Here is a 1,153,433-nt window from a genome sequence, read left to right on the forward strand (position 1 = left end):
GGGGAGGGAAACTAAGCCAAGTGATAGACCATGAGTCCCTCCAGGTAGATTTTACTGAGCTACCAAGAAGCAGCAGGTACAAGTACTTACTAGTGTGCATGTGAATAAACTGAGTGAGTGAGTGGAGGCATGGCCAAGTACTAATCAGACTGCAAGGACAGCCCCTAGGGGAAGTTAGTATTTTAGATAGATAGTATTTTATGGGAGGCCTTTTCCTTTGTGGACACTGGTTGAGGCACACTGGACTTGGTGGAAGACCAGTTGGGAGGGTATCTGGAGTGACTGATTAAGACTTTACAGAGGCTGAGGAAACAGGCCATTATGGAACAACCATTGCCCTATGATTCTTCAGTGCATTCTTTCCAGTCAGGTGACCTGGTGCTAGTTAAATCCTGGAAGAGCTGCTACAGCCAAACTGGAAGGACCTGTTCCAGGTTCTCTTGATCAGTGACAACAGCATGAAACTAGAGGCCAGAGACAGTTGGGCTCACCACACCAGATGTAAACTGTTTCACCCACCTGAGCAGGAAGCATTTGAATCAGGACAACCAGCAGCCGAATCATGGGAGTCTGAACTGCTAGATGGACTATGAAAGCTATTTTGGAGAAGGGAGACTAAACCTGCCTTATGTTGCAAACAGACTAGAGATAGCAGTAACAGAGAAACAGAAAAGACTGTTTCAGGAGGCTGTGGTATTCTCTTTAGATATCTTCTTAGGCCCTTGTGATTAGACAGAGGAAAGAAGATATCAAGCAAGGTGTGAACATTCATGGATAGAGGCCTACTATGCAGAAGGCCCCAAAGGAGTTTTAAAATACATAAGGTTTGATACTCCCAGTACTCAAAGGGAAGAACATTTTATTTACTATTGGGGACAGAACTATGAGGTTCTGACTGCAAAGAGAGAAGGTTGGAAGGAGACAGAAAGGGGGGGCAAGCACTCCAACAGAGTGGATATTTGAGGATTTGAAAAGATGAGAGTGTAGTATGTGTTAGAAAAGTAGACAGGGGCTGAAAGAATGGAAATTAGTAGGGCAGCTAGAAAAGAGCAAATTGTTTACTATGTCATCTGCAGAAGCTAAAAGTTGGGTAACAAGATATTTGCCGATGACCTTTTAACCCACCCACTAAGCTTTGCTCTTTTTGCTCTTAAGAAACAAGGGACCAAAAGCAGCCCATTCCATTGAGCTGTCCCTGTGGGAACAAGGAATTTATAGTGCAGGACACAAATGAGGGGTCCATAATCACTATTTATGATCCTGAAAGAAATTTTGGATCTTGGCCAATAGATTTGTAGTGTAGTGCCAACTTTATTGTCAGCATCTGAAAGAAGGGGTACTCTGGTGATTTTCAGTTAGGAAAGATAAGCATTTAAATCCCCAGCAAAGGATTCAGGACTATGGACCTTAGTGACAAGCTCAGGGCCATTCTTCACCCGAGTTACAATGTTAAATTGACCAAGACCTGGGTGAGGGAGGGGGAGTCGGTGGCCTTGAAAGAACTGGCCCCCCCAGGATTCTCAGTCCTACACCAATCTCGGACCCATAAGAGGGGAGGGGGGTGGCAATTCTGGCCCGGGAGACTCTCGCCTGCAGGGCTCTCCCGGTGCCGAAAATCAGTGGAGTGGAGTGTGTCAGTATTGGGTGGGGCTCGGTCGAGAGCGCGGCCATCTGGCTGGTATACTGTCCACCCAACGCGCCACCAGATGCCCTGCCCCGCCTGCTGGAGGCAGCAGCCGCCTGGGCGTTGCAGTTCCCTAGGGTCTTAATCCTGGGTGACTTCAATGTCCACGCAGACTCGCCCACTTCAGGACTTGGTGGGGACCTGGTGTCATCCATGGCGACACTAGGGCTCTCGCAATTTGTTGCCGGTCCCACTCATCACGCCGGACACACGCTTGACTTGATTTTCAGTACCGGGATAGAGGTGGTTCTGGAGCCAGCTTTGGCCGTGCCATGGTCAGACCACTATGCCCTGCGGGCCCAGCTTGGGATGCCACCCCCTCCCCAGTTGGGCAGCGGGCGCACTTTTGCCCGCCCGCGGAGACTCATGGATCCAATTGGTTTCCGGAATGCTCTGAGGGACCCGATGCCTCCTGGCAACTCACTGGCGGCGTTAGTAGAGGACTGGCAGTCCCGTCTGACAGCCGCTATAGATGAGATTGCCCCTAAGCGTCCTCTCTGCCCTCGACTCAAACGGGCCCCTTGGTACACGGGGGTGCTCCGGGAAAAGAAGAGGGAGGTGAGACGACTAGAGCGAGTGTGGCGGAAGACTCGCAACGAAGCTGCAAGAACATCTTATCGCACGCTTATGAGGGCGTATGAGATGGCAGTGAAAGTGGCGAAGCGAGAGTTCTTTGCCACGGAAATCGCGTCCGCAAGCTCTCGCCTGGCCCAATTATTTAGGGTAGTTAGATCCCTTACCGCCCTTCAGGGGCGCCAAAATATTAGTCAATTGGCACTTGGCTGCGAGGCATTAGCGAGCTTTTTTGCGGATAAAGTCTTGTCGCTTCGCCATGACCTTCCTGTCACAATTAATACAGTAAACGAACTGGAGACCTGTTGGCCGTCTTTGGTAGTGAGGTTTGATGGCTTCAGACGGCTCTCTTCTTCCGAAGTGGACAAGTTGCTGGGGTCGGTCAGGGCGACCACCTGCCCCCTTGATCCCTGTCCCTCTTGGCTTCTCAAGGGGAGCGGAGAGGGGATAGGAGGCCAACTCAGGGATATTATCAACCTTTCCCTGAGTTCCGGGGAATTCCCCGAGCGGCTGAAGGAGGCAGTGGTTCGCCCTCTCCTGAAAAAACCAATGCTGGACCCGCAGGACCCTGCCAACTACCGCCCGGTGTCGCACCTAGCGTTCCTGGGCAAGGTGGTGGAAAGGGCTGCGGCGGACCAGCTCCTAGCTTTCTTGGATGAAACTTCGGCACTCAATCCATATCAGTCTGGCTTCCGCCCTGGCCACGGGGTGGAGACGGTGTTGGTCACCCTGCGGGATGATCTCCGTCGCCTGCTGGATAGAGGCAGGTCAGCCGTGCTGGTCCTTCTGGATCTGTCGGCTGCTTTCGACACCGTGGACCATGAGATACTGGGCCACCGCCTCGCCGGTACGGGGATACGGGGTACAGCCTGGCGCTGGATACGCTCCTTCCTCCAGAACCAGACCCAGAGGGTTGCAGTGGGGGATGAGCTCTCGCGCCCTTATGGACTCCCTTGTGGGGTCCCACAGGGCGCAGTTCTCTCCCCCACACTATTTAACATCTTCATGCGGCCTCTGGCCCAGCTGGTACGGAGTTTTGGGTTGGGCTGCCATCAGTACGCTGACGACACCCAGCTCTATCTCCTCATGGAGGGCCACCCAGACTCCCCCCCGGAACCATTCGCCAGATGTTTGGAAGCGGTGACAGAATGGTTTGAGCAGAGTCGCCTGGAACTCAACCCCTCCAAGACGGAGGTCCTGTGGCTGGGAAGTAGGGGGCGGGAACAGGAAGCGCATTTACCCACCTTGGCAGGGGCGCATCTTACCATCGTGTCCCAGGCCAGAAACTTGGGTGTGACCATTGATGCCTCCCTGACTATGGAGGCGCAGGTCAGGAAAGTAGCCGGCCAGGCATTTTTCCATCTTCGCCAAGCCCGGCTACTAGCGCCCTACCTGTCCCCCGAACACCTGGCCACTGTGATCCATGTAACGGTCACCTCCAGATTAGATTTCTGTAACTCGCTCTATGCGGGCCTATCCCTGTCTCTGATCCGGAAACTCCAGCTAGTACAAAATGCAGCCACTAGGGTCCTCACCGACACACCTTGGAGGGCCCACATCTAGCCTGTGCTGAGGCAGCTGCACTGGTTACCAATTGCTGTCCGGATCCGGTTCAAGGTTCTGGTTCTAACCTATAAGGCTTTACGCGGGCTGGGACCCACATACCTGAGGGACCGCCTAGTGCCCTATGCCCCCCGCAGGACTCTGCGCTCTGCGAGTGAGAATCTTCTGGTCGTTCCCGGCCCTAGGGAAGCACGCCTAGCCTCGACCAGGGTCAGGGCCTTATCGGTCCTGGCCCCCACCTGGTGGAATGAGCTCCCGGGTGAGCTGCGGGCCCTGCGGGACCCTTCAACGTTCCGCAGGGCCTGCCACGGGCGCCACGGACTGAATAAAAGAGTAAGGGGTAGTGGGGAGGAGTTAGGGCGGGACCGGTCCAGGATAAAAAATCGGGGGGGCCAATCAGGAGCCGCAAAGCGGCTCCTGATTGGCCCCCCCGAGTGTCAATCCTGCCCCAAGCAGCCAATGGGGAGCCGCGCAAAGCGCGGCTCCCCATTGCCTGCTTCACCCGCCCAGGGAATATGGCGGAGCGGCCGGCAGAAGGCTCCAGAGAGCCTCACCTGCGGGGTGGGCCGGGAAGCCTTCTCTCGGCCGCTCCGCCGGCCGAGAGAAGGCTCCAGAGAGCCTCGGGTGGGGGGTGGGCCGGGAACCCTTCTCTCAGCCGGCGGAGCGGCCTCGCAGCGTCGTAGACGCTGCGAGGCCGCTCCGCCGGCCGAGATAATGCTCCAGAGAGCCTCGGGTGGGGGGTGGGCCGGGAACGCGTACGCGTACGCGGCCGCCTCCGACCTCGCCTCCTGATGGCTGCCCTCGCCCCGACGCCCTCCCGGCCCCCTGGACTGGCCAGGCCACTGGCGACGTGCGACGAGGACCACCGCCACTCCCAGAAAGCCTACAAAAGGTCAGTCTCCCACCCAGACAAGGAAAGCCGCAGCCCCACCAACCACACCCCGCTGCCAAGGCTCCCGCGCCCCTCAGTTTCCCCTGCTAGCGCCCATTTTATTCACATATAAAATGGGCTTTTTTTACTAGTAATAATAATAATAATAATGATAATGATAATGATAATGATAATAATGATAATAAATCCTAACCCTATGCAGACGCTTTTTAAAAAGCCATTTTCACGACGTTGTCTGCACCCAGCGTCCCAGCAGCAAACTGGCAGCTAAATCTTCCATTTTAAAGCGATAGTTGGGGAATCCCAAAAAGTGGATTACCCCAACCATCTAGCTCTAGTGGGAGGAGAGCAAGCAGCAAGCCACATGCCAAGGACATGTGCATAACCAACATGGGCAAAATAGTGCAATCTTTCTCCAGCACCACCTTCGAACCCGACTCCCTCTCCCTTCTACCCAATTGTGGGTTTCTTTTTTTGGGGGGGGGGAGCAACATGCCTGGACCAACGAATATGCATTAGTCCATAGTGGCAGAACAAAAGAAATTCCCACCCACCAGTTGGCACACAAAGCATGCCAATTATCACATACAGTCAAATGTCAACTGAAATTATTAGACAGGAAAGATGCTGAAAATACATAGATATAGGTCAAAGGAGAACACACAGATATGGATCCTTGTGCAGAAGTATAGTTAGACTTATTAGCATAGTAGAATCACCACCTCTGGGTGGATTTAGAGCTCAATTTAATGCACATGTTCATATGTAAGTTTGTATGTTTGGGGTGTAAAGGGGAAAATAGAAGCCTGGCCCAGGAATGCCGGGGGGGGGGGGGGGGAGGCAGCCAATGAAAATTTGCTGGATGAACTGTATAAAAGACTGCTTTGGACCAGCAAGTTTTGAGAAAGATTCAGGTCTTCACCAAAGAGGGTTAAGCTTTCTCCCTATCAACACTGATAAAGGTCTATCTTTCTTACTGAAGTCTGTTTGTGAATTTATTTGGCCTAACATGCTGAATGGTGCACTGATAGAAGTCCTTCCTTGCAGGATCTTTCCCAAAGCACAATGCAGCCTCAGGAGCTTCAAAACCTGCCTGCAGTCTAGCTGGGGTCAATTGCCTCTCATCCTATTGGGGAAAAAGGCTTGTTGGATCAACCAGCCCATTAGCTCCAAGCTTCTAGTTGACTCTAGCTTCTAATCCTAAGATTTACTAGCTGAATTGTTTGGCTTCAGCCAAAATTATATTAAAAATCACTGGAAGTTGCATACCCCAGGACTGGCCTGATAAAGTTTTGGGCCTGGCAGAAATTAACAAGCTGATGGATAAAGTTCATAGCAACCTTGCAGTGCCATGCATAAAAACAGACTTCTTTTATCAACTGCTGGAACACCCATCATAATTTTCTAAATATTAAAATTACTTATTTTTTTCTGTTGCAAAGTTCAACTGGAATAATTCCCCCCCCCCAACTGCACTGATATATGGTTACTATTCGGTCTTGTTGTAAATAAAAAATTAAAAATATGAAACAATCTCGTGCTTTTATAAATGCCTCATCCATTTTTAAAACAATCTTGGCATCTTGGTTTTCCCAGATAACACTGACAAATAAAGAAATGCCAACAAGAAACAAAAAGATAATGCTAACTGATTTATTACAACAAAAGGGAGCATGAGGAAAGATAATAATTTCTCACTTACCCACTAGATTAAGGCATATATAGCAGCAAGCGAATTCTACAAGAACTTGCAGGGGCATCTCATTTCCCCCTTATGGAGATTGCCAGGGGCAATGGTACATCATTTGCCTTGCCATTTCCTGCCTTGCAAGAAAATAAATCAGGCAGTGGCTGTTTTTATTGCAGGGAATAAGGGGTCCACAGTTACTAGACCTGGCCCTTTTCCTTGGCTTTGTCCCATCTCAGCTGCCACCAGACTTGGTGAATTGTGCTTTCTGAGAGGCTCCTCCACCCTGTGTAGGGGTATGGGGTGCTGCAACTTGCACTGCAAACACATCTGAGAGTCAAGCTTAGCATGTTCAAGGGCAGCAATCAGACAGTGAGCTAATCACTTGGGCTGGTTGACAGGGTTTGTTGGCTTGTTTGCTTGTTTTTGAGATTTTTAACCAGCCCCTCTCCAAAATTTGTCTCGGGGTGGGGTACATTAGTAAAATACAAAATACAATAAACATAGAAATCTAGATGAAATTCTAAAAATTCAGCTAAAACCGTTTACTCCTGTTATCCCGCTTTGTTCTGGAACATGCCAACAAGCCAGGCAAACAACCTGATTACCAGCCTCAGGTGGTTGCTGGAATGGGCTTTTGGTGACAGGCTAAAGCCACCTTTTCCAAACTTTCGACCATTGAGGCACACCTGAACATTTGTTTAGACTACAAAGGAACACTGGAAGTGATGTCGGCTGGCCATGCCCTCCCAGAACTGACATATGATTAGTGACATTACCCAGTCATAAGTGAGCTGTATTGCTACCTTCCAGGTGGAGCCTGGAGATCTCAAAGAACAACAAACAGCCAAAATGCTGCATAGTAGAGAAAGACGGTCATCTAGATGGGAGATTCACACACACTAGGACCAGCCAGGCCTCTCTGCCACCCACAAACCCAGGAGCTTGCCAGGAGCCTTCCACGGCCTAGCCACCGCAGGTTGACTCCGAGAGGAGCTTTGGCTGGGAAAGGTTTGAGTGACCAGGCCCCCTCCCATTCCTACCTCCTCCAGGCCCATCTTTTGCCACTTTGGGAGGCATAAGGTCCACTTGCCTGTCCAAAGGGGAAATCTTAATTTTTAAAAGAATAATAGTAATAATTCCCCTCACATTGCAGCACACCTTGGGGCCTCCCATGGCACACTGGTGTGCCACAGCACACTGGCTGGGAATCCCTGGGCTGTAGTGTTTACCAAAGAGCCAGTAGAAACAAGATCAGAGGGATTTTCAGAAGTTCAATGTTGAAACAGTTCAGGTTTACTAGCTGGGGCAGTTCCACACACGCTAAATAACACACTTTTGATCCACTTTCAATATACCTTGGCATGGTATTTTGCTGTGTGAAATGGCGGAATCCAGTTGCAAACATTCTCTGAAGTAGATGGAAATGACATTATTTAGCATGTGTGAAAGTACTCCAAGTATCAGTCAAGTAAGCATTGGCCAGTTCAGCAACTAGCAAACATACTGCATCTACACTCATGAGCTTCCTTTGTGAGTCTCCATAGGCTGAAACAGCAAACACGCAGCCAGCTTCTCAGTGAAGCCCCTGTGATGACTCATCCCCACTGAGCAAAGAGGCATGAACCCTGATGCCTAGCTTGAAAGTCTTCTCTGAGCCTTCTCCTGCAGCATTCCAAGGGAGCTGATGATACTGGTGAACTAGAGGCACTGAAGCAACCCTGTACCAACTCTTGGCTGCAAGTCAGGGAACTCCTGAACCTCATTACCCCACTGGTTGGCTGCTGTTGACTAGCAGCTAGTTATATAGGGCCCCTCCTCTTCTGAGGAGGCCTCACTGTCACTGATCCCTGGCTGATCCTTAAAGAAGAAAATGACCACTTTGGAAGGTGAATTGTTTAGCGTTATGCCCCACTGGAGCCCCTGATATCCCAAAGCCTGCCCACTCGCAAGTCTCCCATGTTTCCTAATCCAGAGCTGTCAACTGGGGTCAGAACTATGTACTAGACTATGTCGGCCCCGTCAATATTCTGTCCCCTTTTTTGACATTAGCAGCATTGGCTGTGTATCTCCATAGCCAACTCAGTGATTCATTATGGGGTCATATTTTACGCTGCTATTTTTTAGTTATTTGAATTTTATTATTGATTAGTTAGGGTTAGGGGCTCTATTGTTAGATTATTTTTATTTGTTTTACGATGTATGGGTTTTTAAATTTATTATATGTAAACTACCATGAGCTGACTTTTTCAGCACATTTTTTAATGCTGAAAGACACCCTAGGCTTATATTCAAGTGAAAGTCCCACCTATTATTACTGACACCATATGTTTGTGGTAAAATTAGGTGCCTCAGCTAAATTTCAGGTTGGCTTATGCTTGAGTATATATGGGTAAATAAATAAATCCCATACGAATGCTCTGTCAAACTGGTTTGCATCAGGTTTTGTACAAACTGGTTGTACGGAAGGGCTCTGTTGATTCACACTTATTGGCAGTCATTAGCATCACTAAGGTCTATGCAAATGAACATTGAACAGGAGGATTTTATTAAAACACAGCATCTAATTGTCTTAAAAAAAACTGCCTGCAGAAAACAGCAGTTATATAGCCACAATGGAGAGGCTTGACTCGGGCTTTGTGAGAATCCGTATGCATAAAAAGTCAATAGCATTGTGCTGCAGGGTTGCTAAACATAGAGTGGAACAACCTGTTGAGGACCCATATTGAACTCATCATCAAAAAATCACATCTGGTGCACCACTATTTGAGAATGGAAGTCACCCCCAGCTTCCCTACCCTTGACATTCATTTATGCAGGGTCTGATTCCATCCCTGCTTCCCAGTTTCTCCAAGGAGGCCTTTTCCATCCTGTGTCCCAAAATCCAAGGTGAAACCAATGTGTCTGGATCACTGGGCCTTGGTATCCATCCTGGGCCTTCCGGCCCAACCCAGGAGGATGGGACAGCTCCTCCAACCCTCCATGGATTGGTAAAGCCACCTGATTGAGGAGAAGACCCCTACCAGAATGCCACCTGCAGCTGGAGGAACACCAACCCCAACCCAGAACCCCATCCAGAGGGTGTTGGGCAATACTCCCCACAGAGGGACAGATGCCTCCTTGACAACCAGGGCCACCAGAGCAGCGTAGGACTGGCAGGGAAGAACCAATGCCTCTGCAGCTACAGCAGACCGGCCTGCCTTTGGGGCATGGCTCCAGAGCTGGGCAGCAAAGGCTGGAGAAAGGTGAGAGGAAAGTGGGCAGGGAGACCAGGTTTGAGGAAGGTATAAAGATGGAACAGAAGGAGAGTGTGGGGAAGTGGGTAAAAAAGCAAAGAGGAAAGTAGAGGAGGAGGAGGAAGCGGCGGTGGCGGCAACAGCAGCAGCAGCAGCAGCAGCAGTAGTAGTGGGAAAGACAGAGAGTGAATGAAGCTAGAAGGAGAAGAGAAGGGAGTAGCATCAGGAGGTGAGCAGGGGGAAAAGGTAATGGAAAGGATGGAGGGGCATGGGAGTCATAGTGGGGAGAGAGCTAGGAAGAAGGTGTGTGGGAGCAAGGCGGCAAGATTGGCAAGAGATAGGGATGAAGAGGAAGGTGAGGGAAGTTTCTGCAAATCATTAGAGGGGTTGGTGGATAGTGTGGAGGAGGCAAGCCCACTCTCTGTATCTACCCCTGAAGACCCCAGAATAAACCCCTTTTCCACGAAATCCCTGCCTGCTTATTGATATGCTTGTACATCACCCCAACTATCCCTGAAGCACACGGCAGCCTTCCCTTAACCTCCCAACCCTGGCACAGAGTGGGGAATGTGACACAATGGAAGTGTGGTTAAGCCACCTGGGTACCTTGCTGACTGAGTCTCATAGTCTTGGTGAGCAGAAGAGTGGGGAGGTTTAGATGGAGTTTTGCTGCTAGTTATAGGATTGTATATATTTGTAATTGTATTTTATGTGATTTTATAATTTTCTGTAAAACACTATGAGCGAGCAGAGTCCAGGAGTGGTGGTCAATAAATGCAACTATAAATAAATGTTCTCCCTGGGCCAGCTGATCAGCAGTCCCATGATATCTCAAGGTACAGTTGTATCTACCACTGTTCTGCCATGGAACTGCCAGCCATGTGGAATTCCCCTTTTGGATAGCCGGATGAGCCTGTGGTAAAACAGGACGTATCCTCTTTCACTGCTGTCATGAAGGAGACAACAATGGAGCTATCAGCCAGTACTTCCATCCCTACAGTCTGTTTGCCTGTGGTGTCTGCCCCTGCAGCCTGCCCAGGTTTGCCTTGTCCTAGGCTGTTCTACCAGGATCTTCCAGCCTCATCCAGTAAGTGGCTAAAGCAGTGGAGTGGGTAGTATAAGGATGCCAGTCACCAGGTGGCTTTAAAATTGATCTACAGGCGACAAACATCTGTTCCCCTTGAGAAAATGGCTACTGTGGATTGTGGACTCCATAGCATTGTATTCAACTGAGGTCCCTCCCCAAATCCTGCACACTCCTGGATCCACCCACAGTCTCCAAGCATTTCCCAATCCAGAACTGGCAACCCTAGGGTAACAGGATGGGCTGGGTGTAGGGCTGCCAGAAAAATTACTGAAATTACTGTTACTGTTACTGAAAAATAACAGGAGACTTTGTGAGTGAAGCCAGGAGGGGTAGGGTTTGGGGCAGGGAGGGTCCTCAGTGTTTTATAATGCTGTGGAGTTCATCCTGCAAAGAAGCCATTATCTCCAGGGGAACTCATCTTTGTCACCAGGAGTTGAGCTATAATTCCAGGGAGTCCTCAGGTCCTACGTGGAAACTGGCATCCCTAGCTGAGTGTCACACAGATTGTATTCCCTCCTGGTTTCTTCTTTTCTTTCCCTGGCATCTTCTCCCTAAGCAGAGTTAGGCCCAGTTGAATGGTGGCTGCCGGGCCAGGTGGCTGGGGTAGTTAGCCTCCATGGGTTTCTGGCAGGCCTGTCTTTGGTAAGTCCTCCTCCATCAGAGGCTGTTTTAATCTCCGAGTCCACCTAAATGCTCTTCCACTAATGCCTGGAATATTACTGCAATTGACTAGTGACCTCCATAAGGGTGACTGACAACTCAGTGGGCATTCTTATAGTTGCAAACATTATTTCTATTATTTTTGTGAGTTTCAGTCCCCCAATACATTTTATATAGATTTCAGATTTTTCTGCAAACCTGAGACAAGTTGCAGAGAAAATTGTACTCTCTCTCCCTAACACCATTTTGCTGATCTATCAATCCACCCTCAGTGGCCTGGTTTAGAATTAGATATATGATAAAACTCTATACCCTTTCAAGGATCGATGCCTTGTCATGGCAAAGGGGCTTGCTTAGCTCAGTGAAGCTATGAGCTATGCCATGAAGGGACACCCAAGATCATAGCAGAGAGCTCTGACAAAAGGTGATCCATTGGAGAAGGAAATGGCAAACCACTCCAGTATCTTTGCCATGAAAACTCTATGGACAGTTCCAAAAGGAAAAACAATATGATGCTGGAAGATGAGCCCCTCAGGTCGGAAAGTGACCAATATGCTACTGGGGATGAGCAGACGGCTAGTACAAGTAGCTCCAGAATGAATGAAGCGACTGGGCCAAAGCCAAAAGGACACTCAGTTGTGGAAGTAACTGGAGGTGAAAAGACAGTCTGATGCTGTAAAGATTTTTATTCCATAGGAACCTGAAACGTCAGATCCATAAATCAAGGCAAACTGGACGTGGTTAAACAAGAGATGACAAGACTGAACATTGGCATGTTAGGAATCAGCGAACTAAAATGGACAGGAATTAGTGAATTTAATTCAGATGACCATCAGGTATACTACTGTGGGCAAGAATCTCTCAGAAGAAATGGAGTAGCCTTCATAATCATTAAAAAGTAGAAAAAGCAGTCTTGGAATACAATTCCCAAAATGACAGAATGACCTCAGTTCGAATCCAAGGTAAACCATTCAACATCACATCACATCACAACATTGTACAAGAGGTAGCAACTAAAACCATCCCAAAGAAAAAGAAATGAAAGACAGCAAAATGGCTGTCTGAGGAAGGTTTACACATAGCTGAGGCAAGAAGGGAAGTGAAAGGCAAAGGAGAAACATCCTAAAAAGCAGAGACATCACCCTGCCAACTAAAGGGCGTCTGGTCAAGGCTATGGTCTTCCCAGTTGCAATGTATGGCTGTGAAAGTTGGACTATAAGGAAGGCCGAGTGTCAAAGTATTGAGGCTTTTGAACTCTGGTGCTCGAGAAGACTCTTGTGAGTCCCTTGGACTGCAAGGCGAACAAACCGGTCAGTCCTAGAGGAGATCAGCCCTGCCTGCTCCTTAGAAGGCCAGATCCTGAAGATGAAACTCAAATACTTTGGCCACCTCATGAGAAGGAAGGACTCCCTGGAGAAGAGCCTAATGCTGGGAGCGATTGAGGGCAAAAGAAGAAGGGGACAACTGAGAATGAGGTGGCTGGATGGAGTCACTGAAGCAGTTGGTGCAATCTTAAATGGACTTCGAGTAATGGTGGAGGACAGGAAGGCCTGTAGGATCATTGTCCTTGGGGTCGCGATGGGTCGGACATGACTTAGCACCTAACAACAACAAAAGCTCTATAGTCCTCATGCTTCCTGGTATGCATGCCTGCCTTTTTTGCTGGACAAGTGCGCAGGAAGAAGGGAGCCCATAATCTCCTTCAATTAATGGAATCTTTTGCACATTCAGAGCATCAATATATTTTGGCTTTAACCTACAGCAAAAGCATTGTAAAGTTATTTGTAAACATGTCAATACAATGACATTTAGGTCTGCCTTGTTTTGCCCAGTATTTGTCCTTTATTGATCAGCCCTGGTGCATGGAGGATAGGTTACCCTCCTCAGCTATATTTTTTGCATTATTGCTAGTGATAAGAGAGCATTAGTCAGTGCTATTGCTGATATACATCTTCGGTCCATTAAAATGCAAATGTTCAGGTGTAATGCAGATAGAAATCTTTGCCTCTTAAAGCAGTGGAATGCCTGGCTAATTATAACTCAGAACTATTTTTTAGATAACTGAGCAATAAGTCATTATAAAAATATGTCATGTAAGCCCTTTTCTTTCTCTGCCTCCATGACTGCTTGGCCAGGGATAATCAAATAAGACCTTTTTTCCTATACAGAATTTCCGAATTATTTCCAGGTTATTGCCTTTTGTTGTTTTAATTTGTTTTAATTTTTAAAAAATTAACTCTGAGAAAATTACCACCTTAGACAGGTTTTCAAGAATTCAAAACCCATCCATATTTTAATTATTAAATAAAGCATTAAATGGTCTATAATTTATGGAAAAGAAGGACAGATAATCTGAAGGTTACCATTACAATGGCATATTTGTTTATTTTACACACAATGGACTTATGAACATATGAAATTGCCTTGTGTCTAATTATGCCAGGCAGTTGTTTACAATATTCAGTCCAGAATCATCATTGTGGAAATTCATAACCTGTGACACCATTTATCTACCTGGAATATTGAGGAAAATGGACTTCAAAAGTTCTCCTAAGACCGATTATGAATGGGGCAGAAAGGTTGTGCCTGAGGTGGCAGGGCAGCAGGGCCAATCCCTGACTCTGCATGACACAGCCGCTATCTCAGCCACTTCCCAGCCCTGGCCTGAGTCAAGACCCTGGATGGCCTGTGGTAAGCGAATGTGGATACTTCCACATTCCCTGTGGTGCCACGGTCGCCATCCTTGGCCCTGCTGGGCTTGCCCTGCACATAACAGAAAGGCCAAGCCTTTCGGCCCAGCTGATGGGTCAAACCTGACATTCCCATCTAGGTTTTCTGATATTATTAACATTTAGTTCATTGTTTTAAGTTAATGTTCTGACTGTTTAAGAAAATGTATTGGAATGGGTCTACTAGAAATATTAGGGGTGTCAGGATACAAAAAGCAACAGCAAATGGTTTGGGAACTTGGTATGGGAACTATGAAATCACTGAAATATTTTCTTAGATCAATATATGTAACCTCATCTGTGTAGTTCTGCCCAGGCACAAATGTGAGTTGATTCTAGGAACAGTTTTGCTGCCCTTCAGCTATTGTTAACCTAGAGATGGCAGACTCAATATGTGTAATGTATGAACAGACCTGAATCTATCTTTCCAAGTTAAACTCATAAAGTAAATATGTTAGGACATCAAGAAGCGTGGGCATCCGATATCACTTCTCATTCTAAAAAATGAAGTTTGTGAGGCTTAACCAACAAAGATGAAATGTCGCCAGATAGGCTGCCAACAGCCTCAGGGTGGGGGGAAAGTTTGCCGTGCTAATACTAAAAATATGTGTGCAGGAATTTATGAGAATTTGGGTTTTTGAGATAATAAAACATATTTTAATCTTGCCATATGAATATTGTAAATATTTCAGACAAGTTCATATTCATGTGAAAAAAGTGTGAGTATGTGCATGTTATTGTTCTTTACATGTGGCTTTTTAATTATTGGCTTGCCGCACATCATACAAAAGTACAATAAATTTATTTGTATATAGCCATAGGCCTTTACAAAATATAACATACAAGTTTATAAACAACAAAACAGAATAAGGACTGTATAAAAACATAAAATTTAAGACCATAGAACTATGAAACAGCATGCAAAAATACAGAGATGCAAGAGAATTAAGAGTGACGGTGACAATGTTGGCCCATATTTTTCTTGCAACCAAAGCAAATTGGGAGGTTTTATATGTGACTAGCTTCAAAGCCCGTCCCTAAGAACAGGCCTTGAAAGGGTCCCCTCCCCTGGCCCCTTGCCAGGCAGCTTAAGTGGCTTTGGGCCACAGTTCACAGCCAGATCAAGTGGGGTGGGTGGAGGTTGGGCAGCTGTTAGCAAGGCCAAGACAAAGCTGCTTAGCAGGCAGTCAGCAGTCCGGGAGGCCCTCGTCAGCAGGCCCAGCCTAGCAGGCCAAGAGGCCCTCGTTAGCAATCCCTCCACCACGACCCTTTGCCCAGTGCCTCTCTCCTTACCTGCTGCTGGCTCCAGGCACTGAGGTGTCTGAGAGCAAAGAGGCTAGAGTCCAGGAACGGAGGGCAGGAGCTTCAGGGGCAGGGCCAATCAGGGCAAAGCTGGCTGCACCCTGATTGGCCCTATTCTAACTTGGACATCCGGACACATCCCATCTCCTAGGCTGTTTCAGAAATATAGAGGAACAACAATGGATAAGGATGTTGTCAACATGGTCAGATAAAAGATAGATTATCTTTTCAGCAACAGAGTAAAGGTTAGAGCCACATAAAGTCCTATGGAGGAATTTGGTCCTGGCTTGAGCATAAAATAAACAGTCAAATATGTAATGGGGTAAATCCTCCACAGCCTGTGCACCACTGATACAAAAATGCTGGGGTTTTGGCATACAGCTATAACAGCCAGCCAAGACCTCCATGGGCATCGTTTTGAATACAAGTGATGTGAAAGCTGCTATGAGATTATGGTTAGGAATCTTAATTAGATAAGAGGATCTACGATGGTCATATTTAAACTGCTTGAATCATGATACTGACTTAATTTTCAAAATTTGCATTCTATCTATCTGGGCATCACTTGAAGATCCAGTCTCTAAAGTGGGAGTTATTAACTGATGGATTTAGGAGGTCATCGGGGATGAAGTAGCACGCAAGAAGGCTATTAATAAGGCTAAGCCATGCTGGATCCTTAGATAACATTATATTAATAGACTGATGACTAAATTTGTTTGAGTTGGCCCCATGTAACACATAGGATTTTTTTAAGGCAGTGAGAACTGCCCCAGCAGAATTTCAAAATGGTGGCTTATATGATAATTATGGTAAGCTTCTGCCCCTATCTTCAGAGTACAAATAGTATCTTTGAGTTTCTGGTGCCTTCTTTTCATTCATAGAAATGTATGACACTATTTCATGGATATAATAAAGTTGTAAATTTCAAAAATTAACACTAATGACTTTTGGGCCAGATTTTGTGATCACTTTTTGTTCTTGGTTTAACATTTGTTAATTTCATATTTGAAATATGTGCCCTGGCCTTTTGCTTTTAAGGCTCATACATATTAATCCAACAGAGGCCAGGCTCCAAACACTGAATTAACTGAAATGTGAATGACAGTTGATGTGTGGTTTGAATTGTAGCTGGTCCCAAATTTCCCTTTCAAAGAAAAGAGAAGGTGTCAAAATGAATCCCATTTCAGGCAGTCTGGTGCACACACTCAGACTGCCTGCCAACAACAACTACGCCCATGGCCAGAACTGCCATTTTCAGAAGTTTGCTATGTGGAAAAGGAGCCAACCTCAGAGAATGCCTGCTGCCAGTAAGTTGCCCAGGCCTCCTGGCCACTTTCAACTTGGAGGACATGGCAGGGGTAGGGAGGAGGAGACTGGGCAGCCTCTGCGTGCCTAAGGGAGGTGAAGGACTGCCGATGACCCCTGCTGGCCCTCTGGGAGGCCCCCCCAAAATCCTCTGCTCTTGGAATGTCTACTCCTAAGTAACTCATGTGAGGTTTGCAATTTTCAACCTGAGAAGGGAGGAATGCTTTGGGAGTAGCCATCAAGGCAACTGCAGCAGGGAAAATAATGCTGAGGAGGGTGGGACTAGGAAGATGTAGACTTTCCCTTTCCATATGGATACCATCTTGGTCTTGCTGTAATCGTTCCAAGACATCATAACAAAGCAAATTTGAAATCAATTGCATGGAAGATTGAGAAACTGTAGAGGGGACACAGAAGCTGCATGAATCCCTGGGGACATGTGAAGAGGGGAAACACTGTTGCCTAGTAGCACCTTCCCAGTACAAGAAGAGTTGGGTTTTATACACTGCTTTTTACTATCCAAAGGAGTCTCAGAGTGCTTATAATAGCCTTCCATTCCTCTCTCCACAACAGACAACCTATGAGGAAGGTGAGGCTGAGAGAGCCCTGAGAGAAACTGCTCTGTGAGAACAGTTTCTACAAGGACTGTGACTAGCCCAAGGTCACCCAACATGTGGAGGAGCAGGGAATCAAATCAAGCTCACCACATTAGAAGCCACTGCTCTTAACCACTAAACCAAACTGTACAAATGGCCATTGCCTTAAAGAGATGTAGCTGGAACACAGACAGCACAAGCTGCTGCAGGAGGATGGTATAAGACTTTTTTGACTTGCTCATTGATTGTTATGGGATTCTTTTCTTTTAAATTTGGACCTTGTGGCTAATGGCTTCTCAGAGGCATCCAAGGTGGGAGACATTAGATATTTCCTACATGGAGAAGTGATTGTGTGGTTAATACGGTTTGCAATTTCAGAAGAAAGGAATACTTTCGTCCTCTCTCTGTGTGTGTAGAGGGGATTGCCACCCAGCCCCTGTCCCAAGCAGGAAACTGATCTCTGCAATCTGGAAAGGAGCTTTCATTCTGGGGGTTTTCCAGGTTGTACTGGAGGATAGCATCCCAGAACAGTGGCAGGGATGCAAGCCTCCAGCTGGGATCTGGATATCCCACTCCTGGGGTTTCTTGAAGCCTGAATAATATTGCAGGTGGTTCTCAATGGTAAAAAAGTTGTGAAAAGCGGACATAGAGGCAGTAATTGCAAAACCCACTGCCTACCAATGTTTTAATGTTTCTTTGAAACATACAACTGTTTTTTATTTACTTTGATATTGAACTTCACTGAAGAATGTATAGACTGAAAGGTTTTCAGTTCTTTAAGCAAATTTTTCTATCAATTAAATACTTTCATTGAAGAAAGAAACTGTGACAAGTTTATTTTTATTGTTATTGTTATTAGCAATTATTGCCACACAGCATTTCTCATTGTTTCCCACATGGAGTCTGTCATCCCTGCACCTCCATGAGATCCAAAGCCAGAGAATCCCAAGTAGTCCTTTTCTCCAGCTCTCTGCCTCCAATTTCCTTCCAATGTCAGAAGGTTTCTGGGTGGAAGAGGAGCTACCATGCTGCTAGTAAGCTTCCCTCGTCTCCTGGTCTTTATCAGCTTGGAGGACATGGGAGGACATTGGAGGCATCTGTATGGGGCATCTGTATGGAGCCAATAAAAGCCTCCCTGCTAGCCCTCTGGGACCCAGGACACTTCTTCCCTGGGAATGTTTACTCATGAGTAAATCATGTGAGGTTTCAATTACTGCCCCCCATTATTTCTCTTTGTTTCCCACCTGGAGCATGGCACCCCTGCACATCCATGGGATCCAAAGCCATGCCTTTTCTCCAGGGGGACTGATCTCTGTTGCCTCCAATTCCAGCAAAACTCCAAGTCCTGCAGCCTCTCTCCCAAACAAGCCCTTTCATCTCCAAGAGCCTGGAGATGAGTTGTCCTTGTAGAATCAGTTCCCTCAAGGAAATGGCAAGTCTGGAGGGTGGGGCTCAATCGATCCCTCCCCAAAATCTACCCTCCTAAACCTCTGTTTCCAAATCTCCAGGAATTTTGTAAGCAGAGTTGGCAACTCTGTCTCTGAAATGTTAGTTTTCTGCTTACAACAAAGGCTGTTTAAAGCTTTTTGTGTGGTAAATATAGTAAAATAATTAAAAATGTGAGTCTGAATTGCCATCATTCATCCTGTGCTTTACAGCTTTGCTTCCTTTTCATTGTTCTCGATATGTAGACTGGCTCTTATAGAAAACAGCAGAATGATGTAGTAGAGTCCTGAGGTAGATTGCACAAGACATCAGGGGCTGGTACTATTGCTAAATGTTCTACTTAAACAAACAAACCACCCTACTACATTTTGTTAAGGTTTTTTCAAGTGAAACTTTTCCTGATAGAAACTAAGTTTTAAGTTGTCAATTATATGAAAGACATTAGTACTGTTTTCTTGCCATCAAACTGGGCAATAATGAAAGAATCTTATTTCCATCTAATTGAAACTATGAACCGACATAACAAAGGCTTTTGTGTAGTTTCTTTGCTCAAAATACCATCCAATAAATCAAATCCAGGGTGCCAAAGAACCACGAGGGAACATCCTTGTTGCTTCTAGTGAGACCAGCGATTTACTTCTTTGTGAATAATTTAAAGACTAAAGAGACTTGATTGTGCTCTCTGATGAGGAGATGATTAAAATCCAGGAATCTCAGATTCACTGTACTAGTCATTCTATAATAATTAAATTAATTAATGATTTATAAGTTGCAGGGGAATAATTAGGGGAACTCTCTCTTTCTCCCTTTTAGTTCATCACACTTGGTAAATTTGTGGGAAATGCTGTAAATCCTTCATCTTCAGTATTTGAAGATGGATCTACATTCCCAAGATCCCTCTTGGGGCTTTATTCCACAGATCTCCTCTCATAGGAATCTCATTTGTAATCTAGATACGGTTTCCCCATTTAAGCGAGTTAATGAAAATGGCTTTAGAGCACTGTTTTAAAGTAGCGTGTTTTAGAATCACAAGGACCGGCTCAAAGTAATGAATGAATCATAGACTCTGTGTTTCCAGTTTTACAGAAATGGGCAGAAACTACACTGCAACTTTCAGTTTCAAAATTTTGGTCTGTTTCCTATTTGTACTGAACTCAGAGTTTGAATTAATTATGATTAATTAATGTAATTAATTTAGGCCTTGGTGTACAGTGCAAACAAGAATCTGCACAATATGCTGCTTTTTCAGTAGAACTGTGAAATTGGGCCCTCCTCATTGCCTTCACTAACTCACCAATCACCCTGCATACAACAACCCCATATATTAAGTGCATATGTATGGAGGGAAAGCCTGCATGAGACTATTGACCTCACTGTGCTCCTGCATCATCATCTGTTCATCTCCAGGGTGCCCACTTGGAGGAAGCAGAAGAAAAACCATTTTTTATACCTGAAGTAGTTTGAAAGCAGCTTACACTTTCCCCTTCCTCTCCCCACAACAGACACCCTGGGAGGTAGGTGGGGCTCTAAGAGAGAATTCTAACAGAATTGCTCAGTGAAAACATATCTAACATAACTGTGCCTAACCCAGCTGGCTGCATGTGGAGGAGTGGGGAATCAAACCTGGTGCTCCAGATTAGAGTCTGCCGCTCTTAACCACTACACCACACTTGGTCTCTACCATGCTGGCTCAACTCTAAGTAATCCTCCCTGTGATTGGAGTTGTTCTAAAACCAGCATGACCATGGGAAGGGGGTGTATGCACAACCCTTTCTTCTATGTAAATATAACCAGGTAATCATGCGGAGGCGGGACATGGGGCCAGTATACCTGTGTTCTGCCCTGCACATTCAGTGAGCACCTGGGGCTGTTTTGTGTACTTTCAAGATGTTGCATCATATGGGTAATCTTGACAACAGTAAAGGAGATTGATGCTTAGAAGTGATTATAAAAATTATCATGGGAGGGTTGGTGCAAAGTAAAATTTACTGTGGGTGAGGACAGAGTTTCCATTGTAGAAGCCAACCTATAGATAACATGAAAGAGGATTTTTACAAAGATACAACCATGACTAAACACAGCCACTGATTGATGAAGCAGGGGGCAGGCTGGCAAGGCCCAGCAATGCCTGCCTGCACAGTATGTGTGCCAGGTGAGCATGCATGTCAGAGGTGTCAGAGGCAGGCCTTGTGGTGCCTATTTAAAGTACCACATGGATAGGCCCGGCCTTTCTGCCACCAGTCACCACTGGGACAGCTTCCCACCCTCCTGCCCCAGTTATATGGTTTGGGATTCATGTTGTTTGCAATTCCATCATGGTGGTTTAAGGGGGCATGAGAAAAGAGCCCGGGGTTTCAGGGGTCCAGTTTGCATACTGGAAAACTGAGGGAGGGGGCTTCCATAAGAGACCAGCTCATGAAGGCGTGGTTTACCGGCTGGATAGGCCAGGGGCTCTGAGCCAGGCGGCTGGGTGACCGAATGAGGAGGGTACCTGTCAGTCACCTGCCAAGCCATTTCCCGGGTGATGGTTCCTGGGGGCAAGGTACCGGTCCTCCCAGCTGGGATGGAAATAGTTTCCAGAGTGCCGTCCAGGCCAAGAATGAACAGCTGGGGGGGACTCTAATTCTCATGCCTGTGGCCTTGTTAATGCTGACTGGAGTCACGTCTTGCCTGCCCAAATGCCCACCTGCCAATCAATTACAATCAATATTTATTTCGTGGTCATCTTTAACCGCTCCTGTGGAGCGGATTAAATAAAGCAGTAAGGGAACCTGGGGAGGAGTTAGGGCGGGCCCTGTCTGGGATAAAAACTTGCTGGGGCGAATCAGGAGCCGCAAAGCGGCTCCTGATTCGCCCCTCCGAGTGGCACTCAAGGTCCAAGCAGCCATTGCCTGTTTGCCCCAGCCTCGCCCAGGCTGCCAGGGGACTCACCGTGCAGTCGGCACAGACCTCTGGCCCGGTCAATCCTCCCGGCAACCTCTCCTCCCCAGGGGAAAAGGAACTGGGACACCGTGTTGAAGAAGCGGTGTCGCTGTTCCTTTCTCGCCCCCCACGATCACACTGCCAACAACCCCCACCTAACACCCCCATACTTCCGCACCACCACTTCCCGCACACTCAATACACCCAGCCACCCACCACCGACTACCCCCTCAATCCCCCGAACCCTTTCTGCGCTCCCATGATGACACAACGCCCACCAGCCGCCTCTCGACCCGCCGCACTCCCGGCCCTTCCCAACCCCACACCCACCCTGACCGTCCCTGTCCCCGGGCCATTGCCGCTAGTGTACTCACCATTACGCTGTTCGCTGCTTCGCTGAGCCTTTTCAACCCTTCCCGCTGGCTCGCTGGGAGGCCACGCGGCCTGCACGGCATCTGCGAACGACCTGAAATGAACCAGGCATGCATGGACTCTTGTGCCTGCCTGGTTCCCCTGCCCAACCCGCAGACGCACCTCAGACCCCAAGCCCACGCTGCCAGACCTCCCTGCCGACGCACCTCCCAAAAGCTTCCTCGCCTCGACTTCTACAGGCATGCGCGGACTATAGCGCATGCCTGCTTGCTCTCGCCGCCGCTGCCCCAACCCTTGTGTCGCCCACCAGCCCAGGCTGCCCTGCCTACTCGCTGCGGAGCCTCCTTTGCACTGCCTCGCCACCCACCACTACGCCCAGGTGAGCCCGCGAACATGCCCCAGCTCACGGCCGCCTGAACGCCGCCCCACCACCCTTCTCCCACCCCCATGACAGCCTTGCCGCCTCACAGAAGCGGTGAGACTGTCCTCGAGGATGGGAGAACGCCTGCCTGCGCAGCCCCAGCCCCCGGGAAGCCTTCGCCCTGAGACTTAATAGTAGTAAGACAATTAAAATATATAAACTAAACACCAGTTTAAGTAACACACCATAAAAGCTACTAACCTAAAAGCACATATAGTTCTACAGCCTATTGGTATACTTAGAATGGCTATACATTAGTGAACCCATGTTTCCTAATTCTGGAAGCCAGCCAAGCAAATCTTGCTATTTTGCTATTTTGTTAGTTAGAAGACTGTTTGAATCTGATAACAACAGTTGTAGGTGATGTTTTCTCAGGCTGCAAGGGCATTCTATAAGAATTGGTACTATTCTAATACATGCCAGGTATAGAAATTTCTGAAACAATGGTTTTAAATATCTGGGGCCCACGGACAGGACCAGGGCCCTTTCACATTCAAGTGTGGTGTAGTGAGAGAGGAAGTGTGGTCTAATGGTTGACAGACTCTACTCTGAAGAACCAAGTTTGATTCCCCACTCTACATGAAGCCAGAAGGGAGACCAGTTGGGACAGTCACAGTCTCTCAGCCTCACCTACCTCATAGGGTGTCTGACATGGGGAGAGAAAGAGAGGGTGATTGAAAACCACCTTGAAATTCATCCAAATAGTAAAAAGTGGGATATAAAAACTTTTTTAAAACTTGTTTTTTATCCATTTCTGCCACAGCTCTGTGGAAAGCAAGGTGGGGACAATGATTTCAAACAGCATTTACATCAGTTCACTAATTGTATCTGAAGCACTGTGTCAGTTTCAAACAATAGTATTTTTTCTAGCAGTGCAATGTTTGTTTACTTTTTAAAAAATGGCTCCAACTTTTGCAATATATGGATACATCAGTAATCTGCATCAGTTTAAAAGAAATAAGGAAGAGAGGATGATGGGCAGGAAACTAAAAAGATGGTGCTTTCACATGCTGGTGGCCTGCTGGTTGCTCTCCTGTAGCTAGCACTACATAAGTTGGTGAATCCACTTTTTGGGATTCACAAACTAGTGCTTTAAAATGGAGGATGTAGCCAGCTGTTTACTGCTCAGACGCTGCATGCCGGCGACATCATGTGGAGCGGGCGGAATAGGACAATGAAAGGTAAGTATCTTACTATTTTTAAAGGGTGTGGAAATCCCCAGAATGTTGAAATAGAATAAAACCAGATGTTTCTATAGGTTCAGTTCTGCATTGCAAATGGTGTACAAGGGGTGACTTTGTATGGAAAAATAAAATAAGAAAAAAACCCAACAGCATATGGTGGAGTCTGAAATGGTGCACGAATCCATTAGCAGCTGGCAAACAAAATGGATTACACTGGCAGTGTGACAGTATCCCCAGTATAATTTTGATGGAAAGTTTATGGAGGGAGGATCTTCTCTGCTTTCCACTTGTTCCAACAGCACCTGCTAACTATTTTGAGTGGTTGGGGTGTGGGATTTGAGGACCACATTGTCAAGGAATGTAACAATTTCATTCGCTAGATTTTCTTTTGGACTTGTTCCATTTTCTTTGGTATGTGTCCCTTTCTACTAAGTGGCCTGATTCTATCTGCCTTAAGAAAAGCGCAGTTAAATATTGTTAAGAAGAGGTGTAATTTATATTATTTCCCACTTTCCCTATCCCAGGACTATGCTATACCTGATGGTCCACCAGTCCCCAGGAGTAAAACTGAGGGGCTTCAGGAGGTTGCAGAAGCAAAACCAAATCAGCAAAAACTGCCACCACCTCATTAGAAAACAAGAGTAATTTAAGTTTTCTTACAAGTTTCTTACAAGTTGGGTGACCAGATGTCCTCTTTTTAAAGTTGGGTGACCAGATGTCCTCTTTCTAAAGGACATGTCGTCCACAATGGCTGAGTGATCAAGGCAGCCATATTTCATTTTCCAGCAAGAAATTCTTACTTGCCTGGGCATGGGGGGGGGGTCTTGTTGGTGAACAGTTTTCACTTTTTTCATTTGCTAAATCTAGCCACCCTAATTTCAGAGACTTCAACGATTATTACTATACTAGATTTAAAGCCCATTTTATAATCAAATAAAATGGGCACTAGCAGGCATGAAGGTAGGGTTGTGGGAGACGTACCTTTTCGTCGGGTGGGCAGTCTGGCTGGTGTGGGCGCGGTGGTGCAGCGGCGGCAGGCCAGGCGGGATGCGGTAAGGCCGCTCCTGCGGCGGGGAGAAGGCAGGCCCCCCAGCAATCTTCAGGCTTCTCCCGGCCGCTGGTTGAAGCGGCCGGGAGAAGGCGGCACCCCCCCCCACTCCGAGTGAGCTCAAGGCTTCATCCGGCCACTGGAGTGGCCTCGCCATGTCTGCGACGTGGCAAGGCCGCTCCAGCGGCCAGGAGAAGGCAGAGTTGGGCAGGTGTGCAGGTGGAAAGGAGCAGGGCCGCCACATCCCTGCTCCTTTCCCCACATCGAGGCGCAGGCAATGGTGGTCAAGGAGGTAATGGGGAGCCATGCTTCGTGCGCCTCCTCATTGCCTCCTCGGTCCAGGATTGACACTCGGAGGGGCAAATCAGGAGCCGCGAAGTGGCTCCTGATTCGCCCCTCTGAGTTTTTATCCCGGACAGAGCCTGCCCTAACTCCTCCCAACTTGCCCTTACTTCTTTATTTAATCCGCTCCGCAGGATTAAAGCGGATTAAAGATGAATGAGTTTGATAAACAATACAATTCATTGTACAAATGATAACTTTTATCTGCCTAAATTTGTTCCCCTAAAGGAAACAAATGACACAGTCATTCCTATATTAAGGGATTGACTAGCAGTTGGCTACTATACCAGTGAAGACGCGACTCAGTTTTGTCAATGAAATGGATGCAGACTTTATTGCAACCCTCAATGGAGGGTTGGCCCCAAGCCTGGTAACAGAGCCTGGCCCAATCAGCCATCTGGCTGTTTGATGTTGTGAACCGTGACATTCGGGGGGCCCAGCCTCACTCCCAGCCGGGAGGGCAGGTCAAATCACATCACGGCATCGGTTCCTTGGGACTTTTGGAGGGACATCTGTGGTACCTGGCAAATTGTACTTATGTTAAAATTTTTGAAAAATATATATTACAAGACTATTTTTGCATCCTATGAAACTTTTTGTTGCTCCATATAGATCAAATTTTTAATCAAGACCACCCCCCTCATCCTGGTCAATGGTGTCCTGCTTTACCAATGTTAAAATCCAGTCTCCTGACTCCTCAGAGACTGTCTCTTTCTGCAGTGTCTCTGTGGGTTTATATCAAGTCTGTAAGCTGCCACTTCCTTTGAGGAGTCCTCTTCATAACTTGGCTCTGCTTGAGCTGGTTGGTCCATAACATCTTCAAAAATTGCCCTTCATAACTCTGCTGAGCTTTGATCCCCTTAAATTTTCTTGTCTAAAACTGAAAATAAATGGCACAGAAAAAGCTGTTACTGAGAAACAAGGGAGATGATATATTGGGAAGCCCAGAACATGGTCAGGATAGTTAGGTTAGCATAACAGTTTTAGTTTTGGCCCACACCCATATTTATTTAAGTTCAAAGTAGTATCCCTTGTGGCTGACATAATTTGCAAAGAAAAATAAAGTGAAACCCAGTTTGGAAGTCACCATTATGACTGTACAAGAATGGTACCTTGCTGTGCCAGCAAACCAATCAGAGGTCCTTTGACTGAGCTGCTGTATCCTAATAACTAATTGACGTATGGCTTGTTTTTCTTCTCTGGAATCTAGATGGTTGGAAGTGGCAGCAGCTCTTCTTTTGAAAGAAAGGCAAGATGACTTTATTCCCTTCCTTTGAGGTAGAAGATCCTTGCCCCTATTCCCAGAAATGGAGGGGATTCAGTTTTCACAGTAGTTGGGTTTTTGGAGACTTGTGTTTAAAAAAGACTTCTGAACTAATTGGAATACCCTCATGGACTCCTACATTGCCCCTATTTTGATAAATTGAAATGTATACCCTGAAGAATTTGGCTTAGGGACAAAAATATACCAAATACTACCTTTAAAGTCCATATTATTTAATTTTAATAATATTATTTTTAACTTATATCTGAGTTTCAGTCCTGCATATAGCTCATTCATCCCCCCAAGGCTCTGTTAAACCATTAGAGATAACATCTCCTACTCATTGGGGCCATCTGACCACTTGGAAGAAGGAACAATTAGGCCAGGACCACGGGTGGGGAGGGAGGGAATCTCCCTGACCCTAATAACCAGAACTGAAGCATGAATAGAAAAACTCGAGTTGATTCCTAAAGTTATAAAATAACCTGAGGACTTTCTTCTTTACTTCATAGGCTTCTGGTAAAAATAGAATAGACAGCTTTGCAAATGAAGAGGGCAGCATTGTGCTCTGGTTTTCTGTAGCCCACCAGTGAATGTAGTGTCTCTTCTCGTTTCAATCAGGACATTTAAACGACCTAGTTTTGTCTCTTATTATTGTTCTCCCTCCGCCTACGGATATAGGTGATATTTAAAACTAGTTATCTTTGGGAAACGTCAAATGTAAAACAGTCAGGGCAGAGAGTGGAAGTTTACAGTAAAAGAAAAAGGTAGAAGAATCAGATCCAGATTTTCTTCTATTGATGGGGGGAAGGGGGAAGTGGGCGATGAAATGGGATTGCTGGTTGATCTCCCACTCATTTCTTGGGACGTAGTGTGTCACTTCTTAGTTGCAATCCTCTGAATGGACATGCTGGTGAACTGGGGATATCTCTGGGCTGACATGAGAAATAAATAGGTCTTGGTACAGATTATTGTCTTATCCCACCCTCCATTCTCATTTTGAAATGGAGAAAAATAATGGTCTAGGAGAAAAATCATCAGCGCCCATTAACAAGATGAACATTCAGTGGTTTGGAATAGGGCTCATTTTTAAATAAGTCAGTCTATTCTTACTCCACCTCTGCGTCTTAACTAGACCCAGCTGCTTGAATGAACAAAAGGCTTAATCATCCTGGTCTCAAGTTGTTTTCTTTATGTGTGTGTGAATCACATATATCTGGGGCGTCATTTGTACATGTTTCACTCATCTGTTTGCATTGTTCCCCTCAAATGAGAAAATAAAATGTTACACCAAAGCCCCCTTCTCTGCCTAAGTTGCACATATTTCCTGACAGCAATCTGAAATTATTAGTCATATTTTTCTGCTAATACAGTCTGAAATATAGATGTTGTTAAGAAGAGCCTGCTTGATCAGGCCAGAGATCAATCCAGTTCAGCATTCTGTTATACACAGTGGCCAACCAAATGCCAATGAAGTCATTTCAGGTTTGTACTGGAACTGATGTGTGGCATTGACATGACACCAATCAACTCCCCACAATCTCCCACCAGGTGCTAGAGATGGGTTGGATCCTTGTGATCTTTTGTGATGTGCTTTTCCTGCTAAATTCTTACATGATAACCCTTTACACAAGATATAATTTAATTTCAATACTATTAAAAAGAGATTTCAGTGATGCATTCCAGCCCTGGGTTCTTCCTTAGTTTAACTCCAATTTTTAAAGGAAGATTTACAGTGCAATCTTGCATGAAGCTACTTCAGCACAACTCTATTAACAATGTTAATTTTCTTTATTATTTCTTTATAATTTAATTTCCATCCTGCCACTCCCATTGATTGGCTCATGGTGGCTAACAGATTCACAAATAAAACCACAATTAAAACCCATTATAAAACATCTTAGATAAACATCACAATCCAAAACCAATCAAAAATGGTTAAGCCCTCCCATTCCCCCAGCTCATACAGATGAATAGAACCTCAGAGAGAGGTTAAAAAGGCAGCTGCATCGGTCTTATTCACTCAAGGGTGGGGGAGCCCAGATCTTAACAGCCCCGGCCTCAGCCAAAGCCCTGGCAGAAGAGCTCTGTCTTGCAGACCCTGTAGAACTCTGAGAACTCTGTCAGGGCCCGCAGCTATTCTGGGAGCTCATTCCACCAGGTTGGGGCCAGGACTGAAAAAGTCCTGGACCAGGTCGAGGCTAGGCAAATTTCCCTCAGGCCAGGGACTTCCAGTAAATTAGCTCCCATAGAGCAAAGTACCCCATGGGGGGCGTAAGCAGTCAAGCAGTCCCTCAGGTAAGCATAGCCCTGACCATGGATGGCCTTAAAGGTTAATATCAAAACATTGAACCTGACTCAGGCTGCAACCGGCAATCAATCAATCCAGCTGCCCCAACACAGGCTGGATATGAGCCCTCCAAGCTGTTCCTGTGAAGACCTTTGCAGCTGCATTTTGTACCAGCTGCAATTTCCGGGTCAAGGACAAGGGTAGGCCAGCATACAGCGAGTTACAGATGCCCAGTCTGGAGGTGACCATTGCATGAATCACTGTGTTCCAAGGACAGGTAGGGCACTAGTAGCCACACCTGGCGGAGGTGGAAATAAAACAATAAAATTCAATCAATCAATAAAATAATAGAACGTGATAAAATAATAAAAAGTGAATAATAAATAAAACCATGCATGATGAAAATAAAAGCTGGGATACAAAAGAAATCACTGCTTGCAAAAGTCAATGCTATGGAATCCTAAACACCCTAGTGTGGGAAGAAGTGTGCATGCGTAGGAAAGCTTACCCAGAATCATACTTCGTTGGCCTTGAAAGTGCCACTGGACTCAAACTTTGTTCTGTTATACATAAGTGTTATCGCAAAGAAATTTTAATTAAAGAACAAACAAACCCTAATCCAAATGGTAATCAATTTGCAATATGGTGTGGGAAAGCATTTTATATGTTTGTGCTGAAACCAACATTTGTGAGATAATGTGATGCAACCATCCATGTGGTGATGCCGATGAGCTTGAAATATTATGCTGCTCAGCAGTGACACCTCCTGGTAATATCTGCTAATAAGCAAAACCTTTATTCAGAAATTGATTATTTCTATGTGTTTTGAAATTGACTGGGATTACATAACAGGGAAATATTCAATTAAACAGTAAATTATACCCACAACTAACGCAATCAATTTAATGTGCTAATAATTTCGCCTGGTTTTCGGCTGTCTAACCTGCATGAACTCTCTGGAATTCAGCAAGAAGATAAGTTTGCTTAATTACTATGAAGAACTGGCCTTCTTTAGCTTCAAGAGTAATTTACAGACTAAGCTTGATTTCCATCAGTATGTCATTTCAACCTAAGTGTTTGCTGGGGAATGTGTGAACAAATTTCACTCCCATCAACTTCTCTGGTCTAATCAGCTCACAAATGACTTTAACTGCATTTACCATCTCTGTAAAGCAGTACCACTTATTCACTGGGGGCTCCACTGTAATTGCTGAAACTGCTATAGGGGGTGGAATACATCTATCGGCTGTGATGGATTGTACACTAGCAATGAATGAACACTATACTTTTAAATCCCTGGTTTGTTCTTTCTTGAAGAAGAGGCCATCTTCCCATCTGTAATCCCTGTTACTAAGATTTTTTCCCATCCTTTTCCACACTGCTCATAGATGAATCAAATGAAGTAATAAAATATATAAAATAGAGGAGGGAAAAAATCTATATGCCTACTTAATACTGGGTAAATTATTGGGTTTTATTTGTTAGGAATGCAAACAAAGATGTTTATAAAAACATCCATAAAGCCCTGGTGAAGCTCAAAAGGGCATTATAAAAATGACTGTATGCTTGCTGGTACTAAAAGACATTAAGAGCATTTAATCGCCATCTTATATTATCATAGTTTGGCCAATCTTTGGGTACTGGTGACTGGAGGTGGGGTATAAATGAAGTAAATAATAAATACAGCTGAAAGGAGGAGGCAGATCAAAGATAGGTTAGTGAACGGCTGAGAAGGAGAGAATAAGGCGGGGAAAGGGAAGAGGGTATGGTAGTTGCCCATGGGAAGGAAAAAGGAAACAGTGTGGGGAGCAGGGAGACAGGGGAAAGTCCTTCAAGGTTCCTATTATTGAATAAGTTGCTTGGAGTTGATCATTTTTACTAAATCACACATATCTGAACTGAACTCAACAGCCCACCACCCAGAGTGTAGGGTTCCCACCAAAGCCTCTGACTGGCTCAGTGTGAGTTCTCAAGTTCATACTGATTGGACCATTTATATGATCCAGTATCAGGACAGATCCTGTGTGGGTTCCCAATTGTGTCTCCTACCATGCCATTTGCGCAGAATTTGGCCAAATTAGGGTAGAGACAAGGGCCTGGATAGCTACTTTTAAATTTTGGGTCAGACTGTTTTTTAGAATAGAAACTGGCAGCCTTTTAACTTGTCTAAAAAGTGACCCTCTTAAATTTCAATGGTTCCAGGCTATTGAACAAAAATTAGCCTCCATTGGCATCGATCTGAACTCCCTACTACCTCTGGAAGAAAAATGTATCTTCCGGATTATTAAACAGAGAATATTAGACCATGAGCAGCAGGAACTCATACCTACCCAGCCTCGAGTCTGCTCAGCAACATTCTTTGGCATCATTATGCAGAGAAATATTATGCCTACATATTTGCATCTCCTTGATGTCCCACCCCTGAGAAGAGCTTTTCTCCTCGCACGAATGAATGCTTTCCCCTCAAAAGTCTTAGAGGGAAGATTCCACCATATCCCATACCATGCGAGACTCTGTCCGTGTGGTTCTGGTTGCCCTGACTCTGTCTCACACATTTTGTCAGACTGCCCCTTATATGAGCAGTGTCGGGATGACAGCTTTGTTGCCTTGCTGGGAAACAAGCCTTCTGCAAGTAAATCTATGACCTTGCAATTTCTGCTCTCTGACAAAGACCCAGAGATAACCATTTTAGTTGCCAGAGTTTTAACTAAGATGCTTTTATAATATGCTGCCTACCTTGTATTTTATCTTTTATAGTTTATTTAATCATTTTAAGATCTGTTTGGTTATGTAACCCCATTTTACTATTTTGTTGAAATTTTAAACCCTATTTTTATATGTCTTATACATTTTATGCCAATAAAAGGTTACTGACTGACTGACTGACTGACTGACTGTGTGCTGGCCAATATCATTAAGAGTCCCTGATGTTCCTGTTCTGTGGTTCTGTTGATCCGTGTGCACAACAGCTATTATGTAAGTGGTCCAGGTCCTGCAGCGGCATCATACAACTGGACAACAGTTTTCCTAGGCAGAAGCTGTTGGTGTGTGTGTGTGTAATTTAAAACAGAAAGGCAAATAAAGGTAGGTTGGCTGTTGGGTGGGAAGGAGATAGAGCTGCCCACTCTAGGTTAGGAAATTCCTAGTGATTTTTTTTTTGGGGTGGGAGCCTGGGGAGGATTGGGTTTGAGGAGGGAAAGGATCTCAGGGGGTATCATGCCATAGATGTCATCCTCCAAAATACCCATTTCCTCCTGTGGAACAGGGGTTGCCAACCTCCAGAAGGTGCAAAGAATCAGGAATGTACTAGCAACCTTACTTGTCACCTAGTTATACTTGGGAGCCCTATTGGAGCCTTTTGCTGCCAGTGTGAGCTTCAAACTGGTTTATACATCTTTAAATGATTCTTGGAAGAAGGCTTTCAGCTGAAAACAAGCTTAAAAATGATGGCAGATTTAATTGTTACTCAGTTTTACATTATAAGCCAGTTACACAGAAACCAGTTGGAAACGATATTGTTTTGAAAAATATTGTCCTTTCCTGATTTAAATTCTTTTGGCTCACACGGGTTCTGTGAATGGTTTTGGTACCTTGATTAAGCTTCAAGTGGGGCAAATTATCACCCAGAATTATAACTGATCTCCAGATGAAAGAGATCAATTCCCCTGTCTGTCTCTTCGGCATTCTGTTTTCATATACTGATTCTCCCTGCCTTCCTGTCATCTCATCTGTGCTTCCTTCCATCAGAGAGCTGAAACCTGATACCAGTACAGGCAGAAGTTATGAGGATTGCTTCTCAACTTGGCAGCCATCACTTTAGGGCTTCCTCAGCCACTGTTCCACAGCAGGAATACAAAGGTTGGCCAAAAGCAAAATGTCACATAATGTGAGTTGGTCATATGACAACCTCGACACATTACATAGGCCAGTCATGTCATTCAGACTCTAGTGCTGTTTTTTTCTCCATAATCTGTTCCTGTGGGCTACTATACATAACGCATGGGTGGCATTCACCTTGCTAGGCTGTATGGTCTGGTTAACGCTATTGACAATGCTTTGATTTTCAAAGATGATTCTAGTAAGATGGTAGTGCAGTAGAATAAGTAACAAATAGGAATCTAGGCTAGTGGTAGGAGGATCACATGATCACTTTATCCCTCAATTATGCTTTTGACATATACATTTTTTATTAATAATTAGCAAGAAAGCCCATTGCAAGCAGGAATGCAATGGCCGCTAGGACCCAGGGGCACTGGGAGGTGCAGATCTCTCTGTGTGTCTCTCTCCCTCTCGCTGTGTGTCTCTTGGTGTGCCTCGCAGCAGAAGGCATAACAGGAAATTAGGAGGAAAGGAGGGCTGGTATGCATTTTGGGGCCAGCTCTCTCTGTCTGTCTCTCCCTCCCTCTGTCGCAGCAGAGGCGGCTCTCTTTGTTTCTCAGTCAGCAGCTTGGGGCAGCTCTCTCTGTGTTTCTCTCTGTGCCTCCCTCGCAGCAGGAGTGATAGGAGGGAATGAGGGCATGTGTTTGGTCTGGCAGGGCTCTGTGTGTCTGTCTCTGGCATGTCTGAGAGGCTAGCATCCAGGGAGGGAGGGAGGGAGCTGCAGGGGCAGGGTCAATCAGGGTACCTGATTGGCCCTATTCCAACTTGGACAGCTGGACACATTCCACCCCCAAGGCTGTTTCACAAATATATAGATGAACCATGGATAAGGATGTCAAAGAAATTGAAAGAAAAGGCAGAAATATAAAGAACAGTACGATAGAAAAGAATAAAAGTACAAAGAACAGACATATCGAACTCATTACAAGATTCCAGTCTTCCATATAATAGTTACTATATACTGTGTGATTTATTTTACCAGATTGTTATAAGGGTTAAAACGGCTGGGATTTGCTGTATTTTTAAAATATGATTTACCATTGTTGTTGTTAGGTGCGAAGTCGTGTCCGACCCATCACAACCCCATGGACAATGATCCTCCAGGCCTTCCTGTCCTCTACCATTCCCCAGAGTCCATTTAAGTTTGCACCTACTGCTTCAGTGACTCCATCCAGCCACCTCATTCTCTGCCGTCCCCTTCTTCTTTTGCCCTCGATCGCTCCCAGCATTAGGCTCTTCTCCAGGGAGTCCTTCCTTCTCATGAGGTAGCCAAAGTATTTGAGTTTCATCTTCAGGATCTGGCCTTCTAAGGAGCAGTCAGGGCTGATCTCCTCTAGGACTGACCGGTTTGTTTGCTTTGCAGTCCAAGGGACTCGCAAGAGTCTTCTCCAGCACCAGAGTTCAAAAGCCTCAATGCTTTGACGTTCGGCCTTCCTTATGGTTCAACTTTCGCAGCCACACATTGCAACTGGGAATACCATAGCCTTAACTAAACGCACTTTTGTTGGCAGGGTAATGTCTCTGCTTTCTAGGATGCTGGCTAGATTTGCCAAAGCTTTCCTCCCCAGGAGCAAGCGTCTTTTAATTTCTTTGCTGCAGTCCCAATCTGCAGTGATCTTGGAGCCCAGGAAAATAAAATCTGTCACTATCTCCATTTCTTCCCCATATATTTGCCAGGAATTCAGAGGGCCGGATGCCATGATCTTTGTTTTCTTGATGTTGAGTTTCAAGCCAACTTTTGCAATCTCCTCCTTCACCCGCATCAACAGGCTCTTTAATTCCTCTTCACTTTCTGCCATTAGAGTAGTATCATCTGCATATCTGAGGTTGTTGATATTTCTCCCTGCAATCTTGATCCCAATTTGTGACTCCTCTAATCCCACCTTTCTCATGATGTGCTCCGCATACAAGTTAAATAGGCAAGGCGACAGTATACAGCCTTGCCGAACTCCTTTCTCAATTTTGAACCAATCAGTGATTCCATGTTCAGTTCTCACTGTTGCTTCTTGACCTGCATATAAGTTTCTCAAGAGACAAATAAGATGCTCTGGTATTCCCATCTCTTTAAGAACTTGCCACAATTTGTTGTGCTCCACACAATCAAAGGCTTTAGCATAGTCAATGAAGCAGAAGTAGATGTTCTTCTGGAACTCCCTAGCTTTCTCCATGATCCAGCATATGTTGGCAATTTGATCTCTAGTTCCTCTGCCTCTTCGAAATCCTGCCTGTACTTCTGGAAGTTCTCGGTCCACATATTGCTGGAGCCTAGCTTGTAGGATTTTGAGCATAACTTTGCTAGCATGAGAAATGAGTGCAATAGTGCGGTAGTTTGAACATTCTTTGGCATTGCCCTTCTTTGGGATTGGAATGTAAACTGACCTTTTCCAATCCTGTGGCCATTGTTGAGTTTTCCAAATTTGCCGGCATATTGAGTGTAGCACTTTTACTGCATCATCTTTTAAGGTTTTGAATAGTTGAACTGGAATGCTGTCACCACCACTAGCTTTATTGTTGCTCAGACTTCCTAAGGCCCATTTGACTTCACATTCCAGGATGTCTGGCTCCAGGTCAGTAACTACCCCATTGTGGTCATCAGGGAAGTTAAGCTTGCTCTTGTATAGTTCTTCTGTATAATTTTGCCACCTTTTTAAAATCTCTTCTGCTCCTGTGAGGTCCCTACCATTTTGGTCCCTTATCATACCCATCTTTGCATGAAACGTTCGCTTCATATCTCCAATTTTCTTGAAAAGATCTCTGGTCCTCCCCATTCTATTGTTTTCTTCTATTTGTTTGCATTGTTCATTTAAGAAGGCATTTTTATCTCTTCTAGCTTTTCTCTGGAATTCTTCATTCAATTGGGTGTATCTTTCTCTTTCTCCCTTGCCTTTCACTTCCCTTCTCTCCTTAGCTATTTGTAAAGCTTCTTCAGACAGCCATTTTGATTTCTTGCATTTCTTTTTCTTTGGGATGGTTTTAGTTGCTACCTCTTATACAATGTTGCGAACCTCCGTCCATAGTTCTTCAGGCACTCTGTCTATCAGATCTAATTCCTTAAATCTATTTGTCACCTCTACTGTATATTCATTGGGGATATGATTTAGTTCATACCTGAGTGGCCTAGTGCTTTTCTTCAATTTCTTCAATTTAAGCCTAAATTTTGCAACAAGAAGCTGATGATCTGAACCACAATCAGCTCCTGGTCTTGTTTTTATTGACTGTATAGAACTTCTCCATCTTTGGCTGCAGAGCACATAGTCAAGCTGATTTCTGTGTTGACCGTCTGGTGATGTCCATGTGTAGAGTCGTCTCTTGGTTGTTGGAAAAGAGTGTTTGCTATGACCATTGTATTCTCTTGACAAAATTCTACCAGCCTGTGGCCTGCTTCATTTTGTACTCCAAGGCCAAACTTGCCTGTTATCCCGGTTATTTTTTGGTTTCCTACTTTAGCATTCCAATCCCCCATGATGATAAGCACATCATTTTTTGGCGTTGCTTCCAGAAGGTGTTGTAGGGCTTCATAGAACTTCATCCTCTTCAGCAGCAGTGGTTGGGGCATAGACCTGGATTACTGTGATGTTGAATAGTTTGCCTTGGATTAGAACTGAGATCATTCTGTCATTTTGGGGATTGTATCCCAAATCTGCTTTTCCTATTCTCTTATTGATTAGGAAGGCTACTCCATTTCTTCTGTGAGATTCTAGTCCACAGTAGTATACCTGATGGTCATCTGAATTAAATTCACCCATTCCTGTCCATTTTAGTTTACTGATTCCTAAAATGTCGATGTTCAGTCTTGTAATTTCTTGTTTAACCACGTCCAGCTTGCCTTGATTCATGGATCTGCCGTTGCAGGTTCTTATGGAATAAAAATCTTTACAGCATCAGACTGTCTTTTCGCCACCAGTTACTTCCACAACTGAGTGTCCTTTCGGCTTTGGCCCAGCCGCTTCATTCATTCTGGCACTACTCGTACTAGCTGTCTGCTCATCCCCAGTAGCATGTTGGACACCTTCCGACCTGAGGGGCTCATCTTCCGGCATATCGTTTTGCCTTCTGAACTTGTTCATAGAGTTTTCATGGCAAAGATACTGGAGTGGTTTGCCATTTCCTTCTCCAGTGCATCACCTTTTGTCAGAGCTCTCAGCTATGACCTGTCCGTCTTGGGTGGCCCTGCACAGCATACCTCATAGCTTCACTGAACTACGCAAGCCCCCTTGCCATGGCAAGGCAGCGATCCTTGAAGGGGGATGATTTACCATATTGGTCATTTATTTTCCCAGGCTATTTTGGATCATGTATTTGGTCACTGAATTAGACCAGCAATAATTAGGATATGGTGGAGACTTTTTTAAAAGGTTTGTTTCAAGAAGGGTACAAGAAATGTTTAAAGTTTCCGGAATGCGAATAATTGCGTAGTGCTTCTCTCATTGTCAGAGGAAAAGGACATTTTTACTGTGTTGCTTTTTGTTAATGTAGGAGCTAGATAAACTTCTTTTCTTCTTTTGGGTAAGATATTAGATCATCTCATGGGAATAGTGAAGGTACTGAAAAATGCATAATGACTATCCAGTAATGATCGAATATACTATGCACATTACAGAAATATCATTGCAATGCTGAGGACATGCCTTAGATTGTTGGTGGTGATAGTATGTAGGTGGAAATTCATCTCACACAGCTGGCAGTTCGATTCACTTCCATCATGTGGACCTTGTAATATTCCGAAAGCTAAATCGAAAGGACAAGTGTTATCAAAATTAAGAATAATTTATAGATGATGAAGATCTAGCTACTAGTCATTTACAAGCTCAGTTCTTTCTGCACTCCTCCCCCAACTTTAATAGAAATGCCTAGGGTAGGAACATCTACAGACATGGTAGAATTTACTGAGATTTATCTTGCTAGAGGCCATTTGGAACTTATTCTTAGAGGTTTTAGACAAAACTGGATCTAAGTGACTACACTCCGTGTGAGGATAAACAGGCCGATTTCTTAAAACTGGAGCTGAGTATTGGCAGCAGCGTTCTTATCTAAGAAAGTAAAATGGACTTGGATATACTTATTAGGCTCATATCAGCTCCTTGGGTGCAATGTGTGGCACTGGAAAATTTTTAAAGAAACAACTAAAGGAGACTGCCAGTGCATATGTGCTCAAAAGTAAATCCCACCGACTTCAAGGGGATACTTCCTCATGCACTTAGGAGAACAGCCTGAATTAACAAGCTACATTTAAAAACTTTCTTCCTAGGAGCTTAGGGTAGGATACTTAGTCCCTCCCAGGAAAAAGGAGCAGTAACCTCTTGGGGACTGGAAAGCATACCTGTAAAAATAGGGCATGGAGTGGAAGCCTCAGAATGGAAGCCCTAAACATTTCTATTTCTAGATACAGATAAAGTATTTGACAATATGTTCTTTCTTATTGGATGTTTTACAGAACATGGGCATTTCGGGGCTAGATGAACAGAATACTGTGAGGGGCTTTTTGCACGCCTTCAAAATCGCACAATGGTTGCCAATTGGAAACGCTATTGATTTGCCAATTGGAAACGGAGATGTCATTTATCCGCTTTATTGTTTATACTAGCAATAGAGATTTTAGCCATAAAGACAAAATGAAGGAATTAAGGGAATAAAAGTGGATGATGCAGCCCCCGATTCTATTAAATATTTGGAAATAAACATGACTGAGCAAAACTGTAATCTTTAAAAAAAACAACCATCAGAAAATTTGGAAATTAATTGCCTTGCAGAGGCCAAATCGCACCTTAATAAGACGCAGGCACAATCACCTTGGCAATAAATTGGCCACAGCCTTTATTGAGCATGTGAGCGTGGCAGCCAACATGGGAAGGATCATACCTCCTTGCGATCAGCCGAACGCAAGGCACCCGGTCAGTAGGCCCACCGGTGACCTCTGACAAACCTGAGGTGGCTCCCAATACGACCCAATGGGCATTTGCCTCCGTGGGTCACCAACCGTTGGAGATGCAAACTCTCCGCGAGCCATGCATCTCCTCAGCCCCCATGGGAGCCCCAAAGCCTCGGGTTGGCTGGCATGCAGACTCAGCCACCCCTAAAATGATCCTCCCATGGGCCACAAACCGCAGACTGTGACAATAACAATTAAACATGCAAAAAAAAAAAAAAACACAAACATTGTTTTAGCACATATGTGCCTTACTTATCTAGCTTACTAAAAGCTGTCGATACCCAACTCCCACTTATCCCGAACCATTAACAAACATCTTCCATAACCCAAACCTAAACATCCAAAAATATATACAACTAGCCAACAAATAATTAAGGGTGGGTGGGTGGGTGTCTCGCTTGGCTGGCTCCGGGGAGGGAAAGAGACAAGCCTCGCAGAGCACGCTCCATAAAAGGAGATGCCCGCGCGAATGGCTCCGCTCCTCTCAGCTGTCTTGCTGCCGAATCTCCAGCAAGATGCTGGAAGCTGCTGGTGACAGAGACAGCGTAGCAGCCAGCGCCTTAAGCCGGTGCTCCTGCCCCGCAGCGGCAAAGAGCACCACCGCTGACTCTAAGGTGCCCTTGCCTTGCAGAGGCCAAATCGCACCTTAATAAGACGCAGGCACAATCACCTTGGCAATAAATTGGCCACAGCCTTTATTGAGCATGTGAGCGTGGCAGCCAACATGGGAAGGATCATACCTCCTTGCGATCAGCCGAACGCAAGGCACCCGGTCAGTAGGCCCACCGGTGACCTCTGACAAACCTGAGGTGGCTCCCAATACGACCCAATGGGCATTTGCCTCCGTGGGTCACCAACCGTTGGAGATGCAAACTCTCCGCGAGCCATGCATCTCCTCAGCCCCCATGGGAGCCCCAAAGCCTCGGGTTGGCTGGCATGCAGACTCAGCCACCCCTAAAATGATCCTCCCATGGGCCACAAACCGCCACCGAGCTCAAGGCCACAGCCCTGAGCTCCCGCCACTGCTCACATCTGTAGCCAAACAAGATTGCTGCCCTTATGGTGCCCTGTGCCAGTAGACAATATCAGGATGTGTTATACATTCCATTCTGTCCCAAGATGAATTTTGACTCCACCTTATTCATGAGCAATATTAGCAGTGATGACCACATAAAGAAGACAGCTGGAAGCCTCCAACACATCAAATCCAGATCTCTCATCATGTGCACGGACAAACTTCGACCCCGTAGTTTCTGGCAAACGTCCTCTCCAAGATGAAAATTGAAATTGATAGCATCCGAATAACAAAAACATGCAGCACAGCAGTTGAAATTATATCCTCAAGTGCTCTTCAACGCATTCTTCTCAATCCCTTCCAGGACAAAGATACCCTTCTGTCCAGGCCCCAAGTCATGAACCCCAACAGAGCAAGCTGTGTACGCCCCAGCCCAATTAATAATTTTTTGAGGGCCAATATCCAGATTTCCACCCTGGCTGGAGCCAATTCTGTAACAAAAGAAATAATCAAAGAAGCAAATCTGGACGAATATATTGCTTATATACTGAAGACTTCCACCGGCCCACCTTCCGAACTTCCTCTGACCCTCCAATCCCTGCTGCTAACGTAGCAGCCCCAATTCTAAAAGAGTGTGTTCCAAACTGACCCGCTGGTAAACCCAAATTAAACAATCCTCGTCTGAAAACAGCCATCAGTTGATACCTAGATAAACAAGACCCATTTGCATGAATAAAAAATGGCCCTCCAACATCTGGCCGAACTTGTAAGTAAGCTTCTGTGCACCGCACTGGACAGATAAACTCATTTTCACCCTGATGGAGTGTTACAGTAACTCCCCGACCCAATTGATCTGTTTTGGACCTCCTCAAACGAATGTGCAGCCCCCGGCCTTCAATCCAAACATCCCCCATTGCCAATGCCCTGTTGGATTGATCAGCTTTTCTATCTGCAACAACTTCCCCACATCTAAATGCCCCAAAATATGTGATTGTGTAAACTGCTCTAAAAAGCTTAACTTCATATTCTGAATCACATATCACACCCATTTGAACATTTAGGTCATGCAGTATGTCCTTAGTGATCGGACGCCTAACATCTTTCTTTAGAACCATCGCCCGTCTCCAACCAGCAATCGCTCTATGCGCTAAAAATGATGTTGCTGGATCCCACCAACCTTGTGTTTTACAATAAAATGATAACCCTGCCAGATGCACCCCGATGGTTCTTGGAGCCAAGCCCTCGGATTTTAAATGAACCAAATATTTTAAAACTGTCTCTTCATCAAGCGGATATGGAGACAAGCGTCCCAAATTACTGGACCACTGTCCAAATCTCAAAACAGCGCTGACATAGGCACGATGAGTTGTTGTAGCCAGGGAACCGGTTACCGCCTCTTGGATGGCTCTCCTCCAAGGCTCCACAGTTCCACTGGAAATGGTTCCGGCATCTGATTTGCCGATGGGGCCAAAAAACGAAATCTTTGTTCCTGCAGCCGAGAAAGAGCATCCGCTATATCGTTATTGGACCCTGGGATGTGTCTTGCAGTGAACGCAATATTATTCACTAAGCAGGTCAGTACCAAAACCCGCACAAGCCTCATTACCCTTTCCGACCTACTAGACTGTCTGTTGATAATCCGAACAACAGCCTGATTATCGCACCAGAACAAAACCCTTTTATTTTTAAAAAATTCCTTCCAAATTACAACAGCCACTAACACTGGAAAAAACTCCAGAAAAGTGAGATCCCTCAACACTCCTGTGCCCTCCCAATCCTCTGGCCACTTCTGAGCACACCAATTGTTTCCATAATAAACCCCAAATCCTATCCCTCCTGCAGCGTCCGAATGAACCTGCAGTGAATTCCCCGGCACCACCTCCAGCTGCCAAATAGCTGCACCATTAAAACCCTCTAGAAATTGTAACCACACTTGCATATCTTCCTTTAAAGGTTTGGAAAGTCTTATATGGTGATGAGAACATGTTATCCCTGACATAGCTCTCGCTATGCGTGCACAGAAAGCCCTTCCTGGAACCACTGCTTTGCAAGCAAAATTAAGGTGTCCTAGGAGGACTTGCATCTCTTTCAAAATGCACTTTTTCTTGCTTAACATCTCCCTTAAAATTAATCTCAATTTCTCGATCTTCTCCATAGGCAATTTAGAAAAACCAGCCACTGAATCGAGAGTAATCCCCAAATAAGTCAAACAAGAAGTTGGACCCTCTGTTTTTTCAACTGCCAGTGGCACCCCCAACTCTGTGGCCAAATCTTGAAACACCGCTAATCTCTCAGCACACTCGGCCGTACCCTGCCGCCCCACAAATAAAAAATCATCCAAATAATGGGTTAAATTTTGGCTCTGCGTTCTTTCTTTCACTAACCATTCTAAAAAGGAACTAAAAGTTTCAAAGGCCATGCAAGAAATAGAACAACCCATTGGCAAGGCCTTATCAATATACCATTGCCCTTGAAAATGGCAGCCCAATAAGCAGAAATCATCTGGATGAACAGGCAAAAGTCTAAACGCAGACTGGATGTCACATTTTGCCATTAGGGATCCCATCCCACATGCCCTCACGATGGCCACAGCATGATCAAACGATGCATACTTCACTGAGCATAAATTAGGATCTATGGCATCATTAACGGAAGACCCCTTGGGATATGATAAATGTTGAATAAGCCGGTATTGCCCTATAGTCTTCTTAGGCACCACCCCCAATGGTGAAACCCGTAAATTAGGTATTGGTGGTTCACTATAGGGGCCCGCCATCCTACCTGCCGCACATTCCTTAGCAATTTTCTCCTTTAAAACATTTGGCAACTCATCAGCTGACTTCAGATTTCTGCAAAATGATGCCTCACGGGGACCAACATAGGGTATACGAAAACCGTTTGTAAAGCCTGCAGCCAGGTAAGCGGCTGCCTTTCTGTTAGGGTATTCCAACAGGAACTGCAGCAAAGTCTGAACTCGGATCGGAGTATATGCTAGGGTTAATAAGTCTTTTGCTATATTAATTTGTTTTTTGGGTATTTCCATTACTACCCGACCCTCCACCCTTTTTTCCAGAGGGCCGGGCTCCTCGAAAGGGCATGTTGTTGGATGGGGGCTTGTCACAATCCTGCTTAGTATGCAAACCACCGCATACCTCGCAGCAATGATCATATCTACACTTTCTCCTGTTGCATGCACCCCGGTTGTAATCCCAACATGCCCCTCGAATGTCCCTACGGAAACCTAACCTACGTCTGTCTTGATCAGTCCGTCTGACATAAGGCCCTACCTTAACTATCCATGCATCATGATCTTTAAGATCCCAACGTGCTTGGCTATTATTGGAAGCTCTCTCCCTTGTCAACTTGTCATAGGCAATAGCTGCCACATCACCTGACAAGGCCCTCGCCTCCAACACATTGGTTAAATGCCTCACCAAATGCCAACCCCTTTCAGGGTAAGCCCCACAAATCAAGGCCAAATATTCCCCATAACCTCTTAACCAAGTAGTAAATGACCGGTCACCCTGCTCCTGATCCCTTCCTTTCCTATCCCTCTTGGACCCAGTCTTAGGTAACTCACCATCTTGTCTAACCATTTTAAAAACATCAACATATAAACCATCTAATGCCCTTTCACGCAGTTTAAGAGAAAGATGTGTGCCCGGAGGGTTTTCACTAGCTGCAAAACCTCTAGGTGGATTTGCAACGAAACCCGGCCCCTCCTTACTCTTATGAAATTCCCTAGTGGACTCCCTTCTACTTGCCATCCAGCTCGGAATTCCTGGCACCAATGCCCCCCTATCCCAATAATTTATATCTCTTTGACCATTTTCGACTTCATCGTCCGTAGATGACGACTCACCCGAGCAACTGGAATCCCTCCGCTCCCTGGATCGCTTAGAACCTGTTTTCTTTGAAGTCTTTTTCCTATGCTTATCAACTGGTTCCTCCCTGATTTCCTGAGAAACTCCTGAGTCAGCCACCTGGCGCACCTCAGTAGTTGGCTCCTGACTAAAACCTGTCTCTAGCCCTTGCGCTGAATGACTCTCAGTGCTCACCCCTCGCTGCTCTCCCCTTTGAAGATTAGTTGCAGCCACTGTGGAATGGTGCACATCATCAGTGATGGGCAGACTGGGAGTCAATTCACTTCTATGCACTGAGTTGGCTGAAACACTGTCCTCTGGTGCCAGTAGTACAGTGCTTGTAATGTTAATTTCAGGAGCCCGAGGCATAGGCCCTGTGATAATCTCCCCATGAGCCTGAGTGACAGACTCTGAGGTATTAGCCCCTGATGCAATAGACCCTGAAGGCTGAGGGGTTGCTGTTGTATTAGCGCCTGAAAGCTGAGGGGTTGCTGCTAAATGTGAGAGTGCTTGTTCTCCCCCCCCCACCCTGGGTGGTATTCCAAAAATAGGAGACTGCCATGTACTGCAACTTGGCATTGCCCATGGCCTTACAAATGAATTTGGGTATGCCAATGAAGAAGGAAAATATGGGCCATATTGCTGTAGATTAGCAACACCTTGAAAAACTCCAGAATAATCCTGTAAAATTGGCACTTGCTGAGAAAAGCAAGCTCCCTGCGCTGAATGCTGAGCTACCCCCATGGGTTGTGCCATACTAAAGCCTGCCTGGGGTATCTGCATTGAATGCCAAGCGATATTTGGCATCCCTAACCCCATAGAATTAGCAGGAATATTTCCAGATCCATTTGAAGCAGACAACCCTAACCCCATAGAATTAGCAGGAATATTTCCAGTTCCATTTGAATCAGACAACTCTAACCCCATAGAATTAGCAGGTATATTACCAGTTCCATTTGAAACAGACATCCCCAACCTCATGGAGTTAGCAGAAATATTCCCATTCCCACTTGGAACAGAGCCTGCTTGCCAAATGGCAGAAGGCTGAGCAACTTGCAAACCTAATCCAGAAGCTCCAACTCGCAAATCAGGTTGTCTGTCAGTAACATGCTGATCTCTCTCAGCTTCTCCAGCACCCTGAGTGGATTGTTGAGACACAGTGTCAATTACTGTTTCCCCCGTAGAAACAGTATCCACTAACCTAACTCGCTCCTGATCAACAACTGCTCTTACTGACATCTCTGCAGCCTCAGCCGCCCGCCTCACTGCGCCTCTCGTCCCATAAGGATAAAATGTTGCCTGATCGCTGGGAACAGTATCCCTCTCTTCCTGAATATGTAAAAAACTTCCAGCCTGTTCTCCCCTACGCACACCAGTCAAAAGACTGTGACGCCCACTGACTCCTTCACTCCCTTCCCCTCTTCTAGCCCCTGCCTTCTTAGGACCCATGGCAAGAAATAAATCTCTGAAAACTGTGAAAGTTCTCTCTTTCTCTCTCTTTTAAGCTCTCTTTCCCTTGGGAAACCCCAGCAAGAAATTAGTAAAATTAAGGAGTGAAAAGGGGAGCCGGCAAAAAGCCGTTGCAGCCCCAAACGGCTTGTAACACAGCGCGTTCTCAAGCCGTTCCTCGGAGCCAGCAAGCAAGCGTCTCGCTTGGCTGGCTCCGGGGAGGGAAAGAGACAAGCCTCGCAGAGCACGCTCCATAAAAGGAGATGCCCGCGCGAATGGCTCCGCTCCTCTCAGCTGTCTTGCTGCCGAATCTCCAGCAAGATGCTGGAAGCTGCTGGTGACAGAGACAGCGTAGCAGCCAGCGCCTTAAGCCGGTGCTCCTGCCCCGCAGCGGCAAAGAGCACCACCGCTGACTCTAAGGTGCCCTTCAGGCAGGTTTATTAAGATGGAAAAAACTAAAAAATCTCATGACTGTGAAGAATTTCTATTATTACAGAGAGAGATTGTAATCGAATTTCTGTTTACAGTTGGGTCCTAATCTGATCTAGCTTAATTGCTGAGGTGGAGGATCTTTGGTGTTCAAGATGTTCTTTGAGCAGAGACCAGAGTTTTCTTCATGGCCTCTTGGCCTCTTTTACTTTTTTGCCTTTTCTGTTCCTTTCTTCTTCCTCACCAATAAACTCATCATCATTGCCTGAGGCTTGAAGAACTTGACAAATCGTTACCCTGGAACTAGTATCAGCGATTAAATAGAACACAGGATATGCTCTATAAAAGAGCACCGCTATTGGTATTCCGCCCTGGGGCATTAGCTCTTTGCCTGTGTATATTATGCTGGCATGGAGCCCCGGAGCCTCAAACACTCACAGAATTTGCCTCTTATGTAAGGCAGCGTGAGGCGCTGCTGCCATCCCATTACGCTTACATAGCTCATCAAGGAAACTCAGAGATGATTTAACCTGATGGGATGAGCTTCTAGCCCTAAGAAAGTCAAGGAATGTTTGGAGCTATAATTAAGAAATGCACTGGCCCTGCTGTTAACCTAATTGATGCAAAGCCTTGATTGGGCAAAGGTCTGGATTTCCCTAGGTGATTTTAATATAAGAACAGCACATCTTGGAAGGAAGTCTGTAAGGAACACAGCCAGGTTTTATTTTTGTGTTCAAAAATGTGTGCAAGAACTTGGCTGGAATAACACAATGAGGCTGACTTTCATAATCAGAACAACAAAGGAAACTGAGAGCAGTGGCAACTCTTAATTAAGGGTGCTAAGCATGCGATTCCCCCCCCCCCTACTTTACGTGAGAAAACTGCTAATAACACTGTGTCCTTAAAACTCCTGGCTTAGGTGGAAAAGGATGATTGCTCTCTATTCCTCTGTGTTTTGACACAAAGAAACTTGAAATTCCTGTTACATATTCGAACATAAGTTTATCTTCCCCGCTTACAAGAAATGCACCATGGAAAGAAGTATTACAATGCCTTTCTTCTGGGTCTCTTCAGTGCCACACTGACCACAGTCTTTTGGAAGGTAGCTACATGAGGCTCTGGATACTGATGATCTAGTTAACACTTGAGGCTTCAGCTAAATCTGGAAGGGACTGAGCTGCCCCTCCAAAAAGCAGGTTCACATTTGGGGGGATATCATTAAATGTGGGACTACAAACAAGGTTCCGGTTGCCTATAAAGGACATTTGGTCAGTTTTGGTTGGCCCACCAGCTGTGAATCTTCTTTGAAAGTCATGAGCCAGCTGCAGTTATTCATGCTCTGGTTCCATACAGAACAAAGTTTCAGTGCAGTGGCACCTTTCAGACCAACAAAGTTTTATTCAAGGTAGAATCATAGAATCGGAGAATCATAGAGTTGGAAGGGAACTCCGGGGTCATCTAGTCCACCCCCCTCCACAATGCAGGACACTCACAATCCTAGTGGTCATCCACTGTAACTTGTAACTCCCTTGAACCTTCACAGCATCAGCCTTTCCATCAGATGGCTATGCAGCCTCTGAGAGAGCCCTGATATCACTGCTGGGTCAGAATAGCTTTACCAGTACTGTGGTGAGCCCAGCTGGCTGCATGTGGGGGAGCGTGGAATCAAACCCAGCTCACCAGATTAGAAGTCTGCTCTCCTAACCACTACACCTATCAAGATCATCCTGCATTCTGATTCTGTCTTCTGTACAATGTACATGCTTTTGTGTGCATGCACACTTCTGCAGATACAGTAGTTCCATCAAGTAACATTTTTGTAATGTGTTCTAAATGAGGCTGCATTTGAAGGCTTTTCAGAAATGTCAGTTGGTTCCAACTAGAGTTGTGTGCTTCTGTGTGGTTCAGCTGCTTCGGCGGTCACCGAACCCTGCGGCGGCCAGAACCCTGGCATGGAGAGCAGGGGTTAGGGGTGGCAGCCCTGTGGCGCTGGCCACCTTGGGCTTCGGTGATCGCTAAAGCAGCGGAACTGCACTGCACACTGTGCAGCAGCAAAGTTCCTATCAGCTTTCAGTTATAAAGAATGCATTTTGACTGTTTTAAAAGTGTTGGAATTGTGAGGATCTTCAGTTACCCAGGAAAGCAAGTCTTTGACTTGAAGCAAAAGATTTCTTTTATTGAGTGGGCAAGTACACTCAGCCAGGCATTGTCAAACCTAAGGAAAATAGCATGGCATAAAACATATCTCTGGACCCTGCATACACACACTCACTCACACACACACCGTGGGAACCCAGGGAAACTGGGAAGACATCACAGAGTCAACAACCAGACAGGAGATCCCAAGTTTGCATTCTGGAGGGGAATGGGGATGGATGGTGAAGAGGTGAGAGATGCAAAGGGGGTGGGGGAAGGAATGCAGGAAGGAGCATCAGGGCAATAAATGAACATCAAAGCAATAAAACATGGCCAACAGGTCAGATCAGCTACAGACCCTACATAGCTGCAACCTAAATAAACAATCCAAAATTATTTTTTATGCAACCACGATGGCAAGACTGGTCCTGGACAATAACGGGAAATGTCTGGAGATACCAACTATTGAACTATGGCTTGATAGCCAATTTAGCAAAAATGCCGAAACTGATATCTACAGTTAATAAAAAGCTAATCAAAGAATTTCAGGAGCAATGGAGCTTTTATCTGGACTACCTCACCAAGTGATGTCATAAGCAGGATACAGGAACTGTGGGAGGAGGAGGGTCCGGGACATTTTGTAATCAATATTTAATTCTCTTTCTGTATATCTCTATAAAATAACAATAAAAAGTATATAGAATCATAGAATCATAGAATCATAGAACCATAGAGTTGGAAGGGGCCATGCAGGCCATCTAGTCCAACCCCCTGCTCAACGCAGGATCAGCCCTAAGCATCCTAAAGCATCCAAGAAAAGTGTGTATCCAACCTTTGCTTGAAGACTGCCAGTGAGGGGGAGCTCACCACCTCCTTAGGCAGCCTATTCCACTGCTGAACTACTCTGACTGTGAAATTTTTTTTCCTGATATCTAGCCTATATCGTTGTACCCATTAGTTTAAACCCATTACTGCGTGTCCTCTCCTCTGCAGCCAACAGAAACAGCATCCTGCCCTCCTCCAAGTGACAACCTTTCAAATACTTAAAGAGGGCTATCATGTCCCCTCTCAACCTCCTTTTCTCCAGACTGAACATTCCCAAGTCCCTCAACCTATCTTCATAGGGCTTGGTCCCTTGGCCCCAGATCATCCTCGTTGCTTTCCTCTGTACCCTTTCAATTTTATCTACGTCCTTCTTGAAGTGAGGCCTCCAGAACTGCACACAGTACTCCAGGTGTGGTCTGACCAGTGCCGTATACAATGGGACTATGACATCTTGTGATTTTGATGTGATGCCCCTGTTGATACAGCCCAAAATGGCATTTGCCTTTTTTACTGCTGCATCACACTGCCTGCTCATGTTTAGTTTACAATCCACAAGTACCCCAAGGTCTCGTTCACACACAGTGTTACCTAGAAGCGTATCCCCCATCCAGTAGACATGCTTTTCATTTTTCTGACCCAGATGCAGAACTTTACACTTATCTTTATTAAACTGCATCTTGTTCTCATTTGCCCATTTTTCCACTGTGTTCAGATCCTGTTGAACTCTGCCTCTATCTTCCGGAGTATTTGCCAATCCTCCCAATTTGGTGTCATCTGCAAACTTGATGAGAAGTCCCTCTACCCCCTCATCTAGATCATTAATAAATATGTTAAAAAGTACCAGGCCAAACACCGAGCCCTGAGGCACCCCGCTACTCACCTCCCTCCAGTCTGATGAAACACCATTGACAACAACTCTTTGAGTGCGGTTCTCTAACCAATTCCCTATCCACCTAACTATCTGAAAATCCAGATTGCAGTCCTTCAATTTATCCATCAGAACATCATGGGGAACCTTATCAAAAGCTTTAACTAAAATCCAAGTAAACGACATCAACCAAATTTCCACGATTCAGCAAACCTGTTACTTGGTTAAAAAAGGAAACCAGGTTGGTCTGACAGGACCTGTTGAAGACAAATCCATCCTGACTTCCTTGGATCACCAATTTGTCCTCCAGATGTTTGCAGATCACTCCCTTTAATATCCGCTCCATTATCTTCCCCACAACAGAGGTCAGACTCACTGGTCTGTAGTTTCCCGGGTCATCCTTCCTCCCTTTTTTGAAGATCGGAATAACATTTGCTCTCTTCCAGTCCTCCGGGACATCTCCAGTCCTTAAAGAGGTCCCGAAGATAATGGACAAGGGTTGTGCAAGTTCTCTGGAAAGTTCTTTGAGCATTCTCGGTTGCATTTCATCTGGCCCAGGGGATATAAAAATCTAAAATCATGGCAGAAGCTACAGTGTTCTGACAGGAATATGAACACAACAGAACAGTTAGACAGACAGTTAGGTCTATCTTTCCTCTCTATATAAATTTTTTTTTGCTTAATGAAAATTAGCATCTTGGTGCTTTACTCCCTTTGTACTTTGAAACTCTGCCAGCAAGGTTATAGGCCCCATCATAGTCACTGTGAAATAAGAGACAGACAATCTTTGATAGGTAATGAAGAAGAAATAATAAATGATAGTTTTTGCAACACTCAGCTTACTGATCTGGGAAAACAGAATGATGAGTCACCTGCCAGAGATGGGACTGTGGCACACCATTAGACACCCCAAAACAGGAGATGACCAGCAGGCAAGACCAAGAACCTGGAATTCTGATAATGAGAAGTCAAGAGAAGCCCTGCTTAAATGTTTGAATGATGTTTTGAGAGTCACAGAATCATAAAATCATAGAATAATAGAGTTGGAAGGGACCTCATGGGACACTCACAACCCTATCACTCATCCACTGTAACTTGCCACCCCTTTGCCTTCACAGAATCAGCCTCTCCGTCAGATGGTTATCTAGCCTCTGCTTAAAATGTTTTCCAAAGATGGAGAACCCACCACCTCCTGAGGAAGCCTGTTCCACTGAAAAACTGCTCTGTCAGTAACTTCTTCCGGATGTTTAGATGGAATTTCTTTTGAATTAATTTCATCCCATTCATTCTGGTCTGTCCCTCCGGGGCAAGAGAGAACAATTCTGCTCCATCCTCCATATGGCACCCTTTTAAATACTTGAAAATGGTTATCAGATCCCCTCTCAGTCATCTCCTCTCTAGGCTAAAAAGACCAAGCTCCCCCAACCTTTCTTCATACGTGTTGGTCTCCAAACCCCTCATCATCGTTGTTGACCTACTCTGGACACATTCTAGTTTGTCAACATCCCTCTTCAATTGGGGTGACCAAAACTGAACACAGTACTCCAAATGAGGCCGAACCAGAGCAGAGTAAAGCGGTACCATCACCTCTCGTGATCTGGACACGATACTCCATTCGATACAGCCCAAAATCCCATTTGCCTTTTTAGCCACTGAATCACACTACTGACTCATGTTCAGTGTCTGGTCTGCTAAGACTCCTAGATCCTTTTTGCATATGCTACTGCCAGGACAAGTCCCTCCCATCTTATATTGGTGTATTTGGTTTTTCCTACGTAAATGCAGAACTTTACATTTGTCCCTATTGAAGTTCATTTTATTCAGTTTAGCCCACCTCTTGAGCCTATCAAGATCACTCTGTATTCTGTTGCTGTCCTCAGTTGTGTTTGCTACCCCTCCCAGTTTAGTATCATCTCCAAATTTAATAAGTATCCCATCTAATAAGTATCTCATCCAAATCATTTATAAATATGTTGAACAACACAGGCCTCAGGACAGATCCTTGGGGCACTCCACTTGTCACTCTTTTCCAAGAAGATGCTGAACCATTAACAAGTACCCTCTGAGTACGATTTGTCAACCAGTTATTGATCCATCTGACAGAATTAGGATCCATACCGCATTTTACCAACTTGTCAACAAGAATATCATGTGGAACCTTATCAAAAGCTTTACTGAAATCCAGATAAAATATGCCCATGGCATTCCCCTGATCCAGCAAGGTAGTCACTTTCTCAAAAAAAGAAATAAGATTGGTCTGACATGACTTGTTCTTGCGAAACCCATGCTGAGTCTTAGAAATCACAGCTCTCATTTCCAGCTGCTCAAGGACCGAGTATTTGATTATTTGTCCCAAAATTTTGCCAGCTGAGTCGTACAGATGCAAACAGCAAAATCAGAATGGTTGAAGTTATGTTGAACAGAATTGGTTACACACTGAAGGGCACACATTCAGCCTGTGCTTCAATAGCTACACTGACTACCAGTTGAATTCCAGTTCAAGGTTAAGGTATTGGTGCTTACCTATAAGGCAATTGATCATGCAGGATTTGCTGATTCTTCAGAAGCTTTGTCCAGGAACCTTCATGTTGTGGTTGGATATACTGGAACATTGAGTTTGGTGGGAGGCGTTGGCCACCAGGAAGGTGGACCTGGCAAGATGCAAGATGTGTAGGACTGTGGTGAGAGCCTGTGTGTCAAGCATCTGTGGAGTGCTGCCTCATCCAGACATTTTGTATGGCATGGAGGCCTTGTTTAGGGTGGACAACGTTCATCTATTGAACTGGGGATGCGATATTTGGTTAGGCAATATTAGGGCAGCTTTGTTGAGGCTCAGGCAGGCATGAGGGTTGGCAGGAGCGGGTCAGGTGTGCACCTCCCCTGCTCAGTGGCAGTTTGTATGGGGGTAGATCCTATCAGGCACAACCTGTGCTAATGTGCCAGCTTGTTGTCAGTTTGGGGAGCTTCCTTAAGAAACTGTACATGTGATAGGGAGGTGATTTCCCATCCAGGGAGTCACCAATCTCACATGGCATGGTAGTCGGAGGAATTCCAATAGAGGTTGACACCTGTGGGGCTTTTCTTGCCTTACCTTCCCAGGGTCCAGTAGACCTGATGGTTAGAGGGAGTTTGACCAGATGGTTGCTCATCCCCGTGGGTGGGCCTGCTAATGATTCACCTCAGTGTGGGGCTGCAGCAGAGAAGGGATGGCTTGGGGGTCTAACCCCTTTCTATGTCTATAAATATACCTATATTCATCAAAATATTAATAAAGCTGTGGCCCTGTTTGTTGTATAGTGGGTTCGACAGGGAACAAGTGAGGTGCATTACAGCTCTTTATTATTTCTTATAGTGATTCCAGGTTGAAAGGAACCATGCTGACTGGGGACGCCTGGACAAGCCCCCAATATATACACATGGCAGAGGTGGACACGCCCTTAGCTGAGCCTTGATTGGATCAGCGGAACCTGATGGATTTAAACTCATCGGACCCTGCGGTTGGAAACCTGGCAGCTCAGTGGCTGTACATGGCTCAAGTTCATTGGGATCCGGCAGTTCATTGTCTGTCTTTTGGGGCTGCTTGGATCCTGCTCCAGACCCAAGCTCAGCCCTCTGTTCCCTCGCATACACAACACTGTTCATGCCAGAAAACTATTATTTGTGTTTAAGTGTTCTTGGTGTGCTGGAAATTGCCCTCCTGCCTAGCAATCAGAAGGCAAAAGCAATATGTTTCACTCCCCCCCCCTTTTCAAAGGAGGGGCAAAATGGAAGGTTTAAATGTCTATCAGGCATTTCAACCTAACAGCAGATGAGTAGACTCAAGCAGGAGGGAGAAAAATCGATTACTGAAATGTGTGCACCCTTCGGCTATTAGGATGAAATGGCTGGTAGCTATTGCTAAGGTGACCAGATTGTCCCACTTTTGGAGGGACATCTGGGGGTACCTGGCAAATATATATATATATATATATATATTACAATACTATTTTTGCGTTCTATGAAACTTTTTGTTGCTCCATATAGACCAAATTTTTAATCAAGAACCCACCCGGTCAATGGTGTCCCACTTTACCAATGTTAAAATCTGGTCACCTTAGCTATTGCAGTGGTCTGTTTCTCTTCCCCTCTCTTGGGAAATGTTTGGGGAAGGTTTGTTTGTTTGTTTGTTTAATATACTGCCCTCCACTGAGGTTCAAGGCAGTTTACATGGCACTGGAATAAAAACAGTACAGATAACATGAAAAAATGAACAGTAGTGAAAGAGTCATAACAGGAGAACAGTAACATAATGGAACAAACCTAGTGAGAATATCCAGGGCCATTCCGCACCAAGATCTATGTAGCAAATTGGTTGCGGAATGAAAAAACGCCATTTTAAATAGTGGAATTCGTCGTTATGCATACCTGCCTTTGTAGTGGAATCCAGTTGCGTTTCTATCGTTTCCCACAGGTTTCCGGCCTCGGCAAAAATCGCTAGCCAGGAAGCAATATTGCCCACCATTGTCCTGCCCCTGGCTGTCAATCAAACAAGCAGCCAATGGGCGGCCGTTATCATGCTCCCGAAAAGCCCCTTTTCCTTTAAGAAAGGTTATTTTTAAAAAACACACACGTTGCAACGAATCTGCGTTGATTCGTTGCAACGGAGAGACCCATCTAGCTAGCAGGTGGTGTTTGAGCTGCCGTTTCATCATTGCCACGCTCCCCCCGAGTGAAAAAAAAATACCCCCCCCTGCACGGGTGCGATTTTCGGCCGAAAATAGAGTGAAAAATAAAGGGAAAATAAACCAGGAAACGGGGCTGTGTGTTGCTTGGTGCTTGGTGACTTTAAACAGCTCTGGGGAGGGACTGCAGCTGGGGAAGCCTCGCTGGGTAAACGAAGGCTCACCAGTGCATTGATCTCCGCTCGCTCAGAGAAAAAAAAATGGCGATCGCTTCACCAGAAGATCAGAGGAGAGAGCCAGGGGGAGGGACTTTGCAGAAACCACAACAATGGTAACGCACAGAACTTTTTCGCTAGTGTTGCAGATTGGTTGCAAGAGTGTAGCGCTTTCCAGAGGGTGAATCCACTTTTTGGGATTTCCCTGAAAGCGCTACAATGAAGCGCTTTTTGCGGATTGGTTTCAGGAGTGTTGCAGATTGTCAATGACGTTGTGCATAACAGCAAATCAGTAGCGATTACAATTTGCAACCACTGTGCAATTTTGAACAAGTGCGGAATGGCCCCCAATTTTAACTGTAACATACTGATGGCCGTGTAGGATGGACATGTCAGTGGTGGTTCCATTCCTAAGTTGGGGGGGGACAAAGTACCCAAATTAATGAGGAATTTAGGGTTGTGAACTAATTCATGCCCATCCCTATTTGTGAATGCACAGTTTATTTATGGTCCAATTTCAGTTGTTTGAAAAGTAGACATTTTTGAAGATCCAGGAATGCAAAGGTCCCCCACAATTTGGAGACAAACTGATTCAGTCTGAGAGGTAATTGAACATCCTTGATTTTTATCAGCATGTGTTCTAATGATTTTGTTGGAAGTCACCTTGTACATTTTTAATAGAGGATGTTAAGTAGTGTTTAATTAAAACTGGGCCATGGACATGGTGATTTTTACGCATTTGATCAATTTTTATCCATATGAACATAAAGCTTTTGAACTCTCCATCTTCCATTAGAATTAGAATACCTGATTAAAATGCAAAGCATAATGAACACATGAATTCTTCTGTGAAATATGATTCATACACATAATCACACTTGCCTTTTTGTCTAGCACAGGGTGTTCTATGATTTTACCGTCAATGAGAGTAAAATTGATGCACTGCCTAAAGTGAAAAAAGGTACTGATCTTTTTGTGTTATGTAAACAATTTCTCACTGATTCCACTGAACTATGGAACAGTTCCTAGAATCTCTTAAATATTCCATGCTGCATATCGAGCATTACAATCTATATACATAAAATTGTGTCACCCTGACAAAATTTTGACAAAATGCTGCAGGTTCTGAAGACTCCTATTGGTGGAATGTCCTCCACTCAGGGCCAATTGCTACTTTTGCTCAGAATCTCCCCCCCCCCTTCCCTTCAGGCCTGATGTGGAGGGAGCGTCTAACAGCCCCTGACTGAGGCGAGGAATGCATTTCTGAGAGCAATGCAAGGGAGTTTGTGGGCATGTGCGTGCCTTCCTTTTGAGGGGGAAAAGCTTTCCCCTGCTGCCTAATGGTTGGCTGACAGGGAGGTCACAGAAAAGCCATTTCTGCCTGGAGAACTGATTTTTATAGTCTGGAGATGAGCTGTAAGTCCAGGGGGTCTCCAGGCCCCACCTCGAGGTTGACTACCGCTGGGTTGGAAATATTCCTGGAGGTTTGGAGGTGAGGCCTCAAAATGGTACAATGCCTCAGAGTCCCACCCTCCAATGCAGCAATGTTTATCTGCGGAAATGATATTTATAGTCCAGAGATGAACAGTGATAGAAGAGCGAGTGGTAGAGGTATCCCTTACCATCAACGGTTTGTAATTTTTGCCCAAACTGACAGACCAACTGGATAGTAGAGATAATGGTAGAGGCATTCCATACCAACAACAGTTTGTATTATTATTTTTTTTTGGGGGGGGGGTGCAAACAGACCAAGTGGATAGTAGAGATGATGATAGAGGCTTGCAGGATGAGGTTGGGGTGGAGTGGCGAAGGCGTGTCCCACTTGGGCTGTGAGCTCTGGCCAGCTCTTACCAGCCACAGTTTTTATTTTTTGGCACAAACAGACGGACAGAGCAGCAAGTCTGGAAAGTGCAGGAATATCTATATAAGGAATATTTAGACCCTGTAACTGTAAACTGTGAACAAGCAACTGTCTGGAGAGACAAAGGGTCTGAAGTGACTTTGTTCAAACCTGGCCTGATAAATAAAATCAAATATTTGCCATGAAGATCCTATAAAATAAAAGGTAAAAGTGGCCCATAATTTCAATTGGAGTTAAATTGGGAGTTCACAAGCAAAGGGTTTACAGGAAAGTAGACAGTGAGACTTTGTGGGGAATTAGGTTTTCTAGTTTTATTAGGCAACTAGGGGCCAAGCCCATTGCATTCAGGAATGCAATGGGTGCTAAATTAGGGGGGTGGAGTGGAAGAACTCTGTGGATGGCCTCCCCCTCCCCCCAGGACCTGGAAAGCCTGCATGCTGCTGTTAGGGAACTCACCGGCAGGGGCAGCTCTCATGTGGCAGGAATCTGCAGCCTCCAAGCCTCAGACAGAAGTGGAAGGAGGAGGGGAGGTTGGGGGGGACGGATGAAAGAAGGCAATTGGCTGGCCACTGGACAGACAGGCAAGCTGGTTGGAGGAGGAGGCACTCAGAGGCAGGACAGCCACCCTGAGTGGGTGTTAAGCACTGAGTGGCACTTAAGCCACACTCCTCCTGCAAGGCCTTACCAGAAATATATAGTGAAATAGATTATTTGGCTTTGCAGATAACAGGAACTTGCAGTTGCCAGCAGTAGGCCTCAGGCTTCAGAAGGGCAGATATCATCAGCCAAGCAACAGACTATGCTAGCTAAGGCCAGTGAAAGTGAAGTTTCTCCCTGGGGAGTTGATGTTTATAGTCTGTAGATGAGCAGTAATTCCAGGAGATCTCCAGGCCCCACCTGATGTTTGGCTACCCCTGGATTGGAAATATTCTTTGAAAGTGAGCCCTCAAAAGGGTATAATGCCTCTGCAGCCACCCAATCAGCCATCTAGTGCCCCTGGCCTATTTCAGGTCAAGAAAACTTTGTAGAGAGGAGGTAAGGTTGCCAGATAGGTAGGTTCATGTCCTGGAATTCCACACTTCCTATGTGTGCTTGATCCTGACTGGACTCAGGACTGTTGTGCACAGAGAGATCTCCTCTTATGGTTGCCAGCTTCCAAGTGAGGCACATAACCCACACCAAACCATGAGATAGTGCCTGTTGCATTACAGAACACAATGAGCTGTACTACTAGTTTACAATAACATTACGAATGCCAAGGCAGCTCCTTATTAATATTGTGATATGAATTTGTTTCCAAACAATGGCAAAAATTAATTATAAAATTATGTTAACTGTGTAATGACAATGACAAGGGATAACAATGAATGGATGAATGTTATTTGTTTCCTTATAGTGTACCTTTAATTGATACTTGTCTTGCACTGGGACCTCTCTGCTATCTGAAATCTGTCACAGAAGATCCCTTGGATAAGAAGTCTGATATCTGAAAATGGTATTCAATTTTAATGGAAAACAAAAAAATACAAAAATTAAATATTTTCCATTGAAATCCATAGAAAAACATTATAACATATATAACTTATAATTATAATTTATGAAAATAATGTGTTGAGAACAAAAAAGTATAAGAAAAACAATTTTTTGAGATGAAAATGAAGAAGATAAAGAGTTGGTTTTTATACCCTGCTTTTCTTTGTCTGAAGGAGTCTCGAAGTGGCTACAATCGCCTTCCCTTTCCTCTCCCCACCACAAACACCCTGTGGGGTAGGTGGTGCTGAGAGTGCTCTGACAGGACTACTGCGTCAGAACAGCACTTGGGCTGTGACAAGCCCAAGGTCGCCCAGCCAGCTGCATGCGGAAAAACGGAATCAAACCCAGATTAGAAGCCACCTCTCTTAACCACTGCACCAAGCTGAATGTGAAAATACAAGATATTTACATCCATGGTAAAGTTCTCATAATAAGTATTAAAATATTAAACTTTACATATTGACAAAAATGCTGCTGCTTCAATGCTCAGGATCAAAAATACCACTCCTAATAATCATGATGGGTCTTCAGTATCATTTTGAAGACATCTGAGGAATCATCACAACTAATAACACATTACAGACACACAAAGAGGAGGACACTTTACACAGACCCAAAAGGGACAAACATTTTAAAGTGAAAATGTTACGATGAAGAGAAAGGCATTTCCTGTACATTTGTATATAAGAAAACTTCAATGAAATATTCCTTTGTGAATTCTTAGTTTACACTGAAGCACTCCTCCATGCTTGAAAGCAAAGACAAATGAAAATGGTCCAGATATATGTAAACAGGCTGGCAAAATAAAATATCACCTTAAATTTCTACTATTGCAGGTAACTGCAAGCATCTGTCACAGGGTGATGATAACATTCCTTTAATTTGGAACAATGATGAGGCAATGGGGGAGATTTCAGTCCGTGTAGAAAGAGGCTCCTGTTTTTAAGAAATGCTGCCATGATATTTCAGAATACTAAGTTCTTCTAAGAAAATAATTATGTCAATGGCAAAGTGTAGCACCATCACCATCATAATTCCAATTTGCTACACTTGTGTTCTAAGTTTCAATACTACAGCATTTCTTCATGAATGATCATGATTATTCAAAATTTTACTTTTCAAAATCTCACTTAATGATGCACAAACTTTGGCATTTTCTTATCTTAACCTGATTCAACATGTTGGTAAACTCACCCTGGTTTTCACTGCATTTTCTTTATTCAGTTGCTGTATTGTTTTGCAATTAAAGCCATTGAGGCAGCTTACAATGCAACACAATTACAAGTGCACTAACAGATGAACATCAATAAAATCTTCACACATTAAAATACCTGAAACAAAACACAAATGAAAATGAATAAAATTGACAATTTGACAGCATATAGCAGAGAGAGAAAACCTCATCTCACCTGATGCTATAAAAGGCCAGATACTGCAACTAATTGGCTTTTTGCATGGTTACAATATACCCATTAGGAGCTTACAAATGACCTTCACAGGGAAAATGACCCTCTGTATGAAGCCAGTGTCAAAACATAAATTGGCTTACCATATGAAAGAAGAAACCTACAGAGAATCTTGAGAATCAAAAGAAGGGCAAAAAAGAAGGTTAAAAAGTGAATAGATACAAATGAGTGATGTTGCAAAACTCCGTTCTTTTCATGTCTCTCAAAGCTGGAATAAATCTGTGCTCATTTTTCTCAATAAATTTGCTACAAGCAGGCTGTGTAATCTAAAAATGGAGGAGCCATTTGGATTTTACAAAACCATTCAATGAATCAGTCATTCACTATCAGTGTCATTCTTAGCCCATTGACTTCAGTGGATTTAGAAGAGAGTAATTCTTTTTAGGATCACGCTGTATGATAATTCTAAAATATCTGGTTCTATAACAATTCTGTGCAACATGACAACCATTCACTTGTAGTTTAAATACTAAAATCAGGATAGAGGGCAAGAGTTCCAATGAGCCTGTAATATGAATGTTTAGCATAGCAGAACACGTTGTTGAAGGGTTTCCTACATGGATGCCCATCATTACCTTTCCTGGCTCCCACCAAATGCTTTTAGAAAGTGGTTGAGGCTGGATGGAGCTTTTGCCATTGGAAATCTGATTGCTTGTGGGTTTTTTGAGAATATCTTTTGGTATTAGCCGCTGGCCCAGCACAAGGATCTTAAACAATATGTTCATCTAAAAAGGAAACGTCTTCCTGAAATGTTGAAGAGTTACTGTTAGACTAACACATATCCACCATGTTAGTCTAACATTTTGTGGTTGGCTCTGCCATTTTGTGGTTGCATCTACCATCCTGTGTCAGAATATCAAAGTTGCTGACAGGTTCAAAGAGTTGGAGATCCATACCATAGATCATCTTGTTGACTTAAGATTTCCATTAGGACATACCTCAGCATCTATGTATAGACAAATACTGTTTCCGCTTCCTCTAAATGTGTTTTCCCCTTCCCCTCCCCTATTTCAAATAACTTTATGATCATTGAAGCAGGGTGCAAAATGTCATCATTTTGAATGAAGTATAATATTTTAATTTTGATTAAGCTTTTGCTGTATAAGCAATGGAGAAATTACGGGAAAAGTGCAGTGGGAATAGAAAGTATCTCCTCTCTTTTACAATAACAACAACAACAAATTTCTAACCTGCCCTTCCCCAAAGGTTTAGGGCAGGTAACAACATATAAAAACATACAACTTACAGGCATTACACATTAAAAATCTTAACTTTAAAATTTCTTAAATACTAATTTCTAAAAAAAATTCAAAAGACAATACCAAACAGCAATACAAAAAGGCACTGCTGTTTGCCTGGTGCCGTATCTTTATCAAGAGGAAGAGGAAGGAGATAACCTTTATAATTTATCAGATGCCAAATTGTTGGATGGGTTTTGGCAGGGAGGTCAACTAGAATTCTGATGTTCTTCCAAGGCGTCAGCCATAGGCCTGGTACAATAATTCCATTTTACAGGCCCTGTGGAACAGCCAGAGATCCCACAGGGCTCTGATTTCACCAGGCAGATTGTTCCACCAGGCTGGTTTAGGCCAGTTTGATTTCTTTGAGGCCAGGGATTCTGAGTAGATCTTGTTGGCTTGATATGGGTGTTATTTGGGGGACATAATGGAAGAGGGTAGCCCTACAGGTACGATAGTTCCAAAATGTATAGGGCTTTAAAGGTTAAGACCAAAACCTTGACCCAGTCTTCAATCTGGAGTATGTGCAGCTGGGAGAGCACATGTAGAATATGTGCTCTCCACTGGGTCTCTGTAAGGACCCACACAGCCACATTCTGAGCCAGCTGAAGTTTCTGGAGCAGCTTCAAAGGTAGCCCTGCATAGAGCAAGTTATAGTAGTCCAGCATACATATTCAAGTATGCATACAGAGCCCATTTTAGTTATGATTTTGGTGTTTCAGCCACACATAAGTGAAGATCACTATCACCATTTTGTGTGAATTGGGAAATGGTTATAATTTCCAGCTTCAGTGCATATGAATACATATTTTGAAAAATGTGGCATTCTATTTCTATGTGCCCAAGTTGTTACTGCATGTGCTCTCTTCCATGTGTATTCTTATGGATGTATAGACTCTCTAAATTGAGTTCAGGACACTAACCCACAGCCATAATCTTTCTAGAGGACTCAGTAGGAAACCTCTTCTTGCTTCTATAGCCTGATTAGCTTGGAAAAGTGGTATACTTCCCAACTGAGCAGGGAGGGGGAACAGAACACTTGATTTTAGGGATTTATACCTGTATAGTCTGCAAACAAGCTCACAGTGCCTCTAATAGACTACCAGTAACCATGAAACAACCTGATCATTTCCAAAGCAGGGTTTAGAATTTGAGGGAAATATAGGGTGCAGGAACTGAAAAAGCCCTCAATGATAAGAACAATGCAATTTTTGTGTTAAAAAAGTGCATTTGAAGAATTACATGAGAGGAGAGAAAGTCAACCCCCTGGTTTCCAGGAAGTTCTGTGCCAAAGAATAGCTATGGAAGGATTTAAAGCAGGGGAAAAGAGAGCCTTTTAGAGAAAAGAAGTGAACAAAGTAGCTGTCTTCTATCTGCATGCATCTTAGTCTGGTATCTCAACTGTGACATTTTGCCTTGATTGACTCTGCTGTTTAGCTTCTTAAGAGATGCTAACCTCTTATTGCCCTTACACATACAAACCCCTTTGCCAGTTATAGTATATACTAGATTCAAAGCCTGTTTGTGAGAACGGGCTTTGAAAGCCCCCCCCCATGTGCTTCTAGGCCCGAGGGGAAGATCTGCTTCCCCCATCCCCCCGGCATTGGTGCGGCTTACTTCTCAGGCCTAGAAGCACACCCTGGGACTCTTTGAGGACCCGGGTGTGCTTCTAGGCCTAAGGGGAAGGTCTCTGTCTGTACTCACAGTACTGCCACTTCCCCATGGCTTTCTGGCCTGTCCTAGTGAAGGCCTCGAAGCATGTCCTGGTGAGGGTCTAGAAGCCTGTCCTGCTGAGGGGCCAATCGGAAGACACTTCGCACCTTCCTATTGGCCCCTCACTTGGACTGGCCCCACCCACTCTCTGCCCACTTAGCCCTTAGCCAAATATGAATACCGCGACAGCTGTATAAAGATATGGGGGAGGGACAGGAAAACAAAAATGATAATTTTTGAAAAGAGCTCAAGAGGTATAGTGGAAGTTAGAGGAGGTGCTGTCTTATCTACTACTTTATGTGTTAAAATATGAAAATATTATCCTGATTATACATGGAGGGGCAGGGAGTTCTATTCTTTGTGGCACTCTGTAATGTTCAGGTCAGAACTGTCCTCCCAGGGTGAGGTGAGTAATTAGGAAAGAAGTGGACGAATTCCAGCTAGCAAATTCCAAAGAACAGTGGTGAATTGAAGGCATGATATTCATCTCATTACCCCTCTCTCTCCTAATCCCTTCATTTCATAATGACTGAAGCCATTTTATTGGATTTACATTTGAAAATAGGTAAAGGTAAAGGTATCGCCAGTGCAAGCACTGGGTCATGTCTGACCCTTGGGGTGACGCCCTCTAGCGTTTTCATGGCAGCCTCAATATGGGGTGGTTTGCCAGTGCCTTCCCCAGTCATTACCGTTTACCCCCCAGCAAGCTGGGTACTCATTTTACTGACCTCGGAAGGATGGAAGGCTGAGTCAACCTTGAGCCGGCTGCTGGGATCAAACTCCCAGCCTCATACTTCAGACAGCATGTCTGCTGCCTTACCACTCTGCGCCACAAGAGGCTACATACATTTGAAAATAATTGATATGATATCCTTGTAAAGAGGTTGAAGCTATGGAATAGACACATGAAGGGAAGCTGTTATGGTTTCTTTATACTTCTGGTTGCTTTTATTATTATTTCTGGTTGCTTTTGAATGAGCTCTTATGTAGTCACAGCACTAATCATGTTACGAGATACTGGTAAATGAAGCAACCAAGGACATCTTGAGAAGGGAACATGGCTTTGGATGATAGGGATATATCAAGATATATGAGAACTAGAAAATTTTCCAGTTATTTGTATGAAGAACAATTATGAAATAATCTCATCTGTCCACAGAGCTCATTCAGTTTGTCTACCCAGAAAATTTATAGACCTGAATATCCAACCAGCTGTAATATCAATCTTTACATTACTAAACAATTTAATTCTTTACAGAGATATACCTCAGTGTGGGTAATATAAATCCATGTTTCTTGCAGAAGTATTTTCCATAGGCGATGACATGTTTGTTATTCCTCAGTCTTTGCTCTTTCATGAAGGTTATTCTGACCCTCTTTTAATGTTATAAACCATAGGCACCAATTCATGGAATATTATGCAACGTTCCTTCTTAAATATGGAAGATATAACTGAGTAACATATCATAGTAATTCTCCCTGCTGTTTATTAGAGAACAGTTATCTCCCTCCATCCCTTCCCACACTCAAAATATATAACCTGATGATGATTTAGTTCTGCGATTACCTGAAACTTCTAGAGAAGTACACAAATGTTTGGTAGTAGTAGTTCTTACACAAGTTAACAAGCAAAGCATTTAGCTTTTCTGGGTCAATTTTATCTTGCCTGGTGCTGTTTATGCAGCAGTTCTTATACTCTTAATTGGAACAGGTAAACTGAAGGATTGCAAAATGCCTAGCTATTGATGGTACAGTGATACAATTCATTGACCTCAATAGGACTGAATTAGAGAAACAGTTTAACTATTAGTCATGTTACAATACCAATGAAACTGCCTCCGTTTTTTAGATATCGCAATAAGATTTAAAGAAATAGTTTGTCTAGCCCAGTTAGTTTTCTGTAATTAGTCAGCATCTGAATTAATGTGGGAGAAAATATCTGCAGGTCACATGGAAATTTCAGTTGGTTTCTTTTGGTAGTCAGAAGCATAGAAACACCCTAATGCCATTAAACATAGCCTTGTTAAGTTTGCTTTAAATTACAGAAACATGGGTTGAGGGACTGCACTTTAAAGTGCTGTGCAAACAGATAAAGGACTGTAAAAGGTTAATCTTCACAGAAACAGAGAGCCTTGAGTGACAGGCTATTCCAAGCATCAGTTAAGCAGAGAAAGACTTCTGAACTGGAGGCTGAGGAGAATTCAGTCTGAATTCATCCTTGGCAGCAGTTTAACACAAATGGAGTACTAGGGAAGGTAGGCAAGGATGAGTGGATCGTTATGTGAGTTACACTCTCATTCAGACAAAAAAAGGGGCTAGATCTTCAGTGAAAGCAGACATTTCCCTACCCAGTCAAAAGAGGGAGATAGTCCTGAAGAATGGAATGATCCCTGGTCTGGCATGGTTAGAAACACACACACACAAGCAAGCAAGCAAGCAAGCAAGCAAGCACTGAGTTAAAGAATACGCTCTACTGCTTCAGCCTGTTTTATGTGACATGTTTTTAACATTTTAGTAAATGATCTAGAAAAGACACATCTCACCTTTTGTTGTTTAAACTGAAACTCTGTTCAAAATGCCTTTGGAGACAAGTTAAACTGTGGGCATCTTCTTGCATTACACTCAAATATCACTGGTGTGCTCTCCATGTGCTTCGGACAACAAGTCTGATGATGGGTGGAAGTGAAACGGAACAGTAAGCTTGATATCTATATAGCAGAAGAGACCTAAAACAGCCTCTCAGATGCAAATGAAAATGTGATCTATGGTGCTTCAGGCGTGGCTGTTTGTGTGCTTGAGTGTTTTCTATATACCTGACAATCCTCATGGAAGATGGGCAAATGTGATATATGACAGTGAATGGCAAATAATGAGCAATGGACTGAGCTACATGTGACTTCATTCATTGCAATCACACTGATGTTTCCTCTCACAGGCTAATTGCCACAGTATGAAGCCTTTTTGTGGAATACAATCAAAGGATACACCTTCCCCCCTCAGCTCTCCCATAGCAGATATTCATGACATATCTGTCCAAAAGCTATTCCTTGTCTATTAAAGAGATACCATAGACAGCCTAAATATCTGTAACTACTGGAATGCAATCCTTGTTGAGCAGGGGGAGGAGAAATCATTCATCTGTGGCTGATTGACCCTCAGAGTACTGAAACCCCATACAACGTGGTAGCTCAGAGATAACTTGTATGTGATACAGCCAGGAACCATGACATCCTCTCACTCCAGTTTACAAATGGGTATTCTCAGACTTAAACAGTCCTGTCGCTCAGCCTTCCTGTGCATTAGAGCCAGGCAAACTAACCCCTACCTGTTTGGTATAGTGGTTAGGAGTGTGGACTTCTAATCTGGTGAGCCGGGCTCGATTCTGCAGTCCCCCACATGCAACCAGCTGGGTGACCTTGGGCTTGCCACAGCACTGATAAAGCTGTTCTGACCGAGCAGTGATATCAGGACTCTCTCAGCCTCACCCACCTCACAGGGTGTCTGTTGTGGGGAGAGGAAAGGGAAGGCGACTGTAAGCCACTTTGAGCCTCCTTCGGATAGAGAAAAATGGTATATAAGTACCAACTCTTCTTCTTCTACCCCTTTTAAAAGCAATGTGGAATTACCTTGTTTCTTTCAAGCCCAGCAGGCTTGGGAGTTCTTCTCAAAGTGGCCTGGGGAAGTTCCTTTTTTTCACTTGCTTCATGTTGGGCTTGTAAAATGGGTTGGATAGCTTTATATATCAGGTCTCAGCTAGATTGGTTAGTTAAAGGATTGGCAGGATTAGTGTGAGTCTTCTTCTTCAAATCAATTAGGTAAGTGAACACCCTGAGACAGTTGTGAATGGAGGGACTGGTTAAACTAGGGACTGCAGGTTGATCTACCTAATAGCCCGGGAAAAGAACTTTCTTGTTGCTGAGCATCATCATTCGAACCCACATGTTGAGTGGCACAGGAGAAAGATGTTGATACGCAGCATTGCTTGGTTGAGATCAGATTATGTTGCGGTTCCAAGATGTGCATCAAGGTGTTTTTTTCCAAATGCTGGCAAATGTATCAAATAGCCTTTTAGGAAACACACTGATAAGAAGGGAAGTTATAATAAATTACAAGCCAGCTGTTTATAAATTAATAAACATCCTAATCCAATTAGCTGCTGCTTTTAAAATTTGAAACACGTCGGATTGCTTGCTATTGCTGATCTCATCAGCCCCTGGGAACTGCTTTGTGAAATGGTGACACATATGGGAAGCTGTTATGTAAAAGGGGCTAATAAGAGCTATTGCAGAACCAGTCAAATCTCCAGGCTCATGTCTCAGTGTTCTTGTGCCTGTGCTCAGACCCCACCATGGGGTTGAAGAGAGACTGAATAAAAAACCAAAGAACAAAAACCACAATCTTTCCACCAAAACTTCTGATTAGCAATTCTATAGCAAGGTGGTATGGGTGGCTGCAATGATGTCGGGGGAGGGGGGGAACCACAGGTTTTTAAAGTAATAAAATACAACCCAGGGTGAAGGGGGAAAAAAGGATAGTGGAATATAAGGCCTTTGCACAGCCTCAACACTTACCCATATCTAAAGGTGCTGAATATTGTATGTCCTCAAGATTGATAACTAGAAGACTGTAAGAAAACCATTCCTCAGGGCCATTCTGCACTACAGGCAATGTTGCTAAATCTGAGCGCTATTGAAAAGCGCTGCAATCAAAAGTGGCAGGTCTCGGTAATGCACACAGCCGGTTCAATCGAAAAAAAGGCTCTCCCACTAGCACTGCTCCCGTAACGCACAAGTTTCCCGTCTCACCGAAATCAAAACAAAGGAGGCGATATTTTTCCACGCTTCCTCCCACCCCTGGCCGTCAAACAGAACAGCCTGTTTGTGCTTGTGTTTGTGCTTCCCTTTAAAAACTGTTTTTTAAAACCCAAAAACACCAGTAGCAATGCATATTCGTTCATTTGATGTATCAGAAAGAACTTTTTCGCTGGCATAGGAGCTGGTGCTTAATCGTTTACACGCTCTTAAGGTAAAAAAAAAAAAAATCCCCCTCCGAGTGCAATTTCTGGCTGAAATTATGGGCAGTGTTGAACGGGGGGCTGTATTGTGCTTGGAAACTTTACAGGCAATTGCTTGTGGAGGGATTTCAGCCAAAGAAGCATCACTTATTCATTGCTTTTGCCGGTTTAAGGGGAAAAAATGGCAATCACGACGCCAGAAGCTTGGGTGTGAGAGCTTATGGAGGGACATGCTTGCTACCGTTATATTGAGAACGCACATGTCTTTTTTGGATGTGTTGCAAGTTGTTCTCAAGAGTCTAGTGGGTTTTTTAACGGGGAATCCACTTTTGTGGATTCCCCGTTAAAAGCGCTACAATGAAGCGATTTTTGCAGGAGTGTTGCAGGATTGTAGCAGATTGTGTACGACTTCATGAATAATGAAAAATAAATAGCGTTACACAATGGTAACACTTCAGCAACATTAACGCTGTGCAGAATAGCCCTCAGATCTCCCCAAGCACTCCTCACTCAGCCTTCTCTCTTTCCCAACTTATTGCGTATTCTGGCTTTTTGCAGTGTGCTTTGACCTAATGCTTGCATCCCTCTTAGGGCTTCTTGTAGAACCGGCAGGTAGCCAGAAAATTTCCTGAGCCATTATTGAGGGCAGCAACCCATTTGTGCTCCTGACAAAATGCCTTGTTTTTGGTGCACTCCAACACAGAGCGCTTGTGTCCACATCTGCTCTGCCATGTGCTTCAAAATGTCAGTATTTTGACAGGAAGAGTACAAATCTTTTGCACTTTCCTCACTGTAGAAGAGACAATCCAGTCTCTCCTCTTCATGCCAGGAGACTCCACGGCCACCATTTGCCTTGCTGTTTGCTGCCAGCATTGGAAAAAACAGCAAGCACTGAGATAAACCTGAGAATTACCATTTAAAATCACCCTGACATGGACAGGGCAACTGATTCAGTACATAGATCAAAACATTTACAAAGTTAAATTTTAAGATACTAGATTTTATGTGTGTTTTTATCTGAGGCACATTTTACAGAATTGTTGTAAGCCACCCCAAGACCATTTTGTTTTTTTTTTTTATAGAAAGTTTTTATTTTATTTTTCCAAAGTTGAAGACAGTGAGATACATGCAATCTACATTGTTAATACAGAAAAGGAGAGCTATGCTCTTCATTTGATACACTTGGTTCCCCATTTTAATCCCTTTTGTAAATGGTTCAGGTAAGGGCCCCATTGTTCTTGAAAGGCCTCTTCTATTCTTCCGTTAACTATTAGTGTCAGTTTGGCTATCTTGGCAAGATCAGCTAGTTTATTCAGCCATTCTTCTGTCGAGGGTAGTTCTTGTGTTTTCCATTTCTTGGCCAATTCTAGTTTTGCTGCCGTCGTCGCATAGAAGAAGAAGCTCTGTATGTGGGTTAGGAAGCACTGTGGAAAAACATTTTGGTTCTCCGTTTCAATCTTAAAAACCCTCTTCTCTCCATTTAAGATTATAAGACTGGCTACAATATTATGGACTTTTACCCAAAGCTTATAGACTTTTTATAGACTTTTTCACGTTTGCACCACATTTAAAAAGAGAAGTCTACCTTGTTACCATCATTTCAACATTTGTTTGCATAGTTTGATAGTTTTAACAATCATAAACAGTTTGTACTTAACGTATTCCTAGAGCCCTCCACAGTTCCACTAGAGAAAGGGAAAAAGGAAAAAAAAATAAGCCTGCTTAGTTGTACGGAAAGAAGAGAAACAAATATATATAAGTGTACATTGTTAATACCAGAAATAATAAAATGGAGTCTTCATTAATTAGTAGAATAGATTTTTCGTTAGTTATATTTACCCCTCCTCAGTTAGAAACCTCCTTTTAGTTATGCTTTAAATTTAGGCTGAAAGTCACTACAGAGATATGTTAGATAATTCAAATTCAGCTATCATAGGAAATCTAAAACCCCACACTGTAATATAAGCCCATTCCATTAGGTGTCTTCTTTTAGTTATGCTTTGATTTTGGGCTGATAGACACTGCGAAATTAGGTTTAATAATACAAATTCAGCTTACTTAAAAGATCTTAGACCCCAGATTAACTTCTTAACTAGTTATATTGCCTATATGGCTACATAAAGGAGGGAAAAGAGGAAAAGAATTTCAAGCACTGTGTTACATTTCCATTCCCCAAGTTTCTTAAGGGGGTCTCATATCGAGGTTTATTACGTCTTGTGACTCCCGTTGACTAATGTTCTGTCCTATTGGTCTTTCGCTGGGAAAGTACAGTTGTAGTCTTTCCCTCGGAGTACACATCGATAAATCTTGAAGCAGTTGTACCTCCTGGACTCCAATATCAGTACCGATGTTTTTCCATGAAGCTCCTTTCAATCGATTGCTTTCACCGCAGATCCATATGTCTTTTAATTGATTCTTGTGTATTGTTGCTTTGGAGTGGCTATATATCTTCTCAGGTAGGGTGTCCTTATCTGAGCTGCAAGACTCTGACATCCCCTTTTCCATCTCCATAATTTCAGATTCCTCTTCTGCTGATAATTTTCCACCTTGTTTAGAGCTATCATCAGCCACTACTATTGGTTCATCATTCCTGTTGGAGACTTCTTCCTTAATACCTTTAAACTCCATGAGCATATTTTTAAGTGAGCCATTTATAGATTCTTTCAGGTCTTGTGTTTGTTTCTCTAGAAGATATGCAAATTTTTTAAACGAAAACATGTTCCAGGTTTGGAGTTTTGTTAGACTTAATCAATTATGCATATGTTGTTTCCAAAATATATTTGCAATTTTGCAAATAATCAGTAGAGGTCCCTCCTTATAAAACTCAGAGTCCTGGGAAATCAGCCAAAAGACAGTTAAAAAACAAGGAGCGATTGTAGAGCAAAGCAGAAAGACAAGACCAAAAATAGCACTCCAGATAAAATTTTGTCTCTTTGCACACACTAGTCCCTGTACTTGCCAATGGGAAACCGAAACTATTTTCTTCACCAGCTGTCGTCCGTCGCTTTGATGACCTGTTGAAGCTTTTCCAAGCCTGAAATCTCGTTCTGGCACAGAACTCTCACAGAACTCTCGCGAAGTCCTTATATCTGCTTTTTCAATCTCCGGTTTATAAACAATGGTGAGGGGGTGTTCTGGCTGTCTTAGCCCCTTTCTCTACCTTCTCCCACTTATCTCCTTGTCACTCTAGCTGCTTAAATTAAGGAGAGCAGCTCTTCACGCCGAGAGTTTGTTCCAAAGGGAGAAGGTGCCGGGAGAAACCCCCACTCACTGTTTGTAGGCTCGATCCGATATCTGCCAGTTGTTTTCACTCCGGAGTTGTGATGAGTCAGAAGTCTTGCAAGGAAGAATCCAATTAGCTTTGAAGATTAAAGTAAAAGCTGTGTAGATTGCAGAGTTGTAAGAAAAGACGAAAGTTTTAAAATGGCGAACGGCACTTACTGGACCCTGTGCACACTGAGCTTATGTTCCAGGGAGTATAAAATTCCCTGCGGAACAGAAAGGCCCCAGAGATTCACAAGGAATTCCTGAGAAGATGGTAGGTGGGTTTGCGTACCCAAAACCCGATTCTGTCAATCACAGCAGTGATTGACCCTCAGTGGAACAGGAGCTCGAAGTATTCGAGCTATCCAAGTGCCATGGCTCCGCCCTCTTCTCCCCAAGACCATTTTGGAGAGGAGTGGCCTAAAAGCTAGATAGATAAATAAAATAGATAATAAAATAAAAATGACACCTCTGGGCAGCTTGTTGGTGTTCAACCCACTCCCCACTGCTTAAAGTTACCACCCATAGACAGTGTTGTTTCTATTGGATAGGTACACCTTCATGAAGTCCTATGAGGAAAGGCTGAAAGACTTGGGAATGTTCAGCCTGGAAAGGGGAAGTTGAGAGGGGACAAGTATTTAAAAGGCTGTCATTTAGAGGAGGGCAGGGAAAGGTTCCCGTTGGCAGAAAAAAACAGGACCCACAGTAATGGGTTTAAGCTTATGTGTATAATGGTGCTGGCTAGATATCAGAATTTTTTCCCCATAGAATAGTTCAGCAGTGGAATTGGCTGCCTAAGGAGGTGGTGAGCTCCCCCTCACTGGCAGTCTTTAAGCAGTGGCTGGACAGATACTTATCCTGGATGCTTTAGGCTGATCCTGCATTGAGCAGTGGGTTGGACTAAATGGTCTGTATGGTCCCTTCCAACTCTATGAATGTATGATTCTAAGAGGAATTGGCATTTGGGTGACCAAACATTTATTCTCTGGTGGACAATTGGCTAATAAACACACATGTTGGCAGACAGCATTTTGATCTGTGGCTCCCCAGAACGCTAAACAAAATAGCTCCCAAACTGGTCTCCTGGATGGGGCGGTATAGAAATCATCACCATGAAATAAATAAACAAACCAGGGCCATTTTAAGACATATGTGGAAGGAGAAGCATTTCACTCGGTTGTAACCGACCATAAGCAAACTGTGTGTGTGTGTGGGGGGGGGAGGGATGAATTCAATAAATACTGAACACTAACAAATACAGATAAAACCATACTGAGTAGCATTATGCTTTGAAACTTTTGAGCTATTGGTGTGTACTTGGTAACCCACTGGCGCTTTATTGCAGTCATATAAGTAATTTTTTTTAAAGCCTTGGAGTGGCAGGAAGATAGTAGAGGACAGGAAAATGAGCAGCTTTGTTAGATCATAGATGGAAACTGAACAAAATATTTTGGGGGGGAGGGAGAAAAATCTCTCCTGACTTAAACTAGTTTGTGTTATTCTCTGTCCCTCACTAACAACATCTGTCTGATTAGCTAGAGGGCCGGTTTCTCACTAACGCTCTATTGCTAATCTTCTTTCTTAGAAATTTTAAAATAAATGGTGAAAGATTTATGTGATCTGGAGAAACCAGAGTATAGAACAAACTTTTGTAAAGTTGCCTTTAAAGAGTTGGCCTTGGGTGGAAGAAGTAAATAGGGAAAAAATACAGAAATGATAGTGTAACCCATGCCATTTTTGTTTTAATAATTTCCATCAGTTTAGGATTTAGGCCTAGGAAGCCAAAGGTTACTGAACATGAGCAGTAAGTAAGTTGCTCATATATTAGTGCAAAAGCCCCACCCCTCAGTCAGTCTGGCCCTGCAGCAGCAGAGAGAAGGCTCAGAGCTTGACTGAGGGAACTGCTAATTCTTTTGCAGGTACTTGGTGGGCATAATGGCCAGGGGGGGAAGGTTGCACCTTATGATTTCTTCTTTTCAATTGTGTACTGTTTGAAAGTAAGGTTTTTCCCCTCTGAGTCAGTCTGGCCCTGCAGCAGGAGAGAGGAGAAGGCCCTGGGCCATTTCGCACGGCTTCAAAGTAGCAGGATGGTTGCCAATTGGAAACGCTACAAATTTGCCATAACCCACAACGTCGTACACAATCTGCAACAGTCCTGCAACCGACCCGCAAAAAGCGCTTCGTTGTAGCGCTTCTAGGGGAATCCAGAAAAGTGGATTCACCCTCCGGATAGCGATACACTCCTGCAACCAATCTGCGACAATAGCGCCACAGACTTGTGCGTTACCATTGTTGCGGTTTCTTCAAAGTCCCTCCTCCCGAGCCTTTCCTCCTAACTTCCGGCGAACTGTCCGCCATTTTTTTTCTCCGAGCGAGCGGGGATCTACGAGGCAACGAGACAGCGACTGGCTTTCAAGCACGATCACTTTCTGAAATTCTGCCCGGACACCACAATAGTTTTTCAAAAGCACAGTGGCACACACCGTCACGTTCCAAACATTTGCCCAAAGCTTAAAACCCCGTCTACCTTCGGCCAGTACTAGCGGAGTCAACGTACGGGGATCATTTTAAAAAACTTTCCTCTGAGCGTGCCAACGAACGTTCGCCGCTCGCAGTCTCCTGTTTAGATTACTGGGGTTCAATAGATATGATTCGAGGTGATACCATGAGGGGCGGTTTATGTGTAGTGGGTCTTTGTGTGGTTCCGGGTGCGTGGTTGTGCTTGGGTGCGGACAACCCCTTCCATCGGCGGCTAGACCTCCGGCAAGCGAAGTCGCCGTCCGCCGTTCATTTTAAAAAACTTTCCGCTGAGAGTGCCAACGAACGTTCGCCAGTTACATGTCATTGATTTATGCTTTGGTTGGTGAATATTATTGGGGAACTGTCGCGTACCGCTGCAATTGCTCTCGGTTTTACACCGGCATGCGTTTTTGTAATGGCGGACATTTCACTAAAATGGCTCCCGCTGCATGTTCAAACTGCTCTTCCCGCGTGTGGACGAATCAGCGCATGCGAGAAGTCAAACAAAAGGCGCTAATCTGGCCATTAGGAGCAGATCCTGTTCCCGCGCGAGGAGTTTTGAACGTGACATGTGACCTAATGTGGCCAATGTGCGTGTCCCCTACTGCTCTCTACCAATCAGGAGCCGGCTAGTCCCTTTGTCTTTGTGTGCGGGAAGGTATATGATCCGTTGCACCCTGCACCTCGCACCACCATTTTGCTCAGCTACTAGCGAAAGCACCATGGAATCCTCTTCGCAAGCCTCGTCCGTCCCTGCAACCGGCCGTGGCCCAACTTGGAGGGACGCAGAGATCAGGGACCTGATCGCGATTTTCTCGGAAGAGAAAATCCAGGACGCCTTCCAGTCCTCTCACAGGAATAGGGAGGTCTTCGAGCAAGTGGCCATAAAGATGTGTGCCCTGGGCCACAACAGGACCGGCCTTGAATGCCAGTCCAAAACTAAAACAATGAGGGCGGAGTACATGCGTGCCGTGAACCATAATAAGGGTTCCGGCAACGAAAAGGTGACCTGCCCCTACTTTGAGGAGCAGCGCCAGCTGTACGGCGATGGGGAAGGAGCCGGCAGGCCGAAGCGCGTCGGGAGGAGCCTTAAGGTGGTTCGGAAGCCGGCTGCCCCGGTCGAGGAACCACCCGCTGAGGAGGATCCCGGCGAGGGCACCTCGTCCAGCTTTCGGCCTCCACCCCCCGTCCAGCAACGAGCCGCGGAATTGGTCACGGTGGACCTGATGGCCATCGCTCCTGGGGAGCCAGAGGAGGTTCCTCAGCAAACGCCCCTTGCCTCCGGTAAGTAATTTTCTTTTTATTTTATATTTCATTTTGAGCAAATGTGTGTTCTGACGTTTAGGCATCGTTTTCTCGTGTGTTCGTTGCAACGCATAATATGCTAGGATGTTTGTGGATTGCTTTGGGTGGCTTTTTAAAACGGTTGTGTTTAACCAACAACCCAAACAGTTTTGCAGCATGCCTCAGCCATAGGCCTTCTGCAGCGCTCTAGCCACTACTTTGGGACCTTGATGTGTGGTTCAGGTTGTATGCTTGCTCCTTTTTCACTATTGTATGCCTTGTGTTCGTTGCAACGCATGCTATGCTTGGATGTTTGTGGATTGCTTTGGGTGGCTTTTTAAAACGGTTGTGTTTAACCAACAACCCAAACAGTTTTGCTGCATGCCTCAGCCATAGGCCTTCTGCAGTGCTTTAGCCACTACTTTGGGAGCTTGCTGTGTGGTTCAGGTTGTATGCTTGCTCCTTTTTCACTATTTTCTGCTCTTGTCCACAGAGACACAGATGCCTGGGACGGTGGTCCTCGAGTCCCCTGCAGCGGTGGCAGAGGACAGTGATTCTGGGGCGTCCACAAATGTTGGTAAGTATCAGTTGCAATAAGGGGGGGGGGTTTAACTGCTTTGTGCTTTTCTGTTTGTGCAGGGCAGCAGCACTGCCAAGAGACAGAAGAGAGTCCCTCAACGTTGCTGCTTTAGGGTTTGAAGCTTGCTTTGCCACACTTTGGTCCTAAATCATGTTCTTTTTTCCCTTTTTTCAGATTTCATACCCGGGACGCAGGAGGAGGAGGAGCGTGGGGTGGCTGGACCTCCTGCCGTGCGCAGGCGTATACAGATACAAGATGGTGAGCGTGCATGAACTGTTCCTTTCGAGCCATGGCTGCAGGGCAATGTCTGTGTGCAATAACTGTGTGCTTCCTTTTCATTTTTGTGCTCCCCTGGCATTGTTCTGAGTCTTGGTTTAACATGTAACCAAGAAAGGCCACCATGGGCAAACAAACAATAACCATGTGCTCCCCTGGCATTGTTCTGAGTCTTGGTTTAACAATATGTAACCAAGAAAGGCCACCATGTGCACCAGGGTGGGTTTTGACTGTCTCGATGTTACTAACAGTTCTGTTTCTCTTTTTTTGCCAACAGAGGTCCTTTCAGAAGACGACGAGCCAGCTGGCTCACCACCCAGGGGTGCTCTCCAAGCTGAGGAGAGGCTGGCCAGGGAACGCGGCAGGCTGCGGCGCGTCTCCGTCCTGACTAGTGTGGGAGAAAGGATCCTGGAGCACTGCCAGGAGGAGTCCAGGCGTGCCGCTGCCGCAGACCAGGCGATGCTCTCCCTCGTGGCCCAGGAGGGCAAAAAATTCCGTGCCATCCTTAGAGACTCGAACAACTCACTACGCGAAAGCGTGGAGGAGGTTCGAATGATAAGGAGGCTGATGGAGAGGGCGGTCGCGGTTATGGAGGCGGCCACCCCTCCTCAGATTACAGTGCACGTCCCCCCCCCCACCCACACCCCCCCCCACCACCTCCAGCACCCACCCCACCCACCCCCTCTCAGAATGCCTCGACCCAAACGAGAAGGAGGACTGTTCTCGGGAAGAGAGTCGTTAAACCCGCGGACAAGTTCTCCCCCTCCTAGTTTGGGCCAGTTTGTCTAGTTATCTGTGTTTGCTGTTGTCTGTTAAATAAAGTTTATGTTTTTGACTCTGTCTCTGTGTACCCTCTCTAGTGATTGTGCCTATTCTGGCACCGTTGTGTGGGTTGGAGGTTGGAGGGTGTTTTAAAGGTTAAAGGTGTTTTAGGAGTTTGGGGTGAAAGGTGTGCGAGTGTAAGGAGTCACACTGGAGTCTTTTTCAGGAAATTTACAACAACATTTTATTTTCAGAAACAGTTCAACAGGGGAAAAAAACAAGGGAATGTAACTTGGACCCCCCCACACCACCACCACCCTCCAAGAAAGCCAACTTTTTTTTTAACAAATTCAAATATTTAACAGGGATAGAAAAATGGGCAAAGTAACTGGGAACCCCCCCAACACCCCCCCCCAAAACACAAAAAGAAAACAAAACTTAGGTCCCACTGCTCCCCTCCCCAGCCCCTTCCATCTCCCTCACTCTCCTGCACAACCGTCCCATGGTCCCCCTAACTTTGCGGCGGAAGAGGTCTTCGTCCTCCTTCTTCTTAACTGTGTGGGGAGGGAGAAAAAGTACACATTAGTGCCACACATATTTTCCAATTTTTTTAGTTTACATGCATACACTTTTGAGTGGCCTTAGCCACTGTGTGAGAAGAGTTGGGCAGTGGGGAACATAACCTACGTTCTTTCGCCTCCCTCCGCTGCCTTTGCTGCTCAATCTCCCCTTTCAGCTCTGCCACTTCTGCCTCCAAGGAAGTAACCCTGGCCTCCATGGCACGCAGCCTTGCCTCCATAGTTTCTGCTATAGAAATCAAACAAAGAATTTGATCACACTTCAAATGGAAGCATCACATCAGGCTCCCATATGGCTCCATGGGGGTACACACACATGGGTCTCCCTCACAGACATAAAACTCTCACCTGCAGCCTGTCCTGAGGTGGAAGGTCCCTCTTCCTCCCCCTCCTCACGCTCAGGTGCTTTTGCCATCTTGGATGGTGATTGTGTGGCTGGGCAAAGAAAAAGAGAAATCATAAGTAAAAGCACACAAACCAGAGATGAAACACAGCTGGTGGACACACCACAGTTAGAGTCAAAGCGCATAACCAAAGTGGTTCTACACAGTACTGGTGGGCTAAGTCAGAGGGGGTTGACAGCATCTAAATACTTTCTCGAATTTCATTGGGGACAGTAGGGGAAAGAGGCAGCTAGTCATGCCATGCATGTTTAAGGGCAAAACACAACGAGGGCAGCACTCACCCATATGCCTCCTCATTTCCAGGGGGGGCTTCCCAGCCTTCTCCCATATTTTCACCATCTGGTCGTGGAAGACCGTCCTCCCACTTGGCTGCGGGACCCCCCCCCCCCACTGTTCCAGACTGTTGAGGAAGTCCAGCTTCACCCTCTTAAATTTTGTCCGGACCTGCTCCCAGGTCCGGACATAGCCCCTCTCCCTCAGCTTTGATGCCAACACCAGGTAAGCACCCTTGGTGTGGCAGTGGGTGCTGGCCATAAGGCGGCCAACACTTTTCGATTGGAGCACCAGCTCCAGAAGTGCCTCAGCCTCGGCGCGCTGCCAGAAGGAGCCCTTCCGTGGCTTCGGCATCTTCGGAATGACGGTTAGGGAACGAACGTGCGTTGCTCCGATCGACCACCCCTCTATTTTAAATGTATCAAAGCTGCCCACCAATAAAATTATTCCTTGGAACATAAGTGGATTGATCCTCCGGTTTGACAGGGGTCGCCAATACTTCCTGGCTACCCGCCTCCCCGAACTTTCCCCGTTCAGCGCTTCCGTATTGTGTGTGTCAATTTCAGTGGGGAGTTAGCATTTAGGGCTGTCAAAGTGCTTTTGGACCAGAGAATCCCCGTTTTTTTGCTGGCTAAGTACACAAACCGCACAAGACAAGGTTAAACAAAGAACACAAAACTTTATTCAACAACAGAGTAGGAAAAACAATTAAACACGCCTCCTGTTTCTGTAGATGTGGGTGGCTATGGCGTCCCGAACCTTGCACCCCTCAGCATAGATCCTTTTTCTCCTTGCTTCAGGGATGTCTTGTGTGTCCTCAAGGACTACAGGATCAGGTTCATCCACAGGGAAGGGGATGTTATGTCCCTTGTCCTCGCATATGTTGTGCAAAATGACACACGCGATGATCAGCGGAGTCACATTGTCTATATGCACATGGAGTCGGGACATCAGGCAACGGAACCGGGACTTCAGACGTCCAAAGGCACGCTCCACTACATTCCTTGCCCGGGAGTGACTGAGGTTGTAGTGGCTCTGCACGTCTGTCCTTGGCCGCTTGTAGGGAGTCATGAGCCAGCGTCGTAATGGGTAGGCTCCGTCCCCGAGCACCAACGCCGGCACACGCACGCCCTCAATGGTGGCGGTGGGGTTTCCTGGAACAAAGACCCCTTCGTCCATGGCTTTCCTGAGGTTAGATTCCCTGAAAACAAGGGCATCATGCCTCCTGCCACTCCACCCCACCTCGGCATCGATAAACCGGCCGGAGAAGTCCACAGTTCCTTGCAGGAGAACAGAACAAAAGTCCTTCCTGTTCCCGTACTCCTTTATGCTTCCCCCGGGGGCACGGATAGGGATGTGGCTTCCATCGACGGCCGCAAAACAATGCGGGAATCCAAGCCTGGCAAACCCGTCCATACTCTGGAATAAGGGAAAGAAAAGAATATAAGCCATGGCATGTCAGCGTGGGGTGTATCGCGTCTTCGTTGCTGACCTGTCAAACAAGAAAAAAAATTTATAGGGCAAAGGGGATAGAATGACACTCACCGCTCCAAGCCGGTCTCCGAGGCACACGACTTTGCTGAACAATTCCGCCTCCATGGCGAGGCAGAACTCCTTAAGGATATCGCCAACCGTAGTGACTCCGAGTCCGAATTGCTGGGCTACTGTCCGGAAGTACTGAGGGGTGGCCAAGTACCACAATGCGACCGCCACCCTTTTTTCCACTGGCACGGGGCGCCGCATGCCAGTGACTTGCCTCTCCATGCGGCCACGTAGAGCCTCCACGAGTTCAAAAAATGTCCCCCTAGACATTCTAAAGTTGGCAATCCAGTGGTCATCATCCCAGCGAGCCCACACAAAATTTTCCCACCAGTCAGAGGATCTTTCGTCCGCCCAGAACCGGGGGGGGAACCGGACCTCTGCCAGAGCTTGCCAGTGCCTCTTTGCCGCCATGGTTGCCCGTTGAGAACGTCTTGTACTGCTGGTCATCGCTCTGGCAATACGTTCTCGGTATTCCTCTGAAGCAGCCCTCCTATGCTGCACAGTGGTGCGGATACGCTGGACCACCGCAAGCATCTGAGCCAACAATTGAACAATAATCCTCTCCATTGCAACTTTAACCTGTGCTGCGGGCAGTAGGCTACGCAAACAAAGAGAGGCCGACCGCGTGTCTGCCCAGGTGCATATAAGCAGGTAACCTGTGGGCGTGTACTGTGGGCGGGGATTAACCTATCAAACATATCAATGCATCAACCTCTGGTTCATAGAAAACAATAGAAAACACATTCCAAGGGCGCCAATGATTTGACGATAACGCGTTGCTACGGGTTTTCCTGGGTTTTTTTTAAAAAAAGGGAACCCTGACAAGTCCGGCTTTAGGGTCGAGGTCAAAGGTGTGCCCGCAGTTTGATTGACGGGCACAGGAGGCCAGAAGCGCTAAAAAGGGACCTCCTTTGTAGCGAAAAGACGGAGAACCGGAAGCCTGTGGGTTACGAAAGTGACGAGAAGTGAAAGTGCTAAATTCCGCAAAAACCGCAGCTGTGCGTTACGGGCACAGCTAGTTACATTTCGCTAGTTGAAGTAGCGATTTCGCTAACAGCAACCAAATAGCAACTTTGAGCTCTGTGCGAAATGGCCCCCAGAGCTTGACTGAGGGAACTGCTAATTCTTTTGCAGGCCAAGCCAGGGAGTGAGTCCCTGAGCAGCAGCAGCAGCAGCAGCAGCAGCAGCAAGCCAGCTCCTGAAGATAAGAAGCAGCAGCCATGTGCTTCTATAATTTCAAGTTTGGACTTTCTTTTTCCAATGTGTGTTAGGATTGGTTTAGGATTGGTTCTGTTCTGAGTGCCCTTTTTGAAGGACACTGAAGATTTTGTTCCCATTAATATTGCTATGCTCATAGCCATTGTAATTTTGTTATATCTAGTTTTGAAGTTCTGTGGTTGATGATAAATATTGTTATAGTTAAAATTATTCAAGTTCTGAAATGGTTTCTTTTCTTTTGAAACAATTTCTCATTTTGTCAAGCCATAAAAGTGCTGTCATTTATTAATTTGAACCCTCCCCATTAGAAAGGGTTACAATAGCACTATTATAAATGCCATACTTAATGTGGGAGATCAAGTTAAAAATAAATTTTCTCCAAATCGTTCTCCTCTAGCATCTGTCAGTAACAATATGATTGGTAAGATGTTTAGAATTTACTCCACTGAGAGATTCGTAAACCTTAGGTTTTAGTGATTATAGAAACTGGATAGTGAATTAACAAGTTATTCCATATAAAAATATTGAGGACAGTTTAAAATCTAGCATTTCTGAATTTGAATATTTGAAGATTAGAAGTTACTTGGGTGATTTGGTACATTCAGTTAAAGGAAAACCTATCTTAAGAACATTAACAGCACTGGAGGAGTTATTAATATCAGACAATGAAGATGAAGACGAAGAGTTCTTAAATGCCGCTTTTCTTTACCTGAAGGAGCCTCAAAGCGGCTTACAGTCCCCTTTCCTCTCCCCAGAACAGACACCCTGTGAGGTGGGAGAGGCTGAGAGAGCCCTGATATTACTTGCTTGGTCAGAACAGCTTTATCAGTGCTGTGGCGAGCCCAAGGTCACCCAGCTGGGTGCATGTGGGGGAGTGCAGAATTGAACCCAGCATGCCAGATTAGAAGTCCGCACTCCTAAACACTACACCAAACTGGCTCTCTAAAAATGTATAGAATCTATTCTATTTTATTGGAAATGATGGTTAAACCAGATAGAGTTTTCCTTGTTAGATGGTTAAAAACTTATCTTTACTCCAGGTATTACCCTTACAGTATGCCTTGCACTGAGAGAAAACACAATAAAAATGATTAATAAGTAGCACTTAACTCCTTTAAAAATAGCAAAGATCTAGAAGAGTGATGTAACTTGTTGGTTCTGTAAAGAAAATAAAGCAGATTCTTTCATATTGCATACATGCCTCCACCTTTTGGAAAGAGGTGGCAAAAATTATGTTGGTAGGGATACAAATACAAATCCCTTGTAGCCTAGAGGTATTATTATTGAATTACCTTTCTAGTGTCCCAGAGGATCAGCAAATGATGGTGTTGCATATGATAACAGCTGCTTGACTGGTATATGCTAGTTACTGGAAAGAAAATAACCCCCCTAAGATTCAGGAGTGGTTATAGAAAATAAAAGAGTTATATTCTAGTGGAATTAACCACTTATCAAAATATTTTTTCTCCTTTTCTTGAGTGCATTCTTGAATTAAATTCAATAAATATTCCAAAAATAAATGAATCTTAAAAATAAATGTTGCATGTAGGCTGGATGAGAGAAAGGTGATGGGTGTCCAGATACAGTGAGAATGGGTGCTCTGAATGTCAAAGGGTGGTGAAAAAAACTGTAACATTGCACATATAAAAGGAAACTGAATCCCACAGTATTTAGGGAGGAGAAACCAGCATAAAAGTGCTCCCCAAAACTCAAAGAAAAAACATTGAAAAATCAAAGTTATCCCCATGCAGAAAAGGAAGAACAAAACACAGCTGGAGATCACAACCAATGTGTCAAAAAACCCTACAGCATGTAGTTCAATGCCATCATGCCTTAGCATTAAGCTGAACATTTACTTAACTTTGCCCATGGGACTCAAATAATTCCAGTAAGTAATATGAACTCTGCAGAACAGAGACAGGGGGAAGAAATTTATTGTTTATTTTTGCAATAAATGGGGCTGTCCTCAGTGCTTTATGTTTTAGAGCTTGTGCAGATCAGGCTGGTTGCTTGCTTTGAGGCAATCTCTTGTCGCTAAAAGAAAAGTTACTTACTGAATTTAAATAAGATTGTTTTCTCACATTATTAGCACGCTGCTAGATGTATGCAGTGATAAGTGTCAATCTGCCACATCGTGATACTTTTCACATGTCCCTAAGGTTCATTAAGAGACCTGCTGACTGCATATCAACATTGTTTAAATCAACTCAATTTCCCAGAAACAGCTTCAGCCTGACATCTTCTCCTCCATCAGCTCCTAGAACAAATACTATATTTTAAAATACATTCTAATGCAAACTTAGGTGATTGCTCTGCACAGAGAGGTGTGCATGTAAATCTCATTTCAGTGGGATTTAATACATGGACAGTTAGGTACAGGATTGTAACTTCAGATTGCATAAAGTAAGCTTAAATAAAAGCTAAAGAAACCTTAAAAACTATAAGCAGGTGTTATAAAACTCAAAGTAAGCATTCTCTTATGCTACACTGATTTCAGTTAGACGTAGTTAAGCATGTTCTTCCATTAGAATCAAAGGTCTCCACATGACTAAGCCCAAACTATTTCTGCTTGGTTTAGGATATAAAACACACATACTTTGTAAATATCTACATAAGTCATGCTGAATGTTTATAACTTGATAGGAAACATTAAGCTTCAATTCTAGTTTACTAAACTAGCATGCTTTACATGCACAGAATATTCTGTCTCTCATATATATGCAGCCGTAACTTGGGCTGAATCTGCACAGAGCTTTTATTTCAATCCCAGGTCAATTCAACCCCTGCCATCTACACTGAATGCGGTTTCCATTTTGATTTTGGCCAATTTAAATTTTCCCTCTGCAAGAAGCATGATTGATCCAGAGTGACCCTATCTTTCCCCCGCAATATCCTGGAGTGGATATAACCCTAAATATTTGAAAAATTAGCATGAGAAAGTGTGCAGCTGTCTGCTTGTCCCAAACTAACTTGCTGCTGAGCCTCAGATGCTGTAGAAAAGCCCTGATTGGCCAGGGCATCAGTTCAAAGGCTTCTCTGTTCCCAGGCTATAAGGTTTCCCTTGAAGGGAAAGCCCTAACTTCTCTTTGCAGAAGCTCCAGAAGCCCTAATTTCTCTCGGCAAAGATTTGCCTCTGTGATTTATTCTCCCTCCTCTGCTGTCTCCAACGGGGGGCCCCCCCCATCCAAGAAAAGAAAGAAAGAGGCTCCTGCTGCACTTGGCTCCCCCTTCTGAGCTTCCCTAATCATATGTAGAACACTTTTCTGTTTCAATGGGGAGGAGGGGATAGAGGAAGACCAGAGTTCAAATTAATCTGAATTCAGCAGGATCCAGAATGGAATAAACAAAGTAAGTGCAGAATCAGCCGTGGATAGCCCAGCTATCTTGATCTCTACAGTTTTTGGAAGCTAAAGAGGGTCCTGGTAAGTATTTGGATGGGAAATCACAAAGGAATTCCAGGGTTTCTATGCAAAGGCAGGCAATGGCAAACCACCTCTGAATGTCTCTTACCTAAAACCCCCTATAGGATCACTATGAATTGGCTGCAACTCAGTGGCACATTACACACACACACGCTACCATGCAGAATAATTTAAAATACAGCAGCAGTATTAGGATTATAATGAATTTATAATATAGATTGATGGTCCATGAGGAATCACAGAGGTTAATGCAATTTGGAGTCCCATTTTACTATTCAAAAGTCTCAACATTTGAGGTTCTGTTTGATGTAAAGGAGAAGCAGCACTGTTTTTTTTTTTTGTACCTCACTTTTTACTGCCTGAAGGAGTCTTAAAGTGGCTGAAAATTGCCTAGCCTTCCTCTCCCCACAACAAACACCCTCTAAAAGTGGTGAGGCTGAGAGGGAACTGTGACTGGCCCAAGGTCACCCAGCTGAATGGCTGCATGTGGAAGAGTGAGGAATCAAACCCGGCTCTCCAGATTAGAGGCCGCAAGTCTTAACCACCAAGCTGGCCGATCTCTCCCTCCCACCTCTTTCCCCTGTAATGGACACAAACTGCTGTCAACATTTTGGCATGTAGTGGATTTCAACATTCTGTAGAGACTTTGCAGTCCTCCACCGGCTGTTTTTGTGAGTGGTGATTAACTGGAATTAAGTGGATGACACCCAGCTCTATCTCCGCAAGGACGGCCATCCAGACTCCCCTCGATACATTTGCCAGTTGTTTGGCCCCAGAGAAGTGCGTCAGACCTCAATTTGGCTAGGTTGTTTTCAATTACCAGATTAATTAAACTTGAACATTTTGTTTGAATTGAATGATTTTAAAGGAGAGTGGATATCTGGTATTTGTGTGTTTGGGGGGGGGTCCTTTGCTGGAAGTAATTATTCTATGAGGACAAAAGAAACTTCCATATTAGAAGCAATATATTTCAGCCTCAAACCATACTCAACCTATGTATCAAGTGGGGGAAATGTCTCACATGTTGTATGTATATGGCTGAGTAAACTGACACCTTTAAGCCTTGAAAAAGTGTAATTATGGATATAAGCTTTCTGTCAGAATCACATCATTACTGCCATGAGATTTGTGAACCAATATGTATCCATCTTGGACTCTGTATGATCAGCTTGTCTGCTTTGGCCTTCTGTTAACTGTACTTTCTGAAATGCTTTGTTCTACTTTGCAACATTGACAGTCTTATCTGTGTAGTAGCTGTAGCTAGCAGAAGCAAGGTCGGAGAGGTTTGGGTTATCGTCTTGGCTGCTTTCCTGGACGGCACCTGGACTTGGGAGGGGGTACCTTCACTGGGAGTGGGAACATCTTTGAGTGGGAAAACTTTGGGGTAAAAGTACTGTCTTTTGAATGTACTTGATAGTTTCAGCTTTGAAAGTCTAAGGTTTGGAAAATAATCTGCTTGGAAAATAAACCATTTCTTCCAGAGAAGTGCTTGTTTCCAGTCTGTCAACCTGACACTTTTGTATGCATGCATACTTCTTCAGATACATTGAAACAGTATTGCTCAAGACTTAAATATCAATAGAGGGTGAGAGGTTTGCTAAGAAGTACTAGTTAGAGCAGGGATTCCCAACCAGGGGTCCGTGGACCGCTGGGGACCCCCATGAACTCTGGAGGGGGTCCTTGGCCTTTCCTTCCTACCTTAATGGACTTGGCCACAAGCTATCCACCAGAGGGCTTTGACAGTAGGAGCGTGTGAAAATCAAAGGGGGGGGGTGAATTGGTTGTGTTGTGTTATAGGTGATCTGACCTATCTTCTCAGCCCCTGCCATTCTTTCATGCCATCATGAATTAGAGCTGTTGTAGTAGTAGTAAAGGTGTTGGGGGAGAAAAAGGAGGGTAAATTATATGGGTGGTGATGCAACTTCCAGTGACATGTCACTTCCAGGGGACATGACAGGGAGGTGTGGCCAGTTGACATCACTTCCAGAGGTCCTTGAAGATTTATTTCAGGGGCTCCTCCACAGTCAAAAGGTTGAAAAAGGCTGAGTTGGAGTCAAGATATGTAAGTAACTGAGTGATAAGTATAGCTAAAATTGGATTAAATCTTGGAACAGCATACAAATAAAAGAGTTAACAAACAGATGTGAGAACTAGGTTGGAGTCCAGTGGCACCTTTGACCAACAAAATCTAATTCTGTGTATAAGCAAGAACTGAGTATCTTAGCATGTGTAATGAGATAAGAACCTAGTATCTGTTAAGCCCTGGGGGTTTCATTGTCCTTACAACAGTTAAAGTTTTTCAAAATTCTCTCAGCCCCACTTCCCTCATAAAGTGATTGTTGTGGGGAGAGGAAGGAAAGGCAATTGTAAATGCTTTGAAACTCAGGTAAGAGAAAAGTGGGGTATAAAAACCAGCTCTTCTACTACTAATGTATAGGTCACAGTATCCTAACAATAAAAAAGAGAGACATTTTTATCTACATTCTCCCAGTGAACCTGGCATGGGGGGATTCATCCCTAGGTCAGTTAGACCACAGATTATATTCTAGGGAAATAAGAAGTCTAAATCAGTGTCATCCAGTGAAAACTAAATTTCCAGCCTGCGCAATTTCTTGCTCCTATCAGAAATAATATCTATCTACAATGTACACCACTCTGTGGTGATCTAATTAGAACGCTAACTGATGTAGCATTCTGACAAAGCCAACAGTGAGAATGAAGATTTAGTTGAATGGACAAATTAGCTTTGAATTTTCCTGCAGTCATGAAAGCTTTTATTGTAATTTTCCATTTCTGCTTCTGGCACATTTGCATTTTGCTTAACAATTTATCTCCAGTCATTTGTCAGATATTATCAATCTCTTGTTAATAAGTTAAGACAGCTTACATTAAGTCTTTTTAATATGCGGGTGCGCTCATTGTCTTGAATAGACTTCCTTAGGCTCTAGCTGTGCAGCAAACCCGTTCCCTACTGTTTCTAGTAGCAAGAGGTCAGAAATTAAGGATAGGCATAAATCTCACATCTGTCACATATTAAGATGAGGGTTGTGGTTTGCCATCATGAAACCCCAGTCTCTGTGTGAGCTACAGAGCCTACATAAGAGCTATTATATTTTGAATAAAGAGTACAAGGACAACATGAAGGAATTATGAAGAACATATTCCTCAGAGGGCATTTGCAGGTTTGGAAGGCACCCTTCATTGGTTTAATTCTTCTCTACAGTGATTAACTAGTTTATTGTGCCAAGCTAATAATGGCCATTCTGCCACTTATCCATTAAATTAATCTGCTAGCTGCAGGGGTGGGGGAGAAGGCTGTGGTGTTCTGCACATAGGGTTCCCAACACTATATCTGAAAATGTCAAGAGATTGGAGGGGGGGGGGAGAGGGTTGGGAGCAGAGTTTAGGAAGGATCTGTGGTATTCCCTTTTGCTTAAAAACCAGGCACAGGACTATGTTTCATCTCTTTGGGCCAAACTAAATGTTACAATTTGGATTTGGGTATGTGGAGTACTTGGAATAGCACAATTAGGGAAAATAACTCCCTACACAACATGGTTTCTGTACCAGAAAATGGTTTGAGTTGGAGGCTGTTCTGAGCCCACTTGGACTCTCCTCTTTTTTTTTTAAGAAGCCATTTCCTGCAGCGACTGTGTAGCTGGTTGCAAATTCAACAGTGAATCTTTGTGAAATGTAGATAATATTATTTGTTCACCGTTCATTATTTATTATTTATTATTTATTATTTATTATTTATTATTTATTATTTATTATTTATTATTTATTATTTATTATTTATTATTTATTATTTATTATTTATTATTTATTATTTATTATTTATTCAAATGACCCTCTTGTGGCGCAGAGTAGTAAGGCAGCAGACATGCAGTCTGAAGCTCTGCCCATGAGGCTGGGAGTTTAATCCCAGCAGCCGGCACAAGGTTGACTCAGGCTTCCATCCTTCCGAAGTCGGTAAAATGAGTACCTAGCTTGCTGGGGGGTAAACGGTAATGACTGGGGAAGGCACTGGAAACCACCCCATATTGAGTCTGCCATGAAAACGCTAGAGGGCGTCACCCCAAGGGTCAGACATGACCCAGTGCTTGCACAGGGGATACCTTTACCTTTATTTATTCAACTTCTATTCTGCCCTCTCTTAGCTGATTCACTGCAAATTACAACATATTTAAATCACATAAAATCTAAAATCCAGTCTAAACTCTAATATAATTACAATTTCATAATGAATAATATTGCCCATAAGAGTTTTATTGTAGGATTGGGGAGGGCATGATGTCATTTCCCCAGGAGAACCCGTTGGCAGGTACAGATACAGGTGGAGTGATCTAAGACAGTGGTCCCCAACCCACGGGCCTCGGCCTGGTGCTGGGCCACAAAGGCCTTGGCGCCGGGCTGCGGTTCCCTCTCCCCGCCCCCCCGCAGTAAAAAACTTCCCAGGCCGCAAGCTCACGGCCCGCGAAGCTTCTTACTGCGGGAGTGCGGGGAGAGGGAATCAGGGCCGCGCCCGCGATTTCGACAGCGCGTGACGCATGTGCGCATGCGCGGCCCGGCCGCACTTGCGCAATGCGCGGGCACGGCTGTGCATGCGCGGCATGCGCGGGCGGGCAATTGCCCTGCCGGTCCCCAGCCTCAAAAAGGTTGGGGACCACTGATCTAAGAGATCAGATGTCAGCTTTTCTTAGGCCTCATCCAAAGACCTGGGGAACAGCTCTGTTTTACAGGCCCTGAAGAACTGTTTAGGGTCCCACAAGACCCTGATCTCATTCAGCAGAGCATTCCACCAGGCTGAGGCCAGTTTTACTTCTTTGGGGATGGGGATCTTGAGCAGGTTTGCTGGATCTTACATTTCTTGGGGAGATGTAATGGAAGAGGCAGTCTCGCAGATACCAGGTTCCCAGGCCATTTAGGGAACCAACACCTTGAACCTGATTTGGTCCTCAATCTGGAGCCAATGTAACTGGGAAAGCACAGGTTGAATGTGTGCTCTCCATTGGGTCCCAGTGAGGTCTTTTATAAATGTATAATAAAAAATTTTTAATCATGACTTATTTCTTTGGATTTAAGGTGGCTAACTTCAAAGTAATAAATTATAAGGATTAAAAAACATGAATCCATTAACAAATTAAAACAATACACAATTGGATTTTCATTGGTGATGTTTCCAATATACTCAGAATTGGATATTGTCTGCCAGTTTTCCTTTTTTTTTTTTTGACTGAACTTTCCCAACAAGCCCTAGAGGAATAACTAGAAAAATGCTTCTGGGTGGCTGGACATGTAACATCTTTAACCCTCCCCCCGCTCCGGAGGAGCGGGAGGAATAAAGGAGTAAGGGCAAGTGGGGAGGAGTTAGGGCGGGCCCTGTCCGGGATAAAAACTCGGAGGGCCCAATCAGGAGCCGCGAAGCGGCTCCTGATTGGGCCCTTCGAGTGTCACTCGAGGGCCAAGCAGCCAAGGGGGAGCCGCGCAAAGCGCGGCTCCCCGTTGGCTGGTTGGCCCAGCCTCGCCTGGGCCGGCCGGGGAGTTACCACTCAGAGGAAGAAGCCTTCCCCAGCGGTAAGTCCTCTGGCCGGCTTCCCCTCGCCCAGGGAGCCTTCTGCCGGGCCCTGGGGCAGGCTCGCCTGCCCTTGGGCCCGCCAGAAGGCCACAAAGCCCACTCCCGAAGTCCCTGTTCCAGGGCCTGGCAGAAGACTCGGCTGCTCCTAGGCCTGGCAGTAGGCCGCGGAGCCCACTGCCCCCGTCCCGAGCCTTCTGCCGGGCCCTGGGGCAGCCGAGACTGCTCCTCGGCCCGGCAGTAGGCCTCAAAGCCTGCTGCCGCCTTCCCGAGCCTTCTGCCGGGCCCTGGAGCAGCCGAGACTGCCCCTGGGCCCAGCAGAAGGTCCCAAGGCCACCTACCTTCCTCTGTTCCTCCCTTCCTCCCAGCATTCCCTTTGCCCTTTCCTTCCTCCCAGCATTACCTTTGCCCTTTCCTTCCCTTCCTCCCAGCATTCACTTTGTTTTTCCCTTTCTCCCTTCCTCCCTCTCTTCCATCTGCCTCTTTCTGGGTACCTGTTTCTCTCCCTCTTCTTCTGACTCTATCTTCCTCCCTTTCTTTCTGTCTTTCTGTCTCTCTTTCTCCTTTTCCTCCTTCCTTCGCCCCATCCCTCCACCCACCCATCATGCTAGGGCCCACTGTATTTTGCCCACAGCGGGCTTAATATCTAGTGTTTAGATATTTCAGGATTGTGCTGCACTTAAAGGGCACAGCCTGGGTTTCCTTTTCATCCTTCTGAGTTTCTTTCACCTTACTCTGCTCAGAACCTCCACAAATTTAACCCTGCACTAAACACTAATTTGTCAGTTTCCTTGGTTTCTATCTGCTATAATTCTTGATCCTACTGGAGTCCACATCATACCCAACTATCCTTCCTAAGTGTCATGTAACCCCTCACTACATGACATGTATTCAGGTAAAAAGCAAATAAAAGTCCCAGGAAACATCAAGCTCAACTCTTGTTTTCCTGTTTCTCTTTCCCCCTCCTTCTCCTATGTCTTAGTACTCATGAACACACTGTAGTCTGTAGTCCCAGGTGTCCTTCATGTTACTATCTCTTACTCTGCATGGCATGACTCTACCAAGTAGTTCAGGACACCTTTTGGCCACTAGGTTTAAAGTGTACATTTTGTTTTGTCCTAGCTGTCTTTTCAAGATAAAAGCTCTTCTGTTGTGGGAAAATGGTATATTGGTGGGAAAGGGGGGATGTCTATATGTATCCCAAGACTGGCCAAGCCAGTTAGCAATAGACTTCTATCATGATACTTTTAGATGTGCCCTCTTGGATTTAGTACAGCAACTCTGAACTCTTTTCTATAAAGGATGTCTCAGTTGTCTTGCCTCTTATAAGAGAGTGGCTTTGGTTCATGATACTAACATTGCCATAATTTCAGGAGAAGTTTCTTGGATTATTAAATATGAGAAGCTTTGGTAAGCGCATCTTATCAAAATTCTTGTGTTCATAAACATTTCTTTAGATCCAAGTGGGTAAGATCATCAAAGTTTTAATCTGCATATAAGCTTTGATATGCATAGACATTTATATCTGAAGCAGTATGTATGCAGATGGATTCTTATAACCAGAATAAAAGTTTGTTGGTCTTAATGGTGCCACTGGACTTAGCTTTAGTTCCATTTCTTTAAATGTTTATCCTGAATTTCTATTGTGTTCTTGTGTATCCACAATTTCATTTCACTGAGGCACATGCAAAAGAACTTCCTGGTTAGTTATATCTGGAAAATAGTGGAAAACCAGTGGGCCAGTGATGTGCTATAAGTCCGGCTACAGTCTTCAGACTTTGGCATTTTAGTACAGTGGTTTGGATCCAACAGAGCATTTATGTGAATGGGTGGGATTTCTGCCTGATACATGGGACCTTTTCACCTTCTGCTACCTATTGAATCCTCCAGTGCTCCCTCTAGAAAAGGCGGCTTTGTTTACAGGAGTCTATAATGACTCAGGAACAAGACAGTGACACCAAACTCACAGGGAGAGTTCACCTGGGCATACCCACCCCTTGCCAGAAACTGGAAGCAAGGCAAGCATCCACATGCTGTCAGTGCCCTCAAAACCTCCATAGGCAGCTTCTGAAGGACACAAAGCAGAAAGTAAGTAAGTCAATGGCAGCTTGGTAGGTATCTTGGCCACAGAAGACAAGCAAGGGAATTATACCCACAACTCCACCCCTCCAGGTTGAAATACACAGGTGCAGGTTGAAATACCCATCAACCAAGGTGTATTCTTTTTACTCTGCAGAGGAATAGAAATACATATTGAGTTGGCTGGACCACAATCAAGTCTTCAAAGGCAGACATTCTCAGAGTTCTGACAAGGGCTTTCCAAAGTGACCCCACAACTGCTTGCCAGACACCACTAGCAAACACTGGAACCCAAAGAGGCATGCTCACAATGCTCCCAGGCCCTCTGAGACTCAAACACATAGATCTTTTGGTTACAGCCCACTTTTGCCTAGATATCTGTAAGTACTGGAATGCAATCCTTGTTGAGCAGGGGGTGAGGATATAATTCATGCATCTTCCCCAATGATACATGGGGGGAGAGGAGGGGGGAGACAAACCCATAAGGCTAGGTGAATTGACTGGGTAGCACAATGCCCTCCCTCCCTCCCTCCCTCCCTCCCTCCCTCCCTTCCTTCCTTCCTTCCTTCCTTCCTTTGTCCATCCCCTGTCCCCCTTCCTTTTCCCCAATCCCAGGTCACACATGGGACCAACTTTGAGATGGAAGGGCCTGCACTTTCAAGCACTTGCAAACTCCCAGTCCTTGTGTGGCCAACTCTCCGACCCACACCTGTCTGCCATTGCCTCCGCTGCCTCTTCCATCAGTGCAGGATCACAAACAGGGTGGCGGATGAGTAAGGGCCCCTGAATCTAATCACATTTTTCCCTCTTGCATATTCTTTACTTGTATTTATTATTATGAGTATACTCTCTGTTTAGTATATGTAACATTGATAGCAGATCACTATCTATGTCGCCTCCTCATGTGACCACAGCATATAGTTTTTGTGTTTTCTCGTTGATGACTACTCATTAATCCACTTTGTCCTCTTTTCAGCTTCTCATCCAAGACAACTTGCTGTCAGCTTATATTTGATATGGTTACAATGGAGGATCTGTGACATTGCTCAATCCTGCTTGACTCATAATGACGCCATCACCATTTCCTTCTGTACTCTCCTGTGCAAGGAAGTTATGGTCTCCTTTCCCTTTTAAAGAGGTCTTGTAAGATTTTCAACATTCCACATTATAATTTTTATTACAGTCCAACATTTTCATCCCTATGCAAACCTTAAGTTCTGGTCGGGGCTCTTTCATCTTACAACCACCTCAGGAAATCTTATTATTCTACTCTGTTCTTCCAGTCATTCATCTAAGATGTCATTTCCTTGTTAAAAGCAAAAGCATATTAGTTTGTCTTTAGTAGTCCCCCCCCCCCCAATCCAATCCCATCCTTTTCTTGATTGTGGCAAACAGACATTTCTTTCCTTCACCTTTATTGATTAGAATTGTTTGTTCCACTTCCTTTCTTTTACAGGCCTTCATCTCTCATTGCATCTTGTCTTTTGATTTTCATTTCCAGCAGTGTTTGTAAATTTTCTTCATTAAATTTCCCTCCACATGCATGGGCATTTCTCTCAGGAACAAAATCCATTTCTCTATTCATATTAGGAGTACTGGAATAAATGTTACATATTAAAAATGCAAAATACACTCCAGAATTACCAGAGCAACCCTCAACAAATTTAACAGCTGAGCACTATTATTTACCCCTCCTGTAGAAGTGTCTCTTCAACTGAAGATGAGTAGTGTTCAGACGTAGCATGTATGAATTTGAACAGAGTTAATGGAATCCTAATGTACAGTGACTGAATAGTAACCTTCTGAGATGACATTGTAAAACATCTATACGGCAGCCTTTTTCAACCTTTTGACCATGGAGGAGCACCTGAAATAATTTTTCAGGCTTTGATGAGCCGTGAAAGTGATATCAGTTGGCTATTTCTCCCTGCCTGGTTCCCCAGAAGTCACATGTCACTAGAAGTTATATCACCACTTGTGTTAACAGGCAGGCTTGAGAAGGACTAGGCGGACAGGAGGTGGTTCAAGGTGTCCCAGGTGCAGAAACCATTAGAGAATACATTAATGTTCTGGAGAGGGGCAAGCAATGGAAGTTGCCAATTAACTAGCTTGTGGCAAAGTCCACTAAGGCATGATAAGAAAGGCTGTGAGCACCCCCCCCCCGGAGGGTATGTGGTGCCCTGTTTGAGAATCCCTGTATTAGGGCATTTAAATGTTACTTTTGCCATGTAGGAACAGTTTTTCTGTGCATGAGTAATACCTTCCTAGCTAGGGTAATGTAGATAGATAGATATTTATTATACGGTCAAAGGCCAGCAAGTTATAAGATCCAACAAAGATTTAAACTCTGTTTAATATAAAAACCATAAAATCATCAGGTCAATTTGAAATTATGTAATCTTTAACCTTGTCCTGGATTCAAAATCAGTCAGTGCGTTTTACAAGCTATAGCAAGAAACGTTGTTATTGGCACTGTAAATTGCGGGTTTCCATCTTCCAGTGCTAGGGTAATGTATAGATGGTTCAAGCACATAGGGCAGGGGCCAGAAATACAGGTCCAAACCACAGGGGCTTTACGCACCGGGATCTTTGTAGCAAATTGGTCACTGAATGAAAAATCGCCATTTAAAATAGTGGAATTCGTCGTTATGCATACCTGCCTTTGTAGTGGAATCCAGTTGCGTTTTGTAGCGTTTCCCACAGGCTTCCGGTCTCAGCAGAAATCGCTAGAAAGGAAGCGCTATTGCTGAGCTCGTCCCGCCCCTGGCCGTCAAGCAGCCAATGGGCAGCCGTTAGCATGCTCCCAAACAGCCCCTTTCCCTTTAAGGAAGGTTTAAAAAAAAAAAACAGACCCATTGCAACGAATCTGTGTTAATTCGTTGCAACGGAGAGACCCATCCAGCTGCCTGGTGTGTTTGAGCTGTCGTTTGATCGTTGCCACGCTCCCTCCGAGTGAAAAAAAAAAATCCCCCCCCCTCTCACGGGCCCAATTTTCAGCTGAATGAATGTGTAAAAAATAAAGGGAAAATACATCAGCAAACGGGCTTCTCTGTTCTTTGTGCTTAGTGACTGAAGGGGAAGGACTGAAGCCGGGGAAGCCTCTAAACTGAAAGAGGCTCGCTGGTGCGTTTATCCCCGCTCGCTCGGAGAAAAAAAAATGGCGATCGCTTCGCCGGAAGATCAGAGAAGAGAGCCAGGGGGAGGGACTTTGTAGAAACCGCAACAATGTTAACGCACAGGTCTTTTTCGCTAGTGTTGCAGATTGGTTGCAGGAGTGTATCGCTTTCCGGAGGGTGAATCCACTTTTGGGGATTTCCCTGAAAGCGCTACAAGGAAGCGCTTTTTGCAGATTGGTTTCAGGTGTGTGGCAGATTGTCGACGACGTTGTGCATAACAGCAAATCAGTAGCGTTTTCAATTGGCAACCATTGTGCTATTTTGAAGGCGTGCAAAAAGCCCCACAGAATAGACATCCTGCCAGGAAGGGAGGGGATTCTAATTCTGTGAAAGACTTATAGGGAATAATGTTTAAAGGATCCCATAGAGACCCCAATCATGTAGGGTGTTCACAGGAAAGTTGCTTTCTTATGGTGATAGGATTAATAATTTAGGGAATAATAAAATATAGAAAAGTTGTCTTGTTCTTAAGTGTTAGGGAACTGGTAGTCTGAGGACCTGCCCCAAGATCACATGACCTTGTTCCAGAACATGACTTAAGCACTGCAAAGGTGAGCCTTCAAATTGGTTGGCTGAATGCACAAGATGTGGGAACAAGCACATTAGCCTTGCCCCTCTACCTGCACATGATCACGGGCCCATGGGTGTGATGCCTATCTACAGAGAAGGTATACATACATGCATTCAAAAAGCAACATTACTGATCATGGGGAGGGAGCATCCAAGTAGAATTATCCTCTGCACATTCACACCATGCAGACAAATTGGCAATTTCACAGAGGAAGAGGGAAGGTCCAGGGTATTTGTGCCTACTCTCCTCCCCACATTTTTAGTCAATTTGTGTGTACTGGTGTGTGTGTGTGTGTGTGTGGAGGGGGCGATTGCCTGTACAGAACTTCTGAGATTGTTGTACAAGATCTTTTCTGCATGAACATTATAGCTAAACCATGTTTAACTTTGGTTTTGGTTTCCAATGTATGATAGCTTCAGTCTGGTCAAGTACTTTCTAAAAATATTTATTGATACAGAAAAAAAATTATCTCAGTCCACAACCCACAGTATTTTCTTTAAAAATGTAGTTCAGTGAAGGCAGTTTTATTCCTTTGTGTTTATTTACATAGTATGTTTCTCCCTCTTCGGAAAATGTATACCATTCTTGCTCAGAGATAAGGTTTCTGGTTCCTTTTCTACTCTCAGTTTCTTCAGGTTTTCTCTCAACTTACAAGGTTCTATTTTACTGGGGCCAAGGGACCAAGCCCTGTGAAGATAGGTTGAGGGACTTGGGAATGTTCAGCCTGGAGAAAAGGAGGTTGAGAGGGGACATGATAGCCCTCTTTTAAGTATTTGAAAGGTTGTCATTTGGAGGAAGGCAGGATGCTGTTCCCATTGGCTGCAGAGGAAAGGACACGCAGTAATGGGTTTAAACTACAAGTACAATGATATTTATTTATTTATTTATTTTCCTGGGCTCCAAGATCACTGCAGATGGGGACTGCAGCATAGAAATTAAAAGACGCTTGCTCCTGGGGAGGAAAGCTATAGGAAATCTAGACAGCATCCTAAAAAGCAGAGACATCACCCTGGCAACAAAAGTGTGTTTAGTCAAGGCTATGGTATTCCCAGTTGCAATGTATGGCTGCGAAAGTTGGACCATAAGGAAGGCCGAGCATCAAAGAATTGAGGCTTTTGAAATCTCGTGCTGGAGAAGACTCTTGCGAGTCCCTTGGACTGCAAGGTGAAGAAACCTGTCAGTACTAGAGGAGATCAGCCCTGACTGCTCCTTAGAAGGCCAGATCCTGAAGATGAAACTCAAATACTTTGGCCACCTCATGAGAAGGAAGGACTCCCTGGAGAAGAGCCTAATGCTGATAGCGATCGAGGGCAAAAGAAGAAGGGGATGACAAAGAATGAGGTGGCTGGCTGGAGTCACTGAACCAGTAGGTGCAAATTTAAACGGACTCCAGGGAATGGTAGAGGACAGGAAGGCCTGGAGGATCCTAGTCCATGGGGTCGTGATTTGTCGGACACGACTTTGCACCTAACAACAACAACAACACAACAATATAGGCTAAATATCAGGAAAAGGTTTTTCACAGTCAGAGTAGTTCAGCAGTGGAATAAGGAGGCGGTGAGCTCTCCCTCACTGGCAGTCTTCAAGCAAAGGTTGGATACACACTTTTCTTGGATGCTTTAGGATGCTTTGGGCTCATCCTGCGTTGAGCAGGGGGTTGGACTAGATCAGTGGTCTCCAACCTGCGGTCTGCGGTCTGCGGCCCGGTGCCGGGCCGCGAAGGCCTTGGCACCGGGCCGCGGCTTCTTCCCTCCCCCACCCGAAGCCAGAAGCTCACCAGGCCGTGAGCAAATCGGCCGTCGAAGCGGCTGATTAGCTTGTGGCCCAGCAAGCTTCTTGTTTCGGGTGGGGAAGGGAAGAGAAGCTTGCCGAGCCGCAAGCTAATCGGCCGCTTTGGCGGCCGATTTGCTGGCGGCCCGGAGGGGCCGGAAGGCAAAGCCGCCGGCATGGCGGCGGCGCAAACGCGCATGCGCGGACTGCGCGCACGCATGTTTGCGCCCATGCCGCGCACGCACGTTTGCGCTGGGGCTGCCACTCATGCGCAGCCCCCCAGGCCGCCCTCTCCCCACTCACCGGAGCAGCGGTCCGTGGCAGCCGAAAGGTTGCGGACCTCTGGACTAGATGGCCTGCATGGCCCCTTCCGACTCTATGATTCTATGATTCTAAGTTGTGATGGAAGTCTAGGCAGGCAGGGAGCGAGTGGTGCCAACGAGAGTGGGTGAGACTTTCAAATGACGCACCTGCTGACTGCCTGGGGCTTTTTACCCAGTCTGCATTGTGAAGTCTGCATGGGGCTTTTTACCCAGTCCCAGTTTGAATGAATCCCTCCCATCTACACTGAATTCAATTTGCATTTTGATTTTGTGTGTTTTAAATTTTCCCTCTGCATCAAACATGATTAATTTGTGGTGACCCTACTTTTCCCCTGTGATATCCTGGAGTGGATATAAGCCTCAGTATTTCAAAAACCACCATGACTAATTGTGCAGATCTGTGGTCTTTGCAAAATAACTCTGCCTCGTGCTTCCTGCCTTGAACGCTGTAGGAAGTGTTTACTGATTGGTCAGGGCATCAGTTCAAAGACTTCCCAGGTGCAAGCCTTCCCTTAAAGTGACTACGCTCCAAAACCCGTAACTTTTCTCAGCAGAGATTTGCCTCTTGGTTCCCCCCCTCCTCTGCCTTCTCCAATCCTCTCCCCCATGCCAGCCCCCCCCCCCCCATTCAAGAAAAGAAAGAGACTCCTGCTGCACTTGGCTCCCCCCGCCCCAGGCTCTGACCTTCCACAATCGAGTACAGAACACTTTCTGCTTCAATGGGGAGGGGGGGAATAGAGGAAGACTTGAGTTCAAATCAATCTGAATTCAGCAGGATCCACAATTTTGATTTATTTAGATTTCTATACCATCCATTTCTTTGCATCTCTGGGTGGTTTACACAGAACATTATAACTTACATGAAACATTATGCAGACTATAACAACAAAACAATTTTCAATAAAACATCAAAAGGTTACAAAACCACAATTATAATATAATAACAATTAACAGTAACTTTGGGAGAGTCATGGGCAGGTATCTGGGGGGACCAGCAGGTATTCTGAGTCGGTGGGCCTCAAGCAAATGCCTGGTGGAAGAGCTCCCTCTTGCAGGCCCTGCGGAACTGTGGAAGTTTGGGCAGGGCTCTGATCTCCTCAGGGAGCTCATTCCACCAGGTGGGGGCCAGGACCGAGAAGGCTCTGGCCCTTGTTGAGGTCCGATGCACTTCTCTGGGGCCACGGATCCGCAGCCACTTGGAGGTGGTGGAGCGTAAGACTCTTTTGGGGGTATAGGCAGGAAGACGGTCTCTCAGATACACTGGGCCTAAACTGCGTATGGCCTTAAAGGTGATTACCAGAACATTAAGCTTAATCTGGAATTCAACTGGGAGCCAGCCAAGTTGTTGGAGTGCCAGCCGGATGTGGGATCTCCATGATGTTTTAGTGAGAATCCTGGCCGCAGCATTCTGAACCAGTTGTAGTTTCCAGATCAAGGATGAGGGTAGGCCTGCGTAGAGCGAGTTGCAGAAGTCCAGCCTAGAGGTGACCATCGCATGGATCACTGTGGCTAGGTGTTCTGGGTCCAGGTAGAGCACTAGTAGCTTGGCTTGGCGGAGGTGTTAGAATGCCAGCCACACTACCTTTGTGACCTGGGCTTCCATTGTAAGGGAAGCATCCAGGATCATGCCCAGGTTCTTGGCGGAGTACGGTGGTGAGAGCTGGACACTGTCCAGGGTGGGCAGATGCGCTTCCTCCCATGGTCCCTTCCTACCTAACCATAAGACTTCCATCTTTATAGGGTTGAGATTCAGGCGACTCTGCTTGATCCATTTTGTCACTGCTTCCAGACATCTGGTAAGGATTCTGGGGGGGGGGGAGTCAGGGCGGTCATCCATCAGGAGAAAGAGCTGGGTGTCATCTGCATATTGGTGGCAACCCAGCCCAAACCTCTGCACCAGCTGTGCCAGAGGGCACAAAGATGGTAAATAAGATAGGAGAGAGGACTGCTCCTTGTGGGACTCCACATGTGAGCTGGTGTTGGTTAGATATTCTCTCTCCTATCACTACCCTCTGTCCATGGCCCCAGAGAAAGGAATTCAGCCATTTGAGGGCCATTCCCTGTATTTCAGTGTCGGCAAGGCGGCAAGCTAGGAGCTCATGGTCTACTGTGTCAAACGCTGCCAATACGTCTAATAGTATGAGCAGCGTTGACCCGCCCTGGTCTAGCTGGCATTGGAGGTCGTCCATCAGGGCAACTAGCCCTGTCGCAACCCCATGTCCAGGCTGGAAACCCGAATGAAGGTAGTCAAGGCTTGGATTATATTCCGATCGTTGTTCTGCATTGAATATAATCCGTTGAAAAACTACGTTGCAGTGCTCTCTGCATGAAACAATTCATAGCCCTGCCCCCTGTAGTTTTGCCAACTCTGCTTTGTTCTCAAATGCAGTCACTAATCTGCATAACTGAAGATCTTCTCTGCATGGCTAATAGGCTGTCTCAGGCAGGCAGGAAAGAAATGAATTGGTGGAAAGCATATTTCAGAAACAATGCTTAAAAGATGCTTAAAGCACTGAAGAGGCAGTTCACCATGCAGAGCACAATCAGTTTTGCGGAGTAAATTAACTGTTCTGTGTACAGATCAGAAAAACAACAGTGTATTTAGTGAGTGTTCATCAGCTTATCCATCATGCAGACGAGGCCCAGGACTGGCAACCAATGCAGCTGCCTCAGCTCAGGCTGGATATGAGCCCTCCAAGATGTGCCAGTGAGGACCCTAGCAGCTGCATTCTGCACCAGCTGGAGTTTCCAGGTCAAGGACAAGGGTAGGCCTGTGTAGAGCAAGTTACAGAAATCCAGCCTAGAGGTGGCCGTTGCATGGATCACTGTGGCTAAGTCCAGGCTACCCTTGTGACTTGGGCCTCCATAGAAATGGAGGTATCCACAACCTCTGTCTTGGATGGACTGAGTTTCAGGTGAGCCTGCAACGGTTTCCAAACAACTGGCAAATGTATCGAGGGGAGTCTGGATGGCCGTCCTTGCGGAGATAGAGCTGGGTGTCATCCACTTAATTCCAGTTAATCACCACTCACAAAAACAGCCGGTGGAGGACTGCAAAGTCTCTACAGAATGTTGAAATCCACTACATGCCAAAATGTTGACCACAGTTGTGTGTCCATTACAGGGGAAAGAGGTGGGAGGGAGAGATCGGCCAGCTTGGTGGTTAAGACTTGCGGCCTCTAATCTGGAGAGCCGGGTTTGATTCCTCACTCTTCCACATGCAGCCATTCAGCTGCGTGACATCTGGCTAAGGATTCTGGGGGGGAGTCAGGGCGGTCATCCATCAGGAGGAAGAGCTGGGTGTCATCTGCATATTGGTGGCAACCCAGCCCAAACCTCCGTACCAGCTGAGCCAGAGGGCGCATAAAGATGTTAAATGGAATAATGGACAATGGAATAAATAAAGTAAGTGCAGAATCAGCACAGGGCCCAAGTTTTCCTGTTTCCTCAGAGCAAGCTTCAGTGTGCTTACTCATATGTAAGCCTACCTTCAGTGAAATTTACTCCCAAGTAGGTGTGTTTAAGGTTTTAAGCTGCCTTATTGTTAAGAGGTTTTTTTTTTTCTATTATTGTTCTGAACATAATACTCCTTTTGCATACGTATGTATACAGGGTATAGTCTGATTTTTGCCAGAGCAGCCTGACTTTTGCAAACAATGTCATGGAAATCTCCTTCATGGGAACTGTCAAAAGTCACAGGCAGGGATTTGCACAAGACCAGAGAGTGTAGGGGTGTGTGTGTGTGTGTGTGTGTGTGTCTGTATGTGTGTGTGTGGGGGGGTGTTCTTTTGGCTTTGTCCCAACTATCATCTTTCTCTCTTTGCTCACGTCCCCTAGTTAATTATGAAGAAATTAAATCCATATCCAATTTCTTAGACTTCCAAGGACTTGAGTTATTTAAAATGGATGGGGAAAATAGGAAAGTGGGGGGAGAGAAGGGATGGAGACAAGAAGTGTTAAGGAAGGGGAAGGTGGTGGGTAGGGTTGCAAAAGGCAGGTTGAGAAACTCTAGATTTGGGGATGGATCCTGGGGAGCTCTGCAGGGTATAATGTCATAGAGTGGTGGTCCCCAACCACCGGGCAGTGGCCCGGTGTCGGGCCATGAAGGCCCTGGCACTGGGCTGCGGCTCCTTGCCTCCGCAGGGCTGTGACAGGCCACGCATGCGCGTTTGCGCCATGCGCAGCCGCAAATGCACATCCGCGGCACTCCTGCGCAAACACGCATGTGTGACCCGGTTGCTCATGTGTGACCCGGCCACGCATGCGTGGTATGTGTGGCCAGGCAATTGCCCTCTCTGCAGCCGCCAATCTGCAGCCTGGAAAAAGTTGCGGACCACTGTCATAGAGTCTAATCTCGAAACATGTATTCTGTTCAGGAGCTGAAATTCTTGTGGATCCCCGGGTCCTACCTGGAGGCTGGCATCCCTGGCCACCTCCAGGAGTTTCCCATCTCTGGCAAACCAACCCCCCCCCCCTCCGTCCTCTGCTGATAGCTGGAGGGATCTATGCACTAGATAGGAATGGTCAGAAGCAGGGCACAGCCACAAGCATTTCTATAATTTCTGGGCTAATTCTACATTTACGTTGTTTTTTCCATTGTTGATCCTGCTGAATTCAGATCGATCTGAACTCAGGTCTTCCTCCTTCCTCACCCCCCAATTGAAACAGAAAGTGTTCTGCACTTCATTGGGGAAGCTCGAAGGGGGGATGAGAGTGGTGGTCGCGAAGCTACTTATTTTCTTTTCCTGAACAAGAGGGGGCAGGGGTGTTGGGTGAAATCCAGCTGGCATTAGTGCTTTATTTTTTCTCTTTTGACTCCCAAGCCAGCAGCAGCCTCTCATAGAATGCAGCCAATCTCTGCTGAGAGAAGTGTGGGCTTCTCGAGTGCAGTTACTTTAAAACAGGGAGGGAAGCCTTGCAACTGGGAACCAGGAACTCTTTTAACTGATGCCCTGGCCAATCAGGGAAGACTGCTTTGCTACGTCAGCATTGGAGGCACAGAGCAGGAAGTTAATTTGCATAAAGCAGAGCTCTACACTTATACTAGTGGCGGTTTTTCAAATATCGTGGCTTATATCCACTCCTGGATATCGTGGGGGAAAGGTAGGGTCACTGCAGATCAATCATGCATATTGCCGAGGGAAAATTTAAAGCACCCAAAATCAAAATTCAGTGCAGAGGGGAGGGATTTATTCAGGCTGGGAGAGGATAAAAAGCCCTGTGCAGACTCGAACCTGGGCCCTAACCCCAACCTGGTGGAATGAGCTCCCAGAAGAGCTGAAGGCCCTGACAGAGCTCTCTGGGTTCTGCAAGATGGGCCTGCAAGATGGAGCTCTTCCACCAGGTGTTTGGTTGAGGCCAAAGCAGAGACTGGGATGATTAGATCTTGGGTCCCCCCTGCCCTCTGGCAATCTGCCCCCCAGGTCAACATCACCTAGGGTTATTTACAGGGGCCACAATGACGACTATGAGCAACAGAGCTGTGGGCCTGCAAGTGAGTTAGGTTGCTGACTATGCCACCATTGATTGTGTGTGTGTATGTGTGTGTGTATTAATGTGTGTGTATATATATTAATGTAAACCACCAAGAGCTGGCTGGGCCAAGAGTCTATAGGTCTAATAATAAAATAATATTTAAATTTAAATTTAAAATATTTGAGTGAAAAACACTACAAACATCTCTAGAACTCCAACTGCTTCCCTGGACAGCATTCAATATGTACATATTGAAAGTGTTTATTACAAACAAAATTATTTTATTGAAGAACACAGGATAATCACAAGGGCTTATTATGAGGAGGTTTTAAGAAAATTGAAAACGGCATTGGGGAGGGAAAAAAGGCCAGGAAAATGTCACTGAGGAATTTCCCCCCCATCCCAACAATGTACCTTTGAGGGTATTCTTTGAGGGTGGCAAGGACTGTATTATGAGAATTTTGTTGGAAATCTTATCCCATCCACCCTACAGCCCCAATCTTGCCCCCTCAGATTTGTTCAAATCATATCAAATAATCTTTATTACAGTACTAAACCAGTAATCATATTACAAAATACATTAAAAACCATTGATAATTAAAATAGTATCAAATAGTATAAAATTTGAAATAAGAAGCCATGACTTCTTCGGATGGTAAAAAGTTTCAGCTCTTCAGACTTTGTTTTTGTTCCCAAAACTCAAAGAACACTTAAAAGGAACATCATTTGAATCCCTTGAAGATTGCAAAGCTGCCATTTTGCTATGGTTTAAATCAAAGAGCACAGAACTCTTCAGGAGAGGGTAAGAGAGATGAAAACACCATCTTTAGAAGTGTATAGACCTAGATGAAGAATATGCAAAGAAACAATAGCTTCACATTTTTGATATTCTTGTTTAATAAATGTTTCTATGATTTTGCTGCACTTCCTTTTCACTTGCCCTCATTGATAATTTAAACAAATAAATATGTATATAGGCTACTTTGAGATTAATAATTTTTGTTTCTGAAATCATTAGAGGTTTAGATCTTGTTTTTCACTGGTTTAAGTAAAGTTATCCCTGTCCGATCATGTTAAGAGCTTAGTGAAACACTTTGATCTCATTTTGTTGCTGAACAGCAGGCCTGGGATGGTGGCAAAAGTTGCCTATTTTCATCTTAACTTGGTGGATTTAACTTCTTCTTTTAGATTCCACTGACCTTACCTCACTGATTCATGCCTCTGAAACTTGAAGATTATTGCAATGCACTCTGTTACCTTAACCCTTTCATGGTCTGAGACTCACATACCAGGGCTTATCTACACATTACAAAGTCATTGCAGAAGAACCTGAGGTCTATATATGTGGAGGAGATTTAAGTAAGTTGCAGGGGAAGAAGTGGTCCAAGAGGGCTCATTCTCAATGCTTGTTGGACAGATCATCAAGTGAGTCTGAGGAAGTGGTGGGACCCTGGGATGCAAGTTACTGGTCCAAGGGGACTTTTGTGCTTGGGAGTCCCCTCCTGGTTGCTCAAATGCAGGGTTGAGCCCAGGCAACACCAGCTGAAGAGGGATGCCATGGGGAGCATGATGGATCCACCTGAGGGGTTTGCAGACAGCGAGGAGCCTCCTGCCTCTCACTTGTCTCACAAGCTATGCAGTAAACATTTGAGTGGTTGTTATATAGTCATCTTTAAGTTTATTAAGCTCATTAAGATGGCTCTTCAGACCACATTTGGGGTAAAAAGGAGGCTCACTCCAAGGAGGGTGCGAGGTCATTTATGGCATATTGCGGGGAGTATATAGAATACCTGTGCCTGGTGTACACAGTATTCCCTAAAAGGGGTGGCACTCAGCATTTGTCCAATGTTTTGGACATTTTCACTGGGGAGGCAGCAGCCCTTGATTATGATGACTTCTTTCAAAAACAGGCATCAAACAATACTCTTGCCAGATGGGACCAGTGGAATTCAGATGTTTGGCTGCTGACCAAGGGGTCCTGCCCTAAGGCTAGTGATAGTCTTTATAAAACTTGCTATTCCACTCAGAGGGAGCATTGGGAGATGTACTGGGGTTTCAATCCAAGAAGCCCTGCAAGTACGCTCATGGGTGTGAGGTTTGCGGGGGTTCCCACTCACGGTCTGACTGTAATCAGCAGTCCTTTCAGAAGGAGCAGTCCTCTTCAAAGAGGGGTGGGTGGAACCAGTTCTTCATGGGGGCCTGGAGAAGGAAAACCTGCCACCTCTCAGTAACTCTGTTGCATTCACTATCTCCCGTACCTATTTGCCTCTCTGCCCTGCTTACTTTACTGTCTGCATATCCTGATAAGTTAGCTGCTGTATACATTAGGATGGTTTCTCACAGGATTTCCTGATTCCATTTACCAGGCCTCATATTGCCACGACTTGCAGTAGCTTGAAGTTCACTGAGGCTATGCTAGGGGTAGTCAGGGCAGAATTGCAGAAGGAAATCGTCACCAGGCAGATTCTGTGATGCTGCTTCCAAATTTATCTACTTTTGGGGTTGTCCCAGTGAGTTCCTCTTTATACATCACCTGTTCTTCTGTGCATGATTTTATCACTCCCGAGCTATGTTCTATTAACAATGCTTCATTCAATCAGGCCATAGCTCTGGTCTGGGCATGCGGCCCAGGAGCACTCATGGCAAAATGTGACGTAAGGTTTGCTTTGTGCTTGTTCCCAGTTCACCGTGATGATTTCTGCATGCTGGGATTAAAGTTTGTGGACATGTGATATGTAGACAGGGAGAGGCCAATGGGATGTTCCATGGCCTATACGACCTTCAAAACATTCAGCACCTTTTTGTAATGGCCATTTAAGACACGGGATGGCTGTCCCTACCTTACACATTATTTGAGTGATTTTTTATTTGTGGGACTGGCCGGGTTTCTAGACTGTGTTGAGTGGCTGGTTAATTGGGTGTCCTGTTAGCTTAAGAAAAGACCGAGTGCTCATCTTCAACCATAACTTACCTGGGGATTTCAATCAACTCCATGGCTGGCTTTTCTTGCTTCCCCTTGGACAAGATCCACTCCTTGTTTGGTTGCCCTCATGCCTAGCAAGTGTGGCTGCTTCCCTGAGCATATGGCAGCCATTGTGACTGGTAAAGGAGCACTGGCAAGCCTAGAAACCCAGTGGCTGCTCCTTAAAGGTAAAGGTATCCCCTGTGCAAGCACTGGGTCATGCCTGACCCTTGGGGTGACGCCCTCTAGCTTTTTCATGGCAGACTCAATACGGGGTGGTTTGCCTTCCCCAGTCATTACCGTTTGCCCCCCAGCAAGAGCCAAAGCCTAAGGTGCATGGTGCCTCACGAGGTTCCACATGAATTGGAGAAGGCCAGTGGGGAGGGGCGGTGCATAAAAAGGAGGGCCAGAGCAACTGCCAGCCCTCTTCTGCTGCCTGCTGCCTCTGCTGGTTGCTGCTTCCCTCCCTCCCACCCTGTTACAGCATTGTATTGATGGCTAATGTTATCTTTTCTTATATCTTCATCACAGCTGGCAGTTTGGGGTGGGGGCAGATCCTTGTGGGCAGAGCCCATGTCCACTAGCCAGGACTTCTGCCCTTTTGTGGGAGCCTCCCTAAAAAGAGGCTGCACATGTGTGTAGTGGTTGACTTCCTAGTTTGAGAGCCAGTTTCCTTTCAAGGCGAGGTGGCTGGGGAGCTCCAATAGAGGTGGCTGCCCATGGGACTTCCTATGCTTTACCTTCCCAGGGATCCAGCAGGCCTGATGGCGAGGGGGAGTTTGACAGGCATGTTGCCCAGTCCCCATGGACGAGCCTACTGATGGTTTTCCCTTCCCATGGGGCTGTGGTCTGCTGGCTGCAGCATGGGAAGGGGCAATTTGAATCCGGCCCCCGCACCATCTGGGTGCCCATGCTCATTTGAGATGTCGATAAAGCTGTGGCCCTGTTATTCTTTGCACACCGGAAACTGCCCTCCAGCCTAGCAATGTATTATCTTGTGTTGGTGCTGCCTAAGTAACAGGAGGCATACAAATATAATAAAGATAAAAGCTACATCTGTTTATATTTCTGACACGACACCTGTTTAAAGCAAAGATATCCATAGTAAAAGATTTTTAAAGTATGCAGGGTGGGGGGATCTATTCCTATTTTCACTTCTTGTTTACACAGTTCTGTAAATGGTGGCAAAACATGCCCTCTAGAGGATTTAGCTTTGAAGCAGTAAGGTCAGCTCACAAAGCAAAACAAATATAAACTGCATTACAAAGACTGGAATATTGAAAGACCAATTTCTATTAAAGGAAAAAAAGCCCAGACTCATGACTACTCAAGGTTGTTTATTGACAAACACTGTACTTAAGTATAGAAATCTTTATTTGATTGATCTTCAAGTCAGATACAGTATCCACTATGCTTCTTGGAAAGTCTTTGAACAAGAAACTGTTTTAGAAATGTAGATTCGGGATTTCACTGTTTTAAAGCAAACCTATTTCCATTTTTCTTACTTCTTGATACCTTAAATCTGGTCCTATAATTTGATGTGCTGCAATCAGCTGAGTAGCAGCTGCCCTGTAAAATGACATGAAAATATGCTGACAATGTTGCAAAGTTGTATAAGCAAAAAATGTAGCCTAATAGAGTTGCCAGAACTGGGTTGGAAAATACCTGGAGATTGTGGAGGTGGAGACTGATGAGGGTTATAATGCCATAAAATTAATCTTCCAACATGGCTATTTTTACCCAGTGAACTGATCTCTGTCACTGGGGGATCAGTTGTAATCCCCGGAGATCTTCAGCTGCCACCACTCTACACAAAGCACTGTTCTTCTTAAGAGCTAGGTAACTATTAATACACACAGTTTTTGTTAACTCAGAATGAGTTTAGTTATATTACAATCCAGTATATTACAATCCAAAGGTAACTACACAAATCTAATGAGGAATTAATGCCATGGAAATAGTAGTGTTCAATTAAATTTTTTAAAGCTTTCTGTTGTTCCAAAATCCGATTAATAACCAATATATTAAAGTGATGATTATCAATTTTTTTGAACACATAAAACTTCACATACTCCCATTTATGTGCTTTTTCTAACAGATGTTCAACCATTGGAGCACTTCTATGCTCCAATGCACACGTCTTAATTGGACATATTGATTTTCCAATGTAAAAATTAGGACAAGTACAGAATCCTCTGTAAAGTACATTTTTACTATTCCAATTTGTAGAACAATTTGATTTTTATGTAAAGTTAGCATATTCTAACCTTAGACTGTCACTTTCAATACAACTAGTCCAGGCTGTGCAAGAACCACATTTAAAGTGATATACAGGTAATGTTTCATTCAGGTGGGTTGTCGTGTTGGTCTGAAGTGGAAGAACAAAATTTGAGTGAACAGCATTACAACATACACAAATATGCAGAATGATAATTCTTTGATAAAATAACAAATCAGTCCTTTGAGTTCAATTGTTGTTCACAAAAAACATAAGGGAAATGAAGTGGTTTCCTAATGTTAACATAAATATCTGAACACACTAAAAAGTCCTTTAAATTTTTACTTTTCCTAAGCCACAATCCTAGGAGGTTCAGAGCATCCTGGAATGTCACTTAATAAGCCCCAGTACTATTGAACAAGATTTTTAATTTTAAAAGAAGAGAGAATAATCCAAAGCACACGTTATTTTATTACTGTCTTCTTTTTAGGTTTTTTTTTGTTTGTTTTTTAGTAAAGAGAGAATTCCTACTCTGGCTTTCAGCTCTGCTTCTAGCAGTCTCTCTCTCTCTCTCTCTCTCTCTCTCTCTCTCTCTCTATATATATATATATATATATATATATATATATATATGATCACTTATTTCCCTTCAGGCTGCAAATAATTCATTAGCAGCTTATTGTAAACCTTTCTCCTCTGCGTTGTTACATTTACATCTAAGGAATTGTCCAAAGGGGTAAGCTCTTTTTTAAATGTCCTGAATGAGAAGATCTATAATGTAATAGTTACATACGGATATATTTTACCATAATTTCTGTATGTAAATATTACTTTATGCATTAACAACTTAAATGTTTATCTTTGCTTTTGTAGAGAATGACAACATTTTTATTTGTATTGTGTTCAGGGTCCACCAGCTTTCAGGATGTCTTAAGGTCCTGAAGCCTCCAAAGGCCTATCCTTGTCCATTTTCCCTTTTCCTAAATCTCAGGAGTCTGAGGGTGTCCCACAAGCTTGTGATGGTCATGCCTCATCAAACTTCCTGGATTCATGGATAGGTAGCTGTGAATGCATCAGTTTGCTTGTTAAGAAACTGAGTAATAACTAGAAGGGATGAAGGGAAGTAGGGAGACAATAGTTCAATATTTAGGTTGGCAAACATGAATTCAGTTTGTTCTCATGTTTGCAACCTTTTGTTTTAAATGTATTTAAAATGTATAGTGGTTTATGCATCATCTCTCCATTGCCTAATATGTCTTTTACTGGGGAGTGGATCAGAATGGTACTGCAGTCTCATGTTTTACTCATCCTTAAAGTAAAGGTAAAGGTATCCCCTGTGCAAGCACCGAGTCATGTCTGACTCTTGGAGTGATGCCCTCTAGCGTTTTCATGGCAGACTCAATACGGGGTGGTTTGCCAGTGCCTTCCCCAGTCATTACCGTTTACCCCCCAGCAAGCTGGGTACTCATTTTACCGACCTCGGAAGGATGGAAGGCTGAGTCAACCTTGAGCCGGCTGCTGGGATTGAACTCCCAGCCTCATGGGCAAAGCTTTCAGACGGCTGCCTTACCACTCTGTGCCACGTACAGACTATCTGTTTATATACTCCACAGTCCATTTTATTTTCTGTGGCCATATGAATCTTTCTGATGGTTTTGTATCCTTGCCTGTTCATGTGTGTTCATGTCTCATGCATCTGATTCAGTTCTCAGTGTCCCTTTGCAGTGTATTATGAAAGGGTGCCTTCCAATGAATTTGTATCCATAACACTTTGAAGTCTGCATCTTCCTAGTGATAGCCATGTACCTACTAAGGTGATAAGAACCCACAGAGGCTTGCTGCTTAATGGGGCCACATCAGCACAGTCCAATAATAGGTTCCCTTTTCAGGCCTGGACATGGCCTGGTGGAACTCTCTCTCTGGTGTGATCAAGACCCTCCAAGACCTTCAACAGTTCCAGAGGGGCTGTTCCACCGTGCCTATGGTTGAGACCGGTGATTAGCACTGAGGACTTATTGGCCTTCTAAGAACCCCCATCCATAAAATACTGACTTGCCCAGTATAACCTAACACTCCTCAGTAAAGTATAAAGGGCTGTTTTAAAAATATTTAATTTATATAAAATGTTTTAACTACGAACATTGTATTATTTGTATGTTTTTTTCTGTTGTTACCCACCCTGAGCAGGCAGGGAAAGGTGGGCTATAAAAATAAAGATTATTATTATTTTATTGCTTATATAGTTTGTGTCTACTTTTACCTCAGTGTTCTTTCCTGTCACATCAAAGCAATACTAATCTACATTCCAAGTGGGCAGCCAAGCTTGAGAGGATAGGTGGGGAGAAGAAAGGCAAGGTCTCAACTAACTGCTGTCAGCAATTGATTGTCTATTTGCCCATTATTCTCTTAATATGGACATATTTCTTGAACCCAGATGTTTCCCATGCAATTGAATCTCAAGGGAACATAAACAAATCCAAAGTGCTGTTTCTTCCCATTTATCTCTGGTATCTGTTAACCATTTCCATTATGCTGTACGTTAATTTACTTTCACACTTTGCTTATAAGTATGAACTGATTACTTCTATTCTAGGAGGTGTGTGTGCACACGAAGTGTGTGTGCACACGAAAGCTCATACCTTGAATAAAACTTTGTTGGTCTTAAAGGCGCCACTGGACTCTAAATTTGTTAATCTACATTCCATTAGATGAGCTGTTTTGAATTGGCAAACTCCAAACTTTGATAGTGACCCTAAGTTTCTGAAAGCAATGATCTTCTGGCTCATGATTAAACATCAAAAGCTGTTCAGATTGTTATCAAAAATAGTTATGGGTACTCCAAAGACACACTAATCTCAAAACAAAAGTTGCTTTTGCAGTGCAGAACCTAAGGGAGAAATATGTGTGTGTATAGCCCAGTAAAGGTAAAGGTAAAGGTATCCCCTGTGCAAGCACCGGGTCATGTCTGACCCTTGGGGTGACGCCCTCCAGCGTTTTCATGGCAGACTCAATACGGGGTGGTTTGCCAGTGCCTTCCCCAGTCATATAGCCCAGTGCTTCAATATAAATAATAAATTCTGGAATTAATGCTGTAACTCATAATCTATATTTACATGCTTGGTGATAGAGCTGTGCATGTAGAGTCATGAAAAACACCCATCTACTAAATGAGATCCATGAATGATTATGAAATGGGGTGGGAAAGTCTTTGGATTCAGCTCTTTTGTCTAAGGAAATATTTTACCAGAAGAAGGCACCCTCCGTTGGGGGAAAAACCCTGTTCAGCGTAACTGGGGGAAAAACCCCAGTTCAGAAGAAGGTTTTTATACCCCACTTTTTGCTTCCCAAAGGGGTTCCAGAACAGCTTACTATTGCCTTCACTTCCTCTCCCCACAACAGACACCCTGTGAGGGAGGTGAGGGTGAGAGAGCTCTGACAGGATTATTCGGACAGATCAGAAGCCACTGCTCTTAACCACTACATCACACAGATGTTAGATCCAAAGGCAGTACCCAACATCTCCCCCCACCTGACCCATGGTTAAAAAAGAAAGGTAATAGACATCTTACTATATATAGGCCACTCATGCTCAATGCTACATCATGGGAGCTTCACTCTTCCCCCACTGTTTTGCTGAAGAAATGTGTGAACCATTTCTAAGTAGTTGTTTAAAATTCTAAGGTTCATTCCGCATAACTGCCTATGTAGCCAAATGTAAGCGCTATTGTAAAGTGCTAGAATTAATAGCGGCAGGTCTTGATAACGCATACAGCCGTCCCTACCATAAAAAGGGTTCTCCCACCAGAGCTGTTTTCATTACCCACAAGTTTCCAATCTCGCTGGAATCGCTACAAAGGAGGCAATATTTTTCTGCACTTCTTCCCACCCCCAGCCGTCAATCAAACAGAACAGCCAATGAACTATTGTGTTCGTGCTCCCGGAAAGCCCCTTTCCCTTTAAAACCCAAAAACACCAGTAGCAACGAATATTTTTTCATTTGATGTTTCAGAAAAACCCTTTTCACTGGCGTAGGAGCTGGCGCGTAATCGTTTACATGCTCTTCAAGTAACCCCCCCCTCCATGGGTGCAATTTTTGGCTGAAATTACAGGCAGCCCCCCACATTACAGGGGGCTGTATTGTGCTTGGGAACTTTAAAGACAATTGCAGAAGGGACCTTTGTTTTACTATTAAGCACTTATGAATTGCTTATGAAGGAACTTCAACTGGAGAAGTATCACTTATTCGTTGCTTTCACTGGTTTAAGGGGGAAAACATGGTGATCGCATCTCCAGAAGTTTGGGGGTGAGAGCGAGGGAGGAACATTCTTTCTACCGCTATTTTGAGATTGCACATGTCTTTTTTGGATGTGTTCCAAGTTTTTCTCAGGTGTTTAGCATTTTTTTTAGGGGGAATCCAGTTTTGACAATTCCCTGAAAAGCGCTACATCGAAGCACTTTTTGTGGGAGTGTTGCAAGAGAGTTGCAGATTGTGCACGACATCGTGCATAACATTAAAAAAATAGTGTTACACAATGGTAAGGCTTTAGCTACATTAACGCTCTGCGGAATGGACCTAAGTCTAAAACATACTAAACTAAACTTGTAGAATCTACTGACATCTCTTTTACTGTCATTTGGGTTTCAAACCACCATTAAGCTCATCATCAATAAACAAAACCAGAGCATAAGTGCTTGTTTTTTGTTTACATTTTATCCACATAGTATAACATTCACATTTATTTTTGCAAAGTTTTTGGGTATCAGGATAAACAACCAAGTTCATTAACTGCCTATCCAGTCTCTTTAATACTGATTCAGCTGTAAGATTTAAAATATTAATCTACCATATGATTACTTTGGTAGGTTGCACTAAGTACTGTGGAAATATTATTGACAGTCACTGTTTTTGTTTTACATCTATTTCAGATAGTAGCTTGGGCCACTGAATAAGAAAGTGTTTTTTCCTGGTTATGCAGTGTACTGAGATGGGAAGTATGTGCCTTGGATTCTCTTCAGCTAAACAAGGGGGAAAACATCCTATTAATCTTTTTTTGTAAGTCACTTATAAGTTATGACTCATTCAAATGCACACATTTTAATTGGCACTGTTTGAAAGAGCTGACAAAAATACTGTGCCCAGTTGGTTTTAGCACCTTAGAAATTAAAAATGCAAACTTCTCCCTCTCCCCCCGCTCCCTGGCCACCATCTTAAAAAAAAAATCCAAATGACAAAGCTTTGCAGCCAGTGGAATAAGGTATCTGATAAAAGGCAACAGGCAAATGACTTTAGCAATAGGGTGGTAAAATCAGAATGTAAACTGTGTTCCTGTCATTATTGGATAACTACATAGTTATAAATTAGTACCTTTACATTAAAAGATATTTAAAGACAAATACAACCATGATATGCAGATGATACCACTCTAATGGCAGAAAGTGAAGAGGAACTAAAGAGCCTGTTGATGCGGGTGAAGGAGGAGAGTGCCAAAGTTGGCTTGAAACTCAACATCAAGAAAACAAAGATCATGGCATCCGGCCCTCTCAATTCCTGGCAAATAGAAGGGGAAGAAATGGAGATAGTGACAGATTTTATTTTCCTGGGCTCCAAGATCACTGCAGATGGGGACTGCAGCAAAGAAATTAAAAGACGCTTGCTCCTGGGGAGGAAAGCTATGGCAAATCTAGACAGCATCCTAAAAAGCAGAGACATCACCCTGCCAACAAAAGTGCGTTTAGTCAAGGCTATGGTCTTCCCAGTTGCAATGTATGGCTGCGAAAGTTGGACCATAAGGAAGGCCGAGCGTCAAAGAATTGAGGCTTTTGAACTCTGGTGCTGGAGAAGACTCTTGCGAGTCCCTTGGACTGCAAGGCGAACAAACCAGTCAGTCCTAGAGGAGATCAGCCCTGACTGCTCTTTAGAAGGCCAGATCCTGAAGATGAAACTCAAATATTTTGGCCACCTCATGAGAAGGAAGGACTCCCTGGAGAAGAGCCTAATGCTGGGAGCGATCGAGGGCAAAAGAAGAAGGGGACGACAGAGAATGAGGTGGATGGATGGAGTCACTGAAGCAGTAGGTGCAAACTTAAATGGACTCCGGGGAATGGTAGAGGACAGGAACGCCTGGAGGATCATTGTCCATGGGGTCGCGATGGGTCGGACACGACTTCGCACATAACAACAACAACCATGAAGTCGGAAAGCTAGCAGAGGAATGCTGATCTGATGTATTACACATCCCTTTACATTTATAGCTATTTGCTCACCAGGCAATCTGCATGTGCACACATGCACATGTGTCTGCAAGCATGCGTTTGGTACAATGGGTATCTGGTTGTACCATACATGGATACAACCCCCCTAAATGCCTAGGCATACCCTTACATACTGGTCGCTAACAGGGATGTGCACCAGAAAAAAATCAGTACATCAAAAAAAGCTCATATCATCTGAATCAGTGATTTGTTAAATCAATTTGGCTGATTTGGGAAACTGCAACCAATCTGGCTGGATCAGCTACTAGGCAGGCAGCGCCATGGTGCGGGGGGTTGGGAGTCAGTGCCTGCACATATGCGCAGAGCTCTGTGCCGGCTCAATTGATGTGCCGGCTCCGGCTTCAGCACTAATACTACCCCTCCCCCCGCACCACGGTGCTGCCTGCTTTGGGCTGGAATAGTTGCTTCAGCGTCCAAAGCGCCCAACCCTACTTTGCAGATCTCTCCTGTAGATACATGCCCTCATACTCCCTCACATAATAGTGTCCATTTGTGATAGGGAAAGTGCTCTTTAGATTAGGCTTCTCTTATTCCTTTTAACTACAACCTGAATATGAACTGAATCAACCTTTGGTGAAATGTACTTCCTAATGTTTTTTTAATAATGAATTGACTGTACAGTGCCTTGCCTATTTGGCATGTATAGGCATAATGTGTTTTCTAGGTAAATTGGTGGAAAATTTAGATTGTTATTCAAGAAGTCCAAAATCTCCAAGATAATCTCAGAAATATCTGTTACATTCATGGCCATCTTGTCATGCAGAGAAGTGTGAATGAGATGGTAGCACTGGGTGGCTGGATGTAGATTTGTTACACATTTGGGGAACTAGTTTGGAATAATCTAACCCTGAACAAAAGATATTGGCTTTTCCTTTAACCCACCTTGGTGTAGTGGTTAGGAGTGCAGACTTCTAATCTGGTGAACCGAGTTTGATTCCCCTCTCCTCCTCCACATGCAGCCACCTGGGTGACCTTGGGCTCTCCATGGCACTGATAAAGCTCTTCTGACCGAGCCGTAATATCAGGGCTCCCTCAGCCTCACCTACCTGACAGGGTGTCTGTTGTGGGGAGAGGAAGGGAAGGCGACTGTTAGCTGCTTTGAGACTCCTGGTAGAGGAAAGCAGCATATAAGTACCAACTCTTCTTCAATTGGAAACAGAATGATGCCTCTTAAGGCAAAAGATCACATTGTCCTTTAAAAACTAAATCACAAGGAAATGCAGAAAGCAAATAGGGCAGAGTCTGCACTTATTTTGTTTATTAAAACGGAAATTGCATTCTGTGTAGACAGCAGGGACTGAATCGACCTGGGATTGGAATAAAAGCTCCGTGCAGTTTACACCTAGGTGACATCCAGTACAAAATGTTTCATTCCTAACTGGCTAACCTAAATGAGCACAAGCAAAACATTGATAGTGAGGGAATATCCACACCCGTTAAATGTAGTGTCATGCCAGTCAAAAGTAGGTGTTATATTCTGGCCCCTTCACATGACATCGCCCATATTTTAAAGTGCTTCTTTGGGAATCACATAAAGTGAATTCACTACCCTAAAAAGCACTAGCAACTGGAGAGCAGCAGGCAACCAGCAGAAGGAAGGTATGGAGGCTCAAATGCGCTAGAGCCATCTGTATCATTTCACCCGCCCTTGCACCCACCTCCCTCTTCTGGGGATGGGCATTTCTTTTTTTAAATGGTGATGTGCCTGGAGCAATGAATAGATGGGCATGCATGTAGGCGATGCCAGAAATAAAAGAGCTTGAACAGAGAAAAATGTGGAGGAGGGAGAGAAGGTGGCGGGGGGGGGGGATGCCCTGAGCAGTGAATTAAGACAAAGATTTGTTTCTGGCGCAAAGCATGGCTCTCAAAAGTGGCGTTCAAAATCTATGATTTCATACATATGCATTGCAATGGACAAGTTTGAATTAAAAAAATTAGCAGGTATCGCAGGACCTTTAAACTGCTTCAAAAATGGAGGAAGGGGATTGATTGCCTGGAAGCACAACACGTATAAGGTGCATTGCTCTCGTCCGCCTTTTCCAGAAGCAGATGAAGAGGGTAAGACGCATGAAAAGATGGCAGACAAAGACAAGACAAGAAAAAAGGTGAGGAGGGCCTGGGAGGCATGATATAATTTTGCGCTTTGCTATTCCACGTGCATGACACTATTTTAGCTAACATGCAAAAATGCCCTGAGAATGCATCAGAAAATGACAACCTGAAGCACAAGGGAAAATATGCATATTGAAAGTACTTGGAGAATTTCAATATAGTGGATCATATTTCAGAAACCTCATGCAATGGGAAAAATCAGTGGGTGTGGCTCTCCCTGAAAATAAGCTATACTAGAGGCAAAACCCGTTGTACCCAGAAATGCATACAGAGAGAACATAGGATGCACACCTGGACTGTGGCCTTCCTGGGGGCTGGCTACATTGCAAAACTTCCTGCCCACCCGTGGACTCTTGAGGTCCTGCTCCAAACACCAAGGAATATTCCTGACCCAGGGGTCACCAACTTCCAGCTGCAGCCTGGAAATCTCCTGGAATTGGACTATAGAGGTCAGCTTCCCCAGGGAACAATGGCTGTTTTGGAGGGGGGACTCCAGAAAGACAATTTATCTCCAGGCTCCTGGAGAAGAAAGGGCTTGCTTGGGAGGGGGAAACTCTGTGATAGAGAGGTTGCAGGATGGGAGAGGTTGGGACCTAGGGATTTGCTGGAATTGCAGGTCATTTCCAGTCAACAGAGATCAGTCACCCAGGAGAAAAGCCCTGGCGTTGGATCCCATCGAGTTGCAGGGATGCTAGGTTCCAGGTGGGAAACAAAGAGACATGCTGTGTGGCAGTAATTGCTAATAACAATAAACATCAAGTAATTCATAAACTTGTCAGTTTCTTCCTTTAATGAAAATATATAATTGATAGCAAATTTGCTTTAAAAACTGAACAGCTTTCAGTCAGTGCATTCTTCAATTCAATTCAATATCATCAGGGTAAATAAAACCAGTTGTATGTTACAATCAAGCATAAAAACATTGGTTGGCAAAGATCTTACAGAGGGTTTCTCAATTATTGCCTCTGTCAGCGTTTCTCAACTTTTTTACCATTGAGAAACCCTTGAAATACTCCTCAGGCTTTGAGAAATCCCAGAAGTGGGATCTCCAGGTCCCAGCTGAAGGTTAGCATCCCCGCTACTAGTCAGGGGTGCCAGCCTCCAGGTGGGACCTGGACAACCCCCAGAACAAAAGCTCCTCTCCAGACTGCAGAGATCAGTTCCCCTGGATGAAAGGGAAGCTTGAGATGGGGGCTGTGTGGCACTCCCCTCTACAAACACACACATACAAAGAGAAAGAGGGAGAATACAGAAGACAAAAGCATTTCTCCCTTCTCAAACTGCAAACATTATGAAGCAAACAATCACCTCTCCATATAGGAAATACCTCCTTGGATTGCTCTGAGAAGCTATTGGCCAGAAGGTCCAAATTTAAAGGAAAAGAATCCCATAACCGTCAATGAGCACGTCACACCATCCTGCTACAACAGCTTCTTCTGCCTTTAATCTAGCTACATCGCTTTAAGACAATGACAATTTGTACAACTTGGTGTAGTGGTTAGGAACAGCAGCTTCTAATGTGTGAGCTGGATTTGATTCCCTGCTCCTCCACTGTGCTGTGTGACCTTGGGCTAGTCACAGTCCTGTTAGAAACTATTCTCACAGAGCTCTCTGAGCCTCACCTACCGCACAGGATTTCTGTTGTGGGGAGAGGAAGGGAAAGCAATTATAAGCCACTCTGAGACTCCTTTGGGCAGGAGAAAGCAAGGTATAAAAAGCAACTCTTCTACTGGGAAAGTGCTACTGAGAAGGTCTCCCCCCTTCCACATGTCCCCATGGCCTCATGGTGCTTCTGTGCCCTGTCTACACTTTCTGTATCTTCCATGCCCTCGGTCTCAAATTTTTACTTTGTTGTGATGGTCTTTGAAAGATTGCAGCAAGACAAAGGCAGTATCCATATGGAAAGGGAAAGTCTATATCTTCCAAGTCCCACCCACATAAGCATTATTTTCCCTGCTGCAATTGCCTGTGATGGCTACTCCCAAAGCATTCCTCTCATTTCAGATTGCAAATTGCAGCCCTCATATGACTTACTCATGAGTTAGCATTCCCAGGCAGAGGCTTTTCCTGGGCCCCAGAGGCGTGGCAGGAGGGTTATTTCTCGGCTTCATACAGCCCCCGTTCCAGATGGCACACAGGAGGCACCCCTCCCCCCATGTCATCCAAGTTGAACAAGGCCAAGGCAACATACAGGCAGCAGGGCATGCTCTGAGGTCAACTCCTCTTCCACGTCTGAAACTGGCAGGAAGTTGGAGTCAGAGAGCTGATCCCCTTTTAGCCTTTCCTGGCTAAGAGCTCCCTCCTGATTGGGGCTAAACTACCAGGGCTAAGGGCCATGACTTACTCATTACACATTCCCAGGGCAGGGGCCATGACTCACTCAGTCCCAGGATCAAGACTTTTCCTGGCTGTCTAAATGCAATTTGACATGATTGGCCATCATTGGCAGATTGCAATTTGGACTGATAGGCCCTCAATGGCAGAGTGCTGTCTCCCTATTGGCAATGTACCCCAAGGGAGGCCCAATCAGGTAGGGAGTGAGTTGGCTGCATGCAAGTTCAACATTATAATGTTTAGTGATAGTGATGATGACAATCAAAGTTGATTGTGAGGAGATCTAAAGGGATCTCTGCAAACTGAGTCGATGGTAATGTGGCAAATGAGGATCAATGTAAGTGAAAAAGGCATGACATTCTTCTTTGTAATATATGCTAATCATTTTTAAATTGGTTGTGACTGACCAGGAAAGAGATCTTCAGTGTATAACTTGATGAAAATGTTGACTCATTGGGTAGCAGGAGTTGAAAAGGCAAAATTAATGACAGGGATTATTACCAAATGGACTGAAAGCATAATGCCTTTTAACAGAGCCAGTGTTGTTTAATGCTGGTTAGGAACAGGGAGATCCAGAGCAGATTCCTGCTCACAGGGTTGCTGCAGGTATAATAAAATGGAAGAGGAGAGAGTCATATATGCTATTCTGAACTCCTTGGAGGAAAAGTGGGATAAAAAGTGTGGTAAAATAAATTGGTGTTACCACATATGGAATACTCTGTACTGATCCCTGTATATAGTGCTGAAATGATGCAGAAAAGGGACGTTATAATGATCATGGTGTCGGGACACCTTTTTTATGAGAAAAGGATGAGGACCTGGGAGTGTTTAATTTAAAGAAAATATGACCCAGGTAGGGAAAATGACAGAAGTTTCTAAAATGATACTTGAGGCAGAGGAAATGGACTTTTCTCTCTCTTCAATAATAATAATTTTCAGGTCCAGAGACAACAATTCTCTGAATACTGGCATTGGAGGGGAACCAGAGTGAGAGGCTTCGGCCTCTCTATTCTACTTGCAGCCCTTGTGGTGGCTTCCGTGTGAAATATTATGCTCGGCTAGTTGGGCCAGACCAGTTACTCTTATATTCTTAATTGGCAGTTTATCGATTCTAACTCCTAGAGGAGGACCACTTCTTCCAAAATAGCAGAAAGTCTGTCTGAATGTGCTTTCTGGACAACATTCGATTTTCAAACTGTCTCCCCTATTACCCCTCTGTTCTACAATATATGGAGTTGGGGGGGGCACTTAGTTAAAAACAGGCCTGTGAATTCACCCCATGGAGGCAAGGAATTGGCGACAACATATATTTATGTACTTGTTTGGGAGGTGAAAGCCATTGCGTGTATGCCTCGTGTTCATTTTTGTAGGAGATTTATAGACTGTCTCTGAGGAAACCTGCTGCTCTACTGCATGTCAAGGAACCTGATGGAATTACCACATGCAGTGGGAATGCCCAATTCTAAATAGGGAGTCACTCTTCCCTTCACACAATTCTTTATTTTAGTTGTTTGTAAAGGCACATAGCTTTCCTTATCACCAGCTGGATAAATGTCTCAACTGGGTCATAGATGTAGATGTGAACATTCTCTAGTAAACATATAAATGTGGAAACAGTGAAACCAATCATTAAAAAGTGAAAGAAAACTGAAACATCCCTTGGTCACAGATTCCTGGTAGGAAATATAGTACATGTAGATCTAACATGGCATTGTAAGCTTGCTCTAGAAAGAAATGGGTTCTTACTATGGCTGTTATTCTTCACCTCTAGTCAGCTTGAATATTATCTGTATGAACAGGTGATAAATTGGCAGGCTTAGATGCCTGTTAAATACTCTTGCTAAAAAGTGTTTTCAATGGTCCGTAGCACTATCCTGCTAAGAATTATTCTGTTCATCTTCCTAGCTGCAATGCCGCTGAAGCGACGGACTGACAGCAAAAAATATTCCAGAATGGAGGATATTAAGCAGGCACGCACTGATGATGGATGCCTCCTGTTATCCTGGTGGAGTTATCATTCATTTGATTTAAGTTGGCTTCAGTGACACTTTTCTGCCCTTGAGGATTTCTTGACTTTTCTGCCAGAGTTCTGTGTGCTTTGCTGAATTTCTGTGTACAGCCATGTCATGACAGTGGGTCACAATGAAGTCATGATCTGGCACAGTGAGCTATATATTGTTAGCTGGTTTGAAAAAAATGTCCATCATTTCTTTTGCTTTATAACACACATTTTCTGTTTCTTTTTTAAAAAACAAATTTACAATTTTTTACCTAATTTGGATAATTGTCCTGAAAGTGTCAGTCTTTATGTGGTTAAGGAACAAACCTGGCTTCTTTATCACTACTAGGCAGTTATTGTCATGAACAACATGTGTACTCCATACAAATACTTGATTCAAACACATGCACAATATGTAAGTTTTTCTCTTTGAAAAGAGAACTGAGTGTCAGACATCCCTTGGATCACACATGTGATGTTGTCTGCTTGAGGAGAAATAGCATGCCTGCTCTTCTAGCACATGAAGGCTGACACTGGTCTATGTCATTCCTTCATTTCCTCTCTAATTTGGTCATGTGTTCCTGGATTAACAGGCAGATGTTATATATTTGTGTGTGAACATTGGCACCAAAGTTTTCCACTTATGCTCATCTGAACTGCCATATGTACGGTCTTGTGGTAATCAGTTTAAGATACTTATTCAGTGAGCACAATTATGTTATTGGAATATTGCCCGGTGTTGTATTTGACCCCACCTACTGTCTCATGCTTTGGCCACCATCTTAGATCCTTAGTGGTAAATTAAATCTCTAGCAGTGTAATGCAGATATAATTTTCCTTTTTTTAACTGATCACCCACAAAATTGTGATCATACCCTTGGTTCTGTATGATGACCTCTGTTTAACCAGGACTGCGTTCATTTAGATATCATTGAAGCTAGCTCAGCTTGCTCTCATGTACATATGTTCTTATCCACTCCTTCCACCTCCCTTGTCCTATTGCATGTGAGTCTGGAGGTTTGTTTGAGAGACCATAAATCAATCTCCAATTTGTCATGATGTCCCTTTGGTAAATTGTAGGCCCTTTGGTAACTTGCTAAATTTATTTTCCTCCTCCTCTTCTCCATAGACAGGAGTTCTAAACTCAGTTTAAACTGAGGTGATTCTAGGTGGTGGAGGAACAAACTCCAGTTCAATCAGGCATCTATATATGGATGTCATGAAATACTAATTCATGTTATCAAGGAAACTTTCAAACATGCTTGGCCTGCAATAGGTGGGAGTAAACTATGTGGAGTGCATATATTGACACAACTCTAAGCTGTCATTTGTGATACCTGAATGCAGCCAGGGAGAAGTTAAAGTCTAGCATCCTTTCATCATGCCGGGTGCAGATAAATTTCTATGGATGATATCTGAATGCCCCTCCTATTCAGAAATGCTGCTTTCCTAAGCTGAAGATTTCCACTTGACATGAATAAATCAGATACTAAAGCTTGAAGTACACTTTAAATTTAATATGTGCTCATCACAGGTACTTGCAGTCACAGCAAATTCCCCATGGGAACAATTCTAAAGTGCTGCCAGGGCCTAATTCAGATCATGACTGTGGCACAGGGAGAGAACGCGCTCCAGTCCTCCTTTCATGTCATTTTTTCTACCCCTACCCACAGAGGTGTTTGACCGTGTAGTGATACACAAACAAATGTACCCACCACATGTATGCGCAGTATGTAGTTCAGACCTTAAAGATAGTACATGGCCTTCTTTCACAAACTACTTCTTTGTGACCAAATATTTTTTCTATGGTAAAGTAAGTGATGAGGAGCTGGATGTCAAGGAAGTGCATTAGATATTAAGTGTACTCTGAGAGCTCAGAAATTATCCCCAAATCACAATGCAGATATAGTAAACTTGAGATGAAGTTGACTTTTGATTATCTTATTCTTGTGAACAAATATTAGGTTTAAAGCACACGGTGAAAGGTTAGCCTTTTCAAGTGAGGAAATTAATGGCTAGCCAAGAATAAAATTGTTCCTCTACCATACACGTGCTTGGGAGGCTGTACTTTTTCAGGGATCATTTCCCTTGATGTCATTCTACTTCAGTGTGTTTTAAATCAAAAGAACAGTTGTCCTCAGTGATATTTTATCATGTCTTTTTTTAGGGGTTATAAACTCTATTAGTATGCAAGCATATTTATTTTTAAATTTATTCTCTCTCACACACACACTACACACCCACACAACTATATACAGTGTGCCCATTATATAATTATAATACTGTTGTATTTATTATAAGATAGCCTTAGTATCTTTATTAAAAGGTCCTCCTTTACAATTCTGTTTTATATCATTTTTAGAATGAGAGTAATGGAGCCTGACTGATCTCAGATAGGCCATTCCACAAGATGGGAGCCACAACAGAGAATGCCCACATACAGGGCAAAGGTGGGTATTGATATTGCCCACTCGCAGACTGGTACCCGTAGAACTGATTAAAATGTGATAGTGGACTAGCTAAGGTTGGGATTCAACTGCAGGATTATACAGGGAATTGAGAATCCTATGTTTTCTTGTATCCAAGGCTAAGTTCCTGATCCTGAAGAGATCTCTAGAGTTTCTGCTTCCTCCTGAGAGGTGTAAGAGGCTAAGGTGTGAGAGGCTCCTAGCTGCCAAATTTATTTTCCTTCATCTGGTCCAGCTCTAGCCTTCTACCTTCTCTATTCCCTGGGGTCCTGGGAAGCCTCTGAAGGTGCAGGAGTTTTTTCTTCTATCTGCTGGTTCTAAGATAACTTGAACAGGAACCTGCTGTTGTACAGGAGGCATGGGATCTTCTCCAGGAGCATCTGGGGTACATACAACCTTGGGCACAGCAGAAACAAGCTTCTCTTCTTCGCTACCTTTACTGCATGCATAGTAATGCTGGATCCATTATAACTCCTAGGTTCTTAACCAAGTCAAAAAGGGTCAGCTGAATCCCCTTTGAAGTTGAAAGCAAAATGTCCTTCAAGACCTCTGGCTTCCCAGTCAGTACTATCTCTGCTGCTCAGTGGAAGGGAGGGAAGAGCTCCCTTTTGCATCTTCACTGTGTAGCTATTTTACTGGGGCATGAATAAGAACCGGACAGCCACACAATCCCCAATCAGCTAAGAGTCAGATTCTGATCACCAGGCAGCTGCAAACTTAGTGTTTGGCAGCTCTGAACTATTTAATGCAATCTGAGCATTTCATGGATCAGCACACAGTCTGATCAAAAATCTGAGGCTGCAGCCTGACATAATATCTGCCACCCTTACGGTCCCTGGGGCCCATATTAAAGGTATTCCTTTTCCCTAGGAGCCAATCTGTTATGATTTTGTGCAGAATAGAAGCAGTTTCTATGATACCCAGATGGTCTTTACACTACTGTGTCGTCATGTTTTCAGGATGACATGTTTTGATGTGTGTTAGAGACATGATATTGGTGCTGTTACATGATATGTGTTATTCCTGTTTCTACCTTTAAGCATCATGATGAAATAATGCTAATCCACTCCAACTAGAATGGGGGGGGGGTTTATGGAGGTGCATCTCTGCTGGAAAGTGAATTCATGACTATAACAGAAAATCCCCCTGTAGATAAAAAATGTGGGAGGCAAACTGCTACAAAATGCAATATCTGATGTCCCCAGATTGCCCATGACTGGGCTGGGTGGGTGGTCCCTGTCATAACTTTGGTTTTCCCCCTCCCAACTGGCTGGAACTCTGGTCTGTCCTGGTGAGGGCCCAATCGGAAAGCGCTTCGCCCTCACCCAGACTGGCACCACCCTCTCTCCACCCACTTAGGCCTTAGCCTTTTATGTTTATACAGCAGCAGCGGTATAAAGATTGCCACATATCCATAGGACAGGTACAAGACTGGTTAGACTAGTAGTTAAAAGGCTCTTATGCCTAAACTGTTGATAGTTGGTCTTCAGGCCAAAGTCTGAATGTTCTTCCAAAAGAGCAAGCCAAGTTAAAAGTGCCCTCACATAAAACCAACACACTTTATATTCCACATAAATCCCATCAACAGCTAGAGGTGTTTTAAAGCACATCAGTTTAAAGAAGTTTTAGAATGTGCTCAAAAAGAGCTATAGTGCTGCAATCTATAACAGGGACCATTCACTTAACAATAAGAATTGTGACTCATTTAGATGCAAAATATCATGTAGTTCTTGCATGCTACTTTTTCTTTTAAAAAAGCATAGAATTGTATACTTTATTGTCAATGTACTGCTATTTCTTGCCTTTTGTTTTCAGAATTACAGTTAACAAGCCAAAAAGAATAAAATTGTTTATTACTTAGTAATTGTCAATGCAAAGAAGTAAGATCTAGCAATATAACATGCTTAAAGACTTTCCCTACGGTCTTTAGAAGAGTATTATGGAAACAGATTTTCAAGAACTGCGCAGGACAGCAGTTTCAAAAGGTTTTTTCATGGTTAGGAAAAGGATTAGATGCAAATCCAATGTACTTACAATCTCTGCAATCCAAAAATACTGGCAACTTCAGCATATTCTGATCCCCTGTCATATCCTACCATGATTATAAGAGCATGAAGGTGCTATGGTTTCACAGTAGTATTTGAAGAATAGTGTTGGGGTAACAAAAACATACAAAATGGCTGCACTTATGCTTTATAATTCACCTTTTTTCTGAATAGAAATTAAATTCACATGAGAGAGTCACAGTCTGAGTTTCTGCCCAGACTCAAGAAATGCTTATCAGTACAGTTGAGAACAGTATAGAATAAGGACACTTTCCCATTTGCTTCATGCATTCTGAGTAGCAATTCTTATAGATGGCCATTGTGTTCAGAGCGTTATATGACTGACATAGATTCGGATGTATCTAACTAACCAAAGAACAACGAATCATAGTTCTAACAGAGTTTCATGCCAAATGAACTGACCACAGGTAACCAAATAGAAGGCATTTAATCATCTTTTCACCCCCACTGCACCCCCATACTAGCTCAGGAACTGAGCATGAAATGACCAGAGGATCCTGGCAGGAGACTTTGGGGGTTGAACTGAAGGTTACCACATAATTGATCATATGGTTATATTTTAATCAGAAGGATAAATGCTTTGTTTTAAAGAGCCTATGTACTATCTTCCTTTTGGATCATTGCTTCTCCTGCAGCTGATGAATAAAATATCTTTTGGTTTCATACCCTTGGTATTTTCTTTAATTGGAGTGTTAGGGACACCAAGTTAATGAACTTGTTTGACTAAAATGTCAATCAACAATAGGAAATGGGAAAGAGTTAGCTACCAGTACTTCCAGTTTCAGGCCAATGCACTGTGCTTGAGAAAAAAGAAATGTCCACCCATTCTCATTACCAGGAACATTATTCTTGCTGAAATGCATGTGTTAGTATGAAGACATTCAGTTTAAGCCATGTTTTCTTTGGCACCAGTCATTGGATCATCCATTCAGTTGTTTGTTCTCACCAGAGGAGTTTATGAGGCAGTCTGCTGGTGTTCATTCTGCAGTCATGGCCAAACCATTGCAGTCTGCACTTTTGAAATTGTTCCTTAATTTGTGTCTGGTTGTCACAGTTTGTTTGAATTGTCTTGTTTTGATTATGATCACATAGAGTGACACCCAGAATCTGCTGCAGGTATCACCTTTGGAAGATCTTGTTTATGTTAGGTTTCATTAAAGTCCATGTTTCTGATTCATAAAGAGGATTGGCAGGATTAGTGTCCAGAAGAGATGAACTTTGGTCTTGAGAGCGATGTTTCTCTTCTTCCAGAGGCACCATTTGAGTGTGGCAAATGCTGATGAAGCTTGGCCAATAAATAAAATACAAAATCTAAACTTTAAACATTAATTTTTTAAAATTCTAGTGTGATTTTATTGTATTTTTAGGAAATCCCAACTTTTTAGGCTCCATTATACCCTAAGGGCAGCAATATAGTCAATAGTCCCTATAGGACACCTGGTGCTTCTCCTCAAAATACTATCCATTTCAAAAACATTGGACCAGATATTTTCAGGATATTTGGGGTAGCCTAAAAAATACTGAGGTCTATATCTGGCTGAAAGTTGGAAGAATATCAACTCAGATATAGCTGGAATGTAATAGTGGATGGATATGAATTGTTCAGAAAAAACAGAATAGATCAAAGAGGTGGAGGAGTGGCACTGTATGTGAGGAAAGGGCTTGTTGTTGTTAGGTGCGAAGTCGTGTCCAACCCATCGCGACCCCATGGACAATGATCCTCCAGGCCTTCCTGTCTTTTACCATTCCCTGGAGTCCATTTAAGTTAGCACCTACTGCTTCATCTTCAGGATCTGGCCTTCTAAAGAGCAGTCAGGGCTGATCTCCTCTAGGACTGACTGGTTTGTTCGCCTTGCAGTCCAAGGGACTCGCAAGAGTCTTCTCCAGCACCAGAGTTCAAAAGCCTCAATTCTTTGACGCTCGGCCTTCCTTATGGTCCAACTTTCGCAGCCATACATTGCAACTGGGAATACCGTAGCCTTGACTAAACGCACTTTTGTTGGCAGGGGCCCATTATGCACGGCCGCTGAAACGGCGATTTCGGGTCACATGGAAAACGCGGAGGGGGAAGACACACCGGTTATGCACGGGGCGGGGTGCGACGGTGGAAAAACCCAGAGTAACCGATTATGCTCGCGGTGATCCCGGGGCCACTTCTGGTTACGCCCCGGTCACCCGGAAGCTGCACTTTCTTCCGCGTTTCGCAAACGCAGCTTTTTCGGCGGCATGCACCGAAGCTGCGGCCGATTGCAGCCGGCACCGTGTGTTATCTGTGATTTTAGTCGCCGCCATTCCACCCCGAATGTGCGCTAAAACCCCCGTGCATAATGGGTCAGGGTGATGTCTCTGCTTTTTAGGATGCTGTCTAGATTTGCCATAGCTTTCCTCCCCAGGAGCAAGCGTCTTTTAATTTCTTTGCTGCAGTCCCCATCTGCAGTAATCTTGGAGCCCAGGAAAATAAAATCTGTCACTATCTCCATTTCTTCCCCATCTATTTGCCAGGAATTGAGAGGGCCGGATGCCATGATCTTTGTTTTCTTGATGTTGAGTTTCAAGCCAACTTTTGCACTCTCCTCCTTCAACCGCATCAACAGGCACTTTAGTTCCTCTTCACTTTCTGCCATTAGAGTGGTATCATCTGCATATCTGAGGTTGTTGATATTTCTCCCTGAAATCTTGATCCCAATTTGTGACTCCTCTAATCCCGCCTTTCTCGTGATGTGCTCCGCATACAAGTTAAATAGGCAAGGCGACAGTATACAGCCTTGCCGGACTCCTTTCTCAATTTTGAACAAATCAGTGATTCCATGTTCAGTTCTCACTGTTGCTTCTTGACCTGCATATAAATTTCTCAAGAGACAAATAAAATGCTCTGGTATTCCCATCTCTTTAAGAACTTGCCACAATTTGTTGTGCTCCACACAATCAAAAGCTTTAGCATAGTCAATGAAGCAGAAGTAGATGTTCTTCTGGTACTCCCTAGCTTTCTCCTTGATCCAGCGTATGTTGACAATTTGATCTCTAGTTCCTCTGCCTCTTAGAAATCCTGCCTGTGCTTCTGGAAGTTCTTGGTCCACATATTGCTGGAGCCTAGCTTGTAGGATTTTGAGCATAACTTTGCTAGCATGAGAAATGAGTGCAATGGTGCGGTAGTTTGAACATTCTTTGGCATTGCCCTTCTTTGGGATTGGAATGTAAACTGACCTTTTTCAATCCTGTGGCCATTGTTGAGTTTTCCAAATTTGCTGGCATATTGAGTATAGCACTTTTACTGCATCGTCCTTTAAGATTTTGAATAGTTCAACTGGAATGCTGTCACCACCACTATTTTTATTGTTGCTCAAACTTCCTAAGGCCAATTTGACTTCACATTCCAGGATGTCTGGCTCCAGGTCAGTAACTATCCCATTGTGGTCATCAGGGATGTTGAGCTCACTCTTGTATAGTTCTTCTGTATAATTCTGCCACCTTTGTTTAATCTCTTCTGCTTCTGTGAGGTCCCTACAATTTTGGTCCCTTATCATACCCATCTTTGCATGAAACGTTCTCTTCATATCTCCAATTTTCTTGAAAAGATCTCTGGAAAGGGCTTACCTGTCAGGAAATTCTAGTGAAGGAGAGTATATCTACAGTGGAAAGCATCTGGGTGAAAATAAGCGAGGGGAAAACAAACAGTGTGGTGTTTGAGCAGCTCGTTGTGAGCAGCTTGGGAAAATATCCAAGCGGCTGGACCTTGTAATCATGGGTGACTTAAATTTCCCAGATATGTGCTGGGAAACAAACTCTGCAAAGCGTCCTCAGTCATGCAAGTTTCTGACCTGCCTGGCTGACAATTTCATTTATCAAATGGTAGATGAACCCACAAGAGGTTCAGCCATATTGGACTTAATACTGACCAACAGGCAAGAGTTGGTGGATGGGTTGAAGGAGGTGGGAACCCAGGGGGAAGTGACCATGTCGTCATAGAATTCCTTTTGAGATGGGGTAAAGGATGGGGTAAAGGATAAAGTAAAGGGGGCAATAGGCCCACTGTTGGGTGCAGATGGACAAAGTCTAACGGAGGATGCAGAGAAAGCAGAAAGGCTTAGTGCCTATTTTACATCTGTTTTTTCCCACAGGTCAAAGGGTTTAGGCACATCTAGAAATGGCAGTAGCCAAAGGATAGTGTCTGGGTGGCAGGTTAACATGGATAGAGAGGTTGTCGAGAGGCATTTAGCTGCACTGGATGAGTTCAAATCCCCTGGGCCGGATGAAATGCACCCGATAGTGCTCAAAGAACCTTCCGGAGAACTTGCACAACCCTTGTCCATCATCTTCGGCACCTCTTTAAGGATTGGTTGATGTCGTTTACTTGGATTTTAGTAAGGCTTTTGATAAGGTTCCCCGTGATGTTCTGATGGATAAGTTGAAGGACTGCAATCTGGATTTTCAGATAGTTAGGTGGATAGGGAATTGGTTAGAGAACCGCACTCAAAGGGTTGTTGTCAATGGTGTTTCATCAGACTGGAGGAAGGTGAGTAGCGGGGTACCTCAGGGCTCGGGGCTCAGTCCGGTACTTTTTAACATATTTATTAATGATCTAGATGAGGTGGTGGAGGAACCACTCGTCAAGTTTGCAGATGACACCAAATTGGGAGGACTGGCACATGCTCCAGAAGATAGAGACAGAGTTCAACGAGATCTGAACACAATGGAAAAATGGGCAAATGAGAACATGCAATTTAATAAAGATAAGTGTAAAGTTCTGCATCTGGGTCAGAAAAATGAAAACATGCCTACTGGATGGGGGATACGCTTCTAGGTAACACTGTGTGTGAACAAGACCTTGGGGTACTTGTGAATTGTAAACTAAACATGAGCAGGCAGTATGATGCAGCAGTAAAAAAAGGCAAATGCCATTTTGGGCTGTATCAACATTTTGGGCTGTATCACATTAACATCACAAGATGTCATAGTCCCATTGTATACGGCACTGGTCAGACCACACCTGGAGTACTGTGTGCAGTTCTGGAGACCTCACTTCAAGAAGGACGTAGATAAAATTGAAAGGGTAGAGTGGAGAGCAACGAGGATGATCTGGGGCCAAGGGACCAAGCCCTATGAAGATAGGTTGAGGGACTTGGGAATGTTCAGCCTGGAGAAAAGGAGGTTGAGAGGGGACATGAGAGCCCTCTTTAAGTATTTGAAAGGTTGTCACTTGAAGAGGGCAGGATGCTGTTCCCATTGGCTGCAGAAGAAAGGACGCGCAGTAATGGGTTTAAACTACACGTACAACGATATAGGCTAGATATCAGGAAAAAAAATTTCACAGTCAGAGTAGTTCAGCAGTGGAATAGGCTGCCTAAGGAGGTGGTGAGCTCCCCCTCACTGGCAGTCTTCAAGCAAAGGTTGGATACACACTTCTCTTGGATGCTTTAGGATGCTTTGGGCTGATCCTGCGTTGAGCAGGGGGTTGGACTAGATGGCCTGTATGGCCCCTTCCAACTCTATGATTCTGTGATTCTGTGATTCTGTGAATGTACACCCCTAATATCATATCATATCTTCTATATACATAAAATTGTGACCGTAAATCCTGACAAAATGCTGAAGGTTCCAAAGCCTCCTAAAGGTGGAATATCCTCCACTCAAGGCCAATTGCTGCTCTCTCTCAGGATTCTACACCCACCCCTTCCCTTCTGGTCTGCTATGAAGGGAGCCTCTAACAGCCCCTGACTGAGGAGAGGGATGTGTTTCTGAGAGCAATGCAAGGGAGTTTGTGGGCATACTTGGACATTCCTTTTGAGGGGGGAAATCTTTCCCTTTCTGCCTAACTGTTGGCTGTCAGGGAGGCCACAGAAAAGCCCCTTCTCACTTAAAATACTGCTGTTGCCAGACTCACTGCTGAAGGGAAGATTCAGCCAACTCATATGTGTCTCTTATCCACCACTCTCTGAACATTTGAGGCCTACTGTGCAAGACTACTGTGGAGATAAAACATGTGATGTCTACTGCACAGGGTTGTTGGTCAGCTAATACTGTTGTGGGGGTCCTTTTGCCTCCTGTTTTATCTGCACAATAACCCTGTACAGTAGGCCTCAAGTGTTTCATCTCCACAACACCCTGTGTGGATGGCCTCAAATGTTTCTTTTGCGCAATAGTCCTGTCTACTCCCCAAAGCAGCCCTTTCTGCCTGGGGAGCTGATCTGTATAGTCTGGAAATGAGCTGTAATTCCAGGACATCTCCAGGCCCCACCTGGAGGTTGGCTACCCCTGGACTGGAAATATTCCTTGAGGTTTGAAAGTGGGGTATTAAAAGGGTATAATGCCTCTGCAGCCCCCAAACCAAGCACACATGCCCCTGGCCTATTTCAGGGCAAGAAAACATTGCAGAGAGGAGGTAAGATTGCTTGATAGGTGTAGGTTCATGTTCTAGAATTCCACACTTCCTATGTGTACTTGAACCTGACTTGGATTATGACTGCTGTGCACAGAGAGGCTGCCTCTCAGGGTTGCCTGCTTCCAAGTGAGGACAAGTACAGAGGCACTGGGATACCAATATGGCAAATCAAATGTAAAGAAGTTACTTTTATGGAATACCCTTAGCTACGAATAGCAATTGTTGAAACTATCTTGAGATTACTTCTCTATACCGAAGTTGTTTTTCAAAATATTAAAATTGGTCCCTTGATAAAGCCAAAGAACGAAACGCGTTGGGATTTATATAATAAGAATAAAGAAGAATGGAAGTTTGAAGACTCCATAAAAGTCATTTTTATACATTTGATTTGCCATATCCCAGTGCCTCTGTACTTGCCCTGTATCTGGTCCTTCATTGGGTCCTACCCCTCTTACTTTATTTTAGCTTTCAAGTGAGGCACAAACCCACACCAAGCCATGAGCTAGCACTCGTTGTGTATACAATGGACTTTACTTTTAGCTAGATATATAAAATGTTACATTAATAAATAAAATTAAATGTAAGCACACTTATTGTTCCTATGGCTGCATTATGCTATACAAAGTTGCATTAATACTGAGGAAAAAGTCCCCTAATTCATAGGCCTGTTGAAACAGAGGTCTCCAAACACATGTTCCTACTCAGGCACCTAGACCCAATGAAAACTCATATGAAAATTAATCATGTGACTTCTCCAGATATACAAGTCTCCAGAATGATACCACCCCATATCCCGCTTAAGACTTATCTTCACTGTAGTCAGCAGAGAGAGCAAACCGTGAAGAATAGAGAGGCAATATGCCTGCAAAAGCAGAGCATACCTTTACTATGACCGTTTATGCACTGGGAACTTCACTGCCCCAGCTCCCATGCAGGAGTACAAATCTGAGCCTGATGAGGTGCACCGGGCCAAATGCTCCCCCATGTGGGTGCAGGAAGAGGTGGGGCAACTTGCCATGACTAAAACTTCAGCCTGCAGCCTGGCATGAAACATCCAGTGCATAAATGGTCTATGAAAGGAATCCACATCCTCGCTATTTAGAAGGTATAACGTATAGAGTATCTGATCCATCTGTTTGGCTATAGCCAAGACTAGTGAACTAAAGGAATTCCATCCCAATGAGTAATTGGGAAAAGGTCATAACTACCATGGAGCAACTATCTGTTTTTTATGGGCCCACTGTACTATGATTAGTAGGGTTGGGTGCCTATAGTAAGTCAAAACATGACTTCCCCTTGCCAGTTAAACAGCAAAATTGATAAAAGTGCTTTATATGTCTTTAATATCCCATGTTCTACCTGCACCTCTAAATATCTGAACTACTTTCAGGTAAACCTACTACAATTTTCCTGTATAGTACAGAAGCCTATTCCAAGCTATTACTGCTTCTTTTTAATGATCCCATTCAAGCTGTTTTGGATGGCTAGGTCTTATCTCAGTGTCTCACCTCAGAGATTTAAATAGGCTTGTATATCAAAGCTAAGTCTTTATCTTCTATTTCTATCACTATTCTAAATCACAAGGGAGCCTGGGATTTCTCTTAAGCAGCTATATCCCTCACTATCATTAGGCAGTACCCGCTGCTCTCAAAAATCACCATTGAATATGCATGTTAAACTAGCAAATTTGTTCAAATGTAATGTTCCTGTTGCTAAGCAGTATTTTAACACATCTCAGGAGGTATCTTTTCATCAGGAGTGAGAGCACTTTTTCCCTTCTACATTTGTAAGGGATGGTGTGTGAACTTTCATAATGTTCAACAACTATCCAAATACGCTCTTATCTAGTATTCTCTATATCCTGCCTTTGATTTCTCTAGGCCAGCTGGTTGTATTACAAAAAACTGGCCTATTTAAGGTGTTTACAGGTGTGGCTTACATATGTAAGTTGGTGCATTTGGGTTTTATTTGGATGGATGGATGGATGGATGGATGGATGGATGGATGGATGGATGGATGGATGGATGGATGGATGGATGTTGGGGGAAAGTAGATTGAGTATTTGCATATCCTTTCCATCAAAGTGATTTTGTTCCTGAAGGATAAGACCAGCTTTTATGCATTCTCAAGTTTGACTGATGTTCCACAAGGAACGCAAACAGAATCACCACAGTTATTCCAGGAACCTCTGCAGATATATAAACTACATCCTGCATGGCAGACCTGTTATGCACTACAGCTGGTAATTTGATGTGAGAAACCAGGGAGCTACCCTCTTGTTGTAAATGAACAGTATTAGACCTGTATTAGACCTGTAACAAGCAATTGTCATGGATCAACTCATTAACAAAAGCTCATCATGAGTTTTGACTGTTAGTAGTCATGGAGCAGAGTTCATGGCAGGACAACCAACATGAATTAAAAAAAACAGGACCAGTCCGTAGCTCCACAGTGTAGTGTCGGATGAGTTTGGCTGGATGACAATACTGGCAGGAGAAGTTTGCAGATTTTGACCTTGGTGTTAACATATAGACAAGTTCAGTGCACCTTTGAATGGGGATGAGAGCTCTTGCTGTAAAGCACCTCCAAATCAATTTGTAAGAGCAGCAAAAGGTATGCTCAGCAAAAAATATTTGTAGTGGACAGTCACTTCTCAATTGCTTTGCTGAGCTCCTTAATACCATATTTGACGATTCTACTGAAATGGCAAAGAAAGATTATTATCAGACACTTCAGTTCCTTCTGTGTAACAAGGTCCTCTTGAAATAACAAGAATAGCACCTTAGTTGCTGTTCTGCTGAATTTCAAGCTTTGTTCCAAAACTTCTGCTATTATTTTGGGATCTTCTTTTAAAGGATTTACATCAGAGATGCAGAAAAAGAGGAATTATACTCTGACTCAGAGCCATGGATTTTTATTGCAAATCCACTTGTCCTCTTGAATTGTTCCTGCCATTCCATCAGTACCACCCATTGTTTTCTTTCTGTAATGGATCCAGATGTTTTTGCTCATCTGCATCGCACTCTGTTGCAATACGGCTATACCGCTATTCATTTATACCCTTGGTGCATCATAGTTTTTGTAGTCTTATGGCTGTATGAAGAAAAATAATTTCTGGAAGAAAACAGGATGTGTAAAGAATAAAATATATACCATTCTTCCAATGAAGGAGGCAATTAATCTCTATTCATCACATATAAACTAATCTTAGAGTACAGCAAAGAGGGATTCTGAAAAGGCAGTATTACTTGGACAGTCACATCTCAATTGTTCCACGGAACTCTTTAATACTATTTTGACCAATTCTACTATAGTGACACTGGTTATGATCCTATTTTACACTTCCTTCTCTTTAATGGCATCTTCCTGTAGTGTTTCAGTCCCATAAAGTGGTTGTTGAAAATCTTATTTACTCTTGTACAGTATTTTACATGCTGGTCATGTGTTGTGAAGTAGATGCTGGGTTGCTTCATCTCAACAGCCTACCAATCCTTGTGTTATTTGTTCTTCTAATAGTATCATATGCAATTTTCCTCCCAGTCTGTTTTTATATTGAATATATTGTTTCAAATTGCAGCCTTTGTTATTTCAGACAAAGTGTAGTATGTCCTTTTTTGCTTTTAGAGAACTGTATAAATTCATGAAGAACAAGTACATCAATGCTCATTCATGCTGACAACAAAATACAATCTCCAGATTTAGACACTGTGTCTCTGGTTACAAAAGGCTGTGTAAAATGTAAAATTTTATATATTTTCCCAGGAGTAGCTGAAGGGCCATAGTTGGTGTGTGTGTGTGGGGGGGCTAGACTTCATGGTCTCTATTCTAGCTCTAGTTAATTATGCTAGGCTTGCTACAATGTAAGTCAAAGTAAGCGAGGGGGAAGAGGCTTGGGGGAGGTTTTAGCCTATATGCAGGCAGGTTTTGGGGGGAAACAGCTCTTGGCCAATCACAGAAGTTTTTTTTTCCTTTTGGAAAATCTTCTGTACATGGCCAGAGAGGTTAAAGGCTTAGGGGGGGTCTTATCTGAATGGCACAATCTGCTTATTTGGAGGGTTGTGCAGCAGATGTCCAAAGAGGCAAGGATGGAAACTGAGATGGGAGGGGGGGGAGAAAGCAGCACAACTGCTGCTCCTTCCTCACACTGCTGCAGCCAGCCTCTGCCCTGAGGACCCATGCCCAAGAGGCACTGGGGTGCCTTTTTCCTCTGGGGACCTGAGGGATGCGACAGAGGACACTGCATCTGCAATGGTGAGGGCTTCCCTTGTGGAGCCCCAGGAGCCCCAGAGCAGCTGTCCAAGCTGGAGTCGGTCTGGCCAGCCTTCATCTGGCATCCAAAAAAGTTCAGCAGTTGACCTTTCTCAACCTGCCAGCTTCTGGCTGCCCAGACTTTAGGGAGGAATGAGGTAAACACAGAACTGCTGTGACTGCATCCCCTCTGAGTCTGTTATTGGTTGTGGGGTCAAAAAATGCTTTTCTCATGCTTAAAATACTGTAGACAGATGTGGCAGGGCCATCATCGACCATTTTGCTTGGCTAACCCCCCTAAATTCCCACTGCCAATCTGGAAACATTACAGCATACCAGAGTACCTCTACAGATCCTAAAGAACACAGTTGATATAGAAGGTGGTATGAGTCAATGTGTTCTGAGATCAAATCTAGCCCAAATCTAGTCACCCAGAGCCTCCCCCCCCAAAAAACCCTCTCCTACGTAGGTGAGCCTTAAAGCCTTAAAGATGTTATTAGAGATTTGGTGCAGTGGTTAAAGATGGCAGCCTGTGATCTGGAGAGCCAGGTTTGATTCTCCAGTGTTCGATATGCGGCCAGCTGGGTGACCTTGTCAAACTCCTGTCAGAGATTTAGTCTGCAAAATAACTTGCAAAAGCCCCACAGCTGATTTATGACTATTATTTGCTAGCCCTTTCTCAAGGGTGATAAGAGACTGAATTACCCTAAACAGTTGTGCTGGGCATGAGCTTGCTGATGTGACAGAATTTGCACAAAACTCCCACTTAGCTACCTTTACCACCATCTCATAGCTTTCAGGATGTTCTCAGATTCTCGTTGTAAGTCTTCCTCACTCTAGCCATTTCAGTTTCCGTTTCCTCTTGCATTGCTTTTCAGTGTACCCCCACTTGGGATGGGGGTGGAGAGGGCATCAAGGAGCGATCTCATGATAAAACAATTAGTTAAAGATCTGGTTAAAATTAAAATCTTAGTATGCAGAGAACGTTTAACTAAGGAATTTGTAAAATGAAAATCTATTCAAGAACCTGTCAGATCTTCTTTCCTTAAATAGAGCATCAACAATCATTAGTTAATTAACAGCCACTTTGACTCATCAATCAGAATGCGGGCTCATAACTTATATATAGCAGCCAAATGGGGTTTGGTAAATCTTCTGTTTTTATTTATTCATTAAAAATATTTAAATGTTTGCATTTTTCTGACCATCTCATGATCCAAGAGAGTTAACAACAGTTTAACAACTGATTTAACATTGTGACAAATATAAAATATTTTAAAAACATATTCTACCCCCACCAGCAGGGTAAACAAATAAATACAAACATTCTACCCCCATCCCCTTTGCTCTGAGTTTGCCTCTAAACTCCCCCTCCACCAATATCTCCAATTTGCAGTCTGACTGGAGAACCAATGTAAGAAAGATAGTATAGGAAAATTCTTAAGAGTAGGAGCCCTCTCAATATCTTTTAGAAAGTTGCTCTAAAGGTATGGCATAACCATTGAAAAGTCTCAAGCCCAGCCCAGAAGGATTGACAGTGAACCTTGCTGGGAGGAATGAAGCTGCCACACAGAAACATGGAGAAAGAGGTGATATTTCACATGTGTGCCCCAAGTCATAGAACCCTTTAAAGATGAGCTCTAAATCCTTGAATGTCAGTCAGAAACTAGTTGGTAGTCTGAGAAAGGACTTCACAATGTAAAGGATGCGGTTCTACTGACTCACCTGGTTTAAAAAATCAAGGAAATCTGAGGCTCTGAATAAATGGTTCCAAATCCATATATTGCCCAATTATTTATTTTTCAAAAACTTTAGTTTTCAAATAACTTTGGCAATCAACATGGGATCCCAGGTATTTCATTCACCCGCTTAACCTTCTTCAGTGATTGCTCCTATTAGTTCTCAATCTCAAGATAGCTTTTTCCAAAATCAAATGTACAGGATATCATGTTGGCATATGCTCATCCATTATGGGGTCATTCTTAGACGTGCTGATTTAATGTGGGGAATCTATGGTTCGTTATTGGTTTAAAAAATCGGCTGCTGTATTCTGCACTAGCTGCAGTTGGTAAACATTTTTGTTTCTATTATTATTATTATTATTATTATTATTATTATTATTATTATTATTATTATTATTATTATTTGATTTATTTCCCGCCACTCCCTGGATAGGCTGGTGGCGGGTAACAGTTGTCTTAAAACCCCCAATTAAAACCCCATTAAAAGACATTAAAAATCATAACATGGCGGCAGCCAATCGCAATCCACTCCCACCTGCCAAGGCAATAGAGAATGGGGGAGATGATATATACTTCAGACCCCCCCGGGGGGGCAATGCTCTACCTCGCAGACCCCAGTCTCAACCATAAACCTGGTGGAACAGCTCCGTTTTACAGGCCCTGTGGAATCAGGGACTTGCAAGGATTTGTGGGGACCATCAGTTTTTCTTCTCCCACACTATTTCCCCTTTCCCTTTCTTCTGTTAATTTTCCCCCTGTTCCTGCTTCCTTCTTTCCTCTCCACTCACCTTTATCTGGCCTTCTATCTTTAGCTTGTCCTCCTTCCCTTCTCTTGTCAGCCTCTCCCCAGGAAATGTCTAGCTCAGCTGTATGGTGCTCGTCCAGCTGCCAGGCTAGGCTGAGTAAGGAACATGAAAAACTTGTGGAAACATCTTCTTTTCCCCTGTATCTCACTCCCCCTGCTATATCTGTCATCTGGGCAGTCCCCACAGTCTCAGCTTCCCTTGTTTCTTTCCCTGCTGCCCATCCAGTAACCAAGCTACCCTTTAACTGCCCTCCCCATCTTCAGCAACATTTTCATCTACATCATTTATACTGCAGCATTGTCACCAATAGGGACTCAAACCAACTTGTATCATTCTCCTGTACTTCATTTCATGTTCAGAACAACCATATGAGTTAGGGTAGGCTGTCTGAAGTCACTCAATAAACTTCCACAGCAGAGTGGGCAATCAGACATGGGTCTTCCAGATCTTAATCTGAGACTGTTACTATTGGCTCTCATGAGGTGTCTACTGTTGTATAGTAGCAAGTAGCCAGACCAAATGGTATCAAGTCAGGCAGTAGTTATTGGTGAGCTGGGCTGCTAAATCCTTCATCAAAGGTCAAACAGCCCTAGAAAAGGTTTGCTCCCTGCCCCTGATTATTGACAGAAACCAGGGGTTGAAGGCTAGCAGGACTGCTGAGATTAGGGTACACACCAAGAAAAAATCACTACAATTATGGAGCCAGGCTTCAGGGGAGGGGATTTTTACCATAATTACCTATTTTGGGGTAGGATATTGCCACTTTGGGATTTAAATCCATGTGGTTTCAGAGTTCAGAACCATTATTTTCCATAGAGAGTATATACATGAGTCTGGGGAACCTGTTTATAAAGATGATGGCAGAAAATTAGCATAGACTACAGTCTTCCCTGTAATCTAAAGATTTCCAAATTTTCAAACAGCTTGAACAAACAGACTTCTAAAGTAGATGACTCTCTGTACAGCCACATTTTACTGTATTGATTCTTAAAATAGCAGTCAAGTGGTAGCATAGCAGGAAAGCTCCAGGTGGTCATGGCATTAAAAAAAATCCCTGTGTGCATTTTTCCATTCTTACCATGATGGACTGACAATAATATTTATTCTGTTTCCACTGAAAACTCTCTGAATTACAGCAAGAAAACAAATTCTACAAGCCCCTGAACAAAGTTCCCCAAGCTCTTTATTCTCCCAGCCCTGGGTTTTGCAAAAACAAAAGGGCTCTGCACTACAAAGGAGGGAAATAAAGGAAACTATAGTTCTCTCTAGCTTGCCTGCAAACGTCCTCTGGGCTTCTCTTCTGAAAGGCTCCAGTGGGAAGGGAGAAATGCCATTGCTTGGGAAACCAGTAGAACACTTTCGTATGGAAAGATTAAATGTGAGTGGCTTCTGGCTTATAAACATGGGATAGTAAATCTCACGTTGGTAGCCCTCCTCACAGGGAGACCCCTTCCATGTTTTCCCTCTGCCCCATTATGGCTTTTTGCCACCTGAGGAGACTGCAAGGGAGAACAAGCCAAACATCTCACTCTGCTCCTTGGCTTGTCATTCAAAGCAAGTCATCAATCACCGCATAACAGTTATCTCGTGAACTGAAATTTTCTCCCCACAGCCCCCAAATTATTTTTTTAAGGCACTTCCACATTGTTATGTGGAAATGCCACAACACAGATGCATTTTAAATATAAATCAACACTGCTGCATTGCTATAGAGAAATGCCAGAATGATACAGCACCCCCACCCTTCTTTTTGAGGTTTCTGTTCTTTGGGACTTTATTTCTTTACTAGATCTAAAGCCCATTTTATATTGGAATAAAATGGGCGCTAGATTCCCCCCCCCCCCCCCCGCACAGCAGAAGGCCTCTGTATGGATGGGGACGGCATTGGTCGGGTGTGTGAGGCGGGCCGCGGCGTGGATAGCCCTGCAGAAGGCCTCGTCCTCCTGGTCGCCTCTGAACGCGGTAGGGTTTTTCGGGGCGGGGGTTGGAAGGGAGAAATGGTGTGGAGGGTGGGTTCGTGCTCGCGGCTCCGGGCGCCCAAGAAGACATTTTGTGTTAATGGTTGACTTAAAAACAAGGTGTTCATAGCCCTGTAGGGTCAGGAGAAGGATGTTTGATCACCCACCCCCCTTTCCCAGCTCATTCCACACCTCCAGAAACAGAAAAGGGGCTGTGTTTTGCCTTGTTGTTGTTAGATGCGAAGTCATGTCCGACCCATCGCAACCCCATGGACAATGATCCTCCAGGCCTTCCTGTACTCTACCATTCCTCAAAGTCCATTTAAGTTTGCATTGACTGCTTCAGTGACTCTATCCAGCCACATCATTATCTGTCATCCCCTTTTTCTTTTGCCCTCAATCACCATGGACACTTTAAAGCAGATTTTATTTTATGTTTGACAATGTAGGTTTGCGGTTGCACTGCAAAATGGACCACACCGTTTAAAAAATTACTCAAGAGCAGGAAATAGGGAAGGGATGCTGCGTGCAAGGGTAGGACAAAGCTGCCAAGACTATCATGCCTTTCTCCCTTCATACTGGCTTATCCCTGGTTGCTCACTGGTTGCTCACTGATAGGATGCAATATTTAGGGATATAAATCCAGGGCCATTCCGTACAAGGACCAATTTTGCCCAATGTTTGCAGTATGCAGAAACACTATATTTAATAATTTTGTCATTCCACACACCTTCAATTCTAGTGGAATATTGAAGTCCCAGTAGCGGTCTATTCATTCCCCAAAGGTTTCCGGTCTTGCCGGAATCGCAACAAAGGAGGCAATATTTTTCTGCACTTCTTCCCGCCCCTGCCCGTCAATCAAACTGTTGTGTTCGTACTCCCAAAAAGCCCCTATCCATTTAAAAACTGTTTTTAAAACCCGAAAACACCAGTAGCAATGAATATTTGTTATTTCAATGTCTCAGAAAGACCTTTTTCACTGGTGTAGGAGCTGGCACTTAATCGTTTACATGCTCTTCAAGTAAAAAAAAAAATGCCCCCCCCCCCGATGGGTGCAATTTCTGGCCAAAATTACAGCAGTGTACAGGGGCTGTATTGTGCTTGGAAACTTTAAAGACAATTGCAGAAGGGAGCTTTGTTTTACTGTTAAGCACTTCAGTGGAGGGATTTTAGCCGGAGAAGCCTCACTTATTCGTTGCTTTCGCCGGTTTATGGGGAAAAAATGGTGATTGCATCTCCGGAAACTCGGGGGCGGGAGCTAGGGAGGGACATTCTTTCTACCGCTATTTTGAGAATGTACAGTTTTGGTGATTCCCAAAATCACATGATAAAAATGGACAAAACTCGACCCAGCTACTGGACAGCCTTGGGATGCAGGTGACATCATGTGGAGGGGCTCTAAAAGCCAACAACATCCAAAGGCTGTCCAGGAACAGATTCCTCATGAAGAAACGGTTGATAGAATCAAAGAAAAACATGAACACATGCTTTACCTGAAGATGAATTTTGAGAAGGGGGATTTTGTTACCTAAGAATTATAGATTTGTGTTACTGTTCTAGAAAATTATGATAATGGCCATATCAGTGATTTGTGGGTATATCTTCAATTCAAGAATTTTATAATGTGCACCCCCTAGTTGTAGTTGTCTAGTAACTGCTACTTAGGACATTCATTTTTAGGATACGGCTTTATTATTTGGTGGGTTTTACCCTCCACTTTATTTTTGTGAATCAGATTTGTCTGCAAACCTGGGATTTTTCTCAAGTTTGTAGAAGGATCTGGCCCAGTATCTTTATCTAGGTATCCATAGATGGGACCATGTTAAAAATTAGATATATTGCTTGTTTGCTTGGGAGAAAAGAATTGTGAATAAAACCAAAATGGGGTTATCAGCACCTAACAGGCTACCATACCTGGACTGATGATCTATGCTTACCTGTGTTTGGTGTGCCACAAGACACACAAGCCTTATTCAAAAAATTAGACACCAAACCTTTTCCCTGAAGAAACCCTATCAACACTGTGGATTTCAAAACTTGCACAAACTTTGTAATGCTTTACCCCAAATCCATTAGAAATTAGTTTATTGATGGTATTAAACCCATTAAAGGGACATAGTAAAGTCATTGGCCAAAGCCAATATAATTTCTGTAATGCTTATATTAAAACCTTTAGTATTTCAGTAGGCTAGCTCATTAAACATTCTGAGCTATATTTATAGCAGGGCACTGATTATTATTACTGACCAATCTGCTCCTTAATGATTCAGCAAGCATGTTGGTTTTTACAGTAATGAAAATGGAGCTCTTAATCAGGTCATCTGACAAGTGGGCAATTTGCCAAGGAAAATTATGCCAGACTGGAAATGTTTGTGTGGAAAATTTAAAAAATTGAAAGTACCAAAGCAAATGTTGACACTTGATGCAACAGACAGAAATAAAGACATAAGAATGTGTATGTATTCTACTGTTGCTTATTATTATTACTCAAAATAAAAGCATTCACAGTGGAATGTAGTTTCAACATAAGAAATTGTTGGCCCCTATACCCACATGTGAAGCTAGACATATAAGATCTGGGGCATAATTTCTGCCTGTTATGTATATGATTACTACATTTGGAAACTGCAATTTTCAGAGTATAACAATTTTAGTATATATCATGCTAAAGGTAAGGATGGAAACTAGTGCACTTAATATGCAAGTAACTTTATTGTCCTAACAAGATTTAGACAAGTAACAGAATCAGTAGGAAAATGGAAATAGTTGTTCACATCCCAGCCAAGAGTGGTAGTCCATAATCTACTGCCTGGAGTGGGAAAGCTAAACAAAATCATTCAGCTGCCTGTTGCTGTTGCTTAGAACCTTATCAGTGGGGCTCCTGCTTGACATCTATATCTCTTTATTGCCTCATGCCCCAGAATCAACAGTCTCCTGTGCAAATGACAGGCTTGCATTATCTTTCTTGGTGTTTCTGAGATAAAGCCTTGGATGGGACCACTACTGAAGGGAGCTACCAAAGGGGCCTGTTTGCTTATTTATAGAGCCAGAATTACTGGGGAGGGGCTAAAGGGCCATAGGGTGATTGGGAATCATATTCTTCAACTGCCTTCTCATTGAAGAGATAGCCAGGGGATATGTGCCTTGAGGAGGGGGCTGCCATTCCCTTGATCCTAGGTAGAGAGAAATGATGGGATACAAACACGTCATTCCAGGAGAATGAGGCCTGGCTGCTGGTTGGCCACTGCTCCAGATTTTCCTCCCATATAAGGCCCATTATGCACGGCCGCCGAAACGGCGATTTTGGGTCACATGGAAAATACGGAGGGGGAAGATGTGAAGCACACCGGTTATGCACGGGACGGGGCGCGATGGCGGCAAAACCCAGAGTAACCGATTATGCAAGCAGCGATCCCGGCGCCGCTTCTGGTTGCGCCCCGGTCACCCAGAAGCTGCGCTTTCTTCCGCATTTCGCTAATGGGGCTTTTTCGGAGGCATGCACCAAAGCTGTGGCCAGTTGCAGCCGGCACCGTGCGTTATCGGTGATTTTAGTCACCGCCATTCCACCCTGAATGTGCGTTATTCCCCCCATGCATAATGGGTCATATAATGGAGACCTGGTTGCATTTAGGTACGGCTCCTTGGCCTTAAGATCTTGTTGCAGAATGCTAGGTAAGTAAATTCAGGACTGGATGAGACTGGGGTTATAAACCTGACCCAACTATGCCTTCCAGGTTTCTCAGTACAATAGTGGGTTAGGCCAGGAGAATGGGGATGTGGGTTGTAATGGCATATCATGATTTCATCTATTGTGATACCTCATCCAGTGTGTGCTCCTGACTACCAGGATAGGGTAGAGATTCAGCTGGTGTGCCATCCACCCCACTGCTCAGCTGTCTGTCTTCCTGAGCTAGACAATCCGGTCTCAGGTGTGCTAGTGAAGACCCCAAGACTGATGGTCCTGGGTGCCTTTAATAACCCAAAGCCAAGCTGTCAGGAGTGGCTCAGGTTTTCATGGCTTATATGACAGTTATGTGCCTGTCCTAAGTAATCTGTTGTACTGCTGGGGATGGTGATGGGACAATTAAAGCTTATTCCCTTGTCTTGGGCATATTGCCTGATAGAGTTGAGATTTACTGCTTCCTCTTTCCTCTGCAGGAATGCAGGGCCCATTAATATGGTCTGCCCCAGGCACCTGATGGATCCTGATGTGTTTCTATCAGCAGTTGGGGATTTTCTCACCATGGTTGCTGACAATTCTGTTTTGTCACTGAGCACTCTAGAATAGGGAGATGACCCTTTCTTGGGTACCTGGCTTTACTGGGGTACCAGTGTAGAAAAGCTGCTTCTAGTATTGGTCCACATTTGGGAGATTATCTATTATTTGCAGATTTGGAGCCTCAGAACCTATTAGTGTATACTGGCAGACTGGGGCTATAATAGGCTAATGTATTCATTGTATCAAAAAAGGAGCACTAGAATATGTATGAAAAATGCAACTGGGTTAGGTGTTAAGATTGACATGGACATGTTGGTGACAACAGAGAGATGGCTAAATGGTCCTGCTTAGATTATAGCATTCCAGGAACTGCATTTGTGAAGGAAATGTAAACAGCTTTCATTATTTGTCTTGCAGAACCACTGTCATGCTTTAGGGCCAAACAAATATGAGAGACTACAGAAGTGTCAAAGGGGACTTTGATCAATGCATCTCTGATATACCTGAGCTGTTCCCATATAGATAATTCCTTTAGTCATTTCTGTGCATTGAGCAAGAGTGCGGGACTTCAGAAAATATGCATTACTTACTCTTCCTGTGTCCAAAAATTCTCAAGCCATTGTGCTCCCATACTCCTGATATTTTAAAGTCCAAAGACCTTGCTTAGGATGCTGCCCCATCCCTTTGGTTTTGTATAGACCTTTTTGACCCCTGATTTTAACTCATCTCCGAGAGCTGGCACTTGAGCCAGAAGGTCAGTTGAGCCAGAAGGTCAGTTGTACTATCTAGCCATTGATATGACATGACGAGCTAGAGAAGGAACCACACATAAACTTCCAGGAGGATATCATTTGCTGGTGGTAAAAAACTAGGACAGCATGGTACAGGTTCATGCTCAAAGAATAGTAACAACACTTGCATGATTCAATAATAGTTAGTGCTCAAGCCCCTTCTGTGTTCTGTTAGCTTTATGTTGTTAGCGCTTTATGCAGTATGAGCAAGAATCTCTCTTATGCTTGATTGACACTCATCACAGTGCCAGCTGCTCCCTTTGTGCTTACCACTATTCCAGGCATGTATTCTAAACTTAAAGAATCATACAGAAGTTTGGCATATGTAGTTTGGCCTTGAGTGAAATACTCAAGAAAAGAAAAATGGGTCCTCTTCCTAAAGCAAAATGGTTGTTCCCCCATTTCATGCGGTTAGTTAGCTATGAAATGTTGGAAATTAAAAAACTTTATTTCTGAATTCTCTGTTGCAGCTGGCTGGCCCTTTTCCTTTCACCTTATTTTTTTTTACCCTTGGCTTGAATAGGCTATAAAGAGGCTGGAGGGGTGGAAGGCCCCCATCAAATTATATAGTTAGGAAAAGGTCATTGTAGGACAGGGTAATAGAATCCTCATGGGCAGAAAATATGAAGAGGTTATTTTGGGGCTGGTTTCAAATGTGAGCATGAAGTAGCTTACTAACGCTTGTGACATAGTAACAATTCTGTGAACCTCATTTCCTAAGTTGCCATCCTTTGGAGAACATGGATTCTAGAACACTGCAATACGAAGACAAACCTTCTGTTTCCAAAGTGCAAATTGCATGTATTTAAAATTATAATTTTGAACCTTTTACCCTGTTAAACTTTATTTAATGATATTCTTCCATTCCTTTGTTAATGTCAAAGAGCTGGAAGGTATATAAGTTATGGTAATATGAGGAAAATTGTAGTTTAAGAAGCTGTTAATGGATGAGACTGAAATTCATGCAAATGTTAGATATCTGTGAACATCATATAATTCCAGGAATCTCATACAGAGATTACATGAACCCTTGCATATAGTTTCATAACATACGTAATTCCCTTCTCCAAACATTTCCCAATGGGGCCAAGCTGTTGACCCTACATTACTGAACTTGACCAGTTTCAAAACTCTAATGCAGCAATATACAATTTAATGTGAGAAAACCTAACCTTTCATAACTAGTGCAGCAAAACAAAAGGATTGTTTAGGATTCCAGATGGACAAACTGTACTACTCATAGTTCATTGCTGTTGTTGTTGTCAGCCATTCAGTCATGTCCAATTCCTGGTGATTCCATGGCAAAGTTGTCACCATGATTCCTGATCCTGCACCACCTCCCTCAGCTGTGCAATGTTCTGACCAGCGTACATCTCACAGAATCACATAATCATAGAGTTGGAAGGGGCCATACAGGCCATCTAGACCAACCCACTGCTCAACGCAGGATCAGCCCAAAGCATCCTAAAGCATCCAAGAAAAGTGTGTATCCAACCTTTGCTTGAAGACTGCCAGTGAGGGGGAGCTCACCACCTCCTTAGGCAGCCTATTCCACTGCTGAACTACTCTGAATGTGAAATTTTTTTCCTGATATCTAGCCTATATCGTTGTACTTGTAGTTTAAACCCATTACTGCGCATCCTTTCCTCTGCAGCAAACGGAAACAACATCCTGTCCTCCTCCAAGTGACAACCTTTCAAATACTTAAAGAGGGCTATCATGTCTCCTCTCACTCTCCATTTCTCCAGCCTGAACATTCCCAAGTCCCTCAACCTATCTTCATAGGGCTTGGTCCCTTGGTCTCTATCGCATACAACCACTTCACCCTTTGTTGTCCGGTTTCTTTTTTCCACTGACCAATCCTAGCATAATTGCTTTTTTCATTGAGTTGGATGGCATGATGTGGCCAAAGTAAGTGAGCTGGAATTGTGTGGTTTTGCCTACCAGTGATAGATCAGGCTTTATGCACTGTGGTATTTCCAGTGGTATGGAACCCACAGAAGCCTTCTCCAATACCAGAGTTCAAACAAATCGATTCTTCTCTTGTCTGATTTTTTCATTGTCTAACTTTCACAACCATAAGTGGCTACTGGAAATATGACAGAGCTAACTAATCTACATTTGGCAGTCAGGCTTATGTCCTTGTTTTTTCCATGGGCAGTTCAAGCTCGTCATTGCTGAATGACCCAGAGCAATCCCACATTTTTTTCCCCATACTTCAGTCACTATTTCCATCAATTTGTGATCCAAGAGAAATGAATTCTTGAATGTATTTGATTGTTGCCCCATCAATTGTCTATTTTTTTTTTTGCAGAGGACATTATTTTTTACTTTTAAGTATTTAAGAAAAGGCTAAATTTATTTCTTCACTGTCCTTTGAATTAACTGTTCTCGGCCTTCCTTAGTCTCTGACAGGAGGGTAGTATCATCAACATACTAAAATTATTTATATTCCTTCCTCCAGTCTTAATTCCAGTGTTTGATTCTTTGAGTTCAATTTCTCTCATAATGATCTCAGTATACAAGTTAAACAGGAAGGGGGAAAGAATACAACCTTGGTGCACTTCTTTCTCTATTTTGAACCAGTCAGTGTCACCAAATTCTGTATGTACAGTGGATTCATGGTTTGTGTAGCGTGACTGCACATTCTGATAAAATGCAGTAGCACCCACAAATTTTGCATGGCTTCCACAATTTGTTGTGATCCATATAGTCTAAAGCAGGGGTAGTCAACCTGTGGTCCTCCAGATGCTCATGGACTACAATTCCCAGGAGCCCCTGCCAGCAAATGCTGGCAGGGGCTCCTGGGAATTGTAGTCCATGGACATCTGGAGGACCACAGGTTGACTACCCCTGGTCTAAAGCTTTCTTGTAGTCAATAAAGCAGATGTAGACATCCTTCTGATATTCCCCTGACTTTTCCAAAATCCAGTACAAAGTTGCTATATTGTCACGAGTGCCACACCCCCATTGAAAGCCAGCTTGAACATCTGGTAATTTCCTTTCAATGGTTATTGCTATGCGTTGTATAATTTTAAGCAGGATCTTACTAGCATGAGAAATGAAGGCTATCGTATGATAATTGGAACAGTTTTTTGAGTCACCCTTTTTTGGTAGTGGAATGAACACAGATGTTTCCACTCCTCTGACCAGTTAGTAGTTTCCCAGATTTTCTTGCACAAAGCTGTAATGGTTTTGATTGGTTCACATCTCAGTCATTCCACTAGTATGATGTCAATGCCTGGGGCCCGACTGAAAGAAACTGTCATCAGTCCAATGTAATTCACTGATGCCAAGGAGGTTAATGTTCAACCTGATCATTTTCCTTGAGTCATTCTTCTAACATTCCAAGTTGCTACTTGGTGCATCTTCATAAAGCACAGACCCTTGCTTTCACCATTGGCAGCATCAGCACCTGGGGTTCCTGCTGGATTTGTCCCAGGCATGTTATCAAATCCAGTGCTACTTGCTCTTCTCCATCACTTGTTGGGTGCCGTCTGGCCTGAGTGGCTCACTGTATCAAAATAGTTTGAAAACTGTACCATAGGATTTTCTTGTCAAAAATTTTTTACAAGGTAGGCTGCCAGGTCTTTCCTTAAGCCTCCCCATTTACCTGGGCTTGGGAGTGGCATGCTTGGGAAAGTGTTCTTAGGAATCTTGCCCTATTACTCTCTCTCTCTCTCTCATGCCCCCATCCCATTTTTTTATGTAATACACATTTGTATCTTCTCTTTCCTGTGCTCTCTCCAAATATCTCTTTTGTGACCTATTTCATTCACCTTTTGTCACTGAAAATGATGGTAAACAGGGGGGAAAGATACCAGAGACACCAGAGTTGGATTCTTCCCCCCATTTTTTTAGAATAAGAAAATTCATTTAAATAGGCAACTGAATTTAGTGCCCAAATGCTTTTCCTTCTCACAATCTAACACTAGTCCTATTTTAAGATAGATGGAGCAGCCTTAAACTATGCCAGACCAATGGCCACTTTAGCCCAGGGGTGTCTACTCAGATTGGCAGCAGAGGTATCAGGCAGAGGTCTTTCCCAGTCCTGCCAGCTGAGATCCTTTTAGGCAGAGGCACCAGATATTGAACTAAGGACCTCTTACTTGCAAAGTATGTGTTCTGCCACTGTGCTGTGCCCATAGACAAAAGGGCTCTGGAAAGCTGGCAGAGAATAAGCATCAACAGCATATCAATAGAAGTGAGCTTCTCTCTGTTGAGAGGTAAAAAGCACACTGCACATAATATCTATCTTCTTTATTGTTGAAAGGACTTGGACCTTGCTGAACATTTTGCAATATAAAAATATCCTTTTATGTCTATTGTAAGCCTGCTGAGTTTTTGGTTTTTTATTATCTAAGACTGTGTCAATGTTTACTTGTTAGCTGTCTACCAACTTTAAAAATATATTCAAATTGGTCAATATATTAAAGCAGTGGTTAAGTCAAAGTACAGCTTTATTATCACCAAAACATCAGATCTGCCACTTACAATTTTTCAATGTTTTTATTTTCTTTTATTTCCTCTCCATACCCCTGTACAGACAACCTCCTTGTTTGTTCTCTCTGTGTGTGTACGCATGTGTGTGTGTGTGTTTGTGTGTCTTACAAGGTTCCTTTCTTCCTTTAAAAAAATCTTGTTTGTTTAAAATGATAAGCTCTTAAGAATTTTGTTGTACTGGGTATTATCTTTTTCAGTCAAATAGTTTTACATGAGCTTTAAATCCTATTGCTACTATTAGAACATAAGACCCAGATGGATGAACTCCAAATTCTATCTAGTCCAGCATCTTGTTTCCAAAACGTACTGGAAGCCTCCAGAAAGCCCATAGGCAGCCTTCACAATATAGCAGATTTCTGATGTGCCCTGAGGTGACTATGTACTGTTTGTAATGCATAACTTAGCTGCATCCCCAAGCTTTGAATACTGGGCAACATTTTAGTTTTACTTGAGGAAACAAGTACCATTGGCTAGGTGGTGGATACCAGTGCAGAAAGCCACCACCCCAACAAGGATGTGAAGTAATTATCTCAATTCTAGGCTCAATATCCATTCACCAAATACATGTGAAACCTTGAGACTATGCATTGTAGAAAAGTACCCCTGTATTAGGTAGGCTACGTGGTATATACCAGCCCATCCCTAATATTTAGAGTGACCATTGCATGCTGGGGTAAATGGTGCTGCAATTGCTGTATCCTGCCATCACAATCCATGTGGCTTTTATTACCCTTTTATATTAGGGATGCCAGTTGCCCACTTATAGTGGGAAACATCCTGCCAGTTGGGCCTTCCATCCCACTGTTGTTCCTTGGAGTGGCAGGAGAAAGACTTGTGATTAAGCTGATGTCAGTTTTACTTAAAACCCCAGATATAATTTCAATGCATTGGCTGACTCTCTGCCCCCACCCCCCAAAACTCCACAGTTTTTGCAATGGAGATTTGAAGAACAGACACAATGTTGCCCAGTGTACTGATGTCACATATGAGGTTTTGGTTGGATGGGACCATGTATTGTCAGGCATCATTTCCACCTATCGCCCCTTCCCCAAAGCTCCCTGAGATCTTGCCAGAAGCCTGGCATCCCTATTCTATATCTAGTCAACACATATCAGCTACTATTTAAAAAAAAAATTAACATTTACCGTGTGGACTCTCATATTTTATACTCCATGCTAATGCATGTATTGGGATCAAGGTATCCATGTGTAATGTCTGGCTGCTGAAGTTAGTGAGTAGGTCTTACCTATCTTAGAATACATATGTAGTCTTGATCAGGGCTCTAGTTATGGCTGCCTTTCTCAACTTTTTACCACTGAGAAAGTCCTGAAACATTCTTCAGGCTTCAAGAACCCCCAGAAATGGTTCAATCATGCAGAATGTGGTTGGGAAGCACAGCTGTGTACATGCCCACCTGGGACCCCACCCCTTCCCACCCCTTCCAGGCCCATCATTGGCCATTTTGGGAGAGAGGCAGATCCACTCTCACCTGGCACAATTATTTAGGGTAATTCGCTCTCTTACCACCCTTTAGCAGGGGTACCAGAATAATAGTAAATTGGACTTGAGCTGTGAGGCATAAGCAAGCTGGAATGTGAACTTGGAGCTCCATGGCTATTGTGGGGGATGTTGTTGGATAGCTTCAGGTGGCTCTCTTTAACTGAAGTAAAGTTACTGTGCTTAGTGAGGGCAATCACTTGCCACTAGGGATGTGCATTTTGGACTGCTCCGGTTGAAAAATCTTGGAACCAGGGTTGCTTGAGGGCCAAATTGACCTAATTTGAGCATAAAATCCCACACAGTTGAAGCATGCTTTGGTGCACTTCGGCATGCCTCAGTACCCGCCCACCATGCAGTGATGTTCCTCTCACGAGGCCTGCCCTGGCCTGAAGCGATGAGAGTGTCAGCCCCACCTTGGCCCATCCCTGCATGAGCCGCCGCCACCATTCACTCCCTCATACACCTGAGGCTGGAGGGAAGTGCTCCCAGTCCCAGGTCTTCACCTGCCAGATGGAGTGATGACAATGCACAGCAGCCTCCATGGTTGCCACCTCCCCCAAGCACTGCTGAGTAAGTGCATGACAGAGGGGAGCATCCTGCTGTCACTCTGCTACCCTGGCAAGACTGAGCTAGGGCAGGAGTTGCACAAGCCTGGGAAGGCAGCTGCGCCAGCTTGCTTGCCCCAGAGCTGGTGGGCTTCGAGGAGGGGGACATGGGCCCTTGCTTTTCCCTTCCCCCAAAGCAACCTCCACACCCATGGCTTTGGCCTGCCCAGTGGAGTGGGAAGGGGCAGGACTTTAATGGGCAAAACGCTGTGGAGACATCCAACCGAAACTTTGCCAAAAACAACCACTTTGGCCGAGCTTATACCAGTCTGAGGTTGGTTCTTTCGATCCTAAAGCAGTCTGTAAGTGCTGTAAGTGCACATCCCTACTTGCCACCTGGATCCCTGTCAGTCATGGTTGCTCAAATCAGGTGACCGTCAGATAGGAGGACCCTTGAGGGACAGTGTCAATTTCTCCCTGACATCAGATGGATTTCCTGGAAGGTTTAAGGAGGCAGTGGTTCATCCCGTTCTAAAAAAAACATTGCTAGCTTTGATTTTTACCTTTAAGGCTATTCACAGCTTGGGCCTCACTTATCTGAGGGACCACTTGTCTCTTTATGCCCCTTGCCAGGGTACTTTGCTCCGCGGGTAGGAATCTGTTCGTTTTCTTAGCCCTCGGGAGGTACACCTGGCCTTGATCATGGCCAGGGCGTTTTCAGTCCTGGCCCCAACCTGGTGGAATGAGCTCCTGGAAGAGCTGAGAGCCCTGACAGAGCTGTCAGTGTTCTGCAGGGCCTGCAAAATGGGGCTCTTCCACCAGGTTTTGGGTTGAGGCTGAGCTACAAAGAGTGGCTCCCTCCCTATATAGGCCTGGTAAGACCTGTTCGGCCAGATATCACCCCCCTGGAAGGCAGTTGGCTATGTGAATGGGGTTTGGGGAATGGGTGGGAGTGGGGATGTCATGCAGATAGGGATTTTTGCCACCATCTTGGATTGTTGTGCATTGTTTTTATGTGGAGATTTTAGATTTTTATGTAAACTACCACGAGCCAGCTAGATCTAGGAGTGGCAGTCAACTACAAATATAAAAACCACTTCCACAAGTGGGGCAAAATCGCGTGATATCTCCCTCCCACAGATGCATGACAATAAATTCAGCCATTTATTTCCTCCACACTCTGCTGCGACATCTCACATTTTCACCTCCTTGCTGATTGTGAAAAAGGCAGTGGCAACAGCAGGGTGGGGGGTGGGTTGGGGGTGGGTTGGGGGTGAGAAGAGGAACAGAAAGGAGGGAGCTTTGACAGCAGGACAGCCACGGTGGTGATGGTTACTTAGATAAAAATGGCAGTTTTATAGTAGATGGTGGGCAAGCAGTAAGGGCAAGACAGCACTCAAGATAGCACGTTTCCCCCTCCATATGTTCCTATCTCTAGCTGCTGGCTGCTTGCTCACCCCTGGGATCCATGATAGAGGGTGGCAAATCCACTTTCCTAGATTTACCACATTGTGCTTTAAAAATGGCCACATCCCAAAACAGCCTCCTAATGTTGTCGACATCATTTGGAGGTGGCTCAATAAGCCGACATCATTAGAGGATTATGACAGTAAAAATTCTTTGTGCGGAAATGGCTAAATAAATAAATAACATGACCATATATGGCCATATCACTTGATAAATGTTTAACACATTTAAAATATCTTGAAATTAATTAACTCCCACCCATTCATGAAACCCTTCCAGGGCCATCATGAAACCCTGGTTGAGATAGCCTGAGCTGGGTTTCATTTCCTTTTGTCTCATGACTGACTGTGGATGTTCCCCAATCCCAGCACAATTGTAGCCTCACAATGCATGTCTCTTTACATTATTTAGAGTATATTCTGGGTCAGAGTTCACCCAAGTCAGTATAATATATTAATTCCTAAATTAATTCATAAAAAGTACTGTAGATTCTAATATGCTACAAGTGAGATATTTAACCTCCAGAGCATTTTGTTACCTAACTAGATATATTCAAATAGATCTGTCCCAGTAGTGCCATAGTTATTAGATCCCAAGTGACAAAAGACCATGAACAAGGCTTGCCTGAAGGCATCTTTGGCTGCTGGGCAAGTGGGCCTATTCTTTAGCCACTACGATGGGACAGTCTTGTTGTGGCTTGCAGGCCCTGTTCACCCAGCCTTCCAAGGTTTTCTCTCTCTCTGGTAATCCTCTGTCATCACATGACCTTTAAAGGAGGTGCTTGTTGGGAGGATCAGGATTCCCAGTTTCTCATCCAAATTCTGGCCTTGTCTCTGTGTCACTCATTGCCTAGAGCCTGGTCACTGAAGTTTACTTCCTTGCATGCCTTTGAAGGAATAGTCACTTGCCAACAGACTGCTTTCCTCCTGGTCTAGAAGAGTGGAAGTCTATGTGAACCACTGCCAGTACCACTACCAGAATCTAAGGATGTTATTAATATGAATGCATAATTCATATGGACAGTTAGAAATTACAGTTCTGTGGCCCCAAAGGAGGGGGGAGTAAAATAACTATAATTACCCAGGCAGATTTGTACAGCTCTTTTTGCGTACTTAGCAGCACTGGAGAATTTATGAAATCATCATAAAGAAAAGAACATCCAAATGCCTCCTTAGTCTTTTGGCAGGACCCATCCATATGTCAAAGGGCAGAGATATGCTTACTAAATACTGTGGCAAAGGTTCCTATGTTTCAGAAATTGACAGGAGAGAGTATAACTCCAATAGTGTTGTAGAAGAGAATAGTTCTCTTGTCCCATTGAGCTTCATTTTCTCTGATTGGATGTGCTTTTGGGGGGCTCAAATGGGCTCTGAATATCAGTCTCCCGCTGATATCCTTCCACTGAAGATAATTTGTAGTATCTGGCATGATGAAGCAATAATTATATAATGAATTTAGAACCATGTATTTTAAGTTAGAAGATTGCATTTCAAAGCCATTAAAATATACTCTAGAGAATACAAATCTTATCTTAAACAATATTTTAATATGGAGAAGAGAACAATAAAAAAGAGCAAACATTCTACAGTATGTTGAGAAATTCAAAAGGCTGGAAGCAGTTTTACTTTCTTACCAGATAGTGCTTGCATAATATGTTACAAAAGGAAAACAAAAGGTAGCTTACAATCTCCTCTCATTGAACTGTAAATATTTACTGGGACCAATTTTCTGCAACAGACAAATTCAATGACTAGTTACCAAAAAGTGGTACTTATTAAGGTTAAGTGCTTTGATGCCCACCTCTTACTGTGGGAAAAACAATCTTGAGCACATTTGATGAAGGTCACATCAGGTAAGCTGAGGGGAAAGCATAATGCATAACAAAACACGGTAGTGTGGGCACTTTTAAAATGACTCAGCCTTTCAATTCAGCTACGTGCCTATGAGGCCCCTATGCATACCAAATGTTTTCATTCAATGAACAAGGCAAATCCATGCTTGTGGTCCGTACTATGTCAGTCAATTCTCATAAGAGGATTTGGGCATCATCCTTCTTCTCTTCTGGGATAGTTTAAAATTATGTTGAGCTATAGTATAGTGAGGAATATAATGCCTAAGAGGGCTAATCTACGTATAAGATATTTTATTAGTAAAAGGGCTGCCTCACATCTGCCTCTGTGTGATTTTGTGAAGGAAGAATGTGAATGCCATATGGGTCAGATCAGTACAGGGACATTTCCTCAGAGGAATTTTACTACTTTTTCAGTACTTAATAAGCATTGTTTTCCTGAAATACCTTGAAGCAAAAACCTTTGCTCTCAGTAGAATTTAGTGGCAAGTATAGAAACAATGCTCCCAGGGAAATGATTTGTGTGATTCCTTTGCCACAGTTTTATGACAATGTGTAATCCGTTTGTGACATTTCACTAAGTAAAGAATCCTTGGAAGTGACATTGTATAGGTCTACTGTTTGGTCAGCTACAAATGATAATTCTGTTGTTCTCAGTTGCGCCAAGACTGGGGAGTATTAGGCCAACAGCTTGACAGCTGTAAGGAAAAATGTCATTGATAAATTGGATAGAAAAGAAACCTATAAAATTCTTCATGGAATGATAGTGTGGCACTTAAAATCAGGCAAACTAGGTTTTTGTGTTTGGTTTTCTATTAACTGATACTCTGAATACAGTAAGTGAGTCACTTGCATAACCATGGGAAAAGGTGTCTATTGCCACTTGCTGAACAGGCATACAATGTTAATAGCTTATTACAATAGCTTTATTACAAAAAGCATGGAACACTGATGGTGTGTATGAAACTGTATGCAACATATTTTCTTTACATTTATCAAAATATATGTTTGCCAACTCGGATTCATATTAATGTTTTAATGAAGATTTTCACTGAAATGGGATTGTGTTTTCTGCATTGGTCCATATGGATCCATTTCCATGAATGCATGCATGCATGTATGTATGACATACATAAGACATTGTATGTATGTATGTATGTATGTATGTATGTATGTATGTATGTATGTATGTATGTATGTGGGGTGTGGGGTAAAAAGTTGGAAATCAATATATGTTATTTGAAAGATTGGAGTAAAATGTAACTCCTTTAACACTTGAATTAATACTCCTTGTAGTAGGAAAGTCATCCAATAAGTTTTTGTTGAGTTCAAGGGGAAAGTCATCCCAGGATGTAGCTTTCTATAGCCTATTCCATGGGGCAGGAGATTATCTGATCCTTCATCATCACCAATCTCTTTCATATCTTCTAAGTGTATGTTTAAAGCTTCTGCCTCTCTCTCCCCCCAGTCATCAGGGAAGGTCAGCTACACATTGCAAATCCTGGCCCTTGGCCCCTGTTTCATCCTAGGACTTTGGAGTCCTGCCTATCAACTAACCTGTAAAAGCAAAGCTTTTCACTTCCCCCTGCTTCAGAATCACTATCGTCACTAGTGTGGGTTGTGTGTAGTGAGGAGTTAAACCAGCTCACAGCTGAACCTCTGCAGAATATCTTCATATATACTATCAGAATGCCTTCCCAAAGCCAGTGGAATAATGTAGCATCTAGCAGAAAGTGAAAATACTGCTCATCAGGACATCTTTCAGGGTGATACTGTTTAGTGGGGGAAATGGATAACTGATCTGGTTTTAGGCTGTCCCTGTCAGGCATACATCGACTGAATGACTTTCTTTCTTTACTGCACTTTCTGCATCTCACTGCGGCTGCATGTATCTAGGCTGTATTGCATTGCTTTGTTGTTTAACAATTAGTGACAGAGCAAAATGTGTGAATGAGCATAACTGAAAAGCCTTGTGCTAAAGGTGGTGTTATACACATTCTCTGTGATGTTTGTTACGTGGTAGCTCATTTAAACTTGAAGTCTACTAAGGTCTTCAGATGATGGATATGCTTGTTTGAATCAGGTCAGCAAAGAAAGATATTTGTTTTCTTAGATGGCTTCCATTAAAAATTTGCTGCTGAAGCAATGTTCAATGAGTAGTGCTCAAAACGATCAGTAGAACAACAATATTATAAAACTTCAATTAGTAAGGTGCATATTAAAAATAACGATTACTATCAGCCAGCAGAAAGATTATTAAAAAGTACATTAAGTATATATTAGTATATTAAATTAAATAGTACATTAAAAGCCTGAGATAATAAAGAGGATTTTACCTGCTGCATAAAATCACGGTCACTATATTTTATAACTGTTGCATGACCACAGAGAAAAAACCCCAATTCAGACAATATAAGTACACTGTAAGGTTTTCAGCCATATGATTATTCCGCCATTTTTATCAATACTTCTATGGTGTAATTGCTCTTATGCATGACAAAGGAAACGATCTTTACCAACTGGTAAAGGCTCCTACACATTACCCATGTAATTGGATATTTGCATTGGTCAAGGGAGACCCATAGAAAAGAACTTGTTCCTGAGGTATACTGACCAGGCCATCAGCACCTTTTTGCTACTTTGTCATCATTAAAGAATAATACCATGGCAGGTTTCCACTCCCCCCCACCACCAGGCACACACTTCCAGCTCATGCATATGTGAACAGGGAATATGACCCTGTATTTTATGTCTATATAAGCCTTACAGAAATGCTGTAAGGACCACTGGAAACAGCTGATTCAATTGTAATATTAGTCCTTGAATGTAGATAACAGAGAAGGAACAACTTGTGTTCGGTACTTATTAATATATCTAATGCTTGCTTGCCATTATTATTCTCACATTCTAATAACATTTTGAGTTATTTGTAGCTTATTTTTCTCTGTGTGTAGAGCTTTCAGTTGAAAGGTTCTAAATAATGGGAATTAAATACCTATTTTAATAAAGGAGTTTTATCCCAGTGCATTTGAAAGCTATAAATAACAGAAGTTATTGGGCAGAATTGTAGCTCCCATCTCCATTAAGAATGGCAGAATGGTAATTACATTACACTACCATTCAGCATAGGCTCTGCATCTTAATTTACTCTGTGCCTTGTGAGTTATAGTAGGTGGACTGTGGTCATTCTGCTCCTGGATATGCCATTTCATAATTTAGAGAGAATGATCACTTTATTTCAGGGAACCATTTAATGTATTGATGGAGCAAGGCTAAGAATCATTTCCCTAACCTTCTTAAATCAGGTCCACACTAAAACAGAACCATTTTTGAGGCATCAAAGTTTTCTCTCTTAGGAGAAGAACTGAGTTTTTAATACCCTACTTTTCACTACCCAAAGGAGTCCCAAAGTGGTTTACAAACACCTTTCCTTTCCTCTCCCCACAACAGACACCCCATGTAGTAGGTAGGTGGGGCTGAGATAACAGAATTGCTCTGTAAGAACAACCCTGAGAGAACAGTGAGTAGCCCAGGGCCACTCAGTTGACTGCATGTGGAGGAATACCATGCTATGATTTAACTTAGGAGTGAAGTGTAGTCACTGCTGGTTTTGTTTTGTTTTTTAATCCACAGGGATTTGTGGACAGAATCCATGTCCCCAGAAACTGGAACAGTTCCACATGGAACTGAAGAGGATGCTGACCTTTTGGCAGCTTCATGGATTGGCTGCCTTAGGATGTTCAGCCTTGGGGAGAGTTTTCAAAAAGCATGAGGGACTGCAGCAGTAAGGGAAAAGTTAAATGCACTTGTGCATCTGTGAAAGGCTGCACACTGGGCTTTGGACCTTGACATATGTAATTAAACATTGCTTCAGGACTTGACTAACCTCCTCTGCACTCAACTATATGAAGCTGGTCCTGAATGAAACTCTTCCTGAATTTCATCCCAGTCATCCCAAATCATACTGGGTAAGATTTCTAAGATTTATTTCTGAGTGGCATTTGGCTTTTAACTGACAAGGACATTTATATAAGTATGCAGAAACCTTAATTTAGGTGCCTTTGTGCAATGCTTTACAATGTAATAATTGGAAAAGAGGAGTATTTATTGGTAAAGGAAGAGACAGTAATTTTTGACTTTTTCCCAGTGTCAATAATACATCAAAACCAAAAATAGCCTCAGAATAAATCAATAGTCCCTTTACTCTCCCTTCACTAAATAATTAGCTACAGCTTTTGTATCCGGAGGTTGAATCTGATTCTTTGTTTATTTTTTCAGGCACTATAATTACACAAAGACGATATAGTAAAGGATAGCCCTGTAACAGAACACTTTCCTGGGACAAAGCCCTGTTGAATAGATGAATAAAATTCTGAGTGGACATGGATAAGAGATATCAGATATCAGGAACCTTTGACTGGTGGGAAGGCATGTGGCCAAAACAAGACGTGACTGAGGTTGGCAGTAAAAAGGCCACAGATTTAATATTGTTACACAATCTCCAGCCAGAGGGTTGGCCTGGCACAAGAAGTAGAGCCCACCATCAGCTGTCCGGTTGCTCATGCATGGCTCTGGGAGCACCCTGGTACCCGCCTGCATCCCTGCCGGGAGGGTAGGCTCCTTGCCCCCAAAGTCCTTATGCCTGGCAGGTGGCTTGATGGATGGCCGACGGGCATCCACCTCATTCAGCCACCCAGCCGCCTGGCCCAGAGCCCCTGGCCTTACCCATCTGGGCAGGCCGCACTCATCCTCAAGCCAGTCTCTTATGGAGACTCCCCCCTCAGAGCTCCAGTATGCAAACTGAAGCCCTGAAGCCATGGACTCTTTTATCGTGCCACTTTAAACCACTGTGATGCAAACAAAACAATAACAATCCTTTTAATCATAATAACTTGGAGAGGAGGGAAAGAAGCTGTCCAGGTGGCTTCTGGCGGTGGAAAGGCCAAGCCCTTGCATGTGGCGCCTTAAATAGGTGCCCTAGGGCCCCACCCCTGCTGCATCCACCATGCGTGCTTCATTGACAAAATAAACCACACAACATATTAGTATTACACATTGCACATTATTAATAATGACACTCCACACATCAAGGACCACTTGCACTTATACTCAAGACTAATCCAAAACTATTTTACTAACAGTGGTCCCTTATTACTCTCTTTTCCAATATTACTCTAAATCAGTTTAAGCACAAATACTGATTTTATGGAGATTAAAAGTTCTATATATACAGAACAAGTTCTGTGCAGCATCTTCCACTGACGATTTCTCCTGTACACCTTTTGCTTACATTTCACTTTTAGTCAGGATAGTCGAGTGCAACCTGAAATAAGACCTTTCTCTCATACTATGCTTAATGATCCTTTTAATATCAGTGCAGTTGGATTTCTTCTTGCTATATGCTGTGCTCCTTCAGCCTTGGAGCATTAAACATGTGATTAAAAAAGACTTTTGGGCATGGTTCACAAATTAACAAAAAGACTTAATGAAGCTGTATACTCATGCAGCATGAAATAAAAAAGCTAATCAAAGCAGATTATAGTAAATTAAACAGGTAAACAGTGAACTAAATTAATGTTACTTGCAACATAGACCTTCACCATTAACAGATAAAGAACTGGTTCTTTGATCTCCAATTTATGATTGTATTATTTCACACTGTTTGTTGATTTTTGCAAGAATTTCGCTTGTTCTGCCCCTTCCAGATATTTAGCATTGCTTTGGATTCCAATCAGATACATAAATTAAAACATCCAGATATTAAAATGTTTGCATTTTGACTTCTAGTATTGAATGTGCTTGATTTTTTGCTTTCAGTATTCAATTTAGTCAATTAATTTTTTAAACAGATTTTTATTTTTCAAAAGGTAAGAGAAAGAAATAGAATTATTATAGTTAGTACATCATGTGACCTCCTTCTCCTCTGCCCCCCCCTTTTAGGAAGGGGGGTAGGAAGGGGATCTTATTATTGCACCACCATGTTGTGATGGTTTTTAAGTCTTTTAATGGGAGTTTTAATGGGGTTTTAAGACATTGTAACCCACCATGAGCCATTTGGGAGTGGCAATAAATAAATAAATAAATAATAATAATAATAATAATAATAATAATAATAATAATAATAATAATAATAATAATACACACTATAATATCAATGTATTAGTAATAGCCTCCTTCTAGTTCAACTTTTCAATTTATTTTCATCAGATATTTTATTTCGTGTATATGATAAAAACACTAAGTGCTACAAAAACATATGCATAATATTTTTGTTTGTTTTTCTTTGGTTCATCCCAATCAAGTAATTTATTTCAGAAAATATTATATCCAAAATGAATGAGAACATCATTTGCTTGAGCTGTAACTCATATTTAAAATACAGTTTCAAAGTGATAGAATCATAGAGTTGGAAGGGGCCATACAGGCCATCTAGTCCAACCCCCTGCTCTACGCAGGATCAGCCCAAAGCATCCTAAAGCATCCAAGAAAAGTGTGTATCCAACCTTTGCTTGAAGACTGCCAGTGAGGGGGAGTTCACCACCTCCTTAGGCAGCCTATTCCACTGCTGAACTACTCTGACTGTGAAAATTTTTTTCCTGATATCTAGTCTATATCGTTGTACTTGAAGTTTAAACCCATTACTGCGTGTCCTCTCCTCTGCAGCCAACGGAAACAGCATCCTGCCCTCCTCCAAGTGACAACCTTTCAAATACTTAAAGAGGGCTATCATGTCCCCTCTCAACCTCCTTTTCTCCAGGCTGAACATTCCCAAGTCCCTCAACCTATCTTCATAGGGCTTGGTCCCTTGGCCCCAGATCATCATCGTTGCTCTCCTCTGTACCCTTTCAATTTTATCTACATCCTTCTTGAAGTGAGGCCTCCAGAACTGTACACAGTACTCCAGGTGTGGTCTGACCAGAGCCATATACAATGGGACTATGACATCTTGTGATTTTGATGTGATGCCCCTGTTGATATAGCCCAAAATGGCATTCGCCTTTTTTACCGCTTCATCACACTGCCTGCCATCTGAAAACATTGCCCATGAGGCTGGGAGTTCAATCCCAGCAGCCGGCTCAAGGTTGACTCAGCCTTCCATCCTTCCGAGGTCGGTAAAATGAGTACCCAGCTTGCTGGGGGGTAAACGGTAATGCCTAGGGAAGACACTGGCAAACCACCCCATATTGAGTCTGCCATGAAAACGCTGGAGGGCGTCACCCCAAGGGTCAGACATGACTCGGTGCTTGCACAGGGGATATCTTTACCTTTACCACACTGCCTGCTCATGTTTAGTTTACAATCCACAAGTACCTCAAGGTCTCATTCAAACACAGTGTTACCTAGAAGCGTATCCCCCATCCAGTAGGCATGCTTTGCATTTTTCTGACCCAGGTGCAGAACTTTACACTTATCTTTATTAAATTGCATCTTGTTCTCATTTGCCCATTTTTCCATTGTGTTCAGATCTCATTGAACTCTGTCTCTATCTTCCGGAGTATTTGCCAGTCCTCCCAATTTGGTGTCATCTGCAAACTTGATGAGTAGTCCCTCCACTCCCTCATCTAGATCATTAATAAATATGTTAAAAAGTACCGGACCGAGCACCGAGCCCTGAGGTACCCCGCTACTCACCTTCCTCCAGTCTGATGAAACACCATTGACAACAACTCTTTGAGTGCGGTTCTCTAACCAATTCCCTATCCACTTAACTATCTGAAAATCCAGATAGCTGACTTGTACCTACACACATGCCTTAACTTACACATGTACTTAACTTACACACATGCCTTAACTTAACTTACACACATTGGAAAGAGCTCCTGTTTCAGTATTTAATGGAAGTGTTGACTCTTGGAATTCTTTTCTCTCTGAGCAGCACTTCATACTGTGCACAAAAAATTTTTTGGATCATTTTGGATTCAGCCTGAACTATTTGAGCCAAATCCAAATAAAATGAATGACCCTTCACTTTTTGGGATTCAGCCAAATTGATTCAGCTGTCTGTGAACTTACTCCCGCCTTTCTAGTCAGTGGTAGATATCTCTGCTGGCTGCGAAGGGGAGCAGATCAGATCAGATTTTTTAATATGGTCAAAAAATATCAAAGTATATTTGATTATATGATTATTAGCATACATAAGATAAAAATGGATACATGGATGATTGATCTTCATATTTTTATCTTCATATTTATCTTCATATTTTTAGTAATCTGCCCCATCAAATTCTCTTTTTGCTTGCCTAATTATTATCTAATATTTCTCTTACCAGAGGCTATGGTCCTTTCTGTTCAATTGATTAGAGCAGACCTCCACTTTTAAAAAGAAGCTTTTAAAGGGCTTCCTTGGTTTTCATTGTTAACCATGCAGCCTTTCTTTTAGAAATGTCAGTATCTTTCCTAACTTGATTAATCCATTCTATCTGGGCTTCAAATAGTGTGATTGTAAAGAGCTTCCAAGCATCCAGTAGAGATCTGACTCTTTTCTGCCAAGGTCTTGTGGCATTTGACTATAACATAGGTCTAGAATTGCTTGGTATAGTACTCAAGATGAATTTTGATAGAATAATTAAAACAATCTCACTACATGTATAAAGTTTCAGTAAGAGACAATGTGTTTGATAAATACGTTTATATTGCAGTTCTTGACATTTTTACTGCTAAATTTCTGAAACAGACTAAAATTGAAACTGTTCAGTGAAATCTGAAATATTCTTGTCCAGTTAATTCCAAGTTCTGATGCATCATTAAAGGCAAAAACATCTAGAAAGACATTTTGGGATTTAGTAATTGATTAATAGTAATTTGTCTAGCTTAGATAGCTATAGATATAAATTCCTGTTTGGGTAAAGATTCACTGGAGCATATAATGCAGAATGTACAGATCTATCTATCACATTGCCTTTTGGGTTTGATTTATCCCTTATGGTTGCCAATTTGATTTCTAATTAAAATAAAACAACACAAAATGTTAATTTAGCAGTATTCAAGTGGCATTAGAGAATCCTATTTGTCTATTTTAATGCTGTTACTCCACACTATAAACAAACACATTTCATTTTCAAATCATGTAAATGCAGAAATTAAATTATTATATTTATTTTTGAAATTACTGCATGGAAAACAAAGATACTTCTCCTGCTGCTTTTTGCTATGGAAGAAACAATAAGAATTATCAGTTGCCTATACTATGGGTAGGTGAAATACATTTATTTATAATCTCTTGATAGTTCTGATTCATTGCATGAGAAATATGACCTGTAAAATGAAATATACATTTAATTTATTGGATAAATGCTGGATGGTCATCAATATATCTAATTTACAATATGGCCTCAATTGGGGATACTTAAATCCAGAAATTTGGGACATAATCAGACCAGATGATCTTTCTATAAACTTAAGAAAAGACACAGCTTTGCAGAAAAAGCTGAAAATAAAAAAATAATAACAACAAAACAGTGTTTATCCCCTCCTCCCGTACAGCTTAAACAAATGCCTCCTGTAGCCATTGTTAAGCAACCATGACTGTATTGCTAGCAAACCTTGGTTTCTGTCAGTAAAAGCCAGAGGAAAGAAGGCCCTTTTCAGAGCTGTTTTGGCCTTTGAGGGTGGATTCATATTCATCAGGGCCAGGCCCACCAGAAACCACCAGGTGACCTTATACTACACAAATTGCTGCTACACTACTTGCATGACTTACCCAGGACTAGCTGCTTGCTACTGTTATGAAACAAGAAAAGAGGGAACAACCCGTATACATAAGCTAAGAACATGAAAGGTTGAGCAGCAGCAAATGCAAATATTAATTTCAATACAAAATTACAAAAAACAAAAAAACAACAACAACCACCTAGAAAACCAAACACATTTCACCCCCTTATGGGGTCTTCTTCAGTAGTCTAATATTTAAATACACTCATGTGATATAATAATGGGGACTATAAAGTGGTAAATAATATTAATGAAGAAGGTCTCACACTTAATGAAATGTATCCAAATATATCTCTTGGGGCCCCGTCAATTAAAAAAAATTCAAAGTGCCACCCTTATTGAAGCCTTATCTCAGCCTGAGTATATTCTCATGTGTCTCATAAAATTCTATGTGTTTTGTTTTCTGGTTTCTTCAAAATGTTTTATATTTGTGCATTAGTATGTGATGATGTTTTAAAGATTTATATGTGCACATGTATTGAAATAAATATTTGCATTTTAATATCTAATATATTATGTTGCTAACCTTTCAGGTTCATTGATTGCTACTGTTCAACATAAAACCCATGAAAGCCACTGGTGAAGTGGTTAGAGTGTAAAACTAGGATCTGGGAGACCCATGCTCAAAACTCCACTAGGTGTTGGAAGTCGACTGAAGGTGATGATGATGTTAGCCATTCAGTTGAGTCCGTCTCTTGGCGGTCCTTGGGCACAACTGCAGGTACGATTTCTGATCTTGTGCCACTTCTTTCAGTTGTGTAATGTTCTGGACCGTGTCTGTTTTGATCGTATCTAACCACTGTGCCATGTGTCGGCCTGGTTTCCTTTTTCCAAACACCCGACCTAGCATAATTGCTTTCTCTTTTGAGTTGGATCACATGATATGGCCAAAGTAAGTGAGCCAGAGTTTTGTATGGAGGACCTTGGGCCAATCACACACTTTTGATATGGGCTCCCTCACAGAACTGTTGTGAAGATAAAATGGAGGTGAATGCTGTAAGCTGCTTTGGGAGAAAGGTGGGGTATAAATGAAGTAAATAAATAATGTGTAGCAGAAAATAGGGGGCAGATAAAAGGAAAGTAGGCGGGTGGGAAGAAGATTAAGGAGCAACTATAGGAAATCTGATATTGGGACTGCCCAGAGGAAGGAGAGAGGAAATAGTATGTGGAGAGGGATACAGAAGAAAGTGAGATTGCCTTAAACAAGTCATTATGGGTTCTTCACAGGCCTGGTAGCCAGCACCACTTGATATGGCCAGCATTTTCCTGATCCCTAAGGGGAACAAAGGAGGCAAATCTGAATGTCAAAGGTTTAAATAAAGTTAGATTGGCTGGTAAATGGGGAAAAGAAAGGAAGAAGGAAAACTGGAGTGGTTATAGGGACTTTCAGAGAAGGGAAAGTGAGAAATAGTGAGTGACAAGGAAATGAGCTGCCTCGCAACTCTGACTGTAAAAAACAAACAAACTGTATATATGGTTATGTGTGAATGATGCACTTTGTAAATGACCTGCATTTTCTTTGGTGGGTAACTGGCTGTTCAGACTTGTGATAAATAAAAATACTCTACCAGTTGCACAATATAATTCTTCATTTCACAGAATGTCCTCATCTGGATAACCCATTCTCACCAGATCTTGGAAGCTAAGCAGGGTCAACCGTGGCCAGCATTTGGAGGGAAGACCACCAAGGAATACCACAGCTGGCACAGAGAAAATGAATGTCAAACCACTTCCTAAAGTCTCTTGCCTTGATAAACACAGGGGGCTGATATAATCAGCTATGGCTTGATGGGAAAAATTGCTTGCATTTAAATATATTGTTTACAGACATGCTGTTTAAGATTTTTGTGGAAAGGGAACAACTAGCAAAATCCTGCAAGGTGACTCAAAGAATTATCATTTCAGCTTGTAAACAGGTCCCCAGCTGGTGGACCTGAATTGAAATTAGGTATGAGATCATTGTTCACTGAAAAAAAGCAAATGTTGCAGAAATAAAGGGTGGTGATCTTTAAATCATGTTCTTTCTCTGACAGTCCTTAATTATACAGATGCCATCAGGAACTATGAAAAGGTCTTGACTTCTTTCTAACAAAGTGTTTGATTCATTTTCCCAGAAATGCTCGTCTGCTTTTCAACCCAAGTGGAAACAACCTGCAGTTCAGCAAGCTTTTGATGATCAAAAAAGAAAACAGGCTCTTTTGCTGGGAGTAACTCCATCCATAGGTATTTCACATTTGCAAATTCGATGAAAGTTTTAGGTTACAGTAGGAAAGTGCAACCTTATCCTCCATTTATATGAGCTGCACAAAGCTTTCGTGTCATTATTTTTTCTCTTACAAATGCATTTTGAATAACATTTACCAACCAGCAGAAAATCTAGGCAATCCCATTTTGAATTGCTTTCTCTTCCAGTCTACTATGCCCCTGCAACTGTTGCCTAGCTAGGAACCACTCTCTATGATCTGGCTGTTCTTGCACCTGATCTTTATTGCCCATCTGCACTCAGGACAGGTATGTATTGCCCCCATTCAGCTTTTCTCCACATATTCATTGTTATAGCCATATTTATTTATTTATTTATTTATTCATTCATTCATTCATTCATTCATTCATTCATTCATTCATGCCTACCTGCCTACTTGCCTACCTGCCTACCTACCTACATACATGCACCACTCCCAAACTCAGCCGGCTCACGGAGATTTACAATAGAATCTCTAAAACCACATAAAAACACAACAAAAACAATTATCAACAATAATAGTGGAAAAAGCTAATCTGTTTCCCTCCCCCCACCACCATCCACAGCCAATGACACCAGGCCACAATAGTCCACAGTAATCCACCACTGCCCTCAGTAGAGGTACCCATGAGCAGATGACCAAGGCATATGCCTCTACAGTGCCTATACAGGCAGGAACCAGTTCTTTCATCTAGTATTTTGTTTACTATAAAATGTTTATTTCTGGCTCTTATGTGGTTAATGCCCAATAATATTCTAATATGTTGTGGTAGGATAGGATATAATTAAAATGCTACATAATAAGTTTTAAGACAAGAACAATGTTATAAAAGAAGTAAGAAAAGATCTTTGATAAGACCTCTTTGTTCTAAAGCTGAATCATTATTAATGAAGGCTGAACATTAGCAAGAGCTGAACATCAGACTGTCTAAAATTACACAAAAATTTCTGAATTGACTCAAGCATTTAATAGGCATGTCTTTTACGGTCTGAACTTGAAAGGCTGTCCAGCTAATATCTCTTTTGAACAATTAGAATTGTACATTGCATCCCGTTCAACTATCCTTTGTGTTCTCCAATGCATATGCAAAAATGAAGTACCTTATGGATTTGGGAATGTGCTTTAATTTGAAAGCTGTTGATTACTAAACCGCTTTGATAATGCAGAAAAAATCTCCACTAGATAAAAGAAACATAGAAGCAAACAAAATAAAAGACTTGTTTGAACTATGGATCCACTATTATCAGAAAGGAAAAAGACTGGTTTTCTTTTCTCCTGTTTTGGAACAAGCACAATTATTTTAGCTATTGTATTGAAAGAGTGTATGTATTTCTCAGCCAGCACTATGTTCATATTGATCTCTTGCCAGGCTGTATTTGAAAAAAAGAGAAAACGAGTAAGATTAATTCCAATTATGTAGGAGAGTCATAGCTAAAACATTTTACTCATATGCATTTATTTCATTCATAAACAACTGAGAGGTAGTTGCAATTGTCATTCTAGTGGGATGAATTTAACATAAGGAACATGAATAGTGATGCATGTGTCTGGGCTACAGAGAGAGATGGTTTAGCTAAATATTTAGTTTAGTAAAAGATTTCTTACAGGTTAGTGCTTCCTGACAATTAACCCCACCACCCACCCTCTTGTTACCTATATGTTAGGCTTTCTCATCCAGGATTTCATGAACCAGGGAGTTCATGGCTGGGAGTTAATTAATTTTTGTATGTTTTTAAAATTTGTTAAACATTTATTGGGTGCTATGACCATACATTGACATATTAACCTCCCCCCCCCCCATGGCCAATGATGGGCCTGGATGAGGTGGGCCCTGTGTGGACATGTACATGGCTATGCTTCCCAACCATATTCTGCATGATTGTACCACTTCTGGGTCTCTCAAATCCTGAAGAATAGTTCAGGTGGTTCTCAATGGTAAAAATAAAGTTTTAAAAGGCTGCTAGATGTAATGATTGAGGAAATTCTGTTTCACAGTATGTAATGAAGTGTGCATGCACATGAAAGCATATCCTTAACACTATTTCGCTCCCTTATATAAATGGGAAACAGCCTGCTGGGAGGAGACTGTCCAGGTCCCTGTCCATCCAGGTCCACCCTGATTGGCCCTCCCACTCTAGCTCCCACCCGCCCTCCTTGCCTGCTAGAAGCCTTGTGGCTGCAGCCTCCATTGTCACCAACAAGGAGACAGGTCAACAGCTTCAGATCAACACAGCTGGAATCTGTTTGATTTACAAATACTGGAAATTATTCTGTTTAGATTTGTAACAGGGCTGGATCTCAGCAGATACAGTTTGGACTGCCCATTTCTTTATCTAAGCGCTTTTCCACACGAGGGGAATGTAGCCATACAGCTTCCGAAGTCAGGCGGCATATTCTGGCCCCTCCATATGATGTCGCCCACCTCCAAGGGCTGGCTCACGATTTACTCCATTTTAATTGGCACCTTTGGGAATCACAGAAAGCGAACAATCAGCCTGCTACCAGCAGAAAGGATGTTTGGAGGGTGAAACATGCTACAATCTGCCTAGCTTTGTCCCGCCTTCGCACCCACCTCCCTCTCTCATGCTCTAGGGCATGGGAAGTTGTGTCTTTTTAAAAATGGTGATACACGTGGAGCAACACTTAGGCGGCTACACATGTAGGCATTTAAAAACTCTTTAACAAACACTGTGCAGCTATGCTTTTGTGCATACACATTGCAACAAATAAGTAGTACTTTAAAAAAACAAAAACATTTATGGCCATCATGGGACCTTTACATACCAACCAGATATGCCAGGAAGGGATTGGTTGCCTACAGTGAGTGACAGGCCATTGCAAGGCACGTCTACAACATGTTGCTCCCTCTTCTGCCTTTTTCAACTGCTACTGAGGAGGGTAAAATGCACGAAAAGGTGAAACAGCTTGAAGGTGAGGCATGATATACTATTGTGCGTTTGCATGCAGGATACATCCCAGTATTTTGACTAATGTGCAGAAAAGCCGTAAGTTTTCTTCTCCACTCAACCATGTATTTACATCAAACTTTTTTTTCTGCAGCTGTTCTTTCCATAATAAAGTTGAAGGAAGAGAGGTTAGCTATCTGTCCCATTGATCTGGATTATAGAGGATTATCTGCAATGCTTCTAGTGAGCTCTAAGAACCTGCTGACTTTCTTTTCTACCAGCCTGTTTTTAAATTACCTAGCAAGACTACTTTTAGAAGAGGCCTAGAATTGGTGCGGTATTTACTTTTCTTTCCCCATTTTTTTGGACAACTGTCTGTGACAAATATATTATCAGAGTGCTCTGAAACATGAATAATACTTGCAATAGAAATCCTAAAATTTACTAAGGCTCCAGGGTGCCATCTAGAGTGTCTGGGACTGTGGACCCCTGGAGGTTTCCATCAGAGTGAACCATTCACTTCAATTCCACATTGGTCTATCATAGCAGACTTCATCGCTTTTGAACAAAAGATATTCTGGTTTGGACTTGACTATCTAGATCCATAGGAGTTTGGGTGGGAGTTAATGACCCTTTCAAGCTCTTGTTAGTACAAGGAACTCTACACATGCCCTGAGGAACCTGCTGTAGTTTAGGTAGCATAGCGAGTTAATTTAATCTCTCTGTGCTGTTGTCACTGTGTGCTTTTCTTTGAGTTGTGTTTCTGCATTTTCCCCACCCGTCCTTTCCTTTTCCCCCATCTCTTTTATAATAAAGTTTGAAAAATCCCACAAACATTTGGGGGAAGGAGGTTGCCTAGTACAAGTTACTTTTCTGGGATATTTCTTTTAATCTTTTCTCCATATATTCTACAGCATAGGTGCTACCAGATTAGTTATAAGATATTTACTTGAGTTTCTGCTCTGCCCCTTTGTTCTTGCACTGGGAAAATGCCTTCTCAGAGAGCCAGTCTAGACAAGCCTTTTTCAACCTTTTGTCCATGAAAGAGCCCCGGAAATGATTTTTCAGGCTTTGAGGAGCCCTGGAAATGTTGTTGACTAGTCATGCCTCCCTGCCACATACCCCAGAAGTGACATGGCCTACCAGAACCACTGTGGTGGGAACTTTTATGCATGAAACTTAGAAAACCACAAAAGACAGTTTTATTCTAGAAAGCATTTGGTGCCAGGAGTGCCCAAACTGTGGCTCTCCAGATGTCCATGGACTATAGTTACCATAAGCCCCTGCCAGCCATGGACATCTGGAAAGCCACAGTTTGGCCACCCCTGTGACGGTGAACTGTTTTAACACATTGGGCTGTTTGTTTTGTCTTTTATTGTGTCCATTAAAAAAAATCTTTTGTTATGTCCTTGTGACCTACGTCGTATTGCATGGTTAGCTACCATTTTCCCCTTCCCATCTTGAAAATCCTGTCATGTTCCGAATCATGTTCTGAGCTCTCAGTCAGTGTTCTGAGGTGTAAGAACCATAATGCAAGTGGCAGAACAAAACAAACATTTAATAGTTGGCATTGTCCCTAATGTGATATGAAACCATTGCTCTGAGAGTGGAATGGAGCTCCTTACTTATGAGACCACAATTACCTCAGTCCAGAGATGCAATAGTATAGAAAAAAGAGAATGAATCGGGCACAGGGGAAAAATGGTGTGTGTGTGTGTGTGTGTGTGTGTGTAGGTGTTTTGTAGGAAAGAAGGAATACAAAATCAATGCCATCTACAGCCAGGTGTTGAAAAGGCAGGTAGCATTTGTAAAATAAAAAGGGGTATACAACAAATTAGTAGTAATATTTATCTGTATATGGCCTTTACAAAAAAAAAAAAAAGGAGTATACTCAAAAGGTGTTTCTAGAGGATGGTGGTGGCAGAAGTTGACAACAGAAGTTCCTGGAATCTCACCAGGAAAGATGTGCCTAAAAGAGCTGTATGGTGAAGGGTAATCATTTTAAAGTGTAGTAAAAGTGATTTGCACACACACTTGCTGAATTTTAGTCCCGTCTTTCCTCTGTGATGCTTGAGGTAACATACATCATTCTCACCACATCCTTTTTTCTTTTTAATAATCCTGTCAGGCGGGTTAGGATGTGTGAAAGAGTTACTGTCCCATAGACACATATTGAGCTTTATGGTTATGTGAGTATTTGAACCTGACTCTCACCACCACCACCACCACCAGTCCTAGTGTGATAATCACAAAACCTTATTGGCACAGAAAGCCACTGTGTCTTCAGATCACCCTGTTTAGAGAGACAGCTGTGAAGGAATTGCCATGCGAAAGCACATTGAAAGTGCATTATCTATTGTATGCAGACTAGGCCAAGAATGATATAAACCGCTTTAGATCTTCACTCATGAGAAGAGCAAGACATAACAGAAATAAAATTCATTAAAAGGTAGTTATCAAAGATGGGACTTTTGAACATTTGGAATGCCCTCCTTCTTGAGGCTTACTTATGTTATTGTCTTTTTAAGTGTCAAAACATTTCCTTTTTAACCCAGGCATTTAACTGAAGGAAATGCAGTTGTTTTTATGGTCTGCTCCTACCTGGGGACTGTTTTATAGTTGTTGAATGTTGCCTTATGCTGTTTTCATGCTCCTGGTTTGTTTTTATGTTTTTATATATTGTTTTACTTATTCATGATTTTTATAGGGATGCTAGTCCCCAGGTGAGACCTGGGGATTCCCTGGAATTACAGCTCATCTCCAGACTAAAGAGATGAGTTCCCCTAGAGAAAATGGTTACTTTTTTTTGGGGGGGGGTAGACACCATAGTATTATACTCTACTGAGGTCCCTTCCCACCTCAAATTCTACCCACTTCTGGATCCACCCCCAAAGTCTCCATGTATTTTCCAACTCAAAGCTGTCAACTCTAGATGGAGGAAGAGAAGCAGCATATAAATGTTTTAAATAAATAAATTAGGTTAAGGAACTGTGGTTCATTGGTAGATCATCTGCTTGACAGGCAGAAAGGTCCCAAATTCAATCTTTGGCATCTCCAGTTGAAAGTACCAGGTGATGGATTACATGAAAGACCTCAGCCTATGACTGTGGACAGCTGCTGCCAGTCTGAGAAGACAATACTGACTTTGATGGACCAGGAGACTGATGCAATATAAGGTGGCTTCATGTGATCAAATTACCCCCTTAATTTTCATCATTGTTATTCCTAAATATGTGTCTGAAAAATGTTTAGATAAAAATATTTGATGTTTTTATTTATTCTTTGTTTGATAAAAATTTCTCCCAGTTCTTTATCAGCATGATACAGCTTGCCTTCATTACGATCTCCAAAATATCTATTAAATAAAGTGAACTGAAGCAGTAACAATAGACAACAGATTGCACCAATATCAGATTGCTCGATTAACTCTTATTTATTATTAGACTTATATCCCACTACATTCCAAAGACTCCTGGTGGCTCACAATATAAAACCCCTATAAAACACCCACATGAAACTCATTATCCCCAGGGTTCTAAACCCTCTATAACCACAAAAAGATTGGTGACCTAAAATCCCTCCCCCAAGCAGGCCTCCCTAGAGGTGGGGGTACAGACATAACTAGTAAGTAAGTCTGAGGAGGAGCCATGCTGTTCCTAACAACAGCACTGACCTCAACCAGAACCTGACAGAAAAGCTCCATTTTACATGCCCTGTGGAACTGTGACAGCTCCATCAGGGCCGTCCGCTCTTCCAGGAGCAAATTCCACCAGGTTGGGGCCAGGACCAAAAAGGCCCTGGCCCTGGTTGAGGCCAGGTGTGCTTCCCTAAGGCCAGGGACCTTCTAGAGATTTGTATCTGCAGAGCAAAGTGCTCTGTGGGAGGCCTAAGCAGGCATATGGTCCTTCAGATAGGCAGGGCCCAAGCTGCAAATGGCATTTAAGGTCAGAACCAAAACCTTGAACTTGATCCAGGCCAGAACTGGTAACCAATGCAGCTGCCTCGGCACCGGCTGGGTATGAGTCCACCAAGGTGTTTTTGTGAGGACCCTAGCTTCTACGTTCTGAACCAGCTGGAGTCAATGACAAAGTCTGGGTCAATAACAAAGGCAGGCCAGCATAGAGCGAGTTACAGAAGTCCAATCTAGGGGTGACTGTCACATGAATCACAGTATCCAAGCAGTCTGGGGGCAGGTAGGGCATTATAGTATCCTTGCTTGATTAAGATGGAAGAATGTTGTGCAGGCTACTCCCATGACCATCCAGAATCATGCCCGAATTCCTTGCTGAGGATGAGATGTCAAGCTGTGCCCCAGCCAAGGCGGACAAGCGTGCTTCCTGCCCAGCCATCTTGGAGGGGATGAGTTTCAGGCAACTCTGTACTAATCGTCCAGCAACAGCTTCCAAACATCTAGCAAATGTAATTTGGGGGGAGTCCGGGTGGCCATCCATGAGGAGATAGAGCTGGGTGCCATCCGCATACTGGTGACAGCCCAGCCCATAGCTCCAGACCAACTGTGCTAGAGGGCGCATGAAGATGTTAAATAGTCTTCCTATGTCTAGGACCAGCTTCATCTGCAGGGTGCACACAACCAGAGCCTCTTCTTAACTTTCTCCTGCCTTTCTAAGCCTATACATGAAGGGTTTTTTAAAAATAAGTTATAGCTTTTTTTAAAGTTATAGCTAGCCCGACAACTGGGTACAAAATTATTTTCCAATTTATGTCTTTATTCATAGTCTTTTCCAGGCTGTGCTGGGGTTGTGCAACTGTGCTGACTCACAAGCCACCAAGGTGGATTTATTTGCACTGCTGCTGGGCCCTTCAAGGTTCATTAAGTATAGTCCTTCTTGCTTTCCCTCTGATGCTTTGGCCTGTTGTCTTTCATCTTGAACTCAGTAACTTGCATGCCAAGATGCCAGGAGTAGCAGTTCAGCAGGCTGTTAGTGACCCTGAGTATGTGGTATTACTTTTGCTGCTTGAGATTCTCTTAGTCTCCCATCCCACATATTAGCATTATTCCCCATAATAATAAATACAACTTTTGGTTTTCACTCTATCTGAATCTCTGAGCTCCTTTTAAGCTTTAAATGCTGCTTCATCCCTTAGTTGCAAAACACTTATATGTGAGATTGCCTGGATATGAGGGTTTTAAAGTTATAATATATGATTTACGTCAACACTTTCATGCGCACAGAGTAAAAGGCTGTAATAAGAAGGTTTCTTCCTTGTATTCCCGCTGTTTCAGTCTGGCTTTGGGCTCCATTTAGAAAAGCAGGTTATTTTTGTAAGGGTACAAATCAGGCCCCTAGCACCAGAGCCAGTGGGGCCCTAGCAGGGTACAACTGGCACTGTTATTTGTATGGCACAAGAAACAGCAGGGCACCCTTCCTAAGGATAGTTTGGAAGTATCTGATACCTCCACTTTGCTGAAAATATTTACTCAGGAATTATCAGCCTCTGAGGGCTGTAATTCCATTAATGTCTCTCCCAGGGATCCTTTTACATGTGCCCGCTATTCACTGCAGTCCAGAGGGTGCCCTCCTGCCTCAGCTAACACCAGCAACTCAAAGCTGCCCACAGCCCCCCCCCCCCATGCTTCCTTCAGCTTTGCCCTTCCTTGGCTATTCCAGATTGGGGGGTGGGGAGGCTTTGGCCTTCCCTTCAAGGGTTTTCTTGTGGAGAAGTATGTTTCTTTGGGGGTGGGTTGCATTGTCACTTGGCAGGCTGTCGTGGAGGCCATTAAATACAGTCCATGCTACTGCCAGAGCATTCCCTCCCCTTTTCTCCTGTTCTGTTTTGTGCCTGAGTGTGAGAATGAATGGATAGCTACAACCTGATTAGAATCATAGAATCATAGAGTTTGAAGAGACCTCCAGGGTCATTTAGTCCAATCCTCAACACAATGCAGGAACTCAGAACTACCTGCTCATGCACAGTGACCCCAATTTCATGAACAAGTGATCCCTCCATCAAAAATCTCCAGAATCCAGCCTGGCCTGGAGGAAATTCTCCTACTATCCAACAGCAGCAATTAGCAATTCTCTAGATATGCAAAGAAGAGCCACAAGAGACAAACACTGGCACATCCCTTCCTGCCCACCCACTCAAAATCTGCCTAAGTTCATATAGTATTTCTGTCAGATGACTATATCTAGCCTCTGCTTAAAAACTTCCAAAGAAGGAGAACTCACCACCTCCCCCGAGGAAGCCAGTTCCACTGGGGAACCATTCTGTCAGAAACTTCTTCTGGATGTTTAGCTGAAAATTCTTTTGAATTAACTTCAACCCATTGGTTCTGGTCCAACCTTCTGGGGCAACAAAAACAGCTCTGCTCCATCTTCTATATGACAGCCCTTCAAGTATTTGAAGATTAGGAGTGGAGGGAACCCCCTCCCTCCGAATTTGTACTTTTTCCATATGTTTCAATTGCTATGTAAGTTGGAGTTGCAATAAAAATGTTGAGTTCTGCAGCTCCTATGAATATATAGATTTATCTCCCCCTCCCATTACAAAAGTGAACCTCTGGGATTCTTCTGAGATCTTAGCTGAAACCAGGGCACTTACTTTGTTTATTCCATTGTCAATCCTGTTGAATTCAGATCGATTTGAACTCAGGTCTTCCTCTCCCCCCCATTGAAACAGAAAAGTGTTCTGCACATGGTTAGGGTAGTTCATAAGGGGGGGAGCCAAGCCTCTTTCTTTCTTTTTTTGAGTGGGGGAAGAGGAGCCAAGCAGGGAGCCTCTTTTTTTTCTTGGAGGGGGCGGAAGAGGATCGAAGAAGGCAGAGGAGGGAGAAAAAATCCAAGACTGACAGAAGTTGAGAGAAATTAGGAGCTTTTCCTTTAAGGCAAACTTGTCACATGAGCTGCTTTGGCCAATCAGGGGTTTTCTACCACGTAGCAAATCCCAGATTCAAAACACCCTGCTTTCTCAATCTGAATCTTTAAATATTGAGGTTTAGAAGCAATATAAGATATCACACAATAAAGGTAGGGTCACTCTGGATCAATCCTTCTTGTTGCAGAAGGAAAATTTAAATTGCCTGAAATAAAAACGGAAATCGCATTCTGTATAGATGGCAGGGACTGAATTGACCTGGGATTAGAATAAAAGCTCCATGCAGGTTACACCCAGGCTTTTCTGTGGGGCTGACACAAAAGGGGAGCATCTAAAAATGGGGTGGGGGATTTCTTGCAAAAGGAAGAGTGCAAATCCCATCTTCTGCAACATTGCATTGAACAAATCCCTTCAACATGTTTAATGGGATGGAATCAAAAAATTGCCCCAGATCGAGCCAGCTAACTCACCTCCCTCCACCTGCTGTCTCCTCCTCCTCCACCTCCTCTCCAGCTCCTCCTCTGCAACTTGACTCCAGGCAATGAGGCTCCTTGCCCCAGTCAAAATCAGTGAGGCAGAAGAGCATGGGAAGCATATGTGTAAGCTCTCTGAACATATATTTTGCTACAAGTTCTCTGACACTCAATTCAGGAGCTTTGCTAACAAGGGAGGGACAGGGCCCATTGAACTACAGGGCCCATAGCAAATGCTACAAGTGCTATATGGATAAACTGGTATTGGTACAAGTGTATTTTAACCACATACACAGTGACACAATTGTTACCATTAAAAGGATGTTTCAAATTACATATTGGTTTTTTTTTTTAAATACTAGAGAATTGTAAGAAATATAAAGGCAGCTTTTCCTGCATCCAAAAAGTAAAATGTCCCAGTGTGATAAAGCAAAAGCAGCTTTGGTTCCCTGGGGGGGGGGGGGGGGCTCATGGTATACACACACACACCAAATATGCTTTTCATTTGGCTGAACAAATTTGCAAATGAGTAGGATGCCTACAGACCCTAGAAAAGACATTAGCATTCATTTAAGAATGCAGACTGCTGTGTGCTATTTAACGTCTCTAAAAAGATATTGGAAAGAGGATAATGGGACATTGAAACATGAGAGTCTAATTCAGCTTAGAATTCATTGGATAGTGTTTTGATGCCAAACGGGAGGGGGGAGAATAGGTGGTTTTAAATGGACTGCTACTATCATACTATCATATGCTGATTTTCAATCCACTTTTGCAAAAGTTTTCAGAAGTCACTAATTAAAGGGAGAGGGGAAGGAGGGAAATCAGATCTCCTGATTGTCCACTTTAACAAATAAACCTGCTTCAAAGCTATACTGAAGTCACCAGTGTAATAGCTATAGTGTGTATATAGTATAATATAATTGTGAAGATACCATAAATGTTACACTAATACATGAAGTTTGAAATTATTATTATTATTATGAGGAAATAAAAAAGTGATATTGGCCCACCTCCTTGGTTCTGGTGAGGTGTATTTACATGATTCCAACTAAATTATTCTATGTATGCTGTTTTAAAGGCTGTTTTAATGTTGAAACGTTTTAATGTTTTCAGCCTTAAGGACTTTTATTTTTTTTGGGGGGGGGGGAGTTGCAAATGCAGCAGGGGAATGTTTAAAATAATTAAATTAATTCCGCCCAACTCACATTCTTAGATACAGTCACTAACTCCTTTCATTCTCTTTTAAAATAGAAGATTCTATCTCATTTCTCCTTAATTTCTCTGTATAATTATTATATATATATTATATATATTACATAATTATATTACTGGCAATTGACTCTCTTAAAGTTAATTAATTATGCATCGTGTTATAATGCATCATGTAATAAAAATCGGTGTTGGATGGGCTCAGCCTATTGGAATATGTCTAGGCCATAGGAAGCCCAATGTGCATTTCTCAAACCTTGGCATTCTAGGGATAATATAATATATGATTTACGTCAAGCATGCCACCCAATTTTTCATATGTAATTTTGGCAGCATGGGTAAGGAAGAACAAGAGTTTAGGCAATCAGTTCCAATGCAAAACAGGCAATGAGAAATGATCATGTCATTCCATGAGTATGTGCGCCTTTTCTTCTACAATAAAGAAACTGAGAAAACTTACCTTAGAACTGGTTCCTATTAACATGACATTCACACATGTAAGGATATCACAAGTACAAATATTTAGCACATTCACCTTTCTGAGTCCATTGGACTCAATGAGGTTAGTTGGGTGTAGCTCAGGATAAAATGCTCTTGCCAGTCTGTGAACAAATTTGTATAATTGTCATTGGTGACTGGAGTAGTTCACCTTATAGTTCTTATTATAATCTAAGAAACAGTTATTAATACATAGGACATCATTACATGTTGATGCATATCATCCCAAACTGTCTGAAGAGTTACTTAACATTACATAGAATTATTTCCATGCCCACCATTGCTGAGAGAATTCTTTGAGGCATCCATATTGCTCTCTCTTGAAATGTTGTGAGACCTTTAAATTCTGGATAGCATCTTGCAAAGAACCTGAAGTATGGATGAATTGTTTATTATTTGTTATATATTTATCCTAAGAAAGGATCAAGGCAGTTTATATCTCCTTGCCCAAAATTTGTTTTCAAAACCATTTTATGAATTGTTTAGATCAGTGTTCCCCAACCCCCGTAGTAGAGCTCTCAGTACCAGGCTGCGGCAGAGGGGAGGGAGGCAAAAGCATTGGCACGCCAGTTGGTGCACCTTCCTTCCCCTCTGTGGTGCGGTGCTCCCACGCAGTGATGCTGCGCTGCGGGGGGGGGAGGTGCATGCACCGGTGGGTGCAAATGCACAGGCATGGACCTGCTGCACTTGCGCGTTTGCTCCAACAGGCACACCAATGCCTGTGCCTCCCTCCCCTGCCGCACGGTGCTTGCTGCACCACGGGGGGAGGCAAGGCGCTGGCACGCCAGCGGGCACAAACACGCAGGCACGGCAGCTCTGTGCTTGTGCGTATATACCCACTGGTGCACAAGCACCCGTTCCTCCCTCTTCCCCTGGTCCCCAGGCCTCTCTCTCTCCTCCCCCGGTCCCCAGCCTGAAAAAGGTTGGGGACCACTGGTTAAGATTATAAGACAATGACCAGCATTTCATGGTGCAGGATGGAGCTACATTCATATCCACTCATGATAGACTGGGGGGGGGGGGATGAAATCCTGTAGGGTAGTCCCACCCCATTACATTATTTGCCCTTTGTCAACTTGAGACAATTATAGTATACACTAGCAAGAAAGCCCATTGCAACTAGGAATGCAATGGATGCTAGGACCCAGGGGACACCAGCAGGTGCAGATCTCTCTTTGTGTCCCCCCCCCCCCCCGTTACAGCAGGAACCATAGGAGGTAATCATGGCTCATTTGTAGCAGGGAATGAGGGCTCGTTTGCGGCGGCTCTCTCTGTCTCTCTCTGTCTCTCCCCACAGCAGGAGCCATAGCAGGTAATCATGGCTTATTTGCAGTTTGGGAGGGCTCTCTTTGTCTCTGTGTCTATTTCTCATGCACTGGCTCCTGTAGCATCTGAGAATAAAGTGGCTAGCATCCAGGGAGGGAGGGCGGAAGCTGTAGGTGCAGGTCCAATCTGGGTGTGGACAGCTTTGCTGGTTTCACCCTGATTGGCCCTATTCCAACTCGGACACTGTGAACACATTCCACTCCCCAGGCTGTTTCACAAATATTAAGAGGAACAATGGATAAGGATATACTAACAAGCAGCAGCACTTGATGAAAAGAAAATGACAACATGGGGTGAAAGATACAGCATAGTGTAGTTCAGATGGAAAGAATTTGACATGGGAAAACCATTTTTATCGATATCCCCAGTTCATTTATTACATGATTTAAAAATTTTAACCTTTTAAATAACTTAAATATGTCTATACCAAATTTGATTATTTTATTTGTTATGTTATTTATTATATTCTTATGTTGTAAACCACCCTGAACCCCAGGAAAGGGTGGTATAAAAAATTGATGAATAGTTCTGCTGTGGGCAGACATTTGAATCTGGGTCTTCTCACATCCCAGTCTGGCATTTTTATTATCCTGCCCTTTCCCTCTCCCAAGAGACTCTGGATTCACCTGAAGCAAGTTTTACCACCATCAAGACTTCATGAAACCTAGGCAGGATCAGAATATCAAGGTAAGCCATAATATTACATTCTTCTCTCTCTTACCCCTTTACCATGGCATGAATTCCAGAATGTGCTTCAAATTCTCCTTGGAAAAAATTATGATCTATAGATTTGAGAATTTGGAAGCAGGGACATTTGGCACACCTACATTCATATGACAATTTTACATCTTTGAAGGGACGGAGTGTATATGTCCACCACTACACTGTTTTCCAGTAGTTTTGACAGCAGAAACTTATCACTAGGCTGAGGTTGTGGAGAAGGTAGAATGTTGGAACTATTGATCTTTACTCATTCAAATCATTTTTGATCCAGTGCTAACCAAGGTTATTAAAGTCCTTGCTGATCTGAAAGATCTATCCATGTTAATAAAAAAATTGACAGACTTACTATGCTCTATTTTTTGGGAACTGAAAGTGTTTTATTTTCTCAAACTGAGCTCAGAGACCAAAACTGTAGCTGGAATGCATTTGCAAAAGAGGTTAAAGTGGTCCAGGAATTTGATGTGTTGCTTGCTCAGAAAAGAAAATGACAATAAGTATTCTTTAAAGAATGGATTCATTTGCAACTAAGCTAGCAAGGTTGTTTATCACATGGAAGAAATCTATTTCATATGCAAGTAAGCGCTCAATGATATTAGCAAGAAAAGATTCAGTCCCTGAGAGGGTACATTTTCTGTAATATGGCTATAAAATATTATGGAGAACATCTATATGTGAGATTGGAAGAGTGATTGAACTTTTTATTCTCTTGCGCTATTGCATATTTTAAAGCATGGACCAATGAGTTGGCTTGAATTTAGTCATTCTTATTCATTGTGAATAATGTTAACTGCAAATGTCATTTTCAGTTTATGAATAATTTTGAATACAATGCCAGTTCCAACAATTGTATATTAATCATAATCACAACTTAGTCTGGATGATTTCTTGCATTGTTTTGGGGCTTTCAATTAGACTGGGTACAATAGTTTATTTCAAGTGCCTGAAACGTTGCCTGTCATGCAGCATCTTGCCTGCACTCTGACAGGCTGACTGAAATTATTTAACCTGGAGAATAATCAATTAGGCACATCAGCTATCAATGCAAATTACGTGGACAGTATATTAAATCTGGGAGGAGAAAGATTGACTGGCTTGAGTCCAGGAAGATTCGAGTCCAGGGTTGTGCATTGAATTAGAAACTAATTCAAACACACACTTTAAAAATATATATAATTGTTAATTAATTCAGAAAGAATGAGGAATGGTTGATAATTCTTCTTCTTACTGTTTCTCAGCCATTGGTTCTGGAACAGTTCAAAACCAGGTCAACAATACATTTTTAAAAATCAATTTAGAAATAAAATACTTAACAATATGTTAGAAACATTCAGTAGCTAAAACCAGTAGAAAAGAGTAAGATGTACCGCTTAGCAGTGGGTAGCAAACAAGGAAAATTTCAGGGCTCTAAAGATAATAACTAACCTTTTAGACTGTGCCAGGAAGCAAATAACTAACCAGTGCAGCTCTGGAGAGGTATGGTCCTCATAATTTATTCCTGTCAGCAATCTCTACTTGACCTATCTGGAGTTGCACTGTCCACTAAACAAAAGGCTGGAATGAGCTCTGCTGGCAATCGGGGAGGGTTGAGGACAGTTGAGAGGGGTGGAAGAGGCAGAAGTTCAGTCCTTTGCCCTCCTGCCAGTAAACTCAATGAGGCATAAGTGATAAATAAAATTCACTTTCTTGAGACACAATATCATGAGTCAGATCTCTCAGTGTGAACAATACATCTTTCTTTTGCATCTTCCTCCTAAATAAGTCCCCACTCCCACCTGCTGATAGACCCAGTAGAGGGAAATAACCAGAAAGAAGCTTCAAATGGGTAGCCGTGTTGGTCTGAAGTAGCCCAATAAAATCAGAGTCCAGTGGCACCTTTAAGACCAACAAAGATTTATTCAAAGTGTGAGCTTTCAAGGGCAAGCACTCTTCCTCAGACAGAAGCTGGAGTTCTTGTGTCACAACTGTGGAATGCTGGTCCACGTGCATCTGACTGTTCAGGTTCTGATTCCAAAGACTGTCAAGATGGGAGAAAAATAAATGAAAATAATGAAAAAAATTGACCGTGGTGAGGTAACATGAATATAGGCAGGATTTACACCAGTTACCCACACACTAAAAGAGCCTCTTGTGGCGCAGAGTGATAAGGCAGCCGTCTGACAGCTTTGCCCATGAGGCTGGGAGTTCAATCCCAGCAGCCGGCTCAAGGTTGACTCAGCCTTCCATCCTTCCGAGGTCGGTAAAATGAGTACCCAACTTGCTGGGGGGTAAACGGTAATGACTGGGGAAGGCACTGGCAAACCACCCCATATTGAGTCTGCCAAGAAAACGCTAGAGGGCGTCACCCCAAGGGTCAGACATGACTCGGTGCTTGCACAGGGGATACCTTTACCTTTACCTTACCCACACACTCCTTTCTGCATCTCCTGTTTTCCTCATCCTAAGAAGAAAAATGGGTAGCAAAAGTATCCTGGCTGCCCTGCCAATACCACAGGTGAACAGGGCGAACAAGTGAGGCCACTGCTCTGTCAAAGTCAACATTAGCTACCCTGACCATTTTCACACAAGTGCAGACCTTTGCATCAGTGTACTTAAATGATCAACATTTGTAAAACTTTCCATATAGTGTTTTGCCTCAATGAGGAATTCCCGAATTTGAATTTTGCTTCCTGCTGCCCTTTTGTGTGTTCACCTTGTCTCCCTCTCCCTCGGCCCCCAGGAGGTCCCTTGACAGATCCACTAATTTTTTAAGTGCAATGTAATAACAATGTAATAATAATGTATAATAATAATAATCTGTACACCGCCCGTGGTGCCACCAAATAAAGCACTAAGCCGTTCTGGGGCGGGATGTGTCCGGGATGAGGAAGGGTCCGGATTGGACCCTTCCTCAGGTCAGACAATCGGAGGGACCAATCTGCAGGCGCTTCGCAGCTGCCGATTGGTCCCTCTGATTCCCAGCCCCAGCAACTGCGAGCCGCGCGCAGCTCTCGGCCTGGAAATCTCCAGGTACAGCCTGGAAATCTCCTGAACTTAGAGGTCATCTGCAGATCAGCTTCCAAGGGAGAAATGGCTGTGTGTGTGTGTGTGTGGGGGGGGTACTCTGTGGCACTGTGCCTCAGAGAGGTTGTGGGATGCAAATTTCCACTTGGGACCTGGAGACTTGCTGGAATTGCAGGTAATTTCCAAGCTGCAGAGATTAGTCCCCCTGGAAAAAAGGACTGCTTGGGAGTGGGGACTCTGGCCATGGAGGTGCAGGGATGCCAGGCTCCAGGTGGGAAACAAAGAGAAATTCTGTGTGTCAGTAAATGCAGAGTGGCTTGGCTTGCTCCGGCTGACATTAACACAATGGGGAGTGGGCAAGCAGGAGACATATGGGAAAGGCGCATCAGTGCGGGACATGCACTTTGCTGCATTCCAGGGATGTGGGGCCACTGTGGGGGGGGATAGCATGAGTGGCAATGCTTAAAAAGCTCAACCCCAGCCTCCTTTAGTGGGCGATGCCAGTCAAGCGGCTACCCACCCTCCCTATTGTATGTCATTCGGTTTTGGCTCCTTCAGTTGCTCGGTTTGCTTCGAGGCCACAGTTAGATTGTTATTAAGTTTTATTGCTGGTTACACAGTTTGTCACAGCTTGTAGGGAGGCAGGGGAAGGAGCATGTTTTGAAGGGAATTTTGCCCTGTTCAGGAAATACAGAAGGGTAGGGAGCTTCCTTAAGAGGCTTTGGACCTGTCAGCAAATGCCAACCTGGCTGGGAAGACAGGAGCTTGCCAGGGCTGGGTAGTTTGGGGTGGGCCTCAAGGAGGTCTGCACCCTCCTGAGCAGGGTTAGTCAAACTGCGGCCCTCCAGATGTCCATGAACTACAGTTTCCATGAGCCCCTGCCAGCATTTACTGGCAGGGGCTCATGGAAATTATAGTCCATGGACATCTGGAGAGCCGCAGTTTGACTACCCCTGCTCTTGAGCATCTCAGATGGGAGAACTGTCCCTGGTTAGGAAACCCAGCAGCAGGGAGGACTCTGCTCCTTTTTGGGACCAGTACAGGCTCCTGATAGCTACTGGATGGTGAGTGAAGATGTAGTCAGCTGACTGCCATCCACTGCTGTCCCCTGCCATGCCAACACTGTTTTAAAAGTTGTAATAAAGCTATGGCTTTAATTTGTCAAGTACATGTGGAGTGCATGTCATATGTGAGCCATACTGCCCACCTGCGAATCAATAACAATAAACATTACATAATTCATAAAGTTGTCACAGTTTCTTCCTTCAATGAAAATATATAATTGATAGCAACAATTGCTTGAAGAAATGAAAAACTTTCAGTCTGTACATTTTTCAGTTCAGTTCAATATCAAAGTAAATCAACAACAGTTTTATGTTTCCAACAAACATCAAAACATTGGTTGGCAAAGAACTTACAGTGAGTTTCTCAATTACTGCCTTTTCTCACCTTTCTTACTATTGAGGACCCTCTGAATCATTGTTCAGGCTTAAGGAAACCTCAGAAATTGGATCTCTCCTCTCCACATGTCTCCATGGCCCCGCACCACCCCAGCCCTCCAGGATCCCTCTGTGCATCCTACCGATCCCTCTGTGCATCCTGCTGTTGCTGCCGCTGCCTACTCATGCCCGGAGCCCCGCTGCGCAGAGACCTTCTCCCACAAGCAGCTGCTGCAGCTGCACCGCCTGTTGTCCACCCGCCTCCACCTGCCGCCACCACCCAACCTCTGCCTGCCACAGTCACCTGTAGCCAGTGCCGCCACAGTGGCCACCAACCAGGCAACCCCAATTTGAGTCCCAACCTCAAGGCTGAGAACCACTGCTCTACATCTTCCCAGTCCCACCCACCTCAGCATTATTTTCCCGGCTGCAGTTGCCTGTGATGGATACCCCCAAAGCTTTCCTCACAATTGCAAACCTCACATGAGTTTCTCATGAGTAAACATTCCCGGAGCAGAGGCTTTACTTGGGCATCCTGGGTCCCAGAGAGCAACCATGGGGGCTGTTTCTCAGCCTCCTGCAGTCTCCCACCTCCAGATGGCATGCAGAGGCTCCCCCAGCTCCCTCCCATGTCCTCTGAGTTGAAAGAGGCCAGAAGGCCAGGGCAACTGTTCCTCTTCCACCCAGGAAACTTCTGAAATCAGCGGGAAGTTTCATGTGGAGAACTGACACCATATTAAGCCCTTCATGGCTGAGGGCTGCATCCTGCTTGGGTCTAAACTACCTGGGCGAGCCATTCCTGGAAAATGGCCAATCTGGTAGCAAGGGAGCAGTCAGTTTGGATTTTATAAGTTTTATTGATAATTTTTATTACTACTGTATGGTTTTATTACTGTATGCTTTTATTACTATGGTATGGTTTTAAAATGTTGTAAACTACCCTGAGCCAACAGGGATGGTACCAAAAATTAATTAGGTCAATAAAGCAATTGATTATTTATATAGCAAGGAATATGAATGTGGAGTTTGAATGAAATAATGCTTCAGTTGTGCACAGCATCTGCCCTGATGAGCCATGGCCTGTGTTGCTCTGAAGTGAGATCATAAGAGCCCCTAGTGGTGGGGTCACACAATAACCCAGGGCAGTTCTGCACATTGAAAAAAATAGCATTATGCCAGCGAAATGGCATAACGCTAAAAAATAACGTGCTTCTGGTCATTCCTCACTTTCTGGCTCTCTTGTTTTCGTCTGCTGCCTTCTCGCACTTCTTGTACTCCACATGCCTGCTCGAAGTGGCAGAAGAGAGCAACGTGCTTTACATGCAAATCTCCTCTGCCTGTCAATCAAGCCAGGCAGCCCATCACCTTTCTCCATGTTTTAAAGGGCCTGCGATGACAGCTAATTTTTTAACGTAAAACTTCTCCATTGAAATGCCTATGCATCTAATCATAAATGCATAGTGTTTTATATTGTCACCCCTTATGGAATAACAAGCCTTGAATCTTTTAAAAATTAATCTCGTTCCCAATTTTTTTTTTGGGGGGGGGACTTTAGAGAGGCATACTTTGTGTTTTAACTGGGGGGGGGGATTTTTTCTTTTCTTTTTTGGCTTTTCCTGCATGATTTAATTCCTATTTGTTGCTCTGGGCAGTTTGCTTAAAAAAACAAAAAACCTGTCCCTGGGTCCCCCTGGCCGATGGATGAGGAGATGCTGCTGCGCTTTTTGGTCCACCTGCGGAAGCGGGGCATTTCACATAGGACAATGCTGGTTACCTTGTCGAACATGTCGTTTTATAGCAGGACCTGGGGAGTGTGGGATCCTGTTTCATCTTTCCTGGTTCAAACAGCTGTCAAAGGCTGGGGGAAGCAGACACCCAGGAAGGCAGATGCCAGGTTTTAAGTTGTATAGTTCAACATCTGAGGGCAGTATGCTACATATAGTATGAAGTCCAGCTTATGAGGGCCACATTCCTGCTGGCCTTTTATGGGGCCGTTAGGTGCAGTGAGCTGGTTGCTCCATTGCATTTAACCTCAGGTACATTGACCTTGACCATTGAAGACATGGAAGTTCACTATGATGGGGTACTCATAGCAATCAGGCGATCCAAGATGGATCAAATGGCGTGATGGGCATGTGTGTTTGTGCCCATGGTTAAGGTGCCATCACCTTGCCCAGTCTGCAGTTTGAGGAAGTACCTAGCCATTAGGCCATGCCTGCCAGGAGCACTGCTGATCCACGAAGAGGGGACATGCCTGTCTTATTTTCAGTTCATGCTAGTAATGTGACTTTGCTTATAGCGAATGGGTCTCCAGGCTGAATGTTATTGTAACCCTTTGTAATGGAAAAGGTTCAATTCAATAAAAGACAGCACCTTTATGTGCTGACAAAATGAGAAATTACTTCAAAAGAAAAGAAACCATTTCAGGCATTGGATAAATTTAACTATAACAATATTTATCATCAACCCCAGAACTGTAAAACTAGATATATAACAAAATCACAATGGCTATGAGCATAGCAACATTAATGGGAACAAAATCTTCAGTGTCCTTCAAAAGGGGCACTCAGCACAGAACCAATCCTAACACACTGGAAGGAGAAAGTCCAACTTGAAATTGTAGAAGTGCCTGGCTGCTGCTTCTGATCTTCCACTTCAGGAGTTGACTTGCTGCTGCTGCTGCTGCTGCTGCTGCTCAGGGACTCACTCCCTGGCTTGGCCTGCAAAAGAATTAGCAGTTCCCCCAGTCAAGCTCTGGGCCTTCTCCTCTCTCCTGCTGCAGGGCCAGACTGACTCAGAGGGGAAAGCCTTACTTCCAAACAGAACACAATTGAAAAGAAGAAATCATAAGGTGCAACATTCCCCCCTGGCCATTATGCCCACCAAGTACCTGCAAAAGAATTAGCAGTTCCCTCAGTCAAACTCTGGGCCTTCTCTCTCCTGCTGCAGGGCCAGACTGACTGAGGGGTGGGGCTTTTGCACTAATATATGAGCAACTTACTCACTGCTCATGCTCAGTAACCTTTGGCTTCCTAGGCCTAAATCCTAAACTGATGGAAATTATTAAAACAAAAATGACATGGGTTACATTATGGCACCCATTCATTCAGCAATGCAGGCACATCACAAAATGAGATTATGGGGCTGGGCAGATGGCATTCTTGGCTTACAGGACATATACCCATCCTGTAATGTATATCTAATCTATGGCTTGTTCCAGGGCGGATGTCCACGGCTCCTTCAGTCCTCATTGTGGGGCATAGTATCATCTTTTAGGCAGGAAGGTATGCCAGGAAGTCTGACTAGAGACCCCACTTGGGACTGGAATACCGACTAAACATTATCTGGTCGGGACATCACAGACTTACTTGGCTATCATTCCTGGTCACTGTGGCAGAAGAGGTTTTCCATCATGGAGCCCCAGCAGCTATAATAGTGCATCAGGGGAGAACAACCTGCCAGGGATATCAGGGCTGCAGCTCATAAATCGCATCACAGCTGACCTGATGGTGCTGCAGCAGAGTTTGCCAGGGACAATGGTGATCTGGTCCGAGTTGTTTGACAGATGGTGGTAGTGAAATGCAGAATGTTCAAACAAAGTGAACTGGGTGAAGCGAAAGGTCAATAGAGCTGTGAGAAAGCTGGTGGAGAGGATGAGCAGCAGAGATGTCTGTCTCCCAGACACCATGTTTCTGTTTAGTCCTTCTATTTAGTCCCTCCACTGTCAGTATTACTATTCCCATATTTCATATGCTGGACTGAGGCTGAGAGAGAATGACCTGCCCAAGACCACCCTGTAAGTTAGTGGCTGAAGTGAAAAGAGGCAATTCCTTATATCTCACCTTATCTTTTAGCTACTTTACAGCATCAGCCCTGAAATGCATGGATCTATTTGACTTCATCTCTTTCAAAGTCTGAAGTGAGTTTGGCAATTTTCCATTAGTTTCTTTTTTCATTTTATCACCTCCCCTCCCTTGCAGACTTCTGTTATTTCCTGGTACAAACCTGGAAGATCAAAGCCATACAACACCTTGAAAAAATGTAATTGCTATTGACTTTGTTGAGAATTTGATTAGGATGAATTGGCAGGCAAGTGATTTAATGTTAAATATTGAAGGCAATTTCTTTCATGTCCAAGAGTTATTCTGAAGGGTTAAGAAACAGGTATGCACTCTTTCTGTAGAAAAATAGATTGATTTTTAATAGATGGTAAAAAACATAAGAAGTTATGTTGATGAGAGCAAGAGAGATAATTTTGAAGAAAGAACTAAAGAACTATCCCCACCTTTTTATTTGTACAAGAGATCAGCTCAACATGGCCAAGTGCAGAAACACACAGCAATATAAGCATTAGAAATAAATGTATTGGGGGGGGTGTCAAAGCAGATTGTTAAAACATAGATGATTGATTAGGGAATCATACGATGTCCAACAGCAATTAGAGTAAATAAGATCTACATTGGTGAGTGTACCATGTATTCAGCCAAGTAAGGATATCTTTCTGCCCTGACTTAGATAGTTCTGATTTTGTCACATCTTGAAAGCTAAGGAGGATTGCCTCTGGCTAGTGTTTGGATGGGATTCTTCCAAGGAATATCAGGATAATGACATGAAACCAGACAATGGCAAATGACCTCTAAAAGTCTCTTGCCCTGAAAACCCTATGGCAGACTTTCTCAACCAGTTTTGAGAAACCCTGGAAGAGTTTCTCAAATGGGTGTGAGTTAATTAATTTTTAATATATTTTTAATTTGTTAAACATTTATTGGATAGTATGACCATAAATGGTTATGTTGATTCCCTATGATGGGCCTGGAGGGAATGGGAAGGGGAATTGCCCCCAGTGGGTGTGGACATACCTATACTTCCAAACCGTATTCTGCACAATTGTGCCACTTCTGGGGTTTCTCAATGGTAAAAAAGTTGAGGAAGGCTGCCCTATGTGGTCACCATGACAGCACTTTCCATCAATGATATCTATCTAGTGCAGCCTTTATACACACACACACACACACACACACACAGAGACTTAATTCCCATCCATCTAGAAAACCCCTTCCACACCTGGGTTTCACAAATCCCTGGTTGAGAAAGCTTGTTCTAGTGCTTCACAACATCAAAATATGTCAGAAAGTATGTACAAAATATGGTACAAGATTTGCAGAAATGGCATGTTAGATTTCAGTGTGGGCAGCAGAATATTTCAGTTTCAGTTTATGAGGGAGAAATTGCCACCCTACAAGCTTTACAAGGAGGGTAGTATAAAAAAAACCTTAATTAAATAGAAAATTCTTAATGTATGTCAGGACTAAAAAGTGGATTTTACAAGTATTTCTTTTATTCCATTTCTGACAGTTGGAAGAAATGTCCTTGTTCTGCCCACCTGTCTATCAAATGGAGCATAAAACTTCATTATCAGGAGTTGGTACAAATCTCCACTTCTACTGCATCTGATAAAATATTGCACCCTGAAACTCTTTTTGATCTTTAAGCTGCTACTGGACTCAAATCTAACAGAGCTTTAGGACCACAAATTACATACGATGCTGGAGTAGTTGATATGTCTGCTCTATTTCCATATTGCAGGAATTTGTGGTTTGCCGATAACTCTCTCTTTTGAACTATCTGAAATCAGGGGCCAAGTAGACTTTTTTGGAGTATTTTATTAATTTTATTTGTTAATCTCATTGTGCTGAGGGTAATCAACCAAACCTTTAGTTGTTTGAGCAGCAAAGGGTGGGAAAGGAGATCGTGTTTAATATCATTGCCAGTGGGTTAAGCCCTTTTTGTTTCACTTGATATTTCCTTACTTCCTGTGTATATTTTAAAATCTTTGTTATATAGTTTTTAAAAAATCTTTTAAATCTGATCACTGCCTTGAGGGCCCTGATTGGTTATAAAGATGTGGTACAAATATTTTATAAATACATAAATACTGTCAGTACCATTTGATTGGTGGGCTAGGACAACCACCGGTCACATGCATGAAACCTGGACCTGGGATGCAGTTCCCCACAAAGCTGATACTCATTCATGCATTTCAGTGCTTCCTGTTGGCAGCATCCTGCACTGAAACCAGGCGATGCTTTAACGACGTTGGTGATCCAAAAATAAAATGAAGTTTAATCCACATATTTGATGCCTTGCTTCGTTCTTTGAAGGGTACAGGTACAAACAGAGTGCAAGAATCTAGAGGACGAAGCTTGCACTTTTAAAGTATATGCTGAACAGAGAGGAGGGAATACCTCTACTGGGGAGCAGGGCAGAAGTAGCAAAACAGATTGTTGTAGCCATTGTCAGAGTATCCAGGATCTGTATACAATCACTCCTGTGATCAGCCACTGCCACCCCTTAATCTTATATGTCTGAATGTGTCCCATAAGAACTCTTTCTTATCCCAGTCTCCATCATTCATCACCAGAGAGAACAGCATGTACATAAAGAGAGACATGGAAGAGATGATATCAATAAGCATATATAAAAAATATACTAGGCAATGTTTTGTCTTACTTTATTGATGACTGAATTTATTCCTAAAATAGATTTTAATCTTTAACATGTGAGAGTTTTTTTAATGACTTTAAAATGTTAGGCAGAAAGGAAATCTTTCTGTAGCAAGGAACAAAAACAAGAATAACTTTTCAACATTACTGTATATCAATAGCCAATTATTTTCATATGGATGTGTTCCAGCTGGGTGCTAATGGACTGACAATGAGTTAGCTTTTAGAGGAACCATAATTTCAGAGATAGAATAGCTGACCCTTTAATTCTGAGGTATTACAGAAATTACACCTCTCACCTTTAAAAATTGCAAATGTGCTAAATCATTTGATCTCTCTGTGGACTAAGGCATTTTCTCCTTGCTGTTATTTTTAAAAGTGTAGGCCTTTGAGTTGCACTAATACTCCATTTAGGACATGTTTTCAGTTTTTCAAAGTGCTGGCTAGTCTTTCGTTATAAACATATTTTGAGCAGCATATAATGGTTTCACTGAGGCTGGGAGAATTCTCTGGATGTGGTGTCATTGCTCCATGTAGAAATGTGCCTTATGTCAAAATAAAACTTAAGTATGGCAGATAAAGGAGGGGAGCATTTTTAAAGGATCAAGTATCCCCACTTTCATATCACATATTTTTCCATGATTAATGAGGGAAAATGTACACCCTTTTCTATTCCCCTTACAAATCTTGGGTTGTTTTAGTGCAGTGGTTCTCAACCTTGGGGTCCTGACCCCAAGTGGGGGCCCCAGGACAGGCTGGTGGTGGCTGCAGCCAGCGGCAGCAGAGCCATGGCACTGGCTGCCTCCACGTTGCCTCCAGATTGTTGAGCGTCTGTGTGCAGTGCTGCCACCGCTGCCACAGTTGGGGTCGCAGCATTACAGCAGTTGATAACCGCTGTTTTAGTAAGATCTATTCAGCCATTTTCTTAGCAGCTTCAGCTGAAGGAAGGGTCTGTATTTTGTTCTTTAGACTGGGGTGCAAACTCAGAAGTTTCCTTAAGTTTCTTATTCTAATAGTTGGAGGAATAATGAACTAGCATTTCCATAAGACTATTTTACTTGACAAGTTTAGGTCATTACACAGACCTGGATCTCATCAGATATCAGAAGCTAAGCAGGGCCACCCTGGCTAGGATTTGGATGGGAGTCCTCCAAGGAACATTAGGAGTCATGACACAGAGACGGGAAATGGCAAACCACTCTAAACATCCCTTGCCTGGCTCCCAGAAAATCCGCAGATCTCCTGGCTATTGTTGTTGTTATGTGCGAAGTCGTGTCCGACCCATCGCGACCCCATGGACAATGATCCTCCAGGCCTTCCTGTCCTCCACCATTCCCCAGAGTCCATTTAAGTTTGCACCTACTGCTTCAGTGACTCCATCCAGCCACCTCATTCTCTGTCGTCCCCTTCTTCTTTTGCCCTCGATCGCTCCCAGCATTAGGCTCTTCTCCAGGGAGTCCTTCCTTCTCATGAGGTGGCCAAAGTATTTGAGTTTCATCTTCAGGATCTGGCCTTCTAAAGAGCAGTCAGGGTTGATCTCCTCTAGGACTGACCGGTTTGTTCGCCTTGCAGTCCAAGGGACTCGCAAGAGTCTTCTCCAGCACCAGAGTTCAAAAGCCTCAATTCTTTGTCGCTCGGCCTTCCTTATGGTCCAACTTTCGCAGCCATACATTGCAACTGGGAATACCATAGCCTTGACTAAACGCACTTTTGTTGGCAGGGTGATGTCTCTGCTTTTTAGGATGCTGTCTAGATTTGCCATAGCTTTCCTCCCCAGGAGCAAGCGTCTTTTAATTTCTTTGCTGCAGTCCCCATCTGCAGTGATCTTGGAGCCCAGGAAAATAAAATCTGTCACTATCTCCATTTCTTCCCCATCTATTTGCCATGAATTGAGAGGGCCGGATGCCATGATCTTTGTTTTCTTGATGTTGAGTTTCAAGCCAACTTTTGCACTCTCCTCCTTCACCCGCATCAACAGGCTCTTTAGTTCCTCTTCACTTTCTGCCATTAGAGTGGTATCATCTGCATATCTGAGGTTGTTGATATTTCTCCCTGCAATCTTGATCCCAATTTGTGACTCCTCTAATCCCGCATTTCTCATGATGTGCTCTGCATACAAGTTAAATAGGCAAGGCGACAGTATACAGCCTTGCCGAACTCCTTTCTCAATTTTGAACCAGTCAGTGATTCCATGTTCAGTTCTCACTGTTGCTTCTTGACCTGCATATAAATTTCTCAAGAGACAAATAAGATGCTCTGGTATTCCCATCTCTTTAAGAACTTGCCACAATGTGTTGTGCTCCACACAATCAAAGGCTTTAGCATAGTCAATGAAGCAGAAGTAGACGTTCTTCTGGTACTCCCTAGCTTTCTCCATGATCCAGCGTATGTTGGCAATTTGATCTCTAGTTCCTCTGCCTCTTCGAAATCCTGCCTGTACTTCTGGAAGTTCTCGGTCCACATATTGCTGGAGCCTAGCTTGTAGGATTTTGAGCATAACTTTGCTAGCATGAGAAATTAGTGCAATGGTGCGGTAGTTTGAACATTCTTTGGCATTGCCCTTCTTTGGGATTGGAATGTAAACTGACCTTTTCCAATCCTGTGGCCATTGTTGAGTTTTCCAAATTTGCTGGCATATTGAGTGTAGCACCTTTTCTGCATCGTCCTTTAAGATTTTGAATAGTTCAACTGGAATGCTGTCACCACCACTAGCTTTATTGTTGCTCAGACTTCCTAAGGCCCATTTGACTTCACATTCCAGGATGTCTGGCTCCAGGTCAGTAGCTACCCCACTGTGGTCATCAGGGATGTTAAGCTCGCTCTTGTATAGTTGTTCTGTATAATTTTGCCACCTTTGTTTAATCTCTTCTGCTTCTGTGAGGTCCCTACCATTTTGGTCCCTTATCATACCCAACTTTGCATGAAACGTTCTCTTCATATCTCCAATTTTCTTGAAAAGATCTCTGGTCTTCCCCATTCTATTGTTTTCTTCTATTTGTTTGCACTGTTCATTTAAGAAGGCATTCTTATCTCTTCTAGCTTTTCTCTGAAATTCTGCATTCAATTGGGTGTATCTTTCTCTTTCTCCCTTGCCTTTCACGTCCCTTCTCTCCTTAGCTATTTGTAAAGCTTCCTCAGACAGCCATTTTGATTTCTTGCATTTCTTTTTCTTTGGGATGGTTTTAGTTGCTACCTCTTGTACAATGTTGCGAACCTCAGTCCATAGTTCTTCAGGCACTCTGTCTATCAGATCTAATTCCTTAAATCTATTTGTCACCTCTACTGTGTATTCGTCGGGGATATGATTTAGTTCATACCTGAGTGGCCTAGTGCTTTTCCCTACTTTCTTCAATTTAAGCCTAAATTTTGCAACAAGAAGCTCATGATCTGAACCACAATCAGCTCCTGGTCTTGTTTTTATTGACTGGATAGAACTTTTCCATCTTTGGCTGCAGAACACATAGTCAATCTGATTTCTGTGTTGACCGTCTGGTGATGTCCATGTGTAGAGTCGTCTCTTGGGTTGTTGGAAAAGAGTGTTTGCTATGACCATTGTATTCTCTTGACAAAATTCTACCAGCCTGTGCCCTGCTTCATTTTGTACTCCAAGGCCAAACTTGCCTGTTATCCCGGTTATCTTTTGGCTTCCTACTTTAGCATTCCAATCCCCCATGATGATAAGCACATCATTTTTTGGTGTTGCTTCTAGAAGGTGTTGTAGGGCTTCATAGAACTGATCAACTTCATCCTCTTCAGCAGCAGTGGTTGGGGCATAGACCTGGATCACTGTGATGTTGAATGGTTTGCCTTGGATTCGAACTGAGATCATTCTGTCATTTTGGGGATTGTATCCCAAGACTGCTTTTCCTACTCTCTTATTGATTATGAAGGCTACTCCATTTCTTCTGCGAGATTCTTGTCCACAGTAGTATACCTGATGGTCATCTGAATTAAATTCACCCATTCCTGTCCATTTTAGTTCACTGATTCCTAAAATGTCGATGTTCAGTCTTGACATTTCTTGTTTGACCACGTCCAGCTTACCTTGATTCATGGATCTGACGTTCCAGGTTCCTATGGAATAAAAATCTTTACAGCATCGGACTGTCTTTTCGCCACCAGTTACTTCCACAACTGAGCGTCCTTTCGGCTTTGGCACAGTCGCTTCATTCATTCTGGCGCTACTCGTACTAGCCATCTGCTCATCCCCAGTAGCATATTGGACACCTTCCGACCTGAGGGGCTCATCTTCCGGCGTCATATCGTTATGCCTATTGGAACTGTCCATAGAGTTTTCATGGCAAAGATACTGGAGTGGTTTGCCATTTCCTTCTCCAGTGGATCACCTTTTGTCAGAGCTCTCAGCTATGACCTGTCCGTCTTGGGTGGCCCTGCACGGTATAGCTCATAGCTTCACTGAACTACGCAAGCCCCCTTGCCACAACAAGGCAGCGATCCTTGAAGGGGGCTCCTGGCTATACTACACACCATACAATAAATAAATAATAAGTTTGGGTCATTTATTTATTATTGTATCTATATACCGCCCTTTCTGAAGGTTCAGGGTGGTTTACATGAAACAGGAATCATACAGGTAACTCTGTTTGAAGTAATAATGTTGTGATAGCAATACATAATAATATAGTAATAATAAACAACATTATAAAATGGTGGAATTCTGGGAAGAACATTAAATCGTACTGAAGGCCCAGCGGGTTGGGCAGGTCTGTAGTGATTGTCATAGGAGGGAGGCTCAGCGTCCAATGGGAAGCAGTGGTTCCAATCGACCTCAACCAAATGCCTGGCGGAGGAGCTCCCTTTTGTAGGCCCTGACCTTTCCCCCTACAAACTAACATCATGTATGGGAGATGCTTCTCACACACTCTTTCTTGGATATTTTTATAGTATTTACTTGCACTACTGTAGAGGTAAGATGATTTTCAGTCCCCCCCCCCCACTTTACTGATGTGTGCCCCCCCCCCACTTTACTGGTGTGAGCAGCAGTACTGAAACTGTCAAAGAAACCTGTTCCTTTATGTTATAGGATCATGGCCATTATATTTCTGCATAGTGTTACCCAAATTGAGTGGACACGTGTCCTAAATACATGTATCTTTGAGCTTGTGGGGAAGATTAGCCCAAATGCAGCGAGAGAGGGGTAACTTAGCGTTTATGGATCGAAATGCCTATATATACCAGGGTTGATTACACCTGTAGGAACTCAAGGCAAACACAGATTTAAATGGTAAAATAGTAATATAAGCTTTTATTGAAAGGAAAATAACAAAAGGACACACAAATAGCTAACACACATACAAGCAGTCATATAGAGAAGGGGGAGGAAGAGTGGAAGGCTTGATAGTTATCTGTCCGAGGAGTGGTGGGTCAGAGGAAGAAGCACGAACCAGCGTGGGAGGTCCCGGGTTGGAAGACACTCAGAGTGTCTGTGTAAAGCCACAGTTTTTATAGGATTTTGGGAAGGGGGCTACGTGACAAGGCTCAGGTAAGCATGTACTGGAAGTTTCTAGGGTCCCCGGAGATTAGGACAATACCTGGCCAAGTGGGGGTGATGGCCGTAAATGGATTTGGATAAAGGTATTAATGGCTCTGAGGAAGAGAGCCATCAGGTCTAGCTGGCCGGATGTGGGGAGGAGATATCCCCTGGCAGAGGGGCCAAGTGTGAAAAATGTTGCAAGACAAAGGATTTTCCTAGGAGCCCTTAGGCAAACAGGAGGAAGCCAGTCCACTCACTTAGAAATACAATGGGGGGGGGGTCGAGAGTAGGGCATGGAGGCACCTGGATTTCCAAACCTGTAGTTGAGAACAAGCCTGGGCTTGTCCTGGTTCCCAAGATGGAGTCTGCTCTGACATTGCCCTGCCAGAGTGACTTGGTCTGTCCTGTGTCTAGCTTGCTCCCAAGTCTAGACTGTCACGCTGCGCTATTGGTTAAGGAGTACAGTGTGCCAAGGCATAAGGCAGGGATCCTGCCATGCGTAACAATAGAATTCAGATTTCATCTTGTAGAACAACTGTCTTATGTTTCTTTATCATGATGTAGGGTGAAATAAGACTCTCTGACTTTGCACATTGGTGTTGAGGGGCTCCACTTCTCAAATTCTACAGAAGCAGTGGAAGAAGATCTATAACACCAATGCTAAGCAAAGTCACAGTCTGATAACTAAAGTACCTGTTTTTTCAATTGTCGATCCTGCTGAATTCAGATCAATTTGAACTCAGGTCTTCCTCTATCCCCTACTGAAACAGAAAGTGTTCTGTATTTGATTGGGGAAGTTAAGAGTGGGGAAGGGATCCAACCACAGCAGGAGGCTCTTTCTTTCTTTTCCTGAACTGGGAGGGAGGGAGATTGAAGACAGAGGAGGAGGGGAAATAAATCATAGAGGCAAATCTCTGCTGAGAGAAGTGAGGGCTTTTGGAGCACAGTCACTTTAAAACAGGGAGGGAAACCTTGCCACTGGGAACCAGGAAGTCTTTGAACTGATGCCCTGGCCAAGCAGGAAAGACTGTTTACTACGTCAACAATATTTTCAAATATCATGGCTTATATCCACTCCTGGATACTGCAGGGGAAAGGTAGGGTCATCACGGATCAATCATGCATGTTTAAAGCTCCCAATATAAAAACAGAAATTGAATTCAGTGCACAGGGGAGGGATTTATTCGAGCTGGGAGTGGATACAAAGCAAAGTGCAGACTCAACCCCCTATTAATAATGAATGCAACCCCCTCCATATAAATGGGAATAAGACTCCATTCACTAAGAATGTTCAAATTTCTCAGTGCTGTTGTTTATGATGCCAAAAATCCTTTTTTATTTTTTTTAATACTGAATAAACAAAATATATTTTTTAATACTGAATAGCGCAGGCAAGCTTGATCTCATCTGATCTTGGCTTGTATTTGGCTGGGAGATCGCCAAGGAAAACTAGGGTCCCAATGGAAAGCCAGGCAATGGCAAACCATCTCTGAATATAATTTGCTGGGCTGCCAGACAATCCTAACATCTCCCAACTACACTATACACATGCTATCCGATATAAATAAATAAATAAATAAATAAATAAATAAATAAATAAATAAATAAATAAATAAATAAATAAATAATCCTGTTTAATTTGACTTCTCACTTTGCATGTTCAAGCCTGTACCCTCTTCTGGTTTATTGTTTTATTCTACACACCCTCAACCAATTTTTAAATTATTTTTCATTGTTGCTTGTGAGCTAATAAATCAGCATGATGCAGTATATTGTAGGTATGAATTATGCTCACTGAACACATAAATTGTGTATAAAAATTGTACCACATGCATATACAAATACAAACATACAAGACCAAAATTAAAAGAAGGTAATGGAAATTACTGGCAAGATAGAAACAGCTATTTTAAAATAGCTTCACCCCTACTTAGCTTCACCCCTATTTTCACACAAGATCAATTCTCAGGGGCAGAATTACCATTCATGCTTCCCCTTTTGCTGCTTCTGTGGAATGTGTGAAGTGGTCCTCCATTTCTGCTCTCTGAACCTTGTGATTTACCTCTTGAACTGGTAACCCAATTAGAAGCTGAAGTGAGTTCAGGGTTGTTAGTCTGAGCAACAGATCTTGTAAACGCATTCGTGAAAGTACTGAAGAACTAAATAATTCCTCCTGTTTGCATTCATCATAGTTACTGCTCTAGGAAAAAAGTAGGTCTCCAGTGTCAGAACTTAGAAAAAGAAGGCAATACTTCCCATCCTACATAGGAAAAGTGACATCAGCGTGCCTGAGGGAATTATATGAAGGCACATATTTTGCGGTGGATCATTGTGAGGGATATATCCATATTAATTCAGGTATTTAAAGCTATCTATTATGAACCGTCCTGTCAGTGTCCCTTTGGTGTCAGAAAGCTAGATGCATTGTCGCCCCTAAATATAATAAAAAATGTATCTTTGGTGCTCTGACATTTTATATTCTCAGTGGCTGATGGTTTCTTCCTCAAAGTGACATATTGATTGTACGTACATGTAGGGTGAGTATGATTGTGTTCGGTATTTTGAGCTCATCATCTGTTATCCTATTCTTATTGTCATCTTAGTCCCAGACAATATCAAATTGGAAGCACCAGTGTAGAAAATTACCAACAAATCAGAAAAGGCTACAGCTGTGAAAGGAATGAAGTCACTGTTTCCACATTTAGTATTTCCTATGGAATAAAAGATTAAACGTGTTTGGAAGGGTTTACCATCTCATATAGTAAGAATACTATTCTGTAATTACAGACTTGTGTTGGTTATACTATGAAAAGCAGCCTGAACATACAGTATAACCAGAAGTAGTACCCAATGCATGAGAGTTCTAATGTGCTAAAAGAGAGATATAAAGTCAGATTTACATAATTAAACATATGACATTTATTTGTTTAGAAAATATTAATGATACTGTTCCCAAGATCCATTTGAAGTAGCTTACAAATTAAAACATAAAATCATAAAAACAGAATAAATAATTACAATTAAAATGTAAACTAGCAGTTAAAAACTCAGTCATAAAAAACAAGCACAGCATAAAACATCTAAAGAGTTGTACTTTAAATAGGGCTCAAAACTGTTGTGCCAGTGCAACTCTTTCAGCACTGGAGTGATACAAACCCTATATTCTTCCCCCCAAAGTAGCCTGGCTGTGACATTTTGGATTATCTAAAGTTTCCAGACAGTTTTCAGAAGTAGTGCTATGTGGAATGCCTTATTTTGATCTAGTATGGATGTAAACTAAAGAAGGTCTAGAACAACTAATTACAAAAATCGGTGAAGAAAACAAGTTCGGCCTCTTCTTAAATATTAAACAGACAAAAATAATGACCACTGCAAAAAACAGTCACATCACAATAACAATTGATGGTGAAGAGACTGAATTCATCCAAGAATTTTCTTGGATCACAAACTGATAAGAGATTGTGCTATGGAATTAAAACATTAAATTACTCTGGGTCATTCAGCAATGATAAGTTTGGACTGAGCATGAATAATCAAGGACATCAGCCAGACTACCAAACGTAGATTGTTTGATCCATCATATTAGTTTGATCCATCATATTTCAAATAGCCACTTACGGCTGTTGGACAGTGAAAAAATCAGACAAGAGGAGAATTGACTCATTTGAACTCTGGGGCTGGAGAAGGCTTCTGTGGATTCCATGGACAGTAAAAGTCACAAACAAGGAGATACTACAGCACATAAAGTCTGATATCATTGGTAGACAAAATCATGAAACTCTGGCTCACCTACTTTGACCATATCATGCAATCCTACTCTGTGGAGAAAGCAATTATGCTCCAATTGATCTGTGGTAAAAGGAAACCAGGCTGACAAAGAACACAATGGCCAGACACAATCAAAATGGACACTGGCCAGAGCATTTTACAACTAAAAGAAGTGGTGCAAGACTGGAAGACATGGCAACAGCTGAGCCATAGGATTGCCAAGAGTCAGACACAACTGAATGGCTAGCATCATCATCATGGATGTAATCAAAGCATGAATCTCTGTGGACAGATAACAATTTTTGAGTAACAGTTGTAATTAGTATACCAGCTGAAGCTGATAGAAAATATTGCCAGGATGACAGGCTTGAAATAAAAACCAAGCTTGGAAAAGTTGAATGGTTTATTCAGAGCTGATCTCCCAGGACTCACATAGCCATATCTGGACAGTACAGCAAAGCAACAGTTCTTATCCCCCAAATTTTCCCACCTTTCCCAGGCCTCTTACCAGCCCCCTCAGACACCATACCCCCCCTCCAACGCAGGTGCCAAGCTGGGAGACTATCCAGACTAAATAACAGGCGGCAATGCTGACCTTGGAGTACAGTATCTACTTCTACAAGATAGACAGTGAAATCGAAAGGACAGTGAGAAAAGAAGCATTCCAAGGTGGTTACACAAAGGTCAAACAAGCAACTTCAAATTATGGCAGAACCTTGGTTCTGACAAATACTACATGCCAAGGAGGGGATCCAACAGCACAGCTAAGCTATAAACCTGCTCTTTAAGGCCTGGCTGACTCCACAGTCCTGAGCAGTTCTGCCATTGACCAACAGTACTTCTGACTTTTCTGCATTAACCCCCAGTGTATGGTCCCTCCATTCCAGGTACCCTCTGTTGGCAGACAGCATATGCAGAAAGAATGGAGCACCATTCTGTTTAAGGTTGCTTAAAGAATAAAACAGTTTTCATACAGAAAAGAAATAGCTATGTATAGAAAGGAAGAGATAGAGGTCTGCAGTTTAACTAACTCTTGTCTGCAGTCATTCTTTTGTTATTCGAGAGGCAATCTGGGAGGAGGTGTGCTCAAGAAGCAGAAAGTCTCCTGTTGAGCCAGTCAGGATATTGGAGAATATAATCTGAAAATCATCATGAAATTCCTGTGCTATCAATGCTAAATATACATCTCTGATTTATTTTTATTTGATTTATATACCACCACTCTCAGCCTGGCCAGGCCCTCTGTAGGATAACTTTTATATTCTGCTTGATTATACAATATGCAGATCTTGCATATTCCAACAACTTCTGAAGGTACCTTTTCAGAACTTCCCCAGACCAACCAAAAAAATCTATTAAAGAGAAACAGAGTTGTGTGTCATCGATTCAGCTCTTCAGAAGAAATAGAGCAGAGTTTCATCTTCATATAGGTCACAACTCATTCCAGATCCCTCGATGATCTCTCTGGCTGGTTTTATTAACACGCTAAACATCATGGGGGATAAGAGGAATCTCTTCTATCATAAGCGTCACAGGGCTGAGCAGTAGCTGCCAGCAACACCCTATGGAATTTGCCAATCAAGTTAGAGCAGAAGCAAAAAAATTATATGCACTTCACTTTCAACACAGCCATTTTCTACAGAAGGATACCATAGTTAAGAGTATCAAACAACACTAAGGTTCAAGAAAATCAACAGGAATGTACTCCCATGTCACTTTCTTTATGAAGATCATCAGTCAGAGTTGCCAAAGCCACCTCTGTCACAAACCCAAGCCCAAATACAGATTAGGTCTACGTAATTCTTACCTTGAAACTTAAAAAAAAATCAAACTGAATTCATTCTATGAATGAATTCCTGAATATAGTCAGTACCTGCCTACTTCTCAAAAAAACTTATTGTAAAATGTCTTACACTAGAAGAATACAAAGTCTATCCTCAACTTCTCAGGTGGATTTTTTTTTATAGCATCCTACCTTTGTGCCAGCACCAAACAATACTTGGAGACTGTGGCTTCACCACATTCCATTTCTAAAATACAGCTTCTCACATACATATCAGATACAATTTAACAACTTTAGTGAGTCAACAAAACAAAATCAGAGTCCAGTGACATCTTTAAGACCAACAAAGATTTATTCAAGGCATGAGCTTTTGAGCGCAAGCACTCTTCCTCAGACTATGAAATGACCATCATGACAGTGAGGAAGAGTGCTTGCATTCAAAAGCTCACAACTGGTATTAAAGGTGCTACTGGGTTCTGATTTTGTTTTATTGTGCTGCTTCAGACCAATATGGCTATCCACTTGAATCTAACTTTAGAGAGTGGCTTTTATAATAATGACGAGTTGTAACACTGAGAGCCAGCTTGGTGTGGTGGTTAAGAACACTAATCTGGCAAGTGGGCTTTGATTCTCCATTCCCTCACATGCAGCCAGCTGGGTAACCTTGGGCTCACCACAGCACTGATAAAGCTGTTCTGACTGAGCAGTAATATCAGGTCTCTTTCAGCCTCACCTTCCTCACAGGTTGTCTGTTGTGGGGAGAGGAAAGGGAAGGCGAATGTAAGCCACTTGGAGACTCCTCCGGATAGAGAAAAGTGGCATATATGAACCAATTCTTATTCTTCTTTCTCTTCCTCTAATATGCTTACACTTAACTGAAGTGTCCACCCCAAAACACATCAGAAAATCTATCAATTAACATTTAAGAGCAAAAATCAGTGGCCACTGCAGAATTTAAGCAGATGGATTAGTTTTACACAATCCATTCATAGGAAATGATTTCAAGTACAAGTGGAAGATTCTGGAAACAGAAAAGCAAAAGAAAAACTGAAAACTTCAACAGCCATGTACCTGGTTAGCAAAATATTAACATCTGAATCATATTTTATATTTCAATATGTTTCAATATGTTGATTTCAGGGAACTTTTGGAAAACAAAAAATGAAGTGTTAAGCCTCATTGATTCCATTTCAAAGGAATGTGGTTAAACACTGCTTTGTAAAAGTCAACGTTTTGTACAAGCAGCTCAAAAACAAAACAAAAAATCCCCCCCGACAAATCACAAATTTCAGCTAAGGGCATTTCCCCCATCAAAATGAACCACGCTTATGCCAAGGAGGACTAAGCCCACACCGAACCAAACAGATTTCTATTGACTGGTTTACCTGGCTTTACTATGCTGCAATGCAAGCAAACTTGAAACAACAGAGGTATTGGAAGTGTATCAGAGATGATAGCAAATATAACCCTGCAGGTTGGGGACAACTAGAAATATGCCATGGCTGTGGGGAATAGAGAATAAAAAGGAAAGAAGGTATATAGATGGGAGAAATCCTGTCTGAACACATCTTTTGGTTTCTTCAGAGCAAAAACATTTCAGTGCCTGCAAGACCAGGTCCATGCTATTTACGAATCATCACAAACAGGGTAATTTCTGAACAAGTGATGTTGCTGCTCCATTAATCTGGAAACAGCTGTTGTAATAATCTGCCTGTGTTCTTGGAGAACTAACTTTGCCATTCTAAAAACACTTTCCTGGAAAGAAACACCATTGAATAGACCTGAGTAGGATTCCGAGGAACTATTAGTACCCCAAGATTAAAGTTTAATTCTCTGCATTCTCTGATTGTTGTGATCTTAGTCTTTTTATATTGTTTATCAGCTATCTCATCTGATTTATTACACTTATTTTACACTGTGTCCATCTATCTATCAACAATCTATGACTGCCATAGAAAATGGAGCAAGTCTGGGATCAGTACTCCGTGATACTTGAGCATGGGATGAAGATTCTCCCTCTTGGTGGTTAATGTTGTGATTGCCTGATGAAAAGCTGGACATAAGGCATCCACTTCAGCCATATTCATCTAAAGAGCCTTTGAGGTGCTCTGATTGTTGTCTGTGATTGTGTTTGTTTGGTCAGTTTGGACATCTAGGGTATTTTAATGGTCATATTTGCTTAACTGTTGCAGCCTCTATTGGGTTTCTTGAAGCCTGGAGAGTGTTTGAAGTGTTTCTTAATGGTAAAACAGTTGAGAAAAGCTGACAGAGGCAGTAATTAATAAACCTGCTGTAAGCTCTTTGCCAACCAATGTTTTCAAGTTTGTTTGAAACATACAACTGTTTTTGATTTACCATATATCCTCACATATAAGCCAACCCGCATATAAGCCGAGACACCTAATTACACTACAAAATACTGGAAAAACCTATTGACTCACATATAACCTGAGGGTGATGTTTGGATAGTGGCTTTTTCTCCTTTCCTCCCTCCCCCCTGTTTTGGGCAGAATTTTCCCCCTTTTCTTCCCTCCCTCCGCCTCCCTCATCTTTCCCTCTGACTCCTCTTGCCTTTATTCCTTCCTCTAGGGGCGTTTCCTCCTTCTGCTCTCTGCTCTCCCTCTGAGACAGACGCTTCAGAGCTTCCTGCAGAGCTTCCTGCAACACATGCTGTCCTCATGCTGGCCTCGTTAAGGCAGTGAGAGAGGGAGGCGGAGACTGCTCTTTCCCTCCCAGGCTTGCTGCATCTCTGCAGTTGCTGCCTTCGCTTCTTCAGGCAAGTAGTCTTGTCTCCCACCCATGATTTATGTTTTTGCCATGTAGCCAGCCCCCAGGATGGTGTGCATCCTAGCACCCATTGTTTTCCTTGGTGCAACGCGCTTTGCATCTAGTCTTTACACCGCCCGTGGCGCCACGGGCGCCACGGACTAAATAAAGCCGTAAGGGCTGTGTAGGAGGAGTTAGGGCGGGCTCGGTCCGGGATGAGGAAGGGTGCCGATTGGCCCCTTCCTCTTGACGGACCATCGGTCGATTGACGGCTCGGTCGATTCCCACCCCACTCACAAGGAAGCAACTGTGAGCCGCGCAAAGCGCGGCTCGCAGTTGCTTCCTTGCTGGCGGGCTGACGCGTCGGAGGCGCGAAGCGCCTCCGACGCGTCAGCCCGCCGGCCAGGGAGCCCCCGGCAGTCGCGCAAAGCACGGCTGCCGGGGGCTCCCTTCCCGGCGGCTTGGCGCGGCGAGAGGTGCGAAGCGCCTCTCACCGCGTCAAGCCGCCGCTCAAGGAAGCAACTGCGAGCCGCGCAAAGCGCGGCTTGCAGTTGCTTCCTTGCTGGCAGGCTGAGGCGTCGGAGGCGCGAAGCGCCTCCGACGCGTCAGCCCGCCGGCCAGGGAGCCCCCGGCAGTCGCGCGAAGCGCGGCTGCCGGGGGCTCCCTGCCCGGCGGCTTGGCGCGGCGAGAGGCGCGAAGCGCCTCTCGCCGCGTCAAGCCGCCGCTCAAGCCTTCGCGGTAAAGCCGCCTCCGCCCTCAAGCCTCTGCTGCCGCCGATCTAGCCCTCGCCTCCGCTCTTAAGCCGCTTCCGCCTCCGCCGATCAAGCCGCCGCTCAAAATGGCCGCCAGCCTTCAGTGTAAAGCCGCCTCCGCCCTCAAGCCTCTGCTGCCGCCGATCAAGCCCTCGCCTCCGCCCTTAAGCCGCCTCCGCCGCCGCCGATCAAGCCGCCGCTAAAAATCGCCGCGAGACACCAAACCCAGCGCCGGGTAAGTAATCTTTTACTCTCCCACTGCCTCCTAGCGCCCATTGTATTTAGGATACAATGGGCTCTTTTACTAGTTAGGGTATAAAGCTGTTGTAGAGACCCTGTGTATGGCCAGCCTAAGGAATTCCAACATTCTTAGTCTTGTTGTGTTTGTTCCTGTCCGAAAATGTATCATGAAATTAGGTTTAAAAAAAAAAGAAACAGAAGATGGGAAAGTCTGTCTTCTGTGCAGAGCACTTTTCTATATCCTTGATTTTCATTGCAAACCATTCTAGAAGTTCAGCCAAGCAGAGTCCCTTTTTTTAGGGACCAATTTTGTGAACACAAGATGCTATAATTTATTGCAAGATCATCCACAGCTAAAAATCAGGTGGATCAAGAATGACAAAGAGGGCATTATGTATACTGAGAAATATAACATTTAGAATGCACAAATCCCACTTTCCTTTTGACTTTATTTTTTGTGGTCAGGTTTCATGGATTTTATTGTAGGTTATACTTAGAGGATTGGCCTGCTGAATTCAATTGTTTGCCAGGATCTGTTCTCCTGCCTGCATTCATGAGCTAGAGACATACTGGTACCTAATTTTATATCCTCTACCTGTGCTCAGTTCTGACATATTCCCATGAGTACTAAGATTGCCACTAAGCCTTTTTCATCTTCTTAGTTGGTGACCAGGAAGATAATGAAATGATCACACCTTTTAATAGGTTTTTAAAAAACTTACAGGGAGACAGTTGGCTTGCATAATGTTATCACTGTCAAAAAATGAAGAGGTTCAATGCAAAGCATGTGGACTTTTGTCTAAATTAGCAGGCAATTAAAATATGAAGATCTCAAAGAAATTATCCATCTCTTGTCACCTGTACTCATTTCTTTTGTTTCAGAATACAATTTAAAGCTCTCTATCAATTTACTATGTTTCACAGTGTAATCACAATTCATCTTAAACATTGTTACTTGATTTTTTTATGAGCATCTCATTCCTATAATAAGTAGTAGATTGAATATTGTTATTTCTGCACCATCCTCATACATAAGACTTTCAGATGTTTTTGTAAGAGTCTGGAAAACTAGAGAGAGAGAGAGGGAAAGAGAGAGAGAGAGAGAGAGAGAGATAGAGAGAGAGAGATACAAAAGGCAAGTTAAGCCTTTTTAAAAGCCTTTTTATTGCAATCAGAGGGAATCACACTTCTTCAGCTGTCATATTCAAATTAATGAGACTTAAAAGTGCTTAACTTTGGCTGTCACGCTGAAGGTGAACTAGATTAGATGATAAACAAATGCAACTGTACATAACCTTAGCTTACTGTAATTATAGTTGTAATGACAAATACTTTGCACATGCACGAAGATTTTTAAAAAAAATCTGGCACTGGAATACCTGGATATATAAATTTTGCATGCATAATCACAGAGGACAAAGGAAGGTGTCTTATTACTAAGACTGGTCTGGGTGTTTAGTCAGTGTAAGCTATTGGTTGCTAAGTCAGCCATTCCCTCAAGGACCATTCCTCTTCTAGTGCTCACTGGGCCCCCAGCCTTGTGACAGAGGTTTGAAAGCACAATGCTGTAAGATGAAGAGAGATCCTGTGGGGTAAACAGCTGTAGTATCCTCTGAAGAAGGTTGATGTTACATTACTGGGAAAGTTAGTCCTTTCTCACACAGACACTATTTTCTTGATGTTGTAGTGGTTAGAATGTCAAACCAGGATCTCAGAGACCGAGGATCTAGTCCCCTCTATCATGGAGGCTTGCTAGGTGAGTTTTCAGCCTAACTTACCACACAGGGTTGTTGTGAGGATAAATTGGAGAAGAAAATTATAAACAGCTCCAGGTGGGTAGCAGTGTTGGAGTGAAGCAGCAGAACAAAACTTGGGTCCAGTGGCACCTTGAAGATCAACAAAACTTTTATTCAAGGTATAAGTCTTCATGTGCAAGCACACGTATTCAGATATAAAGAATAGGGGAAATTATGTTAGCTTCTTTTGTCCCCCCGCCCTGCCCCAGGGGAGAAAAGTGAGGTATAATAAAAGTAAATATACTTACAAGCAACATATGAAGTAGTCCTGGATGTTGTCTGTACTTTGCTGGGTGATAGGAACTTGGAGTGGTGGGGATCACAATTTTTAATAGAAAATAGCATCAGGTAAAGATTGAAACCTTTCCTCCTACAGTGTGAAGTCCCAATTCCTATCCCCCTGGATGTTTCTTTTATAAAATCTCTAAGGAAATCTGGGCAGTAATACCCATATGTTTTTTGTTGTTGTTGTTTTTGTTTTTTACAGCTGAGTTCAATGCAATCCCACATTTTAGGTGGGATTTGCCAGAATTAGAAATGACAACAAACACTGGTGATTAAGGTTCTTGGAGATGCTTGTTGCTTACAAGCACAACATTAAGAAAATAAAATAAAATTTGGTGGTGGTTCTGGCTGGATTCCAAAGAAGAGAGAAAACTTTGAGAGTTTTTTGCTGCTTTTATTAACTTTGTAATGTCTTTACACAGGTGTTCCTTGTTTTTCTTTTCCCACTTGGAAGTTGGCAGCACCAGGGCTGGAGGGGAGAGAAGTGGGTTATATATTTACTAGGCTTCAAAGCCCTTCCATAAGGAGGGGCTTTGAAGGGGGCGGAGCACCCCCGGCCGCCTCCCTCCCCATTGACTCCCCAGCCTGGGACTTTGGCTCTACCTCTTTGGAGAGGGTTTCTTCTCCCCTTGGGAGCTTTGGGAGAAGAACAAACAGCTCTGAAAAGAAGAAATCAACACTCCCAGTACCATTTAGTGCTAGCCCCATCTCTGGAAATGGGGGGGAGCAAGAGGAGGGGATCAGGAAGATCACGAAAAATTAAGAGGAGGCGACATGATTAAGTGAATTCCTAGTGAATTCCTTAATCGTCGTCCCCCTGCATTTAAACACCACACCAATCATCCCCTTCCCAAACAGATTCCCAAGAAAAGATGGCCTAAAGCAGAGCAGAGATCAGAGCCTCTAGAAGAGTAGATATTGGTGAAACAGAATCAGTGCCCCTCCCCAATCCCTACCCCTTCCACACTCGCTTTTCCTCCTCCCTAAGGCAGGATTTGAGAAAGAAACAATCTGCACATCCAGGCACCTTCCTGCCAACACTATCCTCCCCCATCTTTGCTTGGAAGAAAGGAGTAGGGGAGGCTGTGAGAGTTGACAGCCCAGACTGGAACTCCCCGTTTCCTTGTTTCTCTGCCTCTTCCCTCTTCCCCACCCCCTGTCTCCTTTGCTAACCTGGGCTCCCCCCCCTCTCTCTCACTTTCTTAGGCCAGGCCAAAGGACCCCCTTCCACCGCCCTTCCCCGTCTCCCCTCAGCACCCTCCTGGGCCGAGGGGGAAAGGAGGTGTAGCAGCCGAGCCATGCGGCAGCGGCGATTGGATGACCCTTCCCCATACCTCTCCCTTTGTGTCTGGCTGCTCCTCCTCAGTGCGGTGGGGCCAGTGGCGGGGCGAGAGCTGCTGGCCAGCTCGGCCAGCTGGGCCCGACTTCGGCAGCCCTTGAATGTAGCAAGCTGTAGCCAACGGTCCCGGGTGGGCAAAGTGCCTCCCGACCATCTTGAAGTGGAGGCAGTTGGTTGATGGGCCTATTGGAAGGCACTTTGCACCTTCCGATTGGCCCCCCTGTCATCATTCCGAGGCCAAGGGGCCAATCAGAAGACACGCTGTACGCGCCTTCCAATTAGCCCCTTGGCCCCTCCGATTGTCAGTCCAGGGCCAAGGGGACAATGGCCCCTGTTTCATATCCTGGACTTGGCCCACCCGCCTTAGCCTTAGCCAATTATTTATACTGCTCCGCTAGCAGTTTTCAGATTATCCACCATTTTGATATTGTGTATTGTGTTTTAATTATGTTTTAATGGGTTTTTATGGGATTTACTGTACTTAAGGATTGTGTAAACCACTGCAAAACATTAGAGAGCGGTGGTATATACAGATAGATAGATAGATAGATAGATAGATAGATAGATAGATAGATAGATAGATAGATAGATAGATAGATAGATAGATAGATAGATAGATAGATAGATAGATAGATAGATAGATAGATAGATAGATAGATAGATAGATAGATAGATAGATATTTGAAGGAATATTTCACTGCCTAAGAGTCCACCATCTGAAGCAACTATTTTTGCCTGGAGCTGATTTTTATAGTCTTGAGATAAGCAGCAAGGGCAGAGAGAAAGGGCAGGCTGAGATGGGCAATGGGCTCTGGGCAGCCTTTACCTACAAGAGTTTTCTAGACTACATTGTTTATTTGTTGTTGTTGTTTTGCCCAACAGGGTTTTTTTGCTAGTAGAAAGGATCATATACATGAGTATAAAATGATGTTTAAATACCACTTAATTAAAGACTTGGATGAACAGAAACATGTTGGCCTGGCACATAAAAGAAAGAAGAGTAGATTTTAGGTGAGCCTCAAGGGAAAGGGCATTCCACGGGTGAGAAACCACAGCCCAAAAAATGACTCCTCTCACCACCTGCCTCAGTTCTAAAGACAGGAGCATACAGTAAGGGCTTGTGAAGAGAATCTTAGGGTGGATAGTATAGGAGGAGATAGCCCTTCTAGCACCTTCTATCCCAAGCCATTATGAGCTTAATGGAAAAGAACTAGCACTTTGAACTGGGCCCCAAAACAGATGGGAAGTATTTATACCCAGATTTTTAATTAAGGGTAAGGGTTACTCTTTTAAAGTAATTTAACAATCTGTGCTGCTCAAGATTTGTTCCAAGATGCTAAGTATTTTTGGCAGTTTTTATGCTAGATTTTTAATGCTGGATTTTAGTATGGCTGTGTTGGTATATTTTTATGATGTTTTATTTACTGATTCACCGCAAGGAGGCTGTAGGAGGACTAGCATCTGGTGCTAGTTTGGCTGATGCTTTTAGGTTGTGCTCTGCAACAAAGAGTTCTATTTTCTGTTTTTTGGCTTCTATTTGCTTCTGTTATCTTATATTTTTTGTTTGTATAAGTTTGTTTTAAATGTTTGTTTTATTTTGTCTTTTGACTTGGCAACACTGCTCCTTTGTGTGGAAGCAATCACACAAAGTATTTTGGCTAGATTCGTCTGACCATTTTTCTTTTTCTGCTTATTTACTTTGTCTGGCAGTTTTCCATTCCTAATTCAGCACAGATGTTTCAGAGGTTTGATGGGGGGGTCCTTAGTGTCAGTGCTTTGATGTTTTGAATCCATGGGGTTTTGTCATGCTGAGTTGATAATACTGATGCCCAGTCTCCACGTAATTGCTGCTTAGTCTCTAACTGTAAGATTTCCTTGGCATCTTGCCTGGGTAAGGGTAGTTAGACATGGTTAGATGATAGAAATTTTATTTTCTATTTGGATTATGTTATTATTTTAATTTGTCTATTGTTTTAGTTCTTTGAGATAGGCAAGGTCCAATAACTGTACTTTTGACAACCAGCTTCCATGCCCTATATGATGGCTCCATCCACTTCACAGCCTGCTTTTTTCCTTTCTTGACTGAGCTACCCTAGTAATATGTTTTCTTCTTTGCTGAAGAACTCTGGCCTTCCTGCCCTCCCTGTCACAGCACTATATTTTGGTTGTTTCCTGAGCCCAGGAACCAGAGGGAAGGATCAGGAGCCTGCTTTAATTTAATCAACCTAAATGGTAATCAAGGCAAAATATTTTGTTCATCATAAATGGAAAAATCAGGTGAAATTGGGGGCTGAAAATTTCTGATGTAAACTGCTCAGTAGTAGGGATGAAGGGGTTTCCACTAGACAATCCAAAGTAAACCAACCAATTGGGAGAGGGGACCCAATGGAAATACCATCATGAAGACAGAAGGAATCATGAAGACAGAAGGAATTTTCTTCTGGACTCATAAAGAGTTGTATAAATTTTTTACCATACAACTTCCAAAGGATACATTGGTTTCCACAGTCACTAGCAAAAACAAAACAAAAATATTTGGGCTTTTTATTTAATCTAAGATTGATGTCAATAGATTGGATCCCCAGACCATTTCTGCATGGAGGCATAAAATGCGCACTGCCTCCAGCATGCAAACATGCGATAGGAAGCCACATGTTAACACGCTTCCACATTGTCCTGCCATCTCATCATGGCTTTTCCCTTCCTGACGAGGCAGCAGAGGAGCCTAAAGTGTGGACAAGCCATTCTTCTCCCCCTGCTCCTCGGGTTGTCAATCAACGCAAGCCACAAATCCCTTCACAACAATTGTTTGGGGGACTCTAACTTCCATCCCGCCCCTTAGTCGTGAAATTAATTTTTAAAAAATACACTTTCATGCTGCTATTTGGAAACACCACAATAGTAAAACATATTTTAAAAACCATTCATTTCCATGTTGCTATGGGATTATGCAATTACTATAAAACATTTCCTTAGACCCCTTTTTGGAATACTTTGTATAATGGTCTCTCTTTATGGTTGGATAGATTTGTGATATGCTGGCCATGGTAACTGGGCTCCGATGATTTTGTGTTCACAATAAAGATTTAAAGCATAGAGCACAGAAGCCAAGCTAATAGGGAGACAGCTGCTTCATAACATGCCCCCCTTCTTTCCCCGTTCATTCCCACCTGCCAGAAAACACTAACAGGAATATGTTTTAGCTACACAATCCCAATATTACCATGCACAATGAAGATAATATTTTATTTGTACTAAGGGCATGTCGTTTTGCGGTCCTGTAGCAACGCAGACCCTGGCTTTCTTTTTTCTAATTGAAATGGAAATGGAGAGGGGAGGGCTGGTGAGATGGTATGCAAAACTCTATAGAGACTGTCACATGTTTCCCCATTCTGATAGACTTGCCCTGTTTTTGCCCTGATTCACAGCATGACAAGAAAGGGAAATAGTTTTTTGTGTGTGATTCCCTCATTGCCGAGCAGACCAGACAAAAACTTGTGCTAACTCCTGCACATCTGCAGGTTGTTGCCAACATCATGTGGAAGCAGTACTAAAACTTGCAAGCAATGAGAGGCTGTGCATGGGCAAATTCCTCATGCGGAAATGGAATTCTTATGGAATTTATCATTATCTGCTTCAGTTTTATTCAACAAGAATTCTTCAATGGCTTATGTTTCATATAACCTATTGGAATCAGTGCAGTATTTTTTCTTTTTCAATCTTAGAGGCAAACAGAAGTTTCACATTTACTTCAATTGAAAAGGCCTGATCAGTTTATAAGGAGTTCAAAATACAAAACAACATTAAAGAATCCTCTTGGAGGGAATACAAGAATGAAATCCCTTATTCTAACAAAATCAAATGCAGATCATATGGTCACAGTAAATGGACAGTTGCTCCCTTTATGAGAAGATAAGTTCAAGACATTTCCTGAAGGTCATTAAGATGCAGAAATAACAGACAATTAACTTCTGACCTCAGTTAGCCATCTTAGTGACCCTGAGCAAGAGCATTTGATTAGTTGATTGTGGGAACTGTGGGAAATTCTTGTAATTGCCACCAATCCTTTAAATCAGTAAAAAGAAAACCCAGCCAACAGGACAGACACAAGCAGTTCTCTCTTGCAAGGTTTTTTAGGAGGAGCCAATCTCTGTCAATATAATTAAATCACAGGGACCTTTAATTAAAGGATCAGTGAGTAGGATCAATATTGGTAGACCTACAGTGAGTAGGATCAAGATTGGTTTCTGAAGTGCCACCCCAAACATTATATTTTAAATTAATGGATGTAAGAGTGGAAGGGGCCATGATAAGGAGAGGGAAAGTATCCATTCAGTAACAAATAAGGTAAAATCTGAGAAGGGCGATAATCAGAAAAGGCCTCTTGAAAACATCTACTCTCATAGAATGACATAATATTATATTTAAAAAAATAAGAATCAGGTCAAAATTCTATCATGCAACATGGCAGGATGGAATAATAACAATGAGAGGGAATTATAATCATCTATTTTAGGACTTTGAATTTAATATTATTCCAAGAGACCTGGTAGACTTCCAAATACTTCCTTCCAGGTTATAGGGTCTACTTTCATAAGGTGCTTATAGTAAATAAGAACAGTTGTCCTTCACTGGGCTATTTTGATCACTTTGTCATTACAGGGCCATTGATATTTCAAGTTTCAGTCTTTCAACCTGTCCAGCTCTTATATCATTGGAAAAGAGATGGAAGAACAATCAAACAGGTTTATCAATATCGTTATCTGGATATCTTATTTCATTCCTGTATTTCATGGGACCCCCCCCAATATCTCACATTCCACTAAACTAGCAGTTCAATCAGCTACAGCCATATCACATTTATTTTTCACAAATGGAGGACAGTATATTTCAGCAGCCCTTGTGGCCTATGTGCCAAAGTTTGAAGCACAAGTGCTATATGATGCATCCAGTTGGACTGAAGGGATCAAGGCTATATCTGATACATTTGATAAGCCACTAGTATGCTTCTTATATACAACTAGTTGAAAGGGTCCCTTCCCCTGGCCCCTGGCCAGGCAGCTTAAGGTGGCTTTGAACCGCAGCTCGCAACCAAATCAAGTGGGCCAGGCGGGAATTGGGCAGCTTGTTAGCAGGGCCGAGACAGAGCTCCTTAGCAGGCAGTCAGCAGGCCAGGAGGCCCTCGTTAGCTAGCCCTCCACCATGACCCTTTGCCCAGGGCCCTCTCACCTGCTGCTGGCTCCAGGCACTGAGGCGTCTGAGAGCAAAGAGGCTGGAGGGTGGGAGCCGCAAGGGCAGGGCTGATCAGGACAAAGCTGACTATACCCTGATTGGCCCTATTCCAACTTGGACAGCCGGACACATCCCACCCCCTAGGCTGTTTCAAAAATATATAGAGGAACAACAATGGATAAGGATTTCAGGTGCCCCTAAATGTGTCTCTGGATTTATCCTATGGGCAGAGTTAGGACAAATTTTTTGGAAGCAGTGGCATGGATCAGAGTATAAACATATTGTGTTAAGATCCTCAAAGCTGAACTGGGACACAGTTTATTACCTCTTATTCATAATGGCTCATTTACATCATCATGGGATAAATGATGGACTATTAAGAATTGCTGGCCTCAGTGCTCAAACATAGGCCTCAGTGCTCTCCAAAGATTTGACCCCCCCTCCAGTTTAAATTAGTTTAAATTACTTATTGGTGCCAAATTTTGTGATTTTTATGATGTGATTTTATTCTGATGGAATGTCCTGCCCTGAACTCTTTTGGAAGGGTGGGCCACAAAAAGATGTCTGATGGAATGTCTGATGGAATGTCCTGCCCTGAGCTCTTTTGGAAGGGTGGGCCACAAAAAGATTTATTTAAATTATAATGTACTTAAAGTTGTCTACCATAAACTTTCCAAAAGAAACAATAATGTGTCTACCTACCAATGAGGTGCATAAATTAATAAAGGGCCATAATACAGAACTTGACTACAGTAGTACATATTTACATGCTCGATGAATCTGTTCTCCCATTGCACTTGGACTGTCTTTTCCATTGGTTAATACCACCATATTTGTATATATGTTGAAGGTTCTAAAGTTGTGAATCTTTACACCAGCACACATAGACTCCTTGCAAAGATGCACAAACTTACATGATTTGGTTCTTTTGGGAGTTTATCAACATGCAAGGAGTCCTGCTTTCTCTAGGGTCTTTCCCTATGACCCCACATTCAGATTGATTCTACTAACATGATATTAGTAGAGCTTTTGGTGTTTTGATGTCTATTTCTCTCAATCAAGTTTAAGATATCTTTTAAAATAGATTAAAGTGAATATGTGATTTTTTAAAATTAAAATCTTTATAGTTCTCAGAGGTTTGAATTAATGAGGATTAGGCTCTTTTATTTTGACTCTTCTTCCTATGGCATACAAGAAGAAGGAACAACAATCAAGTTTTTAGGGTGCCACTGACCTACTCAATATGGCACTGTGAATTTGCATTTCCAGCCTATTCCATTCATCTCTTGTGTGTGTGTGTGTGTGATTTAATTGTATCCATTTATTTTTAGGTGCCAACATGTTAAAATGAATCAGTGTAATTAAGCCAATTGACATGCCTTAACTTTGTTTTGATAGATAGTTACGAGCATTGTTCTTCCATATTCCACACACTTTCAAGTGGGAATATCTTTGAACAACAAATGCCCATAGATAAAACATTAATAACAAAGACATGGCTGGCCAAAATTTGAAACAATTCTAGTTGAAACAATTCCCAGATGTGTGCTGGGAAACAAACTCTGCAAAGTGTCCTCAGTCATGCAACTTTCTGACCTGCCTGGCTGACAATTTCATTTATCAAATGGTAGATGAACCCACAAGAGGTTCAGCCATACTGGACTTAATACTGACCAACAGGCAAGAGTTGGTGGATGAGGTGAAGGAGGTGGGGACCCTAGGGGGAAGTGACCATGTCCTCATAGAATTCCTTTTGAGATGGGGAGCAAAGGAAGTTTGTAGCCAGACTCGGATGTTGGATTTTCATAGGGCAAACTTTAATAAACTCAGAGACATGATGAGTGTCATACTATGGACGAGAATGCTGGAAGGGAAGGGAGCATGTGAAGGGTGGGCGCTACTCAAACAAGACCTACTGCATGCTCAATCAATGACTATCCCAGAAATACGAAAACACTGCAGGAGCTCTAAGAAGCCTATTTGGATGAACAGAGAACTTCAAGAGGAACTAAGAAAGAAAAGGAAAATGTTCAGGAAATGGAGGGAAGGACAGAGCTCTAAAGAAGAGTAACTACAGGTTACCAGGCACTGTAGATCAATCATCAGAAAGACCAAAGCTGAGAGTGAGCTAAGATTGGCCAGGGAAGCCCATTGTAACAAGAAAAGATTTTTCAGTTATGTGAGGAGCAAACGTAAAGTAAAGAAGGCAATAGGCCCACTGTTGGGTGCTGATGGACAAACTCTAACGGAAGATGCAGAGAAAGCAGAAAGGCTTAGTTATTCCAATCTTCAAAAAAGGGAGGAAGGATGACCCAGGAAACTACAGACCAGTGAGTCTGACCTCTGTTGTGGGGAAGATAATGGAGCAGATATTAAAGAGAGCGATGTGCAAACATCTGGAGGACAATTTGGTGATCCAAGGAAGTCAGCATGGATTTTTCTCCAACCGGTCCTGCCAGACAAAACTGGTTTCCTTTTTTGACCAAGTAACAGGTTTGCTGGATCATGGAAATTCGGTTGATGTAATTTACTTGGATTTTAGTAAAGCTTTTGACAAGGTTCCCCATGATGTTCTGATGGATAAGTTGATGGACTGCAATCTGGATTTTCAGATAGTTAAGTGGATAGGGAATTGGCTAGAGAACCGCACTCAAAGGGTTGTTGTCAATGGTGTTTCATCAGACTGGAGAGAGGTGAGTAGCGGGATACCTCAGGGCTCGGGGCTCGGCCCGGCAGTTTTTAACATATTTATTAATGATCTAGATGAGGGGGTGGAGGGACTACTCATCAAGTTTGCAGATGACACCAAATTTGGAGAATTGGCAAATACTCCGGAAGATAGAGAAAGAGTTCAATGAGATCTGAACACAATGGAAAAATGGGCAAATGAGAACAAGATGCAATTTAATAAAGATAAGTGTAAAGTTCTGTATTTGGGTCAGAAAAATGAAAAACATGCCTACTGGATGGGGGATACGCTTCTTGGTAACACTGTGTGTGAACGAGACCTTGGGGTACTTGTGGATTGCAAACTAAACATGAGCAGGCATTGTGATGCAGCGGTAAAAAAGGCAAATGCCATTTGTGGCTGTATCAACAGGGGCATCACATCAAAATCACAAGACGTCATAGTCCCATTGTATACGACCCTGGTCAGACCACACCTGGAGTACTGTGTACAGTTCTGGAGGCCTCACTTCAAGAAGGACGTAGATAAAATTGAAAGGGTACAGAGGAGAGCGACAAAGATGATCTGGGGCCAAGGGACCAAGCCCTATGAAGATAGGTTGAGGGACTTGGGAATGTTCAGCCTGGAGAAAAGGAGGTTGAGAGTGGACATGATAGTCCTCTTTGTATTTGAAAGGTTGTCACTTGGAGGAGGGGAGGATGCTATTTCTGTTGGCTGCATAGGAGAGGACACCCAGTAATGGGTTTAAACTTCAAGTACAACCATATAGGCTAGATACCAGGAAAAGATTTTTCACAGTCAGAGTAGTTCAGCAGTGGAATAGGCTGCCTAAGGAGGTGGTGAACTCCCCCTCACTGGAAGTCTTCAAGCAAAGGTTGGATGCACACTTTTCTTGGATGCTTTAGGATGCTTAGGGCTGATCCTTCGTAGAGCAGGGTGTTGGACTAGATGTCCTCTATGGCCCCTTCCAACTCTATGATTCTATGATTCTAGTTTTTATATACATACATACATACATACATACATGCATGCATACATACATACATACATACATACATACATACATACATACATACATACATACATACATAAGCCTGACTTTTTCCATAATATAGATAGCAACATATTAAAACAATACACCAAAATGTAACCATGACACATCATTCAAATGGATTACTGAGAAAACACTCTTTAAACCCTCTTAAAGAGCTCACTTTTATAGATGCGGTTTTCCTTACACTTTTAGGAAGGCCATTCCAAAGGCTGCAATGGCTACTATGAATGGGCAGAAATGCCACTGTCCAATCTTGTCTGTTAGAGGGGATGGACAGCAAAAGCTCATCAGAATAATAGCAGTGATACAAGTGTTCATGAATATTACAGACTACACTTGGGATCAGCCCCTGAGAGAATGCACACAGACTATATATGTTGAGAGTCAGTTTGGTATAGTGGTTAAGAGTGATGGCCTCTAATCTGAAGAACCAGGTTTGATTCCCCACTCCTCCACATGCAGCCCACTAGGTGATTTGGGCCAACCACAGTTCTCTCAGACCTTTCTTAATCTCACCTACCTCACAGGGCATGTATTATGGGATGAGGAAGAGAAGGTGATTGTAAGCCACTCTGAGACACCTTCAGGTATTAAAAAGCAGAGTACAAAAAACAGTTCTTCTTCTATAGTAACATCTCCCATCAGACTGAGGAATTTTTTTTTAATATCCAAAGGAGAAAAACAGGTGCTAGAACAGAAGAAGGGGGTTGTATCCTGCTTTTTATTACTTGAAGGCGTCTCAAAGCGGCTTACACACTATATTTTTGCTCAGATTTCAACATACAATCAAAGAAGTTTGTTCTTTTTCTGTAGTACAAAAGGAACAATTTGGAACAGTGAACTAGATGAATCTTAGACATTCCTCTTACTTCCCTAGAGGTATTTCATGCTTCTATTTTCTCTTTTTATTCTGTGTATATACCTGAAGAGCTGCTAGTAACATTTTGAATTTCCATTTCTTTTTCATATGTCAATTTTTCAAATCACTTCCAGACAGAAAAAAAAATGTTTATTTTCACCTTTGGTTGGATTATTTTTATCTGACATAACATTGCTTCCTACTGCTTTCCTGGCAAAGAACTGCAGAATTAATTTATTTGTTTTTCTCTCATCCAGGAAATATCTAGCATCCTGTTCTGCAACATACTTTCTTTAGCTTCCACAATGAGCCACTAAATCCCTACCATTTGTAGCCCTGGATTATGTCACCTTAAATTCCTTGTAGTATCTGTGCACCTTAAAACTCCTTGGGCTCTGAATGCAAAATTTTCCATCTTTCATTGCCACTGAATTTTCTATCTAGTTTTTCTAGTTATCCCCCCCCCCCTGTGCATCTTCTTTTATAACTTTCTCCCAACTAGTAAATATAAATTTGGAGTCTATCACACCTTGAATGATAACTGTGGAATGATGGTAATAAAAATCTTTTGTTATGGATGTTTCGCCTAATGAGCTTCATCCCTTAATGTGTCATAAAAGTAAGGGGTCAAATGCAAAATTTTTAATGGGCTGGCAGAAGAAATTGTGAGGGGAAAGAAGCAAAAGGAGATTGACAAAGGGGGGCATAAATGACAAGTCCTAGCATGTATTTTTAAAAAGTCTCTGGTCCCTTTTGTTATGGAAATATATATGACTAGAACTAAAGCGCATTTTAATCTGAAATAAAATGGGCACTAGATGGGCGCGGCCTCCTGCCCCCGACTCCCAAAGGCTTCCGCAGCTGTGGGGCCGCAGAAGTCTTTATCCTCCTCCCCCCTCCGGAGGGCATAAGGGTTCAGTGGGGCCTAGGCTGCGGGGAAGCGGCCTACCTGTATTGACGGACGGCAGCGGGGCAGTCACGGTGGTAGCGGCGGTAGCGGCTCGGCTGGCGGCGGCGGCTGGCTGGCGGCGGCAGCGGCCATTTGGGGCGGTTGGCAATTTCTGGCGGTGGCTGGCTCGCCGGCAGCGGTGGCGGCTGGCTGGCAGGCTGCAGCGGCAGACATTTTTGGCGGGGGCTGGCTGGCTGGCAGGCGGCGGCGGCTGGCTGGTGGCGGTGGCGGCTGGCTGGCGGCGGCTGCGGCGGCCATTTTCGGCCATTTTCGACGGCATTTGGCTGGCGGCAGCAGCTGGCTGTCGGCGGCGGCGACTGCTGGCTGTCGGCGGCAGCGGCCATTTTCAGAGGTCCGTCGGAAGAATGGACGGGAGTCCCCGGCAGCCGCGTCAGGCCGCCGGGCAGGGAGCACCCGCCAGCCGCGCTATGCGCGGCTGGCGGGTGTTCCCTTGCCAGTGAAGCAGGGAATGGGGAGCCGCGCTTGGGCCGGGATGGACACTTGGGCCGGGATGGACACTTGGAGGGGCCAATCAGGAGCCGCTTCGCGGCTCCTGATTGGCCCCTCCGAGTTTTTATCCCGGACAGGGCCCGCCCTAACTCCTCCCACAGTGCCCTTACTCTTTTATACAGTCCGTGGTGCTCCGCGCCACGGGGCTGTTTAAAGATATAAGGGAAATCTGACATATGGAAATGCTGCTGCTGCCTGTATCATTGGCCACAGGAAAATTACACAAGTCTGTCCCCATGGAAAACACCACCAACATTACTTGGACACTGGCTCAATGTTATGGTGTTGTGAGGAATGTCAAACTAGGATCCAGGAATTCCGCAGCCCATTCCGCACAGATTCATTGTAGCAGGAGTGTGGCAAATTGTAATCGCTACTATAATGCAGTTATGCACAACGTTGTACACAATCTGCCACACTCCTGAAACAGTCCCGCTAGAAGCGCTTCATTGTAGCGCTTCCAGGGTAATCCCAAAAAGTGGATTCACCCTCTGGAAAGTGCTACAGTCTTGCTACTAATCTGCAACACTAGCGAAAAAGTTCTGTGCATTACCATTGTTGCGGTTTCAGCAAAGTCCCTTCCCCCTGGCTCTCTCCTCTGATCTTCCAACGAAGCGATCACCATTTTTTTTCTTGGAGTGAGCAGAGAGCAACGAACCAGCGAGCCTTCATTCACCCAGCGAGGCTTCTCCAGCTGCAGTCCCTACACAGAGCTGCTTTAAAGCTCGCCTCAAGTCACCAAGCACAGCACAAGTCCTGTTTACTAGTTCCCTTTATTTTCGGCCGAAAATCGTGCCCGTGCATGGGGGGGGGATTTTTTTTCACTCGGGGGAGCGTGGCAACAATGAAACGTCAGCTCACACGCCACCTGCCAGCTAGATGGGTCTCTCCGTTGCAACAAATCAACGCAGATTCGTTGCAACATGTGTTTTTTTTAACCTGCCTTAAAGGGAAAGGGGCTTTTCAGGAGCATGATAACGGCCGCCCGTTGGCTGCTCGTTTGAGTGATGGCCAGAGGCGGGACAAAGCACAGAAAAAATTGCTTCCTTTCTAGCGATTTTTGCCGAGACCGGAAATCTGTGGGAAACTATTGAAATGCAACTGGATTCCACTACAAAGTTAGGTATGCATAACAATGAATTCCACTATTTAAAATTGTATTTTTTCTTTCCGAAACCAATTTGCCACATTGATCCTGGTGCGGAATGGGCCAGGTTTGAATCTCTACTCTGTCATGGAATCCAGTAATCGATGCCCCAACTACTGCTCCTGAAAAGGAGGAAGTTGACCAGTTCTATGAAGCCCTACAATACCTTTTAGAAGCAATGCCAAAAAATGATGTGCTTATCATCATGGAGGATTGGAATGCTAAAGTAGGATGCCAAAAGATTACCGGGATAACAGGCAAGTTTGGCATTGGAGTACAAAATGAAGCAGGGCACAGGCTGGTAGAATTTTGTCAAGAGAATACAATGGTCATAGCAAACACTCTTTTCCAACAACCCAAGAGACGACTTTACACATAGACAACACCAGATGGTCAACCCAGAAATCAGATTGACTATGTGCTCTGCAGTCAAAGATGTAGAAGTTCTATACAGTCAGTAATAACAAGACCAGGAGCTGATTGTGGTTCAGATCATCAGCTTCTTGTTGCAAAATTTAGGCTTAAAGTGAAGAAAGTAGGGAAAAGCACTAGGCCCTTCAGGTATAAACTAAATCATATCCCTGATGAATATACAGTAGAGGTGACAAATAGATTTAAGGAATTAGATCTGGTAGAAAGAGTGCCTGAAGAACTCTGGCTGGAGGTTCACAACATTGTACAAGAGGTTGCAACTAAAACCATCCCCCAAAAAAAGAAATGCAGGAAAGCAAAATGGCTGCCTGAGGAAGCTTTACAAATAGCTGAGGAGAGAAGGGAAGTGAAAGGCAAGGGAGAAAGAAAAAGATACACCCAACTGAATGCAGAATTCCAGAGAATAGCTAGAAGAGATCAGAATGCCTTCTTAAATGAACAGTGCAAACAAATAGAAGAAAACAATAGAATTGGGAGGACCAGACATCTCTTGAAGAAAATTGGAGGTATGAAGAGAATGTTTCATGCAAAGATTGGTATGATAAAGGACCAAAATAGTAGGGAGCTAACAGAAGCAGAAGAGATTTTTAAAAGGTAGCAAAATTATACTAAAGAACTATACAAGAGCGAGCTTAACATCCCTGATAACCACGATGGGGTAGTCACTTACCTGGAGCCAGACATCCTGGAATGTGCAGTCAAATGGGCCTTAGGAAGTCTGAGCAACTATAAAGCTAGTGGAGGTGGCAGCATTCCAGTTGAACTATTCAGTATGCCAGCAAATTTGGAAAACTCAGCAGTGGCCACAGGATTGGAAAAGGTCAGTTTCCATTCCAATCCCAAAGAAGGGCAACACCAAAGAATGTTCAAACTACCACACCATTGCAATCATATCTCATGCTAGCAAAGTTAAAATCCTACAAGCTAGGCTCCAACAATATGTGGACTGAGAACTTCCAGAAGCAGGATTGTGAAGAGGCAGAAGAACTAGAGATCAAATTGCCAACATACACTGGACCATGGAGAAAGCTAGGGTGTTTCAGAAAAACATCTATTTATGCTTCACTGACTATGCTAAAGCCCTTGATTGTGTGGAGCACAACAAATTGTGGCAAGTTCTTAAAGAGAGGGGAATACCAGAGCATCTTATCTGTCTCTTGAGAAACCTATATGCAGGTCAAGAAGCAACAGTGAGATTTGGGCATAGAATCACTGATTGGTTCAAAATTGAGAAAGGAGTTTGACAAGGCTGTATACTGTCTCCTTGCCTATTTAACGTGTATGTGGAGCACATCATGAGAAAGGCAGGGTTAGATGAGTTACAAATTGAGATTGAGATTGCAGGGAGAAATATCTACAACCTCAGATTTGCAGATGATACCACTCTAATGACAGAAATTGAAGAGGAACTAGAGAGCCTCTTGATGCGGGTGAAGGAGAGTGCAAAAGTTCGCTTGAAATTCAACATCAAGAAATCTAAGATCATGGCATTCAGCCCTCTCAATTTCCAGCAAATAGATGGGGAAGAAATGGAGGTAGTGAGAGATTTTATTTTCCTGGGCCCCAAGATCACTGCAGATGGGGACTGCAGCAAAGAAATTAAAAACACTTGCTCCTGGGGAGGAAAGCTATGGCAAATCTAGATAGCATCCTAAAAAGCAGAGACATCACCATACCAACAAAAGTGTGTCAAGGCACTTTCCCAGTTGCAATGTATGGCTGTGAAAGTTGGCCCATAATTGAGGCTTTTGAACTCTGGTGCTGGAGAAGACTCTTGCGAGTCCCTTGGACTGCAAGGCGAACAACCCGGTCAATCCTAGAGAAGATACAGCTCCTTATAATGCAGATCCTGAAGATGAAACTCAAATACTTTGGCCACCTCATGAGAAGGAAGGACTCCCTGGAGAATAGCCTAATGCTGGGAGCGATTCAGGGCAAAAGAAGAAGGGGATGACAGAGAATGAGGTGGCTGGATGGAGTCACTGAAGCAGTTGGTGTGAACTTAAATGGACTCCGGGGAATGTTAGAGGACAGGAAGGCCTGGAGGATCATTGTCCATGGGATCGTGATGGGTCAGCCACGACTTCACACCTAACAACAACAACAACAATTTTATACCTCAAATTAATTTTTTTGGGTTAGAAACTGCTGTTAGTAATACAGTGATTTACCTTTAGTAATACAGCAATAAACTGCTGTTTCATAATATTTATTTTAATATGAGGGTAAAAATCTCTTAAGCACCATTACATGTTTCTGGACAGGCCAGCTGATAACTCAACATTAATCCTGAACGTTTTTTGGTAAGATTCATCTCACTGAACCAACTGATTTCTAGGTTAAAAAGTGAGAGCAATGATTCAGAATGCCTGACTAGCAGAATGGAATGCATTCAACATAGGTTTGGCAAGTCTGGAAGAGGAACTCCTGGAGATCTGAGGGTGGAGTTTGAGGAGAGAAAGAAACTTAGGACGGATGTGATGCCATAAAGCCTACCTTCTGAGGCTGCCATTTTCTCCTGGGTCATTGATCTCTGTAGTCTGGAGATTAGTCACAATTCTAAGAGAACTCCAGGCCCCACCTGGGGGTTGGCAACCCCACATTTAGAGGCTGCTTATTTTTCTCACTAATTCAATTACTAACTAATTCAATATTCTACAGTAAGCTTAGACACATTAAAGTACAAGTGTGGGCTATTAAAAACTGCAGACCTTACATCAAGCTTTACAGTTATCACACTTAAACCTTTGACATACTATTTTTTTTGTTTTAAGGCAATATTTTCTCCTCTGTTTATATGTATGATTGCATCATCATATTTTAGCAAATACTCTATTCAGCTGAGATGGAAACGTTTGATAACTTGAAGAATAAGTAAAAAGGATAACTAGTAAATGTCTTTTAAAAAATAATACAATATGAACCTAAAGCAAATAATTCTCTGTAGATCTTGCTTCTTCTTTTGCCTAAGGAAGATACAAAAGGATATCCCAAATCCCTCCATTTGTAAACAATATGAATTCAGACATAGGCTATCATTATTAATTTATGTTCATGGAAAGCATTCTCTAGTCTCCCATTAATCATTATACAGATATCTGAAGTGATGCAAATTAAAGAATCATTTCAAAAAGTGTGAGGCTGCAAAACAGTGTGAATGGAAGGAATAACCTTAATTGACATACTTCCCTTGATCATCATGTTCACCATAGCCTTTGCACCAATTGGCTTAGGTACACTTGGAAGTAAAGAGCCTCTTGTGGCGCAGAGTGGTAAGGCAGCCGTCTGAAAGCTTTGCCCATGAGGCTGGGAGTTCAATCCCAGCAGCCGGCTCAAGGTTGACTCAGCCTTCCATCCTTCCGAGGTCGGTAAAATGAGTACCCAGCTTGCTGGGGGGTAAACGGTAATGACTGGGGAAGGCACTGGCAAACCACCCCGTATTGAGTCTGCCAAGAAAACGCTAGAGGGCGTCACCCCAAGGGTCAGACATGACCTGGTGCTTGCACAGGGGATACCTTTACCTTTACCTTTACACTTGGAAGTATCAGCTAGAACAGAATTCTCAACATGGGGGTCGGGACCCCTTTGGGGGTCCAACGACCTTTTCAAAGAGGTCATGGTAGGGCGAGTTGCTTGTCCGGGGGGCACCACCACTGTCGCCATTCCTTCTGCAGGCACTCGCTCTTGGCCACCAGCCATTCCCGCAGTGCCTCCAGCGTGGCGCAGTCTCCCGCCAGGAGCTCCAGATGGTGGTGCAGCCCACAACATTTTGCAGTTGGGGGTCACCTCAACATGAGGAACTGTATTAAAGGGTCATGGCATTAGGAAGGTTGAGAACTACTGAGCTAGAACATTGTTGCTCTCTTTTACTGCTTCTATACATCTTTAATTTTTGAGGGTTTTTTTTTTGGGGGGGGGGGTTGGAAACTGGTTGCTCTTTCCAAAGTCTCATTCATTTTAAATATACCTCATTAGTCCGCAAGTGCATTTTATTATTGCATTTGTTTTAATTTAAATCTGCTTTGTTGGGAGAGCAACTACAACTAAACCTGCAAGAGAGCCTGCAAGAACTGATAGAAACAGTGTGGAAAGAAGGAGACATCATCAACGTCCTTATTTATCAAGATCTGACTCAGATTGGAAAGCTTTGATGTCAATGTCTTGTCTCCATGTCTCTCCATCTTTTCTGACCTACTTGAGCCAAGACAGATGTCCAGGAAACAAAAAAGTGCCTTTTAATTTCATTTAATTTTGTTTAAAATAAATCATACAACACAATTCTAACACTTGCATATCAATAATTACACCAGAAATGAGCAGCTGAAAAATAGCTGCACTCCTAGTTCAACACCAGAAAGTGAGAAAATGTTGTTAACTGTTTTAAAAGCAAGATATTTTCTACCTTACCATCTCTTGAACCAACCAATTCTGTTAAACAAGAGAGTTAATCCATTCCTTGATATTCTACTAGTTTCTATTATTCTAAACAATAGCACTTTGGGGTTCAATATCTTCATTGGTTTGGAAATGAATCTGTCTGTCTATTATATACATTTCTTTATTCAGGCCTTCTTTCAAGGAACTCTTCATGACATACAGGGCTCTTTTCCCTTTCTCCACAAAAACTTTGTGAGGTTAGTCAGGCATGGAGATTCATGGCTGCTTGACCAGTCCAAAATTCTAATTACTACACCTCACTAGAACTTTTTAAAGAAATTCTCTTAATTCTTCTTTACTTAACTTAATCCAACAACCTGTTATTTTCCTTCTTTTTAGGAATTGGGAGTCTGCTTTTCATCAATTCAGTTTTGAACAAAGAGAAAGTTAAAGAGAGGTGGGGCAGGAAGTGAGGTTCTTCAGAATTTTACTCTGTAGGTGCTTAGTGACAGACAAACCTTCCTATCCTTTTTCTAGAGGACCACCCTATAGTGTTTAGCATAAAAGATCCTCAAGGGCTGAAGTTACAAAAGGCTGCATTGGTTTCTCTACAAAGAGAAATAAAAGTGAAATCCCTCCTTTAAGAGAAAGTAAGGAGCATGAGAGGAATTGATCCAAAAAGGTAAAATTCAGAAAAATAAATTCTCCTCCCCATGACATCATTATACCACACTGATGCTGTAATCATAAGTCACATTCAAGTATGACCAAGAGAAAGAGAAGGGCAAGATTTCCAAACTTGTTTTCTTCTGTGACTTGGGATGTTGTGTAACAAGTATTGCATAGCATAGCAATGATCCTGCCACCATTGCACAAAAGAGCATGTTGTCTTTTAGTCAAAGTAATGTAGATGCCAGTGCAGTTAGGTATTTTTCTTTATTTGATCTAGTATGACTGGATATTTTGCATCTTAGTGAGGCTGATTTGAACTCTTTCCACACTTCAAGCAACACTGGCTGAGCCATGTTCACTGCAGCTAATTAAAGATACAATGATCGGTTGCTGCTCTGTCCAGCGGAGCCACAGTAGAGGAAGTTTGCATAGATCAGGTCAATACCCTGAACTGAACAAATGTGAAAAAGAGGTCGATAAGGAATCTGCCTTCAGAGAACTAACCTGCAGATAAATTATTCTCTCCTTGTCAAAATTATGGGCCTTTTGTTTACATAAGATAGAGAGAGATTTAAGATTAATATTCCATCCTTCTGCAAAACCATTCAGGGCAGCTGACAAAAAAACCTAAAATTTAAAACTATAAACACTAAATTGCATAACAGCTATCATAAAAATTAACAGCATTTATTGCAGCAACTAACTAAATCAACAAAAAGTAAACATTGAAGCTAATATCCCACTAGAAGCAAAAAACTTAAAACTATAGTGACAAAAATTCCCTGGTATTTTTTTACACAATCTACTTGTACTGAAAAGTAAAGCTAATAAAACTATAGAAGTGTATTGTGAAACTGTCACAGTATACCAATGAAGAGTCTAAAACCTCTTGGGAGCCAGATTGCAAGGCTACTACCTTCTTGAAACAGATTCATTGGATATTTCTGGGCAGACGTAGTGCTTAGGTGGCAGAAAAGTTGGTGAAAAGATGACATGATTGTCATGTAACTAGTGCCTGGTCACAAGACTTCTTCCACTGGTAGAAAACTTCTTCCACTATCATTTTAGTCACCATCCCTGCAGTTCCATCAAGTCCAAAGGTTCAGAAAACCAAGGAACTCTGGATTCTTCCTAGGAGAAAAGGATACTTTAGGATAATTGTATTTTCAGTCCAGATAGCCACTTTACTCCAAAGCTCAACAGGGATTCAACAGGACTGTTAGACCTGCCAAAATCTTCCAAAACATTCACAAAGCAACATGGATCTCTTCTTACCTTCAAAGTTTAAAATTGATCAAGTGATGAACTTCTGATATTATTATTATTATTATTATTATTATTATTATTATTATTATTATTATTATTATTATTATTATTATTATTATTATTATTATTATTATTATTATTATTTAATTTTTAGACCGCTCTTCTTCCAATAGGTCTCAGGGTGGTTTACAACATAAATAGTTAAAACACAATAAAATCCCCATAAAAACCCCAATTAAAAGTTACATATAACATATAGCGACGGTGGTCACAATTCTGATCTTAGTTCAGCCTGGTGGAGAGAATAATGTTCAGAAGAGGGTGGCACCAATACAATAGATCTAACCATGATCTCGATGTTAGAGATCTCAATATTGGAGGGGATCCTCTGATGGATTAGTGGGAGAGCTGCCCTGGCCTCAACCATATGCCTGGCGGAAGAGCTCCGTCTTACAGGCCCTGCGGAAAGCTGGTAGATCCCGCAGGGCCCTTAGCTCTTCTGGGAGCTCATTCCACCAGGTTGGGGCCAGGACTGAAAAGGCCCTGGCCCGGGTCGAGGCCAGGCAAACATCCCGTGGGCCCGGGACAACCAGTAAATTCATACCCGCAGAGCGGAGTGCCCTGCAGGGGGCATAAGCAACCAAGCGGTCCCGCAGGTAGACGGGACCCAGGCCGCGTATAGCCTTAAAGGTCATTACCAATACCTTGAATCTGATTCGGAAACAGACTGATAACCAGTGCAGATGACGAAGCACCGGCTGAATGTGGGCCCTCAAAGGTGTTCTAGTGAGGACCGTGGCAGCCGCATTTTGGACCAGCTGTAACTTCCGAGTCAAAGACAAGGGAAGGCCCACGTAGAGCGAGTTACAGAAGTCTAATCTGGAAGTGACCGTTGCATGGATCACTGTGGCCAGGTGTTCCGAGGACAGGTAGGGCGCTAGTAGCCGGGCTTGGCGAAGATGGAAAAATGCCGTCCGAGCTACATTGGTGACCTGAGCCTCCATAGAGAGGGAGGCATCAAATGTCACTCCCAAATTCCTGGCAACTGATGCAGGTGTTAATTGCACCCCGTTCAGGCATGGGAGGCGCGCTTCCTGGTCCTGCCCTCTTCTGCACAGCCACAGGACCTCCGTCTTGGAGGGGTTGAGTTTCAGGCGACTCTGCCTGAGCCATCCAGCTACCGCTTCCAAACAGCTGGCAAATGTATCCGGGGTGGAGTCCGGCCGGCCGTCCATTAGGAAGTAGAGCTGGGTGTCATCCGTATATTGGTGGCAACCCAGCCCATAACCCTGGACCAGCTGGGCTAGAGGGCGCATATAGATGTTAAAAAGTGTGGGAGAGAGTATCGCCCCCTGCGGAACCCCACAAGGGAGCTCACAAGGGCTCGACATACTCTCCCCCATCGCAACGCTCTGCATCTGGTTCTGGAGGAAGGAGACCAGCCATTGAAGCGCAGTCTCCCTTATTCCAGCTCCGGCGAGGCGGTGTACCAATAACTCGTGGTCGACCACATCAAATGCGGCCGACAGGTCTAGAAGCACAAGAATGGCGGAGCCGCCCCGATCCAGCTGGCGCCGGATATCATCCATGAGGGCGACCAGCACGGTCTCCACCCCATGGCCAGGGCGGAAGCCAGACTGGTATGGGTCAAGGGCCGAAGTTTCATCCAAGAAACCTAGGAGTTGGTCCGCCATGGCCCGCTCTATCACCTTACCCAGAAACGCCAAGTGCGAAACTGGGAGGTAACTGGCGGGGTTCCGCGGGTCCAATGATGGCTTTTTCAGTAAGGGGCATACCACTGCTTCCTTGAGCCCCTTGGGAAACTCTCCAGATGTTAAGGAGAGGTTGACAATCTCCCTCAAGGGGCCTCCTATCCGCTGGTCGCCCGATTTGAGCAACCAGGACGGACAGGGATCCAAGGGGCAAGTGGTCGCCCTCACTGAACCCAGTAACTTGTCCACTTTGGTTACAGAGAGCCGCCTGAAGCCATCAAACACTAACCCCCTTGACGGCCACGGAGCTTCCAGTTCACTAACTGTATCAATCGTGGCAGGTAGGTCACGGCGGAGCGACAGGACTTTGTCCGCAAAATAGCTCGATAATGCCACACAGCTCAATTCCAATTCCCTTATCATTTGTCGCCCTTCTTCGAGGGCGGTAAGTGATCTAATTACCTTAAATAATTGTGCTGGGCGAGAGCTCGTGGACGCGATTTCTGCGGCATAGAAGTTGATAACAATGAAAGCAATATGAACTCTTCTGTCTTTAGATCTTCCTACCAAAACCAGAACTCCAACATGTGTTAAAAAACAGAGAAGTCCTACGATTGTCATAGCAGCAAGAAATTTCCAAGAATTACATTGCATTCTAAAGTCCTTCTAAGCAATCAGCTTGGGGAATGACAGCACCAGATAGCTCCATGTACCCAGAGAATCCCCAATCTGGGTGTAAACTGCACGGAGCTTTTATTCCAACCCCAGGTCGATTCAGTCCCTGCCCTCTACACAGAATGCGATTTCCATTTGGATGCAATTTCCATTTGGATTTGGGGCGATTTAAAATTTCCTTCTGCAGCAAGAAGGATTGATCCGGAGTGACCCTACCTTTATTGTGCGATATCTTAGAGTGCTTTTAAGCCTCAATATTTCAAGATTCGGATTAGAGAAACCAGGCTGTTTTGAATCTGGGCTCTCCTCTGTGGTAGAGGACCCGTGATTGGCCACAGGTAGTCATGTGACAGACTTGCCTTAAAGGAGAAGCCTCTAATTTCTCTCAACTTCTGTCGGTCCTGGATTTTTTCTGCCTTCTCTGCCTTTTTCGATTGTCCCCCCCCCCCAAGAAAAGAAAGAGGCTCTCTGTGTGATTCGGCCACCGAAGCAGCCGTGCCCTCCGGGCGCAGCCAGTGCCGCGCTGCGGGAGGGGGAGGGCAGTGCCGGTAGCGGCGTGACAGCGGGCGCAATCACGCGGGCATGGAATTCCGCGAAGATGAGCAGCCTGGTACCAGCCAGGCTGAGACCCAGCCTTACTATGTGAAACCCTGGGACAAGATACCTACCAGTCCTTGCCAGAGGAACAGCACTGGCAGTCCCAGGCTAAGCATCAATGAAAATCTACCTTGACAGCTGTCAAAAGATTGGCACGCCTGTCAGCTCACTGTCAAGATAGATGATGTCCAGCTGCACCTACTTCTTCTTCTTTTTTTAAAATATATATTTATTTTTATTTTTATATAGAAAGAACAAGGAAAAATATCTTTGATTACAATATTACAATATCATCCCTCCCTTTACTCCCCAAAGTCCCCATCTGCTTGAAGTTTTGCATTGCTGAATACTGTAGATACCTGTTGCTTGTAAATATAAAAACAAAGCCACAACAAAAAAATCCCACTTTAACATAACATTTCCAGCACTTACAGTCAACGGGTGTTATAAAAATTACCCTTAGACTTGAACCAAGGCATATCCTTAAGCTAGAAAATCAGCTGCTTCCTGCACTTGTTTACAGCAACATACTTTAAGTACTTAATATTAAGCATTTCTTATAAAACAATATGAACTTTAATCTAGTATTTATAAAAAGAAAATAAAAAAGGAAAAAAAACCCTTTATCATGACATTTACAGCTACTTTAGCCCAGTATTTTTTTTTTAAGGGGAAAAAAAGAGAAGCCCGCTTTATCATAACATTTGCAGCTCTTAAATTCTTCAATTCAAATTGTTTATTTCAGGTGGACCTTGTCTCAAGACCCTTTATGGGTGCAATGGGTGCATTTCCAACCTGTCTTCCCAGTCAACACCTTGTTCTGATTCGCTACGACGAAGCTCTGCCTGCCTGACTCCTGGTTCCTGACTTTGGACTGAGTCTTGACTACACTCCCAGCTGCAACTTGGCTTCTGACTGTGTCCCTGGCTTTTGACAATGGGTTGGCTTTGAATGTTTATCTGGCTCTTAACCCCGGTTTGGCTTGACTCCACTCCCTAGTTGGCTCTCGGCCTCCTGCTTCGGCACAACAACCTAGCCAAGTAGGTACAGTTTGGCAGGGAAGCACAGATGGAATCCCTCCTTGATCACCAGCTCTATTGCTTTACCCAGAAACTTGCAGGAAAACCTAGGAAAGACCATATCCATTCCACATATCTAGTCTCAGTGAAACACACCTGGTCTGTTTATTAATCCAGGATTATGTATTATAGTAGTTTCTTAGTTACTGACTTGCCATTTAACAGCTAAATTCCCAAACTGTGGTAACATGAGAATCCTGTGATGGGGTGGAGACTATAAAGGAGGCACCTGTCTTGATTCTTTCCCACCATCACATCACCCCTTGTCAGTAATGCTCACTGTCATAGCCTCTGATGTTCTGCATCCCAAGCACCATATCCCAAAGTACTAAACCAAAATATAACCAGGTTACACACAAGATCATAAAAGGATTCAGAGAAGCCAAATTCCCCAGTGAATTCCTACACATAGGCTGTCACCTCTGAGCTTTTTCTTGTCTCAAGTGAGCTGCTGTTAAAGTCACTGAATGTTAATGAACAGCAAGAAGGCAGGCAAAGAATGTGTCACACAAGGCTATCAATTGTGATACAGTTGTTGTGAGGGAAGCAAAAAGTAAGTTTGGCTAAGGAGAGAACCTCACAGCAAATGTAGCAACAACAGGTAATTTGCCCAATTAGTAGAAAAGGGAATCAGTTAGGCAGAAGGAGAGATTCGTAGGTGAGTGTGAAGGGAGGCAGGGCTCTAAAGACAGAGAACAAAATAAAGGGTGTGGCTGATGGAATATGGAAGGAATAGGCTGAAACAACAGACCAGAGCTATTATGCAAATGTGTACATCTTCTTCCACATAACAAAGCCTTTTTTAATGTTGAGAAACCCCTGAAACATTCCCCAGGCTACGAGAACGTAGTACAATCATGCAGAATGTGGTTGGGAAGCATAGCTGTGTACATACTCCCTGGGGCCCCTCACCATCCCATCCTGTCATGCCCCTATCTCTGGAGACTGCATCTGCACCTGCATCAGAAGATTTGCTGCCACTCCTCTCGGAGCTCGAAGATGAGGAGGAGCTGGAGCAAAGCGGCAAGATGCTGCTGGTCTAGGAAAGCCCTGACAGGGACACACAGCCAGATCCCAGCCAGGTAGACATCATGTCCTGTGTGCTAGCATCAGCTCAGCCAGAGGGAATACACCTTCCCAGTCCAGACAGCTCGATAGAGTGCAGGGGACAACTCAGAAGGGTCGACTTGACAACTCACTGCCAGAGTGCCTGGCTCAGAGCACGCTGTCAAACCACATGGAGCCCAGATGGGGCTGCCTCAATGGATGACAATTGAGCTCCCAGGTACAGCCACTTAACTCCTTAGTCCTGGCTGCACCTAAGCAAGGCAGATAGCCCTCACTGTGGGTACAACCTGTGCACAAGCCCCCCCCCCCTCACCTTGACTCCGGTTCCTGACCTACCTTTGCTCCAGTGACTGCTTTCCAGTTTTATGACCTCTGATGATACAGCTTCTTGGATTGAGACTTAGGTACTTGGATTTTGTCTGCCACAGCTAGTGCTAAGACCCGAAATGGACTCTGCTACTTGGTATGTGATTTGGGCTTGGCTTACTGGCCAGGAGTGTAGTTATCTGGACTTCTCCTGCGTGTGCCCGGCTAGAACAGCACACATCCCCCCCCCCAAGCCCATCATTGGGCCATATATGACCGTATACGGTCATATCACCCAATACATTTTTTAACAAATTTGAAAAAATATATTTTAAAATGTATTGACAGGCCAACTTTCACAGGTAAGTGGAACACATACCTGCTCTGGGGCTCCTTAGTTCTTCCCCCTCCTTCCCTGTCAGACACACACACACACACACACACACACACACAAATGCAGACTTCTTCACCCCCACTTCCTCCTCCCCCTGCCCTCTCCCTCACTCTCAGACACACAGAGAGAGATTCCTTTTCCCCTCCCCCTTCCCTCCTTACCTCTTGAGGCTGCACAGGATCCCAGCCCCCAGTGTCTTCACAAGTGCTTCACAGAGGTTGTGCCCCAGCCTGGGGAAGCCATGTGGCCACTGCCCCGGACCAAGTTGGTTTGAGGGTTTCACCCCAGCACATGGTGGCTGCATGGGCAGCACCTTGCATGCAGAAGCTGCGCAGGCACTGCCCCAGCCCCTGGCCTGTGTAGACCTCATGGCCACCGCCCTGGCCGCCAGCGGCTTCATGCTACCACCCTGGCACACAGAGGCCATTTAGGCAGTGCCCTGGCCTGCAGAAGCTGTGCTGCCACCATCTCAGCCTATGGCATCTTCACAGTCACCAGTTTGTCCACAGCCTTGGCCTTCTCTGCCAACCACCCCCACCTCTTCTGATGTGTACCCTGGGGCAGGACAACCGACATCACACTTGTAATCACATCTGTTTCAGGGGGCACTCCAATAGATCTGTTCCACATCAAAAATTAATGAGCTCTCACCTATTGGGGAAACCCTTCCAGGACCATCAAGGAACCCTAGGGTTTCATGAAACCCTGGTTAAGAAAGCCTGTCTTACATAGTAGATGGGGCTGAGGAGCTGGTGTTCCATAAAAGGAGATTGATTCACAAAGCAAGGCAAAGTGTAAAACACTTCTGCTCAAATTAAGTCTAAGAAGAACATCATCACAATAATGTACACTGGAACAGCATATTAGAATAGCTTTTCTCATTGTCCTCTGCTTCCAGTGAAAAGTTCCAGTGAAAAATGACAGATGCCAAGAATCAAATTCTGAATCTGGAAAAGGAATTTCACATAAGAATCTCCAGATTTCTACCATTACAGGGCTGTAAAGACAAATGAGTTTTGCAAATACAACCACTAGGGAACACTCCATTTTTGCAGCTGATCTGTCAGTGGATATTTTGTGTATTCCAAATTTGCTATTGCTGTTTGAGGCAATCCAAGTAATAATGCACTTCAGATTTCAGCATCTTCTCAAAGGAATAATTATGAAATACAATTTCTCTTTTGTTAAAATGTGTTTCTACCTTTTCATAAAAATTAGAACAGATTTCTGTCAGAAAGTCCCAGTCTCCCTCATTAAGCGATACAGCCACAGGCCTCCATAATCCCACCAACATGAAATCAGATTCTGAATCTGAAGAGTCTGAAAGCTCTTTATTTTGCATTTACATGAAAGAGTACCAATTGGGGAGGAGGGAAATACACTAGACAAAGGAGTTGAAGAATGGATGGTTTGGTAGCACACCAGCCAAAGTCTCCTTTCATGTAATGTTATAGTATGTGAACCACAACAGTACCATGAGTGTTGCATGATGTCTAGTAAGAGATCTGAAAACAATCCCAGCAGATGAAATAAGACATACATACAAACAGCACCAGTCTTGGGATAGAACCATAGAGTTGGAAGGGGCCTTACAAGCAATCTAGTCCAACCCCCTGCTCAATGCAGGATGTGTTCCTTCTGTGTTTGTTTGTTTGTTGCCTTCATGTGTCTCCTTCCATCTATCTTTACAACAATCTTGCCTGATGTAGTTAATCCAGCCATTTTGCCCATTATCTCTTTCCTTGCCTCTGACTAATGGAATATGAGAACAACTCCTAAAAGCCTATCGCAAATACCCTCACCTCAGCTCACCTTTCCGGAGGTATTGTCTTGAATGCTCTCTCAGCAGCCACCAAAATAAAGCCTCTCACTGACTCATCTGACCTGATTTCCTCTGATCATGCCTGATGCTATTTTCCTGATATGCTGGGTCCCTTCCTTTTTAAAAGTTTTGCACTGCAGTAAGTGGCTGTGCGAAATGCAGAGGGATAGCAAACTGGGCCCTTTCCAATCAACTGGCTCAGAGAGCAGAGCCATGATTTACTCTGGTGATTTATGGCTGAAAATATGGTGTTCTTTACGTTGCAGCTGCTGCAGTTGATCTTGGTAGAACTATACACAATAATAATAGAGGTCACAAAAGGAGAGAATAGGATGACAAACACAAGGCCACCCCCTCCCCACTCAAAGCATGCTGATCTTGATGCAATGCAATTGACTGGGATAGGATGACTTCAGTGTATGTGCTCTGTGATTGGCAACCACAGCATAAGGACCTGAATGATTTTTGGAACTCTGCATACTGTCAATTACAGCTGACTGTTCTTTATAAAATAATCCATTGTGATGGACTTTTCTTTGGCTTTGTGATTTTAAGTTATATCTCTGGTTGGCATAAAAGGTTGTTGACTGATTGTTGCTCATCAACTGTAGGAAATAAAAGAAAAGAAAACATTGTAGTACTACCCAATTTTCATTGGGAGTTTCTCAGCAGATTCAACAAATCCCCAAGCTTAGTTTTGGGATTCTAACAAGAGTTCCAAACAAATGTAGAAAGTATCCCTTCCTTTTGCCTACAGGAATCAGTCATTGGCTGAATCTTACTTTGTTTATTCCAACGTGGATCCTGCTGAATCCAGATCAATTTGAACTCAGGTCTTCCCCTATCAGCCCCTCCCCCTTGAAACAGACAGTGTTCTGCACGTGGTTAGGGAAGCTCAGAAGGGGGGGGCTCTTTTTTTTCTTGAATGGGGCGGGGCGAGGATTGGAGACAGCAGACGATGGAGAAAAAAAAACCAAGAGGCTAAGTCTCTACCGAGAGAAGTAAGGGCTTCTGAAGCCTCTGCTGAGAGAAGTTAGGGCTTCCCTTTTAAGGCAAGCTTGTAGCCTGGGAACGAGGAAGACTTTGAACTTAAACCTTGGCCAATCATGGCTTTACTACAATGGAGGCTCCGCAGGAAGTTCGGAACCAGCAGAGAACTGCATGCTTTCTCATGCTGATTTTTCAAATATTGAAGGTTATATCCACTCTAGGATATTATGGGGAAAAGGTATGGTCACTCTGGATCAATCATGCTTGTTGCAGAGGGAAAATTTAAATTGAACAAAGTCAAAATGGAAATCGCATTCAGTGGAGATGGAAGGAACTGAATCGACTTGGGATTGGAATAAAAGCTCCATACAGATTCAGCTTTAGTTTTCAAAATTCCCTGAGTGTTGCCAAAAGACTGAAGAAAGACTGCATGTTGTTGTTTGCATTGTTTTTTATGTAAATTATAAGGTAAAGGTAAAGGTATCCCCTGTGCAAGAACCGAATCATGTCTGACTCTTGGGGTGATGCCCTCTAGCGTTTTCATGGCAGACTCAATACGGGGTGATTTGTCAGTGCCTTCCCCAGTCATTACCATTTACCTCGCAGCACGCAAGCTGGGTACTCATTTTACCGACCTCGGAAGGATGGAAGGCTGAGTCAACCTTGAGCCGGCTGCTGGGATTGAACTCCCAGCCTCATGGACAAAGCTTTCAGACTGCATGTCTGCTGCCTTACCACTCTGCGCCACAAGAGGCTCATGTGTAAATTATACATAGATTTATTTATTTATTAGATATTTATCCCACCTCTCTCCATAGACTCAAGGCAGGTTACATCAGATATAAAAAGCCCATTAAAACCCTCACCCCATAAAACAAAAACATAAACCAAATCAACCATTCTATATGTCTTCCTCTTTCTTCTCACCAACACTCCACTCTTTTGAAAATAATTTGTCTTCCCTGAGTTAATATTAATTGATATATCCTACCCATTGTCCTCTATTTATCAGCCAATAACATTCAATTGGATTCTGCAAACAGCTGTGTTTTCTAATCAATGTACCTAAGCAGTGCTTGATCTGAAAACGTGGAAGCCACACTGTGAGAAACAGTTTTATTGATACTTGGTCAGGTTGCCAACTACAGGTGCAGAAATACCTGGAGATTTGAAGGTGGACCCTGGAAAAGTGGAGCTGGGGGAAGGGAGAGAAATTTAGTTTATCATGCCATGCAGTCCACCTTCTAAAACAGTCATTTTCTCCTTGAGAAGTAGAATAAATGTTTAAAATAAATCAGTAAAAAACAAATAAGTAATATATGTAATCTAGAGATCCAGATCTCCAGCTGCCCCCTAGAAGTTTAAAAATATGAAAAACTGTGAGAGGCAAAATATTGAGAAGTAAAAGGTAAAGGTATCCCCTGTGCAAGCACCGAGTCATGTCTGACCCTTGGGGTGACGCCCTCCAGCGTTTTCATGGCAGACTCAATACGGGGTGGTTTGCCAGTGCCTTCCCCAGTCATTACCGTTTACCCTCCAGCAAGCTGGGTACTCATTTTACCGACCTCGGAAGGATGGAAGGCTGAGTCAACCTTGAGCCAGCTGCTGGGATTGAACTCCCAGCCTCATGGGCAAAGCTTTCAGACAGCTGCCTTACCACTCTGCGCCACAAGAGGCTCTTTAAAATATTGAGAAACTAGGTTGACTCAGCCTTCCAGGGGAAATCAGACTGGAGGCTCTTCTTAGGGGAAGATTACATGGCAACCAATTCCCCCCAGTTCTGCGTTATTTCCCTTCTTGTGTGAATTAGGCCACAGACCCCGAAATGGCCCTCTGCCCTAATACACATTGGGTAGTCACAGTACACAGGTGTCCACCCTGTTCCTTCTTCTCCAATTTTTCACTGTTGATAAAATGTTATGTGGCCACATGCTTCTTTCATGATTGCTCCTTAGAAGAAGAACAGATTTTTGTACCCTGTTGTTTACTACTCAAAAGAATCTCAAAGCGTTGTTTACTACTCAAAAGAGTTACAAACACCTTTTCCCTTTGTCTCCCCACAGTAGTCAACCTGTGAGGGATGTGGGGCTGTGAGAGGTCTGAGAGAACTTGTTCACTATTTACAGTTTCAGGCTGTAAATATTTATTTAGATCTTCCTGCACTTTCCAGACTCACAGGACTGATGCTGGTCTCCCTGTCTGCGGCCCAGAATACAAACAGTTACTGGTAAGGGCTGGCCATAGCCCATAGCTCAGGAGGGACACACCTGCACCACTCCCTCCCAACTACAGGCAAAAATGTCTCCTTTGAAGGCTGGACTCTGAGGCATTGTACGATTTTGAAGTCCCACTTCCAAACCTCCAGGAATATTTCCAACCCAGGAGTAACCAACCTCCAGGTGGGGCCTGGAGAGCTCCTGGAATTACAGCTCACCTGCAGAGTATAAAGATCAGCTCCCCAGGCAGAAAGGGCTACTTTGTACAGGGTTGTGGTAGAGAAGAAATATTTAAGGGCTCCCACACAGGTTGTTGTTGAATGGAAAGACTTGAGGCCTACTGCACAGGGTTGTTGTGCAGATAAAACAGGAGACAAAAGAAATTCTGCAACAGCATCCAGTTTCGTCTACAGAATAACACTGTGCAGTAGGCCTCAAAACTGCAGAGAGTTGCACAGAAGAAAGACACATGGCTTGGCTGTGTCTAACCCCTGGCCAGAGCAGTATTTTAAGTGAGAAGGGGCTTTTCTGTGGCCTCCCTGTCAGCCAACTGTTTGGCAGAAGGGGAAATCCCCCTTCAAAAGGAATACCCACCCCCATGCCCTCAGACTCCCCTGTGTTGCTCTCTGAAGGAAAATGCCTCCCTCCCCTAAGTCAGGGGTTGTCAGAGGCTCCTTTGCAGCAGGCCTGAAGGGAGGGAGGGGGAGGGAGCACACTCACCAGCCTCCTGCCAGCTCTGTCAGGGCTCTGAGGCAAAGTTACAGTTGGACATGACTGTTAGGACAGCTTTGGGGTGAAAAGGGCTGGCAGAGCCTGTCCAAGCCGCTGTTCTCATCCCCCTTGGCAGCCCTACTGACCTCCTCTCCCTGCAGTGGTCAGGAGCAGACTGGCAGTCATGTCTCCTGATTGCCCCTGGCTGGGCTGGAACTCTGGTCTGTCCTAGTGAGGGACCAACCAAGCGCCTTCCGAATGGCCCCACCATTTGTCAGTCCAGGTCCAAGGGGCCAATCCAGGAGTTTTGATTGTGGACTCAGCTCACCCCAACCCTTCTTACTGTTTTATTAAGTGGGACAGATAATTAAAGAGAGCTCTGAGAGAATTGCTCTGTGGCTAGCCCAAGTTCACCTAGGCTGATTCTGCACTTAGTTTGTTGGAGAGGGAAAATTTAAAGCACCTTAAATTAAAATGGAAATTGAATACACTGCAGACATGAGGGATTTATTTGATCTGGGAGAAGATAAAAAGCCCCGTACAGACTCAACCCTAGTTGGCTGCATGTGGAGAAATGGGGAATCAAACCTAGTTCTCCAGATTAGTGGCTCTTTAACCACTATACCATGATGGCTCTCAAAAAGGCCCATTATGCATGGGGGGGGGATAGCGCACATTCGGGGTGGAATGGCGGCGGCGACTAAAATCACCGATAATGCACGGAGCCAGCTGCAACTGGCTGCAGATTTGGTGCATGCCGCCAAAAAAGCCGCGTTAGCGAAATGCGGAAGAAAGCGCAGCTTCCGGGTGACCGGGGCACAACCAGAAGCGGTTCCGGGGTCACCGTGTGCATAATCGGTTACTCTGGGTTTTGCCGCCGTTGCATCCTGTCCCGTGCATAAGCGGTTTGCTTCGCTTCTTCCCCCTCCGCGTTTTCCATGTGACCCGAAATTGCTGTTTTGGTGGCTGTGCATAATGGGCCAAAGAGATGCCAACAACTTAACCTGGAACTAGCTGCCACTGATATGCTTTGTCACTGAGCTATAACCCCTATTCTTTTTTCCCAGCCTAACCTACCTTACAATATTGTCATGAGAATGAAATAAGAACGGGAGAATAAAAACATATTAACTCAGTAAACAGCATATCAAGAGTGTCTGCTGATGTGACAATATCCCTGTTAGGGGTGTGCATATTGTTAATGTACATGTGCCTCTAAGGAGGAAGAATGAGCTGATCCCTTGAGAATGTGTCCAATTTGATAGCTACAGCAGAGGAGACATTGGTATCTGCCCTAAACACCAGTTGGTAGAGAAATGACAGGCCAACAGTTCCCTGTAACAGCCAGTGCAGAGGCTTCCTAGAGCGGTAACTTTCAGTAGATTATCAGACTTTGAAAAAAATGACAGAATCTTCAAAATTTGTTTGGACCTACAAAAAGAGAAGAATTTTAAACTGGAGACAATTTTGTTAAATTTCACTAGACATAAGGAAGGATTCAGACAAGTTTCTCATGTCCATGTTTCTCATGTCCACTGTCCCATCTGGGGACAATCTGCTTGCTCTTCTTCTTCTTTTTATCCTTTAGCTGGCAATTGGTGGAGCAGGTTGTCCTCTGCTGTAGGTGCCGGTAGATTTTTTGCCTTGTTTATAATATGTTTCCACATTTGGCGATTTGTGGGAGTAGTTTTGGCCATGTGGATCGCTGGTTTCTAAGGTCTTCCTCGATCTGTTTAAACCATGTTTTCTTTGACACCAGTCACTGGATCTTCCATCCAGTTGTTGGATCCTCTGTGGGCAGCAAAGACATGGAGGGAAACTGCTGGCTTTTCTCTGGAGACAATCAACTTGAAACTCAACAAGAAGTTATGGGACTTCCTTCTGAGTAAACATGTGTCAGTTGTAGACTAGTGCTTGGGAGATTTGTTGTTTTGTATTAATCCCAAAAAGGACTGTTAGTGGATTGCTGCAGATGCTTATAGAATCATAGAATCATAGAATAATAGAGTTGGAAGGGATCTCATGGGTCATCGAGTCCAACCCTCTGCACTATGCAGGACACTCACATCCCAGTCACTCATGTACTGTAACCTGCCAACCCCTTAAGCTTTCACAGAATCAGCCTCTCCGTCAGATGGCTATCCAGCCTCTGTTTAAAAATTTCCAAAGGTGGAGAACCCACTACCTCCCAAAGAAGCCTTTTCCACTGAGAAACCGCTCTAACTGTCCGGAACTTCTTCCGATGTTTAGATGGAATTTCTTTTGAATTAATTTCATCCCATTCATTCTGGTCTGTCCCTCTGAGGCAAGAGAGAACAATTCTGCTCCATCCTCCATATGGCATCCTTTCAAATATTTGAAAATGTTCATCGGATCCCCTCTCAGTCGTCTCCTCTCGAGGCTAAACAGACCAAGCTCCCCCAACCTTTCTTCATATGCCTTGGTCTCCAAACCCCTCACCATCTTTGTTGCCCTCCTCTGGACACATTATGTTTCCTTATTATTTCTTTCCTTATTGTTGTTTTGTTTTTCATAATTCTTTTGTGTTATTATTTCCCACTGGTTTCCGTGGAAGACACAAACACTCTCTTAGCAGGTTTGTCATTTCCTGGTTTTGCATCAAAAGCGGACAACACTCGGGATTGCAGTGTGTCCCCCACATTGTCAGACTACAGTGCCTACCCATCTGCCATTTTGGTGGTAATGGCAAGGCACCCATGTTTTGCATGAAAGTCCATGGGCAAATTAATAGGAAAGATTTTGAGCAGTAACCGAGGCAGCATTGCAGCCTCTTGGCCTGAAGAACAGCAGCCCAAGGAAAAGGCTGTCTGACAAAGCAAGGAGATTTGGTGAAGCACAGGGCAAGACATCTGAGCAAATAGGCAGGTGACAGTAGGACCCGGAGATAGATTTGCTTGGGGGAGGTATAACCTTTAGAGAGCAGAAGTCCTGCAGGGCAGTGCAGACTGTCAGGGGGCAATTTGGCTAAGCAGGGCCCAGGGGAATGCTTCACACCTATCTGCAATCCAAAACCAAGTGACAGAGACTGGATTACAAAGGGAAAGGAAATCAAAGCGGTGGGGGGTTAAGGCTTGTTTAGGTGGAGGCATTTGTTTCATTTTCATATTAATTACGATAATTACAGAGTTCCTCATATTCCTAATTATTCAATTATTGTAATTGATAGCCATAGAAATGCGCAAGTCTATTCTGTTTCGTTTCCGAGTGTTGGAAAGCACTTTGGGAGTCCCGCGGGGTTTAAGCGTGAAGGCCAGGGGGATCCGAGAGGCGATTCAGCCTTGTTCCTTCTTGGGGAAATAATAAACGGGGGCAGAAACCAAAGCCCCGAGATGCTGCGAGGAGACGCGCCAAACGGCAGAACCGGGGGGGGGGGGCGGTCTGGTCCGAGCGCGGGATCTCCCCTCTTAAGCCTGGCGCTTCAGCGCTACCCGCCCCAGAGGCCAGCCACAGGCCACTTGCTTCTCGGCCGAGCCCCTGGTGCTCCCTCCGGCCGCGGGACTTCCGCAGCCCGGCAGCCCGCTTGGCCCTCGCCGTCGGCCAGCCCGGGACTGGCGCTCCTTCCCCCTCGCCCCCCGCGGCTCTCCGGGCCCGCCGCACAGGTGGCGACGATTGGGTGGACTATGCAAATCCACCGGTGACGTCACGCCACGCCGGTCCTGCCAGCAGAAATAGGGCAGGAATTGAGCAAAGCGGCAGTTGCGCCTCTTCGCGCCGGGGTTGCGACGGGAGCCTCTTCGCCCCACATTCGCTTGGCTCGGCGGCTCCCCCGCCCGCCCGCCTCCCCAAGCCCTCCTTCCTTCCCGCCCTCCCGCCCTCCCCATCCGTATTCCCTGCCGCGATCTCTCCCCGCCTCCTTGCCAAAGGCGCCCGCGGACTTCATCCCCCCCCGCCTCTCCCACAAGGAGATTCGCCTTGCAAAGACCCCCCCCCCCCCACTCTGCCATCCCCGCTGCCGGGCGCTGCTACCTGCTCGGCGCGGCGCTCCATCCGCCCTTGGAATACGGCAGGTAAGCCTTTGATCTGGCCGGCCAGGTGCAGAGCGGTGGGCCTTTGACCCTCCCCCCTCCCCGGGTAAGGTCAGGCTGGCGGGCTGCTGGCTTCCTTTCTCCCGGTGCCCCGGCGGGGACAGGAGACTTTGCCCGGCGAACTTAGCGGGCAGCGCTGCGCGGAAGGCTCCCGGCTCCCCACGGCGGGGGCCTGGCAGGGCAGGGCAGGTGCGGCGGCGCCCCGGAGGGGAAGGGGAAGCAGCTGCCCGAGAGCCGCGGGAGGGGGTCCGTGTGGCGCGGGCGAGGGAACGAAGCCAGGCAGCCGGCGGCAGCGACGAATGGCCGCCGGGAGCTTTTGGGCCGCTTCCGAACAGGACCCGCGGCTGCCGGGCAGTCTGCTGCTTGGGCTGCGACGGCTGGCCGCAAGTTTGAATGGCGCGGCTCCCGTTGCTTGCAGCGCCTGCGGAGTTCGAAGGGCCGGAAGGAAGGCGCTGGGCTCCCCGACCCGGGGATACGGCGCTGCTCCCTGCCCTGTCCCGCTGTCGCTCTCGCTCTCCCGGAGCCGCTCTCCGGCCGGCCTCCCTTGGCTAGCGCCACTTCTCCTTGGCGCGGCTCTGTGCAGCAGGCGAGAAAGCCCTGCCTTTTGCGTGGCCCGTGCAGCTTTCCCTCCGCACGCCTGACCCTCGAGGGCAAGTCCCCTGGGCTTGCTTTGGGCACGCGCTGGCAGTCGCAGTCCGCCCAGGGACATTGGCTCCAGGATCAGAACGAATTGCGGGGGACTCGTTGGCTGGCTACGCCTAGAGAGCAGTCAGGGTCGTCCGCTCTCCGCTGCCACTTCACACCACTATTAAAAATGGTACCGCAGCACGTGGGGTCGAAGGCTGGGAAAGTCAGGCATCCTCGTTGGAAGTTTGTCCAACTTAGTTCAGTGGGGCAGGCTCTGCATGTGCACGGAACCGCCGCCTCCCAATGGAGGCAAAGCAGTCCGTCGTATGAAAAGTTTGCCACTTGTTAGAAGCAACGCTGTCCCCACCCCCAAATCCACTTGAAGTTAATGCTTGCAACGAATTTCCAGGGTGAGGCTGGTTCAAAGCAAGCAAACGGATTTATCCGATGATGGGATGGGACATTGGCATCTTTTGAGGGTCAGAATAAGAAATGGGTTGAGATGAAATCCAGCCGGTTCCCCAAAAATGGGCGGGGTGTGTGGTGCCGAATAAGGAAGAAACCATATTGAAAAGACCAGGCTGAAAACTTTACCAATAACTACAAGAACTAAGTTACATTAGAAGTATTCTGTTTGTCTGAGCTTAGTCTGGGTTTCAAAACAGTCCAGTCAGACCCTAGTAACACTGAAAAATAAGAGAGATGCCATGGAAAGGTTAGCAGAATCTGCCAATGCCATTAAATTGCTATTATTTGCCTTTAGAACTATTTTCTCCACTTAGTCAGTGCAAAGGACCCATATTTTCTAAAATTATATGCAAAAGCATGTGTTGTAAACCCAATAATACTGGAATGTTTTTCTCTAGTCCCTTATTACAATTTTAAGAATAGCATTTTAAGTATATGGAGTCCTCATTTCCCCCCCCCCCCCCCCTCGATGCTAAGGGCTTCCAGAAAAGGACATTGGGACCTGTGGCTTGGGATAGCTAGTAAGGATGAGCTGTCCACGAGTCCTAGTGCTGAAAGTCTGCCTTTGAATTGGAGCCTTGCCTTTTCCCTTTGTTTTGCCCCTAGGTGTCGCCTCTGCTGCTACTGTGGCTTTCAGTTTTGTAAAAAAGAGAGAGAGAAAGAAAGAAAAGAACAATTGTGTTTTATTTGTAAATAGCATTCTTATTCAAGTTCAGTAGGGCAGGCAGTTGTCATTTTTCGGGTGCTTGTGTTTGCTTCTCTTCCCTAGCATCTCTTTTCCATGGCACTTGGGGTCTTAGTCATGTTTAGTACCAAATAATTTCTATATATCCTGGTTAAACAACATACTTACATGCAGCTCAATTGAGTGAAATAATAATATTGTGCTTCAGAGGAGCAGAATACCTTTAAAATGCAGATCTTGAATGGATATGCTTAACAATGGTTACAGGTAATAGCTTGCAGGACACATTTAACCAGTGGTTCCTATGGGTATGTATTCCTGCCTATGAGTGCCATTGGTCATATGAAATGGCAGTTGGCTAAAAGTGAGTTTCTGCTGCATTAATTCAAATCAGTGTTGTTTTCTGAAATAATCTTAGAACTGTCTTCTGGTTGCTTTGTGTAGCTTTGTGTTGTAGCAGACCCTAACCCACAAATAAGTACCCTATCTTTTCATGCCCTGCTTTTTAATTAACACCCTGACAATTTGATAGTCCTGCTTGTTCTTTTAAAGGCATCATTGTTATCACAGAGAACAAAAAAGTAATCAATACTTTCTTGTCTGTTTTTCATTATAATCACATCTGTAGTTCTGGTTTACTTCATTCTCAGTTTTTTAAATAAGTATTTTAGCTTTCATAATTGCAACTACTTTGACTTCTAGTTTCTTCTGCCGCATGAATTGGTATGTACCTTAACAATATTCAGTACTTTTCTAGCATTTCCAGAAGATAAAATGAGTCAACTATTCTCCAGTCATAATAGGCTTTATGTCTCTACCTCCCCAACAATTTAACAAAAATAAGTCAGATGCAACCATGTGCTTTATTGGGAATGTTTCCTTGCTTAAGCAGTTTTAAAGTTGTTTGAGTTTTTATTAAACTAATCCACCAGTTTTTAATTCTATTTTAATAATCCATTAATATACATAGTTGCTAACTAATTAGTTGCAATAGAAACTTAAATCTAAACATTTCTGGATAGTGGAAGGGAAAAGGGCCCTGTAGACCATTTACACACTGGGAACTTCAGTGCCCCAGCTCCCATGCAGGAGCACAAATTGGGGGCGGATGAGGTCCAGCAGGCCAAATGCTCCCCTGTGTGGGTGCAAGAAGAGGTGGGGCAACCTGCCACAACTGTTTTATCAGTTCTATATAGAAACGCCATGGCTGGGTGGTGGGTGTAGATGCTAATTTAACTAGTAGCCTTGCAACATGAGTTTTTAGTCTATCACCTATTATACTTCTGTATGAGAAAAAAAATCCTTTGCCAGCCTTCAGGTGGGACCTGGGGATCCCCTGGAATTAGAAGTCATATTCAGACTACAAAGTTCAGATCCCCTGGAGAAAATGGATGCTGGGGGTGGGAAGGGGAGTCTGTGGCACTTAGGGTTGACAGTGTCCAGGTAGGACCAGAGGAAGCATGCTTTGCTTTTGGATAAAGCATCATTACACATGTGCGATCCTCAGAGCATAAACATTTCTGTTTATATATAAGGAGAGCCTCGTGTGGCAGAAACATGGAAGAAGTGAGGATGCACTGCCGTATAATCATGCTCAAGTGCAAAACTGTTTTTATTTCAAACTCTTTCCTTCCTTGTAAACCAACTGCCTGACTGACATGTGTGTCCTTTACAAAATCAGCTGGCTGTCAGGGCCCTTCATACCTTCCTCAAGAGTCACACTGGGGCAGTCCTCAAGAAGAAAGCCTTGTTCTGAAGGGTAGAAAATCTCTGCCTCACCCTGCAGCGAGCCAGCTTGGTGTAGTGGTTAGGAGTGCAGACTTCTAATCTAGCGAGCCGGGTTTGATTCTGCACTCCCCCACATGCAACCAGCTGGGTGACCTTGGGCTTGCTACGGCACTGATAAAACTGTTCTGACCGGACTCTCTCAGTCTCACCCACCTCACAGGGTGTCTGTTGTGGGGAGAGGAAAGGGAAGGTTACTGTAAGCCACTTTGAGACCCCTTTGGGTAGAGAAAAATGGCATATAAGAGCCAACTCTTCTTCTTCCTCTTCCTCTTCCTCCTCTTCTTCTTCTGTATGCTCTTTCTCTGGGGCTCATGCAACAGCAGGGAGAAGCTGTGGGCACCTGAAAACCCCATGAGGAAAACCCCTTCTCCCAGGAAATGCCCTGCCATTGCCATAGTTACAAAGGCCACAACACCACCCACCCTCACTGGGATGCCCTGGTTTTGCCCTTTGAAAAGTGGGAGTAGAACTTGGCACCTTTCCCACTGCTACCTGCACAGACCTTGGCAGGGTCTGGGGGGGGGGAAGCCATCACAGAGCCTAGTCGCCAGCTCCTCTTCTGCTACCTGCCTGCTGCAGTGGTGGGCACCTGGCCAATCCTTCAGACCACAGGGCAACTCACAAGAAATCATCCTCCTCATCCTCCTCGCTCTGCTGCTCAGGTGTGTGTGTGTGGGGGGTGCAACATCAGTTCTATAGAGTCTGAGACTTCCATTGCAGTTCCACCCCAGGCACTGGCTAAAGATGTTTCCGCATCAAAAATTCCAGCCTTTCACAATTTCTGTTCAATAGTAACATACAAAAATCACACCTGGTTTCTTTCAAATTATTTAGATTTCCAACTTGTCATTTGCTATGGTAATCTTAGCTAGAAAGTGATCATACAATTGAATTTTAGTGTAAACTTTGCTAGTTTTCTTTTTGGTTCAGTAATGTCTGGAAGATTGCTCATACTTAGCCAATAAAGTATTTCACTTTATTTGCTTTGCTTCCTCTTCCCATCACCCCTTACTCTGGTCATTTTTCAACCATTAGTGGGATTTAGTGGGATCTAAATTACCCTGAGTAATATAACTAACATTTAAGACAAAATTTGCTTTGACATCTTTTAACAGACAACCAATATATTACGTTTTGTTTGTTAAAAAAGTACTCTCTGTCTTGAATGGAAAACATGGCAAAAGAGAACAAATTACACTTGATATAATGATCAGGTAGATAATTGATTGGATATATAATTTAACTCTGTGATCACTTGCAAAAAGGACTTAGTTTACAATATTACTTCTTTTCCTTGCATTGACAGTATTTTTTCAAAGTAGACTGCAATATATTTTTAAATCACACATCTAAATGGTTGCTGTAGCAAATTAATAATTTCTTCAGACTATGTGAAAGCCAGATTTGTTTTTTGAAAGTTTGTTATAGTATGTATTCAAATACTTAAAATCCATTTATATCCCACCAATTAAACTCATGAAAAGGCATGCTTTTGCCTGTGAGCTATCTGTAGGTGGCTTTATGTTTTGGTTCTTTTCTACTAGGCTTGTGCTTGTAACAAGAACTGTTTCTGATGTTGAAAAATCACATTTCCCTTGTAAACATATATTGCAGCTCTGTTTATCTACTGCTAGGACATTGGCTCATGTTCCGTTTTATGCTTAGATCACTCTGATTTTTCTTTACAGACCATTACATTTTCTTGTCTGTTAACCTGGGAGACTGCTTGAAAGGTTTCTGAATTAGAAGTTTGCTCTACCTGAAAAATGGACTGTCTGTTAGTTTTCTAGCTCAGAGAACGAAAATATGAATGGGGGTGAATTGTGAGAAGCTGGATAGGCAATGTTGTGCTACTAAGTGTTCTGTGCCATTGGGAAGTTTTGATCATACAACAATATTCTGCTTTGTTGACTTTAGTTAGTGTCATGCTCTTTGAACTTTAGGGATCCAGTGGGCTGTAGATTTGAATCAATGCTTGTCAGCAAAGACTAACCAACCCATTAATCTTCAGTTCTGACATCCAAAGTACAAGGTCAGTACTGTCTACTCAGACTGGCAGCAGCTCTGCAGAATCTCAGGTAGAGGTTTTTTCACATGGGCTTTTTAAACTAGAGATAGATAGGATTGAACTTGGGAACTTGCAAAATTGGTGCCCTTTCATTCACGACCCATCCTATGATCCCTGTACCCAGCTCATGCTACCAAGTATCTGGCTCCAATACTGGTGGAAAGTTGGCCTAATGAGTCCCATCCTGCCCATACTGAGACCTAACTTTAGCACCAGCATTCCCTTCCTTTAATGCAGATATTGTATCCCTTCCCTAAGCTAGCTCACCTGTTCAGGCCAACCCCCTCTCATCTGGATAAGCTCATTCTACATGCATTTGACAGACTGATCAGAAGTTCAAGTGTATATTGCTTTCTTAACCACTGTGACAGAAATGTTGTGTGTGGCTATAACAGGTAACTCTTATACATCAGATCAGATTTTTTCTTATTTTTATTAAATTTATTATGGTCATTGATCAGCATCAAAGTATCTACAGACCACATACATTATTACAGTGTTTTAACAGAACATTCGGCATCAGGGAGTTAACAAAGACACAAAACATGAATACAGCATTTTGGCAGTCAGGTCATTCAGCATCAACAGTAGCCAAAGATTTCCGCACTCTGCTGGCAGTATAGCAAAACTTTGCCTCCTCATCCTCCACCCTGACACCAGTATGTTCTCAAGGACTTGTTGAGGAGCCCCCTAGAATACAGCAGAAGGTGCCTGAGACCAAACTGACTAACATTATCTTAGAGGTCAATACAAAAGTTTGCACTGAGAAGGACAAGGCTGCTGCATGCAAAAATGGCTACATCTTCTTGGATTCTGATGGCAGATGAGATTTAGATTTCTTAAGAAATTTGCCTTAAGACAGAATTCACTTTGGATACTGTATGAATCATGGTTCACAATGTCTCCATGATATCACTTTGGCTTTCCATTCTATTTGTGGCAACAGCGATTGGTGGGAATGGAAAACAAAGACCTATGTACTATGCGGTTGTCCTGAGAATGGTTCAGGAAAATTCCCGCAGCATTGTAAATTAATACTACTGTGGAGGGACTATCTGACTAACCACAAAGGAAGTAGGTATAAGAATGTAAGGGTTACACGCAGGTTGAGATTGTGTATTGTTTTTTAAAAAATGTTTAAAAAAAATCTTAATCCAATAATGTAACATTGAACTATCATATTAGGATATCAATCTTGTAGTCATTTCTGTAGAAACAAATGTAACTTCTCGCAACAAATTGGGATGAAATTCTTACAAATTGTACCCCTTATCTATGGGAAGTTCCCTCCCAAATGTCAGGTAGACAGAAAAGAGTATTTCTATTTTGTAAGCAATTTGAAATTCTCACCTAACAAAAGCTAGAACAGAGGGCATTAAAGGGTATGTAATTGAACCTTTCCTTCCTTTTCTGGGACCCTGACATGGGAAGGGTCTTTTCCTTAATGCGAGGTAGCACAGTCTGCCCCTATCTTTACTTGACTCCATTCTATTTGCCCTGAGCTCCCAAATATAGGGTGGACTATGCATTCCACAGACAGACAGACAGACAGACAGACAGACAGACAGACAGACAGACAGACAGACAGACATTTTGTTGTGCCCAGACCAGTTTATTTTCAGTGTCTGACCTGACACAGAGAAAATGCAGTTCAGCTACCAAGGTGGACAATGGAGAATGGTTTAGTTTCCTTAACATCTAATATCAATTTGTGATATTGTTACCCACCACGAGCTGCAAGGGAGTGGTGGGATATAAATATAATATAATAATACTAATAATACTAATAATACTAATAATACTAATAATACTAATAATAATAATAATAATAATAATAATAATAATGTTCTGTGTTGAAAATAGTCACCCACTCACTCTGATTTCTTAATATATGGCCAGAAGAGGTTGTCTGTCTTTCCCCCTTAGCAGTGCTAATAGCAGGTTTTTATTTGTTTTGCAGAAAAGTAATGTCTCCTTAATGCTTTTACATGAGATTAATTATGGACATTGAAAAGTCTCAGATCCCGAATCAGCACTTCTTTGTGACAGCTGATCTGATCTGTCCTCATCACTGACTTCAAATTTGGTGTGTGGGTGTGGGAGGGGGAATGAAGCCTTTCTCTGACTCTATCCTATAGCATGCATCAGATCAGATAAAATGAATACTATCCTTCCTGAGCTGCCTATCATCAGAGGGAAATGCCAGTGTCTGCCTCTATTGCCTGCATCTCTCCAGCCTTTTCTCTCTGCTATTTTGTTAATAGCCTCTGTGCATATGTTTGCCCCATCTGCCCTAACATACAGTGGATGCAAGTGAAACATTTTCACATCCACCTGGATAAATGTTTATGTTTTCAAAGCAAGGATGGTCCATGGATGCAATAAAAAAATGACTAATAAAGAAAACCCTGAAAGGCAAGGTTGAGTGATCCTCATGGAGGTATACATAAGAGCCATGTCAGCCATGCTCTCTAGGTGATATCTCCGAATACCCACAGCCCAACGCCTGTGCATATGTGGAAATCCATCTGTGGAGGACCTTCCCCACTATGTTTTGGCTTGTTCCCTGTACTCCGAACCCAGGGGCAAATTCCTTGCCAAGTTATTACCAAACTCACACCCTATTTCTGATTTTAACAAAGTCACCTATCTGTTATCAGATGTTGACCCCTATATCTCATACAGGGTGGCACTTTTCACTCTGGCTGCCAGGAAGATCCGAGCTAATGCATTTTTACAGGAGCCTTCACCTTGATACACCATTTTATCCCTCTTATTGTAACTCAGTAGTCTGTGTTTACAATTTTATGTACGCAGTGTTGGAGAAATATTGTTTTATTCGTATTTGCGCCATATTGTGTTTTGTAATGGCCTTTGGCTATATACAATAAATGTTATCGTAGCATATCATAAGAGCCATGTTATTTTTAAAAACACTGTAGGTCACAGTGCTTTGCTATCTCCACTGGTGCTTCAGGATTTAGAAGCCTAGATGTACAGTAATTTTGGTGCATCCCAGCATAGCAGAAACAGAGAAAAATCTTTCCACTAGAGGAAGAGCATTCCTTTTAGCAATAAGAATGTTGACATAAACATCTGCATAATGAAAGAACATTCTAACAGATGTTGCACAATGGCCTATACAAATAGCTATGCCAGTACAATGTCTTAAAACATATATAGCCCAATTTATATGAATGCATTATGATCCTTTACATGGAATCAAGCCAATTTGCAAAGACTGGCAGTGACTTTCCAGGCTCTCAGGCAGAGATCATTCTCTGCTACTAGATGCTTTTAAGTGGAGATGTCAGGGAATGAACATTGGACCTTCGATATAAAAAGCAGATGCTCTGCAAATTGCATGTGTTTTCAAAACCAGACTTCTTGTTCAATTGTCTATTGGGAATCCAAGTTACATGGAACATTCTGGAATGAGCAGAAACCATATGACTTGGGCCTATTTTAACCTGAGCCTCCGGGGAGGGCGGTATATAAGTATGATAAATAAATAAAATAAATAAATAAATAAATAAATAACTACCATGGGAAACGCTTCCCCAAATGAGACATTTTGTGGGTACAAACAAAATGGGGCATAAGAAGAGCCCTGTTGGATCAGAGTCCATCTGGTATAGCATTCTGTCTCACCCAAGGGCCAAGCAGTTCCTCTGGAAGGCCAATAACAGGGCATATATGATGTTGCTTCCTGGCTCTAGAATTCAGAGAATTAGTGCCTCTGAATGTGGAGAATATCACTGGTAGCCATTGATAGATTTATCCTCCATGAATCTGATTCCTTTTTAAAGTTGTTTACTCCTGTGGCCATTACTGCATACTCCGGCAGCAAATTCTACGTTTAAATCACTCAGTGTAAGGTAGTATTTCCTTTTGTCTGTTCTGAACCTACTGCCCATCAGCAGACCTACATGGATGCTGTGTTATAAGAGACTAGCAAATTATGTTAAAATGAGGTTTTCAGTGGGGTGGTTGTTAATGTGTACAATTGCCTATGCAGAGATCTCACTGTCCTGGAGTCAACAGGCATGCCAGAACACAATGTTTAGGATTAAAATGTCATTGTTTCTTTTAATTATTCTAAATTGCCCATGATATAGGGTCAGATTGCAGTCCCCTTTCTCTTTAACATATAAGCAGAATCCAACCCAAGATGAGGTGCTCATAAATATGCAGATGAGATTGATTGCATTTAACCCCAGTAATTTAAATCAAAGCATGTTAAATCTCACTCTGCTCCAATTTTATCTCCAACTTGGTAATTGCCTGACAGCAAATCTGATTTTAGGCAGGGGAAGTGTAACATGATGAGGAAATAGCTCTCATGGTGTGAACTGTAGGAAATTTTAAATGAGTTGGGGCCAGGAAGTAGAATACACTAGTCTCCGTATACAACAGTATTCTCCTATTTCTTTTGTATTCCTTCAACATAGTTTGTTTAGAAGGATACATTTATCCTGGGCTGAGTCTTATTATTTGAAATAATTCCTATATGCATGCGACATTTCTGTATTTCCTCTCAAATAACACAATATTTTTACATATACATTTTAGCCTTAAGCATGCTTACCAGAGGTGACACCAAAGTTCATTGACACTTTTGAGTAGTTGTGTTTGCAGAATTTAAGTTCTATTGTGAAGTGCCAGTGTGCCATAGTAGAAAGAGTGTCAGACTAGAATCCAGGAAAACTAGATTTGAATTCTTACTGTGCAATGGAAGCTTGGGTCAGTGACATACTGCATAACCCATGTCATGGGGTTGAAGAAGAAGGGTTGGTTTTTTATGCCTGACTTTTTTCTACTATAAGGAATCTCCAAGCAGCTTACAATAACATTTGAGAGCCAACTTGGTGTAGAAGAAGAAGCAGAAGCAGATTGTTAGTGGGCGGGCAGAAAGGATTGTGTTAGTGCTAGGCTCCTGTGCCTCTTTCTTGCATGCCCAGGAAAATGCCAATCGGCACTTTGGGCTCATGAAGCAAATTTCTTCTAGGCCAGACTGGCCAGGGACTCGGGGGGGGGGGGGGTTGGGAAGGGGGGCATCATCCAGGCATGAAACTGGGGTTACTGTGGGTGGGCAGGTAGTTTTGAATTTCCTGCATTTCAGTGGTCCCCAACATTTTTCAGGCTGGGGGGGGGGGGGAGAGGGAGGCCTGGGGACCAGGGAGGGGAGTAGGTGTGGGCAGTGCGAACAAACCAGCTGGCATGCCTCCCTCCGCTCCGGGCGTGGGAGGTCTGTGCCTGCACATTTGCGGGCGTCAACAATGCCCACCAGCCCACTAGCACCCATGCCTCCCCCCCTGCGGTGCGGTGCTTGCTGTGCTGGGAGGCGGCCGATAGCTCCAGGCACTATGGGGGGTTCAGTAGGGAGGCACATCTGCTGCCCGCACTCCCCCCCCCACTGTGGCCCGGTACCAAGGCCTCCATGGCCTGGTACCGGGCCGCATTCCAGTGGTTGGGGAGCACCGGATTAGATGATCCTGTAGGTCTCTTCTGACTCAATGATCCTAAGAAGAGTTGGTTTCTAAATCCTGCTTTTCACTGCCTGAAGGGGTCTCCAAGTGGCTTACAATCATCTACCCTTTCTCTCAGCAGACTCCGCATGAGATAGATGAGACTGAGTGAGCTCTGACAGGACTGCTCAGTCAGAACAGCACTCTTAGGGCTGTGACAAGCCCACATGCAGCTGGCTGATGTGGAGGAGTGGGGAATCAACCTGGCTTGCCAGATTAGAAGCCACCACTCTGTCAGGTCCATGCCACTTGCAACCTCATCATATTCTGAGGAAGAAACAGAGGGGAGAATTCTGCACCATAGCAATAGGAACCACCAGCAGGCTCAGAACTGGCCAAGGAGCCTAGCTTAGAACCTGAAACAAGAACAAGCACTCAGCCTCTGGGCACCTGGCTTGTGACAGAAGCACCAGGTGATTCTCAGGTGATTCTCATGTACCCTGAGCCCAGAGAACAACAGTGTGGCAAGCAATGTTTCATGTCACTTTAGAGATGGCACTCAGCTAGGTTAGCAGCTCAGTGCAGGACTGTCCTCTGTAAATGCTTGCGGAGTCCTGACTAATTCGGCAGTTATTCATGTTTAGCTGAGCATCAGGTTTAAAACTAGAGTGGAGGCAACAGCTTGCTGGGCTGGTAACATAAATTATTCCTGAGCCTGCAGTCCCTGTTCTTGTTTCCTTGCTGTAATTGGATTCTCTGTTTTTAACCTTCAGCCAGTGATCTGGACTACAGACTCTCTTCTGCCCTTGACTGTTTTGACTACTTGTGTGAATGGCTGTTTCAGCTCTGACTTTCAGCTTGTGTTTATGGACACCTTGAGACTATTTGCCTGGCAGAACGCCACTCCCAGAACGCCACTCATGTCTGGAAACTTGACACATTCCAACCACTACACCATAACATTTAGTGGGACTTGGTTCTGAATGAAGATGTGTTGGACCAGGTTTATGAGTAGTTTTGATCATGTAATAAAATGTTCTTTAGTTTAACTTCCCATTCACTCATGAGTTCTCTGTCCTTCTTTCAAATTCCCTTATCAATAATATAGGTATAATTATAGTGTCCTCTTTTTACGGAATTGCTGGAAGGATTGCTATAATGTACATGAAGAGCTCTGAGCACTTAGACAAATTCTGTTAAAATGACAAGAAAATTATTCAGTCATTAGCCACATATTTAAACCCCATTCATTTCAATTTTTTAAAGGGGTTAGGAATGTGTATCTCTGTCCCACTGAAATCAATGGGTCTTAAATATGCTTTCCTTTGGAGAGATCAAGCTGTAGCTGGTATTATGAGCTACTTTAGGTATCAGATTATAGTGGAAAGTTATGTGCTGGCAGTAAGTTTTGGAAATGATCATAAACTCGTTAGATAAATCTGGTACTGATATTTGCTCTTACATATTGTAATCTGATTTCTGTATCTATAGATATTCCAGTCTCATTAAAATGCATTTAAATTTCCCAGGTGAGTTTTAATAGAGCATGTGTATTGAACTGAGATAGATTGCATAAATTAAACTTTAATAATACAATTTTATGAGGATATTATACTAGAATGGTGGATTCTACTTAGTGCTCTTATGTTTATAGATATGATTATTATCAGACCTAATACAAGTAATATAATTCTGAGTTTCCTTACAGTTCCTTACTAATTCTCACTAGCGATTACAGGTTCCTGAGTGTTTCATTTATGCATCCCCTATTCCATATAAATGATGATTCTGAACCTCTCTCAATTACAAACTGAAATTGTTCTATTTGCTGTGATAGTATCAAATAATGCAAAATACTCTCAAATAGTAACAAATAGCACTTCTTCATAAGAACAGTTACCAGTATTATAGGATTGTGTTCATCACTTATTGATGCAGTGGCTGTGCTTTATTTAAATATTATTTGTAATTCTAGCCATCTTCTATCTACAACTATGTAATGAGATTGTTGAAAGCCCAATATTCTTTTGGTTTGTCCTCAGTGTTAAAAAAGCCCTGAAAAATGGATAGCCACTAAGGGTTGATGAGAAAAAAATAATGTAAGGTCAGAGGGGGGGAAATAGTGGGAACTAATTAAATCTATTGTAAATGGGTTCAGCTCTCTGGAAATAATTTTGAGTTAAACAGGGTAGATTATAGTCATTAAAAGATTTGCCTACAACCTCTGTTTAACCTTCTTTCTCCATTGCCCTCCCAATGTGGAACTAAAAGGCAATAGATCACTAGAATTAGTAAATTTGGGCTGATGCAGTAGTCTTTCAGCTGGTAAGCACAGATCCCTGTGGATCTGGCTTATGTGATGGTATAAGAAACAATATCTTGTCTGAAGCATGTATTTCTCATGATCAAACGATCAGTGTACTCTATTAATCTATTGCTTAGTCAGTCCTTAGAGCTCTATATTTTTTCCTGATCCTTAATATTCCATTTTGTTAACTATAAGATGGGAGTGCAGACATGTATATTTTTAGAAAGCTTATCCTACTACAATGAAGAACAGTATGACATCCATATTCCCCTCTTCTTCTGGGAGCTCATGTTACAAATTTGTTGATGGAGAAACTGTGTGTCTTGCTAGGCAGGGATTAGCCCCCAAGCTCTCCTACATGACAGGCCAAAAATATATTGGTCCAATCATTCTAATAGTATTATAAATCCTAGCAAACATGTACTAAGCTTGGTGAAAAGACATGACTGAGAATTTCATCTTTTTGTGAGGCTATAATGAAACAAAGCAAGAAATTGCAACTATCACTCAAATGATTTAAACTGTGAAAATGACACTTGAAAAAAGGAAGTCTAGCTCATTAAAGGGAATGAATGTATGTCCATCAGACTAGCCATACAGTCACATGTGTGCACAGACAACATTTTTTCTTCTTCTACTCCATGCAATGTTGCGCCTACAGTGTATGCAGACCGGAACTTCTTAGAATTACAGAACCTATGCATTGTGCACAGTTTTATCAAAGAAATAGAGCTATGGCTGTTGTGATAGTCATGTGTAGATGTTGTTCTTTGCTCGGATACCCCAGAAGCCACTATTGATAATGGCCCAGTTTTCGAAAGTTTATATGAGCTGTGGTTCACTGGCAGAACATCTGTTTGGCATGAAGAAAGTCCGAGGCTTAACCCCTGGAGAACTGCTGCTGGTGTGAGCAGATAATATTGTTACTGACTCTAATGGACCAAGGGTCTGATTCAGTTTAAGGTAGCTTCATGTGTTATCTGAGATGTGGCCTAGTACTGCTAAATATTAGATGTCTGAGTGCTCATAGCTAAGTCACTTAGCCTCAATAGGCAAAAAATTCAAAGATAACTATTAGCCTCATGGCCACTTTGCACTTAATATGATAATGACGTTTTTCTCAGTGTGTTACACTGTCCCTTGTCCATCACAAAACCCACCAGATGTCCTTGAACTAATAATTATCTTTTAAGGCTAGCTTATTCACAGGATCATTATGAAGTTAAAAAGAGAGAAGAAGAGGATTTGCCTAGGGTTGACTCTAAGGCTTTCTGCATCTCAGGCATATTGTCTATCTCTGAAGAGGACAGGATGGAGTGATTTTAGATAGATTTCTAATGTTTTCATATCTGTTTTAAAATTTGTTTTATGGATTCAACAAAAAAATTGCATACCAGTCATTGGTCTTGCAGTGCTCAGGAGAAAGGTGGACGTGTAAATATTTTAAAAGATAAATAAACCATGTAAACTGTGAGCTTGTAAAAAGTAGAGCATGATAAAATGACTAATAAATAACCCTTAAAACACACAAGTATGTGTGTCTGGATGCCCTGGCAGAGCCACAACTTGTGAGCACAGGTATATAATGAGATATTTTTTATTCCTACGTAGTACTTAAAATGGGAAACATTTGAATACTGATGAAAAACACAATTACTGTATACAAGTGTGAAGTAGCTTTAAGGCAAAAATCTGCAGTTGACCTTTAATCCTTGATTTACTGTAGATCTGCACCTCCAGCTTCAAAATACATGAAGCTACTTTACACTAAATCAGACTATTGGTCCATTAAAGTCAGTACTGTAACCTCTGATTGGCAGTGACTCTCAGGTAAAGATCTTTCATATTTCCTACTACCTTACATTTTTCAGTGGATTTGCCTAGGGTTGACGCTAAGACTTTCTGCATGTCAAGCATATTGTCTACTACTGAACCTTAGCCCTTCCACTTGAGTCTTTGTCAACAGAAGAATTCAGTCATCAAGCAAAACTATTCTGGTTTCCAATGTGATGTAGCTAAAGAGGTGAGAGATTGTTTGCACCAACTCTAGTCTACTCAGGGCTCGAACTCTATATTGTTGTTGACCAAGTGATGAAGGTGTAAAGCTGGTTCTCTGTGTGGCTGTCACTGCTTTCACAATGAATACCACTGAATTCCACTTTACTTAACATTTCTTTTTTGTCTGTCCTAATCTTATTTCCTAGCAATTTTGTTGGGTGCTTCTGAGTTCTAGTATTATGGGAAGGGGGGAAAAGACTCTTTCTATCCCATGTAGAATTCTATGAACTCTTCTTAACCATCTTTTTTTTTCTTCTGACAAATCCCAGGCATTCCAGCCTTTCCTCATAGGACTTTTTTCCAGCTCCTTAATCATCTCGGTTACACTTGTTAGCACTTTTTGTAGCACTGCAACATCCTTTGTGTGATATAGGAACTGGAACTACACAGTGTTCCAAATGAGGTCATACCATAGCTTTAAACAAAGACAGTACAATACCAGTAATTTTATGTCCAATCTTTCGTAATGATTCCTAGAATGGAGTTTGCCTTTTTTCACTGCTGTGCACACTGGGTTGATGATTTCACAGAGCTTTTCACAACATCCCCAAGATCTCTTTTGGTTTCAGCCAGTTCCAACCCCATCTGCATATGTTTAAAATCAGTATTTTTGTTCCATTATCCATCATCTTACCCATGTTAAATTTTATTTGCAATGCTGTGCCCACTTACCCAATGTGGAGAGATCCTCCTGTGGCTCCTTGAAATCCAGCTTGGCTTTCAGCATCCTGACTTATTTGGCTGCCCAGTCCCAGTTTGGCTCAGTCCCAATTCAGCAAATTTGGCTGCTCAGTCCCAATTCCATTTTATTAATGAACAATTTAAATATCACAAGTCCCAAAACTGATCTTTGTGGGACCCCACTGTTTGCTTCCATCAGTTGCAAGAATGGTCCATTTTTCTCCCTACTCTGCTTCCTGCCATTTATCCAATATTTAATCCGTAAAGGCACCAGCCCTCAGATCCTATGCCTGCTAAGCTTACTCAGGAACCTTTGGTGTACTCTCTAGCAATTTGCAGGACAAAACTAGGAAGAGTATTCCTTACTAGTGTTGCAGACTATTTATTTTCTAAAGTTGTAAATTGCCATGTATGCAAATTCTGTTTCCCTCTGCAGACCTCTAGCTTGCCATCAGAAATTACCTTCAAATTGCATGGATCAACATTTAGAATAAATAATTGTATGGGGGAAAATGGGGGCAATGATAAACCATTTAAAATAGGATTAATTAGGACAAATAACCTTTAATTCTGTACAGGATTCTATAGAAATACCAGAGTGATTGCTGAAAAATTATTGTTGTGTATTGCTGGCTCATATTTACTTGTAACTTCAGCATGATTTATATTGGCTATGCTTGATACTATTGTCTTTGTTTTCCTCAGATTTTAAACCATGAAATCAAGAAGGTTCTGGTCACTCTTCATAATATTTGAGGTTTTACTGTCATCTGCTTGGGGATGGATGGAATCGAACAGGAGCAGGCGATTTTATTCAGATGCTGGGAAGCTAACAAAAGAGGTACAACAAAACGTTCAGTTGCTTCTAATACTATTTCCACTTCTGCACCTGCCATTTCTAATAGTATCTTGTTTCACCTCCAATCTACATTCTTAAACCATGGGAAATGGGGAGGGCATGCTTATTGTCACTCCCAATTTGGGGGAGTGTTTTTTATTGGTTTGAGAGTTTTTTAAATTGGATTATTATATTCAGGAACATTTTCCCCACCCCCATGCTGAGGAAAGGTGGGGGGGGGAGGAGAGAGAGGTAGTACCCTTGTTAGGCCATTCTTGGGCAGCACATGTGCCCTGAAGGGCCATTATATTCCATGGAAAGACCAGGCCTCTGGGAAGGGCACTCTAAATAATGGATAGTACACTTGAGTCTGGGTGGAAGTGATGTCTAATTCTCTTGAAAAATAATGACCCTTTATTATTGAAAGGCACTTTTGGGATAGTTTTTTATTTTGAGAAAAGAAAAAGATAAGAGGGATACATAAGAGAAAATGGAACATACCGTATATACTCGCATATAAGCTGACCTGTATATAAGCCGAGGAAGCTAATTGTACTACAAAATCTGGGCAAACGTATTGATTCACATATAAGCTGAGGGTGGGAAATGCTCCATCATCACAGGCTCTCCCATCCAGCCTCCTCCCTCAATAAATACAGGAAAGTCAAGAGGATGAATTGCTATTGTTTTTTTTACCCTGCTTTTCACTAACCAAAGGAGTCTCAAAGTGGCTTACAATTGCCTTCCCTTCATCTTTTCATGAAAGACACCCTGAGAGAGCTCTGACAGAACTGCTCTGTGAGAACAGCTCTGGCAGGAGAACCAAACAGTGCCCCCCTGGCCAGCAAACAAGAGCAGAACAACAGTACCCAAAGTTGACTACCTACTACAAGTACAACAGTTACCAAATTGGGAGAATGGACAACTCTAACTACAACTGCAGTGCCCCCCAGAACAAAACACTGACATAAAGAACTGTAAAACTAATAATGGAAAGAAAGTACTGTAAAAATCAATTTTTAAAGGAAACACAACCACAAGAAGAAAAGGCAAACAGATAAAAAAAGAAACACTAGGAGAAAGAAATAGTAAATCCCAAAGCACCCCCAAAACCCACAGAAACCAAAATAATAGTTTGGAAGAAGTGAAAGCAAATGGGGAAAAAAAGATCAGAGTCCCTTAGTCATATCGTTGATGTCCTGCAAGCTGCCAGAGCAAGCTCAGCTTGCAGTACACATTTGCAAAAGGCAATGCAACGTTTGCCTGGCTGGAGTAGGCTTTTATTTCAATTAATGTATATACCCGTGTATAAGCCGAGGAGGGGTTTTTCAGTGTGAAAAAGGTGCTGAAAAACTAGGCTTATATGTGAGTATATAGGATGTATATCTCTCATCCCTTAAGTGGAACATACATACATACATACATACATACATGAAAGGAGCAGGAGCAGCCTTGAAAGACTTAAGGGATGACAATCCCTGTTGATTGATTGATTCAATTAATATACTGCCCTCCTTAGTGGCTCCCGGTGTACAATGACAGTCCATTATGCAGCCATTAATCATGAGCATTAATGTTAAATACAACCCTAATATTAAAAACTTCATACATCTCAGTGCAGCCTCTTTTAAACTGGCTTTAGTAATTCTCCATTGGGGAGGGGGTCATTCAGTGGAGGCCCCTATTGATGTTACTGAATCACTGGCCCCAACCCAAAGCTTGGTGGAAGACCTCTGTCTTTCTGGCCCTGTGGAAATGAATCAAAACTGACAGGGCCCTGATCTCCTCCAGGAGCTCATTACACCAGATCAGATGCATTTATTTCGGTCAGAGACCAGTACAAAATACAAAACAGTAAAATATAACATAAGAATGGTTAAAAGTTCCAAAATACTTCATGTGTTCAATAGATCCATCCTAACTCTTGTACATATTTAGCCAGGCACTTCTACATTTAATTGCTAATCTTGCATATTTGGCAATGATGTAGGATAAATTCTTATTTTTATCCAAAAGAAGTTCCTTTAATTTGGCTTGTCTTGAAGTAGCCCTTAAGTCAGTGAAGATGGAATACAGAAGTTTCTGGCATGACTAGTTGTAAATACAGCAAACAAAAACCACATGTCCAGTGTTCTTGATGTTACCATCCTGGCATATGCAAATACGTTCCTGGGGTGGAAGCTTATTATATTTTCCTGTTACCCATGCTGAAGGGAGAGCATTGTAGCGCGATAATCTATTTAGAAGAGAGGTGTCATACAATGGATTCTCAGTCCAAGAATCATGTCCTTCTGTATGCATATAACTTCCTTTTTGTTTCTTTTTTTATACTTAAAATTTCTTCTGTCTGGCATTGTAATTTTTTTTAATTTTGAACAGTCCATCTGATAATTCTTTAGATGCTTTTTAATTATTCTTTTGTTATCTCCACATTTTGAATGCCCGATGTATACTAGATTTTCTTCTGTATTCTATCCCCAAATTGTTGCATTTGATTCACCAGTACTTTCAATAACTTAAACCAACAATTCTTCAGTTCTCTTATCGCACCCTCCCCATATTCTGGTTGCTATTATTCTTGCTCTTCTATTTCTAAAAATATTATACAAATTTCCAATATACAACTTCCATATATAAGATTGTAAAACTAGCACGTTTATCACTTTTATCACTTTAAAAATCTCCAAATAATGATAAATATTTATTAACATCTAAGATATAATATCTTTAACATCTAAGACATAATATCCTAAAGATTATATCATTTTTCTAAACTTAAAGGTTATAGCATTTTATTTATTTGTATTTTAACTTATATATCACCACTCTTGAAGACTCACGGAGGTTTCCAATAAAAGAATAAAACAACCTAACTCATAAAAGCCCCAATACATTAAAATATGGCAATTCATTTGAGTTAACTCCCCATCTCCCCTCTCCTGTCCAGCTGCAATCTGGAGCTCTTTCATTAGGAGTGAGGGTCCTGATTTAACTAATTCTAATTCTAGGGGATCCGCCAATAGTAACTCCGGGACCTCAGCCCGGCTTCAACTATATGCCTGGCAAAAGAGCTCCATTTTGCAGGCCCTGCGGAAAGCTGATAATACTAGCAGGATGTCTACATACACTCTAAATGAAAATATGAGAGACGTACAATGACAAATATGTCTTCTCTGATCAGTATTTCATAATCATAACTATATCATAAGCAGAGTGTTGGGACTTTTGGACTTGGCTGGCTCCTGAGTCCCTCCAGAGACATAAATCTGCAGACAGGCATAGCTCAGATGCTTACACAGCTTAACAACAGCCCTTCCAGGCTGATTTCACCCAATTACTTGCTGATTGCACTCCAACACAAAGTTTTTTATATCTTCTACCAAGTGGAGATGTACTAAGGAGGAAAGGGGTAAAAAAAATAATGGAGGGAAATGGGGACAGGGAAAATGGGGTTTGAAAGCCGTCTGTTTGTCAAATCAGACAAGCTTCCGGGCCTCCAACTCACAGTGGAGCCAAAGCATCAATCCTTTCAGGCCAATGGTCAAGACACCCTCACTGAACAGAAAAGGGCGGGGAAGGGCACTCAAATTGCCAATCTGTTTAGAAAATACACGCACTAATCCACTGTTTGCTTAACAAGGCAAAACCTTCTGAGAGGCATAAATATAGATCACTTTATCAGATTCAGATGTCACCTCCCTGCCTCCAAAATGAGGCCTTCCTGGGTCCAATTAATATATTGTTAATGGCTAATCTTTCTTGAAAGCCGTAATATAATTAAACACAGTTCAAAAGTTTATTGCACTGTCATAAATCACCGTAGATTATCGTTCTTCTACTTGATGCCATCCACAGTCCATAAATTCCCAAAGTTCTCTTACTGGAGAAGTCAAATGTTCTTGGAAGCCTGCCAGCCTTCCAAAATAAATTGTAATTCCAACAAGATCCTTAGAAGTGAGCTGAAAGCTTGCAGGTTTACAAAGATTAAAAGGAAAATAGAAGGAATGCTCATAAAAAAGGGAAGGTCAAACTTTAACAGCAAACACTGTTATTCTCAACTGATTTTAATGTTATGAAAACTCAAGGGAAGTCAGAACTATTCAGACACCCCCCCCCCCCAAAAAAAAAAGATTCACTGATCAGTTGGAGTTCCCCATCAGGAGAGGTAGAGAAGTAGATTTTCTCTATCCTGTTGTTAATGCATGATCAGCAAAATATGTTAAAATGCTCCCATTCAGGTCACCATTTCCAGAGAAGTCCACACCATTTTTCTAGGCAGTTGGGACATTATTTTGAATGATGTCCTTTCTTCTGCCTCTCTTACCATTCCTGCTCCAGCAAGAGGGCAGAGGAAGGGAGCCTGCTGCTAGTCTGGCTTCTACTTCAATCCAAAATGTCTCACTAAACTTAAAAAAAAATGTGAATTTTTGTAGGTGGAGGGTGAACATTTCTCCACAGAAAATTTTTTAACACATAACAACAACAACAGTAGGGTTTTCTATCTGCTTTTCACTGCCCAAAGGAGTCTCAAAGCAGGTTACAATCACCTTCACTTCCTCTCCCCACAACAGGCACCCTAGAATCATAGAATCATAGAGTTGGAAGGGGCCATACAGGCCATCTAGTCCAACCCCCTGCTCAACGCAGGATTAGCCCTAAGCATCCTAAAGCATCCAAGAGAAGTGTGTATCCAACCTTTGCTTGAAGACTGCCAGTGAGGGGGAGCTCACCACCTCCTTAGGCAGCCTATTCCACTGCTGAACTACTCTGACTGTGAAAATTTTTTTCCTGATATCTAGTCTATATCATTGTACTTGTAGTTTAAACCCATTACTGTGTGTCCTCTCCTCTGCAGCCAACGGGAACAGCATCCTGCCCTCCTCCAAGTGACAACCTTTCAAATACTTATAGAGGGCTATCATGTCCCCTCTCAAACTCCTTTTCACGTGGCTGAACATTCCCAAGTCCCATCTTGTGATTTTGATGTGATGCCCCTGTTGATACAACCCAAAATGGCATTCGCCTTTTTTTACCGCTGCATCACACTGCCTGCATGTTTAGTTTACAATCCACAAGTACCCTAAGGTCTCGTTCACACACAGTGTTACCTAGAAGCATATCCCCATCCAGTAGGCATGCTTTTCATTTTTCTGACCCAGATGCAGAACTTTACACTTATCTTTATTAAATTGCATCTTGTTTTCATTTGCCCATTTTTCCATTGTGTTCAGATCTCGTTGAACTCCGTCTCTATCTTCTGGAGTATTTGCCAGTCCTTCCAATTTCGTGTCATCTGCAAATTTGATGAGTAGTCCCTCCACCCCCTCATCTAGATCATTAATAAATATGTTAAAAAGTACCGGGCCAAGCACCAAGCCCTGAGGTACCCCGATACTCACCTCCCTCCAGTCTGATGAAACATCATGGACAACAACTCTTTGAGTGCGATTCTCTAACCAATTCCCTATCCAACTAACTATCTGAAAATCCAGATTGTAGTCCTTCAATTTATCCATCAGAACATCATGGGGAACCTTATCAAAAGCTTTACTAAAATCCAAGTAAACTACATCAACCGAATTTCCAAGATCTAGCAAACCTGTTACTTTGTCAAAAAAGGAAACCAGGTTGGTCTAACAGGACCTGTTGGAGACAAATCCATGCTGACTTCCTTGGATCACCTAATTGTCCTCCAGATGTTTGCCGATTGCTCCCTTTAATATCTGCTCCATTATCTTCCCCACAACAGAGGTCAGACTCACTGGTCTGTAGTTTCCCGGGTCATCCTTCCTCCCTTTTTTGAAGATCAGAATAACGTCTGCTCTATTCCAGTCCTCTGGGACATCTCCAGTCCTTAAAGAGGTCCCGAAGATGATGGACAAGGGTTCTGCAAGTTCTCCGGAAAGTTCTTTGAGCACTCTCAGGTGCATTTCATCCGGCCCAGGGGATTTGAATTTATCCAGTGCAGCTGCCTTGTTGTGGCAAGGGGGCTTGCGTAGTTCAGTGAAGCTATGAGCTATACCGTGCAGGGCCACCCAAGACGGACAGGTCATAGCTGAGAGCTCTGACAAAAGGTGATCCACTGGAGAAGGAAATGGCAAACCACTCCAGTATCTTTGCCATGAAAACTCTATGGACAGTTCCAATAGGCATAACGATATGACGCCGGAAGATGAGCCCCTCAGGTCGGAAGGTGTCCAATTGCTACTGGGGATGAGCAGACGGCTAGTACGAGTAGCGCCAGAATGAATGAAGCGACTGGGCCAAAGCCGAAAGGACGCTCAGTTGTGGAAGTAACTGGTGGCGAAAAGACAGTCCGATGCTGTAAAGATTTTTATTCCATAGGAACCTGGAATGTCAGATCCATGAATCAAGGCAAGCTGGACGTGGTCAAACAAGAAATGACAAGACTGAACATCGACATTTTAGGAATCAGTGAACTAAAATGGACAGGAATGGGTGAATTTACTTCAGATGACCATCAGGTATACTACTGTGGACAAGAATCTCGCGGAAGAAATGGAGTAGCCTTCATAATCAATAAGAGAGTAGGAAAAGCAGTCTTGGGATACAATCCCCAAAATGACAGAATGATCTCAGTTCGAATCCAAGGCAAACCATTCAACATCACAGTGATCCAGGTCTATGCCCCAACCACTGCTGCTGAAGAGGATGAAGTTGATCAGTTCTATGAAGCCCTACAACACCTTCTAGAAGCAACGCCAAAAAATGATGTGCTTATCATCATGGGGGATTGGAATGCTAAAGTAGGAAGCCAAAAGATAACCGGGATAACAGGCCAGTTTGACCTTGGAGTACAAAATGAAGCAGGGCACAGGCTGGTAGAATTTTGTCAAGACAATACAATGGTCATAGCAAACACTCTTTTCCAACAACCCAAGCGACGACTCTACACATGGACATCACCAGACGGTCAACACAGAAATCAGATTGACTATGTGCTCTGCAGCCAAAGATGGAAAAGTTCTATCCAGTCAATAAAAACAAGACCAGGAGCTGATTGTGGTTCAGATCATCAGCTTCTTGTTGCAAAATTTAGGCTTAAATTGAAGAAAGTAGGGAAAAGCACTAGGCCACTCAAGTATGAACTAAATCATATCCCCGACGAATACACAGTAGAGGTGACAAATAGATTTAAGAAATTAGATCTGATAGACAGAGTGCCTGAAGAACTATGGACGGAGGTTCGCAGCATTGTACAAGAGGTAGCAACTAAAACCATCCCAAAGAAAAAGAAATGCAAGAAATCAAAATGGCTGTCTGAGGAAGCTTTACAAATAGCTAAGGAGAGAAGGGAAGTGAAAGGCAAGGGAGAAAGAGAAAGATACACCCAATTGAATGCAGAATTCCAGAGAAAAGCTAGAAGAGATAAGAATGCCTTCTTAAATGAACAGTGCAAACAAATAGAAGAAAACAATAGAATGGGGAGGACCAGAGATCTTTTCAAGAAAATTGGAGATATGAAGAGAACGTTTCATGCAAAGTTGGGTATGATAAGGGACCAAAATGGTAGGGACCTCACAGAAGCAGAAGAGATTAAACAAAGGTGGCAAAATTATACAGAACAACTATACAAGAGCGAGCTTAACATCCCTGATGACCACAATGGGGTAGTTACTGACCTGGAGCCAGACATCCTGGAATGTGAAGTCAAATGGACCTTAGGAAGTCTGAGCAATAATAAAGCTATTGGTGGTGACAGCATTCCAGTTGAACTATTCAAAATCTTAAAGGACGATGCAGTAAAAGTGCTACACTCAATATGCCAGCAAATTTGGAAAACTCAGCAATGGCCACAGGATTGGAAAAGGTCAGTTTACATTCCAATCCCAAAGAAGGGCAATGCCAAAGAATGTTCAAACTACTGCACCATTGCACTAATTTCTCATGCTAGCAAAGTTATGCTCAAAATCCTACAAGCTAGGCTCCAGCAATATGTGGACCGAGAACTTCCAGAAGTACAGGCAGGATTTCGAAGAGGCAGAGGAACTAGAGATCAAATTGCCAACATACGCTGGATCATGGAGAAAGCTAGGGAGTACCAGAAGAACGTCTACTTCTGCTTCATTGACTATGCTAAAGCCTTTGATTGTGTGGAGCACAACAAATTGTGGCAAGTTCTTAAAGAGATGGGAATACCAGAGCATCTTATTTGTCTCTTGAGAAATTTATATGCAGGTCAAGAAGCAACAGTGAGAACTGAACATGGGATCACTGACTGGTTCAAAATTGAGAAAGGAGTTCGGCAAGGCTGTATACTGTCGCCTTGCCTATTTAACTTGTATGCAGAGCACATCATGAGAAATGCGGGATTAGAGGAGTCACAAATTGGGATCAAGATTGCAGGGAGAAATATCAACAACCTCAGATACGCAGATGATACCACTCTAATGGCAGAAAGTGAAGAGGAACTAAAGAGCCTGTTGATGCGGGTGAAGGAGGAGAGTGCAAAAGTTGGCTTGAAACTCAACATCAAGAAAACAAAGATCATGGCATCCGGCCCTCTCAATTCCTGGCAAATAGATGGGGAAGAAATGGAGATAGTGACAGATTTTATTTTCCTGGGCTCCAAGATCACTGCAGATGGGGACTGCAGCAAAGAAATTAAAAGACGCTTGCTCCTGGGGAGGAAAGCTATGGCAAATCTAGACAGCATCCTAAAAAGCAGAGACATCACCCTGCCAACAAAAGTGCGTTTAGTCAAGGCTATGGTATTCCCAGTTGCAATGTATGGCTGCGAAAGTTGGACCATAAGGAAGGCCGAGCGTCAAAGAATTGAGGCTTTTGAACTCTGGTGCTGGAGAAGACTCTTGAGAGTCCCTTGGACTGCAAGGCGAACAAACCAGTCAGTCCTAGAGGAGATCAACCCTGACTGCTCTTTAGAAGGCCAGATCCTGAAGATGAAACTCAAATACTTTGGCCACCTCATGAGAAGGAAGGACTCCCTGGAGAAGAGCCTAATGCTGGGAGCGATCGAGGGCAAAAGAAGAAGGGGACGACAGAGAATGAGGTGGCTGGATGGAGTCACTGAAGCAGTAGGTGCAAACTTAAATGGACTCCGGGGAATGGTAGAGGACAGGAAGGCCTGGAGGATCATTGTCCATGGGGTCGCGATGGGTCGGACACGACTTCGCACATAACAACAACAACATTGAACAAGTGTCCCATTTCAAATACCTTGATTTCAACTTCTCCTTTATCAGCAAATGGGCACATCATAGGAAGCACATAGCCAAAACTATGAAAACATCCCTAGCTCTCCTTACTAAATTTTACCATCAAAAAGAGAATACAAATATTCCAGCTATGTTAAAAATTTATTCTATGAAATTCATCCTGCAAATTTTGCATGGCATTCCAATCTGGATCCTTGACCTTAATAATGAATTGGAGTCTCTTAATTCCATATTTTTAAGATCCTTACTTGAGGTACCCCAAAGTGTCGCAAATCGAACCATCCTTATTGAATTAGGTCAGCAACACTGGCATTGAAAGCTTGCTTATTGACCTTCAAATATTGGCTGAGAATTCATTTCTCAGTCTACTCTGGTAGCCTGCTATGCAACCTATTGTGCGACCCATACATTTCCTGTTGGTGCAACAGAATGTTACTTAAACTGAAAAATACTGGGTTCGATATTGTATGATTTATGGGTCTGAGTAAAAAAGACATTTTCAAGGCAATTTCACATAGAATGTAGTCTTCCCTCCCCAACGAGCTTCTATCCAGTCATATTTGATGGATTTATATTCCAAAATCAATTTCAAATCCCTCATCATCAAATTAATGCTTTCAGAAAAGAATGGTAGAGGACAGGAAGGCCTGGAGGATCATTGTCCATGGGGTCGCGATGGGTCGGACACGACTTCGCACATAACAACAACAAGTGCAGCTAAATGCCTCTCGACATCCTCTCTAACCATGTCAACCTGCCACCCAGACACTATCCTTTGGCTACTGCCATCTCTAGATGTGCCTAAACCCTTTAACCTGTGGGAACAAACAGATGTAAAATAGGCGCTAAGCCTTTCTGCTTTCTCTGCATCTTCCATTAGTTTGTCCATCTGCACCCAACAGTGGACCTATTGCCTCCTTTACTTTACGTTTGCTCCTCACATAACTGAAAAATCTTTTCTTGTTACAATGGGCTTCCCTGGCCAATCTTAACTCACTCTCAGCTTTGGCCTTTCTGATGATTGATCTACAGTGCCTAGTAACCTGTAGTTACTCTTCTTTAGAGCTCTGTCCTTTCCTCCATTTCCTGAACATTTCTCTTTTCTTTCTTAGTTCCTCTTGAAGTTCTCTGTTCATCCAAATAGGCTGCTTAGAGCTCCTGCAGTGTTTTCTTCTTTCTGGGATAGTCATTGATTGAGCTCTTGTTTGAATAGCGCCCACCCTTCACTTGCTCCCTTCCCTTCCAGCATTCTCGTCCATGATATGACACACATCATGTCTCTGAGTTTATTAAAGTTTGCCCTACGGAAATCCAACATCCGCGTTTAGCTACAAGCTTCCTTGCCTCTCCATCTCAAAAGGTATTCTATGAGGACATGGTCACCCTGTGAGGTAGGTGAGGCTGAGAGAGTTCCGACAGGGCTGGTCTATGAGAACAGCATTTTCAGGGCTGTGAACAAGCCCAATAATAATATCAATAATATCAATACACTGTTGTAATAGTGTTATTCTATAGCAATTTAGCTGTTCCTGATTATTGTTGTTGTTTTTTGTTTTGTTTTTGGAAGCCAGAAAAGGTGGCTGGAGTCTTAGGGAAGGAAATTGTGTGGATGCTTTGTTGCCACTGCAGATGCTTGTGAATTTGCAGCAGGGAGTCATGTCTATGTGGAAGTAACCTATCCAAGAGATAATTTGCCTAATGACACCAAACAAGGTATCCTCTGATGTTCCTTGTCTAAAGCTCAATATTCTATCAATTGTGCCATGCTGTCTTAAGAAGGAGAACCTGGCTCCCTCCTCTGATATTCTCCAATCATATTGAGCTACATTTTCCTTGGTAGGTGGTTTGGTAGCATGGGGGGTGGGGGGGGGGTGGAGCAGCCACATATAAATATATATTTTGAATGGTGAGAAATTTGCCCATTATAAGCATCCCCCCCCTCCCAGGAAAGTGTATTGCTGGGAAGGTACTTTTTGAAAATACTACCATAGGTCATGATACTTTAATGGCCCATCATCATATTATGGAAGCCAGTTAGGATTGCCATGACTCGTATTGCTTTTCTACTGGAAGTGGTGCAACATCAGCCATGGTATCTGTTACTATATATATTGTCTTAAATTGTACATTTTAAATTCTTGAATTTCTGATGCTTCCTTGAGCTATATTGTTATTGGAGATCTGACTTTAAAAGACTAGAATACAACACAGAATGAAATTTTTTATACAGATGATTTAGTAAAATGTTTATAGTTTTTAATATGAAAATACCTGAAAGGCATTTATTCGTTTGATCTTGTTCGGAATCCAGAAAGTTATTATAACAATTATTTGGTTTTGCTTGGAGAGAAAAGATCTGCAGTGTAGATGTATTTATCCAAATATAAAGGCCCAATAATGTGTAAATAGTAATACTGAAATATATTTATATATAAAGCTCCAGTTGAAATAGCTCAAAGGGGTATAATGTTTAAAAAGACTAAAGAAATAGCAGGAGAACTAAAATGTCATACCAATTGAAACAGGTCAAAAATACACAAAATTATGTTATTGGACATTACATCTAATTCAACCATTTCTATTTCTTTAAATTATACTTAATGCATGACAATAGTCTAGAAGAATATAGTATTTATACCACTATAGGTCTGTACTTGTGGCAAGTCGGGGTTCTAAATCTGACCTTGGGAATTTCTGGAGATTTTAGGAGTTAGACCTGGGCAGGGTAGAGTTTGAGGTAGGGAGTGCATCTGGGATGTGATGCCAGCGAGTCTACCCTTCAAAGCTTCAGTTTCCTACTAGGGAAGTGACTTCTGTAGTCTGGACATCATTTATAAGTCTGGAAGAACTCCTGCTGCGTTTTGAAGGTGATAACCACAGACACAAGCCTTTTCACTTGCAATTAGGAGCCCTTAGAGCAAAATGACATGTTCCATAATGCACACATCACAAAATCCTGGACTGTTGCTTGTGGGGAGCAGCAGCCTTGAGCTTATTTGGCAGAGAAGCAATATGAGCAGGGTGTTTAACCAGGGCCCTCTTTGCCTTTCTGTAAGCGGAAGTCCCAAGAGAATTTGATTCATTTTTACCCTTGCAAACTATTATTATTATTATTATTATTATTATTATTATTATTATTATTATTATTATTATTATTATTATTATTATTATTATTCAATTTATTCCCCGCCACTCCCTACAGGCTCGTGGCAGGTAACAATAGTCTTTAAATCCCCCGTTAAAACCCCCGTTAAAAGTATAAAAATACCCAATACGGCGGAAAATACCACTCTCCCCTACCCGAACAAGGGCATTGGGGGATGGAGGGTAATGATGACTATTTCAACCCCCAGGGGTTTGTCAAAGGGGGGGGGGAAGCAGTGTGAAGGGGAAGGACAATATGGAATGGAGAAGTGGTAGTTGGGAAAATGGTTACCCACACACTAGAAGAAGAAAATCTTGCTTTTTACTACCTGAAGGAGTCTCAAAGTGGCTAACAATCACCTACTCCTCCTCTTCCCACAACAGACATCCTATGAGGTAGGTGAGGCTGAGAGAGCTCAGAGAAGTGTGACTAGTGCAAAGTCACCTAGCTAGCTGCATATGGAGGAGGAGTGTGCAATCAAACCTAGTTCTCCAGATTAGACACCTTTGCTTTTAACCACCACACCAAGCTAGCTCACTACTCTCACAGTCTTGTTTTCCTGTTGGTGCTGTTCTTCAGGAAAACAACCTCTAGGGTTTTTGTTGTTGTTCTTTACCCTCCTCCCCCCCAGCATACATTGCCTAAGGTCATCTATTGGGACACAACAACTGCGAGCAGAAGAGTCGAGGATCTGTGGGGGACAGCAGGATATTGATTGTTGCCACCATCAATTGAGTAAATTGTATTGGGTTTTAATGGGTTTTTATATCTTTTATATTTTTATTTTTAACTGCCACAAGGTGGCCTGGCTGAGAGTGGTGGTCTATAAATCCAATAATAATTAAACAAGATACATGTAAGCATGAATGTAGTTGTTTCCAAGATAAATTAAAGGATTTACATGTCAATGTGTTTATTTTTTAAAAAGTGAAATGGATTGAAAAAATATTTGTAGCAGGACAAGTCTCTGTCTTCAAGATAATTTCTTTCAGACCCAGCAGCAAACAGTTAATGCAAATATACCAATTAGGCAATGATAGTTACAGAGGGAGAGGCTATGGAAAGATCAGTGTGAGCCAGTGTGAGTGCTAACCTGAGCAGGTCTACTTGGAATCCTCCTCGGGTCTATTGAATAGGCTATAAATTGACAAATTGAACTTGGAAATCCTTAGTTCTAATTTTGGGAGAATGTAGTGAAAGGCAGTATCTTGCATATGTTTCAAAGACAGCTGCAAGATCTACTGTTTCTGTAACATCTGCTACTCAGTTGCATATCTGCTATGAATGGAGCTTACATTCCTGAAAAATGACAAGTGTGACTGAATTTCTCTATGGCTCTTGGATCCTGAAGATCGGATTATTGGTCTGTGTTGGGCATGCTCTGTCATTGCTGAAAAACAGTTATTAATTGTTGAGCAGTAACTGAAACATTTGATGATCCTTGTGATTAAGTACTTTCTAGTTCTATACAAATGGCTTTCATTCCACTAGAAGGCATTCTAACCACTCAGTGAGCAATGGCAAAATTCCTGGGCTGTAACTAAATAAAATGACTTTTTAAAAAGTTAATCATCTTGGCAGAAGTAAAGTGTCTGTTTGAGGGCTCAGATAATTTCAAGTGTATCCTGATTCAAATTCTCTTTCTGATTCATCAAGGAGGACATTTAGGAAGGGTCACAAGCCTTTGTCAGTGGTGGTTCTGATCTACAGAGCAATTGGTTTATTGAATCAAAATGAAATGGCTTAACTTGCCGTCAAAGTGCTTAAGTGTTCACTTGTAGTGGAATCATGTTTTAACATTGTATAAAGCAGTGGTCCCAAACCTTTTTCAGGCTGGGGACTGGGGGGGAGAAGAGGGAGTGCGGCGCTCATTGTGCGGTGCTCACCAGTGAGCACAAACGCACAGGCGCGGAGCTACCATGCTGCAGGGGGGGGGGACGCGGGCACAAACGTGCAGGCACAGTAGCTCCACACCTGCGCATTTGTTCCCGTCGGTGAGCGCCCTCCCCCCCCCTGGTCCCCTGGCCTCCCTCTCCCCTAGGTTTGAGTGATTCGTCCGCCGCAGTCCGGGGGTTGGGGAACACTGGTATAAAGTACACATAGGAAACATGGATGGAAGTCCAAAGCTGTGTTAGTCTTTAGATCCTAATGAGATGACTCTCTGTATGCTTACCCAGTTCTTCACTTCTCCATTTTATCTTCACAACAACCCTATGAAGAACGTTAGGCGGAGAAAAGGATTCTGATTCCAAAATGTCATCATTCATGCTTAAGTTGGTTTGGCCATCATGCACAATAGCAGTCAAGTTGATGGCACATACTTTTGTTTAAGCTGAAGGAAATTTTTCTCCCCTAAAGAGCATAAAGTGGAACATAAAAACAGCCTGCTGGATCAAGCTAGTGGTCCATCTAGTCCAGTATCTAGTTTCATACAGCAACCAACCAGATATAGCAACTAGAATGACACACAGTTTTCTAGATGAGGCCACACCATAACCTTGGACCAGGACATTCCTGCGAGACCGGAAACCTGTGGGGAACTAATGAAACACTACTGGATTCCACTACAAATGAAGGTATGCGGAACGCCGAGATTCCACTATTTAAAATACCATTGTTGCTTTGTGAAGGCAATTGGCAACATTGGTCCTTGTGCGGAATGGGCCTCAGTTTTTATATCGAATAGAAATAACTATGATAATAGTAATAACAAGATAATAACAATTTAATAAAATAATAATCAAACAGGACCATGGTTACTCAATTAATGTGCATGGGAGGGAGGTTCAGGGGCCCAGTGGGTGTTGCTGATTTTGGTTGACCTCAAGCAAATGCCTGGTGGAAGCGCTCCCTTTTGCAGTCCCTGCGGAACTGTTCTAGTTCTGTTAGGGCCCTAATCTATTCTGGGAACTTGTTCCATCAGGTAGGGGACAGACCAGAGAAGGCTCTGGCCCTGGTTGAGGTCAAGCAGGATTTCTTGGGGCTGGGGATCAATAGCCAGCAGGAGGGGTAGAGTGCCGAACTTTTTGAAGGGTGTAGACAGAGAGGAAGTCATTCAGATACACTGGGCCCTGACCGTGTATGGCCTTGAAGGTGATTACCAGAACTGATTTGGAATTTGACTGGTAGCTATGGCATTTGTTGGAGGATGGTTTGGATGTGGGACCTGCATGGTGCTGCTGTAACCTGGCTGCTGCATTTTGGATCAGCTGTAGTTTCCAGATCAAGGTTAAGAGCAGGCCTGCGTAGAGCAAGTTGCAGAAGTCCAGTCTAGAGATGGATCCCTGAGGCTAGGAATCCAATCAGTCTTTGCAGGTGAAAATCTGCTTGGCACCTAACCAGGGGGGGGGGGAGGGATAGCCTTAGCCAAGCCTTCAGGGCATAGTTGTCTGACCATGGCATGGCATTTGCCATGACCAGATCCATGTTCTAGCTCACACTGAAAATCAGATCCATCATGTGGCCTGCTTCATGGGTGTGGCCAACAACAAATTGAGATAGCCCTAATGTCACCATCACTGACACCAGGTCCAGCCCATTTCTAGAGGATGGCAGCTTGACATGGACATTAAAGTCCTACAGAACTAATAGCATGATCATATAGTGTCATGTCAACCAACCCCTCCCTCCCAAAATGGCCATTGATGAGCCTGGAGGGGGTGGGAAGGGGAGGGTTCCTGAGTGGGCATGTACACAGCTATGCTTCCCAACCATATTCTGCACTTTTGTGCAACTTCTGGAGTTTCTCGAAGCCTGAAGAATACTTCATGGCGTTCTCAATTGTTAAAATGGTGACAAAGGCTGCCATGATCGCTAGTCTTTCTTTATTATACAAGGCATCACAAATGATGTTAATTGTAAAAGTCCAGTGGTCTGGTGGGGCTGCGTGTCCACCCAACTGATCATGGAGTAACTTTGGGGAACCCCTATCAGAAGACATATGTCACATTTGTCTTTCTGTTCTTCCAAACCTGCCTTTGGAGAATTGTGGGTGGCCCAGCCAACCTAACAGGTGGTTCCAGTGCAGAGAAAAACAATACATGGTGGTGTTTCAGCCCAGGGTGGGAACTGTGCGAGTTGTGGGCACATTTCCCTTGCTTGCCTGGTGGGGCTGGGGTGCCTGTCAAGCTGTCATGGAGTGACTGGGGAGTCACTGTTCAAAGTCTCTTGTCAATGTCCATCTTTGGTCATGGCATTACTAATCACTTGAATTGGAAACTTCTGATTTCCACTCATTTAGTGGGACTGGAGTGCCTGCCAAGGTGTCATAGAGTAACTTTGGGGAGTCCCTGTCTTAAAATGTTTGCCTTTCTGCCTTAGGAGAATTGTGGGTGGTTCAACCAGTCCAACAGGTATTTCTTTTCATACACAGGGTAGCAGAATTTGTTCTGGGTTGTGGCAGCACTTGAGGAGGCTGAGAGAGTTGTGGGCATTGGGCATGCTTCTCTCACTTTTCTGGTAGGCCTGGCCCTCCAGCCTGCTATCACTGGTAACTTTGGGGAACTCCTGTCAGATGTCTGCCATTCTTTTGTCACTTTAAATGGAAAACCCTGATTTCTGCTGGTCTGGTGGAGCTGGGGTGCCTGCCAAGCTGTCATCATGGGGTAACTTTGGAGAGTCTCTGTTGTAAATCTCTTATGTTTGCTTTTCTGTTCTTTTGAAGCTGCCTTTGGAGATGTGAACAGGGGCTGCAAGCAGAACAGGGATGATTTTCTTGCTTTCAGGTTCTGGTTGTGGGGAGAGGGGTCAGCCTGGGTGAAGTCTTCCTGGAGTTTGGTGTCCCTGGCTTCTTTCTGAGCCATTTCATAAACTCCTGTACCTGCAGCTGTCTTTTTCAGAGAGGGTACGGGGGGGGGGGAGTTGGGAGTCTATAACTGGGAACACTGAAATGTGATCCACCCCCAACTTGGAGAGCTTGTATAGAAGCAGGCAGCATGGCAAGGTTACTTGTGCATTTGGTGTGTGCAGCTTTCAGAGGGACCAGTCTATGCACTTTTGAACCTGTACCTGACATTTTCCCCAAAGCACTTTCCTGATTTAACCTTAGTGTTGTTATGTTTACATTAGTACAGTAGCACTGGTTTGCTGGCATATTGCACTGGTTTTGCTGGGCTTGCAAAAATGCCCCCCCCACCTTCAGTTAACACTGCATAGATTCAATGGACTTTGATTGTGTTCTGTTGGGCTGCTATTGCCTTTGCTTTTGCTTTCCTTCCATCCATTGGAAACAATGGAGGTTGGGGGCACCTTCTTTGGGGGCTGTAACTCACACCCTTTAAATCCAATCCTAACAAACTTGGTAGGAAGGTAGAAGAGTCAGCCAGAGATCTCCTGCAAGTCTGCTGTCTCTGGTTTGCATAGGATCTATTCTTTACACTCATGACTATCCTGAACCTCTGCCTGTCATTTCCCCAGAAAGCACTTTCCTGGGGGCACCTTCTTAGGGGGGCCATAGCTCAAATACTGTGTATCCAATTGTCACTGACCTTGGTGGTAAGCTAGAGGAATGTCAGCTGGAGATCCCCAATGAGTTTGGTGTCTTTAGCATGATGTGAGGCATTCTATTGGTCCCCGTACATGGTTTGTGAACAGCATATGCCATAAATCACAAACTGTTCCACATTTTCTGGTTTGTGCCCATTCCTATTCCTCATCTCACTAAAGCTGAATACCTGTAACCTAAGTGAAGCTCATAGTGTTGTGAATGTTCTACATATTCTCTTTTTAAAATACCATGCTTCTAGTATAATTGCAACCATGGCGTGCCATTCTTAATCCACCCTTCTGTTCAAGAGCTTGCCTGTCAGTAACATTTGCTACTACCTCTTTCTTTTCTGGCAGGGAAACACAACACTTCAGAATCAGGCTCCTGATATGTGAGAGGCTGAAAGAAGGCTGTATTCTATGGTTAGAAAGCATAATTTACATTTCAGCATACCCATACTCTTGAAATGGGCATATTTTATTAAGTATTTTAATGGACATCTTGATTTTTAAAAAAAGAGATGGGTCATTATTTTTCCTTCTTATTTTGCAGGGTAGTGGGCATAACTTACTCCAAACTGAAATCTAAACAAAATACTAGCTGGTGCACTGAATCCAGGTGTGGACTTGTTGTTGTTGTTAGGTGCTCCACACAATCAAAGGCTTTAGCATAGTCAATGAAAGAAGTAGATGTTCTTCTGGTACTCCCTAGCTTTCTCCATGATCCAGCGTATGTTGGCAATTTGATCTCTAGTTCCTCTGCCTCTTCGAAATCCTGCCTGTACTTCTGGAAGTTCTCGGTCCACATATTGCTGGAGCCTAGCTTGTAGGATTTTGAACATAACTTTGCTAGCATGAGAAATGAGTGCAATGATGCAGTATTTTGAACATTCTTTGGCATTGCCCTTCTTTGGGATTGGAATGTAAACTGACCTTTTCCAATCCTGTGGGAGTTTTCCAATTCTGCTGGTATATTGAGTGTAGCACTTTTACTGCATCGTCTTTTAGGATTTTGAATAGTTCAACTGGAATGCTGTCGCCTCCACTACTGTAACTTGAGGTCCACATTTCCTTGTCATGCTATCTTTATAGTACTCTGCAATGCCCTTTGGTTGAATAGTAAGTATTTAGATTGATTGGTGGGAACCACTTTCATTATGCAATGTGTATCATGTATACAATGCAAATACATTTGTTCCTTCCATATGTAATATTTAGAGGCTGTAAATTAAAAGGCTTTGCTGAACATCCCCCACCCACCCCGTTCAGTAAGCTAGGTTATAATGTGATGGTAAAAAAAGATTTAGGAGCTCTACCTGGGTTTATAATTTGAAGTCCAGAAATAGCAGTGAGCAAAATTACAGGCACAGCAATTATCTCAATTAGATACCGTCTGGATGAGCAGATGATACTGTCTGCGTTGGGCTACCAGAGTGTCTCACTGTTTATAACAGGACAAATCTAAGCTGCCAACATCTGATGATGAAACAGAGCCTCCTTAGTTATAGTTACGTTTACTCCTCCGGAGAATATTTTTGCTTCATTATCTTCTTTTAAAAATGCAATATGTTCCCAAATGTAAACAACATTAGTCCTCCTGTTTATGCAAAAGGAGCAAATTAAAGCAGTATTAATATTCGAGTCCGCATGTTCACAAGCAAAAGGCTTAACATTGTAGTCTGTGCTACTTATTAGCATTATGTCTTACCTCTTTACTATATAGTGACATGAAATTTCAATGCCATCTGCCACATTCCCTCCCCCATCTTGTTTCAAATGGGCAAAAATAGGAAAACTGCACACTGACATGGCTCTTGCATTTGGTTCTCAGAGAGACTGGAAAATTGTAGTGGGAGCTGGCAAGGGCAGCCACCACCCTGCTTCAGTTTGAGTCACAGCTCTTGGTCTCTTGCTGACTCCTCCCACAATGAGCATGAGTGCTTAATGAAAAAGAGGCATTGGGATAATATGTTTGATGGGAATCACTTTTTAATTTGGAGCGCATGGTATGAATTAGGCATGTGCACCCCCCCCAAACAATTCATGCCATTTTGGGTTAGGAAGAACTTGATTTGAACCATTAAAGAGCTGTCCAAATCAGTATATTCGGATCCAGTTTCAGCCAAATTACTTTGTCTGTCTCCAAAGTGATTCAGCCATTAAAGTCAATGGTGCCATTGACTTTAATGGGAATTTTCAGGTTTCTGCCTTTCCCATGGCAGGCAGGGTGGGTGGGGATTTGAGTTAGAGTCTCCAAACTTTCAGGGTAGCTTCAGGAGGATCTTCTGTGACTCCTCCCACCAAGTTACAAAATGCTGGAGGGGTGGGGGGTGGGGTTCAGTTAGAGGTTCCAAACTTTCAGACCCCCTATATTTCAGGAAGATTGGACCAGGGGGTCCAATTCTAGGGGCACATCAAATGGTTGCCCCATCCAGCCTTCATTGTAGCCAACAGAGCAAGACTAGACTATAGAGTCTGAATTCCCACCATAGCCCTCCCCCAGGCCTCAGAGAACACAGAAATGGGAAAATTCCCATTGTCTTTAATGGTACCTTTGGACAAATTGCTTTGGAGACGTCCAAATAATGATTCAGAAGGTTGTTATTTGGCCATACAAATCTATGGCATTTGCTGCTTTGAACCGTATTTGGCTGATCTGTGTCCAAAGCAGTCCTGATTGGGGCATATTTTTGGCTGAAGCAGTCTGAAGTGCACATGCCTAGTATGAACTGACACAGGCAGTTAAATTGACTGATATTCACTCAGTACATGGGAGCTCATTATTTGTCTATCTTGTAATAAAAGAAAAGAAATCACAGTAACACAACCCACTGCTGCTAACAAGGGGGTGTGGGCTATGAATTTCCTAGAAATTTCAGGGATATAGCCTGGGAAAGGTAGGATATGGGAGGGACCTCCGTGGGGTATAATGCCATAGAGCTGACCTTCCACAATAGTTGTTTGATTTCTGATCTCTATGGGATGGAGATCAGTGGTAATTCTGGAAGCTTTGGAGGTTGGCAAACTTAATACAGGTTTATAGAAAGATGTCAGAATTAGCAACCGCACTGGAACAGGCACTAAGGGGAGGGGGGAAGCACTTGCAGGCTACCTGATAGCAACACATTCACACATTGACAAAATAGCAAATCAATCACTTTTTCACACATATAAGTGCAGGCCAGTTAATAAATGCAGTCTCCTGTGTGAATGGTGTTAGCACAGGGGATATAACTGTGAGGGGAAGTAGCTGCTTATGTGGCCTGGGGGCAGCAATGACTGGTGAAAAGAGTGTGGAATGAAACCCTTATGAGGAGCTGTCTCTCTTGTTGCAACATCTACTGTCTGGAAAGAATCCCTGTTAGTTTCAATGTGCCCATAACAGGGACCAACCAACCCACCCATACCCTCCTCGTGACCTTTCCTTTCCTGCCCAGGCACAACAGTCAATCCTGGTAATGGCAGGCAACTGTCTTTATCCATTGACTCCCTCTCCTCCCCCACCCCATGTGTGCCTAGGGTTGCCAACTCTGGGTTAGGAAATAACTGGAGACTTTGGTGGTAGGGCCAGACGTGAGAGGGATTTAGAGCAGGGATGGACCTCAGTGAACTATAATGCTATGGAGTCCAAAGAATCCACTTTCTCCAGGGGAACAGATCTCTTTAATCTGGATATGACCTGTAATTCTGGGGAACCCCAGGTCCCAGCTGGGGACTGGCATCCCTGTGTGTACCTGAACTTAGTTTAAACACTCTGAATCAAATTACAATGCAACAGAATAACAAATACTACCAATGTTGTATAGGGGTTAGAGTGTTGGACTAGGATCTGGAAGAACCAAGTTCAGCTGTCCACTCTGCTATGGGAGCTTTCTGGGTGCCCATGGGCCAGTCACATACTCTCAGCCTAATCTACCTCACAGGGATATTTATGGTGCAGATAAAATGAGATGAGAGCAAAGCAATGTAAATTGATATAAGCCAGGAGAAAACTGGGACATAAATGATGTCAGTGAATAATGAAAAATATTACTACTACACTTTTCTCCATTATGCTAATGACCAACAAATGAGACGTTGGGTTTTATTTTTACCATTGTTTATTTAATGCACATACCTAAGCTTTCTGATGTCTTGAGCATTCTTGCATCGTAGGCATTCAAAGTGGTAGGTTGATTCAGCTGTCAATTTAAGGACATGGTTAAAATAATCTAATTTCAGAAATGGTAAGCTTGGAATACAAGGTTTATGAGTACAATACTCTGCTAGAAATATTTTGTGCTTGAACCTCTCTGGTAGTCTGGGGAAAACAACTGAAGCTCTTCATTGCTCAGAAAAGACAATGTTCCTGCTTTTGAACATGAATAGCTTATAGCCATGAAAGCATAGCCAGAGCCAACCGCTGAATCAAGCTATCTTCCCTTAGCAACCAGCACATTCAAAGATGATCAGTACCTGTCTGATTTGTCCTGTGGTCTTTCAGATGTTTCTGGCAGAAGTGGAGTCACAAGGCCTTAGCTACAGACAACACTCCACTTGTACCAGACACTTCCCCACAGAGATGGTCAGATATCAGTGTTTCTCCAAGTGGCTGCAGGTTCCTCTGCTCTGGCTTGTAAGAATCCAGCAGTCAGTATCAGTTCTGCAGATGTAATGGAAAAGGGGAGGAGGGTTAAAATATATTTAAGTCCCATTGAGATAAGTCTGCATCAAAAAGGTTGTTGACTTATTTTCAAAGCCTTCTCACTAGAGATGCTCAAAACATTTGTTAGTGCAGCTCACGTCCTGCTCATAGGTAAAAAAAAGAAAAGAAAAGGAGCTGTGTTTTCAGTGATGTGTTCAACTGTTCATTGACCTTTCATGGGCATTCAGCATCTTGTATCACTGTAGTCCTTTCAAGCCATGCAGTAAAGAACAAAGAAGCTTTTTGTACCCGCCCAATCTCACACAGTCTGATTCCAGCAATGCTAAGTAATCCACACCATATTAATTGTAAAAACATTTACTCAAGTTGAGATGGCTCACAAAATCTTTCCTAGGTGGAAAGTTTCTAGAGAACATTGAGCTACCTTATTTTAACTTTGTCACACCTTATTTTAACTTTGAGCTTTATCTATTTCACACTTTTGAAAAAATCTATTTCTAATGCAGTGCTTTTCTATGACAAAAGGGTGGACTAAGTATGACATAGTCCAAAATCCTCTTAATTCGGCTCATCCATCATCCTACTGACTTGCTTGACCTCTTCTTGTTCCCGCCTTTGGTTCTTTCTTATTTGGATATTTTAATTTAGTATCCATTTATTTTTGTTTACAAAATTTATAACCCTCCTTTCTGCCACCAGAAGGGCCACAATTATTCTATATGTTGAACAGCTTAACATCTGGCCTGGGAGATTTTTAACTGATGGAATGACTGAGATAATGTTTTATCAGCTTCATTTTCAAGTTTTAAGTGTTTTATTGCGTGAGGCTATCCTCCTCGTTGTAAGCCGCCCTGAGACCCTTTCGGAGAAGGGTGGCTTAGAAATTCAAATAGATAAACAGCCTGAAACAGTTTATGTGTAGGTATTTTATTAATCCGTACAATTTATGCAATACTAATCCATTCTGCACACATATTTTTAATGTCGGGTGGGGCAAGTCCTTTCTCTGTGCAACTGAATGATGCTCTCTAACCATACTTACCAGATCAGTAGAAGCCACAAATCAAGAGCCTGTAACACAAAATGGCCAGTGTTGCTTGGTGGGTTGTATTTATTAGCTTGACAGCTGGAGGCAGTCTTTCATAAGCAGAAAAGCTATTTGTACAGTGATGTTGTCAAACTTTATCAGGGTTCATCCTGGCATCTGAAGTGCTTCTGTGTGATGCAGCAGCCTAGGTGAAATAAAGCCAGGCAGTAGCTCCATGAGATAATGTTGCCATGTAAAGAAGCATTTTAAAATGTTTTAATGATGGCAATTTACACCTGATCTAAGTACAGCTACATCTTTTTGGAAATGCACCTGGCAGCCAATCTCTTTTGAACAGTGCTCCTGAAAGAAGAACGAGACAGTAATTTTAGTATAAATAACAATGCTGCATTTTAAATTCTATGAGGCTGCATTAATAAGGGGACTAATAGATGCTAAAAGAGAGGGCTGGTGGGAAAAGGTGGTATGTGTTATTAGTTGAATAACATTCAAAGTGATTTGCAGAACCACATTCATGAAAAGATTTGACAACGGGAATTAAAATCCTGCAACAAAGTCCTCACATCAAAACACATGACTTACATCTTTGTGAAATTAGATTTTCAGCTGCAGTAATATGCAGCCATAAAATGATACTCAGAAAATAAACCCCATTTATAAGCATCTGCTTGAAAGCTTCTGTACAAAGCTATTCTTCCCCTGGCAATGCATTCAAGTGCTTCAGTATATTTTTGTCAAGCAGTTTTGTTCCTAGATTCATATATATTCTACTAGCCATGCAATTTTTTTTCAGTAGAAATGTGAAGGATTTAAGATAATAAGAAGGAAAACACTATTCCCTATGTCATCTTTTATCCTAGATTCAGGTGGGTAGCTGTGTTGGTCTGAAGCAGCAGCACAAAGTTTGAGTTCAGTGGCACATTATAAATAATTATAATAATACATTGTTATTTATATCCTGCCCCTCCAGTGCTCAGGGCTGGTTACATCCTTAAAAACATATGCAAGGGGAGGACAATCATTGCTAAATTTAAGGCTGTATTTTGATGCATGTAGTGTGGTTTGGATAAAGGAATGGATAACTTAAAGAGATCAGAGATTATTAACATTAGAAGGTTCAGGTCTGAGGTTCAGACTGACATGCTTACTTATGGTACAAAAAGGAAAAAGCAAATAAACAATTATTATATTATGTTTTAAGATTTGTTTTGCTTAAGGTGTGGAATAAGTACAAAATGAAAGTATATTCTAAAATTTCTCTATGGTTATCACCACAGGAAGCACTGCTTAGAGGGCAGGCAGCAATGGAAAGTAATTGGTTAAATTATAAGGATATAATAGAGACATTCACATAAGAAGGGATAATATAGTTTAGAATTAAATCTTATGAGAAATTAGTGCAAGAAAATAAATGATTGGATTAGTGGTTATATAGACAGATTAAGAATAGATTGGAAAGGGATAGAAAGGTATGGGAATCTGAACTGGTAAAAAATAACAGTTAGAGGTTTGTTTATTTGTATACCACCCTCCCATGGCTCAGGGTGGTTCACATGGAACATAAACAATACATGGAACATGTTTCTTCATATTATAATATATTAGTAGACTGTAACAATAATAACAAAGCAATAGTAACCATAACTGAAAATAATAGTCTAAGAGTTTGAACAGGACCATGGTTCAGGTGTATGGGTTCTTGGGAGGGAGGTTCAGGGGCCCTGCAGATGTTACTGATTCCAGTCAACCTCAACCTCAGCTGATTATAGCTGAGATAGGATTGACGCAGACAAGACCTGTGAGGGCAGTAAAGTAGGATACAGATATAAGTAAACAGCAGTAAATTAGCATGTTGAGAATCTGAGAATGATGTTTGAGTCACAAAATTGTGTAACCTGTAAAGAACAGTTTAACCCCCCAGGGGACCTCAAAATATCTGTTTTATTGCAAAGGAATATCAAAAACAGGAAAGAGAGGTTGCTGAATTACCAGTTATTTAAGCAGTCAGGACAATGGAACCCCCTGGGCTTAACAGAGATATTGGCTTCTTATCTCACTCCTATGCTAAGAACCATAGTTCTCACTCAAAGCCAGAAACTAAACAGACACTTGTTTAAAATTTTATTCATGCATACTCAACAGATATGCTAATTTTCTGCCATTTACTTGTATCTGTATGCTAATTTACTGCCTTCATAGGTTTTATCAGCCTTAATCTCATTTTAATCTCAGACAACTGAGAGCACGTGGAGAGAGCTACTGGGGAGTGTTGCTGCTGACCAGGTGAAGCTATTGTGCTGACTGGGTGAGGTGATTGCTGGGAGGATTAAAAAGGGCTGCTCCTCGCCAGAGGCAGAGCTCAGACAACTGAGAGCATGTAGAGAGAGCTACTGGGGAGTGTTGCTGCTGACCAGGTGAGGCTATTGTGCTGACTGGGTGGGGTGATTGCTGGGTGATTGCTGGGAGGATTAAAAAGGGCTGCTCCTTGCCAGAGGCGCAAGAGAACCCTAAGAGAACCCTCTTAGCCTGGGGTTCGTGGCCTAGCAATTAGATGCAGTAGATTATATTTCCCTAGTAGTTGCACTGCCTACAAGTTTCAATGGACATCCAGGATACCCATCCCATCATCTGCAGTGAGTGTGACATGATTGCCTTCCTCTCTGAAGACAAGATGGACTACATCTGCCCCAAGTGTAAGCTGGTAAGACTTTTGGAGGAAAGGATTAGGGGCTTAGAAGAGAGGATTATTACCCTGACCCAAATTAAGAAAGGGGAGGAGTTCATAGACCGGAGCTGTGCAACTCGGAATAAAGAGCATGCAACCAGTCTTTAAGAGGATAAGGGGATTGACCTCATTACTGAACCTCTGCAGACAGTTAGGAAAAAGACTCAATGGAGTAGAGCGAGATGGTTCTCAGGACCTTTGGAGCTCCAGAATAGATTTCAGGCCCTTGCAGAGGAGGTACAAGGGTCAACAAGGGAAGAGGTCCCAAAACAAAGTCTAAGACAAAGGGAAGAGGCCACGGGGATAGAAGGAAATGGAGTTGAAAAGAAGAAAAAAAAGGTGAGTACTGGTAATTGGAGACTCCCTGCTAAGAGAAATGGATCGCCATGTGGCTGGGCCTGACCCCCTAACCCAAGAGGTGTGTTGCTTGCCAGGGGCGAAAATTAAAGACGTTTCAGAACGTCTGCCCAAACTCCTCAAATCTACGGATCGCTACCCATTTGTGATGGGCCATGTGGGAACGAATGACATGTCCGTGAATACCATCGCTCCTATTAAAAAAGACTATCAAGATCTGGGGAGGAAGCTCAAGCAAATGGGGGCACAAGTGGTATTCTCTTCAATCTTGCCTGTCAAGGGAAGAGGAATGTGTCAGGAGAGGAAGATAATGGAGGTGAATCAGTCGCTGCGTAGGTGGTGGCGGCAGGAGAGATTTGGTTTCTGGGACCATGGGATAGGCTTCCTTGAGGAAGGCCTACTAGCACCTGATGGACTGCACTTATCGAAGCTGGGGAAGAATGTGTTTGGCAGGAACCTGGGGAGATTCATCAGGAGAACTTTAAACTGAAGCCACAAGTGGAAGGAGACGATCAACATAGGGAGTGTAAGGAAGGAGAACGATCGGGGGCAGCCCAACCGGCAAGGCCAGCTCATAGGGAACCAAAAGTAAAAGGATTCAGATGCCTTTATACTAACACCCGAAGCATGGGCAATAAGAAGGAAGAGCTGGAACTTCTCATGCTGATGGAAAGGTATGGTCTAGTAGGCATCACAGAAACTTGGTGGAATGATTCGCATGACTGGAATGTAATGGTGGATGGATATGAACTGTTCAGAAAAAACAGAATAGATCGAAGAGGTGGAGGAGTGGCACTGTATGTGAGGAAAGGGCTTACCTGTCAGGTGAAGGAGAGCATATCTACAGTGGAAAGCAGCGAGGGGAAAACAAACAGTGTGGTGGTTGGTGTCTGCTACCGACCGCCTGACCAACGAGAGGATGTGGATGCTGCACTTTGTGAGCAGCTTGAGAAAATATCCAAGTGGCAGGACCTTGTCATCATGGGTGACTTCAATTTCCCAGATGTGTGCTGGGAAACAAACTCTGCGAAGCGTCCTCAGTCATGCAATTTACTGACCTGCCTGGCTGACAATTTCATTTATCAAATGGTAGATGAACCCACAAGAGGTTCAGCCATACTGGACTTAATACTGACCAACAGGCAAGAGTTGGTGGATGAGGTGAAGGAGGTGGGGACCCTAGGGGGAAGTGACCATGTCCTCATAGAATTCCTTTTGAGATGGGGAGCCAAGGAAGCTTGTAGCCAGATGCGGATGTTGGATTTCCGTAAGGCAAACTTTAATAAACTCAGAGACATGATGAGTGTTATACCATGGACGAGAATGCTGGAAGGGAAGGGAACATGTGAAGGGTGGGCGCTACTCAAACAAGAGCTATAGCATGCTCAATCAATGACTATCCCAGAAAGAAGAAAACACTGCAGGAGCTCTAAGCAGCCTATTTGGATGAACAGAGAACTTCAAGAGGAACTAAGAAAAGAAATCCCCTGGGCTGGATGAAATGCACCTGAGAGTGCTCAAAGAACTTTCCAGAGAAATTGGACAGCTCTTGTCCATCATCTTCGGGACCTCTTTAAGGACTCGCGATGTCCCGGAGGACTGGAAGAGAGCAAACGTTATTCCGATCTTCAAAAAAGGGAGGAAGGATGACCCGGGAAACTACAGACCAGTGAGTCTGACCTCTGTTGTGGGGAAGATAATGGAGCAGATATTAAAGGGAGCAATCTGCAAACATCTGGAGGACAATTTGGTGATCCAAGGAAGTCAGCATGGATTTGTCTCCAACAGGTCCTGGCAGACCAACCTGGTTTCCTTTTTTGACCAAGGAACCGGTTTGCTGGATCATGGATATTCGGTTGATATCGTTTACTTGGATTTTAGTAAAGCTTTTGACAAAGTTCCCCATGATGTTCTGATGGATAAGTTGAAGGACTGCAATCTAGATTTTCAGATAGTTAGGTGGATAGGGAATTGGTTAAAGAACTGCACTCAAAGAGTTGTTGTCAATGGTGTTTCATCAGACTGGAGAGAGGTGAGTAGCGGGGTACCTCAGGGCTCGGTGCTTGGCCCGGTACTTTTAAACATATTTATTAATGATCTAGATGAGGGGGTGGAGGGACCACTCATCAAGTTCGCAGATGACACCAAATTGGGAGGACTGGCAGATACTCCAGAAGATAGAGACAGAGTTCAACGATATCTGAACACAATGGAAAAATGGGCAAATGTGAACAAGATGCAATTTAATAAAGATAAGTGTAAAGTTCTGCATCTGGGTCAGAAAAATGAAAACATGCCTACTGGATGGGGGACACGCTTCTAGGTAACACTGTGTGTAAACGAGACCTTGGGGTACTTGTGGATTGTAAACTAAACATGAGCAGGCAGTGTGATGCAGTGGTAAAAAAGGTGAATGCCATTTGGGGCTGTATCAATAGGGGCATCACATCAACATCACAAGATGTCATAGTCCCATTGTATACGGCACTGGTCAGACCACACCTGGAGTACTGTGTGCAGGTCTGGAGGCCTCACTTCAATAAGGACGTAGATGAAATTGAAAGGGTACAGAGGAGAGTGACAAAGATGATCTGGGGCCAAGGGACCAAGTGCTATGAAGATAGGTTGAGGGACTTGGGAATGTTCAGCCTGGAGAAAAGGAGGTTGAGAGGGGACATGATAGCCCTCTTTAAGTATTTGAAAGGTTGTCACTTGGAGGAGGGCAGGATGCTGTTTCTGTTGGCTGCAGAGGAGAGGACACGCAGTAATGGGTTTAAACTACAAGTACAACGATATAGGCTAGATATCAGGAAAAAAATGTTCACAGTCAGAGTAGTTCAGCAGTGGAATAGGCTGCCTAAGGAGGTGGTGAGCTCCCCCTCACTGGCAGTCTTCAAGCAAAGGTTGGATACACACTTTTCTTGGATGCTTTAGGATGCTTAGGGCTGATTCTGCATTGAGCAGGGGGTTGGACTACATGGACAGTATGGCCCCTTTCAACTCTATGATTCTATGATTGTATGATTCATTTCAGTTATAATCACTCAGTTTTGTATTCATGCATTAGCTATTCTTGGCAATTAAAACCCTGACCCTCTCTCTGCATATATGCAATAGTTGATGAAATTTTCCTTCATTGATTCTAAAGAAGTCCTCATACACACAAATAAATTGAAGTGGTTCTTAAAGGTAACACTGGACTCCAATTTTGTTCCATATTTTTATCCTACTCTTTCTTCTGAAAATCCATGGATCATTCTTTTTATCCTCACAACAGTCCTGTGAGATAGATCAGTCTGAGGTAAAGAGTGTAGCTAAGCAAGGATTGAACCTAGTCCTAATTTAACCAATATATTATATCAGCTCTCTGTAAAAAGACCTGTGGGTGTCTTAGCATTGCAACTCTAAATAGAATTAGACTGTTCTAAATCTATTGATCTAGATGGCAGTTTCTGTATATTTCTGTTTAGGATTGCACGGTTGGTTACCTTTTTTTCTCCTAGTGCAAGTTTGGTATCTGCAGAAAAAACCCAGAGCAGACAGTTCTGTAACTCTGAGAGTTAAACTACAAAATCAGCAAACTCTTCAGATGTAGGTCTCACCAGACTATAGTACTATCTTTACAGATAAAGAATAATTCGTTTGAACTTTTCCAGTATATAGACCCAACTTCTCTTTCTCTCTCTCCAAAGAAAGTGACATCCTGGGGAGAAGGACTTAAGCTTAGCCTTCTGAATCTCTCCAGGATACTGTTATAGTAGAAAGTGAAAAGTTCTAGAGACAGAGCTACAGCTAAAGGAAGCTCTGGGTTGCTTCTGACATGTACTTACTAAATGGGAAGTCCTTTTCTCTGGACTGTGGATATTATGGGACAAATATGGGGAAGCAGGAACTATAAAGTAAATATTGAGTATTATGTACAGGTAAGTTGATAAATAGCTTTTTAAAGAAACACAACGTGATAAACTGAGCTTGAGGCAAAAAGAATATATACAAAACACTGAGCACTCAAAACATGAGTGCTTGCGGAACAAGAGGCTAGATCCAACCAGATATTGGGAAGACCCCAGAAGAAAGAGTTCAATGAGATCTGAGCATGCTGGAAAAGTGGGAACAAGATGCAGTTCAGTGTGGAGAAGTGCAGAGTTCTGAGTCACAAAAATGGGAAGCACACTGGGTGGCAGTGTGTGTGAACAAGATCTTGGGATACTTGTGGACTGCAAGCTAAACATGAGCAGACACTGTGGTGCCATTAAAGAAGGTGAATGCAGTCTTAGCTATATCAACAGAGGCATCACATCAAAATTGCAAGATGTCATCGTCCCACTGCATACCACATTGGTCAGACACCACCTGGCCTATTGTGTGCAATTCTGGAGAGCCAGCTTCATGTAGTGGTTAAAAGCGGCGGCTTCTAATCTGGCAAGCCAAATCCGGTTCTACACTTCTTCACATGCAACCATCTGGGTGACCTTGGGCTCATCACTCCCCCTGATAGTGCTGTTCTGACCAAGCAGCCCTGCCAGTGTTCTCTCAGCCTCACCTACCACGCAGGGTGTCTCTTGTGGGGAAAAGAAGGGAAGGTGATTGTAAGCCACTTTGAGACTCCTTCAGGTAGTGAAAAATAGGATATAAAAACCAACTCTTCTTCAAGCAGGGAGGCTGGCATTTCAATGTTACTTCTAGGCCTCAGCCTTAAGCCTGGTGGAACAGCTCCTTTATACATCATAGTCCATCATAATACCCTGCTGGGAATACAAATCTCTTTTATTTGGATTATCTAAGATGGGAGACAACCCAGATGGGGGGCCAAAGGGTGCAAGCCTACTTGGCTACCCCCAGAGCCACCTGGTCACTAATGAGCACAGTGGCCTAACTCACCGGGTTGGCTTCCTGCTCATTACAACCTCTCCTTTATGGAGGCCCAACCCCAATGGGGCATCTGATTGCACACCGGCTCCGCACAAAACAGGCTCATTCCCATGTGCAGACCCAGCTGTGACAACCCCCACCAAACATTACAGAAGAAAAAGGGTGGGGGAATAGGCCACTTGCCCACTAGCCTGGCAAGGAGGCGGGAAAGCTTCAGAAGGCATCCTAATCCTGGCCCCGCCTCCCATGTTATGTGTGTTGCTGGATGCAGTGTGCCCAAACATTCCGCAGCCGGGCCATCTGTGCCATGCCTTTCCCCGCCCGCCCTCCACCCGCCAAATGGTGGCTCGGGTGAGTCCTTGCCATCTACTGGCATTAATAATTGTGTCAGATAATGTTTTGTGATTGTATGGTTTAATAACATCTGTCATTGTGTGTCTGTTGTGGGGTGAGAAAGGGTAAGTAACTGTAAGCCACTTTGAGACTCCTTTGGGTAGTGTAAATGGTCGTATAAACTCTTATTTTTGAACAAGAAGAGTTGATTCTTATATGCCACTTTTCTCTACCAGACGGAGTCTCAAAGTGGCTTACGATCACCTTCTCTTTCCCTTTCCCAAAACAGACACCCTGTGAGGCAGGTAAGGCTTAGAGAGCCCTGATACTACTGCTTGGTCAGAACAGCTTTATCAATGCTGTGGGGAGCCCAAGGTCACCCAGCTGGCTGCATGTGGAGGAGGAGAAGTGGGGAATCAAATCTGGCTCACCAGATTAGAAGTCAGCACTCCTAACCACTACACCAAACTAGCGTTCTTTTTTTGAGCATCCTGGAGCATGATTGCTGATTTTGGCACTGACTGTCATTGTTTGTCTTTAGAACTCTTGCAGTGATTTGTAAAACAAAATATGAGGCCAATGCACCTTTAAAACCAACAAAGATTTATTCGGCATGACCTTTCATGTTCATGCACACTTCCTCAGACATTTGTAAAGTTCTTCTTTATCATTTACAGAAATGATTTGTAAAGTTTTTCTTAGAGGACTATGCAGATCAAGCTCTGGATTTGTAAACATTTTCTGTTTGTATCAATAAGTAAGACAGAACAAAAGGGAAACTAATATGGCAATTACTATGTTGGGACTTCTGAAATCAGGATTGAACCCAAATCTAGAAAAATAATGCTGAACAGCACCCACATGAGAATAATAAGGGGAAATCACATTGTGGTGATATTTATACATAAACACTTTTTTTGTAACTTCATTATTGCAGTCTGGTTTGAACCAAAGAAGCAATTTTCATTAATTTCAAGCATGCCTACTTTTGGTTGCCATTTTAAGTTTTTGTCCTATGCATCCTTTGTTGAAAACAATTGCTATGGAGTGAAATGGTGAATGGTATCTTTCTTTCATCATCCCTTAGTTCTTCTGTCTGCATTACTTGTATTGGAAGAAATTTTTTTAGTATTCATAATGGAATTATTATGTACTAATTTAAATTGTTAGTTTACATTGTTGCTGATTGGAGAAATCCAATATCTTCAAATGAAAAGTTGATGATTCTATGCAGAGTGGGTATCAATTATGTTTCTAAATATTAAATATGTATCATTTTTCTTATAGGCAGCCAGAGGCTTTGAAATCACAAGAAGAAAAGGTATGTGAAATTCAGGATTTTCCCCCTCTATAAATCTGACACCTTTGCATTATCTTGGCATGAGTTGCTGAAGAAAACATGAAATTTTAAGCTTTAAATAGACTTATATGTTCAAATATTGATTGCTACTAATCTAAGTAAATGTATCAATTTTTTATTTTCTTCAGAGGCTTGCTTGAAGCAATAGCACAGGCTTTCTCAACCAGAGTTTTGTGAAACCCTGGGGTTTCTTGATGGCTCTGGAGCAATTTCCCAAATGGGTGGGTGTTAATTAATTTTTAAATATATATTTTTTTAAAAAATTGTTATTGGGAAATATGACTATATATGGTGATGTCAACCTACCCCCACCCAATGAATGGCCTGGAGGGGTTGGAAAGGGGAGGGGCCCCAGTTGGGCATGTGCACAGCTATGCTTCCCAACCCTTCACTATCACACTACTTTTGGGATTTTTCAAAGCCTGAAGAATATTTTAGGGGTTTCACTATGGTGAAAAGGTTGAGAAAGGCTGCAATAGTATTTCATTAGGTCACTCTGCTATATTGGGTTGTTTCAGTGGATGAAACTTTACACTGCATCATTTCTAACAGATGCTGACTAGATATAGCTTCATTAGTATAGATTTCTGTAGAACTTGTCCAGGAAGTGTAACATTGATGATGGAGAGTGATTTGTTAACCCATTCCTCATTGCCACACACATACAAACGTTCCACACCACATCTTTATTCCAAATAACAAACATCATCCTGATTTCATTGTTTAACAAAGACAAGTGTTGGACTAGTGGAACTTTATGCAAAATAAAAAAAAAGGCTTACAAATATGGTTTGTGAGGATACCAGGATGGTTATAGATGATAGTTGGTGTGATTGGCTTTTGTTACTAAGACCTTTTGGAATCTTCTCTCTTGTCTCAAGGCTTCATAAAAACAGAGAGGATAAAATGTTGGTGCCAGCTGTTTGTTGTAATCATAGCTGGTGTCCATCTGAATCCAATGTCCTTGAAGAGCCATTCACTTCACTTCTCTTTCCTTTTCACTGGAGAGAGGGGAGCCAGCTCAACAAGTAGAGACACCAGCTTTTTAATTCAACTCTTGTCAACTGCCTCTTAAGTAAAAACCAAAAAGTTATGGGCAAAATGTTCCAGACAGTTCTGTGATTGCTTTGTGATTGATGGCCAAAGACTTGGAAAGAGTCACAAAGTGCTGACTAATAGTGACCATCTCTAAACCCAAAATGTATCCCTGTAAGCATGTGGTTGAATTCACTTTACTGAAACTAAGTGAGGGGAAAGTGACAGACAATACAAATAACAATAGGTGATGGCATATAGTTGTACACAAAGTATCATGGATAAGATTGGAACAATGTGCTTAGGAATGTATAACGGTGAATACCCTTAGATTTTCCTGTTCCATTATTAATTGGCATCTGATTTGAGTTGTTTTTTTTAATTAATTGGCAGCTGGCTGAAGAATAGCCATCAAAGCGCTTCTTTTATTTACTGTTTAACTTTGGTTTTGTTTAGCAGATGTTTTCTGGGATGCTTAATCAATCTCCGTACAAATGTGAAGTGAAAAACTGTTCTTCATTACACAGATTACTACAAATTCCCAGTTCTGTTTGCAAAGCATTTTGAATTAGGCTGTAAAACATCAGGGTGACATACTTCCTCGTAATGAAAGGGTGCTGTGTGGGCATGTGTGCTGCTGTTGGTCCATTGCCGTGGGTTCCACTAAGGAAGATTGTCAGGATCAGTGCCTGTTCCTGCCATAAGTTGACATGGGCTTCTCCATCTTTGTTTGCTTTGCCTTTTGCCTTTCTTTTCCTGGGGCCGCTTTGTAACCCAAGGCCCATATATTATGCTTGCGTGCCTGAAATCGAAACTGTTTTGTTGCATCCTGCTATCTCAGGGAGCTGTGAATTATTTGTCTTTTGAACCTGCCGGCTGGGTCTGCCTTTTGTAACCATAACATCTTATCTTGTCCGGAGACGACCAAGGACGTGCGAGAAGTAACACTATGGTTTATGGCACCTGGTGCCCCCTCTCCCCCTTCCGTGGGAACTTTCAAGTTTTGGGCGGGAGAACACTATTGAAAAGGGGAGGCAAATGTGGTCTCAGGCAGATTTGACTTTCTTAGCTTAGGTGTATGAAGTAACTTCTCAATAAACACTTTCTTTAATAAAGAAGCTTGTTGTGGGTTCTTGCAAAGCTTGACAAAGATGGAAGGCAGGCAGCTATAACTAGTTAAAACAGTATTCATTGAGCTCCCCCTAATCACTCTTCCTTATATTGTGTTCATATACCTAGTCCAGCACACAGATAGCTTGCAGTCAAAGCTACTCAGTTTTGGAATGCAGCACACATTCCCTGTTGAAAAACCTTCCCCACCTCCTCAAATATATACCTTTCTGGAATGGGTGTTGTAAGCTTTGCCATCTTCACAGCTATGCTTGCAGTATAGTGACTTAATATAGTGCCATCATTGCCCATGAAACACCCATTTAGTGTTTGTATTCTGTTGTAGCCTCTTGTCAAATTGCCTTTGCAGATTTTCATACCAGTCCATACCAATTTACCTTGATAACTATGTGCTGTGGTGATGAATGCGCCCCTGTCAACATTTCACAGATAGATATGAGGTCTGTGAATAAGTGTTGGGGGGGGGGTCAAAGAAAGACACAACAAATGTGATTTCCAAAGCTGTTGAATCCTTCATAGTACAATTGTAAGAGACAGAAAAAGCAGAATCTATTTGTGTGTTTGTTTGTTTGTTTGTTTGTTTGTTTGTTTGTTTGTTTATTTATTTATTTATTTATTTATTTATTTATTTATTTATTATATATCTTGTTGCAAGAGCTACCTCTCCCTAGCTCCTTTATAGTCTCCCCGCCCCCATATAAGCACATGTGACTCGAATTTAAACTTGGGATTTTCCAGTGAAACTGCCTTATCTTTTCTCTGCAGCTGGTCTTGGGTTGATCCAGACCACCTGCTTCCACTTTCAAGGTCACATAGTTTTACACTAGTCACAGCACATCTCCACCTAGCCTACATGAGTTTGCCATATTTGCACACCTTATATAGTTTCCAATAACAATAATATCTCCACTATGGTTAATGTTTACTTTCACAGGGACATGACTAAGCTGCCCAGGGTTGGGTAGGCACACAACTCCTGTTGTAAGATTGCTAAATGTAATGGTCATGTAACTGGTCAAAATTATTGTTTTTGGAAAAAACAATGATATATGATTTTTTAAAAAGAAATTCCATGAGGAAAGGGGCTATTAATTGTGTTTGTATCCCTCTTTTTTATATAATGGAAGTCTGAACAGTAAAGTTTGCAGACAGTCTCCCTTTTAGATACCGACCTGATCCAGACCTCCCTAGCAGCCACAAGTTTGACTATGGAAATAAAATGTTAAGCACTATTTAAGAGGAGTCTACATAGACTCGTCTACAAAGAAATACAGTTTACAAGGAAAATGTAAAATTAGGGACTACCTTTGTTCATGATCTCAAGATGTAACTATCCTTCCTCACAAACAGACAGGACAGGACAAGCTAATTATAGGTTAAAGATCCTCCATATGCCTGATCCCTCCAACCAGAGTAATGAGGTGAATATTCCTGGGAAGGGTTATGCTTGCAGTGGTTTGCATGTACAAACACCACCATTACTTCACCTTCTCCCTCTCTTTCCTTTCTCTCTCTCTTTGGATAATAGATTGGATAATAGATTTTCCATAAAAGAAAACACAATTCCTAAGGGACTGGCAAGATTTGGTGCTGGTGGTGGTTCCAGGAGCAGGATGGTGGTGGTTCCACTACTTTTCAATATAAGAAAATGCATGTACTCATCTACTTCTGTAGCTTGGGGGGGGGGGGGAGGTCAATCAAGATGTCATTTCAACCACATCTTTTTTTATACATGCAAAAGAAAATCCTATTTCTTTTATCAGTGTATGTTTTCTATCCCTAATGCTAGAACAAGTGTTTTCTGGTTTGAGGGAGTGTTTTGAAAAGCATGGTGGTTAGTTGACCATTGAACATGAATATTTGCTCAAGGTGCTAACACTATATATTTTATTTTGAATAAAAAATGCTTAACTATTTGTCAATTTATTTAGTTATTCACACTTCCAGAATGATGGAAGTATAACCGGGACTGTTTTTAATTTAAAAAAAAATAATTTAATTTAAAAACAAAAGCAAAAAAACAACCTGTGACTAGCCATTGGATTGATTTTGTGTAGGCAGCTATACTGTCCTTTTGCCCCTCCAGCATTTGCAGTTGCACTCGTCATGTTTTGTTAAATCATGCTTGCTTTCATAAAACACCTTTTCCCAATACCACCCATCAAAGCGCACTCTCTGAATTGTAGACAGCAACACAAACAGGAGATGTGAGGAGATCCTTCAGTGCCAGCCTGAACTCTGTCTATCTGTAATCAAAGTGTGTTTGGAGATTTACAAGCAGCGGCACTGATGTCAAGAACAGAATGTTATCAAGCCTGGTAAATATATAGCTGGTCACAGAGAGTATCTGAGAGGATTTGTTAGACTAGACAATGATTTTTCTTCCTGTGCTTGCTGAAGCATCTGCCTGGGTCAGCCCACAGATATTTCCACCATTCTGCGCCTTGTCAACATTAGAATACCACCTGTATGGTCCCAGGTGCAATAGGAGGAGATATTTCAATGAAGCGTGTCTATGATTTGTTTTGGTTTTGCTAAACTATTTTAAATGGGTGAATTTAAAAAAAATAGCTAGGTTAATTATTGTATGGTTGTTGTTTTTTTTTTTACTGTCAGATTGTTGTAAGCCACCTTTCAGTGGCTTCCATTTGGAGAGGGGTGGTCAAGAAGCCTAAAAATAAATAAATAAATTGAGCTGTACCATGCAGCTTTTCCTCCACAATAGTCCCATTATAATAGGATTGTAATACAGAATCCCCCCCAAAAAAATAGAAAGTGAGTGGGGGTCATCTGTACTCAAATGAACTGAAAGAACTGACAAAAAAGAACCATAAACTCTTTAAACTCTGTGGTGCCATTCAATCTAGGTAGAGTGAATGTGTGTTTGGGATAGGATCACAATGACAAGTCCCACTGCTACCTCGTCACAGATTTCTCATCCATACAGTCTGTGTCCACTTCAACAATAATAGACATTGCTTGGGAGCAGTTCTGTGGCCAAAAACTCACCCCATCTCTATCCCATATGCATCCAGTCTTCTCATTTACAAAGGGTTGACCATTTTAAATGCTCCCAACTAGAAAGAGAACTGAGACAAACCTTTTCTGGATTATGCCTCTTCAAACAGCAGGTGTTTGTGGGATCATACAATTTAACTTATTATTATTGTTGCTGTTGCTGTTGCTGTTGTTGCTGTTGTTGCTGTTGTTGCTGTTGTATTTATATCCCGCCTCCCCCCGAAGGTTCGAGGCGGCTTATATAACCCCATCCCCTAAAAACCATAAGGTGGTTATGATGGTACCAACTCTGGGTTGGGAAATTCCTGGAGATTTGGAGTGGGTCCTTGGGATGGTAGGGAAAGGGACCTCATGTAGAATCTTCCATTCCAAGCCTCCATTACCTGTTGAAGAAGTGATCTCTATATTTGTAATGCTGAGAAAGCTCAGTGCTCCATCTGGAGACTAATAACCCGGCTCACATAAAACTTACCACCTGCAGAGAAAAATATAGATGTTGAGGAGAAAGGTTGACATAGGATTTTCTATAAGCTTGGCTACTGCCTCTGTAGGATTTTTTTTCCTGGTGGAAATAATAAAATATGTATCTGTCCCTTCCTGCAGTATTGTGTGACCACTAACTTAAACTCTACAGTAAGCCAAGCATGTCTGCATTGTAAAATACTACATGGGGGTCTGTGGGAAAGGAAGATTGTTTTTATGAGTTGCATTTCTGCTTGCTAAATATGGTGCCCATTTTAACCAGGATACTAGTAAAGAACAAACGTGGTGTTTGTACTTTTTTTTTTTTGCTTTTGTATATCAGCTCCTATCTGGAAATGTACAGGAAGACATTCAATGTCTTTTTTCTAAGAGAATTACCTGTTAATTGTGCCAGCTCATAACCCTGCGGTTTTTTCTAATATCCAGAGGGTGTGTTAGGAAGAGAAAACATGTTAAGTTGTATGATCATTAACCTTTGGATGAATCCATCCATTTAACCAAATATAATGTTTCTGCTTTGGTGGGTTGTTGTGCTTAGTAAGTCATTAAAATTGTTCAGAGTACAAGGTATAATTCATGTATGAAAGCCAAACAAATTGGTCTCCATCTAATGCCACTCATCCAGTTAATTCATTATTATGTCCTTTAATGGCTTGTTCCATGCAGTTAAGAGCCAGTCTTGCAAAGTTCTAGGAAATCTGCAGGAGGCTCTAAATTGCTGAGCATATAGACTACATTTGGCATCCTGAAAGACACATGAGTACCAAGTTCAACAGATCTAAATTCTCAGACTGTGGAAGCTGCAACATTGTCATTACCAATGAAGCCACAGGCTCTGGCTTGGAGACTTCAGCCATAATTATTCATTTGTTTTCATGCTGCTCACAGTCATCCATTCAAAAAATTGGTGTCAAATGACGCTATTTAAGCCAGCCAACCGAGAAATTATCAAGGCAGTTTTCCCTCTCTGCTTGTCTGCCTAACTTGAACAAATGAGATGTATCTTGAGTTTGATCAGCAGATGACTAAAACCAAAATGTGTTCCTGGGGAAAACAAGAGAAAGTGGTTCCTACCCAGGAATTAAGAGACTTGACCCTGGCATAGTGTATTTGTCACAGTTCAGTGCTTACTGGACAGGAACTATGGTAGATGGGCTGAGTGGGAGTGAGCTCTTTTAGGGTTGCCAGGTCCCTCCTGGCCAATGGGTGGGGGATGAGGGGTGGGGTTGCCAGATCCAAATGGGCAGGAGGGACAGTATAAAAGTCAAATAAATAAATAATAAAATAAGCTGCCAATGTAGGGTGCAGAAAAAAGGAAAAGATACTCTTTTGCCTTCTCCTTCTCACAGTGGGGCAAACAGAAGCCAATCTGTTGCTTTGCTGTATGATTCCCAGCTGATCTCCTATCAGTTGTGAATCAACTTTTCACGCTGCCCACCCCCAACCCCAACCCCACCCCGATCTTTTGCACCTGCCTTTCCATAAGAATGGGGTCACAACAGAGAATGCACGCGTGCGGGCAGTTTTTTATTTTGCCCATTAATAAGGTGGCAATGGTTGTAATACGCATGTTTCATCTAGCTCCTCATAATAACCTTCTGCACCGATGTCAAATGACAAACATTACTGCAGTCAAGATGAGTTATAGCAGCTGTATAAAAGAATGGGTAATTCTGCTCCGAGTTTCATTTTTTCTGGGTTTGTGTGCTTTTATGTTGTCACAAAATTTGAAGTTCATTTAATCTAGAATTTGAAGATAGTATTCATTGTGATTCGTTACCAGTTACTCCTTCTGTAGCATACTTTGAAATGGGGATGAAAAAAACAGTTCTTAGACTGATAAAGTGTCACATTTTTTTCTTATATATTAAATAATGAGTTACATCTTTGTTCTACTTAGGCATCTCACCTACCAGGTGCAGTTATTGAATGGTATGATCCTAAGCACATACATGAACAAATATGGCTATCATAATGGAGGTTCTCTGTGGATCATATAATGAATTGCTGTCTTAGGTGACAGATAATTATGCTCAAATTGACAGATTAGGTGCACTACCATCCACTCTAAAGAGAGAGCCTAAACATTGAAGCATTTAACAAGACCACCATTTTATTTATAGCCCAACCTTCCCTGAAAGCTCAGGGTAGGTAACACCCTATGACCCTGTAGGCCTGGTGGAACAGCTCTGTTTTGCAGGCTCATCTCTCCAGGTAGAGCATTCCACTAGGCCAGAGACAGGACTGAAAAGGCCCTGAACCTGGCTGAGGTTAGTTTAACCGCTCTGGGGCTAGGAATCTTGAGCAGGTTCTGCTTGCTAGTCTACTTTGGGGGAACATAAGGGAGAATGTGATCTTGTAGCTCTGAAGGTCCCGGATGATTCTGAGGTTGGGGACCGACAGGGCATTGGGGCGCGGCCCGCGGCCCGCGCCTGCATGGGCCACACCCACGCATCGGGCCGCGCCCGCGAGCCGCACCCGCACATCGGGCTGCGCCCCCGCATCGGGCCGCGCCTCCGCATCGGGCCGCGCCCCGCGAGCCGCGGCCGCACATCGGGCCGTGCCCGCACGGGCGCGGCCCGGCCCCGATTCCCTCTCCCCGCCCTCCCGCAGTAAGAAGCTTCCCGGGCCGCAAGCTTGCGGCCTGGGAAGTTTTTTACTGCGGTGGGGGGCGGGGAGAGGGAGCCGCGGCCCGGCGCCATGGCCTTCGCGGCCCGACACCAGGCCGAGGCCCGCAGGTTGGGGACCACTGATTTAGAGCTTTGAAGGTGACAACTATATAAATACATTAACCATTTTGCTCTCGGGTTTGGCAGCATGCAGTGCCTAATTTAGATGGTTTTTGCAGAAGGAAAAAAAATCAACTACTTTCCACAATATTGATTTTGCCAATTTTAATATCTACTTTATGTGGATGTGAAACTGACAACACATGTGGATGTGAAACTGCAAACTCTCATTGCACTTTCTTTCATTGCTGTCATGTATAAAATAATTATACAATACCGTGCCATGGTCAGACCACTATGCTCTGCGGGCTCGGCTCAAGATACCACCCCTTCCCCAATTGGGCAATGGGCGTATTTTTGCCCGCCCATGGAGACTTATGTATCCAATTGGTTTCTGGAATGCTATGCAGGACCCGATGTCTCCTGGTGACTCATTGATGGCTCTGGTGGAGGACTGGCAGTCCAGCCTTACAGCTGCCATAGATGAGATCACCCCTAGACGTCCTCTCCACCGTAACCTCAAGCAGGCTCCTTGGAATACCAGGGAGTTCCGGGAGAGGAAGAGGGAAGTGAGACAACTAGAGCGAGTGTGGCGGAAAACTTGCAACAAGGCAGCAAGAACATCTTAACGCACGCTTATGTAGGAGTACATGATGGCAGTGAAAGTGGCAAAGCAGGCCTTATTTGCCACGGAAATTGTGTTTGCAAGCTCTCGCCCACCTCAATTGTTTAGGGTAGTTCGGTCTCTTACTGCCCTCGAAGAAGGGCGCCAAAATATTAGTAAATTGGACTTAAGCTATGAGGCAGAGTTTCAGGCTGGGCTGTCATCAGTATGCTGATGACACCCAGCTCTATCACCTTATGGACAGCTGGCCAGACTCCCCCGGGATCTATTTGCCAGATGTTTGGAAGCCAATGCTGGGTGGCTTGAGTAGAGTTGCCTGAAACTCAACAGCTCTAAGATGGAGGTAGGAAATTGGCAGACCAGGGAAGGAAGTTGGCAGACCAGGAAGCGTGCTTGCCCACCCTGGATGCAACTAGTCATGGTGCCCCCGGCCAGGAATATTGGTGTGACCTTGTATGCCTCACTATCCATGGAGGCACAGGTCAAGAAGGTAGCCCACCAGGCATTTTTCCATCTTCACCAGGCGAGGCTACTAGTGCCCTATCAGTCCCCCGAGCATCTGGCCATGTTGATCCATGCGAACAGTCACCTCCAGGATTAACTTCTGTAACTTGCTCTACACTGGCCTGCCCTTGTCTTTGACCCGGAAATTGCAGCTGGTGCAAAATACAGCTGCTAGGGTCCTCACAGGAACATCTTGGAGGGCCCATATCCAGCCTGTACTGAGGGAGCTGCATTGGCTGCCAGTTGCAGCCCGGATCAGGTTCAAGGTTTTGGTATTGACCTTTAAGGCCTTATGCGGTCTGGGACCCACATATCTGTGCAACTGCCTGTTGCCCTATGCCCCCTGCAGGACCTTGCGCTCTGTGGGTTCCAACTTACTGGTCATTCCTGGCCTTAAGGAGGCTTGCCTGGCCTCAACCAGGGCCAGGGTTTTTTCAGTCCTGGCTTCTACCTGGTGGAATGAGGTCTCAGAGGAGCAAAATGGAGCTCTTCCACTAGGTTTAGGGTTGAAGCCAGGGCAAAGAGAGATCTGTGCCCCCCTCCAAAGGAGGAGTAAGGAGGAGAGGTTACTCCACCATGTTCTATCTATGGTGGCCAGCTGTTTTCCCCAGTGGGGGTTGGTGAGTTGGTTTGCCTTCATGCTTTTATCATTTGTATTGTATTAACTACTGTGTTTTAGGGGGATTTTTAGTGGATTGTATTTTTATTTTGTAACCTGCCACGAGCCGGCTCTGCCAAGAGTGGCGGGCAACGAATACAAATACAAATACACGTTTCCATGTAGATTTAGAATACAAGTATCTGACAAGGATAAAATGTGATATAGGTGTGAAACATGTATATTCTTAATCATTGCCAGTACTGTAAAACTAGTTCTGTATCCTGTGTATGCCACAAAGGCTTGCACTGGTTCACATGAAAGGCTCACAGAAAGTTAACAGCATTAAGTTCTACAACAACTCACCATAAGAAAATCAAGAAAGGTTCACACAGCCATGAATTGTCTCAGCAAAAACAGCACTAATCAGCTATCATATTTGCATTAAGGCATAGCATACATTTTGTGGTTAAAGTGGCTGGAGAAGGAAATACACATACAAGTGGCTATGCTTCTTAATTATATGTTTCTATTTATCATTCTTGCCACCTTCACCAAGTAAAACAATAAAAAATGTTAAGACAAAACAGAAGTTTGGCAGCTTGACAATTTCTTCTTTAGGAGACAGACTTTGTTAGCCTCACTCTGGATTTCCTTTGGGTGCTGTGTGTTGACTCTAGCATTTCTACATTTGGGGTTTCCTCCCCTTATTTCCCTGGCTGAAATTCACAACATGCTTTCCACACTAAGTCCAATGGAGGTAGCCTCTCATCATGCTTTTCTGTCTTATTTCCAAAAATGTGTTTTTTTGCAAAATAGTGCCTGCTTGCACCTTTGTTTTTATTGTGCCCATTAATACCACCATTTTCCTATGCTGCTCACCTTCTCTCTTCTCCCCAAAGAGTCCTGAATGTAATTTTTAAAATAAAAAATATAGTTATAACGCTATGTTATAACATAACACGGCTGTGTAAGACTGCAAAACAACTTTTAAAAAAACTTAGAAACAGCATTGTAATGCAATTGCCCTTTTTAAAAAATGGCAGCTTTTTCAGAGTGGAGGGAGGGAGGGTGGCAACAAGGTGTTCCCAAATAATTCAACATGGCAGGTGCAAGGAAAAATCCAATTGCATACATTTCTGCATTGAGCAGCTCCAAATTAGACCCTCTTTTAAAAATATAAACCTGTTTTCTGGGTATTCCTTTACCGCAGAGCAAGTGAGGGGGCAATTTGGCAAAGAGATAAATTTCTGTGAAGAAATGGACAAAAAATTGACACTTTAAAAATGCAAATTCCCTAGTGTGGAAACAATCCTTGAATGGAAATCTAGACACTTCAAGAGACAGTAGGCATAAACTCAAGGATCTCAAATGTGTCAGGATGGTGAAGCTAATTGTTTTATTACAAACCGTTCAGTGGTGGGGTTTAATTATTACTGACATTTCTTGGCCTAACATGAAATCAGCTTATATAGTATGTTTACATTTATGAGAGGGGGGGAGGGAATAAAGCTTTTGTGACAAAACCAGTAATAATTTAACCAGAAATTTTTGATTCTGTAAATTCTTGTGAAAGACAACTTTATACAGCTTTTGGCACCAATATATTGGCATTGAACCAAATATTTGATCAGAGTTTAAATTTGCAGTACAGAAATTTGAAGTTTTCTAGTTCCCATTCTGAAAGTTATATTTTTCTTATCCCAAGTTCTCAGAATTTGCTTATTTTGTATTCTTCTGTTTGTACCTGAATTTATCTACAACTGTGCAAATAAGATCCAGCTACCTTACCTAGTGAAATCATTTTGTTTCAGACCTGATTTACTAATACTTTCTTACTAGTATTACACCCATTGCCAGTGTTATGTATGTGATAATGATCCTTTAGAGCAGTGGTCCTCAACCTTTTTATCACGGGGGACCACTCAACGCCTTTTACTGAGGCCCGGTGAGGGGGGTAGTTTACTCCTCTACTCTCAACCACTGGCCTAATGCTCTCTGATCGCTATGGTAATGTTTAAACATCCCTTCAAAATAAGATACAGACATGCCACAACAATGAAATGTGTTGTAAAGGGCTGGGGGGGATGAAGTAAAGGGCCGGGGGAGGGGGGAGAAGGCGTCCTTCAGGGCCCACCTCCAATTAGTCGAAGGACCACATGTGGTCCGCTGCCCACAGGTTGGGGATCGCTACTTTAGAGGACCAAGCTTCAGGTTCGAAGTAGGATTAAAGCAAGCATAGTATTGACCAATGCTCAGTGAAGATTCCCACCCCGGGATCCAATAGGTTTCAATCAATCTACTACGATTGAACCAATGGCTCACACTGGTGGGGAGATCCATTGTTTGTGATTTTATAGTTGGGGTTTTTGAGGGGTTGTTGGTTCAGTTCTGACTCTTGTACCACCATGCTGAGATCACAATAAAGAGCTGATTGAATTCCCAGTGTGCCTGTCTTCCTTTGGACCCATGAATTTAACAACAAGCATTTTGTAAGATCTTAAACAAAGCCACCATAAGGCAAAACAAACAGAGACCTCTTATGAAAGACATCCATTTTTCTTATAATGGGACAGCTGTTTCCAGATTTTGCCTTTTGTAGTCCCAGTACTTTGATAGTCAGTTCCCACCAGCAGCACTCAAAACAAAATCTCCAAGCAGACTGTTTTGTTTTTGGTCTGCTGTGCTAACCATGGTTAGTATAGTAAACTATGATTGAAACTAAATGTGATTAATGGAATCCATGCCCGGTGTTTCCCCTTTCAATTGTCCAGTGTAAAAAAGCTTCTGGAAGGCTCACCATGTACAATCGCTTGACTCCTTGCACAACAAGAAATAAGCTTAATTAGCCCAATAGTACCTTAACTGTTTTCATGTGGATTAAGTACTACTTTCCCTCTTCCCTACCTCATTAGTAACACCAGGGAGTAATGAGAATTAGCTCCAGATGAGGTGCATCTATATTCTAGATGTTTTAATGATCAGGGTGGAATTTTACATAATCCTGTTTTTTTCCCCACCAGCTGATTTTCACCTTTTCAGCTTTTGTTATGTATATCTCTTGCCAGTGTCTCCATGACAGTTACAGAAAAGGGTGACAGTCCATAGGCATAGTCTTCTTAACCAACTAGCTATTCATATTGGTGTTGAAAGGCAATGTTTATTTACTCTCTTGTCAGAGAAGACACTACTAGAATGAGTTCTACTTGATGTATTTCAGGGTGTTGTTCAAGCACCAACTGGCTTTCAGCTCTGAGACTATGGACTAGTGAATGATGCAAAGCCAAATTCATAGATCTGTCATGAACTTACACAGACATTTAAAGCAGTTTGTGGAAGTTCATGGTAGCTTTTGTATGGAGCAGAAAGCAGGGGTTTAAAGGGACTCCATCTGTTTAAAGCCCTGCTTTCTGTTCTCCACAAAAATACTGAGCTTGGCTGCTTCAGGCTGTCTTGTGCAGCCCCTTTAAACTTTAAAGAGACCGCAGAAGACATCCAGAAAAACAGTTGAGACAGCTCACTACCAGTCAATGTTTCGGGCTCTCTTGTGTGGTCCTTTTGTGGCATGTTGAAGAGCACAAGGGAGCCCAATATAGCTGAGCCAAGGTTTCTTCCTGCAGGCTCAGTTCTATTGGACTCCCTTGCCTGGCCTCTTTAAATGAGGCTGCATAAAGGAGCCCAAGCTGGCTGGTGAGGAGACTTCTCCCCATGGCCTCAGTTGAGAGATCTTTTTTAAAAAGTAGTGGAAACAACACTGGGATAATAATACTGGTCTAGCACACAGGACCCTTGTAATAATCACAAGATGTAGTCCTTTGAACAATGAAAATGTTTTATAAATACCAAAATGTTAATGTTACTAAAATAATAAATGGTGTAGAGAATAGCCAAAATGAAGCAGTTTTCATTATATTAAAACTACTCAGAATGAACCAAAAGTGGTACCCTCAAGTTGATATATGTTGAGTCTGATCACTATGTATTTCTATTGCTAGCAAATATCCCATTTAGTCACATTTGCTTGTTTTCATCAATGGGCTAGGTCCACTGTACTCTAGAGGGAAAGCAATGCTTCCATACAGAAGGGTGAGTCAATGCACAAGAATAACAAATGTACCATAATGACAATGTATTTATCCTGCTTTAGTCAGAACTTTATAGGATCTTTGTTAGCCTTATTAGTTCACCCCAGGCTATGTTATTGCAAACAGTCCCAGCTCAGTAATTAGTGTATATGTGTGCATGCATATTTTTAAATAAGTTGAGTCTGTAGAATGGTCCAATTGCTTCTGGAGTTAAGGAAAGAAAAATGTCCTACATGTATGGTAATGCAATTACTTTTTCAGAGATTTCATAAAGTTTCTTTATTATGTGTCTCTACACATATTTACTGCACTTAGTATTCTAAAGCAAACCAGATTAAGCTTTTTTTGGTCTCATGTGTAAATAAGGCATTGAGAAATGCCAGGGAATGTTGTTTATCATTTATAACATGTAATATCCCTAGGGATGGGTATCAACTGGCTCACAAACTGAAGTTTATAATGACATTTGGTCAGTTCATGGTTCACATACTGAAGTTTGTGGCAGGTAAACTGACACTAACTTTCCACAAACTTTAACACAGTTTGTGGCAGTTTGTGAATTGTTACATTTCCACAGTCTCATCTACATCAAAATGTTGGGTATTAGGTAGATCCTTCTGCTGGGTATTTGCTCAGCATGAGCAGAGAGATGGGGTGGCTCTGAGCCATGTAACTGTGACCCCAGAAATGTAATCCTCCCCCAACTGTAGAGGAGTGGGTATCACGTTCTCTGTGTGTTTGGTGTGTGTAACTTGCAGAGGGTCCATTCTATACACTTTTGAATGCGTGCCTGACATTTCTTCCTAAAGCACTTTCCTGAGAGTATCTTTGGAAGGATACAACTCATACCAATTAAGTAAAATCTGTAAATAACTTGAAGATAATGTATAAGAGCATGATCAGGAGGTCCCCTGAGTTACTGATGTCTCTAGCTTGCACAGGGTCTGTTCTCTACACTCCTGAACAAAGGGAGTGGAAGATGGCAACTGCAGATTGCTTCCCCCAGGACTCTGAGATGAGTGAAAATTATCTCTTGTCGATGCCTTTAATTGCTGGGTGAAGGTGTTTGGATTCTGTTTTGCTGACTTCTAGAACTATTGGGAGTGAAAAATGATAAGGTTTAGAGCTTGCATATGGGACACAGAAAATGCAGATGCTCTTTTTCAATGGAGCAAGAAGCAAATGCTGGGAAACTGTTGAAAATGGACTTTTCCCAGGAAACAGGATTCCTGAGGTTTCCCAACAGCAAATAGATTCTCGCCACTACTCTCAGAGCAAGGAGATGAACAAGTCTGTGTTGGGCAGGCAAAGGAGGGGGAAAGGAAGAGAGAAATGAGGTATGTGGCCTCACCAATTTGAGAGCCCAAAGTTATCTTGCCAGGAAAAACAACAACAAAGGGCTTGAAATGGCTGGCTAAACAAACCATCTTAGTTATGGAGACTATCAAATCTATTTACAAAAATAGATCAAATAAACATGTATCTGGATAAGGTACGAACAACATTGAGCCACATTACCAATAAACTGCTCTCCGACTTTCTAGGAAAACTAAAAACTAAAGCATGAACCACAGATCCTAACAGCTCAGCTATGCTCATTTAAGCTCCAAGTTTCATAAAAGTTATAGCCATCTCAGGCATGCACTACTCAGACTCAAAATAATTCTGCTTTTATGCCTACTAGTACACCTGTTAAAATGCTAGGCAAAAACTTAATCTGTCCACAGCCAAGTAAGGTGGCCCTGCTTGTTTGCAGTCTTAGAGTAAACTATGGCAGATGGGACAGTAGAAGGGCTGTGGGATGTTCTCTCAGTCAGATACTGGAAAAAAGCTGGGCTGATTTGGGGATTGTAAACATCCAGTGGCTTCCATGCAAGAATTATCTTAAGAGACTAATTAAATCTTTTAACTCCACGAGTTTACCATGTCTTCTCTTGAGTAGATGGGGGTACTTAAAGAATTTCTGTATCTATCTCACAAGAGTTTTTGAAGATACTGAATGCTTCCTTCTATTCCACCTAAAGATTTAGGGAAAAGGTTAGGAGAGAGAAAGCCAACTTACCATAGAGGGCTATTAAATAATAACATTTCCAGCTCAAAAAAGGCTCCACAGAAACAAAAACTGAAGAGGCAGAGGATGCTCACAATATAACAGAGCCAAAAAATAAATTCAAATGTATGCTCTGGAAGATTACATCAATCTCCATCAGGAAGAAAAAAACAATAGTGGAGGTGGTGAAAACTTAATAGATCTTGACCTTTCCTTGAGATCTATAGATGACAGACAAACTACTTTTGGCTCAATGCCTGCCTTAGAGTCTACATAGACTCTAGAGTCATCAATGGAAGGCAGCCTGAGGAGAACAGAGCCAAATGACTGCCCTGAGGAAGAAAGGAATGTGGAAAATAAGCCTGAAGGACTAATAACCACTGCTAAAACTTTACCACAAGACAAGGCTTCAAAGGTGCCCCTGATCTAATCATAGCTAATAGACTTCAGGGAAGACTATGGGCCATTCCGCATGACTTAAATGTAGCAGAAGTCTTACCTTTGGTAGACGCTATTAATTCAACGTTCTGCATGACGTCGTACACAATCTGCAACACTCCCACAAAAATCGCTTCGTTGTAGTGCTTTTCCCCTAAAAAGTGGATTCCCCCTTAAAAAACTGCTAGACTCTTGAGAACAACCTGCAACACATCCGAAAAAGACATGTGCGTTCTCAATGTAGTGGTAGAAAGAACGTCCCTCCCTCGCCCCTGAGCTTCTGGAGACATGATCGCCATTTTTTTTTCCTTAGACCGGCGAAAGCAACTAACGAGCGAGGCTTCTCCGGCTAAAGTCCCTCCACAGAAGTGCTTAACAGTAAAACAAAGCTCCCTACTGCAAGTGTCTTTAAAGTTCCCAAGCACAATACAGCCCCCTGTTCAACACTGGCCGTAATTTCAGCTATAAATCGCACCCATCGGGGGGGGGATTGTTTTTTTTTACTTGAAGAGTGTGTAAACAATTAAGTGCCAGATCCTACACCAGCAAAAAAGTGTTTAGGTTTTTAAAAAACAGTTTTTAAAGGGAAAGTGGCTTTTCGGGAGCACGAACACAACAGTTCATTGGCTGTTCTGTTGGATTGATGGCCAGTCGTAGAAACTCCCATATATCATATATTTCCTCAAATGCCCAGAGAAGCTCAGGTGCCATTCAGAAATTCTTCTGGCACAAAGGTGGGCGTAATGTTCCCGCAGCCCTTAAGCTGTTCAAGGCAAAACCTCTAGCACAGATGATGTATGGGGCCCCATTGTGTATAAATGCCAATATTTCCAGCCTAGAAAAGACCCAGGCTAAATTTTTAAGATCCCTGTCCCATGTACCAACCAGCATTTCCAATGCTTCAATCCAGGTGGAAACAGGATTCTGTCCAGACCAGAATATGGATATGTACATCCATATGTACTGGTTAAAATTGCTTTTTTCCACAAAGGGTTTGCTTTACCTAATGTTGTCTGAATCATTGGTTGTACCATGGATATCCACTCTTGAGAAAAAAACTTTGCTCATATGCTCTGTCCAAACAGAATACTGTATCTGGGTTTCAACTGAGCAAAGAAAACGATAAAACAAAGAATCCTAGATATCCATCGCCAACAGGATTTCAATCAAGTAAAAAATCCACTTTTTCCAATGCCTCCACTTAATAATTTGAGGCCATTACCTTATTTATCTAATCTTGTTTTCCCAGAACATAGGAGATCATTTACTCTCTTACGATATAACATGCTCCCATCAGCTTTTAGGGAAGGCTTATTCAAAAAAATACCCATCTGTGATCGTTTATGCATCTGCTAGGATGGGAGCATTGAGACATCTGAACATGTATTACTCCAATGTAGGCTATATGATCAATTCAGGGGAGAACTTATATCTTCCCTACCGAATAAGCCCAACTCAGAGGCAATCACAGACATGTTGTCAGATAAAAGCACAGAAATAACTTCTGTTGTGGCCAGATTTGCTTGGAGAGCAATCAAAACAAGGAAGAGCTGGTTGGATTCGGAGCAACTTAGGTAGAGATAGTCTCAATTGCTTGAGATAATGCTTGTGAGTTTTAAAGCCAGAATGATTCTTATAGCTGGAATGTTTTTATCTTTTTAAATAATATTTAAGTTATCAATGATTCTTTTATCTTGTTAATGCCAGATGTTTTTATGTACCTTGTAATTTGGTCTAGTACCTTAATAATAAAGACTTGACTTGATTGATGGCCATGGGCGGGAAGAAGCATGGAAAAATATCGTTTCCTTTGTTGCGATTCCAGCGAGACCGGAAAAATGTGGGGAATGACTTCAATATTCTGGGACTTCAATATTCCACTAGAATTAAAGGTATGTGGAATGATGAAATGTCACTATTAAATATAGCATTTCTGCATACTGCAAACATTCAGCAAAATTGGTCCTTGTGCGGAATGGCGCTACGATTTGGATACATGAGTACTCCACAGTATATTTCCCAGCTAAATGCCCAATAAGAACACAAATGGAAAATCTGTAGCTTTTAGAGTTGAAAATCATGACAATGGATGTTACTATGCAGTTGAACTAAAAGGACCCCACGTGGAAGTTAATCTCAGACAGGGCCCATAGAGAGACTTCTTCACTGGATGCCCATATTACTCCAGACAAATGGGTTAGTTTCTTTCAAAAAATGTACGAAGCCCCCTTGAATGTGTCTACAATGACTCCTTCAGAGGACTTACCCAATTGGCCTCTGGTAACTGTTGGGGAAGTAAAATCACACATCTTTCTGCTTAAAAATGGCAAAGCCCCACACATGGATGGCATCTCTTCTGAGTTGGTGAAAACATATATAGACTGGTGGGCCCACTTTTTGTCCTCTCTCTTCACATCCATTGATAGAACTGGCCTTATTCCCAGTGTTTGGAAGACAGCAATTGTTGTTCCCTTCCATTAAAAAGCAGAAGAGAAGGTCCGGTGAACTACAGATCTATAAGTCTGCTAAGTATTATCTGCAAATTCTATGCCAAACATCTTCTAGAAAAATTTCAAGAGTCTTTGGAGAAAGAAGACTAGTTAGTTGATGAACAGGCAGGATTTAGGAAAGAAAGATTGACCATAGATCATTGTATTGTATTACAACACCTAGTGGAAAGGTATAGCAACAGGGATACATCCTCATTATATACTGCCTTTGTAGACGTGAAGGAAGCTTTTGATTTCATATCTCATGTAAAGCTCTGGGAAAAATTAGAATCTTCATCTATTGCTCTCTGCCTACTGTTTCTTATCCAAGCTCTCCACAAACAAACTGCCTTGTCAGATGCAGCAGGCAAGGCAATCTTTATGACAAAATTAGGACTCAAAAGGATGTGAAACAAGGGTGCCTCTTGGCCCCTCTGTTGTTTATCTACTTTATCTTGTTAAAAATCTACACAAAGCTGATCATCTGCCAAAGTTAGCCAATCATTATATTTCATTACTAGCTTCAAAGCTCGTTCCTATGAACGGGCCGTGAAAGGGTCCCCTCCCCTGGCCTCCAGGCAGGCAGTTTAAGGTGGCAGCTTGCAGCCAGATCAAGTGGGGCAGGTGGGGGCTGGGCAGCTAGTTAGCAGGGCTGGGACAGAGCTCCTTAGCAGGCAGTCAGCAGGCCTGGAGGCCCTCATCAGGAGGCCCAGACTAGCAGGACATGAAACCCTCATTAGCAGGCCCTGCTTAGCAGGCCATGAGGCCCTCGTTAGCAAGCCCTCCACCATGACCCCTTTCCCAGGGCCCTTCCCTGACCTGCTGCTGGCTCCAGGCACTGAGGTGTCTGAGAGCAAAGAGGCTAGAGTCCAGGGACGGAGGGTGGGAGATGCAGGGGCAGGGCCAATCAGGGCAAAGCTGGCTGCACCCTGATTGGCCTTATTCCAACTTGGACAGCCGGACACGTCCCACCCCCTAGGCTGTTTCACAAATATATAGAGGAACAACAATGGATAAGGATATGTATGCAGATTATGCTGTTTTGCTGTCTCAGATCCCAGTAGGAATTAGGAGAGCCTTGGACCATCTAGCACAGTACTGTAGGGAAGAGCAACTCCAAATTAACCACCAAAAAACAAAAATTATGGCCTTTGGAAGACACCTTAAAATCAGGAAATGGACACTGAATGGCAATAAGCTATAAAAGGTTCATAAATTTTAATATCTATGGGTAATTTCCCATGCTTCTGACTCTAGGAGTGCACCCTACACCTATGCAGCTGACCATGGAGACAAGTCAGCTCTCAGTATAACATAGCTTTTCTCCTGTAGGGGAGCCTACTCTGTCCTAGTGGTGCTAAAGTTGTTTCAAGCCAAGTCTTTGGTTCAATTGATTTTTGGGTCCTTACTTGGTTCCCTTGTATCCTGTTTAAAGCCCCTTGAGAAAGTTCAACCTAAGTTCCTGAGAGCTGTGTTACAAACACCCAGATGTGTATTGAATGCTATGACCAGCATAATGATGGTTGAGGCAAAGTTCCATTTTAGGTCACTCTACATCTGGCTTAAGGCAATTTTGAACCCCCAAGGTCTTCTCCCTCCTGACACTCCATGGCTCCTCCCAGTTGAGCTAGCTTAAAAATAATGGGACCCAACTGGCAACCTTGGGGCTCTCCCTCAATGACATCCTTAGGCTTGGTGAGGCCCAGGCAAGGTGATTCATCAAATAAAGAACTGAAGATACCAAATGACAAAAAGACATTGCAAGTGCTTCTACCTTCTTAGCACTAGCACCTTAAAGATATACTCTAACACCAGCTGCCTATTTATCAACTATCAGCTCCTCTGCTGCCCGCTTTACAATCAGGTACACTCCAAACTTATTCTGCCACTAACTGTTGTGATACCACATCAAATCAATGCAGAGCAGATTAGAAAACGTATTCTTCATGAATAGCCTCAGATCTCTCTGCAGACAGTGAAATTCTGTGTGTCTTTGATTCAAACTTGCCAGAAGGACAAGAAATATATTGAATGATTCTGAAGTTAAACTTTAAATTTTTTTCTCCCTGTTAATTTTTTATAATGATATCTTTAAGCTTAATTTTAATAGATCCATAAACTGTTTGTGGATTTTAAACTGTTTAAAATGCTTTATTATCTCAAGCATTGTTTTTTCCTTTTATTCTTTATATATTTTTATCCTTTGTATTCTGGTCTAAGACCATGTGACTAAATAAACTAAGTAATCTGTGACCCACTCCTGAACCTTTTGAACCTGGGCCTGTCATTTCCCCAGAAGGGGCACCTTCAATGAGGGACTGGAACATGAACTCTCACCACACTTGGAGGGTAGTAGAGGAGATTCAGTCAGAGATCTCCTGTGTGTTTGATGTCTTTAGTATACCAGGGGGATATTCTATTGCATCATGCACCCCATGAACCAAACCAGTTCATTTGGTGCCTATAAGCTCATGATAATTTATGGTTCATGCACCAGGCATACCATGAACGAAAATAAACCAACATTTCTTGGTTTATATCCATCCATAAATATCTACCAATTTTCTTTAATGTGATCAATACAGTATGGATTAGGGGACCGGGCATTAACAGAAACCCACTAAAACAATTTATCCTGTTTTGACAGATAATTGAAAACTGGGATTGCCTCAAAAGAGGGTTTACCCATACAACCTTGCCTCCATCTGTCCTTGTTTCTGCCAGCTCTCCCCCCCCCCCCATGTAGCAACTCCCATGTAGGGGGAGTTAGCATCTATAAAATCTGTTGATACAATTGTGCAGTTCCTGTCTTCCTCAGCTGACATTTCCTGCTGGCAACGATGGGATTTGTCACTTCTTCAAAATAAGTGAGAGAATACATATGTTAATATCTAATGATACTGAAAACTGTAGTTGCCTTTCAAAAATTTCCACAAGGTAACAAAAAGAAATGGAATACATTATAAAAGTAATTGATAGTGTGTTTTTAAAATACAATACACACAAAATTAAAGATGGCTAAATTGAAATATCAGTAGTTTACATCTCAAAAGGTTAGCAAGATATGATTGGGGACTGCCTTCAAAGCCAACTCTGAAGGCCAACCTAAGGCGGGATTGTGTTGACTTGTGAATCTGGCATCTAATCTTAAAGTAACGTATTTAAGGGCAACTTCTCCCTATGCCCAAGCAATTTTATTTAAACATACCATGGGTCATCTGCTTCTGATAAATGTATATATTCCTCATTTGCTTACAATCAACTCTATCCCCTGCTTGGTTGACATTGAGAAACTACGTAGAATCCTTAATGGCCAACTACCCTGGTAGGTGATCTGAATGCAAGGCTAGGTGCTAACAATAATAATCACATGCACTGGGATTGTGATGAGCTAATTCCACCTTCATTTTTATTCCCTAGGGCTTCTAAAGACCAAGTAATGAACCAAGCAGCACCTTATCTGGCAGATTTTGTGCCAGACATAATCTTGGGATATTAAATGGATCTCTCCCAGGAGATAAATTTGGGGACTTCACATTTATCTCCCCTCGAGGAGCAAGCATGGTGGACTTTATTTTAGTATCACCTGATTTAGTTCCACAGGTCATTGATTTTAAGACTGATACTCGATTGGAAAGTGAGCATTATCACATCCAGATGAGGCTATCTTTAGGAATACCTGAAGATCTCAGACCAAAGGCACCCAAAGGCACCATATCTCACATTTGACTCATGTGAGATTGAAATGGTTTAATGACCTTAGAGCCCAGTTTAATCAGTGGACGTGTACTGCTGAGGCACAGTCTTTCAAACAAATCGCAGGACGAATTATATAGAAGTTGTGCAGTCATCCCAGTGCATGAATATTCTGATTCTCTTTTTATTTTGTTCAAACTATTAGTTTTTCTTTCTACTGGATTATTACTTTATTTTCATGAAACTATTAAAATGGTTTCCATGATTTCTTACTGAATATTCAAATGAAATCATGGGATATTATATTGCCTAAGAAATAATGATATAAATTGGATTTGATATTGTATATCATCAGTGTTACAGACATGGCCAAATGTAGTTGGCATTGGTGAAAATGAAAGACACTCCTCTGCAAATCAAAAAACAAAAAAAGTTATGGTGGGGAGACAGTCGTTCATAGGAGCTGAAGTGATTTTGCAATTGAAAGAGATGCACTGCTGAACAGATGTACAGTCATCACCAGGAAAGAAAAGAAATGTATAGGACGAATGCATCATGCTCAATGGGAGACTGCCTTGAGATCCATCAACTGTGAACATACACACAGTGGTAAAATGGCCGCCTCTAGTCTTATGCTTCAGCAAGAACTAATTGCCATCTTCAGCAGGACCTTAAGAATGATACCAAAGAACTCTCTCAGAGCTGGAAAGCAATTTTGACATGGGATAATTTGGCTGCCATGGGGAAGGGGAAACAATTTTTCAACCAGATTCTGCAGAAGTAGCCAAATGGATTTGGCTGAAGAGCAGACTTATGTTCAGAATTGGCAGCAGATTTTACAGTCTCATGATTATATGCCCCTTGAGCCAATTGGCAGTGGAAATAACTGAATGTTCTGATCAAATGCAAAGATGAAGACATTGCTGGCAAACCTTGGCAGCTAAAAAAGGAGTTGACTTCAAAGATTAAAAAAAAAAAAGCAGAATGTCAAGAGAAAAGCTACAAAATTATGTTTGGTATTAAGGCAGCCATAAATAATCTGAACAAAAATCCCATAATACCAACCAAAACAATACAATGCACTGGAAAGGTTTTTGAGATCTCCAGAATTCTTCCTTAGTATAAGGTGGCCAGACATCCCACCTTTGGTGAGACAGTCCCACATTTGGGGCATTTACCCTGCGTCCTGTGGTGTTTTCCAAATGTCCCATGGCGTTCTCCAATAAAAAAAAACAGAACTTTTTTTTTTGCCACGAAGCGTGCGCTGTGCGACAGCCCAGCAGGCAGGCTGGGCTCAAGAGGCCCCCGCTCAGGTGCCTGGGCTCCAGGGCGGGGCTTGCACAGCGCCACCATTCCTGTTGGGGCCCGCCGCTGTAGGGAAATTTTTACTACCTGAAGAAGTCACGGCTTACTTCCCGGCCGGCTCTGCTGCCGCCTGCTTGGGCAGCCTATTCCTGCGTGCCTTCCTGCCTTCTCCTCCCTTTAAAGATGGACCCGGAACAACAAAGACCATCCACCAGGCTCTTCCCAGGCCACCACTGCCAACCTTCTTGAGGCCAGTCAGGGAGGGGGGGAGGGAGGGGGACCTGTCACCACCACTGCACTGCGCTGCCGCCCTTCTTGAGCCTAGTCGGGGTGGAGGGGCTAGGGGGGAGGAGGGAGGCAGAGGGGGAGGGGGGCCCACCCTAGGTTCCCTTAATTCTGGTCACTTTACCTTAGGATGTTAAAACAAGGGTGGTATATTTGTGTGAGAGAAAGAGAGAAAAGAGAAAGAACTATAGAAGAAGAAGAAGAAGAAGAAGAAGAAGAAGAAGAAGAAGAAGAAGAAGAAGAAGAAGAAGAAGAAGAAGAAGAAGAAGAAGAAGAAGAAGAAGAAGAAGAAGAATTGGTTCTTATATGCCACTTTTCCCTACCCAAAGGAGGCTCAAAGTGCCTTACATTCACCTTCCCTTTCCTCTCCCCACAACAGAAAGCCTGTGAGGAAGGTGAGACTGAGAGAGCCCTGATATTACTGCTTGGTCAGAACAAGGTCACCCAGCTGGCTGCATGTGGGGGAATGCAGAATCGAACCCGGCATGCCAGATTAGAAGTCCACACTCCTAACCACTGCACCAAACTGGCTCTCAGTTTTATTATATATATAATCAAAGGCACTTGTCCCCAACCAGTGTGCGTTGTTTTGACAGTGTCAGTGGGCACAGGGTGTGGATATCTTGTATCAGGTTGCACCCTTCACATAACTAAAAAGAAGAAGCAACAACAACAAAAAGGAATTTCACTGAAAAGTTCTCTCTGATGCCCAATGGAGCACCCAAGGCCCTTAAAAAGCTGAGAGCAGAGGGAAAACTTAGTAGCACTTATATTAATAATACTAGGGACATGTTTTTGTTGGTGCACCAAGTAAACAGTCAGATAAACCAAACTGTGGATTAGTACCCAAATAAATTTCCCAGATCCTTTTTTTCAACTATTCTACCTACTTTAATTGCTAGATGTCTTAACAAAACTCATTTGTCTCTTTCAAATTCCTGTTGAGTGCCTTGCCAAGATATCTGCAATGTGATGTCATGACTGGGCATCAGGGCAGGATTGATAACTGAAGCACTCCATAGATTCACTGACAGTGCATTCCCAGCTGCTGATGAGAAATTTGATACAGCAGGCGTTTATTCATAGATAAAGCCATGCTTTGCATGCAGAAGTTCCCAGCTTCAATCTCTAGCATCTCCAGTTAAAGGGATAAAAGAGCATATAATGTGGAAGTCCTCTGTAAGACTGCCAATCAGAATAGGCAATACTGACCTTGGTAGACCAATGGTTTCTCTTGGACTAAAGCAGACTAATATGTTTCTACTTAGTAATAGACTGAAGTTTCCCCATAAAATACATATTATTGGCCCAGTAATTGATGGAGGCACACAAAAGATGACCAAAAATACATTAGCTTAGGCTTGCCTATAGCTGCCCATCAGCATGCTTAGCCAGTTGTTAGGCACCACAGATGTCTAATATATCCTCCACATTTCTTCTGACACTCCAGCATGGGACTAAAAACAACAGCTATAATGTCTAACCACAGGTGAAATGCACAAAACCCTAAAATGCCCATTTGTTCTCCTGTCACTTGAGAGATTAGTACAGAGAATGGGTTAAATACTAAGTGACATGATCTTGTTGCAGTCTTTTGTCCACCATGAAAGTCTTTTTTCTAGAGGTCCAGTGGCATAATTAATCTATTTGGTGCCCAGGGTGGCTAATTATGAACACCCCCATCTTTGCCATCAAGCCACAGTTGACCTATGGCAACTCCATAGGGTTGGTGAAAAAGGGATGATGGAATCCCTTTTGACCATCAAAAAGGCTATGCTGGGGATCATGGGGCCTGCATGTATAAAGCTATATGGAGGAGGGCTATAGTATGGTGGAATATTATGTTATTTTTTTAGATGGGAGGGCAAGGTTGCCTAAGGAGGTGGTGAGCTCCCCCTCACTGGCAGTCTTCAAGCAAAGGTTGGATACACACTTTTCCTGGATGCTTTAGGATGCTTAGGGCTAATCCTGCGTTGAGCAGGGGGTTGGACTAGATGGCCTGTATGGCCCCTTCCAACTCTGATTCTATGATTCTAATTACCTTTTACAAGTTAATCTGATAACCATAAAATATCACTTTTTCTTTCCAATCAAGCTCTGACAAGGTGGCGGAATTGTAGCAATTAGCTATTATGCTTCAGGAACTTAAGACATGAATGATTCCATCTCGTTTAATTACATATTTTAAAATGTTTTGAATATGGCAATAAAGGTGTTTGTATGTTTGACAAGTCAAAGAGAGCTGTAGTTCTCCAAACCTCCTACAATAAACTGCAGAGAACTTTTTTCTTTACAAGTACAAAGGTTGTGGGCACTTTGTTAAGTCCCTGTAGAACAAGAACTCTTGATCCAATTTGCTTGAAACTTGGTAGACAGGCAACTAGTGAGCTGTGATGCAATACTGGTGTTATTTGGTTAAAAATCTGCCACTCCATCCCTCCTGAGCGTTGAGCAGGGGGTTGGACTAGATGGCCTGTATGGCCCCTTCCAACTCTATGATTCTATGATTCTATGATTCTATAATGCAAGGAATTGTGTAGGCTCAAATGGCATGATGTTGCAGTCACTTTTCCTAACATTCATAGATAAAACAACAGAAAAACAGTTTGGCAATTTCTTTTTGTAATACTAATATGAGTATTGCAGATGCTTTTTAAGGATTGCATACCAAAACAAAGTATAAAACATTTCCCACATAACCAAGTATAACACAGTAACCATTCCCAAATCACTTTTTCCCATTCATGATGCTTGGAAAGGCAGTTGACTTGGCAGCTTCCTTTTTCAGGCTGGAAGACTTGATGTCTCTTTAAAACTTTCCCACCCCCCCTTCGCCACCCAAATAATGTAGGATGCAGGATGTATTCAGTAGCAGATGCAAGGCGACGGATGTCTTAGGGCAGCGTAGGCAGGGCAAAGGCTTTGAGTTTTCGAATCTTTGGGAATAGTGGGGAGCAATTGGGAACCCCAGGGGGTGAGGTCTGTAAGTTGATACCTGCAGTTTTTCCAAACAGAGACTAACAAGGTTACTATCAGTGGAGACAGAGATTTTCAAAAGGCTCTCTCTGTAGATTCATGAATGCAGGGAGAGAGACAGATTACAGTACCAAAGATTACAGTACCAAAAGGACATGCAGAGGTAATTATGCGAAAGCTTAATTTGGAAGAATCTATGATCAGAGTCAAAATTGGAGGTCGTAACATCCATATATGATACAACACTCCTTGCTGAATTGGAGCGTGATCTGAAGACCCTGATAAAGAGACTAAAAGAAGAAAGTGAAAAGATGGGACTATATCTAAATATCAAAAAGACCAAGATCATGACAACTACTGGCAGTAGGACCAAAGTCATAATTGCCAATGAGAACATTGAATGTATTTATGATTTCATCTTTCTTGACTCTGTGATCAATCAAAGTGATGGATGCAGCCGTGAAATCAAACAATTATTATAGTTCCATCATATTGCACAATGGAGTTTACCATGACCATCTCATAGTCTTCTTATATGATATGTATAACCCAGCAATTTGCTTAGGAACGAGTGATATGTGAAGTATTCTCAAAGGTGTATAGAAATGTACACCACTAATTGTGAAAATCAACTGACGTATTTGTTCTGTACCATGTATACTACTTCCCCCTATGTGTATGCACACTAATGCAAGAAAACTGAAAATTTTACTTATTCAGTGAAATCTTATTCGACAGAACGATTTTAAGCTTAAGTAACTGTGGATAGGGTCATAGCCTGAGCTAATTCTGTAATAAGCATGGTGGGGTTACCAGTTCCAGAATGGAAAATACCTGGAGATTAAGGAGTGGATCCAGGAGAAAACAGGGTTTATGCAATGAGGGACCTTAATAGGATAGAATGTGATAGAGGCTGCCCTGAAAAGCAGCCATTTCCTCCAGGGGAATTGATTTCTGTAGTCTGGAGACCAGTTGTTATTTCAGTAGATCTCCAGACACCACCTGGAGGTTGGCAGCCTTAAGCAGTAGTGATTGTTAATACATTCTAGTAGTTGTTCAGGAATTATACCTCTGGTAAACATCATACAGAAACAAACAGGAAAAAATCCAAAATAATATGAGTCAATATTTATCCAGTGGTTCCAATACATTTTAAGCCATAGCTCTTCTTCAAGAGAATTAATAATTTACAAAAGTAAAATACAACCACCCCTCAAAACAACTATTATGTTTTGTCACAAACACCAAATAGCACATGGCAGGGTTTCCTGCACCAATCATTGTCTCCCCAGAAGTACTGTGAATGAGCATTAAAATCTTAGGGAAGGTCAATTCTATTTTCCATTAAAAATAAACAAACTTTGTGCATTGTTTTCTCAGCCAGTTTGTTTTACTTACTTAAATGTGGGCATAGTTCCATCATCACTTAAAATAATATTAACTTTGTGGACAGAATAGAGAGAACGTTAAAATACCAGTAGAAGAACAAATTCAGAAGGCAGAAAAAAATTCAGCCTTGTAAAATCTGTTTTAGCATTCCATATGAGCCTGTGATTTAGCAAACAGCTTTCAGCACAAAAAGGTTATCTCTTACAAACTGCCTTATAATGAGCCGGACAGGGCTGACAACTCTGGCTTAGGAATTTCTTGGAAGGAAAGCCTGGGGAGGGCAAAATTGGGGAAGGGAGGGAACTCAGCAGCGGATACTGTAGAGCAGGGATAGTCAAACTGCGGCCCTACAGATGTCCATGGACTACAATTCCCATGAGCCCCTGCCAGCATTCAATGTGCATGCCTTGAATAAATCTTTGTTGGTCTTAAAGATGCCATTGGACTCAAATTTTGTTGTACTATCCAACATGGCTATCTGCTTGAAGCTGTCTTTATGAGAAGACAATTTAACTCACATTGCTCCCAGACCCAAAATGTATACTGTGTAATGCATGAATTACCAGCAAACCACTGGCAACTACAAGGTTTGGAGAACTCTTTTATCTTAATGATCACATTAGGTGTCATAAGAACTGCCAAACCTCTTCCCACTCTCCCAATGCGCTGCTCTGCCCAACAAGGGTTTCATTAATGCTGTTGAGCATCAAAGCCCTCCCCTCTACTGTCCACCCTACTGTCCACCCTCAGAAATGGAAGGGCTCTTTTAGGAATGGCCCTTTATCCTTAGATACCTTGTGGTGCTTGCCAGTTATCCCACTTGCCTTGTTCCTGTCATCTCTAGTTACGGGCTATCCAGTCTCAATTCCAGCCTATTGGAAACAGCATGAAGCAGGTCAAAAAGATACTATCTAACAATCAGTCTGAGGAGATTGAAAAAATCACCCTAACTGAATGGTAACCAACCATTTCTATGCTGACCTGTAGTGGCAGGATGGTGGTTTGTCCAAAGCATGCTGCATACAACTGCTTAGGGCTGGCAGAGCTTTTTTATACACTGGAGCCATGAACAAATTTCTTTAAAAGCTACTTTGAATGTTGGAGAATTTTAAAGGTTAAACACAAACCATTTTCATACGTTTTTGAGAGATTGCAGCAGACCTGTAGGTCTACGTACTCTACGAAGCACTCATCATTACCTGCATTCGCTCCACTGCTATTCTGTGCTCCCATTATACTTCATGTACTTTTCCAGCTGTCTTTCGGCAAGAAAAGAGTTTTAGTATCTTATTATCAGATTTATATCCTCTGAATTATTAATTTTCATTTTGACATTCTGTAAGTATACTTCAGTGTTTTACTTTTTGTGTTTAAATGTTTTGGTTTTTTAAATGTATTTATTTCTTTTTCTTATGTGCCACAGAAATTCAGTATAGAGTAATAAACAATTGTTATTAAAATAATTAGCAAACACTCTGCCTCTCCAAAAAAAGGAAGATCCTCCTTTTTTTAAAAACTTGCAGAGCTGTTTTTCTAACATTCAGAACTAGAAAATGAGGGGAGAATTCAGCTGAGGAGAATTTCATTGCATCCCTCTTTAAAAGAAACCAGCAGTCTAGCCACAACACTCTGCACTAGCTGCAGCCTTCAAACACTCTTCATCTGTAGCCCCAAGTAGAGCACATTGCAGTAGTCCAGTCGAGATATAATTATGACATGGATCACTGTGGCTAGATCTGACTGACCCAGGAATGGGTGCAGCTGATACATCAACCAAAGCTGATCAAAAGCAATCCAAACCACTGCAGCCACTTTGGTGCCTTCCAGTCCAAGTGCCAAGAGGTAGCTCAATATGATACTATCGTAATGGTAACAAGCCCACTGAGAGTTCCAGCAGACCTAGAAGTGTCACATTTCCCCTGTCTAGTTTTTAGTACAGGTCATCAGCCAGGGCACCAATGCAGGCTCTGTTCCACATCCAAGGCTGAAGCCAGACTGAAATGAGTGCAGAAAACTGGTCTCTTTCATGCACCCCTGGATTGGCAAAGCAACCACCTGCTCCACCTTGTCCACAAATGGAAGATTTAAGACTGACTGGAAACTCTCCACCATAGTAGGGCTTATGGTTTTTTTTCAAAGCAGGTCTAATCACTGCCCCCAGCCACAGCAGCTTATGTCAGCCAGGAAAATCTGACAGAAGGAAGATCAAGAACACAGGTTGTAAGTCTGACCTCTCCAAGCATAGTAATAGTTTGTGCCCATCTGTTTCCAAGAGCAGACCGGCTGCCTCTGCCTCTAAAATTGAACATTAGAATAAGCAACATAAGGCAACAAAGTGGGGGAATCTTAACTTTTTTACTAGTTTTACTTCTTTCCTTTTTAACTTGTTTGTTCTGCATTAGTTCTAAAATGTAAATGCTACTAAACTAGTAGACACTTTACTTAGATTTTTGTTACCATCAAAACAAACTGCATTTTCCCAGGGAAATACATTAACACTAATCTCTTCCATAGTGTCAAGCTGCCTTTTGGCACCTACATTTTAAGAAAGAGGATGGTTAATTTCTCCAGTGCTAGGCCAATTGGTTTCCAGATGCTGAAGCAATTTAATATGCTAATGTAATATCGACTATAGTTTATCAGTCTCTAACATTCTAAGGCACTGTGGATGATTCCTTTGAAGCTACATTTTACTTAATATGCTGCAGTTCATAAGATTAAAAACTCTAGTCTTGCAGTTTATCACTTCAAAGATATGGATGGGCCATTAAGATAAGGAAAAGGGTAAATGTTTTGGCCAGAGATGTTCCTTGACATTGGACAAGTATCTCAAATAAACGATTCACAGACCAAAGAAAAATCTGATAATTACCTGGGGGATCTACAAGTTTCAAGATAGATACTTGAGTAGCCATGGTTACAAAACTGAATCACTTGTGCAATTGGTATTTATATAGTTTTGGTTCTATAGAGATAAGGCATATCAAAATTGGATTAAGGAGGAATTTTAATGGCATCATGAATTGTCAAGTACAAATATAGTATACAATATTTTCAAGTGTCAGACTACAGATGAGGTAGTGATTTCACAGTCTAATAATTTGTCATATAGACAGGTTATTATCACTGGATGAAAATTAATAATCTGGATCTTTGTGGTGCCTTAATGTCCCCTGATCCTTACTGTTACTGTGTAGGCACAATGGCATACCCTTGTTAATATGGTCAGGCTTTTTAGTTACTGGAGGTTAAAATCATACCAAATAGTTCCTCTTGCCACTTTACTGACTCCTGTACTTGGAGGATGTCCAAACCAAATAAATACCAGTTTTACCAAAATAACCCACACATCAATAATAAAGGATTTATAACAAAGTGGTGGTGTGTGTGTGGGGGGGACATGAGTACAAGTTATGAAAAAATATAGAAATAAGTTTCATTGAGAGCAGTAATAAAAAACATCTGAGCAATAATAGAGATACAAGTTACCACTGAGATGGAAAGGTGAGAGACCAGAAAGGAAGATTTCTAGCTGCTGATCCCAGTGATTGAAATTGATTAGGAGGCACATTGTATCTGGGGAGCAAATAAATAGAAAGGGAGAAGTGGGTACACTTGTCATGTGTCAGCTGGACTTCTGTGTGTCAAGGGCTGACAGACTAACAACTAGGCTTCTGGATTAATAGTAAGCTTTATTGCTAGCAGATCAAGACACCTCCACGTATATAGTCGATTCTGGTCAATACACGTTAAGCAAGCACTTTTACTCTTTCCCTTTTCCGCCCAAAGTTGCACAATTTCCCAGGGAGTAGAAACCCCTCTCCCACAGGTGCCAGCCCGGGTGCCATTCCAAGCAATAGTTGGGCCGTCGGCCTTGGGTGTTAGACAGTTCCTCTCCTTCAGATAACACAACCTGGTAGAAATATGTGCAGAGACTAAATCACAGCAAAAGCAGACAACTCAGCGTTATACAAAGGTTCCAAAAACAGCACACATTATTCCAAGATGGAGTCACACAGGTCAAATACAAATCATGGCAGAAGCCAGAGCATCTGATCCTGACACTGTGTTGCTGCATGAACACTGATGGTTAAAGAGCCACCCAGAAGTGTATTTTGGTGAAAGATTCTGAATTATTCCACAGACGAGTATATATGAATGGGAAGTGAATCCAGATACCTAGGAATAATTCCAAATAAAGTGAAAGTAAGAAATGTTCTGGGTGCTGGATATTTTAAACTACCGTATTTGCCACCGTATAAGACGACTGGGCATATAAGACGACCCCCCAACACATCCACTCAAAATACAGTACTATGGGCCACTATGGGCAGCTATGTCTATCTCAACTGAAGTGCACCCGGCGTATAAGACGACCCCCCCACTTGGAGGCATGTTTTCCAGGGGAAAAAAGTAGTCTTATACGCCAGCAAATACTGTACATAAATTGGACATTTAAAATATCCAGCACCCAGAACATTTCTTACTTTCACATAAATTGGAAGTTATGGACAGCTAATTTAAATGAAGTGAAACAGGGTGACTCAGATATGGGCATGGATCATGCCATTTGGTAATGGAAATGCAAATAGTGATAGGTTCTGCTCGTGACTTAAAGGTACAGCAATTAATCACTGGGGTCCTTCAGTTAAGATATGAATGTGGGGCACTGGGCTTTAACCCCCCCCCAAAAAAAAACCCTTTAGGCAGGCAAAAGTAATTAAAAGCAATCAACAGTGATGTCAATCAGAGACCTCTATATGGGCCCTTCAAATGGCTACAGAGCATTTTCATAGAATCATAGAGTTGGAAGGGGCCATACAGGCCATCTAGTCCAATTTTATGGACTAGATTTACATTTACCCTTTTCCTCTAAATTTTATTTAGAGTTGCTGTGAATCTCTACAGACATAGACATGGTTTCATTAAACATCATTACATTTAAACTAAAAAATATAATGTATGGTTAGTTAAATCTCTCAAATTCTTCAGTGCAAGTTTCATGAAAGTTTTCTCCAATGAATTGCTAGCATTCGAACAAATCTACTCTGGGCCTGAAACTCAGCCTGTCAAAATTCCTTTATCTTTTCTCTTCATTGCTTACATACAAACCTGCTCCAAGAGATGCTAATCATGAACATTATCTTCCAGTGCCAGGCAGCATGAAAGTTCACTAATGATACTCATAACCTAGAGAATTCTTTCTATGTCTTAGAAGCCAAGAGAGTCTAGCTTGGGACCCCTCCTCTCATCATTAAATGCTGCAGGGTGCTCTCCAATCTAACCAAAAGTTTCCAGCCAGGTTCCCTAGTCAGGACCTACAAATCTCATTGAAATTGCATCTATATAAATATCTGACCCTACTCTCCCCCACCAGAGGGCAAAACAAATGAAAAGCAGTCTTTCTCAGCTCAATTGAAATACAAAATAATTCCTGCTAGGACCTGAAGTGACTGGCTTAATGAAACATTGCTCCCTTGAAGGGTCAGAAGGTCAAAGCGATGAAATGGCTTCATACCGTTTTCCTTTTTTTAAGACTAGATATGCTGCTCAAGCTTGCCTGCCTAGCTGTACCCCTCCACAACCCTGCACACAATCATTAAGGAGAGTAAAAATGGCTCTTACTGTATAGGAAGATGAGAAATACACTTGCTATTATTCTTTAGAACCAACCATGCAGCAGGTTTTCAAACCAAATGGAAAATCAGGATAAAGCTACAGACTAGAAGTAAACAATTTTCTCCCCATTTGAGATATCCAAGTTAAACACCAGTATCTAACATGAGCATATGTCCTGGAAGAGGAATCTACAAGGATGTTGTGCAAGCTTAGTAAAGATAATAACTGGCATTATTTATAGCAAACACATTGTATTGCATACCATTAGACTTTAGCTGGATGGAAGACTATTCCAACCTAATGCTTCGGATAACAATCTCTTTAACAGTACATAAGTTTCCTATTGTAAATGTAAATTATACTGTCGGAGAACTCCAAATCTTGCATGGTTTATAGAAGTGATTCTCAATTTATTATAGATATCTCTTGTAATAAATTCATATGGAACGATCTAATGAATTGTCCCTTTTGTACTCACTACCTTGAGTGTTCTAAATTTTACCTGCTCTCTTGAATTATGAATTCTGATCCATGCTTTAATTCTTTTACCTGTGATGGTATTAATTTGTCCCAGCACCCCAAATACAGATAACATAACATGGGTTTACTTAGTCTATTAAATTAGCTGATTTACATAATCACTAATTAAATATGCTAATACTTAGTGGGATGGGCTGTGCTATGCAGCCTAGCCATGGCTGCCTTTGGTCTGGCAAATTGATCATGGCTCCAAATTCAGCTAGCAGCATCTACCAGCCTGCATAGGATTGCACTATTTGTAGCTCTCTTGCATGTATCATAGAATCATTGAGTTGGAAGGAACATCCAGGTCATCTAGTCCAACCCCCTGCACAATGAAGGAACTCACAACTGATGTTCAGTGTATGATCTACTAAGACTCCCAAATCCTTTACACACGTACTACTGTCAAGACTCACCTATCCTATAGTGATGTATTTGATTTTTCCTACCTAACTGTAGAGCTTTACATCTTTTACTATTAAAATTCATTTTATTCATTTTAGCTCATTTTCTAGTCTGTCGAAATCATCCTGTATTCTGATTATGTCTTCTGATATGTTTGCTACCCCTCCCAGTTTAGTGTCATCTGCAAATCTAATAAGCACCCCCTCTAGTCCTTCATCCAAATAATTTATGAATATGTCGAACAACAGAGGGCCCACTACAGATCCTTGAGGTACTTCAGTCATCACTCCTTTCCAAGAAGATGACAAACCATTTACAAACACCTTTTGGTGTGATCTATCAACTAGTTATCAATCCACGAGTAATAGGATCCATAACTATATTGGTTGTACCTTTCCATCTCTGATATTCCTTATTCTTAAACACATATAGAAACAATTTATGCACTGTTTATGCTGCTGGAAAATGCTTGTAATGAAGAACTCGGAATGCCAAAGTCTTTATATTCTTCTGCATGAACCAGAAGGGCAAGTCTGAATGTTGATAATGTGAAAACAATTGACATTCAAGGGAACAGATGCTGATCTACCTTCTTATATTGGCTGTATAAAGTGTCAGTTTGCAAGCTGAGGCCACAATGTTGTTGAAAGCAATCCTTCAGAGAATTCACAGCCTTGGCTTTCCTGTCTCAAAGACTAAACGTTTACTGAAAAATAAGGCTGCGTCTTGCTTTTCAGACAGTGAATTAAACAAACTCTTATGTTGGATTTTTTTGGAGGGGGGAAGTACAATTCAGCCATGGACAAAAGAAAAGCTAGAGGTGTTTTATTGATGGTGCTTTTAAACTAAGACTTTGTTCCACATGGGCAGCAGAAAGTTCTTACATTAACTTTCACCAATCTAGATACAACTCATAGGCCTCCTATATTTCCCCCTTTCCCCCTTTCCCCCTTTGAGTTGGATTAAAAACAAACTTATTTTAATCCAGTTCAAAGGGGATGCTCCACTCAGACCGTATATGTACTGGGAACTTCACTGCCCCAGCTCCCGTGCAGGAGCACAAATCAGGGCCAAATGTTCCCTCTTGTGGATGCAGGAAGAGGTGGGGCAACCTGCTACAACTAAAACTCCAGCCTGCAGCCCGGCATGAAACCTCCAGTGCATAAACGGTCCCACAGTCACTATGAGGACAGGGCAGATGTGAAATCATAGTTAAAGTAAACATGGAGGTTCCTGTGATATGGGGGGGTCACAGATGTGCATGAATAGGTTTGATGTGCATAAATAGAAATTCATAGTGCTTGTGGTAATGATAGGAGATGATTCTTCGGCGCTTTGCCACACCCTCCTCTTTTATCCTTCAATTTGCTATGCTAGAAACAGCTAAAAATTGCAAGTAGGGGTAAACAAGAATATTTCTTAGGAGCAAGAGTTCAAAAGGCTACATATGTTGGGCATGTGTATCCTCCCCCACATTATTTTTTTTTAAGAAATGTATCCCCCCCCCAAAAAAAAAGTAATTGAAGAAATAGGGTTAAGTAACAATAGGCAAGTTGGAAAGATTGTAACTTGGTGTGCAACTATTCGTTTTCATCATTGGTAAGTGGGATGAGGGCCTTGTGGCCAGGACTCGCTTGTGGTCTTGTATAACAGGTTCTTTCTCATAGGTGTGACATGGGGAAAAAGGGAGGAGTTGGCAAGTGGCAGAGGTAGTGAGCTGTGTGGAGAAAGTGGTGTGTAGACACTAGGCCCACTAGGCCCACACTAACTGTTGTGGCTGTGGTAACACTGTATTTTCACACCCCTTGTGGAAGTAGCACTAGTCTATCTTGGTGGGGATAATATACTAAAAGAATTTTTGAATTTTGAATTTTGTTAGTGAAGAGTATTGTAAACTAATTTCCTCTCCGAAACATACATGACAAGTAATGGCAAGGTATAGGAAGGGAGATGTGAGTTGAAATGGAGCAGTGGTGGAGGTATGTGTGAGGACAGTGAGCCATCCTTTCATCCATGGAAGCACCACAGGGATTATGGGCATACGGCAACCCACTACAATATATCTTCAAGGGAGGGTTTCTTTACTGAGGCTATGCCAGACTTGACAAAACACTGGAATTGCCTAAACCTTTCACACCTGCATGATTGAGGAGAGCTGGTGCTTCTTAAGAACTAAGTACTCATCTTAATTATCATTTTGCTAGCACATATTGGGTATATGTGCCCCAGAACTTTGCTATTCAAAAGCCCCAATTCCAACTACAAGGAAGCTATGTCAGAGGAATCCTGGACCCATGCACATGGAGGGTGAGGATTCTTATAATACTTTTTCTTCAGCCAGGTCTCTGGCATGAGGGGAGACCTGGGTGTAATCTGCACATGGCTTTATGTCCACTCCCAGTTTGAATGAATCCCTGTAGTCTATACTGAATTCAATTTCCACTTTGATTTTGGATGCTTTAAATTTTCTCTCTCAACATGCATGATTGATTTGTGGTGACCTTTGCCCCACAATATCCTGGAGTGGATATAAGCCTCAATATCTGAAAGACTGCCATGAGTAAATGTGTAGACGGCTCCTTTTTGTGAATTAACCAAAGGAATCTTCTGATTGGCCAGGGTGTCAGTTCAAGGACTTCCTGGTTCCTGGTTGCAAGGCTTCCCTTAAAGTGACTGCGCTCCAGAAGCCCTAACTTCTCTCAGCAGAGCTTTGACTCTTGAATTTATAACCCCTCCTCTGCTGTCTCCAGTCTTCTCCCCCCCCAACTTATTCAAAAAAAGAAAGAGCCTCCTGCTGCACTTGCCGTCCCTCCCCATTCTGAGCTTCCCCAATCATGTGTAGAACACTTTCTGTTTCAATGGAGGAGGGGAAAAATAGGAAAAGACCCAAGTTCAAATAGATCTGAATTCAGCAGGATCCAAACTGGACAAAAAAACAAAGTATGTGCAGAATCATCCCTGGATTAGCTAGGATCTCTTTTATTCCTTTAAAAACTCTGTCACACTGAATTAGGTTATTCTGCTGCTTATGTATGTGTTGCAGGATTTAAATATCCTTTTCTAAAATCTATTTGTCCAAGTGCCTGGTTTCTGTTCGCTCTCACCATTCTGAAGAACTCATGAAGTGGCTGCTTGGGCTGAGTTCCCTTCCCCTGGTTTGGAGTAAAACCTTAAACAGTAGCAGCCATTGGATCAGGACCAGAGAACTAGATACAGATTCACAGTGTATAACTCAGAGTAAAAGAAACTGTTTGTTGTTCTATCTAGCCAGAAATGAGTATGTAGACAGAGGCAGGGCAGGGCACCCTGATAAGTATAGTAGCTGAGTAAGAGATTATAGTTCAAGATGAGTGGATAAAGGCAACACCATTAGGGGTTGGCCAAAGCCCAAGTGGAAAAGCCCACGTTGCCAGCACCCTGGCTGATGCTATGTGGCAGGAATTCAGGAATGGATGCTGCAAGTAACCAGACTCAAGTTGCACATCTCTCTTTGGGTGGAGAAGGACGACTGGAAGAGCACAGGAGGCAGCAGAGAGGCACTCTGAGGGACAAGTGTGGGGTCCTGTGTAGCCCCTCCCATTTTTGTCCTTTATCATACCTATCTTTGCATGAAACGTTCTCTTCATATCTCCAATTTTCTTGAAAAGATCTCTGGTCCTCCCCATTCTATTGTTTTCTTCTATTTGTTTGCACGGTTCATTTAAGAAGGCATTCTTATCTCTTCTAGCTTTTCTCTGGAATTCTGCATTCAATTGGGTGTATCTTTCTCTTTCTCCCTTGCCTTTCACTTCCCTTCTCTCCTCAGCTATTTGTAAAGCTTCCTCAGACAGCCATTTTGATTTCTTGCATTTCTTTTCCTTTGGGATGGTTTTAGTTGCTACCTCTTGTACAATGTTGCGAACCTCCGTCCATAGTTCTTCAGGCACTCTGTCCATCAGATCTAATTCCTTAAATCTATTTGTCACCTCTACTGTATATTCGTTGGGGATATGATTTAGTTCATACCTGAGTAGCCTAGTGCTTTTCCCTACTTTCTTCAATTTAAGCCTAAATGGACTCTGGGGAATGGTAGAACACAGGAAGGCCTGGAGGATCATTGTCCATGGGGTCGTGATGGGTCGGACTCGACTTCGCACCTAACAACAACAACAACAACTTTTCCTACCTCCCCTTCTATCACACACACACTCTTCACCCCGGGTCTTTCCCTCTCCTCTTTCTTAAGTCTGGGTGGGTATTTCTTTTGGCTATCCTGGGGCCCTTTCTCTTGGGTTGCTGTGCCCTCCTTCTTGCTCACCTTTTTACCGCCCTTGTTCCCACCGCTTCTTTTCCCTCCAGCCCAGCCCAACCTGGCTATTCTTTGTTTGCTGCTTCTGTATCTGCCAGGAGAACATCTCAGGCTCCCTCGGGATCATCTCCTTGCTTCCCACCTAGACAACAAGATTGGCTGCAGAGAGGTGGAGTTGCCAGCAGCCTCAACAGTTGGTGGTTGTGCAGGGAAGCAGACAGAGATGACAGAGAAAAGCTGGAGCAAAGGTCTGTCAGAGTGTGACAAGAGGAAATACCTTATTTTTCAGGATGGAATAGGTCTGTTGCTGTACTTTGCCAACTTTGAGGCAGCATGCCAAGATTTTGGAGTTATGATGAAAGATTTCCTGGTAGCGTTGAGACTCAATGTAAGAGGTCAGTTGGCGGATCTCTTAAAAGTCCTGCCATAGCAGAGGACTTTAAGAACTTGGTCAGAGGCAGTTTGGTCTTACACAGGTGATTTGGAAGATGCAGAAAAAACTCTTACATGGCCTTGGTCAGAAGGCTTGATAAATTGGCTGAACCCTGGTTAGAGACTGCCAAAGTCACAGACCTTGTTAGCATAATAACTATTAATAAAGGAACAACTTTATGCATTGCTTCTTGAAGATTTTTGGCACTGGTTTGAGCCCGTGGAGCTCCTAGTGTGAAGGAAATGGCTGGTTTTGCAGAACAGATCAGCATCTCAGTAAAGGGTGAGTCATATTTTTTTAAAAATAGGGGGAAGCTACTGGACAGATTTGGCACTCAGAGGAGGAGCCCAACTCATGTACAGAAGATGGCAGTTTGCAAACAATACCTTGGCTGAAAGAAAGCGACTTTTGAGTAATCCTTCCAATAAGCCTTTTGTGAGAGCCACAGAAAGACCTGTTTGTTTCAATTATTCTCTAGTGGGTCACCCCAAGATGTGACTGTCCTGGACTGATTCTGCATGAAGAATTTGCCCCTAGACAGCCTTTCACTGCTCACAGGTTATAGTGCTGCTTCCACATGACATTGGCAGCAACCCGGAACTCTCCAGTGGGTGGCACGAATTTTTGTCAGATTTGCTTTGTGATGATGGAAATGGCAAAATCACGATTTGCCACTTCTTGTCACGGTTCCAATCGGGGCGCAAATAGTGGCAAGCCTGTCAGGAGGGAGAAACATGCAACAGCCTCGGTAGCATTTTGCTCATCTTCTCACCCACCCTCCCCTCTCCATTTCCCGCTTGATTTAAAAAAAAAAAAACATTATGTGTGTTTAGCTACGAGCCCGCAAATCAACATGAACTCATTTGAAATAAAAAATTTTCTTCTGTGTGCACAGTAATATTGGGATTGGGCAGCTAAAAACACATTCCTGTTTGTGCTTTCTGGCGGAGGGGTATGAACAGGGAAAGAAGGGGGGCATGTGATCCAGCAGCCCATTCGTATCCTGTGTTTTAAAATGTTATTGTGAACACACAACTATCGGGGTCCAATTGCCATGGCCAGCCTATCACAACTCTACCCGAATGAGACCATTATACAAAGTATCCAGAAAACAGATGTAAGGAAATATTTTATTGTTGCATGATCTCAAAGCAACATGGAAGTGCACATTTTAAAAATAAATATTTTACTGTTGTGGCATTTCCCCATAGCACCAGGAGAGGTATTTAAAAAAAATAATTTCAGGACTCCGGGGGAAGGAAGGAAGGAAGTTTGAATCCCCAAAAAACTGCTGTGAAGGGATTGACGGCTTGTGTTGATTGATAACTCAATGAACGGGAGGAGAAGTTCAGATGCTTCCTGCATCTCTACTGTCTTGTCAGGAGGCAAAAAGCCACAATGAGGCAGTGGCATAATGCGGGAGGTGTTTCCCATCAGGAAGTATGGAAAGGTGTGGTTTCCTGTCGTGTGTTTGCAAGCAGGAGGCAGCACGCGTTTTATGCCTCTGTGCAGAATTGGGCCTGGTATTAACAAAATTAAGGTAGCAGAGCCTGCAACCTGGGTTGCTCCAAGAACTGGGACATGAGTGTGAGCAGTTCTTCTGAGGCTGAGATTTTGCCAGTGTAGGTCATGAAGGAGAAGGGAAAGGGAAAAGCTGAATGGCCCTGTGCTGCGAGAGCAATCTGAGGAGGAAGGGACTGTCTTCACTGGCAGAACTACTCAGCTGGCCCCTGCATGTCTAATCATCACCTCTGAGATTAGAAAATGTATTAGAGACACTGGACAAGATTGGGTTGTTGCATATGTGGATGAGCTGCAGTGGTGCAATATATATATATATATATATATTGTATATTGACATGTAGGTTTATGTACATTGATGTGGTCTGAGCTGGGTATGGACTGAACCATAAAGCAAAATTTGTCATGAATAGTCAGCAGAACTGGTGGAGAGCTGTTTTCCCAATAGATTGGTGATTTGGGTGCTCTTGTACAGTTCCTTTTGGCAGGACACTTAAAGGGGCTGGCATGAGGAGTCAAATATAACCAAACCTGAGGAGAAAAGTCTCACTGCTGGCCTAGCTTCAGACTGTCTTGTGCAGCTATATTTAAAGAAGTCAAAGAAGAGCATAATTCCAAAAAATCCTCCCCCAAAAATGAGATTGTTTAGAGAAATTACTAGAATGTATCCATCTATGTGAACTAAATTGTCTGCTACACAGCCAAAAGTCTGATATATTTGGAAAATGGAATGCTCTCTTGTCTAAAATGAGAAGTTAAATTTGAGGTTGTGTAATTGATGTTTTATAATAGTTTTGTAATCTGTATTTCAGTTTATTATATAGTTTTATTTCTATACTTTTGGGGGAAATTTTGGGGAAATTGTTATTCAAATGTAGGCATGTTCTTCACTTAAAAGCATACAGTGTAATTTTTTTCTGTAGATATCCCTGGTTATAATGACTAAATAAATAGAAGTGGAACAATAAGACAGAATTAATCTTCTTTTTTTACATAAAATCAAAGGTGGCTCTTGCTTTACTTAAAGGAATTATTGCATCAGTATTTTATGGTGGAGAAATTCAATAATCCACTGGTTATGCTTGTTTTCTGCTCACAGATGGCCATCATCTGAGCCAAAGTGAGATATATTGTTTAGCTGCATCCAAACAGCTTAGCCTTGTTTGATTACAAAAAGACAAAGCAGGCAGGATATATACTGCTGGTTGCGGCTGACAACCCCACTCCCTCCCATGTCAGCTGCCATGGACATAATTTTTGTGAACAGAAACACAGAATCTGGAAATGAGACTTACTACTTAGGTGTGTATTTGTGTGAGTAATATTTGTTTGTGACTGTTGAAGTGTCTGTATCAGTTAACAAATATGTTCTCACACTGCCTCATGGGAATTAATTCTCTCCCCCCCCCCACCATGCACAAAAGCTTCTTTGAAGCAATTTCTTTGCCACTAAATAGTTTCATCTCATGCCTTGTTGCAATGCAGTATTTATGACATGTCTTACTGACATTGAAAAATTAAGTGAAAGCAGACCATTCATGTTGTAATTGCAGTCAGCAACTAATTCGGTAAAGTCAGATTAAAACCAGTTTCCCTAATCCTATTAAAGGGAATTCATGGTAGCCTAGTGTAAAGAGTCATGTTTGCTTCCTGCACTATTTCCTGACTCAAATTTTCTTATCACCTCCTGCCCTCCCTTTTCCTCTCCCCTCCATGCTGTATTTTTATTTTGATAATGACCACATTACAATGCAATTCTGAAGTAGCACAAGAACCACACACACCGCCTCCATCATCTCCCCATCTGTCATTATTGAATGTTCAACAGGGCACTTTGGAGGGAAGGCAGTGAGCTTGTCCATCCCTCTGCATTATGGGTTGCTGCTGAGTGACCCCAGCAGCAGCCTCCACCTGCTTTTTTAAAAAAACACTCTTGCATGTTATAATGTGGGAGTGTTGTAACATAATAACAGTTAAAAATAACATTCAGTATATCGGGGAAGGAGTGGAGGCAATTGAGGGCACAGAATGATTGAATGAAATGGCACACTTGAAAAAAAAGTGCAAGAAGGTGCTATTTTTTCAAGCTGCCTTGAAGGTTAGAAGTTTTGGGGGTGGAGAGCATGACACACAGCAGATGGGAGCGAATGGACACCTCATCCACATGAGGAGAAGGAAGGTAAGGGACGGAGAAGGGTGAGGAGAACAACATGCAAGAACAAGTGGGGGATAAAATGGGGGGCTGAGAAAACACAAATGTAGAATGTCAGGCACAAATTCAGTGTCTGCATTCAGAATTCAATGAAGGGAATGCACCAGCAAATAACAACTGTAAAAATGGTCTCAGAGTGTGCTCTGAAGCAAAGAAGAGCAGCCGTTAAGGCTCTGAAGCAAAGAAGAGCAGCTCATCTATTGATGTGTGATATGCAGTCTGCCTGTAGGGCCTAGCTACAAGAGGCTTGCAATGACCAATTATGTATGGCAGTACCCGCACTGGGTTGCTGCCAATTCCTAATAGTGGGGCATCATGCCCCGCCATGTCCCAAATATGTACTGGGGAAGAAATCTTCTGGTGCACATGGTCCATTTTGGAGTTGTGCATCAGCACACACAACTCTGGGGTGGGAAAGGTCTGCCATATCTCACAGCAGTGGTAGCCGCATGGGGGGTGGGGTTCACAGCAGTCCCACTACAGCATGTGGGATAGTGGCATTTAGATATGCAGCACCATGGAGCTGAATGGGGTTTCCCTGCGGGGACACTGTAGGTATGGGGGAGGAGCTGGGCACCAAAGGCTTGATTCTTCCATTACACACAGGCCTGCCCTGGCTGGGTCTCTGCTGGCCACTATAGGAAGACAGGGAATGCAAAAGAATCTGTGTTCCCTTGCTTTGGCAATCCAAGGCTCTGATTCGTGCCAGGGCCCAGAGGGGGCCAAGGATGGCAGCAACATCATGCATATGCAGAGATGAGCCCCACTGCCCTGTCACTGCCAGCCCCTTTCTGCCCCATGCATAATCGATCAATGTGCTGCTTTTATAACTACTCCTTAAGCTTTCATACTCTGGTTCATAAAGGAGACTGAAGCAGATTGATATGACCATTTTCACATGGAGAGGTAGAACACATGTGGCCTCCTGCTTGCAAACATGGGATGATAAACCTTACATTTGCAGCCCTCCTCATGGGTGACCCCTCCCACATTTTCCCTATGCCCCATCACAGCTTTCTGCATCCTGACAGGGCTGCAAAATGAACTTCTCCCCCCCTACTCCTTGGGTTGTCAATCACAGCAAGCCACCAATCATAGCACAGCTGTTCTCTCGTGGACTTTCTCCCCCTTCCAAGCTCTGAAATTAATTTGAGAAAAGAGGCACTTCTACATTTAATCATAGAATCATAGAATCATAGAATCACAGAGTTGGAAGGGACCTCCTGGGTCACCTAGTCCAACCCCCCACAAAATACAGGACGCTCACAAACCTATTACTCATTCATTGTAACCTGCCACCCCCTTGAATCTTCATAGAATCGGCCTCTCCGTCAGATGGCTATCCAGCCTCTGTTTAAAAATTTCCAAAGATGGAGATCCCACCACTTCCCGAGGAAGCCTGTTCCACTGAGAAACCGTTCTATCAGGAACTTCTTCTGGATGTTTAGACGGAATTTCTTTGAAATTCAGTTTTTGCGATTTCCCTCATTCTGAGGCAAATCTGGGGGAAATGCAAGCCAGCCCTAGACAGCCTTGGGATGCAGGCGGCATCATGTGGAGTGGGCTCTAAAACCTGCCAGCAACCAGAGGATGTCTGGGGGCAGATTCCTCATGAAGAAACGCTCGAGATATTTCTGTAAATAATCTTGTCAGTAAAGTTTTATTCTGTTTTTCAAACCTTAATCCTCTGAGTCTGGATCTGTGCCTCATCCACAAAGGTAACTAATAACTGGATACTTTCAAAATGCGCTGTTACGCCACAGTTCTAATTTTCTGGAAGGACCTAGGGCTGAGCCAAATTCAAGTATGAACATTATCATACTACTTCATGGGAGTTGTACTTATTCTTTCTGTTTCAACCATATATTTCCCTAGGCATATTCTTGCATCATACTGAGAAGGTCTTTTCACTAGCTATCTTGATGAGCGGCATATTTTCACTTTAAATACAATAGAACCCAGCAGTAATGAAGAGTTATAGTAATACTCCAGGGCAAAATTTACCACAAGCTTCAACACAGAAGTTACCAGTTTAACTTAATTACCCAGGAAGAGCCAAGTACTAAGCAGCTAGACAAAGTGAAGGAGGCTTCACTTCCATGTACAAGAGAAATTTGATCAGGATAAGAAGTTCAGCTGGTGACTGTATTTACATCAACATTCTCAGTGCCTCCTCAGTGCTTATTGAATCCCCTCTCCCTTACCCTCAAATTGCTGTAGAAATATTTAGAGAAAGTTCCTTCAGTAAGTCAATTCCACAGTGAAATTTGGAATACTTTAAAAAGCCCTGAAAGCATGATTGCCTTTGTCTGAAGTGTGAAGGATTGATGTGTGTAAATCTTGAGATTTGTCCCTCTAGGCCTCTGCATCCCTTAATAAAGTTGTAGCTGAGAAGAGGACTGTTTATTCCCTTATTAAAATGTAGTAAAACATGAATAAATATTGCACAATATTGTCATTCTAGTATCAGAAAACCTTCTGTCTGAATACAACAATCCTGAATACAACATTCCCAAAGGACTTGTTGAAGGATCTGTAGACCATGAACCTACCAATCTGTATATAATGCTAATGAAAGAATTCTATGGATTTCCTACTTATTTGTCTGCAGTTTAATGCACTTTGGATTGGAAACTCATCTAAAATGCAAGGGAAAGGAAGCACTAAAGTGTATATGTCAAGAATGTTAACAGCCAAATCCACTATTATAACGTAAATCCTCTCATACTATTAATTGCCAGTTTTAACCAGGAAGGTTAAAATAAAATAATGTATTTTTTTAATTTATTCACTCCTATGACAATGCTTCCAAGAATACAAACATCTATAGGGAAGAATTGTTAACCTCTTTTAAGGCATCCATGGCAAATGCCTCACTAAGACCCATTATGCACAGCAGTGGCTGCACCAGGCTGTCACGGGTTTCTTGTGGCAGAGCATGCTGCTCCATCATTTCCCATGTACATATGGGGGATAATTTCCCTTGGCACTCACAGTCAGCCCCAATTGTGTGTGTCATGCACAACTCTAGGGTGGAAAGGTTCCGTCATGCTTTGCCATGGGGTGGGGTGTGGATCGGAGTTACTTGTCTGACAATGCAATCCCACCTTTGTGCTTTAAAAATTCCCCCTTAGGTTCTGTAACACCATGAAGCTTAATGGGGCATTTTTGTCCCTGCTGGGACATCGTAGGTGTGTGTGTGTGTGGGGGGGGGGGGAACTGGGCCTCTATGTACAGCCTGGTCCAGCATGGTTGCCAATGGTGGCTGTGGCAAAAAAGGGAATGCGAAAAAATCAATGTTCCCTTGCCATGGTCCATTAGAGGCCATAAAGCGGGCCTGCCCTGCTGGGATGGCCCTGCTCACAGACCTGCCACCTCATAAGGGGGCCCCATACCTGGAGAGTCTGATACGCAGACCGAACTCCCCCCAAACAGGCTCCATCCCATGTCTAACTGCCAGGTGTGACAAAATACAATTCAAAGATAATTGCCAGTGGCCAACAGATGAGTTGTTGGGAAGCTGTCAAGACAGCAGTTCTGGAGGATGAGGTAAGGCTCCCTGCATGTGGCGCCTTAGCACCCTAGTGGGACACACCAAAACCATGACCATCCTGCATGACACTGGTCTCCTCTTCCCCCACATGTCTTCCTCACTGCCTAGCTCCTCCATTTCTTAAAGGTGGCTAAAGGTTAGTCTTTTCCGTTATTTATGATATGGTGTGTGTAGTGTACCCAGGAGATGTGAGGATTGTCTGGTAACCAGGCAAGGGACATTTGGAGGTGGTTTGCCATTATCTGCCTCTGTGTCATGACTCATATTGTTCCTTGGAGGAACTCCATCCAATCCTTGGAGGTCTCCCATATGAATACTAGTCAGGGTTGGCCCTGCTTAGCTTTCAAGATCCAACAAGGCAAAGCTTGCTTAGGCTATCTAGATTAGGGCACTGTTCCTTCAAATACAAATGCCACTCAGAGGTTACTTTTCACTGTTAAAAATGAAACCCACAGAAATTCAAACCAGACTTATTAATCTCTTAGTGAATAAAAAGTCTGTATGAAAGAGATTACATATAAACACAGATGGTCAGAGGGGCAAGTTAAAGTCTGAGTTCATGAACAAAACCCTGGAAATTCTCTGCAATGGTAGCTTTATAATTTATTTTTAAAATGTAACCTTATCTGTCTTAAAGACTTAAGGTTATAAAAAAATTAAAGGATGAATAGATATAATTTTAATTGGAATAGAATTGAAATCATTATTGTTGGAATGTATGTGGAATTGATGTTAGCTGCCATGAGCTAGCCAGCTGAGAGCAGTGGCCTAGAAATCTAAATCCAGGTAGGTAGGTAGGTAGGTAGGTAGGTAGGTAGGTAGGTAGGTAGGTGCGTGGATAGATAGATAGATAGATAGATAGATAGATAGATAGATAGATAGATAGATAGATAGATAGATAGATAGATAGATAGATAGATAGATAGATAGATAGATAGATGCAGCAAGCAAAAGTTGGGTGAGACAAAAGGCATGAGCTGTGCATTTGCATTAACCTGATCCTTTGCAACAGTACAGGATCAGGAAAAAAAATCAAATGCTAAGTGAATGTTTCACTCCACAGCAATACCCGTTAAAGTTTGTTTGTGGGGAAAAATCCATTTAAAGGAACATATTTTGCTACCAGGTGAAATTTATTGCAGCTTTTACACAGGGCCAAATGTTCTTCCAGGCCCTGAGCTATATTTGCCAAACATACCTCCAGGGCTGAATATTTTTATAGAAGGAAACAGCAGTGCAAGGAAACAAAGGTTAATATTAAAAAACAATATGTTCCGTAATATCTCCCAACCATTTACTGCTCTGAGATTCATGGTGATATACCATTCTGTTTAATAGTTTCTTTAGTCTGCCTCTTGGGAAAGCAACCCTTGAGGTTAAGCTAGAGATAAGATTGAAAGATTTACTGTGATCTTCCATTAAAAGAATTTCAGTTGCCTGAGGTCTGTAAATAGTGTGATAACGTTATTTCTACTTACTCTCACTGCTGAATATAAGCAAGTTTAATAGGGTAAGTATATAAACTGAGCCTATAACTGAAGACTTATTTTAGGGTTTGTTTGTTTTAGAATAATATATCAGTGGTCCCCAACTTTTTTATCACCGGGGACCACTCAACGCTTGACAATTTTACTGAGGTCCGGTGGGGGGGGGGGGTAGTTTACTCCTCTACTCTCAACCACTGCCCTAACGCTCTCTGATCGCTATGGTAATGTTTAAACATCCCTTCAAAATAAGATACAGACACGCCACAGCAATGAACATAAGGAACATTTTATTTTCATGGAAATTTTAACTCATGACAATGACAAATCAATGGGAACCCTGAGCTTGTTTCTCTGCAACGAGATAGTCCCATCTGGGAGTGATGGGAGACAATGACACCCTAAGTGTGTTGTAAAGGGCCAGGGGGGATGAAGTAAAGGGCCCTTATATAACTGTTTGGAAGACTAAATACTGATTTGTGTTTGCTAAAGACTAGTATTGACACTCAAACTAATGCCACTGATTTATGTGGACATCAATATATTGCCACATATGATTAAGAGCACATAAAACAATGACATTAGGGGGAAAGATTGGGAAATCATTTATTTAGAAAAACTTATGTCTGCTGTCAAGGGAATCTACCTAAGACCTTACAAAATAAAATATAACAAAAACATAAAACATTTAAATGTTGTTTGTTAATGCCAAGAATTAAAAACCTAGCCAAAGCATAAAAATATAAATTATTCAACAATTAAAAATGGATTTCATTTTTAAAGTCTCAGATTCATGTAAAAGTATACTATAAAAATTGGGTCAGCATTTTGGCCTAGCACATAACAAAAGCCAGGTGAGCTTCAGCAGGTAAAATATTTTATAGGTGAGGTAAAGGTAAAGGTATCCCCTGTGCAAGCACCGAGTCATGTCTGACCCTTGGGGTGACACCCTCTAGCGTTTTCATGGCAGACTCAATACGGGGTGGTTTGCCAGTGCCTTCCCCAGTCATTACCGTTTACCCCCCAGCAAGCTGGGTACTCATTTTACCGACCTCGGAAGGATGGAAGGCTGAGTCAACCTTGAGCCGGCTGCTGGGATTGAACTCCCAGCCTCATGGGCAAAGCTTTCAGACAGCTGCCTTACCACTCTGCGCCACAAGAGGCTCATAGGTGAGGTACCAATACTTAAAAAGTTCTGTTTCTGGTTGCTATCTGCCTCCCCAATGGCAGCGACATGGAAAGCAAGAGGTTAGGTGGTGCTGACTTGCAGGAGGGCATTTTGGGGCTGGAATAAGACATGACCCACCAATGTTGGGTATAAACCACAGCTTTATTACCTCCCCACAGGAGGTTTAGCACAGCATGGGAGGGGGAGTGTGACCTAACAGTCCTTGGATAGCACCACAGCCCACGAAGTCCAGAGGCACCCTAGAGATTTGCACTGTTCCCCACTGGGAGAGCAGGATCCCCTTGCCTACTGGAATCCACCGCTAATGGAAGTGACCAGTTTGGGGGAGCCAAACCTCAGTTGGTTGTCCCCCAAGCTGCCTGACATTGAGCCCCTGGCCACCCTGCTGGGTCAGCTGCACTCATTTATATGCCTCCTCATATGGAGGCCCCAAACCCCAGGAAATCCGATCGCACACTGGACTCCCTGTCAACAGGCTCCATCCTATTCTAACACACAGTTGTGATGAATCATTAATCATGGGGGTGGGTGGGAAGCTGCTCTCGGTGGTGTCCTGGGTAAGAGGCCAGGATCCACATGTGTGGCACCTTTAAAGGCACAGTGGGTCCTGCCCTGCTAGCTGATGCAAGGCAGCGTATGCCACAGATGAGCCAGTGAGCATTCCACTTCCAACTGCCCTGCGCTGCATCAATAGTCAGCCAAGGAGCATCTCAGCCGTGTTTTATGCTTATTAATTCCAAATAAAGGTCAAAGTTAAAAATACAATATGGAGACAAATGCAGGAACACTTTGTTTTTCTCGATCTTTATTTGATATACCATGGTCCTCTGAACCCAAATATGATCATTTTGGAAAAAGCATCCTTTTTGAATAAGACTTGTTGATAAGGAAATAGATGGTTCCTGTATTTTTGCCATAGGTGTGACTGTCACATTTTTGTTCTAACTAAAACATGTTAGGAATAGGGATGGGAGTGTCCTGCATAGTGCAGGGGGTTGGACTAGTTGACCCATGAGGTCCCTTCCAACTCTATTATTCTATGACTAGAAATTAAGCCTGCTGTAAGAAAAATACAGCGGGCGCTAGCGGGCAGTGGGTGGGTGCGAGAGGCCCCCGCCTGGGAGGGAGGGAAGGAAGGAGAGAAGGCAGGCAGTCAGGCAGGCATAGAGAAAGGCAGAGAGAGAGAGAGGGAGAGAAAGTGAAAGAGGGGGGAGGGGGGAAGGGACTGCGGTGCGGGTGTGGGGTGGAGGGAGCTCCAGGCCTTCCCGGGCACACGGGCAGTGCGGTCACTGGCTTTAAGAGCAGGTGGCAACGCTGGCCGGGCACCTGCAAAGGGCTCCCCCCCCAAGCCCCAGACCTTCGCAGGCTCCCAGGCAACATGGTCTCCATCTCTATGAGCCAGCGGCCACCCTGGCTGGGCACCTGTGAAGGGCTCCCCCCCTCCCCGAGTCCAGGCCTTCGCAGGCACCCAGGAAGCACGGTTGCCGGCTCTAAGAGCCGGCAGCCTCGCCAGCCGGGCACCTACAAAAGGCTCCCCACCCGCCCGAGCCCCAGGCTCCACCCCCACCCCCTCTCAGCTCTGTTTACTACTTCATGAAGTTTGCTGAATTCTTTCCGCAATCTTTTTTCTCCATTCATTTGATTTATTCACTTACATTAGTTACAGTGGGTCTTTTTTTTTACAGGAACTCAAAGCAGATTACACACAGTGAGTCAGCACAAAATAGCACAATCAATGATAAGATTGCAGGAAGGATGCCAGTTCTTACCACTGAAAGGGTGGGGATAGTTCCTCCTGGATGATATGATGTGTAAGGAGCCCTGTGCATACCAAGTTAATGAATTGCAGAACCCCAAACCATTGATTAATTAACACTTTCAGATCCCCCCCCCAGATTTCAGAAAACCTTATTGATATAAAATTCAAAGTGCATAGACAACAAAAGGTAAAACATCCAGAGGCATATGAATAACAATGAAAGTGCCTTATAATACAACCAGTCCACATTAGAGAAAAGTTTGTCCTTGAATTAATCAGCAACATTTTTGTAATGTCCAAAGTCACTGAAGGCTCCTTCTCATTCAGCATTTTCTTCACCAGATGTTTCTCTTTGGCACACAAATATTTCAATTTCTCCATATAGTCCCTGAGATAATGATGGTATATCAGAAATTTAGGGTAACTGAGTAATAGATGCAGAAGTGTATCTGGGGCACTGCATCCATGCAGACACATTGCTTTGCAGGGGGATATTAACTGCCTAATGAGGACACTGACAACCATAATTTGGCATAAAATATTTGGCCACGGCCTTTATTCAACATTGAGCGTGGCAAGCATGGGAAGAGAATCATGCCATCTTGTGGTTACCCTACCACAAGGAAGCCCACCACAGCCTGCCCCTCAACGGGTTGCCTTGGCTATCCAGCTCCAAAACCCGGATATAATGGCAGGCTGAAACAGGGGGGAGGCACCATGGAGTGACCCCTCTGGGCGCCAGCCTCTGTTGGGTTCTGTTATTAAATTACTGATAACTTCAGTTGTACAAGCCAGTGCAGAAGCATTTCCCACCCCCTTATGCTTGAATATTTGTGGAATCTTTGAGAAATAGAAGGTAGTATTGAAAATGAAAGATCATCAGTAATCTTAAAAGTGAGCTATGTATTTCATGTATGTAAGTATAAACATTTAAATAAGGTTATTGCAACTCTCAAGCCATGTAGGAGTTGTCTTCCAGTTATTGTCTCCTACAGAGTGAAAACCTTCTATGCTCTTGGGTTGGTGGATTAGGAATTGCTGTAACCAATTTTTCTGTTGCTTGTTCTCATCAGTATGTATCGGTTACCTACCCTGTTAATTAATTTGGTTACATTGGGTTTCCTTACATTTTTCTGCAATGTCCTTGGATTTTCTGGATGGCTGTTTATGAATCATGCGTATAACACAAGACAGAGACTTGTATATAGAAGACATTTTTCAATAAATGAAGAAATGAATAGGTTGCTTATTTATCAACAACTGACACTAGGTATAAAATAATAGCAACAGGTCAAATAGTTAATTAGAGAATGATACAGACTTTGGAGAATACTATTGATAGATTGCAGTGGCTTTGGAGAAAATATGGCAGAGTTCTGTACTGGAATAATAAATGAGATACAAAAACACAAATTGAAAATCACAGTGTGTATATAGCTTTATAAGTTAAATTACACTCACTCCTCAAATAAGATAACAACAATAAATGTAAATTAAATTAAATGCTATATATTAAAATATCAAAGATTTTAAATATTGAACATTAAAAGCAATAAATATAAAATGTCTTACCACCTCACTCTGGTTATTATTAATAATTATGAATTGAAATTATTATTAATTTAAAACATCTATTAGCCTACTTTCTCCATTGCATAAGTCAAGCTGGCTCCAATATGAATAAAACAACAATAAAAGTACAATAAAAATCTGTCAGATGCATAAATAAAGGAGTAAATAAAATGAATACATATTTAAATAAGTAAAAGAAATGCATTCAATTAGCAATAATTTTGCCTTGGATTAACCTCATTGACTATGATACTGCCACTGAGCAAAGCTGTATGCAGCTTTTGTTGACTTGAAATCGGCTTTTGACTTTGTGTCAAGGAAATTATTATGGGAGAAACTAGATAAGACTAACAAGGATAGACGTCTTCTATTTTTGATTCGTGCTATGTATGATAATACCACCATCAGAATTAAGTGCAATATCCAAGGTCATCTTACAAACTCTGTTAAAGCACTTAGGGAAGTCAAGCAGGGCTGCGTCCAATCACTCCTATTGTTTAACATCTTTATAAATGATATATGGTTGAACATTTTCGGAATAGTGAATTACATCCTCCCAGATTAGCTAACAAACATATCTCGTTACTGCTGTACGCAGATGATGCTGTCCTGTTATCAAGAACACCAAATTAAATGAGGAGGGCCTTGGTTTTGCTGGCTACTTATTGCTGAATGAACCAGCTAGAGGTCAACCATTGAAAAACAAAAATGATGGTTTTCTCTAACAATCCTAAAACAAACAAACAAATAAACAAACAAGTAAGAGCTTGGTGAATTCGGAGCAACTTAGGTAAAGATAGTCTGTATTGCTAGAGATAATGAGTGTGAATTTAAAAATGTAACCTCAATGATTCTTACAGTTGGAATGTTTTAAATTTTACACTATTTTAAATTACCAATTAATACTTTTATGTACATTGTAATTTGATTACTGGTCTAGTACCATAATAATGACTATATTACATTAATAAAACAATTTGAGACAATCCAGCATGATTGCTGGTATATATAGAAGACTTCAATAAAGTAAAAAAAAAAATCTACTTTTCCCAGTGCCTCCACTTAATAATTTGAGGCCATTACCTTATTTATCTAATCTAATTATCCCAAATAATAGGAGATCATTTACGCTTCAATGATATATGGAAATGCAGTTGGGTGTTACTACCCCAATAAAATGTCTGAAGGCTTGTTCTCAGTTATCTGCAGTTTATTGGAGAAGAGGAAGGACACCAGGGATTTGAGTTGTCACAGTGATTTCTCAGAATGAGAATTCAAATTTAAGATTTTTGGAGTTACAAACCCCCTCCCATGAATAACCCATTCTTTTTCAAGTTTAAATACTTACCAGCAATTAAGTGTATACTCATGTTTTGCTTTGATCCTACTGATTTCCCAGGCAATGGCATTTCTCCCTTCTAACTGTATCATTGCAAGACATGAGATCAGTGTTTTTTTTCCCAGCCAATTATTCAACATTGAGCGTGGTGAGCTCTCCCTCACTGGCAGTCTTCAAGCAAAGGTTGGATACACACTTTTCTTGGATGCTTTAGGATGCTTAGGGCTAATCCTGCGTTGAGCAGGGGGTTGGACTAGATGGCCTGTATGGCCCCTTCCAACTCTATGATTCTATGATTCTATGATTCTATGATTCTATGATTCTATGATTCTATGATTCTATGATTCTAATTACCTTTTACAAGTTAATCTGATAACCATAAAATATCACTTTTTCTTTCCAATCAAGCTCTGACAAGGTGGCGGAATTGTAGCAATTAGCTATTATGCTTCAGGAACTTAAGACATGAATGATTCCATCTCGTTTAATTACATATTTTAAAATGTTTTGAATATGGCAATAAAGGTGTTTGTATGTTTGACAAGTCAAAGAGAGCTGTAGTTCTCCAAACCTCCTACAATAAACTGCAGAGAACTTTTTTCTTTACAAGTACAAAGGTTGTGGGCACTTTGTTAAGTCCCTGTAGAACAAGAACTCTTGATCCAATTTGCTTGAAACTTGGTAGACAGGCAACTAGTGAGCTGTGATGCAATACTGGTGTTATTTGGTTAAAAATCTGCCACTCCATCCCTCCTTCCTCACCTTGTGAAAGTAAACAGACCAGAACTAAGAAGGATGGCATGTTCAAGGTCTTCAGTGGAATGGTAAAAAAATATGATTGTCAGTCACTCACTGTAAGAGATTAGAGGGATGATTATTTTCTGTGCAAATGTGGTGCCATTAGCTTTATAAACAGCTGCCCTTTGGGGCCTATCTAGAACTTGTTTGGAATACAGGAACCTGGACCTTTGATATCTATGTTTGACCCTCATCTGGACTACAGACCACTTTGATTCATTTTGATTATTAACATTAGCTTGGTTCCCCATCCTTGGGGGGGGGGTAGTTATAAAGGGAACACACTTCTGTTCTTTAAGGTTGAGGGAAGAGCAAGTTCCTTTGATGCTATTAATTTACTATTCTTCAACTGTTGCTCATTTCTTGCTTCTTTTTTTTCTTTTTCTTTTTTTGCCATTTCGTTAAAAAAAAAAAAACCTTGCCATTTCCCCCAACAGGAAAAAATGAAGAAAAGGATGAGTGGTAGGCACATCCAGAGATCTGTTAAATTAGATCCCTTAATTCAATTTCATGGTGCTTAGGGGTGGGGTGGGGGGCTTCTGGAATCCCGGCTCTGCTGATCAATTCCTGATGGACACTGTGTGACACAGATTGGATTATGTGCAATCTCCCAAATGATGCAGAACTTTCCAAAACATCTGTCTCCTAGGGCACAGTTATGTCATCATAAAAGCAACAACCAGAAGTCTTTAAGTCTATTATTTTATTTATTTATTTATAATTTAATTTCTATCCCGCCCCTCCCAACAAAGTCGAATCAAGGTGGCTTACAACAAGATAAAACAGAATAAAATATAACAATCCAATCCAGTAAAATGACTTTCAAATTAAAAACCCCAGTAATCACAAGAAGTTAATGATCCCACAGATGGCGGATAAAACACCCTTCCCCATCCCAGTCAAACATTTCACATTTACAGCTGATCCACTATGCCTCTCCTGGAACAGAATGGGCTGTCCAAACTGCAGAAAAGTCAGTTTAGTTGGAATATGCAAGATATATATGCAATTGTCAATATCCAAAATATTTCAAAAATTCATTGTATTCATTATACGATACCTGAAGATTGTTCAAAGGTAATGTAGACCAGTGGTCCCCATCCCACGGGCCGTGGCCCGGTGCCGGGCCGCTAGGGCCTTGGCGCTGGGCCGCGGCTCCTTCTTCCCTCCCCCCCCGAAGCGAGAAGCTCGCCAGGCTGCGAGCAAATCGGCCACCAAAGCGGCCGATTAGCTCGCGGCCCGGCCAGCTTCTTGTTTCGGGAAGGGGGGGGGAAGAGAAGCTTGCCGAGCCGCAAGCTAATCGGCCGCTTTGGCGGCCGATTTGCTGGCGGCCCGAAGGGGCCGGGAGGGGGAGCCGTGGCCACTGGCATGGCGGCGGCGCAAATGCGCATGCGCAGACTGCCACGCACGCGCGTTTGCGCCCCTGCCGGGTGCAAATGCGCATGCGCAAAAGTCTGCGCACACGCGTTCGCGCTGGAGCAGCCGCGCATGCGCGGCCCCCCGGGCCGCCCTCTCCCCCCACTCCGGAGCAGCAGTCCGCGGCAGCCAAAAGGTTGCGGGCCACTGATGTAGACGTCCAAACAATTCTTTTTGCCCTGGCTTTTAATCAGTGGTAGATTTTTAACCATTATTTTTATATTAGCCTGAGAACTGCTTTGAGACCCATTTTACACTAATTAATATTTTATTCTTTTATACTGCAGCTGTATCTTTAGTGTTGAGTTTATGGCCTTTTATGTTTTCACTTTGTTTTATTCTGTAAGTCATTGGAGAAGCAGCATAGAAATTTCCTAAATAAATAAATGAATGAATGAATGAATAAATAAATAAATGATATTAACAGGAAGGTACCAGAGAGAGAGAGAGAGAGAGAGAGAGAGAGAGAGAGAGAGAGAGAGAGAGAGAGAGAGAGAGAGAGAGAGAGAGAGAGAGAGAGAGAGCAGATTCCATCAGTTACTTTTTGCATTAGTGCTCTCAATTCCTGCATCTTTGATATGTTTCAAATAGTCAAGGTATTTATTCCTTTTTATCTATCTTTAGTAGATTCTTTTCCATTCTGATATTTCTTCCGCTTTTATCCTGGCTACCCTGATATCCCATTTCCTGAGATGAAGTCTGACTGCCAATTAGCTCTAAATCTGTTGGAATGTACAGTTGGAGATGTACAAGGAGATGTACAAGGAGAAGCTATTATGATCAAATTCAGGAGTTTCCCAGGTCATGGGCTAGGGGTATCAAACAAGAAGCCTACTATCAGAGTTTGGAGTTTTGCAGCATTTTTATAACTAGTGTAAGTACTGGGGGGATTTGGAAAAAAGGCAGTAAACTTGCACCTCTACTTTTAAGAGATATCTGTCTCAGATAATACTAGGTTGGTCTTTATTTTAATAGCTGGGCAAATCAGACATTCATTGTAACTGAAAATGCTATTTGGAAATTAACTAACATTGGAATGGAGATGTAATACTCTTAGGGGATCTGTCAACAGTTCATTTCAGGGTAAGTTCATCCCAAGTTTCTTTTTAAAACATTTATGCTGATCTCCCCATGCATATGTATAACCATGTTTTTAATTCAACAACCACAGCTGCTGGTACAGCCATAACAAGCACCAGCCAACACAGGTACAATTTAGAAGCTGTTTCTGGCCGAGTATATGTAAATTACTTCCCTGCATAATGTCTAGAAATCACATTTCTCGTATGTGCTGTACTCCAGTTTTTGACAGCTGTCACCTGTGCATATCTTCCTTCTTCAAATGTAATGATATGCCTATTACTTTAACTTTTCTACCCACACAACCCCATCTCTCGACTCTTACAAATACCCTTTGGACCTTTTCTTTTTGTATATAGTAATGGGAAATATTTAATAGCTGTTAGTGCAACTAGGCGTTAGTGGTTCTGTCAAAGCAGGGTGGGTATCCAGTGGGCATCAGAGAATTCTTCTAGCTGAAAAAAAAAAGAATGATGGCTTGTGTAGCATAAATGCCCCCTCCCCCCGCAAAAAAAAAAACCCTTTGGGAACAGAAGATTTTCAGTATGTAGGGATGGCAATTATATAACATTTTGCAAGAAAAATATCTAAACATAAAGACAAGATATGAAACACAAGGATGCTTTTTTTTTGGGGGGGGGGTGGCCTAGTCTAATCAACAACAATTTCATTAAAATAAGCAGTCACCATTAAACAACTGTTGTACATTTTTATTCCTATCAACTTGATCGATCCGAATGCTGACTGCATGGACAGAATCTTGGCCAGAATAGAAGTTCTGTGGGAAATCATGCTTAGATTATAGCATAGCTAGACTTTACAATCTGGTCATATTCATATTCCAAAGAAGTAACTATGACATTTCTACAGCAGCCCTATCTAGCACCAGCAGCCACCAAAATATATGATAGTAGAATGTAAACATACCTTATGATCAGAGCTATCCACATTCTCCTATATGAACAAATAATCCATCCTTTTAGAAATATCACATTCTGAACTGTAGATCTGTAGGACAATGTATCGTGAATCAGATTTTGGTAGGTTACATAGGCATGATCCCATTTAAAAATTAAATAATAAGACAATGTCTTATTATGTATGATTGTCCACTCTTCCAGTAGAATACAGTATGCAAGTGTGAAAGTGTCATGTGTGGTTTTAAAAATTAATACAATTGTAGTTGCACACAATATAGAGAACACAACATATTGCTGTTGTTTTTCAGACTCTTCCTTCATAATCATTTTGAAACTGTCCCAAGATGTTTTAGAGATGTTTTCCTAATATCTATGATTGGACCTTTAATGAATATAATGGGGATAATGGACAGATACAATAAAGAATGTGATGGTGTAAAGGAAGCTGACTTCAATAACGAGAAAAGGAAGAGAGCGGAGGAGAAAGAGTGGATAGGAGGGAGGAGGAGGACAGAAAATGCTTAGGAGCAAATGGCAGATGGTTGCTTTGAACTTGTTTTTCATCACATCCATAATCCCTAACCCATATTGACACATATACCTAGTATTTAATTTTAAAGTTACTTTAAATCTTTGGTTGTAGCCCCCCACCCCCAACATACACACACACGTGGGAAGGGAGGTATTAAAATGTAATAAATAAATGTATATCTCTATGTAACGGGATCCAGTCAGTTTTTTCATTCTATATAACAGAATCACAGAATCATAGAGTTGGAAGGGGCCATACAGGCCATCTAGACCAACCCCCTGCTCAACCCAGGATCAGCCCTAAGCATCCTAAAGCATCCAAGAAAAGTGTGTATCCAACCTTTGCTTGAAGACTGCCAGTGAAGGGGAGCTCACCACCTCCTTAGGCAGCCTATTCCACTGCTGAACTACTCTGACTGTGAAATTTTTTTTCCTGATATCTAGCCTATATCGTTGTACTTGTAGTTTAAACCCATTACTGCGTGTCCTCTCCTCTGCAGCCAACAGAAACAGCATCCTGCCCTCCTCCAAGTGACAACCTTTCAAATACTTAAAGAGGGCTATCATGTCCCCTCTCAACCTCCTTATCTCCAGGCTGAACATTCCCAAGTCCCTCAACCTATCTTCATAGGGCTTGGTCCCTTGGCCCCAGATCATCTTCGTCACTCTCCTCTGTACCCTTTCAATTTTATCTACGCCCTTCTTGAAGTGAGGCCTCCAGAACTGCACACAGTACTCCAGGTGTGGTCTGACCAGTGCCGTATACAATGGGACTATGACATCTTGTGATTTTGATGTGATGCCCCTGTTGATACAGCCCAAAATGACATTTGCCTTTTTACCGCTGCATCACACTGCCTGCTCATGTTTAGTTTACAATCCACAAGTACCCCAAGGTCTCGTTCACACACAGTGTTACCTAGAAGTATATCCCCCATCCAGTAGGCATGCTTTTCATTTTTCCAACCCAGATGCAGAACTGTACACTTATCTCTATTAAATTGCATCTTGTTCTCATTTGCCCGTTTTCCCATTGTGTTCAGATCTTGTTGAACTCTGTCTCTATCTTCTGGAGTATTTGCCAGTCCTCCCAATTTGGTATCATATGCAAACTTGATGAGTAGTCCTGCCACCCCCTCATCTAGATTTAATAAATATGTTAAAAAGTACCGGGCCAAGCACCAAGCCCTGAGGTACCCCGCTACTCACCTCCCTCCAGTCTGATGAAACACCATTGACAACAACTCTTTGAGTGCGGTTCTCTAACCAATTCCCTATCCACCTATCCGAAAATCCAGATTGCAGTCCTTCAATTTATCCATCAGAACATCATGGGGAACCTTATCAAAAGCTTTACTAAAATCCCAGTAAACAACATCAACCAAATTTCCACAATCCAGCAAACCTGTTACTTGGTCAAAAAAGGAAACCAGGCTGGTCTGACAGGACCTATTGGAGACAAATACATGCTGACTTCTTTGGATCACCAAATTGTCCTCCAGATGTTTGCACATTGCTCCCTTTAATATCTGCTCCATTATCTTCCCTACAACAGAGGTCAGACTCACTGGTCTGTAGTTTCCCGGGTCATCTTTCCTCCCTTTTTTGAAGATCGGAATAACATTTTCTCTCTTCCAGTCCTCCGGGACTTCTCCAGTCCTCAAAGAGGTCCCGAAGATGATGGACAAGGGTTCTGCAAGTTCTCCGGAAAGTTCTTTGACCACTCTCAGGTGCATTTCATCTGGCCCAGGGGATTTGAACTCATCCAGTGCAGCTAAATGCCTCTCGTTAACCTCTCTGTCCATGTCAACCTGCCACCCAGACACTATCCCTTGGCTACTGCCATCTCTAGATGTGCCTAAACCCTTTGACCTGTAGGCAAAAAATAGATGTAAAATAAACGCTGAGCCTTTCTACATCCTCTGTTAGAGTTTGTCCATCTGCACCCAACAGTGGGCCTATTGCCTCCTTTACTTTATGCTTGCTCTTCACATAACTGAAAAATCTTTTCTTGTTACAATGGGCTTCCCTGGCCTATCTTAGCTCACTCTCAGCTTTGGCCTTTCTGATGATTGATCTACAGTGCCTAGTAACCTGTAGGTACTCTTCTTTAGAGCCCTGTCCTTCCATTTCCTGAATATTTCCCTTTTCTTTCTTAGTTCCTCTTGAAGTTTTCTGTTCATCCTCCTGAAGTGTTTTCGTCTCTCTGGGATAGTCATTGATTGAGCATGCAATAGCTCTTGTTTGAGTGGTGCCCACCCTTCACATGCTCCCTTCCCTTCCAGCATTCTCGTCCATGGTATGACACTCATCATGTCTCTGAGTTTATTAAAGTTTGCCCTACGAAAATCCAACATCCACATCTGGCTACAAGCTTCCTTGCCTCCCCATCTCAAAAGGAAAGTTTCCTTGCCCTCCCATCTCAAATAATAACATAATATTCTACCTTACTATAGCCCTCCCCTATATAGCTTTATACATTCAGGCCCCATGATCCCCAGCATAGCCTTTTTGATGGTCAAAAGGGATTCCATCATCCCTTTTTCCCCAACTGAAAATCTGTTTGGACCCAATCCATGTATTGTCTCTTTTTGGCTAAAGGTAGAATAAATTACTGATAAGATGGCAAAACTAACAAAAATAGAATTGTATAGGTATATTGTTCATACAACAACACTGCATATTACAAAAAGTCTCATAGTACAGTCCCAAGAACACTTTCTTGTAGCAAGTCTATTGAGTAGACAAGAGTAGACCTGCTTAGGATGGCATGGTAAAACTTCTATTGAATCTATTCTGCTTCTCTGGTGTCTGGAAGCCCTTAGATTTAAAGCAGCTAGTGGCAGAACCTACCCTAGGGAAGGCACTGGAATGGTGTATATATTTTATGATCTATTTGCAGCAGCCATGGCAAACAAAATATAATTGTGTGTATCAGTAGAGATGCTGCGATCTTCATCATCAATGAGTTTGTCAGAAAAACTTATTGCAATCAATGGTAATTATTCTAGTGAGTCGATCTCAGGATTAATTAGCTGATATAGCAAACATCGCAAATTCCTTCTGAACTGGTTGGCAAATGCTCAGTAACCTTTTGTATCATTATTTCTTGATCTCTGGACCTTATTAATAGACTAGGGGCCCGGCCTGTCATATTTAGGAATACAGCGGGCGCTAGATTGGGGGGTGGTGGAAGAATTCTGCGGACAACCTTTATGTCCCCCCCTGGACCTGGAAAGGCTGCAGGCAGCTGTTATGGAACTCACTGGCAGGGTTAGCTCTCACACAGCAAGGATCTGCAGCATCAGAGGGAAGTGAACGGAGGAGGCGGTGGTCAGAGGTGGGGGACTGAAGACGAATGGCTGGCTGCTGGACAGACAGGCAAGTCAGTTTGAGGAGAAGGCACTCAGGGGTGCAACAGCCACCCTGAGTGGGTGTTATGTGGCACTTAAGCCATGAGACACACTCCTCCTCCAAGGCCTTTCCAGAAATACATTATGTGGAACAAATGGATCTGTTATCCTGGTGAGACAAGTAATTCCAAATATAGGAGGGAGAACCCTATATATCTTTTATACATGCAGGCCCCACGATTCCCAGCATAGCCTCTTTTATGGTCAAAAGGGATCCCTGGGAATGCTTGGTTATGCTAATGAGGGTGCACACTGTGGTCAGAAGTATGTATGAGGGCTTCAGCTGCATCTCCTGGCATGGGCAAGCCAGAGGTTTTAGTGTCAATTCTTCCAAGTCATTGTTTGTTAAATAGATGAAAGGATAATTTCGACTGGGGCCATAGGTGGGGTATGGGAGCATCAGATTACCCAGTCCAGATTAGGAAATTCCTTGAGATTTGAAGCTGGAGCAGAGGGAGGACAGGAACCTCAATAGGGTGCCACCTGGGCCACACATGGAGGCTAGCAATCATAGTGCTAGACTCAATTGCATATCTCAGTTGTGGCAAGCAGGGCACATGCCCTGTGTGCCACATTGAGGGGGTGCCACTGGACCCTTGTTGCCTTGCTGCCTCCATCCATTTCAGTGAGCAGAAGTGAGGGCCAGCCCAGGGGGTGAGGCCAGCAAGCCCAGGGATACCACTTTCCTCTTGGGAGCTTCCCTCCATTTAGGGTGGGCAGTGTTTGTAGTCCTCCAATCCTGGTTCTCCTTCACTGTCAACACTGCACACTTGGCATACTGACAGTGGACCACCCCAGCACCAGTATTCCTTAACCCCTCTGCCTAGCCACCACATCTGCATTTGTTCTTTCTTCCTCCTCCTCCAGGCAACATGCTTGACCCAGAGGCACCCCACTGGGGGCTGACACTGCAAGTGAAGCTGCAACTGAGTCCATGGATAAAATGATCTGATAGGCAATGGTGTATCCCCAGCCACACTGGGGTTGGGTGCATAGGAAAACTGAACAGCCTCAAGAAGGAGCCACAGTGATTCATAGTATGAGGTTGGAAGGAGCCTTGGGGGTGGCTTGAGGCTGCTCAGAACAATGTCTTTCCTACCACCTGTGGATTCTAACACCTGCAGCAACGGGACTGGTAGCAGTAAAAGCATTTCCCCAAGTACTGAAGGACTTCAGAAAATGGCATCCACATCGACAAGCCTTGCTCACCTGCCCCACATCACCAACCCCCCCCCACCCGCACCAAGCACAAAAGATGCAAGGTATACCACTGACCAGATTACAATACTCTGGTCACTTGAGCATTGATATTGCATGCTACCATCACTAAACCATTCTACAGTTGCTAATTCGGTGCTATCCTGAGGCATCACCAACCCTTAAGCTATTTGTGCAGGTTCTGGAATGCCATCTTTAGAAAAGTAAATCTCCCTGTCCTCCTGACCACATGTATGTAAAAAAATCATACAACTTTGACCCCAATGACAGTACTCGTAGAGGGAGAGAAGGGTGGTGTAGCCAAAATGGAGACAAAAAATAAGGCCAAGGCCAGTGATGCAAATCAGTTATATTTTATTTATCTGATTAGCACCATCAGCCCTGACCTTATTTTGTATCTCCTGTGACCGGTGCAGTCCTTTTATTTCTTCTTGTAGCCAAAAGGGAGGGAAGAAATTTATCACTGCAAGACATGATGTCTTGCACTACTGTGGCTGTATGAATGAACCTGCAGTCTTCACAATATAGTCACCAAACAAACATGTATTTAGTTTTATCTAACATACCCAGTTCTACTGTGGTCAATTCCGCACCAGCAGCACCATTCCAGGCCACCGGTGGTAAGTACCTGCTTAGCTGCATGCTCTGCAGTTTTCTGTGTTCCCGGAGGGGACCTGGACTGCCTCTGAAATGTGTCCCCCTGCTTACAGATTCCTCTGCAGTGGGTGTTTTTTTCCAGGAAGGTGGGTGGGATTGTGTCGGAATGCAATCCCACCTTTCTGCAAAGTAAAAAGGCCCCAGTCTGCCCTGTGGCACTGTGAAGCACCTTGAAGCTGACCGGGGCATTTTTGCCCCCTCCTGGCCTCTGTAGGGCAGGGAGGAGTTGGGCCTCGATGCCTGGCTCTTTCCATCCACACAGGCCTGCCATTGGATAGGCCCCGTTGGCCCCTGTGGTGTGAAAAGGGAATGTGGATTCTCCTGCATTCCCTTCGTGCACACCAAGTGAGGCTCCAATCTGTGACAGGCCTTGGAAGGGGCTGGAATGGCAGCACCATCATGTGAACGCAGGGATTAGCCCTGCGTCCATACGTCCAGCCTGTCAGCCTGTGTCCAGCCTGTCCAGCCTGTCAAGGATACACTGCAAGTCAGTGAAGGGAGAAACCTTCCATGCTGTGTAATTCAGGGCTTCACAATTTAATTTATTGGCTTTATCTATGATTATGATCTTGCTGTTCTTATGTTTGTATTGTATATAATTTACCAAGTGTTGGTCAATTTTAATTTGAATATACTTCTAATGTGCTATATGCTAGAATTTTTTTAAAAAATACCCTGCATAATAAGTTACCTGAGGTGGCACATTTGTAAAGTGCCTCATGAATTATGTCACAGACCCCACACAGTACTCCCAAAATAGGTCACAGGGACATTGTTCTGCTGGCAGAGAGAGATCAGTCAATAAAATACACATAATCTGATACAATTTATAATCTGATTTATTTCAAAATATTAAACAGAATTGAAGAAAATTACTGAATATGTGAGTTGTTCCTGCTGTCTTCAAATATAATTTCTTTTCTAGTATGGAATGTTCTGATTGTAATATCAAATCAAAAATGATAGCTAATAAAATAATCAGGACTGAATTGAATTGTGAAGTTTGTTTGGTTGAATATGGTAATAGCTATGGTCCATCATTTGTAAGACACAAGTCTGTAAAACATCTTCTAAAATGAGGCTGTACTGAAACTGAACATTATCATAAATAACAGTTTACGGTGTGTACTGATCTCTAAATAAAGGGTGACTGAAATAATGATGATGGGATGTAATTAATTAAATGGTGCATGGCATGTCATAAACACCAGTACATTACCAATGGGAATGAAAAGCAATGTTGTGAGGCTGTCATTTGAGTATTTGTCTTTTGACAAAAACTATTCAGTATCTACACAAGTGCTTTTGAAGTGATCCAAGGGCATCTCGAGGGCCACAGTCCCTTCTCCTAAACTCTCAGTCAAGACTGTAATGCATTTCATTTGCAAGGGAAGTATAGGGGGAGAGGAATATATTTCATAAATATAAAATAAACCAGTACAAGCAGTACCGCTAGCTGAAAATACAATTTGCATTTGGGAGATTGATGACTATATTGTCACAAATGTCAAACATTCTTCAGATAAACACCTTCCAGGTTCAGGACAAATGCATATTTCATTACATGGCATCGAGGAACGTGATTTGATAGATTTTAGCACACAGTAAGGTAGTAATTAAATCTGGTCATATCATTCTAGCAAAAAACCCAAAACAAAATACACACTTTGTTACAAAATATCACTTTTAATCAGCACTAGAAATTAATGTGCTTGTGACATTATTGTGGAAAAAAGAAATGGTAACAATGTTCCAACTTTTAATATATTTTGCACACAAAATTAATTGGTAAAGTATGTATAGATTTTTTTTTTAAACTTTTCCACAGATCCCTAGTTTTGTTAAAAATTGATCTAAAAGTAGCTTTAATTAACATACATTGTCTTCTTAATTTGATGTGCACCCTCCATAGGCAGACAGCCTTTAGAGTTACTTAGTGAACCAACTGAAACAAGTAAACGTGTTGGACAGGGCTGTTTGCTGGCCCCAATGCTTTTTATTTTTAACCGATCCTGCGGAGCAGAATAAATAAAAGAGTAAGCCCTAAGGGGGAGGAGAAAGAGCAGGCTCTGTCCATGATAAAAACTCAGAGGTCCCAATCAGGAGCCACAAAGCGTCTTCCCATTAGCTGCTTGGCCCAGCCTCGCCTTGCCAGGCCGGGGACTCACCGCACACAAGGAGAAGCAGCCTTCCCTGACGGTGAGTACTCCTGATGGCTTCCCCTCGCCCTCGCGAAAGGAGCAGAGACGCCACGTCACAGACATGGCGTCCCTGCTCCTTTCCTGCCCGGGGTCCCTTCCCAGTGGTCATCGTGCCGCCGCCGCTTCCCTGCGCCCAGACACACACAAACACAAACACACACACAAAACCCCCATGGCCATGCCCCCCACCGTGCTGCTTCCCTGCACCCACAGACGCACACAAACACACACACACAACCTCCCTGCCCACCAATTGCCCCCCGCCGCTTCCCCGCACCCACAGACATGCACACACACACACAGCCTCACCAGCCAAACCCCCGTGACTGCCCCCCAGCCGCCACTTCCCCGCGCCCACAGACATGCACACACACAGCCACCCACTCATCACGCTCTCCCACCCCTTCCCCCACCCCACACACCCACATACACACTCCTCTCTATCCCCCTCTTCCCTCGCCACCTCCCCCTCATGATTTGCCCCCTCACGATTCCCCCCACCCTTCACACCTCCCTGTCCCCTCCCTTTTCACCTACCTCTCTGGCTACCTTCCTTTCTTCCTTCTTACTTCCTGACTTCCTAACTTTCTCTATTTCTCCATCTCCTTCCTGTCGCTCTGTCTCTCCCTGTCACTTGCTTCCTGTCTTTCTCCTTTACTTCCTTTATTTCTCCCTTCTACCCATCCCGTCAACCACCCCTTGCCATTTTTCTTCCTTCCATACCTCCTTTCCTCTTCTTCCTTCCTTTCCTACAGTCTGCCTCCCCCTTCTGCTAGCGCCCACTGTATTTCTTCTACAGCGGGCTTAATTTATAGTCTATTATATTAGTGCTCTACTAAGTTGCCTTGATCCGGTTGATTGTCACACACACATACCCTGCACTAGCACTTAAGAGTAATCCAGCCTTACTTTATGCAGGTGACACAGTGCTATTGTCAAGAACACTGGTAGGCCTAAAAAGAGGTCTGGCAAGGTTGGTGGATTATTGTAGGGATGAAGCTCTAACAATTAACACTGAAAAAACCTTTGTTCCATGTCTGAGAAGTAGCAGCTATGGTCTCTCAGCCATAGCTGGGAGAACACTGGTACAGGTGGGGTCTTTCAGGTATCTTCAGATAATCTTTCAATTTTCTGGCTCCAGTGTGGAGCACTGCAGAAATGTGTCACATTTGGAAGAAAGATCTGCCCAATGTAGAGTGAAGTTCTATTGCCTACTTCATTCATTCGCTTAAACTTTTTCATGTTAAGATGATCTCATAGATGCTCTATGGGACCTTGTTGGCCCCACCCTCTTTGTGTTTTTGGATATTAGAATGGGTCCAGTCAATATTTCTTAGAATGGTCCTCCAGACATCAAAATGTATCTCCAATTCATGGATTGGATTAGAAAGTGGATCAATGAAGGTAGAGGCTAGAGTTGCCCTTGCATCAATCTACCTTTGGCTAAAAGCACATTGGGTTATTGGTGGGTTATTGCCCCTACTCCCCTGTGACTGGTTTACATCTCAATGGTTGCTTGCCACAGAGAAAAAATAGCAAGCCTTGAGACAACTGAAGATGGCGCTATGCTAGCCCATTCTGTAACGAGCTCTCGAGCCAAGCAGAGGGCCAGGAACAGAAGCAACTGGGAGATCTGAGCGGGATGCGCAAATCTCGCTCGTTTGTCGCCCCAGGAACCGGGAACAGCATCCTGAGGGTCCTACAGATCCGCGGAGACCAAGTTCTCTGGATCACCACTGCCTGTGCTCGGGGCCATAATGGCGTCCTTGTCGTAAACAATTTTCCAAGCTTTAAACGACCAGCCGCATAAAATCCTGCATTTTTCCCAGATTATTTCTTTCCAGCTTAAGAGCCGAAGTCTGATGAATCAACAACGTAAAGACTGTGAGTTCTCTGTTTGCTTTCCTCTTTTTTAAAGCCAGGCACTAGCCCCCCTTCTTCCCCCCTAACCAATTTACAAGGGAATTCTTTCTTTGGACAGGAGGCAAGCCAGATAAATACACTCGTTAAAACAAACAAAAGAAAGAGCTTAAGAATTTGTTAAGGAGAGCTCAGCGGGAGATGTTGACAGCATATGGAGATCAACTAACTGATAATTCCTGATCACCCGAACTCTCACGAGACGCCCTGTCTGTGATCTGTGACTGTTTACGGCAATGGAAAACTTAACTAATGCACAGATGTTTCATTTGTTATACAAAGGCAACTCAGAAATACTGAAAGTAGTCCAAAAGGTTGAAAAGGAAATTCAAGATACCAAGAAAGAGCTCTCAGACAGAATCGACGGTTTGAAAAAACAGCTAATGAAAACACAACTCAGCTGGCAACACACCAAACGAGAATCCAATGTCTGGAAGTTAATCAACAGGAGCGGGAGAGAGTGGCAGAAGATAAACCCAAAGCCCTGGAAGTAGAATCTAAAGCTAGGAACATAAAAATCAAAGGCGTCTCGGAAGAATTTGAGAAAACAGACCTAGGGAAGGAAATCACCGAAAGCCTGGAAGACTACTTAGAGGAGGAAGAGATTCGGATTGACAAAGTATACAGAGTCTACTCAAAGGCGACTGCACGCAAGAAGCAACCAAGAGACATCTTTGTGGGCTCTGACAGTAAGGCTGCAAGAAATACTCTACTCAAAAAGCTTCAGGCGACGCTGCTGAGTTTGGTGAGTTTGATCAAGAAGCACAAATATTTCAAGACCTGCCAGCAGTTACATCATGGAAAAGAGCACAATTCCACCTTTTGCGACCACCTGAAGAATGTGACGAACAATGGAGCAATTATCTGGTCTTTCTTAGGAAAGAAAGCAGCAACTTTTAGGATAGGGCCAACATACGATGGGAACTGACTATATATTACTTAAGATAATAACAGATTATATTCTCATATGTATCAACAATTACTTTGCTAAGAAAGACAGCAGTAACTTTCAGGTTAGGACTAATATGCGATGGGAACTGAATATGTACTTTTAAAGATAATAACAGACTATACTCTCACATGTATCAACTATTATTTTGCTAGCTGGTGTTTCTTTTCTTTTCATCTTTTTGTAAGCGCTTTATATACAATAAAAATAAATAAAATATATTTTAAAAAATAGCAAGCCTTGGCTTTCCCCCTTTATCCCTACTTCATTACAGCATAGCCCAAGCAAGATCTACTGTCAAGCAAAGACTAGAGAACACAGAGCGACAGGTAGGCCTCTTGAGTTCTCCAAACATTCCCCCCCTCGTTCTAGATTTATTCAAGCCCCTGCAGAATATTTATTTCATTTGGAAACTAAAAACCAAAGGAGGACTTTCACACTAGCAAGGGACAATGTTCTACCATCTGCAGTTTTGGAGGGGGGCTTTAGGAAAATCCTAAGAGCCAAGAGGCTATGCCCATGTAGGCAGGGAGCACTGAAGAGACTGGAGCATGTCCTCTTAGATGTTCCTTTTATGCATCACTTCATTCTAAAATTATGTTACTTTTGTTCAAGGAGGCATCTGGCATTACTGACTAAGGAAAAATCCAATTTCTCTTATGGGAAGAGACTATCACTGTATGCAAGCCAGTCAGTTTTACTAACTTTTACTATCACTGTATGCAAGCCAGTCAGTTTTACTAACTTTTACTGCTTGTTATACAATTTTATTGCTATTAGTATTGTCTATATGGGTCAAATGACCAAATAAACTTGACTGACTGACTGTATGTAAGCAGATGTAAAATTTTGCTCAGTGGCCATTGAACTATGACAATTATATATAGGAGCAAAAAAATGCTACCTTCTGTAGTGATTCTTCCCCTCTGCTTTACATTATTTTAAAATGTTTTATGTTATATGGTTTATATTAGTTTTTCTAAGAGTAGCTGGCATTATGCTATATCTAATAAATTAATTCAACATACATTGTCACAATTTTAGCATGACTGGTGAAATTCCAGTAGAATCTTAACCAATGTTATATCCTTCTAAGCCTGAGGGTGAAACTGTCCTTGCCCTGATAATCATATATTTCTGAGCTTTGTGGACTGAACATTTAATGTTTTAATTAACATCAGTATATTTAGAATATTTTAATAGGTGTGGTTTGAAATTATGTGGAATGACTATCTCGCTGAACTTTATTAGCTCTTGAATAGATAGGGGCATGCACTAAGAAAAAACTCATAATTTGTATCTAGGATATTAGAAGTGTTTTTGTAATTGCTAATGTTCATGCAGGACAATGCCAGCTCAGGATTCAAATCCATATTTTTTTTGTAGGGGGGAATTCTGGAGTTTGGGATCATCATTTTCAATGGGGAATTTATTGAGGGGCCTGGATCAGAACAGATGCAGCTGTACAGCATCATAGCAGACAATGGATTGCTTGGTGTGTTTAGGATGGTGTCCGGAGGCATGTAGATGTGTTTGGTATATGGTGGTTTTTATGCTCCAAATTAACCTCCCAATGTTACTGTTAATTGTTATTTATATTATAAATGTGGTTTTGTAATCTTTTTGATGCTTTATGAAAGTTGTTTTGATGTTACAGTCTGTATAATGTTCCATGTAAGTTATATAATGTTCGGTATAATATCTAAAAAAGAAATCTTTAGAAATCTAAATAAATAGAAATCTAAATAAATGAATTTGTATAGTGGTGTCTAAAAAGTGTACTTCTTGCATAAATTGGTTCATGGTCAGCTCAGTTCCTCAGCTCCCAACCAGTAATACCCCTCTTGCACCTGAGGTTTATTGGTATTTTCATCATCTTGATGCATGGGAAAGAAGCACTGGAGCAATTTCATCAGACCTTCAGCAATTTCCACCTCATCATCTAACTCTTGTATCTCACGAAGGGAGTTTTGTCTCTCTAAAGCTTACACCCAGAGACACTTGTTAATCTCTAAGATTTATTGGCTGAAAAAAGGAGCGTTTATATATAAGTAATATCACTTTTTTAAAAAAACTGTGGTTTTACCAAAAAAAGAAAGACAACCATTGAGCTAGCTAATTAGAATCAGTCAACTTTGAACAACCATGAACCTTAGGAGAGAACAGCATATTTTCCTGAACTGACCTGGGTAAGGATAGGCATGACCCAGCTCATGAATGAAAGGTCACCAAGAATTTTGGCCAGTTCATAGTTTGAAAAACAATGATCACAAACTGAAGAGCCGCCATGAACTTCCACAAATGTTGATGCCATTCATGGCAGTTTGTGAAGAGTAGAAACCCTTGCTGTCTGTTCTTTACAAAAATGCCCAGTTGTTTGTTCGAATGGCTCAGTTGTTTAGTTTAAATGGCTCAGAACCATTTAAACTCCAGCTTTCTGCTCACCACCAAAAGCCATGGCAAGTAGAAAGCAGGGGATGAAATTGCTCTGAGTCATTTAAATATCTGTTTTCTGCTCCCTGTTTAATCTTTAAAAGACTCATGAACCAATACAAAATTGTTTGGTTCATGAACCAGCCCTTCAGTTCATGGTCCAGTCATGAACCATAAACCAAACTGCAACAAATGCAGTTTGTTCCCATCACCAGATGTGGGCATAAAGTGCAATGAACATCTTGAAAGTAATTATTTGGATCCTAGACGAATGTTTTGCAAATCATTTTTTTTAATTGTAGGACACTTGAAAAACTTGTAGTAGAGCAAAGGGAAGAGAAACAATTATTTTCATACATGTCTGCTTTGAGAAATCACTTATAGCTTTGCATTTCTTTTTTTATAGAAACCCCTCTTAGAGTCAGATTCATCTAATTATTTTAGTAATTCCTATTCTTCAGTGAATGAGTTCACATGACTGATTTACCAAACGTGATAACTTACAAGTTAATTTTCTGTTAACATTCTGCAGATCTGGCAGGACATTAACATATGGCCACACAGTAGATTACTATTTAGTAAACAAATTCATTTGGACTCATCACATATCTTTAAAAACAAGAAGGGGGTTGGGGGATGAGATAGCTTCATCAAATGTTTATATTTCTTTCTGGGATAAGACAATCATAGTTGTAAAAATCTCCCATGTTTTATTCTATGGACAGAAGTTTGCTTCTGACCTTCATGCACAATTGTGACTATAGTTTCCAGGAACAGCCTGGCAGCCAGTAGAAGACCAGGGGGGTGGGCAGCAACATGGAAGGTGGACATCAGGTGATGGTGTGACACACATCTGTAGGAACTGTCCAAAACTATGGTAAATCTATAGGGTTTTTTTGGCATTTCTTAGAGAAGGTTGATATCACTGCCAGAAAAAAGAAACCCTACAGAGTTTCAACTCATGGCTTAAGGGAGCTGACATTACTTTGGGTTTTTTCTTGAAGTGACATCACTCTGTTGGTTGATGATCATTTTTTATTTTAGTTTTCTTTCTGTTTCTCTGTTGTGGAGGTAGATGTCACTTGGTGAGAGAGCTGGCCATCTTAAACTGACTGTTGAAAAACAGCATTTAAAACATGAATCCCCCAAAAATATTTTTACAAAATTTTAGGATTATTCTTCCCCATCCCAAATTTCTATCACTGTATCTTAGGTAGAGAAAGAATGTACCACCAGTATCTCAAGAACAATCCTATACAAGTTGGATGACTTTGTGCCCCCCACCATCCGTCTCAATGCTCTAATTACATATTCGTTTTTAGATACAAAAATATATTTATACTTTGGGGCTTTCCCATTTGTGGTAATGAGATCAGGAGAACTGATATCTAATTCACTTCCACAGATGCACCTTTTGCTTTCCTTTTTATGTCTCATTCATGCACATTTGCCTGAACGTTGTTTTGCCTTGAGGGATTCTACCACAGTATTAACACTCAAAGGTAAGCTGCTTACTCAACCATCTGTTCTTATTCTCCACACTACCAGAAGCAGAAATATGAAACACATAGCCTATATTGCTGTATGTTTGTAGTGTTTGAATAATTTTAAACAGAATAACACCATATGTCTATCTTTAGGCAACTGCTTCCTTTACAATATTTTGGAGGGTTTTTTTTTTTTTGCAAAACACTCAAATCCTTGTAAAAAGTAGGACTGAACCTAATTCTGTAAGTTTTTTTTCTCATTAAAAACTTGCCTTCTCAATATGGTAATATCTTTTATGAAATCAGTATGCAAGTCATTTTTAAGCCCTGGTTTTTAAAAGCCTTTTTTCAAGAATATTATACAGTTCCTTAGCTTCAAGGCAATGAAACCTGCAGAGTTTATAAAAGAAGGGAGAGATCAGTCGACAAGACATGATACTGTGGATCTGTTTGATGTTTTGGGCGATTTCACAGCTCCAGAGGTTTTGAGAACCACCACAATCCCACAAAGACTCCTTTTGGACCTTTTTACAACCTTCAGTCCCAACTAAAACATCATAAGAAAACACATTATATTCGATAGTCCCCGAGGATGACTGGAGTCTCTAGAATATTGGAGCTAGCACATCTTCTTTGATAGCCCTTCACTGTTTGTGTCTCGGCCTCACATGTATCTCAAAATTAACAAGCATTTTTACAAGGGTATGCAAAAATAGGGTTATCGGTGTCTCCCATTTATAGTGGGGAGACCTCTTGCCAATTCACTTCATTATCTGCTGCCACCTGAAGTGCTGGAAGGAAAACATGGGGGGTGGGGAGTGCATGCTGGTAATAACTATACAATTTTGCCAATTCTACAACGTCCCATGACACTGCTTCTAGTTTTTACCAAAAGTTATAGCAAAGCACTGATCTCAGGCCAGTATACCAGTCCTCAACCCCTAAATGTTTGAGGGGCATGCTGGTTGCAGCCTGGCAACCTTTCATAAAAATGAATATAACTGTTGATGTGTAGCTATCCAAAATTGTGTTGATTGTTTCAGTTCATCCCCAATTGAAAAGAAAAAAAATGTGCCCATTTTTATGCGACCACAAAAGATAATCTACACAGGGTTTCTAAGAGGTCTTTCATCCAGATACTAACTAAACCCAGCCTTGTTCAATTTTCACAATTTCAAAATGTGACTTTCAACCATGCTTTGAAACTGCTAGAATCTGGCTACGAAATGTTAACAGTGTGTATGCTGAGCCCAATTCCTTTCAACAAATTTTCTAAGTTGTTGGGGAGCAGATCTATCTGCCAACTAGCCCCTGGGTTCACCTTTCTGGGAATGTCCACAACTTAAGAATTCCCTTCATATGTCTCTCTGAAGAAGTGAGCTGTGATTCCTGACAGGGAGTATTGAAATAAATGTTGGTTTTTAAGGTATTACAAAGTAAAACAAAATGGTCATCAGATTTGGATGCTAAACATCCCTGAACTGTACCAGAGAAAGACAACTTCCTTCCCCTTCTCTCTGCGTCCTTCTTTGTCCCTGTTTCTTTTAATTGATGGACTCAAAAGAACAGTGAGGGGAGGGGGAAATAGGAGTCTACATGATGAAAAGGAAATAGCAGGCCCTCCCCTCCTGCACAAATGGAAAAGCTGTTTCATGAGAGGAACTCTTTCTGAGGTGATAGCATGACACCAAAGTCTTAGTCTTTTCATAACCTTTCATTTTTGCATTATAAGAATTACTAGAAAGTAATCCCACTGTAGATAAAATAGATAAAATAAAATAGAGAATTAGAGGAAGGAAGGAAGGAAGGAAGGAAGGAAGGAAGGAAGGAAGGGAGGGAGGGAGGGAGGGAGGGAGGGAGGGAGGGAGGAAGGAAGGAAGGAAGGAAGGAAGGAAGGAAGGAAGGAAGGAAGGAAGGAAGGAAGGAAGGAAGGAAGGGAGGAAGGGAGGTGGGATGGGATTGGATTGGATTGGATGGGATGGGATGGGATGGGACAGGGGTATGTGTGAAGGGTCCATGGGGGAGTCACGAGGGGGGGCGAATCGGTAGGGGGAGTTGTGGGGGAAGAGATGGAGAAATAGAGGAAGGAAGGAAGAAGGAAGGAAGGAAGGCAGGCAGGGAGGTAGGTAGAAAGGGATGGGACAGGGGTGTGTGTGAAGGGTCCAGGGGGGGAGTCATGAGGGAGGGCGAATCAAGAGGGGGAGTTGTGTGGAAAGAGATAGAGAAATAGAGGAAGGAAGGAAGGAAGGAAGGAAGGAAGGAAGGAAGGAAGGAAGGAAGGAAGGAAGGAAGGAAGGAAGGAAGGAAGGAAGGCACACAGGGAGGTAGATGGAATGGCATGGGAAAGGGGGTGAAGGAAGGTGAAGGGTCCGTGGGGTGGTTGGGAGGGAGTCGCAAGGGGGGGCAGTTAGGAGGGGGGTTTGCTGGGTAAGATCGTGGAGTAGAGAGGGGAGGGTATGTAGGTGTTTGGGGTGGGGGAACTGGCCGCAGTTTGGAGGGGTACTAATGGGGGGGGCGAGAGGTGGAAGAGGGTGGTTGGTGGGTGGCTGGGTGTGTGGGGTGGGTGAATGTGCAGCGGAGGGGGGTGGGAGCACGGGGGCAACTCATGGGAGGGCGGCAGAAACATGTGGGTGGTGTGTAGGGTGGGGGAATGTGTAGGGGGAGGGCAGGGGTGACTCGGGGGGGTTAGCAGCAGAAGCATGTGGTGGGTGAATGTGTGGCAGAGCGGGGGGCATGGTGGTGACTTGGGGAGTGGGCAGCAGAAGCATGCAGTGGCTGAGTGGGTGGCTCAGCAGTTGGGGGGCAGAGAAGCAGCGGTGGAGCAGTGGCAGAGCGTGGTGGCAGGTGGGGGGCGGTGGCAGAAGAGTGCAGTGTGTGTGCGTGCATGTGCAGGGCAGGGGGGGCGGGAAAGCATCGGCGGAGGGCGGGAGTGAAGCGGCGGGGGTAGAGTGCAGTGGGGAGGGGTGGGTAAGGAGGTGGGGGAGGCGAAGGGTCTGGTGGGCAGTGGGCCCGCCGCTCCCAAGGCCGCATGTCAGGGTAGGGTTGGCAGCCAGGCATGAAATGGTGCCTGGCATCTGAAGGTGGGCTAGGTTGGGGGATGGGCGGTTCGGGAGGCCCTCCGCTTGTCAGTTCGGGGGCAATGGGCCAATTGTTGCCCCCCCATCCCGGACCGACCCCTCCCACATAGCCCTTAGCGTTTTATTTATACCACTCCCGCAGAGCGGTATAAAGATTATTCCTTTTTATTGGGTGGATAGTGTCATGTTTAAAAGCCGTCTCTCATACTAGCATAAAGTACACCTAGTTGAATGACCACAGCTTGCTGTGAATTTAACTGAAGAGGACTGAAATGGGTAGGATTGGGTTACTACAATATATTTTTCTTTGAGCCAATTAGCTGATTGCAATTCTGCAATTGAAAATGTACTAATCACAAAGGAGCTGTTTTTAATATGTACAGAAGAATAAAGTGTAAAGCATACTGTAATCCTATGCTGAGTTAATCTAGTCTAAAGTCATTGATTTCTATGAACTTCCATGGAGCAACTGTGCCTACGATTGGGCAGTAAAATAACACACTTTTAACCTAACAGAAATAGTACACCAAATTGATCATTGCTTGTATTTTTTGTCAGGAAAGTAAAGGATTCTCTACCCCATGAAAGAGATTCTTGCTGTATATTTGAGACACAGAATTTAGTCATAGCTGTAATAAATCCTGCTGTGTCCATGGGGTCATTTATTAAATAGCACATGTTCCATTGAGCTTTAATGATCAAGATTAGATCTCAGAAATTGGAGATGTGCACTATGAATAGTAAAACGATCTCTTAATAAACTGCTCAGTAATAAGGTATCTTGTTTAAATTTTAAGGAGAAGCAGAGCCACTAAGGATATGACAGAAACAGGAGGTAAAAGATAATTGTTTCTGTGGCCATCAGGATATGATTAAATATTAAAATTATATGTAACTGACGCAGGTCCCTAGGTTTTTCAGGGGACAAGATTCCATAGTTTGGGGACAGAACTGAAAAGGTCTTGCTCCTAGTAGATTCCAGTCAGGTGTCAGCAAGGCCTTCTCAGTAGAGGTGGGTAGTTTGTCATCCTAGGTTAGTTATGGTTTTGTAACTAGCATTGTGAATAGTGTTGAGGAATAAACTGGTAGCCAGTGAATGCAGAGGCACAGTTGATATGTATTCCCTCTTGCCCATAAGTTGGGCAGTGACATTTTATACCAGTTGAAATTCTAGAAAGCCTTCAAAAATAGATTCAGCACAGTGTGATAGTGTAACCTATTAATGACCAAGACTTCAAGAGCAGTACCTGCATCTATCTCTCCCAGCAGCAGATTGAGTTGGTGAGAAGCTGAAACTGGTGAAAAGCATACCTGGATACTTTCTGAGCTTTTAGAAACAGATGAGATCCAGAAGCATTCCACAGCTTTAACCTGCTCTTTCTCTGGGAAATGTGCCCTGCTGTGATTGCTCATGTGGAGGCCTGTGAATGTTGTCATTCCTGGTTCCCGTCTGTAAATCACATTAAAATCTCAACTCATTTGTGCTTTTCCTCATCTAGATTTTATCCTTTTTTGCCATTTGTACACATCTCTAGAATATTTGGAAAATCAAGTCCAATTTATAAGGCTTATCTCAATTAACCACAGAAGGGACTCCCAACCTTTTAAAACCTGTGGGCGTCTTTGGAATGTTGATGCAGCTTGTTGGGTGCAATTACAAAATGGCTGCCGTAAAAGGTGAATCCAACCACAAAATGTTTAGGAGTGAGGTTATGTATAACTCTAATAGCAAGGCTTATTTCAGACATAAGCTTTGTTTAACAGAATGCCTTTTAAAATGAACACATTATTTAAAAATAGCATACCTTCAACCACACAGTGATGAAACAGTGTTTTTAAAGATTTGCATAGCTAATCGGATTTCCAATGACCAATCAGAAATCCTTCTGGGCAAAAGCCCTATCTGGCACCACCTGCTTTCAAAATATTCTTGGAGGGCACCAGAAAAGGTGTCAGTGGGTACTATACTGCCAGGAAATCCCAAACTGAAATTTCCATCACAAGACTAGCAACCAGCTAGAGAATTATGGGGGCAGGAACCTTTCTGTAGCAGTCCCTAGCATTATATTGTCACCAATAGTGGCATCAATATGTTGGGCTACTCTAGCATGCACCCATATGCTTGATATAACTTCTGATTTGTGCAAGATGTTATGCCATGATGACAGAATGCTGACGTCCACATATTGCCCACTCTTTGCCCTAGCAAGCAGTGGCAGGGGCATCATGCAGTAGGAGACCTGCCATTCCTGCAATTAACCATCCCTGTAACAAGACAGTCTTCATGAAAATCTAAATGCTAAAACTGATTCAATTCTCTGACTTAATAAAGCTGTGAAGGTAAGTGGTACCAATATGAGTGGCCGATAGTAAAATGTATTGGAGTCTCTGAATTGCAAAAAGGACGTTTCATATATGTAAACAGGGTTATTTAGAAAACAAGAGACATTGCTGTTAATTTTTCAAGAGGAATGCCGTTTCCAAAACGGCACCTCTCCTGCTGAAAGAGAATGATGCCATCTCTTAATTTATTACAGATTCAATGTAGATTGTTATTTCTGCCTCAGTCTGAGACCGCTCTACCTACTATATCTGTAAACTGATGCATGCAGCTCATACGACAGCCCAAGTCTCAGCAACCCAAACCCAGGCTTGGAGCCTATATTTGTGCCATTTAGTTGTTGCTGTTGGAAGCATCTATTGAGAGGGCAGCTGGAAGGAAGGAGTCATGGCTCAGTGGCAGAGCCATCTGCTTGCCTTACAGAAAGTTCCTGGCTGGATCCCCAGCAGTTAAAGCTACTGGCAGATGTGAAAAACTCTACCTGAGATCCTGGACAGCCACTGCCACTCTGAGTAGATGGCACTAACAGTGGTGAATCAAGGGTCTGATAAGGCAGCTTCATGTGTATTCTGATCCTGAATCCAGATCCCAAACTGCCTCATAGTTCTGTAAGAAATGTTGTGGCACCAAGAAAACTCACCTAAAGTTGTGTTCAATCAGCAAATTTGTCCAGTGTACAAAGAAGTGCTGTGATAACAGCTAATATAGCTCTTTTGTTCTGCACAAGCTTTGGCTTTTGATAGGAATGTGCAAGATCTGCAGATTGAGCAGACTATAAAGGATGTCTTGCAGGGGGCATCAGAGGAGGTTTGTATTTAGCATAGTTAGAAGAGAAACTTCTTCATGATTTTCAAATACTCTCCACCTGTGCCCTGATTGCTCAACAGGGGACCTCCTGATTGTTTGGGTACAGTTCCTTCCTGTTTCTCTCCAGAACAGCGGCTGTCGAACAGGAGAATGACTCTCTCTCTCTCTCTCTCTCTCTCTCTCTCTCTCTCTCTCTCTCTCTCTCTCTCCTTAGTTGTTTCTCTCCATGAATAAAACTATGTTATTCTTTAAGCATCCTGGTACTCCGTCCTCTGCAGATTCAAAATCTGCCAACAATAGGAAACAGTAGGACCATTTCAACATGAGGAATTTGCCCCTGCACAGCCTCTCATTGCTTGTGGGTTTTAGTGCTGCTTCCACCCCAAAAAAGGGTCAAAATAAGGAAAATGTGCTCAAGCCTCTGTAGGGTAAAATACATTGTAAAATTGAATTTTAATTATTAAAATTTAAAACCCAATGCTTAAAATATAACCTCATTAAAATCCAAGCGTACATTTATACTAGTGCCACCACTGACCTGATGCATTTTGGCATCACTGCCTTTATCAATGGTCAGGCATAAATAAATAAAGCAGTATAAATAAAATGCAGGGACAGAAATGTTAAATATACAGTTGGCTCCTTTACACACAGTGATATAATATGTTAACTATGTAGGACACTAAGGACCTTAATTGATTCTATGGACCCGAAGGCCAGATAAAATTCTTTGAGGCCTCTCAAGTTTTTAAAGCAGGCCCTGGTCCAGATGAGTATTTCCGGTGTCCAGTGAGTATCCTATAGGGGCCAGCCTTTTTTCCAAAGTATGCTGAGGTTAATGCTGTTTAGTGCTACTTCCGCATGATGTTGCAGCAACCCGTGGCTGTGCAGGAGTTGGTACAAGTTTTAATCTGGTCTTCTCTGTAATGAGGGAAATAACTACAAACCGATTTCCCTTTCTTGTAACACTGAAGCACTGTTGGGGCACAAACAGGGAGAAATGCATGACAGTCTCAGTAGCATTTTGCCCACCCTCCCCCCTCCATTTAAAGGGCCATTCCGCACTCGTCCAAAATAGCACAATGGTTACAAATTGAAATCGCTACAGTTTTGCCATTATGCACAACATCGTTGGCAATCTGCAACACTCCTGAAACAGATCCACAAAACTGGATCTGTTTCAGGAGTGAATCCCAAAAAGTGGATTCACCCTCCGGAAAGCGCTACACTCTTGCAACCAATCAGCAACACTAGCGAAAAAGTTCTGTGCGTTACCATTGTTGCGGTTTTTGCAAAGTCGCGGGACCCCTAGCTCTCTCCTCTGATCTTCCGGCGAAGCGATCACCATTGTTTTTTTCTCTGAGCGAGCGGAGATAAACGCACCGGCAAGCCTTCGTTTACCCAGCGAGGCATCCCTGGCTGCAGAGCTGTTTTAAGTCACTAAGCACGAAACAACACACAGCCCCGTTTGCTGGTTTATTTTCTCTTTATTTTTTACTGTATTTTTGGCCAAAAATCGCGCCCGTGCTAGAGGGGGGGGGGTTATTTTTTTTTCACTCGTGGGGAGTGTGGCAATGTTGAAACGGCAGCTCAAACACCACCTGCTACCTAGATGGGTCTCTCCGTTGCAACGAATCAACGCAGATTCGTTGCAACGTGTTTTTTTTTAAACTTCCTTAAAGGGAAAGGGGCTTTTTGGGATCATGATAACGGCCGCCCATTGGCTGCTTGATGGCCAGGGGCGGGACGAGCTCGGCAATATCGCTAGCGATTTTTGCAGAGATCGGAAACCTGTGGGAAATGATAGAAACGCAACTGGATTCCACTACAAAGCCAGGTATGCATAACGACGAATTCCACTATTTAAAATGGCATTTTTTCATCTCACAACCAATTTGCCACATAGATCCTGGTGCGGAATGGCCCAAATAATTGGCATGGCCCACATTGCTACAGGACCGCAAAGCGATGTGCCCTCAGTACAAATAAAATGTTTTCTTCATTTAGCATGGTAATATTGGGATCAGGCAGCTAAAAACACATTCCTGTTTGCATTTTCTGGCAGTGGGGTATGAATGGGAAAAGAAGGGGAGGTGTGTGATGAAGCAGCCATCTCCCTATTAGCATGGCATCCGTGCTGTGTGTTTTTATTGTGAACACACAATCATTGGGGTCCAATAACCATGGCCACCATATCACAAATCTACGCAAACATAAACATTCTGAAATGAGATCTAAGGAAATATTTTATTGTTATTGTGTGATCCCTTAGCAATGCAGGAGTGAATTTTTTTCTAATGTTTTACTGTTGTGCTGTTTTCCCATAACAACGCAGAAGTGTTTTGGTTTTTTAAAAATTAATTTTGGGGCTTGGGAGGGATGAAAGTCTGAGTCCCCAAAACAACTGCTATGAAGAGACTAGTGCAAGAGTTCTCAACCTTTTCTTGACCGCGACTCCAATTTCGGCGCCGAAGCTCAGCAGGGACCCAGCCGAAGGAACTGCCAGCTAACGCCGTTTCACCGTTTCTCTCCTTTCTCCCTTCTTTTAACTCTGCGGGGGGGGGGCATGGCAGGCTTACTGCAGAGCACAAGGGACGGAGTCAGGCGGGATGGGGCGACTTTGGACCCATGGGGGGAGGGGTTGCTTTCCTGCCAGCTCTAAAAGAGCCGAGCAAAGCATTTCAGAGCATTCCTTGGCAGGCACCGGTGCAACCCGCTGAGAATGTTGGACAGCTGCAGAAAGACCCAGTGGAGCACTGGAAATGCATGTGTGCAGGTGGCGTACGTGCGCATGTGCACAAAAATCAAGGCAGTGTGGAGGCAGCCATTTCCATGGCTCCACCACCTCCGCTGGCCACTACCTGCTGCCTCTGCCTGCCTCCACATGCCGCCTCCCGCCTGCTGCCCGCCGCTGCTCATCCCTGTGGCGGCAGGCAACCTGGAAACCCTGGGGAAGGAGCCAGGCAACCCCAAATGGGGTCCCAAACCCAAAGTTGAGAACCACTGGACTAGTGGCTAGTGTTGATTGACAACTTGTGGAGCAGGGAGATAAGTTCAGGTTGTCTACATTTCTGGCTTCTCCGCCACCTTGTCAGGAAGGGAAAAGCCACAACAAGGCATTGGGAAAACACAAGAAGGGTCTCCCATCAGGAAGCCTGCTAATGTGAGATTTCCTATTGCACCCTTCAAGCAGAAGCAGGACACATTTTACACTTCCGTGCAAGGTATCGTTTCTTTAACCCTGAATGACAACTTCCAGTCTTCTTGGACTAAGGCTGTTCACAGACGAATCCAAAGTCTGGGCTTCTCCATACACTTATTATCCAAATTAGCTCATGATCAAGCTGCATCATTAGTTAAGCAGCAGATACAAGACAATCGACATCAACTGGACTTGAGTAAAGCTCCAATTTTTTTGGCCCCAGTTAAAACAAGATATTTTCTAGCCCCTGCCACTTATCTGTCTCAGCTGCTAATAAGTAAGCAAAGAAGGGCATTTACCCTTGCAAGATGCTCCGTCTTGCCTTCAGCTCTTGTAGAGGGTCGCTATAAGAATATTCCTCTTACACCGAGACAATGTTTTTGTGGGAGTGGTGAAATTGATACAAGAGAGCCTATATTGTTCCACTGCCCTGCTTAGGTAGACATTTGTAGCAACTTAATTGTGCCACTCCTTAAAAAGTTGTCAGAACATCATGATGTAGATGGAGCAAATAGGCTGCTAAGTGATGAGTCCCCCCAGGTGACAACTCAGCTGGCTAAATTTTGTGCCACCACCATAAAAATCCGATGCTCTAAAGTAGCTCTATTTTTAAGCTCTATTTTATGATTGGTTTTAAACTGCATTATATCAAATGACCATATTCTTTTATGTATTAACTTCATACAACTTGGTCTGAATGACTGTAATAAAGTTTGAACTGAACACTTCCGTGCAGAGATGTTCTATTTGAGAGTAGTTTAGGATTCCCAACTGACACGGGGGAAAATAGGCGAACCAGACATTTTGCTTTTAGCCCTATTTCTAGAAAAACAAAGAGAGCCCTTCTTTTTGCCTACAGAATGGGAGGAGACTATAACATTGCATACACTTTTTAACCAATGTATCAGTTTTTAGATGCAAAGGAATCTGAGATATGGCAGCAAGAAAATTACACTATGTTGTCTCCCCCGAAGGAACAAAACTCCATTAATATATGAGCTTACTTTTTCGCTGTCTATGGGGGAATGGCTGCATGATTGGATTTACACATTCACCCTGCAAATAAATAGGTCAAATAGTTACTGTATATTTAATGTGCAATTTCTTGTGCTTTTATTGGTATTACTAGAACTTAAGCCCACTGTACCTAAAATACAGCGGGTGCTAGGAGCCCTGATTGGGCCCCCCCACCTCGCCGCCCCTGCCCCATCCCTGCCACGAAGCCCTCTCCCCCAGCCCCCTCCCACCCCAAGATCCCTGCTTCACGAAAGGGAAAGGAGCTGGGCCGGCACATCTGTGGCCCAGCTCCTTTCCCGGCTGTGAAGCCCTGTACCCCATGAAGCCCTGTCCCCCTCCCGCCCCAGGATCCCAGCTTTGGCATGGGGAAAGGAGCTGGGCCACTCGTTTCCCCGCTCTGAAGCCTCATCCGGTCGGCCTACTCACCTGGTCGGCCCACTGACGTCTGGGACGAGCCAAGGGACCAGCACGTGGCTCTGATTGGCCCCTTGGCCCTGGACTGACTGAGTTTTTTTCCTGGACTCACCCCGCCCCTTTCTCCACCCACTTATCTGTTACTCTTTTATTTTTACCGCTACCGCGAGAGCGGTTTACAGATAATTTAAAATAATTTTAAATTTATTTCCCTCTTAAATTTTAGATCTTGCAGTACTCAGCATTGGTTCCAGGTTCTGGGACCAGAATCTGAAACTGACTTATGTCAAACAGTCCAAAGGTCTGAGTCCAGAAAGTCCGAGGGTTAACCAAGCCAAAGCACTTTACCAAAAGCCGTCATCAGGTCCGAAGCCAGGGGGTTAAGGATTAAGCAGCAGGTCACGATAGCAGAGCCGGTCCAGGGAGTAGTTGCATAAATTGCTTCCACGCTGGCTAGCTGTTTCTGTCTCCCTAAATGCAGCACATCCAATGAGCTGCACCTGCAGGATGACTCAGCCCTCCTCTCCCGGCATGAGTCCAGCTGAACTCCATCGCTTCTGACAGCTCGCCTGCAATCTCTGGCTCCTTCTGCGTTCTGTCAGCCCCACCCTTTGGCTTCGTCTGAGACGTACAGCCACTTCCTCTGAATCTGAGTCTGAGTTAGACCCCTGTTGAGGTCTGTTATCTGCCAGCTGCCGGGAACACCCCTCCCCCGGGTCCATCTCCTCACTCAGATCTGGCTGGGCTGTTGACCCTGGTTGCTCCGGCAACCCCAGGGAGCCGGGAGGCAGCAGCAGGGGTGTGACACTAGGTAAACTACTACTAAGGACCCTTGTGTGTTTCCTTCCTTTTGGTTTGTTTCATGTTAGTTTATTCTGGAAAAAAGCTATACTTTGTTTACTCAAGAGGACTCCATGTACACCGCTGTTAATGAAATAATACGTGGAAGAAAGCAAACTACAAAGAAATATAGGGACCTTTACTAACAAACCAAACAAAAGGACAACAGATTTGCAGTTAGGATAGTTCAGCTCTGAAGATTCCCTTCATTGTTATATTTGCTCCAAACTGTGACACTGTGAATTTAATTGTATGGGAAAGCAGGTGTGCTAATTGCAGCCTGTAATAAAATCTTGGCTTCATTTTGACACTTCTCAGAAATGCTAGGGAACATCAAATATCCCCCTCACCCCACCCACGACTGGCTATGAAGAGTTCTTTCATAATATGAAAGAAAATTGCCTTTTGGAGTAAGATTGGAAAAAGGCATCTAAGCCTGTGTTGACTTGCATTGTCACTTTCATGGTAATAGGTTATTAGTCTGAATCATACTGAAGGCAAAGTAGACAGAATGAAAACCTTTTGGGATCTTTAAGGAAAAAACAAATATATATCTCACTTTTTTGGTCTCAGTTTTAAAGGCAATGCATTTTCCTTTGAAAATGAAATGAACTGCAAAGTAAACCTACTGTTTTCTGTTATTATAAGGGGCTTACACAAGGGAGGAGATATATAAAATGGAGAGAAGAAGAGCTGCCTGACATCCAGTTTTCAGGTCTGGTAACTCAAGGCTTCTATAGCTGGGCCGGCACATCTGTGGCCCAGCTCCTTTCCCGGCTGTGAAGCCCTGTACCCCATGAAGCCCTGTCCCCCTCCCGCCCCAGGTTCCCAGCTTTGGCTTCTAGAGGATGATAGATAATAACAACAACAATAATTTGTAATCGTATATCCCAATCTTCCCTCAGGGCAGGTAACATCAAAATATAACTAATACATTCAAATAAATTGTAACAATAAAATACCTTAAAGGGAAAGGTACTTTCGAACCTTCCGAATTCAGACGGGTTAGCTTGGACCAAATTTGAAATGGTCTGAATTTTTCTCCATGCACAAGCCAAGTTTAATAGCTGGTTTTTTTTTTAAATAGTTAAAAGTATTGGGAGTGGGCTTGGTCAGTGCTTAGGCAGATCTCTTCAAGATGATACTCTATGTGGATTTCTATTTGGTTTTCAGATAAGGAGGCCAGCATTTTGTTGGTGTTAATTTCCTGGCCTAAGCCATAGGCCTGGTGGAACAGTTCTTTTTTATAGTCTCTCTGGAAATGTTTAAAATCCCAGAGGTCCCTTAACTTACTGGACAGAGCTTTCCATCAAACAAGGGCCAAGGCTGAAAGAGGCCAGTTTTACTTCCTTGGGACTGGGGACCCAGAGCAAATTTTGGTCATACATTCTTAGAGTAGTATATGTTCAGTGTAAATATGTTACAAGGTCATCTCAGTAGTGGTTTTGTAGGAAGACATACCCTGTGCATAACTAACAGTGCAATTTTAAGCAGAAGTTATGTCCTTCTAAGCCTATTGATTTCAATGAATAATTGAATACAACACTGTAACTCTAAGAACACTTTCCTGGGAATAAGCACAATTGAATAGATCTGAATAGTAGTATGAGTGGACCTATATACTGGCCCTCATCCAAAGAGCTACATATTGATTTTCTAAAATTTAGCAGGGTTTCCTTAATGTCTCTGGACTATGTGTGCCAAACATTCATGGCAGCTTTAGAATCATGTTCCAGTGAACAACTATCAGAGAAAAAGTTATTTATTTATTTTTCAATTAATACCCTGCCCTTCCTGGTGGGCTGGATTGGGTGGCTTCCAAAATTGTTTTATAAATATATATACAATAAATAAAAATCATACAATATTAAACTTTAAAAACATCATCCTAAAAACAATCATGTTAGCTTCATAGCCAGTTTATTCATTTGAGAGAATCTCAGTTTTCGGGGATGTGGGGAGTATCCATATAGAGAAAGCCCAGACAGTGCTTAACTGAAGTTGTCTTGCTGTCCATTGGCCCCAAACAAATGCCTGGCAGAAGAGCTCTATCTTGTAGGCTTTGTGAAACTAACCCAGTTCCACCAGGGACCTTAGCTTTGCTGGGAGCTCAGTCCACCAAGTCAGGGCCAGGACCAAAAAGGCCCTGGCATGGGCTGAAGCCAGATGTACTTCTTTTGGGCCAGGGAACATTAATTTGCTCATACAGGATGGTCTTAGTATCCTTTGGGGGACATAGTCAGCCAAGTGGTCCCTCAAGTCACTGCACGTGTATTTGGATATGCACATATGTAAAAGAAACGTATTGAAGCTTGGCCACTGCCAGTTTTGACCAAAATACCCACATCCAGAACCTCGGACTTGGCATTATCAGCTCTTTCACAGTCTTCTCCCCACTATCTCCCCAAAAACCACCATCTCTGGCCACAGGACAACCCCAGGACCCTGGGAAAGGGGTAAGGCTGGAGTCCAAGGAGGAAGAGACTCAGACATCTCAAACCCAGACCCCACAGCCAGCTCCAGAAATAGGCAACAAAACAAAGGGAAGGAGGGAAGTGGGGTAGAGGGAATACTTACCTGGATGGGCCAATACTGGGATGGGCTTGAGAGTCCAGGAGGAACCCATTGCAATACCTGCAAAAGAAGGTAAAGGGATCCTGAAAGGAGCTTGGTTGGGGATGAAACTAGGGGCTTACCTGCACTGAGTTTTAAAGCTCATTGGTCTCAGTTTAAAAAAGCCATTTGCACCAGATTTCTACTTTGATTGGGTTGGGTGTTTCCTCCCATTTGCTCAGCTGTAGTGTGTCTCTGCAGTCACACTAGTTATTCACCAGCAGATTCTTTTTTTATCTGTACTGTGGGGGCACAGCTTTCAGACATAACTATGGAAATAACAGCAATAGAACCCGACACCATTATAATGATAAAACAGCCAATCATTTGTCCAGTACTATCCTGAATTGTTCCTGTGTGTGTGTAATATTTTGCAGAGTTTAATGTAGCAATGTTTTAATGTTATGTGATTGACACATAGTATATTCACAAACCAGTTTGAGCCCAAGTATATGGATATAAAATGGCTTACTTCAGTGTGTTTAAGTTCCTAGAAGAGTGTCTATGAAGATACCTTAATGCCATTCCTATGACCAACTGGAAATTCCTTTATATGATCTCATAAGGACAAAGAGCAGTATTAATACCTCCTTATCACTCCCCTAAGGAGTCCCAGTGTTTATTATTTGTTAACAAGATTTTATCATTGCCTTTCTGTCCTCATAGGCCACCAAGGAAGCTAACAAATTAAAACATACAATTTAAAACCTCATCTTAAAAGCCATTAAAACAAGCACATAAATCTATCATTAAAACAATTGCAAACCATTTATATTGCCATTAAAATGTTAGGGAGAGAAGAGAGTTCACTGAGGGAATGTCAGGGTGGGGGGAATTGTTTACCTGCAACCAGAAGACAGCTACAGAAGGGGACAGGCAAATATTTCTGGGGAGAGAGTTCTAGAGTTATGGTCGTCTGAGAAGGCTGTCTGCTGGGTTGCCCCCTTCCTGATCTCAGAAGACAGGGGGCCCTGACATAAGGCCTCTGAAGATGGCCACAGAGGTCAGGTAGGTACATAAGGGAGTAAACAGTCGTTCACAGTTCTGAAATTTTCATAAAAATAGGATTTATTTAATTGCTTGCAGCTAAAATTGTAAAGCTGAATGAAAATTTCACTTGGCTAACAGTTTATATGCCACGAGTTAATTAGAGTGCTGCTAAACCACATAACAATTGAGGGTGGGTGATTTTCCTGAATCACTAAGTCCCTCTAACTAGATCATGCTATGTTGCTGAAACAAGCTCGTGGTTGCGCACAAGCTGTATAGTGGGCCAGCTTCAGTGATCTATAAATAGCCCCTGAAGAGGAGAGGGAAGACATAGTCTTTAAAAAGCAGTTGATTTATAGCAAATGTGTGAAGAACTATGTAAAATCATCTGTTTCCTTTAACAACAGCTAATAGGCTGTGTCAGATCAATTAATATGCAACCACCAATGCAAGAGCTGAGAAAATCTCAGTCCATGCTGTGCAGTTAAGAATAACTCATTAGTATAGGGGAAAGGATTATATACAACACTTTAACTGCTGTGCCTGGCAAGTCCAATGCATCACTGTGATGTGAACACACTAAGCAATAAGTGTCAGAGCTAATTGTGGCATTTGGAATAGACTGAGGACATTGAGTCCTCCCCCCCCCCCCCCCCGACTTCCCTGGGTTGTCAATATAAAGAAATTCCAAAACAATATTATTGATACTAATAGAAGAAAAATCTCTAAAAGAGCTTTAAGCTCCACTGTCTCCAGCTAGCTGGTGATCCCTGGCTCCAAGGAAGCTCGCTTGACTTCAACATTGTTCAGAGCTTTCTCTGTCCTAGACCCCACTTGGTGAAATGAGCTCCCAGAGGAAATCAGGGCCCTAAAGGAACTAGAAAAATTCTGCAGGGGCACCAGGCATTCGGTTGAGGTAGATCGGAACCAACACCGTCCTCTGGGTTCCTGAACCTGCCTCCCATGAAATTCAATGCCTGCATCATGGGTTCGTCAGTATGCTACAGTAATAAATTCAGTGTTCTCACTGTTTATTATTGTTTATGTTTATGTTTATGTTTATGTTTATGTTTATGTTTATGTTTATGTTTATGTTTATGTTTATGTTTATGTTTATGTTTATGTTTATGTTTATGTTTATGTTTATGTTTATGTTTATGTTTATATTTATATTTATATTTATATTTATATTTATATTTATATTTATATTTATATTTATATACCGCCCTCTCCAAGGGCTCAGGGCGGTTTACAGAAAACAGGGAAGGATACAATTAACACATGGTAACAGGTAACAGTAACAGCAGTAATATTATAACAATAATAACTTAACAAGATCATAACAATAAGACCATAAAATAGAAATTGTGAGAGCCTCAGTTCAACTCTTACTGGACCCTGTGGGCAACTGATTAGTGTTGGTTGTAGAGGGGGGGAGCTTGAGGGCCAACTGGAAGTGGTGGTTTGGTTGACTTCAACCAAATGCCTGGTGGAGTAGCTCCCTTTTGCAGGCCCTGTGGAACTGCTTTATTTATGTCAGGGCCCTGATCTCCTCTGGGAGCTCGTTCCACCAGGTAGGGGCCAGAATGGAGAAAGCTCTGGCCCTGGTTGAGGTCAAGCGAGCTTCCTTGGAGCCAGGGACCACCAGGAGGTTGGATGTAGTAGAGCGCAAGGCTCTTTGAGAAGTGTAGGTGGAGAGGCGGTCCCTCAGGTATACTGGGACCAGACCACGTATGGCCTTAAAGGTGATAACCAACACCTTAAGCCTGATCCAGAATTCAAACGGGAGCCAGCGCTGTAGGATGGGCCAGATGTGGAACCTTCGAGGTGTTGTTGTGAGGACCCTGGCAGCTGCGTTCTGGACTAGCTGCGGTTTCTGGATCAAGGATAAGGGTAGGCCAGCGTAGAGTGAGTTACAGAAGTCCAGCCTAGAGGTGACCATCGCGTGGATCCCTGTGGCCAGGTGTGTACTATTGTTCTATTGTTATTTTATTGTTATTTATAGTGACTGATTTTTCTGTACTGTTCCTGTTTCTCTGTGTTTAATGTGAACCACCCTGAGTTTTAGGGGAGGGCAGTATAGAAATGTAATAAATAAATAAAATAGTATAAGCATTTCATTTTTATGTGATCATATGAATGAACTTTCAATTAATTTTACCTCTATGTATACTTGCTTTTGGGAGTTTGAAATTACTCATTCCATGGCATACTTGGTCCATAGTTTTGCTGAGTCAAGTGTGCCATTCTACATCTTCCCATTGTTCCACTCTGAATATCAGAGAGTTTCGTCTGCATGTATAAGCACAGGATGCACATTCTGATTCCTATTTTATATGTGAGTTCTTTAGTTATACTTATGTAATGCCAACCCTAGATATTCCTTACTTCAGTAACAAGAAAAGAAACAAAAAACCATGAACTTATCTAATACACTGCATGCCTTGGTATTAGATGTCAAATCTCTTGCAGCATAATATCCAAGCATTAGCATAAAATCATTCTATACATAGCATTCCATCATAATATCTAAGAATACTAGTAACATATTAGCCTCACTCTTTCTGTCCTATACCCTTATTATAGCTCTCAGACCTGTCGCATCAAGTGTTCACTCAGATTCAATTAAAGATCTTCTCAGGAACTTTCCAGAGAATATTGGCAACTGCTAAAAGAACTTGTAGATGTAATTGCTGAACCTCTGTCAATTAGTTTTGACACCTCTTGGAGAACGGGTGAGGTGCCAGATGATTGGAGGTGGGCAAATGTTGTCCCCATCTTCAAGAAAGGGGGAAAAAGAGGATCCAGGTAACTATCGACTTGTCAGCTTGAAATCTGTAGCTGACAAGATTTTGGAACAAATCATCAAACAATCAGTCCTTTATCAGCTGGAATAGAGAGCTGTGATTTCTAAGACTCAGCACGGGTTTTGCAAGAACAAATCATGTCAGATCAACCTTATATCTTGTTTCAAGAAAGTGACTACTTTGCTGGATCAGGGGAATGCTGTGGACATCATTTATCTGGATTTCAGTAAAGCGTATGATAAGGTTCCACATGATATTTTTGTTAACAAGTTGGTAAAATGTGGTATGGATCCTAATTTTGTCAGGTGGATCGATAACTGGTTGACAGATTGTACCTGAAGGGTACTTGTTAATGGTTCAGCATCCTCTTGGAGAAGAGTGTGAAGTGAAGTTCCCCAGGGATCTGTCCTGGGGCCTGGGCTGTTCAATATATTTATAAATTATTTGGATGAGGGATTAGAGGGGATACTTATTAAATTTGCAGATGATACTAAACTGGGAGGGGTAGCAAACACAAACGAAGACAGAATCAGAATACAGGATGATCTTGATAGGCTCGAGAAGGGGGCTAAACTGAATAAAATGAAGTTCAATAAGTACAAATGTCAAGTTCTGCATTTAGGTAGGAAAAACCAAATACACCACTATAGGATGGGGGAGGCTTGTCTTGGCAGTAAAAAGGTAAAGGTAAATGTATCCCCTGTGCAAGCACCGAGACATGTCTGACCCTTGGGGTGACACCCTCTAGCATTTTCATGGCAAACTCAATACGGGGTGGTTTGCCAGTGCCCTCCCCAGTCATTACCATTTCCCCCCCAGCAAGCTGGGTACTCATTTTACCGACCTCGGAAGGATGGAAGGCTGAGTCAACCTTGAGCCGGCTGCTGGGATTAAACTCACACCCTCATGGACAAAGCTTTCAGATGGCTGCCTTACCACTCTGCACCACAAGAGGCTCTTGGCAGTAGCATGTGCAAAATCTGTAGCTGGCAAGATGTAATCTTGGCAAGATGCATGTGCAAAAAGGATCTAGGAGTCTTAGTAGACCATACACTGAACATGAGTCAGCATGAGTCAGCAGTGTGACTAGGTGGCTAAAAAGGCGAATGGGATTTTGGGCTGTATCAAACGGAATATCGTGTCCAGTTCACGGGATGTGATGGTACTGCTGTACTCTGCTCTGGTTTGGCCACACTTGGACTACTGTGTTTAGTTTTGGACATCCCAGTTTAAGAGGGATGTAGACAAATTGGAGTGTGTCCAGAGGAGGGCAATAAAGATGGTGATTGGTTTGGAGACCAAGATGTATCAAGAAAGGTTGGGGGAGCTTGGTCTATTTAGCCTGGAGATGAGACGACTGAGAGGGGATTTGATAACCATCTTCAAGTATTTAAAAGACTGCCATATAGAAGATGGAGCAGAGTTGTTCTCTCTTGCCCTGGAGGGATGGACCAGAACCAATGGGTTGAAATTAATTCAAAAGAAATTCCACCTAAAGATCAGGAAGAAGTTCCTGACAGTTAGAGCTGTTTCTCAGTGGAACAGGCTTCCTCGGGATGTGGTGCGTTCTCCATCTTTGGAAATCTTTAAACAGAGTCTGGATAGCCATCTGGAGAGGCTGATTCTGCGAATGCTTAAGGGTTTGGCAGGTTACAGTGGATAAGCGATAAGGTTGTGCATGTCTGGCATAGTGCAGGGGGTTGGACTAGATTAACCATGAGTTCTCTTCCCACTCTATGATTCTATGATACTAATCTCTCCCACTCAGTCTGGTTATACAACCGAGCACAAGTTGCTCAATTATTACATTCTTTCATCAGGCCTTGAAAGAGAGAACAATGGAGGAACATTGAAATCATAAATGCCTATGAACAGAATTAGTCCTAGTATTCACATTGTCTCCTGAGGGGAAATGAGGGTGCTGAGCCTCATACTGAGCTAGCCCAATCTCATCAGATATGGAAGCTCAGCAAGGTTGGCCTTGGTTAGTACTTGGATGGAGAAGTCCTGGGTCACTCTACAGAAGCAGGAAATGGCAAACCACCTCTATCTACTGCCTTGGAAACCCCATGGGGATGCTATAAATCAGCTGTTACTTGACAACACTTTACATACATACTTATGTACATAATACATAGAATCACAGAATCATAGAATAATAGAGTCCTCCATATGGCACCCTTTTAAATACTTGAAGATGGTTATCAGATCCCCTCTCAGTCGTCTCCTCTCCAGGCTGAACAGACCAAGCTCCCCCAACCTTTCTTCATAAGTCTTGGTCTCCAAACCCCTCACCATCTTTGTTGCCCTCCTCTGGACACGTTCCAGTTTGTCAACATCCCTCTTCAATTGGGGTGCCCAAAATTGAACACGGTACTCCAAGTGAGGCCAAACCAAAGCAGAGTAAAGCGGTACCATCACCTCCTGTGATCTGGACACGATACTCCGTTTGATACAACCCAAAATCCCATTTGCCTTTTTAGCCACTGAGTCACACTGCTGACTCATGTTCAATGTATGGTCTACTAAGACTCCTAGATCGTTTTCGCACATGCTACTGCCAAGACATGTTGTAGTAATACTACTCTAGAGTGTACTCAAAGATAATGTAAATCCAAAATGCATATTTAATGCATTCTCCTCATCCCCAAATCTGAAATACAGCAACAGACTGAGTGAAAGTAATATACATATAGTTCCATTATGTGAAATCTTGAATCAAAATGCTGTATTCTGAAGAGAATTCTCATCTGGGGGAATTTAGAATCCCTGTTGGTTTAAAGGGGGGGGGGGTTGTTGTTTTTTCCATATGGCTGGCTGGATCATGGATGGGAAGACTTGTTAACTTTTATATGCACAATTATACTTCTCATGTATGGAAAATAATGAAATAGTGCAAAGCTCTGCTGAAGATAAGAGTTGTAGATTACACCCCAAAGAAATTACAATACAAAAAAGGAAGAAAGTTTCAAAACATATACAGAGAAAAACAGAACCTTTCCAAGGCAATTGGTGCAATAAATTTTATATATCAATAATTTTTTAAGGACCAAATAAAACGTTTTCTAGATATACTCCGTTTTCACAATTTTTCTTCAGTGGTTGATTCCTTATACTCTTAATCAATCAATTTTTATATACAGATAGGCCACCGGCTCTGTAAAGTATTGTGGGGAATGTCAGTCAAAAAACCGTTTTTTTCATTAGCTTCATTCAGGAATCTCTGAAATTGTTCAGCTACCACGTTGCCCAAAAAGAGTAAATTTGAGATTGAACAGTAATTATTCAGCTCTCCTAGGTCCAGAGAAGGTTCACCATTACCCACTTCAATTATATAAGTAGTGTAACTCAAATATTTGGATTATACATGGCTGGAGTGATGCAGTTACTCATTTATATCTGTAATAAAGTGAATAATTTCATCTCTGGAGAATAAAAGACTGAGATTAATTTGGTCTTTAATATAGAGAATCATCCAGATCAGTCCTGGTGTCCTGGTGAAAAAATGGACTTTAGGTCATGATGTCGGTGTGACATGCTAGGATTTGATAAAAACTCTATAGTTTAACCTTGACATTCTGGGTTTTTCACTAGAAGTGATGTTGCATGCTGGCTGTGTCCCTCTCCCCCCAAATATTCCCAGGGCTGCCAAGTCCCAGTTTGTAGTAGTTAAGAGGAATGGAGTAGAATCTGGAAGATTCAGGTTTGAAGTTGTGTCTGTGTTGGGTTTCTGCCTGAAAGGGCCCATTTCAATCTGGAAATGGACAACAAATGCTTATCAGTTAAATCCCTAGTGTGGAAACTATCTAGGTGGCCAGAAGTCACCTGCTACTTGCTGCCACTTTACACCCACACCCACAAACACAAACTAACCCACAGATTTTCCAGTTTTCTATATGTCACCTTGTTACTGACCTTGTTACTGAGGAAACTCCTATCCTCACTTACCTTCAAGCCATGGATTTGGGCCAAAGGACTGAAGAGCTATAATGGCCAACTGACACAAACATTCCATGGGTCATGAATGGAAACATTTTCAGACTATCTCCACTCAATTAAAATGTTTACAAAATTTCAAAGTAACAGGGGGTAGAATTCTTGGAAACAACAATAGGACTCCTCCAAAATTGAATAGGTACTGCTGGCTGCCAATAAGAGAGTTCACAATTCTACTCTAAAGTCTCGAAGCCAGAAGTTCAAACTCTTTAGAATTATCCAGGGTTCTGTTTAGAGAGATTGGTAATTTACAGCATGTACTGAAAAGTGGAGGTATGAGAGAATAGTTGTCCATCAACTCTGCACTGCACACTCTCATGTCTACAAAGAGAGATCAAGTATCTCACTGCTGTTCCCTGCATGTTGTAATTTCAAACTATCTTTATGAATATATTATCTAGATATAATTCCTCTTATATAGTGCTACAGAATCATAGTGTTGAAGGGGTCACACAGGCCATCTAGTCCAACCCCCTATTCAATGCAGGATCAGCCTAAAGCATCCAGGGTAAGTATCTGTCCAGCTACTGCTTGAAGACTGTCAGTGAGGAGGAGCTCACCACTTCCTTAGGCAGCCCATTCCACTGCTGAACTACTCAGACTATGAATCCCCTCTCCCGATATCTAGCCAGTACCATTCTACACCAGTTTAAAGCCATTACTATAGGTCCTATCCTTTGTGGCTAACATGAACTGCTCCATGCCCTCCTCCAAGTGACAATCTTTCAAATACTTAAAGGCAGCAATCATGTCCCCTCTCTACCTCCTCTTCTTCAGGCTTAACATTCCTAAGTCTCTCAGCCTTTCCTCATAGGATTTGGTGCCCAGGCCCCAGGTCATCCTAATCTCTCTCCTCTGCATCCTCTCAATTTTGTCCGCATCCTTTTTGAAGTGAGGCTTCCAGAACTGCACACAGTACTCCAGGTGGGATCTGACCAATACGGTATACAGTGGGACCATGACATCTTGTGATTTTGATGTGATGCCTCTGCTGATACAGTCTTAGTCTGCACAGTATCCAGAGATGACTATGGTAGAAACTCTGCTAAAGTTATATAGGAAATAAAAATAAGTTAAAAAATTAAGAATAGTTATCATTAAATGTTTATGGGATAATTTTGAAGATGATCTTTAAAAAAATACCCTCAATTAACTGCATATCAAAATTATTCCACTTCTTCAGAAAAAAATAAATCAAAGCATCATGAGAAAATGTAATTATATATCAACTAAGGTGAAAACCAAAAGAAAAGTTCAATATTTATTTTTAACTGGTGGCATTTCCTTTTGCCAAAAAGGCAGAAGGCAAAAATGCAAAAAAAAAAAAAAAACCAATGCAATGGGTATTTCCAGCATTTGATTCTGCAGTATTTGCTGTCAACAGAAACAGCAATGTCAGTGAGGATCAAATACCGAAAATGCATGAAGATAACTAATCTGGGTACATACAAACAAATGGCCATTCACAGCACCATTACATCAGCCATTGTATTCAAAACATAATAGATATCATTCTTGTTCAGGGGAATAGCTGTCTTAAAAATAATCATAAAAATCCATCACTTGGATCCTCACTGAGTGTTGAGAAAATTGTACAGGAAAGTTTTATAAAATGTTTTAATTATTAGTCTGCTATCCAATATAATTTCTGGACTTATCTCATTTTTTGTATCCTGGAAATATCTGCCTGCTTAATGAAATTCTGCTTTGTGCATTATTCATAGCTGGGGTTAATAAAAACCATCTACTAGCCTATGAACATCCCAGTTTAATATAAATATTCTATATTTTGGATTCTGTGCATAACTGCAAAAAATACTTATGAAGAAAGCAAAGGGCAGGGGAATGATTGGTAGGACCTGCACTTTCAGCCACTTGGGTAACCTTTTCCATAATTGAATGAAGAACCTCCAGCAGAAATGGGGGCTATGTGCCTGCAAGTTCCTCCCTACTTCAGTTGATGGAGCTGCAATCATGCACAATCTAAAAAAAAAACTGATGAAAGTAACCACTAGATATTTAGGAGGGAACAGAGATAAGTTGAAGATGAAACTCAAATACTTTGGCCACCTCATGAGAAGGAAGGACTCCCTGGAGAAGAGCCTAATGCTGGGAGCGCTTGAGGGCAAAAGAAGAAGGGGACGACAGAGAATGAGGTGGCTGGATGGAGTCACTGAAGCAGTAGGTGCAAACTTAAATGGACTTCGGGAAATGGTAGAGGACAGGAAGGCCTGGAGGATCATTGTCCATGGGGTCGCAATGGGTCGGACACGACTTCGCACATAACAACAACAACAACAAGAGATGAGATTTGGGGGTGTGATGCGAGGGGAGACTGGAATTTAGTGAGGGGATGAAACTCAGAGGGGATGTATGTAATCCCATAGAGCTCACCCTCTAAAGTTGCCATTTCCTTCATGGGAACTGATATCTGTAATCTGCAGATCTCTAGGCCCCATCTGAGGGTTTGCCATAGGGACTGACACGAATCAGCTGATGAACTGGTTCATCATTAATTTTAGGAAGCAGAGTTCATAAACTGGGGAGCCACCATAAACTTCCACAAATTTTGATACAGTTTGTGGCAGATCATGGTGGTCCATGGAGAACAGAAAACTGTGGTTTAAAGAGCTCTGAGACATTTAAACTCGTGTTTTCTTCTGGCCATGGCATTTCATGCCAAACAGATGGAGGGCGGGGGGTGAAATGCCTCCTGGCCATTTCACCCACCACTTTCTACTGGCAGCAGCTTTTCATTGTGAACAGAAAGCAGGGGATGAAATGACTGGAAGGGATTTCACCCCCTGCTTTTTTGCTCACCATGGAAAGACATAGCTAGCAGAAAGCTGGGGGTGAAATGTCTCTGAGCCATTTAATCCCATGCTTTCGGCTCCCTGCCACTTTTCACAGGGAGCAGATAGCAGGGGCTTAACTCTTAAATGGTTCACCAACTGATATGAAACAGTTTGGTTTGCAAGCTGGCAGAGCGATGAACCAAACTGAACTGTAAAAATGTATTTCATGCCCATCCCTTCTTTGAGTGCAGGTACATAACTTCAGCTCTGGGAGGAATGCCCAATGATATCATCAGCTCCGGTTAATTACTTTACCCACAGGGGCACTTTATTCCATTGCAGAAAGGTGTGTGTAGCCATTAGTATTTCCACGTTGGCCCAACAGGGAGCAAAGTTTCTATCTAGGCCTATTTCAGGGAAGCAAAGCAGCACTTGGAGGAAAGCTGAAACTCCCTCTTCCTACATACTTCTTCACAGAAATTGTCTTCACAGAAGTCTTCACAGTCTTCACAAAGTCTACATAGTCTTCACAGAAATTGATATGCATGCACTGAAAAATTGCATATCCACTATGGAAATCCAGGAAGAGATTGAATTGAAAGTTCATGAAAACTGTATATGAATTGGTAAAAAGACAAACATATCTGTGGATAACACTGAATACCACAATTTCCTTAAGCACATTACACAAAGCCTTTGGACTGAATCTTGATCTACAATGCTTTTATTTATTTACTAGGGGGAAAAGCCCATTTATAAAAATGGGCTGAGTAGGGTCCCGTGGAAGGATGGCCGCCCCCCCTGAGGCACACGTATGGGAGGGCGCAGCAGAAGGCCAGGGCTGGCGTCGGGCCTGCAGGCGGCCCTCGGCCGGTCTCTGGCACAGGTGGGCGGGTCGCCTTTGCCAGGCGAAGGCTTCCCAGGGCATCGTGGTCCCGCGGGTAGAGGCCAGGTGTGGCCTCGGCGGCCACGGGCCACAGTGCATGGGCGGGAAAGGAGTAGGGCAGCCGTGTCTGCGACGAGTCATCCCTGCTTGTTTCCCATGGCCCCCCTCCCGGCATAAGCTGGCAGCGGGTCCGGCGGGAAAGGAGCAGGGCCGCCGCATCAAAGACGCAGCGTCCCTGTTCCTTTTGGGAGGGCGAAGGGAGCCCGGGTGAGAAAGGAGCAGGGACGCCACGTCTTTGACGCAGCCTCCATGCTCCTTTCCCAAGGGTGAGGGTAAGCCAGCCAGAGGACTTACCCACAGGGAAGGCAACTTCCTTGGTGCGGCGACTCCCAGGCTGGCCCAGCCGAGGACGGGCCTACCAGCCAATATGTGCGGCTCCCAATTGGCCGCTTGGCCCTTGAGTGATACTCGGAGGAGTGACACTGATTGGGCCCTCTGAGCTTTTATCATGGACTCGGCCCGCCCTCTCTCCTTCCCTTTACCTCTTAGCGCTTTATTAATACCGCTCCGCAGGAGCGATTTACAGATATTTATATTTGCTAACCACCACTCCTAGACCCAACCGGCTCATGGCAGTTTACACAAACCCCCCACATAAAACAATACACACAACAATGCAATACCGCGGCAAAAATGATCAGTCTGCAAGATACTTCTCTCCAATTCCCCTGGCCACTCCCCCATTCACAAGAGCCATCAGCTCTCCAGGTGGCAACTTCAGTCGATGTCTGGCCCAGCAAGCCTTAACAGGCCTTAAAGGGATGGGGCCGCTCTTTCTAGCCCAGCCTCAACCAAATGTCTTGCAAAAGAGCTTCATTTTACAGGCCCTATGGAACATTGACAGCTCTATCAGGGCCGTTAGCTCTTCTGGGAGCTCATTCCACCTGGTTGTGGCCCTGGTCAAGGCCAGGTATACCTCCCAGGGGCCAGGGACAGCCAGCAGATTCCTACCTGCAGAGCAAAGAGCCCTGGTAAGGGGCATAAGGAGACAAGCAGTCCCTCAGATAAGTTCATGGCCAAGAGTGTCCATAGATAAGGAGGCATCAAAGATCACCCCCAAGTTGTTGGCCACAGGTACAGCCATGAGCTGCATCCTATCCAGGCAGGGGAGGCGTGCTTCCTGATCCTGTCCTCTTCTACCTAGCCACAGGACCTCCCCCAGGAGGGATTGAGTTGCAGATGACTCTTCCTGAGCCATCCAGCCATTGCTTCCAAACATCTGGCAAATGTTTCCAGGGGGGAGTCCATCTGTCCATCCACCAAGAGATAGAGCTGAGTGTGTTCTGCATACTGATGACAACCCAGTCTAAAACCCTGGATCAGCTGGGCCAGAGGGCACATATAGATGTTAAAAAAGCATGAGGCACCCCACCCTCCTGAGGCACCCCACAGGGGAATGCAAAGGGGCCACACAACTCTTCCCCAACTGCAACCCTCTGTGACCAATTCTGGAGACAGGCAAATGAGGCCATTGCAAATCTGCCCCTAATCTCCATAAGGGTGAGGCGGTGGGCTACGTTTCACCATCTTCACCACCATCTCATATGCCGTCATAAGCACTCAAGAAGATGTTCTTGCTGTTTTGTCATGAGTTTTCCACCGCACTCGCTCTAGCCGTCTCACTTCCGTCTTCTGCTCACAAAGCTCCTGGGAATACCATGGAGCCAGCTTGTGAAGGGGGTGCTGAGAAGCAATCTCATTGATAGCGGCTGTCATGTGTGAGTCCTCCACTCCTTAGTTGCTGGAGGGTATCAGGTCCCCCAGAGCATTCAGGAATCTCTTAGATTCCATAAGTCTTCATGAGCAGGCTGCCCACTTCTTCATTCCACTCTGTGGCCAATTTACCCCATCCATGACTTTGGGAATATTTAAAATATTATTGTGATTTAAAAAGAACACAAGATTTTAAATTATTTGCAAACAAAATTAAGTGGGTTTTATAATTGATACAAGAGCCAGCAAAAAATGGCCCAGTGCTATGTCTTGCTCTGACAAGAGAGGAAAGTTGCTTCATTATTATATCACGTCCAGGCTAACCAGTGCTGTGCAAATGTGACCTCAGTCGACTGGAAGGAAGGATTTCCTACCCTGAATCAAAGCCTGGAGAGGAGTACGGTTGCCAGCCTCCTGGTGGATCTTGGAGATCCCCTATTATTACCATTGATCCCAAGGCAACAGAGATCAGTTTCCCTGGAGAATATGCCTGCCTTGTAGGGTTGACTCTATGGCACTAAACCCAGCTGAAGGCCCTCCCGAAGTTCTACCCCCACCCCCAAATCTCCAGGTTTTTCCCTTCCCAGAGCTGGAACTCTAAAAAGGAACCATATGCATGTTGGAACTCACCACTAAGATCCTGTTTTCTATTAAATATTATCTCCCGATATGTGAGAATTGTTTCTGAAATAAAGAACCATTTTATGCATAGCAGCTTGTGTGATATTGCTAAAGTATGTAAGTGTGTGTGTGTGTGTGTGTGAGAGAGAGAGAGAGAGAGAGAGAATTGTTTGAAGGGGGAAAACATACAAGCTTCCTATTGAGCAAAGTTGTGTGAGCCCATGCAGCCCTTTGGAAGTCAACCTCTATCTATATACCACATATGTTGTTTATGCTGTGCTTTGTATGTGTGTTTTACTGAATACAAGATGCTGCACTCCGGTATATGATTGCAGTTATTGACCCTGGAAGAAGGTAAAATACTTCAAATGTAGAGGAACTTACTCTATATGTTTGAAAAGAACAAACTTGTTTAGTAAAATTGTTCTCAGAAGCACTTTGTCAATGCCACTTACCTGATTATACTTAAAGCATCATAGGTCACAGAACATAAATATGACATTTCTGGAGGGTCCTATTCTACCCTTTCTGTGCTTCACTAGTAACAAGATGCTGTTAGTAAGTCTGAAGCCATGTTGAAGATTGCAACAATTTCAGTGGAAGTAATTATTACATGATTCAGAACAATCTTGAGAGGAAGACTTAATTTTTTGTGCATGTGTTAAAGAAAAATACTCTAGGTTTTTACTATTAAAGAACACCAATCACCTCCCAAACGTTTCATAGTATTGTAAGAACATTTTTGGCAGATTTTTAGAAATTCTCCCTCTAAAGCAGGGATTCCTAACCAGGGCTCCATGGAACCCTGGGATTACGCAAGAGTTCCCCAGGTGATATGCAACCTTTCCCCGATGTTCAGAAGACCATTGATGTCACTAGATGCCCCTGAAGGCCTAGTCTCTTTCTCCCCAATGAAAGTGGTAAATGATAGATTGATTGATTGGCTGGCTCCTGCATGTTATTTCTATATCCCCTTCTCTGAAGAGGCATGTCACCACTCCAGAGGTTCCTTGAAGCCTTCACAGTATTTCAAGGGTCCCTTCGTGGTCTAAAGCAGTGGTCCCGAACCTTTTTATCACCGGGGACCAGTCAACGCTTGACAATTTTTCTTATCCCCGAGGCGGGGGGTAGTCTTTTGCCGAGAGATGTCACCGCTGCTGTTGCCTGAAATCCTGCCCAACTTGCTTTCCTGCCGTGCCCCTGACTTCCCGCCACCCGCTGGGGGGCGCTGCCAGCAGCATCTGCACAGTGCCATGCCAAGGGGGAGCCCCAGACATGGCGGCCGCTGGAGAGCACCAAAGGTGAGCTGGTGGTAGAGTGGCAGGGCAGCCCCCGAGGCAGCAACTGAGGAGGAGGAGGATCCGCGGCCCGGTACCGACTGATCCACGGACCGGGACCGGTCCGCGGACCGGGGGTTGGGGACCACTGGTCTAAAGGTTGAAAAAGGCTGCTCTAAAGTTTTCAGATGCAAAAGTCTTGAAAAAAGCAACTTGGGCTGATTCTGCACTTACTTTTTACCGTTGTGGATTCTGCTGAATTCCGATCAATTATCGGGTCTTCCTCTATCCCCCCCCCCCCCGAAACTGAAAGTGTTCTGCAAATGATTTGGGAAGCTCAGAATGGGGAGGGGAGGCAAGCGCAGCAGGAGGCTCATTCTTTTCTTGAACAAGGGGGGGGATTGGAGACAGCAGAGGAGTGGAAATAAATCTAAGAGGCAAATCTCTGCTGAGAGAAGTGAGGGCTTCTGGAGCGCAGTCACTTTAAGGGAAGCCTAGCAACTGGGAACCAGGAACTCTTTGAACTGATGCCCTGGCCCATCAGGGAAGATTCCTTTGCTGCCAGTCATGGAGAAAGGAGTTAATTCACAAAAAGCAGGAAGCTGCACACTTCCTGATGACAGTTTATCAAATATCGGTTATATCAGGATCAATCATTAAGGTGACCAGATTGTCCCACTTTTGGAGGAACATCTGGGGGCACCTGGCAAATTGTACTTATGTTGAAATTAATATATATATATATATATATATATATATATATATATATATATATATATATATATATATATATATATATATATATATATATATATATATATATATATATATATATATATATATATATATATATATATATATATATATATATATATTACAATACTATTTTTGCATTCTATGGGTTCTATGAAAATTTTTATTGCTCCATATAGACCAAATTTTTAATCAAGAACCCCCCTAGTCGCTTTACCAATGTTAAAATCTGGTCACCTTATCAATCATGCATGTTATAGAGCAGTGGACCCCAACCTTTTTCGGGCTGGGGACCGGCGGGGAGCGGAGATGGAGGCCTGGGGACCGGGGGGGAGGCGCAGGCGCAGGCACCGGCCCCCACCGCGCACCCTGGCAGCCCTTTCACGTTGCTTGCCACTCTCCAGCCTCTCTTCTTGGAGCAGCCCCTGTGCTCGGCCTGGAGTAATCTGGTGCCGGCAAACTAGCACACGATTTTTCTCAGACTAATGGGGAAGGGCTCCTCCTGGGCTTGAGGAGGCAACGGATGCTCCCGTCTGGTCCAACGAGGTGGAGGGGGCAGGGGCAGCGGCTGGCTCTGCACAACGCGCTGCATACTGGGAGGACTGGGGCATCATGATGGCGGCGGCGGCGGTGGCGGGAGCGCTGGGCAGGGAAGTGTGGGCTGGTACGAAATGCTTTCCTTTTAGCTGACACAGAGCATGGCGCGCTGCTGGATGAGCTTTTCCAACTCGGTGTGGGTGCGCTCTGGCTCTGGAGGGTGGCGGTGGCGGCAGCTCAGACATCATGCTGCTGCCTCCCCTGGGGCTTCACTACCCCTGTGCGCCACGCCGCCTTGGTCTTGACGCTCGCTCGCACTGCGCCAACTGAACCCTCTGCCCGCAAAAGCTGCTGGTGCTGGAAGCGGCGGCGCACGGGCTGGTCCGGGCAGGACGAGCTCCTCCCTCCCTTCCCCAAGTCGCTCACGCCGCCGCCTCCACCACCACCACCCGAGTGGGACCTGCAGCTGCTTAAGGAGGCGCTGTTGCCTCCCGTAGCCTCCCTAGACTTGGCAGCTTATAAGGTGGAGCAGGAGAATTCCCTCTGTCCCCTTCACGCCGCACTACAGCGTGCTTTCTGGTCGCCTTTGTCAGAAGCAGCCCTCGGAACAACACAAGGCAGCTCCATTTATAGCAGCAGGAGTGGATTTTGACAGGAAGTGGGAGAGAAGTTAGGAGGTTGCCTCCTCGCCCGCTATTCTTCTGCCACACTTAGGTTTGCTCCCTCGGCCTTTTCTTAATTTCTCCAAACGGCAAAGCCTCGCCCCTTTCCCCCACGCCCCCACCCACAGCCGATGCAAGGCGGCAGCCAGCCTCAGTTAGTCTCGAAACCACAGCCATGCCTGTCTGCTCCTCCTTGCTCCCCCTCTGCCGAAGCGGCCAATCGCCCGCTAATGCGCCGGTGCCTCCTTCCTCGGCGGCCCGGTACTGAGGGCTTCATGACCCGGTACCGGTCCGAGAACCGGTGGTTGGGGAACACTGTTGTAGAGGGAAAATTTAAAGTGCCCAAAATCGAAGTGGAAATTGACTACAGTTTAGATTGTAGGGATTTATTCAAACTGGGAGTGGGTTTAAAGCCCCATGCAGACTACACCCTGCAGTTTCCCCTCTGATTTGGTAGTGGAGAGAAGATCCATACTGTTCATTTATTACATGCCCACCTTTGTCATTTCTGCCATGTCTTTTAAGTGGAAGGATTGCCATGCACATTGGGGAGGATTGCCAACAAAGCAGAGGCCAGCGTTGTTGTGCTAAAGTTTTTTAAAAGATGAATTAGAAACTTCAGCTAATGGAGAATGTAGCAGCCCATTAGGACCACATTACATCGATTCTGAAGTTTCTTCACTGGCTGCCTAAGGCCCAGTTATGAACCCACTTTGTGAGATTTATTGTTTTTGAGTGTTGTTTATTGTTGTTTTTGTTTAGGGGGTTATACTGTATTTTTATTATATTGTACTATACTCTTTTATTCTTTTACTGTAAACTGCCACGGACTGGACTGGTTTTGGGAGTGGTGGGAATAAATCTAAATAAAATAAATAAATTTTGTGAATGAAAAAAAGAGGCCCGTTTTCAGCAAAAATAAAAAATTTTCTCCATTTCCTAGACAAGTAAGAATTTCTTGCTGGCAAATGACAGGGCTGCAGAAATCACTCAATTACTGTAGAAAACTATTTATTATAAATGCATATGCATATCTGTTTATTTTTATGGAAATTTCAAGTTTGCATTGAAGCAGGAAAGAAATAACACAGTAAGCAAATAACAAAAGAATTGACCTATCACTGAGCACTTCTATGCTGAAGTAGAGTTGGTTATTCAAGCTGGTATTTGTAGAATTGAGGACATGAATAGTCTTTAGGGTATATATACACTAAGGTGAACAGATTGTCCCACTTTTGGAGGGACATCTGGGGGTACCTGGCAAATTGTACTTATGCTGAAATTAAAAATATATGTTACAATATTATTTTTGTGTTCTATGTGTTGTATGAAACTTTTTGTTGCTCCATATAGACCAAATTTTTAATCAAGAACCCCCCCGGTCAATGGTGTCCCGCTTTACCAATAATAAAATCTGGTCACCTTAACATATGCCCTTCATAGTTTTAAGGGTAAATTTGTTCTTTTCATCTGATCACTGGGTGCTCATTAACGAAAATATTTACATTATGTCCTGGAAAGCAGAAGAAAAACTCTGTAATTTTAAATAACTCGGAATGGCAATCTGCCTGGCATCACTTTCCTTTGGGAATTGTGGCATAGTGGTTAAAGATGAGCTTTCAGGAGCCAGATATGTGAAGAGAAAATCAGACTGGAGACTCTTAGGGAGAGATTACGTGGCAGCCATTTCTTCCCCATTCTGCTTTCAACCTCATTTCCCTTCTTGTGTGAATTAGGCCACAGACACCGAAATGTCCCCCTGCCCTAATCCACGGGGCAGTCACAGGTGTCCACCCTGCTCCTTCTGTCTCCCAATTTTTTTTATTGTTAATAAAATGTTATGTGCCCACATGCTTCTTTCACTGTTGCCCCTTAGAAGAAGAGCTGCGTATTTGTTTCCTGCTATTTACTACCCAAAGGAGTCTCAAAGCGGTTTACAACCCCTTTTCCCCTTTCTCTCCCCACAGTATACAACCTGTGAGAGATGTGGGGCTGAGAGAGCTCTGAGAGAGCTGGGAATGGTCCGCAGTCACCCAACAGGCCTCAGGTGTGGCAAAACAGTTTACAGTCTCTTTCCCTTCCTCTCCCCATAACAAATACCCTATGAGGGATGTGGGGCCGAGAGAGCTCTGAGAGAACGGGGAATGGCCCACAGTCCACCAGCAGGCCTAATGTGTCTCAAAGCAGTTTAAAAACACCTTCTCATCCTCTCCCCACAACAGACTTCATGTAAGGGAGGTGCGGCTGAGAGAGCTCTGAAAGAACTGGGAATGATATGGTTACCCATCAGGCCTCAGGTTTCTCAGTTTAAAATTGCCTTCCCTATGAGGGAGGTGGGGCTGACAGAACTCTGAGAGAACTAAGAGTGGGCTGTAGTCATCCAGCAGGCCTCGGGTGTCTCAAAGAAGTTTACAATCTCCTTTCCTTCCTCTCCCAATAACAGACTCCCTGTGAGGGATGTGCAGCTGAGAGAGCTCTGAGAGAATTGAGAGTGGGGCACAGTCACGCATCATGTCTCAGGTGTCTCAAAGCAGTTTACAATCACCTTCTATTCCTCTCCCCATAACAGACACCCTGTGAGGGAGGTGTGGCTGAGAGAGCTCTGAGAGAACTGAGAATGTCCCAAGGTCACCTAGCCGGCTACCTGTGGGGAATCAACCTGGCTCTCCTGTTTAGAGGCTGCCATTCTTCAACTGTTACCCCATAATGGCTCTCAGAGACCAACGCTAGAGTTGCTCTTCTCTCCCCCCCAGCTATTTTGTTCTGCCAAAAAAGGTCCAACATTAAAATCTTTGATGAGGAATCTTCCAGTCACCCCCAAATGGAGGGATTTCCCCTCAGAATTCCCACAGCACATGGAGGCCGGGCCTTAGAGGGCTCTCCCTCCGATTGGATGTGATGGTTAGGAGCGAGATAAGCAGCCTGATTGGGTGGTCAGTCATTGGCCGGCCGGCCGGCCACTCAGGTGGCAGTATGACACAGGCAGGAGCATTCATTGGCCCTTAAATTGTGAGGCCCAAAAGGTCATTAGGTCTTTTATTATCTTAACACCGCCCGTGGCGCCGCGGGCGCCACGGACTAAATAAAACGGTAAGGCGTTCTGAGGCGGGATGTGTCCGTGATGAGGAAGGGTCCAGATTGGACCCTTCCTCTGGACAGACAATCAGAGGGAGCAATCGGCAGGCGCGCAGCGCCTGCCGATTGCTCCCTCCGATTCCCAGCCCTTGCCGCCCGCAAGGGAGCCCTCGGCTGCCGCGCGCAGCTCCCTACAACACAAACCTACGAAGAGCAACTGAAAGAAAAAAGAAAACCAGCCAAAAAGCCCCTACGAGCTGCGACAGAAGCCGCCGAGGAGCGCCCCTCCTCCGACCCGTGTGCACAGCGCGCCTTCCGGGGCCTCCCTCCTGGCTGAAGAAGAAAAGTAAACTTCGAGGAGCAACCGAAAGGAAAAAAAAAAAAACAGCCGAAAAGCCCCGATGAGCCGCATGAGAAGCCGCCGAGGAGCGCCCCTCCTCCAACGCGTGCGCACAGCGCGCCTGCCGGGCCCTCCCTGCCCTCCTGCTTGCAGAACAAAAAAAACCTTTGAGGAGCCACCCAAAGAAAGAAAAAAAAACAGCCTACAAGCGCTGCCGAGCCGCGTCAGCAGCCGCCGAGGAGCACCTGTGAAGAGCTGCGGAGGCGCCGCCAGCCTCCTCTTACAGGTAGCTTCAGTCCCTCGCCTGCGCCTCGCTCTGTCCCCGTCTGCTAGAGCAGTGGTCCCGAACCTTTATTAGGCTGGGGACCGGCGGGGCATCGGGCCGCGCCTGCGGGGACCGCGCCCGCGCGGGCCACGCCCACGCATCGGGCCGCGCCCACGGGCTGCCCGGCCCTGCTTCCCTCTCCCCGCCCTCCCCGCAGTAAGAAGCTTCCCGGGCCGCAAACTTGCGGCCTGGGAAGTTTTTTACTGCGGGGGGGCAGCGGGGAGAGGGAGCCGCGGCCCGCAGGTTGGGGACCACTGTGCTAGAGCCCATTGTCTTCTTTATACAATGGGCTTTTTTTACTAGTAGTTACAGATTACAGATAAGGCTAGCTCAGAAAGGAGATAACTACTTGAAGATTTCAAAGAGCATACATATAAATAGAGGTGATGGCGGTGAAGATATTTTGGTTCAAAGTAGTTTAGGGCTTGAAGATCAACAGCAGAACTTTGAACTGGGTGCCTATTTCATTAATACAAGCATTGGCTCTATATATTCTGGGCAGGGGGTTGCAGCTAGGACCTCGGTTGTACCAACTGGTAAAGATATAAATCTAAGATCTGATGGTTCCAGTGAATACCCTCCTGTACATATATTTAATTTCCCAAGTTGCTCTACAAAACATCACATAGTGACTGAAGGACCTTTCCCCTTAATCGTGATTTCCTTGAGTCTAATAGCATAGTGCCAATACATGGAGTAGAATAGAGCATTATGGGGGAAATCAAGAACATGTAAATGTGTCCTAAAATAAAGATAATAACTAATATCCAGTCATGCAGATCATGCAAAGACACTTAAAACATTTTGGAGGGCAAAAGTTTTTAACCACTCCCTCCTGTCTCTGTACACATTGTTTGCTGACCCCCCAGAACAAGAAAGAAGAGACTCAGTGGGCTTCAGCAGGAGGAGGAAGCAGGGAAAGCTTTCATAATCCACAGACTGAAAGAAGTAGAAGAGGATAGCATCAGCAGCTGCCCGATTTCTAAAAATAATTGTTTTCACATCAGCCATTTCACTACATCCCTGTATTTCACATATCTTTGACAGCCAAAGATTTGTAACTCATCATATTTGAAGCAGCTCCAATTCAATGCAGTAGGTCTGGATGGACAATTTATTTTTGATAGAATGTCAGCATAAGATGCCCACAAAGAACATATTTCATATACAGCAAAAGGATTAGTTAAATTCTCGAAGTCTACTGACCTCTGTTTATATGTTTGGCTTCGGGTATGCAGGCTAGTGGCACACAGGCATGATTTAGATTCCTCTGCAACTACTGGAAGAGAACAGATAAATCATGAGTGAAGTTAATATATTTCTCTTTCCCTCTTTGGTATATTTCCCACTCCCTGAAGTATTACAGAAAGATGTATGTTATAAAATTCACTTGAAGAATTTCAGCCACTAACATTTCATGTGGTTATGCTTGAAAGAATTCACATAAGCATATTTAAAATAACTTCCTCGTCTTCTACTTAGGAGCTTTCCCACATGTTTCAAAAAGGGTTTTAACCATCTCTAAACATACTTGCTTTTCTGCAATCTTCATTCATCCTCACTTCCTGCCCTGATTACATGGAGCGGAGAGTGATCTAGAATCATAGAATCATAGAATCATAGAGTTGGAAGGGGCCATACAGGCCATCTAATCCAACCCCCTGCTCAACGCAGGATCAGCCCAAAGCATCCTAAAGCATCCAAGAAAAGTATGTATCCAACCTTTGCTTGAAGACTGTCAGTAAGGGGGAGCTCACCACCTCCTTAGGCAGCCTATTCCACTGCTGAACTATTCTGACTGTGAAATTTTTTTCCTGATATCTAGCCTATATCGTTGTACTTGTAGTTTAAACCCATTACTGCGTGTCCTCTCCTCTGCAGCCAACAGAAACAGCATCCTGCCCTCCTCCAAGTGACAACCTTTCAAATACTTAAAGAGGGCTATCATGTCCCCTCTCAACCTCCTTTTCTCCAGGCTGAACATTCCCAAGTCCCTCAACCTATCTTCATAGGGATTGGTCCCTTGGCCCCAGATCATCCTCATTGCTCTCCTCTGTACCTTTTCAATTTTATCTATGTCCTTCTTGAAGTGAGGCCTCCAGAACTGCACACAATACTCCAGGTGTGGTCTGACCAGTGCCGTATACAATGGGACTATGACATCTTGTGATTTTGATGTGATGCCCCTGTTGATACAGCCCAAAATGGCATTTGCCTTTTTTACTGCTGCATCACATTGCCTGCTCATGTTTAGCTTACAATCCACAAGTACCCCAAGGTCTCGTTCACATACAATGTTACCTAGAAGCGTATCCCCCATCCAGTAGGCATGCTTTTCATTTTTCTGACCCAGATGCAGAACTTTACACTTATCTTTATTAATCTGCATCTTGTTCTCATTTGCCCATTTTTCCATTGTGTTCAGATCTCGTTGAACTCTGTCTCTATCTTCTGGAGCATTTGCCAGTCCTCCCAATTTGGTGTCATCTGCAAACTTGATGAGTAGTCCCTCCACCCCCTCATCTAGATCATTAATAAATATGTTAAAAAGTACCGGACTGAGCACCGAGCCCTGAGGTACCCTGCTATTCACCTCCCTCCAGTCTGATGAAACACCATTGACAACAGCTCTTTGAGTGCGGTTCTCTAACCAATTCCCTATCCACCTAACTATCTGAAAATCCAGATTGCAGTCCTTCAGTTTATCCATCAGAACATCATGGGGAACCTTATCAACAGCTTTACTAAAATCCAAGTAAACGACATCAACCGAATTTCCATGATCCAGCAAACCTGTTACTTGGTCAAAAAAGGAAACCAGGTTGGTCTGACAGGACCTGTTGGAGACAAATCCATGCTGACTTCCTTGGATCACCAAATTGTCCTCTAGATGTTTGCAGATCGTTCCCTTTAATATCTGCTCCATTATCTTCCACACAACAGAGGTCAGACTCACTGGTCTGTAGTTTCCTGGGTCATCCTTCCTCCCTTTTTGTTAGTCTCAGAAATCTCTCTGTGAGGTAGAGTAGTCCATTGATCTTCAGAGCTTTCACAAAACACAACTTTAATCTCAATCTACAGTGTGATTACTATGTCAGGGATGACCAAACTGTGGCTGTCCAGATGTCCATGGACTACATGCTGACATGGGCTCATAGTAATTGTAGTCCATGGACATCTGGAGGGCCATAGTTTGACCACCACAATCTATGTATTTTTAATTACTTTTAACTAGATATGTTCTTCTCTGTTTTGTCTTTTATCTCATCTCTTTTACTTCTACTTGTACCAGCACCATAAGGTATCTTAAGACAGAGAGCATTAACCAAACCAGATACTCCAAAGTGACCAATCCAAGTTCGTGGGGAGAGAACTTTTGTACTATTGGTCATGCAATGCCTGAACCAAAATGCTGAATGGCATAGAGGAAGGACTTTGATTGATACCACCTGTATAGTTTTAATGTCCAGGAAACAACAAGCAAAAAGCAGCTATATAGTGTTCATTGCTTAAGAATCAGATTGCTTGCTTAAACACTGGCACACCCACCTGATAGCCTCTTATGGCGCTGGCACTAATGGGGCAAATACTTTACTTATTGCACTTCAGCTGTTTAAATGATTAACAAAAGCTTACCGTATATACTCGCATATGAGCCAATCCGCATATAAGCTGAGGCACCTAATTTTACCACAAAATCTGGGCAAACTTATTGAGTTGCATATAAGCTGAGGGTGGGAAATGCAGCAGCTACTGGTAAACTTACAGGGTGGCCTAAGCGCTTAATCCATGCTCCATCATTACAGGCTCTCCCATCCAGCCTCCCTCCCCCAACAAATACAGAAAAGTCAAGAGGATGAATAGCTGCTGGTTTTTGTACCCAGCTTTTCACTAACCAAAGGAGTCTCAAAGTGGCTTACAATTGTCTTCCCTTCCTCTCTTGATGTCAGACACCCTGAGAGAGCACTGACAGAACTGCTCTGTCAGAACAGCTCTGGCAGGAGAACCAAACAGTGCCCCCCCAGGCCAGCAAACCAAAGCATAACAACATGAAGCTACAGAGTTGTGTTGGGGTGAATTTTTGTTTTTGGTGAGGCGTTTCCGTTAATTGTCTGTTATCTTTAACCACTCCTATTAAATAAAAGGGTAAGGCCACCTGGGGCGGGCCCTGTCCAAGATAAAAACTCAGAGGGCTGTCACGTCCAACTGTCAAGTCCAACTGCAAATTGCCTCAGAACCCTGACAGAGCTGGCAGGAGGCTGCAGAGTGCTGCCCCTCCCTCCCTTCATGCTTGCTGCGAAGGAACCTCTGACAGGCCCTGACTGAGGGGAGGGAGGCCTTTCCAAGAGCAACGCAGGGGAGCCTGAGGGGCTTCCTTTTGAGGGGGGGGGACTGTCAGTTGCCTGACAGGGAGGCCACAGAAAAGCCCCTTCTCACTTAAAATACTGCTCTGGCCAGAGGTTAGACACAGCCAAGCCATGTTTCTTTCTTCATTGCAACTCTCTGCAGATTTGAGTCCACTACACAGTGTTATTCTGCAGAGGAAACTGGCTCTTTTGTCTCCTGTTTCATCTGCACAACAACCTTGTCCAGTAGGCCTCAAGTCTTTCAATTCAACAACAACCTGTGTAGGAAGCCTTAAATGTTTCTTCTCTACCACAACCCTGTCCAAAGTAGCCCTTTCTGCCGGGGGAGCTGATCTTTATACTCTGCAGGTGAGCTGTAATTACAGGAGCTCTCCAGGCCACATCTGTAGGTTGGCTACCCCTGGGTTGGAAATATTCCTGAAGGTTTGGAGATGGGATTTCAAAATCATACAATGCCTCTGAGTCCAGCCTTCAAATGAGCCATTTTTGCCTGCAGTTGGTAGGGAGTGGTGCAGGAGTGTCCCTCCTGGCCTATGGGTTATGGCCAGCCCTTACCAGCAACTGTTTGTATTCTGGGGCGCAGACGGGCAGACCAGCATCAGTTCTGTGAGTCTGGAAAGTGCAGGAAGATCTAAATAAATATTTACAGCCTGAAACTGTAAATAGAGAACAAGTAAATGTCTGGAGACACATGGTAACTTAAATGACTTATTGGCCTGGCAAATAAAAAAACAGTCTAAATAACCTTACTAAGGTCAAGACTGCTGTGCACAGAGAGTCTTCCTCTTAGGGTTGCCAGCTTTCCTGTGCGGCTCGCTACCCCACCTCCCTCATGTGGAGTCTGCTATGGGGAGAGAAGGGGAAGACGATTGGAAAATGCTTTGAGACACCTGAGGCCTGCTGGGTCACTGCGGCCCATTCCCAATTCTCTCAGATCTCTCACAACCCCACATACCTCACAGGTTGACTATTGTGGAGAGACGAATGGAAAAGGTGTTTGTAAACCGCTTTGAGACTCCTTTGGGTAGTAAGCAATAGGGTACAAAAATCCCTAACATTTCACCTCTTCCCACTGCCAAGCTCTAGCGCCCATTGTATTCTTGGAGACAACGGGCTTTGCCCCTAGTTTATTAAATAAAATTAAAATTATATTTTAAAATTTTTAAATAAAATTATATATATATATATATATATATATATATATATATAGATAGATAGATAGATAGATAGATAGATAGATAGATAGATATAGATATAGATATAGATATAGATATAGATATAGATATAGATATAGATATAGATATAGATAGAAGAAAAGGCAAACAATGCTGCCTCTCAGTTAAAAGAAGAAATAAACACTAGGAGAAGGAAACAGTCAATCCAAAAGCACCCCCAAAACCCATCCCACCCCACCCCACCCACAGAAACCAAAAGAATAGTTTGGAAGAAGTTATTAGGAAGAGGAGAAAATCAGAGTCCCTCTATAATTGGCTGGCTGGGAGAAGGCTGTTATTTCAATTACCCATGTATAAGCCGAGTAGGGCTTTTCCAGTGTGAAATACTGTGCTGAAAAACTCAGCTTATATGGGAGTATATAGGGTAGTTTAATCCCCTCTTGGTGGGGGATCCTTTCTTTTTGGGTGGTGACCAAAATATAAATGTGCAAGTATCTAGCAGCATGTTTCCACTGGAATTTGTTTACACAGTCTCCTCCTAAACACTGAATATACCTCACTTCCTAACTTCTTTGTTTTCAAATCTATCAATATGATGTCTATATACTCTTGTATTGTTATTGTGAGGAGAATGCCTCAAATTTCAGTTTTGCAATATAGTTTTCCTGTTACAAAGGAATGTTAAGATCTGTGTATAATGTCAGTTCCCATCTCCAACTTTGCCCCCATCCACCAGGCAAATCACAAAAAAACTGGTACTCTGAGGATCCCTACCCAGAGACTGACAGCAGGGAACCCAGGAGCTGTGGGCTGCCTGGAAGGGCAGGCAGTTCCAGGCCCCAAGCAGGTAGGGCCCCCCCCCCCACTCCTGCTACAGAGTCAACTGAAGACCTGGACAGCACAGTTGTAGCCTCTGGGATGAAGGCTGGCAGCCGGGAAGTCCACAGTAAGGCTGGCAGTCTGGGGCAAGAAGATAGAGGAGCAAGGCAGGGGCTTAATTTAATCCCAAGAGGAAGAGAAAAAGACAAAAAGTAGAGTAGATATCTACCCTCCTATTATCAGGAAGAGGTGAAGTTGATCCCTGACTGGAGCCAAGTTTCAGGAAGTGAAACCAAGATTGATATGTAAGGGAGGTTTCCAAACCAGTCTGAGAGGAAAAACTGGAGTGAGTGAGTGGAAGGGAAGGGAAGGAAAAGAACCAGGGTGCCTGTACTTCTACTCCTTCTAATTCTGGGGCCATCAGGGAGGCTGAATCAAACCCTTCCAAAATGAAAGAAAGTTTATGAGCCAGTATAGCAAAGAGAGAGCCTTGCAGTCTGAAAACTGTGGATCAAAAATACACAAATTACTGACGCACTGGTAGACTTAAAAGTCAGACAGAACAAACATTCATATGTATCTATTTTATGTCAAAAAAATCAACAATCACCTTTGCCTTTCTTTATGCTTGACCTCCTTTGGCCCTTTGTTATGTGGTGTGATTTCAGAAAGTATTTGTATGTCTTTAGTTAAAAAGGAAATGAAATCAACTTGACTAAGAGTGGAAAGTAGATGTGGGGATGATGCTATGGTGGTAAAATTTGGTAGAGATGATCTGAGTGGCATCTCCCCATTCAGGGAGCATGGCACAGTGCTTGGCTTGCAAATGGTCCCAGGGTCAATCATTGGCATCTCCAGTTTGCTATATAGAGAAATTCCATTGAGATCATATGAACTTGACATGTAACGCTGCCGTATACTGAATCAGACTCTGGGTCCACCTAAGTCAGCGTGTGCTTTGGTGAGCACATTTAATACGCTAACTACATATATCTGATGCTTCCTGCAGGACATTTGGAGTTTTGATGTTTGTAATTTATGTAATTTTGATGGTTTTATGTGGTTTTATGATGGGAGTGGCAGTATATAAATGTAATAAATAAATAAACAAACAAATAAAATTGCCTACTCGAACTGTCAACAGCTCACCAGGATCTCAGAAGTAGGGGATGTGAAAGATCTTTGCCTGAGAACCTGGAGCACTGTTGTCAGTGGAGTAGGCAGTGCTGACTTAGGTGGACCAAGGATCTGATTCAGTATACAACAGTGTCACATGTCTATACAGAATATATCTGAGAGACCACCTCCCTGCCTATACCTCCAGAAGAGCTTTACTCTCCGCCACCTCCAACAGGTTCTGGATCCCTGGCCCTAAAGAGGCACTTCGGACCTCAACAAGGGCCAAGGCCTTTTCAGTCCTGGTCCTCACCGGTTGGAATGAGCTCCCCGAAGAGATCAGGGCCCTGCCGGAACTTCCACAATTACACAGGGCCTGCAAAAGGGATCTCTTCCACCAGACATTTGTTTGAGGCTGACTGACCCAAAACATCTACAGGTCCCATCCCCCCACCCCTCGAGACTGAGAGATCGAACCTACTGAGGGAGTGTCAGAGTCATTGTTGTTGAAATGTGTTCTATTTGGTATGTTATTGTTATAACAATATTGATATTGTTCTATGTAAATGTTCTAAAATGTTTTATGTAAACCACCCAGAGCCATAGGGAAGGGCAGTATAAACCTCTAAATAAACAAACAAACAAACAAACAAACAAACAAATAAATAAATATGTTCTTATGATCTGGATGGAATTTCTCTATACAGCAATTTATACAACATTTCATGGGCGCCTCTTCCTTATTTCTATGAAAGGAAATAAAATCAACTCAGTTCTCCTATAGTTCCAATTTCCCCTTAAATTTTGCACAGATCATCTTAGCTAGCCAATTATTGTAAACAAGTATTTTGAGGTTTGATTTCCGTTGTAACTATTGAATAGTGACTCTATTTGACTGATTGGTTTTGAAAAGTTACCGAGAAAATTCCTACATTAAGTCAGCTGTTTGTGAAGTCAAGCTGACAGGTGTGATGTTTTGCTATGGATGCTGAGCTCGGAAAAGGATTGCTTCATGCAGTAATGGAGCTAATGGTGTTACACTCAGGACAGCTGTGGGTACATCTGGTGTTAAACTACTGTTATTTAAACTTTATGATGTGAGAGACTGCCAGCTCTCTCACTTGCGACATATAAATTATGTCGATTGCTCATGCACTTTTCCTAACCCTGATTTCTCTTGAATTATGGATGATCGACAGGGCCTGCACTTGCTTTTAGCATTCCCATGTGACCGCATGTGCTTTGAGTGCAATGAACAGTCATAATCTCAATGTGTTTAGTCAGGGGATGCATAAAATTGTGTGGTCTATGACCATATAACATGTCTCCTAACCATTAAGAAAGTTTTTATATCTCAAGAGTGATAGGCTATTTTGAGGTAGCTTATGTTTATTTTCTCAGAAGGAAATATGTTGCCGCTACTGCTGTGCAAAAATGTCCTTGGGCTAGAATTCAGAAGGCCAACAAAAATCCTATTTATGAACTCCTCAATGTGTCCTTCAGAAGGCAGGAGCAACTACCACTTTCTTCCTCTTCTTCCTCATCATCAATTTTTATTTCTATCCTCCCCCTTCCCTAGTTGGCTCAGGATGGGTAACAACATTCAGAGCCAAAACCATTAAAAACAATAAAACTGCCTTTTCCTAAGGTTGGTCAGAGTTTGGAAGGGCCATAGATGCATAGTGGTTTTTGAACACCACCCCTTATGGAATCACGAGTCTTGATACTTCTAAAAATTAATCTCATTCCTGGTTTGTGGGGGGGGGGACCTTTAGAGAGGCGTGTTTTTTGTCACAACTTTGGGGAAAAAATATTTCTGTCATCGCCTGTACCTTTTCATCCACCTATTCTTGCTCCAGGCAGTTCACCTTTAAAAAAAAAAAGCACTTCCAATCCCCCGTAAGAAGGGAGAGGGAGGCAGGTGTGAGGATGGGATATTGGAGGCAGAGGTGGTGCTTCTTTGCCTCCATACATTTCTTTTGCTCATGGTCTCTTGGTTGTCCACTGGAGAATAGCACTTTGTAGGTTGGTGAATCCACGTTTTGGGGTTCCCCAACTCGTGCTTTAAAATGGCAGATAGAACAAGCAGTTTGCTGGCTGGATGCGGGAGGTTAGAGATGTCATGCGAGGCACGTGGAATATAGCATCTTCAAAGGGTAAGTATGATGCTAAAATTAAGACATACAGAAAAGCCCTATGACTGGCCCAAGGTCATCCAGCTGGCTGCATGTGGAAGAGCAGGGAGTCAAATCTGGCTCCTCAGATTAGAGGCTGCTGCTCTTAACCATTATGCCAAGAGGGCTAGCCTTTCTAGAACCAATTAGTTCATAAGGGAGTACAAGCGTATCATCACTTGGTGTAACAGTTTTCTTTACTCATCTGAATGGAAACTAGTCATGCCCCTCAAGCACAATCAGAGCGTCTTACAACTGAACAAACGTATGGCTATTTGTATCATATCTCTCCCCCTTCAAGGATCGCTGCCTTGTTGTGGCAAGGGGGCTTGCGTAGTTCAGTGAACCTATGAGCTATACTGTGCAGGGCCACCCAAGACGGACAGGTCATAGCTGAGAGCTCTGACAAAAGGTGATCCACTGGAGAAGGAAATGGCAAACCACTCCAGTATCTTTGCCATGAAAACTCTATGGACAGTTCCAATAGGCATAACGATATGACGCCGGAAGATGAGCCCCTCAGGTCGGAAGGTGTCCAATATGCTACTGGGGATGAGCAGACGGCTAGTACGAGTAGTGCCAGAATGAATGAAGCGACTGGGCCAAAGCCGAAAGGACGCTCAGTTGTGGAAGTAACTGGTGGCGAAAAGACAGTCCGATGCTGTAAAGATTTTTATTCCTAGGAACCTGGAACGTCAGATCCATGAATCAAGGCAAGCTGGACGTGGTCAAACAAGAAATGACAAGACTGAACATCGACATTTTAGGAATCAGTGAACTCAAATGGACAGGAATGGGTGAATTTAATTCAGATGACCATCAGGTATACTACTGTGGACAAGAATCTCGCAGAAGAAATGGAGTAGCCTTCATAATCAATAAGAGAGTAGGAAAAGCAGTCTTGGGATACAATCCCCAAAATGACAGAATGATCTCAGTTCGAATCCAAGGCAAACCATTCAACATCACAGTGATCCAGGTCTATGCCCCAACCACTGCTGCTGAAGAGGATGAAGTTGATCAGTTCTATGAAGCCCTACAACACCAAGAAGCAACACCAAAAAATGATGTGCTTATCATCATGGGGGATTGGAATGCTAAAGTAGGAAGCCAAAAGATAACCGGGATAACAGGCAAGTTTGGCCTTGGAGTACAAAATGAAGCAGGGCACAGGCTGGTAGAATTTTGTCAAGAGAATACAATGGTCATAGCAAACACTCTTTTCCAACAACCCAAGAGACGACTCTACACATGGACATCACCAGATGGTCAACACAGAAATCAGATTGACTATGTGCTCTGCAGCCAAAGATGGAAAAGTTCTATCCAGTCAATAAAAACAAGACCAGGAGCTGATTGTGGTTCAGATCATCAGCTTCTTGTTGCAAAATTTAGGCTTAAATTGAAGAAAGTAGGGAAAAGCACTAGGCCACTCAGGTATGAACTAAATTATATCCCCGACGAATACACAGTAGAGGTAACAAATAGATTTAAGGAATTAGATCTGATAGACAGAGTGCCTGAAGAACTATGGACGGAGGTTCGCAACATTGTACAAGAGGTAGCAACAAAAACCATCCCAAAGAAAAAGAAATGCAAGAAATCAAAATGGCTGTCTGAGGAAGCTTTACAAATAGCTAAGGAGAGAAGGGAAGTGAAAGGCAAGGGAGAAAGAGAAAGATACACCCAATTGAATGCAGAATTCCAGAGAAAAGCTAGAAGAGATAAGAATGCCTTCTTAAACGAACAGTGCAAACAAATAGAAGAAAACAATAGAATGGGGAGGACCAGAGATCTTTTCAAGAAAATTGGAGATATGAAGAGAACGTTTCATGCAAAGTTGGGTATGATAAGGGACCAAAATGGTAGGGACCTCACAGAAGCAGAAGAGATTAAACAAAGGTGGCAAAATTATACAGAACAACTATACAAGAGCGAGCTTAACATCCCTGATGACCACAGTGGGGTAGTTACTGACCTGGAGCCAGACATCCTGGAATGTGAAGTCAAATGGGCCTTAGGAAGTCTGAGCAACAATAAAGCTAGTGGTGGTGACAGCATTCCAGTTGAACTATTCAAAATCTTAAAGGATGATGCAGTAAAAGTGCTACACTCAATATGCCAGCAAATTTGGAAAACTAAACAATGGCCACAGGATTGGAAAAGGTCAGTTTACATTCCAATCCCAAAGAAGGGCAATGCCAAAGAATGTTCAAACTACCGCACCATTGCACTAATTTCTCATGCTAGCAAAGTTATGCTCAAAATCCTACAAGCTAGGCTCCAGCAATATGTGGACCGAGAACTTCCAGAAGTACAGGCAGGATTTCAAAGACACAGAGGAACTAGAAATCAAATTGCCAACATACGCTGGATCATGGAGAAAGCTAGGGAGTACCAGAAGAACGTCTACTTCTGCTTCATTGACTATGCTAAAGCCTTTGATTGTGTGGAGCACAACAAATTGTGGCAAGTTCTTAAAGAGATGGGAATACCAGAGCATCTTATTTGTCTCTTGAGAAATTTATATGCAGGTCAAGAAGCAACAGTGAGAACTGAACATGGAATCACTGACTGGTTCAAAATTGAGAAAGGAGTTCGGCAAGGCTGTATACTGTCGCCTTGCCTATTTAACTTGTATGCACAGCACATCATGAGAAATGCGGGATTAGAGGAGTCACAAATTGGGATCAAGATTGCAGGGAGAAATATCAACAACCTCAGATATGCAGATGATACCACTCTAATGGCAGAAAGTGAAGAGGAACTAAAGAGCCTGTTGATGCGGGTGAAGGAGGAGAGTGCAAAGGTTGGCTTGAAACTCAACATCAAGAAAACAAAGATCATGGCATCTGGCCCTCTCAATTCCTGGCAAATAGATGGGGAAGAAATGGAGATAGTGACAGATTTTATTTTCCTGGGCTCCAAGATCACTGCAGATGGGGACTGCAGCAAAGAAATTAAAAGATGCTTGCTCCTGGGGAGGAAAGCTATGGCAAATCTAGACAGCATCCTAAAAAGCAGAGACATCACCCTGCCAACAAAAGTGCGTTTAGTCAAGGCTATGGTCTTCCCAGTTGCAATGTATGGCTGCGAAAGTTGGACCATAAGGAAGGCCGAGCGTCAAAGAATTGAGGCTTTTGAACTCTGGTGCTGGAGAAGACTCTTGCAAATCCCTTGGACTGCAAGGCGAACAAACCGGTCAGTGCTAGAGGAGATCAACCCTGACTGCTCTTTAGAAGGCCAGATCCTGAAGATGAAACTCAAATACTTTGGCCACCTCATGAGAAGGAAGGACTCCCTGGAGAAGAGCCTAATGCTGGGAGCGATCGAGGGCAAAAGAAGAAGGGGACGACAGAGAATGAGGTGGCTGGATGGAGTCACTGAAGCAGTTGGTGCAAACTTAAATGGACTCCGGGGAATGGTAGAGGACAGGAAGCCCTGAAGGTCCATGGGGTCGCGATGGGTCGGACACAATTTCGCACATAACAACAACAATCATATCTCTGCTGCAGTCTGAAGCAAGACAATCTCTCTTAAAGATTGGATCAGTTATTCTCTGTCATCCTAACCTACTTCAGAAGGGTGCTATGTATTCTACCCTGCGCTCCTTAAAAGGGAAGGATAAAACTGTAGTAAATATATAAGGAACAATACCTACAGGGATAGCTACAGGGATGCTAAGTGCCACTGTGGGCCCTCGGGCAAAGATTCCATCAGCTCTCCAAATGACCCTGATCCAAACCAAATACTGTAACAAAACAAATTACATGACTGGCTGTTAGCATATCTTATTCTTAGGATCCACATTTCCGTCTGTCTATTTGTGCAGGCAAAACTCACATATATAGTAAAAAAAAAAAAAAGCCAATAGAAGATTTTCAGGAGCAATGAAGCTTTTACATGGATTACCTTGCCAAATGAAGAACCAAGGGAAAATTAAGAACTATTGGAGAACAAGGGATGGTGATATTTTGTAATCAATGGCTATTTTTTTCTTTTCTGTATACTTTTACAGTTTAAATATTAAAAAGATAGTAAATTAAAAAGAAAGAAAAGAAAACTAGGAATCTCAAAATTGGCCACCAAGAATTGGAATACCTTGTCCCAGGTAATCTCTTGATTCTCATGCTATTTGCAATGGAAACTATTAGGTCTGTGGGTTCAGTGATCACAGACTCCAAGGTCCATTCTGCACGACTTCAATGTTGCAAAAGGCTTCCAAATTATAAACGCTACTAATTTGCAGTTATGCACGACGTCGCACACAATCTGCCACACTCCTGAAACCGATCCGCAAAAAGCGATTTGTTGTAGCGCTTAAAGGGAAATCCAGAAAAGTGGATTCACCCTCCGAAAAGTGCTACACTCTTGCAAACAATCTGCAACACTAGCGAAAAAGACCTGTGCGTTCCCATTGTTGCGGTTCCAGCCAAGTCCCTCCCCCTGGCTCTCTCCTCCAAGCTTCTGGCGAAGCGATCGCCAAAAAAAAAAAAGTATTTTTCTTGGAGCGAGCAGAAAGCAACGAAACAGCGAGCCTTCATTCACCCAGCGAGGCTTCTCTGCCTACAGTCCCTCCACAGAGCTGCTTTAAAGCTCCCCTAAATCACCAAGCACAACACAGCCCCATTTGCAAGTTCCCTTTATTTTTGGCCGAAAATCACGCTCATGCACGGGGGGGGGGGAGGATTTTTTTTCCCTTGAGGGAGTGTGGTAACGATGACTCACCAGCTCACATGCCAGCTAGATGGGTCTCAACGTTAGGAGGAATCCAGGCATATTCGTTGCAATGTGTGTTTTTCTTTTTTTTTAAACCCTGTTCTTAAAGGGAAAGGGGCTTTTTGGGAGCATGATAACAGCCGCCCATTGGCTGTTTGTTTGATTGACGGCCAGGGGCGGAACAAAGCACAGAAAAAATTGCTTCCTGGATAGTGGTTTTTGTGAGACCGGAAACCTGTGGGAAACGATTGTAATGCTACTGGATTCCACTACAAAGGCAGGTATGCATAACGCCGAATTGCACTATTAAAAATAGCGCTTCCGCTTTCAGGAACCAATTGGCAACGTTAGTCCTTGTGCGGAAAGGCCCCAAGTCTTCAGAACAGCTCTTTTTATTTAGCAACTCCAGCAAAGGGATTACAACTACTGAACAGAGAAAAACAGGCAAACTCATACACTTTTATACCTTCCAGGCAGCCAGCTGCTGTCTTTGATTGGCTCTAAGCAAAGGAATCTGATTGGTCTTAGTGGAGCAATCCGATTGGCCCTAAACAGAGCAATCCGATTGGCCATAAGCAGAGCAATCCGATTGGCTGTAAGCAGAGCAATCGGATTGTCTGTAAGCAGATCAATCAGGTTCCTTTGATTGGTTAGTTCCTTGGCTGGCAGAAGCCCTTATTTGCATCAGTGGCCAAATGCTCACAGACATAACAGAAACTAAGGTTGTATAGTGGTTAAAGTGTTAGATTAGGACCTGAAAAAAGAAGTTCAAATCCCCACTCTGCCATGGAAGCCTGCTGGGTTACCCTGGGCCCATCACATACCCTCAGCCAAAACTACTTCACAGGGTTGTTAGAGAATAAAACCGAGGCGGGAACAATATAAGGAGCTCTGGGTCCCAATTGATGGCATTGAAGATAAAAGTGGGCCATGTCTCTCTTCTAACTTCTGTTCCATTTATTACCACTGAGGCAGATTAACATTTATTATCATGCATGTTAAGGGCTGGAAGGCATCCTTGTATGACTTTGATAGTTTATGGGAAGATATTAATTCCCCCTTCTTTCCATAATATTAACAAAGGCATGCTCCTATACTACTATTAAATACGTTATGAGTTGCCAACCAGGAATGGATGAGGACTTAAAACCAAGGCTGGAAAATAAGGGGGGGATTAGAAGGGGGGAATGAATGGGAGATCATAAAAGGAAGGGATCCAAATGAAGGAGAAGATGTGGGAAAGAGAGAAATGTAGGAGACAACATTGAAAAAAAAAATTTTTGTTGTTTCTTAATTGCTATCACACATTAACAAGGCTGCCCCTTGTCAAGATCTGGCTGTGCAGGAGCTGGGCATAGCTAAAGTAAAAAGGAAACCATATAACTTGTTAGGGAGCTGCATCCTGACATTCACTAGAACTTGCCCTGGATGGTCTTCCCTTGTCCCAGTGCAGGATTTATAATGGGTTTAACGGGAGCTGATCTGCAAATGGTTTCTGTGATCCCATGCTCTTCTTTCCTCCCACCCTTTCTTCCTGCCTCCCACTGTGTTATTGCTTGGAATGGGAAATGGCTCCCGCTGCAGACGGTAGACTGGTATCTTCAAGGCCAGATACTATCTTGATAGTTCCTTATAGGCAGAACCTGTGAATTCAGTATGGTAGGGGGTTGTGGGGATGATATGAGTGCTGGCATGATCCCAGGTGAGTGGTCTCAGGATTGATGCTGGGCAAGCACCTGACTGTCCTGGGCTGCAGAGATAAATGTGGGCCTGCGGAAGAGAACTTAGAAGCTAGCTGAAGTTTCAAACAATTGATGTATTAGGACTATGTAGCTGCATAAAAAATGGTTTAAGTAGGAGCTTGCTTTCTCAGATGTAAATAAGGAGCCAAATGGAGTGCTCGGGTAGTGAGCCAGTTTTATTATTTTCTCCTTGTGCAGCTTTGATTCTGCAGTGCATCAAATCAAGCTGATGGTATACCCTTTTCTAAACCTATGCCATAAATTTCCCTTCAATTTCCCAAGTGCCTTGCTATTTGCACACACTATCCCATAGTAATGAAGGAATTTGGGTGTCCAGCTCCCTGACAGTTTTCCTTAGCCTTGCTGTGAACTCTGCAGAAAAACCAAGCCCCAAAGTCAGATACTGCTCTTTGCTGTGCTTGGCCTTCCCTGTACCTCTAGTAGATACAATCAGAACTGCACTTGAATTTTAAAAATGCATTACGTGAATACAGTATGATGCCAGTTTAAGGGGCCCTCCAACTGAATTGGGCCCCTTGGATTTTGTACAACAGATGGCATGGAGTTTAGTCTTAGGACATTCTTACGGATGACTCTAAATTCAAATTTTTTCATGCCATCTCTCAGTTGACAGTGAAGTCTCCTGGAAGGAAAAACTGGCTAAATTCTCAGTTAACCACATCTATTAGCCATCCAATTATACTTAAATTTATGAATGTTCTACCAAAGTCACCCTATTTATTTAAAAAAAACATACAGTTCAATGAAACAAATCTAAAACATACAATTCAATAAAACAAATCTATCCCATTATTAGGAGAAAGTCCATCAGCACTTATTCCCCTCCAAAGCCGTACACCAGAGCCACAGACTTTTTAAAAAAGAAGAATATTGACTGACAACATGCTGAGGTTTAAAATCCTCCCTCACTGAACAATTGATGAAAGCTTTATGTGATTTTCATCATTTGAGACCTGCCTCCCTAAAGAGATGTAAGCAGCTTGTAGCGAAGCTATTGTCTGGCAGGGCGGCATTGGGCTAATGAGACATGACTTGTAATGGCAGTAAATAAGGCTGCAGCTTTATTGGATCCCATCCCCAAGAGGATTGGACCAGTACAAGATGGGAGCCCACACACCCACAGCTGTACGGCTGCTCATTATTGAAATCCAGGGGCACCCTAGGGCCTGCTGCTTTCCCAGGTGGGAGAGCAGACCTCTTGCCCCTGGACTCTCTTCCTGAGGAAGTGACCCTATTGGAGGGGCCACCAGGTGCCCAGCTTGTTTGGCCATCCCCAGGGTCACTTGGTATCAAGCCCCTGGCCTCCCAGCAGGGTTAGCTGTGCTTGAATGCCTGTCTCTTAATGAGATCCCCCACTTCAGAGAGGCCAGTGTGCAAACCGGCCTCCCTGTCAACGGCTCCTTCTTGTACCCCAAATCGCAGCTGCAACATGAACCATATTAACCATAAGTCAATACTGAACTTTTATTATAACAGCTCCATACAAGAATATCTGGGGTGGAAGAGGTGGTAGCTGCTCCATTAGCGGCACAGGCGGAGAGGCAGGGTTAGCACACGAGGGGCCTATTTATAGGCATGCGCCAGCCCACCTCATGCTCCTGCTGCCACATGCACACTGCTGCTTAGCAGCATGCACACTCCACATGCTGCTGCTCTGCCACGTCTTTCCTCCAGCCTCCTGGCTCACCAAAGGTTGCCGGTAAGTCATGGCTGCCTAGCGTCTCTCTCAGCCAGCTATTTGTATGTGCCTAGAAATGCCGCAGTCCCATGCACCTCATTAATGGAGTTGCAGGTCAGTGAATTAATGTATAATGTCTGTTTGTACTGTTTATCTTCACTCTTCTTTCAAACACCTTGATGGCACAACTCTCTTTTATTGATCAAAAGCTTATTGCCATATGGTGGAGGTGGTGGATAATGTTGTCGAGTTGCAGCTGTCTCTGTGGGATTTTCAAGGCAAGAGACAAACAGATGTAGTTTGCCATTGCCTTTCTCTGGCTGATTCCACACAGATTGAAAAAGCCGGGCCAGCACCCACATGGCTGCGGGACATCACCACAGCAAAGGCAACACTTAAGTACTCGTATTCCCTTTTTTGCTGTGGGGGCCATCAAGGCCTAGCCCAGTAGAGGGCCATGTGGACAGAAAATGCTTCACTCAGTAGCACTTTATTTTATTTGTTTGTTTGTTTATTTATTTATTTGTACCGCCCTCCCCGGAGGCTCGGGACGGTTTACATAGAACGTATGAACAATACATGAAAAAATCCATAACATTGTCTTCAATACTTTCCTGAGGAGGAGGAGGAAGAAGAGTTAGTTTTTAAATTCTGCTTTTCTCTACCTGCAAGAAATCACCTTCACTATGGCTGAATCTGCATTGGGCTTTTTATCCCCAGTGACCCTGAATTTTAAAAAGAAGTTTTACCTTTTTCACTTTGCAGCTCCATGAGTCTATATGGGGCATTTCCCCCCCACCTTCCTGCAACTCCTCCTTCCTGTCACAGCAGAATCTTTCCACTGTGGCTGTGTCCATGGGGATGCAGAAATCCAGGGTGGACAATGTCCACTGCTGAAATGTATCCCACGTGGGACACAAGAAGCATTGGAGCATGCAGCTCTGCTGTAATACACCGGTGGCAGCCCGGAGTGGTACCACTGGTACAGAATCAGCCTCTGCATAAGATCCCTGGACTTCCTTGATAGTATCCCATCCAAGAGAGCCAGTTTAATGTAGTGGTTAGGAGTGTGGACTTCTAATCTGGTGAGCCAGGTTTGATTCTGCTCTCCTCCACATGCAGCCAGCTGGGTGACCTTGTGCTCTCCACAGCACTGATAAAACTGTTCTGACTGGGCAGTGATATCAGGGCTTTCTTAACCTCACCCACCTCACAGGGTGTCTGTTGTGGGGAGTGGAAAGGGAAGGTGAATGTAAGCCACATTGAGCAGCATATAAGAACCAACTCTTTGCTTTCCAGATTCCAGACAATAATGCCAGTTTTGGGGGCCCTCTAGCTGACTTGCTGATTTACATGGGTACTTCTTATGAGGAATTCTTTTTTTCAGTGCAAGGCCCTGCTTGAATTCCTTTCAAATGTGAGTTCCCTCTTCCAATGACAGTCTGCCTGTTAATCAGGAAATTTAAAAGGCACCTAATGCTAACAAATTCTTTGTGACATAAACTCAAGAAAGGATATTGGTGCCCAGTGCCAAATGAAAATTAGAGCAATCATTATATATGCAGGATTTTATGTTCATTGAGTAGACTGAGAGGCAGACAAAATGTGATGTTCATTGAGTAGACTGAGAGGCAGACAAAACGTGAGAGTAGTTTTAAGAAATATTATTAAAATAATGCATATAACAATGCAAACAGGGACATTCCACACCCAAGGAATAAAGTGAAATGCTTACCTTACACACATGCCATATTTTGGCGTTTTACATGATATCACCAACAGCCAGTGTCCAAGCAGCAAACCAGTAGCTACACCCTCCATTTTAAAGCATTAACTGCAGAATTGCAAAAAAGTAGATTTCCCAAACTCTGTAGCACTAGCCAGAGGAGAGCAACCAGCAAGCCACATGCAAGGAAATTTGTGGAGCCAAAGTAGCACTATCTCCGCCTCCAGTGCCTGCCCTCACACCAGCCTTCCTCTCCCTTCTCCCGTGGATGTGTTTTGTTATTTTTAAACGAACTGCCTGGAGCAATGAATAGGTGATAAATCATTCAGGCAAAGAAAAAAAAATCCCCCCAGTTAAAACACAAAGCATGCCTCTCTAAAGCCCCCCTCCCAAAAAAAATCGGGAACTAGTTTAATTTTTAAAAGATTCAAGGCTCATGATTCCAAAAGGGGTGGCATTAAAAAAGCAATATGCATCTATGATTAGAAACATAGGTGTCTCAACTGAGAAGTTTTACTTTAAAAAAAGTAGCAGGCATTGGTGGGCCATGATGATAAGCCATGGAGCCATGATGATAAGCATATCTTTAATACACGAAGAAAGGCGATCGGCTGCCTGGATTGACTGAGAGGTGGAGAGGTGTGTGTAAAGCACATTGCTCTTTTCTGCCATTTCAAGCAGGCTTGCAGAATGCTAAGAATCAAAGAAGGCGGCAGAGGAAAGTGAGAGAGCCAGAAGGTGAGGAATGGCCAGAGGTGTGTTATTTTTTTAGTGTTATGCCATTGCGCTGGCGTAATGCTATTTTTTTCATGTGCGGAACTGCCCTTTTGCATAAACTTTCTGATAGGATAAAAACATCAGTACAATGTGTAGGATTGTGAGTGGAGTAGGGTTCATGGGACAAGCTTACCCATCTGTCTCCTCTCTCTCCATGTAAAACTTTGTCCCTGGGGATCTGGGGAGTCCCAGGAACAGCACTGGATGAAAGATGGCATGCTGCCAAGGGATGGGGGAATAAGGGGTAAAAATGTCTTTTACATCTGCTGGAAATGCCATTTCACTAATTGAAAATGAGTTTTTAATTCTGTCCAATATGTAATAATTATATAATCATTATGTTTTATCCAGCCATCCAAGCATGGAGGCACACCAAAATGACCTACATTGCACTCTGTTCCTGCAACCACTTCCAGCCCCTAGAAAGATCATTACTAATTGTGGGACCCTCACAAATGAACAGATGCCCAGGTCAATGGGCCAGTGAGGACAGATAGCATCCGAATTTTCTCCTTTCCCTTAACAGGGCTGAACTTGTACAAGAGCAAGGAGGAGCAATTTCACCCTCAAAACAAAGCCAGCCTTGACATTTTTAAAATGTATTTATTTCAAGCATTTATTAGCTGCCTCGCTCCTTTCTGGACCTCATGGTAGCTTACAACACAGGCAAATAAATGCAATGAAATTGATGGAAAGCATAATAAACAAAATCTAAGATTGGTATTCAGACTGCTAATAAACATAACCAAATGTGATTCTAAATAAATCTTCAACTTCTCCCTAAAGATTGAAAGTGAAGGGGACAGGAGCACCTCTCTGTGGAGGTTGTTTCATGATCATGGCGTTGCCACTGAAAAGGACCTTTCTCATATACCAACCAAATGAGCATTTGTGATTGATGCAACAAATTCATTTCTTATGTATAATTTTATTTCTTCACCACCACTCCCAAACCAAGTCGGCTGATCTAGGTTCACAATAATTCCCAGTAAAATACAGATAAAAAACCAACAAACCTCAGGCAGCCTAAAATCCTCCAATTTCTCCTCCCAACTCACCATTACAGCATGGGTTGATTTGGCCTCCCCTCTGCCCTGTATGCCAGCAAATTTGGAAAACTCAGCAATGGCCACAGGATTGGAAAAGGCCAGTTTACATTCTAATCCCAAAGAAGGGCAATGTCAAAGAATGTTCAAACTACCGTACCATTGTACTCATTTCTCATGCTAGCAAAGTTATGCTCAGAATCCTACAAGCTAGGCTCCAGCAATATGTGGACTGAGAACTTCCAGAAGTACAGGCAGGATTTCAAAGACACAGAGGAACTAGAAATCAAATTGCCAACATACGCTGGATCATGGAGAAAGTTAGGGAGTTCCAGAAGAACATCTACTTCTGCTTCATTGACTATGCTAAAGCCTTTGATTGTGTGGAGCACAACAAATTGTGGCAAGTTCTTAAAGAGATGGGAATGCCACAGCATCTTATTTGTCTCTTGAGAAATTTATACGCAGGTCAAGAAGCAACTGTGAGAAGCGGGCATGGAATCACTGATTGGTTCAAAATTGAGAAAGGAGTTCGGCAAGGCTGTATACTGTCTCCTTGCCTATTTAACTTGTATGCGGAGCACATCATGAGAAAGGCGGGTTAGATGAGTCACTAATTGGGATCAAGATTGCAGGGAGAAATATCAACAACCTCAGATATGCAGATGATACCACTCTAATGGCAGAAAGTGAAGAGGAACTAAAGAGCCTGTTGATGCGGGTGAAGGAGGAGAGTGCAAAAGCTGGTTTGAAACTCAACATCAATAAAACAAAGATCATGGCATCCGGCCCTCTCAATTCCTGGCAAATAGATGGGGAAGAAATTGAGATAGTTACAGATTTTATTTTCCTGGGCTCCAAGATCACTGCAGATGGGGACTGCAGCAAAGAAATTAAAAGACGCTTGCTCCTAGGGAGGAAAGCTATGGCAAATCTAGACAGCATCCTAAAAAGCAGAGACATCACCCTGCCAACAAAAGTGCGTTTAGTCAAGGCTATGGTATTCCCAGTTGCAATGTATGGCTGCGAAAGTTGGACCATAAGGAAGGCCGAGCGTCAAAGAATTGAGGCTTTTGAACTCTGGTGCTGGAGAAGACTCTTGCGAGTCCCTTGGACTGCAAGGCGAACAAACTGGTCAGTCCTAGAGGAGATCAGCCCTGACTGCTCCTTAGAAGGCCAGATCCTGAAGATGAAACTGAAATACTTTGGCCACCTCATGAGAAGGAAGGACTCCCTGGAGAAGAGCCTAATGCTGGGAGCGATTGTGGGCAAAAGAAGAAGGGGATGACATTGAATGAGGTGGCTGGATGGAGTCAGTGAAGCAGTCGGTGCAAACTTAAATGGACTCCGGGGAATGGTAGAGGACAGGAAGGCCTGGAGGATGATTGTCCATGGGGTTGTGATGGGTTGGACACGACTTCGCACCTAACAACAACAACAACTGCCCTGTACCTCCCACCTTTTAAAAGCCTAGCACAGTCCTAAGCAGTATTACACCCTTCTAAATTCATTGAAGTCAATGGGTTTAGAATGGTGTCACTTTGCACAGGAGAAATGTAAGCTCAGTTGTATGTGCTGCTGATAGATGGAAAGCCTATATGAAAACTTTTGTTGTTGTTATTGTTAGGTGCGAAGTCGTGTCCGACCCATCGCGACCCCATGGACAATGATCCTCCAGGCCTTCCTGTCCTCTACCATTCCCCGGAGTCCATTTAAGTTTGCACCAACTGTCCTCCCCATTCTATTGTTTTCTTCTATTTGTTTGCACTGTTCATTTAAGAAGGCATTCTTATCTCTTCTAGCTATTCTCTGGAATTCAGTTGGGTGTATCTTTCTCTTTCTCCCTTGCCTTTCACTTCCCTTCTCTCCTTAGCTATTTGTAAAGCTTCCCCAGACAGCCATTTTGATTTCTTGCATTTCTTTTTCTTTGGGGTGGTTTTAGTTGCTACCTCTTGTACAATGTTGCGAACCTCCGTCCATAGTTCTTCAGGCACTCTGTCTATCAGATCTAATTTCTTAAATCTATTTGTCACCCCTACTGCATATTCGTTGGGGATATGATTTAGTTCATACCTGAGTGGCCTAGTGCTTTTCCCTACTTTCATCAATTTGAGCCTAAATGTTGCAACAAGATGCTGATGATCTGAACCACAATCGGGTGGTGGTGGTGGTGGTGGTGGTGCTGTTGCTGCTGCTCCTGCTGTTGTTGCTGTTGCTGTTGTTGTTTTATATTCAGCCTCCCCCCGAAGGCTCGAGGTGGCTTACATAACCCCATCCCCTAAAAACCATAAGGTAACAATAAGTTCCAATAAATTTACAATAGTTGGTGATCAATTGGACCACAGTGGCAACAATGATGGCTTGGTCTAACTCATTTAGTCTCCGCATCCTCAACTACGGGAGGGGGGTTGACACTCTCTACTGCCAGTTTTACTGACTGTATAGAACTTCTCCATCTTTGGCTGCAGAGCACATAGTCCATCTGATTTCTGTGCTGATCGTCTGGTGTTGTCCATGTGTAGAGTCGTCTCTTGGGAAAAGAGTGTTTGCTATGACCATTGTATTCTCTTGACAAAATTCTACCAGCCTGTGCCCTGCTTCATTTTGTACTCCAAGGCCAAACTTGCCTGTTATCCTAGTAATCTTTTGGCTTCCTACTTTAGCATTCCAATCCCCCATGATGATAAGCACATCATTTTTTGGCGTTGCTTCTAGAAGGTGTTGTAGGGCTTCATAGAACTGGTCAACTTCATCCTCCTCAGCAGCAGTGGTTGGGGCATAGACCTGGATTACTGTGATGTTGCATGGTTTGCCTTGGATTCGAACTGAGATCATTCTGTCATTTTGGGGATTGTATCCCAAGACTGCTTTTCAGACTCTTTTATTGATTATGAAGGTTACTCCATTTCTTCTGAGAGATTCTTGCCCACAGTAGTAGACCAGATGGTCATCTGAATTAAATTCACCCATTCCTGTCCATTTCAGTTCACTGATTCCTAAAATGTCAATGTTCAGTCTTGTCATCTCTTGTTTGACCATGTCCAGCTTGTCTTGATTCATGGATCTGATGTTCCAGGTTCCTAGTGAATAAAAGTCTTTACAGCATCAGACTGTCTTTTTGCCACCAGTTCCCTCTTCAACTGAGCGTCCTTTCGGCTTTGGCCCAGTCGCTTCATTCATTCTGGTTCGACTCGTACTAGCCGTCTGCTCATCACCAGTAGCATATTGGACACCTTCCGACCTGAGGGGCTCATCTTCCAACATCATATCATTTTGCCTTTTGAACCAGTCCATAGAGTTTTCATGACAAAGATACTGGAGTGGTTTTCCATTTCCTTCTCCAGTGGATCACCTTTTGTCAGAGCTCTCAGCTATGACCTGTCTGTCTTGGGTGGCCCTGCACGGCATAGCTCATAGCTTCACTGAGATACGCAAGCCCCTTCACTACGTCAAGGCAGCTATCCTTGAAGGGGAAATGAAAACTTTACTACTATCCTATATCTTTGTACAAAACTTCCTTGAGAAGAACACAGGCCATTCTATTTTCATTCTTGGGATTTTATTTCATGTTCCCTCTTTTGCCTTGAGCCATCTGATGTTGCTTCGTTTTGTACAAGAGTTAGGTCTTCACACCTGTGATTTTCTCTAATGGCATATTTGGCTGTGTTCCTGTCTCTGCATCAGTTTGCTTGTTATGCAGACACAAAGTGTATTCAGGGCAATATAATGCATTCAGGTTTTGATACGCTAGATTGTAAAGGCACGTTGGGAATCTGTTATTGTGATAAAAATCCCAAGCATCTTGTATCATACAAAATGGTTGGTGCTGCTGAGATTAATTAGCGGAATTATAAAACAGAGCTGTTTCACCCAGATCAACAGGTACATTGGCACCATGCTTGCCTCTCTCAGAAATGGGAATATTACAATTATGTGCCCCAATACAAATAGGAAGATATGTTTCTTTTGCAACACATTCAAAGCAGGATGCTGTTGTTTTACAATTTCTTTTCTCCAAGAGATGGAAGTTAGATGGTCATAATTCTGAAATGTGTATAACTTTAGGTAACTTGGTTCTTTAGTGCAGTGGTCCCCCACCCCCAGTCTGGGGACCGATATCGGTCCATAGATCAGTCGGTACCGGGCCGCAGCTCCTCCTCATCCTCCTCTCTGAGTGCTGCCTCGGGGGCTGCCCTGCCACTCTGCCACCAGCTCACCTTTGCTTCTCTCCGGCGGCCGCCATACTTGGGCTGCCCCTGGCAGCACCAACCAGCGGGCGGCGGAAAGTCAGGGGTGCTGGCGGGAAAGCAAGTGGAGCAGGGGCTCAGGCGGCATCGGCGACATCCCTTGGCAAAAGACTACCCCCCCCTCCCGGCCTCAGTAAAATTGTCCAGCATTGACCGGTCCCCAGTGATAAAAATGTTGGGGACCACTTCTTTAGTGCATTTGTCCAGCTTCCAGAAGGCTTTTGGTCACTAGTTATACAGTCACTAGTTATACTCATACAGCAGTATAGTTTCTACAAGGACTCAATAGATGTACTTGTTACCAAAATTGTCAAGTAAGCAGTGACTAAAGCCATTGTGAGGTGCCCTTCTTGTCTTTGAACTTGCTATGTGCCCTCTCACAGTGACTTCCCATTTGAAATGTCACATTGGTAGCCAAAAGGCAACAGTTTAATGTGGGTGATGAATATGAAGCAGCAGCATCCCACAGGTAGAAAGTTATAGGAATATGGCTTTTGAAAACTCACTAATTAAAATAAGAAATTTCCTCTGCATTCTTTATCATTTGTTTGTTTGTTTGATTGACTCACTTATACCTTATTTTTCTCCCCAATGGGGACCCAAGGCAGCTTACATCATTCTCCTCTCCTCCATTTTTCATAACACCGCTGCAAGGTAGATTAGACAGAATGAATGGCCCAAGGTCACCTAGGAAGCTTTATGGAACGAGTGGGAATTTAAACTTAGATCTCTGAGATACTAGTCCAGCTCTCTTAACCAGTGCACAACATTGGCTCCCAGTATATAAAATAATTACTAATCTTGTAGCTTAAAAAATGCCATTTTATACTATGTTTGAAAATGTTTGAAAAATACTGAAGTTCTCGTGCCTTGCTGTCCACTTTGCAGAACTGAATGAGACGAGGGAAGGGAAGCCAGGAGGAAGTGACTCAGTAGATAATCATCCCAAAGAGTCTCCCTCTCAATGTTTTAGGTAGATAGTAGAAAATATTGCTGCTCTACATGCAACTGAAATAATTACTTAGACAGGGAGACATGAATTGGCATATGAGTGAGCATTTATTTCCTTTCCCCAAACTCTTATTGTTTTATAAAACACTGAATAAATGGCCTTTTCCATGACTTATATTGCCACACGCTGGTTTTTCCAGCATTTTTTCTCCCAGTCCAGCTGACTTCCAATAGAAGAGCCTGATCAGGAGAAAACATGGGGCTTTTTGCACGGCTTCAAAATCGCACAATGGTTGCTAATTGGAAACGCTATTGATTTGCCTTAACGCACGACGTCGTAGACAATCTGCAACACTCCTGAAACCGATCAGCAAAAAGCGCTTCGTTGTAGCGCTTTCAGGGGAATCCCAAAAAGTGGATTCACCCTCCGGAAAGCGCTACACTCTTGCAAACAATCTGTAACACTAGCGATAAAGACCTGTGCGTTAACATTGTTGCGGTTTCTTCAAAGTCCCTCCTCTTGAGCCTGTCCTCCAAACTTCCGGCGAAGCGATCGCCATTTTTTTTTCTCCGAGCGAGCGGGGATAAACGCACCAGCGAGCCTCTTTCAGTTTAGAGGCTTCCCTGGATTCAGTCCTTCCCCTTCAGTCACTAAGCACACACATTTAACACAGTCATTCAGCCGAAAATCGGCCCGTGAGAGGGGGGGAGGGGGGGATTTTTTTTTCCACTCCGAGGCAGCGTGGCCACGATCAAATGACAGCTCAAACAGAGGCTTCCCCGGCTTCAGTCCCTCCCCTTCAGTCACTAAGCACACACATTTAACACAGTCATTCAGCCGAAAATCGGGCCCGTGAGAGGGGGGGGAGGGGGGGATTTCTTTTTTCCACTGCGAGGCAGCGTGGCCACGATCAAATGACAGCGCAAACAGAGGCTTCCCCGGCTTCAGTCCCTCCCCTTCAGTCACTAAGCACACACATTTAACATAGTCATTCAGCCGAAAATCGGGCCCGTGAGAGGGGGGGGAGGGGGGATTTCTTTTTTCCACTGCGAGGCAGCGTGGCCACGATCAAATGACAGCGCAAACAGAGGCTTCCCCGGCTTCAGTCCCTCCCCTTCAGTCACTAAGCACACACATTTAACACATTCATTCAGCCGAAAATCGGGCCCGTGAGAGGGGGGGGAGGGGGGGATTTCTTTTTTCCACTGCGAGGCAGCGTGGCCACGATCAAATGACAGCGCAAACAGAGGCTTCCCCGGCTTCAGTCCCTCCCCTTCAGTCACTAAGCACACACATTTAACACATTCATTCAGCCGAAAATCGGGCCCGTGAGAGGGGGGGGAGGGGGGATTTTTTTCTTTTCACTCGAGGCAGCGTGGCAACGATCATACGATCAAACGACAGCTCAAACACATTAGGCAGCTGGATGGGTCTCTCCGTTGCAACGAATCTACACAGATTCGTTACAATGCGTGTGTTTTTTTTTTTTTTAAACCTTTCTTAAAGGGAAAGGGGCTGTTTGGGAGCATGCTAACGGCTGCCCATTGGCTGCTTGACGGCCAGGGGCGGGATGAGCTCGGCAATAGCGCTTCCTTTCTAGCGATTTTTGCCGAGACCGGAAGCCTGTGGGAAACGCTACAAAACGCAACTGGATACCACTACAAAGGCAGGTATGCATAACGACGAATTCCACTATTTTAAATGGCGATTTTTCATTCAGTGACCAATTTGCAACAAAGATCCCGGTGCGTAAAGCCCCCATGTTTCAGACAGCAGGGAGATTAAATAGGGAGATAAACTGGAGGGCAGAGTCAGTTACCTTCACCTGCATGCCATACTTCTGTTAAAAAACTGACCCACACACCCTGCATGGCATGTAAATTGTAAGGGTCATATGCATTAGTCCTCCCCCACCACCAAAATTCAACAAAGTAATCAGACAGAACTCAACACCTGAATCAATGCTTCTTCCTTGCATTGAAAAATGGTTTGTCCCTTCTCCTTCAGTTGTTGTTGTTGTTAGTTGCAAAGTTGTGTCCGACCCATTGCGACCCCATGGACAATTATCCTCCAGGCCTTCCTGTCCTCTACCATTTCCCGGAGTCCATTTATGTTTGCACAGACTGCTTCAGTGACTCCATCCAGCCACCTCATTCTCTGTCGTCCCCTTCTTCTTTTGCCCACAATCGCTCCCAGCATTAGGCTCTTCTCCAGGGAGTCCTTCCTTCTCATGAGGTGACCAAAGGATCTGGCCTTCTAAGGAGCAGTCCGGGCTGATCTCCTCTAGGACTGACTGGTTTGTTCGCCTTGCAATCCAAGGGACTCACAAGAGTCTTCTCCAGCACTAGAGTTCAGAAGCCTCAATTATTTGATGCTCAGCCTTCCTTATGGCCCAATTTTCACAGCCATACATTGCAACTGGGAAGACCTTGACTAAATGCACTTTTGTTGGCAGGGTGATGTCTCTGCTTTTTAGTATGCTGTCTAGATTTGCCATAGCTTTCCTCCCCAGGAGCAAGCGTCTCTTAATTTCTTTGTTGCAGTCCTCATCTGCAGTGATCTTGGAACCCAGGAAAATAAAATCTGTCACTACCTCCATTTCTTCTCCATCTATTTGCTAGGAATTGAGAGGGCTGGATGCCATGATCTTCATTTTCTTGATGTTGAGTTTCAAGCCAACTTTTGCACTCTCCTCCTTCACCCGCATCAAAAGGCTCTTTAGTTCCTCTTCGCTTTCTGCCATTAGAGTGGTATCATCTGCATATCTGAGGTTGTTGATATTTCTCCCTGCAATCTTGATCCCAATTAGTGACTCATCTAACCCCGCCTTTCTCATGATGTGCTCCGCATACAAGTTAAATAGGCAAGGCGACAGTATACAGCCTTCAGTTATTATCTCTTTTACCTCTTCTGTGCCATCCCCCTAGGCCCAGCCCAGAGGCCCCACCAACTGCCATATAGCATCCACAAGCAAAGCCTTTGCCACAGGTTGGGAGGTATTGTGCATGCAATCGCTCATGCAAACTGAAATTGTGATTTATATAGAACCAGAAAGCTTTCCCCAGGTTTTTGAGATGGTGCACTAATTGACAGAAACTGGAAATGCTATGCAAAAGAATGCCAGTAGAACTGATCCCCTTTGGCAGGACAATCAGCAGCTGTTCTGCTCCGTTACATCTCTGTAAGGCATAGTCTGGTTGATATTGGCTGAAACTTTCTCCCTCACTGCTCTTCCCCTTCCTGTTGCCCAATGAGATCAGGCAGCGAGGTGCTGCACTAATTGTATGATCAAAAGGCATCTGAACATTAATGAATGTTAGAAATAATTCTGCTTAGATCTGAAACATTTATTACATTTGCAGAAAAACAGACCATTATTCAGGTCAAATCTTGATCAGTACATGTTCAGCTGTGCATCCCCTAGCATGCGGCATGACATTGTACCTGGAGAGGTCTTCTGTGAATTTCTGCTTCCTCCATAACATGCCTTTAATCAAATATATCCTGCTTCATGAAAAGACAGCAAATCGTGATAGCGATCTAATAGACCATCCTTTCTGCACTGATGCAATTGCATATTGTACCGAACAAATGAGTAAGAGGTAAATAAAGTGCAGTTGTATCCAAAGAAACATCATGAACACTTCAAAACAAGAAGTACAATGTGGCGTGCTAAATCAGTCCAGACAGGAAAGTCTGGAAGAATGAGGCTTTCAGTTCCCATGACATTTCATGCATTTAGGTTTCTCTGAAGTGAACCACTTAATCCTTGAGTGAACAAATCTGATGCTAATGTCCTGTGCTTTGTTGTGTACTGTGATCTAATTGAGAATTAATGCATTCTCTTTTGTCCCTTGAATGAACTTGCCTGCACACTCCCTCTGGACCATGCAGGACAAGTTTATCAGCAAAAGCCTTCCTTTCTATAATCTCCCTTCTCACCTTATCTTGTCATTTCAACTTACCCACCCAAAAGGAGAAATCATGTCACTGTGTCAGGGGACAAAAGAACTGGGATATGAAACTCGTATTTCTTCAAATGCACATTGTTTCTAAGGAATACCATTTGGTCAGAGCAATTTAGTTCTCTTTTGTATAATACCAATTTGCATAGTGTTTGTTTACTTCTGTTTCTTAGTGTGTCAGTATGTCAACAATGACAAAACAGGTTTGTCAATCCTGAGTTGCCAATTTAAGCTGGGAAATTCTTGGAGACTTGAGGAGGACCTTTGGGAAGGGCAGTGTTTGGGAAGCAGAGTATAATGTCATAAATCCTACCCTCCAAAGTAGCTGTTTCATCCAAGGGATCCAACCTCTGTAGTCAGAAGATTAGTTGTAGTGCTGGGAGATCTCCAGGTCCCACCAAGAAGTTGGCATCCCTGGACTCATTTCAGATCTGTACTATTTTAACAAAGAAGAAATTTAAATTTATCACAGCTTCAGGAGAGCAGCCACATTCACTGAGTCCCTAGTCTCAAACGAGGGCAGAAATATTTTCATGGCCGGCTAGGATCTATGGAATGAAAAATCTCACTACAAAGCAAATAACTAAATAAATAATAAATTACAAAATCCCAGTTAGCCATCAGTCTGTATGTGTTCTGCTTCATAAGGGAAGGTATAGGTCTGTAGGTAAAGAAGAACATGTGGAATGTTCTCAGGGGTTCAACTGCTGTCATATAGCCCTGGATTGAATGCCTTGATAGGCACGTTTACAGTTTCTTGTTTCTCCTCTGGGACAAGGAATGGACTGTTCTGTTTATTTGCTGAACAGTGGTGGCAGTCAGGGCTGCATTACAACTTTCCTAGCCCCTAGGCATGTTTGCCTTCATGGGTTCTACCCCCTTATTACTCCATAAAAATATTTTAAATAAATATTTATATTTATTTAATTTAATATTTATTTAATCTAAAATCTTAATTATTTTGTCACGCAATTGCAAGAAGTCCATAGGATATTTCCAGATAAATCTAAAAGAGGAGGTCATATTTGTCTTTATGCCAATGCAGATGAAGTATGTATTAGGGTTATCGGGCCTGCTGGTGGAGGGCGGTGGTCCACCTACCAGGCACTGCCTCTGCTGCCAGTCAGTTTCATAATAATATCAATATTTAAATTATTTTGATATAACTTTAAATAGTTCAACATTGAGGCAAAATGTAATCGATTTTTGTGGGCCTTAAACATGGAGTTACCCAACTGCTACCTCATTGCTGTCAGTATTCTTGTGTATAGATTGAACAATGATATACAGTTATCACATCATTGTAATGTATAGTAGTGGTACTGGATCATTGTGTTAAAAAAATCAAATGTAACCCTCTTACCCCACCCATTCTCTTCTCAAGACAATTATCCATAATCACAAGCTGCAGATACATTTGCAGTTTAAAAGTAATGCTCTGTGTATCTGGGTTTTCCTTCTGGCCCATTAAGTGACATCCCTAATACACTATGCCGCTGGCTGGTTGCCACTGCTGGCACTTACTGGAGAGCTGGCAAAGTCACCCATGCCCCAAGGTCAGGTCAGTTCATGCATCATTTAAAAATATTTTCATCTGTTTTGCACCACCTAATCTAATCAAGTCTGCTGCATATCCTGCTCTCAAGGCAGACAAGAGGTCTTAAAATCATAGCCTGAACCACCTTGCTTTCCTCCTCTGCCCCTCCTGTTTTGTTTTCTAGCAGCCATCCTGATGGAGAGTTCACATACTATTTTGTGATATTTTGTTTGACCTGAATAAAACAGATTATATATAGCATTTGCTTTTGGATGAACGTCTTTCAAGTATGATACTGAACTTACTACTAAGTACATCCTGTTGAGCTCAAGGACTTATTTCTATCTTGGACACAGGATTGCCATTTAAAACTCTACCACTTGAATAGGTTCTATTTTTCCTAACTACTCAATGGGATATTACACTGCATACCCTCTCAGGCCCAGGCCAAACATTACTGAAGGTTGTAGGAAGCATTTTCCCTACACTGACTTACCTTATATCGCTCACAAAATTCTTGTCACCAGATATTAAATTAAATTAAAATCAAAGAATAAGATTTATAGACCTGCACTACCACTAGTGGAAATTACTTTAATGGATTTACTTTTACTGGGACTTGAAACTCAAGTTCCAGTAAATCCATTAAAGTAATTTCCACTAGTGGTAGTACTATAGCCTATAAAACTTATTGTTTGGTTTTACAAGACAGTCCCTATCCCACAAAAAAATGTTACTGACAGGTTGTATTAATCTGAACCATTTCGAAGTCAGGCTCCGGTAAAGAACACAAAAGCTGTGCTTAAAGTAAATAAACTGAGAAACAAAACCTTGCCAAACAGTCAGCTTATAAACTGTCATTGCTTCCCTAACTCATATGGGTGCAAATTTGAATACAACAAAGGAACCATTGCAGGAGTACAGGAGACTGTCACTTGACGGCTGCCATGCTATTTTGAAGAGCTTAAAAAGTCCCCTTGCACGTTTTGTCCACTCATACATGTTATTCTATAAGGTCCATTTGCAGTTAGAATTGCCACCGACATTTTTGCAGTCACCCTTCTGCATATTTCAGGTAGTTATTCAACGGCTTAAAGCAAGAAAGGGTGGGCATTATCAGCTCATTTCTTCCACTGCATACAATGGAACAAAATATGGAAGGTTGTCCCCACTACATCTACACTGAAGCAACATCTCAGATGTAGAAAGTGATGGTGATACTTCCCATACAAAACTGCTGTTGGGAGACCATCCATTCTTGCCCCTGGAGAAAGCCCAACTATATTTGAAATTGTTGATGTTCATTAGGTAAGGAGAAATGGCAATATTTGGCCATGATTTGGAGTAGAAAGCTGGCAATATAGAGGTCTCATTTTGCGCCTCTATATCCAAAAGTCATTGGATATATAGTTTGCTCTAGTTATACCATCTTCTAGTAAATGTACCGGGTCCATCCCGATAGACCTTATTTTTCCACTCAACTTTAGCTAGCCATTGGTGATGAGGGACAGCTGCTAACAAAAAAGGAATTCGATCAGAGTATTTTAATCCAGTAGACTAAATGGATTTTAATCCAGTAATAGAATACATACAGCCTAATTTTAGTTCTTACTGTCCAGAGACCATATTTGGTGTGCAACTAGCTGCATTGAAAAGTGAACTTAAGTATTTGGCTTGAATCACTTCCAAAGGCTTATAATTATATGAAAAAGTCACTCCCAGATATTTAAATTTTTAACTTGCTTAATGGGGTGTCCATTGATTTTCCAGGTGGATTTTTTTCCAATTTACTATGGAAGTGTACAATTTTAGTTTTGTCAAAACTGACTGTCAGTGATTTCTCCAGACATTGAGTACTGAATAATTTGAGAGCCTACTCTGGTCTATGATAATAATACAGCATTATCCATGTACATAAGAATTGCAAACTTAAATGGACTCCGGGGAATGGTAGAGGACAGGAAGGCCTGGAGGATCATTGTCCATGGGGTCGTGATGGGTCGGACACGACTTCGCACCTAACAATAACAATAACACACTTCTTTGGAGTTCAAGGAGTAGGGTTGGGGAGTAGATTAACAACAATTTAATACTAGGCCTCAAACAGGAAGAGTCCTTCATTGTGTTTATGGTGTTGTGCTTGAATCTATAGATACATAAGTGGGCGTGCTGTGAACAACTGGAACCTCTAACAGTGACCACCACTTTTCCTCCACTTACTGCTATGAGTTAGATCTTACTATATCTAATCTTAATAGATCTATGAGTTAATATATCTAATGCTGAAAATATGCAGCTCAGCCAGTTTACCAGCCCTTTTATGTTCCTTTATGTGCGATCAGGAAATGATATCAGCCATGAAAACTGTGTTCATCAAGTAGATTTTAGAAGGAATTATATTTTTTTCAATATGCAGGGAAGTACCTCAAACTCTAATCAGGGATGGTGCTCAGAAAGGAGACCATCAAGGAAAACCCTACAGAGGAAGGAAATGGTGTACCACTTCTGCTTCCTACTTGCCTTAAGAGCCCCTGTCCGAGTTGTCATAAATTGATGGCTACATCACATACACATACACATCTCCTCTAAATTTAGTTTTCAACAAAATTTCTAGGGTGAACCAGTTTGCTTTGCTTTATGGCTAAAGCCTGTGATAGCTTCACTTTGAGGAGTGTTGAGAAAATGACCTCTCCTTGCTCTGAGCCATCAACATTTTATCTGTGTGGCAGAAAAAGGAGAGCATAGCTTCAGTCATACAGTTCACAGTACAGAGTAGAAGGTCTGTAATTATATTAAGAATTGTGAGGATCATTAAATATTACCTTTGAAATATCCTCCATGAAAGGTTAATTTCTTCTCAGGGGTGCAATACTTTACCAAGAGGCCCTGATTATCCATCACCTCTTATCTATGATTTATCCTATTCTCCTCAACACCTGCAAAAACTCCTTACTTTTTTTAAACTATGCAGTCTCACTCCTACTAATATTTCTGCTTGCTTATGCCCATATATCACTGACTGTGCTCTAATGTCCAACTGTATTATCTCAACCTGCCTAGAGCTCTCTTGCTTTCTTTAAATCCATTCTCCATTGCTATGCTTTTTCTCTCTCCTTGGCTGCACTTCTTGCTTGGTAGTATTTCTGCCTTCCTTCAGCCCCCCTCCTCCCCATCGAACCTCCCATCTTCTGAGAACCTTTTGATTTAACTTTAGGTTGACATTCTCCAGTACTTTCCCTTCTTTCCCTCTTCTTTCTGTCTAGTTGCAACCTCCTCAAGTCATGGTCTTGCCTTTTGAGGTGGCAGCAAAAAAACAAAAAACAATATATGACATGATCATGTGATTAAACCAGATTTTATAGCAGTTGATCTACATCAGGAATTATCCCTGCCATGATTTTCAAGAGCCAGGTTGCTAACTAAGAATTAGTCTACCACAGCTGCTAATATTTTGTGCAAACCCACCATGGCTCTGAACTTCGTCAGTGTTCTCTCTGGCTTCCAAGTATGACTTAAGTAGAATTAATCAGAGGTGAGACTCCAGAAAGTAGAAAGCAAGTAGTGAAGCATATAAACACAGTGTGTAAACAGAGCCCACTAACAAATAAAGTTAATTGTGGAAATGGTGCCAAGAGGGAAAGAAAGAGTATGTGAGCATCCTTTTGTTTGGTCTGGTTGTATTTCTGCAGCTTGTTATAAGCACATGGTCCTAGGGCAGGGGTAGTCAAACTGCGGCCCTCCAGATGTCCATGGACTACAATTCCCAGGAGCCCTTGCTAACATTCACTGGCAAGGGCTCCTGGGAATTGTAGTCCATGGACATCTGGAGGACCGCAGTTTGACTACCCCTGTCCTAGGGGGTGTGGCTTCTGCTCTTGCTGGGTGCAGTGAGTCATCTGATATAGCTTCATATTTTCTGGAACTCAGTAGAGGAGCTGTAAGTCCCAGCTCTGTGATGACTTAATTATGGGTGAGACTCCAGAATGCAGACAGCAGCTTGTGGAACATGTGAACACACTTAACAATGGGAATGGTTCAGCAGGGAGCATGTGAGGGGAGGAGTAAGAAACAACCAGAGAGGCAAACCTTTAGACAAGAGATAAATGTAACTACTTTGTGAGACCAGTGCTGGGCAAACACTGCATTAACTTTCTAGCTACAGGATTTTACATAATTTCAGGTAATGGCCCTTTAATAACATTAAAATTCCAGGGCGGGCCCATGGTGTTGATGTGGCTGACCCTGCCTCAACTACCTTAAGATCCACAACAAGGGGCAGCCAAACACTGGGAGACAGTGGTGAGTATGCTGGGGTGGGGCTAGGGAGGAGAACACAACCCTAGGGGGATCCACGCGTAGCAATGGCGAGGCATCTTAAGCACTCTTTGCCTGCCCTTGAGAGCAGCCACCCAGCACCTGCCCAACCAGCTGAGGCTGAGGGAGGACCAGCCCTATGGCCAGGTGGGGCAGATTCCGGAGCAGCCTTTCTCCTGCCCCTTCAGGCTGGGCCCGGTGCAGCGGAGAGGCTCTGCAGAACAGGTGGGTAGAGCCCAGTCTAGGGGAAGGGATTGGTGGGGGACTGCGAGGGAGGCAGGGAGGCCAGGCCGCCATCTGGGTGGAGCTGCGGAAGCCCTTGGGTCCTATTCCGCCCCCCAGGTCCCTCGCCCTGCCTTAAAGGCTTATCATTCATTATTTCTAAGGGATGCTGGAAAGGACAGTTTAACAAAAACCAAAAGAGTGATGCCAAAGCCAGCTTCAATAGCTGCTCAAACCCCAGTTGCTGTCCTATACAAAGTGCCCCATTTCATAAGGGGAGGGGACTGGCACAAAATTGCACCACAGTCCTATAGCATTTGACTGTTTTTGTTACTTAGTAGAGCACTGTGTACTCTAGTGACACTACATAAAAAGTAGTAATAGTAACTGCAAACAGCTGGCAGGTAATTTGCTGTGTAAAAGAATGTTTAAAATTGCCAAATTAAATATATCAACAAACCAACTTCAATGTCATGTGTAGAAAGTACAAGGGAGATGGACATTCACTCCTCAGTAACTGGAAAGTCATATGATAACTTATGTGAAACAGTAATTACCAAGGATTAACTGCAGGCATTGTTAAATAAACGTGCTCAGTGGTATCCAGAAAGAGCACAGAAAACCATGTGAGACCAGGCTCAGTCTGTGGCTGGCACCCTATATTAACATCAGGAATCTGAGAGACAAGTGGCTCACCACCCACAGAGGCCAGAGTTTATCTCAAAATTCAGGTGCAAGTGTCAAGCTAATCATCCTTTGTGCTAGGCCTGAGCATCTGTAACTGCCAATTCAAAACAAAAGCTGTGGGAATTTGTTAATGTAAGTACAAAGCCTTTTAGAACAACCAAGAATGATGATATTGTTTGTATGAAATATTTATCTCCAAGCCAAGGAAATAGCTTAGCTGAAGATAACTGAGAAATCACAAACAAGCATTGAAACGGGCTAGTTCTGTTGTATTCAGCTGACAATATTTTGGCTGCAAAATGAAGTACCCCTCTTGCTGGCCAAAACTGAAACAAGAGTTCACAGCTGCTCTAATCCCCTTCCTTTCAGAGCATAGTGAAAACACAAAGTTATTTCTACAGCTTTCTCTGTATATTGTTAATCCTTTTACCACAATATGTAAAGTTTTGTGCCATATTTTCTGTCTAATAGAAAAAAATTGGTTTGTATGCCAAATCTATTAGATGTTTCAGTTGTCTGAAAGTGTGAAAAATCAGCCAACTCTGTTCTGAAATGATGGCAACCAGAATTTTGACAAGGCCAGAGAACCCTTCACATTTGCCTCAGGGATTCTTCTGAAAACAACCTTCCAGTTCCCAACCTGGCTGCGATGTCTAGGACTGCTCCCATTCAGATTAAAACTGTTATGTTGTGAGTCTCCACATCCTATTCTACATTCCTGACAAATGTTGGCAGAGATGTTACTATTTCTTCTCCCCTTTCCTTCAGTGTACAATAAATTCAAACACAAAAATGCAATAGTATTGATAGCAATAGTGGACCAGTCAGGGATTAGATTTACCACCGTGTTCTCATATCATAGACATTCATATCTGTCACCATATTTCAAAGCATCCAGTCTAGATACATATATAACAAATGCCTCTAATCCCCCACCCCTAGAATGGATTTGCTGTATTCAGATATAAAGATGATCTATGTTTCATCTAACTGTAGTCTCCAAATCACAGGCTATTCCACTATCTGGTTATTTTCCATAGTGTTGAAAGCTGTGTGGCTTCACTGAATGATACTGTTCATAGCTTTAAGGCTAGGTGTCTCAGCCTTCTGGAAAAGCTGGCTGAGCTGGTAATGGGGGTTACTGTGCTTCAGTAGTTCTAATATTACTTAATGGCCAATTCTGGAAGGTAGGGGGGGTTGCTTAGCACCATGCAGTTTATGCTATGGGTTCCCACAGGGTTCCATCTTGTCTTCCATGCTGTTCAACATCTACAAGGAGAAGGAGGAAGAGAAGGAGATTTTATAACTTGCTTTTCACTGCCCGAAGGAGTCTCAACATGATTTATGATCACCTTTCCTTTTTTTCCCCACAACCGAAATCCTATAAGGTAGGTGACACCGAGAAAGCTTTGACAGGACTACTCAATCAGAACTAGGGTTGTGCATCCGAATTGGCGTTCCAGGCTGACGCAGCCAGCGCTGCGCACTGGAATGGCCGATTCGGATGCCACTGCACACAACCCTAGTTAGAACAGCCTTATCAGGGCTGTGACAAGCCCAAGGTCACTCAGCTGGATGGATGTGGAAGAGCAGGGAATCAAACCCAGCTCTCTAGATTAGAAGCCAGTGCTCTTAGCCACTATACAACACTATGCACTATTCCATGCTACTGCAACTCTGAGGCCGGACTACTACAATACTCTATGCATGGCTGTCCTTGAAATTAATTTGGAAGTTTCATCTGGCGCAATTATTCTGATTCTGTTCTTCCTGATTATGGAAAGAGTGGACAGAGAAAGGGAATCAGCATATATTTGCTTGAAAGGGATGTCATTCAACCAGACCAGCTAGCTGATCTTCCCAATAAACTGAGTCACCCTGGTAAGGATTGCTGTGCACAGTGTTTCCATTTTATACCAAACATTGCACTGCCTGACTAGTTTTGGAAGGACTGTCCAATTCTATATAAAAATGGTTCTTGTCTGAGTGGGGCATTATATGATCTGGGGCCCCTTTAGTTTCCTTTGGTGTCACAGCCCCAGCTGTGATAGAAAGCATTTTTCTTATTTGCCTTAGTATAGGTTATTATTAATACATAATTTCTGCTCAAAGATAACCATGTCATGGAAGTGTTAATAGAAAATACATTAATTAGTTATACTCCTTTTGCTTACACTCTGAATACAAAGCAGAAAACTGCACTCCTCCAGAAGTCACTAGTTTTTAGACTTTGGAATTGTTCACTGAATGTGTATTGGTTGTGGGGAGACATGCAGAGGCAAATTTTGCCCTCCCCCCATCTACATATTATTTGGAATTTTTCATAGAATCTACATTCTGTTGTCTCCATGCAATAAAGAACTCAGTGACAAGGGTTCCTGATTGTGTGTAGAGAGCAACAACATGAAACAGCAGTTGTGTGTGTATGTAGTATCAATACAGATCTTCAGTTTTCCACATTCTGAGCACCTTTCCAAGTTCCTTAGGGACATGACAAGGTTATAGAAATGAAATATTTAGAATGGTTTGCTATTGTTGTATGGGATAGTTCTACTTTAAATTCACAAAGGAACCAATACCTTTGAATCTTTTATGTTTCTCTTCATTTCCTGGTTTCATATTTGTGTGTGTAGAGAGGATTTTTTTTTAAAACAGCAGCAAGCTGCCTGGCATTCCATAAATATGGTATTATATTTGCCATGAGGGGCAAAGTATGCTCAAAATGAATATCATACCTAGTATTATTTATATTTTATGTGCAATTCTTTCCTATATACCTTGCAGATATATTCATAAAATTAATACATGGTTTCCGAATGGATGTGGGGTTCCTCAGTTACATGGATTTCTTTAAAGAGGATGCAACTTCCATTAAGTGAAAGAGAATTTGGTTTCCCTAATCTTAGTTTATATAAACAGGAATACTTGTTAAATTGTACTAATGACTGGCATCATTCCTTGAAGTTGGACTATCCATCCTGAGCTCATTTGCAGGTTTTTTATCTGGAGCCCTGCTCTAAATGGAATGCATTAGAGTCTTCTTAAGATACAATGGATCCCATTCCTCCTAAAGTTTCTGCAGCTAGAGAACACTGGTGCATAATAGTAATTATTATTTTTATATTGTATCCTATTTGGATTTGCCTGCTGTTATTCCTGGCCTCAGCCATCAGCCTGGTGGAACAGCTCTGTCTTATAGGTTCCCATAACTGTTAAGTTAATATCCTTTCTATCCATTTTCACATACTAAATTGACATTATAGGAAAATCCAGATCTAAAAGCTGGGAAGAAATCTTTTTAATAGAAGAAGGAGAAGGAGAAGGAGAAGGAGGTGAAGAAGAAGGAGAAGGAGGAGGAGGAGGAGGAAGAGAGGAAGAAGAAGAAGAAGAAGAAGAGAGTTGTTTCTTACATGCCGCTTTTCTCTATCCGAAGGAGGCTCAAAGCGGCTTACAGTCGCCTTCCCTTTCCTTTCCCCACAACAGACAACCTGTGAGGTGGGTGAGGCTGAGAGAGCCCTGATATCACTGCTCGGTCAGAACAGCTTTATCAGTGCTGTGGCGAGCCCAAGGTCACTGCATGTGAGGGAGTGCGGAATTGAACCCAGCATGCCAGATTAGAAGTCCGCACTCCTAACCACTGCACCAAACTGGCTCTTGAACTGATAGGGGGATTTTTACACTGGACTACTTGATAGAATATGTTGGTGGGTTTGTCATTTTCTCAGCTGAGATCTAGGTATGACATCAACTTCTGTTGAATGGCAACATTTACAATTGCAACATCTGCTGGTATCTAACTATGGCTATGTGGCATTAAGTAACTCATAGACCCCTATGCTTGCTTGCTTGAATCATTCATTCATTCATTCATTCATTCATTCATTCATTCATTCATTCATTCATTCATTCATTCACCACCCTTCCCGGAGGCTCAGGGCGGTTTACATGTAAAATATGAACAATACATGAAACAATCCATATGAACAATACATGAAACAATCCATAACATATGAATAACCATACAATAATATTAATAACTGGCAGTTGTAACGGTAAAACGGTGTAAACAATGCAACAGTGCAAACAGGTCCAGAGCACTCTGGTGGAGTTCTGAGAGGGAGGGGAGCAGGGGCCCTTTATTCACTGTTGGTTGTGCCTGGTCTCAACCAAATGCCTGGCGGAAGAGCTCCCTTTTGCAGGCCCTGCGGAACTGTTTAAGCTCCGTCTGTGCCCTGATCTCCTCCGGAAGCTCATTCCACCAGGTGGGGGCCAGAACAGAGAATGCTCTGGCCCTGGGCCAGGGACCACTAGCCGGTTGGTGGTGGCGGAGCATAGAGCTCTTTGAGGGGCATAGGCAGGGAGGTAGTCCCCCAGGTACACTGGGCTCTGACCACATAAGGCCTTAAAGGTAATTACCAGAATCTTTACTCTGATCCAGAATTCAACTGGCAACCACTGCAGTTGGTGGAGAATGGGCTGGATGTGGAAGTGTTGTTGGGAGGATCCTGGTGGGTGCATTTTGGACCAGCTGTAGTTTCCTGGTCAAGGCTAAAGGCAGGCCTGCGTAGCGCAAGTTACAGAAGTCCAGTCTAGAGGTAATCGTCACATGGATCACTGTGGCTAGGTGTTCCAGGGCCAGGTAGGGCGCTAGTAGCTTGGCTTGGCAGAGGTGGTAAAATGCCAGCCGTGCTACCTTTTGCGACCTGGGCTTCCATTTTGAGGGAAGCATCCAGAATCACACCCAGATTATAGTGGAGTGAGCTGTAGAGAGCTGCACACCATCCAGGGTAGGCAGACACGCTTCCTCACACAGGCCCTTTCTACCCAGCCACAGGACCGCTATCTTTGAAGGACTGAGCTTCAGACGACTCTGCTTGATCCATTTTGTCACTGCTTCCAGGCAGCTGGCTAATGCTTCTGGGGGAGAGTAAGGGCAGCCATCCTTCAGGAGGAAGAACTGGGTGTCATCTGCAAATTTGATGACAACCCAGCCCAAACCTCCATACCAATTGTGCGAGAGGGCACAGGAAGATGTTGAATAGGATAGGCGAGAGGACCACTCCTTGTGGGACTCTGCAAGTAAGTTGTTGGCAGTCTGATGTTCTCTCTCCTATTGCAACCCTCTGTCCACGATCCCAGAGGAAGGAGATCAGCCTTTGAAGGGCTGTCCCTCATATTCTGGCATCGATGAGGTGGCGAGCTAGAAGCTCATGATCGACTGTATCAAACGCTGCTGCACCTCCAGGAATTCCTCACCTGCTGGCTCTTCTGCTGCTGTCTCGTACATCTTCTCACTGCTTGAAATGGCGGAAGAGGGGAACATGCTATACACACTCCTCTCTTCTGCCTGTCAATCAAGGCAGGTAGCCAATCACCTTTCTCCCTCTTTTAAAGTGACTGCGATGCCAGTTAATTTTTTTTTATGAGACATATGCGTTTAATGTATGCGTTTAAATAAGATGTATGCCTTTAGATGCATATGGCTCCTTTTACAGCAAGCCCTCTTGCAATCCAGAGCCTTGAAGCTTTAAAAAGAAAAACATTTTTGGGGCAATCTTGGGTTCTCTTGGTGGGGAAGAAGCATGCTTTATGGGCAAATTGGTGGGGAAAAGTTTATTTTGTGCTCTGCCTGGGTGATTGTGTTCACATTTATTTAAAACATTTATTTCCTGATTTTTCTCTTCAAACTCAAGGAAGTTTAATTAGAGCATTGACTTACAATTTCCATGAAAATATACAAGGGGAAACGGATGGGTGTGGTAATAAAATGTTTATGTTCGTGATCCATAGTAGCATTATGGAACACAGTTGTAGTGTAGAACTATAGGGAACTATTCTGGGAGGGGAAGTGCCATTTGGAGCCATTTGGAGGGGAAGAACAGTTAATCTTAGTGAAAAAGGCCCTGTCTCTCTTCTTTTTCTGATTTAGCCAGTATAGTTGCTGTTATTGTTAAAATAAGAAAGCTGTGAAAATCTATTCATCTATTTGTTCATTTGTTCTTTTGTTTATTTATACCCCGCCACCTCCACACAGTGGCTTGTGGCAGGTAACAACCCCCACAGTAAAACCCCATAACATTTAATAAAACCCGATTAAAACCCACCCTTGATGGTGACAGAAGTCCCTCTACCCAGCTCAACAGAAATATAGAAAATAGATGAAAAATATATTTTAAATGATGCAATAGGCTTATTAAATGTTCCCATTTGATTTTTAGCAGCCGCGGCATTGAAGAAATGACTGTGATAACTGATGTGTTCCCCCTGAAGTTCTTCTATTATCATATCACAAATGTTGTGCTCTCCACCAAAGGAATTTCACTGAAGCAAATGGATCTGTGACACTGAACTATTGATCCCACTCATCTTCTAGAGTAGCCCTTGGAGTGTAAGCACTCAATGAAGAGGTCAAAAGGCAAAAGACAACTGGAAAATAAGAGAAGAGGAAGGATGGCTCTGGGATTAAAAGAGAAAGGCAAGGGCAGGGGAAAGGGGTAATGAAAGAAATGGGATTCGACAACCTCAGCCTTGAGCAATGACCTACTGGGATTTCATATCATGCTTTTAGAAACATTTAGTGATCTTTAGTGTTAATAGTCCAATTCCCTTACTTTATTTTCATCCGTATCTTACAACAGAGTTAACTGGATATTTCTTTATTTCTGTTTAATGTCTACAATGCTGGGATAAAGCCTAATTAAGAAATATTCACTTATTTAATGGGTTCACTGGATGACCAACTAAGCTTTAAATTTGGGTGCCTGGCAGTAAATTAAATTTGAAAAGGGAATGTCTTTCCATCATCTCTTAGAACTGCCAACTTTTCAGTGGACCCTTGCTGTTCTGCATTTAACAACAGTCTGATGCATATACATTAGTGCACTGTGAAAAACTTCACTTGCTAATTTTTGCACTATGGTTAAAGGCTCAGGAGAATGAGTATTTCCTTCCTAGTCCTATAAAAGGTATCCATTTTTTAAGTTTAAAAAACTCTTATTGTAAGTCATACAGAATCATAGGGGTCATACAGGCCATCTAGTCAAACTGCCTGTTCAATGCAGGATCAGCCTAAAGCATCCAGGATAAGTTACTGTCCAGCCGCTGCTTGAAAACTGTCAGTGAGGGGTAGCTCTCCATCTCCATAGGCAGTCGATTCCACTGCATAGATATTCTGAAAAGTTTGTTCTTGATATCTAGCCATATAGTTTAAACCCATTGCTGTGAGTCCTATCCTCTGCTGCCAACAGGAACCTTTCCCTTTTGTCCTTTAAGTGACAACTTTAAAAACAGCAATCCTGTCCCCTCTCAACCTCCTCTTCTCCAGACTGAACAGCCCCAAATCCTGCAGCCGTTCCTTGTAGGGCTTGGTCCCCAGGCTCCAGATGATTCTCGTTGCTCTCCTCTAAACCCCCTCAATTTTGTCCATATCCTTTTTGAAGTGAGGCCTCCAGAACTGTACACAATACTCCAGGTGGGGTCTGACCAATGCGGTATATAGTGGGACTATGACATTTGTGATTTTGATGTGATGCCTCTGTTGATACAGCCCAAGACTGCATTTTCCTTCTTTACCACCACATCACACTGTCTGCTCATATTTAGCTTACAGTTCACAAGTACCCCAAGGTCACATTCACATACCCTATTACCCAGAAGTTTCTCACCCAGTAAGCATGCTTCTCATTTTTGTGACCCAAATGCAGAACTCTACACTTCTCCTTATTGAATTGCATCTTGTTCTCATTTGCCCACTTTCAGGGTGTGTTCAGGGTGTAAACTGCACGGAGCTTTTATTCCAATCCCAGGTCGATTCAGTCCCTGCCGTCTACACAGAATGTGATTTCCGTTTGGATTTTGGGCAATTTAAATTTTCCTTCTGCAGCAAGAAGGATTGATCCAGAGTGACCCTACCTTTATTGTGCGATATCTTAGAGTGCTTTTAACCCTTAATTAATTAGTTGGAGCATATTATCTCTCCAACCAAATCCCATGCCAAAGTGTTTCATGAGGGGGTAGACTTCAGTAACTGTTATTTCGGGGCATATTGTGAACATGGAGTTTACATATAATTTATTTTTATTTTATTAATGGATTTATGTGGCACATGCTCCCAGACCAGCCAGCCCACTGCAGCTCATGTTGGCTAAGTAATTCCTACATGAATTTGACTAGCTCCGTTTTAGTTCCTTTGAGTCATTTAAATGTAAATCTGTCTATTTTAAAATATTTTAATCACTGTTTTTATGATGTATTGCAGGATGCCCTAAGTTCTAAGGGAAGGGTAGCATGTACATTTGAAAAATAAATAAATAAATACTGAAATACTGGCTGTATCTACATCCTAAAAGCATGTTGTTTGAAGTTGACCTTTAGTCTGTATACATGGGTACTGTAGGAACCTGTAATATGCCCATTATTTCGTTTTAAAGCATCATGACACTGGTTTTTATCCTTTCACTTTGACTTCCTCTGGTGAATGTCAGCTCTTTAGGCTGGAGAAAGGCTTCAAACCTTGTAGACCTGGGTGGTAGGTTGTAAACCATAATCCCATCCTACTGTCTCCCATTTAATCCTTTTCTGTCTTTCCATCCATCATGTGTCCACATATCTACCTAGAGAAGTATGTATATGTTCATCAAATCAATATGCATAAATCTCTTTACTGTGACTACAACATTTCTAGTTTAATTTTGTACAGCTATGGTTCCTTGTTATAAATCAGGCATTCCATCCTGCTCCATTTCCCAGAATGTTCATAATACTCTGTCATTCCCCTCTGAGACTCTTGTTATCTTTTTCCAACACAGTTGTGAAATGCTAGTGTCCTCCTCTTTCTTCTTAAATAATATGTATGAAAAATGCACATGATCTCCTAAATTCTTCATTACCTGCAAGAGTGGACTGCCCTTCTGGTTAAAATAAAAACTTATTAATATTTTTGGGAGACCAGTACCATCAACAGTTTGCATACTGTAAGTCTGTGCACTATAAATTAGAGCAGTGGTCACCAACCTTTTTATCACCAGGGACCGGTCAACGCTTGACAATTTTGCTGAGGTCAGGGGGAGGGTGTAGTCTTTTGCCGAGGGACATCACCACCACCACCGCCACCACCACCACCACCACCTGAGCCCCTGCTCCACTTGCTTTCCCGCTGGTGCCCCTTATTTTCCACTGCCCACTGGGGGAGGCGCTGTCAGCAGCACCTGCACAGTGCCACACCGAGGGGGAGCCCCAGTCATGGTGGCTGCCGGAGAACACCGGCGGCAGAGTGGCAGGGCAGCCCCAGAAGCAGCAGCTGGAGAGGAGGACGAGGACGAGCCGCAGCCCGGTACCAACTGATCCATGGACCGACACCGATCTCTGGACCGGGGGTTGGGGACCACAGAATTAGAGAATAAATTTAAACAATTATATTGCTGTTGCCAAAAAGCTCTCCACTCCTGGACTTTGATCTGTACCAAGGTGCATTTCCCTATAAATTTAGATTTGCCACACCTCTGAAAGTGTGTGTCTCCTTTCATATGAGAAAATTGCATATGCTAGTTTTTAAACTACATCAATATGCATATGAATACATTTAAATTATTCCGTGGCATAAATTTACTTGAGAAGTAAATCACAAATATGCACTACTAAGGGAAGGTGAATAACCCTTATCTGATCTATGGCTGTATTCATTACAAGCTGTGTAAATTATGCAAGTGCAATAGAATGAGGAAATACAAGCTATATAAATTTATATATTATTCTTTACCCACAATTAATGTGCAATGCACACTGGATAGTATTTTGAAGGCCTAGATATGATATTCATGATTAATAAATTATTGAAATCAATAGTTAACAACCATTGATGCTTATGCAAATGGATTGTAATTTTTATGTTTACTGCATGTAGAAAATGCGTATGTGCATTTGGTTCACATTACCAGTATATTTTTTAGTATTTTAAAGCTGAATACAGAGTAGAGAATCTGTCTTTGGCTACTAGTTTAGCTGAACCAAATAAAAGCTTTTTTCCCCCTGGCTTTTATTTGTGGATATTCCACTCCACCAGTCCTGTTTCACTCTCTGCTTCCAAGTGAGGGGTAGTGAAACGGACTGCTGAAATGGCTGCCAGCCATTTAAACCTCACAACCTGAGAGATCCAACCATCAGCTGTGAGTTTTAAATGGCTGGCAGTCATTGAAAGCCTCCATTTCATTTTCCCCTCCGCCTTCCAGATAGAGAGAAGTGAAACAAAGAGTAACTGTGCTGTAAGGATGGAGTGGCTGCATGCCATGTCAGGGGTTCCGCTGACTTCCATTTATTTGGAACGGAGGAAGTAAAATAGACCATTGAAGTGGCTGCCAGACATTTAAACCTTGCAGTTTGGTGGGTTTACCCATCAGCTGCAAGAATTAAGTGTCTGGCAGCTGTTGAGTTTGTGGTTCTGTTAGTGATTCTGCCAAGGACTGAGCTTGAGGTTCGAGGCAGGATTGAAGAGGGTACTACAATTGACCAATGTGCTATGAGATCCCAGTTTCAGGATCCAGTCAGTTTAAATCAAAATGGACCAATAATGCATATTGGTGAGTAGCTCCATTGTTCACAGTTGTATATAAGTTGGGCTTTTTCAGGGGTTTCTCAGTTCAGATTTGCCTCTTGTACCACTATCCTGAGATCCTAATAGAGAGCAGGAGAACTGTCAGCCAACAAAACGGAAGGAATAAAAAACAGGCTGGCAAAAATGAAAAAAGAATTCTTTAATGATGTAAATGCATCAATACAGAGCCTGCAGAGCCCAAACGAGCCCTGGTGTAATGCCTGTTTTGAAGAGGAGTCCTTCATCTGTGGCTCTGAAAATGAAGTCTACCCTGTTCTGCAATGTTTTGTAATACAAAAAATCACTTGTAACATTTGCCTGCAAGTATCAAGGGTCAAATTGTACAAGATAGTTTATGGGGATCTGTGGTGACTGCCTACAATGCAAAACAGGCTAGACTTTACTTTAAGAACCACTGATAAGGACTCGGCCTCAAAAATGACCATTGTACTGGGGCTCATTTTGGCTCTGCGGGCTCTGTATTGATGCACTTACATCTTTCTTCTTCGCCAGCTTGTTGTTTGTTTGTTTTTTTCCAGATCTGAATAAAGAGTTGATTGAACTCCCAGTGGTCCTGGCTTCCTTGAAGCCATGGATTTAACAGCAGCCATTCAAAACCTCCATTTCACTTGCCCCTTCCAAATGAAGAGAAACAAAACAGAGGGTTTAAAATGGGGGTTGGGGAGGGATTGGCTCAGATGGTGGGGGCTGACAGCCCATTGCCACCTGGACTGGAGCTGGCTCCTAGATCAACCCAGCTGGTGGGAGCTGTCAGCTCAACCCTGCCCAGACTGAGGCAACCCTGCCTCTCTTGGCAGCTCAGTTTAAGCTGAGGCAGCTTGAGATCACCTGCAGCAGTGGGGTGCTCTCAGCTCCTGCATCCCGGCTGATCCTGGCTTTTTAATTGTGTTTTTTCTTCTTTAGTCTATTGGACCTGAAAAAATTCAGGCTTTCTGGAAAATCCCAGATCTGTATATCAAACTGATATTCAGACCCAGGGTTTGTTGAGAATATCAATTGGGGGGGATAGCCAATTTTTTAAAAAATTGAATGTTTTGTGTAAACCCCTGGTAGAAAGTGCCCCTCAGCCTTGACTTGAATCATAAATGGCAGGGATTATCCTAACAATTAGGGCCGGATATTCTATAACTCAGTACATAAAAAATTGCATGCTCAATTGGGCATATTGAGTATAATTTATAATCAAGATCACAGCTGTCTTTTCAAAAGCAAAAATGTAGTTCTGATTATTGTAGAAACACATATTTTATAACTTGGAGGGCAATGGAGGCAGTTCAATACAGAACTAGGTGTGTTTCCATACATTGAATCCAGTTGCTTTAAGCAAGTTAAACACAGGGTAACCCGATCTTGACAGATATTGGAAGTTAAGCAGCATTGGTCCTGAAAGTCCAAGGTTGTTATACAGAGGCAGGCAATGGAAAACTACCTCTGAATATCTCATGTCTTGAAAACCCTTCAGGGTCAACATAAGTTGGCAACTTGATGGCATTCAAACACATAAGCACATTAATTGGGTTGTGGCTTGTGTCTAAAGATGCTCAGATGTCTTTTATTTTAGCTTAGATCCTGTTCAGCAATCACAAACAGGGAGCTTTTTTTTTAATTGTTTGGCTCAAATGTTTTGGGCCATGTATATGGGTGTTTAGCAGAATATATTCATTCCTAACTTTGCAGTGCAGCACAATTGGCTTTTAGTGGATAATTATTCTCACACAGCCCAGTTGAGTCCTACTACCCCACCACTTGTTCTTGCTTGCTCATATAAACCTATTGTTATTCTAAGTCATTCCTTATGGTTCTAATGGCTTTTGGTCAGTTTTAATTAGCAGTATTATTGTGCAAGCACAGTTTTACATACACACTCAAAGGCACACAAGTATTCAGAAGGCATTTGTGTTTGTTTGCTGAACAACACCTTTGAATATGTTAAGTTTGACTGTTGACATGGATGGATGAGGGGTTGCCTTTCCACCGTTTCTAGAACCTGGATATCTTCTCTCATGTGCTTGAAACCTGAAACAAAGGATTGCTTTGATGAACACAGTCCATGAGAATTTCAGCCAAAGAAGGTGTGCATGTGACAAAGGAAAACTGAAAGGAATGGCATAGCTCTAATAGAGTATTTCCACAGCAGGAGGTATATGCTTTTATGTAACACAATTTTCTCACCTCTCCCTCATGTGGGGGGGGGGGGAGGTTGTATGGTGTAGCCCAGTCTCATCAGACTTCAAAAGCTAAGTCATGTAGGAACTTCAAGGCCATACGTGGTCAGAGCCCAGTGTACCTGAGGGACCGCCTCCCTGTCTATGCCCCACAAAGAGCTCTATGCTCCACCGCCACCAACCGGCTAATGATCCCTGGCCCTAAAGAAGCCCACGTGGCCTCAACCAGGGCCAGAGCCTTCTCTGTCCTGGCCCCCACCTGGTGGAAGGAGGTAAAACAGTTCCGCAGGTCCTGCAGAAGGGAACTCTTCTGCCAGGCATTTGGTTGAGACCAGGCACAACCAACAACATCTGCAGGGCCGCTGCCCCCTCCCTCTCCCCCCTCACCAGAAATTCATCAAGACATTCTGCTCCTGGACCTATTTGTATTATTAGAATCATAGAATCATAGAGTTGGAAGGACCCATGCAGGCCATCTAGTCCAACCCCCTGCTCAACTCAGGATAAGCCCAAAGCATCCTAAAGCATCCAAGAAAAGTGTGTATCCAACCTTTACTTGAAGACTGCCAGTGAGGGGGAGCTCACTACCTCCATAGGCAGCCTATTCCACTGCTGAACTACTCTGACTGTGAAAAACGTTTTCCTGATATCTAGCCTATATCGTTGTACTTGTAGTTTAAACCCATTACTGCGTGTCCTTTCCTCTGCGGCCAATGGGAACAGCATCCTGCCCTCCTCCAAATGACAACCTTTCAAATACTTAAAGAGGGCTATCATTTCCCCTCTCAACCTACTTTTCTCAAGGTTAAACATTCCCGAGTCCCACAACCTATCTTCATAGGGCTTGGTCCCTGGGCCCCAGATCATCCTCGTCGCTCTCCACTGTACCCTTTCAATTTTATGCACGTCCTTCTTGAAGTGAGGCCTCCAGAACTGCACACAGTACTCCAGGTGTGGTTTGACCAGTGCCGTATACAATGGGACTATGACATCTTGTGATATTGATGTGATGCCTCTGTTGATACAGCCCAAAATGGCATTTGCCTTTTTTACCGCTGCATCACACTGCCTGCTCATGTTTAGTTTGCAATCCACAAGTACCCCAAGGTCTCGTTCACACAGTGTTACCTAGAAGCGTATCCCCCATCCAGTAGGTATGCTTTTCATTTTTCTGACCCAGATGCAGAACTTTACATTTATCTTTATTAAATTGCATCTTGTTCTCATTTGCCCATTTTTCCATTGTGTTCAGATCTCGTTGAACTCTGTCTCTATCTTCGGAGTATTTGCCAGTCCTCCCAATTTGGTGTCATCTGCAAACTTGATGAGTAGTCCCTCCACCCCCTCATCCAGATCATTAATAAATATGTTAAAAAGTACCGGACCGAGCACCGAGCCCTGAGGTACCCTGCTACTCACCTTCCTCCAGTCTGATGAAACACCATTGACAACAACTCTTTGAGTGCAGTTCTCTAACCAATTCCCTATCCACCTAACTATCTTAAAATTCAGACTGCAGTCCTTCAATTTATCCATCAGAACATCATGGGAAATCTTATCAAAAGCTTTACTAAAATCCAAGTAAACGACATCAACCGAATTTCCACGATCCAGCAAACCTGTCACTTGGTCAAAAAAGGAAACCAGGTTGGTCTGACAGGACCTGTTGGAGACAAATCCATGCTGACTTCCTTGGATCGCCAAATTGTCCTCCAGATGTTTGCAGATCGCTCCCTTTAATAACTGCTCCATTATCTTACCCACAACAGAGGTCAGACTCACCGGTCTGTAGTTTCCCAGGTTATCCTTCCTCCCTTTTTTGAAGATTGGAATAACGTTTGTTCTCTTCCAGTCCTCTGGGATATCTCCAGTCCTTAAAGAGGTTCGGAAGATGATGGACAGGGGCTGTGCAAGTTCTCCGGAAAGTTCTTTGAGCACTCTCGGGTGCATTTCATCCGGCCCAGGGGATTTGAATTCATCCAGTGATGAGTTATTACTGTTATTACTGTTTAATGTTGTACTGTTACTGTTATTATCAGTTAGTAATATTAATGTTATAGTTATTTATATGTACGGTTTCTTGTATAGTTCTCAGTTCCATGAAAACTGCCCTGAGCCTTCCGGGAGGGTGGTATATAAATGTGAATAAATAAATAACAGGACTTTCATAAAACCAAAAATAATACTGTATTGCTATACTCTGAAGAAAGAAGTTGAGCTAATGGAATCACTAAGACTGATTATGCATGGGGCAGGTAATCAGGGCAGCAGGGCAGCCCTGATTGCACATGATGCTGCCGCCATCACAGCCCTGGCCCCCGCACAATGCCCCAGAAGGACCGTGTTCCCACATCTTCCATGTTCCTTGGGATGCCGCAGGTGCCAGCGGGGGATAGGTTGGGCCGGTGCCTTACTTATCCTCTCCCGACCTACAGTGTCCCTACAAGGACACCGTATGTCCCTGTCAGTTCCACGGAGTTGCGTAGCGGGCTGGGGCAACCCCCTACCCCCACCATGGTGGGAGAGTGGCATGCTGCTTCCCTGCCATTATGCGGTGGGGGCCCTGTTCCCCATTCCCCCCCACTGCCGCTGCCGGGCAGCATACCACACTTTCCATCCCCAGCATTGTGCATATGTGCACACAACTCTGGGGCAGTCCACGTACGCTGGGGGATTCCCTCCCCCGCATGTATGCAGGAAACGCAGGGCATGCTGCCCCGACACAATGTCCAGCAGCAGACCGTCATGGCTGCTGCTGTGCATAATGGGTCCAAGAATTAAAGTCTTTCATCTGTGCCTGGCTCTTACTAGCTTGTATTTAATATTAAATTATGTCTTCAGACGTTTCCCCACTAAGATCCACATATTTCCTTCCCGTGGTTTAAAATATCTCTTATCTCTTGTCTGGATTCATCTCAGAACTAGAATCTAGTCAATGAGGAAGGCAAATAGACTAATTCCTGTCAGTCAGACTAACTTTAATATAATTTAGTACCTTAGGTCTTGGGCCATATTTGGTAAATTTAATTAGTGTTGAAAAGTGACTTGTTTTGTAAGATGATCAATTTTTAACCCAAGTAAATGACTTTCTTTATGACTAATAAATTAAACGAATTATATCTTTTTCATGCAGTGTAGTGGGGCTCCTAAATTCCCCAAGCAGTTAGCTAGTAGTTTCACTTGATTACCTTTTCCATTACTGTTTTTTATAATCCTTGTAGGAGCAGAGAATTCATTCAGCTTTAATAAGATGAGAGAAATATTGACGAGGGTCCTGTTTAATTAGTGAGCTACATCCTGAATATCATTCTTGTCTCAGAATCTGGGAAGTCACTTGATAGATCTTTCATGTGCCTTGGTTGACAAACCATAAGTGTGCTTCAGACAAGGAGATGTGTTCTATTGGAAATAGCTCATGAATAAAAAACCCAAGACTTCAGTGCTACTTTACCTACTACATCCAATGACTGAGGTCAAAAGTTTAGTAGGGAACTATTACTCACTATTAATTAATTAAAACTATTTTGGAAAATCCTGTTATGAACTTATTTTTGTAGTGTGTCTTGGGGAGATACAGAAGCAGAGTTTGTCTCCAGCATACCTTTTCCATGTGGATCTTTTATTTAGAAAAAACTGCTTGGCTGAAATAATAGTCTACAATAATAGCTCCATAACCTTTAGGCATTTAAGCTGCCCACAACCTGCTGTGTCCATCTTTCCTCTACATCAGTGTTACTGTGTTGGACCTTTGATAGAAACACTGAATTCAGGGGTGAATCTGCAGTGGGCTTTTTATCCTCGGTGATCCCAAATTAAAGAAAGTCATCTACATGTTATTTGATTTCCATTCTGATATTTAGTGCTTTAAATTTTCCCTCTGCAATGTATATGATTGATCTGCGGTGACCCTACCTTTCGCCTGCAATATCCAGGAGTGGATATGTCGCTACATTTGAGGAAACTGCTCTCAGAGCCCCAGTATTAAGTGTAGATCTCTGCATTCTGCCGGATTAACTCCCTCCTTGGTGCCTCCAACACTGACATAGAGAAGCAGTCTGTCGCTCATTGGTCAGGGCATGAGTTCAAAGACTGCCTGGTTCCCAGATGCCATTCCCTTGCAAGACTTAATTTTGCATTTATTTTAGGATCCGTTTTAAAGTGACTGCATTTCAAAAGCCCACACTTCTATGAGCAGAGATTTGCCTCTTGGATTTACTTTTCCCCTCCTCATCTTCTTTGAGGCTGTTGCCTTCCCTCCTCTCCCCCCACCCGACTCCTGCAGGGAAAAAAAAGATAAACAAGCAGCCTCGTGATCCACTTGCCCTCCCCCAGCTTGCTATGGCTGTATTGTTGGGAGTCAAAAGGCAGGGAATAAAGCACTCTTCAGCCTTGTGCTTTTTTAATGCTGGCTGGAGCTTCACCCGCACTGCCCCCCAATCAAACAAGAAGGAGACCAAAAATTGGAACACTCTGGAAAATTGGAACATAGAAAAATTCTGACAGGGATCTGTCTGGGAAGAGTAAGCTAGAGAGACAGTAGTAGTAGTAGAAGAAAAGCTGTTTTTTGTACCCCTCGTTTTACTACCCAAAGTAATCTCAAAGTTACTTACAATTGCCTATCCATCCTCTCCCCTCAACAGACACCCTGTGGGATAGTTGAGGCTGAGAGAGCTCTAAAAGAACTGACTGTTACAAGGTCACCCAGTTGGCTGCATGTGGAGAATTGGGGAATCAAACCCGGTTAATCATGAAACCAAGCTTGCTCTTGTTGGAGCAGTTAGTGGATGAAGGGCCTCAAATGTGAAAAGTAGTCGAAGCATGTACAGATTGGGAAAGCAAATTTGGACTGGGGCTAATTAAATGGTGGCAGCCATATAAGAGCATCTTGACAGCACTCCTCTACCCTTTGGAATTTGCCTATGCTTGGGTAAAATACCATAATCATATCCACTGACCTTCCTCTTTTAAGATTTCTTTGTTGTTAATTACTTAATTGCATTTAACATCTACCATTACCATTCACTGCAGACTAGTTGTTTGCTTGCTAGTGTGTTTGCTGGCTTGCTTACCCCAACTGGCCACGAAGAGAAGAGACAAGAGGAGAAAAAGGTCTACCCATAAGATTCTTCATTCTATTGTGGATGCTGCCTAGGAGCTGGGCCCCTTTCTGGCTTAGTTTGAACTGAGCCTCTGAACTTTGGCAACTTAACTCCCCAGCTATCCAAATTGGACTGGACTCACAAGCACTGGTGCCAGACTCCTGAGTAATGATCAGCTCGAGCAACTTTGCTGCTCAGGTTCTTGGGGGCCAGAAAACTGAGGGAGACTTTTGTGATCAGAGCTCCCACTGTAGCACTTTCACCTTCTCTTTCAACATACCTCAGATGAGCCATTGTAACTACTGGCTCTTGATAGAGTCCAATTAACAACTTTGGTGACCATCATGAACTTGGGTGTGACACTCCATACTGCTAATTATGGAGGCCCTGGTCATGAATGTTATCCGCCAGGCTTTCTTTCATCTTTACCCTATCTGTTGACACCTGATGTAGCCACAGTAATCCACACAATGGTCACCTCCAGGCTAGTTTGCTGTAAATTGTTGTATAAAGGGTTACACTTTAAAATGATTGAGAAGCTTCAGCTAATCCAGAATGTGGCTGCATAGGTCTTTACTGGGACCTGGTGCTGAGCCCATAAACAACCTGTGCTCTTTCAGATTGAGGATTGACTTGCTCCACATTAAGGAATGACTCAGATTCAAGGTTTTGGTTCTTACCATTATTATTATTATTATTATTATTATTGTTGTTGTTGTTGTTGTTGTTGTTGTTGTTGTTGTTGTTGTTGTTGTTGTTGTTGTTGTTGTTGTTGTTGTTGTTATTTAATTTTTAGACCGCCCTTCTCCAAATAGGTCTCAGGGCGGTTTACAACATAAATAGTTAAAACACAATAAAATCCCCATAAAAATCCCAATTAACATCAACAAAAGTTCTTTAAAGGCCTAAACAGTCTGGGACCCTCATATCTTTGGGACTGCCAATATATTCCCTAGAGGGAGTTGAAATCTAGTGATCAAAATCTACTTATGATCCCTGGCCATGGGGAGGTTAAATTGGGTTCAGCTAGATCTGGGGCTGTCTCAGCCCTGGCCCCAGACGGGAGGAATGCTCTGCTGCATGATCTCAGGGCCCTGTGTGTTGTCAATGATAAGTATAAACAAATAACCAATGATTGTAGGGAGAGTATTAGAAAAGCTAAAGCTCAGTATGAGCTTAGGCTAGCAAGAAGTGCTCAACATAGCAAAAATGGGTTCTTTAGTTATATTTCAATTAAGAAAAAAAGTAGGGATACTGTAGGACTGTAGAATGTGAAATTATAACAGACTAGCAAGAAAGCCCATTGCAACCAGGAATGCAATGGGCGCTAGGACCCAGGGGACACCAGGAGGTGCTTTTTTTTTTCTGCTGCGTGGAGCTGTGAAAGGCTCCTACAGGGTTTTTTTTTCCTGCTGCTTGGAGCTGGGAAAGGCTCCTACAGGGTTTTGTTTTCTGCTGCTTGGATCTGCGAAAGGCTCCTACAGGGTTTTTTTTTCTGCTGCTTGGAGCTGTGAAAGGCTCCTGCAGGGTTTTTTTTTCCTGCTAGCTCTCGTGGGCGTGCCGGCTTGGAGCTCCTACAGGGGTTTTTTTTCCTGCTGCTTGGAGCTGGGAAAGGCTCCTTCAGGGTTTTGTTTTCTGCTGCTTGGATCTGCGAAAGGCTCCTACAGGGTTTTTTTTTTCTGCTGCTTGGATCTGCAAAAGGCTCCTACAGGGTTTTTTTTTTCTGCTGCCTCTCGTCGGCGCGGCGGCTTGGAGCTCCTACAGGGGTTTTTTTTCCTGCTGCTTGGAGCTGCGAAAGGCTCCTACAGGGTTAATTTTTTTCTGCTGCCTCTCGTCGGCGCGGCGGCTTGGAGCTCCTACAGGGGTTTTTTTTTCTGCTGCCTCTCGTCGCGCTAGCGGCGAAAGGCTCCTCCGGGGGTGTTTCTTTTTTTTCTGCAGCTTCTCGGCGGCTGGAGTCTTGTGTTGTGTTTGCGGCGGGGGCTTCCTTGGGGCCGGCCTGACGCGGTGAGAGACGCTTCGCGCCTCTCACCACGTCAGGCCGGGAGCAACTGCGAGCCGCGCTGAGCGCGGCTCGCAGTTGCTGGGGCTGGGAATCGGAGGGACCAATCGGCAGGCGCTTAGCGCCTGCCAATTGGTCCCTCCGATTGTCTGTCGTGAGGAAGGGTCCAATTCGGACCCTTCCTCATCACGGACAGAGCCCTCCTCAAGGCCCCTTAACCATTTATTTAGTCCGTGGCGCCCACGGCGCCACGGGCGGTGTACAGATGATCAAGAGAGGGCTGCTCAATTCCTCAGCAGCGGTGATGGGAATGGTGGCCTAGGATCACTGTGAGAGCAGTCCATAAACACCTTGTTGTTGTTGTTGTTGTTAGGTGCAAAGTCGTGTCCAGCCCATCGTGACCCCATGGACTATGATCCTCCAGGCCTTCCTGTCCTCTACCATTCCCCGGAGTCCATTTAAGTTTGCACCTACTGCTTCAGTGACTCCATCCAGCCACCTCATTCTCTGTCGTCCCCTTCTTCTTTTGCCCTCAATCGCTCCCAGCATTAGGCTCTTCTCCAGGGATTCCTTCCTCCTCATTTGAGTTTCATCTTCAGGATCTGGCCTTCTAAAGAGCAGTCAGGGCTGATCTCCTCTAGGACTGACCGGTTTGTTTGCCTTGCAGTCCAAGGGACTCGCAAGAGTCTTCTCCAGCACCAGAGTTCAAAAGCCTCAATTCTTTGACGCTCGGCCTTCCTTATGGTCCAACTTTCGCAGCCATACATTGCAACTGGGAAGACCATAGGCTTGACTAAACGCACTTTTGTTGGTCACTACCTCCATTTCTTCCCCATCTATTTGCCACGAATTGAGAGGGTCGGATGCCATGATCTTTGTTTGCTTGATGTTGAGTTTCAAGCCAACTTTTGCACTCTCCTCCTTCACCCGCATCAACAGGCTCTTTAGTTCTTCTTCACTTTCTGCCATTAGAGTGGTATCATCTGCATATCTGAGGTTGTTGATATTTCTCCCTGCAATCTTGATCCCAATTTGTGACTCCTCTAATCTCGCCTTTCTCATGATGTGCTCCGCATACAAGTTAAATAGGCAAGGCAACAGTATACAGCCTTGCCGAACTCCTTTCTCAATTTTGACCCAATCAGTGATTCCATGTTCAGTTCTCACTGTTGCTTCTTGACCTGCATATAAATTTCTCAAGAGTCAAATAAGATGCTCTGGTATTCCCATCTCTTTAAGAACTTGCCATAATTTGTTGTGCTCCATACAATCAAAGGCTTTAGCATAGTCAATGAAGCAGAAGTAGATGTTCTTCTGGAACTCCCTAGCTTTCTCCATGATCCAGTGTATGTTGGCAATTTGATCTCTAGTTCCTCTGCCTCTTCGAAATCCTGCCTGTACTTCTGGAAGTTCTCGGTCCATATATTGCTGGAACCTAGCTTGTAGGATTTTGAGCATAACTTTGCTAGCATGAGAAATCAGTGCAATGGTGTGGTAGTTTGAACATTCTTTGGCATTGCCCTTCTTTGGGATTGGAATGTAAACTGACATTTTCCAATCCTGTGGCCATTGTTTAGTTTTCCAAATTTGCTGGCATATTGAGTATAACACTTTTACTGCTTCGTCCTTTAAGATTTTGAATAATTCAACTGGAATGCTATCACCACCACTAGATTTATTGTTGCTCAGACTTCCTAAGGCCCATTTGACTTCACGTTCCAGGATGTCTGGCTCCAGGTCAGTAACTACCCCATTGTGGTCATCAGGGATGTTAAGTTCGCTCTTGTATAGATCTTCTGTATAATTTTGCCACCTTTGTTTAATCTCTTCTGCTTCTGTGAGGTCCCTACCATTTTGGTCCCATATCATACCCACCTTTGCATGAAATGTTCTCTTCATATCTCCAATTTTCTTGAAAAGATCTCTGGTCCTCCCCATTCTATTGTTTTCTTCTATTTGTTTGCACTGTTCATTTAAGAAGGCATTTTTATCTCTTCTAGCTTTTCTCTGGAATTCTGCATTCAATTGGGTGTATCTTTCTCTTTCTCCCTTGCCTTTCACTTCCCTTCTCTCCTTAGCTATTTGTAAAGCTTCCTCAGACAGCCATTTTAATTTCTTGCATTTCGTTTTCTTTGGGATGGTTTTAGTTGCTACCTCTTGTACAATGTTGCGAACCTCCATCCATAGTTCTTCAGGCACTCTGTCTATCAGATCTAATTCCTTAAATCTATTTGTCACCTCTACTGTATATTCGTTGGGGATATGATTTAGTTCATACCTGAGTGGGCTAGTGCTTTTCCCTACTTTCTTCAATTTAAGCCTAAATTTTGCAATAAGAAGCTGATGATCTGAACCACAATCAGCTCCTGGTCTTGTTTTTATTGACTGTATAGAACTTCTCCATCTTTGGCTGCAGAGCACATAGTCAATCTGATTTCTGTGCTAACCGTCTGGTGATGTCCATGTGTAGAGTCCATAAACACCTAGGTTCTTTAAATGAAATGAAGTCTTCTGGGCCAGATGAATTTCTTCCAAGGGTACTAAAAGAACATGCAGATGTAATCTCTAAACCTCTGTGCATAATTTTTGGCACTTCTTGGAGAACAGGTGAGGCACCAGATGATTAGAAGTGGGCAAATGTTGTCCCCTTCTTTAAGAAAGGGAAAATGGAGTATCCAGATAACTACCAACCCGTCAGCTTGACATCTGTAGCTGGCAAAAATGTGGAACTAATCATCAAACAGTCGGTCCTTGAGCAGTTGGAAGAGAGAGCTGTGATTTCTCAGACTCAGCATGGGTTTCGTAAGAACAAGTAATGTCAGACCAAATTTATCTCTTTTTTCGAGAAAGTGACTAACTTGCTGGATCAGGGGAATGCTGTTGACATAGTTTATCTGGATGTCAGTAAAGCTTTTGATAAGGTTCCACATGATATTCTTGCTGATAAGTTGGTAAAATATAGTATGAATCCTAATTCTGCCAGGTGGATCAATACCTGGTTGACAGATCATACCCAAAGGGTGCTTCTTAATAGTTCAGCATCCTCTTGGACAAGAGTGACAAGTGGAGTGCCCCAGGGATCTGTCCTGGGACCTGCGCTGTTCAACATATTTATAAATCATTTGGATGAGGGATTATAGGGTATACTTATTAAATCTGCAGACAATATTAAACTGGGAGGGGTAGCAAACACAACAGAAGACAGGATACAGGATGATCTTGATAGGTTTGAGAAGTGGGCTAAATGTAAAATGGGCAAATGTCAAGTTCTGCATTTAGGTAGGAAAAACCATATACACTAATATAGGATGTGGGAGACTTGTCTTGGCAGTAATATGTGCAAAAAGGATATAGGCATCTTAGTACATGAATGATTGTACATTAGTATATGATTGAAAATGAATCAGCAGTGTGACTCGGCTACAAAAGCAAATGGGATTTGGGGCTGTATCAAACAGAGTATCATGTCCAGATTACGTGAGGTGATGGTACCGCTTTATTCTGCTCTGGTTCAGCCTCACCTGGAGTACTGTGTTCAGTTTTGGGCACCCCAGTTGAAGAGGATTTTAGACAAACTAGAGCATGTCCAGAGGAGGGCAACAAAGATGGTGAGGTGTTTGGAGACTAAGACGTATGAAGGAAGGTTGGGGAGCTTGGTCTGTTTAGCCTGGAGAGGAGATGACTGAGAGGGGATCTGATAACCGTTTTAAAGTATTTAAAAGTGTGCCATATAGAGGATGGAGCAGAGTTATTCTTTCCTGCCCCAGAGGGAGGGACCAGAACCAGTGGGATGAAATTAATGCAAAATAAATTCTGTCTAAACATCCAGAAGAAGTTTCTGACAGAGCGGTTTCTCAGTAGAACAGGCTTCCTCAGGTAGTTATGGGTTCTTTGGAAATTTTTAAACAGAGGCTGGATAACCATCTGACGGAGAGGCTGAATCTGTGAAGATTCAAGGGGGTGGCAGTTAACAGTGAATGAGCAATAGGTTTGTGAGTGTCCTGCATTTTGTGGGGTCCCTTCCAACTCTGTGATTCTATGAGTCTGTGATTCTATTGACATTATAACCAACCCTGTGTCTTTTTGAGAAAGATTGAAATAAAAGTTGAAACATAAATATTTTGACAATATTCCATATGATGTACAATTTTAGTCTAAAAGTAGCTAACCCCTCCTTATATATTCTAGCTTTTGGTTATGCCAATTAATATTTGAGTATGGTCATATAAAGTAACTGGTAAGATCCTTCAAACAGTTTCATTTTGAAAAGAAATCTTATTTTTCATAGTTATAGAAAGAATCTGTGCATAGAAATCAGAAATAGTTTGTTTTGTTGTGAAAGATTTATTTATTCACAAAGCATTATGCCTTATTTCTTCCTCACAAAATGAAACCCCATAGCCCTTACACTTCTGGGCCTGTAGCTCCATCCATCCAGAGGCCTCATTTGCATGAAATCTGTATTCAAAATCTAGACTCTGCTGTTGCTTAAATACACATATTTGTTTCCCAGGTTGCATAATAATAATAATATATTTTATTTGTATCCCACCCTGTCCTGGTTGCCCTGTGTCTGGTGGTCCAGCCCGTGCAGCATTCTGTTTCACACAACAGCCAACATGTTTACCCTAGAAAGACTACAAACAGGAAACAGAAGCCAAAGCTTTGTCCTGAATTTGCCTGTGAACGTGGAGGTTCAAGGGCTGCCAGGTCCCCCTGAGCCACTGGTAGCAATGTGTTGGCAGGGATGCCAGATCCAGGATGGGAAACTCCTGGAGATTTGGGGATGGAGCTTGTGGAGGACAGGCACCTCAGTGGGGAACAATGCCATGGAATCAACCTCCAAGTTAACATTTTTCTCCAGAGGAACTGATCTCTGTATTCTGGAGATGAGGTGTCATTTGGGGGGATCTTCAGGTCCTGCCTGGAGGCTGGCATCCCTAGGAGTTTCACTTTACTCATTAAAGCTAATAGCCATTGATAGACCTGTACTCCTTCTCTTGGATGATCATGCTGTGAGGAGCAGGAGACTGCAGTTATTCAGTGGTAACGAAAGGCACTTTGTGCATGCTCAGAAGTATTTATCTTCCAGGATTCTGTCTGTTTTTTTTTTTAAAGCAAATGAATTGGCTATACTTTAGACCAGTGGCCCCCAGCCTTTTTCGGGCCAGGGACCGGGGGTGAGGGAGAGAGAGGCCCGAGAACCAGGGGGGGGGAGAGGGAGGCGTGGGCGCAAACACACAGGTACGGACCTGCCGCACCTGGGCATTTGTGCCTGCACCACCCCCACTCAGTGTGGCGCTCACTGGCAGGCAAGCAGCGCAGTGGGAGGGGAGGCGCGCCCACTGGTGTGCCCACACCTCCCCCCCCCCATGGCCCAGTACCGAGGTCCTCATGGGGAACATGGCTCTAGACCATTTCTGCACAGAGGCATAAAATGCGTGCCACCTCCTGCTTGTAAATGTACAATAGTAAACCACACATTTGCATGCTTCCTGATCGGAGACCCCTCCCACATTATCTCGCCATATCGTTGCAGCTGTTTGCCTTCCAATGAGGTGGTGGAGAAGCCAAAAGTGTGGACAATCCAAAGTTTCTCCCCTGTCACTTGGGTTGTCAATCACTTCAAGCCACCAATCCCTTCACAGTGGTCATTTTGGGGACTCAAATTTTGTTCCCCACCCCAGTCCTGAATTTTTTATATACACTTTTATATAACTTACACTTCTGCATTGCTACAGCATCACACCACAATAATAAAATATTTTGCTTGATCTTTTTTTGGGATTCTTTGTATAATGGTCTCTCTTTATGTTTGGGTAGATTTGTAATAGGCTGGCCATAGAGCACAGATGCTAAGCTAATATAGAAACAGCTGCTTCATCATACATCCCCCCATTCTTTCCCCATTCATACCCCATCAGCAGAAAACATAAACAGGAATGTGTTTTAGTTTGAGTTACTGCCCAATCCCAGTATTACAGTGCACACTGATGAGAACATTTTATTTGAATTGAGGACATGTCACTTTGCAGTCCCATAGCAACATGGACCATGCCTTTTTTTAAAAAATTGTGATCCGGAAAGGAAAAAGGGAAGGGCAGGTGCAAGGGTGGGCAAAATGCTACCAAGACATTCACATGTTTCGCCTTTCAGACAGGCTTGCCCCGGTTTCTGCCCTGATATGCAGTATGACAAGAAAGGGGGAAGCGGATGCTACCACTTTTCTTCATTGCACAGCAAAAATTATGAAAACTCGTGCCATATGTTGCTGCCAAAATCATGTGGAAACCGCATTAAAACCAACAAACAATGAGAGGCCAGGAAGGTGCAAATCCTTCATGTAGAAATGGTCCTAGTGAGGCTTTGTCACAAAACAACAATTGATTTCAGATAAATTAGAATGTTGTAGCATAAGATTTTGTGGATAGAAGATAATTATGTTAATGACAAGATTGTGCATTTTCTGTTCTATGTTGACAGTAAGTTTGCCAACGTCCAGGTACACCCTGAATATTTCCCAGAATTGAAACTGATTTCCAGACATCAGAAATTCCTTCACTTGAAAAAAATGGCTGATTTGGAGGGTGGATCCTTTGCCATTATACCCCACTGAGCTCCTTCCCCTCCCCAAGAATCACCATACCCAACCACTCCCCCCCCCCAAATCTCCAGGAATTTTCAACTTTGCACTGGTAACCCTAATTGATAATGACAAGGGTAAGACCCCTTTGCATTTTGAAAGTCTTTGGAGTCCATGTTTTATCTATCCTCATCTTTTTAGACTTCTGTGTTTGTTTGTTTGTTTTTATTAGAAGATTTTTTAGACTGCCTTCCCAGCAAACCTACAACCATTCTGGGTTGGAAAATAACTGGGAGATAGAGCCTGGAGGGGGCAGGGTTTAGGGAGGAAATGGATCTCAGCAGGATAGAATGCCATACAAGGTAACCATTTTCTCCAGGGGAAAATATCTTGGTCATTTAGGGATTGATTGTAATAGTGGAAGATCTTCAGGTGGCCACCTGGAGTTTGGCTACTCTATCTTTAGGATTAGTTGCTTTTGTTATTTATATGTGAAGTTTCCAGTTAGAGACAATGACTGCTAACCGATGGACACTTACTTGAGTGTAAGTTCCCCTTAAATCAATTATGCTTTCTCTTAATTGGGTGAACAGCATCAGTAGGGACCCTAAATGTCCTCTGAATTAGAAGTTTTCTTTATCTGAGCATTAACAGTCAGTTTCAAATAGATAATTTCACTATAATGAGGCGTTTGAAGATTAGCAACACCAAAAGATACTCATTAACATTTGCACTGGAAGAAGGTTAGTATATTCATAGGCTTATAGTCAATTTGCTTCATGGTGTTCATAAATCTGTCTCTTAACAACTAGTGATAAGCATGATTTGTAATATTCCTTCCCAATATCAGTAATTCTCAATCCACATAAGTGGACCTTAAATGGACAGCAGGCAGAGTTTTGTGACAGAATAAATACTCTTGTTGCTTGTGCTGAATCTGCTCGGATAGGGAAGTGTTTTCTACTAGCATCTGATGGGCTTGTCTGTATAAAATAGACCATCTTCTATTTGTGGAATGATCAAATAACATTAAAAGAAAACGAGTAATGTCATTTTAATATGAAAATGCCTTGGGGCTTTTCTGTTATTGGCTCTTTCATATTTGAAATCCATCTATTATTCTTGATGCCTGAACTGAACACTAACTGATAATACTTGTGGGGTGCTTAGCTCTTCAAAGGATTGTACAAATATTAATTTGCTAGAATCTAATAATCTTCTATACCTTGTGCTTCTCAAGTAGCTCAGAGAATCACATTGCTTGAATTGGACCACTGAGCACTGGAGCTCACTGTTCCTTACACAGTAATGAAGATTCTGTAGAAAGGGCTCACATTTTGAATTTCAAGGTCAGACTTTGCTAAATGTTTCATTTGAATGGAGGTAAAGTCTTCCTTTTCTTCAGACAAAGCATTTCCCTTCAAATCAGAATTTTTAACATTGAGAAAACTAACAGAAAGCACCAGCCTTCAAAGAAGCCACAAGAATTAAAAAAACTGAAGTGTATAGGCAAAACAGAAACCAAAGCCATTCAGTATGAAGAACTCAATAACTACGAAAAAGCTGCTCTAGGGCTCATTCTGCATGGTGGCAGCCACGCCAGGCCGCTGGCAGTGTGTTGCTGCGGAGCTGTGTGCTGTGTAGCATTCTTTGTCCCCACAGGAGATACATTTCAATGCTGGGTCTGTTCTGGTGCCAAAATGTGCCCCATGGGGGACAGATTTCAGTGGGACACCTGGACCATTTACACACTGGAAACTTCACTGCCCCAGCTCCCATGCAGGAGCATAAATCAGGGGCAGATGAGGTGCACCAGGCTAAATGCTCCCCCATGTGGGTTCAAGAAGAGCTGGGGCTACCTGCCATGACTAAAACTCTAGCCTGCAGCTCAGCATGAAACCTCCATTGCATAAACGGTCCTGGTGTCCCACTGAAATGTATTTGCCTGGGAAACACAGTGGTGGCAGAAAGGTTCTATTACATGGGGGCCCCCATAGGGTGTTATTTTGTAGGAAGGTTCCAAGCAATCCCACCTTCCTTCAAAACAAAAAATGTCCCAGTTTGTCTTACAACATGAGAAAGCACCACAAAGCAGCATAGGGCTGTCTACAATAACCTGCTGTGTGACAGGACCTGTTGGCCCCTGCAGCAGCTAAGGTAATGCGGATTCTCCCTTGTCCCCTTAGCCTGGGACAACTGAGGGACCAATCTGCGGCAGGCCCAGGTGGGGGTCTGTCTAGGGCCTGCATCATGTGGAAGCGGGGATTAGCCCCACTTCCATATGACCACCCTCACAGCCTTTTCCACCAATGTGGAATTGGCCAACCACTAAAAAGCCTGTATATAAGAACCATTTCTGCACGAAGTATATGTTCCTGGACATCCTTGGCATGTTGGTGGTATATAGATCCCCCTCCACATGTCACCTGCATCTCAAGGCTGTCCAGTAGTTCGGTCGCGATTTGTCCATTTTTTACTCACAATTTTGGGAATCGCCAAAACTAGATTTACCACCATAAATCACACATCCCATTGGTGAGCTACCAGTGAGTAATCAAGGATTAAACTGTATATAGAGGGAAAGGCGTGATAGTCCTGGCAGCTTTGTCTCACCCTCATACCTGCCCTCCTCTCTCCATTTCCTGCTCTAGGTAATTTTTTTAAAATGATGCTGTTCATGTTGTAGCGCGACTGCAAACATACATTGTCAAAGGTGAAATAAAATCTTATTTAAGGTGTCCATGGTATTTTTGCGATCAGGCAGGCGAAACACAACCCCTATTCTTTTTTCTGGAGGTGAGAAATAAGCTGGGAAAGAGGTGAGGGGAAGGGCTGATTGGGCTGCCTTCTCCCAATCATACAGGGGTCTGAGCACCTCACTTTTTACCCCTCTCTGGCGAAATGGTCAATATGATTTTAGCAGTGCTGATTTTATTCCAAAGGGTTTCTGTGCCGTAGCCCTGAGACACATGTCTGACAAATGTACAGCATACACAGTAATTGTAAGTGACCTTGGCAGTAAGGCCATGCATAGGTTAGAGTATTACCATTCCCCTGGATATTGTCACTAGGGCACGCTGAACAATTAGTAGAGTGAATAAAGGGTATTCAGATATGCCACTTAAGAATTGTAATTTTCATGTTGCATGGAGACACTTTGACCTTCTAGTTTATTATGATTCAAGAAAAATGTCAATATTTCCCAGCCAGCTGAAGGTGGTGGAATTTTAATGAGTTATTGAGTGAAGCAGTTAATCCTCTAGTAACAGTTCCAACTTCTTTGCATCTACAGTGGTGAAAATAATGGTTTGACAACAATTGTACAAAAATGATTTGTTTTTACTTGTAAGAAGCTAATGACTGATGTTGCAATTTCATATTTTCACTCATTTGGGGCTGCACAGGGTTTAAAGTTCCTACCTTCCATGCTGAAGCATTTTGATTATAATTATAATAACAGAAACATGATAAAGCAACAACCACAGGATTAACATTTGCAGCAAATTGCAGATCAACCTGTTTTGATTCCTCTTTTTACAATATCCTTTTGTAATTCTCTACATTATGTTTATGACAATTAGCACCACACAGTAATCTACTAATTTGAGGAAACTTAGATAATTGAGCATAATGCTAGTTATTACCTTCTGTACATTACTTTCCTTTTCTATTCACTTACACTAATAGCTGTAAGATTTGAATTCTCTGAAACATGAAATGCCACATCATTACAGAATAAAATTTACATTTTTAGGATTTTAGTGTCGTCTAGCATTAGATCATGCAGGTAGCTATTCTACTGAAATGCACAGTAATGAATGTTGGAGATCTACAAAATGCATTCTGAATGTTGGTTAATCTAGTTCAGCAGTGTTGCCTGTTTAAACTGGTTGTAACTCTCTAGGGTTTGGGGCAGAAAAGGGATGAATTTCAGCCATCCAAAATGGCAAGATCTGAATAATCCCGGAAAGTATACCCAAAAAATGGTGTTTAAATGAATTGCAACCACTTTAAATGCCCTGTATGTATTTTTGGTGTTAACTCCAAAGTTACCACTTGGAGAAGGTATTTAAATGGACCATGGTCCCTTTAAATATCTTCCCCCCTCTTTAGGGACCCATAGAATGGGACACCCTAGTCTAATATTTTTGAAACTTGGAGTGTTATTTAATTGTATGTTATCTTTTTAATATATAGTGCTGTAAGCTGTATCAAGATCAATGGTGGATGATGAGTGCAGAGTCTTATACACATCTATCAATTCAAGACTAAAATATTCTTACAAGATTCTCCATTCATTTAGCCACTGTGTTATGAGTTAGAATGGGCTGGTAGTGTAGTCATCTGAAATTACTGACTAATGTGTCCCATGACAGGCTTATTTACCTGAGATGCTTATATACAGCTTTATCTAGTATTCAGATGTGTAGCTGTGTTTACCTGAAACAACAGAACAAAGTTTGAGTCAAATAGCACCTTTAAAATGAACAAAGTTTAATTCTGGGTCTAAGATTTCATGAAGAAATCTGCATGCACAAAAAAGATTACACCCAGAATTAAATTTTGTTGATCTTAAAGGTGCCACTGGACTCAAATTTTGTTCTTATTTAGTGTTGTTACTCTAGTTTTATCTACTTCAGAAGTCAGAACATGTTTATCCTTCTTTGTTACAAGAATGATTGCTACTGAAATCTAGACCATTTTTGCATGAGGAATCTGCCCCTGGACAGCCTTTGAATGTTGGCAGCTTTTAGAGCCCCCTCCATATAACATTGCCAGCATCCCAAAGGTGTCCAGGTGCTGGGTCGAGTTCTGGCCATTTTAAAATTGCAATTTGGTGAATTGCCAAAACTGGATTTACAACCCTAAATCAGTGAGCAACCAGTAAGCAACCAGGGGCAAGCCTGTATGGAGGGGGAAAGTTACTAGAGTCTCTGCAGCATTGTCTTGCCCTTGCACCTGCCTTCCCCTCTCCATTTCCTGCTCCAAGTTATTTATTTTAATGGTGCAGTCCATGTTGCACCATGACTGCAAAGCTATATTGTGAAAGGTAAAATAAAATCTTCTACAAAGGGTCCATAATCTCTTTGGGATCAGTCAAGCAAAAAACAGCACTCTTTCTGTTTTCTGGAGGTGGGAAATGAGCTGGGAAAGAGGGGGGCGGGTGATCAGGCAGCCTTCTACCGATCATACAGGGGTCTCAGCACCTTGTCTTTAAGTCAACCCATTAACACAAAATGTCTTTTTGAGCTCCAGGGACCATGTTCAGCATCTTAGAAATCCACCCAGACAGAAATAAAGTGTAAAAGAACACAAATCACAAAAAGGGGGTGGATGCTATATAGTTCTGGCATTTCTCCATAGCAACACAGCAGTGTTGATTTTTATTAAAAATGCACCTCTGCTGTGGTATTACCACATAGCAATGTGGAAGTGCCTTTAAAAAAAATAATAATGCCATTTTGGGCTGTATCAACATGGGCATCACATCAAAATCACAAGATGTCATAGTCCCATTGTATACGGCACTGGTCAGACCACACCTGGAGTACTGTGTGCAGTTGTGGAGGCCTCACTTCAAGAAGGACGTGCATAAAATTGAAAGGGTACAGAGGAGAGCGACAAGGATGATCTGGGGCCAAGGGACTAGGCCCTATGAAGATAGGTTGAGGGACTTGAGAATGTTCAACCTGGAGAAAAGGAGGTTGAGAGGGGACATGATAGCCCTCTTTAAGTATTTGAAAGGTTGTCATTTGGGTGTCATCCACATATTGATGGCAGCCTAGCCCAAAACTTTGGACCAGCTATGCCAAGGGGCGCTTAAAGATGTTGAAAAGCATGGGGGAGATCACCGCCCCCTGAATTACCTCAGCAAACATTATGAATGTGAATGACACAGATCCACCCACAGCAGTCATTTTCCTTTTGACAGCCACTAATAACTAGCATTTTCATTGTTGCTCCACTGTAGGAATTTTTTTGGGGGACAGTAATTTCTGTGCTTGTAATGATGCTTATAGCAATTATTAATGTTTTTTTAAGGGCCATCACTAAGCCCTCCAGTGGTGTGCCAGAGAGCAGGGAAAAACGTCAATGAATGTAAATGAGGAATCCTCACCACCAGAGGAGAGGATAATCTTTGCATGGTCATTCAAAGTTACAGGTGTTGAAATGAAATAGTGAAAGTTGCTAAAGTAGAAACCTCCAAGTTCTCTTGCTAAGGGAAAGAGGTAGTGTTTGTTCCTCAGCTTGAAGTTGTTACTAAAACAGGTTTCCTTTTGTTTGTCTAGTGCATTATGGGGAAGATGGACTCTATGCATCATGTGAGAAGAAGTATTGTGTTCGGGGAAGTAAGTGTGTTGTGAACAAAGAGACAGATAAGCCTGAATGCCGGTGCATAGATAATTGCAAGCCCAGTTACATGCCAGTGTGCGGCTCAGATGGCAAATTCTATGAAAATCACTGTGAACTCCATCGAGCTTCATGCTTGCAACAGAAGAAAATCTACATTATTCACAGCAAAGACTGCTTCTTCAAAGGTAAGGATTCTTCTCTGATAAGCGAAATCCAGTTTACAAAAATGTATGCCACCTTCTTTGCCACAAATTAGATAATGTAATGTATTTCGTGGATAGAAAATAGTCGTTCAAAGAATTATCTGCTCTAAAATTATACAAAATGCAATATAACCAGCTATTAATTCCAGAACTCTAATTAAAAACTAAATAATATATGAACAATTAGCCAGCCTAGCTGCATACATTGTACACTAAGCTTTTTTTAATACTTGGGAAATTTCCAGTGAACAACATTCAGTTATTTAATTAACTCCATGCAGTTATGAACAAAATAAATGAATATGTAATTTGTGCTTGTAGTAGTTAGAAAAAGCAGTCAGCAGCAACTACTTCTAGGAGGTTACATACATCAGGGAATAGCCATATTTTTCATACAATTACAGAATCCATAGATATACTTTTTGTGGTTTGATATTACTTTTCTCATCATGTTTTAAATTGCTGAACTATGCAATGTTTCTTCAAGGAAGAGTATTCAGAGCCGAACTAAAGGAAAAATGGATTAAGTTCTCACATAGTAAACCACTTATTTAGGGGAGGGAAATGGAGGGGAAGCAATCTCCCATGCAAGAGTTTGCTGTGTCCAGTGTCTTATTTAAAATGTGTTTTTACATGTGTACACCTTGAGCACTCCAGTGATTCTGAGAAGCCATGCTGATGTCCTCAGTGTACATGATGGGAGAGTTCTGACATGGCATCTGGGGCCTCAGTGCATAAGGACTTCGTCTAGATTCACATGGAGAATAGAAGCACACTGGTCCTATAAACTGACCTAGCAAGGCTCAGAAACCCAACTTGTTCTTGGAGCTCCACCAACTGGGTCTTGATTGAGCTCAATCCTGTGAGCAGTACAGGTCTTAGGGCAATGCTTTTGCTCAGTATTGGGACCATGGGTCACTTACCTGGCACCATTCAGTTGCCTTCTCATGGGCCCATCTTTGCAGCTGACACTAGAGGAGGGAGAGAACTTGGGGGACTGCTAGTCCAGTATCTGGCCCTTTGAGGTAGGAGTTGTCTGCCCTGGGTCCTGACACATGGCCAACATCATCTGGAGCTGAGGCTTCAGAGTCAGGTTCTTCACCTGATGTCTCAGTATCCAACGGGAACCTAGTTGTGCCAGATGTTCCCTAAGTCCCATGATCTTCCCCCAAAATGGTCCCCTGCTTATCAGATGAAGGGTTTATTTCTAGTCAGTTTCTGACCTTGGAATGGTTTTGACAGTGACTGCCACTACCCATTAAGCATGGCTGGGGACTTACCCCACCCTCTGCCGCCATTGATGAACCAGTGGGCTACCCACCTTCCCAGTTATAGTTAGTAGTTATTATGGTTAACATTGTTGGTTTGGAATTTGTTAATGGTTTTGGAATTTAAACACTTGTTAAAATGTGACAGCTTTTATGGCGGTGGCTCTGGCGTGGGCAGGGAGACTGTTTTGGGGGAGTTTGATCAGGGGTATCAAACTTCCCATCATTGGGGCTCCTTAAAGAGGCAGCCTGGGGTGAGCTAGGCAGACCCGGTTGGGAAGGCTGGAAGCTCACAGGGCCAGATGGCCTGGTGGGTTCAGAGGAGGTTTGCGCCTCTCTTTGGCACATCAGGTTGGAACACCTCCTGAGGATGTGATCCATCAGCACAGGAGACTTGTGTTCCCAGGGGTGGAAACAGGTGGCTCCCTGGTGCTGCTGTGGTCATGAAGGAGCGGTCTGCTGCTGCATGCACAGGCTCTCCTGTACCATGCCTAGTTCAGGGCCAGCAATTACGTTTATAATAAAGCTGTAGGTGTGTTGAAGACATCTATACATCTGCGTCCTTCATCCAGGCCAAGTGGCTTTCTGCAAGTCAACCTCTTTGTAATGCTCGTCTTGGAACACAGAGAACCCTCAGAAATAGCATGAGAGGCAAATCAAAGCTCTGCAGCAGGAAGGGATGCTTGGCAGAAATTATACCTCCCCTTCTGTCAGCAGAAAATGTAGTTTGGATCCAACCCCCTTTATGTTGAGCCGAATTTTCTTCCTCTGGATGCTAACACATTTTAACGTGATTGGATTATATTTCTTTGTAGTCAGTTGCATACAAAGATTTTAAAATTAAATCAGCCTGAAACACATAATGAGTCTTATCTGTTTAAAAGTTTTAACAGGGAGGTAAGATTCCTTGATATTCCATTCAGTCAGGCAGACACAGGTAGCAAGTACAAATTTTGCTGTAGGCACATACACAACTCACTTTACAGTGTTCTAAATGTATGTGCTTGCTTGTGAAATATCATAATTTATCTATTTCCCCAAGGTTGTATTTAGAAAATATCTGGAGATTTGGGGGGCAGTGCTGGGGAAGATAAAGTTTGTGAAGGACAGAGCTCAGCAAGGATGTGATGTCACTTTGTGATATCATGTCCCATGATATGAAAGGCAAATGATGATGCAACTGTGACATTACTTCCAGGTCACATCTCCTTTACTGTGAGGTCACTCCACCTTACATTATTTGTAGGCTTCAAGCCCAGGCATCTCTCTGTTTCTTATAGATCTGATGATTAGAGCTGATGTAAATTGGGCAGGCAGAAAAGAAACTCAAGGTGGGGCAAAGAGAACAAATGAGAGAATGAAGGGAATGAAACTTAAATACTTCTGCCTTTCCACTGCTAAAAATTGCATTCCTTCCCAGCTGTTTTTCCTCTGTAGGTGAAACTGTAGTGGATGAGGATTATGAAAGGGGAAAGGGCCAGTAAATGATAACCAGCTCTCTCTCTCACTTTCCCTTCTGCTTCTGCATTCTCTAACAGCTGCCTGGGGGGGGGTACCTCTCTATTGACCTTAGGGCTTTTTCAAAGAGTTCTTTGACAACTAGGTCTCTAAAGCAGGGGTAGTCAAACTGCGGCCCTCCAGATGTCCATGGATTACAATTCCCATGAGCCCTTGCCAGCCAATTCTGGCAGGGGCTCATGGGAATTGTAGTCCATGGACATCTGGAGGGCCGCAGTTTGACTACCCCTGTTCTAAAGGCACAATCACACAAAAGGCTCCCGCATCCATGAAATTCATTCTTTTGCACTACCTGCTTGCCAACCACTGTGGTTTTATAGCCCCTTTCAATGTTTCTCCTGTGAATGGGAGAAGCTGGGCTGAGCAAAGGCGGTGCTGGTTGGCTCAGCCCAGGTTCTACTGCACAGGAAGGAGCAGGCTGAGTGTTGTTGAATGCCCTGGGACTAAGACAGGCTCTACTGCTTATTTTTTTTTTCTGGTGGTGCAGCTTGCCTGAGAGCAGAGCTTGTGTGATAGGCAAGTAGGCTGGCTGCATTCCATCCCCACAGAGCAAGAAAGAACATAGTTCTAGAGCGTCACTTGTGCTGCCTTTTCCTCCGCTCTGAGCTTTGGTCAACAAGACATACAATGCAATAGGCAGCCACAGGAAAAAGTGGGATGGAAACCACCATGGTTCTTGAGAAGGAGGGTCCCCATTGCCCGTGCAGACTGCTGTGTACACAATGAGGGCAGGTGAGTCCTGGCTGGGATACACTACATCTGAACCAAACTGCTGAAGCCAGGTCAGAGACAAGGAAGGGAGGGAAAGGCATGCTTTTACACCAACCTGAAGGAGCGGAGCCTGAGCAAGTGACCCAGCAAGGCAAGTGGGTAGGTTCTGTGGGAGTTGGGGTCCAGGCCAGCAAAGGCCCTGGTGGTGGCCAGATCGGAGGAGGGACCTCTCTTTTCTCTCTGTTACTTGCTGTAGCACTCCAGAGAGCAACACTTTATACTGCCTTCAATCCCTATGGTGAATGGGAACCATTTTCTTCTGCTACTCAGTTGATTAATGTCAGAAAGTCCAGATTTTTAATAGGAGATTGCCCACTACACCCCCCCCCCCAGCCCCAGGCCAATGGCAACCCTATACAGCATTGACCCCCCCCCTCGCGAGAACAGGTTGTATGGTTCTGTGCTCATCAAAATCAAATCTGAATTTCCTAACCAAGAAATTTGAAAAACAGTTTAAGAAATAGAACTTCAAGTGAGTGAACACACCAGTTAACAATCACTGAAATGCTTGACGAACAATTTAGCATGTTCCCCAAAGTACTTGACTTTGACATCACAGATTAAACAGCGGTATTATGCTTAATGATAACAATCATACTTGACTAGCTTCCTATACAAAGTGTAGTTGTGTATGAAAAGGAATGCATAAGCATTTCCAATTATACAAACATACAGCTTCAGAAGCTGAACAGTATGCTTGGTTTTTCTATATCTAGTATTTTAGTTGTTTTGTAAATTGCCTTGACCGCAACTTTAATTTTGGAGAGCGTTGTCAGAACTGTTAAAAATGAAAAAAGCTGGAATGAAAAAATGCAATAGGATTGTGTTTAAGGACAAAAAAATAACAGGAGTGATCAAAAGTGATGTTTCTTTTTGTAAAATCTATAAGACCTCAAAGACATGTTCTCACCTGGTGAAATGTTATTGGTGACCTTGGACTAAGGTGACCAGATTGTTCCACTTTTGAAGGGACATCTTGAGGTACCTGGTAAATTGTACTTATGCTGAAATGTAAAAATATATATTATAATACTATTTTTGCATTCTATGCATTCTATGAAACTTTTTGTTGCTCCATATAGACCACATTTTAAATCAAGAACCCCCCCCCCCCCCCCCCGCTTTACCAATGTTAAAATCTGGTCACCTTACCTTGGACAAACTAAATTTCCTGGTGTTGCATCTTCAACATACAATGCTCCCAATGGTCTTTAGAGAGTGGATGTTTATTACCATTGAACTAATAATGTTTTAATTTCCTCTGTTCTCAAAATGGGCAGGGAGGGGGACCCTGAAAATAATATTTTAACAAATGGAGATACAGCATATTATCTAGTCAAAACCAATCATTCTTAATACTTGTTAATTCCATGGGACCTTTGTCTAACCCTTCTCCATTGAAACAAATAGTGCAAAATAAGGTGCAAAATAAAATAACAATATATTTTATGCTCAGTTATTCCTGAAATTCCATAGGGATTTCTCAAACAGGCTTTGTCAGGGAAATCTGTTAGTCTTGCCGTACTAATTCTGTACTATTTTTGAAGAATTATTGCAAGACCAACAAATTCCCCATACAAAGTTTGTTGGTGAAACATTTAGGGAATTTGGAGGATTTTGACTGAGTATTAAAATATATCTACTTTATTTTGCACCATTAGCCTTGGCCTTATTTTCTATTTTCTAGTGACTGGTGTGATCCTTTTTATTTTCTTGCCTGCTTCCTCTGCTTTATCCCCAAATGCCACCCCAAATACAACTTCTGTGGGTTCACCAGGAGCAGCATTTAAAGAGGTATTTTGATCTGCAGTGAGAGGATGGGAACAAGAAGTTCCAAACAATCTGATGGACCAAAGTCATCTTCCATTTCATATCCATCAGGAGACAGAAAGGTCTTGCAGCTTGATAAACTAGATCTGTTTTCAACTATAAATGTATGAGATAGATAATGATAATGGGATGAATTAATCTTTAAATGTATACCTAAAATATTTTAGATATACATATTCATAATCTATAAATATAACATAAGTGTTTGCAAACTTATGTGTATCTTCCTGAGATTTATACTTAGTAGAAAACTCACAGGGCCACTCCGCACGACTTTTGTTGTTGTTGTTATGTGCGAAGTCGTGTCCAACCCATCGCGACCCCATGGACAATGATCCTCCAGGCCTTCCTGTCCTCTACCATTCCCCGGAGTCCATTTAAGTTTGCACCTACTGCTTCAGTGACTCCATCCAACCACCTCATTCTCTGTCGTCCCCTTCTTCTTTTGCCCTCAATCGCTCCCAGCATTAGGCTCTTCTCCAGGGAGTCCTTCCTTCTCATGAGGTGGCCAAAGTATTTGAGTTTCATCTTCAGGATCTGGCCTTCTAAAGAGCAGTCAGGGTTAATCTCCTCTAGGACTGACCAGTTTGTTCGCCTTGCAGTCCAAGGGACTCACAAGAGTCTTCTCCAGCACCAGAGTTCAAAAGCCTCAATTCTTTGACGCTCGGCCTTCCTTATGGTCCAACTTTCGCAGCCATACATTGCAACTGGGAAGACCATAGCCTTGACTAAACGCACTTTTGTTGGCAGGGTGATGTCTCTGCTTTTTAGGATGCTGTCTAGATCTGCCATAGCTTTCATCCCCAGGAGCAAGCGTCTTTTAATTTCTTTGCTGCAGTCCCCATCTGCAGTGATCTTGGAGCCCAGGAAAATAAAATCTGTCACTACCTCCATTTCTTCCCCATCTATTTGCCAGGAATTGAGAGGGCCGGATGCCATGATCTTTGTTTGCTTGATGTTGAGTTTCAAGCCAACTTTTGTACTCTCCTCCTTCACCCGCATCAACAGGCTCTTTAGTTCCACTTTCTGCCATTAGAGTAGTATCATCTGCATATCTGAGGTTGTTGATATTTCTCCCTGCAATCTTGATCCCAATTTGTGACTCCTCTAATCCCGCATTTCTCATGATGTGCTCTGCATACAAGTTAAATAGGCAAGGCGACAGTATACAGCCTTGCCGAACTCCTTTCTCAATTTTGAACCAGTCAGTGATTCCATGTTCAGTTCTCACTGTTGCTTCTTGACCTGCATATACATTTCTCAAGAGACAAATAAGATGCTCTGGTATTCCCATCTCTTTAAGAACTTGCCACAATTTGTTGTGCTCCACACAATTAAAGGCTTTAGCATAGTCGATGAAGCAGAAGTAGATGTTCTTCTGGTACTCCCTAGCTTTCTCCACGATCCAGCGTATGTTGGCAATTTGATCTCTAGTTCCTCTGCCTCTTTGAAATCCTGCCTGTACTTCTGGAAGTTCTCGGTCCACATATTGCTGGAACCTAGCTTGTAGGATTTTGAGCATAACTTTGCTAGCATGAGAAATTAGTGCAATGGTGCGGTAGTTTGAACATTCTTTGGCATTGCCCTTCTTTGGGATTGGAATGTAAACTGACCTTTTCCAATCCTGTGGCCATTGTTGAGTTTTCCATATTTGCTGGCATATTGAGTGTAGCACTTTTACTGCATCGTCCTTTACGATTTTGAATAGTTCAACTGGAATGCTGTCACCACCACTAGCTTTATTGTTGCTCAGACTTCCTAAGGCCCATTTGACTTCACATTCCAGGATGTCTGGCTCCAGGTCAGTAACTACCCCATTGTGGTCATCAGGGATGTTAAGCTCGCTCTTGTATAGTTGTTCTGTATAATTTTGCCACCTTTGTTTAATCTCTTCTGCTTCTGTGAGGTCCCTACCATTTTGGTCCCTTATCATACCCAACTTTGCATGAAACGTTCTCTTCATATCTCCAATTTTCTTGAAAAGATCTCTGGTCCTCCCCATTCTATTGTTTTCTTCTATTTGTTTGCACTGTTCATTTAAGAAGGCATTCTTATCTCTTCTAGCTTTTCTCTGGAATTCTGCATTCAATTGGGTGTATCTTTCTCTTTCTCCCTTGCCTTTCACTTCCCTTCTCTCCTTAGCTATTTGTAAAGCTTCCTCAGACAGCCATTTTGATTTCTTGCATTTCTTTTTCTTTGGGATGGTTTTAGTTGCTACCTCTTGTACAGTGTTGCGAACCTCCATCCATAGTTCTTCAGGCACTCTGTCTATCAGATCTAATTCCTTAAATCTATTTGTCACCTCTACTGTGTATTCGTCGGGGATATGATTTAGTTCATACCTGAGTGGCCTAGTGCTTTTCCCTACTTTCTTCAATTTAAGCCTAAATTTTGCAACAAGAAGCTCATGATCTGAACCACAATCAGCTCCTGGTCTTGTTTTTATTGACTGTATAGAACTTCTCCATCTTTGGCTGCAGAGCACATAGTCAATCTGATTTCTGTGCTAACCGTCTGGTGATGTCCATGTGTAGAGTCCATAAATACCTAGTTTCTTTAAATGAAATGAAGTCTTCTGGGCCAGATGAATTTCTTCCAAGGGTACTAAAAGAACATGCAGATGTAATCTCTGAACCTCTGTGCATTATTTTTGGCACTTCTTGGAGAACAGGTGAGGTGCCAGATGATTAGAAGTGGGCAAATGTTGTCCCCTTCTTTAAGAAAGGGAAAATGGAGTATCCAGATAACTACCAACCCATCAGCTTGACATCTGTAGCTGGCCAAAATGTGGAACAAATCATCAAACAGTCGGTCCTTGAGCAGTTGGAAGAGAGAGCTGTGATTTCTCAGACTCAGCATGGGTTTCGTAATAACAAGTAATGTCAGACCAAATTTATCTCTTTTTTCGAGAAAGTGACTAACTTGCTGGATCAGGGGAATGCTGTTGACATAGTTTATTGACTGGATAGAACTTTTCCATCTTTGGCTGCAGAGCCATGACTTTAATGTAGCAGAAATCTTACCTTTGGTAAACGCTACTAATTCAAGGTTCTGCATGACGTCGCACCCAATCTGCAACACTCCTGCAACACTCCCACAAAATGCGCTTTGTTGTAGCGCTTTTTAGGAAATCCAGAAAAGTGGATTCCCTCTGAGAAAACCGCTACACATCTGCGCACAAGCTGCAACAAACCAGCTAAGGACATGTCCCTTCCCCGCTCTCGCCGCCGAATCTCCGGCGAAGCGATCGCCATTTTTTCCCCTTAAATGGTGAAAGCAACGAACGAGTGAGGCTTCTCAAAGGCTTCTCCGGCTAAAGTTCCTCCACAGAAGTGATTAAAAGTTAAAGAAAGCTCTCTACTACAAGTATCTTTAAAGTTCCCAAGCACAGTACAGACCCTTGTTTGACACTGCCCATAATTTCGGCCACAAATCTCGCCCATGGGGGGGGGTTAACTTGAGGAGCCTGTAAATGATTAAGCACCAGCTCCTACGCCTGCAGAAAAGGTCTTTCTGATACACTGAAGGAACGAATATGCCTTGCTACGGGTGGTTTTGGGTTTTTTAAAAACAGTTCTTAAAGGGAAACACGAACACAACAGTTAATTGGCTGTTAAGGGGCAGGTGGAAGTATTGAAAAATATTTCATCCCCTATTGCGATTTCGGCAAGACCGGAAACTTGTGCGTTACGAGAGCAGCGCTAGTGAAAGAGCCTTTTCTCGCTAGAAACGGCTCTGTGCATTACCGCGATCTGCCGCTTTTGCCTGCAGCGCTTTTCAACAGCGCTCAGATTTAGCCACATTGCCCTTGGTGCGGAATGGCCCACAGTGTTACCTGACTATCGTCTTGTAGATTTTACCATGAGAAATAGTATTTTAACTGACCAGAAAAGGCTATACAAAAGCAATGAGATTGTCCATATGAGTTATAAATCCCATTATGCTGTCAGCTCTTCCACCCTGTTTTGATGCCCCTCTTCTGTGCAAAATTTACCTTTGCATTGGTTGAGGGACAAATAGCAGGAAGGAATGAGGAAAGGAAAAATCTTGCTAAGTTCAATTGTCAAATTTCATTGTTGCAGTTTGTCAAAATGACTGAAACACAGTTACATGGCTGAGTACAAGGAGGGAAGAAAAGCCCAAACTGTCAAATGAAATTATTTATAGATGACGTTTGCAGATGTGTGTCTGAAATCTTGCAATTCTTTATAAAAACCAGCATGCAGATTGGATGTACAAAATGTAAATATTGGTGTTCCTATGTCTGTCATCTACTCATCAGCATAACATCTGATTGCCAAACAACGTTATTATACTTTTTCATTGTTACTGCAATAAAGGGGAAAGTGGTATCACCATCTATCATTCTGATGTGATTACAATGAGGAGCCCTTTCCTGACTGTCATCACATGCTCAATTACACAACTTTAAGTTCCATTGAAATCAATAGAATTTTAAGTGAGCATTAACTAAGGGTAGGACTATAGCCTGAGGCTTTCCCACATTTTGTATATGGATCTAGACTTTAACCATTGTATTTCCTTTCATCCATAAGTGCTCGCTGACACTATTGAGGCAATCAAATATAAGAAACTAAAATTTCATTCTAGGGAGGGGGGGTCAATCTGAAGAGGGAAAAATATGCACGATAAAAAATTGCTTCACTTATTGCTTATTTAAAGTGTGCTGGTTTGTGCCTTTTTCTATTTAAATAGATGAATAGGCTCTGCAAGCAGCAAAGCAATGTAATTTTTTGCACAGTGATTTCCTATCATTTAAGTTGTCCCATGGCTGCATTTTTGTTATTTTTGTATATTCATTATTTCTTTATTTCTGACTTTCATTTCCCTATTCTTTTGTTATTCCATGTTACTCTCTACTTTATTGCATCCTTTTATGGATGGTATGGATGGTAGGGGGGCAATGCCATTTGTATGAACATATCCATTTAAGAAGGAAGGTAACTTTAAGGTTGTAAGTAAAGGTTATAGGCAAGGACACAGCAGAACAGAGGGGCACAAAAGGTGTGTGTGTGTGTCACAAATTCGGAAGCTGTTCATAAAAGGGCAAGATTTATATTAAATTTTGATGGGAATGAAGATGGGAATGGGTTTTGAGGAGGAGACTCACATGTACTATGTGATATGACATGCACTACAGTTGACAGACTAAAACTTGCTCATGGTCCCTGGCTCCAAAGAGATGAAACTGGCTTGTACCTGGCCCCGGCATGGTGGAATGCTCTGTCAACTAAGATCTGTTGGTATATCTTGGGTATTAAAAGTAGAGGGGTTAAATATGTATTAAATTATGAGACGAGGCATGGCAGTGTTTAAAGTGTAATAAAGTATTTTACTAGAACTACCAGGATAGGTCAGAAGTCAGAACTACTCTAACCAGATAGGGCTTCCTGGCAGAAATCAGGGATCCCCTACTCCTCTCTATACTTCTCCCCTACACCTCTCATTTCCCACTGCCACTCCAAGCAACAGCAGGAGGGTGGAAAATTATATGGCTATGGGGACAGCAGTTTGACTTCATTTCAAGGGGGAAGACAGAAGCAATGTCAGTCCTCTCTATGAATGATAATGGTTCCCAGCGATTCTTAGAGAGGTGTGATATCACTTTTTCAATTTTACCATTTTAGTGGGTATGGTATTTTATGCCTAGTGTATTAGTCTACTGAACTGTGATACTGCCATTGGAATAGATTTGATGTACCACCTAGAAGGGTTTCTTTGGAGCCACATAATGAGAGAAGAACTCTGAACACCAATTAGGACAGAGTCTGCACTTACTTTTTTTATTCCATTGTCAATCCTGTTGAATTCAGATCGCTTTGAACTCGAGTCTTCCTCTTCCCCTCCTCCCCATTGAAACAGGAAAGTCTTCTGCATGTGGTTAGGGAGGCTCAGAAGAGGGGGGAGGCAAATGGAGACTCTTTCTTTGTTTTCTTGAAGGGGGGGAGAGGATCCAAGAAGTCAGAGGAGGGAGGAATTTTTTTTTCTTTTCTTGAAGGGGGGGGGGGACGAAGAAGGCACACATAAAAATCCAAGGCCAACAGAAGTTGAGAGAACTTAGCGGCTTCTCCTTTAAGGCAGGCTTGTCACATGACCACCTGTAGCCAATCACGGGTCCTCTACCACGGAGGGGAGCCCAGATTCAAAACAATGCAATTTTCTGAATATATTCAGGATTAAAAGCAGTCTGAGATATGGCACAATAAAGTATTGATTGGTGATATAAATCAGCAGATATCATAGTTCTGGCAAAACCATGCAAAGATCATGAATAAATTTGCTGTATTATTAATGTAGATTTGATATTTTTCATGAGAATCTATGATCTCTGTGAACTTAATCATCATTATTTCTATATCAAATGACTATGAATGTGTTTCCCATGGAACTGATTCTCTGTGTCTATACATAATGATTGAGGATAATCTGTATCTGAAGATATATGCATGCACACAAAAGCTCATACTTTGAATATAACTATTGACCTTAAAGTTGCCACTGGGCTCAAATTTTGATAGGTGCTACACTGACACTGATAATACACAAGGTTCATCCAACCCACATGGGAAAAAAATTAAACATTCCAATAGTCCCATGCAAACCATGAGGAAGCAATTCTTGCCATCAATAATTGCCACTAGAAGTATTCCATAATTTGTGACACTAATTTATCTGATGTATGCTTCCTAGTCTGCCTTTATATTAAACATGAAAATTATATATAAAGGTAAAGGTATACCCTGTGCAAGCACCGGGTCATGTCTGACCCTTGGGGTGACACCCTCCAGCGTTTTCATGGCAGACTCAATACGGGGTGGTTTGCCAGTGCCTTCCCCAGTCATTACTGTTTACCCCCCAGCAAGCTGGGTACTCATTTTACCGACCTCGGAAGGATGGAAGGCTGAGTCAACGTTCAGCCGGCTGCTGGGATCAAACTCCCAGCCTCATGGGCAGAGCTTTCAGACTGCATGTCTGCTGCCTTACCGCTCTGCGCCACAAGAGGCTCTATGAAAATCATATATAGAGAAACATATATAGAGAAACATAAATGACTAGACAGGAATAATTGATTTTTGAGTTAAAATTTATACTAAAAAGTTCAATAAAATAATTTATTAGGTTTTTTAATTTCTTCCATTATTCCTAAAGGCCCAAGATAGCATCCATGATTCCTCTTACTTGCATTTTATCCTCACAACAATCCTGTGAGATTGACTAGGCTAAAGGCTAGCCTAATGAAATCTAGAACAGAATAACCCAGGCCTCCCGGGTACTAGACCATCACCATGCTGTTTTGCTGTGAGGTTTCTTCCGCTTGCCTCAATAAGAGACCTTGTCTTGGTACAAAGACAGAGACCTTGTCTTGGTAAAAAGATTACTTTATTGGAAGAATGTGAGTCGTCCTAATAAATACAGTACCAAGACTAAAGAACAATATAATCAGGGGGCAGACTATGCAGAATCAAAGAGACAACAACTCCTTGCAAAAAGCCAGATATGACGTTGTAGAGCCAGCTTGGTGTAGTGGTTAAGAGCATGGACTTTTAATCTGGCAAGCTTGGTTTGATTCCCCACAACCCCACATGTAGCCAGCTGTGTAACCTTAGGCTCGTCACAGCACTGATAAAGCTGTTCTGACATAGCAGTAATATCTGGGCTCCCACAGCCTCACCTACCTCACAGGGTTTCTTTTGTGGGGAGGGGAAATGGAAAGCAAATGTAAGCCACTTTGAGACTGCTTCAGGTAGAGAAAAGTGGCATATAAGAACCAACTCTTCTTCTTCTTCAAAGGGAGAGGACATTAAGGACATTTCACAGAGCCTGAGCTTGCTAGGACTCCTCCTCCCAAGTTTTCACTAACATCGCTTAACAAATGGGGACAGATACAGGGCTTGATCAAAGGCTAAACAAATGGCAAGCCAAAGGCCACAGCCAAATAGTGAGATGGACTTTAAAGCAAAGGGTCCCAAGAATTAGAAAGCATGAATACATGGTATAATCATCAAGTTCTTACAGCTGCCTAATAATATTATTCTTAGGCCTAATTATGCTTTATAATGTGCTAGCAAACATTCAAGGAATTCTTTCTTACTATGTGTACTCGAAAATATTAAGGGGTAGAGATATGTTTTGGGGAGAAGAGACGTGTCCAAGGAAGACCTTACTTGCATGACGGAGACCTAGGTCAGGAGAGTGAGACTGCACCCTTAAAGAACTAGCCCCTTCCTGGTTCTCTGTCCTCCATCAGTTTCAGACTGTGGGGTGGGGAGGAGGGGTGGCAATCCTAATCCAAGAGGATTTCTTCTTCTGGATTCTGCCTGTGCCATCAATTCCAGGAATTGAATATGTAGGCCTCATGCGGAACTCAATCGAAAGCATGTTTGTCTGACTGGTGTTGTGCACCTCCAGATGCCCTGCCAGCCCTGCTAGAGGAGCTAGCAGCCTCAACATTACTGTTCCCTAGACTTCTGATTCTGGCTGACTTTAACATCCATGCCAAGCTGCTACCCTCTAGAAATGGGCTGGACCTAATGTCAGCCATGGCAATGCTAGGGCTCTCACAATTTGTTGTTGAACCTACCCATCAAGCAGAAAACACCCTGGGTCTCATTTTTGGTGTGGGGTTGAATGTAGATCTTGTTTCAGCTAAGACTGTACCATGGTCAGACCACTATGCCCTGAAGGCTCGATTGGGGTTGCCACTTCCTTCTCAGTTGGGCACCAAGCAGATTTCAGCTTACCCACAGAGACTTACAGATCCAGTTAGATTCCTGAATGTTCTGCAGGACCCAATGATTCCCGTCACTCTCTAAATGGTTTTGTCAGCAACTGGCATGATAGAATGCTGGCCAACACTGATGAGATAGCTCTCCGATGTCCTCTCCGCCCCCATCTCAAGTGGACCCCTTGGTATATTGAGGAGCTCCATGAGAACAAATGGGTACTGAGATGACTAGAGTGAGCTTGGAGCAAGACTCACAATGGAATCTCAAGAACATCTAATAGAATGCAGAAGACCCTATGAGATGGCAGTGAAGTCAGTAAAATGCTAATTTTACCCAACTGAAATTGCATCTGCTAACTCATGCCCAGAGTAATTGTTTAGGACTAGAAATTAAGCCCGCTACTCCCCAAATGCAGCAGGCACTAGTGGGGTGTTTGGCTGGAGGGGCAGAAAAAAGGGAAGAAGAGAGCGAGAAAGGGATAGAAAGAAAGGAAGAAAGGGAGGAAGAGAGAAAGAGATGAAGGGAGAGGGAAGAGAAGTAAAGTTGAGAGGGAGAAAGGAGGAAGGAAGGAATGGATGAGCCAGGGCCCGTTGGGAGGGAGGAAGCGGCATGGGGGTGGACAACTTGGGGTGTGCAAGTGGCGGTGGAGTTCAGCGTAGGGGGGTGTTGTGGGACGTGGGGAGTAGAAGGCAGAGGTGAGTGGGGATGGGGAGGGCTCGGGAGTGTTGGCGGGGAGGGGTTTTGGAAAGCGGGGTCGGAGGTGTGGGCAGGTGGGGAGGGCTTCGCAGGGGGTGAGAACGCTGCAGTGAGCATGTATGGGGAGGCATTTAGAGGGGGGAGAAGGGGCGGTGTAGGAGCGCGCAGATGGGGAGGGGTGTGAATGTTGGGGGGAGAATGGGGAGGTGAGCGGGGATGGGGAGGGTTAGTAAGGAGGGGTTGAGGGCATTGGGGAAAGCGGCGGCGGCGGAGGCGATCCACCGGCAGGGAACTTGCCTTGTGAGATGGGACGGGAATGGGGCAGCGGTGGAGGCTGTGGGGCCGCGGCGCATTGGACAGAACGGTGGCGGGGCAACGACGTGGCTGGGCGGCCAGCAGCCGCAGAATGGAGGGCTGGAAGCGCAGGCAGGCTGCGTTGTTGTTGGGGGATTGGGAGGCGGGCGGGTGGCAACAGCAGGACATGGTGTGATGGGGAGCGGCTCAGGAGGCGGGCGGCTGGAGAAAGCTTTGTGACCCCAGGACGTGGGCATTTTCGTGGGGTCGTGTGCGGGGAAGTCTGAGTGTGGGGAAGTCTCAGCGGCAGATGGGAGAAGGGGGTGGCCAGCGAGGGGCGTGTGCGGCGTAGAGGCATGGAAGCGTGGCAGGCCGGTGAAGGCAGCTGGTGGTGGGTGGTTGGGGAGGCGTCCGGGAAGGCCATCGGCTTATGGGGCTGGAGACAAAGTTTTGGCGCAGCGGGGCCAGCGGGCCGCACGCCATATGGGAGGGCAGGACGCTCGGGTGGCGACATACCTTGGTGGCGGCGAGGCTCGAAATGGCCGCCGCCAGCTGAAGGCAGGCTCCCGTGGAGGGTGGGCAGTCGGGGAGGCGGGCTGTCAAGTGGAGGGCCCAATCGGCTGGCGCTTCGCGCCCTCCGCTTGTCAGTTCAGGGGCAAGAGCCCAATCGGTGGGCCTCCTCATCACAGACGAACTCCTCCCACACAAGGCTTACCGCTTTATTTTTACCGCGGAGCGGTTACAGATAGTTCAATTTGGTCCTGTGAGCTGCTTTATGTTCCCCAGCCAGAGTCGGCCCATTTTGCAGTTTTGCCACCTCAGTGGAGGCTCCTATGCCATGGACTCAGGTGACGCTGATCTGACTCCCTCAAACCAAGCAGGCTCTTCTCCTTGTCCCCCTCCACTAGCTGTGACAAACAATAATGTAACAATCTAAAAAAACATTCCATAATTCAATAACAAACAGTAAACCATTAACCTGTAAGGGTGAGCAGATGGGCTGCACTTAGCTCAGCTGTTGAGAGAAGGGTGAGCTCCAAGCCCCATGCCCGTTGCCCCACCCCATGCAGCCAGCCACGTGACCTGGCTTGCTTGCCTGCCACATCTTCCTTCTCTCACCTTCGCTGCATCAATAGCGGCTTGGGTAAGTCCCAGCTGCATTTTAACCCCGCACTCTTGTCCACGGCCTTTGTTTCACTAATTAAACTCACAGGTTTCCTGTCAGGCAGAAAATAAAAAAGAGAAAAAAAATGGGACGTTTTTTTTTGTGGGGGGGGGTATTTAATCTGTTCACATCAATTGTAATCTAGAGGTTTCTCATTCTAAGTTAGAGAAAAGTTTGCACTTGCTGATCGTTGTCTTTTGTGGCTGCATTACAACCTGGTTGCACTCATTGTTTGTTGGATCAGGATCACTGAAACCTAAATATGGATTAACTCAAATAGAATTTTAAAAAGTGAATGAGAGATAATGAGAACAGTACAAAATCCCCATAGAGGCTCACCACATGCAAATTAAATGAACAGAGATGAATCGTAAAAGAACAAAAACAGCTGATTAGAGTCCAACATGCATTTTTTACAGTTTTGTTTGGAACATCACTCTATAATATAATAGAAATTCCCTGGTACAAAAAGAAATGGAGTCAAAGGATACTATCAAATACTATAATGCTGCTGCCTGTACCAATAAGCCACGTGCACAATTGTATTGGAAAGAAGCTAATGAGACTTCAAGTCAAAACCCCCCATATAAAACAGCTGTTGAAGTAAATGCTTTGAGACTGATAGAAGTATTTTAGTATTTTTGCTGAAGCAGTAGGCACGTAAAGTACATGAAAGTTAAGCTTCCTGTGGCGTTTAGAATAAGGAATAGTTCAACAGTCATTCTAAACCTGTCTTCTGTACCTAAGCTATGATAAATAGGTTAATACCTGCTAACCTAGCAATTGTTGACATTTGACCTATTTTGTACAAGAGAATAAACTAGAGTCTTATTGGAACCATGATATAATCATAAGTAACTTTTTTATATTGACTTGGTTCAGATACAGGGTCTGGGAGCCTAAGGATGTGGGACAGGTGCTGCTGAGTGATGGCAATATATAATTTCCAGGGAAATTCTAGGTAATGCCACATCTTTAGTAATCACTGGAAATTCTATGGTTTTCCCTAGTAGTGATATGATGGCAATTTGCCCCCTCCTGCCAGCCACCAAAGTACCAGCAAGCTAGGAATGCCAGTCTCCAGGTGGGATCTGAGGATCTACTAGTTTACAGCTCGTTTCCAGATGACAGAGATCAGCTCCCCTGGAGAAAATGGTTGGTTTGGAAGATGAACTCCATAGCACATGAACTCCATATGGTTAGTTTGTGAAATCAGAATTCTGCTTTCAGATTATCCTAGTTTGACATCAAATACTGATTTTACAGACATAGCTCTTTCCCCCACCTTCTATGCAGAGACTGATCCAGTATCCCAGCCTGCACTGCAACAAAGAGAATACCAGGGATAAGACAGGATGTCCCTGTTCAAACACTCTGGATACAAGATTAACACTGCAATCCTGTGCACAGTTACATACCTAAATCCATTAAAAATCGGTGTAATTCTGGTCAATTCCTAGTTTACCATAATTAGTGGAGTGACATGTGTTCAGATGATCATACTAACCCTTGTTAGTTTAATTAAATCATGGTTTCACATGAGCTTTCCTTATGTTAACTATTAAATGCAGACAGAAACATTAAAGCATAATGAGTTTGATAATAATACAATCTGTAATTGAGGTTATTTTTTTTAAATGTGGCTGAGACTTACCTTGGCCGCTTGTTGACACCTGTGGAGGGCTGGCTGAAAGGGACTCGGCCATATGCACTGTGTGCATGCAGCAAGCTTGGCATCGGGACAAGGCAGGACCTATGGTGCCTATAAAGGCGCTATGTGTGCAGGTCCCAGACCTCCTTGCCCAGGATGCTGCGGAATGCAGCTTCCCTCCCACGCACCCTGTGTTTGTGAAAATAACCTTGTTCAACCTTGTTGGCAGGGAGTCCGGTGGGTGATCAGACTTCCTGGGGTTCAGGGCCTTGCCAAGAGGTGGCACGTACACAAGCGCAGCTGACCCTGCTTGGTGGTCAGGGGCTCGTTTGCCAGGCAGCCTGGGGGCAGCCAACCCCCCACATAGGTGGCTTCCCATTGGGCAGACTTCAGTAGGCAAGCGGATCTGCTCTCCCATCTGGGAATGCTGCAGATCCCCAGGGCGCCCCTGGACTCTGTGGGTTTTGGTGCAGTCCGCTGACAGCTAGATCAGGCTCCTTCTCCCATGCTGCACCAACCCTCCCGTTGGGAAGTAATAAAGCTGTGGCCTTTTTTATGCCCAACATTGGTGTGTCATGTCTTATTCCAGCCAAAAATGCCCTCCTGCAAGTCAAACAGTAGTTAATATACGAGAAATTTAAGATTGAGCACACAAACCTGCTAAAAATCCCCAGCCACAGAGACATTAAGTTGGCTTCTACCAGAGCTTTCTCAGCCCTGGCTCCAGTCTAGCGGAATGATCTCCCAAGTGAGATTAGGGACCTGTAAGACGAAGCTACAAAACTGGGCTGATGGTTGTGGCCGACAGAAGACCATCAACAACTAGCCTCATCTAGATGCCACCTATTGATAACTACTTAGCACTTTATTCCCCTGCTCCATTGGTTTATGGAATGAACTGAATGAGCTCCTGAGGATTTTAATGTTAAGGGAAACTGCCAGTGTGGGTGGGGAACCTGGACTTTTCATGTTCACATATTAGCGACCACCCTGTGTTCCTGCCATTTAGCCTTGTGGAGCAATGTCAGACTATGATGTGGGAGACTCCAGTTCTAACCCCTACTCTGCCATGGAGGCTTCCTGGGAGACCTTGGCCCAGTCACTAAGCATCAGAGGAAAACAGGTTTGAAAAAGATCACAGGAAATACTGGGGAAACCCAGGATATGCTCAAATATGCCATGATGTTATAGGGAAATAGAAGGGAACTACATCTCAATAGCATCCAAGTCAGGGTAAATAACCTATGTGAGACCATAGACAGACTTCCTAAAAATGATTCATCCATAGAAATTATTAACAGATGTCAACATTAACGATATTAAATTTTGTGTGTATTAAAATTCCTATATTATGTGGATCCATAATGGTTGGTAGTTTGGACATTAATCCATTTTCCCGTTACAACCAAGTAACGTTTTGTCAGTGACATCATGACAGAATAGAACCTCAGTGACAAACATTTGCAAGAATATGATGCAGAAATAAGTAACTGAATATAATTTGTGGGATTCAATCACATGTCATTTCCTAGTGTGCACAGCTAAGCAGTTTGCTATAAATTTGCATTTGTAAGAATAATGATTGCATAGGACCATCTATAAAATTACAGTTGACAAACATCCAAGGAACTAATTCTGAAAATCTATTAGATTTCATTTCTTACATCTCATCTAATTTGTATACTTTTATGAATACTGCCTCATCAAGATGTCCAATTTCCATAACAGTCACACGATTTCTAGCAATGAAACTGGTAATAGAAAAGATTTGAAAGAATGTTTAGCACTGGATGATTGGATAATTAAGCTTTCTGCTTGGTGTAGAGGTTGAGAGTGGTGGCCTCTAATCTGGAGAGCCAGATTTGATTCCCCACTCCTCCACATGCAGCCTTCTGGATGACTTTGGGCCAGTCAAGGCTCTCTCACTGCTCTCTCAGCCTTATCTAGCTCACAGAGTGTCTGTTGTGGGGAGAGGAAGAGTAGACAATTGTAACCCACCTTGAGACTCCTTTGCATTGTAAAAAGCAGGGGTATGAAAAAACAGCTATCCTTCTAATGTAAGGTGTCTGTTGGAAATGGGTTACACACTGGCCTATTATGCACGGCTGCTGAAACGGCGATTTTGGGTCACATGGAAAACGTGGAGGGGGAAGACGCGAAGCAAACCATTTACACATGGGATGGAATGCAACGCAGCAAAACCCAGAGCAACCGATTATGCACGCGGCGAGCCTGGCACCGCTTCTGGTTGCACCCTGGTTGCCCGGAAGCTCCGCTTTCTTCCGCGTTTCACTAACGTGGCTTTTTCGGTGGCCGAATCTGAGGCTAGTTGCAGCCGTGTGTTGTCGGTGATTTTAGGCGACGCCATTGCACCCCGAATGTGGACCTTCCCCTCCGTGCATAATGGGCCACTGTGTGTTTGGGTTACCAAGAGTTTGCTATCTAGACCACAGCAGCTCTTGTTCTCAAGGACTCCAATAATACATCTCTCACATAAGGATAAAATGGGTTAATATCCTCCTCCTATTCCTATTTGTAAATAGGAATTTGTAAATAGGAATAGATGATTATGATGACCTCATCTGCCTTCCTTCATCAGAGGCAGATTTTCCTTAAAAAAAAATCTGTTCCCTCATGTTTTGAGTCACCCAAATAGCATGGTTTCTTTATTGAGAATAATAAAGACTGTCCCACTCTGTCTCTGAAAGATAATTTGGCTTTTAATTCCAAAGATCTTATTTAACACATGGGGATAGGTCAGGTTGGAATGAAGAATTGAAAACATTGAGATAAAAATCAGTAGGTGACCAGTCTTCAGTTCTTAAATTCAGGGTCTTGAGATTTATTAAAGTTTATATCATTTGTTTCAAAGTTCTTAATAGTGCAAGGGTTTTGTATTTGTGTTTACCCAAACACTACAGTATTCTTCTTTGAGGTTTTTTTTACACCTCTGGTTTTGAAGGCTGGTGCCCTCTGTCAGTAACCAATTTCCACTTCTCTGAAATACCTCCCCAACCGCCCTCCTGAGGTCTAAAGAAGTGTCTTTTCACATCAGCCCAGGAAAATCCTCAGAGCTAATTTTCCTGTTTACAGTGCAGGGATTTTTTCTTGTCTCCCTAGAAGGTATATTGCCTTTCCTTTGGCCTGATTAGGAGTCGCAGTCCACTGCCCCAAATCACCATGCCAAGCATTATTCCCAATTCACCTGTATATATAGAACTGTTTGGGTTGAACCAGACTTTTTAGTCAGAACACTGTTTTCAGACTAAAATCTCCTAAGAATAAATGATAATGATGACCATTCAGTTGAGTCCAGCTCTTGGTGATCCTATGGCACAACAGCCACCACAATTTCCAACCCTGCACCACTTCTTTCAGTTATGTACTGTTCTGCCTGGTGTCTGTTTTGATTGTATATAACCACTGCATTCTTTGATGGTCTGGTTCCTTTTTTCCACTTACTAATCATAGCATAATTGCTTTCTTCAATGAGGGAGCTGGAGTTTTGTGATTTTGCCTACCAGTGATAGATCAGGCTTGATGTGCTGTAGTATTTCCTTGTTCATGACTTTTGCCAGCATGGAACTTTCAGAAGCCTTCTCCAATGCCAGAGTTGAAACAAATCTATTCTCTTGTCTGATTTTTTCATCATCCAACTTTCACAAGCATAAGTGGCTATTGGAAACATGACTAATCTAACATATACATTTGGAAGACCTGGCTTTTCCATAGAATCCCTATGTCCTTACTTTTCCATAGAATCATAGATTTGAAAGGGAGTGCAAGGGTCAACTCATCCAACCCCCTGCACAATGAAGGAACTCACAACTACCTGCCCTTCCACAGTGACTCCAGTTTCATGCCCCAGTGATCCCATCACCAAAAATCACCAGAATCCAGCCTGGTCTGGAGGAAATAGACCTACCATACCACAGTAATGATCAGCAATTCCCTGAGTATGCAAGGAAGGGCCACAAAAGATGACTATCTAGCCTCTGCTTTAAAACTTCCAAAGAAGGAGAACCCACCACCTCCCAAGGAAGCTTGTTCCACTGAGGAACCGCTCTAACTATCAGGAACTTCTTTTGGATGTTTAGCCAAAAATTCTTTTAATGGATTTTAACCCGTTGGTTCTGGTCCAACCCTCTGGGGCAACATAAAACAACTGTTCTTCATCTTCTGTATAACAGCTCTTCAGGTATTTGAAGATCATTATCATAACATCTCTTAGTTGTCTTCTCTCATTTATAAATATGTCTTCATTCCATGCTAAACAGACCAAACTTCCTCAAACTTTCTTCATATGACTTGGTATCCAAACCCCTCATCATCTTTGTCGCCTACCACTCAACATGCTCCAGTCTGTCTACATCTTTCTTGAGTTATGGTCCCCAAAACTGAACACAGTATTCCAAGTGAGATCTTACCAAATGAGGTAATATCACCTCGTGCTTTTTAATGCTCCAAGTCACACTACTGATTCATGTTCAATGTCTGATCTACTAAGACTCCCAGATTCTTTTCACATGTACTTCTGCCAAGAAAAGTCTTGCCCATCCTATAGTGATGCATATGATTTTTCCTACCTAAATGAAGAACTTTATATTTATCACTATTGAAATGTATTTTATTCATTTTAATCCAGTTATCTGGCCTGTCAGGATCATCCTGTATCCTGATTCTGTCTTCTGCTGCTTGGTGTAGTGGTTAGGAGTGTGAACTTCTAATCTGGTGAGCTGGGTTTGATTCCGCACTCCCCTGCAAGCATCCAGCTGGATAACCTTCAGCTTGCCACAGCACTGATAAAGCTGTTCTGACCGAGCAGTAATATCACAGCTCTCTCAGCCTTAACTACCTCACAGGGTATCTGTTGTGGGGAGAGGAAAGTGAAAAGAGATTGTAAATCGCTTTGAGACTCCTTTGGGTAGAGAAAAGTGGCATATAAGAAACTACCCCTTCCAGTTTAGTGTCATCTGTTAATTTAATATGTACCCCCCTCTATTTCTTATTTCAAATCATTTATAAATATTTTGAACAACACAAGACTCAGGACAGATCCCTGAGGCACTCCATTCATCACTCCTTTCCAAGAAGATGACAAACCATTTACAAGCACCTTTGGGTTTTGATTTGTCAACCAGTTCTCAATCCTCCAGCACTAATAGGATCCATACTGTAATACATTAATAGCTTCCATACAATAGCATCAATACAGTAATAGCATCTATATCCATGGTTGGTTCAAGCTTGTCATTGCTGAGTGACACAGAGCAATCCGATGTTTTATTTCCACACTACAATGCCAAGTTTTATCAATTTGTGATCCAAGAAAAATGAATTTTTGAACACATTCTATCTCTTAACCATCAGTTGTTATTATGACATCTGTTTTTTGCAGTGGTCATTAGTTTTGTTTTTTTAGTGGTTAAGAAAGGCTAAATTTCTTGTTTACTTCATTGACCTTTGTAATCAGCTGTTCCAGGCATTCTTTAGTCTCTGACAGGAGGGTAGTATCATCAGCATAACGAAAATCATTTATATTCCTTCCTCCAATCTTAATTCCAGTGTTTGATTCTTTGAGTTCAATCTCTTTCATAATGATCTCAGCATACAAGTTAAACAGGAAGGGGGAAAGGCTTTGTGCACTCCTTTCTCAATTTTGAACCAGTCAGTGTCACCAAATGGTATACATACAGATGTAAATATCCTTCTGATATTCCTATGACTTTTCCAAAATCCAGCATACATTTGCTATGTGATCATGAGTGTCATGCCCCCATCATGAACATCTGGTAATTCCCTTTAAATATTTGTTACTATACTTTATTGTATGATTTTAAGCAGGATCTTACTTGCATAAGAAATTAGCTATGATAATTGGAACAGTTTTTTGAGTAGCCCATTCTTTTTAATAGGATGAACACAGATAGTTTCCAGTCTTCTTGCCAGTTATTAGTTCCCCAGATTTTCTGGCACAAAGCTGTAATGGTTTTGATAAGTTCACATCTCAGCACATGTATGATGTCAGTGCCTGGGGCCTTGTTGTTTGACAGTTGACTCAAGGCCCATTCAACTTCATCATCAAGTTCCATTTCTTTTTCATTTTGAAAAAAGCAAACTTCCATCCTGCATGTGTACAGTTCTTCTATGTATTCCCACCACCTGTTCTTGGTACTCTGTTGGTCACTCAGTTCCTTCTACTGTTTATCTTTGATAATGTGAGCAGCAAATGTCATTCAGAGCCTCAGTACTAGAACAAAAGCATTTCTAGTGTGTCCCTTTTTGTAGTCTTCTTCTAACTGCTTGCATTTCTGTTTCCAGTAAGCTTCACTATCTATTCTTGCTGTGCTTTTACAATCCGCATTTAATTTTCTTACTTCATCCCTTTTGTCTGTAGCTTTTGCTGCTTTTCTACATTCAGCTATTCATCTGAGAACCATTTTGATCTTTTTTCCTGGCTTCTTGTGTGATGTGTGTTTAACTGCTGTTTCAATATTAATTGCATTTCTTGCCACAGTTCATCAGGTATCTTCTCTGTTGCATCCAATAGTTGAAATTGATTTTTCACCTTCACTGTATATGTTAGCGAAATTTTATTTACATGGAACTTCTTTAACCCTGATATTTCTTGATGTTACCGAGTTTTGTTTTGATTTTAGCCAATAACAGATCATGATCTAAATTGCTATCAGCACCTGGATATATTTTGACAACAAGGACTGAACTGGCCATATTTGACTGCATTAGATATAGTCCATTTGGTTCTGGTGTGGTCCGTTTGGTGATATCCAAGTGTAACCCTTTGTAATGGGGAAGGTTCAATTCAATAAAAGACAGCACCTTTATGGCCTGACAAAATGAGGAATTACTTCAAAAGAAAAGAAACCATTTCAGGCATTGGATAAATTTAACTATAACAATATTTATCATCAACCCCAGAACTGTAAAACTAGATATATAACAAAATCACAATGGCTATGAGCATAGCAACATTAATGGGAACAAAATCTTCAGTGTCCTTCAAAAAGGGCACTCAGCACAGAACCAATCCTAACACACTGGAAGGAGAAAGTCCAACTTGAAATTGTAGAAGTGCCTGGCTGCTGCTTCTGATCTTCCACTTCAGGAGTTGACTTGCTGCTGCTGCTGCTCAGGGACTCACTCCCTGGCTTGGGCCTGCAAAAGAATTAGCAGTTCCCTCAGTCAAGCTCTGGGCCTTCTCCTCTCTCCTGCTGCAGGGCCAGACTGACTCAGAGGGGAAAGCCTTACTTTCAAACAGTACACAATTGAAAAGAAGAAATCATAAGGTGCAACATTCCCCCCTGGCCATTATGCCCACCAAGTACCTGCAAAAGAATTAGCAGTTCCCTCAGTCAAGCTCTGGGCCTTCTCTCTCCTGCTGCAGGGCCAGACTGACTGAGGGGTGGGGCTTTTGCACTAATATATGAGCAACTTACTTACTGCTCATGCTTAGTAACCTTTGGCTTCCTAGGCCTAAATCCTAAACTGATGGAAATTATTAAAACAAAAATGACATGGGTTACACAAGCATATAGGCAACATTTATGCTGTTTGAACCAAGTGTACTTGGTACAGAACTGATTTTCACAACAGAATTGTGCCAGAGGATCACCTGTATCATTCCTTTCTCCAAGTCTGAAGTTGTGTGCCAATGTTTGCATTAAAGTCACCCGTTATGTAAATTTCATCCTTCTTGGATACTTGTTTTAAAGTATCTTGAATGACAGTATAGAAGTCTGTATAGAAGAAATTGAAGTCTTCAATTTCCACTTCTGTTGCATCAGTTGTTGAAATATTCAACAACTAAGCTACAGAACTGTTGTCTATCAATACAGGTCTCAGGGGAAAAAAATCCCAATTCCCTTACTACAGATCAGAGTGCTTCGGGTGGTCTGTCACTCAAGCTTCTAACTCTGTGAAGGTTTAATTCTTTACCTCCTGGTTTGAATCCTGTCTTTGCAGTTCTGTCACAATGATCTTTCATGGTAAGGTAAAGGTAAAGGTATCCCCTGTGCAAGCACCGAGTCATGTCTGACCCTTGGGGTGACGCCCTCCAGCGTTTTCATGGCAGACTCAATACGGGGTGGTTTGCCAGTGCCTTCCCCAGTCATTACCGTTTACCCCCCAGCAAGCTGGGTACTCATTTGACCGACCTCGGAAGGATGGAAGGCTGAGTCAACCTTGAACCGGCTGCTGGGATTGAACTCCCAGCCTCATGGGCAAAGCTTTCAGACGGCTGCCTTACCACTCTGCGCCACAAGAGGCTCATACAGGTCTCAGGGGAAAAAAATCCCAATTCCCTTACTACAGATCAGAGTGCTTCGGGTGGTCTGTCACTCAAGCTTCTAACTCTGTGAAGGTTTAATTCTTTACCTCCTGGTTTGAATCCTGTCTTTGCAGTTCTGTCACAATGATCTTTCATGGTAAATGTAAGTAAAACACTCTCTCACACACACATCAACAAATGTCTTATTAAAGGTGAAAATCCAGCTCTTAAACTGATACAGTATGCTACCCCAAGATTACTAAATTCAATATACCTAGATCCAGTTGAATCCAATTGAATGCAGTGGCTAAATTGTTGCTCAGGATCAATTCATTAAAAGAAAAGAAAAGGTGATAATTATTTATGTGTTGCATTAGCACTTTAAATTAGCACTTTAAATGTGAAATGAAATGTGCCACATAGGAAGTGGGAAAATAAGAATGCAAGATATGTAGCAAGACAGGAATTCACTTAACCATTGGTGTGCTTTTGAAGATATTTGCTCTACTATGTACCATTCTCATGAGATACAAGGTATATGATTTTAAGAGATAAATAACATTCTGACAATGCAGTTGATACTCAAACCAAAAATGGTATGCTTCTGTCACTACGGAGAAAACAGTGCTTCATTTGAGATCCAGTTCAGTTAGGTGTAAGTGCTTTTCTGGAATGTGTTATGGGAGCTAAGGATATTGAGCAGTTTTTAATGAGCATTTTAGCATGTCCAAGTATGATAAATAAAACTGATAGTGTTGTCTTTGGAATTTTAATATTCACAGAAGAATGATTTTCTCTTTCTTACAGCAACATTAGCTCTCCTGCAGGAGTATCAGTACTTCTGATAATTAATCCCTAAAGCTTGTGCATTTTTCAGTTATTTCCTTAGCAAACAAAAAACTTGCTGGTCAACACATTATTGTCAATAAATCTAATCCTTACATCGCCAAACCTCTTGATACTTAAATTCAGAAACTGAAGCCATGAACAGACAAGACAGATATTTCCATAAGCTTGAGAAAAGCCTCAGGTTTGTAGAAAAATCTTAAATCTAGAAAAAAATAGATTAGAAGGGTAAAACCTCCCAAAATAATAGAATCACCACTTTTAACTTTAAGAAATAAATGCCCTCAGTGGCCATTGCTAGGCGACCTTAACATTATTGGTTTCTGTCATTAAAAGGCAGTTTGAGGTGACAGTTCCCATTCCAGGGGATATTATGCACTCACAGTTTTCACCGGTCAGTATGCTGACCCTTTTAAATTGTAATTTTTTTAATGGTCGTCTTTATGCATGTGCTCTGATACTGTGGGTTTTTTTGCAGTGATTACGCATTTGAAACAGTTACCATGCTAACTCTTCAAATGGGAGGGGGAAATTCCTCTGTTGTGCTAGACACAGTAATAACACCTTACGGCCACTCTGGCACATGCTGCTGGTGGGGCATCATGGGAATTGTAGTTCATGAACATGGAGACTTCAATAAGAACTTTTGGGGGGGGCACACAGGACTTTGAATGCAAGAACTGCCACCTTTCCTGCTCTGAGGTATACTGTACCTTGAAAATAATGGGTAGGATAGACCACAGCACACCACTGGTGAGCCAGTCCAAAATGGGATCTTCCTCACATAGCCTAAATTAGCTCTGTATCTTCATTATCTTGCAAGAGGGAACCAGCATTTCAGACAGTCGCTAAGCCCATGCAAGGTGGAACAGGGAAGACCCTTCAGTTCATAGGATCCTCCAGAGCTCAGCATTTTTCTTGGATCAAGCAGATGTTTGATATAAATCTATACCCAGAAAGGGCCTTGCTGCTCAGCTCTTGAAGGCAGAAAAAAAGACAAAATGGGGGAGGGATGCATGTCTAGAAGGACACACGGAACCCACTTTTCAAGGGGATCTAGCTGTAGGTTCCCTGCCCGATTGATCAGACCTCAAAGGGACAAAGTCCAACTTGACTGGTAAAATCTCTCCTAATACCCTTGCCATCTCTTTCTGCTGGAGAAAGGGGAGGGGAAACCTCTTACACCTCGGCTTCGGTTGAGCGCAATGGCATCTATGCAGTACATATCCCAGTGTTGGAGAAGCAAATGAAATTCCCTCTGCAAGTCATAACAGGTCTCCTGCTTGTGAATTCATTTTTATGAATTTTTATGAGGAGTTTTTAATACAAAATGATAAAAGTACAGAAGAAAGAATGAAAAAACAGAGCACGGCAAAATCAACACAATGATTTTTTGAGTTCCCAGTAAATGTAATGCCCTTCAGCCACATTTTTTCCCATTGTTGGGCAACTGAATATAAACAGATTTGGGGCGGGGTGTAGAGTGTAAATTTAAAGAGGAAAGGCCATTTTTTTCTTCACTGTCCAGTTATGAAGTTTTTGGTTGTATAACTCAATATGAGTCACTTTGTTGTTGTTAGGTGCGAAGTCGTGTCTGACCCATTGCGACCCCATGGACAATGATCCTCCAGGCCTTCCTGTCCTCTACCATTCCTCAAAGTCCATTTAAGTTCATACCTACTGCTTCAGTGACTCCATCCAGCCACCTCATTCTCTGTTGTCCCCTTCTTCTTTTGCCCTCGATCGCTCCCAGCATTAGACTCTTCTCCAGGGAGTCCTTCCTCCTCATGAGGTAGCCAAAGTATTTGAGTTTCATCTTCAGGATCTGGCCTTCTAAGGAGCAGTCAGGGCTGATCTCCTCTAGGACTGACCAGTTTGTTCACCTTGCAATCCAAGGGATTCGCAAGAGTCTTCTCTAGCACCAGAGTTCAAAAGCCTCAATTCTTTGCCTTCCTTATGGTCCAACTTCACAGCCATACATTGCAACTGGGAAGACCATAGCCTTGACTAAATGCACTTTTGTTGGTAGGGTGATGTCTCTGCTTTTTAGGATGCTGTCTAGATTTGCCATAGCTTTCCTCCCCAGGAGCAAGCGTCTTTTAATTTCTTTGCTGCAGTCTCCATCTGCAGTGATCTTGGAGCCCAGGAAAATAAAATCTGTCACTACCTCCATTTCTTCTCCATCTATTTGCTAGGAATTGAGAGGGCCGGATGCCATGATCTTCGTTTTCTTGATGTTGAGTTTCAAGCCAACTTTTGCACTCTCCTCCTTCACCCGCATCAACAGGCTCTTTAGTTCCTCTTCGCTTTCTGCCATTAGAGTGGTATCATCTGCATATCTAAGGTTATATTTCTCCCTGCAATCTTGATCCCAATTTGTGACTCATCTAACCTCACCTTTCTCATGATGTGCTCCGCATCCAAGTTAAATAGGCAAGGCGACAGTATACAGCCTTGCCAAACTCCTTTCTCAATTTTGATCCAATCAGTGATTCCACGCCCAGTTCTCACTGTTGTTTCTTGACCTGCATATAGGTTTCTCAAGAGACAAATAAGATGCTCTGGTATTCCCATATCTTTAAGAACTTGTCACAATTTGTTGTGCTCCACACAATCAAAGGCTTTAGCATAGTCAATGAAGCAGAGCTAGACGTTCTTCTGGAACTCCCTAGCTTTCTCCATGATCCAGCGTATGTTGGCAATTTGATCTCTAGTTCCTCTGCCTCTTCGAAATCCTGCCTATACTTTTGGAAGTTCTTGGTCCACATATTGCTGGAGTCTAGCTTGTAGGATTTTGAGCATAATTTTGCTAGCATGAGAAATGAATGCAATGGTGCGGTAGTTTGAACATTCTTTGGCATTGCCCTTCTTTGGGATTGGAATGTAAACTGACCTTTTCCAATCCTGTGGCCATTGTTGAATTTTCCAAATTTGCTGGCATATTGAGTGTAGCACTTTTACTGCATCGTCTTAGTCTTCTTCAAAGAGATTGGAAGACTGTATTTTATTTCACAAATTCAGTCTTCCTCCATGTATATTTGATGAGACAAGTTAATTAGGGACAGTAATTGCTTCATAATCAGTGGATAATCAAGTCATATTTGGAGAACTGTCATTTTTTTTCTTGGGGGGCCAACACCATCTTTTGGGCTTCAAGAAAGTACAAATAATTCATTGTAGCCTAAACCATTTTAGGCCATTTTCTAAATATGTAAAATAGCAGAAAACACCAGTCTTACCTTCATCTACCATTCCCGTAGTAATAAATGGCTGCCAAGTTCATTCTCTGTTGAATGAAACACATGGATATGATCCAAAATGGCATCACCCTTATGAAAATGAACTGTACGCTATTTCCCTGTCCAAAGGAAATGTTGATGGGAATAAAAGCAAGATCATATCATGGAAGTTCTTAAGGCTACAGCACAGTGAAGTGTTGAATTACAAGATAAAGATCACATTGACAGGTAAGTGGGCAATCCTGGCTTGACATTACCTTTGATTTAATGGCATAACCTGGCCACAGCTTTATTAACCAAACCTTGGAGTGTTGGTCGAAGCATAGGGAGGAGACCTGTGGCCATGGTCAGCTGACCATGCCACCCCCTTTTAATAATCCTGGCAGCCCCCAAGGAATCCCAACTCGCCTCCCAGCTGGAAGCCCAAGTTCCTTTGCCATCAGGATCAACCCCAGGGAGGTATCCAATTCAAGGTACTTCTGGGGGTGTACACCACTATCGGTCCACCTTGAGCCACCTGGCAGTGTGAACCTTTGCCTACCCACTGGGACAGGCCCACTCACTCCTAGCCACCTCTTAAGAGGCCCCTAAACTTGGGAGTCCGGGATGCAGGCCAGTCCTCCCCCAAAAAACACAGTCTCCCCCTATGCCATCCCACAATAAGCAATGACTAATAAGCAATGCAAACACAACGATAGCCACATAAACATTAGTAACCAACAGCATATTACTGTTAAAGATTTTTTCAGAACAAAGGGCAGGCGTGTGGGATAACTGTCTGTCTTGAGCAGTGCGAGTGAAAGAGGATGGGACAGCACACATGGTGCTATTTAAGGCCCGGTCTCCACCCCCCTCACCCTGATGCACTTGTGTCAGGGTGCCTCCTCCTGGACAGGCCGCCAGCACGTCTCCTCCTTCGTGCCTTCCTACAGCACCTGCTCCACCCGCCCATCAATGGGGTGGCTTCTGGTGAGTCAAGCTGCCTATTCTCATTTTTGCTGCCTGTTAACATTGCTGTCTGCATTCTTAGGGAATTATCAGGGAATTCTTAGGGAATGATGCATTCTTAGGGAATGAAAAATGCCCCACTGTGAGAAAAAAGGTCATTTCCTTGAAATATGCAAAAGAAAGGTATGTGCTGTCTTCAGAATTTAGAACCACAGAGTAAACTTATATTGCTTCATAGGTTGTTCTGAAAAGGATCCGCTTAGTTACAATATTAGATGTTTAGATACATATATGCATAAATACGAAGTTAGTCATATATGATTTGGAATCCAGTTAGCTGTTTTTTATCCTTACTTTTCACTGTCAGAATATGTTGCAAAGCAGCTTTCCCTTCCTCTCCCCACAACAGATACCCTTTGAGGTAGATGGGGGTGACAGAGCTCTAACAGAACTGCTCTGCAAGATCAGCCCTACATGAACTGTGACTAGCCCAAGGTCACCAGCTGGCTGCATGTGGAGGAATGGGGATTGAAACTCACTTCTCCAGATTCCTTCACGATGACTAAGACCTGGGCTAGTGCTTGTCTGATTGTGGGGCTAACCTCCGCTTCCAGATGACATTGATGCTGGCCCGGGGCTTGGCAAACTCAGGCCCTCAGTGGATTCTTCCTATGTTCCGTTCCTTGCCATGGACACCATTGGAGCCTATGCTGGGCCAGGCCTGTCTGGCAAGGAAGAGTCGGGCCATTCAGGCCCAGCTCCTCCCTCCACCTACAGCAGCCCAGAAGGTACAAAAAATGCCCCAGGCGGCACAGTGCTGTGGAGCCACCTGGGGCATTTTTTATTTTCCATTCAATTTAATTTTAATTATTGAAAATTAAACAAAAGTGCGATGGAACCGCTCCACCCCAGCTACCTCATCTGGAGGCACTAATTGGGCGGATGGGGTCCGGTGGGGAAAATACTCCCCTGTCTGGACCCGGGAAAAGGCTGGCAGACTGCTCTATTGCAAACACCTGTGGCAGCCCAGTTTGATGCTGCAGGTGTGGGAAAGGACACCACCACCACCACTATGGCTCTTAAGTAGAATATAGCCAGAAAGACTACCTCTAAATCACTCTGCCACCCTCCTAACCCAACTCAAACTTATGGTTTTCTGTTGTCAGCATGTATAGTCTCATACTCTTTTTTAGCTGTCTTGCTCAAGGAGTGATAGCTGCTGATAGACATGGGGCTGCTTAAATTTATTGCTTGCTTGTTCTCTTCCTCCCCAGTACAACTGTCAAATCATAGATCAAAAACTCTTTGATTTGGGACTTGTCTTCTTTGTTTGCATTACATTGTAAAGAGACATGTACCTTGATGGTGCTATAAAAATGAAAGTTCTCCAATGGCTGCAATGTACCCCTCTGTATGAAGCAAGAGAAGAACTGTTGGGAAAGGAGAATATGTTGGTGATTGGGGGGGAGGGGGGAGGAGAGGCAAAAACAGAGCAGCCAGGCAGCTAACAGGCCAATTATATAGATGGAATTTACTAAGGTTTGCCTTTAGTGATTTGTTTTCAAATTTTGAAGTGAGCTTTCAACCACTGGCCTCACACTGATCAACTGATAAATACAAATCTTTCTGAAAACAACCAGGCACACTGGGTGATCCTTCTTCAAACAAAAATGAATCAAAAGCTTGCTTCCTTAATTTAAATACAAGCTCTTGATGTGCATTAATATTATTGCAATGGAATTTCACATTATTTGTTACTACTCTCTAGAAATCACTTAGTGTCCCTCGTAGCTTCATGTGGAATATATTTGCTGTGACAAAGATTTAACATCCAATGGAGTAAGCTTCCAAAACTGAAAGGGGCTTGCCTCTCTTCATTAGATTAGTGACGGTGTAAGTACTGTTGGCTTTTGAAGTCAAAAATGCTTTTCAAAAATGCCTTCCTGTTAAGTAATTATACTCATTGTATACAACATCTGCTATTTACCTAGTGGTACAGTAATAGTACTTGGGGAAGGCACTGGCAAGCCACCCCATATTGAGTCTGCCATGAAAATGCTAGAGGGCATCACCCCAAGGGTCAGATATTACCCAGTGCTTGCACAGGGGATACCTTTACCTTTACAGTATTAGTAATAAATTGTCGTTTCCATGATTGTATCCTTTTCAATCCACTATACTATACCTCACAGAATTGACAAGGGGTGCTTCTACACATGCGAAATAATGGTTTCAATCAACTTCAGCAGCCATTAAGTTATGACAGTCATATGTGGCAGCAAACAAATGAAGCTTTTCTACTCTAGCGATCTACCTCTCTCTGTCTTATTTGATAGAACAGGAATTTTAGTACTTTTTTGAAATGGTTTTGTATTATATTTTATCAAAAGTAAACTTTCTGTGTTGATATGTCATTCTTCAGTTTGTATTGTATTAATTGTACTGTACTATAGTATTGTACTGTAGTATTATCCATGAGTGGCTGGCATAATGCTATAGGTAAAGGTAAAGGTATCCCCTGTGCAAGCACCAGGTCATGTCTGACCCTTGGGGTGATGCCTTCTAGCGTTTTCATGGCAGACTCAATACGGGGTGGTTTGCCAGTGCCTTCCTGTCATGAACCCCGATTCATGACCTTTTCATTTCCTGGGCCCTAGCAAGCCCAGCCGTCGTAACTCTATAAATCTCTCTGGCCTCCAAGACTGCCCCTACATTCCCAGTGCCAGCTAAGTTTCGCCTTCCTACATACCTTTTGGTCTCTCACCAGCCGGCCCTGGCCAAGGCCATAAAGCGATAAACCTGTCGGCAATGCTTCTGCCTCCCTTCCTTTCCCAGCGGGAGGGACTCCATGCGAACATATCAATCTTACTGTAAGTGTCCTTGCAGAGACAGCTTTGAGTCTCAACAAAGTGTCAACTGCTTGATAAGATTCCGGGCCATCTGGTGGCCTGTGAAACCAACCCCCCTCTGCTTCTTCCCCGCTTTCCCGCCAAATGCATCCCGTCCCCCCTCCCTTATTTGGTGAGCACTATAACTGCCTGGTTTGTTCTTTTGTACTTTGTTATTATCAAGATCTTTGCTTAGGAAGATCTTGGCCTGCTTTAGCTTTCTGTGGACTTTGCCTAATAAAGCTCTCCTTGGAAATTTGCAACCGACTGTTGGATTTCGGATGTGCTTTCACTTGGGACTCCACAGGCTGGGCTTTCCTGACAAATTGATAATAACCACTTTCTCCCTGTTAATCCATCCACTGGAGAGCCTCGCCTCCCATGGCAGCGGCACCACCGGAGGACTCAGGGTCAGACTTCACCGAGCGGCCCCCAGCCGGGGGACAACAGCGAACGGTGATCCACCTCCCTCCCCAACCTTGGCACCGATGGCCTCGCCTGAACAGGGCAGCGGCTCCGGGAGAGGACTCGGGGGAAAACTCTTTTCTTCGCCCGCCGGATGGGGGTGCGCAGACGGGCCTGCCGTGGCTAAGGCTCCATGCCGCAGCGGGCGCCGAAGGGGCTGCTGAGGACCGAATGCTCTCACCCCTAGAACGATCGCGAACAGCAATGCCAGGACCGGCTCGGCTGTTCACCCACAGGCCCGAGGACGCTGGGGGCCTGCCTGCCCACCTGCCGGTGGAGAGCTCGCCCTGGGACTGGCCCAACCCACCGGGTCCGGCCGAGGCACAGCGCGCACAGATGGCCACGGTAGGGGCCCCTGCCCCTTTACCCCCGAGGAAGCTGTCAGACCTCCAGGTACCCTGGGACCTGGAGGATGAAGTACTAGACCTCACGGGGATGGACTTTCGCGAAGAGGGGCCCCAGCGCCCGGTCAGAGCGGAGGAGTTGGAGGAGCTGATCCACTGCGTGATAGAGCAGCGAAAGGTGATTGCCCAGCTTAAAGGGGAAGCCCAGAATTACCAGAACTTCGGGGCCATTCAGGCACCACCGGGGCGCTGGGAGTGGCAACAAACTACAGACTCCGGCCCCGCCACGCCAGCAGCGGCCGCTGCCCCGGCCCCACCGACAAGGCAGGAGTGTTCTGTCGGGAGACCAGGTGGGGTGACAGACCCGAGTGCCGTCGACCGCGGGGGAGGAAGACCCAGAAGACCGCCCGCCACCGGGGCATCTCCCCAAGCAGGGAGCTGCATCCCTAGCCCTGAGGAGAGTGATGATGATGATTATGAAGAGATCCTCGGCTATCCGGGAGGGGTGCATTGGCCCCTCTTTGGACCGGGCAAATGGGGGGGAACCTGCTGGGCAACATACCCGGAGAGCGATGAGAGCTGCTCCGAGGGAGAGGAGGAGGATGTTTCCCCCTACTACGGCGCTGAGGACAGCGGAGACGAGAGCCTGGACGGCAGGAGAGAGGTCTGCAGAGCTATCCTCGGCCCAGAGAAATGGGTCAGATGGGAAGAGAGCCTGCGAGCCCAGAGCGACGAGAGCTACTCGGAGGAAGAGGAGGAGGATGTTTCCCCCTACTACGGCGCTGAGGACAGCGGAGACGAGAGCCTGGGCGGTGGGAGAGAGGTGTGCAGAGCTATCTTCGGCCCAGAGAAATGGGTCAAATGGGAAGAGAGCCTGCGAGCCCAGAGCGACGAGAGCCACCCCGAGGAAGAGGGGGAGGATGTTTCCCCCTACTACGGTGCTGAGGACAGCGGAGATGAGAGCCTGGACGGCAGGAGAGAGGTGTGCAGAGCTATCTTCGGCCCAGAGAAATGGGTCAAATGGGAAGAGAGCCTGCGAGCCCAGAGCGACGAGAGCCACCCCGAGGAAGAGGGGGAGGATGTTTCCCCCTACTACGGTGCTGAGGACAGCGGAGATGAGAGCCTGGACGGCAGGAGAGAGGTGCACAACGCTATCTTCGGCCCAGAGAAAGGGGACAGACAGGAGGGCCGCCGGCAAGCACAGTGGAGCGAAATGGTAGGAGGGCAAGCCGGGGAAATTAACCCAAATTCCCCTGTGACCCCCGTCAACACAGAACTGGTGAGTGCCTGCTCCCCTCACCCCGAGCCAGTTACTTCCAGTTGCCCAGAGGGGTCCTTAAAGACGCTGCCCAGGGGAGTGAGCCCCAACCGGGGGCTCCCTGGGGAAGTAAGAACTGTAGCGGATCCCTCCCCAGCCCCAGGGAAAGGCTTGGGGAAGGTGTGGAGGAGTGGAGCGGAAGGGACAGCCTCCGAAAATCCCGAAAAGGGGAGTGGGGGCGTCCCAACGCCCCCCTTGCCAGATCGCAGTAACTCCAATCACCCGGAGAAGTTAACCCCGAGGCTGTTGGGGGCACTCAGTGAGAAGGGGACTCGGGCCGCAGAATCCGAAGAATCGGGCCCCCCGGAGCCAAAGCCAGGAGGGGAGAAGACAGTCCACGCTGCCCCGGGTGTCCCCGCAGCACTGCCCGTGGCACCACCCGCTCCGACCCCAAAGCTCCCGGGCTCTGTCGCCGAGACGGGGCGGCCAACAAAAATCGCCCCCACCTTTGAAACTGGCATCGCATTGCACGACCCAGGCACGAAGGGGGCGAACCACTGGGCTTTGACTCGGAATGACAGGAAGGACTCAGGAAACGGAGGAGCCTCGAAGGAGAGACCTGCGAGCCGCCCGGTGAACCCCCCCAGCTCCACGGAATCGGTGAGTGGTCCCTCAGCCCCTCACGTCCCGACCAAGGTGGGCCCCAGTGGAATAGCCCCGTCCTCCGGACAGGTCGCTGTGGCGATGGGAGGAGTTAGGAAACTGCCCACCATCCACAGGATCCTGTGGGCCGCCTCTTCCCCAGCCCTGAGACTGGGCCTAATGACTGGGATTGGGGGTTGGGGGCGGCCAGCAAACCTAGAGAGGCCCTGGACACAAGGTAGGACCGGAGGGTCGTACCACCCGGATTGGGACTTGTCTATCCGGAGGGGAGGACCTGAAAACAGAACCTACGGGGGCCTCTGCCCCAGGTCACCTGAATGCAACTTAGAGACACAAGACGAGGACTGGGCAAATGCCGCTGCAATTCCGCCTGACAGACCCACAACTCACCAGCTGACTTTACCTGCTGAGAGTGTGACGGGGAAAGCCCGTACCCCTGGAACAAAGAGGGAAGGGGACCGAGCCCTCGTCGCGCCCGCCAGCATCGGTGGCGGAGAACTAGGCATTCAACCAGGGGGGGTGTGCCTCCAGCCACGGCTTCAGGGTGACTCAGCCCACCCAGGAGGGATTCCCCCGCCACCCCGGGCCCTGAGCGCGGCTGAAAGGAGAAGTGCCCCAATTACGAACCTGCCCCCCCAGTTGGAGACACTTGGAGAAAGTACTGGTTGGATTACAAAGGGACTATTTGCGAGTGACCTGAGAAAGCCCGCGAGCCAGGGTCTTATGGGCCCCAAAAACCCCACCACTCACTGCAAGGTCCAGCCTGTGCTCCCTCCGGAAGCTGGGAGACAAGCCAAGGGGGGGCCGCCCAAACAAGTGAGCATTCCAGCTGATGACCAACCGAGCCCGGTGGGGGGGTTGCCTGCAAAACCCCTACCCTTGAGTTTGACTTGGCCACTGGAGAAGGAGAGGAGCAGACAAGCCGCCCTGCGCGGTCCCTCGCCCAGGCAGCACCTTGCTCCCGAGGAGAACCTTGGCTTCGCCCCGCATGCTTGCTCCTCCCCAGTTTTCATTGTGCTTTTCTGTTCCAGTGAAGTGGGGGGAGGGGTTAGGTTGCGGTCTGGCGTTGGCCTTTTGCTCGCGGGTGAAACCCAACGTGCACCTCCTTTTTCCCCCTGGGATTCTTCTTTGGCAAGTAATATCTACGAGGATGCTCTAGACCTGGTGGGGGTACCGAACTCTGACTCTGACTCTGACTCTGCATGGCTGCGAGGCCTTTGGGGGAAATCCCTGCTCTGGCGGGGGTGGGGCTGGCAGTGCTTCGGAACTTGACCTGGGAACTTTTAACTGAGACCCGATTGGGCCCTCCGCGGCCCCCGTTTGGATGATGACCTGACTGTTGGGGTGTGCACCTAATATCCTGTACTCCACCCCCCCAGAAGACATGTGTAACCCTTTTATAATGCTCTAACTGTTATGTTTGATGTTCCTTATTGCAGTGTAAACTGGGTTTTAGCTCCTAAGGATGTTGTCACTCTGACTGCTTATCTACATGGGTTCTCCAGTATTGTACATTTCTAATTGTCATCCTAGATATTGTATGTTCTTAGCTTTGGTCCCGGAGACGGCCTGGGAAATGAATATAAGGGTAAGTTAGTCTTAAATGTGGGAGGGTGTCAGAACTGGGTCGGCTCTCCCGCAGGATGGTGATTTTTGAATGGATTTTCAACTTGGCCGCTATATATATGTGTGGGGCGTCCACCTTTTTTCGTATTCATACTTTCTTAACCGTTCAATGTTTAGCAGTGATCTTGGTCCGCTTGTTCCGATCCGAACCAAGGGAGAAGGGGAGGCCTTAAGGGGAGCCGAGTGTCATGAACCCCGATTCATGACCTTTTCATTTCCTGGGCCCTAGCAAGCCCAGCCGTCGTAACTCTATAAATCTCTCTGGCCTCCAAGACTGCCCCTACATTCCCAGTGCCAGCTAAGTTTCGCCTTCCTACATACCTTTTGGTCTCTCACCAGCCGGCCCTGGCCAAGGCCATAAAGCGATAAACCTGTCGGCAATGCTTCTGCCTCCCTTCCTTTCCCAGCGGGAGGGACTCCATGCGAACGTATCAATCTTACTGTAAGTGTCCTTGCGGAGACAGCTTTGAGTCTCAACAAAGTGTCAACTGCTTGATAAGATTCCGGGCCATCTGGTGGCCTGTGAAACCAACCCCCCTCTGCTTCTTCCCCGCTTTCCCGCCAAATGCATCCCGTCCCCCCTCCCTTATTTGGTGAGCACTATAACTGCCTGGTTTGTTCTTTTGTACTTTGTTATTATCAAGATCTTTGCTTAGGAAGATCTTGGCCTGCTTTAGCTTTCTGTGGACTTTGCCTAATAAAGCTCTTCTTGGAAATTTGCAACCGACTGTTGGATTTCGGATGTGCTTTCACTTGGGACTCCACAGGCTGGGCTCAGCCTGATTCCTGACACTTCCCCAGTCATTACCGTTTACCCCCCAGCAAGCTGGGTACTCATTTTACCGACCTTGGAAGGATGGAAGGCTGAGTCAACCTTGAGCCGGCTGCTGGGATCGAACTCCCAGCCTCATGGGCAAAGCTTTCAGATGGCTGCCTAACCATTCTGCGCCACAAGAGGCTCTGGCATAATGCTATATTTAATAATAAATTCAATCCCCATTTGCAGGCAGATTTTGCCATTTCACACAGTAAAATCTACTTGCAAAGTACATTGAAAGTGGACTGAAAGTGTATTTTTAGTATGTGTGAAAGCACCCAAGATTAAAGTGCTGTTGGTCAGAGTTAAAGTCAACCTGGGATTGGTTGTACAATTGGTTCTAGTTAGGATTGAATTTTCCCAACCCCAAAGGAACAGGTTTGCAGTCTGAGGCTGTGGAGGAACACCCAGTATTTCATCTTAGTATTTCGGTCCCTGTACTTCACTTTTTACATGCCACGAGATGCCTTTCCACAGGTTAACAATAGCTGGTAAAGCTATGGGGGAATGATGAGACATCCCATGTAACGATTTTGTGCCATGGATAGGGGATATTGAATGACTTCATATGGCTTAAGCTGACCAAAGTGGACAGGATGCTAACTTCAGTAAGGCCAACCACTTGCCCAGTGGACCCCTACCCCTCATGGTTACTCAGAACGGTTACTCAGAACGGCTGACGAGAGGATAGGAGCCCCCTCCAAAAGATAATCAACCTCTCCCTCTCAAGGGTAAAATTCCCAAAATGGCTCAAAGAGGCAGTGGTGCATCCAGTGCTGAAAAAACTATCACTGGCCCTGCAGGAACCTGCCAAGTGCCAACATATTTTGCACCTACTGTTTCTGGGGAAAATGGTGGAAAGGGCTGCCATGGACCAAATAACAGCATTCCCGGAAGAAGCTTCAGTCCTAGATCCATCCCAGTCAGGTTTCTGGCCTGGGTATGTGGTGGAAACAGTGCTGGTTGCTTCACCACCCGCTGGCCCAGTGCAGGCAAGCACTGCTCATACTACTTGACCTTACAGCAGTGTTTGACCTAGCCAGCCACCAGCTCATCTCTCGCTGCCTCACCAATGCTGGGATACAAGGCTTTCAGTGGCTGATCTCTTTTTTCTGGGGTTGCAAACAGAGGGTAGCAATTGGAGAGAGGCAATTGAGCCATGACGAACTCACTTGTGGGGTTCCACAAGGAGTGGTCCTTTCTCCGATCTTATTCAATATCTTTATGCACCTTCTGGCCCAGCTAGTGTGGAGGTTTGGGCTCAGATGTCATCAGTATGCCAATGACACTTAGCTCTTCCTCCTGATGGATGGCCACCCAGATTTATCCCCAGAATCTTCATTTCAAAGATGGAGGTCCTGTGGCTTGGCAGGAAGGGTCCAAGTAAGGAAGCACAATTGCCCAACCTGGATGGGGTGCAACTGTTAGTGGCTCACTCCACCAGAAATCTGGGTGTTACTCTAGACACCTGCCACTCTATGGAGGTGCAGGTTGCAAAAGTAGTGTGGCTGGCATTCTTCCACCTGTACGAATTCAAATTACTAGTGCCCTACTTGGTCCCCAAATACCTAGCTACAGTGACGCATGTGACGGTCACCTCTAGACTGGATTTCTCCAACTTGCTCTATGCAAACCTGTCCTTATCCCTGATCCAGAAACTACAACTGGTCCAAAATGCAGCAGCCAGGGTCCTCACAAGAACACTTTGGAGGGCCCACATCTGGCCCATGCTCCAACAACAACTGCAATGGCTACCAGTTGAATACTGGATGAGGCTGAAGGTCTTGATAATTACCTTTAAGGCTATATGTGGTTTGGGTCCAGTGTACCTGGCAGACCATCTCTCTGCCCCATGAAAGAGTGTTATGTTCAGCCAATACCAACTGGCTAACAATCCCTTGCCCCAAGGAAGCATGGTTGGCCTCAATCAGGGCCAGGTCATTAACTGTCCTGGCCACCACCTGGTAGAACGAGCTCCCCGAGGAGATTCAGGTCCTGTCTGAGCTATCACAGTTCCTCAGAGCCTGTAAAATATAGCCCTTCCACCAAGCGTTTGTTTGAGGCTAATGATAACATTTACTGTGCCCCCACCCCCTTCCTGTCCAGATGAACTCACTCTCTCTGGGACTGCAGAAGGAATACCACCTGAAACATGTGTCAACACTAAGTCTGTTGATACAGTTATCGAGCATGTTGTTATGCTATGATTATTGCTAAAATTGTTGTTCAAACTGATGTTGAAACTGTTGACAATTGCCAAAATTACCTGTACTTTGATATCCCTTTTAACATTCTCTGTAAACTTCCCTGAGCTGTAAGGAAGGATAGTCTATAAATGCAAACAAAACAAACAAACAAAAGGAGCTCTGGCCTGGGGAGAACAAAGAGATAGCAGTTCATGGCTCAGCTAGAGCATCAGACCTAAGAATACAGAGTTTAAATGATCAAAGTGTAGAGAATATTCCTTCCCTATGAACTGAAAGAAATGACTGATCCATAAGGGAATGGGCAAAAAATATTATACCTATATACCTAGACCATAAGGAGGAAGTAGTTAGTTGCTCTTGTTCATATTGTCTTAAGATATGGAGGACTAAAATCTTGGTTTACCCCTGGACTCCATCGTGAGCATGTGATGGGAAAAATATTTTCTTCTCACTGAGCCTAGCCATAGCATTCTTGGAATGTCCCTGAGTTGTGTTGGCAGACATGTGCATATGCATACCCCCATCAGCACACGTGGGGCCCCTAGTATAAGGTGGCCAGAAGTCCCACCTTTGGCGGGACAGTCCCGCATTTGGGGCATTTTCCCCGTGTCCCACGGCGTTTTCTAAATGTCCCGGGGCATTCTCTAATTATTTTTTAAATTTAATTTTAATTAAAAAAAATATTTTTGGCCGCGTGCTGCGTGGCAGCCCAGCAGGCAGCCCGGGCTCAGGAGGCCCCCGTGCAGGTGCCTGGGCTCTGGAGCGGGGCTTCCCAGCCAGCTCTGCTGCCACCTGCTTGGGCGGCCTTTTCCTCCATGCCTTCCTGCCTCCTCCTGGACCCGTTTGCTGTGCTCTTCCCGGGCTGCTGCCACCACCCTGAGGCCAATTCAGGTGGGAGGAGGGAGGGCCTGCCTGCTGCTGCCACCACCACCTCTGCCACCGCTGCCTCACTGCCATCCTTCTGAGGCCAGTCAGGGTGGGAGGGGGAGGGCCCACCTGATGCCACCACCACTGGCTCCGCCACTCTTGCCCCACCACCACTTGCCTGTTGCTGCCACTGCCGCGGCAGTGCATCCCACCTTGTGACCCAAGATTTCTGGTCACTTTACCCTAGTAGGGCAAATACCATGACCAAGGCTCTTTAAAATCAGGAAAAGGGCACAGGAGGAAGTCTTAAGCACCCTCTGCCTGCATGCTGTGGTCCAAATCAAGTATGTACATACCTGTGAATCAGGAAGTCCTAGAAAATATCTGCAGACCCAAGGATGAACCCAGGGGAAACATATCACATGGTTAGATTCAAAGAGATTGTTAACGGACTCTCCGTTGCATAGGTTTAGGTTTGTGGCTGTGTTGGTCTGAAGCAGTAGACAAAGCTTGAGTCTAATGGCACCTTTAAGACCAACAAAATTTATTCAAAGTGTAAGCTTTCGAGAGCACACAAAATCTTATACCTTGAATAAAATTTTGTTGGTTTTAAAGGTGCCACTGGACTCAGACTTGGTTCTCTATCTATTGCATAGTTTGCATTTCTTTGCAGTTGGCAATCTGTGTGTAGGAAAGAACATGATTTAGTGGCTTTCATCTTGGGGTTTCAGATGCAAGTTCCTAGGTCCATTGTGTAACTCTGTCTGCTTTTCATATGATGCTGAATGCCTTCCTGTGCCTGCACATAAAAACAAAAACAAAAAAATGGGTTTAAAAAAATTCCAAACCTATTTAACTATACTAAAGAAAATAAACACAATTATTAAGAAGCAAAATGAATTGAATATGAATTCAAATTAAATTTTGGTGAATGCCCTTAGTGAAAAGTAAAAAACCATTTTGGGGCAGTTAGAGGAGATTCTTGCAATAAAGATAATGTATTTATACTACCATAATGATCTTAAATAAGTTATACAGCATAATGGATCGAGATTAAAGCATGGAATTTATTTTTTAAACCATATTGTTATGTTAGCTATATTACTGTTAGTAGCAGCGTTGATTCCACAAGGGTTACGAATGTTATCCATCATTTCCTTAGTGCTAGTAATTTCATTGGTGTTTAAGTTACTTCCATATATTTATATGGCTGGCATTGTATTAAGCAAATTCTCCCTATGCTTGCCTATAAAAAGCAAGGATAGTGCTTTCATTTTCTCATTTTGTATTCAATGTATGTGCAGCTAAAGGCAAATATCCCTTTAGATGACAAATGGAATGCTTTGTAAAAATTGCAAACATTATAATGTTCCTGTTAGGCAAGTAGATGAGGGAATTCGATGGGAATAATGTAGCAATGATTAGGAAAAACAGAAATGCTATTTTTTCAAGTTCCAAAAATCTCAAGATTTCCTCAGGCAATCTTGCCAACCTTAACACTTTCCTAATATGGCACTGCCCTGAGTCAGGCTATGTCCTATTTATGGTGCTGTCCTGAGTCTTCAGTGTTATATTTCAGCATCTACAGGAGACCACCTGGACAAGGCTAGGGAGGGGGAATATAAAGAACTTGGTGTCAGATAACAGTCCAGGAGTCAGTGTTACCAGGTAATAGCATCCAAATCAACAAAGCCAGAGACAGAGAGTTCAGAAAGTGGGTTCTGAAGAAACGGTCCAGGAGTCAGAATTAACAAGAAATAGTCTGGTCAGTAGCAGCAAATTCGGTATTTAGGAAGACGGTGTGTTCAAATCCATTAGTTCTCTTCCTGAGTTTTTGTAGCCTTGCATATAGCCAGCTCCTGCAATGACTCATCTTCAGGGCCAGCCAACAGTTTGCATTGTTCAAGATGTGAGCACTACTACACCTTGACTAAATCATTTCCTGCATTGTTCCTTGGATGCTGGTGACCCTGGAACATGTAGCTGGCCTTAAACTGCCAGATTAGATCTGGAGGGCTGAGGTGGCTCTTCATCCACTCTCAGTTGCAGGTCAAGGAACATTGGGATCTCATCTCCTTGTTGTGCTACTTCTGATTGTTGCAGGCTGGCTATTCTGGACCACTCTTTTTCTGAGGAGTCTTCACAGTCATTAATCCCTGACTGGTCCATGACAGGAACATTCTGATTTAAAGGAAATGAGAGATCCAGCATAGGGATGAGCACGCACCACATTTTTGCAGTTTAGTTTGTGATTCAGTTGTGAACTGATATGTCAGTTTGTAAACTGAATCGTTTTGTATCAATTCATGACCATGCTTTCTGCTCCCTGTTACTTTTCATAGGGAGCAGAAAACAGGGGCTTAAACGTCTTGGAGCTTAAATGTGCTTTCTGCTTCTTGACACTCAATGTTTTTCTGTGAAAAGCAGAAAGCATGGGGTTAAATGTCGCCATCCCCGTCCAAGCATCACCTTGAAACACTCAGATGTATGGACTCCCTGTAGCTATTGCTTTTCAGTGCTCTGTTGGTGGACTGGAAATGTGTGCAGCATATTATGTTTCTTACTGTGAACCAATATTCTAATCCAAGGTAAGTGCCAAAGTAAGTAAAATCTAGGCAGCAAAAGCACATGTACAAGAAGACATTATTTCATTATCTTGCTGTATTTAACTCTGAAAATTTCAGAGTGTGCTGCTTTCCTGTTAGAGAAACCCACGCGCATACACATGGATTGCCCCAGCAGGCCAAATGGTAAATCCCCAGGACCATCACTTATCAGGAAAAATGGCACAGGGAGAAGACTTAAGTCCATTCTCCATGTATGTCATGGCTGCACGCAGGGGAATTGAGGAGAACCTGCAATTCACTGGTGAGTGGGGGCCCTGATACAACTTGCGTTCTCCACAAAATGTGAATTAGCCATTAATTATTGTTTTCCTGAACTTTAGCAGTTATAAGACAAGAAGGAAGAGACTCTTGTGATTTTATAATTAGTTAAATCATGGAAGGAAGATGGTAGGAGTTCTTGAATAGCTTTTGTAGTAGAGGAAGGAAAGATGTGGGTTCTTCCAGGGAGCTCTTTGCTCATAGTGAAGTGGACTCCAAATTACACAGAATGATGAAAATTTTAATGAGCTCTCACAGTGGGTGGTGAATAGTATGCATATGATGTCCAATATCAGTAAGTGTAAAGTGATGTTTAAAGCCAAAAATCCTATATTTGCAAATACACCAATGTATATTTGTAAACAATATCAGTGGTAGTTGCCTAGGAAAGGAATATTGAACTAGTGGTGAAGAGCTCTATAAATATGTCAACTTTGTAACTGGTGTCATTCAAAATGACAAATTCTGTGCTACAGATATTATGACAAATGGCTAGTACTGTAATGTCCTTCTATCCCTTTATTGTGCTGTGACATTTTTAATGTAGTGCAAAGGCCAATTTGAGAACAAAGGTAATGTAGAACTAGGATAGGTACCAAAAATGTAAATAAAATGATTAAGGAATTAGAACAACTTTCCTCAAGGGAAAAGTTGAAGAGTCCAAGGCTTTGCAGTTTATAGGAAATATTATGGGAACAGGTATTAGATATGAGCATTTCAGTTCAGATAAACCAAAAGTAACCCAAATCAATGCTGATTCAGGCAATTCTTTTACTCATCTGAGATGAACCACTCATTCCCTGCATACAAACAGTCCAAATCAGGGAGGCCTAATCACAATCCAGTGATTTGTCCATGATTCAGCCATTTAAATGCATCTTCCCCCACCAAACTGGGGAGGGATTTAAAGCGAGCAGGCAAAGTGGCTCTTATTACCATCTGTTAGGCAGCTCCCTTTAAATGCTTCCCCCCACATTTTCAGGCAGGTGCTCCACCCTGCACAGTGTCTCCCTCCTGGAGCTGTCTGCAGCCGTCTCAAGGGGAGAGCGAGTATGGGCTGGATTCCTCCACCCTATACTTGGTCTCTCTCCTGGAGCTGCCTGCAGCTGTCTCAAGGGGAGTGTAAGGGTGGGGTGGAGGAGTCCAGACAGCTGCCAGCTGGCATTGGGGAAAGGATGTAGTCTCTCCCCCCCCCCCCACTTTCCCAGGTTGTACCTGAGAAGGCGGAGAAAAAGCACTTAGTGAACCTAGCTGATCTGTCATGACCAGCTGATTGACAGGCCCTTTAAATGACTCCTCCTGTTCTCATGCAGTGGGGATGCTTTTCATTGCCTTGGAAGAAAGGGGTGACAGAAAAAAATCCGACCCTTTCAGATTTGGTTGAATTTATTTGACCAAATACGACCCATTGAAGGGTCATCCGGACCCTTTTGACTTCAGCTGAATTGATTCAATCAACTACAACCCATTGAAAGGTCATTAGGACCATGAAATGGTCTGTGTTTTTTTTTTTTTCTGCACACATGCCCTGTGGATATATGGGAAAAAAATTAAAATTATTCATGGCATGGAGAAAATGGACAGAGAACATAATTTTAGAATTGTCTGCACAGATAGAATAAACAGCCTACACACATTGTATAATTAATTTATGGTACTTATTGGTACTTCTGTTTTCTGTCCAGTGTGGAAGGGGGCTAAAAGCTGCTAGTTACCATTATGAGACTTCAAAGTTCCATGAGATGATTCTGTTTAAGGATGGGCAGATAAATGTGGTTCATGTCAATTTGTGGCCCTGCAAACTCCATTGAAACAGACCACAGTCCCTTTCAGCATACTTTGGAAAAAGCCCCCCCCCCAAAAAAAAAACAACAGAATGGTGGGATGCAGCCTACTCCCTACCATGCAACTGTTTTGGGCTTTCTTGTGCAGTCCATTTAAATTTAAACTTTAAACTCCACCACCACTCAGCTGTTTTGGCCACTTTCTTGGGGAACAGAAGACATGAATTTGAAGAGACTCACAGTCCCTTTAAATCCCTCTTTTCTGCTCTATCTAGAAACCTTCATGAATTGCTTTAGACGTTTTTGGAAGTTCATATTGATAGATATATTATGAACTTTGGTTTCAGTTTGTGCCCATCCCTAACCTTCTTGATTAGAATGTATAATCAGAATGAAGAACAACATGGAAATCTTGTGTTTATGAATAGATACTGATGTAGGTCTGTTTAACTGATGTAGCTCATCTAATATGATATTAACCTTGTCTACTTTGTGAAATATATTAACGTGCAAAACAACAGCCAGAAAATACACACATACACAGGAAATACAAGTGTTTCAATGTCAGTGGAAAGAAACGGGCTCTCTGTAAAAGGTGAGGGCACAATGTACTGATCAGGTTAGAAGTTAGATGTCCTGTTAGCCAGAGAAATAGTTGCTGGATAATTTCCCAAGACACTTCTAATCGCATGATGACCCTGGCATTGACAAGATTGCTTCTGTATGTTTTGGACATCTGTTTGGAAAATGCCAAGTGGGTAGATTCTATCACTAACTGAAAGTTAATTTTAATAGAAAGCCAGCAGAGCCTGCCTGAGGGATGGATTATCTACACTAAGTTTGGTATTTGTTCAGTGCCTGAAAGCTAAATTGCTTGGATTATGATCAGGAAAAACTCAACTATAGAGTTAAGTGTATTTGGTGTATCATTTCAGTCTGAAATCTGCTTGGGATGTGTTTTAAATAGTGTCATTCCCATCTCCCACTACATTTCATCTAAAAGTCAAATGGTCAATGTTATATATTTAGCTTGATTCAGATGAGCAGATGAAGATATTTCACAGGCAACTCAAACTCTGTTCACAAGTTACAGTGAATTCATTGATTAATTCTCATGTCATAATTAACCTATTTACAGCTGAACATGTGATACAGTTCCCATATTTACCCAGTACCTGTCCCTTGTTTCATTTATAAAGTGAACATGCCTTTGATGATCTTTCTTACAAAAAGATTTATTCATGTACAGGCAGGTTGTACAAGTATGTGAACATGCCTTTTGCATTCCACTGAATCATGTATTCTGTGCGTATTAACATTAAAGCTATCTGTGTATTAACAGTCTTTAGATCAAAGCCAAAATCTGTTGAGTTTTAGCAAAACATACTTTAAAGTGAGGAGAGCTAAGAATGGAAAACTGAGATGAAAAATATCATGATTACAATGTAGACTGAAGTTGGAATTACACAGAAGGATTCCAAACAAAAAAAACACGACAAACAGCAATTTGTAGGAAAAGGGAACTGCTACAGTTTCCCTTATAGTATCCTGATTTTAGGATTTTTTTACTTCAAACATCATAACGAATTAAAAATCCATACTTTCTAGTAGATGCTGTCTTGAGCATGATTGACAGGTACAGCAGAATAAGATATTATAATGCAGAGATAATAGAATAGGCCAGCCTTTCAACCTTTTGACAGAAGAGGAGCCTCTGAAATAATTTTTCAGGCATCGAGGAGCCCCGGAAGTTATGCCATCTGGCCATGCTTCCCTGACATGCCCCCTTAAGTTACATGTTACCAGGAGTGACATCATCAACTCCATTAACAAGTAGTTTTGAGGAGGGCTGAACAGAGGAGAGAAAGGACGCGGTCTTAGGCGGGAATAGGAATGCAAGTTCTGCCCCCTCCCAGTCACACGAGAATTCACATTTGGGGCGGGGGGGGGGAGCAATGGAAGCAGCCAGTTCTGTAGCTTGTCGCTGAGTCCATTAAGGCAGGAGGTGAAAAGCCTCAGAACCCCTCTGGAACTTCTGCGGGGCCCCCGGGGTTCCTGGACCCCTGTTTGGGAATGTCTGGAACAGACTGTAGTATTTTGGAGTGCAGGTGATCCTTGCCACTTTTAAATCCTCCCAAGTTTTTTTTTTTAAGCCTTGCAAGCTATAAAGCAGCACAGTAGGCAAAGTGCTTGGCTACAACTTTTTCTTTTGTAGGTGGTTGTTTATGCAGAGGAACATTTAACACTTGTACAGTCCAGTAGCAGCCTGAAGCTAGGTAATTTGTTTTACACCATATTCTGCTCACCCTGCCTGACATAAGGTTTTAATTAGCTAAAACACGGGAGAGTCATGATTAACTAGATTTAAGGGTTTAACATTTCCACCCAAGGTTCTGTGAACTAGACACATATACGTACATATACAGAAGCCCCATAGTGTTGTCAGCCGAGGAAAGGAAAAGGAAGGATGCTATTTTTAAAACAAGAGACTTATGGATCCACCTGAATTCCTGAATGCTCCGCAGGACCCGATGCCTCCTGGCAATTCATCGGCAGTGCTTGTGGAAGACCGGCAGTCCTGCCTGGCTGCTGCCATTGACGAGACCGCCCCTAGATGTCCTCTCCGTCCTCGCCTCAAACAGGCTTCTTGGTATACCAGGGAGCTTTGGGAGAGGAAGAGGGAAGTGAGACAATTAGAGCGAACGTGAAGTATTGTGGCAAGGAATCCTGTCGCATGCTTATGAAGGCATATGAGATGATGGTGAAAGCGGCTAATCATAAGTTTTATTCTGCCTCTACCGCTCTCGCCTGGCACAATTGTTTAGGGTAGTTCAATCTCTTACTGCCCTCGAGGAAGGGCACCAAAATTTTAGTTAATTGGACTTTGGCTGTGAGGCCTTAGCAAGCTTTTTTGTGGATAAAGTCTTGTCACTCCACTGGGACCTTCCTGCCACGATTGATACACAAAGGGAACTGGAAGCCCGTTGGTTGCTACATGGAGTGGTGTTTGATGGCTTCAGACAGATCTCATTAACTAAAGTGGACAAATTGATGGGCTCGGTAAAGGCAACCACTTGCCTCCTGGTTCCCTGCCTATCTTGGTTACTCTGTGGAGATGACCAGCAGATCGGAGTCTCTCTCAGGGATATTATCAATCTCTCCCTGTTAACCGGGGAGTTCCCTGAGGTGCTGAAGGGGCAGTTTCTTGCTAAAGAAACCATCACTGGATCTGTGGGACCCATTCAACTGCTGCCCAGTCTCGCATCTTGCATTTCTGGGCAAGGTTGTTGAAAAGGGTGCCATGGACCAGCTTCTAGCATTCTTGGAGGAAACTTCAGTACTCAATCCACACCAGTCAGTCTTCCATCCTGGCCATGGGGTGGAGACGGTGCTGGTCACCTAGTTGGATGATCTCTGGTGCCAGCTGGATAGGGGCGTTTTGGCCATTCTCGTAATGTTAGATCTGTCAGATACATTTGATATGGTTGACCACAAGCTCTTGTCCTACTACCTTACCAGGACCAGGATTTGTGGGACTGACCTTCAGTGGCTGCTCTCCTTCCCAGGAAACTGGACACAGAGGGTTGAGATGGGGGAAGAGATGTCATGCCTGTATCGATTCTCGTGTGGAGTTTCTCAGGGTGTGGTACTCTCCCCCAAACTTTTAAGCATCTTTATGCATCCTCTGAACCAGAGGTAGTCAAACTGCAGCCCTCCAGATGTCCATGAACTACAATTCCCATGAGCACCTGCCAGTATGGGAATTGTAGTCCATGGACATCTGGAGGGCCGCAGTTTGACTACCCCTGCTCTGGACCATGCTGATGACACCCAGCTCTATCTCCTCAAGGTTGGCCACCTGAACTCCCCCTTGGATACATTTGCCAGATGTTTGGAAGACATAGCTGGGTGGTTAGAGCACAGTCGCCTGACACTCAACCCCTCCAAGACAGGGGTCCTCTGGCTGGAAAGGAAGTAGGCAGATCGGGAAGAATGATTGTGCAACTTAGCATCTTAACATCTCGCCCTGTACTAGGAATCTAGGAACCAATCCACACAGCATTAATGTTGCTGAAGTCTCATCATTGTGTAACGCTATTTTTTTTAACATTATGCACGACATCGTACACAATCTGCAACACTCCTGCAACACTCCCGCAAAAATCGTTTCTTTGTAGCGCTTTTCTAGGAATCCACAAAAGTGGATTCCCCCTTTAAAAAAATGCTAGACTCTTGAGAACAACCTGCAACACATCCAAAAAAGACATGTGCGTTCTAAATATAGCAGTAGCAAGAATGTCCCTCTCTAAGCTCTCGCCCCCGAGTTGCCAGCATCGCAATCTCCATTCCCCCCCCCCTAAACCGGAAAAAGCAACAAATAAGCGATGCTTCTTTGGCTTAAATCCCTCCACAAGCAATTGTCTGTAAAGTTTCCAAGCACAATGCAGCCCCCTGTTTGACACTGCCCTAATTTCGGCCAGAAATTGTGCCGGGGGGGATTTTTTTTAACTGTAAGAGTGTGTAAACGATTAAGCGCCATCTCCCACGCCAGCAAAAAAGATCTTTCTGTTACATTGAATGAACAAATATGCATTGCTACTGGTGTTTTGGGGTTTTTAAAAAACAGTTTTTAAAGGGAAGCACGAACACAACAGTTCATTGGCTGTTCTTTTTGTTTGACGGCTAGGGGAGGGACTATGGAGGTGCAGGTCTCAAGATTACAAATCTGGACAGATTTCCATTTGTCACCCTCTCTTCTGAATCAACAAGGCTGCCTCAGTGTGTCAATGTTTCTGGCAGCATGCTTCACTTAACTCTAAAAGTCCTTCTTACTACAGGTTGATAATAAGATCTTCCCTGCTTCCCTGTGTGTCCCCCCCCCGACCTGAAAGGTAACTAGTACCTTTGATGCTGTTGTTCTTTCGTACGCTTTCATTACTAGCAAGTGTCTTGAAGAATGCCTCCAGAATCAAGCACATTGCATTTTCATCCACAGTATCCATGTTCTTTCTACTTGAGTCTCTTAATGTATTTTTGGGTCAACATTACAGAATATTTTAGAGATTTGCAGAAATTTCCTCAACATCTCTCTCTCTCTCTCTCTCTCTCTCTCTCTCTCTCTGTTGATATAAGTAGATATAGATATAAAATACCTCATTAAACGGTACATTTTCTTATATGTATTCTGACTACTGGGCATTCTACTGCTTCTATTAAGCACTGCAGAACATATTGAAAAAAGGATGAATGATCCCACCCGTGTAATTGCAAAATACTAAAAAGGCCAAGGGAGCACATCAGACTTCTATTACCTCCAAATGGTCTGGCACTGGATTCTGATACCCTCATCTTGTCAGAAAGACTGGCCCAAAATTGGGATGTTCTCATCTTGTCCAGTATAAGTGACCAGACTTTCCATAAGGAGAGGCAATGCATTTCGCTCTGCTCAGGATGGTTGGTTTCAAGACTTTGAATTAATATCCCTTTCTAGAGGATACCAAAATACATTTGGGGCCTCTGATGAGCAGTTTTCTTTAAAACAGCATCACTTCATTGTGATATTGATTGTACTGTTTAAGAAGGGGCTTTAAAAAAATTGATCTGGTTTTCTATTGGACTATTGCAGTACTGAATCACATCTGGTATGGCTCTTCATTCTTGCCCAGATTAAAGTGCTGACACTGGGAAAAGTGCAAGATTCAACAACAGAAGAAGTATAAAAATTGCTGATGGGTCCAGCAAATGTAGATAGTTTGGCCATTCTCTTTCATTTATGTGTTCCTCTACTGTTTCACAAAGCTGGACAGACAAGAAGAGGAAACAATCATAATGTAGGCAAAAAAAAAATACTGATTATGCCACCTAACTAAATATTGAGATTAGAAAGGGTTTCTTTTAACTCTTAGCAGACAAGATATTAGAAAACTGGCTGACAGTAGGGGATGACATGTCCCAATGTAGGGTCCTAAACTGCGGTGTCCAGCAGGGAACAATCATTTCCCCGATGCTATTCAATATCTATATGTGTCCACTAGCTAAGCTGATCTGGAGTTTCAGGCTGGGTTATCACCAGCATGCAGATGACACCCAACTTTTTCTGTCAATGGATAACCATCCATCAACACCCCCAGGCAATCTGGCCAGGTGTCTGGAGGCTGTGGCAGACTGGCTTGAGCAGGGCTGGCTGAAGTTGAATCCAGCCAAGATAGAGGGCCAGCATGTAGAGGGGCAGATGATACAGCTCCCAGCATTTGATGGGGTACAATTAACACCAATACCTACCATCAGTGCACATAGGTGCCACCCCCCCTCTAATTTAGAGTTAGCAGGAAGAAAAAAGAAACCACAAGGGCCTCATGTGCGACCGCTTCTCCCCTCAGCACTCTGATAACAGTCTAAAAATAGGGAGCCTAGTGCCACAGTTTATGTCTGCTGCACTCTCTGTCGAGAGCAAAGAACAGTAGAGTGCTGATAGGCACCAGCACATAGCCACCCCCACCACCAAGCTTTCCAGGGGGGGGGGGGAGGCAGGGGAAGATGTAACAAAGATGTACTTCTGAAAGGAGTGGTTACTTAATCATGCAGACTATCCCTGATCTTGCTAAAACCAAGTATGAACTTGAATCCTAAAGAAAAAAGAGAAAAAAGTAAAGGTGATGATCAAACATTGTGGCTGGTGGGGGCATTGCTATTTTGTTATATTGCCATTGCATTGTAATGCAATCAGCCATGTTTTGTTTTTTAAGAGGATGGGGGAAGGTTGCAAGGGTAGAACACAGAAGTGATACTCAAAGGGGAGGGGAGCAAGTATGGGGAAAAGACAACTTGGGTTGGCCTGAATTTTCCTACATCCGGATGGCCCAGCTCTGACATACATCCTGTTGGATCCTGCAGCAAAAAATGGAACATGGATTTCTGTGCATTTCCTTGATGCGGGCCAACTGAGGTGGCAAGTCAGAACAGGCCTGGAAACCCATGGAGATAGTCTAAGTGTGCATAAGGTTAGAACCTTACTGTGCTTTAGGCCTCAACAATGTGTTGGCAGAGTTTAGATCTGCAAAGAGTTGTGTAGCACTAGGAAGATTAAAAGCAAAACCAGTTTTATTCTGAAGAGAAAAAAAAAACTTTGGAGAGAGTCCTAAGTCTAACTGTTCTGTTCATTCAGTCTGTTCAAGAGGCCAGTAGGGAGGAAGTGCGCTCAAGGGAGCCAATCAGTATATTGGAGGAGATTATTTGAAAAATACCAGGAATGTCCAGATCTAACTCTGCTAAATTCACATCTATTCCAATGCCCCCTGTAGGATAGTATTCATATGTTTTTTTTAATCAGGCACACGACAAATTTTGCATATTCCAACATAATTTAAGCCTCCAGAGTTTAAGTCTATTTCTAGCCAGTATTATAGCACACCGGCCAGGATCTGTGAGTCCATATATGAAAATTTACTGGAACCACAAGTGACTACAGTAATTGGTTTTGAACAGGTACATGGCTATTTTTTTTCCTGCATCAAATAAGCGTATTGAAAAAAACAAAGGGAAAAATTAATTCCTGTGAGTATGGGAGAAAACCTAGGCAGGGCGACTTCCAGAATGTTTTTAGGATTACAGCTCACATAAAGAATTTTGTTTAATTTAAAAGGGACTAATGAAAATGAGCAATGTTTTTTTTTTTGTTAATTGAATCTTTTCACAACATTTCTAGTTCCCAGAAATGCATGACCATACCAAATTACTGTTTTCAGTTCCTTGTACAATCAAAGACAATGTAATGATTTGTTTATTGTACAAACTGCAAGTAGCTTAAAGGTAAAATAATTAATGTAATTATTGACCAAGTAATTATCCTTCCATGTGTTAAAATAAAGCGCACTGAAAAGGACTTCCATATAGTGGCTCCTGGGGTTTGGAAATGGATGCAGCTGGAAACCTTAATAGATTAATGAACCCTGATCAACACAAGGTGATTGTTGTAATGGCAAACAGATCTGAAACTAAAGAGATAAGGACAATGGGCATGGAATGGGGGGAAACTGACTGTGTAGACAGAATTTCAGAGCTAAGTGGGCATGTAGTGGGCAGCAATTTTTAAAAGAAACTTTGAAGATAAAGGAGGTTGAGATGTGAGAAGAGTAGATTAAAAGCTATTCAGTGCAAATGCTAATTTTTACTGGGAGCGCTGAGTAAGAATCCGTGGAGCAAATTGAAATTCTAAATGCTAGGGAATACTAAAAGCCTCAGTGCTGCAGATTCAATTAAGTAGCTTAGAAACAGACTGTACATCTCCTGTTTGAGTTCATTTAATCCCCAGCTTCATAGATGTGTGATTTAACAAACATATTCGCTAATGCACATTCAGAGGAAAAGTTCCTATAGGACAATGTCGGGGAGCTAGATGAATGCAATTTAAAATCAGGTGTTGGCAGGAGACCTGCAAAATGTTAAGTTGATAAAATTCCAGCATAATTCTTAGGTGGCTATTTTGCATGTTGTATTTCAGCCAAATTTTACCTAAAAGTATATTAAGCAACCACGTAAAATACAGCTTCCCATGCTTTCCTCCTTATGCCATGAAACCTTATCTGGCATATTGCAACTTGACATCTATAGAACTAATGAAGATTTTGCAAGGTTGAGCTATTAGATGGTGAGTCCATCTTTTAACAAATAGGTTTGTAACAGCAAGCATCTCAATCTAAAAGTATATGGTTTGGTGAATTATAGCTATTATGACTTTTTGCATACCAATGAATCAGTAGCTATCCAAGTATGCGGTCTCAGTGTGGCTCAGCAGGGTCACTGGGTGCATGGGCAAAGGCAAAAGGCTGGATGGACTGTATGGAAGACCTGGTAGTAGCAACCAATTCACATAGGAGGGATGCAATTCATAGTGGTTTAGCTACTGCCTTGAAACAGAAAGGTTGTTTGCACCTCTCTGCACTTCGTTCTTCTGTGAAAGCATGCACACAAATTCCATTAACGCTAATTGAATGAGAATCAATCATCAATTAAAGACAGTGATGATGGCTTCCAGGGGAGAATTCTCAGCAATGGATTAGACTAATAGTTAATTATTCTTTATATTTTAGGTAATTTTTTCCATTAAGATTTTTTTTAATCATCACACAATTTATTTAGGACAGCAAGTTTGGCATCTACTTCACCTCGCCAGAAGTACAATGTATGACGTTCTTGTCACTTTGTTCTCATAACAATCCGTTGAGGTAGGTTAGGCTGAGAGAGCTTAACTGGCCTGAGGTCATCTACTGAACTTTATGATTTAAATTTAAAATCAGATCTCTTCAGTTCTAGTCTGATGTTCTTGCTGCTACAATATACTAGCCCCATGTGCTACTTCATTCATTACAAAACTGAGGGTTATAAAGATGGTGTGTGGTTATAAAGGTTTAAAATGTATAAAGATGGTGTGTTGATGCTGAGTATCCATGCTGAATCAGAGCTTCTCTGCAAAACATTACATGACGTACATGGATAGTCATCTCATATTAGGTTCTGCACACTGCTTTCCTCAAAAGCACATTATGAAAATGATTTTCTGTTTTGGAATCTTGGCTCACATGATGTGGCTCTGCCATGCTATATACATAGGATTAAAAATGGAGATATAAAACAATGTGTGTGACTTACCAAGAGTTATGTGTTTTATTTATATAAAGTTGTTTTGGAGCACCTATTTAAGGTTTATGCCTCTCTTTTTTGGTTTTTCTACAACCAATGGGAAAATGCTTCTGGGGTGTCTGGGTGATGAAACTTCTGGTGGCACATGACTTCCAGGGGTGTGGCCAGCTGAAATCACTTCCGGGGATCCTCAGAGCCTAAAGAATACTTCAGGGGGCTCTTCCATGGTCAAAAGGTTGTAAAACACTGCTATAGAGAAAATCAATACAAGAAAGGTGTTTGTAACTGAATATGTTCTTACGTGGAATATCATTTTGGATTACCAAGAAGTGTTCGCATCCATCAGTTCAACTCAGTCTTTGTGATTTCAAGTAGACTGTTTATGCTGTTTGATGGAGCAATAAGTGTTTCAGCCATGTCAGCGTTCAAAGAGAAGAAAATTTCTTCCTTCCTTCCTTCCTTCCTTCCTTCCTTCCTTCCTTCCTTCCTTCCTTCCTTCCTTCCTTCCTTCCTTCCTTCCTTCCTTCCTTCCTTCCTTCCTTCCTTGACATGTCATAATAGTTCCTTACCAGACATTTTCCTCAGGGGTTCACACTGAGTGTTCCATTGTGATCTGTAATACTTCAAATACTGAATGGCAATGTCTTTGTTAGGGTAATGGTTGCAAATGGCTGAAAGGTGTTAACTGGTAAGAGATTTGCTTAAATAAATGGGGGAGTTTGGAAACACCCAGGGGAGGTGAAAGGTGCATGCCCATGTGTGTGTAATGTGGAAGAACAACTGAAAGTGTTGATCCAACACATAGTTAATTAAGTCACATTGAACAACTGAAAGCCTTCAGTGTATTCTTTGATTCTGGGTGTAATCAGTAATCTCATACGGATTCTGCATGGGTGGAGAAAATGGGACTGGCACCCATATGGCAGCAGGGCCACACATTCCCTGTGGCCACATGACAACCTGGCCATGCCCCATTCCTGCCACAGGGGCCAATGGGACCTGTCCCGCAACAGGCCCATGTGGACAGTGGAAGAGCTGAGCCTTCCAATACTAGCTCCATCACGTCCTCCAGTAACCAAAGGGGATAGAAAATACCCCACTCAGCTCCACAGTGCTGTGGGGCCAAATGGAGTATTAAAAAAATGGCATGAAGGTTGCAAAAAATTGCAATCCCAGCTTCATGCATATAACTCACTCCCCACCCTCTCCATGTGGTGGAATCATTCTGTCTCAGTTGCCTCCATGAGGAGGCATTAATCTGGTCCACTGGCGAAAAAAGTCCCCCATGGGGATGCAGGAAGCAGCAGACCATATTCCTCTGCCTCAACACACCAGTTGCAGCCTGGCAGGGCTACCACCATGCAGAATCAGTATTAGTTTGCTTAATATTCAGGAGGACCTAGAATGGAACACAGAAAGGATCATTGTAAGCATTGATTTCTAAAGGAGTGATTACAGGTTCACTCATCTGTGAAAAGGAGAAAAGATGCTTTAGCGCTCAATGTAAAAGGAACACATTTTAATAATAATAGACACCTTAAACTAGAAGATGAAGATACTAAAAATATGGGAATAAATCCCATACTAGTACAGCAGCATAAGAATAATACCATTTTGGGGGGGGGGAATCTGCAGGGATGAAGCAAAGCTCCTCAGACATTAAAGTAGCCCCCAAAGATCCCCCTACTTTAAGTTTTCATTGGGTAGTTAATGGCACTTTGGCAGTGTCAATTAACACTTGAAAGGCCAGCTGTGTAGATCTGAGTTATTTAAAAAAAATTCAGCTCTGTCACTCCATGCTTTTTTATGGGTCCTCAATCATTGCAATACCTTTAGAAATGTGTTTGTTTATAGATTTCTTGCCACTCTCAGCTAGCTGGCCCATGGCAGATTACAAATTAAAAATCCCAATACAATAAAATCACACCCCAGTTAAAATTGAGAAAGGTAGCAACAAACCCAGCAACGGTGGCATAACCTTCCCCCCAGAGTCCCACTCTCCATGAGTCCTGGTCATCCAGCTCAGTCAGGATGACCAGGACTCCAGCAGGATGCCCCCCTAAAACAGGGGGGGTGGGGGGGACAGAATATTCCGGCCCTAGCCTTGAACAAAGGCTTGTCAGAAGAGCTCCATTTTGCAGGCCCTGAATTCTTTATTTGCTTGTGATAAACTAGAAAAAAACAAATAAAGTAGAACATTAAGCATAGAGAATGGTAGCTTCTTTACCAAATGAAATATCTTGCATGGTATATGTGTCATTGCATATCTAAGCTTTCAATTTCTTAAAACTGAAATCTTAGGAAAAAAGGAAGCAAGCGTGCAAATTTGTCCAGATTCACAATTTAGGTTTTTTAGAGCTTCTCTATAAACTTGCTCGAGGCAAAATACAGTAATAACCAAAGAAAATGAAAAACTGGAACTCATCACCGTTACGGCCCTTTAGATGAAATTGTGATGCAGAAGTAGCCATTTGCAATATGAAATGACAAGCTGCTAGATTACAGCTATTTTTAAAGGTAGCATCCCTAGTCAAGAGAGGCTATGATCAGGCCACATCTAAAGTAAATGCTGAATATAAACAACCTTTCTTGAGTTGATTTTTTTTTCTATATTGAAAATAGCCTTGTGAGTAAAACTAAGATTGACCTTTGCTTGTAGCTTCCTATTACCCTCCCCCTCAATAACAGTGATTATGTCTTCTTTCCTTTTATGGTTGGGAATGTATTTCTTTTTTTATTAACTTTAGCTTTCACCAATTTCTGCTACTATCCAAATAATTCCACTAATCAGGAATGACATGTACAATAACTGTACTCCACCCAGACATAAAAATAAATAGCAAAAGCAAAGATGAAATAATGGTTTTATTCCTCCTATCCATGCCTCTCAGAGAGCTTCATTAGTATAACCTTGCTCAATTTCTTTTTAAAAGATCTGGGCTATAGAATAACTGGATTCCCAGTTAGACTGGATAATGATTAGTAATGAAATTTTGATAAAGGGATTCTATACTTTATTTATTTATTTATTTGGATTTTTATACCACCCATTCTTTACAGCTCTGGGCGGTTTAGATGGAACATTATGAAATTTTTACATGGATTATAATAATTTAATCTATAACATACAGTTTCAATACATCATAATAATCAAGTAACAATTTATAACACAGCATAATAACAACAACACTGGAGTGACCAAATTTGTTCAGTCATGGAAGGGCATCTGAGGGGGGCCCAGCAGATGTTCTTAGTCAGCCACAAGCAAATGCCTGGTGGAAGAGCTCCCTTTTGCAGGCCCTGCGGAACTGTGGAATTTTGGGCAAGGCTCTGATCTCTTCAGGCAGCTCATTCCACCAGGTGGGGGCCAGGACCAAAAAGGCTCTGGCCCTTGTTGAGGTCCGCCGTGCTTCTTTGGGGCCAGGGGTCTGTAGCCAGTTGGAGGTGGTGGAGCGCAAGCCTCTTTTGGAGGTATAGGCAGGGAGGCGGTCTCTCAAGTACACTGGGCCCAAACCGCATATGGCCTCAAAGGTGGTTACCAAAACCTTAAACTTAATCCGGAATTCAACTGGGAGCCAGCCGAGTTGTTGGCGTATTGGCCGGATGTGGGATCTCCATGATGTTTTGGTGAGGATCCTGGCCACAGCATTCTGCACCAGTTGTAGTTTCCGGATCAAGGATAAGGGTAGGCCTGCGTAGAGCGATTTGCAAAAGTCTAGTCTAGAGGTGACTGACACATGGATCATTGTGGCTAGGTGCTCGGGGTCCTAACCCATAAGCTACTTCATTCATCCATAAGTATATACTGTAGCTCTGGTCAAGTCACTGGTTAGTATCCTACCATTTTGCCATCTTCCAGTTTACATAACGTATTTGGCAGAGGGAAAGCCACTTGTTGAAGGAAATACGAATAATAATAATTTGTTTCTCTACCATAGGCAATCTCAAAACAGCTTGCAGTTGCCTTCCCTACCTCCTCCAATAACAGGTATCTTGTGAGGAAGTTGGGGTTGAGAGAGTTCTGAAAGGACTATGACTGGCCCATGGTCATTCATCAAACTTTATTTGAAGGAGTGGGGAAACAAACCCTGTTCTCCAGACTAGAGTCCACAGCTCTTAACTCCTATAGCATGCTGATTCCATCTTCACTGGAGGGAGTGGGAGGATACAGGTTGCTCTCTGTCTGCACAGTTCCTTATGTTTCCAGATATTATCTCTGATAAATACTTGTGTTATCTTATGCTTGGACTATCTCTACAGGTTGATTTAATGCACTGACCTAAATGAGGACATTATATAATAGCTGGGTTACAGATTTAAATTTAAGTTTACAAATGACTGCAGGGACACCATAAATGTAAAAGTACCACAGCAGACATACTGCAATTGGCCAAGTTAAGTGCATATGTTTTATTGGGTTGACCAGCTGTTATTTTACCAAAAATTTATTCCTAGGTTCCTGAATTGTTTTACTTGTTCCATAGCATTGCCCTTGATCTCCCCCAAAAAACATACAGACATTGGAGCATAATTTTGCATTTGTTCAAAATTAATAACATTATTATTACAATTAGCTGGAAATAAAACAGACAATAAAGGGCCAGATGTGATAAGGAAAATATCCCAACATCATTTACAAAGGAGTAGTGGAGTATGACAGGGACCAAGTGACCATCAATTAACCTCAGAACAGGTGCCAGTTTATGCATAAATAAATTTTGCCTCCCTGATTTGTGGAGATCTCACTGCTTAATTCATCCTGAAAACCATAATGTAGTTGGGTGTATAATTTACAAATAAGGAAAATAATTTCTTATTCATCAAGGTCTTCTGGTAAAAAAAAAAGGAGAAAACAATTTTTTCCCACACAAACATCTGTATTTCTTTGCAAAAGGGCAAGAATAAGACCATCATATAGCATAGATGTCAGAGCAGGTCAGTATATTCAACCCCAGAATTCAGAGGGCATTCATCTAATAAATGCCTTGCATAAAGTTTACCCACAATTGATAGGAAGCATATTGGTCAATAATTCCTTGGTATTTTAGGGTCTTCTTTTGTAAAAAAAGAAAAAAAAGAAAAAAGAGTAGGAACAATTACAGCCTTAGTCTACATTTTAGGTACCTTTCCATTTCATCAGTAACAGAAAAGAGTGTAGCTAACAGAGTCGTCCACCATTCTAAATGGTTTCTAAACAGTTCTGATGGGAGACTGTCAGGGCCTGGGGCCTTCCCAATCTTTAACTGGCTATTTAAGTACTTGATTTCATTTTGACTCACAGAGGTCAATTCCACTTGGGCGGAAAACGCCAGAGTGGCATCAATATGGACCTGGGGTGAATCCCTGTGTTCACGTGATGTTGCCGCCAGGCCTGGTGCAGTTTGGACCCCAGAATCCCCACACTAAGTGACTGTGGATTCTTTCATATTCCGTTTTAATGCCATGGGGCGGACCAGGGCTCTCTCTCTCTCTCTTTTTTTTTTTGCAGAAAGGTGAGATTCTGTGGAATACAATCCCATGTTCCAGCAAAACAAACAAACAAACAAAAACCCTGCCCTTCTGCATAGTGGAAGCTTCCTGCTGCCACTGTGTTTCCCAGGGAGACACATTTCAGTGCCAGAGAAGATCCACAGCAGCACACCAGTGGCAGCCCAGAGTGGTGCTGCTGTTGCGGAATTGGCCAGAGTGTCATTCTGGAAGTCTAAGGGGATGAAATCTGATAGATCAAATATAGCAGCTGATGAATCATAAGTCAGGATGAAAATAAAGTTGAATAAAAGCATTGGGGACGTATGTTCGTTGATTTTAAATTATACATTAATAGGAACATGTTTGTTTTGGTACTAGGGATTGGTGAACCAGTGTCTCATGTGCCTTTAGCAGTAGAAACAGTATGTACAGTGAAAGAACAGGATTCCCACTGGTTACTAATTTGAAGTGTAACTCCAAGCAAATGAAGTGCACAGCTAGTGTAATCTTTCCTATATCATCCCAACAGAGAGGATTCATTAATGAACAGGTGTGCACTTGAGATGTGACCAAGTACATGTTAAGTTGTGCTTAATTGCCATCGTTATTTCTTCCAATAAAGATATAACGCCTTTTCATAACCTGTAAAATATGCTAGAAATTCTCTACAAATATGAACTTCAATATTGAATCTGAGAGTTTGACTTGTAGTTTCAAGAAAAATCCCTTGTCTTTATTACAGATACAGAATCTTCTAATGTGTTTGACTGTCTATGGTATACAGCTGATATTCTGTGGAACTCTCTTGTAGGTTACTGTGTAAGCAGCAAGGATATAAAATCCTGGTGTGTGCAATAGGGGTTCAGTTCTGTCTCCAAGGAGAGAAATTTCAGAGGGAACCTTTTTGATACATTCTGTCCTACTGGGCTCTGAATATGACAGTTATTTTGGCAAAGGGAATGCAGAAACATAAAAAAGAAGGGCTTCTGTAAAGGGAGTCAAGGATACCACTGCAAATGTGGTGCTATGAATATAGGTGTCTCTGCTAAAAGAAGTACAGATTGCCCCCCCAAAAAAAATTAAAAGTATGATCACCAGAGATATTGCTCTGTGCCTTTCAACATGGGTTGACCTGAACATTTCTCTTCAAAATAAATTGCTTTGGCCTGTCCCTAGTTCTGAAAAAAGTCATCTAAGCCTTACTTTTAGGAAGTTTGAAGGATCTTTTTCATCCTAAAAAATCCTATTGGTTTAAGAGTCTTACATTTTGTGCCTCTGCTATTAGTTTCCCATCATCCATATTAATCATTTATATATGTCAGATTGGCAATTAAGTCTTCAAGGTGGTGCACAACATTTTTTAAAAGCCCAGGGTAAAGAGCCCTGGGTTAAGGGTGGTGGTAGAGAGGGCAAGCCCTCCAGGCTGCTAACAAGCTCTGTCCTGGACTGCTAATAATCTCCGACCCAGGCTGCTAATGAGTTCTGTCCTGTCCCGGCCTGCTAACAACCTCCGTCCCACCCTGCTAATGAGCTCCCTCCCATTCTGCCCTGCTAACAAGCTCTGTCCCTGGCCTGCTAACGAGCTGCCCCATCCCCGCCCATGCCACTTGATCCGTCTGTAAGCTGCTCCAGAGTACAAGTGGCCCAAAGCCATCTTAAGCGGCATGAGGGAGGCAGGGGGCCCTTTCAAAGCCCATTCTTAGGAATGGCCTTTGCAGCTAGTCTAGTATAAAATCCTTTCAGAAAATAATTGTCTTTAGTTTAATCAAGAAGGTCTGCAGGAAAGCTATGAATCTTAGTCCCAAAAGGAGGGAGTTGCACAATTAAGGGTAAAATGACTTAAAAGGCACTCCTTTGGTTCCTGCCAACCTGACTCCTGCGAAAAAACACCATACCTAGATCACAGAATTCTGGGAGTTTAGTAAGAGTGGAAGCACACCTTCAGATTCTCCAGTTCCAAGCCAAATAGTTTCATAGGTAAAAAGCTGCACCTTAAACTGAATCTAGAAACAATTTGGAAGCCCGTGCAGTTAAGATAGATTTGGATTCATATTGTCATTTTAGTGCTTTCCCATAAGAACCCTTCCAGGCAAATGTTGTATCATCTGAAGCTACGGAGCTACGGGCCCTGCGGGAGCTTTCAGCTTTTCACAGGGCCTATAAGATGGAGCTCTTCCACCAGGTCTATGGTTGAGGCCAGTGCAGAGAGAAGATCTGTGTCTCCTCCCCCCCCCCAAAAAAAAGGTATTCTACCACATTTTAACAGTTCTCCCCTAGTCCCCAACAGTTCTCCCCTAGTCCCCAGCGGAGGTAGGTGGGGGTTGGTTTGCTGCCATGCTTGTTGTTAGATTCTGTATTTTGTTAATTATTATAATTTTAGCAGGAATTTTAAGGGACTTTTATTTTTTATCATGTAAAACGCCATGAGCCGGCTTTGCTGAGAGTGGCAAGAATTAAATTTAAATGAAGAAGAAGAAGATGATGATGATGATGATGATGAAGTTTTCAAATATCTTCAAGGGCAATCCTGTGTAGATAGTGTAAGGCAGCTTCAAACACATGTTTGTCTGTGACAATGTGGAGTCCAGATTCATCCCTAAATGGTGAACCTGATCATTTTGTGAAAGGTTCAACATAGGAGAAGAACACATTCTCGTATTAACTTTACTTCCTACTCAGAACCCTCCTACCTTGACTAGGTAATGCTTTAAACATAGTGCTAACTAGGTAACTTGTTGGTGGTTCCCAGCCCCTGGGAGGTGTGTCTGGCCTCAACCAGGACCAGGGCCATTTCGGCCCTGGCCCCTATCTGGTGGAATGAGCTCCTGGAAGAGCTGCGGGCTCTGCGGGATTTACCAGCTTTCCGCAGGCTTATGGCTGAGCTCTTCCACCAGGCCTATGGCTGAGGCCGCGCCACTTGGTATGATTGGGTCCCCCTTTTTTGCAGTCCTTCGGGCTATCCCTGGTCTTCTTGGGTAATGTCGCTGTGTTGGGTTGGTTGATGTGTTATGGATTAGGATGGTTTTTATGTATTAGGGGTTTTTATTGGGGGAGTTATATGCTGTTACTCGCCACAAGCCTCAGGGGAGTGGCAGGCTATAAATCTTAATAATAATAATAATAATAATAATAATAATAATAATAATAATAATAATAATAATAATAATAATAATAATAATAATAATGCTCTTCTGGAGTGAGCATAAGCACTTCTGCTGCCTCCCTTAATTTACATGGATAGGAGAAAAATGAATTATGTGTGTCATTAGTGTCTTGATAACCCCCAGATGTCAAACCTATCTTGCAAGTTGATTTCATGCAAGTTGATTCTTTTTATGTAGATATTAAAAAGCATGAGGGAGGGGGTCAAGATTGCTGTACCCCAGAGTAAAATAGCTACAGGGCTGAGCAAAAAAACTTTCTGATAATATTTTTCAAGAACTGAAGCCAACCTTCCAAGACTCATTCCCAAGACCAAAATGGTTCAGAAAGATACTATGCTATCAAAGGCCAGAAGGGATACACATCCCCTGTTAATCATCATAGATAATCTAACAGACAGTTTGCATAATATATCCCAAATCTGAACCCAGATTAGGGGGGGGGGGAATCCAGATTATTAGCCTCATCCAAAATATCTGGAGTTTGTATCTGCAAAAGTCAGGAATTAAGAAACAGAGAGATCAATTAACTTGTCCAGGGAGATGATTGGGTTCAAGTACAGTAGCACCAGAGCCCAACAAAAGTTTCAGGGTATAAAATTTCTAGAGTCAAAATTCCCTTCAGTTATTCCCTCTCTGCCTTACTGAAGACCAACATGGCTACCCCCTGAAACTATTCCAGAACTGATAGAAAGGAAGAATTTCCCCTTGAAATGGGTGGTCAAGTGGTGGGAAACATGGTACACTTTCCACTGTGTTGGGATGATCTTTTATGGGGGATCTTCTTTCTCGGGAACATGATATGGAGTTTGAATTTGACTGGACAATTTAAATGTAACTGCTGTCAAAATCTGGCAGGAAGCTTAGTAGGAAAATATCTGACATTCTAAAGTGGGATGGATCATTGAATGGGTTTAACATATTGACAGAACTAGGAGTGAATTATGGAATTAAGTGTCCTCCTGATGGCCCATGCGAGGTGATTCACATGCCAGGCTACCTTTATCAATAGCCAGATTGGATTAGTGAAATTTAAGGGTTGCCCAGCTGTCTATAACAGAAATTGGTTTACATTGCCTTACTGAAGTATCCTTTGGGCAAGGAATATGATTGTATTAAGCATGCCTTCGACTTTAGCACTGAAAGGTGTTTTGTTCTTGAGAACAAATATGCCTTGTGGGATGGGGGAGACTGCACAATTCCAAAACACCCTTGGTTATTCCTGGGCTTTCTGTGTCATAGCCATACCCATGTACCCTTATGAGACTTCCCAAGTTCCAGATCCCCTGGTGCTTAGGTTCTAAAAGGGGTGGGTATTAAAACAAGTAAGTCCAAATTAAGAGGGAGATCTCACTGAGCTAGGAAAATTTGGCTGGAGGAGGGAGTGAGGTCCTTCCAGGTTCACATACTTCCCCACACACTGATTTAATTGACCCGCTCATGCACTTTGTTGCTAACCAGGACCGTTTCTGCACTGGGAACTTTGCTGCCCCAGCTCCCATGTAGGAGCAAAAATCTGGCGAGAAGCCTCCAGTGTGGAAACGGTCTAGATCATGTTGTGATCACAATTAATGCAGGTGTAATTTTTTTCATCGCTTATTAAATTAGAAACTATACTTCACAATTGGATTTTGCTCTTCTAAAATAACTTAATTCCTTTTGTTTGATCTTCCACATTTCCAGTTACTGGAAATTAGAACCTACTCCTTATAGGAAGTGGTAATATTGCTGTAGCCTGGAGTGAAGTATGCAGTGGAGACATATTAGATTCTGTAGTGACCAATGCAAATAAAATACAAAACAGGATCATGTAATGAAAATATACTTCCAGTTTCTTGATTGACTGTAAATGCAAATAATCTGCCTGCCTTTCGTATGTATCATCAAGCCTCCAAAAAGATATAAAATCAGATCTAAGACTTCTGTATTCCATCTGTCCTGTTGCTAATGCAGTTATTGATTGTAAGCCTGTTCATTGAAACCTGCCTGTGAGGATCTCTGTTATTTCAGACTGCATCCCCCCACTCCTTTCACAAGAGCTGAACTCTGCAAAACACGTTAAGGAGATGGCAGGCAGGTTGTCTACCAAAACACATGGTCATCGATAGTTTTAATACCCATCAGGCAGCTAGACAAGTTTTGTTTTGTTTGAGGAGTTACCACAGAATCTGAACTGCATGCTCTAACTTAGATGAGGGTTATATCTTCTACTCAGAAATAAACTAGACCAATTCAGCATACGACAACTGTCTACAGATTTCAAATTGCTGAGATATATCTAAGCAATGAGGGGGTGTCAGAAATATGACAGTAATTATTTTAGAGAGCAGCAACAATGTGAAAACAGGCTACTGTCTGATTTCTGCAAAATTCAGTTGCTTCTTTCTGTTGTTTGCCCCTTTCTTCTTCCTGGCCATTTCTCTTCACATAATCAACAGACATCTTGAGTTGAAGTGGCCTGTTGCCTTTGAAGACACAGAACACTGAATGTTGAAGTGAATGGAACTATGGCAATTTAATGCAGCCAGGGACCTGACATTATATTTCCACCTAATGTCCTGTCTCCTGTTCCACTCAATTGCTCCTAATCTGTCCTTTTGAAATTATATTATTTTCTGCCCTTTCTCTATCTTTCATTTTATCTAGCCTCTTGGAAAGTCACAAATCAACTATACCAATGTGGAATTCAAATTTATGGCATAGATGGCTATCATCAAGATTGGGTGAGCAACTTTTCCAGGGGAAAAAAAGGGCATCATTTTCCATAGAATAGCACTGTAAGTAACTAATAGCTTTACCACAGTGGTCTCAGTTTCATCCAAAGAACAGAAGGCAAAAGAGAATGAGAGAAATGTTATTACTCTGGTCTCTGAGCCCGTTTGTCCTATCTGGATACAAGGAAGAGCTGGCATCTGGATTGTTGTCTGTGTTTTCTCACCAGCTGGCTGGGGATGTGTCTGAGGGAGCAGACTGAAGAGGGGACTGGTGCCTCAATTAATAGGGCATAAGGCAGGGCAATATGGTGGTACAAGAAGAACAGGCCAGGGAAAGAGAATGACTTTATATGTTGTTGCCCTTCTGGTTCATCTTCCAGCCAGGGTCATGCTGGTAAGCATAGCAACACCCCACTGGACTTTGATATCTTATGTTAAATACCATATCTATTCCATGTGAAGTGGCATAGACCACAATGTAATTCTAGAAGAGAAGGCTGGCCTGACATGTATCACTGAGACCCGGTTGGGGAAGTGTTAACTTTTCCTAACTGCTCCCCAGGGTACTTGGTGAGTAGGTGGTTTTGCTGCAACCTCTAAGAATTCTGTGCCCACAGCATGGCACTACCATTGTAGCTGAATATATAGGCCTTCATAACTCTTCTGGGTGGTCAAGAGCCAATTGGGTTCTGGCTATAGGGAGGAAGTGGATTGGTTTGCAGCCTGTGTGGATCATTTTGCTGCACTTTGCAGATAAAACCTCTCACATCCATTCTGATTTGAGTCTATGTTAGCAGCAACAGAATAGGATGGCCCAAGGATGTGGATTTGTCCATTCTGAGGATGTGAATGGGATTCTTAAAATGTAGAGACTCTTTCCCCTCCAGGATACCTAAATCCTCCAGGGGCTGGTAGACTGTATCTGGGAGACAGTAAATGACAGATGGTATGATCTCTTATATCCCGAAGCAGGCAGTAGTGCATCCCTCCTAAAGAAACCTACTCTGGACCCAGGGTTATAGGACTGAAATGGTCTTGGTCACCACAGTTAATGACATGTGCCAGGAGATGGATGGAGGAGTGGAATGCTATTGGTGCTCCTGGACCTCTCAGAGGTTTTTGGTACAATTGATTATGGTATCCTTCTGGACTAACTGGAACTTGAAGGTACCATTTTGCTGTGCTTTCAGTCCTACCTTAAAGATAATTTTCATAGTTCAAGCTGGGGGACTGTTGGCCTGTAGGCTATGGAGTACTGCAAGGTTCTCAAGTTTTTGAAAAATTACATGAAGCTGCTTGGAGAGTCATCTGGAGATTTGGAGTGAGCTATCACTAATATGACAACCAGATGACACTCAGCTCTTGTGCAATAAGCAGATTCCAGGGAGGCTGTGGATTACTATAATAAATGCTACCTGGGGCTATTGAAGGCTGTCTGGAAGCTACAGTTTGTATAGAATGCTGCAGTCAGAGTATTAACTAGAGATGGTTGTAGGGACCCTATAACTCTCCTCTTGTTCCACCTTGCTTCTGGGCTCAATTCAAGGTGCTGGTATTGACCTTTTAAAACTCTGTACTATCTTGAACCAATACACCTTAAGTCCTGCCTTCTCCCAAGAACCTACTGACTTATTCCAGTCAACCTTGGAGGTCATGTTTGGATGTTCCCCAACACCTGACGCTAGATTGGCATACTTCCAATAATAGGTATGGGCTTTCCTTCTAGTGTTGTTCATGTGTTTTTAATATGATTTTATAATGTTAATTGTATTGTTTAAATGTTTAATGTTCACTACCTTGGGGACCCTGAGGGGGTGGAAAGGGGGCATTGAAATGTTTTAAATAGGAAAATGAATTCAGTTTCAGAATAGGAATTTACAGAATACAATACAGATATTTGTCCTGGAGGGAAAATTTACATAGTGTTAATGGCACAGAGATGAACATAGAAGAACTCTTTAGCTCCCCAAGGACAATGTATCTTGTAAATATGAACAAAAGTGGGACCGGCCTGTTATCCTTGGGAATGTTGGAGGAAGTGTTCATTTGTTCTTGAAACATTTTGGCTATCTATGAAGCATAGAATGTATAACCAAAACAAACAATAGCTGAAAGCCATTGAAATGTTCAGTTCTTCACAGTATTCTTTTCCCCAAAGGTGAAAATCCAAGATAACTTTAAAAAATAACAACCTAGTAAGTTTTAATTAAGGCTCTTGCCTAATTATATAGGCTTTACTGTATTTGATGAGTTTTAACAAATATAGAAATTATTTGTACCTATATCACTGCAGGAGCCATCATAGAAGAGGCATTGTCTTTTATGTAGGTGAGACAGATAAATATTTTTTCCTAAGACAGCACATGCCACTCATGTCTGTATCGATATTTATATTAAAGATAAAGTATATGTAAAAAAATTAAAAACTACCACCTAATTAATTGGAGCATCTCTTTAACAGGACAAAATACTGCAAAAGCCACTGATTAATTAAATGTGGCACCCAAACGTAGACATTAATGCCCCAAAGTTTGAAATTAGTGTTTTGTATCTAACCAACGATGTATGGAAAGCATGCAGAGTTTTCCTGAGTTCTTCTGCATTCCTGCAGTCTCATTCCACACTTGGAAACACTGATTTTTTTCAGGGGTACTGAGACTGAGGTACTGTTGTTATGGGAAGGACATTTTTTGTCTGGACTTCACTTATCTAAATATAGCCATAGTTGCTTCTCATTTTCTCTACTTCTTTTTTTAAATGGATTTCTCTTATATTTTTCTTTGAAGAGATATCAATACAACATTTTGTAAGTATAGCTATTGGTGCTGTTTTACATTACAACCCAGATAGTTGTGCTCTAGCAGAATGATAAGATGGTTTGGGAAGACATTGTCTGCCTCTGAGCACCTACAGAGAAACAATTCTGAAATTTTGCAGAACCTCCCATAGACTGATTATGCACGGCAGCGGCTGCCATAGGCCGCTTTTGGTTCCTTGCAGTGGGATAGCATGCCCAGCCACTTCCCGAGTACATATGGAGATGGCCTCCCTCAGTGCATGCAGACTTTCCCAGTGTTGTGCATGTGAACGCACAACACCAGGGCTGGAAGAGCCTATTGTACCATGCAGCAGCAGCGGCAGCAGGGGGGGGAGCGGGGGGGGCATGGGGGCTCAACCACACAATGGTGGGGGAGTGGCATGCTGCTATCCCTTCATTGTGGGGTTGGGAGATTGCCGCATTCGGCTCTGCAGCACCGCAAACCAATCTGGGGCGTGCAGTGTCCTGCAGGGATACCGTAGGTTGGGGAAGGAGCTGGGCCCAAAGGCCTTCCATTATGCACAGGGCCAGGCCAGCAGGGCCACAGATGGCAACGGCAGCAATACTTGGAACGCGGAAGTATCTGCATTCACTTAACATGGGCTGTCCGAGGACCTGAGTCAGGCCACGGATGGATGATGGCTGGGATGGCGGTAACGTCATGCATAATTGGGGATTGGCCCTGCTGCCCATCACCACCAGCCCGGACTTCCTGCCCCATGCTTAATCGATTATACTGCCCCACCTCTCTTTGAATTTAATTTTGATCAAAATAGAATTAGATTAGATTCCATATTTCTAAACGGAGATTGTTAGATTTCAGGGACAAATTGGGTGAAGAACTAAGATAATTTTGATTGAAGCACCCAAGATGCCATGGAGAGGGTACCATTAACAGATGAAAATCTTCATTCGCTTCACAGGGAGGTTACAGCTGTAATAAAAAATGAACGCCTCAGCTGATAATTCCCCTTTCTCCAGGGAATTGATGGCTCTTTAGCTGATTTGCCCAAGACCCAAATAAGCACCAGTAGCAGGGCTTTCAAGGTATTGAGAAGCTGAGGAGAGAATCCCATTCTCTTCCCATGATGTGAGATGGATCTATACCCTCTGTAAGCATCATGCCATCTTGAAGGAAGGTGTTTCTCAAGTATACCTAAGACATTATCTGATTAAAGAAGGGGGGGAGTTGACAAGAAGGTCTGAGAGGATGGAAGAGCTGCAGGCTTTTCTTTTCTTTTTAAAGGAAAGGCTTCATCCCTAGCCTGCTCTGGACCTTTTCTGGTAGTCTTGTGATATTACAAGGTAGGGCCTAATGTGATCCTCTTCACTGCCATCATAGCCCATTTGAGATTATCTATCCCTGGTCTGAAGGAACAGAGAACAACTATGTGTGGGTGGTTGGATTCAGGCCAGCATTAGAGCATTACAAGCAATGGTCCTGGGAAGAATCATGGAGCAGAGAGGGGGAGAATAATTCAGACATCTCTCCACTGCAATAGTAAAACATTGAATTCAAAGTCTTAGCAATCATCATGCTTTTCTGTCCTTTTTTTGTGGAAAGAAGACAGCTGCTTCTCTTTATGCAGAAGTCCATGTCTTCTTTGTTATTTTTTGGTACCCTACTGGTTGGCAACTAATCACAGTTTAAGGGAATATGTGCATATTTCCTTAAAAATTAATTGGTAGGCAAAAAGTACTGTATATTCACTATTATTATATTCCCTTATATGCATATATCTGAATATTAGTACTGGTAATAAATGTGTGTGAGATAGCAAAGTAGACAGCCAGAAACAAGTGATAGGTTGGCGGCATTTCCCCCCTTTCTTTTCTTTTCTCCTAAATCGACATTGATGTGTTAGATCTCCTTGAAATTTCTTTTACTGTGTATTCCTGATCAATAAGATGAAAGATGCTAACTGGAAAATACAGGGCTAGTTAGTGCAAAGCAATGAAAATAATTGGCATGCAGTTTGCTGCCTGATACATTATTGTCACACAATAATATTTAATCTTCAATAAGATCAGCACAAAGCTTTCCTCAGTACCCACCTGTACATTCAAAAGCTTCTACTCAGCACAGAGCTGACATCATTGGGCAAAATTTTTTTCACTTACTACAATCAAGTTATTTTTAATATCTTGCTTTCAAGTATGGGCACTTGTATTTCTGAATGGGAAAAAATATGCTCATGCAGTCTAATTTGTAAGCAATGTTTTTAATTTCATTTTTATTGCACAGAGGAAGGTACATTTTCTCACAAGGTACATTTTCTTGCCAGAAATTTAGTTTTGCATAGACACTCTTGTGGATGTTGGCACAAAACTTTGGCTCGGCAGGTTTGAACCTTGCAGTGATTAAGCCTTGCTCAGCATGACAGCCTGTGAACTCAGCACGGAGGCACTTTGAATCTCAGCATCAAGAATGCAGATCTCGGATATTTGGTAGAGTGCAGTGACTCAGCACAAAACAAACCCAATTGTGCTTGGCTCCTGCATTTCTCTTCCATAGTAGTTGCTGCATGAATTATGCACACTGACCTCTGTGTCATCACTAATATGCCATGATTTTTTCAAGGGGCGTAGGTGAAAACCTAACACACTGTGGGCCACACAGACAGGCGTGCTCTTCATAAATCACACTCTGGCTAGCTACTCTTGTTTGTTCTTAGGTCACCTAATTCTGTGGCACCATTTCTCAAGCATCCTTCTTGTCTGTAGCTGGACTGAATGTCTCGTTTAGGTCCCTGATACTAAAACAGCAACAGCTGTTGCAGCATCATCTATGTGAGCCAAAACAATCTCCTGGAATGCCGCAGTGAATAGAGATCCAGGAAGTAACAGAAAATGACACATTGAACAAAGGAAGCTAGCAGGTGAAGGCATCTCAGTTTCTTAGCTGTTTCCTTACCTGGACAAATGTTATAACAGTATCACCATGGTGAAACAAAATGTTGTCCTTGTGACCAAAATAATCTATTATAGTCTCCTAATTGATGAAGTTCTGTTAACATATAATTGTGCCAGGAAAGAGGAGACTAAGAACATTAGTTGGGGATATACATTTGGATATTGATTTTTTAAAAAACACACCAAAATACCTCTTTATTTAGCATAGTCCTCCCAGGAATGGTTTAAGGATTCGTGGGGCCCTAGCAGAGTTCAAATGCAACAGGAGCAGCCAGATTGGGGGCAGAGGCTCCATCCCCACAGTGTCCTTAAAGAGGGAAAAGGAGAGAGGAGACAGGCTATGGCCCTGATCCATAGGGGGAAGGCACCGTGCGGGGACCCTGGAAGCAAAGGGGCCTGTAGCGTGTGTTACATGTGCTATATGAATAAACTGGCCCTGACTCCTCCCTCCCTGCAAACTGATAGGTAGCTCTGCTGCTAGCCAGACAGAAGCAAATGTTTTTGTTTGCATATATATTGTCATTCAAGCAGACAGTGTTGCTGACAGGGAAGTGAGGATATGGGCAATAGCCATACACACACTCTTGGATGCCGGGCAGTATCTACTGTGTCTTCTTAATGTGTGAGTGCTATAATTAGTAACACAAGAGAGACATGGCCAAGCCCAGTGATGAAACTGGACCTAATACTTCTCAGTAGCTTGAAAACATTAATAGGGCGAAGGATGATTTGGGGATTTATTTTCCCAGAGGGGAAAAATGTCCCACTACAGCTCTTGTAGAGCCAGCTTGGTGTAGTGGTTAGGAGTGCAGACCTCTAATCTGTTGAGCCAGGTTTGATTCCCCATTCCCTCACATGCAGCTAGCTGGTTGACCTTGGGCTCACCACAGCACAGATAAAGCTGTTCTGACTGAGCGGTAATATCGGGGCTCTCTCAGCCTCAGCCACCTGACAGGTGTCTGTTGTGGGGAGAGGAAAGGGAAGGCGACTGTAAGCCACTTTGAGCCTCCTTCGGGTAGAGAAAGCGGCATATAAGAACCAACTCTTCTTCTTCGTCTTCTTTTTCGTCTTCTTCTTGTTAGCCCTCATTGAGAAGCTAAATAAGCACGGTCAAAGGGACAGGGAAAGAAAGATAGGCTATTTTTTATTTCAATGGAGTATAGGTAAGAAGACCTAAGCATTGCTTGCCTGTCATTCTATCCTTCCTGTAAAAGTTCCTGTAAAAAGTTCCAGGTAGTATGTAAGTTTCTCTTCATTTTGCCCTCATTGGTAAAGCGGTTTAGTCTGTGAGGGAGAGAATGGAAATTCCAGCCTCTATCAGGTAGTTCCTAGAGGGAAACAATTAGCACTATACCACCCTTGCTCTCCTTATGTCATATTAGTCTGTTATAGTCTCCTAATTGCTTCCTAATCACAATGAGAATGTCATCCAACAAGACTTTGAATGAGGGTTGGATTAGTGAGGGTAACAGAATGCAAAACTCCCTCTTTGAAGTCAGACAAAAGAGACCTTTATCAGTAGCAGTGGTGGAGAAGGGGATAAGCTTTCTCATGCTGATAATGTTTTTGTCCTTTCCAAACTTTGCGCACCATCAGTAGGCATTCCTCACACCATGTTTCCAGTGTTCTCCATGCATGTCCTCCATGGTTTCATGTGAAGAGAGCTTGAAATTGTGCATCCAATTAAAAAAAAAAACATCCATCGTCATTTTAAATAAGAAATGAATAGGTGCCATGTAGTGCAGTTTTATGTTATGATATTGTATATCATAACATTTTAATTTGCATCCAATTAAATGTAGTTCGTGGGACGAGCAGCTTCAATAACTCTGGTTTGCACAATCATGGAAGTCACTGCGAGACATGTCAAAATTTAATTTGCACTGAAAAACACTGCTGCCTTTATTATGTTAAAATGAATACAATTTTGTTCATTTGTACAAATATTGTGTCATGTAGCAATTGCAAACATGTACCGCTTTGATATACAGCACAATTTTACAAAGGTTTGACAGCACATGATTTGGCAGTGCTACCCAGTCAGAATGTCTCATGTATTTCATTAATTAGATTGTATTGCTTTGTCATCTAATGAAGCACTCAGTTGTTTCCCTTTCCAGCCATTTTATGTGATAAGTGTCCAAGAAATTTGCTTGTCAGGCTTGCTAACACCGGAGCAAACTTTGTATCTAAGACCTTGGACGCAACAGAATTTCAGTAGGCCGTTTAATTTGCTTATAAATAATAGTTTTGGCTTCAGATCAAGTTTTTGTTTCTATATGATTTTAAACTAAAAGCAATCTATTCCCCCCCCCCCAACAAAATGCTGGAAGGGAAGGGTCAGGCCTTTTGTGACTTGCAATTAAAAGCTTTGCTCTCTAGGCAATCACTCATTGGCTGTGGTGTAATTTTATGCGAGTACCCATAAACACAGGTGCCAGGGCATGCCTCAGCATGAACAGGTTAACACCACAGCAATACCAATGTAATGGGTGGGTTGCAGTTTCAGTGAGGCAGCTATTAGTTGTGTCACCTATGACCTTGAGGTTCAATGTCATCCACCCTCTAATCATAATGAATCTGGCTGTGTGCATAACCTTTGTTCTGGCAATGAGTAATCCTTTCTTTATGCTACGAGGGTCATAAGTCATTGAATATATTCCCTGTACGAGGGCTCTGACTCACAGCTGAAAGTCGCTTGGAAAGTGCTTCAGGGATCCAAAGGGTCATCGCTGGCAATATTGCATGCTGTCAGCTCCCCATCAGCATCATTAGGGAGTAGGGATTTAATAACAGTTACATTTGTTAATACATCTGCTTGGCTTTGTCCTGCCAAAAAGCTTTTCATTAGTTGCTGACAAGCTGTGACAATAGGCAGCACAATAAAGTCTCCATGAAGGCTGGCCACTTCTTCAAAGAGAGCATCATATATTTCTTCTTCCATAGGAAAAGCTGTTTGGGGAAATGAAAATGCAACTGTGAACACTAATGATGAGGGACAGAATTGCATTCATCCTTTAGTGAACTCGGAAAACGTGCCAGGGGGTTGTTTTGTGCTACAGCTGACCTTTGAAGTTGAAAAGGCATTTGCCTTTGGGAAGTCAGAATGAAAAAAAGGAAGATGCTAAGTAAGTAAGTAAATGGCATCAAAAATAGTCTTCAGCAATCAACTTTTTATTTTATATCTTGTATATCCAAATTCTCTTTTATATTTAGTATCTCTCAGAAATGGGTCTACTAATATCAATGGTCCAACAAGGTATCCGTCCTCTAGAGCAGTGGTCCCCAACCTGCGGGCCGCGGCCCGGGAAGTTTCTTACTGCAGGAGGGCGGGGAGAGGGAATCAGGGCCGGGCTGCGTGGGCGGGCGTAGCCCGATGCGTGGGCGCGGCCCGCGGGCGCGGCCCGATGAGCGGGCGCGGCCCGATGCCCTGCCGGTCCCCAGCCTCAGAAAGGTTGGGGACCACTGCTCTAGAGTATCTTATAAGTGGCCACTTACAAGACTATTTTTTGATAGTAATCTTTGCAGAAACCAACTTTAAAGAAATATAACGTAACTAGTAATCAAGCCCGCTGCAGCTAAATGCAGCGGGCACTAGGCACTTACTGTGGCGTCGGTGGTTCAGCGGTGGCTGGCTTGGTTGTCGGCGGCGCCGGCCTGGTCGGCGGTTTGTTCAGTGGCGGCGGCCTTCTTTCGGTGGCGACGGGCTGATGCGGTGAGAGGCGCTTTGCGCCTCTCGCCGCGTCAGGCCGCCAGGCAGGGAACCCCCGGCAGCCGCGCTTCGCACGACTGCCGGGGGCTCCCTCGGGCGGCGGCCTGATGTGGCGATTTTATTTCAGTCCACTGGTTCTGGTCTAACCTTCCGGGGTAGAGTTGAAGGGGGCCATACAGGCCATCTAGTCCAACCTCCTGCTCAACGCAGGATCAGCCCAAAGCATCCTAAAGCATCCAAGAAAAGTGTGTATCCAACCTTTGCTTGAAGACTGCCAGTGAGGGGGAGCTCACCACCTCCTTAGGCAGCCTATTCCACTGCTGAACTACTCTGACTGTGAAAAACTTTTTCCTGATATCTAGCCTATATCGTTGTACTTGAAGTTTAAACCCATTACTGCGTGTCCTCTCCTCTGCAGCCAGCAGAAACAGCATCCTGCCCTCCTCCTCCTCCTTTCAAATACTTAAAGAGGGCTATCATGTCCCCTCTCAACCTCCTTTTCTTTGCTGACATTTGCTGATATGCCATTTCATCCTTGCTGCAAGTGAGAATGACCAAAATTGGAATCTGACTGTTTTCCCCACACAACTCTAATCATCAGAGAAAATGCTGTTAAATAAACAGATGATAGAACACTAAGATTTTTGTTCCAAAGCACTAAACATACTACTACTGTGTACTTAAAAAAATGTCCAAACATATAACAAGAATAAAATTGGGGGAATTTTTTTATAGCTTCCACATAGGGGGCATAATATTTAAATTGGCCCTAAATTCAGGCAAAGTATGCCACAGGAGGTTGTAGCTGCAAATTATGACTTCATAGAGCTGCTCAGCTGTGGAGCCTTTAAAATGTAGAGCTAATTTGAAGACCTGGAATATGATGCTGGCTGAAACCCATTCATAAAATTCATGTCTGGGTCTCATTTCCCTTGCCAATCTCATTCCTGCAGTCTTCTGAAAAGTAGCCAATTTCTTGTCCTTACAAGTTCATGAACCTCTATAATGAGAAAAAAATGAAAATGCAGTGGAACTTGCACTGCCTTCCAGACAAATCATTTTTAAAATCATGCTAGTCTGATAACTTGGTTGAAAGAAAGAGAGAGGCTGATATTTTAGTTGTTGTGCTCTGAGACACAACATCTAGTTAAGATGTAACTATGACTGCATCATATTGCTGTTCTGTAAGGTGATCCTAGGAACTGGGACTACATCCAAAGAACAATTCCATGGGTCTCCTCTGTCAATGTGGGTGTCCTCTGTCAAACTGTCATCTTAGAAAATCAGCTGCCGCTGGAGCTGGTCCAGACAATTATGTGTGTAGGCTATGTCTATCTCGTGCTAAGTCTCGTGTGTGTGGCTCGATCAGAGAACTAATCTGAAGAACACACATCTTGTATGCAGCACCTGGCATGCTGAACCTCCGTTTCCTTCTGTAGTGGGATGAGCAGGGCCAAAAGGAAAAGAAAGGGAAGATGAGACAATGCATCACAGTGTTCTGACTTCTTGACCCCATGATCCACTTGTGGAACAATCACAACCCACAGTTCTTATCTGCATACTGCCTACTGTAACTTAGGTATAATATGTAGATGTCTACTCCATGTTTCCTAGCTTTTCTAAAATTCCAGACTCTGAAACATTTGCAGTGTAGGATTTAATTTTAGCTCAGTCTGTCTTTCTGCAACTTGAACCTTGTGGAACAGCCCCAAGAGACTCATCCAATGTAGTAGTTTGTTTCCTTAAACAGACTTTGATGTATGAACTTCCCCAAATCGTCTTGGGTCTGTGGAAATCTTGCAACTTGGATAGAGCGTATGAAGGTTAAAAGCCCCAATAATTCAACCCTACAGTTTGTATATCTCACTTTTATTTTCATTCCTTTCTCTAAGGAATTCCTTTCTCTCTATCTGTCCTTTGAGCTCCTACTCTATTATGTGGCAATATTTTCTAGATCTAATTTTAATGTCATAGGATCTGCTCAGTCCTTTCACAAAACTAAAATGACAAGATTCTCTATTGGACAATTAACTATCGAATAATCCTACCCTTGTACTCATTGCTTCCCGTCTTTGAAAACTGGTCGTAGTTAAAACTGTTACTGCTGCTGGCAGAGGCAGGTAAACAATTTATAACGTCATGTTCATGAACTTGAAAATTGAGAAGCTATTTTCACATTTTGGAAGCTTCCTTAGCTCAAATGCGAGAACAAACTAATGACTGTGAAATTGCTTCTCTGCTGCCTCAGCTCTTCCTTGTTGATACAAACCAGCAACTTTAAGCTGAAGTTCTGTCCTCAAATAAAGTGAAGTTGTCATTTATTAATTTGCTTGACTCCTGAGTCATTTCACAACAGGAAAGTGCTTTTCCCCTCCACATAATATGGCGACACCAACCATCACAGAAGAGCTAGTGGGACTTAAAAATGTGGAGAGGGATGAGCACAATTATGCTCCAGAGATCAGAAGCAGCACTTACAATTACACATTCTAAGCACAGGATATGAGCCCAGAGAGAAAAGGAAAGGGCAGCTGGCTGTACAACAAAAATGCCTTAAAAAAAATCCCAGACAATTGAAAACTGATTGCATTCCATTTTACCACCTCACTGGCTCACTAGGTGTTTCAAACATAAATATAATTCAGCATATTTTCTCTAAGGCTACATCCACACAGCGGCAATTTCCTTATGGGTGCTCACCGCTGCTGTGAATACAGATGTAATAACAGTGCCAATGGAAAGTCCACATGGGGTTCTTGCCCATGCTTTCCCTAGCATCCCCTTGGACATTCCATTCCTCCATGCCACTGGACAGCCTTATAAGTTCTCTGTAGTGGCTGTAGCGTGAGAGTGATACATTACAATAGCAATTACTATCTGTTTTAGAAGCTATCAAAAAGCCCAACATTGGTGCAGAAGGCTAACCAAGTAAACAGTTAGACTTTGTCTTTCAGCAAGGATCATCCACTGACTGTCAGTTGAAGGATCAAACTGCTTATTTACTCTTTTTGCTAGTGGGAATGGGCAGAGTGGGTCATGTGGTCTGTTTATAGTTATGCAAAATTGTTTAGGGGCCATTGCCTACATGTATTTTGTAAATATGAACAAAAGTCAGCCCGGCCTGTTATCCTTGCGACTTCCCTTGTCTCTGACCTGGAAATTGCAATTGGTACAAAATGCAGCTGCCAAGGGCCCCATGAGGTCATCTTGGAGGGCCTATGTCCAGCCTATGCTGAGGCAGCTGCATTGGTTACCAGTTGGTGTCTGGATAAGGTTCAAGGTTTTGGTTTGAACCTTTAAGGCTAGATACAGTCTGGGTCCCATTTCTCTGAGGGACCACTTATCTCATTATGCCCCCCTCAGGGCTCTTCATTCTGTGGGTATGAATCTGCTGGTTGTCTGGGTATGTTTGATTAAAGATCTGATTTAGGCAGAGGGAGATCCATTTTGAATCTTTACCATGTAACAGCTTAGATGCAGAACTCCTGTTTGGGCTCATAGAAAGCAGTGTTGTTGTTTTTTTTTTATCTTCCACTGTTCCCTGCCTTATTAGCTAGTCAAATAGTCTTTTTATATACTTCAATACTGCCTTGTCTGGCCTCATCATTCATATATTAACTCTGCTACTTTTACATAAAATATATCCAGTAGGGTTGTGTGCTAGCACAAGCAGGGTTGTGAGGCTCTGGGTGTGCTTTCCAGGCCTTTGGGAAGTGCTCCCTCTCCCCCGCCCCGTGGCTGGGCCTCTTATCTAGGGCTCTGCAAGTGCAGTGGTGGAGTCACAGACGTGCCTGGCTCTAATAGCCAGGCACATTTGTGAGGCAAGGAGTGAGAGCTTGGTGAGGGAGGACGGGAGCTGTTCGGGCAGGGCCAATCAGGGTGGTGCTGGCTGCACCCTGATTGGCCCTATTCCAACTCGGACAGGGATGGCGGGAGCTGTAGGGGCAGGGCCAAACTGCACTCTGCCAGCTGCACCCTGATTGGCCCTGGAGAGGCCGGACCGTTCGTTCCCCAAGGCTGTTTCACAATGATTAAGAGGCACCAAATGGATAAGATATATATTTACATACATAAGTATACATATCTAAATATTTTAGGTGGCTTAATACACTGCAGGCCACTGTGATTAGGCTCAAACATGTGAAAATGGCTTTCACATTGTGAGTTAGTTGTGATATAGATAGAAAGATATCCCACATCTACAGATGGTCCCACATCTATCAATCAAGAAGTGTGTGGTTTTTTTAACATATCAAGATTGATGGTAGCCGCTATCTAAAGAAGTAAAGATGTTTGAGTTTGGTTATTCAGGAAACAAATCCTATGGGGGAAAGTGGTCACCAGTTGTAAAGTATAGCAACAGAGGGCTTAAGGCAATAGTAGGCATGGAAAAATAGACAGCATAGCAAAGTGTGGGAAAGCTGGAAGGATCTGGACATATAAAGAAGGCAGAGATAAATCCATAAAAATAGCTTGCTGTTGGCAAGTTGGCAACCCTTTCCAAAGCAGACATGTTTATTTGTTTTTGTTATCCTGTTTGTTATCCTATCCCAGAATAACATGTTTGTTATCCTATCCCAGGTCTCCTTAAACAGTTAAATATAAATGAGTTCAAATTACATGTAACCACTCTTATGAGCCTATACCAACTCTACTCTACTCTGTTGACTCTAGCACTCCCAGAGAAACTTTCTGGACCATGCCTCTGGATGGATTAGAATCTTTTGGATCTGCAGCTGCATTCCTTCATGTGTTGTAAGGCTAAGGGCAATAAGAACTTCTTCTACCTGCTACCTTAACCTCAGACAGGAACTAAATATATATATATTTAGGATCCCCCTCTCTCTGTCTCTCTCTGTCTCTCTCTGTCTCTCTCTGTCTGTCTCTGTCTCTGTCTCTCTCTGTCTCTGTCTCTGTCTCTGTCTCTCTCTCTCTCTCTCTCTCTCTCTATCTCTCTCTCTCTCTCTCTCTCTCTCTCTCTCTATCTATCTATCTATCTATCTATCTATCTATCTATCTATCTATCTATCTATCTATCTATTTTTTAGTAGGAGCAAAGCCCATTGTGCCCAGAAATGAAATTTGCACAGAAACCTTCCTGGGCTCTGGCCCTCTGCCCTGCTACCCCCCTCCCCCAATCTTGAGATCCAATGGGGCGAAATGGTTAAAGAGTAGCAGACTCTAATCTCAAAAGTTGATTCCTGACTCAACCTCCATATGCAGCCAGCCTGGTTGCCAACCTCCAGGTGGGACCCAGAAAATCTTTGGGAAGATGAGAGAGAGAAAGAAAGAGAGAGAGCGAAAGGGGGAAGGAAAGGAGGAGGGAAGTGAGGCATTAGCTCTCCTGGAGTAAGCAGCTGCATAGGAGGGGCTCTGGCCCTCATATCCCCACCCCCATACAGCTGTGTATACACAAGTCATCATTGTCCAAAGCTTCCCATCCAACCCCACATCTTCCAAAGGCCAGACCAGGCAGATCATGGAGTGGTGGGCTGCTGCCTTCCCTCCCCCATATGTTCTAGAAGCTGGGCAGGGAAGGCTATGGGAAGGGGGCTGCCTCCTTCCCAAACCCCCCCACATCACCTAAAGGCTAGGCAAAGCAGGGAGGTTGCCACCTTTCCACACCTCCCAAAGGCCAAGATGGGTGGCAAAGGCCACAGAGGAGTGGAGTGAGCTGCCTCTTTTACCCCCACATCTCCCAAACTCCAAGCTTCTTAGGGAAGGCCATGAGGGATGGGCTGCCTCCTTCCTACCCACCCCCATATCCCAAAGGGCAGGGCAGGCATGGAAGGTCATGGGGGCTGACTGCAGAAGACTGTGAGTCATCACAGAATGAGGACCGAGAGGCTGCTGATAACCAAAATTAACTTGAGGCTGGGAGGCCTGGGTTTTGAACCTGCTCCTTCTGCTGGTGCCCTTGTACTGAATGAATGAACCCTTGACTTACTGGACTGAGTAAAGACATTCTGTCTCTCCCTTGGCTTTCTGTTTTTGAAGTACTGATTCTTGCTTGCTTCCTGGAAGCTCACCTATGCTTCCCTCCAGCAAACAGCCGAAACTTGAGACCAACACAGGAGGAAAAGTAGGCAGCCGGCCACCATCCCTTGCCTGGGAGAGAGTGGGAATAGGCTGAGGTTAGGCTGTTTCAGGGCAATGGGAAGGTGTTGTGAGTCCATGTCCTGTAAGGGAGAACTCCTCGGAGAAAAACCCTTGCCAGGAGCTGAAACCTAAGGCCAACACAGGAGGCAAAGGCAGTAGCTGGCTTCTCTCCCATGCCTGAGGGAGATGGAAGGTGGGAAGAGGCTGGGCCCTGCAATTGGCCCTCATTGATAGAGTGCTTTCTCCATATTGGAAGAACATCCCCAGGGAGAGCCAATCAAGTAGGGAGTGAGTTGTCTGCATGGAATTTGAACTGATTAGCCATCATTGGATGAGTTCTATCTCCCTGTTGGCAGCATGCCTCCAGGGAGGGCAAATCAGGTAGGGAGTGTGTTATCTGCACACAACTTGAACTTTATTTAGTGATGAAGTGATTTTTTATGAGAGAAGGTACAACAATATCTTATAATAGCTCCTGTAGATCTCCTAAAGTCCACATGACTCGCTTGCCGCTCAGTATCTTGAATTCTTTGTTTTATCATTTTTTTAGCTGAGTCCATACCTGCCAAAAGTAAAGCACGTGAGGAAAAGCCAAGACATTCAATCTTACGTCTAACCGCCACTAACCAGCTAGATTGAAAACTATCCTCTAAAATTAAGTGTCGTAGACCACTGGGGTTGAAAATCAGCTTTAGCCAGAGATGGAGAGAGGAAATTACAACCCTCGCCTCAACTTTCTGCATTCCAGTTTCCAGCCGGACCAGGGAGTTTGACACACACCTGGGAACCTGCAAAACTGCTCTCAGGAATTTGATTTGTACCCATTCGAGTGGGGTGAAGCAGGTGACTGGAGGGCCTAGGAATGTGCTGTAAAGCAGTTGGGCTTGGCCTGGTAGATTTTAAGGGCAGCCGAGACACAGTGACCACCCTTATTCCATAGGAACTTAAGAATGTTGTGTGCAGATCTGGTTCCTATGTCAACAAGATGGTTACTATGGGAAAATTTTGAGTCATTTGCCTGCAGAACAATAACTAGGTATTTAAAACATTTTACCTGTTCTATACTATGGTAGTTTATATGCCACTTTCTAGTTTTTTTGAAAGTGCTGAAAGCCAATATTTTGTTTTTCTGATAATTGATTATCAGTTTCTCTTCTTCATAGTATACAGCAAGCTTAACTAAGGCTCTCCTTAGTCCAAGTGGAGTTCTGGATAGTAGTACGGCATCGTCTGTGTAGAGTAACAAGGGTTGTGCCATTGTGCTAGTTTTGGCAGATGAAGGTCTGACCCTCTAAAAAGTTAACCATATTAGTTATGTAATGTATGAATAGCAGTGGGGCCAGTATACAACCCTGTCTCACTCCCCAAGTTGAATTAATGAGTTCTGTTAAATGTCCTTTCCTGCTGCACCTGACCCTGAGGGTGGTACGACCATGCAAGGCTCTGATAAGTAAATAAAGCCTTCTATCCACTGTGTATGCTTCAAGCTTCGCCCAGAGTTGTGGGCACGAACTGGAGTCAAAGGCCCCCTTGAAATGATCTAGTGTGGATCTGCCTTCCCTAAACTCTGCCTGTTCCTCTGCAATAATATTCTCTTGGTCAAGCCACATCCTGAACTTATCCTCAAGGTGCCTAGCATAGAGTTTGCTAACAACACTTCATAAACTGATGAGTCTATAGCATGCAGGGTCGTCTCTTTTACTTTTGAAAAAGGGGACCACTACTGCTGTGCTCCACTCTCCTGGACTTTGTTGCACTGAATGAGTGTGTCTTCAACGATCCAACAGGCCAACTGGAGTTGATTACAACTGAATGACTACCCAGGACAGAGAACCCACAAAGACAAACAAACTTGCTAGAAATTCTTTCCTGGAATATTATGGGATGGTTTCCATGCTTAACAAACCATTCTGAAATCCCTTTCTACAGGTGGGACTTTGACATCATAGCTGTCCAAGAGACCTGGACCTTTGCTGACTTGGAACTGAATGGTTATCATTCTTTCAAAGTGGAAGCCACTCTAGGCAAGGGACCTGGCAGACTAAAAGGAGGGTTGGGCATTCTCATAGCAACTCACCTGAACTGTAAATGTGTCCCTTAGTTTAAATATGGCTACCAAAATGACCCTCATCTTTTCCCCCTCCTCTATTTCAAGAAAGATTCCAGATTTCTGAGAGCTGGCTCCAATCATTCTGTCAGCACTGCAGACTCTTCTCTGTCGTAAAATCTTAAATAAGATTACTGGCTTAAATTGCAAATAAGGATAAACACATCTCTCAGCCTCAATATTTCTCAACTGAGAGCTATAATGGTTAAGAACAGCGGACCCTAATCTGAAGAACTGGGTTCAATTTTCCACTTTTCCATGTGAAGCCTGCTAGGTTACTTCGGGACAGTCACAGGGTCATTCTGCACCGGGATCCATGTAGCAAATTGTTTGCTGAATGAAAAATCGCCATTTTAAATAGTGGAATTTGGCGTAACGCATACCTGCCTTTGTAGTGGGATCCAGTTGCGTTTCTATCGTTTCCCACAGGGTTCCGGTCTCGGCAAAAATCGCTAGAAAGGAAGTGCTATTGCTGAACTGTGTCCCGCCCCTGGCCGTCAACCAGCCAATGGGCGGCCGTTATCATGCTCCCAAACAGCCCCTTTCCCTTTAAGGAAGGTTTTTAAAAAGAAAAAAACACCCGTTGCAACGAATATGCGTTGATTCGTTGCAACGGAGAGACCCATCCAGCTAGCAGGTGATGTTTGAGCTGCCGTTTCATCGTTGCCACGCTCCCCCCCGAGTGAAACCCCCCCCCTCACGGGCGCTATTTTCGGCCGAAAACAGTGTGAAAAATAAAGTGAATATAAACCAGCAAACGGGCCTCTGCGATGCTTGTGCTTGGTGACTTTAAACAGAGGGACTGCAGCCGGGGAAGCCTCACTGGGTAAACGAAGGCTTGCCGGTGCATTGATCTCCACTCGCTCGGAGAAAACAAAATGGCGATCACTTCGCCGGAAGATCAGAGGAGAGAGCCAGGGGGAGGGACTTTGCAGAAACCGCAACAATGGTAACGCACAGAACTTTCCCGCTAGTGTTGCAGATTGGTTGCAGGAGTGTAGCGCTTTCCGGAGGGTGAATCCACTTTTTGGGATTTCCCTGAAAGCGCTACAACAAAGCGCTTTTTGCGGATCAGTTTCAGAGTGTTGCAGATTGTCAATGACGTTGTGCATAACGGCAAAACTGTAGTGATTTCAATTAGTAACCATTGTGCTATTTTGGACGAATGCGGAACGGCCCACAGTTCTCTCAGAACTCTCTCAGCCCCATCTACCTCACAAATTGACTGTTGAGGGGAGAACAATAAAATCAGAGTCCAGTAGCACCTTTAAGACTAACAAAGATTTATTCTGTTCATTTAGTTGTGAATCTCAATCATTCAGCTCTTGAATGGGATTGCTTCATCACATTTATTTGAACAGAAGGATGCTCAACTAGTCCTAAATCTGAAATATACTCTGGAGGAAACTAAAATGACTTCCAATTATGACCTTCCAATTATGGGTTAATTGTTGTTTTTCATTTTAACTGATTGTATGGTGTGTTTCATATTGTTCTGGGGTTTTTTTTTTTTTTTTAGTTGTTAGCCATCTTGCTGCTTGTTTGGGCCAAAAGTTGGAATTCTGTACATTTCTTTCATATTTACAAAAGGTGAGATTTTCTAAATATATAAAATAAATATAAGAAGGACACCTGACAGTATTTTGAATCCTAATTTCAGGCTTTGCCTCTTCAAAGACTAAAAAACCTGATTGTGATGTAACTAATTCAGATAAGGAAACTCTTTTCTTAATTAATCTCTCCTGGACTCTAACCTTTGTAGTAGTTGCAGCCCTTAACAGCCTCTAATATCTTTGTCTTGCAATAGGACAGATGAAGTCCCCCAAGTTTAATCATCCCCTCTGTAATGGGTACTTCCCTCTATTGCTTTTTCCAGTTTCTTTCAACATTCCATGCTTCTGGTAACCAAAGAGCATGTATAGTTCTACAGTTTCTGGAGGACTTTAGAGGACAGTTTTCAGAAGATCTTTCAAAATATGCTATCTCAAAAGGCTGCTGCAAGTACAAACTCCTCAAAGAAAGTGCAGAGCTCAAGTATAAAATTATTTCATACTATAAATATAGATTCTATTGTATTCCTGTGGTAACATTATCGCTATCATGATTTGGGGTCATTGGCTGTTTCACAATCTATTTGGTTTATCTGTTTTCATTTTCTAAAATGGGAATAGTAGTGATAGTTTGACTGAAGGTTACACTTGCAGTTGTCTATTTAGACCAGATAAAGGTAACAGGTCAATTTAGATCTCTAACAGAGGTCAACAGAGGCCAAACATGGCTGCCCTACTTGCTTTAGAATGTCAAAATAGAGTCAATTTCCATAGTTGGTGGAGAGATTTATTTTATCTTTTTTTTAAATCTCAAAAGGATGCAATTTTTATTTAAAATGTTTATAACTGATCAAACAGGGCCCAGACAGCAGTATTTCTTATCTGCATGAGACCTATATGATAGGACACGTATAAGAAAGCTGACTCACAGGTTCATCCTGGGAGAGACATTCCTTCAGTTTTGTGGGTCCCAAGTTGTTCAGGTCTGTCAAAATAATCACCATCACCTTTAATTGAAGCTGCCCTGACATGGATGGCCTAGCTAGCCCAATCTTATCAGAACTTGGAAACTAAGCAGGGTTGGCCCTGGCTAATATTTGGATGAGAGTCCCCCAAGGAATACCTTGGTCATGACACAGAGAAAGACAATGGTAAACCACCTCTGAATGTCTCTTGCCTTGAAAACCCAATGGAGTCACTATAAGTCAGCTGTGATTTGACAGGAAGAGATGGGTTCTCTGAATGTTTATATAAAAAGATACTGTCACCCAGCTCCAAAACTATAGAGGTTCTCCTGCAATGGTCTCTCATCCAAATACTACCCAAGGTCAATCCTGCTTAACTTCCAAGCACAAGCAGCTGGGCAGGGAGAAGTAAAAAGTGTCAACTGAGGAGCTACTGGTGAGTGCCGCTTTCTTTCTTACAGTACGTGAAGACAGTGTGTGAGGCTATATATGTTGCAGCAGAGTGGAGGCTGTTTGAGTTTTTGTTTGTTTTTGTCTGTTCCTTGCCTGGGTGGTGGGGGACTGCAGCTAATTGCATTAGCTGATTTGCATTAGTTGGCAGTTTTGCCTGGGGCTGACTGCTAGCTCCACCTTCTGCTGGGTGGGCATTTGTGACTTACCTTATCTCTCTTTTTTAAAAAAGTTACTACCTTGCTAGATCAGCTTGTTAGGTGGACCGAGATCCTGTTGACAGATCATACCCAAAGAGTGCTTGTAAATGGTTTATCATCTTCTTGGAGAGGAGTGGAGTGCCTCAGAGATCTGTCCTGGGCCCTGTGTTGTTCAACATCTTCTTGAATTATTTGGATGAAGGACTAGAGGGGGTGCTTATTAAATTTGCATATGACATTAAATTGGGAGGGGTAGCAAACACACCAGAAGACAGAATCAGGATACAGGATGATCTTATCAGGCTGGAAAACTGGGGTAAAATAAATTTTAATAGTGAAAAATGTAAAGCTCTGTGTTTAGGTAGGAAAAATAAAATTCATCTCTATAGGATGAGCGAGACTTGTCTTGGCAGCAATATGTGTGAAAAGGATCTGGGGGGTCTTAGTAGACCATATACTGAACATGAGGCAGCTGTGTGACATGGTGCTTCAAAAGGCAAATGGGATTTTGGGCTATATGAAAAGAAGCATAGTGTCCAAATCACATGAGGTGATGTTGCCATTTTACTCCACTCTGGTTAGACTTCACTTGGAGTACTGTGTTCAATTTTGGGCACCACAACCGAAGAAAGATGTAGAGAAACTAGAGCATGTCCCGCAGAGGACTACAAAGATGGTGAGCGGTTTGGTGACCAAGTCACATGAGGAAAGGTTGAAGGAGCTTTGTCTATTTAAGCTGGAGAAAATTTGACTAAGAGGTGATATGATTTCTATACCACCCTCCCAGCAGAACATCTCAGGGCAGTTTACAGCACATAAACACATTAAAAACATACAATCAAATACAATTTAAACTAAAATTAGATGTCAGCAGTGACCAAGCAGATATTATATCGATCATCTGTCTTAGAAGTAGATTGCAGTCCAGAAATGGCTTGGGGGGGGGCAGTTACTAAAGTAACTCCCCATTAAGTAAGTTAGTTTCAGCAAGAAGGCAGGGCCAGTAGTTTGGCAGGAACCCCTCAAACCCCACCCTTTAACTGATAAGAGATGGGGTTCCGCTGTTCCCTGGAAAAAGCATGCAAACTAGGCTTGCTTTCAGGTGTGCATTACATCAAACTTGCAATGCCCACTGATAACATCCAAGCTCCCCCTTCCCACAGTTCCATCCTCCCATGAGAAACTTGGCAATTAGAGTACACAACTGAGCAAACAATGCAAAGCAATAAGAAAAAAACAGTTACAACCATTTCCAGGCTTAGCACTGACATGATAATACACACACACACAAACCCCAAGGAATATGGACAGCTGGCACAGACATGATCATAGCAGGAGGCTGGAAACCAGACAGATCCTAACATTTACTATCACTATTTAGTACTGCTTGGGTAGGTAATGAGTCACCAAACCAGATTTAAGATACGGTATAACCACTCACATGTGTGCCTTATAGCGCCACACTAGATGATTTGTCTCAGTATGCAAAACAAGCTCTTGGGCACAAGCTGTTGGGCAGTGCTGCTGAATTTGGCAGAACAAAAGTAGGTAAGAGAAATGTCTTATACCTGTTATCACCTGTTATTACCTGCAGCCACTAGCTCTGTCTGAGGCAAGCCCTTTAATATTAGTGAGATTTGGCTTATTCACAGTGGGTATGGCCATCTGCAATGCCCAACTCACCACCCCAGCTATCTAAACATCTTCACAGGTAGATGAATATTTTTAGCACTTGCCCTTAAAAGCTGCCTACTTGCGATGTGTCCCTTGCTCCCCAAAGCTACATGTTCATGATGTGGCCTGTAGTTGACATTGTAACTGTTTTTCTTTTTAAATTTAAAGTTTATATTAATGTTACCTGTTGTACAGTTCCTATTACACCTAGTGAGCTGGCTATGAATGTATTTTTTATTCTTTTTCCACAAGGCTTCATCAGTTTGGGTGCTGAAGGGGGGGGTTAATTGGGAAGCATAAATTTGAAACAGGAATAGCTTCACAGGCAAAATTCTGGCAAAATTTGTGTGCATATAATCTATAGGTATCTGTAGTTTAGACACCTGACTGCTTCAGCTTGTAAAATCTTAGATTTTGTTTTTCTTTTCCTGTGGTACGAGACCAAGAAAAAGGGACATAAATTTTCAAAGGAAATGTTGTTGTCTTCCTGAAGTATCTATGGATTTGGTAATCACAGACAATGAAGCTCTTCCAAATCAACAGCTCTTTTAGTCAATCTAACACCAACTCCAAATACTGAAAAGAAACAGGCACAACACAAACTTATATACACTTTGGATTGCCCACCAAAAAACTTGATTGGCTTCTAATGGGAACAGTTCATGGGTCCATTAGTAGAGTTAACAGTAATGGATTGGTCATGGTTGTGGAGTTTACTAGTCTTAATTTGTGTAACACTGAGGTATAGGCTGCCCACATAGATAACACTTCCCATATCCTTTCTGCGGGTTCGTTTTTTTTTTTTTACAGTGCTTTAACTTCGGTTTCAGCCATAGATGACTTGCAACATCTAGGAGATCTTACTTAATGGGGAGTTACTTTGGTCACATATGTGTTGATGTTAAACTGTAAGCATCATATCCAAAAATATAGAGCCAGAAGACTCTGGCCCTTCTGTCTATTGTTCTGAGTACTGTTATAGATCTTCAGATGGAAAAATTGGTTACACTCCAGCTGTATCACCAGTGATGGATCCAAAGAAATTACTGATTCCAAACTGGAATAGTTTGTTAAAACTTCAGTCTGTGAATCCAAACTAATGGTGTCCAGGCCAGTGACAAACGGTGATGATTTTTGTACTGGGTAATATGTCATTTTGTAATGTAGTAGGGTCCAAAATTCTGATTGTACCTTGAGCTGGAACCATGCTACTCAGGTAAAGATGGTATGGGAAGTAGATATGTAAAAAATAGTACATTCTGTTTTTTAAAGTTGTAAAAAGAATTAGAGAATTATATGTGACTAGCTTGAAAAGGTCCCCTCCCCTGGCCAGGCAGCTTAAGGTGGCCTTGGGCGGCAGCTTGCAGCCAGATTGTGGGGCGGGTGGGGGGTGGGCAGCTGGTTAGCAGGGCTGGGACAAAGCTCCTTAGCAGTTAGCTAGTCAGCTCCTTAGTAGTCCTTAACGAGCAGTCAGCAGGCCGGGAGGCCCTCATCAGCAGGCCCAGCCTAGCAGGCTAAGAGGCCCTCGTTAGGAGGCCCTCTACCATGACCCTCTGCCCAGGGCCCCTCCCCTTACCTGCTGCTGGCTCCAGGCACTGGAGGCTAGAGTCCAGGGATGGAGGGCGGGAACTGCAGGAGCAGGGCCAATCAGAGCAAAGCTGGTTGCATCCTGATTGGCCCTATTCCAACTTGGATAGCCAGACACGTCCCACCCCCTAGGCTGTTTCATAAATATATAGAGGAACAACAATGGATAAGGGTTAAGGATATAGACTCCTATGTGACTAATGAAAAAGAAACCTGGGAATATTCAGAAGGGCCCTTGGAGAATTTTAACAGCAACGATACATCAGACAATCTACTGTGGTTGGATGCAGTGGTATGGTGATAATTGGTAATAGATGCTTCCCACCACAGAAAGGATAAGAACATATGGTTCTTTGTTGGATATCAGCATGAATGTGAAAAGGGGAGGGAAAATTAATTCATGACATACTTGGTGTAAACATTTGGTTTGAGTAAATTAAAGAAACTGCAATTATATAATCCATACATGTTGCCTGTCATACAGTTCCTGTTTGTTTGTTTATATTTGTAATAGGGTTGGCCACTTCGGCCGCCAAAGCGGCTGTTCCAGCCTGAAGCAGCCAGCACTGTGGCGCAGGGGGGGAGGGGTGCTTCAGTAGCCGAAGTGCCCAACTCTAAAAAACACCGGGATGGGAACTGTTCTCCAGGTTGTGAATTACCTGTGTGTATCCTTTTCTTGGTCTTGTATCACAGGAAAAGAAAAACAAAATCTAAGATTTTACAAGCTGAAGCAGTCTGGTGTCTAAACTACAGATACCTATAGATTATATGCACACAAATTTTGCCAGAGTCCATTACCTCCCTACAGTCATCAAGCTAGTGGTTTGCCCGATAGTATAGTGTAACCTGAGGGGGCCCCATTGATCTTAAGAAATCTTTCCTCAACTGAAGACCTGGTGGAAGAGCTCCATTTTACAGACTCTGTAGAACTTTGATAGCCCCATCAGTGCCCTCATCTTTCCGAGGAACTCATTCCACCAGGGTAGGGCCGGGACCGAAAAGGCCCTGGCCTGGGTCGAGGCCAGGCGTATCTCTCTGGGGACAGAGACCACCAGCATACAAAGCATTTCAAAGGCACAACAGGAAACAAATGCTTTCTCCATCTAATTTGTGACTGAGCAGTTTATCTTTCACTATTAATTAAAATTTAATACAGAGTCCTAAATTGTTAGTTGAAGTAACTTAAATTAGGCAGAAATCAATACAAAATTTGTGTTTTTGTCATAGGTTTGTTATATCTACATCATGCTTATGGAAATTTAAGCTTGCCTACCAAAATGACTATGATTATGGTTCTTTTATAGTTTGATAATGCTAATGGATCACAAAGTCTGCAATAAAATATAAATTAAATGTACGTTTATGGCTAGATGAATAGTCTGCCAGATGGTAACATTGAGTATTGTAGATTTCCTGTTGGTAGAAGTGTGATCTTGGAGGAATGGTGGTTCAAATAGCTTGTCATAGTGGGGTCTTTGTCCTATACCATTGGACTCAGTAGCTTTTCCAAGCATTTTCTTTTAAGAAACTGAAATCTGTGTATTCAGCCTACAACATTAAAACTCCTGTTCTGGGAAATTTACTAGTGTTCTTTTTATCTGATATTGAATATATTTATTCAACCTTTAATTTTTCAGTTGCTAAAATGATACCAAATAGGGGTGGGCATGAACCTAAAAATTCCAGCATTTCTTTTTAAAAAATCCTGGATCTGACTACCACACCAATATTTGTATCTGGGATTTTTTTTTTTAATACAGGTTTCTTTTTTCAGGTCCAAAAGACTCAAATCAGGAAAGAAACAAAACATTTTTTGCACAACTCTAGTTCAAATCTGTTATGAATTGAGTATCATGTCCTTGAGTTCTTCCTCACTTTAGGACATAAAAAGAATTGTGCGACTGTAGTTTATACTGAGGCTGACCAGGGCAGAGCCTGCACTTACTTTCTTTATTCCATTGTCAATCCTGTTGAATTCAGATCGCTTTGAACTCGATTCTTCCTCTCTCCCCCCCTCCCCATTGAAACAGGAAAGTCTTCTGCACGTGGTTAGGGAGGCTCAGAAGGAGGGGGGCAAGTCTCTTTCCTTCTTTTCTTGAAGCCTCTTTCTTTCTTTTCTTGAAGGGGGGGGGGGGAGAAGCCAAGCAGGGAGTCTCTTTCTTTTCTTGGAGGGGAGGGGGAGAGGATCTAAAAAGGCATGGTAGGGAGGAAAAATCCAGGACCGACAGAAGTTGAGAGAAATTAGGGGCTTCTTCTTTAAGGCAAGCGTGCCACATGACCAGGTGTGGCCTATCAGAGGTTCTCTACCGCGGAGCTTTCGTTCCCAAATGAATATTGAGGATTTTCAGCACTCTAAGATATGGCGCAATAAAGGTAGAGTCACTCCGAATCAATCCTTCTTGCTGCAGAAAGAAAATTAAAATCGCCCAAAATCCAGACAGAAATCGCATTTTGTATAGAGGGCAGGGATTGAATCGATCTGGGGCTGGAATAAAAGCTCCGTGCAGTTTACACCCAGGCTACTTTGACAATGCATCTGAAAAAATGAGGAAAGAGCTTTAAGGATGTATTCCTCTGTTTTTACAGTAGACCAATTCAAACAGTGGAAACTAATCACTGGACAGCCAGAACCACAAAGGCAGGACTTTAAGGTTTCAGACAACTGTGCTATGCCTAAACTCCTAATTTACAGGGAACAGTTAAACAAACACCCAAACCTTTGGAACATGTAAACTATGCAGTCCCTGAGACTGCCTGACTGCACTTCAGAAAGAGTCCCCAAACTAAGGCATATGGTCCTTAAAAATTGCCACTCAAAACATATAACTGTAGCAAGAGCTGGCACAAGTCTAAAAATGGACAGATTCAATCACAAACGAAGAGAAAGGTCCATCCTCCCTGGATAATATAGAACTTGTTTGTAGAACACATTGTGGCTATTTTGGGGAAAGGCAGGAACAGGAAAGTACCAGCTGTAACCAGTTTTAATTACTGGATGCTACATAGCAGAATATGTATGTTGTGGTGGTTGATATCAAACTAGCAGGCAGACCTATGTTTAAATTCTTGCTTAGTCATGAAGTTCCCTGTTTGTCATGTCTCCAGCCTGCAAATATGACAGATGTCCAGTTCAGTCCTTGGTAGCTTTGCCAAGCTGAAGAGTTGGGAGTTACGGAAACCTGCCCTCTCAATATCCTTTGGTGTTACCATCCAACTCTCACTCCCAGAAACAACAGAACACCTGTCTGGTTGTTGCAAAGTGCCACAGAAACATGCTGCCTATCCCAAAATTTCCAAGAATTTCTCAGCCTGAAGTTTGCAATAGCAATTATAGATACACTGACCATTGAATATTCATAAATATGTGGGCATATTATGATGACATGCACTTCCTTGGAGAACATCCTACTTCCAAAGTCTTTCCCTTCTTCTTACCTTTTTAGCAGTATCTTGGTCTAGCATATAATATTTGTTTGTTTGTTGCATTTATATCCCACCCTCCCCTGAGGCTCAGGGCAGTTAACATGAAACATAGCAGAACAGAACAATTTATTTATTATTAAATTTATACCCCGCCCCTCCCAACAAGTCAGCTTGGGGCAGCTTACAAAATAAAAAGGGCTCAGTAGCCCCGATACAGTAAAACAATAAAATCAACAAGTTCCTCCATTAATATTAACAATAAAATAATGTAGCAAAAGCAAGATGGTGGATAAAAATCAGAAAAATGCCTCCCCATAACCCCCTGCTGCCCATATGCCACCAGCAGTGTGGCATGTGATATAAACCAGGACATAAGCCTGACTACCAAATGTCGATTAATTAGATCTATCAGATTTCCAATAGCCAATTATGGTTGTGAAAGCTGGGTGATGAAAAAGATCAGAAAATCAATTTGTTTGAACTCTGGTGTTGGAGAAGGCTTCTGTGGCAAAAGTCAAGTCATGAACAAGGAACTACCACAGTGCATAAAGCCTGATCTATCACTTGTAGGCAAAATCACGAAACTCCAGCTCACTTACTTTGGCCATATCATGTGATCCAACTCATTGGAGAAAGCAATTATGCTGGGACTGGTCAGTGGGAAAAGGAAACCAGACTGACAAATGATGCAGTGGTTAGATATGATTAAAATAGACACCAGCCAGAACATTGCATGGCTGAGGGAGGAGGTGCAGGACTGGAAATCATGGTAGCAGTTGGGCCATAGGATCGCCAAGAGTCAGACTCGACTGAATGGCTCACATTATTATTTAAATATTGAAATGTCAGATAGCAATGGGCATGAACTGCAAACTCAGCTATTCCTGCCTGAGTCACAGCATTGTTTTATTCTAATAGTGATGCAGTCATAAAATTCTTACCAGAATGTGGAATTGAAACATTATCAATCAGCCTCTATAGCCTAGCATTATTCCCTATATATGTCCTTGAAACAGACACCTACTGTGCAACAAGTTATGCTGGTACAATGTTGCACTGTCTCCTTAATAATAAAATAAATGTACACATGTATGTGTATATTATCATTAGAAAAGAATAGCTGCTAAAATATAAGCCACCATTCCTTTTTCAAGAAAACTCGAAAGCCCTCCTTCCACAACAAACTTTAATTATTTGGAAAGGATTAAGTCATGAAAGAATCTATACAGCCAAGCTCCAAAGATCTCTGATTAAGGTTTCCCCAGCATGTTCCACAGTAGATTGGAGGTGGTTATAATCTGGAGATACATTAATAACACAGCTTTGCTATCAAAAGACAATGCAGATAATAATTCAATTTAACAGCTAAATGGGAGGCACAGCATCTACCCTGAGGGTGACTTGCTTGACAGAAATGAATGTAACTTAATGCTGTTAAATCTAGAGTTTCAGACTCTGAAGAACAAAGCTTTAGCCTCTAAGCTTTCCACAATCCGTTACCAAACCTGTTAACAAGCTTGGCTGATAAGAGGGCTTAGTAAGGAGATCTTTTTCATAGTTTCTGATATATTCCTGGACTTTAGATGAATATTCTTGTTAAACAGCAGGGTAAAGCAGCAGAGGAGGGGCAAAGGAAAACCACCTCCACTCAATTCTTGCCTTGAAAACTCCACAAGTATCGATTCTGCACCAGTGGCACCACTCTGGGCTGCTGCCTGTGCATTGCAGATGAGTAGAATGCCCTGCTGCTTCCTGTGTCCCTATGGGGGACCATGTTCAGTGGTGAACCCTGTCTGCCCCAGATTTCTGCATCCCCACAACGCAAACTGGGTAGAGGTTTCTGCCACATGGGGGGGGCAGAAAAGGGGGTTATTTGCATGAAGGCGGGATTGCATAACAATGGAATTCCACTTTAGTGCAAAGTTTTTTAATGCCCCATTGAGCCCTGTGCTGCCACGAAGCACCACAGAGCCAGTTGGGGTATTTTTTTGTCCCATTATGTCTGTTCAAAGCTGACAATTTTGGATTCATCAGGTACTTTCAACTGGATCATGTGTATTTGTGCATTGTTATGCAGTCCCATGGGATCTGCAGCTCAATCTGGGAGTATACACCAATATGATGAATGCTAGTCCAAAGAATGAGTAGTCCAAAGCTGCACATACATACTATATTTAGTTCGTTTTAACTGGTCCATGGCATGCCCAAAATTACTATGAGGTACAGTAGCATATTTACCTGTGGACTATTGAATACATCAATTTGAGGAAAGAAAGAATCCAGTAACACCTTATAAAGACTAACAAGTATGAACTTTCGTGAGTCACTGCTCACTGCTTCCAATACAGATTACATATTTTGTTAGTCTTTAAGGTGCTATTGGACTCTTACCCCATTCTGCTGCTCCAGATAGACTAACACAGCTACTCATCTTGATCTATCTTTTTGAGGGTTTGCTTGCTGAATCCTATCCCTTGGGTAGTTCATGTTTTCATCCATGTTCACCCAGCAGCCGTAATACTTGCGGGTAGGAAGAATGTGAAAAAACAGCATGGCATTTCTCTTTCTGAAATGTTGAACATTTTGTCAAATTGTCTTGAGCACTCATACAGCAGGAAAGTAGAACATAAAAGATTCCATTTTAGGGGGGGAAATGCCTTCTGCTTTCCAGCCTTCAGTCAGAGAGCAAAATATGACTTTATCAGCTAAATGTATTCAAATATAAAATCTACATAGGTCAAAGACGGCCCCATCCAAAAACCCTTTACACATCCTGTTATAGATTTCTTTACACTATAACTATTTTTCCCATGTTGTCTGATGGAAGATGAGGCAAAAAGGCAAGTGGGAATCTTTTGAGAACAATGGCATAGTAGGGACTTTAATAAAGATATACATTTCCAATGGCTACGTATCTTGCAGAAGTCCTCCACAAACATCAGAAATTTATCCCTGCTGATTTAGGGGAGTCATTTGCTGTACTTGGAGATCTCCCAGTTTGGTTGTGTGTGTTGTTGGTTTTTTGCTCAACAAAGTGTTTCAGAATATTTGGGTTAATTTTTCCAAAAGGCAGATTTGTTTCTGAATAGAACCAGTCCAGACAATAAATCCTGCTAAAGTATTCTAACATCTCACAGGCGAATGCATCTACCGCTCTGGAATTTAATACAGCAATTTTTACAAGTTGATTGCCACAGTCCAGCTAAAGAGACCCACCCATGCATGCTGCCCACCTTCTGACAGGTATCCGATATGCATAAACTTTTGGATTCAAGCACTGATCCTGATTTCACCGCATTGCTCTCCATGGGATATGAATTCAGATATATCCCTAATACAGCCAGTCACTTGTGAATGGCCCTTTAAAATGCATTGGATTGAGATGAGTATGTGTATTTTACTATTAAAATTAATTTTAATAAATGGCACGTTGAAATTCAGTTTCTGTGTGCATCTTGCTCCTCTGTAGTTCAAAAGGTCATATTAATGGAAAATACAGGATGTGGCTTCCACCTTCATTTTAAGACATGTTCCTGTCAAACGGGAAACTATTTCTTGCTTCAGAGTTAATAAAAAATACAATGTATTCTCATAAATTGTTTTACACCTGAGTTGCCAAGGCAAGGTCTTCTACTTGAGTGAACCACAATGAAATCAGAACAAAATCAGAGCATCATTCTTTTGTGCAAGACTGAACTCCACTCTCATAAGTGTTATAAAATTCAAAGGCTTCCCCCATCAGTGGTTTCATTTATAGCTTTTACTTTTGATACACAGCTACCCATGGTTTAATTGAGATGAACAGCTCCATTCTAAAACTGATTATGCCATCGCAGAGCAGTTTAAGAAAAAAAGTACCAGTACCCATGCCAACACAATATTGTAACATGTGTATTGCATCGAAAAGATGAGGGGAAATGGAGGGATGATGCCGTAATGGATAATTGTTCAGAAGCAGGATATAAATCACCACTGTTATATCTAGCAGATATACAGAAATGGCACCTTGCTTCACATTCTCCAAATTCTCATTCCATTTGAACTAAAAGCAATGGTATATATCAGATATTGGATTTATTCATCTTGGTTATATTGCAAGTATTTTTACGTAATGAGAATTTCCTTTATTCATACAAGGGGAAACTGAGGCATGATCACAGGTTTTAAAATGTTTTTTTCAAGATCTGTTAGGGAAAATGGGTAATGGAAAAAAGTATTCTTATGTTCAGATGAAATATTATCCAAGTATTTCTATTAAATTCTTAAGGATTTGTAACTCAAGCACTGTTCACATGATGCCATTTGATAGGATGATTGTGTACATGGGTTGTAGCCATGTAGAACTACATGAAAACCTATTTTGTGTATACCACGCAGGATGAACTTTTAGATATGCTGTGAGCAAACACTTCAACAGCAAAGACAGAAGGCTAAAAACTGAAACCCAAACTCCACAATACATTGTTCCTGGGTCTGTCTCTGGCTCCTCCTTGGGGGACTGTTAAGCAGATATGTGGCAATAATAACTGTTGTTGTTATTATTTTATTTTTATAACCTGCCCTTCTCTCTGCAGCTCAGGATGGGTAACAACTAGTCTTTAAAACAATCCAATATAAGGTATACAAGTTAAAATGTATGTATATGTTGAATAAATTAGGTTTTAGAAACTTTTAAGAGAAGTTTATCTACAGATTAAGAAGAGGCTACCCATCAACAGAAATAGCTTGGAGTCCTCAGCATATTGATGTCAACCTAACCCAAAACTCTGAACCAACTGGGCAAGTGAGCTCATGTAGGTATTAAATAACAATGGGAACAGAAGAGCTCCCTGCAGAACCCCATACACCACGGCCTGCTTATGGGAGGTTCCCTTTCTGAGTGTCACATTCTGACCTATTATACATGGGCTGGAATGCCTGTGATGGAAGTGACGGGGCTTCGGGGAAAATCCCCAATTATGCATGACTAGGGGCAAAGCCCGTTGTATCCAAGAATACAATGGGCGCTAGAGCTTGGCAGTGGGAAGAGGAAGGGGAGGAGTGGTCCAGCCTGTAAGGGCATGAGATTGAATGTGTGTGTTGTGTGGGAGGTTGTGGTGGTGTGGTGGCAAATGAGGGCATGGGTGTAGAGATATGGGTGTCAAGAATCTGTGGTTTGGAATGTTCATTGAGTGTGGGAGAGGACTGACCTTTGGGAATTGTGGCATAGTGGTTACAGATGACCTTTCCAGAGCCATGTCCTCAGATATGTGAAGGGGAAATCAGACTGGAGACTCTTCTTAGGGAAAGATTACATAGCAACCAATTCCTCCCAGTTGTGCGTCATTTCCCTTCTTGTGTGAATTAGGCCACAGACACCGAAATGCCCCTCTGCCCTAATACACACGGGGTAGTCACAGTACACAGGTGTCCACCCTGTTGCTTCTTCTCCATTTTTTCACTGTTGATAAAATGTTATGTGCCCACATGCTTCTTTCATGGTGACTCCTTAGAAGAAGAATGGATTTGTGTACCATGTTGTTTACTACCCAAAGGAGTCTCAAAGCGGTTTACAAATGCCTTTTCCATTTGTCTCCCCAAAATAGTCAATGTATGAGGTATGTGGGGCTGTGAGAGGTCTGAGAGAACTGGGAATGGGCCGCAGTAACCCAGCAGGCCTCAGGTATCTCAAAGCATTTTCCAGTTGTCTTCCCTTCCTCTCCCCATAGCAGACTCCCGATGAGGTAGCTGGGGTAGAGAGCCTCACAGGGAAGCTGGCAACCCTAAGATGAAGACTCTCTGTGCACAGCAGTCTTGACCTTAGTAAGGTTTTTTATACTGGTTTTGTATTTGCCAGGCCAAGGTTGGGAAAAGTCATTTCAGTTCCCATGTGTCTCCAGCCATTTACTTGTTCACATATTTACAATTTCAGGCAGTAAACATTTATTTAAATCTTCCTGCACTTTCCAGACTCACAGGACTGATGCTGGTCTGCCTGTCTGCACCCCAGAATACAAACAGTTGCTCATAAGGGCTGGTTATAGCCCATAGCCCAGGAGGGACACACCTGCACCATTCCCTCCCAACTGCAGGCAAAAAATGGCTCCTTTGAAGGCTGGACTCTGAGGCATTGTACAATTTTGAAGTCCCACCTCCAAACCTCCAGGAATATTTCCAACCCAGGGGTAGACAAACTCCAGGTGGGGCCTGGAGAGCTCCTGGAATTACAGCTCACCTGCAGAGTATAAAGATCAGTTCCCCAGGCAGAAAGGGCTACTTTGGGTAGGGTTGTGGTAGAGAAGAAACCTTTAAAGCCTCCCACAGAGGTTGTTATGAATGGAAAGACTTGAGGCCTACTGCACAGGGTTGTTGTGCAGATGAAACAGGAGACACACGAACCAGTTTCATCTGCAGAATAATGCTGTGCAGTGGCCTCAAATCTGCAGAGAGTTGCAAAGAAGAAACACACATGGTTTGGCTGTGCCTAACCCCTGGCCAGAGAAGTATTTTAAGTGAGAAGGCGTTTTTCTGTGGCCTCCCTGTCAGCCAACTGTTTGGCAGAAGGGGAAAGTTCCCCACCCTCAAAAGGAATGCCCTCAGGCTCCCCTGCATTGCTCTTGGAAATGCCTCCCTCCCCTCAGTCAGGGGCTGTTAAAGGTTCCTTTGCAGCAGACCTGAAGGGAGGGAGGGGGAGGGAGAGCACTCTCCAGCCTCCTGCCAGCTCTGTCAGGGTTCTGAGGCAAAATTAGTTGGACATGACAGTTAGGGCAGCCATGGGGCGAAAAGGGCTGACACAGCCTGTCCAAGCCTCCATTCTCATCCCCCTTGGCAGCCCTACTCACCTCCTCTCCATGCGGTGGTCAGGAGCAGACTATTATGCATATTAGGAGATTGCCCCTGGCTGGGCTGACTGGATGGAACTCTGGTCTGCCCTGGTGAGCGCCCGATCAGAAGGCGCTTTGTGCCTTCAGGTTGGCCCCTCCACTTGTCAGTTCAGGGCCACGGGGCCAATCCGGAAGTTTTGATCCTGGACTCAGCCCACCCCAACACCCCTTATTGTTTTATTAAGAGGGACAGATGTTGCCGCCACCCAAGGCCTGGCCCAACCCAGGCCCTCAGAAGATCCGCGTTAACAAAACACGGATTCTTCCGGAGGCCTAGGTCTCCCAAGGGCACAGGCAAGGGCAAGGTTGGGCTAACACTGTGTATAATAAGAGGAGCCGGCTTTTGGCCTTGCTTCTTCCCTGACCTATGGCAACCCTGCAGAGATGCCTCTCACCCCTGCCGGCACCATGGCTTCGCGGATCTGACAGGGGCATCCCCCTGTCCCCACCATGATGTGAGAGCATCATGCTGCTCCCCACCATCGTACCGAGGGGACCCCATGTCCCCGATCCCCGCCACGACCACTGCCGCTGCTTCAAAACGCTCCTGGTGTTTCTGCCCCCGCATTGCATGCGTGGGGTCATTGCACCGGGGCAGCTGGTGTGTGCTGGGTTAGCTCCGCTCCTTTGTATACATGGGGATGGTGGGGCTTTGTGCCCTGCCGCAACAGCATGGCGGCAGCCCGACATAGCTGCCGCTGTGCATAATGAGTGCCTGACTCCAACCTTGGTGGAATTGTTGCAACCATTTCAAGGTTATGCTCTATATCCCCACATCAGCTAGGTGGTAGCCAACAGCCCATGATTGACAATGTCCAATGTTATCAGATCTAACAAGAACAACAGCACCAACTCTCCTAGATGCAGTTACTTACAGAGGTCATCTGTCAGGTCAACCAGAGGCATCTCCACTCCATGATCAGGTTGGAAACTGGACTGGAATGGGTCACAATGTTTCATCTAGGAAAGTCTATAGCTGTCCTGTGAACACATCATCAACCACTTTCCCCAGAAATGGCAGATGCAAGGTTAGGTGGTAGTTGGCCAGGTTGGATGGGACCAGCCCTAATCTTTAAAGGTGGCTTAACCACAGCCTCTTTCAACCACTCCAGGGAAGTCTCTGAGACCAGGGACAATTTGATGATCTTCCAGGGAGGGCCCCAGATCTGCTTATCCTTGGATTTAATCAGCCATGAGGGACACAGGTCTAGAGGGGCATGTGGCAGGCCAGCATGTCCATGTTGACTAAGGAGAGCAGACTGAAGTGGATCAAAGTAGGACATTGAGATGGCCAAAGGGCTTCCAGTTTCTCAACTTTATCAAAATTGGCAGAATATTCCCCCTCTTCTGAAATGGAAAAACTGTCCAGATTCAATTAAATCTCTACTTTGGTTTGGTAAAACTTTTCCTTGTGAGATACTGCTGATAAAGAATCACTCAAATAAAAGAAAGGACACAAGATTACACATGTACACACACAAATGTAATCAACATATGAACTCATTTTCCTTATTTTTAATGCTCATTTTGTGTTGATCACCATGGGGCTTTGTTCAAAATTCAAACAAATTAATATTTTGCATAAGTTTGCCATTTGCTCAGTAGTGACACTAAGTAGGACATCTTACCAGTAAACCACAGCTGATCCACACACACAATTTACTGGCTTCCTATTATTATTTATTTCCCCAATGTTATCTAAACTGCACGTGCCTGTGCATTTGGCAGCATTATTCAGTCTGTAACATGTTTGCATGCACTTAGAACTAACTGGATCAACATATAGTTTCCAGGTGGCAGAGCAAAAATATGCAATTCCTATTAAAGTAGACAAACACAAACATGGTCAGATTTTGTAGGCAAAGTGCATTTAACTGGAACACTAGAGCTATGTCAGTTCCCACAATACCACATGTAGCAATTGTTGGGGTTTAACAGTGTTTCTAGTTCCCTTTGGTGTTGGCTGCCATCCTTTGTTAAAGACAGTTGGGAAAATTAGTTAATAAATATTTATTTTAAAAAAATATTAAAGACCTTGAATAGAAATAGCATTTAGTAACTTACATAGAGGTCTCCTGAATATACAAATGCTAAGTTCTATAGAAATGAAGTGCTAACTCATGAAAGAGTTAGCACTTCATTTCTATAGAACTTAGCTAGCTATCTACTAGCTCTTCATTCCGTATGATTTTGCAAGCATAGTAAGTGATCTTGCTTCCCCAGCCCTCAAGCTATCAGTGTGGCAGGGATGTGAATCATATTTGCAGCCATCAAATTTTCATTCACACTTTGCTCCCATTTAACTGCCACACGTAGCCCTGAAAGGCTTAAGAAATAAGCATCTGTTCCCATCCTCTTATTTCTTCAGTAAGAAGCTTTACTTTGTACTTTAATGACATATAATGAAAAATCTCACAGCCACCTTCTCAGGTTGGGGATATTGTTATCTTGACAGCTCTCAAGTTGATCTACCTCAGAATTGGTACCCTGAGCCACAAAGAGGTTATTTGCCTTGTCAGCAGCAGCAAAAAGGAGAGGGGGGGGGGAAACACCTAGAAAACCAGCTAGTGTTCAGTTGACTGCACCATTCATCATCTATCATTACAAAACATGAGAAACAAAACCCAAATGGGAACGGAACATTTCCTTCAAGAATTCAGTCTGGAACATATGTATGTATGTATGTATGTATGTATGTATGTATGTATGTATGTATGTATGTATGTATGTATGTATGTATGTATGTATATATAATTTTATAATTTATAATTATTTTTCTAATCTTTGTACTGTCTGATTAATTAAAAAAAACTTTATAATTTTGCAACAAAAAGGGAGGTACCTCTTATTTTAGCACTGAATCCAAACTAAAAATTTAAAAAATATTGTCAGTGATGAGATTATGTGTGATTTTTCTTAGAAATGCACCATTAAATACCCCCCCCCAAAAAAATGCTTTTGTGGACTAGAAAATGTTCTACTCTCAATCCAATATAGCTGTTTAAAATTAACCCATTACCTTATCCTTTCCTGACATATTCATAGCAGTTATAGCTAATGTGCTAAACCTCTTCATTTTCTCTGGGAGGGAATAAAAGCTAGAGGACTAACCAGCATGGACCTGAAGCACAGTGTCAAATTTGGTATGGTGTTAGGATTTCCAATATCCAGATGGTGGTTGGAGATTACGACTCATTTCTTGGCAAACAGAGGTCAACTCACCTGGAGGAAGTAGCTGCTCTGGAAGGTGAGCTCTGTGGCATTATACCCCACTGAAGTCCCTCCCTTGGCCAACACCTGTCCTCTTCAAACTGTATCCCCCCAAATTCCAGGGGCCATTCCGCACAAGGACCAATGTTGCCAATTGCTTTCACAAAGTGGAAATGCTATTTCAAATAGTGGAATCTCGGCGTTCTGCATACCTTCATTTGTAGTGGAATCCAGTAGCGTTTCATTCGTTCCCCACAAGTTTCCGGTCTCACAGGAATCGCTAGAAAGGAAGCGATTTTTTTCTGTGCTTGTTCCCGCCTCTGGCCGTTAATCAAATGGAACAGCCAATGGGCGGTTGTTATCATGCTCCCGAAAAGCCCCTTTCCCTTTAAGCAGTAAAAAAAAAAAAAAAAGCACACACACGTTTCAACGTATATGCCTTGATTCTTCGCAACGTAGAGACCCATCTAGCTGGTGTGTGAGCTGGCAAGTCATCATTACCACACTCCCCCGAGTGGAAAAAAAAAATCCCCCCCCCCGTATGGGTGTGATTTTGGGCTGAAATTAAAGGCAACTGGCAAACAGTGAGCTGTGTTGTGCTTGGGGACTTAGGGGAGCTTTAAAGCACTTCTGTGGAGGGACTGTAGCCAGAGAAGCCTCGCTGGGTGAATTAAGCCTCGCTGGTTCATTGCTTTCCCCACTCTGAGAAAAAAAAATAGCGATCACTTTGCCAGAAATTCGGAGGAGAGAGCCAGGGGGAGGGACTTTGTTGCAACTACTACATTGAGAATGCACAGGTCTTTTTCGCAAGTGTTGCAGGTTGTTGGCAAGAGCGTAGCGATTTTCTGAGGGTGAATCTACTTTTCCCGATTCCCCGGAAATCACTACAATGAAGCTATTTTGGCGCTAGTGTTGTAGGAGTGTTGCAGATTGCTAACAACGTCATGCGGAACGTAGTTTTAGTGGCAAAAACAAAATGTAAGACTAGTGCTATATTAAAGTCATGCAGAATGGCTCAGAGCTGGCAACCCTATATGGAATACCATTCTGAATCAGAAACATAGGTCGGTAAAGGAGCAAATCTGCCCCCATTGTTCCAATTGTTTCTTAACATTTTCTAGGCAACCTGCAGTTTCTCAAGTTAGGGAACAGAGCTACTGGACTCCTTGACTTCTCTTTCCTTGAAATACAAAGCAGTTTGTAAAGCAGTAATTGCCAAACACTCCTTAACTGCCACTCCTTGTAGGTGGTGAATAAGATTAGCCAGGGAAGCCCACTGTAACAAGAAAAGATTTTTCAGTTATGTGAGGAGCAAACGTAAAGTAAAGGAGGCAATAGGCCTATTGATGGGTGCGGATGGACAAACTCTAACGGAGGATGCAGAGAAAGCAGAAAGGCTAAGCGCCTATTTTACATCTGTTTTTTCACACAGGTCAAAGGGTTTAGGCACATCTAGAGATGGCGGTAGCCAAGAGATAGTGTCTGGGTGGCAGGTTGACATGGACAGAGAGGTTGTTGAGAGGCATTTAGCTGCATTGGATGAGTTCAAATCCCCTGGGCCAGATGAAATGCACCCGAGAGTGCTCAAAGGACTTTCCAGAGAACTTGCACAACCCTTGTCCATCATCTTCGGGACCTCTTTAAGGACTGGAGATGTTCCGGAGGACTGTAAGAGAGCAAACGTTATTCCGATCTTCAAAAAAGGGAGGAAGGATGACCCGGGAAACTACAGACCAGTGAGTCTGACCTCTTGTGGGTAATATAATGGAGCAGATATTAAAGGGAGCGATCTGGATGATTTTTGAGATGATAAATTAACCTATTGAGAAGAAGAACACACCTTTCTCTCAAATAAGACTAAATTTCTAAGGTCTCAAGCTGACCAGATCCACATTAACAAATTCTATCCAAATATGGAATGCCTGTGAATGAGCCTTCCAGCCTCTCAAATATCAATAGGCCCCACACACAGTGTAGGCCACACTGTTGATCTGGTATTCTGGACAAGAAGAAGATGACCAGAAGGTGGTGGTGTTTTGGGGCAGGATAGTTAAAGACTGTTCCCTTGTCATGGATATACCAATACATGCTGAGTTTAGACCAAATTTCTGCAGAGTTGGGAGACTGATTAAGATGCTGCATATGTAGTTAGTAACAAAAATATAGCCTGGAAATCCTGCCCCCCTCCAAGATGCATTCAGTGCAAAAATGTGGTTAAACCTCTTCTCTATCTGAAATAACTGAGAAATGTGTACTGTGTTGATATGTGTAATTATGTGCAACACTAAATAGCTTGTTTTTAGCACTTAAAACTCTTACCAGGGTGCCTGAAACTGGTTTTCCTAACACATCATCTCAGAATTGCTCTATTTGCTTAACACTTGTCTGTTCTTTGACCGACAAGCTGATATAATGAAAGGTTTTTCAATTGAATGATTGAGTGTTTCACGGAATCCTGTATAAAGGTTATCTTCTCTCATGTTGCTATATTGCCTGGATTGATGATTCCATGTGACAGTTCAGAAAAACACTGCAAAGCAGGTAACAGTGACTAAAACCATTATCTTCAAGGCAGAGAACTGCACAAGTAGTAAAATGTTGTTTTCACAAAGCAGCATTCATGCTCCAGCAGCACAAGCAAAAGCTACCACTTAGTGGTCACAGACAATATGGTTTTGTGTTGCTCAGCCATTACTTTTGTACAGAATTACACTGGAGAACCTACAGTGGAGGTTGTGGCACTGAAATCATTCATCTAGCTTTCCCCATATATACTGAAGATGGTTCTGTTCTGATTATGACTCTACCCCTTCCCACAGTTCAACATCAGAAGAGATATCCTTTCATGACTTATTTTAACATGAACCAGTTTGCACCATTCCTTCATGGCACCATATCTCAATCATATGAAGCAGCAAATCCATGAAACCCCTACCCAATTCCCAGGAAGCCCAGTTTGCAGGTGTTACTGTATTTCTGCAAGCTAGGTCACAGAGAACGGGACTCTGAAAGACGATCTAGCCTCATGCAGAATCACAGGCAGAGTTGTCCATAGTATGTGTTGGTTAAGCAATCATTTACTGAGTAGCTTCCAATGGTATAGTATTTAGGCTGGAGCCTGATGAAGTCAATTGGAATATTTATGGAATGGATCCAACAGTTCCTGAAAGCAAGCATCAAGGATTTTCTCTGCATTCCTGTCCCCTAGCAGCCCTTTCCAGGCCTGAGAAAACTGAATCCTGTGGTAATAAAATCCACATGGACTAATGCTGGGGAAGGGGAAAGAACCAAATCACCCTCTCATCCATAAATGAAGAGTCAGGAACAGCTACTCTGTCCCTTTCCTCTCCCCACTGCAGTCTCCTGGACTAGGGGGCTGACACACCTTCAATTTTTTTCACAAATTGAATTTAAATAAAAAACTTCAGCAATTATATCCCTAATAGCTATATCCCATGATCCCAAGAGGGAGGGTAACATGGGAAATATAATTGACAGATCACTGGATTCAACCTATTATTATGCCAGATTTTTTGTGTGATACTGTTGTCCTGAGGATGAGACGTGAACTGAAGGAACTTAGGATACTAAATGAATCCTGCTTCTCTACTGGTGCCAGATTCACACAATTGTGGTATTTGGGTGCTACAACAGCATATTCTTTAGGATGCTTTAGGATGCTTAGGGCTGATCCTGCGTTGAGCAGTTGGTTGGACTAGATGGCCTGTATGGCCCCTTCCAACTCTATGATTCTATGATTCCTGAATTTGCTGGTATATCTCCAAAATATGCCAGCCAAGAGCTTAGTTATTATCCTAGAAAACTCACAGACTGGCTTTAGGATTGTTTCCTTAATTTTTTTTTTATTGTGAGTATAAGAATATCAGTAAAAAATTCCTTTAATACCAGAAGGGTTTAACATTTATTAAAGCTCTTTAATATTGTATTTGCTATCTAGACCTATATGATAGGTGTGATAGTCCTCCATTAAAAGCAAGCACTAGATAGTTCTCTGAGGGATCCATCCAATTTTACTTTTTATAATACGGATAAGATAGAGAATTGTAAATGTCAAAAGCTGATTGTGTAGCAGCATCTGTCTAGGCTAACAGACAAAGTAAACATATCACTTGTCTCTAAAGTTGCCCTGCTTTTTTGCTAATCTGAATTATATGATTTTGGATTTAAAGCAATTATCAAATTATCAAATTAACTAGCAAGAAAGCCCTGTTATTGGCCCTCCACCATGGTTGTGTTATCATGTGTTTTTGTGTGTTTTATATATACTTCATGTTCAGATATGTTATATTTTGGATTGTTTTTAAATGTTGAAATGGTTTATTTTTAAAATGTTTTTCACACGGGATACACAATTTTTGTGGAACGTTGGCATGGAATGGCTTAAAATGAATAGCTGATATCAAGTCAATTTCAAGGGGATAGCTCTGTTAGACTGTCGAAGTAGACTAACAAAACTTTCCAGGAATTAAGCTTCACTTCATCAGATCAGCTTCCTCACTCTCTTCCATCCATCTGTCTTTAGTGAAATCTAAGCCAGACAGCTGGATGCCAGAAAAATGGACACACTGGAAGATTTTCAAATAACACAAACTGCCATTAATTTTTCAATTCAGATTAATAATAACAATTTTAATGAATGGAATATATCCATTTGTGATTTTGATTACATGAAAGCTGAAGTTTCTAGTATGGCACTGTAATGTGTTAACAAACAAAAGCCAAGTCGGTATAAACTCAAAGACTGTAAAATCCACATCTCCTCTTAAAATAATAGAAATGGAGGAACAGGTGCTCGGATGACAGATGTTGAAGTACAGCAGATGCCTGGAGGATGGTTTTGAGAAGCATTCAAATTAGAAACTGTTCTGCTGATTTACATTTTCCTTTAATTTTCTTTTTGTTCTTTCGTTGTCCTTTGGTATTAAAGGTATTTGCACCAAACCCAGCAGATTTTGTTTTTCACTCTGAGTCCATCTGTTGGTTTTCCACCTACCTAGAAAGCTAATTTTCTGCTCCTTGTATAGCAATCAACAGTTCAAATACAGCGGAATCAAGAATGCTCTCCCAGGTCTCCTATTAATATTATTAAGTAGTAGTATTACTACTAGTTTTAGTATCACAATTAACAAAAAGTTTCTTTATCCAAATGGCTATCTCACTGGGATTCTGCAATTCCCTGTTTGGGGGAAGGGGACCTTTATCATTAGGATTATCCTCGGGGAATATAAGAATATTTCTTCTCAGAGCTTCCTAATGCCCCTTTGTTTTTCTAAATAAGCATTCATTAGCCATGAGGTGAAAATTAAAAGAAAAATCTACATTTCGCTGGAAACTTGCCCAATGGAAGATGCCTTCTGGCAAAAAAAAAACAAAAAAAAAAAACATGTCAACTTTTATTTGTAATGGTTCAACTATACAAACCAGTACAGGGGGTCAGTTATGATGAAAATAATTTGGAACATCAGTTATGTATAATCTGGGTTTACTCCAGAATCTCCTAAATCTACATTACATTACAAAAAAAAAAAATAAGACTCAGCCGCCAAAATGGGAGACTTATTTAGAATCATAAAATCATTGGAAGGGGTCATACAGGCCATCTAGTCCAACTCTTAATGCATCATCAGCTTGGTATTTAGTGCTAATGCATGACCCAACTGATGAATCACAAGTTGTGTATGCCCATTTTATGCTCAGTACTTGTCTCCACTGAATAGGGTGCTGCTGAGCAAGTTCTCCTACTGATAGACCAAACTCCAACAAGGAATCACTTATTAGTACTTTGGCCAAAGAACCTAGGGAAGAATATTATTTACATGCAGGCTATACAAATTTTAGAAATTAAGCATGGGGAAATAATCAAACCTGTATTGAGGTAATCTGCCATCTTTATCAAATGTGGGGAATATACAGTGAGTCCAGATAACCAAGTTTGGATTGTAAATTCTAAACCCCATTGGGCAGAGATCTTGTTATACAAACTGTATAAAATATTATAAATACAAAGCACAATTCAGAAGAGTGCAAAATGTTGGCATAGAAGATTGAGCAATAGATAAAACTTTGTGCCTGATAGATATATGGGTTTTGCACAGTAGGGCTTCCTTTAATTAACTGCCTGTGATGTTTTGAATCAAGGCAATAGGATGGCTTATGTCAGAAATGTTAAGAGATGCAAATGGTAGGTATACTTTCTAAAAAGTCTGCTTAAAAACTTCATAGTATTCCTGCAAACTGCAGTACATTCAGATGTTGCTGTAGGCATGCTGTACAAAATGTATACAGGAAGACTGTGAACCTTATATCTGGCACTTGATGTTATTGATAATACCAGGAATAGAACTATTCTCTTGAATTATTCAAGATAAGTTTATGATATATTTAACACACTCTCAGTCTTGAAGATGACTTCCAAACGGCTTAGGAAAACCTGCCAGATTACTTTAATAAACACCAAATTTAAAATAAGCAGGAACCCACAAGGACTTGCAGGCTGAATTTCCCAACCTCTTTCCCTTTGAAAGCCTCCATAACCTCTCTCCCTTTCCTGCCTCAAATCCTTCCCATCCACCACACATCTTACCTTTATCTTCTCTCCATCTTCAGTTTTATCATCTTCCATGGGAAAATACCATGCACTATTCACAAATTACAAACTCATGAACTTTTAGCCACCAAATAAACCAGTTTGGTTTGTGCGATGTGTAATGTGATAGAACACCCCCTGGCATGGTACAGTTACCAAATCCAAGGGGATCTCTGACTGACTCCCCTCTACCTGCCCTCCAGAGGATTGGATTTATGAGGTCCAAGTTACAGCTTCCCAAAGGTTCCCTGAAGAAAACGCTTTCTGGGGAGCTAGTTCATGAGTGTATAGAATGGACCCTGTGCAAACTCACAGGGGATCTCTGGCTGACTCTCCTCCACTTGCCCATCAAACAAAAAGCAATTTTGGTGAGGATTAGATTTACAGGGTCCAAGTTGCATGCCCCCACCAAGGAAGGTGCTTCCAGGAAAGTTTGGTTGAGTATGAATATACCAGGGAGTGGTGGTATATAAATTGAAATATAAATAAACAAACAATAAGGAACCAGCAAGGATTTGCAAAGGGCACACATTTTCCCATGACTCGGCTTTCCCATACTATTTCTCTTTCCCTCAATCTGTCACGCCTTATATCTTTAACCTTCTTTGCTTCCTTCTCACTCACCTGCCACCACTGCCTCCTTCATCCCAGCTGGCTGCCTCCCTCACTTTGTGTGGGATTCAATGGGGCTGAGCTTGGCAGCACCTTCTGCCTTACGTGGAGCTCAGCCAGTCACCTCCCTCCCCCTTACCTTTTGATCTCCACTTTAGCTTTCAGTAATTTGGAAGAAATTTAAATTCTTGTTACTATTAGATTTTTTTTTCATCTGGAGCTTAGCAGATGCCATCCCTCCCCATTCAATGGAAGAAAAATGAGCAGAAAATAATCCTCTTTTCTGCAATGGTTCCCTGGAAAGACAATGGGAGCCCAAAGTGTAGCCCATCAGAACTGACCTCCTAGCCTCTATCAAATGCCTTCCTTTCACTCTCCCCTAGTTAGACAAGTTTGGGATCCTTCTGAGGTTGGTAATGACTGTTACTGTTTGTTATAATAAATTTACATTTGTATAGTTTGATTTACAAAGCAGAGTTACACCTTTCTATTTCCATTGGCTTTAATGGATTTAGAAAGAAATAGCTCTGTTTAGAAGTGCACTGTTAATGTACTGACAAAAGTCCTAGGACATTTATTTTCCCACCCTTTCTTACAACATAAAAGTAAACAACTTATGAGGTGACTTGACCGAGGCGGCTTGACCGAGGCGGCTCTGCTGTGCTAGTTCTTTTAGATCTGTCGGCCGCGTTTGACGTGGTCGATCATGAGCTACTAGCGAGCCGTCTCGCCGGTACGGGGATAAGGGTTATAGCCTTGCGCGGGATACATTCCTTCCTCCAAAGCCGGACATAGAGGGTAGCTGTGGGAGAGGAATTATCGGGCCCTTACTGGCTCCCTTGTGGGGTCTCACAGGGCTCAGTGCTCTCCCCCACATTATTTAACATCTTTATGCGCCTTCTGGCTCAACTGGTGCGGTGTTATGGGCTGGGTTGCCATCAGTATGCTGATGACACCCAACTCTTTCTCCTCATGGATGGCCTCCTAGACTCTCCCCCGGAACCATTCGCCAGATGTTTGGAAGCGGTGGCTGGATGGCTTGAGCAGAGTCGCCTGAAACTCAACCCCTCCAAGATGGAGGTCCTGTGGTTGGGCCATAGGGGAGCAGACCAGGAAGCGCACTTACCCTCTCTGGCTGGGACGCAACTTAATTTGGGGGTGACCAGAAATTTGGTGGTGACCATTGATGCCTCACTAACACTCAAGGCACAGGTCAAGCAGGTAGCTGGCCAGGCATTTTTACATCTTCACCAGGCTAGGCTACTAGCTCCCTATCTGTTCCCCGAACACTTGGCCACAGTGATCCATGCGATGGTCACCTCCAGATTAGATTTCTGTAACTCGCTCTACACTGGCCTGCCTTTGGGCTTGACCCGGAAAGTGCAACTGGTCCAAAATGCGGCTGCTAGGGTCCTCACAGCTACACCTTGGAGTGCCCATATCCTGCCAGTGCTGAGGCAGCTGCACTGGTTACCAGTTATATTCCGGATCAGGTTCAAGGTTTTGGTATTGACCTTCAAGGCCATCCGTAGTCTGGGCCCAACATATATGAGGGACCGTCTATCACCCTATACCCCCCGCAGGGCCTTACGCTCTGCGGGGGCTAACCTATTAGACATTCCTGTCCCCAAGGAAGTTTGCCTGGCCTCAACCAGGGCCAGGGCCTTTTCAGTCCTGGCCCCGACCTGGTGGAATGAGCTCCCAGAAGAGCTGCGGGCCCTGCGGGAACTTTCAACATTCCGCATGGCCTGCAAGATGGAGCTGTTCCACCAGGCTTTTGGTTGAGGCCAGGCAGCAAGCGAGATCTGCCCGCCTCCTCACAAATGTGGTGGTTGCGTGTGCCATCAGCCCCCCCTTTTTATTCTTCCTTTTAGTGGGGTTATGGAAATTGGGTTAGTTGCATGAACCTGGCCGCTATTCTTGTCTTGCCTTGTTGTGATTAATGTATTATGTTTTATTGTTCTTATTACTGTTTTTAGGGGATTGATTTTATGTGACCCGCCTTGAGCCTCCGGAGGGAGCTGGGATATAAATTAAAGGATAATAATAATAATAATAATAATAATAATAATAATAATAATAATAATAATAATAATATAATTCTTACAGGTTATACAGTTCTTTTTAAAAATGGTACCTGTTCCTATAGTCTGTTTCATTGATTTATTGGGTTCAACATGCAACTCTTTGTTGCCTGCTTTTCAGAATATGACAATCAAAAAATATGTGGCATCATGGCAAACTCAAACATATACTAAAGAGAAGGAAGTTAGTTTTGGCATTCACTGTTAATTGAAATTTTCTACCAGTAACAGTTAAAGGACTGCTTATGTTCATGAATTTGCATTGTGTTCAGCATCTGCTACTTCTTAGCAGAGAAGCTATAACTCTGGCAAAGTTATAGCTAGCTCATATATTTAAACCAGGAGTCAAAAACTGGTTCTTAGATTCTGAGGGAGCTTAATGATCTGCAAAATGGGATGGAAGCTGGCATATACAGTGATCATTTCAAACCAAACTTAATTTTGCCTAAATTTCAGGAGCAGAGCATTGTGTTCTAAAGACCAGAGCTGATTATGTTTTTATAAAAAATGTAACAGCAATGTATTAAATTATTTCCAGTAGGAATATACAGAAAATATGAGTTCATATTTGTGGGTTTTGGATAGCATACAAGTGCTGGAAAATCATGAAACATATAACAACAATGGAATAAATGATTGTCAGAGTTTGGTGTTGGGTGAAGGAGTACTTCATTTTATCTGTTCTAAACCTACTGCTCATTAATTTCATTGAGTGCCCATAAGTTCTGGTATTGTGAGAAGAGGAAAAAATAATTATTTTTCTATCTTTTCTATACCATGCATAATTTTGTAAAGTCACAGATGCAGTAATAACAGGTGTAGGGTAGTCCTAGAGGACAAGAAGCTGGAAGATATATTTTTCCAGGACCAAGAAATAGCTGGACTTAATAATTTGTTCAGTATCTTGATTCAGGAAACTTACAGCCAAACTGGAAGTTACAAGTTACATGAGTGAGTACCCAACTCAACTCCCTTTCACATGTAGTGGCTCAAACTGAATTTAATAAACTTTAATAAGTGTTATGAAGCTCTGTTGGTGTCTGGACTTTTTGTGGTATGTGTGTGAGAGAAGGAGGGGTTGGACAAGATGGCCTTGGAGGTCCCTTCCAACTTTGATTTGGGTCGTGGGGTCCCGGCTCCTGTATTGTGCCATTTTTGCCAGTCAAAATGGGCATGGAGGTGCTGTCTGCCCTTTTCTCTGGTTCTGAGGCAAAAAGGGGGAAATCAGTTCCACTTTTTGTGGATATTTCTACAAGTAAAAATGGTGCACTAGGGCAAGTGGAACCACAACAAGAGGCAAACACCCCCCCCCCTTCAAAAGAATGCTGCACATACACTGTCAGTTTTGACGATTTGATCTGTCACCCTCAGTATCCTGATGGTAGTAAGCCACACTTTTATATTGGCACGACTGGTCTAATTTATTTTCATGTCTATGTGTATAGATATGTGACCCTTGATTATTTCTGCTGAACAATACAATTGACAGAAACACTTTACAAAAAACCTGTATGGTGTATTTTTTTAACACCACTGGCCCCCGTGTTTTAAAAATAACAAAAAACTCAGCTATTTCCCTCCCTTTTATAGTCAGTTTTTCTCCTGACCTAGATAATTGCTGTAAAATTTGCAGATCAGCACACTTAGCATGGAGCCCACAGTAGTTACTGCATTCTAATCTGAAGTAACTGATAAAGAAATTGCACCTCCAGAGTCACGTGTGCATTAAAAATGGTACAATTCATGCTGCAGCAAATAATAAGGAACTCTTTATTACCACATATGACAATGTGGTAAAGAGTACTATTGGAAATCTGAGCTCTCCTTCATTGAGAGCCTGGTGGGTGAAGCATAATGTGAACGTCTAGGAGTTCACATAATGTGAAGGCTAGGAGTTCTCTTGCTATGACACTCCTGAAGCTAAGGACCAGTTTCAAACTGTGGCTGTGCATGTACAGCACTCTCAATTGTTTTACAGCTGAGCATGCAGATAGATATTCACATGTACCGTATTTGCCGGCGTATAAGACGACTGGGCGTATAAGACGACCCCCCAACATTTCCACTCAAAATATAGAGTTTGTTACATTACATTACAATACTATGGGCCACTATGGGCAGCTATGTCTATCCCAACTGAAGTGCACCCGGCATATAGGACGACCCCCCCACTTGGAGGCATGTTTTTCAAGGGAAAAAAGTAGTCTTATACGCCAGCAAATACTGTAATTCAGCATGCTGGTTGCAGGCTGACAGCTCCTAATGCTATTCCCAGTCATGATGTCCTAACTTTCTAGTTTCAGGCAACAATGGGAGAAAAAAATGCTGAGTTACCAGACTAGGAAGATTTCTACATTTCTCATGGAAAAGATATAATCAAAGCCATTTTAAGGTGTGTAGTTTTCATATTCCATTAAGGCAGGTGGCACATAATCACGTCTTTCAAAATATATTTTCAAAATGGAAATATTTCACTGTTAATTATTTCAGCTGAGCTTTGAAATGGTTTGTACCATCCAAAAGAGACTTCTTTCTAATTATGTTGTACACAGAATCACACAGAGAAACATATTGTGAGCACCGGAGACTTCTGTAATTAATGAGATGCATTTGGGAGCTGCTGTAATTATGGGATTTGGTGTGTAGTGACTGCAGATGCTGATGATGTGTGCTATGCGTTTTTGGCCAGCAAATCTTGTTGACTGGAAGAGAAATGCATGGGGGGATGTCACCTTTTCTTCTCAGGTCTACCTCATGTGCTATTTGAGCACAAACTTTAATAGATACTCTTAAATATTTCTGGCAGGTGAAGATTCTTGTGCTGTGGTGGTTCCTGTGGGCAAAGCAATTTTTTAAAATGCACAGGCCAATCCCCAAGGGCCAACCAAATGCACTGTTGGGCAAAAGTTCCACTGGCCCCACCCATTTTCTAAAAATACTTGCTGGGTATCAGGAAATGTGTTGGGGGGGCCACTGTGCCATCAAAGGGACCCTTGTACCAAGCCTTTCTGTTAGCATCATTGAGCCTGGTGCCACAACAAACAGTAAACAGATTTTAGGGAGGAGAGAATGGTTACAGAGGAAAATTGGAGGGGAACTGAGTCAAATTTCTCCTTTTCCCATCAGCAGAATGGCAGTACAGCACCATCAAGTATGCTGAGAATTTGTGCAATCATGCTTGTTATACTTAGTTAGACTCATCACCATTATACCTGAGGTGAGCTCCTCATTGGATGGCCTTGGTGACACTTGTAATTTTGTCTTGAGCAAAACATGCTACCGTATGTACTCGCATATAAGCCGACCCGCATATAAGCCGAGGGTGGAAAATGCAGCAGCTACTGGTAAATTTACATTAATTGAGGCACCAGCAGGTTAAATGTTTTTGAATACTTATTTCAAAGAAAAAACAGTAAACTAGTTCTGTAAGTGCAAAAGAGGGCCAGCAAACCAGAGCAGAACAACAGTACCCAAAGTTGGCAACCTCCTACACCAAGTACTACGGCTACCAAACTGGGAGAATGGACTACTCTAACTACAGCTACAGTGCCCTGCACACAGAACAAAACACTGATATAAAGAACTGTAAAACTAAACACTGAAAGAAAGAACTGTAAAAATCAACTTTTAAAAGAAACCCAACCACAAGAAGAAAGGGCAAACAATGTCTTAAACATTAGGAGAAACAATAAATCCCAAAGCACCCCCAAATCCCACCCCACCCTACCCACAGAAACCAAAAGAATAGTTTGGAAGAAGTGAAGGCAAAAGGGAAAAAAAGATCAGAGTCCCTTAGTCAAACCGTTGCTGTCCTACAAGCAGCCATAGCAAGCAAGCTTCAGCTCGCAGGAGGCTTGCAGAAGTAATGTAATGATTGGCTGGAGCAGGCTTTTATTTCAATTACTGTATATGCTCGCGTATAAGCTGAGGAGCACTTTTTCAGTGTGAATACTGTGCTGAAAAACTCAGCTTATACACGAGTATATATGGTATTTTTTGTTGCAACTTGTCTTCTATTAAAATAATACTTTTGTTCATTTAAATAACCTCATTTATTTGATGGAACATAGTACCACCTTTGGGACACAGTGGTTTAGGTCATTAAATTGACCAACTTGTGTAATGCTTGGAATTGCTTGTCAATTGTGCTGTCTTTGTGCAAGGAAATCTATCTCCTTCTCCATCCAAGACCCCATTGGTTAGTGGGGTCCCAATCTTATTTTGGACTTTATTATTTTAAGTAGTTTTGCCTTTTACAGCCTAAGTACCAAGGAGACCTGAAACTTAGTGAGTCCCATAAAAGCACCTGGGTTCAGCCCTGGCATTGAAGATTCTCAGGGACAAGAGAGGAAGGGTATGCTGGCACTACACACTGAGTAAGTGCAATCTCTCTCAGCTCAGGGTTATCAATAAGAGTCAGACTTCACTTCATTCTCAATAACAAAAAACTTTCAACACTAGAATATCCTGGCATACCCCAGAGGCGCCTATCCTGTCCAAGGAAATTGCTATTACAGAACCACAAATTAGGATAAACGGATGCCAAGGTCAAAGTTGAATAACATGACAGAATGAAAACAAAGAAGCCAGAGTACAATGCTATATGTTGTCCCCAACACTTTTCCTGGTGCAACTTCATGGCAGCTTGCAAAATTTTAGCCATGCTTTCTATTATTTCAGAATTGTTATTAGTCAAAATAAAAGAAACCTTTAAAAGGTCAAGAAGTCTCATCTTATTTAACAAAATGGGGCTTAAGTATTTTGTATGCATATCTGTGTAGAAAGGACAATAAAGAAGCACATGCAAGATGGTTTCAGTATAGTTTGTTTGACATGGTCAGAATCTGTCTGTATATGCTACTTTTTGAAATCTTCAATGTCTAGCAGTCTGTGTCATACCATTTGAAATGCCTCAGATGCTGAGAGAAGAGATAATGAGTCCACAGATATGCCTGAAGTTCTAATTTTTGTTTTGCTATGGACTAACCAGTTGGAAGAGTTAGATTTCAGAAGTATTTGAGAAGTGAGATGATCTGAATCCAAATTGTAGTGCAGTCAGAGTTAATATTTAAGTTATTTTATTTATTATTTATTTATTTATTGCAGTGGTCCCCAACCACTCAACGCCTTACAATTTTACTGAGGCCCGGTGGGGGGGGGTAGTTTACTCCTCTCAACCTCTACCCTAACGCTCTCTGATCGCTATGGTAATGTTTAAACATCCCTTCAAAATAAGATACAGACACGCCACAACAATGAACATAAGGAACATTTTATTTTCATGGAAATTTTAACTCATAACAATGATAAATCAATGGGAACCCTGAGCTTGTTTCTCTGCAACGAGATAGTTCCATCATGTGTTGTAAAGGGCTGGGGGTGGGGGGGGGGAGAAGGCGCCCTTCGTGGCCCACCTCCAATTAGTCGACGGACCACATGTGGTCTGAAGCCCATAGGTTGGGGATCGCTAATTTATTGGATTTCGCTCCCAGCAAGCTGGCTCACAGCAGTTCACAGTCACATATAAGCCACACCTTTGTTTCAAGAGGAACCTGACCAGATACCAAGCATGAGGCTTCAAATGGTATGCAGCTTGGCAGCCCTAACTTTTTTCACAAGGATTTGGATTGATCAGTTTTGCCAATCTGTTTGCTATTATCATCTCCAATGCCCAGTTTTCCAGTCAAGAAGGGCATTCAATACAGTTCTGGCTTACTTAAGGTGACCAGATTTTAACATTGGTAAAGCGGGACACCATTGACCCGGGGGGGGTTCTTGATTAACATTTTGGTCTTTATGAGCAACAAAAATTTTCATAGACCACATAGAACACAAAAATAGTATTGTAATATATATTTTTTAAATTCCAGCATAAGTACAATTTGCCAAGTGCCCCCAGATGTCCCTCCAAAAGTGGGACAATCTGGTCACCTTAGGCTTACTTAAGCATGTTGCCTCACTCAGGCTCTTCGTGCCCATATAGATTTGACTCACAATACTTTCCTCCCACCAAGTATTGACAGCAGTTAACTTGGAAAGATTCAAACTTCTTGAAGCTGCAACCCCCCTCCCAATTGCTGTTGCCTCTCTGTTTTAAAAATGAACATAGTTAAATGGGGAAAACAAGCAAGATTTTTAGAGTTGCAGCTTTGGGAAGTGCTAATTTGGAGAGAGAATGATTGCAATCCTGCAAATGCATGCATTCAAATTCTTCTAGACACAGTGGAATGGCATACTGAATTAAGACATCTCTCCTTGCAATTGTCCTTCAGACTTTTATCAGAAAATTAATTTCTTGTACATCATCTAATTGTATAATGTCTAACACAGTCTTAAACTGGTCTGCCTACATTCTGTACTGGTTCTAAATGGATGCATTTGTTAAAGAGGGAATATGGCCAAAGAACATGGTGGGAAATAGTACTGAGAATGCCAAGTTGTAGATTAAAAATCTGTATTAGAGAGACAAATTACCTGCAGAAACGCCAAACATAAGCTCAATACTCAAATGTATTGCTGTCTAATAATAAAGGGGAAAGCACCCACACTCCTAATAGCTACAAAATTATTCCTATTTGCAGCTCAAATATGTTCAGAATCACAAGCTTTACACCCATTTGATTCTTTGCCAGCATTCCTAATAGGCATGATCTATCAAAAAAAATATCCCTACAGTTTATCCCTAAGATATTAAATGAACATGCAATCCTAATTCTCACCAGGTCTGAGTTGTACCAAGATGAAGGTAGCGGCTGAATATGATTGACTACTCCCCCACAAAAACCTGTTCATGACTACATGAGCACAAAGATTCATAAAACCCATTCCTTTTAATTTCTTATATAGTCCTTCCACTCTGAAGTGGCACAGCTAAGATTACCAGCTCTAGATAGGAAAATTCCTGGAGATTTGTTGGTGGATCCATGGGAATGGTGAAGTTTAGAGGGATTAGTATCTCAGCTGGGTGTAGTGCTACAGAGTCTACTCTCCAAGCAGCCACTTTCTCCAGGGGAACTGATCTTTGTAGTTTGGAAATCAGTTATAATTCCAGGAGAGTCCCAGGTCCCAGCTGGAGGCTAGCAACCCTAGGCAAAGCCCAGACATAAGTTTCTCATAGTAGTAAGAACTACAATAGCCTCAGCCTCCATTTTGCTAAGTTAAGAAAAACAGGTCCTTTTAAATTTCAATAAATGTATCTTATCTGATCAGAAACTAGGTCTTAGCTTAAAATCTCCCCACTCTGACCATTTACTACCCTGTTGCCAATGTGCAAACAAAAGTTAAGTTCCCCATATTTGGTGACTGTGAGGGAACAAGCTATGAAGCAGCCCTCTCACTAGTAGATTGTCTCTACATTCCATTAGGAGGCAGTGTTTTCTTTTATTTTTAATCAAAATACATTACAGTGAGGCCAGGAAACATTGTCCTCATTCTATGGTGGCTTCACATATTGTTGAAGAGCTTCTTTTCTTTTCTTTTTATCCTTTAGCTGGTGATTGGTAGAGCAGGCTGTCCTCTCAGCCAATACTGTAGATGCTGCTGGATTTTTTGCCTTGTTTATAATGTTTCCACTCTTGGCAATTGATGGCCATAGTTTTGGCCATGTGGATAGTCAATTGCTGGTTTCTAAGGTCTTCCTCCATTTGTTTGAGCCATGTTTTCTTTGGCACCAGTCGTTGGATCTTCCATTCAGTTGATCGTTCTCACCAGAGGAGTTTATGAGGCAGTCTGCTGGTGTTCATTCCGCAGTCATGGCCAAACCATTGCAGCCTGCACTTTTGGATTTGTTCTTTAATTTGTGGCTGGTTGTCACATTTTGTCCAAATTGTCTCATTTCAATTATGATCACATAGAGTGACAACTAGAATCTGCTGCAGGCATCGCATTTGGAAGGTCTCAAGTTTATGTCAGGTAAAGTCCATGTCTCTGATCCGTATAGGAGGATTGGCAGGATTAATGTCTGGAAAGATGAACTTTGGTCTTCAGAGAGATATTTGTCTTCTTCCAGAAGCAGCATTTGAGTGTGGCAAATGCTGATGTTGCTTGGTCAATCTTATAGTGGGCTTCAGTGGTAGATGACACTTTCTTTCCTTGTATCAATGAGCCTAAGTATTTAAATTCTTTGACTTGCTCAATTTGGGCTCCTTTGAACTATACATTTGTCGGTGATCCATCTGTGTTTTTGTCCACATTTATTTTTAAGCTGTAAAACTGGGCAGTGCAGGCAATGTCACAGAGGATGATAGTCGCCTCTGCATCTGTATCAGTAAATACGGCACTATCATCTGCAAACAGTTGTTTTGGCCATATGGAACTCCATGTCTATTCTTGAATAGCAAATTTCATTAGCTGTGCGCTGCAATGTGAAGCTAAAACGGAGTAAGGACAATGTACCTTGTGGTTAAAAATAGAAAAGAAAAAATGGGCATTCAATGTCAGCAGACAGCCCAATTGCTGCAACCAGGAAGGACCATGAAAGAACAGTGGAAAGGTCAAATCTGTGAGTAAGAAGGAGGCCTGTTGTGAAACCTTTCACCTCTCAGCCCATTAAAATGAAAGGTCTGGCTGTAAACTTTTTTCTTAGTTCTAGTAGTTGTGGACATGAAAATCTATTATGAGTACACATAGTCCTAGCTGCTAAATACAATATTATGCAGGAGAAGACAGAAAACCATATAAAACCCAAAGCCTGCAGTACACATATTTGCAATGTGATATGAATTTGTGTCAAGTTGTGGTCAATGTAAGTCCACTAAATTTTCATATACAAATAATAACAGTGTAAAGAAGGAACACTTTGTTATTCCTGCCCTCTGAACCTTTTTTTTGGGGGGGGGGTATAAGGGTATCTTCCCCTTTAGAGATTCAAAAGAGGCTGCTGTGGAAAGGGGAAAATATGGAAAGGCCTGCTTTTGAAAGGAGAACAGCAGCATGATACAATCAAATATTATAAAAATATAAATTTATATTTAATTGTTTAAATATGGCAATACTTTGGTAGCCCAGGCTAGCCCTGTCTCTTCAGATCTCAGAAGCTAAGCAGGTTCAGCCCTGGTTATTATTTGGATGGTAAACCACCCGGAAATGCAGAGTCAGGCAATGGCAAACCACCTCTGAATATCTCTTGCCTGGAAAACCCTGCAAGCTTACCATAACTAAGCTGTGACTTGAAAGCTATGACAACAACAGATCTTCACTAACATGTAGCATTAACAGATCCAGTTTTTAAGGCCGTTTCCACAAAGAAGGTCAAATTGCATGATGCCTCCTACAATGCTTCTAGTCCTACCCACAATAGCAGGATATTAAGTCTTGCTATTTCTCCTATCCACACTTTAAAGCCTTCCTGTTGTGGCATCTCACCTTTTCCCCTCTTGACCCATTATGCACGGCCGCCAAAACGGCGATTTCGGGTCACATGGAAAATGCGGAGGGGGAAGAAGTGAAGCAAACCGCTTATGCACGGGACGGGACGCAACGGTGGCAAAACCCAGAGTAACCGATTATGCATGTGGTGAACCCGGCGCCGTTTCTGGTTGCACCCCGGTCACCTGGAAGCTGTGCTTTCTTCTGCGTTTTGCTAACGCGGCTTTTTCGGCGGCATACACCGAATCTGCGGCCGGTTGCAGCCAGTGGCATGCGTTATCAATAATTTTAGTCGCCACCATTCCACCCCAAATGCGCGCTATCCCCCCCCCCCCCCCGTGCATAATGGGGCCTTCACATTTTGCTGTGCAAAAAAACAAGAGAGAACAACATGATCTTTCACTCACCACTCCTTGGCCTGTCAATCAACAGAGGCAACCAATCAGAGGTTTGTTTGTCTAGCCTGATGGTAACCCCATAGGGCTTTCAAGACAGGAAGTGGTTTGCCATTGCCTACCTCCACATCACAGCCCTGGTATTCCTTGGAGATCTATCCAAATACTAGCCAGGGCCAACCCTGTTTAGCTTCTGAGATCTGATGAGATCAGGCTAGCCTGGCCTATATTCATGTGTACTTATTTGAAAATGCACATCTTAGATGCATCTGAGGAAGTATGTGCCACTCTATGTAGGTTTATGCTGGAATAAAAATTGTGTTGGTCCTTTGAGTTGGTACAAATGGCCTGTCACAGCTTCATAGATGGAAGATGTGATATCGATGGCTTTTCAAGATGTTTTGATCTGTCATTTTTGTTTTAGTACTTGGATGGCCTTTTCATGATGTTACCAAAGTTCCATGACAACCAGCTTAATACTGAAATTGATTGGGGTCTCAGAGCTATTACTGAGCCCTTATGCGACTTGTCAGCTCCAAGCAGTGACATTGAGCATGGGATTATCCACAAGATTCTTTTTTCCCCTGAATTGATCTTGAATGTCCTTTCGCAACAGCATATTCAGGAATGCCTAAACTATCCCCACTTATCCACTTCTTTTTAACTCTATCCTTCTGAAAAATATTTTGGAGTCTTCTCTTTAACCTCAGTTTCCTACTGTTGTTTCTAAAATTTGCCTCTGGTGAACTATGAACTGTGGATTGATTTTAGGTAATTGTATCTTACAATTTTAGGTAACAGAGTGCTACAATTCACAGAAATCCAGAAAAGAATTTTCAAAACAGGGAGATAGATTAATGAAATACCATCACTTACCTCTCTGGGAAGACGGGCTTGATAAATGTACTTCATTGCCAAGTAAAAATAGGAATGCAGTCTATGAATCTTGGCAGGCTGTTCAATATTTTATCTACCAAAGCAGGCAAAAGTGCTAAACTGAAAGTAACATAACAAAATACTAAATTGTTCTGTACAAGTTGGGTATATAGACTTGTTAAGTATTATTTACACAATCTTTGTCAATAAAAGCTTAAGTTTTGTGATTTTTTCATAGAAGCAAACATGGCAAGGTATCCGTTAGACATTTCAAAGCAACAAAATTAGAGTCCAATAGTTTTAGACCAACAAAGATGTATTCAAGATTTTGAGTGCATACACTGTTCCTCAGACTAATGAACAACCATCATAACAGTGGAAATATAAGGCAAAAGCTAATTATGGTAAATTAGTAAAGTGTGTCACAACATCCAAATTCAGCTATATGATGCCATATGATAATTCTTTGCTAAAACAGCCAGCAGTCTCCTTGAGTTCAGTTGTAATACACAAAAGCATTGGAGAAATAAAACTGTACAGTAGTAATTCATAGCTGTCACTTTACCAGTTTTTGGCTGTCACTTTACCAGTTGTTGCTGGCCTCATCCATCTCCACCCAAGTGTGGAAACATCCATGCAAGTGACAAACTCTGCTGGCAACTATTTTGTCCTGAGACCAGTTATATTCAAAATTACATTACATATTACTAACATCACATTACAGTCACATGGTCCCAAATAAAATAAATTAGAAAGAAGAGAGTATTGTAAGAAATGTGGATATAAGAGTTGAACGAGGTTAGCATGCATAGTGAGATAAAAAACCTATGTCCTTGTTGAGTCCAGGGTATGCAATTGTTTTGAATGTTGTAATAACTTGAATTTATGCAATCTCCCTTTCTAGTCTGTTCTTGAAGTTCCTTTGCAATATAACAGCTACTTTGAGGTCCTTTATTGAATGTCCTGAAGGGTTGAAGTGTTCCCCTACAGGTTTTTCAGTCCTGTGGTTTTTGATGTCAGACTTGTGTCTTTTAATTATTTGGCAGAGGGTTTGACCTGTTTGCCCTATGTAGAGAACAGAGGGGCATTGTTGACATCTATGCCCCCCCTTGGGGACTTGGGATTTGGACCCAAAGTAAACATCATCAGGACCTCCTCTCCACCCGCCAGTAGTGGGAGGGGGGGAAGTTGAGTTGCCGTTCGCTGCCATGCCGGTAATATTGGTAATGCTATTATTGTTTTAATGGGGTTTTAATGGGGATTCTGGGACGTTGCGAGCCGCAAGGGAGTGGTGGGAAAGAAATCTATTAATAATAATAATAATAATAATAATAATAATAATAATAATAATAATAATAATAATAATAATTTGATGGCATATACAATGTTAGAATATGAGCAAGTGAATAAGCCTTTGATGTTGTAGGTGATATTGTTAGGTCCAGTAATTGTGTCATTGGAGTGTGGCAGCAAAGTTGGCATCTGGGTTTGTTGCAAGTTCTAGTACCAGTGTCTATGTTCACATTAGATGCTGCATTGTTATGGGTGAGTTGTTTCAGATTGGGGAGCTGTCTATATGCAAGAAACAGTTTGTCCCCCAGTACTTGGAAAAGAAAACTGTCATTATCTAGTATAGGTTGTAAGTCACTGATGATGTGCTGTACTGTCTTAAGTTGACAGGTTTTAAAAAGGTTCTTGTCTTAGAATGTCTCCTGACCCCAAAAAGAGAGACATGCTTTTATGTATGAGGAGTGGTACTGTGTACTCACCAAATGTTTGACTATATAGTAGGGAATAACACATCAGTGGCTAAGGGGCTGAACTAAACTCCAATCCACCTGGGAGAAAATCTCTGTAACAAAGGCTCAGTAGGGGACAACAATGTGGCCTGTGTTACAAAGATACTGTAAGAATTATGGTCATAATAGGCATGGTGGGTTTGAAAGTGCTGTATAAACATTGACTATTGATAGCATATGCTACAGACAATGAACTATGCGGTAAAAGAGATTTTAGAATGTGGCTGCAAGATAAATACACAAGGGATTATTTATCTAAAATCTCAGTGGAAACCCCAACTTTCGCATAACCCATTTGAAGAAGAAGAAGAGTTCATTCTTATATGCTGCTTTTCTCTACCAGAAGGAGTCTCAAAGCGGCTTACAATTGCCTTCCCTTCCCTCTTCCCACAACAGATACTCTGTGAGGTAGGTGAGGCTGAGAGAGCCCTGTATTTACTGATCGGTCAGAACAGTTTTTATCAATGCTGTGGCAAGCCCAAGGCTGCATGTGGAGGAGCAGGGAATCAAACCCAGTTTGCCAGATTAGAAGTTGGCACTCCTGACTACTACACCAAGCTGGCTCTCACCAAGCTGACGTTTTATCCAAAATATAAAGATGGGAGAATGCACTTTGGTACTTTTTATAGAATCAAAAACATTTCTCTGTGTGTCACCTGTACATTTATGAGCAGCAGTTCACAAGGGAGATGCATTGATGCCTTGGCATGTGCACACACAAAACCATCTCTAATCCTTTAGCCTGTTGCCATATCCTGAACAACAAAAATATGGAGTTTTTGTGAAAAAAGGTTTGATAACTGTTGACTGATCACACAGTGCATATATTGAACCCTTATCATTAGAGGTGAAATGGATGACTTTGAAAGTCCAAAGACTTGTAATAAGGTTGTGTTAAAGGCTTTCTTTAAAAAAAATCCAATTATAAAGAAATCTGAGAAATGAGGGATGGATTTTTCCACTTGATTTCCATATATATCAAATGAAACTCTAAGCAGATCCTAAATTATAGGTCATGAAATGAGATTTGGAAAGACCATGAAATTAAGGGACCACCTCCCTCAATTGTTATGGATAGGAAGGTCTTGAATGGGCAGGGATGTATATTTGGGGAAAAACTGCTAAAGCTACTATTCCCAATGGGCTCTGTAAATGAGCAGTGTCACAGTGCACTATTTCTGCAGTTTGCAAACTCGTTGTATAATTAGATATACATAGCTTTTCTAATGGCAAATGAATATCTATCTGCCAGGAAATACTGAAATCAAAGATATTCCCTATGTTGAAATAAAAGATTGATGGTTTGTATTTCTGCTGTGAACTGGTAATGTAATTTGCTAACTTAATATATCAGAGGACAGATGTTTTTTAGTAACAAAAAGTAACTATAATTTGGACAGAAACAGTCTCATTCAGTCACAGTAGGATGAGTAGCAGGTTTGAGTACCAAGAAGGCTGCTTTCTGCGAGAAATATGTGCCTAAGTTCTTGATGAATCATATTATTTATGACTCTTTCTGGGTGAGCTCTATGCCAGCTCTGTACCTATTGCTGTCTTCTTCTATGTCCTCCCATTTAGCCTGCAGTGATCTGCCCTTGGGCTTTCCCTGCATTTACATCAAGGCTCTGGAATAGGCTTCCAGCAGTGGTGAGATCTGCCCTCTTCATCTCTGTATATTGGACAGACTATTAAAGTATATTGTTTCAAAGGGATTTCTGATGATTTTATTGCTGTTATGTGCTTGGACTGAAGTTCCTCTTTGGACTGGGACTGAAGCTACTATTTCACAGCTCATAGGGAAATGTTTTATGGTTTTATTGATTGATTTTAGTGTTGGCATGCCATAGCATACCTTTATAAACTTCCTTGGGATCACTAGTCAGAAAAAGGCAATCTATCCTGACTGGAGTATCCCTTCTCTATGATGCCTATGTCTTTGCTCTTATGGGGAGAACCACAGTTCAGTTAGCTGTTTCACAAAGAGAAAATATGCTGTGGAAAATGATTTAACCACCTCAAACTGTGTCATTGTCCCATGAGTCTGCTATTTAGAAAGAAAAGGGACTTGGTAACATGAGATGTAATTCCTAGCATCACATCCAGTTTCTCCTTCAGAGAGAGAAAGGAGATGTGATCTAGACTAGCGATCCCCAACCTGTGGGCTGCGGACCACATGTGGTCCGTCGACTAATTGGAGGTGGGCCACGAAGGACGCCTTCTCCCCCCCCCTGGCCCTTTACTTCACCCCCCCGGCCCTTTACAACACACGTCAGGTGTCATTGTCTCCCATCACTCCCAGATGGGACTATCTCATTGCAGAGAAACAAGCTCAGGGTTCCCATTGAGTTGTCGTTGTCATGAGTTAAAATTTCCATGAAAATAAAATGTTCCTTATGTTCATTGTTGTGGCGTGTCTGTATCTTATTTTGAAGGGATGTTTAAACATTACCATAGCGATCAGAGAGCGTTAGGGCAGTGGTTGAGAGTAGAGGAGTAAACTACCCCCCCCCCCACCGGGCCTCAGTAAAATTATCAAGCGTTGAGTGGTCCCCGGTGATAAAAAGGTTGGGGACCACTGATCTAGACCCAGTTTCCTGCCATTCATCTGGCTCAGAGGCTGTGGTGGTGTTTCTTATTTTTTTTTATTTTACTATTGGGAAGATAGAAAGTCTACAAATAATGGGGATTGCCTAGTCTAAATGGGAGAGGTAATGGAACACAATAAAATGGTCTCTGGCTCTGGTTACTTCCCTACCGCTCATCCCCTCCAGCAGCACAGCAGCTCTCTTGACAAAAAGGTTGCCAACTGGCCAGTATGGTATGGTGTTTAAGAGCTAGGGATGCTGATCTGGAGAATCAGTTTTGATTCCCTGCTCCACCACATGGAGCCAGCTATGTGACTTTGGGTCAGTCATATTTCTCTTAGAGCTCTCTCAGACCCATCTACCTCACAGGGTGTCTGTTGTGGGGACAGGAAGGGCAGGGGATTGTAAGCCATTTTGAGACTCCTTTGGGTAATGAAATGTGGGGTCTAAAAACCAACTCTTCTTTTCCTGAACACTCTGGGCTGTCTCTCTCTCTCTCTCTCTCTCTCTCTCTCTCTCTCTCTCTCTCTCTCTCTCTCTCTCTCTCTCTCTCTCTCTCTCTCTCTCTCTCTCTCTCTCTCTCTCTCTCTCGCTCTGTGTGTGTGTGTGTGTGTGTGTATGTAGATAGACAGAAAAGGGGTTTCAACCATCATCAATCTCTCCACTTGTTGTTTGCTATCTGGTCAAGTTTGTCTATTCATATATAATGACAACTCTTCCCAAGCATGTGTGAGTGAGCAATGTGATTGGTGGAAAGACTGTATATGGCTTGATCAGAGACTATGCTGGGAGGAATAAGCATGGACTGGGACAGTGTCCTTGTGGAAAAGTGTGCCTACAGGCTGATATCTACTAAGTCACTCCCTCCTTTTGTTGATCTCATTCTCTGCCCCCAGGAAATGAAAATTCAAAGATGGCATGTGGAAATAGAAACTGGATGCATAATACAGCTACATGAATTGTGACCTCAAGAGAAAAACTATAGGAAATAGCCAGAAGATATCTAAGTTTACTGAAATTCTACTAGGATTATTTACTCTTTGAATTTAAATGAATACTGAATGTTTGGGATTGGATTTTGATTCACTGGGTTTCCAATTCATGCCTCTAATAATCAATATGCTTACAGATCAATCATTTTTTCTTATGAGGCTAATATATTTACCGTACAATTTCAGAATGTTTTCTACCTTATTTTCCCTCTGATTATTTTATTTTTTGGTATTAGCAAGTATTTATTCATTCACTTGTGAAATGTAGAGAAAGCAGATGAAAGAGGCAGAACTCCCAACCTCCAATCTAACTACCACAGCTTGCTCCATCCATCTAACTACCCAAGCAAAGATTCTCAGAAGGAGTAGTATTGTAATTATATTTTCAACATAAGCATTAGAACCTTTTAAAAAGATTAGGACACAGCACCTGGCTTCATATGATTGCCTCAGAATATAATTGTTCTAAAGTTTCCTGAAAGGAGGGAGTTTTTCAAAACCTTGAGAAGGGGAAGAAAGGAAATGGAAACTACATATATAAACATACGTAAGCAAACATATTTGGGCAACTGGTGGCAAAGACACACATCTGAAGAGTCCCCAGAAGTTGCTAAAAACGCAGCTGACACTAAGGCCACAAGTTAATGTGGAGGAGGACAGCTGGAGGTAGACACAACTGCCTAGAATCCGGCTGTGGTGTGTGCATTGGTACAGCACCATACTTACATCAGCAGGGCAGGGTCCCATGATGCCTATAAAAGGTGCCATGTGTGCGGGACCTGGCCTCTTGCCCCTGGCTTGCCAGCAGACAGCTTGCTGTTCACAGAGGCGGTGAGGCTCTTCAAAGAGGCACCAGGGGTGGCTTAGTGAGCAAGGAGGCCCTCCTCCTTTCACCAATAAGTGCTCCTGCTGCTCTTTTTCTGAGGGCAGTGAGGGTGCCTCCAGCTACCTGGGACATATACTGATTCTGATTGCCCCTCCCCCCCAAACATTCACTTGCCAAGCAAGTTGCATGAGAGGGTGCATGATAGGTTTTATGTTGACCTGTTTGGTTTTGTTAAAGAGCAGGGTGAAAATTACCTCACCAAAGGAAGAAGAGCATGTCATACAAGACATTCAGGGTTCTTATTGCTGGATTGCCTCTTTTCAGCAAATCATCGGGTTACTGGGGCCTGGGCTTGACATTCCTAGCCCATATGGCAACTAGAGGTGTAGTTGATGCCAGGTGCCCCATTACAAGAAACATGTCACAGGGCCTACTAGGGCACTATGAGGGGTCTCCTGTGACTCTTATGAGGTGGCCATGGTCTGGGCCATCTTTACCCTAGCTTTCAGTGGGGCATTTCAGTACAAGGAATTGGTGGCACCATCTCGGGCCAGCCTGAGGACCTCAGACTTGAACGGGGTTGATGTGGTACTGACCGGGGATGTACCAGGATGTACAGGTCCGACTTCGACAGCCCAAAATGGACCAACGAGGGCGGGCTACATCCATTATCCTGCCAAGAACCAAACTGTCAATTTAATGCCTGGCGTGTGCATTGGGCGTATATTTTGCCATGTGGCCAAACATCCTGGAACCACTATTCATACACAAAAATGGGACTTGTTTTTCCTGTTTTCAATTTGTTGTGGTGTTACAGAAGTGCCTTGCATGATTGGGCTTATGTGCGGACTGTTATGGCACCCACTCTTTCCACATCATGGCTCCCATGCAGGCTTTCTATGATCGGTCATCACCACAGCAGATCATGGGCCTGGGACAGTAGTGATCACAAGCATATCAGTTTTATGTGTGTTACAGTGCCCTTAACTAGCAAGTGACTTGTTTCAGGATTTTACCGAGGCCAGTGGCATTAGTGGTGGGGCATAGTATCATCCATTAGTATCATCCATTGGGCATACCAGTATGTCTGGAAGTCCAGATGGGGCGCCAATCTGGGACTTGGAAACCACATGCATACCATCTGGGACAGTCATCGAAGCATAAAGTGGCCTGAACTGTTGGATGTGGTGGCAGCAGTTGTTTATCAAGCACAGGCCCTGGATGTTCTTGTTATCCACCTAGGGGAGAATGATTTACCAGGGATCTGCAGGCTGCATTTGATCAACATTATAATGGCTGACCTGGCCATTCTGAGACAGAAGCTACCTGGGGTTTATATACTGTGGTCCAAGCTGTTGGACTGGTGTGCATGGAACCTGGCAGTACAACTGGACAGAATTAATTGGGCAAAGCAAAAAATTACCAGAATGGTGGCAAGATTTATTTCCGGTCTGCAAATCAGACTGCATGGGGTTTTGGGGCCTCCTAAGAGGCAGAGTAGTAAGGCAGCAGAAATGTTGTCTGAAAGCTCTGCCCATGAGGTTGGGAGTTCAATCCCAGCAGCCGGCTCAAGGTCGACTCAGCCTTCCATCCTTCCGAGGTTGGTAAAATGAGTACCCAGCTTGCTGGGGGGTAAACGGTAATGACTGGGGAAGGCACTGGCAAACTACCCCGTATTGAGTCTGCCATGAAAACGCTGGAGGGCGTCACCCCAAGGGTCAGGCATGACTCGGTGTTTGCACAGGTGATACCTTTACCTTTTAAGAGGCATCACTGAAGATGAAACTTAAATACTTTGGCCACCTCATGAGAAGGAAGGACTCCCTGGAGAAGAGCCTAATGCTGGGAGTGATTGAGGGCAAAAGAAGAAGGGGACGACAGAGAATGAGGTGGCTGGATGGAGTCACTGAAGCAGTAGGTACAAACTTAAATGGACTCCGGGGAATGGTAGAGGACAAAAAGGCCTGGGGGATCATTGTCCATGGGGTCACGATGGGTTGGACACAACTTTGCACCTAACAACAACAACAAAAGAGGCATCACAGTAACAGGTGTAGCCAATCTGTCTGAGAAGGCAAGGGGGCCTGTTTGCCAAGTGATCTGGGGGCAGCAAACTGAGGTTGGCACCCTTTGGCTCCCCCACCAAGGTCACTTCCTGTTTAGAGACAGGACTCCCAGAGGCAAGGGGATCTGTGTTCCCTGCGGGGAACTGGGATGGGTTCTCAGGGCGCCTCTTGGAGTCAGGGGACTAGAGGGGTGTCTGCTGATTGCCAGGTCAGATTACCTTCTCATGTGTCAACCCTTGTTGTATGGAAATAATAGCTGTAGCCATGTTTGAAAGCCTAAATGATGGTGCTGCATCTCCTTCCAGCCAAATAATCCCCTACTGTAAGTCAACAAAATAACCCAGATAGATCAAGATAATCCACCTATGAGCTATGCATCAACAATACCTACCTATGAGCTATGCATGAACAATACCTACCAATGAGGTTATTTTGAAATGAGATAAATGGGTAATGATGAGTTCATGTTATAAAGGAAAGAAAATTGCTGGAGTACACCAAACAAAGTAGTGACTGGAATGCAAATAAGTGAGATTAAAGATTCCTGTTATTCTGTCAGCTTTAACGGAGAGGACACCACATAACTGTGAACCAGTGGTGCTTCCATTAAAATAACGGTGGTATTCAGTATATAAAACTAGTCAGTTCCAAGCACAGTGTAAGAAGATTACATGTGTCATTGATAGCAGAAAGTAGTTCAAGGAACAGGATAACAAATGCAGCTAAACCGTATACAAACGGTTTCTTTTGGAGAAGGAAAGGAAGCTTCAGGATTATTCAACTGTACCTGGCTATGTAAGAAGAAAGAGAGGCACTCTTCAGTTGAAAAGTTAGTAGATAATATTGAAGAAAATAGTTGCTTCTTTGGAATTAGGCTGACCATCCAAGGAAACTTTCCCCCCCTCCCATTAAGATTGTCCTTTTTTAAAAACACTCACACAGACAGATAAATACATAAAAGGTATAAAATATCACTTTTCTCCAAAGTTTCTGATATATTTTAGCTAAAAATAAATATATAATACCTTTTAAAACACAGTGAAAAATAGCTTCTTCAAGCAGATAACATATACTCGCATATAAGCTGAGCTTTCCAGCACAGTTTTCAGCACTTAAAAGACCTCCTCAGTTTATACGTGGGTAATTGTTTAACAATCTGTTCCCAGCCAGCCAAACTCAGCATTACATTTGCAACCTAAGCTCTTTGCAAGTGAACTAGTTGTTTCCAGTTAACCTTTGCCTTCTGCAAAGATCTTAAAAACTAAGCTCTGCAAGTGAGCTAATTGCTCCCAGCTAACCATTGCCTTCTGCAAATATCTTGATAGCTAAGTTTACTCTGGCAGCTTGTAGGATATCAATGGTTTGACTGAGGGATTCTGATATTTTTCCCTTCTTTTCCTAATCACTTCTTTCATACTATTCTTTTGGTTTCTGTGGGTGGGGTGGGTTGGGTTTTGGGGGTACTTTGGGATTTATTGTTTCTTCTAATGTTTCTTTCTTTTTTTATCTGAGGGGCAGCATTGTTTGCCTTTTCTTCTTGGGGTTGTGTTTCTTTTAAAAGTTGGTTTTTATAGTTCTTTCTTTCAGTTTGCAGTTTTACAGTTCTTTAATTCAGTGTTTTGTTCTGGGAGGCACTGTAGCCCACAGTTTGGTAGCTGTTGTACTTGTTGTAGTACTTGCTTTTGCCAACTTTGGGTACTATTGTTCTGCTCTGGTTTGCTGGCCTGGAGGGCACTGTTTGGTTCCCCTGCCAGAGCTGTTCTCACAGAGCAGTTCTGTCAGTGCTCTCTCAGGGTGTCTGGCATCAAGAAAGGAAGGGAAGGCAATTGTAAGCTGCTTTGAGACTCCTTTGGTTAGTGAAAAGTGGGGTACAAAAACCAGCAGCTATTCATCCTCTTGACTTTTCTGTATTTGTTGGCGGGAGGGGGCATGATTTAGCATGGATTAAGCGCTTAGTCCACCCTGTAAGTTTACCAGTAGCCTGCTGCATTTCCTACCCTCGGCTTATATGCAAGCCGATAAGTTTGCCCAGATTTTGTGGTAAAATTAAGTGCCTCAGCTTATATGCAGGTCGACTTTTATGCGAGTATATAAGGTAATCATAGTTCTGCTTGTCTTTCAATATGAATAGATAATCATGTATAACAAAAGCAATTTCATTCAGCCAAGTTACTCTAGTGAGGCACATGGTTATTCATCTTCATAATCATCTGATACCTCTAGAGTGCATGACTATCAACAGCATGCATTGAATTACTGGCAGGCCTGGTCAACAGAGTTGATACTCACCAGTTATTTTACAAGTCCATTTTGGTATTTTGTCTCAGGTATCTGCTTTTCTTCATATATTTGTTTTCAGAACCAAAATGAGATAAAAGCACTCACATCTTCTCCTAATTTGGTTAGAGTTTTCAAATATGTATAAGCTAGTAGCACAAGTTTTTGATTACTTTGGATAAAGCAAATCATTTTTTTTTGCATAAATGTTTGAAGGAACAGAATGATGTTACTGTGAATCTTCCCTTCAACTGGCATCCCAATGACATGATGTCAAAATAATGAAGAAAAATCAAGAAAGGATAAAATTACAATGTGGCTGTCAAATGTTAGAAACTGGTAAGAAGACTGGAGCTGCTGAAGGATTTCACAAGTGTATGTTGTAGCTATAAAATACATAATATAAGAAAGATCTTGTATGTCCAAGTTGCTCCTGGATTTGTTCCATGTTGAAATAATTATTAGGTGTTTAAAATAAATCTTTTTCTTCTGTCGCTGGCCATTCAGTGGACTCTCCTGGTGCTGAGAGCCAGGTGATCGTGGAAGGTGGGAGGATGAGGGTAGAGAAGGTGATTGTTTGCTGGGACAGCCCAAAGAGAGGAGAGAGGGGCAGGGGGAGGTGAAAAATTGACTGGGGCAGGCCCGTGGACTCCGAGAGCCACAATGACAACTGAGGGGCCCTGGAGAAGGGGGAGGGAGACTTCCATTCGTGGGACTGAAGGCTAGAGCAGGCTCACTGGGCTGGGCCCACTAGCAGGCCCATTTTCAGGGACACAAACAAGGTGGGGAAAATTCCCACATGTGGGAAACCTCTCAAACGCCAAAACTCTCCTAGCAATCTGGATCTTATCTAACTCCCTCCAAAGCATAAATTCAAAGGTCCTAAACCAGTGGTTCTCAACCTTGGGTCACAACCCCATTTGGGGCCACTTGGCGCCTTCTGTGGGGTCCCCAGATTGCTGGCCGTGGCAGCAGTGGCAACAGTGGCCCAAGGCGGCAGTGGCCAATGGTGGAAGGCAGTGGCGGTCAGAGGTGGAGGGAGGCAGGTGGTGGCCTCAGCTGTCCGCCGGTGGCCGGTGGCGGCAAGCGTAGGCAGTGAAGCTATGGCAATGCATGTGCACACATGCCACACCATGCATATGCGCACCACCCCCACCACTGCCGAAGTTGGGGTCACAGTGGTAAAAACAATGAGAACCACTGTCCTTAACTAACAACCAGCAAGTAAACACTGCAGAACACCCAAGCCATCTACAAATAGCAATTACGAATCAATTAACTAATCCCCCAAATATATTCTGATTAATTGACTACATTTAATCAACTGATTTAATCAAATAATTAACCCACAATCAATTGCTCCAACTAATAATCAACCCCTCAAACAACCCAGCTACCACAATTCCCCATATGTACTATCCAATCCCTGAAATGAAATCCAACCTAAACCCAACCTAAATAATCCCTGAAATGAAACCCAATCTAAATAAGCACCCCCAGCCCCTCCCCCCCATCTGAATGGGAGCCAATACACAATGTTCACGGCACTCTAATTTAGAAACCAACACCAGACTGGGTAGCCCTGAGATGTCATAGCAGATGATCGGGGCCTTCCCTCTAGAATCATCTACCCAACTCAGCTGAAATTGCCAAACCCAAGTCAACTAAACCCAAAGCAATCTGAGCAAGAAGCCAGGTTACACAAAACCTAGAAAACAAACAAGTGGTAATCCAAAAGAAAGTCGTCCAAAGCATGCAGGAACACAACACCAAATATGAATGCCCCTCAACCATTGGGCATACTTAAGAGTAAAGTATGGGGGTCAGGGATTCCAGTAATAAGGGGAAGAGGCAGATACAGTGGTGGGAGGAGTTTGGACAAAAAAGGGACTTGAGATATGATTATGCTGAAACCCCTTCTAACTTCCACCCCATCTCTTGGGCCACTATAGTGGGAGGCAAAGGTGAACAACCCACCTCCGACACTGATGCTCTGCCTATAACATGGTGGTGAGGCAAGTGAAATGCAACTTTTATTTAACTTGCATTGTGTCTGCACAGTCATACCCAGCACAATTATTAAGGTCAGTTCGATCCCCCACCACCCTCAATGAAGAGCGCCAAAACAATAGCCAATTGGAAATTAGCTGTGAGACATTTGCGAGCCACTTCTCAGACAAAAATCTTAACTCACCACCATGATTTTGGACACAGAAAGTGAACTAGAGGCCCCTTGGCCATCTTTGGAGAGAACACCGAGTTACTTCAGATGACTCTCACTAACAAAAGTGGACAAGGTGCTAGCAGCAACAAGGCCAACCCCTTGCCCACTAGAACCATGTCCATTGTGGCTCCTAAAATCAACAGACACAAGATTAGGGGGACCTCTCTGGGAAATAATCTCTCCCTTTCAACAGAGGAATTCCTGGAAGGACTAAAGGAGGCAGTGGTGGGCCCATTGCTCAAAAAACCATCCCTTGACCTGCAGAAGCCTGACAACTATCACCCCGTCTCAAATCTGGCGTTTCTGAGGAAGTCGGTTGAAAGGGCTGCTGCCGACCAAATATCAGCATTCCTTGATCCCTTTCAGTCAGGTTTCTGGCCTGGCCATGGGATAGAGACAGTTCTAGTTGCCTGATGGATGACCTCCACCACCATCTGGATTGAGGCAGGACAACGCTGCTGGCACTGTTAGAATTGTCAGCAGTGTTTGACTCAGTCGATCATGAGCTCTTAGCTCACCGCCTCACCGATGCTGGGATACGGGGGACAGCCCTCAAATGGCTGATCTCCTTCCTTTGGAGTCACAGACAGAGGGTAGCAATAGGAGACCGAGTATCTAATCATCACCAGCTCATATGTGGAGTCCCACAAGGAACATTCCGCTCTCCTATTTAATATCTTTATGCATCCTCTTGCTCAGCTAGTATAGAGGTTTGGGCTGGGTTGTCACCAATATGCAGATGACACCCAGTTCTTCCTGCTGATGGATGACTGCCCTGAATCCCTCCCAGAAACATTAGACAGCTGCCAGGAAGCAGTGATGAAATGGTTCAAGCAGTCATTCATAGCACAACCCTGCAAAGCCGGAGGTCCTATAGCTGGGTAGGAAGGGACCATGTGAGGAAACAGGTCTGCCCACCTTGGACGGAATGCAGCTGTCAATGATCCTGGATGCATCCCTTACAAAAGAAACCCAGGTCATAAAGGGAGTGCGGCTGGCATTTTACCACCTATGCCAAGCCAAATTACTAGTGCCATACTTGGCCCTAGAACACCTAGCCATAGTGATCTATGCGATGGTCACCTCTAGACTGGACTTCTGCAACTTGCTGTACACAGCCCTACCCTTTTCCTCGCTCCAGAAACTACAACTGGTGCAGAATGCCGAGTCCAGAGTTCTCGCTAATATGCCATGAAGATCACAAATCCAGCTTGTACTCCAACAACTCACCTGGCTCCCAATTGAATTTTGGATTACGCTAAAGGTTTTGGTACTTACCTTCAAGGCCATACATGGTCTGGGCCCAGTGAACCTGAGAGTCTACCTCCCTGCCTATACCCCCCAAAGAGCCTTACGTTCCACCACCTCCAACTGGCTGGTGAACCCTGGCATCACAGAAGCATGTTGGACATCAACAAGTACCAGAGCCTTCTCTGTCCTGGCCCCCACCTGGTGAGTTCCCTGAAGAGATCAGGGCCCTGCCCAAGCTCTCACAATTTCACAGGGCCTGCAAAAGGGATTTGCTTGAGGCCAATTGACCAATCAACATCTGCTCATCCCCCCATCTGAAACCCCCTCCCATGACTGAATAATCTGATATCTATGGGTTCCTATTGAAATATTGTATGTTATGTTATGGTTGTTATATACTACCCTATGATGATGTTGTATGTAAACTGTCCAGAGCCATATGGAAGGGGCGGTATAAAAATCTAAATTAATAAATACAGGGGGATAGTTTAAAAAGTGGCATATTGGCCAAAAAGAACTTGTTTTTACAGCTCACCTCAGAGGGTAGGGACTAGGCATGGACTATTTGGTTTGGGTAAGCCAAAAAGTACCCAAAGCAATATATATTCAGGTACTTTTGGGCCATATCCAAGCCAAATCACCTTTTCCTGCACTTTAAACAGTTGAAATCAGCATGAGTGGGTTATGGCAGGGGTCCCCAACCTTTTTATCACCGGGGACCGGTCAACGCTTGACAATTTTACTGAGGCCCGGGGGGTAGTCTTTTGTCGAGGGACGTCACCACCACCGCCTGAGTCCCTGCTCTGCTTACTTTCCTAACGGCGCCCCTGACTTCCCACCACCTGCTGGGGGGCACTGCTAGCAGCAGCTTCACAGTGCCAGGTCGAGGGGGAGCCCCGGCCATGGCGGCCGCCGGAGAGCACCAAAGGTGAGCCAGCGGCAGAGTGGCAGGGCAGCCCTCGAGGCAGCAGCTGGGGAGGAGGATGAGGAGGAGCCATGGCCCGGTACCGATTGATCCATGGACCGGTCCCAGTCCCCGGACCGGGGGTTGGGGACCACTGGGTTATGGGAAGAAACCTTACAAAAAGGATGCCAAAAAAGATGTTGGTGTTTGTATTTCATAGAATCATAGAATCATAGAGTTGGAAGGCGCCATACAGGCCATCTAGTCCAACCCCTTGCTCAACGCAGGATCAGCCCAAAGCATCCTAAAGCATCCAATTTCTCCATGTAGAGTTGGTTTCATCATGGAAATGCCATCATTGTATTTTTGATTATGCACAACATCCCCCCCAGCAGCCACTGAATCTTTTCAGTGCAATATTTAAAATTAACTTTAAAACGATACTTCTTTTACAGTCATGAAAACACCTGCTTTTGCATGCATAAGCACTACCGTGTTTCTGATCTCCTCCCTCATGCCAGCATACACCAATGAGGGAAATAGACAGCCTCCCTCCCTCATCCACCAATGGGAATTTGAGATGCCCCTTGTTCGGTGCAGACCCTCCCACCTCTGCTATGACATTACACTAGCAGAAAATTAATTTATTCACTTCCTCAGAGACATTTTTTTTTATTTAGATTTATATACCGCCCTCCCCGAAGGCTCAGGGCGGTTTACATTAAAACTTGCAAGCATTTCAATCCTCTCTCTATGAGGAACAGCATACCTCTGAGGGGGAAAGGTTGTAGTGTTTCCAAAAGACTGTGTATCCCCACGGAAATTTCTTGTTGAGATTTCCATGGCCATAAACTACAATTACCATAAGGCCCTGCCAATAGCATGTGCAGAAGTTGCAGTCATGTGACATTGCAGCTGACCATGGCCTGTCAATGTGCCTCCACACACTATTTGCTGTGGTAAGTCTGTCTTCCAGTGCATAATCCTTGCAAAAGAACACGGCCGTTTTTTAAAAATGATGATTTAAAAGGGTCAGCGTGCTGGCTTTAATGAAAACCGATACATGCATAACCCACCCTTATCTGAATTCACTAGAACAGAGAATCTCTTTTCTCCCACCATAGGAAATAATGAAGGTTGGATGAGAACACCCGCTGTGGGTGCCCAAAGAATTGGACCCCCTGGTCCAATCTTGTTGAACTTGAGGGTTCTTTTGAGGAGAGTTTTCCATAGCTATACTGCAAATTTGGTACCTCTACCCCGGACCCCCCCCCCCATCCCTCCAGACTATGGAATAGACAAAAAAGCAAAAATTCCCATTGACTTTAATGGTGTCATAGGTTATAATGGCACCAAATTGATTAGGATTTGGCCAACTCTGAACTAGTGAATGTTGATTCAGGTGATTCAGATTCAGTCTAGTAGGTACACACAGAGAAGATCCTACAATCCTTTTCCATTGTTGTTCCTCTATAAATTTATGAAACAACCTAGGGGGTGGGACATGTCCGGCTGTCCAAGCTGGAATCGGGCCAATCAGGGTGCAGCCAGCTTTTCCCTGATTGGCCCTGCCCCTGCGGCTCTCGCCCTCCGTCCCTGGACTCTAGCCTCTTTTCTCTCAGATGCCTCAGTGCCTGGAGCCAGCAGCAGGTAAGGGGAGAGGCCCTGGGCAAAGGGTCATGGTGGAGTGCCTCCTAACGAGGGCCTCTTGGCCTGCTAGGATGGGCCTGCTGATGAGGGCCTCCCGGCCTGCTGATTGCTCGTTATGGACTGCTAAGGAGCTGACTAGCTGACTGCTAAGGAGCTCTGTCCCAGGCCTGCTAATGAGCTGCCCAGCCCCCACCCGCCCCACTTGATCTGGCTGTGAGCTGCCGCCTAAAGCCACCTTAAGCTGCCTGGCCAGGGGAGGGGACCCTTTCAAGGCCCATTCTTAGGAATGGGCTTTGAAGCTAGTGAAGATCATAAGATGAATCAATCACTGCAGCTGTCTAAATTATCCAGTAATTAATACAACAGACTGTGGACAGACTGCGACATGGGCTTCTTCAAGCCAGGTGCTCTGTGACATGCGATGTGTACATTTCAAGTTATTTCACACACCCTTCTTCCTCCTTCCATTTTCTCACAGGCTGTGTTCAATGTAGTGTGGAGGACTGCTGTGTCAAATGGAATCTTGTGTTCAATGTTCTTATTGATATGAATCTCTCAAGTAGGGAAAAAGTTACATAAGCAAGTCAGGCATCTTTCTTTTCCATCTGAAGTAGTCATACATATTTTACTTCAATACTTGACTACCTGTATACTTGGAGATGGGAGACAGGAAAGAGTGAATGGTATTCTTGATGGAATTCTCCCCATGGCTCTTCTCAGCGGAATCGTGATAGTTCAAGTCAAGCTTTTAAATATGGAAAGAAAAAATAGATATGGTGCAACTATGTCACCATATCTGGTTGCTATTTATGGTACATCATGTTCTGCATATGCTCAAGTGCTAGAATTGCTGGGTCAAATCTTGATGCCATGGCTGTCTTTGATGTTTTCTTTTTTTTCACTCCCTGTTGTTGCAACATTGCTGCAAAATTAAATGCCTGCCTTAGTTCTCAAGCCTGATTAAAATTTGCTCTTACTGATTAAAATCCTCTGATCAATCAACTAAATCTTTAGCTGATCTAGCAGTTTCCTCTTATAGTACTCCTTGCTGTTGGCTCATAAAGGAATCGGCTTTCAACTCCTTTGGTTCCTTTCTTTGCCTGTGAACTGTGTTCCTCACACAGTGAAGAGAACTCTGTAACCTGGACATACTGTTTGGCTATCACATCCTCAAGCATAAGCAAACAGAGCTTCAGAGTGTTTTTGTTATCTACTTCATGTGCATGTTGTTTCTTTTTGTACGTAAAAAAACATGCCTGTCATAACATTAGTGCCATTAAATCAGTCTTACATTTACAAGTAGCCTCAGGAGAGGGCGGTATAGAAATTAAATAAATAAGTTATAAATGGTTATATGTTTATTTTTAAGTATTAGTTTCCTACTGTTCCAGAAATCTCAAAGTGGTTAACATTAAATAAAAACTTTTCACAAATAAAATCACATATATGTTCCACCCATAAGAAACAACAGACTATAGCAGGGGTCCCCAACCTGAGGCCGGTGGCCCGCATGCAGCCCCTGACCTCTTTCTGTGCAGCCCTCCAACCTGCTTGTCTACTGCTATCACTCTCAGTAGGTTAATAGTTTTGTTACATTTTGGTTTAAAATGTGGCCCTCTTTGGGCACTGGGCACGCTAACGTGGCCCCCATGTGCCAAAAGGTTGGGGACCCCTGGGCTATAGCAAAACCACATCTCCATGTCATAAACACAAATGTTACATCACCTATGCATAAAGCAATGCTCGTTTAACAGAATTAAGATGTCAAAACAACTTATTTTTAAATGAATTCTTTTCCAGACCTATACAAAAGTTACTCACTGAAGAATTTTTTCAATATTGTCTTGCTATCGGGTATTTTTAGCTCGAAAATATTGCAATAAATACCCCCCATATTTGAAATCACCTCTTTGAGGGACATAGTGAGTAATTTTATTTTTATATCTGTCCTTCCTTAGTTGGCTCAGCACAGGTAACATCAGGGTTTACATTACATTTCAAGTAAATTACCAATATACAATAAAAAATAATTAAAATTATATTAAAACCCACCTCATTATCATAATTACAGGGGGCTTAGTGTTCACAGAGATTTTCTTTTGGAGGATGGCTTTCAGGTAGGGTTACTAAATTGGTTACTAAATTTTTGGTCCCTTAATTCTTACTATTACTACTTCTATCATATTTCAGCCTTATCCCAACTTCCACTTACAAAAGGAAAAGCCATGAATCTATGGGGCAGAAATGTTATGGGGCAGAAATAATAGCAGTGTGCAATCATTATCATTTGGATCCTAAATGATACTAGATTACTAGACAGACCACTAATTATAATTAGTGATGCTTGCAAATTTTGTTTTGCTATTTGGGATAGCTTCCTGTCCCTGATAAATTTATGTACATAAATAACCTGACCCAGATTAAGCTAGCTCACTGTTCCCTTATATGTGTACTCTTATGATCCTTGTTCAATTTTGTCTAAGGAAGAATGCATGCACTCGAAAGCTCACACCTTGAATAAATCTTCACTGGTTTTAAAGGTGCTATTGGACTTTATTTTTGTTTTGCTACTTTAGACCAACTTGGCTACCTACTTGAATCATTGTCCCTTAGTGTTACATCTGCTTTTGCTTTTGAGGTTTGCAGGGAATGTCTATTTAGATATAGTGAGCATTTGGTTTAAGGACCCCACAAACTTTTGTAATTGCCTCATTTTGTAAGCTTTTTCAAACATCTAAAAGTGTTCATAGTTGGGAATGCCTGGGCTAGCTGTTACCAAGTGCGTTCTCAGGTTACTGAGTACTTTCTGATCTTGGACCAGCACAATGATCAAAATACTTGGTCTTTTTCATCCTCTTTTGTTCTACATTTGCAAACACATCAGGACTTAAGAATTGGTTACAGGAGCATCAGATGAATAGGGTCATGTGAAGATTTGTGCGAGACTAGCATCTAGTAAACTTTACAACAAAGCATACAAAGCACCAGTCTATTACTCTGTTACTCTATAGCTATTGTAAGGGTATTACTGGGTGGTATGTTATGGCTGCAGATTAAATTTAGAAATTTAAAATACAGTTTTTAAACTATATTGCATAATCAAATACAGTACTCCCTTATATTAAAGGTAAAGGTAAAGGCCTGTGCAAGCACCAAGTCATGTCTGACCCTTGGGGTGACTCCTCTAGCGTTTTCATGGCAGACTCAATATGGGGTGGTTTGCCACTGCCTTCCCCAGTCATTACCGTTTACCCCCCAGCAAGCTGGGTACTCATTTTACCGACCTCGGAAGGATGGAAGGCTGAGTCAACCTTGAGCCGGCTGCTGGGATCGAACTCCCAGCCTCATGGGCAAAACTTTCAGACTGTATGGCTGCTTCCTTACCACTCTGCGCCACAAGAGGCTCTTACTCCCTTATATTACCAATGGCCTAGATTTTTATAATCAACACCCTTTGTTTACTGATGTTGAACAATCCTATTCAGTAAGTTAATAAAGACCAATATTTCATTGGCTATCTATTCTCCTGGAGGATCAACAGGTGCTTACCATAATGTCTAAAAGAAAACTCTGAATGTCAGTGCTGGGAAGCAATTTCAGCAGGTCTTGTGTACTCTGTTGGCCCTCCAAGACAACGAGTTGACTGATGTGTAAAACAGGATTGTAGACTATTGGTCTGGTCCAGCAGTGTTCTTGGGTTGTTCTAAAGAAGAAGAACTGGGCAATTGAGTGGAAATGTAGAGGCTGATTTAAAATTATGTAACAGAGAAGAAATAATGTAGATTCAGAATTGTTTGGTTTCATTTTTTACTTCACAGTCACACAACATATACATTTACATTTAAGAAATATCTAGAGCAGATTTCATGCAGTCAGTGGATTATTACAATTTACACAGCTGTCTGATAAGTGTAACTCTGTAATAGATAAAATAACATATATATGAATTTGCTTGGAGGTAGGATTTGGGGAGGAAATTTCATAAAAGGGATGTCCTGATTATCATTTTTAAGCATTGCATTTGAGAGATGCTCTAAGATGCAGGCCCTGACCTAGATAGCCCAGGTTTGCCTAATCTTGTCAGATCTTAGAAGCAAAGCAGGATTGACCCTAGTCAGCATTTGGATGGGGAACCACCCAAAAATACCAGGATCACTATGCAGAGGCAGCAATTGACAAACCACCTCTGAATGTCTCCTGTCTTGAAACCCTATGGGTTGCCATAAGTCAGCTGCCACTTGACGGATGGATGGAACCACTGCAATGTGATCTATGTGCAGCTTCCTTAGAAGAGTGAAGCTAAAGCTGCTGCAACCTGCTGCATCCAGAATGCTGACTGAATTGGGTTGTAGGAACCATATTGCTCCAGTCCTGTTCCATCTAAATTGCTTTCTTATCAGCTCTTGGGTCCAATTCAAAGTGCAAGCATTAACTTCTAAAACCCTATCTGGCTTTGGACAAAAATATTATCAATATACTTTTTAGCCCTGTATGAACATACCTGACCACTGCAGTCATCTTCAGGGATACTTCCTGTGGCTCTCTCATTGTCTGAGGCTCACTGGGTAGTAGCCTGAGGAAACATTTTGTCATTTGAAGCCCCAGAATTATGGAATTACATTTCTGAGTAGATTTGTCCGCCCTCCTTGATTAAGGTCTTCCAACAGTGGGTGAAGACTTCTGTGTTATTTCTAGTGAACCCCCACTGACCCTCCTTCCTGTTTATGTGTTAGTTCAATTGTTGTTTTTAATTATTTTTGTATTTTTAAAAGCTTGTTTAATAGTAATGATTGGTCTCCATCTTGGGGGTCCCTACATTTGGTGGAAAGGTGGCCTAAAATGTTTTAAATAGATAAACAAACAAACAAACAAATAATTTCTTTTAGGTAACACGTGCACAATGGCAGAATACAGTCAGCTAAAAGGTATTCTTCTGGACCTTCAGTCTCACCATCAGAGGCAGCAAGCTCAGCCAATGGAAGACAGAACTTGGAAGCGTTTCTTAGTTGAAGATATGTTTAACCAGTTGGATATAAATGGTGATGGACACCTCAGCAGCTCTGAATTGGTTCAGGTGGGTTTGTTGTTCGATGAAAATTGAATTATGAAGTGGACTGCATTTCCCATTCAAAGTGTAAATTGAATGTAACAGTGGAATTCTCACAAGAATGGTCATTTGTAGCACACAGCTGAAAATTATGACTATGAAATCTCTGTCATAGCTGAATCTTTTATCCCATCTGCCTTAGCAGCAGGAATATTACTTTGAAAAAAGGAGAATATATGCCACATCACATTTTTGTTCTGTATCACCCTAGTGAATAAAGATTTGTGTAGGAAACTATTTTAAAGCCCAGCCTGCCAACAAAGTGAATTTATTTGCATCAAAAAGATTTAAATTTCAAAATCAGCATAGGTTCTCCCATTTACTTATGAGATGCTTCAGCAGTACAAACTATGTTAACAACTTTATTCATCTATGCACACAATTTCCTTTTGTAGTTGCTGAAGTGTTGATTAAAGGAAATTAAAAATGTAAAACAAAATTAGTGTCTGAGAAAATAGTGATCTTTAATTACTAGCGTGTTGGCCTATTTGAATATATCTAATTAGTAAAGTTAACTAAACATGTAGCAATTAGAACAACATAGTAAGTGCCTTGGAAAGCTAGACAGGTTGGTAGCCATGTTGGTTTGAAACAACAAAACAAATTTGAGTCCACTATGACCCTTAAGACCAACAAAGTATTATTGAAGGTACTAGAAGCAAAGCCCGTTGTACCAAGGAATACAACGAGCACTAGGATGCACACGTGCAGTGTAGCCATCCTGGAGGGTTATACCAGAACAATCTTAATCAGGAAAGTCATTTTTTTCCAGCTCTGTCAGTCCAAGGCTTTAAAGCGACTGAGATCTCTTTAATTGCTTGGGACTCATATTTCAGTCCAAGCCACGCACTCCTGTCTTACTGATCTTGGCCTGATTTCTCTGACTTGCAGCTTGGTTGACTGAGCTTCAAGTTAGAGGAGCCAGTCACAGCTGTGTCTGCAGGGCATGGAGCTGTTAGTTTCTACCTCTCTGATCATAGCATCAACTTAACATCAACTCGGCCACTCCAACTGATTCAGAACACACTGCAACCCATTTTCTACTAATAGCAATAGTTGAAACATGCATATTACAACCATTCTGCAATCATTCCATTGGTTACCAGTCATTTACTGGATTCCATTTAAAGTGTTAGTTACTACTAGAAACCTTCCAATGGACTTGAACACAATCACCTTTAGCACTCCCTCTCTTGCTATGCTTCACCATGATAGCTTCATTCATGTGAGCAAAGACTTCTGAGGGCTCCACCCAGTGTATCATTAAGGTCAGTAATTTCCACTTGTCTTGCATTCTTTCTTTTGTCTCTCACCTTAAAGAACGGCCTTCTTGAAAAGGTCAGTAAGGCTCTCACAGACCGATCATTCTGCCAAATGTGGAAAACACTAATCTTCAGGAGGCCATTTTTATGAAGGGAACAGAAGTGGAACTTTTTCATTCAGCAGGGCACTTGTATAATAGCACCAATTTATAATGCCTTCAAAGGTTCTCTGCGTTTGTAATTACACTTTCTACATTGCTTATAGCATAATTTGCCTTTAAAAAGTTTGTTGTAATATCAGGTTGGAGCCAGATTAAATTTTCAATGGCTGAATTGAATTTTCCTGCCTTCCCCCTTTCACTGGAGTCCACTGATCTCCACAAAAAGCTGTTTCTGTGTAATAGGGAATTTGGGGTAATGTCGTGAGAGTGGCCTGTGGTGGGAAGGGGAAATCAACAAATTGTCAATGTGTGATCTCAAAGGCATTATTTTTTGCAGTATAATGTTCCATAATGTTTTATTTTAAAACTCAGACTTGGGTCATTTAATTGATTCCAATAATAATACTAAAAAAATGACCCTTCACTTACCATGTAAAAATGTTCAATAAAAGCGAGATCAACCGTAACTTCTAGGATCAATCCTTTAAAGATGGACATTTTCCTTTGTCTACTCTTGTATTGAAAATTGATTAACTTTTCATAATACTGACAAGCTTCTTTGATTTAATGCCAGGAAGGAAAGCACTTTACCAGCTATGTGTTCATTAGATTTATGAAAGTGACTCCATGAAAGCATTAGAGTTTTAAATGGAAATAACATTCCAATTACCAGAGCTGTTAATAGGCTTGTATACTCACATCTCAGACGTGTATCTGATATTTCATAAAGCTAAGCCCAGAGGGAATATTTCAGTCAGTTTTCCCAGTGGCTAAAACTGGATTTGGATCCAAAATGAAAAAGACAAAAATTGACCTGCTACCTTATTGTTATGGGCATTTTCTTACTGAAAAAAATGTTTGACATTCATTGAAATAAATAAGTTGGCAACTTTCCCAGACTAAATTCCATTTTCTACCTTTATATTTCCTTTTTTTTTTAAATCACATGATGATTTGGGAAAGTAGAGAAAGGACTTAACAGACATTGGGTGGCTAGTCAAAATTATCCGTGTGCTGTTTTCTGTATTTTAAAAAAAAATATTTCCACTATAACTGAGTGATTAGAGTGAATGCAAGAAATAGGGAAGAGTTTTCTTTAACTGAGAAACAATATGACATATATGACTTTCTAGTAGTGTTCTTCTAGTACTGTTCAGTACTCTTTTCTCTTGGCCTTGATATTTTAATATTTATAAATAAGAAAATTTAAAGGACTGATAACATACATGAAAATCAGCCAAGAGCTTGTATTTTATACAAGGAGAAGAAGGAATTGGTTTTTATATGACACTTTTCTCTACCCGAAGGAAGCTCAAAGCGTCTTACACTCGCCTTCCCTTTCCTCTCCCCACAACAGACACCCTGTGGGGTGGGTGAGGCTGAGAGAGCCCTGATATTACTTGCTCGGTCAGAACAATTTTATCAGTGCCATGGTGAGCTCAAGGTCACCCAGCTGGCTGCATGTGGGGGAGTGCAGAATCGAACCTGGCATGCCAGATTAGAAATCTGCACTCCTAACCACTACACCAAAGTGGAAGTCCCAATTCAAATCAAGTTTCAACTTCCAGTGCAAATTTGGTATCACTGCGGAAGTGATTCCAGTTATGGTGGGAGCCAACTTTGCCCACTGCGGCTCGTAGCAAGAGAAAAAAACCAAACATTGATATTGGCTGTGTCTCTATGACACTTCAATGGAAAACATGGGTTTAACATGGAGTTTCCAGCAATTTCTGTGTTACTGCTCCCTTTCCCCTGCTCCCAACCCTCTTGCTGATTGTCTGGTTATGTCATTATCTTTAAAAACAAGCACCATAGGCATCCTAATTGGTCCCCCATTTAGGGAATAATGGTCCTGTTATTCAGGAAGCTGAAAAACATACCCCAAATGTGACTACAAAGTGTTAATAGACAAACCAGAAATCCAGGAATATGGAAAATATTGCCTGCTGAATCCTGGGAAGGAAATTAAAATGGAATTGTGTTCAGCTACTATCTGAACATATAATTGTTGCAGAACATTGAAATATTGAGTTGTTTTAGCAAAATTTTCTTCTCAGATGAGTCATTATTAGGCATGTGCATGAGGAAAAAATAAAGGCCATTCAAACCTGAATGGGTCTGAAGCACCCTTCCCTGGCTCAGTTTTAGCTGAATTAGAAAAGGTTCAGATAACTTCCCATGTACATTGGGAGGGCAGGTGCACAGCTTCCATGCCTTTCCTTCCTAATGCTAGCCAGCAGCTGGCTGTTTAAATGTTGGAGAGGGCAGGTGCTGAGTTCCATATGCCTCACTTCCCTGATGACAGCCAGTTCTTGCTTCAAAAACTGGGGAGTTAGAGAGCACACCACATAGCTCAGTGGTTCTTAACCTTGGGGGCAGGACCCCATTTGGGGTCATCTGGCCCCTTCCCCAGGGTCGTCAGGTTGCCTGACACCGCGGTGGCAGGTGGCAGCATGTGGAGGCATGTGGTGGTGGTGTTGGGCAGGGGCCAGTGGCCGGTTGTGGTGGCCAGTGGCCAGTGGAGGTGGGCAGAGGTAGCAGCCCCATGGCAATGGCTGCCTCCACGCCACGTCGATCATTGTGTGCATGCATGCGCACATGCATTTCCAGTGCCCCACTGGCTCCTTCTGCAGCTGCCCAGCCTGCCCAGAGGGTCACACTGGCACCTGCTGAGGAATACACCAAAATGCTTTGCTGAGCTATTTCTGAGCTGGCAAGAAAGTGACCCCCTGCCCCTGTGGGTTGCCCCATCCCGCCTGACTCTGTCTGGCAAGCCCCACATGCTCTGCAGCAGGACTGTCATGGAACTCCCCCCACACACAGTTAAAAGAAGGGAGAAAGGAGAGAAGTGGCGAACCAAGGGAGCAAGACACACGCCCAAGCCTAGCCCAGAGCAGGACAGCGAGCAATGTGGATGTGGCGGCAGTGGCAGCAGTTACCCCCCCCTCCAGTCACCTCCTGCGGGGGGGGGGTCACCCATGGCCACAGCTGTGGGGGCCGGCAGAAGTGCCTCCACAGCACTACTTGGCAACTCCTCCGGCTGAGTTCCTGCTGGGCTTTGGCACCTAAGTTGGGGTCATGGCAAAGAAAAGGTTGAGAACCACTGAAATAGTTGATCTTAACAGATCAGTTATGGACCCTTTAAATGCCATCCCCCACTTTCTCAGGCACCAGAGACCACTGCACAAGACCGGGGGGGGGTGTTTAAAGGGTGCATGAAGTAGCCAATCTGTTATGGTCTCTGCTGCCTGAGCACGGGGAAGCATTTAGAGGGCATTCCAAGTGAGGATTGGGGAGAGAGGGTGCAGGGTTCGCTTGTTCACCCCTCCCTCCCTCCCTCTCTCTCCCTGATCCCTGCTGACAGCCAGCTCCCAAACAGTCAGGGAGAGGCAAGCCTACCCTATGCCAGTACTCCCCGATGCCTCTGAGGAGATAGGTGAAAATGTGTTTTTTGACCGGTCCACATTTTGGCGTTATATATTAACTAGAATTAAAGATGTTACTTCTTCACACTTCTTTGTAGCCAGTCTGTCAGTTTTTCTGCTTATTGCAACCACTGACAGGCCACTTACTCGGTATCAGCACCAAAGCAGCCAGTCGTTCTGTTCCATTGTATTTTGTTCCTGTCATATTCCTCTTCCTCTCATGGGAAGGATCAAAGAGACCATTTCTGCATGGAGAGGTAAAATGCACGTGGCCTCCTGCTTGCAAATGCAGGATGGTAAACCTCACATTTACAACCCTCCATATGGGAGACCCCTCCAGCATTTTCCCTCTGCCCTGTTGCGGCTTTTTGCCTCCTGATGAGGATACAAGGGAAAGCAAAAATATTTTCTCCCCCCTCCCCCATTCCTTGGCTTGTCAATTACAGAAAGCCACCAATCACAGCACAGCAGTTCTCTCATGGATTGAAACGTTCTCCCGCCCCCCCGAGCCCCAAAATTAATTTTGTTTTTTTTAAAGGCATTTTTGCGTTGCTATGAGGTAATTCCACAGCACAGATGCATTTTTAATTTAAAAATAACACTTCTGCGTTGCTATGGAGAAACACCAGAACAATACAGCATCCCCCCCCCCCCCGTTCTTTGGGATTTTATGGTATTTTGGACTCTATGTCTGGATAGATTTGTGAGAGGTTGAACAAGGTAACTGGAACTCAAACAGTGCTTGTGTGTGAACAGTAGGTTTTAAAACAAGCAGCATGCATGCCTGGATGCTTGGGAGATGGCTGCTTCAACCCATCCCTCCTGCTTTCCCTATTAATTCCCCACCTCCAGAAAACAGATACAGAACTGTGTTTTGCCTGCCTGAGTTGTGAGAAGGCTCGACATGGTAACTGGAGCCAAATAAGTGATTTTTTGTAAACGGTTGGCTTAAAAACAAAACAGACTCTTGGATGATTGGGAGAAGGCTGTTTGATCACCTCCCCCCCCCCCCATGTCTTTCTCAATTCATTCCCACCTCCAGAAAACAGAAATGGTACTGTGTTTTGCCTGCCTGATCCCAAAAAGACCATGGACACTTTGCAGATTTTATTTTACCTTTGACAATGTAGCTTTGAGGTGGCACTGCAACACAGATCATGCCATTTTTTAAAAATTACTTTGAGCAGGGAATGGAGAGGGGAGGGCGGGTGTGAAGGCAGGACAATGCTACAGATTATTGTGCCTTTCCCCTCCATATGGGCTTGTCTTTGGTTCACTGTTGGGATGTGAGATAAAAAGTAGAAAATCCACTTTTTGCGATTTCCTTCATCTGGACAAAATGTGAGCCAGCCCGTGGACAGCCTCGGGATGCAGGCAAAGTTATGTGGAGGGGGCTCTAAAACCCGCCAGCAACCCGAGCCTTAGACTAAGAGCCACAGGCCAAGAACCCTTTGGTTTGCACTTCTGATCAGGAAGAGCCTTGGAGTTGGAAGGCTTTCAGTTCTTACCTCCGAACAGCAATAGCAGAGGGCAGGACCAACAGTTAACCCCATGCAAACTGTTGGAATTACAATCAGCAAGTAATTTGGTGGTTAGATTTGAAGGACTCTTGGTAAGCTGTTTAAGCAGCTAAGCTGCACCTATGTTATCATTTGTGCACCTAATGGTCACAGGAAAAACCCCAGCACATGGTGTGAGAAATTCCTTTGTTTAAGGTGGGCTCCAGCCCACTTTCTGCTTCTTCAGGAAGAAGCACAATGTGTGTGTTTTTTAGAAGAAAGCAAGCAGCCATTAGGCTATCAGCATTCTCCACATGCAGATATGTGGCATGTAGTCTGCCTGTAGCCTAGCCACAAAAAACTTGCAATGTGTTGTTTTTGTAACTACTCTCTAAGGTTTTATACTCTGCTTCAGTAAGAAAACTGAAACAGATGAATATGACATATTCTGTAAATAAACTTTCCTAGTAAAAATTCTGTCTTGGATCTGTGCCTGATCCACAAAGGTAACTCATAATTGCATCCCTTCAAATGCTCTGTTACTCTAATTTCTCTGGAGGGATTCAGGACTATGCCAAGTCCAAAAGTCCCAACACAAATAGACCCTCCTGAGCCAGTAGCTATCAGCAAGAAACAACAACAACAACAACAAAACCCAAACAGAAGCCACTTGTCACGGACCAGCCAGCTCCAAGTGATGCAGACTTATTTATTTATTATATTTATATACTGCCCTCCCCGGAGGCTCAGGGCGGTTTCTTCTGAGGAAGAAGCAGCCAGCAGGCCTGACTCAAACCCACAGCAAGTAACACAGACACAACAGGTGAAGACCCGTCAGCCATGATACAATAGGAGAAAAAAGTCTCAAGTTGGCGATAGTGAAGTGATTTAATGTTCAAAATATCAGAATGTTCAAAACAATTTCAAAACAATTTCCCAGGTATATTCCGTTTACACTTCCTTCGTCTGTGAATTCTCAATATTGTAATCTCAATATTTTCTAATAATTTTTGTTGGAAATTATGTTCGTTGGAATTAACTTAGTCTCTTAGAATTGCTTGGGTGCATAATTCAATCCCAAACTGGTTGCATAAATTCAAATTTGTAACATTATTTCCAACAAAAATTATTAGAACGGCCGATTTAGACACCACCGCACACAACCCTACTTGAGACTTTTTTCTTCTATAGTAACACAGAAACCGCAGGAGGAGGCAGTCTCTGTGGAGCCAGACATGGATCCATAACCAGGTGCCAGTACCAATACAATTGCTTCCCCAGCCCTGAGTTGGCAACAGAGAGCCATCTGCTGGCCAGTTCACCTCCCCTGTGTCCAGAACATTGTGCACAATGTAGAAGGAAGACTAGAGGGAGCTGCAAGTCAGAAAGCGCTTGGCCAGACTGGAAGCACAATCCAGGCAATAAGAATGAGTGTTTGTAGGAACAGGGCTGAGGTGGTTGGCAGGTGTTTAGCCTGATATATCAAAGCAGCAAATACATGAGTGGCTGCATAGGGGTAACATGTCTGACAGTGCCTGACTTTGCAGGCTGTATTCCTGATTGATTCCCTCTTCTCTTTTCCTAGCCTGTACTCTAGAACTCTGCTTTTGGGTTTACCTTTGGACTTGAAGCTGTGAGTGTGTTTTAACCGGTGTCTAGACTTTGGAATGATATTTGACTACTTCTGTTTGCCTGTTGTGTGTCTGCAATCAGGACAGTACTCTCTAGCAGGCTGCAAGCACCCACAAACACTGCCTCTCCCACAGCAACTTCAGTTAATGCTCCCCAGGAGTTTAAAAAAGGCAAAAAACACTCATATTGCCAGCAGCTCCTGTGCTCCTTCCCCTAGGCCAGTTGACTCAAATCCTGGGAGCAATCCCAAAAGCCATTTTTCAGATTTTTGTTTGTTGGGGGATACCTCTGGTAGATAGCTGATCTTTGCAAGGCTAACTGGGATGGACAAAGAGTATGATCTAGAAAACAGTCACAGAAATAGATAAAATGTACTGTTTACATATTTAGATATTTATGTCCTTCTTTTCTCCCCAATGGTGACTCAAAATGGTGACTCATTTCATCAATTTCTTCTTATTTATCCTCACAACAACCCCATAAGGTAGGTTAGGCTGAGAGAGAGTAACAGTTCCATGGCTGACTACAGTGCAATTCTAAGGACAGTTATTGCAGTCTACATCCATTTGTTTCAGTGGGCCTAGACTGGAATAACTCTGTATAGGACTGCAATATTAGTCAGCTTCCGTGGCAGAGTAAGGATTCCAACCTGGGTCCCCCCAGATCTTAGTCTGACACTCTATCCACTCTAACATTGCATTGGTTCTCTATATCACACCAACATTTCAGGAACCTGAGGAAGTATATTTTCTGTGGTGCATCACCTTTTCACAGCATGTCCTGCTAACTTCTACCAGAAAGGAGATAAATTTTTATCAGATTTTTATGAAAAAGGAAAAAATGTGGTGTTGGGATCAGAGGGTATGGTCTTACAAGAAACTTAAGCCTTGAGCTTTTGTGATGCAAGGCAGTTTAGAGCACATGACTTTATAAACATTACAATGAAATCTGTTATAAATGTACTTTGACACCTTACATTGTCTAGCAAAGATCTTAAATCCTCAATTGTATATGGATAAAAGCTGTAGCAAGCTGTGCTACCCACTGATAAGTTCATAAGTCATTTCTATGGTGATTGTGGAGAAGTTGGAAGTATCTCCCCCCCCCCAATTTTTTTTTAGGCTGAAGTTTGAACAATGCTAAAAATAGGTATCTGCCACAAAAGGAGCAACACACTTTTTCAGTTGGTGGGTTTTCCTTTTATCCTGTTAATCTAGAGTATTACCAGACTATATAGGCAGAGTTAAGCATTCAAACTTTACCTTCATTCTGGGTTTGTTTTCCTAATTTTAAAATGGTGTGCCTTTGGAAGTGTTGGAACAAAATAACACAAACATACAGACTCACGCATAACCTTAAAGGTGTTTCTTTCTACAGTGTTCATAGCAATCATTGCTGTCTTGAGAGGAGAAAGAATCTACAAGAATTGTGTAGATTCTTTCTACACAAGAATCCCATCCCCTTGCCAGCTATTTTGTTTGAGCTGATACTGTTCTGAGAAAGGTTATGCAAAGAGAAGGAATCACGGCTATCTCTCAAGTTTGATATTAAATCTTTCTTGGTATGAATCATTGGCAGAGTCCAACTTTGTAGGGTTTGTAGGACAACTGCTGTATCCATTGGCAGCTTCCAGGCACGTTACGGAAGAAAGAGATATTTACTGTCCTATCCCACTCAGGTATCTGAGAGGCATTGTCACTGAGGAAATCACTAAAGCTGCATCTCACTTGACTTAGTCCCTGTGCCATACCCCAGAATGCAAAACAAATCTCTTCTCCAACTTCAGCTGTGTGACTACCTAGTCAAAAAGTCAAGTCTTAGCTGAGAGTCCCCTAAGCTTCCTTATGTGACACTCACCTATTTTTAACCATATTAGGTTTCATTTCTAAAAATGATTTTTCTGTTATAGAACCATGATTTTGTACTATTCCAGCCTATTGGGTTCTAGTATTCTCGGATTACCTATGGTTAAAACTAATAAAACAATTAGATATGATTATATAATCTGTTATGGCATTTCTTTATGTTGGGCTATCACTTTGATAATGATAACTCTGGTGATTTCATCAGAGTTATGTGCACTCGTAGCAAAATTCTTGCTTGGACTATGCCTATCAAGTTTATGCTTTTGTTATTGTCCTTTTGTTTTGATCCTATTGTTCAATTTTCATGTATTTTCCAGTAAAAAATAAATTATCATTGGTAACAAATATTAATAATTCTCTCTTTGTTTTTCTTAATAGCTGATGAGAAGGGAAGAGCTGGGAGATGATGTCTTGGATTGTACACCAGAGGATCTTCTCCAGTTTGATGATTACAACAATGATGGTTACCTAACTCTGCAAGAACTCTACACTGCATTCCGTAAGTGTGTATTTACCACTGTGTATTTTTCTAAAACAGCTTATCTTTAGAATTTCAAAAGGGAAGTTCTGTGATACCAGCATGTACAACTCAGTTATTCAATAAGTAGAGGAGAAAAGAGTTGTTTTAATTTTCTCTGTACTTTGCGGTAAATTTTTGTTTATGCGGGCAATCTACTTTCTTATTACACCTACACTGAAAATGCAGGAAAGAAATGGAATCTGAGTGGTGAAAACTATAGGGATTTTCCCCTGATCTGTTGAAGCTGTTGTCAGGAATTTCTGTAGCAGATGACACTGGAAGGTAGCTTTGGTAATGACTTGGATTGATAGATTACTGTGTTGTGTTATTCTTAGAGGCAGGGTTTTTTTTTTTTGGGGGGGGGTGTAGATCCTTGCATGTAATTCTTTGCTACCCACAAGAAACACTGACAATGTTTAATTCCTTCCCTCTGCCCCAAGATATTTGATTGAAGTCATCTTGACAATTCTTTCTTGTTTCAGCACTGAGCATGAAACCATGCCAATGTGATTTTAGTGTTTTGCTTTTCTTCTGTGCTAGAGAATTGCTATGTGCACCATTGTAAATCTACATTGGCACTTCAACTGTGTGCAGCAATCATAGTACTTTCAAAAGCAACCTTTGTTGAATACAAGTTGTAGAGTCAAACTGTTATCTGAACCCTCCCCTCCCCCTCCCCCTCCCCCCTTCTCTTGCTGTTGCCTGAGCGGAAGAAAACCATTAAGAACTATTAGATTAAAAGAGACAAATAATGGATTGTAGCTTAATGTTTTATGCTCCAGCCATGATGATGTGTGATCACAATGAATGATATTGCTGGTTTGCTCATTCCAAGGCCATTATGATTCAGGCTCAGATATCCTTTGAGGTTCAGAGGTGTTGAATAATGGGTTCATCATGCCATGAGTTCTCCCTACTGCAATAATTACTGCACACTTTCTATCATTCTTTACAGCACCAGGTGACCTGGTAAAGAGCCTTTTCCACTGCTAAGAAGGGCCAAATGGATGAAGTGGGAAAGCCTCTAAGTCTTATGGTTCTTCATAGCTAAGAATGATTCAAGCTGAGAATGTATCTCTGTAAATCCATCCATATCCAGATTGTTCACATGCTTTAGGCATTAAAGAATACTGACTCAATCAGCCTTAAAGGACACAGAAAGACCTCATATCTTTAAAGGACACAGAAAGACCTCATATCCTTAAAGGACACAGAAAGACCTCATATCCTTGTCAGTAAAACTATTAAAATTAAGAAAGGGAAAATTTGCTGTTCAAATACATGTACAATTGCCTTTGAGGTCACTCTAACATGTTCAAACTGTTGGGAATCCAGGGGAAAGTTTGTTGAATATTTGTGCTGAAGGCAGCTGTTGAGTAGATTGTTAGGGGAGCAAGCATCCCTACTCTAGTGCAGATTCTCAACAGCTTGATTCAGTAAGCTGAATTATTTTCTAAATGCTAAGTAAATATAGTATTATACCTGGCAGGGAAGTCTCATTCTGTATAAGTGCTTCCATTGTCCCCCCATATTTTCCTTTTCTGATATTAGAATGCAGGGACATCAGTATTTCAGATTCCAGATAAATTAATTTATTTAAGATTTTCAGTCCATATATTGTGGACTGCCACCGTACAGAGGGAAATCTAATGCCCAGGTCCAAAAGTCGCAATCAAATCTATGAGGCAATGAAAGCGAGTCCAGACAATAACAAATGGGTGTTTTGAACAAAGTTAAATTCAAACGCTAGTCACAATATTGTGACGTTCTCCAGATCCATGGTGCCTTAAACTAAGACTAGCAATAATGAGCCCTTGCCGTCTTAGCAAGTTGCCTGTCTACCTTCTGCTCCTATTGCTCTGCCCTCCAGCCTTATATAGGAGAGTGGTAGGAGCAAAATGGAGGGAGGGTAGAATCATGCAATGCTGTGACCTCTTCCCAGTGACTTAGAGTAAGAACTCTCCTAATATCTGTAGAAAAATGCTAATGTTTTCACAAAATGCTCAGACATCTGTCATGTCACTTCCATTTTTTTAAATCAGAAGTGATGCCAGTGCACTGGCACACTGCTGGCAAACCAGGTTTTCCCCCATTTCATCCAGGGGAGTGACCAGCTGAAGCCTACTTGCAGAAGTTGCTTTGAAGGCCTAGAAAGCCTCTTCTGTCATCAGTAGCCTGTTCTCCCAGCAGGGCAAACATGGGTGAACTCTCCCTGACTGGTCTTTCTAGAAAATGCCAGCCTCCAGATGGGACCTGGGTATCCCCCAGAATCACAGCTCATCTCCAGACTGCAGATATCAGTTCTCTTGGAGAAAATGGCTGCTTTGGAAGGTGACCTCTATGGCACTGTACTCCACTGTCCCTGTCTCCCCCAAATTTCTAGGAATTTCCCAACCTAGATCAGGCCCAGGATGACCTTGCAATGGTAGGTCTTTCTTTATCTCAGACAAATCTGAAATCCTAAATTTTTCTGATATTTTCCATCTAATTACAGGCTGAATCTAGAGGAGCTTACTCATCACTGTTAAAGGTATTAAGGTTCAACAGATTTTTCTTAAGTGTATTTATTGTTCTAGAAGTTCGTTCTTGTGTTCCATTCTACTGATCTTTATTTTCAATGTAATTGGAAAGATTTCTGAAATGATCTGAAGTAGAACAATCTGTATCAGTTCAGATTCTTACCTTCATTTATTAAAAAAAAACTTTGTTCCTAATACACACATGTTCAGTAATTTAAAACCAAATGCAAAAAGCAAACATGTGTTCTGATTTGAGTGCTGCTCAATTTTTTTGTTTTGGTCTTTTATTGATCAACATAAATTCACATATGAATCAATAAAACATGGTAGTAAAATCCTAGGGCCTGGACTCATGCATAATTCCTTTTGCAGTTTTGTCAGGGGCAGGAGAGCTAAGGAAGATGGTGATAGCCATGGCTTGGTGAGTCCAGTAAGGAGGGCCCAACCATGTGGTCAGTCAAGGGGCAGGTCAGCTATAGTAATATGAATCTTAGTCCCTCTGCCTTCCAGGGATAGGGCCTACAGAATGGCCTGAGTAGGGCTGAAGGAGGGTGCAAAATCTAATGGGGGAGGGGTAATTAATCAGTGTTGTACCATTCAGAGCTCACCTGGCCATGTTGATTTTCCCCCCATCCATTCCTCCCTTTGTATTGCTGTCTTTGAGTATTTACATGCAGATTATGGCCTCTCTTGGTACGGGGAGAAGACTAACACAGTGTGGGTGTGCAAGTAATACTTTAGATTAAGGGGTTGCTTCTGTTTAATTTTCAGCATGGGGCTGGATACATTTTAGGAAAATTGGCTTGCGTGCCCATTTTGCCTGCATATGGGGATTCCCTTAAGGGATTTGGGGGTGAGGGCTTTCAAAGTCCAACTCAGGTGCTGCCAAGGGAAACCCTCACTCTTAAATGGTAGGGGAAACCATTAAGTAGCAGTTATCCTCATGTTATCTAGCATCCTACCACCCCGTGGTTACCCCCCTCCCCAGTAGACAGGCTGGGGTGGGCAGGAGCTCATAAACTGGCAGATCTGTTGGTCGATGCAAGGATCCATTTTGCTCCATGCAGTACCGAGGCTTCTTACAGCTGTAACCAATAAAGTTATGGCCAGTTTTAATTCCAAACTCTGTTATGTGAATTACTGATGGCTCCCCCACCCCCATTTGGTGCTGGGACTACAAAACTTTGATGCAATTATATACTAATGAAGATTGCTTTTTTTTTGTAATATGTTACACATATGCACATTGATAATGTAGCAATTGATAAAAGAATTGGAAGTTGGAGCAAACTGTGCATGCAGAATGTACTATCTAGTGTTATGTGGGGGGAGGGAGAACAAAATGCTGTGTAGTTTCCACGACATCAGATACATAATGGAAACAAGTCTAGATAATTCAGAACTGCAGAACCAGGGAAGAAATTCGGAAACAACTGTAATATTGATTCACATGTTTTAAATTGCTGAACTGACCGTGAAGCATTCCCGACAGTTTTGAATTTTTTATCTCAGTGTTAAACTAGGAAAACAAATTTTATATACCAATAATAAAATGTGTGGAATTTTTAATTTGTGGCTATTAGTTCCCTCTTAATATCTAGAATTATTATAATATCCAGGGCTTACATAAGCACTCACATTGTTTGCTATACCACTTAGACAGGGAGGAAGTGGTTTGCTGTTCCACATGGGCATGTAGGACATATTCTGCTATATCATTTGGCCTCCCCCCCCCAATAACTTTTTGCTCTTCTCAAATGCAAACAAAAATAAGGATGTAAGCCTCTGTTTTCATGCTGCAATTTGAGATTTGGCAGGAAGGGAATTCTGAGTTCAGTTTTTGTGCTGATCTGTTCACACTGCACAAGCATTTAATTCATTGCATCTTTTCTGATACAATATAATAGATATGTAATAAAACATAAAGCCTCGTGCATTAAGGAAGCTATAAAGTGAATTAACCTTGCCCATAAAGACTTGACATGCAGTTACTGAGGAGCGTATTTGGATCAATGGGTTTTCAAAGTCACTGAGAATATAAGTTAAATTGCGACAGCCCTTTAACTGTATTTGTGGTTCAGCGGTTTTTAAATAAGCAATGAATGTGAGATAGGTGCACGTAATTACATATAGATCAGAATTAGTAAGAAGTGTTAATAAGTATTGGACAGTGAAGCACATACTCAACTAGAGTCCATTGCTGAATGAATATGGACTACATTCTAGAAAGTTCACTGGAGATAGGTTTCAGGACACCTTCTTAACAGCGCAAAGGCCATTTCCTTCTTAAAGCAAGCAGCTCACTGGAATCTTTTCTCTTTCAGTCGAGGTACAGGCAGAACATTGGCCTAATTCCTACCATTCTGGGCATATAACATGGAGCTGTCTGCATTCCTCTCTGCTCCTGCAGTCCCTTCCGACCCTTTGCGCTGAGTTGCAATTTATGACTTCTACAAATGCAGCAATGGAGAAATATAAATTGTAGTCCTTCTAAGCCTGTTCTATTGGAAGCTTTATTTCACGATGATTCATATGTTAGAACAGCTAAATTAGACTCCAGCAGCACCTTAGAAACCAACGAGATTTTGGGGATACAAATTTTCAAGAGTCAAAGCCCCCTTCAACAGACATCTGGTATCTGATGATGGGAGCTTTGAGTATTGAAAGCCCGTACCCTGAATAACTTGTTGGCCTCTCAGGTGCAGCTGGACTCTAATTTAGCTGTTCTACTTTTTTTGTTTTATTTATGGTAATAGAGCATCCAGTAAAAATACAGAAGTAGAAATTAAAATCAGTCTGTTATGAGATGGATAAAAATGTATGTGGATAAGTCAAATATATATAAATATACTATGAAGATTCAATATAAGCCACAGTTAATATATAGGACTGGATCTACTCTTCCTTATTTTTGTAGCAACCCAAGCACACTTAGCAATTGTTTTTGTTAGCTTCTTATTTGTATCCAACCATATTAATTTGAGCCCTTGTTTTCTCAGACCTCTGAGACATTCTGTATGCTTTGATGTCAATGGGACGGAACATATGATATTGTAAAGCTTACACTCAAAAAGGACATGCTCGGCTCCTTCATTACAGATACACTTATGGCATCAAGACAGTCTTATTTAGGAGACCTTTTCCAAAGAATGGGTCCAAGATCCTATTGATATCATGCTGCCTTTCTACTTCTATTACTCTGGTCTTTATTAATTCTCTTGCCTTGTCATAATGCGTGGCAAAGACTTACTACAGCCACCGGTTAACATGGCGGAGGGCTGGCCACTGCATGGGAGTGGCAGGCTATAAATGAAAGGAATGAATGATTAAATAAATAAATGGGCATACTTGCATTGTTTTCCTCACCACCGTCTTCCTCCTCCATCCATGCACTCAATGCATGTAGCATGCATGTACATGCACTCAATGCATGTATCAACAAAATAATCTTTTGTGAATTTTAAAATGAGATTCCTACATCATGCAGAACCAGTGTAATATGTGGTGGATTCTAATGTGGAGAGATGGGTTTGATTTCTTACTCCTCTACATGCAGCCAGCTGGGTGACCTTGGGCTAGTTACAGTTTTCTTAGGGCTGTTCTCACAGAGTGGTTTTCTTAGAGCTTTCCTCAGCCCCACCAACCTCACAGAGGAGAGGGAGGGAAAAGTTTTTGTAAGGCATTTTGAGACATCTTCGGGTACTGAAAAGTAGGGTCTAAAAGTCAACTTTTTCTGGAGCTGAGGCATAAATCTCATCAAAGCAGTGAACTCAGAGACACCTTGTAAATAAGCATATCATGTATCTTGATGGAGAGGATGGGTTACAGATTCAAATAAATAAACTTAGCCCTTGGGCTCCCATTTCCCAGTCCTTTGTTGTTACCTCCTCCTATTGGAATTCCTGAAATGGTACTTATTAAACTCCTTCGACATTAAATAATTAAAGTACTCCTATATTAGATGCACACTGTGAAAATGCAAGTCTCATAGCAATTGGGAGATTGAGTCATTATGCAATCGTATACACGGATGCTCTTTTTAGTTGTTATTTTACAGATGTGAACTATTTTGAAAGATTGCAGGGATAGGGGAGGGCATTCTGCAAAAAAAACCTTACTTTTTTCATAAAAGGAAAGAATGCAGAGTTTCTGCCCAAAGACATAGTTTTTAATTATGCATCAGTTACTGAAAGATTACATTTTTAAAAGGGTGAAGAGATGCTTTTTGTTTTAAAGCTGGTGACTGATGCTCTCCTGACATTCCACAGCCACCCCATCCATAGCAGGAATCAATAGAGATAATAATAGATTCAGAGTTGGAAAGATCATCTAGTCCAACCTCTTGCAGAATGCTCCAAGAAGCCCCTAATTTGGTGGTCTGTAAAATCAACTCCCTTTGTCCATGCTGTTAAAATCAGGGTGCGGTGTTTTTTTTTTGGGGGGGGGGTCTATAGACTAAAGGGAGGAGTATGCTCTGTGCAAACCTGCTATTATCCTTACAAACAGCTGCCCATGACCCTCAAACTGGTTCCCTATTGAAAATATTGATCTTGAAGTTCTGGTATGAAACAAATAATCTCTCTTCTCCCCTCTTTTTCCATTCAACCCTGTCTTTCTTACTCCCTTTGCCAGGCCTCAGCGTGGAATATCAATTAGCTCCAGCTGTTTCTATTTGATATCTAACTACATTTAGCCCTCCAATCTCACCAAGTTCATTATTATACATTTACTAATTGCTTATGTTGTATAATTGTAAGTTCCTTTCTAGGAGTTTTGAATAAATGTGTTTAATTTTGCAAGACATCTGGTCATTTGTGCATCCATTTCCATAGACCTTGAGATCCATGACATCTGGACCCTCCCCAAAAAACAACATGGATTTGAATCCTGAACAGTAATTTCCTACCCCAAAATTTGCAATCATGGTCAGCATTTCCCTTCTGAATCCCAGCTCTGAAATTATTATATTTTTTTCTCTGAACATATCCCTATTGAAAGTTCATCATTGAGACAATCATCAGACGCTGACTTACCAGTAAACAAGAAGAAGTTAAATTTCTCAGTATATGTTTTGTGATTAACTGAATCATCCCTATTGGCTTTCAGCCTACTTTTTGTATTGTGCAGTAATTTACTTTTGAAACTTAGTTCTATGCAATATTCATCACTGACTTAAGTTGTAATTGAGAAATTGTCCCTTGGGGCTTGTAATGACAGCTGGGTTCTGATCCTATGGTAGGACCCACTTGACTACATGACCAATGCTGTGATAAGAAGAAATGATCCTTAAAACCAAGAGTCATAATGGAAAAACAAAACTAACAATATTTGTCTCCATGGTGTTAGGGAGGAGGGATAAATGCCCACACCAGATTCTACCCTCTAGCTACCCTCTTCTACCAAAATCTGTTGTGGATCTGACTGTGGATAGCTGCCGCACTTGCCCAGACATTAAAAACCCATCTGGAAGTTCTGGCAAAAGTCACCAAAACAGAAAGGAAGATTGCTCTTTTCCCATTACATAAGGTTCCACATAAGGTTCCACTTCTTGGCACACCTTGAGACAGCATAGTAAAATGCTTTACCTTAAATCCATGAGATATAGAGACTTAAGAAATGAAGTTTACTTGCTACATAAATACATCATGCTTACTGATTGGCCAGCCTGTCCAATCAGGGCTACAAAAGCTTAAACAAATTACAGCAGAAACAGTCTTACAAGCTTCTACAAAAATGGAGAACAGCTAGGGACTGTCTCTAACACAGACAGGTAAAGAGCAGACTAACTGGGAACAAAGCCCTCTCCTTCTTTCTCTGTTTCAAGAGGAAAATGAGGGCCATTCCACACCCGATTTAAAAAGTGAGAGTCTTACCCTTTGCAAACACCATGGGGCTTTCCGCACCGGGATCTTTGTAGCAAATTGGTTGCTGAATGAAAAATCGCCATTTAAAATAGTGGAATTCGTCGTTATGCATACCTGCCTTTGTAGTGGAATCCGGTTCCGTTTTGTAGCGTTTCCCACAGGCTTCCGGTCTCGGCAAAAATCGCTAGAAAGGAAGCGCTCTTGCCAAGCTTGTCCCGCCCCTGGCCGTCAAGCAGCCAATGGGCAGCCGTTAGCATGCTCCCAAACAGCCCCTTTCCCTTTAAGAAAGTTTTTTTTTTTAAAAAAACACACCCATTGCAACGAATTTGTGTTGATTCGTTGCAACGGAGAGACCCATCCAGCTGCCCGGTGTGTTTGAGCTGTCATTTGATCGTTGCCACGCTCCCTCCGAGTGAAAAAAAAAAATCCCCCCCCTCTCACGGGCCCGATTTTCGTGTAAAAAATAAAGGGAAAATACATCAGCAAACGGGCTTCTCTGTTGTTTGTGTCCAAAGTGTTGTTTGTGCTTAGTGACTCTGGGGAGGGACTGAAGCCGGGGAAGCCTCTAAACAGAAAGAGGCTCGCTGGTGCGTTTATCCCCGCTCGCTCGGAGAAAAAAAAAATGGCGATCGCTTCGCTGGAAGATCAGAGGAGAGAGCCAGGGGGAGGGACTTTGTAGAAACCGCAACAATGTTAACGCACAGGTCTTTTTCGCTAGTGTTGCAGATTGGTTGCAGGAGTGTATCGCTTTCCGGAGGGTGAATCCACTTTTGGGGATTTCCCTGAAAGCGCTACAAGGAAGCGCTTTTTGCGGATCGGTTTCAGGTGTGTGGCAGATTGTCAACGACGTTGTGCATAACGGCAAATCAATAGCGTTTTCAATTGGCAACCATTGTGCGATTTTGAAGGCGTGCGAAAAGCCCCCATATGTTGTAAACATCCAGCATTACATCTGTAAACTGGGAGCTACATTCCCCATGTAGCGCTAGCAGGATGAAAGCAGTTAGCAAGACACTTGCACAAGACACATGCATTACCAAAGTGGCTGTAGTAGTGAGATTTCTAGCTCCAGTGTTCACCCTTGAACCCACCTCCCTCTCTCTTAACCCGGAACAGGGTTTTGATAGTGACCCCTACTAAATTGTTTATAGTGGAATAAACTGTCCACCTTTTTGCTGTCTCACTCTTGTCTGCTGCCTTTTCATGCTTTTCACCCTCCACATCTGCTGGTGGAAATGGTGGAAGAGAGCAACGTACTTTATATGCAACTGTCTTCTACTTGTCAACAACAACAACAACAAGCCTTTAATAGCATATAAAATACAATGTAAGAAGGGAAAGTGCTAAAGGATCCACTGCTAGAGAAAACAAAGGCAAAGATCATGCTTTAGGTAAGACATAATACATTCACGATTTCTCATGGCAAGATATAAAAACTGGTTCAGTTATATCAGGGTTCTGGGATGTCAAAAGAAACTGAATCTTGCGTTCATACGATGCAGTTCTCTTTTACACAGCAGTGAGTTTAGAAATTTAGCTCGGATCAAGGAATAAAATGGACAATGGAAGAAAACGTGTGTAATTGATTCTATACAGCATTGTCCACAGGGGCACAACCTAGCTGAATGCGGGATCTGTTGAAATCTCCCATATAGAACAGCAGAAGGTAGAGCATTAGTTCTAGCTAACATGAATGCTCTATGCTGTTGTGGGATGATTAGATGGTAGAAGTACGCAGCTAGGAGCTGAGAGCTTGGTGAGATCCCCAAGCTCAATGGTGAGCAAATGTTTTTAGCTTTACTGCTAAGTTCCTGCAGTTCTATGTCTGTGTTTAATTGAATTAAATGCAGTCTTTTCAGATACCAGATACAAGAAGTCTAAAGAGATTCCTATAGATTTAATTTTTCTCTCAATGTGTCTTAACCAAGTAGATGACTCATGTTCAGATAACATAAGGGAAATTAGACTATTGGGGTCAGATCTAAAATGAATGCAAAGCCAGAGGTTGATTGTTAACAACCATGCTCTGGTTTCCAATAGTCTTTGGCTGGTTTCTAGACATAGGACTGCGTAAGAGACACAGTTCGGGATCCCAAGGATTTTACGAAGGAAGACAGATTGGAGACTTTCGACTGCATGGTTAAAAGCGTTGATCCAAATAGGGATGCCATAGAACAGTTGGGCACTTAGTTTCCCACTGAATACTTTGAGGGCTGCTGGCATGTACTGGTTACCACTGGTGTAGAAGAAACGTTTAATTGCCAGGGCACTAGTTTTTGCAGATGTGATTGCATATTTCCTCTGTGTAGCCCAATTTGCATTATGGTGAAAAAATATTCCCAAGTATTTGAAGCTTTTAACTTGTTCAATGTTGTTACCTCTTACATTCCATTTAAGAGGCTTCCATGGCTTTCCAAAAACCACAATTTTTGACTTCTCAAAGTTCAGAGCAAGTTTGTTTACTTCATAGAATTCCAGGAATTGAACCAGTAAGCGTTTTAAGCCAATTTGTGAATGGGACAGCGCTACCGCATCATCTGCGTATAAAAGCAGTGGGATGTGAAGAGAACCAATTTTGGGGCTATGGCCAGAATTGGAGGATAGGGACGGAGCAAGGTAATTTATAAAAAGGTTAAATAGGAGGGGAGCAAAAATGCATCCTTGTTTTACCCCTTTGTTGATTGGTATTTTAGGAGTAAGACTCCCAAGGGGGGTGAGTTTGACTTGGCAATAGGACTTCTACCTGTCAATCAATCCAGGCAACCAATCCCCTTTCTCCATGTTTTAAGGGTCCCGCGATGCTCGCTAATTTTTTTTTTAATTCATACTTCTCCATTTAAATGCTTATGCATCTAATCATAGATTAGATCAGTGGTCCTCAACCTGCGGGCCGCGGCCCGGCGCCGGGCCGCAAAGGCCATGGCGCCGGGCCGCGGCTCCCTCTCCCCGCCCCCCCCCCGCAGTAAAAAACTTCCCAGGCCGCAAGTTTGCGGCCCGGGAAGCTACTTACTGCGGGAGGGCGGGGAGAGGGAATCAGGGCCGGGCCGCGCCCGTGCAGGCCGCGCCCGCTCGGCCCGATCAGCGGGCGCGGCCGGGCGCGGCCCATGGGTGCGGCCGGGCGCGGCTCGCAGGCACGGCCCGATCCGCGGGTGCGACCCGCGGGTGCGGCCGGGTGCGGCTCGCGGGCGCGGCCCGAAGCATGGGCGTGGCCCGCGCGGGCGCCGTCCCTGCGGGTGCGACCCAATACCCTGCCGGTCCCCAGCCTAATAAAGGTTGGGGACCACTGGATTAGATTTTTTAAAGTATCAAGACTCGTGATTTGATAAGGGGTGGCATTCAAAAAGCACTATGCATCTAATCATAGGTGCATAGTGTTTTTGAATGCTACCCCTTATCGAATTACGAGTCTTGATACTTTAACAAATTAGTCATTCCTGATTGGGGGAGGGAATTTAGAGAGGTATGCTTTGTATTACAACTTTGGGAAAAATTATTTCTAGCATCACCTGCATGCTTGTCCTCCTAATTGTTGCTCCAGTAAGTTAGCCATTTTACAAAAGACATTCCCTTCCCCCGGGAACAAGGGAGAGGGAGGCGGGTGCAAGGGTGGGACAAGGCAGGTGCCTTTAGCACCTTTTAGTCTCCATACCTTCCCTCTGCTGGTTGCTCTCCCTTAGCTGGCACTAAATAGGTTGAGGAATCCACTTTATGCGATTCCCCAAATAGTGCTTTAAAATGGAGGATGCAACCAACTGATTACTGCCCAGATGCTGGATGTTGGCAACGTCATATGGAGGAGCAGGAATATAACAACCACATAAGGTAAGCATTTCACTACATTTAACAGGTGTGGAAATCCCCTCATTTAAGCACAACCTTTTATGTTCAGTATCGACTTAACTTATGTAAAATATAATTTTTAATACAGTTTGCTCTTCAGGTGCTTTTCTTATGCATATACTTTCGCTAATTTTATATTGCATATACTTTGTGTTACTGATGATGAAATAAGACAAGAATGCCATTTTGCACGTGCAACATTTCAGTGCTGAGTGTTGATTAACACAGACCCATCACTCCTAATATTTTTATTTCCTTTAAAATGTTGGTATTTTAAACTATGATTATTCAGTAGGCTTTGCAATGTAATTATTACAATCGTTTAGTGGCATCACATCTGAATCTAATTTATCTTCAAGTGGCTGTGTTAGACCTGTTTCAGCATCTATATTGCACAGCCTTTTGAAGGAAGGATGAAGATGACCTTGGGGATTTGACAGGCTGTATTATTCAATTTGTCAAGCTGCCTGTAGATTTTTTTAAGTTTTATAACTTTTCTGTAACTGATTGGAGCTACAAGGCTGGTAGTATGTGTCTCAGGCTTTTTATTACACCCCCCCCACACACACACACACACATACACAGTTAAACCATTTTATCATTTTCATTTTGATATGAATTGCTGCAAGGCTGAGATTTTATACGTTAGCTGAATTTTGTATATGGTAAATAAATGGCATCTGAATATGAAGGAGATTGAATAATAGTTGAACCATTAACATGATATCAAGATACCAATACCCAGCAGGGAGGTACAGAGTCACTTGTCTATGCATATGCTCTTGTGGATAAGACACGTGAGGACCATGTCACTCCCCCAAACTATTTTCCCACATCAAATCACCCTTTAGAGCTGCTGTTGGCCCTACCTGGGCAAATATTCAAGGAGCCATTCCAGAAGTTTTATTCTTCTCTAGTGTAGCTCTGTGAGGAAATGTCAGGTCTGGAAATTTGAAGGTAGAACGTTTAACTACCTCCATTCCGTGCCCCAGCGTTTGAATCTGTGCTTGGTCTGCTGCTTGAAAGGGGGGGGGGGGGAGTTGGGAAAACCACTGATGGAATCTGTTTGCAAACTTAAGCATGCTTACTTGGAAGAAGGAACAATCAAATAGCTTTTCATACATCCAAGCCAACACGTTTTTCTGTCACCAAAATGGTGAACATTTGTGTGTGAATCAGCCCTTAGAGCAGGGGTGGCCAAACATTGGCTCTCCAGATGTCCATGGACTACTGTTACCATGAGCCCCTGCTGACATCTGGATAGCCACAGTTTGCCCACCCTTGCCTTGGAGGCATATTGCGGCACTAGCATAGCAGCTTTTCAACCTTCTGACTAAAGAAAACTATAAATAAATAGAAATAAGAGTTGTTGTTGTTAGGTGTGAAGTCATGTCCGACCCATCGCGACCCCATGGACAATGATCCTCCAGGCCTTCCTGTCCTCTACCATTCCCCGGAGTCCATTTAAGTTTGCACCTACTGCTTCAGTGACTCCATCCAGCCACCTCATTCTCTGTCATCCCCTTCTTCTTTTGCCCTCGATCGCTCCCACCATTAGGCCCTTCTCCAGGGAGTCCTTCCTTCTCATGAGGTGGCCAAAGTATTTGAGTTTCATCTTCAGGATCTGGCCTTCTAAGGAGCAGTCAGGACTGATCTCCTCTAGGACTGACCGGTTTGTTCGCCTTGCAGTCCAAGGGACTCGCAAGAATCTTCTCCAGCACCAGAGTTCAAAAGCCTCAATTCTTTGATGCTCAGCCTTCCTTATGGTCCAACTTTCACAGCCATACATCGCAAATGGGAATACCATAGCCTTGACTAAACGCACTTTTGTCGGCAGGGTGATGTCTCTGCTTTTTAGGATGCTGTCTAGATTTGCCATAGCTTTCCTCCCCAGGAGCAAGCGTCTTTTAATTTCTTTGCTGCAGTCCCCATCTGCAGTGATCTTGGAGCCCAGGAAAATAAAATCTGTCACTATCTCCATTTCTTCCCCATATATTTGCCAGGAATTGAGAGGGCCAGATGCCATGATCTTTGTTTTCTTGATGTTGAGTTTCAAGCCAAATTTTGCACTCTCCTCCTTCACCCGCATCAACAGGCTCTTTAGTTCCTCTCACTTTCTGCCATTAGAGTGGTATCATCTGCATATCTGAGGTTGTTGATATTTCTCCCTGCAATTTGTGACTCCTCTAATGCCACCTTTCTCATGATGTGCTCCGCATACAAGTTAAATAAGAGTAGTTATAGATAAATTAGATTTCAGGATGTCCCTGCTTAATTGGATTGATATATATCTAATAGCAATGTAGAAAGTTGTAGCCCAGCTGAAAAGGATTAAATCCTTTTCAGCTGGGCTAAAATCAGGTGCCTGATTTTTTGGACCTTTAAAATCAAATCTGATTAGTGGTCCTTAAAATTAGATGAGTTACGCCTGGCTTTACCTTCATGTTATTCCCTAATGAAAGGAGGAAGAGGAGGAGGAAAAGGAAAAAGTCAGCAGATGGAATGTTCTGGCTGGGGAAAAACAAAACAGTGAGATTTTCCAGCACTATATAATATAATCAATGTGGGCAGGTCAATTAGCAATACAAATGTGTCAAAGAGATGGAAAACATGTATTCAATCACAATGATTATATCTTGTCAACACAGCATGAGTTAATGACATGTCATTAACACTGAACTTAAAAGTCTCCTGTAAATTATAGTTCAATACTCATTAGGGTTTCTACAAAATGACATCCGTGTATGACAGCCTGGCTCATTGTACCAGACATCAGGGCAATACATTACACCTCTTCAAAAGATGCATTGCCTATTTAAGGAGCACTAGTGTCTAGTAGTGTACAGTGTGTATATTCTTTAAACTTTTGCTATTAATATTATGACTTTGTTAGCAGGCCAATAAAAAAAAATGGTGCAAGGTATTTATTAAAACTCATTGCAAGTCAGTATTTGCAAAAGCGTCTCCATGTAATCTTAAAATGCAGTAGTAGCAACTCCCAAATAGCTGTTTCAGATTTTCATTATAATCTCTTTTGTTGTTTAAGTGACAATTTGAAATATCTAAACTTAGATATAGGAAAATATAATGTGAATTATTTGGACAAGTGTGCAATTGGTTTCTACACTCATACATATATATTGAAGCAAATGTCCTGTGTTTTTGCTTTTTATTCTGTTATGGATGGATAGGCAAGGCAATGTTAGGAAACAGTCATTGTTTCTGTGTTAATAAGTAAATAAAAGACTGACATAAAAAGCAGTACTGAGCAGTTTTTACTTGTCCCCAGCTATTATTTGTATTCCAACTCCATGAAAATGCTTCTTTGTTTGAGCCAGTCTCCCTAGTTACGTAGCTCAGCTTTATCAATTAGTTGGTAATGCAACCTTTGATCTACTTCAAAATGGAGTAGAGTCTTGAAAATTGCCAGAATAATACAGACCCATGTTGTATATACATTTATCAAAAAGACACTTGGAAGACATGCTTCTAACATTGTCAAGTCACAGCCATTGTGCTGCAAGAATTGACCCTGCCATTCCTACACACACACACACACACACACACACACACACTTGTCAACTGAGTGGTTAGATAAGGACTCTTTTCCTCTAGAGAATACCCAGTGTTATAAATTACAAGTGAAAACTCCCGACTTACAGCAGGAATCTCTCAACCTCCTGCTATTTCCTCTTTCCCTTTCCTGGAAGCCCCCACAGTCTCTCCTTTTTCATCCTTCCTTCTCTCTGTCTAGAGCTGCCAAACTCTGGGCAGGGTACAACCAAGAATACAGCATCCCAGTAAGTTGCTAAACATCCTACAAAAAAAAAAACTTTAGCACAAAGGCAATCAACATAAATTTGAATTACCAAATAAACAATTATTCTTTTCCAGTCTATCCAGGTCCAGCCAGAACAATCACTGTGTTCTTTAATCAGTTTCAAGAAAATCTTCCTCAGTGGCACAGACTCAATAAAGCTATAATTAAATGTACAATATTATTAATTACTACATATGTATCCCAGCTGTTCCCTTAAAAACAGTTTATCATAAACAATATTATTCCTGTTAGGAGTGTATGCTTTCTAATTCACATATTAATTTGTTGATGGATTCATTCATTTAATAATGACACATTGTTGGTAGAATGTCTACAACACAATTATGAATGATTATACTTGTATTGTATCATGCTAATATGGTGAGAAACCCCTGAAATATTCTTCAGGTTTTAAGAAACCCCAGAAGTGATGTCAGCAGGCCACAACTTCCTGCCACACCCTGGACGTCACATGTCACCAGAAGTGACATCATTCAGAAACTCCCACAAGATGTGACATCACCAGGCCACCCCCCCCCCCCACACACACACAGACACACACACAACACAGGAAGTGACAGCACATAAATATTTTCAGATATTTGTGAACACAACCATCTGTACACTCTCAGTAGGCTAACAGTTTGCTCTTCTTCACCAAAGGGAGCCTGCATAAACAGGGCTGGGGCAGGCCTATGCCGCTTCATCACCTTCACCTCCACCCTCAATGCCAGAAACAGGGCTAGAGCAGGTCTATGCCACTTCCAACCTGTGGATGAGAGTTGGAAATACCTCAGAATTATAGCTGAACTCCAGACATTTTCCCCAAAGGCCTGTGTGTATGTATTTGTGCGCATGTGCACATGAACATGTATCAATATCCACTAGACAAATAGACAGGGGCACATTTATCATCCCATATACTAAACTTTGTGCATAAATATACACATCATTTTCTGATATAACAGATACACTCCATCTATCCTCAGTTTATTCTGTTATCTATATGCTTTTATCCACTGTCTTTACACATATATCTGTTCTGGTTTTAAGCTACTTTTTAAACTTGGTTATTGCTAAAAAAAAATGCTTGGACAGATTAAAAGTCCTCCTTCATAATGACCAGCAGAAAGTATGTTTCTTTAATCTATTCTAACCTTAGGTAGGGTAAAATAGGAAGAGTCCTAAAATATCAACTTCAATTTTCCTAGTGTGCTTTAGCCATCAGACTTTGGCAACAATAACTGCAGCAACATAGAAAGAAGACCACATGGCAAAGTAATAAAGTGGGAAATAATGCATTAGTTTACCAACATTGATTTGTTTCTCCTGTGAGCTTTGCTATGGATAAACTTCAAACATAGCAAGCAAAGGGATCCCCCTGCTCCCAGTGGCAATGTTGGAAGATGATACTTAGACTCCTCAGGGAAGAAATGAAGTTGCTTCAAAGTGGTTGAAGCAATTGGCTTTGAACCACACTCACACAAAAACAGGCTGTGCAATGATATTATTAAACAGACTGTTTACTCAGTGCCTCCCCAAAGAATGAATTATAAGCACTTCTGTGTGAAAGCCCTATAGTCTGGGGGGGGGGGTACCTCCAATAAACATGCCCATGAGAGAGGCTGGCAAATTGCTTCAGATATGCTTGACTTCAGTGCTGCATTTGAAACCACACTTTGATATTTTGTTAATTTTCTCTTTTCTCCATACATAATCCTTGATGTAGAATGAAGGCATGGGATCATCAGACACGTGACAGCCAGACACATATGCATGCCTAAGATAAAATGTGAAAGAGGAGGAAAGGAGCAAAATAATCTCTAAAACTGCATTTTGTAGTTCATTGGTCCTGTTTTCCATCCTCTCTCTGTACTTGAATCCCAATATAACAGCTAAGGATCCTTTTGATTTGACTTATGGAAGAATGTTTCCATTTCCCATTGGGCTATGAAACAACAAAGTAGTCATATGCATTTTGATAGAGTTTTTAATTCCCCTGCCCTCCAAAAAGCCTCTCAGCTTCATGGAGAAATTGGGGAATCTCTACCTTTGAAGGTTTTGCATCAGACCCTGTCTGGAATCTGCATGGTACAAACGATTTGATCAGCTAACCCAAATCCATTCAGGCTTTATAATTTTGCAGACTTGATCCATGATTTTAAAACTTGGTTTGCTTTAGTAACAATTTTGAAGTTGTATCGCTTATCACCTATGTCCAGTATGTGTAATCAATGCCTAGAATACACGTTCATATACAAAATGTGGGATATATGTGTGTGTGTGTGTATGTGTGTGTGTGTGTGTGAGAGAGAGAGAGAGAGAGAGAGAGAGAGAGATTTCTCATTATTTTATTGGATTTTATTAAGAATGTTTTTTCCAGTTTGTGACAATGTTAAGCATATTTGCACTGCATGGGGAAAAGTATTTGAAAAATCTCATTTTGCCAATCTGGAACACCTATTTTTTCTAGTAAGATCAACAGGGAAATGGAATTAAGGGCCTTATTACTGGTTCAGTACATAATGGCTATAAATCATATTTGTTATCTATGCCTTATTTCAACTGAAATCAAATCACAGCTAAATGTGGGATTTAAACACTCTTATTGGGTTGTAACCATCAAAGGACAGCTTTGGGGACGACACCAAAAGTGGTTTGAAGTCAAAACTGCACAAAACTACTTGCCAGGAGGTATGGAGTATAAAAAACAAAAACAAGTTCAAAGATCTCCAAAGGACAAACAGTGCATCATCTGGTATATGCAGTGTCCTGGCAAAAAGGTAATCTAATTCAAATCCAGGATGGCTGAGATCCTGTATTTAGAATTAGTGAATTCACTTTATTTCCAGTGGAAGGCTTCTGCATACTCATTGTGTGCTATTGTCAACGTAATTCACTGCCAGAATGACTTCTCTAAAAGTGTTACCTCATTTGTCAGTACATCTGTACCTGATATCCTAGATTATTAAATAAGAGAAATGAAAGTAGTGTGATCATAACAATTCTGAGCCAGTATACAAAGCAAACAGTGAAAGATTATCACAGTTTACTGGGATTAGTTCTAACTTCAGGCTCTCCATAGAATGAAAGAGTTTCATCAAACAATTGTTATAACAGATTTATCTTGGGTATTTATATTAACAAGATTGATTTTAGTATTCATAAAGATTTATGGCTTTTGAGCAAAGACTCATCAAAATAATTTTATTCAGTCCTTCAGTTGAAAGGGAAAGGACTCTGCATAGTATCAGCTTCACTGTTTTGCAATCCAATTATAAACCAACACACATGTGTCAGTTTACAAATAAGTAGTCATTTTTCAAATACTTCTAATTTCCACTGTTATCTGTCAGACTGTGTCAATGAACATAAGATAGACTGACTGCATAAGATAAATTTAACTAATTATAACTTGTAATGGAAATCTATGGAATACAAATTGCAAAGAAAGGTATTAAGGCATAGTTCAGACTTCGTTGAGGGTCCTATAATTGAAAAACTTCTTGATATGTATTTAGTCTTTTGCATGCCATGGTAATTTCCTATTTATGGGATATTTTATTATTATCATTGTGAAATGTTGAATCATTTAGAAAGTGTTCAAGATGCTATTGTATGTACTGTAGGAATATGTGTACCCCAGAAATAGACTGTAATCATGTGAATGAGGGCTTCTTTCCTTGTTCATCCCAGATTCATACATGAGTAGCCTCAGCATAAGGAAACCACCTTATTTCTGTTTCATCTCACTGACATGCTAAAGGAGCTGCTGGCTGCACACCTATCTCCAGGAATGCATTAATTTTGTGCTATGAGACAGAGAAGCAGTAATATGTCATAACTTATGGGGTTCCTAGAGTATATTTGGATGAACTAGAAGAGGAAGAAGAGTTGGTTCTCATATGCTGCTTTTCCCTACCCGAAGGAGGCTCAAAGTGGCTTACAGTCGCCTTCCCTTTCCTCTCCCCACAACAGACACCCTGTGAGGTGGGTGAGGCTGAGAGAGCCCTGATATCACTGCTTGGTCAGAACAGCTTTATCAAGGCTGTGGCGATCCCAAGGTCAGCCAGTTGGTTACATGTGGGGGAGTGTGGAATCAAACCCGGCTCTCCTAACCACTAAACCAAGCTGGCATTTAATATAATGATATAAGAGAGAGCTTCTTTAAGGCAATAATTAAAACATCCAGGTAGCCGTGAGAACTCCTAACATACATCAGTAACTATCAGCACTAAAATGTCTATTGTGTGACACAGAGCTTCCAAATATCTATAAACATTGGCAACGTATGTGTCACAAAGAGGAGAGGCAAGAGGCCCAAGAGGTCTATGTAGCTGAATATTCATGTGTGCTGCCAGCCACACACTGATTACCAGTTAATTATACCCTCAGCTGGGAAGCCAAGCCCGAATAATGAAGCAAGCTCAGAGTCCAGAGTCCAGTCTGTAGGGACAAAAGCAGAGGGAGTCAGTTCACCAAGGAGGGCAGGGAGTGGAGTTGAGAAATGGGTTGGGGTCAGTTACCAAAATGAGTTCCAAAGCCGTACCATGTTTGAGTAGCCAGGGAGCAAGCCTCTCCTTAAGTACAGCTTGGCTGGATGGAATAGCTTTTCATTGGAGGACTTGCAGTTGGGCCTAGTTCTCGCCCAGGGAAAGTGCTTCAGCAGTACCTCATCAGGACTGACAGCATGCTGACAGCCAAGCTGATCTTCTGCCAGCTGTCAGATTTGCATACCTTTGCTGTCACTGCTTCGCTGCCGAGTCCTCTGGGCTAAATGGAGCCTTCCCTCCAGATCTTGTCTGGTAAGGCAGGGTAGGAGCCGGGCTGGGCCCAGGCTGCTCCCAGCCCTTAATGTGATCCCCAGTGGCAGGGTCTACAGGTGTTGCGGTGGGTATGCTTGGCCCGGGAGATGAACTTGGGTTGGCTGTGGCCTTTGAAGTGCTCTCTGGCAGCTCACCAGGAGGTGCAGCAGGTGTGGACACCATCCTGGTTCCATGCAAATGGTTCATATTCAAAATCAGTATCCCAAACATGTAAACAGCCAGTAATATAAATAATTCAAAAAGTAGAGGATAGAATCCATATGGTACAAATATACAAGTCTGGGTAGAATAGAACAGAATGGAAGATCTCTTTGGGAACAGGTTCTGTCTCCAGTTATATTGTCAGAAGTTTTTTGTATAGATGAGAGTGGAGAGGGTCAAGAATTTTTGAGAATCCAAGGATAACCACTAAATACAAAACCACACCACCTCATCTCTCCATGTATCCTACTTAAAATACCCAGATATGTACACAAGATATGTCTTCAGGCAATAGTTCAGAGCAGAGATAATTTTTCTCTGACCATAGCTGAAGATGTTGAGGGAGGAACAGCCAACAGCAACCAGGCACATTTTGTTTCAGAAAACTTCTAAGGGTTGGAGATTTCCAGAGCCCCCAAATTGTGCTCCAGATAGAAGCTAGAGGAATAATTTCATTTTTAAAATCCCTAGAGTCAAACCCCGCAGCTTGAATTGTTATTGGAAACTGTAGGAACTAATGGGAGTCTTTCCTTTTTGGTTGGTTCTGGAAGGCTCTTTGATTGCCCTTTGTATTCTTTCAGGAAGTTGTTAAGAATGCTGGAGTGTCTGTTAATGTCTATAAGCACTGGTATCCTGCTGTACAGATTTAGAGTCATCTCCTGGAATCACAAAACCAATAGTCATATAGAGAGGTTGCATTTAATCTGACTTTATTTCCTCTGAGGGACCATTTATGCACTGGAGGTTTCGTGCCAGGCTGCAGGCTGGAGTTGTAGTCATGGTAGGTTGCCCCACCTCTTCCTGCACCCACACAGGGGAGCATTTGGCCCGGTGTACCTCATCCACCCCCGATTTGTGCTCCTGCTTGGGAGCTGAGGCAGTGAAGTTAGTGCATAAACTGTCAGGGATAGGTTTACAGGGGTCTGAATCAAGAGACAAAGCACCTTTCACCAGGTATCTGGTAGAGCTTTGAGTTTCAATAACTTATACTTGCAAAAAAAATCTCAGTCTCGAGTCGAATGTGCTACTAGTATAGCTCTTTTCCTACAGATAAACATAGCTCTGAACATACTTCCTCCAACAAGTTAATCTTTGGCCTTACAAAGATGGAGTACTGCTACATCCATGTATTTTCTGGTCACCAGATCACAAATTCAGCTTATTGTCCTATTATATTGCATTAATATACATATACTAGGGGTAAAGCCCGGTCTACACAGGAATACAAAGGCTGCTGTTCTGGGTGAGGTCACTGGAGTGATGTTCTTTGGGCAAGTGCATGTCTGTAGGAGTAGCTTGTGTTGCCTGTGGTGGCATCATCGTGATGTTGGCTATGTTCATTGGTGCCTGGACAGCAGCAATGAACCACTGGCTTTGGTCAGCTGGGAAATACACTAAACCCCAATGAAGTGGTTTGCATGGGTGGAGCTTAACTGTCAGTGGATGATTTCATGGTACACCACATTCTTTGCGAAAAACTGGCCTGAATCTTGGATCAGCATACCCTGCTCTGGGCCAGCAACCACGCAGAGCTTGATATCCTGAAAGTGTCTAATTCTCGAGATGGCAACATAGAGTTGGCCACAGCTGAATTCAGGCTCCTCTAGCTGGAGGCCAACTTTTTCCAGGATCTGCCCTTGAGATTTGTTCATTGTCATGGTGAAAACCAACTTGATGGGGAACTGATAGTGGCAGGGGGAGTGGCATCAGTGTGGCTAGGTCTGAGCCAGAGGTGTGTGAGACCCCCGGCATGGGCAGCAGACATGGGTATATGGAGGCAGGGACTGATGTGTAATCTAGAAGGAGAGAACTGAATTAGACCTAAGGTCTGCAGTCAGAAGAGAATGCATCTGGGAGACAATGAGTGACTGGGAGGGTGGAATGGTGTGGGGGGGGCAAGATCTTCCTGAGCTGCCAATAGCCGAAGAGGTGGCACCTATCAACAGGGGCATCACATCAAAATCATAAGATGTCATAATCCCATTGTATACGGCACTGGTCAACCACACCTGGAGTACTGGGTGCAGTTTTGGAGGCCTCATGTGGATAAAATTGAAAGGGTGCAGAGGAGAGCAACGAAGATGATCTGGGGCCAAGGGACCAAGCCCTATGAAGATAGGTTGAGGGACTTGGGAATGGAGAAAAGGAGGTTGAGAGGGGACATGATAGCCCTCTTTAAGTATTTGAAAGGTTGTCACTTGGAGGAGGGCAGGATGCTGTTCCTGTTGGCTGCAGAGGAAAGGACGCGCAGTAATTAGTTTAAACTACAAGTACAACGATATAGGCTAGATATCAGGAAAAAAAAATCACAGTCAGAGTAGTTCAGCAGTGGAATTGGCTGCCTAAGGAGGTGGTGAGCTCCCCTTCACTGGCAGTCTTAAAGCAAAAAACACACTTTTCTTGGATGCTTTAGGATGCTTAGGGCTGATCCTGCGTTGAGCAGGGGGTTGGACTAGATGGCCTGTGTGGCCCCTTCCAACTCTATGATTCTATGATTCTATATATTCCAGTGACTATGATGTATGTTTTCAGAAGCTTAGTAGGATACTTCCATTATTATTGGCCTCTGAAGAATGATGTTTTCTTTCTCTTATCAAGAGGAGAAACTGGTGTAGACATAGACATAGACATAAACATAGACATAGACATAGACATAGACATAGATATGAGCCTCTTGTGGCGCAGAGTGGTAAGGCAGCAGACATGCAGTCTAAAAGCTCTGCCCATGAGGCTGGGAGTTCGATCCCAGCAGCCAGCTCCAGGTCGACTCAGCCTTCCATCCTTCCGAGGTCAGCAAAATGAGTACCCAGCTTGCTGGGGGGTAAACGGAAAATGACTGGGGAAGGCACTGGCAAACCACCCCGTATTGAGTCTGCCATGAAAACGCTAGAGGGTGTCACCCCAAGGGTCAGACATGACCCGGTGCTTGCACAGGGGAAACCTTTACCTTTATAATTCCTAGGAACCTGTGGCGGTTCACAGAATAAAACATTAAAATACAATAAAACCCCATAAAACCCCAATTTACAATAAAGCATGCAAGTGGTCAAAAACACAAAAAATCTATCCCATCCCACCTCGTTCAGATGGTTCAGATGGATCAGACGGAGGCTGAGTCTTCTTCCACTAGGAGTGAGTGGGAGCTGGTCTAATAGACTAGACTATGATAGACTTTGGGAAGGGGTCCTTGATGGAACACCAGGATTTTACCCTGGCCTCAACCAAATATCTGGCGGAAGAGCTCCGTCTTACAGGCCCTGCGGAAAGCTGACAATTCCGACAGGGCCCTCAGCTCTTCCGGGAGCTCATTCCACCAGGTTGAGGCCGGGACCAAAAAGGCCCTGGCCCGAGTATTTGTTCACTACTGCTCCTGGTCAGCTGGCTCAAGACGGTTTACATCAGCAAAAAATATGTAACAAAATAATCTGAAATACAGAATACAACGCCCTCCTATCCCTACCCTCCTTTTCTAACCTTTTTGGTTCTCGACAATCGTGAAACTACCTAGTAACATATTGTACAAATTAATAAAGGGCTGTATTATTGAAGTGGACTACAATAGCACATATCTGTATGCTCAACAAGCCTGTTTTCCCACTGCATTTGGGCTGTCCTTCTATCATACAATTTAGTTCTGATAATCATATTTTTAGAAGTTGATACCACCATATTTTTAGAAGTTAGCCTAAAAAGCTCTGACAAGCTTTTATGTTGGCATGCAGAGACTCTTTACCTTTTATGGTGTTAAATGAGAGATATTCATGGACTCCTCTGCTAGTGTTCCACAAGATGGACTGAGACTATAGCTCATATTGCATTTGATTGTCCTGTGAGAGTAGAAGCCAGGGATAAATTCCACTTGGCCATTTTTTATCTCTGATGACTATGTGACTGTTGAATCTAAGATTCTCTGGCTTCTTTCAGACTTGTATTATAAGCAGCCAGCTTGTATTATCAGAACTAAATTGCAAAAAAGCTCCCCACTCAAAAAGTAACATTAGAATCAAATGTTACTTTTTGAATGGTGAGCTTTTTTGCAATTTAGTTCTGATAATACGAGTTGGCTGCTTTGTTTCATCCCATGTGGCTTTTTAACAGAAGGAAGGAAAGGAAAAGGAAGGAAAAGGATTTCCCCTTGTATATTAGAGCCATGGGAGAACATTAGGAATGTGCCGGGCATCTTTTCCATTTAGCTGAAAAGATAGCTGATTTATTTGGACCCACTAGAAGACCACCCTCTAGTGCAATCTGAGGGTGCGTTTTAGAATACACAAATGCCCCTGTATATGTTATAAATGAATAGTGAATCCCTTGGCATAGGTTCCCTGTGGACAGAAATCTTGAAACTCACAATTCTACATTGATAGATATTTCATGTGTTAATTTATAATGCAAAAAGCAGGATGGGCAATCATATCTGTGATTCACCAGCAGTTTTTTTTTAAACCATTAAAAAAAAACAAGAAATGTTATTGGCTTCTCATGTTCCACAATGAGAACGAAGGGAAACAAGTCCAATCCACCAATCTGTTGTAGTTTATTGTGCCGCATTTCCAAAGCCAGTCAAGCAGTTCTTGCCAATTCAGTTTTGCATCTGAATGCATAAATTGTATAGGATTTTGTTTGTTTAATGTCCAAATATGCTGACAAATGCAGTCAAAGAGATTAGTATTTGTCAATTTCATTGATAAATTTATCAATTTCATTGTTTCCCCCACAAGGGAAGGACTAGTGCATCTTTTCCACTCTAAGCTTGAGATTTACAGAATGGTGTTTTTTTCCTTTGGAAAAAAAATAGCATCACAACTTGTAGGTTCCAAATTAATTGTTCACAGAAGGAGGAAAGTACCTTCTACTTGTCAGCCAGTTTGTCTCGCCAGCTCAAACAATCTGTTAGAAAGGCGCTTACACACTTTCATAAATAATGACAAGCCAGAGATCAATCTCCTAATTAGTCACGAGCATTGCTTGTGTATTCAGTACTTTCATCAGCTGGCATAAAAGTATCAAAAAGGGGAAAGGAGCTGGAGTCATGAGCTAAAAGTGGCTGAAAAAGGTAATTTCCAGGTAAAATCTAACAGGAGTTAACGAAGGAAGTGGAAATCTATACCAACTCTGTGAGAACAATAAATAACATAATACAAACATAATTTTCTTTATTTCATCTCCCCATGTGTTTTACCATAGTATAACATAATTTGTCGCGTATGTGAAACATAGAACAGTTAAAAGAATTTTGAAATGGACTTCATATTTTAAAATATAATGTGAATTACACTGCTTATTTAATTGGAATCTAAACTTTAACAGCTGAAGTGTAACACAGAAGAGTTTTGCAGTCCTCACTGTGATTATTTTTAGCCCTGGAAAAGGAGCCTTCTTTTTAAAAACCAAAACCCACTCCCATCGTATTGGCAGTATTACATGCTATTGAGGGCTCACTAAAACTGGTGGCTCATTCTTTTCATTTTCTCAATCTCTAGCATTTGGACACAGAAAGCTTTAGGGTTGGCACCTGTGTGGGGCTGCCTAAGGCTCACCATCCACCATAGGGCCCACAGTGGCCCACCACCTTTCTAAAAAGGTGCCTCTACTGCTGCTTGCCCCAGTGGCTAGAAAAGAACTACTAGGCAGTAGGAAGAACTTGGTGCTCCCGCCTGGGCTGCATTAAATCAGTCCCCCTATCACGGATGAAGAAAGGAGTGCTTAGATGGATGTTGGTTAGCCACCACTGGTGGTCACTGATCCCTGAGTGGGAACATTTATCTTTTTCCCTGAGCCCTAGGTACAGAATTGTTGGTGACAAATTTGGAATCTTTTCAGAAAGTAATTGAGCAAAGAGCCAAGGGATTTGATAGTTATTCCATTTTTAAACTGATATTAATAAAACAGGTATGACACAGTTTACATGAACATTATTTCAGAAAAGACAGAAAAGATACAAAGCATTAGAACAGGAAGATTCCAGCTATTCAGCCATTCAACATTAATATAAGAGGGTGGCCAGTTCACAAGTACTAATAGCTAACAAGGGAGTTTGTCTCCTGCACATATTCAGACTCTAGCTTAGACTCTCCTCCTCAGGCCTTCAGACCGTTCTGTAAACTTTGTCTTCACTGGAATAAACATCTCATGTTTCCCACTTTTCAGTTGGAAACTGGATTAATTATTTTCTCCCTTTCTTCATTTTTGAGTTCCTTATCTTCAGGAGTGGTTTCATTTCCTTATTTCTGGTTAATGCTTCTTTTGGCATGCAAGTGCCAGCTTGGTGTGGTGGTTAAGAGCGCTAACTTCCTGGCGAGCTGGATTTGAATCTCCGCTCCTTCTCCACATGCAGCCAGCTGGGTGACCTTGGGCTCGCCACAGCACTGATAAAGCTGTTCTGACCGGGCAGTAATATCAGGGCTCTCTCAGCCTCACCCACTCCACAGGGTGTCTGTTGTGGGGAGTGGAAAGGGAAGGTGAATGTAAGCCACATTGAGCAGCATATAAGAACCAACTCTTCTTTTTCTTCACTTCATTAGAACACCTTGTTTGACCATCAGGCATTCTTCAAGCACGTAGGATGGCAACCTTCCCTGCTATTATGGTTTGGCTACTCTATTTTATCTTAATTGGTACTATATATGAGACTGACTGCAGGGGAAATGTTTATGTGCTATAAAAAGTGAACATTTGTGCTCCTGTTCTTGGAACTCAGTGGCATCTCATAAGGCTAATGCTCTGGTGACAAACAAGGTCAGCTCATTTGAAATTTATCAGCTCATTTGTGAGTATTGTTCTGTATGCAAGCACAGTGTAATTGCACATAGAGGTCTGGTGATTGAGCATCCATCTGAGCAGCTCGATGTTTAACTGGGCAGTGTCACAGTAATAATGGGTTTTGCCAGTAGGAACACCTGCAGTTCTTGTTCTCTTGCTGCCTGATGGCATGTCCTTACATCCACTATTCCATTCTGCAAATAACCATCAGCTTGCTGACAAGCCCCCTTCTCTTCTTCACTTTCTCACACACACACATGCTCTCACATGCTTAGACATACATTCCAATTACATACATTTCCTGCCTCGTGTCCTGTTTTTTACGAGTATGTGAAAAGCGAAAATAGGGGGGGGGGTTTACATGGAAGTTTATAAAGGAATGGAATGGAGGTCCTCTGAGATATCTAGAGAAGGTCTTAGCTATATACTTTTTTTTAAGCCTGATAAGAATGCATATTTTAAAAAGTTTAAGGACTTTTATCAAATGTCCTTAAATTAACAGGAGCCTAAATCTGAGCCTCTTGTGGCGCAGAGTGGTAAGGCAGCCGTCTGAAAGCTTTGCCCATAAGGCTGGGAGTTCAATCCCAGCAGCCGGCTCAAGGTCGACTCAGCCTTCCATCCTTCCGAGGTCGGTAAAATGAGTACCCAGCTTGCTGGGGGGTAAACGGTCATGACTGGGGAAGGCACTGGCAAACCACCCCGTATTGAGTCTGCCATGAAAACGCTAGAGGGCGTCACCCCAAGGGTCAGACATGACTCGGTGCTTGCACAGGGGATACCTTTACCTTTACCTAAATCTGAGTCTCTCTTTGGACCTGAAGTCCAGACTCGATGCTGCCCTCCATTGGCACTGTACTATTTTTGTTTGTTTGTTTGTTTGTTTGTTTGTTTGTTTGTTTGTTTGTTTACTGCCCTTGCCTGAGGCTCAGGGTGGTTTACATGGAACTAGAATAAGAACAGTACAGATAACATGATAAACTGAACAGTCGTAAAAGAGTCAAAACAGGAGAACAGTAACATAATGAAACAAACATAGGGAGAACATCCTATTTTAACTGTAACATACTGACGGCCCCGTAGGATGGACATGTCAGTGGTGGTTCTCATGGGAGGGGGCTCAGGGGCCAGTAGGAGGTGATTGAATTCAGGTCGATCTCAACCAAAAGCCTGGCAGAAGAGCTTCCTTTTGCAGGCCCTACGGAACTGTTTAAGCTCTGCTAGGGCTTTGATCTCCTCCAGGGGCTTGTTCTACCAGGTGGGGGCGCTGGAGCTTCCTTGGAGCCAGGAATCACTAGGCACTTGGTAGTAGCAGAGTGTAAGGCTCTCTGAGGGGTGTAGGCAGAGAGGTGATCCCTTAGGTATACTGGGCCCAGACCACGGATGACCTTAAAAGTAATTACCAGAACCTTAAGCCTGATCTGGAATTCAACTGCAAGACTAGTTGTTGCAAGATAGGCCGCATCTGGGACCTCCACAGTGTTGCTGTGAGGACCCTGGCCGCAGCGTTCTGGACCAGTTGTAGTTTCCAGGTCAAGGTTAAGGGCCGACCTGCATACAGCAAGTTACAGAAGTCTAGTCTAGAGGTGACCGTTGCATGGATCACTGTGGCTAGGTTTTCTGGGGCCTAGTAGGGAGCTAGTAGTTTGGCTTGGTGAATGTGGTAGAATGCCAGCCATGCTACTTGGGTGACCCAAGCCTCCATAGATAGGGAGGCATCCAAAACCACACCCAGGTTCCTGGCGGAGTGAGCTACTGATAGTTGCACTCCATTTAGGTTGGGTAGACATGCTTCCTCACTTGAGCTCTTCCTGCCCAGATTCAGGACCTCCTGTCAAGGCAAAGATGAAATAAACTAATGGGGGGGGGAGCATATAAAGCTATGGTACAAGCCTTTGAGCTTGTGAAAAGCAAGCTATGAAAACAACTCTTCTTCTTTTACATGGAAAATATAAGCATCTTGATACTAAGCACAAGGTGAAGGTGCCAGAACAATTGTTTTATTCTTACAGACTGCCAGAGTTTTCTTGGCACAAATGACAAAAAAGATAAAAATCACTTCTTCCATTATCATCCTGCACAGTTCATGTTCAGTGTGGTATATGGGGATTATAGTTCTTGTTAACAATGAAACAAGCCTGCACAGCCTGCTCAGTTCTTGCTACTGGCTCAGAATGTACCTGTTAATCTCTGTGCTCCCAAAATAAACTGTAAAAGATAAAATCATGCCTAAGAGAATAGAGTGAGATGGTAAAAGTTGCTTTCGATATTATTTTTACTGTGATGAGAAATGAATTAGCAAGAACATCACCCCCATTGGGACCTCTGAAAACAAAAACCTGCAATTGGTGTTGGAGAAAGTTGCTGTCAGGGTGCACCCTAAAGGCGGAATTCAGTAGATGGTAGAAAGCTGAAATAAGCTTCTGTGTTGCAGCTCTCCATGCAAAAGCTGTCATATTTGTAAGCAACATGTTTCTGCAACTGATCACACAACAGGTCTCCACACTAAACATGCTGTGACTAAGCTAGAATTGGCACGGGCATGGCACTTTTTCACCTCCAATGGTACGGTATGTCATTTAGAACTGGTACTAGAATGGCTGAAAGAGTCATGACATTTACTGGTGATATGCAGTCAATTCCACCCTTGTTAATGGATTGTTGGCCAATAAACCTCATGGCCTGCCCAGAGACCTAAGTTGACATATCAAGATCCAACTCAGCTCCATGGAGGAAAGCCTGCAATTGTTGCTGCAAATCAAAAAGTGTTTTCCCTGTAGTATATGGAAGCAGAATAATGTTTTGTGTTGCCTATTTGATTTAGTAAAATATTTGAATTATACCCAGGAAAACAATAAGAAAAAGTTACTTTCAGAATAAGGCATTCTTGTTTATTACATTGTCAGAAAAAATATATACGGTGCCAAATAATTACCTAAATCGTTCTAGACATCATCTCTGCACCCATCTTGTCTGCCCCTGATTCTGTGAGGGCCATTAGTGTTGTGGATCTTTTTAGATCCTGGCCCATTCTTTCAAAGGAGGGCAGATGGGAAGTTTCCAACCAATGGGGATGAGGCAGCTTTATGGAGCTTTATAAAAGAGCTATGCACCCATCCATGCATATATTTTTTTGCTTTTGCAGTCAATTTACCAATCCTCCCATGGGACATCATGGGATTAGTCAGTCACGTTGTAGGGCCAAGTAGGAGTTTGGGGGGGTTCATCAGACGAGATTTTAGGGAAATCTCATTTTGTCTTCTTCACAAAGTCCCTGGAGTACATTTTTAAACAGTCCTGGTCTTAAATTGGTTAAACTATAAGAGCGTAGTAGAGACTCACCAAGGTCATGTGTTGATGTGGTGCGGGGACGGCTGCACACCCGCTAGCATGAGCATGGGCCTAGCAGTAGCACACCAGTGCGGCTCGGCAACGGGGAAGGGCCTGAGCGCACCTATATAAGGTGCCACGTGCTCAGCCACTGCCTATTTGCCCCTGGCTCTCCGGCGGACAGCTTCGCTCCCTCCCACACTATTTTCAGGTGATTGTCTCAATTTATGCATTGAATTTATTGTCACAGCCGCAGGGGTTTGCCATGAGAAAGAGACATGTTTGAGACAGGTAGGCATAATCAGTAAATACCCTGAGCATCAGGTGTGATGGAGGGAGTGCCCAGAAATGGCCATCATATGCCTCCAGCAGGTTGTACTATGTGCTTAGTGCTGAGCAGTACAGATGCCAGCCCCCAGGTGGGACCTGGGATCTCCTGGAATTAAAGCTCATTTCCTGACTACATAATTCAGTTTCCCTGAAGAAAATGGATGCTCTGGAAGATGGACTGTATGGCATTTTGCCCTGCTGAAGTCCCTGTCCTCCTTGGTCTCTATCCCCAAATTTCCAGGTGTTGCCCAGCCTGGATCTGGTAATTGTATCCTTCTTCCCCCCCACTGGGGACCAGGAGGGACCTGGTAACCCTAGAAATCATTTCAGATATGACAGGAAGCTCATGACATATCAGAAGAGGAGAGTGAGGTTTGGCTCCTCTTGGCACAAAGTGTACATGCAGGCAAGGATAAACAAGGCCAGGGGAAGCACTGGCCAAGTTTGGAGCCAGGGAGGACTTGCGCATAAAAGACAGCCACTGTTGGCTGCCTAACACAGTCCACCCTTGGATAGATAGCTGATTTTGGAAAGCAGTGATTTAGACCAGCAATTCAAACAAATCAACCCATATCATTGTCTTGTGTCTTCATCTGGGAGATGCTGGGGCAGTTGCAATACCCTCTGCCTCATTGCCTGTCTCATCCATCTCAATGACTATATGTTTCCTTTGGGCAAACAAAGACAACACTCTTTCTAGGTTCTATGCTTCATGGCACATTGCAAACAGAAATGGATAATAGCAGGCATTCTGAATACTGTAAACTGTTGAATTTGCTAGTCAAATATCACCACTCCCTCTGAACATGTATTAAAACACTCATCATCACCCTTTTCTCCCATCTACTCTTTGACTGCCATTCCTAGTTAGGGTGCCTTTTTTAATTCCCCTGGCAACAGATGCAATAGCAGAGATGTAAGAAGTGTAATGTAGCCCTGTACTGCATGCCATGATTCTTTAAAAAGCAGGAAAGTGCCAGGACTTTACTTCTGTTTTCCCTCCCCACTTTTTCCTCTCCTGGCTCTCAGCAACACACAGGGAGAAGTCTGTTCCCAGGAAGTAGAACAGCCTTTCTTAACTTTTTTACCCTTGGGAAACCCTAAAATCCTGCAGTAGAAAGGTTGGGAAAGGCTACTCTAGGAAGTAGTTCTGGCTGCCTTTTGATCACTAGGTGTAGAAATGCAGATTTGTTTTGTTCTGGTTGTCCTTTGAAAATAAAAGCCCTTCTGCCACTGGAATAGTTTATGGCCGGGATCCCCAACACCCAGGCTGCGAACCGGTACTGAGCCGTGAAACCCTTGGTACCGGGCCGGGGCGGGAGGGGAGGCTGATTCGCTCAAACCTAGGCCTGGTAGGCGCAAATGTGCAGGCTCGCGAGCACCGCGTTGTGGGGGGAGGGAGGCGCCGGCGGGCGCAAACGCACAGGCACGGCAGCTCTGCGCCTGCGCGTTTGCACCTGCCAGTGCAATGGTGCCGGCACCTCCCTCTCCAACAACCCCCCCCACACACAGTGGTGCTCACTGTGCCTCCCTCTCCCCCCCCTGCAGCGCAGCGCTCGCTGCGGGGGGGGGGGAGAGGGAGATGCGGGCACCGGAACACCGGCGGGCGCAAACATGCAGGCATGGCGTGCCTGGGCCTCCGTCTCCCCCCCTTGCGGACTGGTCCCCAGCCTGAAAAAGGGGGGCCGCTGGTTTATGATATGAAGAAGGTGTGTTTGTGGGGAAAAAGGGGGGGGTTACCTATATGTACCCTCAGGAAGATGAAGCCAGTCATTCTTAGCAAGGAATCCTCTCGTGATATTTCCAGATGTACCATTTTGGACGTAATAATAAACTTTGAGCTCTTTTCTACAAAGAAATGTCTCAGTTGTCTTGTCTCCAATGAGAGAATAGCCTTGGATCATGACAAAAAGATGCACACTTCTTACACAGCTCTGATTTTATATGGCAGTCTATTTTGTCATGTAGGCAATTATCTAATGCTGACCTCATTGCTTCAAGATGCAGCTTCTTTACAGCAGCCTGTATGGTGCAGTTGTATACATCTAGTCAACATAAAACCTCTTATGTGCATATAAGAACTGCCTCAATGTAAAGATGTGACTCTTGGCAGGGGGTAAAAAATGCTTTGCTCTTAATGTACTCTTCCAAGTTTTAAATATAAAAGGTGCTGTGCCCAAATTTATCATGAAAGAGCAGCTCCATCTTTGAGGTCTCAGATACTTTTTGTGATTCTTTTCAGCCATTCCCCTATTGACCCAAACAGAGGCATCGAGACTGTGAGCCTTTGTTTGTTTTTTTATTGAATGCTGCTTCTTTTATGACAGACACATACACTGGACTCTAGGACACACTGAGATATCAAGCCGATTCTACATTGAATTGAGGAACGAAAGCCAATTACATTGAGCTCAGTATACCTTCATGTTTTTACTGAAGTATTTCTAAAGTAAAATTGCTTTGTAAATAAAATGAAGCCAAAGGTTCTTTTCCATTGGCAAGAATTTCTTTCCCTAACTATATAGGGCTTAGCCTCAATTGAAAAGCTTTGACGGTGCAAAAGAAAAATTAGCAAAATCACTAAAGACAACTAATTATTTTCAAAGGCAATTCACCTTTCTCAATCAAAATAGCCAGTGCACTTTAGAAATAAAGTGGGATCAGCACAAAGAAAGCATACTGTCAGGTAATGTTGATGTTTAAGGTTGTGAATCTGCATATTTAACCCAGTCCTCAGACCATGTGGAAGCAACAGGAATTGAATAGTATAGGAGACTTCATTTTATGATTACTTTTTAAAAAACATTTCTGCCATGCCTCCCTAAGTGAATATAACTGAAGTAATAAGATAACAATATTCTAAAACCAATTAAATAGGACTTAAAATGACTGCAAAATACGAAATATAAAGCAGAATAATATCTTAAACCTGTTTCCCACAGACTTGCTCCTACATAAGACTTTATTCTTTCACAATTGGACATGCTACAAAGTGACCTCTTCCCTTATCCCAGCTCAGAAAAAAAAGAATGATTGAGGTATGAGAGCTAAAAGGAAGTCCTTGAGTTCAGAGACCAGATTGGGCTCCCAGGTAATTGACAATGCTCCCAGGTAATTTGTAATGGTCAGTTGCCTAACCAAAATCTGTAACATAAATAAAGCCCAACTAGAGTGGTGTGAGGAGTTGGGACTCATCGCCTACTTGATTGGCCGTCTGTCCAACAAACAGCCAACGAGGTAGGCTGTCCTGCTCCTGATGGCATCCCTCTCCAAGTTATTCCACATGGAATCAATGATAGCCTGTTCTACTGGACTGACTGTGGAAGATAAGCCAGCCAGCAAGGGGGGGAGGGCCTGGGACTATGGGAGGGCCCGGGTCATGAGGGAGAGAGCCCCCAATAGTATTTCCCTCTGCCCCAGCCTCACCAGGCCACAGTGGCCCTGCCCAGGTCAGATGAGGGAGGGAAGAAGCCCCACCAGTGCTCCATCCACCCTGGCCTCGCCGGGCCTCCGCTGAGCTGCCTGGGTTGGGTGGGAGAGGCAGGGAGCCCCTGCAAGCGCTCCACCCACCCTAAGCAGCTCTGCTGTAGACTTGCCAGGCCTTGGGGAGAAAAAGGCTAGCATGGCATTTTTTTAAATAATGGGCTTTTTTGCTAGTCTAGAATAAATCAACAATCATGACCACTTCCAGATTTTGAAGGGCCTTGGGCAGATTTCCTCCTGTTGGGATACGTAAGATCTTCAGTGTGCATGATTGAACAGAATTTAAAGAGTGTCCTGCAGGGCATGAGTGGAGATGTCATTTAGAATAGTTAGATTAGGAACTTCTGATTTTTTTCAAATATGTCCTGATTGGATCTTACAGAATTGACAGAATGTATGGTGCTGGGCACTTATGGTTGCCAGCCTCCAGGTGGTGGTTGGAGATCTCTTGAAATTACAACTGATCTGCATATTACATCAATCATTTATTTATTATTGATTTAGAACATTTATTCCATTTCTCTTGGAGAAAAGTACAGCTTGGGGAGGTGGACTGCATGGCATTATACCCTACCAAGGTATACCCTCCGTTCCATAAACTACATTCTCTCAGGTTCCATCCAGATGGTGTATCTATGGGCAGTATATGCAGCTGGGAGAGCTGCTACCAGAGCGACTGCTGTTTACCACCAATACACAATTTCCCCGTAGGGTTGACAGCTGCCTCTGCAGTGCCAGCAGGGGAGGAGGCTTTGGGAGCTCTCTGGGACATACTGACCTCACTGACTTTCATGCAGGGACTACACACTTACTTGAACCCTGGAATGCTGACATCATGCAGACCTGACATCACCATGTCAGAGATGTTTGGAGATGATGTTCTGGCTTATGGGGAAACTACATGGTAGTGAAGGTAATTTACCCCAAACCAGAATGCCCCCCCCCGCCATGTCTTCTGAAGTGTCATTGTCACTTCTGGATGATGTCAACATTCTGGACACTTTTCCTGGTCCTGAGGAGGGGGGGGGGGAGGTGAGGAGTGTGGGTGGCAGGCAAGGATCACTATGAAAACACCTGTTTTCTCCCCAGTTTCTAAAAGTCCAAAGCACCAAACAGAGTTTCCCCTGGCTCAAAGCAGCACTGGGCAGCAAGTGTGACTTAGAGAGTGAATGGTGGGAGGCTCATAGACAAGCAGGTGGGCAGTTGGGAGAAATGAATGAATGGGGGTCCCTGGAAGTTGGCCTAGGCTTCAGCAGATGTCCTACATCAGGATATGTTGATGGTAGCCCTGATTATTTTATTACTAGAGACAAAGCCCGTTGTATCCAGGAATACAACGGGTTCTAGAGCTTGGCAGTGGGAAGAGGAAGGGGAGGAGTTGTCCAATCTGTAAGGGTATGGGGTTGAACGTGTGTGTTTTGTGGGAGGTTGTGGTGGCAAATGAGGGCATGGGTGTGGAGATATGGGTGTCAAGAACCTGTGGTTTGGAATGTTCGTTGAGTGTGGGAGAGAACTGACCTTTAGTAATTGTGGCACAGTGGTTGCAGATGAGCTTTCCAGAGCCATGTCTTCAGATATGTGAAGGGAAAATCAGACTTGAGACTCTTCTTAGGGGGAGATTACATGGCAGCCAATTCCTCCCAGTTCTGCATTCAACATCATTTCCCTTCTTGTCTCCCTGTCCTAATACACATGGGGTAGTCACAGTACACAGGTGTCCACCCTGCATCTTCTGTCTCCATTTTTTACTGTTGATAAAATATTATGTGCCCAAATGCTTCTTTCACGGTTGCCCCTTAAAAGAAGAAGAGCTGGATTTTGGTACCCTGCTGTTCACTACCCAAAGGAGTAAAGTGGTTTACAAACACCTTTTCCCTTCATCTCCCCACAATAGACAACCTGTGAGGGATATGGGGCTGTGAGAGGTCTGAGAGAACTGGGAATGGGCCGCAGTGACCCAGCAGGCTTCATAGATGTCTCAAAGCAGTTTCCAATCGCCTTCCCTTCCTCTCCCCATAGCAGACTCTCCACAAGGGTGGTTGGGTAGAGAGCCTCAGTTGGAATATGGCAACCCTAAGAGGTCCCTTTGTGCACAGCAGTCATGACCTTAGTCAGGATTATGCACACCTAGGTAGTGTGGAATTCCAGAAGATGAATCCACACTAATCTGGCAACCTTACCTTCTCTCTGCAATGTTTTCTTGACCCAAAATAGGTCAGGGGGTAGAATCATAGAATCATAGAATCATAGAGTTGGAAGGGGCCATACAGGCCATCTAGTCCAACCCCCTGCTCAATGCAGGATCAGCCCTAAGCATACTAAAGCATCCAAGAAAAGTGTGTATCCAACCTTTGCTTGAAGACTGCCAGTGAGGGGGAGCTCACCACTAGGGTTGTGCATCGGGGCCCCGATTCGGACCGTTTCGGATCCGAATCGGCCCGATTCGGACCGGTTCGGGTTCGGACCGGCCCGATTCGGACCGGTTCGGATCCGAATCGGCCGATTCGGCCCGATTCGGACCGGTCCGAATCGATTCGGGAGCCAATACAAGTCAATGGAGGCCATTGACTTGCATTGAAAGGCTCCCGAATCGATTCGGAGCTGTCCGAGCCGATTCGGGGCCAATGCAAGTCAATGGAAGCCATTGACTTGCATCGGAGCCTCCCGAATCGTTTCGGCCGTTTCGGGGCCAATGCAAGTCAATGTCTCCATTGACTTGCATTGGCAAGCCTTCCCCCGCCTTCCCCGGGGGCTGGGAGGGAGGGGGTGCAAGTTGCACCCCTGAAACTTCTTGGGGATCTCAGGGAGGGTCTTCCCTGAGTCCCCTGAAAGTTTCAAGAAGATTGGACCAAGGGGTCCAATGCTACGGGCTCCCAAAGAGGGTGCCCCTATCCGCTCCATTGGTTACAATGGAGCGTCAGGTTCTCTAGGCTGAACATGTTTCTCCATAGACTTCTATGGGGGATGTTCCTTGGGAGCCCCCAGGATGGGACCCCCTGGTGCAATCTTCCTGAAACTTGCAGGGGATGGAGGGAAGACCCCCCCAGAGATCCCCTGCAAGTTTCATGAATATTGGACCAAGGGGTCCCCATCCTATGGGCTCCCAAAAGCGTGAGAAAAAAATGATTACAGAACAAGGAAATTGGTAATTTACCTGCTGAAATCATTTTTTTCTCACGCTTTTGGGAGCCCATAGGATGGGGACCCCTTGGTCCAATATTCATGAAACTTGCAGGGGATCTCTGGGGGGGTCTTCCCTCCATCCCCTGCAAGTTTCAGGAAGATTGCACCAGGGGGTCCCATCCTGGGGGCTCCCAAGGAACATCCCCCATAGAAGTCTATGGAGAAACATGTTCAGCCTAGAGAACCTGACGCTCCATTGTAACCAATGGAGCGGATAGGGGCACCCTCTTTGGGAGCCCGTAGCATTGGACCCCTTGGTCCAATCTTCTTGAAACTTTCAGGGGACTCAGGGAAGACCCTCCCTGAGATCCCCAAGAAGTTTCAGGGGTGCAACTTGCACCCCCTCCCTCCCAGCCCCCGGGGAAGGCGGGGGAAGGCTTGCCAATGCAAGTCAATGGAGACATTGACTTGCATTGGCTCCAAACAGAGGCCAGGAAGGGACTCTCTCTCCCAGGTGCAGGGGAACCTGTGGCTGGCAGCCTAAGCAGCCTCCAGGTGAGAACTGCAGAACCAATAAGGTGCACTGAGTTCTCACCTGGGTTCCCCTGCAGAGGAGAGGGGGGCCCTGCACTGGCCTGTGGGGGGGATATCCCTGCACCACTAGGAACACTAGTGGCTCAGGGATGTCAACCTCCAGGGGAGACCTGGAGATCCCCCCAGAAACCCCCCGTGAAGCTGTAAAGCTTCACGGCGCCTACGCACTAACCCAGGAGAGCCTCAGAAAGCAAATGGAGGAGCTCAGAGGCGAATCTGGATGCTCCATCCATGCTGTGGACTCATCACTGGCTCTCCCATCCAGCCTCCCCCCTCTAACAAATACAAAGCAAGAGGAAGACTTGCTTTTCACAACCCAAAGGTGTATCAAAGCAGCTTCCACTCACCTTTCCCTTCCTACGCTTGGGCCACCGCCCTCAAACACCACAAATCCAACTGCTCTACTCAGGCCACATCCTGAGAGAGCCCTGGCAGAGCTGTTCTGGGAGAACAGCCCTGGCAGCAGCAAAAAGACACATTCCCCCCCCAGAAGTCCACACACGGCGCAGTGGACACTGGTGGGGAATCCAACAACCTAACAGGCCACCGCCTCAAACCACCTCTAACCCAACTGCTCTACTCAGGCCACATCCTGAGAGAGCTCTGGCAGAGCTGTTCTGGGAGAACAGCCCTGGCAGCAGCAAAAAGACACATTCCCCCCCCAGAAGTCCACACACGGCGCAGTGGACACTGGTGGGGAATCCAACAACCTAACAGGCCACCGCCTCAAACCACCTCTAACCCAACTGCTCTACTCAGGCCACATCCTGAGAGAGCTCTGGCAGAGCTGTTCTGGGAGAACAGCCCTGGCAGCAGCAAAAAGACACATTCCCCCCCCAGAAGTCCACACACGGCGCAGTGGACACTGGTGGGGAATCCAACAACCTAACAGGCCACCGCCTCAAACCACCTCTAACCCAACTGCTCTACTCAGGCCACATCCTGAGAGAGCTCTGGCAGAGCTGTTCTGGGAGAACAGCCCTGGCAGCAGCAAAAAGACACATTCCCCCCCCAGAAGTCCACACACGGCGCAGTGGACACTGGTGGGGAATCCAACAACCTAACAGGCCACCGCCTCAAACCACCTCTAACCCAACTGCTCTACTCAGGCCACATCCTGAGAGAGCCCTGGCAGAGCTGTTCTGGGAGAACAGCCCTGGCAGCAGCAAAAAGACAAATCGGCGCACGCACAACAACAAACTCCTCCTGGGCACCCACTGAGAAATGCTCAGTTACTTCTTGGGTTTACCTTGAGCTCTAAGGCTCACTTTGGGACTGGGAAAAGTTTTCCAAATGGGTGGCATGACTGAGGGACCCAGATTTAATCTCTGGCCCTCTGGTGATTGCAGAATTTCTGTTTGTGTGGTTGGGGGGGCAATTTAGATTGGCCAGGGCACTGGTCCTGTCTGAATTTTTACCTTGGGCGAGCGTTTTTCATCCCCGCCACCCAGAACAGACTCAGAGAGGATGCAGTCACAGCAATTCTGTGCTCACCTCAGTCCTCCTCCAAGAATAGTTCTGGATGGCCAAGAGCCGGCAAGTTGACCTTGAGGAAGACCAATTGCTGGACTCTTTCGGGCGCCAGGCGGGAGCGATACTCGCAGACGGTGCTGCTAGCATGAGAAAATGCCCGCTCGCTCTGGACGCTCGTTGGCGGGCACGAAAGGTAGACACGGGCCAGGCGGGAGAGGGCCGGCCAGACCGCCTCCATCCTGGCCCAGTATCTCAAGGGACAGGCGTTCTCGGACTCCTGGGGCTCACCGAGGTAAGCCCTCACCATCCCAGACGCACTGTCCTCCCTCGGGCACCCGCTGCCCTCAAGAGAAGGAGTGGGCTGGAGGAACCCCAGCAAGAAGTTGCCCTGCTCAGCCTTCTCGCTAGGGTGGCCCGCAGTGGCTGATGTGCCAGCAGAGGCTGGGGGGGAAGGAGCAGCGGACGTGCTGGCTCCTTCCTCCCCTGCCTGGCCTGACACCTCAGCCTCCTTGGACTTCCACCAGGCGAGCCTCTGAATGAGCAGCTCGCGCCATTCAGGAAGGCTCCTCTCCCTCTCTGCTAAGCTGCCCTTGATGCGCGGATCACACATGGCGGCGAGCCTGTATGTCACAGACTTGCAGAGGGGTTCGAAGCGGCTCTCAAGCCCTCTCAGAAGCCTCCTCGCAAGCGCGCGCACGGCTGGAACAACGTCTGCACGTCCTCGAGCCGGGTCCAGGAAGGGGGCCAGCACCACACGGGCCTTGTGGACCATGGGCACGACCAGACCCAAACTCGCCGTGTCAGACGAGAGCATCTCCGTGGAAGTCTTGAAGGGCGCAAGCACTTCCACGGTCTGAGAAATGATCTCCCACTCTCGGTGGGTGAGCCACTCCCCAGGCATAAACATCCTCGTCTCCTGGACAAGGGCGTCTAAGGCTCTCCTCTGCTCCACCAAGCGCTCAAGCATGGCGCGGGTGGAGTTCCAGCGCGTGCTGACGTCTCTGATAAGGCAGTGCTGCGGCACGCCCATCAGGACCTGCTTTCTCTCCAGCCTCGAGACGTCGTACGAGCTGTGAGAGAAATGCGCCACGATCTTCCGGCACTTCTCGATGAGATGCCTGAAGTCAATGGCTTCGGCGGATGAACCGGTTCCCTTGGAGCCGATCCCAAGGGCATCCTTAACCACGAGGTGGAGAAGGTGGGCCGCACAGGAGATGTGCTTCAGGCCCATGCCCTTGACCGCCTTGGTCATGTTGAGGGCACCATCTGTCACCAAGAAGCCCTTGGTGACCCCCGTCCCACTGCCTACCCAGCCATCTACCATTCTACGAATGGTGCCCTCGATGTTGTCTGCCGTGTGCCGCACATCGAAGGGTTCAATGTGCAGCAAGGCATGGCGATAGCCTGCCCGGCAGCCCTCACCCTGCCTAACAGGCTCAACCCCACCCAGCACCTCCCGTACGTCCCACCAATGCGCAGTCAGCGAGATGTACGCATCTTGCGCATGACATGACGTCCATATATCCGAGGTGAAGTGTACGGTCCCTGAAGCTCGGGACATCTCTACCTCCACCCGGCACCTGGCTGCCCTATAAAGAGAGGGCAACACTGTCCTGCTAATCGTGGTACGACTAGGAGGCGTGTACCAGGTGGATATGCGACGGCATAGTCGGTGGAAGTACATGTCGTCGGCCAGACGAAAGGGGTACCCACCCACGGCCATGAGCGCAGCTAGGTCATGGTTCGCGGCCCTACACCCTGCCTCAAACCCCCCTTTTGGCATGCCACTGCCAGCCCGGGCAAGCATCTCCACCATGGTCGCTTGCCTCCCTCTAACTCCACCCGCCCCCTGAGCAGAACTCTTAGGGAGAGCTCTCGAGGTGGAGGTCCCAGGGAGACTCTCCAGCCCCGTGCTGGTAGGTTGTGCCTGCGCAGGCACCCCACTGCCAGCCTGTCTCTCCCCCTGAAGCAGGACAGCCTGGTGGTGCCTCTTCAGGTGGTTCATGAGGCCGCTAGTCGTGTAGTGGCGCTCCTGCCTTCCACGACTAACCCTCTGCCTACAGAGCTGGCACTCTGCTAGGTGGGTTCCCTCCACTATCTGGAAGTAATTCCAGACTTTGGAGGCTTTGGACGACGCAGGCTGGCATGCAGCCTGCGAAGTCCTCTGAGCTGCCTCCTGTGAGGAGCTCGGGCCGGACACACCGTGTCCTGAGGTGGGGACAGAAAGAGGTGAGAGAGGGGGAAGGGGTCGAGATGGCGGGGCAGGGGGTGCCACCTCCATCTCTCCCTCTTGCACCACCTCAACCATCTGCTCCTGTTCCCCCCCCAATTGAAGCCTGCTGGATCCTGGAGGAGAAAGGGGAGTAGACTGGCGGGCCAGTCCCTCACCCATCTCCTCCAGGGCTCTCTGCACCCCCGAGGTGATGCCTGGGGACATGAAGGACAAGCCACTCATGTCCCCAAGGCTCACCCCGAGGGAGAGATCAGGCAACTCCTCCTGACGCCCCCATGCCTCGCTAGCAAAAGGAGCGGCACGAGGGGCTGCCTGATCAGCAGGCCCCGCAGAAGTGCCAGCAAAGACCCCTGCCTGCCGCACCTTAGAAGGGGGCGCCCCGTCAGCCGCCTCAATAAAGAGACCCTTGCGGACACTCTTTATTGCACCACTCCGGCCAGAGGTCGGAGTGGTGGAAGGTCGACCCAAGACAGGCCTCTTCTCAGGTGGGGGGAAGGACACTTCCTTCCCCCTCTCACTCCCCTCCACCCCTCTGGTTTTCTGTAGGGCCTTTCCCCCAGGGCCCCTAGCCTGACCTTCCTTCTTCCCACTCATGTTCCCTTGGACAAACTTTTCCTACTAACTGTCTGTAATCTAAGAGACAGGGAAATTTGAGGCCCTACCACTAACTGCCCTAACACTTGTTTCTAAGGAAACCTTGAAACTTATAAAACCCTCCCACCAGCTACCTGTTTAGTTTTTTTAGACCCTAAGCTGACCTAACTTCTATGGAGTTTTCCTGTTCTCTCTCTCTCTCTCCCTTTTTTTTTTTTTTTTGTTAAACTAAAGGAACCTGTCTGGTCCTAGCTAAGTTTAACTGTCCCTACCTAACCTACAGCAGGGAAAAATTAGGAAAAAAAACCTTTTTAGACTTTTAAAGTGTTTTAAACTACCTGAGTGTTACTAGCTAGAAGGAAGGCTGGAGCAGATTTGTGCACCAAGCCCCCACCTGATCTGCTAAGAAGAACCCCTAAACCTGTTGGCCTCTAAATCAATTCCTGTCTCTACCAGGAAAGCTGGCCTTCAATAAGGCACAGCCCCTGCTGGTTTAAATGTTTTTTTAACTATCAAGAAAATACAATTTTAACCTAAAACCCAAATCACTGTTCTCTTATAAAAATCCTATCTGGCTACTTAGGAAAGAAACTATCTATTCTAAAAAATTATTTGCACTTTATAATTTCTCCTAACACTATGGATTTTACTGCCTATTTAAAGGGTCACTAATTGGACACCCCAAGAAGAACGCAGCAATTCCCCCCAGGAAGGAAACAAACAATCCCCAAAACACCAACCAGCTGCCAGCCACCCAGGGCACTCTCCCAAAGGTGGCAACCAAGCAAAAGTGGCCCTGCAAGGCCCAAACTGCCAAATCAAACCAAGCCTAGCCTAGGCCAACCAAACAGCTTCTGCAAACAACCGCAGCCACCCAGGGCACTCCCCCAAGGGTGGCCACCAAGAAAAACTTACCCCGCAGGGCCCTAACCAAACAAGCTAACTCTACCAAAGAAACAGCTCCCAACAAACAAGCAGCAGCCACCCAGGGCACTCCCCCAAAGGTGGCTGGCAAAAACTGGCCCTGCAAGGCCCTAAGCTAAACCAACCTAACAAACACAACCTAACAAACTAAACTAAACTAAACTAAAGAAAAAACTAAACTAAAACTAGCCCCCCACCAAAAAAACACCTACACACCTATCAAACAACCAGCTGCCACCCAGGGCACGAAGCCCAAAGGTGGCAACTGAGGAAACCTGTAGAAAAAAACCCAAAACAACCAACCCCCCCCCAAAAAAAAAACAAACAATCAGAAACAAGGCAACTTTAAAATACAAGCCCCAACCCCCACCCCCAAAATACTTTAACAAAAAACAACACAGCAAACAGTTAACACAATGAACAGCAAACACAATTCCCCAACCCCCCCCCCAGGCCCCCACCCACAGAAACCCAAAGGCAAAAAACTTTTGAAAAGAGGAGAGAGGGAGAGGGAGAGAGAGAGGGGGGGGAAATAGAGAAAAATAGAAAAGCAGAAGAAAAAAACCCCTAAAACAAACTATTGCTGTCTTGTCCAGCGCAGTCCACACAGGCCAGGTCCAGAGAAGTCCACCAGTCCAGGAGTCCAGAAGGCAGCAGGCAGGCCAGCCGCTCTACCAAGCAGGAGCTTAGGAGCAGCCAGCCAGCCAGCCAGAGCTCAAAGTGAGCTCCAGCAAGCAGCCCCTTGCTTTAAGTAGCCTCCTCCTGTGCAGGCTACAAAGCAAGGGGATTTAAAAAATAAAACCCCCTCTGTGAGTGGCCAGAATGCCTGAGCTGAAAAGCTACAGGCATTCTGGTTGGCCACTCACTCCCCCCCTCCCCCCCGCCGCCATTTTAGGCGCCAAAAAAAATTCAGAAAAAAAAAAAAACATTCCAGACAGCCAGGAGGCTTCAGGCAACGGCTGCCTGAAGCCTCCGACTCAAGCCGAATCGATTCGGGCCGAATCGATTCGGCGGTCCGAAACGCCGAATCTCGGCGATTCGGACCGCTAGGGGGAGCCAGAGGTCCGATTCGGACCGTTCCTGGCTCGGAAACGCCCGAATCGGCCACGATTCGGCCGATTCGGGCGTTTCCGAATCCGAATCGCCCATCCCTACTCACCACCTCCTTAGGCAGCCTATTCCACTGCTGAACTACTCTTGACTGTGAACATTTTTTTCCTGATATCTAGCCTATATCATTGTACTTGTAGTTTAAACCCATTACTGCGTGTCCTTTCCTCTGCAGCCAATGGGAACAGCATCCTGCCCTCCTCCAAATGACAGTCTTTCAAATACTTAAAGAGGGCTATCATGTCCCCTCTCAACCTCCTTTTCTCCAGGCTGAACATTCCCAAGTCCCTCAACCTATCTTCATAGGGCTTGGTCCCTTGGCCCCAGATCATCTTCGTCGTTCTCCTCTGTATCCTTTCAATTTTATCTACGTCCTTCTTGAAGCGAGGCCTCCAGAACTGTTTGGTAGCTGTGGGGGAATTACACACTTTTGAGGCCCCATTTTCAGACTTCAAGGAATATGTTCAGACCAGGCACAGCCAGCCTCCAGGTGGGGCCTGGAATTGCTGCTCATCTCCAGACTATACAGACCAGCTCTGCAGGCAAAAATGGCTACTTTGGAGGGGTGACTGTGTAGCATTGTATCCCCCTGAGGTTTAGGGATGCCAGCCTCCAGATGGGATCCAAGAATCCCCTGGAAGTACAACTCATCTCTAAGCAGTTAGGCTGAAGGGAAAGCTCTCTCCCCTCACATGCATCCCTTCAAAAAGAATGCACGTAGACCCAGAATCCACTTGGTTGCTTGGCTGATGATGTCTGCCCTTCTGAAGCCATTTCTCTCCAGCCATTTACTTGTTCACTATTTACAGTTTCAGGCTGTAAATATTCTTTATTTAGATCTTTGGTAGATCTTTATTTAGATCTTCTTCCTGAACTTTTCAGACTCACAGGATTGATACTGGTCTGTCTGTCTCTCTGCACCCCAAAATACAAACCATTGCTGGTAAGGGCTGGCCAAAGCCCATAGCCCAGGAGGGAAACACCCATAACCACTCCACCCCAACCACAGTCTGGGAGCCTCTACCATCCTCTCTAGATCACTGCTCATCTCTAGATTTTAATGATCAGCTCTGCAGGCAAAAATGGCTACTTTGGAGGCCGGACTCTGAGACATTGTATGATTTTAAGACCCTCCTCCAAACCTCCAGGAATATCTCCAACCCAGGAGTAGCCAACCTCCAGGTGGTGCCTGGAGAGCTCCTGGAATTACAGCTCATCAGAGTATAAAGATCAGCTGCCCAGGCAGAAAGGGCTCCTATAGAGTTTGGACACAGTTGAGGAGAAGAAATTCAGGTCTCCCATGCAGGTTGTTGTGGAGTTGAAACACTTGAGGCCTACTGCACAGGGTTGTTGTGCAGATGAAACAGGAGACAAAAGAACATCTGCAACAGCTTCCAGTTTCATCTGTACAACAACCCTGTGTGGTGGGTCTCAAATCTGCAGAGAGTTTCTTGGCTGTTCCTTCCCAGCATGGCCAGCCACAGCAGTATTTTAAGTGAGAAGGGGCTTTTCTGTGGCCTCCCTGTCAGCCAACTGTTTGGGAGTAGGGGAAAGTCCCCCCCCTCAAAAGGAAGGCCCTCAGACTCCTCTGTGTTGCTCTAAGAAACGCCTCCCTCCCCTCAGTCAGGGCCTGTCAGAGGTTCCTTCGCAGCAGGCCTGAAGGGAGGAGGAGGGGAGCGCACTCTGCAGCCTCCTGCCAGCTCTGTCAGGGTTCTGAGGCAATTTGCAGTTGGACATGACAGTTAGGACAGCCTTGGGGCGAAAAGGGCTGGCGCAGCCTGTCCAAGCCTCTGTTCTCATCCTCCTTGGCAGCCCTACTGACCTCCTCTCCCTTTGGTGGTCAGGAGCACACTGGCACTGATGTCTCCAGTGATGTCCCCGACTGGCTGGAACTCTGCCCTGTCTTGGTGAGGGCCCAATTGGAAGGTGCTTTGTGCCTTCTAATTGGGCCTCACCCGACTGGCTAGAACTCTTGTCTGTCCTGGTGAGGGCCCAGTCAGAAGTCGCTTCGCACCTAGTGAGGGCCCAGTCGGAAGTCACTTCCGATTGGGCCCTCACCCATACCGGCCCGGCCCACTCTCTGCCCACTTAGCCCTTAACCCAATATGTAGACCGCTCTTTTAGAGGTTTAAAGATTTATTTATTGACTCATTTGATTTATATACAACCCTCACTGTGATGTCTCAAAATGTGGAGAGCATTAGGGGCTACTAGATGTTGCGTAATAATGTAGCTTTGATCTCTTTTGGTTATCAAATCAACATTGGAATTATACTGCTTTCAGTCACCTGGTCAGAGCTCAGACAACTGAGAGCACGTGGAGAGAGCTACTGGGGAGAGTTGCTGCTGACCAGGTGAGGCTATTGTGCTGCCTGGGTGAGGTGATTGCTGGGTAATTGTTGGGAGGATTAAAAAGGGTTGCTCCTTGCCAGAGGCGTGAGCCTTTGGCGCGAGCCGAAGGGTGAGAGACAAAGGGCTCTGGGCCTGGGGTTCTTGGCCGAGCAATTAGAATCAGTAGATTATATTTCCCTAGTACTTGCACTGCCTAGACATTACAATGGACCTCCAGGACACTCATCCCATCATCTGCAGTGAGTGTGACATGATTGCCTTCCTCCCAGAAGACAAGATGGTCTACAGCTGCCCCAAGTGTAAGCTGGTAAGACTTTTGGAGGAAAAGATTAGGGGATTAGAAAACAGAATTATTACTCTGACCCAAAGTAAGAAAGGGGAGGAGTTCATAGACCAGAGCCCTGCAACTCAGAATAAAGAGAATACAACTAGTCCTGAAGAGGATAAGGAGATTGACCACAATATGGAGCCTCTGCAGACAGTTTGGAAAAAGACTCAACGGCGAAGAGCGAGACAATTCTCGGGGCCTTTGGAGCTCCAGAATAGATTTCAGGCCCTTGCAGAGGAGTTGCAAGGGTCAACAAGGGAAGAGGTCCCAAAACAAAGTCCAAGACAAAGGGAAGAGGCCACAGGGACAGAAGGAAATGGAGTTGAGAAGAAAAAAAAAAAGGAGAGTACTGGTAATTGGAGACTCCCTGCTAAGAGGAATGGATCGCCATGTGGCTGGGCCCGACCCCATAACCCAAGAGGTGTGTTGCTTGCCAGGGGCAAAAATTAAAGATGTTTCAGAACGGCTGCCCAAACTCCTCAAATCTACAGATCGCTGTAGATTTCCTTTTTTGACCAAGTAACAGGTTTGCTGGATGGGGGAAATTTGGTTGATGTCATTTACTTGGATTTTAGTAAAGCTTTTGACAAGGTTCCCCATGATGTTCTGATAGATAAGTTGAAGGACTGCAATCTGGATTTTCAGATAGTCAGGTGGATAGGGAATTGGTTAGAGAACCGCACTCAAAGAGTTGTTGTCAGTGGTGTTTCATCAGACTGGAGAGAGGTGAGTAGTGGGGTACCTCAGGGCTCGGTGCTTGGCCCGGTACTTTTTAACATATTTATTAATGATATAGATGAGGGGGTGGAGGGACTACTCATCAAGTTTGCAGATGACACCAAATTGGGAGGACTGGCAAATACTCCGGAAGATAGAGACAGAGTTCAACGAGATCTGAACACAATGAGAAAATGGGCAAATGAGAACAAGATGCAATTTAATAAAGATAAGTGTAAAGTTCTGCATCTGGATCAGAAAAATGAAAAGCATGCCTACTGGATGGGGGATACGCTTCTAGGTAACACTGTGTGTGAACGAGACCTTGGGGTACTTGTGGATTGTAAACTAAACATGAGCAGGCAGTGTGATGCAGCGGTAAAAAAGGCAAATGCCATTTTGGGCTGTATCAACAGAGACATCACATCAAAATCACAAGATGTCATAGTCCCATTGTATACGGCACTGGTCAGACCACACTTGGAGTACTATGTGCAGTTCTGGAGGCCTCACTTTAAGAAGGACGTAGATAAAATTGAAAGGGTACAGAGGAGAGCGACGAAGATGATCTGGGGCCAAGGGACCAAGCCCTATGAAGATAGGTTGAGGGACTTGGGAATGTTCAGCCTGGAGAAAAGGAGGTTGAGAGGGGACATGATAGCCCTCTTTAAGTATTTGAAAGGTTGTCACTTGGAGGAGGGCAGGATGCTGTTTTTGTTGGCTGCAGAGGAGAGGACATGCAGTAATGGGTTTAAACTACAAGTACAACGATATAGGCTAGATATCAGGAAAAAATTTTTCACAGTCAGAGTAGTTCAGCAGTGGAATAGGCTGCCTAAGGAGGTGGTGAGCTCCCCCTCACTGGCAGTCGTCAAGCAAAGGTTGGATACACACTTTTCTTGGATGCTTTAGGATGCTTAGGGCTAATCCTGCGTTGAGCAGGGGGTTGGACTAGATGGCCTGTATGGCCCCTTCCAACTCTATGATTCTATGATTCTATGATAACAGGTACATGAACTTACTAAGAAGCAGGGATAATATGTTTGCTTGGTAATTTATGTTTGGATGTGTATCCTTTTATGTGGGCCCCCAAGGTGACACACAATATTGATAAAATAGAGCAGTTTGCTTGTAAACACTTAGAATTAAAATTAAAACCATAAAAACCACTGACTCAGAAAAAGAACGACAGAGTAGAGATGGGTTGAAAAAAAAGGGCTGTAAAATACTGAACCTTTTTTTTCCAAGGTGGTCAGTCCTGTTGCCTTAGGAGGATGCATATGATGATATTTTGGCCTACCTACTTCTTTTAACTCTTGCCCAAAGCAATGTTATAGAGTTGCCATAGTGAAAGGGAGATCAATCTAACTGGTGCAGAATGGGACTAATTCTGCTGCTTCACCTGTTTCCTTCCTTCTTCCCTCATAGCGTATTTGATCTTTCATGATTTACAAAGCGGGAGTGAAGTCAGTCCAACAGATTGCATGATCAGGTGTGTGTATGTGTGTGTGCGTCTTCTCCTGCCTCCTCTTGTTGAGGTGATGGTATTGTTTTCATTGTTTTCTGGGTCACAGTCAACACTGGATGTTTACATGTTTTTCTTTCCAAATTTCAACTTGCTTATGGCAAGTGTGTTTTGTGAATTGTCCTCCAAAGCATATATGGCCTATCAATGCATATTTGGAATATTTACAATGAGATACCAAACCATGATCTAGTCTTGCATCAAACAGTTATGACAAACTGATTGGCATGAGCCCTATTCAATGTGGGCATCCATTTTCCCTGCCCCCACCCCTACCACAGTCCATGTGCAGAATGCTATTTTTTCTCAAGGAGGTACAAATTGACTATCTCAAATGGTTGCATTTGCGTCTTGAATTGTGTTTATTTTAGAACAATTAATTGGTAAGTGAAGTAAGATGGTTTCTTTAGATATACTATTAATAACTGGCTGCTGAGTCTAATGTATGAAATTCTGTGAATGAATATCTAACATCAATATGGTCTTGGAACATTAAAAAAGCTCTTTGTGAATGCTCCATTTCAAATTCTGCAACTAAGTGGTAATACAAATGTTTTGGAGGATGCTCAATATATAGAAATAATGAACTGCTAGATTCTTTCCTTATCAGAGCAATTTGAAATAATTCTTCAGGGAACAGATTTCCTCTGCTGTAAACATCATATTTCAGATGCTGCTGAATACTAAACACGGCTGGACCTTTTATGACATTCCCTCAGGCCTGGAGTTCTCATGAGTCTGCGCATTAATCCACCATTGATCAAAATGATTTAGCAGGCACATATTTCTGTAAAAGAAAGAAAGAAACTCTGTATACTTGCAAAAAAATAATTTGTTTGAATACGCCACATCATAGAACTGAATGTAGATGAGTACTTCCATCTGAACCATTGGTTTCTAATCCTCCTGGTTATAAAAAGAAGATTTAAAAATGCTAAATATTAGATACCCACGAATTCTAGGTACAGTGTCAGCCCACCTAAATTGGCATCAGCTGAATTCTCTCATTCACAGCAGAAACTGTGAGAGAGGAGTCAGTTTGACTTCAAGTTTGCCCTACCTCCCATAGTGGTTGTGTGCACGTGTGCATGGAATTGTAAATACCATTATTGACTACAAAGCCCAGTTAGTAAGAAATCATTGTTGATAAGGCAAGATGGGTGTTGTCCATATCCATGATATAGATAATAAAAATGTGAGTCTTAATTCTTAATACGAATCCATATCCACTGGCTCCTCTTAATATTTCAGAATATTTCAGAAATTGGCCAGGGGTAGAGCGAGCCAAACCCCCAGTGAGTGTCCAAACTCGAATCCAGCCCAATCAGCACCCTGATTGTGCTGGCCCCTACAGCTGCCACCTTTGTGGCCAGCCACTAGCTGCTTTGCCTGCAGATGCACCGGACTCCCTGAGCCAGTGTGTCTGCCACAGTCCACTGCTGAACCCGGACAGCGGTGGTGGTGGAGCATGCCGGCCATCTGCGGTGGCAAGGAGGGGCTGCCTGCGCCAGCACCGCTGAGGAGGTGGCCGTGGCACCCACAGAAGAGGAGGAGGTGGGGGCAGAGCACATAGTGGTGCATAGCAGCCAGCCGCCACACTGGGGAGGCACCCCCTCCAGGAGCCCTGCCCAGGAGGCACGCTTGACGCCTTGACTAGCCACCTGCCATGGGCAGCGCCGCCTCGCACCACCGGCAAGGAGGAGGCCGCAGCCACTTTCTTGATAGTTCTGATTTTGTGCTTATCCTGCTTTACCAATCTATCTGAAGTTGGGAGTGATCCCTCACCCATCATGAATGTATTGATTTATTTGCTACTGTTCCTGACTGGTCTCTCTTTGTATTATGTCACCACTCTACCTTCAGTTGTACGTAACTTAAAGATAACTTCTGTGGTTGGCACTACATGAACCCTGATTATGGAAATAGTATATTGAAATAGCAGAAGACAGGGTTATAGAGGAGTTAAATCATGATGAGGAATGATCTTGGATTTCTCATAATGGTTGTTTTGATCTGAAATCAGCCATTTTGATTTGGCTTTATCATGTGCAAATCTGACCTATGGTTGTCTTCATTGTTTTTTTATGCTTCTATTTTCCTATGAAATATTTGTATTTCTCAAAGTTCTTTTGTGCAGTAATAAATCAGCAATTAAATGTATAAATCGTTTAATTGCATGCACAATGCAATTGTTATAGTACAAATGGATGTAAAATAATTTAAAGATCAACAATGAACACTAGAACACTGAAGCAGTTGAGGGGAAAATAGAAAATAGAAATGCAATGGGGACCATTCACTCATCCCTAAATATTGAGACCTTGGGTCAAATGCCACATTATAACAAAGCAATTCTATGTTGATTTTCTTTCTTTGCATCCTGCTTTAAATAGCTAATTTCATGAATGAGGCATACTGTTATATCGGTTTTTCTTGAAGAACTGAATAGCAGCTGCTGCCAAGGCCATTTCTTTGGGGCTTTCTTCTCTATCACCATTGTTCCAATTATTTTCAATTATATCTTGCAATATTGTGTTCCTCTGCCAATAACAATATTGGTTCATTTCTATTAAAAGAGTTCCATATGTTTCTTAGACTGGAAGGAATGGGAAAACTTTAACTTGTGATTTTGGACTGTAGCAATAAGAGTGTCAAGTGGATCAAGTGCTCATAGAAAAGTGTCCATTGGAGATACCTAAACGAAGTAGCTCCTCTGTCCACTTCCATTGCCTTGCCACTATTGCTGTATGTTGTGCTTGACTTTTTTGAGTGGGTGTTTTCTGTGTTCATATCTATTAACCTTTCCATCAGAGTTTCAAGTAAGATTTGCTACAGCAGGGGCAGTGCTGCTTACAGAGCAGTAGTTCTTGAGAGCTAACGTGTCATAGTGGTCTGAGTGGCAGACTAGGACCAGGAACAACTGAATCCCAATCCCCCAACTATCACGTTTGCTGGGCTACCTTGAGCTAGTCATAATCTCTCAGGTTGTGAGCCAGTTTGATATAGTGGTTAAGAGTGGTAGCATCTAATCTGGAGAACCAGGTTTGATTCCCCATTCATCCTCCACATGCAGCTACTGGGTAACCTTGGGCTAGTCACAGTTTTCTCAGAGCTGTTTCAAACCTTCACAGGGTTTCTGTTGTGGGGAGAGGAAGGGAAGGTGATTGTAAGCTGCTTTGAGACTCATCTGGGTAGTAAAAAGTGAGGTACAAAAAACCCTAGATCTTCTTCCTAACTGACCTCACAGATTAATTATGAGGAAATATTGGAGGAATGGAAAACAACATGATAAATTGCTTTGGTTCCAGTTAGAGAAGGAAATGTCTCCGTGTGAAGTGTCTTCAAGTTGTAGCCAAGGTATGGTAACCACTGGTGGGGTTTTCAGGGCAAGAACATAAGAAGTGATTTGCCATTGCCTTTCTCTGTATAATAACCCTGGAATTTTTGGTAATCTCCCACTCTGGTTCACTTCTAAGATCTGATGAAATTGGGTCCAGGTCAGGGCAAAAAGTAAATACTAGAGAATAAATAATAATGATGGAATACTTGGGTCCATTCCGCACAACTTAAATGTAGCTGAATTTTAACACTTTGTAAATGCTACATTTTTGACATTATGCATGACGTCGTACACAAACCTCAGCACTCCCACAACGTTCGCTTTTTTATAGCTCTTCGGGGGGAGTCGTAAAAAGTGGATTCCCCCTTTAAAAAGCACTTGACTCCTGAGAACAAACTGCAACACATCAGCAAAAGACACAGGCATTCTCAAAATAGAGTTAGGAAGAAGGTCCTTCCTCCGCTCCCGCCCCCAAGCTTCCAGGAGACGGGAATGCCTTTTCCTTTTCCCCCTTGTTATGTTGTTATGTGCGAAGTCGTGTCCGACCCATCGCGACCCCATGGACAATGATCCTCCAGGCCTTCCTGTCCTCTACCATTCCCCGGAGTCCATTTAAGTTTGCACCTACTGCTTCAGTGACTCCATCCATCCACCTCATTCTCTGTCGTCCCCTTCTTCTTTTGCCCTCGATCTCTCCCAGCATTAGGCTCTTCTCCAGGGAGTCCTTCCTTCTCATGAGGTGGCCAAAATATTTGAGTTTCATCTTCAGGATCTGGCCTTCTAAAGAGCAGTCAGGGCTGATCTCCTCGAAGACTGACTGGTTTGTTCGCCTTGCAGTCCAAGGGACTCGCAAGAGTCTTCTCCAGCACCAGAGTTCAAAAGCCTCAATTCTTTGACGCTCGGCCTTCCTTATGGTCCAACTTTCGCAGCCATACATTGCAACTGGGAAGACCATAGCCTTGACTAAACGCACTTTTGTTGGCAGGGTGATGTCTCTGCTTTTTAGGATGCTGTCTAGATTTGCCATAGCTTTCCTCCCCAGGAGCAAGCGTCTTTTAATTTCTTTGCTGCAGTCCCCATCTGCAGTGATCTTGGAGCCCAGGAAAATAAAATCTGTCACTATCTCCATTTCTTCCCCTTCTATTTGCCAGGAATTGAGAGGGCCCCCTACAAACTGTATAAAGCCACAAACAAGCGAGCATGCTTTTTGTTCGACAGAAGGTTTTAAACTTTAAACTTTCAAAGTGAGCATCATAACATCGCAGAGTCCCTTGCTCACCATGTGCCTGAACGTTGCCCTGCCTGCACTAACATGCATTGTATGTTTTTTTTTTCTTGGAGACGCGTGTCAACGATTATGCACATGTCTGCCAGCAGGCTGTATTAATTAGCGTGAATGGAGGAACTGTGAAAGCTCCCTCAGTGGGCTTTTTTCCATCTCCAGTGAATACCTCCCCCCTGGTTTAGCCTTGTGTAAAAAGCCATTTTGGGGAGAAAATTACCATGAAATACAGTTCCGTGTGAAACAAAGAAGCAATGAATTAACACATATTCATTTTGGATTTTTAAAAAAAAAATTTAAAGGGAAAGGGTCATTTCGGAGCCGTTTGATTCGCTCTTTAGTTTGATTGACGGGCTGAGGCAGGCAGAAGCACCACAAATTTAGAGGGCCTTGTTTGCAATTCCTGCAAGACCGGAAACATGTGCGTTATCAAAAAAGTGCATGAATATTGCGCCACAATCTTCATTGTGTGAAATGTCAAAATTCCACTACAAATTGTAGCGGTTTGGGCTGCCATGGACATCCAGCAACACTGGCAGATGTGCAGAATGGACCTTGTCCAAAATTGGGCTGACATCAGTTCACTGAAGCTCTAATAACCACTGCATTGTTCAAAGCAAGCCTCAGTTTCAATTGACTTTGTACATGTCCACTGTTCAGTTTCTGGAGGTGGATAAATATTATCTCTCCTGCCTTTGATGCTGTAGTGGCATTGCTTCCCTCAAATGCTTTTTGTTAAAGAGATCCTACAGGATATATCGAGTAACATGATACTGTGTTTGTTCATCAGCAGCTCCTGGGGCTTTCCTTTTTTAAAGGAAAACCTCCTCTGCTCCAATTTTAAAAAGAAATGGTACTGTACTAGGGAACAGGACACAGTCTCTGTGTGAAAGGTTTCCCCTCAAGCAATCTGAAGATGGTGCAGCTGAGCACTACCTTCACTAAGCTCTGTTTTTCTCCCATCAGCTCTTCAGCTGTTTTCTTTTTCTTTAACAGCTGAGGGCTTCCTCAACTGTGAGCAGTTGCTCAGCTATTAGATGGAAAGGCGAGGTTGCCAGGCTGCAGGAAGGCCCAGCAAGATTATCAGGGGAGGGTAGTATATAAACAAACAAACAAACAAACAAACATCTGGTCCGTGCTGTTGTAACAAAGGGGAAGGGGATAGGTAGAGATAGTGTGAGCAGGAATTGGTGTAGGGATGGTGTGTAAATGCTGCTCTGACCTGCCTCTAACCCACTTGCCACTGATTCCTTTGGGGGGAGTACAGTTTCACGCTCCCATGTGGAACCAGCCAATGAAAGTTCAGCCATTGGTAATAATCATGTTCTCTTGTATAGTGTGTATTTCAAATAGCTTCGTTAAACTAGAAGAAGCACCATAGTGTTACTATGCATATTAAATCGATTTGATTAGTTCTAATACCCAGTTGTAAAGTGCCACAGGCAATGACAGTGGGTAAATAATCATTTCTTTCTGAGCTCTCAAGAGATGCTGAAATAAAAAAGGAGCTAGATATTAAACTTTATAAATGAGTCAATCTGATCAAAGTCAAAAAACGGATATGAACATTCTAATTTCTTTCTGTTTTGTTTAAAATAATTAAAAATATGAAACAACACAAAATATCATGGCACAAATTTGCATAAGTGCTTTATTCTGTTACAGTTCCTAAAACCCATTGGTTGAGATCTAGCAACTACTAGATGTGAACTTTTTTTTCCCTCCGTCGACTTTCTTTACCAAATCCTGGTCTGTCAATTTGGAACCTAGGAGTTTTTACATGCATTGGCTATTTTGTAGATCTTGGGAAATGACAGTACTTGAACATAAGCATATACTCAGTGGATAAGAGAAATATCTCTCCGCACATCAAATGCCGGGGCTAACAACAAGGGATGGCTATTTCCTCCGCATTCTGCTTGTGGGGTTCCTAGAAACATCTGGCTAGCCAGTACTGGAAAAAGGATGATGAATGACCAAGCAACAAAGCAGAAAGGACTGTATAAATAATTATGCCTCTGAAACGAGAAATGTCATTCTCTGACATTTTTGTACTATACAATGTTCTTTTTGCTGTGCAGTTGTAAGTGGAGCTATGCCCATCTATTGCTCTTACCTAGATAGCTGGATCTCATCAGATCATGGAAACTAAGCACGGTAGCCTGCACTTACTAATTGGTAGGGTTTCCCGATCCCCTCAACCACTGGTGGGGTGTGGAGGGGGTAGGGTTGTGAGATGCAGGATGGGAGACTCCTGGAGATCTAGGAATGGAGTGAGAGAAGGACAAGGTCCTACAGTGCCACAGAGCCCATTCTCCAAAGTATATATTTTCTCCAAGGGAACTTATCTTGTTAGTTTGAAGATGAACTATCATTTTTTTTGTGGGGGGAAGGGGCAGGGCATTCTGCCTGGAGGCTGGCATTCCTTGTATTAGGATGGGGGACCACCAAGTGTGATACATTAAGTTTGCCAATGGAACACCACCTCTTAATATCTCTTGCCTTGAAAATACTAAGGTATTGTCATAAATTGGTTGCAACTTGAGGGCAAAAAACAGAACAAAACCCTGTGAAGCTAAATGTAGGCTTGTTTAGGGTTGCATGGCACCTAGAGCACCAATGATGTCACTACCTTACCCCCAAGGAGGGACAAGCCCTCAGACACCCTCTGGGTAATTTCACTTCTTTAGTGAAGCCGACACAATCACAAATCAGGAGGAGTGGCTAAGCCTCCCTCCCTCTAGGGTAGGCTGCCACCATCTCTGAACCTGTTGCCTTAGCCTCCTAGAACCCAGAGGCAGTTCTGGAGTCTATCAAGGAATCTTAAATGCTGTTCATGGCAGAGAGGCCTTAACAAAACACAAGGATAGTGTGACAAAGAAGGCACTGGGGTTCTTCAATATGGCACATTCAAGAAACAGCCAAGTATTAAAAATATTTTGATTTTATTTAAGGTGCACAAAAACAAGTTAATACCAGAAGTGAATAAAAATAATATTTCATATTTATGTCTAAGCAACAAGAGGTTATGGAGTTGAGTTTCAAAGTCCATAGAGCATAAGCAGAGATTCAGAGTCAAACCCAGGAATCCAAAGGGAAGTCACAACTTCCAAGACATCAAGGGGGGGGGGGGGTTGTCAGTAAGACACGGTGTAATACAAATTGAATTCCTTATGGAAAAGTCCCACATGGATCTTCCTAAACAGGACCAGCCAAATTCCTATATCAATTAATAATTAGGCCAATGACATCCTTGGTGTCAAGGTGGTAAGCTAACACAATGGCCAATCAGGGTCTTAGCTAAGACTCCCTAAGGATAATTCACTTTAGAAGAAGAAGAAGTTGGTTCTTATATGCTGCTTTTCTCTACCCAAAGGAGTCTCAAAGAGGCTTACAGTCGCCTTCCCTTTCCTCTCCCCACAACAGACACCCTGTGAGGTGGGTGAGACTGAGAGAGCCCTGATATCACTGCTTGGTAAGAACAGTTTTATCAGTGCCATAGCAAGCCCAAGGTCACCCAGCTGGCTGCATGTGGGGGAGCGCGGAATCAAACCCGACATGCCAGATTAGAAGTCCGCACTCCTAGCCACTACACCAAACTGGCTTTAGGGATTAATTGAAGGCATATACTTTTACGAAGGGATCAGTCTGAGGCCTGCTTACAGCTCAGGCCTGAACCAAAGCTAGTTTTCACTACAAATGGCATCTTTATGACCAACAAAGTTTTATTCACAATGTAAGCTGTCACGTGCTCTGTACTTGTCTGAAGAGGTGTGCTGTGCACATGTAAGTTTATATTTGGAATACAACTTTGCTGGTCTTAAAGGTGCCCCTGGACTCAAACTTTGTTCTACCCACTTGAATTTGTTTTATTTTTGGTCATTCAAAATGACCAATCAGTACCATAAATAAAACAGGAAATGGGTGGTGGGAGGAGTTGGGACTCATCACCTATCTGACTGGTCATCAATCCAACAAATGGCCAATCTAGTAGGCTGTCCCACATCTGGCCACATCGCCCTCCAACTTTTTCCACATGGAAGAAGAGCCAGCCTGCTCTACCTTGCTGATGCTGAGAGCTAAGCCAGCTGGTGAGGGAGCTGGGAGGGGGTCTGAGACCATGATCAGGGGGGAGGGGGGCAGAGTCCCAGCCTTGGTACTGTAGGAGGGTGGCCACTATGGAAAGCCCTCACTGCAGCCTGCCAGTCCTTCCTCCCATGGGCCACACCTGCCTCCAAGCATGGATGGGTGCTGGCCTGCTGCTGAGAGGACGGTCAGCTGGCGGGTGGAGGCTGGGTGGCCAGGCCAAGACTCAGCATCGTGGGAGAACTCAGCTGCCATGGGGAGGCAGACGTGGGGGGGACCCAAGGAGTAACCTCCTGCAAAGAGGTCGCTGGCCAGTGAGCAGGAGCTGGGAAGGAAGAGAGACTGAGCTCCAGTATTGGCACCCCGGGGGGGGGGGGGCAGGCTGACATGGGGAAGCAGGGAGGAAGGCCTGGAAGGGAGAGGGGCCTTGCAATGCCAGGCCTTGCTGCCATCTGCCCACCTCCACATGGCCCAGGCTTGCCTGGAAGCTGCAGGCTGGGAGAGCAGCGAGCTGGCTGCCAGGAGCAGGTAAGGAGGATGGAGAAAGCCCCGGCCTCAGAGCTACAGGGCAGTACTGTGGGGAAGCAGGGAGGGGGGCTGCGATGTTAAGAGCTGCCGTGCTGGGTCTGGCTTTGGGAGGGATGTTGTCAGCGGCTCCCAGCTGTCCATGGTTGTTGCTCATAGCAGTGGGGGTTTCCACTGGCTCCCTGCCGTCTGTAGCCAGAATAACCCATTGAATGGGTTAGTGAAAATGAGTAGCAGTTAGTAGTTGTGTGTTTGACCTGTTTTCAAGGCTGTCTTTCTTTTTTATCATGACTTCTTTCTATATCCATCATTAATATTGTCACTTGTGATCACTGGCTTAAAATGGGCGCATTGTAAGCACTGCAGAGCAGCTGAAGGTCCTAAATAGCTTTTATTATCATGCAACTCTGCCTCTTATTTACCTAATGCATCTTTTCATTCTCAGGGGTTTTGGATTCTTAATTATTGCTGCATAAAACGGCTAAACTTGTTGAAACCTCAGTTGTTGCTTAGGGCAGCAAATTGTTAAAAAATCTCATGTCAAGAGCAGCAAAAGCCATTTGAGTTCCATTTCCCCCTTTCTAGTATCACAGAATGATTCCCTCTTATACTCCAAGAAGATTACCTTGCATCTGCAGCCTGTGCATCATTATCTAATGTGCTAGATAAGACATTGCCCAGAGTTTAGTGGAATCACAGGCATTGCCAGCACAGTGAATTTGTTTTTTCCTGTTAAATTTCAGAATCATAAGAGTTTAGTTCCCTGATAAAATATAGTGAAAAAATGTAGAACCCCCCCCCCAAAAAAAACAAAGAAAGAAAAGTAGCTATAAAATGTTTTTAAGGGTTTCTTTCCTTAACAAGCCAGCTGAGCAACTTATCATTTCTATATTCTCACTATAACATCCCACAATTAACTGTGCACTTCAAGATGTTGTTGCATGATGGCTTCAGCACTGTATATAAGTAGCCATGATTAAGAAGAATGTGTGCATGCATCTTGACTGGAATGACTTGTTATCAGATGGTGTTAGTGAGCTCCAGCTTGAATGCGGAAACAGCAATGAGAAATTGTCAACAAAAATCAATGTCCTTAATGGCCCTGGCTAGGCAACCACAGCAATATTGCCAATATTCAAGCCTTGTTTTTGTCAGTAAAAGGCAAGAAAAATGGCTGGGGAGGTCTTGCTATCACCTGACTTGCATGTCTCATCTAGACCCAACAGCTTGCCTCCCCAGAAAATCCTGTGGTTTATAGTGATTAAAGATTCAACTAGGATGTGGGAGATCCAGGTACAAATGCCACTTTACTGTGGAGGCTCACTGAACTCGGGCTAGTCACAAACACTTATATTAACTGTTGTGAAAGCCCCCACACACAAACACACACACACTATTTCAAAAGGACACAATTTTTTTCCTATGGGAATATGGAGACAGGGGAAGGGCTGCTAAGCCCTTGCTCACCTCCCTCTCAAATGTTAATTGGTTTGATCAGGAAGCAGGTACCTCGAACAGGTGGGAAGGAGAGTTTCTTCTCTGCAGAATTCCTAGGAGAGTTGTAGCAAAAATTCCAAACTGATTATTTCAGAAGCACACAAAACTTAATGGGACTTCACAAAAGCTCAGATGATGGACATCAATCTACCAACCTTCTTTCTCAACACATCAAACTTGTTGGTCTCTTGGATGGCCTTTCCACCTGCCTATATTACTAGACGGACTTTGTGTTAGTATCTCTTAAAAGGTGTGATGGTTTAAACATTTTATTGTGCTGTTTGGTCTTTTGGTTACAACGAGAGCAGAAATGAATGTTGAATTGTGCAAACTTAACAAAGGGAGATATCTTCTCTTTACCCTCTGTTGTACCCTTCTCATATTTTCCTTCCTGGATCAGGATATGAGTTACAAAACTCCCAGTATCAAAAATGTACATTTAAACCACCATTTCAAATGAAATTAATGGCAACAAAAAGTGGGGGCAACCTCTCTATGACTGATTATGCACAGGGCAGGTAGTCCGGGTAGTCCGGGGTGGCAGCAGCAGGGCAGCGGGGCTAATCCCTGATTATGCATGATGCTGCCACCATCCCAGCCCTGGCCCGGCGCAGCACCCTAGATAGCCCACGGTATGTTAATGCGGGAACTCCCGCAATACTGTGGGTGCCATCTGTGACCCTCCGGTGCCAGCTCCCGGCATAATCAGAAGAGGACATAATTAGAAGCGAACACCTGCAGGGACACCACATGCCCCTGACAGCTCTGCAGAGCCACAGCACTGGACAAGGCCTTCCCCCACCCCCACCTTGGCAGGAGAGCGGCATGCTGCTCCCCTGCCATTGTGTAGTGGGGGCCCCCTTCCCACCCCCACTGCTGCTACCACATGTCCCTGGCATTCTGCATGCTTGCTGGTATGCCGGGGCAGTCTGTGTACGCTGCGGGATTCCCTCCCCCGTGCATATGTGGGTAGTGGTGGAGCATGTCACCCCACAGTAAGGGCCCGGCAGCAGCCCAGTGTGGCTGCTGCTGTGCATAATTGTCTATCAGCTGCCATGCAGATAAAAAGCTTGTTTCCCAATCGATACAGTGATCCCTTAGTCTGAATCAATGGAGCAGATTTCAAATGCTTTTGAATGAATGTAATTTCTCCCAAGTCTGTTCCTTTGTCCTGTATAATTAGATATTAATCACTTTACTGCTTCTTTCTTTCTCTATAGTGTGTTATCTAGCATGATCACAGATGTATTATGGAAGAAAGTCAATATCAGTACTCAAAGGTACACATTTCTGAACAAGCATCAGACTGTACATATGACACCAACCAAATCCAATCCATTCCTACTATGTTTATCAATGGCCCAGTATGAATTTGCAATTTATAAAATTACATAACATTCATAAGATTAATTCATTTTTGAGAAAATTTCCACGCAGTAAATCAACACTAATATGCCAGCATTTAACACTTCCTCAGATTGCTTTGGAAAGCATGAGATATTTTGGCTACAAAAAGCTTTTCACAAATGAAATCAATATTTTGCATATTACATTTCCTTTAATACATGGCTCTACAATTCAGTCAAGTTAAAAATGAAGCCTCTTCAAAATGTGAGCTCCATATACCTTTTGTGTTTCACACGCTGCTTAAAGGCCAGATGCTCACCACACTAAGATCAGCAAAAACGTAACAAGATTTATTCCACATAAAAATTAGATGAGAATCTGTCCCAAGGCACTCTATTTCTCTTTGCTGTGGAAGACTGTCGGCGAACAATGCTGAAAAATGAAGCAGAGTTGGTTTGTGGAACAGATTTATTTAAGTTGGATGGAACTTTTATTTGTATTCTATTTAGAAGACGCTTGTAATGCACACAGTTCAAAACTCCCCCACCCCATCCCCAGACTATGTGCAATTGCTTCATGATTCTACTACAAACCATTCATTCTTGTTTGGCTTATCACCCAGGATTCAGCTTGGAAGAGGTTAAACTGCTATATGGAGAAGGCCAGGAGCTGCCTGATAGATTAGTCTAAAACTCAGTGTTCATTTGCTGCTGCAAATAGGCTAAACAAGCTTCTCCACTTGCCAACTGCCGAGATAAAACTCTGTTTCATTCATTTACCATATTCACATTCACACAGGGTAATATCAAATAATTAATCCACGGGCAGCTTTTGTGGTATATACAAATCTTGTTGCTTCAAGCACAAGGAACTTGCATGGTTGCTTAACAAATTGTCTGCTGAAGATTTGTTCAGAGCTCTCATTTTTCATTTTGACTTTTTTTTTCTTTGAGGGATAAAAGGCTTTTTGTGTGTGAAAATGTTGCATTTTCAGGCAAGTGACAGAGTATTAGGGAAAGCTTGGGGAAGCAACCATTGCTACTTTTGAATACAAATGCAATTGTGAAAATTGGTTCCCTTTTTTACTGCTTTCCCTAAAGAGAAAAAGAAATAAGCAAAACTGCAGAATTATATTTGCTAGTGAGTTGAATTATGAGATTCCCCCCACCCTTTGAGTGCATTGATATTTCAGATTCTCTGTTTATGACAGCCTCCCTTCATCTGACTTATCTTAACGTGACCAAATAAATAATAATAGTGACATCCATGTTGCTTGTTTAGGACAGAGATGTAAGATGTATAGAAACATGTCATCTGACTGGCAGTTTTTATCACACTCCTAAATCTTTCCACACTAGGTCTCAGCACAACTTAGTTTTGTTTAATATTTGTGTGATAGAAATGGAGGTTAGGAAGCCAAATCCTATAAATCTATTTCAGGTGCAACAATTGGTGCTGATCCATGATGTAGGGTTGCCAGCTGTGGCTTGGGAAATATTTGGAGACTTTGGGGGTGGAGCTAGGAGTGGGCAGGACTTACGGGTGGGAGGGATTTAATTGCAATATAGTGCCATGGAGTTCTCCTTCCAAAACAGCTATTTTCTCCAGGAGGACTGATTTCTTTAGTCTGGAGATTAGCTACAATTTCAGGGTATTTTCAGGTACCACCCGGGGACTGGCATCTCTGCCATGGTGGCAACCAAGGGTGACATGCTTCTGTAGCATTGGGGGGGGGGGGGTGAGGAAATCTGCTCTGGCCACAGATTTTACTCCAGAGTAATTTCCATTGCAGTGGAATGGAGCTTTTAAAAACTAAGTTTCCTATTCTCCCAGGTTGATTCCATTCTGCTAAAAAGACTAGATAGAAGTAATTTAATGATGCTGGTAATGCACAGCCAGCATAGTATAGTAGTTAGAGTGCTGCATTAGAACCTGGGAGACTCAAGTTTGAATCCCTACTCTGTCATGGAAACTTGCTGGTAATCCTGGGCCAGTCATTCTCTCTCTCAGTCTAACCTAAGGTGACCAGATATTTCCCTTTGGATCCCCATTGGGTATAAAAGCAGGGTATAAATACCTAAATAGAAGAAGAAGAGTGTGGACCTTTCCTGTCTAATTAGCATAATCCTTTTAGTTAGAATATTCACTAATAATCTCCAGAAATATGAGAAACTGCCACACTGAAAAGGATCATGGATCTTTATTAATCTTTCAGGTACCAGTGGACTCCTGTTTCAATTATCTCATTATGCTGAATTGGCTTTCATGCTGTTCAGAAAGGGGTGAGCATGAGAGAGAGGCAGAGGGAGAAGGAAGTTAGTGTGTTGTGCACATATTAAATTACTGCAAATGATCAGTAAAAATGTAATTAGAATTCTATAGCGTTAAGAAACGGGTGAGTGATTGTGAAATCTGATTGGCCTATAACTTCTTTTTCATGAACAAGTTACACAGCTAGGTCCATTTTCTGTATAAGTAAGTGATCCGGAGTTTCATGATATTGCCTACCAATGATATATCAGACTTTATGCGCTGTAGTATTTCCTTGTTTGTGACTTTTGTTGTCCATGGAACCTGTAGAAGCCTTCTCCAACACCAGAGATCAAAGGAATAGATTCTTGTCTTGTCTGATTTTATTGATTGATTGATTTGATTTGATGTATATACCACCCTCCCCGGGGGCTCAGGACGGTTTACAAGGAACATATGAACAGTACATAAAACAATCTATAACTTATGAATAACCATACAATAATATTAATAACTGGCAGTTGTAACAGTAAAACGGTGTAAACAATGCAACAGTGCAAACAGGTCCAGAGCACTCTGGTGGAGTTCTGAGAGGGAGAGGAGCAGGGGCTGTTTATTCACTGTTGGTTGTGCCTGGTCTCAACCAAATGCCTGGCAGAAGAGCTCCCTTTTGCAGGCCCTGCGGAACTGTTTAAGCTCCGTCTGTGCCCTGATCTCCTCCGGAAGCTCATTCCACCAGGTGGGGGCCAGGACAGAGAATGCTCTGGCCCTGGTCGAGGCCAGGCGGACTTCTTTCGGGCCAGGGACCATTAACCGGTTGATGGTGGCGGAGCGTAGAGCTCTTTTGGGGGCATCATCCAGCTTTCACAGCCATAAGTAGCTATTGGAAATATGATAGGTTTAATTAATTTACAGTTAGTAGTCAGACTTATGTCCTTGCTTTTCTATGTTCAGTTCAAGTTCATAATTGCTGAGTGACCCAGAGCAATTTGGCATTTTATTACCATACTACAGTCAACATTCACATCAATTTGTGGTCTAAGAAAAATGAATTCTTAAACGCATTCAATCTCTTCATCATCAATTGTTATTTTGACGTCTGTTTTTTTGCAGTGGTCATTATTTTTGGGTTTTTAGTGTTTAAGAAAAGGCCAAATGTCTTCATTGATCTTTGTAATCAGCTGTTCTAGGCCTTCCTTAGTTTCTGTCAGGAGGGTAGTACCATCAGCATACCAAAGTTTATTTATAGTCCTTCCTCCAATCTTAATTCCAATGTTTAATTCCTTGGATGTTTTCCCTCCTGTTCACTGTGCATGTCCATTGGGTTTTCTTTTTCATTCTGCATTGATTTTCATCCCTTCAGCACTCAATTCAATTTCCAGTTGCTGTTTTCTGAGATTGGTTTTGTGGTGATTTTCACCCTTGTTTTTCTTCTAAGCCAAAGGTATTTCAAAAGCTTACAGGTTCCCTTAGATTTTCCTCTCCATCCTGTGGTTACTTCTCAGAGGCCATTCCTCCATACCCACATTAAGGTTGTTCCTCCCCCTTTACACCTGCCATCTTCCCTCTTCAATCCTAAGAGGAGAACATTCCCAACAAGATCACCTGATGCTCTGGGTGTGTTTGTGTGTAAATAGTTTGGTCTGTTTTAGAATGTTCTTTTAAAACTTTGCCTGCATTCCTTTGTGTTCCCTTTCATTTAAGGAACTGAATCAGGAGGATTTTAATGGAAGATGTTTACTTAATGCTCCTGCACAGCTGCAACAGGGCAATTGAGTAATACCCCCCCACACACACACACAAACACACACGTCACAAAAGATTCCCACCTCAATTAAGACATGTACATTTTTTTGGTTGTAGCTGCAGAATAAATACACTGGAGAAAAAAGAATGATGCATATGGTTTTATACCTGAAGTCAAGCTTAAACGTGTAACTGCTCAGATGTTCTGCAGTAAGCTGTGCATGCATAATAGGTCAGTGATGTATTCATACACCTGCAAGCAAATAACTGCATTCAACTGTGAACATCAGGCTTCAGCTTATATCTCTTTAATCTATAGATCCCAAAGCTCTGGCATGACCTGTCTAAAAAGATAAAGATCTCTGCTACCTGTGTAAGCAGTTCCTTGAAGCATTACATCTAGAGTACATCTGCATATGAGTAAGGGTAAAACAGCTCTTTTGTCTCAAGTTTCAGAAGTGGGCTTAGAAATACAGAAGGAATATCTGAGTTGGAACCTGATTTCCTATTGCCACTCATTGATTGCTTCATGAAATTTTCACTTCAGAGGATCCCTATTTTTGTTATACTTGATCCCCTTTCTATGTACATCTGACCTAGATAGCTCAGACTAGCCCACCCTGGTCAGATCTTGGAAGCCAATCAGGGTCAGCCCTGGCAAGTATTTGGATGAGAGACTTCCAAAGAATACCCAGATAATGATGCAGAAGCAAGCAATGACAAAACACCTGTGAATGTCTCTTGCCTTCAGAATCCCATGGGGTCACCGTATCTCATTGTGATGTGATGGCACTTTCCACCACCACACCTGACACTGGCAACTTTTCATCACCCCTGAGTGTGATCCTAGAAATGATAGTAAGATCCTGGATTAAAATACTAGCAAAAGGCAGTGAGTCATGCCAAGGAATGAAAGGTAGTTTCCCGATCAACCTCATTGAAATCTACTCTAGGAGGAATATCTTTGTTATTTCCCTCACAGACCTCAGAGCCTCCTCCCAGACAATTAAAATTTTTACCAGTGCAGAAGGAGAAAACTTTCAGCCTTGCTCATCCACAAAGGACTGCATTTTTATAATTCCTACATACCAAGGTTAACACCCCTATCCCCTTGTCATCCTGGACAAGATAATATAAAATATTACCCCTCAGACCCAATTTTGGCAACCATTTTTTAAATCATCACAGTTGCTCCCTCATCTCTCCTGGATCCTGACTCTCTATTCCACTGCACTTTCTGCCTTCACCTAGTCCAGGTATTCCCAACCAGGGTTTCAGGGAACCCCGGGTTATGTGAAATATCCCCAGGGGTGACATAGTCTTTCCCAGAGGCTCAGATGTCTGCTGACATCATTAGATCTCACTGCAACCCACTTTCTCTGTTGCGCTACAGGCCTAGTTTCTTTCCCCTGATTGGAAAAGGTAAATGATTGATTGATTGATTGATTGATTGATTGATTGATTGGCTCCTGCATCTTACCTCTACACCCACTTTTCTGAAGGGGGATGTCACCACTTCTGGGGTTCCTTGAAGCCTGAAAAATATTTCAGGGGTTCCTCCATGGTCAAATGATTGAAAACGGCTGGCCTAGTCAGTGTAGTCTCCTGAGGCAGCTTCTTCGCCTCCTGTTCCCATGCTTCTCTTCAGGACAGGCTTGTATGTTTTGTTTTCTCTTACGGATTGTTTCCCCATAAGTTAGTAGATTTAGTGAAAGATGTAATGTTGTTATTTCTGGTTCCATAACACTGTGTTTCTATTCTGTATTTTTCATGACTGTTCTACTGTACTGCATAGATTAGTTTCATTTTCTGTTAGCAAAATTTTCTGCTAGTAAAATAAGTTTTTTGCTTAAGGGTCTTTTACTCCTCATTTTTCTGAGTGTTGATTTAAATCTGCAACTGCATCTACATAGGCTAAGAAACCCTAGCATACAGGTGCCCTAAATACATGTGTTTGTTGGCAAAGGGACACCTGTGCAATCACACCTCTATAGTAGGTGTGTGAATTTCAGTGGTAATAACTTTTCAAAAAATCAAGTAAGTTCTGATTTGGGTTTTTTTTTTCTGAATCCTTACCGAGAAACCCCAAATTTGGTTTGGGACCCAAAATGCAAAAAGCCAGATCATTGGGGCTTTTGATTTGTGTTCCTGAATCTGCCCAGCAAACAGCTGATCATTGGGGATCAGCTATTTGTCAAGCTGTGGGTAGGGCAGTTCAAACTGACCCTCACACATTCAGCCCAAGAAACAGCGGATCCATAGAGAGACTTCTCTCAGCAGATCATCTGTGGGCAATGATTCAGGAAAAAATTGACTTTCCTATCAAGTTGAACCTGAACCCTAGTACCAAAGCTGGGATTTGGGTGATTCAGGTTGTGCCTAATTGGGTTTTCTTGCAAATCCCTACGTTACACGTTACTACCCAGACTTGTGTATCCCAATTTGGGTATCGGTGCTATCCATCCATTAGCTTTGTTTTTCACTGAAAGTCTGAAGCTGACACTCAGGCTTCAGTAGGAAAGTAAATCTGATAAACAAATTGTTGGTGATACCTTTTCTGAAACAGTGGCAATGCCACACCTATACTGAAGGCATACCACTCAAAAATATGGCTCCATTTCCCTGTAATGAGTTGTTATCACCTATGCTTTAAAACAGCGGTATGCAAATATCAGGTTGCAGGCCACATGCGGCCCGCTACAGAGTTTTTTGTGGCCTGTCAGGACAGTCAGAAAAATCCACCTTGAACTGAGATTTCCTTCCTGTGCATGACCACCTACTCGGTCCTGCCTAGACCTGCCACTTTTTGGCCAGGACCTAGCTTTGCACCGCCCAAGCCCAGCGCTCATTGGTCACCCAAGACCCCAGAGAACTGGCATTGGGTAAGGCTAGGCTTGTTGCTCACCTATGCAGAGAACACATTGGGCAATGTTTGTCTGACCTTTCCCTCTCCCTTGCTCAGTGGACTCTATTTCCACAATAGGTGCTTTAAAGTCTGGAGAATGCAGAGTCTTATTGTCCATGATGACTGCCACTTAGAATGACAGACTGGGGAATAAAGCCCTGTGCAGTTTTTCTACAGCGTGTGCAGTTTGTTTGTAGATGCTGTTTGGCTTGTCTTTCATGATGACATCGATGTGGGAATGGTACAACTTGGCCTCAAGAGCAAGAGGAACTAGTGGAGGGGCAGGAGGGGGAATCACACCACTCTGCAACATCAGTGCTGCCGGATGCCTCCACTGCCGGGGCAGTGGGTGACGTGGCTGGAGAGTAGCAGCAGTGGAGGAAAGTGGTGAGACGCATGTTGGCCTTCCTGGTGCCTGGGGCTGCCTTGAGAAGGGATCATGGCACCCATCTCTGGGGGGTCTCTTTCCCTTCCCTTCTTCTCTGAGCCAGGTCTCATGCTGCTGCTGCGGTGAGAGAGAACCCTGTGTATTCGTAACTGCTTGCTTCTTTTCCAGCTCTAAGACTTTTAGAGGGCAAAGAGATACCGCTTCCTCTGGGTGACCACAAAGGAGATTACTGTATATACTCGCATATAAGCCAAGTTTTCCAGCACAGTTTTTAGCACTAAAAAGCCTTCCTCGGCTTATACATAGGTAATTGAAATAACAGCCTGCTCCCAGCCAATCATAGCATAGCTTTTTGTAGCTTAGCTTGTTGCAAGCTGAGCTGAGCTTGTTGCAAGCTGAGCTTATTACTCCCAGCCAGCTATTGCAGCATTGCCTTTTGCAGCTGAGCATTTTTAAAGTAAGCTAGTTGCTCCCAACCAACCATTGCCTTCTGCAAAGATATTGAAAGTTGAGCTTACTCTGGCAGCTTGTAGGGCATCAATGGTTTGACTGAGGGATTCTGATATTTTCCCTTCTTTTCCTAATCACTTCTTCCAAAGTATTCTTTTGGTTCCTGTGGGTCGGGTGGGTTTTGAAGGTGATTTGGAATTTACTGTTTCTTTCTCCTAGTGTTTCTTTCTTCTTTGATCTGAGGGGCAACATTGTTTGCCTTTTCTTCTTGGGGTTGTGTTTCTTTTAAAGTTGATTTTTACAGTTCTTTTAGTTTTTAGTTTTACAGTTCTTTATTTAAGTGTTTTGTTCTGGGGGGGCACTGTAGCCCCCAGTTTGGTAGCTGTTGTACTTGTAGTAGATTGCTAACTTTGGGTACTATTGTTCTGTTTTGGTTTGCTGGCCTGGGGGGCACTGTTCAGTTCTCCTGCCAGAGCTGTTCTCACAGATCAGTTCTGTCAGGGCTCTCTCAGGGTGTCTGGCATGAGGAGCGGAAGGGAAGGCCATTTTGAGACTCCTTTGGTTAGTGAAAAGTGGGGTACAAAAACCAGCAGCTATTCATCCTCTTGACTTTTCTGTATATGTTCGGAGGGAGTCTGGATGGGAAAGCCTGTGATGATGGAGCATGGATTAAGCACTTAGGCCACCCTGTAAATTTACCAGGAGCCTGCTGAATTTCCAACTCTCAGCTTATATGCGAGTCAATAAATTTGCCCAGATTTTGTGGAAAATTAGGTGCCTTGGCTTATATGCGGGTCAGCTTATATGTGAGTAAATGCATTAGTCCTGCTTAGGAAGTAGGGCAAGCACGTGGCCAGGTGAGATCCTGGAATGCAGATCTACTGTTTCCTTCCTGGTGATGTAACCTCTTTACAGGCTAGTGATATATCTAATCTGGATTGGAAACAGCCTGCTCATCAATGTCTTGGAGACTTTTATGGAAAATAATATGTTGTCTGCAGTTCTCTGTTGCGCCCGTAAGCTGTTTATTTTGTCCTGTCAAAAATCTTAAGAAGGGCTTATAGTCAGGAAAGTTGAATAATCAAGTTAACCGTTTTTAAGTTGTATAGCAGAGTAGAATAGGCTTCAAAGTTCTGCTGGAATATGAATTCATATATATTGTTTAGTGAGCAATAATTTCTTTCTAACAGGGAGTGGAAATAGACCATGCACAGTAAACAGTTTAAGACAACATCTTTAAAAAGTACCACTGTTTTGCTTAATTTATATTTATTGATTTTTATGATACAATTAATACTTTTTCTGAAATGTCAAGTTAACTAATGAATGCAATCATTTTAAAAGGTGCAGCCCTCAGCTAACCTCCACTCCCACACAGTGGCCCCCGAGCCGAAACAATTGTCCACCCCTGCTTTAAAAAAATATTAGGCATTCAGGTCTGTGTAAAAAAAATAAGTTTAAAGTGTAAAAAAATGAGATTGATGTGATTCATTTATCTTTATTTATGAGCCTATTAAGGCTCCAAGACAAAGTCTTCGTATGTTCTTTCTCAGCCTACCCAAACACTGAAACTGTACAGTTTGCCTACTAGTTTTTAAAGAAAACTGTAAAAAGTTAGTTTTGTGAGTAATGAGAAGAACTGGAACAAATTGAGCAACAGCGCACTTGTATGCCTGTTATATATTTCACCTCCATCCCTGGGCCCCTGGCACATCTATGAGTTCTTAGCAGGAATTGCCCATCACTGATTGTTTTTGTTTGTTTGTATTTTATTTTACTTTATTTTATTAAATTTATATAGCACCCTCCCCCGAGGCTCAGGGTGGTTATGCATTACCCTACAGTGCTCCAATGGATGACGTCACGAGGGTCGTGACTGAGGTTGTCCACAGTCAGGGTGCTTACCCACAAAAGTTCTGACAGCATCTCTAAGAAATTTAAAATAATCAAGGTTTTTCTTTGTGACACTGTGGCTGTTCATTATGGATAACATGCACTACTAACAACAATGGATAGATTTTGTGGGGAAAAATGAATTCTGTATATACTATATGAGTTAAAAATTTCCAGATTAGTTTTTTATATTGTGATTATGGAACGCAGGATAGTTTCTTTAGGAATAAGTATGTCAACAAGGAACAGATGACTATGTTTTTGAAATTAGAAGTCTTTTCTAATTATAGGCAGAATGCACTCCGCTATTTTTAGAAGACTGATGATTTTTCCTGCTATGCTATGCATGGTATAAGTCTCCTTAGTTGTGGTCATTGCCTTGCCATTTCATTAATAAACCATTCAAGATAACTTTCATTAACAGGTATTATTTCTTACTTCCATGATCCCAGTATATAGGTGTTCTATCTGTAGTTGTCCAAAAGGAAGCATAACAGATCTGTACATATTCTTCAAGTTCTCCCCTCCCTCCTTGCATATGAAAGGGATATCAGGTTTCATAGGTAGACAGGGCTAAGTTAGTCAAGTAGGAGTTTAGAAAGGACTCGAGACAGACTACATTTCAAAAACAAACAGGCAGGCTTAGGCTTCTACAGTTATGGATGTATGATGACAGTGTACATCCTATATAGCTAAGTTTCTTATCTAACATGATCCTTTCTTGTTGGAAGTGAAGGACTTTACACTGTCTCTTAGCCTCAGAATTCCGAGCCAGTGAGATAGATAAGCTCAAACAAAGAACATCCTTTTAGTCTCTGCTCTGCTGCTAGCTCTTTGATGTGCAGAATGCTACTCTCAGGGAACCTTCTTTCCTCCCACCTTTTGACATCTCTCTACACTTTGCCAGAATTCTCAATCGTGGCACCATGCACCATGAGAACAGGACATGGATTCCTGCATCTCTAACCATCCAGGTGTGTTAGACTAAATTTGAACTCTATCTCTTTACTCTTTTGTCCAAAATGAAATTCCTATAATAAAATAATTCTTATTAGTTTGAAAGGATTAAAGAGTCTCTGTTTATGTTGATCTCTGCTTTGTTCTAAGCATTAACCACTCTGGTAACACACTGAAATATTCATAATATTCCAACATTCCTTACTGTCTGTTCTCTAGTTAAAAGAATGAACATGAGCAGATCTTGTCGCTCACAATTAATTTGTATAATGGGGCAACAAATATCTTACTGTGAGTAAATGAGTACTGAGCTTCATTAATGTGGGTGAAATAGAGATGGTCTCACTTCACTTCTGCTCTGTTATTGAATGTACCTGATAAAATCAGAATGAATATTACTGAAAACAATGGTATCACTGTAACAGATAATGAGGGTAAATGAGGGGACTATTTCTGTTTAGCTTTAGCAAAAGATAGTTTAAAAATATTGTAAAACTACCACAATTATTTGGGTAGCATTAAAATGATAGAGCAGGACCTTTTGGCAAGGACCACTTCATATTTTTATCCCATTTTCAGCCACATGCTGACAATATTCATTATATCATTTATGGACAGAGCTGTCTTTCCCTACTTTAATTGGTGGCTATGTTTTCATAACATTTTGATAGCCTTCCAACTTTGTAAAATGGACATAGCAAGAGAGGACAGGAGAGCATAATTTTAAGATTTAGCAAGATTAGCAATAGTTTTAGCATTGGAGAGAAAATGAGAATGTGTGGCCAGGACTTACCTTGGCCACTGCTGTTGCCCCTGGGGACTCTGAACATGGAGGAACCAGGCACCAAGCAAGGCTGTGGGACTGCCAGTCCCAGCATCCCCCAAGGCGGAAGGGAAGCCGGCGGGGCAGAGCAGCAAGGGAGGAGGGCCGAGATTCGTGCCCTTGAAAGGAGCCCATGTGCATTGCACAGCCTCTTTCCCTACTCCGTTAGTGAAGCAGGAGCAAGTGTGTGCTCTGGCTAGCAGTGTGCACGTTGAACTGAAAACACTCGAAAGCTCATGCTATAAAAAACCTTTGTTGGTCTTAAAGGTGCTACTAGACTCTGATTTTATTGGGCTACTTCAGACCAACATGTCTACTCATTTGAATTGAAATTTGTTGTTGAATCTGAAGCCATAACAATAATGTAAACAAAGCATTAAAAGAGTAAAATGAAAAGATATATACATATATGTCACAGTATAAACATGTGATCACAATAAGAAAATTGCAAATGCAGAATAAAATAAGTGGAGTGAAATAAATAATTATACATCAACTAAAATACAGATTCCTCAGCCATACTTGAAATAAACCTTTTTCTAATAATAATGGATGAGGAAATGAAATTAGCAACCATTAAAGTGACAGGCGGGGAAAAAACTGCTAATAGAAAAATTACTTTATCATTATCAGATCCAGAGACAGTATTCAACCTGATTCTAATGTCATTGTATAGAAGGTAATACAGGATATAGTAGATAAGGACCACAAAGGCACAACCAACAATCTAGTGGGCCTGCTCATGCCACACTTGCTCAAAGGGGCAGTATCCCCTGTCAATTTGCAGTGGGTGGGCACCATGGCTGGAGGTCCTTCACCTACATTTACACCCCACGAGGGAGAACCACAGTGAATCTTTCCTGACCTGGACTCCTGGCTGCCAGGGGAGGCAAAGAGCAGCATGTGATGCTCAGATCAGGTGGAGATGATTGGGTGTGCCTCCATCCTCCCGAGTGGTTAAAAATGGCAGGGTGATACTGGAGCATCAGGGAGGTACGGAGGATACCTCTCCCAAAATGATGGCAAGATGCTTACATAGTGCCAGGCACCCCACCTGTGTGCTCAGGCCAAAGACCACCTGGGACTACTGCAGTGTCTGAGGGTCCAGCCAATCCTGGATTCCTGCCAGCAGGGAGAGGTAGGAGGCAAGTGCTGTGCCTGGTGCTCAGGATAGGGGTGAGGGAGAGTTACTCCCCTGAAGCACAAGTGAACTGTGAGACTTGGTGGTGAGCTTCAATGGTGGGCTAGGGGGTCAGGCTGCCCAGGAAGCCCATGGTGGGGGAGGACCCAAACTGCCATGTGACCCCCCCCCATGGGTTCAGGAGCTGGGCAGCGAAACAAGCATGCACTGCCTCCCAAGCAGAGGCACTTCTGTGTATGATTGCCCTGGGAGGGGGCAGCATGCAGGGCTTTCAGCCTCCAGCCAATAGGGGGGGCAATTTCCTGGCATCATGCCAGTTGCTTTTGCCAGGGCTAATGTGGACATATACCTTGTGGGGGGGGGGGCTCTTCTCAGGATGAGACTTTGATGACCAAAGGGTTGGTAACATGCTGGTGGAGTGAGCCAGGATCCCTGCTTCACTCACCTGGCTCACAAAGTGCTGCAAGGCCACCAAGGTATAATACAAGAAAATAATAGGAACTGGGGGCACCAGGAACATCCCCAAGGGGTTAGGTGGTTGGGGAAGTCCCGAGTCTCCGCTGCCCCACAGGGCTGCAGCAATGGGCACTGGACACACAGCTGTTTGCTAATCACATTTCTTGTTCATGAGGTTTGTCCCAGGGTTTGTACCAGTGTAGTGGGTTGATGATCCTGGAATTGAGCCAAGGAATTGAGGTTGCTGTCAGCAGAGCCAGAAGGAATCCAGGCATTGAACTCATTGTGTGGGACCAGGGAACACATCCTTGAGTACTCTGTCAGTGATTACTAGTTTCGGGAAAACCAAATGTTGGGAACACCAGCAGGCAGGCTCCAGTAATGGACCGCATACTCAGGAACATGGGATTGTCCCTGGAGTTACAGGGACAAAGCTGGTAGGCTCGATTTTGCTTTGGTGACTTGTAGAGAGGAGCTGGCCACCTCTTCCGGGCCCATAGGCAGATCGCCCTGTCACAGACAAAATGCTGGGGGAGTGGGGCTGCATTCTTGAACAAGTTATAAGTTCATATCCAGTGGCTGTCCAATGGCTGTGGCCAGGTTTCAGGCCCCCTTCTCCGGGGAACCAGAGCTGTGGAGCTCACCCATGTTCAGCCATAGCCAGTGTGGACTATGTGGGGGGCATTGTGACCCTATTATTTCTAATTAATGGTCATGGGGTTGTGTGTTGCACTGCCTGTATGTAGCCAAATCTGTCAGGAAGGCAGCATGGGCCACAGTTGAGATTGGAAACTTTCTGTTTGAATGCTGGGTGCAGCCGACCAGCTGTGACATTGAACACCTTGTTACATGGTGTGCAATGGAAAAAGACAGCATGAGCATTTGGGTGGGGAAGAATGCTCCACCAACCGGATCAGCATGGTACCTTTTGACAAGATAGTGGGATCAAAGACTCGGCTGGAAACCTTCACTGTGCTGGGCATTTCCCAGCTGCCCTCCTGGAGGGGCACATATCTGCCTTGGGGATTTGTGAGGTGATGAGCCAATATGGTGGCCAACTTTGGGCAGGTGGTATAAGAATGGTATGACCATGTAAGGAGGACCTCTTCCCCCTGATGAAAGGATGTGGACTATTTCAGCATGCTGTATCACTCTGGTGGAAGGGCTCCATGGGATTGTTGGTGGGAGCACAAGGCGGGATGCCCCCCTTATGCTCTGTGGTGGGTTTAGAGCATGGGGAGGATCCATTTGGGGGGTGGCTGAACCTGTATGCCAGCCTTCCCATTTGAAGGTGGCCTCCATAAACAGTTGTGTGGGAGCACGGCTGGGTGACCCTCTCTCTCACTGGAGGGCGTGGGGTCTTGTACATCTGGCGTGCAGTTCCAGGTAGCAGAGGAACCCACTAGAGTCTAATGCCCATGGGTTCATAACTATCTGCTACTTCCTGAGGGCACAGCAGGCCATACGGGGGCCCTGGGAACCAAGTGGGCTTGCTGGGGAGATACCTGGATCAGTAGCCTGCTGACAGAATGGGCTGCTTTGTGGTTGGCTGACTGTCAGAGGGCAGGATCCTTCCCCATTCCGCTGCGTGTTCTGTGTACAAAATAAATCTGTGGCCAAGTTACGCCAAAAGAAATGTTGTTGCCTTCTTGGGCATAGGAGACAATTGCATATATTGGAAAAATAACTGTTTAACAAGGTGTTATTCCTAAGCACTTTCATTGACACACTGCTCCTTCATTATATTTCGATTACTCTTAAAGAAGATATGATTGCCTGGATAATTCCATAAAACACTGAAGGCCAGTCCATTTAGATGTACAAAATATAATTACAGAAACTGGAATCTTGCCACATGATGATTTATATTCTCCTTGTGATAGGGCCTAATGGGTTTCCTAATAACTACATATGGTCAAGGCCAAAGCCATAAGTCTCTTTCAGCATCAAGATTCCCTTTCTAGTGCTTTGTTTAATGTAAAGGCCCCCCCAATAACACCTTGTGGTTACTGGATTTCTTAACTTGACTAAAAATCTTGGTCATAAGGAAACCCAAATGGCTGACTAGGTAAAAGTCCAGTAGCACTTTAAAGATTAAGAAAATTTGTGACAGGGTATGAGCTTTCATGAGTTACTGTTCACAAAACCTTATACCCTACTACAAATGTTGTTAAGATGCTATTGGACTCTTCTTGTCTCCTGTTACAGACAGATCAGTACAGCTACCCATCTTAGGCAAAAGTACAAAAGTACAAATTATGATAATGTCATGCCTTAAGACAGTGGCTCTCAACCTGGAGGTTGGGACCGCTTTGGGGGCTGAACGACCCTTTCACAAGGGTTGCGGCAGGGCAAGCAGCTTGGCCAGGGGCATCATCCACACAACAGCCTTGTAGGGTAGATCGAGATAATGCATTCATCTGTCTGGAGCAGTGGAAAGGAGCGAGATCGGCAGGGTGAGACAAGAGGCAGAACGGAGCTGAGAAACCCCAGGGAAAAAAACAATTTATATGCAATCATGAACAATGGATCTTCACACCATTGGTCAGTTTCGGTTTAATTTCTGGGAATGAACACTTGCCTAATTTTATAGTTGGGGGTCACCACAACATGAGGAACTGTATTAAAGGGTCACAGCATTAGGAAGATTGAGAACCACTGCCTTAAGTGATGAAGGTGCAACACAAAAATAATCAGGATGTGCAAAGTATTGCTGCAAATGTTGGTAGACCATACCTTTGTTAGGTTAAGGGATCCTTTTTCAACCTTTTGACTGTGAGGATACCATTGAAATATTTTACAGGCCTTGAGGTACCAGGAGGTGATATCAGCTGGCCACACCTCCCTGCCACGCCTTCTTGAAGTTACATATCATTGGAAGTGACATTACCCACACACACACATAAAACCTGGTGAACTCTAAACTCTGTAAAAAAGCACCTCTAGTGAAAAGCTCTCATTTGTTTACAGTATGCATGGTATCACTAATACAATATTTTTACATAAGATGTTAGTTTCATTTGTGTGTGCAGTATGCAAAATAGGCCCCCCTTCCATTCTAAATATGGAAGAAATATTGTTATAAATATTGTTTTAACTCCAGAGTTTCTGAACAAGGTGCAGTCCTAAGAGTCAGCACGCTTTATTGTAATCAATGGAAGTTTTTCCATAACAAATGGACCTGTCCATATCAGTCCCAACCCTGAGCTGCGCAACTGCTCTTTGGATCTCGAATTACACAGGTGGCATTCCAGGCACTTGCACTATTTGTTCGATTTATATACCACCTTCCCAGCAAGCCAGCTCAGGAATGAGTACAATATCACATTCAGTAACAGTAAAGGGTTAAAACAACTAAAGCACTTCAAAACCACTGAAAATTAGCATCTGTATCCAGCAACAACAACCACTATACTATTATTCTAGCACAAACCTCATCAGTTCAGAAAACCGTTGCCTTGCTTTTCCTCAGGCATTAATTATCCTGGTACTCTCTGCCAGGCCCTGAAGTTACCTTTAAGAATTTCCTTTATTTCCCAAGGCTGTACCCCCAAATCTCCAGGAATTTCACAATGAGATGGTTATCCCACCCTCCATTTTGAAAACACCTGGGTCACAGTACCATTGAGGAGCTGTCATGGCACTATACGTTACTGTGGTACCATGGTTGGGAAACCCTGGGTTAATGGTCTAGTTGCTTTCTCAATGGATAGTAATTGGTAATTTTACAGAAGGAGCTTCACAATGGTTTTGTCCAGTATGAATGGGAATGTGAAGGAAGCAACCCACCTTAACATGTCTTTATGTATGAGATGAAAGAAAAGGTTAAGTTTGTTTTAAATTATCTTTAAACAGCCCCGTGGCGCAGAGCGCCACGGACTGAATAAAGCAGTAAGGGCACTGTGGGAGGAGTTAGGGCGGGCCCTGTCCGGGATAAAAACTCGGAGGGGCCAATCAGGATCCGCGAAGCGGCTCCTGATTGGCCCCTCCGAGTATCCATCCTGCCCCAAGTAGCCAATGGGGAGCCGCGCGAAGCGCAGCTCTCCGTTGCCTGCTTCACCCGCACAGACAGCCACTGGTGAGTGGTGGGCCGCGCCGCCTTCTCCCGGCCGGCAGAGCGGCCTCGCCGCGTCTATGACGCGGCGAGGCTGCTCTGCCGGCTGGGAGAAGGCTCGAGAGAGCCTCAGGGGGGCGGGGGTGCCTGGCTGCCTTCTCCCGGCCGGTGGAGCGGCCTTGGGCGCGTCAGGCCTCCGCCCGAGGGAGCCTCCAGCAGACGCTTCTGCCGGGGCCGGCCCAGGCGCTCCTTCGCTGCCGCCCCGGCCCTGGCAGAAGCCCCTCCTGCCCACCTCCGTTCTCCCGGCTTCTGCCAGGCGGGCCGCTCCCTCGCCGCAGCGAGGTAGCGCCCGGCTTGGCAGAAGCCCCTCCTGCCCACCTCCGACGTTCTCCCGGCTTCTGCCGGGCTGGCCAACTCCAGCGAGGACTGCAGCCGCTCGCCAGCTGCTCGCCGCCACCGAAAGACCAGGACTCCAGCAAGGACTTCAGGTATTCCCCCCCCATACCCACTCTCACTCCTGGGGGCTGCTAGCGCCCATTGCATTTCGGACTGCAATGGGCTATATTTCTAGTTGTTTCATAACATAGCATACCATTTCACAAATCAATTATGTTTATTTTTCTTAAGGTTTACAGTGATAACAAAATAATTTAATTTTAGAAATGAGAATGTATAGTAGATATAGAATATATATATATATATATATATATATATATATATATATATATATATATATACAGACACACACGCATAAAATAAATATACTGCTCCCACAAGGAGGTGTTTCGAGGGGTTTTCTTGAGCAACCAGCACTGCCTGAGAAAGCTCCTTTCAACAGCTGAGCTACAAGAGCAGGCTGCCATCATGGCTCAGCTGTTTCTTTGATTATGATGATAAATCCAATTTTACCCTTCCCTTGATGCTCAGGGCGGGTAACATCAAATTAATAAAATACAGTCATAAATAGAAGTAAAATCACATATAAAATTTAAAATGCTTTATAGTTATCCTAGTACACCTGCCAGTTGATTTAAATACTGAGGAGTGGATGGAACTATCCTCAATATTTTGGTAGATGTTCTCTGGGGAGGCCTCTGGGGAGGGTGTTATTAGATGTTACGTTCCTGGCCTCAGTCATAGGCCTGGTGGAATAGTGCTGTCTTCTAGGTCCTGCCATACTGACTGAGGTCCTGCAGTGGTCTGATCTCAGTTGGCAAAGCATTCCACCTGGCCTGGATGAGGCCAGTCTCACTTCTTTGGGGCCAGAGACACTTGGCAGGTTTAGGTCCACTAACAGTAGTGTTCTTTGAAGGGGCATAATTGGGAGAAGTATTCTTTTGGTAGCAAGGAGAAATCTGGAATTTATAAGCCTGCATTTTGCTCCCCATAAACTCACAAACCTTAAAAGTTTATGGAAGTTTGTGGCCGGGTGGCAAATTACAAACTTCATTATGTGAAGCATGAAATGGCTAAAATTCATCACAAACAAAGGTTTTTGAGTCAGTTCTAGAGATGGGCAAGAACCTGGAAAATGGACGTTTGTTGGATTTGTGTGTAGTTGTGGGTCTGGGGGAAGTCATGAACCCCAAACCCCGAACTTGCATGGACCCCCCTATGCTCATGAACCTTTGGGTTTGCTTGAGTTTGTTAACTGTCTAGCTGTTTCCTGGGGTGCTATACATGTAAAATTGACTGTAGAGGCCCCTGACTGTATATATCATGCTATCCTTTCAATTCTTGTGAAATACAAAGCATTCTGCTTTATTTATTGAGCTTTCTGCTATGCAAATTTCTTGGTAGGAGAGAAAGTGCAGACTGAAGACCACAGTAAATTCTGAATACATATGGCCATGTTGATAAAAAATTTAAAATGTAGTGGCTGGGAAGCAAAGATTGTTCATTTTACTGATGTTCATTTTGCTACAATAAAATATTATAAGTCATTGTGGTTTGTGCTGAATATGGGTTGATTTTTAAAGTCACCATCCAGATTGTAGAGGTAGGCTTGAGTTAAATAGTGGGCTGAATCCTTAAGAGGCACTTAGGATTCCTTTGGGGCTTGCTCCTGGTGTTTGTGATCAGTGCCTCAAACAGGTTTTCTAACACAGTTGAGTTTGGGATTGGTGTGAAAGGGGAAGAGGGATAAGTGTGTGTCTGCTCAAGAGTATTTGGTTTCTGAGCTGTCTGTGGTGTGTCTATAAAAATCATGACTTGTGAGATGTAGAGGTTATTGCACTAGTTGGGAACAATGACTATTATGTTGAGCATTCATGTCAATGGAAAGTTGCCCTTAAAGTCCAAAGCTGCATTAGATCATTAAAAAAGAGGGACATTTACAGACATCACAGTAATAAGTTTAAAGGTAGCTGAAAGGGAAGCATAAGAAACTAAAATACCTGGAGGATGCTTGGGAGCTATTTATAACCACATTAATTGATGCCTGGATAGAATACATTTCCCAGGTTAGGTAAGGTACCAGCTGGTCAAAAAGAATGTCTGCATGGTTACCAACACAAGTCAAGGAAACAATCATGAATTGAACAAAAGGGAACATTTGTTCTGGTAAAAGAAATATCTTTAACCATTCCTGCAGAGCGGAATAAATGAAAGAGTAAGCCCTAAGGGGGAGGAGAAAGCATGGGCTCTGTCTGGGATAAAAACTCGGAGAGCCCAATCAGGAGCCGCTAAGCCCCGCCGCCGCTTCCCCACACCCACACACACGTACACACAAACACAGACTCACCAGCCAAACCCCCCTGGCCGCCCCCCGCCGCTTCCCCGTGCCCACAGACATGCGCACACACACACACAGAGCCTCACCAGCCAACCCCCCCTGGCTGCCCCCCCCCCGCGATTGCCCTGCTGCCGCTTCACCGCACACACACACAATCGCACACATACACCCTCAGCAGCCAAGCCCACCTGGCCCACCCCTCCACACATAATCACCCCGCTGCCGCTTCCCCGCGCCCACACACACACACAGCCACCCACCCACTGTGCTCTCCCACCCCTTCCCCCACCCCACACACCCACACACACACTCCTCTCTACCCCCCTCTTCCCTCGCCACCTCCCCCTCCGAATTTGCCCCCTCACGATTCCCCCCACCCTTCAAACACACCCTGTCCCCTCCCATTTCACCTACCTCTCTGCCTGCCTTCCTTTCTTTCTTCTTACTTCCTGACTTCCTCTATTTCTCCATCTCCTTCCTGTCTCTCTATCTCTCCATCTCACTTGCTTCCTGTCTTTCTCCTTTACTTCCTTTCTTTCTCCCTTCTACCCATCTCTTCAACCACCCCTTGCCCTTTTTTCTCTCTCCCGTACCTCCTTTCTTCTTCATCCTTCCTTTCCTACAGTCTGCCTCCCCATCCGCTAGTGCCTGCTATATTTCTTCTACGGTGGGCTTAATTTCTAGTTATTCAGTAATTAGGAATTACAATATGAGGAGCATGTTGCTAAAAGTATCAAGACAAACAATAAGCATTTTTTTAGATATATCCAGTGCACAAAGCCAGCCAAAGGTACAGTTGGGCCTTTGGATGACCATGAAATAAAAAGATTGCTAAAGGAAGATTGGGAGATGGCCCAGAAATTTAGTGGATTTTATGATTCAGAGTTCCCTGTAAAAACTGGAGTATTTATTCATGTCACAGTCACTATTTTGCGGAAAGGATTCTGACAAACTGATTCAAACTGAGGTGATGATAATGAAGTTTTAGATTTATTGGAGGAATTAAAAACCAGTAAGTCTCCAAGTCTTGATGGCTATACCAGTGATAGAGAAAAACAGAACCTTTCCAAGGCAATTGGTACAATAAATTTTATATATCAATAATTTTTTAAGGACCAACCAAAATGGTTTCTAGATATACTCCAATATAATCAACCAATTTTTATATATAGATAGGCCACCGGCTCCATAAAGTATTGTGGGGAATGTCAGTCAAAAAACATTGTGGGGAATGTTTTTTGACTGACATTCCCCACAATACTTTATAGAGCCGGTGGCCTATCTATATATAAAAATTGGTTGATAAGAGTATAAGGAATCAGCCACTGAAGAAAAATTATGAAAATGGAGTATATCTAGAAACTGTTTTGGTTGGTCCTTAAAAAATTATTGATATATAAAATTTATTGTACCAATTGCCTTGGAAAGGTTCTGTTTTTTTCTGTAAATGTTTTGAACCTTTCTTCCTTTTTTTGGCTATACCAGTGATGGCAAACCTATACCAGTGATGCCCAAACTGCAACACAAAATCAACTTATTGATCGCAAAGTGCCAACAAAGTGACCTTCTTTTGTTTCCCCTCCCTCTTCCCCCCCTTTCCCCTATCCCCTCATTTTGCCCCTTTGTTGTTGGGCCATTTATTTTTAGGTTTTGTTTCCCTCCCCCCCCCTTTTTTTTTAGTTTGCACCTTTCCCTTCCCTCCCATCCTTTTTCACCTTTGCTCCGTTGACAGGAGGTGGCGAGGCCAGGTGTGCATTCGGGTGGGCAGCAGTGTGCGGCGTTTCCAGCAGGGTCTGGCCTGGCTCTGCTCTTTCTGGACTCAGCTCAGCACAGCCTTCCCGCTCCTACCAACTCTTGAAGATGCAAACCCAGCTGAGCAATCTGAGTCAGCCAATTGCTTCCTGGGCCAGGGAACACGTGGGAAGAGTCCTCCCCATCCTCTGGGTGCCAGGAAGCTGGACTTCATGCAGGCTGACTCAGCGAACTCTATGCTGGGGTGATGGCACACGTGCCCACAGAAAGGGCTCTGACTGCTGCTTTTGGCACACATGGTATAGGCTCGACACCACTGGCATATACCAAAGAACTCAAATGTTAGCTTGTTGATTTACTTATCTGTACATATATAACCTGTACACACACAAACATATATGCATATGCAAACATATAGATATATTTATATATATTTATAGATACACATATATATAACATAGCACTAAATTCAGCCACTGTCCCTGAAGACTGGAAAATAGGAAATGTTACACTGGTTTCTAAAAAAGGATCCAAAGGAGAACCGAGAAAATTACAGACCAATTATCCTAATATCTGCCCCAGGAAAATTAGTAGAAACTGTAATCAAAGAGAGTTATTAAGCACACAGAGGAACAAAGCCTGCTGAGGGAAAATGACTTATGCAAAGAGAAGTCCTGCTTAATCAACCTTTTGGAGTTCTTCGAGATAATGCATGTGGATAACACTTACTAGTAGACATTATATACTTGGACTTTCAAAAGGCCTTTGACAAAGTACCAAAATCTTCTGAGTAAGCTTAGCAGAAATGAGAAAAGAGGACAGATTCTCTTATGCATTAAAAAGGTTTAAATGATGTACATTTTGAATGGCAGATACCACAACAGGCTGCTGCCAGTTCTTTGCAATGGGACAGTTTGCCCCACCACTTCCTGTGTGGGGACTGTTTTCTGTGGTGCATACCATCCACCTCAGATTTTTTCCTCCACATGAGGCAGCCAGAGTTGAAAGGTTCCACTATGCAGGGAGGGCAGTGGGGGCCTTTTTTCTGTTTAGGAACAAGATAGCAATATTGCGTTCCTAACCAACCACCAAAAAATGCCATAGATGGCTCGGCAGCACTGCAAAATGCCATGGAGCCACCGGAGGCATTTTTATGTCCCTTCTGGGTGGGGGAGGAGCCAGGCCTGGAAGATCTTCCCTGCCACCCAGGCCTGGACCTGCATAGGCACCTGGGGCAGAAAAGGGAACATGGAAATATCCTTGCCACAGGGCAATGGAGGACCTGAATCAGGCCAGGCTTGGGACAGGCCCAGGCCAGCGCTAACATCATGTGGAAGTGGGGGTAAGCCCCACTGCCAGACTATTATTGACTTCAGCCTTATTCCCTGTGTGGAAAAGGTCTGACAGGAAGCAATGAGGAGGAATAAAGGGGCACAATATTCTCAGAATGTAGGGAAGTAAACAGTGGGGTCCAACAAGGCACAGAATCAGGGCTGGTTTTATTTGATCTGGAACTACGTATAAGTAGCCCACACATGCGTAAAATTATTCAGATTGGTGAAAGCCAAGCATGACAGTGATGGTGTCTGCAAATTGGTTGAGTGGGTGAATGTATGACAAATAAAATTTAGTATTGGAATGTGTAAGGCAATACATATTGGGGGGGGGGGGGAATCCCAACTTCAAGTATAGCCTAATGGGGTCTAAATTTGAAGTGGGAGAAAGATCTTGGGGTCATAGTAGATAGCTCAATGAAAATGTCAACTCAGTGGACTGCAGCAGTGGAATAGGCAAACTATATGTTAGGGATCTTTAGGAAAAGGGATTGAAAATAAAATGGCCTATATTATAATGCCCTTGTGTAGCTCTACGGTGCACTTTCCTTTGGAATGCTCTGTACAGTTCAGGTCACTCTATAAAAAGAAATCACAGAGCTTGAAAATGTACAGAAGAGGACAGCAAAGATGATTAGAGGGTTGGAGCATCTTCCTTATGATGAAAGGCTGAGAGGCTTGGAAAAGACAAACTAAGGAAAGACATGATAGATGTTTATATAATTATGCACAGCATTGAGGGAGTTAGCACAGAGGGATTTTTCTCCCTCTCCTGAAATACTAGAACTTGAGGGGATCCAATGAAGCTGATAGGTGGTAGAAATGTGGCATATGCTGGCCACTGATAAAACACTTTAAAGGGGGATTAGAGAGATTCACGGAGGATAGATTTTTCTGTGGTTACCTGCCACATTCAGAGGCAATGAAACTCTGAAACCCAGAGCCAGGAGGCAATATCAGTGGAAGGCCTCAGCCTCTATGCTCTGTTTCTGGACCTCCAGAGGACCACATTGTGACCACATTGTGAGACAAGATGCTGAGTTAGATGGACCATCTGTCTGATCCAACAAGGCATGTCTAATGATCATATATTATTTCTAAGTATGAGAGTGGAGACTGCCCAAATGGTCATACTATCATGCAACATGCCAGATAGAAGGCAACCAAAAAAGGCCCTATAACATCTCTTCGAAATAGTATTCTGTTCAATACTTCAGTTAGTTCTGTTTAAAAAAAACGATATTCCAAAAGAAGAGCTTTTTGTACCCCGCTTTTTACTATTTAAAGGAGTCTCAAAGCAACTTATAATTACCTACACTCCCTCTCCCCGTAACAGACACCCTATGAGGTAAGTGAGGCTGAGAGAGTTCTCAAGCAACTGTGATTGGCCAAGGTCACCCTGCTGGCTGCACAAAGAGGAGTGGGAAATCAAACTTGGTTTTCCAGAATAGAGGCCACCTCTCTTAACCACTTCACCTAGCATAAAACTGAAATCAGCTGTTTTGGAAAGGGAACTCAAGTGAGGGCTGTAGCAGCATGCCTCCAAAATGTAAGAATCCCTCCCAGACCCCCAACATTGACAGTCCCATGCATCATTCTTCCTGGCCACTGCGATTTGTTCACGTGTGGTGGATTGTGAAAGAGTCACTGCGCAAATCATAGGAGCCGCCTAACTGCTTTCAGGTACCAGGTCTTATAAACTGTATTCTGCATAAATATTGCCAAGGTTAAGTCTGGTTGACCTGCTTGTTTTGAGATCATTAGATCAAATGAAATGCTGTTTGTGTTGGGGACAACAGTGGGATCTCTTCAGTTAAATGAGAAAGTTTTCTGAATTTGCCTTGACAACTTAGACAAAAGAAAGCAGATAAGTTATATTCTTTCTACCACTTGGACTGGGTTTTTTTGTTTTGTTTTGTTTTGCTATATAGGGTTTTATTTTCTTGTTCAATGACTAACTTCTCCCATGTGCTGTTATAATTCTGCAAATGAAATAAACATCCCACTCACACCTTTTATCTTTCTCCTTTTATATAAGAGTGCTAAAAGTGAATGTTAAAGACGTACTGATTTTTCAAAGCGGGATTAGACATTGAATAGAAGGTTAAGGTTATCCAGAAAGGTATGTCTCATGCCATGAATTGTGTATATGAAACTGCTTCATTTGTCTCTGGAATCTGTCCCTGTTCTCTCAGAATGTCACCCAACTCAATCTCAACTCAAAACTATCTGAAAACTCAACAGCCTAAACCTTTGGTTTAATGTTAAGCATTTGTTGTGTGCAAAGTTGCAAGATCCTGCAGTTCCAAGCTTTGTCCATTCCTGCAGTGTGACCCAAATAGTTTGGTAACCTGCTATAGAATACTTTGAATCAGAAACAGGTTGCTTTTTCAGAGATCATTTTCCATTGTGTTCCCATTGTGGCAGCAGATACAGAGGAATTATTAGAAGTTACATTTTTGTTCTAATTCTATTTTCTAGTGAGTAAAAGATGGGGGTGTGGAGACTATAACTACTATTTTAGTTCTCTGGTAGCTAAAAGTTTGACAGTATTGAACTACATGCTGAATCTTGCAGTAGTCATTGATTGATGGATATTGTGGACTACTAATTTGGGATGGGTGTGTGGTGGGGGGGGGGAGGCTTTACATGCTATAATATGGTTGTTGTTTCCTGAATCTCTGGAGCAAATCTGATGTTGGGACTTCAGTTTTCCAGTTATCATTCATGTGAGGGCCCTATTTGGATCAGGACCATGGCATGAGAGGACAGGGGTTCAAAGCCACCCTCGCTAAATAGCTTTGGGTGGCAACTGTTTGCCTGGTAGGAGAAACCTGAAAGTACAGATATAGGCTTGGATCTCATGAAGGGGGGGAAAAAGGAGGGATGCTGACAAAAGTACTACCCAAGTGAGAAGGGAGGCAGAGCAAAACCGGAGGAATACTGAATGAATCCAACTGATACACACAAAATAAAAAATAAGATGGTAATAAGCATTGTACAAATCTGTAAGCACAAATATGGGCTTTGATTCCACAAAACATTTCCACTGACTGAAGGATTTCCATTCACAGGGCATTACTCCCTCAGTCCCCTCTAATCCTGGTGCAGCCCTTCCTTGAAATGATGCTCCTGGACATGGGACTCCCAGGAAAAGCAGGGACTGGCAAAAATTAGGAGAAAGCCTCTGCAGGATCCAACTTATATGTTACTTTTCATTTTTCCTTATAAGGCAAATAGAGGATTTTGGGGTTGTTTCAGATGAACAAAACAGTATGCACAATGACGTAAGCCCCTCCCCTCCTGCAAAGAGATCCCAATTCAAATTGGACCTTCACACATGTGATGATTAATTCCTTAAAACTGGGAGGAGCTCAATAAATGCATTACCCAGGCTGACTCCACACAGGCAGAAAAGGCAGGGCAAACACCTGTATGACTGTGAGGCCACATGACATCGCCGCTGTCCTAGCCCTGGCCTGGTATTGATCAGTCCCTCCATTGCCCCATGGGAAGGGAACATACAAGTATCCACATTCCCTTTTTTGCTGTGGGAACCAACAGGGCTTGTCCAACTGCAGGCCTGTGCAGATGTCAAAGAGCCAGGCCTTCACGGCCCAACTCCTCCCCCCTCCCCCACGGAGGCCCAGACAGGACAGAAAATGCTCCACTTGGCTCTGCAGCAGTTCGCGGCACTGTGTGGCTCAATGGGACAATTTTTTCTGCACCCCTCCCATGAGATGGAACCTTTCCACTCTGGCTGTGTCCGTTGGGATGCAGAAATTCTGGATGGACAGTGTCTGCTATAGAAATGTGTCCCCCATGGAGACGCAGTAAGTGGTGGAGTATGCTGCTCCACTAGAATGCACCAGGGGTGGCCCTGAGTGGCGCCGCTGGGGCAAAATTGGCCTTCATGTCTCATCTGATTTGACTCTATAATTACCGTATATATTTGCATATAAGCTGACCCACATATAAGCTGAGGCACCTAATTTTACCACAAAATCTGGGCAAACTTATTGACTCGCATATACGCTGAAGGTGGGAAATGCTCCATCATCACAGGCTCTCCCATCCAGCCTCCCCCCATCCACCAACAAATACAGAAAATCAAGAGGATGAATAGCTGCTGGGTTTTTTTACCCTGCTTTTCACTAACCAAAGGAGTCTCAAAGTGGCCTTTCTTTCCTCTCCTCATTCCAGACACCCTGAGAGAGCTCTGACAGAACTGCTCTGTGAGAACAGCTCTGGCAGGAGAACCAAACAGTGCCCCTCAGACCAGCAAACCAGAGCAGAACAACAGTACCTGAAGTTGGCAACCTACTACAAGTACAACAGCTACCAAACTGGGAGAATGGACAACTGCAGTGCCCCCCTACCCAGAACAAAAAACTGAAAGAATTGTAAAAATCAACTTTTAAAAGAAACACAACCCCAAGAAGAAAAGGCAAACAATGCTGTCAGATAAAAGAAAACACACTAGGAGAAAGAAACAGTAAATTCCAAAGCACCCCCAAAACCCCCCCCACCCACAGAAACCAAAAGTATAGTTTGGAAGAAGTGACTAAGAAGAGGAAGAAGTGAAGGGAAAAGGGAAAAAAAGATCAGAGTCTCTCAGTCAAACCATTGATGTCCTACAAGTTGCCAGAGTCTCAGCTTGCAGTACACATTTGCAAAAGGCAATGCAACGATTGCCTGGCAACGAGCAGGCTTTTATTTCAATTAGAGTATATATCCGCATATAAGCTGAGGAGGGCTTTCTCAGTGTGAAAAACTAGGCTTATGCGCAAGTATATAGGGTACACTGAATGTCATTTGTAGTGAAGGAAGTAAAGTTTGATTGTCTGAGTTCTAGAGCTTCTCAGACTTTGTCACAGTGATCAACCATAAGGCAAGGCAACCCTAGATAAGCCTCCCTAGCCACTGCTGAGGACAATTTTGATATTGTAATACTAGTAATACTAGTAATACTAGTAATACTACGCGGGCCTTCCCCTGTCTTTGACTCGGAAGTTACAGCTGGTCCAAAATGCAGCTGCCAGGGTCCTCACTAGAACACCTTTGAGGGCCCACATTCAGCCGGTGCTTCGTCATCTGCACTGGTTACCAGTCTGTTTCCAAATCAGATTCAATTTATTGGTATTGACCTTTAAGGCTATACGCGGCCTGGGTCCCGTCTACCTGCGGGACCGCTTGGTTGCTTATGCCCCCCGCAGGGCACTCCGCTCTGCGGGTATGAATTTACTGGTTGTCCCGGGCCCACGGGATGTTCGCCTGGCCTCGACCCGGTCCAGGGCCTTTTCAGTCCTGGCCCCGACCTGGTGGAACGAGCTCCCAGAAGAGCTAAGGGCCCTGCAGGATCTACCAGCTTTCCGCAGGGCCTGTAAGACGGAGCTCTTCCGCCAGGCATATGGTTGAGGCCAGGGCAGCTCTCCCACTAATCCATCAGAGGAACCCCTCCAATATTGAGATCTCTAACACCGAGATCATGGTTAGATGTATTGTACTGGTGCCACCCTCTTCTGAACATTATTCTCTCCACCAGGCTGAACTAAGATCAGAATTGTGACCACCGCCGCTATATGTTATGTGATATGTTATATGTAACTTTTAATTGGGGTTTTTATGGGGATTTTATTGTGTTTTAACTATTATGTTGTAAACCGCCCTGAGACCTATTGGGAGAAGGGCGGTCTAAAAATTAAATAATAATAATAATAATAATAAAAGTATAGTCATTGTTTCCTTTTAGCCAGTTTCAATGCCAATCCATTAATGTCTGAACCCAGGAAACTCTGTGGAAAATACAACCTACATGAATCTCCTCACCTGCTGCTTTTTCTATTAAATCAAATTTCCAGACAATTCTTCTGAATCATATTTATGCCTTTTTTGTGAGCATCAGCTCTTCAGAATTATTTTTTCACAGGAATAAATATTAAATATTAATTATAGCATGATATTAACAGGGTGGTGGAGAACTAAGTTTAAGCCAATTTTATTGAGCAGCCAAATGGGAACAGTCCCTTATCTCCTCCTTGTTTGGCTGGCAAATATAAATCCCTTTCCCAGCCAGCAGCTGGCAGGTGCAAGGATCCTTACCTTTTAAATGATTGTTTATTGAATCTCGAAGAAATTGAATTGTACGCATTATGTATGTCAGTCTTTGCTCACCCAAGCACTCTTGGCACTGCAGGAAGTGTTATGTTGCTTTATTCATTTATTTGGTATAACATTTGCAAAATCCGGATTGGGGTTTCCCCCCCTTCTCTGTTCATGGAGTCTATTAAGGAAGATAATAGATCCAAGCCCTCCTCGACTTGCACGTACCCATGCAGCCTACATTCTCTCGATGAGGGAGCGGCACTTTCCTCTTCTTGCTGCCTTGTATTAACCTTTGCTATTTGCCCTCCTGAGTGAACTGCATCATCTTACAAGATTTAAAAGCCAATGTGTTCATGGCTGATCTTCTGTACATTTCACCCTACGCTTGGCTGAATCTCCCTGTGGTATCAAAGGTCACTGAATTTCTACCAAAGAGAGTTCTTAATTCTCATCTTGCTCACAAAGACCTCTGTATCACTATTAATTTGACTAGCATCAGTATTTGCTCCTGGAAGAAATAAGAATGGAAGAAATAATGATATGGATGATGATCATATGGTCCAATTGAAGTAAAGTTGAGGCTGCTGTGTATGCCAGATATGCATCCTGAATTAGAATGGGAGAGCCAGGATCAGAAGTACAGCATGGTGACATTAAAAGCAAAACAATAGTATAAATGAAATAATACAAAATTTATAGCAGTCTTCTGAGCAATCCCTGGAAGACGTCATGCTCTAGGAAGGCAGCACTGTCGAATTGAAGGTTCTCTCTTTGCCTTGACTCTGCATCCCCCGTCAGAAGTGGTTACTGAGGTGAGAACAGTCTAATATCCAGGCACTGAGGGTTCCTGACCCTGTTAATGCTTTCATTCATGGAGTGATTAGTGCAAGACACTGGTAGCAAAATAAACAGTTTGGGAAGCATTTATATATCCCCAGGTGCCTGGCAGGAAGGGGGGTATGTCAGCTTTTAAAATACCGTATTTGCCGGCGTATAAGACGACTGGGCGTATAAGATGACCCCCCAACATTTCCACTCAAAATATAGAGTTTGTTACATTACATTACAGTACTGAAGTGCACCTGCCGTATAGGACGACCCCCCAATGTGGAGGCATGGTTTTCAGGGGGGAAAAGTAGTCTTATACGCCAGCAAATACTGTAAATAAAAGATTTCTACGCTCTTAAGAAATGTGGGTTGCTGAGGTTTGTTTATTAAAACATTTTAATCTCAAGAGAGGTTCAAGGCAGTTCACAAACCAATATGCCTACAAGGCATCACAATTAACACAATGCTATCTTATAAACAATAAGAAAACAACAGACACACAAGTGCTAATCGGTGGCTAACCGTATACTCTTACGTTCGAAAGCTCACGCCTTGAATAAATCTTTGTTGGTCTTAAAGGTGCTACTGGACTGATTTTAGTATACTCTAATAATTTCACAGTTCAAAAACCATCTGCCCCATCAACAGAGTAAAAATGCATCCTCCCAAGTGTCTCAGCATAAGAACCCTTTTTTTTGGGGGGGGATGGGGGTGGAATCTTCTGTACATGTTTTTCTTACTGCTTGGTGATGAATTAGCTGCCCTAGTGCTGCATTGAGAGAAATGAAAAGTTCAGCTCAGGAGTGATGCACCTCTTTAAAAAAAACACAACAGAACAGAGAGCAGGAAAGGCTACAAGGAGTCTAGTCACAGCTACATTTTGTTCTCGATTATGTTTCTGATTTGTCTTTTAAAGCACTTAGAGTATAGTTCATTACATTACTCCAGCCAAGCAGACAAGCACAACTAAATCAGCCAGGTTTAGAAGGATAGGTAAACTGCAAGCAGAAGGAGCAAAATAATGGTTCAAATGTGGCTACCATCCTCAGCTTCAGCTCTCACCTCTAGCTGCATCCTGTCTCTCCCTCCCAGCATTGTGGAAGACTTGGAGAAGCCCTATTGTGAGTGTGTGGTTTACATGTCAGAACCCCCCCTGCCCCTGCCCCTGCCCCTGCCCCTGCCCCTGCCCCTGCCCCTGCCCCTGCCCCTGCCCCTGCCCCTGCCCCTGCCCCTGCCCCTGCCCCTGCCCCTGCCCCTGCCCCTGCCCCTGCCCCTGCCCCTGCCCCTGCCCCTGCCCCTGCCCCTGCCCCTGCCCCTGCCCCTGCCCCTCCCTGGTTCTGCCATAATTTATATAATTGTTTGTAGTTCTAGAAAATGTTATCTGTAGTGCTGGCCTTTGTGGTTTAGTTTATTGCAGCATCCTATTCCTCCACATCCCAGCCCTTTCCACTCTTCCTCTTCCTTTTGTTTATCCCTCTAGGTTTGCCTGGTGGATGAGATTTTATTTATTGCAGGGGACAAAGTTTAAGATAATTCATATTATGGTATACCCTGTTACTATGTATGGCGTGACAGTTAGACAATGAAGAAATCTGATGGGAAGAAAATGGATTAATTTGAAGTGTGGTGTTAGAGAAGAGTTTGAGGGATACCATGTATTACCAAAAAGACCTATAAGTGGCTTACAAATCAATTCAAGTCTGGATTCTCCAAAGAAGCTAGAGTGACTAAAATGTGGCAGTAATACTTTAGACATATGAGAAGATGAGACCCACCAGAACAGACAATAATTCCCTTTTTAAAATCTTTTTTAAAAATGTTTTTTTTTAATTTTAAAAATGTCATTACAAATACTGTATAGAAAGAAAAAAACAAAACAACAACCACAAAACATGCACAATATATGATAAAAATACTTAAGTGACATATTTACACAATTAACTCCCAAATATTGCTATTTAAAGATTTTTTTATTTTCTATTACATTTTTTCAAACTAAACCAAATTCAGTCCTTTGTCAGACTCCTTGAATTATTCTTATATTGTAAGTTATTTTTTCTAGTATCATGAGTTGCTTTAGTTTATTTCACCACTTATTTATCACCAAAATGTTCAGCATTTTTACAATTGTTAGCAATAATTATTTTGGCAGCTATAATCATAAAATTAACCAAAGTTTTTTTGTTTACAGCACATGTTGTTATTCAATAGTTATTATTTTTAAACAGACAATAATTCTAGGAAAAGTTTAAGGCAGTAAGAAAAGATAAAGATACAATTTGAGATGGATTAACTCAATAAAGGAAGCCATGGCCTTCAGTTTGCAGGACCCAAGTAATGTTGTTAAAGATATGTCATTTTGCAGGTCATTAATTTATAGCATCACTATATGTTGAAAATTATTTGACAACACATATGGTACATATAGACAAGAAATATGAAGCCTTAAATGTTTGTTATGCAGCATTCTGAAGAGAAAGAAAAGTAACTTTAGTTTACATAATAATTTATGTCAAAAATTATACTGATAAGGAATCAAAGCAATTCTTTTTTGCCTTGCATGGTGGTATCTTTGCACCTTAGTCAGACACAGACACTTGAATTTGGCATGAAACTGGCCACAGCCTTTATTCTCCCATGAGCGAGGCATAAAATGGGATGGATCTGCCTCCTTGAGGTCAGCTGACCACAAGGTAGCACCTGTCATCAGGCTCTCCCACACCGGGCTTCCGGCTAGCCAGCCTTGAGAATGCCCCTGATTGATTGGCCTGATGACCAATGGGAGGTGGATACTATATAAGAGACCCTCTGGGCGTCTGCCTCTGTCAGGCTCTCTCCTCCACCTGGAAATGCGAGCTTGCTGCAGCTCAGCATCCACGCAGCCCCTTATAAGGGCCCCCATCCTGGGAAGGCCAGCGCGCAAGCTTAGCCTTCCCCCAAAAGATCCATCCCATTACAACCACCGCCACAGAGCTCCCAACATCCCCAAGCTCCCGCCAACGCTCAAAACTGCAGCCAATTCAAGATACCAAACCTCAACGAATGTAGCCATGTATCCATGCCCCATTCTGTCAAATGAACTCCATCCTCACGGAATAGAGCCCACTGACTGTAACGTATATCTGGGTGATGAATTACTCCACCCCCGCTACCCTCCACAAATTTGGACACGGATTTGTTCACCCTTCTTCTGGCCAAATCCACCTGCGCAGGGAAATTTGCACCATGCCATAGTCTTCTTTCAAGGAGAGACGACCACACAATAGCCATAGTCGGAAGCCATCTCCGAATAATCCCAAGGTCATTTTTAATCGCCTTCGATAGACTGCGGCCCATAGTCTCTGGAAGATCATTATCGCCAAGCTGCAAAATCATCATATCCGGCTGACCTTCACGTTGTACTAAATTCGAAAACGTATTCCTAAGTGAATGCCACCTCATTCCACTCCGGCCATGCCATTTAATTCGAGCTTGTCTCTCAAGACCAAGGCATCTCCCCCAGCCTGAGTCTGCAGCGTATTTTGCAGCCCAGAAGACGACACTGTGTCCAATAATCCATATGATCGGCAATGCAGGTGCTAGATCTGTAAAACCAAGGAAAATTACAAAAGGAGATCTGGCCTCACATAAGGCCTGTAAGCTGATGATTTCCACCGCCCAACAGCCTTGATTCCCTCCTCATTAAACCCCCAAGCCGCAGCCTGTGTTGCAGCACCAATGCGAAATGAGTGTGACCCATACTCTTTCGGCCGCAACCCGAGTCTAACCAAACCAGCCCTCAGCAATGCCACAAATTGGTATCTAGACAAGCACTTGCCGTCAGCATGAATGAAATAGGGGCCCTCTATGTTTGGGCGGACTTCCTCGTAAACCTGAATGCACGATACAGGGCATGTAACTCCCCCATCAGTTTTCCTTAAGAACACATGTGCCCCTTGACCCAACTGAACTGTCTTAGATCTCCATAAATGAATATGCAGTTCATTTCCAATAAGTGTGACATCTCTGCGTGCTAATGCCCGCCCACTGCTATCTGCCTTATTTGCTGAAACAACCTCACTGCATCTTAATGCACCATGAAATGACATAGTGTATGCTGCTGCAAATAGTTTATACTCAAAATCAGTGCTGCACATCCTAATAAGCTGCTGCAGCAAGCCTTGTAAGCACTTCTAAGGAAATCGGCCTCCTGCAATCCTTCCTTGTACATGCCGACCTTTTCCATCCAGCAACAGCCCTCCGGGCTAAAAAGGATGTTGATGGATCCCACCAATTTTGGCTCTTGCACACAAATGACAGTCCAGCCAACTGCACCAACAACGTTTTTGGTGCTGCCCCTTTAGACTGCAAGTGAGCCAAGTAACGCAGCACCAGCTCCTCGCTTGGAGGCAAAGGGGAGAGACATCCCCACGATCGAGTCAAGCGCAAATAGTTGAAAAAAGCGCCATAGTAAGCTCGCCGTGTTGCTGGTGCTAGGGAATCGTTCACCGCCTGTTGGATGGTTCGGCGCCAAGACTCCACAGCTCCTCCGGGAAAGGATCCGGCATCAGATTCGCTGTCGGAGCCAAATCCCGAAATCGGATTTCCTGGAGCCGAGACAAAGCATCCGCTATGTCATTATTGGTTCCCGGAATGTGCCTAGCACTAAAAGTTATGTTGTTCACCAGGCATGTAAGCACCAGAGACCTAACCAGCCGCATTACCCTTTCTGAACGGCTTGATTGCCTGTTAATAATACGTACTGATTATCGCCTGATTATCGCACCAGAACAATACTTTCCGATTCTTAAATAAACCTTTCCAAATTTCAACTGCCACCACCACTGGAAAAAGTTCGAGAAATGTCAAATCTCTCAGAATGCCTGACCCCTCCCACTCTGATGGCCACCGCTGTGTGCACCAGCGATCTTGATAATATACTCCAAAACCAAAACTCCCTGATGCATCGGAGTGTACTTGAAAAGAGTTCTCCGGAGTAATTAGGGTCTGCCAGATTGACATTCCATTGTACCCTTCCAAAAACTTTTGCCAAACCAAAATATCTTTCTTTATACACTTTGTTATCCGGATACGATGGTGAAATGCTTGTACTCCTGCCATAGATCTTGCCAGCCTGGCACAAAAAGCCCTCCCTGGTGCCACTGCCTTACAAGCAAAATTAAGATGGCCCAAAAGAACTTGCATCTCTTTCAACGTACATTTCTTTTTACCCAGCATTTCTTCCAACAATTCCCTCAGCTTTACTAATTTATCCCATGGAAGTTTGGATAATCTTGCCTCCGAATCCAACAATATACCCAAGTATGTCAGGCGGGCCAATGGCCCCTCCGTTTTCTCCTCAGCCAAAGGCACTCCCAGCTCTGCCGCCAATGACTGAAAAGCCAACAACCTATCATGACATTCATTTGTATTTGGCTGTCCTACAAGCAAAAAATCATCTAAATAATGTGTGATAAATGGACATTTTGTCCTATCCTTTATTGCCCATTCTAAAAAAGTACTAAATGCCTCAAAGACTGCACATGAAATGGAGCAGCCCATGGGCAATGCCTTGTCGACATATCAGTATCCCCTAAAATAACAACCCAGCAAAGAGAAATCTTCTGGATGTACAGGGAGCAATCTAAAGGCAGACTTAATGTCACATTTAGCCATCAGTGACCCCTTCCCACATGCCCTCACAAGAGCAATCGCCTGGTCCAGAGAGGCATATGTGACCGAACATAGCTTTGGATCTATCCCATCATTTACTGATGACCCCTTAGGATAAGATAGATGCTGTATCATCCGGTACTCCCCTGGAGTTTTCTTGGGTACCACCCCTAAAGGTGACACCCTCAAATTGTGAAGCGGAGGAGACCTGTAGGGGCCTGCCATTCGACCTGCAGTGCACTCCTTACCAATTTTTTCTGCCAATATTTCCGGAAGCTCTGCCGCTGACTTCAAGTTGCCAGAGAATGATGCCACCCTCTCTCCCATGAAAGGTATGTGGAAGCCTTTTGAAAATCCTGAAGCCAAATAAGAGGCTGCTGTTCTATTAGGATAATTGCTCAGCATCTGAATCAGTGTTGCCACCTTAATTGGCGATTTAGCCAAGGTGCGCAACTCAGCGGGAGCTTCAATTGTCCTTTTGGTTGGTGGTGTTAGAAGCCGACCCTCCTCCCCTCTTTGAAAAGGGCCGGCCCCCTCGAAAGGGCTGCTGTCCACTCGCCTGCTTATCACACTCCTGCCTTGCATGACCACCTCCACAAACTTCACAACAATGCTCAAACCTGCATTTACGCCTAATGCAGGTCCCCCTGTTATAATCCCAGCATGTTTCTCTTCTTGCTCCCAACCTTTTCCATTCCTGATCACTTTTCCGAACATAAGGACCGACTTTCACTAGCCAAGCGTCGTGATCTTTAAGGTCCCACCTTGCCTGACTATTATTTGAGGCTCTCTCTCTCGTTAATGTGTCATAGACAATGGCAGCTGAATCCCCTGCCAGAGCCTTTGCCTCTAAAACATTAGCTTGGTGTCTAACCAAATGCCAAGCCCGCTCTGGGTATGCCCCAACCACAAGCCCTAAATATTCAGTAAATCCCCGCATCCAATTTAGAAAAGAGCGCTCCCTTTGATTAGGTTCCCTACTCTTCTTATCCTTCTTTGAACCTGTTTTTGGGGCATCCCCATCTGGTCTCACCATCCGGAACACATCAATAAAGTATCCATCCAGAGCTCTCTCACGCAGCTTCTGCGTCAAATGAGTACCTGGCGGATTGTCACCTGCAGCATAACCAACCTGTGGGTTCCCTGTAAGACCCTCTCCCCCTTGCTTTCTGTAATAATCCTTAGTGGCGTCCCTTCTATTTGCCAACCATGAGGGTATTCCTGGGACGAGCGCCCCCTGCAACCAGTAGGTTCCATCACGCTGGCGCTCTGTTGTCTCGTCCTCTGACGTTGAGGACTCACCCGATGTACTTGTCTCCCTATGGGCCCTTCCTCGCTTAGCTCCTCCTCTCCTTGTCCGTTGTTTTCTAGCATTTACCTGCTGTTCATCCCCAATGGCCTGTTCCATGTTGGACACTGTCTGAGCCCCCCTATCTGCAACACAGCCCTATTGTGCTGCCACTGCACTGAAATGTCACCTGGGCTCTGTCCTACCTAGCTGCCCTAATGGCACTGCTGGCCAAAATTGTCTTTGGTCACCCTGGGTGCTTAGCCCGGGCATTTGCCAACTGCATCCTGGCACAGGCCAAGGCATCCCCGTTTGAAGTGGGATAGCCCCAGAACCTGCTGCTTCTTCCCCTTGAGTTTGATAAAGCTGGCCATTGCCCGGGTATGGCTGTACAGTCTGAGCAGGCCCTTGCCAATCCTGCTGAAGCTGGACATTATTATTGTATGGCTGCCCAAACTGCACCGGCTCCTGCCAATGTTGCTGAAAACCTGGCCCGTGCTGCGATGGTGCCTGCCACTGCACCTCCCCTGGCACACCTTGATGACTTGGTGCCTGGCCAGACCCCACCTGGTGAGCCAAAGGTTGGGACATCATGGGCTGCCAAGGTGCCCCTGAGCCCTGCCAATCCCTTAATGTGGCTGTTGTTGTAGCTGCATTTGGCCAAGTAAAAGCCAATTGTGCCCCACCACCAGGATGGCTCAGGGACAATGATGGTCCCTGTGCCCATTGACCATTTTGCCCCTGCATATCATTTAAAGCTGGTAACAACCCTGCTGCTCTCCTAGCCTCATTGCCTACCTCTCCAAGTCTTCCCTCCATATAAGGATAAAAGCATTGGCCAGGCGCACAGTGCAAATTATCCTGCCCCCTTCCATGAGCCTGCTGCTCATCATGGGATTGCTCCATATTCTCCATGGATTCCCCTTGATCGACAGCTGCTGCTGCAGCAGCTGCCTCAGCCCTACGTCTGGCTCCTCTGGTCCCATATCCATGCACCTGAGATGGTATGGCTGGGACCTGTGCCGCTAATGAAGCCCCCTGCCGACTTCCACCTTGACTCGTTGTAAACTGAGCTGCTGCCACTATTGTTCTTTGTTGTGCAGCATTTCCCTTTGCCTTTTTTCCACCCCCTCTCTTTATGCTCCGTTTGGGAGCCATCAATTAAAAATTGAATTGTGACAGAAAAATACCTGCCCTTACAGACCAAAAAGATCGTTTCCCTTATACCTCTACTCTCTCCCTCTTTTCAATAATCCCCAATTTTAACGCGACGGTGTGACAAAAACTGTCCGTCCGTTAAACTCCTTCCCTCAACGGTCCCCAAGCGCTTCAGCAGCTGGACAGCAGCCTTCTTGCCGCTCGGAGCACCGAGGAGGAAGGAGAGCGAGCGTAGGCAGGCTGCCCATATAAGGCACCTGCCATGCCTCCAACGGCTCACTGTGCCTCGCTCTGCGTCTTTGCCACGCGCCGATAAGGCCAAAAGCCGCGAGGAAGCTCCTGAGTCTTACACGATGGTTCCCCCCAGGCAGCAGCAAAAAGCACCCTCGCTGATGGCTCAGGTACATTTGTATTTGCCATAGATTATAAAAGAAAGCTCAGCTGCAACTTACTGCGGCCGCCATTAATGAGGCGGCTGGGCGGGACAGAAGGGATGGCACACTGTGTGGAACACGCTCCCCGGAGGGCCGGGGCATGCGTGGCACAGAGAAGCCACGCTAGGGGCGGGGGAGTAGGGAGGACTGAGTATGTGGTGCTTGTAAGGCGCCACATGCTTGGGAGCGGTCTCTTTTTTCCCAACCAGCCAACAGGCAGCTTCCCACCCAACCACACTTTAATCAAGATGTTGGTTCAGAAGTTTATTGTTTGTTTACAATGTGTTGATGGATATTGAGTATTGTCACAGCTGGTGGGGGACAAGGGAAAGGAGCCTTAAAAAGGGGGGAAAGCAGAGGAAGAGTGATGGGACTCCCTTGATTGGGGGGGCCTCCAAAACAGAGGCAAGTAGGCTAGAATGGGCAGATGGAGGTCCATGCCTCCTAAAGCATTCCTGCTACCTTTGGTGAAGTATGCTCAAATGGCAAGGGATCTCATGGTCCAACAAGGGTATGGGACAGGATCCCCAGGGCACTATTTGAGCAGCTTGAGGGTCGGCTGACCCAAGGTAAAAATTTAGGCTCCTATCTCCTTGTTGCCAACACATTTGCTATTGTTCAAAATTAAGCTGTGGCCTATTTGCCAATTCAATTTGATGGAGTGCATTTCATCAATAATCCAACTGTGAGTTAAAGAACTGCAAAGATCTACAAGTGTATTTAATTACAGATATATATACAAAACAAGGGAAAACTAATAATTAAAACAATCAGTCATCTTAAAACAATTTGCAGCTTGAATATTCATGTATTCTCATCTGGATTTCTCTGCTGACAAAACAAATGAAGCTACCCTTTCTGTAAATAATCAAATATGAAATCTTGACAATTTAGTGGCCCTTATCCAAATTACACAACTTTGAGAATGATGCATATGGAAATTCATGTTAAAGTGAATTGAATGAATGATTTTCAGGACGGTACATCATAGATAAAATACTCTTCTGGCTTCAGCTTGGAAGTTTAAGCATCCTTTTTGGCCATCTCTTCTAGGAGCCAATGTCCCCCCCCCCCAGTTTTAACTTCACCATAACCCTGTGAGGAACATTAAATAGAAAGTATGTGATTGGTCCACTGCAGCTCACAGTTGAGTGGAGATATGACTTCTGGTCTCCCCAGTTCTAGGACCATGGCATTTATTAACAAATCAACTGTGGCCCAAGTTTTCATATTCTTGAGGCCGATTCATCAGGTGGCAGTGAAACAAATCCTCACTCACAAGATTTATTTTTAAAGAATCCCAGGGAGTGTCTCCCGCTGTCTATAGAAATTTTCCTGCTTAAATGTTCTCTATACATCTGACAGTAGCCTCAGGTCCACAAAGCTTAGGCTACTAAAAAAATGTGCTGGTCTCTAAGGTGTGACTGGACTTTTTATTTCTTTTTCCTGCAGCTCATCTCACTTTAATTGGTTTTAGGCTGCCATAAACTATAGCACGCTACTTCTTAGGACTGAAGAAGTTTGATGATCCACAATTAGGATTTTCCATAGTATTTTAAAGTGAATCAGGAGCCCCTGGAAGCTGACTAGGAGAAAAGGGAACAGCTGTTGAGTGACAGGGTGTTCAATCTTTTCTTCCTATTCACACACAGAGAGATCCTTCCCCATGCTAGCTAGCATTAAAAAAAAAAAAGTTCCGGTCATGGATCTTTAATGTCACAGCTGTTTTGGCACTTATTGTTGTAAAAATTATGTATTGCATCCCCAAATACATACTGCGATGACGAATAAAAAGAACTTATTATCAGTCTTACTACACTTCATTCATCATCTGTATATTACCTTGCTACTATAATGAGTTTGCTACATCCACTTGCTCTGTGATAAATACTTTCATTTAAATAAGTCCACAGCTATTATAAATGGTCTCCATCATTACTTAAGCAACAGCAGTTGGTGTTTGACGTATATGTAAACAAGGGACAACCCCTGCCCCCAAAAGCGGGATTTGTTTCTCTTATGTGTCAGAGCATACTTCCAAGCAAAATAGCCTTGGTTTCAGACATAAACCTTATAGTATGGCCTGAAAGTTGGTAAGATTTGAGGCATTTGCTTATTTATCTGTATCAAAACCATCACAGACCATTGGACTGTGAGATGCTTATCTAGGAAACTGATCTCAAAAGGGCAATAATCTTGTTTTCTTTTAATTGCACTGGTAGGTACAGAAGGACTTGAATGAATCAAAAATAGAGAAATGATAAGGAAGAACATCGGTCTCCAAGCTGATGAATACAAGATCAGTGGGGTTATGTCAGAGACAAAGGTTATAGGTCAATACATGAGTTTTTATGCTATCATAGACTCCACCTAGCAAACAGGTCAATTTACTAAGATACACATCAGAGTGACATCAGAGTAGGGAGGGGCAAGCAGCCTCCATACCATTTATGTAAATTATTATTATTATTATTATTATTTAATTTCTAGACCGCCCTTCTCCCAATAGGTCTCAGGGCGGTTTACAACATAAATAGTTAAAACACAATAAAATCCCCATAAAAACCCCAATTAAAAGTTACATATAACATATCACATAACATATAGCGGCGGTGGTCACAATTCTGATCTTAGTTCAGCCTGGTGGAGAGAATAATGTTCAGAAGAGGGTGGCACCAATACAATAGATCTAACCATGATCTCGGTGTTAGAGATCTCAATATTGGAGGGGATCCTCTGATGGGTTAGTGGGAGAGCTGCCCTGGCCTCAACCATATGCCTGGCGGAAGAGCTCCGTCTTACAGGCCCTGCGGAAAGCTGGTAGATCCTGCAGGGCCCTTAGCTCTTCTGGGAGCTCGTTCCACCAGGTTGGGGCCAGGACTGAAAAGGCCCTGGCCCGGGTCGAGGCCAGGCGCACATCCCGTGGGCCCGGGACAACCAGTAAATTCATACCCGCAGAGCGGAGTGCCCTGCGGGGGGCATAAGCAACCAAGCGGTCCCGCAGGTAGATGGGACCCAGACCGCGTATAGCCTTAAAGGTCAATACCAATACCTTGAATCTGATTCGGAAACAGACTGGTAACCAGTGCAGATGACGAAGCACCGGCTGAATGTGGGCCCTCAAAGGTGTTCTAGTGAGGACCCTGGCAGCTGCATTTTGGACCAGCTGTAACTTCCGAGTCAAAGACAAGGGAAGGCCCGCGTAGAGCGAGTTACAGAAGTCTAATCTGGAAGTGACCGTTGCATGGATCACTGTGGCCAGGTGTTCCGAGGACAGGTAGGGCGCTAGTAGCCGGGCTTGGCGAAGATGGAAAAATGCTGTCCGAGCTACATTGGTGACCTGAGCCTCCATAGAGAGGGAGGCATCAAATGTCACTCCCAAATTCCTGGCAACTGGTGCAGGTGTTAATTGCACCCCGTTCAGGCATGGGAGGCGCGCTTCCTGGTCCTGCCCTCTTCTGCCCAGCCACAGGACCTCCGTCTTGGAGGGGTTGAGTTTCAGGCGACTCTGCCTGAGCCATCCAGCTACCGCTTCCAAACAGCTGGCAAATGTATCCGGGGTGGAGTCCGGCCGGCCGTCCATTAGGAAGTAGAGCTGGGTGTCATCCGCATATTGGTGGCAACCCAGCCCATAGCCCCGGACCAGCTGGGCTAGAGGGCGCATATAGATGTTAAAAAGTGTGGGAGAGAGTATCGCCCCCTGCGGAACCCCACAAGGGAGCTCACAAGGGCTCGACAAACTCTCCCCCATCGTAACCCTCTGCGTCCGGTTCTGGAGGAAGGAGACCAGCCATTGAAGCGCAGTCCCCCTTATTCCAGCTCCGGCGAGGCGGTGTACCAATAACTCGTGGTCGACCACATCAAATGCGGCTGACAGGTCTAGAAGCACGAGAATGGCGGAGCCGCCCCGATCCAGCTGGCGCCGGATATCATCCATGAGGGCGACCAGCACGATCTCCACCCCGTGGCCAGGGCGGAAGCCAGACTGGTATGGGTCGAGGGCCGAAGTTTCATCCAAGAAACCTAGGAGTTGGTCCGCTGTGGCCCGCTCTATCACCTTACCCAGAAACGCCAAATGCAAAACTGGGCGGTAACTGGCGGGGTTCCGCGGGTCCAATGATGGCTTTTTCAGTAAGGGGCGTACCACTGCTTCCTTAAGCCCCTTGGGAAACTCTCCAGATGTTAAGGAGAGGTTGACAATCTCCCTCAAGGGGCCTCCTATCCGCTGGTCGCCCGATTTGAGCAACCAGGACGGACAGGGATCCAAGGGGCAAGTGGTCGCCCTCACTGAACCCAGTAACTTGTCCACTTCGGTTACAGAGAGCCGCCTGAAGCCATCAAACACTAACCCCCTTGACGGCCACGGAGCTTCCAGTTCACTAACTGTATCAATCGTGGCAGGTAGGTCACGGCGGAGCGACAGGACTTTGTCCGCAAAATAGCTTGATAATGCCACACAGCTCAATTCCAATTCCCTTATCGTTTGTCGCCCTTCTTCCAGGGCGGTAAGTGATCTAATTACCTTAAATAATTGTGCTGGGCGAGAGCTTGCGGACGCGATTTCTGTGGCGTAGAAGTCTCGTTTCGCCGCTTTCACCGCATTCTCATACGCCTTCATAAGCGTGCGATGAGATGTCCTTGTAGCTTCGTCACGAGTCTTCCTCCACACTCGCTCAAGCCGTCTCACTTCCTTCTTCCTCTCCCGAAGCTCCTGGGAATACCATGGAGCCTGTTTGAGGCGAAGGCGGAGAGGGCGCCTAGGAGCAATCTCGTCAATGGCGGCCGTAAGGCGGGACTGCCAGTCCTCCACCAAGGCCGTCAACGAGGTGCCGGAGGGCATCGGGTCCCGCAGGGCATTCAGGAATCTCTCAGATTCCATGAGTCTCCGCGGGCGGACTAGAATACGTCCGTCACCCAAACGGAGAGGGGGTGGTATCCTCAGTCGAGCCTTCAGGGCATGGTGGTCTGACCATGGAACGATGTTATTCGCCACCAGATCTACCGCTACACCTGCACCAAAGATCAAATCGAGGGTGTGACCAGCCTGATGGGTGGGACCAGCAACAATCTGCGAGAACCCTAGTGTCTCCATGGCTGACACTAGATCCAGGCCAAGTCCTGAAGACGGCGCATCTGCATGAACGTTGAAGTCCCCCAAAACTAAAAGTTTTGGGTACTGCAACGTCCAGGCAGCCACCGCCTCCAGCAGGCCTGGCAGGGAATCGGGCGGAGCAGTGGGTGCTCGGTACACCAACCAGATCGCCACGTTCTCGACCGATTCCCACCCAAGACCGACACACTCAATCCCCGGAATCGTTGGCGCAGGGAGAGCCCTGAAGGAGAAGGTCTCTCTGACCAGAATTGCCACCCCCCCTCCCCTCCCATGGAGCCGGGGTTGATGCAGGACGGAAAACCCAGGCGGTGCCAGATCTTTCAAGGCGACGGTCTCGCCTTCGCGCACCCAGCTTTCCGTCACGCAAGCCAGGTCAGCCTCATGCCTTACGAAGTAATCCCGCAGGGTTGAGGACTTGTTGTTTATTGACCTGGCATTGCATAGGATCAACACCGGTTCCACCCTAGCCCTCTCCCCCATGAACCTGGGGATGGGACGAAGATTTGAAGGGCAACGTCCATATCGACCAGGCCACCGTCCGTGGAAATTCCACGGCCGGGGCCTTCTTGGACCTACGTATGTCGTTGCCCCCCTATTATTGAATCTCCTCCCACCGCTATGTTTGCCTTGGCCCAGAAGAACTGGAATTATAGCCCCAGGCCGGATCCCCATCTCAATGGCCACACTCTCTTCCCTAGGCCACCATGTAGGGCAGTCCTTCATCTAGCAGTTCTAATAGCTGTCTAAAAACCTCCCAACCCAATCCCTCCCGTCCCAATCCCCCCTCAAAAAACCCTCCCTCAAACCCACCCTCGACTAACTACAGCTATACTGGTCCCACCCACTAGCTATCCAGGGTGTTATACCGAGGATCCAGCTGAGTACCCAGCTGCTCTCCTCTGGTCGTCCACCCCTACCTAACACTCTGGAAAAATAAAATCCTGTCCCCCAACTGAATAGAACTTAGTCAGAGCAGTTCTGTCAACATCCAGGAGGTGGCGCAGGGGGTAGCTTGAGACAGTCTCCTTCTTCTCCTACTCTTCGGATGTTGCCGTTGCACTTTGTAGCAGCAGGGCCTCTGATCTTGATTGCTCCAGCATGGAATGCGTGGAATGCAGGGGTCCGTTCTGCTCTCAACAGCTCTGCCACAGCTGAGTGAGACAGACAAGGTCCCACACTGCAACCAACCTTCCAGGCTGAATCCTCCCAAACTTCGAGTTGGGGGAAGCTGTTTTCTGTGCCAACACCTGCTGGATGGATCAAAGGTGTGCAGTCCTTGCAGCAAGAGCTCCCACTCGTCCTCCAAGAAGAGGGCAGTGAGAGGGGGTGGGGGAGAGGGGGAGTAGCAGAAGAGCGAGCCATGCAGCGTTAAAGTGACCGCATTCCTCCGTTCCAATGATGTGGGAAAACTCTCTAGGCGACGCCAGCTAAACACAGAGCAACGCAGCTCCTGCTGCTCTCAGGCCAGCTACTGAATTGTGCTGGTCCTCCGCACACAGTAAGTTCCACGTAGCTCAGATATTAACTATTAGCTCAGCATTAACCGCTCCGGCTTTTCTGCTCAAAGCTCTCCGACTCCTTCCCAGTTCCTTGTTCTTCAACTCTCCCAGTCTCTCACTTTCTCCTCTCAATCCCCCTCCACTTGCCCTCTTCGTCTCCAGCCGGCTCGTCTGCTGTCTCTTGGCCGCTCCGCTCTCCTCGGCACTCCCTGCAGCTTTCTTCCCAGCTTCCCAGCTTTCTTCCCAGCTTTCAGTCTTTAGAAACTGCTCTTCTAGTTAAACAGTTGGGGTGGTCTCTGCCCTACCCGGTTGACAAGTTCGGGGCTGAACAATGAAAAAAAGAACCCTAAAAATTCCCCAGGACGGAGGAGCTAATGCCTTCCATCCGCCCCGGTGGCCATCTTGCCGCTTCAATGAATATGGCCAGAACATCTTGCATGAAAGCATTCCCACACTTGGTACAAACAATGGCTCACGAGACATAACAGGCCTTGGAAATCATGATTCCTATACCAGGCAATCTTGGTTTCAAAGCAAGCAGGCAGCTGGACTTCCTAGGATTAAAACAGGTTAGCAATCTAAGCATATTGACAATCCTACAATCAAATCAGAGTTCAGTAGCACCTTTAAGACCAACAAAGATTTATTCAAGGCGTGAGTTTTTGAGTGCAAGCACTCTTCCTCAGATTGAGCAAGCACTCAAAAGCTCACGCCCTTTGTTGGTCTTAAAGGTGCTACTGGACTCTGATTTGATTGAACTACCAGGCAGTTTCCTTTCAAGAGGTCAGTCTACACATCACAGAGGCTTTTATATCAAAGACTACATTCCAACAGATGGCTTATATAACATTAACTCTCCAGGACAGAAAACAGTTAAATTGAACTATGAGAATCATGGACTACAAATCTCCAGGACAGCCCTGGAGGATATGGCATGGCCATGACATATAGATAGTGATAGAAATTGTTTTGCCTTGCTGTTTTATTAATTTAGAAATATAAAACTTATTTTGATTGTCTTTTGTTACTGGATATTTATTGTAGGCTATTCAAACTGGTGCATTTGTTATCTCTTAGGAATGTAATGCAACCATTTGAGGGAAACATTTCACTGTTACTGGCTTAGAGCTCATTTCAGGTTGCTTTCCAATTACGTAGTTCATTTATTACATAAATGTTAAATGAATTGCAAAGAGCTAGAATGTTAACTGGCACTCACCCAGGAAAACAGACTTCTCTTTTTGATTTCTATATTCCAACATGTATAATGAATTATTATGAACTAGAAATATAGCCCATTGCAGTCTGAAATGCAATGGGCGCTAGCAGCCCCCAGGAGTGAGAGTGGGTATGGGGGGAGGACTACCTGCAGTCCTTGCTGGAGTCCTGGGCTTTCGGCGGCGGCAGCCTGACGTTTGAGTCTGGTTGTTATGGGGTTATTACGTATGAAGGCTGAATTTTACTTTATATGTAAGAGTATGACTTGAAAATTTCTGAGAATATGCCTTGTAAAATTAACTAAAGGGGGGGGGGAATATGACATAATGAAACTGCGCCTGTTTTTGACACATTGAAATCTCCTAATACGTAGAAATCCTCATCTGTCCCAATTCTCTTCTTACCTTGTTCTTTCTGGCATCCACTGTGTTTGCGTGCAGCTGGGAAAGCAGCCAATGCTAAAGAGGTGATTGTAGAACAAATAAGGAACAGACAACAGCTCCCTGCTACTTGGTGGGCAATCTGGTCAAATGCCTCATCAGAAGTTGCTGGAGTCCTGGAGTCACGCCGCCTTGCAGAGAGCCGTTTTAAGAAGGTCTCCCAGCCCCGGGGAAGCCGATCCACGCCCTCCCCAGGGCTCGGAGAGGTTTTTAAAGTGGCAGCACAGTTTAAAGAAGGTCTCCGAGCCCCGGGGAAGCCGATCCACACCTTCCCCGAGTCTCGGAGAGCTTTTTAAGGCAGCAGCACAGTTTTAAAATGCTCTCCGAGACCCGGGGAAGGCGCGGCTCGGCTTCCCCGGGTCTGGGAGAGCTTTTTAAGGCGGCAGCAGAGTTTTGAAATGCTCTCCGAGACCCGGGGAAGGCGCGGCTCGGCTTCCCCGGGTCTGGGAGAGCTTTTTAAGGCGGCAGCAGAGTTTTGAAATGCTCTCCGAGACCCGGGGAAGGCGCGGCTCGGCTTCCCCGGGTCTCGGAGAGCTTTTAAAGGCGGCAGCAGAGTTTTGAAATGCTCTCCGAGACCCGGGGAAGGCGCGGCTCGGCTTCCCCGGGTCTCGGAGAGCTTTTAAAGGCGGCAGCAGAGTTTTGAAATGCTCTCCGAGACTCGGGGAAGGCGCGGCTCGGCTTCCCCGGGTCTGGGAGAGCTTTTTAAGGCGGCAGCAGAGTTTTGAAATGCTCTCCGAGACCCGGGGAAGGCGCGGCTCGGCTTCCCCGGGTCTCGGAGAGCTTTGGGGCGCTAGATGGCAGTGGCTTCCCCCACCGCGGACTGGCGCAGGCTTCCCCCGACGGCTCGATGGCATGGTGTGGGTGAGGAGGCTGGGGGCGGCATCCGTGGGGCGGCAGAAAGGGGGCGTGGGAGGTCTTACCGCGGTTGCTGGCGGATCCCGGGGCAGCGGCGGCGGCTCCTGAGGGTCGGCGAGGCGCAGGCCCGGCGTTTAGCGGGCATTGGTGAGGCGTGCCTGTGGGGGGGGGTCGAAGGTGGCAGGAAGCGTGGAGGCGGCGCGGCGCTTCGGGAGTTAGCGGCGCCATTTGCAATCGCCGTCTTCTCTCTGGCACTTCCGAAATGGCGGCACTTCCGAAGATGTTTAAAGGGGAGTCCCTGCCAGCGGCCCCGCAGGCCGGCTGGCGGGGGCTCCCTGGCCGGCGGTCTGACGAAGGCGGCGGCTTGATGGGCAGGGCGGCTTGACGGGCGGCGGCTTGTCGGGAGGCTTGACGGGCGGCGGTTTGATGTGTGGCTTGACAGGCAGGGAGCAACTACGAGCCGCGCTGCGCGCGGCTCGCAGTTCCTGGGGCTGGGAATCGGAGGGACCAATCGGCAGGCGCTTTGCGCCTGCTGATTGATCCCTCCGATTGTCTGTCATGAGGAAGGGTCCAATCTGGACCCTTCCTCATCCCGGACTCATCCCGCCCCAGGACCCCTTACTGCTTTATTTAGACCGTGGCGCCCGCGGCGCCACGGGCGGTTTACAGATGATTGCAATTTAAACCATTTTAATTTATTCAGAAATGTCTCAGAAGTTTTTGTTCCTCTCTTGCAGTATTTGGGGGGAATGGGACATTTTGCCCATCCATTCTGCACACCGCATTACTATTTCAATAGTGGAATACTGTGGAATGAGAACATTATCCCAAGTCAGTATTATTTCTAAACATGATTATAAAGCATTTAAAGAAATGTTGTATGTTCGGCAATGTTATATTGTCATATGATAGTCTCAAGACATGTCTCCATTTTCCAGTATTCATTTTAACAGCAACTATTATTAAAGTGATCAGACCTAGCTGAACAGAAGTCCTCTTGTTTTCTACCTTAATAGATTTTGACAAAGAACATTATCAGAGCTTAGCTTTATGGACTTCTGCCATGTTTAGATTCACTCTAAACATGGCACCACTGATGACTTTTGACTCCAAACCAAGGAGTCAAAAGTCATCAGTGGTGCCATGTTTAGAGTAAGTAAGAATGTCAGAACAGCCGTTTACAGAATTATAAGGAAGCATTTCATTTTATCACCTGTTTAACAGCCTGCTTCTATAACATACTAGTTACACATTAATAAAGCTACTGATAGTCATTGTATTTTACATCCAATCACCACAAGGTACCAATGTTTTTAACATTATGGTGAGATCCAGACAGGAGCATTCTTGACTTCCTTGTAAATGGATTCCATCGCATATTTGCCAAGCCATGATTTTAAGGTTCAGTGAACATATAGATATTACAGACCCAAATATACATTTCCATTTCCAAAACCTTCCCTGATATATTTCTAACTATAATATGACTCTGAAAAAACAATGGCAATATAAATATAGATCAGGATAGAACTATGTACATTAAAGTGAAACAGGTTATTGTACAAAGAGTTTCATTGCTAAACTCTGAGCAGAACATGAAATCCTAAATATGAGCATTTTGGTTAGCCACCTGAAGTATGGAGTGATAGCACAGATCCAATTCAGAGGAAGAGAAATGTCTTTATACCCTTTTTTTCACTATCCAAATGAGTCCCAAGGTGGCTTACAAACATCTTTCCTTTCCCCTCCTGTAAGAAACTTCGATTTCTACATAAGTAACCGCATAGAATGAAAGTTTCTATATTTAAGAAAAATGAAAGTATCTACAATGAAGGCATAGTCAGGATTGAGGCACAAAGCATAGAATAAGCAATATAGCTCCCCACTCCCCTGGGAATTTGAACCAGGCACCGTTCAAAGGAGTCAACACATCAAGATAACAATTTGGCAATTGGAACAAGAGGTCTGGTAACTAAGGTGTACTAACACAAGAGAGGGGGAGGAATGTGCCAGGAGGACAGGGAGTCATAAAACCTAGCGGCAGGAAACTACCCTGGAGTGTCAAACCAAAGCATCTGTGTTACATCAGGGCAAGACAGGTCAAAGCAACACCTTAGCAGGCAACAGAATCAAATCATGGAAACAGAATCAAATCATGGCAGAAAACGTGGGGATAACCTGTGAGGTAGCTCTAAGAGAACTATGCTGTGAAAGAAGATCACTCAGCTGGTTGCATGTGGAGGACTAAGGAATCAAGCCTGGTTTTCCAGATGAGAGGCTGCTCTTCCTGTACACACTGGAAAGATGGTGGCCAGTGAGTTAGTCCAGCTTCCTCCTCTGCCCCTCTGCCAGCTCTGCCATGCTTTTTCTCCTGTGCCATGGCTGTCTTCAGGCTGTCCTGAGTATATGCTGGAAGCAGCAGTGCAGGCAAATAGCACCTGCCTTTGCCTTAGTCCCCTCCTGGGGGATCAGCCAGCTTCTTGCGAATGCACTGTCATTGCCCCCAGCAGCAGCCATCATCTGGACAGTCCCCACTGCTTTCACTGTTCCTAATATATTTTAAAAAAACAATAATTGGCATTACAATGCAGCAATGCTATAATGTGATAACCTTTAAAAAACCACCTGAAGAAGAGTTGGTTCTTATATGCTGCTTTTCTCTACCCAAAGGAGTCTCAAACTGGCTTACATTCACCTTCCCTTTCCTCTCCTCACAACAAACACCCTGTGAGGTATGTGAAGCTGAGAGAGCCCCGATATTATTGCTTGGTCAGAACAGTGGGGAAGTGGGGTGGGGGTCAAGGGCAGGGAATGGTGAAATGAAGGGGTACATTTTGAAGAAAGGTGCAAGCAGGCACGATTTGTTTGGGGCTCCTGGAATGCACAGCAGATGGAAGCAGGGAGTGCCACGAACTTTTCCCTTGAGAGGGGGAGGATGGGAGGATAGAAGGAGGATGGGAATGAGGAAGAGATACGCCCAAACTACCGTATATACTGGCATATAAGTCGACCTGGATATAAGCCGAGGCACCTAATTTTACCACAAAATCTGGGCAAACTTATTGACTCGCATATAAGCCGAGGGTGGGAAATGCAGCAGTTACTGGTAAATTTACATTAATTGAGGCACTAGTAGGTTAAATGTTTTTGAATATTTATTTGAAAGAAAAACAGTAAACTAGCTCTGTCAGTACAAAAGAGGGCCAGCAAACCAGAGCAGAACAACAGTACCCGAAATTGGCAACCTCCTACAACAAGTACAACAGTTACCAAACTGGGAGAATGGACTACTCAGCTACAGTGCCCCCCTACAGAACAAAACACTGAAATAAAGAACTGTAAAACTCAACACTGAAAGAAAGAACAGTAAAAATCAACTTTTAAAAGAAACACAACCCCAAGAAGAAAAGGCAAACAATGCTGCCCCTCAGAAAAAAGAAGAAATAAATATTAGGAGAAACAGTAAATCTCAAAGCACCCACAAACCCACTTTACCCCACCCACAGAATCCAAAAGAATAGTTTGGAAGAAGTAAAGGAAAAAGGAAAAAAAAAGATCAGAGTCCCTTAGTCAAACCGTTGCTGTCCTACAAGCAGCCAGAGCAAGCAAGCTTCAGCTTGCAGGAGGTTTGCAGAAGCAATGTAATGATTCGCTGACTGGGAGCAGGCTGTTATTTCAATTACCATATACACCCGCGTATAAGCCGAGGAGGACTTTTTCAATGTGAATACTGTGCTCAAAAAACTCGGCTTATACACGAGTATATACGGTACTCAAAATAGCAGATGCAGGGGAAAAAACCTGAATGTTACTATTTACACACTGAACAGCTCCAAATTACACCCCATCAGACCCCACTTGAAAAGATGAAATTTGTGTGGTTTTCTGGGGATTCCTTTGCTTTGGGCCAGATGATGTGGTCGTTGGATTCTGTACCTGAAGAAGAAGGTTTTAGTAAAGAAATGGATGAAAAAATAAACCCTTTAAAAATGCAAAACTGAATGATATTTCAGTACAGAAACAGTCAGGTAGATGGAACATGGTTTCTGGCAGCCTTGTTATGCTAATGCTGATCTTCTGATAGTCTGCCCACACAAGGGGCTTGTACAGTAATTTGATTAAGGCTGGTTTCATGACAGACAGATCATATAGAACTCAGTAAAGCCATGGGAAATGTATAAATCCTGACATTTGACCTTTTGGGGGGGAAGATCCCAAAACTGTTAATTGAAACTAATCCAATTAGACATTGTTACATATTGACTTGACATATTAGTGTTAGTGGACACAGGAATGAAGACACAATACAGATTATCATAGTGTGACTTTACATTAATTTAGAATTCCAGAAGAAAAGATCAATTTTTATTCATGACATTTTCAAACCACGAACAAAATTCTAAAGTATTTCTATTCTAAAGCACCTTGCTTTCCCACCGGTGCTCCTGACTTCCTGCTGCCCATTGGGGGGCGCGGCCAGCAGCAGCTGCGCAGTGCCACACCGAGGGGGAGCCCCAGCCATGGCAGCTGCTGGAGAGCACCAAAGCTGAGCCGGCGGCAAAGTATCAGGGCAGGAGGACACGGAGGAGCCGCGGTTCAGTACCGACTGATCCACGAACTGGTCCCGGTCTCTGGACCGGGGTTTGGGGACCTCTGTTTTAAAAAACCTCTTCTAGTGAATCTTAGATGGTCTGTATGCCCCTGAGGCACTAGATCAAAGCCTGTGGAGCGTGGGGTGTGGGAAGGTTACTGTCCCTGCTATGGGTGGGTTAATTGGTTTATTTTAAGGATTTGAAGGGATTTTACTGTGAGGTTTAGTTGTACTATTACCCGCCACGAGCCACTGCATGTGAGTGGTGGGCTACAAATCACATTAAATAAATAAATATGAAACTTGTTACTAAATAGATGGAATTTGAAAACTAGTACAATTTTTAAAAATACAAACCTCAGAATGCTTAATTTTACACAAATAGTGCTGTGAAATAGTGTGCTTTTTTTCTTAAGTATGAAACCCTTGCTGTTTAAAGTTTACTATTCTGCGAACAAAGCAGTGAAATTGGATGCCTTTGTTGTAAAATCAGAAAATATAGAGTGTTCAGCTCATCAAAGTACAGTTCTATATTTTTGAGTTGTCTTTTTCATTTATGCTCAAAATAGATCAAACAAGAACTAATTACTCTGTATTACGGCCACGATTGTTAAAAATGTTCTGTCAAACATTAAAAAGCAGTAAAACCAAAGCACCAGACACCTTCTATTCTCTGTTCTGAAAGTATTAAGGGAGGTCTCGGGTTATTCTAGCTGTGTTAATCTCCTCTCTCATGGAAGAATTTATCTTTAATCCTGTTGGGTAGCAAACTGCATATCTTTGCTTAGAGCAGTGGTTCTCAGCCTTGATTCTCACCCTTTGGGGGTCAAACGACCCTTTCACTGGGATCACAGCTGTGCGAGCTGCTTGGCCGGGGGGGTGCGCCACCACTGTTGCTGCTCCTCCTGCAGGCGCCAACACTCGGCTACCATCCACTCCAGCAGCACCTCCAGTGCGACACGGTCTCCCGCCAGGCACTCCAGGTGGCGGCACAGCTTGGTAGCCTCAGGCTCGCCATCTAGATACTGGATTTTAATGGGGTTTTAATGGGCTATTGTTTTATTGTATTTTGTTTTCTTGTACCACAATTGTGGGATTATGTAACCTGCTGCGAGCCAATTGGGAGTACTGGGCTAAAAATCAAAATTATATATATATATATAAATAAACAAATTTTCTGTGTGCCATTGTTATGTGGTATTGAATGTAAACATTACTACAGTTGATTATATTATCAAGTTACTTTACTAAATATTTTGTATGAACTTAGGAACTAGCCACTGAGGAAGTCAATGGAAAGCAGAGGTTAAAAGAACCCTGTTTTGGTTCATTCTTACTTTGAATTAATGGTGTACATTTTGGATTTCATGTCTCTGGATCTTGACTTCTTCACCTGCAACCTAACCTTGGATCATTCTCATGGTGAGATTGGACCAGACAGTTAATGGCAAGGTGGGGAGGGGGCATAAAAAGCAGATATACTATCCACTGAGCTGAGTTCTATGTATCAGGTGAATGTTACCATCCTGAGGCTGGGTGCCAAGCATATCCTTAACACTTTGCTTACCTTATATTTGGGAAACAGCCTCCTGGGCTGGGGCCTGTCCAGGGTGTCCACACTTTACTTTCGGTCCCTGCTGGCCAATCAGAAGCTGTGTGCATTTTGATTGGCCAGCCCCACTCAGGCCTGCCCCCCACAAACCCAGTGATGCCTCTTACTTCCATTTTGCTGAAGGAAGTCACTGGGGACAGAGGTGGGCTCCTGGCCAGCTTCCAGGAACTGCGCACTGAGGCGCCTGCCTTCCCCAGCCCAGCGAAGCCTTGGAAGGCTGTGCAAGGGGCCTCCAAGGCATCACTGGGCCTAGGCAGGCCTGAAGCATTGGGAGGTGGGGGCAGTGGACCTGCTGCCCTGGGCTGGTGCACTCTCAGAGGATGTGAAAGCAGCGTCTGAGGCTTCACCGAGCCAGGGTAGGCCTGAAGTGCTGGGAGAGGGGGGAAGTACTAGGGGTGGGTGGAGGGGCCAACGGACCTGCCTGCCTAGGCCTGGAGAAGTCTCATAGGCTACACAAGCAGCCTCCAAGGCATTGCTAGGCCGGGGCAGGCCTGGAACATAAGGGGGGAGGAGAAGCTTTGCAGGGGAGGGGGGCAACTGAGCTACCTTCCCTGATCCATGGCCTTTCTTTACTGAGCCAGGGAAATCTTGCAGCATTGGGGGGAGGGGGAAGCTGCAAGGGGAGGGGGCGGCAGAGCAGCCTTTCCCAGCCCAGCATGGACTCAGAGGCCGTCAAGTGCCCTCCAAGTCTTCATTGAGCCAGGGGAGGCTTCCAGCATTGGGGGAAGTCTTGGGGGGAAGGGGGAGGGGTGACAGGGGGAGGGGGCCCTTTTCCACATGTCTGCAACCTCCCCCACCCATTGTCACACTAGTGCATTTCAGGCAGCAGAGGGCTTTTTGCCTAGTACACTGTAATAAAGTGATTGTATCTGATGGGCTATATTTGCCATGGTGCACATATAAACCACTGCCTTTGATCATTTCTTTGTCTGATATCCCTTCATGTACACTATGCATACATCATACTCAACTACCTCCAGGGATGGTATTATTAGTATCATTATTAAATTACAGATATTTTACTGGAGGGGAGTTTATTTATTTTATTTAATATTTAATATTTGATTTATATCACGCCCCTCACTTGCATCCTGGGGTGGCTAATAACATTGTAGATTAGAATACAATAAGCCACTATAATTAACGAACCACTTCCCAGTGAAAATATAGATAGCAATAAACATGCAGCAGCTGCTAAAAACAGGAATCCATAACTGGGATAACAACGTGTTATCCAGGAGCAGTTTATTATGTTGCCATAGAGAAGTGTGTGTGTGTGTGGGGGGGGGGGTGATATATATATAGGGGAAGGCCCATCAGACTGCTATAATATAGCATGTACCAAGTGCACTGGCCTCAGCCAAAGGCTTGGTGGAAGAGCTCCATTTTATAGGCCCCGAGGAACTGCTGGAGTTCAATCAGGGCCCTAATCTTGTTAGGGAGCTCATTCCATCAAGTTGAGGCCAGACATACCTCTTTGGGGCCAGGGATCACCAGCCTGTTGGCATTGGCTGAGAGTAATACTCATCAGGGGGCATTCTCAGATAAGCAGTCCCTTAGATACACTAGACAAAGACTGTGGATGGCCTGAAAGGTTAATACCAACACCTTAAATGTGATCTGCTCCAGAATTCAAAGTTAAATATGTTGTACCCACCAGCACAGAGGTTAACACATGAAAAGAAAATTTCCTCTTGTTTGTTGATGAGGAAAATTTTTTACTAGCCACCATAGAGGAGAATGAAATTTATGATGGCTGGGTAAATTCTGTGGTGATGGTGGTATGCGTGTTTCTGCCCTGCTAGTTCAACCTGGTCTCCTTCTTTGACCGAGTGAAAGGCTTATGAGCTTGTGGAAACTCAGTGAATGTTGTTTACCTAGATTTCAGTAAGGCTTTTGAGAAGGTTCCCCGTGGTGTTCTGATGGGTAAGTTGGGGGACTGCAGACTGGATTTTTGGGTGGTTAGGAGGATAGGGAACTGGCTAGAAAACCATATCCATAAAGTGGTTGTCAGTGGTGTTTTATCAGAGTGGAGAGAGGTGATCAGTGGAGTTTCACAAGGCTTGGTACTGGGTCCGGTACTTTTCAACATTTTAATCAATGATCTGAATGAAGGGTTAGGGGGACCCCTCATTAAATTTGTGGATGACATCAAATTGGAAGGAGTAGTGAAAACCCCAGAAGATAGAGTTCAATGAGATCTGAACATGTTGGGAAAGTGGATAAACGAGAACAAGATGCAATTCAATAAGAACTATAGAGTTCTATATCTGGGTCTTAAAAATGAGAAGTATGCATACTGGATGGGAGATACACTTCTGGGTTGCAGCCAAGGCTGTCTTAACATATGGGCCTGATGGGCACTTGCCCGGGGGCCCCACGAGCATAGGGGCCTCATGCTAATCTGTGCATATTAAGTGTCGCCACAAATAAATACAACTATGCAGTAGTCTCTCTAATAAACTATAACATAATATTTGCTGCAATGTTATTGTGTTACAAATAGACATTGTGATTTGTCTGTGATTTAGTATCCCTGGGTTAGTGTTGCACACATTGCCACCTCACTTGCATGTAGGCCTATGTGTATGAATTTCATGCTGTATAACATCATTTAGCATATATGTTATGTCACTTAAACTCAGTGTAGAAAGAAATTCCACTTTCAAACTGTCATGGTCAGTCATGTGATAATGCCTCAAATATACCTAGATACTGGATTGCAGGCATGGATTCATCAACTCAGTGAGTTTGCCATCTCTGTCCCCTGTGCTGGACGCAGCCTGAACTTGGTAGGAGTAAAAGCAGCAGAGTGTTGTCTACAGACTGTAAGATTCTTTGAGTTTGTTCAGCATCTGTATTCATTTTTTGCTGGCTCTACTCATCAGTGGAATGTATTGACATCTTTAGGAAAAGATGTTGTGGTCAAGCATCTGTCTGACACATGATGGTCAGCACATTTTGATGCTGTTCATGCTCTGCATGGGGGTTTTGAGAAAATAAAACATGCAGTGGATTCTCTATCCTCTGAGAATGAACAGCAAGTGAATACAAGGCAAAAGGGTTGAGCAAAAAAATGGTAAACCTGGAAACAATCTTTTTCACAGTTCTTTGGAATGACATGCTAGAAAAATTGAACAAAACAAGCAAGGTCCTGCAATCAAAGTAGGTAAACATCCATGTTGCCACAAATCTTCTTGAGTCTATGAAAACCTATCTTCAGGAAAGTAGAGACAAATTTAATGAATATGAATTCAAATATAGAAATATGTGTCCAGATACAGATTACAGTGACGGTAAAAAAATTGGGAATGAAAACAAAGCGTCTGTCTTAGTAGATATGGATCAGCAGAAGAGGTACTTCTCAGTAAAACTGAAAAGTTCAAGGTGGAAACTTTCCTTCCTATTCTGGACACTCTAGTCTTTGAACTGGCAAAACATGCAGAGATTTATTTACAGATTGGAAATCTGTTTTCTTTCTTCAGTGGATTGAAAACCATTGCTTGTGATGCACTAAAGAAAAAGTGCCAACATCTGGCTAATATGTATCACAAAGACCTGAATTATGATGACCATTTTAATGAATGTGAGCATCTCAAGCAATACATGGCTCTTGTTGAAAATTGTGAGACTTTCCCTGCACTATACAGAAAAATAATGTCGGACAATTTGAAATCTGTATTCCCAAATGTTGAAATTCCACTCAGAGTGTTCATGTGCATGACGGTGACTAATTGTACAGGAGAATGTTCTTCTGCAATCCAGTATAAAAAAATCTGCTTCATAGCACAATGGGCCAACATTGTTTGAACTGGCTTTCACTCATGTGCATGGAAAATGACATCCTTTAGACCAGTGGTCCCCAACCCCCCGGTCCGGGGACCAGTACGGGTCTGTAGATCAGTTGGTACTGGGCTGCGGCTCCTCCTCGTCCTCCTTCCCAGCTGCTGCCTCAGGGGCTGCCCTGCCACTCTGCTGCTGGCTCACCTTTGGTGCTCTTCAGTGGCTGCCATGGCTGGGGCTCGCTGTGGGCTCACAGGTGCTGCTGGCAGCGCCTCCCAGTGGGCAACGGAAAGTCAGGGGCACCTGCGGGAAAGCAAGTGGAGCAGGGGCTCAGGCAGTGGCAACGTCCCTCAACAAAAGACTACCCCCCCCAGGGGCCTCAGTAAAATTGTCAAGCGTTGACCGGTCCCCAGTGATAAAAAGGTTGGGGACCACTGCTTTAGACCATTGACTTCAAGCTAATAATAAAACAATTCTCTGAAAAGAAATGCCGTAAATGCTTGTTATAATAAGAAATTCATAGTAATTTCATACTATGCCATCTAATCTGTGTGGCTTAATTAGTATTATTGTGTTTTTCAAGCCTTGTGTATTGTTCAAATGTTTATCATGTTGATTAGTTGCTGCTGTACAGCATGTTTTTAATGTTTTAACACCAGTTTTGTTGAAGTGCTAATAAAATATGTTTAATATTATCGACCATTTACTTTTTATTCCTGTGAGTGGTTGTCAGAGGGGCCCCAGGACACTGGTTGGCCCAGGGGCCAAAAATGCTGTTAAGACAGCCCTCGTAGCAGTGTGTGTGAATGTGATCTTGGGGTACTTGTGGGCTGTAAGCTAAATATAAACAGACAGTGTGATGTGGATGTAAAGAAGGCAAATGAAGTCTTTGGCTGTATCAACAGAGACATCACATCAAATCACAAGATGTCATAGTCCCACTGTATAACGTATAGGTCAGACCCCACCTGGAGTACTGGGTGCAGTTCTGGAGACCTCACATAAAAAAGGACATGGGCAAAATTGAGAGGGTGCAGAGGAGAGCGATAAGAATGATTCAGGACCAAGTCCTATGAGGAAAGGCTGAGGGACTTGGGAATGTTCAGCCTGGAGAAGAGGAGGTTGAGAGGGGACATAATTGCTGTCTTTAAGTATTTGAAAGGTGGAGGGCAGGGAAAGTTCCTGTTGGCAGTAGAGGATAGGACCCACAGTACGTGGAGAGCAATATCAGCTAGATATCAGGGGAAATAATTTTACCATCAGAGTAGTTCAGCAGTGGAATCAACTGCCTAAGGAGGGGGTGAGTCCCCCCTCACTGGCAGTCTTCAAGCAGCAGCTGGGCAGATACTTATCCTGGACTCTTTAGGCTTATCCTGCATTGAGCAAGGGGTTGGCCTGTATGGCCACTTCCAACTCTGTGATTCTAGGTGTGCATATGTATCCTCATGATGCTTGTATAACCTTCTCATTTCTCACTTAGCAATAAATATGAAATTATATAAATACTAGTAAAAAAGCCCATCGCACTTTGAAATGCAATGGGCGTTAGCAGTGAGAGTGGTATGGGGGGGGGGGGGAGACTACCTGGAGCGGCTTGCGAGCGGCTGGCGAGTGGCAGGAATGCTGGAGTTTCGGCGGCTTGAGGCGGAGTGGCGGGCAGCGGCGGGCGGCGGTGGCGGGGCATCCTCGGCTACGAGGCGGCTCCGTCTGCGGCCCGTCGGCGGCCATTTTGGAACTTTTGTTGTAATCAGGGACCACCCCCCACCCAAGGCTCTCAGGAGCCTTCCCCCAGCCGGCGGAGCAGGCCGGCCAGCCTTCTCCCAGCCGGTGGAGCGGCTTCGCAGCGTCGGGGCATCCTCGGCTGGCTGGCGGTGGCGGCTGGCTGGTGGCGGTGGCTGGCTGGCGGCGGCGGTGGCGGCGGCTGGCGGCAGCGGCCATGTTTGGAGGTCCGTCGGAACAACGGACGGGAGTCCCTGGCAGCCGCACGCTGGGCGGCTGCTGGGGGCTCCCTGGGCGGTGGCCTGATGCGGCAGCGGGTGGCTGGCGGCGGCGGCGGCTGGCTGGCGGCGGCGGCGGCTGGCTGGTGGCGGCGGCCATTTTCGGAGGTCCGTCTGAAGAACGGACGGGAGTCCCCGGCAGCCGCACGCTAGGCGGCTGCTGGGGGCTCCCTGGGCCTCTCGCTGCATCAGGCTGCCGCCCAGAGAGCCCCCAGCAGCCGCCCAGCGTGCGGCTGCCGGGGACTCAGTAGCCAGCGGCCTGACGCGGCGGAAGGCGCTTTGCGCCTCCGGCCGTGTCAGGCCACCAGCCAAGGAGCAACTCCGAGCCGCGCTGCGCGCGGCTCGCAGTTGCTCCGGCAAGGATTCGGAGGGACCAATCAGCAGGCGCTTTGCGCCTGCCGATTGGTCCCTCCGATAGTCTGTCTGGGGGAAGGGGCCAATCAGCACCCTTCCTCATCCCGACACAGCCCGCCTTCCTAGGGCTTACTGTTTTATTTAGTCCGTGGCGCCCGCGGCGCCACGGGCAGTGTACAGATGAAATCCTGCGGAGCGGATTAAATAAAGCGCTAAGGGCTAAGGGAGTTTGTCACCATCTTGGGGTGGTTTTAACTGGTGTTTTATGGTAATTAGGGTTAAATTATTGTTTTATGAGGTTTTATTGTGGGGTGATTTTTGTAAGCTGCCAGGAGCCACTTGGGAGTGGTGGTATAGAAATTGAACAATAGATGGATAGATAGATAAAGATTGAAAGTGCCATTTTTTTCTAAAGACTGAAATATTCCCATTCTTTAACACTGTAAGTACCAGGATACCAAACCTCCTTAACTTCCAGTATGTTATCTGTTTTGATGATCCAGGGGTTGAGAGAAGGGGCTTTAGGCAGAACTTACAAAGATTTTTTAAAAAGATAAGCAGTAGTGAGGCCTCCCATTTGGCAAGAAAATGTCCCAGAGATCCAGAGAAAAAAGTTGGCAGACTCTGTGCATGTCGAGAGGATGAGACTGTACAGTTTTGGCTGGCAGAGGTGCAGAAAACAATTTCAAAGAAATAAGGTTCAGAAATTCAAAGTCAGTCCAGGATGAAAATCTTTGGATTTCCTGTCTCTAATTGAGTTAAGGGGATAATAGACTTCCCAGAAAATTTGAATCGAGGCAGGGTAGACAAAAGGGCTGTCAGAATGAAGGCTTCCTCCATGCCATGACAAAAAGAAAGGTTACAGAAGCAGATTGCATCCAGGCAGAGTACACAAACAGGCTGGCAGGGTGGAGGCTATTGGAATATGCAAGATCTGTAGTGGTCATGGATCAATGGTATAGGAAGAATTCATACAGGAGTCATCAGGGGAGATGTTTATTTAGTATATTTAAGTTAGGAATTTGCTAATCACCCCCCCCCCCAAAAAAAAAAAAATCTCCTCCAGTGTCCTCATTTGCTTATTTGGAGATTTCCTGCTCCTTTGAACACACTTCCTCCCTGCTGGCCTCCAGAACAGACACAATGAATGCAAAACAGTTAGACAGTTAGTTAAGATTCTCTCCCTTCACTCTATACAACATTGTTTGTCTTCATGATAAAGATTATTATTTTAAGCATTCCAGTGCTTTGCTCCTCTTTACATACCTCAGCTTTGCCAACAGAGGCGTCCCCCACACTTGGAGCAGCCTGGTTGGCTGAAACAGTCAGGGAAGTTCTGCAAAAGGTAATCAGCTCGCCTGGCTGCTTAATAGCAATTAGATTTTGCATGTCTTTGATTCTATCCATCTATCTTGATCTTTGTGTTCTACTTCTTCCTTCAATCTTACCAGGCATTATCATTTTTCTATCATCAGTATACATATGACCAAAGTATGGAAGTTTTTATTGACTGATCACGGCCTTAATAGAGCAGTTGGGTTTAATTTGGCCCATAACAGATAAATTTATTCTTCTTGAGTACCTCTGTTCTAACACTTTCTTCCTCTTCTTACAATATTGATTGGTCCTGTTGAAGCTACACATCTAGCTTTAAAAATGAGTTCCATCTCCTGAATTGGAAAGAAGGCTGATATCTGTGGTTCTTCTAGGGTGGTTAACTATCTAGGCTTATCCCCTAGTAACCGTGCAACAGTGTGTGGTGATTCAAGAGAGTTAGATGGTATACTTTCTTCCAAGTGACAGGATGGAAACATGCATGACTAACTCAAAGTAATGGTTTTCCTTCTTTTTTGGTACTGCTGACTTGGTCTTTTGTATGCTACACTTAATTTTATTCATCCGAAATTACCAGATATCAAAAATAATTTGTCATTTGGTCAGATTTCTCAAGATTCTAAATGAGGCCAGTTCTCTTCCGCTTTCAGTACATTCTGGCCTTTCCTGTAACCCAAAGGCTATGCAAACTGGATTTTGAACTTTGTATTCTTAAAGGCTAACTTTTGTAATCAATAAATCTAGATATCCACAGGAGCTGCAGAACACAACTTCTTTATTTTGCAACCTAGCTCCAACTAACTTAGGAAAATGGAAGCAAGGAAAAAGAATAAATTGAGGGGTGGAGTTTCCCTCCACTCCTAATAAGATTTCAGTTAACTCTTTAATATCTAGTTTACTACATCCCTCTCCCTTTAAGTTTTGTTGTATTTATTTAAGTCATCATCCGAATATAGTATTTCAAATACTCTGGAGGTCTTCTTGCATGCCTGGGATAATGGTGTTCTTCCGCAGCCTCATTTTCCTCAGGTCTGGAAAGTTCAGGTTCTTGATGATCTAGAACAGGGGTAGTCAAACTGCGGCCCTCCAGATGTCCATGGACTACCATTCCCAGAAGCCCCTGCCAGCATTCCCTGGCAGGGGCTTCTGGGAATGGTAGTCCATGGACATCTGGAGGGCCGCAGTTTGACTACCCCTTATCTAGAAGGAGACATCAAAGAACATGGCTCATCTGCTTCTGAAACATTGCTGGGATTTTCGCCTTCCAGGCATTGCTGTTCCTCTCCTTGCACCGACTCTTGCACATTGGTTCTTCTGTGGATGTGATCCTGATGTCGCCTGAGGACTCTGCCATCTGGTAACCCAATCTGGAAAGATAGAGGCCCTATCTGTGCTTGAATTCTACCTGGAATCCAGAAAGGTTGGGAGGCACTAAAACTTTTGGTATAGACATGATCCTGGATTTCCAAATCTCTATCCTTTGAATGGTAATCATGGTTGCCTTTTTGAATAGTCTATTTTCTTTGTACTTCCTCTTCTATTTTGGGACACATTAAATCCAGGTGGGTCCGTAACCTTCTCCCCATCAACAACTGAGCAGGACTCACTCTGGTGGTGGTCTTTGGAGTATTTCAGAAGAAATCAAGCCAGTCATGTCTCCACAGTCCCATTTGACATTTTTCATTCCCTCCTTGAATGCTCTGACAGCCTGTTCAGCTAAGCCATTGGAAGCTGGATGATAGGAAGATGTGCAAATATGTTTAATTCCATTCTTCCTCAGAAATTCTGTAAATTCCTGGCTAGTAAAATTTGGTGCATTATCCATGACAAGTACCACTGGAAGTCCGTGACAAGCAAACGTCTATCGAAGTTTGTCACATGTTGCAGCTGAGGTTGTGGAGTTCATTGTGTGAACCTCTGTCCACTTGGAGTGGACATAAATTATAATTAAGAACATCTTCCCCAAAAATGGTCCTGCAAAATCTAGATGATGCCGAAACCATGGTTTCCCTGGCCACTCCCAGGGATGTAAAGGAGCCAATGCTGGTGTCTGCTGGTGGTGTTAACACTTGTCATATTGCTTGCATTCCTGTTCTAAATCCTTATCCAGATTTGGCCACCAGATGTAACTGCAGGCTAAAGCCTTCATGTGGGAGATACCAGGGTGGGCTTCATGTAATTCGTGTAGAACCTTCTGTCTTCCCTGTGGAAGAATGACTACCCTGGTACCCCACAACACACATTCATTTTCAACACTTAGTTCAGTCCTCCTGTTCCAGTAGGGACAAATTGCTTCTTCAGGATTCTGTATGGGCCAGCCATGCAGGATGAACTGAGTTACTCAAGATAGAACCGGATCCTGTCTGGTCCAGACCCTGATATGGGAGGCTTTGACAGGGGTTTGATCCAGATGTTCCATCAACAATACCACTTCCTCAGGCGCATCTTCCGTCCTGGGAGCTTCTGGTAGCGGTAATCTGCTCAGGGCATCTGTATTGCCATGTGGGTTACCCGCTTTATAAATTATCTTGTACTGGTATGCCGCTAGTGTCAAGGTCCAACGTTGCAACCTGGATGTTGCCAGGGTGGGCACTGCTTTATTTTCATTAAAGAGTCCAATCAAAGGTTTATGAACTGTGACAATAGTGAGCTGTTTTCCATATAGGTACTGATGGAATTTTTTCACACCAAAAATAATAGCTAAGCTCGCTTTCTCCACTTGTGAATAACCTCACTCTGCTGTATTAAGTGACCGTGAAGCATACGCTAGAGGCCGCTCTCCCTGATTTTCCATGTTGTAGGACAATACTGCACCGAGGCCATAAGAGGAAGCATCACAAGATAAGATTGATTCCTTTGTAGGGTCAAAATGGACTAGTAGATAAAGCCGGCCAAGAGTTACCTTGGTCGAACATTGACGCAGCGGAGGGCTTGCTGAGAAGAAGAGGCGACCACACAGAGGCCCTCTAGTGTGCATGCTGCCAGAATGCAGCACGCACAGCATCAAGGGCAGGGCGGCACCTGTGGCGGCTCTTTAAGTCGCCACGTGCGCGGGTCTCGTCCTCTTCACCAGGAACGCTGCGGGAGCTGCTTCCCTCCCACCCACCCTATGTTGTTGTATACAAAATAGTCAGGGTTATGAGGTGGATGTTTTGTTTAATAATTGTCACAGCTGCGGGTTTGCATGGGATGGAGCCTGTTGTCAGGGAGTCCGGTGTGTGATCGGACTCCCTGGGGTTCGGGGCCTCTCTACGAGGCGGTGCATATACGAGCGTGGCTTACCCAGCTGGGAGGCCAGGGGCTCGTTTAGCCAGGTGGCCTGGGGACAGCCAAATGAGGTGGACGCCCGTTGGCTCCCCTGCATAGGTCGCTTCCCTTAGGGCAGACTTCAGTAGGCAAGGGGATCTGCTCTCCCGGCTGGGAATGGTGCGGGTCCCCAGGGCGCCTCTGGACTCCGTGGATTGTTGGTGCAGTCTGCTGACTGCTAGGTCAGGCTCCCTCTCCCATGCTGTGCCAACCCTCCCGTGGGGAGGTAATAAAGCTGTGGCCTTGTTAATCCTAGCATTGGTGTCACGTCTTATTCCAGCACATAATGCCCTTCTGCAAGTCAATGGAAGATTTCAGTAGCCTCTTAGATGTCTGAAAAGCTTCTTCTTGCTTCGGCTCCCAGTACCAGACAGTCTCTTTCCTCAAGAGGGAATGTAGGGGTTCTAATAGAGTTGAAAGATTTGGGAGGAACCGACAGTAATAATTCAACATTCCCACATAGGCTCGGAGCTCTGTTGTGTTTTGTGGTGCCGGTGCTTTATCAATGGCTGCAACTTTATCAGCGAGGGGCTGCACCTTCTTGGTTGATTTTATATCCCAGATCCCAGATACTGTACTTCAGCCTGCATGAAAAAGCATTTGTTCTGTCTTAAGTGCAGGCTGGATTCCTCCAATCTTCGAAGTACCAGTTCAAGTGTCTAAAGGTGTGTGTTTTCATCTTTACCAGTGATAAGAATATCATCAGTTCTGACCACCACCCCTGGAATCTCTTTCAACAGGTTCTCCATCGCTCTCTGAAATATGCTTGGGGCTGAAGAAATGCCATAGGGTAATCTGTTGTATTGGTATAAGCCTTTATGAGTGTTTATTGTGGTGAATTTCTTGGAGTCCTCATCCAATTCCATCTGCTGGTAGGCTTGGGACATGTCTAACTTGCTGAAGTTTTACCTCCTCTAAGCACTGCCAGTAGAGCCTTTGTGCGTGGAATCAGGTAATTGTTTAATTTGGAGGCTTGGTTTACTGCAACTTTGTAGTCCCCGCAAATTCAAATGGTTTTATCAGGTTTTGCTACAGGAACTATTGGAGTTGCCAATTCTGAAAACTGGACAGGAGAGATAATGCCTTCTTTCTCCAGTCGATCAAGTTCTGCCTCTATCTTATCTCGAAGCGTGTATGGAACTGGTCGAGGTTTAAAATATTTTGGCTGACTTCCTTCTTTCATATATAAACTAGCTTTAATGCCTTTTAAATTCCCCGGTCCCTCTTGAAACACTGCGGAATGAGCATTTAGGATTTTTTTTTACTGCTGGCATTTCCTTCAGGTCCAGGTTACATATTTCTTCCCAATCAATTCTCAGTTCCTTCAACTAGTTCTTGCCAAGTAAATTTGGTCTATTCCCCTTTATGACCACAGCTTGTAAATCCCGCTGTTGCCCTTTATACTTCACTGGGATCCACACTGACCCTACTACAGGAATATTTTCCCCAGTATATGTCTGCAATTTCTTTCACATTTTCCAGGGCCTTGAGGCCTACTTTCCTCTGTTGGTAAGTCTTTTCATTAATTACTGTCACTGATGCTCCTGTATCTATTTCCATGCACACAGGTTCATTATTCAAGTCCACAGTGACTGTCTAGGGTGCTACTCTTTGTGCCTTAATAGAATACAGCGTGTGAACCAGGCCTTCTTCCTTTTCAGCCTCTTCCAAATAATAAGCTTCCAGCTTCTTCCCCTTTTCCTTAGGAATGGGTAAGTCATTTTGTGGGCCTTGTTGAACCCTCTGAAATCTTGCTCTACATTTTCTGGTTAGATGCCCCACCTTCAAACATTTGTGGCACTGGGAAACTTTATGCAGGCAAACCAAGGCTGAGTTACTCCCTCCACACCGGAAACATCCCCCTCAGACTTGAGGCTCTTGCTTCTGAGTTTGTAATTTATATAAGGAGTCCATCTGCACCTTTTGGGTGTTAACTTGTGAAACCTTGACGTTTTTTATTGCAGCCTTCATGGCTGTTGCCAGTTCTACAGCTTTGGGCCAAGTCAGATTGTTTTCTGACAATAGCTGCCGTTGAATTTTCTCATCCTGCACTCCAAACACAAGTCCATCCCTTAACACAGTGGTTCCCAACCCCTGGTCCGTGGACCGGTGCCGGTCCGTGGATCAATCGGTAACGGGCCGCAGCTCCTCCTTGTCCTCCTCCCTGGCTGCTGCCTTGGGGGCTGCCCTGCCACTCTGCTGCTGGCTCACCTTTGGTGCTCTCCAGTGGCCGCCATGGTTGGGGCTCCCCCTCAGCGCGGCACTGCGCAGCTACTGCTGGCAGCGCCCCCCAGCGAGCAATGGGAAGTCAGGGGTGCCAGCGGGAAAGCAAGTGGAGCAGGGGCTCAGGCAGCAGCAGTGATGTCCCTCGGCAAAAGACTATACCCCCCCACCGGGCCTCAGTAAAATTGTCAAGCGTTGACCGGTCCCTGGTGATAAAAAGTTTGGGGACCACTGCCTTAACATATCCTCAAAAAGATTTCCAAAGGAACAATGTTCTGTAAGTTTTCTGAGCTCATCTGTATATTCTTATATAGATTCACCATCTTTCCTCATTATGTTATGGAATTTAAAATGTTCCACAATGATATTAGGCCTTGGGGTATAATGTTCAGTCAAAACCCTTTTCAAATCTGGGAAAAATTTTTCTCCAGGCTTTTCAGTATGCATCAGGCCTTGCAAGAGGGAATAAGTTTTGCTGCTACAGACACTGAGGAAATGTTGCTTTCTGTTTAGCAGCATCTGTGATTCTATTAGCCAAAAAATAGTGATCTAAGCGTTCCATATATAGTTGCCATTCCTCCTTTTCTGAATCAAACTCCTCAATTTTGCCATCTTCTTTTCTGATGTTTGTAGAACCTATGGGGACAAAAGGCCCACTCAAATGTCACGGAGAACTCATGTACTGTATGTATATCCATTTGTAAGACAGAGTCATTAGACATTCACTATACAAATAAAACCAGGGACTAGAATTTTGATATATTTGGGGTTTCAATCACACATTCGTCTGTACATGCATCATATATGATGTAAGAATTGTTCAACATGTGTATAAAGAGCAATCAAGTGTGCACTGTGCACAGATAGCTCATTAAGTTGTGCACAAGACAAGAAAGTTAGGCCTAGCTGTAACCAGTAGTCCTGATTTCCTGTTTTTGTGTTTGTCCCTTCTCAAAGGAATTCTGCTACAAAATACTTCTGCCTTAGAATCCCTGCTTTTGTTAAGATGATAGTCCTCTGCTGTTAGCGAATCAGTCATTGAAAGGGCCAAGAAAGTTGTGGAGGCCTGAAAATAATTAATCCAGTCTGAAAGTTTTTAATGGAATACAAATGTTAATAATGTGCTTAGATTGTTTCAACACTATTAACAGCCCAGGAACAATATTTCTGCATTATACCATTAATGAAACACCATGCTTACGTATTCTGGCATATTTGCAATATTCCTGCCACTTGGACCTTGACAAAAATATAATTTCCAGTAGAGCACATAGTAGCGCATGCATAAAATATTAATTTTGTACTGTATTTTATATTATTTTTAATTATATTAGGTTTCTTGGCACATAATTTATTTGCAGATGGGAAGTGAAAGCTATGCAACTGTGTTTGCACTGACAGTGTTCAGCACCTGGGGTGTAACCATAGTGTATTTTATATGTGCATAATTTAGTAGGAAAATTTGCTACCTCTTTAAATGCAAATTGTTATTCTAATAGTTATGAGTGGTCTTTGGCAAGTTCAGATTGTGTTCATTGTTACTGATTGCATCACTTAATTCATTTCTAAGTGCTATTGATTTCTTATGCATGGCTGTACAGATGACCACAAAATAATGTTTTTATTGTTCTAGGGAGAACAAGTAAATAAGACTTTAAAATGAAGATGGCGGAAAGGTCACCTCTATTAATGGCCTGAAGGGGAATTTAGCAGAGAGGAAAATTAAGATGCTGTAGAGGAAAATAAAACAACAAGGGGGGGGGGACTCACTAGCTAGCATCTAAAGAACTATGTTACAAGCTTACATTCTAACAAAGGTTTTATACATTTGTGGCTTGAACCCATTTCTCCCTCTCTCTGAATGCTTCTTGAAAAATTGCTTCTGAATTGGAAGGGAATTTTTAATGTCATTTTTGGCACAGTGCTGGAGGATTTCATATGCTGAGAAAAGCATGTCAGAATCCAGCAGGGAGCACAGAAAGGCTGTCAACAGAGCTTGGAAGCCTTGATACGTTGGTGCGGCAGCAGCATTTAGGTACAGTCCACTATCTCCCCATGTCCTTCCTTATACTGATCTATTGTCTGGTAGCAGGAGCGGTGATTACCTGTGCTTTCTCTTTGGACAACAATGAGGTTTGGGCTTCATTAGCCGATTTCGCACAGGTGATAAAGTCTGCAGTGGTCTCTATATGGACCCGGGGCTAATCCCTGTGTTTATATGACAATGACACCAGACCGCCGCCCTCCCAGACCTGGTGTGGATCGAGCCTCAGAAGCCCCATGCTAAGGGAATGTGGATTCTTCCATGTTCCCTTCCGGAATGTGGGGGCCACAGCAGGCCCATCTGGATGGGAAGGCCCAGTTCCTCCCCGCCCTACAGAGGCCTGAAACCAACACCAGAGGCAAAGGAAACAGCTGGCTTCATCCCTTACCTGGGGAGATGAAGGGTGGGAAAAGACTGAGGATGGGGCAACTTACCAGCAGCAGGGACTTTTAGAGAGGCCAGCACCAGGCAAGCTGCAGGAAGAGGAGGAAGATTGGCCCTCATTGGGAGGTGCTCTCTCCCCATTATCATTATCATTATCATTATCATTATCATTATCATTATCATTATCATTATCATTATCATTATCATTATCATTATCATTATCATTTGACTTTTAGCCCGCCACTCCTGGAAGGCTCGTGACGGGTTACATTCAATACAAATCCCAATAAAATACACCTAAAAATACAACAATATCCTGACAAAAACCAACATCCAAGACATATGCGGTGACATAACACAACTAAAATATCCCCCTAAAAATACCAACTCCAGGGGTGGCATGGAAAACTATCTCAACTGCCTGTAGAATAGTCCAGGAGGGGGGTCCAGCTCTTCCTATTGGGAGCACATCCCCAGGGAGGGCCAGTCAGGTAGGGAATTAGTTGTCTGCATGCAATTTGAACTTTATTATGGTTAAAGCTAAGGATTGGCTATTTGCTAAATACACCTGTGAAAACAACCCAGGATGTTAATTGCACAATACAACCATGTGAGTCCTGGTAACCTGTCATGTTAGTTCAATTGCAATGTCAAAGTCTTCATGATTTGTGCCACTTGCCAATCTCATGCCTGAGAAACAAACAAAACTTCCACCTTTATCCAGTTGTTGCAACCTATAATTTTCCAAGTTCATTTCACAGTGTCAGTACCTATCCTTAAATACCCTTCACAACTTCAGGCCATGGATCCTAAGTGCCATCTCTTTTTATATGAGTCTATAACATTGCTCCACTGAGCACGGCAATACTTACTAGTAGTTCCAAATCCTCAGAAGATACAAATAACAAATGCCATAGCAGGGAGGGGATTGGTATCCATTCCAATGTTATAAGCACTCTGCTAGAGAACATTTTATAAGTCATTCCCCTTCTGTGGTTTTAGGGTGCTGCAGAAAAGAGCTTTTTTATTTATTTTATTTATTGGTTTTAATATTCTGCCTCTCTCCACATGTCACATGTATATGTTTTTAGAAAAGTTTTTGATCCACCTGGATAAGTGCCTTTAATAATCTGGATTCAAAGGGCAATTGCTCAGCCTGTATTTTCAATAGGTCATTACTGACTGTTTTAAAGATTATTGTTTGAAATGTTCATGATTTATTTTAATTATTTGTTATATTTATTATTATTGTTATTGTTTTTGGCACCATTATTTTGGGAGAGGAAGATTGACCTATGAATGTCTTAAAGCTGCAGCAATACAAAATTTAGCCGTGGATGTAAAGGAAATTTCGAAGTGTGTGTGTTACTATCAGGGAAAAGATCTATAATGTGAGGCAGCCAAATTACTCCAAACATTTTGTTCACCTTGAATTTGGGAAGCTATTTTTGGCTTCTACTATATGAACAGTATATACTACTCTACTGTATTCTACATGGCCCTGTATGTCAGTGTTTTTGTAGTGAGACTGATATTTTACATACTGCTATATTTACAAAAATGTAATATGCATAGTAATTTTGAATCATTTACCAGAAACAGGATGATGGACAAGGTCCCATATGCGATGGAGTTTGGGAAGATGGCATGAGCTACAGAAAGACTTTTGATGGTCCTGCACATTTAAGGCATTTATGCTTATAGGAGCTGAATTTTTAGACTTCTTTTGGGTTCCAAAACAGCATTGAAGCAAATATCTTGCCCCTGGCAGTACGCTTGTAAAAGTATGCAATTTTATCTGCATAACAATATAAAATGTACAACATACCTGTTTTAAGTAATTGTATTTGTCCTGCCATTTAAAATTCCCTGATTAGAAAAGCAGTGTATATTTGCTAAAGTAGAAGCAATATAATCTCCAGAGGTACAGTATTTATACAGTGTCATTTCCATTATATTCAGCTATCAGAGTTACTTTTTCAATTGTAAGTTTTATTTCCAATATTTTACACTACATGTATTACATATGTTTAGTAACCTGATAATATGGAGTATTTGTAAAACACTGTTTGTTACTCAAGGTGACACTGAGGTTTTTAGTTTCAAATGTTTGATAAGACAGCATGTCTTCAATGAAAAGATTACCTAAAACATATTTTAATATTTCAGAGTCACACACAGATTTGCAAATTCAATTTCATTATTTTATTGCACGTCCACTAAAGATACAAAGGGGTTTTCTCCCCAATAAGTATGACATTCATAATCTAACTCCAGTGAGAAAGGAAATTAGTAATAAGGTTTTATGTGATTTTTCTATTAATCCTTCATTAGACATTTTAGAGAGTCTGCTGCTAACACAGATGGGAACCATGGATACAGGAAATTAACTGCTCAAAGTTCTATGAAATTGAAATTGCATTTAATGGTTGTAATATCTATAGGGAACCTGTGCAGACTTTCTTCTGTCTTCTCACAGGACTAAGATGTGAGCTTTGTCCCATGTAAAATGATAAATTAGTATTCTGATCAATGTTAGACATCAGCCCCTCCCTCTCATTGAAGAACATTTTGTTGATAGAAAATCATAAACATCCTTCCTTCAATAAAATTTCAGTAGTAGTCTGTAGTCTGGCTCAAAAAGTTGCAGAAATAGATGTTAGCCAGATCATACGTATAAATACAATGCCTGGACCAACAGGACACAGAAATGGATGTCAGTCACAGACATATAGTTTAGTCAACCTGTGGTCCTCCAGATGTCCATGGGCTACAATTCCCATGAGCCCCTGCCAGCATTCTAAACCCCTGGTTTAGAACATGTGAAAAGGAACAGCTGATCTGCTGGTGAGCTCCTCCACCCCAGAAAGATGCAGAATTTAGAACAATACGTTTCCCAAGAACTTGTGTCTAATTTCATCACATTCCAGCCTCACTTTGATAGCCAAATGGCCTAATTAGAGTTCTGCTGCCTAGGTCCCAATTAATCAGACACAGAGAAAGCATTTTTAATATTTTTTACTGCAGAAGATATTTAGACACAGGGGAGTTCCCAAATCTGCACAGAGAACAAAAAGATTACATAGATGATGCCCTTGCAGGATGAGCCAATAGCCTGGGGTTTCTACCTTCCTTGAACACTCTACAGCCATTATGCCAGCCTTTCAAGAACTGCTGACAGGGATCTGAGTCTTTGCCTGGCATCACTCCTAGCTCCCAAGGTTTTCATATTTTAATGGCTTACTCATGCCTTCTGGCCTTGGTGCATAAGCTTGACCCTGCTCAAAACATTCCCTCCTCTGACTCTTGGGGAAGCTACCTTCTAAAGAGGAACATACTGCTCTCTTGATAAGAACCAAGAGTCAAAACAGTCAAACCAATACCCAGAACTATAGTCAATTTCTAATAACTGTATTATCAATCAGAAGGTTGCAGTCATTTTCTTTACCATCATGCCATGAACTATGCAATAGTTTCTCTAAGATGATAGCTGGTACTCAAAGAGTCATCAAGAACCATTAGAACCCATTGTTTGCTTCAAAAATCTCATCACATATATCCCAAAACCATTGCCCATCTCTGGAACACTCATCAGCTTATTGTTTTGAGGGCAACATCATCTAAGGTAGCATTTTGCTCTATTAAATACAGCACTCTGCTGGTCTAAGACTAAGGTGACCAGATTTTACCATTGGTAAAGCAGAACACCATTGACCGGAGGGGTTCTTGATTAAAAGTTTGGTCTATCTGGAGCAACAAAAAGTTGCATAGAACGCAAAAATAGTATTGTAATATATATATATATATATATATATATATATATATATATATATATATATATATATATATATATATATATTTAATTTCAACATACGTACAATTTGCCAGGTACCCCCAGATGTCCCTCCAAAAGTGGGACAATCTGGTCACCTTATCTAAGACTGGACTGATAAATACTACTACCAATACTACTACAGCGATCTGTGCCATAGCTGTGTGTGTGTTCTCGGCTCCACACATACACCCCTACTTGCATCTAGGTTTTCCCTATTATTCCAAGAAACACTGGTTATTTTACAACCTACTTTGAGAACCTCATTTCATCTTGAATAGTAAATATCACCTTCCCCTAAATCAATGGTTCTCAACCTTCCTAATGCCACGACCCTTTAATACAATTCCTCATGTTGTGGTGACCCCCAACCATAAAATCATGCAAGTGTTCGTTCACAGAAATTAAACCAAAACTGATCAATGGCATGAAGATCTATTGTTCATGATTGTATATAAATTGCCCCCCCCCAGGGTTTCTCAGTTCAGTTCTGCCTCTTGTCCCACCATGCCAATCTCACTCTTTTCCGCTGCTCCAGACGGACGAACACTCTATCTTGATCTACCCTGCAAGGCTGTTGTGTGGATGTCACCCCCAGCCAAGCTACTTGCCCTGCATGACCCTTGTGAAAGGGTCATTCGACCCCCAAAGGGGTCCTGACCCCCAGGTTAAGAGCCAATGCCCTAAATACTCTCTCCTCTCTTATTTTCATAGTCTTGTGTGGGGTTTTCCCAGTATGTTTTGTTTGTATTGTACCCCTTATTTCCCCATAATAAAACCTTTCCAGTTAAAAATCCAAGTGATTTATTTGGAATTTCTTCCTATGAACATTGCTAGAGATCCCAGTTTCCTGCATCTCAGTCTCCTTTAAGCTTATTTCTGCAGTCAATTTAGGAGAGTAATTTCACCATTTTCGTAGTAACATACCTGTAAAATGCAAGCTTTAGCCCAGAAATACTAAACTGGACTTAAGTAACAATTAAGTTTTTCTGTTTGAATGAGAATGAATGCAGAACAACACTACTATCATAACATATAAAAGAGTGCAAATACTTCCAATAATGTGCTGAATGTTCCAAAGTCTCCAGAAAGAGTCCTACTCATTTGAGGAGGCTTTGGAATGTTCTGCAAGCCTGCCAAAAAGAAGCCCTTCCCCACATTCACAAACAAAGCTGCCTGTGAATGTGGGGCAAGCATTTAAAGTGATTGGCCAGAAAACCCAACAGCTGTTAAAGGCCCCAGCTGCTCCCTTCAAATTCCTCCCCACTCTCTTCACAAGCAATGCTGGTTGCAAAGGATTTAAAGAGAGTAGTTGGGGTACCTAACAATTGTCAGGTGCCTCAACTGCTTCCTTCAAATCCCTCACCGCTACACATGCTGTCTCTGTAATCAGGCAAATCTGTGTATCCCAGAATCAAATATCATATCCACTGGAATGATAATACAGCTCTCTTGGTACAAGATTTGATGAGCTCTCCAGAACTGTTATCTTTAAGGAGAACATGACATGGGTATGATTTGGCTAGGAGTTCTCTCATCCTCTTGTATCAGCTATTGCACCTCTTCAAGCCTTTGTACTCTAAAGCAGTGGTCCGCAACCTTTTCTAGGCTGCGGACTGGCGGCAGCGAGGAGGGCAGTCGCCCGGCCGTGCATGCCACGCATGGGAGTGCCATGCATGCGCATTTTTGGCCGCGTATGGCGCAAACGCGCATGCGTGACCCACCCGCACATGCGGGCATGCGCACCTGTGCGGGAGTGTTGCATATGCGCGTTTGTGGCCGCGCATGGCACAAATGTGCATGTGCGGCCCGGTGCGGCCCTGTGGAGGCAGGGACCCGCGGCCCAGTGCCAGAGCTTTCGTGGCCCGGTGGTTGGGGACCACCGCTCTAAAGAATTCTAATAAATGGTTTCATAAAGAGTGCACTTCTTTGATAAGTCTACAGCAAAAACATAGGAAGTTAAAGAGCAATAATACCATTCTTGTCTCTTAAGATATATTATAGGGTTCTAGTAAAGCATAAAGAAGGAGAACGTATGTAGGGATGTGTAAAACTAATGACAACTTGCCATTTTCTGCAATTATTAATGTGGGCACTAGAATGCATGGCAATAGTCCCTTCTGCATTCACCCAAAGGTCTGGGATTCATATTTTAAAAACCTGGTTGCTACTTCAAGTAAACTTCTAACTTCTGAAATACTTGAACCCAATGGCCCTCGTCCTGATTGGTCTGAAGTGACACCACCTTCACTCAAGGAAAGCCCATGGAGCAGACTCATCCCAAGTAAATTATTCAAATCAAATCCATCTTTGTGGGCTACTCTACTATTTTCACAAATATATATATGTCTGGGGTCATCCCAAAACTTTGAAGACACACAATGTCTTCAAGAAGGGTCAATGCTTGGATCCCAGTTCCTATCATCTAGTCGGTTTATTATGTTGCTTGGGCAACCTGTACACTTTATTATATATGCTAAATGCCTTAAGTGATTGTTTTGTATGTGGTGATATTCTGGGCCAGGAGCAGATGTCATTCAGGAGGGGTCACTCAACCTTTGACTGTTGTTTAGTTCTATATCACTTGACAGAAAAATATACTAATTTCCCAAATAGATAGATTCAAGTGGCCAGTTGTATAGGCCTGAAGCAGTAGAACACATTTACAGTCCAGTGGCACCTTTAAGACCCACAAAGTTTTATTCAAGGTATGAGTTTTCATGTGCACACATACTTCCTCAGACATTGTATTCTGTGACATTGTATCCGAGGAACTGTGTGTGCACACAAAACCTCATACCTTGAATAAAATTTTGTGGGTCTTAAACCGTTTATGCACTGGGAACTTCACTGCCCCAGCTCTCATGCAGGAGCACAAATCGGGGATGGATGAGGTGCACTAGGCCAAATGTTCCCCAGTGTGGGTGCAGGAAAAGGTGAGGCAACCTGCCATGACTAAAACTCCAGCCTGCAGAACGGCATGAAACCTCCAGTGCATAAACGGTCTTAAAGGTGCCACTGGGCTCTACATTTTTGCTGATTTCCCAAATGGCATCTTTATGCAGGATTCATTTATCTGAAAGGGGCTTTTGATACCTTCCCTAGAAAAAAAGCTCAGAGAAAAGTTGTGACACTCCACAATTGATATAAGACTGGTATGGCTCATGCAGCAACTTCATGTGGACCTTACAGCTCAGATCCACTGTGGCTATGGTGGTAAGCTGATTGAGCCATTTAATCTTGACAAAAGGGTTTAGGCAGGGCTGCCTTTTGGCCCCCTTTTTATTTAACCTATATATGGATGATCTCTTGACTTGCTTTAATGAGCTTTGTCATCTACCCCATTTGGCCAGCCTGTTGTGAGTACTTTATGCTGACAACAGAACTCTGCTCTCCTGGAAAAGAGTTGGTTTACAGAGATAATTTTTTTAAAAATATCTTGTAATATTGTATTAAGGGAAGCCTGAAAATAAACTTCCAGTAAACTAGTTTTCTCCAAAAGAAAAGAATCCTTCAGAATTCAGACAGACTCTGTATGGGGAAGAAATTCAGCAGGTGAAGGAGTGAATTTAACCAGTGAATATTCAGGTATTCTTTTCACATCTTACCTAAAATGGGGGCTTCATCAATCACTCATAAGGAGAAAATCAAAACCCTTTGCCAACAGCATACTATTTCCCCCCTAAAATAACAGTAGGAACTATTTACTTTAACCTAAAAGTAATTCCTATTATTATTAGACACGAGGGTTGCCTTGGTAAATGAAAATATTGACTATCTTCTATATTTTTGAAAAAAAATGTTACTGGTTTCCTTATTATATGGCTGGTGTGGCTATCCATTCAGAACTCAGACAACCTCCCTTGAGGCAAGTCATACTTGAGCAGCAAGAGCTACCTGGCACTCTTGAAAGAAGACTTTTAAAGGTTAATGTGGTTTAAGAATGTCTTTGAGAAACTGCTGGCTCTTGATGTTAACCTGGATGCTGTCCAGGCCCTGGTTTTTCATGCAGCTTTTGCTTTGGTGAGAAATTGTGAAAAATCAGTCCATCACAAAGTTCTGCCTTCAGAGCATGCCATACCTGTTCATCCCATTTTTTTTGTGTTCCATCTCCAAAATCTCTTCCCTCCTATAGCCTGTTATCATCCCAAAGCCTGTTTATCTTAACCAGACTTAAATGCTCATTCCTCAGCAGTTATGAGGCAGTTCATGTATTTACCTTATTCATAACCAATCTACCCTTGTTCTTTAGGTAAAATTGATATGATAGCACATATACTTCTGGTGTGTTTTTTGTACACTAATATCAGGAAGCATTCTGTTTTACCATGTTTGCATGTTCATTTGGACATATATTCCTGTGATTTACTCACCTTTTTACTTCGTGTCAGGGATCCAAATCAATGCTAGCAGATGCAAAAAAAAAATTAATTCCTTTTGCCTATTGGGTGATAAGTGATTAATAGCAATTCTCCACTGTTTAGGATTGATGCATCATAGAGCTTTTATTGGAAAAAAGGAATGATACACAAGAACCTTGGATGCACTACTTAGTCACATTTGAAAATGTTCCTAAACTGAGGAAATTAAGGGTAAATCTCCAGTCCGCTGTGAAGCTCATTGTATGACTCTGGATTATCCTTTACCATAACCTGATCCACCCTATATGGGTCTGTGAATTTAAAGTGGATACAGATATACCACATGTAAATACATTCTACATTTGCTTGAACTATTCTGAGGATACTGTGGGGAAAATGAGACAAAAAGCAGTATGGAGTTGTGGAAAGGATTGCTAACCTCCTAATGTCCCCTGGAGATGTTGACCTTGCTTAGCTTCTGAGGTCTCATGAGATGAGGCAGTTCAGGCCAGGGGATACTTAAAATACCATATCTCAGATGGAGCAAAACATTGCTTTTTGTGGCAAAACACTATAATTCCTCAAGAGCACTAAGATCTTCAAGTCAACATCTGCTCAGTAACCCCAACCCCAAGGAGGCCAAATAGGCCTCATCATGGCAGCTTGAGCTCCCAAAGAAGATCAGAGCCCTGCAGGACCTGAATCAATTCTACAGGACCAGTGAGATGGAGCTATTTCACCGGTCTTATGGTCGAGGACTAAAATATGACCCACCAAAAAAAGCTCACCAAACTGCTAGGAGAGAACAAACAGATGGAAGATACTCTATGCCAGTGGTCCCCAACCTTTTTATCACTGGGGACTGGTCAACACTTGAGAATGATACTGAGGCCCGGGGGGGGGTAGTCTTTTGCCAAGGGACGTCACCGCCGCCTGAGCCCCTGCTCCACTTGCTTTCCTGCTGGCACCCCTGACTTCCCACCACCTGCTGGGAGGAGCTGCCAGCAGCAGCTGTGCAGTTCCACGCCGAGCGGGAGCCCCAGCCATGGCGGCCGCTGGAGAGCACCAAAGGTGAGCCGGCGGCAGAGTGGTAGGGCAGCCCCCGAGGCAGCAGTCAGGGAGGAGGACAAGGAGGAGCCGCAGCCCGGTACCAAATGATCCACGGACCGGTGCCGGTCCCCGGACCGGGGGTTGGGGACCACTGCTCTATGCCAAAACCCCTCTCTGTCTGGCAATTTATTTTAAGGGGCACTTAGTTATTTTAACTATATTGTAAATGTTTAGATTTTAAATCTGTATGTTACTTTAATGCTGTTACCTGCCCAGATCATTGTGGAGGGGTGGTATACAAATAAATGTATGTGTGCCATCCTTGACTATCTTAGGTGATGGGTTTTTTTGATACAGACCCTTGCTGCCTGGGTGGCAGGCATTCTGTGGGGAGTAGGACTATTTTCCCCACCATATTGGGGGGTTTTGTGTATTATTTTGTGTGGTTTTAATGGTTTTTTATTGGGGTTATTGTTATGGGACTTTTTGTATTGTAACCAGCCACGAGCCAGTACGCTGAGACTGGCTGGTAAGAAATATAAAAATTAATAATAATAATTTGTTGTTGTTGTTGTTTGTCTCCTTTTGAGAGCCATCTTGGTGCTGTGGTTAAGAGTAGAGGCCTCAAATCTGGTTTGATTCTCCAATCCTCCTTGGGCCAGGTACAGTTTTCTCAGAAGCCTCCCAGCCGCACCTACCTCACAGGGTGTCTGGTGTGGGGAGAGGAAGGGTAGGTGATTCTAAGCTGCTTTGAGATTCCTTTGGTGTTGTGACTCCTTCAAAAGAATGTGATAGGGATGAAATGAATCATAGAACTGCATGCTCAGTGGGTAGTATAATGTTGTTATGGTAATCTGTGGCAAGGCGCCTTTTTATTTTATTTTTGCATATAAATTTAATAATAATGAAAGAAGCAATAATAACAGCATACACAGGTAATCATTTTAATGTAATTAGATGCCGGTGGTTGCATTGCTGTGCTAATCCACTTTCCCATTGTGAATAAAATGCTGAACCTTTGTATCAGTACTACCTTTCTTACTCTGTAATGTTATGAAATTATGCATTTATTTCTGCTATAAAGCCCTCTTGTTTATTGTGTGTGCAACACAACAAAAGAAACCCCATGTATTGCTTTCTATTAATATGCCTCCTGTGCAAGGAGTCATTAGTCAGCACATGAGATCTTCATCACACGAGCGACTGTCCAGAGGAAAGGAGGGGCAGAGCTTTGTCTAAGAGTTGGGTCTGGGACTGCTGGTGCCAGAGAGGACCAGCAGAAGGGTCCTCCAGTGACACCTGGTTTCAGTTGGAGGAACTGACCCTGCAAATTCCTTCTTTGCTACCATCTGGTGGCCAAGGGACTGAGTGCTGGCTTAGGGTACCACCCCCTCTCCGGTTGGGCGACGGGCATATTTTAGTCAGCCCATGGATACTTATGGAATCCCAGAGATTTTGAATGCTCTACAGCAGGGGTAGTCAACCTGTGGTTCTCCAGATGTCCATGGACTACAATTCCCATGATCCCCTTCCAGAGTTTGCTGGCATGGGCTCATGGGAATTGTAGTCCATGAACATCTGGAGGACCACAGGTTGACTCCCCCTGCTCTACAGGACCCTATGCCCTCCAGCGACTCATGGGCCGTTTTCCCCCAATATTAGTAACATAGAGATGGAGATACGACACTGTGTATTTGCTAGACATTGTTTCATGGTTATTATCTTTTAGTCAGAATATACCTCTAGCAATCCATGTCTGAGTGAGCACATATATTGAACAAGGTGGAGAACAGTACTCCATATTTAGTTACATCCAGTGAACAACATGAGCCAGGTGCCAAGCAAGGAGCCACCATAGATAGTGTACCCTGGGTTCACTTTTCCTCATAATGGTTGTTAGATGGATGGAGAAGGTCCTCTTGGGCCAGTACATAAATTAAGCTGGATTCATGGAGACTAGCCCCAATGGAGACAGTTATGTCCACATGGTAGTCATTTTATGTGTAATAAGGACATCATTGGCCATTTGGGGAGAGGAGGTGGGTCAACATGACCATATATCCTTATAACACCTTATAAATGTTTAACAAATTTTAAAAATGTATTAAAATTAATTAACTCCTGCCCATTTGGGAAACTCTTCCAGGGCCATCAAGAAACCCTAGAGTTTCATGAAACCTTAGTTGAGAAAGCCTGATCTAGAAAATATTCCAAGGATTAAGAAACATATATCCCATGCTATACTTATACTAATATACTTCCAGAGCCAGTAATATACCGTTATTGATGTCCAAAAGTTTGTTTTTCCTACACTCACAATAAAACCTTTTTATTGTGCTTTTCATAGCTGTCTACAATCTGAAGGCAAACGTATTATGTATTACATGTATAGACAAATGGTCTGATTCAGTATAAGACAGTGGTGTGTGTGTACATACAGGTTTGAAGTTTTCTCCGTGTCAGATTTTAATATGAGACTCTTTCCCACCAGGGGATAAAGAGGAAGGAAGAGAAAGAGTGGGAGGCACAGACCTCATGCCCAGTGTCCCTTCTCTCCCTCCTTCCCCTCTTTATGTTGTCGCCATTATTCATCATTGAATGCGTAGAAACAGCCAACAGCAGTGTGTTGGGCAGAGTTGCCAGTCTCCGCTGGAGATCTCCCAGAATAACAATTATGTAATTCTGGGAGATCTCCAAGTAAAAGAGATTACTTCTCCTGGAGAAAATGCCTACTTTGGAAATTTGACTGTATGGCATTGTATCCCCTTGTGGTTTCTCCCCTCCCCGACCCTGCCTTCCTCTGGATCCACCACTAAAGTCTGCAGGAATTTCATGACTCATTCCTGGCAATCCTACTTGGAAACTGCTGCAAATGATGTTGTAGAATTCAAAGAAAGTGCTCATGAATTACAAGGCAACACTTACCCCCCCACACACACACACACACTACAGATGACTAATGTTATTCACAGATTGTTCTGCCCTTTGCTAATAGAGCCTGGGAAAGTTTACCCATCATTAAGCTCAATATATTCCCCTTATGCTAGGAGGAAGGGAGACAGAAGTAAGATATGTTCATTTTTTTGCCTTAGTGGTGAAGGTAGCTTTTCCAGGCTCACTTAAAAAAAAAAAAAACCTAAATGAGTCTTAATATAGCAAACCAAAGCAAGACTCTTTAAAAGTGTCTAACATAATGGAATATTTTAATACGTTGTTTCAGAAAGTATATTTAACCAGTTAAATTTATATTTTAAAAGTTAAAACAATAATGAGGGACCAACATGAACAGCAGTAAGAAAAATATTAAAACAAAATGCTGTCTGTCCGAAGCCATTAAAGCCACTTAAAAGACTTGGCACATAAACAAAAATCTTTGGAAAACCAGGGCTGAATCTGCACTTACTTTGTTTAGTCCGTTGTGGATCCTGCTGAATCCAGATTGTTTTGAACTCGGGTCTTCCTCCCCCCACATTGAAACAGAAAAGTTTTCGGCACATGGTTAGAGGAGTTCAGAAAGGGAGGGGGGAGCCAAGCACAGCCAAAGCTTCTTTCTTTGTTTTCTTGAAGGGAGGAAGAGGATTGGAGACAACAGAGGAGGGAGGAAAAAAAACACAAGGCAAATCTCTACTGACGGAAGTTAGGGCTTCTGAAGTTTCTGCAGAGAGAAATTAGGGGCTTCCCCTTTAAGGACAATTTACAGCCTTGGCCAATCAGGGTTTCTCTTCCATGGAGCCAGCCCTGCCCAATCAGGGCTTCTCTGCCACTGAGCTCTTCAGAAACTTCGAAGCAGGCACTTTCTCATGCTTTCTCAATCCGATTCTTCAAATATTGAGGGTTAAAATCACACTGGGATATTGAGGTGAAAAGGTAGGGTCACTATGGATCAATCATGCTTGTTGCAGAGGGAAAATTTAAATCGGACAAAATCAAAATGGAAATCACATTCAGTGGAGATGACAGCGACTGAATCGATCTGGGATTGGAATAAAAGCTCAATGCAGACTCCACCCAAGTCTTCTACTCCTGCCCTCTGCCCACTTTGTCCACCACTGCTCAGCTGGCAGGAACTAAAAAAAATTCCTAGGAAAATCTGTATTGTCCCAATAGTGCAGCTTTACTTCTGGCAAATACCCAGAAGTGACTTCACTGTACCAATGCAGTTCTCTAGAATTCACTCCAAACTCTGTGGTTTTAACATAGAGTTTTGGGTGAATCCAACAATGTTGCATTTATATAACGTCCAAGGATCTGTATCATTCTCCCCTCCCTGCCCCCTCCCTCTCCTTCTCTCACTGGTTGCCAATAATGGGCAAACCTAGTTAATCTAGCATTGAGACTTTTCATTTAATCATAAATATGGAGGTACTTCCTGAATCTGACAAAGAAATTTTGTAAAAAAAAAAAAGTGTCACAATGGAAAATGCCATTTTTATTAAAGTTAGGACCATTTCCACACTGGGGAACTTCACTGCCCAGTTCCCATGCAAGAGCATACATCCAGGGGGGACAAGGTGCAGCACGCCAAATACTCCCCCCCCCATGCAGGAGGAGGAAGTGGTGGGGCAACTTGCCAGCCTGCAGACCAGCACAAAGCCTCTGGTGTGGAAAAGGAATTAGATATTCCTGGAATCAGAATGCTAAGCAATAAAAGGAAAAAGCAATTCTACAGGATGCTATTAGGATTGTCTGAAAGAGTCCCAGATCTGAACAGAAGTCTGGGCAAAGATCTGGCAGTGCCCTTGCTGGGGGAAAGCAGCAGGGCCGCCGCGGCCCTGTGGCACGACCCCCCTCCCCGGCGGCCACCCCCCTCCCTGGATAAAGTCCCTAGGTGGGCGGCAGGAAAGGAGCATCTTCGACACGGCAGCCCTGCTCCTTTTCTGGCTGCGAGGACTCACTGTTGGGAGAGCGCAGAGGTGAGGATGGCTGACTGGGCGGACAACCGACTCGCTGGAGCGCTCAGCCAAGGACAGGCCAAGTAGCCTCCCAATTGGCTCCCAATTGGCCACTTGGCCCTGGAGTGCCACTCAGCTCCTGATTCGCTACTCCAAGTTTTTATCATGGACAGTGCCAGCCCCCTCTCCTCCCCTTTAGCCCTTAGCCTTTTATTTATACCTCTCCGCTGGAGCAGTGTAAAGATTGCAGTGGTTTGAGTAACTGATTAACAAGAAGTCCTGAGGTTCTGAGGTAGAAATTTGCTGGTAACAATATGAATAGTTTGAATCATACACCAGTCAGTGCAACACTGAATCTACCTTCTGCATAATGGAATTAAGGAGACTTATATGAACCATTTTTTGCAGAGTCTGTTAATTAGATCCGTGAGCCTTGAAATAACCTTGTCTGAGTTCTGAAACAGATTTTTACAGGGGCAGTCTCTGGAAACCTGTCCTCATTGGAGCACCAAGTTCAGTACAAGGAGCATTGATGTTGCTGTAAAATGAGGCTATAATATTTGTAATATTAAATTTATTACATGCAATAATGTTTATCACTGCCACAATGATTATCCTCCTCAAATTAGAAAGGAACAAGGAAATCTATCAGCTTTAAGATCAAACATGTTGATGGTACTCAGTTAACCTTTTGTCCAGAACACAACTGAAATAATTCTTTCATAATAAATTTAATCTGTCATGCTCCCAACAGCTGCAAGGTGCCAGATAAGAAAACTGATTAAATCAGGAAGAGGAGATTATTCTTGGACCAAATGCCATCATAAACATTGTATATTGATTAAAATGTTTTAAGCATGTGTACCTTGTGACTGCAGCCGTGAAGATAATGTCATATTATTTCTTTTTGCATGTATTCCTTGTTTCATTTTGTGAGTCAGTGTATTAAATAAAAGGAAGAGGTTTCAGTCTATGGTGAGTTCCTGAAGAATGTTGGGATTGTGGTCATAACACGTGAGCGGCTCACTATTAGCTACTGAATATGCTAATTAGTGTGAAACGTATTTTTTTTACAGCACTCTCCCCTCTGTTCTTCTGCACCTATATCTGGAATTGCTTGAAAATGTTAGGAGACCACTGGAGGGGCTGTGAGCTAGGCCATGCTTGAAAAATCAGGCCTGAGATAATTTTCTGGTCTCTAAACAGATGGTCAATGATAACCTCTACATTAGTGGCAGTACAAAGTGCCTTAGGAGCCATCTTTCTAGAAGCTTCAGAGCTGGATTCTCCGTGGGAAGATGTGAATTAACCCTGCACCAGTACTGGAGAAAAATACGTAAGCCTAGATAGAATTCTGCCGTACTTCCAGTTATAGGTGCTCAATACAAATATTTTCCCCATGGGTGAAAGGTGAAAAGTTCTAGCATACTCTCCGTGACAAGTCAGTCTTCTCTGTGCCGTGACTTGATTTGTACAAAGGAGCAATCCATTGTGTGAACTACTGCCTAGACACAGCCCAGACACAAATTTACCATTCTGATGAGAATTAAGACCTAGTGTACAAAGATTACTGCTTTCTAGCAAATTGTAACTAATGGTTGTATAAAATTAGAAATCTAGGTTGGGGAACATGCTGATTGAAAGGGTTACCAACCCCCAGGTGGGGCCTGGTGATCTCCTGGAATTACTATCAATATCCAGAATACACAATTCAAACCTCTTGGAGAAAAGGGCTGCTTTGGGGAGCAGACTCTTTGGCATTTTCGCCTGCTGAGTTCCCTTCTTTTCTAAGTTCCGCTTACAAATCTCCAGGAATTTCCCACCTTATGGGAGCATAACAGATGAATTGTAAGGAATTAAAGTTTTGGTGAGTCTAGGAATAGTTTGTGTTATTATGGTTATACCAGGCACAGTCACATAATGCAGAGGGGATTTAATACCGGAGATTAGGCAATAAGTGTGTGTGTGTGGGGAGGGGGCAACTCTGAGTTTAATAATAGAGTTCACCCATAGTGTAAAGATGTCACTTCTGGGTCACACCAGATGCAGTTTAAGCAGCTGTTCTATACCTGTGTGCTTGCTAGTGATGCTGGGTGGTCAGTGCTGGGAACTGCAGCCAGGATCCTCTGCACATGGTCTGGGAGATCTCTTTGTTTAAGGTGGACTCTCTCCCACTTCCGTCTTCCTCAGGAAGAAGAAGAAGATGGTGCTTTATTATGCTCAGGAAAGTGGTCAGTTGGCAACTGTACAAGTTATTATGCTCAGGAAAGCAGATAAATTGATGGTCTGCCAGAAAATGCTGCTGGCTTAAAGACTTTACAAGCTGAAGAGCAGAAGAACTAAGTGTTCAAATGGTCTCTCATATTATCTTCTGAGATGTGTAGTGGTTAAGAGTGATGGTTTCTAATCTGGAGAACCATGTTTGATTTCCCACTCTTCCACATACAGCCAGTTGGGTGACCTTGGGCCTGTCATAGTTCTCTCAGAGTTCTCACATCCCCATCTGACTCCCAAGATGTCTGTTATGGAAAGAGGAAGGGAAGATGATCCTAACCTGCTTTGAAACTCTTCAGGGTAGTTAAAAGCGGGGTTAAAAAAAAACAGCTTCTCAGAGCCATTAGAAAAGCACAAGAATCACATGCAGAAATTATTATTGTACTGGTGACTGAAACATCTGGATCAAGTCATAGCAATCAATTAAGCCCAATTATTTTTGACATAGCTTCCATCCTTCCAGAACCCCTTTCATGCCGCGTGTCTTTGGTGTTTATTAATACACACAAGAAAAACTATTTATTATGTTAAAAGAAATATTAATGTGCATGTTGTGAAGCTATTAATATTACAAGTATGTCCTGTGGTTTATTGCAGTTCTCATTGCAAATGTGTCCTTTGGTTTAAAGCTCTGCAATCATGCCCTGTGGTGTAATATGCATGCATTGAGAAGTTTATTTTAAGTGCCGTTGTTGGGCTTCCTGCCAAACCACTTTGTTTCATTAGGAGATGCCTCAGCAGTAATAATACCCTTGCATAGAAGGACAAAGCCTTTGCCATTAGCAAGTAGGAGCAATATTGTTACAGATTCTCACAGTTCTGTAAATCTACCCACTCACACACATGCTCGGGCACAGGAACACACACTGAAACCCATATTTTTCTATCTGTTCATCTTCCACATTTCTTCATCTTCACAACTGCTTTGAATTATAGTAACCCAACTCACAGTTTTTAAGGTGTGACCTGAATCAGAGGGGTAGTGGTGACTAGCCAAACACATTTATAGTAGAGGGGATAAGAGGGGTTATGGCTCCATCCAGTTTAGTATCTTGTTTCTGAAAGTGGTCAGCCAGACATAAAGTCAGAAGTCATATTCTGTTATTAGTCCATAGAGCCAGCATGCTACAGTGGTTAAGAGTGGCGGCTTCTAATCTGGCAAGCTGGGTTTCATTCCCTGTTCCTCCACATGCAGCCAGCTGGGTGATCTCGTAACAAATGGTGTTTCTCCTTCCATTGTGCTGACAAGTTCAATTCTACCTGGTGACATCCCATTCTTTTTCTGTGGTATTGGCTTTTTTGAGGATGTTCTTAAAGCCCCAGTGCTGTCTGGTTTTATGAAATTATGTAATGCTGCCCTGCACAACTTAGGAGTGTGTAAAAGAAAAGAAAAATCGGTATTTTTTGAGTTGGGGTTTAATGAACCCAAAAATATTGGCATTTCAAAATATTCCCAAATCCCAATAGCACTACATTTGGATTCAGTACATCTTCAGGAATCCCAATTTTCTTTGGCTCCATTATACTCTGTAGAAACCATTATAGTCAGTGGTCCCCTTAGGATATAATGGAAAATTTTCTGAAGCAGTTTTACCTAAAAGACATTTAAAGGGACCCTTTAATTCCAACTATCCAGCCATCCTCTAAGATCCCACATATTTGGGGGGGAATTTTTAGGCCTGTCGATTTTGGATAGCTGATATTCAACCTCAATCTCTATCTGGCTGAAAGAATAGCCGGAAAATACTGGTATTTCTTCAGCTCAGATTTAATCGAATGTACATAGCTACTTTTATTTTTTATTATTGATTAGAGACCAAGAGACCAGTACTTGTAAATACAACAGGCGCTAGGTGTGCTTTTGGGCTCGGGGAGAAGGCTTCCTCCCCTCCCCCCCGGCCCAGAAGCACACCCACGGCCTCCTTGAAGGCTGGACTCTGAAGCATTGTACAATTTTGAAGTCCCGCCTTCTGATTGGCCCCTCACCCAACTGGCTGGAATTCTTGTCAGTCTGGGGCCAAGGGGCCAAGGGGCCAATTGTTGGCCCCTGTTTCTATCCTGGACTCAGACTTACTGTTTTATTTATACTGCTCCCTGAGCAGTTTACAGATGATTTCATTTTTATGCTGCTCTTCCCTGAAGTTAGTTTCACAATGCACCTGAATTTGTTTTGTTTTGTATTGTTAGTTGCGAAGCCATGTCCAGCCCATTGCAATCCCATGGACAATGATCCTCCAGGCCTTCCTGTCCTCGACCATTCCCCGGAGTGTACCCTACTGTTAAGCTATATGAAGCCTGGTAGATCATATAGTGCTGCCACCACAAATCCATATTAGCTACAAACAGCAGCTTAGAATCTGCAAAAACATCCTAGGTTCTAGGCATTGACTATAAAGTAAGCAGAGTGGATATCTCTTTGACTCTTCTTTATGTATTTTCCCAACTGGTTACGTAGGTCAGTAAGTTGGTAGAAGAGGAAGATGGAGCTGGTGCTGTCTTGGAGGCCATATGAGGAAGGCTGGGTCAGATAAGAGATAGCAAAGGGGGAGGACAGCATTACATAATGAAAAGAGAAGGGAGCCTCAAGCTGGCATTGAAATTGAAGGTTTGTTCTTGTAGATTGAATGGTAATCATAAAAAGCCCAGTGTATTTTGATTAAAAGTTTCCCTGGGGCAAATAGTATTTCATGTTCTTTTTCTTCAAAGAGCTGTCTTGTGGGATCCTTCTCTGAATTTTATCATTCTCATTCCACAAGAATAAGCTTGATTCTTGTACCTCTCTTAACTTTTCTAACAGATTGTACGAGAGAAACAGAAGGCAAATGGTGATGTAGACAGCATAGTCAAAAGTGGCTTGGATGGGTGTCATTGGATGGGTGTCATTTTCTTCTTCGTTTCATCCTTTTCTCATTGTGAAAGATGTTATTTCCTGCTTTCTTGGATTGAATTGTATGTTTCTTTTGTGCCATTTATGTGCACTTTGTATGCATAATATTTATAGCACTGATTCACTGATGTACAGATCTTTAAAAGTTAAAACTGTGTACATGTAATGGGAAAAATCAATGCGAGGAAATGGAAAATGGCAGGAAAATAAACATAGGTTCAATTTACTGAATGATGAGACAAAAGTTAAATGGGATATTTGAACTGAACCAACAAGCTTACAAACTATGATTGCATCCTTGTATTAGAGCCATGAAAAATACATAAAAGTGTGTTAGGGAAGGAATAAGTGATGTACTCAACAGCAGAGAATATTATTCCATTCCATTACTATAAGGGGAAAAAATTGCCTTACTATATCAGACCAAGATCTACCCAGTTGACTATTCTTTTTTTATATACTTATGTGCTGCCTTTTGATGTTCCAAAACTATTCACTAAATCTCCACAACCTTTATTTCAGTAAAGGCCAGCCAGGTGCCTCTAAGGCAGGTTTTCTCAACTGGAGTTTCATGAAACCCTGGGGTTTCTTGATGGTCCCCAAATGGTTTCTCAAATGAGTGTACGTTAATTGTTAAACATTTATCAGATGATATAAACATATATGGTCGTCAACCTGCCCCCCTCCCAAAATGGCAGCTACATTTCTCAACCATATTCTACACAATCATTCCACTTCTGCGGTTTCTTGAAGCCCCAAGGGGTTTCTAGATGGGAAAAGAGTTGAGGAAGACTGCTGTAGAGGCACACAAGCAGGGCTTGATGGTGATAGTTCCCCCCTCCCATTTGTTCTCATGCATCTGGTATTCAGAGGTATACTGCTTCTGGAGTTGAAGCTTGCCTTTTAGTATCAAGACCAGTAGCCTATGTCTCCTGTGTTGGTGTGCTCTTGAAACCTCACAGTATAATAGCAGCTCATTCTGTAAACATTGGAGAATTGACTTTCCATGTGCTTTTGCAGCTGGATTTTTCTGTGCAAAACAGGAAAATCTACTTCTAAAGTGCATTGAAAGTGCATTAACCAGTGATTGCAGAATGGACCCAAGAGAAGCCTGCTTAGCCACATATAACAGCTAATACCTCCTAGAAAACTGATCAGGATGCAGTGGGCTATGTGTGCCTTATTAAAAGGTGCCCTCATGATTGGAGAAATGAGCTAAATGGTTAAATCTTAACCTTATTTTGTTCAATGACTATCAGCCACAAAGCAGAAGAAATTATGCAAAATGTTTCTGCTCCAGTAAGGAATAAACAGCTCATTTGCAAGTCTAATGAGAAGGTGTCCCTGTGAATTTAGTGTTTTGGCATGAATCAGAACGCTTAAAAATTGGGAAAGGAGGCATCATTTACTCTGTACTGCAGCATTCACATTCAAGAAAACAGTTTAGAGCCCACATTTGAAAGACCATTTTGATGTTGTCTCTCATGATAGACATTTTTGGTGTCCTTTCCAATTTCTCATTTCCCCATTTATCTTTATTTAGATTAGAAGGCACCATATTACTAGAAGTGTTAGGAAAAAACTATATATATAAACAACATTTGATAATGCTTTTGAAAGGGGGGAATAATAGCATAGAATCACCAAATAATACAGTTTTCACTATATCAAAATACACGCAATCATTAATTGCACACCAAACAGAACTTTGTATATAATCCTAGAATCAGTGGCTGTGACAACTACTGCACTGATATTTAAAAAAAAACTCTTTACAATCCCACTGACAGAACTAAAATGTATTTCTTAAATCAGCTGGAAATGAATGGTGCCTCTTCAAACAGAGCCCCTAAGCATCAATTATACAGTGTGATACAGAGTCACTAGTGGGAACTTTAAAGTAGACACACTGAGGGAGTATGGAATGTATCAAATGTACATAATGGGGTACTTTATAAATTTTCCATAGGTGATATCACAGTGTACACAACCGATGTATAATGGATTCTACTAATACATTGATTGCACCGATTCTGCTGTCCTTGCAGAAATGCATACCTCCTCCTCAGTTTCTACTTCAGGGAGTCTCAGATTTGGCCTTAATCCTGTCTGGTTTTCGCACTGCCCCTGCGGCACTGGTTCTTCTGGGCATATTGCATTGGTTCTGCTGCTGGCCTTGCAAAAAAAGCCCCCCTCCCCTCAAAAAACCACTTTACTTTCTACTATATAGATTCTCTGGGACATTCTGCTGGACTTGCACTTCTGCCTAGCTATTTTCCCCACTAGAAACAATGGAAGATGTGTGTGTGGGGGGGTGTCCATAGCATTGGATCTCATGGTCCAAACTTGGAGGTTCTTTTGAGAGAAGCTCCAGCAGTTATGCTGCAGATTTGATATCTCTACCTCAAACCACCCCCCCCCCACACACACACACCAGATCCCTGAATTGACTCAGTCTAGATTTGCCTTTACTTTACTGGCCCCATAAAAGAGCTGAAAATATTCAGTATTCCTGAATATTGCTGGATCTGAATACCAATACTAGGTATTAGGTTATATTGGCAAATATGGATATTGTGGTGCTTTTAGAGGCAATCATTCACCCCTCAGCAATTTTTACTATTCTTATTTGGAGCTTGGATTGTTTTGATTATTTTTGATTATAAACTCTGAGTCCACCCATATTGTCCCTTCACTTTCTTCATACCACTGCTGTCAATGTTTGCTCATGTTTCCTACCATGATGTGTTCAAAAATGTCCTGCTTTACTTCCAGTTTTCTGATTTCTTCAGCAGCACTCATAATTTTGTGTCCTTGCCTTTTCCCACCTTTGGTTTTAGTAACTGATTGGCTTTCATAGGATCAAGACTATGAGGATAGGTTTCTGATGGACTATGTACTTTGGTATCCCTCCCTCTCTCCCAATCTAGGAAAATGAGAAAGTGTCTTTGATCACTACATGTCAAACAAGTGTCTTTAATCTATATGTCAAAGCCAGACTAGGTGAGGCTAATCAACTTCACTGAAGCATCTGTCCAGACCATTTCAGTGTTCCTCCCTTAAAAAGTGTATCTTAGAACAGTTACAAACCATTTTGCAATCTACAGCTTTTATTTATTATTGGTCAATGTCTATCCATTTGTCTCTTGAACATTTTATTTTAATCAATAGAAAAATTATGCTATAGTAATACACTGACATAAGAAAATCCAAATAAACCTATACGAGCATTATTTTTGCTTCCTTGATTGTGCCAAATTCATACCTAGATTCACAGCTGTGTATTCAGTCTGCCCCTCACCTCAAAAATAGTAAATAAAAGTAAATAATGTCATCCAACATCTTGTTATAATTCTTGTACAGGTCAGTGTCTCCATGAGATTGAAGGTAAATAAATGTCCATGTTTTTTTGATTGATATTTGTAATGTGATATTGAGCTTCATGAAGTAGCTATGAGGCATAAAGCAAGAGTAAAAAGTTACCCTAGTGGCTCTGTGAATTCCACCTGTGGTCACTGGCCAGTCCCTGGGCCATGGCATCATATGGACTATGGTGCTGAATGATGACTGCTGAATATGGCTCCCCCATAGATATTTCTTTACTAAGAGAAGCAACCCTTCACAGGAGTCATTCATTTTTAAGCAAGTTATTTTTTTTAAGGGGGTGCATTTCTCATCTCATGACCCATGTGTTTCCTTAGATGCCTTTGGGAGAACCTTTGCTTCATAGAAATATCTATTTGTAGGAGATAGGTTCAGCTAGTGGGCCTGTGATTTCCTGACACTCGCATGGTGTTGTTTTCAAAACTGAAAGCTTGGATCTACCAGAAATTTCTGCTAACAAAAGCAATCTCCCTAAGCAGAGTGCAACATCCTTTCCACCCTCTGCTCTTTGCGATTCCAAATGTCTTTGCGGCTGTTTCTGAGGTACCCAGGGCCTCCAGCACCAGCATGAGGTCTGCAGGAGGACAGAGCTCTTTAAAAAAACAGTCTGGACACTAGCCTAGCTTTTATTGCTGTTACAATTTCAGTTATTAACTGACCTGTTATTGTTATTTGATAATAATATGGTCACTATTCCTAAAAAGGTTTTGATAAAGTTAGCATTGTTTATTGGACACAATGTGCCACTCAGACGTGCTATACTATGTTCCCAAATTATGCTACATTTTCTACTTAGTTTCCTTGAAGATGTTATTCCTTTCTTGATGAATATTCTTGTCTTAAAGGCACTGCCTGCTCTGTGACATGCAAACTAACACTCCACAATGTTATTATCCAGGGATATCAAGATTCCATTGATTTTCACTATTCCATTGACGTTCACCAACATCCTCGTATGCCCTGTCTGCATCTATGTTTTTTTTATATCAACTTTACAGTCTTGGCATTGAGGCTTCTAGACGGCAGCCTCCTCCTGTACTGAGGTCCTGGTTGATGTAAAATATAAGCTTGTCACTCCTACAGTAATAAAATAAATGATATTATAACATGGAATGCCGTCAAATACTTAGTATTCATGCAAGGATGAACGCATCATAAATTCTTTTGGTTGACAATTTTTAAACACAATGTACTCCAGCATGTATTGGAATAGTAGGAATATTAGGATAATTAACACGTTCAAAACTCTAAGGAAATCAAACAGTTACCACAGATCTAGCAGCCTGTCTGTCAATCTGACATCCGTTTTAACAAGTGTTTGTTATCCGCAGCAAGCTGTCCACGTTCTTCCTCTAAGTCATTAAACCACAGGTTTTTCCAAGTGTCTTTCTGGCTGTATATCAGCAGTGATAATGAACTATCCAAATAGTAACACCAAATGTGGATGGTCAACAAAATTAGAATGGATATGAGGGTCTACAAAATATACAGTGACACTGAGCAGGAGAGTGTTAGGGTTAATGTCTCGTGACTAATTTTTTAAAAAATCAGATTTTGAATACTAACAGTGCAATCTCATCCACAAGATCCCTTTTTTACTTCTGAAGGTCACATCTACCCTCAACTAATTACTTTTATGAAAATTAATTATTTCCCCCCAAAAGATAAAACTTCCTAAAAGAATCATCACAGGGCTGCAAGGAATATGTGGTATACAAATGTTTTATGGGTGAGAAGGGTGGCATATCTCATAATTCCATGCCAATCATGCAGTAATACTGTTCTTTATAGTCTCCTTGGGATAATAACAGAAAACTGAATGGGTAAGTTTTTAAGCAGCCACTGAACAGAATGTGTTCATGCATCTGCCTACAGAAATTCATAAGAAACATGGTCAATGTGACTTGTGTTCTACTAGGATAATGGATCTTCTCAATGTTTTATAGATGTAACAGAGTGACATCCTCCCATATTGTATACAGGTCACATTGTGAAAGGAAAGGAGTCTAGCCTTTTCCCTCATGCTGTTTCTGACTTGAAATATCTCACATAAGTGCTGTTTGTCTCATTTATACAAAGCACACATGCAACAAACTTGCAAACTGTACACTGCCACCATATTCACATGCAGTAGTTTCAAGTCCATATCAGGGATTTTAGGTCCATTGTTACCCAGGATGTTTCATGGCTAACACTCTAATCACTATTATATGCTGGCCCAGATTGAGATTTAAAACTCCTGATTTAGAAGCTATTGTTATCCACTGTAGCTTGGTTTAAATAGAGCTCTCAGGATTAGGAATAGGCACAAACCAGAAAATTCAGGTTCTGTATGGGATGTTCCCAAACTGAACCGCTGAACCAAACTGAACTAAAAGTCCCGAAATGAACCAGCCAATTCAGGTTGGTTTATTTTGCTTCACACCACTGAAATGGCTGCCCGCTATTTAAACATAACAGTTTGGTGGGTCTGCCTGTCAGTTTTTAGGCGCGGCCCGATCCCCTGCCAGTCCCCAGCCTCAGAAAGGTTGGGGACCACTGGTTTAAATGGCTGCAGCCATTTAAACTGTTCATTTCATTCTGTCCCTTCATCCTGCTTTGAAGTGGTGAGAAGTGAAATTGACAGTTTAAATGGTTGCCAGCCATTCCAGAGATTGGTTTCACTTCCCCTACTTTGAAGCAGGAGGGAACAAATAATAATAAAATCAATTGGAGAAATGGCTGCCAGCCATTTAAGTCTAACAGCTTGGCAAATCTGACTCATCTATTCGGTTTAAATGGCTAGCAGCCATTTCACTGATTGATTTCATTCCCTCCCACTTCAAGTGGGGAAAAGCAAAACTGATCACTGAAATTTCTAGCAATCATTTCAGCAGTCTATTTCACTTCCCCCTGCATGGAAGGGGGAACATGAAATGGGTCGTTTACTTGGCTCACAGCCACTTAAATCTAACAACTGTCTGATGGACCACCCTGCTCAGCTGCTATGTTTAAATGATTTGAACCACCAAACCAAAGCAGACAAGAGTCTAGGAAATGTTCAGGGGAGGTGCCTCCCCTAAACCTCAATTCAGCAGGCATGAATTCATGATAAATTTTGGTTCATGAGCTGATTTGTCATCATCCCTAAGCAGGATAAGGCTAGTCCTGCCATCCTGATTTCTAGCAAGTTCTCATTCATCTGAGAGGTAGCAGCCTGTCTCACACAGCAGCTGCTCTTCTGCAGTAAAGTCATAGCCAAGACTCAAATTATTTTTTTGAATTGCAAATAAAAGTGAATAAGTACTTTTGTCTAATTCTCATTGCATGTCTCCTGTATTTTGCTGCCTTGATGAGGTCTTTATGAAATATGTTTATGCTTGATGTTGGAATCTCTAATCTGTCATAACTGGGATGTGTATACATGTACCTCACATCTATGAAGTGTAGCAGACAGAGCTAAACAGAGATTAAACAACATTTCAGTGTCACCCTAGGAGCTCATGGAGTTGAATAAATTTGCTTGTATGTTGTTTTGGATGAGTTGAGGAAATGTAAGGAGGGTTCTAAAGGAGAAACTTTGCCTGACAAACTGTGATAGCTTTCAGTAGCTATGGCTGCAGGTAATTGTGAGTGGCCGGCAGGGAGGCAGGAGAGTTCAGTGATAACTTGGGATAGATATGTACCCCAGTAATGGTGTAAGAATGGAATACATTTTAGTCCAGTAGCTGTATATTTATGATCATATGTGATTTGGGAGTTTGGGAAAGCTTCATAGGGATGCTTCTTTAATCAAACTGAGTATATACTGCAACTGACTAAACTGCATGTTTACTACCTTTTCTGTCTTCTTCTGCAATGGTAAAATCAAAGATCCTGTAGACCTCAAAGTTTCCTGTGGAACAAAGCTATTGGCTGGGCAGCAGAAGCAACTGTAATAAAGAGGTGGGCACAAAACATCCAGAATTGTTGATTTGCTGGTGAGAGGGAGATCAAGCTATGCATACAGATGAGTGAATTCAATAAGTAAATTTGATGTTTATTGCTGTAGACCACCTCATATCCCTCCCACTCCACAACCTGTCAGCTGAAGTTTTCAGACAGACAGCCAGTGAACAAAAACTGATGGAATATAAAGCAAGCTGATGGTGCCATTAAAGTTAATTGTATGGATCAGTTCCCAGCTGTGATGTGACTTGTGATGTGATCTTTGGTGTAAAAATTAGAGTATATACAAAGATAAACTGCATTTAAGAGGGTAGGCCATGCAGACCCCTGGACTCGCTTATAGCAACAATTTCCTATTTCAACTCAAACATTAACCTTGAGGGTCTGTAAACATTACCAGAAAAGAAGATTGAAAAGGACTGAACAGTAGCAAATGTGGCCCTTTGTTCCTTTTGAAAATAATTGATTGTGAAAGCAAAAAACAAACTGGGCAATCACATAGAAAGAGTGCATGCTGATCATACATACAAATCATTTTTGAATTTTGTTTTGCTGTACTTTCTTGGTAATTATTTAGCAGACTGGAAGAAAAATAGAACATTACATAAGGTCTTTGTGTATCTGTGCATTGTAGGTTGAATATTAATGTAAGAATAGTAACAAAATCAGTATTCAGGGGGAAATGGGATAATCGTATAGATATGATGTCTGACAGAGCTCAGACATGTGGATACGGGTGATTTACTGGCCCTAAGTATGCCATTTCAGAATATTTTTTCCTTTCATGGCTCGTGGAACTCTATGTGTGAGATGGCAGTGGCTGGAAAAGAAGGAGCCCTCACAAGACCTAGTGTATTACTGAGAGAATTTGTCTGCAGCCATCCACTGATCACAGAGGCATGGTTAAACGTGTTTTATTTCAAATAAGCCCTTGCGTTTATGAACTGGAAGCAGCTGTAACGCCTTTTAACTTACCCCTGTATTACTAGTTGATTAATCTTCTGCAGGTTTAATTCAAAGTACAGTTCCAGTTGTCCTTACTTGTCAGCAATTTCCAAGCAGCTGTAGATAAAAATTAAACAAATCATCCCAAAAACTTTTCTGTCATTAAGGTGATCATTCCTTATCAGTAGTCATGTCTGAAATTCAGGATTCATGACTTTCTATCCCAAAATATATCGAAGGCCAAAGACATATATCCAACTTAGGCATCAATAACTACCATGTTTGTCCTGATAATAAAATCCTATATAAGGCTATGTTGCTTACTGTATTATTAGCATATGTAGTAATATATTTATAGTGTGGTAATACTTTAGTAATACAGTGATTTATTCTTACTTTATTTATCTGTGTATTTTGTAATCTGTTCCACTTAATATTTCCAATACGATCTTGGAGGAGGAGCGTGTTTCATGGTTTAAGTGCCACTCAGAGCTTAACACCCACTCAGGGTGCTTGTCCTGCCCCTGAGTGCCTCCTCCTCCAACCAGGTTGCCTGTCTATTCAGTGGCCAACCAGTTGCCTTCCATCCCTCACCTTCCCCTTCCACTTACCTCCAAGGATCAGAGGCTGCAGATCCATGCTGTGTGAGAGCTTCCCATGTTGGTGAGTTCCCTGCCCTGGGACCTCCAGCCCTAGATGACCAAGATGTAAACTGCACGGAGCTTTTATTCCAACCCTAGATCGATTCAGTCCCTGCCCTCTACACAGAATGCGATTTCCGTTTGGATTTGGGGCGATTTAAATTTTCCTTCTGCAGCAAGAAGGATTGATCCGGAGTGACCCTACCTTTATTGTGCAATATCTGAGACTGCTTTTTAGCCTGAATATATTATAAAAATCGCATTGTTTTGAACCGGAGCTCTCCTCCGTGGTAGAGGACCCGTGATTGGCTACAGGTGGTCATGTGACAAGCCTGCCTCAAAGAAGAAGCCCCTAATTTCTCTCTGTCGGCCTTGGATTTTTTTTTTTTGTGCCTTCTTCGTTCCCCCCCACCTTCAAGAAAAGAAAGGATTTTTTCCTCCCTCCTCTGACTTCTTGGATCCTCTCCCCCCTTCAAGAAAACAAAGAAAGAGTCTCCATTTGCCGCCCCCCCTCTTCTGAGCCTCCCTAACCACGTGCAGAAGGCTTTTCTGTTTCAATGGAGAGGGAGGGGGGAGAGGAAGACCGGAGTTCAAAGTGATCTGAATTCAACAGGATTGACAATGGAATAAACAAAGTAAGTGCAGACTCTGCCCAAGCCACCTGGCTGCAGCCTCAGACAGGGACACACCAACCTAATGGCTGCCTTGAGCCTTTGCAGGTCCTGAGGGGAAGGGGAGGCCACCCACAGAGTTCATCCACCCCACCCCCACAATCTAGCACCCATTTTATTCCTGAATGCAATGGGTTTGGCCCCTAGTTATTTAATAAAGATTATTTTTACAGAAACAATCCAATACTTAGCAGAGGTGGTGGTGGTGGAAAGTGTTGTCAAGTTACAGCTGACATGGCAACTGTGTAAAGTTTTCAAGGCAAAAGCTATAACAAAGTGGTTTGCCATTGCCCACCTGTATGTAGTAACTAGGGATGTGCATCAAAACAAAATTCAGTTCATTTTGAGTTCAGGTGGATCCAAACCTGAAATGATCCAAGAGACCCAAATCACCCAAACCCTTATATTGAAAAAGGGGTTGGGATGATTCAGATTTCATAAATTGATTTGACTTTGAGGCATTTAAAGGGATCTAGATGTCCATTTAGGAGAGATCGAGGGCAAAAGAAGAAGGGGACGACAGAGAATGAGGTGGCTGGATGGAATCACTGAAGCAGTCAATGCAAACTTAAATGGATTCCAGGGAATGGTAGAGGACAGGAAGGCTTAGAGAATCATTATCCATGGGGTCATGATGGGTCGGACACAACTTTGCACCTAACAACAGGATGTCCATTTAAATGCTGATTTGATCTGCCCCTCCCCACTGTTTGATAGCCAACTGATCTGGGGGAAAGTTTCTCTCCCTGGGTCAGTTTGGACTACGCAGAGCAGTTTTAATCACCCATCCCTTGCTCAGCCTGACAGCAAGCTGATCTGGGGAAGAACTTTTCTTCATGGATTGATTTGGGCTGTGTGCAGAGTAAATGGTTGAAACCATTGCTCCTCCACACTGCCTGACAACAAGCTGTGCCTGCTGTAAGGTTGGGATGGCTCCAAGCCATTTCAGGAGTCTCCTTTGCTTCTCTCCCCTTGGAAGGGGGGAAGCAAAAGAGAGGATTTAAATGGATGAGGTCTGTTTAAACTGTAAAGCAGACCAGTCAGGCTGTTCAGTTCAAATGGCTGGCAGCCACCTCAGTGTTCCTTTTCACTGCTTCCACTTCCAAACTGAGAGAAGTTACAAGGAATACTTTATGAAATGGCTTAGAGCTATTCAAATCACCTGAATAGGGCTTCCCTGATACAGGTCATTCCATCTAATGGAGATTGTGCTTCAGCTCAGAGAATTGACTAAATTTTAGTGAACCCTTAACATTTGTTAATATATACTTCCTTCTGTAACCAGAACAGATGAACTCATAATACTAGTGATAAATCTATAAGAACATCTTATTGCATGCTTATGAAGGCATATGAGATGGTGTTGAAGGTGGCAAAATTGGAGTTTTATGCCATCTCCATGGCATCCCTGAGTTCTCACCTGGTCTCTCATCACCCTTGAGGAAGGGCACCAAAATTATGGCCAACTGGACTTGGGCAGTGAGATATTAGTAAACTTTTTAATGGATAAAGTCTTGTTGCTGCCACAATTGATGCAGAAGGTGAACTGGAAACCCCTTGGCCATCTTGGAGGATGGTGTTTAAATGAATTGGATTAGTTGCTGGGTTCAGTAAAGGTATCCTCCTGCCTCCTAGACCCCTGTCCACCATGGTTGCTCAAACTTGAGTGATCAGAAGATAGGAGGCCCCCTGAGGGATATTATAAATCTCTCCCTAACATCCAGGGAGCTAAAGGAGGCAGTGATTTGCCACCTACTGAAAAAGTTATTGCTTGATCTGCAAGACCCTGCCAACTACTGCCCATACTTGAATCTCACATTTCTGGGGAAGGTAGTTGAAAGGGTCATTGTGGATCAGCTCTTGTCATTCTTGGAGGAAACTTTGGCACTTGATCCATACCATGGGGTGGAGACCATGATGGTCACCTTCATGGATGATCTCCAGAGCCAGCTGGATGGGGTGGTTCAGTTATCCTCCTGTTATTAGAATCATAGAATCATAGAATCATAGAGTTGGAAGGGGCCATACAGGCCATCTAGTCCAACCCCCTGCTCAATGCAGGATCAGCTGAAAGCATCCTAAAGCATCCAAGAAAAGTGTGCATCCAACCTTTGCTTGAAGACTGCCAGTGAGGGGGAGCTCACCACCTCCCTAGGCAGCCTATTCCACTGCTGAACTACTCTGACTGTGAAAAACTTTTTCCTGATATCTAGCCTATATCGTTGTACTTGAAGTTTAAACCCATTACTGCGTGTCCTCTCCTCTGCAGCCAACGGAAACAGCATCCTGCCCTCCTCCAAGTGACAACCTTTCAAATACTTAAAGAGGGCTATCATGTCCCCTCTCAACCTCCTTTTCTCCAGGCTGAACATTCCCAAGTCCCTCAACCTATCTTCATAGGCCTTGGTCCCTTGGCCCCAGATCATCTTCGTTGCTCTCCTCTGTACCCTTTCAATTTTATCTACGTCCTTCTTGAAGTGAGGCCTCCAGAACTGTACACAGTACTCCAGGTGTGGTCTGACCAGTGCCGTATACAATGGGACTATGACATCTTGTGATTTTGATGTGATGCCCCTGTTGATACAGCCCAAAATGGCATTCGCCTTTTTTACCGCTGCATCACACTGCCTGCTCATGTTTAGTTTACAATCCACAAGTACCCCAAGGTCTCATTCACACACAGTGTTACCTAGAAGCGTATCACCCATCCAGTAGGCATGCTTTTCATTTTTCTGACCCAGATGCAGAACTTTACACTTATCTTTATTAAATTGCATCTTGTTCTCATTTGCCCATTTTTCCATTGTGTTCAGATCTCGTTGAACTCTGTCTCTATCTTCCGGAGTATTTGCCAGTCCTGATCTGTCAGCTGCATTTGATGTGGTCAACCATGAGTCATTAGCCCACCAACTTGACAGATCGGGGATTGCAGTGGCTAGTCTCCTTTATCCAGGACCAGATACAGAGATACAGAGGGTGGCTGTGGGGGAGGAGCTGTTGCACCCCTGGCAAGTGCCTTGTGGAGTGCCACAGAAGGTAATTGTAGGAGTGCTTGTTAACTGGAACAGGAAAAGTTTTTTAAAAGCAAGTTTCTTTATTCAGAGACGTAGACATCATTACATAGGCAGACAGGAATGGCAAACTATGGGAAAGGCTCCCCTGATAAACCAAAGCATCCCTCATCCCCCCTCCCTTGGGAAAGTGAAGGGGGGCATTTCAAAGGGGCCCAAACATTTGGTGCAAACTAAAACTACAGAGACGTGGGCAGGAGAGGGAGGCTGGGGAGGATGAGCAAGACTATGGGAACCGAAAGTAAGTTTATTCTTGAGGTACCAAGCAGCTCAATTACTGGGTAACATCACAGGCTGACAAGGCAAGGCAATAAATGGATCAATCACATCAACATGGCAGAATACCTAGGGATTCTGACTTCCTGCCCCCCTGAGAAAAACCTCCCCCATTCAACCCCCCACTCAGGCGTGGTGCCAGCTTGTCAAAGAATTCCTTATGGAAAGCACAAACCAACTTTGGAGCCCTCCCCATTCCTTATCCCCCATTGGGAACTCTTTCCAATCCACTAAGTACTGTAACTGCCCATAAGGCCATCAGGAGACTAATATCTGTTGAATCTCATAATGGGTGTGTTTATCGACAAAGGTTGGAATAGGGGTTGTCGGAGTGGGATGCCACTGGTCTGGATCAGGCGCTTTCCTCAAAAGACTAGAATGAAACACAGGATGAATGTTCTTATAAGTCTTAGGAAGAGCCAGTTCAACAGATACATCATTGACTACTTTAATCACTTTGAACGGTCCTACAAAATGAGGGCTGACTTTACAGGATGGCTGTTGGCAGTGCAGGTGCTTTGCAGACAGGTATGCCTCATCCCCCACCTTCCAGGCAGGGGCGGTACTCTGCTTCTTGTCAGTGTGCCGTTTATTGTCCGCCTTAGCAATCTCTAGTGCCTCCACAATTTTTTGCCACGCCTCACCGATGTTTTCTACCCATGCCTGTAAATCCACTGGGCTGTCAGGAGGTGAGGTCTACATAGGAGCAGCCAGCAAATTGCTCCCATAGACTACATAAAGGGGGACATCCCAGTGGACTAATGCACCCCATTATTGTATGCAAATTCAGCCAGGAATAGCAGCAAAACTCAATCAGTTTGTTGATAATTTATAAAACAGTGCAGGTATTGTTCCAGAACCTGATTAACCTGTTCAGTCTGGCCGTTCAACTTGGGGTGGTACCCCAACGTTAAAGCTTGTTTCACCCCCAGAAGCTTCAATAACTCTCTCCAGAACTCTGCAACAAATTGTGGGTCCTGATCCAACAAGCAACATGTCAGCAGGCACATTTATACACGTGTTGCACAAATAGAGATACCAGTTTCTCATTCCCTCCTCCCTTGGCAAGGTGATGGCCTGCATTTCAAAGGAGCCGAAACATTTGGTGCAAACTAAAACTACAGAGGCATGGGCAGGAGAGGGAAGCTGGGGAGGGTGAGCAAGACCATGGAACTGCTGAAATCAAGTTTGTCCTTGAGGTACCAAGCAGCTCAGGAACTGGGTAACATCACAGGCTGACAAGGCAAGGCAATAGACAGTCGACAAAGCAGAACACCAGAGAATTGTGACATCAATATTCTCTCCCATGCTTTTCAACATCTATGTGTGTCCTCTGGCACAGCTGGTCTAGATTTTTCGACTGGGCTGTCACCAATATGCAGATGACACCCAGCTCTGTTTCCTGATAGATGACTGGCCGGACTCCTCCACAGAAACTTTCGGCAGAAGTTTGGAAGTAGTATCTGGATGGCTTAAGCAGAGTCGCCTGAAACTCAACCCCTCCAAGATGGAGGTACATGTGGCTGGGGAGGAGGGAACAAGATCAGGAAATGCACCTCCCCTGCCTGGATGGGGTGCAGCTTGAGGCTGTGCTCACAGCCAGGAACTTGGGGGTGATCTTCGATGCCTCCTTATCAATGCAGAAGGAGATCACTACAGTAGCCTAGGTGGCATTTTTCTATCTATGCCAAGTCAGGCTACTAGCTACTATCTGTTCTGTGATCTGTGCAGCAGTCACTTCCAGGCTAGACTATTATAACTTGCTTTATGCAGGCCTTGCCTTGTCCTTGACCCAGAAGTTGCAGTTGGTACAAACTGCACCTACTTGGTTCCTTACAAGGTGATCTTGGAGAGCCTACATCCAGCCAGTGCTGAGGCAGTTTCATTGGTTGCCAATTGCATTCTGGATCAAAATCAAGGTTTTGGTGCTGACCTTTAAGGCCATTCGCAGTCTGGGCCCCACATATCTGAGGGACTGCCTGTCTCCTCATGCCCTCCTCAGGGCCTTTTGCTCTGTAAGTTTGAATCTGCTGGTGGTCCTCAGTGTGCAGGAGGTGAATCTAGCCTTGACCAGGGCCAGGGCCTTTTCAGGGCCTCTTCAGTCCTGGCCCCAACATGATGGAATGAGCTCCTGGTAAAGCTTAACAAATAAAATACCACAAGAACAAACTTTGAGACCAGTGGCACCTTTAAGACCAACAAAGTCTTACCAAGACATAAGTTTTCATGTGCACACAAAAGCTTGTATCATGAATAAAACAAATATATATGAAGTGTGCTTGCACGTGAAATTTTATATCCTTATCCATTGTTCCTCTTAATATTTGTGAAACAGCCCTGGGGTGGAGAGTGTCCTGGTTGTCTGAGATGGAATAAGGCCTCCTTCTACAGCTCCTGCCCTCCTTCCCTGTAGGCTAGCCACTTTGCTCTCAGACGCCTGAGAGAGACACACAGAGCCCTGCCAAACCACAAACAATCCCTGATTACCTGCTATGGCTCCTGCTGTGTGTGTGTGTGTGTGTGAGAGAGAGAGAGAGAGAGAGAGAGAGAGATCTGTACCTACCGGTGTCCCCTGGGTCCTAGCACCCATTGCATTCCTGGTTGCAATGGGCTTCCTTGCTAGTCTTGAATAAAACTTAGTTAGAGTTACAGGCCCCCTTCAAGGATCGCTGCCTTGCCATGGCAAGGGGGATTCCGTAGCTCAGTGAAGCTATGAGCTATGCTGTGCAGGGCCACGCAAGATGGACAGGTCATAGCTGAGAGCTCTGACAAAAGGTGATCCACTGGAGAAGGAAATGGCAAACCACTCCAGTATTTTTGCCATGAAAATCCAATGGACAAGTTCAAAAGGCAAAACGATATGATGCCGGAAGATGAGCCCCTCAGATCGGAAGGTGTCCAATATGCTACTGGGGATGAGCAGACGGCTAGTATGAGTAGTGCCAGAATGAATGAAGTGACTGGGCCAAAGCTGAAAGGACGCTCAGTTGTGGAAGTAACTGGTGGCGAAAAGACAGTCTGATGCTGTAAAGATTTTTATTCCATAGGAACCTGGAATGTCAGATCCATGAATCAAGGCAAGCTGGATGTGGTTAAAGAAGAGATGACAAGACTGAACATCGACATTTTAGGAATCAGTGAACTAAAATGGACCGGAATGGGTGAATTTAATTCAGATGACCATCTGTGGACAAGAATCTCGCAGAATAAGTGGAGTAGCTTTCAAAATCAATAAGAGAATAGGAAAAGCAGTCTTGGGATACAATCCCCAAAATGACAGAATGATCTCAGTTCGAATCCAGGGCAAACCATTCAACATCACAGTAATCCAGGTCTATGCCCCAACCACTGCTGCTGAAGAGGATGAAGTTTATCATCAGTTCTATAAAGCCCTACAACACCTTCTAGAAGTAACACCAAAAATGATGTGCTTATCATCATGGGGGATTGGAATGCTAAAGTAGGAAGCCAAAAGATAACCGGGATAACAGGCAAGTTTGGCCTTGGAGTACAAAATGAAGCAGGGCACAGGCTGGTAGAATTTTGTCAAGAGAATACAATGGTCATAGCTAACACTCTTTTCCAACAACCCAAGAGACGACTCTACACATGGACGTCACCAGACGGTCAACACAGAAATCAGATTGACTATGTGCTCTGCAGCCAAAGATGGAGAAGTTCTATACAATCAATAAAAACAAGACCAGGAGCTGATTGTGGTTCAGATCATCAGCTTCTTGTTGCAAAATTTAGGCTTAAATTGAAGAAAGTAGGGAAAAGCACTAGGCCACTCAGGTATGAACTAAATCATATCCCTAACGAATATACAGTAGAGGTGACAAATAGATTTAAGGAATTAGATCTGATAGACAGAGTGCCTGAAGAACTATGGACGGAGGTTCGCAACATTGTACAAGAGGTAGCAACTAAAACCATCCCAAAGAAAAAGAAATGCAAGAAATCAAAATGGCTATTTGACGAAACTTTACAAATACCTAAGGAGAGAAGGGAAGTGAAAGGCAAAGGAGAAAGTGAAAGATACACCCAATTGAATGCAGAATTCCAGAGAAAAGCTAGAAGAGATAAGAATGCCTTCTTAAATGAACAGTGCAAACAAATAGAATAAAACAATAGAATGGGGAGGACTAGAGATCTTTTCAAGAAAATTGGAGATATGGAGAGAACGTTTCATGAAAAGATGGTTATGATAAGGGACCAAAATGATAGGGACCTCACATAAGCAGAAGAGATTTAAAAAAGGTAGCAATATCATACAGAAGAACTATACAAGAGCGAGCTTAACATCCCTGATAACCACCATGGGGTAGTTACTGACCTGGAGCCAGACATCCTGGAATGTGAAGTCAAATGGGCCTTAGGAAGTCTGAGCAACAATAAAGCTAGTGGTGGTGACAGCATTCCAGTTGAACTGTTCAAAACCTTAAAAGGCAATGCAGTAAAAGTGCTACACTCAATATGCCAGCAAATTTGGAAAACTCAACATTGGCCACAGGATTGGAAAAGTTTACATTCTAATCCCAAAGAAGGGCAATGCCAAGGAATGTTCAAACTACTGCACCATTGCACTCATTTCTCATGCTAGCAAAGTTATGCTCAAAATTCTACAAGCTAGGCTCCAGCAATATGTGGACCAAGAACTTCCAGAAGTACAGGCAGGATTTCGAAGAGGCAGAGGAACTAGAGATCAAATTGCCAACATATGCTGGATCATGGAGAAAGCTAGGGAGTTTCAGAAGAACATCTACTTCTGCTTCATTGACTATGATAAAGGCTTTGATTGTGTGGAGCACAACAAATTGTGGCAAGTTCTTAAATAGATGGGAATACCAGAGCCTCTTATTTGTCTCTTGAGAAATTTATATGCAGGTCAAGAAGCAACAGTAAGAACTGAACATGGAATCACTGATTGGTTCAAAATTGAGAAAGGAGTTTGGCAAGGCTGTATACTGTCACCTTGCCTATTTAATCTGTATGCAGAGCACATCATGAGAAAGGCGGGATTAGAGGAGTCACAAATTGGGATCAAGATTGCAGGTAGAAATATCAACAACCTCAGATATGTAGATGATACCACTCTAATGGCAGAAAGTGAAGAGGAACTAAAGAGCCTGTTGATGCGGGTGAAGGAAGAGAGTGCAAAAGTTGGCTAGAAACTCAACATCAAGAAAACAAAGATCATGGCATCCGGACCTCTCAATTCGTGGCAAATAGATGGGGAGGAAATGTAGATAGTGACAGATTTTATTTTCCTGGGCTCCAAGATCACTACAGATGGGGACTGCAGCAAAGAAATTAAAAGACGCTTACTCCTGGGGAGGAAAGCTATGGCAAATCTAGACAGCATCCTAAAAAGCAGAGACATCACCCTGCCAACAAAAGTGTGTTTAGTCAAGGCTATGGCATTCCCAGTTGCAATGTATGGCTGCGAAAGTTGAACCATAAGGAAGGTCGAGCGTCAAAGAATTGTGGTTTTTGAACTCTGGTGCTGAAGAAGACTCTTGCGAGTCCCTTGGACTGCAAGGCGAACAAACCGGTCAGTCCTAGAGGAGATCAGCCCTGACTGCTCCTTAGAAGGCCAGATCCTGAAGATGAAACTCAAATACTTTGGTCACCTCATGAGAAGGAAGGACTCCCTGGAGAAGAGCCTAATGCTGGGAGCGATTGAGGGCAAAAGAAGAAGTGGATGACAGAGAATGAGGTGGCTGGATGGAGTCACTGAAGCAATCGGACTCCGGGGAATGGTAGAGGACAGGAAAGCCTCGAGGATCATTGTCCATGGGGTCGCGATGGGTCGGACATGACTTCGCACCTAACAACAACAACAACAACAACAATAACAACAAGGGTTACAGATGACATGGGACTCAAACTTTGTTCTGCTGCTTCAGACCAACATGGCTACCCACCGGAATCTATCATGATACTATAGGATTCTGACATATTGGCAAGAAAAATGATATATTAAACCACCAAACTTCTTTTAAAACTCTCCAAAATACTTTCCCAATAGCATTTTTCTAAGCCATCTACTAAATAATAATGGTGTTAAGCAGTATTAAACTTTCACTATGACAGAAGCCCTAACCCTTTATTATCAGCACTTTTATTTTCACTATAAATGGAAACTATCTCTAGGATTTTGAAAGCCACTCAAGGGATTTGAAACCAATTATTTTTACTATTCAAGCAGAGTGAGAATTAGGCACCTAATTCCCTTAGTTGCCTTTCAAACTGTCAGCATATACTAGTACACCTGGAAAAATTTAAAGATACCATTTTATTTGTTAAAGTGCTAGTTTTATAAAATCCCCTTAATCATTATTTAGTTCAATTAGTTGTGTTAGTTTCCTTAAGAGAAAAAAATCTGCTATGCCGGCAGGTTTGACTGTCAATATCATTTCCTTAAATTTAGCAAACTCCAATACAATAAAGAGTTCTAATTTATTAATGCCAAACAGTTCCTGCCCTGGAAACCATTATGAGTTATTTAATGTTGTTATTTCTTTCATAGACTCTAAAGAATTTTTAATAGGTTGTGATCTTAATGGGATTTTCTACATACCACCTTGTGTTTGTTTCCAAATACTGCCTATGCTTAATGGCTTTTATCAGGAATAATAGGGGTGATCATGAACTCCAAAAAAACTGACTTGGTTTGGTTTGGGGCTTGGGGTAGCCCCTGAACTGAGCCCAGAACTGAACCAAGAGGCATGAAATCAAACCGGTGAGTTCAGCTATTCATTCCTTCTAACCATGGTGAGCCATTTTAGCTGAAGGCGTCTCACTAATTGTTATTCCTAGATATTTATAAGAGCTGAATTGTTCTGGTGGCATGTCCAAAATGTTCCAGATGGATTTTTTCAGTTATCTCCTAAACACTGTAGTTTTTGCATACTTTATACTTAACCCCTTCCTCCTTGCAGTATGATCCCAAATTGCCCATGAGTCTCTTTATTTATTATTATTTTTTTATATACAAGTTTTTTTATTTTCATAAAGATAGAAATATAGGATGCAATACGAGTTATTAATACAAAAAACAGTAAATAAAATATAATAATCGTTTGAAAATATACGACCCCACATTAACTAGTGATATAAACTTTTGCCCAAAACTGAGTCTAAGAGCCATCCACATTTCCACTACATTAAAAAAGGCCTATTTAGATATACAAAAGAAAAGTTGTTATTAATAAACTTACTTGAGAGATCGTAGACCTCACGTTAACTGCTTGATACAATCAAAGAGCTATCCTGGCAGATATTTCTAGGTTTAAGTTAGATGCTTAACATTAAACATTTCTTGTAGAACAGTATGAGTTTTGGCCCTGTATCAATACCCTAATGAAGGGAAAGGAAAGTAGGGCTTTGCCTTAAAGATGTACAAAGAAAAAAAATTACAAGAGGATTTCATAACTTCTCCTTATCCTTCATACAGATACATCTAGAAAACAATTTATACTTGACCCATTCTAAGAGCCATCCTGACAGGTATAAATTGAGAGATTTGCATTTTCTACAGATCAGTGTGAGCTTTGGCCCTATAACAATACACCAATAAAGAAAAAATAAGGGGGGAAAACCCCATTTTATATTTCCAACACTAACGATTATATTACCTATATGCCTACAAAGGAAAAGAAACAAGAGAGAAAAAAAACACTGCTTCCCCTTTTTCATAAAAATAGCAATGTAGAATACAGTATATGTTGTTAATACAGAGAATAGTAAAGTTTCCAGGTTTAGATTAAATGCTTAACATTAAACATAGAACAATATAAGCTTCCAGTCTTCTATAGCTTCTCCTTATCCTTAATTCAGATACATCTACAAAACAATTTATACTTGACCCATTCTAAGAGCCATCCTGACAGGTATATTTTCAGATTTAAGTTGAAAGCTTAACATTAAACGTTTTCTACAGGTCAGTGTGGGCTTTGGCCCTAGAACAATACACTAATAGAAAAAATAAGGGGGAAAACCCCATTTTATATTTCCAGCACTAATGATTATATTACCTATATGCCTACAAAGGAAAAGAAACAAGAGAGAAAGAGACACTGCTTCCCCTTTTTCATAAAAATAGAAATATAGAATACAGTATAACATTAAACATAAAACAATATGAGCTTTCGGGGGTCTCGAGGCTTGCTACATCTTGTCGTTCCCGTAGACTTATATTCTGTCCCATTGGCCTTTGGCGTAGAAAGTGCAGTTGTACTCTTTCCCGCAGAATATGCATCGATAAATCTTGAGGCCGTTGCACCTCCTGGACTCCAGTATCAATACAATTTTTTTTCCCAAAGAGCTCCTTTAAATCGGCTACTTTCACTACAGATCCATATTTCTTTTGATTGATTTTTGTACACTGTTGCTTTGAGATGGCTGTATGTCTTTTTAAAAAGGGTGTCCTTATCTGGGCTGCAGAACTCCGGCATCCCCTTTTCCGTCTCCAGAATTTCAGATTTCTCTTCTACTGTTGGTTTTCCACCTTGTTTAGAGCTGTCATCAGCCACTGCTATTGATCCATCATTCCTGTTAAAGACTTTTTCCTTGGCATCTTGGATCTCCTTGAAGATATGAATTTCAGATTTCTCTTCTACTGTTGGTTTTCCACCTTGTTTAAAGCTGTCATCAGCCACTGTTATTGATCCATCATTCCTGTTGGAGACTTCTTCCTTGCCATCTTGGATCTCCTTGAAGATATATTTGACCAATCCTTCTGTAAATACTTTGAAATCTTGGGTTTGTTTTTCTATTAGATGAGCCAATCTTTTTAACATAGACATGTTTTTGACTTAAAAAAAAAAACAGCCGGCCTCTAACAATTTTACAAGTGGCCAGTAGAGGTCCTCTGTTTTATCCTCTGGCATGTGACGTATTGAAGTCAGTTAAGGCAGATATTCTCGTGCTGGAACAGAGTTCTCGTGAGATCTTCTCATTCACAGCTCTTATCTCTTATCTCCGAAAACCAAAACAATTACAATAAGAGCTTTTGCCAATTAATTTGAGTTGATTTGAGTCCTTCTTCTGCTTAGTTAGGAGAATTAGCCTGCCTCATAACGAGGTGGCTTCGGGCAGAGCAGAGTAAGAGGAGGGGGGAAACAAAGGGCTTTGATGCAGAAAGAGAGACGGAGAAAAAAAGAAAACGAGAGATACTTGCAGTAAATGATGTTTTGGAACTCAGCCGATGTCCTCCCCTCAGTTCACAACATTCATTTACAGTAAATCATCATGTAGGGTTGAAGCAGATACTTTAAGATTAAAGAGAGAAAAGAAAGTCCGAGATAGAAAATGGCAGTCGTCCTCTGGACCTGGAACTCTGACAGCCTATAATCCAGGGAGATATACTCCCTAAAGGATTGGAGACGGCCCCAAGAACTTCCTGGGTAGAAAGGTGAGGTGGGGTTTGCGTACCCCTCCTCTTTTCTGCTAATTGCTTGCGCAATTGACCCCTGTCAGGCTTCAGAGATAGCAGAGCAAATGCCCTGCCACCCTCTCAGAACGACTTTAGCCACACCCCCCATGAGTCTCTTCAGACCAGTTTTAGTCGAAGTGATCAGCACCATGTCACCCACATAAAGCAGGATTGACATTTTTGTCCAGTGTTGGGATGAGAGAGATTCAGACACGCGTGTGTGTCTGAATCTCTCTCATCCCAACAGTCCAGTCAACAGATTTGGGATCCTCCAGTTTGGTTGGTATATCATTGATATACAGATTAAACAAGAGGGGGGCCAACACACGTGCCTGTTTGATGCCCCTTTGTACTGATATTTCATTTGTCAATGAGCCTGAGGTTCATACCTATATCTTACAGAGGTGTTTCAATGAAGCTCTCTTATCAGATGAACTAGATGTGCCTCAGCCATAAGATTCAAGAGTTTCTATCAAAGCCTATCCCTATCCAGTCAATCAAATGCTTCTGCTCTATCTATGAAGGCCACATAAAGTGCTCTCATGGGGCTTTATGTAGCCAATGAAACCAAGTAGTACAAGATCTGACAATGCTTAATCATTGATTGTCCTTTTTTGAAGCCCAGTTGGCTTGGATGTAATATATTATTGATGTGGAACATCTGCTGGTGCACTCCCTCAAAAAAAAGTCTACAGTGGCGCCAGAGCACTGAGGTGCACTCATTGCTCTGGTGTTGTCACTGCTCTTGCCAGGCTTCTGAGGGCACTCCCGCACTCTGGAGAGTAGGGCCAGCCTCCAGAGAATGGCAGGGGTGAAGCCAGCCCAGTGCGACACAGTGCTATGCGTCGCTGGGCTGGGGCTGCCTCCACTATATCTCTGAGGCCAGTCCTGCCCTCCAGAGAGCGGGGCTAGCCTCAGGAGACTGGCGAGGGCCAGCCCAGCATGACATGCCAGCAGATAAGGAGAGGGGGAGGAGGGAGGGGTCAGGGGACAAGGATTCTCACCCCTTATGTGGATGTTCCACATAAGGGGTCAGAATCCTTGTCGGTTGATTTTTTATCTTTGACCCATTCTCTACATTTCAGAAATGTGCCATATAATTTTGAAGCTATGGGTAGAAGGCTAATTGTCCATACTTCTGAGGATTGTTTCTATCTCCCATTCTATGGATGGGAACAACAAACATTAGCAGGCCATGACTGTTTTGCTTCCCCCTTCTTGGAAATAGGTAAAGGTAAAGGGATCCCCCGTGCAAGCATCGAGTCATGTATGAACCTTGGGGTGATGCCCTCTAGCGTTTTCATGGCAGACTCAATACGGGGTGGTTTGCCAGTGCCTTCCCCAGACATTACCGTTTACCCCCCAGCAAGCTGGGTACTCATTCTACCGGCCTCGGAAGGATTGAAGGCTCAGTCAACCTTGAGCCGGCTGCTGGGATTGAACTCCCAGCCTCATGGGCAAAGCTTTCAGACGGCTGTTTTACCACTCTGCGCCACAAGAGGCTCATTTCTTGGAAATAGGGGGAAGTAAAACCTGATTTGAAATCATTCTGATGTCTTAGCAAACATTCTAACCAATTCTAATGCAAGTTTGCTTAGAGGCAAGAACACTATCTATAGGAGATACAAACCAGTGTACATTTACAGAGGAGTAAATACTATATATAAATACCATATGGAAATACTAATACAGAGAATGAGGTGGCTGGATGGAGTCACTGGAGCAGTTGGTGCAAACTTAAATGGACTCCAGGGAATGGTAGAGGACAGGAAGGCCTGGAGGATCATTGTCCATGGGGTCGCAATGGGTCGGACATGACTTTGCACCTAACAACAACAAATACTATTGCAATCAATGTGATTTAAACTACCCTTGAGATCTTTAAGATCAGAGTTTCATTGTCTATTGCCATGGATGAAAGAATAATGTAGGTATGACTGCACTACTTTATTTCCCTCTAATATTCCATAGCTCTGTTGGTTTAGATGAGATTTTGGAGATTTATGAAGGGTCATGACTTCGAATGCTAAGGAAGGAACACTTAAAAAGTGTCAGTTGGGCAATATTACATTGAGATAAAGTCAATGTTAATTTCACCATGCATTAAGGTACCTATTTAAATTATATAGATCTTCAGGTTTTCTGTTCCATGTACTCAGGTCAAATTACGGGGTTAATGTATTGCAACAGCACATAAATGATATGATCTCACCCAGCTTGTTTTATTGTTCCACATTGATTTAGGTTGTTATGAATCTGCATTTTTTAAATGCCCAGTGAATTCCTGTGCACTGTTTCTGATAAGCTACTAGCTCCATCATTTTTGATATCTAGTGAAGACATTTCTCCACTTGATCAGTTTTACAATATTATAGTCCACACTGAACTAATGGTAATAAAATCTAAACTGCCATAAGCTTGATAGCTAGTTCTTAAATTACATTATACAAGACAGGTTATTTCTTGTCCAGAGGAACCCTGGAAAACTAATTAATTGAAGAAAACTCACCATACCAAGGTCAGTTCAAGAACTTTATTGCATTATATTCTCTGGATAGGGGAGAAAATAAGGCTTTTTACTAAGTAAAACTAGGGCCTAGAGTATCAGATTAAAAACCGTTTTTCAAGTGTTACAACTGGAATATCTTAAATCAGGAAATGTACTAGTTTGGGTAATTTGTGTTTCAAGGCACTGCTGAAAAGAATGCCTTCTTATAAGGCTACTGAAAAGGAATAAAGTATTGGCATAATACTAGGCAATTATGCAAGTATTTTATGAGATCAGGCTTTCACATTTGAGAGAGGCTAACCTATTGTACAGGAGATCAATCATAGCATATTCCATGCCAGGTAAGACCCTACCCTTTTCTCTTAGCAACATAGTTATTTCTATCGCTTATATAGCATTTCTTATGTATACACCTCCTTTCAATCATGTTTTCTGCCAACCTAAATAAGGGAACAATGGTTGATAGAAAGAAGGGAATTAGTATTTAACTGTTCACTCTGCCACTGTTCCCCTGAAAGCCTGCTTCCCCATTCCTTGTTCTTCCAGACCAGCCTTTCTCAAATTTTTTACTGCTGAGAAACTTTGGAACATGGTTCAGGCTTCAAGAAACCAGAGAAGTATCACAATTATGCAGAATATGGCGGGGAGTGACATTCCCCAAAATACTTTACAGAGCCGGTAGCCTATCTATATATATAAAAATTGCTTGATAAGAGTAAGGAATCAACTACTGAAGAAAAATTGTGAAAACGGAGTATATCTAGAAACCATTTTGGTTGGTCCTTAAAAAATTATTGATATATAAAATTTATTGTACCAATTGCCTTGGAAAGGTTCTGTTTTTCTCTGAATATGGCAGGGAAGCATAGCTGTGAACACTACCACCTGGGACCTCTCTCCTTCCTACCCCTTCCAGGCCCATCATAGGCCTTTTGGGGAGGGGAGGGTGGGTCAGCATGACTATATATATCATGTTCATATCATCAGATAAATGTTTAATAAATTAAAAAAATATATTAAAAATGACATAACTTCCACTCATTCAGGAAACCCTTCCTGGGCTGTGAAGAAACCCCAGAGAGCCAGCAAGGTATAGTGGTTAGGAGTGTGGACTTCTAATCTGGTGAGCCGGGCTTCATTCTGTGTTCCCTCACATGCAGCCATTTGAGTGACCCTGGGCCCACCACAATACTGATAAAACTGTTCTGACCAAGCAGTAGTATCGGGGCTCTTTCAGCCTCACCCACCTCACAGGGTATCTGTTGTGGGGAGAGAAAAGGGAAGGTGAATGTAAGCTGCTTTGAGACTCCTTCGAGTAGAGAAAAGCGGCATATAAGAATAAACTCTTCTTCTTCTTCTGAGTTTCATGAAAACCTGGTTGAGAAAGCCTTCTCCAGACACATGCAAGCATTCATCCAGTACTGGCCTGGAAAAGTGGCTAGGAAGGCCAGTAATAGAAGGAAGGTATCAATAGGGAAAGAACATTACCTGGACACCACTCCATTGCACATTACCCATACCACCATTGCATTGCCTCATATAACATTTAGGCATGGGCAGGAACCAGCTGACGAACTAGAGTTCATCACAAACTTTGCTGGTCTGTGGTCCATGAAACAGTGTCTATGGAGGCTCTACCATCACAAATTTTCATGAACTTTTAGTACAATTTGTGGTGGTTTCTGACCTAGGACAGACTGGAGCTGATCAACTGTTTACAAAATTCCAAAGCAAAACTCCAAAGCAAAACTCCAAAGCAACTCCAAAGCAACTCCAAAGCAACAGAATTCTTCAGCCTTGGAAATGCCAATAGGAGCCTTCCAAAGCTTAAAAGGCATTGCTGGCTTCTAATAACAGAGGTCCATTGTGATCTATGGGCCTAGATGTCTATATACTGAGTGAGCTCTCCTCCTTCCCCCTACTTTGTTGGCTGGTGAAGTGAAAGAGATGCAAGAAGCGACCAGAGTTTTCATTGCTTTGCTTTCTGTTTGCTTGATCTTCTGTCTGATGCTAGGGTTTTCGATTAGGGTGCAGTGGTGGACTCTGAGTTCTGACTTTCAGCAGCATAACTATTGTGCCTCTCCCCCACTCCCCATCACACACATCTTGCTAGTGACCTGGGCCTAGTCTGCACACAAAGGATAATGCACTTTCAGTGTGCTTTGGCAGCTGGATTTTCCAGTGCAGAACAGGAAAATCTACTTCTAAAGTGAATTGAAAGTGCATTATATATTGTGTGCAGACTAGGCCCTGGTCTGTTCTGTGTTGAGGGAGTTAGGAGTGTTCTGGAACCAGAGATCTGGTTCTGCACTTCCTGCACCAATGCTGACCACAGGGACTTAGCTATTGTGTGCCTTTCTCCCACTATCACCACATCTCCTGGTCTACATGAGGCTTGGGAGTTTTCATTTTCTGGAACCAAGAATCTGGTTCTGCTCTTCCTGACATCATACTGAGCACAGAAACTGAGTTTTTATGTGCTTTTTTATCCCCCCACTTGCTCTGGAAAGCAAAAAAGTCTCTATAGCATCCTTTGACATTTATTTATTTATTATATTTACTAGGGGAAAAGGGATTGGCGCAGGGATGGCAGCGCAGCGTTGGGGTAAGGGATTAAGAAAAGGCTTACCCCAGCAGCATGGCGTCTCATGGAGGAGGTGTTCATCTTGGGAAGAGGCCCCTTCCCCCAGGGCCACAGTCGACGCCGGGCGGGCTCAGATGGGCAAGGACAGGCTGGCAGTGTGGCGAGGGTTCCAGGGGCGGCCAGAGGGCAGGCGTGGAGGGGCCATGAGCCAGCAGCAGGCTGGGCAAGGGGGCATCTGGACATGCATGGGCCAGCGGTGGGAAGAAGGGAGGGGGTGGCGCGCTTGCCGGTGGCTCTTGGGCAGCGAGAGGGGAGAAGGAGGGAGGGAAGGAAGGTGGGGCTGTGGATGGCATGCAGGCATGGCGGCGCGGTGGCCCCACGGATTCACCTTGTGTTCTCCGTGGCCCGGTTGGCAACCCACTGAGTGTGGGATGGGGGGCGGCCGGGTCAGGAGGCGCTTTGCACCTCCCAACTGCCACAAGCCACAGCCAGGCTGGTCCCCATATGGCGAGTCTGTTCCGGGGTCAAGGGCCCAATCGGAAGTTGTGCTGCATGTGCCATCCAATTCGGCCCTTGCCCCCGGACTGACACGCGGAGGGGCCAATCAGAAGACACCTCTGCCTTCCGATTGGCCCCTCCACGTGTCAGTCTGGGGGCAAGGGCCCAATCCGGCGATTTCAATCTCAGACACAGCCCACCCCAAACCCCCTTACTCTTTTATTTATACCATGAAGCGAGGTATACAGATATACCGCCCTCCCCGGATTCTACATCATGTGGAATCACAAGAGGAAATCACTACTGGCAATGGTGGGGGTATCTTTCCTTAATATAACTCTATTTAGTGAAACTACAATGAGTAAAAATTCAGTGAGGAAAACTAATGTAAGCTCTAAAACAGAATGCTTTACAAAGGCAGCAATTGCCAGTTTGATGTAGTGGTTAGGAGTGTGGACTTCTAATCTGGCATGCCGGGTTCGATTCTGCAGTCCCCCACAAGCAGCCAGCTGGGTGACCTTGGGCTCACCACAGCACTGATAAAGCTGTTCTGACCGAGCAGTGATATCAAGGCTCTCTCAGCCTCACCCACCTCACAGGGTGTCAGTTGTTGGGAGAGTAAAGGGAAGGCAACTGTAAGCCGCTTTGAGTCTCCTTCAGGTAGAGAAAAGCAACAAAAAAGAACCAAATCTTCTTCTTCTTCTATGGTGTGAATAGCTAGTAAATCACAAACTTAAATCATATTGATAAAAGTCATATGAATTACAATCACTGTAATTTAATTTTGATTTAAATTTAAAATGGTCCTAAACCATCATAAGTTCTTCCCACCCCGTTGTCATTACATGTAAACTTCTCTTTGACAAATAGTTCCATTTTAGTGAAGAACAAAAACAAATAAGATGTGACAGGGTTGCTAAATTTCACATTGAAATTTGGACAAAAAACCTAGTACAATGTTAGCTAATTTCCTACTTATTTCCAAACTGACATTCTTATTGCTGACTTTCCATGTCACTCTAACAATGGGCCGGCATTGCATAAATACATTGTTGATAAAACAAAAGAAAAATAAGTATATAACATCCTTGTGGAAAGATCTGTAGAGTGCAGTGGTGGGGAACAATGAAACACACTTCTGGGAACTTGTTTCAAATGGCTTTAAAGGCAGGTCTGACTGTCTTAAAACTCAAATCCCAATGAATCACTGCCAGATTCTATATCAGTTGGCTTATACTAATATGAATGGTCCTACAAAGAAATTATATGTAGCATTTATTGATTCCATTGATAGGAACCGCCTCTGACCAAAATTAGCCAAGATAAATATTGATAAGCGGCTACTACTTTTAATATGCAGTTTGTACACAGACACATACGCCCAAGTCAGGGTAGGCATATCAGGCTCACTAACTCAAAAAATTCCAACATGCATGGGGTGAAACAGGGATGGCAGCTTTGTTATTTAATATATATATATCAACAATATAGTTGAAAGGTTAACAGGCCCACAATATATGTTACCTGCCCTTGGACATCAAAAAGTGCTGATCCTACTTTATGCTGACAATATGGCCCTAGTCTCCCTAACAAAAATAGGAATAAGATGAGTTTTACAGCAACTAGGAACATTTTGTGAAGATGGAACTCAAATACTTTGGCCACCTCATGAGAAGGAAGGACTCCCTGGAGAAGCACCTAATGCTGGGAGCGACTGAAAAGAAGAAGGGGACAACAGAGAATGAGGTGGCTGGATGGAGTCACTGAAGCAGTTGGTGTGACCTTAAATGGAACGGTAGAGGACAGGAATGGCAGAGGATAGGAAGGCCTGGAGGATGGGGTCGCAATGGATCAGACACGACTTCGCAACTAACAACAACAAGGAGCATTTTGTGAGGAAGAAGCACTAACAATAAATTATGAAAAAGTAAAGTAGTGGTATTTAGTAAAAAGGCCAAGATCCATGCTTGGAATATCCACGGGAACCCATCTTTCAAATATCTAGGCATCACCTTCAGTGAAAATCTAAACTGGAATATCCATGTGGAAAATGTCAGGGCATCAGCAACAAGGTTAGTGGGGGCTACTCTTGGGTTTTTGTATACTAAGAGAGGTTTTCTCATAGACCCAGTTATAAAGATATTTAATGTTAAGGTTATTCCCCACCTCCGCAATGTAGCTAAAGTGTGTAGCTGGAAGGAAGATATTATCAAGAATACTGAAATTGTACAAAATTTATTTATTAGACAGATATTAGCACTCATACCCAAATTAACAAACTTGTATCACATTATACCATTCCTGATGACCCGCTAGTCCCTCATGCTGACAATCCACAGTTGAGAGACTAGATTTTTAATGGTGATGCACTTTACGATAGAACATTAATTTTACAATCACAATCTGCAACATGGTTTAATTTTTTTTAAAGATCATTGCAGATCATCCTGACTAGCTAGAATTTCAAATAACCATTTAAGAGCAGCCTTTACAGCCCTGCGTTTTGAAGCAATGCCGACTACAGTTCAGTTGGGCTGGTATAAGGCTGGTACGCTTTGGCACGCTTCAGCCACTTTGGCGGCCACTCAAGCCCGAGTTGGCCAGCATCACGGAGCAGGAGGGACAGGTGCAGCCACTGGCAGCACACCAGTTTGTGCATGCATGCAGGTGCAGAACTCAGTGCTGCCCCTCCCCCGTGCCCCACAGCACTGGCCGCCTCAGGCTTGAATGGCCACCGAAGCGGCCGAAGCATGCTGAAGCACAAAAGCCTAGCCGGTATAACTGGACACCAAAGGACCAACGAGATTGTATATGTGGTCAATTAGTTGTGGAAGATTTTCCACATTATATTCTTGAATGTCCTTTGTCCTTTGTACTCACACCCTAGAGCTCAGTTTATAGATGGGGCTATCTGTGGCTTAAAACTTGTCACCACTTTAGATAAGTTGCAATTCTTGCTGTCAGATACTTATTTTAATATCTCTTACAGAATGTCTCTATTTGCTATGGTAGCAAAAAAATAAGGGCCTGTACTTCTTTGTCTAATTTGGCTACTTAAGGTGGTTTTAGCCATTTTAAATATGTTTCGCAAAAGTTCTTAATTTAGATACATTATTATACCTAGGTATTTTGCACATTGCATTCTTTTGTATGTCAAGTCAAATTTTTCTTGGAATGCATTTTATGTTTGTGCATTTTGGATTTGCAAAGACTTATGATTTTTGGTCCTAATTGTTGTCATAGAAATATTATGAATCTATCCAATCCTCAAACACAAGCTCTCTATATTCTTCCTCATCTTCTGTATGCAACTACTACAGTTACAACCTTGACTATAGATGCTGCTACTCAGAAGGACACATGCTGGCAATTGCTTATTTTTTTCCAGTTTAGAGACAAATTACTACAACTGCAATATATCAGTTTGTTTCCGTGAGCCATAGGTGCAAGGACTTTCCCTGTTTCCTTCCTGACTCTGGAAAGTTGATTTGCAGACCGGCCTCAACAATAGACTTGGCAGAAGAGCTCCATCTTGCAGGCCCTGCAAAACACCGACAGCTCCCACAAAACCCCTAGCTCTCCTGGGAGCTCATTCCACCAGGTAGGAGCCAGGACCGAAAAGGCCCTGGTTGAGGCCAAGCGAACAAACAAACAAACAAATCTTTATTTATCTTTATTCACCGCTCACATCCCCCCCCCCCGCCTTGTCTCCCCCCTGTCGCATCTGTCTCTGTTCAAGGTCTTTTATTTCTGGCATTGCCTACACACATGTCTACCTATTTGTTGCTCCATTTGAACCTTCATATCTTTCTTCTGCTGGTTGCCTCTGGTTGCTTTCCAGTCACTAGCACTTTTTAGGGTGGTGAATCCAATTTATGTGATTCCCAAAGAAGCACTTTAAAATGGAGGATGAAGCGACCAGTCAGCTGACCAGATGCTGGACGTGGGCAGCGTCATGTAGAGCGGCCGGAATATAACACCTATATTTGACTGGCTTGATACTACATTTAATGAGTGAGGAAATCCCCTGTGTGTCCCAGTATCCAGGGCATCTACTTCCTTGGGCTCAGAAAGGACTACAGTGCTGAAGAGGATATATGAATGATCCTCAACTGTCAAAATCTTCTGATGATGGATCATAGAACCTAACATGTAGCTACTTAAATTGTGAAATTCCTATATGGAAAGATTGGTGTTGTTTGGTAAACATTTTCAGAACTACTAAAGATGTGATCCTAAAATGTCAAGTATCCATATATTAAGAGAACATTTCCGCACCTTTATTGTACTTCAGGCTGGAAAGAATACTTTTCATTGTAATAAGTAACTTTTGTTATATTTGTGAATGAAGCTCCAAAAAAATTCATTTCACATGAAGGCTAACAGGGATTCATGGATAAAATAAAAAAGTGTAGGTTTTCTGGTAACGAAACAATCATTAATAATTCATAATGCCATATATAGATATCGCTTCTCATGATGATATTGTAGTGTATAGATTGGTTTGAATTGCAAGTGAGCATTTAGAAGTATTTTTAAAGCTTGAAATTAAACTTTTAGCTGAATTCTGTCCATTTTTCACTATCAGCATGTATATACACACAACGTATCAGTTCTCACCCCTGGGGTTCCTAAAATGCTGACACCAAGATAAAACAATTCTGTTTTTTAATTATTTGAACTAGCAAGGAAGAAACCAGAGTTCAGAAGCTAACAGGCAAAAAGGGGGAAAACAAAGGAAATCAACCAACAACTTATTCAAATAAGTCTCTGGGGCAGTAGTTTTCACTGGTCAGATATGATGATCTTCTCAGCATCATTGTCATGTTTCTGTTTACAATCACTTAAGTGACATGCTAAGAGCCTCTTGTGGTGCAGAGTGGTAAGGCAGCTGTCTGAAGGCTTTGCCCATGAGGCTGGGAGTTCAATCCCAGCAGCCAGCTCAAGGTTGACTCAGCCTTCCATCCTTCCGAGGTCGGTAAAATGAGTACCCAGCTTGCTGGGGGGTAAACGGTCATGAATGGGGAAGGCACTGGCAAACCACCCCGTATTGAGTCTGCCATGAAAATGCTGGAGGGTGTCACCCCAAGGGTCAGACATGACTCAGTGCTTGCACAGGGGATTCCTTTACCTTTACCTTTTAAGTGACATGCTACGCTGCCTGTGTATGAGATCACATGAGAGTTCTGCCTCTTGAGACATTTGAAGATGTCCCACTAAAATGTCAAGGAAGTTGGAGGAGACATATATCATACATACAGTGAACGAGGTGTTGCTGGCAGCCGTTGTCCCTCTGTTGTGTATCTTTATCAGTTTTCTATGTGGCTAATTGTCCTCCTTGTTGTCCTCCAGAGATAATAGAGAAAGCTAGCCAGTCTCCCCTGCTTCTGTGGATTTTGTATGTGAATCCCTTTGTCTTACACTGCCTGTCTCCAAAGGAACCCTCACCAGTGTTCTCCACAGGCAGATGTGCCATGTAATGCAACTATCCACATGTAACCTCTCAGGACTGCTCATTCTCCACAGCAAGAACTTTCGAATCGATTTTTCATGTATGTGGCATGAATTTTGTGTCAACATTTTAGGAACTTCAGGGGTAAGAATTGACAGTGAAGAATGGGCACAATTCAACTGAGAAGTACAAAAAGTGTGAGATGGGAATCAGTGTAGAACAAATACATCTAAATATCAGTATATTTCAATTCTGAACAATGGCTTTGGGGATTAAAAAATATCTGCACAATGGGGCCAGGTAGGGGAAATATTGTGCAAACCAAGGGAACCCAAAACCCATCCCCTTCCATGGCACCTACCTGCCTGCCTGCCTGCCTGCCTGCCTGCATTCCTTCCTTCCTTCCTTCCTTCCTTCCTTCCTTCCTTCCTTCCTTCCTTCCTTCCTTCCTTCCTTCCTTCCTTCCTTCCTCCCTCCCTCCCTCCCTCCCTCCAAGAATTCAATTTCTCCTTCCTTCCTTCCTTCCTTCCTTCCTTCCTTCCTTCCTTCCTTCCTTCCTTCCTCCAATAATTCAATTTCTCCTTCCTTCCTTCCTTCCTTCCTCAATTTCTCTCTCTCCTTTCTGCCTCTCTCTCTCTGCCCCTTTCTCTCCCTCTTTCTTTCTTTCTTTCTTTCTTTCTTTCTTTCTTTCTTTCTTTCTTTCTTTCTTTCTTTCTTTCTTTCTTTCTTTCTTTCTTTCTTTCTTCCTTCCTTCCTTCCTTCCTTCCTTCCTTCCTTCCTTCCTTCCTTCTATCCATCCATCCACCCACCCACCCTGCTAGTGCCCGCTGTATTTTTTCTACAGCGGGCTTAAATTCTAGTGTTTAAATAATATCAATTGTATTTTAGGATTTTGATACCCCAGGCAGTGATTACAACTGATCTCTGGGCAACAGAGATCAGTTCATCTAGAGAAAAAGGCCACTTTGGAAAGTGGGCTCTATAGCAGGGGTAGTCAACCTGTGGTCCTCCAGATGTTCATGGACTACAATTCCCATGAGCCCCTGCCAAAAAACGCTGGCAGGAGCTCATGGGAATTGTAGTCCATGGACATCTGGAGGACCACAGGTTGACTACCCCTGCTCTATAGCATTTTAGTCCTGCCCCTCCCCTGAAAATTCAGTGAAGAGGCCTGGAATATCTCCGAGGGTAGATGACCATGGTAGATGCCCATTTCTCTATGGCTGCATTCCACACAAAAGATTTTTACCAATAGATCTGTAAACTTTAGCAGGATCTTTTACCTCACCTAGCTTGCATTCCCAAAATGTTGTCTTAAATTACAGAAGGTTATGCACACCACCTTATATGCCAAAACATTTCTCTCCCACCCTCCCCATCCCTACTTCACTTTGAATTTCTGCAAATGTGTCTTCTCTAATAGGGCAGACTGCCTTACTGGCTGCATAAGCCTTCACTAATTTATCAGTCTCCTCTGCATATTTTGTTCTGAATACTAGAATTCCCTGTGGAGGCTAAATCCATAGAAACACCAAGCTATGATGTCTTTGAAATGTTGATTCAAAATTTTGTTTAAAACCCCAGGAGCCTGCCAAGAATCAAATATGAAGTCTGATGAATTGCGTCCTCACTTTATGCAGTAATGTCAGAGGTTCTTAACTTCAGGGGTTCCAGCTTTAAAAGACAGTAATAGCAGGGAAACTCAAATGCAACAATAGATGTGCTGATAAAATGAATCCAGTGGATTTCTTGGGGGTTTACTCCTCTTTCATCTCTTATTTTTCTTTCCCTGGGTGATTTAGGCTTTCATAAATGTTCCTTTATACTACTGTATTTATTTGAAGTGGTTCCCTCCAAATTACTACTGCCACTATTAATAAACAATCTGATTTTACACTGTCAATTTATGCTAGTATATGAATTTCTAGATTTTGAGTCGATATATTCATAGACAAAGCTATATATTCATTAGAATAAATGATAGTATTTCCTGATAATTGACCTGAGGAATAAAATGGTTGGAACGTTCTTGGCCGGTCACCAAGTAACTATTATAGTATGTCTCCATATAACATTCAAAAGAAGAGACTAAAGATTATATTTCTCAAATATTGAAAATGCATGCAAATGAAAGACAGGAGGTTGTAGGGAGCTTGCAAACTTCTAAAATAAAACTAAATCTCATTGAAGTCTGTAGTTTGTATTTGTTTTACAAAGAACATGTAGTACAATGAAATGTATGTAATCATGTCTGAAACCATGATAGTCTAAATAAAAGCAATAAGGCATCTTGGGAGGAGTTGGTGTTAAGTGTTATGGGCCAATCAGGTCCATCATTGGTGCCTGCAGTTCTCTGATTTACTGTCAACCCACTGACTGCCAAATCAGATTAGACCTCCCGCCCTTAATGGTCTTCCCATAATTCTGCTGCTTCCTCCCAGTCTGTGGCCCCTCAGACACATCTCCTGAGGTGAGTGAGCTGCCAAGAGTGCCTGGGGGCTCTTTGGCTTCGCCCTCCTGAGGCAATGGCTCCTGCCTACAGAGCTTAGGGTAGCCAGCCTGTCTTTTCTGAGAGGGAGTGCCCTCCCACCCCCCGAACCACCACCTTCCCCCTCTAATGGACCCTGGAGCACACCAGTGGTCAGGCCATCCCTCCCACCTGCCTGACATGGAGACTGCCAGCACCTGCTTCCACACCACTTCCTGCCAACTCTGAGGCATGCCTGCAGGCCAAGAAAAGCCCAATGGCCCTGGCCTAAACCGCAAACAGAGGGGAGGGCCCGGGGGGTGGGACAACATCAGGAAGAGGGGAGGGCCCCCTAGGATTACAGCTCCAGACTAAAGAGATCAGTTCCCCTAGAGAAAATGGATGCTTTGAAGGGAGAACTGTCTGGTACTGTTAATTGCGGATGCCAGTCTCTAGGTGGGACCTGGGGATTCCCTAGAATTACAGCTCCAGACTAAAGATATCAGTTCCTCAACAGAAAAATGGATGCTTTGAAGGGAGAATGCTCTGATACTGTAATTGGGGATGCCAGTGGGACCTGGGGATTCCCTAGAATTACCCTTCCAGACTAAAGAGGTCAGCCCCCCTAGAGAAAATTGATGTTTTGAAGGGAGAACTGTCTGGTACTGTAATTAGGGATGCCAATCTCCAGGTGGGACCTGGGGATCCCCTAGAATTACAGCGTGCAGCCTTGCCCCAGTGTCCTCCTGGTTGTTTTAGGGCACGGATGGCCAAACTGTGGCTCTCCAGATATCTGTGGATTACAATAAGGGTGTGTCATGTCGGGGATCTGGGCTCTGGCTAGTCCATGCCATTAAAAGTTTGTATTTTTTGGTACAAACAGACAGACCAGTAAGGGTCCTACAAGTTTGAAAAGGGCAGGAAGATCTAAATAAGGAATATTTAGTGCCTGTAATTGTAAATTGTGAACAAGTAACTGGCTGGAGAGAAATAGGGGCTGAAGTGACTTTGCTTAAGCCTAGCCAGAAAATAAAAATCATTATTTGCCAGGAAGGTTATATGAACTCAAAGGTATAAGTGCCCCAGAATCACAAGTAGAATTAGCTTTACAGGAAAGTAGACAGACTTTGGGAGAAACCAGATGTTCCACTTTTACTAGGCAACTACTTGGCCTTGCAGACAACAACGGGAACTGCAGTTTCCAGAAATAGGCCTCAAGCTTCTGAAAGGCAGACATCACCAGCCTGTACTAGCTGTGGGGTGTCTGTGGCCACATGCATTCCTTTTGAAGGGGCACACATAAGTGGGGAGAGCTTTGCCCTTCAGCCTAACTGGAGATGAGATGTATTTCTGGGGGATCCTGTGATCCCACCTGGGGGCTGTCATCCTTAAACCTTAGTGGGGTGCAGTGCTACAGAGTCCCCCCTCCAAAGCAGCTATTTTTACCTGGGGAGCTGATATTTATAGTCTGGAGATGAGCAGTAATTCCAGGAGATTTCCAGGCCCCACATGATGGATATAATCTTTCTTTCTTTCTTTCTTTCTTTCTTTCTTTCTTTCTTTCTTTCTTTCTTTCTTTCTTTCTTTCTTTCTTTCTTTCTTTCTTTCTTTCTTTCTTTCTTTCTTTCTTTCTAACCACCCCCCCCCGAAGGGTAGGGGCGGTTTATATGAAAGGGAACAATACAAATAACTCAGTTTATAGTAATATGGTAACAACAGTAACAATAGCAACAATACAGTGATAACGATAAACATTATAGAACAGTAGAATACTAGAAAACATGAATCAATTCATACTGAAGGCCCAGTGGTTTGGACGGATCTGAAATGATTGTTGTCGGAGGGAGGCTTGGGGGACAATGGAAAGTGATGGTTCAGGTTGACTTCAAGCAAATGCCTGGTGGAGAAGCTCCCTTTTGCTGGCCCTGTGGAACTGTTCCAAGTTCCATCCGGATCCTGATCTCCACTGGGAGTTCGTTCCACCAGGTGAGGGCCAGGATGGGGAAAGCTCTGGCCCTGGTTAAGATCAAGCAGGCTTCTTTGGGGCCAGGGACCACCCGGAGGTTGGAGGTGGTAGAGTTCAAGACTCTTTGAGGGGTATAGGCAGAAAGAAGCCTGAGATAGCATAATTAATGTTGTTAGGTCCAGTGATTGTGCTGTTGTGTGTATGTGGCAGTAAACTTGATAACTGGGTTTATTGCAACCTCTGGTACCTGTGTCCATGTTAAAATTATGTGTATTATTGTGGGTGAGGAGTTGTTTGAGATTGGGGGGCTGTTTGAAACAGCCAGACTCTGCCTGATAAGATCAGGGCCTTCCAGGTTCTTAAACAATTCCCGTGGTCCTGCAAAATGGAGCTGTTCCACCAGGCATCATGATATGCTGGCCTTCCTACTCAAAAACTCATTCAAAGACAGGAAGCCCCTCCAAATGCTTCTCAATCCTGACAGGGATTGCAAATAAACTCCAAATAAGAGGTGGCCTTATTAATGGTACACCGTTTTTATTGTTTATTGTGAATTGTTTTGAAAATGCTGTTAATTGCCCTGAGCCAACAAGCACACAGGATACACATAAAATATTTATTATTTATTATGGGCAAGAAAGGGTTTGGCCGCCAGTACTTGTGAAATAGAACTGTCATTGTCCGGTAGAAGTTGTAAGTCACTGATGATCCATTGAACTGTTTTGAGATGAGAGCTGCAGGTAACTGTTAGTGGTGTTCTGTTATTGTCTCTTTGAGGCCTATCTTGCAACAGGATTTCTCTGAGAAACTAATTCCTATTCAGAAAGAATAATCTTCATTCATGTCTTTTTTGTTTGTTTGTTTGTTTGTTTGATGGCATTTCCATACATTTTTTGTGAATTGGGGAAGGATATTTGATCTGTTGTTCATGCATTTTCAGATTTGACAAGGTTTTATGTAAATTTAATTAAGATGGGTGTTGTTAACCACCTTGGGAGGAAAGGCAAAAAATAAGTTATCTTAAATAAATGACGCTGCTTCCATGGACTTTTGGAGTTCTTTTTTTAAGCATATGGATAATTGCTAGTTTGTAGACATTATACCTTTGGACGGCCAAAAGGCTTTTGACAAAGGTGTTCTTCTAAGTTTCCTAAGTCAATTTTACAGTTATGGCAAAAGAAGAGAGGTAATCTGATGGACAGGTAAAATGACAGGCTGCAGAGGGAGGGAGTTCTTCCAGTGAGGGTGTTAGGCAATGAGGTCTTACAGGATTAGAACCAGTGCTTTTAAAAAGAGATCTTCGTGTTTTATCTAAAGTCTTGGGCAGCAGTGAAATAGGTTTGTCAATGACACCAAATGATTCAGGAAGCTGAAACACAAAGTTGACTGTGAAGAGCTCAAAGATGGTCTCCCCAAATGGGCAGTGGCAAATGAGGTTCAGTATAAGAAAGTGCACATTGGAGCAATATCCCTTAACTTCATGTATGCACTGATGCTTTCTGAACAAATAGTGAGTGACCAGAAAAGAATTGTTGATATTGTGATGAATATCTCAATGAAAATGTTAGCGCAATGTGCAGTAGTGGTAAAAAGCAATTTCTGCACTACAGATGAAGAAAGGCATTGAAAATAAAACAGCCAGTATCATAGTGCTATTGTTCTGATTGTCCAGTCTCAAAAGGGATGGCATAGAACCAGAATAGCTACTGAAAATAATAACCAAAATGATCAAGGTAGTAAAACACCATGTGAAGGCTAAAAAGCTTGAGGCATTTCAGTTTAGGGAAAAAAAGACAAAAAGTGAGGAACAATAAAAGGGGATAGAGAAAACAAATTCTCCTAAAATACTAGAACTGAAGTGCTCCAAATGAAATTGATGGACAGGAGATTGAAGTCAGATAAAACAACTCACTTCTTCATATAATACATTTGTGAAATTCACTGCCAGGTCATGTACTGATGGCTACTGGCTGAGAGAGTTTTGAAGCAGGATTAGATAACTTTATGGAAGATAAATCTATTGCCAGAAATAATGGCCAAATAGAACTTTCATGCTCTCTCGGGAAAGCTGTTAATGTCAGTTGGGAGGGGCAGCAATGGGGCAGACACTTTAATCACTGGGCCCCTGTTAAGGGCCTTCTAGAACACCTTGTTGGTCACTGAAGAAATCAAATGGATGGGCTAATGGAGAAGATCTGCTCTTCTGTTTTAGTACAGGCTGTATTTCTTTCTAGCCAACTCTACAGGTTACCCAACCATTTTACTAGTTGTGTTGGCTATATGGTTCTTTGCTTGGACTTGAAAATGGTTTTTTGTGTGTGCGTACTGTAAGTTTAATTGTGAGATTCAAAAACATTTGTAGCTTATTAGACAAACCGCATAATGCCCTCACTTCTGATCACATTATTATATTATCAAATTTCACATTCCCAAATACTGTCCTCAAAGAACCATATATAAATATGAAACTGTATACCCAAACACTCTAATGGAAGGAATTATTTTAAGACCCAGGATACTTTAAACTATCAGAATATTGCCACTTGTCTTTCAAGTTGCCACAATAGCCCTTCTCAAACATCCCATGACTTTTGGTCTCTCTATTTTCAAAGTAATTTTCAAAGTAAAATTACTGCAGTTCCCACAAGTGCTTTTGCACTTAATAGTCTGTCAACTTTTCATGATGAACCATCAGGGATTAAAGAACAACCATAAAAATTCACTATAAGGAGAACTCAATGCTTGAAGTCCTACACCACAAGCTATGTTTTTTTTCAGCCTCAAATCAGGTAAAATCTATCTTCTACTACTACAGCTTCAAAAATATACAAAAAAATGTCTTCGCTACTTTCAGATGTTTCCAGTACTTGAAGAATGTTATTAGAACTACATATTATAAATCCTAGATTACTACTTAGCATGTGTGTAGCCAAGATTGCCTAGCAGACAGGCAAGAGATATTTGGAGGTGGTTTACCATTACCTGTCTGGTATTCCTTCTAAGTCACCTTTCCAAGTGCTAGCCAGGGTCAACTGGTTAGCTTCTGAAATCTGAAAGGATCAGGCTTCCCTTAACTATCCAGGTCAAGCATTAGGTTACTAATAATAATTCCATAATAATTGTTGTTGGAGATTTAATCCCATGGCACAGCTGTCACCATGATCCAGAATCCGGCACCGTCTCAGCCATGCAATGTTCTAGCCAGTGTCCACACTGATTGCGTCCAACCACCACATTCTTTGTTGATCTGGCTCCCCCCACACACACAAACACTCACACTGACCAATCCTAGCATAACTGCTTTCTCAATTGAGTTGGATTGCATGATATGGTTAAAGTAAGTGAGCCGGAGTTTCATGATTTTATTTATCAATGATATAGCAGACTTTATGTGCTGTAGTATTTCCTTGTTTGTAGCTTTTACCATCCATGGAACCCATAGAAGCATTCTCTGACACCAGAGTTAAAATAAATCGATATTTCTCTTGTCCAATTTTTTCATCATCCAACTTTCACAACCATAAGTGGCTATTGGAAATATGATAGATCTAACTAACTTACATTTGGTATACTGCCTCATGTTCTATTTTGCCATTTTCAGTTCAAGCTCATCATTGAAGAGTGACCCAGAGCCATTCAACATTTTATTTATATACTGCAATTCACATCAATGTGTGATCCAAGAAAAATTAATTCTTGATATATTCACCATTGATTGTTATTGAGACATGTCTGTTTTTTGCAGTGGTCATTATTCTTGTCTTTTTAGTGTTTAAGAAAAGGCCAAATTTCTTACCTACTTATTTACCTTTGTAATCAGCTGTTCTAGGCCTTCCTTAGTTTCTGACAGGAGGGCAGCGTCTTCAGCATACTGAAGATTATTTATATTCCTTTCTCCAAACTTTGTCTTAAATGGCAGTGTAAAAGTCTTCAATTTCCGCCTCTGTTGCATCAGTTGTTGGACTGTATACTTGGACAGCTGTGACATTTGTTGGCTTGGCACAAATTCAAATTGTCATGATTCAATCATTGATCATCCAAAAACTTCCCACTGCTCAAGAAAATTTTTTTGCTTGCAATGAAAGCCTTCTTATGGAGTTGTGCCCTGAATAATAGATGCTAAAATCCTCTGATTGAAAGAAACTATAATCTGTCCAATGTAATTCACTGTGCCAAGGTCTATGTTCAACCTGACCATTTCTCTTTCGACATTCCAACTTGCTATTCAGTACATCTTCATAAAATGCAGATCCTTGCTTTCATCATTGGCAGCATCAGCATTTGGGGATCCTACTGGTGCTGCAGTTCCAGGGCTACTCGCTTGTTGGGTACCCACATGCAACCAGCTGGGTGACCTTGGGCTCACCACGGCACTGATAAAACTGTTCTGACTGGGCAGATATCAGGGCTCTCTCAGCCTCACCCACCCCACAGGGTGTCCATTGTGGGGAGAGGAATGGGAAGGCGACTGTAAGCTGCTTTGAGCCTCCTTCGGGTAGGGAAAAGCAGCATATAAGAACCAACTCTTCTTCATCTTCTTCTTCTTCTTCTTGCCCGAGGGGCTCACCATTGGGCACCGTATCAAAATTGTTTGATAGCTGTACCATAGGATTTTCTTGGCAATTTCTTTTTCAAGATAGATTGCCAGGCCTTTATTTAATCCTCCCATCTACCCAGGCTTGGGACCGGCATGCTCAGAGGTGCATGGATGGGTTCCATCATCATCATCATCATGAAGTAAAGAACTGGTTTTTAAACAGTTTCTTTGCTATGAGAGAATGTCAATCATATTGCATTGCATACAAATTCCAATGAATGGAGGGGTATTCTGGGTCTGCCTTGGGTTATCCTTGTGTGTAGCAGTTGTGGGAGCTGAACCTGCAACAGACTATGCAGCTATATCCAGGCAGCTGGTTAGTGGATGCTTCTTTCCTTCCCTTTTCCCTAGCTAGTTCCCACACACATACATGTACAAAAACTGGAAGGTCACTAATGATCGTACTTGAAGAACAGTGAGACATATTTTCAAAAATATTCATGCTGATATCCAAAAGAAATGGTTTTACTATTTCAGCCTTTGAAAGGTATCTGTGAGTAACTGTGAGAATGATTTAAAAGTAATGACAATTCCCTGAAAAACGATATATCCAAAGTTTAAACTGAAAAGATCTAATTAAAGATACAAAAAGCATTTTCGAAACTAAAATAGAGTTCACCGTGTACTACAGCATGAGGAAAGCAGAACGTGTGACCACCATTTGCTATGTAAATTATCTTTAAGGCATGCTAAATCAATGAGTTTTGTTCTGTAGATGCTCATTCCAGGTTGCTCCCTGTAATGACCTCAATTATACATGTCTTCATTGTGAAATTATGATTGCCGTTGGTGGGCTGCAAATGACAGCAGAGAAAAGATTTCCATGATAAAATAGCACAACTAGTAATATTTGAATGAATTAGCATGCAGAGCATACTACTGAAGTCAGTGTACTTCCTGTTAAAGATCCTCTGGTTTTATTTTATTTTTTTTTGTTAAGGGAACAAGAGAAGGGGTAAAATAGGCAAGGGAGTCTAGACTTGAGTAAGAATTAAAAACTTATCAAGGAAGGATTAAATGGCTGAAGACAAGGATGCTAGCTTCAAAGATAACACGCGGGATGTCATATTTAAGTGCAATAAGATTTTTCATAGCTATAAAATTTAAGTGGAAATTGGCAACATGTGTAAGAAATGAACTTTGCATGTTTCCTCCCTAGTCTCCCTATTCTAGTATATGAATAGTCAAAGCCTCCACCACGTAAAATAGGTGCAAAGTATTGACTTTGACATTATTTTCCTTTTTCTTCCCATAGTTAGTCGGTTGCCAGGTCAGATTTATCACGAAGTCTATTTATCACATAGTCTATTTGCAGTATGTTTTCCTAATATGCAAAGAATTCTCAAAACATAAATATTCCCTTAAAATTTTTGAATGTAAATACCCATTGTCAGTCAAAAGTTGTTCCCTGCCTTGTTAGTAGTCCCTAGGTCTTAGATAAACACAAATAAATATGCTGCTGTTATCATGGCAATCATTTGTTTGGATTGCTCTCCTTCGCCATCACCTGAATATAACAAAAATAGCTTTTGTTAGAATGTAAAGCAACATCACTTTTCAAACTTAGTTAATTCTCTGTCCGCTATTGATTTCTGACATTTGATATCCCAGATTGAAGTGGTTTAAAGGAGAGAAAAAATACAACTATTTAATATAAAATAATCTTTTAAAAACTAAAACTGTACAAGTCTTCCAGCAATTAATATGCTATTAAATTAAATTTAAACACTGACAGTTGTTCTTTTAATGGCATCTCTCCCCCACCCCAGTCTACCCTGCTACCATAAGCAATTTAATCCATGATAGGCCCAGCTTCAGTATTTGTTTTCTCTGGATCTCCTATTTGTTGATATTTGAACTAGTTCTGAATTTAATTACTGGACCCAGGAATTGTACTGTGTATAAGCTTTCCCCTTATCTAGCTGCTTTCAGAATACAGGACCATAAGGAAACTTGGTTTGGTAAATCTTATATCAGCTATTTTATCTCCCTGGAGATAGACCCGGGACTTCTCCCAGAATTAAAGCTGATCTCCAGCGTGTTTTCTTCTCTGGGGGAAAAATAATGGCTGTGGAGGGTGAACTTTATGGTAGCACATCCTGGGTGAGTTTTCTCCCCAAACTCTGGCTTCCCCAGGCTCTACCTCACAATCTTCAGGAATTTTCAAACGCGGAATTGACAGCCCTCCTCCACAGTGCTATCAACTCTGGGATTTTGTTTTTTGAAAGAGTACCGGTAGTAAATGAACAAAGGTTGTTGTTTGGTGTGTTCCCAAATTTATCTCTACTGTTTAACCTAGAGCTTTCACTAACCTCTGACTGGCTGTGCAGAGGACAGACCCTACTTCAGGGAAGAGGATGCTGTGGGGCAGATAGATGGAGTGTGGTGAGAGGAACTCGGTCAATTACTCTCAGCATTCCACAATTGGGGATGCATCTGTCCATTAGTCTCCAAACCTGACATATTTATTTCCTTCACTATAATTTCTCCCAGATTTGAACCCAAACAAATGATAACTTTATAAACTTAGCTTGTTATTCCTGTTGGGTCCTTGAATGTGTTAATTAGTGCATCATGCTGTGCCCTAAATTATAGCTCAACCTCTGCCTATATGTGTGGACTAGTACATTTCAATAGGGCCAATCAGGGTGCAGCCAGATTTGCCCTGATTGCCCCTCCCCCTGCAGCTCCTGCCCTCCATCCCTGGACTCTAGCCTCTTTGCTCTCAGATGCCTCAGTGCCTGGATCCATCAGCAGGTAAGGGGAGAGGGCCCTGGGCAAAGGGTCCTGGTGGAGGGCTTGCTAACGAGGGCCTCCTGGCCTGCTAGGCTGGGCCTGCTGGGCCTACACACAATGCGAGCTGCAGCCCAAAGCCACCTTAAGCTGCCTGGCCAGGAGCCAGGGGAGGGGGCCCTTTCAAAGCCCATTCTTATGAATGGGCTTTGAAGCTAGTACCTTATATAAAACAGGATCTTAAAGGTGACAACAGACTCAAACTTTATTCTAATTAGTAGTTTTTATTCTGTAAGGGCATTCCAAATATAGTAGCATTTTCATTTTAAAAAAATACTTGCACATTAGCATCAAATAGTTGCAATGATAATGAATATAACCAGTGTTCAAAATGGCAGCATAATCTGAAGAAATGCTCAAAAGATGCTGTCAGATTCTGAGCTTGTTCAGATTCTCCTCTTTCAGATTCTTGGAATCATTTAGTAGATTTCAATTTAGTACAAACCATACTTGCTATTAATGTGAACTAGCAATCACCGATTTGTAGTTAGCCACCAAACCAGGACTGTGAAATGTAGTTCGGATCTGGCTTGCAATCCTGGCTACGGGGTTGATCCAAAGGTCATTTAGGGGAAAGATCTGAAGCAATTAAAACAGAAGACAGTCTCGGAATGTATGAAGAGTGCTTCTCACCCACAACTAGCTCCAGTCATCTTTCAGATAGGGGTAAGTGCTTTCAGGATAGAAGACAACATTAGGAAGGACAATTCCTGATACTTAAAAACACACACACACACACACACACAAAGCACTTGCCTTTAGTTCTGTTTATTTTTAAAATCTAATTTTGTTAGACACAATGAATGATGAAGGATTCTCACCTACCAAGAGTCAGAACTCTTTATGTATCCATTTAGCAACTGGCAAAATCTAATGATACCATCAGCATGTTCACTTAAGATCATCAGGCCTCATAAGCCCTAAGTCCAACACACAAAAAGGAAGGTTCACAATAGAATACCAACAGAAAAACAATGAACCGTTCCAAGGCAATATTCTTGTTCTAACAATGTATATATTCAATTCTAATACAATTTTTTAATACACAAAGAATCAACCATAATGGTTTCTAGATAATTTCCATTTTCAGTATCTTCTTCAGTGGTTGAGTCCTGCAATATGAGATTGTTGTAACACTAGTGAAAGATTAGTGTGGAAAAATCCTATAGCATTTCCTTGGAAAGGTTCCTTGTTTTTCTGTTCATAAGCCCTTAGTGGCAAAGCTTTTTCCTACTGCGATGTGAATTCCTTTCAGGTGAATCAAAATGCCACTACCATTTATAAGAGACATGAAAATTAATTTGGCATATCTTATATCAGCTGGGGCAGTGTGAAAAGTACTTTCCCCTAAACTAGGCCCAGGCAATGTTGGATGTGATCAGATTACCCAGTGATTCAATCCCTAATCAAAGTTTCTCTTAAAGGCTAGCTAGACTTGACATTCACAAAGAACAAGTAGATACACTTTCAGTGTTGCCATCCTTATGGAGCCAAGTCTTTAGTCTTGGGTTGCTTCAATACTCTGTGCAGTAGTGGCTTTTTAAAAATGGCTCTCTGACGTGTGTTGCTTTCTTTGTTCACCCACTTCAACAACATTCCTGAAAGCACAGCTATTGTTGTCAAAATGAACAGAAGTACTCCATCATTCATTGTGGCAAAAAAAATATTGCCTCTAGAAAAATGTCAACTTTGAAGGGAAACTGCTTGATCCGAGGTCTGATTACTCTTGTTATTTAATCAGGATGAGGCTCCTGCAGTTTCCAACCAAGGGTTTTTAAAAATTCTTTCAGGGATGTCAAGGTTTATTTCTCTGTTTTTAACAAAAAGAGGAAACACATTGCTTGGCCACTTTCCTCATGGCTCTCACTTTTCCGTTAGCAACATTCAGCCCCTGTTCTGAAATTGCAGGCACACAGAGTATGTGGATTCAAGAGATGTCAGCCCTCCCTGGAATCGATGCACTCGCTGTCTCATTTGTTTGGCATCCAAAGACGGGAGTAATATAGCACCAAAGGAGGTGTAAGATACCCCCTCCCTTTCATCTTAATGGGCTATTAACTTGAAAGCTCAGTTTGGCGCATTTAAATGTGACATCGCTCCAAGGCCTTGTTTTTGCCAGAGCCTCAGTGGCTGAGCCAAGAAAAGATATCCAGGGAATGATAAAACTGTAAATGTTTCAATTTTGACAATGCCTCTTGATTGCTCTACCACTCCTCACTGTCTTTCCCTGATATGCTTAATAACAACTCTCCCCCACTGACAGTAACTCTGCCATCAAATGCCTCACCTGTCTGTGTAGGCACACTGTTTGTTTTCATCCTCTATAATGGTCCACTAGGAAAATTATAATGATGCTGCTGTGGGGCGTTTTGGCTGTGTGTTTTTACGGAGAAAATGTATGAGTGTCAGGATGCTGTGCAGTGTTATTTTTCCCCATGCAGGTGTTAATCAAAACATAATGCTACAGGGAGAAGGAGACACATTTTCAATGGCACAATATCAGTTCATACAAAGCAGTTTTAGCATGGTTATCAGCCAGGAAAAAGAAAAGGTCAGTCATTCTATAACGCCTATAGGTGCAGGTATTTTCCCAATATATTTGGATGGTACTGCTCACTCAGTCTGCACTCAGAGGCAGTTTGTCCTAGTAGCACATGAAGCATGTGGACACAGGGACCCTATGGTTCTTTTGGGGAGGGGCCTTCACGTGGTGCTTGACAGGGGGCCTTCACACTGTGATTGTTGGGGACTTGAAGGTCTCAAGAATGGAAATAAAGAAGGTGTCAGTTGCTTCCAAAGTTCCAACTATCCCTGCTAAGGGTGTCCTGCTGTTACAGCACAAGTAACAGTGCCAGTTGTGCTCTGCTAGGGTGACGCAGATCCTTAAATGGGCTCTGGTGCTATGGGCCAGGGCCGTCTGCAGAGTAACAGAGCATTGGAAAGTATGCAATTATGAGTTACCTTTGTGGATGAGGCACAGACCCAGGCCTATTCTGCACCCAAGGGTTAATGCACTTTCAATGCACTTTAGAAGTAGATTTTCCTGTTCTGCACAGAAAATTCCACCTGCAAAAGCACATTGAAAGTGCATTATCCTATGTGTGTAGAATGGGCCCCAGATTCACAGCACTCTGAGGTTTATTTACAAACTAGCCATAAAGCCTGTTACACACAGGGATGCAACAGGTGCTAGAGGGCCCCCCTCCCAGCAGTGGTGCCGGCCATGCAGGCTCACCCACGCCTGTCGACGTTGCACTGGGCTCTGTCTGTGGGGTGAATGGGGGCTCAGCAGGGCCCTGTGCCTTTCTGCTGCTCTCCCCAGCAGTGAGCCCCACTGGAGGCAGAAGCTGCCACATCTCTAGGTAGGAAAAACAAAGTGGAGGAGCTCCTCCCTATATGGCATAGTTTCCCAGCCCCAACCAAAAGAAAGGTTTGTCCTCCCAGTCCTTTTGGAATGATCTGGGGCATTCCTATTCAGGTACCATTTCCCCCTAGTCACAAGCCACCATAAGAAAAACGGATCTGATTTCTCCATAGCAGGAGGGGCTGGCCGCATCATTCCACCCACACCCCTGCGTTCCTCGGGCTTCACATGCACCTCCCCCCCAAGGGTCAAAGCTGGATTTCATGTTCCTCGCAGGTCTTCCATGATCTCCCCCCCCCCCTGCAAATTGACTATTTTTCAGAAGTTGAGGCCAGGCCCGATCCCAAGTGGAAAAGTACTGGAAGCGTCCCAAAGTTTTGTGTTTGTGCGCACACCCCTAGAAGCACGCGCACATGCAAGGGCACAGGTGACCAGGCAGGGCTTCCACAGGCTTCCCCTGCTCATGAGGTAGGCCTTGGGGGTGGGGAGAGACAGCGCACAAGAGAAATCATGTGCAATTACATTCCCCAGGAGATCTCCACCCCCCCCCCCAAAAAAGCCACATTCTATCGCTGTCCTCTTAGTCCATTTCTACTTCTAGTGATTTCTGCTGTAGTGGTCTGGCCCTACAGGCAGCCACTGTTGCTGCCCCCATCTCCACCACAAGGCCACCTCGGCAGTGCAGCCACCCATGGAAGGAAGGCTCACAGGAGGCAGCAGCCAGGCCCCGGCTGTGGCCTCTGTCAGTACTGCCACCATCAATGGGCTGCTGCCTCCATCGCCACCACCGCAGCCACCGCAGCCAATGTGCAGAAGGCTGGCCAGGTGGGTGCAGTCTGTTCACCCTCTGCAGCCAGCATGGATGGCTGGTGGGGGCCGGCCCAATCTGGGGTTATTTTACTGGGTGACTGGATTGCATTCCAGGTCCAGACAGGCCTGGACAGTCTCCACCTTTTTATTTATAAGGCTAATTGTTAAAGAGATATATCATATTCATCTGCTTCAGTCTTCTTACTAAAGCAGAATACAGAAGCATAAAAAATCATTATGAAAACAACACATTGCAAGCCTCTATGGCTAGGCTTCAAGCAGGACTACATCCGACATGTCAGGAGATAGAGCGAGCTAAGCCTAATGATGACTGCACCTTGCTTCAACAAAAGCACACAGAGACCGTTTATGCACTTGGAACTTCACTGCCCCAGCTCCCATGCAGGAGTACAAATTGGGGGCCGATAAGGTGCGCCAGGCCAAATGCTCCCCTGTATGGGTGCAGGAAGAAAAGAAGAAGAAGAAGAAGAAGAAGAAGAAGAAGAAGAAGAAGAAGAAGAAGAAGAAGAAGAAGAAGAAGAAGAAGAAGAAGAAGAAGAAGAAGAAGAAGAAGAAGAAGAAGAAGAAGAGTTGGTTCTTCCAGCCTGCAGCCTGGCATGAAACCTCAAGTGTATAAACGGCCAGAGTTTCTGTTCCTGAAGGCCATCTAGTCCAACCCCCTGCTCAACGCAGGATTAGCCCTAAGCTTTCTAAAGCAATATGCTCAGGGTTTTTCTACTGCAACCTCAACATTGACTACTTGATGCTACTTGTGAGCACGTAGTCACAGTTTAGTGGCTTAACAACAGCCCTTCAAGGCTAACTTCACCAAATTTCTTGCTGATTGCAATTCCAACACAAATTGCCACCTTTTCCCCATATCATTTGGACTCTCGACTGCTGACCAGCAGATACTTTCTTCAGTCACTTTCCCTCTATTTTTACATTATCACATTCTTTCCATTTTAACATGCTCTCTGTCCAGTTCTGTTGTGAATGATGAAGATTTATTTTTCTTTTGTTTGACATTCCCTCAATGATCCCTCCTTTCTGACCAAGAGTTAATTATCCTTTTATGCCTTTGTACATATTTTAGCTCAGTATTTGTTTTAATTATGTGGGGGTTTGGGTGGGTGATTTTAATGGTTTTAAATTATGATTTTGTCATTTATTAAATTGTTAGGCACCCTGGTGACTCTTGCAAAGGCAGAAAAGCAAATTATGTAAATTTTGCAGATGATGATGATGAAGAAGAAGGATGCTCCCAATTGAATTATTTCATACCATGCAATTTCAAAAGACATAGGAGCCATTTCATTTAAAAGTTGACAATCTTTACCTTAATTCAAACCTAAGAATAGATATGAATTGGAAAAAATGCAGTTTGGTTTGATCCATAATTTGTGACATACCAAACCACAGACTATTATATACAAAAATGCAAACTGAAGAGGTTTTTGAATTTTGTGATATGGTAGAATGCCCCCCAGTATAATAGAGGCACTAAACTTGCAGTAGATCTCCACCTAACTCTCCTCTAACACCCTACCAAGTTTGATGTGAACTGGTTTATGAAATCCAACTTATAACCCCCCACACACCAGAAGTGCTTTCTGGAGAAATAAGATACAGGTTCCAGAGTGAGGTGGCCAGACGTCCCAGATAGTCCCGCATTTGGGGCATTTTCTCCATGGCCCACGGTGTTTTCCAGATGTCCTGGGGCGTTCCAATTTTTTAATTTTTAATTTTAGAGAGCCAGTTTGGTGTTTAGGAGTGTGGACTTCTAATCTGGCATGCTGGGTTTGATTCAGCACTCCCCCACATGCGGCCAGCTGGATGACCTTCGGCTTACCACGGCATTGATAAAACACACCACTGATAAAACGAGCAGTGATATCAGGGCTCTTCTGGCACAAAGGTGGGCGTAATGTTCCCGCAGCCCTTAAGCTGTTCAAGGCAAAACCTCTAGCACAGATGATGTATGGGGCCCCATTGTGTATAAATGCCAATATTTCCAGCCTAGAAAAGACCCAGGCTAAATTTTTAAGATCCCTGCTCCATGTACCAACCAGTATTTCCAACGCTTCAATTCGGGTGGAAACAGGAATGTATTCTGTCCAGACCAGAATATGGATATGTACGTCCATATGTACTGGTTAAAATTGCTTTTTTCCACAAAGGGTTTGCTTTACCTAATGATGTCTGAATCATTGGTTGTGCCGTGGATATCCACTCTTGAGAAAAAACTTTGCTCATATGGTCTATCCAAACAGTTAATACTGTCTCTGGGTTTCAACCGAACAAAGGAAATGATAAAACAAAGAAGCCTAGATATCCATCGCCAACAGGATTTCAATCAAGTAAAAAATCCACTTTTTCCAATGCCTCCACTTAATAATTTGAGGCCATTACCTTATTTATCTAATCTTGTTTTCCCAGAACATAGGAGATCATTTACTCTCTTACGATATAACATGCTCCCATCCGCTTTTAGGGAAGGCTTATTAAAAAAAAATACCCATCTGTGATCGTTTATGCATCTGCCAGGATGGGAGCACTGAGACATCTGAACATGTATTACTCCAATGTAGGCTATACAATCAATTCAGGGGAGAACTTGTGGGGAGAGGAAAGGGAAGGTGACTGTAAGCCGCTTTGAGCCTCCTTTGGGTAGAGAAAAGCGGCATATAAGAACTAACATCCATTGCTGGGAATAATTCAACTTCAGGGATAAGTGGAAACGTATGAAGCTAGCAGAGCTATACCTCAAGTGTAAAAAGACAGGTTAAGAGGTTCAGAATGGCAGACTATGCAACACCAGAGTTTCAATAACCCCATAGCAGTGGGGAGGGTATTATGAATGTGGGTATTCAGCCAAAAAACCCACGAGTTAGGGTGGAAATAGCCAGGGGAAGAGCATGGGCTTAGGGTGCATGGATTTGCAGCACATCAATCCACTCACAGACGTCTCACAGCTGAAACATGCAGCCAGTATCTAAAAGGCAGATAGAATGGCAAGTACCCCCAGACCTTTGACAGGGGCTCCCCAAACTGCCCCCACAATAGCAAGGAGGGTATAAGGGTAGTTTTAGGAGGGTGCAGAAACGTTTCCACAGGTTTGACTGGAAACAGGTCCTCATGATTTGAGCAGGAGGGACTAGGTTCAGCTGCTTTCTGGCACCAGGCTGGGAGGTGCCAGAGGGGGGTATAATTGATGCATTCAAACCTAGGGACTTGTTCACCTTCTCATCTTCCAACATAATATATTTATTTTATTTTATTTATTTATTCAATTTATATACAGCTTCTTACTGTGATGTCTTGGGGCAGTGTACATAGAATCAATGGGGAGCAGAAAGGTACATTGTAACATTTGGAACAGTGAACAACACAGTAGTTATAACACTAGTAAGGATTTCTGTAGAAACAGGTCCTTGTTGCTGGCCTTCACCTGAAAGCCCAGCAGAAGAGCTCCATTTTGCAGGCCCTACAGAATTGTTCCAGTAGGACCTTGGTTTCACTAGGGAGCTCATTCCGCCAGGTTGAGGCCATGGACGAAAAACCTCTGGCTCTAGTCTATGTCAGGTGGACTTCTTTGGGGCCAGGGATCACCAGATTGTTAGAATGGGTAGAACAGACAGTATGCAGGAACCTGCCGTGAGTACCAACACCTTAAACCTGATCCGATATTCAAATGATATCCAGTGCAGCTGCTGGAGGATCTGCGTGATACGGGCTCTCCATCAGCTTCGGGTCAGGATGCAAGGAGCTGCAGTTTGTACCAATCGTAGCTTTTGGATCAGGGATAAAGGACGACCCTTCTGCTATCTACAGGGGTTCTTATCTTGTATATGCTTGAGAAATATTATAACTGTGTGAATTTATTTGCACAATTTCATGAAATAAGAAAAATAAGATGACTTCCCAAACATCGCCTTTAAAAAAAGGCTAAGTAGTCCTGATGGGGCATTTGAAAGAAAGCTATCCATGAACTTCCTGCAGATGCCAAAGGAAGGATCAGAATACTATTTTGCATAGTCTTCATCAACAGGATACTATAATATGTCTGTTTATTTACACTGTGTAAATTATGCAAATCAAATGAATTAGATCTAATGTTTGTTTTAGAAGTTGTTGAATAGGTACTGATCCAGGAGCACTTACAAGTGTCTCAGGATTGTTTTCGTGCTTATAAGAGCTATAGAAATTGTTTGCTTTTTTCATGCCTGCTAGTCTCAGAAAAACTTGTAGCTAAAATATTATTGTATTTAGTTTGTCCTACAGTCTATTTAATATGAATTCGATTTCTGTACACTGGAAATGAGAATGGATTATATTACTGTCTTGCTCTAAATAGCTGGGAGGTAGTCTGACAACCAAGAAGCATGAAATAAAGGATTAGGCTGTAATCTAGGTTTACTGGAGTGTATCCTATTTCACATTGTTGTTCTAAAGTTGACCTTTTTGCAGCTCATATCTTAGCTATTGCTGAAACCTCTCCAATCAATCAATGAAAAGGCCAGATTCATTGTGTACATGATAATAATTACTTTTTGCTATTACTTTCACAGAGGTGGTCCAACTCACACTTCCTGAAGATCAAATGGTTAGCATGACCACAGTAACCGTAGGGCTGAGTACTGAATTGACCTGTGCTATCCATGGACCTCTGAGGCCTCCTATCATCTGGAAACGCAACGGAGTCATGTTGAATTTTTTAGATTTGGAAGATATCAATGTAAGTCTTCAGTAACTTGTGCAATTTTCTTGTATAGGCAACTTAAAGTGATTTTCAATGAGCAATCAGAAGACAAACAATGGAAAGGCAAAGCCAATCAATGCAAAGAAATTACTTAATGAAAAAATGATTTTAAACTCAGAGAATTACCAGTGTATTTTAAATATTGTTTTTCAGGGAAAGTTCTCTTTTAGTAGCTCCAAAATGTTGTACAGATTATGGCAGCAAATACATATCCCATGCGTAAGATTTGCAGTTAAGGACCCCCACGCAACTGCTGATTTTTCCCTTCAAGAGACCCTCCTCAGCATTAGTGCTACCAGGGCAACAGAAAAAAATGTGGTGCCATTTTTTTAAACTGTTGGTTATATTTGTTGTTATTATTTGAATACCAAACTAGAATACGGCACGTAATTTTGTTATTTTTAGGAGAAAGAAGATAGACACACAAGGTAAATAGTCAGAATCCTTTTCCATTTCCAATCACTGTATCCCTTAAAAAACTTATTCTGATTGGATTCTGCGATTCTGGTATGTTATTTCCAGGCAATCAGTCTTTTGTTAAGATACGTTGATAATTCCTTGCTAACTATTCTTTCATTTCTTTAGCACTAGAGACTATGATCTCAAATGCAATTAGAGAGGATCCTAATGATCCAACAGTTACAACTCTATGGAAAGTAACAAAACTATAGATGGTTCTCATTATTCATTCACATATTTAATTTGTCTAAACTTATGCAATGATCATTTTTACCACAGACATGATCTTGAAGGTGGTACATTTTCAAACTGCACAATGTTACAGATGCCACTTATCTTACAGCATCAATTCCCACACTGTACACCATTGTGTAGAGCTGTGCCACATTCTTCATTCTGTCTTCCAGAATATGTGCAGTGAGAAAGAAAATAATGACATGCAAGGATTTCCTGATGCAGGTGAATGGCTTAGATCTTACAGTATGGAATAGGACTTCCTCACCACCCTTCTCCTGCTACAGACCAAAATACTTCCTAAAATGTTGCTCTGGGGGTAGGGGTAGTGGTGCGGCAGGAGACATGCAGAAGCAGCGTGATTGAATGCACACAGTGAAAGGGGAAAATGGTCAAAAATCCTACCTTCTGAAATTTGCATGAGATACAAGTTTACAGCTGTGAGCAGATTACACAGCAATTACTGTTGCCCAGAAAGCACAATTCCAGCCCTAGTGCTGATTTACTGGGCAGAGGCAGAGCTAGATAGCAGCAAACAATGTTAATTGAGCTACATGTAGATACAATATTATTGCCTACTATTCTGTGAATTCTAGAATTGAAGGGTGACCACAGTTTTAATCCAGAATTAAAATCTGGGTTCTATTAATCAATCAATGTCTTATAATAATTAATATAATAACCCAATTAATAAAAATTGAGATAATATTTTTATTTATTTGTTTGTTTGTTTATTTATTTGGACTTCTAGGCTGCCCTGCTTCGAAAAAGTCTCCGGGGAGCTTACAGTAGAAGATATAATTTTACAATAAAACTTTAAAATCTTAAAAGTCAACTATAACACACTATAATCGCTCCATCAGTTATCTCCCGGACTGGATGTTGAGGCCAGTGAGATTAAGATAATTCTCCTGGATTTGATAGTAGGGGAATAGTGCAGGCAAAGGCCTGAGCAGGGAGTTAGGCAGGTAGGCCCTTTCAGGTCGTAAGTGTGCAAGCTTGGCCTCAACCAAATGCCTGGTCAAAGAGGACAGTCTTGCTGGCCCTTGAAGAATCTGGGTGCTCCGGAAGAGCCCAGACCTCTGATGGCAGCTCGTTCCGTCAGGCTGGATCCTGGACTGATAAGGCCTTGGCTCTGGTCGAGGCCAGGCACACTTCTTTGGGGCCAGAGCATAGCATTTCTACAAAAACGAAAATTCATAATACAAGTACATAATACAGGTAGCTATGATGTCACTCAAAAGACATACAAGTGAGTGAAAGGGGCTGGAGACAACCAGAAAATTCCTACCCGCAGAGTGAAGAGCCCTGTGAGGGGCATAAGGAGACGAGCATCCCTCAGATAAGCAGGGCCCAGGCCACAGGTAAGTACCAAGCCCTTGAACCTGATCCAGAAGCCAATCAGCAACCCATATAGCTGCCTTGCCATAGTCTGGACTTTGGCCCTCCAAGATGCCCTTGTGAGGACCCTAGCAGCTGCATTTTGCAACAGCCGTAATTTCCAGGTCAGAGACAAGGGAAGGCCTGCATAAAACAAGTTACAAAAGTCTAATCTGGAAGTGGTTGCATGAATCACCATTGTCAGGTGGTCTGTAGACAGGTAGGATGCTAGCAGCCAAGCTTCGCGTGTGTGGAAAAAGTGGGCTACTTTCATGATCTGATCCTCCACAGATAGGGAGGCATCAAAGATCACTCCCAAGTTCCTGGCTGCAGGTACAGCCACAAGCTACACCCAATCCAGGCAGGTTTCCTGGTCCTGTCCCCTTCTACCCAGCCAAAAGACATCCATCTTGGAGGGACTGAGTTTCAGGCGACTCTTCCTGAGCCATCCAGACACTGCTTCCAAACAATTGGCAAATTTTTCCAGGGGGGGGGCACCCATTCATCCATCAGGAGATAGAGTTGGGTGTCATCTGCTTACTGATGACAACCCAGTCCAAAGCTTGGACCAGCTGTGCCAGAGGGTGCATATAGATTAAGGTGACCAGATTGTCCCACTTATTGTACTTCTGTTGAAATTTATATATATATATATATATATATATATATATTACAATACTATTTTTGCATTCTATGCATTCTATGAAACTTTTTGTTGCTCCATATAGATCAAATTTTTAATCAAGAACCCCCCCCCCCCACACACACAGTCAATGGTAAAACAATGGAGTGTTTTACCAATGTTAAAATCTGGTCACTTTAATATAGATGTTAAAAAGTGTGGGGGAGAGTATACTCACAAGGGAGCACAAAAGGAGCAGACAGCTCTTCCCCTATAGCAACCCTTTGTGTCCGGTTCCACATAAAGGAGATCAGCCATCGCAAGGCTGTCCCTCTAATCCCAGTACTGCCACAGTTATGCTTGTGCCAACTGAATTAAATCAAAAAGACGAGCAGAGATCATGAGAAATAGCAAGCTGTCCTAAAAAGGTCTCTAAGAAATCAAAAAATGTCCTTCAAGAAACACCCTAGAATAGCAACTAATAATGCTCTTGTACATCCTATTTCTGACCGAAGTCAAGAAGCAGAATGGCACTACTTCCATGATCTGACTACAATCTCTAATGGGGAGATCACATCAGAGGTGTATAAAATATTATTATTTTGATGGCAATGACCTCAGGGCTGGGACACCATGTGAAAACCATATCATGTGTGTGGTCTGCCCATTATAGGCATAATTTGGAGTGTTGTAGGAAACAACCACAGATAAATATGGCAACATATTAAGGAAATATATTAAAGTAATATATCAAGAACAAGACTTTTCTTGAAAAAGGGATTGTTTGGGTCCTTTGCCAGTCAAAAGACAGTCAGAGTCTGAATCCTTCTAGAAAGTTTGAAAATTGGAGAAACTGAATTATGCCTCTTGTGAGAACAAAAAATCCACATTATTCAATGATCTATTTAAAGGTACTGAGGGGGAAAGGCACTATGCTTCTTAATGTACTTGAAGTCAGTTAATTAAATTACTTCATTCCCCACCCTTTTAGCATGCCTCAAGCAGCAACTCAATTGCATTTCTATTTTTCACAATAAGGTTAGCAATTTAGTTAATTGGAAGTGCAACAGGAGATTAATTGTACCTTTTAACTTCAAGGAAATCCTCCCTGCTTCTGGCACATTTAAAATCACATATGAGCTTAGAGAATTTTCAGACACTTAAAAAAATCCACATATCGTATTTCAATTAAGGCTTGCTCTTTGGAAATCTAACACTGATCCAAAAATGATACCAAAATAAGGACAGGTTGTGGTTGAAAATCCTTGACTCAGAATGATCTGATACTGCTGTCAGCCCAGTTCCTTTGTACTTATAGTGGTCAAAGGCAGGCATGTAATCTAAACGGAAATAGAAATGGATAAAGTTGGACTATAATCCCCAACATACACAGAAATTTAGATCAAGTGACAAAAATCTCTCTTGTTTTATATTCCTTTTTTCCTTTTCTACACTCTCTTGATAGGAAACAAACAGAAAAATAAAAAACCCAATCACTTCTTGTTCATTGAACAAACTTTCAAAAGCAACATAGTAATTTCTCTTGTCTGCTAAATTCTTAACAATTTTGTGACAGCCTAGCAGCAAAAATGGCATCCCAAACATTCAAGATTGCCTTAACTGACAGCACAACATATTTAATAGTAATGAACACCAATGTTGTAGAGGGTACATAAGAAAACAGTCAAGTCAGTGTGCTTAGAAAAAAATTTTTTTAAAGTACATGACAATGACTGAAACAGTCTAGTTGTAATTCTTGTGTTAATGTAGCACAAATGAGGCAGAAGAAAACAGGTGTGCTTGTGTGGTAGTAAGTGACCAACTCCTGGCAATGACCTTCCTGCAGTGAAAATGATTGTCACTTAGTTTCCTGCTTCCCAAAAAGGTTTTTTGCTAGCTTTACTGATTTACAGCATACCAGGGAGAAGGTAATGCAGAACAAATTGTAGAACATCCTCAGTCTTCTAGAGAGATTGAAACCCTTCAGGTGGCTGGCTAGACAATAAATGCAGTGCCTTGCAAACTCTTTGGCTTCCAGATTCTGCTGTGATCCTTCCACACTCTTGTCACTGGCAGGAAGTCCTGTTTTGAAACCATTGAGAGAAAAACAGAAGCTAATGGGAGCAGGGGGTAGTGTCTGGGTTAAGGCAAACGGTGTAGTCAACTACAGTGAAAAACTAAGCCTCCATTTGTAACAATATCATATCAGAGTGGATTTTTGAAATGCTAGCATTAAAAATCGCTTGAAAAGTCTTATGGATCACTGAGGTATGATTCACTTCAGATATCTGAAGTCATGTCAATCTCAATCTCTCACCGAAGTGAGACTTTTAAAATCATGACACACAGTGCCAAACTTAAGAGACACATTATTTGACTACAAAATTTGAGTCCAATGGCACCTTTAAGACCAACAAGGATTTATTCAAGGCATGAGCTGTCATGTGCATGCACACTTCCTCAGACAATGGAACAGGGATCATAAGATAAGAGTACAGCTATAAGGAGAACGTAAGTTAGTAGCAAAGTAGTAAACCATACCATATGCCGTTTGATAATTCTTTACTAGGACAATCAGTCCTTTGGATTCAATTTTCAGTCACAAAAACTTTGGGGCAATAAAAATGTAAATTTATTGATTAATGGCAGATACTTTCCCAGTTTTGAAAAGAAGTAATTAAAAGCGACCTGTTGTTTCTCTAGACAATTTAATTAAGTGGACAAATGTATATAATAAAAATAAAGACTCCATCACAAACAAAGCCAGAGGAGACAACTGAGATATTCTTCTTAGAAAAGAGTTCAGAGTTTATTGTGTCCAAAAGGATACATCTGGAAGCATCAAAATAGAAAGGCTATTGCTAAAAACAACTGGCTTGTCCAGGCCTAGGATACATATAGACACCTCCTTGCTCCCATTAACACTTTATTTTCCTGCCATTTGCTATTCTCACAGTAGAAGGACTTTTATCTTCATAGAACAGTTAGAACAAAGCAAAAGCTACATTTTTTTCACTTTGTAGCCAAAAGAAGGCCAGAACTATTCACTAGAGCCATAACATTTTAAAGAAGAGATAATTTCAGGATGGATACTCTCCACTTCCTGGGAACAGACTACAGTGTGTACATGCATGCTGAGAGCCCAGTGAGGAGGGAAAAGGGGGGGGGGCAGAGGGAAGAATAGGGAAACAAGAGTTGAGCCTAATGGCTCCTAGAACTTTTTTTCACCTTTTACCTGAATATATGGCATGAAGTGAGAGATGACATTATACCATAGTATAATGATGATATTATACCATAATACTGAGCAAGACTTAGCATGGGTTTGTCATTTCCACATGCCGCTGCTTAACCAAGAGTTAAGACAGATTTAACTCTTCCATGGGAATCCATAGGACTTGACAGAGCATCATTGTACCTTATTGAATTTGCGGGAGGCCTCAAAATAGGAGGAGTAGTGAACACCCCAGAAGATAAAGATCGGAACACCCTGTAAAATTGGGCAAATAAGAACAAGATGCAGTTCAATAAGGAAAAGCATAGAGTTCTACATCTGGGACACAAAAATGAAAACCATGAAAACTGGATAGGAGATACACTTCTGGATAGCAGTGTGTGTGAACGTGGTCTTGAATACTTGTGGACTGCAAGCTAAATATCAGCAGACTGCATGATTTGGCGGTAAAGAAGGCAAATGCAGTTTGGGGCTGTATTAATGGAGGCATCACATCAAAATCACACTGTATTGGTTAGACCCCACCTGGAGTACTGGAGTCCTGTGTGCAGTTCTGGAGGCCTCACTTCAAAAAGGATGTGGACAAAATTGGGCAGGTTCAGAGGAGAGCAACCCCATGAGGAAAGGGAATGTTCAGCCTAGAGAAGAGAAGGTTGAGAGTAGGGCTGGGTGCTTCGGCTGCTGAAGCGGCCATTCACATCCGAAGCAGCCAGTGGCGTGGTGTGAGGGGGAGGGGTGGTGCAGCACACCAGTTGGTGCATGCACGCAGGTCAGCACCTGTGTGCATCGGTGACTTGCACGCCGGCGCTAACCCCCCACTATGTGGCGCTGGCTTTTTCGGGCATGAACGGCTGCTTCGGTGGCCAAAGCACCCAAACCTAGTTGAGAGGGTACATGATTGCTGTCTTTGACCAATTATGCACAGTGACAGCAAGAGAGCAGCTTCTTCTGTGAAGCTGTGTGTGTGCACTGCATGCACAACTCTGGGTGGGTTCTGCTGCACCTCATGGTGATCCCACCACATGATGGTGGGAGAGTGGCATGCCACTTTCCTACCATTGTGGAAGGGGGGAGAATACCCTGTTCAGTTCTGCAGCACTGCGAAGCTGAACGGGGTGTTTTGTGTCCCTGTAGGGGCACCATAGGTGAGAGGAAGGAGCTATGACTTGAAGGCCTGGCTCTTCCCTTATGCACAGGCCTGGCCCAGGCGGGCCTCTGATGGCTACCACAGCAAGGAAGGGAACATGGAAGAATCCGTGTTCCCTTGCCACAGGCCATCAGAGGGCCAAGGGCCAGGGGGGGCCTGGCCAGGGCCAAGAGGGGCCAGGGCCAAGAGGGGGCCTGGACAGTGCTGACATCATGCATAAGCAGGGATTAGCCCCGCCGTCATGCAGGCGCCAGACTGCATTTCCCAGCCTATGCATAATGAGTCTTTTTAATATTTGAAAAGTTGTTACTTAAAAGTTCCTGTTGGTAGCAGAGGATAGAGCCTGCAGTAATGGGTCTAAACAATGTGGAGAACAATATCAGCTAGATATCCGGGGGGAGGTGGGATTTCATAGAGTAGTTTAGCAGTGAAATCAATTGCCTAAGGAGGTGGTATGCTCCCCCTCAATGACAGTCTTCAAGCTGCACCTGGATATATACTTATCCTGAATGCTTTAGGCTGATTCTGCATTGAACAGTGAGTTGTACTAGATGAACTTTATGCCCCCTTCCCACTCTATGATTCTAGATGTCATAGTGCTTTGGCTATCACTGGATATTTATTTATTTTTACCTTGTTTTCTTTGCAATGGTGACCCAAAAATGGCTTAACTCATTCTCCTCTCCTCAATTATGTGTTACAGCAATCATTCACACTTGGATGAGTGCATCCATATTGGAAATCCATAGTACACACATAGTGCACTATCCAATAATGAATAGATGCAGCATCTAACAGATTTTTTTATTATTATTCCTTCTTTAGTGTATAATTTTATGTCCCAAAAAAGTGAAACGATGTTGTGCTGTGTTCTTGTATGCTAATTTGTTAAAAGAAGTGATATCAACTTCCTCCAGAGATAAGAATCATTACCAGGACTTATTTTCTTCTATATGCATATCTAAAACATGGGATAGTTTTAAAATATTACAGTGAATGGCAGTGTCTCACCTTATAAAATTATTAGATTTATATTCCAGGATAAGAGGTGGTACAATTATGTCTTCAAAACAAACACATTTTGGAACCTGGGCTGACTTTGCATAAAATTTTGCCAAATTCAGTGTAGGTAAGACAATGTGTGACTGAGACCTGGATGCGAGAAGGCAAAACTGTTGCCTTAAAAGATCTGTCTGGGTTCTCGGTCTTCCATCAACCTTAGTTACATGGTGTGGGGGGTGGCGATCCTATCCAGAACAGCTATACCTTCAGACCACTACTGGCTGCCTTGTTCTCAGGGGAGGAGTGTGTCAGCTTGAGTTGGGAATCAGTTGAGAATGTGGGTATCTGGATAGTTTACCATTCACCCACTGCCCCCCCCCCACAGATGCCCTGCTGGGCCTATTGAAGACAGCAGCTGTTTGGGCATTGCAATTCCCCAGTTCGTTGATTCTGGGGGACTTCAGTGTCCATGCGGACTTGCCATCCCTGAGACCTGGCCCGGACCTGGTGTCAGACATGGAGACACTGGGGTAATCGCAGATTGTTGCTGGTCCCACTCATCAGGATGGCCACACTCTTGATTTGGTCTTTAGTTCAGGAGTAGATGTAGATCTGGTGGCAAATAACCTCATTACATGATCTGAAAACCACGGTCTGAAGGTTAGACTCAGGACACCATCCCCTCCCTGTTTGGGTGACGGAGGAATTTTAACTGCCCATGGGGACTTATGGAATCTGATGGATTTCTGAATGCTCTGTGGGACCTGATGCCCTCTGTCATCTCATTGGAGGCTTTGGTGGAGGACTGGCCGTCCTGCCTGTTGGCTGCCATTGGCAAGATTGCTCCTGAGTGCCCTCTCCGCCCTTGCCTCAAACAGGCTCCTTGATTTCCCTCAGAGTTTCAGGAGAGGGAGGTTAGATGGCTAGAGTGAGTGTTGCAGAAGACTTGTGAAGAAGCAGCAAGGACATCTCATTGCACTCTTATGGGGGCAAATGAGATGGCAGTAAAAGTGGCAAAACGAGATAATTTCACTGCTAATTCTAGCCTGGCACAATTGTTTAGGGTAGTTCAGAGTCTTTCCACCCTGGAAGAAGGACACTCAAATAGTACTGAATTGAAATTAGGCTGAGAGGCTTTAGCGAGCTTTTTTTGCAGATAAAAGTCTTGTTGCTCCGCCACGACTTTACTGCCACAGTTGATACAGATTGCAAACTAGAGGTTCTGTGGCTGTCAAAGGGAATTAGGTTTGATGGCTTCAGGCAGCTCTCTTTATCTGAAGTGGACAAATTGCTGGGATCAGTGAGGGTGACCATTTGGCCCCTTGATCCCTGTCCAGCCTGGTTGCTCAAATCAGGCAACTGGTAGATATGTGTTCCTCTGAGAGATATTGTCAACAATCTCCTGGCATTTTTGGAGAAAATTTCGGCTATGGATCCAAACCAGTCTGGCTTCCATCCTGGCCATGGGGTGGAGACTGTGTTGGTTGCCTTGATGAATGATCTCTGGCGCCAACTGGAAAGAGGTGGGTCTTCCATTCTCGTGCTGTTTGATCTTTTGTTTGCATTTGACGTGGTTGACCACAAGATATTGGTGTGCCATCTAGATGACACAGGGATTGGAGGGATAGCCCTGCAGTGACTGGCCTACTTTCTTGAGAACAGGTCACAGAGGGTGGTAGTAGGTGAAGAATTATCAAATCCTTTTGTTGCTCTCTTGTGGAGTACCACAGGGGGTGATACTATCCCCTACCCTTTTTAACATCTTCATGTGCTCTCTGGTCCAGTTGGTAAGGAACTATGGGCTAAGGTGTCATCGGTATGCAGTTAGTATTTACTCTGCCATCTTTGTAAATTGAAATTATCTTTTTGATACATTGGGTTAGAATTTTATTATTAGAATGTCTTACTTGGTTTTTATATGTATGGGGTTTTTATCTTATAAGTAAACTGCCACAAGCCAGGATTCCTGGGAGTGGTGGTATATAAATATGATTATAAATAAATAAATGTATTTGTTTATATAGAGATTTCTAGACTGCTCTTTCCAAAAATTGGTCCTGGGGTGGTAAAGGTAAAGGTATCCCCTGTGCAAGCACCGAGTCATATCTGACCCTTGGGGTGACGCCCTCCAGTGTTTTCATGGCAGACTCAATACAGGGTGGTTTGCCAGTGCCTTCCCCAGTCATTACCGTTTACATCCCAGCAAGCTGGGTAGAAGGATGGAAGGCTGAGTCAACCTTGAGCTGGCTGCTGGGATTGAACTCCCAACCTCATGGGCATAGCTTTCAGACAGCCTTTCAGCCGCTTACCACTCTGCGCCACAAGAGGTTCTTGTGGTATACAATAGTAAAAAGTACAAGATAGAAAATAACAGCATGTAAACACTAACATTCAATTAAAACTGAATTCTTCAATTCTATTCATTTGTTTTGCCTTAAATAAGAAAAACAACAGTCCAGAGAGCCAGATAAACAGACTGAGATGTTTTAGATGTATTTTATGAAAGCCTGGCTCGAGGAGGGGAGGGTGCTCATCCAACAATAGCCCCCGGGTAGGCAGAGAGCCTGAATGGATAGTTGAGGTGCATCCCAGACCTTTACCACATTCAGTCAGTAGCAGAGAAATATGGTTTTCATCACACATGATTTTCCCCCTTATCTATGACAGGGCATGGGTGCTGGAATGAAATTTATTAGTTCTATCCAGATTCAGTTTAGGAGCATCTGTAAGGAAGCATTTTACTTTGGGGGTTTTCATAAAGAGCACTAGAGAATTTAACTTAGGCAGGCAGATATTCTTTGAAACTGAAAACTCATTCTCCCAAGCTTTTGATGGAAAATCAATTGTTTCCTTTTGCTACCTTGCTCCCAGGAGTTCTCAAATTGCAAAATATAATTTGTTCACTACTGTCATTTGTGTGTACCAATTCCTCTGAAAAATATAGTAAGGGTAGTGCTAGTTGCAAACTGTTCACATGCAAATATCTTCAAAGGCATAATGCAGCAGAAATTTAGTGTTGGGCAAGACATATTAACTAGGACTTGGGCCAAGAAATCAGAATTTAAAGAGATATAATCAACCATAAACTCAATAAATAATCTTTGGGTAAATTTCTGTCAGCCTTATGTACCTTATAGTGATACTGTGATGTGGGATTAAAGGCATACAATTTTGTTCTAATGTTCAACTGGACTCATTCTAGGCAACTGTACAGTTGAGAACTAAATTTCTGTGGGAACATGATGAGAAAGGAGGTTTTTCCTCAAAAATAGACATATAAGGTGGGGAAAAAATAACTGTTTATCCTTTCATATTTTTCTCCAGTGCTTTCCTTTGGGTTATTTTGTCTTCTTCCCCTGTTGTCCTTTGCTCAAAAACTGTCAGGGACATTTACACTCGTTACTTGTGAAGAGGGATCTTGAAAGGACAGATCTTGAAAGGACTAAGAAAAAAAGCACTAAAACAGTAACATCGCAGAGCTGCTTTACACGACAGTTGTGTCTATCACATTTACTCTGGTGTTTCCTTTCCTTCCTTCATTAAGTATATAAAAATATAGTGAGAATTTGCTGTTTACCAATGGTTGGTTATTTGCATTTTTCATAACATGGAAGCAATGTAAGTCATTAAGCTTCTCTGCTATCTCCCCATCTTACTTTAGCAATCCCTTGATTCATTTGTCATCCCACGGCCCCATTACTTCTCAGGCTAGTTTCCTGCTCTGGATATATATTTTAAAATGTTTGCTATTGGCCCTGATGATTTTAGCAATCCTCCAAACTCCTCAAAATCTCTTTTTGCATGTCTGATCATTGACTTTTGCCAGAGCCTGTGGTTCAATTAACTGGAATAGACTTTCCACTTTTTAAAAGAAACCTCTTTATTTTTTGTAGTTTCCTTGACTTGCATTGTTAACACAAGTGCTTTCTTTCAGATGTGGCAATGCCTTCCCTAACCTGTGGAAGGCATTGTATTTGGGCTTCAATTAGTGTGGTTTTCAGGAGCTTACAAGCATCCTTTAGGATAAGGATTCCCAACCAGGGGTTCATGGATACTTTGAAATCGCATGGGGGGAGGGGTCCAGGATGTACTTTCAGCTCCTAGTCTTCTTTCTGACCTATATGAGCAGAGTAGTAGTAATAGTAGTAGTAAAGGCAGTGGGAGGAAGCAAAACAAGAGCTAAGGGTACAGGTAGTGATATCACTGCTGGGTGTGGCAGGGGATGTGGCCAGCTGACATCACTGAAAAATTATTTCAGGAAGTCCTCCACAGTCAAAAGGTTTAAAAATGCTGCTGGTTTTGACTGTCCTTCAGCTAACATTATAAAGGTAAAGGTAAAGGTATCCCCTGTGCAAGCAGATGTCAGATGTCTGACCCTTGAGGTGACGCCCTCTAGCGTTTTCATGGCAGACTCAATACGGGGTGGTTTGCCAGTGCCTTCCCCAGTCATTACCAATTTACCCCCCAGCAAGCTGGGTACTCATTTTACCGACCTCGGAAGGATGGAAGGCTGAGTCAACCTTGAGCTGGCTGCTGGGATAGAACTCCCAGCTTTATGGGCAGAGCTCTCAGACTGCATGACTGCTATCTGTTATCTGTACTGTAATGTTTTTATCCCAGTTCCATGTAAACTGCCCTGACTCTCAGGGGAGGGCGGTATATAAATAAATAAATAAATAAATAAATAAATAAATAAATAAATAAATAAATAAATAAATAAATAAATAAATAAATAAATAAATAAATAAATCTTACCACTCTGCGCAACAAGAGCCTCTTAGCTAACATTATACTATTACCCTTCTTTTATAAAGTTCCCTCTTTTGAAATCAACCGTTATACTTGTGGATTTTAGGGGTAATTTTTCATGGAACTTAATGCTGAACTTAATATTGTGATCACATTTCCCAATTTGTGTAACAGCCTTTACATCTATCAACAGGTTTTGAGAGCTACTCATAACCATATCCAAGACCACTAACTCTCTGGTTGATTCTGTGACCAACTATTCCACTGCACGAGCCATTTATGAGGTCTAGGAATCTCATTTCTACAACATGACTCAAGCACATTTACCGAGCCAATGCAAGGATAGTTGAAGTTAGGAATTGTTCAGATATGCTAAAAAGTACTCAAATCAATGCTGATTTGGGTACTTTTTGGATATATCTGAGCCAAATTGTCCATCCCTGTTTTTAAACTGGCAGAATCAGCGGTGATTAAGTTGCAATTTGGCCACAATTCAACCAGTTTAACACACACACCTCAAGCTTTCTCAGGCAGTGTAGAGTAGCGGTCCCCAACCTTTTTAGGGTTGAGGACCACCTCCAGGGGTGGGGAAGAGCCAGCGGCCGGGTACCGCACATGCACGTTTGTGTCCGCCGGTGTGCCAGTGGCTGCGCCTGCCTCTTCCCCACCCTCTCACAGCATAAAGCTAGCCGGGCCGCGAGCAAAGTGGCCGCTTCTCTCACAGCCTGGTGAGCTCCTCGCTGCGGGGGGGAGAGAGGCAGGCATGGTGGCCCGTTACCGAGGCCTTCGTGGTCCGGTAGCGGGCCGCAGACCAGGGGTTGATGACCCTTGGTGTACAGCATCTCTGATGACTGAGAAGGCTGGGAGGAGAGCATGTGTGCCAAACAGCTGATATGTCTTGATCATCTGTTTGGCAGACCCTTTAAATGCTTTCTGCCCAGCTTTCTCAGGCATGGAGATGTTCTCTAATGCCTGAGAAGGCTCTTGGGGGGGGGAAGCACACAATTGTGGAGAAAGCACACAATTGTACACCTTTAAATACCTTCCATCCAGCCTTCTCAAGCACAGAGATGCTCTCCAGTGCTTGAAAAGGCTGGTGGTAGAGAGAAAGTGTGATTGTACACCCTTTAAATGCCTCCCACCAACTTTCTGAGGCACAGAGATGCTCTCAAATGCCAGAGAAAGCTGGGGGGAGAGCCCTTTAAATGCCTCCATAAAAGCCATCTCAGGCATGGAGATGTTCTCCAATGGCTGAGAAATCTTGGGGGGGGGGGCACATAGGGGAGATGACATGATAAGGCTATCTGCTGCCTAGGGTAAGAATAGAACGCATGTCAAATAACTGATATGTCATGGTCAGCTGTTTGGCACAAAGCATCATTTAAATACATTCCCTGCTTTCTCCACTGCCTGTGAAGGTTGAGGGAGGCATTTAAAGGGTGCTCTGTGCCACACAAAAGACCTTGACACAGGTGTTTGGCATGCACTCTCTTTCTCCTTCTTCTGTAGATGCTTTCTGCTACCTGGGAAATGAGGGAGAGAATGCACACCATAACTGGTTAACTATGGAACCTGCATAAAATAGGAAAAATAACAGAAGGTACAATTGTATTGCAGTTGCAGGTGTTTCATAGCAGTTGGGACTTTTGCTTTCTTAAAATTACAGAAATGGGAAGCATGCATAATGTCAAGAACAAGTAATGTTAATGAAGCATACACTTCCAGCTTGTCTCTGGAAGTGAATTATTAAAAGGGACAAAGAAAATGATTTAGGAGTCCATGACTAATTTGGAAATTTATTTTTTAACATGAATCACTCATGAATCTATTGTAAGAATTAAGATTAAGAACAATTTGATGAGCATGGAGAAAGTAATTTTCAAAGTGACAGACATTGCAAGTTTTGCATAATTAAATGTTGGGGTAATTTTGTTGTGAAGCATCCTCAGATACATTTTTTTTGTAAGCATTATAGTTTTGTGGCACAGTAGCTATCAAATAAAACAGGTGTTTTCACATTGAATGGACTGGAATAAAAATGCTCATAGTATTTACTTAAATACATTGTAGGAGGTAATTAAGAAAAACAAACGAGTAGGCATGTTTTATTGGTGATTCTTTAAATGTTAGGCTTCCAGTGTTAGGACCAAGGGTTTCAGCAGTTTTGCACAAAGTGCCAAACTGGGGCACAGAGCACCCTTTAAATGCCTCCCTCAGCCTTCACAGGCAGCGGAGAAGGCAGGGAAAGTATTTAAATGATGCTTTGTGCCAAACAGCTCTGGGGCACATGAAATAGCCCAGCTATAGTCCACTTTTCTCACTGAGGTCTGCTGGTTAGGCAGGGAGTCCATTAGGGGTTTTGAAGATAGGGATGGTTTAGGTGCTATTCCTGTCAAAAGCAGTTAAAAGTTGAAAGCTTTCTGTCTCGTATTAGGAGTCTGGACCAGCAAGAAATCTGCTTTGTAATTGATACGATACGATAACATTTATTGTATGTAGCCAAAGGCCATTACAAAACACAATTAAAACAATATGGCACAAATATAAATAAATAAAACAATATTTCTCCAATATTGTGTACCTAAAAATGTAAACATGGACAACTAAGTTACAATAAAAGGGATAAAATGGTGTATCAAGGTGGAGGTTCCTGTAAAAATCGAATCTTCCTGGCAGCCAGAGCAAAAAGTGCCACCCTATATGAGATATAGGGGTCAACATCTGATAACAGATAGGTGACTTTGTTAAAATCAGAAATAGGGTGAGAGTTTGGTAATAACTTGGCAAGGAATTTGTCCCTGGGTTTGGAGTACAGGGGACAAGCCAAAACATAGTGGGGCAGGTCCTCCACAGATGGATTTCCACATATGCACAGGCGTTGGGCTGTGGGTATTCGGAGATATCGCCCAGAGAGCATGGCTGATGGCATCATTTCAAACCGCAAAGATGTTAGGGCCATTCTAAGATTACGTGTTGTTATATTTACTAAATATGATGCTCTAGAATGGTCTTTTTAAATTGTTTTATACCATGGGGCTGCTTGTGATAGCTGTATTGAAGAGTGATCAATCAGTGAGTCAGCTTTGAACACCCAATCACGTAAATCAGAAATATTGGCTGATGTATGCAGTAAGTCATCTGGTATGGTATAGCGTGAAAGAATGGAGCTAAAAAAATCAGACTGAGTCCTGTCTTTGCTCAATAAGAGCTTAAAACTTTGATGGCTTAAAGAATCTAATTTGGTTGTGATGTCTTTCTTCCAAGATTTCAGAATAGCTAAGTGGGCACGGGCTTTGAGTGAGGGGAAACCAAGCTCTGCCCTCATCAGGGCTGCAGGGGACCCTTTTGGAAGAGGCAGGATACGTCTGAAGAATAAGTTCTGAATGGGCTCCAAGCTATTGATTATTTGTTCTTTCCAGCCCCAGATGTCAATGCCATATAGTAGGTGAGGAATGACCTTGGCTACAAAGAGCTTTAGAGCTGGGTCAACTAGAAATCCTCCCCTGGTGTAATAAAATCTCAGAATGGCTCCAATGATTTTTAGACCAGAGGCCTTTATAGTTGCAAGGTGGGCATTCCAGTTTAGGGTCTCACTGTAAGTGATTCCAAGATATTTAAATGTACTACACTGTTCTATAGGAATATTGTTTATACTCCAGATAAATTTTTTAGGTCTTTTCCTAAAAACCATATCTTTTGTTTTTGTGTAGTTGATGGAAAGGGACTCTTCCTTACAATAAGTACCCAAGTTGTTAAGTAGCTTTTTCAGACCAACTCTTGTAAGGGAAACCAGGACCATGTCATCTGCATAAAGCAGGATAGAGACCTTTTGCTGACCAACAGAAGAGGGTACAAATTCTGGGCCCGATAGTCTTTGAACTATATCGTTGATATAAATATTGAAAAGCAGAGGGGCTAATACACACCCCTGCTTTACCCCTTTCCTTACTGCAATTTCATTAGTTAGAGAGCCTGAAGCACCTACCCTAATTTTTGTGTGGGTGCCTGAGTGCAGTTCATGCATCAGAAACAGTAGGCGTTTATCGATGTTAGTTTCCCTCAGCTTTGACCAGAGTCTGTCCCTATCAATGGAGTCAAAAGCTGTGGCTAAATCAATGAAAGCTGCGTATAGGGCTCTCGTAGGGCCTTCTATACTGGAGTAGGCTAAGTAGACCCATCATCGTGCCTCTGCAATAGGCTAGTTTGCCCCCTCGTCACGGCAAGGAATGCGTTGTTGTTAGTTGCGAAGTCGCTTTGTAATTGTTATACTTTCTCAGGTTCCAGCTCTCCAGTAATTTCACTACTATAATACTTAGAGGATTGAAGAAGATTTAAAAAAAAGGGGGGGGGGAGACAACCAAATTATGCATATCAATGAAATAAATTTGTTTTTTAGTTTGTTGTGTGTGATTCCTTAAAGCCAATAATCCCTCCATTATAGGTCAGGGGAATGGCAGGTGGAACCAGAGTCATTACCCTCATTGAAGAATAGAAGATTATGCAGTCCCATAAACCCCAATTATAACAGCAAATTAATTTATTGGGTCCCTGATTTCAAGGTCTAGAGATAGGGTGTCATCACAAAATAGAGGTATCCTTGCTTACTGACAGGAGAACTAAAAAACAGTTGATTTGCCAATTGTAGTTCATCCCTGAGATCCGATCGCCATTATCTATGTCATAGTCACTTTTAGATGAAATTACTTCAATTCACTTATACGGCTGACTCGGTTTGAAAGTCAGCTGTCTCAGTTTGAAAGTCAGCTGTCTCAGAATATATTGGCAAGCTTGTTGGCAGATATGTTTTAGATCATATGCACACCTGTAATTAATGATCCTAATTCATCCGGTTTGTTTCTGAGCCCAGGATACAATCCTCACATTACTGTTTGAGGCCAAAGTATTGGACAGCTGTAGCAAACAGCTCATCCCCAGGTGTTCAAAGAATTGATGGAAAATCACAAAGAAAGGGGCCTTTTCATGTTGCAGTCCTTCTTCTTTGAAATTCACCCTCTGCTTGGCATCAAACCTATTAATCTCTTGCAAACTGACTGTACAATAAAACTTGGAAAAGCGTAATGGGTCTCCCAAGAAATTTCATGAACATTTGTTACACTTCTCAATTTGGCTTTTAATGGATATGATTACAGAGCCTGTGTCCATGCCTTGTGTCAACACAGATCTTGCAGCTCAACAAAACTGCTCACTTCTTCTTTCAGGTAGAAGGTTTCACATTTGATAAGTTTGATGGGCTAAAGGCTAAGCCACTGTCATTAGCTGAGATTGACATCAACCTTTTGACAGCTGCTGGCAATTACAGTCAATAGCAGCACTTGGTCATCATCAAATTAAGAAGTTGACAGGGCCTTTCATGTTACCTTTTAAACAGGCATTTATCAACTACTGGAAGCTGGTGCCAGGAGAAGGAGAAACTCAAGGGAAGACATAAAGTAGGACATGTGAATTTCTGTCCCACACAGAGGTTCCACCATACCCTAAAGGCACAAAGCCTACCATTATTAAGCCATAGTCCAGAAATATGGTAGGTGAACCAGTATGGACATTAGTGTCAACTACTGAAAAGTAGTTGACAGCATGCCAGGCACTATTTTTTTAATTGTTCATAGTAGTGGCTTTTAAAACATTATTGAATACAAAAGCAAGTTGAGATCAATTTGGAGCACTAGTTTTAAACTAACAAAGCTTGAAAGTGTTTGGGGATCATTTAAGCAATATTCTTCTCCAAGAGTATTTGTATAATGTAAAAGAAACTCACTATCGAATACAGACTTTTATTTCAAAATAAAAGAACAAAGGGAGACCAAAGAATGAATGAGTTTACCATCTGTGTGAATATGGCACTAAAGATAATATAGAAGCATGATTTCCTGAAAAATTAAAGCCATGAGCACATGTTATGGTCGTGTTAGAGTTAGAGAGTGTTAGGATTAGTATAAAAATATTTTAAAGTTATAAATAATTGTAGGGGGGGTAGTATCCATCCTACAGACTTTATATTTACAATGCATTTTCCCACACAATAAACAGAGACTGAATAGAGAAACAATGTGCTTATGGTAGACACTAAGTACTAGGGTTAATTTATGTTAGACTTAGAGTTACAATTAGGTTGTCTTAGGGTTATGGTTACATTAAGATTAAGGTTATTTTAGGGAGAATTAGGTTTAAAGAGGGGTTAGAGTTAACGTAAGTATTAGGTTTAGGAAAGGATTGGAATTAGGGTTAGGGAGGGTTAGGATTAGGTAAAAAAATATTTTTTAAAAAATTGACATAAATAATTTTTATTTTTGTTTATCTCTCATAAATACTTTATTTTTACATTATATTTTCCTACATAATAAACTGATTACTGGATAGATATACTGGATAAAGTAAAAAAAACTATTGACCCCAAGAACTAAAGTTAGTTGAAGATTAGGGCAGAGTCTGCACTTACTTTGTTTATTCCATTGTCAATCCTGTTGAATCCAGATCACTTTGAACTTGGGTCTTCCTCTCCCCCCCCTCCCCATTGAAACAGGAAAGTGTTCTGCACGTGGTTAGGGAGGCTCAGAAGGGGGGGGGAGCCAAGCCTCTTTCTTTCTTTTCTTGAAGGGGGGGAGAGGAACCAAGCAGGTAGCCTCTTTCTTTTCTTGGAGGGGAGGGGAGAGGATAGAAAAAGGCAGAGAAGGGAGAAAAAATCCAGGACTGACAGAAGTTGAGAGAAATTAGGGGCTTCTCCTTTATGACCCATTATGCACGGGGGTTTTAGCGCACATTCGGGGTGGAATGGCGGCGACTAAAATCACGGATAACGCACGGAGCCGGCTGCAACCGGCTGCAGCTTCGGTGCATGCCGCCGAAAAAGCCGCGTCAGTGAAACGCGGAAGAAAGCGCAGCTTCCGGGTGAGCGGGGCGCAACCAGAAGCGGCGCCCGGATCGGCGCGTGCATAATCGGTTACTCTGGGTTTTGCCGCCGTCGCGCCCCGCCCCGTGTATAACCGGTATGCGTCGCGTCTTCCCCCTCCGCGTTTTCCATGTGACCCGAAATCACCGTTTCGGTGGCCGTGCATAATGGGCCTAAGGCAAGCTTGTCACATGAGCAGGTGTAGCCTATCAGAGGTTCTCTACCATCCTAATCTGGATTTTAAAAATATTGAGGGTTTAAAGCACTCTAAAATATCACACAATAAAGGTAGGGTCACTCCAGATCAATCTTTCTTGCTGCAGAAGGAAAATTTTAATTGCCCAAAATCCAAATGGAAATCACATTCTGTGCAGATGGCAGGGACTGAATCGACCTGGGATTGGAATAAAAGCTCCGTGCAGTTTACACCTAGGATTAGTTTAGCTTACAGTTAGGGTTAATCGCGCCTCCCGATTTGTCAGTCCGGCGGCAAGGGACCAATCGCAAACCGCCCAATCAGCAGACGCTTTGCGCCTGCCGATTGGCCCCTCCAATTGTCAGTCTGGGGGAAGGGGCCTATCGGCACCCTTCCTCATCCCAGACAGGGCCCGCCGACGGAGCCCTTACTCTTTTATTTTATCCGCTCCGTGAGGAGCGGTTAAAGATGGTATAAATAATTTCTTTGTATCCATCCATCATACTTTACATTACATTTTATGTACAATAAACTAAATATTGGATAGTGATACTGTGCAGGCAATAGATACACGATATTAAGGTTAGGTTAGGATAAAAGTAAGGGATTTCAGTTAGGGAGGGTTTAGGCTTAGCATTAGCATTAGGGTTAAGGAAATATTAGGGTTAGTGTTACAGAAGGTTAGGTATAAATATTTTAAATATTTTTTCAGGTATTAATATGGTTAGGGATACAGTTAAAGTTAAGGCTAGGGTAAAGATAGATAGACAGACAGACAACATTTATATAAGATTTTTCTACATCATAAACTAAATATGCAGTATGTTTATGGTAGGCTAGGCTAGAAGTAGGGTTAGGGTTAGATAATATTAGGGTTAGATTAGGATTACATTTAGTTTAGGGCTGGGGTTATTTTAGGGAGATTTTATGATTAATGCAAGTATTAGGGATAAGGAAGGGTTATAGTTAGTGTTAGGGAGGGTTAGGGTTAAGTATAATTTTTTTCCAATTTTTTAGCAATATATAATTTCCCTTTTTTGTATCAATACTACACATATTTGCATTACATTTTTCTCAGAAAATAAACTGAGTCCTAGTTAGAGGGACAGTGTGAAGATGGGGGGTTAAGTCTAGGTTTAGATGAGGTTAGGATTAGTATTTTTGTTGTTGTCAGCCATTTAGTTGTGTCTGACTTTTGGTGAACCCATGGCACAGCTGTCACCATGACAGTATTATGTTATGGTGAAGTAGGCCCATCGATCTTGCTAACCTAGCCTCAAACAAAGACCTGGTGGGGGAGCACTGTTTTACAGGCCCTGTGGGACTTCTCCAGCACCGTCAGGGGCCTCAGTTCTCTGTGGAGCTCATTCTGCCAGGTCTGGGCCAGGACTGAAAAGGCCCTTGCCCAGGTCGAGGCCAGGCATAATTCTCTGGGGCCAGGGACCACTAACAAATTAGTACCCACAGAGTGAAGTGTCCCGTGGGGGGCATAAGCAGACAAGCGGTCCCTCATATAGGCTGGGTCCAAGCTGCAGATGGCCTTAAAGGTCAAAACCAAATCCTTGAATTTGATCCAGTCCATGACTGGTAATCAATGCAGCTGCTTCAGCACTGACTGGATATGGGTCCTCCAAAATGAACCAGTGAGGACCCTAGCAGCTGCGTTCTGTACCAGCTGGAGTTTCTGGGTCATAGACAAGGGCAGGCCAGCGTAGAGCCTGAGACCTGTGCCTTCATTGTAAGGGAGGCATCCAGGATCATCCCCCAATTCCTTGCCTTGGGCGAGATGTTAAGTGGTGCCCCTTCAAAGTATCTATATAGCTTTAAATGATCTAAATTCTGGCCAGCATAGCAAAGCCTAATAACACTGGTATTTTAGTCAAGTCCCTTGATCCATCTTGTGCAATTCAACCATCTACTCATCTAGCTATTTGAACCAAAGTAAAAAAGTGGCATGAACTAATCTGGGAATTTTTGTTGTTGTTGTTATGTGCGAAGTCGTGTTCGACCCATCGCGACCCCATGGACAATGATCCTCCAGGCCTTCCTGTCCTCTACCATTCCCTGGAGTCCTTTTACGTTTGCACCTACTGCTTCAGTGACTCCATCCATCCACCTCATTCTCTGTCGTCCCCTTCTTCTTTTGCCCTCGATCACTCCCAGCATTAGGCTCTTCTCCAGGGAGTCCTTCCTTCTCATGAGGTGGCCAAAGTATTTGAGTTTCATCTTCAGGATCTGGCCTTCTAAGGAGCAGTCCGGCCTTATCTCCTCTAGGACTGACCGGTTTGTTCGCCTTGCAGTCCAAGGGACTCGCAAGAGTCTTCTCCAGCACCAGAGTTCAAAAGCCTCAATTCTCTGACGCTCGACCTTCCTTATGGTCCAACTTTCGCAGCCATACATTGCAACTGGGAATACCATAGCCTTGACTAAACGCACTTTTGTTGGTAGGGTGATGTCTCTGCTTTTTAGGATGCTGTCTAGATTTGCCATAGCTTTCCTCCCTAGGAGCAAGCGTCTTTTAATTTCTTTGCTGCAGTCCCCATCTGCAGTGATCTTGGAGCCGAGGAAAATAAAATCTGTCACTATCTCCATTTCTTCCCCATCTATTTGCCAGGAATTGAGAGGGCCGGCTGCCATGATCTTTGTTTTCTTGATGTTGAGTTTCAAGCCAACTTTTGCACTCTCCTCCTTCACCCGCATCAACAGGCTCTTTAGTTCCTCTTCACTTTCTGCCATTAGAGTGGTATCATCTGCATATCTGAGGTTGTTGATATTTCTCCCTGCAATCTTGATCCCAATTTGTGACTCCTCTAATCCCGCCTTTCTCATGATGTGCTCCGCATACAAGTTAAATAGGCAAGGCGACAGTATACAGCCTTGCCGAACTCCTTTCTCAATTTTGAACCAATCCGTGATTCCATGTTCAGTTCTCACTGTTGCTTCTTGACCTGCATATAAATTTCTCAAGAGACAAATAAGATGCTCTGGTATTCCCATCTCTTTAAGAACTTGCCACAATTTGTTGTGCTCCACACAATCAAAGGCTTTAGCATAGTCAATGAAGCAGAAGTAGACGTTCTTCTGGAACTCCCTAGCTTTTTCCATGATCCAGCGTATGTTGGCAATTTGATCTCTAGTTCCTCTACCTCTTCGAAAGCCTGCCTGTACTTCTGGAAGTTCTCGGTCCACATATTGCTGGAGCCTAGCTTGTAGGATTTTGAGCATAACTTTGCTAGCATGAGAAATGAGTGCAATGGTGCGGTAGTTTGAACATTCTTTGGCATTGCCCTTCTTTGGGATTGGAATGTAAACTGACCTTTTCCAATCCTGTGGCCATTGCTGAGTTTTCCAAATTTGCTGGCATATTGAGTGTAGCACTTTTACTGCATCGTCCTTTAAGATTTTGAATAGTTCAACTGGAATGCTGTCACCACCACTAGCTTTATTGTTGCTCAGACTTCCTAAGGCCCATTTGACTTCACATTCCAGGATGTCTGGCTCCCGGTCAGTAACTACCCCACTGTGGTCATCAGGGATGTTAAGCTTGCTCTTGTATAGTTCTTCTGTATAATTTTGCCACCTTTGCTTAATCTCTTCTGCTTCTGTGAGGTCCCTACCATTTGGGTCCCTTATCATACCCATCTTTGCATGAAACGTTCTCTTCATATCTCCAATTTTCTTGAAAAGATCTCTGGTCCTCCCCATTCTATTGTTTTCTTCTATTTGCTTGCACTGTTCATTTAAGAAGGCATTCTTATCTCTTCTAGCTTTTCTCTGGAATTCTGCATTCAATTGGGTGTATCTTTCTCTTTCTCCCTTGCCTTTCACTTCCCTTCTCTCCTTAGCTATTTGTAAAGCTTCCTCAGACAGCCATTTTGATTTCTTGCATTTCTTTTTCTTTGGGATGGTTTTAGTTGCTACCTCTTGTACAATGTCGCGAACCTCCGTCCATAGTTCTTCAGGCACTCTGTCTATCAGATCTAATTCCTTAAATCTATTTGTCACCTCTACTGTATATTCGTCGGGGATATGATTTAGTTCGTACCTGAGTGGCCTAGTGCTTTTCCCTACTTTCTTCAATTTAAGCCTAAATTTTGCAACAAGAAGCTCATGATCTGAACCACAATCAGCTCCTGGTCTTGTTTTTATTGCCTGTATAGAACTTTTCCATCTTTGGCTGCAGAGTACATCTGGGAATTATACATCAGGAATTAAGTATTTGTTGGTAGATGTAACAATCTCCAATTTACATGTGGCTTTCAAAGTTTTGCTTTTTGAAGTAGATTAACATTTACAATTTGGGTGTATTCTCGGGCTTCTTTTCTTTGGTTTTCCTCTAGTACTTTTTCTTTGGATTTGGTTTGTTCCACTCCTTTGAGTCCTGATCTTGTATTACTTTTATGTCCAATTTTGTGTTATTGTACTTGAAATCCACATAGGAACAACAGTGTAATGACAATTGTTCTCAGGCATTTTAATATGTAGTTTGTAGATCTGAAATTGTATCTCATGATACATTTTGCCTTTCTGGTCCCATATTTATTAACTTCTTAAATTTTGCAGTGTATGGATTTCACTTTTTGTGTCAAAATATCAGAAAAATACATTTTGAAGTATACTTTTGTAGTAAGTTTTTAAAAAGATGCCAATGAAACATGTACAACTGGATCCATCTACATATACATAATGCAGCACGTGGAAAAATAAATCATCTGCTGATCCATCATCTAGGGATGCAGAGATTTATATCCCATCGAAAATGAAGAATAGTGTGGATTATAATTAAACAGAAACACCTGAAATTTTAGAAAGTTAAAGACTTTGTAGATCATCACAAGTTTTCCTGACTCAAAATTTCATGAAATGCAAAAAGTGTATGTCCATCTGGCAAATGTATTTGTACATACAACTACAAAGAATCATGGCATGTTCTCTTTCTGTTCAACTTAGTGTTGCCAGCACCAAGTTGGGAAACACCTGGAGATTTGGGGGGACTGAAGGCTGAAGAGGGTGGGGGTTGGGGATGGGAATTCCCTTTCAATGGTTGTTGCTATCTGTTGTATGATTTTAAGCAGAATCTTACTAGCAAGAGAAATAATTAGAACAGCTTTTTGAGTCACACTGTTTTGGTAGTGAGATGAACACAAATCATTTCCACTCCTCTGACCAGTTATTAGTTTCCCAGATTTTCTTGCACCAATCTGTAATTGTTTTGATTTGTACACAGCTCAGCAATTCCATGGATATGATGTCAAGGCTTTGTTGTTTGACAACTGGCTCAAGGCCTGTTCAATTTCCTCCTCAAGAATGGCCAGTCCAAGTTCTATTTTGTTTCTTTTTCATTTTAAAGAAAGTAAACTTCGGGTTCTGCATGCGTACAGTTCTTCTGTGTATTCCCGCCACCTATTGTTGATGCTCTTTTGGTCAGTCAGTTCTTTCCCCTGTTTATCTTTGATAATGCTTTTGCTAGCAGCAAATGGCATTCGGAACCTCTTTACTTGTATAATCGTCTTCTAACTGCTGACATTTATGATTCCAGCAAGTGTCACTGTCTAATCTTGTTGCCCTTTGAAAATCCACATTTCATTTTCTTGCTTCCTCTCTTTTGCCTTGCAGCTTTTGCTGCTTTTCTATATTCAGCTATACTTATAGTTTCATCTGAGAGCCATTTTGATCTTTTTTCTGGCTTCTTTTGTGGTGTGTGTTTGACTACTGTTTCAACAGCAGTTGATTGAATTTCCTGCCACAGTTCATCAGTAATCTTCTCTGTTGCATCTAGTACTTGAAATCGATTTTCACCGCCACTGCATATGTGAGTGGAATTTTATTTACATCAAACCTGCTTAAACCTCTTCTTGAAGTTGTGGAATTTTGTTTTGATTTTAGCCAGTAACAGTTCATGATCTGAACCACAGTCAGCACCTGGATATGTTTTGACAGCAAGGACAGAACTGGACTATCTTCGACTGCATAAGATATAGTCGATTTGGTTCTATTTTAGTCCATTAAAAGATGTTCAAGTGTATATATAATGTTTATGCTGTTTGAACAATTTTCATGACAAAATTGTGCCAGACGATCACCTGCATCATTCCTTTCTCCAAGACCAAAGTGCCAGTAATGTCTCTCTCCACTTGCGTGCTAACTTTTGCATTAAAGTCACCCATTATATAAATGACATCCTTCTTGGGTACTTGTTTTAAAGTGTCTTGAATGATTGTATAGAATACTTCAATTTCCGCCTTTGTTGCATCAGTTGTCGGAGCATATACTTGAACACATGTGATATTCAAGGGCTTGGCACAAATTCGAATTGTCATGATTCAATCATTGATTGTTAAAAAGCTTTCCACTGCTCAAGAAAATTATTTGCTTGCAATGAAAGCCACACCATTCTTTTTTATGGAGTTGTGTCCCAAATAGTAGATGGTAAAATCATCTGACTGAAATAAACCATCATCTGTCCTATGTAATTCACTAATGCCAAGTAGGTCAATATTCAATTTAAGCATTTTTCTTTTGACAATTTCCAATTTTCCTTGAGTCAATCCTCTACCATTTCAAGTTGCTATTTGGTGCATTTTCATAAAGCACAGACCCTTGCTTTCACCACTGGCAATATCAGCACCTGGGGTTCCTGCTGGATTTGCCCTAGTCATGTCATAAAACCCAGGGTTATTTGCTGCAGGTCCTTGCTCTTCCTCAGTCACTTGTTGGGTACCTTCTGGCCTGTGGGGCTCACCATTAGGGGCCATGTTGAAATCATTTGAGGTCTTTACCATAGGATTTTCTTGGCAAAATTTTTACAAGGTAGGTTGTCAGGTCTTTCCTTAATCCTCTTCATTTACATGGGCATGGGACCAGCATGCTCATGTATGCATAGCTGGGTCTCGAATGTGCAGAGAGGGACTGGTGACAAACCAAGACAGACTCTTGGCAGCAGCTCCTGACTTAGGGTATTTCTAAAAGGAGGGAAGGAAATGAGGTGGGGACATTCATAGCTCTGTCCTGCTGATAATAAGAGAGGGAAGAGATGCCAGAAAAAAAACCAGCTGGGAATAAAAAGCCAGTAAAAAGCTTCCTGATAGCATGGGGTAAAATGGCAGCACTGGGCAATGTGCAGCAAAATGCCCCATGTGACATTCCATTGCTGCACAAAAGTCTTTGGATTTGAATATTCAGCAGTGAATTGTTGTGTGAAAGCAGTATCCAGCATAGTCTGCCATAATTTCCATCATGAGAAGAATTTTCTTAATTTGCCAATAGGTCTCACAACCATTCATTTGTACTGGTTAGCTGTGAGCCAGCCTTAATAGAACATCCATGGGTCTTGTGATATACCCAGATTTGTTATACCCAGTCTCAAAGCTCTGCAGTGCCTTCTTGGGAACTAAAGTTGAACCCTTTGCTGTGCATATCTGGGGTTATGTTATGACTAATGTTATACTGCACTGCATCCTTACATTCCTGGGATAGCTATATGGTAAAATCCATGAATAAGAAAAGGAGGCAGACTGGAGGGCCAAAACAGCCTGGAAAAAGCCCCTCTTACACCATGCCAGTCAGACCAAGTTGATGTCTGATTAGGGCCCAGCATCACTACTGGGCACTCAAGGTGCGTGCTGCTACACTGGCAAGTGGCTGCTACCACACAGAAAGACAGAGTGGTGACATAAATTGTCCATCAACAGTGTCCACTGCTACCAAGGCCAACATGAGTGGTTTGGAAGGCCACCAATGATGTGTCCAGAAAACATACACTATGGCTCATGACTGTGGTCCAAACAATTTGTTCTGTGGCCTTGTGAGCCATCTAGTGGTGGGACTGTCCATACAAGTCATCCAGTGGTGGTTATTTGAGGAGATCATGTGGAGGGATGAAGACTCATGCCCAGTTTCCCTTTCCTTTTATTAACTGATAGAGGGAGAGGAGTCATGTACACAGAGCTAGCTGTATTATATGCACAGGCCACAGACAGAATAGGTGAAGTTATCAGTTATGAATCTGCAAATGGTGAGGGTATACTGTACTCTTTTTGCATAGTAGGGGGCAAATTGTACTTTGTAGAAAAGGTTTTAGCAGGTGACATGTACTAATTAAAGGAGGGCTAATTAAAGGAGGGATCCCCCCCAGTTAATGAAGTATGATATGTAGCCTACTGGGTTTTGTACAGAGGTATTAAAAGTTCACTATAGCAAAACTCTGTATGCATATAGGATTGCTATGATCCCCGGAGTGAGGGACATCTCTGACAGAAAGCCTTGCCCACTGGCACCCTAGCAGACTATGGGTAAAATAAATGATTTCTTTCTTATCACTAGAAATTATTTCAACAGAAATAATTTCATGCATTTCTAGGAATTGCCATAATCTCTATGACAGAACCATAGAGGTTTTGGTGCCTTATAATGAAGTACAATATCACTTCCAGTGAAAACTGTGATTTGACTTCTGGATTTCCCTGGAAGTGATGTCACACAGTTTCTGCTTGCTGCTAGCACTATGTTCCCTCCCCAATTCCTTTTGGTTGCAAGTGAAATGAAAGAGAGGCTGATTCATGTTTTAGTTTTTCAATTCTAGTGCTTGGGTAGAATAATTCGTAAAACTCCAATAAGCAGAAGACAAGGGTGACTGATCCAAATTTTGAAACCTTCTAAAATTATAAGTGTTTAACCTTGTCTAGTATTTCCTTTTAAATTGAAAACTAAGTTAAAAATCAAAAGGATTCTTTTTAAAAAAAAGAAATATTTTTTTCCAGCTCCTTAACTCCTAGCAGGGATTTTTGGACCAAGCACATATAACTGAGAAAAGGTATTTTGTAGATAACATGATAGCCAATTTCAGTCTTCATCTAGAATTTAGGTCACGGTGCTTGTATTACAGGTCAGCAGACGTTAAACCATTTTCATTACCACACCTGAAAAATAGCAAGTGCTTTCCAATTAAGTTGTCAAATATTCAATCATCATTATTACACATGTTTGTTGCTTGACCAGAAATCATTAAAAGTTTAGCTTTTCAGTTGAATCAGTTTTGGTTTCAGGGGTTTATAAGTAGTCTCTTATTGCTTCAGCTGTCTAACTTACCTAGATAAAAACACAGCATTCAAAATTCAAGCTCCCATGGAATGTAAGGAATCTGTCAAAACACTCTGGAGTGTTAGCCTAGCATTTTGCAGCTTTAAAAACAAATTTCCTAAACAATAGGTCTTTTCCCTCCCCCTTGTCTTTTGTTCCCTACAGGATTTTGGAGAAGATGATTCTCTCTACATCACCAAGGTAACAACTATTCACATGGGCAATTACACGTGTCATGCCTATGGCTATGGAGAACTGTATCAGACCCACATTCTTCAGGTGAATGGTTAGTAAATGGCACACATGACAACCCACTGAAATGTTCCTCTGAGCAATGCTGAATGTTGATATTTTTTCACCAAACAATGGATACCACAGTTTTCATTGTTACTGCAGAAAGAAAAGAAATCTGTTTCACTGTTAACTTGTCCATTTAGAAATGTGCACGGAAAAAAGAAGCTATAAAGAAATATCGACCCAACAGATGTATCAAAAATAATGGCTACTTTTATTTTGTCTACAGCAAATATAGTTTTTGAGCAAAAAAGACAGGTACAATTTCCAATTCTTACCTTTTCTATTTCTGTCAATCTCAAACATTTCTATGGCCCAATTACTGCTTCCTATTGGGAGGGTTTGTCTTCCTGTCTAAAGGCAATCTGCAACAAAAGAGGCTTCTGTCTCCCACAGTGTGACTCTACCCCACATCTTCAAATGGTTTTAAAGTCTCTTGCAACTGTCAAAGTGGTATATATAACATGTGTATGTGTGTATGTATGTGTACACACACATATGTGTACACACACACATACATACATAGACACACAAATGTTAAGCAGGAGGGAGGAGTCCTGAAAGGCCTAACTTGTAGAAACTAGCCTAATTTAATGGGTATATTGGGGGGATTCTGTGGATCAAAATGAATTCATCTGGGGGGGTGTGGCTAAAGATGTCGTCCTGAGAGGGTGGCAGGGCATCTGCTCTGCTATCTCTGAAGCCTGACAGGGGTCAATTGTGCAAGCAATTGGCAGAAAAGAGGAGGGGTACGCAAACCTCACCTCACCTTTCTACCCAGGAAGTTCTTGGGGCCGTCTCCAATCCTTTAGGGAGTATATCTCCCTGGATTATAGGCTGTCAGCGTTCCAGGTCCAGAGGACGACTGCCATTTTCTACCTCGGACTTTCTTTTTTTTCTTTAATCTTAAAGTATCTGCTTCAACCCTACATGATGATTTACCACAAATGAACGCTTTGAACTGAGGGGAGGACTTCGGCTGAGTTCCAAAACATCATTTACTGCAAGTATCTCTCGCTTTTTTTTTCTCCGTCTCTCTTCCTGCATCAAAGCCCTTTGTTTCCCCCCTCCTCTTACTCTGCTCTGCCTGAAGCCACCTCGTTAAGAGGCAGGCTAATTCTCCTAACTAAGCAGAAGAAGGATTCAAATCAACTCGAATTAATTGGCAAAAGCTCTTATTGTAATTGTTTTGGTTTTCGGAGATAGAGATAAGAGCAGTGAATGTGAAAATCTCACGAGAACTTTGTGCCAGTACGAGAATCCCTGCCTTAACCGGCTTCAATACGTCACATGCCTGTGCCGGAACATTAGAGGATAAAACAGAGGACCTCTACTGGCCACTTGTAAAATTGTTTGGGGCCGGGTTTTTTTAAAGTCAAAATCATGTCTATGTTAAAAAGATTGGCTCATCTAATAGAGATACAAACCCAAGATTACAAAGTATTCTTAGATGGATTGATCAAAAATATCTCCAAGGAGATCCAAGATGGCAAGGAAGAAGTCTTCAATAGGAATGATGGATCAATAACAGTGACTGATGACAGCTTTAAACAAGGTGGAAAACCAACAGCAGAAGAGAAATCTGAAATTCATATCTTCAAGGAGATCCAAGATGCCAAGGAAGACGTCTTTAACAGGAATAATGGATCAATAACAGTGGCTGATGACAGCTCTAAACAAGGTGGAAAACCAACAGTAGAAGAGAAATCTGAAATTCTGGAGACGGAAAATGGGATGCCGGAGTTCTGCAGCCCAGATAAGGACACCCTTTTTAAAAAGACATACAGCCATCTCAAAGCAAGAGTGTACAAAAATCAATCAAAAGAAATATGGATCTGCAGTGAAAGTAACCGATTTAAAGGATCTCTCTGGGGAAAAAATTGTATTGATACTGGAGTCCAGGAGGTGCAACGGCCTCAAGATTTATCGATGCATATTTTGCGGGAAAGAGTACAACTGCACTCTCTACGCCAAAGGCCAATGGGACAGAATATAATTTTACGGGAACGACAAGATGTAGCAAGCCTCGAGATGAGACCCCCTTAAGAAGACCGAAAGCTCATATTGTTTTATGTTTAATGTTATACCATATTCTATATTTCCATTTTTATGAAAAAGGGGAAGCAGTGTCTCTTTCGCTCTTGTTTTTTTTTTGTCTCTTTTCTTTTATAGGCATATAGGTAATATAATCATTAGTGCTGAAAATGTAAAATGGGGTTCTCCCCCCTTATTTTTTCTTTCTTCTATTAGTGAATTGTCCTAGGACTAAAGCCTACACTGAGGATGGTTCTTAGAATGGGTCAAGCAAAAATTGTTTTGTAGATGTATTAGAACCAAGGATAAGGAGAAGCTATAGAAGACTGAAAGCTTATATTGTTCTATGTTTAATGTTAAGCATTTAATCTAAACCTGGAAATCTTATTATTCTCTGTATTAACAACATATACTGTATCCTATATTGCTATTTTTATGAAAAAGGGGAAGCAGTGCCTTTTTTCTCTCTTGTTTCTTTTTCTTAGTAGGCATATAGGTAATATAATCGTTAGCGTTGGAAATATAAAATGGGGCTTTCCCCTCTTATTATTTTTTTTATTGGTGTATTGTTATAGGGCCAAAGCTCATATTGATCTGTAGAAAATGCAAAGCTCTCAACTTATACCTGTCAGGATGGCTCTTAGAATGGGCCAAGTATAAATGGTTTGTAGATGTATCTGTATTAAGGATAAGGAGAAATTATGAAATCCTTTTGTAATTTTTTTTCTTTGTACATCTTTAAGGCAAAGCCCTACTTTCCTCTCCCTTTATCAGGGTATTGATACAGGGCCAAAACTAATACTGTGCTATAAGAAATGTTTAATGTTAAGCATCTAACTCAAACCTAGAAATATCTGCTAGGATAGCTCTCAGATTGTATCAAGCAGTTAATGTGAGGTCTACGATCTCTCAAGTAAGTTGATTAATAATAACTTTTCTTTTGTATATCTAAACAGGCTTTTTTTTTTTTAATGTAGTGGAAATGTGGATGGCTCTTAGACTCATGGCTCTTAGAGTTTTGGGCAAAAGTTTATATCACTGTGGAGTCAATGTGGGGTCGTATATTCTCAAATGATGACTATATTTCTATCTTTATGAAAATAAAATGAATTCATCTGGTTTGTTGTGCATGTTTCATAGTGAAAACAAGAAAAATGTTTTTTGTATGATGGATAAATGGCAAAGAAAACCACAGAAGAACAGCTAACATGTATATATTTTTAGTGACATACAAGGTATATTTAGGTGTCAGGCTGCAATGTAAGCTGTTCTCATCTCTGAGATTTAAAGGCCCCCAAAGCTTTGAAATTTAAACCGAACTTCAAAGATAATCATATTGTCGACAGTAGTTCAAATTGGAGGTATACTCCAGCCTGTCTTTTCGGATACAAGAAGTTGGGAGAGGATGTATGTTCTTTGTAGATGAAAGCAGAGGGAAGTAGATTTTGTGATTAAAAAACCTCTATGAGGCATCTTCCTATCAAACAGAAAGCATCCCTTTACAAATATTATTCCTTGTTTGCCTTGTAATGTGCCCAAACTTCCACCAGCCACAAGCAAATATGTCAATTATGCGGACATCAGTTTTGACAGAGCAATGCTGTAGTCTGTACAAAATGTTCTGTCCTATGTAGTGTTACAGGCTCCTGTGTTACCTCTTGAGGTTTGTCCCTGAAGTGTTTTGTTGCAGCTCTTAATATGGTTTGCTACCCTCCATGTCTCTCTTTTTTCACTTCAGTGATTACCTGTTCTGGCAATTGATGTTAGATCATTAGATCAAAGAATGATGACCAAACAATGCTGTGTTATCTATAGGAAGCAGAGCTTAGCATCACAGGAGAGATTGTTCTCAGGAGTATCTTGATTTTATGATTCAGCAGTTAGGGGACAAAGTCTTGAATTTCTTCCTCAGATAATGAACAGATGTCAGGCAAGGAAGGAGGTAGGATCCTAGCCAAAGGAGTTGACTTCCCTCAAGTAATTTGCCTTGCAAGTTTTACACAAATAATAATAATAATAAGATTTAGTTCTTATATGCTGCTTTTCTCTACCCGACAGAGTCTCAAAGTGGCTTACAGTTGCCTTTCCTTTCCTCTCCCCACAACAGACACCCTGTGAGGTGGGTGACACGGAGAGAGCCCTGATATTACTGCTCGATCAGAACAGCTTTATCAGTGCTGTGGTAAGCCCAAGGTCACCCAGCTGGTTGCATGTGGGGGAGCACAGGATCAAAACCAGCTCGCCAGATTAGAAGTCTGCACTCCTAACCACTACACCAAGCTGGGTGACCTTGGGCTTACCAATATAGATATCATTGCACACATTGAGTGCTTCCAATAAAATAACAATGCAATCTGTTTCTGTTTCTTCCATTAATGACTTGCAGGGTAATTCTAGTCAGTGCTAATTCCATCCTAAGTCAATTTAAGATATTGGGTTTAGGGAGATGACATTATGTTCATGATTGTGCTGCTAATCTCTTCAGTGTATGGGAGCCTAGATTCAAGTCCAGTAGAACCTTAGAGACTAACAAGTCTGGGGGTATACAATTTAAGGAAACGTTGACTTTCAAATGTGTAACATCTTTAAATAGGACAGGGTCCTATTAAATAAAAGAGTAAGGCCACCTGGGGAGGAGTTAGGGCGGGCCCTGTCCAGGATAAAAACTCAGAGGGCCCAATCAGGAGCCGCAAAGCGGCTCCTGATTGGGCCCTCCGAGTGTCCATCCAGGGCCAAGCAGCAAATGGGGAGGCGCGCAAAGTGCCTTCCTATTGGCCCCTCACCAGGACAGACCAAAATTCCATTCACCCAGCCCAGTCTGGCTGCCAGTCTGGCACTGACCACCAAAGGGAGAGGAGGTCAGTAGGGCTGCCCAGGGGAATGAGAACACAGGCTTGGACAGGCTGTGCCAGCCCTTTTCACTCCAAGGCTGTTTTAACTGCCATGTCCAACTGTGAATTGCCTCAGAACCCTGACAGAGCAGGCAGGAGGCTGCAGAGAGCTCCCCCTCCCCCCCTTCAGCCCTGCTGCAAAGGAACCTTTAACAGCCCCTGACTGAGGGAAGGAGGCCTTTCCAAGAGCAACGCAGGGGAGACTGAGGGCCTTCCTTTTGAGGGGGGGGGACTTTCCCCTTCTGCCAAACAGTTGGATGACAGGGAGGCCACAGAAAAGCCCCTTCTCACTTAAAATACTGCTCTGGCCGGGGGTTAGACACAGCCAAGCCATGTGTCTTTCTTCTTTGCAACTCTCTGCAGATTTGAGGCCACTGCACAGTGTTATTCTGCAGAGGAAGCTGGCTCTTTTGTCTCCTGTTTCATCTGCACAACAACCCTGTGCAGTAGGCCTCAAGTCTTTCAATTCAACAACAACCTGTGTGGGAAGCCTTAAATGTTTCTTCTCTACCACAACCCCGTCCAAAGTAGCCCTTTCTGCCTGGGGAGCTGATCTTTATACTCTGCTGGTGAGCTGTAATTCCAGGAGCTCTCCAGGCCCCACCTGGAGGTTGGCTACCCCTGGGTTGGAAATATTCCTGGAGGTTTGGAGGTGGGACTTCAAAATCGTACAATGCCTCAGAGTCCAGCCTTAAAATGAGCCATTTTTGCCTGCAGTTGGTAGGGAGTGGTGCAGGAGTGTCCCTCCTGGCCTATGGGTTATGGCCAGCCCTTATCAGCAACTGTTTGTATTCTGGGGCGCAGACAGGCAGACCAGCATCAGTCCTGTGAGTCTGGAAAGTGCAGGAAGATCTAAATAAATATTTACAGCCTGAAACTAAATAGAGAACAAGTAAATGTCTGGAGACACATCGTCACTGAAATAGTAACTGGCAAATAACCTTGGCCTGACAAATAAAAAAACAGTATTAAAAACCTTACTAAGGTCAAGACTGCTGTGCACAGACAGTCTTCCTCTTAGGGTTGCCAGCTTCCCTGTGAGGCTCGCTACCCCACCTCCCTCATGGGGAGTCTGCTATGGGGAGAGAAGGGGAAGACGATTGGAAAATGCTTTGAGACACCTGAGGCCTGCTGCATCACTGCGGCCCATTCCCAGTTCTCTCAGATCTCTCACAACCCTACATACCTCACAGGTTGACTATTGTGGAGAGACAAATGGAAAAGGTGTTTGTAAACCGCTTTGAGACTCCTTTGGGTAGTAAGCAATAGGGTACAAAAATCCGTTCTTCTAAGGAGCAACCATGAAAGAAGCATGTGGGCATATAACATTTTACCAACAGTGCAAATATGGGAGACAGAAGGAACAGGGTGGACACCTGTGTACTGCGACTACCCTATGTGTATTAGGGCAGAGGGGCATTTCGGTGAATGTGGCCTAATTCACACAAGAAGGGAAATGACGTAGAACTGGGGGGAATTGGTTGTCATGTAATCTTCCCCTAAGAAGAGTCTCCAGTCTGATTTTCCCTTCACATATCTGAGGACATGGCTCTGGAAAGCTCATCTGTAACCACTGTGCCACAATTCCCAAAGGTCAGTCCTCTCCCATAATCAACGAACATTCCACACCACAGGTTCTTGACACCCGTATCTCCACACCCATGGCCTTATTTGCCACCATGCCACCACAACCTCCCACACAACACACATGACAACCCCATGCCCTTACAGACTGGACAACTCCTCCCCTTCCTCTTCCCACTGCCAAGCTCTAGCGCCCGTTGTATTCTTGGAGACAACGGGCTTTGCCCCTAGTTGGTCTATAATGTGCTACTGAACTTGAATCTAGCTGTTCTACTGCAGACAAACACAGATGCCCTCTGAAACAGTCAGTTTAAGAGATTTACTATTCATACTTATCTGGGAGTCTTCTTCGGACAATTCTTCATCCAGCAGTTTTAATAGTCAAATAACCATACCTAACTATGAGTAAATACATTTGGCCATTCCTTTTTCTTTGTCTGTCAAATCAAAAGCACTCATACAAGGCAAAGTTGTAGCTGTCAGTGAATTTTGAATGAATGGATCTGTCACAAAAAACTTGTGCACAAATGATTATGTGCTGACGTAACACGAGAATTAGTTTGAAAGCCATGACATAGCACAAGGCCACTGTATTTTGTTCCTGTTTAGTAAATCATCTTGCACTTTATGCCCCATCTCTGTCTTTTTCTTCAGTGTAGACACGTCCTTACAGTTCACACTTCCCACCTGTAATTATGTACAAGCATTCATATGCAAATGAACCAGCATTTCTATATGAAACAGAAAGCTGCTAAAGCCTTTATTGGTTTATTTATTTATTGGATTTGTTTCTTCCCACTCCCAGACTAGCTGGCTTATGGCAGGTTACAGAATAAAACCCCAATTAAAAACCCACCCATACAATCTCCAAGCCCCCTCCCTTTCGCATTAGCTCAATGAGACCCCCCAAACTGTGCCGCAGGGGGATGTTAATATGGGGTAAGCATACTATTCATAACATTTCTGTTAAGGAGGTGAATTGATCCAGATCAATATACCCTTCTTCTGTGTCTACTGAGCACAAATCATAAAAATGTCAGTATGCCATCTCCTTTATATGTCCTCACGTAACATTAGAGGTTTATATTTTATATATCAAGTTTAGTGAAAGAAAAGCTATTTATCACTTCTAGCAGAAAGCTCTTTCAGGGGTAAAGAGACTCATAAAACAGTAATCTGCTATGAAAATGGATAGTTTGCAAACCAAAAGACCCCTGAGTGTATAGAATCATTTTCCTTGGTTGCTGTACTATAGAAAAAGTTGATATAAATCATAGTTAACACCTTCCATGAAAATGGCAACCAAATGCAGTTGTCTCCTCAGCCTGATTTCAGAGATTCTCCAGAGACTTTTCTAGTCATACAGACCCATTCTGAACAATGTAATGTACAACAATGCCGCATTTGGAAGAAAAACATAGAGAGAACACATTCGGCATTTGGCAAAGGCAACAAATAAAATAAGAATACAATGTCAAAAGCAAATGATCAATCTATCAATACAAATAATTGATTACATAGAAATACTTTTTCAACTTTCTGCTTTACCCTGAATCTTACATCTTCATGCTAGATCCACACAGGCTTTTACATTTTGTTTGTGAATATGTTGCTTGATTTTTGCACTCATGCTCATGCTTTTAAGAAGTCTTTTAGCCACATATGTTGTACCACCTCTATGATTTTGAAGATTTGGGAGGCCTATCAGAAAACAATGGGAATATGAATAAAACCTGTTTGTGGATGGTGAAGAAGCACATCAACAAGAAGTCACAACTGCTGTGAACTAGGCCTACAGTTTGTATTGTAGTCATTCATTCTTCACATTAGTTATCAACCCTTTCTTAAATTGCTTTGGGAAATGAACATGGGTGTAGTTATCCAATTACCATACTCATGACAACCCTGTGACATTGGTTTTGCTAAGACAGTTAGGCAGGCCCAATATCACCCAGTGAGCTTTATCAACCCTAGCAGGGATTCAATCCTAGGTCCAAGATCTAACCACTATGTTACACGATCCCCATATAGTCATACATATTACTGAATTTAATTTGTGGTTATTGCTTATGCCAAAATTATGGGAAATTTTAATCTGACTTTGCCCTTTACACAGGCAATTTTTTGTTTACTGATAGGTACATTGACCCTTCATTTTACCTCAATAAAATCAAAAATTAAAAGAATGATAAAAATTTTCAGGGATTGGAGAAGGCATCTTGGGGATGTCATGCCAATAGGCTAGCTTTGCATCCTGAAAACCTACAAAATCATATTTTGTTTTCTAATCTTATGACAGGACAGAAAATATGCATTTGTTTGGAATGCTATGGCAGTGCTATCAAGGCAAGGTTCTTGAAAAGTTGTCTGTCTTTACTCAGAGAATGCTAAACATTTATTTTGTACTTGCCTACATATTGATGTTCATTTTAGAACTCAAGTGGGAGCTCCCGTCTGACACAATGTCTCCACAGTGCATCAAGATGATACTGAAATATTCATCGAAATAACCTTTGCTAACTCTGCAGGACATAGTGGTGTGTTTAGGACCTGTTTTGCAGGAGGCCAGTTTTTTCATTAAAAATATCTAGAAGCAAGGAGCAAATAATAGCAAGACATGTGAACACCACAACAGAAGGGAGAAAACTGTATACATTGAATCAAAAAGGTATACATGAAAACAGTATATATTCCCAAATTGTATATATATCCAGATCAGCATATTCAATATATTTTTTTTAAATGTCCATTCTGCAGATTCTTGCTTCAACATGTATTATGCTTCAGAAGGGTTCTTTATAGTTTTGGGGGTATCGGAGATATTTCCCATAAATTCTAAATCTTCTTCTGACAATCTTTAACATGTAACAAAAAACTGCTTACCTGCAATTTATTGGTACTGAAGATAACAGAAACTCGTTATATGGTTTCTGAGTCACCAGAAAACAATAGCAAGCAATAATTTACCTTTGCCATGAATTTTCTTGACAAGGAAAAATAAACCAAATATTTAAATCAGGGAGATAGGAGTGAAAGTAGTACAGAAATGGAAGAGTTGTGCTTACTTGGAAATCGAAAGAACAATCCCCGTTAATCATTTTGAAATAGTAATATAGCTCAATATAATTTTAACATAATTTTAATGGAGAATTTTGATTCAGTGCCTTAAATAGGTGTGGCAATACTTTCATACATTGAATCTTTACTGCGGTTAGGTTTGCTGTTCCGATATATATAGGAAAGCATCATTCCATGCTAGTATGATATGATCAAATTAATGATTTAACCTCCACTTGATTAATTGCAAGTAAAAAGCCTTAATTGCATGATTCTGAAGCTTTTGTCTGCTTTGTCAAGAACAAGAACTGATAAGAAAATGATTTGTATTAATATAGCTGAGAGATCACCCAACCAGAGGACTCACAAGGACTTGCAGGGAGCATCTCATTTTCCTTTGTATCACCCTCCTCTACCATATCTTCTTGTTCTTCCTTGTTGCACTAAAAGCCTCTCCCTTTTTCCTGGTTCATTCTTCCAATTCACCAAACAATCTTCCTTTTCCTGCCCTAGGATCTTCATCTTCCTTTCCTTCCCTTCCTCCAGCATAGGGTTGCCAGCCTCCCTCTTTGGTTGGGAAATACCTGAAAAGACATCACACTCTCAATAACAGCCCCTCCCCCCATTTCCCTGTCATCCCTAGTCTCCTGCTGGTTGCCAAATTGGGCCTAACAACGCTTTCTTAGGAGGCTGTCCTGGCAAAAAGTCTTCCCCAGTTGCCTGGTGCTTTTCATTCAGCCTCAATAAAATACAATCCTATAACTGATGGCAAAACCCCATCTAAAACTTCCCCTCCCTTTGAATCCCTATCCAACCACAGCACATTCAGCCCCACACCGCCGTATCGGGGGGGGGGGATGCTTCATTTAAATTTAAAGATTCCCCCTAGGCCTGCAGAAAAATAATGTCAATACCTGGCTTTGTTCTCTGGGTCTATCAATTCACGTGTGGGCCAGGTTCACTAGCTATTTAACAAACATTTCTTAGATTTAATTGTGCATGTCCCTGTAGACCGGTTTCACAAGTCTTTACTTCATGATCCCACTTCTTATTAGGAAGTTCCAGATGCTGCATGATGGAGATCAGTTAAGACAGCAGCAAGAAAAACAAAGCAGGGATTCTTTCAGAGGAGAATCCAATCATGTAATTTCAATGAATATGTTCTTATATGAAGGACAGGAAGACCTGGAGGATCATTGTCCATGGAGTCGTGATGGGTCGGACACAACTTCGCACCTAACAACAACTATATGAATGAGATTTTGAGCCTATAAAACTTCTATCTTTCTACATACAATTGCTAGTATTTGTAACAGGGGAACTGCTATTTTGATATTTTAGAGCAACAGATTTACTTTCTTTGTTTAGATTAGACTTAGATGGTGTTACCAACTGACATAAAGAGTGTTCTTGCAGTTACTCCATTCATCACCTGCAGGCTGGATCTCTTGCTGACCTGATTTATGATGGCTAGGGCAGGAAAGAAACTTAATTGATTAGAGGTTGCTGTCATTGATGAATCTTACCTTAAATTGGAAGGGGGGGAACACTATACATCTGATAGTGTTTCAAACAGGCATCATTCTTTATGAATTGTGATCTAGTGGACACAATAGCTACCTGATTTGATCTCTTTTTTCTTAAATGATTCTTATTTTATACAAGCCAAGTATACAAATTTAATTATGGCAGAAAGAAGATAAACAAATATGTATAAGTGATGGCATTATTTCAGTGTCATTGAATTCCTGAGACAACGTGCTTCTTTTATTATTTATTTATTTATTTTATTTATATACCTCCCTCCCCTAAAGCTCAGGGTGGTTTACATAAAGTGTAGAAAACAGTACATGGAACTCAGCTTTTCACAATAACAATACCATTAACATTAACATTAAACTATAACAAAGGTAACAGAGTATGCAAACAGGTCCAGAGCAGAATGCATAGGTGGATTCCTGGGAGGGAGCAGGGGCCCTGAAGATGTTACTGGTTACCTTGTCTCAGTCTGGTGGATGAGCTCCCTTCTGCAGGCCCTGCGGAACTGTTTTAGCTCCATCAGGGCCCTGATCTCTTCCAGGAGCTCATTCCACCAGGTGGGGGCCAGGACAGAGAAAGCTCTTTAGAGCCAGGGATCATTAGCTGGTTAGTGGTGGTGGAACATAAAGCTGTTTGAGAGGCATAGGCAGGGAAGCGTTCCCTCAGGTATACTGGGCCCTGACTGCATATGGCCTTAAAGGTGATTACCAGAACCTTTAGCCTGTTCTGGAATTCAACTGGCAACCACTGTAGCTGCTGGAGAATGGGCCAATTGTGGATCCTCCATGGTGTTGCTGTGAGGACCCTGACTGCTGTGTTTTGGACTAGCTATAGTTTCCACATCAAGGACAAATGCAGGCCTGCCTAGAGTGAGTTACAGAAGGTGATCGTCACATAGATCACTGTGGCTAGGTGTTCTGGGGCCAGGTAAAGGTGTTCGCTACTCCTCCCATTTTAATGTCATACACAAATTTAATGAGGAGTCCCCCTACCCCCTCAATCATATCATTGATAAAAATGTTGAAAAGTACCAGACCAAGTACCAAGCCCTGTGGCATTCCACTGCTCACTCACTCTGCTCTGATAAAATACCTTTTCTAGCCAGTTCTCTACCCACTTAACCAGTCTACAGTCCTCCAGTGTACCCAGTCTGTAGTTCTCCAGCCTGCAGTCCTCCAGTTTACCCATCAGAATATCACGGGGAACCTTCTCAAAAGCATTACTGAAATCTAGGTAAACAGCATCCACTGAGTTTCCATAATCTAATAAGCTCAGTCAAAGAAGGAGACCCAGTTGGTCCGGCAGGACCTGTTAGACACAAATCTGTGCTGACTTCCCTCGTTTTACATTTTTCCCCCAGAGGTTTGCAGATCACACCTATAACATCTGCTCCATTATCTTCCCTGCAGTTGAGGTCAGAATAACTCATCTGTAGTTCCCTCCATTTTTCAAAGATTAGGATAACATTTGCCCTCCTCCAGTCTTCGAGCAACTCTCCAGTCCTACAAGAGGTCCTAAAGATGATGGACAACAGTTCCACAGTCTCTCCAGAAAGGTCTTTGAGCACTCTCAGGTGCACACCATCTCATCCAGGGAATTTGAATTCATTCAGTGCAGCCGGGTGCCTCTCAACATCCTCTCTGTCCATGTCAAACTGCCATGGAGACACGATACCTTGTCTGCTACCTGTTACCTAAAATACATGTCAGGAAACATGTGTTAAGGGGGAAATGCTGGGAAGAGGTCAGGTAACAACATAGGATTGAATTGCCAATGTTTTATTAGGTGTTGTTGTTGTTAGGTGTGAAGTCGTGTCCAACCCATCGCGACCCCATGGACAATGATCCTCCAGGCCTTCCTGTCCTCTACCATTCCCTGAAGTCCATTTAAGTTTGCACCTACTGCTTCAGTTACTCCATCCAGCCACCTCATTCTCTGTCATCCCCTTCTTCTTTTGCCCTCAATCGCTCCCAGCATTAGGCTCTTCTCCAGGGAGTCCTTCCTTCTCATGAGGTGGCCAAAGTATTTGAGTTTCATCTTCGGGATCTGGCCTTCTAAGGAGCAGTCAGGGCTGATCTCCTCTAGGACTGACCGGTTTGTTCGCCTTGCAGTCCAAGGGACTCGCAAGAGTCTTCTCCAGCACCAGAGTTCAAAAGCCTCAATTCTTTGTCGCTCGTCCTTCCTTATGGTCCAACTTTCGCAGCCATACATTGCAACTGGGAATACCATAGTCTTGACTAGATGCACTTTTGTTGGCAGGGTGATGTCTCTGCTTTTTAGGATGCTGTCTAGATTTGCCATAGCTTTCCTCCCCAGGAGCAAGCATCTTTTAATTTCTTTGCTGCAGTCCCCATCTGCAGTGATCTTGGAGCCCGGGAAAATAAAATCTGTCACTATCTCCATTTCTTCCCCATCTATTTGCCACGAATTGAGAGGGCCGGATGCCATGATCTTTGTTTGCTTGATGTTGAGTTTCAAGCCAACTTATGCACTCTCCTCCTTCACCCGCATCAACAGGCTCTTTAGTTCCTCTTCACTTTCTGCCATTAGAGTGGTATCATCTGCATATCTGAGGTTGTTGATATTTCTCCCTGCAATCTTGATCCCAATTTATGACTCCTCTAATCCCGCCTTTCTCATGATGTGCTCTGCATACAAGTTAAATAGGCAAGGTGACAGTATACAGCCTTGCCAAACTCCTTTCTCAATTTTGAACCAATCAGTAATTCCATGTCCAGTTCTCACTGTTGCTTCTTGACCTGCATATAAGTTTCTCAAGAGACAAATAAGATGCTCTGGTTATCCCATCTCTTTAAGAACTTGCCACAATTTGTTGTGCTCCACACAAGCAAAGGCTTTAGCATAGTCAATGAAGCAGAAGTAGATGTTCTTCTGGAACTCCCTAGCTTTCTCCATGATCCAGCGTATTTGATCTCTTGTTCCTCTGCCTCTTCGAAATCCTGCCTGTACTTCTGGAAGTTCTCGGTCCACATATTGCTGGAGCCTAACTTGTAGGATTTTGAGCATAACTTTGCTAGCATGAGAAATGAGTGCAATGGTGCGGTAGTTTGAACATTCTTTGGCATTGCCCTTCTTTGGGATTGGAATGTAAACTGACCTTTTCCAATCCTGTGGCCATTGTTGAGTTTTCCAAATTTGCTGGCATATTGATTGTAGCACTTTTACTGCATCGTCTTTTAAGGTTTTGAATAGTTCAACTGGGATGCTGTTACCACCACTAGCTTTATTGTTGCTCAGACTTCCCATTTGACTTCACATTGTCTGGCTCCATGTCAGTAACTACCCCATTGTGGTTAGCAGGGATGTTAAGCTCGCTCTTGTATAGTTCTTCTTTATAATTTTGCCACCTTTTTAAAATATCTTCTGCTTCTGTGAGGTCCCTACCATTTTGGTCCCTTATCATACCCATCTTTGCATGAAACATTCTCTTCATATCTCCAATTTTCTTGAAAAGATCTCTGGTCCTCCCCATTCTATTGTTTTCTTCTATTTGTTTGCACTGTTCATTTAAGAAGGCATTCTTATCTCTTCTAGCTTTTCTCTGGAATTCTGCATTCAGTTGGGTGTATCTTTCTCTTTCTCCCTTGCCTTTCACTTACCTTCTCTCCTTAGCTATTTGTAAAGCTTCCTCAGCCATTTTGATTTCTTGCATTTCTTTTTCTTTGGGATGGTTTTAGTTGCTACTTCTTGTACAATGTTGCGAACCTCCGTCCATAGTTCTTCAGGCACTCTGTCTATCAGATCTAATTCCTTAAATCTATTTGTCACCTCTACTGTATATTCGTCGGGGATATGATTTAGTTCATACCTGAGTGGCCTAGTGCTTTCCCCTACTTTCTTCAATTTAAGCCTAAATTTTCAAACAAGAAGCTGATGATCTGAACCACAATCAGCTCCAGGTCTTGTTTTTACTGACTGTATAGAACTTCTCCATCTTTGGCTGCAGAACACATAGTCAATCTGATTTCTGTGTTGACCGTCTGGTGATGTCCATGTGTAGAGTTGTCTCTTGGGTTGTTGGAAAAGAGTTTTATTAGGTAATTCCCCTTTAAGAACTCATGGCAGACAACAAATAGTAAAATAAAAAATAATATAGTACCAACCTCTGGGGAACACCACATGAAAGTTCCCAGGTCATAGAGAAAAAGACTCACCATAGCTACTTTCTGGAGCATATGCCACAAACCATTGTAGAGCAGTGCCTACAAGTCCCAGTCCCCAAAGCTGCTCCAGCAGGATACCATGGCTGATGGTATCAAAAGCTGCTGAAAGATGGAGAACTAAAGAGATTCCATTGTCCCTATCTCTTTCCTGATACGGGTCATCCATCCAGGAGACCAAGGAAGTATTCATGCCAAGCAGAAAGAGTGTTCACAAGTTACTAGAGAATAAATGGAAGATTAAGGGCCATTCCGCACCAGGATCTATGTTGCAAATTGGTTGCGGAACGAAAAAACGCCATTTTAAATAGTGGAATTCGTCGTTATGCATACCTGCCTTTGTAGTGGAATCCAGTTGCGTTTCTATCATTTCCCACAGGTTTACGGTCTCAGCAAAAATTTCTAGCCAGGAAGCGATATTGCCGAGCTTTGTCCCGCCCCTGGCCGTCAATCAAATGAACAGCCAATGGGCAGCCATTATCATGCTCCCGAAAAGCCAGGCCTCTTGCTCCTGCTGTTCCTGCAGAGTATTCTGTCATGCCCCCACTGATGCCTCCTCGGCCCTATGCACATTTAAAATCTTAAAAACATCAACATTAATCTCACACTACTGCCCATATCCAGAGCATATTGACACATGGATAAATGACCTGATACAGAAAAACCAGATGTGTTTCAGCCCATCTTGGGGTCTTGGTCTTGGTCTAGTCTCATGTAATTTAGTAAGGTGGTTAAGAAATATAAAGAAAGAAGCTCCAACAGATAATATATGTCCAAATCTCTCTCTCTCTCTTACACTCAGGCTGAGATAGGAATATCATAAGGATTGAATTTTGGATAATAAATCTTTTTAAGAGGTGCTCCAAGAGAAAGATATTTGGACACATTTTGTAAGTTCACATAAATGTAATTAGTACTGGAATTTAATATTTAGCTTTTTCATCTGCTGCTCAATGTCTAATGTTACTAACTTGTTTATACAGGTTGGTTTATCTTGTTCCCTCTTTTGTTGTACACCGTATTAAGTAGGTTGTACACCATAACGTGATTCTATGATAAAAGATTTGTTGGTTTATATATATATGGTATATTTATAGATTATAGATTGTGGCTTATATCTTGCTTTAAAAATTTAAATATTTTGAATGCCTTAGAAAACTGGCCAAATTTAACTGTAGATCCAGATCATTGTTGAATGACATCAGTGAAAGATCATTTAATTTCTTAAGAAAAATCAGTAAAAGACCAGATAATGTACAGGAATAAGCAAACATACATTGTGAGCTTCTTAATATTAAAATATTTTAAATATATTTGGATAGTTTAAGTTACTGCTTTATGAAAGACAATCTACATCCCTACACTCAATGATATGTGTTGTGCAGAATTCAAGATTGTGAACAAAAATATCTGGATGCTTGTCATTGGAGCTGAAATTTTCTTTTTGACCCCAAATCAAGAATAGTACATTTTGGCAGCAGCTCTCATTTTATTCAACGCTAGTTGACAGATAAATGTGTTCTTTCTCAAATGGTTTCTTAATCCTTCCTTGTGGCCCTTTAGAGACAAATGAATTAAATGTTACCTTTTATTAGATCTATTCCTGTTGGAAAAAACATTAAAGCTTTCAATCTTCTCAGAATAATTCTTCAGGCAGAAAAACAACACATTCTTCATTCTTCAACACTCTCTCTGATGCAAATAGAACTAATTTGTATTGCATGGCAAAGAAGAACAAGCCCAAACTAGAAATATATCATACGTATACCTAGATTGTAATAATGAGTACCCAGCTTGCTGGGGGGGTAAACGGAAAATGACTGGGGAAGGGAATGGCAAACCACCCTGTAGTGAGTCTGCCAAGAAAACGCTAGAGGGCGTCACCCCATGGGTCAGACATGACCTGGTGCTTGCACAGGGGATACCTTTACCTTTACCTTTACACCTAGATTGTAGTTCCATAGAACTGTAAACCTGCGTTATTTCACTGTTTTCAGGGCAATTTAATTATACATTAAATGTCTATTGCCATGTTTGAACTGATTATGCTTATTTGAAATGTTGTTATAAATAGGAATGGTTCAGTACATGGCCAAACCATTAACCCATCAAAACCTGGAGGTTTGTCTGTGAACTGGTTCATGGTTAGTGGCCTCGCAAACCCTGTTTAAAGGGACCTCAGGGTTTACAAAAAGCTCCCCCCTCCCCCCCAAAAAAGCAGAATGATGGGCTAAGCTTGTTCCCAACTGCTCAGATTTTGGGGCTGTCTTGAAGACAGCCTGAAAAAAAAGTCTTGCAGCAGAGCAGTGTTCCCTTCCAGTCAGTTGTTTCAGCCTGTCTTGTACAGTTTGCAATTGAATAAAGGAATAATAGTTTAAAGGGCCTGCACAAGACAGTCCAAAACAACTGAGGGGCATGTAGCACCTCCACCCCCACTCAGCTGTTTTTCAGGCTGTCTTTTACGTGGATTTTTAAAGTTTAAAAGGACTGCACAAGGCAGCCTAAAACAAGGCAACAGCAGGAAGCGCCTTCTCACCACTCAGCTGTTTTTTCAGCGTTTACAGGCAACAGAAAAGAGAACACCTTCTGCTCCACAAACTGCTTTAAAAGTCCATGGAAGTTTATGAACTTCTATTCACAAACCACAAACAGGGCAACATTCGTGATGAATTTCATGGTTCATTTCATGCCCATCTTTAGTTTTAACTTTTAAATCATATCATAATAGCCATGCCGTGGTTCTTTAAAGACTAGAGACCTACTGATTTATTTATTTATTATATTTACATACCACCCTCCCTGGAGGCTCAGGCTCTGTTATGTAACCATAACAGAATTTGGAACCTGCAGAAAGCTTCTAGACATTCCTCTCCCCACCTGTGTTCAGTCAGTTCTGTACATATGATACCAGTACATTCAGCTTTTGCTACACTACCCAAATAGCACTATTAGAAATTTGTTTGTAAACTAGTGAACTAGTTCCAAAGTTCCTGTGACAACTAAACATCATGTGCCAAAAATGTAATTTACACAGAAATATAAAAACTAAGGATTAGGTCCCTAGATGGAGGGCAGGAAGGAGATTGATTCCGGTGTGCGTCTGTGCTGATCTGAAGCAACAGAACAAAGTTTGAGTCCAGTGGCACCTTTAAAACCAACAAAGAGAAGGAGAAGGAGAAGGAGAGGGAGGAGAGTTGGTTCTTCTATGCCGCTTTTCTCTACCCGAAGGAGGCTCAAAGCGGCTTATAGTTGCCTTCCCTTTCCTCTCCCCATAACAGACACCCTGTGAGGTAGGTGAGGCTGAGAGAGCCCTGATATCACTGCTCGGTCAGAACAGCTTGATCAGTGCCATGGCTAGCCCAAGGTCACCCAGCTGGCTTCATGTGGGGAGTGCAGAATCGAACCAGGCATTCCAGATTAGAAGTCCGCACTCTTAACCACTACACCAAACTGGCTTTCATTATTGTTCTTGTTGTTATTAATTAAATTATTATATTGCCCTCCCAATATGGCTTAGGACAATGAACAAAATGGGTTAAAATCAACAGTGAATTAAAAAAAAACAATGCAGTACATCAATATTAAGAGTACAATTCAAAATAAAAACATAAGTAACACATTGGCAGCATTAGCAATATCAGCATCCAGACATTCACTGTTCATAGGTCTTCAGACTAGGGCAGAGTCTGCACTTATTTTGTTTATTGGCCAATCCTGTTGAATTCGGATCGCTTTGAACTCGAGTCTTCCTCTCCCCCCCCCATTGAAACAGGAAAGTCTTCTGCACGTGGTTAGAGAGGCTCAGAAGGGGGGGGGGGAGCCAGGCCTCTTTCTTTCTTTTCTTGAAGGGTGGGGGGGAGAGGAGCCAAGCAGGGAGCCCGTTTCTTTTCTTGGAGGGGAGGGGGAGAAGATCGAAAAAGGCAGAAAAGGGAGAAAAAATCCAGGACCCACAGAAGTTGAGAGAAATTAGGGGCTTCTCCTTTAAGGCAAGTCTGTCACATGAACACCTGTGGCCAAACACGGGTCCTCTACCACGGAGGAGAGCCCAGATTCAAAACAGCCTGGTTTCTGGAATCCGAATCTTGAAATATTGAGCGTTAAAAGCACTCTAAGATATCGCACAATAAAGGTAGGGTCACTCCAGATCAATCCTTATTGCTGCAGAAGGAAATTTTAAATCGCCCCAAATCCAAACGGAAATTGCATTCTGTGTAGAGGGCAGGGACTGAATCGATCTGGGGCTGGAATAAAAGCTCCGTGCAGTTTACACCTAGATGTCAATCAGTGGGGGTGTTTTATAAGGGATGGACACAGATATTATTAAGTCATTGGCCCCAACCAAAAGCTTGGTGGAAGAACTCTGTTTTTCAGCCCCTATGGAACTATACCAACTCTGACAGGGCACAGGTGTCCTCCAGGAACTCATTCCATCAAGTAGGAGCCAGGACTGAAAATGCCCTGGCCGTAGTTGAGGCCAAACGTACTTCCTTGGGACTAGAAACCACCAACCAGTTGGAATTTGCACTGCAGAGTGCTGTTCAGGGGACATAGGAAGAGAGATGGTCCTTCAAGTTTGCCAGGCCCAGATCACAGATGGTCTTAAAGGTAAGTACCAACAACTTAAACTTAATCCGGAATTCAGTTGGAAGCCAGTGCAATTTCTGGATCAGGGATGAGGGAAGGCCCATGTACAGCAAGTTACAGAAGTCCAGTCTAGAGGTTACTGTTGCATGGATCACTGTGGCTAGGTGCCCTAGGTCCAAGTAGGGCGCTAGTAGTTTGGCATGATGAAGATGGGAAAATGCTAGCTGCATTACTCTTGTAATTTGCACCTTCATAGTAAAGGAGGCATCAACAAACACACTCAAGTATTCAAGATATAAGCTTTTGCGTGTATCCACACTTATCTGTCAAAGTGTGCATGCACATGAAAGCTTATACCTCAAATAAATCTTTATTGGTCTTAGAGGAAGGAGATTGTCACTATCCTACATACAGAGACTCCTAGTGTGTGCTCTCCAGATTGTTCCTCAGGGTTTACTGACCACCAGAGCACAAATAAAGGAGGAGGCTTCAGAAGAACTGAACTTCCACCATTCTGCTGGGCCGGCAAAAGGGACCTCTTCCACCAGGCATTTGCTTGAGGCTGACCTATTAAAAACATCTGCTGCCCCCCCCCCCTCAGATGCCCTTTCCATGACTGAACAATCTGACCTCCCCAGAGATATGTCAGTGTTGTTGTTCTGTTGAAATACTGTTCTGGTTGGCATGCTATGTTATGTTATGATTGTTACCTGACAGATTGTTATAATGTTCTAGGTAACTATTTTTACAGTGTTATATATAAACCACCCAGAGCTGTATGGAAGGGTGGTATAAAAATCTAAACAAACAAACAAACAAATAAATAAATAAATAAATAAATATGAATAAATAAATAAAATAAATAAATAAAATAAATAAAGATGCAGTGATGGGGAAGCTGCCTTTCTCTAGTGTGACTTTGCCTGTGTTGCTTAGGAACCAATCCCAAATCCTTGTGTCCCAGACAACTCCCACAGTTTTGCATGCATGCTTTGGGATTAAAGTTGCCAAGATACACCCCCTTTCTATTACTGAAATAGCTATAAAAGGCTACTTTAAAAAAGAATAGAAAATAGGTAAACAGGACGCTTTGCTACTTTCCTTCTCAAAATTGCTCTTTATTGAGGATGTATAATAATTTTTCATGGTTTCTAGTTCCACTGGAACTTTGAAAGTTTCAGATTTTTTTTTAACAGAGGGATGAAACAAGCATTCCTAAATTAGGAAGAAAGAACTTGAGGCAACAGGAAGGGAAGGGGTTTTACAATGTGTAATTGTGGGCGGGAGGTGTTGCAATCTGCTTGGGAGTTTCTATTTTCTAAAAGCCTGTGTGCTGTGTAGACTTTCTTGAATAAATGGATTAATTTTGTTGCCACCTGTATGCCTTTCTGCCTGATTGTTTTACCTGATACTTTTTATATGATACCATGTTTTCATAGGTACCTTTGATAAAGAGAAGTATGGCACCAGTAGCCTTTTAAAATTCTTTGGACAGTGAGCAAGCATGTAACTTTTTTCTAACCTGCAAATAATAGCAGATTGGTCTTTTTTAGTGGATGACTCAGAATGTCAGATGATGTTTACTCAGCATTATGTTAGGATATATTTTTCTGGTAACTTACATCTCAGCTAAGAACAAAGCAGTGAAGCTAGAAGATCAAAGGCAGAACCTTGGCCTAGAAAAATGTGTTTAATCAAGTTAGAGCCAGTAGTTATTACAGCTTAAGTGTAGAGCCAAGACCAAACCTGGAATGTTATGGATAAAGTCTGGGACAATAACAAAATGTATGGTTTTTCAGACCAAATGCCAATCACTTGAGAGAGCATAATTTTACTATCATTCAAATGCTGGCTGGTTAACAACCCTGCATAGGATTGTTGTTGTGGTGGTGGCAATATCTCAAGTGTTTATTCAAGGCTTGGAATAGTTTATAGAAGCTAAAGAATTAGAATTAAATGTACTGCAGGGGGAAAAACTCAAAGTTGGTTTATTTAGAACACTAGGCTTCAAAGCCCGCTTGTAAGAGCGGGCTTTGGAAGGTGGGGGCCCTGCGGCAGTGGCGGGCACGGTCCACGGGGCTGGGGAAGGGTTCCCCGGCCCCCTTGTGCCCCCCCAGCATAGGCTAAGGTGTCCCCGGCCCTGTGGAGGAGGCAGGCACAGTCCGCGGGACCGGGGAAGGCTCCCCCGGCCCCCTACCTCCACTCCTAGTGAAGCTTAAGGCCTCCCTGTGGCCACGTAGGTGGCAGCCGTGCTCTGTGGGGCCAGGGAAGCCTTCCCCAACCCCCTTGGTCCCCCCACGAAGTGTCATGGCCAAGCCCAGGGCACTAACCTATGTCCTGGGGGGCATCAGGGGCTCTCTGCAGACAATGATGGCAGAGAGCCCCTGGCTGGCTGGATAGGAGTGGCTGGGGTCCTGATGGGAACTGTAGCCAGTTGTGTGAGGGGCCAATCGGAAGGCACTTTGCACTTTCCAATTGGCCCCTCACCCACCTGGCTACAGCTCATGTCCTCCGGGTGAGGGGCCATTCTGCCCCTCTCCCAGACTGCTCTCGCCCACACTGCCCTTAGCGAATTATGAAGGAGGAATGATATCCAATCCATGCCACCTTGCCAGCCTGCAAATAATAAAACCATGACTGGCTACAGGTTTCATTGAGCAAAAGGCTATGGTCAGAAGGGAACAGGATACTTATTCAATTCTCTTCCTGTCATTTAGAACTCAAAGCCCAATCCTGTATGGGCAGGAAAGGCCAGGGCATCATCAGTATGGACCTTGTGCTCATCCCTGTGACCATACAAAGTCACTGCCAGGCTGCTGGCACAGGCCTGGCACAGATCAGGCCCCAGAAGCCCCAAGCTGTGAGTGCCAATGGGGCCTGTCTTGCAACAGGCCTGTCAACAACAGTAATGTGGCTGAAATTAACCCACAATTCACATGGTATAACTTCTTTAACCCTAAAAGAAATCTTCCAGCCAACTTTGATGAACTTTGTTAAGAGTGAAATCCAAATTCTGGGCTTTTCCACACATTTACTATCTAAATTAATTTATGATCAAGCTGCATCATTAGTTAAGCAGTGGATAATGGACAATCGACACCACCTGGACCTGAGTAAAGCTCCATCTTTTTTGGCCCCAGTTAAAAGGAGACATGTTCTGGCCCCTTCCACTTATCCATCTCAGTTAGTAATAAATAAGCAAAGAAGGGCATTTAGAAGAAGAGTTGGTTCTTATATGCCGCTTTTCTCTCCCCAAAGGAGTCTCAGAGTGGCTTAAATTCACCTACACTTTCCTCTCCCCACAACAGACACCCAGTGAGGTAGGTGAGGCTGAGAGAGTCCCGATATCACTGCTCGGTTGGAACTCTTGCAAGATGCTCAGTCTTGCCTTCAACTCTAGTAGAGGGTCGCTATAAGAACATCTCCCTCACACCAAGACAGTGTTATTGTGGGAGTGGCCAAACTGAAACAAGAGAGCATATATTGTTCCACTGCCCTGCTTATGAAGACATTCATCACAATTTGATTGAACCACTACTCAAAAGGTTTCCAGAACATCAGGACACAGATTGAGCAAAGAGGCTACTAGGCAATGAGACCCCCCCCCCCGCCACCCCTGTGACAATTCAGTTGGCTATGTTTTGAGCCACTGTAATAAAAATATGATGCTCCAAATTAATATAGATTTAAGTTGTATTTTAGGCTCTGTTTTAAATTACCTTACATTTAATGACCATACTGTTTTGGTCTCTTATTATTCTATTTATATATAACTTGGTCTGAATGACTGTAATAAAGTTTGACTGACTGGCTTCTTTTCTCCCTGTGTGGAAAAAAAATGGTTGTATTTTTCTGTGGGTAGATCAGGGAGGGGGAGCCAAGGAACAACAGGGAGGGAAAGGGTTAAGTTTGTTCAACCTCCCAGGTACAAGTTCTGAAGATGCTTTTCAGCAAAAAGCCAGGGGAAGGAAACACAACTCTTCATGTAAAATTTGTAACCAGGCCACATGAATGTTAAAAATGTAATTTGAAGACATTGCTTCCTTTCCCTCCCCCCCACAGTGCCACCTGTGATTCGTGTCTATCCAGAAACCCAAGCACAAGAACCTGGTGTATCAGCAAGTCTCAAATGTCATGCTGAGGGCATTCCAAATCCTAAGATTTCCTGGCTAAAGAATGGTATTGGTATCATACCGAAGTTGTCCAAGCAATTGATGTTGTTAGGTAAGGGTAAGAAAATGTTTGATTATATATATATATATATTTAGTGGGAATAGTTCTGTGATTTGGTTTTGTTTTCTTTATTATTAATCTATAGCTATACATTAATGTTTGATAAGGCCATTGCTTCTTGGGCAAAATTTTCACTTAGGGCTGTGTTGGCTGTAGGTATGCCGGACCCCTGCTGGGGCCTGAGGATTCGATCCTTTGGCACCTCTCCTCCCACTCCAAGTAGGGGAATCTTCCCCCAGTCGCCCTCACCAGAAACTTGCAGAACCTCCATTTGTAGACCTGCAACTGCTGTTACACCCACCCCCTCCCACCCGAAACTTGCAGAGCTGCTGTTTGCAGCTCCACCACAGAAGCAACATGCCAACAGTGGCTCTTCAAATTTGTGCCATAACTGGTAGAATACTAACACCAATTTTAGAGGTATTCTTGAGGTAATAAAAAACCAACTAGTAAAATAGAGAATACTTGTTCTGTGTATGTGAAAAAAATTGCCCTCTTGAGGTAAAAGTGGAGGTAATAAAGAGATGCAGTAAACGGAATTGTGGGGAGGGGGTTAAAAATTGCCCTCATGAGGTAAAAGTTTTAGATAACACAAAAGAGTTGCAAAATTAATCTCAGATGTAGTATTTGCATACTATTATGCACTATTTGTTCCATACTGCAACTGTGATTTACTTTCTCTGCCCTAGGATAGGAAGGTACATTATAGAATTACTATCTTAAATACATGTACTCAAGCAGGGCAGAAGGTTATTTATAATGAGGTCTCTACATTCTATCTCTGGCCTGAGTCACAGTTATTGATTTTAAAGTAATTTCAACTGGGTCCAACTTTTTGAAATTATTGTTGATTAGTTCAAAGTCTAGAGCTATTCTGTAATGTATAATTTGTATGTTTGACCACTGAAGAAGGCCAGGGTTACATGTGGTCCTTACCTTGGAATACTGAATAATTTTATTTGGACCTATACATTGCTTTTTATCGTTTTGTAATAAATATATTCATTTTTTCATATAATTGATTATTTTATTCTTGTATGTGGAAAATTTGAATTATTAGGTCTGAATATTTTGTTTTCTTTAACTGCTGGGTCCTTAAATCCATATTTTTGGATTTTTTTCTTTATTGATTATATTTTCATATGAACATTGTTAAAATGAATAGTTTTGGATTCTTTTTAAAATACAAAAACAGTTTGTGAATGAAATAGTTACTGAAAGATTTCACATTTTTCCTTAATAACCATTTTTGACATACTACAGATTTATGAATCCATCAACAAATATTAGGCAATATCTGTGCAATGTCTGAATGGGAAGAAGCCATGGCTCTGCGGTAGAGCATCTCTTTTTCTTATTTAGTAGAGTTCCTAGAATTGATACCAAGTAACGCCTTCGTCTGAGACTCTTAAGAGGCATTGCCAGGAAGACTAGACAACAGTGTTCTTGATACATTAGTGGTTAGTATAAGGGAGTTTCCTGTGTTCAAGTATTCAGAAATAATATCCTGGGGATATACATTGTATGCATCTGAAAACTAGGGCTGCTAATTCCACATTGGGGAATTCTTGGGGATTTGAGGGTGGAGCCTGTGGGGGGGGGCAGAGTCTGGGGAGGGAAGATCCTCCTCAGATCATAATACCATTGAGTCCATTCTCTAAATTAGTCATTTTCTCCAGAGAAACTGGTCTCTGTAGTATGGAGATCAGTTATAATTCCAGGATATGCCTAGTTCATACCTGGAGATTGGCAGCCTTACTGGAAACATTAATCTGCAGCCATCCTTTCCTTATTCTTACAAAATGTGCCAATTTTACAAATTTCATGCTCTTCCAGATCCTTGGTAACAAATTATTCACCTTCAATATTTCTAGACTCCTTTCTTTGTACACAGCCTCAGTTCTGAAACTGCATGAATAGAAAAATCACTGGAAAGTTGACATTCTGCTCGTATTTGATTTGAATGGTGCTTTCTGCCAAATAAATATGCAGCCTACATCTGCTCCGTTTCCAAAGCATGTTACAATTTACAGCTGCTTATGGATTTCTGTGTTGCAGCAAATGGAAGTGAACTTCACATCAGCAGTGTTCGGTATGAAGACACAGGTGCCTACACTTGCATTGCTAAAAATGATGTGGGAGTAGATGAGGATATTTCTTCTCTCTTCATTGAAGATTCAGCTAGAAAAACTCGTAAGCATAATGCTCACCTTTGCTTGTGATAAATACATATACATGCATGCACATACACTTTAGTTATATAGTAGTAAATATAATGTGTAGCTGAAGTAATTGTCTTTTTGTTTACTTTTAAAAGCTATCTACATTAATAAATGGGGGGGGGCAAGAATTTTCCTGAGTAAAGATTCACATCATCATGCAAGTTACAAGTGATCAATATATTACAAGTGATCAATATGTTTCTATTTATTACCAGCAACGATTATAGAATTAAAAACTAGTTCAGAGTACACATGCTGGTATGTGTATGTGTGCACCCATGAGTGCGCATACGGATTTGGGGCGCTCACAAAATTCTCTGTCACTGAATTCCTCAGCCAAATTTGATTTTCCCAGTCATTGACACAACACATGAAGAATGACCCCTTTGTGCCTTTTTTCTCTCATCATTTTATAGATCTTTTATCTCTCCTCTGTTTGCAAATGAAATGAGAGAGGAAAATATATTTCAAATGCCTATTTTCAGGAACAAAACCCGATTCTACCATTCATTCAGCTAATTGCATATGAAATCTCACATAAAATAGTAAAGAAAAACAGGTACTCCGATATGTATTTGAGAGTTATCACAGCAGATGCCTAATAGGGGGTGCTATGGGATTTGCCAACATTCTCCCCATCAAGTGTTTTTAGAAAGAAGGCAAGACCAGGTGTGTCTTTTGCCCAATAAAGATTTTGATTGGCTGTGCAGATTTTTTAAAATGTTGCTTTGATAGCAGCTGCCACTACAGCTCAAGGATCTTCACATGGGACTGGAGTTAGCCGCAGTTGCCGTTTTGTGATTGACTGCGCCTCCCATGGCAGCTATTTTGTGGCAGCCAATTTCTGGCTCCACCCTTCACATCGTGCCCCAAAAGGTTGGCGACCCTGCTGTAGTGGTTAGAGTGCCAGACCATTTCTGCACAGAGGGGTAAAATGTGAGAGGGATGCAATGTAATAAATCAGTAAAGTACAATCAGATCTCTTTCTAATGTCTAACTGCTATTGCTGTGCAAAATTGTCCAGTTCTGACATTCCGTACAGAGTGTGGGTTTTTTGATGGTGCTTTATTTATTTATACCCCACCACTTTCTGCAATGTGGACTGAAGCAACTTGACCACTCTCTGTGCCTCCATTTTTTCCTCACAACAACTCTGTGAGGTAGGTTAGCTCAGGGAGTGCAGTTGGCCCAGAGTCACCCAGCAAGCTTCCATGGCAGAATAGATATTTGAACCTGGGCCTCCCAGATTCTAGTCAGACATCCTTTGCCACTACACAACACTGGCTGTCCTTTCCTTTCCTTTCCTTTCCTTTCCTTTCCTTTCCTTTCCTTTCCTTTCCTTTCCTTTCCTTTCCTTTCCTTTCCTTTCCTTTCCTTTCCTTTCCTTTCCTTTCCTTTTTTTGTTCTCCTTATCTTATGATTGAATACAGAATTAATCCTAGAAAAAAATACATTCAGCACGCTTCCTCAGAAGTCACTGGCAATGCACAAAATCATATAGGCTCTCTTGAAGACTGTGCTCCTCCAAACCTGAATGGGATATTCTGTGTCAGTAACTAATCCAAAATATTTTAGGGTTAATGTTGTGCCTGTGGACCTTCTGAAGCCTTGAGCTTAGAGCAAAGACTGGGATTCTGAACCAGGGATTCACTGGTTCCTGGATTCAAACCAATCAGCAAACAGACTTATGGACCCATCATAGGCCTTCATTAAGGACCAATCACATGTCTTGGTGGGAGTCTCAAGCTTATATATGTTCTGCAGTTCTGCTTGTCAGTGTTCAGTGTTTTCTGGTTCCAGTAAAGTGTTCATTGTTTTGGAGCTCAAGTGTCCGTGTCTTTACTGAATCCATGAATTGAATACTGGTGACAAGGATGGGATTGCTGTACTAGGTAGGCATCCCTGGCTAGCAACTGAAATCACTACTGTTCCATGGCTTCCAAGGAAGGTTTGCTTAAATTGCTTTGTTGCCCTGCCTTCAGAGGAGAGACTGTGCAACATCACTGTCCCTTCACTTGTGTGAAGGGACATGCAATGAAAGCTGAAATTATGGCCAGCAGGGGCTTTGGGAAATTTCATGACTATGTGTAAGGCTACAGGTTCACAACAGTCAGAGATCACAAACTGCTCTTGGACTTTTTGCTGCAGACTGTCAGACACGACAAATTATATCTCCAGGAATGCTGTATTGGTCCATCTTCTTCAACAGCTATTATTTCTTGCAACATTGCCCATGAAGGAGTATGGGGAATGCCATGCCCTCAGCCACCTACCATTATCAAATATTGGTGCAGACTTCTCACCAGTCCATGGAGTTCTGCTCCTTGACCATTATTCACACGGCGGAATGCCTGAACTGGCGGTGACAAGGCTTTGGGGAAAATCCCCGATTATGCTCGACGTTGCTTCCATCCCGGGTGCCACTGAACCTCAAAAGACCCATGTTAAGGAAACGTGGATTCTTCCACATTCCTGGGTTTGCCGAGGGCACAGGCGAGGGCTAGGTTGGGCTAGCCCTGTGCATAATTGGAGGAGCTGGGCCTTTATAAAAGAGATCTAATGAAACATTAGGCACATACATGTAATAATGTGTGCATGAACTTGTCATACATGTCTTTGAATTACAAAGGGAGAGACCCAGGTAACAGGAATCGACTGTAATTGAGCTTTTTAAAAGTAAAAAACCCTTTCATACGAAAAGGTTCATAATCACTGAAAGAAATTAGGTCTGTTTTGTAGTCTGATTATCTGTAAGAAAATGTTACTTTTAAAGAAATTTTGATGCAATTACTACTTTCATGGAATTCTACAAAATTTATTATGGCCACACAAACTTCCTGTGAGATTGGTAAGACATGTTTTGCAATCTATACTCAGGAAAATTAAAAAATATATATTTTATTGGGAGTTTCTTATGTTGGAAGGAAAAACTTCCAAAGGAAATAGTTTACATTGGTGAGAATTATTTTTGTCATACCCTTATTCTGCTATTCTAGTTTTCTATACGGTTATTATTAACCGAGCTATAGTGTTACATTTATCTAACTGCTGCAATTATATGTTGACATTGTTTTTTGTTTCCTTTCTTTGACTATTTTCTGGCTCTCCCATTTCTCTGATGCTGCAGTTGCAAACATACTGTGGCGAGAGGAAGGTACTGCAGTGAAATTGTTTTGTTGTAGTGATAATGTGCTTGTCTGCTTTAATAATTCCATAACAGGCCATTTCCCACTAACCTGCCACTAACCATAGGGTTCTCTGGTATAAATTACAAACAGAACAATAAAAAATTGTAAAATACTGCTAGTGCAATAGTTATCGATGTTTTCAAGGGAAGGGTGAATGAGGATTTCCAGGCCAAAAAATAGGTTTTAGAAAGTTAATAGCAAAATTGATGATAAATTACAAAATGTGTTATCTTTAACAAAAATGTTATCATAGTTACAATTCACCGTGCTTTAATTGAATTACAGGTATGTTTTGCCCTTATTACACATAAAATGTCTAGCTGTAATTTGTTCATATTCACAATTTATCCAGAAGCAGAATTATTCAAGGACAAACTTTTCCTAGATAAATATGTTTTAAAACTGCTCTTTTAAACATTGCAAACCCTTCCCATTTTGTTTTGTTTGACACTTGTTCATTAAGCTGGATCAGAATTATAGCGAACCCTATATTTGCAGATATTATATTAATTGTTGCTTGTATACCTGTTGAAATAACCCTGAAAACTTTCTTAGAATCAGCTGAGGGATCTTTCATATGATACTACTGTACACAGAAAGTATATTCCCTTGTCTCTACCCAATGTCATCATGGTAACACTTGAAAAGCCAAGTGGGCAAAAGAATTCCCAGGAAATTTTCACTCAGATATGAAAGGAAGATGACAAGTGGATGGGAAGACCCACATGACTGGCCATGCACATATTGGTTCAGCCTTTCAGACATAGCTGTAGCGCTGTGAGATGTTGCTTGCCTGCAGTACCTAATGATGAAGTCATAACCAAGTGGGGTGTGGAGATTCCCTGGAATAATTACTGGTGTCCAGTCTACAGGGATACATTCCCACAGGAAAAGAGGCCTCATTGAAGGCTCTATGGCATTATCTCCACTGAAATCCCCCCCCCCCCAGGCTCATCTCCAGGAATATTCCAACCCAGAGTAGGCAATCCTGGCCACATGTTAAAATTTTGTGTTCAAACGTGGCATGTGATGAAACTAGACGTGCATGTTTTCTTTATTATTTACAATAATTACTAAAATAAGGTGTTTTGTAATTATAATTAATATGAAACAAATTCCCCATCTAAGCAGCCTGTAACAACAACAAAACGATTTTCTTTTATTTTGTTCTGGTTTCTTTTATTATTGATCCCTGTTGGTTTCACTTTTACAAGAATGCCAGCATTTTTCTAATAAGGGATTAGAAAGCACTGTGATCCTTAGCAGAAGGGAAGAGAGAGGGTCTGGGCTTTCTTGATTAACTGTAAATTGTGGCCAACTAGCATTGTATAGACATGTGAGGTATTCCAGTCTTTGGGGATAGAACTTTGCCTGTCTCTTCCCTCCCAACCTCTCCTGTTGTGCCAAATTTTCCTTTACAATCTGCATTCTTTTGCTTACTTGCTGCTCTTCAAATGTTATACTTCATCCAAGCAAATGGACCTCAAAATCCCACTGCTGCTGTGCACCAGCCTAAATTCCTTACCCTCCTTGTGTCATCAAATGCCTTTGCCTGGCCAGTCTACCTTTTTCTCATTCTGCAGTTCTTCAAGCTAAATGAAGTCTGTGTTTAACTATTTTAAAAATGTTGTATCAATTATCCAATAGACTTCAGTGCTAAACAGGTGCTTTGGGAATGTCTTTATACTATCTGTCTGAAATTGGCAATGTGGGTATCCTTAAGGGATTTTACAATCTCCCTGAATTTTGTCCAATTTGGATGGAAAACAATGAAAAGCAAGGACTTCTAACTAGTGGGAAATAGTTGTAAAGATAGAATACATTGTAAAACACTCCCCAACAATGAAACAGCCCCTTTTTGAATTAACACATAGGAAGCATAATAAACTCCCATGCACAAGTCTAGAATAAGCATGAACATTTGGCAGTTAATAAGTAATCCATTTGAGATTTGATTGTCACACAATGCACCAGGTCTTATACTTTATTAGTCTTACTCAAATAGAAACTAAATATGCTGAGGTTTGTACTGATTTGGTTTCCCTTTCAAAGTGGTTACAAATTAATAATTGAAATGTATAAGCTTTGAACAATGAAAAATTGCCCCAAATTGATGACGTTATCATTCTGTATAGACTTATTACAGATGTAAAGTTCTCTGTGAGTAACTTATGATCCTGCCATTTTGTCTCTCAGGGATACAATGCTACTACTTTCTAATGGACACCAAAAAAATGAAATATTTTTGAAATATCTTTGAGAAAATATGAATACACTACCCTATAATGACCAAAGTTTCTAGTGGTGTTCAGATACTTAAAAAAAAAAACTGTATATTTCAACTAGGGATACCAGCGTCCAGGTGTGACCCGGGGACTCCCCACATTTACAGCTCAGCTCCAGACTTCAGAAATCAGTTTACCTGGAGAAAACTGATGCTTTTGAGGGCAGACTGTATGACATTGTACCCCACTGAGGACCCAGGCTCCATCCCCAAATCTCCAGGATTTTCCCAACCCAGATCTGGCAACCCTTCACTCCCATCCTCAACAGATAGCCAGGAGGGACCTAACTACCTTAGTTTCAAGCATCCATATTTATCAAGGTACTTAAGAAATAATCCCATCCAGGCAGACCAACACGGCTACCCACATGAATCGATGGGAAAAGAGTTACTGAAGTTGCTTCAAATGAAAGTTATTGCACTAAACTGACATTCATACTTATAATTACTATATTTGATTAAAAGATGTTATGACTAGAGCCATTACTTCTTTTAGTGGGCTTTCTAAATTTATTATACTTAAGGGCTTAGAAACACTCCTGTTTACAAATAGGCCTCTGATATGATGTCAAAGCATTTCCTTTAAAAAAATTAGGAAACATCATCATGTCTATAATTCAATTCGTTGCTACAAAGCTATATTTCTAAGGATTGTTCTTTGATATCAGTAGGAACTTTCATTTCGCTAAATTAAACCAGGTTTTGGTGCCAACTCATAAGAAGATCTCAGTCCAGTTAAACAAATAGCTAAAATCTTGTTGACACTGTACTAATCAGAAGAAAATAGTTTAAATTAATAAAACTAGATTTAGAAATCTTGTGTGATGCCTGACTGGCGTAACGGAGATAATCAAAGCAGAAACTGTAATGTTTTCCTTTATGGAAAATTTACAAGCTCACAATATAAACCAGTAAAGCATAAGTAACAAGAAGTTTACAGAACTGAATGTCATTGTTATTAAAGTCTGCATTAGGGCAGGGCACAAGAAACTGATATGTGAACATGGATTTTTGTTAAAATTATCATAGAGAATAGAATGGTTAATGTGCATGTATCTTCTCATAGGCACAGTTCACAATGATCACAAGTTACTGCATGGTTGTTATCATTTGTTTTAAAATGTCCCTATTTTAAACATCTGCAGAAATGCACTCATTGCATCAAGGGCCAAATCCTGCCTTTTCATTTATGCATTCAGTCCCCATTGGAACCCATAGGAATTGTGTACATGTGGCAAGAAGGGATTTTTGTTTGCACATGATGAAAGTGCCAGTCTAGGACATTTTAAGCCCAAAATACTTCAGTCCCACAGTGGTGATGACAGTCCAGGCTATGCTTTCAGAAAACGCATGATCTCTCACTGCAGCATCACATTTAAGGATCATTGCTCCTTTGATGCCTTAACTGGGGTATTTCTCTGTTATAATTAAAAGTGTAAAGCTCATATCCTGAATTCCCACTACATAAAAGTCTAGTTTAATTACCATTGTCAAGTAATCAACATTGGGAGGGTGGGGAAATCCTGCAAGTACACAAGTTTCATTGCACAATTGTTTGCAGGATCTGTGCTACAGCATGTTTGGTCTACTATATGATACATTAATTAGGTCAATAGAATAAATATTGCATGAATGTTGCAATCAAGCAATTAATTTATTCCGCAAAATTATTTTTTAATTGTCTGGACACAATTTAGCTCACTTTTAGGGACCACATTGTTCAATAGGATTATTAGCATACTCTCAGTTGTATCCCTTCAAAATATATGAGAATGAAAAGCAATTAACTTTAGTGAAACTTTTGCCTTTTGTGATTAATGTCCTCAAGTAACTTTTCAGCCCTAAAAGGATTCATAGAACTGAACAGATTTAACATTCACATGCAAAAAATGAGATTTTTTTAATAACTAAGAATTTATATACCATGGCAAAAAATTAAAATAAACACAATTTCTCAGCAGCAAAACTATGGAAGTTTGGCAGATAAGTACACTATCAACATTATTAGAGATGACATTGGCCATTATAATAATCTATTTATGGAAGATGTAAATGTGAACAAATGAAAGAAAAGATCCCCAGTATGGCATACAAGCTATTCATTACTGCTTTTGTATGTAATGGAAAGTGCACTATTAATGTTACAGAACATTTCTGACTAAGCAGAAATGTAGACTACAATCTCTTACTTGAAATTCATTGGCAGGCTATTTTTGTAAAGCTTCTGGAATGCCCCAGTTTTCATAGATGAGTGCTGTTGCAATGCTAAATGATCCCACATTTGTGAATTACAGTTTGCAAAATTTCAAAAATGCCTTTGCTTTGGTGGCTATAAAGATTTCCTCCCAATGGCCATACCATGCCATAAGATGTGTTTCTTGGAACAATGAGCTACACATTTTATTCTGCTTAAAAATTATACTTCTGTTTTTGTGCATAGATTTATTTACACTTCCTGCGCTGGAAAGAGATTCTGAAAATAAAATGAATAGCAAACTGTTTCTAATAGGAAAGAATCATATGTATACATTTGGTGGGAATTTTGTAAAACACCTGGTCCTAAGTCACTTACTTGAATTTATAACTATTACCACCAAGGCAATGCATTTTTGAGCCTATCTGTACCTCCCTTCTCACACCTTGAAGTCTGACTTGTGACATGAACCTGGACTTTGTGAATGCATCACAAGCATCCCAATTACTAGTTTTTTGTTTTTTTTTTTCACCCCTTGAATGGTGTTTTGTTTGTTTAGCTTGCATACTTGTTTTCAGACTTAGGAAGCTATGCCATGTTTTTCCCTGCTCTCTCTCTTCTTTTTTTCTCTTTAAGGCCTCAGTGTGGGAAACATGTTCTATGTCTTTGCGGATGATGGCATCACAATAATTCAGCCAAATGACTGTGAGATCCAGAGACACATCAAACCAAATGACAGAGTTTTTACGAGTTATGTAAGTTGGTGATTTTTTTCCTTGGCCTCGTTATATAATTGTCCTATACTCGATTTTAGCCAAAAGGCCAAGAAGAAATAGGCATTATTATATAATTGTGAAAAAGCGTATTGGAAAAGCAGAAGAATAAATTAGTGACAGTCTGACTCTCACCGAGTATGTAGAACACATACCTGCTCTGGGGGTCCTTGGTCCTGGCCCCCTCCCCCTCTCTCAGACATACATACACACATATGCAGACACGGACTTCTTCTCCCTCCTCCCCCCTGGCTTCTCCTCCTTTCCTCTTGGTTCCTTGAGCTCCTCCCTGGTCACTCCCCCCTCCCATCTCTGACACACACATGTGTGTAAACACAAACTTCTCCCCCTGCCTGACCTCTATCCCCTTATCTCTCATTTCCCTGATATCCTCCTTGGCCTCTCCCCCTTCATCTCTCTCTCAGACATACGCATGCAGACACAAACACCTTCCCCCCACTCCCACTGCCTTCTCCCCCCTTATCTGTTCCTTCCCTGACCTCCTCCTTGGTCCCTCCCCCCTCCCTCAGAAACACCCCGACACTCTCTTCCCTCCTAATGCTTACTTCCCCCTCTCTTTACCTCTTGCTGCAGAATTGGCCTGGCCTTCTTTGCTGCCCTGCAGCTGCCCTGGCCTCTTCTGGTGCATTCTCTGGGGCGGGACTACAGATGTCATGTCTGTACCCATTTCCATTCCAGGCGGCACACCAGAAGATTTGTTCTACAGCAAAAAGTAATGATAGAAATGAAATGGAAATGTAGAGAAGGAGGCTTTTTATACTAGCTTCAAAGCCCGTTCCTAAGAACGGGCCCTGAAAGGGTCCCCTCCCCTGGCCCCTGGCCAGGCAGCTTAAGGTGGTTTTGGGCCGCAGCTCACAGCCAAATCAAGTGGGGTGGGTGGGGGCTGGGCAGCTTGTCAGCAGGGCCGAGACAGAGCTCCTTAGCAGGCAGTCAGCAGGCCCAGTCTAGCAGGCCAGGAGGCCTTCATTAGCAAGCCCTCCACCACGACCCTTTGCCCAGGGCCCTCTCACCTGCTGCTGGCTCCAGGCACTGAGGCGTCTGAGAGCAAAGAGGCTAGAGTCCAGGGCCGGAGGGCGGGAGCCGCATGGGCAGGGCCAATCAGGGCAAAGCTGGCTGCACCCTGATTGGCCCTATTCCAACTTGGACAGCTGGACACGTCCCACCCGCTAGGTTGTTTCAGAAATATATAGGGGAACAACAATGGATAAGGATTAGAAGAGCTGTTCTTTGTACCCCATTTTTACTAACCAAAGGAGTCTCAAAGCAGCTTATAATTATCTACCTTTCTTCTTCCCACAGCAGACATCCTTTAAGGTAGGTGGGGCTGAGAGAACTCTGAGAGAACTGTGATAGCCAAAACCAAAACAGAAACAAAAACCCAACCTTAACAAAATCAGGAACTGAAAGGTTGAGCTATAAAACAATATAAAATTTTAGCAATTATTTATTAATGTGCACCAAGATTAGGTTAAAAACAAAGTAAAAACTATATATATATATATATATATATATATATATATATATATATATATATATATATATATACATACATACATACATACATACATACATACATACATACATACATACATACATATATATATATATATATATATATATATATATATATATATATATATATATATATATATATTAAATAATGCACTCTTATCTAAAACCAATTATGAAGTATAGCTGGGTGGTCAAGGGAAATCTGTTAGGTAAAGCCCCAACAAATACTGGTATAGTGTTTCTTTTTGGGCTCAAGGTCACCCAGCTATTAAGGGAAGCCTTTGAACTACACAGAACCCCATTGCCATAATAATAAGCATTTGTATAGTGCTTTGGGTTGTGTAACACATGTAGTATACATGTTGCAATCTTTACCCTGCTCATATAGATATTGTAAGCTTGAGGAACTGTAGTTTGTATAAGGGGCCTAATAAATTCATGGCAGAAGGAAAAGTTGAACCAGAATTTCCTGCAAGTCTCTTAAGCCACTACACCAAACTTGCTCTCATAATTTCATGCATTCATGAATTGGATATCACAAACTTGAAATGTCTTCAAAAAATAAAGAAAAGGTAATTCTGCTTGAGTTTCAAATACAAGAATGGTGACAAAGACTTAAATTCTTTCAACAATACATATGCAAGTAGGAGGCAAATCACCCCTCATATTGTTCTCAGCATCCCTTGACCTCCCCAAAGCAGCATTTTATGGGACATTTGAGGCTACTTCAGAAGGAAAGAGTGAAAAAGTTGTACTTTCAAGCATAGAATTGAGATAAGATTCAGCCCATGGTAATTCAGGCAACACTAACTGTATATTTGAATGGGCTTGAATAGTAAAGTTTTGTCTTTGTTCACTGCTTCATTATCTCAGAAAGTTTAGGCTCAGCAGAACATCTTACTAAATCAGAAGAGTGTTTGAATTCACCTTGGCTTGATAATTCCTCATTTCATAACACAGATTTATTATTTTATTTTATTAGATTTTTATACTGCCCTCTCATCATATGCCCTCCTATATTTGTCTGATATAGAAGCTGCAGACAATATGTTTGTAGAAGCTGCAGAAAATATTAAAAATATATAAAGAGCCTTGATGGATCAGACCAGTGGTCTTTCTAGTCCAGCAACCTGTTTCATACTGTGGCCAGCCACTTCACCTGGAAGGCCAATAAACAGCACTGGTATTTAGAGGTTTACTGCCTCTGATTATGAAGAGTCTCTTTGGTTACAATAGCTAATAACCACTGATGGATCTCTCCTCCACAAATCTGTATAATCCCACTTTAAAGCCCTTCATATCTGTGGCCATCATTATTGGTAGTGAATGCCACAATGTAATTAGTCTTTGAGGGGAAAAGTACTTCCATTTGCCATTCTAAATGTAGTGCTTATTAACTGGTTCCATCTATCCATTTTCTATACCTCATGCATAGTTTTATAGAATGCTGTCACATTCCCCCTGATATATATATATATAGTGTTTTAGTGTTTCCTCACTGTAAAAGTACTTCAACCTTTCCTAACTGTAAATATACTTCAACCTCTTCTGCACTTTTCCTCATCTTTGTAATGCTTTTTCTGCCACATAGCAACTAAAACTATACACAGCATTCCAAATAAGGTGACACTGTGGATCTATACAGTGGCATTACACTATTGGCCAAATGTACAGCGTTCATCCTGGAGCTATTCACAACCTGCCTGAATTCACCATCCTGAATAATTTTGTATCTTCCTCAAACATATTATACCTGTGCTTTCCCAGCTGCACTAGCTCAGGGTTTTGATTCTTACTTTCAAAGCCCTAAACTGTCTGAGACCCTTGTATCTATGGGTCCACCTTTTCTCCTATGTCCCCCGAAGAGCATTACGATCAAGTAGTCAGAACCTGCTCAAGGTCCCCAGACCCACAGAGATAAGACTGGCCTCAGTCATGGTTTTTTCAGTCCTATCCATAGCCTGGTAGAATGCTCTTCCTGATGAAATCAGGTCCTGCTGGAACATTAAACAGTTCCAGAGGGTCTGTAAAACAAAGCTATTCCACCAGGTCTATGGTTGAGGCCAGGAAATATGACCAGAAGAAATCTGATAGCAAAAGAATCGCTAGGCTAATTTGGCCACATAAATGCTGGCTTCCCTGTCTGAACATCCATCTGCCCAAGGAAACAAGAAAAAGAAAAACTAAAAAACAAGGAAAAAAAGGAAACAAGAGAATCAGTTTGGTATAGTGCTTAGGAGTGCAGACTTCGAATCTGGCATGACAGGTTCGATTCTGCGCTCCCCCACATGCAACCACCTTGGGCTCGCCATGGCACTGATAAAACTGTTCTGACCGGGCAGGGATATCAGCGCTCTCTCAGCCTTAACCACCCCACAGGGTGTCTGTTGTGGGGAGAGGAATGGGAAGGCAACTGTAAGCCGCTTTGAGCCTCCTTCGGGTAGGGAAAAGCGGCATATAAGAACCAACTCTTCTTCTTCTTCTATTTCCAACCATGGTTAGTCCCCTCCAAAAATGATTAATCGAGGAGGAAATAGCTTTTAATAAATTTATTAAATCAAAGCATAACATTACATTTAATGAATGAATATTTTATATGTTGTTTTATGTAAATGGCGGTTTTTAAAACCTGTTGTTACCCAACCTAAGCTGTCTAGGGAAATGCTGATTATAAAAAAAAAATTGAATTGAATTGAAATTGAAACTTGGCCTCTCATTATACTCTCTCCCACAATTCCAAGTCATTTATAGATGACGTTGTATTCTTTCATTTCTTCTTAGTTAGCCATGTGCATAAAGTGACTTTAGGAAGTAATAAGGTAGTAAAATTATTTATCTGCCCTGGGTTTCTCATTCCAAGTGACAGGGCCCAGGACAGGGTGCCCAATCTGGAGTGCAGGTTCACTACCATGACATGGTTTATAAGACATTTCAGATATAAACCAGAAGATTCCCCCCACCCCAGATTATGTATATGTGAGAAGAGATCTCTCACAAAAGTCTATACTGTTAATAAATGTTGAGAGCATTATATATCTGTATATATATGTATATACTGACATATATGTAAAACATCTGGAAATTTCAGCATGAGTGGTGTGGACCAAACTGTGTGTCCAGTAGATCACTGGCAAATCCATCCTAGGAGTCAAAGCCAAAGAGTCACACACTGTACCCTTGCACCAAGTCCTGAAGAAAATTCTGATAGCAACCCCAAACAGCCTATGCTTTTACCCAAGCACAGTTTTCATTAGCAAGAGAAGGAAACTGAATATAATAACTGCGTTTTTTTTTCTGGTGTCAAACATCTGCTGCAGCATTAGCAGTCAAACATTCTACTGTGCGAGGTTGGATACCATCCAGGCAAAGCCTGGCCATCTTCCTATCTCACTGCATGAAACTCTGCTCCAATATACCAGGTGAATAACTGTTGGAGGATGGGGTGGAAATATGCCCTAACTAGTAATAACTCCGCAGGACACAATCTCCTCTTTTCTATTCCATTATTACATAGAGGTTAGTGTCAGAACCTAAAAAGAAACATTTAGAATCCCATTTGAACAGTAAATATACCTGCCTTATACTAAGCATAGTATTGTATACTCCGAAAGGCAGAAGTCTTTCATAACCCAGTGACCCTTTGAATCTTTGAATCTTATGTGGGTTTACTTATACACTGAACCTAGACTGAGTTAAACCTCTCTGTGATTTATGAGCTAAGGTTCATATAATTACATATTTATTTATAGTCTGTTTCTTACTGAGATGGCTTGTTTAAATATGTGCTAATCAGAATATAAATGTCATTTCACAGTAGCTCCGTAACCTCTCTAGATCTAGACTTGTGTGCTCTCAGTGCAGACAATCATTTCACATTCCTGACTATAAAAACAAACACATCATTTTTACTTAATACCATCTATTATTTTCTTCCATCATTCTACAGGGCAGACTGCCTAGATCACAGCACTGAACTTAAACTGATTAAATTGACTTTCATTCTTTTTATTTCAGGCAGAAATCTGTCCTAGAGTTGAAGGTGAAACCATTCAGTCCTGCCTCTGGGCTTCTGCTGTCAATGTCAGAGATAAATATATTTATGTAACACAACCTAAATGGAATAGAATAATGATCCTCGATATCCAGACTCAGAAAGTCATTCAGGTAACTTTCCAGGGGCAACTGATTGCTTTAGGATGGGGAAAAAAGACTTTGATGCTGCCAAGAATTAGGCCCCTTCCCAAAGGAGACGCAAGCTATGCAGTTAGTTATTAGATTGGCAAGATTTACAGCCTGACAATTGACACTTCTTCTTTTTAAGAAAGAGGCAGCTATATTGCTGCATGTTAAGAGTATTGCTGGGTTCTATGTAGTAAGAAGCAGGAATGCTTACTAGAAATTGTAACATTCCGCATATAGGTTTCTAGTAAATGCATGAAATTAAAATGTTATTTGCAATTGCAGCCCTCCTTTTTAAATTATATATTGTGATGATCTTGTTCAATAGTGATGTGGATTGGCCTAGGATTTGGCTCAGACCTGGTGTCAGCCATGGTGACACTGGGTTCCTCGCAATGTGTTGTTGGCTGCACCCATCAGGCTGGCCATGACCTCGAATGATCTTTGGTGTGAGGGTAGAGGTTCATCTATTGCTAAGTAATTTCATCCCGTTGTCAGACCACCGTGCCCTGAAGGTCTGGATGAGGGTACCACCCCCACCCTGGTTGGGCAACAGGTACATTTTAGTCCACCCACAGAGACTTATGGAAACCACATGATTCCTGAATGCTCTATGGGACACTATGGCCTCTGGCGAATCGTTGATGCCTTTGGTGGAAGACTGGCAGTCCAACCTAATGGCTGCTATTGATGAGATTGCTCCTCCATGCCCTCTCCACCCCCGGCCGCAAGCGGGATCCATGGTACTCCCAGGAGCTTCATGAGAGGAAGTGGGAAGTGAGACAGCTAGAGCATGTGTGGCGGAAAACTCATGATGAAGCGGCAAGAACATCCTACCGCATGCTTATGAAGGCATATGAGATGGTGGTGAAAGTGGCAAAATGGGATTTTTTTGCAACTGAAATTGCATCCACTAGCTCTTGCCTGCTGCAATTTTTTAGGACAGTTCAATCTCTTACTATCCTCAAGGACGGGCACCAAAATAGTAGTAAATTGGACTGGAACAGTGAGGCATTGGAAAGCTTTTTTGCGGATAAAGTTTTGTCACTCCACCAGGACCTTCGTGCCATGATTGATACAGAACATGAACTGGAAGCTCCATGGCCGTCATGGGAGGTGATGTTTGATGACTTTAGACACCTCTCTTTAACCGATGTGGACAAGTTGCTGGGGTCAGTGAGGGTGACCACTTGCCATCTGGATCCCTGTCCATCGAGGCTGCTCAAAGCGGGCAATCGACAGATATGAGACCTCTTATTAGGAGAGTTCCCAGAAGGGCTGAAGGAGGCAGTGGGCTGCCCTCTCCTTGATCTATGGGACCCTGCCAACTACTGCCCAGTCTCACACCTTGTGTTTCTGGGTAAGGTGGTTGAGAGGGCTGCTGCAGACCAGCTCCTGGCTTTCTTGGATAAAACTTTGGCCTTTGACCCACACCAGTCAGGCTTCTATTCTGGCCACAGGGTGGAGACTGTACTGGTTGCCCTGACGAATGATCTCCAGTGCCAGTTTGTGCTTCTCAATCTGTTGGCAGCATTTGATGTGATCGACCATAAGTTGTTAGCCCACCACCTCACAGGAGTTGTTATCAGGGGGACAGCCTTACAGTGGCTGGTCTATATTCTCCAGCACTGGATAGATAGGGTGGCAGTGGGGGAAGAGTTGTCTGGCCCTTTGTGCACCCCTGTGGGGTGCCACAAGGGGCAACGCTCTGCCCCACACTTTTTAACATCTCTATGCACCTCTGGCACAGCTGGTCCGGGGCTTTGGGCTGGGTTGTCATCATTACACCGATGACACCTAGGTCTATCTCCTGATAGATGACCAGTTGGACTCCCCCCTTCCCCACCCGGAAACATTTGCCAGATTTTTGGAAGCAGTGTCTGGATGGCTCAGGCAGAGTCTCCTGAAACTCAACCCCTTCAAGTTGGAGGTTCTGTGGCTGGGTAGAAAGGGGCAGTACCAGGAAGTGCACCTCCCCTGCCTAGATGGGGTGCAGCTTATGGCTGTGCCTGCAACCAGGAATTTGGGGGTGATTTTTGATGTCTCATTGTCTATGAAGGCTCAGAACACAAAGATAGCCCACACCGCATTCTACAATCCATGCCCAGCTAAGCTACAACCATCCTATCTGTCCCCAGAATACTTGGCCACAGTGATCCATGCAACTTCCAGATTAGATTTCTGTAACTTGCTCTATGTGGGCCTTCCCTTGTATCTGACCCAAAAATCTCAGTTGGTGCAGAGTGCAGCTACTAGGGTCCTCACAAGATAATCTTGGAGGGTCCATGTCCAGCCTATGCTGAGACAGTTGCACTGTTTACCAATTATCTTTCAGATCTGTTTTAAGGTTTTGGTTTTTACCTTTAAGGCCATCTGTGGCTGGGTCCTGCATATTAGAGGGGCTCTTTGTCTCCTTATGCCCCCCACAGGTCTCTTCGGTCTGTGGGTATGCATCTGTTGGTTATCCTCAGCCTCCAGGAGGCATATCTTCCCTCAAACAGGGCCAGGGCTTTTTCAGTCCTGGCCCCGACCTGGTGGAATAAGCTCCCAGAAGAGCTGAGGGTCCTGATGCAGCTGTCAATGTTCTGCAGGGCCTATAAGACAAAACTATTCTGCCAGGCATTTGGCTGAGGACAGGCCAGGAAGATCAGGTCCCTCCTTACATAGGCCCTGTAGAGCCCTGCAGAGGCATAGCCTTTGGGCAGCTGAGCAGAGGCACCTCTCCTGAGGACAATGGTCAGGAACTTAGAGAAGTCACCCCTGAAGAAAGTCAGTCAAATAACAGTGAGTCCTCGAGACCTCAGGTGCAGAGAAATCCAAAAGGAGCATTTATTCAAAGGTTTTCTAGCAGGAGAGCAACAGCAGGAAAAAACTCACAGAACAAACTCTTTGACTGAGACAAAGGACAGCAAATACATCAGGGGGTCTTATACCTGGTGATGCAGGGGTGGGGGTAGCTGGGCACTTTAAGCGGGAAGCTGACAGAGAGCCAGAAGTGCCCTTTGCTCTGAGAGGTGAGAAACATGAGTGGATGTTGAGGCTTCACAGAGGGATGCAAGGAGAAAAGGCGATAAGCGGCTCCAGCGTGAGAGTGCTTTGGAACTGGGGTTCATGACACAATGGGGAATATTGGGGGCTGGTGTACCCTGGCATTATAGGCTGCAGCTGGGGTAGGCTAGTAATATAGATTATTATACCCTCCATCAAGGACTTTTATTGTTCTCTTTCATGGGGTTTTATTCTTTTATTATAAACTGCCATTAGCCGGACTGATTTTGGAAGTGGCGGTGAATAAATCTACATAATAAATAAATAAATAAACAAACAAATAAATAAATAATGGTCATGTTCAGTAGCAACAGGACTATCACAAAAGCAGCAAAATGAGGCTGGCATTTCAGGCCGTGAGCCCAATGAGCCTTCCCTAGGCATAAGCCCTGTTGGGTTAAATGGGCATTACTTCCAAACACACTTGTTTAGGATTGGTGCCCAGGCAAAATATGCCAGAAACAGGATTAGGGAGGAAGGCTAGTAGGGAACCAGCATGCTTGTGATGCTGTGCTTGGGTATGTGTGTGAGAGAGCAAGAGATAGAGAGATTCCCCATGGAATAAAATCCCCTGTTTTCCTTTTCATTTTTCCTTGGCTTCTCAGGAGCTGTCATTGCCCCCAGCAACAGACATCACCCAGATAGTCCCTGCAGGTTTCACTACTATTTTCTTTTTATAAAGCAGTCTTCATGTTACAATGCATCAGTGTTGTAATGTGATAACCTTGTTTTTTAACATGACAACCCTGGCTTTTAAAAAAAAAACCTTCAGGGGAAGGTAGGAGATGCTCCATTTGGCACAGAATGGTGAAATGAAGGGGTACAATTAAAAGAAAGGTGCAAGCAGGAAGCTTCTTGCAAAAAAACCCCAAAAACCTTTTGGAAAAGGAAGGGAGCAAAGCATCATGAGAGGTTGCCTCCTTCCAACAATGTAGAAACCATATGGCAAATCGCAGCCTGGAAAATGAGGGGAGGAAAGCCCAAATGCAGAAAGCAAATTTCACCTTGCAGCATCCAGTCAAAATAACAAAGTATGCCACCTAATGCAGAAACAGTCCAGGTATTTATTAATTAAAGCACTCATTAAAAATGGAAATTTAATTACTGAATATGTTTCAGGAGCCATAGAAATTGAGAAAAGTTCATTCTCAATTAAAGAAAAAGAATGCTCAGATGGGATGAAAAAGCAGTCTACTCCAGAACCTGATGTAATCCTAGAGGGGTGATCTAGGGAGTAGAAATTGGCAAAGCATGTAGCCCTCCCAACTTATCCTTCTAGGCTTATAACATGCTAATTCCCCCGAATATAAAATGTATAGTACAAACTGGAAACATACAAGGAACTCAACGGATATGGGAAATTCTCTCCCACAAAGTCCTTTGCTTTCTCTTCCCCTGTTCTTTCTCATCTCTGGTTTCTCCTCCCAACCATTGGACTCCATATCTACTCTGAGCAATCATCCATGTCCTTTACCCTCCCTTACCCAACCAGTCAGGCATGTCTCATTGGCCATTCCATCTTTTTTTTTTTTAAGAAAATAGAACTTAATTTTTTTGTAATTAAAAACAATGTTTTAAAATATTGCATGCTGGCAGCAGCCAATGCCATATCGTCTTAAAGATACAATGACCAGGCACTGAAATCAGTGGAGCCTATGTTTTCATAAAATTGAGCTGCACATTATTCAGGCTGCCAAACTTGATAAGGGGATTTTGTTTCTAATATGATATTATGATATGATTGAGACTATACAACTTCACTTCCTTATTTCAAACACCTGTCCAACATTTTTTTTTTACTTCTTGCCCTCGTGATAGCTCTGGATAACATGTGACTTTAAATAGTATGTTTATTGCCATTTCTGGTGATCATTTTATGAAATACTTTACAGCGCAATCCTAAGGGGGGGGGTACAAATTGGCACAGGGAGCCAACTGACTCCTGTGCTCACATATGGAGTGCTTAGGTTGGCACAGGGCATGAGCAGCATTGCACCTTGCACTTCCACTAAGGCAGCTGCACCATGTTGGGACTTTTCAACTAGACTTAGTCCTTGGTCTCTCCAGAGAAAAAGAGCTGCAGAGTAACAGAGCATTTTGAAGGTATGCAGTTATTAGTTATCTTTGTGGATGAGGAATGGATCTAGACTCAGTGCTTTGCAGTTTAAAAGAAAAACTTTACTAGGAAAGATTATTTACAAATATGTATCATATTCATCTGCTTCAGTCACCTTACTGAAGCACAGTGCAAGAGCTTAAAAGCCCCCCTAATGAAATCTGGCGGTAGTGGGTGCTAGCTCCCTCCACCTCCCTGTGGCTGAGGCGATGGAGACTCGATGATTAGTATTGCCATCTATTGTTGTTACTGTTGTTACTGTTGATTAATTGGTTGTTATTACTGTAATTTTATGTATGTTATGGATTTTAGGGGAAGGGTTTTTTCATTTTCGCACATCAGCAGATGGAAAGAGAGCACAGCCTAATGCCATCTGCTCCTTGCTTCAAAGCACGCTGGTCTGCTCTTCCTGAAGATGCAGGAAGTGGGTGAGAGCCCACCATTAAAAAAGGAATCCTCTGAGCACATGGCTCAGAATTACCAGCAATCTCTCCAATGACCACTTGATGCTTTTAGAGAGCACACAGGTACAGCCCAGCTACTTAAAAAGCTTAACAACAGTCCTTCAAGGCTGACTTCCCCAAATTACTTGCTGATTGCAGTTTCAATTGCCTCAGCCACACACAAGTGGAGTGACAGCGTGAACCCCTGAGCTGTATAAATGTGGGTGATGCGGGCCCAGTTAGGCAGCTCCCAAAGCATTTTCAACATGGGAACACCCCTCAGAACTGATGCAAAATTGCATGAGAAAAAATGCCAGCACAGCGTGTTGGTGGCCATGGTAACTCTTCATTTAGTTCCTTCCCCACAGCTGCAACCACACCCACAGGAACTCAAACAGCTCAGGATACTGACCAAGAGTGCAACCAATATAGAGGATGGAGCAGAGTTTTCTGTTGTCCCAAAGGGTCGGACCAGAACCAATGGGTTGAAATTTAGTCAAAAGAATTTCCAGCTAAACATCCAGAAGTGGTTCCTCACAATTAGAACAGTTCCTCAGTAGAACAAGTTTCCTTGGGAGGTGGTGGGTTCTCCTGCTTTGGAAGTTTTTAAGCAGAGATTAGATAACCATTTGACAGAAATGTTGATTTTGTGAACTTAGGCAGATTGTGAGTGGGTGGACAGAAGGGCTTGTGTTAGTGCTTGGCTCTTGTGGCCCTTTCTTGAATTCCCAAGGAAATGCCAATTGCCACTTCAGGATTGGGAAGCAAATTTCTTCCAAGCCAGACTGGCCAGAGATTCTGGTTGGGGGGGGGTATCATCTGGGCATAGAATTGGGGTCACTGTGGGTAGGCAGGTAGCTGTGAATTTCCTGCATTCTGCAGTGGGTTGGACTAGATGATCCTAGAATCCCTTCCAACTCAATGATTCTAAGATTCTAGGAGGCAGGAAGCCAAGGGAGGTGAGGTACCTGCAGGGGGAACAGGAGGTCATGGCACTGGTGCCCTCCTGACAGCTTCCATGGACAGACTGCTATGTCCTCCCACTGTGCCTAGGTCCTTGTTTCCTGATGTTCACTGCTGATGTTGTGGACCGCTATGACAAACAGCACTTTAAAAGCAAGCCTCAAAATGCTGAAGTATCAGAGAACTAGTAGGTGATGAATTAAACCTTCACAAAGCTAGAAAGATTGAGTGACAGGCTGCTACAATCATTCTGATAAGTCAGCAACAGTTGATAAAGAAATCCTATGAGAGTGGTGTGCTGAGGGAATTTTGATTCTGACAGAGACCTGCACTGAGAGAAGACCATTCTGTATCTTAGCTGTTTAATATCTACTCAGGGGAGATTTTAGTCAGAAAACATGGGTCCATTCTGCACAGCATTAATGTAGCTGAAGTCTTACCATTGTGTAACGCTATTTTTTTAACATTATGCACAACGTCATATACAATCTGCAACACTCTTGCAACACTCCCGCAAAAAGCGCTTCGAAGTAGCACTTTTTGGGGAATCGTCAAAAGTGGATTCCCCCATTAAAAAATGCTAAACTCCTGAGAACAACCTGCAACACATCCAAAAAAAAAACATTGTGATCTCAAAATAGTGGTGGAAAGAATGTCCCTCCCTCACTCTCATCCCTGAGCTTCCGGAGACGCGATCGCCATTCCCCCCCCCCCCACTTAAACTGGTGAAAGCAACAAATAAGTGAGGCTTCTCTGGCTGAAGTCCCTCCATAAGCAATTCAGAAGTGCTTAACAGTAAAACAAAGGTCCCTTCTGCAATTGTCTTTAAATTTCCCGAGCACAATACAGCCCCCTGTTCAACACTGCCTGTAATTTCTGCCAGAAATTACACCTTGCACCCATGGGGGGGGGGGGGGTTAGTTGAAGACAGTGTGAACAATTATGTGCCAGCTCCTACACTAGCGAAAAAGGTCTTTCTGAGACATCGAATGAACAAATATTTGTTGCCACTGGTGTTTTGGGGTTTTTAGAAAACAGTTTTTAAAGGGAAAGGGTATTTTTGGGAGCACGAATTCAACATTTCATTGGCTGTTCTGTTTGATTGATGGCTGGGGGCGAGAAGAAGCATGTAACAATGTCACCTCCTTTGTTGCAATTCCACTGAGACCGGAAACTTGTGGGTAATGATAACAGCGCTGGTGGGACAGCCCTTTTTGAGGTAAGAATGGCTGTGTGTGTTATCAAGACCTGCCACTATTAATTCTAGCACTTTACAATAGCGCTTACATTTGGCTACATAGGCAGTTGTGCGGAATGGACCATGGTTTTGACTAATAAGTTTGAACTCAGCCTAAGCTAAAAGGAGTTCTACACAGACAGAAATAATATTTTTCTGGTTTTTCTCCATCACCGATCATATGTTGCAGTCTGGACGAACTTCAGTGGCTCTGAGCCATGGGGAAAGATTTTTAGTTATTTTATTGCCATGTTATAGACTGTGGGGAATTGTCTTAGGACTATTGTTGTGTATATACGATGTTTTATAGTTTGGATTATATTGTTTTACGTTATGTTTTATTGTGAACCATCGCAAGTCAGCTTGCTGGGAGCCGTGGTATAAAAATCCAATTAATAAATAATAAATAAATAAATTTGGCAGAGTAATTTTAGTAGTGGATTGAGACTCCCAGTCAGGTCAAAGAAAGGGGATATATCTTCTAGAGAAGGAAGAAAAATCCCTGCCCAGTTAAACAAGGATATTTCCCTTAAGATTTCGCTGGTCTGATGCCTTAGACACCTCAGGAGTTAGAGGGAAGCTGGTATTTCAGAGAAGGGGAGATTGCGTACTGACAGAGGAGTTTAAAGAAACTTGAAGAAAAATACTGTAGTGTTTGAGAAGACACAGATACAAAAGTCTCTCACTATTAAGAACTTAAAAACTGAGGGAACAAGCTTCAATAAGTCTCAATACCCTGAAATTAAGAATTAAATACTGGACAACTATTGATTTTTACCTCAAAGTTTATACTGCTCATTCCACCTGAATTTTCCCTGTGTGTTGAATAAAATCTTTTATTCTTTTTGACTTTTACAATGTCTCAATAGCCATTCTGAAGGGTTTCAGTAAATAGTGCTCTTACATCTTCCCATGATGTTCAATGACTGAGTTAAAAGCCAAATTATCTTCCAGACACCAGTCACGAAAGCCAGCTTTATTAATCTCAGTAAAAAAAACACATTACTTAGGCAGCTCGGTCAGTGAAGGAACATAATTTTTTTTTGAGGGAAAATCTGCTTCAGATGGGGGAAGGTAGATGGGGTTCATCATAACCCAAGAAGGCATATGACAATGGCAGTCTCTATGGTTCTGCAGACACTGGGCATCACAGAGTCCCTGGGTCTGGTAGCAGAAAATGTACCACAGAGGGCAGACTTGCCCTGATAAGTGGGGAATGGGGAAAGTGTGACAGTGGAACACATCTTCTGGCATTCTTGGTGAAATGGAAGTTAAGTCCGTAAGTCACACCCACCAAGCGCACCAGAGGACCTGGAGTGGCAGCCACCACGGAGGCAGCCAACGGTGGTAGCAGTGGCCGAGGAAACTGTCCTAGCCACGAGGGCACCACCCACTGAATCAAGGCCCCAGAGAAGGCCAGCCCAGCCATGGAGGCAGAAGCCACAGATGCTGGCTCAGCCATGGAGCCAGAGCCCACAATGGCCAGGGCAGCTGCAACAGCAGAGAAGGCTAGCCCATCCATAGAGCCAGAGACTCTGGAGGCCAGCCCAACCATGAAATCGGAGCCTGTGATGGGTGGGGCAGCCCCAGCAGTAGAGAAGGCCAGGCCAGACATGGAGATGGAGCCTGCGATGGCTGGGGTAGCCATGGACGCAGAGATGGCTGGCCCAGCTGCAGAGGTGGAGCTCATGAAGGCCAGCCCAGATATGGCAACGGAGCCCATGGAGGCTAACCCAGTTACAGTGTTTCTGTCCATGGAGGCTGGCCAAGCCATCATGCTGTGGGAGTCCCAAAGGAACCCCGCAGCAGCTGGCCACTGGTTGCCCAACTGGAGCAGCTGAGGACCACCAAACACAGTAAAAAGTAAGGAGTGAGGAGGAAGGAGTCTGTGTGTGTGTGTGAGAAAGAGAGGAGGGGACTTGGGACAAAGTCAGGGAAGTTAAAGTTAAGGGGGGAGCTGGCAGGGAGGAGTGTGGGGAAGGGTTCTCTGTGTGTGTTTGTGTGTGTGTATGTGTGTAAGAGAAAGATGGGGAATGGGGGAGGGACTAGGAAGGACATCATGGAAGCAAGAGGTAAGAGAGAGGCAAGGGAGGCTACTAGTGGTGTCACTTGCACTGTGGCTGGCGTCACAGATAAGGAATGACAGATTATTACTATGTCCACATCACTATACTGACTTATTGTTGGTATGTTCATAGAATCATAGAATCATAGAATCATAGAGTTGGAAGGGGCCATACAGGCCATCTAGTCCAACCCCCTGCTCAACGCAGGATCAGCCCAAAGCATCCTAAAGCATCCAAGAAAAGTGTGTATCCAACCTTTGCTTGAAGACTGCCAGTGAGGGGGAGCTCACCACCTCCTTAGGCAGCCTATTCCACTGCTGAACTACTCTGACTGTGAAAAAAGTTTTCCTGATATCTAGCCTATATCTAGCCTATATCATTACTGCGTGTCCTTTCCTCTGCAGCCAACAGAAACAGCATCCTGCCCTCCTCCAAGTGACAACCTTTCAAATACTTAAAGAGGGCTATCATGTCCCCTCTCAACCTCCTTTTCTCCAGGCTGAACATTCCCAAGTCCCTCAACCTATCTTCATAGGGCTTGGTCTCTTGGCCCCAGATCATCTTTGTCGCTCTCCTCTGTACCCTTTCAATTTTATCTACGTCCTTCTTGAAGTGAGGCCTCCAGAACTGCACACAGTACTCCAGGTGTGGTCTGACCAGTGCCGTATACAATGGGACTATGACATCTTGTGATTTTGATATGATGCCCCTGTTGATACAGCCCCAAATGGCATTTGCCTTTTTTACCGCTGCATCACACTGCCTGCTCATGTTTAGTTTACAATCCACAAGTACCCCAAGGTCTCGTTCACACACAGTGTTACCTAGAAGCGTATCCCCCATCCAGTAGGCACGCTTTTCATTTTTCCGACCCAGATGCAGAACTTTACACTTATCTTTATTAAATTGCATCTTGTTCCCATTTGCCCATTTTTCCATTGTGTTCAGATCTCATTGAACTCTGTCTCTATCTTCCGGAGTATTTGCCAGTCCTCCCAATTTGGTGTAACCTCAAACTTGATGAGTAGTCCCTCCACCCCCTTATCTAGATCATTAATAAATATGTTAAAAAGTACCGATCATTAATAAATATGTTAAAAAGTACATATCAATATATGTTGATATTATTGATTGTCTGATTGTGCTTTATTGTTTTAATTATTGAGAACTTATAGTTAACACAGCAGCAATCTTGATGGAAATACATTCCATAAATATATGCACAGAAGATGCAATAGTTTTGACATCTGAAGGAGAGTAATGAAGACATGCCACCCAAAGTATGAATATGTTAGGAACTAACTATAGGGCCTGACAAATAAGTATGAAGCAAGATTCAAAATGCAGCAATACTTTGAATACCTCTGGCATGAGATGATATGATATTAGATATTTAGATTACATTTCTTTTCCTAATGAGCTATCACAAATGTTTCTGTTTCTTTTAAGGTCTTAGATGTTGATCCTCTACCAGTAAAATTACATTATGATAAGTCACATGACCAAGTTTGGGTACTTTGCTGGGTAGATATGGAAAAGTCCTACACAACACTGCAGGTAAGCCTCATACGCAATTAAGAACTAATTACGTTTCTCTTCATATAATTACAGTAACATTTCTTACATATCAATCTTGCTTTGTTTACTTGGACACAATTTCAATTGGAATGCCGAGGCACCGCCTTTTGTTAAAATTACTTCTGAGTCTTCTGTAAAGCAATTTGCTTTCTTCTAAAAACTAAAACATGGATTCTACTTTTACTTTTCTCCCTCATGGTTCTCGTATTTAACTTTCTAACTGTCCTTTTCTTTATCCTTATTTTCTTTCCTTGTCTCTCTTTCTCTTTGTCTTCTTCCTTCCTTCTAAACAATATTTATGGTACAGTCAGTCTGATACAATAAAAACAAGATTGCGTCCTAATTTTGGATTGCAACCTGCCATCATCTCAAGTACTAACGATGAGACATCTGTCTTGGGAAGTTCTTGGAGGTTTTAGGGTACCTGAGGAAGATGGAGTTTGGGGATTAAAGGGAGCTCATAATGGATTTGGTGCCATACTGTGCCCTCTCATTGCCATTTCCTCCAGAGGAACTGATGCCTGAAACCTTAAGATCAATTATAATTCCAACTATAATTCAAAGCCAATTTGGAGGCTGGTAAGCCTTACTCATGGTTGTCTTGAAATTGGTGCACTTTGTGGCATAAAATGGTACAGGTTTGAGCTAACTAGTAACAATTGTAATGTTTTGGGTGTACTTGCTGCTTGTACATACACACACACACACAGAGAAAAATACCATGGTATCTGCCTTTCTTTGCATGCACAGCTGAACAAGGTTACTCAGCAGCATTATTTAATCCCAAAGTAATTCAGAGATACCCACTTCTCAAAAATTCTCCCTTTCTTTCTCATAATTGCCATGGGGTGTCATTCCCATCTGTTTGTACACCAGTATTCCAGTGAGATTATAATGCATACCTATCATATGATTGATGACACATGACTTCCAGGCATGGGTTTGCAGTTTGGTGAGCCCAATGCCAATTGGATACTGGCTCTAGAAAAGCTAAAGACCACGGTATTAGGCCAAATGTCTAGTTTCAGCAACTATCACAGTATTTCACAGCACAGATAATATGCCAGGGAATGTGGGTCTCAATAGCTCTAAAGAAATGCATCTGGTTTCCCAGGTAACAAAACCCACCTGCAAATAAATTAGAAATTATTACAGCCAGAAATGACACCCAAACAAATCTTTGGTGTTTTCAATAAGTAAATGGTGACAAGTAGAGTCACAATTTTAAAACAGAATCTCAAATAAGAGTTTCTTAAGCAGTACCAGGCAGCTTTCCTAATACCTCTGAAGCAGTTTCACATACAAGATTCAATAAGACAAAACAGGTTCTCTGTAGCCATTCTAATTTCATTTTTTTCCTGTCCAGCTGTGCTGGACTGCTGTAATTAAAGGAAAGATGGTACTGGCCTTTGTGTTATTATTAACAAAATGTGCTGCCTGCACAGCTGGAAATTTGTTAGGCATCTGTAGTCACTCTGTTGGTCATTCTGTTAACTCATACACTGCAGATACAGATGCACTGTAGAAGATTAACAACATTTAATTTTAGTTTGTTTCCTCTCTTTCATATCCTCACATGGCCAGGAAAAACATAGAATGAATAATTTTATGTAGATCTTTTTAAAAAGTGCTTGGCATGGATGAAATACAGTTGTGTGGGGCTGCCTGAGTGGGGCCCAGTTGCATGGTGGGAAGCATAAAAGTATTTGCAGGGGGCCACCTCACTTTTTCTTGTATCCCATTCCTCACACAGTGTCCTTTTCCTTTCATTTTGACAGCCCCCATATTTTCTCCTTTCCCTGCTCCCTTCTCTCCTGCCCACCCACCAATCAACCTACCTTTTATCTGCCCCATATCTTCAGATATGTTTATTATCCAATTACTTCATTTATATGCTGTGTCTCTCCACAATGGGAACCCAAAGCAGCCTGTGTCATTCTCCTTTCCTCTATTGTATCTTCACTAACCATCTCATCAAGTAAGTTAGCCTGATAGTTTGTGATTGGCCTTATGTCACCCAGTGAGTTTCCACAGCAGAGTGGCAACTAGAACCTGTGTTTTCCAAGATCCTAATATGAAACTATGCCCACTACACTCTACTGCCTTTCATGAGGTGGCTGCTGTTGAACAGTAGTAAGAAAACAGTCCTGGGGGAGTCATGCCAATTGTATGGTATCAAGTTGCCTAGCAGCTACTGGTGATAGCAAGTAGGCAAAACAGCCAAATCAGGATACTCATGTAGGGCTGTAACATGTACTGCTTGCATAGAACAAACACATGTATTTTGGACACCTATATGCTTGGGATCATTAGCCTATGTATACCAAGATCCAGATTCAGATCAATAGAAAAATGAGGATAAAAAACCTCTTAAACGTGTTTTACGTTTTAGTAACAGAAATTGAGACTAAATTAATCTGTGCAGTAAGGTAAAGGTAGAGAAGAATGTAAAATTACACAATGGAAAGTCAGTACAGCAAATAATACACCAAAATCTGGTCCTAGAATGACTGTCTGCCTGCATGGAAAATGATGCTATAAAACAGTGGTCCCCAACCCGCGGGCCATGGCCCGGTGCCGGGCTGCGAAGGCCTCGGCGCCGGGCCGCGGCTCCTTCCCTCCCCCCCCCGAAGTGAGAAGCTCGCCAGGCCGCAAGCAAATCGGCCGCCAAAGCGGGAGGGGAGGGAAGAGAAGCTTGCCGAGCCGCAAGCTAATCGGCTGCTTTAGCGGCCGATTTGCTCGCGGCCTGGAGGGGCTGGGAGGGGAAGCTGCGGCCGGCGGCATGGCGGCGGCACAAACGCGCGCGCGCGGACTGCCGCGCATGCGCGTTTGCGCTGGGGCTGCCGCGCGTGCGCGGGCCCCCGGACCACACTCCACCCACCACTCCGCAGCAGTCCGCGGCAAGCAGAAGCTTGCGGACCGCTGCTATAAAAGGAAATCCTTCTGACAAGAAAAGGGAGAAGTGTGTGTTGGGCAGTTGTCCTCTGCATTGAAGAAGTTGTGTTGAGAGGTGAAATTGACCAGACAGAAGGACATGCTGTGCTAGGTCTGTGGAGCAGAGATTCAGGATTAGGGGGAGATAAGGAACCAATGGCAGAATGTGAAGAGGAACTAAAGAGCCTGTTGATGCGGGTGAAGGAGGAGAGTACAAAAGTTGGCTTGAAACTCAACATCAAGAAAACAAAGATCATGGCATCCGGCCCTCTCAATTCCTGGCAAATAGAAGGGGAAGAAATGGAGATAGTGACAGATTTTATTTTCCTGGGCTCCAAGATCACTGCAGATGGGGAGTGCAGCAAAGAAATTAAAAGACGCTTGCTTCTGGGGAGGAAAGCTATGGCAAATCTAGACAGCATCCTAAAAAGCAGAGACATCACCCTGCCAACAAAAGTGCGTTTAGTCAAGGCTATGGTCTTCCCAGTTGTAATGTATGGCTGCGAAAGTTGGACCATAAGGTAGGCCGAGCGTCAAAGAATTGAGGCTTTTGAACTCTGGTGCTGGAGAAGACTCTTGCGAGTCCCTTGGACTGCAAGGCGAACAAACCAGTCAGTCCTCGAGGAGATCAGCCCTGACTGCTCTTTAGAAGGCCAGATCCTGAAGATGAAACTCAAATATTTTGGCCACCTCATGAGAAGGAAGGACTCCCTGGAGAAGAGCCTAATGCTGGGAGAGATCGAGGGCAAAAGAAGAAGGGGACGACAGAGAATGAGGTGGATGGATGGAGTCACTGAAGCAGTAGGTGCAAACTTAAATGGACTCCGGGGAATGGTAGAGGACAGGAAGGCCTGGAGGATCATTGTCCATGGGGTCGCGATGGGTCGGACACGACTTCGCACATAACAACAACAAAAGGAACCAACCATAAAACAGGCTACAAAAATTGGCTCTGTCTGGTAACTTGTTATACCTTTTTGCTTTGGATGAGGAAGGGAAGGGGTGTTGGCAGTGGAACAAGGGATAATTAAAATGCAATCTTTCAGGGAGGAGCAAGGCTGAAAAGAAATCTTTCTGTATGGCGTGTGGAGGGTCTTCTTTTGCACTGTTCCCTTGAGGAGATCCAAAAGTTAAATATGTATGTATGTATTGCTGGGTATTTGTCATCATAATCAGGGAAGAACTAGAACCTTCCTATCTAGTCATTTAGATCAGAAAGATATTTCTTTGACCAGTTTGTAGTTTATGTTTTCAAAATCTGTATCAATGGTTAGAATCAAATTGTCTGATGGGAGTCTCTTGCGGAAAGTGGTTACTTGGGGAAAGTGAATCCCGCTTAGGGTGGGTTTATGCACAACTGGTATAGGAGCTGCCTTATAATCCTGTCCTCCTTGGCAAGATGTATTGCAATAACCTTTTAGTTTAATTCAGGCTCCTCTCATATTTAGGACCACATTCAGTCATACACATATACAATAAGGGGATTCACACTATATAGAAAAAGGGTGGGGATCTTTGGGCATCAACTGGCACCTGTTACCCCACATTTCCTGGCTGAAATCAAAGAAGGAAGCTTGGCAATACTGTTGTGGTTGTCTAACTACAGATACCTAGGGTACCCCTTTCTTAAAGCTACAAAGGCTCTTTTACCATTTAACAACAATTACAACTGACTCATGGCAAACCCAGGACCATGGAGTTTTCATGGCAAGAGATGAACAGAGATAGTTTGCTATTCCTGGCAAATAGGTGGGGAAGAAAAGGAGGTATTGACAGATTTTATTTTCCTGGGCTCCAAGATCACTGCAGATGGGGACTGCAGCAAATAAATTAAAAGACGCTTGCTCCTACGGAGGAAAGCTATGGCAAATCTAGACAGCATTCTAAAAAGCAGAGACATCACCCTGCCAACAAAAGCGTGTCTAGTCAAGACTATGGTCTTCCCAGTTGCAATGTATGGCCGTGAAAATTGGACCATAAGGAAGGCCGAGCGTCAAAGAATTGAGGCTTTTGAACTCTGGTGCTGGAGAAGACTCTTGCGAGTCCCTTGGACTGCAAGGCGAACAAACCTAGAGATCAGCCCTGACTGCTCTTTAGAAGGCCAGATCCTGAAGATGAAACTCAAATACTTTGGCCACCTCATGAGAAGGAAGGACTCCCTGGAGAAGCGCCTAATGCTGGGAGTGATTGAAGGCAAAAGAAGAAGGGGATGACAGAGAATGAGATGGCTGGATGGAGTCACTGAAGCAGTAGGTGCAAACTTAAATGGACTCTGGGGAATGGTAGAAGACTGGAAGGCCTGGAGGATCATTGTCCATGGGGTTGCGATGGGTCGGACACGACTTCACACCTAACAACAACAACAAGTTTGCTATCGCCTTCCTCTGCATAGCAACCCTGACATCTTTGGGAGGAGGTTAATTCCTCAATGTGATGTTGTTATTGAGATTTCAGATTTTTCTGTGAACCTGGGTTATTTTGTGGTTTGTAGAAGAATCTATCTTGTCTGTTGGTGGCCACAGTGTTCAGATTTAAGCATCCACAATTCCTCATTTCAGCAATTTTACCATAAAAAGCCAAATCATTTGCCTCAATTGTTTCATACAGGCTTTCCATTAAGCTGGTTAAAAGGTATATGTAAGGTATGAGAACAGCTTGATTTGACATGATTCCTGAATCTGAGAAACCTGTCACAATTCAGAATTTTTCAAATCAGGCAGAATTGTATTGGTCCCTGATGTTACCTGATCTTTACGGCAACATCTTCTGACCATCTGTAGAGATGGTACTGAAATATGGTAGAGAACAAATTCATAACTTCCTTTTCTGAGAGATCCCGTGAAGGCACTTTGAGCCACCTTACAAGTTGTGTCCACATATATAATTTAAGAAATCTCATAAATAAAAAGCAATGTGTCTGTTTTGCTAACAATAGCATGGTGGAGCCAAATAGACCAAAGCCTCAAGAAATGGCCAGCTTCTTGAGTGGTCTAATTAGGAGACCTCTAAATAGCTTGTCCAAAATATTGAAGCACATTTTTTAAAGGTTTTAGCACTTTCTGTAATGAATTACTTAGCTATGAATTCTAAAGCCAGCTTGTGAACATGTTACATGAATAAACACTCCTAATGTATTGGCCTTGGTCATCTTAATATACTAACAACCCTTCAAATAAATAATATCAATATTTTAGCGTTTTATTTAACAACCAAGTTCTGCCTCCACACAATGCTGAAGTTAAATGAAAGATAACAGGAGTTTTCCACAAGGCTTCATATTCCTTCAGAATGGCATATAAATATAAAATATCCACTCTACTATTTTTGTGTATAGTTTTCCATCACTGGCACAGAAGATGCCCTTTGGATGAGATAATTAACTGCTGTGACTTTGCTGTCGGTCATTCAACCCAATGAATTAGCATGGTGCATTTAAGTGAGATTAATAAATATGAACATGTAAACAATGTTTACTGTAGGCACTGCAGGAAACTTATTGCAGGGTTACAGCTAGGACACTATTTCAACACCCACATGATTGCTTTGTCTTTTGATATAAACAGCTTGAAAGCAGATGGAGAGACATTCTCTTGCCTTGCAAATGTCACACTCACAAAAATGCCATTTCATTAACATTCCTATATTCTAGACATGGCTCCAACCATCATTTGGATTCATTGAAGATTGATGGCAAAAAAATTGGTATGATATAAATATAAGTAGCCTCGTGTTTATAGTTCAATGCCTCATTTGTTGCTCTATCCATGCCTAGCATTTTGGTTGTTTGTTACAGGTAATACCAGATGCAAGTGTGGGAGAGAATCTACATATTGTTCGTACCCATTTGGATGGAATGGATGATTACTTTATCCCAACTACAAACCTCATCATTAATCACATCAGGTAATAGCCTCAGGAGTTTGTACTTTCATTCTCATATTATTATTAATCATGAATTTTACTTGCTTTACTTTTCAGGCAGTAACTATAGAAGCTCCACTGATCAATTGTGGGCACACCAAGCTAATAAATATAAATCATAGATATGCAAGAGCTAAAAGTCAAATGGACAGGAGACACACAAGGAAGCAATGAATAAGTATGACCAACATAATAACCAGTGAATGTTTGGGCTCTGTAAGCACTCTGTTTTTTTCATGTGCCAAAGAGACAACAATTTAAAAGAGTACATTATTTAACTAGAAACACTCTAATTAGGATTCCACGACCGTTATGCCTCCAAACTCAGTCCCATAGCTCAGTACATTTTTGTCCTAATATGGCATTGGTTTGGCCAATGACAAACTTTATACATGCCTCTTCCTTCACTTTACAGGAAGAAACTTTAAACGTTTGCCTCCATAAGCCTTCTTGCTACATACTCTGATGTGTACACTAGGCAGACAGTTTCTTGCTGAGCCCCCAAAAATCCCAGCCTTACCTGCATTCTAGACAGCACATAATCTCCAACACATGTATGTTTGGTAGCAGCAATCGCAACAGCTCCTAACCAATAAGTCCAAATGTATAGCGGCTTCATCTGTTGCCACCATCACTTTCACTGCAGGGTATATCATAGCTTTTTTGCTCACACCGAAATTCATCAGATGTTTCAGCCCCAGGTTTATTTTTTGCTCACACCGAAATTCATCAGATGTTTCAGCCCCAGGTTTATTTTATTTATTTATTTATTTGCATTTATATACCGCCTGCCCTTGCAGCTCAGAGCAGTTTACAGTGAAGATTTGTAGTACAATAGTTTCAAATGAGCAGCCGTGTTGGTCTGAAGTAGCACAATAAAATCAGAGTCCAGTAGCACCTTTAAGGCCAACAATGATTTATTCAAGGCATGAGCTTTCGAGTGCAAGCACGCTTTGTCAGACTTCTTAAGATCATAGGAGTACAATACAGGTATAATACAGATAAAGGAGTACAATACAGTGAACATCATTATTATGAACTTATAACATTTTTTTAACCATTGAACTTATAACATTTCTAACATTAAAACATTATAACTTTATAAAACTGTTGATTGCACAACTGTAATTCATTTTTGCAAGCATTGCCAGATCAGGAGTTGTCCTGTGCCTCTCTTGGGCACAGTTGGTGATGTGAGGGGCTTTTGGGGGCTCTAGTTGGTGGAGTTCTTTCATTGGCCTCGACCAAAAGCTTGGTGGAAGAGCTCCATTTTGCAGGCCCTGCAGAAGTCATTACCAAAACCTTAAGTCTGATCTGGTATTCAATTGGTAACCAGTGCAGCTGTTGCAGCACAGTAGGATGTGGGCCCTCCAAGGTGTTCCTGTGAGAACCCTGGCGGCTACGTTCTGTACCAGTTGTAGCTTCCAGATCAGGTATAATGGTATCCCCATGTGGAGTGCATTGCAGAAATCTAGTCTAGAGGTGACCATTGCATGGATCACTGGGGCTAGGTAGGGTGCTAGTAGTTTAGCTTGGTTCATCCAAAATCTCACTGCCTGCTCATCTGCTCCCTCCCGAGATGCACTGCAAATATCCTGACCACTCACAAACAATATGAACAAGTGCTGTGATACTTGGAAGCATCTTGTCCACAGTAAAACCTAGTTTGAGTCGAAGAGTTGGCACTAAGTATTACTGTGGACTGGATGCTTCCAAATGCTGAAACATTTACAGTCCAAGCTGACACAGTTATTCCAGTCTGAGCTCATTTAATGAGCAATTTTAATTGGATCACACTATTAGACACTTATCTTTAAATAAACAAACAAAGTAATTCTTGCTGTATACTACAGCACAGTCCTAACCAGAGTCTCACCTTTCTGAGGCCACTGAAATCAATGGGCTTATAAGGATGTAACTCTGCTCAGGATTGATTGATTCAGTAACAAAGATTGATTCACTTAAAAAGATAACTCCCCATTAAATTGTGGATTTTAAAAAACCCTTAAGATTTCAGATAACACATGCACTGAGCATTTCCTTGGCAGGAGCAGGTATGCCATGCTGATGCTGTCCCACTTTACCTTATTAGTTTCTAATAAAAATCTTCAGAGAAATGCTGCAAAATGAAGATGCTTATTTAAAGAGCCCTTCAGAGGTCTTAATTCAAAAGAACTGCAGGGATCACCTTTTCCCCTTATCATTCATCCTGTCTTTTTTTTTCCTCTTCAAATCAGCTTCTTAGTGGATCTACAATTAAGTAAAAGTTTAAAAAACCCAAAAGTTAAAATCCCTGAAGTGTTCATATGTAAGCATGAATGAGATTGGCTTGTTCTTCAGAAGTAAGTTACCATGGCTGGAGACATACATGAAGCTGGCTTATACTGAATTTGATCTTTGATCCATCAAGGTATGTATTGTCTCCTCAGACAGGCAGCAGCTCTCCAGGGTGTCTGGTAGAAGTCTTTACATCTCCAGCTACGTATCAGGGATGCTATTGACCAAAGGAAATGGGGAAGCAGGTCTAAAATATGGTTTTTACACTAGTGAAATAAAACAATTGTTGTTGTTATGTGCGAAGTCGTGTCCGACCCATCGCGACCCCATGGACAATGATCCTCCAGGCCTTCCTGTCCTCCACCATTCCCCGGAGTCCATTTAAGTTTGCACCTACTGCTTCAGTGACTCCATCCAGCCACCTCATTCTCTGTCGTCCCCTTCTTCTTTTGCCCTCGATCGCTCCCAGCATTAGGCTCTTCTCCAGGGAGTCCTTCCTTCTCATGAGGTGGCCAAAGTATTTGAGTTTCATCTTCAGGATCTGGCCTTCTAAAGAGCAGTCAGGGTTGATCTCCTCTAGGACTGACCGGTTTGTTCACCTTGCAGTCCAAGGGACTCGCAAGAGTCTTCTCCAGCACCAGAGTTCAAAAGCCTCAATTCTTTGACGCTCGGCCTTCCTTATGGTCCAACTTTCGCAGCCATACATTGAGACTGGGAATACCATAGCCTTGACTAAACGCACTTTTGTTGGCAGGGTGATGTCTCTGCTTTTTAGGATGCTGTCTAGATTTGCCATAGCTTTCCTCCCCAGGAGCAAGCGTCTTTTAATTTCTTTGCTGCAGTCCCCATCTGCAGTGATCTTGGAGCCCAGGAAAATAAAATCTGTCACTATCTCCATTTCTTCCCCATCTATTTGCCATGAATTGAGAGGGCCGGATGCCATGATCTTTGCTTTCTTGATGTTGAGTTTCAAGCCAACTTTTGCACTCTCCTCCCGCATCAACAGGCTCTTTAGTTCCTCTTCACTTTCTGCCATTAGAGTGGTATCATCTGCATATCTGGAAATAAAACAATATATTAAACTATTATGGTTTTATTCTGTTTTCTTCCGAGAAACTCATAGTAGCATAGCTTGATTTAGTGGTTAGGAGCACAGACTTCTAATCTGGCAAGCCAGGTTTGATTTTTCACTCCCCCACATGCAACCAGCTGGGTGACCTTGGGCTCACCACAGCACTGATAAAGCTGTTCTGACCGAACAGTAATATCAGGCCTCACTGACCTGACAGGGTGTCTTTTGTGGGGAGAGGAAATGGAAGGCGAATGTAAGCTGCTTTGAGACTCCTTTGGGTAGAGAAATAACCAACTCTTCTTCTTCTTCTTCTTCTTCTTCTTCTCCTTCTTCTTCTTCTTCTTCTTCTTCTTCTTCTTCTTCTTCATAGATAGTTCATCTTCATGACTTCCATGCATTCCCACATAGGATCTGCAGTTTGCAGAGACTGCCACAGAGATGAGCTAGTGAGCTTATTCGAGAGGTTAACACTCCCAGAAGTGCTACCCCCTCCTATGCCAGGGAGTGGAGTGACTTTTCCCGCCCCAAAGTCACATGACTCGGGAGGGGCTAGCACTCCTTCCCCAGTTCTGTTCTTGCCACCGAAAGGAAAAGACATCTTTTGCAAGCTCAAATATCGCCTCAGGCTGCCTGAGGTAAAAAAAAAAAATTTAAATAAGAAATCAGAAGAAGATGAACACGTTTTTCTCCCTGATTCATTGTAAGCAAATGGCATTACCTAGAAGGCTGGAATGTTCCAGGCCGCACAGAGGACATGGAAACAGAGGATGCAGGAAACTATATTTCTTTCTGGCATAAATGCCATTATTTTAAAAATGCCTAAAATGTGGGGCCAAGATGGCCCAAAATGATGGACATGAGTCCTATTTACTATGCCTGGGTGAAAACCACATTATCAGCTCATGCCCAGTTTGCTGTAAAATGAACCCAAAAACAAGAGATGGCAAAGTGGCAAGATTAAAGGCCACTCTCTATGAGAAGGTGCTCTCAGCCTCTAGAGTCAAGCCTACGGGTGAAGGATTGGGCAAGAAATTATCTAAAACACCATTGATCTCTTTTATGCCACCTCAGAGGGTGGAAGAGAAGGATGATGCCCAACAAGAAAAAAAGGCTACCTTGGAGCTTCTGGCAAAAAAGACAAAATAAAAGTAAAAAGTAAAAGTAAAAAAATTAACTGTGAGAGCCATGGTTTCTCCAGAGACCCTGGAAACTGGTCGGCATTGTATTTCTCTGTCCCAAATGTCCGCCACATGATTGTCACCAACAGCTCCTTTGGTCCGCTTGACTCCAACCCATCTATGTTGACAACTGACGTTGCTGGTACATCATTAGCGGCTGCCGCTGAAGCCCTCAGCCCTGAATTCCACTGACGTACAACAAAGAGGACAAGCATGTCATTATGTTGGTGCTGTCATTGACTGTGACAGTATGCTACCATTACCGAGGAAGATTGCTTGACTATCCAGGTCTCCTTCGATACAAGTGCCCGGTGGGTTCTCAGAATCAGAGGACAACTTCGTGGTGGTGCTGAGGTGGCCTTTGCACAGAGACCATTTGTTTGAGTCATCCAACTTAAGATGCATCTTGTGGTTCCAAAGTCACATCATTCATCTCCTTCCCAATGTCGACCCGATGCCAAGGGCAATACTGATTTTGCTGAGGTTGACCAGCATAAAGGTCAAGACTCTGACCAGGACTCGGAATCCTTCTCTCAGTACTTACCATCAGAAATGGTTAGGGATCCGGTGTCTATTTCTCCAACAGATGATTTAAGACTGTTCTCTCATGTTAGACACCTTTCCTGCCAGTAAGCCACAAATTAAAGCTATTATGGCAGAAGGGATGAAGCTGGTTAACCAGTAGATTAACCCTGCTAGGCATCAAGCAGACTTTCACACTAGATCTATGAGCACAGCAGTTGTATTCAGACGTCATGCATGGCTCCGCTCCTCCATGCTCACAAATGATACATGGGCAGCAGTGGAAGATCTCCCCTTTGAAGGGCCTAACCTGTTTAACACTCAAAATGATGAGAAGTTAGAACATATGAGAAAATACATTAACTGCCAAAACATTGGGGGTGACAGCAGGATCGTCCCAGTCCTACAAAAACAGGATTGGAGACTCCAACAAAAGGGAATTCATTCTAGACAATATAGATTTCCAGATCAGTGTGTTCCTTCTTATACACCAACCCATAGGCAAGCGTACTCTCATGGAGGAAGATCCCAAACTACTAACAGGCCAAGGAGTCAGAGTTTCTCTAATACAAATATGTCTAAACTAGAATGTCATGGAATGCTTTTTGAAAGGTTATCATTGTTTGTTGATGTTTGGGAGTTGATGTTAGAGACTCCTGCGTTCTCAGCATAATAAAGTTCAGATATTATTTGGACTTTGATTCCTTACTACCATGGAACATGCACCCCACTATAATTTAACAATGCTCAGAATTTTTGGCTAATGAGATGCGTTCCTTATTGGAGAAAAGATCCATTACCTCTTTGGAAACGCTCCTCTGTCAAGAGATTTTTATTTGCATGACTTTGTGATTCATAAGAAAGGGGGTGGCGAGAAACCAATTTTGGATTTGAGGAAGCTGAATAAATGTATAAGTGCTTCCAAGTTTAGGATGTTTTCAATACAAGGAATTCTTCCCCTAATATCTAAGGGACTCCAGTTCGCTACTTTAGACTTGTGGGATGCATATTTTCACATAAGCATCCATCCATGCAGTAGGAGGTTTTTGCGTTTTACCTATGATTCCATTCATTATGGAAAGTTTACAGTGTTTTTATTTGGCTTAACATCAATCCCAAGAGTATTGACCAAGTGCACAGCACTTATGGTGGCACTCTTGCAAACAAGAGGCTGTATGATTTACCACATTCTTGATGACTGGTTACTGATATGAGAGATGTCACAGAAGCTGCAGAAAGACATACACAAAACCCTCTTGACACTACAAACCTTGGGCTTTGTTATTAATATCCATAAATCCATTTTGACACCTGTCCACTCTATTGAATTTATTGGAACATCCTTAGACTCTCAGTTGGGATTAGCTTCTTTGCCTCATCCCAGAGCAAAAAATGTAAGGACTATGGCATTGAGCTTTTTACACACATGCTTCTAAACTGCACAATCCATTGAGAGATTGCTGAGTCACATGGTCTCTACAATGGCAGTCACCCCATTTGCCAGGTTACATATGAGGCCACCTCAGATTTGGTTTTTATGACATTTTGATCACCATCTGAGGTCCTGTTGGACTAAACTGTCTATTCCAAGGAAGTGTCAGGAACCAAGTGGTTGAGACCCAGCAGATTCACACAACAGACATCACTCTCAAGCTTTGGGTTGAAGCTTTAAACAAAAGTCCTATTTGAAGAATCAGGATAGGGATCAGCACATTGCATAAGATCTTAGACAGGAATCTTGACAGAGACTCCGGGAAAGGGGCTTGCATAGAATGTATACCTTGGATTGGGGAGGGGAAACATTTTGGCAAGAACAAGGTTTCACATGGAAACAGACAATATTGCCCTCTGATCTAGAAGGTGTCAAAACAGCCCATCTGGACATCTGTTGTTTGGGCTGGGCTGCCGGTGAGGCTAGCTGTGAGTGAGGAGATAAGGGAGGGACTGTAGGATGAGCCTTTGAAATGCAGGTAAGAGATGGGAAGGGGACTGCCAAGAGAACCCAGGGAGGTGCCACAGCTCAGCGGGAGATCTGGGAGCTTAAAGAAATTAAACAACCTCAAAGGGGATGGAAACCATGGGTCAGGAACTAAGGGTTCATGACAGGAAGGTTTTGAAGTCCTTAGAGTGGTAGACGTCCATATTTGGTTTGTGGTAGTCATTTGGCTAGTCATGCAGTTTGGCTAGTCATGCAGAGATCCAAATGTTCATTGATACTTCACCCTTGGGGTGGGGGTGGGGGCACACTGCAATAAGAGACTAGCGCAGGGGACATAGTCATCCTCATAATGTATTCTCCATGTCAGCCTTTTGGAGCTTAGAGCAATTAAATGGGCTCCCGCTTCTATTTTGGATCTGGTCACCAGCACTCTTGTCCTCATAAGTTTTACATCAACAAACAAGTCTGTAAGACTATGCAAGGAAACTGTAGGAATTTGGCATTGGACAATAGCTCACCAGGTGATTCTGTCAGCTATTCACATCACAGGGACATCCAACACTATTATTGCAGACACATTTAGCAGGCATATGCTGGGTTTGCAAGAGTGGTCTATATTCGAGCAATAGGGCACTCTACTACTCAATCTGCTCACACATTCACACCTTCAGGCATGTTAGGCAAAGTAATCATGAAGCTTCAGTCCAATGGGTTGCACTGCATTCTTCTATCCTGTTCTGGCACAGGAGAGCCCTGTGGGCCCAATTGAGGGGCTAGCACATACAGTTCCCATCTGTTCCAAACTTGCTCAACATTGGCAACTATCTGCACCCAGGGCTTACAGCAGTCAGTGTGGCTGATACACACACACAACTCTTTGAGGAAGATGTGGCTGGTGTAATTGAGGCGGCCTGAAAACCATCTACCAGACACTCTTATACCCACAAGTGGCATAGGTTTCAGGTGCGGGCCATAAGTAAGGGCCTAGATCCTGCTTCCTGCCCAGTGGGCAGGACTTGCTTTCTCTAAAGCAGGACTGTTTGGCTACATCATCAATTAAGTTTCACTTGGCAGCTATTTCAGCCATGAGCCCATAGATGAGCGGTTCTCAACCACCCTGATGCTGCAACCCCTATAGCAGGGGTGGCGGAGGCGCTGCTCCTGCTTGCCACGGCACTGGCCTCCTCCCTGCAGCCATGGTGAGCTCTCAGGCTGTGCGGAGGAGGCCAATGCCATGCCACCGCTGCTACTGCGGCCATCGCTTGCTGCAGTGCTAGCCTCCTCTGCACAGCCTCAGTGTGCTCTGAGGCAGCACGGAAGACGCCAGGACCATGCCTCTACCGCTGTAACCCCTAGGAAATGGCTGAATGACCCCTCAAGGGGTCGCAACCCACATGCTGAATACCACTACTATAAATGGATGTTCAATATATGGGTCTTGGGAAATGAAGGTGATTATGAGGGGCTTATTTCATTGTACCCTCTCCATGTTTGTCCCCCAGCTCAGTGGAGTTTGAGTTTGATACTGTCCATGCTATGTTATAAACCATTTGAACCTATGGCAAATGTGAATTTGTCTCTTTTAAGACTTTATTTCTGGTAGTTATTAGCTCTGTGAGGAAAGTTGGAGAGATGGCAGCACTATCCTGTGACCTCCCATCCATCCAATTTTATAAGGATAAGGTGATGTTTAGGCCATCTCTTGGATTTCTACCTAAAGTTGTATCTCGATTCCACCTTGGGCAATCAATTACATTTCTGACCTTCTTTCCAATGCCTACCTCAGTGGCGGAAAGAACACTTCACACTCTGGACATGAGATATGCATTGCTATTATATTTAGATACAATTCAGAATAGATAAAAAAATATTTCTATGCTTCAGAGGAAGGAACAGAGAGAAAAAGGCATTGTGGGAGACATTTTAACATTGGTTGCTATCTGCCATTCACTTTGTTTATGTAGAAGTGGTGGACTGTCCCTTGAAGATTAAATCTCAATCCTCCAGGGTTCAGGCAGCTTCTACAGCTTTCTTGGTGGGCCTTTCATTGGACAACATATGTAAGGCAGTGACATGATCCATACCATCGATGTTCGTCCAACACTATTCCATGGACATCTTGGATAAGAAGGAGGCTGCTGTGGGAAGAGCAATACTACAATTATTCTGCTAATCATGCCCACACACTTTTCCACAGTGAGTGATCTTGCTAATCTCCCATGTGGGAATGCACAGAAGCCATGAACATGAAAACAGGGTTGTACTTACCTGTAACTGTTGTTCATCAAGTGGTCCTCTGTACATTCACACATCCCTACCTCCAAACCCTGATGTGGGCATGCTGTCATGATGTACTTTCATGGTGGCTATAGAGGAGAACTGAGGGAAGAGAGTTAACCCTTCCCAGGTCATTTGACTTTTGGGCAGGAAAAGTCACTCCACTCAATGGGATGGGAGAGGGTAGCACTCCTGGGACTGTTAAACTCTTGAATTAACTCACTCCATGGCAGGCTCTGTGAACTACAGATTCCTTGTGTCAATATACAGAAAATCATTTGATGAGCAACAGTTACAGATAAGTGCAACCCTGTTTTCTTTCCTCCCCCAGTTTGTCATCACATTCTACAGATTGGGCTGAGAGAAAGGCCCAGTCCAACGTCACCTAGTCAGTTTCATGGCTGCATGAGGATCTGAACCTCATTGGGAATTCCCAATCCTTGTCCAATGATAACCATTAAATGACATTGGCTCTCAAACAAAACTGAGAAAGTCCTAACTATGTTAGCTTCTTTTTCAAGAACTTTAGACTGTGGACTAGTGTTTTGCGCCAAGAACACTAAAGCAAATTCTATTGGTCATTTATGTTATTGCAGCTTATATCGCTGTGATGGTGACAAAAGCAAGCAATGCACCAGGACAGCAGTTACCTTCATCTTAAAAGATAAGATGTCATGGCACCTTGATCCTTTACTTTTAATATGCATTCTTTCTCAATCATCTTTGTGTTTATAATAGGTAGTGCTGTTCTGATATAATATATAGTAAAGATTCAAGGTAGTAATAGAGTTACCATATTTTGGAAAACAAAAAAGGACTGACTTCTTCAAACAAGTAATCACTATAACAAATCTCATTTTAAATACCTCTACTCTTTAAGCTGTGATAATTGACACTAGGAAGGACTCCCTGGAGAAGTGCCTAATGCTGGGAGCGATCGAGGGCAAAAGAAGAAGGGGACGACAGAGAATGAGGTGGCTGGATGGAGTCACTGAAGCAGTAGGTGCAAACTTAAATGGACTCTGGGGAATGGTAGAGGATAGGAAGGCCTGGAGGATCATTGTCGGACACGACTTCGTACCTAACAACAACAACAACAATTGACACTAACCAGGAATGTTCCTAACCTTCCAACCCAATAAGAGATTATCATCCTTTTTTTTTAAAGAGCCCAAAAGAGGACAGACACCAAAAAAGGAGGATATGTTCTCCAAAAATAAGACAACTGGTAACCCTAGTTAGTAGTAATAATCTTTGAGTTGTGTTACAAGATACATTGATAATTGTCAGATCTTCAAGCACTTCTATTTTTTTTTCTATTTTTCATTTCAGATTTGGTTTCATCTTTAACAAGGAAAAACCTGAAGTTCACAAAATAGATCTGGAAACTGTTGCTCACATCAAGACTATCAGCTTCAAAAACTACAGCTGCTTGCCGCAAGCTATGGCATATACGCACTTGGGTGGCTATTTCTTCATTCAGTGTAAAATGAATACATCAGTATCAATTACTCCACAGCTTATAATTGACAGTGTTACAGATTCTGTTATTGGCCCCAACAGTGATGTATCAGGTACTCCCTATATCTCCCCTGATGGACGCTATTTGGTCAGCACTGATGAACACAGCGGGAGGATCAGAGTCCAGACAATAACAGTCCAAGGGGAAATCAAGTTGATTTATGACTTACAAACCACCATACACATATCTGATCTGACATTTCAGCCCTCTTTCACTGAAGGCAATCAGTATTATATATATGCTACTTCACATTCGCAAACAGATGTACTTTTTGTAGAGTTGTCAACAGGCAAAATGGACATATTGAAGAATTTAAAGGACCCTATCAAATCTAAAGACTGGCCCTGGAGCACCTGCAACAGAATTATCCAAGACAGTGGATTATTTGGGCAATATCTTATTACATCAGCCAAGGATTCACTTTTTATTATTAACGGGCGGCAAAACACATTACGCTGTGAGGTTTCAGGTATCAAGAGGGGTAATACAGTGGTTTGGGTTGGAGATGTATGAAAGGGCCTGAAAACAGGACTTTCAGGAAAATGTACTGATTGGACCTTTACACTGCACAAAAAAAAATATGCAGTAGCATTGTATATTTTTACACTGAGGGGAAAACTGTATAAGCTTCATGGTACAACATTGGCCTACTTGCAAGATTCATAATATAAGGCACACTCTGCTACTGGGAATCGGTTATGCTGAGAATTTGTGTGAAAGTCATAGACTTTACAGCTTGAGTTATGGAAAGTATATTGGGAAAGGGAATAATTTCTCCAGCTGGGGTTACATTCAGCTCATTCCTTGGTGATTCTGTAGAACAAAACTACTTTTGAGTTGGAACACTGATGAATCCTTAAATTCCATCTTGCTTATCAGTCTTCATTCTGTTAGCCCTCCCAAACCATGTCCTGAAGTGTGCGTCACAAGGCACGAAATGACGCCTGTAGCTTAGACTATTGGACCCAAGCAAGGAAACTGGAGGATTTTGGAATTCATATACTTGGTAGAAGATGCAGTATCAGTCAAACATCTTTTAAAACTTAAAAAAAATGATGTCATTGTTAAAAATACCAAATTTTATCCAGTTAGAAAATTTAAAGATTTGGACTGATAAAATTTCTACTCACCTAAGAATTAACACTAATAATAATATAATTTCTATATACATTATTTTAAAATTCATAGGGTCACCAGTGATCCACTCAGAGCCCTCCCTTACCTACTGACTGACTTCTACTGAGGACATCGTCCTTAACATCCAAGGAAACATGTAAGAGCTGAAAGTGATATTAGTGAGGATGAGAAATCGACCTGAGAGAGAAGATTGTTATACAAAACAATCTTTGGAATGCAAAGTTCTACGGGGGGGGGAAATCTCTGAGGGAAACAAATATTTCTTTTGTGGAAATGCTTAATAACTTTTTTTAAAAGCTAAGATGCCTTTTTGAAACCAAACCTGACAGAATTCTATACTGTCAGCTCCCCCCGCCCCATGTTTCCCACTCCTGCTTTCACATTAAAATGGATGTGGTTAGAATCCATACCCACCCCTTCAGTTCTGATAAGAACATTTTTATGAGCTATTTCTAAAAATAAAAGAGGTGGAGTAGATTTGAAAGTGAGAAAACGTGGGAAAATATGCAAAAACCTTCTATGTAATCAGGAAATAAAGCTTTTTAAAATTTATTTTTTAAGCAGCAGAAGCCATGCAAAGTGTGCAAAATGAGCTGCTATTTTAGCAGACAGGAAAGTAAGCAGTGGCATCCCCATTGTAGAGAGAAACATTTCCAGAAATCATTTTTTCCCCTTCATTAAAAATTTACCATTACTCGAAGTAATTGGGTTCTTCATAAAAACAATGGCTATGTCTTGAAATGCACCCTTTTCAGTAGCATATTTCTGTGCAGAAAACTTTTAGCCTTTGTATAACTCAGGCTCTTAATTTACATCTGTCATCCAAGAACATGGGAAAGAAAGAAAGAAAGAAAGAAAGAAAGAAAGAAAGAAAGAAAGAAAGAAAGAAAGAAAGAAAGAAAGAAAGAAAGAAAGAAAGAAAGAAAGAAAGAAAGAGGCTGCTGCTGCTGCTGCTGTTCATACTGCCTCATTCATAATGTTCTCATTTACAGTCAATTATTATTCAGTTATGAAAAAATAGAGTAATCTAAAACCAATTAAAACATACTTGAGAATGCAGCAGCAAACCCTGGGAACTGTAAGCTGATTTAACATAAAACTTTACATCTGTTTGCTTAGTTAGAGAGATGTAAAATATATGTACCTTGTTAAGGTTGGGAAGCAGCCACTAATCACAGTTTTGAAATAGATGGAATGACAAACACATATTTCATCGACAGTCTCATGCTGTTTGTGGCCAAAGCCATCAGAAATCCCACTGAGCTGCCTTTACTAAGTCAGACAACTGGTCTATCAAAACTGCTCTGATTGGCAGCACCTCTCCAGGGTCTCAGGCAGAGGTATTTTATATCACCTACTCTCTGATCTCCCCCTTTTCCCCCACTGGAGATGCCAGGGATCAAACCTATAACTTTTTGCATGCCAAGAAGATGCCCTACCATTCAGTCAAAGTTAAGCTGGTTCAGACTTCCCTTTTCAACAGTAATATTTGTTGCATTGTTGTACTGGGCTTACTGAAAAATATGAAAGTTGACCTATTCTTTTGACATGAGCTTGTCACACAGCATTGACACAAAGCCATTTGTTGAATACTTGTGGTGATGTTTAGAATAATGATTTACCAGAAGTGCTTGAAAATAAATCCCAAGACACAACTCACAGTGCTGAAAGAATGAACAAAAGCATTTCCTATTGGCTTCCCCCAAAATGATAGCATTTTAAAGCCTACTGCTGTATAATTCAAAGCTACATCTGCACTGTAAATGTAAACTGTTGAACAGACATTGCAATACTCATCCGATCACCCTAAGGCACTAAGGGAACCATAAGTGTACCATACTTGTGAGAATAGTTAGGATTGCTGAGTATTCTCGGTGTCATCACAAACCTAAGTCTCCCCCTTTTTTTAGGGAAGCCATAGCAGTTTTACAACAAGTAAGGTCTGTAGAGTAGATCTAGCTAAAGTCACCTTCTGGTAGCTCTGAGGCTGTTAGCCAGAAAATGCAGAGTATTTGAATCTTGGGGCATTTCCGCATACAATAAATGTAATGTTATGTTTGCTGAATATAGGTGGCATATTCCGGCCCCTCCACATGACATCGCCTACACCCAGTGTCTGGGCAGCAGCCACCTAGCTACATCCCCCATTTTAAAGCGCAACTTTGTGAATTGCAAAAAGTGGATTCACCACCCTAAAAAGCACGATCCAACAGCGGACAACCAACAGAAGGAATGTATGGAGGGTGAAATGGACAATAGTGAACTCTGCAATGTCCCGCCCTTGCTCCTGCACTCTCCGCTCCATTTCCCGGGGGTTATGGGGGGTGTGCATGTGTGTGAACCCCCCCCCGATTAATTTTCCTGGATTGATTGGGGGTGGGGGCTGGGAGCTTGCCAGGAGCCTTTCATCCATTTTAATTGATGGGGGGGGAATCTGCCTCCCTTGCCATGTCCTCCACTTGCCGGCCATGTTTTCTTTTGGGGAGGGACTTTAAATAATGTAGCAATGCATTTTCATAGAACTGAATACGCATTGCTATATGTAAGTCTCAAGTTAAAAAAGGGGTGGCAAGATCAACAAACCTTTGATTGGTTGGCCCCGTTGATTGACAGGACAAGGAGCAGTGAAATAGTGCATCACTGTCTTGTTTGCTGTTTGTGCAGCATGTGTGAAGGGGAAGGCTTTGAAGTGTGGAGGGGAGAAATAGCGTGATTTAATATCATGCTATTGTAGGTTGCAGGTGTCTCACCATTTTGACCAGTGCGCGGAAATGCCTTTGGAATCAATGAAGCACAAAATGCTTGAAAATATCTTGAACTCACTGCTTAAATCTTTACAACAGTGACAGCAGAGTGTTCCAGCATGTTTACATAAAGGAACGTGGGGAGAATTCTTAATAGATGGAGCCATCTATTCTCCACCCTGGTCTGATCAATGCTAAACTATATATAATTTTACTAAAGCCTACAGAACTTTTCCTATGAGCCATAGGAGGTTAGAACCTTGATTATTAACGGATATAGCCTCCTTTTATTAAAATTCATTGGTGAGTAATAGTAAAGCAAGCTGTCTCCATACCTTGCACTTATTTAGTAGGAGTTTTATTGGCTCTAGTCACTGCTCTGATATCTTTTTATGATTTCTTGAATATTTTACTCTGAATATTTACCATAAATTAAGAACTATGTAACATAGATATAGCAAAACGTTAATTTTATAAATTTCATTTTAAAGTAGACCTTGTAAATATCTGTTCAGGTAAATATTCTTGAAATTAGGATCTGAAGGATATACAATAGATTTCACTTCTTTCTGTTTATCTTAACACAGTGGGTTAGCGTTAACTCCAAATCTTAACCTTCCAAAGATGCTCTTATCCTCCCTTTCTCTCTGGCCCCAAGATCCATGGATGTATTTTCTAAATATCCTAATGGCTTGGCCCTATTTAGAAAATGTTTTAGATATGTCACACATCTTGTGAACAGTTTCTGATCCAATATAAGAAGTGCTGCACATTTGATACTATTTTTCCCTTATATACACCAATCACAATTTATCTGTACCACAAAAAATGTGTAAATCATGTTTGTCTCCATTCAACTTTTGTTTCTCGAGCATATTAAATTTTATTGGTTGCGTTTTCTGATTAATTTGTTTGGTCTGTATGTTGCATTTGGAGTATCACTTCAAATTTCTTTTTTGGCTAAGAAATTCATAGACCTCATGCTGATGGAAAGGTATGATCTAGTAGGCATCACATAAACTTGGTGGAATGATTCCCATGACTGGAATGTAATAGTGGATGGATACGAACTGTTCAGAAAAAACAGAATAGATAGAAGAGGTGGAGGAGTGGCACTGTATGTGAGGAAAGGGCTTATCTGTCATGGAATTCTAGTGAAGGAGAGTATATCTACAGTGGAAAGCATCTGAGTGAAAATAAGCCAGGGGAAATCAAACAGTGTGGTGGTTGGTGTCTGCTACTGACCGCCTGACCAACGAGAGGATGTGGATGCTGCACTTTGTGAGCAGCTTGAGAAAATATCCAAACGGCAGGACCTTGTCATCATGGGTGACTTCAGTTTCCCAGATGTGTGCTGGGAAACAAACTCTGCAAAGCGTCCTCAGTCATGCAACTTTCTGACTTGCCTGGCTGACAATTTCATTTATCAAATGGTAGATTACATCTATCACAAGAGGTTCAGCCATACTGGACTTAATACTGACCAACAGGCAAGAGTTGGTGGATGAGGTGAAGGAGGTGGGGACCCTAGGGGGAAGTGACCATGTCCTCATAGAATTCCTTTTGAGATGGGGGGGGGGGCAGGGAAGCTTGTAGCCAGATGTTGGAAAATCCACATGTTGGATTTTCGTAGGGCAAACTTTAATAAACCCAGCGCCTATTTTACATCTGTTTTTCCCCACAGGTCAAAGGGTTTAGGCACATCTAGAGATGGCAGTAGCCAAGAGATAGTGTCTGGGTGGCAGGTTGACATGGACAGAGAGGTTGTTGGGAAGCATTTAGCTGCCCTGGATGAGTTCAAATCCCCTGGGCCAGATGAAATTCACCCGAGAGTGCTCAAAGAACTTCCCAGAGAACTTGCACAGCCCTTGTCCATCATCTTTGGGACCTCTTTAAGGACTGGAGATGTCCCAGAGGACTGGAAGAGAGCAAACATTATTCTGATCTTAAAAAAAGGGAGGAAGGATGACCCGGGAAACTACAGACCAGTGAGTCTGACCTCTGTTGTGGGTAAGATAATGGAGCAGATATTAAAGGAGTGATCTGCAAACATCTGGAAGACAATTTGGTGATCCAAGGAAGTCAGTATGGATTTGTCTCCAACAGGTCCTGTCAGACGAACCTGTTTCCTTTTTTTGACCAAGTAACAGGTTTGCTGGATCGTGGAAATTCAGTTGATGTCGTTTACTTGGATTTTAGTAAAGCTTTTGATAAGGTTCCCCATGATGTTCTGATGGATAAATTGAAGGACTGCAATCTGGATTTTCAGATACTCCAGAAGACAGAGACAGAATTCAACAAGATCTGAACACAATGGAAAAATGGGCAAATGAGAACAAGATGCAATTTAATAAAGATAAGTGTAAAGTTCTGCATCTGGGTCAGAAAAATGAAAAGCATGCCTACTGGATGGGGGATATGCTTCTAGGTAACACTGTGTGTGAACGAGACCTTAGGGTACTTGTGGATTGTAAACTAAACATGAGCAAGCAATGTGATGCAGCAGTAAAAAAGGCAAATGCCATTTTGGGCTGTATCAACAGGGGCATCATATCAAAATCACAAGATGTCATAGTCCCATTGTATACGGCACTGGTCAAACCACATCTGGAGTACTGTGTGCAATTCTGGAGGCCTCACTTCAAGAAGGATGTAGATAAAATTGAAAGGGTACAGAGGAGAGCGATGAGGATGATCTGGGGCCAAGGGACCAAGCCCTATGAAGATAGGTTGAGGGACTTGGGAATGTTCAGCCGGGAGAAAAGGAGGTTGAGAGGGGACATGATAGCCCTCTTTAAGTATTTGAAAGGTTGTCATTTAGAGGAGGGCAGGATGCTGTTCCCATTGGCTGCAGAGGAAAGGACGCGCAGTAATGGGTTTAAATTACAAGTACGACAATATAGGCTAGATATCAGGGGAAGAAATTTCACAGTCAGAGTAGTTCAGCAGTGGAATAGGCTGCCTAAGGAGGTGGTGAGCTCCCCCTCACTAGCAGGCTTCAAGTAAAGGTTGGATACACACTTTTCTTGGATGCTTTAGGATGCTTAGGGCTGATCCTGCTTTGAGCAGGGGGTTGGACTAGATGGCCTGTGTGGCCCCTTCCAACTCTATGATTCTATGATTCTATGACCTAGTGATTAAGTGAAAACTATTTAAATGGAACTAGGTTTTGATTAGTTATCCTAACATGGTCATGTATCACTTGAGAGCTCTGTCTGATGGGCGTTGAAATCAATGAACAAAAGAAATCAAGCTTTGAGATCCAGGGCAATACTTATTCATAGCTTAGGTTAAATAAAGGGCAGTACAAAATAAGTATGATTATAATAGGTGCTTTTTAAAAACAAAAATCTGAATTCATCTACAGCATTAGAATTCAGTCCAAATTCTAATCAAACCATTTTCTTTGTAGCAGTCCAATATTAGGCATGCTAGCTTGTAGTTCAGATAAACAGGGCATGATCCAGGACCATCATCAGTGCCAGAACCCATGAGTGGGTCTCAGAGAGCTCTAGGCAGTCCTATTTGCACACTACAGGCATGGCAAAAGTATTGGAAATGAAAACATGTTCATACCCATACTCCCATTCAAGTTCCTTGTACTTCAGACCACAAGACTGGGAGGGAAGCATGCACATTCTCTGCACTGCCTGCTTGCTGAAGGAAATCAGGGCACTGCTAAGGAAATTGCTCTTTAATGAGTTACTGACTTGTCCAAAAGTGATGACTTGAAACCAGGGACACAATGCGGAATAATGTACTGATCAGATCACTACAGTTTCCAATGTATGAGGGTGGGCACAAATATAGCCTAAGGTCAGATAACAGCAGTCAGTACCAAGCCACTGGATTGAGCTCAGTGAATGAAGCAAAAGGCAATTAGTTGAAGCCAAACAAGCCCTTCCAGAGCTTTGAAAGGTTAGCTCAGATTTAGCTGTCCTTTCCCCCTTCCAGCACTGGCATTTCAAGAAATGCATGTCAAATGAATTTCTTCAGGACTGTTGCAGGCATTCTTCAGATTCATTTGAACGGCATGTGTGCTCAAAGCCTTTTCCAAGAAACTCATAATTCAACATTATGACACAAGCCCCCTAGCTTATATTAAAAGATGAGCATCCACTGGAGGATGAAACTCAAACTATTCTCCCATGTCTTCACAGACTAGCATAACTGAATTGTAATAGGACAGAAGCACAGAGATTATCATCTTTATTCAAAGAGGCATCAGTCTTACATGGTTGCAATATTACTGAATAATTACCAGATTTGTGGTATGTTCATATTGGAGCTGATATCCTAACAATCTTTGTGGTGTCCAACATTACTTCTGCTGTACAATCTGCTTGTCATCTGCTCCTCTCATCTGCTGGGCTTCCTTGTGCATTCCAGGGCCCAGGGGCCCAGTGGGGAACCAGCTGAAGTGCTGTGGACTGCAAGAAGTGGGCATACACAGGATCACAGCCACACTGATAAGGCTGGGATCTATAATATACTTAATTGCATTCATGACGCTGAGCTGGTGCTGCTTCTGGTCCACTCTGTGTGTAGATTACAATTACTTGTTGCCAGTATAGAAACTGTTAAGGAAAGAAATCAGCAATCCAACAAACTCACTTCTGTTTCTATAAAACCAAGGCTCTAGCCCTTCAGACGTCAAATACAGACTTGTGAGGGAGAATGCCGGTTGATCTCATCTTTCACTCATAGGGCAGTGTGGCTATTTTATAATTCAAGTGCAGTTCCGGAGTTTATATGTGATTCAGATTTCCAGCATTATTCAGTCCATTTGCTTGGCAGGGGGAGACATTGTTCAGGCTTCAGTACGGACACTGGCAACTGTTTCTTTTTGGTGTAAACATGGCCACAGTGGTTATTGCTAACTGAGCATTGCAGAGCATGGGGAACAGGATCCAGAACTCTTGCAGCAAACATACCACAAGGCAGCCCCATATCTCAGCAGGCCGATGTCAAGGATCTCACCAGCAAGCCTGCCAGGAACCCTAGGCCTTAAGGTAGGTGGCAGGTGATCGGAGACGCAATGGGCATCAGCATTGGAGGCCAACCATTAAGGTCTTCTCCTCCATGATGGGAGACCACCTGGCTCAGCTTCCACACAGACCCTTATGGGGGCCTCCCTCAGATGGGTAGGCCAGAGCGCAAGCATGGCCAACCTCACAAATTGATCTATCCCATGCTAAAACCTGCCAGTTGTGACAATAACTAAACATTGAAATAACTGTTTAACCTGTAACTCTTTTCCTTTTTCTTATTTTTAGATTAACTTAATAATAGGGAGGGTGGGTGGGAAGCCTCCTCATGCTGGAGAGGGGAAAGAGTCCGAACACAGTGAGGCAGCCCCTATAAAGTGGGGAGGATGCCTGGCCTGCCCCCTCTTGCGAAGACCCATCCTGGCCCTGTACTCTACTTCTGTCCCCTGGGCATGTTGGGACTGAGTCCAGACCTCCTTGCTGGCCAGGTCCCTCCCGGTATAGAGTCCCCCGCCTCAGCAAACGGTGCCCTTGGGTGAGTCCCAGTCACGTTTATCACAATTTCTCTCAGCACATCAATAAATCTAATTCTCAACATGGCTCCCATCTGCAGCAACACAAAGTATTTTTCTGCAGACTTGGGGGACCCTCAAGGTTTGCAGAAAAATTAGAAAAAATACAAAGAATGGAAAAACATTAACCCCTCCAGATACACCACAAAAAATCAGGACCATTGTTTGTGCAAGTTCACTGAATGGTGAGGGAAGGAAGAGACAGCCAGGCTCACCAGTGCACCCAGAAACAGCTGGCTTTCCACTGTTAACACTACCCCTGCTACCCTTCACCTCTTCTTGGTGGGTGGAGAGGCAGGTGGGCTAGCAGGCAAGACCAGGAGCAACAAATCTTGTTCCTCCACCCACTACTGAGGCTGTAGCATTGCAGGCAAGCATGTGAATGGGAGGAGCCATTTCTTCCTCCATGACATGAGGGGAGAGGGGAAAACTTGGAGACAGGGAATGGCAATGACAGCATGGGCAAAGACCCCAAAAAAGAGAAGGCTGTGACTGCCAGTCAAGGTAGGGAGACAGTGGCAGCTGTAGAGATATTGAGATGGAAAGCAGTGGGTGGGGCAGATATTGCCAGCCTCCAGCTGGGACCTGTAGATTCCCAGGAATTACATCTCCAAACTACAGTGATCAGTTCCCCTGGAGGAAATTGATGATCTAGAGGGTGGACTCTATGGCATTGTATCCTATGGAGGTCCCTGTCCTCCTCAGGCTTCATCCCCTGTATTTGTCACCCTAGCAGGGTTGTGTGCTTTGGCCACCGAAGTGGTCATTCCAGCCGGAAGCAGCCAGTGCAATGTGTGTGTGGGGGAGTGGCACCAGTGCTGGAGTGCCAGTTGGTGCATGCATGCAGATGCAGAGCTCTGCACCTCCGTGCGGATGCTCAGTCATGCACCACCACCCCTCCCCCCCACACTGCGGAGCTGGCTGCTTCGGGCTGTAACAACCACTTTGGTGGCCAAAGCACACCACCCTAAACCCTACCCTTACTCCTCTGCCAGTGCTAAAGTGACCAAGTTAGGAAGAGGGGAAGGGAGGAAGAGGAGAGAAAAATGAGGGAGTTTCAGCTGTGCAGGAAATGGGGCAGGGACCAGCCAGTGGTAATGTGGGTGGGTGGGTTAGGTGGTGGGAAGGGGAAAAGACAGCAGGGAAAACAAGGTTGACAAGAAGTAGGAGGCAGCAGGAGAGGCATAAGTGGAAGAAAGTAGTGAGTTGGCAGAATGAAACAGCAGGAGGAAGTGGGAACCATGGGAGGGACTTCCCCTTATCCTTGAATTCCTCACAGCCCCCCCCCCATTTTCTCTGATTCTAGTTTGATTGATTGGATTGGATTTATAAACCCACCACTACCACATAGTGGCTTGTGGCAGGTAACAATATACATGATGATGATGTTATCCAATCAGTCATGTCTGACCCTCAGCAATTCTACAGGAAAGACTTCACCATGCGACCCTGTCTCTGAATGCTACTTTTAGTCGGTTCATGGTCATCCCTGATTCAGCTTTGTTTGTGTCGAGCCAGCAGATCCTTTGGTGACTACATTTCCTTTTGCCACTGACCATGCTGAGCATTAATCATTTTCTAGGGAGTTTGATCGCATTATGTGTCCAAAGTAAGTGAGCTTTAGCCATAATATCTTCCCTTCTAATGACATAGTTGTTTTGCTCCTTTCTAAAACTATCTTGTTGGTAACTTTGGCTGTCCATGGTATTCGCAGCATTTGTCTCCAACACCCTTCTTCAGGGTCCAGCTTTCGCATCCATAGGTTGTTATGGGGAAGACAATGGCGTTGACTAGCCGGTACTTTGTATTAAGGCTGATATCCTTACTCTTCCATATTTGGTTCATGCCTAACATTGCGTTCTGGTCCATTATTATTCACCGTTTGATTTCACAGCTGCATCCACCACTTTGATTGATCATAGAACCAAGAAAGATGAAATCATCAACGCATTTGATGTTCTCATTGTCAATTGTGACTTTGGTGCTAATGCCAGTAGTTGTCACGATTTTGGTCTTTTTATATTTAGGTATAGTCCCATCTTTTCACTTTCTTCTTTTAGTCTCTTTATCAGGGTCTTCAGATCACACTCTGATTCAGCAAGTAGTGTTGTATCATCTGCATAGCGGAGATTATTGATGTTACAACCTCCAATTTTGACTCTGATTGTAGGCTCTTCCAGATTAAGCTTCCACATAATTACCTCTGCATAAAGGTTAAAAAGAAAGGGTGATAAGATGTACCCTTGTCTCACTCCTTGGCTGACCTTGAACCAATCAGTGTCTCCTTATATTGATCGTACTGTGGCCTCCTGGTCAATGTACAATGAACTGACAAAGTGGGTTAAGTGGGATGACACTCCCAATTCATGTAAGGCATCCCATGCCTTCATGTAATCAACACAGTCAAACGCTTTAGAATAATCAATAAAGCATAGATAGATGGCCTTTTGATATTCATGGGGTTTTTTCCAGAAATCCAGTGCAAATTTGCAATGTGGTCTCAGGTGCCACAACCATGTTGAAAACCAGACTGGACATCTGGTAGCTGAGCATCAATGGTTGATTTGAGACGGTTCTGGATGATCTTCAACAAGATTTTACTTGCATGGGAGATCAGGGCTATAGTTGATGCGGCGGTGGCGCCCGGGAGCGGCGCGGGCCCTGGCCGCGTCATCAGGGCGCGCCGTGGCGTGCTTGGGGAGAAGGGCGGGGCCACCGGCCTTATAAGGCCGTGCTCGGGTGGCTCGCCCTCTTTCCCCACTCGCCGCGCGCCTGGACGGTTAGCGTCCGGGTGTGCTCCGAGGAAGAAGGCCGGGCGGCTCACGGCGCTTGGGGCGCTTGCCTGCAGGCCTTGGGGGAAATAGGCTGCTCGGATTCCCCTCCGCGCCGGGGCCGGGAATCCGTGGCAGAGAGGGCTACCGGCGGACGTCGGGCCGGAAGGGAGCGGCTCCAGCCGGCGGGCCGCAGTTCGGCGTTGCGGCGGCGGCGGGATGCCCCGTCGTCAGAAGTCGGCCGCGGCGGGCCGTGGGGAGGCGGCGGCGTCTGGCGGCACCGGGGGAGCGGGAGGCGTCGGCGACGGACCCCCCGCCTCCACCCCGGCGAGCGGCAGCGGGCCCGGCCCTTCGGCTCCGGAGGCTCGCGGCTCGGAGGGCGGGGCCGCTGTGTCTTCGGCGGCGGTGCGGCCGCGCAGGAGCTGCCGCAGCCCGGCACAGCCCCCTCTTTCGCCCCGCGGGGGTTCGGAGCGGGGCGGTGGCGCGGCCCGCGCGGCTCCGGCCTCGCCCGGCGCTGGTGGCTCCGGGGCTTCGGGGTCCGGCTCCGGCGGGCGCCGCGGCCGCGAGGCCCGCGGGGGCGGGCGGCCCGGGGGGCGGCGCGGATCGCCTGCCCGGGCCCCCCGCGCCTCGCGGCATGCCTCCTCCCCGTTGCCCGAGGCCCCCGGGGGCGGGGCTCGCAAGCGGGCCTGCGCCCTGCGGGCCAGCCGAGCCTGGGCGTCAGCCATTCCGACGGCTCGGGCCCGGGGGGAGGGGTCAGCCTCAGGAAAAAGGGGGTCCCCGCGGAGGGGTGGTTCCCCCGAGCGGTCCGCCCGGTGCGAGAGGCGCGGGTCGGGGCGGGCCCCCTCGGGGGGCGACCGACCCCGGACCAGCAGTTCCCCCTCCTCGCGGGGCAGGGCAGCCTGGGGGGTGCGGGGGTCCGGTTCGTCAGCGGCCAGCGGCGCGGGCCGGCATCAACTGGGGGGGCCCAGGGACCGGGCCAGGGACGCTTACAGGTCCCCATCCCCATTGCGCCGTCCCGGCCGCTCCCTGCGGCGGACCGCGGACGGTTCCAGTGGGTCTTCCCTGCGCCGTCATCGGGGTTATTCCGGGGGTCGCGGGGGGGGCGGGAGCGCCGGCGCCGCCGGTCAGCCCGCTCCAGCTCGTCTGCCCCTTCCTGCCCGGGTCGTTCGGCAGAGCACCGCTCGTCTGAATACCGGGCCGGGTTTGCTGAGGCCAAGGCGCTTTACGGTTCCAGAGGCACCCGTCGGCGCAGTTCGGGCCCGGCCGAGTCTTCGGTTTCGGGCAGCACGCCGGGGGGCACCGACTCTCGGACTCCGTCGCCGTGAGCCGGGGCAAGTGGGAAGCGGAAGCGCACGACGCTACGGAAGGCCCACAAGCGTAGGCGTGCATCACGACGGAGTCCGCCCACGGGTGAGTCATCATCGTGGGAGGAAGGCGATGATACCATCCATGACGGGTGGTATTGGATAGAGGGGGCCTACGTCCCGGGGATGCCGCTTTGGTTGAAGAACAGGCAGCGCGACATGGTCCGGATGCTCGACGAGGCGGGCATCAGCCGGCGTCGGCGCGAACCGCCCGGCCGATTTAGGGATGGTGAGGCCCCTCCGGGGGTGCACCTCCCGGTGAAATTGCGGGAGCAGGCTCTCGATGGGTATTTCGTCGATTTTTTTGAGCTGGCCAAGTGGCGACGTAAGGGGGCCGACACAGGAAAAAAGGGCTACAAGGACAAGGCGCAGTCCCAGCCGGTTGAGCGCTCCATGCTCAATTGGCTTAAGGGTTTCGCCGAATTCCAGGCCTTGATTTGCGGGGGTTACCCGGAGAGGGGCTGGCACCTCGCTCGTTACCTTTACACCATGCTGGAGGCCTGGGAGGTGGGTGGCGAGGAGGCCGCCATGGATTATGACCGGGAGTTCCGGGAACTGGCCTCCCACAACGCTTCCACGCGTTGGGATCTCCGGCTGCATGATGCGTGGTGGGTCCCAGCGCCCGTCAAAAGCGGGAACGTGGCAAGGGCGGTTCCTCCGGTCCGGTTCGAAAGTTGTCCGGGCTGGTTTGCTGGGACTACGACAGGGGCGGCTGCAAGAGGCGCAGGTGCCGGTTTGAACACCGTTGCGAGACTTGCGGGGGCGGGCATGCCATGTCAGCATGCGCGCAGCCTTCCTCTTCGCAGCCCTTTCGAGGGACCCGATCCTCCGGTAAGAAGGACGGGGGATCGGTGTCCGCAGCTCCTTCCGCCGCCCCAAAATCCGGCTGAAGCCGCGGGGCAGCTCCGCGGCTTGGCTCCCACGCCGGTCCAGCTGCCAGTGCTGCTGTCATGGCTGGGCAGCTACCCGGACAGGACAGCAGCGGCTTATTTGGCGGCTGGATTTTCGGAGGGGTTCCGAATCCCGTTCACCGGTGAGCGGGCGGCGTTTACGAGCGGCAACCTGCGATCTGCCCGCGATCTGCCGGACGTGGTAGCGGCGAATTTGGCCAAAGAACGGGCTGCTGGACGTATTGCCGGACCATTCAGCGGTCCGCCGCTGCCCAACCTAAGGGTTTCCCCGCTCGGAGTCGTGCCCAAGAAGGCGCCCGGGGAATTCCGCCTCATCCAGCACCTGTCGTACCCGAGGGGCGGGTCAGTCAATGATTTCATCCCGCCTGAGCTGTGTGCCGTGAAATACACCCCATTCGACAAGGCGGTGGCTATGGTTCGCCGGTGCGGCCAGGCGGCACTGCTCGCTAAGTGCGATGTGCAGTCGGCCTTCTGGCTCCTGCCCGTCCATCCGGAGGATTTCTGCCTTCTAGGTTTCCGGTTCCTCGACGGATGGTACGTAGATAAGGCCATGCCAATGGGTTGCTCCATTGCATGCGCGGCCTTCGAAGCGTTCAGCTCCTTCCTTGAGTGGGCCGCCAGGGTCCGGGGGGGTCCCGGAGCTTGCCCACTTCTTAGACGACTTCTTGATGGCGGGCCCGGCGGGGACAGATGCATGCTCGGCCAGTTTGACGTCGTTTCAACGGGTGATGTCCGAACTGGGGGTGCCATTGGCGGCTGATAAGACTGAGGGTCCTGCCACCAGGCTGACGTTCCTGGGGGTCGAGCTTGACACCGTGGCGGGCACGTCTCGGTTGCCGGCGGACAAGGTGGCCTCCCTCAGGGACCTCATCCGGGAGTTGTTAAAAAAGCGGAAGTGTGCGCTCCGCGAAGTCCAGGTGCTGCTCGGGCACCTGAACTTTGCTTGCAGGGTGGTTGCGCCGGGCAGGCCTTTCTGCTTTCGCTTGTCCTTTGCCACTCGTGGATTGTCACGTCCTTTTCACCACCTTCGGGTCTCCACGGAGATGAAGGCTGACCTACGGGTGTGGGAGCGGTTCCTGGGAAGTTTTAACGGCGTGGCCATCTGGCAGACGCCTTACGCCCCCAGGGATCGGCTTCAGGTTCACTCGGACGCCGCTGGGGGATGCGGGTTCGGGGTTTACTTTGAAGGGGAGTGGTGCGCCGCGCGGTGGCCAGACGCCTGGGCAGCGGAGGTTCACCGCGACCTGACCTTTCTGGAGTTTTTCCCCATAGTGGTGGCGGTCCGGATTTGGGGCCCGCGTTTTGCAGATCGCCGCGTGGAGTTCATGTGCGACAATCAGGCCGTGGTGCAGATCGTGAACAGGCAGTCGTCTAGATCTGCCCGGGTTATGCGCCTGGTTCGGGTTTTTGTCCTGGACTGTTTGTTGCACAACATCTCCTTTCGCGCCAGACACGTCCCGGGGGTAACCAACGAGTTGGCCGACGCTCTCTCTCGGTTTCAGGTCGAGAGGTTTCGGCATCTCGCTCCCGGAGCAGCAAGGGAGTCGGTCGGTTGTCCGGAGGACCTGTGGCAGCTTGGCGTCGGCTGATCATGGAGGGGGTCCTGTCGTCCCTGGCCGATTCCACTCGGAGGGCATATCGGCGTGCGGCCTGTCAGTTTGTGGACTTCTCTCGTTCGGCTGGGCAGTTTTCCCCTTGGCCGATGAAGGAGGGCCTGCTGCTCCAGTTCCTGGCATGTCTGCGGGAGCAGGGACTCTCTTGCAGGACTCTGCGTGTCACTCTGGCTGGACTTTCCTTCTGCTCCAAGGCCCTCGGCGCTTGGGACCCGGGGCGGTCGTTTCTGGCCCGGCAGGCTGTGAAGGGCTGGGGGTGGCAGTCCGTGCCTCGGCCTGATCCCCGGCGCCCTATCACCAGAGCCATCCTGCGACAGCTGCTGGGGCACTTGCCTGCCGTGGCTCGCTCGGATTTTGAACTGGTCTTGTTCCGGGCGGCGTTCACCGCGGCTTTCCACGGAGCCTTGAGGGGAGGGGAGTTGGTGGCACGGTCCCGATCGGCCCGTTTCTCAGCCGGTCTGATGTTTTCGGACGTGCAGTTGGTGGACTCGGGGGTCCAGTGCCACATTCGTCGGTCCAAGTGTGACCAAGGGGGCAAAGGGACTCACGTGTACCTCCCGGCCTTACGAGGGGAGGCAGATTGCCCACGACGGGCTATGGCCGCGTACCTGGATAGACGGCCCGCCCTTGCGGGACCCCTGTTCGTCCATCAGAACGGCAGCTGTCTGTCCCGGTACCAGTTCGTGGCAGTTCTCCGGGCCTGTTTGCAGGGAGCGGGCCTTCAACCTTCCTTGTATGGCTCGCATTCCTTCCGCATTGGCGCCGCCACGGAGGCGTATCTGGCTGGCGAGCCGGCCGGGGCCATCCAGCAGAGGGGGCGGTGGCGTTCCCAGGCATACAAACTGTATATTCGCCCTCAACATGCTGTTTGATTTTGTTTTTTCCCAGGTGTTTCATCTGGAGCGGCAGCGGTTACGGTGGTGGGGCACAGCATTCCATACTGGGCCGGCAGGCACGCAGCTGCTACAGGATGGGGGGAGCATCTCGGCCTGGAGGAGGTGTGCAAGATTACCTGGTCCGGACGGAGGGGGTTGCGGTGGTCGTCCATGCTGCGGGTAGTGGCTGACGAAGTTCATCGCTGGGGCGTTCCTGATGTGTTGGTGATGCATCTAGGAGAAAATGACCTGCCCTCCATGACCGGTCGTCAGCTGAGTGCGGCCATAACAGAGGACTTGGTAACCCTACGACAGCGGCTGCCACATACCACGTTGGTATGGTCCGAGATGCTCGATCGGTTGGTTTGGCGGTCCGCTCGGCGGGCTGACCGCGTGAACTTGGCCAAGCAGAAGGCTAATAAGGTTGTGTGCAAGACCGTGCGTTCATTGGGGGGAGTGACTGTTCCTCACCCCAAGTTAACTTTTCGTTCCCCGCTTTTGTTTCGTTCGGATGGGGTTCACCTCGCAGAATGGGGGTGTGACCTCTGGCTGGCCGATGTGCGGGACGTTTTGAAGAAAATTTTGCATGAGGGTTGGCGGGAACAGGGACCGTTGGTTCCTGTCCAGTGGCGGGATATGCATGGTAGGGAGCCCGTTGGCGGGGAGCCCGTCTGCGTACGGGACTCCCTGGAGTAGGGGGTCTCATTAAGGAGACCGGCCACAACCGGGTGCGGCCTACCCGGCTGGGAGGCCAGGGGCCCGGGGCCAAGCGAGAGGGGGGATCCCATGGAGGCGGACGCCCGTGGGGTCCTCGATGGTCGCTTCCCAGGGATCCCACGGCGGAAGGCATCCCATCCTCCCGGCTGGGAGTGAGGTGAGGAGCCGGAACGCCGTGGGTAGGGGTGGTCAGCCGGCCGGCTGACAAGGTTGGGCTCCACTACCATGCATGCGGGCCAACCCTCCGGTGGGATGGCATTGGTTAATAAACGGCTGCGGCCAATTTGTTGCCAAGTTTGGGTCCACGTCGTTACTGGGATAGTCGCCACCTGCTAGTCAAATAGCGGCCGCGATTAAGCGCGGCCGCCGTTGACGCGGCGGTGGCGCCCGGGAGCGGCGCGGGCCCTGGCCGCGTCATCAGGGCGCGCCGTGGCGCGCTTGGGGAGAAGGGCGGGGCCACCGGCCTTATAAGGCCGTGCTCGGGTGGCTCGCCCTCTTTCCCCACTCGCCGCGCGCCTGGACGGTTACCCTCCCATCCCTCCCAGTTTTGTTCACGTTTTGTCGCAGTCGGCGGGACATGCAAGGTAGGGAGCCCGTTGGCGGGGAGCCCGTCTGCGTACGGGACTCCCTGGAGTAGGGGGTCTCATTAAGGAGACCAGCCACAACCGGGCGCGGCCTACCCGGCTGGGAGGCCAGGGGCCCGGGGCCAAGCGAGAGGGGGGATCCCATGGAGGCGGACGCCCGTGGGGTCCTCGATGGTCGCTTCCCAGGGATCCCACGGTGGAAGGCATCCCATCCTCCCGGCTGGGAGTGAGGTGAGGAGCCAGAACGCCGTGGGTAGGGGTGGTCAGCCGGCCGGCTGACAAGGTTGGGCTCCACTACCATGCATGCGGGCCAACCCTCCGGTGGGATGGCATTGGTTAATAAACGGCTGCGGCCAATTTGTTGCCAAGTTTGGGTCCGCGTCGTTACTGGGATAGTCGCCACCTGCTAGTCAATTGAAAATATACGACCCCACATTGACTCCACAGTGATATAAACTTTTGCCCAAAACTCTAAGAGCCATGAGTCTAAGAGCCATCCACATTTCCACTACATTTTTAAAAAAAGGCCTGTTTAGATATACAAAAGAAAAGTTATTATTAATCAACTTACTTGAGAGATCGTAGACCTCACGTTAACTGCTTGATACAATCTAAGAGCTATCCTGGCAGATATTTCTAGGTTTAAGTTAGATGCTTAACATTAAACATTTCTTATAGAACAGTATGCGTTTTGGCCCTGTATCAATACCCTGATGAAGGGAGAGGAAAGTAGGGCTTTGCCTTAAAGATGTACAAAGAAAAAAAAATACAAAAGGATTTCATAATTTCTCCTTATCCTTAATACAGATACATCTACAAAACCATTTATACTTGACCCATTCTAAGAGCCATCCTGACAGGTATAAGTTGAGAGCTTTGCATTTTCTACAGATCAATATGATCTTTGGCCCTATAACAATACACCAATAAAAAAAATAAGGGGGGAAAGCCCCATTTTATATTTCCAACACTAATGATTATATTACCTATATGCCTACTAAGGAAAAGAAACAAGAGAGAAAAAAGGCACTGCTTCCCCTTTTTCATAAAAATAGCAATGTAGGATACAGTATATGTTGTTAATACAGAATAATAAAATTTCCAGATTTAGATTAAATGCTTAACATTAAACATAGAACAATATAAGCTTTCAGTCTTCTATAGCTTCTCATTATCCTTAATTCAGATACATCTACAAAACAATTTATACTTGACCCATTCTAAGAGCCATCCTGACAGGTATATTTTCAGATTTAAGTTGAAAGCTTAACATTAAACATTTTCTACAGGTCAGTGTAGGCTTTGGCCCTAGAACAATACACTAATAGAAGAAAGAAAAAATAAGGGGGGAGAACCCCATTTTATATTTCCAACACTAATGATTATATTACCTATATGCCTACAAAGGAAAAGAAACAAGAAACAAGAGAGAAAGAGACACTGCTTCCCCTTTTTCATAAAAATAGAAATATAGAATACAGTATAACATTAAACATAAAACAATATGAGCTTTCAGTCTTCTTAAGGGGGTCTCATCTCGAGGCTTGCTACATCTTGTCATTCCCGTAGACTTATATTCTGTCCCATTGGCCTTTGGCGTAGAAAGTGCAGTTGTACTCTTTCCCGCAGAATATGCATCGATAAATCTTGAGGCCGTTGCACCTCCTGGACTCCAGTATCAATACAATTTTTTCCCCAAAGAGCTCCTTTAAATCGGTTACTTTCACTGCATATCCATATTTCTTTTGATTGATTTTTGTACACTGTTGCTTTGAGATGGCTGTATGTCTTTTTAAAAAGGGTGTCCTTATCTGGGCTGCAGAACTCCGGCATCCCATTTTCCGTCTCCAGAATTTCAGATTTCTCTTCTACTGTTGGTTTTCCACCTTGTTTAGAGCTGTCATCAGCCACTGTTATTGATCCATCATTCCTGTTAAAGACTTCTTCCTTGGCATCTTGGATCTCCTTGAAGATATGAATTTCAGATTTCTCTTCTGCTGTTGGTTTTCTACCTTGTTTAAAGCTGTCATCAGCCACTGTTATTGATCCATCATTCCTATTGGAGACTTCTTCCTTGCCATCTTGGATCTCCTTGGAGATATTTTTGACCAATCCATCTATAAATACTTTGAAATCTTGGGTTTGTATCTCTATTAGATGAGCCAATCTTTTTAACATAGACATGTTTTTGATTTTAAAAAAAACCGGCCTCAAACAATTTTACAAGTGGCCAGTAGAGGTCCTCTGTTTTATCCTCTGGCATGTGATGTATTGAAGTCAGTTAAGGCAGATATTCTCGTGCTGGCACAGAGTTCTCGTGAGATCTTCCCATTCACAGCTCTTATCTCTTATCTCCGAAAACCAAAACAATTACAATAAGAGCTTTTGCCAATTAATTCGAGTTGATTTGAGTCCTTCTTCTGCTTAGTTAGGAGAATTAGCCTGCCTCATAACGAGGTGGCTTAGGGCAGAGCAGAGTAATAGGAGGGGGGAAACAAAGGGCTTTGATGCAGGAAGAGAGATGGAGAAAAAAAAACGAGAGATACTTGCAGTAAATGATGTTTTGGAACTCAGCCGATGTCCTCCCCTCAGTTCAAAATGTTCATTTGTGGTAAATCATCGTGTAGGGTTGAAGCAGATACTTTAAGATTAAAGAAAGAAAAGAAAGTCCGAGATAGAAAATGGCAGTCGTCCTCTGGACCTGGAACACTGACAGCCTATAATCCAGGGAGATATACTCCCTAAAGGATTGGAGACGGCCCCAAGAACTTCCTGGGTAGAAAGGTGAGGTGGGGTTTGCGTACCCCTCCTCTTTTCTGCCAATTGCTTGCGCAATTGACCCCTGTCAGGCTTCAGAGATAGCAGAGGAGATGCCCTGCCACCCTCTCAGGACGACATCTTTGAACAATCTTGCAATTTCTTTATACAAACTTAAATATAATATGTAATGCAACGATCAGTAACTCCCACTTTGTGGATGCTCCCAACAGGTCCTAAGAACTCAGCCTGTTTCGCCACAGCTTCTGCTGTGGCATAGACAGCTACAAAGAATAATAATGAAACCCAGTTATATTCAAAGCAACAGGCAACAACATAATATTAAAAAATATAATATTAAAACACCAATTAATTGGTTTATCATTAGGTACCTGACTAAATTTTTGCTTTTCTTTTAATTAAAAGTAGGATGTAATTTGTTAACCAATTGCATCTTTATTCTGAGTTTTTGTATGGTATATGTTTTGAAGCAGCTTCTATGATATTAGACTGAAATTCTTGCCACAATTCCTCAGGTAGCTTCTCAGTAGTATCACGCAGTTTGAATTTGCTCTTCACTTATATGGCATAGGTTGGCGGAATCTTGGTGTCATCAAACTTCTTTGGGGGTACATTTTTCTTGATATTATGTAATCTGACTTTCAACTTGGCCACCAACAGTTCGTAATCAGAGCCACAATCTGCTCCAGGACATACCCACAGTAAAACCCCTTAAAATAGTAAAACCGATTCAAACCCATCTTTAGCAGTGACAGATAACACTTCCCTACCCAACAGTGCTTCAGATGGCCTGGCAGTTTCTGGGAGGGGCCACTGATCTAATTGCCCTGGCCTCAACCAAGGACCTGGTGGAAGAGCTCTGTTTTGCAGGCCCTGCTGACCTGGAAAAGTTCCATCAGGGCCCTTAGCTCTCCCAGGAGCTCATTCCACCTGTTTTGGGCCAGAGCGGAGACGGTGCTGAGACTGGTCAAGGCCAGGTGAACTTCCCTTGGGCTTGGGATATCCAATAAATTTGCATCTGCAGAACAAATTGCCTGGGGGGGGGAGGAGATAGGTGGTCTCATAGATATGTGGGGCCCAGACCACAGATGGCCTTAAAAGTTAACAGCAAAACCTTGAACTTGATCAAGGCTGCAAATGGAAGCCAGTGCAGCTGCCTTAGCACAGGCTGGATATGGGCCCTCCAAGATGTTCCTGTGAAGACCCTAGCAGCTGCATTCTGTGCCAGCTGCAATTTCTGGGTCAAAGACAAGGGTAGGCCCATACAGAGTGAGTTGCAGAATTCCAATCCAGAGGTGACTGTTGCAAGGATCACTGTGACTAAGCAATCCAAGGACAGATAGGGTCCTTGTTATCTTGCCTGGCAAAGACAGAAAAATGCTGAATGGGCTACTGGGCCTCCATCCACAAGGAGGCATCCTGAATCACTCCCAGATTCCTGGCTGAGCATGAAATGTCAAGATACACCCCAGTTACAGTGAGTAGGCACGCTTCCATATCTGTTATCCTCCTGCCCAGAAACAAGATGTCTGTCTTAGAAAGTTTAATTTCAGGCTCAAGCCTTCCAGCTACAGATTCCAAACAACTGGCAAATATATTTGAGGAGGAATCCGGGCAGTCATCCATCAGGAGAAAGAACTGGGTGTCATCCACAGAATGGTGACAACCCAGGTCATAGCTCCAGATCAGTTGGGCCAGAGGGCACATGAAAATGTTGAACAGTGTGGGGGAGAGGACTGCCCCCTAAGGAACCCCACAAGGGAGTTGGTAGGGACGTGAAAACTCCTCCCACATAGCCCCCCCCCCTCTGTGTGTGTTAGTGCCATCAAGTCATTTATGACTTATGACACCCCTATGAATCCATGACCTCTGAAATATCCTTCCATTAACAGCCTTGCTTAGGTTTTGTAGAACGAAGGCTATGGCTTCCTTTATAAAGTCAATCCATCTAATGTTGAGTTGTTATTTCTTCATATTACCTTCAACTGATAACTTCATTGCCCCCTGCAACAACTACAAATTAAACAAATCCTGGGTTTTTAAAAATTTACTTAATCTATACCCCATCTGTCTCCTCAATAGGAATTCAAAGTGGCTTACATAGTTCTCCTCACCTTCATTTTATCCTAGAAGAGCCATCTCCATATCTTTGAGCCTTTGCATAAATTCACTGCTATTATCACTGCCTTACACTTTTAGGCTTGTTTACAAACAGTCTTGCCCAGTCATTTTGTTTTAACAGAAAGGGCATCAGACTCATAGAATCATAGAGTTGAAAAGGGTCACCAGGGTCATCTAGTCCACCCCTGCACAATGCAGGAACTCACAACTACCTGCCCACCCAGTGACCCCAATTTCATACCCAAGTGACTATATATATGGACTACTAAGTACTGATCCTTTTCACACATACTATTGTCAAGACTAGTCTCACCCATCCTATAGTGATGCATATAATTTTTCCTACCTAAATGAAGAATTTTACATTTATCACTACTGAAATTCATTTTATTCATTTTAGCCCAGTTTTATAGCCTGTCAAGATCATCCTGTATTCTGATTCTGTCTTCTAGTGTGTTTGATACCCCTCCCAGTTTAGTGTCATCGGCAAATTTAATAAGCACCCCTTCTAGTCCTTGATCCAAATCACTTATAAATATCTTGAACAACACAGGACAGATCCCTGAGGTACTCCACTCGACACTCCTCTCCAAGAAGATGACGAACCATTTCCAAGCACCCTTTGGGTGTGATCCGTTAACCAGTTCTCAATCCAACTAACAGTAACAAGATCCATCCACATGTTACCAACTTGTCAATAAGAATATCATGTGGAACCTTATCCAAAGCCTTACTGAAATCACAGTAAACTATGTCCACAGATAAGCTTAGTCTGACATGACGTGTTCTTGAGAAAGCCATGCTGACTCTTAGTAATTACAGCCATTCGCTCTAGCTACTCGGGGACCAACTGTTTGATGATTTGTTCTAAAATTTTGCCAGCTAAAATGTTGTCAAGCTGATGGGTCGGTAGTTACCCAGATCCTCCTTTTTCCCCTTCTTGAAGATGGGGACATTTGCCAATCTTCTGGCACTTTACCTGTTCTCCAAAATTGGAGATGACCTGTTCTCGAGGATTGTCAAAAATAATGGACAGAGGCTCAGAAATTACATCTGCAAGGTTTGTACTTCATCTGACCTGGAGGTTTTGGTTTCATGTAAAGAAACTAGGTGTTTATAAACTACCCCTAAAGTGATCCTAGGCCACTACTCCCGTCCCTCATCATGTGAAATGATTTTGCCACACTGAGCATGATTCCCCTTGCAAGTCAAGACTGAGGAGAAGTAGAAATTGAGCAGTTCAGCCCTCTCTTCATCACCTGTTACAATGTTACTTTCTTGTCCCCACAATGGTCTTACCATGTCTCTGTTCTTTTTCTAACTTTGAATATAACTAAAGAACCATTTTTTTGTTGTTTTAGCATTTCTTGCTAGCCTAATGTTAGCTTTTCTAACATTCTCCCTACATGCATTGGTTATTTGTTTGTATTCCTCTTTGGTTATAAAGTCCTCCTTCCCTTTCCTAAATGAGTCTTTTTTATTACTCAGTTCTTTTGAAAACTGTTTATGGAGCCACCCTAGTTTCTTTAGGTTTCTCCCAGTTTTTGTTCTCAAAGGAATTTTCTGCAGTTGTGCCTTCAGTATTTCACTTTTGAAAAACTCCCAACCTTCTTGGACTTCCACCTCCTTAAGTTTTTAAAAATCAACAGAGGAAATAAACCTCATGCTTTTACTCTGTCCCTGTGCTCTAAAAATTCCCAGAATCTCTGATGAACATTTTTGTACATTTCAAGAACCCTTGTTCCCCAAATCATCAAAACTGTGGGAGGAGGATTGAGAGATGTTTTGTTTAGTTACTTATGTTTCAGTTTATATCCCACCATTCTCACAAGTGGCTCGTGGTGGATCACAAAATTTCTCCTCAAAAATAAATCCCCCATAAAACAGTCTTAAAACCGTCAATAAAAAAACCCTCCCCCATGACAGTGAAATCACCCCTCCTCCCCTCCAGGCTCAAAGATCTCCTGGAGCAAGTGCCTCAGGGGGGCAGGGGGAGCTAGATGACCCAGATGAGGAACCCATGTCTTACTTGCCATATACTCCACAAAAACCAGATGCTCCATTTTACAGTCCCTGGTGAAACTGAGCCAATTCCATCAGGGCCCTCGGCTCTCCCAGGAGTTGGTTCTTATATGCTGCTTTTCTCTACCCAAAGGAGTCTCAAAGTGGCTTACAGTCGCCTCCCCTTTCCTTTCCCCACAACAGACACCCTGTGGGGTGGGTGAGGCTGAGAGAGCCCTGATATTACTGCTCGGTCAGAACAGCTTTATCAGTGCCATGGCGAGCCCAAGGTCACCCAGCTGGCTGCATGTGGGGGAGAACAGAATCGAACCCGGCATGCCAGATTAGAAGTCTGCACTCCTAACCACTACACCAAACTGAAAATCCGGGGCCATGGTTGAGTCCTGGTGAACCTCCCTTTGGCCAGGAACCTCCAACTGATTCATACTCGCAGAGCACAATGCCATGCAGGGAGCATAAGGAGATAGGCAGTCCCACAGATACGAGGGGCCCAGACCAAAACTTTGAACCTGATCCAGGCCACAACCAGTAACTAATACAGCTGCCTCAACACAAGTTGGCTATGAATCATCCAGGATATTCCAGTAAGGACCCTAGCAACTGCATTTTGCACCCACTTCAATGTCTAGATCAGGGAAAAGGGCAGGTTCACATAGAGCAACTTACAAAGATCTGGAGGTGACCTGCATGGATAACTGTGTCCAAACAATCTGAGGACAGATGGGGCACTAGTAGATTTGGCACAGGTAGAAAAATGTGTTGTGTGCTATTGCTCCTTAGAAAATGTTTATGAATCTATATCTAATTCAGCACTATAGTCCATTGCCAAATCTCAAAGTGTAATCTCCATGGAGGAATGGACCTACCTTTTTTGCTTATGCCACAAAGCACTATATGCATTGGTAGCAGTTTCTAGCCATATAATGATAAACCAGGGAGGTAGAGGGCAATAGACAGTGGGTTAGTGTTCACAAATTGCACAATATTGTATTTGTTAGAATGCAGGGGGTGTTAACTCCATGACAGAGCTCCCTCTGGCTCAGCAGCTCCATGTATGAACAGACACCGTTTATCCCTTTGCACAAACTCTCGTACTTGAGGCTCGGATCCTGGTGATACCGGATGCTAAGTTAATTTGAGAGCTCTTGTTTGCCTTTAATGGAGTTGCACTTGACTGCTTGCCAAAGCAATGTCCAGAAAGTTTATTGCCATTGGCCCAGGAGGGCTTATTCTTCATCCTGGGCATGAATATGACCATTCGTTTGCCATGAAACACAAGCCGAGAAATAGCAATGCCGAAGCCCTTGGGAAATTCAAGTGGCTGCAGTCACGGTAGTCGACAGAGTTATGAAAATGAAAAGTAAGGACAAGAATTGTTCCTGATCATGACTTTAATTTAAAGCATGAGAGGTGAGCTCAAGGACAGCCAGCCAGGTGTCCTTGTGAGTTCTCTTGAGCATTATGCTCAAGAGAGACTGTAATTCTAAATGACGAAGTGGTCACTGAGTGCAGAAAAACTCTCACACTGTCTTTGCTTAATACACCTACTATAAACAGCATATCCTTACACTATTACAATTACCTTTGAATGCCAAGTCATACTATGATGAAGTCCCAAGATACTGTCTTTTCCTCACCCTCGGCCTAATGCTACTTCATATGCATAAAGATAGGGGAGAGCTACAAATTAGCCTGTACTCCTGAAAAATATGGTGATAACATTGTATTTTAATAAGCTACAACATAATTTTGCCCTTCTCAGATAATTAGCATCATACAGTATATGACGGCTGACGTTTATTAGCCATTAAAAAGATAAGAAAGTTTTGCTTCACCATCAACTACAGTGTTATGATGGGGTATATCGTCTGATGGTTTCAGAAGTAGTATTATTGTGCAAAACAATGGGAATCCTGACTAACTTGATTTTATTACCAAGATTACAACAGATCATGAGGATTTCCTCAGCTTTCCATTGTAGACAATTGCTTGTTTCTAATCTTCTTTGTTCACTACGTTTGCTTTCCTCAATGGCATTACAGGCATTCAATATGAATTGAATTAGATTAGTTAAACCTCAAGACATGATCCAGCCCTAACACATAAGCTTTTCTTATATTCTCCTACTTCTTCAGATCCCCAGCTTATCCCCCGGTCACAATAAAGCTCTAAAGAGACTTGGAATAAAACCAGACTAGGTTGGTGGACACCTGTCCAAGTATGCTGGAAATGGATTCAATAATATATAAAGTTTTATGAGGGCCCGTCTACATGGTAAAGAACCCTTGTGTTGCTCTGGTGAAGAGGTAAGATGTTCAGTGGCAGTTTCCTTGTGCATTTTTATCCTCGTGACCAGTCAGGGGTGGCAGCAGCCTACCCATCTGAAGTCCTCATTTTTTCTTCTCTTCTCCATTGAGCTACTATTGTCTCCACTTTAAAAATCATGTGACTTGATGGCTACATACCAGTTTTGCAGTGTAGCCAATCACAACTCCACAATGCAGCTTGAATAGAAGAAAACAGTATGGAGGGAAGACTACCACCCACTTCTGCCTGAATGTCTCAGTTTTCAGGAGGAAAGGGAGTATCTGAGTCTGGGAGGCACAAAAGTCCCATTGGTTCAAAATACTTGTACTATTGCTTCCCAGACAGGGGGCCTTTGTAACATGTGATGATGGAGAAAGTAGGGAAGGACAGAGGAGCTTGCCAGAGCAGGCTACCAACATCCCTTGTAGAAGAGATGCTGTTCAATTTATATCTCTGCTTGGAAAGCCCACACAACCTGATTGTTGCCATGATTATGGCATCACCCTGGTAGTGAGCATGGGTACTCATTCTTGCCAGTCCACACAGGATTCCAGACTGAAAGAGTAGAAATGCTTTCTCTTGCTTTCCCTTTTGGCTCATTTGCAATACCCATTGGTTTGGTCTTGTTAAAGGGCCAAAGTTCACAAAGTTTGCAAAGGTTTCAGGGGCAGATGAAAATTGCCTGCTCACTTACCCCACGACAAGTGAATCCCAGATATGGCCATTTCATTTTTGAGGTGGGTACTAGTTCGGGGCTATCCAGTGGGGAGACTCTCATATTTGTTTTCGTTTTTGTTGTTGTCATGACCACCATGAGCACTCCACCCCCCTCCAGCATCACTTCCATTGTCATCCTCCCTCCCCACTGAAACTTTTTAAAGGGGGATGATTACATTACAATGTTGCCTGTAGGGGGGGAAATAGTGGCAGTCATGACTTTAGCATAGCATTGTAATGCAATAAACTATTTTTAAAAATCACATTTCATATACTTGTAGGGAAAGGAGGGAAGTAAGGGCACAGAATGGTGGAGTGATGGGGCGCATTGCAAAGAAAGGTGCAATCGGGCACCATGTGTAGACCATGTGTAGACAGGCATAACCAACAGCGAATGAAGGGCACCTGCTCCCCCCACCCCAGAACTCCACCAGAGCGCTCTGGACCTGTTGTGCCATTGCACTGTTGTACTGCTGTGCTGTTTGTATTGTGTGCTGTTACAACTTTATTTGTTATATTATTTAATTGTTACAACCACTGTTGTTAATATTATTGTTTGATTATTAATGCAGATTGTTCCTTGTATGGTTCATAAGTTCAATGTAAACCGCCCTGAGCCTCCGGGAAGGGCGGTAAATAAATAAATAAATAAATAAATAAATAAATAAATAAATAAATAAATAAATAAATAAATAAATAAATAAATAAATAAATAAAAAGAGGGTGGGGAATGACCAAATGCACAAAGCCTAGCATAGACTCACAACATCAAATGGAAATCCAAATTGAGGCTAAAACAAGGTATGTCTCACATATGGAAACGGCCTTTATAAGCCAAAGCACATAGGTACAAACACATCATTCAACCGAATTTACTCACAGTCTCTGACACACAATACTGTACTGCCGATTCAAAGTTTACCCACTTTGCTGTAGACTACCATTGTTTATCCCTTTTTTATATACTTGTTTTGATTTAAGGCTGAATGTTGCTAACAATCACGCCTTGCTTCTTGTTTTGTATTAATCAATCTATATAGGAACTTAGTCTCAAAAATGTATGTTCCTCAATACTGCAGAGTACTTTGGATTTCAGTTTTAAAAATGTAACAAAAGCCAACTGGAAAAAAGGTTTATTTCCCACAAGAAGCTGGTTTGAGAAGGTGATTTGGTTCAAAATCATTGAAGATCAATGAAAATGCTGATACTGTAAAAACACAGAATACATCTTGCTGAGTCCCTGACAGAAGATATTGCAGAATTCATAGTATTTATTTATTACTTTTGTATACCGCCCTCCCCTAAGGCTCAGTAGAACCACAATAACCAAATTCTACTATCGGCCAACTTTGGCAAATGATAAAAATGAATGGGCCATTATTTTGCAGTGACATCTTTTTGCAAACAGATGTGCATGCTTCCATGGTAGCATTCTCAACCCAGTTCTCTAAGACACCATTATTACCTAATCACATTTGTATCCAAATTGTATGCCAAGGAACTCAAGGAAGCACACATGATGTTATTCCCAGAATAGGTTATCCTTGAAGATAGTGACTTCCCCAAGGACTGCCAATGAAATTCACGGCTAAGCAGAGATCTGAACCCATGTCTCCCTGGGCCATTTATCACTCTATCGAACAATACTAGCATTCTAATGGCTTTCTATCACACTCTGCTCTTCTCAGGAGGAGTTATTTTACGGCTTGGCAACTTCTTCTATGAATTCTTGAATACGCAAAGACCGAATATTTATAAACCATTATAATTCAAATAGACAATTTGTCATGGAAATGTATTGTTACTAGTAATTCTGACAATGCACTATAGATGAGGAAAGCTGGGAGAACAACCAAGATCAAATTTTCTTATTCCTAGTGTGCCCTTGAGCCTGAACCAGAAAAGCATGTGGGTCGGATGGAGAGCAACAGCAAAGCTAGGTTACTCAACTAAAATTGCTATGCCCACCATTACCAACCAACAATCATACCCTCTCCTTACATACAGAAGCCATCCTAGATGACACTTAGGGAAAGGGGAGTGGGATCAACATGATCTTGTTCTCATAAAAATAGAAAAGAGGTCACAGAGGCAATTCAAAACCATGTTTGTAAATCAGAGTGCATGAAGAAAATGTCTCCCCAAAAGATAGTTCGATGATATTTTCTGTGCATGCCTGGAATTTCTTTCATAAAGAAAAAAAGGTCATTTAGCAATAAACAGAATAACATTTTATTTTCAGGATCAGTCCCCACTGCACTCAGAAACACAAATCACCCAACAAGCTTTGAATGGCATGGGAGCAGCATTTCGCTGATCAGCCATCATGTGTTCAGGGTAATACTACAATGACTCAACCATATGTATAAGCAACACTTACATGAGATCATTTCTAGATAATCACCACCTTCAAGCAGTACAAGCTTTAACATCAGGACAGATGCAGATGTATGTAATCGTTTTTTTTAAAATATTTTCTCCTCAGTGGATACCCAAGGCAGCTTACAACACCATATTTACCAGTTTGTCCTCACAACAGCAACCCTATGAGATAGTTTTGGCTGAGAAAGAGTGACTGGTCCAAGATCATACAAGTCATACAATAAGCTTCCATTGCTGACTGCAGATTTGAAACTGGGTCTCGCAAATCCTACCCTGACATCATGTGTCTGTCTTACAGAAGAGGAATTATCACGCATGTAACATGATGATTGAAGGGTCCCTGAGGCATTCAACATCCCCCAAAACAAGAAAGCACAGGAAAGGAGCTCTGTGCCCGCGTGTATGCACCAGTTGGCGCGTCGATGCCCATGCCTCCCCCCTCCCCCCCTCAACGTGGTGCTGGCTGCTTTGGGCATGAGTGGCTGCTTCGGACACCGAAGCACCCAATTCTAAAAGGAACCACATGTTGTCCACTCTGTTCTTTTTTTTTTCTTTTTTTTCTTATATTTTTATTTTCATAAAGATAGAAATATAGAATAGAAACAATGAAAGTTATTAATACAGAGAATAGTAAAATATAGTCTTCGTTTGGAAATATAAGACCCCACATTAACTACACAATGGTATGAACTTTTGCCCAAAACTTATAAACTTTTTCACGTTTCCACCACGTTTAAGAAGAGAAGCCTACTTTGTTACCACCTTTCCAACATTTGTTTACATAGTTTTTAACAATTTTAACAGTCATTTTTGGTGTCCCATATCACCTTTATAACAATTTATAAAACAATTTATACTTAACACAATCTTAGAGCCATCCACATTTCCACCACATTTAGGAAAAGTGGCCTACTTAGTTGTACAGTTGTACAGAAGAAAATTATATAAGTTGTTATATAAGTATATATATAAGTATAAGTTGTTAATACAAAAAATGGTAAAATAAAGTCTTCGTTAGTTACATTTACACCTCCTCGATTAGGTGCCTCCTTTTAGTTATGCTTTAAGCTTAGACTGGGAGTCACTGCGGAGATATATTTAATAATACAGATTCAGCTTGCATAGGAAATCTAAGACCCCACACTAACTAAATAATAGTATAAAATTACAATGAGCTTATAAAATATAGTCTTCATCTGTTATACTTAAACCCACTCCATTAGGTGTCTCTTTTTAGTTAAGCTTTAATTTTAGGCTGGAAGGCACTGTGGAGATATATTTAATAATACAGATTCAGCTTACTAAGAAGATCTTAGACCCCACATTAACTTCTTGACCCTAGTAAAAAAGAAGAGAAAGAAGGGAAAAAGCCCCACTTTTCGTGACATTGCCTTGAAAATGTACAAGAGAATAACGAGAGGATTTCAGTCATTGCTTCTCCTTTCCCTTAATACAGATTCAGCTTACATAGGAAATCTGAGACCCCATGTTGACTATACAATGGTATAGACTTTTGCCCCAAACTTATAAGCTTTTTCACATTTCCGCCATATATAGGAAAAGAAGCCTACTTTGTTACCACATTTCGAACGTTTGTTAACATAATTTTTAGTAATTTTTACACTCCCTTTTAGTGTCACATACATCTATAAAACATTTCATACTTGACACATTCTAAGAGCCATCCTGACAGGTATATATTCAGATTTGAATTAAATGCTTAACATTAAACATTTTTTGCAGAACAGTATGAGCTTTGGCCCTATGGCAATACGCTAATAAAGAAGAAATAAAGGGGGAGAAACCCTGTTTTATATTTCCAGCACTTACGATTATATTGCCTATGTGCCTACAGAAGAAAAGAAAAAAAAGAGAAAAAAATTTAACCACTGCTTCTCCTTCCCTTCCCCGGTCTTCTTAAGGGGGTCTCATATCGAGGCTTGCTGCATCTTGTTGTTCCCGTAGACTTGTGTTCTGTCCAGTTGGCCTTTGGCGTAGAAAGTGCAGTTGTACTCTTTCCTGCAGAGTATGCATCGATGAATCTTGAGGCAGTTGCACCTCCTGGACTCCAATATCAATACAATTTCTTTCCCGAGAAGCTCCTTTAAATCGATTACTTTCACAACAGATCCATATCTCTTTTGATTGGTTCTTGTGTACTGTTGCTTTGAGATGGCTGTATGTCTTTTTAGGAAGGGTGACCTTATCTAGGCTTCAAGACTCTGACATCCCCTTTTCCATCTCCATAATTTCAAATTTATCTTCTGCTGATGGTTTTCCACCTTGTTTAGATCTATCATCAGCCACTGTTATTGATCCATCATTCCTGTTAGCGCTTCTTCCTTGCCGTCTTGGATCTCCTTGAAAATATTTTTAAGCAATCCTTCTGTAAATGCTTTCAAATCTTGAGTTTGTTTCTCTATTAGATGAGCCATTCTTTTTAACATAGACATGTTTTAGGCTTCTAAGTCAGCAACCAATCTCAGACAATTTTGCAAATAGCCTGTAGAGGTCCTTCCCAGTCCTAAGCGAGAGCAAAAGTCTGTTTTGACCTCCGACGTTCCTGGCACTGGCATGTGACGTATTGAAGTCAGTAAAGCAGATATTCTTGTACTGGAGCAGAATTCTCACGAGATCCTCCCACCCACGGCTCTTATCTCTTATCTCCGAAAACCAAAACAATTGCAGTAAGAGCTATTGCTAATTAATTTGAGTTGATTTAAGTCCTTCTTCTGCTTAGGAAAGAGAATTAGCCTGCCTCATAACGAGGTGGCTTCAGGCAGAGCAAAAGGGGGGGGGGGGAAGAGAAACGAAAAAATGGAGAAATACTTGCGGTCTCTGTGCTTTAATTGATATCTTGGAATTTAGAAAGAAAGAAAGAAAGTCCAAGATAGAATATGGCGGTCATCCTCTTGACCCAAAATGCTGACAGCCTGTATTCCAGGGAGATATACTCCCTAAAGGATTGGAGACGACCCCAAGAGTTCCCTAGGACTTCCTGGGTAGGAAGGTGCGGTGGGGTTTGCGTACCCCTCCTCTTTTCTGCCAATTGCTACCACAATTGGCCCCTGTCAGGCTTCAGTGATTGCACTGCAATCCTCTCAGAATGACATCTTGGCCACTTGTCCACTCTGTTCTTGTCACCAGAGTTGAGTTTGCATGTGAGTTGTTGTTGTTAGGTGCAAAGTCGTGCCCGACCCATCGCGACCCCATGGACAATGATCCTCCAGGCCTTCCTGTCCTCTACCAAAAATACTTGCATGTGAGAATACTGTTCTATTCAGTTCTTATCTCCATGGAAAGCCAGATAGCAAGTATTATTGATGAAAACTACTTCACAAGGTTGTTACACAGATTCAAGGTTGCTGTGCAGATATATGGCAGTCTTCAAGCAAAGGTTGGATACACACTTTTCTTGGATGCTTTAGGATGCTTAGGGCCGATCCTGTGTTGAGCAGGGGGTTGGACTAGATGGCCTGTATGGCCCCTTCCAACTCTATGATTCTATATACCAGCCAGATGTCTCATGAAGAAGCATTGCATACAAGTGTAATAAGCTCAGATATATGTAACTGCCTTGTCATCTGATGAGGGATGCATTCAGCTCCACATATAAAGTACAGAAATGCAATTTTAGTGAAGTTTCACTCAAGAATACTGAGAATACCAACCCAGTCATGGAAGAAGTACTAATCCATTGAAAGTGTTGAATTTGAGGATGTTGCATTCATAGTCAAGGGAGACTGATACAATTATACTGGGCTGTGTTTTTCTGTTTGTTTATTTGTTTGTTTTTTACTTCTCAGAGCAATCCAAGGAGGGAAACACTCAGGTGTTTCCCTACATGGAGAGGTGATTGTGTGATTAATAAGCTTTGCAATTTCATAAGAAACAAATCCTTTTGTCTACTGTGTTCTCTTTCTCTCTGTATGTGTGCGTAGAGGAGCGCCACACAACCCCTGTCCCAAGCAGCCCTTTCCCCCAAAGGAACTGATATCTGCACTCTGGAGAGGAGCTTTCATTCTAGGGATTCTCTAGGTCCCATCTGGAGGCTGGCATCCCTGAATTTAGCAACATTCCACAGGGCTAGTAAAACAGAGCTCTTCCACCAGGTCAATGGTTGAGGCTGGGGTTGGTGAAGTAGATCTATTGCCCCCTGCCGGGGGGTTGAAGTGTACATAGCTCCGCTCCATTTTCCGTAGCTTCGGCAGACTCCCTTGCAGGGCCCCTCAGGGCACGGTCCTCTCCCCCACATTATTCAACATCTTTATGCGCCCTCTGGCCCAGCTGGTACGGAGTTTTGGACTGGGTTGCCACCAGTACACTGATGACACCCAGCTCTATCTCCTCATGGACGGCCGCCCGGACTCCCCCCCGGAACCATTTGCCAGATGTTTGGAAGCAGTGACAGAATGGTTCGAGCAGAGTCACCTGAAACTCAACCCCTCCAAGACGGAGGTCCTGTGGCTGGGACGTAGGGGGCAGGACCAGGAAGCGCGCTTACCCACCCTGGCAGGGACGCACCTCACCATCACATCCCAGGCCAGGAACTTGGGTGTGACCATTGACGCCTCCCTGACTTTGGAGACGCAGGTCAAAAAAGTAGCGGGCCAGGCATTTTTCCACCTTCACCAGGCCGACTACTAGCACCCTACCTGTCCCCCGAACACTTAACCACAGTGATCCATGCAACGGTCACCTCCAGAATAGATTTCTATAACTCACTCTACATGGGCCTTCCCTTGTCCTTGATCCGGAAACTTCAGCTAGTGCAAAACGCAGCTGCTAGGGTCCTCACTGGCACACCTTGGAGGGCCCACATCCAGCCAGTGCTGAGGCAGCTGCACTGGTTGCCAATTGCTGCCCGGATCCGGTTCAAGGTTCTGATTCTAACCTTCAAGGCTTTACGCGAGTTGGGACCCACATACCTGAGGGACCGCCTATCGCCCTATGCCCCTCGCAGGGCCTTGCGCTCTGCGGGTGAAAATCTGTTGGTCGTTCCCGGCCCTAGGGAAGCACGCCTGGCCTCGACCAGGGCTAGGGCCTTTTCGGTCCTGGCCCCGACCTGGTGGAATGAGCTCCTGGGAGAGCTGCAGGCCCTGCGGGATCTTTCAGCGTTCCGCAGGGCCTGCAAGACGGAGCTCTTCCGCCAGGTTTATGGTTGAGGCCAAGGCTGATAATAGATCTATGCCCCCCCGGGGACTCGGGTTCCGGACCCGAAGCAAAACATCGTCAGGACCTCCTCTCCACCCGCTAGAAGTGGGAGGGAGGGGGAAAGTTGAGCTGCCGTTCTTGCCATGCCGGTAGTATTGGCAATGTTATTATTGTTTTAATGGGGTTTTAATGGGGATTTGTGATATTGTTACCCGCCACGAGCCGCAAGGGAGTGGCAGGATATAAATATAATAATAATAATAATAATAATAATAATAATAATAATAATAATAATAATAATAATAATAATAAAGTGGGGGGTGGGATATTTTTTTGCCATGTTGGGAATTGAGTCTTTTAATTGGAGTTTTTAATGGTTTTTTTAAGACTGTTATTACCCGCCACGAGCCTGTTAGGGAGTGGCAAGAAATAAATCGAATTAATAATAATAATAATAACAACAACAACAACAATAGCAACAACAACAGCAACAACAACAACAACAACAATGGCAGGGATGCTAGCCTCCAGCTGGGACCTGTTGATCACATTTTTGGGGTTTATTGAAACCTGAAGAATGTTTCAGTGGTTTCTCAATGGTGAAAAAAGTTGAGAAAAGCTGACATAGAGGTAGTAATTGAGAAACCCACTGTAAGTTCTTTGCAAACCAATTTTTCATGTTTGTTTGAAACATCCAACTGTTGTTGATTTACTTTGATATTGAACTGAACTGAAGAGATTGAACTCAACTGAACTGAAAGATTTTCAGTTCTTAAAGAAAATTTTGCTATCAATTAAATATTTTCATTAAAGAAAGAAACTGTGGCAACTTTATGAATTATTTGATGTTTATTGTTATTAGGAATGACCACCACACAACATTTCTCTTTGTTTCCACCTGGAGTCTAGCATCCCTTCACCTTCATGGGATCCAAAGCCAGATAGTCATTCCTCCCAAGTAGTCCTTTTCTCCATCAGGACTGATCTCTGCAGCCTGGAAATGACCTGCAATTCCAGCAAATCCCCAGGTCCAGTTGGAGATTTGCATCCTACAACCTATCTGAGGTACAGTGCCAGAGTTCCTCTCCCAGAAATGGGAGTCCACCATGGGCCTGCCTGCACCTGGACAGTCCTTTCCAAGGACAAACATTCTTCTTCATTGTGGATTCTTACTCAGAGTGGCTCGAGGTAGTCCAGATGACTACCATGACCTCAGAAACAGTCATTACGGCACTTTAAAGACTTTTCACCACACACAGCTTGCCATATAACCTCGTATCAAAGAACAGGACAGAATTTGTGTCTGAAGAATTCAGAAGCTTCACCAATGAACTGTTATATGGCACATAACCTCAGTACCTTTCAGTACTTTTCACCTGTCTGCTAACAGACTAGCTGAACAAGTGGTCCACTCTATGAAAGATGCATTGTGGTGGATCATCCAAGGGCGTTGGCATCAATACCTCACTGAATTCCTTTTTAGGCAATACATCAAGCCATCTTCAGCCATCTTCAGGAGCCTGGAAGAACTTCTAATGCCTGTGGTATGCTGGGCCATGTCTCTTGGCATGACCTGCAATGGTGTACCCAGTTCCCAATTTCATAGAATCATAGAATAAGAATCATAGAGTTGGAAGGGACCGCATGGGTTATCTAGTTGTACTATTTAGGACACTCACAACCCTATTGCTCATCCACTGTAACCTGCCTCCCCTTGAACCATCACAGAGTCAGCCACTCCATCATATGGCTATCCAGCCTCTGTTTAAAAATTTCCAAAGATGGAGAACCCACCACTTCCTGAGAAAGCCTGTTCCACTGAGAAACTGCTCTAAATGTCAGGAACTTCTTCCAGATGTTTAGCCGGAATTTCTTTTGAATTAATCTCACCCCATTGATTCTGGTCCGTCCCTCTGGGGCAAGAGAGAACAACTCTGCTCCATCCCCTACTGGCAGCCTTTTAAATATTTGAAGATGGTTATCAGATTCCCTCTCAGTCGTCTCCTCTCCAGACTAAACAGACCAAGCTCCCCCAACCTTTCCTCATACATCTTGGTATCCAAACCCCTCACCATCTTTGTTGCCCTCCTCTGGACACACTCCAGTTTGTCTACATCCCTCTTTAACTGGGGTGCCCAAAACTGAACACAGTACTCCAAGTGAGGCCGAACCATTGCAGAGTAAAGTAGTGCCATCACCTCCTGTGATTTAGACACAATACTCTGTTTGATACAGCCCAAAATTCCATTTGCCTTTTTAGACACTGAGTCACACTGCTGACTCATGTTCAATGTATGGTCTACTAAGACTCCTAGATCCTTTTCACACATACTACTGCCAAGATAAGTCTCTCCCATCTTTTATTGGTATATATGCTTTTTTCCTACCTAAATGCAGAACTTTACATTTGTCCCTACTAAATTTCATTTAACCCACTTCTCAAGCCTATCAAGATCATCCTGTATTCTGTTGCTGTCTTCAGTTGTGTTTGCTACCCCTCCCAGTTTAGTATCATCTGCAAATTTAATAAGTACCCTGTCTAATCCCTCATCCAAATCATTTATAGATATGTTGAACAACATAAGCCCCAGGACAGATCCCTTCATTGTCACTCTTTTCCAAGAGGATGCTTAACCATTTACAAGTACTCTCTGGGTAAGATCTCTCAACCAGTTATCGATCCACCTGACAGAATTAGGATCCATACCACATTTTACCAACTTGTCAACAAGAATCAAGATAAAATATGCCCACAACATTCCTCTGATCCAGCAAGGTAGTCACTTTCTTGAAAAAAGAGATAAGATTGGTCTGACATGACTTGTTCTTGCAAAACTCATGCTGAATCATAGAAATCACAGCTCTCTGTTCTAGCTGTTCCAGGACCGACTGTTTGATGATTTGGTCCAAATTTTTGCCAGCTATAGATGTCAAGCTGGTAGGTTGGTAGTAACCTGGATCCTCCTTTTTCCCTTTCTTGAAGAAGGGGACAACATTCGCCCCCCTCCAATCATTTGGCACCGCACCTGTTCTCCAAGAAGTGTCAAAAATAATGAACAGAGGTTCAGAGATGACATCTGCAAATTCTTGGAGTGCCCTTGGATGTAATTCATCTGAAGAAGAAGAAGAGTTGATTCTTATATGCCGCTTTTCTCTACCCAAAAGAGGCTCAAAGCGCCTTACAATCGACTTCCCTTTCCTCTCTCCACAACAGACACCCTGTGAGGTGGGTGAGGCTGAAAGAGCCCTGATATTGCTGCTTTGTCAGAACAGTTTTATCAGCGCTGTGGCAAGCTCAATGTCACCCAGCTGTTTGCTTGTGGGGGAGTGCAGAATCGAACCCGGCATGCCAGATTAGAAGTCTGCACTCCTAACCACTACACCAAACTGGCCCAGAAGATTGTTTTTCATTTAAAGAAAGTAGGTGTTTATGGACTGCCCCCTCAATGATCCTAGGCCACCATTCCCATCCCCCCGATTGTGATACATTTTTGCCATCTTGAGCCACATTGAGCTCTATTTCCCTCAGAAGAGAAGACTAAGGTGAAATAATCATCTGTTATAATTTCACTTTCTTGTCCTCGCAGTGGTCCTACAGAGAAGTTCAGGGAGGTCCTCTAACAAGAGGATGTGGTCTGCCAATGATGGACCCCTGTCAGTGTACAGCAACAGCAGATGACTGATGACATCAGCATGTCCCATAGCATTTCCTGGGTGGTGCTGCAGGATAGCCATTCAAGAAAATGGACCAATGCAACAGTCTGGGCAGAAGAATCTGAGTTGAATAGTCCTAGCATAGACTTGTGATCTGTGAAGATCATAAACATCCAGAAAATCATGAAATTTCTTGAGGCCTGCTACAATGTTAAGGGCCTTTTTATTGATTTGTGCATAGCTGCATAGCTGCATTCATAGAATCCTGGAGAAGAAGGCAATAGGTGCCTCTTGACCTTTGGCAAGGAATGGCCTAAAATGGATCCAATGCCATAAGGAGATTGCAGGAAAGAGTCACTGGCAAATATTCAGAGAAGTGTGCTGGATGAAGGCTGCTTAGTGCTTATGGGACCAGACCCAGGGAGATTGCTTATCTAGAAGGCAGTGCAGCAGTTCTGCCATGGAGGCTTTGTTTGGAAGGAAAGCATGACAAAAGTTCAATAAATCTAAAAAGGCTCTAAGTTCTCCCTTGCACTTGGGCACAGGCACCTGCTGAATATCTGTAATCTTGAAGGGAGTTGGGTGGAGGCCAGCAGCATCTATTTGGAACCCCAGAAATTCAACTGACTGTACTTCTTGCTGACATTTATCCTTCTTTACACAAAGCCCACGGTCTGGGCTTAAGGACAGAGCGAAGGCAAGCGGTGAGCTCTTCCTCAGATCCTCCACAAATTAAAACCTCATAAAAATAAGGAATGATCCCTGGCAGGCCACAGAGTACGTCTTGCATTAAATTCTGGAAGATGCCCAGGGCCATGCTCACCCTGAACTGCAATTGTTTGAGTCAGGGCAGACCAGGAGATGAATGGGAAATGCCAAATATCAATCCTAAAGTTCTATCACAAGGCTCTTGGTCTCCCTAGATGAATGACTCTGCACTGTAAGGAAGTTCCTGCCTCTTTAAATCTCCCATCCCCACCTCCACACACACACATACAAACAGAGCAGGAAAGCTGTCATTACCCTTCTCCCTGCTGCTTCCTCCCTCCCTCAGCATTGCAGCAAATTTGTCCCCACTCATCACTGGCAGTCTTCAAGCAAAGGTTGGATACACAGTTTTCTTGGATGCTTTAGGATGCTTTGGGCTGATCCTGCGTTGAGCAATGGGTTGGACTAGATGGCCTGTATGGCCCCTTCCAACTCTATGATTCTATGATTCTATGCTCTCACTGTGCTGCTAAACCTCCCAATAAGGGTGCATTAGGAGGCAAAAATGGCATTGGGAAAGAGGGTTGTGCGATTCGGCTGCCGAAGCGGCCGTTCCGTCCGGGCGCAGCCAGCGCCGCGCTGCGGGGGGGGGAGGGCGGTGCCAGCAGCGGCGTGACAGCGGGCGCAACCACGCTGCCGGCACCGACCCCCCCCCCCCGCGGCGCGGCGCTGGCTGCGCCCGGACGGAACAGCCGCTTCGGCAGCCGAATCGCACAACCCTAGGAAAGACCCATGATGGAAAGGGGAGGAAAGCAGAAAGAGGGCTCTCCAACTTTCCCCAACAAAGAGGGAGCGGGGGAGTTGCATCCACAATACACATGTCTCCTCGGGCCAGGGGAACTGCCCAGGACTGCTGTTTGCAATGACAGACCCTGATACTGTGGGCAGGTGGACGACACCAGGCACCACTCCACCTTTGGCCCCCAAGGCCTAGATGCAACTATTTGATTATTCAGCCCCAGGCTCATTTCCATCAGAGAATGATCATGTATGCTTATAAACACAGAAGAAGCTTTGCTTTACTTTATTCCTTCCCTCTGGTTGTACAAGAAATATTGGGGTGGTATACTAAAAATACGGAACCATGTTGTCACTCAACCTGCACAGTACTGCCTGCAAATGAACTAAATGGTTGGCATCTACTGTTTTAACAAAATCAACACATCCTTACCACAACCACACACTCTACCCGTCCACTATGCATCTCTTCCTTCCCTGCCACTGACTTTCTAAACTGAGTTTCTACTCACACCCTTTACAAAATCCAGCTTCTGTCCCAGTCCCATTTGTCTAAAGAAGCATGGGCAAGAACAGTGTACAGTTTACTCACCAAGCATGAAAGGGACCATAAATGTCAAATGGTCCTGTGGATGTTGCATAGCAGCCAGCTAGAGAGACCTTCAGTGGATAATAGAAGAGAAACAATGGCTCCCATAGGTACATTTCCTTCCATCACAGTCGTTTACTGTCTAAAGCTTCATTTTTCATCAAGTGGAGTTTTACAGGTTTCACCTTCGTATCACTCTTGCAGGCTCTTCTGTGAAATCTTTAGCCCTTTCAAGCAAGTCGCCACTAATCCCTACCCCCATATAATCACTACCCTTACCGGTAAGGTAAAAAGTCTTTCATTCCTTTATATTATCCACTGGAGAGGCTCAGAAAATATGTCTAGATACCTCCTTCAGAATCTTTTCAGCTTCAGAATTTCTAGCCCTTACATGAAGAAGGTGCCTGTACTTGGGCTATACTGCATAAGCCACCTAGGTTTGAAACAAAGCAGACTTTTTTGCAATAAAATAATCTTAAAGTTAGTAAATACCACAACATGTAATGAGGAAATGGCCAAAGTGACAGTAGAGGCAAAACATAACTCCTGCTTAGACTGAAAGTAGCTGTTGGCACAAATTCATGTGCAATCTCTGAAATAAGATCAGGGCATGACTCAAAGTCCTCAGCAAGGTGGGGGTGAGGATGTGACTGGGTACGTTGTATGCCTTTGCAGTTGTATGCCTTCTGATTTTTTCTTATTAAGTCAGCAGGAAGAGATTTATTTACTCTTCAGTTCCCACTAGGGAAGGGCAAGAACCAGCTCACAGAGTTTGTCAAAAAAATTTGGCTGGTCTGTAGTTCACAAAGCAATATTCGTGGAAGGGTGACCAGCATGAACATTCCATGAACTTTAGTGCTGCTTATGACAGCTCATGGTGGTTCCAGAGAGACTCTCCTGGCTCAATTAAACTGTTCACAAAACTCAAAAACAACAGGAGGGCAGAATTCTCCAGCACTGGAAGCATCAGTAGGAGCCCTCGAAAGATTAACAGTCACTCCTTGCTGCCAATAAAAGCACTCTCATTCTGCTTTATCGAATCAGAGTGCCATATATTAGCCCAGCTCCTCTGTTGGCTGTTGGCAGTCAGGTAGACAGGCAGGGAATTTGTTGAAAGCAGACTAGCAGAGCACGTTCATTTATTCCCTCCAGACTGTGCTCTCCTCACCCCTGCTGGGCTTTGTGTGTTAGATGGATTCAGAGCGTTGCGCCACTCTGTCTCTCTGCTCACATTGAGCATGGCAGTTTAGCTACTGGGTGTCTTGGCTAAGGACCCACATTTTAATTGTGAATTCCTTTTCCCTGCTGCGGTTTGAGGGTGTTAGGTGGACTTTAGGCTCTGAACCACCCTGTCATGCTGAGCACAGGAACTTAGATGCCTTGGCTGAGAGCCACATTTTGATTATGAACTCCTTTCCTCTGCTTCTGGTTATTTGCGCTTCTTTGCCCTGGGGACAAAGAGGTTCAGCATGGAACTCATTGACAGGTGGATTCAGGGCTTATGACCATGCAAGCAAGCATGTCATCAGACTGAAGGGAGGTGAGAAGCGGGGTACCTCAGGGCTTGGTGCCCGGTCCGGTACTTTTTAACATATTTATTAATGATCTAGATGAGGGGGTGGAGGGACTACTCATCAAGTTTGCAGATGACACCAAATTGGGAAGACTGGCAAATACTCCGGAAGATAGAGACAGAGTTCAACGAGATCTGAACACAATGGAAAAATGGGCAAATGAGAACAAGATGCAATTTAATAAAGATAAGTGTAAAGTTCTGCATCTGGGTCAGAAAAATGAAAAGCACGCCTACTGGATGGGGGATACGCTTCTAGGTAACACTGTGTGTGAACGAGTCCTTAGGGTACTTGTGGATTGTAAACTAAACATGAGCAGGCAGTGTGATGCAGCGGTAAAAAAGGCAAATGCCATTTTGGGGTGAATCAACAGGGGAATCACATCAAAATCACAAGATTTCATAGTCCCATTGTATACGGCACTGGTCAGACCACACCTGGAGTATTATGTGCAGTTCTGGAGGCCTCAATTCAAGAAGGACGTAGATAAAATTGAAAGGGTACAGAGGAGAGTGACGGGGATGATCTGGGGCCAAGGGACCAAGCCCTATGAATATAGGTTGAGGGACTTGGGAATGTTCAGCCTGGAGAAAAGGAGGTTGAGAGGGGACATGATAACCCTCTTTAAGTATTTGAAAGGTTGTCACTTGGAGGAGGGCAGGGTGCTGTTTCTGTTGGCTGCAGAGGACACGCAATATTGGGTTTAAACTACAAGTACAACGATATAGGCCAGATATCAGGAAAAAGTTTTTCACAGTCAAAGTAGTTCAGCAGTGGAATAGGCTGCCTAAGGAGGTGGTGAGCTCCCCTTCACTGGCAGTCTTCAAGCAAAGGTTGGATACACACTTTTCTTGGATGCTTTAGGATGCTTTGGGTTGATCCTGTGTTGAACAGGGGGTTGGACTAGATGGTCTGTGTGGTCCCTTCCAACTCTATGATTCTATGATTCTGTGATTCTGAGCTCTGGCCAGGTAAATGTCAACCTTGTGTGACCGGTAGGCCAGAGGATCAGTGTCTGCAGGCTCAGAGGACTTGGCTAAGTATTCCCTCCCCATCATCTCTGCCAAATCATCTGCCATTGCACAACTGGCATTTCTGCTGCTGCTGACCTCTCAGTTTTCTGCTGATAGCCTGTAGTGGGGTTTGTCTCTGCTTGGGCTATTTAAGGCAGCAAAGCTGGGCTGTGGCTTCTCCTCTTCCCCAGCCTCTTCCTTCTGCTGTTCCCTCTGGATGCATCTGTTATAACGACCTTATACTCTGTTTAAGAGACATATATTTGCTCATTTGAAGTTAGTCTGAAAACAATAAATGTAATGTCCCTTGACAAAGCTAGTGGGCGAAATGCGCTGGGACTGTTTTGAACATAAAAGAATAAAGAAATAATAGAAGAGTGAAGCCTCTACAGAAGTCTATTTTGGATATTTTGTTTGCCACCTTGGTATCCCAGTGCCTCAATACTTAGGGGCTTTATGCACCGGGATCTTTGTAGCAAATTGGTCACTGAATGAAAAATCGCCATTTAAAATAGTGGAATTCGTCGTTATGCATACCTGCCTTTGTAGTGGAATCCAGTTGCGTTTTGTAGCGTTTCCCACAGGCTTCCGGTCTCGGCAGAAATCGCTAGAAAGGAAGCGCTATTGCCGAGCTCGTCCTGCCCCTGGCCGTCAAGCAGCCAATGGGCAGCCGTTAGCATGCTCCCAAACAGCCCCTTTCCCTTTAAGAAAGGTTTTTTAAAAAAAAAAAACAGACCCATTGCAACGAATCTGTGTTAATTCGTTGCAACGGAGAGACCCATCCAGCTGCCTGGTGTGTTTGAGCTGTCGTTTGATCGTTGCCACGCTCCCTCCGAGTGAAAAAAAAATCCCCCCTTCCCCCCCCTCTCACGGGCCCGATTTTCGGCTGAATGAATGTGTAAAATGTGTGTGCTTAGTGACTGAAGGGGAGGGACTGAAGCCAGGGAAGCCTCTAAACTGAAAGAGGCTTGCTGGTGCGTTATCCCCGCTCGCTCGGAGAAAAAAAAATGGCGATCGCTTCGCCGGAAGATCAGAGAAGAGAGCCAGGGGGAGGGACTTTGTAGAAACTGCAACAATGTTAACGCACAGGTCTTTTTCGCTAGTGTTGCAGATTGGTTGCAGGAGTGTATCGCTTTCCGGAGGGTGAATCCACTTTTGGGGATTTCCCTGAAAGCGCTACAAGGAAGCGCTTTTTGCAGATTGGTTTCAGGTGTGTGGCAGATTGTCGACGACGTTGTGCAAAACAGCAAATCAGTAGCGTTTTCAATTGGCAACCATTGTACTATTTTGAAGGCGTGCAAAAAGCCCCTTATTATTTTATTTATTTATTATATTTATATACCGCCCTCCCCAAAGGCTCAGGGCGGTTTACATAGGAACAAAGAACAATACATAAAACAGTCTATAAACAAGTGAATACCTTACAATAATAATACTAATAGTTGTATCTGTATAACAATATGACAGTATAAACAATATAAACAATACAACAGTGCAATAATACAAACAGGTCCAGAGCATTGGTGGAATTCTGAAGGGGGGCAGAGGGCAGGGGGGAGCAGGGGCTCTTCAATTTCTGTTGATTACGTCTGGTCTCAACCAAATGCCTGGCAGAAGAGCTCCTTTTTGCAGGCCCTGCGGAACTGTTTGATCCTTCACTGGGTCCTACCCCCCTCAATTTATCATTTTTGCTTACATCCAGTGGCCTGGCAGGAGGAGTTTGGTTCCTGGGGACAGGAGCCTGTTGTACTCAAGGGGTGAGTGTTACCAACTGCTGGTGTCTCTGGCAATGCTTCTGTCTATTCTTTCCCCTCTGTGGAGACCCCCAGGAAGAGATCAGAGGAAGGGGGTGCTGACTGAGACAGTACTGATACCCTGCTTGGGCTGGGCTCCAGTGGCCTGGCAAGATGGGTCTGTGCTTGGGGCCTGTCATACACAGGGAATGGAGAACTTCTTCCCCCCACAATGAGCCCCCATCAAGAAGAATTTAAACTATATACAAGAAAACACAATAGATGTCCCCTGAGTTCAGGAACTCTTAGGTTGGATGACAAGAAGGGCAAGCAGAGTTCCATTCCTGGAACGAGGCTTCTTCTGCTTCCCACCCCCCCCCCCCCCTGCCCAGCTCCTCCTGAAATGCCAGGAGTTGAGGAATCCTCAAAAACTATTTGGAATATGGCAAAGGGTGGTGTACTAGGAAAGAAGAATCAGTGGAAATTATAGCATCTTCAGCCCCTGGAAGTAGCCCTTTGGGACCACCCCATTTTATGAATATACCCTACCCCATTTGTAGCCCCCCAGTGCCTCTGAGACAGAAGGAACGCAGCTCCAGGATTAGGAGGCAGGCAAACTAGAAGTGCAACTAACGGTTTCATTTCCCTCCGTTCTTTAACTTTATCCCTTCACTCTGAAGGAAATTAGCTTGGCTATATATTTTCTTTCATGAAGCCAGTATAATTCCAAGACACAGATGGCTGATCATCTAAATGTGTAATAGCATCTTTGAAGTCGTCCTAAGGCAAAAAAGCACTTGTGACAAGCATTATTTGCTGAACCAAATTCCACTTAATTAAGACATGAAGGCTGCAGTGAAAGACATCCCAACTTGTCAGGAGAACTAACTGTTACAAATGTTGCTGGGGGTTATGCTTTGCAACTGTTCATAATGGTAAAGGACAGGAAGCCTTTGAAGAATTTCTATACTTTCCAGTGTGTCCTTTCCAAGTTTGTTGACTTTCATTTTGAATATTCAACTTTATACGTGTAACTAAATGTGATTGCTGCGAAAAGCTCTCATTGACTAGCCGGGAGACTCTCTTGAGAAGAAGAGTAGTGGCTACAATATAAAGTCTCACCATACTGTTTGAACAGCAGCCTTTTCTCATCCATTTGAAGCAAGTGTAGGAGCAAACACCTGAGGAACCTTTCCTAATTAAGTTTGGTTGTTTTGCATCTAAGTATTTTGATGAAAAATCTTAGATTTTGGATAAGTTAGTTAGTAGAAAGATGACCCAAAGCCACTATCTACCTAAATCACTAGTTATTTGAATTCAAATAGTCATTGCAATCAATGGGGTGAGGCCAGGGGTAGAACATTTGTTGGGACACAAAAAGGGCCCAAGTTCTATCACCAACATCCCAAGTTAATAGGATGAAGCAATAGATAAGGTGACATGCCTCTGCCTGCAATACTGGAAAGCAGCAAACAGTATCATCGATGAGAGAACAGTAGTCTGACTCAGTATGAGGCTGTTTCATATGTTCAAGATGCATAAATCTGCACAGAATTAATGATGTTACTTAATGCAGCTATTTGGTGGGTGTAAGGAGGACTAGATCCAGGAATTTGACCAAAACCTTATTTCTTATATACTAATGAACATTTATAATGTAAACATTACTTGAGAAATTGCTACATTCCTTTCAGTTGAATTGATCCTCTAATTTTGTGCAACCATTTTGTTTGGAAGTGGTTTATCAATACTCTTCTATGATGATCATAGAGGGAGGGGTGATATTATAATACTGTAGTCAAAGATATTTTTCCTTGTTCTTTTCTATATAAAATTTAAAACAAATATTTAAAAATACTCTTCTATGATCTTTGCTTAAGTCTTCAAACTAGAAAGTACTTTGTATCTGGGTTTGGGTCTTTTGAATCAGCTAACAGGACAGATTTTAATTTCAACACAGTCGCAGGTGCCTCATTAGACTTGCAAAGGCTGTTACCATCTATTTATTGTCAGCCTTTAAAAATGTTAACACTATTTCTTAATTATAATATTTTTACTCAGGTAACTCATGCATATGTTAGCTTCACTACTGTCAACTCCAGTCTTTTTCTTCTGTGCTACTTTTGCAAACAAGCAGGCTTGAGGGAAGCAGTCAGAGGACAGACTGGTAGAAGCAGATGGCTCAATATTCATGGCCTCCCATATGGTGGTAAAACCATTCAAGGGGAAATAATGCATTGAGTCAATGTGTTCAAGCTGAAATGAATGATGTCAAAATATCAGCTTAAGACTCAGTCAATTTTCATTACAGCTTCAGAAAACTGGGTGTTGTTCTGGTTAAAAAATTAACACAAACATTTCAAAGAGAATGGGTGCCTCTATATAAGCCCTACACATATTTTGTGGGAGGGGGAAGCCATATTTAATTGCTAATTGTTAATTTTCACACATAAACCTCCTGGGAAATGGGTAATCCCTAAGAAAGAGGCATATTCCAAAATCCGCTTTAGAATCCAACTTAGAAAGCTTCTCATTCCTGTCCAAACCACCAAGTATAAATAAGCCCAAAGAACATGACAAAATCTCAGCTAGCAACAGGAATAGGATATAGTATGTTATAAATGACCACTTACAAACTATGTGAGTACTCCCATCATGTACTCTGATGGCAAATCACAGCATAGGCAATAGAAATAATTGTTCATTATGCACCAAACAGCAGTTTGAGTTTCTAATAGAATGCACATATGGGAACTTCACTGACCAGTCAGCTGTAATACATTCTGGATTTATCATGCATGAAGAAAGGATTTTCAGTCATGCACTTAGTTCTTAAGGTGAAGACAAAGACATACCTCTATGTTGATCTGGGCACAGGTCAAATAAGTATAAATGCCCAATCTACACTGTTTGTGACCTAGTAGCAGTATTTATTCCCACAGTGCTGAAAGGTTACATTAAAAGTGGAACACCCAGCTTTGAGAGAGAGAGAGAGAGAGAGAGAGAGAGAGAGAGAGAGAGAGAGAGATTCCCAATCATTCCACAGGTCATGGGAGAAATCTTCCATAACTCTAGCCTTCACATAGTAATTTCAAAACCTGAAAGCTTATACCCTGAATAAATGTTCTCGGTATTAAAGGACTCAAACATTATTCTTCAACTTCAGCTTTTATAAACCATAGATCAAGATTTGCAAAAATATCCTTCATTATTATGGGAGCAGACAATCCAGTTTGGCAACACTGATGACAAAATATGCACTATTTCCTTGCTTAGCAGTTTCCATCTGAACACTAAATTGAAATTGTTTTCCAGAATTTCCATGTTTGCTCTGGTATACAGAGGCTGAGTTCAGAAAACAATGGGTGTTATACATAACGCATGTGGCTGAAGAATAAGGAGTTGCCATTAACAGCTATGACATTGTTACATTTCTAAAAAGAAATCTGTGCATATAAGCCACTTATAATTTCAGTAGACTCTGCATGTAAGAAACCACCAGTCCATTAACGGGCATATCAAATTAAAGGTAACTTAGCCGGCAGGGGCTGAGAGAAAAATAAAAGGCTGGAAAAGTTCCTGTACTTTCTGCTGCTCCTCCAGCCAGGGGATTAGGATAAAGAGCCAGCTGAAAAAGGGCCAGAGAGCTCCACTCTACCAATACTCAGCAAACCACAGCCTTCCCTTTACCTCGGCACTCGATCCATATCAGTCTGCCTTCCGTCCTGGACCTGACTATGGAGGCGCAGGTCAAGAGAGTAGCTGGCCAGGCATTTTTCCATCTTCGCCAAGCCCGGCTACTAGCGCCCTACCTGTCCTCTGATCACTTAGCCACAGTGATCTATGTGATGGTCACCTCCAGCCTAGATTTCTGTAACTCGCTCTACGCGGGCCTACCCTTGTCCTTGATCCGGAAACTTCAGCTAGTGCAAAATGCAGCTGCTAGGGTCCTCACTGGCACATCTTCGAGGGCCCACATCCAGCCAGTGCTGAGGCAGCTGCACTGGTTGCCAATTGCTGCCCGGATCCGGTTCAAGGTTTTGGTATTAATCTTTAAGGCTTTACACAAGTTGGGACCCACATACGTAAGGGACTGCCTATTACCCTATGTCCCCTGGAGGGCGCTACGCTCTGCGGAGGGAAATCTATTGGTCGTTCCCGGCCCTAGAGAAATGCGCCTAGCCTCAACCATGGCCAGGGCTTTTTCGGTCCTGGCCCCCACCTGGTGGAATGAGCTCCTGGGTGAGCTGCGGGCCCTGCAGGATTTATCAGCTTTCTGCAGGGCCTGTAAAACGGAGCTCTTCCACCAGGTTTATGGTTGAGGCTGGGGTCTGCGAGGTAGAGCGTTGCCCCCCGGGGGGTCTGAAGTATACATCACCTCCCCCATTCTCTATCGCCTTGGTAGGTGGGAGTAGACTGTGATTGGCTGCCGCCATGTTATGTTATGATTGTTAATGTCTTTTAATGGGGTTTTAATTGGGGTTTTTAAGACAACTGTTACCCGCCACAAGCCTACCCAGGGAGTGGCAGGAAATAAATCAAACAACAACAACAATAACAATAACACCATGGGTAGCTGGGCTGGGCATCTCCCATGCTCCACACACCCTTTTTGCCACAAGGCTGAACTGGACAAAGTAGTGGGAGCCAAACCATCATCTGACCAGCAAAATCCCAGTAGCCACAGTGGCTAATCTGACCTTGTTGGTTGCTGAAAACTTGTGACAATGACTTAGAAGAGTCACTGGCAACCCATGAGAACAGCACTCAGTATGGAGATTCTCTAGTTTATTAAGAATACTAATGTGAAGTTCTAAAGCACCAGTCAGGACATAATGATTTTAATGTCCACTTACTGTCGAATATGTTTTCTACAACTCAATCTTGATTCTTTATTGAATAATACTGCAGGTTCTATATTATTCTAACCAAATACTGAAAATCTGAATTCGATGGCACGTTTATTCATAAAATGTTTTATCCAGTGCTGAAAAAATGAATTAATTGTGGCTAAGGACAGCATGTGTTACTAACCTCTGGGAAATCCTATTCTGGTCTGTGTGGGTTTTTAAATCCATTATAGAAAAGAAACTAGATCGCATAATATAGGCTAAAGTCTTAAAACACGCAACCAATAAAATTGAATGTCTGGAAATTGTGTTTTTTCTCATGTTACAGGTTGCATTGGTTATACCATGCTATGTACAGGGGATTGCTGGAATCTTTTAGAAAAGCTGGTCAGAAGTCTGTTTAGATGCTACTAGCAGCGGAGGATATGGAACAACCTTAAATATAAATCATCAGTATGATGGATTTGTAGTTTCCTAATCACTGGATTCTAGACTGTTATTTCAGTCTTCAAGACAAATTGCTGAATTATCACTGATGCTGAGCTAAAGCACAGACATAATAATAGCCACATTATAAATATTAATAAGAAACCCCAAGATGCTTTGGAAATCTTATTTCTTTTCCCCCCTTTTTAAAAAAGAAAAGCATAAAGATGTCAATGTGCTAAAATCTGGTTATTTTCCCGGCGAGCAATTCCTAAACAAGGACAGAAAGCAACTCACTTAATCGTCACTGGCATTTACAAAATAACTTGATGTATAAAGGGCAGCCTCACACCTTATGAGGATAGGCCAGGTCAAGTAATGCAAGTGAATTATGCTTCTTTTTCAGTGGTTCTGGATTAAATCAGAAACACATATTTTCCCTGTGAAGAGAAAAATGGGCATCTGATATAGGAACTAGCTCAGCATCTCATCCTATGTAAGAGATTCATGACTCCTTCCTTAGCACATGACCAATGAAACAGAGAAAATAGTAAATTTCTCTTTCTGTTAGCCACAGTACTATTTGAAGTCCTCATAAGAAATTACTTTATCTGCATTCTCCATCTGCAGTCTTCATAACCTAATCTGCCACCAGCCAACTTTGTCCCTTTTTCTCTTTTTAATTCTGGCCTAGAGAGGACTTCTAATTTTTGTCTACCAACTCACAACTCTTCTCTTCATTACAGTACTTCTTCCAAACTCTTGAATCACTTTATAATCTTTATAATCTTCGTTGTTGATCCTTCTTCTGCTACCAGACTCACCACTACCCAAACAACCCTCAAAATATAAAAATCTCAGAATAATCTAAGCAGCAGGATATTACTGAGTATTCCCTTGATACTGGTGTCTGTGCTTGGGGGACCTTTCGGACAATCTGGACAAATAAATCTAGGGAGTGAATTCAGCTCAAGTGAGCAAGAAAAATACCCATGAAATACCTTGCTGGTGGTTTTTGTGCATTATTTTAAATGATTACAGAGAATCTATAGACACAACTAGTCAAAAATTATTTCGCAGTATGGTTTAAACTGCGCCTCAAGAGAAACCCAGCCAGCCAGGTCTACATGCAGTGGGGAGAGACCTTGTCGCATGTAGATACTGGGGACAGCTTCTGTCATTCAAGAAGCTTGGTCACCTGTGAGGCTTGCTTTAAAAAATTTTTTTTTTCAGTTTGATTATATTAGGCCCCAAAAACCCAGTGTTTCCAGAAAATCTCTTTTCTTTTTTTCAGAAATAAGGGGGGGGGGATTTGGATCCAATAGTAAAAAACTAAAAGGAAATTATTTTTTCTCACACATCCTTAAATACAACTTGTTGATGTTTTGAGATCTGGACTGTGGAATTTGAGCTTTGCAAATTTTAAAAGTGTCTAAAGTACAATGCAGAGCTTTCCTCTTCATATTCCCCATCTTTACAACCCAATCATATCTGGCTGGCATTTTCTCTCACAAGGTGAAACCCATTGAACTAAAATGACATAGCTATTCTTCAAAATCACCTCCAAAAATGAGAAGTGAAAGTATTCATTCACTAGGAAACGTTCAGTTCAAGATTATTTTTCACTGTTTTCCTAAACTTCTGCAAGGCACTATTCTCTCAGCACTATTCTTCAGGAATTCTCATTGCTAGGCACTCCGGCAAATGTAATATGTGAGCTCAAACACAACTACATCAGTGGGAGGCATCACACCAGGAACATGAATGCATGTGGCATTTATCTTTGGCTAGTGGGAACAGGGAAAATGGAAAGGAAGAAATATTTATCTCATATAATTTGTTCGTAGTGATTTCTTTAGCGCAGCCTTTCTCTTTCAGACACAGCAAAGTTCTTTGCCATAGATTTATCTCTGGACCAATAAGGAACTCCTTGACCACTGAGCTCATAAGGGAGAGAGGCGATTGCTTGCTTTGCCAGAAAAGCAAGATAATTTGTTCTTCTGTTTGCTGTGGGAAAATGGGATGAGTGAACACCTGACCCTTTGATTTCCAGGGCTGTGAATAGAATTGGTTTTGTCTTTTGACATTTGTATGCCTGAACTCGTTTTATTTGAAAGGTGACAGAGTGACAGCCAGCAACTGTGAAAGAAAATGTCTTGTCAGAATGGTTGCCCAAAACTTATGAAGAGTGGTCAAGCAATCAATTGAAACTTCTTCTGTCTGTTTAATTCCTACAGTTGCTACAGCACTATGGCTGCAGTCCTAAATACACTGATAAAATCCAGCCCAGAGTTAGAGCAGTCCGCGTCTGCGAACCGAACTCAGCTACTGGAGGGTAGCCTCTGTAAGAGGTTGAGGTGAAGCTGAGCCATTGTACCTCCCTGGCTGGGGGGGGGGCAAGCTCACATCACCGGGCAGCTGGGGGATCCAATCAGAGGCTCATGCCCATTGGAAATCCAATTTGCAGTGGCTGATCCCAGCGGATCTCAGGGTGTTGAGCACTCAGCAACTATGGGCTTGTCACTGGGGTCTGGTTTCCTCATAATCAGCTGACTTTGAGGTTGCCCAGAGTCTCCCCAAGCTGTGCCACCAGTCCAGCTGGAAAATAAATCTGTGGCCAATTCATTGCCAAAATCTACTGCTTTGTGATCATGTCTTCCTTGCTGGCCGTCTTTGCCCACCTGCTAGGCAATTAGGTCCAGTGTGTTGGATCCAACCCACCACAAAAAAGAGAGAGCTCATTAAAAACTTTGAGACACACTATATTTCTAAGACACTCCTCCTAAGGATAGGGACTCCTAAAGAATGATGTGGGAACTCTAGGGAACTCTAATGGGAAGGAAAAACTGGCAAAAATAGCCTCTCCTTACTCCTACATGAACTCTTCTATGAATAGACCAAGAGCTCTTACAAGTAAGTGTGTCTGTGTGTCTGTGTGTGTGTGTGCGCGCGCACTCGCACGCTCGTGTGTGTGTGTGTGCACTTGCACACATGGGCAAATGGCAGATGAATTCCACTGTGTCATATCCCACCACATTTCCAACTATCTCCCACCATCCAAAATACATTTTCAAAGGACACAGTGAGAAGGGGAAAATATTCTATTTCTGGCTGCTGGGACTCAACCCATTAATTTCAATAGGCCTGTCTTAGTTTTGGAAAGCAGTAGTAAACCAAAATTGACAATTCTGGCTTTAAAAAATCCTTGAAATGCAACAAGAGGGCAGAATCTGGGGCGGAGAAGGAGTTAGAGGGGATTCAGTGTCATTTAATTTCTCCTAGACTGTATGGTGTACCATATAGTCTGCCCCTTGAAGCTGTCATTTCCTCATGGTGGCAGGGGTTCATGGTGATTGTTGTTCATGGACATCTGGAGAGCCACAGTTTGGCCATACCTGCTCCAGAGGGGCTTGTTGACTCTTCTCACTAAGACCTATTAGGCTTTTGGGAACAGTGATCATATTACTATATATACTTGCGTATAAGCCGAGTTTTTCAGCCCTTTTTTAAAAGCTGAAAAAGTCCCCCTCGGCTTATATGCAGGTATTTAAAAAACAGCTTCCAGACAAGACAGGAGGGTGGGGGTGGGGGTGGAAGACAAGCATACTTGCCTGAAGAAGCAGAGGCAGGAAGGAGAGACGCAGCAAGCCTCGGGGGGAAAGAGCAGTCTCGCATGTCCTCCTCATTGCCTTAATGAGGCTAGCATGTGTTGCAGGAAGCTCTGCAGGAAGCTCTGAAGCCTCTGTCTCAGAGGGAGACCAGAGAGCAGAAGGAGGAAATGCCCCTAGAGGGGTCAGAGGGAAAGAGGAGAGAGAAGGAGGGTGGGAAAAGAAGGGAAAAAGATCCCACCCAAAACAGGGGGGGAGGGGAGGAAAGGAGAAAAAGCCACTATCCAAACACCATCCTCGGTTTATATGTGAGTCAATAGGTTTTTCCAGCATTTTCTGGTGTAATTAGGTGCCTTAGCTTATATGTAGGTCGGCTTATATGTGAGTATATACGGTAAGTTCAGCATTCATATCAATTGCAAGTTGCCTCCAATATACAAAACAATCTTGATTTCACAAGCAGGAATATGGCAAAAATGAAAAGTCAGAAAGAAATCAGAAAGGAAAGAATCAAATCACTCCAAAATGCCAGAAAATTATCTAAAAGTATGCTGAGGCTCAGAGAGGATGCATACCTCAAGTAAGAAAAGGCACTACCAATTCTAAAAGGAGAGATTAGTTAGCAACCCAAGTCAAATAAACCATAGAAGGCAAAAGGCTGCCTTTAAACACGGAGAGGTGCCCCCCCCCCCCAAGCTAGATGAACAAAAAGCAGCAACAGGTTCTGGCAAGCAAAAACTTGATGCAAGGAAAATATTGCTATACATGAAGGAGAGGAAGAGTTGGTTTTTATATGCTGCTCACTAGCTCCTCTCTGTTGCAAGATCTGCAAACTGCAGATCCCATGTGGGAATACATGGAAGTCATGAAGATGAACTATCTATGAAGAAGAAGAGTTGGTTCTTACATGCTGCTTTTCTCTACCTGAAGGAGTCTCAAAGTGGCTTACAATCACTTTCCCTTTCCTCTCCCCACAAAAGACACCCTGTAATGTCGGTGAGGCTGAGAGAACCCTGATATTACTGCTTGGTCAGAACAACTTTATCACAGACATGAGGAGCCTAAGGTCACCCAGTTGGCTGCATGTGGAGGAGCAGGGATCCAAACCTGGCTCACCAGATTAGAAGCCAGCGCTCTTAACCACTACACCAAGCTGGCTCTCCTTAAGACCAACAATAAGCATTTCCTCGAACACATCAAAGCAGAAAAACTGACTAGGGTGAGGATTGGGCCTTTGGATGAAAAGGAATGAAGATCTCATGCTGGCAGCCCGATTTCCCCACTGTTTCTTGCTAGAGTGATAGAAGAGAGTAACTGTGAAAACTGGACAATAAGGACTTATCACTGGTGAATGCTACTGTATTTTGAACTACCCTAAGTAAATTGTTACTGCTGTGTTGCTTAGCATGGGTCTTTTACAAATTGTCTGTCTATCTATCTAGTCATATAGGAAATTGCCTGCTTCTCCCTATATATGTACTTTTACTTAGAGCCTCTTGTGGTGCAGAGTGGTAAGGCAGCAACATGCAGTCTGAAAGCTCCGCCCATGAGGCTGGGAGTTCAATTCCAGCAGCCGGCAGGGACAAAAAATGGCCCATTTGGCTTCACGGGCTTTTTTTACCTTCCACGAAGGTGGGATTGCGTTTCCACAAATGCATCCCCCAATCCCACCTGCTGCCACTGAAGGAAAGTGCAGTGAAACCTTTCCACCCCATGGTTTGGGCGGACCATGTGCGCCAGGGGAAATCATCCCCCATACGTACATGGGAAGCCCAGTCGCCACCATGCAGAATTGGTATATCAGGAGTATATAAGGAAAGAAGCAAGAATGCATTCACATCACCAAGTTTTCTGCATGATTGTCACTATGATATTGGCAGGTAGAAAGGATGCAAGACAGAATACCTTGCCCTTCCCATTGCCTTCCGACAGTAGCTTTCCTGTCCACATTGATAAAGTAATTCATAAAGTACAGGAGCACAGACAGATTCTAAAAATGTTAACCAAGTAACTATTATTCAAGTGTAAGTATTTTCTGTATTCATTTGTTATTTAAAACTGCCAGGATGTAATAAATCCAAAAGAAAACAGCCACACTATTTCAAATTCACCCATGATGTAACTCTATTTGTGTTTATTTTTCTCTCGTACAATACTGCTTCATTTTCCCCTCAAGACTGAGCATTAGGCTATTCCATGCCCTGATAGATTCAGTAACCAGAATTCCATTTTTGAATCAGTCAGGTGTTACACAAAAAAGGTGTCCCCATGAGTACAATGAGATTGAAAACCTTGACCTTTGGTTCCACTTTAGTAGAGCAAGTCACACTACATTGACTTGATGTATGAGTATAGGAGAAGGAGTTAGGAAAAATAAGGAAATTTTAGTAGAGATAAATAGGATTTACAAAACTCTCATCTTTAACAACTGGGGTTTTTCAGCTCCCATAAATAAGACCTGGAGATTAATTTTATAAAAACTCTCTTTAACCTTGCCTAATTTATCATTTGTCTTCCTATTTCTACCTTGGGAAAGAAGACTTTTAGATGAGGTCATTGAAATCTAAGATTGCATCTGGACTACCACAGCCAACCACAGTGCAGCTGTGGCACCACTAGTCACCTCCTTAAGGGGATAGTTACATGGTAGTTAAATGGGATAAAAGGTGCCCTGGCAATATTGCCAGACACTGCCACAGTGGTGCTCACAGCAATCCCACTGGAGGGTTCCATTCCAGCATTGTTGCGAGGCAGGACCAATGGGAGTCATGTCATGAGTTGAGGAGTCCAAACCAAGCATTCATTGCTGACTGGGGGGGGGCAGACCACAGAAATTATACTCCTCTGTCACACACACACTCCTTAAAGAGACCAGTGGGAGGGGAGCATTATATGCCATCCCCTCAGGCAACCCACAGTGGTGGTGTGCATACAGACCACCCAGGACCCCAGAGAGTGATGATGGACAAGATCATGGATGTTAGGGTGTTCCTGCTCACCACCAACTGTGGTATTCAACAGGCTACCCACATTGTTATGGGTGTCCCCATGCCAACCTGCATGAGAGCCCCACTGGGCAGGGGGGTCCAGAGAGACTTAGGTCCCCCAGCAGTCTCTCAATACACATCTGTTCCTTGCTCACATCTCTCACTATTGACTGTTTGATTGTATTTATATGCTGCCACTCTTGGCCAAGCCAGCTCATGGTGGCTCACAATAGTTTAAAATTCTGTAGGCTATGTCTGAAGAGGTGCTGTGCCCACCAATACTGAGGTTGGATCAGCATTCTCTGTCCTTTGGACAGCACTTGTCTTGATTGGTTTTGCCTAAGAACCTTCATCCAGGCCTTGTGTGAGCAGTTAGGGCCATCCATCCTGCCTGTGTCATCCACATCTTGCAGAATATCCTGCTATTCATGAGGTTTCTGACCACCATATCCTTCCAGGGATGCATTTTAGAGGTGCTCAAGATGTCACAGTCCTTGGTTAGCTTCTGCATACATACCTTTCTGGATACCATACTGGTACACCTCCAAGAACATGTGTGCTTCCCCACTATTACAGTCAGGTGGCAACTCCTCCCCACAAGCCAAAACTCTGCAGAAAGTGCCACCAACCTATGTGATGGCTGATTCTGTGTGATGTCCACACCCTTTCCCATCCAAGAGAGAAATAGCCTCAAGGTACTAACACTGTTCCTCTTCCATTACAGAGAAGATCAGGGCCCTGATGGAAATTGAACAGTTCCACAGGGCCTGCAAAAGGGAGCTCCTCCTCCAGGCATTTGGTTGAGGTCAACCTGTACCATCACCAGTTTGGTGTAGTGGTTAGGAGTGCGGACTTCTAATCTGGCATGCCAGATTCGATTCTGCACTCCCTCACATGCAACCAGCTGGGTGACCCCAAGGTCACCACAGCACTGATAGAAGTGTTCTGACTGAGCAGTGATATCAGGGCTCTCTCAGCCCCACCCACTTCACAGGATGTCTGTTGTGGGGAGAGGAAAGGGAAGGCGACTAAAGCTGCTTTGAGCCTCCTTCAGGTAGATAATAGCGGCATATAAGAACCAACTCTTCTTCTTCTTCTTCTTCTTCTTCTTCTTCTTCTTCTTCTTCTTCTTCTTCTTCTTCTTCTTCTTCTTCTAAAGGACCCCCCTCCTATGACACCCACCATAATTCCGCCCAACCCACACAGTATGAGTTAATTTAATGTTCCAACAATTTTCTACTGTTCCATGTTGCCTATTATTTCACTTCATTCATTATTGTTAATCTAAGTTATCTGTATTGTTTCTGTTCTGTTTTATGTGAACCGCCCTACGCCTTCGGGGAGGGTGGCATATAAATATAATAAATAAATGAATAGAGGTGCCAACCACCTGTTCTATGGCATCTATGTGCATCAGGGGGGCTACTGCTCATCCCCCAATGGCTGAGTTCAGAAGGGAGAAACACCATGTCCAGTGCAGTTTGGTGTCACCATGGCAGGCCAAGGGGAGGTATGTGGGTAGGGAACTGGGACTCTTGTTTAACTGTTCACACATAACTGCCCCTTGGGATCCCAGCAGAGGGTCTGACATACCTGTTTGCACTGATATCTGGGAGAGGTCAGCCAGAAAATGTGGACTTTACTCTTCCTGTGGTGTATCCCACCCCAGAGCTCTCCCAGCAGTGCTGGTTGCTACATCTGTGTTGTCTCTGCCACCACTCACTGTAATTCCACATGACAGGGATTTGTCAGATGGCATTCCATGGCATGCACCCCACCCCTGGAATTTAGGGGCCACCTCCTGAAACTACTTTTAGGATGGGAGAGCCACAATTGGGTCCTGAGGAGGAATATGGCCAGAGGTGTGTGAGGATTGAGTGCATCTTTGGTCGATATCCTGAGCTGCTTAGAGTTCTGTGGGTTTGGCTGCACAGCTGTGGTATGTGTGAGCTGTGAATTTGAGTGAATCTGAAGTTAACCATAGTTACTGGGCTTCAATGCAGATTTTGCTGGTGTATCTTTGCAACCTCTCGAGAGAAGAATTCTCACACTTAAAACAGTTTATGTCATCTAACTATCACCATACTCCTTGGAATGCACACATTTACACTGGTGAGCAGCTCTGAAGCTCCTGGACTGGTGGGACTTAGAGCATTTATGCACTGGAGGTTTCATGCCGGGCTGCAGGCTGGAGTTTTAGTTGTGGCGGGTTGCCCCACCTCTTCCTGCACCCACACAGAGGAGCATTTGGCCCAGTGAGCCTCATCCTCCCCCAATTTGTGCTCCTACACGAGAGCTGGGCCAGTGAAGTTCCCAGTGCGTAAACGGTCTTAGTGGTGCACCATCACCAGTGCCCTGCAGTATAAATTGTTCTTATACCAGTGTAATTCCAAGTTACACTGGTGTATGGGTCCTTATGCTCATCCCCCACACATACTCACCTAGGATTGGTCTATAAACCATTATGTGGTTATTTATGACAAGTACATATATAGAACATCTCTGTAGCTGTATTTTAAAAGCCAAATTTAGGCTGTACTTTTCCAGATGCATCAAAAATAAAAAGTAAGAGGTTAATTTGAGATTATTTTTGTACTCAAGGCATAATACCTTGTCATGCACACTCGATGTCACTTTCTAAAATCAAATCAGCAGAAAAAAACATGACTTGAGGGAACATGGGATTAAATTTTTTGGATAACCATAATTCCAAATCTCTCTTTTTTTCCTAAACACAAGATATGACACACTATCCTCCCCACCATTTTAAGCAGATCTTCACAGAACCTATTTCCTTCTGCTGTAGCCTAATTTAGTATACTATTCTTATGACAGAGCTAGGAAGAAAATATATTTCATGTTTGCTTCCCACTGATTTTGGCCATCTCTATTGTGCTCACCCTCTAACTTCCTCCAGCAGCAAGAAGTGCCACAAATGTACAGAATGTTGCCACAACCCGGTCCTTCAGCTCTCCGCTCATACATCAACATGTATGCAAGGTCACTGTCAGGCAGTGGCAGGAGCACTCACAAAAGTGCACTGAGCATCCTTGGCACTGTTCTTTACTTATTTATTATATTTATAAGGCTGCTCGTTTTGACCCAGCCATCTTGGGCCAGTGTACAACTACTGAAACATACATTAATTAAAACATGCAATAAAACACATAATCAGTTAAATGATCTAAAACAGCGATTTGAACAGTCATTCTTCTGGAATTCTTCAGTCGCTTCTCTTTCAGACTTCTCAATACTAAAATCAAGGCAATGGTGATTTTCCCCAGCCATTTCTTTTTGGGTCCTTCTTTTCATCCACTTCCCTTGCCTGCTGTGCAGCACATCTACAGTAGACTGTGGTAGATTGGGGAGGAGAGAGGACTGGGGAAAATGAAGCAGCCATGAACCCTTTTACACTTCAGCAGCTTATAAAGGCATGGGTTGGAAGCCAGGAAACTCTATTCCAAAAGCACATCCTCATATCGAATCCATTATAGAACAGATCAAGTCTCCAGGTCCCATTGCCAGACCTACTTAATGGGGACAGTGAATCATGGCAGAAACTGTCTTTCCTTTGCTATTGTTATTTTCAATTTAAGACTTCCTTTTCAATATAAGCCTCTTATGTTAGTAGCCTGAAATATCTCTTGAGAAATCTTAAGGTTTGGTGCCAAATTTTCCATCTGTTGGCTGTGTAAGAAACATTCAGCAGGGAACTTACCATGCGTTGCAATTCGATTTCTCCCTGTAATCCATGCTCCTTCCCCCCCCCCCAGATTCTATCTACAAAATGCTTCAAGTCCCTTTCCCAAATACTATTTGCAACCTGCTACATGCTGATTTGGGAACTAGAAGGTCTATAGGGGAAATAAGCTCTAACATAAGCAAATTATTACTACAAGTCAGCTCACAACAAGCTAAAAATATATCAGTAATGCAATGTAGTAACTGCAGTCTCAGATTGAGGATAGCAATAATTTGGATTTTTCGAGGAGACATTATGTTATCTTCATAAATTTCAGCCACGGTCAGTGTGCAATTGATATAATGACAAGTGCCAGGCATGATATAGAGGTTAAGAAGGTGGCTTCTAACCTTGGTGAGCTGGGTGTGATTCCCTGCTCCTCCATATTCAGCCAGCTAGGTAACAAATCAAAGTATTGTTTTTTTAAATTCCAGATATTAACTAACCACAAACACAAAGCATTTGGGGGCCCTTGTGAGAACCCTTTAATTTACAAAAATTTCCAGAATGTGCAAGAAGATATCCAAGGAATCATAATCATTATTCCATTCCTAAGGTCCAAGATAAATACAATAATGTCTTGACCTTAGCATCTCTTTTCACAGTGAAAAGAGCATTTAGAGGAGTCTTCACTGATTTGCTCCATTGATAGGGAATTCCCATACACTGGGCATGTTCCTAAGACCAAGTGTATGAAATGTTGTGGACTTCTTTATTTTGATACCACAGTTTATTCCTACCGGCAGGATTGTGGCCCCTTTGACTTGTCCTTATCTAATTCAAAGATATCCCCATGATTTTGGTTTATACAATAATGAACCTTTTCTGGGTATACCACTCTGTGAGGGTATACATTTGGATACAAATCAATCAAAATTTAACCTGAACTGTTATTGTTTGTTCACCCAATCCCATCATTTATATTTAGAGCAGTAATATAGAGAACAAGTAACAAACTGCCACCACTGAGAATCTCCTGTCCTGAGTAACCACCTGGAGAACATCCAGCAACAACAGCATGTGCAATTGTGAGAGAGAAGCCGCACACATGTACTTATTACCTTCCATAAATTGGAAATCCCACTGAAGAAACACTTCACATCAACACAGGGGCTTTGAAATCTTCTTCTTGGGTAGTCATCCAATAATTTTGATTATAACAAGAGATGATGGAACTCAACTAAAAACAGGCTAGAGTAAAAGCACAAATGGACTCATTTCCAGCCCAAGTCCTGATGGACAGCAGTATGGACTGTGTTTCAGCTTACTCTTTGCTCATTATTCCACATCCTAGCCTCTGATCTCAAATATTGCCAACTTATACTTTTCTTTCATTGCCTTAGAAGTATACAATAAGGCTTTAATGGATTCTAGTTAATCTTCCTTCCTCGTTGTAATACTCTTGGGAACATACCCAAAGCATTTCAATTTCTTCAGTGTATTCCAGTGACTAAATTCCCTTTGGACGCCTATGACCCACAAAATGTCAGCTTATAAAGAACAAGTTCCATGTTTCATTCAAAAAGGAACCTCAAGCTATTAACCTTAGAAGGAGAGGGAATTACTGTGGGAAGGAAGCATTTGAAATCCAAAGGAAGGGGGGGGGTTAATTTGGCATTTATTTTGTAAGCAGAAAAGAAATCAGCTTTGCTGTACAATTATGCAGTATTTTCAAGTATTAGTTCAGCAACCATCTTTTCAGCTAAAAGAGACACTACTTCCAGGACAGACAAAAGGCATGCAAGTAATAGTATACAACTAATAGTAACAGCAGGCCTGTTCCTATGTTACTAAAATGACTATACTAATTAGCAGGATGCCTCAGCCAGTAAGACCTAAGACAAATGCTAAGGGCAATTCAGAGCTAGCAATTTCTATATCCACTTGGGTAGGTTCCAAAATGGCACTGACCTGTCATTAACACCAGCACATGTTTTCATTGGATAAGTAAACAGCAAAGCCTCCCTCATTTCTGGGCATTCTTTCCTAGAGGACACGGAGCTGAGCCTTAGCAAGTCCTCTCTGGACAAAAAAAACATTTTTTTAAGATGGTTTACCATCCTACAGTTAAAGGAGAGAGTCCTCATTATATAATATGGTTAATTATTATCTACTCACCTTGAATCTTTTTGGGAAAAAAATGGGACAAAAATGAAATAAATACTTTAAGAAAATGTCTTTGCTCATAAACAAACAAGTCCAAGTAATAGGAATATGAAGCTAGCCATGATGGCATGTATTTTGAGAAGACCCCCCCCCCAAAAAAAGGGGTCAAAATAAGGAAAGTGTGATCTATAGGGTAGAACGTGATGTAAAATTGAATATTAATATTTATTTTTTTAAAAACGAAGACCTAAAGTATAGCCTCGTTAAAATCCAAGTGTACATTCACATGTTTTGGCATCACTGCCTTTATCAATGTTCAAGCATAAATAGAACAGCATACATAAAATACAGAAAATAAATATGAAATATATATAGTGGGCTCCTTTAATATTTAGGACACTAAGGACCTCTGAAAGGAAAGAAGAAAAGCTGGGTCATAATAGCATAACATAAAAGCATATAAGTCTACTTACTAATTGATTCTATGGACCAGAAGGGTATTTCCCAATCCATCTAATATTCAGTTTCCAATAGGGAACAACCAGATACATCTATAAAGTTCAGAATCATGACATAGGTTACAACTACTCCAAGATTATCTATTTCCAGTATTTTTTCATTTTATTTTTTGGATTCATCTATACCCTTCCTCCTTCCCTATTGGAAACCCAAAGTAGATTACATCAGGGGTCGCCAACCCCCGGGCTGCGGCCTGATGCCAGGCCGTGGAAGCCTCGTTACCGGGCTGCGGGTGGGAGGGGCACGGGGGGGCTACGGGGGGGCGGGAAGGTGCCTCGGCCGCCAAAGCTGCTTAAAATACAATCCGTTGGGTTGTCTGGAGTTCCCCCCTCCCCATGCTGAAGCCATTTATAAAACAACTGGGAGTGATTTCCTTCCGGCATTCACAAACAGGGAAAGTGGTGCTTTATAAAGGGGGGGGGGGGAGAGCTCACCCCAGCCTTCATGCTTTGCAGCAGCAGGAGCAGAATCACTGTAATTAAACTTTCCCGAGGTTGATTCACAGCCAGGATTGCGGGGGGAGGGGAGCAGGAGAGAGAGGAGCCCATAATAATCGCGGGGCAGGTTTCGAAGAGGAAGTGAAGCACTTTTAATCCCGCCAGACGGCCAAGTGTCGCTTTCTCTGGCAGTGGCAGAAGCCAAAAGAGTGCAGGATATTTTTTTGTTTTGTTTTTTTAGCTGGGCTTGGAAGAGGAGGAGCCGCCAGTTCCCTGCTTTGCTTCCCGACTCCCGCTTCACTTCAGCAGCATTGACTACCTCGTGGAACTTTGCAATCTGCGGCCGCTTCCTGCCGTTGTTCCTTCAAGGGGGGAGGGGAGGGAGGATGTGCCTCAAAGCCCAGGCAAGCCAGCCGCCGCACGCCAGTCTCATGAAGGTGAGCGGAGGCAGCAAAGCAGTGGCTGGGCGGTGCGGAGGCGGCAGAGGAGAGCCGTGAGGCCATGTGTTTTTTTGGCGGGGAAGGCAAGGGAGGAAGGCACAGCAGCTGGTGTGCAAACGCGCATGCATGGAAGCTCTGCGCATGTGCATTTGCGCAGCAGCTCCACGCATGCGTGGTGCCCGGGCCTCACTCTCCCCTCTCCCTCGCAGACCGGTCCCCAGCCTTTAAAAGGTTGGGGATCACTGGCTTACATAATTCTCCTCTCAATTATTCTTCACAACAATGCTGTGAGGAATGTAAGGTATGTTAGGCTAAGAGAGTATAACTGGCCTGAAGTTATCCAGATCTTTCCCACATGGCCTCTTTCAGATGAAGTTGATGCCAGCCTGGGCCTGGCCAAATTCAGGCCCTCCATTGTCTCACAGTCCCGCCTGGCAGGGAAGAGTTGGGTCATTCAGGAAGAGACAAAAAATGCATGGTACAGCACCATGGAGCAGAAATCTGGGGCAGAAATCTGAAGTGGACAGAGTGTGCTGGTCAAAAAGGTCCCCCATGAGAATGCAGGAAGTGGTGGGACAAACTGCCCCATCACAAGCACCCAGTGGCAGCCCAGCACGGTGCCACCAGTGTGGTAAGGGTTCCAGTGAGCTTACATTGCACAAGTAGGGATTTGAAACTGGAGCTCCCAGATTCTAGTCCAACATTCTTAACTGCTAGACTACACTGGTTCTCTATCTAATAAGGAGAAGTATACTGCCAGTCACTGAGGGCCAATTTATAACAGCTAACGGCCATGGAGAGTTATATTATTCATGAACTTGTCCTTCTTAGAAGCTGCTGAACTAGTCGCCAGCTACAGACCTCATTGTCACGCCCCCGCTGCCTCCTCCCGAGTTGCCAGAGCAACAGGACCCAGCAGCTGACCCAGATCAGGCTGAAGAATCAGGGGAGTCTGAGGAGGACGCTGGGGAGGGCTGCTCCAGTCAGCCGGGACCTGCTCAGGAGAGATTGAGGTCACTGACACAGCAACAACAGTCTGCATCGGACTCCGAAGAATCGCCCCAAAGGCTCAGGCGACGCCATCGGGTGGGGTTGGCAGAACGCCGAAGGAGCCGGAGGCTGCAGGCGAGCTGTCAATGGAGATGGGGCCCAGCTGGAAGCACTTTGGGGGAGGATGAAGTGAGTCATCCCCCAGGTGCAGTGAATTAGCTGGGCTGCATTTAAGACAAACAGCAATAGACTGCTGCATGGATGCAATTTCATGCAAACACCCTCCAGACCGGTTCTGAATTCCTGCATTTCGTTCTGACTCCCTTCGGCTCCTGAGACCCCTGGCATCGGATTGACTATTCTTCTTGGACATCAGACTGGCAATTACTGGCTTCCCTTGGCTCCTCTGACCCTCGGCACCGGTTCTGACAATGCACTCGGTAAAGTGGACTGGCTTTGTTTAAATACCTGATATCTGGACTCTGGCCTTGGCTCTGTTTCGACTACTCTCTGTATTGCCCCTGCACTGTGCTGATTTAACTCCTGGCGACACGGACTGGACTTGACCTTGTTCCAGCTAGGCTGTGCAGCCCTGGCTCCTCTGCCACAGCGGCCACTGGGCAATGCCAGCTAGGGCAGCATACTCATAGTAATCAATTCTCCACACATCACTTCTCTTTGAACTCTTCTATTGCCTGTCCTGAACCTACCACAAATAAACAATGTTTCAAAAATAATGTTTATAGATAATACAGTTTATCATATACTTCCAGGTTGATCCGTTTATGTGGCAAAATACAATACAGGATTGAGTTTGGGGTATGTTTTTGTTTTGTTTTGTTTTCTGAGAGGCAAAGTACCACTTTACCTGAAGAGAAACCAGAGTAATTGTAAGCCGTGACTTCTTTGGGTAGTAAAACGTTCAAGCTCTACCACTTTACCTTGTTCCCCCACACCTTGAACGTACAAGAGTCTTTCTTTTTCAGTACTTGGCTTTCCTTATACAGTCAGTAACATTTAGAGTCACAATTCCTCTCTATTTCAATTTGGTAATAACTGTCAGCCTTACATCTTCAGATAAGAGCTGCTATACTTCAGAAATCTTGTATTAATTGGTAATGAGTTGCTTGCTAAAACTAAGGGCTGCTTTAGTCACAAACTATAAATTACATTCAAAAGCTTATAGTGAGAGTCCTATTGTAACCTGGAAAAAACAATTTAGGAGGAAAAAGAATATGAGAGAAGGGGAGACTAGAGGTTGCTTCACTTTCCCTGTGATCAAAGTCACCTGCCTCTTTGAAAAACCTGGGATGGAGCTGGTGAGGGCTCATTGAAGGACCAGAATGACCGTTTATGCACTGGAAGTTTCATGCCGGGATGCAGGATGGAGTTTTAGTCGTGGCAGGTTGCCCCACCTCTTCCTGCACCCACAAGGGGAAGCATTTGGCCTAGTGCCCCCAATTTGTGTTCTTGCATAGAAGCTGGGGCAGTGAAGTTCCCAGTGCATAAATGGTCAATGACAGGTAAGAAATTGTTGTTTTCCCCTTCCTTCTGAAGAGCTCTTTTACCATTTTTTTCAAGTTAGAAATTATATTATATGAAAATGACATTCATCATGTCATGCTAAAGAGAACAAAATCTAAATACAAAAGCTCACACAATGCAAAAATATTCATTGTCATAACAAAGAGAAGGTTTGATCTTTAATATCTCTTAGCTTGATATTACAACAATGTTTAGACTATCCCCATCAATCTCCAATGTTCTAAACTTGTTTGAAACTCTTCCTTTATAGTATGTATAATTTAATCACACAGAAGAGCAAGATTACACAATTCTATAAACCGTTCATCAACTTTAGGATGTATTTTCCATTATTTGCAACATTTTTGGTGGCAGCAATACAAAGTAGCAATAATCCCCATTTCTTTGGGCATGCCTTGGCCTCATCTTTTCATAACAAATCTCTCTCTATTAAAATACTGGTCACCTCCATTTTTTGCAAGTATTTTTAACAATACTTTGCAATTGTTTTTATATAGTTTATTTTTAAAAGGCAGCCAAGTATACGTCACAGGCACATTCCTAACACAGAAGCTGCTGTTGGTAAAGTCTAATCCCTTTTGTTGTTTTTGACTAACATGAAAACATTTTTTGTTTTGTTTTTAAGCAAATTTATCAATCAAGTCTATTATGTTGTCCATGTACACATTCATTAAAAAATTTTTTTGATATATTTATTACTATGGTCTCAATATTCATATTATTCTTTATTGCTATAAATGCAATTAAAGCACAAAACAGAACAATTGTTTCATACCCCATTAATCAGCATCAACCAGATACATTTTAATTCAGCCTATAAACATAATGAAAAACAAAAGAAAATTCAAAATTTGACATAAATATTCCACCCTATCAAATCCATTGTTTTTTTCAGGTATAGTATTGATTATGTAGGGTTGGATCCAGTGGCATTTTCCTGCTAATAGAAGATACTTCAGTGAAATATAACTCTTTCTGCCTTGCTCTTTCATTAAACTTCAAAATGCTGCTGTGCGGGGGGGGGGTATGTGCAGTGGCAGGTGGGAATCAAAGAATTTATTTCCCATTCTACTGGTGGAAAATTGTGTCTATATCCAACCCATTATTTGAAAGAAAAATAAAATAATAATCCATTGGGCATGCCCACCCCTCATTTTCTTATCATCATTTCAATACTTCTAAGTAAAATCTACACAGAATTTTACCTAATAATTTAGCCAAGATTGTGATAATTGTTACTATTCAAAAGTTAGACCAGACAATTATAAGAAGCAAACTGGGGATCCTTACAGGTCTAGGGTACAAAAAATGTCAGAAGATAAGAAGATAATAGTACTGCTAAAAATATGGCATTCAGTTTCAAAGGGTAGGCTGCAAAGTCTAGAATTTTGTTTTAACTCAAAGACCCTAGACTAGCATTATGTTTTTGATGACCTGAGTTCTCATATTCTATATACTTTCCCTGCAGTCAAACAGCAACTGCAAGGAATGTCATTTTAAACATCATAGGGAGCCCTTTTTGGTTTGTAACTATAGCGTGGAGGGGAGGGATTCTTGCCTCATGCTCCCCATGCCATTTTCAAAACCTGAAAAAGCTCCAGCATGGAGTTATATAACTAAATCTGCAGTGCATGTGCTCAAAAGGCACGTATATAACTCTTACCTTCTATCGACTGGCCTGCAAGCCATTGCTCTGTTCTCTCATAGATCTAGTAAAAGCAGGTAAACTGCATGTGGGACAGGAAAGGAAGGAAGAGCTCCAATCCAAAAAGGAGAAGGTATACACATTTCAGCTGCACCTCCAGTAGTTAGTGTACAAAGTAATCAGTACTAGCCCCAGGTCATCCAGCTGGCTGTATGTAAGGGGAATCAAACCCATTGCTCCAGAGTCTCTTAGAGTTTGCCACTCTTAACCACTACACCACTCTGGCTCTCAAACAGCACTTATCAGTTTATAGGCAGGTATATGTATTGTCTCTTACAGCCTTATGTCACTAGCATACAGACATAATCATTTTCTTTGCAACCATGTTTAAATCTTCCAAATAAAATATGTTTAAAGTTGATTCTACAGAAGAAATAAGGCATAGATTATTGGACATGGAATTACAAAATCTCAGTGAGGCAGACAGAGGATCATGTTCTCCTTTGAGCTTGGAACTTTTCCCTATGTTGTTCTCATTAATAAATTTTGTGTAAATTTTGTCAACTTGGTTTTCCTGCTGGCAGTTTCCTTTTGCAAAGGAGATCAGCATAGCAGTTACTGATGATATGGTCTCTGCAAGTAAAATGAGGCTGAATCCTTCATCTGAGTAGACCTGCCTAAAGATTGATTTGGAGGACAAAACAGCCATGAGAGAACCCACACAAGGCATTCCTGGGCAAGCTGGTTGAGAAGGCTGCAGTGGACCAGCTCCTGGCATACTTGGATGAAACTTCGGTGCTCGATCCATACCAGTCTGGCTTCCATCCTGGCTATGGGGTAGAGATGGTATTTGTTGCCTTGATGGATGACCTCCAGAACCAGCTGGATCGGGGCGGTTTGGTCATTCTCATACTACTTTGTCGTCTGCAATCACCATAGTCGACAATGAGTTGTTGGCTCACTGCCTCACCAGGACCAGGATTTGGGGGATAGCCCTTCAATGGCTGTGCTCCTTTCTCCAGAACCGGACAAAGAGGGTGGCTGTTGGGGAGAAGACATCACACCCCTATCAACTCTCTTGTGGGGTCCCACAGGGGGCAGTACTCTCAGCCACCTTATTTAACATCTTCATGCACTCTCTAGCCCAGCTGGTTCAAAGTTATGGGCTGGGCTGTTACCAAAATGTGGACAACACCCAGCTCTATCTCCTCATGAACGGCTGCCCAGACTCCTCGCAGATACATTTGCCAGATGTATGGAAGCAATTGCTGGATGGTTTGAGCTGAAACACAACCCCTCTAAGATGGAGGTCCTATGGCTGGGCAGAAAGGAGTCAGGACAGGAAGCACATTTTCCCACTCTTGCTTGGGTGCAGCTTGACATCACTCCCTAGGCCAGAAATCTGGGTGTGATTCTGGATACCTCCTTTTCAATGGAGGCCCAGGTCACAAGTGTAGCCTGCATGGCATTCTACCATCTTCGCCAGGCAAGGCTACTAGCACCCTACCTGCCCTCAAACTTTCTGGCTGTAGTGATCCATGCCATGTTCACCTCCAGATTATATTTCTGTAACTTGCTCTATGCGGGCCTACCCTTGTTTTTAACCCATAATTTACAGTTGGTAGAAAATACAGTTGCCAGGGTCCTCACTGGTACATCTTGGAGGGCCCATATTCAGCCTGTTCTGAAGCAGCTGCATTGGTTGCCAGTTACAGCTGGGATTAGATTCATGGTTTTATTATTAACCTATAAGGCCATTTGCAGCTCGAGCCCTGCTTATCTGAGGGACTACAACACTGTAGTGTTGTAACAAGCAAGACTTTTTTTTGTCCTTGGATGATTGGAAAAGGCATGTGCAAATCTGAGCACATTCAGCCTTGTGTCAGATCACTACATGTTCAGATTGGGAAGCAAGAGGATCTCCATAACTTTCCTCCCTGATGCAATCTGATATCCCCCCCCCCCCGCCATGCAGCATTGGGGAACATGTATGGGATCCGATAGGGGAAGGTGTATACAGATTTCTCCATGCTACCTCACCCTGTCCTTCAGAAGCTGGATTTTGGCCCAGATAGGGAAGATTGGCCAGGAGGGACAATCGGTATTCTCCATAGACAAATCCTCCAGAGGGAAAAACCCAGCCTTGCTTGTGATAACCTTGTTAAAAAAAACACCTTGGGGGAAGGGTGGCCATCTGATCGAGGGCAAAGAGTACTGAAAGGGAGGGGCACATTAAAAGAAATTTGCAAGTAGGCATCATTTGGCAAAAAAAAACCCCTATTTTGGAATGGGAAAGGAAACAAAGATTTATTAGAGGCTGCCTCCTTCTAACCCAATTGCTGAGAACATATGGCAAATTACAGCATGGAAAATGAGAGGAGGAAAGCCCAAATGCAGAAAGCAGATTTCCAACTTATGTCATCCAATTCAAGTCCAAAGCGAGGCTAAAATGAGTTATGTCTTCTAATGCAGAAACAGTCACAGATAAAGCAAGAGAAAGATAATAATTGGGGAGGGAGAAAGAGAGGGAATAATAGAATGAAAGCAGGTGTTGAGAAGAGAGAAAAATGAGTGCGAGAGAAAAATAGTCATGGCAGAGAGATAAAGACACTAAGACTGATTCTTCACTGGTAGAAAAGGCCAGGAGGGGACTCATATGGATATGGGGCTAATCTTTACTACTGCTGTGGATCGGGCCCTCAGTAGCCCCATGCTAAGGGAACAAAGATTTGTCTGTGTTCCCTTTTGATGCTACAGGGGCAAATGGAGCCTGCCCCAATGTCAGGCCCACATGGACAGGAAGGAGCCAGGCCTGGAGAGTGCAAAAAATGCCCCTGTCTACTTTGTGGTTCTTCCCAGCCCTGTGGGGCAGACCGGGGCTTTAAAAACAAATTTACAGAAAGGTAGAATCATGTTCCCATGTAATCCCACCTTCTTACAAAATAACAACCCCCTGCAGCCCCCTGTGTGGGCTGCACCTCTCCACCAAGGCTGCATCTACCATTTCAGTGGCAGACTGGGTGCCCAATTGAAATTTGTCCTTTATGGGGACACAGAAAGCTATGGAACATGTAGCTATGCACAGCCAGTGGCCCATCCCAGCCACCTCTGTGCAGAATCAGTCTGAGAGAAGAGGAGGGGGAGGAAGCAATGATGGGCAATGGGATGGTTCTTTGTGGGACCATGCTTGCATTCTTTTTGGTTCTTTGCTGGGGGGAGGTTGGCTACTAGGATATATTCCATATGATAAAACTGAAGTATGTGGTTTCCTTCGTGGCTTGCTTCATACATGAAACTACATCCACAGAGAACTGTCAACATTATATATGAATTGGAGAAGGGGAGAATGTAATTTTCCTTGAATCCTTAAAATATAATTAACAATAGAGCAACTAAAATTAACTAACAATGAAGGCATTTCTGAGGACACAAAAGCTTCGTAAATGCCTTGCTTCTGTTACATTTCTGACTTTTATTCCCGCATCACTAGAAACTGTCTTATACTCTATTATTCTAAAAATAATGCAGTATAAATGTGAGACTAATCTTTCACCATAAAAATGACAGAGAATATAATGAAGCTCTTACCCAGGCAATTTCACCTTAATTTCAAATAAAAACGAGACCTTTAGCTTTCGAGCATTCAAATGCTTAATTTTTTTTTAAAGCTGCCAGCTTCTCAGACTCTGAACTCACTGTTTTTAAAACTGAACCAATCGCTGATGTCAAAAACTAAAATGGAAGTTCACCAAATTCTTTGTAATGACAGGGAGGAAAAATCATTATAAGAACCACCATCAAATACAACTGAAGCAAAGGAGAAGGGGGTTGACCTGTGGTTTCCTGTTGGGAAGAATTCCAAGATCAGATGGAGATGAAGGATATACTCAGAGAAGTCCAGTTTCCACCTCTTTTGCCCACCTTCCTCTTCCAAAAAGGGAGGCACAGAGGATTCAGTTGGACATGCTGGGAACTGAACTTCTGGGTCCAACCAAGGTATGGGAACATGAAGGTTATGATTGTTTGCTCCTCTCCTGCAACAGTACTTGTGGTTCAGAGCTGCCCACCTACCAATCTATATCTTCTGTGAGATGGGATTAGCTGGTCTCTTTGAAGCCATGCAGGAATTTGGGGGCTCTTTCAAATTGACTGAGAAAAGGCTCTTTTTCTTACTATACATTACTTCTTGTCAAGGTGAGATTATTTTAATTAGGCCTGGTTTCAGAATGGTTAGGCCCGGGCTAGGGTTGACTGGAACAATGTGAGTCTGTGTTTAAATTAGGAATGTATGGCTCTGAAGCATATCATGATGGGGGAAAGTTCCCCAAACCAGGGTTGGAAATAGGGTCCCTTTAGGCCAGTGGTTCTCAACCTGGGGGTCGGGACCCCTTTGGGGGTCGAACGACCCTTTCACAAGGGTTGCAGCAGGGCAAGCAGCATGGCCTGGAGGGCATCTACACAACAGTCTTGCAGGGTAGATCGAGATACAGCATTCATCTGTCTGGAGCAGCAGAAAAGAGCGAGATCGGCATAGTGGGTCAAGAGGCAGAGCTGAACTGAGAAATCCTGGAAAAAAAACAATTTATATACAATCATGAACAATAGATCTTCATGCCATCTCTTCTCGGCCTTTTGGCTAAGAGTGTAGTATTTGTTCTTATCATGCCATTGGTCAGTTTCGGTTTAATTTATGTGAAAAAACATTTGCAAAGAAATTAAAAGACGCTTGCTCCTGGGGAGGAAAGCTATGGCAAATCTAGACAGCATCCTAAAAAGCAGAGACATCACCCTGCCAACAAAAGTGCGTTTAGTCAAGGCTATGGTATTCCCAGTTGCAATGTATGGCTGCGAAAGTTGGACCATAAGGAAGGCCGAGCGTCAAAGAATTGAGGCTTTTGAACTCTGGTGCTGGAGAAGACTCTTGCGAGTCCCTTGGACTGCAAGGCAAACAAACCGGTCAGTCCTAGAGGAGATCAGCCCGGACTGCTCTTTAGAAGGCTAGATCCTGAAGATGAAACTCAAATACTTTGGCCACCTCATGAGAAGAAAGAACTCCCTGGAGAAGAGCCTAATGCTGGGAGCAATTGAGGGCAAAAGAAGAAGGGGACGACAGAGAATGAGGTGGCTGGATGGAGTCACTGAAGCAGTAGGTGCAAACTTAAATGGACTCCGGGGAATGGTAGAGGACAGGAAGGCCTGGAGGATCATTGTCCATGGTGTCGCGATGGGTTGGACACCACTTCGCACCTAACAACAACAACAACATGGTTGGGGGGGTCACACAATATGAAGAACTGTATTAAAGGATCACGGCATTAGGAAGGTTGAGAACCACTGCTTTAGGCCTTGGGCTTTACCAGTGTGTTCTCAGTTGTTTGCCAGTATGAAGAGAGGATGGTAAAGTGACAGCTGCTAAGGATGCTTTTATGTCACCTTGTGCATGGAGCCAAGAGGAATTGCAGTTAACAGTGGCATGCATCTAGAAGCCCATTAGGTAGGTTGTCTACCCTAAGGGGTAGGTTTAAAAAGGCTCAATCAGTTGTTAAATTAATTAAATCATAGCTGAATCCCTAAATCATGAGTGATGACTTTATTTTGGAGATAGAAGGCAACCAGGGGCCATGCTTACCATATGCCTCTGCAACTGCATGTGTTAACACATACATTTCTTATTGGACCATTGCTTCATATGAACAAGTAATATTTCAGTGCCAAAAACAAGGACCCACCATGATACTTAGAATCATATTACATAGTACATCACAGCTATATAACTATACACATGAACTTATATTTGTGCCATGTCCTAAATACATGGATTTTAGTGAATCAGGACTTCACATGGCATGTGAGAAGCAAAGGCTCTCAATAGATTCTCCCCCCCCCCCCAGGCAGTAGCTTGATATCAATCAAACATATTATTTTCAAATTTTAAAACTCCTGAATATTTAAAACTAAAGTTTATTTGTTCTTAGCAAACATTCTTGAAAATTGTTTATTCTCACATGTCAAGCAATAAAACTATAGCCTAACTCAAAATGTTGATTTATACCTCTTGGAGCAAGAAAGAAGCTATTAGAATTATCTGTGAAAAAACCAGTAGCAATTTATGGAGACCAGGCCATGTCCAAAATGGAGAAGCCAGGATACATTACATCTGCTGCCCTCACTTAGAGTTGTACCCCTTCCAAACAAAAAGAAATCAGAAGTTACCATTACTTCTTCTACAATGGGGGAATTTTGACTGTATTTATAATGATATATGGAATCTAATCAGTCTGGCTCCCAGATCACTTAGACAACATCCAACACTCTCTTTGTTTATTTTCACAAACATAACAGAAACTGATTGGCACCAGTTGCATGCTGGTGGAACACACTAGATGCTGAGAGGTCCAGCAGGAACATTCAGTGCTGACACATGCCAACTACCAATAAAGGCATTAAACCCTCTCGTGGGAGTCTGACCTTCTGCAGTCAACGCCAAGTCTTTATTTAGCTTTACCAGGATTAGTGTCGCCTTGGAGGCTGTTAATTAAATTAAATCCATTCTTTATGTTCCTTTAACCAAGCAATGTATATTTAACTTGCTTTAAAGGTAAAGGTAAAGGTATCCCCTGTGCAAGCACCGAGTCATGTCTGACCCTTGGGGTGACGCCCTCTAGCGTTTTCATGGCAGACTCAATATGGGGTGGTTTGCCAGTGCCTTCCCCAGTCATTACCGTTTACCCCCCAGCAAGCTGGGTACTCATTTTACCAACCTCGGAAGGATGGAAGGCTGAGTCAACCTTGAGCTGGCTGCTGGGATTGAACTCCCAACCTTATGGGCAGAAAGCTTCAGACAGCATATCGCTGCCTTACCACTCTGCGCCACAAGAGGCTCTTTTAACTTGCTTTACAGTGTTTCAAAAGAAAACTTCAAACCACCTATGACTGTATTCACTTTTCTTCGTTAGGTAATGTCAGTGGAACTATTGAAAAGTTCTGAGGGCTATGAAAATCTGGTTTCTTTTTTAATTGTTGTGCATTATGCATCAAGCAAAACATTTTCCCCTATTGTGATCAGGAATAAAAATCTGTACTTGTCTTCATAATAGTAATCAATGGTATTCATCCTTCTGTCTCAAACCTGTTTTTCATTGGCCATTCATTTCATTGGCCATTCTTTGATGTTTGGCTTACATATTTTACAATGATGGCTTTCTCTTTCTCTCTCCATTGCAGAGCTTGCAAGTGGCATGAGTCTTTCAAAGAAAAGATGAGCTAAACTGTTCGGTATATTATGGACTATCTTTGAATGATTGAAAAGTGCACTCAAATTGAAGTAGAAGCAGATTAGAAACTCACATAAGAGGCAAAGTAGACATAACCAAGGATCTGCAGTCGGAAGTCTAGCCTGCACCAGCTGACAACCTGAAGGCAGAAAGAAAGATGGGTTCTTTCTATGATCAAGATTTTTTTTTTTGCATCCAGTGAGAATCTTGCTTAACAATACAAATGGTGGATCATGCATGACCTTCATGTAATCTTCAAGCAGGCTCTGTGAGTTATTTATTGACATGTATGTAGTATAGCCAGGAGATCCTGGAATTGTCTGGCAGCCAAGCAAGAGATGTTTTCAGGTGGTTTTGCCTGGATCTGCGTCACAGACCTCATATTCCTTGGAGGTCTCCCATACAAATATTAGTTAGTGCCAACCCTGCTTAGCTTCCAAGATATGATGAGATTGGGCTTAGCTAAGCACCTCTGTGGATGAGGGTAAGGAATGTCCCCTTGCATCCATCAACCAAGTGCCGACCATGCCCCCCCCCCCCCAACATTGTTCTTGCGGTAAATCACTGGATATCTTGGATTGTTTCTAAACTTGATTTTTTTTGGCAATGTATATTTTTGATGTTTAGTAAAGCACTGGGTATATGTGTGCATAACTGGCACCCTGTACAAGAAGCACCCTGATGGAGTCATGGATACCAGTCACATTTCCCTTTGGCAATGCCTAAGTGCATTGTGGCATAGATTCAGAAGCTGCAAAGAAAGGAAACTGAATGCTGTTGCAAATAATGCTGACTCTAATTCCAGAGTTAATTTTCAAAGTTGTCCTACTTCCTACTTCAGGAGAGGTGGAATGTGAGGCAGAAAAATAAACCACCAGAAGAGGAAAAATATTCACATTCCCCTCACCCCCAGGCAGTAGAGATCATCTGTAAACCGCTCCTGCGGGAGTGGTAAAAATAAAAGAGTAAGGGCATTGTGGGAGGAGAATGGGGTGGGGCAAGTCCAGGATAAAAACTCAAAGGGGCAAATCGGGAGCTGCAAATCAGAGCTGAGTGCATGGCCAGGTAAGGCTTTGCTGTGGGGAAAAAAGCAGGGGTGCCATGTCGGAGACACAGCGGCCCTGCTCCTTTCCCCACACTGAGGGGGCGGGGGGACAGGCTTCAGGGTGGCCAAAGGAGCTGAGTTGGAAGGAAGGAATTGGTTGGAAGGGTGGAGGAAGGGGTGGCCGGGTGAGGCTTTACCACGGGGAAAGGAGTAGGGGTGCTGCATCAGAAGGCCCTGCTCTTTTCCCCGCACCAAGGCTGGTCCCTTGGCCAGGAGGGGGGTGGGGGGTGGGGGGACAGGATTCAGTGTGGTCAAAGGAGCCGGGGGCGGCGGCGAGGCTGGGGGGCGGGGGGACAGGCTATTTAAATTACCACGCGTGTGGGTCTTGCTGTCTTTGACAGGGACACCATGGGAACTGCTTCCCTCCCACCCACCCTATGTAGTTGTATACAGCATTGTTTGGGGTTTTGAGATGGATGTTTTCTTCAATAATTGCCACAGCTGCGAGTTTGCATGGGAGCCTATTGGCAGGGAGTTCAGTGTGCGATTGGACTCCCTGGGGTTCGGGGCCTCTCTATGAGGTGGTGTGGATGCAAGCGCGGCTTACCCAGCTGGGAGGCCAGGGGCTCATTTGCCAGGTGGCCTGGGGGCAGTCAAAGCAGGTTGGCTCCCCCGCATAGGTCGCTTCCCTTAGTGGCGGACTTCAGTAGGCAAGGGGATCTGCTCTCCCGGCTGGGAATGGTGCGGGTCCCCAGGGCGCCTTTGGACTCCGTGGATTGTTGGTGCAATCTGCTGACTGCTAGGTCAGGCTCCCTCTCCCATGCTGTGCCAACCCTCCCGTGGGGAGGTAATAAAGCTGTGGCCTTGTTCATCCCAGCATTGGTGTCGCATTTTATTCCAGCACACTAGGGGCAAAGCCCGTTGTCTCCAACAATACAACGGGCGCTAGAGCTTGGCAGTGGGAAGAGGAAGGGGAGGAGTTGTCCAGTCTGTAAGGGCATGGGGTTGTCATGTGTATTGTGTGGGATGTTGTAGTGGCATGGTGGCAAATGAGGCCATGATATGGGATATGAGATATGGGTGTCAAGAACCTGTGGTGTGGAATGTTCGTTGATTGTAGGAGAGGACTGACCTTTGGGAATTGTGGCAGAGTAGTTACAGATGAGCTTTCCAGAGCCATGTCCTCAGATATGTGAAGGGAAAATCAGACTGGAGACTCTTCTTAGGGGAAGATTACATGGCAACCAATTCCCCCCAGTTCTGCGTCATTTCCCTTCTTGTGTGAATTAGGCCACATTCACCGAAATGCCCCTCTGCCCTAATACACATAGGGTAGTCACAGTACACAGGTGTCCACCCTGTTCCTTCTGTCTCCCATATTTTCACTGTTGGTAAAATGTTATGTGCCCACATGCTTCTTCCATGGTTGCTCCTTAGAAGAATGGATTTGTGTACCCTATTGCTTACTACCCAAAGGAGTCTCAAAGCGGTTTACAAACACCTTTTCCATTTGTCTCTCCACAATAGTCAACCTGTGAGGTATGTAGGGTTGTGAGAGATCTGAGAGAACTGGGAATGGGCCGCAGTGACCCAGCAGGCCTCAGGTGTCTCAAAGCATTTTCCAATCGTCTTCCCCTTCTCTCCCCATAGCAGACTCCCCATGAGGGAGGTGGGGTAGCGAGCCTCACAGCAAAGCTGGCAACCCTAAGAGGAAGGCTGTCTGCGCACAGCAGTCTTGACCTTAGTAAGGTTTTTAATACTGTTTTTTTTTATTTGCCAGGCCAAGGTTATTTGCCAGTTACTATTTCAGTTACGATGTGTCTCCAGACATTTACTTGTTCTCTATTTAGTTTCAGGCTGTAAATATTTATTTAGATCTTCCTGCACTTTCCAGACTCACAGGACTGATGCTGGTCTGCCTGTCTACGCCCCAGAATACAAACAGTTGCTGATAAGGGCTGGCCATAGCCCATAGGCCAGGAGGGACATTCCTGCACCACTCCCTACCAACTGCAGGCAAAAATGGCTCATTTGAAGGTGGACTCTGAGGCACTGTACGATTTTGAAGTCCCACCTCCAAACCTCCAGGAATATTTCCAGCCCAGGGGTAGCCAACCTACAGGTGTGGCCTGGAGAGCTCTTGGAATTACAGCTCACCTGCAGAGTATAAAGATCAGCTCCCCAGGCAGAAAGGGCTACTTTGAAGGCTGGACTCTGAGGCATTGTACGATTTTGAAGTCCCACCTCCAAACCTCCAGGAATATTTCCAACCCAGGGGTAGCCAACCACCAGGTGGGACGTGGAGAGCTCCTGGAATTACAGCTCACCTGCAGAGTATAAAGATCAGCTCCCCAGGCAGAAAGGGCTACTTTGGACAGGGTTGTGGTAGAGAAGAAACATTTAAGGCTTCCCACACAGGTTGTTGTTGAATTGAAAGACTTGAGGCCTACTGCACAGGGTTGTTGTGCAGATGAAACAGGAGACAAAAGAGCCAGCTTCCTCTGCAGAATAACGCTGTGCAGTGGCCTCAAATCTGCAGAGAGTTGCAAAGAAGAAAGACACATGGCTTGGCTGTGTCTAACTTCCAGCCAGAGCAGTATTTTAAGTGAGAAGGGGCTTTTCTGTGGCCTCCCTGTCAGGCAACTGTTTGGCAGAAGGAGAAAGTCCCCCCCCCTCAAAAGGAAGGCCCTCAGGCTCCCCTGTGTTGCTCTTGGAAAGGCCTCCTTCCCTCAGTCAGGGCCTGTCAGAGGCTCCTTCCCAGCAGGCCTGAAGGGGGGGGGGGAGCCCTCTGCAGCCTCCTGCCAGCTCTGTCAGGGTTCTGAGGCAATTTGCAGTTGGACATGACACTTAGGACAGCCTTGGGGTGAAAAGGGCTGGTGCAGCCTCTGTTCTCATCTCCCTTGGCAGCCCTACTGACCTCGTCTCCCTTTGGTGGTCAGGAGCAGACTGGCAGCCAGACTGGGCTGGGTGAATGGAATTTTGGTCTGTCCTGGTGAGGGGCCAATAGGAAGGCACTTTGCGCGCCTCCCCATTGGCTGCTTGGCCCTGGATGGACACTCGGAGGGCCCAATCAGGAGCCGCTTTGCGGCTCCTGATTGGGCCCTCTGAGTTTTTATCCTGGACAGGGCCCGCCCTAACTCCTCCCCAGGTGGCCTTACTCTTTTATTTAATAGGACCCTGTCCTATTTAAAGATAATGCGCTCCTGCAAGTCAAGTAGTTTTACACAAGAGCTTTCAAGATGAGCTAGCATGCACATTTTAAATATATGAATAATATAACATTAATCAGCATGCAGCATGCCTCTGCTAATGAAATCATGACTTTAAAAAGATGAATCCATCCATTATATAATCCTTTGTCATATGAGGATCCCTTCATCCTCCTTGTTTGTCTGGGATACTTGGTTTCAGTTTCAGGCGACCGTCTCCTCCCCCCCCCCCCCTCCATCTCTATTCCTTAGTAATTCAGAGGCGGATGTCACTGGGTTCTCAGGAGATGACAAATGGTCAGCAGTAGGTTTCCTAGCATCCGGGAAAAGAACATGCTAAGTGTCTTCAGAATTCATGCCTTAACAGATCAAAGGCTTCTCTGATGTGAAAGCCTTTTCCCTCCTGTAGTTTCAGCCCTATAAAAGGCTGGTTAGATCCTAACTCTGTCTCTGTCAATTTGTGTCCTGCCATAATTTGGGATTTCTACCATGCTTTGTGAAGACCTTCAACAAAGACTTTTATTCCTTATCTACTCCTTGGTCGTTTGGATTAAGTCAAAGGAAAGGTCTTGCTATGAAAACCCGAGTTCGTGACATCCTTCTTGCAAACACCATTTGCCATGTCAGTAATGCTGGATCCAGCCATTGCAATCCATGTATTTAAAATTCAGCCAGGCTTCTAATTTTAACATGTTTCATGTATCACCAACAAGTTGACAAGAACCCTGCTTTTAACATCTGTTCCTACCAGCAAATGAGGGGCTTTTTTTATTTAAGGAACTGAAAATAAATATAAAGCAATTACAAACCACTCATTCACAATGAATAATTGTTCTTCCACATCTGCTTCATTGCCAGCAAAATAGTGCTCTGAAGCAACAGAGGGGAAAGTGTGTGTGTGGGGGGGGGGTCTGGGATTTTCTAAAACAAGGACCAAATAACAACAATGGGCTCCCTTTTCACCAGCTAAAATCAGGAGTGCTTGGGCACACTTCAACCTGTCTCTTAAGGAAACATGTGCTAACTGAAGATTACAACTGATGGCTGCTGCATTTGGTTACTAGTCATTTGTTTCTCTTGAAAAATAAGTACATTTTGTTATCATGAAAACCAGGGGTTGCTATAATGACTAAGGTATATAGTGAGCAGGCTGGGTGCCAGACAAGCAATAAGAATACCTCAGTGCATAGCTCTGAGTTTCCTAGTGTTACATTCACTTTGTCTTCATAACTTAGGTATTTCCTTCAGTATAAGGAAAACATTATGCTCCCTGAATTCTTTTCCAGCTCCCATTTTAACCATAAGCTGCGAACTTCTTCTTCTCTGCCTGTAACCTCCTCCTGTAGTAAGGTGACCAGATTTTAACATTGGTAAAGCGGGACACCATTGACCGGGGGGGGGAGTCTTGATTAAAAATTTAATCTATATGGAGCAACAAAAATGTTCATAGAATGTATAGAATGCAAAAATAGTATTGTAATTTTTTTTTAATTTCAACATAAGCACAATTTGCCAGGTACCCCCAGATGTCCTTCCAAAAGTGGGACAATCTGGTCACCTTTTCCTGTAGTTTCAATAGTACTACATATTATTGGTGCGTCCTAAGTATGCTCTGTCACACTTTAGGTAATTATTTGAAGAAACTGAGATCCTGTTGTATTGATGAGAAACAATGGATTAAATAGAAACTATTTGTGAGAGATTCAGCAATTATTGCAAAGCTAAGTCTTTGCTGGCAATTTAAATGAAAATCTTCCAGTGATGGAATTGTTAAAATTTTAGTTTTATGCTTAGCCATTTTATGCCAATAAAGGTAATCTGACTCTAGTGGCAGAAAAAAAGAGATTTCTTGCCACCATCCCTACTCCAGGGGAGGCTCTAAAATGAGCTTTGCCCATGTTCAGTCAGACAAGATATGACTTGTTCTCCCCACCATACAAGCCATGCTCCTTGCATTTTAATATTTTACACTTTGCTGAGAACTATCAGACTTTTATATATTTATATTTATTTTATTAGATTTTTATTCTGCCCTTCCATACGGCTCAGATGTAATATAGCATACAATAGAAAAACCAATTGTATCTACCACATAAAGGCTGGAAATCATTTGGAAACCATTTTCAAGAGGCAGACTATTCTAACGTTCCTCTACCATGACAGAGCTCTATGTAGGGATGGGCACAATGTGTCATGAATTTGTCATGAATGTTGCCATGTTCATGGTTCGTGATGGGTCTACTGTCATAAACTTCCATGAATTTTAAAATCAGTTTGTGGATGAAGCAGAAAGCGGGGGTTTAAAGGGACTCCCTTTTAAACCCTTACTTTCTGTTCCTTAAAAAGGCCACCAAAAAAGCTAAGGAACTCCCCACCAGTCAGCTTTTTCAAGCTGTCCTGTGCAATCCCTTTAATTAAAGTCAGCTCAAAACAGTTGAGTAGTAGGGAACAAGCTGTTCCCCATCACTCAGCTGTTTTTCAGGCTTTCTGCAAACCTCATTTAAAGGAACTGCAGTACATTTCAACAGGGTCTGCAGGGCCACAAACCACGAACTACTTCAGTTCACAAAAAAAACCTCCTGGTTCAGTTAGCGGTTTAGCCGCAAACCAAACTTCATTATCCCAGCTGGGTGACCTTGGGCTCGCCACAGCACTGATAAAGCTGTTCTGACCGAGCAGTGATATCAGGGCTCTCTCAGCCTCACCCACCTCACAGGGTGTCTGTTGTGGGGAGAGGAAAGGGAAGGTGAATGTAAGCTGCTTTGAGACTCCTTCAGGCAGAGAAAAGCAGCATATAAGAACCAACTCTTCTTCTTCATAATACTGCTAACTTTAACTGTAACTGATAGCAAACTCTTTATGACACAAACATAAAGCTCTTCCATTTCCATATCACCAATGACACTCCTTGACCAGACAAGCAGATTTCCACAATGGGGTCGAACAGTGACCCTCCTGGGGCCATTTCAGTTTGGAAAGGTATAAGCTCACTCTTCATGCACACCAAGGATTAAAAGTCCAAGCACAGAATTTCTGAACCACATCTGTGAACTGGACAAGAGCGGACTTTAGCACACTGTTTCAGTGTCATTTGTCTAATGTTATCTAGTTAAGAGCTTATTCAAAGACTTCCCACTCAGTTCTCAAATTCTTAGCTCTGACGGCCCAATCCTATGCATTTTTGTAAGCACTTCCATTCAAAGATATTTGTCCCCAAGATTTTAGATTTAATTCATGCTTTCCTTGGAAGAAACTGCCATTGAACCTGCCCCTGAATAAACTTGCTTAGGATTTTGCTGTAAGCCAGTATGCACACATTGAGCCAGATGTGACACAAATCTGGACAATCCTTTTTTGTTGTAAGTCACCTCAAAAAGAAATCAGCATCTTAGGTAGCAATGACATACGCACTGAATTTATCCCCTGTATAAACGTTTAGTCATAAAGATTGCACAGCAATCAGCATATGCCACTGTTTGACACATGGAGCTGGCTTCATTTCATGTGCTTATTCTCTGCAGAAACACTCTTTGCAGAGGATTTGGGAATGTATTATATGTAATCCAGGGAGAGTGGTATACATTCATCTCAGCAGATGTATTGTTTTAACAAGCTGCTTAGTCTGTCACGACTGGCAGCATTTTAAGTGGGCTGCATTGCACTATGTTTCACACTGTTGGAAATGCGTAATATGCACCATCTCCCAGATCACTTTAAACAAAACTGCTTTCATTTCTCAGTTGATGATTATATTTAATCTTGGCACATGGTGAGGATTACAGTCCATCAAATCTTCCTACACTGAAATCACCATGATATTTAGCTGTCTTTATTTTTCATTGTATTCCTATAAAACAATAATTGAGCCATTAGAAATTATTCCTTCAGTCCTTTAGATGCAACATGTTTTCAAAGGTACCGTATCTGCCATAATATGCACTTCTTTCCTTTATCCTTCAGCTGTGATTTCTGGCAACCAGTGATAAAGTGGCACTAACAAAGGTAATCTGTGCATTAAGCTACCTGGAGAAGGAGAAAAAGGTCACTTGAGTGTCTTCTGGGAAGAACTGTGGCTCAGTGGTTGAGTATTTACTGGGCATGCAGAAGGTTCAATGTTCAGTCTCCCAGCATCTCCAGTTAAATGGACCAGGTGGTTGGTGTTATGAATGACCTTGCCTGAGACTCTGGAGAGAGCTGGTGCCAGCCTGTCTAGACATTCCAGCCTTGATGAACCAATAGTCTGACGTCAGATGGTGGCTTGGCTCTGCCTAGTTTCTGCAGGGCCTGCAAGACAGAGCTCTTCCACCAGGCATATGGTTGAGGCCAGGGCAGTCGCCCGGTAGTCCAACTAAGGATCCCCTCCAAAACCAAATGAGATCTGCTCCCACTCTCATTGAATGTCATCTCGCCCACCAGGCTGAACAAGGTGGAATGGGATCGAAGTTGTGACCACTGCTGCCTTTGTGATGTGATGTCAGCTGGGAAGATTTTATTGGGGGTTTTACTGTGTTTTGATGTTTTTATGATGTAAACCGCCACGAGCCCACTTGGGGAGCAGCGGTCTATAAATCAAAAATAAAATAAATAAATAATAGTTGCGTGGTGCCAAACCCACAAAAATTGTGGGAGCCACTTCATTTTACCCTGAATTCCCCTCCCCACACTATTTCCCTCTTCCTGGCATCCTTTCAAACTTTCCCTGTTTTTTCCCCCTTCCACCCACCAACTTTTTATCTTCAACTAGATTTTTTCTTCTTCATTTATATCTTGCCTTTCTCCAAAATGTGGATCCAAAGCAGCTTACAGCATTCTCCTCTATTTCATTTCACCCTTACAAATGTCACGGGCCCAAAGTGAGTTTCCACAGAAGAGTGGTGATTAAATTCCAGGTCTCAGAGTTCTGAGTCAGTATATAACACCTCATGACTTTGATGGGGTGGCTGATGTTGAACAGTAGCAAGCAGCTGTACAGGACTGGGTCATGCAACTTACATGGCATCAAGTCTCTCAGTAGTGTAGTCAGATCTGGCCCAATGAATCTCCCCTCAAGGAGAAGAATTAGAAAAACAAAAGGAGAGGACCCACAAGGACTTATGGGGGAGATCTAATTTTTCCCTCCCTTACTGTTTCATATCTCCCTTTCTGAAAGCCCCAATAGAATCTCCCTTTTTCCTGTTTAAATTTTTTCTTCCCACCTACCAGCAAATTTAGGTTTATCTGCCTATCTGTCTTTAGCTGCTTAAATTGTGGTGGGGCCTGGCCCTGGTAACTCTTACATCAGAAGCCAAAACAGCCAGGGACAGGCCCCTACCTCCTCCCACCTGCATTTTACTGACAGAAACAGTATACTGGCAATCCTAACAGGCAACAGCCACTGAGGGCATTTGTTTCTTAAAGCAACAGGAGTTGGTTCCATTTTGGAAAGGATTTTACCCACCCCCACAACACATACACATGTAAATCACTGCTATTTCTTCTTTCCTGAAAAAAACCCTATAGCCTCTCCCCTGTGCTTCTTCCTTCTTTCCTTTTTACCTACCTTAGTCTTCCTTCCTGTCTTCAGCTTTCCCTCTTTTCTTTCCCCTTGCTCTAGCAGCCTCTACATCCTCAGCCTTCCATGCTTTCTCCTGCCTGACACTAAGTCCCTTTATCTACTCCCACTTCTTCAGATGCAATCATTGTTTATTTGCTTCATTAATAAACTGAATTGTAATGAGGACCTGTTTTATCATCAAAGCAGCCTATGAGGTAAATTAATCTCAGAATATGAGACAGGTCCAAATTGGCTATTCAACAAATTTCTACAGAACTAGGATTTGCAGAAGACTGTAATCTGCACAACTGGGCTTGCTTCCCCACCCTTCCACATGTCTGCTGGATGTCCTTGGGCCCGTCACATTTCTCTCAGAACTCTCTCAGCCCCACCTACATCACAAAGGCTTATTCTGCATAGGCGGAAAAGGCCAGGAGGACAGTCATATGGAAACGGAGCTATTCCCCGTTGCCACATGACATTGCCACTGGGGCAGGCCTCTCCTGGGCCGGGCATGAATTAAGCCACTTTAAGGGAACATGGATGTTTTCTGCATTGCCTTAGGCACTCCAGGGGCCACTGGGGCCTAGCCTGACAGAAGTCCATGTGGATGCAGAAGAGTCCTACAGAGGACCAAAGGGGACAGAAAATGCCCCACTTGCCTCTGTGCTACTTCATGCCGCCACGTGGCCTAATGGGGCATTTTTTCCCCAGGAAGGTGGGATTGCATTCTCACACAATTCCGCCTTCCTGCAAGCTCCCTGACCCCCCCCCCCCCCGCCCACCTTAGTGAGTGCTGGAACCATTCCGTCCCAGCTTCGTCCATCTGCATGTACAAATCCGGGACGGGTTGGGATCACCACCGAAATGTGTCACCCATGGGGACACAGAAAGCAGCAGAACATGCAGCACTACCACAGTGCGTTGCTGCTGCAGAATTGCCCAAAGTGATTGTTGTTTGTTAAGGGAAGCCACTTTGAGACTCCTTAACATAGCAAAAAAACACGGTATAAAAACAGACTCTAATTATTATTCTGGTTCCTAGCTGTCCAGTTAAGAGAATTCAAGCAGAATGCAGACTCATTTATACACTTTTGTATCTTCATCTGACAAGGCTGTTTCTCTGTCAATAGAATTACACAGATCTAGCAACAGAAATCAATATTCCTGATGAGTAAAAACACTCAAAAATACCTATAATTGCTGGCTTAGTAGGTAATAAGGAACACATTCTTGCTTCTTTAAGTAACCCTCTCTGAAATGCAGATTCTTTGCCTCTGCAAGCACTGGACTCATAGTGATTGGGCAATTTTAGTAGTGGCTTGTGCTTTTGCAAACAGCATTGCTACTATAGACAAATCTATGTGAGAAAGAATGAATGATTTATGTTTCTAACAAAATGTTGTTAGTTGCCCTTGTGGCAAAGAAAATAAGGGCCAAAGTGGTCCTGCAGAGAGCAAGTACCTAGAATAGCTATAGGTTAGGAGGACGTATGTAATCTGGAAATGTTCTTATGTTAATTATTATCTGAGATTGCACATTCTCTTATTTACTTTTTTATTACTGATTTGAAATGTTTTAAATCCTTTTATATTTTCCTTTTGTATTGTAAAGGCCCATAGCTACATGCAATAAAATCTGACTTGACTATGTTGCAACTCTTTTCCGATTTACTTGAGAGTAAATACTATTGAATGCAATGGGATTTGCTTCTGAATAACCTGTTGGGATTGTTTCCTTGGTATATCATATGGAAGCTGCATTCACAATGAATGCACATAAGTAAGTATACCTAGCAACATTCTTGTTCTCACACTTTATTCCCTCCACTATTGTTGAGGTAGGCTATATGCTGCTATCCCCAAGGGATAGTGCCATAGGAAACTATTTTTAATTGACCTAAAATTTAAAAATAATTTAAAAATCTTAATTACAACTGTACAGTATTTGATTCTTTTATTATTGTATTTCTTATGATGTAAACCACCCTGAGCCCTTGGAAAGAGCAGTATAAAAATTTAATAAATAAATAAGAGATTTTCTGTTTAGTTAATGTGAATCTCCCCCATATGTCCTTTTCTTCTTAGATTAGCATATAAAATTGGTAACTTACTTCTTATCTGCCTCAGACATGATAGGAAATATCTCTTCAGTGAAAACATCTCTACAGTATCATTCAAACTGGAAAATAGTGCTGTACAAAAAAAATTCAGAATCATTGCTTTTGTTACTTCTCCCTTCCCTCTAGATTCTGTAGAAGCAAGGAGAAAAAGGGAAAAAGAGGAAGCCGGTCCCAGACTTACCACACCTTCCTTATCCCCACTGGAGGCTTCCATCTGCCAGTGGTAGCAGTAGAACCCACCACTAAAGTCTCTGCTTCCTTCTAGTGAAGGTGATCTCTCTACAACAGAAAGAGCTACAGAATTTTTAAAAATACAAGTTTATTTATTTTATTGTATTTATTACATTTGTATATCACCCTCCCCTGAGGCTCAAGGTAGTTGAGAATTCAAAGAGCCAGTACACTTATTGCTATACTGATATACTAAAAGAATGTTAAGGAAATGGCTGCTGTGTACAAATGTTCTGTTATTTACCTTGTAATTAGAAACATTTGGCTGTGCCTCCTTCATACTGATGCATTTAGACAAAAACACTGTTACGAAAGTGATCAGATTCCTTTAAAAAGAGTGCAGAGAAAGCAAAGAGAAACCCCCTAATCTCATGAAAAGGGAAACATTTGTGCAGATGGAACAATACAGCTTCTTCCTCCCCACTTCATCATAAGTTTGTCCCTGCAACGGCCTTGAAACAGGGTGCGGGGGAAAGAAGAGATGGTAACTTAATGTTGGCAAGATGAGGCAGACAATTCAAAACAACCTGCATTTGTTAGCTCACTTTCTGAAAGAGAGAGAGAGAGAGAGAGAAAAGAAAAAGGATAAGGACCAGACCAATTAACACTTTTTGATAGTAACATGAGCACACAAACATGCACAATTGGACCAATTCAGAGACTGATCTGATCTATTAAGGGAATCATATTGGTTTCATACTTTCACAATATCAGATTACTTGTGCTAGTAGGGCAGTTCTTTGCACAGGGATACGGCCACCTTGTGCACGAAGACATACGCAAATTCAACACACCAAGAAAACCCACCGACCCATTTCAAAGCAGTCGAGGATGGTACGAAGTCTCCAGAGCATTTTATACGTGGGCGCTTTTAGCATGGCTGGGAGAACTGGATCCCGAGGCGTAGTAGAAACGGTTTTCGCCAAATGCTTGCGTGTCACCGGAGCAGAAAACGATGATGCACCCACCAAAGAGGCAAAGAGCAGAGCTGATCCAGCCCGTGTAGAGAGAGTACCCAAAGCTCATGATCATCATTTCACGATGAGCGCTCACAGAGAACCAGATGGTAGCCACGATACCACACAAGGCCAAGAGGATCAGAAGGATTCCGCCCAGCTGGGATTGTCGATATTTGGCCACTCCAGGTTCGTTGCCCATTCGGCTACAAGGCAGGACCAGGAGGAACACAGCGGGGAGTCCCAGAACTGAAGCTGCAATCATAAGTGCTCGGCAGGCCTGGACGTACCCTGGCAATATGAGGATGTCCATCAGTGGCTTGCAGTGATAGAGCCCGGTAGCCAAGACGCAGTTGGCCCAGAGCCCCTTGGATCCTAGCTCATCCATCTTCCTGCAGGTGGTGATGGTGTAGCCGCATGTCATGACCCAGTCGTTGGTGGAGATGGCCACGATCAAGCCAATCCAGCCCACGAAACTCGCCACAAATCCAGTAAGGTGCAAGCAGGTTGCAACCATTTTTCTCCCTCAACTAGAAGGCTGAGCAGCACAAAGGGGAGGAAAACCTGAGGAGGAGGAGTCTGAGGGTGGCTAGAGAAATACTTCTTACAAGCTACCCAGAAGCCGATGAAAAAGCAAGAGCTGCTTTTGAGCTGTCAGCAGAGGGGAGTGGAGCATCACATATCTTTTCTTGAGCATGCTTGATATCTGTTGTAGAAAAAAGTAAAACTTCTGCCTTTATCCTCCAGGCATCTTCTAATTCCAGTACTTCCAAATATTATACCTCCATGAAACACATATAAAAAAGAAAAATGAATATTAAAAATTAGGTAAAGTATATCAAAACAAAAAGTAGCCATTTATATAAACAATCCACATTTAGAAGTATTAGACACATTAAAAGCCCCAGTAGGAAGATATCTAATCCTAAATATTGGGATACCTTTTTGGGTAATTTCACATATTTAAAATTATTGGATCTTTCCTTTCTTTGGATCTAATACTCCATTCATGTATTCAAAAACATTTTAACTTCATCTTGAAATTCTAGCATAGTTTGGGAAACATTTAAAAATTAACTTTAGTATTGTTTGGTGCATTAATTGTTGCTAATACACATACTTTACTTTCCAGGAGTCTATGTTTTAGGATTAGATATCTTCCTACTGGGGCTTATAATGTGTCTAATACTTCTAAATGTGGATTGTTTATATAAATGGCTACATGCAAATTTGCAAATTTTGAATTCACTCTATATATCTGGTCATTGTCAGAAAATCTCCTTGTATCTTTAACTCAACTTTAAGCAGCTTGAGAAAGTTTTTTTTCAAGTTTGGCCTCCCCAAATCTTCTAAGAAGTTCCAAAAACTTCAATACTTTAATCTGCTTTTTGAATTTGATTATTTTGACTTTCTAAGTATATATCATTGTTGTTTTTCTTTTTTTTAAATTCTTACAATTTCTTCTGTTTGCTTTTGCTCTGTTTTACATTGATTTCTGACAGTCTAGCCAATAATTATATGCTTCTTGGATATTCTTCTGAGTTCTTTCCTCATATTCTTGAATGTTTCGCTGAATACTCTGAATGTACTTCTAAGTTCTTTCTTCACATTGTTGCATTTGATACATCAATGTTTGCAATTAGGGTTGAGCGCTTCAGCGCCCAAAGCGGTCGGTCACTCCTGACGCAGCCAGCATCACACCAGTTGATGGCGGGGGGAGGCGTGGGTGTCAGTGTGCCAGCGGGAGCACACACGCAGGCATGGAGCTCCACACCCGTGCCTCTCCCCCCCCCCCACGGTGCAGCCACTTCCGGCACCAAAGCGCCCAAGCCTATTTGCAATAGTGCTTCTACCTTTTCTTCAGTTCTAGAAGAGCAGTTTATAATCTATTAAAATTTGGTTTTAGTAAGAAAGGGAAGGGGGAGAGACATAATAAGAGAGAGGGAATCAAGAAGGGAGGGGGAAGAGAGAAAAATGGAAAAACAAATAAACAACAGAAAATGAAGAAATGAAGAAAAGAAGAAAAATGAAAAGAGAAAATGGGGTTTTGTTTTAAGTATTATAAACAATTATATTGGGGAAAATATTTTAAAAACTGTAAGAAAAAAGGAAGAAAAATGTCTTGGTTTTATTGGCTTTAAAATTCTGTATTAGTCTGTTAAAATTCACCTAAAGAAGGCAAAGGAATAGGAAAAAAAGTGGAGGTGAGGAGCTTGCCCAGCAATCATGCTTCTGTTTCCCAATATGCAAATTTACTTGTAGTTTCCGTCAACAGAAGAAACATTATAAAAAAATTAGTCCAGATTCCATAATCTTCAAATTGTTTTAATTTTCTAGGGAATATAAAAAACAGTAGTTCTAGTAGATAATATATCTATTAGGTGATCTAATTGATGAATCTGCCAATCTGTACAAGTCTGTATGTTGCATCTTTATGGCTGTATCACAGCAGAGCCAAGCACAGACCTTTAAAAAAATCTTCAAAGAAGAAAAGTGAGAAAAGATGAAAAGAAATGGCTGATCATATAGTCCACAGAAAGGATATTCCACATGTATAAACAATGCTAAAAAGTTCATCATACAGATGAAAATGCAGATTGCAGCTGGATCAGGCATCGCTGCCACAATCAGACCTCTATATCTGTTGTTTTGTTAGAGTTTTCTTGAATAAGGTTTTTAAATTAAATACAGTTTACCTACTCTCCTAGAAAAATATCATACATCTCTTTTTGGTTCTCTGAAATTTGTAATCCATAAATTTTCAAAAGCCCTCTTACTGGTGAGATTCAATGGTGCTGGCAGCCGGCCAGTCTTCTGAAATGAATAACAGTTCCAGACTGGCTCTTTGAGGGCTAACCAAAAGGTTGCAGATCAGTGGAAAATAAGTGGTACTTGCACTCAAGTGAGAGTAGAAGTATGTTGGAGGATGGCCTTGAGTGCAAGTACCACTTATTTTCCACTGATCTTGGTGTTATCAGAATGCAAGTAGATCATGTATAAATCAGTTCCCCTTTGTGGATCTGTCAATTGGATCTTCCCTACAGTGGGAGGGGTTGGAATAGAGGAATAAATTCTCTCTATTCTCAGTGAGATAAGTTTGGAGTCATTAGAAAGACTCCTGTTCAGGTTGCAATTTCCCCGGAAGTCCCCATATTATTTAACATTTTTGTTGCATTAGCACAAATGTCATTTGCCTTGTTTACTAAGGTATTCACTCTAATAAATCCAAAGTTAAAGCATGAGAAACACCCAGTAATCCTTTCTGATATTAATGAAGCATACTTTAAAATCCACCATATATTCACTGTTTGCAGGTGGAACAAGAGACAGACAAGGAACAAAAAGACAAGAGACAGAAAGGCTTTGTAGTAGAAACAGGAAGACACCTATATAAATTATAGGCACCGTTTTATTAAGCTTGATGTTCATGATGTTGGCTCTGAGATTCATAGAGCCAAAACATCTAACTAATGGATAATCTTCCTAAAGCTTTTTTGGTGTCTAACATTCTTGACATCAGGTATGTTGCTGTATATCCCAGCAGTACAAGGAACTTTTTGTGTTCATTTTAGAAAGAGAAGCAGCTCAAGAATAAATAGAGAGCAGCCATCCAATGACAGATGAAGTCAAGCAAAAAAAAAAAAAAAACCTCAGGAAAACAGTTCAAAAGAGAGGCATTCATTCCCATTCCAACCTCTCTGACAGGAGTTTAGTGTTACTGTTCAAAGAGACTAATACAATAAACCTACACATTTTCTTAAACAGTCAAACGAAAAGAAGGGTGGGGTTTACCTTTCTGAGCTTTTTTGACAGAAAGACTCACAACAGGTAACTTTTGTTCCATCTAGGTTTTTGACTGCATGTCATGAAAGTCTTTGAATCTTCTCTTTACTAATGAGGAACAAATCTATTTTTGGAAAGGTGTCTGTTCCTTCATCCTAGATCAGCTTCTTTGTGTAAAATATATTCATTATTTTCACAAAGAAGGGGTCATTTCTCTTCCCCTCCCTCCCTTCCTCCCCCTCCCCCCTCCCTACGGTAGATAAAGATAGAAGAGGACTACTGTTTTGGGATGCTATACAGTTGATTCTGCAAGGGGTATCAATGCTTGGTTCCCTGCTTCGATCCCTCTGCCAATTCTTTTACCAAAAAAATCATGCAAGGATGTCCCAATATTAGATAACCATTATGCTCTTATTTTATTATCATTCTGTTCTACACCTGGTTTTTAGTGCTGAGCTCTTTCTTAATAATTTGTAATTTCTCCATATGTGTAACATGTGTTGCAATGAAGAAGAATGACCCATTGAGTCACAACCGATTCATCCATGGGGTGTTCTAGACAAGAGATGAGGAGGAGGAGTTTGCCATTGCCTTCTTCCACATAGCAACCCCAGTCTTCCTTGGTGGTTTTCCATCCAAGTGTTTATTGTGGCCAACCCTGCTTCACTTCCAACTTCAAATGTTGGGCTAAGCTGGGGAATTCAGGCTGCTATTTAGAGGGGTGGTGGTGATGGCTGAAAGAGCTGTCAAGTCACAACTGATTAATGATGACCCCTCCTCATGAGGTTTTCAAGCCAAAAGATAAGTGGAGGTGATTTGCCATTACCTGGCTCTATATAGCAATCCTGAACTTTCTCATTGATCTCCTACCCACAAACTAACCAGTTTCAATCCTGCTTAACTTCTGAGAACTAACAAGAGCAGACAAGTCTTGGCCACCTAAGGATTGTAGTGTTTTAACAAAGATTAAATCTCTTGGGGGTGGGGGGGAGCAACTAAGAAAATCCCCAGCTGACTGCAAAGTTATTTCTTTCAAACAAAACATCTTCATTGTGGAATTAAGCCTGGAGCTCCATCTAGCTCCCACTTTTTTTTAAAAAAATCAAAAAATGAACATCAACTAGTCATTCCAGAACACTAACATAATTAGAGAATGTTGAGCATTCATCAGTTAGGTATATATTCTGCTTGCCCAATCACTAACAGGGAGCAGATCATGCAACCAGGAGTTCATGATGCTGATGAACAGCTTCTTCTGTACTGGGACTGGAATCCTTTAGATCCACTTGGACATAACATTCATGAAAAGTTGCTGGCCCTTGGCATAACACCCAATCTGATGAAAAACTATGGAAAATGCAAGACTCTTGCCTTAATCAAGAACCTTGATTAGTTGAGTACCACATTTAAAACATGGTGTCTGTTGCTTTCAATATATTGGTATTCTCACCACCACCACCCCAAATTCTCCTTTCATACGCATATAATTTACTCTCTCAATATGTAAGAACTTTTTGCCTGGCTAGGTTTAATGCTAAACCTTCTCAGGCTTGCCACGGTAGATTTTTGAATATTTTGTATTCTGACTGTTTTTGTCCTTGCCCTTTAGGTAGAATTGACACCTCTTTTCATATTCATTTTGAGGACTGAGATCTGGAGCATCTTAGATCATCTTTGATTATAACTCTTCATCTAGCTTGTCATTCCGAGCTATCAATCTCAAGATGTTTTGTATTTTTTATTTTGGTATAAGGACCTTAAAATTACTCCAGCTGTAAGCCATTTTTCACAGTCCTTTCTTCCTTAAAGTCATACGTATTTCTACTGCTCAAGAGCATTGTCTCATGGAGCTTTGATGGGAGAAAGGAAAAGAATTCTTTTGACTGGCAGGATGGCATGTGGGCCACAAAAGATACGACTCATGATTGGCTTTAACAAGGCCACAGCTTTATTGATACCAAATATACCCTGCAACTGGAGGGTTGGCCCATTGGCACGAGAAGACCCAAACCCCACCTCAACCATCTGGCTGCTCAGTGCTTGGCTCTAGGGGCCTCCTGGAACTTGTCACTACCCAGCCAGGAGGGCAGATCCCTTACCCACAGAGTCCCCATGGGGAAGCAGGCATAAGATGACCAACAGACACCCTTCTCATTTGGCCAACTAGCATGCCTTGCTCTGGGCCCTGGTTTACCCAGCCAGGTAGGCTGCGCCCATTGTCAAGCTGGTCCCTTATGGCCACCCCCATCCTCAGGGCTGCAGTGCACAGACTGGGGCCCTGAACCAAGGGTCTTTCTCGTGACCTTTACCACAGATGTGATGAAATGCAAAGCATTAACAAGAATCAACCCTAACACAAAACACATGGAGGATGTGTGGGAAACTATCCTGATAGCCATCAGCGGCAGGGCCCGGACACATGATACCTTATAAGGGCACCCAGGCCCTGCTCCCATGTCATGAATTGCTGACTCACCTCACCGCAGTGCCTGCTGGGAACAGACTGACACCAACCATGTCTTCTTCATGGCCATCCATGGTGTCCATCATGACACCATCCATGGTGTCAACTGGTAGCCACTGGTAAGTCACGGCCACTCTTTCTTCCAAATTTCTTTGTACTGAGTGAAAATGTTATCTATGTCAGTGGTACCCAACCTTTTTATCACCGGGGACCACTCAACGCTGGGGACCACTCACCGGGGACCACTCAACGCCTTTTACTGAGGCCCGGTGGGGGGGGGGTAGTTTACTCCTCTACTCTCAACCACTGCCCTAACGCTCTCTGATCGCTATAGTAATGTTTAAACATCCCTTCAAAATAAGATACAGACATGCCACAACAATGAGCATAAGGAACATTTTATTTTCATGGAAATTTTAACTCATGACAATGACAAATCAATGGGAACCCTGAGCTTGTTTCTCTGCAACGAGATAGTCCCATCTGGGAGTGATGGGAGACAATGACACCTGAAGTGGGTTGTAAAGGGCCAGAGGGGATGAAGTAAAGGGCCGGGGGGGGGAGAGAAGGCGTCCTTCGGGGCCCACCTCCAATTAGTCGACGGACCACATGTGGTCTGCGGCCCACAGGTTGGGGATCGCTAATCTATGTTATTCCACTGATACTTAGTTAAAACTGAAATTGGTGTAGTTGTTTTTTAATGTTTTAACCACACTGAATTCTGTTTCCCTTCTCAATCAAGTATGATAGCTCACTTTAATTATTTTTGTATCATTTTTAGTTGTTAGATACCCTTAGAACTTTGTGCAAGTAAAGGTAAAGGTATCCCCTGTGCAAGCACCGAGTCATGTCTGACCCTTGGGGTGACGCCCTCTAGCGTTTTCATGGCAGACTCAATACGGGGTGGTTTGCCAGTGCCTTCCCCAGTCATTACCGTTTACCCCCCAGCAAGCTGGGTACTCATTTTACCGACCTCGGAAGGATGGAAGGCTGAGTCAACCTTGAGCTGGCTGCTGGGATCAAACTCCCAACCTCATGGACAGACAGCTTCAGACAGCATTTCTGCCGCTTACCACTGATATCACTGCTTGGTCAGAACAGTTTTATCAGTGCTGTGGTAAGCCCAAGGTCACCCAGCTGGTTGCATGTGGGGGAGCGCAGAATTGAACCTGGCATGCCAGATTAGAAGTCCGCACTCCTAACCACTACACCAAACTGGCTCTCACCAAACTTTACAGTGCAATGGGGTTGCCAACAGTGGGTTGGGACATGCCTGAAGTCTTTGTGGGTGGAGCTGGAAGTGGGTGAGATTTGGAAGAAGAAGAAAAGCTGGTTCTTATATGCCACTTTTTAATGTGGAACATTGTCGGGGTTTCTCCGACTTCGCCGCTCCTACCCGGGGACTCACCAACGAGAGGCGTATCACCTGGACCTTTATCCAACCCTGCAGAGTCGGGTCTGGGGGAGTCCTCGGCGGGGGGAGTCCTCAACAAGGAGCAGTGTTTGCGCTTGGAGGACCGGGGAGGAGTGAGGAGCGGTCTTGGCCGGGCAAGGAGCCGCCCAAGATTGAAACGACGGATGCAAGACGCTGGAGCTTCTCCTTTAAGGGTTCGGTGGGCGGGGGATGCGAGGGAGGAAAGCTACTTAATGTGAGAGGTCGGCGTCAGTGAGGAGGTGGGGTTCGGGATAGTGCAAGAAACTATCACGAACCCGGGAGTTTCAGCCTGGGTTTCCCGGTGGACTCCATTCTGAGACGTCGACTATCTGCCTCAAGTGCTATTCCGACCTGCCTTCCCATCTGCCGACACTGTGGCGGAGCAAAGAAGAGGAGCGGACCCCTCGAACCCTGACAAACATCTACTAGCACGCTCCCTCAAATGTAAGTCTATGGAAGTGGGGTCCGTAATCCCACCTCCAGGGACTGTGCCAGTAGATGGACTGTGGCAGCGTCACCAGAGCACTGAGGTGCACTCATTGCTCTGGCATTGTTGCCACCACTGCCATTCTTCTGAGACTGCTCTCACTCTCCGGAGTCCAGGGGGATGGGGCCAGCCCAGCGCAACACAGTGCTTTTTGTCACTGAGCTGGGGCCACCTCTGCTATGCCTCCGAGGGCTCTCCCACCCTCCAGAGAATGGGGCAAGCCTCAGGAGACTGGCGGGAGCAGGGCCAGCACAGTGTGACATGCCAGCAGGTAAGGAGAGGGGTGGGGGGAAGGCAGGGAACAAGGATTCTTGCCCCTTATGCAGATGTTCCTCATAAGGGGTGAGAATTCTTGTTGATTGATTTTACTGTACCAGAAAGAGTCTCAAAGCAGCTTAAAATCCCCTTTCCTCTCCCAACAATAGACACACTGTGAGGTAGGTGAGGCTGAGAGGGCCCTGATATTATTGCTCAGTGAGAATAGTGGGGTGGGGCAGAATCTTAGTAGAGTATAATCTTGTAGAGTTCACTCTCCAATGCAGCCATTTTCTCCTGAAGAACAGACCTCTTTTACCTGGGGATAATCTATAATTCCAAGAGATCCCAGGGCTCCACCTGGGAACTGGCATCCTTACAATCCAATCCCATGTAGAGTACAAAGAAAGCAAGATCTAGTTTTCCAATTTCAGCAAGATCTAACTTCCAACAACTGGAATTAGTGGATGTATGGAGGGAACATCACCCAAAGCAACGTCAATATACCTTTTATTCGAACAGACACAATACATATTCCAGGCTGGACCAATGTTGGTCATCAAGACAAATGCTCTCGAAACTGTTATACTCGAAGGTACTAACCAACACCTATTCAGATCATAATCCATTGCAAATTGAACTATCTGTAAGAAGAGGCAGAATGAGCAAGTGGAGAATGAGTGATTACCTTCTGGATGATCCAAAGTCTCAACAAATCTGTGAATCAAGCTTACAAGAATTTTTTCAGATGAATATAACACCAGATGTTTCCTTGGCCACTGTATAGGATGCCAGTAAAGTTTTTATGAGGGGTATACTTATTCGCCTAACTACAACGGCAAGAATAAGAAAAGAAAAAAGACTAACCGAGGTTAAAGAAAAGCTACAACAACTGGAATGTCAACATCAGCAACAACAAACAAGAAAGCTAGCAAAGCAAATAAAATTACTGAGAATACAAAGAGACAACATAGAGGTGGAAGAAATGAGGAAGAAGCTTGACTACCTCAAGCAGAAAAATTTCGAATGGGCAGATAAACCACGGAAGTGGTTGGCAAACAAGCTGTCGAAGTCTTGCTAAATTTTTCCAAGGTATATATGAAAAAGTGGAACAAAACAAGGAGTCCACAAGGTTTTTTCAAAGAACATCCTTAAAGAAATCCACGGACCATCACAGGAAGATTTTAAACCAAAGAATCAACATGCAAGAAATTAATGATGCCATAACCACAACAAAAGCACAAAGAGCTCCTAGACCTGATGGATTGACTGCAACATACTACAAGAAGATCATAGAATCATAGAGTTGGAAGGGGCCATACAGGCCATCTAGTCCAACCCCCTGCTCAACGCAGGATTAGCCCTAAGCATCCTAAAGCATCCAAGAAAAGTGTGTATCCAACCTCTGCTTGAAGACTTCCAGTGAGGGGGAGCTCACCACCTCCTTAGGCAGCCTATTCCACTGCTGAACTAATCTGACTGTGAAAATTTTTTTCCTGATATCTAGCCTATATCGTTGTACTTGAAGTTTAAACCCATTACTGCGTGTCCTCTCCTCTGCAGCCAACGGAAACAGAATCCTGCCCTCCTCCAAGTGACAACCTTTCAAATACTTAAAGAGGGCTAACATGTCCCCTCTCAACCTCCTTTTCTCCAAGCTGAACATTCCCAAGTCCCTCAACCTATCTTCATAGGGCTTGGTCCCTTGGCCCCAGATCTTCTTCGTCGCTCTCCTCTGTACCCTTTCAATTTTATCTACGTCCTTCTTGAAGTGAGGCCTCCAGAACTGCACACAATAATCCAGGTGTGGTCTGACCAGTGCCGTATACAATGGGACTATGACATCTTGTGATTTTGATGTGATGCCCCTGTTGATACAGGCCAAAATGGCATTTGCCTTTTTTACCGCTGCATCACACTGCCTGCTCATGTTTAGTTTACAATCCACAAGTACCCCAAGGTCTCGTTCACACACAGTGTTACCTAGAAGCGTATCCCCCATCCAGTAGGCATGCTTTTCATTTTTGTGATCCAGATGCAGAACTTTACACTTATCTTTATTAAATTGCATCTTGTTCTCATTTGCCCATTTTCCATTGTGTTCAGATCTCGTTGAACTCTGTCTCTATCTTCCGGAGTATTTGCCAGTCCTCCCAATTTGGTGTCATCTGCAAACTTGATGAGTAGTCCCTCCACCCCCTCATCTAGATCATTAATAAATATGTTAAAAAGTACCGGGCCGTGCACCGAGCCCTGAGGTACCCCGCTACTCACCTCTCTCCAGTCTGATGAAACACCATTGACAACAACTCTTTGAGTGCGGTTCTCTAACCAATTCCCTATCCACCTAACTATCTGAAAATCCAGATTGCAGTCCTTCAACTTATCCATCAGAACATCATGGGGAACCTTGTCAAAAGCTTTACTAAAATCCAAGTAAATGACATCAACCGAATTTCCCCGATCCAGCAAACCTGTTACTTGGTCAAAAAAGGAAACTAGGTTGGTCTGGCAGGACCTGTTGGAGACAAATCCATGCTGACTTCCTTGGATCACCAAATTGTCCTCCAGATGTTTGCAGATCGCTCCCTTTAATATCTGCTCCATTATCTTCCCCACAACAGACTCACTGGTCTGTAGTTTCCTGGGTCATCCTTCCTCCTTTTTTTGAAGATCGGAATAATGTTTGCTCTCTTCCAGTCCTCCGGGACATCTCCAGTCCTTAAAGAGTTTCCGAAGATGATGGACAAGGGCTGTGCAAGTTCCCTGGAAAGTTCTTTGAGTACTCTCGGGTGCATTTCATCCGGACCAGGGGATTTGAACTCATCCAGTGCAGCTAAATACCTCTCGACAACCTCTCTATCCATGTTAACCTGCCACCCAGACACTATCCTTTGGCTACGGCCATCTCTAGATGTGCCTAAACACTTTGACCTGTGGAAAAAAACAGATGTAAAATAGGCACTAAGCCTTTCTGCTTTCTCTGCATCTTCCGTTAGAGTTTGTCCATCCGCACCCAACAGTGGGCCTATTGCCTCCTTTACTTTACGTTTGCTCCTCACATAACTGAAAAATCTTTTCTTGTTACAATGGGCTTCCTTGGCCAATCTTAGCTCACTCTCAGCTTTGGCCTTTCTGATGATTGATCTACAGTGCCTAGTAACCTTTAGGTACTCTTCTTTAGAGCTCTGTCCTTCCCTCCATTTCCTGAACATTTTCCTTTTCTTTCTTAGTAGATGGTATTCATGGACATGTCATTCGTTCCCACATGGATCATCACAAATGGGTAGCGATCCGTAGATTTGAGGAGTTTCGGCAGCCATTCTGAAATATCTTTAATTTTCGCCCCTGGCAAGCAACACACCTCTCGGGTTAGGGGGTGGGGCCCAGCCACATGGCGATCCATTCCTCTTAGCAGGGAGTCTCCAATTACCAGTACTCTCCTTTTTTTTTCTTCTCAACTCCATTTCCTTCTGTCCCTGTGGCCTCTTCCATTTGTCTTAGACTTTCCTTTGTCTTCCCTTGTTGACCCTTGCACCTCCTCTGCAAGGGCCTGAAATTTATTCTGGAGCTCCAAAGGCCCTGACAACTGTCTCGCTCTTCGCCGTTGAGACTTTTTCCGAACTGTCTGCAGAGGCTCCCTATTGTGGTCAATCTCCTTAATCCTCTTCAGGACTGGTTGTATTCTCTTTATTCCGAGTTCCAAGATGGGACATGTAATCTCTCTCTACCTGCTTCAATTGGTAAATGAGGTTATAGATGAGCCTGGAAAGTCTTAACCAAAATTCTGGCAGCAAGCATCAATAATGCTGATTCACAAAGAAGATGGGGGGGGGGGACAGAATGTTGCCTAACTTACAGGCCAATCTCTTTACTAAATGTGGATTATAAAATTTTTGTGAAAATCCTAGCTGAAAGACTGAAAAAGTATATTGGTGATATAATACAACAAGATCAAACAGGTTTTATGCCAAAAAGGTTATTGAGGAACAACATGCATTTTTTTTTAATTTGGCAGAATACGTGCATTGCAGCTTTTATTTTTCTTGATGCGGAGAAGGCATTTGACAACTTTGTTAGGATCTCCTATGTAAAACTTTAAAAGCAATTGAATGTGGAGACAATTTCTTTAACGATTAGGCATATATATTCGACTCAAGAAGCCAGAATCTTAGTTAATGGAATGCTTACGAAGAAATCAATCTTGATAAACAAAGGCACCAGACAAGGATGTCCACTTTCCCCATTATTATTCAGTCTGTTACTGGAAATGCTGGTAAATAAGATCTGAAGCACAAAGGAGATCTCAGGGGTTTATATTGATGGGGAAGAATTCAAACTGAAATGCTATGCAGATGACGTAGTTTTTACTCTAGAGCAGAGGTCCCGAACCAGCGGGCTGCAGCTCCCTCTCCCTGCCCCCCCCCAGAACGAGAAACTTGCCAGGCTGCAAGCAAATCGGCCACCAAAGCGACCGATTAGCTTGCAGCCTGACAAGCTTCTTTCTGCAGGAGAGGGAGGAGAGGGAAGCGCGGCCGCCGGCACACTGGCAGTGCAAACGCGCATGCACAGCAGGTCCGCACATGCACGTTTGCGCCCAGTGGGGCCGCAAACGTGCTTGCGTGTTTGCGCTCCTGGTGGGGCCGCAAATGCGCACACGCCCCACCAGGAGCGCAAACATGCATGCGCGGCAGGTCCAGATCACCCCCCTCACCAGTCCGCAACCCAAAAAAGGTTGCGGACCGCTGCTCTAGAGAATCCAATTACATCGGCCCCGCCATTGTTAGACCTACTAAAAGACTTTGGTGTATACTCAGGATATAAAACAAATAAATCTAAAACCAAAATTTTACTACAAGGTGTCCTGGACATAGAGTTAAAAATCATAAAAAAGTACACAGGCTGCAAAGTTAGCCCAAAATGGGTCAAATACCTTGGTATATACTTGGATAAAGATTTTCAAAAGCTCTTTATGGGCAATTACGAAAAGCTATGGAATACAATTCAGTCTGATATCAATAATTGGGATGAGCTAAAACTGTCATAGTCTGCTCAAATTGCAACAATTAAAATGAATGTATTGCCAAAAATTAACTTTTTATTCCAAATGCTGCCAAAGGAAATATCAGAGAGAACATGGAAAAAGTGGCAATCCGCAATTAACAAATGTATATGGAGCAGATAAAGATCAAGAATAGCTTTCGAGATACTGCAGGATGAGCAGAAGAGATGGGGGCAAGGTGTACCCAATCTATAACTATATAATCACGCTGCAGTACTGATGTACATATCTGACTGGAAACAAGAACCATTAGCGAGAGAACTGATATTCGAAAAAGAAGCTGTAGGAGGCAGCTTTCATGAGAAACTGTGGCCATCAGAAACACAAAAAAAGTACCGAATTCCTGGACTGTTGGACTGTTAAAGGTGTGGGCGAAGTATAAAGGAAGACTGTCTCCAACTCCATCTATACTAAAATCCCCAATTGAAGCATACTTTAGCAAAACAAAAAAGAATGACCTGTCTTAGTTATAAAGATCTGCTAGCAAAAAATGGCAAGTTCAAAGAAAGACAAGCATTAGAAAAACAAGGAGTAAAAATCTATTGGTTAGAACATAACCAATTACTATCCAGATTTAAAGCTGAATTTAGCCAACTCGCAGATCTAAGGGCTTCTGTACCAGAATTTGAGAACTTATTAATTCAAGAGAAACCCCACCTGCAAGGACAAATATATAAAGTGTTACTAAAACATGAGACAGAGTCGGAGCAGGTTAAACCATGCATCATTAAATGGATGCAAAATATAGATGTGAATGTGACACTTGAACAATGGGAATGTATGTGGTCCAGAATCCCTAAGTTAACTAACAGCCGAATTCTTAGAGAAAACTGGTACAAAATGTTTTATAGGTGGAATGTAACACCAAAAGTGATTGCCAAAATTGCAAAAAATTGTAATAATAAATGCTGGAAATGTTTAGACAAAGTACTTTCTTCTTATCATATGTGGTGGAAATGTGATAGAGTATATAAATATTGGGCTAAAGTCCATACTATCAAGCAGGAAATGTGGGTATATGTTATTAAGTTTACCACCGCAGTGCCTCTCGTCATGTACCAGAGGCCTATTTTTTTATGCAACGACGGCAGCCAGATTAGTCATGGCTAGAAAATGGAAAGAACAAGAATTAACATCGATAGAAGATTGGTTGACCAAGTTGGCAGACTTGGCCAAAATGGCAAAACTGACATTGATGGTCAACGGGAAAACTGAAGACGTTTTTCAAGAACAATGGGGCCCCTATCTGAACTATTTAAAAAGAAAGCTGAACTAGAAGGATGTTATTTTTAATACATTGTTATTATAGAGTGTACAAGTAACATAATGTACCATGTGTAGCAAACTTATTTCTTTCTTTTATTTTTTGAAAAATAAAAATCTGATTAAAACCAAAATCCTATGTAGAGTAGTAAACTCCATTGACTTTAGTTTAGGATTGTACAGTTAATGAAACTCTTTAAGCCTCCTTAAAATTACTGATATTTTGTCGAAGCATAGACTTCCACATTCACCTTAAGCATTTATTTGGGCATAATTTGATGGCAAGATTGTCTGAACCCATTCCAAATTTTTTTGCTTGTGTTACCAAAATTCATCTGGCTTTCCTTAAAATGTCTCAGTGTTTCCCCAATCTCCAAATTTGCTTCAAATTTAATTGTTTGAATCATTCATTGAATTTTTGATCATAAAAAGCAGAGTGGCATGGGAAGAACCCTGCAATGCCACCATCTATGCAGGTCAAGTAGGCAATTGCACCCATAACCAGGATGTAATGCCCTGTGGGAAACACATGCAGAGGTTCACCTTCTGGCCAACGGAACAAAGTTCCACAATATTGGATACTTGATCAAAGTTGGTTTATTAGAAGAAAACATACAGGAGCAGGTTTCAGTGGAAAAACATCAAAGCGAAGACTATTTGAGCAAAGTACCTACAGGAATATATATGGGCTTGGGCTCAGCCCCCTAAGATCTAGATAGGAAACAAGATTCTCAAGAAAAAGCATTTGAACTTAAAAGGTGCGAATACTGGTGCCAGCTAGGCTGGGTTATCTCCCCAGCTGGCCTTCTATCGCTAACTACTACAAGGGTTGTTTTACATTTCAAGGAGGAACACAATAATACCACTCACCTTGAGTAGGCATAGATAAGCACAAACAGGAAAGAACCAGAAAGGGTGGAGTGGGATGGGGGATCCCACCTCCAGCTCAGGAAAACTAGCAGAGACTGACATGGGCACATGACAGAAGATAATCAAGAATTTGGATTTCATGGCTTGGTTTACACATCAATAAATGCCAAACACCCAATCAAAGACCGAAAGCAAAAGCTGGTAAAAAAAATAGTATGTTCTTGTGACTACAGATAAATATTTTGTTGCTATCATTAATAGTGGCCAGCTGCAGGATTGGTTAGAATATTCAGGAGGTCTAAATCACATGATTTAGGCTTAAGGTGTTGGGTATCACCTTTAAGGCCATATGCGGTCTGGGCCCAGTATACCTGAGGGACCGCCTCTCCACCTACACCTCAGAGAGCCTTGTGCTCTACTACATCCAACCTCCTGGTGGTCCCTGGCCCCAAGGAAGCCCGCTTGACCTCAACCAGGGCCAGAGCTTTCTCCATTCTGGCCCCTACCTGGTGGAACGAGCTCCCAGAGGAGATCAGGGCCCTGATGGACCCCAAACAGTTCCGCAGGGGCTGCAAAAGGGAGCTCCTCCACCAGGCATTTGGTTGAGGTCGACCAAACCACCACTTCCAGTTGGCCCTCAAGCTCCCCCCCTCTACGACCAACACTAATCGGTTGCCCACAGGGTCCAATAACAGTTGAGGTAAGGCTCTCACAATTTCTATTTTATGGTGTTATTATTATGATGATCTTGTTAAGTTATTATTGTTATAATATTACTGCTGTTACTGTTACCTGTTACCATGTGTTAATTGTATCCTTCCCTGTTTTCTGTAAACTGCCCTGAGCCCTCGGGGAGGGGGGTATATGATGATGATGATGATGATGATGATGATGATGATGATGATGATGATGATGATGATGATGATCTTCACACATACATACGCCAGATAATAATTAAGTCGTAAATACAAAATTTCTTAAGAATGTGTGTGTGTGGGGAATTAATTAAGGTTGCCTGTGACAGTTTCTGTCTAACTTCATTTGTTAAAGTCCGGTTGAATCTGTGGTTGTTTCCTTCCTCATTCAGAGCATGTCACCATGCCACCATAAAGCATTTCCAAAGCCTCTTTATCAAGGGTGTCATGACCTGGCTTCATTAATGGCTGTGGTAAAGCAAACAATAATATCATTCTAATCACAAGGACACTGATCCCATCTCTGAGCATTTTACTGCTTCAGCTGAAAAACACGACCTTGCTTTTACCACCAGATTGCCAGAGCAGAGGGCCGGACTGCCCAGGTGATGCACCAGCTCATGCAGCAGGGCTCAGTCAAAAGCAGTGCATGGGCACGTTTCATGTCAAATAGGGAGGAGCAGGGAGGCTCGGGCTTGTGGCCCCTGAAAAGGCATGCTGAGCTCATGCCTGGCCCCCTTTCTCCGCTATGCCACAGCAGGGAGCTTCCCCCCCCCCATACCATTCCTTTGTTTATTAGGTGTAGCATTGATGTTAAAGTTGTGGTCATTATTGTTCAAATTTCTCTGTTTGTCACAGCTGGCCATTTGGGACATGAGATGGATCCTGTTGGGGAGTGAGGTCTGCACATAGAACTCACCAGTGGTGGAGCCTCCTTAAGAGGTGGTGTGGATGTGAGTCAGTGCCAACCTGGCTTGGAAGACAAGAGTAATTTGCATTGCCTTGTTGCCAAGATGATCCAGACAGAACGCGAAGATGATCCAGCCTGTGCCCAGTGGATCTCCCAGGGGGCTGCTCTCCAGGTTGGATCACCAGCAGCAAGGGGAGCCACAATTGGGGTAAACATGGCCATGATCTCCCCAGGGATTTGGTTGCCTTACAGGTGGCTATCTACAGAAAGAGATTACTAGGAAGCTCAGCACACCCCTGTTGGCACCCAAGTCCTCTCTCCCTTAGTTTGTATGTAAATGTTGTTATTCTGAAATATGTTCAGACTTTGAACAGGACAAGAGGATAGGGAAGTGCATTGAAGTGCAAACTGATGATACTTGTCAGCTCATTCATGATACAAGTATATTTTAATTATTTTGGATCCTTGGAGAAATTATCAGGCTCTGTAGGAAACAAACAATTTGCACAGAATTCCAACCAACAGCCAATATTATATTCTACATTAAATAACACTTTGAAGTAAATGACTTCCTCCTCCTTCCCCTGAGCTAGAATTACACCTGGTGACTCCTTTCCTCCTACTAATATTCCAATATTAATGGGCTAAATAGTACTAATTTAATTACAATCTTTACTCATACTTCCGCTTTGAAGCCAGGTACAAAGCAATGCATTTTTATTGCCTACTATGTAGAACAGAATCTTATAATGATTCAATAGCAGCCATTTGGGACCCTGAAATAGTCCATGTAAGCCCAAATTGTCCTTGAAGGAAGCGGTCCATGAAAAATTCTATTTCTCCAGCCTTGATATTCTCATGGTTCCATGTCCAACCCTAGGGTAATGGTCACGTCAACCACTACGTTTTTGTAAATGCACAGACAGTGTATCAATTCTGCTTGGAGTTACATTTTTGAAGCAAGCAACAGGGCACTGGGATATAAATATGGTTCATCAAATATTACAATATAATAAACAGATTTCCAGGGAGTCTTCAAACTTCAGTTGGTTCTTTAATATCCAGAATACTAAATAGATCCCAATGTGTTTTGCTGTGTGGCTTTATCAAGGCACATCAATTCTTAGCAAATATATAAAAGTACAATTAGTGATTGTTCAAAAAAATAATAAATACATAACAAAGATATACTTGACCAATGTCATGAATATATACTCAAAAAATCTAAAGCAAAAACAAAACATTGGAAATATCAATCATTATGGTAACATGAATATAAACCTCTAGCTGAATTCATCCCACCCTGATTCAGGTGCATCTGGAACACCTTAAGCTAGGAATAGCTGTTTAAAAATAATATATACCAGCTAGAGGTTTATAGAGCAGGGAAGCAGGGGTAGGAGCAGAACTCCCATCAGAGCTTCCCCCGCCACCCCAAAAAGGCCTGCCTAGGCCTCTCTAGGCCTCGGCTGGCCTGCCCGGGGTGGGGGTGGGGGCTAGCGACCATTGTATTTTGAGATACAATGGACTTTTTTGCTAGTACAAGGAATAAATGAGGAAAGGAGAGGATGATTCACTAGTTTACATGTGTAATGATTAAACAGGTATTGAAATAATGGTATAAAATAAAGGTTCTAGTCAAGGGTAGTCAAACTGCGGCCCTCCAGATGTCCATGGACTACAATTCCCATGAGCCCCTGCCAGCGTTCACTAGCAGGGTCTCATGGGAACTGTAGTCCATGGACATCTGGAGGGCCGCAGTTTGACTACCCTTTTTCTAGATGTTCAACAGTTAGTTCACTTTAACCGAAAAAATTTCTTTGTTAATGCAACAGGTCCTCTCTCAAAAGTATAAGTTCTATATTTAAAGATATATTACTAGGCACTGTGCATTAAATTATTCTGAACAGATGAAACCAAGAGGTATTCAGTCCAGTCCAGCATGATGCACATACTTCTGTATGCATGGCCAGTGCAGAGGCAAAGGTATTTATGGATGTAAATGATATCGAAATTTGTGTAGATCTTGTTACTGAACTGATGAGGCTACACATGCTTGTTTTGGTACACTAATTGTGTCTGGCAGACTGCAGCATGACTGAGACATTCCCCAAATAATAAATACCTAACCCACTAGTTGCCCTGACCTGGGTAGGCCAGGCTAGCCCAATATTATTACATCTTCGAACCTAAGCAAAGAGTTGGTCCTGTTCAGTCCTGGAAAGGGAGACCACAAAAGAAGTAATGTGTTGCTACACAGAGGCAGACAATGGAAAACTACCTCTGAATGCTTCTTGCCTTGAACACCCATGGGGTCACCATAAATCAACTGGGATTTGACCAAAAGAAAACCCTACCAGTATTATGTGCTGCTTCCTTGGGAAAACTGATTTTCCATAAAATAATTGTCTGATTAATACCTATTCAGGAAGGTATCCGCTTTTCTAAATTAAACTTGTTTTGAAAGTTTTAAATAAAAACACTGTTGTATGTATTAAATAAATGTACATATAAATTCAGATTTTGGGGGGAAACTGAGCAGCATGATGAAAAAAACAGCTTCATCACAACCTGTTGTGTTAACTTTTTAAATGAGAAACTTAATCTATTAACTTCAAAGCAGAGATGCGTCTTCCTACTTGATAACATGCATAGAAAAATGGTTCCCTCAGTCTGTAGACAGATAAGTTTAAAATCATGAAGAGTAAATCTTTTTCACTTGGCTAGACAGAAACATTCTGATCAATAAGGTTGTGTACTTGTTGATTATGTACATCACTCATTCTGAGACATAATCTATCCTGCCTCCATTCCACTTATGTCATAGATAACTAGAAAACAGCAAAATGAAAACATAAGGATCAGTTTGTAATGAGTGCCTGAAATCCTACTATATGTCTTCCATTTGACCCAGTTAAACTAAGGGGCTGTGCAAATGTTTTTGTAGTTCATTGAAGGAGGATTGATATTGTGGGTCATATTTTATATTATACGTTCTATAAAAAGCAAAGATATGGGAGTCTTCAAAATGAATTTGATGAACTTTCATACTATGATTGAACTGTCCATATGCTGAATAGTTGAGCTTCTCACCCTAATGATTTTATTTGAAGTCCAACATGAATCCCATGTTGTGCAGCATTGCACCTGCATTATAAGGACTTCTGCATACATTCCTTCGTGAATTGTTTCATATACTATATGGCCATGACCTCAAGAAGATAGTCAATTAGAGTGATGATTTGTTATGAATCAATATGAGACACACAAAGTTGACTACAGAATGATAGGTCTCCACTCTTCAAATAATTATTACAGTTCCATGATAATGTTTTTGTGAACTACAACTGAACTCAAAAGGACTGATTAGGTGTTTTAGCAATGAATTACCATGATTTGGATATTATGACACAGTTTACTAAATTGCCAATAATTTACTTTTGCCTTATATCTGTACTCATGATCTTTGTTCCATTTTGTCTGAGGAAGCGCGCATGCACTCAAAAGCTCCCCTTGAATACATCTTTGTTGGTCTTAAAGGTGCCATTGGTCTCAATTTTTGTTTTGCTACTTCAGACCAACATGGCTAGCCACTTGAATGCAGCTCCATAATGATATGTTGCTGTTTTGCATCAAGACCCAGCTGACTGATGGCAACCATGTAGGGTTTCAAAGGTAAGAGATGTTCAAAGGAGGTTTGCTTGCCTCCACATCACAACTCAGGTATTCCTTTGCCATATCCCATCCTAAAACAAGCCAGAGCCCACCCTGCTTAGCTTCTGAGTATTTTGGTATTCTGAGAGCTGACAAGATCAGGCTAGGATGGTTATCCAGGGTGTAGTCTGCATGGAGCTTTTTACTCAGTCCCAGTTCAAGAGAACTTCAAGAGGAACTAAGAAAGAAAAGGGAAATGTTCAGGAAATGGAGGGAAGGACAGAGCTCTAAAGAAGAGTACCTACAGGTTACTAGGCACTGTAGATCAATCATCAGAAAGGCCAAAGCTGAGAGTGAGCTAAGATTGGCCAGGGAAGCCCACTGTAACAAGAAAATATTTTTCAGTTATATGAGGAGCAAACGTAAAGGAGGCAATAGGCCCACTGTTGCATGCGGATGGACAAACTCTAACGGAGGATGCAGAGAAAGCAGAAAGGCTTAGTGCCTGGGTGGCAGGTTGACATGGACAGAGAGGTTGTTGAGAGGCATTTAGCTGCACTGGATGAGTTCAAATCCCCTGGGCCAGATGAAATGCACCCAAGAGTGCTCAAAGAACTTTCCGGAGAACTTGCACAACCTTTGCACATCATCTTCAGGACCTCTTTAAGGACTGGAGATGTCCCGGAGGACTGGAAGAGAGCAAACGTTATTCCGATCTTCAAAAAAGGGAGGAAGGATGACCCGGGAAACTACAGACCAGTGAGTCTGACCTCTGTTGTGGGGAAGATAATGGAGCAGATATTAAAGGGAGCGATCTGCAAACATCTGGAGGACAATTTGGTGATCCAAGGAAGTCAGCATGGATTTGTCTCCAACAGGTCCTGTTAGACCAACCTGGTTTCCTTTTTTGACCAAGTAACAGGTTTGCTGGATTGTGGAAATTCGGTTGATGTTGTTTACTTGGATTTTAGTAAACCTTTTGATAAGGTTCCCCTTAATGTACTGATGGATAAATTGAAGGACTGCAATCTGGATTTTCAGATAGTTAGGTGGATAGGGAATTGGTTAGAGAACTGCACTCAAAGAGTTGTTGTCAATGGTGTTTCATCAGGCTGGAGGGAGGTAAGTAGTGGGGTACCTCAGGGCTCGGTGCTTGTAGCTGCATCTTCAAGAGCTAACCTGTTCACTACATTTTCTGGGTGTGGAATGGCCCTTGGCATTCTTCACCAGGTTTTCGCGAGACAGCACACATGCATTAATGGCATTCTAAGAAAAAGTCTAGGAAGAGGATTGGAATGAGGGCTACATTTCAGTATTAAAACTGATCTTCAGCCAACGAAGATCACTTTCTCTGGATACAATGGGTCTTGGGTGGTGGAGACTCTGACATTATATCTGCTGAGGTCCCTTGCCTCCCTAAACCCCACACAACCACAGGCCACCAAATCTCCAGGGATTTCCCAAAGTGGAGTTGCCAAGCCTCACTGGAACTGTTGTCCATGAAGTTGTCCATGAAGCTAGCCAACATCCTGACAGAACAGCACGCAGGCTAGGTCTGGTCTAACAACTATCTTATGTAATGCATCTTTATGTTTTAGTTTATTGCATCCATATCTGTCCAAGGTAAATGAAAGTTTCCTCTTATTATTACCAATAAAGTCTCTTTTCTATAACCATAAAGCTAGATAGTCAGATCTGATGCCCACAACTGTCTGGTTGACTGTGCTGATCACTATTAATGGCACATGAAGGGTGGCATAAGTTGAACATAGATAGATAGCATGCAGAGAATCCTTGAAGGGCATTTCCAAATCTAAATGCAAAGTAGCAAAGAAATACAAGGCAAATCAAATGTTCAGTGGGTTCAAAGGGACTGTAGGGACTGCAGAAATTGAAGTGTGTCCATCCCCAGTTGCTACAGAAGCATTTTGCAAGGAAAATAAATCATCCTTCACTGTGCCAACAGCTTTGCATTCTATTCTTAGCATTTTTCTCTCTCCCCCTCCACACTTCAAAATGAAGTACATAACACTCCCAGCATTATTTCCAGCAGCAGGAGTTTGTATCTCTGTCAGCAGTCCCTGATAAGAATCAGCAGGCTAGAAACCAACTGAAGTTATCCTGTTTTCTCTTCCCCAGCGCAAATACAAGATGTCTCCAGGTTCTAATATCCTTGGACCAAACTTCAAACTAGTTGAATACAAAAGACAAAAGAGAAGTTGCCATTCCTGTTGGTCTATAGGATATTACAATTTGCCACTTCCCAAGTCCCCTGAAATCCTTGGAACCCTTCCACTCTCAGAGGTTGTTTTCTTTAGCAGTGACTTCACTTGCCTTTCACAAGGGCCGATTTCACACCAGTCGTGCTGCTCCAGTCTGCTGTCAGTGCATTGTGGTAAAGCTATATGCTCTGCTACTTCTGTATCTTATGGGGGACACATTTCAGTGGTGGACTGGTACACCATTGAAATGTGCCCCCCTTAGAAGAAAGGTTTCGCTACGTGGGGGGATTGTTTTGCAGAAAGGTGGGATTACGTGAGAATATAATCCCTCCTTCCTGCAAAATAAAAATGTCCCACTTGGCCCTGAGGTGTAGCAAAGCACTGCAAAGCCAAGTGGGGCCTCCTTAGGAGCCGGGCCTGAGTACTTTTTAGCCACATCCTTTTGTTTAATGACAGGAGTTGTTCTTATCTCTGCATAGGTTTGTAATTATTTTCTTTCCTTTTCTGCCATGAAATTATGGTGATCCAACAGGATTTTCAAGGCAAGAGATGAGCAACGGTAGTTTTCCACTGCCTGCCTCAGCATAACAACTCTAGAATTCCTTAATGGTCTACCAAGTACAAACCAGGACTGCCCCTGTTTAGCTTCCAGGAATTGATGAAATCAAGTTAGCTTGGGCCATTCAGCTCAGGAATTCTTAAACAACTGCAAATATATCATTTGCTTGCCTTATGGAGAAACACTGTTTTGATAACTTATAGAATCATAGAGTTTGAAGTGACCTCATGGGTCATCTAGTCCAACCCCCTGCACATCCACTGTCACCTGCCACCCCCTTAAACCCTCACAGAATCAGCCTCTCCATTATGCACGGGGGGAATGCACGGGGGTCCATTATGCACGGGGGGAATAGCACACATTCGGGGTGGAATGGTGGTGACTAAAATCACTGATAATGCACGGTGCCGGCTGCAACTGGCCACAGATTAGCTGCATACTGCCGAAAAAGCCGTGTTAGCGAAATGCGGAAGAAAGCGCATCTTCCAGGTGACCGGGGCACAACCAGAAGCGGCGCCGGGGTTGCCACATGCATAATCAGTTACTCTGGGTTTTGCCGCCATTGCGTCCCGTCCCGTGCATAAGCGGTTTGCTTCACTTCTTCCCCCTCCGCGTTTTCCATGTGACCCAAAATCGCCATTTCGGCGGCCGTGCATAATGGGTCCATCAGGTGAATGTAATGTAATGAATGTAATGTTGTGGTTCATTTCTTCATTTCAGCCACTTGTCAGTTCTATGGATTTATCAAAAAATACTGTACAGGCAATAGAAAATGGTTTCAAAAAATCCTAGAAAAATCTTTCCTAATGCAAAAAAATAGATTTTATAAGCTTAGATGTTAGTTCCTTTTAATCTAGGTATATTTTATGTAGATTTAAGACTATTTCCTATCAGACACATTCAATTAATATATCCTGTAGTGTAATAACCTCCACCCCAAATACTCTTAACAATTAAGTTAAGTGTTCACATCTGTTTGTGCACAAGAAAAATTGAGACAAAAATAATTAGTTTACAAAATTATGCAATGATACATACAGATTACCAGAGGGCAACATAACTCCCTTAAGATCCATAAATATTAGACAATTGTGTGATCAAAGCAGTAAAGCATTTGGAAACTGCATTCAACACAATTATCCTGTTTGTAAAAGATACCCATCTTGGTTAGCCTGATCTACTTGGCAGAAAGCAAAAGCGAAATGAAATGCATTCATTTATGGATTAAAGGGTCCACAGAAACATCAAAGATCACAGAGTGTTCTGGAAAACATTATATTTTAAACACCCTCATGGGGCTAGGATTAAACACCCTTTCCAGATGTTAACAAGTCTCTTTTTAAATTATTAATTTTTAAAAGGATCCCACATTTGAATTACATGTTCCAATACCCATTCTGCATACAGTAAGACAGCCCTTCCAATTTAAATTTAAAATGACCCATTTTCCTGAAATCTACAAAGTTCCTTGATTTAAAGATAAAAGAGCACATTGCATTCATGAAACACCTTTCATCCTGCCAAAGATACTGTTATGGAGAAGCGGGAGGAGCCTGGATTGAAAGGAAGTAATATTCTAGGGGCCATTCTGCACAGATTCTTTGTAAATTCTTTGAAATCGCTACAAAAATGCAGTTATGCACAATGTCGTAGACAATCTGCCACACTCCTGAAACTGATCCGCAAAAAGTGCTTCATAGTAGCGCTTTCAGGGAAATCCCAAAAAGTGGATTCACCCTCCGGAAAGCGCTACAGTCTTGCAACCAATCTGCAACACTAGCGGAAAAATTCTGTGCATTACCATTGTTGCGGTTTCTGCAAAGTCCCTCCCCCTGGCTCTCTCCTCTGATCTTCTGGCGAAGCGATCGCCATTTTTTTCTCAGAGCGAGCGGAGATCAATGAACCAGCGAGCTTTAGTTTACCCAGCGAGGCTTCCCTGGCTGCAGTCCCTCCCCAGAGCTGTCTTAAGTCACCAAGCACCACACAGCCCCGTTTGCTGGTTTATGTTCCCTTTATTTTCCCCTTTATTTTCAGCCGAAAATCACACCCATGCGGGGGGGGATTTTTTTTTCACTCGGGGGGGAGCGTGGCAACGATGAAACGGCAGCTCACACGCCACCTGCTAGCTAGATTGGTCTCTCCGTTGCAACAAATCAACGCAGATTCGTTGTAACGTGTTTTTTTTTTAACCTGCCTTAAAGGGAAAGGGGCTTTTCGGGAGCATGATAACGGCCGTCCATTGGCTGCTCGTTTGATTGATGGCCAGGGGCGGGACAAAGCTCGGCAAATATCGCTTCCTGGATAGCGATTTTTGCCCAGACCGGAAACCTGTGGGAAACGATAGAAACACAACTGGATTCCACTACAAAGGCAGGTATGCATAACGATGAATTCCAATATTTAAAATGGCATTTTTTCATTCCGCAACCAATTTGCAACATAGATCCTGGTGCGGAATGGCTCTAGGTTTGTAGTGGCTGGCAGGCAAACAGCTTTATGCTATGGTCAGAAGCTTTGCATTCGATACATACATGGAAATGAAGCTGCCGGATGTGGAAGACAGCACCCATCCCCCATCAGCCTACCGCACACATGGTGAGATGTGATATATGCTGAAAATTCTGATTCAGAAAGTAAATCCTCGTTTACAGGATTCTAGCCGCTGTCTCTTGTCCCATCTTCAATTACTGCAGGGACTACAAAAGCTGCCTTTAAAAATGACAGAAAAGTGTCCCCATCACACACACCCCGCCCCCCGGTCTTATGTGAGGTTGTGGAATTGTTTTCACATAATCACTTCTATACCTGTGACCATTGGTTTTAGAATCTGTAGTGATTTCCTCAGTGGGATTTGCACTGTTGAAAATTGATTTAAATTGTTCTCAGTGGAGAACTGAAGATGGCGCCATAAAGAAAAGCTGGACTTCTGTTCAGCTCTTAAGCCATGCCGAGGGTCAGCGGCTTCTGCACCTGGCTGACCTGAGCAGATACGCAAATCTGCTCACCGGTCACCCCAGGAACCGGGAACGGCATCCTGAGGGTCCTACAGATCCGTCGGGAGATAGGAAGACCGACCTCCCTGGATTAATAGCGGCTTGTGCTCAAGGTCACGATGGCGTCTTTGTCGCAAACAACTTTACAAGCTTGAAACGACCAGCTGACCTTACATTCTTCCTAGACCATCATTTACCAGATCGACAAGAGCAGAAGCTGACAGAAGCTGGAATCTGCAACAGTAAGAATTGAAAACTTTCTGGCTTTTCTCTCTCTTCTCCCACAAGCTCTTCCCTCCCCCCCCCCCCTCAACCAATTCACAAGCGAATTCCTTCTTTCGCCGAGTGAGAGTCTCCCAGCTAATTATACCCATTAACCAAACAAAGAGAGTGCTTTGAAGATTTATTGGTGAAAGTTCAGTGGGGCAATTTGACTTGATACGGAGATCGACAAACTGATAATTTGGGATCGCTCGTGCTCCCGCGAGACCTCACGAGACTTTCTGTTTATAGTTTGTGACTGCCTAGAACTATGGAAGAATTAACTAAGGCACAGCTTTTCCATTTGTTATGCAAAGGAAACTCAGAGATACTGAAAGCAGTCAACAAGCTGGAAAAGGAAATTCGTGGGACTAAGGGGGAGCTTTTGGATGGAGCCCAAGGTCCAGAGAGACCAGCTGATGACGTAGCTCAGCTAACAGTAAATCAAGTGAAACTTCAATGTCTGAAAGTTAATCAACTGGAGGGAGAGAGTGCCAGAGATGTAAAAACTCAAAGTACCTTTAAAGAACCTGGGAAAACAGATTCAAGGAAGGAAAGTACCGAAAACCTGGAAGTCTACTCAGAGCAGGAAATGACTTGGATCAGCAAAATAAAAAGAGTCTATTCAAAAGCGACAGCAACTAGGAAGCTATCAGGAGATATTTCTGTGCGACCAGAGGAAGAGATCCAGATTGACAAAGGATTCAGAGCCCCCTCAAAGGCGATTACAAGCAAGAATCAAGTAAGAGATTTCTTTGGCCCTGACAGAAGGACAATCAGAAATACTCTACTATGGAAAAAAACACAGTTTCATTTTCTACGACCACCTGAAAGATGAGCTGAATAATGGAGTACTCTCCTGGCTTCCTGTGGAAAAATAATAGCAGTAACCTTTAGGACAGGTCCAATATATGAAGGGAACTGACTTTATATCATTTAAGACAATAATAGAATATATCCTTATAATAGATTATACCCTCCTATGTATCAACAACTACTTTGTTAAGAAAGATGGTAATAACCCCTAGATCAGGATTAATATGCGATGGGAATTGAATATGTATGTTAATATGTATGCTAAAAGAGGATGACAAACCATATTTTATAGGCATTAACAAGACGACAGTAGTAATTCTTGGGTCAGGGCCAATTTATGAAGGAGACTGACCTAATATCATTTAAGATAATAACAGAATGTATTCCTATAACAGATCATACTCTTATATGTATTAACAATCACTTGGCTAAGAAAAATGGTAAAAACTTCTAGATTAGGAATAATATGTGATGGGAACTAAATATCTATGTTAAAAGAGATGGCAAACCATATCAACTGGTCGCTTTTTCTTTACAACTTCTCTGTAAATGCTTTACATAATAATAAACAATAAAATTATTATAAAAATAAATAAATAAATTGTTCTCAGTGTAATCACTTTGTCACTAGGCTATGGGAATAATTTGAGGGCAACATCTAACACAGTGATCCGCAACCTACTTGAGGCTGCGGACTGGTGACGGCGGGGAGGGCAATTGCCCGACCGCGCATGCCGCGCATGCCATGCATGCCATGCATGCCGTGCATGGGAGTGCTGTGCATGCGCATTTGTGGCCGCGCACGGTGCAAACGTGCATGCGTGGCCCTGCTTCCCTCTCCCCCCCTCCCACAAAAAGAAACTTGCTGGGCCACAAGCTAATATGTGCTTTTGAGACCGATTTGCTTGCGGCCTGGGAAGTTTCTTACTGGGGGGGGGGCGGGGAGAGGGAGCTGCGAATGCCCTGGCACCGGGCTGCAGCCCGGTGGTTGGGGACCACCGATCTAACATACATACATTTTTTAAAAACTTCCAGTCTTTATGAGCAAGCCCCAGATTCAGTCCACTCAATTAAAGGTCTTACGACAGCAAGCCCTGACATTTCTCTGCCAGAGACTCTAGAGAATGGGTCAGTTAACCTGAATTATAAATCAGAATGTAGCTCTTACTTACTTTATTTATTTACGGTCATTTAGACCAAAATTTTAGAAGCACTACTATACAATAGCAGTTTGTAAAGGGAAGGTAATACATTAAAAGGTTAAAAATGCATCAACAATAAAACTTAAAACTTCTTCACCATAAAAGCCAACATTTAGAAGCATTAACTGCCGTTGACTATTTTACACGGATAAAATGAGCCATAAATGCAATAAAACTAATAAAACTGTTAAAATATAAAACAAAAGACAAGATTAAGAGGCGTGCGATATATCTACTAACCAAAAAACATAAGAAGTTCTGTGGACCTGTTATGGCTATACATGAGTGACCCATTCTTTCCTAATTCTTAAAGCTAGCCACGCAAATTTTTCTACTTTGCTAGTTAACAAATTATCTGTATCTGATAGCAATATTTACAGGCAATGCTTTCTCAGGTCGTGAGGGCATTCTATAGGCATTGGTGCTATTGCACCTGTGCGAATATGATTATACAGCTTGCACTCAAATAAGATCGCTTCTCGGCCTTTTGGCTAAGATCAAGTGTAGTATCTGTTCTTATCAGAATGTAGCTCAATAGGTAGTCTGCAAGAACAACAAAAGGACATATGTCCCCCCCCCCAACTCCAATTGTTGGAATGATTCAGAATCTCATTAGTGCTCCTGAGTCCTAGATTTACTGGGCTTCCCTAAAAGGAATTCCTCTCACTTTTCCAACCATCACCTAAACCAGGGGTTCTGAACCAGTAGTCCAGGGAACATTAGGTTTATGTGAGAGCTTCCCAAAGGTTATACAGTCTTCCCCAGAAGTTTGGATGGCTGCTGACATCACTAGATGTTACTGGAACCCACTTCCTCAGTGGGACTCTTCTGTGTCCACTTCTCTGAAGGGGCAAGTCACCACTTCTGGGGTTCCTCAAAACCCGAAATATATTTTAGGGGTTTCTCCATAGTCAAAAGTTTGAAAAAGACTGGCCCAGACTAAGATTCCCAACTCTAACCCAACTTTGCAGGTACTAGAGTGGGCTGTTGAGGCCGGCTGGTGCTGGAGTTGGACAAACTGACGGACACTCTCTCCCTTCTCGTGTCGGCCTTCGTTGGGCTCAGTAACTCCCAAGATTCTACAGCTTCCTAGGAATCTTTCACCATGCATTTTTTTCAAAATAATTCCAGTCTTTGCAGCTAGGACAATGTGGTACATAATAAATGCTTTGCTGAAACTTTGTAAGCCTGATGTTTGGTTGAATAAGAACTGGCCTCGATCATAAGCCTTGCAGAATTACCCACTACAGTTTCTTTATCTTGTTTAGCTCCACCCCTTCCTCTCGTCTATCAGAAGCAGAATTACACAAGGATCATAAATATGTGCTGAATGAATTAGTCTATATAAATGTATATAGGGTGCAGTATTCAGTTTTTCTTACTTTGGCATTTAGATTACCTTAGCTCTTCCCTGCGACAAATCTACTCAATGTCCAAAAGAAACTCACACCAAAATGTTGTTCTGTATCGCAATGGTTCTGTATCATACTGATTTTATATTCACCATGTTTTAGGAAATGACTGAACAACTGAAAATATGGATATGAAGACCATGTGCATTCATCTCATTAAAATTAAAAATTAAAAATCACTAGGGTGTGGAGACATAGCTTCAGTACTACTTTCCCCTTAGCATTAATTTTTAATAGCTTAAACTCTTAGCCCTAATTCTGACCTTCAACTCAGCATCAATAGGTGTTTTAGCTTTATAGTTTCCAGGGGTCTGATAAATTCTTGTCAACCTGAAATGCTACAATTTAAAGTAACAATGTCACAACTGGTTACTGAATTTTCTATGCTTGTTTTACTGCAAATCCAATACAGAGAGAGGCTTTGCCAATTTATGCTAGTCTGAATCCGTTATACAAAAAAGCCAATACATACAAATCAAAGAAACAATTTCCCTTCCAATTACATGAAAACACAGTACTGGGTGCTGATAGAAGACAAAGCATTTCATTCTTGCTTTGTAAGAATATGCTGATACTGACAAGAAAGCAGTTTTCAAACACCTTTCCCTTCCTCTCCTCACAACAAGACACCCTGTGAGGTAGGTGGGGCTGAGAGAGCACTAAGAGAACTGCACATAAGGGGCATATATGAAACTGGGGAGTAGAACTGCACCAGCTAGCAATTCCAATGTTTTCTTCATTTGTTAAAAAGGTAAAGGTAAAGGTAAAGGTATCCCCTGTGCAAGCACTGAGTCATGTCTGACCCTTGGGGTGACGCCCTCTAGCGTTTTCATGGCAGACTCAATACGGGGTGGTTTGCCAGTGCCTTCCCCAGTCATTACCGTTTACCCCCCAGCAAGCTGGGTACTCATTTTACCGACCTCAGAAGGATGGAAGGCTGAGTCAACCTTGAACCGGCTGCTGGGATTGAACTCCCAGCCTCATGGGCAAAGCTTTCAGACAGCTGCCTTACCACTCTGCGCCACAAGAGGCTCTCTTCATTTGTTAGGATTTTTATTTATTTGAGATACAGATCACTGGGATATTAATAAGTGAACAATATACACCTTTTAACCATAGTTCTTTAGCTTCTGCCTGCAGGATGGGATTCAAAAACAACTCCTGCAGTCATACCTGAGGCAAACAGGCAAATGATTCTTACAAGGACACAATTTAAACAAAGGGCAGGAGGTACAATAAAGATGGGCAATGTTTTTCTCTTGCTTTCTGATGACAACTACTGGGTGATATGACTTTGAAATGGCACTGTAGAGAAAGAAAATCACCAAGGGACATGTTCATTTGACGATGTTGGAATATATGGAATTGCTGAAGAGCCTAAAGTAGAATTTCTTGAACTTCTTCCAGTGTCTATATACTCCTTTGGAATTCATATCTGTAAAATTGAAGCATTCTAGCTAGTTACCAATTTATGTTATTATATATTGTATTTCTATACCATGCAACTCCCATAAAGGCTCAGGGCAGTTTACAACATGGAACAAAATTCCTAAAAACAATTAGTTTATAAATTAAAGTAAAATTAAATATTATCATAATTAGTATCAACTCTTTAACAAATTTCTGTCTGGCTAACTATCCCCCCACCCCCACCCCCACACACTCCCCAGCCATTATAGTTTACCCACCTGATGTCCATGGCAGGTAGGATCTATCACTGGCACAGGGAACAAAATTTTTAACTGTGCTATGTTACACAGGCAGAGGGCCCTTTCCTCATTTTTATTTTATTTATTATTGAATTTCTAGATTGCACCTATCAGCACAGCACCGCCGTCTCAGTGCAGCATACCACATTGTTAAAAATAAAATAGCAGTTAAAATCATTTAAACAAGTAAAATAAGGTAAAGGTAAAGGTATCCCCTGTGCAAGCACCGAGTCATGTCTGACCCTTGGGGTGACGCCCTCTAGCGTTTTCATGGCAGACTCAATACGGGGTGGTTTGCCAGTGCCTTCCCCAGTCATGACCGTTTACCCCCCAGCAAGCTGGGTACTCATTTTACCGACCTCGGGAGGATGGAAGGCTGAGTCAACCTTGAGCCGGCTGCTGGGATTGAACTCCCAGCCTTATGGGCAAAGCTTTCAGACGGCTGCCTTACCACTCTGCACCACAAGAGGCTCTTAAGTAAAATAGATCAACAATTAATCTGCCAAACCATTGGTGATGTCCCCAATTTGTTCTTCTGGTTGGAGCAGGCAGAGAGATATTGGGTTGCAATGTGGGAAGCCCTTCATTGCTCATGTATGTATTCCTCTGAAGTGGCCTCAACCATAAGCCCTGCGGAAGAGCTTCATCTTGCAGACCCTACCGAACTGTTAGTTCCACTAGGGTTCTGATGTTCTCAGGGAGCTTGTTCCACCAAGCAGGGGTCAGGCCAAAGAAGCCCTAGCCCTGGTCAAGGCCAGTCAGACCTTTTTTGTGCTGTGGATTACCAGGTGATTTGTTGTTGCAGAGCAAAATGCCCTCAGGGGACTTATTCAGATAGGGGGTCCCTTAGATATGCAGTCCATTTTTATACCACCCTGAGCCGTATGGAAGGGCGGTATTAAAAAAAACAGATAAAATAAATAGATAAATAAATAAATGACCTTAAAGGTAGGAACCAAAACCTTGAAGTGAACCCGGAATTCATCAATGGGAATCTACAATCCCTATTCCTATTCAAGAAAGAAGGTGACTGGCAGGTTAAATGGCAAGGCTTCCTTTGAATATTACACACATCTCTGTTTTTATGCCTCTTCTACGTCTCTTTTATTAGGATCCTGTGAAGAGAGAATATAGTCCATTCCATGCCATTCAAGTCTATTTCAATTTCAGTCAAAAGAACAAATAAAACCCTAACTTTTCTCCTTGGCAAAATTTCTACAGCAAGTCCATTATCCCAACAGGGGCAAGCATGTCTAGAGGGGGGAAAGTATGACAGTCTCAGTAGTGTTTTGCCTACCCTTGCACCTGCCCTCCCCTCTCCATTTCCTGATTGAAATTCTTTTTTAAAAAATGACATGGTCTGTGTAGCTACGGGACCTCAAAGCAATGTGCCCTCACTTCACATAAAATGTTCTCTTCAGTGTGCACAATAATATTGGGATCGGGTAGCTAAAACACATTCCTCTTTGTGTTTTATCTGTCTGTCTGTCTATCTATATATGTTATTTATACCCCGCCACTCCCATACAATAGGCCATGGCGGGTCACACGATCCTCATTAAAAATCCTATTAAATCCCCCATTAAAAGAACATACCTATACAATATAAAAAAAACACAGCAAACAGGCAATAAATAACACAAGCCCCACACCCACTATCAGAGAGAAGAGGGGGCATAGCTGGCAATGCCCAGGTGCTAACACCAGCCATGGGGGGGGGGCATGATCTTCCAGTGATTTCCCTCACTGTCCTCAACCAAAGACCTGGCAGAAGAGCTCCATTCTGCAGGCCCTGTGGAATGTGGAAAGCTACTGCAGGGGCTGAAGCTCACCTGAGAGCTCATTCCACCAGGTCGGGGCCAGGACTGAAAAGGCCCTGTCCCTGGTTGAGGCCAGGCATGCCTCACTCAGGCCAGGATAACTAACAAATCAGTGCCTACAGAGTGTAAAGTCCTGTGGGGGCATAGGGCAACAGGCAGTCCCTCAGATATGTAGTGGTGGGGTATGAATAGGGGAAGATGGGAGCATGTGATCCTATTAGCTTGGAATCCATGCTTTTTGTTTTAAATCCTTATCATCACCACACAATCTTCGGGGTCCAGTTACCATGACCAGCCTATCACAAATCTACCCGAACATAAAGAGAGACCATTATACAAAGAATCCCAAAAAGGGATTTAAGAAAATGTTTTATTGTTGTGCAAAAAGTGCAAAAAAATTTTTTTTAATGTTTTACTGTTGTGGTGTTTCCCAATAGCAATGTGGAAGTCGTCGCTCCGCCGTGCTCTTCCCGCCACAGTTAATACAGTAAATGAACTGGATACCTGTTGGCCGCCTTTGGAGGTGACGTTCGATGGCTACCCGAAGTGGACGAGTTGCTAGGTTCGGTCAGGGCGACCACGTGCCCCCTCGACCCCTGTCCATCATGGCTCCTCAAAGGAGGGGGCCAGAAGATAGGAGGCCAGCTCAGTGATATTGTCAATCTCTCCCTGGACTCCGGGGAGTTCCCTGAGCAGCTAAGGGAGGCAGTGGTCCGCCCTCTCCTGAAAAGATCTATGCTGGACCCGCGAGACCCAGACAGCTCCGCCCAGTATCGCACTTAGCGTTCCTGGGCAAGGTGGTCGAAAGGGCTGCGGCAGACCAGCTCCTGGCATTATTGGAAGAAACTTCGGCACTTGATCCATATCAGTCTGGCTTCCGACCTGGCCACGGGGTGGAGACGGTGCTGGTCGCCCTGCTGGATGATCTCCGTCACCAGCTGGATAGAGGCGGGTCGGCAGTGCTGGTTCTTCTGGACCTGTCGACCGCTTTTGACACCGTGGACCACGAATTGTTGGTCCACCGCCTCGCCGAAACGGGGATATGGGGCACAGCTTTACGCTGGATACGCTCCTTTCTCCAGGACCGGACCAGCTTTACACTGGATACGCTCCTTTCTCCAGGACCGGACCCAGAGGGTAGCAGTGGGGGATGAGCTCTCGCGCTCCTACAGACTTCCATGTGGAGTCCCACAGGGCGTGGTCCTCTCCCCCACATTATTTAACGTCTTTATGCGCCCTCTGGCCCAGCTGGTGCGGAGTTTTGGACTGGGTTGCCACCAGTACGCTGATGACACCCAGCTCTATCTCCTCATGGATGGCCGCCCGGACTCTCCCCCGGAACAATTTGCCAGATGTTTGGAAGCGGTGACAGAATGGTTCGAGCAGGGGACGTAGGGGGCAGGATCAGGAAGCGTGCTTGCCCACCCTGGGAGGGGCGCATCTTACCATCGCGTCCCAGGCCTGGAATTTGGGCGTGATCATTGATGCCTCCCTAACTTTGGAGGCGCAGATCAAAAGAGTAGCAGGCCAGGCATTCTTCCAACTTCGCCAGGCCCGACTACTAGCGCCCTACCTGTCCCCCGAACACTTGGCCACGGTGATCCATGCAACGGTCACCTCCAGAATAGATTTCTGTAACTCGCTCTACGCGGGCCTTCCCTTGTCCTTGATCCGGAAACTTCAGCTAGTGCAGAACGCAGCTGCCAGGGTCCTCACTGGCACACCTTGGAGGGCCCATATCCAGCCAGTGCTGATGCAGCTGCACTGGTTGCCAATTGCTGCCCGGATCCAGTTCAAGGTTTTGGTTTTAACCTTCAAGGCTTTACGCGAGTTGGGACCCACATACCTGAGGGACCGCTTATCGCCCTATGCCCCCCGTAGAGCTTTACGTTCTGCGGGAGAAAATCTATTGGTCGTCCCCGGCCCTAGGGAAGCACGCCTGGCCTCGACCAGGGCCAGGGCCTTCTCGGTCCTGGCCCCTGCCTGGTGGAATGAGCTCCCGGGAGAGCTGCGGGCCCTGCGGGCCCTTCCATCGTTCAGCAGGGCCTGCAAGACGAAGCTCTTCCGCCAGGTTTACGGTTGAGACCAGGCTTAACATCTACGCCCCCCCGGGACCTGAGGATTGGGATTAGACACAAGTACCATCAGTATCCCCTCTCCACTTGCTAGGGGGGGAATGGGTAGTTGATTAGCCGCTCTTGCCAGGTAGTCATTAACTATTGACATGTTAATTGGTTTTAATGTATTTTATGGGGTTTTATACTGTTGTAACCCACCACGAGCCGCAAGGGAGTGGCGGGAAATAAATTCAATAATAATAATAATAATAATAATAATAATAATAATAATAATAAGTGTGTGGTTTTTTTTAATTAATTTTAGGACTCGGTAAGGAGAAGGAAGTTTGAGTCCCCAAAAGAACCCCTGTGAAGAGATTGGTGGCTTTCATTGATTGACAACTGAAGAAGCTGGGGGGGAACTTTGTATTGTCCACACTTCCTGCTTCTCCACCACCTCGTTGGGAGGCAAAAAGCTGTGACAAGATGGCGGGATAATGCAGGAGGGGTCTCCCATCAGGAAGCATGCAAATGTACAGTTTCCTATTGCATATTTGCAAGCAGGAGGCAGTGCGTGTTTTATGCCTCCATGCAGAATCGGTCCCTGTCTCTACACAGAAATGCCTCAGCAAATGGAGAGAATTCCAGAACATAGTATATAGGTAGTTGGAACACAGGGCCATTCCGCACCGGGATCCATGTAGCAAATTGTTTGCTGAACGAAAAATCGCCATTTTAAATAGTGGAATTCGTCGTTATGCATACCTGCCTTTGTAGTGGAATCCAGTTGCGTTTCTATCATTTCCCACAGGGTTCTGGTCTCAGCAAAAATCGCTAGAAAGGAAGCGCTATTGCTGAGCTGTGTCCCGCCCCTGGCCGTCAAGCAGCCAATGGGCGGCCATTATCATGCTCCCAAACAGCCCCTTTCCCTTTAAGGAAGGTTTTTTTAAAAAAATACACACACACACACACGTTGCAACGAATATGCATTGATTCGTTGCAACGGAGAGACCCATCCAGCTAGCAGGTGGTGTTTGAGCTGCCGTTTCATCGTTGCCATGCTCCCCCCGAGTGAAAAAAAAAATCCCCCCTCCTCACGGGCGCGATTTTCAGCCGAAAACAGTGTGAAAAATAAAGTGAAAATAAACCAGCAAATGGGCCTCTGCGATGCTTGTGCTTGGTGACTTTAAACAGAGGACTGCAGCCGGGGAAGCCTCACTGAGTAAATGAAGGCTTGCCGGTGTGTTGATCTCCGCTCGCTCGGAGAAAAAAAATGGCGATCGCTTCACCGGAGGATCAGAGGAGAGAGCCAGGGGGAGGGACTTTGCAGAAACCGCAACAATGGTAATGCACAGAACTTTCCCGCTCGTGTTGCAGATTGGTTGCAGGAGTGTAGCGCTTTCCGGAGGGTGAATCCACTTTTTGGGATTTCCCTGAAAGCGCTACAACGAAGCACTTTTTGCGGATCGGTTTCAGGAGTGTTGCAAATTGTCAACGACGTTGTGCATAACAGCAAAACTGTAGCGATTTCAATTAGTAACCATTGTGCTATTTTGGACGAATGTGGAACAGCCCACAGTCCTCTCCTACAAAAATCTATTCTTCTGTTTAGAGTTCCTAATTGTAGAGGGCTGCTTGGATATTCTCGGCAGTGTATTAGCTTTCCTTCCTCCTCCTTTTATTCTCTCTCTCTTCAGCAAGAAGAAGAAAAAAGTAGGGAAGAAACATAAAAGGGACTCCAACAGGCCTCTGCTTGCTACCTTAGCCCCAGAGCAACTTGGTCCCCAGGATATTTTTTTTATCCCCTAACATGAACAGGCCTGAGTGCAATGAGCCCACAAGTTCATGGGTTGCATACTATAGAAATTTTCAGTACAAATAACCTGTCCTTATCCTCCATCTGCCTAAATAAATTACCAGCATTTTAAAGAGTATTACTGAAGACCACAATAATTTTATCCTAGGAATGTGATTAATATATTTCACTTTGCCTGAAATACATATCCATTACCTTCAATAGTCTATAGCCAGTTCTTCTAAATCCAGTTCCATTATGTTTAACATTATTTATTTATCTTTCTATTTATAATTTGATTTCTATGATGACCTCTCTCAGCATAGTGGTCTCAGGGCAGTTTACAACAATTCGATAAAACAATTAAATTCAATAAATAATAAAAACAATTAAAATTTAAAAGGCTTGAATCCTTAAGAAGAAGAGAAGAAGAGTTGGTTCTTATATGCCGCTTTTCTCTACCCGAAGGAGGCTCAAAGCAGCTTACAGTCGCCTTCCCTTTCCTCTCCCCACAACAGACACCCTGTGAGGTCAGTGAGGCTGAGAGAGCCCTGATATTGCTGCTAGGTCAGAACACCTTTATCAGCGCTGTGGCGAGCCCAAGGTCACCCAGCTGGTTGCATGTGGGGGAGTGCAGAATTGTACCCGGCATGCCAGATTAGAAGTCTGCACTCCAAACCACTACACCAAACTGGCTCTTAAGAGATGAATCTTCTCACTGGCAAATATAATGATCAGTCAGATTGTTCAGAATCAGTCCAAGATTGGAGAAAGTTGCATAGGAGGGCCTTTTCTTATGCCTTATATATTTATCTTAATCTAATCTACCTGAGCGTTCCCCAACACGGAGCCTATGGGCACCATGGCACTCACCAGTTCTTCCCCTGCTACCCACTGAACTTTTCAGAAGTTTGGCTCCTGATGCTGACATATTGAGGTACTGCATACCAGCGCCTCTCAAAATTCTGAAGTTGGCCACAGGCTCAAACATGTTAGGAACTCCTGGTCTAATTTCTGGACTAGTATGCTATTTAGCTACCTGAGAACAAAAATAAATTCTAGACAGTTTTCATTCACTATAAACCCAGGTCCCAAGTATATAGGATTGCCCTCCCAGAAACACAGTCCTTTCTATTTATTTTTTACTTCTACAAGGCAAGAAAGCATACTGCCCAGATTCCCTTCATTCTTTATACACTTTCAACAAATCACTTCAGAAGGGAAAGAAACAAAGATCAATATTAACAATAACATAGCCATGTATCACCATCTGTGCAAAGCATTGTGGCAAAGAACTCCACAGAGGGAGTCATAAAACTGTGCTCTTCAGCTATGGTATTGGCAAAAACAGGGAGAAAGAAATAGATTTGATAAGAAGTCCAATTAAACTGACATCCTGTCTGATCATCTGAACACAATTCAACAAAATACATCCAGGCCAAAAACAATAACCTAAGATGATGCTATCAGACAGATGAATGCAGCATCTACATCCTTATTGTTTATGGCCACAACTCGGTGAAATTGAAACATATTTCAAAGGATATAATATGGAAATTTTTTGATGTGAAGGAAAATACATTCTGAAGACATTTTTGATCTCCATTCAAAGAATGGAGAAGAGCTACAAGCAAAAAAAAAGAAGTAGCCTAGAGCATATGCTGTTAGGGCATGCGTTTTAATGTACCACCGGTATATCGTATCTTCTAAGGGATATAGCTCCTACCATAATATTGAACTATTGTTGCCTAGTTTATTTCTTCAAAGAATGTCTATTTAATTTGCCCCTGAAAGTCACAGTGGTAAAGTCCCCAAATTCCATATGGGGTTTGAGGATTTTCTGGAATAACAACTGATGCCCAGACTACAGAGATCAGCTCCCCTGGAGAAAATGGATGCTTTAGACCTCTATAGCCAAGATCCCCATCTCCACCCCAAGTCTCCAGGAATGTTTCAATCATGAATTGGCAACTCTATAGAGTAGTGTAATATCTTTTGTGTATGTGTTTTAGACCAGGGGTAGTCAGCCTGTGGTCCTCCAGATGTCCATGGACTACAATTCCCATGAGCCCCTGCCAGATTTTAAGCTCACCAGTAGTCTTTCTCAGGCTTCTCAGTATTAAGTGCAAAAGTGCAAAAGAGGAGCATGGGAAGTAGAGAGAAAATATGCTTCAAGCAGAAATGTGTTATTTAGAAACATATAGCTTTATCCAGATATCAGGGAGTGAAACAATATTGATATTCCCAGTTTTCAGGGTTCTAAAAACTACTTAGTATTCAGTTCCAGATTATTTTTCACCAATATTATTCAGCTCTATTATCTCCTATGGGGAATATTTCCATAGGGTTGGAGGGGTCTTTTTTGTTGTTTGTTTGAGCAAATTGCACCAAAATTGCAATGGAGCTGCTGGTGCCTGTTATTTAAATTTTCCCCAAATTTCAAGTTAATTTGTCCAATAGGTCCAATTTAATATGGGCTCCTGAAGAAGGTGCCTCCAGCCATCCTCAATTGCTTGCTATGGTGAGTGTGCATCTTTACTCAGGGGCAACATACAAGAGCAAGCAAAGAAAATCCTATCCAAAAGCCTCTAAACTCAGGCAGAATGAACAAACCCAAAGAACCCAAGAGAGCCAGTTTGGAGAGCCAGTTTGGTGTAGTGGCTAGGAGTGCGGACTTCTAATCAGGCATGCCAGGTTCGATTCTGCACTCCCCCACATGCAGCCAGCTGGGTGACCTTGGGCTCGCCACAGCACTGATAAAACTGTTCTGACCGGGCAGTAATATCAGGGCTCTCTCAGCCTCACCCACCTCACAGGGTGTCTGTTGTGGGGAGAGGATTGGGAAGGCGACTGTAAGCCGATGTGAGCCTCCTTCGGGTAGGGAAAAGCGGCATATAAGAACCAACTCTTCTTCTTCTTCTACCATACAGAACCAAGGGATCCTGGCAAAACCACAGGACAATGTAGCAAGCCTCACACTACACAACCCAAGAATTCAAATGAATCACTCAAGCAAAACCAAATAGGACTGTGGTTGCACACCAAACGACTGTTGAATCAGAGAATCTGAGTCCATGCACAAACCAAGAACCCAAAGTAATGTTGAACTGAGAATCCATTTTAAAAAGGCAAACCTAACCACAAGCAGCTTTAGCAAAGAATACAATGTTGGAAGACCAACAAAACCAATTTAAAGGATAGAATCAAAGTCAAGCCAACCTGGCAAGCTAATATCAACATCCAGGAGGACATAGACACACAGGAAAGATAAAGAAAATCAATCCTGAGAGCCTTCAATTGTTGACTCCCAATATTTCCAGCTATTCCCAAATCTTTCTGAGATTTTTGAGTCCCATTTCTTACCCTAAAAAAATCCCAGATACCATGCAGAGACCCAAATATATCCAGAAAATGGCAGTAAGGTATTTTTCATATGTGTTTGCAGAACTGATAAATCCAAATGCACATCTCTAATTTCAAGGCCTGTTGAAAGAATTCAGACATCTGTAGACTGAAGCTTTCTTTAAATTAAGACCAAGAGGCTTCCAGCCTTAATTGGATTACATGGTATTAAATGCAAATCAGATACCAACATGCCACAGAAGCCATGAGATGAAGAAATAAAAATGAAGCTTCACTATTTGATAATATAAAAATCAGCACTTCCTCAGAAACCTGTCTAATGCTATATTGTCAGCAGCCCACAGATCTCTGGAAGGCTGACAGGAGTTGAAAAATCAAGGTGGCCCATATATTAATGAAACTAGAAAATAAGTTTAAGCTATATGAAGTAAGTCAATAAAAATCAAATTGGATTGCATTAATGATTGCAAGGCAGTTAAGTTCTCAAAACCAGAGGACAGTTTCCTCCTAATTGTAGCAATCTACAATGAAAATACACACACTTTGGCCACGTGCACAGGTTCTTGGAGCGGTTAAGAAGTGTACTGGCACAAAGTCATATGGCATCTTAAAGTCTTTAAGGAGACATAGAACTTCGTGTTTTTAATTTACAGGCATTGCAATCCTATACATTTGGGTGCCTCATGTGTATATGACCTATGTGTATATCTATATTTATGTAGATAGATATAGATACACACACACATAGATCATGTATGTGCATGTGTGTGTGTGTGTACAGAGGGGGCTGTTTTTGCTGTCCTGTCCATAAGCTAACTTATGGGTTTTCAAGGCAAGAGAATTTCAGAGTTGGTTTGTCATTGCCAGCCTCCACAGTGCAGTCCTGGTTTTCTTTGGTGTCTGCCCATCCACATGCTAGCCAAGGTCAACTCTTCTTATCTTCTGAAATCTGATGGGCCCAAGCCCTGGGATATCCAGATAAAGGTGTTGATATGCAATTTGTATGCATAGATACCCTTATCCTACCCAAAAGCCAAGCCACTGTTTAGTTTTAATAGTAGCTTGTCCCATCAGCTGTGAAGCACAGGGCTACCACCCTCCAAGTGAGGGTAGGGTTCTCCTGAAATCATGTTACAGATTAGTGCCCCTGGATGGAAAAACAGCTTCAGAGGGTGGCTCATTGACAATGCACTGAGCTCCTTTATATCCCCAAACTGTGCCTCCCCCATCTGCAGTAATCTCCTGTGCTGGAATTGGCAATCCTGGAACCTGAGCCAGCTGATAAAGCAACCACATCTTCAGCTGAGCATGTGGCTCTCACTTATGCAGTGATACTGCTTGGCATTGCTTATTTTAAAAAGAAACTTTTTCCAACATAAGCCCTATTTTGTCACCATACATTTTGCCTCTTCCCTCCTGACAAAGCCAGGGCTTTTCTGCCCATAAAAAACATAATGAAATGCTTACCTAATATAGGCGCCCTCACACCTGCCTCCCTCTCCCTTGTTCCTGGGGACAGAATTTCTTTTTTAAAATGGCTACGTGCCTGGAGCAATGAATAGGTGGACACATGTGTAGGCAATGCCAGAAATAAAAGAATATTTTTAAATGTTGTAATACAAAGCGTGCCTCATGAAAGTCCCTCCCTGCAATATCAGGAATGTTATTAATTTTTAAAAGTATCAAAGGACTCATGATCCCATATGGGGTGGCGTTAAAAAAGCACTATGCATCTATGATTCCATGCATAGGCATTGCAACGTAGAAGTACGCATTTAAAAAAAAGATTAGTGGGTATTGCGGGACCTTTAAATTGTGTCAAAATATGGAGGAGGGGATTGGTTGCCTAAACTGATTGACAGGCAGAAGCGAGTCACATATAAGGCACATTGCTCTCTTCTGCCATTTCCAGAAGCAGATGTGGTGGGTGAGACAGTTGAAAAGGCAGCAGACAAAGGTGAGGAGGAGCTAGGGCGCATGATAAAATTTAGTGCTTTGCTAATCAGCTGGCAGACCGTTATTTTTACTGATGTGCGGAAATGCCCCCAGAGTTCCAGCATAGTGTAGCGGTTAAGAGCAGTGGCCTCTTATCTAAAGAAACAGGGTTGATTTCCCACTCCTAAACATATAGCCAGCTGGGTGTTCTTGAGCTAGTCATAATTCTCCTGGAGATGCTCTCACAGAGCAATTCTCTTAGAGTTCTCTTAGCCCCACCTACCTCACAGGGTATCTGTTGTGGGAATAGGAAGGGAAAGGTGTTTGTACATCACTTTGGAACTCCTTTGGGTAGTCGAAAGTAGGGTATAAAAAACCAGCTTCTCTTCTATAGCCATTTTTAGATTCTTTTTTACATAGCACAGGGCTGCCAACTCCAGGTAGGGTTTGGAGGTCTCCCAGAATTAAAACTGACCCCTCAGACTGCACTTCAGATGGCACTTCTCCTCAAGAAGATACCTGCTTTTAAGAAAGAATGCTATGGTATTATATCCGATGGATGTTCCTCTCTCTCCCTCAAACTGCTCCCTCCTCAGGCTTTCCCCCCAAGTCATCAGGAATTTTGCAACCTAGATGTGGCACTCCTAAGACCTCCTATCAAACGGCTACAAATTCTTCTGTCCCATATATGTTTAATTCTGCCGCATTCCACCTTGGCGAAGTGTGATGCTGTAGGTATGAGTTTTCTGGAGCTACCAAGCATAACAAACATTGCTTGCCCTTTATAAATGTACAGATTTAATGTCATCCCTTAAAGAGCGACTCAGCTCACACAAGTACTGCTTTCATATTCTTATGGGAAGCAATTAGGTTTGTATATTGAACCATTTTTTTAAATCACAGTGTGTTCTTGAGCACAGCACTTGAAAACAGAAATATGTTTCAAGGGCCCAATTCATTAGACTGACTTCCATACAAACATAGCTTGATAATACTGGGAAATTATTACTATGTCTCATTGGAAAGCAACAGTTCCTGGTAAGTAAGAGTTATGGGCAAAGACTTAATGCCGATGGAAGAAATGTCTCTCTCTCTCAGAGGGGGGGGTAAATCCATAAATATTAAAATTAAATGATACATACTGAATTATTACTAATGTACCACTATGCAGTATCTTCTTTAGCCTGATTTACATTGCAGTCCTCAGCAAAGTAACTAAATCTGTTGAAGTCCATGGGTGTAACTTTGCTTCAGACTCCACTGTTAGAAAATAGTGAGTCCATAGTAAAAATTGTAGTGAAACAAAGGATTGAGGACTCAGAGCGTCAATTTGATCTTTCTTGGTCCCCCAGGTATGTCACACCACTGAGTACCAGATATATTCAAGACTCTGCAGACTATCTCTCCTGTTTGGAAACAAAGTACTATAGGAGAGCATTCACACTAGGAAGCTGCTCTGCATTACCTTCTGCCATTCTAGTGGGCCACTTCAAGAAAGCCCCAGTAGCCGAAAGTCTCTGCCCCTCTAATTCTGGGGAGATAGCGTCAACTGAGCATCAATTTTAAGGTGCCCTACTTTCAACTCTGCAAGAAATACATTTATCTTCCCTTTACTCAGGGATTTCTCCAGTAGCTCAAAGGAAAAGTTAGAGCCATTCCGCAACAGATAAAAAAGTGAAATTCTTACCTTTTGTAAGCACCATATTTTTTGCATTTTGCAAGACGTGATCATCCAGCATTCCAGCAGCAAACCAGCAGCTACATCCTCCATTTTAAAGTGTTTGCTGGGGAATTGTATAAACTGGATTCCCCCTGCCATGTAGCGCGAGCAGGAGGAGAGCAGCCAGCAAGCCACTCGCAAAAGACATGTGCGTTACCAATGTGGCCAAGAGGGCTTGCAGTAAAAGGAGCCCTAAGCATCTATGAATAGATGCATATGCGTTTAAACGCATAAGTCTAATTAAAAAAAATACCTCACATCACGGTCCCTTTAAAAGAGGGAGAAAGGTGATTGGCCACCTGTCTTGATTGACAGGTGGAAGAGAGGAGCGTGTATAGCACATTATCCTCTTTCGCCACTTCAAGTAGGCATGCAAAATGGCAGGAAGCACCAGACAGCAGCAGAGGAGCCAGCAGGTGAGAAATTCCCAGAGGTGCATTTTTTTTTAGTGTTACACCATTGCACTGGCATAACACTATTTTTTTTACTGTGCAAAATTTCCCTTAGGTTTCTCTGGTGGAATAGAAAGGCCCATATTATTAAGCAGGTTGCCAAATATTGTGCTCATGTGCATAATACATAGTACCATTCATTAAAGGTGTTTTAGAGGAATTTTATTATGCAATTTTTTATAATGTACCTGACAATCATGGAATTTTAACTATTTTTTTCTGTTCTCAGATTATGCAATTTCTGCTGCACAGTGTTCCTTGCTATCTGTTTCATCTGTCTGCGGTGCTGTATTAAATAAATTTAATTTAATTTGAACCTTTTTGTAATGAGTAGTATTGGAAAAGCCTGCCTTCGGTTCCACACCTATTGCATCCCTAGGAACCAGTTCCATTTTATTACAGCATAAAGATGAAAATACCTTTGCTAGTGTGGCCTTTACTAGAATTTAAAGCAAAATCAGCATATTGATTTTTCCCAAGCCATGATTACCTCCAAAAAGAAAACATCAATAAAAACAATTAAAACTGCAAAATGGACATAATGTGCAAGTAACCATGACATTCCCAGCATTATCAGATCTCTCTATAATTCTTATCTTGAATGTCTTTAAGAGGGGTCACCAATTCCTTCTCTTGTTGGCTCCCCAGGATGAATTGTATATTTTGCATTTCTTTATTGGCCTGCCCATCCATGTGAATAAGATTTAAGGGCACTTAAGAAGGGGCGGCAATTATTACTGACTTCCTCACCTACTCTGTCATTTTTAAAGATTTGCAGTCCTCCAGAACAAAATTTTGTGGGGCTCAGTGAGCAGCAGCAAGGGGGAAGCAGAAATAAGTGTCTCTCTGAATTTAACATTTAACATCAAGTTGTCTTTACTACATAGTTAAATATAAGGCATTGTTCTGGGGCAAACTATTTCAACAAAACTTTCTTGTGCTTTCAGTGGTTATTCTTGTTTAATTGTAAGGCTTGACATATCTACTTTTCCATGCTGTGTGAATCCAGGAGGTAACAAATGCCTCTCTGAGGGAAGATATAGTTTCAAATGTTTTGAAAGAGGCAGTCATGAGTCCGTCTTGAAGAAATCATCCCTGGACCCTAATCACCTACATAACTACCACCCAGCAGTTACGTTCCAGCCTTGGGGAAATGCAAAAGCACATATAAGGCTCTTTTGAAATAAAAAAAGAAAGATATGGTTCATGAGATCTGGCAGGCACTAATCAAAGCCACTGAGTCTAACAATACCATGGAATTCTGGAGATTAATCACTCATATTCAGCTGGCCTGTCAAGCCTCCTGGAGGCAGTGACAGCCTGGGCCTTGCAGTAACCTAGACTCATAAGCCTGGGGGACTTCAACGTCTATGCTGATGTGTTGTCCCCTTTATCAGCTTTGGACTTGGTGTTGACCATGGCAACACTGGGGCTATCCCACTCATCAGGCTGGCCACATGCTCAATTTGATCTTCAGTGCTGGGGTAGATGTGGATCTGATGATGGTTGACACTGTCCCATGGTCAGAGGTCTCCATCCTGAACACTCAGCTTAGGATACCACTCCATCCCTATGTGGGCAACAGCTACATTTTGGCCCACCCACAGAGACATGGACCCGAGTGGATTCCTGAATGCTCTGTGGGATCCAATACCTTCCAGCAACTCATTAGTGGTGCTGGTGGAGGACTGACAGTCTCACCTGACTGCCGCCATTTACAAGATTGCTCCTTGGCAACCTCTCCGCCCTCACCTCAAACTAGCTCATTGGAATTCTGCGAGCTGAGGGAAAGGAAGAGGGAAGCGAGATGGTTATTTTGTTTATTTATTTATATATATACTGCCCCCCCCCCAAAGGTTCAGGGTGGTTCACATAAAACAGAAAAAAATACAGATAACTTAGATTAACAATAATGAAGCGTAACAGCAAGCAACATGGAACAGTAGGAAAATGTGGGAAACATTAAATTAACTCATACTGTGGGAAACATTAAATTAACTCATAAATTAACTCAGTGGGTTGGGCAGAATTATGGTGGGTGCCAGAGGAGGGAGGGCCCGTGGGAAGTAGTGGTTCAGTTCGATCTCAATCAAATGCCTGGTGGAGGAGCTCCCTTTTGCAGGGATTTCCTGATTTCCTCTGGGAGCTTGTTCTACCAGGTGGGGGTCAGGAGAAACTGCTGGGCCTGATCGAGCTCAAGCGAGCTTCCCTGGGGTCAGGGATCACCAGATAGTTGAAAGTGCTAGAGCATAAGCCTTTTTTGAGGGTGTAAGCAGACAGGCGATCCCTCAGGTACACAGGTTAGAGCAACCGTGGAGGAAGACTCACAATGGAGCTGCAAGAACATCTTATCACACACTTATGAAAGTGTATGAGATGGCAGTGAAGGCAGCTAAATGTAAGTTTTATGCTACTTCTATCACATCTGTGAAGTCTTGCCCAGACAAATTATTTAGGGTAATTTGGTTTCTTACAACCTTTCAGTAGGGGCAACAAAATTCTAGTCAATTAGATTTTGCAGATAAAGTCTTGTTGCTCCACTGTGACCTCCTTGTCATGGTTGATAAAGAGAGAGAACTAGAGGCCCCTTGACTTTTCTTGGAGGGATGAGTTTGATGGCTTTAGGTAGCTCTCAGAAACCGAAGTGGACAATTTGCTGGGGTCAGTGAGAGCAACCACCTGCCTTCTTGATCCCTGACTATCTTGGTTGCCCAAAATGAGTGACCAGCATATTGGATATTGTCAACCTCTCCCTGTCTACCAGGGAGTTCCCAGAGGTGCTGAAGGGGGAGGTAGCTTGTCTCCTACTGAAAAAAACATTGCTGGACCTGTGGGACCTGGCCAGCTACCACCCAGTTTCACATCTTGTTTATCTGGGTAAGGTGGTTGAAAGGGCTGCCATGGACCAGCTCGTGCCATACTTGGGAAAAACTCTGATTCTTGACTCCTAGCAGTCAGGCTTCTGACCTGGCCACAGGATAAAGCTGGTGCTGATCACATTGATGGATGATCTCCGGCACCAGCTGAATTGAGGCAGATCAGCTACCCTCATGATACTTGATCTATCAGTCACATTTGACATGGTTTGACATGGTTGACCATGAGGTGCTAGCCAACTGCCTCACTGGGGCTGGGATTTGGGGAACAGTACTTCAGTGACTGCACTGGACATAGAGGGTGGCAGTTGGGGGGGGGGAGTTGTGTCCCTATCAACTCCCTTTTGGTATTCTGCAGGGAGCAATACTTTCCTCTAACACTGTCATGCACCCTCTGGCCCTGCTGGTCCAGGGCTGGGATATCACCAATATGACGCCCAGCTTTACCTCCTCATGGACAGCCATCCAGACTCCCCTTGGATACATTTTCAAGATGTTAGGAAATCATTGTTGTATGATTGGAGCAGAGCTCCCTGAGATTCAACCCCCCCCCCCCAAGATGAAGGTCCTGTGACTGGACAGGAATATGGCAGATCAGGAAGCACACCTTTGCACCTTGGCTGAGGTGCAGCTTAACATCTTACCCTTGGCCAGGAACTTGGGGGTAATCTTGGATGCCTCCCTATCAATGGAGGTCCAGGTCAGAAGAATAGCCCATATGAAATTTTTTCATCAGCACCAGGCTTAACTACCAGTGCCCTAGCTGTCATTAAATTGTTTAGCCACAGTGATTCATGCAATGGTCACCTCTAGATTGGACTTTTGTAACTCACACACACACAATACCTTTATTGGCATAAAGCAGATTAGCAAAATGAACAGAGATAGTCAGGATACATCAAGCAGTTTAAGATTAAAAACTGAAGACAAAAATTCACCCGTAATTAAGGTGACATTGGCATCCTTATCGCTCAACAACAACAACAAAAAAAGGCAGATCAGTTCTTTTGAATGATGTAACTCAAGAGCCTCTTGTGGAGCAGAGTGGTAAGGCAGCTGTCTGAAAGCTTTGCCCATGAGGCTGGGAGCTCAATCCCAGCAGCCGGCTCAAGGTTGACTCAGCCTTCCATCCTTCCGAGATCGGTAAAATGAGTACCCAGCTTGCTGGGGGGTAAAACGGTAATGGTGGGGAAGGCACTGGCAAACCACCCCGTATTGAGTCTGCCATGAAAACGCTGGAGGGCATCACCCCAAGGGTCAGACATGACCCGGTGCTTGCACAGGGGATACCTTTACCCTTACCTTTAACATGCAGCTTGTGCCCATCATACCTGAGGAACTGCTTACTTCCTTATGCTCCTCATAGGGCTCTTCACTCTGCGGCCTTCCTGTCCTTTACCGTTCCCTGGAGTCTATTTAAGCTCTCACCGACTCCATCTAGCCACCTCATTCTCTGTCGTCCCCTTCTTCTTTTGCCCTCAATCACTCCCAGCATTAGGCTCTTCTCCAGGGAGTCCTTCCTTCTCATGAGGTGGCCAAAGTATTTGAGTTTCGTATAACAATTAAAAAAACATAAATAGGAACAATACAAAAAGGAGGGACACCCAAAACAGGAAATACCCTTCAATTATTTGATATTATGAGTTGTTCCACAAAAGAAATCTTTATTTATTTTATTTATTTATATTCATATTTATCAACTACTGTCAGTCCCAGACCCAGCCACCTTGTTGCAGTTTAAAGTGCACCATCCTAATTACAAAAAAGTCATATAGCAAACTCAACAATCTGTTCTTATCATACATGGTCTCATCAGTTATATCATGTTGACAAAACAATTTTGTTGACAAAACAATTCAAATTTACCAAAATTATAAATTATTTTCTTAATATGCACATTTACCAATGGGATTGTTTAAATGTAATTCTTGTATAGTTTGTAAGTATATGATTGAACTTAGGAATTTGTACATCCTACTAAGGAACTGACATCACCTGTAAAAGGATTTATTAACACATCCAATGTAGTCTACTGTATACTGGAATTTCCAGTCGTCTTTTAAAAATTAGAATCCTGGAACATATAGCATCAGGTACAGAATGCCCCTCTGGTAACACTTTTCATAGGAAAAAAACATTCTATTGATGACTTCACTTTTTGTGAGCTGGAACACTGTACAGAAATGGAGCTGTGAAAACTGAATATTAAGAAAAGGCTCTTATGCCGCAAAGTATAGTTGATTTTTTAAATGGAAACCATGATATGGAAGGGAGTTAATAACAGTCTGGATAAGTCTTGTTTTTTATAAACTGACTAATAGGATAGATTAGTACACTGTCTCTTTAACAGGTGGAATTGAGAGAAATGCTGAATCATGCTGGGGTGGTTTAATTATGGAACAATCTGAAGACTAATTGGGACCTGCATAGACTAGAGTCATGGTATCCCCAATATCTGTTTGAAAATACAAAAACCTTTTGGGTTTGGTTGATATTAGAGAAGTTTGATATTTAAAATACATCTTATTTATATTCACAGACAGAAAATACTGAAAGCATGATTTATACTGTGAATGTCTTTATTTAAAACCAAGGTAGGCCACATTTGTTATGAATAATTATATTTACATGAAGTTGTAATAATAATGACATATCAGTGTATTGTATACAAGATGGTAACTTTGATTTTTGTTAACACAGAAAACATGTTGAGACTGAGGAAGAAAATATAAAAGCAAGGTGATTACCCAGGAACCTGTTTTGACTCAGTACTTTGAATAAACTGGTAAATCACATGGCCATCGTCAGTTTCTTCTCTGCTGTCCTTTGGATTGACGGGTCATTCTTTATTGCAGGTAGCAACTAGAGGTGATATTCAATATATACCTGTGTTACATCTAGCTTTGCCCTTAAAATTGTCACATACTGATTCAGAATCTATTGCCACTAAAAATGATTGTCAGGTTCTATGAAACTGCAGACTAAAGGCCCCTCTTTTAAATAAAAGATGAATTTCAAGAAACTATTTTTCTGTTTGTCTGCCACATCAATGACACAGCCCAAGATGGCTGTTCCTACTTCTTGAGCAAAGACATGTTGCCAATTAGGGAGGCTAGCACAGAAAAAGCCTTAATTAAGGCTTAATTGGCTGTTATTTACCAGGTGATGTTACTTACCTCCATGTTGGGAAAAGATTCAGATGCTCATTTTCATACATTAAGCTATTAATGGGACAAGTCATTTTTTTTCCAGGCCAGTTGACCTCCCTAGCTGCCAGACTCTATTATTCATGTGCATATTTTTTCTTTGTACTGTTAAGGTATGACTGATAGTTGATTGGAAAACATATAGTTGCTGTCAGGAAACAAGAGTCAAGTTGCAAACCTTCATTTTTGCTTATGTGGTAGAAAGGAAACATGGCCTTCTCCACCTGGTCCCTCTCCACTCGGGGGTCAAGGCTGCACTGTGCTTTTTATCCTCTCCCAGCCCAAATAAACCACTCTCCTCTGCACTGTATTCAATTTCCATTTTGATTTTGGGCATTTTAAATTTCCCTTCTGCAACATCCATGACTGATCTGCAGTGACCGTACCTTTCCCCCACGATATCCAGGAGCGAATATAAGTTGAAAAACCAACTTTGAAAGCCCCAGTATCAAGTGTAGATCTCTGCTTTTTGTGAATTATCTTCCTGCTACATACATGCCTCCAATGCTGACGTAGCAAAGCAGTCTTACCTGATTGGCCAGGGTGTCAGTTTAAAGACTTCCCGGTTCATGATTGCAAGGCTTTCCTCCCAAGACTTATTTTTGCCCCGATTTAAAGTGACTGTGCTCCAGAAGCCCACACTTCTCTCAGTAGAGATTTGCCTCTTGGATTTATTTCCCCCTCCTTTGCTGTCTCCAATCCTCCCCTCCCCCACCCTCGTTCAGGAAAACAAATAGCTTCATGTTGTGCTTGGCTCCGTTCCCCAATCAAGTGCAGAATACTTTCTATTTCAATTGGGGCGGGGAGAAAGAAGGAGGAAGACCCAGGTCCAAATTGATCTGAATTCAGCAGAATCGACAACAGAAAAAACAAAGTAAGTGCAGAATCAGCCCTGGTATCATCTTATGGAGAACTTTCATCATCAGCAGGTATTTAGTTACCAGGATGCTTTTTTGTTGAGGATTATAACTCAGAAACCCTCCACTATACTAATGCTGGTTATATCTTCCTGGTTTCCCTTTCTAGTTGTTGGGGACTGGCATACCTGGCTGGATGCTTTAAGAGAATATAGTTAACAGCTATGCCCACCTCACTATCATTCATTTTGGTCTATGTGGATTGAATTGAACTTCAGCAGGATCACAGAGATCAGACAGCATTCAAAATGAAAGCAAACGTGTTAATAAAATTCAGAATGAATCCCACATTCCCACATACATAGACAGAATAAAGCAAGAACAAAAGGAAAGGTAATGAAACTGTAATGTTCTGAACCTGGCAAACATACCCTTATAATGAGTAAGGATAGACTACTAATTCGTGGTGTTGAATTGCATGCTCTATGGCCTAGTGTTCCGGTGCTGTCTCCTTGTGGTCTCAGCCACAAGTGTTAGAGTTGGAGTCCAGGTTAACATGGAGACTGCTTAGACTGGCTTGTGATCAAAATAACAAAATAACTTAGACCAATTATGCACAGTGGTAGTTATACTGAGCTGCCACCAGGCCGTTGCGCCGGAGCCAAAAGCCCCACCATCCCCCGATTATATATGGGGGTGGAGATTCCGGGGAGCACGCTAGCTGCCCAGCGCAATGGCCCCATGCAGGCAAAATGGAGCCGGAAGCACCAGGCGAGTGCTGAAGTGCCGGCAGCAGCAGTGGAGGAGGGATCAGAGGCATAGCCCCCCTGCTGCATGATGGTGGAGAGCAGCATGCTGCTCTCCCACCATGGTGGGGGTGGGGGGATGCCTCATGTCAGCTCCGCAGAGCTGTGGAGCTGGAAGGAGCGAGAGGCGTCCCTGCAGGGACACTGTAGATCGGGGGAGGAGCTGGTCGTGAAGGCCGGGCTCCACCGATTAGGCATAGGGCTGGCCTGAGCCAGCCGATGCCTGTGCCCGCTGTGCTCTCCAGCCTGCAGAAGAACCTGCGTTCCTTTAATGTGGGTCTTCCCACAGCCTGGGTCAGGCCAGGCCTCGGATGGCGGTGACATCGGTCATAATCAGGGATTTCCCCCGAAGCCCTGTCACCACCACGTTTTCTGGCCTGTGCATAATCGCTCTAAGAAAGCTTCTTCCTCATGTCCGGAAGATTTGTTATTTCTCCCTCTGCAGACTGTCCCAGAAGGAAGGTCTGTTGATCTCCAGAGATCAGTTATGATTCCAGGAGATCTCCAGGCACATACTCCCAAGGTTGTTGTAAGAATAACCTGGAAGAGGGACCCTAAGCTTTTTGGAGGAAAAGTAAAAATTAAAATTAAATAAATAATGAATTAATATTTCATAGAATCATAGAATCATAGAATCATAGAATCATAGAGTTGGAAGGGGCCATACAGGCCATCTAGTCCAACCCCCTGCTCAACGCAGGATTAGCCCTAAGCATCCTAAAGCATCCAAGAAAAGTGTGTATTCAACCTTTGCTTGAAGACTGCCCAGCGCAATGGCCCCATGCAGGCAAAATGGAGCCGGAAGCACCAGGCGAGTGCTGAAGAATTCCCTATCAAGAAGAATTCCCTATCAAGGCACTAATGTCTCAAATTCACTTTCATTTTTTCCTTTGGGTTTCCCCCTATTAAAATACTGTGGATTTTTGTTTCATACATGGAGCAGGAGAGAGTGATCTTCATAAAAACTGCTTGGTATGAAATTTTAGCAGAGGCACCAGACAAACAATGAAATTGGTATTATTGCCTTTCTCCTCATACTCTGTTCAACATATTTCCTTTTATTTTATCTCAAAGAACTCAAAAATAGGTGTCATACTTTCTATGTTAGTGTTCACACCCATTTTCAAAAAGCCTGTTATGTAGTCAGTCCCCCCCCCCCCACCCTGTTCTGGCTATACCTGTTAGGACTTGTTTTCTTTTAAACTAAATGTGCAAGTGAACTGAGAAGTCAGACAACCATCAAGTTTAAGCAGCCTTTTCTATTATTTGTCACTGTCTTATCCTTTCCTTTTGTCAATAACCAGTGGCCTTCCCACCTTTAGCTGTGATCATTATACTGCACTATAAAAATAACAAACATCCTTCTATTAGTACCTCTGACAGAGTAAATAACTTTGGTAAACCTAGCAAAGAAGTGTTTCTTCTAGCATTAAGAAAGAAGTGTGGGTATACAGTTAAGAATCACTGTATTCATTATTTAGCAGTTTCCTGAAGTCTGCCTAAAGCTAGATTCTGGACATGTGCATGAGAGAATGGGTAAATCGAAACAATAGTTTGTGAAGGGGTAAGCTTTACATTCCACAGTAAGCACACTGTTGCCAATTGGGAGCACTGTCAGTTCCTGTGTGGGGACAAGTTTTGCCACAAATCTGTGCTCAATAAACATAATGGAGAAACATAGTAGTGATGAGTTCATAGTTGTTCTTCCTACCACTATGTGCTTAAGTGTTTTTATGCCCACCATGGTAAGCATAACACTCAACAGCAGGACTATCTATGACTCATTTAATATCTAGAGTCTAATTAAGGAGACAGTGTATAGTGATACACAACCTCCATGTGAATGTCACAAGGCAATGGCTGTTACCATCTCTAAGGCCATTTGGCCATTCTTCTTATGGGCCTTAAATAGAGGCAGTATACAATACCTGACTTCTCCAGCTCCTCTTTGAATAACACATCCCTTGCATTAGGGAGCAGGCCTGGGTGCCTGTTCCTTGGACCCAGAACCCAGAACACCTAGCCACAGTGATCTATGCGACGGTCACCTCTAGGCTGGACCTCTGCAACTCGCTCTACGCAGGCCTACCCTCATCCTTGATCCGGAAACTACAACTGGTACAGAATGCTGCGGCCAGGTTTCTCACTAAAACATCATGGAGATCCCACATCCGGCTGGCACTCCAACAACTTGGCTGGCTCCCAGTTGAATTCCGGATTAAGCTTAAGGTTCTGGTAATCACCTTTAAGGCCATACGCGGTTTGGGCCCAGTGTATCTGAGAGACCACCTTCCTGCCTATACCCCCCAAAGAGTCTTACGCTCTGCCACCTCCAACTGGCTGCGGATCCCTGGCCCCTGAGAAGCACATCGGACCTCAACAAGGGCCAGAGCCTTCTCGGTCCTGGCCCCCACCTGGTGGAATGAGCTCCCTGAGGAAATCAGAGCCCTGCCCGAACTTCCACAGTTCCGCAGGGCCTGCAAGAGGGAGCTCTTCCACCAGGCATTCGCTGGAGGCCGACCGACTCAGAACACCTGCTGGTCCCCCCCAGATGCCTGCCCATGACTCTCCCAAAGTTACTGTTAATTGTTATTATATTATAATTGTGGTTTTGTAATCTTTTGATGTTTTTAAAACTTGTTTTGATGTTATAGTCTACATAATGTTTCATGTAAGTTATAATGTTCTGTGTAAACCGCCCAGAGCTGCAAAGAAATGGGCGGTATAGAAATATAAATGAATGAATGAATGAATGAATGAATGAATGAATGAATGAATGAATGAATGAATGAATGAATGAATGAATAAGGCATCTAAGGGCAGTTTGGGGAAGACTTTTAACCCCACTCACGGCCACAGCGAACGGGATCGGAACCAGAAGAAGCAATCCAGTCCAGGATTTGGAGTTTACCCTGCTCAAGCTTCATGGCTGAATCAGCGGCTGCACAGAAGCCAGCCGGGGAGGTTCCTGGGAGCTCTGAAGGAACAGGCAGCGGAGCCGCGGTTGCTGAAGAGAAGCTAGGAGCCCCAGGAAACTCTAACTCCTCCCCACTATCCACTTGGAGCACCGGAGCAGCAATGGATGGGCAGCCCCTCCCCGTGGAGCACAAAACTCAGAAAAAGAAGAAACGTGTGCCACGGATCGACAGTGGTAGAGCCGCAGCTGTGGACACTGGCTCCCGCCAAAGGAAACCCAGTTCCAGCACGGCGCAGGACAATGGGGACACTGCTTCCACTGGCAGAGCCAGGCATTCTGGCGCCCCAGAATGCCACCTGCCCAGATGTCCAGGAAGCGTACGCCAGGAGCTTCGAACACTGTGGGAAGCATTCAGGGCTGGCGAGCCCTGCCGGTAAGCCACGGAACGCGTTTGGCACCGGAGTGGGGGAGTGTTACCCGGAGACCCGGGCCGTAATTCCCCACCCCCAACGTGACCCAGGCACAACCAGAGGGGCAGAGGGACCTTCTATCAGTGGCAGCGGCCGCCTTTCCAAGATGGTGCCGCCCAGCCGAGAGCATGCGGCCGGCTACTACAACAGCACACAGACGCCACTCCGAGGGCCGCAGCAGGTCCAATGAGATCTCCTTGTCACCCGACACAAGGCCCAGGAGGGCAGGAAGGGAGGGGAGCAGGACTTTACGGGAGCGTCCGAGCACACCTAGATGGCCCGAGCATGAGGTTGAAGAGGAGCACATGATTTCATGTGCTGGCGCAGATTCAGGGCCAGGCGCCTAGATCAGGGGTAGAAGAAGAAGAAGAGTTGGTTTTTATATGCCGCTTTTCCCTACCCGAAGGAGGCTCAAAGCGGCTTACAGTTGCCTTCCCATTCCTCTCCCCACAACAGACACCCTGTGGGGTGGGTGAGGCTGAGAGAGCACTGATATCACTGCTCGGTCAGAACAGTTTTATCAGTGCCGTGGCGAGCCCAAGGTCACCCAGCTGGTTGCATGTGGGGGAGCACAGAATCGAACCTGGCATGCCAGATTAGAAGTCCACACTCCTAACCACTACACCAAACTGGCTCTCAACTTGTGGTCCTCCAGATGTTTATGGACTACAAACACTGGCAGGGGCTCATGGGAATTGTAGTCCATGAGCATCTGGAGGACCACAGGTTGACTACCCCTGGCCTAGAGGACAGCCCCTCCCCCCTCGGAAGCATGGTAGGAGGGAGCGGGACTGGGATGCCACCTCCAGACCAAATTCCAGGAGAGGCGCTTCCCCATACTCAGACTACCTCGAACCTGAGATCTCAGAAGGGGAGGGCACAAGTGACAGGGGGAGCAGGGAAAGCCCCCCTTGGCGCAGAGCAAATTCACACTCCTCCAGGAACACAAGAGCCAGGCGCCACTCACCATCTGAGGCCAGATCAATTGCCTTGTGCACCAGCAGCAGCACTAGGGCAAGGCAGCGCTTCCCATCAGAAGTCAGATCCAGCACATCCATGAGAGACACTCTGTCTGACTTAGAGGAAGGGGAACTCTCAGGGAGGGAGAAATCCCAATAGCAGTGGACAATTGTACCCGCCTTTTTCAGCATGATAAATTACAGCGTCTACTGCCAAAGGTTATTTCTGCTCTCAGCTATGACATAAAATACTCAGAGAAGCCCAGGTCGAAGGTTTCTGTGATCCTGGATGCTGGAGGATTCAAGAAGCCCAGGCCAGTGCAGACTGTACACCCCTTCCCGGACAACTTTGAGGAAACCATCAAGATGGAATGGGCGCTACCATTGGGCGCTCACCTCGGTGGCCAAGAAGCTTTACATCTTGACAGAGGAGGCCACGGCAGACCTCAAAGTCCCTCTGGTGGCCTCTCCAGTAGTTGCTCTACATTCGGGGGCAGTACTTACCAAGGACGGTGAAAATGCCCTCAAGGACTCAGTGGATCACCGCCACAAGCATGCATTAAAGAAAACCTTTGAGGCTTCCTCTATGGCCATCAGAGCATCGGCAGCCCTATCAAACTTTACGAGAGCCATCGCCATATGGACTGACGACATGCTGAAATCAACGGAGCTGCCTACGCCAGCGATGCGACAGACTGTCTTAAAAATCAACAGGGAGGCAGAGTTCACGGCGGAAGCCTCACAAGACGCCATCCAGTTCTCAGCCAGGGTGCAGGCAGCCAACATGGCCATTAGGCGTAATATCTGGCTTAAACATTGGAAGGTAGACACCATGTCTAAGAGCACGTTGTCATCATCCAAATTCTCTGGAAGGTTATTATTCGGTAAGTCTAACTTGGACCCAGTCCTCATGGAGACAAAGGGCAAGAAGAGAGCAATGCCCACGTCCCACAGCCAAGGCAGGGATCGCAAGGGAAGACCCAGGCAGCATTAGTCCTTTGCCCTACAGAACCCAGGGCAGAAATCGGGCCACCAGGGACTTCAGATCTTACTGCCACAAGTACCGCCCGACATTCTGCAACAGGCAGACCCAGCAGTTCAGGTAACCAAAGAGCCAGCAGGCCAGAAAACAGTCCGCCTGACTCAGTGATCGGCGGCCGGCTTTGTGCATTCCAGGAGGCATGGAGCCGGTCTACCATGGACCGGTGGGTCCTCGATGTCATATCAGAGGACTTGTCACACCCCCGCTACCTCCTCCCGAGTTGCCAGAGCAAGCGGACCCAGCAGCCGACCCAGATCAGGCTGAAGACTCCAGGGAGTTTGACGAGGACCCTGGGGAGGGCTGCTCCAGGAAGCCAGAGAGATCACGAACACTGGCACGGCAACAGCAGGCTGGATCGGATTCTGATAATTCTCTCCAAAGGCGCAAGTGACAACATAGGGTAGGGTTGGCAGAATGCCGAAGGGGCCGTCGGCTGCAGCCGAGCTGTCAACTTAGATGGGGCCCAGCTGAAAGCACTTCGGGGGAGGACGGAGTGAGTCATCCTCCAGGTTCAGGGAATTAGCAGGGTTGCATTTAGCTGAAACGGCAAGACGCTTCTTCATGGAAGCAATTTTATGCAGACACCCCTTGGTCCAGCTTTGAATTCCTGCACTTCGTTTTGACTTCCTCATTTGGTAGACAGGTCCTCTCCAATGCCACTAAGTCCTGTGTCTCTCAACCCCCCTGATGAGAAGCTTGGGCACTGCAGCCTGGATGACTTCAGCCCCACTGAAGGAGAAAGAAACATTGGACTCACCTGAAGGTTTCTTCTCTTCAGTGGGGTTAAGTCATCCACTTCCCACCCAGGGGAGCAGGACTAAAACCTGGCTGTCGAACGGCCAGGTACCCATTGCATTGGACAAAGAGGACACCAGCAAAAATCTAAAGGGAAGGGAAGGGAAGGGAAGGGAAGGGAAGGGAAGGGAAGGGAAGGGAAGGGAAGGGAAGGGAAGGGAAGGGAAGGGAGGAAGGAAGGAAGGAAGGAAGGAAGGAAGAAAGGAAGAAAGAAAGAAAGAAAGAAAGAAAGAAAGAAAGAAAGAAAGAAAGAAAGAAAGAAAGAAAGAAAGAAAGAAAGAAAGAAAGAAAGAAAGAAAGAGATGTACTCACGGATGTGACATCTGTAAGTCCTGCCCCCCCCCCAAGCATGCCAGAAGACCCTGGGAGATGGCCAGCACTGAGGTGGCCAGTGGTGGTGGCAGTGGTCGTGGTGGCCAGCCAAGCTATGGCAACACTGCCCACCAAATCAGGGGCAACAGCTGAAGCAGCACAGGCCAGACCAGCCTTGGAGATGGAGCCTATGAGTCCAGGGCAGTGGCAGAGGCAGCACAGGCCAGGCCAGCCTTAGAAGGGGAGGCCAGGCAGCTACAGAGGCACCAACCATGGAGGCTGCCCAAGCTGTGGGAGCCCCAAAGGAGCCCTGCAACAGCCAGCTGTGGGTTGCCCAGCTGAGGTGGCAGGGGACCACCAAACATGGCGGCCCTTCTGCCACAAGAGGTAAGGAGGGGGGAAGGAATGTGGATGTGTGTGTATATATGTGTCTGGGAGGGGGAGAACTGGGGATGAGGTTATAGAAGCTATAGCTAGGAGGGAGAAGGCAGGAGGAGTGGGGGGAAAGAGTCTGCGTGTGTGTGTGTGTGTGTGAGAGAGAGAGAGAGAGAGAGAGAGAGAGAGACTGAGGGAGGGAAGACAGACCAGTAAGGATGTCTTGGAAGCATGTCTTGGAAGGGGATGTCATGGAAGGGGAGAGGCAAGGGAGTGGGGGGGGAAACAAGTCTGTGCCAGCCCTCCCCCCCCCCGCTTTTGTGGATGTGTTCTGCATAAGGGGTAAGAATCCTTGTTTGCAGATTTTTTTAAATAAGAAAGGAAAGAAAGAAAAGGTCTTTCTCAAAATACCCCATGGACTAGCACGAATTGAAAATATAGGAATTCCCAACAGAACCACTTTTATTAGCTTGTACTGCAATCCAACAATTTTTTTTCACAAATATTAAAATCTCTACCCCGCCCCTTTCTTATTATGGTATATGGATAGTCTCCTATTTCCCCTTGGCTTTCTTTCCTTAACAGAACAAGATATGTAAGTAGGGAGGTAAAACATAATTCAAATTTATTTACAATCTTGGCTGGACTTTATCAGACCATCTTCCCAAGTTTAGCTAGTGACATTTTTCTCCAGACTCATTGGGAACGCAAAGGTTAAGTTCTAGGGGAATAAAAATGAGAATTTTGAAGAAGCCAATTGGGACATTTTTAGTTTGGTGGACTGTCTTCCCTCATTTAGTTCATTACTGTTTTCACCTGCCATGCGGCAAAACTTTTCATTTATTTGTATGCCGTGTATCAGTAGCTGTTCTCCCAAGATACCTCCTTAACTACCAATTCTAATCACGCTGTCTTTCCCCCCCGTTTCATCTTCCTATCTAACCCAGACTTCCCCTCCTGTCAGTCTGTCTGACTCCTTTGCAAATGTGTTCCACAAGTGTTGGGGTCCCCCCCTCCACCCACACAGCACTCTTTGACTGCTGAGTTCTCTTCAATAAACAAACACCAGCAAACAATCTATACAAGTTGAAGTTATATTGCAACTGAATTAAACATCTTCAGTTTGGGAAGGAATAGCTTTGGGATTTTGTTCATCTCACAGCTATAAACAGAAGTCACTGAAGGTTTCCCTTTGCTCCTTGTAAAATGATTGCTTCATTGGTAAGCTCTGCCATTCTTGCTTCCCTGACTTCTTTACTCTCCAAGCCCTTAACTAAGATTCTAAGAGGATAGTAAACTTGCCAATGGAACTTTGGAAGTTCAGTATTATTGGAAGTCATCGAGCTAGCTTCAAGCATATTCATAACAGGCTACCTCAAAGCTTCAGATTCATAGCACTGCCTTATTACATATACTAAATTAAGTACATTTGTGGGGTGTATGAGAGAATTGAAAGACCTGGGCACAGTAACTCTCCCTCCATCTGACCTACCTTATAGGGTTGCTGTGACTATCAGAAAGGCAGACAAGAAACATACATTTCTGGTTGCATACATTTTTGGTTGTTTGGGGAGGAACCCAAATGTTAGAGGAGCCATGTTTTGTAGCTTCCTGAATGTGTACAGGATCTTTTTGCAATATATAGCAGTAAAGGGGGTGGGTCCTTTCTAGCCCATATATCAGTTTAATGATCACCAGAATTCAGTCACACAAATGGTTAAATGAAATCTTGTATGCAGCCATTCAACTGCTATTAACTTAATTCACCTACAAAAGGCTAATTGCATGGATCTCAGTATTAGAAAATGAGGCTTCATAGGTGAATATAGTTAAGTATACATCCCCACCCTTTTTTAAAAAATCTATTTTTCCCTGCTATTTCATAGTGTAAGTGACAGCTTCTGTTAGACGAATATGAAGCCAATTCATCATATGTTCTTCTATGTGGAAAGCAAGGAAAACATTATGAAGGGATTTCTGGTCCCACAGCCTCGGACCTACATTTCAGTTTTGTTGCCACTCTAATGCAACATTACAACCCTTAGCCTCTAGATGTCTATTAGGAATGGGTAAGGACCTTGGACCACCAATGAGTGGTTAAAGAAGACCCTGGTATCCATAAAAACTCCCTCTAATACTAAGCCTCTAAATGTCTGTTATGGGGTGGGTAAAGATCCATTTAATGAATAGATCTTCGAGGACCATTCTTCTTCCTTCTGTTCCATTGATTTCAGTCATACTGACTGCAACGTTATTGTTTGCTCACCTAGTGCTATTATAAAACTGGGCTCTTATCTCTTCTATACTCTTTTCAAATATCCTTTCTCACAGGTGGTAATGTGCTAGCAGCAGCAAATTGATCCAAGTGGATAATGCATTGTCCCAACGAATTTTTATAGTGAAGCAGGTTATCAAGGCATAGCCAAGCCGAAGTTCACTTTGAGCCTTTTTGAAGCTGGCTCAGCACAAACAACTGGGCAACTCACAAATATGTGACAAAACAGCACACTCCACAAAGATGCTTCCGGCAAGTGCAATAACAGATGTCATATCTTTGGTAAACTGTCAGGACTGTGAAAAATTTATTTGGGATTATTGGTAAGGCAGACAGTTGAAACAGGGTCCACAGGTATTGGGTGGGAATCTAATAACGTGATTCTGAGCAGGTATACTCAGGTTTACTCAACTGGGTTTATACCCAAAGAAATATCCTTGGCTTGCCTTACAAATCTCAGACCCACACCAGATGTAATCCATCATCATTATAGGACTACCAACATCTCCCTGAGTCGCTGGTCACCATGAGTGTGTTTTAAGTGCCATCAAGTCACTTCCAAATTATGGCAACCCTGTGAATTAATGACTTCCAAAATGTTAGATCTTTAATAGCCTTGCTCAGGTCTTGCCAACTGAGGGCTGTGGCTTCCTTGATTGAGTTAATCCAACTCATGTTGATTCTTCCTCTTTTCCTGATGCCTCCATTTTTTCCTAGCATAATTATCCAATGATTATCTTGTCTTCTTATAATGAGCCTAATGTATGATAGCCTTGGTGTGGTCATTTTAGCTTCTAAGGAGAGTTCAGGCTTAAAGTGATCGAGAACCCACTTATTTGTTTTGTAACGCTCCATGGTATCCATGGAACTCCCCACTAACAGTACATTTCGAAGGAATCAACTTCCTTCCTTTCAGCTTTGTTCATTGTCCAACTTTCACACATACATAGTACTAGGGAATGCCATGCTGTGAGTTTTCTTGCTTTGTATTTCCATAGTCGTATCCTTACACTTAATGATCTTTTCTGACTTCCATGGCTGAGTCTCTCATCCTGAATTCTTGATTGTAGTCTTCCTTTTAGTTGATGATTGAGCCAAGAAACAGAAAAATCTTTAACAATTTCAATTTCTTCGTTGTCAGCCTTAAAGTTGTATAATTCCCCAATGGTCATTACTTAAGTCTTCTTGATGTTCAGAGTTGGTTTTACATCCCACCTTTCTTTACCTGAAGGTGTCTCAAATGGCTTACAGTTGCCTTCCTTTCCTCTCCCCACAACAGACACTCTGTGAGGTAGGTGGGGCTGAGAAAGCTCTGACAGACCTGCTCTATGAGAACAGGATTGTGAATAACCCAAGGACACCTAGCTGGCTGCATGTGGAGGAGCAACTCTCTAGATTAGAGACCTCCACTCTTAACTGCTACACCAAACTGATTCACTCAAACTAGGAGGCAGCTATCAGTTTGCACCAACAAAATATGAGAAAAACTGTCAGCTTTTAACTTTCTTAGTATCTGTCTCTTAATACCTGAGAACTTAAGGATCCAATGTGCAGCTCTGTCTAGAAGGCAGTACATCTTTTTAATGGAAATAATTGCATCAGCCTACACTCACTCTAGGGATTCACAGTTCTTCCTTTTTAGTTTGCTCTCTGTAAAACTAGCAAAGTTTATTCCTTTGTTTACTTTAAAATATAGTTCATTTTTTTCTGTTCTTATCCTTCAGGCAATTTGCAGTTGAAAAAAATAATGATTGGATATGGTTTACTTCAGAAAAGGAACAGTGTAAAACCTGCAGCAGAAAAAAGGTTGAGTCTGATATCACCTTTAGGACCAATAGAGCAGTGGTCCCCAACCTTTTTATCACTGGGGACCAGTCAACGCTTGACAATTTTACTGAGGCCGGGGGGGGGGGGGCGTAGCCTTTTGCTGAAGGATGTCACCACCGCCTGAGCCCCTGCTCCACTTGCTTTCCCACCGGCGCCCCTGACTTCCTGCCGCCTCCTGGGGGGGCGCTGCCAGCCGCACCTGCGCAGTGCCACGCCAAGGGGGAGCCCGAGCCATGGTGTCCGCTGGAGAGCACCAAAGGTGAGCTGGCGGCAGAGTGGCAGGGCAGCCCCCGAGGCAGCAGCCAGGGAGGAGTACCGACTGATATACGGACTGGTACCCACTGCAATAGAGTATAATTCCCAGCATAAGATTCCACGTTTATCTGATGATGATTGGCGAGAAGAACTGGTAGGTGAAGCTGAGAGAGCTCTGAAAAATTGATCTGACAGAGCAGACCCATGAGAACTGTGACTAGTCCAAGGTTACCCAGCTGGCTGCATGTAGAAGAGTGGAAACTGAAACCTGGTTCTCCAGATTAGAGGCCTTAACCACTACACCACACTGGCATGCAAATGAAAGCTTATACGCAGAATTAAACGTTGTTGGTCTTCAAGATCCTACTGGATTCAAACTTTGTTCTGCTGCTTCAGACCAACATGGCTACCTACCTAGACCTAGTTCAGGTGGTAGGTAGATAGGTAGGTAGATACACTTTAACCAGTTTGTGCAGCTCAGTTGTGTAACCATTCATCCAACTGGAACACCCTTGTCTCTGCTTCAGGTTAGGTATAGATAATGACATTTTTGAACCACCACCCAGAGAACAACTACTTGACAGAGATGTGTCATGCAAGGTGCTTCAGTGATAAGGACTTCAGAGCCAAAAATAGTCCTTGTACTAACAAGGGACTTAAACTATCACATTTCAAACTTATGGATAATTATGGATTCCCTTCAGGGGTAGCTTTAAGGATTAGTCTGATAATGCACTTAATGTGCTTTGAAAGCTCAAAATATGTGACTATATTGCTGGAGAAGCTCAAGGAGTTCACTGTAATGGCAAAATTAACTAATCTAGTAAATACAAGACCACCATTTTAAATTAAAATGATAATGTTCATTGGACTATTGACTTTACTTTTGTTCTAATTCTTTTCTTATATAGAACTAATAAAATTATACTTAAAAGAAATATGTGACTATATTTCTATTATATGCAGAATTGCCAGGTCTCCAATTAGAATAATATAGAGCTGGAAGGGACCTCCAGGGTCATCTAGCTGGACCACCTACAGCAGGGGTAGTCAACCTGTGGTCCTCCAGATGTTCGTGGACTACAATTCCCATGAGCCCCTGCCAGCAAACACTGGCAGGGACTCATGAGAATTGTAGTCCATACACATCTGGAGGACCACAGGTTGACTACCCCTGTCCTACAGAATGCAGGAAATTCATAACTACCTGCCCATCCACAGTGACCCCAATTCCATGTTCAGATGATGCCTTCCCCCAAAAAACCCAGAACTCCTGGTCAGTCTGGTCTAGAGGAAATTCACATTCTGACTCCAAAGTGGTGATCAGCATTTTCCTGGGCATGCAAGAAATGGCCACAAGAGCCAAGCTCAGACACAATCCCTTCTACCCATTCACGTACAACCTGCCTACATTCACAGCATTTCTGTCAGATGACTATCTAGCCTCTGCTTAAAAACTTCCAAAGAAGGAGAACTTACCACCTCCCTAGAAGCCTATTCCACTGACGAACCACTCTAACAGTCAGAAACTTCTTACAGATGTTAAGTCAAAATTCTTTTGAATTAATTTCATCCCATTGATTCTGGTCCAATTCTCTGGGCAGGAAACCTCCTGCCAGTAGTCAGTCCCCTTTTCCCAACACAACTCTGAGCAGCGTAGGGAGAGGGGGAATAACCCCCAAAAATGTGGTTAGTCTGTTGATGTGAAAATCCAAAAGTTACATGACATCTTCTCTAGGTATCTCTGGGAGCACTGTAATTTTGTCATAGAATTTCTGGTGATATCTAATTGGCAGGTTATCACATGTGGATTTTCCTCAGAAATTATATTTCCATTACCAACAGTATCCCATCCAGATTCCCAGACTGCTGCCAACCCTTATTATATGTCATTGCTGTTGTACCTTTATTGTTCTTCTTTTTCAAGATGTAGACAAGCTTCAAAGAAATTAAAAGTGTTTTCTTGCATATACCAGGCTTTCTCAACCAGGGTTTCATCAAACCTTGAGGTTTCTTAATAGCCTGGGAAGGATTTCCCAAATGGGTGGGAGTTAATTAATATTAATATATTTTTAAAATTAAGCATTTATTAGGTGATATGACCATATATGGTCATCTTGACCCACCCTCCCCTCTCAAAATGGCCAATGATGGGCCTGAATGGGATGGGAAGGGGAGGGACTTCAGGTAGACATGTACACAGCTATGCTTCCCAACCATATTCTGCACCATCATGCCACTTCTGGGGTTTCTCAAAGCCTAAAGAATGTTTCAGGGGTTTATCAACAGTAAAAAGGTTGAGAAAGTCTGGCATATACAGAGGAGCTATAGCATTAGTGCTGTGTATGGCAATGATAAAAAGGCACACTCAGCCTGATCACTTCTCATTTGGCTCTACTTTCAATGGGAGATACAAAAACATTCTGACAGCATGTGGAAAAGCTATCATTCTTCAATAAGTGTTGCTGTGTCACTTATCACAAATTCATGGAAACTGTGAATAACAAAGAAACCTATGATTGCAACCTTTTAAAATCAGAGTGAACAACATTCATGTGTTCAAAATTACCCCCCTTGTACACTTGCATATTTTCCCTTCTGTCAACAGTCTGGCAATGCTACAAATCAGGTACCAATGCCTGTGATTTCTCTGTTCAGAAATGGCAGCTGTGATTATCAGATCCATCTTTACACAAACAGTGAATAAGCAGGCAAATCCACAGGTGAGTCTTTCTTAGTTCAAAAACATGACACATTAGAGAAAGATTTTGCTAAGATATAAAGTCCCTCTTCAGACATTACACCCTTGTGAACTTGAAACCCACTGCGGTACATATCAGGACTGGAGTGTGTGGTCTCCACACAGCATGCAATAAGAATTCATAAGAATTCAGAAACATGGTTTTTTTAACATATGTGCAGTTTCCATACAGATAATTGTACAACATCCATACATGTGAAACTAAGGGCATATGGAATGCATTTTAGAAAGTTTTAAACAAATAGTGATTAAGACCAATAAAGTTTTATTCAAGATATAAGCTTTTGTATGCAAATACAGTTATTCAGATATAAACATTTTTAGAATGCTTTAAACACAGTAGTGATTACGTATCTTTAATACTGACCAAAAATACACCTTATATTCAGTTATATAGATAATGAAGTGAGCCAGCTTGGTATATGGTTAATAGCAGTGTCTTCTAATCTGGTGAGCCGTGTTAGATTCCACACCTCTACATGCAGCCAGCTGGGTGACCTTGGACTAGACACAGTCCTGTTAAAAACTGTTTCACACAGCAGTCCTGTCAGAGCTCTCTCAGCCCCACCTACCTCACAGGGTGGGGAGAGGCAAGGATGGTCATTGTATAAAAACCAATTACTCCCCTAATCAAAGGAACAAATATCTTTTACTTTTTCCTTCCTTTCTGCCCTTTAAAAGAACATGGATTTTGTCCCTTGTATTTACTTAGATGGAGAAACAAAGGCAGTTATGGTATTCTCACAGCCAGAAAAGTTGCTTGTTGTATTTCCTATATTATTTTATCAGGAACAGCTTCACTGTATAATATAAAAAGCTAAGGCTTAGGTGGGTGAAAAGTGGGCGGAGCCAGGCTTGGGATCAATAGGGAGGTGACACAGCTCATCCCCCCCTGCCCAGCCATGGGCAATCTGGCGACATGGCTGCCAGTCTGCCCCTGACCACTGTAGGGAGAGGAGGTAGGTAGGGCTGCTGAGGGGGGTGAGAATGGAGGCTTGGACAGGCTGCGCCAGCCCTTTTCGCCCCATGGCTGTCCTAACTTGCACATCCAACAATTTCCCTAACTTTGCCTCAAGCTAGGGTTGTGCGCTTCGGCGTTTGAAGTGGCCATTCCAGGCTAAAGCAGCCTGCACTGCAGTGCAGGGGGGGGGAGGGAGGCACCGGTGGTGGTACGCAACCCGGCACCTACATGCAGGTGCAGAGCTTCATGCCTGTGTGTGTGCTTCAACTGTTGCACCAGTGCCAGCGCCACCGCTCTCCCCCCCCCCCCACGCTGCGGTGCTGGCTGTTTCGGCCTGGAACGACTGCCAAAGCACACAATCCCAAAGCATACAACAATCTCTATTTTTCGAGAAAGTGACTACCTTGCTGGATCAGGGGAATGCCATGGACATAGTTTATCTGGATTTCAGTAAAGCTTTTGATAAGGTTCCACATGATATTCTTGTTGACAAGTTGGTAAAATGCGGTATGGATCCTAATTCTGTCAAGTGGATCAATAACTGGTTGAGAAATCATACCCAGAGGGTACTTGTTAATCGTTCAGCATCTTCCTGGAAAAGAGTGACAAGTGGAGTACCCCAAAGATCTGTCCTGGGGCCTGTGTTGTTCAACATATTTATAAATGATTTGGATGAGGGATTAGAGGGGATATTTATTAAATTTGCAGATGATACTAGACTGGGAGGGGTAGCAAACACAACTGAAGAAAGCAACAGAATACAGGATGATCTTGATAGGCTCAAGAAGTGGGCTAACCTGCATAAAATGAAGTTCAATATGGGCAAATGTTCAGTTCTGCATTTAGGTAGGAAAACCCAAATACAACATTATAAGATGGAGGAGACTTGTCTTGGCAGTAGCATGTGCAAAAAGGATCTAGGAGTCTTAGTAGACCATACATTGAACATGAGTCAGCAGTGGCTAAAAAGGCAAATGGGATTTTGGGCTGTATTAAACGGAGTATCATGTCCAGATCACGAGAGGTCATGCTACCGCTGTACTCTGCTCTAGTTCAGCCTCACTTGGAGTACAGTGTTCAGAGGGACGGACCAGAATGAATGGGATTAAATTAATTCAAAAGAAATTCCATCTAAACATCCGGAAGAAGTTCCTGACAGAGTGGCTTCTCAGTGGAACAGGCTTCTTCAGGAGGTGGTGGGTTCTCCATCTTTGGAAATTTTTAAACAGAGGCTAGATAGCCATCTGACGGAGAGGCGGATTCTGTGAAGGCAAAGGGGTGGCAGGTTACAGTAGATGAGCGATTGGGATGTGAGTGTCCTGCATAGTGCAGGGGGTTGGACTAGATGACCCATGAGGTACCTTCCAACTCTTTGATTCTATGATTCTAACCCTACCTCAGACCACTGACAGAGCTGGCAGGTGGCTGGTGAGTGCACTCTTCCCCCCTTCTTTCAGGCCTGCTGCGAAGGAGCCTTTAACAGTCCCTGACTGAGGGGAGGGAGGCATTTCTGAGAGCAATGCAGAGGAGTCTGTGGACCTAATTGTGCTTTCCTTTTGTGTGTGTGTGTGGGGGGGGAGCTTTATCCTTCTGTCAAACAGTTGGCTGACAGGGAAGCCACAGAAAAGCCCCTTCTCACTTAAAATACTGTTCTGGCTGGCCTCATTGCTGGAGGGAAGACATAGCCAAGCCATGTGGATTTCTTCTCCGCAACTCTCTACAGATTTGAGGCCTACTGCACAGGGTTGTTGCACAGACAATACTGGATGCTGTTGCAGAGGCTCTTTGGCCTCCTGTTTCATCTGCACAACAACCCTGTGCAGTAGGCTTCAAGTGTTTCAACTCAACAATATCCTGTGTGGGAGGTCTTAAATGGTTCTTCTCCACAACCCTGTCCAACCTCCAAAGCAGCCCTTTCTACCTGGAGTGGTGATCAGACTCAAACTCAGAAAACCTTTATTGGCATACACAAACACAATCCAAGGAAACAAAATAGATTAGAATCATAGTATCATAGAATCATAGAGTTGGAAGGAGCCATACAGGCCATCTAGTCCAACCCCCTACTCAACGCAGGATCAGCCCTAAGCATCCTAAAGCATCCAAGAAAAGTGTGCATCCAACCTTTGCTTGAAGACTGCCAGTGAGGGGGAGCTCACCACCTCCTTAGGCAGCCTATTCCACTGCTGAACTACTCTGACTATGAAAATTGTTTCCCTGATATCTAGTCTATATCATTGTGTTTGAAGTTTAAACCCATTACTGCGTGTCCTATCCTCTGCAGCCAACGGAAACAGCATCCTGCCCTCCTCCAAGTGAGAACCTTTCAAATACTTAAAGAGGGCTATCATGTCCCCTCTCAACCTCCTTTTCTCCAGGCTGAACATTCCCAAGTCCCTCAACCTATCTTCATAGAGCTTGGTCCCTTGGATTAAACAATCATATATTTCTGCTCTTGCAAACATAAGTTATTTATTTGGAGCATGCTTCCAAGGGCATCGACTACCCTGGCAAGTTTAATGGGATCCTTTTCTGAAAGTAGTAATTTGGTGATGAGGGATTTAGAATTGGCTTTGGAATTTAAATCCATCAAATATGACTGGATTGAAGCTCTTTGGAGAGATAGGACTGGACACTCCAAAACAATGTGTGGCAGTGTGTCCGGGACTTTACAGCCATGTAAAAAAGTCTTTTGAGGGTGGGAATCTGATGGAATCTTCCTCAGGACACACTTGAGGGAAAGGAATGGGGAGCTGATCTTTATGCTCTGCAGGCAAGCTGTAATTCCAGGAGTTCTCCAGGCCCCACCTGGAGGTTGGCTGTCCCTGGGTTGGAAATATTCCTGGAGGTTTGGAGGAGGCCCTTAAAATGGTTCAATGTCTCACAGTGTGGCCTCCAAAGTAGCCATTTCTGCCTGCAGAGCTGATCATTATAATCTAGACATGGGCAGCAATCTAGAAATGATGGTAGAGGCTTACAGTCTGCAGTTGGGGTGGAGTGGTTACGGGTGGTTCGCTCCTGGACTATGGGCTTTGGCCAGCACTTACAAGCAACTGTTTGTATTCTGCGGCGCAGACAGACAGACAGACATACCAGCATCAGTCCTGTGAGTCTGGAAAGTGCAGGAAGATCTAAATAATGAATATTTACAGTCTAAAACTTTTATTAGGCAACAACTTGGCCTTGCACACAACAACAGGGATTGCAGTTGCCAGCAGTAGGCCTCAGTCTTCAGAAGGGCAGACATCACCACCCAAGCAACCAAGTGGATTTTGGGGCCACGTGCATTCCTTTTGAAGGGATGTATGTGAGGAGAAAGAGCTTTCTCTTCAGCCTAACTTTTTGGGGATGAGCTGTACTTCCAGGGGATTCTTAGACACCTCCTGCAGGCTAGCATCCCTAAACCTCAGTAGGATACAATGCTATACAGTCACTCCTCCAAAGCAGCCGTTTTTCCCTGGGGAGCTGATCTTTATAGTCTGGAGACGAGCAGCCATTCGAAGAGATCTCCAGGCCCAACCTGGAGGTTGGCTGTCCCTGGTCTGAACATATTCCTTGAAGTCTGGAAGTGGGGCCTCAAAAGTGTGTAATGCCCCCACAGCTACCCCCTGACTTATTTCAGGTCAAGAAAACACTGCGGAGAGGATATAAGGTCGCCAGATTGGTGTAGGTTCATGTTCTGGAAAACCTCACTACCTAGGTGTGCATAAACCTGACTAAGATCAAGACTGCTGTGCACAGAGAGACTTTCTCTTAGGGTTGCCAGCTTCCATGTGAGGCTCTCTACCCCACCTCCCTCATGAGAGCCTGCTATGGGGAGAGGAAGGGAAGACGATTGGAAAATGCTTTGAGACACCTGAAGCCTGCTGGGTGACTGCAGCCCATTCCCAGTTCTCTCAGATCTCTCACAGCCCCACATCCCTCACAGGTTGTCTATTGTGGGGAGACGAAGGAGAAAGGTGTTTGTAAACGTGCTTTGAGACTCCTTTGGGTAGTAAACATCAATGTACGATCCAGCTCTTCTTCTTCTTCAAAGGAGCAACAGTGAAAGAAGCATGTGGGCACATAACATTTTATCAACAGTAAGAAAAAAAATGGAGACAAAAGAAGCAGGGTGGACACCTGTGTACTGTGACTACCCCATGTGGATTAGGGCAGGGGGACATTTTGGTGTCTGTGGCCTAATTCACACAAGAAGGGAAATGAGGTTGAAGGCAGAACTGGGAGGTTGAGTCACCCCTAAGAAGAGTCACCCCTAAGAAGAAGTGATTTTCCTTTCATATATCTGAAGACATGACTCTGGAAAGCTCATCTGTAACCATCTCCACCCTCCCCCTCTAAGAAAATAAAGAGGTTCCCTGCTTGGCTCCTCTCCCCCCACCCTTCAAGAAAAGAAAGAGGCTTGGCTCCCCCCCCCCTTTCTGCACTACCCTAACCACGTGCAGAAGACTTTCTTGTTTCAATGGAGAGGAGGGGGGAAGAGGAAGATCTGAGTTCAAAGCTATCTGAATTCAACAGGATTGACAATGGAATAAACAGAGTAAGTGCAGGAGTTGGGATTTTATTTTACTTGTGTTCACTCTATCATACCTGTTAGCCCATAGTCTGAGGGTTATTTTTTTTTTTTTACATTTACTGAAATTTCCAACCAAATTAAAGGAAAATAGCATTTGGCTTCAAGGGGGGAGCTTCCCTAGAAGAGTCCAAAAGACTTTGTCCTCAGAGAAAAAAATCTGAAGGTTTCTGAATGGGAAAAAGTCAGGCTAACAGCAGAATCAGCGTTCATTACAGACCTGAAGGAAATAAACGTCAAGGCATAACTAGAAATGTAATCCCTCAGGTCTTCATATTAAACGTTAGAAGGACAAAGAGAGGAAAGAGGAGAACCACTATTAGTGAATATTGGTCTCTTCTTTTTACAGGCTGAACAAGGATGTTTGAGAATTAGTACAATATTTCTATCTAAACCAAGAATGTTTAGTTGGCCAGTGTGTGAAACAGGACTTCGATAAATGACTGGTCTGATCCAGCAGGGCTCTTCTTATATTCTAGGTGTTTCTGTTTAAGAAACTATAAAGAATAACTGAAGCTCTTACAAAGATATTTAGAACTTTAGAGACATAAAAATGAGATATTCTGTACATGTTAACCAGTTTTTCTGTCGTTGCAGATTTATGGTTGCTGTCCTAAGGACATTTTCCTGAGATTAAACCACATTGAATAATAGGGAGACCTGCTAAGGATTACTTACCCAATCTATTTTTTCTTAAACCTTATTTTCATTAACTTTTCAATTTGATCAGTCACTGAGCAGTAAACAAAATTCTTCCAAAACTCCATTCCTCTAAAACTCACTACACCTTTTCAAATGTATATTTGTGAAGGTATACAAGCAAAAACAAAACAGTGCATGGCTACATGAAATTGATTAAAGTGTAATGCACATATGCTTTATAAATTAAGTGCTAACAATTATGCACTATATTTCCATTTCACAATTCACAAGTGACCCTGAGTAAGCTGCAAAATGTAAATTCATCCAAGCAGATACTGTTCAATGTAGGCATGTACGCTTCAAATCGCTTCGGTGGGAAAATCTCCGAAGCAGGGCTGCTTTGGAGACAGAGCGGTGTGACGAACAAAATCCCACTAAGAGACAGATCCAAAGCAACTGTCTGAAGTGCGCTTTGGAGTGCTTCAAAGCACACTGAAGCGTGTTGGACACGGCTGTTTCAAATGTAAAGGGAAAGGCAGACAGGGAGGGAAACACAGACAGCTTTAACTTGGCATTCTTTCCCACTCTGTCTTTCCTGCCATTTGCCCAGGCTCCTCCAAGCCCTGGAGCAAAAGGGAGGGGGGAGATAGGGAGACCAATGGCTGGGTTCCCTGTTGAAGGCCATCCAATCATTGCAATGCATTTTGCGTTTGCAAATGCATTGCAATGCTAAGGTCCTGCAGCTTGCTAAGCTTGCTTGCTGCAAAGGAAGACAAGGTGGGGGCGGGAGGCTGGGGGAAGTTAGCTTGTTTTGGGGAAAAACATTTCTTGGCCAACCATCAAAGGCTTTTCCTTTTTGAAAATCTTCTGTGCTTGGCCAAGAGAGTAGAGGGTCTTCTTACCTGTTTCTGTTGCTGGCTGCTGCCTCCTGACCTGTGCTGCTCTGGTAGAGTAGATTCTTTGAGTCTTACTCCCAGAGACTGTGCTGGGCCTGGTCATGTGGCTGGCTGCCTTGGTGCGTACTGAACATTGGAGGATTTTCATCGCTGGAGAAGACAATGAACACTGCCTGAGGAACTCTTCTTGCGTTCTCACTTTTCTTCTTCCACTTCTTAATCACACTTTACTTGACCTCACTTCTTATTTTCAAATCAAAGTATTATTTTTGTTTCTGTGGGTGGGGTGGTGTAGAGTCTGGGGATGCTTTGGAGTTCACTGTTTCTTTCTCCTTATGTTTCTTTCATTTTTTTATCTGACTGAGGGGCAGCACTGTTTGGCTTTTCTTCTTGGGGTGCTGTTGTGTTGCTTTGTACAGCTTTTTACAGTTCTTATATCCAATTATGAGAAAAAACAGAAATTCTCATCATTGGAAGTAATGAGGCCATTAGCCCCCTTCCCGGAGATAATCAATCTCTCCCTCTCAACAGGAGAATTCCCAGAATAGTTAAATGAGGCAGTGGTTCACCCTCTGCTCAAAAAAAGACAACCTGCGACAACCTTCCAACTACCTCCCCATCTTGCACTTAGCGTGTCTGGGGAAGTTGCTTGAAAAAGCTGTTGCGGACCAACTGTCAGCATACTTGGAAAAAGCTTCAATCCTAGATCCATCCCAGTCAGGTTTCCAGTTTGGCTATGGGGTAGAGACAGCACTAGTTGCCCTGATGGACAACCTCCATTGCCAGTTGGACTGGGGCAGGGCAGGCTACTTGTATTAGTAGACCTCTCAGCAGCGTTTGACATGGTTGTTCATGACCTTCTAGCTCACCGCCTCACCAATGCCAGAATCAGAGGAATTGCTCTCCAGTGGCTGATCTCATTCCTCTGGGATCGCAGACAGAGGGTAGCACTAGGAGAGAGCACATCAAGCCATCACCAACTGGCATTTGGAGTCTCTCAAGGGGCAGTTCTCTCTCCAATTCTTTTCAATATCTTTATGCGCCCTCTTGCTCAACTGGTGTGGAGGTTTGGGCTGGGTTGCCACCAATATGCGGATGACACCCAGCTCTCCTTCCTGATGGATGGCTGCCCTACTCTCCCCCAGAAACATTAGCCAGCTGCCTGGAAGCAGTGATTGGGTGGCTCAAGCAGAGTTGTCTGAAGCTCAACCTTTCAAAGATGGAGGTCCAGTGGCTGGGCAGAAAGGGCCCAAGCGAGGAAGTGTGCTTACCCACCCTGTATGGAGTCCAGCTATCAGTGGCCCACTCCGCAAGGAACCTGAGTGTGATTCTTGATGCCTCCCTCTCAATGGAGGCTCAGATCACTGGCTGGCATTCTACCACCTTCGCCAAAGTACCCTACTTGGCTCCGGAACACCTAGCCACAGTGATCCATGTGATAGTAACCTCTAAGCTGGTCTTCTGCATCTCGCTCTATGCAGGCCTGCCCTTGACTTTGATCCAGTAACTGCAAGTAGTACAGAACGCAGCCGCCAGGGTCCTCACAGCAATACCTCAGAGGTCCCACATTCATCCCATCCTCCAGCAGCTGATTCTGGTTATCACCTTTAAGGCCATATGTGGTCTGGGCCCAGTGTACCTAATGGATCACCTCCCTGCTTACACCCCCCAAAGAGACTCACGCCCTAGCACTTCCAATTTCCTGGTGATCCCTGGCCCACACCGGGTGGAAGAAGCTCCCAGATGGGGATCAGGAACCTGACGGAACTTGAACAGTTCCATAGGGCCTGCAAAAGTGAGCTCCTCCACCAGGCATTTGGTTGAAGTCAACCCATGGCATCACGTCCCAAGGGCTCTCCTCCTGAGCCCCCTCCTATGGCACCCACCATAATTCCGCCCAACCTACTGGGCTATCAGTATGAGTTAATTTAATGTTTCCACATTTTTCTACTGTTCCATGTTGCTTGTTGTTTCACTTCATTCATTATTGTTAATATAAGTTCTATGTGAACTGCCCTGAGCCCTCAGGAAGTGTGGCATATAAATGAATAAACAAATAAACAAATATGGTGTTTTCTCATTATAGGATATAATGGAGAGGATGGGGACACCCTCTTTGGAAGCCCTTAGAATTGGACCCCCTGTTCTAAACTTTTTTAAACTTGGAGGGGAGTCAGAGAAGTGCCTTCTGAAGTTACCCTGAAAGCCTGTTACTTAAATCCCCATTTCCCAGGTCACAGAGACTTCGTAAAGCTTAAATTGCCCATTCAAGTCAATGGTGCCAAAGCTTCAAATGTCCAAAGTGGCTTCATCTGAAGTCGAAGCAATCCCAAACAGCTTCATTTGAAGCTGAAGCAGTCCAGATTTTTTGCTTAGCATACATGCCTAGTTCAATGTATTAAAAACATTGAGTTCCTGAACCTAGTAAGAAGAGAGTTTTAGTATACAGGTTTAAAATTATTAGCCCTTAATTGAGGAAGCATGTCTCCATTACACTTCCATCGATTTCATGTAGCTTTGCACTGTTTTGTTTTTGATTACGGTACATATTGTTCCAGGCTTGTGCTTGTGTTTGGTGCTTATATCATATTTGTGAAAGTACCAACTTTTCCCTCTTTTATCACTTCTCCCCTAAAAACTTTCCAAAGCCATATTTTTCTTTGTACAACTTGATTTCATTACCAGCATTTGCAAAATTTAGGTTACCTCTGAAAGTCAAAGATTTGTTAAGAGCTCCTTGATACACAAATTAGCCTTCTCTATGAGTGCATTTACTGATTTTCTGTAAGACTGATACCTGTCCACTACTATAGCTGCTGAAGAGTCCTTCAAAAATAAATTAAGCATCATATTGCAGCTCCTATTTCAGTCCCATGGATGGAAAACCCCTCCTTTGAGAGCCAGACAAGTAGATTATAAGAAACGTGTGGCTACTACTTTCTCCCCCTTTTTGAAACTACCATGTTTTCTCGAAAATAAGACACTGTCTTATATTTATTTTTCCTCAAGAAGACACACTACAGCTTATTTTCAGGGGTATTAGTATTCAGAAAAGTCAACGGCATCAACAAAGGTGTTTGTGTGGGGTGAGAGAGACCCACAGACTGTTGCTGGTCAGTCCTGGGGAGCAGGAGCTTTACTGGTGTTTGTGGGGGGTGAGAGCGATTGGGGCAGCCAGTGCCATAGAGGGCAAAGTTTTGATGCTGGCGGCGCATCAGCTGGCGTCCACCTGCAGGCGCAGAGCTCTGCACCCACATGCAGGTGCCAGCTGGCATGCTGGTGCCAGCTCCGCCCCTCCCACCAGGAAAACAATCCCCAAAAGGGCCAGGGTAGGGAAGCGGGGAAGATAAGCAGGGTGGGGTGGAAATGTGCCCGGGAGGGTGCCTGGCTGGCTGCAGGCGCCCAAGTCTTCCACCAAGCTTCAGCTGGCGTGCTGCTGCTGGTCATCCCTGGTTACAAAAAATGCCTTCCTCACTGCCTCATCTTTCCTGCTCCGGCTACTGGGAGCAAGCCGGGATCACTGCCGCTACACTGAGGAGGAGGTGGTGGCGGGCACTAGAATCTGTTGGGAGGGAGGGAGGCTCTTCCCTTTGTCTCCTCTTGGCTGGGCTTTTCCGTCCCCCCCTTTGAAGAGAGGAGAGAGAAACACCCCCAAGTCAGGACAGATTCCCAGTCCCATGGCTGGGGAAGATAGACCCACAGTGCTGAGTAGAAAGCAGCTGCAGCTTTACTTCTATGGAGTATATTGTGCAAACACCTAGAAATCCTGCTACGGCTTATTTTATGGTTATCTCTTATTTTCAGGGTATGGCTTATATTGCGCAAAAGCTTAGAAATCCTGCTACAGCTTATTTTATGGGTATGTCTTATTTTCAGGGAAACAAGGTAGGAGTTGGCTCCCTATAAACTTCTGTTTCCAGGGACAACTAGCCTCTGAGCCAGGGGTAGTCAACCTGTGGTCCTCCAGATGTTCATGGACTACAATTCCCATGAGCCCCTGCCAGCAAATTCTGGCAATTCATGTACAATTCATGGGAATTGTAGTCCATGGACATCTGGAGGACCACAGGTTGACTACCCCTGCTCTGGGGCTTTCAGTGAGTCTTGCACTGAGTTGACCACAAGCTTGGGGAACAATGCATTTTGGCTTACTTACACCCATGCTGTATAAAAGCCTCAGCTGCCCACATATTTAAACTCTGCTGAAGGGACAGGACACTTTTCTAAGATGGACTGTTTGGATGCTGAATTTTTTACTTAGATTTTGCCCTTACTGTAAGCCACTCTGGTAACTTGTCTATAGTTTAATAAATCTTAAATATTGTTGTTATTATTATTTATTTGATTTATTTCCCACCACTCCCAACAAGTGGCTCGTGATGGGATACAACATCAGTCCTCAAATACAATGAACCCCCCAATAAAAACCCCATTAAAACAACATACAACAACAATGTTAATACATGGCAGTAAAAATACATGTGGCAAGCAATCCTAAGACTATTTTCCTAGAAGTCTATCACACTGAGTAGATCTGAAGAGCATTCCAAGCAGACTTGCGTAGCATTGCTATTTGAATGTCCAAATTGATTATAATCTGCATTCCAAGTCTATAAAAGGTAAAGGTAAAGGTATCCCCTGTGCAAGCACCGAGTCATGTCTGACCCTTGGGGTGACGCCCTCTAGCGTTTTCTTGGCAGACTCAATACGGGGTGGTTTGCCAGTGCCTTCCCCAGTCATTACCGTTTACCCCCCAGCAAGCTGGGTACTCATTTTACCGACCTCGGAAGGATGGAAGGCTGAGTCAACCTTGAGCCGGCTGCTGGGATTGAACTCCCAGCCTCATGGGCAAAGCTTTCAGACGGCTGCCTTACCACTCTGCGCCACAAGAGGCTCTTGTCCAAGTCTATAGGCCTTATAAATATTAAATTGTTCTTTTATAAAACAATAGCTAATACTTCTGCACACCCCAGTCAAATCTGCAAGGGCATTTGATAGGCCTGAGTGGCTGCAGAGTTTGTGATGAGAATAATCTGTCACTTCACAAAAGAGAATACATTTATTATTTTTATTTTATATATATACATGTGGCAAGCAATATAAATATATATATATATATATATATATATATATATATATATATATATATATATTGTTGTTGCTGTTGTTGTTGTTAGGTGCGAAGTCATGTCTGACCCATTGTGACCCAATGGACAATGATTCTCCAGGCCTTCCTGTCCTCTACCATTCCCTGTAGTCCATTTAAGTTTGCACTGACTGCTTCAGTGACTCTATCCAGCCACCTCACTCTCTGACGTCCCCTTCTTCTTTTGCCCTCAATCGCTCCCTGCATTAGGCTCTTCTCCAGAGAGTCCTTCCTTCTCATGAGGTGGCCAAAGTATTACAGTTTCATCTTCAGGATCTGGCCTTCTAAGGAACAGATATACATATGTATTTTTAGCCTGCCCTTTCCTAGAGGCTCAGGGTAGGCTACCAAGTTTAATTGAATTCCTAATTGTTGCCAGTCCAGGCATTGGAGAATAGTTTGCTTTGGTCCTCCCTGCCCCCTTTTTTTCGGTTTACTATTTCCTGAAAACCCAGAAATAAAGTTTTATTTATATTCCCCCCCTAGTCAGAAGGGATGTTTCTAGTTCAAGTGTTATTGAAAAGTTTGAAGTAAATTATATTATCCTTTTTGAAGAAAATTAATTACCTTGAACAATTTTTTTGCAGAATGTTTATAGAATTGCTATAATCAAATAACCTTATATAGTCTTTTATCTATGCATTTGCACAGTTAGTACAACGAAATACCCACAATGGGGTAGTTACTGACCTGGAGCCAGACATCCTGGAATGTGAAGTCAAATGGGCCTTAGGAAGTCTGAGCAACAATAAAGCTAGTGGTGGTGACAGCATTCCAGTTGAACTATTTAAAATCTTAAAAGACGCAGTAAAAGTGCTACACTCAATATGCCAGCAAATTTGGAAAACTCAACAATGGCCACAGGATTGGAAAACTGAGGAGTTATGCCCATATCTATGCTAAGAATTCAGAGCACTGCTTCTGTGGGTCTTGCCACACATTTAAATCAATCTTATGTAAAGTTAGGGATATCTCAACTCTTTAAAATCAATTGTGTTAGCTACACGGAACTTGGAACAGAATTGCTACAAGTATATTTTTATGTGCACTTCTATGAAGCTTTCAATGAACATCTAACTATCCAGATCATAACTGCAGCAGACAGTAATGTGCATACAGCAGAAAGATTTGATTGGCTGCAGCTTCCCCCACAGTTATTGACTATGCACAATGTGTGAGATAATCCCAATACAGTTGAAATCCATTTTTAAACAAAGGTAGGAAAAGGAGAAAGGATGTGAACTAGCAAATTCATTGTTAGCTAGGAGGTTTCAAAGGACTTCAGATTTACCAGTTACTGAATATAATGTTGAATCATAGCATTAGATTAGAATGAGTGAATTTAAGATTACACACCTCAATTTGCAGAGCACAAGGAGCCCCAACAGATTTTAAATCAGCAGTTTGACTCCAAGTGCATTCCTTAATCTTTACTTTGTAAATGAAAGATTAATTCTTGCTTTATCTCCTTTTGAAGGTATCAGACTAATTCCAAGGGATTTCTGAACTCAATTATACTAGATCCAGATTTAACAATAGCTACCCCCATATATAAAATTATTCTTTCACTAAAAATGTTAAATTTGAACAGGCACATAAACTTCTGTCCTGCATATAAAATGAGCTTGCATGTGGGAAGCAAAACAAAATATCTAGTGCCAGTAAAATGTTGTAAAAATTAGAATTCACCCTACAATAGCTGTTACAAGATGCTTTGTAGTTCACATAATTTCCCCAGAAAACATTGCTTTTAGTGATGGGAAAAGTAAATTGAAAATATAATAAAATAATTTGTGATACTAGTTAATAGATCTTCAACTCAACTGTTTAAGCAAGGGACCCACCAGGATTTGGGGTGCATCTCATTTTCGTCTTCCACTGCTATTTCCTCTTTCTGCTCTCTGTAAGCCCTCATAGCTTCTCTCCTTAGCCTTCTTTCTTTCTTTCTTTCTTTCTTTCTTTCTTTCCTGACCAATCTACCTTTACCTGTACTCTCTAACTACTACACTTCACTTTTTCATGAGGTGACTACTGTTGAACAGAAGCAACCAGCCAGTCTTTCAGTTGAAACAGCAGTGCCAGCTGGCATGTCATTTTCCCTTCTCCCACTGTTGTCTCTTCCTTTCCCTGAATGCCCCTTTAGCTTCTGCATTTTTCCTTTTATCTGTCCCACCCAGCAGCCCACTTGACCACCAGCTTTCCCTCCTAGCAGTCTTTGTCAAGTAAAAGTATGGACCAGTTGCTTAGCTGCAGCTGCCAGATCAGACCCAGTTGAGCAGCATCAGTCAACAGGCTGGGCACAGTTGTGCAGTGGGGAACCCTTTCAGGGCTTTCAGAGGATGTATCACTTCCCCCAGTATCCCTTGTCCATGCCATTTCTTGTTTTCTTGTTTTCCTCCTACTAACAGCCTCCATATCCTCATCTTTTCCTGCTTCTTTTTCTCCTTCTCCTTCTCCTTTCTCCTGGTTAGGAGTGCGATCTTCTAATCTGGCATGCCAGGTTCGATTCTGTACTCCCCTACATGCAAACAGCTGGGTGAACTTGGGCTCGCCACGGCTCTGATAAAGCTTCTGACTGAGCAGTGATATCAGGGCTCTCTCAGCCTCACCCACCTCACAGGGTGTCTGTTGTGAGGAGAGGAATGGGAAGGCGATTGTAAGCCGCTTTGAGCTTCCTTCGGGTAGGGAAAAGCGGCATATAAGAACCAACTCTTCTTCTTCTTCTTCTTCTATCTTTAACATCTCCTCCATCTTAAGTTATAATTATTAATTATTTACTTTATACCCCATCTTTCTCCATTATATAGACTTGAAGCAGTTTACAACATTCTGCTCTCTTCCATTTTAGTCCAACACCAACCCTGTGGGGTAGATTAGGTTGAGAATCTGTGACTAGCCCAAGGTCATCCAGTGAGCTTCCATGACATAGAGGGCATTTAAACCTGTCTTCTAGATCCTGGTCTGAAACTCTCACAGTAGCAAGCAGCCAGTCCTGGCTGATTCAAGCACATCATCCAGTAGCAAACTGCCAAGTTTGCTGCCTGGCCTGGCTCCAATGAGTCTTCCCTTGAAGGATCAAACAGCTCTCACTGCTGAAAGGACTTCAGTGATTGCCTAGCAAACCTCATAAAAGATCTATGTGTTTCATGGCTCCAGTCTCTGGATTTAAGAATCCACAGATATGGCCACTTTGATCATTAGATATATTGTTTTTTTGGAGGAAAAATTTCCTCAAGTGATTTAATTCCTAGTGACTGTTGTTTTAATTAATAGTTACAGACACATTTCCAACACATTAGTAAGGCTGTGCATATGAAAAACAATGATATGTTTTGGATTCAGATTTCAGGAATGGCATAACATCACTATTCGATGGTATTTGGGTCCCCCAGTACCATTTTGGGATTTCCAGGATTTCATAATGATTCAAGTTCCATTATTACCTATGTGGAACTATGGGGTGGCTATTTTTCAACCAAGTGGCACCAAACTTGCAGGGGAACTGAAGCTTGCTGTTAACTAAAGACTCCTAAGTGAATTGGACATGACAGCCCAATTCTACAGACCTCTGAACAAGGTAACCCCCCAGCTATCCAACTTCCCAAGTTGCACACTGGGAAGGGGTCGCATCCCCACAAAGGTGGGAGGAGAGAAGGAACCAGCCATGACCAGAGGTTTAAGTAAAAAAAAAAAATCCAAACCCATTTTGTGTGTATACATATACAATAATACAATAACTTTTTAATCACAAATTATAAGTGTTGTTTATTATCCTTAACAAACCAGAGGAAAAATTCTCAAAAAATGCATGTTGAACAGGATTCTGGAACAAAGAAACAAATCACAGTTCTGCCATTATTCCCTACAGGTGACATAGGAAGGCTGGACTGGCTGTTTTACAACCATATGACCCCAAATTTGCAGGGTAGCTGGTGCAGCCTGTCCTCTAAGACCATGCAAATTTCAAGAAAATTAGACGAAGGGATCCAATTCTATTGACTCTGAACAAGGCACTCTCCCAATCCTACTTCCAGATGGGGAAAATATAATTTGTTCCCACAAAGGTAGGTGGGAAGGAGAAGGAGCCCACCAAACTTGCAGCTGTTCCAGGCTCTGTGTCTAGCTTGTGCTGATTCACAGCAACATTCCCTGGGCCACTGCCTGAGAATTCAGAATATCAAAGAAAACTAGACATTTTCCATCTGCTGCTCATGGTAAGCATAAACACACATACCAAACCCTACACAGATGGATGAAATGTTCTTCATGGTGCCTAAGAATTGTGTGACTGCTCAGGGAAATCAAAATAATGACCTGAAACAGTGGTTTCCATGTACATGTTTGGATCAGGAATTCCACAAAGCACACCCCTACATATTAGATGAGACTTCTTTGGAAGTATATGGACTACCACCAGTCCAAACTTACCAACTGAGCTGGGGGGGGGGGGATAACACTTCTGAAGATGCCCACTATGCTTAGTAGTGATTTGATAGCCTCCAACAAGGTTGCCAAGAAACTTCCCCCATGCTGTACTCACCATTCTCAAGAATCTCCCAATCACTGGGAACACAGTGCATAAATGGGAATATGAAGATTTATTCTGAAAACTTGCTCCATTTGTGGTTGATCAGATCCAACTCTCCAAGAATCAAGAACTGATAAAGATGGCATTAACTTTAAAGCTAGTATACACCTACAAGGCTTTCTAGGTCATATGGTCCCCCAGCGATCAATGACAGTTGCAGCAACTGAAAAGGTTTAAAGAGTCTTTGAGAACTGCCTACTACATGATGAATGTTGACTGCATATGCATAGAACGTTGCTCAGCATTCCATTCGTGAGACTCTCTGTGGGAAATGAGAACATATTTTTAATACAGCTGAGCATGATGAGCTCGAGAAATTTTCATTTCAAATTATGAATTTGGGATGTGCTGTGAACTCTCTCTGACCTTTTCTGCTTGAGGGATTAGGCCTGGCTGGTGTTCATCTGGTTGTGCAGCTAATCCCCAATTTCACAATCCCCAATCAATGCTGGCCCAGGCCTGGTCCTGGCCTGATTCAGGTTCTCTGTTGCCCTGTGGCAAGAGAAGACGGATATTTCCATGTTCCCTTTTCTGCCTCAGGTGTCAACGGGGCCTACGCTGGGGCAGGTATGTGAGGCAGGGAAGAATCAGAACTTCTAGGCCCGGCTCCTCCCCCATTCTGGGCTACTACAGTGTCCTGGAAATGACACAAAATGCCATAGCGCAGCTGCACACTGCCTCATGTCGAGGCACTTATCCAAGGCAGACCAGGTCCAGCGGGGACAATTTTCTCATCTAGGCCTGGGAATTGGTGAGGCAAACTGCAAACACCCAGTGGCAGCCTGGCATGGCATTGCTGGTGTGGTATCTGTGTGTTTGTGATCAGCCCTTTATGCTGCTTTTGTAACCTACTGTTTTGACAGAATTTTAATAAGACCTACATCATCTCTGCAACACTCCCATCAATCACAGTTTGTGACTCTACACACAAAGTAAATATATTGTATCCTTTTACCAACAACCAATTTTAGGATGGTTGAAATCCTAAGGAAAATGTCCTGAATAATATGTGGGATACTTCTGAGTAAACTTGAACAAGATTTTGCCCCAGCTGTATAATCTTGAGAAGAGTTACTTCTACACCCATTAAATTTGCTAGGAGAGTAAATTTGTTAGGAGGGTACAATTTGACTGAGGATAACCCTGTTAGTGCATTTTTCAGGCATGTTTACATAATCGCCTTTAAACAGCCATGAGTTTGTTTGGAAAGATCAACAGAAATGCCAGGAAGTGGAAGCAAGTTAAGAGTCAAAGAAGAAATTCTTCATCTATCTCTTCACCTCAGGTTAAATAATTATCAAGTCCCATGACTTCAAAATCCATAGTGAGCAGACACCGATCAGAGAGTTAGCAAATATAACAAAAATACTATGTTGCTAAAACATACTAGACATGTCCTTCTGATTAAGGTAGGTCTGTCCCAGGCACAAAGTGGGAAGTGAGAACCTGGCTCAAAAATAAAACTAAATGGCAGATAGAGGAGTTCTCCCCCATCTCCTCTGCCAGTAGCCAACCTTGCTGCAGTTAATCACAGCATTCCTCTGCATTGTGTCCCACCTAAAAAAATCCTTTATGTAAATGTACCTGATATCACACTACTTTTGCTTTTTTGCAGCATTTTACTGATGCACATATTCATATCCACATCATGCAGCGGAAAGATGTGTATGAAACTTGACTGGATCTGAAAGCTGCAGCAAAATATGTATATGTAGCAGTTAGCAGGTCTAGTAAGAATCCTCCTGAAGAATCCTCCATGGGGCTTACTCCCAGAAAGAGTTCTTTGGATGGCACTATAAGTTCCTAAACTTTTGTTCAAGATATCTGAAGAAGTGATGCCTGACTCAAGAAAGCTGACAGTGGCATGAATTTTATTAGTCTTTTATGGTGCTGCTGAGCTTCTGTTCTATTTTCCTGTAACAGACTAATATGGGATAAGTTTCTTTTGTTGAGCTGATTCTAGAGCTTTGCTTCCTTTGGTTATCTTTATTTTTTAGCTTTGAGGTGCAATTTTGTTTTATTGTGAGATGGCCACTTAGTTTTCCTAGTGTTGATCAGAGAAGTTTTATGAATTGCTTCATAATTTTTTATTGTTGCTACTTATTTTTATTGTTATTCTTATTTTATGTTTTGTTGTGTTTGATGGTGTCATAAGCTGCCTCGGGCAGTGTCTGCTTTGGAGAAGCAGAAAATAAATATCCCATACAAATATCCCAAATAAAAAAAAAAACTATTGCTCTATTCATGGTAATCTGGATCAACTCATACTCTCCAGTCATTGTAAAACTGCTGAGTCTCTTCTGAATGCTTCAGTGAACTTTTCTCTTTCTGTGACTAAATACAGACACATAGGAAAAAATTCCATGCACGTACAGACTGTGTCAAGTGGACATGTTTTCCACCAATACGGTCTGGGAACAAACAGATACCAATGAACAGAATGTGTTGTTTCCTCTTGTACATGTTTTTCTAAAAAGACACCCTGAATCCTATAACAAAGGAGCATCTGAGTATGACCATTAATGATGGCAGTCCTTTCATTTCATGGTGGCATTTAAATATGTGACACATATGGGTGCAAGCTGTTGAAATCTAATTTGAAAGACTAAATGATGGGAAACAGCTGTTGGATGGATGCTAATGTCATAAAGAACAGCTTTATCGCTTTATGAATGTGTTTGCTTCATGGTGTCCATCACAAAGTGCTGCAAAACTGTCTTGCAAGCTCTTACTTATCGAATGAGGTTTTGATTATGTGTATGTCCAACATTAAACAGGAACATCACTGTTTCTTGCCAGTTTTAATCCTCTGCGGTGACTCCCTTCACTGGTCCTTAAATACCCAAGGTACCCAACCAGACAAGAACTTTATCAGAGTGGAAAAGGGACATAATAGTTCAGCTTCATTTTTATATTTGATTTGCAAGTTGAAGCCAGGTTACTACAAAAAAGAAAATCCATTAGAATGGGTCCATTTAGAAATTTCCAGCTGGTTGAGCATACACAGTAAGCAAATGAATGAAGAAATACATTACAGAAGGCTCTTCTTGCTGAACTGCTAGCAAACAAAGCGAATTCTTTCTTCTTAACACACACGTGGATGGCTACAAGGGGCAGTAGGAGTTAAAAGGAGCTGGGCAATACAGGCCTTTTGGGGGTTTGCATGTCTAACATTCTTTGGGACATCTGAAAGTCCACATTTTAGTTACCATTGTGAAAGTAAGGCCAATAATGGTAATTTAAATCCGGCAGCATGGCAGTATGCTGATAAAGCAGGTCTTTTATTTGAGGCCTATGAGCTGCTACACTATTTAAGCACCCAAAGTCATACAGCCTGAGGGGAAATACTGTACATTGCTCCCAAGGATGGCAAAAGTACATAAGAGGATCCAGCAGCAAAGGTTTATTTCATGTAAAATGTAAGAGGATATAATGGAAGTTTCACAATATTCCTTTCAAAGCAACTTAACACATATTAGCCGGACATTTTTCTGCTTTGACTTTCCTTTGACTTGGTTATAACCTGTGAAATGTGACTTTTTAATGATTAGAGTACTGTCATTTATAGGCTCAACGTAGGCCATTTATTTGGTCAAAAATCCTTTGTCAGGCCAAAGAGGGTAATTTAGTTTCATGGAAAATTCAGCCTGATATATTTCTGGAATGTATAAGTCATTCCTGTGTATTCAGCCAATCAAGATACAGAATTGTACTGTAACCCATAATTCATACTTTCCTCATGTGCCTGCCATCCTAGGAAATTAAATGGTTTAAAGAAAGTACCCAGTCTACAAAGTTTTTCACCACAAGGCAAAATATTTAATTCTAGATGTCAAAATGAGAAAGCAAAATCTTTCTGCTACATGTATAAGCATCAGTTATCAGCCAAGAACGCTATTCTCTTTTCATGTTTGAAATGAAAGAAAACTATTAATTCAATTTCTTGCTTTTTCTGTCTCATGGAAGTCCTCCTATAACCAGTATCAATAAAGGAGGGTGATTATTGAGTCACCTAGACAGAATGAGTTGGTGAGAGTTTACTGAGTAAATTCTCAACAGGAAAATTAAGGATCAACAGATTGATTCTAAAATCCAATTGCTGGCATCAAAAATAATCTCATTAATTTTGATTGTATCCATTATTGGATTCCAAAGGCAGGGAAGGAGGCCACAAAGCTTATTTTATCTTTGTTCAGAAACTAGACACTGCATCAATACCCAGGTGAGAAATAGCAATCCAGGAAGATATGTGGACACCACCCAAACAAGAAAACCTGAATCTCATTCCTCCATCTCTCTGGTAATCTCTTGTATCAAATGGCCAACATGACTTCATCATGCTACAAGGTTTTGTGCCAGGGAAGCAGTTTTCAATTAAATGTGAATTTTTACTATACATTTTATATTACTGCATATTACCAGGGAAATTTAAAAAATCTTATACTATTGGATTTTTGTTCCATGAGTCAATCAGATGGAAACTCTTTAGGAGAGGAGGTGTTTCCCAATGCATAATGGGCAAGGAGAACTCAACACCCCCTATTAATACTGGAACAACAGCTATGAAACACAACCCAGCATTGGACCAAGGCAAGACTAGGGACTCCTACTCCCATGCCTTCTCTCCTTCTGGACTTCAGGCTCTTCACAATCTGACCTGGATTCACAAGCAGTGATGATAGCAGACCTTAGCAGAAGTCCTTCTGAGACAGCAGAGCACTTTCCTTCTCAAAACCCTGCTCCTGAAAAAAAGATCTGATGACTGCTTCAAGGCCTCCAGTGATGGACCAGGATGGACAGATCTGACAAGGCTAAAGTTGCATGGAAGCTGCATATGCTAGAGATGTCAAACAGCCCATGAGCAAATAGTCATTCCCTTTATCGGCAGATAACAGAGAGTGTATATTATGTCCCTGTATTATGTCTCAGGCCTAATGAGTAAATGGCTGGAGGAAGTGGGAGGTTGGCATCAGAGAGATACTTTACAGAAAGATTGTAAAAGTGTTAAATTTTAAAGCATGTTTGTCTTTGGGGTAAAAAAATTATCATTAATTGGTTTTACCTACATCCTTTATAATGTTTGCATCCCTGGTACCTTGCATTACATTTAATGGCACTCATGGCCCAGCCCGACAAAGCGACATTTCTGTCAGATCCTGCTCGCATAACAAATGAATCTGACTCTTCTGGCATATGCCATCAAATTCTTGTGGACAGTCCCTTGCTGTTTCAGCAGCTGAGCCCTACAACCTGACCCCTGTTTCAGCTAGTTTGTCTGCTGGACAGTTCCCTTGCTTTCCTTGAGATCCCATTCTGGTATTTATACAACCAGAACAATTGCTTTGGTGAAACTAAGCAAGTGTGTGGAAGTGATTCATCACCAGTGTGTCCACATATAATTCTCCGACCGCACTGGAAGATGTGAAATCACAGAATTTCCAGGCATGTGTGTGCCTGTGCATATACATTATCCTCAATGATTAACAATGTCCTCCCCTTCTGGAGGGTGTACCTGGTACACTGTACACTGTTCTAGGTGCTTACAGGAATGTCTCAAATATAGAAGCTAAGGCATGTTCATCTACAATCTGTACATGTACATCTGTTCTCATTCAGGCCAATTTAGCCTGCAAAAGATAATCTGGAGTCTTTCCTCACCAACCTTTTATATTTGAACTCAGGACTGTTTACTGACTGATTTGATCTTCTCAAAGGGAGGGAAATCTGTAAACTTATTATATGCAGTTAAGACTAATGTAACTATCTCTACTGCAACACAACCATCTAAAGTGCAGAGTTCTCCAGATGTTAACTTATATATTCATCACAAACTTTCACCATCAGCTACCAATAGTATGCTTGTTACATTCACAGACGCATTCAAATCTGTACTTTAGTGAGAAGAAATCTCTGCACAGCTTTATTTTAAAGTGGCTCCACTATATCATTGTGTGTGCTTGTTATGATGAATTTTTCACTTATTTCATTGTGAAATATATACAACAGTGCAAATGATCGCATGCCATGAAAGAGGATGATTACATCTCAAGAGGGTTTTTAAATTTCCCCTGCATATGCATGGTTCAATACACTGATGGTGAAATATGGTTTAAGACACAGACAAAGGGAAAATGGATTAATAATTCTGGCATATCTATTATAGCACATTTTTTCCAGCTTGGACAAGATAGAAAAAAAGTCCCACAAAAGGTAGAGAATTAACTGGGAAAGGCAGATTGTGACCCAGTAAAATAGGGATGGCTATTTAAAGAAAAAGATTTCATTACAGTTGCTATAGCAATCAGAGTTATTTGGAAAATCTAATGAAAAGATTATGAAAGAATTAAGAGAAGGCTATAAGCAGTCAAAGGAGTCACATATACAATTCTCAGTGGAATCCTATCTGAAAGAATACAGATTTTTCTGTGAGATACTGTACACTGTCTGTTTTCTATCCTTCATAATTAATTATTACAATTGCAAGATCAGTAGTTCTAAACCCATTTATTAGGGACTAGACTCCACTGAAATTCTGAAGGATCAGTAACACTCTGCTTTGTAAGCACACAAGGTTGTATACGTAAGCATATGCTGGGAAAATAAGATATATGTGCATACTTCCCATCAATCTATCTAATCCACCCCTACTGTTTCATCAAGGTACTCAAAATCAAAGTAGATTGAGGGGCCTGGATGATGGTAGTTGGGAAAAAGGCTTCTTCATGCCTGCACTGTTATATTCTGATTGTACGTATTGGGGAGGGGACTGGAAACAGAGCTCTGTTAAGCCTTATGGTGTTTCTTTTGCATATAGGAGCTATAACCCATTTGGTATTCAGCAAAGACAGAATTACACAGCAGCAGACATTTTGCTTGACTTCCCCAGAAAATGATCATATTCTCTCTCCCCCCCCCCTAAATGGATTGACCCTACTAACCCACTTAGCTATGTGAGGAGCTTTTATCTTATGTAAAGAACCTTCCCAACAGAAGAGGAGAAATCTCCAGGAAGTCTCTACACAGTTTAGGGGAGTGGTAGGATCCAAATGTGTGTGTGCATGTGTATGTGTGTGCGTGTATGTATAGTTATACATTTCAATGGTCCTTTAGTCTCCTAATCTACTAGTCTTGAGCCTCCTAATACAAAAAATAGTAATAGTAATGACATAGCTGGCCCTATAGCAGTACAACCATGGGCAGTGCTAAAACACTCTCATATACTCTAGAAATGTTTATCATTCTTTCATACACAAATCAGTCAGCAGTGCAGTAGTAATAAAAATACCACACTGAAAAAAACTGACTGCTTATGAAGCAATACCTTCCAAAAACAGTTAACCCGCCAATACATTTACCATCATATAATATACAATCAGCAATCCTGGAGTTGCTTCATTTCCTCCTATATTCCCCCCCCCCATTTCCTCCTTCTCTTTTCCTGGTAGCTTTCATATCTTTTCTTCTTGACTAGTATTCTAAATAATAGCTAGTTTCATTGTTAGTCTTCCTCAGTTTTGTAATAATGATTGCACAGGACCAAAATATTCAAGCAGAGCTCAAGCTCTCTAAGAAACAGAATAGGGGAGGAAGTCTATGGCTATCCTTTGCCACAAGATATTATTGGTCAACCACGGTAAAGCTTGTCAATCTACTTTATACAGAGTGGATTCCTGAAGTTATACAGAAAGTTAAAAGGCAGAAAGATCATCTGAAGAAAGAATAGTTTAGATTAAAAAACAGTTTCAGAACTGTGCAGGGGGTTGGACTAGATGACCCAGGAGGTACCTTCCAACTCTATTATTCTATGAACATCTGGAATTAAGTGTCCAAATTAGTTCTATTCTCAAAATTACCAACAAAGACTTCACTTCCTACAAAAAAACAGATAATCCTGGGCATTTTTCATCTGTTAAACCTGGCAAGCTACATAAAGCAACTAAAGAGTCTGGAGGAGCTTGCAATGAACTTTGAGAATTAGAATTGAGAACTTTGAGAACTTTGAGAATGAGAATTGGAATAAACTTTTGTGGAGAGGAATCAAAGGGCTTCAGGAATCAAATGTTCTTCCCTCAGAAACATGGGAAAATATCTGAGAAGTCAATGTGATTTTGTTAACCCCATGTTTCAGTAGTGATTATGAATGGGGGTCAGATGAGCTGTAATTATTGGGAGATTACTGAAAGAATAGAGGCAACGCCCATTGCACCCAGGAATACAACAGCTACTAGTGCATACATATGCACTGTGACCTTCCTAGGTTCTGGCCCTCTTCCATCCTGCTCAATCTTGATATCCAGTGGGGTAAAATGGTTAAAGAGTAGCATTCTGATGCCAGGAAATGGGATTGATTCCTGACTCCTCCTTCATATACAGCCATCTGAATGAGCATATCGTCTTTGTCATTTATTCTGAAGGATCCAGTCAAAACGGTCTTGGTTGGAATAAAAGACAAAGACAATATGCTCATTTGTATATCTTTATTGTAAGAATACGCTTTCTAACTGCATTCTTATATATTGTATTATCTATTGTTGTAAGCTAGAGGATAGGTTCTTTTTTCTCTCCTTAGAATCCAAGGCAAAAAACAAACAGATAATATGCCTATCTGTGACATTTCATTTTTTCTACAGACCTGTCAATTTTCTCAGGTTTGTAGAAATAGCTGCTTTGTTTACTCATGGCTCCAGTCTCTGGATTTAAGTATTGATGGATGCAGCCATGGTGATATATTGACAAGCAGAGAAATTCCTTCACTGGACCCTGCTTTACTCTCTGAATTCTGACCCTAATAACATTCCTCTATCCCAGCCTTCCTCAACCTTTTTGCCACTGAGAAACCCCAGAAGGGGCATTAATTAATTAATTAATTCCAACCTATTTGGGAAACCCTCCAGGGCCATCAATGATAGAATCATAGAACTGGAAGGGATCTCTAGGGCCATCTATCAACCCCCTACAGAATGCAGGAAAATCACAACTACCTGCCCACCACAGTGACCCCAATTCCATGCCCACATAATGCCCCCCTAAAAAAAACAATCTCTGCCCAATCTGTCTGGGAGGAAATTCACCTCCAGACACTAAAGAGGTAAGGATGGACACAATCCCTTCTGCCCAGCCACTTAAAGGTAAAGGTAAAGGTATCCCCTGTGCAAGCACTGAGTCATGTCTGACCCTTGGGGTGACGCCCTCTAGCGTTTTCTTGGCAGACTCAATACGGGGTGGTTTGCCATTCCCTTCCCCAGCCATTACCGTTTTACCCCCCAGCAAGCTGGGTACTCATTTCACCGACCTCGGAAGGATGGAAGGCTGAGTCAACCTTGAGCCGGCTGCTGGGATTGAACTCCCAACCTCATGGGCAGACAGATTCAGAAAGCATATCGCTGCCTTACCACTCTGCGCCACAAGAGGCTCTTGCCCAGCCACTTACAATCTGCCTAAATTCACAGAATCAGCATTTCTGTGAGGTGCTTGTCTAGTCTCCTCTTAAAAACTTCCAAGGAAGGAAAAACTATCACCCACTAAGGAAGCCTGTTCCACTGAGGAATAGCTCTATCAGGAATTTCTTCCAGATGTTTAGCCAAAAATTCTTTTGAATTAATTTTGTCCCATTGGTTCTGGCCCTACCCTCTGGGGCAACAGAAAACAACTCTGCACCATCATCTATGTGACAGCCGTTCAAGCACTTGAAGGTGGCTATCATATCATTTCTTAGTCATCTTCTGTCCAGGCTAAACAGACCAAACACTCTCAATCTTTCTTCATACAACTTGGTCACCAAACCCCTCACCATCTTTGTAGCCCTCCTTTGGACACACTTTAGTTTGTCTACATCCTTCTTCAATTTTAGTACCCAAAACTGAACATACTATTCTAAGTGAGGTCTAACTAGAGTAAAGCAGTACCATCACCTTACGTGATCTGAAAACTCTACTTCTTTTTGATCTGGCCCAAAATCTCATTTGCCTTTTTTAGCCTCTGTGTCACACTGCTAACTTATCTTCAGTGTATGGTGTATTAAGATTCCTAGATCCTTTTCACAAAGGTCTCCCCCATCCTATAATGAAGCATTTGATTTTTCCTACCTTAATGTAGAACTTTACATTTTTCACTATTGAAATTAATTTTAGCCCAGTTTTTCAGCCTGTCATGGTCATCCTGTATCCTGATTTTGAATTCTGCTGTCTTTGCTATTCCTCCGATTTAAGTATCATCTGCAGATTTAATAAGCACACCTCTAGTCCTTCATCCAAATCATCCTTACCATTTGTTTTCCCTAATATTTGGGAAAGGGCCCTGAGGGCAGAGTGCTGTCTGGGACACATCCAGTGTCCGGAATGCACTTCCACCTTCACGGGCCAATCCAGCTGCACTCAGCTTGGGCCGGCCCCTAAATTGCCTGCCTCTGGAGTCTGGCTGCGAGCCATGCAGCCACCCTCACAGCCAGATGCTGCCTGGCTGCTGAGGATGCTGCTCCTCTGCGTACCTGCCTTGGCTGCGGCTCAATGTGATTGCCAGCAGCCATGCCGGCCCAGCTGCCTCCCCTCCAGAGACATCAGCCCAGGTCTAGAGGCTTGCCCACTGTACTCCTCAACACCTGTCTGCCTCGCCCTCGTCCCGGCCACCAGCATGCCACATGCCTCCAGCACCACATGCCAGCATGCCCACCTCCGCCCGACTAGCCCCAGCTACCAGCTATGATTCAAGGTAGGGCTGAAGCCCGCTCCTCCGTCAGGGCCCTCCGCTAGCGCCCGTTGCATTTCTGGATGTAACGGGCTATTTTCCTAGTTTATGAATATGTTGAATAACTCAGGGCCCAGGACAGATCCCTGAGGCACTCCACTTGTCACTCCTCCCCAAAAGAATGATGACCCATTAACAAGCACGCTTTGGGTGCAATCTTTCAACCAGTTATCAATCCTCCTAACAGTAATAGGATCCATATCACATTTTACCAACTTGTCAACAAGAATATCATGTGGAACTTTATCAAAAGCTTTACTGAAATCAAGATAAACTATAACCACAGCATTCCCCTGATCACCATAGCCTGGTTGAGAAAGCCTGCTCTATGCTTTCCATAGAAAGCTACCTCCTTCTCCCTTCTTTTTCCTTCCATATCCTTTTTCTCCTCCTTTACCACCAGCACTGACTGAAAACTCTTTCCTGGTCTTCATGGCTTCAAGACTCTCTATGAGAGTCTCCAGGTTTCATGTCCTCTGGCACTTAGGCTTTGTAAGGAGGTGCCTATTAAAACAACTAAGTCCAAAATAAGATGGGGATTCTAGTAAACAAGTATGTCTAGCCAGGAGAAGAGGCTGGGGTCCTTATAACCCCCCCCCCAAGGGAGAAATGGCACAGCTGGTCAATTTAATAGAGGCTAACAGCACTTCTCCTAAAGCAAATTACTGAGCTAGGGGTGCTAAGGCAGCTGCATGAGGATAGATGTCAGCCCAAGAAGATGAATGTTAGTGAACACAGTAAACAGAACAATCAAAAGGATACAATACAGGAATGAAAAATGGAAAAAACTGTAACAAAAACAGTGAAGCGTAATCAGGGTGCTGAGAATCTTTTTTCCCTCAACACGGAAAAAATGGAGGTCAGATGAGAGCACTTTATTGGGTGCACATAGAATTGAACCCCCTGTTGCAATCTTTTTGAAATTTGGGAGTTCTTTTGAGGAAAGGCTTCTGCAACTATCTCCCCCAGAATAGACAGAAAATGAATATTTCCCATTGACATTAATGGTGCCATTGACTTTAATGGCACTGAATTGCTTCAGATTTGGCCAAAGCAATTCAGCAGAATCTGAGTAAGGGAATGGTGCTACAGAGCACTTTATTTTTCCCCTCTGAGAAATGAGGAGTGAGACAGAGAGGCAGCAGTGACTCAAGCAGAGATGCATTGTGTGTTCACATGTGGGTCAACACTCCAACATTTGGGATGATTTCATCATAACCCCTCCAATTTACTCCAGGTTTCTGATTTTTTGCAAATGGTTTTTCTTCAGGAAAATGTCCGTTACTTGTACATGGCCATGATCCATGTCTTTAAGAATCTGCAAATGTTGACTATTAGACAGATAATATATCTTAATTTGCTAAGATATTAATAACTGCTAAGATCTCATTCTTTTCCCTATTTGTATACATATTCATATTGTAACAATATTTTCGTATTTTATTTATACACTGCTTTTTTCCATTATGGTACTTAAGGTGGGTTAGGTAGGATTTCCAAGATATTTCCATCCCAGTTGTGCATCATGTAAATGAATGATGCTCTACTAGTGAAAAATATAACAGTATCAATAATAAGACAAAGGGTGAAACAGTTCACCGCGTAGTCAGTACCTGTAGTGAGACTGCTGAAACATCATGATAGAGTTGCAGCTATGTTGTACTAGAATCTTTGCAAGCAGTATGGCTTGCCAATAGCCAGAAATTCAGGGAAGCACAAACCAGACTCGGTCATGGATAATGATAAAGAATTTTTGGAACTCTCAATTACAAACAGATAATACCTGGAACATAATACACCTGATAACACAATTGGAGGGAAAAAATAGTTTTGGATTATTGACATTGCAATCCCAGGAAACTACATAATAAAAATGAAACAACACAAGACAATCACAAAATGCCAAGACCTACAGAGTTAGAGAACCTAGGGGGGAAGAAGTTGTCATTGTGCAAATTTTCATTGGAGCCTTGGAGCAATGCCTAGAAGTCTCAAGAAACACCTGGACATTCTGGGCATTCAACAATTGACACCTTTTCGGCTCCAGAATACAGTGTTGCTTGAAACAGCAAGAATCCTGCAAAGATACATCTGAACAGAGAAGGCACATCATACCTCTCATACCAAAACGGAGAAACCATTCAAGAGACCTGATTTGCCAATTTTTACTGAGTGATAAGGATGCCAACGTCACTTTTATTACGGCTGAATTTCTGTCCTCAGTTTTTAAATTTAAACTGTCTGACGTATCCTGACTAACTTTGTTTATCCTGCTTATCTGCTTTATGCCAATAAAGGTATTGCTCTCTGAAAAAAAAAAAGATACATCTAAATTCCCAAGAACTTGGCAAAATCTTGGATTGCAGAAAACCATCTACCTGTCAAATATCTGACTGAGAATAATAATATTTTTAAGTGAATATAATAACACATTGGGTTCTGTTTGAAAATCTTTTAGTTTGGTTTTTCATTCATTAATCAGTAAATTAACCTACCTCATCATTAGCTTTAAGTGAAGCTGTAACAAAATAAACAGAAAAATTTGTCAGCCAGCTCCCTGAACAAGAAAAAAGCAGGAAAAAAATGGTGCAGTGGGGAAAAATAGTTTATTAGACTTGATGACATTGTAAGTGTTTCACCTAGAGTTCATCTGGGGTATCTGTAAAAATATGAAAATACAGACCAGTCTCAAAAATAATAGATGCATATATCATTAGAACACACTCACTTAAAACAAATTTTGAAGAAAGAATTTCAAATGCACATGTCAGAAAGAAAATTAATACATGGACATTCTATAAGCTAGAATTCAGCACATCTTTCCATATAATAAAACATGCACCTTGGTGCCAGATGACTCACATCTTAAATAGGAAAAAGGCAGTCTGAAGGATCTGCCCAGCAACCACTGATGAAACTAGTCTGCTTTTTTCCTATTGGTAGAATATGCCCCCCTCAGAGAGCAACTGCTTCCATCATGACTGGAATTTCTCTGTCACTGCTGCCAAACAGAGAGAGGAAATGTGGCCAATGCCATTCTTGGCATTTTGTTGACTCCTGGGAGAAAGCTTCAGGGAACAACTGCTTCTTTCCTACCCAGAGTGTCTCCATCACTGTGGGCAGGCGTGGTTAGGAAATGTGGCCAGTGCTACTTCCAAGCAGAAACCAGACAGCCCACCATGCCTGATATGTTGGATTGGAGCACAGCTAGCACCATTGCTATTCTTGCACGGAGAGCTGGTGAAAGAGGGGCCACATCCAAGACAATGAGCTTGGTGCCTTGCCTCTCTCCAGACATGCCCCTCCCTCCCATGTTTACTCAGAAGTAAGCTGCCCTGTACTCAGTGGGGCTTACTCCCAGCCAGGTGTGAGGAGACTAGCTGCCCTGTTGGGTCCTCTGCCTTCTGCTCAGCAGCCCATTCAAGCCCAGGCCTTCTGGCAGCCCCACCTGATAGGACTGAGTGGGCACTATGGCCCACCCTCCTCCACCCAATTCCAGCACAGCCATGGCTGCCAGTGACTTTGTGCAAGTGATGGAGTGACCGAGCCAAGTCTGCAATGACTGCCTGGCCCATGAGTGCTGCTTGGCTGGGAGCAGAGACATGGGGCAATTGGGGGTAGGCCCTAAGCTGCCTCAGAGACCCACCCACGAGTCACCATGGCAGCAGCCTCTCCTTCCCCTGTCTCAGGCCATAGGTTAGAGAGTGGGGAGGCTATTATTGTTTTTATCTTTTTTATGTACACTGCCATGAGCTGGCTGTGCTGGGAGTGGCAGTTATAAATATGAATATGAATATGAATATGAATATGAATATGAATATGAATATGAATATGAATATGAATATGAATATGAATATGAATATGAATATGAATATGAATATGAATATAAATATAAATATAAATATAAATATAAATATAAATATAAATATAAATATAAATATAAATATAAAATCCCCCAGAGCTGGAGCATCCATGGTGCCTCTGAGCATGTGCAGATTCTTTGTAGCAGCATGGCCTAGGACTGTGGTGAGAAGGGTACAGAGATGTCTCCCTACGTTCCCTGGAAGGGGAGGGAGAGTGAAGAGAATTATAATGGATAGTGTTTGAAGCCAGTGGCATCTTTAAGACCAGCAGACTTTAATTCTCTGGATAAGCTTTTTGGGGATCCCAGCCTCAAGGCAGAACCTGGGGATCCCCTGGAATTGCATCTCATCTCCAGAGATCAGTTCACCTGGAGAAAGTGGCCCCTTAGAAGGTAGACAGTATGGCTTTATAACCCATCAAATTCCCTCCCCTCTCCAAGCCCTACCCTCTGCAGGCTCCATCCCACAAACCTCCAGGTTATTCAAAATCTGGAGCTGGCAACCCTATGTTGTATGCATACCCCCTAACACTGTCTTAATGGATAGTGTCTCCAGGGAGATGAATCTCTGTTGCCTGGAGATGAGCTATGTTTCTTAGGGATCCCTGGATCTCACCTTAATACCAGAGAATCTCTCCTCCAAAGCAGCCATTTTTGCCTGGGGAGCTGATCTTTATAGTCTGGAGATGAGCTGTAATTCCAGGAGATCCCCAGGCCCCACCTGAAGGTTGGCTACTGGGTTGGAAATATTCTTTGAGGTTCAGGGATGGGCCTCAGAGTCCACCCTCCAAAGCCTGAGATGCCTGAGCAGCTTATCTTTATACTCTGAATACAAGTAGCAATGTCAGAGATGCAGGGCAGGCTGAGGCAGCGATGAAATGGTGCAGGAGTGTCTCTCATGGGCAATGAGCTCTGGCCGGCCCTTACCAGCAACAGTTTTCTAGAGTCCATTGTATTGTTTGCACAATGGGCTTTATTGCTAATATGGTATAAACCACTGTCTATTTCTTCACATCCATTATCAGAAAGATGTAGGATGTCCAGTAGTGGAATCATAACTAAACAAAAAGATAAAGACTTGTCTCACAGATACATGTAAGGTGTTGTTTTTTTCTTTCCTTAAACTGAATGCAGCTAAATATGGTTGTGTTGCCAGGATCTTCCCATAGCAGTTACGTTTCAGAGAAAAGAGTACAAGTGGAACAATTTTTATCTCATATGAGCAGTAGCACCTACAGACATTCATTTAGCCTGTCAGGTACCTGAACTTTCAGAGTCAAAATCCACTTCTTCTTTTTTTTAACTGCATTCTATCATTATGCTGTGATCTGTTCTATATATAGCCCAAAATGTGAAACGTGTGGAACCATGACTGTGTCATAAGAAAAGTTGGACCGGAGAAGAAGGGTTTTTTTTTAGACAAATGTTACTTTTCAGTTCAGCAATGCATATTCTAAGCTTCCTCGACAATTGGCAACATATATCTTATCACATGGGACTATCATAAGAATAAAAACAAAATCAGCACTACATGTAGTGAAGTTCCTAAGAATGCACTGTGAGTTGCACATAGGGATTCCCTCTAATATGTTCCCATTTGTAAATTCCTTGTTCTGCTTTCTTGTGTGGTCATCTCTTCTGAAGCAGAACCGTCAACCAGCTTAATCATGTTCAAGGCACTCTCAGGTGATCAAAATAAAGCTGTGGCCTTGTTAACGCCAGTCTGGAGCCGTGTCTTGTAAGGCCCACATGCCAGCCTGCCAGTCAAATAAGATAACTTGCAGAGAAGAGACAGAGATAGGTTCCAAACCACATCACTAGTTGATAGAGAGTGCTGACCTCACTGCCCTATCTAACTGGCCTTCCCTCTCTGCCCCTTGCAGAATCTTCTCTCTGTACACAAGACACTGCCTATTCCACCAGGTAGGACTTATACCTTTCTTTTCTCTCTATTAAAAAGAAAGACCGATGGCAATTCAATAGCAGATGTGCTCTTCATCACTACAACTACACATCCATATCAGGAGAACTCTTGAATTAAGTCACCTTGAGCCCTTCCTAAATCCTTAAAAAAATGTGGCTTAACTTTTACAATCTGTTGGTGTAAATAAATCCTGAGCTGAAAAGACATTGCAGCCAAAACCTTCATGAACCTCCTCTGCTAAGAACCCAATTTCCCCTTTCCTGTTCTCCCAGGAACAAAGGAGATAGTGTATGGAGAGCTGCACCAAAATGCATGTTGCATCTTGACTGCATTCCACCTCACAACCATTTTGTAACACATTACTCTTATCCTCATTCCCACTCCCTTTGATGCAGGGTGGGTTTTACTTTCTCTTTTCACCTGAATAGTGCCTCCTGTTCTGTCTCTGTTAGCATTTAACTGCAGGGACTGGGGCATAATCCAAGTCATGACTGTTAACTCAAAAGTGTTGTTGCAGAATAATGAAATAAAACAGGCAAGAGCCTTCATTCATATAAACCTATTCCCATTGCATATGAACATTTTCAACCAGAAAATTAGTTTCTAATACAGAAAGAGCAACTCTGGACAAATCATCATGAAGTGTCAGGAGGTTCTAGGTGATTTTAACAAATCATTTAAACTGTGGTTTTCAAACTTTGTGCCAGGGAATTCATCAATGGCCTATCAAGGGTTTTTTCAATAATTAGATCTTGTTCTCCTACATGGCACAGGAGAGGTTTCAGCATGTTCTAGGGAGCAATCTCAGTTCATACAGAGCATCTGTCAAGACAAATAGGGTTGGCTAGCACTCTGATGTAAAGAGTATGTGCCCTAGAATGATCTTCAGAGTCTTTTACAATAAACAGGAATTCTATGGCAAGCACACTACAGACAAGTCACTTTGAAGAGAATTACATGAGAGAGAAAGGTCAAAAACACTTGGCCAACATGGATCACTAATAAACAAGCTTAACATTTTCATGCTTGGCCAACATTAGCTTATGAAATGCTTTCTTTTATCTATTCAGTCAATGATGAAGAGGTTGTGCACCTGAGAGTGCAAAAATGAATTGGCCATTATAGCCACCAGGACTTCTCCCAGTCAGTCTACAACCATTCAGTGCCCTTGCAGGAGAGGAAGCATGCGGCCTCTTAGAGGTACATGTGGTCTAGAGGAGGCAGTGGGGCTTGGGCAGCCAGGGGTAGGCAGCACCATTTTCTCCCAAGATCTGCAGAGCCTGGGGAAAGTGTTCCACACTCACCCAAGGCCCATATAGTCCAGGTAGGTATACTCAGCTTTCCCAAGGCCTGCATGGAGCTTGGGAAGAGATGGCTTGCTATGCAAGTAGGCTGTGTCTTCCTACCTCCTCCTTGGAGGTTGGAGCCCTTTTCCAGCTCTGTTTTCCCATGCCAGTAGAATGTCCCATTGACAATTACATATTTTCTATATGCATTCATTTTTAAAAAATTCACTCTTTTATTATATCCAAACTAATGAGCAAACACTGCTGACTATAATGGTTCTCTCCTTGGCCAGGATAACAAATATATTAAAAATCTTTCAAAGTTAAGTTTGGAAAACTTTAGAATAACTGCCATTAGCAAGCAGGTTCACCCACTACATTATATCAAGAAATAACTCCCTGAACATGAAAACTATGTATGGCTAAGAACTGGCATCAGCAAGTCATCCAGTAGTAATTAATTCCCTTGATGAATTGCTGTGAACTCAGAGACAAGAAAAATAGAAAAATGTGGGGGGGAAAGAGTTCAGAGAATCTTTTTAATGTCTCTGAGTAGTCACAAGAAATCAAAGGAGAATCAATTATGGGGCATGAGGCAAAGTCAAGTTGGCTGCTAAATACTATGCTTTTATTAAAATGGACAAGCCATTGAACATTCTTGTCCTCACAGCAAAAGATAAAGCAACCATGCAAAGGTTGAGGTCAGTGTTCTGATGGCACAATTGAACAAGACTGAGTCTGATGAAGAGTGGTGACATCTTTTTCATCACAGACTTCAAAGTAACCTGGACTGGAATGTGCCTATTTCCAAAATGAATAGTCTTGTCTGCCAGAATTACCGGGACAGCTAACATACATTGAGCCAAAGCTTGACAATTGGACAAAATGGTTCTTTGGGTGTTTAAAGCAATATTAGAAAGAGAATGCAGTTCTAAGAATGCTTTCCTGAGGGGAGTAAGTTCCACTGAATAGATATGAGAATGATTCTGAGCACCCCTGTTTATAATAGCTCTTTATGCCAGTGGTCCCCGACCCCCGGTCCTCGTCCACCTCCCTGGCTGCTGCCTCGAGGGCTGCCCTGCCACTCTGCTGCTGGCTCACCACTGGTGCTTTCCAGCGGCTGCCATGGCTGAGGCTCCCCCTTGGCATGGCAGTGCACAACTGCTGCTGGCAGTGCCCCCCAGCAAGTGGCAGGAAGTCAGGGGCACTGGCGGGAAAGCAAGTGGAGCAGGGGCTCAGATGGCAATGGCGACGTCCCTCAGCAAAAGTCTACCCCCCCCCCCCAGGCCTCAGTAAAATTGTCAAGTGTTGACTGGTCCCCAGTTGGGGACCACTGCTTTAAGCAACCCACTGTTACTATTATATGGGAGATTTATTGGGAAATAGCTACAAAATACTGAGTGTTCAAGGTTGCAGCAGCCATATTTTCACACCTCGTGAAGCAGAAGTCCCCTCTAAAGAAGTAAAAGACATCTAAAGTTCTTTGGCATTCTCATGTGTTTGACAGTGGAAAATAATGGTGGAAAAATGAGGAATAAACTGTTCGGAAGGAGCTATGGTAAAATTTCCATTGGCTCTTCGACAGAAAGTGTGAGGCCTGGTATATTCATTTTATGCTACAGTCAATGAGGATGAAGTGGAGAAGTCCATAATATTTGTCTTATAAGGCACAACAAAAATATGGAGTGACTTGATACATTATCTAGTCATGCTTGTGAAAAGCACCTCGTTGACGGCCTTGGTGGAGGACTGGCAGTCCTGCCTTAGACCGTTTATGCACTGGAGGTTTCATGCCAGGCTGCAGGCTGGAGTTTTAGTCATGGCAGGTTGCCCCACCTCTTCCTGCACCCACATGGGAGAGCATTTGGCCCGGTGCACCTCATCCGCCCCTGATTTGTGCTCCTGCACGGGAGCTGGGGCAATGAATTTCCCAGTGCATAAACGGTCTTATGGCCGCCATTGACGAGATTGCTCCTAGGCACCCTCTCCGCCTTCGCCTCAAACAGGCTCCATGGTACTCCCAGGAGCTTCGGGAGAGGAAGAAGGAAGTGAGACGGCTTGAGCGAGTGTGGAGGAAGACTCGTGACGAAGCTACAAGGACATCTCATCGCACGCTTATGAAGGCGTATGAAAATGCGGTGAAAGCGGCGAAACGAGACTTCTACACCGCAGAAATCGCGTCCACAAGCTCTCGCCCAGCACAATTATTTAAGGTAATTAGATCACTTATCGCCCTCGAAGAAGGGCGACAAACGATAAGGGAATTGGAATTGAGCTGTGTGGCATTATCGAGCTATTTTGCGGACAAAGTCCTGTCGCTCCGCCGTGACCTACCTGCCACGATTGATACAGTTAGTGAACTGGAAGCTCCATGGCCGTCAAGGGGGTTAGTGTTTGATGGCTTCAGGCGGCTCTCTGTAACCGAAGTGGACAAGTTACTGGGTTCAGTGAGGGCGACCACTTGCCCCTTGGATCCTTGTCTGTCCTGGTTGCTCAAATCGGGCGACCAGCGGATAGGAGGCCCCTTGAGGGAGATTGTCAATCTCTCCTTAACATCTGGAGAGTTTCCCAAGGGGCTCAAGGAAGCAGTGATACGCCCCTTACTGAAAAAGCCATCATTGGACCCGCGGAACCCCGTCAGTTACCGCCCAGTTTCGCACTTGGGGTTTCTGGGTAAGGTGGGGCCGCGGGGGGCCAACTCCTAGGTTTCTTGGATGAAACTTCGGCCCTCGACCCATACCAGTCTGGCTTCTGCCCTGGCCACAGGGTGGAGACCGTGCTGGTCGCCCTCATGGATGATATCCGGCGCCAGCTGGATCGGGGCGGCTCCGCCATTCTTGTGCTTCTAGACCTGTTGGCCGCATTTGATGTGGTCGACCACGAGTTATTTGTATACCGCCTTGCCGGAGCTAGAATAAGGGGGACTGCGCTTCAATGGCTGGTCTCCTTCCTCCAGAACCGCACGCAGAGGGTTGCGATGGGGGAGAGTATGTCGAGCCCTTGTGAGCTCCCTTGTGGGGTTCCGCAGGGGGCAATACTCTCTCCCACACTTTTTAACATATATATGCGCCCTCTAGCTTAGCTGGTCCGGGGCTATGGGCTGGGTTGCCACCAATATGCGGATGACACCCAGCTCTACTTCCTAATGGACGGCCGGCCGGACTCCATCCCGGATACATTTGCCAGCTGTTTGGAAGCGGTAGCTGGATGGCTCAGGCAGAGTCGCCTGAAACTCAACCCGTCCAAGATGGAGGTCCTGTGGCTGGGCAGAAGAGGGCAGGACCAGGAAGCGCGCCTCCCATGCCTGAATGGGGTGCAATTAACACCTGCACCAGTTGCCAGGAATTTGGGAGTGACATTTGATGCCTTCCTCTCTATGGAGGCTCAGGTCACCAATGTAGCTCGGACGGCATTTTTCCACCTTTGCCAAGCCCGGCTACTAGCACCCTACCTGTCCTCGGAACACCTGGCCACAGTGATCCATGCAACGGTCACTTCCAGATTAGACTTCTGTAACCCGCTCTACGCGGGCCTTCCCTTGTCTTTGACTCGGAAGTTACAGCTGGTCCAAAATGCGGCTGCCAGGGTCCTCACTAGAACTCCTTTGAGGGCCTACATTCAGCCGGTGCTTCATCATCTGCACTGGTTACCAGTCTGTTTCCGAATCAGATTCAAGATATTGGTATTGACCTTTAAGGCTATACGCGGCCTGGGTCCCGTCTACCTGCGGGACTGCTTGGTTGCTTATGCCCCCCGCAGGGCACTCCGCTCTGCGGGTATGAATTTACTGGTTGTCCCGGGCCCACGGGATGTTTGCCTGGCCTCGCCCCGGGCCAGGGCCTTTTCAGTCCTGGCCCCAACCTGGTGGAATGAGCTCCCAGAAGAGCTAAGGGCCCTGCGGGATCTACCAGCTTTCCGCAGGGCCTGTAAGACGGAGCTCTTCCACCAGGCATATGGTTGAGGCCAGGACAGCTCTCCCACTAATCCATCAGAGGATCCCCTCCAATATTGAGATCTCTAACATCGAGATCATTGTTAGATCTATTGTATTGGTGCCACCCGCTTCTGAATATTATTCTCTCCACCAGGCTGAACTAAGATCAAAATTGTGACCACCACCGCTATATGTTATATGTAACTTTGCTGATGTTAATTGGAGTTTTTATGGGGATTTTATTGTGTTTTAACTATTTATGTTGTAAACCGCCCTGAGACCTATTGGGAGAAGGGCGGTCTAAAAATTAAATAATAATAATAATAATAATAATAATAATAATAATAATAATAATAATAATAATAGTAATAATAATAATAATAATAATAATAATAATTTTAAAAGACTGAGTGTGAATTGAGTGCAAGAGAAGAAGGCATGAAGAAACTTTCTGCCATTGTTCTGCAAGTGACTCTATTTGTCAAGGCGGAAGTATGAAAGCCATTTTCCCTATAACTTACACATTTATGACTGTATGAAACCAAAGGGTTCCATAATTGCATATCAAATGAGCTAAACTGTTTTTCATTTTCTTTTGGGTTTCTGGCAAAGTTATTGTCCCCCATTCTCAGGCTTTCCGGCTCGTGCATTATAAACAATTATGGATTATGGATGTCTGCATCATTTCTGCTTAATGTTCTAATGTTTTTAATATCCTTCCTGCATGTTTATCAGTTCCAAGGTACACATCCATCTGGCACAAACTTGAGTTGCACAAAAATATGTAAATGGTCATGATAGTTCAGTTGCTGCTGTTCATGAAAAATCATATTAATATAATTTACTTCATGTTCTGTGCCAAATATGTTGGAACAATAAAATGTTCTCTGTTAGGCTGAGCCCAGCCTTTGATTTTTCTATCAGCTCAGCAGATTTCTTCACAGTTTCCAGCAGAGAACCTCTCTCAACCTTGCTTCTTGATAGCCTTTCACTCCAGATGCCAGAATGCAAATGTGGGACCTTCTACATCTTAACATATGCTGTACTACGGAGTTCTTTTCCCAACTGAAACATAATAATCCTATTAATGTCTTATATAATTATGAGTAAAATTAATACTGAATGCTTAGCTATGATTCTACAGTTGCTCTGCTTGTACAGGGCATTGATTATGTGGCTAATGGACCACATGTTCCCAAAGTTCTGTAACAACATTGTGTCCCGATGAGATTCATCTGCAAGATGGTCAAGGGTAGCTTTTGTAGGTTCAGGGAGTGCGATGACAGATAATGCCATCTCATACATTCAGTTCTGGCCAATTCACTAACACTTTTGGTCACAATGCTGAACTGCATATTACTTAAATGACGGTTTGTGTCAAAGGTGAGTGCCCCTGCTATTATTTTCAGTCAAACATACTCAGCATTGTCTTTTAGTTATGTGGGGGGCTACTTTGAAGTTGGTTGACAAAAGGTGAAGTTAGTAAAGATTGCAGCATTTAGGGTTCTCTCAATGATGAACTTCAGGCAACATCAAGAACCTTCATGCGGCACCTTTTCATTTCTGATTCCAGTTGAAGATGATGATGTTAGCGATTCAGGCACGTTTAACTCTTGGCAATCCTGTGGGTCAACTGTTGCCACTTATTTTGATCTTGTACCACTTCTTTTAATTGTATAATGCTCTGACCAGTGTCCATTTTGATTGTATCTAACCACCATCTAAAAAAACAATGTATGTCTGACTCCAGGGTATTTGACCACAGACACTCCATGCTACATCTTTAGCAGTGCACTGAATTTATTTGTTCTGGGTGTATTTTAATGTATTATTGTTTCAGCTTCATGTTTTGTGATCAGTTGCTTCATAGACCTTCCAAGCTGAGACAGAAACACCTAAAAGACATTTTCACAAATAAATTGTAAAAACTACAATTTATCTTCTCAGGCACAGAAATTTATTCTTGGGCTTTGTGCCATTTTGTCTCAGGCAGTGCAATATGCCCAATGCAACCTCCAAAACAGCAACCAACTGTGCTGTAGTGGTTACTGTGTCTGAGAAAGACCTGGGTTCAAATACCTGATGGACTCATATGGGGGTGCTTCCATGATTCTGTGGCACTTACAAAGTGACTTTGGCAAGAAAATATGTTTCTAAATATGTACTAAATAAATAAACTGAAGAACTGAAATGAATGAATGAATGATTGAGTGAATGAGAGAGAGAGAGAGAGAGAGAGAGAGAGAGAGAGAGAGAGAGAGAGAGAGAGAGAGAGAGAGAATAGCATCAAGCCAGAAAATAAGCCTTAACAACTTTATATCGATGTTTAGGATGAATACCATCCCATTATCAATTAAAATATCTTCTCAGCAGGGTCCATGGGTGAGACAACTTTCCACCTTTAATCCTGCAGAAGAAAAGATAAGAATCATAGAATCATAGAGTTGGAAGGGGCCATACAGGCCATCTAGTCCAACCCCCTGCTCAATGCAGGATCAGCCCAAAGCATCCTAAAGCATCCAAGAAAAGTGTGTATCCAACCTTTGCTTGAAGACTGCCAGTGAGGGGGAGCTCACCACCTCCTTAGGCAGCCTATTCCACTGCTGAACTACTCTGACTGTGAAATTTTTTTTCCTGATATCTAGCCTATATCGTTGTACTTGTAGTTTAAACCCATTACTGCGTGTCCTCTCCTCTGCAGCCAACGGGAACAGCATCCTGCCCTCCTCCAAGTGACAACCTTTCAAATACTTAAAGAGGGCTATCATGTCCCCTCTCAACCTCCTTTTCTCCAGGCTGAACATTCCCTAGCATGGAATGACTGGGTTACAGTTGTGCATTAAGAATTCCCTTTTTACCCCTGTGAAGGGAGTCTCCCATTTGTCATCTTTCTGTGTTAATAATAAAATATATGAATGTTTACCATGAGCAATAAACAGAGCCTGGTTATGTTAGCCTGAATCTTCATAGTGGGAGACCTGTTAAAGTCTGGCAGGGAAATAAACAGCTCTCTTAAGTGTGGTACTTTATTGCAATGATGAAAGTAATGCATAATGGTCTACAGATACCCCGGTCTTAAAAAAATTAAAATACAAGAGCTCAATACAGCTATGGGCATTTTAAAGGATAAGAAACTCTATGCAAAAATCAAGAGAGCTGCCTGCAATGGTGAAAAGGTACATTCTGCATTCTCCCCCCCCCCTTAAATGCTCCAATGTGGGGTTGGATCTAGCAGTTTATTGATGCTCATGTTCCCCTTTCCCCAGCAGTACTTTCCTTGGATCACAGGACTGACTTGGACTAACAGCAATGTAGGTGAGGAGGCCATGGTATGTAGGCAAGAGGAGGCAGAGCTGATTTAATCCCCTGCCCTCCTCCCACTGCAGCCAACCAATGGTCATGACTATTAGTCCTAGTAGGCCCTATATAGAAACCTAGTGGGTCCTACAATCTTTCCTGCAGCTGGAAATGACTGCTGCAGGGAAGGTGTGTGGGGAAAATATGTGACAATCAGAGTCTCACTGGATCCAATACTTTTTCTCTAACAGACCAAAAACTTGCTCTGTGCCTGCAGAGATGAAGATAATTATTTATAATTCAGTTGACACTTATTCAATTGGTGTGTCAATCATTATTGATCTCTCTGGTGTCAGATCTGACTCTAGAAATAGGAGCTAAGTAATGTAAGATATCATCATGTTCTCAGTGATGTGACCTTGGGCCAGATTCACAATAATAATTAGTCTGTTTAAAGCAGCAAGATTATATACGTTGATCCTTCTGGTTCTTCTTCACAGTGACAATTGACAGTTTTCAACTATTCAGTAAGTTTTAACTGAAAAAAGAGGAAACCTTTAAAGTTGCTGTGCAGTATCATTCTTGCTTTCCTTGGAGATAAAGTCTAAACTACCTTCTATTTTCAGGCAGCGAATTAAAACCTAACAACATGTCACTGAAGCATTTAAAACCAGAACTAAAAAATATACAAAGAAATAAAAACAACTAAAACAAGTAAAACACTAAGCAGGACAGAGGGATTACTGAGGGAATATAATATGGAACAAATGAAAAGTCTTCAACCACTATCAAAAGAAGGCTACAAAGGGGAACAGGCAAATCTCCCTGAAGAGAGTCTTACAGAATTTTGTTGCCATGACCAAGACCATCACTGCAGTAATATAAACAAATCTAAGCAGATCATGCACCACAGTGGCCAAATACTTCCTGCCCAAGAAAGGGTATAGCTGGCTAACCAATAACAACTTGTCAAAGGCACTCCTGACCACAGCTGCCAGATGCTTAACTAGTGGTAGGGGCTGGGTCCAAAAGCTGCCTTATATTGAATCAGACCATCAAGCGATCAAAGTCAGTATTGTCTACCCAGACTAGCAGCAGCTCACCAAGGTCGCAGGCAGAATCTTTCCTACCACCTGCTGTCAGATCCTTAACTGGAGATGTCAGGGTTTGAACTTGGGTATTTCTACATACCAAGCAGATGCTCTGCCACTGAGCCATTGCCCTGGATTACAGACCTATTCTTTCTAGTGGGGCAACCCCATACAGAATGAGTGATATTTAAATCCTGGTTCAGTCTTCCACTCATCAATAGTACTTCTGTCATGTGAAGATAAAAACTTCTATTTAATATATACCTGTCAAAGAATGCACCAACATTTATGGGACAATATATCTGCAGACAGAGGTTCCTATCAGCAAGTTGATGATGGCCATGCTGGAAGTGGGCACAACTTTTCATATTCCACAGCTTTGTAAGTTGTGGTGTTGCACATTAACTCAGACACCATGCCTCAGTGCATCAGTGGAAGAAATACCCAGATTCTATCTGTCCCCCATCCTGCTCTAGCTCCCTGGGCCTCCCTGATAAACTGATCCAGAATTCTGGTAGATCCCTGGGAACAGACTGGAAGTAACACCAAAGATTGGCTGATATAATAAGGGCAAAACCAGCAGAAATCACACATACAACAACTCTTGATTTCTGCTGATGCTTCCCATACCATGTGGCTTAGAGTCCCAAGCAGCAGCTTGGTGGGGGGAGTGCATAGGTGACTGGAAGAAGAAGAGGGACAGATCCCTTCTGTCTCCTTGATTTCATAATCTGTGGGCTCCAATCCTATGTGCTTTTGCTGTTTATAAATAGTGCTATTTGTTTAGTGGGAGGCAAGGGCGGACACAAAAATCAAAATCCACAGGTAATGAAATAAGATCCAATTGGGGAGTTTATTTATTCACTACTTCTTAAAAGAGAAGGCTGCAGTCCATCATGTTGATTGTATTATCCAACTGAGAAAAAGAAATAATCCTGAATACAGAAATCTAATCACTAGTTTGTAATTTACTAAACAAAACTAATACCAGAAGAGTGGTTTTTTCTGGTGTATTTATAGCCTTAGTCAACATTAAAGTGACTACAATTGCAATTCATAACAGTGAATAAATAAATGGAAATAGTAGGGGCTTGAGTAGTACAGATAAACTATAGCAGTGGATATTTTTTCTCCCTACAGAAAAACCCACTGGGCACAGTCTGATATGAAACAGCGATTCATTAATTTTCCATGGAGGAACAAATAGTTTACTTCTGGGATTACAGCTTTATTTATGAGTAATGTATTTATTGTAATATTTATTTAAAATAATTTCTTTTAGCCTGCCTTTCTACCATATATGGCCTAAAAGACAGTTTGCAGATTCTATCAGGAATATATCACAGTAGCGTTTCTCACAAATATAAGACCAATATTGTTCCAGCATCCTCTCTCCAGTCCTCAAAGTCTTCCTGCCAAAGCAAATAAAAGTGTTTTTTGTAAATGGGACACTATGACCACTGTAATCCTCCCACAATTATACAAACTGGAGTGAAATGGACTGGCAACTCCATCATCCAATTCTGCTACCCAACCAGAATCCCTGTTCATTGTACCACAATAAGTAGCTGAAGAGATCCAACTCATCTTAGTGGGCTGTATGTTGTGTGGGTAGAAGGTACATTGTTGTACCACTTCTGACTGGCAGTTGTTTTCTGGGGTCCTAAACAGAATGGAATGTAATAGTGGATGGATATGAACTGTTCAGAAAAAACAGAATAGATCGAAGAGGTGGAGGAGTGGCACTGTATGTGAGGAAAGGGATTACCTGTCAGGAAATTCTAGTGAAGGAGAGTATATCTACAGTGGAAAGCATCTGGGTGAAAATAAGCGAGGGGAAAACAAACAGTGTGGTGGTTGGTGTCTGCTACCGACTGCCTGACCAACGAGAGGATGTGGATGCTGAACTTTGTGAGCAGCTTGAGAAAATATCCAAGCAGCAGGACCTTGTCATCATGGGTGACTTCAATTTCCCAGATGTGTGCTGGGAAACAAACTCTGTGAAGCGTCCTCAGTCATGCAACTTTCTGACCTGCCTGGCTGACAATTTCATTTATCAAATGGTAGATGAACCCACAAGAGGTTCAGCCATACTGGACTTAATACTGACCAACAGGCAAGAGTTGGTGGATGAGGTGAAGGAGGTGGGGACCCTAGGGGGAAGTGACCATGTCCTCATAGAATTCATTTTGAGATGGGGAGGCAAGGAAACTTGTAGCCAGACGTGGATGTTGGATTTTCGTAGGGCAAACTTTAATAAACTCAGAGACATGATGAGTGTCATACTATGGATGAGAATGCTGGAAGGGAAGGGAGCATGTGAAGGGTGGGCGCTACTCAAACAAGAGCTATTGCATGCTCAATCAATGATTATCCCAGAAAGACGAAAACACTGCAGGAGCTCTAAGAAGCCTATTTGGATGAACAGAGAACTGCAAGAGGAACTAAGAAAGAAAAGGGAGATGTTCAAGAAATGGAGGGAAGGACAGAGCTCTAAAGAAGAGTACCTACAGGTTACTAGGCACTGTAGATCAATCATAAGAAAGGCCAAAGCTGAGAGTGAGCTAAGATTGGCCAGGGAAGCCCACTGTAACAAGAAAAGATTTTTCAGTTATGTGAGGTGCAAACGTAAAGTAAAGGAGGCAATAGGCATACTGTTGGGTGCGGATGGACAAACTCTAACGGAGGATGCAGAGAAAGCAGAAAGGCTCAGCACCTATTTTACATCTGTTTTTTCCCACAGGGTTTAGGCACATCTAGAGATGGCAGTAGCCAAGAGATACTGTCTGGGTGGCAGGTTGACATGGACAGAGAGGTTGTTGAGAGGCATTTAGCTGCACTGGATGAGTTCAAATCCCCTGGGCCAGGTTGAAATGCACCCGAGAGTGCTCAAAGAACTTTCCGGAGAACTTGCAGAACCCATGTCCATCATCTTCGGGACTTCTTTAAGGACTGGAGATGTCCCGGAGGACTGGAAGAGAGCAAATGTTATTCCAATCTTCAAGAAAGGGAGGAAGGATGACCCGGGAAACTATAGACCAGTGAGTCTGACCTCTGTTATGGGTAAGATAATGGAGCAGATATTAAAGGGAGCGATCTGCAAACATCTAGAGGACAATTTGGTGATCCAAGGAAGTCAGCATGGATTTGTCTCGAACAGGTCCTGTCAGACCAACCTGGTTTCCTTTTTTGACCAAGTGACAGGTTTGCTGGATTGTGGAAATTCGGCTGATGTCGTTTACTTGGATTTTAGTAAAGCTTTTGATAAGGTTCCCCATGATGTTCTGACGGATAAATTGAAGGACTGCAATCTGGATTTTCAGATAGTTAGGTGGATAGGAAATTGGTTAGAGAACCGCACTCAAAGAGTTGTTGTCAATGGTGTTTCATCAGACTGGAGGGAGGTGAGTAGCGGGGTACCTCAGGGCTCAGTGCTCGGCCCGGTACTTTTTAACATATTTATTAATGATCTAGATGAGGGGGTGGCAGGACTACTCATCAAGTTTGCAGATGACACCAAATTATGAGGACTGGCAAATACTCCAGAAGATAGAGACAGAGTTCAACGAGATCTGAACACATTGGAAAAATGGGCAAATGAGAACAAGATGCAATTTAATAAAGATAAGTGTAAAGTTCTGCATCTGGGTCAGAAAAATGAAAAGCATGCCTACTGGATGGGGGATATGCTTCTAGGTAACACTGTGTGTTTGAACAAGACCTTGGGGTACTTGTGGATTGTAAACTAAACATGAGCAGGCAGTGTGATGCAGCGGTAAAAAAGGCAAATGCCATTTTGGGCTGTATCACCAGGGGCATCACATCAAAATCACAAGATGTCATAGTCCCATTGTATACGGCACTGGTCAGACCACACCTGGAGTACTGTGTGCAGTTCTGGAGGCCTCACTTCAAGAAGGACGTAGATAAAATTGAAAGGGTACAGAGGAGAGTGACGAGGATGATCTGGGGGCAAGGGACCAAGCCCTATGAAGATAGGTTGAGGGACTTGGGAATGTTCAGCCTGGAGAAAAGGAGGTTGAGAGGGGACATGATAGCCCTCTTTAAGTATTTGAAAGGTTGTCATTTGGAGGAGGGCAGGATTCTGTTCCCATTGGCTGCAGAGGAAAGGACACACAGCAATGGGTTTAAACTTCAAGTACAACGATATAGGCCAGATATCAAGAAAAAAATTTTCACAGTCAGAGTAGTTCAGCAGTGGAATAGGCTGCCTAAGGAGTCTTCAAGCAAAGGTTGGATACACACTTTTCTTGGATGCTTTAGGATGCTTAGGGCTGATCCTGCGTTGAGCAGGGGGTTGGACTAGATGGCCTGTATGGGCCCTTCCGACTCTATGATTCTATGATATTATCTGCTACCTGATCTTCTTAACTCGAAGTGCCATGGATTAAGTCTGCAAACTTATGCGAGCAAAGTAGCTGTTCTACCACTGAGCCATTTTGCCTTCACTCACACAAGCAAGTAGTTATAGGCAGCCATATAAATGATTGCAGCAGCATCTGTAAAACAAAAGACACTCTGGCAACAGACTGGATCCCTACAGGTTGTCATACTGCTTGGAAGCTAGAATTTTTGTCTGTGCTGATGTAATATGCTGTGAAAAAGTTAAGGTGAGACAGGGGGCAATTCTGCACATTGAAAAGAATACTGTCACACCAGTGAAAGTGCATGACGATATTAAAAATCGTGGCCCCACCATTTCTCACATTCTTGCTCTGCCACTTTCTTCTCCCGCCTTCTCCTGCTTCCTCGCACTCCGCACTGCTGATTAAAAGGCAGAGGGGAAGAACGTGCTATACACATGACTCTCCCCCCCGCTTGTCACTCATGACAGGCAGCCAAACACCTTTCCCCCCATTTTAAAGGGACAGTGATTAATTTTCTTTTTTTAGTGAAACTTCTCCATTGCAATGCCTGTGCGTCTAATCACAGATGCATAGTGCTTATTTTAATGCCACCCCAAAGCCTTGAAACTCAAGAACAGTAATTGCTTTCACGATTTTTGGGTGGGTAGGGACTGAGAGACATGCTTTGTGCGTTAACTGGTGGGGAAAATATTTCTTGGCTACACCTGGCCATAGCAACGCATATTCGTTGCTCCAGGCTCTTTGCTCAAAAAAAAATTTTAAGCCCTGTTTGGGTAGAAGGGAGAGGCAGGCTTGGGGGCAGGCACTTGAGATGGAGATTTTTGCCCATGTTGGTTACGCACATGTTCTTGGCATGTGGCTTGCTGCTTGCTTTCCTCCCGTTGGGACTAGATGATTAGGGGAATCCACATTTTTGGATTCCCCAGCTATCGCTTTAAAATGGAGGATTTAGCTGCTGGCTTGCTGCTGGGATGCTGGATGCAGACGATGTCATGTAAAACATCAAAAAAGTGTGTGTGCATAAGGTTAGTATTTCACATTTTTACTCGGCTGCAGAATGGCCCAAGGTTTTCAATCCCAGAACCTTGTCACATATTGAAATAAAAAAGAAGACAACTTTAAAATATCTTTTTTGGTTATTTTTTTGCCAGTCATGCTAGTGTCTTTTGTTTCACTTACACTAGACCAAACATTTACAGCATACAGTTACAGTGTATATGTCTATTAAATTAATACACTGGGGAATTCCCATGTAAGACACTTGTCAGAACCACTTTGGTTCTGTCAAATTGTTGTGGTTCCAATGTGTATCATTCCACCCAGCCCCCACTTTATTCTGTGCATAGTCACTATTATCCGCCTTTGAAGAGTAACCATCTGATGTGTTAATTGCCTTACCTTCCTGTGGAGAACTGCTTTTGTGCTCTAAATCATGTTTGGACTCATTGATGCATTGGACTGTGAAAGCTTTGAAATCCCCATTTCTCGCCTGGAGAGTCCCACATCTGAACACTGTCAAAAACAATTTGGATTGCTTGTTTTTTGTCATCAGAATATCTATGCTTTCAGCCAGTGCTTCGTTATTGTTGTTAGCTGTATAGATTGACCCACAAAAAATATTGTTCATTCCCTTCCTCCTCCTTCTTCCCTGTCTTTGGGCCCCCAGTATCCTCCTGCTGCCTGGTTTGTTTTCCCTTTGAAGCTTCCCGTGTTATTTGGGTTCTCACAGGTGGGGAGGGGAGTGGAAGGGGATATATGCTGTGCTTCATTTCCTGAACCCCAGTTCTGTCAAAGCTTGTGTTAACTTTCTTGCTCTAGAATAAACCTATCTTTTGCTTTAAGTCAAAGACTTCAAGTCAAAGACTTTTGCTTCAAGTCAGCGCTTTTTACTGATCGGTTTCAGGAGTATGGCAGATTGTGTACGACGTTGTGCATAACTGCATTTTAGTAGCGATTACAATTTGCCACACTCCTGCTACAATAAACCTGTGTGGAATGGGCCTGCGTTTTCTTGGCAAATGCAGAAACCTGGCAAATTTTATCAGGTATTTTCCTCTCATGACTCAAATGAGGTTCAGTAAACATAAAGAGGAGTTTTTATACTCTACTTTTCCCTGCCCTAATGAGTCTCAAAGCAGCTTACAATCACTTTCCTATCCCTGCAACAAGCATCTTGTGAGGTAGGTGGAGCTGAGAGAGTTCTGAGAAAACTGTGACTGGCCCAAGGTCACCCAACTGGCTTCGTGTGGAGGAGTGGGGAGTCAAAGTTGGTTCTCCAGATTAGAGTCTGCTCTCTTAATCACTATACCAAGCTGATTATCAAAACATGTGGTAACTGCCAACAATAATGGTGTATTTATGGTATGGAAGCCAGGATTCATGCCCTGGCCACATACTTGATGGGAGTGCCCTGGGCCTCATCAAGCCCCTGTGGGCAGTGGGAGCCACTTGCTCCCCACCAGCCTGTGTTTCTGACACCTGCTTCAGCAGGTAGAGGATGGCTTGATGGCACATGTGCCAGGCTCAGGAAGCCTGGTCCTCTAATACCACAAACCCAAGGCCAGGCACAGTGGCCACATGGTGCAATGCCTAACAGTTGCCCAGTGCCAACCCTCACAGCCTTCTCTGTGGTGCAGGAATTGGTGTGGGCTGCCTCCCTGACCAGTCCCCCATCCCACCTTCCCAACTTTGGGCATGAGCCAAGATACTTGTGGCCCATGGCAGTCAGCCCCTCTGCCATCCCCCTTGGTGGGGGTGACAGGACCTTAGTAACCAGAGGACTTGTTCATGGGCATTTCTCTTTGCAGGCCTTGCCCCCAGTCCCCAATCACCAAGCCCCATCCACCAAGTCCCACCCACATATACCACTGGCCAACAAAAACGACTGGGTCAGGAGGCTTCTCCAAATGGAAAGCCATGTGCAGTAGTTCACAGCACCACTGTGGCAATTTTATATATCATATTACAAAACCAACAGGAAGAAATCAACTTTTTAAATACCCTGAGCATTATATATCAGAATCATTACTTGTGCCCATAAATAATAAGCCATAAAGTATGAAGATATTTAATAGTGTAGAAATATGATCTTTAGTTAGCAACCTGGCTGCCATATTCAGGGTCAGATAAAGTTTCCAGAGATCACCGCTGTGAAGAAACTGAGCCTCAGTCATTTCCTTGTAGAAGTATGGAGCTGGTACACCATCTTGAAACATGAAAATAGTGTAAAGTTTGCTGCATGAATATCAATATTAAGTGCTGGAGTCCAGAAGCAAGCCTAAAATACAAATTGGATCTCTAAAGGGAACCTCAACCCCATCTAAAACCGAGTCAGTACCACCTTTGTGTTCCAGTGAGGCCACATCACCTCTATTTCACTTCAGGCAGTCTTGAAAATAGTTTTTCACATGGGCTATCTTTACATCTTGTAGAAAAGGGAACTTTCAATATGAAAATCAGAACTGACAAATATTTGTCTCTGCCCTAGCATGTACTACTTAGCTTTGAAATTCTGAACATGTTACAACTTTCTGTCTGAACAATTTGGCATCTTTAGATAACCAAACAACATCTGCAGCTCAAAGCTGCTGGTTTCCAGTTATAGTTTGCCTGGAAAGAAAGAATCTGGCTAGTGTTAGCTATGCTCTGGTTGCATGAAGGTTCAATCACTGTGTGGCTTTTTATATGGAGCTGGATTGAAGACTTCTTGGACATTTCACATGGTATTATATGAATCATAGCAACATCACTGCCTACCAAATTCTTTTTGTGAACAAACGTATGTGATAGTTTTGAACTTCTGGGCCTTCTGCAGTCTTTTTCCAAAGTATCTGAAAGTAAAAGTGCTATCCAATTTCAGAAGCCTGAGGGTTTCAGATATCTCCTGTGTACAAGGAACCAGTGATTTTTTTTACTTCTGTACCATTTTCTGATTTCTCAGCCTGAATTTTCTTGATAAAATATATACATTTTAAAAATCATTTATGTACCACTAAGTGCAGCATAGATTATGGTCAACACTGCTATGGTGTCTCCTGAATTTAATCTTTTCAGTGCAAAAAATTGTTTTTCACTGCATTTTTGGGGGGTTGCTGGGGTTTTTGTGGGGTTTTGCACATTGTCTTAATTGTTTGTTTCAATTGATCCTTTAAATCTTTTTATTAAATTAACTCCAAGACTCATTTTGTAGCTATGTACTTGATTTTAGAACTTCTAGACTCATACACACAAGGGCCCTGTTCTAGGTTTGCCTGGTGGCAACACCTTATTAAAGGGAATTAGGCGGTGTCAGTTTTCATCATAATCAGAAACTGATATTTTACATGTCACCACTCAATTCACATTGTGGAAGGTTTAACTTTAATTTTAATTTGTACTGTTTACTCTTGTTTTTATGGCATGCATTATTGTTCATAGTGGCTGAGAAGTAGATCATTATTTTTTAAAAAAACTAGCCTTGTTTACCTGTTTCTCCCCCAGTTAAGTTGCTGAAGACTCTTCTCCTTGGGAAATTAAGGTCACATTGACTTGCAGGTTTTTATATGCTGCTTTTCTCTACCCAGAGGAGTCTCAAAGCGGCTTACAGTTGCTTTCCCTTTCCTCTTCCCACAACAGACACCCTGTGAGCTAGTTGAGGCTGAGACAGCTTTGATATCACTGCTTGATCAGAACAGCTTTCTCAGTGCCATGGCAGGCCCAAGGTCACCCAGCTGGCTGCATGTGGGGGAATGCAGAAGTGAAATCATGGGCCAGATAGCAAGAGGGAGTTTTGAACTCATAATCTATCTTATTAGTTCTAGGTCCCCTGGGCATGGCAAAGTTGCTTGTTTGTGAATATGTGTCAGCTGCAGTGATACATGGTCACATATCCTAGCAACACACATGATTAGCCAAACAGGATCAGACCAGCTGTGGGCAGTCCAACATAAAGCAAGACCATTCATTCCTGTTTGGTGCTTCTAGCTATTCTTTGGAGAACATGTATGGCTAGGACTGTGCTGATATCCTCATGAGGAAGAACAAGCTGTTGTTGAGGCCACACAACACCATCAGTGGTCAAGGCATAGGTGCACAGGCATCCTCCTTCTAAAAAAAAAACTCTCTTTGCAAGGAGGAGCTCCTGAGAAGTGGCTCATCAGAGTCTTCAAGTCAGTAAAAGGACACTCTGCTTCTGATTGCAGGCCTGAACCTGAAGAAGACACTGGTGGTGGAAAGCACTGTCCAGTCACAGTTGTTATATGTTGACCGCATAGGGCTGTCAAGGTAAAAGAGGCATTGCCTGCCTCTGACCACTTCTGCATGATGGATTTGTCTGGCTTTACTGTCTGTTGGGGATTGGGGCTACTTCCCACTTCTAGATGGAAGCTAGCCTGCTCTGGGGCAGTCCCACGGCTGGCATGATGATCTCCCACATGCTTTAGGATGCTTAGGGCTAATCCTGCGTTGAGCAGGGGTTTGGACTAGATGGCCTGTATGGCCCCTTCCAACTCTATGATTCTATGATTCTATGATTCTATGTATTAACTGGGGCCAGCCCTGCTGATCTTCCAAGGTCTGATGAGATCAGCCAGCCTTGGCCATCCAAGTCAAGTCAAAGAAGACATTACAAAACTTAAGACAATCTCAATTGTCTAGTTAGAAAGCAGACTACAGTCTGGAGCCACTCCTAAAATCTTTTTATGACAATTTTACTGCCTGATAAATATGGTTCCCAAGAGAGAACTTAGAATCAAATAGAACTCCAAGGTTATGTACCATGGGTATGGGATAAATATGATTACCATCAAGGGAAACAAACAGGCATGTCTGATAAATGTTTCTTATCCCCTTTGTCTCTATAAATTATGCCTCCCATTGTCATCTTCTTCGGTGCCCCATCACTGAACGTGATTTCTTGCTTCTTATTTATGAGGAATATTGCTTATTATTTATCTCAATGTTTTCAGTAAGCTTATTTACAGTCTCCACTTTTGCTTTTCTTATCTTTTATTACACTCCCTGAACTTCATTTGTCCTTTGTGACTGATGTTTCATAGCTCATACATTCGGCTTTAAGGCCCTGGTTTCTTTAGCCCTCTCTGCTCACTCGTTTATCTCTCTTGGCCTCTATGTTTCAGTGGATGCTGGAGCGATGGCACATTTCAGTCAGAGAGCAAATAAACCTAAAGGCAGCACCCCCCCCTATTTTAGAGATGGTCAGCTATAATCAGAGGCTTTCTAAAGTAAATCAGAGCTCCGTATAGATTGCTGGCGTCTTCTGCCACTTAACAGAAACAAACCGAATGGTAAAATATTAAAAATCTATACAATAAATCAGGAGTTTGTATTATGCGATTAATCCAGGTAAATGGGCAAGCCCTTCCCAAGGGACCCTAGCTGTATGCCTTGGCAATGAAGTTATGAAACAGAAACCTCACCAAGGGCATCATTTCTGGACTGACTGACATTTTTTATTCTATTTTACCCAGGGTTCAAAGCAACCTCCAGCATGGTTAAAACAATGATATAAAACATTAACAAGCTGCTAACAAGCAGGACATGCCCAAGGTCAAATGAAATGTGAAGTATGTATTTTAAAAGTGCTTCTATATAATCTGGCACAAGTGTAGCAATTTCTTTTCTTTTTTTAAATCTAATTCTTTGTACTGGAAGTTCAGGGGGAAAAATAAAACTAGGATTTGGATTCTAAAGTGTTGTTGTGTCAGTCCCAGAGCAGATCTTCCAATGGGAACGCTTTTCGTATATGGAGGAAGGAAGGGGCTGTTGTTGTTTTGCTAATTCCCTCTTCCAGTTTACTTCCCAAATTACTACTTCTGGTCTAATAACTTAAAGCAGGACAATGGAGGAGGCAGAGGACTGCTGTGGGGGGCAAGAAGTGAGGAAGGTATCTTCCTCTTATGTTTGTGCTGCCTAGAAGAAGCAAATTTATAACTTAGATTTGCATTATTTGGATTGTACTCATTCTGAACCGGGGCAAGTAAACTTTCAGTGGTGGAGTGCTTAGCCCATAACCTTGAGATACTCAGTTTTGCTGACAGAGGATGCAAAATGTGAGACAGAATTTCTGAAGGAGCTAAGAACTAAATTTTTGCTTTGGTCAGCAAGATTTTCCTGCCAGCTTTGCTCTGTTAAGTATGTAGTAACCTCTAGACCAGGCAGGCATCCATTTGCATATTGGCTACATCTGGCAGTGCAAATTGGCAAGTGACCCAAAGAGGCTCTCATACAGATATTGAAAGGTTTCATTCAGGCAGCAGGGAATTTGCCAAATATCCCCAGCAGTAGCCCTTATGTTACATTGGCATTTATGAGAACACAATTTTCTTCGTCAGTGAAACAGAACATCATGTTCAGGCAAAGTAACCATTTCTATGTTGTGGCTGGGTAAAATAGGTCTTCATCACATTGGGTCACTTCCACAGATCAATATATCTATACTAGGAAAATAGCCAGTTGCATCTAGATGCCAGTGGAGGGCCCTACGGAGGAGTGGGCTTCAGCTCTACCTTAAGTTGTGGCTGGTGGCTGGAGATAGTTGTGCGGAGGCAGGTGTGCTGGTACACGGTGCTGGAGGCATGTGGTGTGCTGGTGGCTGGGGTGAGAGCAAGGCAGCCAGGTATGGAGGTGCGCGGAGGGCAAGCCTGTAGCCCTCGGCTGACATCTCCGGAGGTGGCCAGGCAGCCGCCATCAATCCTGTGAATGTTCAAATAGTTCATATAGGGACTCTGAATCCTAAATCACAAGCAAACAAAAGGATCAAAATGCAGAGAAGGATAAGAGTAAGGGATCTCTGTCCTCCAGGAGTGTGGAGCCCCTCACCTTGGCCTGCTGCAACACAGGGGCAGTTAAGTAAAAGAAAATGAAACCCTTTCCAAGCTGTGTTTGGCCCGATTCATACAAGTGTACTCATTTTGTCAGCCTAGGAAGGTGCTCCTCAACCTGTCCCCGATTTCCAGGCTTCTAGAAGCACATCATTGGAAAGGGAAGAGAAGAGCAGATCCACATCAAGGGCAATGGGAGTGGGAGGGGGGTAGGAAGGAGAGCCTAATGACTGAGCTGATGCTCAATCCATGACACTGAGTGTCATTGTGACCAAACTTATCGCCTGGCAGTGGTGAGCACCTTCACCCTAAATGACGGCAAGTGGGAAAAGGGGGTAGGGAGAATCTTGCTGCTTGAACTCCTGTCCACCCACATCCCCCCCCTCATGCCGGCTCCATCCAGCCGGTGCAAAGCAGAAGCGGTGGGTGGGCAGGCGGGCAAGCTCGGGCATCCCCGCCTGGCACTCTCCTATGCTGCATGGTGCTGCAGCTCAGCCTGCACCTTGCAAGAGGGAGCTCAAGTCCCCCAATCTGGGGCTCACTGTGCCTCTCACTCCACAGTGCAAACAGCAAGGCGGTGGGTGGCAGGAGCAGGTGAGCCAGGCATGGACAGCGGGCCAGACACGATGAGGAGGCTGAGGGGGAGGAGGAAGGGAGGAGGAAGAGAGGCCAGCGGCGCCAACCTCGCAGGAGGCCGTGGACGGTCAGGAAGGTGAGCTGGATGAGCAGGAGCGGTTGGGAAGTGGTGGAGCATCAGGCTGGCGGCCAAGGCAGAGGAGCAGCATCCTCACAGCCAGGCAGCATCTGGCTGCAAGGCTGGCTGCGTGGCTCATGGCCTGCTTTTGGAGGTGGGCGCTCCAGAGGCCGGCCCACTCCGGATTGGCCCGTGTGGGCGAAAGCGCAGTCCGGGCACTGGATCTGTGCTCTGCCCACAGGGGCCTTTTCAAAATATTAGGGAGAACAATGGTAAGGATAATGCTGAACAATTTACTCTAGTAATGCCCAGAACATTCAGCTGGAATAAGCAATACTTTAAAAAGTAATTACAAGGTTTGCCCAAAAGTTGCACAATGTGTTCCAATCCAAATGTAAATTGGACTTCTAATATTTTATTCTCTCCACATTCTTCCTGTTAGCAAAGTACTCAGATTTGGAGTAACAAGAAGTTAATTGTGTCTACAAAATTCCACGTGAATAATTCATAATTATCCATGATTCATGCAGAATTCACTTTAACCTGCTTTTTCCAGAGTGAAAAGAAATTACAACCTGGGCTGAGGTTATCCAGTTCCCATTTCTTACCATTTAAGTCTTCATGTTGTTGCCAGTTAAATTGCCATAAAGCTGTTTGGGCATAGACACGGGTTTATAATATGTGATCCATCTGTTTGTTCAATAGACGAACAAAGCTCCTGCATCCAAACTTAGGAAAGGGCATAAGCACTGCAGTGGCAAACTGCTTCACAAAGTGGTGTTTTTCTAATTATCATGGATGTTAACTCCATTGTATGTACATCTCCCTGACGTATCAATAATGGTGAGCAAACTGTGATCTTATAAGTGCCACCAAATTGTTGTCAGGGGCTAACTCTACAAAGAGTGTGCAGCACCAGGCTGTTTAAAAGAATCAAATAGTTTCATTTAAAAGAGATACAACTTTGTATAGAACGAGGAGAGAGAGAAATCTAACCCTCTAACTGTTCTATTGTCTTTGTTCATTCAGGCAGGCAGAGAGGAAGTGTGCCCAAAGGAGCAGGAAGTCTCCAATTGACCCAATCAAGACACTGGAGGAGATCAGCTGAAAAACACCAGGAAGTTTCTAGTATGACTATGCTAAATACACATCTCCTCCAGTACCCCACAAAAGAACACACTCAAAGTTCTGGCTAGAAACTTCATAGTGAAGTCAGGAGAGTACAAATGACATCACAAAAATTCTGTGTTGCTGAAGACAAAAGGCAAAGGAAAATAAAGAACGATTATAAAGGCAATTCCCCCTCCCCCTACAAAGTTCAGTTTCACACAGAACAGTTCTTATCGTCAAAGGGCAATACAGTTTACCTTTGACACCCCCGGGCAGGAAGAAACAGTGACAACAACTGAACATACAATAGGGAGCCAGGCCACCCAGAGCATGAGGACAGAAGGGTGGGGCGGGATGAGCAAGTCAGCTTCATAACAAGTCCCTGTGGGAAGCTGTGGGTCAAGCAAATCATGTCAGGAGCCAGTGGCTACCTGACACCTATAGGATATTTTTCATGTGTTTTTGAATCATGCACAGAGGTTAAAAAATGATTCCTTGGTACCACCTGATCATCTTATGAGTTGGTCATTGCTTCATTGCTGAGGATTTGCTGCCAAAGAAAGAACAGTAATGTCTCCTAATGGCAGTGGTTAGTCAAACAGGGCCATTCTCTTTGGAGTTCTAGGATCTTGTTTGTGTGCTTTGCACTAATGATGTATAAGAAACATGTATTTCCTGTTTTGAATTAATGGAGTCCAAGGCAGAGGGGCAGAGCTGTGTTCCACAGCAATTAGTTTGTTGGGTATAGGCAAAGACTAAGCATCATTCTATTTCTTCTCAAGTGTGCCTAAAAGGCAATTGTAGCTTCTGTGAGGGAAATCACTCAGAATTCCCTCACCATTTCAGTCCAGGGCTGGCCAAGTACTTTTGATACCCTCCTCGTGGGAATGACAGCTCACCCATCCTCCCTCTCCCCCTGCACTCCAGGAGTAATGTGCATCAAGAAGACATTATGCTCTTTCATCCCTGCATACCACATCAGGAAGCTGCTGCCCCACCCTCATCATCCCACAACATGAAGAAGCCTCTCCCAGCTTCCACTCTGAGAGCTCCCCACTTCCATCTACTCCACCCCAAGACTGCAGGTCCCAGCACCAGGCATGTTCAAATCCGCTTGGAAAGTCAGCTGCCTCATTTCCAAATGAAAACTTTCAGGAAGGAGAGAGGGGTTTAGATCTGAATGAGGAGCAGCCAAACACACACAAACCACTGAGAGAAGTGACCCCAAGCTTTTTAGGAATGGTCTGAAGATACAAGACCCATCACTGGAGGAATGGAGATCCATATATACCACGCCGAGCTGTTTGGAGGATTGGCAGGATAAACCATGAAGAACCACCAAAAATTGCTGAATATGCATTAAAAGTTTTAGGCTTTGTAGTTCATGTACTTTCATAGCCAATCAACAGAATTTCAGAAAGATGAAGGAATTTGTATTAAAGATTTTCTGTGCCTTCAAAAGTAGCTGGCTTTGAGTGTCTGGCCTGCTGAACATGTGCAGAATCTCATAAACTCTCATTTTAGATTTTGAGCCAGAGAAACTGTTTTTGGAAGAAACAGAGCTCCATCTGTCATGCCAATGAGCAGGGTTAGTTCGCTCTAAAGTTGCTTGAAAGCCAAACTGGAAGAGGATGCCACATCATTATAGGCTGCTCAATGTATGTTTCAGGCTGCCTTTATACCCTGGCTTGTTCTTTTTAGCAGCTTGTTTTAATGGCTTTGGCTCTTCCCTTAAATAGCTATGTGCAGTATTTGAATGGCTTTGTTTCAGCTGTAGGCCAAAAATGAGTGGAAGAAGACATTGTGCGTGACTGGCGTCTGTCATCCTGTGAGGTTTTTAACTGTGACTTATAAGCCACCTTCAGTCACAAGGAAAGGCAGGATATCAATATTTTAATCAGTCAGTCGATAATATCTGCAAGGCAGGATGCAATCTCTTTCAGTCTCATTGGGAGTAGTAAGGAACAAAGCTCGACCTCCTTTCCTTTTCTTGACTCTTTAGTTCCAATTGTAAGTGAGCAACAAGGACCTGGTGTAGTGGGCATACAGGGGATGAAATAGTATGCATGTTGTTGTCAGATGTAGACCCTTATATTGCCTACAAAGTAGCCTTATTTGCTTTAGCTGCAAGAAAAATCAGAGACAGATTTTTCAAACATAGTTTTATTTGACTTGTCCAGGTATAGTTATTCTGTGATTTCTGTGAATCAGAATATTCTGTGAATTAATGATTTCCATGTATGTAGTTCATATAGTTTTAAAGATGCTTACTGTAAGGCTTGCAATGACCATTGGCTGTATACCAATTAAATGAACTCGTACTCATAACAAGGACCTGAGGGGAGTGGTCCATGTCTTCTCTTGTGTCATGTCACAGTGTTTGTGAGCAGTAAAATGGGTTGAGCTGACCCTACCATGGAGCACTTCAAACTGCACAAATTTATATTCTGAACCAGCTGATCATAAACTTTATATCATAGGGATGCCAGTCCCGAGGTGGGACCTGGGGTCCCCATTTTACAGTTCATCTCCAGCAAATAGAGATCACTTCCCCGAGAGAAAATGACTGCTTAGGAGAGTGGACTCCATAGCATTATACTCCATTAAGTTCCCTCCTTGTCCCAAATCTCACCGACTCCCGGCTCCAACCCCAAAGTCTCCAGATATTTCCCAACCCAGACCAGGCAACCTACCATCATCACTATCAAGACTCAGCCCTCTGCTGAGATTCTGGGGTACTATTTGAGCAGAGTTGGTGGAGGAGGTGAAGGAGATGGGGACCCTACGGGGAAGTGACCATGTCCTCATAGAATTCCTTTTGAGATGGGGGGGGGGGCAAGGAAGCTTGTAGCCAGACATGGATGTTGGATTTTCGTAGGGCAAACTTTAATAAACTCAGAGACATGATGAGTGTCATACCATGGACGAGCAGGAGCTCTAAGAAGCCTATTTGGATGAACAGAGAACTTCAAGAGGAACTAAGAAAGAAAAGGGAAATGTTCAGGAAATGGAGGGAAGGACAGAGCTTTAAAGAAGAGTACCTACAGGTTACTAAACATTGTAAATCAATCATCAGAAAGGCCAAAGCTGAGAGTGTGCTAAGATTGGCCAGGGAAGCCCATTGTAACAAGAAAAGATTTTTCAGTTATGTGAGGAGCAAACGTAAAGTAAAGGAGGCAATGGGCCCACTGTTGGGTGCGGATGGACAAACTCTAACGGAGGATGCAGAGAAAGCAGAAAGGCTCAGCACCTATTTTACATCTGTTTTTTCCCACAGGTCAAAGGGTTTAGGCACATCTAATGGCAGTAGCCAAGAGATAGTGTCTGGGCGGCAGGTTGACATGGACAGAGAGGTTGTTGAGAGGCATTTAGCTGCACTGGATGAGTTCAAATCCCCTGGGCTGGATGAAATGCACTCGAGAGTGCATTTGGGTGCAGATGGACAAACTCTAACGGAAGATGCAGAGAAAGCAGAAAGCAGAAAGGTTGATGTCATTTACTTGGATTTTAGTAAAGCTTTTGATAAGGTTCCCCATGATGTTCTGATGGATAAATTGAAGGACTGCAATCTGGATTTTCAGATAGTTAGGTGGATCAGGAATTGGTTAGAGAACCGCACTCAAATAGTTGTCAATGGTGTTTCATCAAACTGGAGGGAGGTGAGTAGCGGGGTACCTCAGGGCTTGGTGCTCAACCCGGTACTTTTTAACATATTTATTAATGATCTAGATGAGGAGGTGGAGGGACTACTCATCAAGTTTGCAGATGACACCAAATTGGGAGGACTGGCAAATACTCCGGAAGATAGAGACAGAGTTCAAGGAGATCTGAACACAATGGAAAAATGGGCAAATGAGAACAAGATGCAATTTAATAAAGATAAGTGTAAAGTTCTGCATCTGGGTCAGAAAAATGAAAAGCATGCCTACTGGATGGGGGATACGCTTCTAGGTAACACTGTGTGTGAACAAGATCTTGGGGTACTTGTGGATTGTAAACTAAACATGAGCAGGCAGTGTGATGCAGCGGTTAAAAAGGCGAATGCCATTTGGGGCTGTATCAACAGGGGCATCACATCAAAATCACAAGATGTCATAGTCCCATTGTATACGGCACTGGTCAGACCACACCTGGAGTACTGTGTGCAGTTCTGGAGGCCTCACTTCAAGAAGGACGTCGATAAAATTGAAAGGGTACAGAGGAGAGTGACGAAGATGATCTGGGTCCAAAGGACTAAGCCCTATGAAGATAGGTTGAGGGACTTGGGAATGTTCCACCTGGAGAAAAGGAGGTTGAGAGGGGACATGATAGCCCTCTTTAAGTATTTGAAAGGTTGTAATTTGGAGGAGGGTAGTAATGGGTTTAAACTACAAGTACAATGATATAGGCTAGATATCAGGAAAAAAATTTCACACTCAGAGTAGTTCAGCAGTGGAATAGGCTGCCTAAGGAGGTGGTGAGCTCCCCCTCACTGGCAGTCTTCAAGCAAAGGTTGGATACACACTTTTCTTGGATGCTTTAGGATGCTTAGGGCTGATCTTGCATTGAGCAGGGGGTTGGACTAGATGGCCTGTATGGCCCATTCCAACTCTACAATTCTATGATTCTATGAAAATTCTCAGTTTCTTTCATATTGCGTTATATCACCAAGTGAGATGCCTTTGGGATAGTGTGCCTCAGGCAGCAAGATGTCTCCGGCCATCTTTGCATTAGATCTTCACAAGTCTGGAAGAATTGGGCAAGAAAGAGAGCGACCAGATGAAAGAAAAAACTCACTTAAATAATTAGTAAGACCAACTGATGCTTGCCGAAAACATGACCGCCTTGCAGAAATCAACCAGACAAAATTCATAAAACCCCAAGGGTGAAGAAAGCTAGTCAATGCTAGTCTTTGAAGTTCCCCCTCTCTCCTTGAATTATATGCAGTTTTAAATGTTTTACTGCTTTCTCAAGACTGAACATTTTCAGTGAAAAAAAGTTCTAATATTCTTACACATAACTTTGGCTTAACTTTGTATGTACTTCATTTATCCATATGCACACATGCCTTTTTCTCCAATGGAACACCAAAGCAACTTCACTTAGAATTATAGAGCTGGAAAGGGCCATACAGGCCATTTAGTCCAGCCCCCTGCTCAATGACGGATCAGCCTAAAGCATCCAAGATACATATCTGTCCAGCCACTGCTTGAAGACTGCCAGTGAGGGGGAGTTCACCACCTCCTTAGGCAGCTGATTCCACTGCTGAACTACTTTGACTGTGAATTTTTTTCTTTCCTGTTCTCTCCTCCATTACACTCATAACTGCTTTGTGAGGCAGGTTAGGTTGAGAGTGTGTGATTGGCCCAAGGTCATCCAGCAAGTTTTCATGGCAAATTTGGGATTCAAGCTTGCTCTCCCAGATCTTAGCCCAATACTCTAACCACTGCACAAGAAGAAGAAGAGTTGGTTTTTATATACTGCTTTTTACTTCCCCAAGGAGTCTCAAAACAGACTTCCTCTCCCCACCACAGATACCCTGTGAGGTAGG

At 43.3% G+C, this 1,153,433-nt stretch overlaps 1 protein-coding gene and 3 pseudogenes across 4 annotated transcripts; 2 read left to right on the plus strand and 2 right to left on the minus strand.

Moving 5' to 3' along the window:
* Positions 1 to 243,833: 243,833 nt before the first annotated feature.
* FSTL4 (follistatin like 4) lies at positions 243,834 to 939,314 on the plus strand. 4 transcript variants are annotated; one of them, XM_077326854.1, is made up of 16 exons: positions 243,836 to 244,107; positions 260,982 to 261,117; positions 294,208 to 294,241; positions 473,213 to 473,461; positions 620,498 to 620,685; positions 630,941 to 631,061; positions 835,468 to 835,634; positions 864,833 to 864,953; positions 888,894 to 889,055; positions 891,123 to 891,257; positions 894,414 to 894,440; positions 899,589 to 899,707; positions 905,273 to 905,422; positions 916,760 to 916,867; positions 923,616 to 923,725; positions 934,341 to 939,314. In XM_077326854.1, exons 2-16 carry the CDS (start codon positions 260,992 to 260,994, stop codon positions 935,041 to 935,043), a joined length of 2,520 nt encoding a protein of 839 aa, XP_077182969.1. In that variant the 5' UTR covers positions 243,836 to 244,107; positions 260,982 to 260,991; the 3' UTR covers positions 935,044 to 939,314. The 4 variants fall into 4 exon arrangements, with proteins under 4 accessions (XP_077182972.1, XP_077182969.1, XP_077182970.1 ...); XM_077326855.1 differs by lacking the exon at positions 894,414 to 894,440; XM_077326857.1 differs by lacking the exons at positions 835,468 to 835,634; positions 864,833 to 864,953 and having other exon boundaries at positions 243,834 to 244,107.
* On the minus strand, positions 347,867 to 347,943 carry LOC143834590 (U4 spliceosomal RNA; annotated as a pseudogene).
* Positions 939,315 to 1,023,822: 84,508 nt separating the features above from the next.
* Positions 1,023,823 to 1,024,538, minus strand: LOC143831264 (claudin-11 pseudogene; annotated as a pseudogene).
* Positions 1,024,539 to 1,053,423: 28,885 nt separating this feature from the next.
* On the plus strand, positions 1,053,424 to 1,053,540 carry LOC143834573 (U2 spliceosomal RNA; annotated as a pseudogene).
* The last annotated feature ends 99,893 nt before the right edge of the window (positions 1,053,541 to 1,153,433 follow it).

Source organism: Paroedura picta, chromosome 3 (assembly GCF_049243985.1).
Source record: "Paroedura picta isolate Pp20150507F chromosome 3, Ppicta_v3.0, whole genome shotgun sequence".
Lineage (NCBI taxonomy): Eukaryota > Metazoa > Chordata > Lepidosauria > Squamata > Gekkonidae > Paroedura > Paroedura picta.

What these genes read in the sequence shown, in the direction of transcription:
- FSTL4 (XM_077326854.1), top strand. Translation starts at nt 260,992, where the DNA reads ATGAAATCAAGAAGGTTCTGGTCACTCTTCATAATATTTGAGGTTTTA. An exon ending in TGAAATCACAAGAAGAAAAG is followed by an intron (nt 294,242 to 473,212) that starts GTATGTGAAATT and finishes TTGTTTGTCTAG; the next exon opens with TGCATTATGGGGAAGATGGA. An exon ending in CCACATTCTTCAGGTGAATG is followed by an intron (nt 864,954 to 888,893) that starts GTTAGTAAATGG and finishes TCCCCCCCACAG; the next exon opens with TGCCACCTGTGATTCGTGTC.